Genomic DNA, 1,117,178 nt, shown 5'->3' on the forward strand with positions numbered 1-1,117,178 from the left:
GTCAAAAAACACCAATAACCCTGCTAAAACACTTAAAAACAGTGAAAAACCGTCAAAAAACACCAATAACCCTGCTAAAACGCTTAAAAACAGTGAAAAACCGTCAAAAAACACCAATAACCCTGATAAAACGCTTAAAAACAGTGAAAAACCGTCAAAAAACACCAATAACCCTGCTAAAACGCTTAAAAACAGTGAAAAACCGTCAAAAAACACCAATAACCCTGCTAAAACGCTTAAAAACAGTGAAAAACCGTCAAAAAACACCAAGAACCCTGCTAAAACGCTTAAAAACAGTGAAAAACCTTCAAAAAACACAAGAACCTTGCTTAAACGCTTAAAAACAGTGAAAACCCGTCAAAAAACACCAAGAACCCTGCTAAAACGCTTAAAAACAGTGACAAACCGTCAAAAAACACCAAGAACCCCGCTTAAACGCTTAAAAACAGTGAAAAACCGTCAAAAAACACCAAGAACCCTGCTAAAATGCTAAAAAACAGTGAAAAACCGTCAAAAACACCAAGAACTCTGCTAAAACACTTAAAAACAGTGAAAAACCGTCAAAAAACACCAAGAACCCTGCTTAAACGCTTAAAAACAGTGAAAAACCGTCAAAAAAACACCAAGAACCCTACTAAAACGCTTAAAAACAGTGAAAAACCGTCAAAAAACACCAAGAACCCGGCAGAAGCGCTTAAAAACAGTGAAAAATCGTCAAAAAACACCAAGAATCCTGCTTAAACGCTTAAAAACAGTGAAAACACTTAAAACAGTGCTTATTTTAAAGATATCGACAAAATACGAACGCTTAAAAACAATGAAAAATCGTCAAAAAACACCAAAAACCCTGCTAAAACGCTTAAAAACAGTGACAAATCGTCAAAAAACACCAAGAACCCCGCTTAAACGCTTAAAAACAGTGACAAACCGTGAAAAAACACCAAGAACCCTGCTAAAATGCTAAAAAACAGTGAAAAACCGTCAAAAAACACCAAGAACTCTGCTAAAACACTTAAAAACAGTGAAAAACCGTCAAAAATCACCAAGAACCATGCTAAAACACTCAAAAACAGTGAAAAACCGTCAAAAAACACCAAGAACCCTGCTTAAACGCTTAAAAACAGTGAAAATCCGTCAAAAAACACCAAGAACCCTGCTGAAACGCTTAAAAACAGTGAAAAACCGTCAAAAAACACCAAGAACCCTGCTAAAATGCTAAAAAACAGTGAAAAACCGTCAAAAAAACAACAAGAACCCTGCTATAACGCTTAAAAACAGTGACAAACCGTCAAAAAACACCAAGAACCCCGCTTAAACGCTTAAAAACAGTGAAAAACCGTCAAAAAAACACCAAGAACCCTGCTATAACGCTTAAAAACAGTGACAAACCGTCAAAAAACACCAAGAACCTTGCTGAAACGCTTAAAAACAGTGAAAAACCGTCAAAAAAACACCAAGAACCCTGCTATAACGCTTAAAAACAGTGAAAAACCGTCAAAAAACACCAAGAACTCTGCTAAAACACTTAAAAACAGTAAAAACCGTCAAAAAACACCAAGAACCCTGCTTAAACGCTTAAAAACAGTGAAAAACCGTCAAAAAACACCAAGAACCCTGCTAAAACGCTTAAAAACAGTGACAAACCGTCAAAAAACACCAAGAACCCCGCTTAAACGCTTAAAAACAGTGAAAAACCGTCAAAAAACACCAAGAACCCTGCTTAAACGATTAAAAACAGTGAAAAACCGTCAAAAAACACCAAGTACCCTGCTGAAACGCTTAAAAACAGTGAAAAACCGTCAAAAAACACCAAGAACCCTGCTTAAACGCTTAAAAACAGTGAAAACCGTCAAAAAACACCAAGAACCCTGCTAAAACGCTTAAAAACAGTGAAAAACCGTCAAAAAACACAAAGAACCTTGCTTAAACGCTTAAAAACAGTGAAAACCCGCCAAAAAACACCAAGAACCCTGCTAAAACGCTTAAAAACAGTGACAAACCGTCAAAAAACACCAAGAACCCCGCTTAAACGCTTAAAAACAGTGAAAAACCGTCAAAAAACACCAAGAACCCTGCTAAAATGCTAAAAAACAGTGAAAAACCGTCAAAAAACACCAAGAACTCTGCTAAAACACTTAAAAACAGTGAAAAACCGTCCAAAAACACCAAGAACCCTGCTTAAACGCTTAAAAACAGTGAAAAACCGTCAAAAAAACACCAAGAACCTTACTAAAACGCTTAAAAACAGTGAAAAACCGTCAAAAAACACCAAGAACCCGGCAGAAGCGCTTAAAAACAGTGAAAAATCGTCAAAAAACACCAAGAACCCTGCTTAAACGCTTAAAAACAGTGAAAACACTTAAAACAGTGCTTATTTTAAAGATATCGACAAAACACGAACGCTTAAAAACAGTGAAAAATAGTCAAAAAACACCAAAAACCCTGCTAAAACGCTTAAAAACAGTGAAAAACAGTCGAAAAACACCAAGAACCATGCTTAAACGCTTAAAAACAGTGAAAACCCGCCAAAAAACACCAAGAACCCTGCAAAAACGCTTAAAAACAGTGACAAACCGTCAAAAAACACCAAGAACCCCGCTTAAACGCTTAAAAACAGTGAAAAACCGTCAAAAAACACCAAGAACTCTGCTAAAATGCTAAAAAAACAGTGAAAAACCGTCAAAAAACTCCAAGAACTCTGCTAAAACACTTAAAAACAGTGAAAAACCGTCAAAAAACACCAAGAACCCTGCTTAAACGATTAAAAACAGTGAAAAACCGTCAAAAAACACCAAGAACCCTGCTGAAACGCTTAAAAACAGTGACAAACCGTCAAAAAACACCAAGAACCCCGCTTAAACGCTTAAAAACAGTGAAAAACCGTCAAAAAACACCAAGAACTCTGCTAAAATGCTAAAAAAACAGTGAAAAACCGTCAAAAAACACCAAGAACTCTGCTAAAACACTTAAAAACAGTGAAAAACCGTCAAAAAACACCAAGAACCCTGCTTAAACGCTTAAAAACAGTGAAAAACCGTCAAAAAACACCAAGAACCCTGCTAAAACGCTTAAAATCAATGAAAAACCTTCAAAAAACACAAAGAACCTTGCTTAAACGCTTAAAAACAGTGAAAACCCGCCAAAAAACACCAAGAACCCTGCTAAAATGCTAAAAAAACAGTGAAAAACCGTCAAAAAACACAAAGAACTCTGCTAAAACACTTAAAAACAGTGAAAAACCGTCAAAAAACACCAAGAACCCTGCTTAAACGCTTAAAAACAGTGAAAAACCGTCAAAAAACACCAAGAACCCTGCTAAAACGCTTAAAAACAGTGAAAAACCTTCAAAAAACACAAGAACCTTGCTTAAACGCTTAAAAACAGTGAAAACCCGTCAAAAAACACCAAGAACCCTGCTAAAACGCTTAAAAACAGTGACAAACCGTCAAAAAACACCAAGAACCCCGCTTAAACGCTTAAAAACAGTGAAAAACCGTCAAAAAACACCAAGAACCCTGCTAAAATGCTAAAAAACAGTGAAAAACCGTCAAAAAACACCAAGAACTCTGCTAAAACACTTAAAAACAGTGAAAAACCGTCAAAAAACACCAAGAACCCTGCTTAAACGCTTAAAAACAGTGAAAAACCGTCAAAAAAACACCAAGAACCCTACTAAAACGCTTAAAAACAGTGAAAAACCGTCAAAAAACACCAAGAACCCGGCAGAAGCGCTTAAAAACAGTGAAAAATCGTCAAAAAACACCAAGAATCCTGCTTAAACGCTTAAAAACAGTGAAAACACTTAAAACAGTGCTTATTTTAAAGATATCGACAAAATACGAACGCTTAAAAACAATGAAAAATCGTCAAAAAACACCAAAAACCCTGCTAAAACGCTTAAAAACAGTGACAAATCGTCAAAAAACACCAAGAACCCCGCTTAAACGCTTAAAAACAGTGACAAACCGTGAAAAAACACCAAGAACCCTGCTAAAATGCTAAAAAACAGTGAAAAACCGTCAAAAAACACCAAGAACTCTGCTAAAACACTTAAAAACAGTGAAAAACCGTCAAAAATCACCAAGAACCATGCTAAAACACTCAAAAACAGTGAAAAACCGTCAAAAAACACCAAGAACCCTGCTTAAACGCTTAAAAACAGTGAAAATCCGTCAAAAAACACCAAGAACCCTGCTGAAACGCTTAAAAACAGTGAAAAACCGTCAAAAAACACCAAGAACCCTGCTAAAATGCTAAAAAACAGTGAAAAACCGTCAAAAAACACCAAGAACTCTGCTAAAACACTTAAAAACAGTGAAAAACCGTCAAAAAACACCAAGAACCCTGCTTAAACGCTTAAAAACAGTGAAAAACCGTCAAAAAAACACCAAGAACCTTACTAAAACGCTTAAAAACAGTGAAAAACCGTCAAAAAACACAAAGAACCCGGCAGAAGCGCTTAAAAACAGTGAAAAATCGTCAAAAAACACCAAGAACCCTGCTTAAACGCTTAAAAACAGTGAAAACACTTAAAACAGTGCTTATTTTAAAGATATCGACAAAACACGAACGCTTAAAAACAGTGAAAACCCGCCAAAAAACACCAAGAACCCTGCAAAAACGCTTAAAAACACTGACAAACCGTCAAAAAACACCAAGAACCCCGCTTAAACGCTTAAAAACAGTGAAAAACCGTCAAAAAACACCAAGAACTCTGCTAAAATGCTAAAAAAACAGTGAAAAACCGTCAAAAAACACCAAGAACTCTGCTAAAACACTTAAAAACAGTGAAAAACCGTCAAAAAACACCAAGAACCCTGCTTAAACGATTAAAAACAGTGAAAAACCGTCAAAAAACACCAAGTACCCTGCTGAAACGCTTAAAAACAGTGAAAAACCGTCAAAAAACACCAAGAACCCTGCTTAAACGCTTAAAAACAGTGAAAACCGTCAAAAAACACCAAGAACCCTGCTAAACGCTTAAAAACAGTGAAAAACCGTCAAAAAACACAAAGAACCTTGCTTAAACGCTTAAAAACAGTGAAAAACCGTCAAAAAACACAAAGAACCTTGCTTAAACGCTTAAAAACAGTGAAAACCCGCCAAAAAACACCTAGAACCCTGCTAAAACGTTTAAAAACAGTGACAAACCGTCGAAAAACACCAAGAACCCCGCTTAAACGCTAAAAAACAGTGAAAAACCGTCAAAAAACACCAAGAACCCTGCTAAAATGCTAAAAAACCGTGAAAACCCGTCAAAAAACACCAAGAACTCTGCTAAAACACTTAAAAACAGTGAAAAACCGTCAAAAAACAACAAGAACCCTGCTCAAACGCTTAAAAACAGTGAAAAACCGTCAAAAAACACCAAGAACCCTGCTGAAACGCTTAAAAACAGTGAAAAACCGTCGAAAAACACCAAGAACCATGCTTAAACGCTTAAAAACAGTGAAAACCCGCCAAAAAACACCAAGAACCCTGCAAAAACGCTTAAAAACAGTGACAAACCGTAAAAAAACACCAAGAACCCCGCTTAAACGCTTAAAAACAGTGAAAAACCGTCAAAAACACCAAGAACTCTGCTAAAATGCTAAAAAAACAGTGAAAAACCGTCAAAAAACACCAAGAACTCTGCTAAAACACTTAAAAACAGTGAAAAACCGTCAAAAAACACCAAGAACCCTGCTTAAACGATTAAAAACAGTGAAAAACCGTAAAAAACACCAAGAACCCTGCTGAAACGCTTAAAAACAGTGAAAAACCGTCAAAAAACACCAAGAACCCTGCTTAAACGCTTAAAAACAGTGAAAAACCGTCAAAAAACACCAAGAACCCTGCTAAAACGCTTAAAAACAGTGAAAAACCGTCAAAAAACACAAAGAACCTTGCTTAAACGCTTAAAAACAGTGAAAAACCGTCAAAAAACACAAAGAACCTTGCTTAAACGCTTAAAAACAGTGAAAACCCGCCAAAAAACACCTAGAACCCTGCTAAAACATTTAAAAACAGTGAAAAACCGTCAAAAAACACCAAGAACCCTGCTCAAACGCTTAAAAACAGTGAAAAACCGTCAAAAAACACCAAGAACCCTGCTGAAACGCTTAAAAACAGTGAAAAACCGTCGAAAAACACCAAGAACCATGCTTAAACGCTTAAAAACAGTGAAAACCCGCCAAAAAACACCAAGAACCCTGCAAAAACGCTTAAAAACACTGACAAACCATCAAAAAACACCAAGAACCCCGCTTAAACGCTTAAAAACAGTGAAAAACCGTCAAAAAACACCAAGAACTCTGCTAAAATGCTAAAAAAACAGTGAAAAACCGTCAAAAAACACCAAGAACTCTGCTAAAACACTTAAAAACAGTGAAAAACCGTCAAAAAACACCAGGAACCCTGCTTAAACGATTAAAAACAGTGAAAAACCGTCAAAAAACACCAAGAACCCTGCTTAAACGCTTAAAAACAGTGAAAACCGTCAAAAAACACCAAGAACCCTGCTAAAACGCTTAAAAACAGTGAAAAACCGTCAAAAAACACAAAGAACCTTGCTTAAACGCTTAAAAACAGTGAAAACCCGCCAAAAAACACCAAGAACCCTGCTAAAACGCTTAAAAACAGTGACAAACCGTCAAAAAACACCAAGAACCCCGCTTAAACGCTTAAAAACAGTGAAAAACCGTCAAAAAACACCAAGAACCCTGCTAAAATGCTAAAAAACAGTGAAAAACCGTCAAAAAACACCAAGAACTCTGCTAAAACACTTAAAAACAGTGAAAAACCGTCAAAAAACACCAAGAACCCTGCTTAAACGCTTAAAAACAGTGAAAAACCGTCAAAAAAACACCAAGAACCTTACTAAAACGCTTAAAAACAGTGAAAAACCGTCAAAAAACACAAAGAACCCGGCAGAAGCGCTTAAAAACAGTGAAAAATCGTCAAAAAACACCAAGAACCCTGCTTAAACGCTTAAAAACAGTGAAAACACTTAAAACAGTGCTTATTTTAAAGATATCGACAAAACACGAACGCTTAAAAACAGTGAAAACCCGCCAAAAAACACCAAGAACCCTGCAAAAACGCTTAAAAACACTGACAAACCGTCAAAAAACACCAAGAACCCCGCTTAAACGCTTAAAAACAGTGAAAAACCGTCAAAAAACACCAAGAACTCTGCTAAAATGCTAAAAAAACAGTGAAAAACCGTCAAAAAACACCAAGAACTCTGCTAAAACACTTAAAAACAGTGAAAAACCGTCAAAAAACACCAAGAACCCTGCTTAAACGATTAAAAACAGTGAAAAACCGTCAAAAAACACCAAGTACCCTGCTGAAACGCTTAAAAACAGTGAAAAACCGTCAAAAAACACCAAGAACCCTGCTTAAACGATTAAAAACAGTGAAAAACCGTCAAAAAACACCAAGAACCCTGCTTAAACGCTTAAAAACAGTGAAAAACCGTCAAAAAAACACCAAGAACCTTACTAAAACGCTTAAAAACAGTGAAAAACCGTCAAAAAACACAAAGAACCCGGCAGAAGCGCTTAAAAACAGTGAAAAATCGTCAAAAAACACCAAGAACCCTGCTTAAACGCTTAAAAACAGTGAAAACACTTAAAACAGTGCTTTTTTTAAAGATATCGACAAAACACGAATGCTTAAAAACAGTGAAAACCCGCCAAAAAACACCAAGAACCCTGCAAAAACGCTTAAAAACACTGACAAACCGTCAAAAAACACCAAGAACCCCGCTTAAACGCTTAAAAACAGTGAAAAACCGTCAAAAAACACCAAGAACTCTGCTAAAATGCTAAAAAAACAGTGAAAAACCGTCAAAAAACACCAAGAACTCTGCTAAAACACTTAAAAACAGTGAAAAACCGTCAAAAAACACCAAGAACCCTGCTTAAACGATTAAAAACAGTGAAAAACCGTCAAAAAACAGCAAGTACCCTGCTGAAACGCTTAAAAACAGTGAAAAACCGTCAAAAAACACCAAGAACCCTGCTTAAACGCTTAAAAACAGTGAAAACCGTCAAAAAACACCAAGAACCCTGCTAAAACGCTTAAAAACAGTGAAAAACCGTCAAAAAACACAAAGAACCTTGCTTAAACGCTTAAAAACAGTGAAAACCCGCCAAAAAACACCAAGAACCCTGCTAAAACGCTTAAAAACAGTGACAAACCGTCAAAAAACAACAAGAACCCCGCTTAAACGCTTAAAAACAGTGAAAAACCGTCAAAAAACACCAAGAACCCTGCTAAAATGCTAAAAAACAGTGAAAAACCGTCAAAAAACACCAAGAACTCTGCTAAAACACTTAAAAACAGTGAAAAACCGTCAAAAAACACCAAGAACCCTGCTTAAACGCTTAAAAACAGTGAAAAACCGTCAAAAAAACACCAAGAACCTTACTAAAACGCTTAAAAACAGTGAAAAACCGTCAAAAACACCAAGAACCCGGCAGAAGCGCTTAAAAACAGTGAAAAATCGTCAAAAAACACCAAGAACCCTGCTTAAACGCTTAAAAACAGTGAAAACACTTAAAACAGTGCTTATTTAAAAGATATCGACAAAACACGAACGCTTAAAAACAGTGAAAAATAGTCAAAAAACACCAAAAACCCTGCTACAACGCTTAAAAACAGTGAAAAACAGTCGAAAAACACCAAGAACCATGCTTAAACGCTTAAAAACAGTGAAAACCCGCCAAAAAACACCAAGAACCCTGCAAAAACGCTTAAAAACAGTTACAAACCGTCAAAAAACACCAAGAACCCCGCTTAAACGCTTAAAAACAGTGAAAAACCGTCAAAAAACACGAAGAACTCTGCTAAAATGCTAAAAAAACAGTGAAAAACCGTCAAAAAACACCAAAAACTCTGCTAAAACACTTAAAAACAGTGAAAAACCGTCAAAAAACACCAAGAACCCTGCTTAAACGATTAAAAACAGTGAAAAACCGTCAAAAAACACCAAGAACCCTGCTGAAACGCTTAAAAACAGTGACAAACCGTCAAAAAACACCAAGAACCCCGCTTAAACGCTTAAAAACAGTGAAAAACCGTCAAAAAACACCAAGAACTCTGCTAAAATGCTAAAAAAACAGTGAAAAACCGTCAAAAAACACCAAGAACTCTGCTAAAACACTTAAGAACAGTGAAAAACCGTCAAAAAACACCAAGAACCCTGCTTAAACGCTTAAAAACAGTGAAAAACCGTCAAAAAACACCAAGAACCCTGCTAAAACGCTTAAAAACAGTGAAAAACCTTCAAAAAACACAAAGAACCTTGCTTAAACGCTTAAAAACAGTGAAAACCCGCCAAAAAACACCAAGAACCCTGCTAAAATGCTAAAAAAACAGTGAAAAACCGTCAAAAAACACCAAGAACTCTGCTAAAACACTTAAAAACAGTGAAAAACCGTCAAAAAACACCAAGAACCCTGCTTAAACGCTTAAAAACAGTGAAAACACTTAAAACAGTGCTTTTTTTAAAGATATCGACAAAACACGAATGCTTAAAAACAGTGAAAACCCGCCAAAAAACACCAAGAACCCTGCAAAAACGCTTAAAAACACTGACAAACCGTCAAAAAACACCAAGAACCCCGCTTAAACGCTTAAAAACAGTGAAAAACCGTCAAAAAACACCAAGAACTCTGCTAAAATGCTAAAAAAACAGTGAAAAACCGTCAAAAAACACCAAGAACTCTGCTAAAACACTTAAAAACAGTGAAAAACCGTCAAAAAACACCAAGAACCCTGCTTAAACGATTAAAAACAGTGAAAAACCGTCAAAAAACAGCAAGTACCCTGCTGAAACGCTTAAAAACAGTGAAAAACCGTCAAAAAACACCAAGAACCCTGCTTAAACGCTTAAAAACAGTGAAAACCGTCAAAAAACACCAAGAACCCTGCTAAAACGCTTAAAAACAGTGAAAAACCGTCAAAAAACACAAAGAACCTTGCTTAAACGCTTAAAAACAGTGAAAACCCGCCAAAAAACACCAAGAACCCTGCTAAAACGCTTAAAAACAGTGACAAACCGTCAAAAAACAACAAGAACCCCGCTTAAACGCTTAAAAACAGTGAAAAACCGTCAAAAAACACCAAGAACCCTGCTAAAATGCTAAAAAACAGTGAAAAACCGTCAAAAAACACCAAGAACTCTGCTAAAACACTTAAAAACAGTGAAAAACCGTCAAAAAACACCAAGAACCCTGCTTAAACGCTTAAAAACAGTGAAAAACCGTCAAAAAAACACCAAGAACCTTACTAAAACGCTTAAAAACAGTGAAAAACCGTCAAAAACACCAAGAACCCGGCAGAAGCGCTTAAAAACAGTGAAAAATCGTCAAAAAACACCAAGAACCCTGCTTAAACGCTTAAAAACAGTGAAAACACTTAAAACAGTGCTTATTTAAAAGATATTGACAAAACACGAACGCTTAAAAACAGTGAAAAATAGTCAAAAAACACCAAAAACCCTGCTACAACGCTTAAAAACAGTGAAAAACAGTCGAAAAACACCAAGAACCATGCTTAAACGCTTAAAAACAGTGAAAACCCGCCAAAAAACACCAAGAACCCTGCAAAAACGCTTAAAAACAGTTACAAACCGTCAAAAAACACCAAGAACCCCGCTTAAACGCTTAAAAACAGTGAAAAACCGTCAAAAAACACGAAGAACTCTGCTAAAATGCTAAAAAAACAGTAAAAAACCGTCAAAAAACACCAAGAACTCTGCTAAAACACTTAAAAACAGTGAAAAACCGTCAAAAAACACCAAGAACCCTGCTTAAACGATTAAAAACAGTGAAAAACCGTCAAAAAACACCAAGAACCCTGCTGAAACGCTTAAAAACAGTGACAAACCGTCAAAAAACACCAAGAACCCCGCTTAAACGCTTAAAAACAGTGAAAAACCGTCAAAAAACACCAAGAACTCTGCTAAAATGCTAAAAAAACAGTGAAAAACCGTCAAAAAACACCAAGAACTCTGCTAAAACACTTAAAAACAGTGAAAAACCGTCAAAAAACACCAAGAACCCTGCTTAAACGCTTAAAAACAGTGAAAAACCGTCAAAAAACACCAAGAACCCTGCTAAAAAGCTTAAAAACAGTGAAAAACCTTCAAAAAACACAAAGAACCTTGCTTAAACGCTTAAAAACAGTGAAAACCCGCCAAAAAACACCAAGAACTCTGCTAAAATGCTAAAAAAACAGTGAAAAACCGTCAAAAAACACCAAGAACTCTGCTAAAACACTTAAAAACAGTGAAAAACCGTCAAAAAACACCAAGAACCCTGCTTAAACGCTTAAAAACAGTGAAAAACCGTCAAAAAACACCAAGAACCCTGCTAAAACGCTTAAAAACAGTGAAAAACCTTCAAAAAACACAAAGAACCTTGCTTAAACGCTTAAAAACAGTGAAAACCCGCCAAAAAACACCAAGAACCCTGCTAAAACGCTTAAAAACAGTGACAAACCGTCAAAAAACACCAAGAACCCCGCTTAAACGCTTAAAAACACTGAAAAACCGTCAAAAAACACCAAGAACCCTGCTAAAATGCTAAAAAACAGTGAAAAACCGTCAAAAAACACCAAGAACTCTGCTAAAACACTTAAAAACAGTGAAAAACCGTCAAAAACACCAAGAACCCTGCTTAAACGCTTAAAAACAGTGAAAAACCGTCAAAAAAACACCAAGAACCCTACTAAAACGCTTAAAAACAGTGAAAAACCGTCAAAAAACACCAAGAACCCGGCAGAAGCGCTTAAAAACAGTGAAAAATCGTCAAAAAACACCAAGAATCCTGCTTAAACGCTTAAAAACAGTGAAAACACTTAAAACAGTGCTTATTTTAAAGATATCGACAAAATACGAACGCTTAAAAACAGTGAAAAATCGTCAAAAAACACCAAAAACCCTGCTAAAACGCTTAAAAACAGTGACAAATCGTCAAAAAACACCAAGAACCCCGCTTAAACGCTTAAAAACAGTGACAAACCGTGAAAAAACACCAAGAACCCTGCTAAAATGCTAAAAAACAGTGAAAAACCGTCAAAAAACACCAAGAACTCTGCTAAAACACTTAAAAACAGTGAAAAACCGTCAAAAAACACCAAGAACCCTGCTGAAACGCTTAAAAACAGTGAAAAACCGTCGAAAAACACCAAGAACCATGCTTAAACGCTTAAAAACAGTGAAAACCCGCCAAAAAAACACCAAGAACCCTGCTATAACGCTTAAAAACAGTGACAAACCGTCAAAAAACACCAAGAACCCCGCTTAAACGCTTAAAAACAGTGAAAAACCGTCAAAAAACACCAAGAACTCTGCTAAAACACTTAAAAACAGTGACAAACCGTCAAAAAACACCAAGAACCCCGCTTAAACGCTTAAAAACAGTGAAAAACCGTCAAAAAACACCAAGAACTCTGCTAAAATGCTAAAAAAACAGTGAAAAACCGTCAAAAAACACCAAGAACTCTGCTAAAACACTTAAAAACAGTGAAAAACCGTCAAAAAACACCAAGAACCCTGCTTAAACGCTTAAAAACAGTGAAAAACCGTCAAAAAACACCAAGAACCCTGCTAAAACGCTTAAAAACAGTGAAAAACCTTCAAAAAACACAAAGAACCTTGCTTAAACGCTTAAAAACAGTGAAAACCCGCCAAAAAACACCAAGAACCCTGCTAAAATGCTAAAAAAACAGTGAAAAACCGTCAAAAAACACCAAGAACTCTGCTAAAACACTTAAAAACAGTGAAAAACCGTCAAAAAACACCAAGAACCCTGCTTAAACGCTTAAAAACAGTGAAAAACCGTCAAAAAACACCAAGAACCCTGCTAAAACGCTTAAAAACAGTGAAAAACCTTCAAAAAACACAAAGAACCTTGCTTAAACGCTTAAAAACAGTGAAAACCCGCCAAAAAACACCAAGAACCCTGCTAAAACGCTTAAAAACAGTGACAAACCGTCAAAAAACACCAAGAACCCCGCTTAAACGCTTAAAAACAGTGAAAAACCGTCAAAAAACACCAAGAACCCTGCTAAAATGCTAAAAAACAGTGAAAAACCGTCAAAAAACACCAAGAACTCTGCTAAAACACTTAAAAACAGTGAAAAACCGTCAAAAAACACCAAGAACCCTGCTTAAACGCTTAAAAACAGTGAAAAACCGTCAAAAAAACACCAAGAACCCTACTAAAACGCTTAAAAACAGTGAAAAACCGTCAAAAAACACCAAGAACCCGGCAGAAGCGCTTAAAAACAGTGAAAAATCGTCAAAAAACACCAAGAATCCTGCTTAAACGCTTAAAAACAGTGAAAACACTTAAAACAGTGCTTATTTTAAAGATATCGACAAAATACGAACGCTTAAAAACAGTGAAAAATCGTCAAAAAACACCAAAAACCCTGCTAAAACGCTTAAAAACAGTGACAAATCGTCAAAAAACACCAAGAACCCCGCTTAAACGCTTAAAAACAGTGACAAACCGTGAAAAAACACCAAGAACCCTGCTAAAATGCAAAAAACAGTGAAAAACCGTCAAAAAACACCAAGAACTCTGCTAAAACACTTAAAAACAGTGAAAAACCGTCAAAAATCACCAAGAACCCTGCTAAAACACTCAAAAACAGTGACAAACCGTCAAAAAACACCAAGAACCCCGCTTAAACGCTTAAAAACAGTGAAAAACCGTCAAAAAACACCAAGAACCCTGCTGAAACGCTTAAAAACAGTGAAAAACCGTCGAAAAACACCAAGAACCATGCTTAAACGCTTAAAAACAGTGAAAACCCGCCAAAAAAACACCAAGAACCCTGCTATAACGCTTAAAAACAGTGACAAACCGTCAAAAAACACCAAGAACCCCGCTTAAACGCTTAAAAACAGTGAAAAACCGTCAAAAAACACCAAGAACTCTGCTAAAACACTTAAAAACAGTAAAAACCGTCAAAAAACACCAAGAACCCTGCTTAAACGCTTAAAAACAGTGAAAAACCGTCAAAAAACACCAAGAACCCTGCTAAAACGCTTAAAAACAGTGACAAACCGTCAAAAAACACCAAGAACCCCGCTTAAACGCTTAAAAACAGTGAAAAACCGTCAAAAAACACCAAAAACCCTGCTAAAACGCTTAAAAACAGTGACAAATCGTCAAAAAACACCAAGAACCCCGCTTAAACGCTTAAAAACAGTGACAAACCGTGAAAAAACACCAAGAACCCTGCTAAAATGCTAAAAAACAGTGAAAAACCGTCAAAAAACACCAAGAACCCTGCTAAAATGCTAAAAAACAGTGAAAAACCGTCAAAAAACACCAAGAACTCTGCTTAAACGCTTAAAAACAGTGAAAAACCGTCAAAAAACACCAAGAACCCTGCTAAAACGCTTAAAAACAGTGAAAAACCTTCAAAAAACACAAAGAACCTTGCTTAAACGCTTAAAAACAGTGAAAACCCGCCAAAAAACACCAAGAACCCTGCTAAAACGCTTAAAAACAGTGACAAACCGTCAAAAAACACCAAGAACCCCGCTTAAACGCTTAAAAACAGTGAAAAACCGTCAAAAAACACCAAGAACTCTGCTAAAACACTTAAAAACAGTGACAAACCGTCAAAAAACACCAAGAACCCCGCTTAAACGCTTAAAAACAGTGAAAAACCGTCAAAAAACACCAAGAACTCTGCTAAAATGCTAAAAAAACAGTGAAAAACCGTCAAAAAACACCAAGAACTCTGCTAAAACACTTAAAAACAGTGAAAAACCGTCAAAAAACACCAAGAACCCTGCTTAAACGCTTAAAAACAGTGAAAAACCGTCAAAAAACACCAAGAACCCTGCTAAAACGCTTAAAAACAGTGAAAAACCTTCAAAAAACACAAAGAACCTTGCTTAAACGCTTAAAAACAGTGAAAACCCGCCAAAAAACACCAAGAACCCTGCTAAAATGCTAAAAAAACAGTGAAAAACCGTCAAAAAACACCAAGAACTCTGCTAAAACACTTAAAAACAGTGAAAAACCGTCAAAAAACACCAAGAACCCTGCTTAAACGCTTAAAAACAGTGAAAAACCGTCAAAAAACACCAAGAACCCTGCTAAAACGCTTAAAAACAGTGAAAAACCTTCAAAAAACACAAAGAACCTTGCTTAAACGCTTAAAAACAGTGAAAACCCGCCAAAAAACACCAAGAACCCTGCTAAAACGCTTAAAAACAGTGACAAACCGTCAAAAAACACCAAGAACCCCGCTTAAACGCTTAAAAACAGTGAAAAACCGTCAAAAAACACCAAGAACCCTGCTAAAATGCTAAAAAACAGTGAAAAACCGTCAAAAAACACCAAGAACTCTGCTAAAACACTTAAAAACAGTGAAAAACCGTCAAAAAACACCAAGAACCCTGCTTAAACGCTTAAAAACAGTGAAAAACCGTCAAAAAAACACCAAGAACCCTACTAAAACGCTTAAAAACAGTGAAAAACCGTCAAAAAACACCAAGAACCCGGCAGAAGCGCTTAAAAACAGTGAAAAATCGTCAAAAAACACCAAGAATCCTGCTTAAACGCTTAAAAACAGTGAAAACACTTAAAACAGTGCTTATTTTAAAGATATCGACAAAATACGAACGCTTAAAAACAGTGAAAAATCGTCAAAAAACACCAAAAACCCTGCTAAAACGCTTAAAAACAGTGACAAATCGTCAAAAAACACCAAGAACCCCGCTTAAACGCTTAAAAACAGTGACAAACCGTGAAAAAACACCAAGAACCCTGCTAAAATGCAAAAAACAGTGAAAAACCGTCAAAAAACACCAAGAACTCTGCTAAAACACTTAAAAACAGTGAAAAACCGTCAAAAATCACCAAGAACCCTGCTAAAACACTCAAAAACAGTGACAAACCGTCAAAAAACACCAAGAACCCCGCTTAAACGCTTAAAAACAGTGAAAAACCGTCAAAAAACACCAAGAACCCTGCTGAAACGCTTAAAAACAGTGAAAAACCGTCGAAAAACACCAAGAACCATGCTTAAACGCTTAAAAACAGTGAAAACCCGCCAAAAAAACACCAAGAACCCTGCTATAACGCTTAAAAACAGTGACAAACCGTCAAAAAACACCAAGAACCCCGCTTAAACGCTTAAAAACAGTGAAAAACCGTCAAAAAACACCAAGAACTCTGCTAAAACACTTAAAAACAGTAAAAACCGTCAAAAAACACCAAGAACCCTGCTTAAACGCTTAAAAACAGTGAAAAACCGTCAAAAAACACCAAGAACCCTGCTAAAACGCTTAAAAACAGTGACAAACCGTCAAAAAACACCAAGAACCCCGCTTAAACGCTTAAAAACAGTGAAAAACCGTCAAAAAACACCAAAAACCCTGCTAAAACGCTTAAAAACAGTGACAAATCGTCAAAAAACACCAAGAACCCCGCTTAAACGCTTAAAAACAGTGACAAACCGTGAAAAAACACCAAGAACCCTGCTAAAATGCTAAAAAACAGTGAAAAACCGTCAAAAAACACCAAGAACCCTGCTAAAATGCTAAAAAACAGTGAAAAACCGTCAAAAAACACCAAGAACTCTGCTTAAACGCTTAAAAACAGTGAAAAACCGTCAAAAAACACCAAGAACCCTGCTAAAACGCTTAAAAACAGTGAAAAACCTTCAAAAAACACAAAGAACCTTGCTTAAACGCTTAAAAACAGTGAAAACCCGCCAAAAAACACCAAGAACCCTGCTAAAACGCTTAAAAACAGTGACAAACCGTCAAAAAACACCAAGAACCCCGCTTAAACGCTTAAAAACAGTGAAAAACCGTCAAAAAACACCAAGAACCCTGCTAAAATGCTAAAAAACAGTGAAAAACCGTCAAAAAACACCAAGAACTCTGCTAAAACACTTAAAAACAGTGAAAAACCGTCAAAAAACACCAAGAACCCTGCTTAAACGCTTAAAAACAGTGAAAAACCGTCAAAAAAACACCAAGAACCCTACTAAAACGCTTAAAAACAGTGAAAAACCGTCAAAAAACACCAAGAACCCGGCAGAAGCGCTTAAAAACAGTGAAAAATCGTCAAAAAACACCAAGAATCCTGCTTAAACGCTTAAAAACAGTGAAAACACTTAAAACAGTGCTTATTTTAAAGATATCGACAAAATACGAACGCTTAAAAACAGTGAAAAATCGTCAAAAAACACCAAAAACCCTGCTAAAACGCTTAAAAACAGTGACAAATCGTCAAAAAACACCAAGAACCCCGCTTAAACGCTTAAAAACAGTGACAAACCGTGAAAAAACACCAAGAACCCTGCTAAAATGCTAAAAAACAGTGAAAAACCGTCAAAAAACACCAAGAACTCTGCTAAAACACTTAAAAACAGTGAAAAACCGTCAAAAATCACCAAGAACCCTGCTAAAACACTCAAAAACAGTGACAAACCGTCAAAAAACACCAAGAACCCCGCTTAAACGCTTAAAAACAGTGAAAAACCGTCAAAAAACACCAAGAACCCTGCTGAAACGCTTAAAAACAGTGAAAAACCGTCGAAAAACACCAAGAACCATGCTTAAACGCTTAAAAACAGTGAAAACCCGCCAAAAAAACACCAAGAACCCTGCTATAACGCTTAAAAACAGTGACAAACCGTCAAAAAACACCAAGAACCCCGCTTAAACGCTTAAAAACAGTGAAAAACCGTCAAAAAACACCAAGAACTCTGCTAAAACACTTAAAAACAGTAAAAACCGTCAAAAAACACCAAGAACCCTGCTTAAGCTTAAAAACAGTGAAAAACCGTCAAAAAACACCAAGAACCCTGCTAAAACGCTTAAAAACAGTGACAAACCGTCAAAAAACACCAAGAACCCCGCTTAAACGCTTAAAAACAGTGAAAAACCGTCAAAAAACACCAAGAACCCTGCTTAAACGATTAAAAACAGTGAAAAACCGTCAAAAAACACCAAGTACCCTGCTGAAACGCTTAAAAACAGTGAAAAACCGTCAAAAAACACCAAGAACCCTGCTTAAACGCTTAAAAACAGTGAAAACCGTCAAAAAACACCAAGAACCCTGCTAAAACGCTTAAAAACAGTGAAAAACCGTCAAAAAACACAAAGAACCTTGCTTAAACGCTTAAAAACAGTGAAAACCCGCCAAAAAACACCAAGAACCCTGCTAAAACGCTTAAAAACAGTGACAAACCGTCAAAAAACACCAAGAACCCCGCTTAAACGCTTAAAAACAGTGAAAAACCGTCAAAAAACACCAAGAACCCTGCTAAAATGCTAAAAAACAGTGAAAAACCGTCAAAAAACACCAATAACTCTGCTAAAACACTTAAAAACAGTGAAAAACCGTCCAAAAACACCAAGAACCCTGCTTAAACGCTTAAAAACAGTGAAAAACCGTCAAAAAAACACCAAGAACCTTACTAAAACGCTTAAAAACAGTGAAAAACCGTCAAAAAACACCAAGAACCCGGCAGAAGCGCTTAAAAACAGTGAAAAATCGTCAAAAAACACCAAGAACCCTGCTTAAACGCTTAAAAACAGTGAAAACACTTAAAACAGTGCTTATTTTAAAGATATCGACAAAACACGAACGCTTAAAAACAGTGAAAAATAGTCAAAAAACACCAAAAACCCTGCTAAAACGCTTAAAAACAGTGAAAAACAGTCGAAAAACACCAAGAACCATGCTTAAACGCTTAAAAACAGTGAAAACCCGCCAAAAAACACCAAGAACCCTGCAAAAACGCTTAAAAACAGTGACAAACCGTCAAAAAACACCAAGAACCCCGCTTAAACGCTTAAAAACAGTGAAAAACCGTCAAAAAACACCAAGAACTCTGCTAAAATGCTAAAAAAACAGTGAAAAACCGTCAAAAAACTCCAAGAACTCTGCTAAAACACTTAAAAACAGTGAAAAACCGTCAAAAAACACCAAGAACCCTGCTTAAACGATTAAAAACAGTGAAAAACCGTCAAAAAACACCAAGAACCCTGCTGAAACGCTTAAAAACAGTGACAAACCGTCAAAAAACACCAAGAACCCCGCTTAAACGCTTAAAAACAGTGAAAAACCGTCAAAAAACACCAAGAACTCTGCTAAAATGCTAAAAAAACAGTGAAAAACCGTCAAAAAACACCAAGAACTCTGCTAAAACACTTAAAAACAGTGAAAAACCGTCAAAAAACACCAAGAACCCTGCTTAAACGCTTAAAAACAGTGAAAAACCGTCAAAAAACACCAAGAACCCTGCTAAAATGCTTAAAATCAATGAAAAACCTTCAAAAAACACAAAGAACCTTGCTTAAACGCTTAAAAACAGTGAAAACCCGCCAAAAAACACCAAGAACCCTGCTAAAATGCTAAAAAAACAGTGAAAAACCGTCAAAAAACACAAAGAACTCTGCTAAAACACTTAAAAACAGTGAAAAACCGTCAAAAAACACCAAGAACCCTGCTTAAACGCTTAAAAACAGTGAAAAACCGTCAAAAAACACCAAGAACCCTGCTAAAACGCTTAAAAACAGTGAAAAACCTTCAAAAAACACAAGAACCTTGCTTAAACGCTTAAAAACAGTGAAAACCCGCCAAAAAACACCAAGAACCCTGCTAAAACGCTTAAAAACAGTGACAAACCGTCAAAAAACACCAAGAACCCCGCTTAAACGCTTAAAAACAGTGAAAAACCGTCAAAAAACACCAAGAACCCTGCTAAAATGCTAAAAAACAGTGAAAAACCGTCAAAAAACACCAAGAACTCTGCTAAAACACTTAAAAACAGTGAAAAACCGTCAAAAAACACCAAGAACCCTGCTTAAACGCTTAAAAACAGTGAAAAACCGTCAAAAAAACACCAAGAACCCTACTAAAACGCTTAAAAACAGTGAAAAACCGTCAAAAAACACCAAGAACCCGGCAGAAGCGCTTAAAAACAGTGAAAAATCGTCAAAAAACACCAAGAATCCTGCTTAAACGCTTAAAAACAGTGAAAACACTTAAAACAGTGCTTATTTTAAAGATATCGACAAAATACGAACGCTTAAAAACAATGAAAAATCGTCAAAAAACACCAAAAACCCTGCTAAAACGCTTAAAAACAGTGACAAATCGTCAAAAAACACCAAGAACCCCGCTTAAACGCTTTAAAACAGTGACAAACCGTGAAAAAACACCAAGAACCCTGCTAAAATGCTAAAAAACAGTGAAAAACCGTCAAAAAACACCAAGAACTCTGCTAAAACACTTAAAAACAGTGAAAAACCGTCAAAAATCACCAAGAACCATGCTAAAACACTCAAAAACAGTGAAAAACCGTCAAAAAACACCAAGAACCCTGCTTAAACGCTTAAAAACAGTGAAAATCCGTCAAAAAACACCAAGAACCCTGCTGAAACGCTTAAAAACAGTGAAAGACCGTCGAAAAACAACAAGAACCATGCTTAAACGCTTAAAAACAGTGAAAAACCGTCAAAAAACACCAAGAACCCTGCTTAAACGATTAAAAACAGTGGAAAACCGTCAAAAAACACCAAGTACCCTGCTGAAACGCTTAAAAACAGTGACAAACCGTGAAAAAACACCAAGAACCCTGCTAAAATGCTAAAAAACAGTGAAAAACCGTCAAAAAACACCAAGAACTCTGCTAAAACACTTAAAAACAGTGAAAAACCGTCAAAAATCACCAAGAACCATGCTAAAACACTCAAAAACAGTGAAAAACCGTCAAAAAACACCAAGAACCCTGCTTAAACGCTTAAAAACAGTGAAAATCCGTCAAAAAACACCAAGAACCCTGCTGAAACGCTTAAAAACAGTGAAAAACCGTCGAAAAACAACAAGAACCATGCTTAAACGCTTAAAAACAGTGAAAAACCGTCAAAAAACACCAAGAACCCTGCTTAAACGATTAAAAACAGTGAAAAACCGTCAATAAACACCAAGTACCCTGCTGAAACGCTTAAAAACAGTGAAAAACCGTCAAAAAACACCAAGAACCCTGCTTAAACGCTTAAAAACAGTGAAAACCGTCAAAAAACACCAAGAACCCTGCTAAAACGCTTAAAAACAGTGAAAAACCGTCAAAAAACACAAAGAACCTTGCTTAAACGCTTAAAAACAGTGAAAACCCGCCAAAAAACACCAAGAACCCTGCTAAAACGCTTAAAAACAGTGACAAACCGTCAAAAAACACCAAGAACCCCGCTAAAACGCTTAAAAACAGTGAAAAACCGTCAAAAAACACCAAGAACCCTGCTAAAATGCTAAAAAACAGTGAAAAACCGTCAAAAAACACCAAGAACTCTGCTAAAACACTTAAAAACAGTGAAAAACCGTCAAAAAACACCAAGAACCCTGCTTAAACGCTTAAAAACAGTGAAAAACCGTCAAAAAAACACCAAGAACCTTACTAAAACGCTTAAAAATAGTGAAAAACCGTCAAAAAACACCAAGAACCCGGCAGAAGCGCTTAAAAACAGTGAAAAATCGTCAAAAAACACCAAGAACCCTGCTTAAACGCTTAAAAACAGTGAAAACACTTAAAACAGTGCTTATTTTAAAGATATCGACAAAACACGAACGCTTAAAAACAGTGAAAAATAGTCAAAAAACACCAAAAACCCTGCTAAAACGCTTAAAAACAGTGAAAAACAGTCGAAAAACACCAAGAACCATGCTTAAACGCTTAAAAACAGTGAAAACCCGCCAAAAAACACCAAGAACCCTGCAAAAACGCTTAAAAACAGTGACAAACCGTCAAAAAACACCAAGAACCCCGCTTAAACGCTTAAAAACAGTGAAAAACCGTCAAAAAACACCAAGAACTCTGCTAAAATGCTAAAAAAACAGTGAAAAACCGTCAAAAAACTCCAAGAACTCTGCTAAAATACTTAAAAACAGTGAAAAACCGTCAAAAAACACCAAGAACCCTGCTTAAACGATTAAAAACAGTGAAAAACCGTCAAAAAACACCAAGAACCCTGCTGAAACGCTTAAAAACAGTGACAAACCGTCAAAAAACACCAAGAACCCCGCTTAAACGCTTAAAAACAGTGAAAAACCGTCAAAAAACACCAAGAACTCTGCTAAAATGCTAAAAAAACAGTGAAAAACCGTCAAAAAACACCAAGAACCCTGCTTAAACGCTTAAAAACAGTGAAAAACCGTCAAAAACCACCAAGAACCCTGCTAAAACGCTTAAAATCAGTGAAAAACCTTCAAAAAACACAAAGAACCTTGCTTAAACGCTTAAAAACAGTGAAAACCCGCCCAAAAACACCAAGAACCCTGCTAAAATGCTAAAAAAACAGTGAAAAACCGTCAAAAAACACCAAGAACTCTGCTAAAACACTTAAAAACAGTGAAAAACCGTCAAAAAACACCAAGAACCCTGCTTAAACGCTTAAAAACAGTGAAAAACCTTCAAAAAACACCAAGAACCCTGCTAAAACGCTTAAAAACAGTGAAAAACCTTCAAAAAACACAAAGAACCTTGCTTAAACGCTTAAAAACAGTGAAAACCCGCCAAAAAACACCAAGAACCCTGCTAAAACGCTTAAAAACAGTGACAAACCGTCAAAAAACACCAAGAACCCCGCTTAAACGCTTAAAAACCGTCAAAAAACACCAAGAACCCTGCTAAAATGCTAAAAAACAGTGAAAAACCGTCAAAAAACACCAAGAACTCTGCTAAAACACTTAAAAACAGTGAAAAACCGTCAAAAAACACCAAGAACCCTGCTTAAACGCTTAAAAACAGTGAAAAACCGTCAAAAAAACACCAAGAACTCTGCTAAAACACTTAAAAACAGTGAAAAACCGTCAAAAAACACCAAGAACCCTGCTTAAACGCTTAAAAACAGTGAAAACCGTCAAAAAACACCAAGAACCCTGCTAAAACGCTTAAAAACAGTGAAAAACCGTCAAAAAACACAAAGAACCTTGCTTAAACGCTTAAAAACAGTGAAAACCCGCCAAAAAACACCAAGAACCCTGCTAAAACGCTTAAAAACAGTGACAAACCGTCAAAAAACACCAAGAACCCCGCTTAAACGCTTAAAAACAGTGAAAAACCGTCAAAAAACACCAAGAACCCTGCTAAAATGCTAAAAAACAGTGAAAAACCGTCAAAAAACACCAAGAACTCTGCTAAAACACTTAAAAACAGTGAAAAACCGTCAAAAAACACCAAGAACCCTGCTTAAACGCTTAAAAACAGTGAAAAACCGTCAAAAAAACACCAAGAACCTTACTAAAACGCTTAAAAACAGTGAAAAACCGTCAAAAAACACCAAGAACCCGGCAGAAGCGCTTAAAAACAGTGAAAAATCGTCAAAAAACACCAAGAACCCTGCTTAAACGCTTAAAAACAGTGAAAACACTTAAAACAGTGCTTATTTTAAAGATATCGACAAAACACGAACGCTTAAAAACAGTGAAAAATAGTCAAAAAACACCAAAAACCCTGCTAAAACGCTTAAAAACAGTGAAAAACAGTCGAAAAACACCAAGAACCATGCTTAAACGCTTAAAAACAGTGAAAACCCGCCAAAAAACACCAAGAACCCTGCAAAAACGCTTAAAAACAGTGACAAACCGTCAAAAAACACCAAGAACCCCGCTTAAACGCTTAAAAACAGTGAAAAACCGTCAAAAAACACCAAGAACTCTGCTAAAATGCTAAAAAAACAGTGAAAAACCGTCAAAAAACTCCAAGAACTCTGCTAAAATACTTAAAAACAGTGAAAAACCGTCAAAAAACACCAAGAACCCTGCTTAAACGCTTAAAAACAGTGAAAACACTTAAAACAGTGCTTATTTTAAAGATATCGACAAAACACGAACGCTTAAAAACAGTGAAAAATAGTCAAAAAACACCAAAAACCCTGCTAAAACGCTTAAAAACAGTGAAAAACAGTCGAAAAACACCAAGAACCATGCTTAAACGCTTAAAAACAGTGAAAACCCGCCAAAAAACACCAAGAACCCTGCAAAAACGCTTAAAAACAGTGACAAACCGTCAAAAAACACCAAGAACCCCGCTTAAACGCTTAAAAACAGTGAAAAACCGTCAAAAAACACCAAGAACTCTGCTAAAATGCTAAAAAAAACAGTGAAAAACCGTCAAAAAACTCCAAGAACTCTGCTAAAATACTTAAAAACAGTGAAAAACCGTCAAAAAACACCAAGAACCCTGCTTAAACGATTAAAAACAGTGAAAAACCGTCAAAAAACACCAAGAACCCTGCTGAAACGCTTAAAAACAGTGACAAACCGTCAAAAAACACCAAGAACCCCGCTTAAACGCTTAAAAACAGTGAAAAACCGTCAAAAAACACCAAGAACTCTGCTAAAATGCTAAAAAAACAGTGAAAAACCGTCAAAAAACACCAAGAACCCTGCTTAAACGCTTAAAAACAGTGAAAAACCGTCAAAAACCACCAAGAACCCTGCTAAAACGCTTAAAATCAGTGAAAAACCTTCAAAAAACACAAAGAACCTTGCTTAAACGCTTAAAAACAGTGAAAACCCGCCCAAAAACACCAAGAACCCTGCTAAAATGCTAAAAAAACAGTGAAAAACCGTCAAAAAACACCAAGAACTCTGCTAAAACACTTAAAAACAGTGAAAAACCGTCAAAAAACACCAAGAACCCTGCTTAAACGCTTAAAAACAGTGAAAAACCTTCAAAAAACACCAAGAACCCTGCTAAAACGCTTAAAAACAGTGAAAAACCTTCAAAAAACACAAAGAACCTTGCTTAAACGCTTAAAAACAGTGAAAACCCGCCAAAAAACACCAAGAACCCTGCTAAAACGCTTAAAAACAGTGACAAACCGTCAAAAAACACCAAGAACCCCGCTTAAACGCTTAAAAACCGTCAAAAAACACCAAGAACCCTGCTAAAATGCTAAAAAACAGTGAAAAACCGTCAAAAAACACCAAGAACTCTGCTAAAACACTTAAAAACAGTGAAAAACCGTCAAAAAACACCAAGAACCCTGCTTAAACGCTTAAAAACAGTGAAAAACCGTCAAAAAAACACCAAGAACTCTGCTAAAACACTTAAAAACAGTGAAAAACCGTCAAAAAACACCAAGAACCCTGCTTAAACGCTTAAAAACAGTGAAAACCGTCAAAAAACACCAAGAACCCTGCTAAAACGCTTAAAAACAGTGAAAAACCGTCAAAAAACACAAAGAACCTTGCTTAAACGCTTAAAAACAGTGAAAACCCGCCAAAAAACACCAAGAACCCTGCTAAAACGCTTAAAAACAGTGACAAACCGTCAAAAAACACCAAGAACCCCGCTTAAACGCTTAAAAACAGTGAAAAACCGTCAAAAAACACCAAGAACCCTGCTAAAATGCTAAAAAACAGTGAAAAACCGTCAAAAAACACCAAGAACTCTGCTAAAACACTTAAAAACAGTGAAAAACCGTCAAAAAACACCAAGAACCCTGCTTAAACGCTTAAAAACAGTGAAAAACCGTCAAAAAAACACCAAGAACCTTACTAAAACGCTTAAAAACAGTGAAAAACCGTCAAAAAACACCAAGAACCCGGCAGAAGCGCTTAAAAACAGTGAAAAATCGTCAAAAAACACCAAGAACCCTGCTTAAACGCTTAAAAACAGTGAAAACACTTAAAACAGTGCTTATTTTAAAGATATCGACAAAACACGAACGCTTAAAAACAGTGAAAAATAGTCAAAAAACACCACAAACCCTGCTAAAACGCTTAAAAACAGTGAAAAACAGTCGAAAAACACCAAGAACCATGCTTAAACGCTTAAAAACAGTGAAAACCCGCCAAAAAACACCAAGAACCCTGCAAAAACGCTTAAAAACAGTGACAAACCGTCAAAAAACACCAAGAACCCCGCTTAAACGCTTAAAAACAGTGAAAAACCGTCAAAAAACACCAAGAACTCTGCTAAAATGCTAAAAAAACAGTGAAAAACCGTCAAAAAACTCCAAGAACTCTGCTAAAATACTTAAAAACAGTGAAAAACCGTCAAAAAACACCAAGAACCCTGAAAAACCGTCAAAAAACACCAAGAACCCTGCTGAAACGCTTAAAAACAGTGACAAACCGTCAAAAAACACCAAGAACCCCGCTTAAACGCTTAAAAACAGTGAAAAACCGTCAAAAAACACCAAGAACTCTGCTAAAATGCTAAAAAAACAGTGAAAAACCGTCAAAAAACACCAAGAACTCTGCTAAAACACTTAAAAACAGTGAAAAACCGTCAAAAAACACCAAGAACCCTACTTAAACGATTAAAAACAGTGGAAAACCGTCAAAAAACACCAAGTACCCTGCTGAAACGCTTAAAAACAGTGACAAACCGTGAAAAAACACCAAGAACCCTGCTAAAATGCTAAAAAACAGTGAAAAACCGTCAAAAAACACCAAGAACTCTGCTAAAACACTTAAAAACAGTGAAAAACCGTCAAAAATCACCAAGAACCATGCTAAAACACTCAAAAACAGTGAAAAACCGTCAAAAAACAGCAAGAACCCTGCTTAAACGCTTAAAAACAGTGAAAATCCGTCAAAAAACACCAAGAACCCTGCTGAAACGCTTAAAAACAGTGAAAAACCGTCGAAAAACAACAAGAACCATGCTTAAACGCTTAAAAACAGTGAAAAACCGTCAAAAAACACCAAGAACCCTGCTTAAACGATTAAAAACAGTGAAAAACCGTCAAAAAACACCAAGTACCCTGCTGAAACGCTTAAAAACAGTGAAAAACCGTCAAAAAACACCAAGAACCCTGCTTAAACGCTTAAAAACAGTGAAAACCGTCAAAAAACACCAAGAACCCTGCTAAAACGCTTAAAAACAGTGAAAAACCGTCAAAAAACACAAAGAACCTTGCTTAAACGCTTAAAAACAGTGAAAACCCGCCAAAAAACACCAAGAACCCTGCTAAAACGCTTAAAAACAGTGACAAACCGTCAAAAAACACCAAGAACCCCGCTAAAACGCTTAAAAACAGTGAAAAACCGTCAAAAAACACCAAGAACCCTGCTAAAATGCTAAAAAACAGTGAAAAACCGTCAAAAAACACCAAGAACTCTGCTAAAACACTTAAAAACAGTGAAAAACCGTCAAAAAACACCAAGAACCCTGCTTAAACGCTTAAAAACAGTGAAAAACCGTCAAAAAAACACCAAGAACCTTACTAAAACGCTTAAAAACAGTGAAAAACCGTCAAAAAACACCAAGAACCCGGCAGAAGCGCTTAAAAACAGTGAAAAATCGTCAAAAAACACCAAGAACCCTGCTTAAACGCTTAAAAACAGTGAAAACACTTAAAACAGTGCTTATTTTAAAGATATCGACAAAACACGAACGCTTAAAAACAGTGAAAAATAGTCAAAAAACACCAAAAACCCTGCTAAAACGCTTAAAAACAGTGAAAAACAGTCGAAAAACACCAAGAACCATGCTTAAACGCTTAAAAACAGTGAAAACCCGCCAAAAAACACCAAGAACCCTGCAAAAACGCTTAAAAACAGTGACAAACCGTCAAAAAACACCAAGAACCCCGCTTAAACGCTTAAAAACAGTGAAAAACCGTCAAAAAACACCAAGAACTCTGCTAAAATACTTAAAAACAGTGAAAAACCGTCAAAAAACACCAAGAACCCTGCTTAAACGATTAAAAACAGTGAAAAACCGTCAAAAAACTCCAAGAACTCTGCTAAAATACTTAAAAACAGTGAAAAACCGTCAAAAAACACCAAGAACCCTGCTTAAACGATTAAAAACAGTGAAAAACCGTCAAAAAACACCAAGAACCCTGCTGAAACGCTTAAAAACAGTGACAAACCGTCAAAAAACACCAAGAACCCCGCTTAAACGCTTAAAAACAGTGAAAAACCGTCAAAAAACACCAAGAACTCTGCTAAAATGCTAAAAAAACAGTGAAAAACCGTCAAAAAACACCAAGAACTCTGCTAAAACACTTAAAAACAGTGAAAAACCGTCAAAAAACACCAAGAACCCTGCTTAAACGCTTAAAAACAGTGAAAAACCGTCAAAAACCACCAAGAACCCTGCTAAAACGCTTAAAATCAGTGAAAAACCTTCAAAAAACACAAAGAACCTTGCTTAAACGCTTAAAAACAGTGAAAACCCGCCCAAAAACACCAAGAACCCTGCTAAAATGCTAAAAAAACAGTGAAAAACCGTCAAAAAACACCAAGAACTCTGCTAAAACACTTAAAAACAGTGAAAAACCGTCAAAAAACACCAAGAACCCTGCTTAAACGCTTAAAAACAGTGAAAAACCTTCAAAAAACACCAAGAACCCTGCTAAAACGCTTAAAAACAGTGAAAAACCTTCAAAAAACACAAAGAACCTTGCTTAAACGCTTAAAAACAGTGAAAACCCGCCAAAAAACACCAAGAACCCTGCTAAAACGCTTAAAAACAGTGACAAACCGTCAAAAAACACCAAGAACCCCGCTTAAACGCTTAAAAACAGTGAAAAACCGTCAAAAAACACCAAGAACCCTGCTAAAATGCTAAAAAACAGTGAAAAACCGTCAAAAAACACCAAGAACTCTGCTAAAACACTTAAAAACAGTGAAAAACCGTCAAAAAACACCAAGAACCCTGCTTAAACGCTTAAAAACAGTGAAAAACCGTCAAAAAAACACCAAGAACCCTACTAAAACGCTTAAAAACAGTGAAAAACCGTCAAAAAACACCAAGAACCCGGCAGAAGCGCTTAAAAACAGTGAAAAATCGTCAAAAAACACCAAGAATCCTGCTTAAACGCTTAAAAACAGTGAAAACACTTAAAACAGTGCTTATTTTAAAGATATCGACAAAATACGAACGCTTAAAAACAATGAAAAATCGTCAAAAAACACCAAAAACCCTGCTAAAACGCTTAAAAACAGTGACAAATCGTCAAAAAACACCAAGAACCCCGCTTAAACGCTTAAAAACAGTGACAAACCGTGAAAATACACCAAGAACCCTGCTAAAATGCTAAAAAACAGTGAAAAACCGTCAAAAAACACCAAGAACTCTGCTAAAACACTTAAAAACAGTGAAAAACCGTCAAAAATCACCAAGAACCATGCTAAAACACTCAAAAACAGTGAAAAACCGTCAAAAAACACCAAGAACCCTGCTTAAACGCTTAAAAACAGTGAAAATCCGTCAAAAAACACCAAGAACCCTGCTGAAACGCTTAAAAACAGTGAAAAACCGTCGAAAAACAACAAGAACCATGCTTAAACGCTTAAAAACAGTGAAAACCCGCCAAAAAACACCAAGAACCCTGCTATAACGCTTAAAAACAGTGACAAACCGTCAAAAAACACCAAGAACCCCGCTTAAACGCTTAAAAACAGTGAAAAACCGTCAAAAAACACCAAGAACTCTGCTAAAACACTTAAAAACAGTAAAAACCGTCAAAAAACACCAAGAACCCTGCTTAAACGCTTAAAAACAGTGAAAAACCGTCAAAAAACACCAAGAACCCTGCTAAAACGCTTAAAAACAGTGACAAACCGTCAAAAAACACCAAGAACCCCGCTTAAACGCTTAAAAACAGTGAAAAACCGTCAAAAAACACCAAGAACTCTGCTAAAACACTTAAAAACAGTGAAAAACCGTCAAAAAACACCAAGAACCCTGCTTAAACGCTTAAAAACAGTGAAAAACCGTCAAAAAAACACCAAGAACCCTACTAAAACGCTTAAAAACAGTGAAAAACCGTCAAAAAACACCAAGAACCCGGCAGAAGCGCTTAAAAACAGTGAAAAATCGTCAAAAAACACCAAGAACCCTGCTTAAACGCTTAAAAACAGTGAAAACATCTAAAACAGTGCTTATTTTAAAGATATCGACAAAAAACGAACGCTTAAAAACATTGAAAAATCGTCAAAAAACACCAAAAACCCTGCTGAAACGCTTAAAAACAGTGAAAAACCGTCGAAAAACACCAAGAACCATGCTTAAACGCTTGAAAACAGTGAAAACCCGCCAAAAAACACCAAGAACCCTGCTAAAACGCTTAAAAACAGTGACAAACCGTCAAAAAACACCAAGAACCCCGCTTAAACGCTTAAAAACAGTGAAAAACCGTCAAAAAACACCAAGAACTCTGCTAAAACACTTAAAAACAGTGAAAAACCGTCAAAAAACACCAAGAACCCTACTTAAACGCTTAAAAACAGTGAAAAACCGTCAAAAAAACACCAAGAACCCTACTAAAACGCTTAAAAACAGTGAAAAACCGTCATAAAACACCAAGAACCTGGAAGAAGCGCTTAAAAACAGTGAAAAATCGTCAAAAAACACCAAGAACCCTGCTTAAACGCTTAAAAACAGTGAAAACATTTAAAACAGTGCTTATTTTAAAGATATCGACAAAATACGAACGCTTAAAAACAGTGAAAAATCGTCAAAAAACACCAAAAACCCTGCTTAAACGCTTAAAAACAGTGAAAAACCGTCAAAAAAACACCAAGAACCCTACTAAAACGCTTAAAAACAGTGAAAAACCGTCAAAAAACACCAAGAACCCGGCAGAAGCGCTTAAAAACAGTGAAAAATCGTCAAAAAACACCAAGAACCCTGCTTAAACGCTTAAAAACAGTGAAAACACTTAAAACAGTGCTTATTTTAAAGATATCGACAAAATACGAACGCTTAAAAACAGTGAAAAACCGTCAAAAAACACCAAAAACCTTGCTAAAACGCTTAAAAACAGTGACAAATCGTCAAAAAACACCAAGAACCTTGCTGAAACGCTTAAAAACTGTGAAAAACCGTCAAAAAACACAAAGAACCCTGCATAAACGCCCAAAAACAGTGAAAAACCGTCAAAAAACACCAAGAACCCTGCTGAAACGCCTAAAAACAGTGAAAAACCGTCAAAAAAGACCAAGAACCCTGCTGAAACGCTTAAAAACAGTGAAAACCCGTCAAAAAACACCAAGAACCCTGCTGAAACGCTCAAAAACAGTGAAAAACCATCAAAAAACACCAAGGACCCTGCTTGAACGCTAAAAAACAGTGAAAAACCGTCAAAAAACAGCAAGAACCCTGCTAAAACGCTTAAAAACAGTGAAAAACCGTCAAAAAACACCAAGAACCCTGCTAAAATGCTAAAAAACAGTGAAAAACCGTCAAAAAACACCAAGAACTCTGCTAAAACACTTAAAAACAGTGAAAAACCGTCAAAAAACACCAAGAACCCTGCTTAAACGCCTAAAAACAGTGAAAAACCGCCAAAAAACACCAAGAACTCTGCTTAAACGCTTAAAAACAGTGAAAAGCCGTCAAAAAACACCAAGAACCCTGCTTAAACGCTTAAAAACAGTGAAAAACCGTCAAAAAACACCAAGAACCTTATAAAACGCTTAAAAACAGTGAAAAACCTTCAAAAAACACAAAGAACCTTGCTAAAACACTTAAAAACAGTGAAAAACCGTCAAAAAACACCAAGAACCCTGCTTAAACGCTTAAAAACAGTGAAAAACCGTCAAAAAACACCAAGAACCTTATAAAACGCTTAAAAACAGTGAAAAACCTTCAAAACACACAAAGAACCTTGCTTAAACGCTTAAAAACAGTGAAAACCCGCCAAAAAACACCAAGAACCCTGCTAAAATGCTAAAAAAACAGTGAAAAACCGTCAAAAAACACCAAGAACTCTGCTAAAACACCTAAAAACAGTGAAAAACCGTCAAAAAACACCAAGAACCCTGCTTAAACGCTTAAAAACAGTGAAAACCCGCCAAAAAACACCAAGAACCCTGCTAAAACGCTTAAAAACAGTGACAAACCGTCAAAAAACACCAAGAACCCCGCTTAAACGCTCAAAAACAGTGAAAAACCGTCAAAAAACACCAAGAACCCTGCTAAAATGCTAAAAAACAGTGAAAAACCGTCAAAAAACACCAAGAACTATGCTAAAACACTTAAAAACAGTGAAAAACCGTCAAAAAACACCAAGAACCCTGCTTAAACGCTTAAAAACAGTGAAAAACCGTCAAAAAAACACCAAGAACCCTACTAAAACGCTTAAAAACAGTGAAAAACCGTCAAAAAACAACAAGAACCCGGCAGAAGCGCTTAAAAACAGTGAAAAATCGTCAAAAAACACCAAGAATCCTGCTTAAACGCTTAAAAACAGTGAAAACACTTAAAACAGTGCTTATTTTAAAGATATCGACAAAATACGAACGCTTAAAAACAGTGAAAAATCGTCAAAAAACACCAAAAACCCTGCTAAAACGCTTAAAAACAGTGACAAATCGTCAAAAAACACCAAGAACCCCGCTTAAACGCTTAAAAACAGTGACAAACCGTGAAAAAACACCAAGAACCCTGCTAAAATGCTAAAAAACAGTGAAAAACCGTCAAAAAACACCAAGAACTCTGCTAAAACACTTAAAAACAGTGAAAAACCGTCAAAAATCACCAAGAACCCTGCTAAAACACTCAAAAACAGTCAAAAACCGTCAAAAAACACCAAGAACCCTGCTTAAACGCTTAAAAACAGTGAAAAACCGTCAAAAAACACCAAGAACCCTGCTGAAACGCTTAAAAACAGTGAAAAACCGTCGAAAAACACCAAGAACCATGCTTAAACGCTTAAAAACAGTGAAAACCCGCCAAAAAACACCAAGAACCCTGCTAAAATGCTAAAAAACAGTGAAAAACCGTCAAAAAACACCAAGAACTCTGCTAAAACACTTAAAAACAGTGAAAAACCGTCAAAAAACACCAAGAACCCTGCTTAAAAGCCTAAAAACAGTGAAAAACCGCCAAAAAACACCAAGAACTCTGCTTAAACGCTTAAAAACAGTGAAAAGCCGTCAAAAAACACCAAGAACCCTGCTTAAACGCTTAAAAACAGTGAAAAACCGTCAAAAAACACCAAGAACCTTATAAAACGCTTAGAAACAGTGAAAAACCTTCAAAAAACACAAAGAACCTTGCTAAAACACTTAAAAACAGTGAAAAACCGTCAAAAAACACCAAGAAAGAACCCTGCTTAAACGCTTAAAAACAGTGAAAAACCGTCAAAAAACACCAAGAACCTTATAAAACGCTTAAAAACAGTGAAAAACCTTCAAAAAACACAAAGAACCTTGCTCAAACGCTTAAAAACAGTGAAAACCCGCCAAAAAACACCAAGAACCCTGCTAAAATGCTAAAAAAACAGTGAAAAACCGTCAAAAAACACCAAGAACTCTGCTAAAACACTTAAAAACAGTGAAAAACCGTCAAAAAACACCAAGAACCCTGCTTAAACGCTTAAAAACAGTGAAAAACCGTCAAAAAACACCAAGAACCCTGCTAAAACGCTTAAAAACAGTGAAAAACCTTCAAAAAACACAAAGAACCTTGCTTAAACGCTTAAAAACAGTGAAAACCCGCAAAAAAACACCAAGAACCCTGCTAAAACGCTTAAAAACAGTGACAAACCGTCAAAAAACACCAAGAACCCCGCTTAAACGCTTAAAAACAGTGAAAAACCGTCAAAAAACACCAAGAACTCTGCTAAAATGCTAAAAAACAGTGAAAAACCGTCAAAAAACACCAAGAACTCTGCTAAAACACTTAAAAACAGTGAAAAACCGTCAAAAAACACCAAGAACCCTGCTTAAACGCTTAAAAACAGTGAAAAACCGTCAAAAAAACACCAAGAACCCTACTAAAACGCTTAAAAACAGTGAAAAACCGTCAAAAAACACCAAGAACCCGGCAGAAGCGCTTAAAAACAGTGAAAAATCGTCAAAAAACACCAAGAATCCTGCTTAAACGCTTAAAAACAGTGAAAACACTTAAAACAGTGCTTATTTTAAAGATATCGACAAAATACGAACGCTTAAAAACAGTGAAAAATCGTCAAAAAACACCAAAAACCCTGCTAAAACGCTTAAAAACAGTGACAAATCGTCAAAAAACACCAAGAACCCCGCTTAAACGCTTAAAAACAGTGACAAACCGTGAAAAAACACCAAGAACCCTGCTAAAATGCTAAAAAACAGTGAAAAACCGTCAAAAAACACCAAGAACTCTGCTAAAACACTTAAAAACAGTGAAAAACCGTCAAAAATCACCAAGAACCCTGCTAAAACACTCAAAAACAGTCAAAAACAGTCAAAAAACACCAAGAACCCTGCTTAAACGCTTAAAAACAGTGAAAAACCGTCAAAAAACACCAAGAACCCTGCTGAAACGCTTAAAAACAGTGAAAAACCTTCAAAAAACACAAAGAACCTTGCTTAAACGCTTAAAAACAGTGAAAACCCGCCAAAAAACACCAAGAACCCTGCTAAAATGCTAAAAAAACAGTGAAAAACCGTCAAAAAACACCAAGAACTCTGCTAAAACACTTAAAAACAGTGAAAAACCGTCAAAAAACACCAAGAACCCTGCTTAAACGCTTAAAAACAGTGAAAAACCGTCAAAAAACACCAAGAACCCTGCTAAAACGCCTAAAAACAGAGAAAAACCTTCAAAAAACACAAAGAACCTTGCTTAAACGCTTAAAAACAGTGAAAACCCGCCAAAAAACACCAAGAACCCTGCTAAAACGCTTAAAAACAGTGACAAACCGTCAAAAAACACCAAGAACCCCGCTTAAACGCTTAAAAACAGTGAAAAACCGTCAAAAAACACCAAGAACCCTGCTAAAATGCTAAAAAACAGTGAAAAACCGTCAAAAAACACCAAGAACTCTGCTAAAACACTTAAAAACAGTGAAAAACCGTCAAAAAACACCAAGAACCCTGCTTAAACGCTTAAAAACAGTGAAAAACCGTCAAAAAAACACCAAGAACCCTACTAAAACGCTTAAAAACAGTGAAAAACCGTCAAAAAACACCAAGAACCCGGCAGAAGCGCTTAAAAACAGTGAAAAATCGTCAAAAAACACCAAGAATCCTGCTTAAACGCTTAAAAACAGTGAAAACACTTAAAACAGTGCTTATTTTAAAGATATCGACAAAATACGAACGGTTAAAAACAGTGAAAAATCGTCAAAAAACACCAAAAACCCTGCTAAAACGCTTAAAAACAGTGACAAATCGTCAAAAAACACCAAGAACCCCGCTTAAACGCTTAAAAACAGTGACAAACCGTGAAAAAACACCAAGAACCCTGCTAAAATGCTAAAAAACAGTGAAAAACCGTCAAAAAACACCAAGAACTCTGCTAAAACACTTAAAAACAGTGAAAAACCGTCAAAAATCACCAAGAACCCTGCTAAAACACTCAAAAACAGTCAAAAACCGTCAAAAAACACCAAGAACCCTGCTTAACCTTCGGACAGCTCAAATCCCTGACCATTTTATGGGTATTTTTAAACTTATTTTTTTTGTCAACCATTAAGCCCTAAATCTTAACTCATGGCTTTTTGAAAGCGTCTGCTAGAGTTCTATTCAGCAATATATCTTTAAAACACACTCATCGAAAAAAAATTTTTGCAAAAAAATTTCAAAAATTTCTAAAAAAAAATTGAACTTTGAAATATTCTGTGTACAGTAGAGGGTTAATAATTAATTCCTAATTAATTAATTTTTTCTCCAACGTTTTCGTCAAGTTTTTCCTAACATAACAATACCAAAACGACTATTATAGCATAAATGGTTATTACTCTGAAATTCACAATTGTATTTACAGTATTGTCAAGTTCAAGGTCAAATTACCGATATTGATGACGTCACAGCTCTTATTATTACTGCACAGACCACCCCCAATGCAAAAAAATTAAATTTTTTCGACGGAAATGCGCGTAGAACGACGTAAACAATCCCATACGCACATTTACGCGGTAAAATTACCATTAATTTTACGTTTTTTTTACATACAAAAAATCTCCATACCTCTGCCAACTATGGAGCAGTCGAAATCATATTTATCAAAACAACACAGCGCCAGGGATGGTCAGGGATAGTTAGTATGACTGAAAATACATGCTAAAACAATAATAAGTCGTTATAAAGGAGTATTTCCTGTCTGAGCTGAGTCGACATTTTCAGACGTCTGACAGGCAATTTTGAAATCCACGCTATTTATACGATTCGCACTTTGCGTCACGGCTGGAAGGTTCTATCGCTTCTCTCATACCAGGGCATTACGTCAATAAACAGCTAAGAGCGATAGTAACAGTAGGTTACCATGAGCTAGCCTTAATAGCGCTGAAAAGCCCATATGGGCTTACCGGCTGTGGGAGGATTAAACGCTTAAAAACAGTGAAAAACCGTCAAAAAACACCAAGAACCCTGCTGAAACGCTTAAAAACAGTGAAAAACCTTCAAAAAACACAAAGAACCTTGCTTAAACGCTTACAAACAGTGAAAACCCGCCAAAAAACACCAAGAACCCTGCTAAAATGCTAAAAAAACAGTGAAAAACCGTCAAAAAACACCAAGAACTCTGCTAAAACACTTAAAAACAGTGAAAAACCGTCAAAAAACACCAAGAACCCTGCTTAAACGCTTAAAAACAGTGAAAAACCGTCAAAAAACACCAAGAACCCTGCTAAAACGCTTAAAAACAGTGAAAAACCTCCAAAAAACACAAAGAACCTTGCTTAAACGCTTAAAAACAGTGAAAACCCGCCAAAAAACACCAAGAACCCTGCTAAAACGCTTAAAAACAGTGACAAACCGTCAAAAAACACCAAGAACCCCGCTTAAACGCTTAAAAACAGTGAAAAACCGTCAAAAAACACCAAGAACCCTGCTAAAATGCTAAAAAACAGTGAAAAACCGTCAAAAAACACCAAGAACTCTGCTAAAACACTTAAAAACAGTGAAAAACCGTCAAAAAACACCAAGAACCCTGCTTAAACGCTTAAAAACAGTGAAAAACCGTCAAAAAAACACCAAGAACCCTACTAAAACGCTTAAAAACAGTGAAAAACCGTCAAAAAACACCAAGAATCCTGCTTAAACGCTTAAAAACAGTGAAAACACTTAAAACGGTGCTTATTTTAAAGATATCGACAAAATACGAACGCTTAAAAACAGTGAAAAATCGTCAAAAAACACCAAAAACCCTGCTAAAACGCTTAAAAACAGTGACAAATCGTCAAAAAACACCAAGAACCCCGCTTAAACGCTTAAAAACAGTGACAAACCGTCAAAAAACACCAAGAACCCTGCTAAAACGCTTAAAAACAGTGACAAACCGTCAAAAAACACCAAGAACCCCGCTTAAACGCTTAAAAACAGTCAAAAACCGTCAAAAAACACCAAGAACTCTGCTAAAACACTTAAAAACAGTGAAAAACCGTCAAAAAACACCAAGAACCCTGCTTAAACGCTTAAAAACAGTGAAAACCCGCCAAAAAACACCAAGAACCCTGCTAAAACGCTTAAAAACAGTGACAAACCGTCAAAAAACACCAAGAACCCCGCTTAAACGCTTAAAAACAGTGAAAAACCGTCAAAAAACACCAAGAACCCTGCTAAAATGCTAAAAAACAGTGAAAAACCGTCAAAAAACACCAAGAACTCTGCTAAAACACTTAAAAACAGTGAAAAACCGTCAAAAAACACCAAGAACCCTGCTTAAACGCTTAAAAACAGTGAAAAACCGTCAAAAAAACACCAAGAACCCTACTAAAACGCTTAAAAACAGTGAAAAACCGTCAAAAAACACCAAGAATCCTGCTTAAACGCTTAAAAACAGTGAAAACACTTAAAACGGTGCTTATTTTAAAGATATCGACAAAATACGAACGCTTAAAAACAGTGAAAAATCGTCAAAAAACACCAAAAACCCTGCTAAAACGCTTAAAAACAGTGACAAATCGTCAAAAAACACCAAGAACCCCGCTTAAACGCTTAAAAACAGTGACAAACCGTCAAAAAACACCAAGAACCCTGCTAAAACGCTTAAAAACAGTGACAAACCGTCAAAAAACACCAAGAACCCCGCTTAAACGCTTAAAAACAGTCAAAAACCGTCAAAAAACACCAAGAACTCTGCTAAAACACTTAAAAACAGTGAAAAACCGTCAAAAAACACCAAGAACCCTGCTTAAACGCTTAAAAACAGTGAAAAACCGTCAAAAAAACACCAAGAACCCTACTAAAACGCTTAAAAACAGTGAAAAACCGTCAAAAAACACCAAGAACCCGGCAGAAGCGCTTAAAAACAGTGAAAAATCGTCAAAAAACACCAAGAACCCTGCTTAAACGCTTAAAAACAGTGAAAACACTTAAAACAGTGCTTATTTTAAAGATATCGACAAAAAACGAACGCTTAAAAACATTGAAAAATCGTCAAAAAACACCAAAAACCCTGCTGAAACGCTTAAAAACAGTGAAAAACCGTCGAAAAACACCAAGAACCATGCTTAAACGCTTGAAAACAGTGAAAACCCGCCAAAAAACACCAAGAACCCTGCTAAAACGCTTAAAAACAGTGACAAACCGTCAAAAAACACCAAGAACCCCGCTTAAACGCTTAAAAACAGTGAAAAACCGTCAAAAAACACCAAGAACTCTGCTAAAACACTTAAAAACAGTGAAAAACCGTCAAAAAACACCAAGAACCCTACTTAAACGCTTAAAAACAGTGAAAAACCGTCAAAAAAACACCAAGAACCCTACTAAAACGCTTAAAAACAGTGAAAAACCGTCAAAAAACACCAAGAACCCGGCAGAAGCGCTTAAAAACAGTGAAAAATCGTCAAAAAACACCAAGAACCCTGCTTAAACGCTTAAAAACAGTGATAACAATTAAAACAGTGCTTATTTTAAAGATATCGACGAAAAACGAACGCTTAAAAACATTGAAAAATCGTCAAAAAACACCAAAAACTCTGCTGAAACGCTTAAAAACAGTGAAAAACCGTCGAAAAACACCAAGAACCATGCTTAAACGCTTGAAAACAGTGAAAACCCGCCAAAAAAGACCAAGAAACCTGCTAAAACGCTTAAAAACAGTGACAAACCGTCAAAAAACACCAAGAACCCCGCTTAAACGCTTAAAAACAGTAAAAACCGTCAAAAAACACCAAGAACTCTGCTAAAACACTTAAAAACAGTGAAAAACCGTCAAAAAACACCAAGAACGCTACTTAAACGCTTAAAAACAGTGAAAAACCGTCAAAAAAACACCAAGAACCCTACTAAAACGCTTAAAAACAGTGAAAAACCGTCAAAAAACACCAAGAACCTGGAAGAAGCGCTTAAAAACAGTGAAAAATCGTCAAAAAACACCAAGAACCCTGCTTAAACGCTTAAAAACAGTGAAAACACTTAAAACAGTGCTTATTTTAAAGATATCGACAAAATACGAACGCTTAAAAACAGTGAAAAATCGTCAAAAAACACCAAAAACCCTGCTTAAACGCTTAAAAACAGTGAAAAACCGTCAAAAAAACACCAAGAACCCTACTAAAACGCTTAAAAACAGTGAAAAACCGTCAAAAAACACCAAGAACCCGGCAGAAGCGCTTAAAAACAGTGAAAAATCGTCAAAAAACACCAAGAACTCTGCTTAAACGCTTAAAAACAGTGAAAACACTTAAAACAGTGCTTATTTTAAAGATATCGACAAAATACGAACGCTTAAAAACAGTGAAAAACCGTCAAAAAACACCAAAAACCCTGCTAAAACGCTTAAAAACAGTGACAAATCGTCAAAAAACACCAAGAACCTTGCTGAAACGCTTAAAAACTGTGAAAAACCGTCAAAAAACACAAAGAACCCTGCATAAACGCCCAAAAACAGTGAAAAACCGTCAAAAAACACCAAGAACCCTGCTGAAACGCCTAAAAACAGTGAAAAACCGTCAAAAAAGACCAAGAACCCTGCTGAAACGCTTAAAAACAGTGAAAACCCGTCAAAAAACACCAAGAACCCTGCTGAAACGCTCAAAAACAGTGAAAAACCATCAAAAAACACCAAGGACCCTGCTTGAACGCTAAAAAACAGTGAAAAACAGTCAAAAAACAGCAAGAACCCTGCTAAAACGCTTAAAAACAGTGAAAAACCGTCAAAAAACACCAAGAACCCTGCTAAAATGCTAAAAAACAGTGAAAAACCGTCAAAAAACACCAAGAACTCTGCTAAAACACTTAAAAACAGTGAAAAACCGTCAAAAAACACCAAGAACCCTGCTTAAACGCCTAAAAACAGTGAAAAACCGCCAAAAAACACCAAGAACTCTGCTAAAATGCTAAAAAAACAGTGAAAAACCGTCAAAAAACTCCAAGAACTCTGCTAAAACACTTAAAAACAGTGAAAAACCGTCAAAAAACACCAAGAACCCTGCTTAAACGCTTAAAAACAGTGAAAAACCGTCAAAAAAACACCAAGAACCCTACTAAAACGCTTAAAAACAGTGAAAAACCGTCAAAAAACACCAAGAACCCGGCAGAAGCGCTTAAAAACAGTGAAAAATCGTCAAAAAACACCAAGAATCCTGCTTAAACGCTTAAAAACAGTGAAAACACTTAAAACAGTGCTTATTTTAAAGATATCGACAAAATACGAACGCTTAAAAACAGTGAAAAATCGTCAAAAAACACCAAAAACCCTGCTAAAACGCTTAAAAACAGTGACAAATCGTCAAAAAACACCAAGAACCCCGCTTAAACGCTTAAAAACAGTGACAACCCGTGAAAAAACACCAAAAACCCTGCTAAAATGCTAAAAAACAGTGAAAAACCGTCAAAAAACACCAAGAACTCTGCTAAAACACTTAAAAACAGTGAAAAACCCTCAAAAATCACCAAGAACCCTGCTAAAACACTCAAAAACAGTCAAAAACTGTCAAAAAACAACAAGAACCCTGCTTAAACGCTTAAAAACAGTGAAAAACCGTCAAAAAACACCAAGAACCCTGCTGAAAAGCTTAAAAACAGTGAAAAACCGTCGAAAAACACCAAGAACCATGCTTAAACGCTTAAAAACAGTGAAAACCCGCCAAAAAACACCAAGAACCCTGCTATAACGCTTAAAAACAGTGACAAACCGTCAAAAAACACCAAGAACCCCGCTTAAACGCTTAAAAACAGTGAAAAACCGTCAAAAAACACCAAGAACTCTGCTAAAACACTTAAAAACAGTAAAAACCGTCAAAAAACACCAAGAACCCTGCTTAAACGCTTAAAAAAAGTGAAAAACCGTCAAAAAACACCAAGAACCCTGCTAAAACGCTTAAAAACAGTGACAAACCGTCAAAAAACACCAAGAACACCGCTTAAACGCTTAAAAACAGTGAAAAACCGTCAAAAAACACCAAGAACTCTACTAAAACACTTAAAAACAGTGAAAAACCGTCAAAAAACACCAAGAACCCTGCTTAAACGCTTAAAAACAGTGAAAAACCGTCAAAAAACACCAAGAACCCTGCTAAAATGCTAAAAAACAGTGAAAAACCGTCAAAAAACACCAAGAACTCTGCTAAAACACTTAAAAACAGTGAAAAACCGTCAAAAAACACCAAGAACCCTGCTTAAACGCTTAAAAACAGTGAAAAACCGTCAAAAAAACACCAAGAACCCTACTAAAACGCTTAAAAACAGTGAAAAACCGTCAAAAAACACCAAGAACCCGGCAGAAGCGCTTAAAAACAGTGAAAAATCGTCAAAAAACACCAAGAATCCTGCTTAAACGCTTAAAAACAGTGAAAACACTTAAAACAGTGCTTATTTTAAAGATATCGACAAAATACGAACGCTTAAAAACAGTGAAAAATCGTCAAAAAACACCAAAAACCCTGCTAAAACGCTTAAAAACAGTGACAAATCGTCAAAAAACACCAAGAACCCCGCTTAAACGCTTAAAAACAGTGACAAACCGTGAAAAAACACCAAGAACCCTGCTAAAATGCTAAAAAACAGTGAAAAACCGTCAAAAAACACCAAGAACTCTGCTAAAACACTTAAAAACAGTGAAAAACCGTCAAAAATCACCAAGAACCCTGCTAAAACACTCAAAAACAGTCAAAAACCGTCAAAAAACACCAAGAACCCTGCTTAAACGCTTAAAAACAGTGAAAAACCGTCAAAAAACACCAAGAACCCTGCTGAAACGCTTAAAAACAGTGAAAAACCGTCGAAAAACACCAAGAACCATGCTTAAACGCTTAAAAACAGTGAAAACCCGCCAAAAAACACCAAGAACCCTGCTATAACGCTTAAAAACAGTGAAAAACCGTCAAAAAACACCAAGAACTCTGCTAAAACACTTAAAAACAGTAAAAACCGTCAAAAAACACCAAGAACCCTGCTTAAACGCTTAAAAAAAGTGAAAAACCGTCAAAAAACACCAAGAACCCTGCTAAAACGCTTAAAAACAGTGACAAACCGTCAAAAAACACCAAGAACCCCGCTTAAACGCTTAAAAACAGTGAAAAACCGTCAAAAAACACCAAGAACTCTGCTAAAACACTTAAAAACAGTGAAAAACCGTCAAAAAACACCAAGAACCCTGCTTAAACGCTTAAAAACTGTGAAAAACCGTCAAAAAAACACCAAGAACCCTACTAAAACGCTTAAAAACAGTGAAAAACCGTCAAAAAACACCAAGAACCCGGCAGAAGCGCTTAAAAACAGTGAAAAATCGTCAAAAAACACCAAGAACCCTGCTTAAACGCTTAAAAACAGTGAAAACACTTAAAACAGTGCTTATTTTAAAGATATCGACAAAAAACGAACGCTTAAAAACATTGAAAAATCGTCAAAAAACACCAAAAACCCTGCTGAAACGCTTAAAAACAGTGAAAAACCGTCGAAAAACACCAAGAACCATGCTTAAACGCTTGAAAACAGTGAAAACCCGCCAAAAAACACCAAGAACCCTGCTAAAACGCTTAAAAACAGTGACAAACCGTCAAAAAACACCAAGAACCCCGCTTAAACGCTTAAAAACAGTGAAAAACCGTCAAAAAACACCAAGAACTCTGCTCAAACACTTAAAAACAGTGAAAAACCGTCAAAAAACACCAAGAACCCTACTTAAACGCTTAAAAACAGTGAAAAACCGTCAAAAAAACACCAAGAACCCTACTAAAACGCTTAAAAACAGTGAAAAACCGACAAAAAACACCAAGAACCTGGAAGAAGCGCTTAAAAACAGTGAAAAATCGTCAAAAAACACCAAGAACCCTGCTTAAACGCTTAAAAACAGTGAAAACACTTAAAACAGTGCTTATTTTAAAGATATCGACAAAATACGAACGCTTAAAAACAGTGAAAAATCGTCAAAAAACACCAAAAACCCTGCTTAAACGCTTAAAAACAGTGAAAAACCGTCTAAAAAACACCAAGAACCCTACTAAAACACTCAAAAACAGTCAAAAACCGTCAAAAAACACCAAGAACCCTGCTTAAACGCTTAAAAACAGTGAAAAACCGTCAAAAAACACCAAGAACCCTGCTGAAACGCTTAAAAACAGTGAAAAACCGTCGAAAAACACCAAGAACCATGCTTAAACGCTTAAAAACAGTGAAAACCCGCCAAAAAACACCAAGAACCCTGCTATAACGCTTAAAAACAGTGAAAAACCGTCAAAAAACACCAAGAACTCTGCTAAAACACTTAAAAACAGTAAAAACCGTCAAAAAACACCAAGAACCCTGCTAAAACGCTTAAAAACAGTGACAAACCGTCAAAAAACACCAAGAACCCCGCTTAAACGCTTAAAAACAGTGAAAAACCGTCAAAAAACACCAAGAACTCTGCTAAAACACTTAAAAACAGTGAAAAACCGTCAAAAAACACCAAGAACCCTGCTTAAACGCTTAAAAACAGTGAAAAACCGTCAAAAAAACACCAAGAACCCTACTAAAACGCTTAAAAACAGTGAAAAACCGTCAAAAAACACCAAGAACCCGGCAGAAGCGCTTAAAAACAGTGAAAAATCGTCAAAAAACACCAAGAACCCTGCTTAAACGCTTAAAAACAGTGAAAACACTTAAAACAGTGCTTATTTTAAAGATATCGACAAAAAACGAACGCTTAAAAACATTGAAAAATCGTCAAAAAACACCAAAAACCCTGCTGAAACGCTTAAAAACAGTGAAAAACCGTCGAAAAACACCAAGAACCATGCTTCAACGCTTGAAAACAGTGAAAACCCGCCAAAAAACACCAAAAACCCTGCTAAAACGCTTAAAAACAGTGACAAACCGTCAAAAAACACCAAGAACCCCGCTTAAACGCTTAAAAACAGTGAAAAACCGTCAAAAAACACCAAGAACTCTGCTCAAACACTTAAAAACAGTGAAAAACCGTCAAAAAACACCAAGAACCCTACTTAAACGCTTAAAAACAGTGAAAAACCGTCAAAAAAACACCAAGAACCCTACTAAAACGCTTAAAAACAGTGAAAAACCGACAAAAAACACCAAGAACCTGGAAGAAGCGCTTAAAAACAGTGAAAAATCGTCAAAAAACACCAAGAACCCTGCTTAAACGCTTAAAAACAGTGAAAACACTTAAAACAGTGCTTATTTTAAAGATATCGACAAAATACGAACGCTTAAAAACAGTGAAAAATCGTCAAAAAACACCAAAAACCCTGCTTAAACGCTTAAAAACAGTGAAAAACCGTCTAAAAAACACCAAGAACCCTACTAAAACGCTTAAAAACAGTGAAAAACCGTCAAAAAACACCAAGAACCCGGCAGAAGCGCTTAAAAACAGTGAAAAATCGTCAAAAAACACCAAGAACCCTGCTTAAACGCTTAAAAACAGTGAAAACACTTAAAACAGTGCTTATTTTAAAGATATCGACAAAATACGAACGCTTAAAAACAGTGAAAAACCGTCAAAAAACACCAAAAACCCTGCTAAAACGCTTAAAAACAGTGACAAATCGTCAAAAAACACCAAGAACCTTGCTGAAACGCTTAAAAACTGTGAAAAACCGTCAAAAAACACAAAGAACCCTGCATAAACGCCCAAAAACAGTGAAAAACCGTCAAAAAACACCAAGAACCCTGCTGAAACGCTTAAAAACAGTGAAAAACCGTCGAAAAACACCAAGAACCCTGCTAAAATGCTACAAAACAGTGAAAAACCGTCAAAAAACACCAAGAACTCTGCTAAAACACTTAAAAACAGTGAAAAACCGTCAAAAAACACCAAGAACCCTGCTTAAACGCCTAAAAACAGTGAAAAACCTCCAAAAAACACCAAGAACTCTGCTAAAACGCTTAAAAATAGTGAAAAGCCGTCAAAAAACACCAAGAACCCTGCTTAAACGCTTAAAAACAGTGAAAAACCGTCAAAAAACACCAAGAACCTTATAAAACGCTTAAAAACAGTGGAAAACCGTCAAAAAACACCAAGAACCCTGCTTAAACGCCTAAAAACAGTGAAAAACCGCCAAAAAACACCAAGAACTCTGCTAAAACGCTTAAAAACAGTGAAAAGCCGTCAAAAAACACCAAGAACCCTGCTTAAACGCTTAAAAACAGTGAAAAACCGTCAAAAAACACCAAGAACCCCGCTCAAACGCTTAAAAACAGTGAAAAATCGTCAAAAAACAACAAGAATCCTGCTGAAACGCTTAAAAACAGTGAAAACCGTCAAAAAACACCAAGAACCCTGCTAAAACACTTAAAACAGTGAAAAATCCGTCAAAAAACACCTAGAACCCAGCTTAAACGCTTAAAAACAGTGAAAAACCGTCAAAAAACACCAAGAACCATGCTTAAACGCTTAAAAACAGTGAAAACCCGCCAAAAAACACCAAGAACCCTGCTATAACGCTTAAAAACAGTGAAAAACCGTCAAAAAACACCAAGAACTCTGCTAAAACACTTAAAAACAGTAAAAACCGTCAAAAAACACCAAGAACCCTGCTAAAACGCTTAAAAACAGTGACAAACCGTCAAAAAACACCAAGAACCCCGCTTAAACGCTTAAAAACAGTGAAAAACCGTCAAAAAACACCAAGAACTCTGCTAAAACACTTAAAAACAGTGAAAAACCGTCAAAAAACACCAAGAACCCTGCTTAAACGCTTAAAAACAGTGAAAAACCGTCAAAAAAACACCAAGAACCCTACTAAAACGCTTAAAAACAGTGAAAAACCGTCAAAAAACACCAAGAACCCGGCAGAAGCGCTTAAAAACAGTGAAAAATCGTCAAAAAACACCAAGAACCCTGCTTAAACGCTTAAAAACAGTGAAAACACTTAAAACAGTGCTTATTTTAAAGATATCGACAAAAAACGAACGCTTAAAAACATTGAAAAATCGTCAAAAAACACCAAAAACCCTGCTGAAACGCTTAAAAACAGTGAAAAACCGTCGAAAAACACCAAGAACCATGCTTCAACGCTTGAAAACAGTGAAAACCCGCCAAAAAACACCAAGAACCCTGCTAAAACGCTTAAAAACAGTGACAAACCGTCAAAAAACACCAAGAACCCCGCTTAAACGCTTAAAAACAGTGAAAAACCGTCAAAAAACACCAAGAACTCTGCTCAAACACTTAAAAACAGTGAAAAACCGTCAAAAAACACCAAGAACCCTACTTAAACGCTTAAAAACAGTGAAAAACCGTCAAAAAAACACCAAGAACCCTACTAAAACGCTTAAAAACAGTGAAAAACCGACAAAAAACACCAAGAACCTGGAAGAAGCGCTTAAAAACAGTGAAAAATCGTCAAAAAACACCAAGAACCCTGCTTAAACGCTTAAAAACAGTGAAAACACTTAAAACAGTGCTTATTTTAAAGATATCGACAAAATACGAACGCTTAAAAACAGTGAAAAATCGTCAAAAAACACCAAAAACCCTGCTTAAACGCTTAAAAACAGTGAAAAACCGTCTAAAAAACACCAAGAACCCTACTAAAACGCTTAAAAACAGTGAAAAACCGTCAAAAAACACCAAGAACCCGGCATAAGCGCTTAAAAACAGTGAAAAATCGTCAAAAAACACCAAGAACCCTGCTTAAACGCTTAAAAACAGTGAAAACACTTAAAACAGTGCTTATTTTAAAGATATCGACAAAATACGAACGCTTAAAAACAGTGAAAAACCGTCAAAAAACACCAAAAACCCTGCTAAAACGCTTAAAAACAGTGACAAATCGTCAAAAAACACCAAGAACCTTGCTGAAACGCTTAAAAACTGTGAAAAACCGTCAAAAAACACAAAGAACCCTGCATAAACGCCCAAAAACAGTGAAAAACCGTCAAAAAACACCAAGAACCCTGCTGAAACGCTTAAAAACATTGAAAAACCGTCGAAAAACACCAAGAACCCTGCTAAAATGCTACAAAACAGTGAAAAACCGTCAAAAAACACCAAGAACTCTGCTAAAACACTTAAAAACAGTGAAAAACCGTCAAAAAACACCAAGAACCCTGCTTAAACGCCTAAAAACAGTGAAAAACCTCCAAAAAACACCAAGAACTCTGCTAAAACGCTTAAAAATAGTGAAAAGCCGTCAAAAAACACCAAGAACCCTGCTTAAACGCTTAAAAACAGTGAAAAACCGTCAAAAAACACCAAGAACCTTATAAAACGCTTAAAAACAGTGGAAAACCGTCAAAAAACACCAAGAACCCTGCTTAAACGCCTAAAAACAGTGAAAAACCGCCAAAAAACACCAAGAACTCTGCTAAAACGCTTAAAAACAGTGAAAAGCCGTCAAAAAACACCAAGAACCCTGCTTAAACGCTTAAAAACAGTGAAAAACCGTCAAAAAACACCAAGAACCCCGCTCAAACGCTTAAAAACAGTGAAAAATCGTCAAAAAACAACAAGAATCCTGCTGAAACGCTTAAAAACAGTGAAAACCGTCAAAAAACACCAAGAACCCTGCTAAAACACTTAAAACAGTGAAAAATCCGTCAAAAAACACCTAGAACCCAGCTTAAACGCTTAAAAACAGTGAAAAACCGTCAAAAAACACCAAGAACTCTGCTAAAACGCTTAAAAACAGTGAAAACCCGTCAAAAAACACCAAGAACCCTGCTGAAACGCTTAAAAACAGTGAAAAACCGTCGAAAAACACCAAGAACCTTGCTGAAACGCTTAAAAACAGTGAAAAACCGTCAAAAAACACCAAGAACCCTGCATAAACGCTCAAAAACAGTGAAAAACCGTCAAAAAACATCAAGAACCCTGCTGTAACGCCTAAAAACAGTGAAAAACCGTCAAAAAACACCAAGAACCCTGCTGAAACGCTTAAAAACAGTGAAAAACCGTCAAAAAACACCAAGAACCCTGCTGAAACGCTCAAAAACAGTGAAAAACCATCAAAAAACACCAAGAACCCTGCTGAAACGCCTAAAAACAGTGAAAAATCGTCAAAAAACACCAAGAACCCTGCTTAAACGCTTAAAAACAGTGAAAAACCGTCAAAAAACACCAAGAACCTTACTAAAACGCTTAAAAATGTGGAAAACCGTCAAAATACACCGAGAAACCTACTAAAACGCTTAAAAACAGTGACAAACCGTCAAAAAACACCAAGAACCCCGCTTAAACGCTTAAAAACAGTGAAAAATCGTCAAAAAACAACAAGAACCCTGCTAAAACGCTTAAAAACAGTGAAAACCGTCAAAAAACACCAAGAACCCTGCTAAAACAGTTAAAACAGTGAAAAACCGTCAAAAAACACCAAGAACCCAGCTCAAACGCTTAAAAACAGTGAAAAACCGTCAAAAAACACCAAGAACCTTGCTAAAACGCTTAAAAACAGTAAAAAACCGTCAAAAAACACAAAGAACCTTGCTTAAACGCTTAAAAACCGTGAAAACCCGCCAAAAAACACCAAGAACCCTGCATAAACGCTTAAAAAAAGTGAAAAACCGTCAAAAAACACCAAGAACCTTATTAAACGCTTAAAAACAGTGGAAAACCGTCAAAAAACACCGAGAACCCTACTAAAACGCTTAAAAACAGTGACAAACCGTCAAAAAACACCAAGAACCCCGCTCAAACGCTTAAAAACAGTGGAAAGCCGTCAAAAAACACCGAGAACCCTACTAAAACGCTTAAAAACAGTGACAAACCGTCAAAAAACACCAAGAACCCCGCTTAAACGCTTAAAAACAGTGAAAAACCGTCAAAAAAACACCAAGAACCCTACTAAAACGCTTAAAAACAGTGAAAAACCGTCAAAAAACACCAAGAACCCTGCAGAAGCGCTTAAAAACAGTGAAAAATCGTCAAAAAACACCAAGAACCCTGCTTAAACGCTTAAAAACAGTGAAAACACTTAAAACAGTGCTTATTTTAAAGATATCGACAAAATACGAACGCTTAAAAACAGTGAAAAATCGTCAAAAAACACCAAAAACCCTGCTGAAACGCTTAAAAACAGTGAAAAACCGTCGAAAAACACCAAGAACCATGCTTAAACGCTTAAAAACAGTGAAAACCCGCCAAAAAACACCAAGAACCCTGCTAAAACGCTTAAAAACAGTGACAAACCGTAAAAAAACACCAAGAACCCCGCTTAAACGCTTAAAAACAGTGAAAAACAGTCAAAAAACACCAAGAACCCTGCTTAAACGCTTAAAAACAGTGAAAAACCGTCAAAAAAACACCAAGAACCCTACTAAAACGCTTAAAAACAGTGAAAAACCGTCAAAAAACACCAAGAACCCGGCAGAAGCGCTTAAAAACAGTGAAAAATCGTCAAAAAACACCAAGAACCCTCCTTAAACGCTTAAAAACAGTGAAAAACCGTCAAAAAACACCAAGAACCCTGCTTAAACGCTTAAAAACAGTGAAAAACCGTCAAAAAAACACCAAGAATTCTGCTTAAACGCTTAAAAACAGTGAAAAACCGTCAAAAAACACCAAGAACCCTGCTTAAACGCTTAAAAACAGTGAAAAACCGTCAAAAAACACCAAGAACTCTGCTAAAACACTTGAAAACAGTGAAAAACCGTCAAAAAACACCAAGAACCCTGCTTAAACGCTTAAAAACAGTGAAAAACCGTCAAAAAAACACCAAGAACCCTACTAAAACGCTTAAAAACAGTGAAAAACCGTCAAAAAACACCAAGAACCCGGCAGAAGCGCTTAAAAACAGTGAAAAATCGTCAAAAAACACCAAGAACCCTGCTTAAACGCTTAAAAACAGTGAAAACACTTAAAACAGTGCTTATTTTAAAGATATCGACAAAATACGAACGCTTAAAAACAGTGAAAAATCGTCAAAAAACACCAAAAACCCTGCTAAAACGCTTAAAAATAGTGACAAATCGTCAAAAAACACCAAGAACCCCGCTTAAACGCTTAAAAACAGTGAAAAACCGTGAAAAAACACCAAGAACCCTGCTAAAATGCTAAAAAACAGTGAAAAACCGTCAAAAAACACCAAGAACTCTGCTAAAACACTTAAAAACAGTGAAAAACCGTCAAAAATCACCAAGAACCCTGCTAAAACACTCAAAAACAGTGAAAAACCGTCAAATAACACCAAGAACCCTGCTGAAACGCTTAAAAACAGTGAAAAACCGTCGAAAAACACCAAGAACCATGCTTTAACGCTTAAAAACAGTGAAAACCCGCCAAAAAACACCAAGAACCCTGCTAAAACGCTTAAAAACAGTGACAAACCGTCAAAAAACACCAAGAACCATGCTTAAACGCTTAAAAACAGTGAAAAACCGTCAAAAAACACCAAGAACCCTGCTAAAACGCTTAAAAACATTGAAAAACCGTCAAAAAACACAAAGAACTTTGCTTAAACGCTTAAAAACAGTGAAAACCCGCCAAAAAACACCAAGAACCCTGCTAAAACGCTTAAAAACAGTGAAAAACCGTCAAAAAACACCAAGAACTCTGCTAAAACACTTAAAAACAGTGAAAAACCGTCAAAAAACACCAAGAACCCTGCTTAAACGCTTGAAAACAGTGAAAAACCGTCAAAAAAACACCAAGAACCCTACTAAAACGCTTAAAAACAGTGAAAAACCGTCAAAAAACACCAAGAACCCGGCAGAAGCGCTTAAAAACAGTGAAAAATCGTCAAAAAACACCAAGAACCCTGCTTAAACGCTTAAAAACAGTGAAAAACCGTCAAAAAACACCAAGAACTCTGCTAAAACGCTTAAAAACAGTGAAAACCCGCCAAAAAACACCAAGAACCCTGCTAAAACGCTTAAAAACAGTGAAAAACCGTCAAAAAACACCAAGAACTCAGCTAAAACACTTAAAAACAGTGAAAAACCGTCAAAAAACACCAAGAACCCTGCTTAAACGCTTAAAAACAGTGAAAATCCGTCAAAAAAACACCAAGAACCCTACTAAAACGCTTAAAAACAGTGAAAAACCGTCAAAAAACACCAAGAACCCGGCAGAAGCGCTTAAAAACAGTGAAAAATCGTCAAAAAACACCAAGAACCCTGCTTAAACGCTTAAAAACAGTGAAAACACTTAAAACAGTGCTTATTTTAAAGATATCGACAAAATACGAACGCTTAAAAACAGTGAAAAATCGTCAAAAAACACCAAAAACCCTGCTAAAACGCTTAAAAATAGTGACAAATCGTCAAAAAACACCAAGAACCCCGCTTAAACGCTTAAAAACAGTGAAAAACCGTGAAAAAACACCAAGAACCCTGCTAAAATGCTAAAAAAAAGTGAAAAACCGTCAAAAAACACCAAGAACTCTGCTAAAACACTTAAAAACAGTGAAAAACCGTCAAAAATCACCAAGAACCCTGCTAAAACACTCAAAAACAGTGAAAAAACCGTCAAAAAACACCAAGAACCCTGCTGAAACGCTTAAAAACAGTGAAAAACCGTCGAAAAACACCAAGAACCATGCTTAAACGCTTAAAAACAGTGAAAACCCGCCAAAAAACACCAAGAACCCTGCTAAAACGCTTAAAAACAGTGACAAACCGTCAAAAAACACCAAGAACCCCGCTTAAACGCTTAAAAACAGTGAAAAACCGTCAAAAAACACCAAGAACCCTGCTAAAATGCTAAAAAAACAGTGAAAAACCGTCAAAAAACACCAAGAACTCTGCTAAAACACTTAAAAACAGTGAATAACCGTCAAAAAACACCAAGAACCATGCTTAAACGCTTAAAAACAGTGAAAAACCGTCAAAAAACACCAAGAACCCTGCTAAAACGCTTAAAAACAGTGAAAAACCGTCAAAAAACACAAAGAACTTTGCTTAAACGCTTAAAAACAGTGAAAAACCGTCAAAAAACACCAAGAACCCTGCTAAAATGCTAAAAAAACAGTGAAAAACCGTCAAAAAACACCAAGAACTCTGCTAAAACACTTAAAAACAGTGAAAAACCGTCAAAAAACACCAAGAACCCTGCTTAAACGCTTAAAAACAGTGAAAAACCGTCAAAAAACACCAATAACCTTATAAAACGCTTAAAAACAGTGGAAAACCGTCAAAAAACACCGAGAACCCTACTAAAACGCTTAAAAACAGTGACAAACCGTCAAAAAACACCAAGAACCCCGCTTAAACGCTTAAAAACAGTGAAAAATCGTCAAAAAACAACAAGAACCCTGCTGAAACGCTTAAAAACAGTGAAAACCGTCAAAAAACACCAAGAACCCTGCTAAAACACTTAAAACAGTGAAAATCCGTCAAAAAACACCAAGAACCCAGCTTAAACGCTTAAAAACAGTGAAAAACCGTCAAAAAACACCAAGAACTCTGCTAAAACGCTTAAAAACAGTGAAAACCCGTCAAAAAACACCAAGAACCCTGCTGAAACGCTTAAAAACAGTGAAAAACCGTCGAAAAACACCAAGAACCTTGCTGAAACGCTTAAAAACAGTGAAAAACCGTCAAAAAACACCAAGAACCCTGCATAAACGCCCAAAAACAGTGAAAAACCGTCAAAAAACACCAAGAACCCTGCTGAAACGCTTAAAAACAGTGAAAAACCGTCAAAAAACAGCAAGAACCATGCTGAAACGCTTAAAAACAGTGAAAAACCGTCAAAAAACACCAAGAACCCTGCTGAAACGCTCAAAAACAGTGAAAAACCATCAAAAAACACCAAGAACTCTGCTAAAACACTTAAAAGCAGTGAATAACCGTCAAAAAACACAAAGAACTTTGCTTAAACGCTTAAAAACAGTGAAAAACCGTCAAAAAACACCAAGAACCCTGCTAAAATGCTAAAAAAACAGTGAAAAACCGTCAAAAAACACCAAGAACTCTGCTGAAACACTTAAAAACAGTGAAAAACCGTCAAAAAACACCAAGAACCCTGCTAAAATGCTAAAAAAACAGTGAAAAACCGTCAAAAAACACCAAGAACTCTGCTAAAACACTTAAAAACAGTGAAAAACCGTCAAAAAACACCAAGAACCCTGCTTAAACGCTTAAAAACAGTGAAAAACCGTCAAAAAACACCAAGAACCTTATAAAACGCTTAAAAACAGTGGAAAACCGTCAAAAAACACCGAGAACCCTACTAAAACGCTTAAAAACAGTGACAAACCGTCAAAAAACACCAAGAACCCCGCTTAAACGCTTAATAACAGTGAAAAATCGTCAAAAAACAACAAGAACCCTGCTGAAACGCTTAAAAACAGTGAAAACCGTCAAAAAACACCAAGAACCCTGCTAAAACACTTAAAACAGTGAAAAACCGTCAAAAAACACCAAGAACCCAGCTTAAACGCTTAAAAACAGTGAAAAACCGTCAAAAAACACCAAGAACTCTGCTAAAACGCTTAAAAACAGTGAAAACCCGTCAAAAAACACCAAGAACCCTGCTGAAACGCTTAAAAACAGTGAAAAACCGTCGAAAAACACCAAGAACCTTGCTGAAACGCTTAAAAACAGTGAAAAACCGTCAAAAAACACCAAGAACCCTGCATAAACGCCCAAAAACAGTGAAAAACCGTCAAAAAACACCAAGAACCCTGCTGAAACGCTTAAAAACAGTGAAAAACCGTCAAAAAACAGCAAGAACCCTTCTGAAACGCTTAAAAACAGTGAAAAACCGTCAAAAAACACCAAGAACCCTGCTGAAACGCTCAAAAACAGTGAAAAACCATCAAAAAACACCAAGAACCCTGCTGAAACGCCTAAAAACAGTGAAAAATCGTCAAAAAACACCAAGAACCCTGCTTAAACGCTTAAAATCAGTGAAAACCGTCAAAAAACACCAAGAACCCTGCTAAAACACTTAAAACAGTGAAAAACCGTCAACAAACACCAAGAACCCAGCTTAAACGCTTAAAAACAGTGAAAAACCGTCAAAAAAACACCAAGAACCCTGCTAAAACGCTTAAAAAAAGTGAAAAACCGTCAAAAAACACAAAGAACCTTGCTTAAACGCTTAAACACAGTGAAAACCCGCCAAAAAACACCAAGAACCCTGCTTAAATGCTTAAAAACAGTGAAAAACCGTCAAAAAACACCAAGAACCTTATAAAACGCTTAAAAACAGTGGAAAACCGTCAAAAAACACCGAGAACCCTACTAAAACGCTTAAAAACAGTGACAAACCGTCAAAAAACACCAAGAACCCCGCTTAAACGCTTAAAAACAGTGAAAAATCGTCAAAAAACAACAAGAACCCTGCTGAAACGCTTAAAAACAGTGAAAACCGTCAAAAAACACCAAGAACCCTGCTAAAACACTTGAAACAGTGAAAAACCGTCAAAAAACACCAAGAACCCAGCTTAAACGCCCAAGAACAGTGAAAAACCGTCAAAAAACACCAAGAACTCTGCTAAAACGCTTAAAAACAGTGAAAACCCGTCAAAAAACACCAAGAACCCTGCTGAAACGCTTAAAAACAGTGAAAAACCGTCAAAAAACACAAAGAACCTTGCTTAAACGCTTAAACACAGTGAAAACCCGCCAAAAAACACCAAGAACCCTGCTTAAATGCTTAAAAACAGTGAAAAACCGTCAAAAAACACCAAGAACCTTATAAAACGCTTAAAAACAGTGGAAAACCGTCAAAAAACACCGAGAACCCTACTAAAACGCTTAAAAACAGTGACAAACCGTCAAAAAACACCAAGAACCCCGCTTAAACGCTTAAAAACAGTGAAAAATCGTCAAAAATCAACAAGAACCCTGCTGAAACGCTTAAAAACAGTGAAAACCGTCAAAAAACACCAAGAACCCTGCTAAAACACTTGAAACAGTGAAAAACCGTCCAAAAACACCAAGAACCCAGCTTAAACGCCCAAGAACAGTGAAAAACCGTCAAAAAACACCAAGAACTCTGCTAAAACGCTTAAAAACAGTGAAAACCCGTCAAAAAACACCAAGAACCCTGCTGAAACGCTTAAAAACAGTGAAAAACCGTCGAAGAACACCAAGAACCTTGCTGAAACGCTTAAAAACAGTGAAAAACCGTCAAAAAACACCAAGAACCCTGCATAAACGCCCAAAAACAGTGAAAAACCGTCAAAAAACACCAAGAACCCTGCTGAAACGCCTAAAAACAGTGAAAAACCGTCAAAAAACACCAAGAACCCTGCTGAAAAGCTCAAAAACAGTGAAAAACCATCAAAAAACACCAAGAACCCTGCATAAACGCCTAAAAACAGTGAAAAACCGTCAAAAAACACCAAGAACCCTGCTGAAACGCCTAAAAACAGTGAAAAACCGTCAAAAAACACCAAGAACCCTGCTGAAACGCTTAAAAACAGTGAAAAACCGTCAAAAAACACCAAGAACCCTGCTGAAACGCTCAAAAACAGTGAAAAACCATCAAAAAACACCAAGAACCCTGCTGAAACGCCTAAAAACAGTGAAAAGTCGTCAAAAAACACCAAGAACCCTGCTTAAACGCTTAAAAACAGTGAAAAACCGTCAAAAAACACCAAGAACCTTACTAAAACGCTTAAAAACAGTGGAAAACCGTCAAAATACACCGAGAAACCTACTAAAACGCTTAAAAACAGTGACAAACCGTCAAAAAACACCAAGAACCCCGCTTAAACGCTTAAAAACAGTGAAAAATCGTCAAAAAACAACAAGAACCCTGCTGAAACGCTTAAAAACAGTGAAAAACCGTCAAAAAACACAAAGAACTTTGCTTAAACGCTTAAAAACAGTGAAAACCCGCCAAAAAACACCAAGAACTCTGCTAAAACACTTAAAAACAGTGAATAACCGTCAAAAAACACCAAGAACCATGCTTAAACGCTTAAAAACAGTGAAAAACCGTCAAAAAACACCAAGAACCCTGCTGAAACGCTTAAAAACAGTGAAAAACCGTCAAAAAACACCAAGAACCCTGCTGAAACGCTCAAAAACAGTGAAAAACCATCAAAAAACACCAAGAACCCTGCTGAAACGCCTAAAAACAGTGAAAAGTCGTCAAAAAACACCAAGAACCCTGCTTAAACGCTTAAAAACAGTGAAAAACCGTCAAAAAACACCAAGAACCTTACTAAAACGCTAAAAACAGTGGAAAACCGTCAAAATACACCGAGAAACCTACTAAAACGCTTAAAAACAGTGACAAACCGTCAAAAAACACAAAGAACTTTGCTTAAACGCTTAAAAACAGTGAAAACCCGCCAAAAAACACCAAGAACTCTGCTAAAACACTTAAAAACAGTGAATAACCGTCAAAAAACACCAAGAACCATGCTTAAACGCTTAAAAACAGTGAAAAACCGTCAAAAAACACCAAGAACCTTGCTGAAACGCTTAAAAACAGTGAAAAACCGTCAAAAAACACCAAGAACCCTGCATAAACGCCCAAAAACAGTGAAAAACCGTCAAAAAACACCAAAAACCCTGCTGAAACGCCTAAAAACAGTGAAAAACCGTCAAAAAACACCAAGAACCCTGCTGAAAAGCTCAAAAACAGTGAAAAACCATCAAAAAACACCAAGAACCCTGCATAAACGCCTAAAAACAGTGAAAAACCGTCAAAAAACACCAAGAACCCTGCTGAAACGCCTAAAAACAGTGAAAAACCGTCAAAAAACACCAAGAACCCTGCTGAAACGCTTAAAAACAGTGAAAAACCGTCAAAAAACACCAAGAACCCTGCTGAAACGCTCAAAAACAGTGAAAAACCATCAAAAAACACCAAGAACCCTGCTGAAACGCCTAAAAACAGTGAAAAGTCGTCAAAAAACACCAAGAACCCTGCTTAAACGCTTAAAAACAGTGAAAAACCGTCAAAAAACACCAAGATCCTTACTAAAACGCTTAAAAACAGTGGAAAACCGTCAAAATACACCGAGAAACCTACTAAAACGCTTAAAAACAGTGACAAACCGTCAAAAAACACCAAGAACCCCGCTTAAACGCTTAAAAACAGTGAAAAATCGTCAAAAAACAACAAGAACCCTGCTGAAACGCTTAAAAACAGTGAAAAACCGTCAAAAAACACAAAGAACTTTGCTTAAACGCTTAAAAACAGTGAAAACACTTAAAACAGTGCTTATTTTAAAGATATCGACAAAATACGAACGCTTAAAAACAGTGAAAAACCGTCAAAAAACACCAAAAACCCTGCTAAAACGCTTAAAAACAGTGACAAATCGTCAAAAAACACCAAGAACCCCGCTTAAACGCTTCAAAACAGTGAAAAACCGTCAAAAAACACCAAGAACCCTGCTAAAATGCTAAAAAACAGTGAAAAACCGTCAAAAAACACCAAGAACTCTGCTAAAACACTTAAAAACAGTGAAAAACCGTCAAAAAACACCAAGAACCCTGCTTAAACGCTTAAAAACAGTGAAAAACCGTCAAAAAACACCAAGAACCTTATAAAACGCTTAAAAACAGTGGAAAACCGTCAAAAAACACCGAGAACCCTACTAAAACGCTTAAAAACAGTGAAAAACCGTCAAAAAACACCAAAAACCCTGCTGAAACGCCTAAAAACAGTGAAAAACCGTCAAAAAACACCAAGAACCCTGCTGAAAAGCTCAAAAACAGTGAAAAACCATCAAAAAACACCAAGAACCCTGCATAAACGCCTAAAAACAGTGAAAAACCGTCAAAAAACACCAAGAACCCTGCTGAAACGCCTAAAAACAGTGAAAAACCGTCAAAAAACACCAAGAACCCTGCTGAAACGCTTAAAAACAGTGAAAAACCGTCAAAAAACACCAAGAACCCTGCTGAAACGCTCAAAAACAGTGAAAAACCATCAAAAAACACCAAGAACCCTGCTGAAACGCCTAAAAACAGTGAAAAGTCGTCAAAAAACACCAAGAACCCTGCTTAAACGCTTAAAAACAGTGAAAAACCGTCAAAAAACACCAAGATCCTTACTAAAACGCTTAAAAACAGTGGAAAACCGTCAAAATACACCGAGAAACCTACTAAAACGCTTAAAAACAGTGACAAACCGTCAAAAAACACCAAGAACCCCGCTTAAACGCTTAAAAACAGTGAAAAATCGTCAAAAAACAACAAGAACCCTGCTGAAACGCTTAAAAACAGTGAAAAACCGTCAAAAAACACAAAGAACTTTGCTTAAACGCTTAAAAACAGTGAAAACACTTAAAACAGTGCTTATTTTAAAGATATCGACAAAATACGAACGCTTAAAAACAGTGAAAAACCGTCAAAAAACACCAAAAACCCTGCTAAAACGCTTAAAAACAGTGACAAATCGTCAAAAAACACCAAGAACCCCGCTTAAACGCTTCAAAACAGTGAAAAACCGTCAAAAAACACCAAGAACCCTGCTAAAATGCTAAAAAACAGTGAAAAACCGTCAAAAAACACCAAGAACTCTGCTAAAACACTTAAAAACAGTGAAAAACTGTCAAAAAACACCAAGAACCCTGCTTAAACGCTTAAAAACAGTGAAAAACCGTCAAAAAACACCAAGAACCTTATAAAACGCTTAAAAACAGTGGAAAACCGTCAAAAAACACCGAGAACCCTACTAAAACGCTTAAAAACAGTGACAAACCGTCAAAAAACACCAAGAACCCCGCTTAAACGCTTAAAAACAGTGAAAAACCGTCAAAAAACACCAAGAACCCCGCTTAAACGCTTAAAAACAGTGAAAAATCGTCAAAAAACAACAAGAACCCTGCTGAAACGCTTAAAAACAGTGAAAACCGTCAAAAAACACCAAGAACCCTGCTAAAACACTTAAAACAGTGAAAAACCGTCAAAAAACACCAAGAACCCTGCTTAAACGCTTAAAAACAGTGAAAAATCGTCAAAAAACACCAAGAACTCTGCTAAAACACTTAAAAACAGTGAAAACCCGTCAAAAAACACCAAGAACCCTGCTGAAACGCTTAAAAACAGTGAAAAACCGTCGAAAAACACCAAGAACCTTGCTGAAACGCTTAAAAACAGTGAAAAACCGTCAAAAAACACCAAGAACCCTGCATAAACGCCCAAAAACAGTGAAAAACCGTCAAAAAACACCAAGAACCCTGCTGAAACGCCTAAAAACAGTGAAAAACCGTCAAAAAACACCAAGAACCCTGCTGAAACGCTTAAAAACAGTGAAAAACCGTCAAAAAACACCAAGAACCCTGCTGAAACGCTCAAAAACAGTGAAAAATCATCAAAAAACACCAAGAACCCTGCTGAAACGCCTAAAAACAGTGAAAAATCGTCAAAAAACACCAAGAACCCTGCTTAAACGCTTAAAATCAGTGAAAACCGTCAAAAAACACCAAGAACCCTGCTAAAACACTTAAAACAGTGAAAAACCGTCAAAAAACACCAAGAACCCAGCTTAAACGCTTAAAAACAGTGAAAAACCGTCAAAAAAACACCAAGAACCCTGCTAAAACGCTTAAAAACAGTGAAAAACCGTCAAAAAACACAAAGAACCTTGCTTAAACGCTTAAACACAGTGAAAACCCGCCAAAAAACACCAAGAACCCTGCTTAAACGCTTAAAAACAGTGAAAAACCGTCAAAAAACACCAAGAACCTTATAAAACGCTTAAAAACAGTGAAAAACCGTCAAAAAACACCAAGAACCCTGCATAAACGCCCAAAAACAGTGAAAACCCGCCAAAAAACACCAAGAACCCTGCTTAAACGCTTAAAAACAGTGGAAAACCGTCAAAAAACACCGAGAACCCTACTAAAACGCTTAAAAACAGTGACAAACCGTCAAAAAACACCAAGAACCCCGCTTAAACGCTTAAAAACAGTGAAAAATCGTCAAAAAACAACAAGAACCCTGCTGAAACGCTTAAAAACAGTGAAAACCGTCAAAAAACACCAAGAACCCTGCTAAAACACTTAAAACAGTGAAAATCCGTCAAAAAACACCAAGAACCCAGCTTAAACGCTTAAAAACAGTGAAAAACCGTCAAAAAACACCAAGAACTCTGCTAAAACGCTTAAAAACAGTGAAAACCCGTCAAAAAACACCAAGAACCCTGCTGAAACGCTTAAAAACAGTGAAAAACCGTCGAAAAACACCAAGAACCTTGCTGAAACGCTTAAAAACAGTGAAAAACCGTCAAAAAACACCAAGAACCCTGCATAAACGCCCAAAAACAGTGAAAAACCGTCAAAAAACACCAAGAACCCTGCTGAAACGCTTAAAAACAGTGAAAAACCGTCAAAAAACAGCAAGAACCATGCTGAAACGCTTAAAAACAGTGAAAAACCGTCAAAAAACACCAAGAACCCTGCTGAAACGCTCAAAAACAGTGAAAAACCATCAAAAAACACCAAGAACTCTGCTAAAACACTTAAAAACAGTGAATAACCGTCAAAAAACACAAAGAACTTTGCTTAAACGCTTAAAAACAGTGAAAAACCGTCAAAAAACACCAAGAACCCTGCTAAAATGCTAAAAAAACAGTGAAAAACCGTCAAAAAACACCAAGAACTCTGCTAAAACACTTAAAAACAGTGAAAAACCGTCAAAAAACACCCCAAGAACCCTGCTAAAATGCTAAAAAAACAGTGAAAAACCGTCAAAAAACACCAAGAACTCTGCTAAAACACTTAAAAACAGTGAAAAACCGTCAAAAAACACCAAGAACCCTGCTTAAACGCTTAAAAACAGTGAAAAACCGTCAAAAAACACCAAGAACCTTATAAAACGCTTAAAAACAGTGGAAAACCGTCAAAAAACACCGAGAACCCTACTAAAACGCTTAAAAACAGTGACAAACCGTCAAAAAACACCAAGAACCCCGCTTAAACGCTTAATAACAGTGAAAAATCGTCAAAAAACAACAAGAACCCTGCTGAAACGCTTAAAAACAGTGAAAACCGTCAAAAAACACCAAGAACCCTGCTAAAACACTTAAAACAGTGAAAAACCGTCAAAAAACACCAAGAACCCAGCTTAAACGCTTAAAAACAGTGAAAAACCGTCAAAAAACACAAAGAACTCTGCTAAAACGCTTAAAAACAGTGAAAACCCGTCAAAAAACACCAAGAACCCTGCTGAAACGCTTAAAAACAGTGAAAAACCGTCGAAAAACACCAAGAACCTTGCTGAAACGCTTAAAAACAGTGAAAAACCGTCAAAAAACACCAAGAACCCTGCATAAACGCCCAAAAACAGTGAAAAACCGTCAAAAAACACCAAGAACCCTGCTGAAACGCTTAAAAACAGTGAAAAACCGTCAAAAAACAGCAAGAACCCTTCTGAAACGCTTAAAAACAGTGAAAAACCGTCAAAAAACACCAAGAACCCTGCTGAAACGCTCAAAAACAGTGAAAAACCATCAAAAAACACCAAGAACCCTGCTGAAACGCCTAAAAACAGTGAAAAATCGTCAAAAAACACCAAGAACCCTGCTTAAACGCTTAAAATCAGTGAAAACCGTCAAAAAACACCAAGAACCCTGCTAAAACACTTAAAACAGTGAAAAACCGTCAAAAAACACCAAGAACCCAGCTTAAACGCTTAAAAACAGTGAAAAACCGTCAAAAAAACACCAAGAACCCTGCTAAAACGCTTAAAAACAGTGAAAAACCGTCAAAAAACACAAAGAACCTTGCTTAAACGCTTAAACACAGTGAAAACCCGCCAAAAAACACCAAGAACCCTGCTTAAATGCTTAAAAACAGTGAAAAACCGTCAAAAAACACCAAGAACCTTATAAAACGCTTAAAAACAGTGGAAAACCGTCAAAAAACACCGAGAACCCTACTAAAACGCTTAAAAACAGTGACAAACCGTCAAAAAACACCAAGAACCCCGCTTAAACGCTTAAAAACAGTGAAAAATCGTCAAAAAACAACAAGAACCCTGCTGAAACGCTTAAAAACAGTGAAAACCGTCAAAAAACACCAAGAACCCTGCTAAAACACTTGAAACAGTGAAAAACCGTCAAAAAACACCAAGAACCCAGCTTAAACGCCCAAGAACAGTGAAAAACCGTCAAAAAACACCAAGAACTCTGCTAAAACGCTTAAAAACAGTGAAAACCCGTCAAAAAACACCAAGAACCCTGCTGAAACGCTTAAAAACAGTGAAAAACCGTCAAAAAACACAAAGAACCTTGCTTAAACGCTTAAACACAGTGAAAACCCGCCAAAAAACACCAAGAACCCTGCTTAAATGCTTAAAAACAGTGAAAAACCGTCAAAAAACACCAAGAACCTTATAAAACGCTTAAAAACAGTGGAAAACCGTCAAAAAACACCGAGAACCCTACTAAAACGCCTAAAAACAGTGACAAACCGTCAAAAAACACCAAGAACCCCGCTTAAACGCTTAAAAACAGTGAAAAATCGTCAAAAAACAACAAGAACCCTGCTGAAACGCTTAAAAACAGTGAAAACCGTCAAAAAACACCAAGAACCCTGCTAAAACACTTGAAACAGTGAAAAACCGTCCAAAAACACCAAGAACCCAGCTTAAACGCCCAAGAACAGTGAAAAACCGTCAAAAAACACCAAGAACTCTGCAAAAACGCTTAAAAACAGTGAAAACCCGTCAAAAAACACCAAGAACCCTGCTGAAACGCTTAAAAACAGTGAAAAACCGTCGAAGAACACCAAGAACCTTGCTGAAACGCTTAAAAACAGTGAAAAACCGTCAAAAAACACCAAGAACCCTGCATAAACGCCCAAAAACAGTGAAAAACCGTCAAAAAACACCAAGAACCCTGCTGAAACGCCTAAAAACAGTGAAAAACCGTCAAAAAACACCAAGAACCCTGCAGAAAAGCTCAAAAACAGTGAAAAACCATCAAAAAACACCAAGAACCCTGCATAAACGCCTAAAAACAGTGAAAAACCGTCAAAAAACACCAAGAACCCTGCTGAAACGCCTAAAAACAGTGAAAAACCGTCAAAAAACACCAAGAACCCTGCTGAAACGCTTAAAAACAGTGAAAAACCGTCAAAAAACACCAAGAACCCTGCTGAAACGCTCAAAAACAGTGAAAAACCATCAAAAAACACCAAGAAACCTGCTGAAACGCCTAAAAACAGTGAAAAGTCGTCAAAAAACACCAAGAACCCTGCTTAAACGCTTAAAAACAGTGAAAAACAGTCAAAAAACACCAAGAACCTTACTAAAACGCTTAAAAACAGTGGAAAACCGTCAAAATACACCGAGAAACCTACTAAAACGCTTAAAAACAGTGACAAACCGTCAAAAAACACCAAGAACCCCGCTTAAACGCTTAAAAACAGTGAAAAATCGTCAAAAAACAACAAGAACCCTGCTGAAACGCTTAAAAACAGTGAAAAACCGTCAAAAAACACAAAGAACTTTGCTTAAACGCTTAAAAACAGTGAAAACCCGCCAAAAAACACCAAGAACTCTGCTAAAACACTTAAAAACAGTGAATAACCGTCAAAAAACACCAAGAACCATGCTTAAACGCTTAAAAACAGTGAAAAACCGTCAAAAAACACCAAGAACCCTGCTAAAACGCTTAAAAACAGTGAAAAACCGTCAAAAAACACCAAGAACCTTGCTGAAACGCTTAAAAACAGTGAAAAACCGTCAAAAAACACCAAGAACCCTGCATAAACGCCCAAAAACAGTGAAAAACCGTCAAAAAACACCAAAAACCCTGCTGAAACGCCTAAAAACAGTGAAAAACCGTCAAAAAACACCAAGAACCCTGCTGAAAAGCTCAAAAACAGTGAAAAACCATCAAAAAACACCAAGAACCCTGCATAAACGCCTAAAAACAGTGAAAAACCGTCAAAAAACACCAAGAACCCTGCTGAAACGCCTAAAAACAGTGAAAAACCGTCAAAAAACACCAAGAACCCTGCTGAAACGCTTAAAAACAGTGAAAAACCGTCAAAAAACACCAAGAACCCTGCTGAAACGCTCAAAAACAGTGAAAAACCATCAAAAAACACCAAGAACCCTGCTGAAACGCCTAAAAACAGTGAAAAGTCGTCAAAAAACACCAAGAACCCTGCTTAAACGCTTAAAAACAGTGAAAAACCGTCAAAAAACACCAAGATCCTTACTAAAACGCTTAAAAACAGTGGAAAACCGTCAAAATACACCGAGAAACCTACCAAAACGCTTAAAAACAGTGACAAACCGTCAAAAAACACCAAGAACCCCGCCTAAACGCTTAAAAACAGTGAAAAATCGTCAAAAAACAACAAGAACCCTGCTGAAACGCTTAAAAACAGTGAAAAACCGTCAAAAAACACAAAGAACTTTGCTTAAACGCTTAAAAACAGTGAAAACACTTAAAACAGTGCTTATTTTAAAGATATCGACAAAATACGAACGCTTAAAAACAGTGAAAAACCGTCAAAAAACACCAAAAACCCTGCTAAAACGCCTAAAAACAGTGACAAATCGTCAAAAAACACCAAGAACCCCGCTTAAACGCTTCAAAACAGTGAAAAACCGTCAAAAAACACCAAGAACCCTGCTAAAATGCTAAAAAACAGTGAAAAACCGTCAAAAAACACCAAGAACTCTGCTAAAACACTTAAAAACAGTGAAAAACCGTCAAAAAACACCAAGAACCCTGCTTAAACGCTTAAAAACAGTGAAAAACCGTCAAAAAACACCAAGAACCTTATAAAACGCTTAAAAACAGTGGAAAACCGTCAAAAAACACCGAGAACCCTACTAAAACGCTTAAAAACAGTGACAAACCGTCAAAAAACACCAAGAACCCCGCTTAAACGCTTAAAAACAGTGAAAAACCGTCAAAAAACACCAAGAACCCCGCTTAAACGCTTAAAAACAGTGAAAAACCGTCAAAAAACACCAAGAACCTTATAAAACGCTTAAAAACAGTGGAAAACCGTCAAAAAACACCGAGAACCCTACTAAAACGCTTAAAAACAGTGACAAACCGTCAAAAAACACCAAGAACCCCGCTTAAACGCTTAAAAACAGTGAAAAATCGTCAAAAAACAACAAGAACCCTGCTGAAACGCTTAAAAACAGTGAAAACCGTCAAAAAACACCAAGAACCCTGCTAAAACACTTGAAACAGTGAAAAACCGTCCAAAAACACCAAGAACCCAGCTTAAACGCCCAAGAACAGTGAAAAACCGTCAAAAAACACCAAGAACTCTGCAAAAACGCTTAAAAACAGTGAAAACCCGTCAAAAAACACCAAGAACCCTGCTGAAACGCTTAAAAACAGTGAAAAACCGTCGAAGAACACCAAGAACCTTGCTGAAACGCTTAAAAACAGTGAAAAACCGTCAAAAAACACCAAGAACCCTGCATAAACGCCCAAAAACAGTGAAAAACCGTCAAAAAACACCAAGAACCCTGCTGAAACGCCTAAAAACAGTGAAAAACCGTCAAAAAACACCAAGAACCCTGCAGAAAAGCTCAAAAACAGTGAAAAACCATCAAAAAACACCAAGAACCCTGCATAAACGCCTAAAAACAGTGAAAAACCGTCAAAAAACACCAAGAACCCTGCTGAAACGCCTAAAAACAGTGAAAAACCGTCAAAAAACACCAAGAACCCTGCTGAAACGCTTAAAAACAGTGAAAAACCGTCAAAAAACACCAAGAACCCTGCTGAAACGCTCAAAAACAGTGAAAAACCATCAAAAAACACCAAGAAACCTGCTGAAACGCCTAAAAACAGTGAAAAGTCGTCAAAAAACACCAAGAACCCTGCTTAAACGCTTAAAAACAGTGAAAAACAGTCAAAAAACACCAAGAACCTTACTAAAACGCTTAAAAACAGTGGAAAACCGTCAAAATACACCGAGAAACCTACTAAAACGCTTAAAAACAGTGACAAACCGTCAAAAAACACCAAGAACCCCGCTTAAACGCTTAAAAACAGTGAAAAATCGTCAAAAAACAACAAGAACCCTGCTGAAACGCTTAAAAACAGTGAAAAACCGTCAAAAAACACAAAGAACTTTGCTTAAACGCTTAAAAACAGTGAAAACCCGCCAAAAAACACCAAGAACTCTGCTAAAACACTTAAAAACAGTGAATAACCGTCAAAAAACACCAAGAACCATGCTTAAACGCTTAAAAACAGTGAAAAACCGTCAAAAAACACCAAGAACCCTGCTAAAACGCTTAAAAACAGTGAAAAACCGTCAAAAAACACCAAGAACCTTGCTGAAACGCTTAAAAACAGTGAAAAACCGTCAAAAAACACCAAGAACCCTGCATAAACGCCCAAAAACAGTGAAAAACCGTCAAAAAACACCAAAAACCCTGCTGAAACGCCTAAAAACAGTGAAAAACCGTCAAAAAACACCAAGAACCCTGCTGAAAAGCTCAAAAACAGTGAAAAACCATCAAAAAACACCAAGAACCCTGCATAAACGCCTAAAAACAGTGAAAAACCGTCAAAAAACACCAAGAACCCTGCTGAAACGCCTAAAAACAGTGAAAAACCGTCAAAAAACACCAAGAACCCTGCTGAAACGCTTAAAAACAGTGAAAAACCGTCAAAAAACACCAAGAACCCTGCTGAAACGCTCAAAAACAGTGAAAAACCATCAAAAAACACCAAGAACCCTGCTGAAACGCCTAAAAACAGTGAAAAGTCGTCAAAAAACACCAAGAACCCTGCTTAAACGCTTAAAAACAGTGAAAAACCGTCAAAAAACACCAAGATCCTTACTAAAACGCTTAAAAACAGTGGAAAACCGTCAAAATACACCGAGAAACCTACCAAAACGCTTAAAAACAGTGACAAACCGTCAAAAAACACCAAGAACCCCGCCTAAACGCTTAAAAACAGTGAAAAATCGTCAAAAAACAACAAGAACCCTGCTGAAACGCTTAAAAACAGTGAAAAACCGTCAAAAAACACAAAGAACTTTGCTTAAACGCTTAAAAACAGTGAAAACACTTAAAACAGTGCTTATTTTAAAGATATCGACAAAATACGAACGCTTAAAAACAGTGAAAAACCGTCAAAAAACACCAAAAACCCTGCTAAAACGCCTAAAAACAGTGACAAATCGTCAAAAAACACCAAGAACCCCGCTTAAACGCTTCAAAACAGTGAAAAACCGTCAAAAAACACCAAGAACCCTGCTAAAATGCTAAAAAACAGTGAAAAACCGTCAAAAAACACCAAGAACTCTGCTAAAACACTTAAAAACAGTGAAAAACCGTCAAAAAACACCAAGAACCCTGCTTAAACGCTTAAAAACAGTGAAAAACCGTCAAAAAACACCAAGAACCTTATAAAACGCTTAAAAACAGTGGAAAACCGTCAAAAAACACCGAGAACCCTACTAAAACGCTTAAAAACAGTGACAAACCGTCAAAAAACACCAAGAACCCCGCTTAAACGCTTAAAAACAGTGAAAAACCGTCAAAAAACACCAAGAACCCCGCTTAAACGCTTAAAAACAGTGAAAAATCGTCAAAAAACAACAAGAACCCTGCTGAAACGCTTAAAAACAGTGAAAACCGTCAAAAAACACCAAGAACCCTGCTAAAACACTTAAAACAGTGAAAAACCGTCAAAAAACACCAAGAACCCTGCTTAAACGCTTAAAAACAGTGAAAAACCGTCAAAAAACACCAAGAACTCTGCTAAAACGCTTAAAAACAGTGAAAACCCGTCAAAAAACACCAAGAACCCTGCTGAAACGCTTAAAAACAGTGAAAAACCGTCGAAAAACACCAAGAACCTTGCTGAAACGCTTAAAAACAGTGAAAAACCGTCAAAAAACACCAAGAACCCTGCATAAACGCCCAAAAACAGTGAAAAACCGTCAAAAAACACCAAGAACCCTGCTGAAACGCCTAAAAACAGTGAAAAACCGTCAAAAAACACCAAGAACCCTGCTGAAACGCTTAAAAACAGTGAAAAACCGTCAAAAAACACCAAGAACCCTGCTGAAAAGCTCAAAAACAGTGAAAAATCATCAAAAAACACCAAGAACCCTGCTGAAACGCCTAAAAACAGTGAAAAATCGTCAAAAAACACCAAGAACCCTGCTTAAACGCTTAAAATCAGTGAAAACCGTCAAAAAACACCAAGAACCCTGCTAAAACACTTAAAACAGTGAAAAACCGTCAAAAAACACCAAGAACCCAGCTTAAACGCTTAAAAACAGTGAAAAACCGTCAAAAAAACACCAAGAACCCTGCTAAAACGCTTAAAAACAGTGAAAAACCGTCAAAAAACACAAAGAACCTTGCTTAAACGCTTAAACACAGTGAAAACCCGCCAAAAAACACCAAGAACCCTGCTTAAACGCTTAAAAACAGTGAAAAACCGTCAAAAAACACCAAGAACCTTATAAAACGCTTAAAAACAGTGGAAAACCGTCAAAAAACACCGAGAACCCTACTAAAACGCTTAAAAACAGTGACAAACCGTCAAAAAACACCAAGAACCCCGCTTAAACGCTTAAAAACAGTGAAAAATCGTCAAAACACAACAAGAACCCTGCTGAAACGCTTAAAAACAGTGAAAACCGTCAAAAAACACCAAGAACCCTGCTAAAACACTTGAAACAGTGAAAAACCGTCAAAAAACACCAAGAACCCAGCTTAAACGCCCAAAAACAGTGAAAAACCGTCAAAAAACACCAAGAACTCTGCTAAAACGCTTAGAAACAGTGAAAACCCGTCAAAAAACACCAAGAACCCTGCTGAAACGCTTAAAAACAGTGAAAAAACGTCGAAGAACACCAAGAACCTTGCTGAAACGCTTAAAAACAGTGAAAAACCGTCAAAAAACACCAAGAACCCTGCATAAACGCCCAAAAACAGTGAAAAACCGTCAAAAAACACCAAGAACCCTGCTGAAACGCCTAAAAACAGTGAAAAACCGTCAAAAAACACCAAGAACCCTGCTGAAACGCTTAAAAACAGTGAAAAACCGTCAAAAAACACCAAGAACCCTGCTAAAAAGCTCAAAAACAGTGAAAAACCATCAAAAAACACCAAGAACCCTGCATAAACGCCTAAAAACAGTGAAAAACCGTCAAAAAACACCAAGAACCCTGCTGAAACGCCTAAAAACAGTGAAAAACCGTCAAAAAACACCAAGAACCCTGCTGAAACGCTTAAAAACAGTGAAAAACCGTCAAAAAACACCAAGAACCCTGCTGAAACGCTCAAAAACAGTGAAAAACCATCAAAAAACACCAAGAACCCTGCTGAAACGCCTAAAAACAGTGAAAAATCGTCAAAAAACACCAAGAACCCTGCTTAAACGCTTAAAAACAGTGAAAAACCGTCAAAAAACACCAAGAACCTTACTAAAACGCTTAAAAACAGTGGGAAACCGTCAAAATACACCGAGAAACCTACTAAAACGCTTAAAAACAGTGACAAACCGTCAAAAAACACCAAGAACCCCGCTTAAACGCTTAAAAACAGTGAAAAATCGTCAAAAAACAACAAGAACCCTGCTGAAACGCTTAAAAACAGTGAAAAACCGTCAAAAAACACAAAGAACTTTGCTTAAACGCTTAAAAACAGTGAAAACCCGCCAAAAAACACCAAGAACTCTGCTAAAACACTTAAAAACAGTGAATAACCGTCAAAAAACACCAAGAACCATGCTTAAACGCCTAAAAACAGTGAAAAACCGTCAAAAAACACCAAGAACCCTGCTAAAACGCTTAAAAACAGTGAAAAACCGTCAAAAAACACAAAGAACTTTGCTTAAACGCTTAAAAACAGTGAAAACCCGCCAAAAAACACCAAGAACCCTGCTAAAACGCTTAAAAACAGTGACAAACCGTCAAAAAACACCAAGAACCCCGCTTAAACGCTTAAAAACAGTGAAAATCCGTCAAAAAACACCAAGAACCCTGCTAAAATGCTAAAAAACAGTGAAAAACCGTCAAAAAACACCAAGAACCCTACTAAAACGCTTAAAAACAGTGAAAAACCGTCAAAAAACACCAAAAACCCGGCAGAAGCGCTTAAAAACAGTGAAAAATCGTCAAAAAACACCAAGAACCCTGCTTAAACGCTTAAAAACAGTGAAAACACTTAAAACAGTGCTTATTTTAAAGATATCGACAAAATACGAACGCTTAAAAACAGAAAAACCGTCAAAAAACACCAATAACCCTGCTAAAACGCTTAAAAACAGTGAAAAACCGTAAAAAAACACCAATAACCCTGCTAAAACGCTTAAAAACAGTGAAAAATCGTCAAAAAACACCAATAACCCTGCTAAAACGCTTAAAAACAGTGAAAAACCGTCAAAAAACACCAATAACCCTGCTAAAACGCTTAAAAACAGTGAAAAACCGTCAAAAAACACCAATAACCCTGCTAAAACGCTTAAAAACAGTGAAAAACCGTCAAAAAACACCAATAACCCTGCTAAAACGCTTAAAAACAGTGAAAAACCGTCAAAAAACACCAATAACCCTGCTAAAACGCTTAAAAACAGTGAAAAACCGTCAAAAAACACCAATAACCCTGCTAAAACGCTTAAAAACAGTGAAAAACCCGTCAAAAAACACCAATAACCCTGCTAAAACGCTTAAAAACAGTGACAAACCGTCAAAAAACACCAAGAACCCCGCTTAAACGCTTAAAAAACAGTGAAAAACCGTCAAAAACACCAAGAACCCTGCTAAAATGCTAAAAAACAGTGAAAAACCGTCAAAAAACACCAAGAACTCTGCTAAAACACTTAAAAACAGTGACAAACCGTCAAAAAACACCAAGAACCCTGCTTAAACGCTTAAAAACAGTGAAAAGCCGTCAAAAAAACACCAAGAACCCTACTAAAACGCTTAAAAACAGTGAAAAACCGTCAAAAAACACCAAAAACCCGGCAGAAGCGCTTAAAAACAGTGAAAAATCGTCAAAAAACACCAAGAACCCTGCTTAAACGCTTAAAAACAGTGAAAACACTTAAAACAGTGCTTATTTTAAAAATATCGACAAAATACGAACGCTTAAAAACAGTGAAAAACCGTCAAAAAACACCAAAAACCCTGCTAAAACGCTTAAAAACAGTGACAAATCGTCAAAAAACACCAAGAACCCCGCTTAAACGCTTCAAAACAGTGAAAAACCGTCAAAAAACACCAAGAACCCTGCTAAAATGCTAAAAAACAGTGAAAAACCGTCAAAAAACACCAAGAACTCTGCTAAAACAGTTAAAAACAGTGAAAAACCGTCAAAAAACACCAAGAACCCTGCTTAAACGCTTAAAAACAGTGAAAAACCGTCAAAAAACACCAAGAACCTTATAAAACGCTTAAAAACAGTGGAAAACCGTCAAAAAACACCGAGAACCCTACTAAAACGCTTAAAAACAGTGACAAACCGTCAAAAAACACCAAGAACCCCGCTTAAACGCTTAAAAACAGTGAAAAATCGTCAAAAAACAACAAGAACCCTGCTGAAACGCTTGAAAACAGTGAAAACCGTCAAAAAACACCAAGAACCCTGCTAAAACACTTAAAACAGTGAAAAACCGTCAAAAAACACCAAGAACCCAGCTTAAACGCTTAAAAACAGTGAAAACCCGCCAAAAAACACCAAGAACCCTGCTAAAACGCTTAAAAACAGTGACAAACCGTCAAAAAACACCAAGAACCCCGCTTAAACGCCTAAAAACAGTGAAAAACCGTCAAAAAACACCAAGAACCCTGCTAAAATGCTAAAAAACAGTGAAAAACCGTCAAAAACACCAAGAACTCTGCTAAAACACTTAAAAACAGTGACAAACCGTCAAAAAACACCAAGAACCCTGCTTAAACGCTTAAAAACAGTGAAAAGCCGTCAAAAAAACAACAAGAACCCTACTAAAACGCTTAAAAACAGTGAAAAACCGTCAAAAAACACCAAAAACCCGGCAGAAGCGCTTAAAAACAGTGAAAAATCGTCAAAAAACACCAAGAACCCTGCTTAAACGCTTAAAAACAGTGAAAACACTTAAAACAGTGCTTATTTTAAAGATATCGACAAAATACGAACGCTTAAAAACAGTGAAAAACCGTCAAAAAACACCAAAAACCCTGCTAAAACGCTTAAAAACAGTGACAAATCGTCAAAAAACACCAAGAACCCCGCTTAAACGCTCCAAAACAGTGAAAAACCGTCAAAAAACACCAAGAACCCTGCTAAAATGCTAAAAAACAGTGAAAAACCGTCAAAAAACACCAAGAACTCTGCTAAAACAGTTAAAAACAGTGAAAAACCGTCAAAAAACACCAAGAACCCTGCTTAAACGCTTAAAAACAGTGAAAAACCGTCAAAAAACACCAAGAACCTTATAAAACGCTTAAAAACAGTGGAAAACCGTCAAAAAACACCGAGAACCCTACTAAAACGCTTAAAAACAGTGACAAACCGTCAAAAAACACCAAGAACCCCGCTTAAACGCTTAAAAACAGTGAAAAATCGTCAAAAAACAACAAGAACCCTGCTGAAACGCTTAAAAACAGTGAAAACCGTCAAAAAACACCAAGAACCCTGCTAAAACACTTAAAACAGTGAAAAACCGTCAAAAAACACCAAGAACCCAGCTTAAACGCTCAAAAACAGTGAAAAACCGTCAAAAAACACCAAGAACTCTGCTAAAACGCTTAAAAACAGTGAAAACCCGTCAAAAAACACCAAGAACCCTGCTGAAACGCTTAAAAACAGTGAAAAACCGTCGAAAAACACCAAGAACCTTGCTGAAACGCTTAAAAACAGTGAAAAACCGTCAAAAAACACCAAGAACCCTGCATAAACGCCCAAAAACAGTGAAAAACCGTCAAAAAACACCAAGAACCCTGCTGAAACGCCTAAAAACAGTGAAAAACCGTCAAAAAACACCAAGAACCCTGCTGAAACGCTTAAAAACAGTGAAAAACCGTCAAAAAACACCAAGAACCCTGCTGAAACGCTCAAAAACAGTGAAAATCCATCAAAAAACACCAAGAACCGTGCTGAAACGCCTAAAAACAGTGAAAAATCGTCAAAAAACCCCAAGAACCCTGCTTAAACGCTTAAAATCAGGGAAAACCGTCAAAAAACACCAAGAACCCTGCTAAAACACTTAAAACAGTGAAAAACCGTCAAAAAACACCAAGAACCCAGCTTAAACGCTTAAAAACAGTGAAAAACCGTCAAAAAAACACCAAGAACCCTGCTAAAACGCTTAAAAACAGTGAAAAACCGTCAAAAAACACAAAGAACCTTGCTTAAACGCTTAAACAAAGTGAAAACCCGCCAAAAAACACCAAGAACCCTGCTTAAACGCTTAAAAACAGTGAAAACCCATCAAAAAACACCAAGAACCTAATAAAACGCTTAAAAACAGTGGAAAACCGTCAAAAAACACCGAGAACCCTACTAAAACGCCCAAAAACAGTGACAAACCGTCAAAAAACACCAAGAACCCCGCTTAAACGCTTAAAAACAGTGAAAAATCGTCAAAAAACAACAAGAACCCTGCTGAAACGCTTAAAAACAGTGAAAACCGTCAAAAAACACCAAGAACCCTGCTAAAACACTTGAAACAGTGAAAAACCGTCAAAAAACACCAAGAACCCAGCTTAAACGCCCAAAAACAGTGAAAAACCGTCAAAAAACACCAAGAACTCTGCTAAAACGCTTAAAAACAGTGAAAACCCGTCAAAAAACACCAAGAACCCTGCTGAAACGCTTAAAAACAGTGAAAAACCGTCGAAGAAGACCAAGAACCTTGCTGAAACGCTTAAAAACAGTGAAAAACCGTCAAAAAACACCAAGAACCCTGCATAAACGCCCAAAAACAGTGAAAAACCGTCAAAAAACACCAAGAACCCTGCTGAAACGCCTAAAAACAGTGAAAAACCGTCAAAAAACACCAAGAACTCTGCTGAAACGCTTAAAAACAGTGAAAAACCGTCAAAAAACACCAAGAACCCTGCTGAAAAGCTCAAAAACAGTGAAAAACCATCAAAAAACACCAAGAACCCTGCATAAACGCCTAAAAACAGTGAAAAACCGTCAAAAAACACCAAGAACCCTGCTGAAACGCCTAAAAACAGTGAAAAACCGTCAAAAAACACCAAGAACCCTGCTGAAACGCTTAAAAACAGTGAAAAACCGTCAAAAAACACCAAGAACCCTGCTGAAACGCTCAAAAACAGTGAAAAACCATCAAAAAACACCAAGAACCCTGCTGAAACGCCTAAAAACAGTGAAAAATCGTCAAAAAACACCAAGAACCCTGCTTAAACGCTTAAAAACAGTGAAAAACCGTCAAAAAACACCAAGAACCTTACTAAAACGCTTAAAAACAGTGGGAAACCGTCAAAATACACCGAGAAACCTACTAAAACGCTTAAAAACAGTGACAAACCGTCAAAAAACACCAAGAACCCCGCTTAAACGCTTGAAAACAGTGAAAAATCGTCAAAAAACAACAAGAACCCTGCTGAAACGCTTAAAAACAGTGAAAAACCGTCAAAAAACACAAAGAACTTTGCTTAAACGCTTAAAAACAGTGAAAACCCGCCAAAAAACACCAAGAACTCTGCTAAAACACTTAAAAACAGTGAAAACCCGCCAAAAAACACCAAGAACCCTGCTAAAACGCTTAAAAACAGTGACAAACCGTCAAAAAACACCAAGAACCCCGCTTAAACGCTTAAAAACAGTGAAAAACCGTCAAAAAACACCAAGAACCCTGCTAAAATGCTAAAAAACAGTGAAAAACCGTCAAAAAACACCAAGAACTCTGCTAAAACACTTAAAAACAGTGACAAACCGTCAAAAAACACCAAGAACCCTGCTTAAACCCCCCAAAAACAGTGAAAAACCGTCAAAAAAACACCAAGAACCCTACTAAAACGCTTAAAATCCGTGAAAAACCGTCAAAAAACACCAAAAACCCGGCAGAAGCGCTTAAAAACAGTGAAAAATCGTCAAAAAACATCAAGAACCCTGCTTAAACGCTTAAAAACAGTGAAAACACTTAAAACAGTGCTTATTTTAAAGATATCGACAAAATACGAACGCTTAAAAACAGTGAAAAACCGTCAAAAAACACCAAAAACCCTGCTAAAACGCTTAAAAACAGTGACAAATCGTCAAAAAACACCAAGAACCCCGCTTAAACGCTTCAAAACAGTGAAAAACCGTCAAAAAACACCAAGAACCCTGCTAAAATGCTAAAAAACAGTGAAAAACCGTCAAAAAACACCAAGAACCCTGCTTAAACGCTTAAAAACAGTGAAAAACCGTCAAAAAACACCAAGAACCTTATAAAACGCTTAAAAACAGTGGAAAACCGTCAAAAAACACCGAGAACCCTACTAAAACGCTTAAAAACAGTGACAAACCGTCAAAAAACACCAAGAACCCCGCTTAAACGCTTAAAAACAGTGAAAAATCGTCAAAAAACAACAAGAACCCTGCTGAAACGCTTAAAAACAGTGAAAACCGTCAAAAAACACCAAGAACCCTGCTAAAACACTTAAAACAGTGAAAAACCGTCAAAAAACACCAAGAACCCAGCTTAAACGCTTAAAAACAGTGAAAAATCGTCAAAAAACACCAAGAACTCTGCTAAAACGCTTAAAAACAGTGAAAACCCGTCAAAAAACACCAAGAACCCTGCTGAAACGCTTAAAAACAGTGAAAAACCGTCGAAAAACACCAAGAACCCTGCTGAAACGCCTAAAAACAGTGAAAAACCGTCAAAAAACACCAAGAACCCTGCTGAAACGCTTAAAAACAGTGAAAAACCGTCAAAAAACACCAAGAACCCTGCTGAAACGCTCAAAAACAGTGAAAAACCATCAAAAAACACCAAGAACCCTGCTGAAACGCCTAAAAACAGTGAAAAATCGTCAAAAAACACCAAGAACCCTGCTTAAACGCTTAAAAACAGTGAAAAACCGTCAAAAAACACCAAGAACCTTACTAAAACGCTTAAAAACAGTGGGAAACCGTCAAAATACACCGAGAAACCTACTAAAACGCTTAAAAACAGTGACAAACCGTCAAAAAACACCAAGAACCCCGCTTAAACGCTTAAAAACAGTGAAAAATCGTCAAAAAACAACAAGAACCCTGCTGAAATGCTTAAAAACAGTGAAAAACCGTCAAAAAACACAAAGAACTTTGCTTAAACGCTTAAAAACAGTGAAAACCCGCCAAAAAACACCAAGAACTCTGCTAAAACACTTAAAAACAGTGAAAACCCGCCAAAAAACACCAAGAACCCTGCTAAAACGCTTAAAAACAGTGACAAACCGTCAAAAAACACCAAGAACCCCGCTTAAACGCTTAAAAACAGTGAAAAACCGTCAAAAAACACCAAGAACCCTGCTAAAATGCTAAAAAACAGTGAAAAACCGTCAAAAAACACCAAGAACTCTGCTAAAACACTTAAAAACAGTGACAAACCGTCAAAAAACACCAAGAACCCTGCTTAAACCCCCCAAAAACAGTGAAAAACCGTCAAAAAAACACCAAGAACCCTACTAAAACGCTTAAAAACCGTGAAAAACCGTCAAAAAACACCAAAAACCCGGCAGAAGCGCTTAAAAACAGTGAAAAATCGTCAAAAAACAACAAGAACCCTGCTTAAACGCTTAAAAACAGTGAAAACACTTAAAACAGTGCTTATTTTAAAGATATCGACAAAATACGAACGCTTAAAAACAGTGAAAAACCGTCAAAAAACACCAAAAACCCTGCTAAAACGCTTAAAAACAGTGACAAATCGTCAAAAAACACCAAGAACCCCGCTTAAACGCTTCAAAACAGTGAAAAACCGTCAAAAAACACCAAGAACCCTGCTAAAATGCTAAAAAACAGTCAAAAACCGTCAAAAAACACCAAGAACTCTGCTAAAACACTTAAAAACAGTGAAAAACCGTCAAAAAACACCAAGAACCCTGCTTAAACGCTTAAAAACAGTGAAAAACCGTCAAAAAACACCAAGAACCTTATAAAACGCTTAAAAACAGTGGAAAACCGTCAAAAAACACCGAGAACCCTACTAAAACGCTTAAAAACAGTGACAAACCGTCAAAAAACACCAAGAACCCCCGCTTAAACGCTTAAAAACAGTGAAAAATCGTCAAAAAACAACAAGAACCCTGCTGAAACGCTTAAAAACAGTGAAAACCGTCAAAAAACACCAAGAACCCTGCTAAAACACTTAAAACAGTGAAAAACCGTCAAAAAACACCAAGAACCCAGCTTAAACGCTTAAAAACAGTGAAAAACCGTCAAAAAACACCAAGAACTCTGCTAAAACGCTTAAAAACAGTGAAAACCCGTCAAAAAACACCAAGAACCCTGCTGAAACGCTTAAAAACAGTGAAAAACCGTCGAAAAACACCAAGAACCTTGCTGAAACGCTTAAAAACAGTGAAAAACCGTCAAAAAACACCAAGAACCCTGCATAAACGCCCAAAAACAGTGAAAAACCGTCAAAAAACACCAAGAACCCTGCTGAAACGCCTAAAAACAGTGAAAAACCGTCAAAAAACACCAAGAACCCTGCTGAAACGCTTAAAAACAGTGAAAAACCGTCAAAAAACACCAAGAACCCTGCTGAAACGCTCAAAAACAGTGAAAAACCATCAAAAAACACCAAGAACCCTGCTGAAACGCCTAAAAACAGTGAAAAATCGTCAAAAAACACCAAGAACCCTGCTTAAACGCTTAAAATCAGTGAAAACCGTCAAAAAACACCAAGAACCCTGCTAAAACACTTAAAACAGTGAAAAACCGTCAAAAAACACCAAGAACCCAGCTTAAACGCTCAAAAACAGTGAAAAACCGTCAAAAAAACACAAAGAACCCTGCTAAAACGCTTAAAAACAGTGAAAAACCGTCAAAAAACACAAAGAACCTTGCTTAAACGCTTAAACACAGTGAAAACCCGCCAAAAAACACCAAGAACCCTGCTTAAACGCTTAAAAACAGTGAAAAACCGTCAAAAAACACTAAGAACCTTATAAAACGCTTAAAAACAGTGGAAAACCGTCAAAAAACACCGAGAACCCTACTAAAACGCTTAAAAACAGTGACAAACCGTCAAAAAACACCAAGAACCCCCGCTTAAACGCTTAAAAACAGTGAAAAATCGTCAAAAAACAACAAGAACCCTGCTGAAACGCTAAAAAACAGTGAAAACCGTCAAAAAACTCCAAGAACCCTGCTAAAACAATTGAAACAGTGAAAAACCGTCAAAAAACACCAAGAACCCAGCTTAAACGCCCAAAAACAGTGAAAAACCGTCAAAAAACACCAAGAACTCTGCTGAAACGCTTAAAAACAGTGAAAACCCGTCGAAGAACATCAAGAACCTTGCTGAAACGCTTAAAAACAGTGAAAAACCGTCAAAAAACACCAAGAACCCTGCATAAACGCCCAAAAACAGTGAAAAACCGTCAAAAAACACCAAGAACCCTGCTGAAACGCCTAAAAACAGTGAAAAACCGTCAAAAAACACCAAGAACCCTGCTGAAAAGCTCAAAAACAGTGAAAAACCATCAAAAAACACCAAGAACCCTGCATAAACGCCTAAAAACAGTGAAAAACCGTCAAAAAACACCAAGAACCCTGCTGAAACGCCTAAAAACAGTGAAAAACCGTCAAAAAACACCAAGAACCCTGCTGAAACGCTTAAAAACAGTGAAAAACCGTCAAAAAACACCAAGAACCCTGCTGAAACGCTCAAAAACAGTGAAAAACCATCAAAAAACACCAAGAACCCTGCTGAAACGCCTAAAAACAGTGAAAAATCGTCAAAAAACACCAAGAACCCTCCTTAAACGCTTAAAAAGAGTGAAAAACCGTCAAAAAACACCAAGAACCTTACTAAAACGCTTAAAAACAGTGGAAAACCGTCAAAATACACCGAGAAACCTACTAAAACGCTTAAAAACAGTGACAAACCGTCAAAAAACACCAAGAACCCCCGCTTAAACGCTTAAAAACAGTGAAAAATCGTCAAAAAACAACAAGAACCCTGCTGAAACGCTTAAAAACAGTGAAAACCGTCAAAAAACACCAAGAACCCTGCTAAAACACTTAAAACAGTGAAAAACCGTCAAAAAACACCAAGAACCCAGCTTAAACGCTTAAAAACAGTCAAAAACCGTCAAAAAACACCAAGAACCCTGCTAAAATGCTAAAAAACAGTGTAAACACATAAAACAGTGCTTATTTTAAAGATATCGACAAAATACGAACGCTTAAAAACAGTGAAAAACCGTCAAAAAACACCAAAAACCCTGCTAAAACGCTTAAAAACAGTGACAAATCGTCAAAAAACACCAAGAACCCCGCTTAAACGCTTCAAAACAGTGAAAAACCGTCAAAAAACACCAAGAACCCTGCTAAAATGCTAAAAAACAGTGAAAAACCGTCAAAAAACACCAAGAACTCTGCTAAAACACTTAAAAACAGTGAAAAACCGTCAAAAAACACCAAGAACCCTGCTAAAACACTTGAAACAGTGAAAAACCGTCAAAAAACACCAAGAACCCAGCTTAAACGCCCAAAAACAGTGAAAAACCGTCAAAAAACACCAAGAACTCTGCTGAAACGCTTAAAAACAGTGAAAACCGTCAAAAAACACCAAGAACCCTGCTAAAACACTTGAAACAGTGAAAAACCGTCAAAAAACACCAAGAACCCAGCTTAAACGCCCAAAAACAGTGAAAAATCGTCAAAAAACACCAAGAACTCTGCTGAAACGCTTAAAAACAGTGAAAACCCGTCGAAGAACACCAAGAACCTTGCTTAAACGCTTAAAAACAGTGAAAAACCGTCAAAAAACACCAAGAACCCTGCATAAACGCCCAAAAACAGTGAAAAACCGTCAAAAAACACCAAGAACCCTGCTGAAACGCCTAAAAACAGTGAAAAACCGTCAAAAAACACCAAGAACCCTGCTGAAACGCTTAAAAACAGTGAAAAACCGTCAAAAAACACCAAGAACCCTGCTGAAAAGCTCAAAAACAGTGAAAAACCATCAAAAAACACCAAGAACCCTGCATAAACGCCTAAAAACAGTGAAAAACCGTCAAAAAACACCAAGAACCCTGCTGAAACGCCTAAAAACAGTGAAAAACCGTCAAAAAACACCAAGAACCCTGCTGAAACGCTTAAAAACAGTGAAAAACCGTCAAAAAACACCAAGAACCCTGCTGAAACGCTCAAAAACAGTGAAAAACCATCAAAAAACACCAAGAACCCTGCTGAAACGCCTAAAAACAGTGAAAAATCGTCAAAAAACACCAAGAACCCTGCTTAAACGCTTAAAAACAGTGAAAAACCGTCAAAAAACACCAAGAACCTTACTAAAACGCTTAAAAACAGTGGAAAACCGTCAAAATACACCGAGAAACCTACTAAAACGCTTAAAAACAGTGACAAACCGTCAAAAAACACCAAGAACCCCGCTTAAACGCTTAAAAACAGTGAAAAATCGTCAAAAAACAACAAGAACCCTGCTGAAACGCTTAAAAACAGTGAAAACCGTCAAAAAACACCAAGAACCCTGCTAAAACACTTAAAACAGTGAAAAACCGTCAAAAAACACCAAGAACCCAGCTTAAACGCTTAAAAACAGTGAAAAACCGTCAAAAAACACCAAGAACCCTGCTAAAATGCTAAAAAACAGTGTAAACACTTAAAACAGTGCTTATTTTAAAGATATCGACAAAATACGAATGCTTAAAAACAGTGAAAAACCGTCAAAAAACACCAAAAACCCTGCTAAAACGCTTAAAAACAGTGACAAATCGTCAAAAAACACCAAGAACCCCGCTTAAACGCTTCAAAACAGTGAAAAACCGTCAAAAAACAACAAGAACCCTGCTAAAATGCTAAAAAACAGTGAAAAACCGTCAAAAAACACCAAGAACTCTGCTAAAACACTTAAAAACAGTGAAAAACCGTCAAAAAACACCAAGAACCCTGCTTAAACGCTTAAAAACAGTGAAAAACCGTCAAAAAACACCAAGAACCTTATAAAACGCTTAAAAACAGTGGAAAACCGTCAAAAAACACCGAGAACCCTACTAAAACGCTTAAAAACAGTGACAAACCGTCAAAAAACACCAAGAACCCCGCTTAAACGCTTAAAAACAGTGAAAAATCGTCAAAAAACAACAAGAACCCTGCTGAAACGCTTAAAAACAGTGAAAACCGTCAAAAAACACCAAGAACCCTGCTAAAACACTTAAAACAGTGAAAAACCGTCAAAAAACACCAAGAACCCAGCTTAAACGCTTAAAAACAGTGAAAAACCGTCAAAAAACACCAAGAACTCTGCTAAAACGCTTAAAAACAGTGAAAACCCGTCGAAGAACACCAAGAACCTTGCTTAAACGCTTAAAAACAGTGAAAAACCGTCAAAAAACACCAAGAACCCTGCATAAACGCCCAAAAACAGTGAAAAACCGTCAAAAAACACCAAGAACCCTGCTGAAACGCCTAAAAACAGTGAAAAACCGTCAAAAAACACCAAGAACCCTGCTGAAACGCTTAAAAACAGTGAAAAACCGTCAAAAAACACCAAGAACCCTGCTGAAAAGCTCAAAAACAGTGAAAAACCATCAAAAAACACCAAGAACCCTGCATAAACGCCTAAAAACAGTGAAAAACCGTCAAAAAACACCAAGAACCCTGCTGAAACGCCTAAAAACAGTGAAAAACCGTCAAAAAACACCAAGAACCCTGCTGAAACGCTTAAAAACAGTGAAAAACCGTCAAAAAACACCAAGAACCCTGCTGAAACGCTCAAAAACAGTGAAAAACCATCAAAAAACACCAAGAACCCTGCTGAAACGCCTAAAAACAGTGAAAAATCGTCAAAAAACACCAAGAACCCTGCTTAAACGCTTAAAAACAGTGAAAAACCGTCAAAAAACACCAAGAACCTTACTAAAACGCTTAAAAACAGTGGAAAACCGTCAAAATACACCGAGAAACCTACTAAAACGCTTAAAAACAGTGACAAACCGTCAAAAAACACCAAGAACCCCGCTTAAACGCTTAAAAACAGTGAAAAATCGTCAAAAAACAACAAGAACCCTGCTGAAACGCTTAAAAACAGTGAAAACCGTCAAAAAACACCAAGAACCCTGCTAAAACACTTAAAACAGTGAAAAACCGTCAAAAAACACCAAGAACCCAGCTTAAACGCTTAAAAACAGTGAAAAACCGTCAAAAAACACCAAGAACCCTGCTAAAATGCTAAAAAACAGTGTAAACACTTAAAACAGTGCTTATTTTAAAGATATCGACAAAATACGAATGCTTAAAAACAGTGAAAAACCGTCAAAAAACACCAAAAACCCTGCTAAAACGCTTAAAAACAGTGACAAATCGTCAAAAAACACCAAGAACCCCGCTTAAACGCTTCAAAACAGTGAAAAACCGTCAAAAAACAACAAGAACCCTGCTAAAATGCTAAAAAACAGTGAAAAACCGTCAAAAAACACCAAGAACTCTGCTAAAACACTTAAAAACAGTGAAAAACCGTCAAAAAACACCAAGAACCCTGCTTAAACGCTTAAAAACAGTGAAAAACCGTCAAAAAACACCAAGAACCTTATAAAACGCTTAAAAACAGTGGAAAACCGTCAAAAAACACCGAGAACCCTACTAAAACGCTTAAAAACAGTGACAAACCGTCAAAAAACACCAAGAACCCCGCTTAAACGCTTAAAAACAGTGAAAAATCGTCAAAAAACAACAAGAACCCTGCTGAAACGCTTAAAAACAGTGAAAACCGTCAAAAAACACCAAGAACCCTGCTAAAACACTTAAAACAGTGAAAAACCGTCAAAAAACACCAAGAACCCAGCTTAAACGCTTAAAAACAGTGAAAAACCGTCAAAAAACACCAAGAACTCTGCTAAAACGCTTAAAAACAGTGAAAACCCGTCAAAAAACACCAAGAACCCTGCTGAAACGCTTAAAAACAGTGAAAAACCGTCGAAAAACACCAAGAACCTTGCTGAAACGCTTAAAAACAGTGAAAAACCGTCAAAAAACACCAAGAAACCTGCATAAACGCCCAAAAACAGTGAAAAACCGTCAAAAAACACCAAGAACCCTGCTGAAACGCCTAAGAACAGTGAAAAACCGTCAAAAAACACCAAGAACCCTGCTGAAACGCTTAAAAACAGTGAAAAACCGTCAAAAAACACCAAGAACCCTGCTGAAACGCTCAAAAACAGTGAAAAACCATCAAAAAACACCAAGAACCCTGCTGAAACGCCTAAAAACAGTGAAAAATCGTCAAAAAACACCAAGAACCCTGCTTAAACGCTTAAAATCAGTGAAAACCGTCAAAAAACACCAAGAACCCTGCTAAAACACTTAAAACAGTGAAAAACCGTCAAAAAACACCAAGAACCCAGCTTAAACGCTTAAAAACAGTGAAAAACCTTCAAAAAACAACAAGAACCCTGCTAAAACACTTAAAACAGTGAAAAACCGTCAAAAAAACACCAAGAACCCTGCTAAAACGCTTAAAAACAGTGACAAACCGTCAAAAAACACCAAGAACCCCGCTTAAACGCTTAAAGACAGTGAAAAATCGTCAAAAAACAACAAGAACCCTGCTGAAACGCTTAAAAACAGTGAAAACCGTCAAAAAACACCAAGAACCCAGCTTAAACGCTTAAAAACAGTGAAAAACCGTCAAAAAACACCAAGAACCCTGCTAAAATGCTAAAAAACAGTGTAAACACTTAAAACAGTGCTTATTTTAAAGATATCGACAAAATACGAATGCTTAAAAACAGTGAAAAACCGTCAAAAAACACCAAAAACCCTGCTAAAACGCTTAAAAACAGTGACAAATCGTCAAAAAACACCAAGAACCCCGCTTAAACGCTTCAAAACAGTGAAAAACCGTCAAAAAACAACAAGAACCCTGCTAAAATGCTAAAAAACAGTGAAAAACCGTCAAAAAACACCAAGAACTCTGCTAAAACACTTAAAAACAGTGAAAAACCGTCAAAAAACACCAAGAACCCTGCTTAAACGCTTAAAAACAGTGAAAAACCGTCAAAAAACACCAAGAACCTTATAAAACGCTTAAAAACAGTGGAAAACCGTCAAAAAACACCGAGAACCCTACTAAAACGCTTAAAAACAGTGACAAACCGTCAAAAAACACCAAGAACCCCGCTTAAACGCTTAAAAACAGTGAAAAATCGTCAAAAAACAACAAGAACCCTGCTGAAACGCTTAAAAACAGTGAAAACCGTCAAAAAACACCAAGAACCCTGCTAAAACACTTAAAACAGTGAAAAACCGTCAAAAAACACCAAGAACCCAGCTTAAACGCTTAAAAACAGTGAAAAACCTACAAAAAACACCAAGAACTCTGCTAAAACGCTTAAAAACAGTGAAAACCCGTCAAAAAACACCAAGAACCCTGCTGAAACGCTTAAAAACAGTGAAAAACCGTCGAAAAACACCAAGAACCTTGCTGAAACGCTTAAAAACAGTGAAAAACCGTCAAAAAACACCAAGAAACCTGCATAAACGCCCAAAAACAGTGAAAAACCGTCAAAAAACACCAAGAACCCTGCTGAAACGCCTAAGAACAGTGAAAAACCGTCAAAAAACACCAAGAACCCTGCTGAAACGCTTAAAAACAGTGAAAAACCGTCAAAAAACACCAAGAACCCTGCTGAAACGCTCAAAAACAGTGAAAAACCATCAAAAAACACCAAGAACCCTGCTGAAACGCCTAAAAACAGTGAAAAATCGTCAAAAAACACCAAGAACCCTGCTTAAACGCTTAAAATCAGTGAAAACCGTCAAAAAACACCAAGAACCCTGCTAAAACACTTAAAACAGTGAAAAACCGTCAAAAAACACCAAGAACCCAGCTTAAACGCTTAAAAACAGTGAAAAACCTTCAAAAAACAACAAGAACCCTGCTAAAACACTTAAAACAGTGAAAAACCGTCAAAAAAACACCAAGAACCCTGCTAAAACGCTTAAAAACAGTGAAAAACCGTCAAAAAACACAAAGAACCTTGCTTAAACGCTTAAACACAGTGAAAACCCGCCAAAAAACACCAAGAACCCTGCTTAAACGCTTAAAAACAGTGAAAAACCGTCAAAAAACACCAAGAACCTTATAAAACGCTTAAAAACAGTGGAAAACCTTCAAAAAACACCGAGAACCCTACTAAAACGCTTAAAAACAGTGACAAACCGTCAAAAAACACCAAGAACCCCGCTTAAACGCTTAAAGACAGTGAAAAATCGTCAAAAAACAACAAGAACCCTGCTGAAACGCTTAAAAACAGTGAAAACCGTCAAAAAACACCAAGAACCCTGCTAAAACACTTGAAACAGTGAAAAACCGTCAAAAAACACCAAGAACCCAGCTTAAACGCCAAAAAACAGTGAAAAACCGTCAAAAAACACCAAGAACTCTGCTAAAACGCTTAAAAACAGTGAAAACCCGTCAAAAAACACCAAGAACCCTGCTGAAACGCTTAAAAACAGTGAAAAACCGTCGAAGAACACCAAGATCCTTGCTGAAACGCTTAAAAACAGTGAAAAACCGTCAAAAAACACCAAGAACCCTGCATAAACGCCCAAAAACAGTGAAAAACCGTCAAAAAACACCAAGAACCCTGCTGAAACGCCTAAAAACAGTGAAAAACCGTCAAAAAACACCAAGAACCCTGCTGAAACGCTTAAAAACAGTGAAAAGCCGTCAAAAAACACCAAGAACCCTGCTGAAAAGCTCAAAAACAGTGAAAAACCATCAAAAAACACCAAGAACCCTGCATAAACGCCTAAAAACAGTGAAAAACCTTCAAAAAACACCAAGAACCCTGCTGAAACGCCTAAAAACAGTGAAAAACCGTCAAAAAACACCAAGAACCCTGCTGAAACGCTTAAAAACAGTGAAAAACCGTCAAAAAACACCAAGAACCCTGCTGAAACGCTCAAGAACAGTGAAAAACCATCAAAAAACACCAAGAACCCTGCTGAAACGCCTAAAAACAGTGAAAAATCGTCAAAAAACACCAAGAACCCTGCTTAAACGCTTAAAAACAGTGAAAAACCGTCAAAAAACACCAAGAACCTTACTAAAACGCCTAAAAACAGTGGAAAACCGTCAAAATACACCGAGAAACCTACTAAAACGCTTAAAAACAGTGACAAACCGTCAAAAAACACCAAGAACCCCGCTTAAACGCTTAAAAACAGTGAAAAATAGTCAAAAAACAACAAGAACCCTGCTGAAACGCTTAAAAACAGTGAAAAACCGTCAAAAAACACAAAGAACTTTGCTTAAACGCTTAAAAACAGTGAAAACCCGCCAAAAAACACCAAGAACTCTGCTAAAACACTTAAAAACAGTGAATAACCGTCAAAAAACACCAAGAACCATGCTTAAACGCTTAAAAACAGTGAAAAACCGTCAAAAAACACCAAGAACCCTGCTAAAACGCTTAAAAACAGTGAAAAACCGTCAAAAAACACAAAGAACTTTGCTTAAACGCTTAAAAACAGTGAAAACCCGCCAAAAAACACCAAGAACCCTGCTAAAACGCTTAAAAACAGTGACAAACCGTCAAAAAACACCAAGAACCCCGCTTAAACGCTTAAAAACAGTGAAAAACCGTCAAAAAACACCAAGAACCCTGCTAAAATGCTAAAAAACAGTGAAAAACCGTCAAAAAACACCAAGAACTCTGCTAAAACACTTAAAAACAGTGACAAACCGTCAAAAAACACCAAGAACCCTGCTTAAACGCTTAAAAACAGTGAAAAACCGTCAAAAAAACACCAAGAACCCTACTAAAACGCTTAAAAACAGTGAAAAACCGTCAAAAAACACCAAAAACCCGGCAGAAGCGCTTAAAAACAGTGAAAAATCGTCAAAAAACACCAAGAACCCTGCTTAAACGCTTAAAAACAGTGAAAACACTTAAAACAGTGCTTATTTTAAAGATATCGACAAAATACGAACGCTTAAAAACAGTGAAAAACCGTCAAAAAACACCAAAAACCCTGCTAAAACGCTTAAAAACAGTGACAAATCGTCAAAAAACACCAAGAACCCCGCTTAAACGCTTCAAAACAGTGAAAAACCGTCAAAAAACACCAAGAACCCTGCTAAAATGCTAAAAAACAGTGAAAAACCGTCAAAAAACACCAAGAACTCTGCTAAAACACTTAAAAACAGTGAAAAACCGTCAAAAAACACCAAGAACCCTGCTTAAACGCTTAAAAACAGTGAAAAACCGTCAAAAAACACCAAGAACCTTATAAAACGCTTAAAAACAGTGGAAAACCGTCAAAAAACACTGAGAACCCTACTAAAACGCTTAAGAACAGTGACAAACCGTCAAAAAACACCAAGAACCCCGCTTAAACGCTTAAAAACAGTGAAAAATCGTCAAAAAACAACAAGAACCCTGCTGAAACGCTTAAAAACAGTGAAAACCGTCAAAAAACACCAAGAACCCTGCTAAAACACTTAAAACAGTGAAAAACCGTCAAAAAACACCAAGAACCCAGCTTAAACGCTTAAAAACAGTGAAAAACCGTCAAAAAACACCAAGAACTCTGCTAAAACGCTTAAAAACAGTGAAAACCCGTCAAAAAACACCAAGAACCCTGCTGAAACGCTTAAAAACAGTGAAAAACCGTCGAAAAACACCAAGAACCTTGCTGAAACGCTTAAAAACAGTGAAAAACCGTCAAAAAACACCAAGAACCCTGCATAAACGCCCAAAAACAGTGAAAAACCGTCAAAAAACACCAAGAACCCTGCTGAAACGCCTAAAAACAGTGAAAAACCGACAAAAAACACCAAGAACCCTGCTGAAACGCTTAAAAACAGTTAAAAACCGTCAAAAAACACCAAGAACCCTGCTGAAACGCTCAAAAACAGTGAAAAACCATCAAAAAACACCAAGAACCCTGCTGAAACGCCTAAAAACAGTGAAAAATCGTCAAAAAACACCAAGAACCCTGCTTAAACGCTTAAAATCAGTGAAAACCGTCAAAAAACACCAAGAACCCTGCTAAAACACTTAAAACAGTGAAAAACCGTCAAAAAACACCAAGAACCCAGCTTAAACGCTTAAAAACAGTGAAAAACCGTCAAAAAAACATCAAGAACCCTGCTAAAACGCTTAAAAACAGTGAAAAATTGTCAAAAAACACAAAGAACCTTGCTTAAACGCTTAAACACAGTGAAAACCCGCCAAAAAACACCAAGAACCCTGCTTAAACGCTTAAAAACAGTGAAAAACCGTCAAAAAACACCAAGAACCTTATAAAACGCTTAAAAACAGTGGAAAACCGTCAAAAAACACCGAGAACCCTACTAAAACGCTTAAAAACAGTGACAAACCGTCAAAAAACACCAAGAACCCCGCTTAAACGCTTAAAAACAGTGAAAAATTGTCAAAAAACAACAAGAACCCTGCTGAAACGCTTAAAAACAGTGAAAACCGTCAAAAAACACCAAGAACCCTGCTAAAACACTTGAAACAGTGAAAAACCGTCAAAAAACACCAAGAACCCAGCTTAAACGCCCAAAAACAGTGAAAAACCGTCAAAAAACACCAAGAACTCTGCTGAAACGCTTAAAAACAGTGAAAAACCGTCGAAGAACACCAAGAACCTTGCTGAAACGCTTAAAAACAGTGAAAAACCGTCAAAAAACACCAAGAACCCTGCATAAACGCCCAAAAACAGTGAAAAACCGTCAAAAAACACCAAGAACCCTGCTGAAACGCCTAAAAACAGTGAAAAACCGTCAAAAAACACCAAAAACCCGGCAGAAGCGCTTAAAAACAGTGAAAAATCGTCAAAAAAACACCAAGAACCCTGCTTAAACGCTTAAAAACAGTGAAAACACTTAAAACAGTGCTTATTTTAAAGATATCGACAAAATACGAACGCTTAAAAACAGTGAAAAACCGTCAAAAAACACCAAAAACCTTGCTAAAACGCTTAAAAACAGTGACAAATCGTCAAAAAACACCAAGAACCCCGCTTAAACGCTTCAAAACAGTGAAAAACCGTCAAAAAACACCAAGAACCCTGCTAAAATGCTAAAAAACAGTGAAAAACCGTCAAAAAACACCAAGAACTCTGCTAAAACACTTAAAAACAGTGAAAAACCGTCAAAAAACACCAAGAACCCTGCTTAAACGCTTAAAAACAGTGAAAAACCGTCAAAAAACACCAAGAACCTTATAAAACGCTTAAAAACAGTGGAAAACCGTCAAAAAACACTGAGAACCCTACTAAAACGCTTAAGAACAGTGACAAACCGTCAAAAAACACCAAGAACCCCGCTTAAACGCTTAAAAACAGTGAAAAATCGTCAAAAAACAACAAGAACCCTGCTGAAACGCTTAAAAACAGTGAAAACCGTCAAAAAACACCAAGAACCCTGCTAAAACACTTAAAACAGTGAAAAACCGTCAAAAAACACCAAGAACCCAGCTTAAACGCTTAAAAACAGTGAAAAACCGTCAAAAAACACCAAGAACTCTGCTAAAACGCTTAAAAACAGTGAAAACCCGTCAAAAAACACCAAGAACCCTGCTGAAACGCTTAAAAACAGTGAAAAACCGTCGAAAAACACCAAGAACCTTGCTGAAACGCTTAAAAACAGTGAAAAACCGTCAAAAAACACCAAGAACCCTGCATAAACGCCCAAAAACAGTGAAAAACCGTCAAAAAACACCAAGAACCCTGCTGAAACGCCTAAAAACAGTGAAAAACCGTCAAAAAACACCAAGAACCCTGCTGAAACGCTTAAAAACAGTGAAAAACCGTCAAAAAACACCAAGAACCCTGCTGAAACGCTCAAAAACAGTGAAAAACCATCAAAAAACACCAAGAACCCTGCTGAAACGCCTAAAAACAGTGAAAAATCGTCAAAAAACACCAAGAACCCTGCTTAAACGCTTAAAATCAGTGAAAACCGTCAAAAAACACCAAGAACCCTGCTAAAACACTTAAAACAGTGAAAAACCGTCAAAAAACACCAAGAACCCAGCTTAAACGCTTAAAAACAGTGAAAAACCGTCAAAAAAACATCAAGAACCCTGCTAAAACGCTTAAAAACAGTGAAAAATCGTCAAAAAACACAAAGAACCTTGCTTAAACGCTTAAACACAGTGAAAACCCGCCAAAAAACACCAAGAACCCTGCTTAAACGCTTAAAAACAGTGAAAAACCGTCAAAAAACACCAAGAACCTTATAAAACGCTTAAAAACAGTGGAAAACCGTCAAAAAACACCGAGAACCCTACTAAAACGCTTAAAAACAGTGACAAACCGTCAAAAAACACCAAGAACCCCGCTTAAACGCTTAAAAACAGTGAAAAATTGTCAAAAAACAACAAGAACCCTGCTGAAACGCTTAAAAACAGTGAAAACCGTCAAAAAACACCAAGAACCCTGCTAAAACACTTAAAACAGTGAAAAACCGTCAAAAAACACCAAGAACCCAGCTTAAACGCCCAAAAACAGTGAAAAACCGTCAAAAAACACCAAGAACTCTGCTGAAACGCTTAAAAACAGTGAAAAACCGTCGAAGAACACCAAGAACCTTGCTGAAACGCTTAAAAACAGTGAAAAACCGTCAAAAAACACCAAGAACCCTGCATAAACGCCCAAAAACAGTGAAAAACCGTCAAAAAACACCAAGAACCCTGCTGAAACGCCTAAAAACAGTGAAAAACCGTCAAAAAACACCAAGAACCCTGCTGAAACGCTTAAAAACAGTGAAAAACCGTCAAAAAACACCAAGAACCCTGCTGAAAAGCTCAAAAACAGTGAAAAACCATCAAAAAACACCAAGAACCCTGCATAAACGCCTAAAAACAGTGAAAAACCGTCAAAAAACACCAAGAACCCTGCTGAAACGCCTAAAAACAGTGAAAAACCGTCAAAAAACACCAAGAACCCTGCTGAAACGCTTAAAAACAGTGAAAAACCGTCAAAAAACACCAAGAACCCTGCTGAAACGCTCAAAAACAGTGAAAAACCATCAAAAAACACCAAGAACCCTGCTGAAACGCATAAAAACAGTGAAAAATCGTCAAAAAACACCAAGAACCCTGCTTAAACGCTTAAAAACAGTGAAAAACCGTCAAAAAACACCAAGAACCTTACTAAAACGCTTAAAAACAGTGGAAAACCGTCAAAATACACCGAGAAACCTACTAAAACGCTTAAAAACAGTGACAAACCGTCAAAAAACACCAAGAACCCCGCTTAAACGCTTAAAATCAGTGAAAACCGTCAAAAAACACCAAGAACCCTGCTAAAACACTTAAAACAGTGAAAAACCGTCAAAAAACACCAAGAACCCAGCTTAAACGCTTAAAAACAGTGAAAAACCGTCAAAAAAACATCAAGAACCCTGCTAAAACGCTTAAAAACAGTGAAAAATCGTCAAAAAACACAAAGAACCTTGCTTAAACGCTTAAACACAGTGAAAACCCGCCAAAAAACACCAAGAACCCTGCTTAAACGCTTAAAAACAGTGAAAAACCGTCAAAAAACACCAAGAACCTTATAAAACGCTTAAAAACAGTGGAAAACCGTCAAAAAACACCGAGAACCCTACTAAAACGCTTAAAAACAGTGACAAACCGTCAAAAAACACCAAGAACCCCGCTTAAACGCTTAAAAACAGTGAAAAATTGTCAAAAAACAACAAGAACCCTGCTGAAACGCTTAAAAACAGTGAAAACCGTCAAAAAACACCAAGAACCCTGCTAAAACACTTGAAACAGTGAAAAACCGTCAAAAAACACCAAGAACCCAGCTTAAACGCCCAAAAACAGTGAAAAACCGTCAAAAAACACCAAGAACTCTGCTGAAACGCTTAAAAACAGTGAAAAACCGTCGAAGAACACCAAGAACCTTGCTGAAACGCTTAAAAACAGTGAAAAACCGTCAAAAAACACCAAGAACCCTGCATAAACGCCCAAAAACAGTGAAAAACCGTCAAAAAACACCAAGAACCCTGCTGAAACGCCTAAAAACAGTGAAAAACCGTCAAAAAACACCAAGAACCCTGCTGAAACGATTAAAAACAGTGAAAAACCGTCAAAAAACACCAAGAACCCTGCTGAAAAGCTCAAAAACAGTGAAAAACCATCAAAAAAACACCAAGAACCCTGCATAAACGCCTAAAAACAGTGAAAAACCGTCAAAAAACACCAAGAACCCTGCTGAAACGCCTAAAAACAGTGAAAAACCGTCAAAAAACACCAAGAACCCTGCTGAAACGCTTAAAAACAGTGAAAAACCGTCAAAAAACACCAAGAACCCTGCTGAAACGCTCAAAAACAGTGAAAAACCATCAAAAAACACCAAGAACCCTGCTGAAACGCATAAAAACAGTGAAAAATCGTCAAAAAACACCAAGAACCCTGCTTAAACGCTTAAAAACAGTGAAAAACCGTCAAAAAACACCAAGAACCTTACTAAAACGCTTAAAAACAGTGGAAAACCGTCAAAATACACCGAGAAACCTACTAAAACGCTTAAAAACAGTGACAAACCGTCAAAAAACACCAAGAACCCCGCTTAAACGCTTAAAAACAGTGAAAAATCGTCAAAAAACAACAAGAACCCTGCTGAAACGCTTAAAAACAGTGAAAACCGTCAAAAAACACCAAGAACCCTGCTAAAACACTTAAAACAGTGAAAACCCGTCAAAAAACACTAAGAACCCAGCTTAAACGCTTAAAAACAGTGAAAAACCGTCAAAAAAACACCAAGAACCCTGCTAAAACGCTTAAAAACAGTGAAAAACCGTCAAAAAACACAAAGAACCTTGCTTAAACGCTTAAACACAGTGAAAACCCGCCAAAAAACACCAAGAACCCTGCTTAAACGCTTAAAAACAGTGAAAAACCGTCAAAAAACACCAAGAACCTTATAAAACGCTTAAAAACAGTGGAAAACCGTCAAAAAACACCGAGAACCCTACTAAAACGCTTAAAAACAGTGACAAACCGTCAAAAAACACCAAGAACCCCGCTTAAACGCTTAAAAACAGTGAAAAATCGTCAAAAAACAACGGGAACCCTGCTGAAACGCCCAAAAACAGTGAAAAACCGTCGAAGAACACCAAGAACCCTGCTAAAACACTTAAAACAGTGAAAAACCGTCAAAAAACACCAAGAACTCTGCTAAAACACTTAAAAACAGTGAAAAACCGTCAAAAAACACCAAGAACCCTGCTTAAACGCTTAAAAACAGTGAAAAACCGTCAAAAAACACCAAGAACCTTATAAAACGCTTAAAAACAGTGGAAAACCGTCAAAAAACACCGAGAACCCTACTAAAACGCTTAAAAACAGTGACAAACCGTCAAAAAACACCAAGAACCCCGCTTAAACGCTTAAAAACAGTGAAAAATTGTCAAAAAACAACAAGAACCCTGCTGAAACGCTTAAAAACAGTGAAAACCGTCAAAAAACACCAAGAACCCTGCTAAAACACTTGAAACAGTGAAAAACCGTCAAAAAACACCAAGAACCCAGCTTAAACGCCCAAAAACAGTGAAAAACCGTCAAAAAACACCAAGAACTCTGCTGAAACGCTTAAAAACAGTGAAAAACCGTCGAAGAACACCAAGAACCTTGCTGAAACGCTTAAAAACAGTGAAAAACCGTCAAAAAACACCAAGAACCCTGCATAAACGCCCAAAAACAGTGAAAAACCGTCAAAAAACACCAAGAACCCTGCTGAAACGCCTAAAAACAGTGAAAAACCGTCAAAAAACACCAAGAACCCTGCTGAAACGCTTAAAAACAGTGAAAAACCGTCAAAAAACACCAAGAACCCTGCTGAAAAGCTCAAAAACAGTGAAAAACCATCAAAAAACACCAAGAACCCTGCATAAACGCCTAAAAACAGTGAAAAACCGTCAAAAAACACCAAGAACCCTGCTGAAACGCCTAAAAACAGTGAAAAACCGTCAAAAAACACCAAGAACCCTGCTGAAACGCTTAAAAACAGTGAAAAACCGTCAAAAAACACCAAGAACCCTGCTGAAACGCTCAAAAACAGTGAAAAACCATCAAAAAACACCAAGAACCCTGCTGAAACGCATAAAAACAGTGAAAAATCGTCAAAAAACACCAAGAACCCTGCTTAAACGCTTAAAAACAGTGAAAAACCGTCAAAAAACACCAAGAACCTTACTAAAACGCTTAAAAACAGTGGAAAACCGTCAAAATACACCGAGAAACCTACTAAAACGCTTAAAAACAGTGACAAACCGTCAAAAAACACCAAGAACCCCGCTTAAACGCTTAAAAACAGTGAAAAATCGTCAAAAAACAACAAGAACCCTGCTGAAACGCTTAAAAACAGTGAAAACCGTCAAAAAACACCAAGAACCCTGCTAAAACACTTAAAACAGTGAAAACCCGTCAAAAAACACTAAGAACCCAGCTTAAACGCTTAAAAACAGTGAAAAACCGTCAAAAAAACACCAAGAACCCTGCTAAAACGCTTAAAAACAGTGAAAAACCGTCAAAAAACACAAAGAACCTTGCTTAAACGCTTAAACACAGTGAAAACCCGCCAAAAAACACCAAGAACCCTGCTTAAACGCTTAAAAACAGTGAAAAACCGTCAAAAAACACCAAGAACCTTATAAAACGCTTAAAAACAGTGGAAAACCGTCAAAAAACACCGAGAACCCTACTAAAACGCTTAAAAACAGTGACAAACCGTCAAAAAACACCAAGAACCCCGCTTAAACGCTTAAAAACAGTGAAAAATCGTCAAAAAACAACGGGAACCCTGCTGAAACGCCCAAAAACAGTGAAAAACCGTCGAAGAACACCAAGAACCCTGCTAAAACACTTAAAACAGTGAAAAACCGTCAAAAAACACCAAGAACCCAGCTTAAACGCTTAAAAACAGTGAAAAACCGTCAAAAAACACCAAGAACTCTGCTAAAACGCTTAAAAACAGTGAAAACCCGTCAAAAAACACCAAGAACCCTGCTGAAACGCTTAAAAACAGTGAAAAACCGTCGAAGAACACCAAGAACCTTGCTGAAACGCTTAAAAACAGTAAAAAACAGTCAAAAAACACCAAGAACCCTGCATAAACGCCCAAAAACAGTGAAAAACCGTCAAAAAACACCAAGAACCATGCTGAAACGACTAAAAACAGTGAAAAACCGTCAAAAAACACCAAGAACCCTGCTGAAACGCTTAAAAACAGTGAAAAATCGTCAAAAAACACCAAGAACCCTGCTTAAACGCTTAAAAACAGTGAAAACACTTAAAACAGTGCTTATTTTAAAGATATCGACAAAATACGAACGCTCAAAAACAGTGAAAAACCGTCAAAAAACACCAAAAACCCTGCTAAAACGCTTAAAAACAGTGACAAATCGTCAAAAAACACCAAGAACCCCGCTTAAACGCTTCAAAACAGTGAAAAACCGTCAAAAAACACCAAGAACCCTGCTAAAATGCTAAAAAACAGTGAAAAACCGTCAAAAAACACCAAGAACTCTGCTAAAACACTTAAAAACAGTGAAAAACCGTCAAAAAACACCAAGAACCCTGCTTAAACGCTTAAAAACAGTGAAAAACCGTCAAAAAACACCAAGAACCTTATAAAACGCTTAAAAACAGTGGAAAACCGTCAAAAAACACTGAGAACCCTACTAAAACGCTTAAGAACAGTGACAAACCATCAAAAAACACCAAGAACCCCGCTTAAACGCTTAAAAACAGTGAAAAATCGTCAAAAAACAACAAGAACCCTGCTGAAACGCTTAAAAACAGTGAAAACCGTCAAAAAACACCAAGAACCCTGCTAAAACACTTAAAACAGTGAAAAACCGTCAAAAAACACCAAGAACCCAGCTTAAACGCTTAAAAACAGTGAAAAACCGTCAAAAAACACCAAGAACTCTGCTAAAACGCTTAAAAACAGTGAAAACCCGTCAAAAAACACCAAGAACCCTGCTGAAACGCTTAAAAACAGTGAAAAACCGTCGAAAAACACCAAGAACCTTGCTGAAACGCTTAAAAACAGTGAAAAACCGTCAAAAAACACCAAGAACCCTGCATAAACGCCCAAAAACAGTGAAAAACCGTCAAAAAACACCAAGAACCCTGCTGAAACGCCTAAAAACAGTGAAAAACCGTCAAAAAACACCAAGAACCCTGCTGAAACGCTTAAAAACAGTGAAAAACCGTCAAAAAACACCAAGAACCCTGCTGAAACGCTCAAAAACAGTGAAAAACCATCAAAAAACACCAAGAACCGTGCTGAAACGCCTAAAAACAGTGAAAAATCGTCAAAAAACACCAAGAACCCTGCTTAAACGCTTAAAATCAGTGAAAACCGTCAAAAAACACCAAGAACCCTGCTAAAACACTTAAAACAGTGAAAAACCGTCAAAAAACACCAAGAACCCAGCTTAAACGCTTAAAAACAGTGAAAAACCGTCAAAAAAACATCAAGAACCCTGCTAAAACGCTTAAAAACAGTGAAAAATTGTCAAAAAACACAAAGAACCTTGCTTAAACGCTTAAACACAGTGAAAACCCGCCAAAAAACACCAAGAACCCTGCTTAAACGCTTAAAAACAGTGAAAAACCGTCAAAAAACACCAAGAACCTTATAAAACGCTTAAAAACAGTGGAAAACCGTCAAAAAACACCGAGAACCCTACTAAAACGCTTAAAAACAGTGACAAACCGTCAAAAAACACCAAGAACCCCGCTTAAACGCTTAAAAACAGTGAAAAATTGTCAAAAAACAACAAGAACCCTGCTGAAACGCTTAAAAACAGTGAAAACCGTCAAAAAACACCAAGAACCCTGCTAAAACACTTGAAACAGTGAAAAACCGTCAAAAAACACCAAGAACCCAGCTTAAACGCCCAAAAACAGTGAAAAACCGTCAAAAAACACCAAGAACTCTGCTGAAACGCTTAAAAACAGTGAAAAACCGTCGAAGAACACCAAGAACCTTGCTGAAACGCTTAAAAACAGTGAAAAACCGTCAAAAAACACCAAGAACCCTGCATAAACGCCCAAAAACAGTGAAAAACCGTCAAAAAACACCAAGAACCCTGCTGAAACGCCTAAAAACAGTGAAAAACCGTCAAAAAACACCAAAAACCCGGCAGAAGCGCTTAAAAACAGTGAAAAATCGTCAAAAAACACCAAGAACCCTGCTTAAACGCTTAAAAACAGTGAAAACACTTAAAACAGTGCTTATTTTAAAGATATCGACAAAATACGAACGCTTAAAAACAGTGAAAAACCGTCAAAAAACACCAAAAACCCTGCTAAAACGCTTAAAAACAGTGACAAATCGTCAAAAAACACCAAGAACCCCGCTTAAACGCTTCAAAACAGTGAAAAACCGTCAAAAAACACCAAGAACCCTGCTAAAATGCTAAAAAACAGTGAAAAACCGTCAAAAAACACCAAGAACTCTGCTAAAACACTTAAAAACAGTGAAAAACCGTCAAAAAACACCAAGAACCCTGCTTAAACGCTTAAAAACAGTGAAAAACCGTCAAAAAACACCAAGAACCTTATAAAACGCTTAAAAACAGTGGAAAACCGTCAAAAAACACTGAGAACCCTACTAAAACGCTTAAGAACAGTGACAAACCGTCAAAAAACACCAAGAACCCCGCTTAAACGCTTAAAAACAGTGAAAAATCGTCAAAAAACAACAAGAACCCTGCTGAAACGCTTAAAAACAGTGAAAACCGTCAAAAAACACCAAGAACCCTGCTAAAACACTTAAAACAGTGAAAAACCGTCAAAAAACACCAATAACCCAGCTTAAACGCTTAAAAACAGTGAAAAACCGTCAAAAAACACCAAGAACTCTGCTAAAACGCTTAAAAACAGTGAAAACCCGTCAAAAAACACCAAGAACCCTGCTGAAACGCTTAAAAACAGTGAAAAACCGTCGAAAAACACCAAGAACCCTGCTAAAATGCTAAAAAACAGTGAAAAACCGTCAAAAAACACCAAGAACTCTGCTAAAACACTTAAAAACAGTGAAAAACCGTCAAAAAACACCAAGAACCCTGCTTAAACGCTTAAAAACAGTGAAAAACCGTCAAAAAACACCAAGAACCTTATAAAACGCTTAAAAACAGTGGAAAACCGTCAAAAAACACTGAGAACCCTACTAAAACGCTTAAGAACAGTGACAAACCGTCAAAAAACACCAAGAACCCCGCTTAAACGCTTAAAAACAGTGAAAAATCGTCAAAAAACAACAAGAACCCTGCTGAAACGCTTAAAAACAGTGAAAACCGTCAAAAAACACCAAGAACCCTGCTAAAACACTTAAAACAGTGAAAAACCGTCAAAAAACACCAAGAACCCAGCTTAAACGCTTAAAAACAGTGAAAAACCGTCAAAAAACACCAAGAACTCTGCTAAAACGCTTAAAAACAGTGAAAACCCGTCAAAAAACACCAAGAACCCTGCTGAAACGCTTAAAAACAGTGAAAAACCGTCGAAAAACACCAAGAACCCTGCTAAAATGCTAAAAAACAGTGAAAAACCGTCAAAAAACACCAAGAACTCTGCTAAAACACTTAAAAACAGTGAAAAACCGTCAAAAAACACCAAGAACCCTGCTTAAACGCTTAAAAACAGTGAAAAACCGTCAAAAAACACCAAGAACCTTATAAAACGCTTAAAAACAGTGGAAAACCGTCAAAAAACACTGAGAACCCTACTAAAACGCTTAAGAACAGTGACAAACCGTCAAAAAACACCAAGAACCCCGCTTAAACGCTTAAAAACAGTGAAAAATCGTCAAAAAACAACAAGAACCTTGCTGAAACGCTTAAAAACAGTGAAAACCGTCAAAAAACACCAAGAACCCTGCTAAAACACTTAAAACAGTGAAAAACCGTCAAAAAACACCAAGAACCCAGCTTAAACGCTTAAAAACAGTGAAAAACCGTCAAAAAACACCAAGAACTCTGCTAAAACGCTTAAAAACAGTGAAAACCCGTCAAAAAACACCAAGAACCCTGCTGAAACGATTAAAAACAGTGAAAAACCGTCGAAAAACACCAAGAACCTTGCTGAAACGCTTAAAAACAGTGAAAAACCGTCAAAAAACACCAAGAACCCTGCATAAACGCCCAAAAACAGTGAAAAACCGTCAAAAAACACCAAGAACCCTGCTGAAACGCCTAAAAACAGTGAAAAACCGTCAAAAAACACCAAGAACCCTGCTGAAACGCTTAAAAACAGTGAAAAACCGTCAAAAAACACCAAGAACCCTGCTGAAACGCTCAAAAACAGTGAAAAACCATCAAAAAACACCAAGAACCGTGCTGAAACGCCTAAAAACAGTGAAAAATCGTCAAAAAACACCAAGAACCCTGCTTAAACGCTTAAAATCAGTGAAAACCGTCAAAAAACACCAAGAACCCTGCTAAAACACTTAAAACAGTGAAAAACCGTCAAAAAACACCAAGAACCCAGCTTAAACGCTTAAAAACAGTGAAAAACCGTCAAAAAACATCAAGAACCCTGCTAAAACGCTTAAAAACAGTGAAAAATTGTCAAAAAACACAAAGAACCTTGCTTAAACGCTTAAACACAGTGAAAACCCGCCAAAAAACACCAAGAACCCTGCTTAAACGCTTAAAAACAGTGAAAACCCGTCAAAAAACCCCAAGAACCTTATAAAACGCTTAAAAACAGTGGAAAACCGTCAAAAAACACCGAGAACCCTACTAAAACGCTTAAAAACAGTGACAAACCGTCAAAAAACACCAAGAACCCCGCTTAAACGCTTAAAAACAGTGAAAAATTGTCAAAAAACAACAAGAACCCTGCTGAAACGCTTAAAAACAGTGAAAACCGTCAAAAAACACCAAGAACCCTGCTAAAACACTTGAAACAGTGAAAACCGTCAAAAAACACCAAGAACCCAGCTTAAACGCCCAAAAACAGTGAAAAACCGTCAAAAAACACCAAGAACTCTGCTGAAACGCTTAAAAACAGTGAAAAACCGTCGAAGAACACCAAGAACCTTGCTGAAACGCTTAAAAACAGTGAAAAACCGTCAAAAAACACCAAGAACCCTGCATAAACGCCCAAAAACAGTGAAAAACCGTCAAAAAACACCAAGAACCCTGCTGAAACGCCTAAAAACAGTGAAAAACCGTCAAAAAACACCAAAAACCCGGCAGAAGCGCTTAAAAACAGTGAAAAATCGTCAAAAAACACCAAGAACCCTGCTTAAACGCTTAAAAACAGTGAAAACAATTAAAACAGTGCTTATTTTAAAGATATCGACAAAATACGAACGCTTAAAAACAGTGAAAAACCGTCAAAAAACACCAAAAACCCTGCTAAAACGCTTAAAAACAGTGACAAATCGTCAAAAAACACCAAGAACCCCGCTTAAACGCTTCAAAACAGTGAAAAACCGTCAAAAAACACCAAGAACCCTGCTAAAATGCTAAAAAACAGTGAAAAACCGTCAAAAAACACCAAGAACTCTGCTAAAACACTTAAAAACAGTGAAAAACCGTCAAAAAACACCAAGAACCCTGCTTAAACGCTTAAAAACAGTGAAAAACCGTCAAAAAACACCAAGAACCTTATAAAACGCTTAAAAACAGTGGAAAACCGTCAAAAAACACTGAGAACCCTACTAAAACGCTTAAGTACAGTGACAAACCGTCAAAAAACACCAAGAACCCCGCTTAAACGCTTAAAAACAGTGAAAAATCGTCAAAAAACAACAAGAACCCTGCTGAAACGCTTAAAAACAGTGAAAACCGTCAAAAAACACCAAGAACCCTGCTAAAACACTTAAAACAGTGAAAAACCGTCAAAAAACACCAAGAACCCAGCTTAAACGCTTAAAAACAGTGAAAACCCGTCAAAAAACACCAAGAACCTTGCTGAAACGCTTAAAAACAGTGAAAAACCGTCAAAAAACACCAAGAACCCTGCATAAACGCCCAAAAACAGTGAAAAACCGTCAAAAAACACCAAGAACCCTGCTGAAACGCCTAAAAACAGTGAAAAACCGTCAAAAAACACCAAGAACCCTGCTGAAACGCTTAAAAACAGTGAAAAACCGTCAAAAAACACCAAGAACCCTGCTGAAACGCTCAAAAACAGTGAAAAACCATCAAAAAACACCAAGAACCCTGCTGAAACGCCTAAAAACAGTGAAAAATCGTCAAAAAACACCAAGAACCCTGCTTAAACGCTTAAAATCAGTGAAAACCGTCAAAAAACACCAAGAACCCTGCTAAAACACTTAAAACAGTGAAAAACCGTCAAAAAACACCAAGAACCCAGCTTAAACGCTTAAAAACAGTGAAAAACCGTCAAAAAAACATCAAGAACCCTGCTAAAACGCTTAAAAACAGTGAAAAATCGTCAAAAAACACAAAGAACCTTGCTTAAACGCTTAAACACAGTGAAAACCCGCCAAAAAACACCAAGAACCCTGCTTAAACGCTTAAAAACAGTGAAAAACCGTCAAAAAACACCAAGAACCTTATAAAACGCTTAAAAACAGTGGAAAACCGTCAAAAAACACCGAGAACCCTACTAAAACGCTTAAAAACAGTGACAAACCGTCAAAAAACACCAAGAACCCCGCTTAAACGCTTAAAAACAGTGAAAAATTGTCAAAAAACAACAAGAACCCTGCTGAAACGCTTAAAAACAGTGAAAACCGTCAAAAAACACCAAGAACCCTGCTAAAACACTTGAAACAGTGAAAAACCGTCAAAAAACACCAAGAACCCAGCTTAAACGCCCAAAAACAGTGAAAAACCGTCAAAAAACACCAAGAACTCTGCTGAAACGCTTAAAAACAGTGAAAAACCGTCGAAGAACACCAAGAACCTTGCTGAAACGCTTAAAAACAGTGAAAAACCGTCAAAAAACACCAAGAACCCTGCCTAAACGCCCAAAAACAGTGAAAAACCGTCAAAAAACACCAAGAACCCTGCTGAAACGCCTAAAAACAGTGAAAAACCGTCAAAAAACACCAAGAACCCTGCTGAAACGCTTAAAAACAGTGAAAAACCGTCAAAAAACACCAAGAACCCTGCTGAAAAGCTCAAAAACAATGAAAAACCATCAAAAAACACCAAGAACCCTGCATAAACGCCTAAAAACAGTGAAAAACCGTCAAAAAACACCAAGAACCCTGCTGAAACGCCTAAAAACAGTGAAAAACCGTCAAAAAACACCAAGAACCCTGCTGAAACGCTTAAAAACAGTGAAAAACCGTCAAAAAACACCAAGAACCCTGCTGAAACGCTCAAAAACAGTGAAAAACCATCAAAAAACACCAAGAACCCTGCTGAAACGCATAAAAACAGTGAAAAATCGTCAAAAAACACCAAGAACCCTGCTTAAACGCTTAAAAACAGTGAAAAACCGTCAAAAAACACCAAGAACCTTACTAAAACGCTTAAAAACAGTGGAAAACCGTCAAAATACACCGAGAAACCTACTAAAACGCTTAAAAACAGTGACAAACCGTCAAAAAACACCAAGAACCCCGCTTAAACGCTTAAAAACAGTGAAAAATCGTCAAAAAACAACAAGAACCCTGCTGAAACGCTTAAAAACAGTGAAAACCGTCAAAAAACACCAAGAACCCTGCTAAAACACTTAAAACAGTGAAAACCCGTCAAAAAACACTAAGAACCCAGCTTAAACGCTTAAAAACAGTGAAAAACCGTCAAAAAAACACCAAGAACCCTGCTAAAACGCTTAAAAACAGTGAAAAACCGTCAAAAAACACAAAGAACCTTGCTTAAACGCTTAAACACAGTGAAAACCCGCCAAAAAACACCAAGAACCCTGCTTAAACGCTTAAAAACAGTGAAAAACCGTCAAAAAACACTAAGAACCTTATAAAACGCTTAAAAACAGTGGAAAACCGTCAAAAAACACCGAGAACCCTACTAAAACGCTTAAAAACAGTGACAAACCGTCAAAAAACACCAAGAACCCCGCTTAAACGCTTAAAAACAGTGAAAAATCGTCAAAAAACAACGGGAACCCTGCTGAAACGCTTAAAAACAGTGAAAAACCGTCGAAGAACACCAAGAACCCTGCTAAAACACTTAAAACAGTGAAAAACCGTCAAAAAACACCAAGAACCCAGCTTAAACGCTTAAAAACAGTGAAAAACCGTCAAAAAACACCAAGAACTCTGCTAAAACGCTTAAAAACAGTGAAAACCCGTCAAAAAACACCAAGAACCCTGCTGAAACGCTTAAAAACAGTGAAAAACCGTCGAAGAACACCAAGAACCTTGCTGAAACGCTTAAAAACAGTAAAAAACCGTCAAAAAACACCAAGAACCCTGCATAAACGCCCAAAAACAGTGAAAAACCGTCAAAAAACACCAAGAACCATGCTGAAACGACTAAAAACAGTGAAAAACCGTCAAAAAACACCAAGAACCCTGCTGAAACGCTTAAAAACAGTGAAAAACCGTCAAAAAACACCAAGAACCCTGCTGAAACGCTTAAAAACAGTGAAAAACCGTCAAAAAACACCAAGAACCCTGCTGAAAAGCTCAAAAACAGTGAAAAACCGTCAAAAAACACCAAGAACCTTATAAAACGCTTAAAAACAGTGGAAAACCGTCAAAAAACACTGAGAACCCTACTAAAACGCTTAAAAACAGTGACAAACCGTCAAAAAACACCAAAAACCCCGCTTAAACGCTTAAAAACAGTGAAAAATCGTCAAAAAACAACAAGAACCCTGCTGAAACGCTTAAAAACAGTGAAAACCGTCAAAAAACACCAAGAACCCTGCTAAAACACTTAAAACAGTGAAAAACCGTCAAAAAACACCAAGAACCCAGCTTAAACGCTTAAAAACAGTGAAAAACCGTCAAAAAACACCAAGAACTCTGCTAAAACGCTTAAAAACAGTGAAAACCCGTCAAAAAACACCAAGAACCCTGCTGAAACGCTTAAAAACAGTGAAAAACCGTCGAAAAACACCAAGAACCTTGCTGAAACGCTTAAAAACAGTGAAAAACCGTCAAAAAACACCAAGAACCCTGCATAAACGCCCAAAAACAGTGAAAAACCGTCAAAAAACACCAAGAACCCTGCTGAAACGCCTAAAAACAGTGAAAAACCGTCAAAAAACACCAAGAACCCTGCTGAAACGCTTAAAAACAGTGAAAACCGTCAAAAAACACCAAGAACCCTGCTAAAACACTTAAAACAGTGAAAACCCGTCAAAAAACACTAAGAACCCAGCTTAAACGCTTAAAAACAGTGAAAAATCGTCAAAAAACAACAAGAACCCTGCTGAAACGCTTAAAAACAGTGAAAACCGTCAAAAAACACCAAGAACCCTGCTAAAACACTTAAAACAGTGAAAACCCGTCAAAAAACACTAAGAACCCAGCTTAAACGCTTAAAAACAGTGAAAAACCGTCAAAAAAACACCAAGAACCCTGCTAAAACGCTTAAAAACAGTGAAAAACCGTCAAAAAACAAAAAGAACCTTGCTTAAACGCTTAAACACAGTGAAAACCCGCCAAAAAACACCAAGAACCCTGCTTAAACGCTTAAAAACAGTGAAAAACCGTCAAAAAACACCAAGAACCTTATAAAACGCTTAAAAACAGTGGAAAACCGTCAAAAAACACCGAGAACCCTACTAAAACGCTTAAAAACAGTGACAAACCGTCAAAAAACACCAAGAACCCCGCTTAAACGCTTAAAAACAGTGAAAAATCGTCAAAAAACAACGGGAACCCTGCTGAAACGCTTAAAAACAGTGAAAACCGTCAAAAAACACCAAGAACCCTGCTAAAACACTTAAAACAGTGAAAAACAGTCAAAAAACACCAAGAACCCAGCTTAAACGCTTAAAAACAGTGAAAAACCGTCAAAAAACACCAAGAACTCTGCTAAAACGCTTAAAAACAGTGAAAACCCGTCAAAAAACACCAAGAACCCTGCTGAAACGCTTAAAAACAGTGAAAAACCGTCGAAGAACACCAAGAACCTTGCTGAAACGCTTAAAAACAGTGAAAAACCGTCAAAAAACACCAAGAACCCTGCATAAACGCCCAAAAACAGTGAAAAACCGTCAAAAAACACCAAGAACCATGCTGAAACGACTAAAAACAGTGAAAAACCGTCAAAAAACACCAAGAACCCTGCTGAAACGCTTAAAAACAGTGAAAAACCGTCAAAAAACACCAAGAACCCTGCTGAAACGCTTAAAAACAGTGAAAAACCGTCAAAAAACACCAAGAACCCTGCTGAAAAGCTCAAAAACAGTGAAAAACCGTCAAAAAACACCAAGAACCTTATAAAACGCTTAAAAACAGTGGAAAACCGTCAAAAAACACTGAGAACCCTACTAAAACGCTTAAAAACAGTGACAAACCGTCAAAAAACACCAAGAACCCCGCTTAAACGCTTAAAAACAGTGAAAAATCGTCAAAAAACAACAAGAACCCTGCTGAAACGCTTAAAAACAGTGAAAACCGTCAAAAAACACCAAGAACCCTGCTAAAACACTTAAAACAGTGAAAAACCGTCAAAAAACACCAAGAACCCAGCTTAAACGCTTAAAAACAGTGAAAAACCGTCAAAAAACACCAAGAACTCTGCTAAAACGCTTAAAAACAGTGAAAACCCGTCAAAAAACACCAAGAACCCTGCTGAAACGCTTAAAAACAGTGAAAAACCGTCGAAAAACACCAAGAACCTTGCTGAAACGCTTAAAAACAGTGAAAAACCGTCAAAAACACCAAGAACCCTGCATAAACGCCCAAAAACAGTGAAAAACCCTCAAAAAACACCAAGAACCCTGCTGAAACGCCTAAAAACAGTGAAAAACCGTCAAAAAACACCAAGAACCCTGCTGAAACGCTCAAAAACAGTGCAAAACCGTCAAAAAACACCAAGAACCCTGCTGAAACGCTCAAAAACAGTGAAAAACCATCAAAAAACACCAAGAACCCTGCTGAAACGCCTAAAAACAGTGAAAAATCGTCAAAAAACACCAAGAACCCTGCTTAAACGCTTAAAATCAGTGAAAACCGTCAAAAAACACCAAGAACCCTGCTAAAACACTTAAAACAGTGAAAAACCGTCAAAAAACACCAAGAACCCAGCTTAAACGCTTAAAAACAGTGAAAAACCGTCAAAAAAACACCAAGAACCCTGCTAAAACGCTTAAAAACAGTGAAAAACCGTCAAAAACACAAAGAACCTTGCTTAAACGCTTAAACACAGTGAAAACCCGCCAAAAAACACCAAGAACCCTGCTTAAACGCTTAAAAACAGTGAAAAACCGTCAAAAAAAAAACACCAAGAACCTTATAAAACGCTTAAAAACAGTGGAAAACCGTCAAAAAACACCGAGAACCCTACTAAAACGCTTAAAAACAGTGACAAACCGTCAAAAAACACCAAGAACCCCGCTTAAACGCTTAAAAACAGTGAAAAATCGTCAAAAAACAACAAGAACCCTGCTGAAACGCTTAAATACAGTGAAAACCGTCAAAAAACACCAAGAACCCTGCTAAAACACTTGAAACAGTGAAAAACCGTCAAAAAACACCAAGAACCCAGCTTAAACGCCCAAAAACAGTGAAAAACCGTCAAAAAACACCAAGAACTCTGCTGAAACGCTTAAAAACAGTGAAAAACCGTCGAAGAACACCAAGAACCTTGCTGAAACGCTTAAAAACAGTGAAAAACCGTCAAAAAACACCAAGAACCCTGCATAAACGCCCAAAAACAGTGAAAAACCGTCAAAAAACACCAAGAACCCTGCTGAAACGCCTAAAAACAGTGAAAAACCGTCAAAAAACACCAAGAACCCTGCTGAAACGCTTAAAAACAGTGAAAAACCGTCAAAAAACACCAAGAACCCTGCTGAAAAGCTCAAAAACAGTGAAAAACCATCAAAAAACACCAAGAACCCTGCATAAACGCCTAAAAACAGTGAAAAACCGTCAAAAAACACCAAGAACCCTGCTGAAACGCCTAAAAACAGTGAAAAACCGTCAAAAAACACCAAGAACCCTGCTGAAACGCTTAAAAACAGTGAAAAACCGTCAAAAAACACCAAGAACCCTGCTGAAACGCTCAAAAACAGTGAAAAACCATCAAAAAACACCAAGAACCCTGCTGAAACGCATAAAAACAGTGAAAAATCGTCAAAAAACACCAAGAACCCTGCTTAAACGCTTAAAAACAGTGAAAAACCGTCAAAAAACACCAAGAACCTTACTAAAACGCTTAAAAACAGTGGAAAACCGTCAAAATACACCGAGAACCATGCTGAAACGCTTAAAAACAGTGAAAAACCGTCAAAAAACACCAAGAACCTTACTAAAACGCTTAAAAACAGTGAAAAACCGTCAAAAAACACCAAGAACCATGCTGAAACGACTAAAAACAGTGAAAAACCGTCAAAAAACACCAAGAACCCTGCTGAAACGCTTAAAAACAGTGAAAAACCGTCAAAAAACACCAAGAACCCTGCTGAAAAGCTCAAAAACAGTGAAAAACCATCAAAAAACACCAAGAACCCTGCTGAAACGCCTAAAAACAGTGAAAAATCGTCAAAAAACACCAAGAACCCTGCTTAAACGCTTAAAAACAGTGAAAAACCGTCAAAAAACACCAAGAACCTTACTAAAACGCTTAAAAACAGTGAAAAACCGTCAAAAAACACCAAGAACCATGCTGAAACGACAAAAAACAGTGAAAAACCGTCAAAAAACACCAAGAACCCTGCTGAAACGCTTAAAAACAGTGAAAAACCGTCAAAAAACACCAAGAACCCTGCTGAAAAGCTCAAAAACAGTGAAAAACCATCAAAAAACACCAAGAACCCTGCTGAAACGCCTAAAAACAGTGAAAAATCGTCAAAAAACACCAAGAACCCTGCTTAAACGCTTAAAAACAGTGAAAAAACCGTCAAAAAACACCAAGAACCTTACTAAAACGCTTAAAACAGTGGAAAACCGTCAAATACACCGAGAAACCTACTTAAACGCTTAAAACAGTGACAAACCGTCAAAAACACCAAGAACCCCGCTTAAACGTTTAAAAACAGTGAAAAATCGTCAAAAAACAACAAGAACCCTGCTGAAACGCTTAAAAACAGTGAAACCGTCAAAAAACAGCAAGAACTCTGCTAAAACACTTAAAAAAGTGAAAAACCGTCAAAAAACACCAAGAACCCAGCTTAAACGCTTAAAAACAGTGAAAAACCGTCAAAAACACCAAGAACCCTGCTAAAACGCTTAAAAACAGTGAAAAAACCGTCAAAAAACACAAAGAACCTTGCTTAAACGCTTAAAAACAGTGAAAACCCGCCAAAAAACACCAAGACCCTGCTAAAACGCTTAAAAACAGTGACAAACCGTCAAATAACACCAAGAACCCGCTTAAACGCTTAAAAACAGTGAAAAACCGTCAAAAACACCAATAACCCTGCTAAAATGCTAAAAAAACAGTGAAAAAACCGTCAAAAAACACAAGAACTCTGCTAAAACACTTAAAAACAGTGAAAAACCGTCAAAAAACACCAAGAACCCTGCTTTAAACGCTTAAAAACAGTGAAAAACCGTCAAAAAAACACCAAGAACCCTACTAAAACGCTTAAAAAACAGTGAAAACCCGTCAAAAAACACCAAGAACCCGGCAGAAGCGCTTAAAAACAGTGAAAATCGTCAAAAAACACCAAGAACCCTGCTTAAACGCTTAAAAACAGTGAAAACACTTAAAACAGTGCTTATTTTAAAGATATCGACAAAATACGAACGCTTAAAAACAGTGAAAAACCGTCAAAAACACCAAAAACCCTGCTAAAACGCCTAAAAACAGTGACAAATCGTCAAAAAACACCAAGAACCCCGCTTAAACGCTTAAAAACAGTGAAAACAGTCAAAAAACACCAAGAACCCTGCTAAAATGCTAAAAAACAGTGAAAAACCGTCAAAAAACACCAAGAACCCTGCTTAAACGCCTAAAAACAGTGAAAAACCGTCAAAAAACACCAAGAACTCTGCTAAAACGCTTAAAAACAGTGAAAAGCCGTCAAAAAACACCAAGAACCCTGCTTAAACGCTTAAAAACAGTGAAAAACCGTCAAAAAACACCAAGAACCTTATAAAACGCTTAAGAACAGTGGAAAACCGTCAAAAAACACCGAGAACCCTACTAAAACGCTTAAAAACAGTGACAAACCGTCAGAAAACTCCAAGAACCCCGCTTAAACGCTTAAAAACAGTGAAAAATCGTCAAAAAACAACAAGAACCCTGCTGAAACGCTTAAAAACAGTGAAAACCGTCAAAAAACACCAAGAACCCTGCTAAAACACTTAAAACAGTGAAAAACTGTCAAAAAACACCAAGACCCAGCTTAAACGCCTAAAAACAGTGAAAAACCGCGTTTAAGCATGGTTGTTGGTGTTTTTCGACGGTTTTTCACTGTTTTTAAGCGTTTCAGCAGGGTTCTTGGTATTTTTTGACGGTTTTTCACTGTTTTTAAGCGTTTAAGCAGGGTTCTTGGTGTTTTTTGACGGTTTTTCACTGTTTTTAAGTGTTTTAGCAGAGTTCTTGGTGTTTTTTGACGGTTTTTCACTGTTTTTTAGCATTTTAGCAGGGTTCTTGGTGTTTTTTGACGGTTTTTCACTGTTTTTAAGCGTTTAAGCGGGGTTCTTGGTGTTTTTTGACGGTTTGTCACTGTTTTTAAGCGTTTTAGCAGGGTTCTTGGTGTTTTTTGGCGGGTTTTCACTATTTTTAAGCGTTTAAGCATGGTTCTTGGTGTTTTTCGACGGTTTTTCACTGTTTTTAAGCGTTTCAGCAGGGTTCTTGGTGTTTTTTGACGGTTTTTCACTGTTTTAAGCGTAGCAGGGTTCTTGGTGTTTTTTGACGGTTTTTCACTGTTTTTAAGTGTTTTAGCAGAGTTCTTGGTGTTTTTTGACGATTTTTCACTGTTTTTTAGCATTTTAGCAGGGTTCTTGGTGTTTTTTGACGGTTTTTCACTGTTTTTAAGCGTTTAAGCGGGGTTCTTGGTGTTTTTTGACGGTTTGTCACTGTTTTTAAGCGTTTTAGCAGGGTTCTTGGTGTTTTTTGGCGGGTTTTCACTGTTTTTAAGCGTTTAAGCAAGGTTCTTTGTGTTTTTTGACGGTTTTTCACTGTTTTTAAGCGTTTTAGCAGGGTTCTTGGTGTTTTTTGACGGTTTTTCACTGTTTTTAAGCGTTTAAGCATGGTTCTTGGTGTTTTTCGACGGTTTTTCACTGTTTTTAAGCGTTTCAGCAGGGTTCTTGGTGTTTTTTGACGGTTTTTCACCGTTTCTAAGCGTTTAAGCAAGGTTCTTGGTGTTTTTTGACGATTTTTCACTGTTTTTAAGCGTTTTAGCAGGGTTTTTGCTGTTTTTTGACCGTTTTTCACTGTTTTTTAGCATTCAAGCAGGGTCCTTGGTGTTTTTTGATGGTTTTTCACTTTTTTGAGCGTTTCAGCAGGGTTCTTGGTGTTTTTTGACGGTTTTTCACTGTTTTTAAGCGTTTCAGCAGGGTTCTTGGTGTTTTTTGACGGTTTTTCGCTGATTTTAGGCGTTTCAGCAGGGTTCTTGGTGTTTTTTGACGCTTTTTCACTGTTTTTGGACGTTTATGCAGGGTTCTTGGTGTTTTTTGACGGTTTTTCCCTGTTTTTAAGCGTTTCAGCAAGGTTCTTGGTATTTTTCGACGGTTTTTCACTGTTTTTAAGCGTTTCAGCAGGGTTCAGGTGTTTTTTGACGGGTTTTCACTGTTTTTAAGCGTTTTAGCAGAGTTCTTGGTGTTTTTTGACGGTTTTTCGCTGTTTTTAAGCGTTTAAGCTGGGTTCTTGGTGTTTTTTAACGGTTTTTCACTGTTTTAAGTGTTTTAGCAGAGTTCTTGGTGTTTTATGACGGTTTTCACTGTTTTTAAGCGTTTCAGCAGGGTTCTTGGTATTTTTTGACGGTTTTTCACTGTTTTTAAGCGTTTAAGCAGGGTTCTTGGTGTTTTTTGACGGTTTTTCACTGTTTTTAAGTGTTTTAGCAGAGTTCTTGGTGTTTTTTTGACGGTTTTTCACTGTTTTTTAGCATTTTAGCAGGGTTCTTGGTGTTTTTTGACGGTTTTTCACTGTTTTTAAGCGTTTAAGCGGGGTTCTTGGTGTTTTTTGACGGTTTGTCACTGTTTTTAAGCGTTTTAGCAGGGTTCTTGGTGTTTTTTGGCGGGTTTTCACTGTTTTTAAGCGTTTAAGCATGGTTCTTGGTGTTTTTCGACGGTTTTTCACTGTTTTTAAGCGTTTCAGCAGGGTTCTTGGTGTTTTTTGACGGTTTTTCACTGTTTTAAGCGTAGCAGGGTTCTTGGTGTTTTTTGACGGTTTTTCACTGTTTTTAAGTGTTTTAGCAGAGTTCTTGGTGTTTTTTGACGATTTTTCACTGTTTTTTAGCATTTTAGCAGGGTTCTTGGTGTTTTTTGACGGTTTTTCACTGTTTTTAAGCGTTTAAGCGGGGTTCTTGGTGTTTTTTGACGGTTTGTCACTGTTTTTAAGCGTTTTAGCAGGGTTCTTGGTGTTTTTTGGCGGGTTTTCACTGTTTTTAAGCGTTTAAGCAAGGTTCTTTGTGTTTTTTGACGGTTTTTCACTGTTTTTAAGCGTTTTAGCAGGGTTCTTGGTGTTTTTTGACGGTTTTTCACTGTTTTTAAGCGTTTAAGCATGGTTCTTGGTGTTTTTCGACGGTTTTTCACTGTTTTTAAGCGTTTCAGCAGGGTTCTTGGTGTTTTTTGACGGTTTTTCACCGTTTCTAAGCGTTTAAGCAAGGTTCTTGGTGTTTTTTGACGATTTTTCACTGTTTTTAAGCGTTTTAGCAGGGTTTTTGCTGTTTTTTGACCGTTTTTCACTGTTTTTTAGCATTCAAGCAGGGTCCTTGGTGTTTTTTGATGGTTTTTCACTTTTTTGAGCGTTTCAGCAGGGTTCTTGGTGTTTTTTGACGGTTTTTCACTGTTTTTAAGCGTTTCAGCAGGGTTCTTGGTGTTTTTTGACGGTTTTTCGCTGATTTTAGGCGTTTCAGCAGGGTTCTTGGTGTTTTTTGACGCTTTTTCACTGTTTTTGGACGTTTATGCAGGGTTCTTGGTGTTTTTTGACGGTTTTTCCCTGTTTTTAAGCGTTTCAGCAAGGTTCTTGGTGTTTTTCGACGGTTTTTCACTGTTTTTAAGCGTTTCAGCAGGGTTCAGGTGTTTTTTGACGGGTTTTCACTGTTTTTAAGCGTTTTAGCAGAGTTCTTGGTGTTTTTTGACGGTTTTTCGCTGTTTTTAAGCGTTTAAGCTGGGTTCTTGGTGTTTTTTAACGGTTTTTCACTGTTTTAAGTGTTTTAGCAGAGTTCTTGGTGTTTTATGACGGTTTTCACTGTTTTTAAGCGTTTCAGCAGGGTTCTTGTTGTTTTTTGACGATTTTTCACTGTTTTTAAGCGTTTAAGCGGGGTTCTTGGTGTTTTTTGACGGTTTGTCACTGTTTTTAAGCGTTTTAGTAGGGTTCTCGGTGTTTTTTGACGGTTTCCACTGTTTTTAAGCGTTTTATAAGGTTCTTTGTGTTTTTTGACGGTTTTTCACTGTTTTTAAGCGTTTAAGCAGGGTTCTTGGTGTTTTTTGACGGCTTTTCACTGTTTTTAAGCGTTTTAGCAGAGTTCTTGGTGTTTTTTGACGGCTTTTCACTGTTTTTAAGCGTTTTAGCGGGGTTCTTGGTGTTTTTTGACGGTTTTCCACTGTTTTTAAGCGTTTAAGCAGGGATGTTGGTGTTTTTTGACGATTTTTCACTGTTTTTAAGCGTTTCAGCCGGGTTCTTGGTGTTTTTTGGCGGGTTTTCACTGTTTTTAAGCGTTTAAGCAAAGTTCTTCGTGTTTTTTGACGGTTTTTCACTGTTTTTAAGCGTTTAAGCAGGGTTCTTGGTGTTTTTTGACGGTTTTTCACTGTTTTTAAGTGTTTTAGCAGAGTTCTTGGTGTTTTTTGACGGTTTTTCACTGTTTTTTAGCATTTTAGCAGGGTTCTTGGTGTTTTTTGACGGTTTTTCACTGTTTTTAAGCGTTTAAGCGGGGTTCTTGGTGTTTTTTGACGGTTTGTCACTGTTTTTAAGCGTTTTAGCAAGTTTCTTGGTGTTTTTTGGCGGGTTTTCACTGTTTTTAAGCGTTTTAGCAAGGTTCTTTCAACAGTGAAAAACCGTCAAAAAACACCAAGAACCCGGCTGAAGCGCTTAAAAACAGTGAAAAATCGTCAAAAAACAACAAGAACCCTGCTGAAACGCTTAAAAACAGTGAAAACCGTCATAAAACACCAAGAACCCTGCTAAAACACTTAAAACAGTGAAAAACCGTCAAAAAACACCAAGAACCCTGCTTAAACGCTTAAAAACAGTGAAAAACCGTCAAAAAACACCAAGAACCCTGCTAAAATGCTAAAAAACAGTGAAAAACCGTCAAAAAACACCAAGAACCCTGCTTAAACGCCTAAAAACAGTGAAAAACCGTCAAAAAACACCAAGAACTCTGCTAAAACGCTTAAAAACAGTGAAAAGCCGTCAAAAAACACCAAGAACCCTGCTTAAACGCTTAAAAACAGTGAAAAACCGTCAAAAAACACCAAGAACCTTATAAAACGCTTAAGAACAGTGGAAAACCGTCAAAAAACACCGAGAACCCTACTAAAACGCTTAAAAACAGTGACAAACCGTCAGAAAACTCCAAGAACCCCGCTTAAACGCTTAAAAACAGTGAAAATCGTCAAAAAACAACAAGAACCCTGCTGAAACGCTTAAAAACAGTGAAAACCGTCAAAAAACACCAAGAACCCTGCTAAAACACTTAAAAGAGTGAAAAACCGTCAAAAAACACCAAGAACCCAGCTTAAACGCCTAAAAATAGTGAAAAACCGCGTTTAAGCATGGTTGTTGGTGTTTTTCGACGGTTTTTCACTGTTTTTAAGCGTTTCAGCAGGGTTCTTGGTATTTTTTGACGGTTTTTCACTGTTTTTAAGCGTTTAAGCAGGGTTCTTGTTGTTTTTTGACGGTTTTTCACTGTTTTTATGTGTTTTAGCAGAGTTCATGGTGTTTTTTGACGGTTTTTCACTGTTTTTTAGCATTTTAGCAGAGTTCTTGGTGTTTTTTGACGGTTTTTCACTGTTTTTAAGCGTTTAAGCGGGGTTCTTGGTGTTTTTTGACGGTTTGTCACTGTTTTTAAGCGTTTTAGCAGGGTTCTTGGTGTTTTTTGGCGGGTTTTCACTGTTTTTAAGCGTTTAAGCATGGTTCTTGGTGTTTTTCGACGGTTTTTCACTGTTTTTAAGCGTTTCAGCAGGGTTCTTGGTGTTTTTTGACGGTTTTTCACTGTTTTAAGCGTTTAAGCAGGGTTCTTGGTGTTTTTTGACGGTTTTTCACTGTTTTTAAGTGTTTTAGCAGAGTTCTTGGTGTTTTTTGACGATTTTTCACTGTTTTTTAGCATTTTAGCAGGGTTCTTGGTGTTTTTTGACGGTTTTTCACTGTTTTTAAGCGTTTAAGCGGGGTTCTTGGTGTTTTTTGACGGTTTGTCACTGTTTTTAAGCGTTTTAGCAGGGTTCTTGGTGTTTTTTGGCGGGTTTTCACTGTTTTTAAGCGTTTAAGCAAGGTTCTTTGTGTTTTTTGACGGTTTTTCACTGTTTTTAAGCGTTTTAGCAGGGTTCTTGGTGTTTTTTGACGGTTTTTCACTGTTTTTAAGCGTTTAAGCATGGTTCTTGGTGTTTTTCGACGGTTTTTCACTGTTTTTAAGCGTTTCAGCAGGGTTCTTGGTGTTTTTTGACGGTTTTTCACCGTTTCTAAGCGTTTAAGCAAGGTTCTTGGTGTTTTTTGACGATTTTTCACTGTTTTTAAGCGTTTTAGCAGGGTTCTTGCTGTTTTTTGGCCGTTTTTCACTGTTTTTTAGCATTCAAGCAGGGTCCTTGGTGTTTTTTGATGGTTTTTCACTTTTTTGAGCGTTTCAGCAGGGTTCTTGGTGTTTTTGACGGTTTTTCACTGTTTTTAAGCGTTTCAGCAGGGTTCTTGGTGTTTTTTGACGGTTTTTGGCTGATTTTAGGCGTTTCAGCAGGGTTCTTGGTGTTTTTTGACGCTTTTTCACTGTTTTTATGTGTTTTAGCAGAGTTCTTGGTGTTTTTTGACGGTTTTTCACTGTTTTTTAGCATTTTAGCAGAGTTCTTGGTGTTTTTTGACGGTTTTTCACTGTTTTTAAGCGTTTAAGCGGGGTTCTTGGTGTTTTTTGACGGTTTGTCACTGTTTTTAAGCGTTTTAGCAGGGTTCTTGGTGTTTTTTGGCGGGTTTTCACTGTTTTTAAGCGTTTAAGCATGGTTCTTGGTGTTTTTCGACGGTTTTTCACTGTTTTTAAGCGTTTCAGCAGGGTTCTTGGTGTTTTTTGACGGTTTTTCACTGTTTTAAGCGTTTAAGCGGGGTTCTTGGTGATTTTTGACGGTTTTTCACTGTTTTTAAGTGTTTTAGCAGAGTTCTTGGTGTTTTTTGACAATTTTTCACTGTTTTTTTAGCATTTTAGCAGGGTTCTTGGTGTTTTTTGACGGTTTTTCACTGTTTTTAAGCGTTTAAGCGGGGTTCTTGGTGTTTTTTGACGGTTTGTCACTGTTTTTAAGCGTTTTAGCAGGGTTCTTGGTGTTTTTTGGCGGGTTTTCACTGTTTTTAAGCGTTTAAGCAAGGTTCTTTGTGTTTTTTGACGGTTTTTCACTGTTTTTAAGCGTTTTAGCAGGGTTCTTGGTGTTTTTTGACGGTTTTTCACTGTTTTTAAGCGTTTAAGCATGGTTCTTGGTGTTTTTCGACGGTTTTTCACTGTTTTTAAGCGTTTCAGCAGGGTTCTTGGTGATTTTAGACGGTTTTTCACCGTTTCTAAGCGTTTAAGCAAGGTTCTTGGTGTTTTTTGACGATTTTTCACTGTTTTTAAGCGTTTTAGCAGGGTTCTTGCTGTTTTTTGGCCGTTTTTCACTGTTTTTTAGCATTCAAGCAGGGTCCTTGGTGTTTTTTGATGGTTTTTCACTTTTTTGAGCGTTTCAGCAGGGTTCTTGGTGTTTTTTGACGGTTTTTCACTGTTTTTAAGCGTTTCAGCAGGGTTCTTGGTGTTTTTTGACGGTTTTTGGCTGATTTTAGGCGTTTCAGCAGGGTTCTTGGTGTTTTTTGACGCTTTTTCACTGTTTTTGGGCGTTTATGCAGGGTTCTTGGTGTTTTTTGAAGGTTTTTCCCTGTTTTTAAGCGTTTCAGCAAGGTTCTTGGTGTTTTTCGACGGTTTTTCACTGTTTTTAAGCGTTTCAGCAGGGTTCAGGTGTTTTTTGACGGGTTTTCACTGTTTTTAAGCGTTTTAGCAGAGTTCTTGGTGTTTTTTGACGGTTTTTCGCTGTTTTTAAGCGTTTAAGCTGGGTTCTTGGTGTTTTTTAACGGTTTTCCACTGTTTTAAGTGTTTTAGCAGAGTTCTTGGTGTTTTTTGACGGTTTTCACTGTTTTTAAGCGTTTCAGCAGGGTTCTTGTTGTTTTTTGACGATTTTTCACTGTTTTTAAGCGTTTAAGCGAGGTTCTTGGTGTTTTTTGACGGTTTGTCACTGTTTTTAAGCGTTTTAGTAGGGTTCTCGGTGTTTTTTGACGGTTTTCCACTGTTTTTAAGCGTTTTATAAGGTTCTTTGTGTTTTTTGACGGTTTTTCACTGTTTTTAAGCGTTTAAGCAGGGTTCTTGGTGTTTTTTGACGGCTTTTCACTGTTTTTAAGCGTTTTAGCAGAGTTCTTGGTGTTTTTTGACGGCTTTTCACTGTTTTTAAGCGTTTTAGCGGGGTTCTTGGTGTTTTTTGACGGTTTTCCACTGTTTTTAAGAGTTTAAGCAGGGATCTTGGTGTTTTTTTACGATTTTTCACTGTTTTTAGGCGTTTCAGCCGGGTTCTTGGTGTTTTTTGGTGGGTTTTCACTGTTTTTAAGCGTTTAAGCAAAGTTCTTCGTATTTTTTGACGGTTTTTCACTGTTTTTAAGCGTTTAAGCAGGGTTCTTGGTGTTTTTTGACGGTTTTTCACTGTTTTTAAGTGTTTTAGCAGAGTTCTTGGTGTTTTTTGACGGTTTTTCACTGTTTTTTAGCATTTTAGCAGGGTTCTTGGTGTTTTTTGACGGTTTTTCACTGTTTTTAAGCGTTTAACCGGGGTTCTTGGTGTTTTTTGACGGTTTGTCACTGTTTTTAAGCGTTTTAGCAGGTTTCTTGGTGTTTTTTGGCGGGTTTTCACTGTTTTTAAGCGTTTTAGCAAGGTTCTTTTAACAGTGAAAAACCGTCAAAAAACACCAAGAACCCGGCTGAAGCGCTTAAAAACAGTGAAAAATCGTCAAAAAACAACAAGAACCCTGCTGAAACGCTTAAAAACAGTGAAAACCGTCATAAAACACCAAGAACCCTGCTAAAACACTTAAAACAGTGAAAAACCGTCAAAAAACACCAAGAACCCTGCTTAAACGCTTAAAAACAGTGAAAAACCGTCAAAAAACACCAAGAACTCTGCTAAAACGCTTAAAAACAGTGAAAACCCGTCAAAAAACACCAAGAACCCTGCTGAAACGCTTAAAAACAGTGAAAAACCGTTGAAAAACATCAAGAACCATGCTGAAACGCTTAAAAACAGTGAAAACCCGTCAAAAAACACCAAGAACCCTGCTGAAACGCTTAAAAACAGTGAAAAACCGTCAAAAAACACCAAGAACCCTGCATAAACGCCCAAAAACAGTGAAAAACCGTCAAAAAACACCAAGAACCCTGCTGAAACGCCCAAAAACAGTGAAAAACCGTCAAAAAACACCAAGAACCCTGCTGAAACGCTTAAAAACAGTGAAAAACCGTCAAAAAACACCAAGAACCCTGCTGAAACGCTCAAAAACAGTGAAAAACCATCAAAAAACACTAAGAACCATGCTTGAACGCTAAAAAACAGTGAAAAACCGTCAAAAAACTCCAAGAACCCTGCTGAAACGCTTAAAAACAGTGAAAAACCTTCAAAAAACACCAAGAACCATGCTTAAACGCTTAAAAACAGTGAAAAACCGTCAAAAAACAACAAGAACCCTGCTAAAACGCTTAAAAACAGTGAAAAACCGTCAAAAAACACAAAGAACCTTGCTTAAACGCTTAAAAACAGTGAAAACCCGCCAAAAAACACCAAGAACCCGGCTGAAACGCTTAAAAACAGTGAAAAATCGTCAAAAAACACCAAGATCCCTGCTTAAACGCCTAAAAAAAGTGGAAAACCGTCAAAAAACACCAAGAACCCAGCTAAAACGCTTAAAAACAGTGAAAAACCGTCAAAAAACACCAAAAACCCTGCTAAAACGCTTAAAAACAGTGACAAACCGTCAAAAAACACCAAGAACCACGCCCAAACGCGTAAAAACAGTGAAAAACCGTCAAAAAACACCAAGAACCCTGCTAAAATGCTAAAAAACAGTGAAAAACCGTCAAAAAACAACAAGAACTCTGCTGAAACACATAAAAACAGTGAAAAACCGTCAAAAAACACCAAGAACCCTGCTTAAACGCCTAAAAACAGTGAAAAACCGTCAAAAAACACCAAGAACTCTGCTAAAACGCTTAAAAACAGTGAAAAGCCGTCAAAAAACACCAAGAACCCTGCTGAAACGCTTAAAAACAGTGAAAAACCGTAAAAAAACACCGAGAACCTTATAAAACGCTTAAAAACAGTGGAAAACCGTCAAAAAACACCGAGAACCCTACTAAAACGCTTAAAAACAGTGACAAACCGTCAAAAAACACCAAGAACCCCGCTTAAACGCTTAAAAACAGTGAAAAATCGTCAAAAAACAACAAGAATCCTGCTGAAACGCTTAAAAACAGTGAAAACCGTCAAAAAACACCAAGAACCCTGCTAAAACACTTAAAACAGTGAAAAACCGTCAAAAAACACCAAGAACCCAGCTTAAACGCTTAAAAACAGCGAAAACCCGTCAAAAAACACCAAGAACTCTGCTAAAACACTTAAAAACAGTGAAAACCCGTCAAAAAACACCAAGAACCCTGCTGAAACGCTTAAAAACAGTGAAAAACCGTCGAAAAAACACCAAGAACCTTGCTGAAACGCTTAAAAACTGTGAAAAACCGTCAAAAAACACAAAGAACCCTGCATAAACGCCCAAAAACAGTGAAAAACCGTCAAAAAACACCAAGAACCCTGCTGAAACGCCTAAAAACAGTGAAAAACCGTTAAAAAACACCAAGAACCCTGCTTAAACGCTTAAAAACAGTGAAAACCCGTCAAAAAACACCAAGAACCCTGCTGAAACGCTCAAAAACAGTGAAAAACCATCAAAAAACACCAAGAACCCTGCTAAAACGCTTAAAAACAGTGAAAAATCGTCAAAAAACACCAAGAACCTTGCTTAAACGCTTAGAAACGGTGAAAAACCGTCAAAAACCACCAAGAACCCTGCTGAAACGCTTGAAAACAGTTAACAACCGTCGAAAAACAACAAGAACCATGCTTAAACGCTTAAAAACAGTGAAAAACCGTCAAAAAACTCCAAGAACCCTGCTAAAACGCTTAAAAACAGTGAAAAACCGTCAAAAAACACCAAGAACCCTGCATAAACGCCCAAAAACAGTGAAAAACCGTCAAAAAACACCAAGAACCCTGCTGAAACGCCTAAAAACAGTGAAAAACCGTCAAAAAACACCAAGAACCCTGCTGAAACGCTTAAAAACAGTGAAAAACCGTCAAAAAACACCAAGAACCCTGCTGAAACGCTCAAAAACAGTGAAAAACCATCAAAAAACACTAAGAACCATGCTTGAACGCTAAAAAACAGTGAAAAACCGTCAAAAAACTCCAAGAACCCTGCTGAAACGCTTAAAAACAGTGAAAAACCTTCAAAAAACACCAAGAACCATGCTTAAACGCTTAAAAACAGTGAAAAACCGTCAAAAAACAACAAGAACCCTGCTAAAACGCTTAAAAACAGTGAAAAACCGTCAAAAAACACAAAGAACCTTGCTTAAACGCTTAAAAACAGTGAAAACCCGCCAAAAAACACCAAGAACCCGGCTGAAACGCTTAAAAACAGTGAAAAATCGTCAAAAAACACCAAGATCCCTGCTTAAACGCCTAAAAAAAGTGGAAAACCGTCAAAAAACACCAAGAACCCAGCTAAAACGCTTAAAAACAGTGAAAAACCGTCAAAAAACACCAAAAACCCTGCTAAAACGCTTAAAAACAGTGACAAACCGTCAAAAAACACCAAGAACCACGCCCAAACGCGTAAAAACAGTGAAAAACCGTCAAAAAACACCAAGAACCCTGCTAAAATGCTAAAAAACAGTGAAAAACCGTCAAAAAACAACAAGAACTCTGCTGAAACACATAAAAACAGTGAAAAACCGTCAAAAAACACCAAGAACCCTGCTTAAACGCCTAAAAACAGTGAAAAACCGTCAAAAAACACCAAGAACTCTGCTAAAACGCTTAAAAACAGTGAAAAGCCGTCAAAAAACACCAAGAACCCTGCTGAAACGCTTAAAAACAGTGAAAAACCGTAAAAAAACACCGAGAACCTTATAAAACGCTTAAAAACAGTGGAAAACCGTCAAAAAACACCGAGAACCCTACTAAAACGCTTAAAAACAGTGACAAACCGTCAAAAAACACCAAGAACCCCGCTTAAACGCTTAAAAACAGTGAAAAATCGTCAAAAAACAACAAGAATCCTGCTGAAACGCTTAAAAACAGTGAAAACCGTCAAAAAACACCAAGAACCCTGCTAAAACACTTAAAACAGTGAAAAACCGTCAAAAAACACCAAGAACCCAGCTTAAACGCTTAAAAACAGCGAAAACCCGTCAAAAAACACCAAGAACTCTGCTAAAACACTTAAAAACAGTGAAAACCCGTCAAAAAACACCAAGAACCCTGCTGAAACGCTTAAAAACAGTGAAAAACCGTCGAAAAAACACCAAGAACCTTGCTGAAACGCTTAAAAACTGTGAAAAACCGTCAAAAAACACAAAGAACCCTGCATAAACGCCCAAAAACAGTGAAAAACCGTCAAAAAACACCAAGAACCCTGCTGAAACGCCTAAAAACAGTGAAAAACCGTTAAAAAACACCAAGAACCCTGCTTAAACGCTTAAAAACAGTGAAAACCCGTCAAAAAACACCAAGAACCCTGCTGAAACGCTCAAAAACAGTGAAAAACCATCAAAAAACACCAAGAACCCTGCTAAAACGCTTAAAAACAGTGAAAAATCGTCAAAAAACACCAAGAACCTTGCTTAAACGCTTAGAAACGGTGAAAAACCGTCAAAAACCACCAAGAACCCTGCTGAAACGCTTGAAAACAGTTAACAACCGTCGAAAAACAACAAGAACCATGCTTAAACGCTTAAAAACAGTGAAAAACCGTCAAAAAACTCCAAGAACCCTGCTAAAACGCTTAAAAACAGTGAAAAACCGTCAAAAAACACAAAGAACCTTGCTTAAACACTTAAAAACAGTGAAAACCCGCCAAAAAACACCAAGAACCCTGCTAAAACGCTTAAAAACAGTGACAAACCGTCAAAAAACACCAAGAACCCCGCTTAAACGCTTAAAAACAGTGAAAAACCGTCAAAAAACACCAAGAACCCTGCTAAAATGCTAAAAAACAGTGAAAAACCGTCAAAAAACACCAAGAACTCTGCTAAAACACTTAAAAACAGTGAAAAACCGTCAAAAAACACCAAGAACCCTGCTTAAACGCTGAAAAACAGTGAAAAACCGTCAAAAAACACAAAGAACCTTGCTTAAACGCTTAAAAACAGTGAAAACCCGCCAAAAAACACCAAGAACCCGGCTGAAACGCTTAAAAACAGTGAAAAATCGTCAAAAAACACCAAGATCCCTGCTTAAACGCTTAAAAACAGTGAAAAACCGTCAAAAAACACCAAAAACCCTGCTAAAACGCTTAAAAACAGTGACAAACCGTCAAAAAACACCAAGAACCCCGCTTAAACGCTTAAAAACAGTGAAAAACCGTCAAAAAACACAAACAACCCTGCTAAAATGCTAAAAAACAGTGAAAAACCGTCTAAAAACACCAAGAACTCTGCTAAAACACTTAAAAACAGTGAAAAACCGTCAAAAAACACCAAGAACCCTGCTTAAACGCTTAAAAACAGTGAAAAACCATCAAAAAACACCAAGAACTCTGCTAAAACCCTTAAAAACAGTGAAAAGCCGTCAAAAAACTCCAAGAACCCTGCTGAAACGCTTAAAAACAGTGAGAAACCTTCAAAAAACACCAAGAACCATGCTTAAACGCTTAAAAACAGTGAAAAACCGTCAAAAAACAACAAGAACCCTGCTAAAACGCTTAAAAACAGTGAAAAACCGTCAAAAAACACAAAGAACCTTGCTTAAACGCTTAAAAACAGTGAAAACCCGCCAAAAAACACCAAGAACCCGGCTGAAACGCTTAAAAACAGTGAAAAATCGTCAAAAAACACCAAGATCCCTGCTTAAACGCTTAAAAAAAGTGGAAAACCGTCAAAAAACACCAAGAACCCAGCTAAAACGCTTAAAAACAGTGAAAAACCGTCAAAAAACACCAAAAACCCTGCTAAAACGCTTAAAAACAGTGACAAACCGTCAAAAAACACCAAGAACCACGCCCAAACGCGTAAAAACAGTGAAAAACCGTCAAAAAACACCAAGAACCCTGCTAAAATGCTAAAAAACAGTGAAAAACCGTCAAAAAACACCAAGAACTCTGCTGAAACACATAAAAACAGTGAAAAACCGTCAAAAAACACCAAGAACCCTGCTTAAACGCCTAAAAACAGTGAAAAACCGTCAAAAAACACCAAGAACTCTGCTAAAACGCTTAAAAACAGTGAAAAGCCGTCAAAAAACACCAAGAACCCTGCTTAAACGCTTAAAAACAGTGAAAAACCGTAAAAAAACACCGAGAACCTTATAAAACGCTTAAAAACAGTGGAAAACCGTCAAAAAACACCGAGAACCCTACTAAAACGCTTAAAAACAGTGACAAACCGTCAAAAAACACCAAGAACCCCGCTTAAACGCTTAAAAACAGTGAAAAATCGTCAAAAAACAACAAGAATCCTGCTGAAACGCTTAAAAACAGTGAAAACCGTCAAAAAACACCAAGAACCCTGCTAAAACACTTAAAACAGTGAAAAACCGTCAAAAAACACCAACAACCCAGCTTAAACGCTTAAAAACAGCGAAAACCCGTCAAAAAACACCAAGAACTCTGCTAAAACACTTAAAAACAGTGAAAACCCGTCAAAAAACACCAAGAACCCTGCTGAAACGCTTAAAAACAGTGAAAAACCGTCGAAAAAACACCAAGAACCTTGCTGAAACGCTTAAAAACTGTGAAAAACCGTCAAAAAATACAAAGAACCCTGCATAAACGCCCAAAAACAGTGAAAAACCGTCAAAAAACACCAAGAACCCTGCTGAAACGCCTAAAAACAGTGAAAAACCGTTAAAAAACACCAAGAACCCTGCTTAAACGCTTAAAAACAGTGAAAACCCGTCAAAAAACACCAAGAACCCTGCTGAAACGCTCAAAAACAGTGAAAAACCATCAAAAAACACCAAGAACCCTGCTAAAACGCTTAAAAACAGTGAAAAATCGTCAAAAAACACCAAGAACCTTGCTTAAACGCTTAGAAACGGTGAAAAACCGTCAAAAACCACCAAGAACCCTGCTGAAACGCTTGAAAACAGTTAACAACCGTCGAAAAACACCAAGAACCATGCTTAAACGCTTAAAAACAGTGAAAAACCGTCAAAAAACTCCAAGAACCCTGCTAAAACGCTTAAAAACAGTGAAAAACCGTCAAAAAACACAAAGAACCTTGCTTAAACGCTTAAAAACAGTGAAAACCCGCCAAAAAACACCAAGAACCCTGCTAAAACGCTTAAAAACAGTGACAAACCGTCAAAAAACACCAAGAACCCCGCTTAAACGCTTAAAAACAGTGAAAAACCGTCAAAAAACACCAAGAACCCTGCTAAAATGCTAAAAAACAGTGAAAAACCGTCAAAAAACACCAAGAACTCTGCTAAAACACTTAAAAACAGTGAAAAACCGTCAAAAAACACCAAGAACCCTGCTTAAACGCTGAAAAACAGTGAAAAACCGTCAAAAAACACAAAGAACCTTGCTTAAACGCTTAAAAACAGTGAAAACCCGCCAAAAAACACCAAGAACCCGGCTGAAACGCTTAAAAACAGTGAAAAATCGTCAAAAAACACCAATTTCCCTGCTTAAACGCTTAAAAACAGTGAAAAACCGTCAAAAAACACCAAAAACCCTGCTAAAACGCTTAAAAACAGTGACAAACCGTCAAAAAACACCAATAACCCCGCTTAAACACTTAAAAACAGTGAAAAACCGTCAAAAAACACAAAGAACCCTGCTAAAATGCTAAAAAACAGTGAAAAACCGTCTAAAAACACCAAGAACTCTGCTAAAACACTTAAAAACAGTGAAAAACCGTCAAAAAACACCAAGAACCCTGCTTAAACGCTTAAAAACAGTGAAAAACCGTCAAAAAACACCAAGAACTCTGCTAAAACCCTTAAAAACAGTGAAAAGCCGTCAAAAAACACCAAGAACCCAGCTTAAACGCTTAAAAACAGCGAAAAACCGTCAAAAAACACCAAGAACTCTGCTAAAACGCTTAGAAACGGTGAAAAACCGTCAAAAACCACCAAGAACCCTGCTGAAACGCTTAAAAACAGTTAAAAACCGTCGAAAAACACCAAGAACCATGCTTAAACGCTTAAAAACAGTGAAAAACCGTCAAAAAACTCCAAGAACCCTGCTAAAACGCTTAAAAACAGTGAAAACCCGCCAAAAAACACCAAGAACCCTGCTAAAACGCTTATAAACAGTGACAAACCGTCAAAAAACACCAAGAACCCCGCTTAAACGCTTAAAAACAGTGAAAAACCGTCAAAAAACACCAAGAACCCTGCTAAAATGCTAAAAAACAGTGAAAAACCGTCAAAAAACACCAAGAACTCTGCTAAAACACTTAAAAACAGTGAAAAACCGTCAAAAAACTCCAAGAACCCTGCTTAAACGCTGAAAAACAGTGAAAAACCGTCAAAAAACACCAAGAACTCTGCTAAAACCCTTAAAAACAGTGAAAAGCCGTCAAAAAACACCAAGAACCCAGCTTAAACGCTTAAAAACAGCGAAAAACCGTCAAAAAACACCAAGAACTCTGCTAAAACGCTTAGAAACGGTGAAAAACCGTCAAAAACCACCAAGAACCCTGCTGAAACGCTTAAAAACAGTTAAAAACCGTCGAAAAACACCAAGAACCATGCTTAAACGCTTAAAAACAGTGAAAAACCGTCAAAAAACTCCAAGAACCCTGCTAAAACGCTTAAAAACAGTGAAAAACCGTCAAAAAACACAAAGAACCTTGCTTAAACGCTTAAAAACAGTGAAAACCCGCCAAAAAACACCAAGAACCCTGCTAAAACGCTTAAAAACAGTGACAAACCGTCAAAAAACACCAAGAACCCCGCTTAAACGCTTAAAAACAGTGAAAAACCGTCAAAAAACACCAAGAACCCTGCTAAAATGCTAAAAAACAGTGAAAAACCGTCAAAAAACACCAAGAACTCTGCTAAAACACTTAAAAACAGTGAAAAACCGTCAAAAAACTCCAAGAACCCTGCTTAAACGCTGAAAAACAGTGAAAAACCGTCAAAAAACACAAAGAACCTTGCTTAAACGCTTAAAAACAGTGAAAACCCGCCAAAAAACACCAAGAACCCGGCTGAAACGCATAAAAACAGTGAAAAATCGTCAAAAAACACCAAGATCCCTGCTTAAACGCTTAAAAACAGTGAAAAACCGTCAAAAAACACCAAAAACCCTGCTAAAACGCTTAAAAACAGTGACAAACCGTCAAAAAACACCAAGAACCCTGCTAAAATGCTAAAAAACAGTGAAAAACCGTCTAAAAACACCAAGAACTCTGCTAAAACACTTAAAAACAGTGAAAAACCGTCAAAAAACACCAAGAACCCTGCTTAAACGCTTAAAAACAGTGAAAAACCGTCAAAAAACACCAAGAACTCTGCTAAAACGCTTAAAAACAGTGAAAAGCCGTCAAAAAACACCAAGAACCCAGCTTAAACGCTTAAAAACAGCGAAAAACCGTCAAAAAACACCAAGAACTCTGCTAAAACGCTTAAAAACAGTGAAAACCCGTCAAAAAACACCAAGAACCCAGCTGAAACGCTTAAAAACAGTGAAAAACCGTCGAAAAACACCAAGAACCTTGCTGAAACGCTTAAAAACTGTGAAAAACCGTCAAAAAACACAAAGAACCCTGCATAAACGCCCAAAAACAGTGAAAACCCGTCAAAAAACACCAAGAACCCTGCTGAAACGCTCAAAAACAGTGAAAAACCATCAAAAAACACCAAGGACCCTGCTTGAACGCTAAAAAACAGTGAAAAACCGTCAAAAAACAGCAAGAACCCTGCTAAAACGCTTAAAAACAGTGAAAAATCGTCAAAAAACCCCGAGAACCTTGCTTAAACGCTTAGAAACGGTGAAAAACCGTCAAAAAACACCAAGAACCCTGCTGAAACGCTTAAAAACAGTTAAAAACCGTCGAAAAACACCAAGAACCATGCTTAAACGCTTAAAAACCGTGAAAAACCGTCAAAAAACTCCAAGAACCCTGCTAAAACGCTTAAAAACAGTGAAAAACCGTCAAAAAACACAAAGAACCTCGCTTAAACGCTTAAAAACAGTGAAAACCCGCCAAAAAACACCAAGAACCCTGCTAAAACGCTTAAAAACAGTGACAAACCGTCAAAAAACACCAAGAACCCCGCTTAAACGCTTAAAAACAGTGAAAAACCGTCAAAAAACACCAAGAACCCTGCTAAAATGCTAAAAAACAGTGAAAAACCGTCAAAAAACACCAAGAACTCTGCTAAAACATTTAAAAACAGTGAAAAACCGTCAAAAACACCAAGAACCCTGCTTAAGCGCTCAAAAACAGTGAAAAACCGTCAAAAAACACAAAGAACCTTGCTTAAACGCTTAAAAACAGTGAAAACCCGCCAAAAAACACCAAGAACCCGGCTGAAACGCTTAAAAACAGTGAAAAATCGTCAAAAAACACCAAGATTCCTGCTTAAACGCTTAAAAACAGTGGAAAACCGTCAAAAAACACCAAGAACCCCGCTAAAACGCTTAAAAACAGTGAAAAACCGTCAAAAAACACCAAAAACCCTGCTAAAACGCTCAAAAACAGTGACAAACCGTCAAAAAACACCAAGAACCCCGCTTAAACGCTTAAAAACAGTGAAAAACCGTCAAAAAACACCAAGAACCCTGCTAAAATGCTAAAAAACAGTGAAAAACCGTCAAAAAACACCAAGAACTCTGCTAAAACACTTAAAAACAGTGAAAAACCGTCAAAAAACACCAAGAACCCTGCTTAAACGCTTAAAAACAGTGAAAAACCGTCAAAAAACACCAAGAACCTTATAAAACGCTTAAAAACAGTGGAAAACTGTCAAAAAAAACCGAGAACCCTACTAAAACGCTTAAAAACAGTGACAAACCGACAAAAAACACCAAGAACCCCGCTTAAACGCTTAAAAACAGTGAAAAATCGTCAAAAAACAACAAGAACCCTGCTGAAACGCTTAAAAACAGTGAAAACCGTCAAAAAACACCAAGAACCCTGCTAAAACACTTAAAACAGTGAAAAACCGTCAAAAAACACCAAGAACCCAGCTTAAACGCTTAAAAACAGCGAAAAACCGTCAAAAAACACCAAGAACTCTGCTAAAACGCTTAAAAACCGTGAAAAACCGTCAAAAAACTCCAAGAACCCTGCTAAAACGCTTAAAAACAGTGAAAAACCGTCAAAATCACAAAGAACCTCGCTTAAACGCTTAAAAACAGTGAAAACCCGCCAAAAAACACCAAGAACCCTGCTAAAACGCTTAAAAACAGTGACAAACCGTCAAAAAACACCAAGAACCCCGCTTAAACGCTTAAAAACAGTGAAAAACCGTCAAAAAACACCAAGAACCCTGCTAAAATGCTAAAAAACAGTGAAAAACCGTCAAAAAACACCAAGAACTCTGCTAAAACATTTAAAAACAGTGAAAAACCGTCAAAAACACCAAGAACCCTGCTTAAGCGCTCAAAAACAGTGAAAAACCGTCAAAAAACACAAAGAACCTTGCTTAAACGCTTAAAAACAGTGAAAACCCGCCAAAAAACACCAAGAACCCGGCTGAAACGCTTAAAAACAGTGAAAAATCGTCAAAAAATACCAAGATTCCTGCTTAAACGCTTAAAAACAGTGGAAAACCGTCAAAAAACACCAAGAACCCCGCTAAAACGCTTAAAAACAGTGAAAAACCGTCAAAAAACACCAAAAACCCTGCTAAAACGATCAAAAACAGTGACAAACCGTCAAAAAACACCAAGAACCCCGCTTAAACGCTTAAAAACAGTGAAAAACCGTCAAAAAACACCAAGAACCCTGCTAAAATGCTAAAAAACAGTGAAAAACCGTCAAAAAACACCAAGAACTCTGCTAAAACACTTAAAAACAGTGAAAAACCGTCAAAAAACACCAAGAACCCTGCTTAAACGCTTAAAAACAGTGAAAAACCGTCAAAAAACACCAAGAACCTTATAAAACGCTCAAAAACAGTGGAAAACTGTCAAAAAAAACCGAGAACCCTACTAAAACGCTTAAAAACAGTGACAAACCGTCAAAAAACACCAAGAACCCCGCTTAAACGCTTAAAAACAGTGAAAAATCGTCAAAAAACAACAAGAACCCTGCTGAAACGCTTAAAAACAGTGAAAACCGTCAAAAAACACCAAGAACCCTGCTAAAACACTTAAAACAGTGAAAAACCGTCAAAAAACACCAAGAACCCAGCTTAAACGCTTAAAAACAGCGAAAAACCGTCAAAAAACACCAAGAACTCTGCTAAAACGCTTAAAAACAGTGAAAACCCGCCAAAAAACACCAAGAACCCTGCTGAAACGCTTAAAAATGGTGAAAACCGTCAAAAAACACCAAAAACCCTGCTAAAACACTTAAAACAGTGAAAAACCGTCAAAAAACACCAAGAACCCTGCTTAAACGCTGAAAAACAGTGAAAAACCGTCAAAAAACACAAAGAACCTTGCTTAAACGCTTAAAAACAGTGAAAACCCGCCAAAAAACACCAAGAACCCGGCTGAAACGCTTAAAAACAGTGAAAAATCGTCAAAAAACACCAAGATCCCTGCTTAAACGCTTAAAAACAGTGAAAAACCGTCAAAAAACACCAAAAACCCTGCTAAAACGCTTAAAAACAGTGACAAACCGTCAAAAAACACCAAGAACCCCGCTTACACGCTTAAAAACAGTGAAAAACCGTCAAAAAACACCAAGAACCCTGCTAAAATGCTAAAAAACAGTGAAAAACCGTCTAAAAACACCAAGAACTCTGCTAAAACACTTAAAAACAGTGAAAAACCGTCAAAAAACACCAAGAACTCTGCTAAAACGCTTAAAAACAGTGAAAACCCGTCAAAAAACAGCAAGAACCCTGCTGAAACGCTTAAAAACAGTGAAAAACCGTCGAAAAACACCAAGAACCCCGCTTACACGCTTAAAAACTGTGAAAAACCGTCAAAAAACACCAAGAACCCTGTTGAAACGCCTAAAAACAGTGAAAAACCGTCAAAAAACACCAAGAACCCTGCTGAAACGCTAAAAAACAGTGAAAAACCGTCAAAAAACAACAAGAACCCTGCTGAAACGCTTAAAAACAGTGAAAACCGTCAAAAAACACCAAGAACCCTGCTAAAACACTTAAAACAGTGAAAAACCGTCAAAAAACACCAAGAACCCAGCTTAAACGCTTAAAAACAGTGAAAAACCGTCAAAAAACACCAAGAACCCAGCTTAAACGCTTAAAAACAGCGAAAAACCGTCAAAAAACACCAAGAACTCTGCTAAAACGCTTAAAAACCGTGAAAAACCGTCAAAAAACTCCAAGAACCCTGCTAAAACGCTTAAAAACAGTGAAAAACCGTCAAAATCACAAAGAACCTCGCTTAAACGCTTAAAAACAGTGAAAACCCGCCAAAAAACACCAAGAACCCTGCTAAAACGCTTAAAAACAGTGACAAACCGTCAAAAAACACCAAGAACCCCGCTTAAACGCTTAAAAACAGTGAAAAACCGTCAAAAAACACCAAGAACCCTGCTAAAATGCTAAAAAACAGTGAAAAACCGTCAAAAAACACCAAGAACTCTGCTAAAACATTTAAAAACAGTGAAAAACCGTCAAAAACACCAAGAACCCTGCTTAAGCGCTCAAAAACAGTGAAAAACCGTCAAAAAACACAAAGAACCTTGCTTAAACGCTTAAAAACAGTGAAAACCCGCCAAAAAACACCAAGAACCCGGCTGAAACGCTTAAAAACAGTGAAAAATCGTCAAAAAATACCAAGATTCCTGCTTAAACGCTTAAAAACAGTGGAAAACCGTCAAAAAACACCAAGAACCCCGCTAAAACGCTTAAAAACAGTGAAAAACCGTCAAAAAACACCAAAAACCCTGCTAAAACGATCAAAAACAGTGACAAACCGTCAAAAAACACCAAGAACCCCGCTTAAACGCTTAAAAACAGTGAAAAACCGTCAAAAAACACCAAGAACCCTGCTAAAATGCTAAAAAACAGTGAAAAACCGTCAAAAAACACCAAGAACTCTGCTAAAACACTTAAAAACAGTGAAAAACCGTCAAAAAACACCAAGAACCCTGCTTAAACGCTTAAAAACAGTGAAAAACCGTCAAAAAACACCAAGAACCTTATAAAACGCTTAAAAACAGTGGAAAACTGTCTAAAAAAACCGAGAACCCTACTAAAACGCTTAAAAACAGTGACAAACCGTCAAAAAACACCAAGAACCCCGCTTAAACGCTTAAAAACAGTGAAAAATCGTCAAAAAACAACAAGAACCCTGCTGAAACGCTTAAAAACAGTGAAAACCGTCAAAAAACACCAAGAACCCTGCTAAAACACTTAAAACAGTGAAAAACCGTCAAAAAACACCAAGAACCCAGCTTAAACGCTTAAAAACAGCGAAAAACCGTCAAAAAACACCAAGAACTCTGCTAAAACGCTTAAAAACAGTGAAAACCCGCCAAAAAACACCAAGAACCCTGCTGAAACGCTTAAAAATGGTGAAAACCGTCAAAAAACACCAAAAACCCTGCTAAAACACTTAAAACAGTGAAAAACCGTCAAAAAACACCAAGAACCCTGCTTAAACGCTGAAAAACAGTGAAAAACCGTCAAAAAACACAAAGAACCTTGCTTAAACGCTTAAAAACAGTGAAAACCCGCCAAAAAACACCAAGAACCCGGCTGAAACGCTTAAAAACAGTGAAAAATCGTCAAAAAACACCAAGATCCCTGCTTAAACGCTTAAAAACAGTGAAAAACCGTCAAAAAACACCAAAAACCCTGCTAAAACGCTTAAAAACAGTGACAAACCGTCAAAAAACACCAAGAACCCCGCTTACACGCTTAAAAACAGTGAAAAACCGTCAAAAAACACCAAGAACCCTGCTAAAATGCTAAAAAACAGTGAAAAACCGTCTAAAAACACCAAGAACTCTGCTAAAACACTTAAAAACAGTGAAAAACCGTCAAAAAACACCAAGAACTCTGCTAAAACGCTTAAAAACAGTGAAAACCCGTCAAAAAACAGCAAGAACCCTGCTGAAACGCTTAAAAACAGTGAAAAACCGTCGAAAAACACCAAGAACCATGCTTAAACGCTTAAAAACCGTGAAAAACCGTCAAAAAACTCCAAGAACCCTGCTAAAACGCTTAAAAACAGTGAAAAACCGTCAAAAAACACAAAGAACCTTGCTTAAACGCTTAAAAACAGTGAAAAACCGTCAAAAAACACCAAGAACTCTGCTAAAACGCTTGAAAACAGTGAAAAGCCGTCAAAAAACACCAAGAACCCAGCTTAAACGCTTAAAAACAGCGAAAAACCGTCAAAAAACACCAAGAACTCTGCTAAAACGCTTAAAAACAGTGAAAACCCGTCAAAAAACACCAAGAACCCTGCTGAAACGCTTAAAAACAGTGAAAAACCGTCGAAAAACACCAAGAACCTTGCTGAAACGCTTAAAAACTGTGAAAAACCGTCAAAAAACACAAAGAACCCTGCATAAACGCCCAAAAACAGTGAAAAACCGTCAAAAAACACCAAGAACCCTGTTGAAACGCCTAAAAACAGTGAAAAACCGTCAAAAAACACCAAGAACCCTGCTGAAACGCTTAAAAACAGTGAAAACCCGTCAAAAAACACCAAGAACCCTGCTGAAACGCTCAAAAACAGTGAAAAACCATCAAAAAACACCAAGGACCCTGCTTGAACGCTAAAAAACAGTGAAAAACCGTCAAAAAACAGCAAGAACCCTGCTAAAACGCTTAAAAACAGTGAAAAATCGTCAAAAAACACCAAGAACCTTGCTTAAACGCTTAGAAACGGTGAAAAACCGTCAAAAAACACCAAGAACCCTGCTGAAACGCTTAAAAACAGTTAAAAACCGTCGAAAAACACCAAGAACCATGCTTAAACGCTTAAAAACCGTGAAAAACCGTCAAAAAACTCCAAGAACCCTGCTAAAACGCTTAAAAACAGTGAAAAACCGTCAAAAAACACAAAGAACCTTGCTTAAACGCTTAAAAACAGTGAAAACCCGCCAAAAAACACCAAGAACCCTGCTAAAACGCTTAAAAACAGTGACAAACCGTCAAAAAACACCAAGAACCCCGCTTAAACGCTTAAAAACAGTGAAAAACCGTCAAAAAACACCAAGAACCCTGCTAAAATGCTAAAAAACAGTGAAAAACCGTCAAAAAACACCAAGAACTCTGCTAAAACATTTAAAAACAGTGAAAAACCGTCAAAAACACCAAGAACCCTGCTTAAGCGCTTAAAAACAGTGAAAACCCGCCAAAAAACACCAAGAACCCGGCTGAAACGCTTAAAAACAGTGAAAAATCGTCAAAAAACACCAAGATCCCTGCTTAAACGCTTAAAAACAGTGGAAAACCGTTAAAAAACACCAAGAACCCCGCTAAAACGCTTAAAAACAGTGAAAAACCGTTAAAAAACACCAAAAACCCTGCTAAAACGCTCAAAAACAGTGACAAACCGTCAAAAAACACTAAGAACCCCGCTTAACCCTTTGATTTCTGCCAATCTCCTCTTCTCTGAAGATATTTGAGTTGATTTTTATCCTCCATAATTTTTAAGTAATGTGGGTAAATGTGCGGACGTTGCCTGTATCGCTTTTTATCTGAAATAAAAGAACAAAATTTAAATGCTTTGTAACATTTATTATGACGTCATAAAATAGAATGAGGATGCATTTTAAAACTAATAAAAGCCTAGCCCTGAATAATAAAAAAGTTGATTGTTGTAAACTGCTTGTCTGACTTTGGTCAGATAAAAGGTTACAGAAATACATTTGTGTAAGCGTGCAGCAGGACTCTCGAATTGCTCATTAAAAAAGAACTGGCGTTTAGTTGCTGTGCTATTGGCACTTTTCCCAATCTTGAAATTGCAACATGCAGAAATAAATAATTTACATCCTGGAAATATTGTAATAGAACCGATTCGCACAAAACTGATGATAGCTGTAAACTCGAAATAGGCAGTGGTATATTTATAACTGTTGCCCACAACTTCAAGAACATACAACTTACATTTGACTAAAGCAACATAACGCTGGTTTACTCATTAATTTCCCTGTAACCAACGGTTGTGACTTTTCCGGTTTCAAATCGACACCACTGAGAAGTAACTAGGTAGAAGCAGATAGAAAGATGTAGAGTATGCACAAATATTGCATTTGCTAGAGTCCTGAAGAATCGGCTAATACGAAAGGAAGATTTGAAGATCACATAGCCAGTATTTGAGAAGTCACAGAAAGCTGAACTCACATTATTTATTATCCCCACATTTTGTTGCTATTATCATTCTCGTTGGAGGAATTTCTTGGAATCCACACGCGTCAAAAAATAAAGTCCACTCACACCACCGTGCGACGATCCGAAAGACTTGAATGCCCTTTTCTCCAAACTCAATTTTGATAAATAGATTAGAACCGTCTTTGCCACCTAATTTGTTCTTCGAGCACATGAATACAGAAGAGGAATACAGACATGTTCAGTGATTACATGATTTATTTTGTCATCGCTTGACAAACGAATATCTTCCCCAATTACAGTGCCGACTCAAGATTCAACGCAACTTTGAAGTTGGAGATCTTGTCACCCTGATGATCAAGGAGTGAAAAGTGAAAGTGTGCATATCCAATTCTACTTATATGCGCGACATAATGAAGCTCTGTCGCATTACACAATGGTATGTTGTGAGTTTGTTGATTAATTATGATAATTGGTAAATTAGAAGCGTAATGGTTGGATGTCTTGTCTCAGTCTAGCGCAGTATTCAGTGTGAATCAGTGTTTACAGGTTCTGTATTGTTGAATGCGGAGAAATAAGATTAGAAAAGCCGATACTCGCATTCACTGAATGCCTGTACAATTAGAATTTTTTACAATATAAAAAATAAGGAACGGGTAGATATGATTGACAATCTTCTAAATACATGGTATGTGGCACAAAGTAATAACATTTGATCCCAAACCAACGCTGTGATTCATATATATGAAGAAGTTATACTTGTCTTAGTGAATGGGATGGAGCGAGATTCGAATCTAAATTTACATGCGTGTCGAATCCACAGATTTTCTGGAATCGTATTGAAAATCGATTTCTCTACATCTTTCACCGAGGCGATCATTTCCATCCTGGCATAGTCTTGACGTTTATAGATACAACATTGAAATTCCGCGATTTTACCAAACATCAAACTCGACATCGGGATTAGGAAAAAGGCCAATCCCAGTTGGAATAGTTTAAAACAAACAACGATTTAATAAATAATCGCGTCAAGGTGCTTTTTCAATTGCGGAAAAGACCGACAGCTATAAACGTCAATATAAAAGCCATGCTTCATATATTCGATTTTTGGAAGATTATATTAATTCTGCAATTTTTAACTGTTCAAATAATGATTCTTCATGGAAACAGCCATGTGCGTATAAATCACTGCTCCGTTCTTTCATCGCACAGTAGTTTTCGAATTTGTCAAACAGAATGTGCAGTTCTGCAATAAATTGAAAAAAAAAACTGACATCGATATTCAACAGAGCGTAAGACTTACTATACCCGTGATTGAAAGAAACGACATTTTGATGTCACGCCATAATACGAAACATAGTTTAGCCATATATAAAATACGGTACTGAAATTTAAATCTTAAAAAATGTTTGCTCATGGACTCATTGCTTATGAACGCGGCCCGCGGGTTGGGCAGCCCTAAACTTATCTGTTTTTTATTCTACTTCGTTTTCTTTTAGACATATATTCTTTATGCGGTCATAATTTTGCCATTTTTAGCGTCTTTAACCACCTTCAACTGCTAAGATATAAATTTTGCATGATGATTACAACAAAACCTATGAATTGTGTTCTTTTATTCAGATAACAAGCGATTCAGGCCAAGAACGCTCATTTGGAAATATTTCTTAAATATGTGGAGCATGAAAAATCGACTCAAAACTAAAATACCTTTAGCGAGAAGAAAACCAGAAATCAAAAGTTTAATGAAAGATGTGAGTTTAGCTTTCAGTGTATATGGTTTTGTAACTTTCGGAAGGATGATGAAGGAAGCTTTTGATCTTTCTCCAGAAACATTAGTAATGTTTCATTTAATTTTGAATACTTGAACACATGCTCATTCTTCTGGTTTTCACGTTAGGATATTCTTCAAATGCAATATTTTAGAAATGTTTCCGACTATTCAAAATAAAAATAAAATTTACATTCGTAGCTTATTATTAGTGGTTAGAGATCTTCGACAACGCGCCCCCAATAAACAAGTCCTGTCACGAACTAAACGATTTGTTTCTGGACCAGTTACTAGTGTTTGATATTAGAGAGCAAGGGGTTCCAGCATATTATCTGTGCCTTAAAGTGCTATGTCCCAATGAAATTCAACTAAGAATCTGTGAAGTTTGTTCAAAACAAAAACAGTCAACACGGTGGAACTTGGAATAGAAGCAGGAACATGGCATCGGCTGAAAACAATAAACGAAAACTCAATATTTCATATGGATAGACAACTCAATATATTCTCTATATACACAACTCTCTATATTTCAAATCCATCAGCACGATAAAGATTAAACACATACAAAACCTAATTTAGTATATATATACATACGTTATGTCCTGGCTCTACAAGTAACACAACCAAACGAAATATGCTCTGATGTAAATATAATTCAAGTTTTATGACAAAAATATTAAAGCAGTAGTTACTATGTTAGTTTAACTGTAATACTGCCCTGAATTATATTTGTCTTACACTTGAAAACCTCAGTTCTTACAAGAATTTGTAAATTTACAAATTGGTATTTCCAACAGATACATAACGAGTACTACCAACAATACAGAACCTGTAAACACTGATTCACACCGAATACTGAGATAGACTGAGACAAGATATTCAACTATTGCGCTTCCAATTTACCAATTATCCTAATTAATCAACAAACTCAAATCATACCATTGTGTAGTGCGTCAGACGCGCCTTCGCAGTTTACGTAAAAATATCAATATTTACCCTGGCCAACATTCGGATGGAACATGAAACAACCTATGATGATTTAAGAATGCATGTTAGTAGGGATTTCAGGATAGGGTTACATGAATATGATTAAGTACTGCTTGTACCGAGCTTTATAGGGTAGATCAGGGTGGTCCGAACCGCGGCCCTAGCACACATTCCTTGCGCCCGTAGAACAATTTTAGCGTGTACTAAACCATTGTTAGATAAGTGTATTTATTGGCAGAATATTTCTGAGTTATTTCTGAACTATTCCAACTGTCGCTGATTATTTGGTTTCTGCGAGACTAACTACTTATCCTTCTTCTATGCTTTTGTGCCGGTGGATCCGTATGCATATACTGCAAGGATGCTGTAGCAAGAGTAGAGATAACAATCCTAAGCGATTCAAGAGTCTTGCTGCACACTAACACAAATATATTTCTATAACGTTTCGTCTGACCAAGGTCAGACTTCTTCAGACATACAACTACTAACTACCAACTACCATTCAACTACTAGTTGAATTATGTATGTCTGAAGAAGTCTGACCTTGGTCAGACGAAACGTTACAGAAATATATTTGTGTTAGTGTGCAGCAAGACTCTTGAATCACTTAGGATTATTCCAACTGTGATTGGCCTTTTTCCTAATCCCGAGGTCGGGATTGATATTTGATAAAATCACGGATATTCAATGTTGTATCTATAAACGTCAAGACTCTACCAGGATGGAAATGACTTCCCGTGGTCGGTATGAGGAGAATAAATTGTCTTGTGCAGACATGACCAAGCTGATGAGATGAATCGCGCTTCCATCCAAACATCGTACATGAAGCTCGCCATGACACCGGAGGTGATTAAAATAACATCATATTTTCCATATTTTGATCATATATATATAATATTTTGTTGCACAAATCATCGCGTGAGTCAATGTGCAGAATTTTGTGTACCAGGTTAGGGCTAGGCCATATAATTTTATTCCGATTTTGGGTTCTATTACGAGTTTGGGAATTGTCTGTGTTAGCTGTTAGCCAAGTGAATATCTCCCTGTCCATAGGTTTCAGTCCCTTTACATAAATTGATGTAAAATAGGCGAACAAAATAAGTTACTTCCATATTGGTACACATACTTCTGGAGTGCGGAATTTTGAAATTAAAATAACAAATACATTTAGAAGTTCAACAATTCTCAATTTTGACTTGATTTCCGTCCAGTGGGTGATGGTAAGAATGACGACGAGCCTTGTTGAAAATACTATAAATATATATATATAACATTATTCAGAATTGTATAAAGAAAATAGAAAATCATATTTTATAAAGTTGGTACTCTGTGCACAAAATCAAAATGTGCATACATAATAACCTGATTTCAAGCAAAGTTCGGATGTTCAATACTCAACTTTTTTTTCGTAGGAGTTAATTTAACCATATCTGGTATAATACATTACGATAACTCACGCGATTTTATTCCATAACCTACAAACTTGTAAGCATCTACCCAGAGACGAAATATTCAGCATTCTAAATATGTAGAGAACGATTTCTTACGGAAGGGAGAGGACTGCAAAAACAATATGATTGGTTGGAAATAAGTATGATATTATACGAGAAATTGATCAAACTGGACTCACTTGTAATATCTTTACTAGACGATGATTTTGAATATGGGGATTTCCAAAGACCACAAGTGAATGGTTTTTCGTTAGAAAAATAAGCAGTGGGGTTTCTGTCGAATCTCCAATTTCGTCGTGGTTTTTCCGGAGTTCTACATTTCAATAGGACATCGTGTGTAGGGCGCTTAGTTTTCGGCGTTCGTAACAGAAATGTTTCACTTCGTTCATTTGTGTCATCCAGTTCTTCATCATATGATATTTCACCAATGATTCCCAAATCATCATATAACAATTCTTTTTCCTTATCGGCCTCTAGGTTTCACAAATTATTCGTGGAGTCGCTTATTTCATCTACTTCCATTAGCCAGATATTAGATATATATAAAATAATACGGATAAAATTTAGGGATTCCAACGTTATATATATTTCACTGTGGACTATAATTGAAAGATATCAGACGGTGGTTTGTCACGTTAAAAAGGCTAAGTTAGAAAAAAGAAAAAAACTGGAACGGTGAAATTTTAGTTTCAACTCCCCAAAACCAATTTCACCTCATAGCTTGCGCCGCTCTACCCGTCCGCTTCCGTTTGCGGGGACCTTGTTACTCACCGAAGGGCGGATTGAAACATCAAACCGCGGACAGGAGTGGGGATATAGTATCAGTGTGAGAGCTGATTTTCCACTGTTCTTCAAAAAACAGCGTAAATCTTTTCAATGCGAGCTTCCAAATTTTCATAACAGACAATCATAAAAATGAGTAAAGCGCTGTTTTTAGGAGAAATGGCAAAACTTTATTTGTCAACTTATTCCGGTCCAGATAGCATGATGCTTGCCACAGTGTTAAAAAAATGTTCCGCTGGCGCGTCAAAGCCCAATCAGTTGTCTTACATATTTCAAAAGCGTTCGATAGAGTTTGGCGTGGACTGGTTGACGCAAAGATGCTTGGAACAGCTGGTCATAATCTTGTTACTAAACGCGTTATCAATATGACATATCAAAGATAATAGAGGTAGACCCAGAGCGGTGGTCCTAAAACTTCAATGACCCGTGTCCTCCTCTCAAAAACCCTTTCTCTCGTATAAAAATTCAGGTTTTGCCTCAACGCATTTTCGTCAGTTATTTCAGGGCCGTTATCTATAATAAAACAACCAACTAATGAAAGCGAAAAATTGCAAATCATTGCAATGGTAAAACTCACCTCAAATTAATATATCCCTGGACATTATTAAAGTATTTGTTCGTGCCCTTCGCAGAAACGCCACCGTGACTCTTCTAAAGGGCCGAGGGTCCGAAATGGAGAAAAGCAAACCTAACGACCCAAAGCTTCTTTTTGCATTATCCGCAAATCAATATAAACTGTTCAATACAATTATTTCTGCACAACCAAGTTTATTATAAAGTGAGAATAACAAAATCTATATGAATAGATGAAAATATAAAAAATTAGGCTTAAAAAATGTTGTAGTCTTAGAACAAGAAAGCCTTAAGCTGTTTCAAGGCAGTTCGATAAATATTCATTTTAAACAACTTCAGTGTTTGAGGGTGTCTAAATATTATGGGGTGGTCACGCTCTATAAAGGGACGTAGAAAAATAGTAGAAGCGAAATGGAACAAAATTACTTTTATGACTTAAAAGTATTTATTAAATTTGTATCGAAACCAATATTTGACTTCGTTAATCACTTGGCTCTAAAACTTGTCACGTTGTTGAAGAATTTGTGCGAGATTATATTTTTGAAAATTAAACTTCGATGTTTATTCGCCATGGTGATATCTCTAACACGAATCACCACAAATATATTTGCTAATTTCAGCTGCAAATCCCGGAGTTAGATTTTCAAAACCATCGTTTGCGAGGAGAAGTCTAGATTTGCTCCAGCTATTTCTTGGAGCTGCTCCATGTTAAGTTTTCCAGTTGTCGGCGTGATTCCGAGAGCAAATGTCTGAAACGACACAACAGATTAGAGATTTACTTTTTTTCCTGAGGGAAAGTAAATTTGATAAGATGGGCTAATCATATGGGGAACCACGGCCTCTCGTCCAGTTACTAGTCCATGTTGGGCATGGGATTCGTTAGCCAGTTATTTGTTTCAGATTCGTGGGTTGATAGTGGGGAAAGTTGTAACCGACCAGCGGTTATAAATGAATGATCATACGGCACCCCAGTACGAAGAAAAAGAGTGCAAAACTTTATGCTTTGTTTTTGTTCAACTGTTTAAACTTTATAGCTTTGTATAAAATTCGTAATTTTGGCAAAGCATTTGAATTCTGAGATATTTTACTTTCATGAGATTCTTGAAATTGTCGAAGTGCGAACAAGGTTTTAAACCACCAATGCAGTGGTTTTCATATTTTATATTTTGCCAATTAGTTGCTATCACTTGCAATCTGATAACTCTAACCAGTGGTGAGATTCAAAATTTTAAGCACAGGTTGTCTCTTGTATCAAACTCAATAACAATGGATTCTATATTTCCAAAAACAATACCGAACTTATAGCGCTTTCACTATTTGTCATATTCACTAATGTATGTCATAAACTTAACTACAGTACTTTTGGTGTTATGGAGCCCGTGGAGTGGTTGGCTATTATTTACGCAGCACCAAAATAAATTTATGAAAATAAAAGCAAAAAGTCAATGTTATTCACTAATTAACGTAAAATTAGATAAAGTAATATGTGAACCGCCTTGTTGTCACAGTTCGAAGCTATCGATGTAAAATTTTATTAATGCCGTTTCTGTTTTCATGGACGGTTGCAAAATTAGCCAAATCAGTATTTTAATAAGTAAATGAATAGATTGCGGAGCGCCTAGGTTTCTCTCCCGTATGAAGCACTTTTAGAACCTATGGGCTACATTAACATGACACACTTTACATATATCTAATACATAACTTTTGAAACGCCAAATATAACAATGCTCGGCGGTGTGGCGCATCGTGCAAAGCGTTAGGAATACGCTCGCCACCGCATCTCTGATTACCCTTCGTGGAATCGCAGGTTCGAATCCCATGCGGGGATGATCATGTGCGAATAGATTGCTCGACTCCTCGCCGCCGTAGGGTGGTTCACGTAACCGCTCTCCCCCAGGATAAATATGTAAATCCTATCCTATCACTAGTCATCTTCGCTGATTATCACGGTATTACCATAACGGATTCAGTCGAAAACTAACTAAAGAATGTATTATAAAATAACAACACCAACAAGACTCGCGGTAAAACCAACTTGACATTCGTTTTGACTTTTAATTTTAAAGTCTGAAAAAGTGAGGTGTAATCGTGATGTATGCATTCCTCAGCTATATATACTTTATAACAATATTGGTGTCTATTTCGATTTAAAAATACTTTCCATTCCAATCACACTGAAACGCTCAAACCAGTATGTTCCCAAGCGTTTCCATATAGGGGGTGATGTATATCTTGTGATTATTGATAAAACTATTTGTAACTTATAAAATCTGTTATGTATTTGACTGATCATCTTCACCAGCATATGAGACACTTTCTGAGTATTCAAATACTTACGTTAAAAATTAAAATATAGTGTCACACCTGAAAATGAGGGGGCGGGCCTATTGTTTGAAATTTTAGGAGGGGGGTTAAGGGGAATTTGAACCCACTGTATCCCACCGCTGGCTCTAACTATATTGATTATGGTATCTTACCAGTACATCAGCTTTTCTTAGTGCTCTTGCTGGTCTTTTTACATCATCTTGAGCTCTTTCATCGGTGACAACAAGAACAACGTCGGGTATTTTCTTTCTGTTTCCATTCCGCCGATGCAGCATGCTCCTTAATGCATATGTCATTGCTTGTCCTGTCCATGTTCCTAAAAAAATTGAACATTTTTTCACATTTAAAGACCGTCTGCTCCGAACACAAGGCCCTGTGCAGCCGTCTCCTCGTATATTTAAAGATACATATGTAAAGGGCTGTTATTTAACGTAAAAAACAAAATCTGTTTAATTCGGCATTGCCCATATCTAATTTATTACATACTGTGTGAGGTGGTGGGCAAAAGAATTAAACTCAAATTCACATTATGCAGAAAAACAGATATAAACATATTTATTGTTGAGGTTATCTAGCGCGAGTGCTCATTCAGAGCAAAAGTGCGTAGTCTTGATCAAAATTAGGTACATATATTTCTCACTGATTATCCTGGTCGATAATACACACAAATAGCTCTCTCTACAATCAATTATAACAGTAATTACATAGGACTGTGCAACAACAGCAAAGATAAGTCTGAAATAACATTTTAAAGTCAAGTCTAAATCTTTAAACAAATCCCAACATAGAAAACAGCCAGACATGCAAATGATTTATCCTCTCAACTACTCACTGCTTCATATATCTTGGGAGCATCAAGTTCAGCATCTTCAGCCTCCTCTCCTGTAGGTTCTGGGGGATCGGGAAGAAAATCCACAAATTATGGTTCTGTTCCTGTCATTTGTTCGGCTTGGTCGTGATCGACTGATTCTTTAACAACTCGTTGCAATGAGGCCCCAAACCAATCTTTGTCTTCCTGGTTGGTAAACCTACAAAATTAAAGTTAAGATTCTTTACCAATGTCAACAGTTGTAAAATTCAGTTAAGTACAGCTGAACAATGAAAAGGGCCGGGAGTCAACACAGATAAGGCGAAAATTTTGAGATATTGTTGTGTAATGACTCACCTTGAAGTCACTTTGGTAGCAGTAAGCGATCTTTTCATTATTAGCATATATTCATGCCAAGATTTCTCATGATTCAAAATACAATAATAGCATATTAGGACTCATGTTATTGTGTGCCTTGATACATCCTTACATGAGTAGGCAATACCAATGGCTTTCTTATAGCCAATGGCACATTGAATACTTTGAAAGGTCTGAAACCTTTTACATTTTGTACAACACATACTTGTAACCAATGAGAGGCTGTGATCTGTGTCATATGAAAAATCCCATCCTACTTATAGTATAGGTGAGCAAGATCTGCATAAAGCATTTCATGACCCATATTAACAAATGCAGCACACCTATCAGCAATGACTCTCATACACTCATGCATGAACAGATAGATGGCATCCATCTCAGTAACACACTCCTCACACTTCACAGTCAGCATTCCTTCCAGATCCTCGATAAATCTCTAAGGTTGAAAATGTAATGGAACGTTGCCGGTGTTGGAAGCATTTTAATCTGTTGATATATATTTGATTTAGCTCTGGGATTTAAATAATGCGATGGTTCGACTATGTACAAAATCAACTAATTTTTCCTATTGGGCCTACTTGGGCTTGTGGCTCTTGGACGGGAGGGGGAACATTGCGCAAAACTTATTTAACTTTTTACATCAAAGCAAAACTCCCCGTTCTTCCTAGTTTATTGCTTGATAGGGTGTTTCACTTTGTTGAGAATGAATTGTTTAAACATAATGGGATTTGAAATCAACCAATCAAAGTAAATACCACTATAAGCTATGCTATAAATACCACTGGAAAGAGTGCTAACACCCACCACGAGCCATAAAAAGCTGGGAACCACTGCTTTAATTGAATATTCACTGATATCAAGTTAACTGGTATTAAATCACTATCAAACTAACCTTTGTCCACTGCCATAGTATCCTGGTAGCAGCCACAAGCAATGGTATGGGCGTTTATATTTATCGCAGAGGAGAGGATAAGTTGGCTGGTGGACCACGGCCTCTCATTTCATTACCAGTCCAGATTAGAAAAAGGAATAGATGTTGACCATTCAATTGCTCCAGATGCACAGACTTGAGTAATTGCTTCCTCTGCCATGAGGTCCATGCATCCAAAACAAATAATTGGCAATTCACTTACCAGCTTAGAAAGGTTCATGTCTCTTTTTAAGACTCTCATCACAATAGAGAATACGAAGCACAGAGAGAATGTTACGTAATCCAAAATCATAGTGAACCTGACAAAACAATGAGACAACTGCAATAATAGCCTACAGTACTGAACAAAAGGGAAAACATTCAACAAGAATTCCATAGTTCTGGTTCACAAAACTATGCCACTTATAAGAATCATAAAGGATAAATGAAAGACAGTTTCAAACTGTAAATTTAATAAATTACATTATTCCGATCCTGTTTTAAAATATCCCTTTTGTCATAGAATATGTCCTCACCGCTAAGAGGAACTTAGTCTCCTGCCTCACGAAACTTCGCCAGTCATGAATATCATACTATGAACAAGTCGATTTAATCAGTATGGGGTATAGGCTTGCACGTAATTTACAGATTCACGGAATTATTTCGAGCTACGGAAGGGAAGTTACGAATTACGTAAAGGCGTAATTATTGGTCGAGCACTTTCACGATTGAAACGAGCTCTCTTCAAAGCAGTCAATTCCGTCGATTTTAAAAAGTGAAAGTTTAAAAAGTAGAAGAAGTTATAGCTTCGGTATTTGCAGCCGTTTTTCTCACTTTTCTCTCTCTTGCCAATACGTCACCGTGATAATTAATGTCATGCTTATCAAACAGCAATATGACGACGGAAAAGAAATTCCGTAATGAACCAACGCAACTTTGTTTTTTCGGCATCGGTAAAGCGATTGAGACGGCAGAGAAACAACAATATGATGGGATTTCCCACGATCCGGTAAAAATCCTTTGCGGACCGTTAACGGTCCGCGGACCGGCTGTTGGAAACCACTGTTTCAGAATACTTGAATCGAATCCAGAATCCTATTCTATTTTTATAGTTACCCCTATTTAAATAGTGGGATTTCTCCACCACAATGCATGATTAAAATTAAAAAAAAAAGCTAAATTGTAGCCTAAATGTTTAATGTATAACTATCTTTGTGCAGTATTTAATTGAAAATGTCCTGATCATTGGATTATATTCAACCAAGGCAACGAGATTTAAGAATTTCGACGATCGTTTTTTTGTTTTCAACAGTTCAATATTCTCAATTTAACTACTACCAAATATCAAGTATGAGCCAGTATAGGGCAACAAAGATTCGACCCTATCTGCGTGTCCACACTCCCGTGTTATTGAACACACGTTAACAGAGTGTAACTCCGATCTTGACTCCTTCAGAGGTCAAAAAGCACACAATGTATTGAATGCCAATTGTTATATTGTAAGGTTGCACAATCGAATTTATCCAAATAACGAATTACACTTGAAACCTTAAAGCATGTATATGTGATGAAACCAAATTTCTAACTAACAAAGAACGGCAAAGACAAGCTACACTGAGTGAGAGAAATATATCATAAAGAAAATGAATTGGGACAACGACCTTGTTTCAGGCAAATAACATGCACTACTAACAATAAGTGGTGAAAATATTAAAATACACAGTAACTATCCTTATGTACTTGCTACACAATTCCCCCCGACAATGGAAAAAATTAGTTTGCTAATTTTTAAATTTTGTAAGACTAGCTAATAACGATTTCTGATCGAATAATATGTCGTAAAATTTGCCATGTATTGGTGTATTTAATTCTGCATCAAAGTTTCGGAGAGTCGACGGCCGTGCAACTTTCGTATCATCAACGTTCCAGACAAATGTAAACGCACCTTTCCAGCAAAACCCGGAATTGGGTGAGCATTGGCTTAAATCAGCTAGGGGAGAGTGAAGTTTTCGTGTTATGTGATTGAAGTAGAGAGGACCCTTCCACGCGGGTCACGAGTATTTGGGTTCGACTTGGTTTCCAATGATGCTGAAATAGATGATGATCGACTTGAGAGAATAAAGTAGATGTTCGTTCGTACGTTCGTCAAACAGTAGGTCGCTAAATGCTGCTTCTTGGTGTAAAAAAATCGGCTTGCGTAGATAATATCAATGTTTTTTTTTTCTACGTAGCTTGCTTTGTCGATAAACACATTTCAAAATCCAGTAATAATACGAAGTTGTCCTGCTAACTTTAAATTGTAATGAGGCGGATTGATCTGCTGAAGTCCATATCTCTTGATCCGGTTGACACACAAAACATATAGTTGTAATATATAGGTTGATAATGAGACACAAATTCAAAGAATTTGGGCGTTGATGCTTGGAAAATAAAAATACACGAGCGTGAACTCGGGCGTTAAACTTGAGGAGTTGAAGTTGAGTTAGTGCTGTCTGATCGTAGGAGGTCCTGGTCCAGATTCCTCGTTTTGAGTCAAAAATCTACCTTGTTCTGGCCTTCTTGACTGCTTAATAAATTGACATACCGCCAAAGACTGCAATTTGGTTGGTTGCTTGATTTCTGAAATGCTGACGTATTGTCCATTGACTCGGTTAGTGATGAATTTCTTTTCCATTTTGATTGACGAAATTCCAGTTGCTGAATTGAAGTTGATTGCTTATTGATCACGTACGGGTATCACCAAAATATAGGGCAACAAAGATTCGACCCTATCTGCGTGTCCACACTCCCGTGTTATTGAACACACGTTAACAGAGTGTAACTCCGATCTTGACTCCTTCAGAGGTCAAAAAGCACACAATGTATTGAATGCCAATTGTTATATTGTAAGGTTGCACAATCGAATTGATCCAAATAACGAATTACACTTGAAACCTTAAGCAAGTATATGTGATGAAACCAAATTTCTAACTAACAAAGAACGGCAAAGACAAGCTACACTGAGTGAGAGAAATATATCATAAAGAAAATGAATTGGGACAACGACCTTGTTTCAGGCAAATAACATGCACTACTAACAATAAGTGGTGAAAATATTAAAATACACAGTAACTATCCTTATGTACTTGCTACACCAGTGTGTTTATTCTGTGCGAGAACCATTTTCAATTACAAAACCTTGATGTTCTGTTACCGGTTATATCGTTTTATATCAGTCCGGACTTGTCCTTGCTCAATACATTTTCCACAATGCCTCGCAATTTTTCGGCCGAATATGATTAACTGTCTTTACCAAATGCGGCAACTTATTTTGATTCTTGAATACCACCAACACACGACCAAATTTGTGTCAATCTTGGCCGATAGGATCGTCGACTTGAGTTTTTTCGTGAGTGCAAAATAAATGTCACAATATGCATTTTTTGCGATATAACTTTGTATTTACGGAAAAGCCATGTCATATAAGTACGGTATTTAAATTATGCGCAAATAATTAATATTTGATCTAAATTTGTGGTAATCGGAATAACGTCAATAAGTCAGCATCAATAATTATTATAAAATGCTGACTAGGTAGTAAAGTCCAATAATGTTAAAAACGGTGCAATAACAAGTCTTCGTCGCGAGGCAAGCGCAAGTATAATCAAACGAGAGAATACGCTCGTCAGGGCATTGATAAATTGGAAACCCGACATTTTTTTTAGTACGATTTTAAAAAAGTCGACTATCGTTTCATAAATATCCGTATACCAGTGTCGGTAATGACAAAATTGATCGCATAAAATTGGGACGGTTAATTTGCGAAGGTGATAAAGGAAATCAAAGCTAGCACAAAAGATAAAAATCAGAATAAAATTAATTTGAATTCACTCTTGTCTTAACATCTGTCGCCGGCATGTAGTACTGCCAGGAATATGAAAACCCAAACTCGATGTCCCAATCCAAAATGAAGTGGATTCAATTGGTTATTATGATAGGTTTAAATGTGTGAAAAAATATCGCAATTCCGGGGTCATTACGTAATCGATTTGGCCTTAATTACGGAATTGATTTTTGTCAATTACGTGCAAGCCTAATAGTGCAGGCCTATAATAAATTTTTGCTCCAAACATAGCAAAACTACATATGATCACTGAGACACAATGCTACAACAATTTTAAAAAGGGCGATGTCTGTACGATCTTATGAAACATTACACATGCAGTATGTACCCGACATTTTTAATCTGATAAGCTAAAATGTCCAATATGCCGATCACAACAAGTTCATTTAAAAAATACAAGCAACAAAGAAAACTCAAGATCTACTCACCTGTTTGGTCAACTGTTCCTCACATAGTTTGTACAAAGTATAAAATTTCTGAGGAAGAATTATGTTTTCTTGGAAACCACAGCTGGCAAGCTTCACTCTCATGATAATCTGCAAAAAAAGATAACAATGAACATGGGTTGACACTAGTCTAAATATATTCATTATCTCCAGACACTTTCAATTTAATGACTTGTTAAAACTTGATCTATTTAAAAATTAAATTCAATCAATATTAATACCGGTTATAAATTCTAAAATTTAACTGCTGTATTTTACAGACTATAAGGCGCACCAGGTATTATAGAACACTGTCAATAAATTGGCAATCAGTGACAAGCATGTTCCTAATGCTCACAACTAAAGGAAAGCTCGTTAATTACCTGAAAAACTGGATTTGGTCAAGGAACATGGTGCGACATAATTGTTGTTGGCTCACTCAACTTGGATAAAAAAAATTTTGATAAAAAAGCCCTATTTAGAAAGGCAGCCATAAAAATATGTTTAGTTACATATCATACAAAAATTCTCACCGGCATAATTTTCTTGTCATGTCTTGCATTAGAAAGAGCTTCTTCAGCATCTTTCGTCCAAATCATTTGTAATCCGAGCAACCCAACCTGCAATTAACAGAATTCAAAAAATTTTCACATAGGGACAATGAATTCAGAAAGAAGCAATGAATTCAAGCCAGAACCATATGAAGGGATTACAACATCTCTTGTAGCACTATTGCACTACAATACTTTTTCAAAACTATTCCCCTGTATCAGCAGTTCCCAAAAGGTGCGCCGTGACGAGTTGCTAGATGCGTCGCGAAAATTAACAGAATTGTGATAAACATAAATGAAATATGATTGAATATTCTACAATTTTTTTTTTTATTCAAAGTTGCATCTCTGCATCAGGGGCCGGGAAACTTAATGGCTATGAATTGTAAAACAAATTTTTTTTACTAGTTCTCGGCATATCTGTGGCTGCTCGTAACTATGCTCAAAGATCAGTCTCCTTTACAACTGAGTAGCTCTTGGCCCTTCAAGGGTCGATTTTTCAGAGCTCAGTCTCCTCTACTTCCGAGTGTTGTCCCTTCATTGAATGGCCACTCAGAAATCTGTCTCCTTTACTTTCACAGGAGTATGCTGGCCTGACCTCGCTTTGAACATATTCTCTAATAATAATCCTATGCTATTTCATCATCAGTCATGCTATTTCCAGACAACCTCAACAGTGCAATACACATACCTGAGCAGGAGCAGAATCCAAGAAAGGATGAAGTTGGAAGGAAGGCTCCACTATCTGTAAGGGCTCCTTTATTAGGGATTAAAATGGACTTCCAACTCATTTTCAGGCAAGCTCAAATTGGATCTCGATGTCTGATACCTGAATCGCAAGCGAGCAATGTTAAGCTAAAAATCAGTGATTCAGAGAAGATAAAATACACTGGTGGTGTGCAACAGGCAGCCCGCGGGCCCCAACATGACCCGTCATTTAGTGCATCCCTTGTCAACACTCAGATAGATAAAATCCTAATCCAACAGTTTATGTTTAAAAGGATGCTCAAATGGGTAAAAATAGATAATATTTTGGATGGATACTTTATAAACTACAAAACCAAACAAGCTAAGCAAGCAACATATAAAATCAGAACTCACAGAATTCAATATATAATGGCCATTCAGGTACCATTGCTATGCAAAGGATAAGAATCACAAATCTACCAAGCCTTTGTTTCCACAGTCAAAGCTGTTTTAATATTATCGGTCTGCAATTGTACAGGTCCAATGTTGAGAGTGTTGGGCAAGGCTTCCACACTCTGATTCACGTCCTCATATTTCATGATCTCGGCTCGGAACTCTGTCAGAAGAGGTTCCGTTGCCATAAACCTGAGATGCAAAGATTGAAAAACTTCAGTATGGCACAAATGTTCAAATCAAAGAAATTTAGAATTTGAGCTGGACAATAGAAGTCTAACAGAAAGAAAAGAATCTCCTTTATTCAAATTTCAAATGCTAAAAAATTAAAAACAGATCCAATGTTTGTTAACTTTGACATTCTGGCTTTTTTAAAGCCAAACACATTGAATCGCAATTACATGCCCACCATATCACAATGCTGATTCAGAAGGGCTGCAACCCTCCCAAAAATAGTAGCAAGTTGCATAGTTGCTTCGACAGTGCAGTGTTTGGACTACAGATTAGAAAACTAATGAAAAACACACTACTGAGATAGTCAGTTTGAAAAAACCTTGTTCAATCATAATATTAAAAATCTGAGAAATTTAGAGGACAATAAAAGTCTAACAGAATGACAAAATTCTCCTTCATTCAAATTTCTCATGCTGAATAATTAAAAACTGATCAAATCCTGTTACACGGTTCATCATTCCGACATGAAAATAAAATAACGAAATTGATAATATAACTTGTCCACTTTAGCTGGAAAAGACGTGACACGTTTCGATTCAGAGCTACAAGAGCTAAAGTATGGTACAAATAAATGTTCTTGCGAGTTTGCTTATGCAAAGTATGGTACAAATAAATGTTCTTGCGAGTTTGCTTATGCATACTATGATAAGATAGAAACAGGAATGGTATTTTAGTGTGATATTTGGGGATGTATCGATGAGTTTTATAAATATTTGATTCTGACTGGAATTAAGGGACACAAACAGCCAGCTTTTTCTTAACGGCTCTTTATTATCCAAGTTTTTCAACTTTTATAGTGGCCAATAAAGTGGTGGGCAAAATCAAATATTTTTTTGACAAAAATAATTCGAATATTTCCAACGAATACCGAATAGTCCAATAACAATAAATATTTTTTACACACATTATGATTCCAGAACGTCAGCTTTAACGCTTTAGTTGACGTTATCACACTCACTGTCATCTCCGAAAACATGTAGTAATAATAGAAAAAAAAAACTGGTGTCCCAGAAAAAGAATTCAGGCGAAAACTATATAACGTCAGTTGAAAGTATATACCATTATACTGATAGGATAGACTTAAAACGGATATGATTGGTAGAAAAAATAAAAACAGCAGAGAAAAAGATCATAATAATAGTTCAGAAAAGCAGTAACAGAGTCAGAATTAGATTCGGCTTCATTGACGACGAGACAGAATATGAAACAGAATTCTCACATAGTACAGCTGATTATAACAGAGGACTAAATATAAGTAGCATATTCTGACATTAATGAAATCAAGACCTTGACTAGCTGCAGAGCTGGTTGAAATACGGGGAAAGGGAATTCCTTGGCCAGGTTGTCCTCACCAATGTATATAAAATGAACTTTGTATAATACCAGTGTATGAAAGAGCTCAAAGATTCTGTGTTAGATTTAACCCAAAATAGGAACATAAAAAGTATCTCTATCAAGGAAGTTGTTGGCCAAGTCAAACCACCCATTTCTAGTCCATAGTGAACTTATATTTAAACTAAAAGCCTATTTGTGGTAAAAAGTTTATGGAAACCATAATTGTGATCTATCATGCCAAGTTTAAAGTGATGTCAGATAATTATGTTCCAAGGTTTTTGTAATTACTATTTTTTAAAATAAACTATATGTACCCAAGTTTCTCATGAAGGTCTTTGATTTGGTTCTAGGGCTTTCTTAGATTTGATTTGACAGGTAGATGTCATTATACTCAGTTATCCTCGAAAAATGAGGTAAATTGAGTATACTGACTTCCAAAAAAAAATTGCATTTTTAAGGTGACTTGAATACATTGAATAAGACTCAAACTGTTATGCAAGGAATGACATCTAGTCAGAATGTTACAATGAAACCATAATTTCACGGAGAATCGATTTCACTCAGATTTTACATCGGTTCAAATGTCAAAAACTACTCAAATAACCTACAGGGGTGGTGGCTCTTCTACGGCCCCATGGGCCGGGGCCACGGCTCATCTAATTGGGCCACATGGGCCATGGCCCATCAAGCTATGGGCCGCGGTCCATCAGGAAAAATTCAATTATCTTACCAAAATTTTCAATTATATTCGAACCAAAAAAAATCGCAGGATGACAGTATGCCACCAAACCTTTTTCTTACAATAAGCCTTTACATAAAAATAAAGCAAAATACCAAGCTACCGAAAAGGATACACCTGAAGTATGTGTACCAGGTTAGGGTTAGGACAAAATTTTGTTCAGATTTTTCACATTATAGGCCTAGTTCTATTATGAGTTCGGGGAGTGGGTAGGATTTACATATTTATTAGTCTTTATTATTTTATCCCTTTAAAAAAATTGATGGGCCGTGGCCCCGACCCATGGGCCGAAGAGGAGTCACCACTTCCACTCCAAATACCCCCCCCCCCCCATCAACCGTTCGGTTTTCGACTTTCTAAAAATATGTGCAACCCGCCAATGACTTGCAACCCTTAATTTTGACCGCTAGATCAAATAAATTGGAAACCTCAATGACGTATAAGCTAGTAAAAATTGAAAATATTAAAGTGCCTGAATCACAAGTGCCTGGTTTTAGCAAGTGCAGTTTAAAGTATTCTGTGGCATCTGCAGCTGCCGCAAAACCATGGCAGTATTTCCATACCATGCCCGCTACGGCCAAACTCATGGCAACTGACTTTTTAGCTGCCACAAACCAATGTCGAGCTGCCGTTACCGCGGCAGCAAATTGAAAACCAATGGCAGGTAAAATTGTGCTGCCGTAACCGCGGCAGGTGGGTCGTAAAGACAGGGCTGTCTATTATGGTGACAAATATTGGGTAAGTTGGAACGTTTTTCTTATGGATACAGTTTTGATTGATTTGGGGTTAGGGTTAGGGTTTAAGTAGATATAATTCCACATGATCAATTAAAATCTGGTACATTAATTTGTGAATATATCGTTAATACTGATTACTGAATAGCGCTATAAAACCATGGCAAGAGCTGCCGTGGTTCGTTCGTGGCAGGAGCTGCCATGAAGTGGTAAGAACTGCGCCTCGGTTTTAGGGTGACCCCCTGAACTGAATGATGATTGATGACAATGATTCCATCATTCTTTGCAGTATGTCTACAGTCAGACAGTCAAAGCAGCTGAGTGGATTTTGTAAAAAATATTTAAAAGTATGAAATTCAACTCACCTGGATTCGTCGTAAATTCACCAACAGCCTATCCTGAAAAATCCCCCGAGCTGGTCTGGTGTACAGGTGTAACCAGCAGGGTTGCCAGACCCCAGCGATCAAAGAAAGCCAAATCAAGACATGAAAAAATCCAGAAAAAGCCAACAATTTTGCTAAGTACAGAAGTACAAAAGCTCCATGATTTGTCAGATTTTAAGCCCTTGGCAACGTACTGATGATGATGTGGAGCCATCAGTTCATTCAGTGAGGCACACAAATAGAAAGTAAAGTTCCTATAGAACTGTAGAAAGTAAAATAAACATCAAGCGGGCAACATTATTTGGGTCTAGTATAGTTTAGTACCACAAGTACTTCCAGTGGGCGTAGCATAACGATTTTTGCACAGTACAGCAGTATGTTATTCCTAACCCTCACCTGGCTATGCCATCCAAAAATAAGTCACCATCACGCCATAGGGATTGCCAATTTATAATTACGATCGCCCGAAATGGCATCTGCGCCGCCGATCAGAACTTGCGAAAGCCGGCGATCTCTCTCCTATCGTGATCGTTGCGACGAGAAAACGAGAGGAATAGCTTGCTCGATTTCGGGTTATCGTCTGCGCGTTTTGGGCTACCGCCTACCGGTACCATCCTCATACTTCGGTGCGCCTTATTACGCCACTGTGACGTCGGAATGACGTAGTCAGGTGGGGGTGAGGATTGACATATGCAAAAATTGTTGAGCCAGGCCAACTAGAAGTGGATGTGGTACTATACCAGACCCCATTATTTTACCATTCAATGTAATGTAATATACCTACAATATGTTTTTACTTAAATTTGTGCTACACCTTAAAAAACTCTCCCTACTGCCCTATATCGTAGACTACTTTACTATTGAATATTTTTTCACTTTTAAAATTTATAGATCTAAATCATCAAGAAGTGTCTTTGTTTTGAATGCGAGTGCATAATGGTAGATCATCTTTTCAAGTTGTTACATAAAGAAATGTCTCAAATGTATAATGTTAATAATTACTCACAATAAACTATCTGGAGCTACAGAATAACATCGACACATATTGACTCCTTTTAACGTGTCTGATAACCCGTGAATTAGCATATCCACCGCTGTAGAAGTCAGGTGATTGGAATCGCTGATATCAAGATCTTGAAGGCTGCATGCATCTTGCAACTATTTCAGCTACGTGGCCGTCCTGCATTGTATCTCGGAAACCTCCAAGATTCAGGTGATTAATTGTTGAAGGAAGTCCTGACACAAGCTGAACATAGAATATATATATATAGTTAATAGTGATGTACAGATAATATGGGTTGCAGGGGCCCCATATTCTACTCAAATTTATGGAAATCAACTGCCGCTTCCAGTACATACGACAGACCACCAATAAATTTGATATCGAGATAAGAAAATTCGGGAAATATTGATGCATGATATCGAATCATAGGGATGATAATTACGGACATAACTTCTCAAAATAAATTAATCGTATCATATGCTTGAATAAATAAAGTAGTTTATGTCTTTTCGCAAATAATAGGTTAAATAATTTGTCTTCATTTAATTTACCTCTTCTGGTTTGGGAACTGTCTCTGTTAGCCAAGTGAATATATCCCTGTCCATAGGTTTCAGTCCCTTTACATAAATTGATGTAAAATGGGCGAACAAAATAAGTTACTTCCATATTGGTACACATACTTCTGGAGTGCGGAATTTTGAAATTAAAATAACAAATACATTTAGAAGTTCAACAATTCTCAATTTTGACTTGATTTCCGTCCAGTGGGTGATGGTAAGAATGACGACGAGCCTCGTTGAAAATACTATATATATATATATAACATTATTCAGAATTGTATAAAGAAAATAGAAAATCATATTTTATAAAGTTGGTACTTTGTGCACAAAATCAAAATGTGCATACATAATAACCTGATTTCAAGCACAGTTCGGATGTTCAATACTCAACTTTTTTTTCGTAGGAGTTAACCATATCTGGTATAATACATTACGATAACTCACGCGATTTTATTCCATAATCTACATACTTGTAAGCATCTACCCAGAGACGAAATATTCAGCATTCTAAATATGTAGAGAACGATTTCTTACGGAAGGAAGAGGACTGCAAAAACAATATGATTGGTTGGAAATAAGTATGATATTATACGAGAAATTGATCAAATTTGACTCACTTGAAATATGTTTACTAGACGATGATTTTGAATATGGGGATTTTCAAAGACCACAAGTGAATGGTTTTTCGTTAGAAAAATAGGCAGTGGGGTTTCTGTCGAATCTCCAATTTCGTCGTGGTTTTTCCGGAGTTCTACATTTCAATATGACATCGTGTGTAGGGCGCTTAGTTTTCGGCGTTCGTAACAGAAATGTTTCACTTCGTTCATTTGTGTCATCCAGTTCTTCATCATATGATATTTCACCAATGATTCCCAAATCATCATATAACAATTCTTTTTCCTTATCGGCCTCTAAGATGCACAAATTATTCGTGAAGTCGCTTATTTCATCTACTTCCATTAGCCAGATATTAGATATATATAAAATAATACGGTAAAAATTTAGGGATTCCAACGTTATAAATATTTCACAGTGGACTATAATTGGAAGATATCAGACGGTGGTTTGTCACGTTTAAAAGGCTAAGTTAGAAAAAAGAAAAAACTGGAACGGTGAAATTTTAGTTTCAACTCCCCAAAACCAATTTCACCTCATAGCTTGCGCCGCTCTACCCGTCCGCTTCCGTTTGCGGGGACGTTGTTACTCACCGAAGGGCGGATTGAAACATCAAACCGCGGACAGGAGTGAGGATATAGTATCAGTGTGAGAGCTGATTTTCCACTGTGCCTTTCCCACTGTTCTTCAAAAAACAATGCCAAATAATTTTTCAGTAATTACAGCGTAAATCATTTCAATGCGATCTTCCAAATTTTCATAACAGACTATCATAAAAATGAGTAAAGCGCTGTTTTTAGGAGAAATGGCAAAACTTTATTTGTCAACTTATTCCGGTCCAGATAGCATGATGCTTGGCACAGTGTTAAAAAAATGTTCCGCTGGCGCGTCAAAGCCCAATCTGTTATCTTACATATTTCAAAAGCGTTCGATAGCGTTTGGCGTGGACTGGTTAAAGCAAAAACGCTTGGAACAGCTGGTCATAATCTTGTTACTAAACGCATTATCAATATGACATATCAAAGATAATAGAGGTAGACCCGGATCGGTGGTCCTAAAACTTCAATGACCTGTGTCCTCCTCTCAAAAACCCATTCTCTCGTATAAAAATTCAGGTTTTGCCTCAACGCATTTCCGTCAGTTATTTCATGGCCGTTATCTATAATGAAACAACCAACAAATGAAAGCGAAAAATTGCAAATCATTGCAATGGTAAAACTCACCTCAAATTAATATAGCCCTGGACATAATTAAAGTATTTGTTCGTGCCCTTCGCAGAAACGCCCCTGTGACTCTTCTAAAGGGCCGAGGGTCCAAAATGGAGAAAAGCAAACCTAACGACCCAAAGCTTCTTTTTTCATTTTCCGCAAATCAATGTAAACTGTTCAATACAATTATTTCTGCACAACAAAGTTTATTATAAAGTGAGAATATTAAAATCTATATGAATAGATGAAAATATAAAAAATTGGGCTTAAAAAATATTGTAGTCTTAGAACAAGAAAGTCTTAAGCTATTTCAACGCAGTTCGATAAATATTCATTTTAAACAACTTCAGTGTTTGAGGTTGTCTAAATATTGCGGGGTCGTCACGCTCTATAAAGGGACGTAGAAAAACAGTAGAAGCGAAATGGAACAAAATTACTTTTATGACTTGTATGAAAGTATTTATTGAATTTGTATCGAAACCAATATTTGACTTCGTTAATCACTTGGCTCTAAAACTTGTCACGTTGTTGAAGAATTTGTGCGGGATTATATTTTTGAAAATTAAACTTCGATGTTTATTCGCCATGGTGATATCTCTCACACGAATTACCACAAATATATTTGCTAATTTCAGCTGCATATCCCGGAGATAGATTTTCAAAACCATCGTTTGCGAGGAGAAGTCTAGATTCGTCTCCAGCTATTTCTTGGAGCTGCTCCATGTTAAGTTTTCCAGTTGTCGGCGTGATTCCGAGAGCAAATGTCTGAAACGGGACAACAGATTAGAGGTTTACTTTTTTTCCTGAGGGAAAATAAATTTGATAAGATGGGCTAATTATATGGGGAACCACGGCCTCTCGTCCAGTTACTAGTCCATGTTGGGCATGGAATTCGTTAGCCAGTTATTTGTTTCAGATTCGTGGGTTAATAGTGGGGAAAGTTGTAACCGACCAGCGGTTATAAATGAACGATCATACGGCACCCCAGTACGAAGGAAAAGAGTGCAAAATTTTATGCTTTGTTTTTGTTCAACTGTTTAAACTTTATAGCTTTGTATAAAATTCGTAATTTTGGCAAAGCATTTGAATTCTGAGATATTTTACTTTCATGAGATTCTTGAAATTGTCGAAGTGCGAACAAGGTTTTAAACCACCAATGCAGTGGTTTTCATATTTTATTATTTGCCAATTAGTTGCTATCACTTGCAATCTGATAACTCTAACCAGTGGCGAGATTCAAATTTCAAGAACAGGTTGTCTCTTGTATCAAACTCAATAACAATGGATTCTATACCGAACTTATAGCGCTTTCACTATTCGTCATATTTACTAATGTATGTCATAAACTTAACTACAGCACTTTTGGTGTTACGGAGCCCGTGGAGAGGTTGGCTATTATTTACGCAGCACCAAAATAAATTTATGAAAATAAAAGCAAAAAGTCAATGTTATTCACCAATTAACGTAAAATTAGATAACGTCATATTTGAACCGCCTTGTTGTCACAGTTCGAAGCTATCGATGTAAAATTTTATTAATGCCGTTTCTGTTTTCATGGACAGAAATTTACGTATGTAAAACAATTTATGTAAGAATTCTATTATACAGATCTTTCAAAAAAGATTGTAATATTGGAGAAATTCTACCTCGCGCAGTTTCGACTACCACAGACTTAAGCCCACTACACGACAAGATATTCAACTGCATTTAAACACCTTTATACAATTCTATATTCTACACTTGTCAGCAAACGAAGATAGACAAACAGCCAATTTAGATTCATTAAAACATAGCGTTTATATTCATTATGACGTCATACTAAATTGCCTGGGAAACAAAGAAGGATGAAATAAAGATGTAAGTATTCGTAAGTAAGGCAAGTATTCGTCTGTATCGGTTTTATAACTCCATAAATAATGTTTCTATTAATTTTGACGTCATACTGAACCGATGGCCAGCCTGGTGAATAAAAAAGGATAAAATGATTACAAAAGTTTAAATATTAAAAAAGTACAGGCGTTTAGGACCTTTGGAATGTCAATGACAGCAAGCACGATTTAGTAAGTGATATAACTGATTCCAACAATATAACACGACCATACAACTGACTAGATTTTATGAAGCGCACTCGCATTTTCTGACTGTATGTAAGATTAAAGATTCTCACGCTCGAGAAACACCTGCAACAAGACCGAACAACTCATAATATTAAATCAAAATAAATATCTTGACTAAGACTTTCTTGATGTGTTGAAAAGAATTTTTACAAAAATTTAAGTATATTAAACAATTTATGTAGGAATTCTATTATAAAGATCTTTCAAAAAAGTATGTAATTTGTAATATTAGAGAAATTCTACCTCGCGCAGTTTCGACTGCCACAGACTTAAGCCCACTACACGGCAAGAGTTTCAACTGCATTTAAACACCTTTATACAATTCTACATTCTATACTTGTCAGCAAACGTAGATAGACGAACAGCCAAATTAGATTCATTAAAATAGTGTTTATATTCATTATGACGTCATACTAAATCACAAACCGGCCTGAGAAACAAAGACGGATGAAATAATGATGCAAGATTAAATACCAAAAGGTACCAACGTTTAGGACCCACGCTATTGGCATTTTTCACAGCTTAGGATAACTTACAACATGCGTAAATAAATTTAGTCACTGAAACGTTGGGTTAAAAAAAGATGGCACAAACAATGTTAATGAGAGCAATCGCGATTTAGTAAGTGATAGCCTATCCTACAACTAATGCTGGCAATATACCACGTCCATAACACTGACACGTTTTCATTGTAAATTTGCTCAAAGCAAAGTCACGCGAAATTACTCAAAAGATCTTTGATCTCAATTTTGTATACTTCATTAGCGTTTCAATAGTTACAAAATAGCCTAAATACAACAGCAAACTCACAATTCACTGAAATATTCTTGTTATCTTTTTCTCTTCTCTGAAACTGGTTTGACTTCTCCTCTTTTCTAAAAGAATTTGTGTTTCTTTTTCAAATGCATCTCAGCTTAATAAAAGCCTGTCTTTTGCGCGTATCGCTGACTCCCTGGAATAAAAATAAAGCATTTACTGCATTGTTTTAACTAATTACTGCGTCATGAGGAACCTATTTCTAACATTTCAATGTGGATAAAGAAAACATGAAAGGCTTTTAAGCTTAAAGCGCACTCGTGTTTCCTGAACGTATGTAAGATTAAAGATTCTCACGCTCGATAAATACCTGCAACAAGACCGAATACCTCATAATAATTAATTGAAATAAATATCTTAACTGAAACTTTTTCGATGTTAAACAATTTATGTAGCAATCCTATTATACAGATCTTTCAAAAATATTTGTAATATTAGAGAAATTCTACCTCGCGCAGTTTCGACTACCACAGTCTTAAGCTCACTACACGGCAAGAGTTTCAACTGCATTCAAACACCTCAACACAATTCTACATTCTACACTTCAGCAAACGTAGATAGACGAACAGAAATCACGATTTAGTAAGTGGTTGCCTATAACTAATGCTGGCAATATAACACGACAACAACACTGACACGTTTTCATTGTAAATTTGCTCAAAGCAAAGTCACGAGAACTTACTCGAAAGATGATCTCAAAGTTAAGCTAACGACGACCACTAATTTCATTTTACTTATTGTCACCATCAAGAATATTAAAGGGATAAATGGAATAGGTTTTCAGGTAGATCGACTTATGACAAGAGTTGATAGGAAAATATATCAAAGCACTTTAGTATGCCGTATATACGTTAATATCGAATAATTGCTGGCAAGCAGGTCGAAACATTAGAAATATTGTATGAAGAAAATGCAGCGAAAATGCTAAATGACTATCGTGGATAACTTTTTCATTTCAGCCTATTTGTGACCAATGAGATTATGTACCGGCCTTTCATTTACTAAATTATATCTGAGATATTACTGAACATTTACCAAGTAACTGAAGAACGGACCAACGCGCCAACAAATACTGAAAAAAATCTGAAAATCACATAGCCAGTATTCATTAAGTTACCGTTAGGTCATTGACAGAAACAGACCCAATCTAACTTCCTTGCATTTGAGATGATTCTTTTTTTTCAATACTTAAGATCATTTGGCATTTGTTAATTATATATTAATATACAAAATCCTTGTAGTAGAACATATAAAGTCGCATCAAATTAGATGCAAACATTCCCTTTTGTATAGTCTAACTAGGAGACTTGGTTATTTTCTTTACAGAATAGTGTTTGTGTTCGAGGTACTACTATATAACATTGCCGATTAGGAAACAATTCACGACCAATTTAAATCCCAGATATAATCAGTTAAAAATTCATTGGAAATAAAATTTGCAATGGACTACATTTTTCAAGATATTAAGAAACGAGTAAAATTAAAGCGTTTACGTCTTCAACTTTTTTTCTAAATATAAACTTTTATATGCGTCGGAAGTGCAACTGAACAGCTAATAGTACTGAAAGCTAAAAGTGATTTTTTTAACAATTTACAAATTCAACCAAAACTTGTTTTTGATGATGAAAAAACAAAAATTTACAATTAACTATAAACCAAACAAGCCTTTTTTGATTGCGACATAATTGCTTTCTGTACAGTAACGCGTTATATTTGATACTACTATACAATATTATTAAGTTTGGAACCAAGCCATGCCAGTCATGGGCATGTATTCCGTGATTCTAAAAATTGAATATTTCTGTTGTTGCTAGGAACGAATTAAAAGCTTACTTCATTAGCGTTTCAATAGTTACAAACCCGCATGAAATAAATACCAAACTCACATTTCACCGGAATTATCCTATTGATCATAGTCCATAGTATATTATACTTTGTGTTCCACCGCAGGTAATCCAGAGTGGATAAATAAGTGAGTGAGCTCAAGTTGGGGTGAAATAATTTTATTAAATGATGATAAGATTACCGACTATACGAAAATTAAAATCAAATCAATTTCATGTGTTGTGACGAGATTTCGGGAGCACTTCAAACTTGCGCAATACAACATTTTGAAAAATATGAGTGATTTTATTAATTCAATAATTTGGATTTTAGCAAAACATTACGTTGATATGTGAATCAGAAGGTTCCTCAAAAGCGTTATATCAATAAAAAAATATTACACCTCAAAATCTTACGCCTCTCATTAAGCTTCTCTAAATCTTTGTAGTCAGAATCTCCTCTTCTATCAATGAATTGAAACAACTTTATACGATTCTACACTCCACATTGGTCAGCAAACGACAAGTATTTGTCTGTATCGGTTTTTATCAACAATCACATTATAACTCCATAAAGAATGTTTCTATTCATTTTGACGTCATTCTGAACCGATGGCCAGTCTGCTGGTGAATAAAAACGGATATAATGATTACAAAAGTTTAAATATCATAAAAGTACAGACGTTTAAAATAAATATCTTGACTGAAACTTTCTCGACGTGTTGTAAAGAATTTGTACAGAAATTTACGTATTTAAAACAATTTATGTAAGAATACTATTATACAGATATTTAAAAAAAGATTGTCATATTGGAGAAATTCTACCTCGCGCAGTTTCGACTACCACAGACTCAAGCCCACTACAGGGCAAGAGTTTAAACTGCATTTAAACACCTTTATACAATTCTACATTCTACACTTGTCAGCAAACGTAGATAGACGAACAGCCAAATTAGATTCATTAAAATAGTGTTTATATTCATTATGTCGTCATACTGATTTGTAAACCGGCCTGGAAATCAAAGCAGCATGAAATAATGATGCAAGATTAAAAGATCTTGTTGAAATTATATAAATTTATAATACACACACATATATACACACGTATATGTAGTTTTTACAATTTACAACTTCACATGAATAGAAATTAAGCAAGGTAGTATAATAAATAAAACTGATCAATTTTATTTAAGTACCGCCTTTATGAGACTTTTGCTGCTGTTTTACTTTCGCCAGTTTTTTTATTCTTGGAGTTCTATTTTTGAAAGAGTTTTTTCACAAACAATGCACACCGGTTTTCTTGACGGACCTGCAATAAATAACAACTCATTTTCCCATTGTTCATTAAATTCACGCTTACTATCAGTTTGCGCCTTTCTTTTGTTCATTTTCTTTCGCAATGTGTTGGGTAACAAAATATATAAAAGCAAAGCTTAAGTCTTGAAAAGTACACAACTGCAAATGTTTACAAACAAAAATCAACCTTTAATACACGCCTTTACACACACAAGAAGAAACTTTACCAATTAAGTTTACAGAAAACCACTCATTTAGGGAATTACCGAATCACTGAATTAAACACTGAATGAATAAATTTCAATGACAGCCTCATATATATAGTTAACTCAACGAAAATTCTCGTATCCACGCAAAAATTTGAGCAATTTACGATAAACAGATTACGATTGATTACGGAACAGGGAATCATTGTGACGCCATGCTTCAAATAAAAACTACAGCCTTCCTGAAAGTAGGAAAAAAACGCATTCTGTCTTATGAGCATTACGCAATAAAGCTGTTTTTAACAACGAAAAGAAAAAGGTACGATTAAGAAGTAAAGATAGGCGTAATATTGTGACAACAGGCCTTAGTATCAATATTTGAACTTCATTTATTTTCCTGTTAAAGATGCAATGCGCCACCTCCAATCATGCAATGCGCCACGTTTGGCGCATGCGCCATAGGTTGGCCACCCCTGAACTATACAGTGCTTAAAATAAAGGGCTTAAGGTTCCATAAAATGGGCAATAAAACATTTCGTACATACCGGCCCCGGAAATTATCTGAAATGTTTTGATGAAATGGATAACGGAGAATAATATTTGAAAAAAAAATGTTTGCTCAACTTCCAAAAACAATTGGAGGTAAAAATAAGGAAACAAAACCCATGGAGATAACGAAATTGTCAATGTGTATGTGTGGTGTGGATGCTATATATGCAGTGTGTATATTGTACGTAAATGTACTCAACAAGGTTCAAGTAGGCAGAACTTCATTATGTCACGCACATAAATACAATTGGATATGTGCACTTTCACTTTTCTGACAACTTCTTGATAATCAGGGCCACAAAATCTCTAACTTGAAAGTTGTGTTGAACATTGAGTCACTTCTGTCGGCACTAAAATTGGGGACAATATTCTTTTGTCAAGCGCTGCCAAAATAAATCAAGTAATCGCTGAACAAGCATCATTCAGTGATCCATGGCCTGGGGATCTTTACAAGAAGATCAAATGCTAACAATCATCGCAATGTCTCTACTTGTACAAACAGCGTTGCCAATGCAAATGCCTCAGACGTGGTGTCCAGTTTCACCTTTTGCTAGTTGTAGTGAAAGGTCCATCGGGCTTTTCTGAATACGTTATCGCTGTGGTAGACTCTGCTAGTCAATGTAATGCTAGTAAAATGCTTAAAAGAGATATGCATTACTTACACGATATTCCGTTGGCCGATATTAGAGCAAATCGAGCTATGATTTTAATCGCGTCCGATAATCCCATAGCGCACTTCCAGCATATTTTCACGAACAGTGAAATTAAATTATTTGACCGTCCTGATGATTTTGGTTTTATAGAGCTGAGTAGAAATTGCAAAAAGTCATTCAACGAACACGCAGCTTGTATAAGATTCAAATCTTACAAAACATCTTAAAATAACGATCCAATAATCGCGTCAGAGTCCTTTTTTATTTTCTGGAAAGACCGACAGCTATAGACGTAAAAAAGGGTGCTTTAAATATTTGATTTTTGGAAAATGATATTAATTCTGCAATTTTTAACTGTTCAGATAATTGTTTTTCTTTGAAACAGCTATGTGCGTTTAAATTATTGCTTCTGTCGGAGCTCTTGATTCATCTTATGTGGCGAATTTTTGTTGTATAACGGGAGTTACGTACGATAGCGGAAATAAATTTCCTAGTAGCGCAATATCAATTATCGATATAGACTTTTAAGTTGATTTATTAACTTCTAAATGGAGTGTCGCTTCATTGGTATCAGCATCTAAGAACGTGATTGAAATGTTACACGATAACAGGTTCAGGCCGACTGAATGGGTTTCGAATTTTAAATCAGCTTCCACGTGAGATACACGTTCATCGTGTCGCCACAAGTATTGATCTAGATATCGGGAGACTTACTGCAAAAAGTGCTTGGGCTAGAACTGTGGAAGCGAGAGGGATTGCTTCATACTTTAACACCAGGAGTTCACAGGTTTTGCACAAATTGAAAAGCCCTTACTGTTGTAAGTTCAATATCTGATGCTTGAAATGAAGAATTCAACAATAAGAGACTGAAGTGTTGGTCAAAGTGGAGTAATTCTATAGGTTACAAAATATTTCGATTTCTCGTCAATTCAAAGATGTGGAATGTAAATATTCCCTGTACAAATTTGGCATATTCTCTCAAATGATATCGAAGCATTCCAGGAAGAATTGCCAGAGTCGTTCCACTTAACGCTGATTCCGCCCAAAATCCCATTGATTACTGCACTAGAAGAATGGATATTCCTCAGTTTTTAGAGAATTCTGACAGATGGCTAGTTGGACCAGATTTTTTGCGATTGATTGAGCGAAGCAAACCGAAACTATTTGCAATTAGATTTGGAAAAGACGACAAAATAGTACAGTGACAAACTTTGACTCGATGTTGAGTTGCGGAAAAAGAACCGAAACTGGGAAGAAAAAATTCTGGCGCTAGTTTTTGACCCTACTCGACCCGTGTCAGGATTCTGCCTCATTGATGGATGACTTCCTGTGAATAGTCATTGGGGTGGCTTTGTCGGCAGTCCGCGTGGTTATAAATTTAAGTTTAGTTTGGGTTGGGAAAAATATTCGAATATCGTATCGAATATTAGAGTAACAGTTTGCTGTTCTAATATCTGGTAACACAACACGTGACCTGAACACGGCACGCCTTTTGTGCGTCGCTGAATCAGACGCTTGGACAGCACAGCGCACGAGACACGAGGATCAACATACACTCCTGGCTAACGGACAAGGCGTCAGAATTCAGTGTTTTATTTGCGTTATATTATTTTTTTTTATTTATTTCCAGTTGTTATTATTATATTGTTTCAATTCCTCGACGAGCATAATGTTTCTCAATGTCGCATGATTTCCAATTTTCAGTAAGGACATTTGTAAATTTCGAAACATTGATACAAGTTCTTAATGAAGTATAACATTAAGTCAATCATATCAGAAATTCTCACCGATCCGCAATGACGACATTCCATAGTTTATATTTAATGCAAAAACATGGATGTGACAGAAAATACAACGAATCCTGAGGCCAGTAGCAAAGATATTGTTCACTTTTTCATTTTACAGTGACGATAAGGAAGATCAAAGCCGACACGAAATATAACAATCAAAATAAAGTTAATTTGGAGATGGGGATTGCAAATTTATTCTTATATTTTTCCTAGCGTCTCGTCGACAATGATCGCACAGTAGTTCCGCAATAAATTAAAAAAATTAAATATCGATATCCACCAGATCGCAAGACTTGATACGCACGTGATTAAAAGAACCGACATATGTATGTGGATGGCCGAAACAATCACGTCATAATCACGAAACATACCTCAGCCTATACTTCTATATGCGGTTATAATTTTGCTGTTTCGGCGTCTTTATCCACCTATAACTGCTAAGACATAGGTTTTGTATGACGTCATAATGATTCCAACAAAATATATGAATTGAGTTCTTTCATCCAGATAACAAGCGATTCAGGCCAAGAACGCTCATTTGCAAATATTCCCTAAAAATGTGGAGCATGAGAAATCGACTCGAAAATCAAATATCTTTAGCGAGAAGAAAACCAGAAATCAGAAGGTTAATGAAAGATGTGAGTTTAGCTGTATGTGTAGGCTTACCATAAATCTGAAACAAAAAACCGGGACGGAGCGATTTGGCAAACATTCGGTCGATTGCCAGTCTTGATGATATTGGAACGTCTACCATGCTATTGCGGGTATATACGGCTGTAAATCTCTACTGATCATTGAATTAGAAAAAACACAAAAAATTAGTTTGTATTATTCATTTAGACCAAAAGTATTTGTCCGCAGTTGGAACCTTTCTCAAAAATTCTTGTTTTGATTTTGTCATAAAACTGATGACATCAACAAGAGACATCACCATTAAATTTGCAGGTTACGGAGTGGTTTTTTATTTTCTTCTGGCATTCTGCACCTGCTTTCGGACCAAAATTTTTTAACAATGGAAAAAATCCTTTCAACAGATGCCGATGTTCCGAAAAACAAAATCAACCAATTTGCTGCAAATTCGAAATACTAATATTTCTGTTAGAAAAAACGTTAAACATCTCTGTCCACTTAATTTCAACCGGCAAAGTAAGTCAAATTGCATTTGAACCATGCTCAGATAAATATCTCTTTATCAGTATTCGTCGAAAAGTGCATCGCTATTCAAAACCTGATCAGCTGGCCAAACATATCATTTATCAATTTTGCAGACCAAACACTTCAATCCAGTTTATTTCACTCTTCAAATTTGTCCATATGTGTGGCCTGGCACCATTGTAGGCTTCATCGTGCAGCTCTATATACGATAGACATTTCTCGAAAAAATCGCAAACATTCTTTTTAAATACAAATTTTTTCCTGCAAATTTAGCTTCACCTCTGACAGAATATTTGCAACATCTACGGCAGGGATCGGCAACCTTTTGCCGCCCGCGGGCCCAAATTAAGGATTGCGAGTCATTGGCGGGCCGCACATATTTTTAGAAAGTTGAAACTGAACGGATGATACTTTTTATATTAAAAATCAAGCAGTGATACATCTCTCGAATAGAATATAGATTTATTTCCTCATTGCATCTCAAAAAATTTCATTTGAATATTTTCAGCGCCATTGAACCCTTTGCACTTAGCATCAACTTTTCTGCGTTTTGTTGCCATTCGAGCTTGAAGTAAATCATCATTAAATTCAGAGGAGAACAGCGGAGCAATGCACCAACTCTCATTTATTTCTGGCTAAACGTGCAAAATCAGCAAATCCGCTTATCAGACAGCGGACATCAGAAATTCTAACTGTGTATATTTACAAGTTAATGCAAATTTAGCCTCAAAAAAATTTGAAATTAATTTAGAGGTGCAGTCAAAACTTTGGTCATGAATAGCAGTGTGATAGGTAAATGTTGGCTGCCAACGACACAGAATCATCCGAATTTGTTATGGCAAAATTGGTCAGTCGAGTCGATGCCTCAATGTTTTGTGCTTCCTGCTTTGGATATGATCGTTGACATCTGAACGTCCGCCCTGACTAATAGAAAAACAGATCTGTAATGCGTACAGTGTACCTTTCCTCCTTTAGTTTGCTTCAAATAAGGAAAATCTTTCTTCAACTCATCAGAAAACTTGTACTTTCTTTTTGGCATTTCGACAACTTAACGACATTGCAGTTAACGCCAGAAAACACATTAAAACATATACCAATTATGACATAACAATAGAGCGATTTCTCTCTCTCTGAACTAGCAAAGTGTGTCGCAAAACAGTGGTAAATGGGCTGTCACCGTTAAAAAAAAATTTGTAATTATAATGAATTTGAATTTTTTACCCATGAAAACCGTGCTGACAAACCGGGACATTTGAGTCAACCGGCCGGGACGCCGGGACAGCTTGTCAAATCCGGAACTGTCCCGGCTAAACCGGGACGTATGGTAAGCCTATGTATGTGTAGATGGTTTTGTAACTTTCGGAAGGGTGATGAAGGAAGCTTTTGATCTTTCTCTAGAAACATTAGTAATGTTTCATTTCATTTTGAATACATGTTCATTCTTCTGGTTTTCACGTTAGGATATTCTTCAAATGCAATATTTTAGAAATGTTTCAGACTATTCAAAATAAAAATAAAATTTACATTCGTAGCTTATTATTAGTGGTTAGAGATTTCGACAACGCGCCCCCAATAAACAAGTACCGTCACGAACTAAACGATTTGTTTCTGAACCAGTTACCAGTGTTTGATATGAGAGGGCAAAGTGTTTCAGCATGTTGTCTGTGCTTTAAAGTGCTGTCCCAATGTAATTCAACTAAGAATCTGTGTAGTTTATTCAAAACAAAAACAGTCAACACGGTGGAACTTGGAATAGAATCAGGAACATGGCATCTGCTGAAAACAAGGAACATAAACTCAATATTTCATACGGATAGACAACTCAATTTTGCAGTATTATAATATCACAACTCTCTATATTTCAAATCAATTAGCACGATAAAGATTAAACACATAAAAAACCTAATTTAGTATATATATACCTACGTTATGTCCTGGTTCTACAAGTAACACAACCAAACGAAATATGCTCTGATGTAAATATAATTCAAGTTTTATGACAAAAATATTAAAGCAGTAGTTACTATGTTAGTTTAACTGTAATACTACGCTGAATTATATTTGTATTACACTTGAAAACCTCAGTTCTTACAAGAATTTGTAAATTTACAAATTGGTATTTCCAACAGATACATAACGAGTACTACCAACAATACAGCACCTGTAAACACTGATTCACACCGAATACTGAGATAGACTGAGACAAGATATTCAACTATTGCGCTTCCAATTTACCAATTATCCTAATTAATCAACAAACTCACATCATACTATTGTTTAGTGCGTCAGACGCGCATTCGCAGTTTACGTAAAAACGTCAATATTTACCCTGGCCAACATTCGGATGGAACAGTAACAACTAGGGCTGGGAATTTTAGGGAAAACACTTTGACCGTTAACCGGGTGAAATTAATCGGTTAACCGGTTCACCGCCGCGTGACGTTTGACATAATGATTATAATTTCAGCTTGTTACGTCATAATGGTCATAAAGCATGTTATGACAGTTTATTTATTATAACCAAAATTATGGCTTTAAGAAACTAAAAACGCATCTTAACCTAAACACAAGAACATGCTACATAATTACATTGAGTCACTAAGTATAGCCAAACTTAATCGGACTACCGTCTAATACTCGTAACGGCACGTAACTAATGCAGTAAGGCAAATGCAGTCCGTTGTCGCTTGACGATAATCAGTGATCACAACACAAAGAACGATAATGTAATAATGACGGAATATAAACAAAGTGTAGCACACTGCAACAGGAATAACTGAACTTAATTCTCATAACATTCTCCCAGTCTATATTTCAAAACCATAGCGTTCTGGTCGAACACCAATGTTAGTTCGAGTTGAACGACGTGTGGCAATCCTTTCATTATTAGCATTGTCTGAGCTAATTGGAATTTCAATTTTGAACTCTTCATTTCGGTCAACGTTGCATCCATCATTTAGTGGTGACGCATTAGTACTTGTTTCACTATCTTCGTCCATATTGAATTCAGGAGAAAAGTCTTGAGACTCTCTATCGTGACTTGAAGATCGTTGGGAGATTGGACAAGGGGACAAGTCTCTTAACGATACCGTACTCTCCCGCCCATCAGAAAAACGAACTCGAGCATATGCGGGATTCACATTTTTTAGTTCCACTTGTTCAACTAAATCGTCATTTTTGTGCGAACGAACGAATTTCCGCAAAAAAGCATGTTTTGATTCGCACAACCAGGTAGGCAATGAATGACCACTGGGAGAGCGGTGTTGGAAGTTGAAAAATAGTTCATGTGGAGTTGCATTGACTGCTGTGCAAAGCAAAGATCGGAGCGATTAAAGAGCTTTCGGTAACACATATTCCCAATGTGTGATAGGCAGATTATATGTACGCAAGCATATACGCACGGCTTTCCATATGATTCCATTGAATCGTTCAACTTGGGAGTTTCCAATTGGGTGATAAGGCGAGGATTGACTGGTGGCTACACCACGTTTCAGCAGAAAATCCCTTAGTTCCGCAGACATAAAAGATTTTCCTCTATCAGAGTGTATATAACCAGGTAGTCCGCACAGAGCAAATAATTTTTCAAGGCAGCTTATTACTGAAGCGGAAGAAAGATTGGTGCATGGAAATACAAATGGAAATCTAGAATATTCATCGACAATGGTTAGCATGTATACGTACTTTGTCCGCGATGGCAAAGGTCCCTTGAAGTCCATACTCAGTCTTTCAAATGGCCGTGTGGCCTTGATTAAAGTGCCATACGGTGGGGAATAAAATTTCGGTTTAAGTTCCGCACATACGCGGCATAATTTACAAGTTCTTTTAACGTCATCAGTCGAGAAAGGCAAATTTTTCGATTTGACGAAATGTAGAAGTCTTGTGACGCCCGGGTGACATAAACCTTCGTGTATTTCTTGCAATGACGTGGGAAAAACTGATGCGCATGTAGAACGTTTTAAAGCATCAGGTGCGGCATTTTGTTTTCCAGGTCGATATCTAACGTCGTAACTGAAAGAGGCTAGTTCCAGCCTCCAGGACTGAATTTTATTATTCTTTATTTTGGATCGACGACGGTTATCTAGCATGAAAGAAAGCGATCGCTGGTCGGTCACGATAGTGAATGGACGTCTTGCCAGAAAATGGGCCCACTTTCGCACAGCTTCAATGATTGCCGTTGACTCCTTTTCTACAGCGGGATAAAACATCTCGCTCTTCTGTAGAACACGCGACCAAAATGCCACTGGTCGCCCTCCTTGATTCAGTGTGGCTGAAATTGCAATCTCCGATGCGTCGCATTCTACAACAAATGGAACATGCTCATCAATTGAGTTCAAAGTGGCATTTCCGATTTCTCTTTTTAGTGATTCGAAGTCTTGTACTGTAGCGCAATCTAAAGGAAATGTTTTCGCTTGGCGGAGTCGTCGCATTTTGTCTGAAAAGTTTACAATCCATTTCGAATAATACGCAAAAAGTCCAATTATTCTTTGCAGAGCGCGACTATTTGTTGGAGGTAGGAGTTCTCTTAATGGAGCTAGGCGTTCGGGATCTGGAGCTACTGAATTATTACCCACTGTATATCCCAAAATGTTAATTTTCCGTACACTTGATACTGTTTTTGCATCATTTAGTGTTAAATTGTTTTTCTTAACAGTATCGAGAAATTTCTTCACATTATAGTCATGCTCCTCTTTTGTATGTCCAGCTATAGTTACATTGTCGAGGTATGGAAATGTATCTTTCAGATTGCCTTTTTCCACAATTTCATCCATTAGCCGCTGAAAAGCTGGTACTCCATTGGTCACTCCAAATGGAATACGTTTGAATTCCCAGAGTTTACCATCGCCTTCAAACGCATTGAAAATTTTATCTTGCTGGCATATTGGACACTGATGATACGCGGATTTCAGATCGTAGGTGGAAAACCAGGAATATCCAGCAAGTTCGTTAACCATATCATCAATTCGCGGCAATGGATAGGCGTCTAGCTCTGTATAAATGTTTATCGTTTGTGAATAGTCTATGCACAATCGTCGTTTTGAGGTCAATGGGTCCTTCACAACTAAAGGCTGTTCTCTCCACGGCGAAGAACTTGGCCTGATAATTCCTTCGTTGTACATTCTCGAAACTTCTTTAGCGATGAATTCTTTGTCTAACGCGCCAAAACGGCGAGATTTGACAGCTATCGGATGACAATTTTTCATGAGATTAGAAAATAACGAAGCCGGGGTGTAGTTTGCAGCAGCTAAACCCCATACTTTTGATTCATATTGAACTAGAAGTTCAGGACGAGAGCCGTTAAAAGGGAAAATGACTCTTTCATGTTGTCTTTGAAAGTCCTGACCGAGCAATAAATCACAACAAAGACCTCGAAATACTTTAAGAGGCACTTTGGTATATGAACGAGTATCAATTATCATATCAGTTAAACAGGATCCAATAGTCGTTCCTTGCAGATGCTGGACAGCCATCACTACATTTTCCCGTGAGGGCAAAATTTTCAAACGTAGCATTCTCGCAGTCTTTTCGTTTATAAAAGAGAGAGAGCTTCCGGTATCTATCAACGCAGTTGTATTGCGACCAGCTATGACAACTGGAAGTGTTGCCGGCAGTAAACACCTTGGTGCTGATTGCACATCGTGGACTGATGGATTTACTGACGCCGTTATAGATGAAGAGTCTTCAGATTTATTCATCTTTGATCGGCAAACTTTGGCAAAGTGGCCTTTTTTATCGCATTTGTAGCAATTGGCATTGCGTGCGGGACAATTTTGACGATTGTGGTAATTATATCCACAGAATATACATTTTCGCCCTGTTATACGGCCAGTTACTATACCTTCATTGTCGAAAGAGGTTTCGGAAGTGGCCAATGCCGAAGGTTGCAATTCGTCGATTCGAGATGCTTCATATGCTGACGAATTACGTTGCGCCAGATCAAGTGATGAAGCTTGTGAAAACGCTAATTCAAGAGTCAAGTCCTTGTTTTCCAAAAGACGTTGTCGGATGTTATTTGACAAAATACCATTGATAAAAGAATCACGTATAAGTTCGTCGCGGTACTGCGCGGCAGAAACATCTTTAAAATTACAATCTTTACTTAGATTACGCAGAGTTTGTAAAAATTCGTCGATGGATTGACCAGTTTGTTGCTTTGCCGTAACTAGCAGATGTCGTGCAAATATTTCATTCGGCGTCTTGACATATAAGTTATGTAGCACTTCCATAGCTTTACTATAAGCGTCCACATCTTCAATATATTCATAAACATTGTGAGATTCTGAGTTGATTAGCCTCTTGAGTTTATTCACAGACTGGCCCTCTTGTACACTCATCTCTAATTCTTCAATGTAGTTCTCAAATGTTTTTCGCCAGTGCTTCCATTCCTTTGCCGCGCTTGGAGAATTCAGATTTAGGTCAAGTCTCACTGGTTTCATCGATGCATCCATATTTAAGATTTTAGTTTCTTAAATTGTTATGACAGTGTATTTATTATAACCAAAATTATGGCTTTGAGAAACTAAAAACGCATCTTAACCTAAACACAAGAACATGCAACATAATTACATTGAGTCACTAAGTATAGCCAAACTTAATCGGACTACCGTCTAATACTCGTAACGGCACGTAACTAATGCAGTAAGGCAAATGCAGTCCGTTGTCGCTTGACGATAATCAGTGATCACAACACAAAGAACGATAATGTAATAATGACGGAATATAAACAAAGTGTAGCACACTGCAACAGGAATAACTGAACTTAATTCTCATAACAAAGCAATTTCGCGTGTTCTTATTCCGGTATCGCTCAAAATTATTCACGAATCGAGATAGTTTCATGTTTCCTCTGCTGCAAAAGATAGGCAGCGTGGTTCGGGCGTGTGGAAATATTTTAGAAAACTCGATTCCGTTCTTAAACGTCATTTATGTGACAAATTTTGAGTGTTCTATGTGAAAATTCTAATTCGAGATATATATCATAAAGAAAAACGGCATCAACTGCACACTTGTTGTATGACATTGAATATCCGATTTTGCAATGAAATCGTGAACAATATATTTCAAAATCGACCGAAAACTGATTCTGAATTCATCATTGTAAATTTTTATTATCAGCAAATTTGGTGCTTCCATTATTTTCACATTTATTGATTCCTTACCCACACAGTTAGTAAGATTTTTTTTAATTAAACGCCTCAAAAGATAAATTTGCGATGACGTAATCATATTTGACGAAATTGTACGGTATAACGAGGATTTGTACCTGAGATGTCAGTTAACGGTTAAAATAAATCATAACCGTTAACCATATGAAATCGGTTAACCGGTTAACCATTCCCAGCCCTAGTAACAACCTATAATGGTTTAAGAATGCATGTTAGTAGGGATTTCAGGATAGAAGTTACATGAATATGATTAAGTACTGCTTGTACCGAGCTTTATAGGGTAGATCAGGGTGGTCCGAACCGCGGCCCTAGCACATTCCTTGCGCCCGTAGAACAATTTTAGCGTGCACTAAACCATTGGTAGATAAGTGTATTTATTGGCAGAATATTTTTGAGTTATTTCCAAACTATTCCAACTGTGATTGGCCTTTTTCCTAATCCCGATGTCGGGATTGATATTTGATAAAATCACGGAATTTCAATGTTGTATCTATAAACGTCAAGACTCTACCAGGATGGAAATGACTTCCCGTGGTCGGTACGAGGAGAATAAATTGTCTTGTGCAGACATGATCAAGCTGATGAGATGAATCGCGCTTTCATCCAAACTTCGTACATGAAGCTCGCCTTAAGTAACTTCTCAATTTTAGAGACGTGGCCATGTGACAGCAATGACGAAACGCAGACCTGACTTAGCGCCGCGCAATCCAGTTTTTTTTTTTAGCTGGATCCGGAGTCTCATCTTAGACATATATTTTGGTTGTCATTTGACGATACCACTAGACCTGATCACGCTAAAAGTAATGAAATTAGTCAAATATATGAATTCATCATACAATAAGTGTAGAATGGGTGAACAAGAAATAGGAAACGTATTTACCTTTCCCCAACAACGTTCAATGACGGGGTCTGGCGTGTTTCCAAGTAATTTCTACCACGAAAAAATATAATTTTAGCGGACATTACAAAATCAAACATGAAGAAAAATGCCAAAAATATCACGATATTTCTCAAGGAGCAAATGGGTAAACTCCCGATGTTTTATCACTTTTGGGTTTTCTCGTTCTGCGGCCCGCGAGACATCGCCAAAAGTTTTTGCGTCACGCCAACCTCGCAACCTTGGACCACCCTAGGGTAGATCTTATATAACGGATGCTGCAATTAGTAGAAACATAAATTAATATTGTATCGATAAAAGATGTAGAGAAATCGATCTTCAATACGATTCCAGAAAATCTATGGATTCGACACGCATGTAAATTTAGATTCGAATCTTGCTCCATCCAATTCACTAAGACAAGTAATAATTCAACAACGTCTTCATATATATATCACAAAGTTTGTTTGAGATTAAATGTAATTACTTTAAGCCACATATCATGTATTTGGAAGATTGTCAATTATATCTACCCGTTCCTTATTTTTTATAATGTGAAAAATTCTAATTTTACGGGCATTCAGCGAATGCGAGTATCGCCTTTTTTAATCTTATTTCTCATCATTCTATTGCTAGACATCGGTGCCGTATGCGATGCAATCACGAGAACCACAAAATACTTCTAAGAGAATGATAACAGAAACAAATTATGTGGATAATAAAATATGTGAGTTTAACTTTCTTTGACTTGTCAAATACTGGCACTATGATCTTCATACCTCCCTTTCATACTAGCTCATTCATCAGAAATTGAGCAAATGTAAAGGTTGTGCATGTGGGATAAGTAGTTTGAAGTAAGGTTTCCCACTACGGCTACGAGTTACGAGCTAACTAAAGTCGTATCCTGTCCTTTGGAATCCAAATTATTGTCTTCAATTTATGCACCAACAAGAAACTTTGAAAGAAACTTTGTTATCAGCCTGAAACACATCTGATGTTGACATCAGTGTTAACAGTCTTAGTACTTCAGTATTGGTGTTAATAATAAATTGACTATTTTTGACAAGGACTCAAAGAACAGCCGCGAGTATGCTAAGATACAAAATAAGACAATGATAAATATAACATTGCATATATTAGAGCAATCGTCAAAACCTATTCGGGTAATATATGAATAAACCTAACAATATTCTAAGTATCAAATTCCCACCTGATAATCATTTTGCAACGTATGGCATGAGTCAAACGCGAAATAGGAAATTCCATCATTAATAAAATATACAATTGCACAGCAGACTCCCTCATCCGCATTGTGCGACGTGCATCTACCTCGTGGCAACAAAATTTCAAATTTCTAGCGAGGGGACTGGGAGGGGTGAGTCCTTTATTCGCCACAGTAAAAGGAGGGACGTTGACTAACTATAGTACTATACAGTGCTTAAAATAAAGAGCTTAAGGTTCCATAAAATGGGCAATAAAACATTTCGTACATACCGGCCCCGGAAATTATATGAAATGTTTTGATGAAATGGATAACGGAGAAAATATTTGAAAAAAAAATGTTTGCTCAACTTCCAAAAACAATTGGAGTTAAAAATAAGGAAACAAAACCCATGAAGATAACGAAATTGTCAATGTGTATGTGTGGTGTGGATGCTATATATGCAGTGTGTATATTGTACGTAAATGTACTCAACAAGGTTCAAGTAGGCAGAACTTCATAATGTCACGCACATAAATACAATTGGATATGTGCACTTTCACTTTTCTGACAACTTCTTGATAATCAGGGCCACAAAATCTCTAACTTGAAAGTTGTGTTGAACATTGAGTCACTTCTGTCGGCACTAAAATTGGAGACAATATTCTTTTGTCAAGCGCTGCCAAAATAAATCAAGTAATCGCTGAACAAGCAACATTCAGTGATCCATGGCCTGGGGATCTTTACAAGAAGATCAAATGCTAACAATCATCGCAATGTATCTACTTGTACAAACTGCGTTGCCAATGCAAATGCCTCAGACGTGGTGTCCAGTTTCACCTTTTGCTAGTTGTAGTAAAAGGTCCATCGGGCTTTTCTGAATACGTTATCGCTGTGGTAGACTCTGCTAGTCAAATCTCAATTAGATATACATCATGAATCGAAACGAAGACTTGGTCTAATAAAAACAATTGTACCCGTGTTACAATTGACACTTTATGTAACAAAGGCGTTTCACAAGATACAGAAGTAGTAAAATTGTCGGTGAAATCTGGTTACGACGATTATTGGCGTGGAATAACGTGTTTGTGATCGAGTCACGCATACCACATTCAGCTAAAATGCTTAAAAGAGATATGCATTACTTACACGATATTCCGTTGGCCGATATTAGAGCAAATCGAGCTATGATTTTAATCGCGTCCGATAATCCCATAGCGCACTTCCAGCATATTTTCACGAACAGTGAAATTAAATTATTTGACCGTCCTGATGAATTTGGTTTTATAGAGCTGAGTGGAAATTGCAAAAAGTCATTTAACGAACACGCAGCTTGTATAAGATTCAAATCTTACAAAACAGCTTAAAATAACGATCCAATAATCGCGTCAAGCTAAACTCACATCTCCCACTAACAGGTGATGTAAGTTTAGCTTTCTGCTTAGATTGTTTTGTTAATTTTGTAACAGTATTTCATTTCATTTAGAATAACTGAATATTTGAACACATGCTCAAAACATCTGTTCGTGGAACAGCTATCGCTGTGCTTGGTTTATTCTATGCTATATTGCTTCCATGACTACCTTGCCTGATGCGAGTAGCTCAGATTATCTATTAACCATTCTCGGTTTTTTAGCAGTGTTTCTTAACATGGGTTCGATCCAACCTCATGGGTTCTGTAGGGCTGTTTAATTGGGTCGACGAAGGTGCTGGTTTGAAACATTTGTATTTCATGGACTTCTTTCTATTCTACCTATATCAAAGTTATACCTTTATCTCAGGTATCGCTGCTCGATAACCAGCATGAAATTCCTTTTTTGTGTTTTTTTCTAGTTTTGTTTGTATTAGATATATGTTCATTTTGGTGAAAAATGAACTTCTGACTGGCTGACTGATGGAGTATTTGAGTTACAATGTTTTGTAAACATACCTACAGTTTTCTGCAGATATTGCAACTTATAAAATAGCTTAACTATTTGCTGTTATTCAACAGTAATGCAACGACGTCATACTGTATCAATTGAAGACTTTTGCATCCTTTCGAGCTTTCTACAAAATTAACTTTAACCGTTCAATCCAAGAAGCAGTTGACGCGTGGATTGTTCACCTGGAACCAAACTAGTCTGGTAAATTTTTTGATAATGTACACAGTTGTATTGACGACGACGGTTCACATATGCTTCGGCTATTCGCGTCCTTGACGGGGTAGCAAACGACATGTCGACGGCCCAGGTACGATGGTGAGTAATTACGTAGTTGCAATGAGTAAATGTGGCAAAGATTCAAGAATTCAGTAGCCGCAAAATATCCGATTTTAAGTCATACTTTCAAGCATCCACAAAAACGTAGTTGCTTCTGCAATTGTTTACATTCTTTAAATGTACATGTCCAATGACGTAAAAAGAATTAATTTTCACTAGAATTAAGTTCATGTTTCAATTGTCTCGAACTTGGACAGTTTGCCTTTTGGTGTAAATTTTATAACATGTGTCGCGCTTGTTCGGGTAAGCATTATTCAGTGATCCATGGCCTGAGGATCTTTACAAGAAGATCAAATGCTAACAACCATCGCAATGTCTCTACTCGTAAAACAGCGTTGTCAATGCAAATGTTTCAGACGTGGTGTCCAATTTCAGCCTTTGCCAGTTGTACTAAAAGGTCTGTGGGCTTTTCTGAATACTTTATCGCTGTGCTAGACTTTGCTATTCAAATCTCAATTATATATACATCATCAATCGAAACGAAGACTTGGTCTAATAAAAATAAATCGTACCTGTGTTAGCATTGACACTTTATGTAACAAAGGCTTTTCACAAATAGCAGAGTTAGTAAAATTGTAGGTGGAATCTGGTTATTAAGAATATTGGCATTAAACAACGTGTTTGCGATGGAGTCACGCATACAACATTCAGCTAGAATGTTTAAAAGAGATCAATATATGCCTCGCCTCGCTTGCAGGATATTCCGTTGGCCGATATTGAAGCGAATCAAGCTATGATTTTAATCGCGGCATAAAATCCCATAGCGCACCCTTCGCAACATGAACCAATACGAATTGAAATTCCTCATGGTTGAACTTGATCGGAAATTTGCGTACAAGTATTGACAATAAGACAATTTCAAATTTCATGCATTGTGGTTTATGTGACCATTATAGTCACGTCGTTCAATTTACCGTGTAGCGAGTCGTTTAATAATAGACGAGAATATTTTCCACGAACAGTAAAATTAAATTATTTTACCGTCCTGATGAATTTGGTTTTATGGAGATGAATGGAAATTGCGAAAAGTCACAAAACGAACACGCAGCTCGAATAAGATTCCAAAGTCTTACAAAACAACCCAAAAAAAACAAACAACGATTAAATAAATAATCGCGTCAAGGTGCTTTTTCAATTGCAGAAAAGACCGACAGCTATAAACGTCAATATGAAAGCCATGCTTCATATATTCGATTTTTGGAAGATTATATTAATTCTGCAATTTTTAACTGTTCAAATAATGATTCTTCTTGGAAACAGCCATGTGCGTATAAATCACTGCTCCGTTCTTTCATCGCACAGTAGTTTTCGAATTTGTCAAACAGAATAAATAAATTGAAAAAAAAAAACTGACATCGATATTCAACAGAGCGCAAGACTTACTATACGCGTGATTGAAAGAAACGACATTTGGATGTCACGCCATAATACGAAACATAGTTTAGCCATATATATATAAAATACGGTACTAAAATTTAAACCTTAAAAAATGTTTGCTCATGGACTCATTGCTTATGAACGCGGCCCGCGGGTTGGGCAGCCCTAAACTTATCTGTTTTTTATTCTACTTCGTTTTCTTTTAGACATATATTCTTTATGCGGTCATAATTTTGCCATTTTTAGCGTCTTTAACCACCTTCAACTGCTAAGATATAAATTTTGCATGATGATTACAACAAAACCTATGAATTGTGTTCTTTTATTCAGATAACAAGCGATTCACGCCAAGAACGCTCATTTGGAAATATTTCTTAAATATGTGTTGTCGGTGTCGGTGGATAATAAAATATGTGAGTTTAACTGTCTTTGACTTGTCAAATACTGGCACTATGATCTTCAAACCTCCCTTTCATACTAGCCCATTCATCAGAAATTGAACAAATGTAAAGGTTGTGCATGTGGGATAAGTAGTTTGAAGTAAGGTTTCCCACTACGGTCACGAGCTAACTAAAGTCGTATCCTGTCCTTTGGTATCCAAATTATTGTCTTCAATTTATGCACCAACAAGAAACTTTGAAAGAAACTTTGTTATCAGCCTGAAACACATCTGATGTTGACATCAGTGTTAACAGTCTTAGTACTTCAGTATTGGTGTTAATAATAAATTGACTCTTTTTGACAAGGACTCAAAGAACAGCCGCGAGTATGCTAGGTTACAAAATAAGACAATGATAAATATAACATTGCATATATTAGAGCAATCCTCAAAACCTATTCGGGTAATATATGAATAAACCTAACAATATTCTAAGTATCAAATTCCCACCTGATAATCATTTTGCAACGTATGGCATGAGTCAAACGCGAAATAGGAAAACCCATCATTAATAAAACATACATTTGCACAGCAGACTCCCTGATCCGCGTTGTGCGACGTGCATCTACCTCGTGGCAACAAAATTTCAAATTTTCTAGCGAGGGCGGGGGGGGTGAGTCATTTATTCGCCACAGTAAAAGGAGGGACGTTGACTAACTTTACAGTGCTTAGATTAAAGGGCGGTTCCAAAAAATGGGCAATAAAACATTTCGTACAAACCGGCCCCGGAAATTATATGAAATGTGTTGATGAAATGGATAACAGAGGAAAATATTAAAAAAAAAATGTTTACTCAACTTCCAAAAACAATTGGAGTTTAAAATACGGAAACAAAACCTATGAAGATAACGAAATTGTCAATTTGTATGTGTGGTGTGGATGCTATATATGCAGTGTGTATTTTGTACGTAAATGTACTCAACAAGGTTCAAGTAGGCCAGGGGTGGGCAACCTTTTTCGGCTCGCGTGCCAAAATCGGCTAAATTTAACAACAAAATTCTTCCGCGTGCCGACCAAAATTAAAAACAATGCTTTGCTACTTCCAAAGCAAAAATACATAATAATAAACCTTTCAAACATGTAGGACTACAGACGGATTCACTATTCGGATATATTATCAGTCCGACAAATAGATTTGATTACTTTTCTTATTCTATCTCAGTGAGATTTCTGCTGCTGCATTACCGCTGATAGAGATTTTACATTGGGTTTATATGTTGTAACTTTCAAAGAAATATACGAACTATACTGGTTTCAACGTCCAGGCTACTCCTGTTACGAGACGACTTATTAAAATTCCAACCATAACTGAGAACAAAGATTCACAAGCATATGCAGATGATGTAGAGCAGTGGTCGGAAAACTTTATGAACTTGCGGGCCGCAATATTTCCGCTTTCGAACAAGCGCTAGATTGAATTTCAAATTGTGGCGCATTCACACCTTCTATTATTGCGTTAAAAGCCTGCTACTATGAGATGTGTATGTGCCGTTTCTTAATATATATAAATTATTCAACAACATATTGTTTTTATTTACTTGTTATTAATGTGAAGGATGATGTTTTTTTGCCACTTGCCCTCACGGTACGTCTTCCAAAGAAGACCTGACAAGCGAGTACGAAGTTTATTCCAAGTGTAATGCATTTCAGATAAAGCTGTTCGCAGCAATATGTGCTTCCGAACGTGCCCATTATATGTTTTGCACTGTCGCATAGATCAACTGTGGCGCAGTCCTGGGTCTCGGCTCGAATTTTTCGTCGAAGCACATTGGAATGTTCAGTCCTCGTCGCAAGCTATCCTGCGTTTTCCAAACATTTTTGAATTTTAATGATCACAATTAACTCGAACGACATGCAACTGACGCTACATATTTCAAAACAAGCGTCATACAGCAGAACTTGTTACCTCATAAATCCGCGTACATACAATAATAAATTTGGGATCAATTTTTGTTTCATTTAATAAATGTCGGGTTGTTCGAGGGCCGCAACAAATTAGCTCGCGGGCCGCATTTGGCCCTCAGTTTACCGACCCCTGTTGTAGAATAGTGCATTGCAAAGTTTTTAAGTTTCAAAAAAATTCTCGGGAATGGCATCCCAATCATGTAATAGTTCGTTTTCTGCACTACTCTCTTGTATTTCCTTCCCTAATAGCTTATATTTCTTTCGAAATCAAGTTATAACAGTAAGTTAGCAAGTAACTCTAACCAACATGAGCTGCACCACTTCATAAATCAATCAGAAATATATATTACGTAACAATGTAGCCAAACGTTGTGTTAATTCCGACAAAATTCGTCGAGAGCTCAGTTGCTACGCCATGATATATATATTTCTTTGAAGCCATGAAAAGACAAAAAGAACTTAAATAAATAACATATTGTTAACAAACGATAATGAATAAACGAACACCGAGTTTTATCAGATAATTCAGTCTCGAAACTTTTTATCTGAAATAAGACGATCTCGTGCCAAGTTTGGCACGCGTGCCAAAGGTTGCCCACCCCTGAAGTAGGCAGAACTCCAATCTCCAATTTAAGTCATACGTTCAAGCTTCCACAAAAACGTAGTTGCTTCTGCAATGGTTTACATTTTTCAAGTTTTTTTGTCCAATGACGTAAAAAAAGAAGATTTTCACTAGAATCAAGTTTATGTTTCAATTGTTTCGAACTTGGTCAGTTTGCTCTTTGGTGTAGATTTCCTAACATGTGTCGCGCTTGTTCGGGTAAGCAGCATTCAGTGATCCATGGCCTGAGGATCTTTACAAGAAGATCAAATGCTAACAATCATCGCAATGCCTCTACTCATACAACACAGCGTTGCCAATGCAAATGTTTCAGACGTGGTGTCCAGTTTCAGCTTTTGCCAGTTGTAGTGAAGGATCCATTGGGCTTTTCTGAATAAGTTATCGCTGTTGTAGACTCTGCTAGTCAAATCTCAATTATATATACATCATGAATCGAAACGAAAACTTGGTCTAATAAATATAAACCATACCCGTGTTAGCACTGACACTTTATGAAACAAAGGCGTTTCGCAAGATACAGAAGTAGTAATATTATCGGTGAAATCTGGTTACGACGAATATTGGCGTTGAACAACGTGTTTGTGATCGAGTCACGCATACCACATTCAGATAGAATGCTGAAAAAAGATCAATATATGCATTACTTACACGATATTCCGTTGGCCAATATTGAAGCGAATCAAGCTGTGATTTTAATCGCGTCGGATAATTCCATAGCGCACTTCCAGCATTTTGCGTAGAGTGGGTCGACAACATAAACCAATAGGAATTGAAACTCGTCTTGGTTGGACTTGGTCGAAAATTTGCGTACAAGTTTTGACAATAAGACAATTTTGATGCATTGTGGTTTACGCGACCATTTAACCATGCTACAAGAACAAATCGGGAAAAGCTGGTCCAGTGAATCTGTAGGCACGGCGTACGATTTGTCGCTCAGTGAGTCGTCTAAAGATGGACGAGAATATATTTTCACGAACAGTAAAATTAAATTATTTTACCGTCCTGATGAATTTTATTTTATGGGGAGGAATGAGAATCACGAAAACTAAAACGAACACGCAGCTCGTATAAAAAGTCTTACGAAACAGCCTAAAAAAACAACGATTTTATAAAAAATCGCATCGTAGTGATTTTTTGGAAAGACCGACAGCTATAAACGTCAATATGATAGTCATGCTTCATATACTCGATTTTTCGAAAATGATATTAATTCTGCAATTTTTAAATGTTAAAATAATTGTTTTTGTTGAAAACAGCCATGTGCGTATAAATTATTGTTCCGTTCTTTCGGAGATGTTGATTCATCATAGGTGGCGAATTTTTGTTGCCTAACGGGAGTTACGTACGACAGCGGAAATAAATTTCCTAGTAGTGCAATATCGATATGGACTTTTAAGTTGATTTACCTACTTTGAATGGGTTTCGAATTCTAAATCAGATTCCACGTGAGGTATACGTTCATCGTGTCGCCACAAGTATTGATTTAGATATCGAGAGACTTACTGCGAAAAGTGCTTGAGCTTGAACTGTGGGAGGGGAAAGGGATTGCTTCATACTTGAACACCAGGGGGTCACAGGTTTTGTTACAAATAGAAAAGCCCTACTGTTGTAAGTTCAATATCTGATGCTTGATATGACGAATTCAACAATAAGAGACTGAAGTCTTGATCAAAGTGGAGTAATTCTATAATTTTTCGAAATATTTCAATTCGTCGTCAATTCAAAGATGTTGAATGTAAATATTCCCTGTACAAATTTGGAATATTCTGTCAAATATAATTGAAGCATTCCAAGAAAATTGCCAGAATCGTTCTACTTAAAGCTTATTCCGCGCAAAATCCAACTGATTACTGCACTAGATGAATGGATATTCTTAAGTTTTTATAGAATTCTGACAGATGGCTAGTTGGACCAGATTTTTTGCGATTGACTGAGCGAAGCAAACCGAAGCTATTTGCAATTAGTTTTGGAAAAAAGGACAAAAGAATATAGACAAAAACTTTGATGACTCGATGTTGAGTTGCGGAAAAAGAACCGAACCTTGGAAGGAAAAATTCTGACACTAGTTTTGGACCCTACTCGACTCGCGTCAGGATTCTGCCTCATTGATGGATGACTTCCTGTGAATATTCATGGTGGTGGCTTTGTCGTCAGTCCGCGTGGTTATAAGTTTCAGTTTCGTTTGAGTTGGGGAAAATATTCGAATATCCTATCGAATATTAGAATGACAGTTTACTGTTCTAATATCTGTTAACACAACACGTGGCCTGGACACGGCACGTCGTTTGTACGTCGCCGAATTAAACGCTTGGACAGCACATCGTACGAGACACGAGAATCAGCATACACTTCTGGCTAACGGACAATGGCGTCAGAATTGAGTGTTATATTTGCGGTATGATATTTTTATTTATTTCCAGTGGATATGATATTATTTCAATTCCTCGATGAGCATAATGTCGCCCTAATGTTGCATGATTTTTAATTATTCAGTTGGTCGTTTTGTAAAATTGGAAACATTAATACAAGTTCTTAATGAAGTAACATTGAGTCAATCTTATCAGAAATTTTCACCGATCCGCAGTGACGACATTTCATGAGGTATATTTAATGCAAAAACATGGATGTGACAGGAAAATACAACGAATCCCGAGGCCAGTAGCAAAGATATTGTTTACTTTTTCATTTTAAAGTGACGATAAGGAAGATCAAAGCCGACGCGAAATATAATAATCAAAATAAAGTTAATTTGGAGACAGGGATTTCAAATTAATTTCTATAATTTCCCTGGCGTTTCGTCGACAATAATCGCACAGTAGTTTTCGAATTTGTCAAACAGAACGCGCAGTTCCGCAATAAATTAAAACAAATTAAACATCGATATCTACCAGATCGCAAGACTTGATACACGCGTGATTAAAAGAACCGACATTTTTATGTGGATGGCCGAAACAATCACGCCATAGATCACGAAACATACTTCAGCCTATCTAAAATATGGTACTAAAATTTAAACATTATCTGTTTTGTTATGCTACTTCGTTTTCTTCTAGATATATATTCTATATGCGGGTATAATTTTGCCGTTTTGGCGTCTTTATCCACCTTTAACTGCTAAGACAGAGGTTTTGTATGATGTCATAATGAATATAACAAAACATATGAATTGTGGACCTTTATTCAGAAAACAAGCGATTCAGGCCAAGAACGCTCATTTACAAACATTCCTGAAAATGTGGAGCATAAGAAATTGACTTAAAACTCAAATACCTTTGGAGAGAAGAAAACCAGAAATCAAAAGGTTAGGGGGAGATGTGAGTTTAGCTTTCTGTGTAGATGGTTTTGTAAATTTCGGAAGGGTGATAATTGAAGCAATAGGTATTTTTCATTTCATTTTGAATACTTGAACACATGCTCATTCTCCTGGCTTTGACGTTAGGATATTCTTAAAATGCAATATATTTTTCAAATGTTCTCGGCTTTTCAGAAGAAAAGAAAAAGTTTACATTCGTAGCTAAATATTAATGGTTGAAGATCTTCGACAACGCACCCCCAATAAACAAGTCTTGTCACGAACAAAACGATTTGTTTCTGAACCAGTTACTAGTGTTTGATATTAGAGAGCAAGGGGTTCCAGCATATTATCTGTGCCGTAAAGTGCTATGTCCCAATGAAATTCAACTAAAAATCTGTGTAGTTTGTTCAAAACAGTCAACACGATGGAACTGGGAATGAAGTCAGGATCATGGCATCTGCCGAAAACAATGAACATAAACTAAATATTTTATACGGCAAGACAACCCAATTTTTTTCTGTATTATAATATCACAACTTTCAGCATTTGAAATCAATCAGAACGATATAGATTAAAAACATACAAAATCCAACAGTATATACATACCTAATGTTTTGACTCTACAAGTAACACAATCAAACGAAATATGCCTTGGAGTAAATAAAATCCAAGTTTTATGAATAAAATATTGAAGCAGTAGTTACTGCGCTAAGTTGACTGTAATACTGCCCTACATTATATTTGTATTAGACTTGAGAACATCAATTCTTACAAGAATTTGTAAACTCACAAATTGTCATTTCCAACAGATACATAGCGAGTACTACCAACAATACAGAACCTGTAAACACTGATTCACAGACAGCAATTACACATGTGATTTACTTTTTGTTTTTCGTAAGCAAATATCTTTGAGTGATATTCAAATTTGCGGGCATCCAAAATATTTGTTCATAATCACATATATATATATATAATATAAAATACCTGTGTGGGGCGATCCATTCCACCTTGATAGTTTTTGCATCACTTCTTCTGCGCTGTCTGGTTTACCGCGAGACAACAGCCAACGCGGCGACACTGGGACAATGCTGAAAGGTGTTAAGCTAAATTTCTGCATCAATTTCATGTAATATGCACTTAAACTTTACTAATGTATAGACTAGCAGTATTGAAAATATTGGCATTTCGACAGAACTAGCACGGGATATATAAATATTTCACAATGCTATATCCAATTCACCATCGTTGAATAATACAAAAAATTGAACATCCTCGATATAAAAGCTTGAGATCCATTCGCTTTCCCTCGGACTTTGCCATATTTTATCAATATTGAGAAAATGCGATTTATATCTTCAAATATATTTACTAACGTATTTTTTCACTTACTATAAAAAAACAAATCCAAGAATTCCAGGTATCGTTGTAATAAAATACATTTGTCTCCAACTAGGATAAAGATAGGCAACCCATAGAAACGCTAACATATTTGCGGTGAATCCTATTGCACCGAGAGCACCTGAAAATAGATTCATTCAGTCCTATAGCTGTTGTCGAGCTTATTGGTTTTCGCAATTATTATTTATTCATTTTGGATTAAAATCATATGAAAGTCATATAAGCAATTCCTGTTGTACCAGTAAATGGAATTGGAGTCATTTGTACTCACCGTTCAGGACCCAAAGCTTCGATCCCGTAGTTTCTTGTATAAGTATAGTTGTCACAACACTTAAACCGCCAACAAGGAAGCCTGATATAGCTCTACATACTGCAAATTGTTGCCAATTTTGACAAAATCCAGTGATAACTTGAAATATCAGAACTAATATGTATCCTGAAAATATATTTCAAATGCTCTTTTTAATTACTTTAAAATCGCAGAAAAGGCAAATAAATTTTCTCACCTATAACCGAAATTTTCTTTCTTCCATAGCGATCGGATAATTGTCCAAAAACGATAGTCCCAGGCATAAAACCTACGTAAAAAATTGATTGTAGGAAGCCTGGTATCCAACTGCGATCTTTAGTTAAATCCCACTAAAGTATTTTTGCAATAAAGAAAGCATAACGACTAACTATAGTGATTTCGAATATTAGTTGAAAATCAAATTTTACATAACATGATCCCAAAATACGTGAATTACTAAATCAATGTATATAAAAAAAAACGGGAAATCCCTAGATTGTTCACTTAATAAAATGAAACTACGTTACCTGGGACACAATGGTTTCTGCGCCCTGAGCGTGTGGATTGTCATCAAAGGCTGTCGACGGCGCAGCAGAAAACACCAATAAAATCACATCAGGGGTTTCGACAACTAAATAATAAAAAATATTTATACTATGTCAGATTTTTGTTTAAAATATTCATTACTATGCGATTTTGTATTGTTTAGTATATATACGATTCTATATTTTTGCCAATACTTGCTACTGATTATGCAATGCTTTGTTAGATTTAAGTTATTGAAGTCTCAATTGAAAATCCTACAGCTATTCGCAAATTACTATATTTTTCTTACCGAAAAACGGAAAGCCAACGAAGAGAGAAAAATATACGCTCGACTGGAGACCGACCCCACTTCATTATTAAGAGTCTCATCAATATTATTCATCAAATATATATATTAGTATTTATAGTATCAATTTTATCACTCTTAACTGCCTTTATGTCTGCATATACATGGCAAGGTTTCAGCACCAGAGTTTGAAATTGGACCTGAAGGTAAATGAAAATAACATTTATAGTATAGTGCAATTTTGTACTTCTGCATACTATTTCAACATATCTATAATGATATTTTTGCTATCTTAGCTGGTATGAAAATACTTTTCAACTTCAGTTGCTAATACCTCCACGAATACTCTATCAATTTATCTGATCATTACAATGACAGTGAAACGTTAAGATTTTTGTTGGTCGCCTTTTAGAACATTCAATATTTTGGAGATTTAAAATATTTACATAATTTCTCAGTTGCTATCTCGTCTAGATTCGGTTCTTATAACGCCAACAAATTCTTTTGATTAATTTTCTGTAATAAGCCGCTGGCGATATGACGACCCAATAACTTTGTACGTGGTATTACTATACGGGGAATTTAAATATATTTTGAAGCGAACGCACGTAATCTGTCGATAATTCGGTTAATGTATGGCTGTTTGCATATTATGCCGAACATAGAATTATTATTATCACAGAAGTGGAGCGTTGCTTGTTAACCAATGCAACTTTTTGTTGACATTGTGCATGTAGTTTCCGGTCTTGTCGATTGATTAAATCTGCTGACTTAAAGTCACATCTAGATATAACTTTCTGACACGGTCGCTTTAGCTATTTCTAACAAAATTAGAACAGACAGATTGAACGAGTTGAGAAGGCGGATAATTACACGATTAAATAAATACACGAAGCAAAGCTGTTGACCGGTTGTGAAACTCGATCCTGAAATATCGTTGCCTTCGACTCCAACACGTATTCTAGAAAATCACGCATAATTGCACTAAATAGTAGGCTACGGTTGAAATGACGTAAAGTCGGGAGGTAGACGACGGCGATTCAGAACAACCAAAGTAGCAATTCTTGCAAGGTATATGGATCGGTTGTCGTAAATAAAATGAGAAGTATAGAAAAAATTCTGAATGTAGTTGGATCTGTTTACAAAAGAGCTTATTGTATTTTATCGTTGTTGGGTTTTCTATTTTTGGTAAGTTAATTTCATATATGTGTATTGGTCGGAAAAACATTAAGACAGGGTTTCAAGTTTGATGAAAAAGAAAAATGACTCTGTATGTATGCATAGCAATGTCATTTTATATATCAAATAGGTGATATTTCACTGGCACAGCACAAGCAACAGGGGCAAATTGTAACTACTAACGATTAAGTTTAACAAACTAAAATCCAACGATAGTTTTAAAATATTTTTTAAGCTAGCGAAGCTTCCAGATCTTAACCTATATCAAATGCCAGACTGTTGGGTTGGACTTAAGGATAAAGACGCATCAAGTGAACACACTCCTGTGTAATCATAGTGTAATTAATTATATCGTTTATATTCATTTGTAAATAACCGATAAACCGCTTGGTCTTGCCGAAAAGGGTGTGGGTGGAATTGGAAGGTACCCGGTTGATGAAATACATCCCGAACCTTGAGTACACGGAAAAAAATATTGCAATATTGACATTTGTTCAGCAGGCAAAATATATAGTTACGAACACTAGAGCAGCAGCGTACAAATCCCGCCCACATCGCTTCATCGAACTGTCGAGCCCGCCGCAAACTGATTTTAAGTGGGGTTTTGTTCAAGTATTACCTGCTTTAGAGCGTGTTGTTATGATGGTCTTCGCATTGGCAAATAGCTTACAGCCTTATTACCGATTTAAAGCAAGCTATTTACAATGCAAGATCTTTTCATGGTTACATTCCTGGATATACTTCAAACCCAAAATGGCTTAGTTTCCAAGTTGATCCGGGATATCATGGAACTTCGAAACCGCAGTTTTTCCACGTTGCTGATTTGTTTGAAGCGGTTGTTACTCCAAGTTATGTTACCCACGGAGAAGAGCTGAATTTTACATGGAATATAAATTTTGCCTTTAGATGTAGGAAGAAGTAATTTACTTGTGAGTAACACAGGCTGCGCATTTTAACGGGGTGAGCATGGCCAAACACAACAGCAATAAAATAAATCTCCACCTAACCACTAAAATTTGTATATATAAAAAGTTTTCAATGATCAATAACTTGTTCAGGACTAATATGAAGAGGTATGCGTAATACCATAAAGTGGATTTCGTTATTTACTATAATTGCATATTTAATTCTCACGCTATCTGACCTACGTTCTTATAAGAAGATTGTTGTTTGTTTATAATCGGCTTCGAAATAGCATTGTGTCTTTATTGTCTATACAGCGATTCTCATAGTGTTACAAAAATTAAATTTAGTTATTTCTGTTGCAGTGCTCTACACTTTGAACTAGAGATCTACCGATGTCAATGAAAAGGCACTGACACCGATATTTGAAATTGTCGACATCAGCGATATTCTAATAACACGTAATTTACATCAATGTAAATACAATTTTGTTGAGTGGTCGAAACGGGACAAAATATTTGTCTGCGAATAGTATTTACAGTGAACATTATTTCTTCCAAAGCAGCGCTTATCCCAAAATATGTAATATGCATTTTATCTTTGTAGGCATGCAAAGATGATTAGCACTCCCATTAGGCAAATTATAGCAGACATTTCGTTGTGCACAAGCGCACCACGCAATGAACATCTATAGGCAATCACCCAACCACTATACTAACTGTAATGAATTGAATGAGGCAGTAAATGACGCATGCATGTTCCACGTCCACCCACTATAATAACTCATAGTTCAAAGCATACTGGATGAGATCAGAGAGCTGCATATATCGGTTCATTTTTAAGCCGATACCGATACATTTTTACGTCGGACTCTACTGTATATCATTATTCGTTATTTTCCTTTGTGTGTGTGATCGCCGATTATCGTCAAGCAACAGTGGATTGCGTCTGTCTTACTGCATTTGTTATTAGCTGTTTCGAGTATAAGTTCAATAATTATCTTGCTCTTGAAATTATATTGAACGATTGCGGCAGATCCAATCCACAGTCGCTTCCATGACCTTTTTCACAAAATTTGGGCGGCAAATCAGAATTCCATTTCCTGAATCCCATTAGAAAATTTCGCCATGTAAGCAGTGCCATACAAATGCAAGTTTCGGAATCCTGGCACGAAAAAGTAGCGTTGCAAGTGAGGCTCATTTAGTTGTCAGTGAGACTTAGTTTTGGCGTTTATATGAGGATTCGAAAGGTGCGTGTTCTCTATGATTGGTCACTTTGTAATGTTAGAATTTGTTAGCTCCTTTAATTCAATCATTATAGTGACTGTATTATTCAATATTTTTTATTGTGATTTTTCTCTGCATTCGCTCGCATACATTGTCCTACCTTCAGCGCTACCAAATCGCACACTTGTCATTAAAACCAGACTGACTAGAATCCGATTCGACAAAGGTATTTTCATGGTAAATATGTGAAATGCGTGTAAACATGTAATTGCACTATTGGGTCATCCGAAGAAAGATTCGATGACCCAATAAATATTGACTATTCTAACAGATAGGCTATCTATTGTGTGCGCATCCAAATCATAAATATAAGTCACACAATTGATAAGATAAAAATCGTAAAAGCTCCACTTACCCAGTCAGCTTACATGTGTAATGATCTAATCTAACAGAGTGGAGCTAGATCAATGCCGCAAGACACCCAAACACACTCTTTGGCTACTGAAATAAAAGTAATTTTCATATTTATTCCGGGAGAGAGGAACGGGAATAAGATGGCTTAATCATATGGCAAAAAAACACAGCCTCTTGTCCGGTTACAAGTTCAGGTCAGGTATGGAAATAGTCAGTTATTTGTTTTTGGATGCATGGACATTCCGCTGTCCAGACTGACATAACGACATAGTCTACTAAACCTGGTGAACCTAGTAAATATTTTTAAGTTTCCACAAAATCAAATGCTAAATCACTCACCAAATAAAGTGTAAAAGCATATTTTTATGAAACCACACAATACATTATTTCGAGAAGTGAGTATTCGTGATAGTAGATTATTCAGTTCTGGCCATCCCTACCAATAACACTTTTTAATACCAACGACTTGCTTAGACAGAGATGTGACATGCCATGCAGCATATTGTTGGATAAACATAACTAAGGTTACAAAATAACTATAACAGAGCAGAAAAGCCTGAAAAGATGATTTAAAAGCCCTGCTTTTGCATCTACATTTGCTAAAAAAGCCTTCATGACATTGAAAAATACAGACCCTGAACTACTCATTTTTAGTATAAATATTCAAAAACAAAATTTTTATTTTGCTTTGCAGGCTTGCAGCACAAACTCGACAAAATATTCATACACAGGGTTGGTTTTATGCTTTCCCTTTCTTTAAATCTTAATACTTCTAACAGAAAACTGCTGTTACAGCCTGTAACCAATTTGAATCACGAGATCCAGAGTTTCGAGGATAAAGAGCCACAGATCTACGGTGTTTAAATGACTGTCGATAAATTTGTTTGTAACTTTGCAATTCATTGTATTTCTGAGGGGTAATGATAATGTATGAGGTACTGTAAGGGGTCGACAGTATAAAAAAGTTCGAGAAGCGCTGTTATAGAAGACTATTATTTCAAGGAATCCTTGACAACCTGGAGAAACCTTATTTTTATACAGTTTCACGAACTTATACGATAGTTTTAAAAATGCTTCTCACTACTGTCACTCCAAGAGATTATTCATTTTTGGGCATTGCCTTTGAATACTTGAAGCTTACCCTTTATTAAGAACTTTTATATATAGTTTTTTTTTTAATTATTTGCACCGAACTATATATGAACACGAATGTCATATTATTAACTGTCATTAATTATTACTGCTGTCTTAATTAGCAATAGGTAACTTACTTACAAAGAAGCTCAGTATGCTAGGATCAGCAATCACCAAAAAATTATTTTATGATTTTCAAAATCAAGGATTTAGACAAGGATAGCTTTTTTGTGACGATAGATCTATCACATGGTTACCATTATTAAGTTGTATTTTTTTCCCAACCAAATAAACATCTTGAATACTAAACTGCCTTAGCATATATATGTACAATTTCTGGATGACCTGAGTTATATTTCTAATTTTCTACAGCTAGAGATATTTTAGACTTTAGGGAAAGTAGAATATAAAAGTTCTACTTACATCAAAGTGTAGATGCAAACTAAGAATGATATACGCTCCAAATAAATTGCCCACAATACTTTCATCATGAAATGAATGTCTGTATAAAAAATAAAACGACAAGTGTTAAATTTGAGAACCAGTGAAGTGAATATTGATAAAAAAAGCTACCGCATTGAAAAAATAGAATCCGCAAATAAATTGATTTTAAGATTATGGAGATGAGTAATCGTCAACTACTTTCAAACGCAGAGGTTTTCAATCGGGGTTTGCAGTGATCTAGGGTTCCGCAAGTGCCCATTAAAAACCGAGAGTTTATTTTATTGTATGTATCATAACTAATGGGTCTGTCACTAATATTGAACTTGCTGCATTAAAGATCATATTGTTTTGTCAGTATTAGGTTTCAAGTCATAAGACACCCATTAATATATATATATCATAATATACAATATATTATTGATTGCATTTTGCAAACTTGTTCTAGCTCAACTTGGCGATTGCACTATAAAAATTCTACTTTGCGAATCAGAGTTTTGGTTCATCATATTTTCATTTCAAATTCCAGATTTTTCAGGTTGTTGAAAATTGAAGTGGGAAATTTCTACAGAAAAAAGTTGACTAAACAATCTTTAGTAGGCTCGTATTAACTCAAATTTTTATTGCCCAGATTCTATATGCAGTGCACAACCTAATATCATATATCCTAAATATGAGTGCAATAACAAAATAATATAAATAAATAATAATAACATAATCTCATTCTACGTAATACCAAGTTCACTTGTTATCTCATAGTCTAATTATGGATCCCAGTCTTTCTATTCTTGCAAATTTGACAAATTTGAGATGTATTATCGCTGTTGGGTCACCCAAACCTATTTTTGTTTGATGTTAGCCCAAGGGTCTAAGCCAGTGGTTCTCAAACTTTTTGAGCGCGCCACCGTTTGAAAATTTTTACAAACTTCGCGCTCTCCTCCCTTTTGCATTGAAAAAATGCTTTTGTGATGAGCATGTTGCTTTATATTAAGATGGCGCTGTAAGAGTGTTGGTCTCATAGCGTTATTGCTCTGATTGTTTGGGCATAAAACTTATAGAGTACGACTTCGCCATTCACAGTCGTATGTATATTTTATCGACACAATCGCAGATCTGGTTGATCACAAATAATAACGAAACCATTTTAAATATGTATATCGATCATGAATTGACAGAAAAACCATTAAATAATATTATCTGTTGAAAAAGTCGGCTCTTTTAACAAGTTGCGTAATCTCGACAACTGACTCAAGAGCGTGTGAAGAATATGTATTTTTGATTTACCAATATACTTTATATTATTTTCTTTGTACTAAATTAAATATTCTTTCCGTGACTTTATACCAGATCTTTTTAACGACGATAACGAATTCGCATGAGCGCAATACATATCAAAACTTAATATAATTGGGCGGTTGATCTCGCATTATTATGTCCGCGGATTGGAGTGGTATTTTAGATCGGGCGAGTTACCTTGAACACAAATGTAGTAAAATAGAGATTAATAGATTGAAAATTTGGGGGCAGAAAAATTTATTATTAGAAAAAGCCGGCATTTTCAACAAACGCGATGCATCTATTTCTGTTGGGTCTAGACCAAACTTATTTTTTTTGATCCTAGCCCAAGGGTCTAAGCAAAAACTTATTGCTGTTAGGTCTAGCCCAGACTTATTTTTGTTTGATCCTAGCCCAAGGGTCTAAGCCAAAACTTATTTCTGTTGGGTCTAGCCCAAACTTACTTTTGTTTGATCCTAGCCCAAGGGTCTAAGCCAAAACTTATTGCTGTTGGGTCTAGCCCAAACATATTTTTGACTGATCCTAGCCCAAGGGTCTAAGCCAAAATTTATTTATTTCGGGTCTAGCCCAAACTTATTTTTGTTTGATCCTAGCCCAGGGGTCTAAGCCAAAACTTATTGCTGTTGGGTCTAGCCCAAACCTATTTTTGTTTGATCCTAGCCCAAGGGTCTAAGCCAAAACTTATTTCTGTTGGGTCTAGCCCAAACTTATTGCTGTTGGGTCTAGCCCAAACTTATTTTTGTTTGATCCTAGCCCAAGGGTCTAAGCCAAAACTTATTGCTGTTGGGTCTAGCCCAAACTTATTTTTGTTTGATCCTAGCCCAAGGGTCTAAGCCAAAACTTATTGCTGTTGGGTCTAGCCCAAACTTATTTTTGTTTGATCCCAGCCCAAGGGTCTAAGCCAAAACTTATTGCTGTTGGGTCTAGCCCAAACTTATTTTTGTTTGATCCTAGCCCAAGGGTCTAAGCCAAAACTCATTTCTGTTGGGTCTAGCCAAGACCTATTTTTGTTTGATCCTAGCCCAAGGGTCTAAGCCAAAACTTATTTCTGTTGGGTCTAGCCCAAACTTATTTTGTTTGATCCTAGCCCAAGGGTCTAAGCCAAAACTTATTTCTGTTGGGTCTAGCCCAAACTTATTTTGTTTGATCCTAGCCCAAGGGTCTAAGCCAAAACTTATTGCTGTTGGGTCTAGCCCAAACTTATTTTTGTTTGATCCAAGCCCAAGGGTCTAAGCCAAAACTTATTTCTGTTGGGTCTAGCCCAAACTTATTTTTGTTTGATCCTAGCCCAAGGGTCTAAGCCAAAACCTATTGCTGTTGGGTCTAGCCCAAACTTATTTTTGTTTGATCCTAGCCCAAGGGTCTAAGCCAAAACTTATTGCTGTTGGGTCTAGCCCAAACTTATTTTTGTTTGATCCTAGCCCAAGGGTCTAAGCCAAAACTTATTGCTGTTGGGTCTAGCCCAAACTTATTTTTGTTTGATCCTAGCCCAAGGGTCTAAGCCAAAACTTATTTCTGTTGGGTCTAGCCAAGACCTATTTTTGTTTGATCCTAGCCCAAGGGTCTAAGCCAAAACTTATTTCTGTTGGGTCTAGCCCAAACTTATTTTGTTTGATCCTAGCCCAAGGGTCTAAGCCAAAACTTATTTCTGTTGGGTCTAGCCCAAACTTATTTTGTTTGATCCTAGCCCAAGGGTCTAAGCCAAAACTTATTGCTGTTGGATCTAGCCCAAACTTATTTTGTTTGATCCTAGCCCAAGGGTCTAAGCCAAAACTTATTGCTGTTGGGTCTAGCCCAAACTTATTTTTGTTTGATCCTAGCCCAAGGGTCTAAGCCAAAACTTATTTCTGTTGGGTCTAGCCCAAACTTTTTTGTTTGATCCTAGCCCAAGGGTCTAAGCCAAAACTTATTGCTGTTGGGTCTAGCCCAAACTTATTTTTGTTCGATCCTAGCCCAACTTATTTATGTTGATCCTAGCCCAAGGGTCTAAGCCAAAACTTATTGCTGTTGGGTCTAGCCCAAACTTATTTTTGTTTGATCCTAGCCCAAGGGTCTAAGCCAAAACTTATTGCTGTTGGGTCTAGCCCAAACTTATTTTTGTTTGATCCTAGCCCAAGGGTCTAAGCCAAAACTTTTTGCAGTTGGGTCTAGCCCAAACATATTTTTGTCTGATCCTAGCCCAAGGGTCTAAGCCAAAATTTATTTATTTCGGGTCTAGCCCAAACTTATTTTTGTTTGATCCTAGCCCAAGGGTCTAAGCCAAAACTTATTGCTGTTGGATCTAGCCCAAACTTATTTTTGTTTGATCCTAGCCCAAGGGTCTAAGCCAAAACTTATTGCTGTTGGATCTAGCCCAAACTTATTTTTGTTTGATCCTAGCCCAAGGGTCTAAGCCAAAACTTATTGCTGTTGGATCTAGCCCAAACTTATTTTTGTTTGATCCTAGCCCAAGGGTCTAAGCCAAAACTTATTGCTGTTGGATCTAGCCCAAACTTATTTTGTTTGATCCTAGCCCAAGGGTCTAAGCCAAAACTTATTGCTGTTGGGTCCAGCCCAAACTTATTTTGTTTGATCCTAGCCCAAGGGTCTAAGCCAAAACTTATTTCTGTTGGGTCTAGCCCAAACTTATTTTGTTTGATCCTAGCCCAAGGGTCTAAGCCAAAACTTATTGCTGTTGGATCTAGCCCAAACTTATTTTGTTTGATCCTAGCCCAAGGGTCTAAGCCAAAACTTATTGCTGTTGGGTCTAGCCCAAACTTATTTTTGTTTGATCCTAGCACAAGGGTCTAAGCCAAAACTTATTTCTGTTGGGTCTAGCCCAAACTTTTTTGTTTGATCCTAGCCCAAGGGTCTAAGCCAAAACTTATTGCTGTTGGGTCTAGCCCAAACTTACTTTTGTTCGATCCTAGCCCAACTTATTTATGTTGATCCTAGCCCAAGGGTCTAAGCCAAAACTTTTTGCAGTTGGGTCTAGCCCAAACATATTTTTGTCTGATCCTAGCCCAAGGGTCTAAGCCAAAATTTATTTATTTCGGGTCTAGCCCAAACTTATTTTTGTTTGATCCTAGCCCAAGGGTCTAAGCCAAAACTTATTGCTGTTGGATCTAGCCCAAACTTATTTTTGTTTGATCCTAGCCCAAGGGTCTAAGCCAAAACTTATTGCTGTTGGATCTAGCCCAAACTTATTTTTGTTTGATCCTAGCCCAAGGGTCTAAGCCAAAACTTATTGCTGTTGGATCTAGCCCAAACTTATTTTTGTTTGATCCTAGCCCAAGGGTCTAAGCCAAAACTTATTGCTGTTGAATCTAGCCCAAACTTATTTTGTTTGATCCTAGCCCAAGGGTCTAAGCCAAAACTTATTGCTGTTGGGTCCAGCCCAAACTTATTTTTGTTTGATCCTAGCCCAAGGGTCTAAGCCAAAACTTATTGCTGTTGGATCTAGCCCAAACTTATTTTTGTTTGATCCTAGCCCAAGGGTCTAAGCCAAACTTATTGCTGTTGGGTCTAGCCCAAACTTACTTTTGTTCGATCCTAGCCCAACTTATTTATGTTGATCCTAGCCCAAGGGTCTAAGCCAAAACTTATTGCTGTTGGGTCTAGCCCAAACTTATTTTTGTTTGATCCTAGCCCAAGGGTCTAAGCCAAAACTTATTGCTGTTGGGACTAGCCCAAACTTATTTTTGTTTGATCCTAGCCCAAGGGTCTAAGCCAAAACTTATTGCTGTTGGGTCTAGCCCAAACATATTTTTGTCTGATCCTAGCCCAAGGGTCTAAGCCAAAATTTATTTATTTCGGGTCTAGCCCAAACTTATTTTTGTTTGATCCTAGCCCAAGGGTCTAAGCCAAAACTTATTGCTGTTGGATCTAGCCCAAACTTATTTTTGTTTGATCCTAGCCCAAGGGTCTAAGCCAAAACTTATTGCTGTTGGATCTAGCCCAGACTTATTTTTGTTTGATCCTAGCCCAAGGGTCTAAGCCAAAACTTATTGCTGTTGGATCTAGCCCAAACTTATTTTTGTTTGATCCTAGCCCAAGGGTCTAAGCCAAAACTTATTGCTGTTGGATCTAGCCCAAACTTATTTTTGTTTGATCCTAGCCCAAGGGTCTAAGCCAAAACTTATTGCTGTTGGATCTAGCCCAAACTTATTTTTGTTTGATCCTAGCCCAAGGGTCTAAGCCAAAACTTATTGCTGTTGGATCTAGCCCAAACTTATTTTTGTTTGATCCTAGCCCAAGGGTCTAAGCCAAAACTTATTGCTGTTGGATCTAGCCCAAACTTATTTTGTTTGATCCTAGCCCAAGGGTCTAAGCCAAAACTTATTGCTGTTGGGTCCAGCCCAAACTTATTTTTGTTTGATCCTAGCCCAAGGGTCTAAGCCAAAACTTATTGCTGTTGGATCTAGCCCAAACTTATTTTTGTTTGATCCTAGCCCAAGGGTCTAAGCCAAACTTATTGCTGTTGGGTCTAGCCCAAACTTACTTTTGTTCGATCCTAGCCCAACTTATTTATGTTGATCCTAGCCCAAGGGTCTAAGCCAAAACTTATTGCTGTTGGGTCTAGCCCAAACTTATTTTTGTTTGATCCTAGCCCAAGGGTCTAAGCCAAAACTTATTGCTGTTGGGACTAGCCCAAACTTATTTTTGTTTGATCCTAGCCCAAGGGTCTAAGCCAAAACTTATTGCTGTTGGGTCTAGCCCAAACATATTTTTGTCTGATCCTAGCCCAAGGGTCTAAGCCAAAATTTATTTATTTCGGGTCTAGCCCAAACTTATTTTTGTTTGATCCTAGCCCAAGGGTCTAAGCCAAAACTTATTGCTGTTGGATCTAGCCCAAACTTATTTTTGTTTGATCCTAGCCCAAGGGTCTAAGCCAAAACTTATTGCTGTTGGATCTAGCCCAGACTTATTTTTGTTTGATCCTAGCCCAAGGGTCTAAGCCAAAACTTATTGCTGTTGGATCTAGCCCAAACTTATTTTTGTTTGATCCTAGCCCAAGGGTCTAAGCCAAAACTTATTGCTGTTGGATCTAGCCCAAACTTATTTTGTTTGATCCTAGCCCAAGGGTCTAAGCCAAAACTTATTGCTGTTGGATCTAGCCCAAACTTATTTTTGTTTGATCCTAGCCCAAGGGTCTAAGCCAAAACTTATTGCTGTTGGGTCTAGCCCAAACTTATTTTTGTTTGATCCTAGCCCAAGGGTCTAAGCCAAAACTTATTTCTGTTGGGTCTAGCCCACACTTTTTTGTTTGATCCTAGCCCAAGGGTCTAAGCCAAAACTTATTGCTGTTGGGTCTAGCCCAAACTTACTTTTGTTCGATCCTAGCCCAACTTATTTATGTTGATCCTAGCCCAAGGGTCTAATCCAAAACCTATTTTTGTTGGGTCTAGCCCAAACTTATTTTTGTTTGATCCTAACCCAAAGATCTAAGCCAAAACTTATTGCTGTTGGGTCTAGCACAGACTTGTTTTTGTTTGATCCTAGCCCAAGGGTCTAAGCCAAAACTTATTTCTGTTGGGTCTAGCCCAAGGGTCTAAGCCAAAACTTATTGCTGTTGGGTCTAGCACAGACTTATTTTTGTTTGATCCTAGCCCAAGGGTCTAACCCAAAACTTATTGCTGTTGGGTCTAGCCCAAACTTATTTTTGTTTGATCCTAGCCCAAGGGTCTAAGCCAAAACTTATTGCTGTTGGGTCTAGCCCAGACTTATTTTTGTTTGATCCTAGCCCAAGGGTCTAAGCCAAAACTTATGGCTGTTGGGTCAAGCTTAAACTTATTTTTGTTTGATTCTAGCCCAAGGGTCAAAGCCAAAACTTATTTCTGTATATAGTTAATATTTCATACAGGTCAACTATAATCTAAGAAATGTGGAATGAGATTATGATACTTTCTCGTTCAAGTATCCTTGTGGCTACTGCAATATAGATTATTAGATGAGGAGAAAGGAAAGGCAGCTTAATATACAATAAACTAGTACTTGAAAATAATATGTAGGATATTCGTCACGACACAAAAGCAACTATAAAATGGGACATATTTCTCTACAAAACTAGAAATAGGTATAATTTGAGATAAATGGATGTGTTTTTAAAGCAGTTTTTTAATAATCAAGAACTTTTCTAAAAAAAAAATATATACTTCATCTCATTTGAACAGAGATATAAGCAGGTAAGGAAGTGCATTTCCCATTGGAAATGCACAAATTTGAACGGATATAAAAAAGAGAAACAAAAACACCTCAACCTCATAAGCAGTGAAATAAAAAAATTATAAAAAATGTCACATAGACAGAGGTGACGGAGTCGAGCAAATATACCCAAATTAAATCATTGGTCAAACCGCAGCTTCCGCAAACCCCTGCACATAATACAATACAATTGCAATAAATGAAACAATAAAAAAGAACCAAATTTAGTCCCCGCACAATACCCGATTTTTCACAGGAAGTATACCCAAAAATTTACTCTAAAATAAAAAAAATGCCTACCGGTAACTACAAATCTATATCAGTATAAATCCCAGCTAAGACATATAACACGTGAATAACAAAAATCCCATCGGAGTTATAATCAATTGTACAAATATAAAAAATCAAAAAACAGTTACACGATAAGCTTATAAATAAAACAATATGAAATCACAATGGAAATAAATCAAGTGGCAGGACTACGCTACACCTGCCATAGCAACGAATGATTACGTTGTCATATTTAACAGGTTATTCTGGTCCTCTTAGTACGAACCCCAGGGTTAAAATATGAATATCATTACATCCATAATGTCATTACTATCAACAATATTGCCATTCTCAAAGCCAAAATCAAGCAAATTAATACCATCTAAGATGATCAACATAAGTAATCCTATATTTTCCACCCCAGAGATGGCCAATACCGAATGGCGAATAGTTCACATTTTCAATACATTTGGAATTATTATTTTCGAATATGAAATATCGGATACATTCGAAAATAAATTCAAATAAAGGAAAGCATATTTTAGTGTATAAAGAAGTTTGCATACAATAAACAATGGAATAACTGTTACGTACAACCTGGCTATTCACCAGACATTTTATGTCCGCACATCGTCGTGATATTTTAGAGTAGTTTTGTTTTTCACATTGTAGTAGGTACGAAAATACAAATTAAAAATTAATTATAATCAGGCAGTTTAAAGCTTTTCATGTTGATTGCCGTGGCATTCATTTTTTGTTATTTTACGCAACCATGAGATAAGTTGAACAAAATCAAAATAATACAGCGAGGCATTTTAGGTGCTGGTATCTAAACATTTTGCGCAACAGAAAATCATCCTAGTGAAAAGTCTATACTATTATCTATCATTATCAAAATTATTTGCAGAAAAGAGAGAAAAAGTATGAATTATATTTCCCAATAATTCCGACTTGCGACAATTTATTTGGTATCGTAACACTTGTGGCATTACATACCGTAAGTTTAAATTTTCCGACGTCATCGAAATGAATGCGTAAATTAGAAGCCTTGCAGGGGAATAGCGGCTATGTCAATCACTCAATCGTGCAACAATATGAGGTGCACGTTCACACCGAAGATAACAAACAATCAAAGTGCCAGGTCTATTTCATCGTCAGTACAATACAAAGCGCAGAAAACTGTTCAAAGATTTCACTTAGGAGGCAAAACACCTCACTGACAGCTGAATGCGGCTATTATTCAGAAAGGTACTTGAATCGTTTTGGACAACCCTGTTTACCAGTATTATTAACATTCTTGATATAATAAACAAAATGTGAAAAAAAATATAACACTTTAAAGGGTCTCACCCAACCAGTTGACCAACCTATTCTTACATGGATAAAAAATACCATACAAAATCCCCCACATTAAAAAACAAAGATTTGACAGTTACATTGAAATTTCATTTCTGCCAAACAGCAGATTTCCTGATTGATCCCTGGCAAATTCGAAGGGTTCAGATGGGGCATTATTGAACAGTTCAACAATTTCATCATGTAACGTTCATTCATACACAACTCGTGGAGTTGTCTGTATATTTCAAGCACAATTAGAATGATTTTCCTACAGGTGCAGACGATAAAACACCCAATATAGAACTCCATCAATGACTTTCATTATCTTTCAGCAGCTGCACAAAATTCAAACTTTCCTGGAATAGAACAGTAGATCTACAGATAAAGTAGGTTGATCCAAGGTTTTCTTCATAGTTAGAACTTTTGAAATATGACATCCTTCCTCCGCCTTTCGCATTCATACAACCTGATGCCATAATAAAACAATCACCAGGTTAGACCAGTTTGCCCCATCTAAAAAAATATAAATCAAGTCATTACAAATTTGAACTGAATTATACGATTTACTGATCAAACTCTCTTCAAAAATACGATTCGGATCACAGAGACAAACAACAGACAAAAACAAATTGTTATTAGGTTGAAAGCAAGAGCGCAAAAATGATAAACCTCATGAAAAAAAGTAAAATTTCAATTAAGTAGTTGAGTGAGTAGAGTAGTTGAAAAAACATCTATAAAATTTAAGTTTAGAGCAGTGGTTTTTCACCTTTTTGGTGGAGGGGGTCTATAGAAACATTGCTGATTGAAGCTTTTTTCCACTAGAGCTCTGATATGAGGCGAACTACAGCTCACTTGTCAGATATAGCAATGGTTCCTGGACCTTTTTTCACACGACCCAAATTTTTATACCATCTAAGACTACAAGTACTCCTGTATATTGACTGCAAGTGGATGTGGACGGTACACATCAGTCCAAAAATATATGACCGAGTACGGCAATGCATACGCGTATCCACAAAATATTTTATGGTGTTTTGCGTTGAAATACGATTTTACAGACTTTGGGCTTTTATGTTATGCAAATTACTTAATTATTATATTACTTAATTTTATTTCAGAATATATTGGATATTTTATATTCGAAAATAATAATTTAGAATGTATTGGAAATAGTAGATTATTCAGGTATACAGGTATATGAATTGATTTCAAAGAGTCTGAAGATACTATACTAACCTTTACTATGAATATGATGACTAGAAAATATGGCATCAACATTGAATCTTGTACATTTCCGACAACATATTTAGTAAAAAAAGTCGAAACGTGAGCACAGTATACATGAGTAATGTGATGTTATGTGAACTCAGAAGTTTAAGGCTGATGACTATCAGTAACTGGCACCAGAGTCTGCAATATGTATCGAATATAAATTGTTTTGGTAAGGAAGGCATTAATGAAATAAGGCAATAAGGCGTCAATTTACAGACAGTTCGCCATGCTTTTATGGTCAAAACCATATTATTGTGTTTGTTATCACCTCAATATCACCACCAACATAATTTACCACAGTCATACTTTCAATCATGTTTAGGATACTTGATTGAAGTTGGTCAGTGCTGATAATAATGCTCGTTTCTGTATAGATTCGGTATAATTGAGATATGTAAATAGAACTAGACAAAAATGAAATATTTAAAATACATGATTTGTTGCTGGTAATAAAGACTTGCCAATTGTGGTAGCGTTGAAAAAATGCGGCATAGTGATATATCAGACTGATATTCATTCTTCGACTGAAGAAAACTATCATTAGCGAATGCTGCATTTATGCAAGAAAACTGTAGATTGTAATCCAATGAGATTGGAACGTATTTTCTTTTATCACTCAAGCCCCTTATGAGATAAAACTTCATTTACATTCTTATTGAAAGTCAAACACTCCATTTTAGGAGAAAATCAACTTCGGCGTATGCAAGTCTCCTTTAATTTGTAGTGCTTAAAATAATCAACTAAGTGCATTATACACGTGTCAGAAATTTTAAATTTCAACTTCCAACTCTAGAGAATTCAAAACCGGGCTCTGTTTAAAAATTTTGAGAATACGAGTCAACTACACAGCCCTATTGAATACTAGAGTCCAGAAATTTTGGGTCCAAGACAAATATTATCTGCAGTGTAAAAAATTTGGAGACTAAACTATATCATCAATATTAAATTCACACCAATTCAAACATAATTCTATGTTTAAGTGGCTTTTCATACAGAATCTTTTTGAAGCAAGAGATGCAATGTATCCTAAACAACTTTCCAGCTTTATAAATGTTTGGATAGAAGAATAGTTTGGTCACAGAAGTATCAGATAGACAGATATCAAACAGAGAGTAATACATAGATAATCAAACAAAGAAAAGTTATTTTAGTTACCTGTAATTCAATAAATGCTGTACTGTAATGTATTGCAAACAGAAATATTGCAATTACTGGATAGACAATCATGTCTGACTGAAGACGTTCTCACTAAAAATACGAAAAAATGAAGTTTTAAATAGGTTTTAAAAATCCAAAACGGAATCTTATATTGTACGAAAGTGATTCCCGTTTATAATAACATTTGTCACGATAAATCAATGTTTCCTAAAGCATTATTATTCATCCGTACACATTAAGAACTACAGGCAGTAATAAAATAATAACAATATCAACATTAAGATTAAGGTTACTAAGAGTATCTGACGATATTGGACATTTAACTGGTGTATAATTGTCAGTGGTTCCCAACCTGGGTGTCGCATTTTTTGAGGGGGTCGCGGGATAACATAATTTAATGTGCAACTTTTTTCTATAAAATCTCGATGAAAAAAATAAATTTGTATATAACCGGAAAAATTATAAACGAGAAACAATGGAAACCAATATTTGAGGCTTTGGGGTGACTAATTCCAAACTAAGGTCTCCCACTTCAGAACACTCTTACCAATGTGATATATTATCTGTTGACACTACAGCATGCATTTTAATTTTGACTATGAGTTTGTGGTTCAGTACCCTTTCATTGACTTCCCCATTTACCTATTTTGGAACCCGTCCTCTCTCTCTACGAATTCTATATTATTTATTGAATCTATAATGAGCCGCTTTCCAGTCCCATTTTTGTACAGTTTACGTGATTTATCATAATAAACTGAATATTTGTGCTACACAATTCGAAGTGCTTACTATATATATAAAAAAGCAAATTTCCTCCCTTGGGCAGAATTCTTCCCCGATTGGGAAGCATTGCGATAGGTGTCTCATTTTACCACTTGTGCGTTGGAGTATTATTCGACAAGAAACTTAGCAGTCGCGGCAAAAAAATTTTGTAGACATGGCAGCGTCAAAAATTGAGTATGTTCCTCATTTTTTTTTTTCAATTTCAAGTGTTGCGTGAAAATTGCGCAACTGTAAAGGCCCTCTCGTTCATCTTCTACTATCAAGTCAGGCAAACTTTCTATGAAATGAGTAACAAGAAAGTACAGAGTTATGCATTTTCATGAGCGTATTTTTAGCTACCACTCTGGTCAATTTTGACTCCCGTTATTTTCAGTTTTCAGTAAATCAGTTTGATAAATTAGGTACCGGTAGGTCTTGTAAATTGCCCTAATATCCGGAAATACTGTACTCATCAAATAGTACTGATAGTGCAATTTCTATTTTGGGGATAACAGGGTAATTCAATAAATGATAGTATTTGAATTGATTTGAGGATAACTATTTTGCAGAAAACAATAAAGCTTAACATCCTCTCTCTTTTGTATGGCATACTAATTTAAAATCAGCATATATTGTGAAAGGGTGCGGTAAGCTAAAAAACATGAGTTTTTTCCTGAAAAATTTGGTGCCGCACGAACAAAAAGTTTGGAAACCGCTGATATAAACAGTAAATAGGCAATTATAAAACTGGCAAAACAAAATGGTCTTCGAGGTGTAGTAGCAAACCTAATGTATATTTGATAATTTATAAGCAAGATACATATATTAATTTAGACTCTCGGATTTGAAATTAAACTTGCGGACCCTTGCGGACTGTATTGGCAGAATCTTTGAGTGCCACGGAGCTAATGTGGAGAACCATTGCTCTATTAATTATGCCGGCACCATAGGTTGTAGACCTCTGGTTCGAACCCATCCGCGTTTGAATTAAATTAGAACTTACTTTGGCTCTCAATTACAAATTTGTTGAATTGTCTATCAAATAATGACTGTGGAATCAATGCTTTTTTTCAGTTTCTTTCAGCAATTACAAATTCATGTCTTCACCAAAAGTTTGAAATTTTGACTCTTTACTCCAATATCAGTAAAATCATGTCACTCTCTAGAATCCGTCATCAAATACTAAATATAAATTACCTTCCCATCGCCATATCATCACACAAGGTATTTTGTAATGAACAAGTCAGATGTTCATAAAATGTTGAGTTGAGGTTATTATCATCCGATCATGGTCTTCTGTCTATCTGGGCTGCTACTCTTCTGTTAGAATGGCCCACTCTCTTTGTACTAAAAAATAAATCAACTGTGAGCATAAAATGTAGAAGGGTAATGAGATCTTGAGTAATAGTGAAGACTTTTTCAGCTAGTGCTCTGAAATGAAGCGATAAATACTGCCCACTTGTCATATATGACCGATACCAGCACCTAGGTATTGCATTATCGTGTCTTGCATTAATAAGACTCTAAAACATTGGTTCTGTAACAAATTAACCAATAATTTGGATAATGGAAGTCAAATTCTATATAATAATTGACGTAATCGAAATATTGAAGAGATCTTTCTAGTCTTTCTCGTGTATGAGAAAATGGATATTTTCCCATGTCGGGTGACCCATAAACAACCGAAATATTGAAGGGATCTTTCTAGATCATTCGAAATATTGAGTCTAGATCTTTCTCGTGTATGAGAAAATGGACATTTCCCATGTCAGGTAACCTATAAACAAGTGTAATTATTGTAAGAAGGGTACCGAACATTCTAGATATGAGCAAAAATTGCTCCGTGGGAAACGAGATTTTTGGATAATAAAGAAAGGTACCGTTTTTGGCGAGCGAGATGAAAAAGATGTTACCGTTTAAATAGACATTTTGATCGTGGTTTGCCCGGCTTTTTTATTTCAATTCGTTCGATACAGCAACCGGCTTTTCTATTTCAATTCGTTCGATACAGCAACCGGCTTTTCTATTTCAATTCGTTCGATACAGCAACCGGCTTTTCTATTTCAATTCGTTCGATGCAACAATGCTAATTCATCACCGACTTGGTTTTCACGATTGTGAGTGTGTTTTATTGTAAGTCAATTTATTGTGATATATTATCTGTGGAAATAAAAATCTTTACAGGCAAATGGGTCAGATCCTTACTGTTATATAAAATTAACAGATATCTCAAATTGAACACGTAACCTACTATATATTCTGTTTTTGGAGTCAGATACTTATCTAATTCGCTTAATTAGAAAGCAAAGACATCAGAAGTTCTCAAACCTTTAAAATCGCACCTCATTTATAAAATTCGTCAAGTCTTCTGTCAAACTCAAAAATAACAAGATAACACATTGAAAATATGTGGATAGAACGTAAATATCGAAATCTAACAAATATATTCATTTTTAATTACCGTATATAATTGCATATAAGCCGAGTTACTTTTCATAAACTAATACCGCAAACCTAAACTGAACGATATTATCATCAATGGCGCCAGGCTAACAAATAACATCGGCCATAGATACTAAATAATATTTAAGAGCTATTTCATAGGCTGAAAATGCAAAGATTTCCCGGTATGCTCGGTCACTATTGATGAAAACAATGAATTACGACACAATTTGCTTCTAAATTTATTGTCGTGGTCACCCATGATATCTTGACTATGTTAAAAATACAAAAATAATTGTAAAATATTTTCAATCAAAAACATCCTCGATGTGTTGTAAGTACTTCAAGTCGGTGCTCATTTAAATCCTCTCATGTCGACAGTAATTTAGTCGTGCCGTAAGGGGCTGTCTTCGAATACGAATACGATTAAACATAAAAATCGAAAAATGTTCTCAATCAAAATGTGTGTGCAATATGCCCTATTAATATAAACACTGAAAACGATACTAGAAGATAGCGAATAGCAATATTTGAATATTAAATTTGAATTGAACATCATCGACTGTAATAGTTGCTTACAGCATGTTACGATTTGGAGAGTCGGCTTATACGCAAATTTTTATAAATTTACTATTTTAATAAAGTCGTTTTTAGAAGGTCGGCTTATACGTGAGATTGGCTCATAAGTGAGGCTATACAGTAGCTGCACTCCAACTAACCTCTAGCGGGGCACTCCCAACTGTTTGAGAACCACTGCTTTTAAATACCATAGCAATCTACGGACATAATATGTGTGGTAAACTGCCCGATTATAATTAATTTTTCATGCATATTTTTGCCATTCTGCGAAGTTATTATTTATTAATAAGCTACAAAGATCCGTGAAGAATCCCAAGAAATGTTTTTCATTCAATTAAGTATGATAATAATTGATTGAATATACTTAATAACATTGGTTAGCTTAATAATAGGTCCATCATAGTTAGGGATGGGCAATTCAGAATACCGAATCCGGAGGATTAGAATTTAGCAGGATCTGACAATAGGTTGCGGTTTCTGCCTCTTCATCACCACGCGTCAATTTTTTTATTTCAGGTTTCTAATTTAATATTCAAATATGAGCGTTTTCTCCCACGTGGAAATCACTGGTTTGATATTACTTGCATACCTTTGCGAAAAAAAAAAAATGTGAAATCAGCAAACATGGTAATCTCAAGTGGCATATTCAGAACAGCAGCGACTTAGTGGCGATATTCTGATAACGTGATTGCAGCAATCTTTATTAATATTTTATAGAAATGCCTTGCTTTATTTTACATTATATTATGACCTGTGAGTTTTCCCAAAAAATGATGTAAACCAAAAGCCAGGCGGTAAATGTTACAATATTATTTGCGATTAGTTTAGATCAAATATTAAATATTATTATTACTTTTAGGACACCAATTTCCAAGATACAAATTCCAAAGTTGTATAGCAAAACATGGCAATTTGTCAAATTTACTCTTCACTAAATAAATATAATTTATACCTTTTCTTGCTTCGTGGCAAATAATTTTGATAATGATAGTTAAAAGTATCGATTTTTACTAGGATGATTTTCTGTTGCGCAAAATATTCAAATATTCAAAAAGTCTCGCAAGGATGTTTTAGAAGATTCAGCTTGTGTAAAAGTTCCGCTCAAATTCAATTCTCACAAGAAATTGGGCAATTTATGTCTTCATGTCCTTGAGTAAGATTAGACTAGGGCCTATAGTTAGACCAACCATACATCCCGGTTTAAACGTCTGTCCCGGTGTCCCGTCCCGGTTAGCAAAATGTCCCGTAATTTTACTTTAGTGAAATTTTCAAAATTAACTCCGACCTTATGCAAAATTATGAATAATTCCGTCCCAAAAGGCATAACTTTAACTCGAGGCTTATATCTTAATTTTTTAGCTTATTAGGTTGAGTAAAATATCGCGCATAGCTTTAGAAATCCTTTGGCTAGGGAATAATGAGTGACGTTCATTTCGTCATTATTCTATTGACTCCAATGAAACTACAGCAATTGCTGCATCAGAAGCCTTATTATGCTTGGAGTTGGAGAAGGCATAATAACTTTCATTTGGTTTTGTTTGAGTCATATTATGCTGAAAGTAATCTAGAACTTGAGATTCTGTAGAGTAATGCAATATTAAAGCTTATAGATATAAATATGGAATAAAAATTTGCAAAGCTCAGGCCGCCGGCCTTTCGTCCAGTTATTTCATTCATAGTTTTGAGTTTGTCCCGGATTATGCCCAAGAAATTAATATTATGGTAAGTCTACCTATAGTGCTAGTATTGGTACATCGGGTCACCAAAGTTACCCCAGCCCACACTCGCTCAGCCCACACTTAGCCTGACGTCAAGGGGTTAACCAACTATTTTACCACTTTATAAACGTTAATACATAAAAACTTGGTGGCTATGACAATATAGAGACCATATTGGATATACACAGCGCAAATGCAATACCAAGCACGGACCAGTTACCCCTAGTATGGCCTGTCAAAAACGAGTGTGGGCTAGCGTCTCACGAGTGTGGGCTAGCGTCACACGAGTGTGGGCTGGCATCCTACGAGTGTGGGCTAGCGTCACACGAGTGTGGGCTGGCGTTCTGACAGTGTTATACGGTAAGTTAAGGCATCCTAAACGCTCACAGATTACTAAATTACATATATCCACGTTTACCTCAGCACCAGAACCTCTCAGAGTCCGGCAATTGATAGCACAAAATGGCCACAAATGCCGGGAAAATGATTCAAAATCAACTGAACAATAATATCTCTAACCAGTGTTACCAGATATGACGGTAAACAAGCCTGAAATTGACCGTCGAAACTCAAAAATAAGAAAATTGAAATTTAAGCTAAGTGTCTGTTCTTTTTATGAAAAAAAATGTAGTTATGAATAAACCATAATTGATTTGCACAAATACATCTTGTATAATAAAAAATAAACATGATGAAAACATTTCACCAGCAGATACACATTGTCTCGAAGGCTTTTGATGTCGAAATTCAACAGTTCATCGAAAAGAAATCAACGAAATGTTTACCACGGAATTAAATTATCATAATATACAGTATATGATCTTACAAATTTCAAAAAATTTTACCGTAGAGAAAGACTTCAAATTTGAAATCAAAATTAGCACACTCGACCGTTATTAATATTTCGCGGTAATGGTGTTCAACGTCAAATTTCAATTGTAAATTGAAAATGATCCTATGGTTTGTTCCTTAAAAAATTGAATAGTCTCATTACATAGTATTTCATCTAAGATATATTGTAAAATAAAAAAATTTTACCGTCGGGAAAGACTTTAAAATTAAAGTCAAAATTAGCACACTCGACCGTTATCAATATTTCACGGTAATGGTGTTCTACGTCAAATTTCAATTGTAAATTGGAAATGATCCTATGGTTTGTTCCTCAAAAAATTGAATAGTCATATTACATTGTAATTCATCTCAAAAATATCAGAAAATAAAAAAATTCTACCGTCGGGAAAGAATTTAAAATTAAAGTCAAAATTAGCACACTCAACCGTTATCAACATTCGCGGTAAAGGTGTTCCACGTCAAATTTTAATTGTAAATTGAAAATGATCCTATGGTTTGTTCCTCAAAAAATTTGATAGTCATATTACATAGTATTTCATTTAAAATATATTGAAAAATAAAAAAATTTTACCGTCGGGAAAGACTTTAAAATTAAAGTCAAAATTAGCACACTCGACCGTTATCAATATTTCACGGTAATGGTGTTCCACGTCAAATTTTAATTGTGAATTGAAAATGATCCTATGGTTTGTTCCTCAAAAAATTTAACAGTTATATTACATAGTATTTCATCTAAAAAATATTGAAAAATAAAAAAATTCTACCGTCGGGAAAGACTTTAAAATTAAAGTCAAAATTAGCACACTCAACCATTATCAATATTTCGCGGTAATAGTGTTCCACGTTAAATTTTATTTGTAAATTGAAAATGATGCTATGGTTTGTTCCTCGAAAAATTTAAGAGTCATATTACATAGTATTTCATCTAAAATATATTAAAAAATAAAAAATTTTACCGTCGGGAAAGACTTTCAAATTAAAGTCAAAATTAGCACACTCAACCGTTATCAATATTTCGCGGTAATAGTGTTCCACGTTAAATTTTAATTTTAAATTGATCCTATGGTTTGTTCCTCAAAAAATTTGAGAGTCATATTACATAGTATTCCATCTAAAATATATTGAAAAATAAAAAAGTTTTACCGTCGGGAAAGACTTTAAAATTAAAGTCAAAATTAGCACACTCGACCGTTATCAACATTTCACGGTAATGGTGTTCTACGTCAAATTTCAATTGTAAATTGGAAATGATCCTATGGTTTGTTCCTCAAAAAATTGAATAGTCATATTACATTGTAATTCATCTCAAAAATATCAGAAAATAAAAAAATTCTACCGTCGGGAAAGAATTTAAAATTAAAGTCAAAATTAGCACACTCAACCGTTATCAACATTCGCGGTAAAGGTGTTCCACGTCAAATTTTAATTGTAAATTGAAAATGATCCTATGGTTTGTTCCTCAAACAATTTGATAGTCATATTACATAGTATTTCATTTAAAATATATTGAAAAATAAAAAAATTTTACCGTCGGGAAAGACTTTAAAATTAAAGTCAAAATTAGCACACTCGACCGTTATCAACATTTCACGGTAATGGTGTTCTACGTCAAATTTATATTGTGAATTGAAAATGATCCTATGGTTTGTTCCTCAAAAAATTTAATAGTCATATTACATATTATTTCATCTAAAAAATGTTGAAAAATAAAAAAATTTTACCGTCGGGAAACCTTTGAAATTAAAGTCAAAATTAGCACACTCAACCATTATCAATATTTCGCGGTAATAGTGTCCCACGTCAAATTTTGATTGTAAATTGATCCTATGGTTTGTTCCTCAAAAAATTTAAGAGTTATATTACATAGTATTTCATTTAAAATATATTGAAAAATAAAAAAATTTTACCGTCGGGAAAGACTTTAAAATTAAAGTCAAAATTAGCACACTCAACCGTTATCAATATTTCGCGGTAATAGTGTTCCACGTTAAATTTTAATTTTAAATTGATCCTATGGTTTGTTCCTCAAAAAATTTGAGAGTCATATTACATAGTATTCCATCTAAAATATATTGAAAAATAAAAAAGTTTTACCGTCGGGAAAGACTTTAAAATTAAAGTCAAAATTAGCACACTCGACCGTTATCAACATTTCACGGTAATGGTGTTCTACGTCAAATTTCAATTGTAAATTGGAAATGATCCTATGGTTTGTTCCTCAAAAAATTGAATAGTCATATTACATTGTAATTCATCTCAAAAATATCAGAAAATAAAAAAATTCTACCGTCGGGAAAGAATTTAAAATTAAAGTCAAAATTAGCACACTCAACCGTTATCAACATTCGCGGTAAAGGTGTTCCACGTCAAATTTTAATTGTAAATTGAAAATGATCCTATGGTTTGTTCCTCAAAAAATTTGATAGTCATATTACATAGTATTTCATTTAAAATATATTGAAAAATAAAAAAATTTTACCGTCGGGAAAGACTTTAAAATTAAAGTCAAAATTAGCACACTCGACCGTTATCAACATTTCACGGTAATGGTGTTCTACGTCAAATTTTAATTGTGAATTGAAAATGATCCTATGGTTTGTTCCTCAAAAAATTTAATAGTCATATTACATATTATTTCATCTAAAAAATGTTGAAAAATAAAAAAAATTTACCGTCGGGAAAACCTTTAAAATTAAAGTCAAAATTAGCACACTCAACCATTATCAATATTTCGCGGTAATAGTGTCCCACGTCAAATTTTGATTGTAAATTGATCCTATGGTTTGTTCCTCAAAAAATTTAAGAGTTATATTACATAGTATTTCATCTAAAATATATTAAAAAATAAAAAAATTTTACCGTCGGGAAAGACTTTAAAATTAAAGTCAAAATTAGCACACTCGACCGTTATCAATATTTCACGGTAATGGTGTTCTACGTCAAATTTCAATTGTAAATTGGAAATGATCCTATGGTTTGTTCCTCAAAAAATTGAATATTCATAATACATTGTAATTCATCTCAAAAATATCAGAAAATAAAAAAATTCTACCGTCGGGAAAGATTTTAAAATTAAAGTCAAAATTAGCACACTCAACCGTTATCAACATTCGCGGTAAAGGTGTTCCACGTCAAATTTTAATTGTAAATTGAAAATGATCCTATGGTTTGTTCCTCAAAAAATTTGATAGTCATATTACATAGTATTTCATTTAAAATATATTAAAAAATAAAAAAATTTTACCGTCGGGAAAGACTTTAAAATTAAAGTTAAAATTAGCATACTCGACCGTTATTAATATTTCACGGTAATGGTGTTCTACGTCAAATTTTAATTGTGAATTAAAAATGATCCTATGGTTTGTTCCTCAAAAAATTGAATAGTCATATTACATTGTAATTCATCTCAAAAATATCAGAAAATAAAAAAATTCTACCGTCGGGAAAGAATTTAAAATTAAAGTCAAAATTAGCACACTCAACCGTTATCAACATTCGCGGTAAAGGTGTTCCACGTCAAATTTTAATTGTAAATTGAAAATGATCCTATGGTTTGTTCCTCAAAAAATTTGATAGTCATATTACATAGTATTTCATTTAAAATATATTGAAAAATAAAAAAATTTTACCGTCGGGAAAGACTTTAAAATTAAAGTCAAAATTAGCACACTCGACCGTTATCAACATTTCACGGTAATGGTGTTCTACGTCAAATTTATATTGTGAATTGAAAATGATCCTATGGTTTGTTCCTCAAAAAATTTAATAGTCATATTACATATTATTTCATCTAAAAAATGTTGAAAAATAAAAAAATTTTACCGTCGGGAAAACCTTTAAAATTAAAGTCAAAATTAGCACACTCAACCATTATCAATATTTCGCGGTAATAGTGTCCCACGTCAAATTTTGATTGTAAATTGATCCTATGGTTTGTTCCTCAAAAAATTTAAGAGTTATATTACATAGTATTTCATTTAAAATATATTGAAAAATAAAAAAATTTTACCGTTGGGAAAGACTTTAAAATTAAAGTCAAAATTAGCACACTCAACCGTTATCAATATTTCGCGGTAGTAGTGTTCCACGTTAAATTTTAATTTTAAATTGATCCTATGGTTTGTTCCTCAAAAAATTTGAGAGTCATATTACATAGTATTCCATCTAAAATATATTGAAAAATAAAAAAGTTTTACCGTCGGGAAAGACTTTAAAATTAAAGTCAAAATTAGCACACTCGACCGTTATCAACATTTCACGGTAATGGTGTTCTACGTCAAATTTCAATTGTAAATTGAAAATGATCCTATGGTTTGTTCCTCAAAAAATTTGATAGTCATATTACATATTATTTCATCTAAAAAATGTTGAAAAATAAAAAAAATTTACCGTCGGGAAAACCTTTAAAATTAAAGTCAAAATTAGCACACTCAACCATTATCAATATTTCGCGGTAATAGTGTCCCACGTCAAATTTTGATTGTAAATTGATCCTATGGTTTGTTCCTCAAAAAATTTAAGAGTTATATTACATAGTATTTCATCTAAAATATATTAAAAAATAAAAAAATTTTACCGTCGGGAAAGACTTTAAAATTAAAGTCAAAATTAGCACACTCGACCGTTATCAATATTTCACGGTAATGGTGTTCTACGTCAAATTTCAATTGTAAATTGGAAATGATCCTATGGTTTGTTCCTAAAAAAATTGAATATTCATAATACATTGTAATTCATCTCAAAAATATCAGAAAATAAAAAAATTCTACCGTCGGGAAAGATTTTAAAATTAAAGTCAAAATTAGCATACTCGACCGTTATCAATATTTCACGGTAAAGGTGTTCCACGTCAAATTTTAATTGTGAATTAAAAATGATCCTATGGTTTGTTCCTCAAAAAATTTAATAGTCATATTACATATTATTTCTTTTAAAAAATGTTGAAAAATAAAAAAATTTTACCGTTGGGAAAGACTTTAAAATTAAAGTTAAAATTAGCATACTCGACCGTTATCAACATTTCACGGTAATGGTGTTCTACGTCAAATTTCAATTGTAAATTGGAAATGATCCTATGGTTTGTTCCTCAAAAAATTGAATAGTTATATTACATTGTAATTCATCTCAAAAATATCAGAAAATAAAAAAATTCTACCGTCGGGAAAGAATATAAAATTAAAGTCAAAATTAGCACACTCAACCATTATCAACATTCGCGGTAAAGGTGTTCCACGTCAAATTTTAATTGTAAATTGAAAATGATCCTATGGTTTGTTCCTCAAAAAATTTAATAGTCATATTACATAGTATTTCATTTAAAATATATTGAAAAATAAAAAAATTTTACCGTCGGGAAAGACTTTAAAATTAAAGTCAAAATTAGCACACTCGACCGTTATCAACATTTCACGGTAATGGTGTTCTACGTCAAATTTTAATTGTGAATTGAAAATGATCCTATGGTTTGTTCCACAAAAAATTTAATAGTCATATTACATATTATTTCATCTAAAAAATGTTGAAAAATAAAAAAATTTTACCGTCGGGAAAACCTTTAAAATTAAAGTCAAAATTAGCACACTCAACCATTATCAATATTTCGCGGTAATAGTGTCCCACGTCAAATTTTGATTGTAAATTGATCCTATGGTTTGTTCCTCAAAAAATTTAAGAGTTATATTACATAGTATTTCATCTAAAATATATTAAAAAATAAAAAAAATTTACCGTCGGGAAAGACTTTAAAATTGAAGTCAAAATTAGCACACTCGACCGTTATCAATATTTCACGGTAATGGTGTTCTACGTCAAATTTCAATTGTAAATTGGAAATGATCCTATGGTTTGTTCCTCAAAAAATTGAATATTCATAATACATTGTAATTCATCTCAAAAATATCAGAAAATAAAAAAAATTCTACCGTCGGGAAAGATTTTAAAATTAAAGTTAAAATTAGCACACTCAACCGTTATCAACATTCGCGGTAAAGGTGTTCCATGTCAAATTTTAATTGTAAATTGAAAATGATCCTATGGTTTGTTCCTCAAAAAATTTGATAGTCATATTACATAGTATTTCATTTAAAATATATTGAAAAATAAAAAAATTTTACCGTCGGGAAAGACTTTAAAATTAAAGTTAAAATTAGCATACTCGACCGTTATCAATATTTCACGGTAATGGTGTTCTACGTCAAATTTTAATTGTGAATTAAAAATGATCCTATGGTTTGTTCCTCAAAAAATTTAATAGTCATATTACATATTATTTCATTTAAAAAATGTTGAAAAATAAAAAAATTTTACCGTCGGGAAAACCTTTAAAATTAAAGTCAAAATTAGCACACTCAACCATTATCAATATTTCGCGGTAATAGTGTTCCACGTTAAATTTTGATTGTAAATTGATCTTATGGTTTGTTCCTCAAAAAATTTAAGAGTCATATTACATAGTATTTCATTTAAAATATATTAAAAAATAAAAAAATTTTACCGTCGGGAAAGACTTTAAAATTGAAGTCAAAATTAGCACACTCGACCGTTATCAATATTTCACGGTAATGGTGTTCTACGTCAAATTTCAATTGTAAATTGGAAATGATCCTATGGTTTGTTCCTCAAAAAATTGAATATTCATAATACATTGTAATTCATCTCAAAAATATCAGAAAATAAAAAAATTCTACCGTCGGGAAAGATTTTAAAATTAAAGTCAAAATTAGCACACTCAACCGTTATCAACATTCGCGGTAAAGGTGTTCCACGTCAAATTTTAATTGTAAATTGAAAATGATCCTATGGTTTGTTCCTCAAAAAATTTGATAGTCATATTACATAGTATTTCATTTAAAATATATTAAAAAATAAAAAAATTTTACCGTCTGGAAAGACTTTAAAATTAAAGTTAAAATTAGCATACTCGACCGTTATCAATATTTCATGGTAATGGTGTTCTACGTCAAATTTTAATTGTGAATTAAAAATGATCCTATGGTTTGTTCCTCAAAAAATTTAATAGTCATATTACATATTATTTCATTTAAAAAATGTTGAAAAATAAAAAAATTTTACCGTCGGGAAAACCTTTAAAATTAAAGTCAAAATTAGCACACTCAACCATTATCAATATTTCGCGGTAATAGTGTTCCACGTTAAATTTTGATTGTAAATTGATCCTATGGTTTGTTCCTCAAAAAATTTAAGAGTCATATTACATAGTATTTCATTTAAAATATATTAAAAAATAAAAAAATTTTACCGTCGGGAAAGACTTTAAAATTGAAGTCAAAATTAGCACACTCGACCGTTATCAATATTTCACGGTAATGGTGTTCTACGTCAAATTTCAATTGTAAATTGGAAATGATCCTATGGTTTGTTCCTCAAAAAATTGAATATTCATAATACATTGTAATTCATCTCAAAAATATCAGAAAATAAAAAAATTCTACTGTCGGGAAAGATTTTAAAATTAAAGTCAAAATTAGCACACTCAACCGTTATCAACATTCGCGGTAAAGGTGTTCCACGTCAAATTTTAATTGTAAATTGAAAATGATCCTATGGTTTGTTCCTCAAAAAATTTGATAGTCATATTACATAGTATTTCATTTAAAATATATTAAAAAATAAAAAAATTTTACCGTCGGGAAAGACTTTAAAATTAAAGTTAAAATTAGCATACTCGACCGTTATTAATATTTCACGGTAATGGTGTTCTACGTCAAATTTTAATTGTGAATTAAAAATGATCCTATGGTTTGTTCCTCAAAAAATTTAATAGTCATATTACATATTATTTCATCTAAAAAATGTTGAAAAATAAAAAAATTTTACCGTCGGGAAAACTTTTAAAATTAAAGTCAAAATTAGCACACTCAACCATTATCAACATTCGCGGTAAAGGTGTTCCACGTCAAATTTTAATTATAAATTGAAAATGATCCTATGGTTTGTTCCTCAAAAAATTTGATAGTCATATTACATAGTATTTCATTTGAAATATATTGGAAAATAAAAAAATTTTATCGTTGGGAAAGACTTTAAAATTAAAGTCAAAATTAGCATACTCGACCGTTATCAATATTTCACGGTAATGGTGTTCTACGTCAAATTTCAATTGTAAATTGGAAATGATCCTATGGTTTGTTCCTCAAAAAATTGAATAGTCATATTACGTACTAATTAATTTAGAAAATATTAAAAAATAAAAAAATTCTACCGTCAGAAAAGACTTTAAAATTAAAGTCAAAATGAGCACACTCGGCCGTTATCAATATTCCGCGGTAATTGTGTTCCACGTCAAATTTCAATTGTAAATTGAAATTGATCCTATGGTTTGTTCCTCAAAAAATTACATACTCATATTACATAGTACCTCATCTAAAAATATCAAAAAATAAAAAAAAATTCCACCATCGGGAAAGACTCTAAAATAAAACCCGAAATTAGATCTCTCGAATGATATCAATATTTCACGAAAATGGTGTTTTACGTCGAATTGCAGTAGTCAATAAAATTATCTAATAAATTGTTTCCTATTAAATTAAATCCCAATAATATAGAATACTTTATTATCTAATTTTTATCAAATTTTTGTTGTAGTTTGATTCATGGCAACCAGCTCGTCGTCAAACAATGCTGAAATGGCCTTATAATCTCGTTTTTTATAACGAATGCGGTACTGATATTGTTGTGGTGGGCTAGGTATTGAATATTTTGGCTGCTAGGTTTTATTGTCAAAGCTGATAATAATTATCGGTTAATCGTTATTATATGGATTATACGGACCCGTTTGACCTTTAGTGTGACTATTAGTAACTACTGATCTTATCCCGGCATGGCTACAAATTATTATTCACTGATCGAGATAGTTTCGTGGTCATTCATACTGCATGATATAGCGTGCTTCGGACTTACGGAGATATTTCAGTAAAACCGAGTTTCTTTAACCGTCTAAAATTTGTTAAAACCGGTTAACCATTTCTATGCCTAAATATTACTAAATGACTTACGTGAATAAATTACTCTGACTACTAGCAATGTGAATTAGTTACATATTTTTTATACTCATTGCCAAATATTCGATTAATTTTGCATGGCAGTGATGTGATAAAACGACCATTTGATGGTTTTTAAGAAATGCAAATTCTGTGACAAGAATATTAGCAAACAAATATTTTCGACAATCAGTTTCGAACTCCTCGAATTTTTTCTCATAAGTTATATTCTATGTCCGGCTCGGTATCATTATACCTCCAAATATTCCATACGCTGTGGATCTATTGTTAGAATAGCGACTAGTTAACAGATCGTCAATTTCCAGTAACGCCAGGGCTATACCAAAAGTAATCAATTTGACTCTGAAAAAGTTCCTTCAAATAATGATAAGCTGACAGCTGCGGCCCGTCGCCGCATTATTGTGTCACTAAAACTCAATATCAGTCCGTTATATTTCTCACACATTCCCCAGAATGAGAATGTCGAAATATTCGAAGCAATACGAGGACATATCATTGATATTAGAGCTAGCCTAGAGATATGAGTTTGGATGCTACATAACTACGATATGGGTAAGTGGGGGTAGTGAGGTATGGTCTACCAAACTAATTTATTTCAGCCTCCTCAGAACTCGAACAATCCTGGCAAAATTACTTACATTGGTCATGCAATTAAAAAATTAACATTTTCTCTCGTTCGTCGTTGGGATGGATGCTCATTTTATTTTTCATTATCCCAGCGTCAATTTGCCAGGCAATTGACAACCTCCCTTCGTGGTAAAATGCATTTTGATTGGTTGGCTGTTTCAATTTGAAACGAGAGTCTTGTACGAAATAAGAAAGAGTTCTAAGATCAAAGACATTTTCCGACATCAACTCATCTCTCAGCGCTTGGGTCGTTCCATTTGCACCTTGCCTGTTTCAGCGTATAGTTGCGGATACATTCGAACAGCTTTACGGAATACCTGACTTGACCAGTTAATCAATCTCGGATATATTTGAAGAAAACTTAACAATACCACGTATTCACTTACTACTTGACTTGTTGGAGAAATCGAGCTCAAATACTTTCGAAGACTCAGCAAATCACTGGTAACATAGGCGTAAAATTTTTAAATTGCTTTTAAGTTTTTAGGTCATCACTATGAGAGGATTTCGCACTCGGCCGATCACCTACAGGAGAGGAGTTTCTGGAAAGCAGACTGCGTACCTGAGAGCGGAACTTGATGGACGACCAAGACTCTTGCTGCTGTCTGACAGCAATTCACGAAATCTCGTGCTCCCCCGGGTAGGTCGTCTATAAATAAGTAGTAAATAAAATGGTATAACCTACCTACAAAAAATTGTAAACAATTAATGATAAAAGCCTAGTTCGATTGTCAGTCATTTACTTGTGTCTGTAACTTCACAGTATGGACAGCTGAAAAGATATATAAAGACGTTTAGCTTTCTAGCATCGCGTAATATTTCTCTATAAATGAAGCTAACGAAGCCATGTTGATCCGACTACTGGCCGTTTGGGGACATTGTTAGATCATAAACGACGTCAGTTGCATAGCACACTGCAAACGTATCCGTGTTCAGGTTTAAGATATGAAGCGCATTTGAAAATCCTCATTTGTTGCTTATTAATTTACAGGTAGTCGTTCCCTCTGTTTCCTGCCCGTTCTCATTTTCTGTCATCTGCTTGCCGGGTGGGACAATGAGACACGGTGTTGCGGAATTGAGGAATACTACGCCTTTCCCATCTGTTGATTACCTGGTAATCGCTCTTGGGACGAACGACGTCGCCAGCTACCAAGAAAGTGAGAAGAACTTTTCTTCTTACTTTCACGGGCGTGCCATAGAGATTATCGATGAGTGTAAACGTGTTTACCCGGGTTCCAAGGTAAGACGATTTTCATTATCAGCTATCAGCATTAGCCAAAATTGTTTTTAGCCTCGTTATAATTATTAAATTTGAAAGATTTTTGATTTCCTTCTCATAAGACCATGACATTGACATTGCTTAGTTGAATGATACATTGCTTTATGCGCGAAACGTATTTCTATCAAAAAAAAATGTAGTCTTAAGTGAAGTATTTCTAAGTGAATATTGATTATCAACCCAATTTGTAGACAAATTTGAGATGTCTGTTAGATGCTAGCATAGTTGCATAACTTATATATATAAATATTTGTAGGTTAGGCCGTCTAAAAGACGGCATTCGAAAATTCTCTTATCGTGACTCAAAACTTTTTTTGCATTGCGTCTCCCCTCCCCCTTAAACGTTTAAAAACGAAATTTAAGGGAATTATCATATATTTTATATATATATAATATATATATATTACAATTTTATAGTTTTCGTAGATTATACCCGAATTCTTACATGTTTTTACAATTTATCATCCAATCTATCGCAACTTAATCGGGTATTTTCGCTAGCAGAATTCAATTGTTTTGAATAATACATTATTACAGTGAAATAAACAAAATATGTTATCATAATATCACAAACTCCTATGTATTCTAATCGAATAACGATACGTCTGCAGAAAAACCTATAATCCATGTAATAAAAGTGTTCGCCGCCCATCTTAGTATGTGACAAAGTTATAAAGCAATTGAAGGTGCAATTAATTACAATTTTTCAATAAACCTTCAGTAAAAATCAGGGCGCTCCCGAAGTATTCGTACCAAGATGACGCACAACCTGAACCCTAACCTGGTACACACATCGTATGTTTAAGTTGTGCGCATACTTCGGGAGCTCCGGAATAAGTGGGTCGACACGCCATCGACCCCCAATTATTTCAAATTATTTCCGACCGCGGATTAACATAGGCTTTCTAGTAGTTGCACACCAAAAAGTTTTCAAACCAGCTGTTAGGTCATTGTAACGTCATAGGCAGGTATCGGCTTTGCAATACTAAACGTATTGGAATTACTCGCGCGTACCAGACTAAAAAAATCGTTTCTCGGGCCGCACACCATTCAAAATTGGCACCTCTCCGCGGGCCACACAATTTTTTCTTGTGGGCGCATTTGACTGGTATAAAGGTTAAAATACTGAAAATAAAACGAATAACACTCGTTTTAGGAAGGCCCGCAAAAGATTGAAAACGCTTTTTTTAGACACTGCAAATCGCAAAATTTTGTGTGCCTGAAATCTAAACACAGCCAGTGCGCGCCTAATGTATTTTTTCATCCATTCAAAGACTACAAACGAAAACTAATGCGACTTCTCTCTGAATATGAATATACTAATATAAATTTCAGATTTTATCGCAGACTTAGAGATTTTGTAACGGTGATATTTTAAAAATGATATGAGAGACAGCATTGTGATAAAACAGAGTCAGTGTTGTAAGCATAGCTCAGACTTGTCGGTTTGTAAAATTGCAAAAATAGGGAAAAAAATATATATTCAACCACCCACCCGATCGCGGATGGCCATGGTATTTTGAGTTAGTAATTTTTGTTTTTGTCGACGCAACTTCAGATTTAAATAAAAGCAATTAAATAAATAAAGCAAGACATTTTAACTATGTCCGTATCGGTTATGGATTGGTCATTGCCGAAATTCACTACCGAAGTTATCCAAGCTATACAAGCACACGACTTCATCTATCTTGGTGGTACGAAGTGCCGGGTTATCAAAGACTCGCGTAGAGCAAGATAGTGTAGAAATAGACGTACGAGAGTTGCTTTAAATGTTAAATATAATTTTCGGGTAGGGAGATTCGTGGTATAGTTCCCGTTTCTGACTAAATTTTGCGCTTTATGTTATCTAATACAGCGTTACAGTACTATTTTTATTTGACACAGTGCCCCGAAACCTAACTTTTGTGCATTTTCTGATTTTATTAATCGGGTGTAGGATATCGTTTCAATTTGCAAATGAGTATCGCCGAAAGCGATCAATATGTACACGCCGTGTGCGATAATATTGTTCACTTTATTGCGGATTTAAGGAACATCCACAGTCGCCTATACATTGTCGTAATAACGCATTTTTCTCACTGTATGCACTATTTTGCAAACAAATAAAAAAATACTGAGCCACTGTTTATGATGTTGTCGATTTAACTTCAAGTTTGCAATGTAAATGTACGTGGTGGATAGAAATTCACATGATTAGTTAGGTTTTGGCTTGAAGTGAAAACGCAATTGCTTTTTATTTAGATATATATATAAGATATATTTTTCTACTGTTTGTTTTTTAAATTATTGCATCAAAATATTGATGATAAATACATTTTATATTCAGATTCTGTTGGCGAAAATCTTGCCCCAGGCCGGACGTCACACTCGCGTCCCGGTGGCCAACGTTGTTCTCTCGGGAATAGCGTCTGATGCGATGTTACCACTGTTGGATCTTGACGTTGGCAAGGATCCGAATTGTTGGAACGGTCGACTTCATCTTTCAGACGTTGGACTTCAGCAGTATATGGAGACGCTCGAATCATCTGTATCAAATTTGGTGGGTGTATCTAATAACAAAGAAAAATTAATATCCTTTGGATCGTTTGTTACAGATCGTGGGGAGAGCGACGGAAATGGATGCACGACGTCACAAAAGGCCAGCGGAAGAAAGAGGAGACAGGAGAAAAGTAAGTTAACGGAGCAGGTAACAGTTTTTAGTAATAACGATGATTTGAGTTTTTCCAGGTTTTCGATGGAGTACGTGATTTCGTCGTCGGAGTCGTACAACGCATCGCGCGTTGTGCTATCAAGAAGAGAAAGAAGATCCTACGCGCCAAAGAGAAGAAAGGGTAAGGGTAACCACAGTTCACTTTTTAGCAGGACCAAAGAAGAACAGAAGAATGTGGCTGTGTCTGAATGCAAGCCGACCGAGGAACAGGTAAATAGGACTAGTGCTAAACCTGTTTTTGTGCCAACAGAAAAAAGTCCGCCATGTAAGAAGATGAGAAGAAAGAAGGAGAAGAAAGCAGAAAAGAAGTCGGCAGTTGAACTGGTAATTAGGCCTAGTGGGAAAGTAACAAACTGTGGTGTATCTAGAGTTTCCAGCATTGCAGCGTCAGATAGAAGCGGATCATTGGATGTACACGAGAACATTGAAAAGAAGACTGAGGACAAAGAGGAGAAGTCAAGAAGAAAAGAGCAGGAATCTTACGAAGAAATGTCAAGTGTAAACGTAAAAGTCATATGTAATAGACAGAATTCACATGTTAGAATTTTAAATTCAGGGATTCGTCAACCAGTGGCGACGGAAGAACAGCGAGCGGCAATAGATGTTTTTACGAAGCTGGATATTCCGACACTACCGATTTCACTAAAGAAAAGAGGAAGGGTTAATCACTTAACGTGCAGGTAATATAAAGCAAATACTGTGAAGTTCACGGAAATATTGTGTACTTAGCTATGGACAAAAGACAAATGTTGTAGTAGATGTAAATATTTAGTTAACATGAAATATATCTAAAGTTTATCATGTTTTATGTAACAGGAGAACAAACAGAATAGAAGGGGAAGTAAAGTCAAGCACTCCAGTCCGCTTGCTCGGAGGCGGTGGGACATACAAGAAAAATGTGTACACGGCAGAAAATTTTGCAGTATTGATGAATTCGATGGAAAAGTTTGATCCACATGATTACGATTGTTGGTATCGATTAGTTTCTACATTTTTCACCCCAAACATGTCCAAATATGAAACCAAGCGAAAAATATTGGAAGCAAAAAGATTTTGGCGAGAAAACAAAAAGGAAATACTAAAAATTTGCGACATGCGATCTTTTAATCGTGATACCAGCGCTAAATGCAATAATAATGCGGCCGAACAAAATATCAGAAAATCCAAGACCGGTCAATTCGCTTCTCCTGGCGAAAATTTAACTGGGCAATTTAAATGTAAATACGATTGTAAATATTCCAGATTGATTTGCCAAAAATATAAATACAGAAGTAAATATAAATACAAATATAGACCGCATAAACGCCCGGCGTCAAACCGTTCGCCGTCGGAAAAGGACTCCGCCCGTCCCATTGGTGAATCCGAAAGTCCGCTGCTCGAAAAGCGCGTTCAAAAAGATAGCAAAACTTCTGATAACAACATTGAAAATGTCATCTCCATAGATCACAAGTTACACACCGTTCACGATGAATTTGAAAACCCAAATATTTCTCCCCAGCAAAATCATGAACCAGTTTTGGATGCAAGTTCCTGTCCAAATTATAAGCAATCGTCTCCTCAACGCGATGACGTTACATTCGATCTTGAAATGACCAAATCAAATGCCAATGACGAACAAAAGCAAGAAAACGCACCCGAACATCCCGATTCTTCACAAGTCAAAGAACGGCATGTGGAATCTACAACTCAGGCATGGATACCCATTGAGGATTTGCCTAACAAGGCTGAGTTTATAGTTAAAGAAGATGACTGGAATGCCATTTTGTGCTCTGTCAAAAACAGAATAATTCTTTACAAAGACTGGGGGGATAAAATAAGAGATGGCATGAAATTAAGCAATCCTTATTGCTCATTTGCGTTTCGTCGCCATACTTTTAACAAACAACGACAGCGGTCGCGTGTGTTTCACACTACTGGATATTGTCGTTTTCCTAATTGTGATAGGAAGTTTACGATAACTTCTTATCGTGTCAATTCTCGTTTGATGCATGTGTCTTATACCGGCAATGTAAAACACTCAACAATTCTATCTGCTATTTTAAAAGGCGCTCGTCGTGAAATGGTTAAAAAAGAGCTCAAAAACAAGATGCCTCGTGAATGTTACCTGGACTTTATTAAAGAGGTTCCTAGCAATATCTTTTGTTCTGGTAATCGAGACGATGCCCCATCTGTCAGTGTTTTAAAGAAGGCTAGATACGAGGCCCGAGGTATAGCGAAGTTAGAATCGGATCAGTGGGAATCGCTTGAGCGTTTGCGTAATCAGCAAAGAAAAAATAACAATGACCCATCAAGGAAGGTGTTGGGAACATTGCAGCAAATATCGCGTGTGCCTGCTAGTATTATGCTGTGGTCTCGTGATACCATAGATATTTTACAGGACGTCGCGAGAGAGGACATAATATATATAGACGCCACTGGTAGTATATTGCGAAGCTTTAAAGATAAAAAGCCATTTTATATATATGAAATTGTCGTCCGACATCCCATGGAAGGCAAACCCCCATTGGCTGTTGCGTCATACGTCACGAACGAACATAATTCGACCTCCATTTCCAATTTTATTGCACGATTCCGGAGAGATCATGCGTTGTGCTACACCAGGCCGTCAGGACGTTTGATAATATGCGACGGCAGTGTCGCTCTTATAAATTCCGTGTTGATTTCATTCATGGGAGAAGGTTCCGTTGAATATATATCTCGTTGTTATAAAGTTGTAACGGGCATTGCCACAGATTGCATGTTCCAAAAACCGTTCTTGAGACTTTGCGCCAGCCACATTATGAAAAATTTCAGTAAACTGTTCTCGGCATTGAACTGGAAAAAGGAAGCCATGCATATCATGGGATTATTAATCGCTTCCGAAAATTACACCGAAATTAAGGATTTCATTTATAATATCTACGTTATTTTGATGTCAACGAATTTTCACTTGGCTGACAGAAGTTGGCAGTTTTTCAAAAGGAAAATTACCGACAATTCTGAAGATTCTCCCGTATCAGAAAATACTGATGATTTTGAAATAAACGACTGGTCCCCGAACTGTAACCCATTTGAAAATGACATTTCTGAAATAATTAGAAAAGCGGGCTCGGAAATAAAAAACGCCAAACTTGATAATGCCAATCCATTTTACAACCCGAATATAATGTTGACGCTTCGCAAGTATTATTTTCCCAAGATCGTGTTGTGGACTAGCCTTATGACGGGAGATTTGGGTCGCCATGGAAATTCTCCGCCGTATGAAAAACAAACTGAGCTCTACCAGAAATTACAAAAATTGGCCACTCAAAATTTAACTATACGAAATCGCACGCAAGGAATAATGGAGAAAAGTCAACAGGAACTCAAACGAACACGACTACGAAATAGAAAATTTTCCCGTCTGGACGAAATTGCGACGGTTTATGACGACTTGCATAATGCCTTGATTCGTGAATTTAATGACAATAGGATCGTTAAAAAATCGGTTAAACGCAAAAGAAAGACACAACAGAAGGCCGAGGACGTGGAAATCTGGGCAAAGAGAACAAAACAAGAGCATGGTAAAAACCCATCAATTGGAAAATATATGCAAAGTCCAAATAAGCCTCTAAAAGATATATCTGACATCAAGCCTACCACAAGCCCGATAACATGCTCTGAGAATAAGCAGCAGGATTTTGCACCTCTGCAGGAATCTACGCCGATCAACACGTATACTCATAAGAGCCTTCCTAAATATGAAGACTGTATTCGAATGCCAGATTCGAATTCTTTCGTGCCCGCTTTGACCACCCGGTTTACGAAAAATAAGCATGATTTCGAGCGCTTCAATTGTTATGGAAGAAATGAAAAAAGCGGATTAATAAATCCAAGAAAAAAAATCAACAACGATCAAATAGATAAATGTTCTCTGATACTTGCTGCTCAGTTTCCAGACATAGACGGACTCCAGAGCACCACAATATATGCTTTATCTGCAGGACCAGCCTATACACCAAATCTGCCTTTCATTCAAGTTTTACATGTTCACACAAGCACTAAAAACACCTGCCATTGGGTCACAGCATCAAACTTTTTTTGCTTAGACGAGCCCGACACCGTATATGTCTACGACAGTTTATTGCAGCCAGACGCATACGATGCAATTGATCGATACAATATTTCAAAATTGCTGCGGCCGAAAGGAGATGAAATTCGTATAAAATTCCCTAAAGTTCAATCCCAGTTACGAGGTCCTAATTGTGGAGCATTCGCGATTGCGTTTATGGTCGCTTTATGTCTTAAAACGAAACCCGAAACAATTGAGATAAATGAGTTAACATTGCGTAAGGATATCGCGTCGATGATTGATTGCAAGCGTTTTGCGTCGTTTTACGATATCACCGGATCGAACTACTTTCACCCGGCCATTTTGAATATTCCAGTTTTTTGCCACTGCAGACTCGCACATTTGAATAATAATTTGATGATTCAGTGTACGTCGTGCTTTGCGTGGTATCACGAAAATTGTGTTTCAGTTCAGATTCCCACTGAAGCAATAACAAATTTGGACAAATCTTGGAGGTGTGATAAATGTCCTTCGCTTCGCAAATTATTGATATAATTTCCTTTTCGTCTTTTGTATTTCTAAAACAAATGAAACGTTTTACATAATTTTGAACGCATCAAATATTTAAAGTCATAACCTAGGCATAACACAATCACTTAGTCATACCATAATTAGCTAGTAATATAGATTCTTTAATCATAATCAGGCTGTGGAGTCGGAGTATTGAGTTGGAATTGTAGCTTGGTGTGATTTATTGCTATTGGAGTCAGAGCCCGAATCGCATTTATAGACTCGTAAAATGCCGTGATCGAAATCCTTAAGCTGGATTAGGGACCAGAATCGGAGTCGACAGTTTATAATATGAAAATTTTGGTTTCTTGTTGTTCGGGGCTGACGGCAAAATCGAAATTTTCATAAACTTGGAGACGAGATTCGAAGTCATGAAATGACAATTATGGAAGGCTTGTATACGCTAAAGTTTATGTTAATAAAATTTTGATTTTCTTGTTGTTCGGGGCTAAGGGCGAAATCAAAATTTCAATCTGTAGACGGGAGCCGGAATTGGAGTCATAAAATGACAATTAATGAAAGTTAACATACGCCAAAATTTAAGTTATTAAATTGCGGGTTTCTTGTGGTTCCCAGCTAACGACGAAATTGAATTTTTTCTAATCCGGAGTCGAGAGCCAGAATCGGAGTCAAAATTTCTTTATCCTGGTGTCGGAGTGATATTTTAAATATATCGATGAGGGGTGTTATTATTCCCCGACTCCACAGACCTGATTATAAATATTATTTTAAATTAATTATTTTTAATAACTCTTAGTCTATTGCTGTGATTTCCGTAGTCAAACTTACTTTTCACGTTCCGATTATATTCCGTTAACGATTCTGTCTAGCTACTGATATGGCGTTCAAGGCCATTGCTCTAACAATTCGAATCAGTCGAAAATACAAATTTGCCGTCTTTAACATGAACATCATAAGTTAATATCACTTCTTATTTCAATTATTTTATTAGAGACGTTTCTGTTTGTAGCACCGAGATGGGGTTTGGTGTTCACACAATTAATTACCCATTGACCAACTTTGAATGACCTACATAATGACCTTCCTATAAAATTGACCATCGTAACTGTCGAATACAACAACATTTTTGTCATTGTTCCCTTGTTACCTGGTATTACCTTGGCTCCACAGCTGCATACTTAAATGCATTTTGTCATTCCATATAATGTGCTTCCATTAAATATCCATGAAAATATTTTTCCCGTGGTGTTCAGATCAACAAATCAATTTCATTGCCGATACAGCTAATATCCAATAAAATTGAATAAAGAACAAAACAAGTAAATGTAGTCATTTGCAATAGGAATCCTTCACGTCGATTTAAAGTCCCGTGGTTCTGCAGAACTTATCTTTTAAAATTTTCATGTGCAAGCAAGGCAAGCAGCTCGAATTGTCAATTTTTGTTGTTCAATTGTCAAATTATTTAAAATTCATCATCACTGTGGTGTCGGAGTTTGAAATATTGATATTGGTGTCGGATCCTGAATTTTTTTTTTTTCAATTCCTCGGAATCGGGAAGATGTTTTTTAATTATTTATTAATTTAAAAAAGTTCGCAGTCGACCAATTGTTTGTTGTCATTGTTAGACAAGAAGTCGAAGTAAAAACTTTTTCAACCTGGTGTCCAGCTCCCGAGTCGGGGGTGAAAATCGGAATCGTTTGTTAATGGCGCGAATTTTGTAGTTAGAGTCGAAACCCCATTTTGTTAATTCCGGAGCCGGAGTTGCTTCTATACCGTTCTGATTCAGAATCTACATTCCGTTAATTCCGGAGTCGGGGTCAAATCCGGTGTTATTTCTATAATATTTGGAGTCAGATTCAGAGTCCACATTTTGTTAATTCCGGAGTCGGGGTCAAATCCGGTGTTGTTTCTATAATATTTGGAGTCAGATTCAGAGTCCACATTTCGTTAATTCAGGGGTCGGAGTCAAAGCCGGAGTTATTTTTATAAAATTTGGAGTCAGATTCAGAGTCAAAAATTTCGTTAATTCCGCAGTCGGGATCAAATCCGGTGTTGTTTTTATATTATTTGGAGTCAGATTCAGAGTCCACATTTCGTTAATATCGGAGTCAAAGCCGGCGTTATTTTTATAAAATTTGGAGTCAGATTCAGATTCAAAATTTTGTCAATTCCGGAGTCGGGGTCAAATCCGATGTTGTTTTTATAATATTTTGGAGTCAGATTCGGAATCCACATTTCGTTAATGTCGGAGTTAAAGCCGGAGTTATTTCTATAATATTTGGAATCAGATTCAGAGTCTACATTTCGTTAATTCTGGAGTCGGGATCAAATCCGGTGTTGTTTCTATATTATTTGGAGTCAGATTCGGAGTCCACATTTCGTTAATGTCGGAGTCAAAGCCGGAGTTATTTTTATAAAATTTGGAGTCAGATTCAGAGTCAAAATTTCGTTAATTCCGGAGTCGGGGTCAAATCCGATGTTGTTTCTATAATATTTTGGAGTCAGATTCGGAGTCCACATTTCGTTAATTCCGGTGTCGGAGTCAACGCCGGAGGGATTTCTATAATATTTGGAGTCCGAACCAGAGTCCACATTTCGTTAATTCCGGAGTCAGGGTCAGATTCAGAGTTCACATTTCGTTAATGTCGGAGTTAAAGCCGGAGTTATTTCTATAATTTTTGGAGTCAAATTCAGAGTCCAAATTTCGTTAATTCCGGAGTCGGGGTCAAATCCGGTGTTGTTTCTATAATACTTGGAGTCAGATTCGGAGTCAACATTTCGTTAATTCCGGAGTCGGAGTCAAAGCCGGAGTTGTTTCTATAAAATTTAGAGTCAGATTCAGAGTCCACATTTCGTTAATTCCGGAGTCGCGGTCAAATCCGGTGTTGTTTCTATAATATTTGGAGTCGGGGTCAAATCCGGTGTTGTTTCTTTAATATTTCGAGTCAGATTCCAAGTTCACATTTTGTTAATTCCGAAATCATGGTTGAAGCCGTAATTGTTTCTATAATATTTGGATTCAGACTCCAAGCTTACATTTTGGGAATTTCAGAATCGTGGCCAAATCCGAAGTCTTTTCTATAAAGACTCGGTGTATTAGTTGGAGTATTGAATCAGATTCCATTCATTTTCATAATGTCTCGGAGTTCGGATCCAGAGTCGATCGTAAAATTGTCCACAACCCTGACTATAATTCAAAACAATTTATTATATTTCGACGATTTTAAAAACGTAATTTGACATTTTCTAATTATGAAGAAGGCGCTAATTCAAATTTTAGTTTATTCGTTTCAAGTCTTGTTGAATTACTGAATTGGCATCCTAACATAATAACATTGGGTTCCTACCCAAACTGTAAAAATAGAAACGATATTTTCGGAATTGGGATCTGGAATTTTTAGTGACTTGTCGTTTTTAGTTGGTTATGTTTAGATGCTTTATTTATTTACTTTTAACGCATTTGGTTTATTTTATTTATATGAGAAAATTATATTTATACAAATTTTTAATATGTATGATTTAGCAATCAATACACATAATATAATTTTGAATATTGATAAATTCACCTTTCTTTTCAAATTTCATTTTGAGACTATTTTTAAAATGAGAGTATGGCTATGTATATCTGAAACTGTAACTCCAAATAATATACCAAATTTCTGGAGATTGATACATAAAAATTGCAATAACGTTATAAATTTCTTTGCCCGGTGTGTTGGAGAGATTTGGTAAGAGTGGAGTTGGGTGATATCTTTGCTGTAATAACGCTATGATTGTTTAGTGATTTCTAATTTTTATAGATTTTCATATCAAGACAGTAAAACATATGTTACTGTGCGAAGCACAATTACATATGAAATTGTATAACTGAATTCACACCACCAATCTGGCGTTAATATGACTGTGGTTATGGAGTATAGCTTGATGTACATTTGGCATGATCAATTATTTTTGTTTCCAACATTGCGGTGTAAATAACTTTTATAGAAAAGATTTTTACTTATTATTCAAACTTGAACTCGGTCTGATGATGTGTCTTGATGAAAATGAAATTTGGATCAAAAATATTTCTTACGCTTGGATAATCGACTTTGGGTATTTGACTTATTGCATAATCTTTATATATATTGTAGCGTTATTGCATTGATATCTGCGCCAAATGAGGGCAATTAAATTTTGAGGTTTTTTTTTATAAGTATGATATTGTCTTTCTCTTATCGTGTTGCAATAAATACACTTAGTAAATATTGTTGTATTTGATTTGAATTTCTTTAACGCGGATGTCACAATTGTTTTGAGAGACTTAAAAAGATCATATGACCAATAGGACTCCTCCTTAAAACTGAATTAGCAAGCGTAATGGGTGCTGGAATAGAACCCTTGATTTCGATTATATCAACATTATGTATAGCAGTTTCGTGTTGAACTATGAGAGGTCATTAAAATATTTCAGTGTGAACAGCATTTGCGGTAGGTTTTAATTGTATGCGCAAACTTATCTGTCTGAATCAGATCAAGTTCGAGCAAATCACTAGAAGATGATCATGATAAGGCCTCGCGAATCCTACAATGTCGCATTCGTATCAAGCGCTACATTTTCATTGTTCGGTGACAACAACAAAATTTTGCATTTGGAAGACTGTAAAGTACGAAATCGCTTGAATGATTTCGAAATATTCGATTTGTTATGAATTGTTAAAAATTACCATCCACGTTGGCTCCCCGATATTGCCTCCTAAAATGACTATTTAAAAGATAATGATAGCAGGGGTGGTCAACCTTATTTCGACTGAAATCTTCAAGACAGATCGCGATCGATAATAAGGGAATACACATAAACGAATGAGAACTGAATAGGCAGAGAAAACTGCACACAGGTATTTGAAAAATTCACCGCTGTCAATAAGCTCATCTCCGTAGGCGCATTCTCAATGCAATCATCCAAAAAATTTGTATTTTTTATTTTTTATTAAATTTCTTAATTATGTGATTGTACCCTAAGTACATGTTTCATCATTTATTTAAATCATATAAGTCAGATCCAATGCTTGTCAATTTTAGTTGTAAGCGTTGAAAATTCTTTTAAAAAGATTATCAAGTATCTATCTAGCTATTACAGCGTTTTCCAACCTTTTTTGGTCGCGGACTATATTAATAACGGCCGGGTGTCCTAATTTTAACTTTAAAGTCTTTCCCGACGGTAGAATTGTATTATCCATATATTTTTTAGATGAAATGACATGTAATATGACTATTCAATTTTTTGAGGAACAAACCATAGGATCATTTTCAATTCACAATTAAAATTTGACGTAGAACACCATTACCGTGAAATATTGATAACGGTCGAGTGTGCTAATTTTGACTTTAATTTTAAAGTCTTTCCCGACGGTAAAATTTTTTCATTTTTCAATATTTTTTAGATGAAATACTATGTAATATGACTATTAAATTTTTTGAGGAACAAACCATAGGATCAATTTACAATTAAAATTTAACGTGGAACACTATTACCGCGAAATATTGATAATGGTTGAGTGTGCTAATTTTGACTCTAATTTTAAAGGCTTTCCCGACGGTAGAATTTTTTTATTTTTCAATATTTTTTAAATGAAATACTATGTAATATGACTATCAAATTTTTTGAGGAACAAACCATAGGATCATTTTCAATTTACAATTAAAATTTGACGTGGAACACCTTTACCGCGAATGTTGATTCTAATTTTGACTTTAATTTTAAAATCTTTCCCGAAGGTAGAATTTTTTTATTTTCTGATATTTTTGAGATGAATTACAATGTATTATGAATATTAAATTTTTTGAGGAACAAACCATAGGATCATTTCCAATTTACAATTGAAATTTGACGTAGAACACCATTACCGTGAAATATTGATAACGGTCGAGTGTGCTAATTTTGACTTCAATTTTAAAGTCTTTCCCGACGGTAAAATTTTTTTATTTTTTATTATATTTTAGATGAAATACTATGTAATATGACTCTTAAATTTTTTGAGGAACAAACCATAGGATCAATTTACAATCAAAATTTGACGTGGAACACTATTACCGTGAAATATTGATAATGGTTGAGTGTGCTAATTTTGACTTTAATTTTAAAGGTTTTGCCGACGGTAAAATTTTTTTATTTTTCAACATTTTTTAGATGAAATAATATGTAATATGACTATTAAATTTTTTGAGGAACAAACCATAAGATCATTTTTAATTCACAATTAAAATTTGACGTAGAACACCATTACCGTGAAATATTGATAACGGTCGAGTATGCTAATTTTAACTTTAATTTTAAAGTCTTTCCCGACGGTAAAATTTTTTTATTTTTCAATATATTTTAAATGAAATACTATGTAATATAACTATCAAATTTTTTGAGGAACAAACCATAGGATCATTTTCAATTTACAATTAAAATTTGACGTGGAACACCTTTACCGCGAATGTTGATAACGGTTGAGTGTGCTAATTTTGACTTTAATTTTAAAATCTTTCCCGACGGTAGAATTTTTTTATTTTCTGATATTTTTGAGATGAATTACAATGTAATATGACTATTCAATTTTTTGAGGAACAAACCATATGATCATTTCCAATTTACAATTGAAATTTGACGTAGAACACCATTACCGTGAAATGTTGATAACGGTCGAGTGTGCTAATTTTGACTTTAATTTTAAAGTCTTTCCCGACGGTAAAACTTTTTCATTTTTCAATATATTTTAAATGAAATACTATGTAATATGACTATCAAATTTTTTGAGGAACAAACCATAGGATCATTCTCAATTTACAATTAAAATTTGACGTGGAACACCTTTACCGCGAATGTTGATAACGGTTGAGTGTGCTAATTTTGACTTTAATTTTAAATTCTTTCCCGACGGTAGAATTTTTTTATTTTCTGATATTTTTGAGATGAATTACAATGTAATATGACTATTCAATTTTTTGAGGAACAAACCATATGATCATTTCCAATTTACAATTGAAATTTGACGTAGAACACCATTACCGTGAAATATTGATAACGGTCGAGTGTGCTAATTTTGACTTTAATTTTAAAGTCTTTCCCGACGGTAAAACTTTTTTATTTTTCAATATATTTTAGATGGAATACTATGTAATATGACTCTCAAATTTTTTGAGGAACAAACCATAGGATCAATTTAAAATTAAAATTTAACGTGGAACACTATTACCGCGAAATATTGATAACGGTCGAGTGTGCTAATTTTGACTTTAATTTGAAAGTCTTTCCCGACGGTAAAATTTTTTTTATTTTTCAATATATTTTAGGTGAAATACTATGTAATATGACTCTTAAATTTTTTGAGGAACAAACCATAGCATCATTTTCAATTTACAAATAAAATTTAACGTGGAACACTATTACCGCGAAATATTGATAATGGTTGAGTGTGCTAATTTTGACTTTAATTTTAAATTCTTTCCCGACGGTAGAATTTTTTTATTTTTCAATATTTTTTAGATGAAATACTATGTAATATAACTATTAAATTTTTCGAGGAACAAACCATAGGATCATTTCCAATTTACAATTGAAATTTGACGTAAAACACCATTACCGTGAAATATTGATAACGGTTGAGTGTGCTAATTTTGACTTTAATTTTAAAGTCTTTCCCGACGGTAAAATTTTTTTATTTTTTAATATATTTTAGATGAAATACTATGTAATATGACTCTTAAATTTTTTGAGGAACAAACCATAGCATCATTTTCAATTTACAAATAAAATTTAACGTGGAACACTATTACCGCGAAATATTGATAATGGTTGAGTGTGCTAATTTTGACTTTAATTTTAAAGTCTTTCCCGACGGTAGAATTTTTTTATTTTTCAATATTTTTTAGATGAAATACTATGTAATATAACTATTAAATTTTTTGAGGAACAAACCATAGGGTCATTTTCAATTCACAATTAAAATTTGACGTAGAACACCATTACCGTGAAATATTGATAACGGTCGAGTGTGCTAATTTTGACTTTAATTTTAAAGTCTTTCCCGACGGTAAAATTTTTTTATTTTTCAATATATTTTAAATGAAATACTATGTAATATGACTATCAAATTTTTTGAGGAACAAACCATAGCATCATTTTCAATTTACAAATAAAATTTAACGTGGAACACTATTACCGCGAAATATTGATAATGGTTGAGTGTGCTAATTTTGACTTTAATTTTAAATTCTTTCCCGACGGTAGAATTTTTTTATTTTTCAATATTTTTTAGATGAAATACTATGTAATATAACTATTAAATTTTTCGAGGAACAAACCATAGGATCATTTCCAATTTACAATTGAAATTTGACGTAAAACACCATTACCGTGAAATATTGATAACGGTTGAGTGTGCTAATTTTGACTTTAATTTTAAAGTCTTTCCCGACGGTAAAATTTTTTTATTTTTTAATATATTTTAGATGAAATACTATGTAATATGACTCTTAAATTTTTTGAGGAACAAACCATAGCATCATTTTCAGTTTACAAATAAAATTTAACGTGGAACACTATTACCGCGAAATATTGATAATGGTTGAGTGTGCTAATTTTGACTTTAATTTTAAAGTCTTTCCCGACGGTAGAATTTTTTTATTTTTCAATATTTTTTAGATGAAATACTATGTAATATAACTATTAAATTTTTTGAGGAACAAACCATAGGATCATTTTCAATTCACAATTAAAATTTGACGTAGAACACCATTACCGTGAAATATTGATAACGGTCGAGTGTGCTAATTTTGACTTTAATTTTAAAGTCTTTCCCGACGGTAAAATTTTTTTATTTTTCAATATATTTTAAATGAAATACTATGTAATATGACTATCAAATTTTTTGAGGAACAAACCATAGGATCATTTTCAATTTACAATTAAAATTTGACGTGGAACACCTTTACCGCGAATGTTGATAACGGTTGAGTGTGCTAATTTTGACTTTAATTTTAAATTCTTTCCCGAAGGTAGAATTTTTTTATTTTCTGATATTTTTGAGATGAATTACAATGTAATATGACTATTCAATTTTTTGAGGAACAAACCATATGATCATTTCCAATTTACAATTGAAATTTGACGTAGAACACCATTACCGTGAAATATTGATAACGGTCGAGTGTGCTAATTTTGACTTTAATTTTAAAGTCTTTCCCGACGGTAAAATTTTTTTATTTTACAATATATCTTAGATGAAATACTATGTAATGAGACTATTCAATTTTTTAAGGAACAAACCATAGGATCATTTTCAATTTACAATTGAAATTTGACGTTGAACACCATTACCGCGAAATATTAATAACGGTCGAGTGTGCTAATTTTGATTTCAAATTTGAAGTCTTTCTCTACGGTAAAATTTTTTGAAATTTGTAAGATCATATACTGTATATTATGATAATTTAATTCCGTGGTAAACATTTCGTTGATTTCTTTTCGATGAACTGTTGAATTTCGACATCAAAAGCCTTCGAGACAATGTGTATCTGCTGGTGAAATGTTTTCATCATGTTTATTTTTTATTATACAAGATGTATTTGTGCAAATCAATTATGGTTTATTCATAACTACATTTTTTTTTCATAAAAAGAACAGACACTTAGCTTAAATTTCAATTTTCTTATTTTTGAGTTTCAACGGTCAATTTCAGGCTTGTTTACCGTCATATCTGGTAACACTGGTTAGAGATATTATTGTTCAGTTGATTTTGAATCATTTTCCCGGCATTTGTGGCCATTTTGTGCTATCAATTGCCGGACTCTGAGAGGTTCTGGTGCTGAGGTAAACGTGGATATATGTAATTTAGTAATCTGTGAGCGTTTAGGATGCCTTAACTTACCGTATAACACTGTCAGAACGCCAGCCCACACTCGTGTGACGCTAGCCCACACTCGTAGGATGCCAGCCCACACTCGTGTGACGCTAGCCCACACTCGTGAGACGCTAGCCCACACTCGTTTTTGACAGGCCATACTAGGGGTAACTGGTCCGTGCTTGGTATTGCATTTGCGCTGTGTATATCCAATATGGTCTCTATATTGTCATAGCCACCAAGTTTTTATGTATAAACGTTTATAAAGTGGTAAAATAGTTGGTTAACCCCTTGACGTCAGGCTGAGTGTGGGCTGAGCGAGTGTGGGCTGGGGTAACTTTGGTCACACGAGTGTGGGCTAGCGTCACACGAGTGTGGGCTGACGTTCTGACAATGTTTCACCGTAAGTTAAGGCATCCTCAACGTTCACAGATTACTAAATTACATATATCCATGTTTAACTCAGCGCCAGAACCTCTCAAAGTCCGGCAATTGATGGCACAAAATAGCCACAATTGCCGGGAAAATGAATCGAAATCAGCTGAACAATGATATCTCTAATCACTGTTGCCAGATATATAGGTGGACAAGCATGAATTCACAGGAAGGTTTCACAACAAAAAAAAATTATATCTAAGCGAAATATCAAACCTATTCATTTCCATCAATAAGAATGAGGTATGAACAAATCGAATCTGATTTGCACAAATACATCTTTTAAAATAAAGATTGAACAAGCAAATTCAAAAGCAAATTAAGTAACATTTACCCAAAGATATATATTGTCTTGATGGCTTTGAAGTCTGATTTCGGCACTTCTAATACTTTGTACGCCATGAAATCGACTTATTACATTATATATCCAATTATCCAACAAATAACGAAAAATTTAAAAATTCTACCGGGGGGAAAGACTTTGAAATAAAAAAAGAATCTACCTATGTATAAAGATAATCCTATTTCCCGACAATGGTATTTTATGACAAAATGCAACAAGGAATTCAAACTTTTCTATCAATTTGTACATCACGAAATTTGCCTATTATATAAAATAGTGACTCATCTTATAAATACTGAAAAATAAAAAAATTCTACCGGGGGGAAAGACTTTAAAATAAAACCGGAATCTACCTATGTCTAACGATAATCATAATTTCCGATAATGGTATTTTATGACAAAATGCAACAAGGAATTGAAACTTTTCTATCAATTTGTACATCACGAAATTTGCCTATTATATAAATTAGTGACTCATCTTATAAATACTGAAAAACAAAAAAATTCTACCGGGGGGAAAGACTTTAAAATAAAACCGGAATCTACCTATGTCTAAGGATAATCCTAATTCCCGATAATGGTATTTTATGACAAAATGCAACAAGGAATTGAAACTTTTCTATCAATTTGTACATCACGAAATTTGCCTATTATATAAAATAGTGACTCATCTTATAATTACTGAAAAATAAGAAAATTCTACCGGGGGGAAAGACTTTAAAATAAAACCGGAATCTACCTATGTCTAACGATAATCCTAATTCCCGATAATGGTATTTTATGACAAAATGCAACAAGGAATTGAAACTTTTCTATCAATTTGTACATCACGAAATTTGCCTATTATATAAAATAGTGACTCATCTTATAAATACTGAAAAATAAGAAAATTCTACCGGGGGGAAAGACTTTAAAATAAACCGGAATCTACCTATGTCTAACGATAATCATAATTCCCGATAATGATATTTTATGACAAAATGCAACAAGGAATTGAAACTTTTCTATCAATTTGTACATCACGAAAATTGCTTATTATATTATATAGTGAATTATCTTACAAATATAAAATATTGAGAAAATTCTACAGGGGGGAAAGACTTTAAAATAAAACCGGAATCTACCTATGTCTAACGATAATCATAATTCCCGATAATGGTATTTTATGACAAAATGCAACAAGGAATTGAAACTTTTCTATCAATTTGTACATCACGAAATTCGCCTATTATATAAAATAGTGACTCATCTTATAAATACTGAAAAATACGAAAATTCTACCGGGGGGAAAGACTATAAAATAAAACCGGAATCTACCTATGTCTAACGATAATCATAATTCCCGATAATGGTATTTTATGACAAAATGCAACAAGGAATTGAAACTTTTCTATCAATTTGTACATCACGAAAATTGCTTATTATATTATATAGTGAATTATCTTACAAATATCAAATATTGAAAAAATTTCACCGGGGGGAAAGACTTTAAAATAAAACCGGAATCTACCTATGTATAACGATAATCATAATTTAATTCCCGATAATGGTATTTTATGACAAAATGCAACAAGGAATTGAAACTTTTCTATCAATTTGTACATCACGATAATTGCTTATTATATTATATAGTGAATTATCTTACAAATCTCAAATATTGAGAAAATTCTACCGGGGGGGAAGGCTTTAAAATAAAACCGGAATCTACCTATGTCTAACGATAATCATAATTCCCGATAATGGTATTTTATGACAAAATGCAACAAGGAATTGAAACTTTTCTATCAATTTGTACATCACGAAATTTGCCTATTATATAAAATAGTGACTCATCTTATAAATACTGGAAAATAAGAAAATTCTATCGGGGGGAAAGACTTTAAAATAAAACCGGAATCTACCTATGTCTAACGATAATCATAATTCCCGATAATGATATTTTATGACAAAATGCAACAAGGAATTGAAACTTTTCTATCAATTTGTACATCACGAAAATTGCTTATTATATTACATAGTGAATTATCTTACAAATATCAAATATTGAGAAAATTCTACCGGGGGGGAAGTCTTTAAAATAAAACCGGAATCTACCTATGTCTAACGATAATCATAATTCCCGATAATGGTATTTTATGACAAAATGCAACAAGGAATTGAAACTTTTCTATCAATTTGTACATCACGAAATTTGCCTATTATATAAAATGGTGACTCATCTTATAAATACTGAAAAATAAAAAAATTCTACCGGGGTTAAAGACTTTAAAATAAACCGGAATCTACCTATGTCTAACGATAATCATAATTCCCGATAATGATATTTTATGACAAAATGCAACAAGGAATTGAAACTTTTCTATCAATTTGTACATCACGAAAATTGCTTATTATATTATATAGTGAATTATCTTACAAATATCAAATATTGAGAAAATTCTACCGGGGGGAAAGACTTTAAAATAAAACCGGAATCTACCTATGTCTAACGATAATCATAATTCCCGATAATGGTATTTTATGACAAAATGCAACAAGGAATTGAAACTTTTCTATCAATTTGTACATCACGAAAATTGCTTATTATATTATATAGTGAATTATCTTACAAATATCAAATATTAAAAAAATTCTACCGGGGGGAAAGACTTTAAAATAAAACCGGAATCTACCTATGTCTAACGATAATCATAATTTAATTCCCGATAATGGTATTTTATGACAAAATGCAACAAGGAATTGAAACTTTTCTATCAATTTGTACATCACAAAAATTGCTTATTATATTATATAGTGAATTATCTTACAAATATCAAATATTGAGAAAATTCTAGCAGGGGGAAAGACTTTAAAATAAAACCGGAATCTACCTATGTCTAACGATAATCATAATTCCCGATAATGGTATTTTATTCATTTTTTCAATACTTGAGATCATTTGGCATTAATTAAAATTATATAAATGTACAAAATCGCGTTCGCAGCACCCCGTTCGTGTTAAAAAGTTGATGAAACAAAATTTGAAATGAAATAAGAGTCGAACATTTTTCTTCAATATCAAGAAACAAGTATAATTATCGCAATATTAAAGCGTATTAGTGTTTTACTATGTTTCTTGATATAAATTTTTATGTGCGTCGGTAGGTCAACTGAACAGATGAAAGTACTGAAAGCTGAAAGTGATTGTTTGCAACCGCGTTTTGCAGGTTCAGGAATTGCCGCATTGCTGCTCACAGTCGTCGGTTGTGGTCACGTTTAGTCGTAGATGCGCCTGTCGTAAAATATTTCTCCGAACCCGGACATGCAAATGAGAAATAGCAGATGACACGCAATAAGAGCAGAGTTTAAAATCGTACTCCTCAAGACATTGTTCTAAATGTTCTCGGATTCTCTAGTAAAGTCTGTCTGGTTTTTAATTAACCTCCACAGAGAAAAGTATTCGTCAGGGCAAACTCAGTCCCTGATTCAAAAACAAAGAAAACCCAACATTGATTAACTTTTATGTGAAAAGTTTGGATCTTTTTTACAAATCCTGCGTCAAAAAACAACCCCGCCACCGCTAAAAAAAGTAAATATCCAATTAGGGTTTGGCTTGGGGTTAGGAATGCTGATTATTCTGGGAATTAAAATTTTTAAATCTTTTATAACCCTAACTTGATGAATGATTGCCAATTTGTTATTTTAAAACTTGGCGTGGTGTTTGTCTCAAATCTCGCATTTTCCCATTATTGTCAGGGTCTCGGTATAAAAGATTCAAATAATTATGTGATGATTTTCATTGCACTGGTTCGTTAAGTGTAATAATTTGAACTTGATATTTAGACACAGTTATGTTGAACGACAGCTCTCCTATAAGGACTCAGTTCAGTTCTGAATCTGATGACGCATGACGTTACGCAGTCGACTAAAATCATCTGACGCAGTGTACCATAACAGTATTTCGACAGTGTTTCGATTAATCACGGTAATTAGCAAATTGATAGCAAGTAGCTCGGATGCATTGTCACTGTCTAGCTTAATGTTCATTGTTAGTTAGAGTCTTCGGAGACGTTTATGATGTTTAGTATTGGTTTTAGTATTCTCAATTTTGCGGTTAGGAATACCTATTTGGATTGAAGTTAGAATCGGGGTTGAATGTGAGATGCCCGATTGTAATTAAAATATAATTTTTGACTGCAGGTTAGGGCTGTACTATAGTTATACTAGGTAAATAACAGCTGCTTTTATATTTTAGACATGCAAGTTACATTGAGTTCACTTTGGATTAAACTTTATTGGATAGTGTCACCTGGGGATCTAAAACATGTGGTATGTATCTAATCAGTCTCAAATAAAGTAATGTATATAATTTTATGGATTTAGTTATCTGCTGATATTTGTAAATTTTAATTGCCACTGTACACCATTGTAAGATTTGTATAGATATCCGCATGTTATATTCAATTTGTTCATTGTTTTCTGTAGGTTACGTTCGAGATGTCGATGTTCCTGATTTTGTTTCAGGTACCATCGTAATAATTGTTATGAAAGAATTAAACCGATTTCAAATTGGATTCAATTGCGGCAAAACTTTGAGGCACAGAAAGCGAGATGGGCACTTTATCGCTTTGAGTCGAGTTGCTTAAAAACAGAATATAGTTGACAATAAATCGATTTGGCTGGGACAGGGCATGGGGCACGTTGACAATGGTCTCCATTCACGTAAGCCAGGAAAGTAGAAGGTTAACTCATTCTTAAATGTTATCAAAACAAGAAGAACCGTGTTCGCTCGCGATGTAATCAAGTGTGGATGAATGAGTGAGTAATCTCATTTCGGAGTATAATATAATTTCATAAAATGACGAGAGATTACTGACTATACGGAAAATAAAATCAAAAATAATTCTTATGTTGTGACTAGATTTCGGGACTACTTCAAATTGGAAAGTAATGCATTTGGAAAAATACCAATATCTGAAAGATACAGACATGAGTATTTTTAGTCAATAATTTGATTTTGAACAAAACATAACGTTCATATATGATTGCTTTTTAATGTGAATAAGAAGATTCTTTAAACAGGGTTATTGTCGAAAATATCGTACGTCTCAAAAACTTACGTATGTCATTATTCTTCTCCAAATCTTTGTTGTTGGAATCTTTTCTTCCATCAGTGAATTGAAACACCGTTATACAAATCTACATTCTACGTTGGTCAGCAAGCAGGGAATCGCCTGTATCGGTTTTTATCTGCAATCAAATTATAAGTCATTAAAACAGTGTTTATATTCATTATGACGTCATATTGGATCGGCTTGGTAAACAAGGAATGGTACAGTAATGATGAAAATTCAAATACCAAAAAAGTACCAACGTACTGTTCATTTCTGTTCATTTCTTTTACCAATTTTATTGTTTTGTCAATAGAAGTCTCTTCGTAATTTCGTTGCATGAGATAGCGTTTCATATTTCCTGCATGCTTGTCGAAAAATTCGACATTTGAGCACGATCTTCTTATTCTTATGAAGAGTCCCTTTGGAATGTTTGCAGTAATATGTTTGGGGTGGCATGAGGAGGGTAAAATATATTGGTGAGAGTCCGTGTCTTTAGTGTAAATTTCCGTTTCCAATTTGTTGTCCATGATATGGACTTTTACGTCTGAAAATATAATGTTTTCCGTTGAATATTCGAATGTGAACTTGATAGAAGGGTGTATTGAATTCGCATGGTTTATAAAAGATATAAGCTCGGTTTCGCCGTGTGTCCAGATCAGAAAACAGTCATCGATGTATCTATAGTAGTATTGTGGCCTAATCTTGGCTGTTTCTAGAATCTCAGACTCTAAGTCTGCCATAAATATGTTTGCATATTTGGGAGCCATCTTAGTTCCCATCGCTGTCCCATTGATTTGGAGATAATGCTTTCCATCAAATACAAAATTATTATTATCAAGAACCATATTAACTGCTTCTTTAATATACGGAATTTCCCGTTTTTCTGTGGTATATTTACTGAGATACTTCTCCACCGTTAAGATGCCATCTTTATGTGGAATATTTGTATACAAGGAAGTCACGTCCATGGTTACTAAATAAGATCCTGGCGGAATATTGTCATTTTTTTTCAGAATATTCAGAAAATCCATACTGTCTCTGACATATGATGGTATTACCTCTTTGCACATGAGGTTAGTTAATTTGTAATCTATGAAAGCTGATAATTTTTCCGTTGCAGTTCCGTTTGTTGATATGATTGGCCGACTGGGGTGATTTTTCTTATGCACTTTTGGTTGTAAACGTAAACGACCTGGTTTAGGTCTTTTTTGGTGTTATCCCTTTGAATAGTATGTCATCAATAATGTCGGCTTCCCTTATATTATGACATAATTTGGTTACTTTGTTGCCAATTTGTATAGATATGGCTTTTGGAATGGACTTGTATACCAAGTTATCTGATAGATGCGCATACCTTATGTGATGTAGTCAGTTCGGGATGTATGCAAGTTCCCCCGCCTTTGTCCGTAGGTACTATGATGATATCCCTTGCTGCTCTTTGTTCTAGTTCCCTCAAGGCCTCGACTTCGTCTTTTTTGAGATTGGAAAATGTACGTTTCTTTGATGTCGTTTTCTGGATTTCCCGTTTTAGAGTGTTAGCGAAGTGATCTAAGTCAGAATTTCTCCCAGTAGGCGGTGTCCATCTACTTGGAACACGTAAGGATTTCGGATATGTTTCAGCTACTTCGCTGATGGTTTGACTGGAGAATGGATCGAAAAAGTATTCACTCAAGCGGTAGTTGCGAATTGTTTTATTAATGTCTGTTTGCAGTTGAAAGTTATCGAATCTGTCGGGAGTAGGACTAAAGCCAAGGCCTTTTTTTAAGACTTTTCGTTGTGACTCAGTTAGATGGACATTGGACAGATTGTACAAAGTTGAGATAAGGGTCTCGATCTCTCATTTGTTTTGTCTATTCCTCTTTCGTTTGGTTTTAGTCAAGTTTGGCTGGGTTGATTCCACTGTCTTTATATTTATTTCGTTTGATTTAGTTGGGTTTCCGTTTGTTATGACTGTACAGAGATTACCTTTTAACACCGAAAAGTACAAAACAAGGTCAGCAACTATTGTCATTTATTACCAACTACCACCCAAACCAACCGCACTTTAGAAAAATATTCTCGGACTACCAATATATTCTTGACAACAATGCACGACTAAAAGAGATTTTCCCTCAACCTCCGAAAATTGCATATAGAAAGTGCCCTACATTACGCGATAGACTGGTTAGAGCTAAACTACAACCAGTAATATCACAGAAAGTACAATCTGGTTTTTATAAATTTAATAGAAAAGCATGCACCACCTGTAAATATTCCGAAGAAACAAAAATAAGTACCGGGAACGTGACGGGAGTCCATATAAACATTAACGAAAGAATAAGTTGTAAATCAAAAAATGTTATTTATCTAAAAAACTGTAAGAAATGTGGGATGCAGTATATCGGCGAGACCGGAAGGTCGTTAAAATATCGTATAACAGAACATCTGAGAAGTATTACGAAAAGGAAATATGATTTAGTAGTGGGTGAACACTTCAACAAACTGGGACATTCAATAAGTGACTTTTCAGTAACTGGAATAAAAAAAACTATTCAGAGACCAGGGCTATCGCCAAACAGTAGAAGCATACTACATCAACAAATTCGGAACATTGGAACCACAAGGACTCAATTCACGGGAGAAATAGACTGTAGACTCATCTAAGAATTTTTATTCAATAATAATTTTCATTTCAACGTCATATAATATTTAAATTTAACAATCACCCTTTTTTTTAAGTTTATATTATTACTCGCCCCTTGATTGGCGTTTTATTTTACTATTATTTTCAAGTGTCCCAAGTTTAATTTTAATTATAATTCAAAACCTTGGATTTATGTGCTTGCGAAATTCATTTATTATTATGAAATATTATTATATTTTAACGCTATTTCAGATCAAAATTCAGCAATAACTTTTAAACTTATTTTATTTTGAAATTGGTCCTCATCAAACTAAGCATTGATTTATGTTTAAATGTTGGTTTACTTCCTTGTGGTTCTCTAAGTGCCCATAATCTTAATTTAAATTACATTTAGTTACCCATCATTTTCGTAAATGCAATATTAAATTTTTTTTTAATTACATCTGAAATGAGCTCCACTGATATTTGTGGTTCTAATTTTCCCATCATTACTTCTACGGCTAAATGCAAATTAAATGTTTATGCATTGGATCAGGAAAGTTAGAATTTTCGACAATGCGACCTATTTGGTTTGAAAAATCGACATTGCGACCAAATTGTCGCAATGTCGATAATTCCGAAGTCGCAATGTCGAAATTTTCGACAAATTCGGGATCTGGTAACCCTAAAATTGTCGCAATGTCGAAAAAAAAAACATAGTCTCTAACCCCTTGTCGGAAAACATCGACACTGCGACTGGGTTCTGTGTAGGGATAGAATAGTCATGTTTATTCCAGCTACAGTATCCTTGCAGCATACGCATACGGATCCACTAGCATAAAGGCATAGAGAAAAAATAGGGAGTTAGTCTCGCGCAACCCAACTCAAATTTAAGCCAAATTAGATTCATTAAAATAGTGTTTATATTCCTTATGACGTCATACTAAATCGCAAACCGGCCTGAGAAACAAAGACGGATGAAATAATGATGCAAGATTAAATACCAAAAGGTACCAACGTTTAGGACCCACGCTATTGGCATTTTTCACAGCTTAGGATAACTTACAACATGCGTAAATAAATTTAGTCACTGAAACGTTGGGTTAAAAGAACTTGGCACAAACAATGTTAATGAGAGCAATCGCGATTAAGTAAGTGATAGCTTATCCTACAACTAATGCTGGCAATATAACACGTCCATAACACTGACACGTTTTCATTGTAAATTTGCTCAAAGCAAAGTCACGAGAACTTACTCAAAAGATGATCTCAAAGTTAGGATAACGACGACCACTAATTTCATTTTATTTATTGTCACCATCCAGAATTATTAAAAATTTGATGAAACAGAGTTGGCGATGAAAGAGGAATCGAACATTTTTCTTCAACATCAAGAAACGAGTATAGGTATCGTATTATTAAAGCGTATTATTGTTTTACTATGTTTCTTGATATAAACTTTTATGTGTGTCGGTAGGTCAACTGAACAGACAAAAGTACTAAAAGCTGAAAGTGATAATATGGGTTGCAGGGGCCCCATATTCTACTCCAATTTATGGAAATCAACTGCCGCTTCCAGTACATACGACAGACCACCAATAAATTTGATATCGAGATAAGAAAATTCAGGAAATATTGATGCATGATATCGAATCATAGGGATGATAATTACGGACATAACTTCTCAAAATAAATTAATCGTATCATATGCTTGAATAAATAAAGTAGTTTATGTCTTTTCGCAAATAATAGGTTGAATAATTTGTCTTCATTTAATTTACCTCTTCTGGTGAGTATCGACAAATCGATGACCAAGAGAGGTTCAGTTCAGTAAGCCGATTGTATGCCAACAGTATTTCGATCACGCCTGAAATAGTGACTTCTTTACATAATGTCAGATTTAAATGAGTCAGGAATAAACAGTTCGATATGCATCTGTGATATAAACGTAGAAAGAATTAAATTGTTTATTTTTTGACACCGGAGGTGATTAAAATAACATCATATTTTCCATATTTTGATCATATATATATAAAATTTTGTTGCACAAATCATCGCGTGAGTCAATGTGCAGAATTTTGGGTACTCCCGAAGTATGTGTACCAGGTTAGGGTTAGGCCATATAATTTTATTACGAGTTTGGGAACTGTCTGTGTTAGCCAAGTGAATATCTCCCTGTCCATAGGTTTCAGTCCCTTTACACAAATTGATGTAAAATAGGCGAACAAAATAAGTCACTTCCATATTGGTACACATACTTCTGGAGTGCGGAATTTTGAAATTAAAATAACAAATACATTTAGAAGTTCAACAATTCTCAATTTTGACTTGATTTCCGTCCAGTGGGTGATGGTAAGAATGACGACGAGCCTTGTTGAAAATACTATATATATATATAAAATTATTCAGAATTGTATAAAGAAAATAGAAAATCATATTTTATAAAGTTGGTACTTTGTGCACAAAATCAAAATGTGCATACATAATAACCTGATTTCAAGCACAGTTCGGATGTTCAATACTCAACTTTTTTTTTGTAGGAGTTAATTTAACCATATCTGGTATAATACATTACGATAACTCACGCGATTTTATTCCATAATCTACATACTTGTAAGCATCTACCCAGAGACGAAATATTCAGCATTCTAAATATGTAGAGAACGATTTCTTACGGAAGGGAGAGGACTGCAAAAACAATATGATTGGTTGGAAATAAGTATGATATTAGACGAGAAATTGATCAAATTTGACTCACTCGAAATATCTTTACTAGACGATGATTTTGAATATGGGGATTTCCAAAGACCACAAGTGAATGGTTTTTCGTTAGAAAAATAAGCAGTGGGGTTTCTGTCGAATCTCCAATTTCGTCGTGGTTTTTCCGGAGTTCTACATTTCAATATGACATCGTGTGTAGGGCGCTTAGTTTTCGGCGTTCGTAACAGAAATGTTTCACTTCGTTCATTTGTGTCATCCAGTTCTTCATCATATGATATTTCACCAATGATTCCCAAATCATCATATAACAATTCTTTTTCCTTATCGGCCTCTAGGTTGCACAAATTATTCGTGGAGTCGCTTATTTCATCTACTTCCATTAGCCAGATATTAGATATATATAAAATAATACGGATAAAATTTAGGGATTCCAACGTTATATATATTTCACAGTGGACTATAATTGAAAGATATCAGACGGTGGTTTGTCACGTTAAAAAGGCTAAGTTATAAAAACGAAAAAAACTGGAACGGTGAAATTTTAGTTTCAACTCCCCAAAACCAATTCCACCTCATAGCTTGCGCCGCTCTACCCGTCCGCTTCCGTTTGCGGGGACGTTGTTACTCACCAAACGGCGGATTGAAACATCAAACCGCGGACAGGAGTGAGGATAAAGTATCAGTGTGAGAACTGATTTTCCACTGTGCCTTTTCCACTGTTCTTCAAAAAACAATGCCAAATAATTTTTCAGTAATTACAGCGTAAATCTTTCCAAATTTTCATAACAGACAATCATAAAAATGAGCAGGGCGCTGTTTTTAGGAGAAATGGCAAAACTTTATTTGTCAACTTATTCCGGTCCAGATAGCATGATGCTTGCCACAGTGTCAAAAAAATGTTCTGCTGGCGCGTCAAAGCCCAATCAGTTGTCTTACTTATTTCAAAAGCGTTCGATAGAGTTTGGCGTGGACTGGTTGACGCAAAAACGCTTGGAACAGCTGGTCATAATCTTGTTACTAAACGCGTTATCAATATGACATATCAAAGATAATAGAGATAGACCCAGAGCGGTGGTCCTAAAACTTCAATGACCCGTGTCCTCCTCTCAAAAACCCTTTCTCTCGTATAAAAATTCAGGTTTTGCCTCAACGCAATTTCGTCAGTTATTTTATGGCCGTTATCTATAATAAAACAACCAACAAATGAAAGCGAAAAATTGCAAATAATTGCAATGGTAAAACTCACCTCAAATTAATATAGCTCTGGACATAATTAAAGTATTTGTTCGTGCCCTTCACAAAAACGCCCCCGTGACTCTTCTAAAGGGCCGAGGGTCCGAAATGGAGAAAAGCAAACCTAACGACCCAAAGCTTCTTTTTGCATTATCTGCAAATCAATATAAACTGTTCAATACAATTATTTCTGCACAACAAAGTTTATTATAAAGTGAGAATAACAAAATCCATATGAATAGATGAAAATATAAAAAATTAGGCTTAAAAAATGTTGTAGTCTTAGAACAAGAAAGTCTTAAGCTGTTTCAACGCAGTTCGATAAATATTCATTTTAAACAACTTCAGTGTTTGAGGGTGTCTATATATTGCGGGGTGGTCACGCTCTATAAAGGGACGTAGAACAATAGTAGAAGCGAAATGAAACAAAATTACTTTTATGACTTAAAAGTATTTATTAAATTTGTATCGAAACCAATATTTGACTTCGGTAATCACTAGGCTCTAAAACTTGTCACGTTGTTGAAGAATTTGTGCGGGATTATATTTTTGAAAATTAAACTTCGATGTTTACTCGCCATGGTGATATCTCTCCCACGGATCACCACAAATATATTTGCTAATTTCAGCTGCAAATCCCGGATTATATCATCATGACTTGCTGAATAAATCCAATTTTGAAAATATAAATTAAATATTGCGCGAGTCAAATAGAAACTGACTTTTGCTTTGTAACGACATGGTCGGTGAGCGTAAATACAACAAAGAGATTGCTCATTAACATGACGCGATAGAGAGTAGTTATCAACCACAAAACAGGAAAATCGTTTTATATGTTTTATGTGTTTTTATTAGTTACAGAAAATCAATAAAATTTAAAGTTGACAAGAGGAACATCAATTCAATAGTTGGAATAAGCCACACTACAGAAATTGAGATGAATAACCCATGCACAATAATGAAAATATTAAGAATATGCTTTTATTCAGTAAACTATGTTTTCACCGTCTTCTTCGACTGTCAGTGCCAGGATTAGTCTGCGACAGACAAAGCAGCGAAATTTTTGACCCAAAAACTTAACAGAACGGTGAAGTCAGAGTGAGGTGCCATAATTAACTAAGCATGGTCTTAACAGGAAGTAGCAATCAAATATTAATTACCAAACTATCCCGGAAAAGGGAAACATACGTCTAACTCAGGGTCGTTCAACCATTTGGCCGAAGGGCCACATGTGGTTTACTAATAAATGCGCGGGCCACTTTACATGGTAGTTATGTTCTAGTTTTGCTACACTGACTACAGTTTAATGAAGAAACAAACAATACCCTCTCACCAAATTTTCACAATTATCAGAACAATAAAACTCAATAAAACTAGGAAGAAGCTCCGTCAAACATTCGTTGTTGACGTCAAATCCACAGTCCCACTTCATTCTGAAGGTTATTCATCAAATACAAACGCTCAATCTATTCCTCTCGGGCTGGTTCGTTCGGAGGAAGAATAGACTACGCCTATGCTTTGGTATTAGTAAATATCGATTAAGGTAACACTTGAATGCGTTCACGCCAGTTAAATCAGAAAACGGGTAATTTTATGAGATGATAGCGCTTTCACATTTGCAGGGTGCCCATAAAAGGTACTCCCGTAGTGTGTGTACCAGGTTAGGGTTCGGCCATAGTTTTATTCCTATTTTCCTCATTTTAGTTCCATTACGAGTTCGGGGACTGTCTGTGTCAGCCAAGTAAAAATACCCCCTGTCCAAAAGTTTAGTCCCATTATGCAACTTGATGTAAAATAGGCGAACAAAATTAGTTACCTCAATATTGGTATATATACATACTTCTGGAGCGCTCCATATAAAGTCTTAAATATGTCGATACCATATATTGTTTTGGTCCTTACATATGTATTGAATGAGGTAAAAATACTATATATATATATACCTAAACAATTACTGATTGGAAATCAGCAAATAAGGTTAAGATATTATGAGAACTGAAATTGAAATTGTAAAGGGTCTTTATAGACATCCTGTCTGACTGAATTTCTTCCAGAAATATTGAGTATAATTTTTTTGTCTGGTAGATACTAGGTGCACTGACAAACGGACGACCTCACAGCCAACCGAGTTCGAGACTGAAAACATTGTGAAGGCGCCAGATCCGAAAGTTTATCGGAAAGTATTCATTTATCATATATATTTGACATACTGAATTCACCGTAGAAGATATCACAGGCCCTCTGCCCCAAATATGATAACAATACGTAGGGGAAAGTGGGGAAGGTTGGGACACTTTTTTGGGGCTCCCGAAGTATGCGAACCAAGATGGCGGACATCGGAATGTAATATGTGTACTAGGTTAGGGTTAGGCCATAATTTTAGCTATAAATACTACGGGAGGCTCTTGGCTAGTCTTCGAACGGATAATAGGACTAAAAGAAGGAAAATTGGAAAAAAATTTTCGCCTAACCCTAACCTGTTACCCATGTTACGTTCCGATGTCCGCCATCTTGGTTCGCATACTTCGGGAGCGCCCTTTTTTCTTTTGCATATTTTGAGCCCTTCATTCTGCACATCCATATAACTTTGCGGGATTAATGCAGAGAGGGGTAAATGTAGTTTTTATTCAGCGACTAAGAAATTCCCTTGCGACACACATCTCAACACCATAATGCTTTGAAAAACGTTTGTCAAGTGTCCCACTGTACCCCACTTGTGGGACACATTCGGACAGACACTGGGGCACTAAGGGTCATTCTGATAAAATTCAACGAAGTATGCCCTTAAAAATAAGAAATTAAACAGCATAATCGTCTAAAGAACAAGGAGACCTCAAATTTAAAGATTTAGGATTTTTGAAATCAATGTTCAACCGAAATATTTCAGATATTTCACCAAAAAAATCGCATTCAAATTAAATTATTTCCTAATTCGAATCGAAATCTGGAAATATTTTTGATTTTCGAATATATTTCATATTGGACCACGAGTCGAAAGATACCATAATGTTACATAAAAATATAACGCATCTATAGGTCTCTAAGCACTTGTTGTATCAAACACTGTCGTATTGTGCCATGTAGGACATGTCCCACTGAACCCCGGTCCATTGTCCCCCATAATAAACAAATATCTTCAGATCATCCCACGGCAAAATTCGGAAAGCACATCCACTCGCCAACGTTATAAATATTTCACAGTGGACTATAGCTGAAAGATATCAGACGGTGGTTTGTCACGTTAAAAAGGATAAGTCAGAAAAAAGAAAAAACCTGGAACAGTGAAATTTTAGTTTCAACTCCCCAAAACCAATATAACCTCATAGCTTGCGCCGCTCTACCCGTCCGCTGTCCGTTTGCGGGGACGTTGTAACTCACCGAAGGGCGGATTGAAACATCAAACCGCGGACAGGAGTGAGGATATAGTATCAGTGTGAGAGCTGCTTTTCCACTGTTCTTCAAAAAACAATGCCAAATAATTTTCCAGTAATTACAGCGTAAATCTTTTCAATGCGATCTTCCAAATTTTCATAACAGACAATCATAAAAATGAGAAAAGCGCTGTTACTAGGAGAAATGGCAAAACTTTATTTGTCAACTTATTCCGGTCCACACTGTAAAAAATATCATGGTGTTTACAGGGTGATTTTTGTAAAAATTACAAATTTTACTCTGTTATTAACAATGACATAGAATATTATGTAAATTTTACAAGTTCGGCTATGTAAAAATACATGAATCTATGTAAAGTTGATAATACAGAGTATTTTTTGTAAAAAGGTCATCAAAACATTAAAACTTTTGTTAAAAAAACATATTTTATGTAAATGTAACAGAAGTTCACGGAAAATTGATTTACATAGTAGTAATTTTATACGTTTTCACGCAAAACATATTTTTCTGTAAAATCATCATATAAACTTAAAATATATTTCATATGTTTCATAGATTCTAAGTAGAATATATTATCCGCTAGCAGTAGTGGGATCGTGGGAAAGTAATTCAACTTTAGGGGGTGTTATTTATATATATATCTTGTCGTTCTCAGGGGTTTCTGCTATTGCGATGACCTTTTTTAAATAATAAAAAATTGGTTGTAAATTTTAGTAAATCATGTCGTTTACTGGCGTATAATCCCAGTTCTATACTAGCAAATGCAATCACACGTGATTCAGTATAAAAATGGAAATCACAGTATAAACAGAGAGGGTGGTGTAAATTCAGGGGAATGTAGGGAAATTATTACTGGTATTTTATATATTTGTCTTCGATAGACATTTGTCATAAAAGTTACACGTGACCATTTCGTCTACAGGTGTCTCACAATAAATTCTGTTACGTAAAGAATACAATCTTCAAAACAGCCGTTTTGCTAATATGGATAAGTGAGGCGTCGTGGGTCGGATTGATTTACTCCGCGGGCCGTAGGTTGTCGACCCCTATTTTACCGTATGGATGTTTCCCAGAAAATCGACTTTTTTGTTCATATCCGTAACAATGATCAATCAGTAAAATGTCAAAGTTGTCGGAACAATTAGAAATTTTGCAGCTTCTCGTACACATCGTTCGCTTAGACAGATATTCAAGCATAGTTGTAAACATTGCCTCGGTTTTACGTGTTATTTAACGCTTTTTAATTGTCTTTTCATAACTTAGTTGTAAATGAAGTATTTTAATGGTCATTATGTATTCAGGTGAGTTGCAGTTTTGTCTCAATAATCAAAAATTAGTCCCGGGAAATCTGCGATAGACTATGCTAAAATGAGCTATAATTGCTGTACGTGTAAGCGGCATGTGGTTGTATATTTTAATAAAAATAAGGGTTTTGAGCATGTAAATCAGTTTATGTCAACTCTCTAAAACACTCTCAAAATAAGCATCCAAACTTTTGCGATAGTAAAGTACAGTATAGGGAGAATTTTTCGGGGGTCAAGGGTCGAGGAAACGTCCATTGTTACGCCATAATCTCTACGCAGGTTTGCGCATGCGTACAAAATTTGAATTTCGCCGCCTTTTACTGCACTTGAGACTACGGAGTTTGCAACTTATAAGTATAAGTATAAGTTTATTTCGACTCCATAATCAGCATAACAATACATTTGACAGATAAAAACAAATAAATAAAATCTGATTATGAAATCAGGGGAGCAAACAAAACCTTAGATAAGGTTTATAACGTACAAAATATAAGATGAAAGGTTTTGCCAAGAGGAAGTGGTACGTGTTTACTCACCTAAAATTATCAAGTTATTTCACACACGCTCACATGCACCCACCAGCCACACACACACACAACCACTGAGAAGTTATTTAAGTAAGAATGGAACGCGATAAATTTAGGGTATACTATACAGTAAACAAAAAAATAAATAAATACTAGAAAAGAAAATTATCTGCCACACCATATTGATATTTTTGTAATGGTTGCCATTGCCAAAATGATCGATCTTCTAATCGTTAATTAGGTATATAAAAGGAAGATTCTATTGAAAACATATTGCCAAGCTGATTATAGTTGGAGTCAAATGCCAAGTTGCCCAACCAAAGTTGCCAGAATTGGGTGCATGAAGAGGTGGGCGAGACCATTTCATTCCCCAAATTAGAGCCTATTATTGCCAAATTATAGTCCAGATTGTAATAAGTAATTAAGTTACCGGTAACAGTAAAATTACTATAATTAAGTAAAGTAGGATGTGGAAATAAATTGGTTACAAAGGGTCTAAGTGAGGTTTTTCATTCTTGGGTATTGATTTCAGACAAGGATATGGGAATTGTGTTTCGGGCGATGTTAGAGCATTGATGACTACATATGTTAAGGTATCAATGATGTTAGTCAACTCACAGACAACAGTTATTAGAATGTTGTTAGAATTGTTTGCTGACTGGGCATGGGAGGGATAAAAGTCGACAAATACTGGTACTGCAATACCGTGAGATGATGATCAAAAGATAGTCTACTACAGTACGATACTAGGCCTAGCCTATTACCGGTAAGTTCTTTAAAGTGACCTTACAGTTACAGCACCAATTAGTACTGTAGTACCGGTAACGTAGACTACCGTGCGGTACCAATAACTTGCTTGAATTATTGTGCTGTTTTTATTCCGAATATGTAAAATCAGTCTTCTATTGATATGAACAAGTTAACTTTACAACTTTAATGTAGACTAAGTTAGGCCACGTCCTGACGTCCAGCACGTTGTTTGGTCAAATTATTAAACTGAATGAAAATTGTGTTTTCATAGTTGTCTTACGGTAGGCTGCTGGTACCGATACTCTGCACATTTCTGTTAACGTTAATTTAAATTTTATGTTTTCAGATGAATCTGCTTCCACATCAACAATTGAGATGCCCTTTTTTTGTCCTGATGTTGGGCTTTTGGATACAGGCCTATTTTTGCTGCAGTTATAGGATAACGTTACACGAAAACTTCAAATGAGGGATGAACAGACCAGTGCCTCTGGAATACATTAACAGGTAACTAACTTAATGCTTTATCGGTAATAAAAACAATTTCCTTCGAGTTCGTGTGTGAGATTCAACCTATCAATTTAGTCTAGTCATGCAGGTGTCTGACAGGTCAGAAGTCAAGCAGTTGCATTTTTTGTTTAACTTACGTAATTATGGTTTTATGTGTCTTCGGGAGGATGGGGTTTGCAGGAAAGCGAATAAAACGACTGAACCACGACCACTCGCCCTTTCTTCAGACTATGTCTGTTTGTGTTCAGATGCATGGACTTAATGGTGGAAGAAGTCGTAACCAGCCAGCAATTACATGAACCATGGTGGCGAGGAGTCCACCAATCAATCCCCTTGCACATAGTTACTCCACAGGCAGATAGAATCTACCCAAGGTAATCTGAGGTACAATGCAATTCTAATGCCAAGAAGCTCATATGCAATGCATAAAGCGGTAATGTAAAGTTGGTGGCTGTGTTTAAGTTAACTGTATTTAATTTTTCTCTCATGATAAGTGGGGATTTCAAAAATTGATTCTTTAACTTTTTTTCCTAACCTATTTTATTGTATTTCAGATTATTTGCAGAATCTGGTGTACATCCCACAGAGAAATTAAAAGGACAAGATTACAACTTGGGTTTGGGGTATTCATAGCCAGATATTATCTTCCACAAATCAGTTAAATGTATTTGAACTGTTGTCCTACAGTTTATCCATAATCCAGATGCCTTGTAATTTGGGTTAGGCTCCATGTTACACATTACTTTTGGTCAATTTTTCACTTTATATATACTGTTGGTGTTACTATGTGGTCCCTGTTTTTCATTGTAATATGTCTATCAAACTAATTTTTACAATTTACTTCAATTGGTTATTTTATTCTCGTTTGGGGCATTCATAGCCAGATATCATCTTCCACAAATCAGTTAAATGTATTTGAACTCTTGTCCTACAGTTTATCCATAATCCAGATGCCTTGTAATTTGGGTTAGGCTCCATGTTACACATTACTTTTGGTCAATTTTTCACTTTATATATACTGTTGGTGTTACTATGTGGTCCCTGTTTTTCATTGTAATATGTCTATCAAACTAATTTTTACAATTTACTTCAATTGGTTATTTTATTCTCTTATATTTGATTAGCAAATGTCACAAGGAAGAATAATATTTATTAATGTTTATGTGAACTGAATCTGATTCTGAAATTATCTTGAAAATGTAGAAATCCAGCTTAAGCACCAATTTTTGGAATGAAACTATCTAAAAGTCTGTGTATGTAAAGAAAATGCCTTGAAAAGTCAATATTGCTTTACAAATTAATACCCCTTCATGAAAAGTTTCAATATATTATTGTTTTATAAATTTGGGATGGTTACTCAATGGCCAGAAATATTTAAAAAACGGCCTTTTTTGAATATTTTCGCTTTGTATTTATATGCATAATATGTTTGTTATATTATTAATCAAAATCCTATTTATTTTAAATGAAAACATTTAGTTTTCAAAATACAGTCATTTCGGATATATGATATTTTGAACTAACTTCAGTAATTCTAAATTTTTCATATTCTTTGGTAACTAGTTTCGTTCAAGAAATTGAATTTTATTCTGACATGCTTATAATGAACTGAATTTTTTATATTAGTATGAACTTGGTACCACCGTTTCTATGCCTTTGCCAGTGATTGAAGACTGTTTTGATTTGATTTTTTGGATGTTTTGGCTTTTAGTGAAGTTGAAGTGTTTTGGAAGTATTCAAATTTTCTTTATGTTTCACATTAAGAATTTGGTAATTTTTATCCTAAGCGAATCGAAATTACAGTCTCATTACTGAATTTTGCCAATTACAATAACACCCACGTTTTACACCTTCACTCCCAACAAGGGCTTTATACAAGCAGCCACCAATATGAAATATAAGACAAATTATTAGAATCCCAATTATTTTACTATGGCCAATCCACATTCACACTGCAAGTATGTAGATCAACCTAGAAAAGCATATCTTTTACAAGTCCATTACAACAGCTTCGATTCACGAGATATATATTGCATTTATTGTTGGAATAAATTTTTTGGTTGAATTCACAATTAGTAGTGTTTTTCTTTTGTCATGTGTATGCTATGCAGGTTCAGGTAATGTAAAGGGTTAATGGGGCCGCAGGCTCTGTTTTTGAGAATAAAGTAGCTTATGTATTAGCAAGTTACAGGGCGTATGTATTTTCGCGAAATAGGCTTCTTGTATTTTGAAGTAAGTAACACTATGTACTATGTGAAAACAGAGTGTATATTTTCCACTAGTACACAACGTTTGTTTTTACAAAATTAGGTGACTCTGTTATAGTGGCTATACAGATACTCTGTATGTGGTGCGAACATGGGCCATGGATACACTGCTGCCAAAGATTTAGCTTGAAATTTTTTTACAGTGCAGATAGCATGATGCTTGGCACTGTGTTAAAAAAATGTTCCGCTGGCGCGTCAAAGCCCAATCAGTTATCTTACATATTTCAAAAGCGTTCGATAGAGTTTGGCGTGGACTGGTTAAAGCAAAAACGCTTGGAACAGCTGGTCATAATCTTGTTACTAAACGCGTTATCAATATGACATATCAAAGATAATAGAGGTAGACCCAGAGCGGTGGTCCTAAAACTTCAATGACCCGTGTCCTCCTCTCAAAAACCCTTTCTCTCGTATAAAAATTCGGGTTTTGCCTCAACGCATTTTCGTCAGTTATTTCATGGCCGTTATCTATAATAAAACAACCAACAAATGAAAGCGAAAAATTGCAAATCATTGCAATGGTAAAACTCTCCTCAAATTAATATAGCCCTGGACATAATTAAAGTATTTGTTCTGTGCCCTTCGCAGAAACGCCCCCGTGACTCTTCTAAAGGGCCGAGGGTCCGAAATGGAGAAAGCAAACCTAACGACCCAAAGCTTCTTTTTGCATTATCCGCAAATCAATATAAACTGTTCAATACAATTATTTCTGCACAACAAAGTTTATTATAAAGTGAGAATAACAAAATCTATATGAATAGATGAAAATATAAAAAATTAGGCTTAAAAAATGTTGTAGTCTTAGAACAAGAAAGTTTAAGCTGTTTCAAGGCAGTTCGATAAATATTCATTTTAAACAAATCAGTGTTTGAGGGTGTCTAAATATTGTGGGGTGGTCACGCTCTATAAAGGGACGTAGAAAAATAATAGAAGCAAAATGGAACAAAATTACTTTTATGACTTAAAAGTATTTATTAAATTTGTATCGAAACCAATATTTGACTTCGTTAATCACTTGGCTCTAAAACTTGTCACGTTGTTGAAGAATTTGTGCGAGATTATATTTTTGAAAATTAAACTTCGATGTTTATTCGCCATGGTGATATCTCTAACACGAATCACCACAAATATATTTGCTAATTTCAGCTGCAAATCCCGGAGTTAGATTTTCAAAACCATCGTTTACGAGGAGAAGTCTAGATTCGTCTCCAGCTTTTTCTTGGAGCTGCTCCATGTTAAGTTTTCCAGTTGTCGGCGTGATTCCGAGAGCAAATGTCTGAAACGGGACAACAGATTAGAGATTTACTTTTTTTCCTGAGGGAAAGTAAATTTGATAAGATGGGCTAATTATATGGGGAACCACGGCCTCTCGTCCAGTTACTAGTCCATGTTGGGCATGGGATTCGTTAGCCAGTTATTTGTTTCAGATTCGTGGGTTAATAGTGGGGAAAGTTGTAACCGACCAGCGGTTATAAATGAACGATCATACGCACCCCAGTACGAGGGGAAAGAGTGCAAAACTTTATGCTTTGTTTTTGTTCAACTGTTTAAACTTTATAGCTTTGTATAAAATTCGTAATTTTGGCAAAGCATTTGAATTCTGAGATATTTTACTTTCGCTGATTATCACGGTATTACCATAACGGATTCAGTCGAAAACTAACTAAAGAATGTATTATAAAATAACAACACCAACAAGACTCGCGGTAAAACCAACTTGACATTCGTTTTGACTTTTAATTTTGAAGTCTGAAAAAGCGAGGTGTAATCGTGATGTATGCATTCCTCAGCTATATATACTTTATAACAATATTGGTGTCTATTTCGATTTAAAAATACTTTTCATTCCAATCACATTGAAACGCTCAAACCAGTATGTTCCCAAGCGTTTCCATATAGGGGGTGATGTATATCTTGTGATTATTGATAAACTATTTGTAACTTATAAAATCTGTTGTGTATTTGACTGATCATCTTCACCAGCATATGAGACACTTTCTGAGTATTCAAATACTTACGTTAAAAATTAAAATATAGTGTCACACCTGAAAATGAGGGGGCGGGCCTATTGTTTGAAATTTTAGGAGGGGGGTTAAGGGGAATTTTAACCCACTGTATCCCACCGCTGGCTCTAACTATATTGATTATGGTATCTTACCAGTACATCAGCTTTTCTTAGTGCTCTTGCTGGTCTTTTTACATCATCTTGAGCTCTTCCATCGGTGACAACAAGAACAACGTCGGGTATTTTTTTTCTGTTTCCATTCCGCCGATGCAGCATGCTCCTTAATGCATATGTCATTGCTTGTCCTGTCCATGTTCCTAAAAAAAATTGAACATTTTTCCACATTTAAAGACCGTCTGCTCCGAACACAAAGCCCTGTGCAGCCGTCTCCTCGTATATCTAAAGATACATATGTAAAGGGCTGTTATTTAACGTAAAAAACAAAATCTGTTTAATTCGGCATTGCCCATATCTAATTTATTACATACTGTGTGAGGTGGTGGGCAAAAGAATTAAACTCAAATTCACATTATGCAGAAAAACAGATATAAACATATTTATTGTTGAGGTTATCTAGCGCGAGTGCTCATTCAGAGCAAAAGTGCGTAGTCTTGATCAAAATTAGGTACATATATTTCTCACTGATTATCCTGGTCGATAATACACACAAATAGCTCTCTCTACAATCAATTATAACAGTAATTACATAGGACTGTGCAACAACAGCAAAGATAAGTCTGAAACAACATTTTAAAGTCAAGTCTAAATCTTTAAACAAATCCCAACATAGAAAACAGCCAGACATGCAAATGATTTATCCTCTCAACTACTCACTGCTTCATATATCTTGGGAGCATCAAGTTCAGCATCTTCAGCCTCCTCTCCTGTAGGTTCTGGGGGATCGCGAAGAAAACCCACAAATTATGGTTCTGTTCCTGTCATTTGTTCGGCTTGGTCGTGATCGACTGATTCTTTAACAACTCATTGCAATGACGCCTCAAACCAATCTTTGTCTTCCTGGTTGGTCAACCTACAAAATTAAAGTTAAGATTCTTTACCAATGTCAACAGTTGTAAAATTCAGTTAAGTACAGCTGAACAATGAAAAGGGCCGGGAGTCAACACAGATAAGGCGAAAATTTTGAGATATTGTTGTGTAATGACTCACCTTGAAGTCACTTTGGTAGCAGTAAGCGATCTTTTCATTATTAGCATATATTCATGCCAAGATTTCTCATGATTCAAAATACAATAATAGCATAATAGGACTCATGTTATTGTGTGCCTTGATACATCCTTACATGAGTAGGCAATACCAGTGGCTTTCTTATAGCCAATGGCACATTGATAAGTTTACTTTGAAAGGTCTGAAACCTTTTACATTTGTACAACACATACTTGTAACCAATGAGAGGCTGTGATCTGTGTCATATGAAAAATCCCATCCTACTTATAGTATAGGTGAGCAAGATCTGCAGAAAGCATTTCATGACCCATATTAACAAATGCAGCACACCTACCAGCAATGACTCTCATACACTCATGCATGAACAGATAGATGGCATCCATCTCAGTAACACACTCCTCACACTTCACAGTCAGCATTCCTTCCAGATCCTCGATAAATCTCGAAGGTTGAAAATGTAATGGAATGTTGCCGGTGTTGGAAGCATTTTAATCTGTTGATATATATTTGATTTAGTTCTGGGATTTAAATAATGCGATGGTTCGACTATGTACAAAATCAACTAATTTTTCCTATTGGGCCTACTTGGGCTTGTGGCTCTTGGAGGGGAGGGGGAACATTGCGCAAAACTTATTTAACTTTTTACATCAAAGCAAAACTCCCCGTTCTTCCTAGTTTATTGCTTGATAGGGTGTTTCACTTTGTTGAGAATGAATTGTTTAAACATAATGGGATTTGAAATCAACCAATCAAAGTAAATACCACTATAAGCTATGCTATAAATACCACTGGAAAGAGTGCTAACACCCACCACGAGCCATAAAAAGCTGGGAACCACTGCTTTAATTGAATATTCACTGATATCAAGTTAACTGGTATTAAATCACTATCAAACTAACCTTTGTCCACTGCCATAGCATCCTGGTAGCAGGCACAAGCAATGGTATGATCTTCAATACTTCTTCAGTGAAACCACGCTCAGGACAGAAGTAGCCATTTCCGATGATGCCTAAAACAAGGCATCAACGATTAAATATACGGATTTGAGTGTTGGATGACTAATCGCATTTAAGAGATCTACACAGAGATCCAAATCGAGTTCTATAATATAGTGACCTTTGACCCATGCCTCAAGGTGACTTAAAGACATAGTGTTATCATTGACTGTGTTTTTACCTGGAATTTGTTCTGTTTTGGATGTGAATAAAGACTGTAATAGCAATATATTTCTGCATGCTTTCACACCAGATTATAAGTTCCATCGCCGAAGTGCGCTACAATTTGAGTAAAAATTATAATAGCAATTTTACACAAAACAAAATGTTACAAACAGAACTAATTGCACCGCCGATCAACACAGTATTGATAAAATCTGTTTCTCTTTGCCATATAAGCTGATACTGCATATGGCAACCAATGAAGAAAACAACTACTTCAGCGTCCAGAATTATAAAGTACTCGCTATAACGACAAAGTTGCACTAACAGAAATTTCTTTTGAACTCCCCAAAATTGCGGCAAGTTTTTGACTCATGTAGAACAATATAAAGTGGACCTGACCACGTTGGCTTCACAGATTGCTGAAGTTACTAACTGGCCTATTTTGTAATAAATTGGGTAAGTATGGTGGCCCATCGTTGTCACACGAAAAATTGAAAAAATAAAATAAAATCAAAAGACTTAAAATAAAAGTGAAATAAAAAAAATAGTTGTGAAAAAACATAATAAAAAAATGAAAAAACAATTAAATTAAATGTAAAAAAAAAAAAAAACGAGATTAAAATAAAAACAGGTTAAAAAAAGCAAAAAAAAAAAAAGAAAAAAAAAACGTGGATAAAAAGGTAATGAAAAGGCATTTGCATATTAAATTAATTGAATATTGCTCAAGAAAATCAGTAATGGCTTAGAAACCCAGGAAACATCGTTTGTGCGCGTAGGATTATGCATGACAACGTTTGTCCCAAGCCGAAGTAAATTTTCTCAAAATGGAAACGCGTGACAACGATGGGCCGCCTCGTGGCCAAACCTTTTTATTTTCTTTTTAATCACGTTTTTTTTTTTTAATTTTTTCTTTTCAACCCGTTTTTATTTTCGTTTTTATTTTTATTATTTTTTTGCATTTTATTTTTATTTTTCAATTATACGCGTGACAACAATGGGCCACCATAGGTAAGCAAGGTTCCAATCCTTTTAAAAACTATATCAGTGGCCGCTATACGGGGTCTCGTACAGGAGTGAGAAAGGGGGCCACAACAAAAAAATCCACTCACCTCAAACAGAATCTTGCAGTTGAGAGCCATAGGAATCCTGTCACCATTAGCCAATGTCAATGTCTTGTTATCGTCCAGTACTGAGTTGAAGTTCTCAATCCAGATTGCATCAACAGGCCCATCAAGTATCAGCCACACACGATCACCTGTAGAAACGAGACGATTCAAGATAATCATGATGTATTGAAATTTTCTGCAACCTATGTTAAGTCGACATTGTTATGCAAAGGCTTCTCGCTTCTCCGATGCTATGTATTCTCGCGGAATTGTGAGATTTAGGTTTTGCACTAGTTTTATTAATTGATAATTGGTGTTTGAATCAAGAACCTAAAAAAGTACAATAGATAATAATAGTAGGACTTTGTGTGAAATCCTTGTACTCTTTGCGGCCCCTAAAACTTGTCGCACGCCCCTCTGCAAGGTTGAGACCCCCAGCTTGGGAAGCCCTGCTTTACAGCAAGGCTGCTTAACTTTTTATGATACATTCCTCTCTATACCTATGTTGGTCAATTTTATTGACTAGATACGAGCATTGCATGTCCAGATTTTTCGCGGTCTAGTCAAAAGTACGAGAATCAAAAGAAATTGTTAAAACAGTGAACGTCTAAGATTACCCTTTAAAAATGACACTGCCATATGCGAATCCATAGACTCAGGTTGATTTGGTGTAGGCATATCTCTTTATCAAATGTATGTATTCCTATGCACAAACGTACCTTTCTTAGTCTTGTGAGTTCTCCTCCACAAAGTACTGAATATTCCATCTGTCCAATCATTAGTTGCCACATCCGGTCGGCCAAACATCTGAGGGGCTGTGATGGCGTTAGGATTCATATGAACTTCCCTGGTTAGAGAAGCAGCAACATTTATCACCAACGTACAGGCGTTTATATTTATCGCAGGGGAGACGATAAATTGGCTGGTGGACCACGGCCTCTCATTTCATTACCAGTCCAGATTAGATAAAGGAATAGATGTTGACCATTCAATTGCTCCAGATGCACAGACTTGAGTAATTGCTTCCTCCGCCATGAGGTCCATGCATCCAAAACAAATAATTGGCAATTCACTTACCAGCTTAGAAAGGTTCATGTCTCTATTTAAGACTCTCATCACAATAGTGGGCTTTCCTTCTTCTGGTTGAGCTCGCTTTGTTGCTCCGAGAATACGAAGCACAGAGAGAATGTTACGTAATCCAAAATCATAGTGAACCTGACAAAACAATGAGACAACTGGTATTTGCAGCCGTTTTTCTCACTTTTCTCTCTCTTGCCAATACGTCACCGTGATAATTAATGTCACACTTATCAAACAGCAATATGACAACGGAAAAGAAATTGCGTAATTAACCAACGCAACTTCGTCTTTTCGGCATCGGTAAAGCAATTGAGACGGCAGAGAAACAACAATATGACAGGATTTTCCACGATCCGGTAAAAATCCCTTGCGGACCGGCTGTTGGGAACCACTGTTTCAGAATACTTGAATCGAATCCAGAATCCTATTCTATTTTTATAGTTACCCCTATTTAAATAGTGGGATTTCTCCACCACAATGCATGATTAAAATTTTAAAAAAAAGCTAAATTGTAGCCTAAATGTTTAATGTATAACTATCTTTGTGCAGTATTTAATTGAAAATGTCCTGATCATTGGATTATATTTAACCAAGGCAACGAGATTTAAGAATTTCGACGATCGTTTTTTTGTTTTCAACAGTTCAATATTCTCAATTTAACTATTATCAAATATCAAGTATGAGCCAGTGTGTTTATTCTGTGCGAGAACCATTTTCAATTACAAAACCTTGATGTTCTGTTACCGGTTATATCGTTTTATATCAGTCCGGACTTGTCCTTGCTCAATATATTTTCCACAATGCCTCGCAATTTTTCGGCCGAATATGATTAACTGTCTTTACCAAATGCGGCAACTTGTTTTGATTCTTGAATACCACCGACACACGACCAAATTTGTGTCAATCTTGGCCGATAGGATCGTCGACTTGAGTTTTTTCGTGAGTGCAAAATAAATGTCACAATATGCATTTTTAGCGATACAACTTTGTATTTTCGGAAAAGCAATGTCATATAAGTACGGTATTTAAATTATGCGAAAATAATTAATATTTAATCTAAATTTGTGGTAATCGGAATAACGTCAATAAGTCGGCATCAATAATTATTATAAAATGCTGACTAGGTAGTAAAGTCGAATAATGTTGAAAACGGTGCAATAACAAGTCTTCGTCGCGAGGCAAGCGCAAGTATAATCAAACGAGAGAATACGCTCGTCGTGGCATTGATAAATTGGATGCGCCGCGAAAATTAACAGAATTGTGATAAACATAAATGAAATATGATTGAATATTCTACAATTTTTTTATTATTCAAAGTTGCATCTCTGCATCAGGGGCCGGGGAACTTAATGGCTATGAATTGTAAAACAAATTTTTTTTACTAGTTCTCGGCATATCTGTGGCTGCTCGTAACTATGCTCAAAGATCAGTCTCCTTTACAACTGAGTAGCTCTTGGCCCTTCAATGGTCGATTTTCAGAGCTCAGTCTCCTCTACTTCCGAGTGTTGTCCCTTCATTGAATGGCCACTCAGAAATCTGTCTCCTTTACTTTCACAGGAGTATGCTGGCCTGACCTCGCTTTGAACATATTCTCTAATAATAATCCTATGGTATTTCGTCATCAGTCATGCTATTTCTAGACAACCTCAACAATGCAATACACATACCTGAGCAGGAGCAGAATCCAAGAAAGGATGAAGTTGGAAGGAAGGATCCACTATCTGTAAGGGCTCCTTTATTAGGGATTAAAATGGACTTCCAACTCATTTTCAGGCAAGCTCAAATTGGATCTCGATGTCTGATACCTGAATCGCAAGCGAGCAATGTTAAGCTAAAAATCAGTGATTCAGAGAAGATAAAATACACTGGTGGTGTGCAACAGGCAGCCCGCGGGCCCCAACATGACCCGTCATTTAGTGCATCCCTTGTCAACACTCAGATAGATAAAATCCTAATCCAACAGTTTATGTTTAAAAGGGTGCTCAAATGGGTAAAAATAGATAATAGTTTGGATGGATACTTTATAAATTACAAAACCAAACAAGCTAAGCAATCAACATATAAAATCCGAACTCACAGAATTCAATATATAATGGCCATTCAGGTACCATTGCTATGCAAAGGATAAGAATCACAAATCTTCCAAGCCTTTGTTTCCATAGTCAAAGCTGTTTTAATATTATCGGTCTGCAATTGTACAGGTCCAATGTTGAGAGTGTTGGGCAAGGCTTCCACACTCTGATTCACGTCCTCATATTTCATGATCTCGGCTCGGAACTCTGTCAGAAGAGGTTCCGTTGCCATAAACCTGAGATGAAAAGATTGAAAAACTTCAGTATGGCACAAATGTTCAAATCAAAGAAATTTAGAATTTGAGCTGGACAATAGAAGTCTAACAGAAAGAAAGAATCTCCTTTATTCAAATGCTAAAAAATTAAAAACAGATCCAATGTTTGTTCTGCAATTGTACAGGTCCAATGTTGAGAGTGTTGGGCAAGGCTTCCACACTCTGATTCACGTCCTCATATTTCATGATCTCGGCTCGGAACTCTGTCAGAAGAGGTTCCGTTGCCATAAACCTGAGATGAAAAGATTGAAAAACTTCAGTATGGCACAAATGTTCAAATCAAAGAAATTTAGAATTTGAGCTGCAATTGTACAGGTCCAATGTTGAGAGTGTTGGGCAAGGCTTCCACACTCTGATTCACGTCCTCATATTTCATGATCTCGGCTCGGAACTCTGTCAGAAGAGGTTCCGTTGCCATAAACCTGAGATGAAAAGATTGAAAAACTTCAGTATGGCACAAATGTTCAAATCAAAGAAATTTAGAATTTGAGCTGGACAATAGAAGTCTAACAGAAAGAAAGAATCTCCTTTATTCAAATGCTAAAAAATTAAAAACAGATCCAATGTTTGTTAACTTTGACATTCTGGCTTTTTAAAGCCAAACACATTGAATCGCAATTACATGCCCACCATATCACAATGCTGATTCGGACGGGCTGCAACCCTCCTAAAAATAGTAGCAAGTTGCATAGATGCTTGGACAGTGCAGTGTTTGGACTACAGATTAGAAAACTAATGAAAAACACACTACTGAGATAGTCAGTTTGAAAAAACCTTGTTCAATCAGAATGTTAAAAATCTGAGAAATTTAGAGGACAATAAAAGTCTAACAGAATGACAAAATTCTCCTTCATTCAAATTTCTCATGCTGAATAATTAAAAACTGATCAAATCCTGTTACACGGTTCATCATTGGTTAATTTCGTCATAATCGATAATTTTTAGTCTGCTGTGTGGTTTTTATATTTCTGCTTTTTGTTCCTGTGCGCAATTATTAATTCTCCTAGGTCGGCGGAGATCAGAGTTTCATATTATTGGTATAAATATGCTATCACATCGACAACAGATGGTAATGAAATTAAAGAGTGATTTCAAAGCCCAAATTAATTTTATTCTGATTTTTATCATTTGCATCAGCTTTTATCTAACTTATCGTCGTTTGCAAATTGAGCAATTTGCAATTTGTATATTGAGCATATGGGGGTAATTGAGTACAATGTATAAAAACCTCGCTAACTTTTTTGTATGTTGAGTGAATGGTTTGTACTTTGTAGCAACAATAGTTCATATTCTATGCTTCCATTTCATTGCGTATAACTCACTTGCCTACCAATGATAAAATTGTTTTAGATGTTTGTATGTGAAAATTTTTTTGTCCGTGAAAAAAAGTGTTTTGGAAACTTTCATGTGACACTTTTCTGATAGTATATATTAAACTTTTTGTGATGCCTTTTAGTACCTTAGTAAAGACTCTCTTTGCCCCAGCAGAGAATTTTTGTGTGACTCATTGACTTTTTGTTTTATTGATGTTTGAAAAAATCGAGGTAAATTGAGTCTGTCGGAAATTAATCGTGGGGTAAATCGAGTATATGCATAAATGGCCTCTCCCACTGCTATAATACAGGATTATGAGGTTCTGGAGGCGCAGTTCTTACCACTTCATGGCAGCTCCTGCCACAAACGAACCGCGGCAGCTCTTGCCATGGTTTTATAGCGCTATTCAGTATTCAGTAATGAGTGGTATATTCACAAATTAATGTACCAGATTTTAATCGATCATGCGGATTTATATCCACTTATTAAACCCTAACCCCAAATCCACCCAAACTGTATCCATGGGAAAAACATTCCAACTTACCCAATATTTGTCAACATAAGGGACAGCCCTGTCTTTACGGCCCACCTGCCGTGGTTATGGCAGCAAAATTTTACCGGCCATTGGTTTTCAGTTTGCTGCCGCGGTAACGGCAGCTCGTCATTGGTTTGGCTGTAGCGGCCATGGTATGGAAATATCGCCATGGTTTTGCGGCAGCTGCAGAAGCCACAGAATACTTAAAACTGCACTTTAGGTTCTGTTTGACTATTTTGAGCCCTAACACTTTTTTGTAGCCTTTATCATGTCCATCTTTCAATATAGGCTTCTATTTTTAATGAATATGAGTGTAAATCCACAATGGGCAATTGTGGAGCTCAAAGATTTTGTGTTAGATTTAACCCAAAATAGGAACATAAAAAGTATCTCTATCAAGGAAGTTGTTGGCCAAGTCAAACCACCCATTTCTAGTCCATAGTGAACTTGTATTTAAACTAAAAGCCTATTTGTGGTAAAAAGTTTATGGAAACCATAATTGTGATCTATCATGCCAAGTTTAAAGTGATGTCAGATAATTATGTTCCAAGGTTTTTGTAATTACCGTACTATTTTTAAAAATAAACTATATGTACCCAAGTTTCTCATGAAGGTCTTTGATTTGGTTCTAGGGCTTTCTTAGATTTGATTTGACAGGTAGATGTCATTATACTCAGTTATCCTCGAAAAATGAGGTAAATTGAGTATACTGACTTCCAAAAAAAAATTGCATTTTTAAGGTGACTTGAATACATTGAATAAGACTCAAACTGTTATGCAAGGAATGACATCTAGTCAGAATGTTACAATGAAACCATAATTTCACGGAGAATCGATTTCACTCAGATTTTACATCGGTTCAAATGTCAAAAACTACTCAAATAACCTACAGGGGTGGTGACTCTTCTACGGCCCCATGGGCCGGGGCCACGGCTCATCTAATTGGGCCACATGGGCCATGGCCCATCAAGCTATGGGCCGCGGTCCATCAGGAAAAATTCAATTATCTTACCAAAATTTTCAATTATATTCGAACCAAAAAAAAATCGCAGGATGCCAGTATGCCACCAAACCTTTTTCTTACAATAAGCCTTTACATAAAAATAAAGCAAAATACCAAGCTACAGAAAAGGATACACCTGAAGTATGTGTACCAGGTTAGGGTTAGGAGTCAGGAGTAGAGGAGTCACCACTTCCACTCCAAATACCCTCCCCCCCCCCTATCAACCGTTCGGTTTTCGACTTTCTAAAAATATGTGCAACCCGCCAATGACTTGCAACCCTTAATTTTGACCGCTAGATCAAATAAATTGGAAACCTCAATGACGTATAAGCTAGTAAAAATTGAAAATATTAAAGTGCCTGAATCACAAGTGCCTGGTTTTAGGGTGACCCCCTGAACTGAATGATGATTGATGACAATGATTCCATCATTCTTTGCAGTAGGTCTACAGTCAGACAGTCAAAGCAGCTGAGTGGATTTTGTAAAAAATATTTAAAAGTATGAAATTCAACTCACCTGGATTTGTCGTAAATTCACCAACAGCCCATCCTGAAAAATCCCCCGACCTGGTCTGGTGTAACCAGCAGGGTTGCCAGACCCCAGAGATCAAAGAAAGCCAAATCAAGACATGAATAAAGCCAGAAAAAGCCAACAATTTTACTAAGTACAAGAGCTCCATGATTTGTCAGATTTTAAGCCCTTGGCAACGTACTGATGATGATGTGGAGCCATCAGTTCATTCAGTGAGGCACACAAATAGAAAGTAAAGTTCCTATAGAACTGTAGAAAGTAAAATAAACATCAAGCGGGCAACATTATTTGGGTCTAGTATAGTTTAGTACCACAAGTACTTCCAGTGGGCGTAGCATAACAATTTTTGCATATGTTATTCCTAACCCTCACCTGACTATGCCCTCCAAAAATTACGTCACCATCACGCCATAGGGATTGCCAAATTATAATTACGATCGCCCGAAATGGCATCTGCACCGCCGATCAGAACTTGCGAAAGCCGGCGATCTCTCTCCTATCGTGATCGTTGCGACGAGAAAACGAGAGGAATAGCTTGCTCGATTTCGGGTTATCGTCTGCGCGTTTTGGACGACCATCCTCATACTTCGGTGAGCCTTATTACGCCACTGTGACATCGGAATGACGTAATTTTTCGGTGACGTAGTCAGGTGGGGGTGAGGATTGAAATATGCAAAAATCGTTGAGCCAGGCCAACTAGAAGTGGATGTGGTACTAGGATAGGATAGGATTTACATATTTATCCCGGGGGAGAGGAAAGCCGATAAGACGGCTTATCCATATGGCGAAACACGGCCTCTCGTCCGGTTACCATTCCAGGCGCGGCGGCGATACCGTACTATACTATACCGTACCGGTACCAGACCCCATTATTTTACCATTCAATATATACAATACACGAATACAGGGTGCCGCTTCTGTCTGTCAGTATGTAATATAGGCTACCTACAATATGTTTTTACTTAAATTTGTGCTACACCTTAAAAAATTCTCCCTACTGCCCTATATCGTAGACTACTTTACTATTGAAAATTTTTTCACTTTTAAAATTTATAGATCTAAATCATCAATTTTATTAAAAAATTATCTAAGTAGCTAATGTTCAGTTGTTACACACTAAATATTGTATTTCATATGATTTGAATAATAGACACTAGAATAGACTTGAAAAAGCCTAAAAAAAACGCCAAAAGCCAAACGGAAATTCTGACGGCAAACGCGTTTGAAAAAAGCCTATCCTATTCAATCCTAACAAATCTTCAAACGTGATTCATCAATAAACAAAAAAAAGTGCGGCATCTAGCGAGCCACAAAATATTCAAAACATGCCGCAAAAGGCGGTACAGAGTTGTTAATCTCGAGCACAACCTCACGAAAATCCTGATTCATGGTAAACCACCGCAAGGTGTCAGTATCAAATTTAAAAAATTGGTCGATTGAGAAATGGCAGCTATACTTATTCCACCTAGGATGCAGAGTACGGAAAAATTACACACGACTCTTAGCCAATAGAGAATCCAGTCCAGTTAGCGTAAATTTTACTCCCACTCCGGGTTAGAAGAAGTATTGATACCGACTGCAGTTTCGAGAAAACCAAATAACAAAAACGTTGCAAGTCTTTGATGGACTATCCAAGGTTGGGTTTTAAGCTACGCGCAAGTGACCTGTCGCGTCACCTGTTACCAAATTTTCGAATAGTAAATTGCTATTCTAATAGTTGAATATTCAAATATATGCCCAGCCCTACACAGTACCCAGAAATTATTGACTCGATTAATGGTATATGAATAAACTGGCTTTTTATATTTTATGTAAGTTGTTACCTAAATCGTAACTTTGCTAAAACGTTTACGGCCAGCAGTGAATTTCTGGCTCGTTGCGGACTCATTCCAACGCTCCGCGGACTCATTTGAGACCGCGGACTCGGGTTGGGAAACACTGGTCTAGCTTAATGTTCATTGTTAGTGTCTTCGGAGACGTTTCTGATGTTTAGTATTGGTTTTAGTATTACTAATTTTGCAGTTAGAAATACCAATTTGGATTGAAGTTGGATTCGGGGTTAAATGCGAGGTGCCCGATTGTAATTAATATATAGTTTTTGACTGCAGGTTGGGGCTGTATTATAGATATATCAGGTAAATAACAGCTGCTTTTAGATTTTAGTAATGCAAGATACATGGAGTTCACTTTGGATAAATTTTTATTGGATAGTGTCACCTGGGGATCTAAAACATGGGGTATGTATCTAATGGACCTTTCCCCGAGCATCGACTTCCTTGTTTACTTCGTAACATTGGCCAATCAGCAAGATGCAAAAAGTGACGTAACAATGCCCCCTTTTCGCATCCGCTCAGACACTTTTCTCACTCAGACAGATTTTCAAGCGTGATTGTAAACATTACCCCGTTTTCGCGTTTTTGAACTCTATTCGTTAGTTTTCAGCTGAGTTTTGGGAACTTAAATAAAAATCAGATAATTCAATGATCACTCTGTCTTTCTAGGAGTTTTAATTTAATTTCAGTAATAAAAATTAGTGTAGAAATAGCTGGGATAGACTAGCGTGAAATTCTTTACCGGTACTTTTAAAAAACAGATTGCTGTATGCGATGAATCATAATGATGGTTTGGAACAAATACTCCATTTTACAGGCGCCAACTCGCAAAAGCACTCTTAAAATAGCCTTGACAATTTTGCAATGGTAAAGTATAGGGAGAATTTTCCGAGGGTCAAAGGTCGGGGAAAGGTCCATCAGTCTCAAAAAAGTAATCTATGAATAATTTTATGCATTTAGTTATGTGCTGATATTTGTAAATTTTAATTGCCACTGTATACTACTGTAAGATTTGTTTAGATATCCGCATGTTATATTCGGTTTGTTCATTGTTTTCTGTAGGTTTCGTTCGAGATGTCGATGTTCCTGATTTTGTTTCAAGTACCATCGTATGAAGTGTTATGAAAGAATAAAACCGATTTTAAGTTGGATTCAATTGCGGCAAAACTTTGAGGCAAAGAAAGCGAGATGGGCACTTTATCGCTGTGAACTGAGCATAGTTGGCAATAAATCGATTTGGCTGGGGACAGGGAAATTTGGAATTGGACATTTGGAAAAATACCAGTATCTGAAAGCTACAGACATGAGTATTTTTAGTCAATAATTTGATTTTGAACAAAACATAACGTTAATATATGATTACTTTTTAATGTGAATAAGATGATTCTTTAAACAGGGATATTGTCGAAAATATCTTACGTCTCAAAAACTTACGAATGTCATTATTCTTCTCCAAATCTTTGTTGTTGGAATCTTTTATTCCATCAGTGAATTGAAACACCGTTATACAAATCTACATTCTACGTTGGTCAGCAAGCAGGGAATCGCCTGTATCGGTTTTTATCTGCAATCAAATTATAAGTCATTAAAACAGTGTTTATATTCATTATGACGTCATATTTGACCGGCCTGGTAAACAAGGAATGATACAGTAATGATGAAAATTTAAATACCAAAAAAGTGCCAACGTATAGCACCTACGCTTCTAACATTTTTACAGCTGAGCATGACTTGAAACATGCCTAAATAAATTCAGTCACTGAACCATTGGGTTGAAAGGAAATTGGCACAATGAATGTCAATAACAGCAATCGCGATTTAGTAAGTGATAGCCTATAATTAATGCTGATAATATAAAACGACCATAACACTGAGACGTTTCTATCGGAAATTTGCTCAAAGTCACGAAAACTCAAAGTGAAGATACCGACGACTACTAATATACCAAGAGATACTGACACTATGCATAGAGAGTAATAATGGTAATGCGAGTTAGTAAATGTCAACTGACGCGAGGCTTGAATCAGTTCGTGTTAATTTGATTAAAAAATAACTATGAGGTATTGAATTCCAAATAGCTGAATCTCGTGGAAGAAAATCTCGAAGCATAGAATATTTTGTCCGGTATTTCACTGACTGTAAACGGGAGAGAACTCACAGTAAACCGAATATGACGGCTAAAATTGTTAGACTTCCCAATGCATAACGCGAACTTATGGTTGTGACCATTTCTGTTTACTCATTGTCACCATCCAGAATTAACACTAAAGGTAAGAGGAATTAACTTAGGTAGATCGACTTGAGACAAGAGTTAAAAGAAAAGAAAACTTTAGAGTTAAGGTGTATGTCGTTTTTGCGATAATATCTAAAAAATTCTGGCAAGCAGGTTGAAATATTAGAAATACCGTATGAAGAAAATACAGCGTAAATGCTGAATGACTATTGTGGATAACTTTTTCATTTCAACCTATTTGTGACCAATGAGATTATGTACCGGCCCTTCATTTACTAAATTATATCTGAGATATTACTAAACATTTACTAAGTAACTGAAGAACGGACCAACGCGCCAACAATACTGAAAAAATTCTAAAAATCACATATCCAGTATTCATTAAGTTACCGTTTGGTCATTGACAGAAATAGACCGAATCTAACTTCCTTGCATTTGAAATGATTCTTTTTTTTTCATTACTTAAGATTATTTGGCATTTTTAAATATATATATACATATACAAAATCCTTGTAGTACAACATATAAAGTAGCAATAAACTAGAAGCAAACATTCCCTTTGGAATGGTCTAGCTAGGAGACTTGGTTGTTTTTTTACAGAACCGTGTACGTGTTCGAGATACTACTATATAACACTGCAGAGTCGGAAACAATTCATGACCAACTGAAAATCCCAGATATAATCAGTTAAAAATTCATTGGAAATAAAATTTGCAATGGACTACATTTTTCAAGATATTAAGAAACGAGCAAAACTAAAGCGTATACGTCTTTAACTTTTATTCTAAATATAAACTTTTATATGCGTCGGAAATGCAACTGAACAGCTAAAAGTACTGAAAGCTAAACGTGATTTTTTTTAACAATTTACAAATTGAACCAAAATTTGTTTTTGATGATGAAAAACAAAAATTACAATTAACTATAAACCAAACAAGCCCATTCCTTTTTGATCGCAACATAATTGCTTTCTGTACAGTAACGCATTATATTTGATACTATTATACAATATTATCAAGTTTGGAACCATTAACGACTAAAAATAGTATTTATGTTTGCAATAGTTTAGACAGCTTCATACCTCCAGATTTGATGAGATACACTATCAACAGAGGAAAGTTTATCAATGAACTACGAATCAAACGTTTTTCAATTTTTTACGTCCAAAATAAACATATATACTAAAATTGGCATTCGATATGCACACATTCAAGCCATGCCCGGCAGTCATGGGCATGTATTCCGTGATTCTAAAAATTAAATATTTCTGTTGTTGTTAGGAACGAATTAAAAGCTTACTTCATTAGCGTTTCAATAGTTACAAACCCGCATGAAATAAATACCAAACTCATATTTCACCGGAATTATCCTATTGACTATAGTCCCTAGTATATTATACCTTGGGTTCCTCCGCAGGTAATCCAGAGTGAATAAATGAGTGCGTGAGCTCAAGTTGGGGTGAAATAATTTTATTAAATGATGATAAGATTACCGACTATACGAAAATTAAAATCAAATCAATTTCATGTGTTGTGACGAGATTTCGGGAGCACTTCAAACTTACGCAATACAACATTTTGAAAAATATGAGTGATTTTATTAATTCAATAATTTGGATTTTAGCAAAACATTACGTTGATATGTGAATCAGAAGGTTCCTCAAAAGCGTTATATCCAAAAAAAAAATATTACACCTGAAATCTTACGCCTCTCATTAAGCTTATCTAAATCTTTGTAGTCAGAATCTCCTCTTCTATCAATGAATTGAAACACCTTCATACGATTCTACACTCCACATTGGTCAGCAAACGGCAAGTATTTGTCTGCATCGGTTTTTCGCGCAGTTTCGACTACCACAGACTTAAGCCTACTACAGGGCAAGAGTTTCAAGTGCATTTAAACACCTTTATACAATTCTACATTCTATACTTGTCAGCAAACGTAGATTGACGAACAGCCAAATTAGATTCATTACAATAGTGTTTAGATTCATTATGACGTCATACTGATTTGTAAACCGGCCTGGAAAACAAAGCAGCATGAAATAATGATGCAAGATTAAATACCAAAAGTTACCAACGTTTAGGACCCACGCTATTGGCATTTTTCACAGCTGAGGATAACTTACAACATGCATAAATATATTTAGTCATTGAAACATTGGGTTGAAAAGAAATTGGCACAAACAATGTTAATGACAGCAATCGCGATTTAGTAAGTGATAGCCTATAACTAATGCTGGCAATATGACACGACCATACAACTGACACGTTTTCATTGTAAATTTGCTCAAAGCAAAGTCACGCGAACTTACTCAAAAGATCTTTGATCTCAATCTTGTTTACTTCATTAGCGTTTCAATACTTACAAAATAGCCTAAATACAACAGCAAACTCACATTTCACTGAAATAGTCTTATTATCTTTTTCTCTTCTCTGAATCTGGTTTGTCTTCTCCTCTTTTCTAAAAGAATTTGTGTATATTTCTCTAATGCTTCACAGTTTAATAAAAGTCGGTCTTTTGCTCGTATCGCTGACTCTCTGGAATAAAAATAAAGCATGTACTGCATTGTTTTAACTAATTATTGTTCATGAAGAACTTATTTCTAACATATCAATGTGGACAAATGAAACATAAAAGGCTTAAGCTTAAGCGCACTCGTGTTTTCTGAATGTATGTGAGATTAAAGATTCTCACGCTCGAGAAATACCTGCAACAAGACCGAACAACTCATAATATTTAATTAAAATAAATATGTTGACTAAAACTTTCTCGACGTATTTTTTACCAATGAGAATATGTACCGACCTTTCGTTTACTAAACTTTATCTGAGATATGACTTAAAATTAGTAGCTGAAAAACGAGCCAACGCGCCAACAAATACTGAAAAAAATATGAAAATCACATAGCCAGTATTGATTAGGTTACTGTTAGGTTATTGACAGAAATAGACCGTTTCTAAACTCCTTGCATTCGGAATGATTCATTTTTTCAATACTTGAGATCATTTGGCGTTTTTTAAAAACATATAAATGTATAAAATCGCGTTCGAAGCACCCCGTTCGTGTTAATAAATTGATGAAACAAAATTTGCAATAGAATAAGAATCGAACATTTTTCTTCAATATCAAGAAACGAGTATAATTATAGTATTATTAAAGCGTATTAGTGTTTCACTATGTTTCTTGATATAAACTTTTATGTGCGTCGGTAGGTCAACTGAACAGATAAAAGTACTAAAAGCTGAAAGTGATTTTTTGCAATCGCTGAAATCGTCGGTTGCGGTCACGTTTAGTCGTAGATGCGCCTGTCGTAAAATATTTCTCCGAACCCGGACATGCAAATGAGAAATAGCAGATGACACGCAATATGAGCAGAGTTTGAAATCGTACTCCACAAAAGATTGTTCCAAATGTTCTCGGAGTCTCTAGTAAAGTCTGTCCATTTTTTAATTAACCTCCACAGAGCAAAGTATTACTGAGGACAAACTTAGTCCCTAATTCAAAAATAAAGAAACCCAACATTGAGTAACTTTTTCGTGAAACGTTGGGATTTTTTTTCAAATCCTGCGCCAAAAAACGACCCCGCCACCGCTCTAACTTAAAGAAAGTATTTATTCAGTTAAGGTTTGGCTTGGGGTTATGAATGCTGATTACTCCGGAAATTAAAATTTTTAAATCATTTATAACCCTAACTTGATGAATGATTGCTAATTTGTTATTTTAAAACTTGGCGTGGTGTTTGTCTCAAATCTCGCATTTTCCCATTAGTTTCAGGGTCTCGGTATAGAAGATTCAAATAATTATGTGCTAACTGATGTCTTTCATTACACTAGTTCGTTAAGTGTAATAGTTTGAACTTGTTATTTAGACACAGTTATGTTGAACGAGAGCTCCCCTATAAGGACTCAGTTCAGTTCTGAATCTGATGACGTTACGCAGTCGACGAAAATCATCTGACGCAGTGTCCCACAGCAGTATTTCGACAGTGTTTCGATTAATCACTGTAATTAGCAAATTGATAACAAGCAGCTCGGATGCATTGTCAGTGTCTAGCTCATTGTTCATTGTTAGTTAGGGTCTTCCGAGACGTTTCTGATGTTTAGTATTGGTTTTAGTATTCTCAATTTTGCAGTTAAAAATACCAATTTGGATTGAAGTTAGAATCGGGGTTGAATGCGAGATGCCCGATTGTAATTAAAATATAATTTTTGACTGCAGGTTGGGGCTGTGTTATAGTTATACTAAGTAAATAACAGCTGCTTTTATATTTTAGACATGCAAGTTACATTGAGTTCACTTTGGATAAAACTTTATTGGATAGTGTCACCTGGAGATTTAAAACATGGGGTATGTATCTAATCAGTCTCAAAAAAAGTAATCTATAAATAATTTTATGCATTTAGTTATGTTCTGATATTTGTAAATTTTAATTGCCACTGTACACTACTGTAAGATTTGTTTAGATATCCGCATGTTATATTCGGTTTGTTCATTGTTTTCTGTAGGTTTCGTTCGAGATGTCGACGTTCCTGATTTTGTTTCAAGTACCATCGTATGAAGTGTTATGAAAGAATAAAACCGATTTTAAGTTGGATTCAATTGCGGCAAAACTTTGAGGCAAAGAAAGCGAGATGGGCACTTTATCGCTGTGAGTCGAGTTGCTTGAAAACTGAACATAGTTGGCAATAAATCGATTTGGCTGGGACAGGGAAATTTGGAATTGGACATTTGGAAAAATACCAGTATCTGAAAGCTACAGACATGAGTATTTTTAGTCAATAATTTGATTTTGAACAAAACATAACGTTAATATATGATTACTTTTTAATGTGAATAAGATGATTCTTTAAACAGGGATATTGTCGAAAATATCGTACGTCTCAAAAACTTACGCATGTCATTATTCTTCTCCAAATCTTTGTTGTTGGAATCTTTTATTCCATCAGTGAATTGAAACACCGTTATACAAATCTACATTCTACGTTGGTCAGCAAGCAGGGAATCGCCTGTATCGGTTTTTATCTGCAATCAAATTATAAGTCATTAAAACAGTGTGTTATATTCATTATGACGTCATATTTGACCGGCCTGGTAAACAAGGAATGATACAGTAATGATGAAAATTTAAATACCAAAGAAAGTGCCAACGTATAGCACCTACGCTTCTAACATTTTTACAGCTGAGCATGACTTGAAACATGCCTAAATAAATTCAGTCACTGAACCATTGAGTTGAAAGGAAATTGGCACGAGGAACGTCAATAACAGCAATCGCGATTTAGTGAGTGATAGCCTATAATTAATGCTGATATTATAAAACGACCATAACACTGAGACTTTTCTATTGGAAATTTGCTCAAAGTCACGAAAACTCAAAGTGAAGACTTCCCAATGCATAACGCGAACTTATGGTTGTGACCATTTCTGTTTACTCATTGTCACCATCCAGAATTAACACTAAAGGTAAGAAGAATAAGCTTTAGGTAGATCGACTTGAGACAAGAGTTAAAAGAAAATAAAACTTTAGAGTTAAGGTGTATGTCGTATATGCGATAATATCTAAAAAATTCTGGCAAGCAGGTTGAAATATTAGAAATACCGTATGAAGAAAATACAGCGTAAATGCTAAATGACTATCGTGGATAACTTTTTCATTTCAACCTATTTGTGACCAATGAGATTATGTACCGGCCCTTCATTTACTAAATTATATCTGAGATATTACTAAACATTTACTAAGTATCTGAAGAACGGACCAACGCGCCAACAATACTGAAAAAAATCTGAAAAATCACATATCCAGTATTCATTAAGTTACCGTTTGGTCATTGACAGAAATAGACCGAATCTAACTTCCTTGCATTTGAAATGATTCTTTTTTTTTCATTACTTAAGATTATTTGGCATTTGTTAAATATATATATACATATACAAAATCTTTGTAGTATAACATATAAAGTAGCAATTAACTACAAGCAAACATTCCACTTGGAATGGTCTAGCTAGGAGACTTGGTTGTTTTCTTTACAGAACCGTGTACGTGTTCGAGATACTACTATATAACACTGCAGAGTCGGAAACAATTCACGACCAACTGAAAATCCCAGTTATAATCAGTTAAAAATTCATTGGAAATAAAATTTGCAATGGACTACATTTTTCAAGATATCAAGAAACGAGCAAAACTAAAGCGTATACGTCTTTAACTTTTATTCTAAATATAAACTTTTATATGCGTCGGAAGTGCAACTGAACAGCTAAAAGTACTGAAAGCTAAAAGTGATTTTTTTTAACAATTTACAAATTCAACCAAAACTTGTTTTTGATGACGAAAAACAAAAATTACAATTAACTATAAACCAAACAAGCCTATTCCTTTTTGATCGCGACATAATTGCTTTCTGTACACTCGCAGGGGTGGCCAACCTTTCACATACCATGCGCCACGTTTTAAACATAATGTTTCAGATGCGCCGTAAATATCTTGTATTCCCACGCCTAATGTCCACTTCTTGTTGAAATTATATAAATTTATAATACACACACATATATACACACGTATATGTAGTTTTTACAATTTACAACTTCACATGAATAGAAATTAAGCAAGGAAGTATAATAAATAAAACTGATCAATTTCATTTAAGTACCGCCTTTATGAGACTTTTGCTGCTGTTTTACTTTCGCCAGTTTTTTTATTCTTGGAGTTCTATTTTTGAAAGCGTTTTTTCACAAACAATGCACAACGGTTTTCTTGACGGACCTGCAATAAATAACAACTGATTTTCCCATTGTTCATTAAATTCACGCTTACTATCAGTTTCCGCCTTTCTTTTGTTCATTTTCTTTCGCACTGTGTTGGGTAACAAAATATATAAAAGCAAAGCTTAAGTCTTGAAAAGTACACAACTGCAAATGTTTACAAACAAAAATCAACCTTTAGTACACGCCTTTACACACACAAGAAGAAACTTTACCAATTAAGTTTACAGAAAACCACTCATTTAGAGAATTACCGAATCACTGAATTAAACACTGAATGAATAAATTTCAATGACAGCCTCATATATATAGTTAACTCAACGAAAATTCTCGTATCCACGCAAAAATTCGAGCAATTTACGATAAACAGATTACAATTGAATACGAAACAGGGAATCATTGTGACGCCATGCTTCAAATAAAAACTACAGCCTTCCTGAAAGTAGGAAAAAAACGCATTCTGTCTTATGAGCATTACGCAATAAAGCTGTTTTTAACAACGAAGAGAAAAAGGTACGATTAAGAAGTAAAGTTAGGCGTAATATTGTGACAACAGGCCTTTAGTATCAATATTTGAACTTCATTTATTTTCCTGTTAAAGATGCAATGCGCCACCTCCAATCATGCAATGCGCCACGTTTGGCGCATGCGCCATAGGTTGTCACCCCTGAACTATACAGTGCTTAAAATAAAGGGCTTAAGGTTCCATAAAATGGGCAATAAAACATTTCGTACATACCGGCCCCGGAAATTATATGAAATGTTTTGATGAAATGGATAACGGAGAATAATATTTGAAAAAAAAAATGTTTGCTCAACTTCCAAAAACAATTGGAGGTAAAAATAAGGAAACAAAACCCATGGAGATAACGAAATTGTCAATGTGTGGTGTGGATGCTATATATGCAGTGTGTATATTGTACGTAAATGTACTCAACAAGGTTCAAGTAGGCAGAACTTCATTATGTCACGCACATAAATACAATTGGATATGTGCACTTTCACTTTTCTGACAACTTCTTGATAATCAGGGCCACAATATCTCTAACTTGGAAGTTGTGTTGAACATTGAGTCACTTCTGTCGGCACTAAAATTGGGGACAATATTCTTTTGTCAAGCGCTGCCAAAATAAATCAAGTAATCGCTGAACAAGCATCATTCAGTGATCCATGGCCTGGGGATCTTTACAAGAAGATCAAATGCTAACAATCATCGCAATGTCTCTACTTGTACAAACAGCGTTGCCAATGCAAATGCCTCAGACGTGGTGTCCAGTTTCACCTTTTGCTAGTTGTAGTAAAAGGTCCATCGGGCTTTTCTGAATACGTTATCGCTGTGGTAGACTCTGCTAGTCAAATCTCAATTATATATACATCATGAATCGAAACGAAGACTTGGTCTAATAAAAACAATTGTACCCGTGTTACAATTGACACTTTATGTAACAAAGGCGTTTCACAAGATACAGAAGTAGTAAAATTGTCGGTGAAATCTGGTTACGACGATTATTGGCGTGGAATAACGTGTTTGTGATCGAGTCACGCATACCACATTCAGCTAAAATGCTTAAAAGAGATATGCATTACTTACACGATATTCCGTTGGCCGATATTAGAGCAAATCAAGCTATGATTTTAATCGCGTCCGATAATCCCATAGCGCACTTCCAGCATATTTTCACGAACAGTGAAATTAAATTATTTGACCGTCCTGATGAATTTGGTTTTATAGAGCTGAGTAGAAATTGCAAAAAGTCATTCAACGAACACGCAGCTTGTATAAGATTCAAATCTTACAAAACATCTTAAAATAACGATCCAATAATCGCGTCAGAGTCCTTTTTTATTTTCTGGAAAGACCGACAGCTATAGACGTAAAAAAGGGTGCTTTAAATATTTGATTTTTGGAAAATGATATTAATTCTGCAATTTTTAACTGTTCAGATAATTGTTTTTCTTTGAAACAGCTATGTGCGTTTAAATTATTGCTTCTTTCGGAGCTCTTGATTCATCTTATGTGGCGAATTTTTGTTGTATAACGGGAGTTACGTACGATAGCGGAAATAAATTTCCTAGTAGCGCAATATCAATTATCGATATAGACATTTAAGTTGATTTATTAACTTCTAAATGGAGTGTCGCTTCATTGGTATCAGCATCTAAGAACGTGATTGAAATGTTACACGATAACAGGTTCAGGCCGACTGAATGGGTTTCGAATTTTAAATCAGCTTCCACGTGAGATACACGTTCATCGTGTCGCCACAAGTATTGATCTAGATATCGGGAGACTTACTGCAAAAAGTGCTTGGGCTAGAACTGTGGAAGCGAGAGGGATTGCTTCATACTTTAACACCAGGAGTTCACAGGTTTTGCACAAATTGAAAAGCCCTTACTGTTGTAAGTTCAATATCTGATGCTTGAAATGAAGAATTCAACAATAAGAGACTGAAGTGTTGGTCAAAGTGGAGTAATTCTATAGGTTACAAAACATTTCGATTTCTCGTCAATTCAAAGATGTGGAATGTAAATATTCCCTGTACAAATTTGGCATATTCTGTCAAATGATATCGAAGCATTCCAGGAAGAATTGCCAGAGTCGTCCCACTTAACGCTGATTCCGCCCAAAATCCCATTGATTACTGCACTAGAAGAATGGATATTCCTCAGTTTTTAGAGAATTCTGACAGATGGCTAGTTGGACCAGATTTTTTGCGATTGATTGAGCGAAGCAAACCGAAACTATTTGCAATTAGATTTGGAAAAGACGACAAAATAGTACAGTGACAAACTTTGACTCGATGTTGAGTTGCGGAAAAAGAACCGAAACTGGGAAGAAAAAATTCTGGCGCTAGTTTTTGACCCTACTCGACCCGTGTCAGGATTCTGCCTCATTGATGGATGACTTCCTGTGAATAGTCATTGGGGTGGCTTTGTCGGCAGTCCGCGTGGTTATAAATTTAAGTTTAGTTTGGGTTGGGAAAAATATTCGAATATCGTATCGAATATTAGAGTAACAGTTTGCTGTTCTAATATCTGGTAACACAACACGTGACCTGAACACGGCACGCCTTTTGTGCGTCGCTGAATCAGACGCTTGGACAGCACAGCGCACGAGACACGAGAATCAACATACACTCCTGGCTAACGGACAAGGCGTCAGAATTCAGTGTTTTATTTGCGTTATAATATTTTTTTTTATTTATTTCCAGTTGTTATTATTATATTGTTTCAATTCCTCGACGAGCATAATGTTTCTCAATGTCGCATGATTTCCAATTTTCAGTAAGGACATTTGTAAATTTCGAAACATTGATACAAGTTCTTAATGAAGTATAACATTAAGTCAATCATATCAGAAATTCTCACCGATCCGCAATGACGACATTCCATAGTTTATATTTAATGCAAAAACATGGATGTGACAGAAAATACAACGAATCCTGAGGCCAGTAGCAAAGATATTGTTCACTTTTTCATTTTACAGTGACGATAAGGAAGATCAAAGCCGACACGAAATATAACAATCAAAATAAAGTTAATTTGGAGATGGGGATTGCAAATTTATTCTTATATTTTTCCTAGCGTCTCGTCGACAATGATCGCACAGTAGTTCCGCAATAAATTAAAAAAATTAAATATCGATATCCACCAGATCGCAAGACTTGATACGCACGTGATTAAAAGAACCGACATATGTATGTGGATGGCCGAAACAATCACGTCATAATCACGAAACATACCTCAGCCTATACTTCTATATGCGGTTATAATTTTGCTGTTTCGGCGTCTTTATCCACCTATAACTGCTAAGACATAGGTTTTGTATGACGTCATAATGATTCCAACAAAATATATGAATTGAGTTCTTTTATCCAGATAACAAGCGATTCAGGCCAAGAACGCTCATTTGCAAATATTCCCTAAAAATGTGGAGCATGAGAAATCGACTCGAAAATCAAATATCTTTAGCGAGAAGAAAACCAGAAATCAGAAGGTTAATGGAAGATGTGAGTTTAGCTGTATGTGTAGATGGTTTTGTAACTTTCGGAAGGGTGATGAAGGAAGCTTTTGATCTTTCTCTAGAAACATTAGTAATGTTTCATTTCATTTTGAATACATGTTCATTCTTCTGGTTTTCACGTTAGGATATTCTTCAAATGCAATATTTTAGAAATGTTTCCGACTATTCAAAATAAAAATAAAATTTACATTCGTAGCTTATTATTAGTGGTTAGAGATTTCGACAACGCGCCCCCAATAAACAAGTACCGTCACGAACTAAACGATTTGTTTCTGAACCAGTTACCAGTGTTTGATATGAGAGGGCAAAGTGTTTCAGCATGTTGTCTGTGCTTTAAAGTGCTGTCCCAATGTAATTCAACTAAGAATCTGTGTAGTTTATTCAAAACAAAAACAGTCAACACGGTGGAACTTGGAATAGAATCAGGAACATGGCATCTGCTGAAAACAAAGAACATAAACTCAATATTTCATACGGATAGACAACTCAATTTTGCAGTATTATAATATCACAACTCTCTATATTTCAAATCAATTAGCACGATAAAGATTAAACACATAAAAAACCTAATTTAGTATATATATACCTACGTTATGTCCTGGTTCTACAAGTAACACAACCAAACGAAATATGCTCTGATGTAAATATAATTCAAGTTTTATGACAAAAATATTAAAGCAGTAGTTACTATGTTAGTTTAACTGTAATACTACGCTGAATTATATTTGTATTACACTTGAAAACCTCAGTTCTTACAAGAATTTGTAAATTTACAAATTGGTATTTCCAACAGATACATAACGAGTACTACCAACAATACAGCACCTGTAAACACTGATTCACACCGAATACTGAGATAGACTGAGACAAGATATTCAACTATTGCGCTTCCAATTTACCAATTATCCTAATTAATCAACAAACTCACATCATACTATTGTTTAGTGCGTCAGACGCGCATTCGCAGTTTACTTAAAAACGTCAATATTTACCCTGGCCAACATTCGGATGGAACAGTAACAACTAGGGCTGGGAATTTTAGGGAAAACACTTTGACCGTTAACCGGGTGAAATTAATCGGTTAACCGGTTCACCGCCGCGTGACGTTTGACATAATGATTATAATTTCAGCTTGTTACGTCATAATGGTCATAAAGCATGTTATGACAGTTTATTTATTATAACCAAAATTATGGCTTTAAGAAACTAAAAACGCATCTTAACCTAAACACAAGAACATGCTACATAATTACATTGAGTCACTAAGTATAGCCAAACTTAATCGGACTACCGTCTAATACTCGTAACGGCACGTAACTAATGCAGTAAGGCAAATGCAGTCCGTTGTCGCTTGACGATAATCAGTGATCACAACACAAAGAACGATAATGTAATAATGACGGAATATAAACAAAGTGTAGCACACTGCAACAGGAATAACTGAACTTAATTCTCATAACATTCTCCCAGTCTATATTTCAAAACCATAGCGTTCTGGTCGAACACCAATGTTAGTTCGAGTTGAACGACGTGTGGCAATCCTTTCATTATTAGCATTGTCTGAGCTAATTGGAATTTCAATTTTGAACTCTTCATTTCGGTCAACATTGCATCCATCATTTAGTGGTGACGCATTAGTACTTGTTTCACTATCTTCGTCCATATTGAATTCAGGAGAAAAGTCTTGAGACTCTCTATCGTGACTTGAAGATCGTTGGGAGATTGGACAAGGGGACAAGTCTCTTAACGATACCGTACTCTCCCGCCCATCAGAAAAACGAACTCGAGCATATGCGGGATTCACATTTTTTAGTTCCACTTGTTCAACTAAATCGTCATTTTTGTGCGAACGAACGAATTTCCGCAAAAAAGCATGTTTTGATTCGCACAACCAGGTAGGCAATGAATGACCACTGGGAGAGCGGTGTTGGAAGTTGAAAAATAGTTCATGTGGAGTTGCATTGACTGCTGTGCAAAGCAAAGATCGGAGCGATTGAAGAGCTTTCGGTAACACATATTCCCAATGTGTGATAGGCAGATTATATGTACGCAAGCATAAACGCACGGCTTTCCATATGATTCCATTGAATCGTTCAACTTGGGAGTTTCCAATTGGGTGATAAGGCGAGGATTGACTGGTGGCTACACCACGTTTCAACAGAAAATCCCTTAGTTCCGCAGACATAAAAGATTTTCCTCTATCAGAGTGTATATAACCAGGTAGTCCGCACAGAGCAAATAATTTTTCAAGGCAGCTTATTACTGAAGCGGAAGAAAGATTGGTGCATGGAAATACAAATGGAAATCTAGAATATTCATCGACAATGGTTAGCATGTATACGTTCTTTGTCCGCGATGGCAAAGGTCCCTTGAAGTCCATACTCAGTCTTTCAAATGGCCGTGTGGCCTTGATTAATGTGCCATACGGTGGGGAATAAAATTTCGGTTTAAGTTCCGCACATACGCGGCATAATTTACAAGTTCTTTTAACGTCATCAGTCGAGAAAGGCAAATTTTTCGATTTGACGAAATGTAGAAGTCTTGTGACGCCCGGGTGACATAAACCTTCGTGTATTTCTTGCAATGACGTGGGAAAAACTGATGCGCATGTAAAACGTGTTAAAGCATCAGGTGCGGCATTTTGTTTTCCAGGTCGATATCTAACGTCGTAACTGAAAGAGGCTAGTTCCAGCCTCCAGGACTGAATTTTATTATTCTTTATTTTGGATCGACGACGGTTATCTAGCATGAAAGAAACCGATCGCTGGTCGGTCACGATAGTGAATGGACGTCTTGCCAGAAAATGGGCCCACTTTCGCACAGCTTCAATGATTGCCGTTGACTCCTTTTCTACAGCGGGATAAAACATCTCGCTCTTCTGTAGAACACGCGACCAAAATGCCACTGGTCGCCCTCCTTGATTCAGTGTGGCTGAAATTGCAATCTCCGATGCGTCGCATTCTACAACAAATGGAACATGCTCATCAATTGAGTTCAAAGTGGCATTTCCGATTTCTCTTTTTAGTGATTCGAAGTCTTGTACTGTAGCGCAATCTAAAGGAAATGTTTTCGCTTGGCGGAGTCGTCGCATTTTGTCTGAAAAGTTTACAATCCATTTCGAATAATACACAAAAAGTTCAATTATTCTTTGCAGAGCGCGACTATTTGTTGGAGGTAGGAGTTCTGTTAATGGAGCTAGGCGTTCGGGATCTGGAGCTACTGAATTATTACCCACTGTATATCCCAAAATGTTAATTTTCCGTACACTTGATACTGTTTTTGCATCATTTAGTGTTAAATTGTTTTTCTTAACAGTATCGAGAAATTTCTTCACATTATAGTCATGCTCCTCTTTTGTATGTCCAGCTATAGTTACATTGTCGAGGTATGGAAATGTATCTTTCAGATTGCCTTTTTCCACAATTTCATCCATTAGCCGCTGAAAAGCTGGTACTCCATTGGTCACTCCAAATGGAATACGATTGAATTCCCAGAGTTTACCATCGCCTTCAAACGCATTGAAAATTTTATCTTGCTGGCATATTGGACACTGATGATACGCGGATTTCAGATCGTAGGTGGAAAACCAGGAATATCCAGCAAGTTCGTTAACCATATCATCAATTCGCGGCAATGGATAGGCGTCTAGCTCTGTATAAATGTTTATCGTTTGTGAATAGTCTATGCAAAATCGTCGTTTTGAGGTCAATGGGTCCTTCACAACTAAAGGCTGTGCTCTCCACGGCGAAGAACTTGGCCTGATAATTCCTTCGTTGTACATTCTCGAAACTTCTTTAGCGATGAATTCTTTGTCTAACGCGCCAAAACGGCGAGATTTGACAGCTATCGGATGACAATTTTTCATGAGATTAGAAAATAACGAAGCCGGGGTGTAGTTTGCAGCAGCTAAACCCCATACTTTTGATTCATATTGAACTAGAAGTTCAGGACGAGAGCCGTTAAAAGGGAAAATGACTCTTTCATGTTGTCTTTGAAAGTCCTGACCGAGCAATAAATCACAACAAAGACCTCGAAATACTTTAAGAGGCACTTTGGTATATGAACGAGTACCAATTATCATATCAGTTAAACAGGATCCAATAGTCGTTCCTTGCAGATGCTGGACAGCCATCACTACATTTTCCCGTGAAGGCAAAATTTTCAAACGTAGCATTCTCGCAGTCTTTTCGTTTATAAAAGAGAGAGAGCTTCCGGTATCTATCAACGCAGTTGTATTGCGACCAGCTATGACAACTGGAAGTGTTGCCGGCAGTAAACACCTTGGTGCTGATTGCACATCGTGGACTGATGGATTTACTGACGCCGTTATAGATGAAGAGTCTTCAGATTTATTCATCTTTGATCGGCAAACTTTGGCAAAGTGGCCTTTTTTATCGCATTTGTAGCAATTGGCATTGCGTGCGGGACAATTTTGACGATTGTGGTAATTATATCCACAGAATATACATTTTCGCCCTGTTATACGGCCAGTTACTATACCTTCATTGTCGAAAGAGGTTTCGGAAGTGGCCAATGCCGAAGGTTGCAATTCGTCGATTCGAGATGCTTCATATGCTGACGAATTACGTTGCGCCAGATCAAGTGATGAAGCTTGTGAAAACGCTAATTCAAGAGTCAAGTCCTTGTTTTCCAAAAGACGTTGTCGGATGTTATTTGACAAAATACCATTGATAAAAGAATCACGTATAAGTTCGTCGCGGTACTGCGCGGCAGAAACATCTTTAAAATTACAATCTTTACTTAAATTACGCAGAGTTTGTAAAAATTCGTCGATGGATTGACCAGTTTGTTGCTTTGCCGTAACTAGCAGATGTCGTGCAAATATTTCATTCGGCGTCTTGACATATAAGTTATGTAGCACTTCCATAACTTTACTATAAGCGTCCACATCTTCAATATATTCATAAACATTGTGAGATTCTGAGTTGATTAGCCTCTTGAGTTTATTCACAGACTGGCCCTCTTGTACACTCATCTCTAATTCTTCAATGTAGTTCTCAAATGTTTTTCGCCAGTGCTTCCATTCCTTTGCCGCGCTTGGAGAATTCAGATTTAGGTCAAGTCTCACTGGTTTCATCGATGCATCCATATTTAAGATTTTAGTTTCTTAAATTGTTATGACAGTTTATTTATTATAACCAAAATTATGGCTTTGAGAAACTAAGAACGCATCTTAACCTAAACACAAGAACATGCAACATAATTACATTGAGTCACTAAGTATAGCCAAACTTAATCGGACTACCGTCTAATACTCGTAACGGCACGTAGCTAATGCAGTCCGTTGTCGCTTGACGATAATCAGTGATCACAACACAAAGAACGATAATGTAATAATGACGGAACAAAAACAAAGTGTAGCACACTGCAACAGGAATAACTGAACTTAATTCTCATAACAAAGCAATTTCGCGTGTTCTTATTCCGGTATCGCTCAAAATTATTCACGAATCGAGATAGTTTCATGTTTCCTCTGCTGCAAAAGATAGGCAGCGTGGTTCGGGCGTGTGGAAATATTTTAGAAAACTCGATTCCGTTCTTAAACGTCATTTATGTGACAAATTTTGAGTGTTCTATGTGAAAATTCTACTTCGAGATATATATCATAAAGAAAAACGGCATCAACTGCACACTTGTTGTATGACATTGAATATCCGATTTTGCAATGAAATCGTGAACAATATATTTCAAAATCGACCGAAAACTGATTCTGAATTCATCATTGTAAATTTTTATTATCAGCAAATTTGGTGCTTCCATTATTTTTCACATTTATTGATTCCTTACCCACACAGTTAGTAAGATTTTTTTGAATTAAACGCCTCAAAAGATAAATTTGCGATGACGTAATCATATTTGACGAAATTGTACGGTATAAAGAGGATTTGTACCTGAGATGTCAGTTAACGGTTAAAATAAATCATAACCGTTAACCATATGAAATCGGTTAACCGGTTAACCATTCCCAGCCCTAGTAACAACCTATAATGGTTTAAGAATGCATGTTAGTAGGGATTTCAGGATAGAAGTTACATGAATATGATTAAGTACTGCTTGTACCGAGCTTTATAGGGTAGATCAGGGTGGTCCGAACCGCGGCCCTAGCACATTCCTTGCGCCCGTAGAACAATTTTAGCGTGCACTAAACCATTGGTAGATAAGTGTATTTATTGGCAGAATATTTTTGAGTTATTTCCAAACTATTCCAACTGTGATTGGCCTTTTTCCTAATCCCGATGTCGGGATTGATATTTGATAAAATCACGGAATTTCAATGTTGTATCTATAAACGTCAAGACTCTACCAGGATGGAAATGACTTCCCGTGGTCGGTACGAGGAGAATAAATTGTCTTGTGCAGACATGATCAAGCTGATGAGATGAATCGCGCTTTCATCCAAACTTCGTACATGAAGCTCGCCTTAAGTAACTTCTCAATTTTAGAGACGTGGCCATGTGACAGCAATGACGAAACGCAGACCTGACTTAGCGCCGCGCAATCCAGTTTTTTTTTTTAGCTGGGTCCGGAGTCTCATCTTAGACATATATTTTGGTTGTCATTTGACGATACCACTAGACCTGATCACGCTAAAAGTAATGAAATTAGTCAAATATATGAATTCATCATACAATAAGTGTAGAATGGGTGAACAAGAAATAGGAAACGTATTTACCTTTCCCCAACAACGTTCAATGACGGGGTCTGGCGTGTTTCCAAGTAATTTCTACCACGAAAAAATATAATTTTAGCGGACATTACAAAATCAAACATGAAGAAAAATGCCAAAAATATCACGATATTTCTCAAGGAGCAAATGGGTAAACTCCCGATGTTTTATCACTTTTGGGTTTTCTCGTTCTGCGGCCCGCGAGACATCGCCAAAAGTTTTTGCGTCACGCCAACCTCGCAACCTTGGACCACCCTAGGGTAGATCTTATATAACGGATGCTGCAATTAGTAGAAACATAAATTAATATTGTATCGATAAAAGATGTAGAGAAATCGATCTTCAATACGATTCCAGAAAATCTATGGATTCGACACGCATGTAAATTTAGATTCGAATCTTGCTCCATCCAATTCACTAAGACAAGTAATAATTCAACAACGTCTTCATATATATATCACAAAGTTTGTTTGAGATTAAATGTAATTACTTTAAGCCACATATCATGTATTTGGAAGATTGTCAATTATATCTACCCGTTCCTTATTTTTTATAATGTGAAAAATTCTAATTTTACGGGCATTCAGCGAATGCGAGTATCGCCTTTTTTAATCTTATTTCTCATCATTCTATTGCTAGACATCGGTGCCGTATGCGATGCAATCACGAGAACCACAAAATACTTCTAAGAGAATGATAACAGAAACAAATTATGTGGATAATAAAATATGTGAGTTTAACTTTCTTTGACTTGTCAAATACTGGCACTATGATCTTCATACCTCCCTTTCATACTAGCTCATTCATCAGAAATTGAGCAAATGTAAAGGTTGTGCATGTGGGATAAGTAGTTTGAAGTAAGGTTTCTCACTACGGCTACGAGTTACGAGCTAACTAAAGTCGTATCCTGTCCTTTGGAATCCAAATTATTGTCTTCAATTTATGCACCAACAAGAAACTTTGAAAGAAACTTTGTTATCAGCCTGAAACACATCTGATGTTGACATCAGTGTTAACAGTCTTAGTACTTCAGTATTGGTGTTAATAATAAATTGACTATTTTTGACAAGGACTCAAAGAACAGCCGCGAGTATGCTAGGATACAAAATAAGACAATGATAAATATAACATTGCATATATTAGAGCAATCGTCAAAACCTATTCGGGTAATATATGAATAAACCTAACAATATTCTAAGTATCAAATTCCCACCTGATAATCATTTTGCAACGTATGGCATGAGTCAAACGCGAAATAGGAAATCCCATCATTAATAAAATATACAATTGCACAGCAGACTCCCTGATCCGCATTGTGCGACGTGCATCTACCTCGTGGCAACAAAATTTCAAATTTCTAGCGAGGGGACTGGGAGGGGTGAGTCCTTTATTCGCCACAGTAAAAGGAGGGACGTTGACTAACTATAGTACTATACAGTGCTTAAAATAAAGGGCTTAAGGTTCCATAAAATGGGCAATAAAACATTTCGTACATACCGGCCCCGGAAATTATATGAAATGTTTTGATGAAATGGATAACGGAGAAAATATTTGAAAAAAAAATGTTTGCTCAACTTCCAAAAACAATTGGAGTTAAAAATAAGGAAACAAAACCCATGAAGATAACGAAATTGTCAATGTGTATGTGTGGTGTGGATGCTATTCATGCAGTGTGTATATTGTACGTAAATGTACTCAACAAGGTTCAAGTAGGCAGAATTTCATTATGTCACGCACATAAATACAATTGGATATGTGCACTTTCACTTTTCTGACAACTTCTTGATAATCAGGGCCACAAAATCTCTAACTTGAAAGTTGTGTTGAACATTGAGTCACTTCTGTCGGCACTAAAATTGGAGACAATATTCTTTTGTCAAGCGCTGCCAAAATAAATCAAGTAATCGCTGAACAAGCAACATTCAGTGATCCATGGCCTGGGGATCTTTACAAGAAGATCAAATGCTAACAATCATCGCAATGTATCTACTTGTACAAACTGCGTTGCCAATGCAAATGCCTCAGACGTGGTGTCCAGTTTCACCTTTTGCTAGTTGTAGTAAAAGGTCCATCGGGCTTTTCTGAATACGTTATCGCTGTGGTAGACTCTGCTAGTCAAATCTCAATTAGATGTACATCATGAATCGAAACGAAGACTTGGTCTAATAAAAACAATTGTACCCGTGTTACAATTGACAATTTATGTAACAAATGCGTTTCACAAGATACAGAAGTAGTAAAATTGTCGGTGAAATCTGGTTACGACGATTATTGGCGTGGAATAACGTGTTTGTGATCGAGTCACGCATACCACATTCAGCTAAAATGCTTAAAAGAGATATGCATTACTTACACGATATTCCGTTGGCCGATATTAGAGCAAATCGAGCTATGATTTTAATCGCGTCCGATAATCCCATAGCGCACTTCCAGCATATTTTCACGAACAGTGAAATTAAATTATTTGACCGTCCGGATGAATTTGGTTTTATAGAGCTGAGTGGAAATTGCAAAAAGTCATTTAACGAACACGCAGCTTGTATAAGATTCAAATCTTACAAAACAGCTTAAAATAACGATCCAATAATCGCGTCAAGCTAAACTCACATCTCCCACTAACCTTTTGATTTCTGGTTTTCTTCTCTCTAAAGGTATTTGAGTTTTAAGTCAATTTCTTATGCTCCACATTTTCAGGAATGTTTGTAAATGAGCGTTCTTGGCCTGAATCGCTTGTTTTTTGAATAAAGGTCCACAATTCATATGTTTTGTTATATTCATTATGACATCATACAAAACCTCTGTCTTAGCAGTTAAAGGTGGATAAAGACGCCAAAACGGCAAAATTATACCCGCATATAGAATATATATCTAAAAGAAAACGAAGTAGCATAACAAAACAGATAATGTTTAAATTTTAGTACCATATTTTAGATAGGCTGAAGTATGTTTCGTGATTATGGCATGATTGTTTCGGCCATCCACATAAAAATGTCGGTTCTTTTAAGCACGCGTGTATCAAGTCTTGCGATCTGGTAGATATCGATGTTTAATTTGTTTTAATTTATTGCGGATATGCGCGTTCTGTTTGACAAATTTGAAAACTACTGTGCGATTATTGTCGACGAGACGCCAAGGAAATTATAGAAATTAATTTGAAATCCCTGTCTCCAAATTAACTTTATTTTGATTATTATATTTCGCGTCGGCTTTGATCTTCCTTATCGTCACTTTAAAATGAAAAAGTAAACAATATCTTTGCTACTGGCCTCGGGATTCGTTGTATTTTCCTGTCACATCCATGTTTTTGCATTAAATATACCTCATGAAATGTCGTCACTGCGGATCGGTGAAAATTTCTGATAAGATTGACTCAATGTTACTTCATTAAGAACTTGTATTAATGTTTCCAATTTTACAAAACGACCAACTGAATAATTAAAAATCATGCAACATTAGGGCGACATTATGCTCATCGAGGAATTGAAATAATATCATATCCACTGGAAATAAATAAAAATATTATACCGCAAATATAACACTCAATTCTGACGCCATTGTCCGTTAGCCAGAAGTGTATGCTGATTCTCGTGTCTCGTACGATGTGCTGTCCAAGCGTTTAATTCGGCGACGTACAAACGACGTGCCGCGCCCAGGCCACGTGTTGTGTTAACAGATATTAGAACAGTAAACTGTTATTCTAATATTCGATAGGATATTTGAATATTTTCCCCAACTCGAACTAAACTGAAACTTATAACCACGCGGACTTCCGACAAAGCCACCCCCATGAATATTCACAGGAAGTCATCCATCAATGAGGCAGAATCCTGACGCGGGTCGAGTAGGGTCCAAAACTAGTGTCAGAATTTTTCCTTCCAAGGTTCGGTTCTTTTTCCGCAACTCAACATCGAGTCATCAAAGTTTTTGTCTGTATTCTTTTGTCCTCTTTTCCAAAACTAATTGCAAATAGCTTCGGTTTGCTTCGCTCAGTCAATCGCAAAAAATCTGGTCCAACTAGCCATCTGTCAGAATTCTATAAAAACTTAGGAATATCCATTCATCTAGTGCATTAATCAGTTGGATTTGGCGCGGAATCAGCTTCAAGTAGAACGATTCTGGCAATTTTCTTGGAATGCTTCAATTATATTTGACAGAATATTCCAAATTTGTACAGGGAATATTTACATTCAACACATTTCGAAAAATTATAGAATTACTCCACTTTGATCAAGACTTCAGTCTCTTATTGTTGAATTCGTCATATCAAGCATCAGATATTGAACTTACAAAAGTAGGGCTTTTCTATTTGTAACAAAACCTGTGAACCCCTGGTGTTCAAGTATGAAGCAATCCCTTTCCCCTCCCACAGTTCAAGCTCAAGCACTTTTCGCAGTAAGTCTCTCGATATCTAAATCAATACTTGTGGCGACACGATGAACGTATATCTCACGTGGAATCTGATTTATAATTCGAAACCCATTCAAAGTAAGTAAATCATCTTAAAAGTCCATATCGATATTGCGCTACTAGGAAATTTATTTCCGCTGTCGTACGTAACTCCCGTTATGCAACAAAAATTCGCCACATATGATGAATCAACATCTCCGAAAGAACGGAACAATAATTTATACGCACATGGCTGTTTTCAACAAAAACAATTATTTTAACAGTTAAAAATGGCAGAATTAATATCATTTTCGAAAAATCGAGTATATGAAGCATGACTATCATATTGACGTTTATAGCTGTCGGTCTTTCCAAAAATTTACTTCGATGCGATTTTTTATAAAATCGTTGTTTTTTTAGGCTGTTTCGTAAGACTTTTTATACGAGCTGCGTGTTCGTTTTAGTTTTCGTGATTCTCATTCCTCCCCATAAAATCAAATTCATCAGTACGGTAAAATAATTTAATTTTACTGTTCGTAAAAATATATTCTCGTTCATCTTTAAACGACTCACTGTGCGCACTGTGCGCCAAATCGTACGCCGTGCCTACAGATTCACTGGACCAGCTTTTCCCGATTTGTTCTTGTAGCATGGTTAAATGGTCACGTAAACCACAATGCATCAAAATTGAAAATTGTCAATTTATTGTCAAAACTTGTACGCAAATTGCAATAATTTCATTTCATTTTGAATACTTGAACACATTCTCATTCTCCTGGCTTTGACGTTAGGATATTCTTAAAATGCAATATATTTTTATATTGTATAAATGTTCTCGGCTTTTCAAAAGAAAAGAAAAAGTTTACATTCGTAGCTAAATATTAGTGGTTGAAGATCTTCGACAACGCACCCCCAATAAACAAGTCTTGTCACGAACAAAACGATTTGTTTCTGAACCAGTTACTAGTGTTTGATATTAGAGAGCAAGGGGTTCCAGCATATTATCTGTGCCGTAAAGTGCTATGTCCCAATGAAATTCAACTAAAAATCTGTGTAGTTTGTTCAAAACAGTCAACACGATGGAACTGGGAATGAAATCAGGATTATGGCATCTGCCGAAAACAATGAACATAAACTAAATATTTTATACGGCAAGACAACCCAATTTTTTTCTGTATTATAATATCACAACTTTCAGCATTTGAAATCAACCAGAACGATATAGATTAAAAACATACAAAATTCAACAGTATATACATACCTAATGTTTTGACTCTACAAGTAACACAATCAAACGAAATATGCCTTGGAGTAAATAAAATCCAAGTTTTATGAATAAAATATTAAAGCAGTAGTTACTGCGCTAAGTTGACTGTAATACTGCCCTACATTATATTTGTATTAGACTTGAGAACATCAATTCTTACAAGAATTTGTAAACTCACAAATTGTCATTTCCAACAGATACATAGCGAGTACTACCAACAATACAGAACCTGTAAACACTGATTCACACTGAATACTGCCCTAGACTGAGACAAGACATCCAACCATTGCGCTTCTAATTTACCAATTATCATAATTAATCAACAAACTCACAACATACCATTGTGTAATGCGTCGGACGCGTCTTCGTAGTGTACGTAAAAACGTCAAATTTGCCCTGGCCAACTTTCGGGTGGAACAGTAATAATCTTTGATGATTTAGGAATGTATGTTAGTATGAATTTCAAGATAGCGGTTAACTGATTATGATTAGGCATTGCTTTTACCGAGCTTTATAGGGTAGATCAGGGTGGTTCACACCGCGGCCCGAGAACACATTCCTTGCGCCCCGCAGAACAATTTTAGCGTGTACTAAACCATTGGTAGATATGTGTATTTATTGGCAAAATATTTTTGAGTTATTTTTAAACTATTCCAACTGGGATTGGCCTTTTTCCTAATCCCGATGTCGAGATTGATGTTTGGTAAAATCGCAGAATTTCAATATTGTATCTATAAACGTCAAGACTATGCCAGGATGGAAATGATCGATAAAAGGACAATGAATTGTCTTGTGCAGACATGACCAAGCCGATGAGATGAATCGCGCTTTCATCTAAACTTCGTACATTAATCTCGCCTTGAGTAACTTCTCAATTTGAGAGACGTTTTGAGCATTTATTGTAGTAAAAACACTTCTCTATTTTCAAGCGTTGGCCATGTGACAGCAATGACGAAACGCAGACCAGACTTAGTAATTGTTCTGTTTTTCGTTGACGTTACAACCAGACCTTGTCACGCTAAAAGTAATAAAATTACTCAAATAAATGAATTCATCATACAATAAGTGTAGAAAAAGTTACCAAGAAAGTAGAAACGTATTTCCTTCTCCACAACAACGTTCAATGACAGTGTTTGGTGTGTTTCCAAGTAATATCTACCACGGACGAATATAATTTTAAGCGACATTAAAAAATCAAACATGGGGAAAGATGCCAAAAATTCGACGATACTTCTCAAGAAGCAAATGGGTAAACTCGCGATGTTTTATCACTTTTGGGTTTTCTTCTACTGTGGCCCGCGAGACATCGTCAAAAGTTTTTGCGTCCCACCAACCTCGCAACCTTGGACCACCCTAGGGTAGATCTTATATTGCGGATGCTGCAATTCGTAGGAACGTAAATGAATATTGCCTCGGTGAAAGATGTAGAGAAATCGATTTTCAATACGATTCCAGAAAATCTGTGGATTCGACACGCATGTAAATTTAGATTCGAATCTCGCTCCATCCCATTCACTTAGACAAGTGATAACTTCATCATATATATAAATCACAGCGTTGGTTTGGGATCAAATGTTATTACTTTGGGCCACATACCATGTATTTAGAAGATTGTCAATCATATCTACCCGTTCCTTATTTTTTATAATGTAAAAAATTCTAATTGTACAGGCATTCAGTGAATGCGAGTATCGGCTTTTCTAATCTTATTTCTCCGCATTCAACAATACAGAACCTGTAAACAATGATTCACACTGAATACTGCGCTAGACTGAGACAAGACATCCAACCATTGCGCTTCTACTTTACCAATTATCATAATTAATCAACAAACTCACAACATACCATAGTGTAATGCGACAGAGCAATTCGAGAGTCCTGCTGCATGCTTACACAAATGTATTTCTGTAACTTTTGTCTGACCAAAGTCAGACAAGCAGTTTACAACAATCAACTTTTTTATTATTCAGGGCTAGGCTTTTATTAGTTTTAAAATGCATCCTCATTATATTTTATGACGTCACAATGGATGTTACAAAGCATTTAAATTTTGTTCTTTTAATTCAGATAAAAAGCGATACAGGCAACGTCCGCACATTTACCCACATTACTTGAAAATTATGGAGGATAAAAATCAACTCAAATAGCTTCAGAGAAGAGGAGATTGGCAGAAATCAAAGGGTTAACAGGTGATGTAAGTTTAGCTTTCTGCTTAGATTGTTTTGTTAATTTTGTAACAGTATTTCATTTCATTTAGAATAACTGAATATTTGAACACATGCTCAAAACATCTGTTCGTGGAACAGCTATCGCTGTGCTTGGTTTATTCTATGCTATATTGCTTCCATGACTACCTTGCCTGATGCGAGTAGCTCAGATTATCTATTAACCATTCTCGGTTTTTTAGCAGTGTTTCTTAACATGGGTTCGATCCAACCTCATGGGTTCTGTAGGGCTGTTTAATTGGGTCGACGAAGATGCTGGTTTGAAACATTTGTATTTCATGGACTTCTTTCTATTCTACCTATATCAAAGTTATACCTTTATCTCAGGTATCGCTGCTCGATAACCAGCATGAAATTCCTTTTTTGTGTTTTTTTCTAGTTTTGTTTGTATTAATTATATGTTCATTTTGGTGAAAAATGAACTTCTGACTGGCTGACTGATGGAGTATTTGTGTTACAATGTTTTGTAAACATACCTACAGTTTTCTGCAGATATTGCAACTTATAAAATAGCTTAACTATTTGCTGTTATTCAACAGTAATGCAACGACGTCATACTGTATCAATTGAAGACTTTTGCATCCTTTCGAGCTTTCTACAAAATTAACTTTAACCGTTCAATCCAAGAAGCAGTTGACGCGTGGATTGTTCACCTGGAACCAAACTAGTCTGGTAAATTTTTTGATAATGTACACAGTTGTATTGACGGCGACGGTTCACATATGCTTCGGCTATTCGCGTCCTTGACGGGGTAGCAAATGACATGTCGACGGCCCAGGTACGATGGTGAGTAATTACGTAGTTGCAATGAGTAAATGTGGCAAAGATTCAAGAATTCAGTAGCCGCAAAATATCCGATTTTAAGTCATACTTTCAAGCATCCACAAAAACGTAGTTGCTTCTGCAATTGTTTACATTCTTTAAATGTACATGTCCAATGACGTAAAAAGAATTAATTTTCACTAGAATTAAGTTCATGTTTCAATTGTCTCGAACTTGGACAGTTTGCCTTTTGGTGTAAATTTTATAACATGTGTCGCGCTTGTTCGGGTAAGCATTATTCAGTGATCCATGGCCTGAGGATCTTTACAAGAAGATCAAATGCTAACAACCATCGCAATGTCTCTACTCGTAAAACAGCGTTGTCAATGCAAATGTTTCAGACGTGGTGTCCAATTTCAGCCTTTGCCAGTTGTACTAAAAGGTCTGTGGGCTTTTCTGAATACTTTATCGCTGTGCTAGACTTTGCTATTCAAATCTCAATTATATATACATCATCAATCGAAACGAAGACTTGGTCTAATAAAAATAAATCGTACCTGTGTTAGCATTGACACTTTATGTAACAAAGGCTTTTCACAAATAGCAGAGTTAGTAAAATTGTAGGTGGAATCTGGTTATGAAGAATATTGGCATTAAACAACGTGTTTGCGATGGAGTCACGCATACAACATTCAGCTAGAATGTTTAAAAGAGATCAATATATGCCTCGCCTCGCTTGCAGGATATTCCGTTGGCCGATATTGAAGCGAATCAAGCTATGATTTTAATCGCGGCATAAAATCCCATAGCGCACCCTTCGCAACATGAACCAATACGAATTGAAATTCCTCATGGTTGAACTTGATCGGAAATTTGCGTACAAGTATTGACAATAAGACAATTTCAAATTTCATGCATTGTGGTTTATGTGACCATTATAGTCACGTCGTTCAATTTACCGTGTAGCGAGTCGTTTAATAATAGACGAGAATATTTTCCACGAACAGTAAAATTAAATTATTTTACCGTCCTGATGAATTTGGTTTTATGGAGATGAATGGAAATTGCGAAAAGTCACAAAACGAACACGCAGTTCGAATAAGATTCCAAAGTCTTACAAAACAACTTAAAACAAACAACGATTAAATAAATAATCGCGTCAAGGTGCTTTTTCAATTGCAGAAAAGACCGACAGCTATAAACGTCAATATCAAAGCCATGCTTCATATATTCGATTTTTGGAAGATTATATTAATTCTGCAATTTTTAACTGTTCAAATAATGATTCTTCTTGGAAACAGCCATGTGCGTATAAATCACTGCTCCGTTCTTTCATCGCACAGTAGTTTTCGAATTTGTCAAACAGAATAAATAAATTGAAAAAAAAAACTGACATCGATATTCAACAGAGCGCAAGACTTACTATACGCGTGATTGAAAGAAACGACATTTGGATGTCACGCCATAATACGAAACATAGTTTAGCCATATATATATAAAATACGGTACTAAAATTTAAACCTTAAAAAATGTTTGCTCATGGACTCATTGCTTATGAACGCGGCCCGCGGGTTGGGCAGCCCTAAACTTATCTGTTTTTTATTCTACTTCGTTTTCTTTTAGACATATATTCTTTATGCGGTCATAATTTTGCCATTTTTAGCGTCTTTAACCACCTTCAACTGCTAAGATATAAATTTTGCATGATGATTACAACAAAACCTATGAATTGTGTTCTTTTATTCAGATAACAAGCGATTCAGGCCAAGAACGCTCATTTGGAAATATTTCTTAAATATGTGTTGTCGGTGTCGGTGGATAATAAAATATGTGAGTTTAACTGTCTTTGACTTGTCAAATACTGGCACTATGATCTTCAAACCTCCCTTTCATACTAGCCCATTCATCAAAAATTGAACAAATGTAAAGGTTGTGCATGTGGGATAAGTAGTTTGAAGTAAGGTTTCCCACTACGGTTACGAGCTAACTAAAGTCGTATCCTGTCCTTTGGTATCCAAATTATTGTCTTCAATTTATGCACCAACAAGAAACTTTGAAAGAAACTTTGTTATCAGCCTGAAACACATCTGATGTTGACATCAGTGTTAACAGTCTTAGTACTTCAGTATTGGTGTTAATAATAAATTGACTCTTTTTGACAAGGACTCAAAGAACAGCCGCGAGTATGCTAGGTTACAAAATAAGACAATGATAAATATAACATTGCATATATTAGAGCAATCCTCAAAACCTATTCGGGTAATATATGAATAAACCTAACAATATTCTAAGTATCAAATTCCCACCTGATAATTATTTTGCAACGTATGGCATGAGTCAAACACGAAATAGGAAAACCCATCATTAATAAAACATACATTTGCACAGCAGACTCCCTGATCCGCATTGTGCGATGTGCATCTACCTCGTGGCAACTTCAAATTTTCTAGCGAGGGGGGGGGGGGGGTGAGTCATTTATTCGCCACAGTAAAAGGAGGGACGTTGACTAACTTTACAGTGCTTAGATTAAAGGCCGGTTCCATAAAATGGGCAATAAAACATTTCGTACATACCGGCCCCGGAAATTATATGAAATGTGTTGATGAAATGGATAACAGAGGAAAATATTAAAAAAAAAATGTTTACTCAACTTCCAAAAACAATTGGAGTTAAAAATACGGAAACAAAACCTATGAAGATAACGAAATTGTCAATTTGTATGTGTGGTGTGGATGCTATATATGCAGTGTGTATTTTGTACGTAAATGTACTCAACAAGGTTCAAGTAGGCCAGGGGTGGGCAACCTTTTTCGGCTCGCGTGCCAAAATCGGCTAAATTTAACAACAAAATTCTTCCGCGTGCCGACCAAAATTAAAAACAATGCTTTGCTACTTCCAAAGCAAAAATACATAATAATAAACCTTTCAAACATGTAGGGCTACAGACGGATTCACTATTCGGATATATTATCAGTCCGACAAATAGATTTGATTACTTTTCTTATTCTATCTCAGTGAGACTTCTGCTGCTGCATTACCGCTGATAGAGATTTTACATTGGGTTTATATTTTGTAACTTTCAAAGAAATATACGAACTATACTGGTTTCAACGTCCAGGCTACTCCTGTTACGAGACGACTTATTAAAATTCCAACCATAACTGAGAACAAAGATTCACAAGCATATGCAGATGATGTAGAGCAGTGGTCGGAAAACTTTATGAACTTGCGGGCCGCAATATTTCCGCTTTCGAACAAGCGCTAGATTGAATTTCAAATTGTGGCGCATTCACACCTTCTATTATTGCGTTAAAAGCCTGCTACTATGAGATGTGTATGTGCCGTTTCTTAATATATATAAATTATTCAACAACATATTGTTTTTATTTACTTGTTATTAATGTGAAGGATGATGTTTTTTTGCCACTTGCCCCCACGGTACGTCTTCCAAAGAAGACCTGACAAGCGAGTACGAAGTTTATTCCAAGTGTAATGCATTTCAGATAAAGCTGTTCGCAGCAATATGTGCTTCCGGACGTGCCCATTACTTGTTTTGCACTGTCGCATAGATCAACTGTGGCGCAGTCCTGGGTCTCGGCTCGAATTTTTTGTCGAAGCACATTGGAATGTTCAGTCCTCGTCGCGAGCTATCCTGCGTTTTCCAAACATTTTTGAATTTTAATGATCACAATTAACTCGAACGACATGCAACTGACGCTACATATTTCAAAACAAGCGTCATACAGCAGAACTTGTTACCTCATAAATCCGCGTACATACAATAATAAATTTGGGATCAATTTTTGTTTCATTTAATAAATGTCGGGTTGTTCGAGGGCCGCAACAAATTAGCTCGCGGGCCGCATTTGGCCCTCAGTTTACCGACCCCTGTTGTAGAATAGTGCATTGCAAAGTTTTTAAGTTTCAAAAAAATTCTCGGGAATGGCATCCCAATCATGTAATAGTTCGTTTTCTGCACTACTCTCTTGTATTTCCTTCCCTAATAGCTTATATTTCTTTCGAAATCAAGTTATAACAGTAAGTTAGCAAGTAACTCTAACCAACATGAGCTGCACCACTTCATAAATCAATCAGAAATATATATTACGTAACAATGTAGCCAAACGTTGTGTTAATTCCGACAAAATTCGTCGAGAGCTCAGTTGCTACGCCATGATATATATATTTCTTTGAAGCCATGAAAAGACAAAAAGAACTTAAATAAATAACATATTGTTAACAAACGATAATGAATAAACGAACACCGAGTTTTATCAGATAATTCAGTCTCGAAACTTTTTATCTGAAATATGACGATCTCGTGCCAAGTTTGGCACGCGTGCCAAAGGTTGCCCACCCCTGAAGTAGGCAGAACTCCAATCTCCAATTTAAGTCATACGTTCAAGCTTCCACAAAAACGTAGTTGCTTCTGCAATGGTTTACATTTTTCAAGTTTTTTTGTCCAATGACGTAAAAAAAGAAGATTTTCACTAGAATCAAGTTTATGTTTCAATTGTTTCGAACTTGGTCAGTTTGCTTTTTGGTGTAGATTTCCTAACATGTGTCGCGCTTGTTCGGGTAAGCAGCATTCAGTGATCCATGGCCTGAGGATCTTTACAAGAAGATCAAATGCTAACAATCATCGCAATGCCTCTACTCATACAACACAGCGTTGCCAATGCAAATGTTTCAGACGTGGTGTCCAGTTTCAGCTTTTGCCAGTTGTAGTGAAGGATCCATTGGGCTTTTCTGAATAAGTTATCGCTGTTGTAGACTCTGCTAGTCAAATCTCAATTATATATGCATCATGAATCGAAACGAAAACTTGGTCTAATAAATATAAACCATACCCGTGTTAGCACTGACACTTTATGAAACAAAGGCGTTTCGCAAGATACAGAAGTAGTAATATTATCGGTGAAATCTGGTTACGACGAATATTGGCGTTGAACAACGTGTTTGTGATCGAGTCACGCATACCACATTCAGCTAGAATGCTGAAAAAAGATCAATACATGCATTACTTACACGATATTCCGTTGGCCAATATTGAAGCGAATCAAGCTGTGATTTTAATCGCGTCGGATAATTCCATAGCGCACTTCCAGCATTTTGCGTGGAGTGGGTCGACAACATAAACCAATAGGAATTGAAACTCGTCTTGGTTGGACTTGGTCGAAAATTTGCGTACAAGTTTTGACAATAAGACAATTTTGATGCATTGTGGTTTACGCGACCATTTAACCATGCTACAAGAACAAATCGGGAAAAGCTGGTCCAGTGAATCTGTAGGCACGGCGTACGATTTGTCGCTCAGTGAGTCGTCTAAAGATGGACGAGAATATATTTTCACGAACAGTAAAATTAAATTATTTTACCGTCCTGATGAATTTGATTTTATGGGGAGGAATGAGAATCACGAAAACTAAAACGAACACGCAGCTCGTATAAAAAGTCTTACGAAACAGCCTAAAAAAACAACGATTTTATAAAAAATCGCATCGTAGTGATTTTTTGGAAAGACCGACAGCTATAAACGTCAATATGATAGTCATGCTTCATATACTCGATTTTTCGAAAATGATATTAATTCTGCAATTTTTAAATGTTAAAATAATTGTTTTTGTTGAAAACAGCCATGTGCGTATAAATTATTGTTCCGTTCTTTCGGAGATGTTGATTCATCATAGGTGGCGAATTTTTGTTGCCTAACGGGAGATACGTACGACAGCGGAAATAAATTTCCTAGTAGTGCAATATCGATATGGACTTTTAAGTTGATTTACCTACTTTGAATGGGTTTCGAATTCTAAATCAGATTCCACGTGAGGTATACGTTCATCGTGTCGCCACAAGTATTGATTTAGATATTGAGAGACTTGAGCTTGAACTGTGGGAGGGGAAAGGGATTGCTTCATACTTGAACACCAGGGGGTCACAGGTTTTGTTACAAATAGAAAAGCCCTACTGTTGTAAGTTCAATATCTGATGCTTGATATGACGAATTCAACAATAAGAGACTGAAGTCTTGATCAAAGTGGAGAAATTCTATAATTTTTCGAAATATTTCAATTCGTCGTCAATTCAAAGATGTTGAATGTAAATATTCCCTGTACAAATTTGGAATATTCTGTCAAATATAATTGAAGCATTCCAAGAAAGTTGCCAGAATCGTTCTACTTAAAGCTGATTCCGCGCAAAATCCAACTGATTACTGCACTAGATGAATGGATATTCTTAAGTTTTTGTAGAATTCTGACAGATGGCTAGTTGGACCAGATTTTTTGCGATTGACTGAGCGAAGCAAACCGAAGCTATTTGCAATTAGTTTTGGAAAAAAGGACAAAAGAATATAGACAAAAACTTTGATGACTCGATGTTGAGTTGCGGAAAAAGAACCGAACCTTGGAAGGAAAAATTCTGACACTAGTTTTGGACCCTACTCGACCCGCGTCAGGATTCTACCTCATTGATGGATGACTTCCTGTGAATATTCATGGTCGTGGCTTTGTCGTCAGTCCGCGTGGTTATAAGTTTCAGTTTCGTTTGAGTTGGGGAAAATATTCGAATATCCTATCGAATATTAGAATGACAGTTTACTGTTCTAATATCTGTTAACACAACACGTGGCCTGGACACGGCACGTCGTTTGTACGTCGCCGAATTAAACGCTTGGACAGCACATCGTACGAGACACGAGAATCAGCATACACTTCTGGCTAACGGACAATGGCGTCAGAATTGAGTGTTATATTTGCGGTATGATATTTTTATTTATTTCCAGTGGATATGATATTATTTCAATTCCTCGATGAGCATAATGTCGCCCTAATGTTGCATGATTTTTAATTATTCAGTTGGTCGTTTTGTAAAATTGGAAACATTAATACAAGTTCTTAATGAAGTAACATTGAGTCAATCTTATCAGAAATTTTCACCGATCCGCAGTGACGACATTTCATGAGGTATATTTAATGCAAAAACATGGATGTGACAGGAAAATACAACGAATCCCGAGGCCAGTAGCAAAGATATTGTTTACTTTTTCATTTTAAAGTGACGATAAGGAAGATCAAAGCCGACGCGAAATATAATAATCAAAATAAAGTTAATTTGGAGACAGGGATTTCAAATTAATTTCTATAATTTCCCTGGCCTTTCGTCGACAATAATCGCACAGTAGTTTTCGAATTTGTCAAACAGAACGCGCAGTTCCGCAATAAATTAAAACAAATTAAACATCGATATCTACCAGATCGCAAGACTTGATACACGCGTGATTAAAAGAACCGACATTTTTATGTGGATGGCCGGAACAATCACGCCATAGATCACGAAACATACTTCAGCCTATCTAAAATATGGTACTAAAATTTAAACATTATCTGTTTTGTTATGCTACTTCGTTTTCTTCTAGATATATATTCTATATGCGGGTATAATTTTGCCGATTTGGCGTCTTTATCCACCTTTAACTGCTAAGACAGAGGTTTTGTATGATGTCATAATGAATATAACAAAACATATGAATTGTGGACCTTTATTCAGAAAACAAGCGATTCAGGCCAAGAACGCTCATTTACAAACATTCCTGAAAATGTGGAGCATAAGAAATTGACTTAAAACTCAAATACCTTTGGAGAGAAGAAAACCAGAAATCAAAAGGTTAGTGGGAGATGTGAGTTTAGCTTTCTGTGTAGATGGTTTTGTAAATTTCGGAAGGGTGATAATTGAAGCAATAGGTATTTTTCATTTCATTTTGAATACTTGAACACATGCTCATTCTCCTGGCTTTGACGTTAGGATATTCTTAAAATGCAATATATTTTTCAAATGTTCTCGGCTTTTCAAAAGAAAAGAAAAAGTTTACATTCGTAGCTAAATATTAATGGTTGAAGATCTTCGACAACGCACCCCCAATAAACAAGTCTTGTCACGAACAAAACGATTTGTTTCTGAACCAGTTACTAGTGTTTGATATTAGAGAGCAAGGGGTTCCAGCATATTATCTGTGCCGTAAAGTGCTATGTCCCAATGAAATTCAACTAAAAATCTGTGTAGTTTGTTCAAAACAGTCAACACGATGGAACTGGGAATGAAGTCAGGATCATGGCATCTGCCGAAAACAATGAACATAAACTAAATATTTTATACGGCAAGACAACCCAATTTTTTTCTGTATTATAATATCACAACTTTCAGCATTTGAAATCAATCAGAACGATATAGATTAAAAACATACAAAATTCAACAGTATATACATACCTAATGTTTTGACTCTACAAGTAACACAATCAAACGAAATATGCCTTGGAGTAAATAAAATCCAAGTTTTATGAATAAAATATTGAAGCAGTAGTTACTGCGCTAAGTTGACTGTAATACTGCCCTACATTATATTTGTATTAGACTTGAGAACATCAATTCTTACAAGAATTTGTAAACTCACAAATTGTCATTTCCAACAGATACATAGCGAGTACTACCAACAATACAGAACCTGTAAACACTGATTCACAGACAGCAATTACACATGTGATTTACTTTTTGTTTTTCGTAAGCAAATATCTTTGAGTGATATTCAAATTTGCGGGCATCCAAAATATTTGTTCATAATCACATATATATATATATAATATAAAATACCTGTGTGGGGCGATCCATTCCACCTTGATAGTTTTTGCATCACTTCTTCTGCGCTGTCTGGTTTACCGCGAGACAACAGCCAACGCGGCGACACTGGGACAATGCTGAAAGGTGTTAAGCTAAATTTCTGCATCAATTTCATGTAATATGCACTTAAACTTTACTAATGTATGGACTAGCAGTATTGAAAATATTGGCATTTCGACAGAACTAGCACGGGATATATAAATATTTCACAATGCTATATCCAATTCACCATCGTTAAATAATACAAAAAATTAAACATCCTCGATATGAAAGCTTGAGATCCATTCGCTTTCCCTCGGACTTTGCCATATTTTATCAATATTGAGAAAATGCGATTTATATCTTCAAATATATTTACTAACGTATTTTTTCACTTACTATAAAAAAACAAATCCAAGAATTCCAGGTATCGTTGTAATAAAATACATTTGTCTCCAACTAGGATAAAGATAGGCAACCCATAGAAACGCTAACATATTTGCGGTGAATCCTATTGTACCGAGAGCACCTGAAAATAGATTCATTCAGTCCTATAGCTGTTGTCGAGCTTATTGGTTTTCGCAATTATTATTTATTCATTTTGGATTAAAATCATATGAAAGTCATATAAGCAATTCCTGTTGTACCAGTAAATGGAATTGGAGTCATTTGTACTCACCGTTCAGGACCCAAAGCTTCGATCCCGTAGTTTCTTGTATAAGTATAGTTGTCACAACACTTAAACCGCCAACAAGGAAGCCTGATATAGCTCTACATACTGCAAATTGTTGCCAATTTTGACAAAATCCAGTGATAACTTGAAATATCAGAACTAATATGTATCCTGAAAATATATTTCAAATGCTCTTTTTAATTACTTTAAAATCGCAGAAAAGGCAAATAAATTTTCTCACCTATAACCGAAATTTTCTTTCTTCCATAGCGATCGGATAATTGTCCAAAAACGATAGTCCCAGGCATAAAACCTACGTAAAAAATTGATTGTAGGAAGCCTGGTATCCAACTGCGATCTTTAGTTAAATCCCACTAAAGTATTTTTGCAATAAAGAAAGCATAACGACTAACTATAGTGATTTCGAATATTAGTTGAAAATCAAATTTTACATAACATGATCCCAAAATACGTGAATTACTAAATCAATGTATATAAAAAAAAACGGGAAATCCCTAGATTGTTCACTTAATAAAATGAAACTACGTTACCTGGGACACAATGGTTTCTGCGCCCTGAGCGTGTGGATTGTCATCAAAGGCTGTCGACGGCGCAGCAGAAAACACCAATAAAATCACATCAGGGGTTTCGACAACTAAATAATAAAAAATATTTATACTATGTCAGATTTTTGTTTAAAATATTCATTACTATGCGATTTTGTATTGTTTAGTATATATACGATTCTATATTTTTGCCAATACTTGCTACTGATTATGCAATGCTTTGTTAGATTTAAGTTATTGAAGTCTCAATTGAAAATCCTACAGCTATTCGCAAATTACTATATTTTTCTTACCGAAAAACGGAAAGCCAACGAAGAGAGAAAAATATACGCTCGACTGGAGACCGACCCCACTTCATTATTAAGAGTCTCATCAATATTATTCATCAAATATATATATTAGTATTTATAGTATCAATTTTATCCCTCTTAACTGCCTTTATGTCTGCATATACATGGCAAGGTTTCAGCACCAGAGTTTGAAATTGGACCTGAAGGTAAATGAAAATAACATTTATAGTATAGTGCAATTTTGTACTTCTGCATACTATTTCAACATATCTATAATGATATTTTTGCTATCTTAGCTGGTATGAAAATACTTTTCAACTTCAGTTGCTAATACCTCCACGAATACTCTATCAATTTATCTGATCATTACAATGACAGTGAAACGTTAAGATTTTTGTTGGTCGCCTTTTAGAACATTCAATATTTTGGAGATTTAAAATATTTACATAATTTCTCAGTTGCTATCTCGTCTAGATTCGGTTCTTATAACGCCAACAAATTCTTTTGATTAATTTTCTGTAATAAGCCGCTGGCGATATGACGACCCAATAACTTTGTACGTGGTATTACTATACGGGGAATTTAAATATATTTTGAAGCGAACGCACGTAATCTGTCGATAATTCGGTTAATGTATGGCTGTTTGCATATTATGCCGAACATAGAATTATTATTATCACAGAAGTGGAGCGTTGCTTGTTAACCAATGCAACTTTTTGTTGACATTGTGCATGTAGTTTCCGGTCTTGTCGATTGATTAAATCTGCTGACTTAAAGTCACATCTAGATATAACTTTCTGACACGGTCGCTTTAGCTATTTCTAACAAAATTAGAACAGACAGATTGAACGAGTTGAGAAGGCGGATAATTACACGATTAAATAAATACACGAAGCAAAGCTGTTGACCGGTTGTGAAACTCGATCCTGAAATATCGTTGCCTTCGACTCCAACACGTATTCTAGAAAATCACGCATAATTGCACTAAATAGTAGGCTACGGTTGAAATGACGTAAAGTCGGGAGGTAGACGACGGCGATTCAGAACAACCAAAGTAGCAATTCTTGCAAGGTATATGGATCGGTTGTCGTAAATAAAATGAGAAGTATAGAAAAAATTCTGAATGTAGTTGGATCTGTTTACAAAAGAGCTTATTGTATTTTATCGTTGTTGGGTTTTCTATTTTTGGTAAGTTAATTTCATATATGTGTATTGGTCGGAAAAACATTAAGACAGGGTTTCAAGTTTGATGAAAAAGAAAAATGACTCTGTATGTATGCATAGCAATGTCATTTTATATATCAAATAGGTGATATTTCACTGGCACAGCACAAGCAACAGGGGCAAATTGTAACTACTAACGATTAAGTTTAACAAACTAAAATTCAACGATAGTTTTAAAATATTTTTTAAGCTAGCGAAGCTTCCAGATCTTAACCTATATCAAATGCCAGACTGTTGGGTTGGACTTAAGGATAAAGACGCATCAAGTGAACACACTCCTGTGTAATCATAGTGTAATTAATTATATCGTTTATATTCATTTGTAAATAACCGATAAACCGCTTGGTCTTGCCGAAAAGGGTGTGGGTGGAATTGGAAGGTACCCGGTTGATGAAATACATCCCGAACCTTGAGTACACGGAAAAAAATATTGCAATATTGACATTTGTTCAGCAGGCAAAATATATAGTTACGAACACTAGAGCAGCAGCGTACAAATCCCGCCCACATCGCTTCATCGAACTGTCGAGCCCGCCGCAAACTGATTTTAAGTGGGGTTTTGTTCAAGTATTACCTGCTTTAGAGCGTGTTGTTATGATGGTCTTCGCATTGGCAAATAGCTTACAGCCTTATTACCGATTTAAAGCAAGCTATTTACAATGCAAGATCTTTTCATGGTTACATTCCTGGATATACTTCAAACCCAAAATGGCTTAGTTTCCAAGTTGATCCGGGATATCATGGAACTTCGAAACCGCAGTTTTTCCACGTTGCTGATTTGTTTGAAGCGGTTGTTACTCCAAGTTATGTTACCCACGGAGAAGAGCTGAATTTTACATGGAATATAAATTTTGCCTTTAGATGTAGGAAGAAGTAATTTACTTGTGAGTAACACAGGCTGCGCATTTTAACGGGGTGAGCATGGCCAAACACAACAGCAATAAAATAAATCTCCACCTAACCACTAAAATTTGTATATATAAAAAGTTTTCAATGAACAATAACTTGTTCAGGACTAATATGAAGAGGTATGCGTAATACCATAAAGTGGATTTCGTTATTTACTATAATTGCATATTTAATTCTCACGCTATCTGACCAACGTTCTTATAAGAAGATTGTTGTTTGTTTATAATCGGCTTCGAAATAGCATTGTGTCTTTATTGTCTATACAGCGATTCTCATAGTGTTACAAAAATTAAATTTAGTTATTTCTGTTGCAGTGCTCTACACTTTGAATTAGAGATCTACCGATGTCAATGAAAAGGCACTGACACCGATATTTGAAATTGTCGACATCAGCGATATTCTAATAACACGTAATTTACATCAATGTAAATACAATTTTGTTGAGTGGTCGAAACGGGACAAAATATTTGTCTGCGAATAGTATTTACAGTGAACATTATTTCTTCCAAAGCAGCGCTTATCCCAAAATATGTAATATGCATTTTATCTTTGTAGGCATGCAAAGATGATTAGCACTCACATTAGGCAAATTATAGCAGACATTTCGTTGTGCACAAGCGCACCACGCAATGAACATCTATGGGCAATCACCCAACCACTATACTAACTGCAATGAATTGAATGAGGCAGTAAATGACGCATGCATGTTCCACGTCCACCCACTATAATAACTCATAGTTCAAAGCATACTGGATGAGATCAGAGAGCTGCATATATCGGTTCATTTTTAAGCCGATACCGATACATTTTTACGTCGGACTCTACTGTATATCATTATTCGTTATTTTCCTTTGTGTGTGTGATCGCCGATTATCGTCAAGCAACAGTGGATTGCGTCTGTCTTACTGCATTTGTTATTAGCTGTTTCGAGTATAAGTTCAATAATTATCTTGCTCTTGAAATTATATTGAACGATTGCGGCAGATCCAATCCACAGTCGCTTCCATGACCTTTTTCACAAAATTTGGGCGGCAAATCAGAATTCCATTTCCTGAATCCCATTAGAAAATTTCGCCATGTAAGCAGTGCCATACAAATGCAAGTTTCGGAATCCTGGCACGAAAAAGTAGCGTTGCAAGTGAGGCTCATTTAGTTGTCAGTGAGACTTAGTTTTGGCGTTTATATGAGGATTCGAAAGGTGCGTGTTCTCTATGATTGGTCACTTTGTAATGTTAGAATTTGTTAGCTCCTTTAATTCAATTAATATAGTGACTGTATTATTCAATATTTTTTATTGTGATTTTTCTCTGCATTCGCTCGCATGCATTGTCCTACCTTCAGCGCTACCAAATCGCACACTTGTCATTAAAACCAGACTGACTAGAATCCGATTCGGCAAAGGTATTTTCATGGTAAATATGTGAAATGCGTGTAAACATGTAATTGCACTATTGGGTCATCCGAAGAAAGATTCGATGACCCAATAAATATTGACTATTCTAACAGATAGGCTATCTATTGTGTGCGCATCCAAATCATAAATATAAGTCACACAATTGATAAGATAAAAATCATAAAAGCTCCACTTACCCAGTCAGCTTACATGTGTAATGATCTAATCTAACAGAGTGGAGCTAGATCAATGCCGCAAGACACCCAAACACACTCTTTGGCTACTGAAATAAAAGTAATTTTCATATTTATTCCGGGAGAGAGGAACGGGAATAAGATGGCTTAATCATATGGCAAAAAAACACAGCCTCTTGTCCGGTTACAAGTCCAGGTCAGGTATGGAAATAGTCAGTTATTTGTTTTTGGATGCATGGACATTCCGCTGTCCAGACTGACATAACGACATAGTCTACTAAACCTGGTGAACCTAGTAAATATTTTTAAGTTTCCACAAAATCAAATGCTAAATCACTCACCAAATAAAGTGTAAAAGCATATTTTTATGAAACCACACAATACATTATTTCGAGAAGTGAGTATTCGTGATAGTAGATTATTCAGTTCTGGCCATCCCTACCAATAACACTTTTTAATACCAACGACTTGCTTAGACAGAGATGTGACATGCCATGCAGCATATTGTTGGATAAACATAACTAAGGTTACAAAATAACTATAACAGAGCAGAAAAGCCTGAAAAGATGATTTAAGAGCCCTGCTTTTGCATCTACATTTGCTAAAAAGCCTTCATGACATTGAAAAATACAGACCCTGAACTACTCATTTTTAGTATAAATATTCAAAAACAAAATTTTTATTTTGCTTTGCAGGCTTGCAGCACAAACTCGACAAAATATTCATACACAGGGTTGGTTTTATGCTTTCCCTTTCTTTAAATCTTAATACTTCTAACAGAAAACTGCTGTTACAGCCTGTAACCAATTTGAATCACGAGATCCAGAGTTTCGAGGATAAAGAGCCACAGATCTACGGTGTTTAAATGACTGTCGATAAATTTGTTTGTAACTTTGCAATTCATTGTATTTCTGAGGGGTAATGATAATGTATGAGGTACTGTAAGGGGTCGACAGCAGTGGCGCAACCAGCGGGGGGGTTACGGGGGTCGTGTCCCCCCCGTTTGAATTTAGTTTTTTTTTATTATTGTTCTATGTTAAAACAACGTCGTTCCACGGTCATAACAATCCGGTGAAAACTACTTTTTTCCAGTGCTTTATCACCTCGACGTAATTTAACACCGCCCGACTTCAATCATACCTTTTTGCTGATAGTTACGTAATAATCGCTAACCCCGCGTATATGTTTGTATTCGAAAATGAGATATGTTATCTCAAAAAAGTAGAAATCGCGCGCTGTCGATGCGAATTGAAAGCGACAATAGCATAATGCTATCTCTCTCTCTCTCTTGTGACGAATACTCTCGTGCTTCATCATCTTGACGCAATGTAACGCCGCCCGTCTTCATGTTATAATAATGCAGTAGAAACTCTGAAAATCTGGATACGAAAATTATTTTCGGAAAAATATTGCTTCGATTAACATAAGATTTTCTACATATGAAAGGCCGAAAACCGAAAACGCCGTACACATCCTACCGCCCCCGTCCACACTCTGATTTTAAAACATTCCACAATTATTTCATTTTTTATCGCAATCGAAAGCAGCCATGTGTGGCACGGCAATAACTAACAGTCGTCGTGAAAGGTTTTCAATAAACTCTGACTTGAAATGCTTATAAGACGTCGAGGACGTTTTTGGTTGAAAATTTTTTACATTTGTTATCGTATATTTCAATTTAGTCAAATTTTTTAATTTCTTGCAATCTATAAAATAGCTTCTAAATATTATTTGGTTTCTATCGGAGATTTTATCGTTATCCCGAGTCCTGACGTCGTTGATAACAATATCGTTAATTTAAGTTGGAGGTATTGGTTTATAATCAAAAAATTATAACACATAACATGAAAAATTTAAATCAACGCTGACTCAAAAAGTAAAACACGTTTTTCCATCTTCATTCTCCATTATTGGCGGACGGAAATTTGGGAATCGGGTTTAACTAATTTGATTATGATGACGATGGTAAACAAAAGTACACAAACATACCATACCGTTCTTAGTTTTTAGTCGTTATTTCTCTGTCCTTTCTTCTTTCTATGTGCATATTAAGACCAAAAAACGTGTTTTATTATTGAATTCTGCGCTGATTTGAATATTTCATGTCGGCTGTTATGTATTTTTGTTTGTAAATGAATACCGCTAACTTTAACTGAACTGATGTTGTTATCAATGCCGGATGCCGACGAAATCCGCGATAGATATTAAATACTATTTAAGAGCTATTTTATACGCGCTAAATTAGAAGAAATGAAAAAATTTGCTGTTATGTTCGGTCACTATCGAAACTGAGGATGAAAACAACTAATTAAGACACAATTTGCCGAGGACGCCTAAACCATCTCGACTAAGTTAAAATACCCGATAAGAAAATATTTTAAATCAAAAACGTCCTCGAAGTCTTATAAGTTCTTCAAGTCGGCGTTTATCGAAATTCTTTCATTTCAGCTGTAATATATTGCCGAACCACACATGGACGACGACGCCTAGGATATGTGCGCCATATTTGGGATTATTATAAACACGAAAAAACAGTATTTGAAGTTTGCGATATTTGAATTTAAATTCGATTTGGACATCCCTGCATTAAATTAGTCAGTTTTTAGTTGTGTTTCCAAAAATTAGTTGTAAATCAATTATTTTAATTGTCATTATGTCTTCCGGTGAGCTTCAGTTTAGTTTAGAATTTTTCCGGGGTTAGGGTCGGGAAAAGGTCCATTCGCAAGAAGTGCATTTTGTTTTTAGTCTTGACGAATTCACCCAACGAGCAAGGTGCGGCACGAGGGGAACACTGGAATTTATTCAAGCCGTGTTTCACTATCCACGAGGCGCAAAGCGAGGAAAACGTTGAAAATAATTAACAGCTTTTCGTTAGCAATTCGCTGGAATGTAATGAACGGCGTTTTGCTACCCACGAGGTGCAAGACATAGCGAAGCGCCGTTAATGAACGAGTGCAAGGTAAGCGAAAGGCTGGGATTTAATCGATGGCGTTTTCCTTTTAACCATTAGCAATTTATCGTGGTCAGCGGGGCGACACCTAGTGGCGTTGCGACTTACGTCGTGGTTGCACTATGTAAATTCCGGTCGGACCCCCCCGTTGAAAACGGCCTGGTTGCGCCACTGGTCGACAGTATAAAAAAGTTCGAGAAGCGCTGTTATAGAAGACTATTATTTCAAGGAATCCTTGACAACCTGGAGAAACCTTATTTTTATACAGTTTCACGAACTTATACGATAGTTTTAAAAATGCTTCTCACTACTGTCACTCCAAGAGATTATTCATTTTTGGGCATTGCCTTTGAATACTTGAAGCTTACCCTTTATTAAGAACTTTTATATATAGTTTTTTTTTTAATTATTTGCACCGAACTATATATGAACACGAATGTCATATTATTAACTGTCATTAATTATTACTGCTGTCTTAATTAGCAATAGGTAACTTACTTACAAAGAAGCTCAGTATGCTAGGATCAGCAATCACCAAAAAATTATTTTATGATTTTCAAAATCAAGGATTTAGACAAGGATAGCTTTTTTGTGACGATAGATCTATCACATGGTTACCATTATTAAGTTGTATTTTTTTCCCAACCAAATAAACATCTTGAATACTAAACTGCCTTAGCATATATATGTACAATTTCTGGATGACCTGAATTATATTTCTAATTTTCTACAGCTAGAGATATTTTAGACTTTAGGGAAAGTAGAATATAAAAGTTCTACTTACATCAAAGTGTAGATGCAAACTAAGAATGATATACGCTCCAAATAAATTGCCCACAATATTTTCATCATGAAATGAATGTCTGTATAAAAAATAAAACGACAAGTGTTAAATTTGAGAACCAGTGAAGTGAATATTGATAAAAAAAGCTACCGCATTGAAAAAATAGAATCCGCAAATAAATTGATTTTAAGATTATGGAGATGAGTAATCGTCAACTACTTTTAAACGCAGAGGTTTTCAATCGGGGTTTGCAGTGATCTAGGGTTCCGCAAGTGCCCATTAAAAACCGAGAGTTTATTTTATTGTATGTATTATAACTAATGGGTCTGTCACTAATATTGAACTTGCTGCATTAAAGATCATATTGTTTTGTCAGTATTAGGTTTCAAGTCATAAGACACCCATTAATATATATATATCATAATATACAATATATTATTGATTGCATTTTGCAAACTTGTTCTAGCTCAACTTGGCGATTGCACTATAAAAATTCTACTTTGCGAATCAGAGTTTTGGTTCATCATATTTTCATTTCAAATTCCAGATTTTTCAGGTTGTTGAAAATTGAAGTGGGAAATTTCTACAGAAAAAAGTTGACTAAACAATCTTTAGTAGGCTCGTATTAACTCAAATTTTTATTGCCCGGATTCTATATGCAGTGCACAACCTAATATCATATATCCTAAATATGAGTGCAATAACAAAATAATATAAATAAATAATAATAACATAATCTCATTCTACGTAATACCAAGTTCACTTGTTATCTCATAGTCTAATTATGGATCCCAGTCTTTCTATTCTTGCAAATTTGACAAATTTGAGATGTATTATCGCTGTTGGGTCACCCAAACCTATTTTTGTTTGATGTTAGCCCAAGGGTCTAAGCCAGTGGTTCTCAAACTTTTTGAGCGCGCCACCGTTTGAAAATTTTTACAAACTTCGCGCTCTCCTCCCTTTTGCATTGAAAAAATGCTTTTGTGATGAGCATGTTGCTTTATATTAAGATGGCGCTGTAAGAGTGTTGGTCTCATAGCGTTATTGCTCTGATTGTTTGGGCATAAAACTTATAGAGTACGACTTCGCCATTCACAGTCGTATGTATATTTTATCGACACAATCGCAGATCTGGTTGATCACAAATAATAACGAAACCATTTTAAATATGTATATCGATCATGAATTGACAGAAAAACCATTAAATAATATTATCTGTTGAAAAAGTCGGCTCTTTTAACAAGTTGCGTAATCTCGACAACTGACTCAAGAGCGTGTGAAGAATATGTATTTTTGATTTACCAATATACTTTATATTATTTTCTTTGTACTAAATTAAATATTCTTTCCGTGACTTTATACCAGATCTTTTTAACGACGATAACGAATTCGCATGAGCGCAATACATATCAAAACTTAATATAATTGGGCGGTTGATCTCGCATTATTATGTCCGCGGATTGGAGTGGTATTTTAGATCGGTAATGAGTTTATTTTGTCATGAGTCGCCGCAAAGGCGAGTTACCTTGAACACAAATGTAGTAAAATAGAGATTAATAGATTGAAAATTTGGGGGCAGAAAAATTTATTATTAGAAAAAGCCGGCATTTTGAACAAACGCGATCGTTTCAGAAGAAGTTGCATGAAAATTTTCGATGCCATCTTGTGTCCTCTCGCGCCCCCCCTGATAGCATCTATTTCTGTTGGGTCTAGACCAAACTTATTTTTTTTGATCCTAGCCCAAGGGTCTAAGCAAAAACTTACTGCTGTTAGGTCTAGCCCAGACTTATTTTTGTTTGATCCTAGCCCAAGGGTCTAAGCCAAAACTTATTTCTGTTGGGTCTAGCCCAAACTTACTTTTGTTTGATCCTAGCCCAAGGGTCTAAGCCAAAACTTATTGCTGTTGGGTCTAGCCCAAACATATTTTTGACTGATCCTAGCCCAAGGGTCCAAGCCAAAATTTATTTATTTCGGGTCTAGCCCAAACTTATTTTTGTTTGATCCTAGCCCAAGGGTCTAAGCCAAAACTTATTGCTGTTGGGTCTAGCCCAAACCTATTTTTGTTTGATCCTAGCCCAAGGGTCTAAGCCAAAACTTATTTCTGTTGGGTCTAGCCCAAACTTATTGCTGTTGGGTCTAGCCCAAACTTATTTTTGTTTGATCCTAGCCCAAGGGTCTAAGCCAAAACTTATTGCTGTTGGGTCTAGCCCAAACTTATTTTTGTTTGATCCTAGCCCAAGGGTCTAAGCCAAAACTTATTGCTGTTGGGTCTAGCCCAAACTTATTTTTGTTTGATCCTAGCCCAAGGGTCTAAGCCAAAACTTATTGCTGTTGGGTCTAGCCCAAACTTATTTTTGTTTGATCCTAGCCCAAGGGTCTAAGCCAAAACTCATTTCTGTTGGGTCTAGCCAAGACCTATTTTTGTTTGATCCTAGCCCAAGGGTCTAAGCCAAAACTTATTTCTGTTGGGTCTAGCCCAAACTTATTTTGTTTGATCCTAGCCCAAGGGTCTAAGCCAAAACTTATTTCTGTTGGGTCTAGCCCAAACTTATTTTGTTTGATCCTAGCCCAAGGGTCTAAGCCAAAACTTATTGCTGTTGGGTCTAGCCCAAACTTATTTTTGTTTGATCCAAGCCCAAGGGTCTAAGCCAAAACTTATTTCTGTTGGGTCTAGCCCAAACTTATTTTTGTTTGATCCTAGCCCAAGGGTCTAAGCCAAAACCTATTGCTGTTGGGTCTAGCCCAAACTTATTTTTGTTTGATCCTAGCCCAAGGGTCTAAGCCAAAACTTATTGCTGTTGGGTCTAGCCCAAACTTATTTTTGTTTGATCCTAGCCCAAGGGTCTAAGCCAAAACTTATTGCTGTTGGGTCTAGCCCAAACTTATTTTTGTTTGATCCTAGCCCAAGGGTCTAAGCCAAAACTTATTTCTGTTGGGTCTAGCCAAGACCTATTTTTGTTTGATCCCAGCCCAAGGGTCTAAGCCAAAACTTATTTCTGTTGGGTCTAGCCCAAACTTATTTTGTTTGATCCTAGCCCAAGGGTCTAAGCCAAAACTTATTTCTGTTGGGTCTAGCCCAAACTTATTTTGTTTGATCCTAGCCCAAGGGTCTAAGCCAAAACTTATTGCTGTTGGATCTAGCCCAAACTTATTTTGTTTGATCCTAGCCCAAGGGTCTAAGCCAAAACTTATTGCTGTTGGGTCTAGCCCAAACTTATTTTTGTTTGATCCTAGCCCAAGGGTCTAAGCCAAAACTTATTTCTGTTGGGTCTAGCCCAAACTTTTTTGTTTGATCCTAGCCCAAGGGTCTAAGCCAAAACTTATTGCTGTTGGGTCTAGCCCAAACTTACTTTTGTTCGATCCTAGCCCAACTTATTTATGTTGATCCTAGCCCAAGGGTCTAAGCCAAAACTTATTGCTGTTGGGTCTAGCCCAAACTTAATTTTGTTTGATCCTAGCCCAAGGGTCTAAGCCAAAACTTATTGCTGTTGGGTCTAGCCCAAACTTATTTTTGTTTGATCCTAGCCCAAGGGACTAAGCCAAAACTTTTTGCAGTTGGGTCTAGCCCAAACATATTTTTGTCTGATCCTAGCCCAAGGGTCTAAGCCAAAATTTATTTATTTCGGGTCTAGCCCAAACTTATTTTTGTTTGATCCTAGCCCAAGGGTCTAAGCCAAAACTTATTGCTGTAGGATCTAGCCCAAACTTATTTTTGTTTGATCCTAGCCCAAGGGTCTAAGCCAAAACTTATTGCTGTTGGATCTAGCCCAAACTTATTTTTGTTTGATCCTAGCCCAAGGGTCTAAGCCAAAACTTATTGCTGTTGGATCTAGCCCAAACTTATTTTTGTTTGATCCTAGCCCAAGGGTCTAAGCCAAAACTTATTGCTGTTGGATCTAGCCCAAACTTATTTTGTTTGATCCTAGCCCAAGGGTCTAAGCCAAAACTTATTGCTGTTGGGTCCAGCCCAAACTTATTTTTGTTTGATCCTAGCCCAAGGGTCTAAGCCAAAACTTATTGCTGTTGGATCTATCCCAAACTTATTTTTGTTTGATCCTAGCCCAAGGGTCTAAGCCAAACTTATTGCTGTTGGGTCTAGCCCAAACTTACTTTTGTTCGATCCTAGCCCAACTTATTTATGTTGATCCTAGCCCAAGGGTCTAAGCCAAAACTTATTGCTGTTGGGTCTAGCCCAAACTTATTTTTGTTTGATCCTAGCCCAAGGGTCTAAGCCAAAACTTATTGCTGTTGGGTCTAGCCCAAACTTATTTTTGTTTGATCCTAGCCCAAGGGTCTAAGCCAAAACTTATTGCTGTTGGGTCTAGCCCAAACATATTTTTGTCTGATCCTAGCCCAAGGGTCTAAGCCAAAATTTATTTATTTCGGGTCTAGCCCAAACTTATTTTTGTTTGATCCTAGCCCAAGGGTCTAAGCCAAAACTTATTGCTGTTGGATCTAGCCCAAACTTATTTTTGTTTGATCCTAGCCCAAGGGTCTAAGCCAAAACTTATTGCTGTTGGATCTAGCCCAGACTTATTTTTGTTTGATCCTAGCCCAAGGGTCTAAGCCAAAACTTATTGCTGTTGGATCTAGCCCAAACTTATTTTTGTTTGATCCTAGCCCAAGGGTCTAAGCCAAAACTTATTGCTGTTGGATCTAGCCCAAACTTATTTTGTTTGATCCTAGCCCAAGGGTCTAAGCCAAAACTTATTGCTGTTGGATCTAGCCCAAACTTATTTTTGTTTGATCCTAGCCCAAGGGTCTAAGCCAAAACTTATTGCTGTTGGGTCTAGCCCAAACTTATTTTTGTTTGATCCTAGCCCAAGGGTCTAAGCCAAAACTTATTTCTGTTGGGTCTAGCCCACACTTTTTTGTTTGATCCTAGCCCAAGGGTCTAAGCCAAAACTTATTGCTGTTGGATCTAGCCCAAACTTACTTTTGTTCGATCCTAGCCCAACTTATTTATGTTGATCCTAGCCCAAGGGTCTAATCCAAAACCTATTTTTGTTGGGTCTAGCCCAAACTTATTTTTGTTTGATCCTAACCCAAAGATCTAAGCCAAAACTTATTGCTGTTGGGTCTAGCACAGACTTGTTTTTGTTTGATCCTAGCCCAAGGCTCTAAGCCAAAACTTATTTCTGTTGGGTCTAGCCCAAGGGTCTAAGCCAAAACTTATTGCTGTTGGGTCTAGCACAGACTTATTTTTGTTTGATCCTAGCCCAAGGGTCTAACCCAAAACTTATTGCTGTTGGGTCTAGCCCAAACTTATTTTTGTTTGATCCTAGCCCAAGGGTCTAAGCCAAAACTTATGGCTGTTGGGTCAAGCTTAAACTTATTTTTGTTTGATTCTAGCCCAAGGGTCGAAGCCAAAACTTATTTCTGTATATAGTTAATATTTCATACAGGTCAACTATAATCTAAGATATGTGGAATGAGATTATGATACTTTCTCGTTCAAGTATCCTTGTGGCTACTGCAATATAGATTATTAGACGAGGAGAAAGGAAAGGCAGCTTAATATACAATAAACTAGTACTTGAAAATAATATGTAGGATATTCGTCACGACACAAAAGCAACTATAAAATGGGACATATTTCTCTACAAAACTAGAAATAGGTATAATTTGAGATAAATGGATGTGTTTTTAAAGCAGTTTTTTAATAATCAAGAACTTTTCTAAAAAAAAAATATATACTTCATCTCATTTGAACAGAGATATAAGCAGGTAAGGAAGTGCATTTCCCATTGGAAATGCACAAATTTGAACGGATATAAAAAAGAGAAACAAAAACACCTCAACCTCATAAGCAGTGAAATAAAAAAATTATAAAAAATGTCACATAGACAGAGGTGACGGAGTCAAGCAAATATACCCAAATTAAATCATTGGTCAAACCGCAGCTTCCGCAAACCCCTGCACATAATACAATACAATTGCAATAAATGAAACAATAAAAAAGAACCAAATTTAGTCCCCGCACAATACCCGATTTTTCACAGGAAGTATACCCAAAAATTTACTCTAAAATAAAAAAAATGCCTACCGGTAACTACAAATCTATATCAGTATAAATCCCAGCTAAGACATATAACACGTAAATAACAAAAATCCCATCGGAGTTATAATCAATTGTACAAATATAAAAAATCAAAAAACAGTTACACGATAAGCTTATAAATAAAACAATATGAAATCACAATGGAAATAAATCAAGTGGCAGGACTACGCTACACCTGCCATAGCAACGAATGATTACGTTGTCATATTTAACAGGTTATTCTGGTCCTCTTAGTACGAACCCCAGGGTTAAAATATGAATATCATTACATCCATAATGTCATTACTATCAACAATATTGTCATTCTCAAAGCCAAAATCAAGCAAATTAATACCATCTAAGATGATCAACATAAGTAATCCTATATTTTCCACCCCAGAGATGGCCAATACCGAATGGCGAATAGTTCACATTTTCAATACATTTGGAATTATTATTTTCGAATATGAAATATCGGATACATTCGAAAATAAATTCAAATAAAGGAAAGCATATTTTAGTGTATAAAGAAGTTTGCATACAATAAACAATGGAATAACTGTTATCTACAACCTGGCTATTCACCAGACATTTTATGTCCGCACATCGCCGTGATATTTTAGAGTAGTTTTGTTTTTCACATTGTAGTAGGTACGAAAATACAAATTAAAAATTAATTATAATCAGGCAGTTTAAAGCTTTTCATGTTGATTGCCGTGGCATTCATTTTTTGTTATTTTACGCAACCTGAGATAAGTTGAACAAAATCAAAATAATACAGCGAGGCATTTTAGGTGCTGGTATCTAAACATTTTGCGCAACAGAAAATCATCCTAGTGAAAAGTCTATACTATTATCTATCATTATCAAAATTATTTGCAGAAAAGAGAGAAAAAGTATGAATTATATTTCCCAATAATTCCGACTTGCGACAATTTATTTGGTATCGTAACACTTGTGGCATTACATACCGTAAGTTTAAATTTTCCGACGTCATCGAAATGAATGCGTAAATTAGAAGCCTTGCAGGGGAATAGCGGCTATGTCAATCACTCAATCGTGCAACAATATGAGGTGCACGTTCACACCGAAGATAACAAACAATCAAAGTGCCAGGTCTATTTCATCGTCAGTACAATACAAAGCGCAGAAAACTGTTCGAAGATTTCACTTAGGAGGCAAAACACCTCACTGACAGCTGAATGCGGCTATTATTCAGAAAGGTACTTGAATCGTTTTGGACAACCCTGTTTACCAGTATTATTAACATTCTTGATATAATAAACAAAATGTGAAAAAAAATATAACACTTTAAAGGGTCTCACCCAACCAGTTGACCAACCTATTCTTACATGGATAAAAAATACAATACAAAATCCCCCACATTAAAAAACAAAGATTTGACAGTTACATTGAAATTTCGTTTCTGCCAAACAGCAGATTTCCTGATTGATCCCTGGCAAATTCGAAGGGTTCAGATGGGGCATTATTGAACAGTTCAACAATTTCATCATGTAACGTTCATTCATACACAACTCATGGAGTTGTCTGTATATTTCAAGCACAATTAGAATGATTTTCCTACAGGTGCAGACGATAAAACACCCAATATAGAACTCCATCAATGACTTTCATTATCTTTCAGCAGCTGCACAAAATTCAAACTTTCCTGGAATAGAACAGTAGATCTACAGATAAAGTAGGTTGATCCAAGGTTTTCTTCATAGTTAGAACTTTTGAAATATGACATCCTTCATCCGCCTTTCGCATTCATACAACCTGATGCCATAATAAAACAATCACCAGGTTAGACCAGTTTGCCCCATCTAAAAAAATATAAATCAAGTCATTACAAATTTGAACTGAATTATACGATTTACTGATCAAACTCTTTTCAAAAATACGATTCGGATCACAGAGACAAACAACAGACAAAAACAAATTGTTATTAGGTTGAAAGCAAGAGCGCAAAAATGATAAACCTCATGAAAAAAAGTAAAATTTCAATTAAGTAGTTGAGTGAGTAGAGTAGTTGAAAAAACATCTATAAAATTTAAGTTTAGAGCAGTGGTTTTTCACCTTTTTGGTGGAGGGGGTCTATAGAAACGTTGCTGATTGAAGCTTTTTTCCACTAGAGCTCTGATATGAGGCGAACTACAGCTCACTTGTCAGATATAGCAATGGTTCCTGGACCTTTTTTCACACGACCCAAATTTTTATACCATCTAAGACTACAAGTACTCCTGTATATTGACTGCAAGTGGATGTGGACGGTACACATCAGTCCAAAAATATATGACCGAGTACGGCAATGCATACGTGTATCCACAAAATATTTTATGGTGTTTTGCGTTGAAATACGATTTTACAGACTTTGGGCTTTTATTTTATGCAAATTACTTAATTATTATATTACTTAATTTTATTTCAGAATATATTGGATATTTTATATTCGAAAATAATAATTTAGAATGTATCGGAAATAGTAGATTATTCAGGTATACAGGTATATGAATTGATTTCAAAGAGTCTGAAGATACTATACTAACCTTTACTATGAATATGATGACTAGAAAATATGGCATCAACATTGAATCTTGTACATTTCCGACAACATATTTAGTAAAAATAGTCGAAACGTGAGCACAGTATACATGAGTAATGTGATGTTATGTGAACTCAGAAGTTTAAGGCTGATGACTATCAGTAACTGGCACCAGAGTCTGCAATATGTATCGAATATAAATTGTTTTGGTAAGGAAGGCATTAATGAAATAAGGCAATAAGGCGTCAATTTACAGACAGTTCGCCATGCTTTTATGGTCAAAACCATATTATTGTGTTTGTTATCACCTCAATATCACCACCAACATAATTTACCACAGTCATACTTTCAATCATGTTTAGGATACTTGATTGAAGTTGGTCAGTGCTGATAATAATGCTCATTTCTGTATAGATTCGGTATAATTGAGATATGTAAATAGAACTAGACAAAATGAAATATTTAAAATACATGATTTGTTGCTGGTAATAAAGACTTGCCAATTGTGGTAGCGTTGAAAAAATGCGGCATAGTGATATATCAGACTGATATTCATTCTTCGACTGAAGAAAACTATCATTAGCGAATGCTGCATTTATGCAAGAAAACTGTAGATTGTAATCCAATGAGATTGGAACGTATTTTCTTTTATCACTCAAGCCCCTTATGAGATAAAACTTCATTTACATTCTTATTGAAAGTCAAACACTCCATTTTAGGAGAAAATCAACTTCGGCGTATGCAAGTCTCCTTTAATTTGTAGTGCTTAAAATAATCAACTAAGTGCATTATACACGTGTCAGAAATTTTAAATTTCAACTCCCAGCTCTAGAGAATTCAAAACCGGGCTCTGTTTAAAAATTTTGAGAATACGAGTCAACTACACAGCCCTATTGAATACTAGAGTCCAGAAATTTTGGGTCCAAGACAAATATTATCTGCAGTGTAAAAAATTTGGAGACTAAACTATATCATCAATATTAAATTCACACCAATTCAAACATAATTCTATGTTTAAGTGGCTTTTCATACAGAATCTTTTTGAAGCAAGAGATGCAATGTATCCTAAACAACTTTCCAGCTTTATAAATGTTTGGATAGAAGAATAGTTTGGTCACAGAAGTATCAGATAGACAGATATCAAACAGAGAGTAATACATAGATAATCAAACAAAGAAAAGTTATTTTAGTTACCTGTAATTCAATAAATGCTGTACTGTAATGTATTGCAAACAGAAATATTGCAATTACTGGATAGACAATCATGTCTGACTGAAGACGTTCTCACTAAAAATAGGAAAAAATGAAGTTTTAAATAGGTTTTAAAAATCCAAAACGGAATCTTATATTGTACGAAAGTGATTCCCGTTTATAATAACATTTGTCACGATAAATCAATGTTTCCTAAAGCATTATTATTCATCCGTACACATTAAGAACTACAGGCAGTAATAAAATAATAACAATATCAACATTAAGATTAAGGTTACTAAGAGTTGCATATCTGACGATATTGGACATTTAACTGGTGTATAATTGTCAGTGGTTCCCAATCTGGGTGTCGCATTTTTTGAGGGGGTCGCGGGATAACATAATTTAATGTGCAACTTTTTTCTATAAAATCTCGATGAAAAAAATAAATTTGTATATAACCGGAAAAATTATAAACGAGAAACAATGGAAACCAATATTTGAGGCTTTGGGTTGACTAATTCCAAACTAAGGTCTCCCACTTCAGAACACTCTTACCAATGTGATATATTATCTGTTGACACTACAGCATGCATTTTAATTTTGACTATGAGTTTGTGGTTCAGTACCCTTTCATTGACTTCCCCATTTACCTATTTTGGAACCCGTCCTCTCTCTCTACGAATTCTATATTATTTATTGAATCTATAATGAGCCGCTTTCCAGTCCCATTTTTGTACAGTTTACGTGATTTATCATAATAAACTGAATATTTGTGCTACACAATTCGAAGTGCTTACTATATATATAAAAAAGCAAATTTCCTCCCTTGGGCAGAATTCTTCCCCGATTGGGAAGCATTGCGATAGGTGTCTCATTTTACCACTTGTGCGTTGGAGTATTATTCGACAAGAAACTTAGCAGTCGCGGCAAAAAAATTTTGTAGACATGGCAGCGTCAAAAATTGAGTATGTTCCTCATTTTTTTTTTTCAATTTCAAGTGTTGCGTGAAAATTGCGCAACTGTAAAGGCCCTCTCGTTCATCTTCTACTATCAAGTCAGGCAAACTTTCTATGAAATGAGTAACAAGAAAGTACAGAGTTATGCATTTTCATGAGCGTATTTTTAGCTACCACTCTGGTCAATTTTGACTCCCGTTATTTTCAGTTTTCAGTAAATCAGTTTGATAAATTAGGTACCGGTAGGTCTTGTAAATTGCCCTAATATCCGGAAATACTGTACTCATCAAATAGTACTGATAGTGCAATTTCTATTTTGGGGATAACAGGGTAATTCAATAAATGATAGTATTTGAATTGATTTGAGGATAACTATTTTGCAGAAAACAATAAAGCTTAACATCCTCTCTTTTGTATGGCATACTAATTTAAAATCAGCATATATTGTGAAAGGGTGCGGTAAGCTAAAAAACATGAGTTTTTTCCTGAAAAATTTGGTGCCGCACGAACAAAAAGTTTGGAAACCGCTGATATAAACAGTAAATAGGCAATTATAAAACTGGCAAAACAAAATGGTCTTCGAGGTGTAGTAGCAAACCTAATGTATATTTGATAATTTATAAGCAAGATACATATATTAATTTAGACTCTCGGATTTGAAATTAAACTTGCGGACCCTTGCGGACTGTATTGGCAGAATCTTTGAGTGCCACGGAGCTAATGTGGAGAACCATTGCTCTATTAATTATGCCGGCACCATAGGTTGTAGACCTCTGGTTCGAACCCATCCGCGTTTGAATTAAATTAGAACTTACTTTGGCTCTCAATTACAAATTTGTTGAATTGTCTATCAAATAATGACTGTGGAATCAATGCTTTTTCAGTTTCTTTCAGCAATTACAAATTCATGTCTTCACCAAAAGTTTGAAATTTTGACTCTTTACTCCAATATCAGTAAAATCATGTCACTCTCTAGAATCCGTCATCAAATACTAAATATAAATTACCTTCCCATCGCCATATCATCACACAAGGTATTTTGTAATGAACAAGTCAGATGTTCATAAAATGTTGAGTTGAGGTTATTATCATCCGATCATGGTCTTCTGTCTATCTGGGCTGCTACTCTTCTGTTAGAATGGCCCACTCTCTTTGTACTAAAAAATAAATCAACTGTGAGCATAAAATGTAGAAGGGTAATGAGATCTTGAGTAATAGTGAAGACTTTTTCAGCTAGTGCTCTGAAATGAAGCGATAACTACTGCCCACTTGTCATATATGACCGATACCAGCACCTAGGTATTGCATTATCGTGTCTTGCATTAATAAGACTCTAAAACATTGGTTCTCAAACCTTTAAAATCGCACCTCATTTATAAAATTCGTCAAGTCTTCTGTCAAACTCAAAAATAACAAGATAACACATTGAAAATATGTGGATAGAACGTAAATATCGAAATCTAACAAATATATTCATTTTTAATTACCGTATATAATTGCATATAAGCCGAGTTACTTTTCATAAACTAATACCGCAAACCTAAACTGAATGATATTATCATCAATGGCGCCAGGCTAACAAATAACATCGGCCATAGATACTAAATAATATTTAAGAGCTATTTCATAGGCTGAAAATGCAAAGATTTCCCGGTATGCTCGGTCACTATTGATGAAAACAATGAATTACGACACAATTTGCTTCTAAATTTATTGTCGTGGTCACCCATGATATCTTGACTATGTTAAAAATACAAAAATAATTGTAAAATATTTTCAATCAAAAACATCCTCGATGTGTTGTAAGTACTTCAAGTCGGTGCTCATTTAAATCCTCTCATGTCGACAGTAATTTAGTCGTGCCGTAAGGGGCTGTCTTCGAATACGAATACGATTAAACATAAAAATCGAAAAATGTTCTCAATCAAAATGTGTGTGCAATATGCCCTATTAATATAAACACTGAAAACGATACTAGAAGATAGCGAATAGCAATATTTGAATATTAAATTTGAATTGAACATCATCGACTGTAATAGTTGCTTACAGCATGTTACGATTTGGAGAGTCGGCTTATACGCAAATTTTTATAAATTTACTATTTTAATAAAGTCGTTTTTAGAAGGTCGGCTTATACGTGAGATTGGCTCATAAGTGAGGCTATACAGTAGCTGCACTCCAACTAACCTCTAGCGGGGCACTCCCAACTGTTTGAGAACCACTGCTTTTAAATACCATAGCAATCTACGGACATAATATGTGTGGTAAACTGCCCGATTATAATTAATTTTTCATGCATATTTTTGCCATTCTGCGAAGTTATTATTTATTAATAAGCTACAAAGATCCGTGAAGAATCCCAAGAAATGTTTTTCATTCAATTAAGTATGATAATAATTGATTGAATATACTTAATAACATTGGTTAGCTTAATAATAGGTCCATCATAGTTAGGGATGGGCAATTCAGAATACCGAATCCGGAGGATTAGAATTTAGCAGGATCTGACAATAGGTTGCGGTTTCTGCCTCTTCATCACCACGCGTCAATTTTTTTATTTCAGGTTTCTAATTTAATATTCAAATATGAGCGTTTTCTCCCACGTGGAAATCACTGGTTTGATATTACTTGCATACCTTTGCGAAAAAAAAAAAAATGTGAAATCAGCAAACATGGTAATCTCAAGTGGCATATTCAGAACAGCAGCGACTTAGTGGCGATATTCTGATAACGTGATTGCAGCAATCTTTATTAATATTTTATAGAAATGCCTTGCTTTATTTTACATTATATTATGACCTGTGAGTTTTCCCAAAATATGATGTAAACCAAAAGCCAGGCGGTAAATGTTACAATATTATTTGCGATTAGTTTAGATCAAATATTAAATATTATTATTACTTTTAGGACACCAATTTCCAAGATACAAATTCCAAAGTTGTATAGCAAAACATGGCAATTTGTCAAATTTACTCTTCACTAAATAAATATAACTTATACCTTTTCTTGCTTCGTGGCAAATAATTTTGATAATGATAGTTAAAAGTATCGATTTTTACTAGGATGATTTTCTGTTGCGCAAAATATTCAAATATTCAAAAAGTCTCGCAAGGATGTTTTAGAAGATTCAGCTTGTGTAAAAGTTCCGCTCAAATTCAATTCTCACAAGAAATTGGGCAATTTATGTCTTCATGTCCTTGAGTAAGATTAGACTAGGGCCTATAGTTAGACCAACCATACATCCCGGTTTAAACGTCTGTCTCGGTGTCCCGTCCCGGCTAGCAAAATGTCCCGGAATTTTACTTTAGTGAAATTTTCAAAATTAACTCCGACCTTATGCAAAATTATGAATAATTCCGTCCCAAAAGGCATAACTTTAACTCGAGGCTTATATCTTAATTTTTTAGCTTATTAGGTTGAGTAAAATATCGCGCATAGCTTTAGAAATCCTTTGGCTAGGGAATAATGAGTGACGTTCATTTCGTCATTATTCTATTGACTCCAATGAAACTACAGCAATTGCTGCATCAGAAGCCTTATTATGCTTGGAGTTGGAGAAGGCATAATAACTTTCATTTGGTTTTGTTTGAGTCATATTATGCTGAAAGTAATCTAGAACTTGAGATTCTGTAGAGTAATGCAATATTAAAGCTTATAGATATAAATATGGAATAAAAATTTGCAAAGCTCAGGCCGCCGGCCTTTCGTCCAGTTATTTCATTCATAGTTTTGAGTTTGTCCCGGATTATGCCCAAGAAATTAATATTATGGTAAGTCTACCTATAGTGCTAGTATTGGTACATCGGGTGGGTCTCGTGTAGTTTCTTACCTAACATACTTTTAGTGGGCGTAGCATCACAATTTTTTGACATGTCAATCCTAACCCCCACCAGACTATGCCATCCAAAAATTACATCACTACGACGTCACAATCACGTCATAGAGCTTGTTAAATATACGTAATATCGCCCGAAATGGTATCGGCGCCGACGATAAAGAACTTCTAACGTCAGCGACTCTCTTATATTGGAATCGTCGCGACGTAAAAACGAGAGAAATAGCCGGTCGATTTCGGGTGCGCAGACGTGCGCGTCTTGGATGACAGTTCGTATAGTTTGAAGGTCTCTATTACGTCACTGTGACGTCGTAGAGACGTAATATTTGGATGGCGTAGTCCGGCGGGGGTTAGGATTGACACATGAAAAAATTGTTGCGCTATGCCCGCTAGAAGTATGTTAGGCAGGAAACTACATGAGACCCCATCGGGTCTGGTAGGTATAGTTTAGTACCACATGTACTTCTAGTTGACCTGGCTCAACAATTTTTGCATATGTCAATCCTAACCCCGACCTGACTACGTCACCGAAAAATTACGTCATTTCGACGTCACAGTGGCGTAATAAGGCCCACCGAAGTATGCTGATGGTCGTCCAAAACGCGCAGACGATCACCCGAAATCGAGCAAGTAATCTCTCCCGTTTTCTTGTCACAACGATCACGATAGGAGAGAGATCGCCGGCTTTAACAAGTTCGTTATCGGCGGCGCAGATGACATTTCGGGCGATCGTAATTATACTTTGGCAATCCCTATGACGTGATGGTGACGTCGGAGTGACGTAATTTTTGGATGGCATAGTCAAGTGGGGGTTAGGAATAGCATATGCAAAATTCGTTATGCTACGGTACGCCCACCGGAAGTACTTGTGGTACTAAACTATACTAGACCCGGTACATCTTGGAGGTATTTGTAGACCATTAGCTTGTCTTCGCTGGTATCAGCTTGATATTAGGCCATTCGTTTGACTAACCTGGCTCAAGGAATCCATATTTCCAGTCTCGACGTCGCCTACAATTATTTTCCCATTTGTTTCTTCTGCCGGCATACCGTATGTTGATAGTTTCAATAGTTGCAATGTTTTGGCATTCCCGAGCCGAGCGACCATTCATTTATTAGCAGAAGGCAACAGCCTAGCCGAGGGCGAGGGTCACGCAGAACCGCTGTAAGATCGCAGGCGACGTTGATCGAGGATGGCGCCAATTTACATCGTTGCGCAATCTAGGTATAGAGGACTTGCACGGGTCACGTGACTTTGTTTACTAGACGGCAAAAAAACAAAAACGTCCATTTGGCTCCTGTCAGTTGCAAGTCGGATTATACGTTTCCGTTTTGTTTGGCTGTTGAAAATGGTTATTTCGTATTGTTCCGTTGACTGTACGTATAGTATAGACAACGAAATGGATCTTCAGTTATATTCCACTGTTTTGAAAAGATCCGGAACGTCGCGCAATGTAGATATCAACTATTGGCAGGACTGCTTGGTGTCAAGTCCAGAAGTCATCTCGATTGTGTTTCACTGTTTGCGGACAGCACTTCGGTGATGGTGAGTGATGCCGATAATAGGATAAAAAAAATTTGGCTCGCCAAAAGGGAGAACCGGAAAAATCGTGAAAAAACAAAACAGCAATGCTCAATAATGTGAGGACAAACATTAAAACGAAGTGTTATCAAATCTTTCACAGTAACGGTAATCTCATTTAATAAAAAAAACTCCCGATTTCGCTGACCGCCAGATCGCCTAAATGTGATCGCCGAACCACCATGCTACGATGCGCAATTTTTTAATTTTGATGACGTCATCATATATAACTTTGAAGTGAAAAACAAATCTCGTAGGGCCTACATAAATGTTTGAAATAAATAAAAGTAATAACCTTCTAGCAGCAGCAACACTCTTTAATCATTGAAAATTTCAGAGCAAATGATTATGTATTTAAAGAGAAAAGCTATTGAAAAAAATTTGGAGATGGAGATTGCAAAATCATTTCTATAATTTTCCTCAGCGCCTCGTCGCCAATGATCGCACAGTAGTTTTCAAATTTGTCAAACAGAACGCGCAGTTCTGCAATAAATTAAAAAAAAATTAAACATCGATATCCACCAGAGCGCAAGACTTGATACACGCGTGATTAAAAGAACCGACATTTGTATGTGGAATGCCGAAATAATCACGCCATAATCGTGAAACATACTTTAGCGGAAGTGGTTCCCAGACTTTTTAGAGTTGGGACCCACTATTTATTACCAAAGCTTATGGCGACCCACTTAACTTTAATTTAATTTTAATTTAACAGAACACAGCAATGGCTAATCATCGCAAAACTACCGTGTTTCCTCGAAATGAAGACATGGCCTGAAAATAAGATAATAATTTGAATTTTTAAAATGATTTCAGAATGACCCTACCCTTAATATAAATTTAACCAGTATAATTAACCAAAGCTCTCTACATCTTTTCACGACCAACTAAGATTCCTTTTGCGACCCACCAGTGGTTCGCGACCCATAGTTTGGGAACCGCTAAAGTTTAGCCTATATAAAATACGGTACTAAAATTTAAACATTTAAAAATGTTGGCTTATGAACTCATTTAAGTGCGGGCTGAACGCGGCCCGTGCATGGGGCGTTGGTTGGACAGCCCAAACTATGTTTTTTTATTCCTCTTCGTTTTCTTTTAGATATATTCTATATGCGGTTATAATTTCGCAATTTTTAGCGTTTGCTAAGACATAGGTTTGGTATGACGTCATAATGATTCTAACAAAACATATGAATTGTGTTCTTTTATTCAGATAACAAGCGATTCACGCTCATTTACAAACATTCCTTGAAATGTGGAGCATGAGAAATTGACACGAAGCTCAAATACCTTTAGTTTAGAGAGAAGAAAACCAGAAATTAAAAGGTTAATGGAAGATGTGAGTTTAGCTTTCTGTGTAGACTTTCGTAAGGGTGATGAAGGAAGCTTTTGATCCTTCCCTAGAAACATTAGCAATGTTTCATTTCATTTGGAATACTTGAACACTTGCTCATTCTTCTGTTTTGCACGTTAGTATATTCTTCAGATTCAATATTCTAGAAATGTTTCCGACTATTCAAAAGAAAAAGGAAAATTTACATTCGTAGCTGATTATTATTAGTTGGAGATCTTTGACAACGCGGCACAATAAACAACAAGTCCTGTCACGAAGTTAACGATTCGTTTCTGAATCAGTTACCAGTGTTTGATATTAGAGAGCAAAGTGCATATTGCCTGTGCCTTAATGAAATTCATCTTAGAATCGGTGTAGTTTGTTCAGAACAGTCAACACGATGGAACTTGGAATAGAATCAGGAACATGGCATCTGCTGAAAACAATGAACATAAACTAAATATTCCATACGGCAAGACAATTTTGCAATATCATAATATCACAACTCTCTAATTTTTAAATCAATCAGCACGATATAGATTAAAAACATACAAAATTTACCAGTATATATATACCCAATGTTTCGACTTTCTAAGTAACACAATCAAATGAAATATTCTCTAAAGCAGGGTCGGCCAACCTTTTTCGTCAAAGGGCCACATGTAGTTCCATGGTAGTTATGTTCTGGTTTTGCTACACAAACTACAGGTTAATGAACAAACAAACAATACCCTCACACCAAACTTTCACAAATATTAGAATAATGAAACTGTTGTTTCCCAACCATTGATGGGGCGCCATCAGTGGTTATTCCCGAAAGTTTCGCCAAAGGCAAGCGAAGATGCTTGATCATTTTTATCATAGCTCCCAACAAATCAATGCCTCCAGTCGTGGCTTAATAGGGACAATGACTGCGAGCTCTTTGGTAATTTAAAATCATCATTAACTCCCCGCAAGAAGATCGCCAAGTTGTCAACTGAGCAGGAAACTTGATGTCAGTGCTTTTGCCAAGCGCCAAGGAATACGATGAAAATTTTCCCGCTTTTGCAATTAAAGTTTCCGCTATAGATTTCCCAGGCTCTTCAACACGACGAGTTATGGTCTGTCTTGACAGGCTATTTTTGCAAAAACCTCTTTTATTTCTGGACGTAAAACATTGACAACCCAAACAATACATAATATACATTCCTTAGATTGTTTTGCCATATCATCATATAGAGTTGTAAAAGACCAAGAGTTTAAGCGACTATGGCACCTTTATGTATCGATATCTCCTCCCAGTTGGTTTCGATTCAAAATGACACTCATGGCACGTTTGAAAGGGCTGGCAGAGCGCATTTTAGAAAAATAAAAAAATCGTTTGTATCACATCTTCACTCAATATTTTTTATTCAATTCTGGAAAATACAGCACGGGCCATTCTAAATGCTACCGCGGGCCACGGGTTGGACGACCCTGCTCTAAAGTAAGTAAAATCCAATTTTCATGACTATAATATTAAAGCAGTAGTCATTGTGCTAATTTGACAGTAATACTGCCACAAACTATATTTATATTACACTTGAGAACCTCAATTCTTATTGTTATTTCCAACAGATCCATAACGAGCACTACCAACAATACAGAACCTGTAAACACTGATTCACACCGAATACTGAGCTAGACTGAGACAAGACATCCAACCATTGCGCTTCCAATTTACTGATTATCTTAATAAATCGAGAGACTCACAACATACCATTGTGTAGTACGTCTGACGCGCCTTCGTTGTTTACCTAAAAACGTCAAAATTTGCCCTGGCCAACATTCCGATGGAACAGTTACAGCCTATAATTTATAGGGTAAATCAGGGTGGACCAAACCGCGGCCCGAGCACACATTCCCTGCGCCCCGCAGAAAAATTTTAGCGTGTACTGAACCATTGGTAGGTATGAGGAAAGATACCAAAAATACCACGATATTTCTTAAGAAGCAAATGAATAAACTCGCATTGTTTTATCACTTTTGTGTTTTTTCCTACTGCGGCCCGTAAGACATCGTCAAACATTTTCGCGTCCCGGCAACTTTGGACCACCCTAGGGTAGATCTTATATAACGAATTCTGCAATTAGTAGAAACAAAAATGAATGAAGCCTCGATAAAACATGTAGGGAAATCGATTTTCAATACGATTCCAGAAAATCTGTGGATTCCACACATATAAAAATTTAGATTCAAAGCTCGCTCTATCCCAATCGCTAAGACAAGTAGTAATTTCACAACGTATTTATATATCACAGAGTTGGTTTAGGATTAAATGTAATTACTTTAAGCCACATAACATGTATTTGGAAGATTGCCAATCATATCTCCCTGTCCCTTATTTTTCTTTTATAGTGCGAGAAAATTCCATTTGTACAGGCATTCAGTGAACGAGAGTAAACTTTTTTCCTATCCTAGGTAACATTCGGGACACGCGAAAGACCACTCATTTAACCTTATTTCTTGACACGTGTGGATACCAAGAGATAACCACAAAAGACTTCTAAGAGAATGATAAACGCAACAAAATATGTGGATAATAAAATATGTAAATTTAGCGTTCTTTGACTTGTCAAATAATGGCACCATGATCTTCAAACCTCCCTTTCACACTAAAATCATAAAATCAAACATTTCGTACAGTACATACCGGCCCCGGTAATTTTATGAACTGTTTTTTGGATAACATAGGGAAATGATTTTCAAAAAAAAAAGAAATGTTTGCTCAACTTCCAAAAACAATTGATAAAATAAATACAGTAACAAAACCAATGAAGATAAGCAAATTGCCAATGCAAGAAATTCAAAAAAGGATAGAACCAAAAACTAGCCCCCACTCAAATATAATTCGAATTATACACCTAATATTCCCATAGTGAGAATGTATGTGTGACTGTGTATGTGTAGTGTGGATGCTATTTATGTAGTGTGTATTTTGTGCGTAAATGTACTCAAAAAGCGTAGACAGAGCTTCATTATGTCGCGCATATAAGTAGAATTGGATATGCACACTTTCACTTTTCACTCCTTGATCATCAGGGTGACAAGATCTCCAACTTCAAAGTTGCGTTGAATCTTGAGTCGGCACTGTAATTGGGGAAGATATTCGTTTGTCAAGCGATGACAAAATAAATCATGTAATCACTGAACATGTCTGTATTCCTCTTCTGTATTCATGTGCTCGAAGAACAAATCAGGTGGCAAAGACGGTTCTAATCTATTCATCAAAATTGAGTTTGGAGAAAAGGGCATTCAAGTCTTTCGGATCGTCGCACGGTGGTGTGAGTGGACTTTATTTTTTGACGCGTGTGGATTCCAAGAAATTCCTTCAACGAGAATGATAATAGCAACAAAATGTGGGGATAATAAATAATGTGAGTTCAGCTTTCTGTGACTTCTCAAATACTGGCTATGTGATCTTCAAATCTTCCTTTCGTATTAGCCGATTCTTCAGGACTCTAGCAAATGCAATATTTGTGCATACTCTACATCTTTCTATCTGCTTCTACCTAGTTACTTCTCAGTGGTGTCGATTTGAAACCGGAAAAGTCACAACCGTTGGTTACAGGGAAATTAATGAGTAAACCAGCGTTATGTTGCTTTAGTCAAATGTAAGTTGTATGTTCTTGAAGTTGTGGGCAACAGTTATAAATATACCACTGCCTATTTCGAGTTTACAGCTATCATCAGTTTTGTGCGAATCGGTTCTATTACAATATTTCCAGGATGTAAATTATTTATTTCTGCATGTTGCAATTTCAAGATTGGGAAAAGTGACAATAGCACAGCAACTAAACGCCAGTTCTTTTTTAATGAGCAATTCGAGAGTCCTGCTGCACGCTTACACAAATGTATTTCTGTAACCTTTTGTCTGACCAAAGTCAGACAAGCAGTTTACAACAATCAACTTTTTTATTATTCAGGGCTAGGCTTTTATTAGTTTTAAAATGCATTCTCATTCTATTTTATGACGTCATAATGGATGTTACAAAGCATTTAAATTTTGTTCTTTTAATTCAGATAAAAAGCGATACAGGCAACGTCCGCACATTTACCCACATTACTTGAAAATTATGGAGGATAAAAATCAACTCAAATATCTTCAGAGAAGAGGAGATTGGCAGAAATCAAAGGGTTAAACAGGTGATGTAAGTTTAGCTTTCTGCTTAGATTGTTTTGTAAATTTTGTAACAGTATTTCATTTCATTTAGAATAACTGAATATTTGAACACATGCTCAAAACATCTGTTCGTGGAACAGCTATCGCTGTGCTTGGTTGATTCTATGCTATATTGCTTCCATGACTACCTTGCCTAATGCGAGTAGCTCAGATTATCTATTAACCATTCTCGTTTTTTTAGCAGTGTTTCTTAACATGGGTTCGATCCAACCTCATGGGTTCTGTAGGGCTGTTTAATTGGGTCGACGAAGGTGCTGGTTTGAAACATTTGTATTTCATGGACTTCTTTCTATTCTACCTATATCAAAGTTATACCTTTATCTCAGGTATCGCTGCTCGATAACCAGCATTGTTTTTTTCGCGTCACCCTCCACCATGAAATTCCTTTTTTGTGTTTTTTTCTAGTTTTGTTTGTATTAATTATATGTTCATTTTGGTGAAAAATGAACTTCTGACTGGCTGAATGATGGAGTATTTGTGTTACAATGTTTTGTAAACATACCTACAGTTTTCTGCAGATATTGCAACTTATAAAATAGCTTAACTATTTGCTGTTATTCAACAGTAATGCAACGACGTCATACTGTATCAATTGAAGACTTTTGCATCCTTTCGAGCTTTCTACAAAATTAACTTTAACCGTTCAATCCAAGAAGCAGTTGACGCGTGGATTGTTCACCTGGAACCAAACTAGTCTGGTAAATTTTTTGATAATGTACACAGCAGTGTTCACTATTAGCGCACTTTTTTGCGAAAATTGCGAAACACTTTCGCAACTTTTTTTAGGGACTGCGAAATAGCACTTTTTTCCGATTTTGAAGAGAAAAAGCACTTTTTTCCGATTTTGAATGGAATAAAAATTCAAAGTTAACAAATATTTTCGAGTATTAGGTTGACAAATAAGTAACATACTAGTACTTTTGTAACTCAATTCTGCATATCATAAAGATATTTATCGGAATTCTAACCTATGAGATGCAGACAAAGGAGATAAAGCTTTTGCATTAACGGCAAAATTCTTGTTTATAATATGATTATTATACAAGCACACCGATTCCGCTTCTCCCGCAAAAAACGCTCCCGGGTGTTTGAAACCAGATGTTGGAATACTAGGCAGTGCGTTTCTTTGAAGGTCATGTGACTATCAATGATATCGATGAATTCAAAATGACTATAAAAGTGTTAGTAACGTGTTATAGTCACTTTGGATGAATTGTGACCAAACTGCACGATTTTCAAATCAGACGAAACTTTTAGCAGCATGTCACAGATTTGCAAAATCACCAAATTCACAAAATACCATTAAGTGCCATTTTATTGTAATCACAATGTTGAAAGGACGTGGCAATGGTGGCATTTTTCGATATTTACACAACTATTTCTCATTGATATGCGAGGACAGGTGGGCGAAATTCAATATTTTTTTGAATCGAATATTTTTAAGGAGTACCGAATAAACATGGTGGAAACATTAAAAAATCGGCAATAAAGCCTTTTTACTGGTTAATTCCTTTGTAATGGCTAATTGTTCTTGTCACCGATCGTTTTGGCGGCGATATCCAGGTTTGGGGTAATCTATATTCCCGCCCTCTCTTTTTTACAAATATGAATTCTTATGGGTTGGCGGTCATCAAAGTTTTATATTTCGGGTTTACCCGTTCGTTCACATCGGCAACAGCTGTTGAAGACATTGAGGACTCAAATTAACAATTGCGTTGGCTTTAATATTACCTATCAAGATTTGTAAATTTACCGTCCCAATTTTATGGGAATGGTAATATTATTGTCCATACCGTGATGCAGATATTTATTAAGACGATAATTAACTTTGTCATGTATTTCTATGGTGATAAACTTCGCAAACCTGAAATTGTGCCAATCCTGAATGTTGATTTAAAATAGTGATTGAATAATTCGGCAATAAAGGCATTTCTGCGTGGTCATAAGACGAGATGGCGTTAATAATGAACAGCACTTCTTTCACAGGATATTTTACGTATGCGACTTGATGCTAAAAAGATTGGGCTCGAGTGCTCGAGTGCCTAATAGAGGTCAGGCGCTAATTGTAACTAATTCCCTCAAGTTTCAGCGTGTTTTCAACAAAACAATACCCCAGGCGATAATTATAGCTGAAAAGTTACCGAGCAATTCACAATTTTATTTATGGAATTTGCAAATGCACCAGTTTCTTGACGATTTTGATATTGTCACGCCCTAATTATTAGTGCAAAAAATACTCCCATTCTTCCGCGGCGGTTTGACGGGTTCTTTGTTCTATTCTTCAGAAAGTTCTGACACGGGGATATAGAATACTGAATCCGGAGGGTTGAATCCCTGTCCACTTACTGGTGATTTTCCGTTTTGAAATGCGTGAAACATTCTTTATTTTAAATTAAATGGCGTTTCGCGGGCTAGAGTTCTCCCCGAAAATGATGTGTTCCAGACCTTAGTTAGACGATAGATAAAACATTAGATTATTAATTTTCGTGACGCCCCGTTTTCGAAAATACAAAGTTATATCGCAAAAAAGCGTTATGATACATTTGGAATGAAACATTATTTATCGTTAATTCAGATCATATTTTACTCTTCATGACACCCGGTATCCGAAAATACAGTTGTATCTCGAAAAATGTGTTTTGTTACATTTAAAATAAAACATTTTTGCGATTAATTTAGATCATATTTTACTTTTCAGGACACCCGTTTTCGAAAATACAAGGTTATATCGCAAAATGTGTTTTGTTACATTTAAAATAAAACATTTTTGCGATTAATTTAGATCAAATTTTACCTTTTACGGCAACCCGTTTCCGAAAATACAAAGTTATATCACAAAAAATGCGTTTTGTTACATTTATTTTGCATTCCCAATAAAATACATATTTTCTCTAATTAAGGTCGTCGATGAATCTGTTCCTGTCGTTCAAGCTCGACACACGTTTGGACGAGTGTGGGGGCGGTTTTTTGGTCGACGATAAATTAAAAAGTTGCCACACGTTATTTGTATAACGATAGTAACTGAAAATTAAGATTTTATGATAGAAGTGAATTTGTCTCAAGATGGTATTTTACGATTCCTGCCCACAGAAAATAAACACGCTGACAGGCTTGGTTATAATTGATATTCGTTAAAAAAAATTTTACACTATTAATAAACGCACCACACCAATTGCGACCATATAAATTGCAGTCGCATCGGTATGGACTGTATGTTTTTGGCGCTCACACATTAATAATAATTTTCAACAAAACAATACCCCGACGGTCATTAAAGCTGAATTCGTTACCGAATAATTCACAATTTTATTTACGGAATTTGCAATTTCAAGATCTCACTTGACGATTTTGATGATGTCATGCCCTAATTATTTCTGCTTAAATGCCTCAAAATACAACAAATGTAATTCTTTTCGACGATAACAGGCGCAACAATTCGTAAACGAGCCGTTATAACCAAATTCGCGATTGATTTTACCTCTCTCTTGTTTACAATTTTAACATCCCGCCGGCCATGTATGGTCGAATAAAATGTTCACATATTCGAAACATGACTTGGCCAAGGATGGAAGGGATCACTAAAGAGCTAATAGAAAGTACATACGCGAGGGTATGATATTAATACCGAGAACATTTGTGAGCATATCACAGGACTGAAATATTTTGCACCCGGCTGTTTGTTGGCAGAACAACGATACGCTAAAGTTAATTGATCGAATACAGGGAAGTATTTATTTATCATCTCACTTGCGAACATCGAGGTTTTGGCGGAATTGTACGATCATGTTGTCTTTCTTAAATAATAACTTTTTCAATAAATGTTCATTTTACTTTTGCGTCTTTATTATATGTCGGGTTTTCATTTATTTTAAATTCGAAATTGTCCGAAATACTCCCAACAGGTGTATAAGTACAATAATATTAGTACTTACCAAAGTACTTACCAGGGAAGTTTAATACCCACGATGTGTAAAGGGCGTCGTAACTCCCGTTTATTAATTATAAATTATTTTTCATTCTGCTTAAAAAACAACGGCAGCATCTCACTTAACTCTCGCGACCAAATCTCTTTTGTTTTGTATGGCATCGTCTTGGCGATGATTTTATTGCCGACTTAATTTTAATTGTGTTTTAGGATAAGTTATTTTCTGTTTGTTGGTTTCTAAATTTTACAAACTTGGGTAGCAATTACTATTAATGTGAGATTTGTGCATATGAACGATTGAATATCGCGACTGGATGTCCGATATCTGAGAATGCGTGATTCTCTTTCAACATTAATTTTCAGAATATCAGCGTTCATGTGGTCGAATAAAAATTATTTATCAAATGGATTGGTATTTCGAGACACTGTCAAAATTATTTGGGATCCACTATCATATCATTCGTTTATTTTTTTTATTCATGTTTTTCTCAAGAATCACCGTCCTTATATTTAGTGTACCTTCGCAAAAGAAAACTCTTTGGTGTCATCGTTCCTATTAGTGTAATTGAAATATATGGAAACCTCGCAAGTGGCGTTGTGATGCGAATATTTGATACTAGGTCAGCAGCATTACAAAGAGTGCTATTTATGAAAGCTGAAAGTACGTGACATTACTGAACATTTTGTCAATATATGATGTTTTCTGCCCGATTTAAACTAACTCGCACGCAAACCAAGGCATGTCGACATTTAAAAATTACTTGTCTTTGGGTAAGCTCTGAAATAGTATAATATAATTGTAAATGAGGAATTAGGTCACGCTAGCTCACGAAAGGGAGGATTTTCAAAGTGATCTTGTGTAATATTTCGGAGAAAAAAGTTTAAAAGGAAAGTAGGTCAACCTATCTCCTAAAACAGGGGAGTATCCTGCGTAATATTTCGGAGAGAACGTAGGTTAACCTATCTTTTAAAACAGCGGGTGGCGACTTTCAAAGTGGTTCAAAATCACAAATTAATAACTATCAGATTAGGTTTAGGGATAAATCGAAAAGTTGAATTTCCAGCGCACCTAACCCTAATTAGGCTATTTATATTTGGGGGATTATTTTGCACGGGATTTGTACAAACGATCCACCCTGTAACTAATATGGTTTCCAGCCTGCCTCGTGTCTGTTAGATGGAAGGAGTAACAAATGTGAAAGTCTTTGCTGTTTAGGCTAGTAAGCAACTGACACCGTGATACATTGCATGAAAGTTTTGTCCGCGGCAGGTGTTAGCAGATGTTATTTCGTTGCCGATGAATTCCCTTGTTTTAATTAAACATGAATTCGCTTAAAGGGAACTTGGTTAACGAAAAGGCTTCTCTTTAATTCATAATATTAACCGGAGGAGCGCTTTTTCGAGTATCTGTGCCGTTTTAAATGGGTTATATGAAAGGCTAGGGCACATAACTTGTGAAAATCGGCAAAAGCACTTTCGCACTTTTTTTTTCGACTGCGAAGCACTTTCGCACTCATAATTTGCTTGGAGTTAACACTGGTACACAGTTGTATTGACGACGACGGTTCACATATGCTTCGGCTATTCGCGTCCTTGACGGGGTAGCAAACGACATGTCGACGGCCCAGGTACGATGGTGAGTAATTACGTAGTTGCAATGAGTAAATGTGGCAAAGATTCAGGAATTCAGTAGCCGCAAAATATCCGATTTTAAGTCATACTTTCAAGCATCCACAAAAACGTAGTTGCTTCTGCAATTGTTTACATTCTTTAAATGTACATGTCCAATGACGTAAAAAGAATTAATTTTCACTAGAATTAAGTTCATGTTTCAATTGTCTCGAACTTGGACAGTTTGCCTTTTGGTGTAAATTTTATAACATGTGTCGCGCTTGTTCGGGTAAGCATTATTCAGTGATCCATGGCCTGAGGATCTTTACAAGAAGATCAAATGCTAACAACCATCGCAATGTCTCTACTCGTAAAACAGCGTTGTCAATGCAAATGTTTCAGACGTGGTGTCCAATTTCAGCCTTTGCCAGTTGTAGTAAAAGGTCTGTGGGCTTTTCTGAATACTTTATCGCTATGCTAGACTTTGCTATTCAAATCTCAATTATATATACATCATCAATCGAAACGAAGACTTGGTCTAATAAAAATAAATCGTACCTGTGATACCATTGACACTTTATGTAACAAAGGCTTTTCACAAATAGCAGAGTTAGTAAAATTGTAGGTGGAATCTGGTTATGAAGAATATTGGCATTAAACAACGTGTTTGCGATGGAGTCACGCATACAACATTCAGCTAGAATGTTTAAAAGAGATCAATATATGCCTCGCCTCGCTTGCAGGATATTCCGTTGGCCGATATTGAAGCGAATCAAGCTATGATTCTAATCGCGGCATAAAATCCCATAGCGCACCCTTCGCAACATGAACCAATACGAATTGAAATTCCTCATGGTTGAACTTGATCGGAAATTTGCGTACAAGTATTGACAATAAGACAATTTCAAATTTCATGCATTGTGGTTTATGTGACCATTATAGTCACGTCGTTCAATTTACCGTGTAGCGAGTCGTTTAATAATAGACGAGAATATTTTCCACGAACAGTAAAATTAAATTATTTTACCGTCCTGATGAATTTGGTTTGATGGAGATGAATGGAAATTGCGAAAAGTCACAAAACGAACACGCAGCTCGAATAAGATTCCAAAGTCTTACAAAACAATTTAAAACAAACAACGATTAAATAAATAATCGCGTCAAGGTGCTTTTTCAATTGCAGAAAAGACCGACAGCTATAAACGTCAATATGAAAGCCATGCTTCATATATTCGATTTTTGGAAGATTATATTAATTCTGCAATTTTTAACTGTTCAAATAATGATTCTTCTTGGAAACAGCCATGTGCGTATAAATCACTGCTCCGTTCTTTCATCGCACAGTAGTTTTCGAATTTGTCAAACAGAATAAATAAATTGAAAAAAAAACTGACATCGATATTCAACAGAGCGCAAGACTTACTATACGCGTGATTGAAAGAAACGACATTTGGATGTCACGCCATAATACGAAACATAGTTTATCCATATATAAAATACGGTACTAAAATTTAAACCTTAAAAAATGTTTGTGTTCTTTTATTCAGATAACAAGCGATTCAGGCCAAGAACGCTCATTTGGAAATATTTCTTAAATATGTGGAGCATGAAAAATCGACTCAAAACTAAAATACCGTTAGCGAGAAGAAAACCAGAAATCAAAAGTTTAATGAAAGATGTGAGTTTAGCTTTCAGTGTATATGATTTTGTAACTTTCGGAAAGATGATGAAGGAAGCTTTTGATCTTTCTCTAGAAACATTAGTAATGTTTCATTTAATTTTGAATACTTGAATACATGCTCATTCTTCTGGTTTTCACGTTAGGATATTCTTCAAATGCAATATTTTAAAAATGTTTCCGAGAAGAAGAAAAATTTACATTCGTGGCTAATTATTAGTGGTTAGAGATCTTCGACAACGCGCCCCCAATAAACAAGTCCTGTCACGAACTAAACGATTTGTTTCTGGACCAGTTACTAGTGTTTGATATTAGAGAGCTAGGGGTTCCAGCATATTATCTGTGCCTTAAAGTGCTATGTCCCAATGAAATTCAACTAAGAATCTGTGAAGTTTGTTCAAAACAAAAACAGTCAACACGGTGGAACTTGGAATAGAATCAGGAACATGGCATCGGCTGAAAACAATAAACAAACTCAATATTTCATATGGATAGACAACTCAATATATTCTCTATATACACAACTCTCTATATTTCAAATCCATCAGCACGATAAAGATTAAACACATACAAAACCTAATTTAGTATATATATACATACGTTATGTCCTGGCTCTACAAGTAACACAACCAAACGAAATATGCTCTGATGTAAATATAATTCAAGTTTTATGACAAAAATATTAAAGCAGTAGTTACTATGTTAGTTTAACTGTAATACTGCCCTGAATTATATTTGTCTTACACTTGAAAACCTCAGTTCTTACAAGAATTTGTAAATTTACAAATTGGTATTTCCAACAGATACATAACGAGTACTACCAACAATACAGAACCTGTAAACACTGATTCACACCGAATACTGAGATAGACTGAGACAAGATATTCAACTATTGCGCTTCCAATTTACCAATTATCCTAATTAATCAACAAACTCAAATCATACCATTGTGTAGTGCGTCAGACGCGCCTTCGCAGTTTACGTAAAAATATCAATATTTACCCTGGCCAACATTCGGATGGAACAGTAACAACCTATGATGATTTAAGAATGCATGTTAGTAGGGATTTCAGGATAGAAGTTACATGAATATGATTAAGTACTGCTTGTACCGAGCTTCATAGGGTAGATCAGGGTGGTCCGAACCGCGGCCCTAGCACACATTCCTTGCGCCCGTAGAACAATTTTAGCGTGTACTAAACCATTGTTAGATAAGTGTATTTATTGGCAGAATATTTCTGAGTTATTTCTGAACTATTCCAACTGTCGCTGATTATTTGGTTTCTGCGAGACTAACTACTTATCCTTCTTCTATGCTTTTGTGCCGGTGGATCCGTATGCATATATTGCAAGGATGCTGTAGCAAGAGTAGAGATAACAATCCTAAGTGATTCAAGAGTCTTGCTGCACACTAACACAAATATATTTCTGTAACGTTTCGTCTGACCAAGGTCAGACTTCTTCAGACATACAACTACCAACTACCATTCAACTACTAGTTGAATTATGTATGTCTGAAGAAGTCTGACCTTGGTCAGACGAAACGTTACAGAAATATATTTGTGTTAGTGTGCAGCAAGACTCTTGAATCACTTAGGATTATTCCAACTGTGATTGGCCTTTTTCCTAATCCCGAGGTCGGGATTGATATTTGATAAAATCACGGATTTTCAATGTTGTATCTATAAACGTCAAGACTCTACCAGGATGGAAATGACTTCGCGTGGTCGGTACGAGGGGAATAAATTGTCTTGTGCAGACATGACCAAGCTGATGAGATGAATCGCGCTTCCATCCAAACATCGTACATGAAGCTCGCCATGACACCGGGGGTGATTAAAATAACATCATATTTTCCATATTTTGATCATATATATATAATATTTTGTTGCACAAATCATCGCGTGAGTCAATGTGCAGAATTTTGTGTACCAGGTTAGGGTTAGGCCATATAATTTTATTCCGATTTTGGGTTCTATTACGAGTTTGGGAATTGTCTGTGTTAGCTGTTAGCCAAGTGAATATCTCCCTGTCCATAGGTTTCAGTCCTTTTACATAAATTGATGTAAAATAGGCGAACAAAATAAGTTACTTCCATATTGGTACACATACTTCTGGAGTGCGGAATTTTGAAATTAAAATAACAAATACATTTAGAAGTTCAACAATTCTCAATTTTGACTTGATTTCCGTCCAGTGGGTGATGGTAAGAATGACGACGAGCCTTGTTGAAAATACTATAAATATATATATATAACATTATTCAGAGTTGTATAAAGAAAATAGAAAATCATATTTTATAAAGTTGGTACTCTGTGCACAACATCAAAATGTGCATACATAATAACCTGATTTCAAGCAAAGTTCGGATGTTCAATACTCAACTTTTTTTTCGTAGGAGTTAATTTAACCATATCTGGTATAATACATTACGATAACTCACGCGATTTTATTCCATAATCTACAAACTTGTAAGCATCTACCCAGAGACGAAATATTCAGCATTCTAAATATGTAGAGAACGATTTCTTACGGAAGGGAGAGGACTGCAAAAACAATATGATTGGTTGGAAATAAGTATGATATTATACGAGAAATTGATCAAATTTGACTCACTTGTAATATCTTTACTAGACGATGATTTTGAATATGGGGATTTCCAAAGACCACAAGTGAATGGTTTTTCGTTAGAAATATAAGCAGTGGGGTTTCTGTCGAATCTCCAATTTCGTCGTGGTTTTTCCGGAGTTCTACATTTCAATAGGACATCGTGTGTAGGGCGCTTAGTTTTCGGCGTTCGTAACAGAAATGTTTCACTTCGTTCATTTGTGTCATCCAGTTCTTCATCATATGATATTTCACCAATGATTCCCAAATCATCATATAACAATTCTTTTTCCTTATCGGCCTCTAGGTTGCACAAATTATTCGTGGAGTCGCTTATTTCATCTACTTCCATTAGCCAGATATTAGATATATATAAAATAATACGGATAAAATTTAGGGATTCCAACGTTATATATATTTCACTGTGGACTATAATTGAAAGATATCAGACGATGGTTTGTCACGTTAAAAAGGCTAAGTTGGAAAAAAGAAAAAAACTGGAACGGTGAAATTTTAGTTTCAACTCCCCAAAACCAATTTCACCTCATAGCTTGCGCCGCTCTACCCGTCCGCTTCCGTTTGCGGGGACCTTGTTACTCACCGAAGGGCGGATTGAAACATCAAACCGCGGACAGGAGTGAGGATATAGTATCAGTGTGAGAGCTGATTTTCCACTGTGCCTTTTCCACTGTTCTTCAAAAAACAATGCCAAATAATTTTTCAGTAATTACAGCGTAAATCTTTTCAATGCGAGCTTCCAAATTTTCATAACAGACAATCATAAAAATGAGTAAAGCGCTGTTTTTAGGAGAAATGGCAAAACTTTATTTGTCAACTTATTCCGGTCCAGATAGCATGATGCTTGCCACAGTGTTAAAAAAATGTTCCGCTGGCGCGTCAAATCCCAATCAGTTGTCTTACATATTTCAAAAGCGTTCGATAGAGTTTGGCGTGGACTGGTTGACGCAAAGATGCTTGGAACAGCTGGTCATAATCTTGTTACTAAACGCGTTATCAATATGACATATCAAAGATAATAGAGGTAGACCCAGAGCGGTGGTCCTAAAACTTCAATGACCCGTGTCCTCCTCTCAAAAACCCTTTCTCTCGTATAAAAATTCAGGTTTTGCCTCAACGCATTTTCGTCAGTTATTTCAGGGCCGTTATCTATAATAAAACATCCAACAAATGAAAGCGAAAAATTGCAAATCATTGCAATGGTAAAACTCACCTCAAATTAATATATCCATGGACATTATTAAAGTATTTGTTCGTGCCCTTCGCAGAAACGCCCCCGTGACTCTTCTAAAGGGCCGAGGGTCCGAAATGGAGAAAAGCAAACCTAACGACCCAAAGCTTCTTTTTGCATTATCCGCAAATCAATATAAACTGTTCAATACAATTATTTCTGCACAACAAAGTTTATTATAAAGTGAGAATAACAAAATCTATATGAATAGATGAAAATATAAAAAATTAGGCTTAAAAAATGTTGTAGTCTTAGAACAAGAAAGTCTTAAGCTGTTTCAAGGCAGTTCGATAAATATTGATTTTAAACAACTTCAGTGTTTGAGGGTGTCTAAATATTATGGGGTGGTCACGCTCTATAAAGGGACGTAGAAAAATAGTAGAAGCGAAATGGAACAAAATTACTTTTATGACTTAAAAGTATTTATTAAATTTGTATCGAAACCAATATTTGACTTCGTTAATCACTTGGCTCTAAAACTTGTCACGTTGTTGAAGAATTTGTGCGAGATTATATTTTTGAAAATTAAACTTAGATGTTTATTCGCCATGGTGATATCTCTAACACGAATCACCACAAATATATTTGCTAATTTCAGCTGCAAATCCCGGAGTTAGATTTTTTCAAAACCATCGTTTGCAAGGAGAAGTCTAGATTCGTCTCCAGCTATTTCTTGGAGCTGCTCCATGTTAAGTTTTCCAGTTGTCGGCGTGATTCCGAGAGCAAATGTCTGAAACGGGACAACAGATTAGAGATTTACTTTTTTTCCTGAGGGAAAGTAAATTTGATAAGATGGGCTAATCATATGGGGAACCACGGCCTCTCGTCCAGTTACTAGTCCATGTTGGGCATGGGATTCGTTAGCCAGTTATTTGTTTCAGATTCGTGGGTTAATAGTGGGGAAAGTTGTAACCGACCAGCGGTTATAAATGAACGATCATACGGCACCCCAGTACGAAGGAAAAGAGTGCAAAACTTTATGCTTTGTTTTTGTTAAACTGTTTAAACATTATAGCTTTGTATAAAATTCGTAATTTTGGCAAAGAATTAGAATTCTGAGATATTTTACTTCCATGAGATTCTTGAAATTGTCGAAGTGCGAACAAGGTTTTAAACCACCAATGCAGTGGTTTTCATATTTTATTATTTGCCAATTAGTTGCTATCACTTGCAATCTGATAACTCTAACCAGTGGTGAGATTCAAAATTTTAAGAACAGGTTGTCTCTTGTATCAAACTCAATAACAATCGATTCTATATTTCCAAAAACAATACCGAACTTATAGCGCTTTCACTATTCGTCATATTTACTAATGTATGTCACAAACTTAACTACAGTACTTTTGGTGTTATGGAACCCGTGGAGTGGTTGGCTATTATTTACGCAGCACCAAAATAAATTTATGAAAATAAAAGCAAAAAGTCAATGTTATTCACCAATTAACTCAAAATTAGATAACGTCATATGTGAACCGCCTTGTTGTCACAGTTCGAAGCTATCAATGTAAAATTTTATTAATGCCGTTTCTGTTTTCATGGACAGTTGCAAAATTAGCCAAATCAGTATTTTAATTGGTAAATGGATAGATTGCGGAGCGCCTAGGTTTCTCTCACGTATGAAGCACTTTGAGAACCTATGGGCTACATTAACATGACACACTTTATATATATCTAATACATAACTTTTGAAACGCCAAATATAACAATGCTCGGCAGTGTGGCGCATCGTGCAAAGCGTTAGGAATACGCTCGCCACCGCATCTCTGATTACCCTTCGTGGAATCGCAGGTTCGAATCCCATGCGGGGATGATCATGTGCGAATAGATTGCTCGACTCCTCGCTGCCGTAGGGTGGTTCACGTAACCGCTCTCCCCCAGGATAAATATGTAAATCCTATCCTATCACTAGTCATCTTCGCTGATTATCACGGTATTACCATAACGGATTCAGTCGAAAACTAACTAAAGAATGTATTATAAAATAACCAACACCAACAAGACTCGCGGTAAAACCAACTTGACGTTTTGACTTTTAATTTTGAAGTCTGAAAAAGCGAGGTGTAATTGTGATGTATGCATTCCTCAGCTATATATACTTTATAACAATATTGGTGTCTATTTCGATTTAAAAATACTTTTCATTCCAATCACATTGAAACGCTCAAACCAGTATGTTCCCAAGCGTTTCCATATAGGGGGTGATGTATATCTTGTGATTATTGATAAAACTATTTGTAACTTATAAAATCTGGTATGTATTTGACTGATAATCTTCACCAGCATATGAGACACTTTCTGAGTATTCAAATACTTACGTTAAAAATTAAAATATAGTGTCACACCTGAAAATGAGGGGGCGGGCCTATTGTTTGAAATTTTAGGAGGGGGGTTAAGGGGAATTTGAACCCACTGTATCCCACCGCTGGCTCTAACTATATTGATTATGGTATCTTACCAGTACATCAGCTTTTCTTAGTGCTCTTGCTGGTCTTTTTACATCATCTTGAGCTCTTCCATCGGTGACAACAAGAACAACGTCGGGTATTTTCTTTCTGTTTCCATTCCGCCGATGCAGCATGCTCCTTAATGCATATGTCATTGCTTGTCCTGTCCATGTTCCTAAAAAAAATTGAACATTTTTTCACATTTAAAGACCGTCTGCTCCGAACACAAGGCCCTGTGCAGCCGTCTCCTCGTATATCTAAAGATACATATGTAAAGGGCTGTTATTTAACGTAAAAAACAAAATCTGTTTAATTCGGCATTGCCCATATCTAATTTATTACATACTGTGTGAGGTGGTGGGCAAAAGAATTAAACTCAAATTCACATTATGCAGAAAAACAGATATAAACATATTTATTGTTGAGGTTATCTAGCGCGAGTGCTCATTCAGAGCAAAAGTGCGCAGTCTTGATCAGAATTACGTACATATATTTCTCACTGATTATCCTGGTCGATAATACACACAAATAGCTCTCTCTACAATCAATTATAACAGTAATTACATAGGACTGTGCAACAACAGCAAAGATAAGTCTGAAACAACATATTAAAGTCAAGTCTAAATCTTTAAACAAATCCCAACATAGAAAACAGCCAGACATGCAAATGATTTATCCTCTCAACTACTCACTGCTTCATATATCTTGGGAGCATCAAGTTCAGCATCTTCAGCCTCCTCTCCTGTAGGTTCTGGGGGATCGCGAAGAAAATCCACAAAGTATGGTTCTGTTCCTGTCATTTGTTCGGCTAGGTCGTGATCGACTGATTCTTTAACAACTCATTGCAATGAGGCCTCAAACCAATCTTTGTCTTCCTGGTTGGTAAATCTACAAAATTAAAGTTAAGATTCTTTACCGCCGATCAACACAGTATTGATAAAATCTGTTTCTCTTTGCCATATAAGTTGATACTGCATATGGCAACCAATGAAGAAAATAACTACTTCAGCGTCCAGAATTATAAAGTACTCGTTATAACGAAGAAGCTGCACTAACAGAAATTTCTTTTGAACTCCCCAAAATTGCGGCAAGTTTTTGACTCATGTAGAACAATATAAAGTGGACCTGACCAGGTTGGCTTCACAGATTGCTGAAGTTACTAACTGGCCTATTTTGTAATAAATTGGGTAAGTATGGTGGCCCATCGTTGTCACACGAAAAATTGAAAAAATAAAATAAAATCAAAAGACTTAAAATAAAAGTAAAATAAAAAAAATAGTTGTGAAAAAACATAATAAAAAAATGAGGCTGGTGGACCACAGCCTCTCATTTCATTACCAGTCCAGATTAGATAAAGGAATAGATGTTGACCATTCAATTGCTCCAGATGCACAGACTTGAGTAATTGCTTTCTCCGCCATGAGGTCCATACATCCAAAACAAATAATTGGCAATTCACTTACCAGCTTAGAAAGGTTCATGTCTCTTTTTAAGACTCTCATCACAATAGTGGGCTTTCCTTCTTCTGGTTGAGCTCGCTTTGTTGCTCCGAGAATACGAAGCACAGAGAGAATGTTACGTAATCCAAAATCATAGTGAACCTGACAAAACAATGAGACAACTGCAATAATAGCCTACAGTACTGAACAAAAGGGAAAACATTCAACAAGAATTCCATAGTTCTGGTTCACAAAACTATGCCACTTATAAGAATCATAAAGGATAAATGAAAGACAGTTTCAAACTGTAAATTTAATAAATTACATTATTCCGATCCTGTTTTAAAATATCCCTTTTGTCATAGAATATGTCCTCACCGCTAAGAGGAACTTAGCCTCCTGCCTCACGAAACTTCGCCAGTCATGAATATCATACTATGAACAAGTCGATTTAATCAGTATGGGGTATAGGCTTGCACGTAATTTACAGATTCACGGAATTATTTCGAGCTACGGAAGGGAAGTTACGAATTACGTAAAGGCGTAATTATTGGTCGAGCACTTTCACGATTGAAACGAGCTCTCTTCAAAGCAGTCAATTCCGTCGATTGTAAAAAGTGAAAGTTCAAAAAGTAGAAGAAGTTATAGCTTCGGTATTTGCAGCCGTTTTTATCACTTTTCTCTCTCTTGCCAATTCGTCACCGTGATAATTAATGTCATGCTTATCAAACAGCAATATGACGACGGAAAGAAATTCCGTAATGAACCAACGCAACTTTGTTTTTTCGGCATCGGTAAAGCGATTGAGACGGCAGAGAAACAATAATATGACGGGATTTCCCACGATCCGGTAAAAATCCTTTGCGGACCGTTAACGGTCCGCGGACCGGCTGTTGGGAACCACTGTTTCAGAATACTTGAATCGAATCCAGAATCCTATTCTATTTTTATAGTTACCCCTATTTAAATAGTGGGATTTCTCCACCACAATGCATGATTAAAATTAAAAAAAAAAAGCTAAATTGTAGCCTAAATGTTTAATGTATAACTATCTTTGTGCAGTATTTAATTGAAAATGTCCTGATCATTGGATTATATTCAACCAAGGCAACGAGATTTAAGAATTTCGACGATCGTTTTTTTGTTTTCAACAGTTCAATATTCTCAATTTAACTACTACCAAATATCAAGTATGAGCCAGTGTGTTTATTCTGTGCGAGAACCATTTTCAATTACAAAACCTTGATGTTCTGTTACCGGTTATATCGTTTTATATCAGTCCGGACTTGTCCTTGCTCGATACATTTTCCACAATGCCTCGCAATTTTTCGGCCGAATATGATTAACTGTCCTTACCAAATGCGGCAACTTATTTTGATTCTTGAATACCACCAACACACGACCAAATTTGTGTCAATCTTGGCCGATAGGATCGTCGACTTGAGTATTTTCGTGAGTGCAAAATAAATGTCACAATATGCATTTTTTGCGATATAACTTTGTATTTTCGGAAAAGCCATGTCATATAAGTACGGTATTTAAATTATGCGCAAATAATTAATATTTGATCTAAATTTGTGGTAATCGGAATAACGTCAATAAGTCGGCATCAATAATTATTATAAAATGCTGACTAGGTAGTAAAGTCGAATAATGTTAAAAACGGTGCAATAACAAGTCTTTGTCGCGAGGCAAGCGCAAGTATAATCAAACGAGAGAATACGCTCGTCAGGGCATTGATAAATTGGAAACCCCACATTTTTTTTAGTACGATTTTAAAAAAGTCGACTATCGTTTCATAAATATCCGTATACCAGTGCCGGTAATGATAAAATTGATCGCATAAAATTGGGACGGTTAATTTGCGAAGGTGATAAAGGAAATCAAAGCTAGCACAAAAGATAAAAATCAGAATAAAATTAATTTGAATTCACTCTTGTCTTAACATCTGTCGCCGGCGTGTAGTACTGCCAGGAATATGAAAACCCAAACTCGATGTCCCAATCGAAAATGAAGTGGATTCAATTGGCTATTATGATAGGTTTAAATGTGTGAAAAAATATCGCAATTCCGGGGTCATTACGTAATAGATTTGGCCTTAACTACGGAATTGATTTTTGTCAATTACGTGCAAGCCTAATAGGGTAGGCCTATAATAAATTTTTGCTCCAAACATAGCAAAACTACATATGATCACTGAGACACAATGCTACAACAATTTTAAAGAGGGCGATGTCTGTACGATCTTATGAAACATTACACATGCAGTATGTACCCGACATTTTTAATCTGATAAGCTAAAATGTCCAATATGCCGATCACAACAAGTTCATTTAAAAAATACAAGCAACAAAGAAAACTCAAGATCTACTCACCTGTTTGGTCAACTGTTCCTCACATAGTTTGTACAGAGTATAAAATTTCTGAGGAAGAATTATGTTTTCTTGGAAACCACAGCTGGCAAGCTTCACTCTCGTGATAATCTGCAAAAAAAGATAACAATGAACATGGGTTGACCCTAGTCTAAATATATTCATTATCTCCAGACACTTTCAATTTAATGAGTTGTTAAAACTTGATCTATTTAAAAATTAAATTCAATCAATATTAATACCGGTTATAAATTCTAAAATTTAACTGCTGTATTTTACAGACTATAAGGCGCACCAGGTAATATAGAACACTGTCAATAAATTGGCAATCAGTGACAAGCATGTTCCTAATGCTCACAACTAAAGGAAAGCTCGTTAATTACCTGAAAAACTGGATTTGTTCAAGGAACATGGTGCGACATAATTGTTGTTGGCTCACTCAACTTGGATAAAAAAATTTTGATAAAAAAGCCCTATTTAGAAAGGCAGCCATAAAAATATGTTTAGTTACATATCATACAAAAATTCTCACCGGCATAATTTTCTTGTCATGTCTTGCATTAGAAAGAGCTTCTTCAGCATCTTTCGTCCAAATCATTTGTAATCCGAGCAACCCAACCTGCAATTAACAGAATTCAAAAAATTTTCACATAGGGACAATGAATTCAGAAAGAAGCAATGAATTCAAGCCAGAACCATATGAAGGGATTACAACATCTCTTGTAGCACTATTGCACTACAATACTTTTTCAAAACTATTCCCCTGTATCAGCAGTTCCCAAAAGGTGCGCCGTGACGAGTTGCTAGATGCGTCGCGAAAATTAACAGAATTGTGATAAACATAAATGAAATATGATTGAATATTCTACAATTTTTTTTTATTCAAAGTTGCATCTCTGCATCAGGGGCCGGGAAACTTAATGGCTATGAATTGTAAAACAAATTTTGTTTTACTAGTTCTCGGCATATCTGTGGCTGCTCGTAACTATGCTCAAAGATCAGTCTCCTTTACAACTGAGTAGCTCTTGGCCCTTCAATGGTCGATTTTTTAGATCTCAGTCTCCTCTACTTCCGAGTGTTGTCCCTTCATTGAATGGCCACTCAGAAATCTGTCTCCTTTACTTTCACAGGAGTATGCTGGCCTGACCTCGCTTTGAACATATTCTCTAATAATAATCCTATGCTATTCCATCATCAGTCATGCTATTTCTAGACAACCTCAACAGTGCAATACACATACCTGAGCAGGAGCAGAATCCAAGAAAGGATGAAGTTGGAAAGAAGGATCCACTATCTGTAAGGGCTCCTTTATTAGGGATTAAAATGGACTTCCAACTCATTTTCAGGCAAGCTCAAATTGGATCTCGATGTCTGATACCTGAATCGCAAGCGAGCAATGTTAAGCTAAAAATCAGTGATTCAGAGAAGATAAAATACACTGGTGGTGTGCAACAGGCAGCCCGCGGGCCCCAACATGACCCGTCATTTAGTGCATCCCTTGTCAACACTCAGATAGATAAAATCCTAATCCAACAGTTTATGTTTAAAAGGATGCTCAAATGGGTAAAAATAGATAATATTTTGGATGGATACTTTATAAATTACAAAACCAAACAAGCTAAGCAAGCAACATATAAAATCAGAACTCACAGAATTCAATATATAATGGCCATTCAGGTACCATTGCTATGCAAAGGATAAGAATCACAAATCTTCCAAGCCTTTGTTTCCACAGTCAAAGCTGTTTTAATATTATCGGTCAGCAATTGTACAGGTCCAATGTTGAGAGTGTTGGGCAAGGCTTCCACACTCTAATTCACGTCCTCATATTTCATGATCTCGGCTCGGAACTCTGTCAGAAGAGGTTCCGTTGCCATAAACCTGAGATGGAAAGATTGAAAAACTTCAGTACCGGTATGGCACAAATGTTCAAATCAAAGAAATTTAGAATTTGAGCTGGACAATAGAAGTCTAACAGAAAGAAAAGAATCTCCTTTATTCAAATGCTAAAAAATTAAAAACAGATCCAATGTTTGTTAACTTTGACATTCTGGCTTTTTTAAAGCCAAACACATTGAATCGCAATTACATGCCCACCATATCACAATGCTGATTCGGAAGGGCTGCAACCCTCCCAAAAATAGTAGCAAGTTGAATAGTTGCTTGGACAGTGCAGTGTTTGGACTACAGATTAGAAAACTAATGAAAAACACACTACTGAGATAGTCAGTTTGAAAAAACCTTGTTCAATCATAATATTAAAAATCTGAAAAATTTAGAGGACAATAAAAGTCTAACAGAATGACAAAATTCTCCTTCATTCAAATTTCTCATGCTGAATAATTAAAAACTGATCAAATCCTGTTACACGGTTCATCATTCCGACATGAAAATAAAATAACGAAATTGATAATATAACTTGACCACTTTAGCTGGAAAAGACGTGACACGTTTCGATTCAGAGCTACAAGAGCTAAAGTATGGTACAAATAAATGTTCTTGCGAGTTTACTTATGCAAAGTATGGTACAAATAAATGTTCTTGCGAGTTTGCTTATGCATACTATGATAAGATAGAAACAGGAATGGTATTTTAGTGTGATATTTGGGGCTGTATCGATGAGTTTTATAAATATTTGATTCTGACTGGAATTGAAGGGACACAAACACGCAGCTTTTTCTTAACGGCTCTTTATTATCCAAGTTTTTCAACTTTTATAGTGGCCAATAAAGTGGTGGGCAAAATCAAATATTTTTTCGACTCAAATAATTCGAATATTTCTAACGAATACCGAATAGTCCAATAACAATGAATATTTTTTACACACATTATGATTCCAGAACGTCAGCTTTCACGCTTTAGTTGACGTTATCACACTCACTGTCATCTCCGAAAACATGTAGTAATAATAGAAAAAAAAAACTGGTGTCCCAGAAAAAGAATTCAGGCGAAAACTATATAACGTCAGTTGAAAGTATATACCATTATACTGATAGGATAGACCTAAAACGGATATGATTGGTAGAAAAAATAAAACAGCAGAGAAAAAGATCATAATAATAGTTCAGAAAAGCAGTAACAGAGTCAGAATTAGATTCGGCTTCATTGACGACGAGACAGAATATGAAACAGAATTCTCACATAGTACAGCTGATTATAACAGAGGACTAACTATAAGTAGCATATTCTGACATTAATGAAATCAAGACCTTGACTAGCTGGTTGAAATACGGGGAAAGGGAATTCCTTGGCCAGGTTGTCCTCACCAATGTATATAAAATGAACTTTGTATAATACCAGTGTATGAAAGAGCTCAAAGATTTTGTGTTAGATTTAACCCAAAATAGGAACATAAAAAGTATCTCTATCAAGGAAGTTGTTGGCCAAGTCAAACCACCCATTTCTAGTCCATAGTGAACTTGTATTTAAACTAAAAGCCTATTTGTGGTAAAAAGTTTATGGAAACCATAATTGTGATCTATCATGCCAAGTTTAAAGTGATGTCAGATAATTATGTTCCAAGGTTTTTGTAATTACTATTTTTTAAAATAAACTATATGTTCCCAAGTTTCTCATGAAGGTCTTTGATTTGGTTCTAGGGCTTTCTTAGATTTGATTTGACAGGTAGATGTCATTATACTCAGTTATCCTCGAAAAATGAGGTAAATTGAGTATACTGACTTCCAAAAAAAATTTGCATTTTTAAGGTGACTTGAATACATTGAATAAGACTCAAACTGTTATGCAAGGAATGACATCTAGTCAGAATGTTACAATGAAACCATAATTTCACGGAGAATCGATTTCACTCAGATTTTACATCGGTTCAAATGTCAAAAACTACTCAAATAACCTACAGGGGTGGTGACTCTTCTACGGCCCCATGGGCCGGGGCCACGGCTCATCTAATTGGGCCACATGGGCCGCGGTCCATCAGGAAAAATTCAATTATCTTACCAAAATTTTCAATTATATTCGAACCAAAAAAAATCGCAGGATGACAGTATGCCACCAAACCTTTTTCTTACAATAAGCCTTTACATAAAAATAAAGCAAAATACCAAGCTACAGAAAAGGATACACCTGAAGTATGTGTACCAGGTTAGGGTTAGGACAAAATTTTGTTCAGATTTTTCACATTATAGGCCTAGTTCTATTATGAGTTCGGGGAGTGGGTAGGATTTACATATTTATTAGTCTTTATTATTTTATCCCTTTAAAAAAATTGATGGGCCGTGGCCCCGACCCATGGGCCGAAGAGGAGTCACCACTTCCACTCCAAATACCCCCCCCCCCCCCCCATCAACCGTTCGGTTTTCGACTTTCTAAAAATATGTGCAACCCGCCAATGACTTGCAACCCTTAATTTTGACCGCTAGATCAAATAAATTGGAAACCTCAATGACGTATAAGCTAGTAAAAATTGAAAATATTAAAGTGCCTGAATCACAAGTGCCTGGTTTTAGCAAGTGCAGTTTTAAGTATTCTGTGGCATCTGCAGCTGCCGCAAAACCATGGCAGTATTTCCATACCATGCCCGCTACGGCCAAACTCATGGCAACTGACTTTTTAGCTGCCACAAACCAATGTCGAGCTGCTGTTACCGCGGCAGCAAATTGAAAACCAATGGCAGGTAAAATTTTGCTGCCGTAACCGCGGTCCGCGGCAGGTGGGCCGTAAAGACAGGGCTGTCTATTATGGTGACAAATATTGGGTAAGTTGGAACGTTTTTCTTATGGATACAGTTTTGATTGATTTGGGGTTAGGGTTAGGGTTTAAGTAGATATAATTCCACATGATCAATTGAAATCTGGTACATTAATTTGTGAATATACCGTTAATACTGATTACTGAATAGCGCTATAAAACCATGGCAAGAGCTGCCGCGGTTCGTTCGTGGCAGGAGCTGCCATGAAGTGGTAAGAACTGCGCCTCGGTTTTAGGGTGACCCCCTGAACTGAATGATGATTGATGACAATGATTCCATCATTCTTTGCAGTAGGTCTACAGTCATCGCGTAAAAGAAGAGAGTGGGTCACAGATATTTAATCAATGTTTGTATCTATAAAAAAACTTCTGAAACAAATCTTATGAGTTTCTGTTGGTGTTGGTGTAGTTTTGGGCTTTACTTATGCAGTACTTCTATCAGGGACTGCATTCGATTTTATGAAATAACAGTACGAAAACACGGATATGAATTACCAAAAACGTTTATGACGATGCGGCAAACTATTTCACTGTTCCAAAGCGTTTGGAGGGAATTCCACTCAGATAGTGTTATATTTTTTGATCAGTTTTCAACCACATTAAGGCACTTCTACACTGCCCTACACTGCCCCGTTGTTATTTCAGATTTCTAGGTTTTTATATCAAATCTGAAATTTTTTTTTCTCAACGGCATTGTAGGCGATAAACTAATAAAAATCAAAGTGGCATCTAGTTCTCGTATTATCTCGACGTTGCGAGAAATAAACAGATCAATTGCATTGTTATGTCATAAACGATATCAGAGCCAATAGCTGAATAACGGTACACGGCGGTGCAGACTTGCGTCTAAGATTAGGGGTTTTGAAAATATCCATACCGGTCCAAAAATTAACAATTTGAGAATAAGCGATCGCGGCCCCGACGGTACATTATAATAGTTTAGTTATTGTTAGATTAATTTATGACCGGTTTTATCAATTTTTATTACTAATATGTTAGCATTTTATTTTTATTTTATTCGTGCCTTGGCGGGTCACGAATAAAACGCGGTGGGTCACTTTGTGACACGTGGGTCAGTGGTTCGCCATCCCTGATATATATTGTGTTATTTTTATCCTAGGTAACATTCGAGACACGCGAAAGACCACACATTCCCATTTTTTGACACATGTGGATACCAAGAGATAACCACAATATTCTTTATGCGGTCATAATTTTGCCATTTTTAGCGTCTTTAACCACCTTCAACTGCTAAGATATAAATTTTGCATGATGATTACAACAAAACCTATGAATTGTGTTCTTTTATTCAGATATCAAGCGATTCAGGCCAAGAACGCTCATTTGGAAATATTTCTTAAATATGTGTTGTCGGTGTCGGTGGATAATAAAATATGTGAGTTTAACTGTCTTTGACTTGTCAAATACTGGCACTATGATCTTCAAACCTCCCTTTCATACTAGCCCAATCATCAGAAATTGAACAAATGTAAAGGTTGTGCATGTGGGATAAGTAGTTTGAAGTAAGGTTTCCCACTACGGTTACGAGCTAACTAAAGTCGTATCCTGTCCTTTGGTATCCAAATTATTGTCTTCAATTTATGCACCAACAAGAAACTTTGAAAGAAACTTTGTTATCAGCCTGAAACACATCTGATGTTGACATCAGTGTTAACAGTCTTAGTACTTCAGTATTGGTGTTAATAATAAATTGACTCTTTTTGACAAGGACTCAAAGAACAGCCGCGAGTATGCTAGGATACAAAATAAGACAATGATAAATATAACATTGCATATATTAGAGCAATCCTCAAAACCTATTCGGGTAATATATGAATAAACCTAACAATATTCTAAGTATCAAATTCCCACCTGATAATCATTTTGCAACGTATGGCATGAGTCAAACGCGAAATAGGAAAACCCATCATTAATAAAACATACATTTGCACAGCAGACTCCCTGATCCGCATTGTGCGACGTGCATCTACCTCGTGGCAACAAAATTTCAAATTTTCTAGCGAGGGGGGGGGGGTGAGTCATTTATTCGCCACAGTAAAAGGAGGGACGTTGACTAACTTTACAGTGCTTAGATTAAAGGGCGGTTCCATAAAATGGGCAATAAAACATTTCGTACATACCGGCCCCGGAAATTATATGAAATGTGTTGATGAAATGGATAACGGAGGAAAATATTAAAAAAAAATGTAACCTATTGTCAATTTGTATGTGTGGTGTGGATGCTATATATGCAGTGTGTATTTGGTACGTAAATGTACTCAACAAGGTTCAAGTAGGCCAGGGGTGGGCAACCTTTTTCGGCTCGCGTGCCAAAATCGGCTAAATTTAACAACAAAATTCTTCCGCGTGCCGACCAAAATAAAAAACAATGCTTTGTTACTTCCAAAGCAAAAATACATAATAATAAACCTTTCAAACATGTAGGCCTACAGACGGATTCACTATCGGATATATTATCAGTCCGACAAATAGATTTGATTACTTTTCTTATTCTATCTCAGTGAGACTTCTGCTGCTGCATTACCGCTGATAGAGATTTTACATTGGGTTTATATTTTGTAACTTTTAAAGAAATATACGAACTACTGGTTTCAACGTCCAGGCCACTCCTGTTACGAGACGACTTATTAAAATTCCAATCATAACTGAGAACAAAGATTCACAAGCATATGCAGATGATGTAGAGCAGTGGTCGGAAAACTTTATGAACTTGCGGGCCAAATATACACATTCCCTGTAGCGCGCAGGCCGCAATATTTCCGCTTTCGAACAAGCGCTAGATTGAATTTCAAATTGTGGCGCATTCACACCTTCTATTATTGCGTTAAAAGCCTGCTACTATGAAATGTGTCTGTGCCGTTTTTTAATATATATATATTATTCAACAACATATTGTTTTTACTTACTTGTTATTAATGTGAAGGATGATGTTTTTTTGCCACTTGCCCCCACGGTACGTCTTCCAAAGAAGACCTGACAAGCGAGTACGAAGTTTATTCCAAGTGTAATGCATTTCAGATAAAGCTGTTCGCAGCAATATGTGCTTCCGAACGTGCCCATTACTTGCACTGTCGCATAGATCAACTGTGGCGCAGTCCTGGGTCTCGGCTCGAATTTTTCGTCGAAGCACATTGGAATGTTCAGTCCTCGTCGCGAGCTATCCTGCGTTTTCCAAACATTTTTGAATTTTAAAGATCACAATTAACTCGAACGACATGCAACTGACGCTACATATTTCAAAACAAGCGTCATACAGCAGAACTTGTTACCTCATAAATCCGCGTACATACAATAATAAATTTGGGATCAATTTTTGTTTCATTTAATAAATGTCGGGTTGTTCGAGGGCCGCAACAAATTAGCTCGCGGGCCGCATTTGGCCCTCAGTTTACCGACCCCTGTTGTAGAATAGTGCATTGCAAAGTTTTCAAGTTTCAAAAAAATTCTCTGGAATGGCATCCCAATCATGTAATAGTTCGTTTTCTGCACTTCTCTCTTGTATTTCCTTTCCTAATAGCTTATATTTCTTTCGAAATCAAGTTATAACAGTAAGTTAGCAAGTAACTCTAACCAACATGAGCTGCACCACTTCATAAATCAATCAGAAATATATATTACGTAACAATGTAGCCAAACGTTGTGTTAATTCCGACAAAATTCGTCGAGAGCTCAGTTGCTACGCCATGATATATATATTTCTTTGAAGCCATGAAAAGACAAAAAGAACTTAAATAAATAACATATTGTTAACAAACGATAATGAATAAACGAACACCGAGTTTTATCAGATAATTCAGTCTCGAAACTTTTTATCTGAAATAAGACGATCTCGTGCCAAGTTTGGCACGCGTGCCAAAGGTTGCCCACCCCTGAAGTAGGCAGAACTCCAATCTCCATTTTAAGTCATACGTTCAAGCTTCCACAAAAACGTAGTTGCTTCTGCAATGGTTTACATTTTTCAAGTTTTTTTGTCCAATGACGTAAAAAAAGAAGATTTTCACTAGAATCAAGTTTATGTTTCAATTGTTTCGAACTTGGTCAGTTTGCTTTTTGGTGTAGATTTCCTAACATGTGTCGCGCTTGTTCGGGTAAGCAGCATTCAGTGATCCATGGCCTGAGGATCTTTACAAGAAGATCAAATGCTAACAATCATCGCAATGCCTCTACTCATACAAACAGCGTTGCCAATGCAAATGTTTCAGACGTGGTGTCCAGCTTCAGCTTTTGCCAGTTGTAGTGAAGGATCCATTGGGCTTTTCTGAATAAGTTATCGCTGTTGTAGACTCTGCATGTCATATAAGTGCGGTATTTTAAATAATGCGCAAATAATTAATATTTGGTCTAAATTTATCGCAAATAATGTTATAACTTTTAGGCCGCGAAAAGATTTAATGTAAAATGAAGCATGGAATTCGGAATATCGTCAATAAGTCGGCATCAATAATTAAAGTCGGATATTCTAAAAAATGGTGAAATAACAAGTCTTCGTCGCGAGGCAAGCGAAAGTATAATCAAACGAAAGAATACGCTTGTAGTTGATTAAAAATTAGCAACCCGGAATTTTCATTTAATACGAAAGTCGTATTAATACGTTAATACGATTTTAAAAAAGTGAACTATCGTTTTTTAAATATATTACCAGTGTTGGTAATGATAAAATTGATCGCATAAAATTTGTTTATAAAGCGGATAAAAAAATCAAACCTAATACAAAAGATAAAAATCAGAATAAAATTATTTTGAATTCACTCCTTGATATTTGTCTTTAACATCTGTCGCCGGCGTGTAGTATTGCCGGGAATATGAAAACCAAACTTCGATGTCCCATTCGGAATAGAAGTGGATTAAATTGGTTGTTATGATAGGTTTAAATGTGTGAAAAAATATCGCAATTACGGGGTCATTACGTAATCGATTTGGCCGTAATTACGGAATTGATTTTTGTCAATTACGTGCAAGCCTACCCGTGTTAGCACTGACACTTTATGAAACAAAGGCGTTTCGCAAGATACAGAAGTAGTAATATTATCGGTGAAATCTGGTTACGACGAATATTGGCGTTGAACAACGTGTTTGTGATCGAGTCACGCATACCACATTCAGCTAGAATGCTTAAAAGAGATCAATATATGCATTACTTACACGATATTCCGTTGGCCAATATTGAAGCGAATCAAGCTGTGATTTTAATCGCGTCGGATAATTCCATAGCGCACTTCTAGCATTTTGCGTGGAGTGGGTCGACAACATAAACCAATAGGAATTGAAACTCGTCTTGGTTGGACTTGGTCGAAAATTTGCGTACAAGTTTTGACAATAAGACAATTTTCAATTTTGATGCATTGTGGTTTACGCGACCATTTAACCATGCTACAAGAACAAATCGGGAAAAGCTGGTCCAGTGAATCTGTAGGCACGGCGTACGATTTGTCGCTCAGTGAGTCGTCTAAAGATGGACGAGAATATATTTTCACGAACAGTAAAATTAAATTATTTTACCGTCCTGATGAATTTGATTTTATGGGGAGGAATGAGAATCACGAAAACTAAAACGAACACGCAGCTCGTATAAAAAGTCTTACGAAACAGCCTAAAAAAACAACGATTTTATAAAAAATCGCATCGTAGTGATTTTTTGGAAAGACCGACAGCTATAAACGTCAATATGATAGTCATGCTTCATATACTCGATTTTTCGAAAATGATATTAATTCTGCAATTTTTAACTGTTAAAATAATTGTTTTTGTTGAAAACAGCCATGTGGGTATAAATTATTGTTCCGTTCTTTCGGAGATGTTGATTCATCATATGTGGCGAATTTTTGTTGCCTAACGGGAGTTACGTACGACAGCGGAAATAAATTTCCTAGTAGTGCAATATCGATATGGACTTTTAAGTTGATTTACCTACTTTGAATGGGTTTCGAATTCTAAATCAGATTCCACGTGAGATATACGTTCATCGTGTCGCCACAAGTATTGATTTAGATATCGAGAGACTTACTGCGAAAAGTGCTTGAGCTTGAACTGTGGGAGGGGAAAGGGATTGCTTCATACTTGAACACCAGGGGGTCACAGGTTTTGTTACAAATAGAAAAGCCCTACTGTTGTAAGTTCAATATCTGATGCTTGATATGACGAATTCAACAATAAGAGACTGAAGTCTTGATCAAAGTGGAGTAATTCTATAATTTTTCGAAATATTCAATTCGTCGTCAATTCAAAGATGTTGAATGTAAATATTCCCTGTACAAATTTGGAATATTCTGTCAAATATAATTGAAGCATTCCAAATAAATTGCCAGAATCGTTCTACTTAAAGCTGATTCCGCGCAAAATCCAACTGATTACTGCACTAGATGAATGGATATTCTTAAGTTTTTATAGAATTCTGACAGATGGCTAGTTGGACCAGATTTTTGCGATTGACTGAGCGAAGCAAACCGAAGCTATTTGCAATTAGTTTTGGAAAAAAGGACAAAAGAATATAGACAAGACAAAAGAATATAGACAAAAACTTTGATGACTCGATGTTGAGTTGCGGAAAAAGAACCGAACCTTGGAAGGAAAAATTCTGACACTAGTTTTGGACCCTACTCGACCCGCGTCAGGATTCTGCCTCATTGATGGATGACTTCCTGTGAATATTCATGGTGGTGGCTTTGTCGTCAGTCCGCGTGGTTATAAGTTTCAGTTTCGTTTGAGTTGGGGAAAATATTCGAATATCCTATCGAATATTAGAATGACAGTTTACTGTTCTAATATCTGTTAACACAACACGTGGCCTGGACACGGCACGTCGTTTGTACGTCGCCGAATTAAACGCTTGGACAGCACATCGTACGAGACACGAGAATCAGCATACACTTCTGGCTAACGGACAATGGCGTCAGAATTGAGTGTTATATTTGCGGTATGATATTTTTATATATTTCCAGTGGATATGATATTATTTCAATTCCTCGATGAGCATAATGTCGCCCTAATGTTGCATGATTTTTAATTATTCAGTTGGTCGTTTTGTAAAATTGGAAACATTAATACAAGTTCTTAATGAAGTAACATTGAGTCAATCTTATCAGAAATTTTCACCGATCCGCAGTGACGACATTTCATGAGGTATATTTAATGCAAAAACATGGATGTGACAGGAAAATACAACGAATCCCGAGGCCAGTAGCAAAGATATTGTTTACTTTTTCATTTTAAAGTGACGATAAGGAAGATCAAAGCCGACGCGAAATATAATAATCAAAATAAAGTTAATTTGGAGACAGGGATTTCAAATTAATTTCTATAATTTCCCTGGCGTTTCGTCGACAATAATCGCACAGTAGTTTTCGAATTTGTCAAACAGAACGCGCAGTTCCGTATTAAATTAAAACAAATTAAACATCGATATCTACCAGATCGCAAGACTTGATACACGCGTAATTAAAAGAACCGACATTTTTATGTGGATGGCCGAAACAATCACGCCATAGATCACGAAACATACTTCAGCCTATCTAAAATATGGTACTAAAATTTAAACATTATCTGTTTTGTTATGCTACTTCGTTTTCTTCTAGATATATATTCTATATGCGGGTATAATTTTGCCGTTTTGGCGTCTTTATCCACCTTTAACTGCTAAGACAGAGGTTTTGTATGATGTCATAATGAATATAACAAAACATATGAATTGTGGACCTTTATTCAGAAAACAAGCGATTCAGGCCAAGAACGCTCATTTACAAACATTCCTGAAAATGTGGAGCATAAGAAATTGACTTAAAACTCAAATACCTTTAGAGAGAAGAAAACCAGAAATCAAAAGGTTAGTGGGAGATGTGAGTTTAGCTTTCTGTGTAGATGGTTTTGTAAATTTCGGAAGGGTGATAATTGAAGCAATAGGTATTTTTCGTTTCATTTTGAATACTTGAACACATGCTCATTCTCCTGGCTTTGACGTTAGGATATTCTTAAAATGCAATATATTTTTCAAATGTTCTCGGCTTTTCAAAAGAAAAGAAAAAGTTTACATTCGTAGCTAAATATTAATGGTTGAAGATCTTCGACAACGCACCCCCAATAAACAAGTCTTGTCACGAACAAAACGATTTGTTTCTGAACCAGTTACTAGTGTTTGATATTAGAGAGCAAGGGGTTCCAGCATATTATCTGTGCCGTAAAGTGCTATGTCCCAATGAAATTCAACTAAAAATCTGTGTAGTTTGTTCAAAACAGTCAACACGATGGAACTGGGAATGAAGTCAGGATCATGGCATCTGCCGAAAACAATGAACATAAACTAAATATTTTATACGGCAAGACAACCCAATTTTTTTCTGTATTATAATATCACAACTTTCAGCATTTGAAATCAATCAGAACGATATAGATTAAAAACATACAAAATTCAACAGTATATACATACCTAATGTTTTGACTCTACAAGTAACACAATCAAACGAAATATGCCTTGGAGTAAATAAAATCCAAGTTTTATGAATAAAATATTAAAGCAGTAGTTACTGCGCTAAGTTGACTGTAATACTGCCCTACATTATATTTGTATTAGACTTGAGAACATCAATTCTTACAAGAATTTGTAAACTCACAAATTGTCATTTCCAACAGATACATAGCGAGTACTACCAACAATACAGAACCTGTAAACACTGATTCACAGACAGTAATTACACATGTGATTTACTTTTTGTTTTTCGTAAGCAAATATCTTTGAGTGATATTCAAATTTGCGGGCATCCAAAATATTTGTTCATAATCACATATATATATATATAATATAAAATACCTGTGTGGGGCGATCCATTCCACCTTGATAGTTTTTGCAGCACTTCTTCTGCGCTGTCTGGTTTACCGCGAGACAACAGCCAACGCGGCGACACTGGGACAATGCTGAAAGGTGTTAAGCTAAATTTCTGCATCAATTTCATGTAATATGCACTTAAACTTTACTAATGTATGGACTAGCAGTATTGAAAATATTGGCATTTCGACAGAACTAGTACGGGATATATAAATATTTCACATATATATATCCAATTCACCATCGTTAAATAATACAAAAAATTAATCATCCTCGATATGAAAGCTTGAGATCCATTCGCTTTCCCTCGGACTTTGCCATATTTTATCAATATTGAGAAAATGCGATTTATATCTTCAAATATATTCACTAACGTATTTTTCACTTACTATAAAAAAACAAATCCAAGAATTCCAGGTATCGTTGTAATAAAATACATTTGTCTCCAACTAGGATAAAGATAGGCAACCCATAGAAACGCTAACATATTTGCGGTGAATCCTATTGCACCGAGAGCACCTGAAAATAGATTCATTCAGTCCTATAGCTGTTGTCGATCTTATTGGTTTTCGCAATTATTATTTATTCATTTTGGATTAAAATCATATGAAAGTCATATAAGCAATTCCTGTTGTACCAGTAAATGGAATTGGAGTCATTTGTACTCACCGTTCAGGACCCAAAGCTTCGATCCCGTAGTTTCTTGTATAAGTATAGTTGTCACAACACTTAAACCGCCAACAAGGAAGCCTGATATAGCTCTACATACTGCAAATTGTTGCCAATTTTGACAAAATCCAGTGATAACTTCAAATATCAGAACTAATATGTATCCTGAAAATATATTTCAAATGCTCTTTTTAATTACTTTAAAATCGCAGAAGAGGCAAATAAATTTTCTCGCCTATAACCGAAATTTTCTTTCTTCCATAGCGATCGGATAATTGTCCAAAAACGATAGTCCCAGGCATAAAACCTACGTAAAAAATTGATTGTAGGAAGCCTGGTATCCAACTGCGATCTTTAGTTAAATCCCACTAAAGTATTTTTGCAATAAAGAAAGCATAACGACTAACTATAGTGATTTCGAATATTAGTTGAAAATCAAATTTTACATAACATGATCCCAAAATACGTGAATTACTAAATCAATGTATATAAAAAAAACGGGAAATCCCTAGATTGTTCACTTAATAAAATGAAACTACGTTACCTGGGACACAATGGTTTCTGCGCCCTGAGCGTGTGGATTGTCATCAAAGGCTGTCGACGGCGCAGCAGAAAACACCAATAAAATCACATCAGGGGTTTCGACAACTAAATAATAAAAAATATTTATACTTTGTCAGATTTTTGTTTAAAATATTCATTACTATGCGATTTTGTATTGTTTAGTATATATACGATTCTATATTTTTGCCAATACTTGCTACTAATTATGCAATGCTTTGTTAGATTTAAGTTATTGAAGTCTCAATTGAAAATCCTACAGCTATTCGCAAATGACTATATTTTTCTTACCGAAAAACGGAAAGCCAACGAAGAGAGAAAAATATACGCTCGACTGGAGACCGACCCCACTTCATTATTAAGAGTCTCATCAATATTATTCATCAAATATATATATTAGTATTTATAGTATCAATTTTTATCACTCTTAACTGCCTTTATGTCTGCATATACATGGCAAGGTTTCAGCACCAGAGTTTGAAATTGGACCTGGAGGTAAATGAAAATAACATTTATAGTATAGTGCAATTTTGTACTTCTGCATACTATTTCAACAATGATATTTTTGCTATCTTAGCTGGTATGAAAAATCTTTTCAACTTCAGTTGCTAATACCTCCACGAATACTCTATCAATTTATCTGATCATTACAATGACAGTGAAACGTTAAGATTTTTGTTGGTCGCCTTTTAGAACATTCAATATTTTGGAGATTTAAAATATTTACATAATTTCTCAGTTGCTATCTCGTCTAGATTCGGTTCTTATAACGCCAACAAATTCTTTTGATTAATTTTCTGTAATAAGCCGCTGGCGATATGACGACCCAATAACTTTGTACGTGGTATTACTATACGGGGAATTTAAATATATTTTGAAGCGATACGCACGTAATCTGTCGATAATTCGGTTAATGTATGGCTCTTTGCATATTATGCCGAACATAGAATTATTATTATCACAGAAGTTGTTAACCAATGCAACTTTTTGTTGACATTGTGCATGTAGTTTCCGGTCTTGTCGATTGATTAAATCTGCTGCCTTAAAGTCACATCTAGATATAACTTTCTGACACGGTCGCTTTAGCTATTTCTAACAAAATTAGAACAGACAGATTGAACGAGTTGAGAAGGCGGATAATTACACGATTAAATAAATACACGAAGCAAAGCTGTTGACCGGTTGTGAAACTCGATCCTGAAATATCGTTGCCTTCGACTCCAACACGTATTCTAGAAAATCACGCATAATTGCACTAAATAGTAGGCTACGGTTGAAATGACGTAAAGTCGGGAGGTAGACGACGGCGATTCAGAACAACCAAAGTAGCAATTCTTGCAAGGTATATGGATCGGTTGTCGTAAATAAAATGAGAAGTATAGAAAAAATTCTGAATGTAGTTGGATCTGTTTACAAAAGAGCTTATTGTATTTTATCGTTGTTGGGTTTTCTATTTTTGGTAAGTTAATTTCATATATGTGTATTGGTCGGAAAAACATTAAGACAGGGTTTCAAGTTTGATGAAAAAGAAAAATGACTCTGTATGTATGCATAGCAATGTCATTTTATATATCAAATAGGTGATATTTCACTGGCACAGCACAAGCAACAGGGGCAAATTGTAACTACTAACGATTAAGTTTAACAAACTAAAATTCAACGATAGTTTTATAATATTTTTTAAGCTAGCGAAGCTTCCAGATCTTAACCTATATCAAATGCCAGACTGTTGGGTTGGACTTAAGGATAAAGACGCATCAAGTGAACACACTCCTGTGTAATCATAGTGTAATTAATTATATCGTTTATATTCATTTGTAAATAACCGATAAACCGCTTGGTCTTGCCGAAAAGGGTGTGGGTTGAATTGGAAGGTACCCGGTTGATGAAATACATCCCGAACCTTGAGTACACGGAAAAAAATATTGCAATATTGACATTTGTTCAGCAGGCAAAATATATAGTTACGAACACTAGAGCAGCAGCGTACAAATCCCGCCCACATCGCTTCATCGAACTGTCGAGCCCGCCGCAAACTGATTTTAAGTGGGGTTTTGTTCAAGTATTACCTGCTTTAGAGCGTGTTGTTATGATGGTCTTCGCATTGGCAAATAGCTTACAGCCTTATTACCGATTTAAAGCAAGCTATTTACAATGAAAGATCTTTTCATGGTTACATTCCTGGATATACTTCAAACCCAAAATGGCTTAGTTTCCAAGTTGATCCGGGATATCATGGAACTTCGAAACCGCAGTTTTTCCACGTTGCTGATTTGTTTGAAGCGGTTGTTACTCCAAGTTATGTTACCCACGGAGAAGAGCTGAATTTTACATGGAATATAAATTTTGCCTTTAGATGTAGGAAGAAGTAATTTACTTGTGAGTAACACAGGCTGCGCAATTTAACGGGGTGAGCATGGCAAAACACAACAGCAATAAAATAAATCTCCACCTAACCACTAAAATTTGTATATATAAAAAGTTTTCAATGATCAATAACTTGTTCAGGACTAATATGAAGAGGTATGCGTAATACCATAAAGTGGATTTCGTTATTTACTACAATTGCATATTTAATTCTCACGCTATCTGACCAACGTTCTTATAAGAAGATTGTTGTTTGTTTATAATCGGCTTCGAAATAGCATTGTGTCTTTATTGTCTATACAGCGATTCTCATAGTGTTACAAAAATTAAATTTAGGTATTTCTGTTGCAGTGCTCTACACTTTGAACTAGAGATCTACCGATGTCAATGAAAAGGCACTGACACCGATATTTGAAATTGTCGACATCAGCGATATTCTAATAACACGTAATTTACATCAATGTAAATACAATTTTGTAGAGTGGTCGAAACGGGACAAAACATTTGTCTGCGAATAGTATTTACAGTGAACATTATTTCTTCTAAAGCAGCGCTTATCCCAAAATATGTAATATGCATTTTATCTTTGTAGGTATGCAAAGATGATTAGCACTTCCATTAGGCAAATTATAGCAGACATTTCCTTGTGCACAAGCGCACCACGCAATGAACATCTATGGGCAATCACCCAACCACTATACTAACTGTAATGAATTGAATGAGGCAGTAAATGACGCATGCATGTTCCACGTCCACCCACTATAATAACTCATAGTTCAAAGCATACTGGATGAGATCAGAGAGCTGCATATATCGGTTCATTTTTAAGCCGATACCGATACATTTTTACGTCGGACTCTACTGTATATCATTATTCGTTATTTTCCTTTGTGTGTGTGATCGCCGATTATCGTCAAGCAACAGTGGATTGCGTCTGTCTTACTGCATTTGTTATTAGCTGTTTCGAGTATAAGTTCAATAATTATCTTGCTCTTGAAATTATATTGAACGATTGCGGCAGATCCAATCCACAGTCGCTTCCATGACCTTTTTCACAAAATTTGGGCGGCAAATCAGAATTCCATTTCCTGAATCCCATTAGAAAATTTCGCCATGTAAGCAGTGCCATACAAATGCAAGTTTCGAAATCCTGGCACGAAAAAGTAGCGTTGCAAGTGAGGCTCATTTAGTTGTCAGTGAGACTTAGTTTTGGCGTTTATATGAGGATTCGAAAGGTGCGTGTTCCCTATGATTGGTCACTTTGTAATGTTAGAATTTGTTAGCTCCTTTAATTCAATTATTATAGTGACTGTATTATTCAATATTTTTTATTGTGATTTTTCTCTGCATTCGCTCGCATGCATTGTCCTACCTTCAGCGCTACCAAATCGCACACTTGTCATTAAAACCAGACTGACTAGAATCCGATTCGGCAAAGGTATTTTCATGGTAAATATGTGAAATGCGTGTAAACATGTAATTGCACTATTGGGTCATCCGAAGAAAGATTCGATGACCCAATAAATATTGACTATTCTAACAGATAGGCTATCTATTGTGTGCGCATCCAAATCATAAATATAAGTCACACAATTGATAAGATAAAAATCATAAAAGCTCCACTTACCCAGTCAGCTTACATGTGTAATGATCTAATCTAACAGAGTGGAGCTAGATCAATGCCGCAAGACACCCAAACACACTCTTTGGCTACTGAAATAAAAGTAATTTTCATATTTATTCCGGGAGAGAGGAACGGGAATAAGATGGCTTAATCATATGGCAAAAAAACACAGCCTCTTGTCCGGTTACAAGTCCAGGTCAGGTATGGAAATAGTCAGTTATTTGTATTTGGATGCATGGACATTCCGCTGTCCAGACTGACATAACGACATAGTCTACTAAACCTGGTGAACCTAGTAAATATTTTTAAGTTTCCACAAAATCAAATGCTAAATCACTCACCAAATAAAGTGTAAAAGCATATTTTTATGAAACCACACAATACATTATTTCGAGAAGTGAGTATTCGTGATAGTAGATTATTCAGTTCTGGCCATCCCTACCAATAACACTTTTTAATACCAACGACTTTCTTAGACAGAGATGTGACATGCCATGCAGCATATTGTTGGATAAACATAACTAAGGTTACAAAATAACTATAACAGAGCAGAAAAGCCTGAAAAGATGATTTAAAAGCCCTGCTTTTGCATCTACATTTGCTAAAAAAGCCTTCATGACATTGAAAAATACAGACCCTGAACTACTCATTTTTAGTATAAATATTCAAAAACAAAATTTTTATTTTGCTTTGCAGGCTTGCAGCACAAACTCGACAAAATATTCATACACAGGGTTGGTTTTATGCTTTCCCTTTCTTTAAATCTTAATACTTCTAACAGAAAACTGCTGTTACAGCCTGTAACCAATTTGAATCACGAGATCCAGAGTTTCGAGGATAAAGAGCCACAGATCTACGGTGTTTAAATGACTGTCGATAAATTTGTTTGTAGCTTTGCAATTCATTGTATTTCTGAGGGGTAATGATAATGTATGAGGTACTGTAAGGGGTCGACAGTATAAAAAAGTTCGAGAAGCGCTGTTATAGAAGACTATTATTTCAAGGAATCCTTGACAACCTGGAGAAACCTTATTTTTATACAGTTTCACGAACTTATACGATAGTTTTAAAAATGCTTCTCACTACTATCACTCCAAGAGATTATTCATTTTTGGGCATTGCCTTTGAATACTTGAAGCTTACCCTTTATTAAGAACTTTTATATATAGTTTTTTTTTTAATTATTTGCACCGAACTATATATGAACACGAATGTCATATTATTAACTGTCATTAATTATTACTGCTGTCTTAATTAGCAATAGGTAACTTACTTACAAAGAAGCTCAGTATGCTAGGATCAGCAATCACCAAAAAATTATTTTATGATTTTCAAAATCAAGGATTTAGACAAGGATAGCTTTTTTGTGACGATAGATCTATCACATGGTTACCATTATTAAGTGAAATAAAAGTAATTTTCATATTTATTCCGGGAGAGAGGAACGGGAATAAGATGGCTTAATCATATGGCAAAAAAACACAGCCTCTTGTCCGGTTACAAGTCCAGGTCAGGTATGGAAATAGTCAGTTATTTGTATTTGGATGCATGGACATTCCGCTGTCCAGACTGACATAACGACATAGTCTACTAAACCTGGTGAACCTAGTAAATATTTTTAAGTTTCCACAAAATCAAATGCTAAATCACTCACCAAATAAAGTGTAAAAGCATATTTTTATGAAACCACACAATACATTATTTCGAGAAGTGAGTATTCGTGATAGTAGATTATTCAGTTCTGGCCATCCCTACCAATAACACTTTTTAATACCAACGACTTTCTTAGACAGAGATGTGACATGCCATGCAGCATATTGTTGGATAAACATAACTAAGGTTACAAAATAACTATAACAGAGCAGAAAAGCCTGAAAAGATGATTTAAAAGCCCTGCTTTTGCATCTACATTTGCTAAAAAAGCCTTCATGACATTGAAAAATACAGACCCTGAACTACTCATTTTTAGTATAAATATTCAAAAACAAAATTTTTATTTTGCTTTGCAGGCTTGCAGCACAAACTCGACAAAATATTCATACACAGGGTTGGTTTTATGCTTTCCCTTTCTTTAAATCTTAATACTTCTAACAGAAAACTGCTGTTACAGCCTGTAACCAATTTGAATCACGAGATCCAGAGTTTCGAGGATAAAGAGCCACAGATCTACGGTGTTTAAATGACTGTCGATAAATTTGTTTGTAGCTTTGCAATTCATTGTATTTCTGAGGGGTAATGATAATGTATGAGGTACTGTAAGGGGTCGACAGTATAAAAAAGTTCGAGAAGCGCTGTTATAGAAGACTATTATTTCAAGGAATCCTTGACAACCTGGAGAAACCTTATTTTTATACAGTTTCACGAACTTATACGATAGTTTTAAAAATGCTTCTCACTACTATCACTCCAAGAGATTATTCATTTTTGGGCATTGCCTTTGAATACTTGAAGCTTACCCTTTATTAAGAACTTTTATATATAGTTTTTTTTTTAATTATTTGCACCGAACTATATATGAACACGAATGTCATATTATTAACTGTCATTAATTATTACTGCTGTCTTAATTAGCAATAGGTAACTTACTTACAAAGAAGCTCAGTATGCTAGGATCAGCAATCACCAAAAAATTATTTTATGATTTTCAAAATCAAGGATTTAGACAAGGATAGCTTTTTTGTGACGATAGATCTATCACATGGTTACCATTATTAAGTTGTATTTTTTTCCCAACCAAATAAACATCTTGAATACTAAACTGCCTTAGCATATATATGTACAATTTCTGGATGACCTGAATTATATTTCTAATTTTCTACAGCTAGAGATATTTTAGACTTTAGGGAAAGTAGAATATAAAAGTTCTACTTACATCAAAGTGTAGATGCAAACTAAGAATGATATACGCTCCAAATAAATTGCCCACAATATTTTCATCATGAAATGAATGTCTGTATAAAAAATAAAACGACAAGTGTTAAATTTGAGAACCAGTGAAGTGAATATTGATAAAAAAAGCTACCGCATTGAAAAAATAGAATCCGCAAATAAATTGATTTTAAGATTATGGAGATGAGTAATCGTCAACTACTTTTAAACGCAGAGGTTTTCAATCGGGGTTTGCAGTGATCTAGGGTTCCGCAAGTGCCCATTAAAAACCGAGAGTTTATTTTATTGTATGTATTATAACTAATGGGTCTGTCACTAATATTGAACTTGCTGCATTAAAGATCATATTGTTTTGTCAGTATTAGGTTTCAAGTCATAAGACACCCATTAATATATATATATCATAATATACAATATATTATTGATTGCATTTTGCAAACTTGTTCTAGCTCAACTTGGCGATTGCACTATAAAAATTCTACTTTGCGAATCAGAGTTTTGGTTCATCATATTTTCATTTCAAATTCCAGATTTTTCAGGTTGTTGAAAATTGAAGTGGGAAATTTCTACAGAAAAAAGTTGACTAAACAATCTTTAGTAGGCTCGTATTAACTCAAATTTTTATTGCCCGGATTCTATATGCAGTGCACAACCTAATATCATATATCCTAAATATGAGTGCAATAACAAAATAATATAAATAAATAATAATAACATAATCTCATTCTACGTAATACCAAGTTCACTTGTTATCTCATAGTCTAATTATGGATCCCAGTCTTTCTATTCTTGCAAATTTGACAAATTTGAGATGTATTATCGCTGTTGGGTCACCCAAACCTATTTTTGTTTGATGTTAGCCCAAGGGTCTAAGCCAGTGGTTCTCAAACTTTTTGAGCGCGCCACCGTTTGAAAATTTTTTTACAAACTTCGCGCTCTCCTCCCTTTTGCATTGAAAAAATGCTTTTGTGATGAGCATGTTGCTTTATATTAAGATGGCGCTGTAAGAGTGTTGGTCTCATAGCGTTATTGCTCTGATTGTTTGGGCATAAAACTTATAGAGTACGACTTCGCCATTCACAGTCGTATGTATATTTTATCGACACAATCGCAGATCTGGTTGATCACAAATAATAACGAAACCATTTTAAATATGTATATCGATCATGAATTGACAGAAGAACCATTAAATAATATTATCTGTTGAAAAAGTCGGCTCTTTTAACAAGTTGCGTAATCTGGACAACTGACTCAAGAGCGTGTGAAGAATATGTATTTTTGATTTACCAATATACTTTATATTATTTTCTTTGTACTAAATTAAATATTCTTTCCGTGACTTTATACCAGATCTTTTTAACGACGATAACGAATTCGAATGAGCGCAATACATATCAAAACTTAATATAATTGGGCGGTTGATCTCGCATTATTATGTCCGCGGATTGGAGTGGTATTTTAGATCGGTAATGAGTTTATTTTGTCATGAGTCGCCGCAAAGGCGAGTTACCTTGAACACAAATGTAGTAAAATAGAGATTAATAGATTGAAAATTTGGGGGCAGAAAAATTTATTATTAGAAAAAGCCGGCATTTTGAACAAACGCGATCGTTTCAGAAGAAGTTGCATGAAAATTTTCGATGCCATCTTGTGTCCTCTCGCGCCCCCCCTGATAGCATCTATTTCTGTTGGGTCTAGACCAAACTTATTTTTTTTGATCCTAGCCCAAGGGTCTAAGCAAAAACTTATTGCTGTTAGGTCTAGCCCAGACTTATTTTTGTTTGATCCTAGCCCAAGGGTCTAAGCCAAAACTTATTTCTGTTGGGTCTAGCCCAAACTTACTTTTGTTTGATCCTAGCCCAAGGGTCTAAGCCAAAACTTATTGCTGTTGGGTCTAGCCCAAACATATTTTTGACTGATCCTAGCCCAAGGGTCTAAGCCAAAATTTATTTATTTCGGGTCTAGCCCAAACTTATTTTTGTTTGATCCTAGCCCAAGGGTCTAAGCCAAAACTTATTGCTGTTGGGTCTAGCCCAAACCTATTTTTGTTTGATCCTAGCCCAAGGGTCTAAGCCAAAACTTATTTCTGTTGGGTCTAGCCCAAACTTATTGCTGTTGGGTCTAGCCCAAACTTATTTTTGTTTGATCCTAGCCCAAGGGTCTAAGCCAAAACTTATTGCTGTTGGGTCTAGCCCAAACTTATTTTTGTTTGATCCTAGCCCAAGGGTCTAAGCCAAAACTTATTGCTGTTGGGTCTAGCCCAAACTTATTTTTGTTTGATCCTAGCCCAAGGGTCTAAGCCAAAACTTATTGCTGTTGGGTCTAGCCCAAACTTATTTTTGTTTGATCCTAGCCCAAGGGTCTAAGCCAAAACTCATTTCTGTTGGGTCTAGCCAAGACCTATTTTTGTTTGATCCTAGCCCAAGGGTCTAAGCCAAAACTTATTTCTGTTGGGTCTAGCCCAAACTTATTTTGTTTGATCCTAGCCCAAGGGTCTAAGCCAAAACTTATTTCTGTTGGGTCTAGCCCAAACTTATTTTGTTTGATCCTAGCCCAAGGGTCTAAGCCAAAACTTATTGCTGTTGGGTCTAGCCCAAACTTATTTTTGTTTGATCCAAGCCCAAGGGTCTAAGCCAAAACTTATTTCTGTTGGGTCTAGCCCAAACTTATTTTTGTTTGATCCTAGCCCAAGGGTCTAAGCCAAAACCTATTGCTGTTGGGTCTAGCCCAAACTTATTTTTGTTTGATCCTAGCCCAAGGGTCTAAGCCAAAACTTATTGCTGTTGGGTCTAGCCCAAACTTATTTTTGTTTGATCCTAGCCCAAGGGTCTAAGCCAAAACTTATTGCTGTTGGGTCTAGCCCAAACTTATTTTTGTTTGATCCTAGCCCAAGGGTCTAAGCCAAAACTTATTTCTGTTGGGTCTAGCCCAAACTTATTTTGTTTGATCCTAGCCCAAGGGTCTAAGCCAAAACTTATTTCTGTTGGGTCTAGCCCAAACTTATTTTGTTTGATCCTAGCCCAAGGGTCTAAGCCAAAACTTATTGCTGTTGGATCTAGCCCAAACTTATTTTGTTTGATCCTAGCCCAAGGGTCTAAGCCAAAACTTATTGCTGTTGGGTCTAGCCCAAACTTATTTTTGTTTGATCCTAGCCCAAGGGTCTAAGCCAAAACTTATTTCTGTTGGGTCTAGCCCAAACTTTTTTGTTTGATCCTAGCCCAAGGGTCTAAGCCAAAACTTATTGCTGTTGGGTCTAGCCCAAACTTACTTTTGTTCGATCCTAGCCCAACTTATTTATGTTGATCCTAGCCCAAGGGTCTAAGCCAAAACTTATTGCTGTTGGGTCTAGCCCAAACTTATTTTGTTTGATCCTAGCCCAAGGGTCTAAGCCAAAACTTATTGCTGTTGGATCTAGCCCAAACTTATTTTTGTTTGATCCTAGCCCAAGGGTCTAAGCCAAAACTTATTGCTGTTGGGTCTAGCCCAAACTTATTTTTGTTTGATCCTAGCCCAAGGGTCTAAGCCAAAACTTTTTGCAGTTGGGTCTAGCCCAAACATATTTTTGTCTGATTCTAGCCCAAGGGTCTAAGCCAAAATTTATTTATTTCGGGTCTAGCCCAAACTTATTTTTGTTTGATCCTAGCCCAAGGGTCTAAGCCAAAACTTATTGCTGTTGGATCTAGCCCAAACTTATTTTTGTTTGATCCTAGCCCAAGGGTCTAAGCCAAAACTTATTGCTGTTGGATCTAGCCCAAACTTATTTTTGTTTGATCCTAGCCCAAGGGTCTAAGCCAAAACTTATTGCTGTTGGATCTAGCCCAAACTTATTTTTGTTTGATCCTAGCCCAAGGGTCTAAGCCAAAACTTATTGCTGTTGGATCTAGCCCAAACTTATTTTGTTTGATCCTAGCCCAAGGGTCTAAGCCAAAACTTATTGCTGTTGGGTCCAGCCCAAACTTATTTTTGTTTGATCCTAGCCCAAGGGTCTAAGCCAAAACTTATTGCTGTTGGATCTAGCCCAAACTTATTTTTGTTTGATCCTAGCCCAAGGGTCTAAGCCAAACTTATTGCTGTTGGGTCTAGCCCAAACTTACTTTTGTTCGATCCTAGCCCAACTTATTTATGTTGATCCTAGCCCAAGGGTCTAAGCCAAAACTTATTGCTGTTGGGTCTAGCCCAAACTTATTTTTGTTTGATCCTAGCCCAAGGGTCTAAGCCAAAACTTATTGCTGTTGGGTCTAGCCCAAACTTATTTTTGTTTGATCCTAGCCCAAGGGTCTAAGCCAAAACTTATTGCTGTTGGGTCTAGCCCAAACATATTTTTGTCTGATCCTAGCCCAAGGGTCTAAGCCAAAATTTATTTATTTCGGGTCTAGCCCAAACTTATTTTTGTTTGATCCTAGCCCAAGGGTCTAAGCCAAAACTTATTGCTGTTGGATCTAGCCCAAACTTATTTTTGTTTGATCCTAGCCCAAGGGTCTAAGCCAAAACTTATTGCTGTTGGATCTAGCCCAGACTTATTTTTGTTTGATCCTAGCCCAAGGGTCTAAGCCAAAACTTATTGCTGTTGGATCTAGCCCAAACTTATTTTTGTTTGATCCTAGCCCAAGGGTCTAAGCCAAAACTTATTGCTGTTGGATCTAGCCCAAACTTATTTTGTTTGATCCTAGCCCAAGGGTCTAAGCCAAAACTTATTGCTGTTGGATCTAGCCCAAACTTATTTTTGTTTGATCCTAGCCCAAGGGTCTAAGCCAAAACTTATTGCTGTTGGGTCTAGCCCAAACTTATTTTTGTTTGATCCTAGCCCAAGGGTCTAAGCCAAAACTTATTTCTGTTGGGTCTAGCCCACACTTTTTTGTTTGATCCTAGCCCAAGGGTCTAAGCCAAAACTTATTGCTGTTGGGTCTAGCCCAAACTTACTTTTGTTCGATCCTAGCCCAACTTATTTATGTTGATCCTAGCCCAAGGGTCTAATCCAAAACCTATTTTTGTTGGGTCTAGCCCAAACTTATTTTTGTTTGATCCTAACCCAAAGATCTAAGCCAAAACTTATTGCTGTTGGGTCTAGCACAGACTTGTTTTTGTTTGATCCTAGCCCAAGGGTCTAAGCCAAAACTTATTTCTGTTGGGTCTAGCCCAAGGGTCTAAGCCAAAACTTATTGCTGTTGGGTCTAGCACAGACTTATTTTTGTTTGATCCTAGCCCAAGGGTCTAACCCAAAACTTATTGCTGTTGGGTCTAGCCCAAACTTATTTTTGTTTGATCCTAGCCCAAGGGTCTAAGCCAAAACTTATTGCTGTTGGGTCTAGCCCAGACTTATTTTTGTTTGATCCTAGCCCAAGGGTCTAAGCCAAAACTTATGGCTGTTGGGTCAAGCTTAAACTTATTTTTGTTTGATTCTAGCCCAAGGGTCGAAGCCAAAACTTATTTCTGTATATAGTTAATATTTCATACAGGTCAACTATAATCTAAGAAATGTGGAATGAGATTATGATACTTTCTCGTTCAAGTATCCTTGTGGCTACTGCAATATAGATTATTAGACGAGGAGAAAGGAAAGGCAGCTTAATATACAATAAACTAGTACTTGAAAATAATATGTAGGATATTCGTCACGACACAAAAGCAACTATAAAATGGGACATATTTCTCTACAAAACTAGAAATAGGTATAATTTGAGATAAATGGATGTGTTTTTAAAGCAGTTTTTTAATAATCAAGAACTTTTCTAAAAAAAAAATATATACTTCATCTCATTTGAACAGAGATATAAGCAGGTAAGGAAGTGCATTTCCCATTGGAAATGCACAAAATTGAACGGATATAAAAAAGAGAAACAAAAACACCTCAACCTCATAAGCAGTGAAATAAAAAAATTATAAAAAATGTCACATAGACAGAGGTGACGGAGTCGAGCAAATATACCCAAATTAAATCATTGGTCAAACCGCAGCTTCCGCAAACCCCTGCACATAATACAATACAATTGCAATAAATGAAACAATAAAAAAGAACCAAATTTAGTCCCCGCACAATACCCGATTTTTCACAGGAAGTATACCCAAAAATTTACTCTAAAATAAAAAAAATGCCTACCGGTAACTACAAATCTATATCAGTATAAATCCCAGCTAAGACATATAACACGTAAATAACAAAAATCCCATCGGAGTTATAATCAATTGTACAAATATAAAAAATCAAAAAACAGTTACACGATAAGCTTATAAATAAAACAATATGAAATCACAATGGAAATAAATCAAGTGGCAGGACGACGCTACACCTGCCATAGCAACGAATGATTACGTTGTCATATTTAACAGGTTATTCTGGTCCTCTTAGTACGAACCCCAGGGTTAAAATATGAATATCATTACATCCATAATGTCATTACTATCAACAATATTGTCATTCTCAAAGCCGAAATCAAGCAAATTAATACCATCTAAGATGATCAACATAAGTAATCCTATATTTTCCACCCCAGAGATGGCCAATACCGAATGGCGAATAGTTCACATTTTCAATACATTTGGAATTATTATTTTCGAATATGAAATATCGGATACATTCGAAAATAAATTCAAATAAAGGAAAGCATATTTTAGTGTATAAAGAAGTTTGCATACAATAAACAATGGAATAACTGTTATCTACAACCTGGCTATTCACCAGACATTTTATGTCCGCACATCGCCGTGATATTTTAGAGTAGTTTTGTTTTTCACATTGTAGTAGGTACGAAAATACAAATTAAAAATTAATTATAATCAGGCAGTTTAAAGCTTTTCATGTTGATTGCCGTAGCATTCATTTTTTGTTATTTTACGCAACCATGAGATAAGTTGAACAAAATCAAAATAATACAGCGAGGCATTTTAGGTGCTGGTATCTAAACATTTTGCGCAACAGAAAATCATCCTAGTGAAAAGTCTATACTATTATCTATCATTATCAAAATTATTTGCAGAAAAGAGAGAAAAAGTATGAATTATATTTCCCAATAATTCCGACTTGCGACAATTTATTTGGTATCGTAACACTTGTGGCATTACATACCGTAAGTTTAAATTTTCCGACGTCATCGAAATGAATGCGTAAATTAGAAGCCTTGCAGGGGAATAGCGGCTATGTCAATCACTCAATCGTGCAACAATATGAGGTGCACGTTCACACCGAAGATAACAAACAATCAAAGTGCCAGGTCTATTTCATCGTCAGTACAATACAAAGCGCAGAAAACTGTTCGAAGATTTCACTTAGGAGGCAAAACACCTCACTGACAGCTGAATGCGGCTATTATTCAGAAAGGTACTTGAATCGTTTTGGACAACCCTGTTTACCAGTATTATTAACATTCTTGATATAATAAACAAAATGTGAAAAAAAATATAACACTTTAAAGGGTCTCACCCAACCAGTTGACCAACCTATTCTTACATGGATAAAAAATACCATACAAAATCCCCCACATTAAAAAACAAAGATTTGACAGTTACATTGAAATTTCGTTTCTGCCAAACAGCAGATTTCCTGATTGATCCCTGGCAAATTCGAAGGGTTCAGATGGGGCATTATTGAACAGTTCAACAATTTCATCATGTAACGTTCATTCATACACAACTCATGGAGTTGTCTGTATATTTCAAGCACAATTAGAATGATTTTCCTACAGGTGCAGACGATAAAACACCCAATATAGAACTCCATCAATGACTTTCATTATCTTTCAGCAGCTGCACAAAATTCAAACTTTCCTGGAATAGAACAGTAGATCTACAGATAAAGTAGGTTGATCCAAGGTTTTCTTCATAGTTAGAACTTTTGAAATATGACATCCTTCATCCGCCTTTCGCATTCATACAACCTGATGCCATAATAAAACAATCACCAGGTTAGACCAGTTTGCCCCATCTAAAAAAATATAAATCAAGTCATTACAAATTTGAACTGAATTATACGATTTACTGATCAAACTCTTTTCAAAAATACGATTCGGATCACAGAGACAAACAACAGACAAAAACAAATTGTTATTAGGTTGAAAGCAAGAGCGCAAAAATGATAAACCTCATGAAAAAAAGTAAAATTTCAATTAAGTAGTTGAGTGAGTAGAGTAGTTGAAAAAACATCTATAAAATTTAAGTTTAGAGCAGTGGTTTTTCACCTTTTTGGTGGAGGGGGTCTATAGAAACGTTGCTGATTGAAGCTTTTTTTCCACTAGAGCTCTGATATGAGGCGAACTACAGCTCACTTGTCAGATATAGCAATGGTTCCTGGACCTTTTTTCACACGACCCAAATTTTTATACCATCTAAGACTACAAGTACTCCTGTATATTGACTGCAAGTGGATGTGGACTGTACACATCAGTCCAAAAATATATGACCGAGTACGGCAATGCATACGTGTATCCACAAAATATTTTATGGTGTTTTGCGTTGAAATACGATTTTACAGACTTTGGGCTTTTATTTTATGCAAATTACTTAATTATTATATTACTTAATTTTATTTCAGAATATATTGGATATTTTATATTCGAAAATAATAATTTAGAATGTATCGGAAATAGTAGATTATTCAGGTATACAGGTATATGAATTGATTTCAAAGAGTCTGAAGATACTATACTAACCTTTACTATGAATATGATGACTAGAAAATATGGCATCAACATTGAATCTTGTACATTTCCGACAACATATTTAGTAAAAATAGTCGAAACGTGAGCACAGTATACATGAGTAATGTGATGTTATGTGAACTCAGAAGTTTAAGGCTTATGACTATCAGTAACTGGCACCAGAGTCTGCAATATGTATCGAATATAAATTGTTTTGGTAAGGAAGGCATTAATGAAATAAGGCAATAAGGCGTCAATTTACAGACAGTTCGCCATGCTTTTATGGTCAAAACCATATTATTGTGTTTGTTATCACCTCAATATCACCACCAACATAATTTACCACAGTCATACTTTCAATCATGTTTAGGATACTTGATTGAAGTTGGTCAGTGCTGATAATAATGCTCATTTCTGTATAGATTCGGTATAATTGAGATATGTAAATAGAACTAGACAAAATGAAATATTTAAAATACATGATTTGTTGCTGGTAATAAAGACTTGCCAATTGTGGTAGCGTTGAAAAAATGCGGCATAGTGATATATCAGACTGATATTCATTCTTCGACTGAAGAAAACTATCATTAGCGAATGCTGCATTTATGCAAGAAAACTGTAGATTGTAATCCAATGAGATTGGAACGTATTTTCTTTTATCACTCAAGCCCCTTATGAGATAAAACTTCATTTACATTCTTATTGAAAGTCAAACACTCCATTTTAGGAGAAAATCAACTTCGGCGTATGCAAGTCTCCTTTAATTTGTAGTGCTTAAAATAATCAACTAAGTGCATTATACACGTGTCAGAAATTTTAAATTTCAACTCCCAACTCTAGAGAATTCAAAACCGGGCTCTGTTTAAAAATTTTGAGAATACGAGTCAACTACACAGCCCTATTGAATACTAGAGTCCAGAAATTTTGGGTCCAAGACAAATATTATCTGCAGTGTAAAAAATTTGGAGACTAAACTATATCATCAATATTAAATTCACACCAATTCAAACATAATTCTATGTTTAAGTGGCTTTTCATACAGAATCTTTTTGAAGCAAGAGATGCAATGTATCCTAAACAACTTTCCAGCTTTATAAATGTTTGGATAGAAGAATAGTTTGGTCACAGAAGTATCAGATAGACAGATATCAAACAGAGAGTAATACATAGATAATCAAACAAAGAAAAGTTATTTTAGTTACCTGTAATTCAATAAATGCTGTACTGTAATGTATTGCAAACAGAAATATTGCAATTACTGAATAGACAATCATGTCTGACTGAAGACGTTCTCACTAAAAATACGAAAAAATGAAGTTTTAAATAGGTTTTAAAAATCCAAAACGGAATCTTATATTGTACGAAAGTGATTCCCGTTTATAATAACATTTGTCACGATAAATCAATGTTTCCTAAAGCATTATTATTCATCCGTACACATTAAGAACTACAGGCAGTAATAAAATAATAACAATATCAACATTAAGATTAAGGTTACTAAGAGTTGCATATCTGACGATATTGGACATTTAACTGGTGTATAATTGTCAGTGGTTCCCAACCTGGGTGTCGCATTTTTTGAGGGGGTCGCGGGATAACATAATTTAATGTGCAACTTTTTTCTAGAAAATCTCGATGAAAAAAATAAATTTGTATATAACCGGAAAAATTATAAACGAGGAACAATGGAAACCAATATTTGAGGCTTTGGGTTGACTAATTCCAAACTAAGGTCTCCCACTTCAGAACACTCTTACCAATGTGATATATTATCTGTTGACACTACAGCATGCATTTTAATTTTGACTATGAGTTTGTGGTTCAGTACCCTTTCATTGACTTCCCCATTTACCTATTTTGGAACCCGTCCTCTCTCTCTACGAATTCTATATTATTTATTGAATCTATAATGAGCCGCTTTCCAGTCCCATTTTTGTACAGTTTACGTGATTTATCATAATAAACTGAATATTTGTGCTACACAATTCGAAGTGCTTACTTTATATATAAAAAAGCAAATTTCCTCCCTTGGGCAGAATTCTTCCCCGATTGGGAAGCATTGCGATAGGTGTCTCATTTTACCACTTGTGCGTTGGAGTATTATTTGACAAGAAACTTAGCAGTCGCGGCAAAAAAATTTTGTAGACATGGCAGCGTCAAAAATTGAGTATGTTCCTCATTTTTTTTTTTCAATTTCAAGTGTTGCGTGAAAATTGCGCAACTGTAAAGGCCCTCTCGTTCATCTTCTACTATCAAGTCAGGCAAACTTTCTATGAAATGAGTAACAAGAAAGTACAGAGTTATGCATTTTCATGAGCGTATTTTTAGCTACCACTCTGGTCAATTTTGACTCCCGTTATTTTCAGTTTTCAGTAAATCAGTTTGATAAATTAGGTACCGGTAGGTCTTGTAAATTGCCCTAATATCCGGAAATACTGTACTCATCAAATAGTACTGATAGTGCAATTTCTATTTTGGGGATAACAGGGTAATTCAATAAATGATAGTATTTGAATTGATTTGAGGATAACTATTTTGCAGAAAACAATAAAGCTTAACATCCTCTCTTTTGTATGGCATACTAATTTAAAATCAGCATATATTGTGAAAGGGTGCGGTAAGCTAAAAAACATGAGTTTTTTCCTGAAAAATTTGGTGCCGCACGAACAAAAAGTTTGGAAACCGCTGATATAAACAGTAAATAGGCAATTATAAAACTGGCAAAACAAAATGGTCTTCGAGGTGTAGTAGCAAACCTAATGTATATTTGATAATTTATAAGCAAGATACATATATTAATTTAGACTCTCGGATTTGAAATTAAACTTGCGGACCCTTGCGGACTGTATTGGCAGAATCTTTGAGTGCCACGGAGCTAATGTGGAGAACCATTGCTCTATTAATTATGCCGGCACCATAGGTTGTAGACCTCTGGTTCGAACCCATCCGCGTTTGAATTAAATTAGAACTTACTTTGGCTCTCAATTACAAATTTGTTGAATTGTCTATCAAATAATGACTGTGGAATCAATGCTTTTTCAGTTTCTTTCAGCAATTACAAATTCATGTCTTCACCAAAAGTTTGAAATTTTGACTCTTTACTCCAATATCAGTAAAATCATGTCACTCTCTAGAATCCGTCATCAAATACTAAATATAAATTACCTTCCCATCGCCATATCATCACACAAGGTATTTTGTAATGAACAAGTCAGATGTTCATAAAATGTTGAGTTGAGGTTATTATCATCCGATCATGGTCTTCTGTCTATCTGGGCTGCTACTCTTCTGTTAGAATGGCCCACTCTCTTTGTACTAAAAAATAAATCAACTGTGAGCATAAAATGTAGAAGGGTAATGAGATCTTGAGTAATAGTGAAGACTTTTTCAGCTAGTGCTCTGAAATGAAGCGATAACTACTGCCCACTTGTCATATATGACCGATACCAGCACCTAGGTATTGCATTATCGTGTCTTGCATTAATAAGACTCTAAAACATTGGTTCTCAAACCTTTAAAATCGCACCTCATTTATAAAATTCGTCAAGTCTTCTGTCAAACTCAAAAATAACAAAATAACACATTGAAAATATGTGGATAGAACGTAAATATCGAAATCTAACAAATATATTCATTTTTAATTACCGTATATAATTGCATATAAGCGGAGTTACTTTTCATAAACTAATACCGCAAACCTAAACTGAACGATATTATCATCAATGGCGCCAGGCTAACAAATAACATCGGCCATAGATACTAAATAATATTTAAGAGCTATTTCATAGGCTGAAAATGCAAAGATTTCCCGGTATGCTCGGTCACTATTGATGAAAACAATGAATTACGACACAATTTGCTTCTAAATTTATTGTCGTGGTCACCCATGATATCTTGACTATGTTAAAAATACAAAAATAATTGTAAAATATTTTCAATCAAAAACATCCTCGATGTGTTGTAAGTACTTCAAGTCGGTGCTCATTTAAATCCTCTCATGTCGACAGTAATTTAGTCGTGCCGTAAGGGGCTGTCTTCGAATACGAATACGATTAAACATAAAAATCGAAAAATGTTCTCAATCAAAATGTGTGTGCAATATGCCCTATTAATATAAACACTGAAAACGATACTAGAAGATAGCGAATAGCAATATTTGAATATTAAATTTGAATTGAACATCATCGACTGTAATAGTTGCTTACAGCATGTTACGATTTGGAGAGTCGGCTTATACGCAAATTTTTATAAATTTACTATTTTAATAAAGTCGTTTTTAGAAGGTCGGCTTATACGTGAGATTGGCTCATAAGTGAGGCTATACAGTAGCTGCACTCCAACTAACCTCTAGCGGGGCACTCCCAACTGTTTGAGAACCACTGCTTTTAAATACCATAGCAATCTACGGACATAATATGTGTGGTAAACTGCCCGATTATAATTAATTTTTCATGCATATTTTTGCCATTCTGCGAAGTTATTATTTATTAATAAGCTACAAAGATCCGTGAAGAATCCCAAGAAATGTTTTTCATTCAATTAAGTATGATAATAATTGATTGAATATACTTAATAACATTGGTTAGCTTAATAATAGGTCCATCATAGTTAGGGATGGGCAATTCAGAATACCGAATCCGGAGGATTAGAATTTAGCAGGATCTGACAATAGGTTGCGGTTTCTGCCTCTTCATCACCACGCGTCAATTTTTTTATTTCAGGTTTCTAATTTAATATTCAAATATGAGCGTTTTCTCCCACGTGGAAATCACTGGTTTGATATTACTTGCATACCTTTGCGAAAAAAAAAAAAATGTGAAATCAGCAAACATGGTAATTTCAAGTGGCATATTCAGAACAGCAGCGACTTAGTGGCGATATTCTGATAACGTGATTGCAGCAATCTTTATTAATATTTTATAGAAATGCCTTGCTTTATTTTACATTATATTATGACCTGTGAGTTTTCCCAAAAAATGATGTAAACCAAAAGCCAGGCAGTAAATGTTACAATATTATTTGCGATTAGTTTAGATCAAATATTAAATATTATTATTACTTTTAGGACACCAATTTCCAAGATACAAATTCCAAAGTTGTATAGCAAAACATGGCAATTTGTCAAATTTACTCTTCACTAAATAAATATAATTTATACCTTTTCTTGCTTCGTGGCAAATAATTTTGATAATGATAGTTAAAAGTATCGATTTTTACTAGGATGATTTTCTGTTGCGCAAAATATTCAAATATTCAAAAAGTCTCGCAAGGATGTTTTAGAAGATTCAGCTTGTGTAAAAGTTCCGCTCAAATTCAATTCTCACAAGAAATTGGGCAATTTATGTCTTCATGTCCTTGAGTAAGATTAGACTAGGGCCTATAGTTAGACCAACCATACATCCCGGTTTAAACGTCTGTCCCGGTGTCCCGTCCCGGTTAGCAAAATGTCCCGGAATTTTACTTTAGTGAAATTTTCAAAATTAACTCCGACCTTATGCAAAATTATGAATAATTTCGTCCCAAAAGGCATAACTTTAACTCGAGGCTTATATCTTAATTTTTTAGCTTATTAGGTTGAGTAAAATATCGCGCATAGCTTTAGAAATCCTTTGGCTAGGGAATAATGAGTGACGTTCATTTCGTCATTATTCTATTGACTCCAATGAAACTACAGCAATTGCTGCATCAGAAGCCTTATTATGCTTGGAGTTGGAGAAGGCATAATAACTTTCATTTGGTTTTGTTTGAGTCATATTATGCTGAAAGTAATCTAGAACTTGAGATTCTGTAGAGTAATGCAATATTAAAGCTTATATATATAAATATGGAATAAAAATTTGCAAAGCTCAGGCCGCCGGCCTTTCGTCCAGTTATTTCATTCATAGTTTTGAGTTTGTCCCGAATTATGCCCAAGAAATTAATATTATGGTAAGTCTACCTATAGTGCTAGTATTGGTACATCGGGTCTGGTATAGTTTAGTACCACATGTACTTCTAGTTGACCTGGCTCAACAATTTTTGCATATGTCAATCCTAACCCCGACCTGACTACGTCACCGAAAAATTACGTCATTTCGACGTCACAGTGGCGTAATAAGGCCCACCGAAGTATGCTGATGGTCGTCCAAAACGCGCAGACGATCACCCGAAATCGAGCAAGTAATCTCTCCCGTTTTCTTGTCACAACGATCACGATAGGAGAGAGATCGCCGGCTTTAACAAGTTCGTTATCGGCGGCGCAGATGACATTTCGGGCGATCGTAATTATACTTTGGCAATCCCTATGACGTGATGGTGACGTCGTAGTGACGTAATTTTTGGATGGCATAATCAAGTGGGGGTTAGGAATAGCATATGCAAAATTCGTTATGCTACGGTACGCCCACCGGAAGTACTTGTGGTACTAAACTATACTAGACCCGGTACATCTTGGAGGTATTTGTAGACCATTAGCTTGTCTTCGCTGGTATCAGCTTGATATTAGGCCATTCGTTTGACTAACCTGGCTCAAGGAATCCATATTTCCAGTCTCGACGTCGCCTACAATTATTTTCCCATTTGTTTCTTCTGCCGGCATACCGTATGTTGATAGTTTCAATAGTTGCAATGTTTTGGCATTCCCGAGCCGAGCGACCATTCATTTATTAGCAGAAGGCAACAGCCTAGCCGAGGGCGAGGGTCACGCAGAACCGCTGTCAACTATTGGCGCGGCGGTGTGGCTCAACGGGCTAAGCGTTAGGAATACGCTCGCCACCGCACCTCTAATTACTCTGCGTGGGTTCGCAGGTTCGAATCCCATGCAGGGATGGTTATGTGCGAGAGGATTGCTGGACTCCTCGCCGTCGTTGGGTGGTTCACGTAACCGCTGGTCGGTTACGGCTTCCTCCACCACCAAGTCCATGCTTTCGAAAACAAACAATACAGTAAAAACTAATCCCATACCCGACTTGGAATGGTAACCGGACGAGAGGCCGTGGTTCGCCATATGGATAAGCCGTCTTATCGGCTTTCCTCTCCCCCGGGATAAATATGTAAATCCTATCCTATCCTAAGATCGCAGGCGACGTTGATCGAGGATGGCGCCAATTTACATCGTTGCGCAATCTAGGTATAGAGGACTTGCACGGGTCACGTGACTTTGTTTACTAGACGGCAAAAAAACAAAAACGTCCATTTGGCTCCTGTCAGTTGCAAGTCGGATTATACGTTTCCGTTTTGTTTGGCTGTTGAAAATGGTTATTTCGTATTGTTCCGTTGACTGTACGTATAGTATAGACAACGAAATGGATCTTCAGTTATATTCCACTGTTTTGAAAAGATCCGGAACGTCGCGCAATGTAGATATCAACTATTGGCAGGACTGCTTGGTGTCAAGTCCAGAAGTCATCTCGATTGTGTTTCACTGTTTGCGGACAGCACTTCGGTGATGGTGAGTGATGCCGATAATAGGATAAAAAAAATTTGGCTCGCCAAAAGGGAGAACCGGAAAAATCGTGAAAAAACAAAACAGCAATGCTCAATAATGTGAGGACAAACATTAAAACGAAGTGTCATCAAATCTTTCACAGTAACGGTAATCTCATTTAATAAAAAAAACTCCCGATTTTGCTGACCGCCAGATCGCCTAAATGTGATCGCCGAACCACCATGCTACGATGCGCAATTTTTTAATTTTGATGACGTCATCATATATAACTTTGAAGTGAAAAACAAATCTCGTAGGGCCTACATAAATGTTTGAAATAAATAAAAGTAATAACCTTCTAGCAGCAGCAACACTCTTTAATCATTGAAAATTTCAGAGCAAATGATTATGTATTTAAAGAGAAAAGCTATTGAAAAAAATTTGGAGATGGAGATTGCAAAATCATTTCTATAATTTTCCTCAGCGCCTCGTCGCCAATGATCGCACAGTAGTTTTCAAATTTGTCAAACAGAACGCGCAGTTCTGCAATAAATTAAAAAAAAATTAAACATCGATATCCACCAGAGCGCAAGACTTGATACACGCGTGATTAAAAGAACCGACATTTGTATGTGGAATGCCGAAATAATCACGCCATAATCGTGAAACATACTTTAGCGGAAGTGGTTCCCAGACTTTTTAGAGTTGGGACCCACTATTTAAAACCAAAGCTTATGGCGACCCACTTAACTTTAATTTAATTTTAATTTAACAGAACACAGCAATGGCTAATCATCGCAAAACTACCGTGTTTCCTCGAAATGAAGACATGGCCTGAAAATAAGATAATAATTTGAATTTTTAAAATGATTTCAGAATGACCCTACCCTTAATATAAATTTAAAATGTGTGGAAGAAGAAAGGTTCATTAACCTGAAGTAAGGTGAAGATCACACCACTATTAAAGATGGTGTGATATCACAATTAAGATATTTGTCACTTGATTTTTGTATAGAAAATACAAATAGAAACTATGGATGTCGGTTTTTATATAATATTTAGTAAAAAATCTTGTGATTTACTACAATGTAATTTTATTTTTGATAAATGAACACAAAAGACCTATTCCAAAAAAAACCATAGTGTTATTCTTCAAAAGAAATAAATCTATATCCTGTCTAAATTTCGGGGAAACACGGTAAGAAGTGCTGTACAGTGTACAAAACGGTGTAAAAAAGCCACATGGTCATTCTTTGTGTAGCAAATTTTTGTTCCTTTGAGAAGATCGTAAAACAGAACCAATCACAGATTCGAATTTAAATTCAATTTAATTTATTTTGTTTTTTTTTGAAGATTTACGTATTCGAGTCGCCACCGATCCTAATAACCAGTATAATTCACCAAAGCTCTCTACATCTTTTCACGACCAACTAAGATTCCTTTTGCGACCCACCAGTGGTTCGCGACCCATAGTTTGGGAACCGCTAAAGTTTAGCCTATATAAAATACGGTACTAAAATTTTTAAACATTTAAAAATGTTGGCTTATGAACTCATTTAAGTGCGGGCTGAACGCGGCCCGTGCATGGGGCGTTGGTTGGACAGCCCAAACTATGTTTTTTTATTCCTCTTCGTTTTCTTTTAGATATATTCTATATGCGGTTATAATTTCGCAATTTTTAGCGTTTGCTAAGACATAGGTTTGGTATGACGTCATAATGATTCTAACAAAACATATGAATTGTGTTTATTTATTCAGATAACAAGCGATTCACGCTCATTTACAAACATTCCTTGAAATGTGGAGCATGAGAAATTGACACGAAGCTCAAATACCTTTAGTTTAGAGAGAAGAAAACCAGAAATTAAAAGGTTAATGGAAGATGTGAGTTTAGCTTTCTGTGTAGACTTTCGTAAGGGTGATGAAGGAAGCTTTTGATCCTTCCCTAGAAACATTAGCAATGTTTCATTTCATTTGGAATACTTGAACACTTGCTCATTCTTCTGTTTTGCACGTTAGTATATTCTTCAGATTCAATATTCTAGAAATGTTTCCGACTATTCAAAAGAAAAAGGAAAATTTACATTCGTAGCTGATTATTATTAGTTGGAGATCTTTGACAACGCGCCACAATAAACAACAAGTCCTGTCACGAAGTTAACGATTCGTTTCTGAATCAGTTACCAGTGTTTGATATTAGAGAGCAAAGTGCATATTGCCTGTGCCTTAATGAAATTCATCTTAGAATCGGTGTAGTTTGTTCAGAACAGTCAACACGATGGAACTTGGAATAGAATCAGGAACATGGCATCTGCTGAAAACAATGAACATAAACTAAATATTCCATACGGCAAGACAATTTTGCAATATCATAATATCACAACTCTCTAATTTTTAAATCAATCAGCACGATATAGATTAAAAACATACAAAATTTACCAGTATATATATACCCAATGTTTCGACTTTCTAAGTAACACAATCAAATGAAATATTCTCTAAAGCAGGGTCGGCCAACCTTTCTCGTCAAAGGGCCACATGTAGTTCCATGGTAGTTATGTTCTGGTTTTGCTACACAAACTACAGGTTAATGAACAAACAAACAATACCCTCACACCAAACTTTCACAAATATTAGAATAATGAAACTGTTGTTTCCCAACCATTGATGGGGCGCCATCAGTGGTTATTCCCGAAAGTTTCGCCAAAGGCAAGCGAAGATGCTTGATCATTTTTATCATAGCTCCCAACAAATCAATGCCTCCAGTCGTGGCTTAATAGGGACAATGACTGCGAGCTCTTTAGTAATTTAAAATCATCATTAACTCCCCGCAAGAAGATCGCCAAGTTGTCAACTGAGCAGGAAACTTGATGTCAGTGCTTTTGCCAAGCGCCAAGGAATACGATGAAAATTTTCCCGCTTTTGCAATTAAAGTTTCCGCTATAGATTTCCCAGGCTCTTCAACACGACGAGTTATGGTCTGTCTTGACACGCTATTTTTGCAAAAACCTCTTTTATTTCTGGACGTAAAACATTGACAACCCAAACAATACATAATATACATTCCTTAGATCGTTTTGCCATATCATCATATAGAGTTGTAAAAGACCAAGAGTTTAAGCGACTATGGCACCTTTATGTATCGATATCTCCTCCCAGTTGGTTTCGATTCAAAATGACACTCATGGCACGTTTGAAAGGGCTGGCAGAGCGCATTTTAGAAAAATAAAAAAATCGTTTGTATCACATCTTCACTCAATATTTTTTATTCAATTCTGGAAAATACAGCACGGGCCATTCTAAATGCTACCGCGGGCCACGGGTTGGACGACCCTGCTCTAAAGTAAGTAAAATCCAATTTTCATGACTATAATATTAAAGCAGTAGTCATTGTGCTAATTTGACAGTAATACTGCCACAAACTATATTTATATTACACTTGAGAACCTCAATTCTTATTGTTATTTCCAACAGATCCATAACGAGTACTACCAACAATACAGAACCTGTAAACACTGATTCACACCGAATACTGAGCTAGACTGAGACAAGACATCCAACCATTGCGCTTCCAATTTACTGATTATCTTAATAAATCGAGAGACTCACAACATACCATTGTGTAGTACGTCTGACGCGCCTTCGTTGTTTACCTAAAAACGTCAAAATTTGCCCTGGCCAACATTCCGATGGAACAGTTACAGCCTATAATTTATAGGGTAAATCAGGGTGGACCAAACCGCGGCCCGAGCACACATTCCCTGCGCCCCGCAGAAAAATTTTAGCGTGTACTGAACCATTGGTAGGTATGAGGAAAGATACCAAAAATACCACGATATTTCTTAAGAAGCAAATGAATAAACTCGCATTGTTTTATCACTTTTGTGTTTTTTCCTACTGCGGCCCGTAAGACATCGTCAAACATTTTCGCGTCCCGGGAACTTTGGACCACCCTAGGGTAGATCTTATATAACGAATTCTGCAATTAGTAGAAACAAAAATGAATGAAGCCTCGATAAAACATGTAGGGAAATCGATTTTCAATACGATTCCAGAAAATCTGTGGATTCCACACATATAAAAATTTAGATTCAAAGCTCGCTCTATCCCAATCGCTAAGACAAGTAGTAATTTCACAACGTATTTATATATCACAGAGTTGGTTTAGGATTAAATGTAATTACTTTAAGCCACATAACATGTATTTGGAAGATTGCCAATCATATCTCCCTGTCCCTTATTTTTCTTTTATAGTGCGAGAAAATTCCATTTGTACAGGCATTCAGTGAACGAGAGTAAACTTTTTTCCTATCCTAGGTAACATTCGGGACACGCGAAAGACCACTCATTTAACCTTATTTCTTGACACGTGTGGATACCAAGAGATAACCACAAAAGACTTCTAAGAGAATGATAACAGCAACAAAATATGTGGATAATAAAATATGTAAATTTAGCGTTCTTTGACTTGTCAAATAATGGCACCATGATCTTCAAACCTCCCTTTCACACTAAAATCATAAAATCAAACATTTCGTACAGTACATACCGGCCCCGGTAATTTTATGAACTGTTTTTTGGATAACATAGGGAAATGATTTTCAAAAAAAAAAGAAATGTTTGCTCAACTTCCAAAAACAATTGATAAAATAAATACAGTAACAAAACCAATGAAGATAAGCAAATTGCCAATGCAAGAAATTCAAAAAAGGATAGAACCAAAAACTAGCCCCCACTCAAATATAATTCGAATTATACACCTAATATTCCCATAGTGAGAATGTATGTGTGACTGTGTATGTGTAGTGTGGATGCTATTTATGTAGTGTGTATTTTGTGCGTAAATGTACTCAAAAAGCGTAGACAGAGCTTCATTATGTCGCGCATATAAGTAGAATTGGATATGCACACTTTCACTTTTCACTCCTTGATCATCAGGGTGACAAGATCTCCAACTTCAAAGTTGCGTTGAATCTTGAGTCGGCACTGTAATTGGGGAAGAAATTCGTTTGTCAAGCGATGACAAAATAAATCATGTAATCACTGAACATGTCTGTATTCCTCTTCTGTATTCATGTGCTCGAAGAACAAATCAGGTGGCACAGACGGTTCTAATCTATTCATCAAAATTGAGTTTGGAGAAAAGGGCATTCAAGTCTTTCGGATCGTCGCACGGTGGTGTGAGTGGACTTTATTTTTTGACGCGTGTGGATTCCAAGAAATTCCTTCAACGAGAATGATAAGAGCAACAAAATGTGGGGATAATAAATAATGTGAGTTCAGCTTTCTGTGACTTCTCAAATACTGGCTATGTGATCTTCAAATCTTCCTTTCGTATTAGCCGATTCTTCAGGACTCTAGCAAATGCAATATTTGTGCATACTCTACATCTTTCTATCTGCTTCTACCTAGTTACTTCTCAGTGGTGTCGATTTGAAACCGGAAAAGTCACAACCGTTGGTTACAGGGAAATTAATGAGTAAACCAGCGTTATGTTGCTTTAGTCAAATGTAAGTTGTATGTTCTTGAAGTTGTGGGCAACAGTTATAAATATACCACTGCCTATTTCGAGTTTACAGCTATCATCAGTTTTGTGCGAATCGGTTCTATTACAATATTTCCAGGATGTAAATTATTTATTTCTGCATGTTGCAATTTCAAGATTGGGAAAAGTGACAATAGCACAGCAACTAAACGCCAGTTCTTTTTTAATGAGCAATTCGAGAGTCCTGCTGCACGCTTACACAAATGTATTTCTGTAACCTTTTGTCTGACCAAAGTCAGACAAGCAGTTTACAACAATCAACTTTTTTATTATTCAGGGCTAGGCTTTTATTAGTTTTAAAATGCATTCTCATTCTATTTTATGACGTCATAATGGATGTTACAAAGCATTTAAATTTTGTTCTTTTAATTCAGATAAAAAGCGATACAGGCAACGTCCGCACATTTACCCACATTACTTGAAAATTATGGAGAATAAAAATCAACTCAAATATCTTCAGAGAAGAGGAGATTGGCAGAAATCAAAGGGTTAAACAGGTGATGTAAGTTTAGCTTTCTGCTTAGATTGTTTTGTAAATTTTGTAACAGTATTTCATTTCATTTAGAATAACTGAATATTTGAACACATGCTCAAAACATCTGTTCGTGGAACAGCTATCGCTGTGCTTGGTTGATTCTATGCTATATTGCTTCCATGACTACCTTGCCTGATGCGAGTAGCTCAGATTATCTATTAACCATTCTCGGTTTTTTAGCAGTGTTTCTTAACATGGGTTCGATCGAACTTCATGGGTTCTGTAGGGCTGTTTAATTGGGTCGACGAAGGTGCTGGTTTGAAACATTTGTATTTCATGGACTTCTTTCTATTCTACCTATATCAAAGTTAGACCTTTATCTCAGCTATCGTTGCTCGATAACCAGCATTGTTTTTTTCGCGTCACCCTCCACCATGAAATTCCTTTTTTGTGTTTTTTTCCTAGTTTTGTTTGCATTAATTGTATGTTCATTTTGGTGAAAAATGAACTTCTGACTGGCTGACTGATGGAGTATTTGTGTTACAATGTTTTGTAAACATACCTACAGTTTTCTGCAGATATTGCAACTTATAAAATAGCCTAACTATTTGCTGTTATTCAACAGTAATGCAACGACGTCATACTGTATCAATTGAAGACTTTTGCATCCTTTCGAGCTTTCTACAAAATTAACTTTAACCGTTCAATCCAAGAACAGTTGACGCGTGGATTGTTCACCTGGAACCAAACTAGTCTGGTAAATTTTTTGATAATGTACACAGTTGTCTTGACGACGACGGTTCACATATGCTTCGGCTATTCGCGTCCTTGACGGGGTAGCAAACGACATGTCGACGGCCTAGGTACGATGGTAAGTAATTATGTAGTTGCAATGAGCAAATGTGGCAAAGATTCAGGAATTCAGTAGCCGCAAAATATCCGATTTTAAGTCATACTTTCAATCATCCACAAAAACGTAGTTGCTTCTGCAATTGTTTACATGTCCAATGACGTAAAAAGAAGATTTTCACTAGAATTGAGTTTATGTTTCAATTGTCTCGAACTTGGACAGTTTGCCTTTTGGTGTAAATTTTATAACATGTGTCGCGCTTGTTCGGGTAAGCAATATTCAGTGATCCATGGCCTAAGGATCTTTACAAGAAGATCAAATGCTAACAACCATCGCAATGTCTCTACTCGTAAAACAGCGTTGTCAATGCAAATGTTTCAGACGTGGTGTCCAATTTCAGCCTTTGCCAGTTGTAGTAAAAGGTCTGTGGGCTTTTCTGAATACTTTATCGCTGTGCTAGACTTTGCTATTCAAATCTCAATTATATATACATCATCAATCGAAACGAAGACTTGGTCTAATAAAAATAAATCGTACCTGTGTTACCATTGACACTTTATGTAACAAAGGCGTTTCACAAATAGCAGAGTTAGTAAAATTGTAGGTGGAATCTGGTTATGAAGAATATTGGCATTAAACAACGTGTTTGCGATGGAGTCACGCATACAACATTCAGCTAGAATGTTTAAAAGAGATCAATATATGCCTCGCCTCGCTTGCAGGATATTCCGTTGGCCGATATTGAAGCGAATCAAGCTATGATTTAATCGCGGCATAAAATCCCATAGCGCACCCTTCGCAACATGAACCAATACGAATTGAAATTCCTCATGGTTGAACTTGATCAGAAATTTGCGTACAAGTATTGACAATAAGACAATTTCAAATTTCATGCATTGTGGTTTATGTGACCATTATAGTCACGTCGTTCAATTTACCGTGTAGCGAGTCGTTTAATAATAGACGAGAATATTTTCCACGAACAGTAAAATTAAATTATTTTACCGTCCTGATGAATTTGGTTTTATGGAGATGAATGGAAATTGCGAAAAGTCACTAAACGAACACGCAGCTCGAATAAGATTCCAAAGTCTTACAAAACAACTTAAAACAAACAAAACAACGATTTTTACGGAAACAAAACATATGAAGATAACGAAATTTTCAATTTGTATGTGTGGTGTGGATGCTATATATGCAGTGTGTATTTTGTACGTAAATGTACTCAACAAAGTTCCCGTAGGCCAGGGGTGGGCAACCTTTTTCGGCTCGCGTGCCAAAATCGGCTAAATTTAACAACAAAATTCTTCCGCGTGCCCACCAAAATTAGAAACAATGCTTTGCTACTTCCAAAGCAAAAATACATAATAATAAACCTTTCAAACATGTAGGCCTACAGACGGATTCACTATTCGGATATATTATCAGTCCGACAAATAGATTTGATTACTTTTCTTATTCTATCTCAGTGAGACTTCTGCTGCTGCTTTACCGCTGATAGAGATTTTACATTGGGTTTATATTTTGTAACTTTCAAAGAAATATACGAAGTTTATTCCAAGTGTAATGCATTTCAGATAAAGCTGTTCGCAGCAATATGTGCTTCCGAACGTGCCCATTACTTGTTTTGCACTGTCGCATAGATCAACTGTGGCGCAGTCCTGGGTCTCGGCTCGAATTTTTCGTCGAAGCACATTAGAATGTTCAGTCCTCGTCGCGAGCTATCCTGCGTTTTTCAAACATTTTTGAATTTTAAAGATCACAATTAACTCGAACGACATGCAACTGACGCTACATATTTCAAAACAAGCGTCATACAGCAGAACTTGTTACCACATAAATCCGCGTACATACGATAATAAATTTGGGATCAATTTTTGTTTTATTTAATAAATGTCGGGTTGTTCGAGGGCCGCAACAAATTAGCTCGCGGGCCGCATTTGACCCTCAGTTTACCGACCCCTGTTGTAGAATAGTGCATTGCAAAGTTTTCAAGTTTTAAAAAAATTCTCGGGAATGGCATCCCAATCATGTAATAGTTCGTTTTCTGCACTTCTCTCTTGTATTCCCTTTCCTAATAGCTTATATTTCTTTCGAAATCAAGTTATAACAGTAAGTTAGCAAGTAACTCTAACCAACATGAGCTGCACCACTTCATAAATCAATCAGGAATATATATTACGTAACAATGTAGCCCTAACGTTGTGTTAATTCCGACAAAATTCGTCGAGAGCTCAGTTGCTACGCCATGATATATATATTTCTTTGAAGCCATGAAAAGACAAAAAGAACTTAAATAAATAACAGATTGTTAACAAACGAAATGAATAAACGAACACCGAGTTTTATCAGATAATTCAGTCTCGAAACTTTTTATCTGAAATAAGACGATCTCGTTTCTGAGGCCTCGCTCGCATGCCGAATAAATGGGCTCGCGTGCCAAGTTTGGCACGCGTGCCAAAGGTTGCCCACCCCTGAAGTAGGCAGAACTCCAATCTCCAATTTAAGTCATACGTTCAAGCTTCCACAAAAACGTAGTTGCTTCTGCAATGGTTTACATTTTTCAAGTTTTTTTTTGTCCAATGACGTAAAAAAAGAAGATTTTCACTAGAATCAAGTTTATGTTTCAATTGTTTCGAACTTGGTCAGTTTGCTTTTTGGTGTATATTTCCTAACATGTGTCGCGCTTGTTCGGGTAAGCAGCATTCAGTGATCCATGGCCTGAGGATCTTTACAAGAAGATCAAATGCTAACAATCATCGCAATGCCTCTACTCGTACAAACAGCGTTGCCAATGCAAATGTTTCAAACGTGGTGTCCAGTTTGAGCTTTTGCCAGTTGTAGTGAAGGATCCATTGGGCTTTTCTGAAGTTATCGCTGTGGTAGACTCTGCTACTCAAATCTCAATTATATATACATCATGAATCGAAACGAAAACTTGGTCTAATAAATATAAACCATACCCGTGTTAGCACTGACACTTTATGAAACAAAGGCGTTTCGCAAGATACAGAAGTAGTAATATTATCGGTGAAATCTGGTTACGACGAATATTGGCGTTGAACAACGTGTTTGTGATCGAGTCACGCATACCACATTCAGCTAGAATGCTTAAAAAAGATCAATATATGCATTACTTACACGATATTCCGTTGGCCAATATTGAAGCGAATCAAGCTGTGATTTTAATCGCGTCGGATAATTCCATAGCGCACTTCCAGCATTTTGCTTGGAGTGGGTCGACAACATGAACCAATAGGAATTGTAACTCGTCTTGGTTGGACTTGGTCGAAAATTTGCGTACAAGTTTTGACAATAAGACAATTTTCAATTTTGATGCATTGTGGTTTACGTGACCATTTAACCATGCTACAAGAACAAATCGGGAAAAGCTGGTTCAGTGAATCTGTAGGCACGGCGTACGATTTGTCGCTCAGTGAGTCGTCTAAAGATGGACGAGAATATATATTTTCACGAACAGTAAAATTAAATTATTTTACCGTCCTGATGAATTTGATTTTATGGGGAGGAATGAGAATCACGAAAACTAAAACGAACACGCAGCTCGTATAAAAAGTCTTACGAAACAACCTGAAAAAACAACGATTTTATAAAAAATCGCATCGAAGTGATTTTTTGGAAAGACCGACAGCTATAAACGTCAATATGATAGTCATGCTTCATATACTCGATTTTTCGAAAATGATATTAATTCTGCAATTTTTAACTGTTAAAATAATTGTTTTTGTTGAAAACAGCCATGTGCGTACAAATTATTGTTCCGTTCTTTCGGAGATGTTGATTCATCATATGTGGCGAATTTTTGTTGCATAACGGGAGTTACGTACGACAGCGGAAATAAATTTCCTAGTAGCGCAATATCGATATGGACTTTTAAGTTGATTTACTTACTTTGAATGGGTTTCGAATTCTAAATCAGATTCCACGTGAGATATACGTTCATCGTGTCGCCACAAGTATTGATTTAGATATCGAGAGACTTACTGCGAAAAGTGCTTGAGCTTGAACTGTGGGAGGGGAAAGGGATTGCTTCATACTTGAACACCAGGGGTTCACAGGTTTTGTTGCAAATAGAAAAGCCCTACTGTTGTAAGTTCAATATCTGATGCTTGATATGAAGAATTCAACAATAAGAGACTGAAGTCTTGATCAAAGTGGAGTAATTCTATAATTTTTCGAAATATTTCAATTCCTCGTCAATTCAAAGATGTTGAATGTAAATATTCCCTGTACAAATTTGGAATATTCTGTCAAATATAATTGAAGCATTCCAAGAAAATTGCCAGAATCGTTCTACTTGAAGCTGATTCCGCGCAAAATCCAACTGATTAATGCACTAGATGAATGGATATTCCTAAGTTTTTATAGAATTCTGACAGATGGCTAGTTGAGTTCGCGAATTTGACAAATTTTTCTAGGTTCTCTAATCCAGAGGTCCAAATTAATTTGCAGTCGTCTATAAATCTCAAATAAGTTAAGGGTTTGAATGGTGATTTTTCTATTATTTCCTTTTCTAGTATTGCCATGAAACAGCAAGCGTATTTGGGTGCCATCTTCGTTCCCATGGCCGTTCCTTGAATCTGTATGTAGTTGCGGCCATTGAATTCGAAGTTATTATTGGTTAGCACGCACTCGGCTGCCTTAATGGTCCAGTGAATCACATCCGGGTCTGTCTTATTAATTTGTAACATCTTTTGTAGGGCCGAAATTCCTTCTGCGTGGGGTATGTTGGTATACAGTGATACGACGTCCATTGTCACTAGGAGGGATCCTGTTGGGATGTGTCCAATAGTTTGAATTTTGTTTAGAAAATCCGTGGTGTCTTTTATATAGGATGGTATAAATTTGGTAGCCATGAGGGGAGTTAGTTTGTAGTCCACAAATGCGGAGAGCTTTTCTGTGGCGGAGCCATTACCGGATATTATAGGCCTTGATGGAGGGTTTTGTTTGTGGACTTTGGGTTGTAGTCTTAATCTTCCTGGTTTCGGGTCTTTTGGTAGTATTGCTCGGTATAATTTTTCATCTATAATTTTGGCATCCCACATGTCCTTGCATATTTTGACGAAGATGGCACCCAAATACGCTTGCTGTTTCATGGCAATACTAGAAAAGGAAATAATAGAAAAATCACCATTCAAACCCTTAACTTATTTGAGATTTATAGACGACTGCAAATTAATTTGGACCTCTGGATTAGAAAACCTAGAAAAATTTGTCAAATTCGCGAACTCATACCACCCATCAATCAAGTTTACATTTGAACATTCCCAAACCAAATTACCGTTCTTAGACACAATGGTCCACTTAATTGATAATAGACTAGAAACGGAACTCTACTCCAAACCAACAGACACTCACCAATATCTATTACCGTCATCCTGCCACCCAAGACATGTACACCGGAATATACCCCATGGATTAGCAATAAGAATTAGAAGAATATGTTCAACTACCGAATTTTTCAACAAACACAGTGACATCCTCAAGCAGCATCTAAAAAAGAGGAATTACCCCGAGCACTTGTTAAAAAAGGCATAGAGCGAGCAAGAAATACGATACTGAAACCAAAAAAGCCGACAAAACGAAAAGAAGAGACACCTCTGGTCACGACGTACCACCCACTTCTCCCACCAATCAGAAAAATATTTCAAAAGTACCAATACATCCTACACCGCGACGCCCGACTTCAGAAAATATTCCCCAACCCCCCCATTATAGGCTACAGAAAATGTCCAACACTAAGGGATTTATTAGTACGATCAAAATTGAAAGTAGAGTACAAAGAAACCGACAAAAAAGGATTTGAAAAATGCAACAGAAAAGGATGCACGACCTGTCAACATTCATCCGAAATCTCAATATTCAGAAGTACATCGACCGGAAAACAGTTTCAAATTTTCAAACGAATCAACTGCAACACAAAAAATGTCATATACCTAATCACCTGCAAAAAATGCCAACAACAGTACATAGGAGAAACCGGAAGAAAATTAAAGTCTCGTACGTCAGACCACCTTAGGGATATTCGAAAAGGGACTCCAACACCAGTTGCCAACCACTTCAACAGGGAAGGGCACAATATAGACGATTTTAATATCCTGGGCATTGACTCACTAACCCACGACGAACTTTACAGGAAAAACAAAGAGCATTTTTGGATTAACAAAATGAAGACTCGACAACCACATGGAATCAATAGAAATGATTAAAACTCAAACGGAGAGGGACTTCAACGCTACTTTCAAAAAAACAGCAACAATACAAACAAACATGGTTCAAAAGCAAACAAAGGAAACCACACAAATAGACGAACTTCAACCCAACCACATCAGTTAGACCGACAGTTCGGAGTTGATATGGATTAAATTACCATAGCATCTAAATCAGTTATAGAAAACCTAATTTTAAAATAAATTAAATTCTTGTGATCTTTATATTTACAGTTATATCTTGTATTGTTTGAAGAAGTTAGACCATGATCTAACGAAAGCTCACAAATAAACTTACTATTTCGTTGAAAGAGATCATGTTATTTTTACTTATCACTTTAATACTATCTCGTTCAAGCATCCTTGTGGTGAGTACCACATACGGATCCGAAGTAGAAAGTAAACAAGGAGAAAGGACCTGCAGTTCAATACACAATATCCAAGTTCCCTTAGTATATACATACCTAATGTTACTGCAGCGGTTTGCAGCAGTGTCTTTAATGATTGACAGGCGAGATTGTATGACGTCATAGTTAGAATGTTTCGTTTAGTTAGAATGTTCTGGAAATCATGTCATTTTCTGTCTCTGGCCTGTAACACGAGTTAGTGCTGTCCCTGTATAGTTCAGACGTGTATGGCTGTATTAATATTATTCTAGTGTCAGATTTTGTTGTTTGAATCTGCATGTATAAATATGAGCTTAGGATATGTACCGGTACTGGTATTGAGTTCAGTTGCATATTGTTTTGACGAAAAGGTAATTGATTGTTATGTTCTTGTTTACACAGTTTGTTATAATAATCTGCCAGAGAAGCACCGAATTCAATGTCAGTTACCGCAGTTTCAACATTATAATTATCAATTAGCATTTAACCGGAACACAATATTTCATGTTTGATGACATTACTGCATTATTTCTGGACTTTGTCCTGTGGAAGCTGGATTTTCATGCTAGTAAAATATTGAAACACGAGTCAAGCTGCATTGAATTGTTATTAGATTCGTCTGCTAGCATTCCATCAACAGACTAAGGAAGGGATCGAATGCCTGCAGCCACAGTAACTGACAATAGGTCTGCTGAACTGTCAGATTCGAGTCATCAGGAATATTTACAGAATTAACAACAATAACAGTCAACAGAATAATGGCAAGTCAAGACAACCGAGAAGAAGGAATATCAAAGTTCACACCAACAGCTGACAATCCAAATTATGTCAATTCTGATGTCAATTCCGAGTTGCTTGCATCTTCGAGTGGTATGTCAAAAGAAATAGAAGAAACAATGAGCGATATACCCAATGTGGATTTAAGGTGCCTTTCCAAACAAGTTCAGCATTTAACTGATGAGATGAAAGGTGAAGATGATGCACTTTCAATTGCTGGTTCTGCTTGCTCTAATTGCAGTCACAAAACAGAAAAAAGTTCAATTTCTCAACAAAGCAACTCCAGCCTTGTTTCACTTAGACTGAAATATAAAACAAATCTTGCTGACCTGAAAGTAAAGCAAAAGTATCAGCAAGAGGAGGATAGACTAATGAAGGAGTTCCAGTCATCAATGAGCAATCTTAAGCTTCGAAGAGAAATTGAAATAAATGAAGCCTGCCTATCTGTTCTTGATGAAGAAGAAGTGAAACTTCAACTGGAAAGTAATGAGCTCTCGGCTATAGCCAGTCAGGACTCTGGTAAGGTTCCAGAGTCGTCAAGTTGCCATGGAGAGCCATTGCTATTACAACTGGAAGGTACCAAGCAGTTGAAATTAACCAATCAAAATTTAGGTGAGACATCTAAGTTGCCAATATGCCATGGAGAGCCATCTCTATCACAATTAGAGAGTACCAAGTCTTTGAAATTAACCGAACGGAAATTAGATGGGGCTTCCAAGTTGCCAATATGTCACCAAGAGCCATCTTTACCAACATCAGCTAGTTATGTTTATTCTGTTTCTGGTTCAACAAGACATTTGCAAACACCATCAACCATAATTTGCTCATCACATCCACAATTTGTAAATTCTGTCGTGCAGCACCTTCCAATCGACGGTCAATGTTACACACAAAATGCCATGCAAAGTGTTCCATTTTCATATGGGTATGCACCAATGAGCAATTTAACATCTCCACAAAGCCTGTATTCTACTGTGAGACAAGGTGATAACTTGCTAAGCCAGCTCAATGGTCATGACATTGTCAACAATCACCCCTTTTCCAGTGGAATTAAGACAACATGTGATAGATCAGCAGATAGAGGAGGAGCTCAATATAGACTTCCAGAAATTAAAATTGAAGTATTCACTGGGGAAATTATTAAATATCCATCATGGGAGACTGCATTCAATGGTTTAGTTGATAACAAAGCGGCATGTGTAGAACAAAAGTTGAATTTGCTCAACCAATATTTGAGCGGTGAGCCGAAGGAACTTGTGCAAGGTTATTTGTTACTTCAGACCGAAGATGCATATGTAATGGCAAAGGAGGAGCTGAAGCGAAGGTATGGGAATTCAAATTTGATAAGTAAAGCGTTTGCTACTAAATTGAAAGAATGGCCCAATATAGCACCACATGACCCAATTAGCATAAGAAGGTTTTCTGACTTCCTAAATCAACTTCTGGCTGCAAAAAGGCGGTTTCAGTGTTTGGGTATTCTGGATTACTCCCAAGAAAATACGAATATTGTGGCAAAGTTGCCATATGACGTTATAAACTTGTGGAGAATTGAAGTTAGAAAGTATAAACAAGAAAAGAAAAATGAAAATGCTTATCCATCTTTTGATGTTCTTGTAAGATTTGTGTACGATCAAGCAGAGAATGCCAACATTCCAGAATTGAGTGATCTCAAAAAAGAATCTAGAGCATCATATCACAAAGTCGATATGTCAAACAGAAGATCCAAGGTTGTGGTGCTATCCACTTCAACAAAAGAAGAGTGTAAATCACAATGTAAATTTTGTAATAAGGATCATTTTCTCCAAGATTGTGAGAAGTTCATTAGTTTATCAAGGATGGACAAGAAACGATTCATTCTAAGCAACAAACTTTGTTTTGCGTGTGGCTCAGGAAGCGGTCATTTTGCACGAAATTGTAAAGATAAGGCGAAGTGCAAAATATGCCAGAAAACTCATATGACTTGTTTTCATCAAGCAGAAAAACAAAAGACGTCAGAGCAGACCACATCTTTATGCACTACGACCAGTAACAAGATTGACCAATTGCATGACATCGAATGTGACTTATCTATGATACTTCCAGTGTGGATCAGAGATAAAGGTGATCATAGTAAGGAAGTTTTGTCTTATTGCATTCTAGATGAGCAATCTAATACAGGCTTCATCAGTCATCAGGTCCAGGAAGAACTTGGTGTCAAGGGACACGAAACCAGCATAACTCTATCAACAATGTTCAAAAGCAATGTGGCCATTGCAACTAGAAAAGTATCATGTTTGGAAGTGCTCAGCTATGATCGTAAAGTGTGTATAGGATTGCCACCGGTGTACACTCGAGAAGAAATTCCAATTAGACGATCACAAATACCCACACCAGATAAGGCAAGGGCATGGCCTCATTTAGAAAAAATTGCTGATTTAATTCCACCATATCATCCAATCGTTCCAGTTGGATTATTGCTTGGGAACAACATTCCTAGTGTACTGAGACCTAGAGAAATAATTGCTGGCCATGATGACCAGCCATATGCTCAAAGGTCAATTCTGGGCTGGGGAATTGTTGGAGCAGTGCGGAGGTCGTCACTCAAACCAGCTGTTTCTCATCTGATTGATACCGATGTAAGCAACCATGATGTAGATATTTATTCTGAAGTAACATGCAGATTTGCTTTATTGACAAAGACAAAAGAAATTATTGAGCCTCACCATCTACAGCGAATGCCGGAGCTAGAATTCACAGAGCGTGAAAATAAATACAGCGAGCTTCCCATTGATGACTCTCGATTTTTGAAAATTTCATCAGAAAATATAGTCAGAACCAATGATGGTCATTTCGAAATGCCTCTGCCTTTAAAGTCTAGGGAAGTTTCATTACCAAATAATAGATCACTAGCATTGCGTAGACTGCTCCAACTTAAAAGGAGACTACTGAAAGACGAAAGATTTAAAAATGACTACCTTTTGCAGGGTCCGAATTTAATGTCAAATTTGGTTGGAATTTTGTGGAGATTCAGGCAAGATTCTATTGCAGTAGTAAGCGATATTAAGTCCATGTTCCACCAGTTTTATGTAAAAGAAGAAGACAGAAATCTCCTACTGTTCTTATGGTGGGAAGATAGCAACTTTAACAGAAGTATCGTAGAATTTCGAATGAAAAGTCATCCATTTGGAGCAGCCAGCAGTCCAGGTTGTGCAAACTTTGGTTTAAAACGATGTGCTGATGAAGGAGAAGCCGAATACGGAGAAGCGGCAGCTAACTATATTCGACAGGATTTCTATATGGATGATGGGTTGAAGTCTGTGGCTACAGTTGAAGAAGCAGTTGATTTAATTCAACAGAGTCGAGCACTCTGTGCCAGTGCTGGCCTCAAATTGCGTAAATTCATATCTAATAACCGTGAAGTGCTTGAATCCATACCAGAAGATGAAAGAGCTAAGGATATTAAAACTCTGGACGTCACAGTTGATCCTCTACCAATTGAAAGAACTTTGGGTATTGTCTGGTGTATTGAATCTGACGATTTTCAGTTCAAAATAGAAATACAGGATCTTCCGTTTACTAGAAGAAACATCCTCTCTTCGGTGAGCTCTATTTTTGATCTTGCGGGATTTTTAGCACCAGTTGTTTTAAGAGGAAAAATGATTTTACAAGAACTCTGCAAAGAAAAATATGACTGGGATGACCCAGTGCCTAATTATTTGCGAAGTAAGTGGGAAAATTGGCGCAATGAAATTCTAGAATTGGAGCGACTGAAGATTCCTCGCTGTTATAAACCTGAAGACTTTGGCCGTATCAGCTCTGTTGAACTTCATAGTTTCTCGGATGCCAGTGAAATTGGTTATGGCCAGTGTACTTATTTGAGACTGACTAATGAGCGGGGTGAGATTCATTGCAGTTTTGTTATGGGAAAGGCTCGTGTAGCCCCGTTGAAGCAAATCACAATACCAAGAATGGAGCTGACTGCAGCTGTGATCTCAGCAAAAATGAGTGACCTAATTGTTCGGGAGCTCGAGTATAAGGACATCAGTGTTTTTCATTGGGTGGATAGCAAGGTAGTTCTCGGCTACATAAATAATGACGCAAAAAGATTTCATGTGTTCGTAGCTAACCGTGTGCAACAGATACACGATTTGAGTAAATCTGATACATGGTTTTACATCGATTCATCTGCGAATCCTAGTGATGACGCCTCAAGAGGCATAAGTGCAAGAGAACTTCTTTATGATTCTCGCTGGCTAAGAGGACCAGAATTTCTTTGGCAACAAGATCAGAGTTGGAAAAGCTCATTATATAAAGCTGATGAGGAAACTGAAAATTGTTTGATAGAGGAAACGATAAATCGGCAAACTAGTTATTGAGAGTTGGTTCCGCAAGTGTAATTTTCTTTAGATTTTGTAAGGAATCTATGTGTAAATAGTGCTGTTTCTTTCTTAATGTTACTCTGTTCAATTTTATGTGTTCATTGAGTTAGGTTTAGAGTCGATTTGTATAATTGCAAAACATAGTAGGTAGTTATTGTTTTGCAGGAGAGCCATGTTACTGCAGCGGTTTGCAGCAGTGTCTTTAATGATTGACAGGCGAGATTGTATGACGTCATAGTTAGAATGTTTCGTTTAGTTAGAATGTTCTGGAAATCATGTCATTTTCTGTCTCTGGCCTGTAACACGAGTTAGTGCTGTCCCTGTATAGTTCAGACGTGTATGGCTGTATTAATATTATTCTAGTGTCAGATTTTGTTGTTTGAATCTGCATGTATAAATATGAGCTTAGGATATGTACCGGTACTGGTATTGAGTTCAGTTGCATATTGTTTTGACGAAAAGGTAATTGATTGTTATGTTCTTGTTTACACAGTTTGTTATAATAATCTGCCAGAGAAGCACCGAATTCAATGTCAGTTACCGCAGTTTCAACATTATAATTATCAATTAGCATTTAACCGGAACACAATATTTCATGTTTGATGACATTACTGCATTATTTCTGGACTTTGTCCTGTGGAAGCTGGATTTTCATGCTAGTAAAATATTGAAACACGAGTCAAGCTGCATTGAATTGTTATTAGATTCGTCTGCTAGCATTCCATCAACAGACTAAGGAAGGGATCGAATGCCTGCAGCCACACCTAATGTTTTGACTCTACAAGTAACACAATCAAACGAAATATGCCTTGGAGTAAATAAAATCCAAGTTTTATGAATAAAATATTGAAGCAGTAGTTACTGCGCTAAGTTGACTGTAATACTGCCCTACATTATATTTGTATTAGACTTGAGAACATCAATTCTTACAAGAATTTGTAAACTCACAAATTGTGATTTCCAACAGATACATAGCGAGTACTACCAACAATACAGAACCTGTAAACACTGATTCACACTGAATACTGCGCTAGACTGAGACAAGACATCCAACCATTGCGCTTCTAATTTACCAATTATCATAATTAATCAACAAACTCACAACATACCATTGTGTAATGCGTCAGACGCGTCCTCGTAGTGTACGTAAAAACGTCAAATTTGCCCTGGCCAACTTTCGGGTGGAACAGTAATAACCTTTGATGATTTAGGAATGTATGTTAGTATGAATTTCAAGATAGCGGTTAACTGATTATGATTAGGCATTGCTTTTACCGAGCTTTATAGGGTAGATCAGGGTGAGCAACTGATTATGATTAGGCATTGCTTTTACCGGGCTTTATAGGGTAGATCAGGGTGGTTCACACCGCGGCCCGAGAACACATTCCTTGCGCCCCGCAGAACAATTTTAGCGTGTACTAAACCATTGGTAGATATGTGTATTTATTGGCAGAATATTTTTGAGTTATTTTTAAGTTGTTTTGTAAGACTTTTGAATTTTATTCGAGCTGCGTGTTCGTTTAGTAACTTTTCGCAATTCCCATTCATCTCCATAAAACCAAATTCATCAGGACAGTAAAATAATTTAATTTTACTGTTCGTGGAAAATAATATATTAAATATATTATTAAACGACTCGCTACACGGTAAATTGAACGACGTGACTATAATGGTCACATAAACCACAATGCATGAAATCTGAAATTGTCTTATTGTCAATACTTGTACGCAAATTTCCGATCAAGTCCAACCATGAGGAATTTCAATTCATATTGGTTCATGTTGCGATGCGATGGGTGCGCTAAGGGATTTTATGCCGCGATTAAAATCATAGCTTGATTCGCTTCAATATCGGCCAACGGAATATCCTGCAAGTGAGGCGAGGCATATATTGATCTCTTTTAAACATTCTAGCTGAATGTTGTATGCGTGACTCCATCGCAAACACGTTGTTTAATGCCAATATTCTTCATAACCAGATTCCACCTACATAAAGTATTCAGAAAAGCCCACAGACCTTTTACTACAACTGGCAAAGGCTGAAATTGGACACCACGTCTGAAACATTTGCATTGACAACGCTGTTTTACGAGTAGAGACAATGCGATGGTTGTTAGCATTTGATCTTCTTGTAAAGATCCTCAGGCCATGGATCACTGAATAATGCTTACCCGAACAAGCGCGACACATGTTATAAAATTTACACCAAAAGGCAAACTGTCCAAGTTCGAGACAATTGAAACATAAACTTAATTCTAGTGAAAATCTTCTTTTTACGTCATTGGACATGTACATTTAAAGAATGTAAACAATTGCAGAAGCAACTACGTTTTTGTGGATGCTTGAAAGTATGTCCTAAAATCGGATATTTGGCGGCTACTGAATTCCTGAATCTTTGCCACATTTACTCATTGCAACTACATAATTACTTATCATCGTACCTAGGCCGTCGACATGTCGTTTGCTACCCCGTCAAGGACGCGAATAGCCGAAGCATATGTGAACCGTCGTCGTCAAGACAGCTGTGTACATTAGCAAAAAATTTACCAGACTAGTTTGGTTCCAGGTGAACAATCCACGCGTCAACTGCTTCTTGGATTGAACGGTTAAAGTTAATTTTGTAGAAAGCTCGAAAGGATGCAAAAGTCTTCAATTGATACAGTATGACGTCGTTGCATTACTGTTGAATAACAGCAAATAGTTAAGCTATTTTATAAGTTGCAATATCTGCAGAAAACTGTAGGTATGTTTACAAAACATTGTAACACAAATACTCCCATCAGTCAGCCAGTCAGAAGTTCATTTTTCACCAAAATGAACATATAATTAATGCAAACAAAACTAGGAAAAAAACACAAAAAAGGAATTTCATGGTGGAGGGTGACGTGAATCGAGCAGCGATAGCGGAGATTAAGGTCTAACTTTGATATAGGTAGAATAGAAAGAAGTCCATGAAATACAAATGTTTCAAACCAGCACCTTCGTCGACCCAATTAAACAGCCCTACAGAACCCATGAAGTTCGATCGAACCCATGTTAAGAAACACTGCTAAAAAACCGAGAATGGTTAATAGATAATCTGAGCTACTCGCATTAGGCAAGGTAGTCATGGAAGCAATATAGCATAGAATCAACCGAGCACAGCGATAGCTGTTCCACGAACAGATGTTTTGAGCATGTGTTCAAATATTCAGTTATTCTAAATGAAATGAAATACTGTTACAAAATTTACAAAACAATCTAAGCAGAAAGCTAAACTTACATCACCTGTTTAATCCTTTGATTTCTGCCAATCTCCTCTTCTCTGAAGATATTTGAGTTGATTTTTATCCTCCATAATTTTCAAGTAATGTGGGTAAATGTGCGGACGTTGCCTGTATCGCTTTTTATCTGAATTAAAAGAACAAAATTTAAATGCTTTGTAATATCTATTATGACGTCATAAAATAGAATGAGGATGCATTTTAAAACTAATAAAAGCCTAGCCCTGAATAATAAAAAAGTTGATTGTTGTAAACTGCTTGTCTGACTTTGGTCAGACAAAAGGTTACAGAAATACATTTGTGTAAGCGTGCAGCAGGACTCTCGAATTGCTCATTAAAAAAGAACTGGCGTTTAGTTGCTGTGCTATTGTCACTTTTCCCAATCTTGAAATTGCAACATGCAGAAATAAATAATTTATCTCCTGGAAATATTGTAATAGAACCGATTCGCACAAAACTGATGATAGCTGTAAACTCGAAATAGGCAGTGGTATATTTATAACTGTTGCCCACAACTTCAAGAACATACAACTTACATTTGACTAAAGCAACATAACGCTGGTTTACTCATTAATTTCCCTGTAACCAACGGTTGTGACTTTTCCGGTTTCAAATCGACACCACTGAGAAGTAACTTGGTAAAAGCAGATAGAAAGATGTAGAGTATGCACAAATATTGCATTTGCTAGAGTCCTGAAGAATCGGCTAATACGAAAGGAAGATTTGAAGTTCACATAGCCAGTATTTGAGAAGTCACAGAAAGCTGAACTCACATTATTTATTATCCCCACATTTTGTTGCTATTATCATTCTCGTTGAAGGAATTTCTTGGAATCCACACGCGTCAAAAAATAAAGTCCACTCACATCACCGTGCGACGATCCGAAAGACTTGAATGCCCTTTTCTCCAAACTCAATTTTGATAAATAGATTAGAACCGTCTTTGCCACCTAATTTGTTCTTCGAGCACATGAATACAGAAGAGGAATACAGACATGTTCAGTGATTACATGATTTATTTTGTCATCGCTTGACAAACGAATATCTTCCCCAATTACAGTGCCGACTCAAGATTCAACGCAACTTTGAAGTTGGAGATCTTGTCACCCTGATGATCAAGGAGTGAAAAGTGAAGTGTACATATCCAATTCTACTTATATGCGCGACATAATGAAGCTCTGTCGCATTACACAATGGTATGTTGTGAGTTTGTTGATTAATTATGATAATTGGTAAATTAGAAGCGTAATGGTTGGATGTCTTGTCTCAGTCTAGCGCAGTATTCAGTGTGAATCAGTGTTTACAGGTTCTGTATTGTTGAATGCGGAGAAATAAGATTAGAAAAGCCGATACTCGCATTCACTGAATGCCTGTACAATTAGAATTTTTTACATTATAAAAAATAAGGAACGGGTAGATATGATTGACAATCTTCTAAATACATGGCATGTGGCACAAAGTAATAACATTTGATCCCAAACCAACGCTGTGATTTATATATATGAAGAAGTTATCACTTGTCTTAGTGGATGGGATGGAGCGAGATTCGAATCTAAATTTACATGCGTGTCGAATCCACAGATTTTCTGGAATCGTATTGAAAATCGATTTCTCTACATCTTTCACCGAGGCGATCATTTCCATCCTGGCATAGTCTTGACGTTTATAGATACAACATTGAAATTCCGCGATTTTACCAAACATCAAACTCGACATCGGGATTAGGAAAAAGGCCAATCCCAGTTGGAATAGTTTAAAACAAACAACGATTTAATAAATAATCGCGTCAAGGTGCTTTTTCAATTGCGGAAAAGACCGACAGCTATAAACGTCAATATAAAAGCCATGCTTCATATATTCGATTTTTAAAAGATTATATTAATTCTGCAATTTTTAACTGTTCAAATAATGATTCTTCATGGAAACAGCCATGTGCGTATAAATCACTGCTCGGTTCTTTCATCGCACAGTAGTTTTCGAATTTGTCAAACAGAATGTGCAGTTCTGCAATAAATTGAAAAAAAAAACTGACATCGATATTCAACAGAGCGTAAGACTTACTATACCCGTGATTGAAAGAAACGACATTTGGATGTCACGCCATAATACGAAACATAGTTTAGCCATATATAAAATACGGTACTAAAATTTAAATCTTAAAAAATGTTTGCTCATGGACTCATTGCTTATGAACGCGGCCCGCGGGTTGGGCAGTCCTAAACTTATCTGTTTTTTATTCTACTTCGTTTTCTTTTAGACATATATTCTTTATGCGGTCATAATTTTGCCATTTTTAGCGTCTTTAACCACCTTCAACTGCTAAGATATAAATTTTGCATGATGATTACAACAAAACCTATGAATTGTGTTCTTTTATTCAGATAACAAGCGATTCAGGCCAAGAACGCTCATTTGGAAATATTTCTTAAATATGTGGAGCATGAAAAATCGACTCAAAACTAAAATACCGTTAGCGAGAAGAAAACCAGAAATTAAAAGTTTAATGAAAGATGTGAGTTTAGCTTTCAGTGTAGCCTATATGGTTTTGTAACTTTCGGAAGGATGATGAAGGAAGCTTTTGATCTTTCTCTAGAAACATTAGTAATGTTTCATTTAATTTTGAATACTTGAACACATGCTCATTCTTCTGGTTTTCACGTTAGGATATTCTTCAAATGCAATATTTTAAAAATGTTTCCGAGAAGAAGAAAAATTTACATTCGTAGCTAATTTTTAGTGGTTAGAGATCTTCGACAACGCGCCCCCAATAAACAAGTCCTGTCACGAACTAAACGATTTGTTTCTGGACCAGTTACCAGTGTTTGATATTAGAGAGCAAGGGGTTCCAGCATATTATCTGTGCCTTAAAGTGCTATGTCCCAATTAAATTCAACTAAGAATCTGTGAAGTTTGTTCAAAACAAAAACAGTCAACACGGTGGAACTTGGAATAGAATCAGGAACATGGCATCGGCTGAAAACAATAAACGAAAACTCAATATTTCATATGGATACACAACTCAATATATTCTCTATATACACAACTCTCTATATTTCAAATCCATCAGCACGATAAAGATTAAACACATACAAAACCTAATTTAGTATATATATACATACGTTATGTCCTGGCTCTACAAGTAACACAACCAAACGAAATATGCTCTGATGTAAATATAATTCAAGTTTTATGACAAAAATATTAAAGCAGTAGTTACTATGTTAGTTTAACTGTAATACTGCCCTGAATTATATTTGTCTTAAACTTGAAAACCTCAGTTCTTACAAGAATTTGTAAATTTACAAATTGGTATTTCCAACAGATACATAACGAGTACTACCAACAATACAGAATCTGTAAACACTGATTCACACCGAATACTGAGATAGACTGAGACAAGATATTCAACTATTGCGCTTCCAATTTACCAATTATCCTAATTAATCAACAAACTCAAATCATGCCATTGTGTAGTGCGTCAGACGCGCCTTCGCAGTTTACGTAAAAATATCAATATTTACCCTGGCCAACATTCGGATGGAACATGAAACAACCTATGATGATTTAAGAATGCATGTTAGTAGGGATTTCAGGATAGGGTTACATGAATATGATTAAGTACTGCTTGTACCGAGCTTTATAGGGTATATCAGGGTGGTCCGAACCGCGGCCCTAGCACACATTCCTTGCGCCCGTAGAACAATTTTAGCGTGTACTAAACCATTGTTAGATAAGTGTATTTATTGGCAGAATATTTCTGAGTTATTTCTGAACTATTCCAACTGTCGCTGATTATTTGGTTTCTGCGAGTCTAACTACTTATTCTTCTTCTATGCTTTTGTGCCGGTGGATCCGTATGCATATATTGCAAGGATGCTGTAGCAAGAGTAGAGATAACAATCCTAAGTGATTCAAGAGTCTTGCTGCACACTAACACAAATATATTTCTGTAAGGTTTCGTCTGACCAAGGTCAGACTTCTTCAGACATACAACTACCAACTACCAACTACCATTCAACTACTAGTTGAATTATGTATGTCTGAAGAAGTCTGACCTTGGTCAGACGAAACGTTACAGAAATATACTTGTGTTAGTGTGCAGCAAGACTCTTGAATCACTTAGGATTATTCCAACTGTGATTGGCCTTTTTCCTAATCCCGAGGTCGGGATTGATATTTGATAAAATCACGGATTTTCAATGTTGTATCTATAAACGTCAAGACTCTACCAGGATGGAAATGACTTCCCGTGGTCGGTACGAGGAGAATAAATTGTCTTGTGCAGACATGACCAAGCTGATGAGATGAATCGCGCTTCCATCCAAACATCGTACATGAAGCTCGCCATGACACCGGAGGTGATTAAAATAACATCATATTTTCCATATTTTGATCATATATATATAATATTTTGTTGCACAAATCATCGCGTGAGTCAATGTGCAGAATTTTGTGTACCAGGTTAGGGTTGGGCCATATAATTTTATTCCGAATTTGGGTTCTATTACGAGTTTGGGAATTGTCTGTGTTAGCTGTTAGCCAAGTGAATATCTCCCTGTCCATAGGTTTCAGTCCCTTTACATAAATTGATGTAAAATAGGCGAACAAAATAAGTTACTTCCATATTGGTACACATACTTCTGGAGTGCGGAATTTTGAAATTAAAATAACAAATACATTTAGAAGTTCAACAATTCTCAATTTTGACTTGATTTCCGTCCAGTGGGTGATGGTAAGAATGACGAAGAGCCTTGTTGAAAATACTATAAATATATATATATAACATTATTCAGAATTGTATAAAGAAAATAGAAAATCATATTTTATAAAGTTGGTACTCTGTGCACAAAATCAAAATGTGCATACATAATAACCTGATTTCAAGCAAAGTTCGGATGTTCAATACTCAACTTTTTTTTCGTAGGAGTTAATTTAACCATATCTGGTATAATACATTACGATAACTCACGCGATTTTATTCCATAATCTACAAACTTGTAAGCATCTACCCAGAGACGAAATATTCAGCATTCTAAATATGTAAATAACGATTTCTTACGGAAGGGAGAGGACTGCAAAAACAATATGATTGGTTGGAAATAAGTATGATATTATACGAGAAATTGATCAAATTTGACTCACTTGTAATATCTTTACTAGACGATGATTTTGAATATGGGGATTTCCAAAGACCACAAGTGAATGGTTTTTCGTTAGAAAAATAAGCAGTGGGGTTTCTGTCGAATCTCCAATTTCGTCGTGGTTTTTCCGGAGTTCTACATTTCAATAGGACATCGTGTGTAGGGCGCTTAGTTTTCGGCGTTCGTAACAGAAATGTTTCACTTCGTTCATTTGTGTCATCCAGTTCTTCATCATATGATATTTCACCAATGATTCCCAAATCATCATATAACAATTTTTTTTCCTTATCGGCCTCTAGGTTGCACAAATTATTCGTGGAGTCGCTTATTTCATCTACTTCCATTAGCCAGATATTAGATATATATAAAATAATACGGATAAAATTTAGGGATTCCAACGTTATATATATTTCACTGTGGACTATAATTGAAAGATATCAGACGGTGGTTTGTCACGTTAAAAAGGCTAAGTTAAAAAAAGAAAAAAACTGGAACGGTGAAATTTTAGTTTCAACTCCCCAAAACCAATTTCACCTCATAGCTTGCGCCGCTCTACCCGTCCGCTTCCGTTTGCGGGGACGTTGTTACTCACCGAAGGGCGGATTGAAACATCAAACCGCGGACAGGAGTGAGGATATAGTATCAGTGTGAGAGCTGATTTTCCACTGTGCCTTTTCCACTGTTCTTCAAAAAACAATGCCAAATAATTTTTCAGTAATTACAGCGTAAATCTTTTCAATGCGAGCTTCCAAATTTTCATAACAGACAATCATAAAAATGAGTAAAGCGCTGTTTTTAGGAGAAATGGCAAAACTTTATTTGTCAACTTATTCCGGTCCAGATAGCATGATGCTTGCCACAGTGTTAAAAAAATGTTCCGCTGGCGCGTCAAAGCCCAATCAGTTGTCTTACATATTTCAAAAGCGTTCGATAGAGTTTGGCGTGGACTGGTTGACGCAAAGATGCTTGGAACAGCTGATCATAATCTTGTTACTAAACGCGTTATCAATATGACATATCAAAGATAATAGATGTAGACCCAGAGCGGTGGTCCTAAAACTTCAATGACCCGTGTCCTCCTCTCAAAAACCCTTTCTCTCGTATAAAAATTCAGGTTTTGCCTCAACGCATTTTCGTCAGTTATTTCAGGGCCGTTATCTATAATAAAACAACCAACTAATGAAAGCGAAAAATTGCAAATCATTGCAATGGTAAAACTCACCTCAAATTAATATATCCCTGGACATTATTAAAGTATTTGTTCGTGCCCTTCGCAGAAACGCCCCCGTGACTCTTCTAAAGGGCCGAGGGTCCGAAATGGAGAAAAGCAAACCTAACGACCCAAAGCTTCTTTTTGCATTATCCGCAAATCAATATAAACTGTTCAATACAATTATTTCTGCACAACAAAGTTTATTATAAAGTGAGAATAACAAAATCCATATGAATAGATGAAAATATAAAAAATTAGGCTTAAAAAATGTTGTAGTCTTAGAACAAGAAAGTCTTAAGCTGTTTCAAGGCAGTTCGATAAATATTCATTTTAAACAACTTCAGTGTTTGAGGGTGTCTAAATATTATGGGGTGGTCACGCTCTATAAAGGGACGTAGAAAAATAGTAGAAGCGAAATGGAACAAAATTACTTTTATGACTTAAAAGTATTTATTAAATATGTATCGAAACCAATATTTGACTTCGTTAATCACTTGGCTCTAAACTTGTCACGTTGTTGAAGAATTTGTGCGAGATTATATTTTTGAAAATTAAACTTCGATGTTTATTCGCCATGGTGATATCTCTAACACGAATCCCCACAAATATATTTGCTAATTTCAGCTGCAAATCCCGGAGTTAGATTTTCAAAACCATCGTTTGCGAGGAGAAGTCTAGATTCGTCTCCAGCTATTCCTTGGAGCTGCTCCATGTTAAGTTTTCCAGTTGTCGGCGTGATTCCGAGAGCAAATGTCTGAAACGACACAACAGATTAGAGATTTACTTTTTTTCCTGAGGGAAAGTAAATTTGATAAGATGGGCTAATTATATGGGGAACCACGGCCTTTCGTCCAGTTACTAGTCCATGTTGGGCATGGGATTCGTTAGCCAGTTATTTGTTTCAGATTCGTGGGTTAATAGTGGGGAAAGTTGTAACCGACCAGTGGTTATAAATGAACGATCATACGGCACCCCAGTACGAAGGAAAAAAGTGCAAAACTGTATGCTTTGTTTTTGTTCAACTGTTTAAACTTTATAGCTTTGTATAAAATTCGTAATTTTGGCAAAGCATTTGAATTCTGAGATATTTTACTTTCATGAGATTCTTGAAATTGTCGAAGTGCGAACAAGGTTTAAACCACCAATGCAGTGGTTTTCATATTTTATATTTTGCCAATTAGTTGCTATCACTTGCAATCTGATAACTCTAACCAGTGGTGAGATTCAAAATTTTAAGAACAGGTTGTCTCTTGTATCAAACTCAATAACAATGGATTTTATATTTCCAAAAACAATACCGAACTTATAGCGCTTTAACTATTCGTCATATTTACTAATGTATGTCAAAACTTAACTACAGTACCTTTGGTGTTATGGAGCCCGTGGAGTGGTTGGCTATTATTTACGCAGCACCAAAATAAATTTATGAAAATAAAAGCAAAAAGTCAATGTTATTCACTAATAATCGTAAAATTAGATAAAGTCATATGTGAACCGCCTTGTTGTCACAGTTCGAAGCTATCGATGTAAAATTTTATTAATGCCGTTTCTGTTTTCATGGACGGTTGAAAAATTAGCCAAATCAGTATTTTAATAAGTAAATGAATAGATTGCGGAGCGCCTAGGTTTCTCTCCCGTATGAAGCACTTTTAGAACCTATGGGCTACATTAACATGACACACTTTACATATATCTAATACATAACTTTTGAAACGCCAAATATAACAATGCTCGGCGGTGTGGCGCATCGTGCAAAGCGTTAGGAATACGCTCGCCACCGCATCTCTGATTACCCTTCGTGGAATCGCAGGTTCGAATCCCATGCGGGGATGATCATGTGCGAATAGATTGCTCGACTCCTCGCCGCCGTAGGGTGGTTCACGTAACCGCTCTCCCCCAGGATAAATATGTAAATCCTATCCTATCACTAGTCATCTTCGCTGATTATCACGGTATTACCATAACGGATTCAGTCGAAAACTAACTAAAGAATGTATTATAAAATAACAACACCAACAAGACTCGCGGTAAAACCAACTTGACATTCGTTTTGACTTTTAATTTTGAAGTCTGAAAAAGTGAGGTGTAATCGTGATGTATGCATTCCTCAGCTATATATACTTTATAACAATATTGGTGTCTATTTCGATTTAAAAATACTTTTCATTCCAATCACATTGAAACGCTCAAACCAGTATGTTCCCAAGCGTTTCCATATAGGGGGTGATGTATATCTTGTGATTATTGATAAAACTATTTGTAACTTATAAAATCTGTTATGTATTTGACTAATCATCTTCACCAGCATATGAGACACTTTCTGAGTATTCAAATATTTACGTTAAAAATTAAAATATAGTGTCACACCTGAAAATGAGGGGGCGGGCCTATTGTTTGAAATTTTAGGAGGGGGGTTAAGGGGAATTTGAACCCACTGAATCCGACCGCTGGCTCTAACTATATTGATTATGGTATCTTACCAGTACATCAGCTTTTCTTAGTGCTCTTGCTGGTCTTTTTACATCATCTTGAGCTCTTCCATCGGTGACAACAAGAACAACGTCGGATATTTTCTTTCTGTTTCCATTCCGCCGATGCAGCATGCTCCTTAATGCATATGTCATTGCTTGTCCTGTCCATGTTCCTAAAAAAAATTGAACATTTTTTCACATCTAAAGACCGTCTGCTCCGAACACAAGGCCCTGTGCAGCCGTCTCCTCGTATATCTAAAGATACATATGTAAAGGGCTGTTATTTAATGTAAAAAACAAAATCTGTTTAATTCGGCATTGCCCATATCTAATTTATTACATACTGTGTGAGGGGGTGGGCAAAAGAATTAAACTCAAATTCACATTATGCAGAAAAACAGATATAAACATATTTATTGTTGAGGTTATCTAGCGCGAGTGCTCATTCAGAGCAAAAGTGCGTAGTCTTGATCAAAATTAGGTACATATATTTCTCACTGATTATCCTGGTCGATAATACACACAAATAGCTCTCTCTACAATCAATTATAACAGTAATTACATAGGACTGTGCAACAACAGCAAAGATAAGTCTGAAACAAAATTTTAAAGTCAAGTCTAAATCTTTAAACAAATCCCAACATAGAAAACAGCCAGACATGCAAATGATTTATCCTCTCAACTACTCACTGCTTCATATATCTTGGGAGCATCAAGTTCAGCATCTTCAGCCTCCTCTCCTGTAGGTTCTGGGGGATCGCGAAGAAAACCCACAAAGTATGGTTCTGTTCCTGTCATTTGTTCCGCTAGGTCGTGATCGACTGATTCTTTAACAACTCGTTGCAATGAGGCCCCAAACCAATCTTTGTCTTCCTGGTTGGTAAACCTACAAAATTAAAGTTAAGATTCTTTACCAATGTCAGTGGCTTTCTTATAGCCAATGGCACATTGATAAGTTTACTTTGAAAGGTCTGAAACCTTTTACATTTTGTACAACACATACTTGTAACCAATGAGAGGCTGTGATCTGTGTCATATGAAAAATCCCATCCTACTTATAGTATAGGTGAGCAAGATCTGCAGAAAGCATTTCATGACCCATATTTACAAATGCAGCACACCTATCAGCAATGACTCTCATACACTCATGCATGAACAGATAGATGGCATCCATCTCAGTAACACACTCCTCACACTTCACAGTCAGCATTCCTTCCAGATCCTCGATAAATCTCGAAGGTTGAAAATGTAATGGAACGTTGCCGGTGTTGGAAGCATTTTAATCTGTTGATATATATTTGATTTAGTTCTGGGATTTAAATAATGCGATGGTTCGACTATGTACAAAATCAACTAATTTTTCCTATTGGGTCTACTTGGGCTTGTGGCTCTTGGAGGGGAGGGGGAACATTGCGCAAAACTTATTTAACTTTTTACATCAAAGCAAAACTCCCCGTTCTTCCTAGTTTATTGCTTGATAGGGTGTTTCACTTTGTTGAGAATGAATTGTTTAACTCTCTTTTTCCTAATGATATATATATTCGTACTACCATCCTTGGTCATAATATGACAATAATAGGTATTTTCGGACTATTTTACGTTTATGTTCATGTTTTGTGAAGTATTCCCGCACTAACTAAAATCATTTTTGGCTTCCAACTATGATCCGTGCTTGATCCGTCAAAATTTTTTTTTTTGTAAATTTTTTATTCTACTACTAAGTGAATTTTATTTGTGTAGGTATTTCAAAGCTTAGAGATACACGAAAGTATTTGTCATTAATTCAAAGATAAGTCATTTGATCGAGCGGGAAACAATTTCGCGCACATAATAAACAAACAAAGATTCCAGACAACTATCGTGAACATGCTCTTACATATCATTGAATATTTCGCGTTTCGTTTCGCTTGCGAAGCTGAGTCTGGTTTTTCTGCAAAGGTGACGTAATGCTCTTTGAGCAGAGCGCTTAAATCTGTTTCTTTGTAACTCGTGTTCATCGGAGCGATGAGAGTGTGAAACGTTCTCTCAAAATTTTTTGAAATTTCTCTCATCTTACCGGCCTAAGGTCGAACAGTTTGCGGATACGTCATCTGGGCGCGTTTTAGTAGGAAGACGCGAAAATAGGCTTTTCAAAGAGATATTGGGGGTGTTCCTGGCACGTTTGGTTAACTAGTCATTACATATTATAAAATGGTACAAAAAGTCGATTGTAACCAGCGGAAAAAGAGGGTTAAACATAATGGGATTTGAAATCAACCAATCAAAGTAAATACCACTATAAGCTATGCTATAAATACCACTGGAAAGAGTGCTAACACCCACCACGAGCCATAAAAAGCTGGGAACCACTGCTTTAATTGAATATTCACTGATATCAAGTTAACTGGTATTAAATCACTATCAAACTAACCTTTGTCCACTGCCATAGTATCCTGGTAGCAGGCACAAGCAATGGTATGATCTTCAATACTTCTTCAGTGAAACCACGCTCAGGACAGAAGTAGCCATTTCCGATGATGCCTAAAACAAGGCATCAACGATTAAATATATGGATTTGAGTGTTGGATGACTAATCGCATTTAAGAGATCTACACAGAAATCCAAATCGAGTTCTATAATATAGTGACCTTTGACCCATGCCTCAAGGTGACTTAAAGACATAGTGTTATGATATAGTGTTATCATTGACTGTGTTTTTACCTGGAATTTGTTCTGTTTTGGATGTGAATAAAGACTGTAATAGCAATATATTTCTGCATGCTTTCACACCAGATTATAAGTTCCATCGCCGAAGTGCGCTACAATTTGAGTAAAAATTATAATAGCAATTTTACACAAAACAAAATGTTACAAACAGAACTAATTGCACCGCCGATCAACACAGTATTGATAAAATCTGTTTCTCTTTGCCATATATATGGCAACCAATGAAGAAAATAACTACTTCAGCGTCCAGAATTATAAAGTACTCGTTATAACGACGAAGCTGCACTAACAGAAATTTCTTTTGAACTCCCCAAAATTGCGGCAAGTTTTTGACTCATGTAGAACAATATAAAGTGGACCTGACGTAGGTAAGCAAGGTTCCAATCCTTTTAAAAACAATATCAGTGGCCGCTATACAGGGTCTCGTACAGGAGTGAGAAAGGGGGCCACAACAAAAAAATCCACTCACCTCAAACAGAATCTTGCAGTTGAGAGCCATAGGAATCCTGTCACCATTAGCCGATGTCAATGTCTTGTTATCGTCCAGTACTGAGTTGAGGTTCTCAATCCAGATTGCATCAACAGGCCCATCAAGTATCAGCCACACACGATCACCTGTAGAAACGAGAGGATTCAAGATAATCATGATGTATTGAAATTTTCTGCAACCTATGTTAAGTCGACATTGTTATGCAAAGGCTTCTCGCTTCTCCGATGCTATGTATTCTCGCGGAATTGTGAGATTTAGGTTTTGCACTAGTTTTATTAATTGATAATTGGTGTTTTGAATCAAGAACCTAAAAAAGTACAATAGATAATAATAGTAGGACTTTGTGTGAAATCCTTGTACTCTTTGCGGCCCCTAAAACTTGTCGCACGCCCCTCTGCAAGGTTGAGACCCCCAGCTTGGGAAGCCCTGCTTTACAGCAAGGCTGCTTAACTTTTTATGATACATTCCTCTCTATACCTATGTTGGTCAATTTTATTAACTAGATACGAGCATTGCATGTCCAGATTTTTCGCAGTCTAGTCAAAAGTACGAGAATCAAAAGAAATTGTTAAAACAGTGAACGTCTAAGATTACCCTTTAAAAATGCCACTGCGAATCCATAGACTCAGGTTGATTTGGTGTAGGCATATCTCTTTATCGATGACCGTACATTTGAACCCACGTACATTTGAACCCATGCGTATATCCACGGGTTCAATCTATATGCGGGTGCTAAAACCCATGGGTTAGGGTTAGTATGGGTTTAACTATCCGTGAAACAAAAAAAATTCCATAGGTGCAATAGCATACAGGTGCAATTGTCATGGGTTCAAATGTACGTGGGTTCAAATGTAATGGAACCCTCTTTATCAAATGTATGTATTCCTATGCACAAACGTACCTTTCTTAGTCTTGTGAGTTCTCCTCCACAAAGTACTGAATATTCCATCTGTCCAATCATTAGTTGCCACATCCGGTCGGCCAAACATCTGAGGGGCTGTGATGGCTTTAGGATTCATATGAACTTCCCTGGTTAGAGAAGCAGCAACATTTATCACCAACGTACAGGCGTTTATATTTATCGCAGAGGAGAGGATAAGTTGGCTGGTGGACCACGGCCTCTCATTTCATTACCAGTCCAGATTAGATAAAGGAATGGATGTTGACCATTCAATTGCTCCAGATGCACAGACTTGAGTAATTGCTTCCTCCGCCATGAGGTCCATGCATCCAAAACAAATAATTGGCAATTCACTTACCAGCTTAGAAAGGTTCATGTCTCTTTTTAAGACTCTCATCACAATAGTGGGCTTTCCTTCTTCTGGTTGAGCTCGCTTTGTTGCTCCGAGAATACGAAGCACATAGAGAATGTTACGTAATACAAAATCATAGTGAACCTGACAAAACAATGAGACAACTGCAATAATAGCCTACAGTACTGAACAAAAGGGAAAACATTCAACAAGAATTCTATAGTTCTGGTTCACAAAACTATGCCACTTATAAGAATCATAAAGGATAAATGAAAGACAGTTTCAGACTGTAAATTTAATAAATTACATTATTCCGATCCTGTTTTAAAATATCCCTTTCGTCACAGAATATGTCCTCACCGCTAAGAGGAACTTGGCCTCCTGCCTCACGAAACTTCGCCAGTCATGAATATCATACTATGAACAAGTCGATTTAATCAGTATGGGGTATAGGCTTGCACGTAATTTACAGATTTTCAGAATTATTTCGAGCTACGGAAGGGAAGTTACAAATTACGTAAAGTCGTAATTATTGGTCGAGCACTTTCACGATTGAAACGAGCTCTCTTCAAAGCAGTCAATTCCGTCAATTAAAAAAAGTGAAAGTTTAAAAAGTAGAAGAAGTTATAGCTTCGGTATTTGCAGCCGTTTTTCTCACTTTTCTCTCTCTTGCCAATACGTCACCGTGAAAATTATTGTCACGCTTATCAAACAGCAATATGACGACGGAAAAGAAATTGCGTAATGAACCAACACAACTTCGTCTTTTCGGCATCGGTAAAGCGATTGAGACGGCAGAGAAACAACAATATGACGGGATTTCCCACGATCTGGTAATAATCCTTTGCGAACCGTTAACGGTCCGCGGACCGGCTGTTGGGAACCACTGTTTCAGAATACTTGAATCGAACCCGAAATTCTTATTTTTTTTTTATAGTTACCCATATTTAAATAGTGGGATTTCTCCACCACAATGCATGATTAAAATTAAAAAAAAAAGCTAAATTGTAGCCTAAATGTTTAATGTATAACTATCTTTGTGCAGTATTTAATTGAAAATGTCCTGATCATTGAATTATATTTAACCAAGGCAACGAGATTTAAGAATTTCGACGATCGTTTTTTTTGTTCTCAACAGTTCAATATTCTCAATTTAACTACTATCAAATATCAAGTATGAGCCAGTGTGTTTATTCTGTGCGAGAACCATTTTCAATTACAAAACCTTGATGTTCTGTTACCGGTTATATCGTTTTATATCAGTCCGGACTTGTCCTTGCTCAATATATTTTCCACAATGCCTCGCAATTTTTCGGCCGAATATGATTAACTGTCTTTACCAAATGCGGCAACTTATTTTGATTCTTGAATACCACCGACACACGACCAAATTTGTGTCAATCTTGGCCGATAGGATCGTCGACTTGATAAATGTCACAATATGCATTTTTTGCGATATAACTTTGTATTTTCGGAAAAGCCATGTCATATAAGTACGATATTTAAATTGTGCGCAAATAATTAATATTTGATCTAAATTTGTGGTAATCGGAATAACGTCAATAAGTCGGCATCAATAATTATTATAAAATGCTGACTAGGTAGTAAAGTCGAATAATGTTAAAAACGATGCAATAACAAGTCTTCGTCGCGAGGCAAGCGCAAGTATAATCAAACGAGAGAATACGCTCGTCGTGGCATTGATAAATTGGAAACCCGACATTTTTTTTAATACGATTTTAAAAAAGTCGACTATCGTTTCATAAATATCCGTATACCAGTGTCGGTAATGATAAAATTGATCGCATAAAATTGGGACGGTTAATTTGCGAAGGTGATAAAGGAAATCAAAGCTAGCACAAAAGATAAAAATCAGAATAAAATTGATTTGAATTCACTCTTGTCTTAACATCTGTCGCCGGCGTGTAGTACTGCCAGGAATATGAAAACCCAAACTCGATGTCCCAATTGAAAATGAAGTGGATTCAATTGGTTGTTATGATAGGTTTAAATGTGTGAAAAAATATCGCAATTCCGGGGTCATTACGTAATCGATTTGGCCTTATTTACGGAATTGATTTTTGTCAATTACGTGCAAGCCTAATGGGGTAGGCCTATAATAAATTTTTGCTCCAAACATAGCAAAACTACATATGATCACTGAGACACAATGCTACAACAATTTTAAAGAGGGCGATGTCTGTACGATCTTATGAAACATTACACATGCAGTATGTACCCGACATTTTTAATCTGATGAGCTAAAATGTCCAATATGCCGATCACAACAAGTTCATTTAAAAAATACAAGCAACAAAGAAAACTCAAGATCTACTCACCTGTTTGGTCAACTGTTCCTCACATAGTTGGTACAGAGTATAAAATTTCTGAGGAAGAATTATGTTTTCTTGGAAACCACAGCTGGCAAGCTTCACTCTCATGATAATCTGCAAAAAAAGATAACAATGAACATGGGTTGACACTAGTCTAAATATATTCATTATCTCCAGACACTTTCAATTTAATGAGTTGTTAAAACTTGATCTATTTAAAAATTAAATTCAATCAATATTAATACCGGTTATAAATTCTAAAATTTAACTGCTGTATTTTACAGACTATAAGGCGCACCAGGTATTATAGCACACTGTCAATAAATTGGCAATCAGTGACAAGCATGTTCCTAATGCTCACAACTAAAGTAAAGCTCGTTAATTACCTGAAAAACTGGATTTGGTCAAGGAACATGGTGCGACATAATTGTTGTTGGCTCACTCAACTTGGATAAAAAAATTTTGATAAAAAAGCCCTATTTAGAAAGGCAGCCATAAAAATATGTTTAGTTACATATCATACAAAAATTCTCACCGGCATAATTTTCTTGTCATGTCTTGCATTAGAAAGAGCTTCTTCAGCATCTTTCGTCCAAATCATTTGTAATCCGAGCAGCCCAACCTGCAATTAACAGAATTCAAAACATTTTCACATAGGGACAATGAATTCAGAAAGAAGCAATGAATTCAAGCCAGAACCATATGAGGGGATTACAACATCTCTTGTAGCACTATTGCACTACAATACTTTTTCAAAACTATTCCCCTGTATCAGCAGTTCCCAAAAGGTGCGCCGTGACGAGTTGCTAGATGCGCCGCGAAAATTAACAGAATTGTGATAAACATAAATGAAATATGATTGAATATTCTACAATTTTTTTTTTATTCAAAGTTGCATCTCTGCATCAGGGGTCGGGAAACTTAATGGTTATGAATTGTAAAACAAATTTTTTTTACTAGTTCTCGGCATATCTGTGGCTGCTCGTAACTATGCTCAAAGATCAGTCTCCTTTACAACTGAGTAGCTCTTGGCCCTTCAATGGTCGATTTTTCAGAGCTCAGTCTCCTCTACTTCTGAGTGTTGTCCCTTCATTGAATGGCCACTCAGAAATCTGTCTCCTTTACTTTCACAGGATTATGCTGGCCTGACCTCGCTTTGAACATATTCTCTAATAATAATCCTATGCTATTTCATCATCAGTCATGCTAATTCTAGACAACCTCAACAGTGCAATACACATACCTGAGCAGGAGCAGAATCCAAGAAAGGATGAAGTTGGAAGGAAGGATCCACTATCTGTAAGGGCTCCTTTATTAGGGATTAAAATGGACTTCCAACTCATTTTCAGGCAAGCTCAAATTGGATCTCGATGTCTGATACCTGAATCGCAAGCGAGCAATGTTAAGCTAAAAATCAGTGATTCAGAGAAGATAAAATACACTGGTGGTGTGCAACAGGCAGCCCGCGGGCCCCAACATGACCCGTCATTTAGTGCATCCCTTGTCAACACTCAGATAGATAAAATCCTAATCCAACAGTTTATGTTTAAAAGGGTGCTCAAATGGGTAAATATAGATAATATTTTGAATGGTTACTTTATAAATTACAAAACCAAGCAAGCTAAGCAAGCAACATATAAAATCAGAACTCACAGAATTCAATATATAATGGCCATTCAGGTACCATTGCTATGTAAAGGATAAGAATCACAAATCTTCCAAGCCTTTGTTTCCACAGTCAAAGCTGTTTTAATATTATCGGTCTGCAATTGTACAGGTCCAATGTTGAGAGTGTTGGGCAAGGCTTCCACACTCTGATTCACGTCCTCATATTTCATGATCTCGGCTCGGAACTCTGTCAGAAGAGGTTCCGTTGCCATAAACCTGAGATGGAAAGATTGAAAAACTTCAGTATGGCACAAATGTTCAAATCAAAGAAATTTAGAATTTGAGCTGGACAATAGAAGTCTAACAGAAAGAAAAGAATCTCCTTTATTCAAATGCTAAAAAATTAAAAACAGATCCAATGTTTGTTAACTTTGACATTCTGGCTTTTTTAAAGCCAAACACATTAAATCGCAATTACATCCCACCATATCACAATGCTGATTCGGAAGGGCTGCAACCCTCCCAAAAATAGTGGCAAGTTGCATAGTTGCTTGGACAGTGCAGTGTTTGGAGTACAGATTAGAAAACTAATGAAAAACACATTACTGAGATAGACAGTTTGAAAAAACCTTGTTCAATCAGAATGTTAAAAATCTGAGAAATTTAGAGGACAATAAAAGTCTAACAGAATGACAAAATGCTCCTTCATTCAAATTTCTCATGCTGAATAATTAAAAACTGATCAAATCCTGTTACACGGTTCATCATTCCGACATGAAAATAAAATAACGAAATTGATAATATAACTTGTCCACTTTAGCTGGAAAAGACGTGACACGTTTCGATTCAGAGCTACAAGAGCTAAAGTATGGTACAAATAAATGTTCTTGCGAGTTTGCTTATGCAAAGTATGGTACAAACAAATGTTCTTGCGAATTTGCTTATGCATACTATGATAAGCTAGAAACAGGAATGGTATTTTAGTGTGATATTTGGGGCTGTATCGATGAGTTTTATAAATATTTGATTCTGACTGGAATTGAAGGGACACAAACACGCAGCTTTTTCTTAACGGCTCTTTATTATCCAAGTTTTTCAACTTTTATAGTGGCCAATAAAGTGGTGGGCAAAATCAAATATTTTTTCGACTCAAATAATTCGAATATTTCTAACGAATACCGAATAGTCCAATAACAATGAATATTTTTTACACACATTATGATTCCAGAACGTCAGAGGTCGGTTTGGAAATCAATAGTAAAATTGAAAATCAGCAACAGAGCGATTTTTATTGGTTAATTTCGTCATAATCTATAATTTTTAGTCCCCTGTATGTTTTTATATTTCTGCTTTTTGTTCCTGTGCGCAATTATTAATTCTCCTAGGTCGGCGGAGATCAGAGTTTCATATTATTGGACTGGTATAAATATGCTATCACATCGACAACAGATGTTAATGAAATTAAAGAGTGATTTCAAAGCCCAAATTAATTTTATTCTGATTTTTATCATTTGCATCGGCTTTTATCTAACTTATCGTCGTTTGCAAATTGAGCAATTTGCAATTTGTATATTGAGCATATGGGGGTAATTGAGTACAATGTATAAAAACCTCGCTAACTTTTTTGTATGTTGAGTGAATGGTTTGTACTTTGTAGCAACAATAGTTCATATTCTATGCTTCCATTTCATTGCGTATAACTCACTTGCCTACCAATGATAAAATTGTTTTAGATGTTTGTATGTGAAATTTTTTTTGTCCGTGAAAAAAATTGTTTTGGAAACTTTCACGTGACACTTTTCTGATAGTATATATTAAACTTTTTGTGATGCCTTTTAGTACCTTAGTAAAGACTCTCTTTGCCCCAGCAGAAAATTTTTGTTGACTTTTTGTTTTATTGATGTTTGAAAAAATCGAGGTAAATTGAGTCTATCGGAAATTAATCGTGGGGTAAATCGAGTATATGTATAAATGGCCTCTCCCACTGCTATAATACAGGATTATGAGGTTCTGGAGGCGCAGTCCTTACCACTTCATGGCAGCTCCTGCCACGAACGAACCGCGGCAGCTCTTGCCATGGTTTTATAGCGCTATTCAGTATTCAGTAATGAGTGGTATATTCACAAATTAATGTACCAGATTTTAATCGATCATGCGGATTTATATCTACTTAAACCCTAACCCCAAATCCACCCAAACTGTATCCATGGGAAAAACGTTCCAACTTACCCAATATTTGTCACCATAAGGGACAGCCCTGTCTTTACGGCCCACCTGCCGTGGTTATGGCAGCAAAATTTTACCTGCCATTGGTTTTCAGTTTGCTGCCGCGGTAACGGCAGCTCGTCATTGGTTTGGCTGTAGCGGCCATGGTATGGAAATATCGCCATGGTTTTGCGGCAGCTGCAGACGCCACAGAATACTTAAAACTGCACTTGAGGTTCTGTGTGACTATTTTGAGCCCTAACACTTTTTTGTAGCCTTTATCATGTCCATCTTTCAATATAGGCTTCTATTTTTAATGAATATGAGTGTAAATCCACAATGGGCAATTGTAAGATTTTAGGAAAGATTTTTTTTGCTTGTAACTAAAAAAATAGTAAAAAAGAAAGCTGTGGACCAGCCAAGCACAGAGCCCTACTCCACCAGTAAGCTTAGTGCATTTACGAAGGCTTTAGTTGACGTAATCACACTCACTGTCATCTCCGAAAACATGTAGTAATAATAGAAAAAAAAACTGGTGTCCCAGAAAAAGAATTCAGGCGAAAACTATATAACGTCAGTTGAAAGTATATACCATTATACTGATAGGATAGACTTAAAACGGATATGATTGGTTAAAAAAATAAAAACAGCAGAGAGAAAGATCATAATAATAGTTCAGAAAAGCAGTAACAGAGTCAGAATTAGATTCGGCTTCATTGACGACGAGACAGAATATGAAACAGAATTCTCACATAGTACAGCTGATTATAACAGAGGACTAACTATAAGTAGCATATTCTGACATTAATGAAATCAAGACCTTGACTAGCTGCAGAGCTGGTTGAAATATGGGGAAAGGGAATTCCTTGGCCAGGTTGTCCTCACCAATGTATATAAAATGAACTTTGTATAATACCAGTGTATGAAAGAGCTCAAAGATTTTGTGTTAGATTTAACCCAAAATAGGAACATAAAAAGTATCTCTATCAAGGAAGTTGTTGGCCAAGTCAAACCACCCATTTCTAGTCCATAGTGAACTTGTATTTAAACTAAAAGCCTATTTGTGGTAAAAAGTTTATGGAAACCATAATTGTGATCTATCATGCCAAGTTTAAAGTGATGTCAGATAATTATGTTCCAAGGTTTTTGTAATTACCGTACTATTTTTAAAAATAAACTATATGTACCCAAGTTTCTCATGAAGGTCTTTGATTTGGTTCTAGGGCTTTCTTAGATTTGATTTGACAGGTAGATGTCATTATACTCAGTTATCCTCGAAAAATAAGGTAAATTGAGTATACTGACTTCCAAAAAAAAATTGCATTTTTAAGGTTACTTGAATACATTGAATAAGACTCAAACTGTTATGCAAGGAATGACATCTAGTCAGAATGTTACAATGAAACCATAATTTCACTCAGATTTTACATCGGTTCAAATGTCAAAAACTACTCAAATAACCTACAGGCAGACAGGGGTGGTGACTCTTCTACGGCCCCATGGGCCGGGGCCCGGGGCCACGGCTCATCTAATTGGGCCACATGGGCCATGGCCCATCAAGCTACGGGCCGCGGTCCATCAGGAAAAATTCAATTATCTTACCAAAATTTTCAATTATATTCGAACCAAAAAAAAATCGCAGGATGCCAGTATGCCACCAAACCTTTTTCTTACAATAAGCCTTTACATAAAAATAAAGCAAAATACCAAGCTACAGAAAAGGATACACCTGAAGTATGTGTACCAGGTTAGGGTTAGGACAAAATTTTGTTCAGATTTTTCACATTATAGGCCTAGTTCTATTACGAGTTCGGGGAGTGGGTAGGATTTACATATTTATTAGTCTTTATTATTTTATCCCTTTACAAAAATTGATGGGCCGAGGCCCATTTCAATGGGCCGTGGCCCCGACCCATGGGCCGTAGAGGAGTCACCACTTCCACTCCAAATACCCCCCCCCCCTCTATCAACCGTTCGGTTTTCGACTTTCTAAAAATATGTGCAACCCGCCAATGACTTGCAACCCTTAATTTTGACCGCTAGATCAAATAAATTGGAAAACTCAATGACGTATAACAGCATAAGCTAGTAAAAATTGAAAATATTAAAGTGCCTGAATCACAAGTGCCTGGTTTTAGGGCAGTAGGGTGACCCCCTGAACTGAATGATGATTGATGACAATGATTCCATCATTCTTTGCAGTAGGTCTACAGTCAGACAGTCAAAGCAGCTGAGTGGATTTTGTAAAAAATATTTAAAAGTATGAAATTCAACTCACCTGGATTCGTTGTAAATTCACCAACAGCCCATCCTGAAAAATTCCCCGACCTGGTCTGGTGTAACCAGCAGGGTTGCCAGACCCCAGCGATCAAAGAAAGCCAAATCAAGACATGAAAAAAGCCAGAAAAAGCCAACAATTTTACTAAGTACAAAAGCTCCATGATTTGTCAGATTTTAAGCCCTTGGCAACGTACTGATGATGATGTGGAGCCATCAGTTCATTCAGTGAGGCACACAAATAGATAGATAGATAGATAGATAGATAGATTTTATTTTGAAAACTCCATAATACATACAAAATATAAATGGAGAATTCTGGAGAACGAGCAAAACCTTCAAAAAAGTTTAAAACATGAAAAATATCAAGTGCCCGCCCACCAGCACACACACACAAAAAAAAAAAATGACAAAAAACACAAACCTAGTTAAACAAGGGTTGGGCCAGAAATAAAGAAACAAAAGATACGCGAATGTATTGAACCTTCGGGCTGTTTTACTTTTGAAGCACTCAAGCTACAGTAATAATAATTTATACAATCCTATACGGAATATCTGCATATATATGCCAAATTTAAATGTCTTGAAAAGATTGTTAAATCGGTTGCAACATTAATATCGAATTTCCACGCACAACCATCATTCCAACAGGTGCAGTATTTTCTGAGCTCTGTTCTATCATCCACAACTAGATTCATCAAAGAACCCAATCCTCGCAAAACACCCATAACAGATCGTCCACAATTCAACTTTAAATCCAATCTTTTATCCAAATACTTTTAATTCTGGTGGATGGGCTTTGTTTATCTTGATATTAGGCGATACAAACCAACAGTAAATACAGAATGACATGCCGGCACGAAAAGATGTTTGTCGTACGCCTTCAAGAGTTATGTTATCAGCTCGACTTTTCCCCAAGTTAGTAAATTCCAATTGTAATTCCGGTCAAGTAGCCCCTTCAAATCGAATCCCGTTGCAGAACATTAGTTGTTGGTCATTACGTTAACTTGACAGCTAAACCTCAACCAAAAACAAAATTTCTTAATACAACCAAATACTCCAAATAGAAAGTAAAGTTCCTATAGAACTGTAGAAAGTAAAATAAACATCAAGCGGGCAACATTATTTGGGTCTAGTATAGTTTAGTACCAAAAGTACTTCCAGTGGGCGTAGCATACCGGTAACGATTTTTGCATATGTTATTCCTAAGACTCACCTGACTATGCCATCAAAAAATTACGTCACCATCAAGCCATAGGGATTGCCAAATTATAATTACGATCGCCCGAAATGGCATCTGCGCCGTCGATCAGAACTTGCGAAAGCCGGCGATCTCTCTCCTATCGTGATCGTTGCGACGAGAAAACGAGAGGAATAGCTTGCTCGATTTCGGGTTATCGTCTGCGCGTTTTGGACGACCATCCTCATACTCCGGTGAGCCTTATTACGCCACTGTGACGTCGGAATGGCGTAATTTTTCGGTGACGTAGTCAGGTGGGGGTGAGAATTGACATATGCAAAAATTGTTGAGCCAGGCCAACTAGAAGTGGATGTGGTACTATACTATACCGGTACCGTAAACGCAGGTAACTTCGGATGGTTTATAACTTCGGATGAAATTTTCAATCGTTTATATCTCGACTAAATTACGTCATATTCTGCTTCTGGCAGTTTCTATAGAGAGTCCTTATATATCTTAATCTCTTATCCTATTCAGTCGCCTAATAGGATTTATTTTTTGACACAAAAAATCACCTTTTTGCCAAAAATTGACACCTCGCTTTTGAGCGGCTAAAATAGCGACTTCTATCGACGCTAACTTCACTAAAAGACCGTCAATCGCTAGAGGGCATACACAATGTACAAGGAAAATTACAGTGATCACGAGATGTCATACGAGATTCAAGTAAAATATATTATTTTGATTTAAAAATTTCGTCAAAATATCGACGTTACGGTGCTTACGCTGAACGTGACGTCAACAACGTGATTCAATTTCGCTCCATTTAAGGCCGACGTCACATTGCGTAACTCGTGCGTAACTCGCTGCGACATTTGAACGCCAGACTATGTGGCGCCACGTGTAGTTAAATATAAAGTGAAAACTCCTACCTGATCCTCGTCACCAAATCCTACAAAAACTTAATTATAGCCCCGGTCATATGCTGTTTATTTATTGTGAATCCGATTAATGCACATTAAATTTGTGTGTTAACATTTCGGCATTCTTCGACCGTATAGATGTTGTTGATACGTAAGGCTGATGAACAGCCAGATACGCGTATCTATACTATCACAATGACAAGGTTTTACGATCGGCGATGATAATATATTAAGAGTAGAATGTTGCACAGGTGAGCATGAAACTCTGCACAGGTGCACACAGCAGGAGATTGGAGGTTTTTGGCGTTTTTATCCGTTTCATGTCTATCTGCCTGTGAATACATTATATCTGAATTATCAACACGGGCACAAGCTACACTGTTCCATATTGTTGTCCACTTCCATTTTTTTTACTTTTACTACCTACCGTAATTCATCATCCATTTTTCTTTTTTATTATTTTCATTCGTTTCATTTTTGTTTTGTATTAAAAATTGTTTTCCATTTTTACTTTTACGACTTATTTTATTCGTCCGTTTTTTATTTTCATTTGTCCCATGTTGTCTCATTTTTGTTTCGTATTGAAACGATCATAATAGCAAGATATAGCACTTTCATGAAATTAAGAATAGTCAAGAGATAAATGGTTTAGTTTTGCGAAACGTCAGGAATAGGGCTGGGCAAAATTATTACATGCGTTGTATTTTGAAGCATTTAGCGGTAATAATTATGGCGCGACACTGTCAAAATCGTCGAGTAAAGTGCTGAGTTCGCAAATTCCGCAGATAAAATTGTGAATTAGTCGGTAACGGTTTTAGCTATAATAACCGTTGGGGTATTGTTTTGTTCAAAAAAAAAGTTAAAACTTGAGGGAAATAGTTATAATTAGTGTCCGACCCGCTATCAGGACCAAAAGCCTTATGACAAGTATAAATGCATAACGGCCGATTTATTCAATCATTATTATAAATAAAAATTCAGTATTCGCACAATCGCGGGTGCAAAGCATAACAACATCAATCATCGTCTTAATAAATATCTCCATCTCGGCGACGATAATAATATCACCGTTCGCTTTAAACTCGAACGATTAATAGTATACAAACGGTGATAAGTAAGATCAAAGCCAACACGTAAGATTAAATCAGAACAAAATTAATTTGGGTTTTGAAATCAGTCTTCAAGAGCTGTTGCCGATGTAAACACACGGGTACACCAGATATATAAAACTTTGATGTCCGCCGACCCGGAAGAATTAATAATCACAAAAACGGCCATCATAGATGAACGTCAGTGTGCGACACGCAAAACGAATCACGGCGTCGTAAGTTCTACGCAGCGACGTTATCACGCGTCACTGATCACGCAGACATTTCTCTCTCACGACGAAGTGACGCAAAGCGAAAAGTGGCCATCCGAAGTTATAAACATTTGGAATACAGATCGGCAGGCAAATAAAGTCAATAATTTGAATGAAAAAAAGTATTGATTGATATGAAACCGAGTTTATCGCGAGGAGAAAGGCTTCAATGTAATATATTCCAAGTTTGGCTTCAATTGAACAATAAACGGCGGAGAAATTGTTCATAATATAGTGAAATCATCCGAAGTTACCTGCTTTTACGGTACCAGACCCCATTATTTTACCATTCAATATATACAATACAGGGTGCCGCTTCAGTCTGTCAGTATGTAATATACCTACAATATGTTTTTACTTAAAGTTGTGCTACACCTTAAAAATTCTCCCTACTGCTCTATATCGTAGACTACTTTACTATTGAAAATTTTTTCACTTTTAAAATTTATAAGATCTAAATCATCAATTTTATTAAAAAATTATCTAAGTAGCTAATGTTCAGTTGTTACACACTAAATATTGTATTTCATATGATTTGAATAATAGACACTAGAATAGACTTGAAAAAAGCCAAAAAAAAAACGCCAAAAGCCAAACGGAAATTCTGACGGCAAACGCGTTTGAAAAAAGCCTATCCTATTCAATCCTAACAAAACTTCAAATGTGATTCATCAATAAATAAAGAAAAGTGCGGCATCTAGCGAGCCACAAAATATTCTAAACATGCCGCAAAAGGCGGTACAGAGTTGTTAATCTCGAGCACAACCTCACGAAAATCCTGATTCATGGTAAACCACCGCAAGGTGTCAGTATCAAATTTAATAAATTGGTCGATTGAGAAATGGCAGCTATACCTATTCCACCAAGGATGCAGAGTACGGAAAAATTACACACGACTCTTAGCCAATAGAGAATCCGGTCCAGTTAGCGTAAATTTTAAGCCCACTCCAGGTTGGAAGAAGTATTGATACCGACTGCAGTTTCGAGAAAACCAAATAACAAAAACGTTGCAAGTCTTTGATGGACTATCCAAGGTTGGGTTTTAAGCGACGCGCAAGTGACCTGTCGCGTCACCTGTTACCAAATTTTCGAATAGTAAATTGCTATTCTAATAGTAGAATATTCAAATATATGCCCAGCCCTACACAGTACCCAGTAATTATTGACTCGATTAATGGTATATGAATAAACTTGCTTCTTATATTTTATGTAAGTTGTTACCTAAATCGTAACTTTGTAATACTCTATCTAGCGATGGGCGATTTGGAAAAATGGTCATGGTTCGAATATTCGCAAAAAACTATCCTGCTAATATTGCAAATTATTAGTAAAAACCAATTTGTGTGGGAAGGGAACTTTTTGCAACTTATAAAAGGGTTTCTGCTATGATAATTCGTTGGATGTTTCTCAGCTCGCAACTCCCAAAGAACTGGATTAGTAAACATAACTGCTTTCTTGCATTCCTATTCCAACCTCATTATCTATGTGATAGCTAAGAACGCTCCGTATTCCCGTAGTATGTGAACCAAGATGGCTGACCAGGTTAGGGTTACGCCATAATTTAAGGTACAAAAACTACGCCATCTTGGTTCACATACTACGGAAGCGCCGAACGCTCACTATTTACAATTAGAAATGCTCTCATTATACAGTTTATTCTCTTATGGAGCAACAATGTACGTCGAATGTAGTGTTTTCTGCTATGAATGGAATCCAACTAACTGTTTCAAATTAATCAATTCATTTTGAAAATGTGATTTCATATATATATAAAAAATATATATTCAAAGTTGGTAAATTTCCATGTTCGGCAATTGCTGTTTGCAAATCGCTTCTATAGAATCTTCTTTATTTACTACATTGAAGTGTTCCCACTATATCATGAACGACCCGACCCACAGCGCTATCCAACCAATTTCCACAACGTGGGTTGAGTTATCTGGTCTACCACGAAAACGACGAGACACAGAACACGATTGGGAATGTTCACAGTAAGATTAATCGTCGCAATTTTGATAGTCGTATCGTATTTTTAATCGCTTCCGAATAAGCTAGCTCGAGTAACCATTATCCACGTTTACCTTGCCTATATATATATATATATATATTCAATTCTATTCGAAACCTTCTCTAAAATGTTCTTTGAAGTATTAGGAATACTCTCAATACTTTGCGTGATGCTTACTTATAGTTCACCTCTTCAAAGACTACAAGGAGGTAATTAATATTATTTCACTTTTAACACAAGAAGTAAGCGTTTTAGCTTCAAAGGGGGAAATGATATGAAATTTTTAATCATTTCAGAACCATCAATAGTTGGAATATACGAACAGAATCCAGACTTTGCTGAGCCATACTATTGTGCTTTTGCTGACCATTTTCACGTGAGTTGTTGGTGTGTCACACTACGTGCGATGTTCCAACCTAAAAATTCAATTTTTCACAATTATAATCCGCTTAGAAGAGTAAAAATCATGAGCAAAAGAAGTAATATCAAATTACACTGCAAAATACATATCTGGGGAAATCTTTCAATCTATTTTTGAAAGAAACACGAGTACAAAATATCACAAACTAGTTTCAACAGATTTGAACATAATCACAAACAAGTCAAGCATGTTATCTTTAGAAAATTCCGAAATCAGAAGCATTCCATTAGTGCCACCTCACGAATGAATGTCCATAGTTCAAACGCCTATTTATTGGTTTTTTGGGATTTTCTACAACCCATGTGGACAATTTGGCATTTCTTTTGCTGTGTAATAAAGAGAAATGAGTTAAGAATATGAATCATTTTTCTATTCGTGTTTTTCCCACCAATTGCGTTCTGTATCTTAAGTTCTAAAATAATTTTTGATATTTGCATTGCAACTGATTTATGTGACTGGGACGAGTGGAAGTCTATAATTGATAAAAGATCAAGACGACTTATCACAAAGCTCTAATGTCTATTTTTGTGATTGGAAAACAAAAAATATTGAGTCTGTTTTATTGTTAATATTGTCGTTCATAAATTCCATTGTTATAACTAAAACATATTTTTAACTCGCACATTAAAATTGTGAACCCGATTCAAAGACATCGAAAGTAGTCATCCAAAATATACAATAACTCATCTATTGATACTACCAAGTGTTTAATGTTATATTGTCTTCGTTTATGTAAAACTGTAACCGTGATAATGAAAGTTTTTCCGCAGAACTCCAATCAACTGAATCTTATCAGTTTTCACGCCTTGGAAAATATCCATTTTGTTTATTGTAATATTTTGTTTAAGTAAATTATAGCTCCACGCTTTGCATTTGTTTATTATTGAAAGAAGATGGACATTAATTTTGTCAAAAATTGAATGTAGATCACGTTTAGTTAATTTGTTGAAGTTTTTCTTCTCGTGACACGTTTAGGTTCTACATGGAAATGTTTGGCAGTTCCCTCAAAGCACGTCAATTGCCTCTTGTGATACGCCTGGCATTATATACCAAGATCATCTTCTAGCTAATTACTTAGGGTGACCATATTTCCAAACCCGAAAAAGAGGACACCTCGTTTGGTAGAACAAAATTTCACATGTGCCTGAGATATACATTATATATCTATGTTATTATATATCTAGATAATTTAGGATTAAAAATAGAAATAACAATAGACGAAGTAACGACAATGCAATAGTGCATTCTCGTTTTGTCAACGAGCAACTGTAGCCGCAAGTACTACAGGGGTGTGACTCCTCTACGGCCCATGGGCCGTGGCCACGGCGGCACAACGTACTGGGTCTACTGACATAATTTACAGCTAAAATCAAATTTCACCAAATCGCTAAAAACAAGATGAAATGACCTGAAGATAATCGCAGAACAACACGATGTTTACGTGATAAACAAGTATGCATTTAACCTAGAGATGTGGTTCTAAACTTTTGCGTGTCTGCCAAACCCTAAACGCCATTGTGCTAGCTCCAGTTAAGCCTCATTCAACGGTTGAAATTACTGGATTAGGAGCGAAATTAGAACTTCACAATAGAGAAGCTAGTTTTGTGAATGGTTATAGAAAATGATAATTGTGGTGTAACCTTAGATATCAATATGCAGCGTGGAAATAGTCATTGTTGTGTCACAATGAAGCTGGTAGCAATAATCTTTTGTTGTATAAAAATTGCACTTTTAAGATCGGGAAGATGATACGACATCTCAAAAATATTGTTAGCTCAGTCATTTCTCAAACTGCATTGGAATGTGGTTTGAAAAGGCTTTTTTATAGACTTTTGCAGGAATTGACATAGTCTACCTTATGACCTAGCGTTATTTTGAGGCCGTCCAGTACGGATGATAATTAAGCAAAGCTCTAATGAAATATTTGTTGCCACAAATGTATTACTTAGTGAAACTAATAACGTCTTGAACCTATATCAATTTATATACACTTATTTCCTACATTCAACCTTTCGTAAAACTGAGCTATAATTTTTTAGTAGATAAGAAATGAGGTTTGAGCACGAAATAACTGGTTTGTCATAACAACCTAACCAGTGGCGTTTGTGCTTATTTTCTAGCGTGTGTCCTATAAAGTAACGATGTGCTTATTTATAAGAAAAGTGCTTATTTTTAAGTTACGTGCTTATTTTGTCTTAGAAACATGGATGACTTGTTTATGTTTGGCGTACAAAGCTTCCGTAGAAACGAGGGACGATGCATATTTATTATACGCAACGCGTTTAATTTAAAATTATGTGTTTATGTTATTTAATAATCAATTTGTTACCCACATTTTGGGTTGGTTGGCTGCGCATCTCATTGAATATGCGCGGACGCCCTTTGGGTAGTTGTTTCCTGTGCAAGATGTTGAATGCTGAATGTTTATTGTGTGTACCTGCCTACTTTTCTGTAGCTTCTTACATTTTAGAGGTTGCGTGTGGCCGTAATTTAATGGTTTTCCATGGCCTTGCGCGATTTCACGGCTGTATGCAACCTTGTTCGAAGCGACTTCTAATAATAAAAAGTTGGAGTGCGGAAGAGACTTGTGCATGATTCCTTTCTCATTTTCAAACTGCCTTTCTGTCGTTGTTAAGTACTCCCCAAAATAAACTTTAGACATCCCTGCTTATTTTTGGCTCTAGGTCGATGGCAACCCTGATTATACCGAAGACATCTAGGTATTGCAGATTTGGCATGTTCACAAATCTCCTGCAAATAAGTAAATTAAAGCGTACAATATGTTTATCAAATGTATCGTATACAAACGATTGTACAGTCGGTGACAACAACTTCAGAATACTAGAAATAGCATTCAGTTTAATGAAGAGCTACCAGTTTCTATTTATCGTTAAATATTTGGATCAAAACTGATGGAAGTGTCCTTGTTTTGAATGCGAGTGCGTAATGGGAGATCATCTTTTCAAGTTGTTACATAAAGGAATGTCTCAAATCTATAATGTTAATAATTACTCACAATAAACTATCTGGAGCTACAGAATAACATCGACTCATATTGACTCCTTTTAACGTGTCTGGGGGCCCATATTCTACTCCAATTTATGGAAATCAACTGCCGCTTCCAGTACATACGACAGACCACCAATAAATTTGATATCGAGATAAGAAAATTCAGGAAATGTTGATGCATGATATCGAATCATAGGGATGATAATTACGGACATAACTTCTCAAAATAAATTAAACGTATCATATGCTTGAATAAATAAAGTAGTTTATGTCTTTTCGCAAATAATAGGTTAAATAATTTGTCTTCATTTAATTTACCTCTTCTGGTGAGTATCGACAAATCGATGACCAAGAGAGGTTGAGTTCAGTAAGCCGATTGCATGCCAACAGTATTTCGATAACGCCTGAAATAGTGACTTCTTTACATAGTGTCAGATTTAAGTGAGTCAGGAATAAACAGTTCGATATGCATCTGTGATATAAACGTAGAAAGAATTAAATTGTTTATTTTTTGACACCGGAGGTGATTAAAATAACATCATATTTTCCATATTTTGATCATATATATATAATATTTTGTTGCACAAATCATCGCGTGAGTCAATGTGCAGAATTTTGGGTACTCCCGAAGTATGTGTACCAGGTTAGGGTTAGGCCATATAATTTTATTCCGATTTTGGGTTCTATTACGAGTTTGGGAATTGTCTGTGTTAGCTGTTAGCCAAGTGAATATCTCCCTGTCCATAGGTTTCAGTCCCTTTACATAAATTGATGTAAAATAGGCGAACAAAATAAGTTACTTCCATATCGGTACACATACTTCTGGAGTGCGGAATTTTGAAATTAAAATAACAAATACATTTAGAAGTTCAACAATTCTCAATTTTGACTTGATTTCCGTCCAATGGGTGATGGTAAGAATGACGACGAGCCTTGTTGAAAATACTATAAATATATATATATATAACATTATTCAGAATTGTATATAGAAAATCATATTTTATAAAGTTGGTACTCTGTGCACAAAATCAAAATGTGCATACATAATAACCTGATTTCAAGCAAAGTTCGGATGTTCAATACTTTTTTTTCGTAGGAGTTAATTTAAACATATCTGGTATAATACATTACGATAACTCACGCGATTTTATTCCATAATCTACAAACTTGTAAGCATCTACCCAGAGACGAAATATTCAGCATTCTAAATATGTAGAGAACGATTTCTTACGGAAGGGAGAGGACTGCAAAAACAATATGATTGGTGGGAAATAAGTATGATATTATACGGGAAATTGATCAAATTTGACTCACTTGTAATATCTTTACTAGACGATGATTTTGAATATGGGGATTTCCAAACACCAGAAGTGAATGGTTTTTCGTTAGAAAAATAAGCAGTGGGGTTTCTGTCGAATCTCCAATTTCGTCGTGGTTTTTCCGGAGTTCTACATTTCAATATGACATCGTGTGTAGGGCGCTTAGTTTTCGGCGTTCGTAACAGAAATGTTTCACTTCGTTCATTTGTGTCAGCCAGTTCTTCATTATATGATATTTCACCAATGATTCCCAAATCATCATATAACAATTCTTTTTCCTTATCGGCCTCTAGGTTGCACAAATTATTCGTGGAGTCGCTTATTTCATCTACTTCCATTAGCCAGATATTAGATATATATAAAATAATACGGATAAAATTTAGGGATTCCAACGTTATATATATTTCACTGTGGACTATAATTGAAAGATATCAGACGGTGGTTTGTCACGTTAAAAAGGCTAAGTTAGAAAAAATAAAAAAACTGGAACGGTGAAATTTTAGTTTCAACTCCCCAAAACCAGTTTCACCTCATAGCTTGCGCCGCTCTACCCGTCCGCTTCCGTTTGCGGGGACGTTGTTACTCACCGAAGGGCGGATTGAAACATCAAACCGCGGACAGGAGTGAGGATATAGTATCAGTGTGAGAGCTGATTTTCCACTGTTCTTCAAAAAACAATGCCAAATAATTTTTCAGTAATTACAGCGTAAATCTTTTCAATGCGATCTTCCAAATTTTCATAACAGACAATCATAAAAATGAGTAAAGCGCTGTTTTTAGGAGAAATGGCAAAACTTTATTTGTCAACTTATTCCGGTCCAGATAGCATGATGCTTGCCACAGTGTTAAAAAAATGTTCCGCTGGCGCGTCAAAGCCCAATCAGTTGTCTTACATATTTCAAACGCGTTCGATAGAGTTTGGCGTGGACTGGTTGACGCAAAGATGCTTGGAACAGCTGGTCATAATCTTGTTACTAAACGCGTTATCAATATGACATATCAAAGATATATGACATATCAAAGAGGTAGACCCAGAGCGGTGGTCCTAAAACTTCAATGACCCGTGTCCTCCTCTCAAAAACCCTTTCTCTCGTATAAAAATTCAGGTTTTGCCTCAACGCATTTTCGTCAGTTATTTCAGGGCCGTTATCTATAATAAAACAACCAACAAATGAAAGCGAAAAATTGCAAATCATTGCAATGGTAAAACTCTCCTCAAATTATTTCTGCACAACAAAGTTTATTATAAAGTGAGAATAACAAAATCTATATGAATAGATGAAAATATATAAAAATTAGGCTTAAAAAATTTTGTAGTCTTAGAACAAGAAAGTCTTAAGCTGTTTCAAGGCAGTTCGATAAATATTGATTTTAAACAACTTCAGTGTTTGAGGGTGTCTAAATATTATGGGGTGGTCACGCTCTATAAAGGGACGTAGAAAAATAGTAGAAGCGAAATGGAACAAAATTACTTTTATGACTTAAAAGTATTTATTAAATTTGTATCGAAACCAATATTTGACTTCGTTAATCACTTGGCTCTAAAACTTGTCACGTTGTTGAAGAATTTGTGCGAGATTATATTTTTGAAAATTAAACTTAGATGTTTATTCGCCATGGTGATATCTCTAACACGAATCACCACAAATATATTTGCTAATTTCAGCTGCAAATCCCGGAGTTAGATTTTTTGAAAACCATCGTTTGCGAGGAGAAGTCTAGATTCGTCTCCAGCTATTTCTTGGAGCTGCTCCATGTTAAGTTTTTCAGTTGTCGGCGTGATTCCGAGAGCAAATGTCTGAAACGGGACAACAGATTAGAGATTTACTTTTTTTCCTGAGGGAAAGTAAATTTGATAAGATGGGCTAATCATATGGGGAACCACGGCCTCTCGTCCAGTTACTAGTCCATGTTGGGCATGAGATTCGTTAGCCAGTTATTTGTTTCAGATTCGTGGGTTAATAGTGGGGAAAGTTGTAACCGACCAGCGGTTATAAATGAACGATCATACGGCACCCCAGTACGAAGGAAAAGAGTGCAAAACTTTATGCTTTGTTTTTGTTCAACTGTTTAAACTTTATAGCTTTGTATAAAATTCGTAATTTTGGCAAAGCATTAGAATTCTGAGATATTTTACTTTCATGAGATTCTTGAAATTGTCGAAGTGCGAACAAGGTTTTAAACCACCAATGCAGTGGTTTTCATATTTTATATTTTGCCAATTAGTTGCTATCACTTGCAATCTGATAACTCTAACCAGTGGTGAGATTCAAAATTTTAAGAACAGGTTGTCTCTTGTATCAAACTCAATAACAATGGATTCTATATTTCCAAAAACAATACCGAACTTATAGCGCTTTCACTATTCGTCATATTTACTAATGTATGTCATAAACTTAACTACAGTACTTTTTGTGTTATGGAACCCGTGGAGTGGTTGGCTATTATTTACGCAGCACCAAAATAAATTTATGAAAATAAAAGCAAAAAGTCAATGTTATTCACCAATTAACTCAAAATTAGATAACGTCATATGTGAACCGCCTTGTTGTCACAGTTCGAAGCTATCAATGTAAAATTTTATTAATGCCGTTTCTGTTTTCATGGACAGTTGCAAAATTAGCCAAATCAGTATTTTAAAGTGTAAATGAATAGATTGCGGAGCGCCTAGGTTTCTCTCACGTATGAAGCACTTTGAGAACCTATGGGCTACATTGACATGACACACTTTATATATATCTAATACATAACTTTTGAAACGCCAAATATAACAATGCTCGGCGGTGTGGCGCATCGTGCAAAGCGTTAGGAATACGCTCGCCACCGCATCTCTGATTACCCTTCGTGGAATCGCAGGTTCGAATCCCATGCGGGGATGATCATGTGCGAATAGATTGCTCGACTCCTCGCCGCCGTAGGGTGGTTCACGTAACCGCTCTCCCCCAGGATATATATGTACATCCTATCCTATCACTAGTCATCTTCGCTGATTATCACGGTATTACCATAACGGATTCAGTCGAAAACTAACTAAAGAATGTATTATAAAATAACAACACCAACAAGACTCGCGGTAAAACCAACTTGACGTTTTGACTTTTAATTTTGAAGTCTGAAAAAGCGAGGTGTAATCGTGATGTATGCATTCCTCAGCTATATATACTTTATAACAATATTGGTGTCTATTTCGATTTAAAAATACTTTTCATTCCAATCACATTGAAACGCTCAAACCAGTATGTTCCCAAGCGTTTCCATATAGGGGGTGATGTATATCTTGTGAATATTGATAAAACTATTTGTAACTTATAAAATCTGTTATGTATTTGACTGATCATCTTCACCAGCATATGAGACACTTTCTGAGTATTCAAATACTTACGTTAAAAATTAAAATATAGTGTCACACCTGAAAATGAGGGGGCGGGCCTATTGTTTGAAATTTTAGGAGGGGGGTTAAGGGGAATTTGAACCCACTGTATCCCACCGCTGGCTCTAACTATATTGATTATGGTATCTTACCAGTACATCAGCTTTTCTTAGTGCTCTTGCTGGTCTTTTTACATCATCTTGAGCTCTTCCATCGGTGACAACAAGAACAACGTCGGGTATTTTCTTTCTGTTTCCATTCCGCCGATGCAGCATGCTCCTTAATGCATATGTCATTGCTTGTCCTGTCCATGTTCCTAAAAAAATTGAACATTTTTTCACATCTAAAGACCGTCTGCTCCGAACACAAGGCCCTGTGCAGCCGTCTCCTCGTATATCTAAAGATACATATGTAAAGGGCTGTTATTTAACGTAAAAAACAAAATCTGTTTAATTCGGCATTGCCCATATCTAATTTATTACATACTGTGTGAGGGGGTGGGCAAAAGAATTAAACTCAAATTCACATTATGCAGAAAAACAGATATAAACATATTTATTGTTGAGGTTATCTAGCGCGAGTGCTCATTCAGAGCAAAAGTGCGTAGTCTTGATCAAAATTAGGTACATATATTTCTCACTGATTATCCTGGTCGATAATACACACAAATAGCTCTCTCTACAATCAATTATAACAGTAATTACATAGGACTGTGCAACAACAGCAAAGATAAGTCTGAAACAAAATTTTAAAGTCAAGTCTAAATCTTTAAACAAATCCCAACATAGAAAACAGCCAGACATTCAAATGATTTATCCTCTCAACTACTCACTGCTTCATATATCTTGGGAGCATCAAGTTCAGCATCTTCAGCCTCCTCTCCTGTAGGTTCTGGGGGATCGCGAAGAAAACCCACAAAGTATGGTTCTGTTCCTGTCATTTGTTCCGCTAGGTCGTGATCGACTGATTCTTTAACAACTCGTTGCAATGAGGCCCCAAACCAATCTTTGTCTTCCTGGTTGGTAAACCTACAAAATTATAGTTAAGATTCTTTACCAATGTCAGTGGCTTTCTTATAGCCAATGGCACATTGATAAGTTTACTTTGAAAGGTCTGAAACCTTTTACATTTTGTACAACACATACTTGTAACCAATGAGAGGCTGTGATCTGTGTCATATGAAAAATCCCATCCTACTTATAGTATAGGTGAGCAAGATCTGCAGAAAGCATTTCATGACCCATATTAACAAATGCAGCACACCTATCAGCAATGACTCTCATACACTCATGCATGAACAGATAGATGGCATCCATCTCAGTAACACACTCCTCACACTTCACAGTCAGCATTCCTTCCAGATCCTCGATAAATCTCGAAGGTTGAAAATGTAATGGAACGTTGCCGGTGTTGGAAGCATTTTAATCTGTTGATATATATTTGATTTAGTTCTGGGATTTAAATAATGCGATGGTTCGACTATGTACAAAATCAACTAATTTTTCCTATTGGGCCTACTTGGGCTTGTGGCTCTTGGAGGGGAGGGGGAACATTGCGCAAAACTTATTTAACTTTTCACATCAAAGCAAAACTCCCCGTTCTTCCTAGTTTATTGCTTGATAGGGTGTTTCACTTTGTTGAGAATGAATTGTTTAAACATAATGGGATTTGAAATCAACCAATCAAAGTAAATACCACTATAAGCTATGCTATAAATACCACTGGAAAGAGTGCTAACACCCACCACGAGCCATAAAAAGCTGGGAACCACTGCTTTATTAATTGAATATTCACTGATATCAAGTTAACTGGTATTAAATCACTATCAAACTAACCTTTGTCCACTGCCATAGTATCCTGGTAGCAGGCACAAGTAATGGTATGATCTTCAATACTTCTTCAGTGAAACCACGCTCAGGACAGAAGTAACCATTTCCGATGATGCCTAAAACAAGGCATCAACGATTAAATATATGGATTTGAGTGTTGGATGACTAATCGCATTTAAGAGATCTACACAGAGATCCAAATCGAGTTCTATAATATAGTGACCTTTGACCCATGCCTCAAGGTGACTTAAAGACATAGTGTTATGATATAGTGTTATCACTGACTGTGTTTTTACCTGGAATTTGTTCTGTTTTGGATGTGAATAAAGACTGTAATAGCAATATATTTCTGCATGCTTTCACACCAGATTATAAGTTCCATCGCCGAAGTGCGCTACAATTTGAGTAAAAATTATATTAGCAATTTTACACAAAACAAAATGTTACAAACAGAACTAATTGCACCGCCGATCAACACAGTATTGATAAAATCTGTTTCTCTTTGCCATATAAGCTGATACTGCATATGGCAACCAATGAAGAAAATAACTACTTCAGCGTCCAGAATTATAAAGTACTCGTTATAACGACGAAGCTGCACTAACAGAAATTTCTTTTGAACTCCCCAAAATTGCGACAAGTTTTTGACTCATGTAGAACAATATAAAGTGGACCTGACGTAGGTAAGCAAGGTTCCAATCCTTTTAAAAACAATATCAGTGGCCGCTATACAGGGTCTCGTACAGGAGTGAGAAAGGGGGCCACAACAAAAAAATCCACTCACCTCAAACAGAATCTTGCAGTTGAGAGCCATAGGAATCCTGTCACCATTAGCCGATGTCAATGTCTTGTTATCATCCAGTACTGAGTTGAGGTTCTCAATCCAGATTGCATCAACAGGCCCATCAAGTATCAGCCACACACGATCACCTGTAGAAACGAGAGGATTCAAGATAATCATGATGTATTGAAATTTTCTGCAACCTATGTTAAGTCGACATTGTTATGCAAAGGCTTCTCGCTTCTCCGATGCTATGTATTCTCGCGGAATTGTGAGATTTAGGTTTTGCACTAGTTTTATTAATTGATAATTGGTGTTTTGAATCAAGAACCTAAAAAAGTACAATAGATAATAATAGTAGGACTTTGTGTGAAATCCTTGTACTCTTTGCTTTACAGCAAGGCTGCTCAACTTTTTATGATACATTCCTCTCTATACCTATGTTGGTCAATTTTATTAACTAGATACGAGCATTGCATGTCCAGATTTTTCGCAGTCTAGTCAAAAGTACGAGAATCAAAAGAAATTGTTAAAACAGTGAACGTCTAAGATTACCCTTTAAAAATGCCACTGCCATATGCGAATCCATAGACTCAGGTTGATTTGGTGTAGGCATATCTCTTTATCGGTGACCGTACATTTGAACCCACGTACATTTGAACCCATGCGTATATCCACGGGTTCAATCTATATGCGGGTGCTAAAACCCATGGGTTAGGGTTAGTATGGGTTTAACTATCCGTGAAACAAAAAAAAATCCATAGGTGCAATAGCATACAGGTGCAATTGTCATGGGTTCAAATGTACGTGGGTTCAAATGTAATGGAACCCTCTTTATCAAATGTATGTATTCCTACGCACAAACGTACGTTTCTTAGTCTTGTGAGTTCTCCTCCACAAAGTACTGAATATTCCATCTGTCCAATCATTAGTTGCCACATCCGGTCGGCCAAACATCTGAGGGGCTGTGATGGCTTTAGGATTCATATGAACTTCCCTGGTTAGAGAAGCAGCAACATTTATCACCAACGTACAGGCGTTTATATTTATCGCAGAGGAGAGGATAAGTTGGCTGGTGGACCACGGCTTCTCATTTGATTACCAGTCCAGATTAGATAAAGGAATAGATGTTGACCATTCAATTGCTCCAGATGCACAGACTTGAGTAATTGCTTCCTCCGCCATGAGGTCCATGCATCCAAAACAAATAATTGGCAATTCACTTACCAGCTTAGAAAGGTTCATGTCCCTTTTTAAGATTCTCATCACAATAGTGGGCTTTCCTTCTTCTGGTTGAGCTCGCTTTGTTGCTCCGAGAATACGAAGCACAGAGAGAATGTTACGTAATCCAAAACCATAGTGAACCTGACAATGAGACAACTGCAATAATAGCCTACAGTACTGAACAAAAGGGAAAACATTCAACAAGAATTCTATAGTTCTGGTTCACGAAACTATGCCACTTATAAGAATCATAAAGGATAAATGAAAGACAGTTTCAGACTGTAAATTTAATAAATTACATTATTCCGATCCTGTTTTAAAATATCCCTTTTGTCACAGAATATGTCCTCACCGCTAAGAGGAACTTAGCCTCCTGCCTCACGAAACTTTGCCAGTCATGAATATCATACTATGAACAAGTCGATTTAATCAGTATGGGGTATAGGCTTGCACGTAATTTACAGATTTACGGAATTATTTCGAGCTACGGAAGGGAAGTTACGAATTACGTAAAGTCGTAATTATTGGTCGAGCACTTTCACGATTGAAACGAGCTCTCTTCAAAGCAGTCAATTCCGTCAATTAAAAAAAGTGAAAGTTTAAAAAGTAGAAGAAGTTATAGCTTCGGTATTTGCAGCCGTTTTTCTCACTTTTCTCTCTCTTGCCAATACGTCACCGTGATAATTAATGTCACGCTTATCAAACAGCAATATGACAACGGAAAAGAAATTGCGTAATGAACCAACGCAACTTCGTCTTTTCGGCATCGGTAAAGTGATTGTGACGGCAGCGAAACAACAATATGACGGGATTTCCCACGATCCGGTAAAAATTCTTTGCCGACCGTTAACGGTCCGCGGACCGGCTGTTGGGAACCACTGTTTCAGAATACTTGAATCGAATCCAGAATCCTATTCTATTTTTATAGTTACCCCTATTTAAATAGTGGGATTTCTCCACCACAATGCAAGATTAAAATTAAAAATGCAGTATTTAATTAAAAATGTCCTGATCATTGAATTATATTTAACCAAGGCAACGAGATTTAAGAATTTCGACGATCGTTTTTTTTGTTCTCAACAGTTCAATATTCTCAATTTAACTACTATCAAATATCAAGTATGAGCCAGTGTGTTTATTCTGTGCGAGAACCATTTTCAATTACAAAACCTTGATGTTCTGTTACCGGTTATATCGTTTTATATCAGTCCGGACTTGTCCTTGCTCAATATATTTTCCACAATGCCTCGCAATTTTTCGGCCAAATATGTTTAACTGTCTTTACCAAATGCGGCAACTTATTTTGATTCTTGAATACCACCGACACACGACCAAATTCGTGTCAATCTTGGCCGATAGGATCGTCGACTTGAGTTTTTTCGTGAGTGCAAAATAAATGTCACAATATGCATTTTTTGCGATATAACTTTGTATTTTCGGAAAAGCCATGTCATATAAGTACGGTATTTAAATTATGCGCAAATAATTAATATTTGATCAAATATTTGTGGTAATCGGAATAACGTCAATAAGTCGGCATCAATAATTATTATAAAATGCTGACTAGGTAGTAAAGTCGAATAATGTTAAAAACGGTGCAATAACAAGTCTTCGTCGCGAGGCAAGCGCAAGTATAATCAAACGAGAGAATACGCTCGTCGTGGCATTGATAAATTGGAAACCCGACATTTTTTTAAATACGATTTTAAAAAAGTCGACTATCGTTTCATAAATATCCGTATACCAGTGTCGGTAATGATAAAATTGATCGCATAAAATTGGGACGGTTAATTTGCGAAGGTGATAAAGGAAATCAAAGCTAGCACAAAAGATAAAAATCAGAATAAAATTAATTTGAATTCACTCTTGTCTTAACATCTGTCGCCGGCGTGTAGTACTGCCAGGAATATGAAAACCCAAACTCGATGTCCCAATCGCAAATGAAGTGGATTCAATTGGTTGTTATGATAGGTTTAAATGTGTGAAAAAATATCGCAATTCCGGGGTCATTACGTAATCGATTTGGCCTTAATTACGGAATTGATTTTTGTCAATTACGTGCAAGCCTAATGGGGTAGCGTAGGCCTATATTAAATTTTTGCTCCAAACATAGCAAAACTACATATGATCACTGAGACACAATGCTACAACAATTTTAAAGAGGGCGATGTCTGTACGATCTTATGAAACATTACACATGCAGTATGTACCCGACATTTTTAATCTGATAAGCTAAAATGTCCAATATGCCGATCACAACAAGTTCATTTAAAAAATACAAGCAACAAAGAAAACTCAAGATCTACTCACCTGTTTGGTCAACTGTTCCTCACATAGTTTGTACAGAGTATAAAATTTCTGAGGAAGAATTATGTTTTCTTGGAAACCACAGCTGGCAAGCTTCACTCTCATGATAATCTGCAAAAAAAGATAACAATGAACATGGTTGACACTAGTCTAAATATATTCATTATCTCCAGACACTTTCAATTTAATGAGTTGTTAAAACTTGATCTATTTAAAAATTAAATTCAATCAATATTAATACCGGATATAAATTCAAAAATTTAACTGCTGTATTTTACAGACTATAAGGCGCACCAGGTATTATAGCACACTGTCAATAAATTGGCAATCAGTGACAAGCATGTTCCTAATGCTCACAACTAAAGGAAAGCTCGTTAATTACCTGAAAAACTGGATTTGGTCAAGGAACATGGTGCGACATAATTGTTGTTGGCTCACTCAACTTGGATAAAAAAATTTTGATAAAAAAGCCCTATTTAGAAAGGCAGCCATAAAAATATGTTTAGTTACATATCATACAAAAATTCTCACCGGCATAATTTTCTTGTCATGTCTTGCATTAGAAAGAGCTTCTTCAGCATCTTTCGTCCAAATCATTTGTAATCCGAGCAACCCAACCTGCAATTAACAGAATTCAAAACATTTTCACATAGGGACAATGAATTCAGAAAGAAGCAATGAATTCAAGCCAGAACCATATGAAGGGATTACAACATCTCTTGTAGCACTATTGCACTACAATACTTTTTCAAAACTATTCCCCTGTATCAGCAGTTCCCAAAAGGTGCGCCGTGACGAGTTGCTAGATGCGCCGCGAAAATTAAAAGAATTGTGATAAATATGCAAAGTTGCATCTCTGCATCAGGGGCCGGGGAACTTAATGGCTATGAATTGTAAAACAAATTTTTTTTACTAGTTCTCGGCATATCTGTGGCTGCTCGTAACTATGCTCAAAGATCAGTCTCCTTTACAACTGAGTAGCTCTTGGCCCTTCAATGGTCGATTTTTCAGAGCTCAGTCTCCTCTACTTCCGAGTGTTGTCCCTTCATTGAATGGCCACTCAGAAATCTGTCTCCTTTACTTTCACAGGAGTATGCTGGCCTGACCTCGCTTTGAACATATTCTCTAATAATAATCCTATGCTATTTCATCATCAGTCATGCTATTTCTAGACAACCTCAACAGTGCAATACACATACCTGAGCAGGAGCAGAATCCAAGAAAGGATGAAGTTGGAAGGAAGGATCCACTATCTGTAAGGGCTCCTTTATTAGGGATTAAAATGGACTTCCAACTCATTTTCAGGCAAGCTCAAATTGGATCTCGATGTCTGATACCTGAATCGCAAGCGAGCAATGTTAAGCTAAAAATCAGTGATTCAGAGAAGATAAAATACACTGGTGGTGTGCAACAGGCAGCCCGCGGGCCCCAACATGACCCGTCATTTAGTGCATCCCTTGTCAACACTCAGATAGATAAAATCCTAATCCAACAGTTTATGTTTAAAAGGGTGCTCAAATGGGTAAAAATAGATAATATTTTGGATGGATACTTTATAAATTACAAAACCAAACAAGCTAAGCAAGCAACATATAAAATCAGAACTCACAGAATTCAATATATAATGGCCATTCAGGTACCATTGCTATGCAAAGGATAAGAATCACAAATCTTCCAAGCCTTTGTTTCCACAGTCAAAGCTGTTTTAATATTATCGGTCTGCAATTGTACAGGTCCAATGTTGAGAGAGTTGGGCAAGGCTTCCACACTCTGATTCACGTCCTCATATTTCATGTTCTCGGCTCGGAACTGTGTCAGAAGAGGTTCCGTTGCCATAAACCTGAGATGGAAAGATTGAAAAACTTCAGTATGGCACAAATGTTCAAATCAAAGAAATTTAGAATTTGAGCTGGACAATAGAAGTCTAACAGAAAGAAAAGAATCTCCTTTATTCAAATGCTAAAAAATTAAAAACAGATCCAATGTTTGTTATCTTTGACATTCTGGCTTTTTTAAAGCCAAACACATTGAATCGCAATTACATGCCCATGCCCACCATATCACAATGCTGATTCGGAAGGGCTGCAACCCTCCCAAAAATAGTAGCAAGTTGCATAGTTGCTTGGACAGTGCAGTGTTTGGACTACAGATTAGAAAACTAATGAAAAACACACTACTGAGATAGTCACTTTGAAAAAACCTTGTTCAATCAGAATGTTAAAAATCTGAGAAATTTAGAGGACAATAAAAGTCTAACAGAATGACAAAATTCTCCTTCATTCAAATTTCTCATGCTGAATAATTAAAAACTGATCAAATCCTGTTACACGGTTCATCATTCTGACATGAAAATAAAATAACGAAATTGATAATATAACTTGTCCACTTTAGCTGGAAAAGACGTGACACGTTTCGATTCAGAGCTACAAGAGCTAAAGTATAGTACAAATAAATGTTCTTGCGAGTTTGCTTATGCAAAGTATGATACAAATAAATGTTCTTGCGAGTTTGCTTATGCATACTATGATAAGCTAGAAACAGGAATGGTATTTTAGTGTGATATTCAGGGCTGTATCGATGAGTTTTATAAATATTTGATTCTGACTGGAATTGAAGGGACACAAACACGCAGCTTTTTCTTAACGGCTCTTTATTATCCAAGTTTTTCAACTTTTATAGTGGCCAATAAAGTGGTGGGAAAAATCAAATATTTTTTCGACTCAAATAATTCGAATATTCCTAACGAATACCGAATAGTCCAATAACAATGAATATTTTTTACACACATTATGATTCCAGAACATCAGAGGTCGGTTTGGAAATCAATAGTAAAATTGAAAATCAGCAACAGAGCGATTTTTATTGGTTAATTTCGTCATAATCGATAATTTTTAGTCCCCTGTATGTTTTTATATTTCTGCTTTTTGTTCCTGTGCGCAATTATTAATTCTCCTAGGTCGGCGGAGATCAGAGTTTCATATTATTGGTATAAATATGCTATCACATCGACGACAGATGTTAATGAAATTAAAGAGTGATTTCAAAGCCCAAATTAATTTTATTCTGATTTTTATCATTTGCATCGGCTTTTATCTAACTTATCGTCGTTTGCAAATTGAGCAATTTGCAATTTGTATATTGAGCATATGGGGGTAATTGAGTACAATGTATAAAAACCTCGCTAACTTTTTTGTATGTTGAGTGAATGGTTTGTACTTTGTAGCAACAATAGTTCATATTCTATGCTTCCATTCCATTGCGTATAACTCACTTGCCTACCAATGATAAAATTGTTTTAGATGTTTGTATGTGAAATTTTTTTTGTCTATGAAAAAAATTGTTTTGGAAACTTTCACGTGACACTTTTCTGATAGTATATATTAAACTTTTTGTGATGCCTTTTAGTACCTTAGTAAAGACTCTCTTTGCCCCAGCAGAGAATTTTTGTGTAACTCATTGACTTTTTGTTTTATTGATGTTTGAAAAAATCGAGGTAAATTGAGTCTGTCGGAAATTAATCGTGGGGTAAATCGGGTATATGCATAAATGGCCTCTCCCACTGCTATAATACAGGATTATGAGGTTCTGGAGGCGCAGTTCTTACCACTTCATGGCAGCTCCTGCCACGAACGAACCGCGGCAGCTCTTGCCATGGTTTTATAGCGCCATTCAGTATTCAGTAATGAGTGGTATATTCACAAATTAATGTACCAGATTTTAATCGATCATGCGGATTTATATCTACTTAAACCCTAACCCCAAATCCACCCAAACTGTATCCATGGGAAAAACGTTCCAACTTACCCAATATTTGACACCATAAGGGACAGCCCTGTCTTTACGGCCCACCTGCCGTGGTTATGGCAGCAAAATTTTACCTGCCATTGGTTTTCAGTTTGCTGCCACGGTAACAGCAGCTCGTCATTGGTTTGGCTGTAGCGGCCATGGTATGGAAATATCGCCATGGTTTTGCGGCAGCTGCAGACGCCACAGAATACTTAAAACTGCACTTGAGGTTCTGTGTGACTATTTTGAGTCCATCTTTCAATATAAGCTTCTATTTTTAATGAATATGAGTGTAAATCCACAATGGGCAATTGTAGGATTTTAGGAAAGCATTTTTTTCTTGAACTAAAAAAATAGTAAAAAAGAAAGCTGTGGACCAGCCAAGCACAGAGCCCTACTCCACCAGTAAGCTTAGTGCATTTACGAAGGCTTTAGTTGACGTAATCACACTCACTGTCATCTCCGAAAACATGTAGTAATAATAGGAAAAAAAACTGGTGTCCCAGAAAAAGAATTCAGGCGAAAACTATATATAACGTCAGTTGAAAGTATATACCATTATAGTGATAGGATAGACTTAAAACGGATATGATTGGTAGAAAAAATAAAAACAGCAGAGAGAAAGATCATAATAATAGTTCAGAAAAGCAGTAACAGAGTTAGAATTAGATTCGGCTTCATTGACGACGAGACAGAATATGAAACAGAATTCTCACATAGTACAGCTGATTATAACAGAGGACTAACTATAAGTAGCATATTCTGACATTAATGAAATCAAGACCTTGACTAGCTGGTTGAAATACGGGGAAAGGGAATTCCTTGGCCAGGTTGTCCTCACCAATGTATATAAAATGAACTTTGTATAATACCAGTGTATGAAAGAGCTCAAAGATTTTGTGTTAGATTTAACCCAAAATAGGAACATAAAAAGTATCTCTATCAAGGAAGTTGTTGGCCAAGTCAAACCACCCATTTCTAGTCCATAGTGAACTTGTATTAAAAACAAAAAGCCTATTTGTGGTAAAAAGTTTATGGAAACCCTAATTGTGATCTATCATGCCAAGTTTAAAGTGATGTCAGATAATTATGTTCCAAGGTTTTTGTAATTACTATTTTTTAAAATAAACTACATGTACCCAAGTTTCTCATGAAGGTCTTTGATTTGGTTCTAGGGCTTTCTTAGATTTGATTTGACAAGTAGATGTCATTATACTCAGTTATCCTCGAAAAATGAGGTAAATTGAGTATACTGACTTCCAAAAAAAAATTGCATTTTTAAGGTGACTTGAATACATTGAATAAGACTCAAACTGTTATGCAAGGAATGACATCTAGTCAGAATGTTACAATGAAACCATAATTTCACGGAGAATCGATTTCACTCAGATTTTACATCGGTTCAAATGTCAAAAACTACTCAAATAACCTACAGGCAGACAGGGATGGTGACTCTTCTAGGGCCCCATGGGCCGGGGCCACGTATCATCTAATTGGGCCACGTGGGCCGTGGCCCATCAAGCTATGGGCCGCGGTCCATCAGGAAAAATTCAATTATCTTACCAAAATTTTCAATTATATTCGAACCAAAAAAAAATCGCAGGATGCCAGTATGCCACCAAACCTTTTTTTACAATAAGCCTTTACATAAAAATAAAGCAAAATACCAAGCTATAGAAAAGGATACACCTGAAGTATGTGTACCAGGTTAGGGTTAGGACAAAATTTTGTTCAGATTTTTCACATTATAGGCCTAGTTCTATTATGAATTCGGGGAGTGGGTAGGATTTACATATTTATTAGTCTTTATTATTTTATCCCTTTACAAAAATTGATGGGCCGAGGCCCATTTCAATGGGCCGTGGCCCCGACCCATGGGCCGTAGAGGAGTCACCACTTCCACTCCAAATACCTCCTCCCCTATCAACCGTTCGGTTTTCGACTTTCTAAAAATAAGTGCAACCCGCCAATGACTTGCAACCCTTAATTTTGACCGCTAGATCAAATAAATTGGAAACCTCAATGACGTAGTAAAAAGCTAGTAAAAATTGAAAATATTAAAGTGCCTGAATCACAAGTGCCTGGTTTTAGGGTGACCCCCTGAACTGAATGATGATTGATGACAATGATTCCATCATTCTTTGCAGTACAGCAGTAGGTCTACAGTCAGACAGTCAAAGCAGCTGAGTGGATTTTGTAAAAAATATTCAAAAGTATGAAATTCAACTCACCTGGATTCGTCGTAAATTCACCAACAGCCCATCCTGAAAAATCCCCCGACCTGGTCTGGTGTAACCAGCAGGGTTGCCAGACCCCAGCGATCAAAGAAAGCCAAATCAAGACATGAAAAAAGCCAGAAAAAGCCAACAATTTTACTAAGTACAAAAGCTCCATGCTTTGTCAGATTTTAAGCCCTTGGCAACGTGCTGATGATGATGTGGAGCCATCAGTTATTTCAGTGAGGCACACAAATAGAAAGTAAAGTTCCTATACAACTGTAGAAAGTAAAATAAACATCAAGCGGGCAACATTATTTGGGTCTCAGGGTCTAGTATAGTTTAGTACCACAAGTACTTCCAGTGGGCGTAGCATAACGATTTTTGCATATGTTATTCCTAACCCTCACCTGACTATGCCATCCAAAAATTACGGTACGTCACCATCACGCCATAGCCCATAGGGATTGCCAAATTATAATTACGATCGCCCGAAATGGCATCTGCGCCGCCGATCAGAAATTGCGAAAGCCGGCGATCTCTCTCATATCGTGATCGTTGCGACGAAAAAACGAGAGGAATAGCTTGCTCGATTTCGGGTTATCGTCTGCGCGTTTTGGACGACCATCCTCATACTTCGGTGAGCCTTATTACGCCACTGTGACGTCGGAATGACGTAATTTTTCAGTGACGTAGTCAGGTGGGGGTGAGGATTGACATATGCAAAAATTGTTGAGCCAGGGCCAACTAGAAGTGGATGTGGTACTATACCGGTACTATACCAGACCCCATTATTTTACCATTCAATATATACAATACAGGGTGCCGCTTCAGTCTGTCAGTATGTAATATACCTACAATATGTTTTTACTTAAATTTGTGCTACACCTCAAAAAATTCTCCCTACTGCCCTATATCGTAGACTACTTCACTATTGAAATTTTTTTCACTTTTAAAATTTATGGATCTAAATCATCAATTTTATTAACACACTAAATATTGTATTTCATATGATTTGAATAATAGACACTAGAATAGACTTGAAAAAAGCCAAAAAAAAACGCCAAAAGCCAAACGGAAATTCTGACGGCAAACGCGTTTGAAAAAAGCCTATCCTATTCAATCCTAACAAAACTTCAAATGTGATTCATCAATAAATAAAGAAAAGTGCGGCATCTAGCGAGCCACAAAATATTCAAAACATGCCGCAAAAGGCGGTACAGAGTTGTTAATCTCGAGCACCACCTCACGAAAATCCTGATTCATGTTAAACCGCCGCAAGGTGTCAGTATCAAATTTAATAAATTGGACGATTGAGAAATGGCAGCTATACTTATTCCACCAAGGATGCAGAGTACGGAAAAATTACACACGACCATAGCCAATAGAGAATCCGGTCCAGTTAGCGTAAATTTTACTCCCACTCCGGGTTAGAAGAGGTATTGATACCGACTGCAGTTTCGAGAAAACCAAATAACAAAAACGTTGCAAGTCTTTGATGGACTATCCAAGGTTGGGTTTTAAGCGACGCGCAAGTGACCTGTCGCGTCACCTGTTACCAAATTTTCGAATAGTAAATTGCTATTCTAATAGTTGAATATTCAAATATATGTCCAGCCCTACACAGTCGATTAATGGTATATGAATAAACTTGCTTTTTTTATTTTATGTAAGTTGTTACCTAAATCGTAACTTTGCTAAAACGTTTACGGCCAGCAGTGAATTTCTGGCTCGTTGCGGACTCATTCCAACGCTCCGCGGACTCATTTGAGACCGCGGACTCGGGTTGGGAAACACTGACTTAAAGTTGGCGAAAATATGCAGATATTTTAAAAATATCGAAAGAACCTATTATTATTGATACTGTTTTATCGAAGAAAAAGAGATTTCATCAAAAAATCGCAAAACGTTTTAATTATGGAACGTTTAATAATTAAGCGGACAGGAAAATGTCTACCCGATTTTCCCGTCTACATAACTGTCGCTTTTTTAGCACGGTATGTCTACTTAACTACCGTATTAGATATATATAATACTCTATCTAGCGATGGGCGATTTGGAAAAATGGTCATGGTTCGAATATTCGCAAAAAACTATCCTGCTAATATTGCAAATTATTAGTAAAACCCAATTTGTGTGGGAAGGGAACTTTTTGCAACTTATAAAAGGGTTTCTGCTATGATAATTCGTTGGATGTTTCTCAGCTCGCAACTCCCAAAGAACTGGATTAGTAAACATAACTGCTTTCTTGCCTTCCTATTCCAACCTCATTATCTATGTGATAGCTAAGAACGCTCGGTATTCCCGTAGTATGTGAACCAAGATGGCTGACCAGGTTAGGGTTACGCCATAATTTAAGGTACAAAAACTACGGGAGTCACTTTGCTAGTCCTCCAACTCCTAATAGAACTAAAAGGAGGAAAAATGGAATAAAATTATGGCCTAACCCTGACCTGGTACACAAACTATGTTCAGGTGTCCGCCATCTTGGTCCACATATTACGGAAGCGCCGAACGCTCACTATTTACAATTAGAAATGCTCTCATTATACAGTTTATTCTCTTATGGAGCAACAATGTACGTCGAATGTAGTGTTTTCTGCTATGAATGAAATCCAACTAGCTGTTTCAAATTAATCAATTCATTTTGAAAATGTGATTTCATATATATATATATATTTAAAGTTGGTAAATTTCCATGTTCGGCAATTGCTGTTTGCAAATCGCTTCTATAAAATCTTCTTTATTTACTACACTGAAGTGTTCCCACTATATCATGAACGACCCGACCCACAGCGCTATACAACCAATTTCCACGAAGTGGGTTAAGTTATCTGGTCTACCACGAAAACGACAAGACACAGAACACGATTGGGAATGTTCACAGTAAGATTAATCGTCGCAATTTTGATAGACGTATCGTATTTTTAATCGCTTCCGACTAAGCTAGCTCGAGTAACCATTATCTACGTTTACCTTGCCTATATATATATATATATATTCAATTCTATTCGAAACCTTCTCTAAAATGTTCTTTGAAGTATTAGGAATACTCTCAATACTTTGCGTGATGCTTACTTATAGTTCACCTCTTCAAAGACCACAAGGAGGTAATTAATATTATTTCACTTTTAACACAAGAAGTAAGCGTTTTAGCTTCAAAGGGGGAAATGATATGAAATTTTTAATCATTTCAGAACCATCAATAGTTGGAATATACGAACAGAATCCAGACTTTGCTGAGCCATACTATTGTGCTTTTGCTGACCATTTTCACGTGAGTTGTTGGTGTGTCACACTACGTGCGATGTTCCAACCTAAAAATTCAATTTTTTAAAATTATAATCCACTTAGAAGAGTAAAAATCATGAGCAAAAGAAGTAATATCAAATTACACTGCAAAATACATATCTGGGGAAATCTTTCAATCTATTTTTGAAAAAAACACGAGTACAAAATATCACAAACTAGTTTCAACAGATTTGAACATAATCACAAACAAGTCAAGCATGTTATCTTTAGAAAATTCCGAAATCAGAAGCATTCCATTAGTGCCACCTCACGAATGTCCATAGTTCAACGCCTATTTATTGGTTTTTTGGGATTTTCTACAACCCATGTGGACAATTTGGCATTTCTTTTGCTGTGTAATAAAGAGAAATGAGTTAAGAATATGAATCATTTTTCTATTCGTGTTTTTCCCACCAATTGCGTTCTGTATCCTAAGTTCTAAAATAATTTTTGATATTTGCAGCAACTGATTTATGTGACTGGGACGAGTGGAAGTCTATAATTGATAAAAGATCAAGACGAATTATCACAAAGCTCTAATGTCTATTTTTGTGCTTGGAAAACAAAAAATGTTGAGTCTGTTTTATTGTTAATATTGTCGTTCATAAATACTATTGCATTGTTATAACTAAAACATATTTTTAACTCGCACATTAAAATTGTAAACCCGATTCAAAGACATCGAAAGTAGTCATCCAAAATATACAATAACTCATCTATTGATACTACCAAGTGTTTAATGTTATATTGTCTTCGTTTATGTAAAACTGTAACCGTGATAATGAAAGTTTTTCCGCAGAACTCCAATCAACTGAATCTTATCAGTTTTCACGCCTTGGAAAATATCCATTTTGTTTATTGTAATATTTTGTTTAAGTAAATTATAGCTCCACGCTTTGCATTTGTTTATTATTGAAAGAAAATGGACATTAATTTTGTCAAGAATTGAATGTAGATCACGTTTAGTTAATTTGTTGAAGTTTTTCTTCTCGTGACACGTTTAGGTTCTACATGGAAATGTTTGATAGTTCCCTCAAAGCACGTCAATTGCCTCTTGTGATAGGCCTGGCATTATATACCAAGATCACCTTCTAGCTAATTACTGAATTACAGTACACGTAGAAAGCTATTCTCAATATGCGTTTCTGATGAAAGCAATAGGTAGCCTACTTTTTTATATATTCGATCTATTTAAACAATTTTTTGATCTTTATACAAAAAGAAACTTTGAAACTAGAAAAAATACAATTTGGTTGTAGGAACAAAGTTTCCTAAAGCAACATTGAAATTTTACAAAAAAAACATAGTTCGTTGCAAAGCAATTCCATATCAGAATAGATCGCAATCTATAAATTTCAATGGTACGAAACAACCCAAATTTTGACGATGATACTTTGAAAATATGAAATCAAATGGGACCTTAATTCGAAAGAATAAATGAGATTTATTTTATATCCAATATGTCAGGAAAGAATGCTCCTTATTTTTTCACGTATTCTCCCCAAATAGACGACTTTGAAACCTACCCCTGAAAAAACATGCTGGGTGTTGGTCTTGCGATAGCGCTGAAAGGTCTCATACTAACGTTGACATGAGGTAGTGCGTCAGTCAATGCACTCACTGATGCGTCATCCATTATACCGAGGACATCTAGGTATTGTAGATTCGGCATGTTCACAAATCTCCTGCAAATAAGTAAATTAAAGCGTACAATATGTTTATCAAATGTATCGTATACGAACGATTGTACAGTCGGTGACAACAACTTCAGAATACTAGAAATAGCATTCAGTTCAATGAAGAGCTACCAGTTTCTATTTATCGTTAAATATTTGGATCAAAACTGATAGAAGTGTCTTTGTTTTGAATGCGAGTGCATAATGGTAGATCATCTTTTCAAGTTGTTACATAAAGGAATGTCTCAAATGTATAATGTTAATAATTACTCACAATAAACTATCTGGAGCTACAGAATAACATCGACTCATATTGACTCCTTTTAACGTGTCTGATAACCCGTGAATTAGCATATCCACCGCTGTAGAAGTCAGGTGATTGGAATCGCTGATATCAAGATCTTGAAGTCTTCTGCATCTTGCAACTATTTCAGCTACGTGGCCGTCCTGCATTGTATCTCGGAAACCTCCAAGGTTCAGGTGATTAATTGTTGAAGGAAGTCCTGACACAAGCTGAACATAGAATATATATATATAGTTAATAGTGATGTACAGATAATATGGGTTGCAGGGGCCCCATATTCTACTCAAATTTATGGAAATCAACTGCCGCTTCCAGTACATACGACAGACCACCAATAAATTTGATATCGAGATAAGAAAATTCAGGAAATATTGATGCATGATATCGAATCATAGGGATGATAATTACGGACATAACTTCTCAAAATAAATTAATCGTATCATATGCTTGAATAAATAAAGTAGTTTATGTCTTTTCGCAAATAATAGGTTAAATAATTTGTCTTCATTTAATTTACCTCTTCTGGTGAGTATCGACAAATCGATGACCAAGAGAGGTTGAGTTCAGTAAGCCGATTGCATGCCAACAGTATTTCGATCACGCCTGAAATAGTGACTTCTTTACATAATGTCAGATTTAAATGAGTCAGGAATAAACAGTTCGATATGCATCTGTGATATAAACGTAGAAAGAATTAAATTGTTTATTTTTTGACACCGGAGTTGATTAAAATAACATCATATTTTCCATATTTTGATCATATATATATAATATTTTGTTGCACAAATCATCGCGTGAGTCAATGTGCAGAATTTTGGGTACTCCCGAAGTATGTGTACCAGGTTAGGGTTAGCCCATATAATTTTGTTCCGATTTTGGGTTCTATTACGAGTTTGGGAACTGTCTATGTTAGCCAAGTGAATATATCCCTGTCCATAGGTTTCAGTCCCTTTACATAAATTGATGTAAAATGGGCGAACAAAATAAGTTACTTCCATATTGGTACACATACTTCTGGAGTGCGGAATTTTGAAATTAAAATAACAAATACATTTAGAAGTTCAACAATTCTCAATTTTGACTTGATTTCCGTCCAGTGGGTTATGGTAAGAATGACGACGAGCCTTGTTGAAAATACTATATATATATATATATATATAACATTATTCAGAATTGTATAAAGAAAATAGAAAATCATATTTTATAAAGTTGGTACTTTGTGCACAAAATCAAAATGTGCATACATAATAACCTGATTTCAAGCAAAGTTCGGATGTTCAATACTCAACTTTTTTTTCGTAGAAGTTAATTTAACCATATCTGGAATAATACATTACGATAACTCACGCGATTTTCTTCCATAATCTACATACTTGTAAGCATCTACCCAGAGACGAAATATTCAGCATTCTAAATATGTAGAGAACGATTTCTTACGGAAGGAAGAGGACTGCAAAAACAATATGATTGGTTGGAAATAAGTATGATATTATACGAGAAATTGATAAAAAAAAATTGGACTCACTTGAAATATCTTTACTAGACGATGATTTTGAATATGGGGATTTTCAAAGACCACAAGTGAATGGTTTTTCGTTAGAAAAATAGGCAGTGGGGTTTCTGTCGAATCTCCAATTTCGTCGTGGTTTTTCCGGAGTTCTACATTTCAATATGACATCGTGTGTAGGGCGCTTAGTTTTCGGCGTTCGTAACAGAAATGTTTCACTTCGTTCATTTGTGCATCCAGTTCTTCATCATATGATATTTCACCAATGATTCCCAAATCATCATATAAAAATTCTTTTTCCTTGTCGGCCTCTAAGATGCACAAATTATTCGTGGAGTCGCTTATTTCATCTACTTCCATTAGCCAGATATTAGATATATATAAAATAATACGGAAATAATTTAGGGATTCCAACGTTATAAATATTTCACAGTGGACTATAATTGGAAGATATCAGACGGTGGTTTGTCACGTTAAAATGGCTAAGTTAGAAAAAAGAAAAAAACTTGAACGGTGAAATTTTAGTTTCAACTCCCCAAAACCAATTTCACCTCATAGCTTGCGCCGCTCTACCCGTCCGCTTCCGTTTGCGGGGACGTTGTTACTCACCGAAGAGCGGATTGAAACATGAAACCGCGGACAGGAGTGAGGATATAGTATCAGTGTGAGAGCTGATTTTCCCTTGTGCCTTTTCCACTGTTCTTCAAAAAACAATGCCAAATAATTTTTCAGTAATTACAGCGTAAATCTTTTCAATGCGATCTTCCAAATTTTCATAACAGACAATCATAAAAATGAGTAAAGCGCTGTTTTTAGGAGAAATGGCAAAACTTTATTTGTCAACTTATTCCGGTCCAGATAGCATGATGCTTGGCACAGTGTTAAAAAAATGTTCCGCTGGCGCGTCAAAGCCCAATCTGTTATCTTACATATTTCAAAAGCGTTCAGATAGAGTTTGGCGTGGACTGGTTAAAGCAAAAACGCTTGGAACAGCTGGTCATAATCTTGTTACTAAACGCATTATCAATATGACATATCAAAGATAATAGAGGTAGACCCGGATCGGTGGTCCTAAAACTTCAATGACCTGTGTCCTCCTCTCAAAAACCCATTCTCTCGTATAAAAATTCAGGTTTTGCCTCAACGCATTTCCGTCAGTTATTTCATGGCCTTTATCTATAATAAAACAACCAACAAATGAAAGCGAAAAATTGCAAATCATTGCAATGGCAAAACTCACCTCAAATTAATATAGCCCTGGACATAATTAAAGTATTTGTTCGTGCCCTTCGCAGAAACGCCCCTGTGACTCTTCTAAAGGGCCGAGGGTCCAAAATGGAGAAAAGCAAACCTAACGACCCAAAGCTTCTTTTTTCATTATCCGCAAATCAATATAAACTGTTCAATACAATTATTTCTGCACAACAAAGTTTATTATAAAGTGAGAATAATAAAATCTATATGAATAGATGGAAATATAAAAAATTGGGCTTAAAAAATATTGTAGTCTTAGAACAAGAAAGTCTTAAGCTATTTCAACGCAGTTCGATAAATATTCATTTTAAACAACTTCAGTGTTTGAGGGTGTCTAAATATTGCGGGGTCGTCACGCTCTATAAAGGGACGTAGAAAAATAGTAGAGGCGAAATGGAACAAAATTACTTTTATGACTTGTATGAAAGTATTTATTGAATTTGTATCGAAACCAATATTTGACTTCGTTAATCACTTGGCTCTAAAACTTGTCACGTTGTTGAAGAATTTGTGCGGGATTATATTTTTGAAAATTAAACTTCGATGTTTATTCGCCATGGTGATATCTCTCACACAAATTACCACAAATATATTTGCTAATTTCAGCTGCATATCCCGGAGTTAGATTTTCAAAACCATCGTTTGCGAGGAGAAGTCTAGATTCGTCTCCAGCTATTTCTTGGAGCTGCTCCATGTTAAGTTTTCCAGTTGTCGGCGTGATTCCGAGAGCAAATGTCTGAAACGGGACAACAGATTAGAGGTTTACTTTTTTTCCTGAGGGAAAATAAATTTGATAAGATGGGCTAATTATATGGGGAACCACGGCCTCTCGTCCAGTTACTAGTCCATGTTGGGCATGGGATTCGTTAGCCAGTTATTTGTTTCAGATTCGTGGGTTAATAGTGGGGAAAGTTGTAACCGACCAGCGGTTATAAATGAACGATCATACGGCACCCCAGTACGAAGGAAAAGAGTGCAAAACTTTATGCTTTGTTTTTGTTCAACTGTTTAAACTTTATAGCTTTGTATAAAATTCGTAATTTTGGCAAAGCATTTGAATTCTGAGATATTTTACTTTCATGAGATTCTTGAAATTGTCGAAGTGCGAACAAGGTTTTAAACCACCAATGTAGTGGTTTTCATATTTTATTATTTGCCAATTAGTTGCTATCACTTGCAATCTGATAACTCTAACCAGTGGCGAGATTCAAATTTCAAGAACAGGTTGTCTCTTGTATCAAACTCAATAACAATGGATTCTATATTTCCAAAAGCAATACCGAACTTATAGCGCTTTCACTAATCGTCATATTTACTAATGTATGTCATAAACTTAACTACAGCACTTTTGGTGTTACGGAGCCCGTGGAGAGGTTGGCTATTATTTACGCAGCACCAAAATAAATTTATGAAAATAAAAGCAAAAAGTCAATGTTATTCACCAATTAACGTAAAATTAGATAACGTCATATGTGAACCGCCTTGTTGTCACAGTTCGAAGCTATCGATGTAAAATTTTATTAATGCCTGTTCTGTTTTCATGGACAGAAATTTACGTATGTAAAACAATTTATGTAAGAATTCTATTATACAGATCTTTCAAATAAATTTGTAATATTGGAGAAATTCTACCTCGCGCAGTTTCGACTACCACAGACTTAAGTCCACTACACGACAAGATATTCAACTGCATTTAAACACCTTTATACAATTCTATATTCTACACTTGTCAGCAAACGAAGATAGACAAACAGCCAATTTAGATTCATTAAACATAGTGTTTATATTCATTATGACGTCATACTAAATTGCCTGGGAAACAAAGAAGGATGAAATAAAGATGTAAGTATTCGTAAGTAAGGCAAGTATTAGTCTGTATCGGTTTTATAACTCCATAAATAATGTTTCTATTAATTTTGACGTCATACTGAACCGATGGCCAGCCTGGTGAATAAAAAAGGATAAAATGATTACAAAAGTTTAAATATTAAAAAAGTACAGGCGTTTAGGACCTTTGGAATGTCAATGACAGCAAACACGATTTAGTAAGTGATATAACTGATTCCAACAATATAACACGACCATACAACTGACTCGATTTAATGAAGCGCACTCGCGTTTTCTGAATGTATGTAAGATTAAAGATTCTCACGCTCGAGAAACACCTGCAACAAGACCGAACAACTAATAATATTAAATCAAAATAAATATCTTGACTAAGACTTTCTTGACGTGTTGAAAAGAATTTTTACAAAAATTTAAGTATGTTAAACAATTTATGTAGGAATTCTATTATAAAGATCTTTCAAAAAAGTATGTAATTTGTAATATTAGAGAAATTCTACCTCGCGCAGTTTCGACTGCCACAGACTTAAGCCCACTACACGGCAAGAGTTTCAACTGCTTTTAAACACCTTTATACAATTCTACATTCTATACTTGTCAGCAAACGTAGATAGACGAACAGCCAAATTAGATTCAATAAAATAGTGTTTATATTCATTATGATGTCATACTAAATCGCAAACCGGCCTGAGAAACAAAGACGGATGAAATAATGATGCAAGATTAAATACCAAAAGGTACCAACGTTTAGGACCCACGCTATTGGCATTTTTCACAGCTTAGGATAACTTACAACATGCGTAAATAAATTTAGTCACTGAAACGTTGGGTTAAAAAAACATGGCACAAACAATGTTAATGAGAGCAATCGCGATTTAGTAAGTGATAGCCTATCCTACAACTAATTCTGGCAATATACCACGTCCATAACACTGACACGTTTTCATTGTAAATTTGCTCAAAGCAAAGTCACGCGAAATTACTCAAAAGGTCTTTGATCTCAATTTTGTATACTTCATTAGCGTTTCAATAGTTACAAAATAGCCTAAATACAACAGCAAACTCACAATTCACTGAAATATTCTTGTTATCTTTTTCTCTTCTCTGAAACTGGTTTGACTTCTCCTCCTTTCTAAAAGAATTTGTGTTTATTTTTCAAATGCATCTCAGCTTGATAAAAGCCTGTCTTTTGCGCGTATCGTTGACTCCCTGGAATAAAAATAAAGCATTTACTGCATTGTTTTAACTAATTACTGCGTCATGAGGAACCTATTTCTAACATTTCAATGTGGATAAAGAAAACATAAAAGGCTTTTAAGCTTAAAGCACACTCGTGTTTCCTGAACGTATGTAAGATTAAAGATTCTCACCCTCGATAAATACCTGCAACAAGACCGAATACCTCATAACAATTTATTAAAATAAATATCTTGACTGAAACTTTTTCGATGTTAAACGATTTATGTAGCAATCCTATTATACAGATCTTTCAAAAATAATTGTAATATTAGAGAAATTCTACCTCGCGCAGTTTCGACTACCACAGACTTAAGCTCACTACACGGCAAGAGTTTCAACTGCATTCAAACACCTCAACACAATTCTACATTCTACACTTCAGCAAACGTAGATAGACGAACAGCAATCACGATTTAGTAAGTGATAGCCTATAACTAATGCTGGCAATATAACACGACAACAACACTGACACGTTTTCATTGTAAATTTGCTCAAAGCAAAGTCACGAGAACTTACTCGAAAGATGATCTCAAAGTTAAGCTAACGACGACCACTAATTTCATTTTACTTATTGTCACCATCAAGAATATTAAAGGGATAAATGGAATAGGTTTTCAGGTAGATCGACTTATGACAAGAGTTGATAGGAAAATATATCAAAGCACTTTAGAGTTGAGGCGTATGCCGTATATACGATAATATCGAATAATTGCTGGCAAGCAGGTCGAAACATTAGAAATATTGTATGAAGAAAATGCAGCGAAAATACTAAATGACGATTGAGGATAACTTTTTTTTTATTTCAACTTATTTTTTCTCTACCAATGAGAATATTTACCGACCTTTCATTACCCAAACTTTATCTGAGATATGACTTAAAATGGATAGCTGAAAAACGGGCCAACGCGCCAACAAATACTGCATGAAAAAAATCACATAGCCAGTATTTAATAAGTTACTGTTAGCATAGCTTATTGACAAAAATAGACCGTTTCTAAACTTCTTGCATTTGAAATGATTCATTTTTTCAATACTTGAGATCATTTGGCATTAATTAAAATTATATAAAGGTACAAAATCGCGTTCGCAGCACCCCGTTCGTGTTAAAAAGTTGATGGAACAAAATTTGAAATGAAATAGGAGTCGAACATTTTTCTTCAATATCAAGAAACAAGTATAATTATCGCAATATTAAAGCGTATTAGTGTTTTACTATGTTTCTTGATATAAACTTTTATGTGCGTCGGAAGGTCAACTGAACAGATGAAAGTACTGAAAGCTGAAAGTGATTGTTTGCAATCGCTGAAGACTTGAGCACACCGCACGGCACGAGTTTCAACCGCGTTTTGCAGGTTCAGGAATTGCCTCATTGCTGCTCACAGTCGTCGGTTGCGGTCACGTTTAGTCGTAGATGCGCCTGTCGTAAAATATTTCTCCGAACTCGGACATGCAAATGAGAAATAGCAGATGACACGCAATAAGAGCAGAGTTTAAAATCGTACTCCTCCAGACATTGTTCCAAATGTTCTCGGAGTCTCCAGTAAAGTCTGTCTGGTTTTTAATTAACCTCCACAGAGAAAAGTATTCGTCAGGGCAAACTCAGTCCCTGATTCAAAAACAAAGAAAACCCAACATTGATTAACTTTTATGTGAAAAGTTTGGATCTTTTTTTACAAATCCTGCGTCAAAAAACAACCCCGCCACCGCTTTAACTAAGAAAAGTAAATATCCAGTTAGGGTTTGGCTTGGGGTTAGGAATGCTGATTATTCTGGGAATTAAAATTTTTAAATCATTTATAACCCTAACTTGATGACTGATTGCTAATTTGTTATTTCAAAACTTGGCGTGGTGTTTGTCTCAAATCTCGCATTTTCCCATTATTGTCAGGGTCTCGGTATAAAAGATTCAAATAATTATGTGATGATTTTCATTGCACTAGTTCGTTAAGTGTAATAATTTGAACTTGATATTTAGACACAGTTATGTTGAACGACAGCTCTCCTATAAGGACTCAGTTCAGTTCTGAATCTGATGACGCATGACGTTACGCAGTCGACTAAAATCATCTGACGCAGTGTACCATAACAGTATTTCGACAGTGTTTCGATTAATCATTGTAATTAGCAAATTGATAGCAAGCAGCTCAGATGCATTGTCACTGTCTAGCTTAATGTTCATTGTTAGTTAGAGTCTTCGGAGACGTTTCTGATGTTGAGTATTGGTTTTAGTATTCTCAATTTTGCGGTTAGGAATACCTATTTGGATTGAAGTTAGAATCGGGGTTGAATGTGAGATGCCCGATTGTAATTAAAATATAATTTTTGACTGCAGGTTAGGGCTGTATTATAGTTATACTAGGTAAATAACAGCTGCTTTTATATTTTAGACATGCAAGTTACATTGAGTTCACTTTGGATTAAACTTTATTGGATAGTGTCACCTGGGGATCTAAATCATGTGGTATGTATCTAATCAGTCTCAAATAAAGTAATGTATATATAATTTTATGGATTTAGTTATCTGCTGATATTTGTAAATTTTAATTGCCACTGTACACCATTGTAAGATTTGTATAGATATCCGCATGTTATATTCAGTTTGTTCATTGTTTTCTGTAGGTTACGTTCGAGATGTCGATGTTCCTGATTTTGTTTCAGGTACCATCGTAATAATTGTTATGAAAGAATTAAACCGATTTCAAATTAGATTCAATTGCGGCAAAACTTTGAGGCACAGAAGGCGAGATGGGCACTTTATCGCTTTGAGTCGAGTTGCTTAAAAACTGAATATAGTTGACAATAAATCGATTTGGCTGGGACAGGGCATGGGGCACGTTGACAATGGTCTCCATTCACGTAAGCCAGGAGAGTAGAAGGTTAACTCATTCTTAAATGTTATCAAAACAAGAAGAACCGTGTTCGCTCGCGATGTAATCAAGTGTGGATGAATGAGTGATTAATCTCATTTCGGAGTATAATATAATTTCATAAAATGACGAGAGATTACTGACTATACGGAAAATAAAATCAAAAATAATTCTTATGTTGTGACTAGATTTCGGGACTACTTCAAATTGGAAAGTAATGCATTTGGAAAAATACCTATATCTGAAAGATACAGACATGAGTATTTTTAGTCAATAATTTGATTTTGAACAAAACATAACGTTCATATATGATTGCTTTTTAATGTGAATAAGAAGATTCTTTAAACAGGGTTATTGTCGAAAATATCGTAGGTCTCAAAAACTTACGTATGTCATTATTCTTCTCCAAATCTTTGTAGTCAGAATCTCCTCTTCCATCAATGAATTGAAACACCGTTTTACAAATCTACATTCTACGTTGGTCAGCATACATATTTAGAGGAGCAGGAAATCGCCTGTATCGGTTTTTATCTGCAATCAAATTATAAATCTGTAAAACAATGTTTATGTTCATTATGACGTCATATTGGATCGGCTTGGTAAACAAGGAATGGTACAGATATGATGAAAATTTAAATACCAAAAAAGTACCAACGTATAGCACGTATACGCTTTTGACATTTTTCACAACTGAGGGTGACTTGAGACATGCGTAAATAAATTAAGTCACTGAACCATTGGGTTGAAAGGAAATTGACACAATGAATGTCAATAACAGCAATCGCGATTTAGTAAGTGATAGCCTATAATTAATGCTGATAATATAACTGAAGATAAGAAGAATAAGCTTTCAGGTAAGTCGACTTGAGACAAGAGTTGTAGGAAAATAAAAATAAAACTTTAGTTTAGAGTAAAGGTGTATGTCGTATATGCGATAATATCTAAAAATTTCTGGCAAGCAGGTTGAAACATTATAAATATAGTATGAGGAAAATACAGCGAAAATGCTAAATGACTATCGTGGATAACTTTTTCATTTCAGCCTATTTGTGACCAATGAGATTATGTACCGGCCTTTCATTTACTAAATTATATCTGAGATATTACTGAACATTTACCAAGTAACTGAAGAACGGACCAACGCGCCAACAAATACTGAAAAAAATCTGAAAATCACATAGCCAGTATTCATTAAGTTACCGTTAGGTCATTGACAGAAACAGACCCAATCTAACTTCCTTGCATTTGAGATGATTCATTTTTTTTTCAATACTTAAGATCATTTGGCATTTGTTAAATATATATAAATATACAAAATCCTTGTAGTAGAACATATAAAGTCGCATCAAATTAGATGCAAACATTCCCTTTTGAATAGTCTAACTAGGAGACTTGGTTATTTTCTTTACAGAATAGTGTTCGTGTTCGAGGTACTACTATATATCATTGCCGATTAGGAAACAATTCACGACCAATTTAAATCCCAGATATAATCAGTTAAAAATTCATTGGAAATAAAATTTGCAATGGACTACATTTTTCAAGATATTAAGAAACGAGCAAAATTAAAGCGTTTACGTCTTTAACTTTTTTTCTAAATATAAACTTTTATATGCGTCGGAAGTGCAACTGAACAGCTAAAAGTACTGAAAGCTAAAAGTGATTTTTTTAACAATTTACAAATTCAACCAAAACTTGTTTTTGATGATAAAAAACAAAAAATTACAATTAACTATAAACCAAACAAGCCTTTTTTGATTGCGACATAATTGCTTTCTGTACAGTAACGCGTTATATTTGATACTACTATACAATATTATTAAGTTTGGAACCATTGACAACTAAAAATAGTATTGTTTTGCAAAAAATAGATAAATAAAAAAAATAAAATAAATAAATAAATAAATAAATAATAGTATTGTTAATAATAATAATAGTAAATAAAAATAGTATTGTTTGCAATCGTTAGACAGCTTCATACCTTCAGATATGATGAGATTCACTATCAACGGAGGAAAAGTTATCAATGAACTACGAATAAAACGTTTTTCAATTTTTTACGTCCAAAATAAACATATATAACTAAAAATGGCATTCGATATGCATACATGCAAGCCATGCCAGTCATGGGCATGTATTCCGTGGTTCTAAAAATTGAATATTTCTGTTGTTGCTAGGAACGAATTAAAAGCTTACTTCATTAGCGTTTCAATAGTTACAAACCCGCATGAAATAAATACCAAACTCACATTTCACCGGAATTATCCTATTGACCATAGTCCATAGTATATTATACTTTGTGTTCCTCCGCAGGTAATCCAGAGTGGATAAATAAGTGAGTGAGCTCAAGTTGGGGTGAAATAATTTTATTAAATGATGATAAGATTACCGACTATACGAAAATTAAAATCAAATCAATTTCATGTGTTGTGACGAGATTTCGGGAGCACTTCAAACTTGCGCAATACAACATTTTGAAAAATATGAGTGATTTTATTAATTCAATAATTTGGATTTTAGCAAAACATTACGTTGATATGTGAATCAGAAGGTTCCTCAAAAGCGTTATATCAAAAAAAAATATTACACCTCAAAATCTTACGCCTCTCATTAAGCTTCTCTAAATCTTTGTAGTCAGAATCTCCTCTTCTATCAATGAATTGAAACAACTTTATACGATTCTACACTCCACATTGGTCAGCAAACGACAAGTATTTGTCTGTATCGGTTTTTATCAACAATCACATTATAACTCCATAAATAATGTTTCTATTCATTTTGACGTCATTCTGAACCGATGGCCAGTCTGCTGGTGAATAAAAACGGATATAATGATTACAAAAGTTTAAATATCAAAAAAGTACAGACGTTTAAAATAAATATCTTGACTGAAACTTTCTCGACGTGTTGTAAAGAATTTGTACAGAAATTTACGTATTTAAAACAATTTATGTAAGAATACTATTATACATTTCTTTAAAAAAAGATTGTAATATTGGAGAAATTCGACCTCGCGCAGTTTCGACTACCACAGACTTAAGCCCACTACATGGCAAGAGTTTCAACTGCATTTAAACACCTTTATACAATTCTACATTCTACACTTGTCAGCAAACGTAGATAGACGAACAGCCAAATTAGATTCATTAATATAGTGTTTATATTCATTATGACGTCATACTGATTTGTAAACCGGCCTGGAAATCAAAGCAGCATGAAATAATGATGCAAGATTAAATACCAAAAGGTACCAACGTTTAGGACCCACGCTATTGGCATTTTTCACAGCTGAGGATAACTTACAACATGCATAAATATATTTAGTCATTGAAACATTGGGTTGAAAAGAAATTGGCACAAACAATGTTAATGAGAGCAATCGCGATTTAGTAAGTGATAGCCTATAACTAATGCTGGCAATATAACACGACCATACAACTGACACGTTTTCATTGTAAATTTGCTTAAAGCAAAGTCACGCGAACTTACTCAAAAGATCTTTGATCTCAATCTTGTTTACTTCATTAGCGTTTCAATAGTTACAAAATAGCCTAAATACAACAGCAAACTCACATTTCACTGAAATAGTCTTATTATCTTTTTCTCTTCTCTGAATCTGGTTTGTCTTCTCCTCTTTTCTAAAAGAATTTGTGTATATTTCTCTAATGCTTCACAGTTTAATAAAAGTCGGTCTTTTGCTCGTATCGCTGACTCTTTGGAATAAAAATAAAGCATGTACTGCATTGTTTTAACTAATTATTGTTCATGAAGAACCTATTTCTAACATTTCAATGTGGAAAAATGAAACATAAAAGGCTTAAGCTTAAGCGCACTCGTGTTTTCTGAATGTATGTGAGATTAAAGATTCTCACGCTCGAGAAATACCTGCAACAAGACCGAACAACTCATAATATTTAATTAAAATAAATATCTTGACTAAAACTTTCTCGACGTATTTTTTACCAATGAGAATATGTACCGACCTTTCATTTACTAAACTTTATCTGAGATATGACTTAAAATTAGTAGCTGAAAAACGGGCCAACGCGCCAACAAATACTGAAAAAAATCTGAAAATCACATAGCCAGTATTGATTGAGTTACTGTTAGGTTATTGACAGAAATAGACCGTTTCTAAACTCCTTGCATTTGAAATGATTCATTTTTTCAATACTTGAGATCATTTGGCGTTTTTTAAAAACATATAAATGTATAAAATCGCGTTCGAAGCACGCCGTTCGTTTTAAAAAATTGATAAAACAAAATTTGCAATAGAATAAGAATCGAACATTTTTTTTTAATATCAAGAAACGAGTATAGTTATAGTATTATTAAAGCGTTTTAGTGTTTTACTTTGCTTCTTGATATAAACTTTCATGTGCGTCGGTAGGTCAACTGAACAGATAAAAGTACTGGAAGCTGAAAGTGATTTTTTGCAATCGCTGAAGACTTGAGCACACCGCACGACACCATTTTCAACTGCGTTTTGCAGGTTCAGGAATTGCTCACAGTCGTCGGTTGCGGTCACGTTTAGTCGTAGATGCGTCTGTAGTAAAATATTTCTCCGAACCCGGACATGCAAATGAGAAATAGAAGATGACACGCAATATGAGCAGAGTTCGAAATCGTACTCCACAAAAGATTGTTCCAAATGTTTTCGGAGTCTCTAGTAAAGTCTGTCTGGTTTTTATTTAACCTCCACTGAGGAAAGTATTACTCAGGGCACCTTAGCCCCTGATTCAAAAACAAAGAAGCCCAACGTTGAGTAACTTTTATGTGAAACGTTTGGATCTTTTTTACAAATCCTGCGCGAAAAAACGAACCCGCCACCGCTCTAACTAAAAAAAGTAATTATCCAGTAAGGATTTGACTTGGGGTTAGGAATGCTGATTTCCCCGAATATTAAAATTGTTAAATCATTTATAACCCTAACTTGATGAATGATTTGCTAATTTGTTCTTTTAAAACTTGGCGGGGTGTTTGCCTCAAATGTCGCATTTTCCTATTATTGTCGGGGTCTCGGTATAAAAGATTCAAATAATTATGTGCTAACTGATGACTTTCATTGCACTAGTTCGTTAAGTGCAGTTGTTTGAACTTGTTATTTAGACACAGTTATGTTGAACGACAGCTCTCCTATTAGGACTCAGTTCAGTTCTGAATATGATGACGCATGACGTCACGCAGTCGACGAATATCATCTGACGCAGTGTCCAATAACAGTATTTCGACAGTGTTTCGATTAATCACTGTAATTAGCAAATTGATAGCAAGCAGCTCATATGCATTGTCACTGTCTAGCTTAATGTTTATTGTTAGTTAGTGTCTTCGGAGACGTTTCTGATGTTTAGTATTGGTTTTAGTATTCTCCATTTTGCAGTTAGAAATACCAATTTGGATTGAAGTTAGAAGGTGCCCGATTGTAATTAAAATATAATTTTTGACTGCAGGTTAGGGCTGTATTATAGTTATACAAGATAAATAACAGCTGCTTTTATATTTTATTCATGCAAGATACATTGAGTTCACATTGGATTAAACTTCATTGAATAGTGTCACCTGGGGATCTAAACATGGGGTAAGTATCTAATCAGTCTCAAATAAAGAAATCTATAAATAATTTTATGCATTTAAATATCTGCTGATATTTGTAAATTTTAATTGCCACTGTACACTACTGTAAGATTTGTTTAGATATCCGCATGTTATATTCAGTTTGTTCATTGTTTAATGTAGGTTAAGTTCGAGATGTCGATGTTCCTGATTTTGTTTCAAGTACCATCGTATTAATTGCTATGGAAGAATTAAACAGATTTAAATTTGGATTCAATTGCGGCAAATCTTTGAGGCACAGAAAGTGAGATTGGCACTTTATCGCTGTGAGTCGAGTTGCTTGAAAGCTGAATATGGTTGAAATAAATCGAATTGGCTGGGACAGGGCATGGGGCACGTTGACAATGGTCTCCATTCACGTAAGCCAGGAAAGTAGAATGTTAACTCATTCTTAAATGTTATCCGAAGCGATGGCCAGCCTGGTGAATAAAGAAGGATAAAATGATTACATAAGTTTAAATATCAAAAAAGTACAAACGTTTAGGACCTTTGGAATGTCAAAGAAAGCAAATGCGACTTAGTAAGTGATATATCTGATTCTAACAACATTACACGACCATACAACTGACTCGATTTTATAGGAAAATTTGCTCAAAGCAAAGTCACGCAAACTTACTCAAATAATCTTTGATCACAATTTTGTTTAATTCATTAGCGTTTCAATAGTTATAAAATAGCCTAAATACAACAGCAAACTCACATTTCACTGAAATAAAAATATTATCTTTTGCTCTTCTGTGAATCTGGTTTGTCTTCTCCTCTTTTCGAAAAGAATTTGTGTATAATTCTCAAATTCTCCACAGTTTATCCTGTTTGATTTGGTTTTGTGATCTAAATAGTTTAATGAAAGTCGGTCTTTTGCGCATATCGCTGATTCCCTGGAATAAAAATAAAGCATTTACTACATTGTGTTAACTAATTATTGCGTCATGAGCAACCTATTTCTAAAATTTCTATGTGGACAAAGAAAACATAAAAGGCTTAAGCTGAAGCTCACTCGTATTTTCTGAATGTATGTAAGATTAAAGATTCTCACGCTCGAGAAATACCTGCAACAAGACCGAATAACTCATATTATTTAATTAAGATAAATATCTTGACTGAAACTTTCTCGAGGTGTTGTAAAGAATTTCTACAGAATTTGCATATGTAAAACAATTTATGTAGGAATTCTATTATACAGATCTTTCAAAAAAGATTGTAATATAAGAGAAATTCTACCTCGCGCAGTTTCGACTACCACAGACTTAAGCCCACTACACGGCAAGAGTTTCAACTGCATTTAAACACCTTTATACAATTCTATATTCTACACTTGTCAGCAAACGTAGATAGACAAACAGCCAATTTAGATTCATTAAAAAGTAGTGTTTATATTCATTATGACGTCATACTAAATTGCCTGGGAAACAAAGCAGCATGAAATAAAGATGCAATATTAAATACCAAAAGGTACCAACGTTTAGGATCCACGCTATTGGCATTTTCCACAGCTGAGGATAACTTACAACATGCATAAATAATTTTAGTCACTGAAACATTGGGTTGAAAAGAAATTGGCACAAACAATGTTAATGACAGCAATCGCGATTTAGTGAGTGATAGCCTATAATTAATGCTGGCAATATAACACGACCATAACACTGACACGTTTTCATTGTAAATTTGCTCAAAGCAAAGTCACGCGAACTTACTCAAAAGATCTTTGATCTCAATCTTGTTTACTTCATTAGCGTTTCAATAGTTACAAAATAGCCTAAATACAACAGCAAACTCACATTTTACTGAAATAATCTTGTTATCTTTTTCTCTTCTCTGAATCTGGTTTGTCTTCTCCTCTTTTCTAAAAGAATTTGTGTATATTTCTCTAATGCTTCACAGTTTAATGAAAGTCGGTCTTTTGCTCGTATGGCTGACTCTCTGGAATAAAAATAAATCATGTACTGCATTGTTTTAACTAATTTTTGTTCATGAAGAACATATTTCTAACACTTCAATGTGGACAAATGAAACATAAAGGGCTTAAGCTTAATTACAATCGGGCATTTCGCATTTAACCCCGAATCTGACTTCAATCCAAATTGGTATTTCTAACTGCAAAATGGAGAATACTAAAACCAATACTAAAAATCAGAAACGTCTCCGAAGACACTAACAATGAACATTAAGCTAGACAGTGACAATGCATCCGAGCTGATTGCTATCAATTTGCTAATTACAGTGATTAATCAAAAACTGTCGAAATACTGTTATGGGACACTGCGTCAGACGATTTTCGTCCATTGCGTAACGTAATGCGTCATTATATCCAGAACTGAACTGAGTCCTTATAGGAGAGCTGTCGTTCAACATAACTGTGTCTAAATATCAAGTTCAAACAATTACACTTAACGAACTAGTGCAGGGATGGCGAACCACTGACCCACGTGTCACAAAGTGACCCACCGCGTTTTATTCGTGACCCGCCAAGGCACGAATAAAATAAAAATAAAATGCTAACATTAGTAATAAAAATTGATAAAACCGGTCATAAATTAATCTAACAATAACTAAACTATTATAATGTACCGTCGGGGCCGTGATCGCTTATTCTCAAATTGTTAATTTTTGAACCGGTATGGATATTTTCAAAACCCCTAATCTTAGACGCAAGTCTGCACCGCCGTGTACCGTTATTCAGCTATTGGCTCTGATATCGTTAATGACATAACAATGCAATTGATCTGTTTATTTCACGCAACGTCGAGATAATACGAGAACTAGATGCCACTTTGATTTTTATTAGTTTATCGCCTAAAATGCCGTTGAGAAGAAAAAATTTCAGACTTGAAATAAAAACCTAGAAATCTGAAATAACAACGGGGCAGTGTAGAAGTGCTCTAATGAGGTTGAAAACTGATCAAAAAATATAACACTATCAGAGTGGAATTCCCTCCAGACGCTTTGGAACAGTGAAATAGTTTGCCGCATCGTCATAAACGTTTTTGGTAATTCATATCCGTGTTTTCGTACTCTTATTTCATAAAATCGAATGCCATAAAAAGTCCCTGATAGGAGTACTGCATAAGTAAAGCCCAAAACTACACCAACACCAACAGAAACTCATAAGATTTGTTTCAGAAGTTTTTTTTATAGATACAAACATTGATTAAATATCTGTGACCCACTCTCTTCTTTTACGCGATGAAAATATTATTTTCGACCCATTCATCGAAAAAGGTTCGCCATCCCTGAACTAGTGCAATGAAAATCATTATTTAGCACATAATTATTCGATTCTTTTATACCAAGACCCTGACAATAATGGGAAAATGCGAGATTTGAGACAAACACCCCGCTAAGTTTTAAAAGAACAAATTAGCAAATCATTCGTAAAGTTAGGGTTATAAATGATTTGAAAGTTTTAATTTCCGGAGTAATCAGCATTCCTAACCCCAAGCCAAACCCTAACTGGATAATTGCTTTTTTTAGTCAGAGCGGTGGCGGGTTCGTTTTTTGGCGCAGGATTTGTAAAAATGATCCAAAGTTTCACATAAAAGTTACTCCACGTTGGGTTTCTTTGTTTTTGAATCAGGAACTAAGTTTGCCCTGAGTAATACTTTGCTCTGTGGAGGTTAAATAAAAACCAGACAGACTTTACTAGAGACTTCGAGAACATTTGAAACAATCTCTTGTAAAGTACGATTTTGAACTCTGCTCATATTGCGTGTCATCTGCTATGTCTCATTTGCATGTCCGGGTTCGGAGAAATGTTTTACGACAAGCGCTTCTACGACTAAATGTGACCGCAACCGACGACTGTGAGCAGCAATGAGGCAATTCCTGAACCTGCAAAACGCAGTTGAAACTCGTGCCGTGCGGTGTGCTCAAGTCTTCAGCGATTGCAAAAATTCACTTTCAGCTTTCAGTACTTTTATCTGTTCAGTTGACCTACCGACGCACATAAAAGTTTATATCAAGAAACATAGTAAAACACTAATACGCTTTAATAATACTATATTTATACTCGCTTCTTGATATTGATCAAAGTAAGAGTAAGATCAAAGATCAAAGTAAGTAAGACTGTAAGATATTATTTGATTAGTGATGGGACACAAAGTGTCACTATGGAGTAAGAGTGCTGTTTTGGGGGATCCCCTAACTTTCGATCGTTAAGTCAACGGTCTCTGACCGATATTCTCGTTTATTTCTTAATCAAATTAACACGAACTGCTTCAAGCCTCGCGGCAGTTGATATTTACTAACTCGCATTACCATTATTCTCTATACATATAGTGTCAGTATCCCTTGGTGTATTAGTAGTCGTCGGTAGCTTCACATTGAGTTTTGGTGACTTTGAGCAAATTTCCAAAGAAACGTCTCAGTGTTATGTTCGTTTTATATTATCAGCATTGATTATAGGCCATCAATTACTAAATAGCGATTACTGTTATTGACATTCTTTGTGCATTTCTTTCAACCCGTTGGTACTTTTTCGTTTTTAAATTTTCATCATTACTGTATCATTCCTTGTTTACCAGACCGGTCAAATATAACGTCATAATGAATATAAACACTGTTTTAATGACTTATAATTTGATATCAGATAAAAAACGATACAGGCGATTCCCCTGCTCGTCTATCTATGCATGCTGATCAACGTAGTAAAACGGTGTTTCAAATCATTGATGGAAGAGGAGATTCTGATTACAAAGATTTGGAGAAGAATAATGAGATACGTAAGTTCTTGAGACGTACGATATTTTCGACAATAACCCTGTTTAAAGAATCTTCTTATTCACATTAAAAAGCAATCATATATTTACGTTGTTTTGTTCAAAATCAAATTATTGACTAAAATTACTCATGTCTGTAGCTTTCAGATACTGGTATTTTTTCAAATTCATTACTTTCCAAGTTGAAGTAGTCACGAAATCTAGTCACAATATAAGACTTATTTTTGATATAATTTTCGGTATAGTCAGTAATCTTCTCGTCATTTTATGAAATTATATTATACGCCGATTTGATCTCACTCACTCATTCATCCACACTTGATTACATCGCGAGCGAACACGGTTCTTCTTGTTTTGATAACATTTAAGAATGAGTTAATCTTCTACTTTCCTGGCTTACGTGAATGGAGACCATTGTCAACGTGCCCCATGCCCTGTCCCAGCCAAATCGATTTATTTCAACCATATTCAGCTTTCAAGCAACTCGACTCACAGCGATAAAGTGCCAATCTCACTTTCTGTGCCTCAAAGATTTGCCGCAATTGAATCCAACTTTAAATCTGTTTAATTCTTTCATAGCAATTAATACGATGGTACTTGAAACAAAATCAGGAACATCGACATCTCGAACGTAACCTACATAAAACAATGAACAAACTGAATATAACATGCGTATATCTAAACAAATCTTACAGTAGTGTACAGTGGCAATTAAAATTTACAAATATCAGCAGATAACTAAATGCATAAAATTATTTATAGATTTCTTTATTTGAGACTGATTAGATACTTACCCCATGTTTAGATCCCCAGGTGACACTATTCCATGAAGTTTAATCCAATGTGAACTCAATGTATCTTGCATGACTAAAATATGAAAGCAGCTGTTATTTATCTTGTATAACTATAATACAGCCCTAACCTGCAGTCAAAAATTATATTTTAATTACAATCGGGCACCTTCTAACTTCAATCCAAATTGGTATTTCTAACTGCAAAACGGAGAATACTAAAACCAATACTAAACATCAGAAACGTCTCCGAAGACACTAACTAACAATAAACATTAAGCTAGACAGTGACAATGCATATTAGCTGCTTGCTATCAATTTGCTAATTACAGTGAATAATCGAAACACTGTCGAAATACTGTTATTGGACACTGCGTCAGATGATATTCGTCGACTGCGTGACGTCATGCGTCATCATATTCAGAACTGAACTGAGTCCTAATAGGAGAGCTGTCGTTCAACATAACTGTGTCTAAATAACAAGTTCAAACAACTGCACTTAACAAACTAGTGCAATGAAAGTCATCAGTTAGCACATAATTATTTTAATCTTTTATACCGAGACCCCGACAATATTGGGAAAATGCGACATTTGAGGCAAACACCCCGCCAAGTTTTAAAAGAACAAATTAGCAAATCATTCATCAAGTTAGTGTTATAAATGATTTAACAATTTTAATTTTCGGGGAAATCAGCATTCCTAACCCCAAGTCAAATCCTTACTGGATAATTACTTTTTTTTAGTTAGAGCGGTGGCGGGGTTGTTTTTTGGCGCAGGATTTGTAAAAAAGATCCAAACGTTTCACATAAAAGTTACTCAACGTTGGGCTTCTTTGTTTTTGAATCAGGGGCTAAGGTGCACTGCACTGAGTAATACTTTCCTCAGTGGAGGTTAAAAAAAAACCAGACAGACTTTACTAGAGACTCCGAAAACATTTGGAACAATCTTTTGTGGAGTACGATTTTGAACTCTGCTCATATTGCGTGTCATCTTCCATTTCTCATTTGCATGTCCGGGTTCGGAGAAATATTTTACTACAAGCGCATCTACGACTAAACGTGACCGCAACCGACGACTGTGAGTAATTCCTGAACCTGCATAACGCAGTTGAAAATGGTGTCGTGCGGTGTGCTCAAGTCTTCAGCGATTGCAAAAAATCACTTTCAGCTTCCAGTACTTTTATCTGTTCAGTTGACCTACCGACGCACATAAAAGTTAATATCAAGAAGCAAAGTAAAACACTAAGACGCTTTAATAATACTATAACTATACTCGTTTCTTGATATTGAAAAAAAATGTTCGATTCTTATTCTATTGCAAATTTTGTTTTATCAATTTTTTAACACGAACGGGGTGCTTCGAACGCGATTTTATACATTTATATGTTTTTAAAAAACGCCAAATGATCTCAAGTATTGAAAAAATGAATCATTTCAAATACAAGGAGTTTAGAAACAGTCTATTTTTGTCAATAACCTAACAGTAACTTAATCAATACTGGCTATGTGATTTTCAGATTTTTTTCAGTATTTGTTGGCGCGTTGGCCCGTTTTTCAGCTACTAATTTTAAGTCATATCTCAGATAAAGTTTAGTAAATGAAAGGTCGGTACATATTCTCATTGGTAAAAAATACGTCGAGAAAGTTTTAGTCAAGATATTGATTTTAATTAAATGAGTTGTTCGGTCTTGTTGCAGGTATTTCTCGAGCGTGAGAATCTTTAATCTCACATACATTCAGAAAACACGAGTGCGCTTAAGCTTAAGCCTTTTATGTTTCATTTGTCCACATTGAAATGTTAGAAATAGGTTCTTCATGAACAATAATTAGTTAAAACAATGCAGTACGTGCTTTATTTTTATTCCAGAGAGTCAGCGATACGAGCAAAAGACCGACTTTTATTAAACTGTGAAGCATTAGAGAAATATACACAAATTCTTTTAGAAAAGAGGAGAAGACAAACCAGATTCAGATAAGAGAAAAAGATAATAAGACTATTTTAGTGAAATGTGAGTTTGCTGTTGTATTTAGGCTATTTTGTAACTATTGAAACGCTAATGAAGTAAACCAGATTGAGATCAAAGATCTTTTGAGTAAGTTCGCGTGACTTTGCTTTGAGCAAATTTACAATGAAAACGTGTCAGTTGTATGGTCGTGTTATATTGCCAGCATTAGTTATAGGCTATCACTTACTGAATCGCGATTGCTGTCATTAACATTGTTTGTGCCAATTTCTTTTCAACCCAATGTTTCAATGACTAAATATATTTATGCATGTTGTAAGTTATCCTCAGCTGTGAAAAATGCCAATAGCGTGGGTCCTAAACGTTGGTAACTTTTGGTATTTAATCTTGCATCATTATTTCATGCTGCTTTGTTTTCCAGGCCGGTTTACAAATCAGTATGACGTCATAATGAATATAAACACTATTTTAATGAATCTAATTTGGCTGTTCGTCTATCTACGTTTGCTGACAAGTGTAGAATGTAGAATTGTATAAAGGTGTTTAAATGCAGTTGAAACTCTTGCCATGTAGTGGGCTTAAGTCTGTGGTAGTCGAAACTGCGCGAGGTCGAATTTCTCCAATATTACAATCTTTTTTGAAAGAAATGTATAATAGAATTCTTACATAAATTGTTTTAAATACGTAAATTTCTGTACAAATTCTTTACAACACGTCGAGAAAGTTTAAGTCAAGATATTTATTTTAAACGTCTGTACTTTTTTGATATTTAAACTTTCGTAATCATTATATCCGTTTTTATTCACCAGCAGACTGGCCATCGGTTCAGAATGACGTCAAAATGAATAGAAACATTATTTATGGAGTTATAATGTGATTGTTGATAAAAACCGATACAGACAAATACTTGCCGTTTGCTGCTGACCAATGTGGAGTGTAGAATCATATAAAGGTGTTTCAATTCATTGATAGAAGAGGAGATTCTGACTACAAAGATTTAGAGAAGCTTAATGAGAGGCGTAAGATTTTGAGGTGTAATATTTTTTTTTGGATATAATGCTTTTGAGGAACCTTCTGATTCACATATCAACGTAATGTTTTGCTAAAATCCAAATTATTGAATTAATATAATCACTCATATTTTTCAAAATGTTGTATTGCGCAAGTTTGAAGTGGTCCCGAAATCTCGTCACAACACGAGAAATTGATTTGATTTTAATTTTCGTATAGTCGGTAATCTTATCGTCATTTAATAAAATTATTTCACCCCAACTTGAGTTCACGCACTCATTTATTCACTCTGGATTACCTGCGGAAGAACCCAAAGTATGATATACTATGGACTATGGTCAATAGGGTAATTCCGGTGAAATGTGAGTTTGGTATTTATTTCAGGCGGGTTTGTAACTATTGAAACGCTAATGAAGTAAGCTTTTAATTCTTTCCTAGCAACAACAGAAATATTTAATTTTCAGAATCACGGAATACATGCCCATGACTGCATGGCATGGCTTGAATATGTGCATATCGAATGCCAATTTTAGTATATATGTTTATTTTGGACGTAAAAAATTAAAAACGTTTGATTCGTAGTTCATTGATAAACTTTCCTCTGTTGATAGTGTATCTCATCATATCTGAAGGTATGAAGCTGTCTAAACTATTGCAAACATAAATACTATTTTTAGTCGTTAATGGTTCCAAACTTGATAATATTGTATAATAGTATCAAATATAACGCGTTACTGTACAGAAAGCAATTATGTCGCGATCAAAAAGGAATAGGCTTGTTTGGTTTATAGTTAATTGTAATTTTTGTTTTTCGTCATCAAAAACAAGTTTTGGTTGAATTTGTAAATTGTTAAAAAAAATCACTTTTAGCTTTCAGTACTTTTAGCTGTTCAGTTGCACTTCCGACGCATATAAAAGTTTATATTTAGAATAAAAGTTAAAGACGTATACGCTTTAGTTTTGCTCGTTTCTTAATATCTTGAAAAATGTAGTCCATTGCAAATTTTATTTCCAATGAATTTTTAACTGATTATATCTGGGATTTTCAGTTGGTCGTGAATTGTTTCCGACTCTGCAATGTTATATATAGTGGTATCTCGAACACGAACACGGTTCTGTAAAGAAAACAACCAAGTCTCCTAGCTAGACCATTCAAAAGGGAATGTTTGCTTCTAGTTTATTGCTACTTTATATGTTCTACTACAAGGATTTTGTATATGTATATATATATTTAACAAATGCCAAATAATCTTAAGTAATGAAAAAAAAAAGAATCATTTCAAATGCAAGGAAGTTAGATTCGGTCTATTTCTGTCAATGACCAAACGGTAACTTAATGAATACTGGATATGTGATTTTCAGATTTTTTTCAGTATTGTTGGCGCGTTGGTCCGTTCTTCAGTTACTTAGTAAATGTTTAGTAATATCTCAGATATAATTTAGTAAATGAAGGGCCGGTACATAATCTCATTGGTCACAAATAGGTTGAAATGAAGAAGTTATCCACGATAGTCATTTATCATTTACGCTGTATTTTCTTCATACGGTATTTCTAATATTTCAACCTGCTTGCCAGAATTTTTTAGATATTATCGCATATACGACATACACCTTAACTCTAAAGTTTTATTTTCTTTTAACTCTTGTCTCAAGTCGATCTACCTAAAGCTTATTCTTCTTACCTTTAGTGTTAATTCTGGATGGTGACAATGAGTAAACAGAAATGGTCACAACCATAAGTTCGCGTTATGCATTGGGAAGTCTAACAATTTCAGCCGTCATATTCGGTTTACTGTGAGTTCTCACCCGTTTACAGTCAGTGAAATACCAGACAAAATATTCTATGCTTCGAGATTTTCTTCCGCGAGATTCAGCTATTTGGAATTCAATACCTCATAGTTATTTTTTAATCAAATTAACACGAACTGATTCAAGCCTCGCGTCAGTTGACATTTACTAACTCGCATTATCATTATTACTCTCTATGCATAGTGTCAGTATCTCTTGGTATATTAGTAGTCGTCGGTATCTTCACTTTGAGTTTTCGTGACTTTGAGCAAATTTCCAATAGAAACGTCTCAGTGTTATGGTCGTTTTAAATTAACAGCATTAATTATAGGCTATCACTCACTAAATCGCGATTGCTGTTATTGACGTTCCTCGTGCCAATTTCCTTTCAACTCAATGGTTCAGTGACTGAATTTATTTAGGCATGTTTCAAGTCATGCTCAGCTGTAAAAATGTTAGAAGCGTAAGTGCTATACGTTGGCACTTTTTTGGTATTTAAATTTTCATCATTACTGTATCATTCCTTGTTTACCAGGCCGGTCAAATATGACGTCATAATGAATATAAACACTGTTTTAATGACTTATAATTTGATTGCAGATAAAAACCGATACAGGCGATTCCCTGCTTGTCTATCTATGTATGCTGACCAACGTAGAATGAAGATTTGTATAACGGTGTTTCAATTCACTGATGGAAGAAAAGATTCCAACAAAAAAGATTTGGAGAAGAATAATGACATGACAAGTTTTTGAGACGTACGATATTTTCGACAATATCCCTGTTTAAAGAATCATCTTATTCACATTAAAAAGTAATCATATATTAACGTTATGTTTTGTTCAAAATCAAATTATTGACTAAAAATACTCATGTCTGTAGCTTTCAGATACTGGTATTTTTCCAAATGTCCAATTCCAAATTTCCCTGTCCCAGCCAAATCGATTTATTGCCAACTATGTTCAGTTTTCAAGCAACTCGACTCACAGCGATAAAGTGCCCTTCTCGCTTTCTTTGCCTCAAAGTTTTGCCGCAATTGAATCCAAATTAAAATCGGTTTTATTCTTTCATAACACTTCATACGATGGTACTTGAAACAAAATCAGGAACGTCGACATCTCGAACGAAACCTACAGAAAACAATGAACAAACCGAATATAACATGCGGATATCTAAACAAATCTTACAGTAGTGTACAGTGGCAATTAAAATTTACAAATATCAGCACATAACTAAATGCATAAAATTATTTATAGATTACTTTTTTTGAGACTGATTAGATACATACCCCATGTTTTAGATCCCCAGGTGACACTATCCAATAAAGTTTTATCCAAAGTGAACTCAATGTATCTTGCATTACTAAAATCTAAAAGCCGCTGTTATTTACCTGATATACCTATAATACAGCCCCAACCTGCAGTCAAAAACTATATATTAATTACAATCGGGCACTTCGGATTTAACCCCGAATCTGACTTCAATCCAAATTGGTATTTCTAACTGCAAAATTAGTAATACTAAAACCAATACTAAACATCAGAAACGTCTCCGAAGACACTAACAATGAACATTAAGCTAGACAGTGACAATGCATCCGAGCTGATTGCTATCAATTTGCTAATTACAGTGATTAATCGAAAACTGTCGAAATACTGTTATGGGACACTGCGTCAGACGATTTCCGTCCATTGCGTAACGTAATGCGTCATTATATCCAGAACTGAACTGAGTCCTTATAGGAGAGCTGTCGTTCAACATAACTGTGTCTAAATAACAAGTTCAAACAATTACACTTAACGAACTAGTGCAGGGATGGCGAACCACTGACCCACGTGTCACAAAGTGACCCACCGCGTTTTATTCGTGACCCGCCAAGGCACGAATAAAATAAAAATAAAATGCTAACATATTAGTAATAAAAATTGATAAAACCGGTCATAAATTAATCTAACAATAACTAAACTATTATAATGTACCGTCGGGGCCGCGATCGCTTATTCTCAAATTGTTAATTTTTGAACCGGTATGGATATTTTCAAAACCCCTAATCTTAGACGCAAGTCTGCTCCGCTGTCAGATTTAGGCACACAGATGTTCCATGTCATACGCGTTTATTGTAAAACGGTTGACTGTAAATAAAATGAAATAATCAATAAACAATCACAAGATGAGGGCGGAAAGAAAATGCATAACCAGAAGTTAATAGAAAATAAACTTACATATGATAACGCTCCAAAGGCCTAAATCGACAAGAAACTGACAGGAAACGTGAACGATAACGTTATTGGCATAAAAATAGCAACTAAATTTAGAAAGCAGTTAATAAGAATGAAATATAAAATACATGAACAATTAAAGCAATAAATGACGACGATGGTCATATGGGGCCCCGGTTACGATACCTTCACCACAGGTCTACCTAACGAGACCAAAAGCCACCCACACGCTAAGTCAATAAAGCGGATAATGCGAAACCACACCACTAACATCATAACAAGATTAAACAAGAACGTCCTACGACGCGTAAAGTCGAGATGCAAGAGCCACGCGTGACACGTCAGATGCAGTAAAGCCCGCGAAACTCGCGTCAAAACAGAAAAGCAATTATCGATAAAAATTAGCAGGTCGGAACACAAAGAAGAACAGCGTTCAAAATATTATCAACTGAAAAGAAACTTCTATCGCCGACACAGCCGCCCCCAATAACCCTCCAAGGGGTTATTCATTTTCCAGGAGGCTTAGTTTCGTCACCAGTCTGGTTATTTCCACACCTGCTGTTTTGACGGTAATTACACACACACGGTTAAAAGTAACTCTTCTTAGTAACCAACGTCTTCTTGGCACGTCGTCATCTACAGCAATTACGATATCATCATCAATAAATTCCTCTTTTTTCCACTTTGTTCGAGTCATCAGCATTGGTACATACGTTCCGTCGCCAGCGCTTCCAAAAGCGATTCGAAATTGCTTCGGTTTGTCTCCATCTTCTCTGATGCGCTGTTGATCCAAAGGTGTATTTAGGCGTGAGGGGAGCTGGATCACGTACGTTGTCGCTAATAGAAAAGGACGACTGTTTATAATATCGGGCGGGGCTAATAAAGCACTTTGCAGCTCTAATTTGGAAACGGACATAAATTTCATCGGAGAAACAATTGATTTGGCCATCGACAAACTATAATTCACACACTGACATTTTTTGGCACGCAAGTGAGCCACTGCGACGTAAGCTTGTTCAGACGCATCGCAAATCTCATAAATAGCGGATTTCGAGGCGCCTAAATATTGTCTAGGCACATGGAAATTAGTCAATTGTTTTAATGATTCGGTCCACTCTTCCCGAGCATTCTTCCTGAGATTATCTAAGTTTTTGTCCCATTTCAAATCATCTTTGTAAACAATGTAGAAATTGTCGTCATTAGTGTTCCAATGAAGTCCCAGCGCCTTATAACTGGGCACATAATCAAAATTTGATTCAACGTCAGGATTACGACAATCCCCTGTGTTAAATTTCGACAATAATGTTTTGAAATTTGAAAGCCATTTTTTCAATCGAAAACTCCTGCTTGCTAATATATTAGAATTTTCTTGAGCGTCGGAAAAAGCGGAGTCACCATTACATTCTGATGAAAGCAAATCGTCTACGTAGCAATCCCTAAAAACCGTTTCTACTGCTTCCATTGAAAATTGCCCGGTGTTATCAAGCGCGGTTTAGCGAGTCGACCACACCAAATATTCTCACTAGAAATTGATACACATCAGGCGGGGTTGTGGATCTCAGATTTCCTTGCAAGAAAAATCTGACTGAATCCGTGTCCGACTGTGGTAGACGCACCATGTGATACATGGCTTCAATATCAGCATTCAATGCAATCAATCTTGTTCTGAAGCGCAATAAAACTCCAATCAGATTCTTAATGAGATCAGGTCCCGAATATATCTGATTATTCAAACCGATTCCACGATATGTATCCGCGGCGTCAAAAACTACTCGTATCTTGCCAGGTTTATTTGGATTCTCAACTCCCTGATGAGGAAGATACCAAGTTCGAGGACCCAAAGTATCACGTTCTTTAACAGTCAGCTCTCGCACCCAATCACGTTTGATGTTTTTGCTCATAGAGGTGCAGTACACATCTCTCAGACCGTCATTTTCCAACAGTCGTTTTTTCGGATTCCTACATCTCGTACGGGCAATAAGACTGTTCTCCGACATAATGGAAGTATCGCGACGCCACAGAAAGCCGACTTTATAATGCCCCTCAACAATAGACGTTTTAGCTCTATTCACATTCGCAGCCACGCGATCTTCCACAGATTCGGCGCGCTTCGTGTTGTAGCTCATTACCATCTCTTCCGTACTCGAAAATTGCTTAACTTGGTGTTGCAAGATATTGTAATCATCGTGTAATAAATGACAATTAGCATGAATTAAATCGTCTTCACAGGCGCGTTTGTTTGCGCCTAGCAAAGTCCATCCGAGTGGTGTTCTTATTGCAATCGGTTCATTGTCTCCCCCTACACGTCTTTCAAGTTGAAAGTGGGCAAATGGATGGTCCGCACCTATGAGCAACATAACTTCGTTTTCTCTAATGTCAGGAAGTGATAATCCACGTAAATGATGGAAGGTTTCAAAATCTTTATGACTTCTTTCAGGGTGGGGAATTCTGGTGCCACATACAAAAACTGACTTTAGATGTAGTTCTTCGCCGTCGGGATTTAATTTGTCACGCACAAAAAGTTCGACCGCTTCCGAGTCATGCAAGACCCCAGTTCCTCCGAGGGTGGTTAACATGAGCCTTTTACGACGTCCACGCAAATCCAATTTAGTTTTAAGTTTGGGATGAATTAGAGAGACCTGACTTGCCGAGCCGAATCAAGCAAAGCAACTGTATACTCGGAGCGTCCATTAGCTCCTCTAACCAGAACAGGCAGCAACTGAAATTGAACTCTAGTTGTTACCGACACCGCATTGTTTATACCCTGTCGGTTTATTGGTCTTGGGACGCTTTCAAACATGCGAATTCCATGAATACATTTGTGATGTTTCCCATTGCATATACTACACTCGACATCACATCTACACATAAATGCACGATGGCCCGGTTCAAGACATTTAAAGCAAAGTCTGTAATCTACAACAAAGTTACGTTTTACATAATCGGTCGCACCGAAAAACGTCTCACAACTTCTCAAAGAATGGCGAGCATTGCAGAATTGACAACGTGATGCGTCACTATGTGACGTATAATCGGATTCCAAGTTTGATAACGTTGAAAATGGAGTCGGAAATCGGCGACGAGCGCTTATGGGCATCTCGTGGTCAGTTAAATCAGTTCTATTGATCACATTGCAAGTAACATCTGGAGAAAAAGGATTGGCGATTTCTTCAGTTCTTTCCCACAACCATTGCTCAAAGTCAATTAATGTCGGATTAGAGTTTGTGAATAAAACCTACAACAAATTTATTCCAACTCGAGTTCAGTTCTTGAGGAATCCTGCTTGAAACCCTTCTTACATTCTCGACGCTACTGATGTCAGCCAAATAACACATCTTTTTAAGATTCACCACGCAGTCACGCACGTCTGAGTGAAAATTTAGCAATCTATCGGCCGAAAGAGGCGACATACGTTTTCCATTTACAACTCGGTCAAGCACCGCCCGTGCGATCAGTACCGGCTGTCCGTAGCGGCGTTTTAATTCCTTTAAAACCAGTATGTAATGACTACCGGCGGTACCTAATCCCTCAACACGACGCTTCGCCGAACCCGACAAATACGCGGACAATCTCACCATGCGTTGACCATCATCGTCTAACCGTGAATGAACATTTTCATAAAACAATTCAATGAAATTAGGCCAGTTTATAGCACTCCCATCAAACGGACTTATTTGTACCGGCGGCAAATGATGCTCAGCCCACATTTTAGAATTTAAACTCAAAGATAAACACGTTTGCTCAGCTAGAGAAATGTTATCATTTACCGTTCTGGATCCTGCTTGATTTGGTTGGAGATTATCGATCCAGGAGTCTACCGATTGGTCTGGCAACGGCATTTGGTTTGCTGGTGAAGAATTTTGGTAATGTCTTGGAGTGTAAGAAATCGTATATTCACGACGTTTATCTGACGCGGTAAAAGTCTCTGGTTCGAAGCGGGCACTTTTTCTTCGAGTTGATAGTAACACGTCGTGTTCGTCAAAGTTATTGAACCTGTGGCTCATAAAGGGACTCTTTAAAAGAGTTGGTGTTTCTCGGCGATCGTCGTGTTCTCGTGCTCTAGATTCTCGAAGTTGGCCAGTCGCCGCCCCCATTTCACCACCGGACTGCTTGGCGCACGCTGGCTGGAGATTTATTGTATTATCGCTGTCCTCTTCCATCCTTTCACTTGAAATCTGAGATTTCCCTTCGTCAGGAGCCACGCACGATATTTCAGGTTCACGGTCGATGTAACTATCAATTTCATCGTTCATACCTTCAACTTCAGATATCACTTTCTGAACGCATTCTTCGAAAGCAGCTTTCGACTGTGCGTTGCGAATTTGAGGTAATGTGTTCGATATAATTTGATTATAGGCGGCCAGTTTAAAATGTAACTCTATTTTTAGGCATGCCAGCTGCGATCTTCGAGCCTTCTCGTTTATCAAATTTCGACTTTTGGTCAACAATGATTCAAACTCAGTCTCTGTGTTGATACGCTTTTGTCTAAGCGTGGTTAAGGATGACAAGCCCTCGAACGTTTCGTCAGCTGCAGAGTCGCCTTCTTCCGTAAATGTCGACGATGAAGCCACTGTTGCTTCAGATTCTTTAGTATTTGACTTCTTCAACAAATGCGTCATATTCAACTTTGTCAGATTTAGGCACACAGATGTTCCATGTCATATGCGTTTATTGTAAAACGGTTGACTGTAAATAAAATGAAATAATCAATAAACAATCACAAGATGAGGGCGGAAAGAAAATGCATAACCAGAAGTTAATAGAAAATAAACTTACATATGATAACGCTCCAAAGGCCTAAATCGACAAGAAACTGACAGGAAACGTGAACGATAACGTTATTGGCATAAAAATAGCAACTAAATTTAGAAAGCAGTTAATAAGAATGAAATATAGAATACATGAACAATTAAAGCAATAAATGACGACGATGGTCATATGGGGCCCCGGTTACGATACCTTCACCACAGGTCTACCTAACGAGACCAAAAGCCACCCACACGCTAAGTCAATAAAGCGGATAATGCGAAACCACACCACTAACATCATAACAAGATTAAACAAGAACGTCCTACGACGCGTAAAGTCGAGATGCAAGAGCCACGCGTGACACGTCAGATGCAGTAAAGCCCGCGAAACTCGCGTCAAAACAGAAAAGCAATTATCGATAAAAATTAGCAGGTCGGAACACAAAGAGAACAGCGTTCAAAATATTATCAACTGAAAAGAAACTTCTATCGCCGACACCGCCGTGTACCGTTATTCAGCTATTGGCTCTGATATAGTTAATGACATAACAATGCAATTGATCTGTTTATTTCTCGCAACGTCGAGATAATACGAGAACTAGATGCCACTTTGATTTTTATTAGTTTATCGCCTACAATGCCGTTGAGAAAAAAAATTTTCAGACTTGAAATAAAAACCTAGAAATCTGAAATAACAACGGGGCAGTGTAGAAGTGCCTTAATGTGGTTGAAAACTGATCAAAAAATATAACACTATCAGAGTGGAATTCCCTCCAAACGCTTTGGAACAGTGAAATAGTTTGCCGCATCGTCATAAACGTTTTTGGTAATTCATATCCGTGTTTTCGTACTCTTATTTCATAAAATCGAATGCCATAAATAGTCCCTGATAGAAGTACTGCATAAGTAAAGCCCAAAACTACACCAACACCAACAGAAACTCATAAGATTTGTTTCAGAAGTTTTTTTTATAGATACAAACATTGATTAAATATATGTGACCCACTCTCTTCTTTTACGCGATAAAAATATTATTTTCGACCCATTCATCGAAAAAAGTTCGCCATCCCTGAACTAGTGCAATGAAAATCATTATTTAGCACATAATTATTCGATTCTTTTATACCAAGACCCTGACAATAATGGGAAAATGCGAGATTTGAGACAAACACCCCGCTAAGTTTTAAAAGAACAAATTAGCAAATCATTCGTAAAGTTAGGGTTATAAATGATTTAAAAGTTTTAATTTCCGGAGTAATCAGCATTCCTAACCCCAAGCCAAACCCTAACTGGATAATTGCTTTTTTTAGTCAGAGCGGTGGCGGGTTCGTTTTTTGACGCAGGATTTGTAAAAATGATCCAAAGTTTCACATAAAAGTTACTCCACGTTGGGTTTCTTTGTTTTTGAATCAGGAACTAAGTTTGCCCTGAGTAATACTTTGCTCTGTGGAGGTTAAATAAAAACCAGACAGACATTACTAGAGACTTCGAGAACATTTGAAACAATCTCTTGTGAAGTACGATTTTGAACTCTGCTCATATTGCGTGTCATCTGCTATGTCTCATTTGCATGTCCGGGTTCGGAGAAATGTTTTACGACAAGCGCTTCTACGACTAAATGTGACCGCAACCGACGACTGTGAGCAGCAATGAGGCAATTCCTGAACCTGCAAAACGCAGTTGAAACTCGTGCCGTGCGGTGTGCTCAAGTCTTCAGCGATTGCAAAAATTCACTTTCAGCTTTCAGTACTTTTATCTGTTCAGTTGACCTACCGACGCACATAAAAGTTTATACCAAGAAACATAGTAAAACACTAATACGCTTTAATAATACTATATTTATACTCGTTTCTTGATATTGATCAAAGTAAGAGTAAGATCAAAGATCAAAGTAAGTAAGACTGTAAGATATTATTTGATTAGTGATGGGACACAAAGTGTCACTATGGAGTAAGAGCGCTGTTTCGGGGGATTCCCTAACTTTCGATCGTTAAGTCAACAGTCTCTGACCGATATTCTCGTTTATTTCTTAATCAAATTAACACGAACTGCTTCAAGCCTCGCGGCAGTTGATATTTACTAACTCGCATTACCATTATTCTCTATACATATAGTGTCCTTATCTCTTGGTATATTAGTAGTCGTCGGTAGCTTCACATTGAGTTTTCGTGACTTTGAGCAAATTTCCAAAGAAACGTCTCAGTGTTATGTTCGTTTTATATTATCAGCATTAATTATGGACTATCACTTACTAAATCGCGAATGCTGTTATTGACATTCTTTGTGCCAATTTCCTTTCAATCCAATGGTTCAGTGACTGAATTCATTTACGCATGTTTCAAGTCATCCTCAGCTGTGAAAAATGTTAAAAGCGTAGGTGCTACACGTTGGTACTTTTTTGGTATGTAAATTTACATCATTATTACTTATCGATTTCAATCAGTAAGTATGTTGATAGGTATTTGTCTGTATGTCTGTATGTTTGTCTGTTAGATGCACGCGATATCTCACGAAAGCGAGATTGAATCTGCTCCAGATTTGGCATGTGAATTCATCTTATCTCGGACCAGAAGCCTATTGAATTTGGGCGAATTATGTCGTATAATTAGCGAGTTATCAATCAATTATTGATATAGTGATCTAGATTTTTGTAAAGCGAGAGAATTTTGAGAATTTTGAGATAACATTCAAGAATGAGTTAACCTTCTGCTTTCCTGGCTTACGTGAATGGAGACCATTGTCAACGTGCCCCATGCCCTGTCCCAGCCAAATCGATTTATTGTCAACTATATTCAGCTTTCAAGCAACTCGACTCACAGCGATAAAGTGTCCTTCTCGCTTTCCTTGCCTCAAAGTTTTGCCGCAATTGAATCCAACTTAAAATCGGTTTTATTCTTTCATAACACTTCATACGATGGTACTTGAAACAAAATCAGGAACGTCGACATCTCGAACGAAACCTACAGAAAACAATGAACAAACCGAATATAACATGCGGATATCTAAACAAATCTTACAGTAGTGTACAGTGGCAATTAAAATTTACAAATATCAGCACATAACTAAATGCATAAAATTATTTATAGATTACTTTTTTTGAGACTGATTAGATACATACCCCATGTTTTAGATCCCCAGGCGACACTATCCAATAAAGTTTTAGCCAAAGTGAACTCAATGTATCTTGCATTACTAAAATCTGAAAGCCGCTGTTATTTACCTGATATACCTATAATACAGCCCCAACCTGCAGTCAAAAACTATATATTAATTACAATCGGGCACTTCGCATTTAACCCTGAATCTGACTTCAATCCAAATTGGTATTTCTAACTGCAAAATTAGTAATACTAAAACCAATACTAAACATCGGAAACGTCTCCGAAGACACTAACAATGAACATTAAGCTAGACAGTGACAATGCATCCGAGCTGATTGCTATCAATTTGCTAATTACAGTGATTAATCGAAAACTGTCGAAATACTGTTATGGGACACTGCGTCAGACGATTTTCGTCCATTGCGTAACGTAATGCGTCATTATATCCAGAACTGAACTGAGTCCTTATAGGAGAGCTGTCGTTCAACATAACTGCGTCTAAATAACAAGTTCAAACAATTACACTTAACGAACTAGTGCAGGGATGGCGAACCACTGACCCACGTGTCACAAAGTGACCCACCGCGTTTTATTCGTGACCCGCCAAGGCACGAATAAAATAAAAATAAAATGCTAACATATTAGTAATAAAAATTGATAAAACCGGTCATAAATTAATCTAACAATAACTAAACTATTATAATGTACCGTCGGGGCCGTGATCGCTTATTCTCAAATTGTTAATTTTTGAACCGGTATGGATATTTTCAAAACCCCTAATCTTAGACGCAAGTCTGCACCGCCGTGTACCGTTATTCAGCTATTGGCTCTGATATCGTTAATGACATAACAATGCAATTGATCGGTTTATTTCTCGCAACGTCGAGATAATACGAGAACTAGATGCCACTTGATTTTTATTAGTTTATCGCCTAAAATGCCGTTGAGAAAAAAAAATTTCAGACTTGAAATAAAAACCTAGAAATCTGAAATAACAACGGGGCAGTGTAGAAGTGCTCTAATGTGGTTGAAAACTGATCAAAAAATATAACACTATCAGAGTGGAATTCCCTCCCGACGCTTTGGAACAGTGAAATAGTTTGCCGCATCGTCATAAACGTTTTTGGTAATTCATATCCGTGTTTTCGTACTCTTATTTCATAAAATCGAATGCCATAAAAAGTCCCTGATAGAAGTACTGCATAAGTAAAGCCCAAAACTACACCAACACCAACAGAAACTCATAAGATTTGTTTCAGAAGTTTTTTTTATAGATACAAACATTGATTAAATATCTGTGACCTACTCTCTTCTTTTACGCGATAAAAATATTATTTTCGACCCACTCATCGAAAAAGGTTCGCCATCCCTGAACTAGTGCAATGAAAATCATTATTTAGCACATAATTATTCGATTCTTTTATACCAAGACCCTGACAATAATGGGAAAATGCGAGATTTGAGACAAACACCCCGCTAAGTTTTAAAAGAACAAATTAGCAAATCATTCGTAAAGTTAGGGTTATAAATGATTTAAAAGTTTTAATTTCCGGAGTAATCAGCATTCCTAACCCCAAGCCAAACCCTAACTGGATAATTGCTTTTTTTAGTCAGAGCGGTGGCGTGTTCGTTTTTTGGCGCAGGATTTGTAAAAATGATCCAAAGTTTCACATAAAAGTTACTCCACATTGGGTTTCTTTGTTTTTGAATCAGGAACTAAGTTTGCCCTGAGTAATACTTTGCTCTGTGGAGGTTAAATAAAAACCAGACAGACTTTACTAGAGACTTCGAGAACATTTGAAACAATCTCTTGTGAAGTACGATTTTGAACTCTGCTCATATTGCGTGTCATCTGCTATGTCTCATTTGCATGTCCGGGTTCGGAGAAATGTTTTACGACAAGCGCTTCTACGACTAAATGTGACCGCAGCCGACGACTGTGAGCAGCAATGAGGCAATTCCTGAACCTGCAAAACGCAGTTGAAACTCGTGCCGTGCGGTGTGCTCAAGTCTTCAGCGATTGCAAAAATTCACTTTCAGCTTTCAGTACTTTTATCTGTTCAGTTGACCTACCGACGCACATAAAAGTTTATATCAAGAAACATAGTAAAACACTAATACGCTTTAATAATACTATATTTATACTCGTTTCTTGATATTGATCAAAGTAAGAGTAAGATCAAAGATCAAAGTAAGTAAGACTGTAAGATATTATTTGATTAGTGATGGGACACAAAGTGTCACTATGGAGTAAGAGCGCTGTTTTGGGGGATCCCCTAACTTTCGATCGTTAAGTCAACGGTCTCTGACCGATATTCTCGTTTATTTCTTAATCAAATTAACACGAACTGCTTCAAGCCTCGCGGCAGTTGATATTTACTAACTCGCATTACCATTATTCTCTATACATATAGTGTCAGTATCTCTTGGTATATTAGTAGTCGTCGGTAGCTTCACATTGAGTTTTCGTGACTTTGAGCAAATTTCCAAAGAAACGTCTCAGTTTTATGTTCGTTTGATATTATCAGCATTAATTATGGACTATCACTAACTAAATCGCGAATGCTGTTATTGACATTCTTTGTGCCAATTTCCTTTCAATCCAATGGTTCAGTGACTGAATTCATTTACGCATGTTTCAAGTCATCCTCAGCTGTGAAAAATGTTAAAAGCGTAGGTGCTACACGTTGGTACTTTTTTGGTATGTAAATTTTCATCATTATTACTTATCGATTTCAATCAGTAAGTATGTTGATAGGTATTTGTCTGTATGTCTGTATGTTTGTCTGCTAGATGCACGCGATATCTCACGAAAGCGAGATTGGATCTGCTCCAGATTTCGCATGTGCATTCATCTTATATCGGACCAGAAGCCTATTGAATTTGGGCGAATTATGTTGTATAATTAGCGAGTTATCAATCAATTATTGATATAGTGATCTAGATTTTTGTAAAGCGAGAAAATTTGGAGACCCGCCGAGTGTGTGTGTGCGATGCGCAGTGCGCAAGTTACAAGAGCGGATGAATCGAAACTGCAGTTTCTGTTTTGGGGGATTCCCCAACTATCGATCGATAAGTCTTCGGTTTCCAACCGATATTCTCGTTGTATCCTCCCTTGTTTGCCAGACCGGTCCAATATGACGTCATAATGAATATAAACACTGTTTTAATGAATTATAATTTAATTGCAGATAAATACCGATACAGGCGATTCCCTGCTCGTCTATCTATGTATGGTGACCAACGTAGAATGTAGATTTGTATGATGATGTTTCAATTCATTGATGGAAGAGGAGATTCTGACTACAAAGATTTGGAGAAGAATAATGACATACGTAAGTTTTTGAGACGTACGATATTTTCGACAATAACCCTGTTTAAAGAATCTTCTTATTCACAATGAAAAGCAATTATATATAACGTTATGTTTTGTTCGAAATCAAAATTATTGACTGAAAATACTCATGTCTGTAGCTTCCAGATACTGGTATTTTTTCCAAATGCATTACTTTACAAATTGAAGTAGTCCCGAAATCTAGTCACAATGTAAGAAATATTTTTGATTTTATTATCCGTATATAGTCAGTAATCTTCTCGTCATTTTATGAAATTATATTATACTCCGAGTTGATCTCACTCACTCATTCATCCACACTTGATAACCTCGCGAGCGAACACGGTTCTTCTTGTTTTGATAACATTCAAGAATGAGTTAACCTTCTGCTTTCCTGGCTTACCTGAATGGAGACCATTGTCAACGTGCCCCATGCCTTGTCCCAGCCAAATCGATTTATTGTCAACTATATTCAGCTTTCGAGCAACTCGACTCACAGCGATAAAGTGCCCTTCTCGCTTTCTTTGCCTCAAAGTTTTGCCGCAATTGAATCCAACTTAAAATCGGTTTTATTCTTTCATAACACTTCATACGATGGTACTTGAAACAAAATCAGGAACGTCGACATCTCGAACGAAACCTACAGAAAACAATGAACAAACCGAATATAACATGCGGATATCTAAACAAATCTTACAGTAGTGTACAGTGGCAATTAAAATTTACAAATATCAGCACATAACTAAATGCATAAAATTATTTATAGATTACTTTTTTTGAGACTGATTAGATACATACCCCATGTTTTAGATCCCCAGGTGACACTATCCAATAAAGTTTTATCCAAAGTGAACTCAATGTATCTTGCATTACTAAAATCTAAAAGCCGCTGTTATTTACCTGATATACCTATAATACAGCCCCAACCTGCAGTCAAAAACTATATATTAATTACAATCGGGCACTTCGCATTTAACCCTGAATCTGACTTCAATCCAAATTGGTATTTCTAACTGCAAAATTAGTAATACTAAAACCAATACTAAACATCGGAAACGTCTCCGAAGACACTAACAATGAACATTAAGCTAGACAGTGACAATGCATCCGAGCTGATTGCTATCAATTTGCTAATTACAGTGATTAATCGAAAACTGTCGAAATACTGTTATGGGACACTGCGTCAGACGATTTTCGTCCATTGCGTAACGTAATGCGTCATTATATCCAGAACTGAACTGAGTCCTTATAGGAGAGCTGTCGTTCAACATAATTGCGTCTAAATAACAAGTTCAAACAATTACACTTAACGAACTAGTGCAGGGATGGCGAACCACTGACCCACGTGTCACAAAGTGACCCACCGCGTTTTATTCGTGACCCGCCAAGGCACGAATAAAATAAAAATAAAATGCTAACATATTAGTAATAAAAATTGATAAAACCGGTCATAAATTAATCTAACAATAACTAAACTATTATAATGTACCGTCGGGGCCGTGATCGCTTATTCTCAAATTGTTAATTTTTGAACCGGTATGGATATTTTCAAAACCCCTAATCTTAGACGCAAGTCTGCACCGCCGTGTACCGTTATTCAGCTATTGGCTCTGATATCGTTAATGACATAACAATGCAATTGATCGGTTTATTTCTCGCAACGTCGAGATAATACGAGAACTAGATGCCACTTGATTTTTATTAGTTTATCGCCTAAAATGCCGTTGAGAAAAAAAAATTTCAGACTTGAAATAAAAACCTAGAAATCTGAAATAACAACGGGGCAGTGTAGAAGTGCTCTAATGTGGTTGAAAACTGATCAAAAAATATAACACTATCAGAGTGGAATTCCCTCCCGACGCTTTGGAACAGTGAAATAGTTTGCCGCATCGTCATAAACGTTTTTGGTAATTCATATCCGTGTTTTCGTACTCTTATTTCATAAAATCGAATGCCATAAAAAGTCCCTGATAGAAGTACTGCATAAGTAAAGCCCAAAACTACACCAACACCAACAGAAACTCATAAGATTTGTTTCAGAAGTTTTTTTTATAGATACAAACATTGATTAAATATCTGTGACCTACTCTCTTCTTTTACGCGATAAAAATATTATTTTCGACCCACTCATCGAAAAAGGTTCGCCATCCCTGAACTAGTGCAATGAAAATCATTATTTAGCACATAATTATTCGATTCTTTTATACCAAGACCCTGACAATAATGGGAAAATGCGAGATTTGAGACAAACACCCCGCTAAGTTTTAAAAGAACAAATTAGCAAATCATTCGTAAAGTTAGGGTTATAAATGATTTAAAAGTTTTAATTTCCGGAGTAATCAGCATTCCTAACCCCAAGCCAAACCCTAACTGGATAATTGCTTTTTTTAGTCAGAGCGGTGGCGTGTTCGTTTTTTGGCGCAGGATTTGTAAAAATGATCCAAAGTTTCACATAAAAGTTACTCCACATTGGGTTTCTTTGTTTTTGAATCAGGAACTAAGTTTGCCCTGAGTAATACTTTGCTCTGTGGAGGTTAAATAAAAACCAGACAGACTTTACTAGAGACTTCGAGAACATTTGAAACAATCTCTTGTGAAGTACGATTTTGAACTCTGCTCATATTGCGTGTCATCTGCTATGTCTCATTTGCATGTCCGGGTTCGGAGAAATGTTTTACGACAAGCGCTTCTACGACTAAATGTGACCGCAGCCGACGACTGTGAGCAGCAATGAGGCAATTCCTGAACCTGCAAAACGCAGTTGAAACTCGTGCCGTGCGGTGTGCTCAAGTCTTCAGCGATTGCAAAAATTCACTTTCAGCTTTCAGTACTTTTATCTGTTCAGTTGACCTACCGACGCACATAAAAGTTTATATCAAGAAACATAGTAAAACACTAATACGCTTTAATAATACTATATTTATACTCGTTTCTTGATATTGATCAAAGTAAGAGTAAGATCAAAGATCAAAGTAAGTAAGACTGTAAGATATTATTTGATTAGTGATGGGACACAAAGTGTCACTATGGAGTAAGAGCGCTGTTTTGGGGGATCCCCTAACTTTCGATCGTTAAGTCAACGGTCTCTGACCGATATTCTCGTTTATTTCTTAATCAAATTAACACGAACTGCTTCAAGCCTCGCGGCAGTTGATATTTACTAACTCGCATTACCATTATTCTCTATACATATAGTGTCAGTATCTCTTGGTATATTAGTAGTCGTCGGTAGCTTCACATTGAGTTTTTGTGACTTTGAGCAAATTTCCAAAGAAACGTCTCAGTTTTATGTTCGTTTGATATTATCAGCATTAATTATGGACTATCACTAACTAAATCGCGAATGCTGTTATTGACATTCTTTGTGCCAATTTCCTTTCAATCCAATGGTTCAGTGACTGAATTCATTTACGCATGTTTCAAGTCATCCTCAGCTGTGAAAAATGTTAAAAGCGTAGGTGCTACACGTTGGTACTTTTTTGGTATGTAAATTTTCATCATTATTACTTATCGATTTCAATCAGTAAGTATGTTGATAGGTATTTGTCTGTATGTCTGTATGTTTGTCTGCTAGATGCACGCGATATCTCACGAAAGCGAGATTGGATCTGCTCCAGATTTCGCATGTGCATTCATCTTATATCGGACCAGAAGCCTATTGAATTTGGGCGAATTATGTTGTATAATTAGCGAGTTATCAATCAATTATTGATATAGTGATCTAGATTTTTGTAAAGCGAGAAAATTTGGAGACCCGCCGAGTGTGTGTGTGCGATGCGCAGTGCGCAAGTTACAAGAGCGGATGAATCGAAACTGCAGTTTCTGTTTTGGGGGATTCCCCAACTATCGATCGATAAGTCTTCGGTTTCCAACCGATATTCTCGTTGTATCCTCCCTTGTTTGCCAGACCGGTCCAATATGACGTCATAATGAATATAAACACTGTTTTAATGAATTATAATTTAATTGCAGATAAATACCGATACAGGCGATTCCCTGCTCGTCTATCTATGTATGGTGACCAACGTAGAATGTAGATTTGTATGATGATGTTTCAATTCATTGATGGAAGAGGAGATTCTGACTACAAAGATTTGGAGAAGAATAATGACATACGTAAGTTTTTGAGACGTACGATATTTTCGACAATAACCCTGTTTAAAGAATCTTCTTATTCACAATGAAAAGCAATTATATATAACGTTATGTTTTGTTCGAAATCAAAATTATTGACTGAAAATACTCATGTCTGTAGCTTCCAGATACTGGTATTTTTTCCAAATGCATTACTTTACAAATTGAAGTAGTCCCGAAATCTAGTCACAATGTAAGAAATATTTTTGATTTTATTATCCGTATATAGTCAGTAATCTTCTCGTCATTTTATGAAATTATATTATACTCCGAGTTGATCTCACTCACTCATTCATCCACACTTGATAACCTCGCGAGCGAACACGGTTCTTCTTGTTTTGATAACATTCAAGAATGAGTTAACCTTCTGCTTTCCTGGCTTACGTGAATGGAGACCATTGTCAACGTGCCCCATGCCTTGTCCCAGCCAAATCGATTTATTGTCAACTATATTCAGCTTTCGAGCAACTCGACTCACAGCGATAAAGTGCCCTTCTCGCTTTCTTTGCCTCAAAGTTTTGCCGCAATTGAATCCAACTTAAAATCGGTTTTATTCTTTCATAACACTTCATACGATGGTACTTGAAACAAAATCAGGAACGTCGACATCTCGAACGAAACCTACAGAAAACAATGAACAAACCGAATATAACATGCGGATATCTAAACAAATCTTACAGTAGTGTACAGTGGCAATTAAAATTTACAAATATCAGCACATAACTAAATGCATAAAATTATTTATAGATTACTTTTTTTGAGACTGATTAGATACATACCCCATGTTTTAGATCCCCAGGTGACACTATCCAATAAAGTTTTATCCAAAGTGAACTCAATGTATCTTGCATTACTAAAATCTAAAAGCCGCTGTTATTTACCTGATATACCTATAATACAGCCCCAACCTGCAGTCAAAAACTATATATTAATTACAATCGGGCACTTCGGATTTAACCCCGAATCTGACTTCAATCCAAATTGGTATTTCTAACTGCAAAATTAGTAATACTAAAACCAATACTAAACATCAGAAACGTCTCCGAAGACACTAACAATGAACATTAAGCTAGACAGTGACAATGCATCCGAGCTGATTGCTATCAATTTGCTAATTACAGTGATTAATCGAAAACTGTCGAAATACTGTTATGGGACACTGCGTCAGACGATTTTCGTCCATTGCGTAACGTAATGCGTCATTATATCCAGAACTGAACTGAGTCCTTATAGGAGAGCTGTCGTTCAACATAACTGTGTCTAAATAACAAGTTCAAACAATTACACTTAACGAACTAGTGCAGGGATGGCGAACCACTGACGCACGTGTCACAAAGTGACCCACCGCGTTTTATTCGTGACCCGCCAAGGCACGAATAAAATAAAAATAAAATGCTAACATATTAGTAATAAAAATTGATAAAACCGGTCATAAATTAATCTAACAATAACTAAACTATTATAATGTACCGTCGGGGCCGCGATCGCTTATTCTCAAATTGTTAATTTTTGAACCGGTATGGATATTTTCAGACCCCTAATCTTAGAGGCAAGTCTGCTCCGCCGTGTACCGTTATTCAGCTATTGGCTCTGATATAGTTAATGACATAACAATGCAATTGATCTGTTTATTTCTCGCAACGTCGAGATAATACGAGAACTAGATGCCACTATGATTTTTATTAGTTTATCGCCTACAATGCCGTTGAGAAAAAAAATTTTCAGACTTGAAATAAAAACCTAGAAATCTGATATAACAACGGGGCAGTGTAGAAGTGCCTTAATGTGGTTGAAAACTGATCAAAAAATATAACACTATCAGAGTGGAATTCCCTCCAAACGCTTTGGAACAGTGAAATAGTTTGCCGCATCGTCATAAACGTTTTTGGTAATTCATATCCGTGTTTTCGTACTCTTATTTCATAAAATCGAATGCCATAAAAAGTCCCTGATAGAAGTACTGCATAAGTAAAGCCCAAAACTACACCAACAGAAACTCATAAGATTTGTTTCAGAAGTTTTTTTTATAGATACAAACATTGATTAAATATATGTGACCCACTCTCTTCTTTTACGCGATAAAAATATTATTTTCGACCCATTCATCGAAAAAAGTTCGCCATCCCTGAACTAGTGCAATGAAAATCATTATTTAGCACATAATTATTCGATTCTTTTATACCAAGACCCTGACAATAATGGGAAAATGCGAGATTTGAGACAAACACCCCGCTAAGTTTTGAAAGAACAAATTAGCAAATCATTCGTAAAGTTAGGGTTATAAATGATTTAAAAGTTTTAATTTCCGGAGTAATCAGCATTCCTAACCCCAAGCCAAACCCTAACTGGATAATTGCTTTTTTTAGTCAGAGCGATGGCGGGTTCGTTTTTTGGCGCAGGATTTGTAAAAAGGATCCAAAGTTTCACATAAAAGTTACTTCACATCTCTTGTGAAGTACGATTTTGAACTCTGCTCATATTGCGTGTCATCTGCTATGTCTCATTTGCATGTCCGGGTTCGGAGAAATGTTTTACGACAAGCGCTTCTACGACTAAATGTGACCGCAACCGACGACTGTGAGCAGCAATGAGGCAATTCCTGAACCTGCAAAACGCAGTTGAAACTCGTGCCGTGCGGTGTGCTCAAGTCTTCAGCGATTGCAAAAATTCACTTTCAGCTTTCAGTACTTTTATCTGTTCAGTTGACCTACCGACGCACATAAAAGTTTATATCAAGAAACATAGTAAAACACTAATACGCTTTAATAATACTATATTTATACTCGTTTCTTGATATTGATCAAAGTAAGAGTAAGATCAAAGATCAAAGTAAGTAAGACTGTAAGATATTATTTGATTAGTGATGGGACACAAAGTGTCACTATTGAGTAAGAGCGCTGTTTTGGGGGATCCCCTAACTTTCGATCGTTAAGTCAACGGTCTCTGACCGATATTCTCGTTTATTTCTAAATCAAATTACCACGAACTGCTTCAAGCCCCGCGGCAGTTGATATTTACTAACTCGCATTACCATTATTCTCTATACATAGTGTCAGTATCTCTTGGTATATTAGTAGTCGTCGGTAGATTCACATTGAGTTTTCGTGAGTCGTGACTTTGAGCAAATTTCCAATAGAAATGTCTCAGTGTTATGTTCGTTTTATATTATCAGCATTGATTATAGGCCATCACTTACTAAATAGCGATTACTGTTATTGACATTCTTTGTGCATTTCTTTCAACCCGTTGGTACTTTTTCGTTTTTAAATTTTCATCATTACTGTATCATTCCTTGTTTACCAGACCGGTCAAATATAACGTCATAATGAATATAAACACTGTTTTAATGACTTATAATTTGATATCAGATAAAAAACGATACAGGCGATTCCCCTGGTCGTCTATCTATGCATGCTGATCAACGTAGTAAAACGGTGTTTCAAATCATTGATGGATGAGGAGATTCTGATTACAAAGATTTGGAGAATAATAATGAGATACGTAAGTTCTTGAGACGTACGATATTTTCGACAATAACCCTGTTTAAAGAATCTTCTTATTCACATTAAGAAGCAATCATATATTTACGTTGTTTTGTTCAAAATCAAATTATTGACTAAAATTACTCATGTCTGTAGCTTTCAGATACTGGTATTTTTTCAAATTCATTACTTTCCAAGTTGAAGTAGTCACGAAATCTAGTCACAATATAAGACTTATTTTTGATTTAATTTTCGGTATAGTCAGTAATCTTCTCGTCATTTTATGAAATTATATTATACGCCGATTTGATCTCACTCACTCATTCATCCACACTTGATTACATCGCGAGCGAACACGGTTCTTCTTGTTTTGATAACATTTAAGAATGAGTTAATCTTCTACTTTCCTGGCTTACGTGAATGGAGACCATTGTCAACGTGCCCCATGCCCTGTCCCAGCCAAATCGATTTATTTCAACCATATTCAGCTTTCAAGCAACTCGACTCACAGCGATAAAGTGCCAATCTCACTTTCTGTGCCTCAAAGATTTGCCGCAATTGAATCCAACTTTAAATCTGTTTAATTCTTTCATAGCAATTAATACGATGGTACTTGAAACAAAATCAGGAACATCGACATCTCGAACGTAACCTACATAAAACAATGAACAAACTGAATATAACATGCGGATATCTAAACAAATCTTACAGTAGTGTACAGTGGCAATTAAAATTTACAAATATCAGCATATAACTAAATGCATAAAAATTATTTATAGATTTCTTTATTTGAGACTGATTAGATACTTACCCCATGTTTAGATCCCCAGGTGACACTATTCAATGAAGTTTAATCCAATGTGAACTCAATGTATCTTGCATGAATAAAATATGAAAGCAGCTGTTATTTATCTTGTATAACTATAATACAGCCCTAACCTGCAGTCAAAAATTATATTTTAATTACAATCGGGCACCTTCTAACTTCAATCCAAATTGGTATTTCTAACTGCAAAACGGAGAATACTAAAACCAATACTAAACATCAGAAACGTCTCCGAAGACACTAACTAACAATAAACATTAAGCTAGACAGTGACAATGCATATTAGCTGCTTGCTATCAATTTGCTAATTACAGTGAATAATCGAAACACTGTCGAAATACTGTTATTGGACACTGCGTCAGATGATATTCGTCGACTGCGTGACGTCATGCGTCATCATATTCAGAACTGAACTGAGTCCTAATAGGAGAGCTGTCGTTCAACATAACTGTGTCTAAATAACAAGTTCAAACAACTGCACTTAACAAACTAGTGCAATGAAAGTCATCAGTTAGCACATAATTATTTTAATCTTTTATACCGAGACCCCGACAATAATGGGAAAATGCGACATTTGAGGCAAACACCCCGCCAAGTTTTAAAAGAACAAATTAGCAAATCATTCATCAAGTTAGTGTTATAAATGATTTAACAATTTTAATTTTCGGGGAAATCAGCATTCCTAACCCCAAGTCAAATCCTTACTGGATAATTACTTTTTTTTAGTTAGAGCGGTGGCGGGGTTGTTTTTTGGCGCAGGATTTGTAAAAAAGATCCAAACGTTTCACATAAAAGTTACTCAACGTTGGGCTTCTTTGTTTTTGAATCAGGGGCTAAGGTGCACTGCACTGAGTAATACTTTCCTCAGTGGAGGTTAAAAAAAAACCAGACAGACTTTACTAGAGACAATCTTTTGTGGAGTACGATTTTGAACTCTGCTCATATTGCGTGTCATCTTCTATTTCTCATTTGCATGTCCGGGTTCGGAGAAATATTTTACTACAAGCGCATCTACGACTAAACGTGACCGCAACCGACGACTGTGAGCAATTCCTGAACCTGCAAAACGCAGTTGAAAATCGTGTCGTGCGGTGTGCTCAAGTCTTCAGCGATTGCAAAAAATCACTTTCAGCTTCCAGTACTTTTATCTGTTCAGTTGACCTACCGACGCACATAAAAGTTAATATCAAGAAGCAAAGTAAAACACTAAGACGCTTCAATAATACTATAACTATACTCGTTTCTTGATATTGAAAAAAAATGTTCGATTCTTATTCTATTGCAAATTTTGTTTTATCAATTTTTTAACACGAACGGGGTGCTTCGAACGCGATTTTATACATTTATATGTTTTTAAAAAACGCCAAATGATCTCAAGTATTGAAAAAATGAATCATTTCAAATGCAAGGAGTTTAGAAACGGTCTACTTAATCAATACTGGCTATGTGATTTTCAGATTTTTTTCAGTATTTGTTGGCGCGTTGGCCCGTTTTTCAGCTACTAATTTTAAGTCATATCTCAGATAAAATTTAGTAAATGAAAGGTCGGTACATATTCTCATTGGTAAAAAATACGTCGAGAAAGTTTTAGTCAAGATATTTTTTTTAATTAAATATTATGAGTTGTTCGGTCTTGTTGCAGGTATTTCTCGAGCGTGAGAATCTTTAATCTCACATACATTCAGAAAACACGAGTGCGCTTAAGCTTAAGCCTTTTATGTTTCATTTGTCCACATTGAAATGTTAGAAATAGGTTCTTCATGAACAATAATTAGTTAAAACAATGCAGTACATGCTTTATTTTTATTCCAGAGAGTCAGCGATACGAGCAAAAGACCGACTTTTATTAAACTGTGAAGCATTAGAGAAATATACACAAATTCTTTTAGAAAAGAGGAGAAAACAAACCAGATTCAGATAAGAGAAAAAGATAATAAGACTATTTTAGTGAAATGTGAGTTTGCTGTTGTATTTAGGCTATTTTTTAACTATTGAAACGCTAATGAAGTAAACCAGATTGAGATCAAAGATCTTTTGAGTAAGTTCGCGTGACTTTGCTTTGAGCAAATTTACAATGAAAACGTGTCAGTTGTATGGTCGTGTTATATTGCCAGCATTAGTTATAGGCTATCACTTACTGAATCGCGATTGCTGTCATTAACATTGTTTGTGCCAATTTCTTTTCAACCCAATGTTTCAATGACTAAATATATTTATGCATGTTGTAAGTTATCCTCAGCTGTGAAAAATGCCAATAGCGTGGGTCCTAAACGTTGGTAACTTTTGGTATTTAATCTTGCATCATTATTTCATGCTGCTTTGTTTTCCAGGCCGGTTTACAAATCAGTATGACGTCATAATGAATATAAACACTATTTTAATGAATCTAATTTGGCTGTTCGTCTATCTACGTTTGCTGACAAGTGTAGAATGTAGAATTGTATAAAGGTGTTTTAATGCAGTTGAAACTCTTGCCATGTAGTGGGCTTAAGTCTGTGGTAGTCGAAACTGCGCGAGGTCGAATTTCTCCAATATTACAATCTTTTTTGAAAGAAATGTATAATAGAATTCTTACATAAATTGTTTTAAATACGTAAATTTCTGTACAAATTCTTTACAACACGTCGAGAAAGTTTAAGTCAAGATATTTATTTTAAACGTCTGTACTTTTTTGATATTTAAACTTTTGTAATCATTATATCCGTTTTTATTCACCAGCAGACTGGCCATCGGTTCAGAATGACGTCAAAATGAATAGAAACATTATTTATGGAGTTATAATGTGATTGTTGATAAAAACCGATACAGACAAATACTTGCCGTTTGCTGCTGACCAATGTGGAGTGTAGAATCATATAAAGGTGTTTCAATTCATTAATAGAAGAGGAGATTCTGACTACAAAGATTTAGAGAAGCTTAATGAGAGGCGTAAGATTTTGAGGTGTAATATTTTTTTTTGGATATAATGCTTTTGAGGAACCTTCTGATTCACATATCAACGTAATGTTTTGCTAAAATCCAAATTATTGAATTAATATAATCACTCATATTTTTCAAAATGTTGTATTGCGCAAGTTTGAAGTGCTCCCGAAATCTCGTCACAACACGAGAAATTGATTTGATTTTAATTTTCGTATAGTCGGTAATCTTATCGTCATTTAATAAAATTATTTCACCCCAACTTGAGTTCACGCACTCATTTATTCACTCTGGATTACCTGCGGAAGAACCCAAAGTATGATATACTATGGACTATGGTCAATAGGGTAATTCCGGTGAAATGTGAGTTTGGTATTTATTTCAGGCGGGTTTGTAACTATTGAAACGCTAATGAAGTAAGCTTTTAATTCTTTCCTAGCAACAACAGAAATATTTAATTTTCAGAATCACGGAATACATGCCCATGACTGCATGGCATGGCTTGAATATGTGCATATCGAATGCCAATTTTAGTATATATGTTTATTTTGGACGTAAAAAATTAAAAACGTTTGATTCGTAGTTCATTGATAAACTTTCCTCTGTTGATAGTGTATCTCATCATATCTGAAGGTATGAAGCTGTCTAAACTATTGCAAACATAAATACTATTTTTAGTCGTTAATGGTTCCAAACTTGATAATATTGTATAACAGTATCAAATATAACGCGTTACTGTACAGAAAGCAATTATGTCGCGATCAAAAAGGAATAGGCTTGTTTGGTTTATAGTTAATTGTAATTTTTGTTTTTCGTCATCAAAAACAAGTTTTGGTTGAATTTGTAAATTGTTAAAAAAAATCACTTTTAGCTTTCAGTACTTTTAGCTGTTCAGTTGCACTTCCGACGCATATAAAAGTTTATATTTAGAATAAAAGTTAAAGACGTATACGCTTTAGTTTTGCTCGTTTCTTAATATCTTGAAAAATGTAGTCCATTGCAAATTTTATTTCCAATGATTTTTTAACTGATTATATCTGGGATTTTCAGTTGGTCGTGAATTGTTTCCGACTCTGCAATGTTATATATAGTGGTATCTCGAACACGAACACGGTTCTGTAAAGAAAACAACCAAGTCTCCTAGCTAGACCATTCAAAAGGGAATGTTTGCTTCTAGTTTATTGCTACTTTATATGTTCTACTACAAGGATTTTGTATATGTATATATATATTTAACAAATGCCAAATAATCTTAAGTAATGAAAAAAAAAGAATCATTTCGAATGCAAGGAAGTTAGATTCGGTCTATTTCTGTCAATGACCAAACGGTAACTTAATGAATACTGGATATGTGATTTTCAGATTTTTTTCAGTATTGTTGGCGCGTTGGTCCGTTCTTCAGTTACTTAGTAAATGTTTAGTAATATCTCAGATATAATTTAGTAAATGAAGGGCCGGTACATAATCTCATTGGTCACAAATAGGTTGAAATGAAAAAGTTATCCACGATAGTCATTTATCATTTACGCTGTATTTTCTTCATACGGTATTTCTAATATTTCAACCTGCTTGCCAGAATTTTTTAGATATTATCGCATATACGACATACACCTTAACTCTAAAGTTTTATTTTCTTTTAACTCTTGTCTCAAGTCGATCTACCTAAAGCTTATTCTTCTTACCTTTATTGTTATTTCTGGATGGTGACAATGAGTAAACAGAAATGGTCACAACCATAAGTTCGCGTTATGCATTGGGAAGTCTAACAATTTTAGCCGTCATATTCGGTTTACTGTGAGTTCTCACCCGTTTACAGTCAGTGAAATACCAGACAAAATATTCTATGCTTCGAGATTTTCTTCCGCGAGATTCAGCTATTTGGAATTCAATACCTCATAGTTATTTTTTAATCAAATTAACACGAACTGATTCAAGCCTCGCGTCAGTTGACATTTACTAACTCGCATTATCATTATCACTCTCTATGCATAGTGTCAGTATCTCTTGGTATATTAGTAGTCGTCGGTATCTTCACTTTGAGTTTTCGTGACTTTGAGCAAATTTCCAATAGAAACGTCTCAGTGTTATGGTCGTTTTAAATTATCAGCATTAATTATAGGCTATCACTCACTAAATCGCGATTGCTGTTATTGACGTTCCTCGTGCCAATTTCCTTTCAACTCAATGGTTCAGTGACTGAATTTATTTAGGCATGTTTCAAGTCATGCTCAGCTGTAAAAATGTTAGAAGCGTAAGTGCTATACGTTGGCACTTTTTTGGTATTTAAATTTTCATCATTACTGTATCATTCCTTGTTTACCAGGCCGGTCAAATATGACGTCATAATGAATATAAACACTGTTTTAATGACTTATAATTTGATTGCAGATAAAAACCGATACAGGCGATTCCCTGCTTGTCTATCTATGTATGCTGACCAACGTAGATTGAAGATTTGTATAACGGTGTTTCAATTCACTGATGGAAGAAAAGATTCCAACAAAAAAGATTTGGAGAAGAATAATGACATGCGTAAGTTTTTGAGACGTACGATATTTTCGACAATATCCCTGTTTAAAGAATCATCTTATTCACATTAAAAAGTAATCATATATTAACGTTATGTTTTGTTCAAAATCAAATTATTGACTAAAAATACTCATGTCTGTAGCTTTCAGATACTGGTATTTTTCCAAATGTCCAATTCCAAATTTCCCTGTCCCAGCCAAATCGATTTATTGCCAACTATGTTCAGTTTTCAAGCAACTCGACTCACAGCGATAAAGTGCCCTTCTCGCTTTCTTTGCCTCAAAGTTTTGCCGCAATTGAATCCAAATTAAAATCGGTTTTATTCTTTCATAACACTTCATACGATGGTACTTGAAACAAAATCAGGAACGTCGACATCTCGAACGAAACCTACAGAAAACAATGAACAAACCGAATATAACATGCGGATATCTAAACAAATCTTACAGTAGTGTACAGTGGCAATTAAAATTTACAAATATCAGCACATAACTAAATGCATAAAATTATTTATAGATTACTTTTTTGAGACTGATTAGATACATACCCCATGTTTTAGATCCCCAGGTGACACTATCCAATAAAGTTTTATCCAAAGTGAACTCAATGTATCTTGCATTACTAAAATCTAAAAGCCGCTATTATTTACCTGATATACCTATAATACATTACAGCCCCAACCTGCAGTCAAAAACTATATATTAATTACAATCGGGCACTTCGCATTTAACCCCGAATCTGACTTCAATCCAAATTGGTATTTCTAACTGCAAAATTAGTAATACTAAAACCAATACTAAACATCAGATACGTCTCCGAAGACACTAACAATGAACATTAAACTAGACAGTGACAATGCATCCGAGCTGATTGCTATCAATTTGCTAATTACAGTGATTAATCGAAAACTGTCGAAATACTGTTATGGGACACTGCGTCAGACGATTTTCGTCCATTGCGTAACATAATGCGTCATTATATCCAGAACTGAACTGAGTCCTTATGGGAGAGCTGTCGTTCAACATAACTGTGTCTAAATAACAAGTTCAAACAATTACACTTAACGAACTAGTGCAGGGATGGCGAACCACTGACCCACGTTTCACAAAGTGACTCACCGCGTTTTATTCGTGACCCGCCAAGGCACGAATAAAATAAAAATAAAATGCTAACATATTAGTAATAAAAATTGATAAAACCGGTCATAAATTAATCTAACAATAACTAAACTATTATAATGTACCGTCGGGGCCGTGATCGCTTATTCTCAAATTGTTAATTTTTGAACCGGTATGGATATTTTCAAAACCCCTAATCTTAGACGCAAGTCTGCACCGCCGTGTACCGTTATTCAGCTATTGGCTCTGATATCGTTAATGACATAACAATGCAATTGATCTGTTTATTTCTCGCAACGTCGAGATAATACGAGAACTAGATGCCACTTTGATTTTTATTAGTTTATCGCCTAAAATGCCGTTGAGAAAAAAAAATTTCAGACTTGAAATAAAAACCTAGAAATCTGAAATAACAACGGGGCAGTGTAGAAGTGCTCTAATGAGGTTGAAAACTGATCAAAAAATATAACACTATCAGAGTGGAGTTCCCTCCAGACGCTTTGGAACAGTGAAATAGTTTGTCGCATCGTCATAAACGTTTTTGGTAATTCATATCCGTGTTTTCGTACTCTTATTTCATAAAATCGAATGCCATAAAAAGTCCCTGATAGGAGTACTGCATAAGTAAAGCCCAAAACTACACCAACACCAACAGAAACTCATAAGATTTGTTTCAGAAGTTTTTTTATAGATACAAACATTGATTAAATATCTGTGACCCACTCTCTTCTTTTACGCGATAAAAATATTATTTTCGACCCATTCATCGAAAAAGGCTCGCCATCCCTGAACTAGTGCAATGAAAATCATTATTTAGCACATAATTATTCGATTCTTTTATACCAAGACCCTGACAATAATGGGAAAATGCGAGATTTGAGACAAACACCCCGCTAAGTTTTAAAAGAACAAATTAGCAAATCATTCGTAAAGTTAGGGTTATAAATGATTTAAAAGTTTTAATTTCTGGAGTAATCAGCATTCCTAACCCCAAGCCAAACCCTAACTGGGTAATTGCTTTTTTTAGTCAGAGCGGTGGCGGATTCGTTTTTTGGCGCAGGATTTGTAAAAATGATCCAAAGTTTCACATAAAAGTTACTCCACGTTGGGTTTCTTTGTTTTTGAATCAGGAACTAAGTTTGCCCTGAGTAATACTTTGCTCTGTGGAGGTTAAATAAAAACCAGACAGACTTTACTAGAGACTTCGAGAACATTTGAAACAATCTCTTGTGAAGTACGATTTTGAACTCTGCTCATATTGCGTGTCATCTGCTATGTCTCATTTGCATGTCCGGGTTCGGAGAAATGTTTTACGACAAGCGCTTCTACGACTAAATGTGACCGCAACCGACGACTGTGAGCAGCAATGAGGCAATTCCTGAACCTGCAAAACGCAGTTGAAACTCGTGCCGTGCGGTGTGCTCAAGTCTTCAGCGATTGCAAAAATTCACTTTCAGCTTTCAGTACTTTTATCTGTTCAGCTGACCTACCGACGCACATAAAAGTTTATATCAAGAAACATAGTAAAACACTAATACGCTTTAATAATACTATATTTATACTCGTTTCTTGATATTGATCAAAGTAAGAGTAAGATCAAAGATCAAAGTAAGTAAGACTGTAAGATATTATTTTATTAGTGATGGGACACAAAGTGTCACTATGGAGTAAGAGCGCTGTTTTGGGGGATTCCCTAACTTTCGATCGTTAAGTCAACGGTCTCTGACCGATATTCTCGTTTATTTCTTAATCAAATTAACACGAACTGCTTCAAGCCTCGCGGCAGTTGATATTTACTAACTCGCATTACCATTATTCTCTATACATATAGTGTCGTTATCTCTTGGTATATTAGTAGTCGTCGGTAGCTTCACATTGAGTTTTCGTGACTTTGAGCAAATTTCCAAAGAAACGTCTCAGTGTTATGTTCGTTTTATATTATCAGCATTAATTATGGACTATCACTTACTAAATCGCGAATGCTGTTATTGACATTCTTTGTGCCAATTTCCTTTCAATCCAATGGTTCAGTGACTGAATTCATTTACGCATGTTTCAAGTCATCCTCAGCTGTGAAAAATGTTAAAAGCGTAGGTGCTACACGTTGGTACTTTTTTGGTATGTAAATTTTCATCATTATTACTTATCGATTTCAATCAGTAAGTATGTTGATAGGTATTTGTCTGTATGTCTGTATGTTTGTCTGTTAGATGCACGCGATATCTCACGAAAGCGAGATTGAATCTGCTCCAGATTTCGCATGTGAATTCATCTTATCTCGGACCAGAAGCCTATTAAATTTGGGCGAATTATGTCGTATAATTAGCGAGTTATCAATCAATTATTGATATAGTGATCTAGATTTTTGTAAAGCGAGAGAATTTTGAGACCCGCCGAGTGTGTGTGTGCGATGCGCAGTGCGCAAGTTACAAGAGCGGATGAATCGAAACTGCAGTTTCTGTTTTGGGGGATTCCCCAACTATCGATCGATAAGTCTTCGGTTTCCAACCGATATTCTCGTTGTATCCTTCCTTGTTTGCCAGACCGGTCCAATATGACGTCATAATGAATATAAACACTGTTTTAATGAATTATAATTTATTGCAGATAAATACCGATAAAGGCGATTCCCTGCTCGTCTATCTATGTATGGTGACCAACGTAGAATGTAGATTTGTATGATGATGTTTCAATTCATTGATGGAAGAGGAGATTCTGACTACAAAGATTTGGAGAAGAATAATGACATACGTAAGTTTTTGAGACGTACGATATTTTCGACAATAACCCTGTTTAAAGAATCTTCTTATTCACATTGAAAAGCAATTATATATAACGTTATGTTTTGTTCGAAATCAAAATTATTGACTGAAAATACTCATGTCTGTAGCTTCCAGATACTGGTATTTTTTCCAAATGCATTACTTTACAAATTGAAGTATTCCCGAAATCTAGTCACAATGTAAGAAATATTTTTGATTTTATTATCCGTATATAGTCAGTAATCTTCTCGTCATTTTATGAAATTATATTATACTCCGAGTTGATCTCACTCACTCATTCATCCACACTTGATAACCTCGCGAGCAAACACGGTTCTTCTTGTTTTGATAACATTTAAGAATGAGTTAACCTTCTGCTTTCCTGGCTTACGTGAATGGAGACCATTGTCAACGTGCCCCATGCCCTGTCCCAGCCAAATCGATTTATTGTCAACTATATTCAGCTTTCAAGCAACTCGACTCACAGCGATAAAGTGCCCTTCTCGCTTTCTTTGCCTCAAAGTTTTGCCGCAATTGAATCCAACTTAAAATCAGTTTTATTCTTTCATAACACTTCATACGATGGTACTTGAAACAAAATCAGGAACGTCGACATCTCGAACGAAACCTACAGAAAACAATGAACAAACCGAATATAACATGCGGATATCTAAACAAATCTTACAGTAGTGTACAGTGGCAATTAAAATTTACAAATATCAGCACATAACTAAATGCATAAAATTATTTATAGATTACTTTTTTTGAGACTGATTAGATACATACGCCATGTTTTAGATCCCCAGGTGACACTATCCAATAAAGTTTTATCCAAAGTGAACTCAATGTATCTTGCATTACTAAAATCTAAAAGCCGCTGTTATTTACCTGATATACCTATAATACAGCCCCAACCTGCAGTCAAAAACTATATATTACTTACAATCGGGCACTTCGGATTTAACCCCGAATCTGACTTCAATCCAAATTGGTATTTCTAACTGCAAAATTAGTAATACTAAAACCAATACTAAACATCGGAAACGTCTCCGAAGACACTAACAATGAACATTAAGCTAGACAGTGACAATGCATCCGAGCTGATTGCTATCAATTTGCTAATTACAGTGATTAATCGAAAACTGTCGAAATACTGTTATGGGACACTGCGTCAGACGATTTTCGTCCATTGCGTAACGTAATGCGTCATTATATTCAGAACTGAACTGAGTCCTTATAGGAGAGCTGTCGTTCAACATAACTGTGTCTAAATAACAAGTTCAAACAATTACACTTAACGAACTAGTGCAGGGATGGCGAACCACTGACCCACGTGTCACAAAGTGACTCACCGCGTTTTATTCGTGACCCGCCAAGGCACGAATAAAATAAAAATAAAATGCTAACATATTAGTAATAAAAATTGATAAAACCGGTCATAAATTAATCTAACAATAACTAAACTATTATAATGTACCGTCGGGGCCGTGATCGCTTATTCTCAAATTGTTAATTTTTGAACCGGTATGGATATTTTCAAAACCCCTAATCTTAGACGCAAGTCTGCTCCGCCGTGTACCGTTATTCAGCTATTGGCTCTGATATAGTTAATGACATAACAATGCAATTGATCTGTTTATTTCTCGCAACGTCGAGATAATACGAGAACTAGATGCCACTTTGATTTTTATTAGTTTATCGCCTACAATGCCGTTGAGAAAAAAAAATTTCAGACTTGAAATAAAAACCTAGAAATCTGATATAACAACGGGGCAGTGTAGAAGTGCCTTAATGTGGTTGAAAACTGATCAAAAAATATAACACTATCAGAGTGGAATTCCCTCCAAACGCTTTGGAACAGTGAAATAGTTTGCCGCATCGTCATAAACGTTTTTGGTAATTCATATCCGTGTTTTCGTACTCTTATTTCATAAAATCGAATGCCATAAAAAGTCCCTGATAGAAGTACTGCATAAGTAAAGCCCAAAACTACACCAACACCAACAGAAACTCATAAGATTTGTTTCAGAAGTTTTTTTTATAGATACAAACATTGATTAAATATATGTGACCCACTCTCTTCTTGTACGCGATAAAAATATTATTTTCGACCCATTCATCGAAAAAAGTTCGCCATCCCTGAACTAGTGCAATGAAAATCATTATTTAGCACATAATTATTCGATTCTTTTATACCAAGACCCTGACAATAATGGGAAAATGCGAGATTTGAGACAAATACCCCGCTAAGTTTTAAAAGAACAAATTTGCAAATCATTCGTAAAGTTAGGGTTATAAATGATTTAAAAGTTTTAATTTCCGGAGTAATCAGCATTCCTAACCCCAAGCCAAACCCTAACTGGATAATTGCTTTTTTTAGTCAGAGCGGTGGCGGGTTCGATTTTTGGCGCAGGATTTGTAAAAAGGATCCAAAGTTTCACATAAAAGTTACTCCACGTTGGGTTTCTTTGTTTTTGAATCAGGAACTAAGTTTGCCCTGAGTAATACTTTGCTCTGTGGAGGTTAAATAAAAACCAGACAGACTTTACTAGAGACTTCGAGAACATTTGAAAAAATCTCTTGTGAAGTACGATTTTGAACTATGCTCATATTGCGTGTCATCTGCTATGTCTCATTTGCATGTCCGGGTTCGGAGAAATGTTTTACGACAAGCGCTTCTACGACTAAATGTGACCGCAGCCGACGACTGTGAGCAGCAATGAGGCAATTCCTGAACCTGCAAAACGCAGTTGAAACTCGTGCCGTGCGGTGTGCTCAAGTCTTCAGCGATTGCAAAAATTCACTTTCAGCTTTCAGTACTTTTATCTGTTCAGTTGACCTACCGACGCACATAAAAGTTTATATCAAGAAACATAGTAAAACACTAATACGCTTTAATAATACTATATTTATACTCGTTTTTTGATATTGATCAAAGTAAGAGTAAGATCAAAGATCAAAGATCAAAGTAAGTAAGACTGTAAGATATTATTTGATTAGTGATGGGACACAAAGTGTCACTATTGAGTAAGAGCGCTGTTTTGGGGGATCCCCTAACTTTCGATCGTTAAGTCAACGGTCTCTGACCGATATTCTCGTTTATTTCTAAATCAAATTAACACGAACTGCTTCAAGCCTCGCGGCAGTTGATATTTACTAACTCGCATTACCATTATTCTCTATACATAGTGTCAGTATCTCTTGGTATATTAGTAGTCGTCGGTAGATTCACATTGAGTTTTCGTGAGTCGTGACTTTGAGCAAATTTCCAATAGAAACGTCTCAGTGTTATGTTCGTTTTATATTATCAGCATTGATTATAGGCCATCACTTACTAAATAGCGATTACTGTTATTGACATTCTTTGTGCATTTCTTTCAACCCGTTGGTACTTTTTCGTTTTTAAATTTTCATCATTACTGTATCATTCCTTGTTTACCAGACCGGTCAAATATAACGTCATAATGAATATAAACACTGTTTTAATGACTTATAATTTGATATCAGATAAAAAACGATACAGGCGATTCCCCTGCTCGTCTATCTATGCATGCTGATCAACGTAGTAAAGCGGTGTTTCAAATCATTGATGGAAGAGGAGATTCTGATTACAAAGATTTGGAGAAGAATAATGAGATACGTAAGTTCTTGAGACGTACGATATTTTCGACAATAACCCTGTTTAAAGAATCTTCTTATTCACATTAAAAAGCAATCATATATTTACGTTGTTTTGTTCAAAATCAAATTATTGACTAAAATTACTCATGTCTGTAGCTTTCAGATACTGGTATTTTTTCAAATTCATTACTTTCCAAGTTGAAGTAGTCACGAAATCTAGTCACAATATAAGACTTATTTTTGATTTAATTTTCGGTATAGTCAGTAATCTTCTCGTCATTTTATGAAATTAAATTATACGCCGATTTGATCTCACTCACTCATTCATCCACACTTGATTACATCGCGAGCGAACACGGTTCTTCTTGTTTTGATAACATTTAAGAATGAGTTAATCTTCTACTTTCCTGGCTTACGTGAATGGAGACCATTGTCAACGTGCCCCATGCCCTGTCCCAGCCAAATCGATTTATTTCAACCATATTCAGCTTTCAAGCAACTCGACTCACAGCGATAAAGTGCCAATCTCACTTTCTGTGCCTCAAAGATTTGCCGCAATTGAATCCAACTTTAAATCTGTTTAATTCTTTCATAGCAATTAATACGATGGTACTTGAAACAAAATCAGGAACATCGACATCTCGAACGTAACCTACATAAAACAATAAACAAACTGAATATAACATGCGGATATCTAAACAAATCTTACAGTAGTGTACAGTGGCAATTAAAATTTACAAATATCAGCAGATAACTAAATGCATAAAATTATTTATAGATTTCTTTATTTGAGACTGATTAGATACTTACCCCATGTTTAGATCCCCAGGTGACACTATTCAATGAAGTTTAATCCAATGTGAACTCAATGTATCTTGCATGACTAAAATATGAAAGCAGCTGTTATTTATCTTGTATAACTATAATACAGCCCTAACCTGCAGTCAAAAATTATATTTTAATTACAATCGGGCACCTTCTAACTTCAATCCAAATTGGTATTTCTAACTGCAAAACGGAGAATACTAAAACCAATACTAAACATCAGAAACGTCTCCGAAGACACTAACTAACAATAAACATTAAGCTAGACAGTGACAATGCATATTAGCTGCTTGCTATCAATTTGCTAATTACAGTGAATAATCGAAACACTGTCGAAATACTGTTATTGGACACTGCGTCAGATGATATTCGTCGACTGCGTGACGTCATGCGTCATCATATTCAGAACTGAACTGAGTCCTAATAGGAGAGCTGTCGTTCAACATAACTGTGTCTAAATAACAAGTTCAAACAACTGCACTTAACAAACTAGTGCAATGAAAGTCATCAGTTAGCACATAATTATTTTAATCTTTTATACCGAGACCCCGACAATAATGGGAAAATGCGACATTTGAGGCAAACACCCCGCCAAGTTTTAAAAGAACAAATTAGCAAATCATTCATCAAATTAGTGTTATAAATGATTTAACAATTTTAATTTTCGGGGAAATCAGCATTCCTAACCCCAAGTCAAATCCTTACTGGATAATTACTTTTTTTTAGTTAGAGCGGTGGCGGGGTTGTTTTTTGGCGCAGGATTTGTAAAAAAGATCCAAACGTTTCACATAAAAGTTACTCAACGTTGGGCTTCTTTGTTTTTGAATCAGGGGCTAAGGTGCACTGCACTGAGTAATACTTTCCTCAGTGGAGGTTAAAAAAAAACCAGACAGACTTTACTAGAGACAATCTTTTGTGGAGTACGATTTTGAACTCTGCTCATATTGCGTGTCATCTTCTATTTCTCATTTGCATGTCCGGGTTCGGAGAAATATTTTACTACAAGCGCATCTACGACTAAACGTGACCGCAACCGACGACTGTGAGCAATTCCTGAACCTGCAAAACGCAGTTGAAAATCGTGTCGTGCGGTGTGCTCAAGTCTTCAGCGATTGCAAAAAATCACTTTCAGCTTCCAGTACTTTTATCTGTTCAGTTGACCTACCGACGCACATAAAAGTTAATATCAAGAAGCAAAGTAAAACACTAAGACGCTTTAATAATACTATAACTATACTCGTTTCTTGATATTGAAAAAAAATGTTCGATTCTTATTCTATTGCAAATTTTGTTTTATCAATTTTTTAACACGAACGGGGTGCTTCGAACGCGATTTTATACATTTATATGTTTTTAAAAAACGCCAAATGATCTCAAGTATTGAAAAAATGAATCATTTCAAATGCAAGGAGTTTAGAAACGGTCTACTTAATCAATACTGGCTATGTGATTTTCAGATTTTTTTCAGTATTTGTTGGCGCGTTGGCCCGTTTTTCAGCTACTAATTTTAAGTCATATCTCAGATAAAGTTTAGTAAATGAAAGGTCGGTACATATTCTCATTGGTAAAAAATACGTCGAGAAAGTTTTAGTCAAGATATTTATTTTAATTAAATATTATGAGTTGTTCGGTCTTGTTGCAGGTATTTCTCGAGCGTGAGAATCTTTAATCTCACATACATTCAGAAAACACGAGTGCGCTTAAGCTTAAGCCTTTTATGTTTCATTTGTCCACATTGAAATGTTAGAAATAGGTTCTTCATGAACAATAATTAGTTAAAACAATGCAGTACATGCTTTATTTTTATTCCAGAGAGTCAGCGATACGAGCAAAAGACCGACTTTTATTAAACTGTGAAGCATTAGAGAAATATACACAAATTCTTTTAGAAAAGAGGAGAAGACAAACCAGATTCAGATAAGAGAAAAAGATAATAAGACTATTTTAGTGAAATGTGAGTTTGCTGTTGTATTTAGGCTATTTTGTAACTATTGAAACGCTAATGAAGTAAACCAGATTGAGATCAAAGATCTTTTGAGTAAGTTCGCGTGACTTTGCTTTGAGCAAATTTACAATGAAAACGTGTCAGTTGTATGGTCGTGTTATATTGCCAGCATTAGTTATAGCCTATCACTTACTGAATCGCGATTGCTGTCATTAACATTGTTTGTGCCAATTTCTTTTCAACCCAATGTTTCAATGACTAAATATATTTATGCATGTTGTAAGTTATCCTCAGCTGTGAAAAATGCCAATAGCGTGGGTCCTAAACGTTGGTAACTTTTGGTATTTAATCTTGCATCATTATTTCATGCTGCTTTGTTTTCCAGGCCGGTTTACAAATCAGTATGACGTCATAATGAATATAAACACTATTTTAATGAATCTAATTTGGCTGTTCGTCTATCTACGTTTGCTGACAAGTGTAGAATGTAGAATTGTATAAAGGTGTTTTAATGCAGTTGAAACTCTTGCCATGTAGTGGGCTTAAGTCTGTGGTAGTCGAAACTGCGCGAGGTCGAATTTCTCCAATATTACAATCTTTTTTGAAAGAAATGTATAATAGAATTCTTACATAAATTGTTTTAAATACGTAAATTTCTGTACAAATTCTTTACAACACGTCGAGAAAGTTTAAGTCAAGATATTTATTTTAAACGCGTGTACCTTTTTGATATTTAAACTTTTGTAATCATTATATCCGTTTTTATTCACCAGCAGACTGGCCATCGGTTCAGAATGACGTCAAAATGAATAGAAACATTATTTATGGAGTTATAATGTGATTGTTGATAAAAACCGATACAGACAAATACTTGCCGTTTGCTGCTGACCAATGTGGAGTGTAGAATCATATAAAGGTGTTTCAATTCATTGATAGAAGAGGAGATTCTGACTACAAAGATTTAGAGAAGCTTAATGAGAGGCGTAAGATTTTGAGGTGTAATATTTTTTTTTGGATATAATGCTTTTGAGGAACCTTCTGATTCACATATCAACGTAATGTTTTGCTAAAATCCAAATTATTGAATTAATATAATCACTCATATTTTTCAAAATGTTGTATTGCGCAAGTTTGAAGTGCTCCCGAAATCTCGTCACAACACGAGAAATTGATTTGATTTTAATTTTCGTATAGTCGGTAATCTTATCGTCATTTAATAAAATTATTTCACCCCAACTTGAGTTCACGCACTCATTTATTCACTCTGGATTACCTGCGGAAGAACCCAAAGTATGATATACTATGGACTATGGTCAATAGGGTAATTCCGGTGAAATGTGAGTTTGGTATTTATTTCAGGCGGGTTTGTAACTATTGAAACGCTAATGAAGTAAGCTTTTAATTCTTTCCTAGCAACAACAGAAGTATTTAATTTTCAGAATCACGGAATACATGCCCATGACTGCATGGCATGGCTTGAATATGTGCATATCGAATGCCAATTTTAGTATATATGTTTATTTTGGACGTAAAAAATTAAAAACGTTTGATTCGTAGTTCATTGATAAACTTTCCTCTGTTGATAGTGTATCTCATCATATCTGAAGGTATGAAGCTGTCTAAACTATTGCAAACATAAATACTATTTTTAGCCGTTAATGGTTCCAAACTTGATAATATTGTATAATAGTATCAAATATAACGCGTTACTGTACAGAAAGCAATTATGTCGCGATCAAAAAGGAATAGGCTTGTTTGGTTTATAGTTAATTGTAATTTTTGTTTTTCGTCATCAAAAACAAGTTTTGGTTGAATTTGTAAATTGTTAAAAAAAATCACTTTTAGCTTTCAGTACTTTTAGCTGTTCAGTTGCACTTCCGACGCATATAAAAGTTTATATTTAGAATAAAAGTTAAAGACGTATACGCTTTAGTTTTGCTCGTTTCTTAATATCTTGAAAAATGTAGTCCATTGCAAATTTTATTTCCAATGATTTTTAACTGATTATATCTGGGATTTTCAGTTGGTCGTGAATTGTTTCCGACTCTGCAATGTTATATATAGTGGTATCTCGAACACGAACACGGTTCTGTAAAGAAAACAACCAAGTCTCCTAGCTAGACCATTCAAAAGGGAATGTTTGCTTCTAGTTTATTGCTACTTTATATGTTCTACTACAAGGATTTTGTATATGTATATATATATTTAACAAATGCCAAATAATCTTAAGTAATGAAAAAAAAAAGAATCATTTCAAATGCAAGGAAGTTAGATTCGGTCTATTTCTGTCAATGACCAAACGGTAACTTAATGAATACTGGATATGTGATTTTCAGATTTTTTTCAGTATTGTTGGCGCGTTGGTCCGTTCTTCAGTTACTTAGTAAATGTTTAGTAATATCTCAGATATAATTTAGTAAATGAAAGGCCGGTACATAATCTCATTGGTCACAAATAGGTTGAAATGAAAAAGTTATCCACGATAGTCATTTATCATTTACGCTGTATTTTCTTCATACGGTATTTCTAATATTTCAACCTGCTTGCCAGAATTTTTTAGATATTATCGCATATACGACATACACCTTAACTCTAAAGTTTTATTTTCTTTTAACTCTTGTCTCAAGTCGATCTACCTAAAGCTTATTCTTCTTACATTTAGTGTTAATTCTGGATGGTGTGAATGAGTAAACAGAAATGGTCACAACCATAAGTTCGCGTTATGCATTGGGAAGTCTAACAATTTTAGCCGTCATATTCGGTTTACTGTGAGTTCTCACCCGTTTACAGTCAGTGAAATACCAGACAAAATATTCTATGCTTCGAGATTTTCTTCCGCGAGATTCAGCTATTTGGAATTCAATACCTCATAGTTATTTTTTAATCAAATTAACACGAACTGATTCAAGCCTCGCGTCAGTTGACATTTACTAACTCGCATTATCATTATTACTCTCTATGCATAGTGTCAGTATCTCTTGGTATATTAGTAGTCGTCGGTATCTTCACTTTGAGTTTTCGTGACTTTGAGCAAATTTCCAATAGAAACGTCTCAGTGTTATGGTCGTTTTAAATTATCAGCATTAATTATAGGCTATCACTCACTAAATCGCGATTGCTGTTATTGACGTTCCTCGTGCCAATTTCCTTTCAACTCAATGGTTCAGTGACTGAATTTATTTAGGCATGTTTCAAGTCATGCTCAGCTGTAAAAATGTTAGAAGCGTAAGTGCTATACGTTGGCACTTTTTTGGTATTTAAATTTTCATCATTACTGTATCATTCCTTGTTTACCAGGCCGGTCAAATATGACGTCATAATGAATATAAACACTGTTTTAATGACTTATAATTTGATTGCAGATAAAAACCGATACAGGCGATTCCCTGCTTGTCTATCTATGTATGCTGACCAACGTAGAATGAAGATTTGTATAACGGTGTTTCAATTCACTGATGGAAGAAAAGATTCCAACAAAAAAGATTTGGAGAAGAATAATGACATGCGTAAGTTTTTGAGACGTACGATATTTTCGACAATATCCCTGTTTAAAGAATCATCTTATTCACATTAAAAAGTAATCATATATTAACGTTATGTTTTGTTCAAAATCAAATTATTGACTAAAAATACTCATGTCTGTAGCTTTCAGATACTGGTATTTTTCCAAATGTCCAATTCCAAATTTCCCTGTCCCAGCCAAATAGATTTATTGCCAACTATGTTCAGTTTTCAAGCAACTCGACTCACAGCGATAAAGTGCCCTTCTCGCTTTCTTTGCCTCAAAGTTTTGCCGCAATTGAATCCAAATTAAAATCGGTTTTATTCTTTCATAACACTTCATACGATGGTACTTGAAACAAAATCAGGAACTTCGACATCTCGAACGAAACCTACAGAAAACAATGAACAAACCGAATATAACATGCGGATATCTAAACAAATCTTACAGTAGTGTACAGTGGCAATTAAAATTTACAAATATCAGCACATAACTAAATGCATAAAATTATTTATAGATTACTTTTTTTGAGACTGATTAGATACATACCCCATGTTTTAGATCCCCAGGTGACACTATCCAATAAAGTTTTATCCAAAGTGAACTCAATGTATCTTGCATTACTAAAATCTAAAAGCCGCTATTATTTACCTGATATAACTATAATACATTACAGCCCCAACCTGCAGTCAAAAACTATATATTAATTACAATCGGGCACTTCGCATTTAACCCCGAATCTGACTTCAATCCAAATTGGTATTTCTAACTGCAAAATTAGTAATACTAAAACCAATACTAAACATCAGATACGTCTCCGAAGACACTAACAATGAACATTAAACTAGACAGTGACAATGCATCCGAGCTGATTGCTATCAATTTGCTAATTACAGTGATTAATCGAAAACTGTCGAAATACTGTTATGGGACACTGCGTCAGACGATTTTCGTCCATTGCGTAACATAATGCGTCATTATATCCAGAACTGAACTGAGTCCTTATGGGAGAGCTGTCGTTCAACATAACTGTGTCTAAATAACAAGTTCAAACAATTACACTTAACGAACTAGTGCAGGGATGGCGAACCACTGACCCACGTGTCACAAAGTGACTCACCGCGTTTTATTCGTGACCCGCCAAGGCACGAATAAAATAAAAATAAAATGCTAACATATTAGTAATAAAAATTGATAAAACCGGTCATAAATTAATCTAACAATAACTAAACTATTATAATGTACCGTCGGGGCCGTGATCGCTTATTCTCAAATTGTTAATTTTTGAACCGGTATGGATATTTTCAAAACCCCTAATCTTAGACGCAAGTCTGCACCGCCGTGTACCGTTATTCAGCTATTGGCTCTGATATCGTTAATGACATAACAATGCAATTGATCTGTTTATTTCTCGCAACGTCGAGATAATACGAGAACTAGATGCCACTTTGATTTTTATTAGTTTATCGCCTAAAATGCCGTTGAGAAAAAAAAATTTCAGACTTGAAATAAAAACCTAGAAATCTGAAATAACAACGGGGCAGTGTAGAAGTGCTCTAATGAGGTTGAAAACTGATCAAAAAATATAACACTATCAGAGTGGAATTCCCTCCAGACGCTTTGGAACAGTGAAATAGTTTGCCGCATCGTCATAAACGTTTTTGGTAATTCATATCCGTGTTTTCGTACTCTTATTTCATAAAATCGAATGCCATAAAAAGTCCCTGATAGGAGTACTGCATAAGTAAAGCCCAAAACTACACCAACACCAACAGAAACTCATAAGATTTGTTTCAGAAGTTTTTTTATAGATACAAACATTGATTAAATATCTGTGACCCACTCTCTTCTTTTACGCGATAAAAATATTATTTTCGACCCATTCATCGAAAAAGGTTCGCCATCCCTGAACTAGTGCAATGAAAATCATTATTTAGCACATAATTATTCGATTCTTTTATACCAAGACCCTGACAATAATGGGAAAATGCGAGATTTGAGACAAACACCCCGCTAAGTTTTAAAAGAACAAATTAGCAAATCATTCGTAAAGTTAGGGTTATAAATGATTTAAAAGTTTTAATTTCCGGAGTAATCATCATTCCTAACCCCAAGCCAAACCCTAACTGGATAATTGCTTTTTTTAGTCAGAGCGGTGGCGGGTTCGTTTTTTGGCGCAGGATTTGTAAAAATGATCCAAAGTTTCACATAAAAGTTACTCCACGTTGGGTTTCTTTGTTTTTGAATCAGGAACTAAGTTTGCCCTGAGTAATACTTTGCTCTGTGGAGGTTAAATAAAAACCAGACAGACTTTACTAGAGACTTCGAGAACATTTGAAACAATCTCTTGTGAAGTACGATTTTGAACTCTGCTCATATTGCGTGTCATCTGCTATGTCTCATTTGCATGTCCGGGTTCGGAGAAATGTTTTACGACAAGCGCTTCTACGACTAAATGTGACCGCAACCGACGACTGTGAGCAGCAATGAGGCAATTCCTGAACCTGCAAAACGCAGTTGAAACTCGTGCCGTGCGGTGTGCTCAAGTCTTCAGCGATTGCAAAAATTCACTTTCAGCTTTCAGTACTTTTATCTGTTCAGCTGACCTACCGACGCACATAAAAGTTTATATCAAGAAACATAGTAAAACACTAATACGCTTTAATAATACTATATTTATACTCGTTTCTTGATATTGATCAAAGTAAGAGTAAGATCAAAGATCAAAGTAAGTAAGACTGTAAGATATTATTTGATTAGTGATGGGACACAAAGTGTCACTATGGAGTAAGAGCGCTGTTTTGGGGGATTCCCTAACTTTCGATCGTTAAGTCAACGGTCTCTGACCGATATTCTCGTTTATTTCTTAATCAAATTAACACGAACTGCTTCAAGCCTCGCGGCAGTTGATATTTACTAACTCGCATTACCATTATTCTCTATACATATAGTGTCGTTATCTCTTGGTATATTAGTAATCGTCGGTAGCTTCACATTGAGTTTTCGTGACTTTGAGCAAATTTCCAAAGAAACGTCTCAGTGTTATGTTCGTTTTATATTATCAGCATTAATTATGGACTATCACTTACTAAATCGCGAATGCTGTTATTGACATTCTTTGTGCCAATTTCCTTTCAATCCAATGGTTCAGTGACTGAATTCATTTACGCATGTTTCAAGTCATCCTCAGCTGTGAAAAATGTTAAAAGCGTAGGTGCTACACGTTGGTACTTTTTTGGTATGTAAATTTTCATCATTATTACTTATCGATTTCAATCAGTAAGTATGTTGATAGGTATTTGTCTGTATGTCTGTATGTTTGTCTGTTAGATGCACGCGATATCTCACGAAAGCGAGATTGAATCTGCTCCAGATTTCGCATGTGAATTCATCTTATCTCGGACCAGAAGCCTATTAAATTTGGGCGAATTATGTCGTATAATTAGCGAGTTATCAATCAATTATTGATATAGTGATCTAGATTTTTGTAAAGCGAGAGAATTTTGAGACCCGCCGAGTGTGTGTGTGCGATGCGCAGTGCGCAAGTTACAAGAGCGGATGAATCGAAACTGCAGTTTCTGTTTTGGGGGATTCCCCAACTATCGATCGATAAGTCTTCGGTTTCCAACCGATATTCTCGTTGTATCCTTCCTTGTTTGCCAGACCGGTCCAATATGACGTCATAATGAATATAAACACTGTTTTAATGAATTATAATTTATTGCAGATAAATACCGATAAAGGCGATCTATCTCGTCTATCTATGTATGGTGACCAACGTAGAATGTAGATTTGTATGATGATGTTTCAATTCATTGATGGAAGAGGAGATTCTGACTACAAAGATTTGGAGAAGAATAATGACATACGTAAGTTTTTGAGACGTACGATATTTTCGACAATAACCCTGTTTAAAGAATCTTCTTATTCACAGTGAAAAGCAATTATATATAACGTTATGTTTTGTTCGAAATCAAAATTATTGACTGAAAATACTCATGTCTGTAGCTTCCAGATACTGATATTTTTTCCAAATGCATTACTTTACAAATTGAAGTAGTCCCGAAATCTAGTCACAATGTAAGAAATATTTTTGATTTTATTATCCGTATATAGTCAGTAATCTTCTCGTCATTTTATGAAATTATATTATACTCCGAGTTGATCTCACTCACTCATTCATCCACACTTGATAACCTCGCGAGCAAACACGGTTCTTCTTGTTTTGATAACATTTAAGAATGAGTTAACCTTCTGCTTTCCTGGCTTACGTGAATGGAGACCATTGTCAACGTGCCCCATGCCCTGTCCCAGCCAAATCGATTTATTGTCAACTATATTCAGCTTTCAAGCAACTCGACTCACAGCGATAAAGTGCCCTTCTCGCTTTCTTTGCCTCAAAGTTTTGCCGCAATTGAATCCAACTTAAAATCGGTTTTATTCTTTCATAACACTTCATACGATGGTACTTGAAACAAAATCAGAAACGTCGACATCTCGAACGAAACCTACAGAAAACAATGAACAAACCGAATATAACATGCGGATATCTAAACAAATCTTACAGTAGTGTACAGTGGCAATCAAAATTTACAAATATCAGCACATAACTAAATGCATAAAATTATTTATAGATTATTTTTTTGAGACTGATTAGATACATACCCCATGTTTTAGATCCCCAGGTGACACTACCAAATAAAGTTTTATCCAAAGTGAACTCAATGTATCTTGCATTACTAAAATCTAAAATCCGCTGTTATTTACCTGATATACCTATAATACAGCCCCAACCTGCAGTCAAAAACTATATATTAATTACAATCGGGCACTTCGGATTTAACCCCGAATCTGACTTCAATCCAAATTGGTATTTCTAACTGCAAAATTAGTAATACTAAAACCAATACTAAACATCGGAAACGTCTCCGAAGACACTAACAATGAACATTAAGCTAGACAGTGACAATGCATCCGAGCTGATTGCTATCAATTTGCTAATTACAGTGATTAATCGAAAACTGTCGAAATACTGTTATGGGACACTGCGTCAGACGATTTTCGTCCATTGCGTAACGTAATGCGTCATTATATTCATAACTGAACTGAGTCCTTATAGGAGAGCTGTCGTTCAACATAACTGTGTCTAAATACCAAGTTCAAACAATTACACTTAACGAACTAGTGCAGGGATGGCGAACCACTGACCCACGTGTCACAAAGTGACTCACCGCGTTTTATTCGTGACCCGCCAAGGCACGAATAAAATAAAAATAAAATGCTAACATATTAGTAATAAAAATTGATAAAACCGGTCATAAATTAATCTAACAATAACTAAACTATTATAATGTACCGTCGGGGCCGTGATCGCTTATTCTCAAATTGGTAATTTTTGAACCGGTATGGATATTTTCAAAACCCCTAATCTTAGACGCAAGTCTGCTCCGCCGTGTACCGTTATTCAGCTATTGGCTCTGATATAGTTAATGACATAACAATGCAATTGATCTGTTTATTTCTCGCAACGTCGAGATAATACGAGAACTAGATGCCACTTTGATTTTTATTAGTTTATCGCCTACAATGCCGTTGAGAAAAAAAAATTTCAGACTTGAAATAAAAACCTAGAAATCTGATATAACAACGGGGCAGTGTAGAAGTGCCTTAATGTGGTTGAAAACTGATCAAAAAATATAACACTATCAGAGTGGAATTCCCTCCAAACGCTTTGGAACAGTGAAATAGTTTGCCGCATCGTCATAAACGTTTTTGGTAATTCATATCCGTGTTTTCGTACTCTTATTTCATAAAATCGAATGCCATAAAAAGTCCCTGATAGAAGTACTGCATAAGTAAAGCCCAAAACTACACCAACACCAACAGAAACTCATAAGATTTGTTTCAGAAGTTTTTTTTATAGATACAAACATTGATTAAATATATGTGACCCACTCTCTTCTTGTACGCGATAAAAATATTATTTTCGACCCATTCATCGAAAAAAGTTCGCCATCCCTGAACTAGTGCAATGAAAATCATTATTTAGCACATAATTATTCGATTCTTTTATACCAAGACCCTGACAATAATGGGAAAATGCGAGATTTGAGACAAACACCCCGCTAAGTTTTAAAAGAACAAATTAGCAAATCATTCGTAAAGTTAGGGTTATAAATGATTTAAAAGTTTTAATTTCCGGAGTAATCAGCATTCCTAACCCCAAGCCAAACCCTAACTGGATAATTGCTTTTTTTAGTCAGAGCGGTGGCGGGTTCGTTTTTTGGCGCAGGATTTGTAAAAAGGATCCAAAGTTTCACATAAAAGTTACTCCACGTTGGGTTTCTTTGTTTTTGAATCAGGAACTAAGTTTGCCCTGAGTAATACTTTACTCTTTGGAGGTTAAATAAAAACCAGACAGACTTTACTAGAGACTTCGAGAACATTTGAAAAAATCTCTTGTGAAGTACGATTTTGAACTCTGCTCATATTGCGTGTCATCTGCTATGTCTCATTTGCATGTCCGGGTTCGGAGAAATGTTTTACGACAAGCGCTTCTACGACTAAATGTGACCGCAGCCGACGACTGTGAGCAGCAATGAGGCAATTCCTGAACCTGCAAAACGCAGTTGAAACTCGTGCCGTGCGGTGTGCTCAAGTCTTCAGCGATTGCAAAAATTCACTTTCAGCTTTCAGTACTTTTATCTGTTCAGTTGACCTACCGACGCACATAAAAGTTTATATCAAGAAACATAGTAAAACACTAATACGCTTTAATAATACTATATTTATACTCGTTTTTTGATATTGATCAAAGTAAGAGTAAGATCAAAGATCAAAGTAAGTAAGACTGTAAGATATTATTTGATTAGTGATGGGACACAAAGTGTCACTATTGAGTAAGAGCGCTGTTTTGGGGGATCCCCTAACTTTCGATCGTTAAGTCAACGGTCTCTGACCAATATTCTCGTTTATTTCTAAATCAAATTAACACGAACTGCTTCAAGCCTCGCGGCAGTTGATATTTACTAACTCGCATTACCATTATTCTCTATACATAGTGTCAGTATCTCTTGGTATATTAGTAGTCGTCGGTAGATTCACATTGAGTTTTCGTGAGTCGTGACTTTGAGCAAATTTCCAATAGAAACGTCTCAGTGTTATGTTCGTTTTATATTATCAGCATTGATTATAGGCCATCACTTACTAAATAGCGATTACTGTTATTGACATTCTTTGTGCATTTCTTTCAACCCGTTGGTACTTTTTCGTTTTTAAATTTTCATCATTACTGTATCATTCCTTGTTTACCAGACCGGTCAAATATAACGTCATAATGAATATAAACACTGTTTTAATGACTTATAATTTGATATCAGACAAAAAAACGATACAGGCGATTCCCCTGCCTGTCTATCTATGCATGCTGATCAACGTAGTAAAACGGTGTTTCAAATCATTGATGGAAGAGGAGATTCTGATTACAAAGATTTGGAGAAGAATAATGAGATACGTAAGTTCTTGAGACGTACGATATTTTCGACAATAACCCTGTTTAAAGAATCTTCTTATTCACATTAAAAAGCAATCATATATTTACGTTGTTTTGTTCAAAATCAAATTATTGACTAAAATTACTCATGTCTGTAGCTTTCAGATACTGGTATTTTTTCAAATTCATTACTTTCCAAGTTGAAGTAGTCACGAAATCTAGTCACAATATAAGACTTATTTTGGATTTAATTTTCGGTATAGTCAGTAATCTTCTCGTCATTTTATGAAATTATATTATACGCCGATTTGATCTCACTCACTCATTCATCCACACTTGATTACATCGCGAGCGAACACGGTTCTTCTTGTTTTGATAACATTTAAGAATGAGTTAATCTTCTACTTTCCTGGCTTACGTGAATGGAGACCATTGTCAACGTGCCCCATGCCCTGTCCCAGCCAAATCGATTTATTTCAACCATATTCAGCTTTCAAGCAACTCGACTCACAGCGATAAAGTGCCAATCTCACTTTCTGTGCCTCAAAGATTTGCCGCAATTGAATCCAACTTTAAATCTGTTTAATTCTTTCATAGCAATTAATACGATGGTACTTGAAACAAAATCAGGAACATCGACATCTCGAACGTAACCTACATAAAACAATGAACAAACTGAATATAACATGCGGATATCTAAACAAATCTTACAGTAGTGTACAGTGGCAATTAAAATTTACAAATATCAGCAGATAACTAAATGCATAAAATTATTTATAGATTTCTTTATTTGAGACTGATTAGATACTTACCCCATGTTTAGATCCCCAGGTGACACTATTCAATGAAGTTTAATCCAATGTGAACTCAATGTATCTTGCATGACTAAAATATGAAAGCAGCTGTTATTTATCTTGTATAACTATAATACAGCCCTGACCTGCAGTCAAAAATTATATTTTAATTACAATCGGGCACCTTCTAACTTCAATCCAAATTGGTATTTCTAACTGCAAAACGGAGAATACTAAAACCAATACTAAACATCAGAAACGTCTCCGAAGACACTAACTAACAATAAACATTAAGCTAGACAGTGACAATGCATATTAGCTGCTTGCTATCAATTTGCTAATTACAGTGAATAATCGAAACACTGTCGAAATACTGTTATTGGACACTGCGTCAGATGATATTCGTCGACTGCGTGACGTCATGCGTCATCATATTCAGAACTGAACTGAGTCCTAATAGGAGAGCTGTCGTTCAACATAACTGTGTCTAAATAACAAGTTCAAACAACTGCACTTAACAAACTAGTGCAATGAAAGTCATCAGTTAGCACATAATTATTTTAATCTTTTATACCGAGACCCCGACAATAATGAGGAAAATGCGACATTTGAGGCAAACACCCCGCCAAGTTTTAAAAGAACAAATTAGCAAATCATTCATCAAGTTAGTGTTATAAATGATTTAACAATTTTAATTTTCGGGAAAATCAGCATTCCTAACCCCAAGTCAAATCCTTACTGGATAATTACTTTTTTTTAGTTAGAGCGGTGGCGGGGTTGTTTTTTGGCGCAGGATTTGTAAAAAAGATCCAAACGTTTCACATAAAAGTTACTCAACGTTGGGCTTCTTTGTTTTTGAATCAGGGGCTAAGGTGCACTCACTGCACTGAGTAATACTTTCCTCAGTGGAGGTTAAAAAAAAACCATACAGACTTTACTAGAGACTCCGAAAACATTTGGAACAATCTTTTGTGGAGTACGATTTTGAACTCTGCTCATATTGCGTGTCATCTTCCATTTCTCATTTGCATGTCCGGGTTCGGAGAAATATTTTACTACAAGCGCATCTACGACTAAACGTGACCGCAACCGACGACTGTGAGCAATTCCTGAACCTGCATAACGCAGTTGAAAATGGTGTCGTGCGGTGTGCTCAAGTCTTCAGCGATTGCAAAAAATCACTTTCAGCTTCCAGTACTTTTATCTGTTCAGTTGACCTACCGACGCACATAAAAGTTAATATCAAGAAGCAAAGTAAAACACTAAGACGCTTTAATAATACTATAACTATACTCGTTTCTTGATATTGAAAAAAAATGTTCGATTCTTATTCTATTGCAAATTTTGTTTTATCAATTTTTTAACACGAACGGGGTGCTTCGAACGCGATTTTATACATTTATATGTTTTTAAAAAACGCCAAATGATCTCAAGTATTGAAAAAATGAATCATTTCAAATACAAGGAGTTTAGAAACGGTCTATTTTTGTCAATAACCTAACAGTAACTTAATCAATACTGGCTATGTGATTTTCAGATTTTTTTCAGTATTTGTTGGCGCGTTGGCCCGTTTTTCAGCTACTAATTTTAAGTCATATCTCAGATAAAGTTTAGTAAATGAAAGGTCGGTACATATTCTCATTGGTAAAAAATACGTCGAGAAAGTTTTAGTCAAGATATTTATTTTAATTAAATATTATGAGTTGTTCGGTCTTGTTGCAGGTATTTCTCGAGCGTGAGAATCTTTAATCTCACATACATTCAGAAAACACGAGTGCGCTTAAGCTTAAGCCTTTTATGTTTCATTTGTCCACATTGAAATGTTAGAAATAGGTTCTTCATGAACAATAATTAGTTAAAACAATGCAGTACATGCTTTATTTTTATTCCAGAGAGTCAGCGATACGAGCAAAAGACCGACTTTTATTAAACTGTGAAGCATTAGAGAAATATACACAAATTCTTTTAGAAAAGAGGAGAAGACAAACCAGATTCAGATAAGAGAAAAAGATAATAAGACTATTTTAGTGAAATGTGAGTTCGCTGTTGTATTTAGGCTATTTTGTAACTATTGAAACGCTAATGAAGTAAACCAGATTGAGATCAAAGATCTTTTGAGTAAGTTCGCGTGACTTTGCATTGAGCAAATTTACAATGAAAACGTGTCAGTTGTATGGTCGTGTTATATTGCCAGCATTAGTTATAGGCTATCACTTACTGAATCGCGATTGCTGTCATTAACATTGTTTGTGCCAATTTCTTTTCAACCCAATGTTTCAATGACTAAATATATTTATGCATGTTGTAAGTTATCCTCAGCTGTGAAAAATGCCAATAGCGTGGGTCCTAAACGTTGGTAACTTTTGGTATTTAATCTTGCATCATTATTTCATGCTGCTTTGTTTTCCAGGCCGGTTTACAAATCAGTATGACGTCATAATGAATATAAACACTATTTTAATGAATCTAATTTGGCTGTTCGTCTATCTACGTTTGCTGACAAGTGTAGAATGTAGAATTGTATAAAGGTGTTTAAATGCAGTTGAAACTCTTGCCATGTAGTGGGCTTAAGTCTGTGGTAGTCGAAACTGCGCGAGGTCGAATTTCTCCAATATTACAATCTTTTTTGAAAGAAATGTATAATAGTATTCTTACATAATTTGTTTTAAATACGTAAATTTCTGTACAAATTCTTTACAACACGTCGAGAAAGTTTCAGTCAAGATATTTATTTTAAACGTCTGTACTTTTTTTATATTTAAACTTTTGTAATCATTATATCCATTTTTATTCACCAGCAGACTGGCCATCGGTTCAGAATGACGTCAAAATGAATAGAAACATTATTTATAGAGTTATAATGTGATTGTTGATAAAAACCGATACAGACAAATACTTGCCGTTTGCTGCTGACCAATGTGGAGTGTAGAATCATATAAAGGTGTTTCAATTCATTGATAGAAGAGGAGATTCTGACTACAAAGATTTAGAGAAGCTTAATGAGAGGCGTAAGATTTTGAGGTGTAATATTTTTTTTTGGATATAATGCTTTTGAGGAACCTTCTGATTCACATATCAACGTAATGTTTTGCTAAAATCCAAATTATTGAATTAATATAATCACTCATATTTTTCAAAATGTTGTATTGCGCAAGTTTGAAGTGGTCCCGAAATCTCGTCACAACACGAGAAATTGATTTGATTTTAATTTTCGTATAATCGGTAATCTTATCGTCATTTAATAAAATTATTTCACCCCAACTTGAGTTCACGCACTCATTTATTCACTCTGGATTACCTGCGGAAGAACCCAAAGTATGATATACTATGGACTATGGTCAATAGGGTAATTCCGGTGAAATGTGAGTTTGGTATTTATTTCAGGCGGGTTTGTAACTATTGAAACGCTAATGAAGTAAGCTTTTAATTCTTTCCTAGCAACAACAGAAATATTTAATTTTCAGAATCACGGAATACATGCCCATGACTGCATGACATGGCTTGAATATGTGCATATCGAATGCCAATTTTAGTATATATGTTTATTTTGGACGTGAAAAATTAAAAACGTTTGATTCGTAGTTCATTGATAAACTTTCCTCTGTTGATAGTGTATCTCATCATATCTGAAGGTATGAAGCTGTCTAAACTATTGCAAACATAAATACTATTTTTAGTCGTTAATGGTTCCAAACTTGATAATATTGTATAATAGTATCAAATATAACGCGTTACTGTACAGAAAGCAATTATGTCGCGATCAAAAAGGAATAGGCTTGTTTGGTTTATAGTTAATTGTAATTTTTGTTTTTCATCATCAAAAACAAGTTTTGGTTGAATTTGTAAATTGTTAAAAAAAATCACTTTTAGCTTTCAGTACTTTTAGCTGTTCAGTTGCACTTCCGACGCATATAAAAGTTTATATTTAGAATAAAAGTTGAAGACGTATACGCTTTAGTTTTGCTCGTTTCTTAATATCTTGAAAAATGTAGTCCATTGCAAATTTTATTTCCAATGAATTTTTAACTGATTATATCTGGGATTTTCAGTTGGTCGTGAATTGTTTCCGACTCTGCAATGTTATATATAGTGGTATCTCGAACACGAACACGGTTCTGTAAAGAAAACAACCAAGTCTCCTAGCTAGACCATTCAAAAGGGAATGTTTGCTTCTAGTTTATTGCTACTTTATATGTTCTACTACAAGGATTTTGTATATGTATATATATATTTAACAAATGCCAAATAATCTTAAGTAATGAAAAAAAAAGAATCATTTCAAATGCAAGGAAGTTAGATTCGGTCTATTTCTGTCAATGACCAAACGGTAACTTAATGAATACTGGATATGTGATTTTCAGATTTTTTTCAGTATTGTTGGCGCGTTGGTCCGTTCTTCAGTTACTTAGTAAATGTTTAGTAATATCTCAGATATAATTTAGTAAATGAAGGGCCGGTACATAATCTCATTGGTCACAAATAGGTTGAAATGAAAAAGTTATCCACGATAGTCATTTATCATTTACGCTGTATTTTCTTCATACGGTATTTCTAATATTTCAACCTGCTTGCCAGAATTTTTTAGATATTATCGCATATACGACATACACCTTAACTCTAAAGTTTTATTTTCTTTTAACTCTTGTCTCAAGTCGATCTACCTAAAGCTTATTCTTCTTACCTTTAGTTTTAATTCTGGATGGTGACAATGAGTAAACAGAAATGGTCACAACCATAAGTTCGCGTTATGCATTGGGAAGTCTAACAATTTTAGCCGTCATATTCGGTTTACTGTGAGTTCTCACCCGTTTACAGTCAGTGAAATACCAGACAAAATATTCTATGCTTCGAGATTCTCTTCCGCGAGATTCAGCTATTTGGAATTCAATACCTCATAGTTATTTTTTAATCAAATTAACACGAACTGATTCAAGCCTCGCGTCAGTTGACATTTACTAACTCGCATTATCATTATTACTCTCTATGCATAGTGTCAGTATCTCTTGGTATATTAGTAGTCGTCGGTATCTTCACTTTGAGTTTTCGTGACTTTGAGCAAATTTCCAATAGAAACGTCTCAGTGTTATGGTCGTTTTAAATTATCAGCATTAATTATAGGCTATCACTCACTAAATCGCGATTGCTGTTATTGACGTTCCTCGTGCCAATTTCCTTTCAACTCAATGGTTCAGTGACTGAATTTATTTAGGCATGTTTCAAGTCATGCTCAGCTGTAAAAATGTTAGAAGCGTAAGTGCTATACGTTGGCACTTTTTTGGTATTTAAATTTTCATCATTACTGTATCATTCCTTGTTTACCAGGCCGGTCAAATATGACGTCATAATGAATATAAACACTGTTTTAATGACTTATAATTTGATTGCAGATAAAAACCGATACAGGCGATTCCCTGCTTGTCTATCTATCTATGCTGACCAACGTAGAATGAAGATTTGTATAACGGTGTTTCAATTCACTGATGGAAGAAAAGATTCCAACAAAAAAGATTTGGAGAAGAATAATAACATGCGTAAGTTTTTGAGACGTACGATATTTTCGACAATATCCCTGTTTAAAGAATCATCTTATTCACATTTGTAAATTTCGAAACATTGATACAAGTTCTTAATGAAGTATAACATTAAGTCAATCATATCAGAAATCCTCACCGATCCGCAATGACGACATTCCATGGTTTATATTTAATGCAAAAACATGGATGTGACAGAAAATACAACGAATTCTGAGGCCAGTAGCAAAGATATTGTTCACTTTTTCATTTTACAGTGACGATAAGGAAGATCAAAGCCGATACGAAATATAACAATCAAAATAAAGTTAATTTGGAGATGGGGATTGCAAATTTATCTTTATAATTTTCCTAGCGTCTCGTCGACAATGATCGCACAGTAATTCCGCAATAAATTAAAAAAATTAAATATCGATATCCACCAGATCGCAAGACTTGATACGCGCGTGATTAAAAGAACCGACATATGTATGTGGATGGCCGAAACAACACGTCATAATCACGAAACATACCTCAGCCTATACTTCTATATGCGGTTATAATTTTGCCGTTTCGGCGTCTTTATCCACTTATAACTGCTAAGACATAGGTTTTGTATGACGTCATAATGATTCCAACAAAATATATGAATTGAGTTCTTTTATCCAGATAACAAGCGATTCAGGCCAAGAACGCTCATTTGCAAATATTCCCTAAACATGTGGAGCATGAGAAATCGACTCAAAAATCAAATATCTTTAGCGAGAAGAAAACCAGAAATCAGAAGGTTAATGGAAGATGTGAGTTTAGCTGTATGTGTAGATGGTTTTGCAACTTTCGGAAGGGTGATGAAGGAAGCTTTTGATCTTTCTCTAGAAACATTAGTAATGTTTCCATTTCATTTTGAATACTTGAATACATGCTCATTCTTCTGGTTTTCACGTTAGGATATTCTTCAAATGCAATATTTTAGAAATGTTTCCGACTATTCAAAATAAAAATAAAATTTACATTCGTAGCTTATTATTAGTGGTTAGAGATTTCGACAACGCGCCCCCAATAAACAAGTCCTGTCACGAACTAAACGATTTGTTTCTGAACCAGTTACCAGTGTTTGATATGAGAGGGCAAAGTGTTTCAGCATGTTGTCTGTGCTTTAAAGTGCTGTCCCAATGTAATTCAACTAAGAATCTGTGTAGTTTATTCAAAACAAAAACAGTCAACACGGTGGAACTTGGAATAGAATCAGGAACATGGCATCTGCTGAAAACAAGGAACATAAACTCAATATTTCATACGGATAGACAACTCAATTTTGCAGTATTATAATATCACAACTCTCTATATTTCAAGTCAATCAGCACGATAAAGATTAAACACATACAAAACCTAATTTAGTATAATACATACGTTATGTCCTGGTTCTACAAGTAACACAACCAAACGAAATATGCTCTGATGTAAATATAATTCAAGTTTTATGACAAAAATATTAAAGCAGTAGTTACTATGTTAGTTTAACTGTAATACTGCCCTGAAATATATTTGTATTACACTTGAAAACCTCAGTTCTTACAAGAATTTTAAATTTACAAATTGGTATTTCCAACAGATACATAACGAGTACTACCAACAATACAGCACCTGTAAACACTGATTCACACCGAATACTGAGATAGACTGAGACAAGATATTCAACTATTGCGCTTCCAATTTACCAATTATCCTAATTAATCAACAAACTCACATCATACTATTGTTTAGTGCGTCAGACGCGCCTTCGCAGTTTACGTAAAAACGTCAATATTTACCCTGGCCAACATTCGGATGGAACAGTAACAACTAGGGCTGGGAATTTTAGGGAAAACTCTTTGACCGTCAACCGGGTGAAATTAATCGGTTAACCGGTTAACCGCCGCGTGACGTTTGAGGTAATGATTATAATTTCAGATTGTTACGTCATAATGGTCATAAAGCAATTCCGCGTGTTCTTATTCCGGTATCGCTCAAAATTATTCACGAATCGAGATAGTTTCATGTTTCCTCTGCTGCAAAAGATAGGCAGCGTGGTTCGGGCGTGTGGAAATATTTTAGAAAACTCGATTCCGTTCTTAAACGTCATTTATGTGACAAATTTTGAGTGTTCTATGTGCAAATTCTACTTCGAGATATATATCATAAAGAAAAACGGCATCAACTGCACACTTGTTGTATGACATTGAATATCCGATTTTGCAATGAAATCGTGAACAATATATTTCGAAATCGACCGAAAACTGATTTTGAATTCATCATTGTAAATTTTTATTATCAGCAAACTTGGTGCTTCCATTATTTTTTACATTTATTGATTCCTTACCCACACAGTTAGTAAGATTTTTTTGAATTAAACGCCGCAAAAGATAAATTTGCGATGACGTAATCATATTTGACGAAATTGTACGGTATAAAGATGATTTGTACCTGAGATGTCAGTTAACGGTTAAAATAAAGCATAACCGTTAACCATATGAAATCGGTTAACCGGTTAACCATTCCCAGCCCTAGTAACAACCTATGATGATTTAAGAATGCATGTCAGTAGGGATTTCAGGATAGAAGTTACATGAATATGATTAAGTACTGCTTGTACCGAGCTTTATAGGGTAGATCAGGGTGGTCCGAACCGCGGCCCTAGCACACATTCCTTGCGCCCGTAGAACAATTTTAGCGTGTACCAAAGAAGATAAACGTCAAGACTCTACCAGGATGGAAATGACTTCCCGTGGTCGGTACGAGGAGAATAAATTGTCTTGTGCAGACATGATCAAGCTGATGAGATGAATCGCGCTTTCATCCAAACTTCGTACATGAAGCTCGCCTTAAGTAACTTCTCAATTTTAGAGACGTGGCCATGTGACAGCAATGACGAAACGCAGACCTGACTTAGCGCCGCGCAATCCAGTTTTTTTTTAGCTGGGTCCGGAGTCTCATCTTAGACATATATTTTGGTTGTCATTTGACGATACCACTAGACCTGATCACGCTAAAAGTAACGAAATTAGTCAAATATATAAATTCATCATACAATAAGTGTAGAATGGGTGAACAAGAAATAGGAAACGTATTTACCTTTCCCCAACAACGTTCAATGACGGGATCTGGCGTGTTTCCAAGTAATTTCTACCACGAAAAAATATAATTTTGGCGGACATTACAAAATCAAACATGAAGAAAAATGCCAAAAATATCACGATATTTCTCAAGGAGCAAATGGGTAAACTCCCGATGTTTTATCACTTTTGGGTTTTCTCGTTCTGCGGCCCGCGAGACATCGCCAAAAGTTTTTGCGTCACGCCAACCTCGCAACCTTGGACCACCCTAGGGTAGATCTTATATAACGGATGCTGCAATTAGTAGAAACATAAATTAATATTGTATCGGTAAAAGATGTAGAGAAATCGATCTTCAATACGATTCCAGAAAATCTATGCATTCGACACGCATGTAAATTTAGATCCGAATCTTGCTCCATCCAATTCACTAAGACAAGTAATAATTCAACAACGTCTTCATATATATATCACAAAGTTTGTTTGAGATTAAATGTAATTACTTTGAGCCACATATCATGTATTTGGAAGATTGTCAATTATATCTACCCGTTCCTTATTTTTTATAATGTGAAAAATTCTAATTTTACGGGCATTCAGCGAATGCGAGTATCGCCTTTTTTAATCTTATTTCTCATCATTCTATTGCTAGATATCGGTGCCGTATGCGATGCAATCACGAGAACCACAAAATACTTCTAAGAGAATGATAACAGAAACAAATTATGTGGATAATAAAATATGTGAGTTTAACTTTCTTTGACTTGTCAAATACTGGCACTATGATCTTCAAACCTCCCTTTCATACTAGCTCATTCATCAGAAATTGAGCAAATGTAAAGGTTGTGCATGTGGGATAAGTAGTTTGAAGTAAGGTTTCCCACTACGGTTACGAGTTACGAGCTAACTAAAGTCGTATCCTGTCCTTTGGAATCCAAATTATTGTCTTCAATATATGCACCAACAAGAAACTTTGAAAGAAACTTTGTTATCAGCCTGAAACACATCTGATGTTGACATCAGTGTTTACAGTCTTAGTACTTCAGTATTGGTGTTACTAATAAATTGACTATTTTTGACAAGGACTCAAAGAACAGCCTCGAGTATGCTAGGATACAAAATAAGACAATGATAAATATAACATTGCATATATTAGAGCAATCCTCAAAACCTATTTGGGTAATTTATGAATAAACCTAACAATATTCTAAGTATCAAATTCCCACCTGATAATCATTTTGCAACGTATGGCATGAGTCAAACGCGAAATAGGAAATCCCATCATTAATAAAATACAATTGCACAGCAGACTCCCTGATCCGCATTGTGCGACGTGCATCTACCTCGTGGCAACAAAATTTCAAATTTTCTAGCGAGGGGACTGGGAGGGGTGAGTCCTTTATTCGCCACAGTAAAAGGAGGGACGTTGACTAACTATAACAGGTGTGGCCAACCTTTCACATACCATGCGCCACGTTTTAAACATAATGTTTCAGATGCGCCGTAAATATCTTGTATTCCCACGCCTAATGTCCGCTTCTTGTTGAAATTATATAAATTTATAATACACACACATATATACACACGTATATGTAGGAATGAGTTAACCTTCTGCTTTCCTGGCTTACGTGAATGGAGACCATTGTCAACGTGCCCCATGCCCTGTCCCAGCCAAATCGATTTATTGTCAACTATATTCAGCTTTCAAGCAACTCGACTCACAGCGATAAAGTGCCCATCTCGCTTTCTGTGCCTCAAAGTTTTGCCGCAATTGAATCCAACTTCATAACAATTAATACGATGGTACTTGAAACAAAATCAGGAACATCGACATTTCGAATGAAACCTACGGAAAACAATGAACAAACCGAATATAACATGCGGATATCTAAACAAATCTTACAGTGGTGTACAGTGGCAATTAAAATTTACAAATATCAGCAGATAACTAAATGCATAAAATTATATATAGATTACTTTATTTGAGACTGATTAGATACATATCCCATGTTTTAGATCCCTAGGTGACACTATCCAATAAAGTTTAATCCAAAATGAACTAAATGTAACTTGCATGGCTAAAATATGAAAGCAGCTGTTATTTACTTAGTATAACTATAATACAGCCATATCCTGCAGTCAAAAATTATATTTTATCCACAATCGGGCACCTCGCATTCAACCCCGATTCTAACTTCAATCCAAACTGGTATTTCTGACTGCAAAATTAAAATACTAAAACCAATACTAAACATCAGAAACGTCTCCGAAGACAGTAACTAACAATGAATATTAAGCTAGACAGACAGACAGTGACAATGCATCCGAGCTGCAGGATTTGTAAAACAGATCCAAACGTTTCACAGAAAAGTTACTCCACGTTGGGCTTCTTTGTTTTTGAATCAGGGGCTAAGGTGCCCTGAGTAATACTTTCCTCTGTGAAGGTTAAATAAAAACCAGACAGACTTTACTAGAGACTCCGAAAACATTTGGAACAATCTTTTGTGGAGTACGATTTTGAACTCTGCTCATATTGCGTGTCATCTTCTATTTCTCATTTGCATGTCCGGGTTCGGAGAAATATTTTACTACGACTAAACGTGACCGCAACTGATGACTGTGAGCAATTCCTGAACCTGCAAAACGCAGTTGAAAATCGTGTCGTGCGGTGTGCTCAAGTCTTCAGCGATTGCAAAAAATCACTTTCAGCTTTCAGTACTTTTATCTGTTCAGTTGACCTACCGACGCACATAAAAGTTTACATCAAGAAACATAGTGAAACACTAATACGCTTTAATAATACTATAATTATACTCGTTTCTTGATATTGAAGAAAAATGTTCGATTCTTATTCTATTGCAAATTTTGTTTCATCAATTTTTTAATACAAACGGGGTGCTTCGAACGCGATTTTATGCATTTATATGTTTTTAAAAAACGCCAAATGATCTCAAGTATTGAAAAAATGAATCATTTCGAATGCAAGTAGTTTAGAAACGGTCTATTTCTGTCAATAACCTAACAGTAACTTAATCAATACTGGCTATGTGATTTTCAAATTTTTCTCAGTATTGTTGGCGCGTTGGCCCGTTTTTCAGCTACTAATTTTAAGTCATATCTCAGATAAAGTTTAGTAAATGAAAGGTCGGTACATATTCTCATGGGTAAAAAATAAGTTAAAATCAAAAAAAGTTATCCGCGATAGTCATTTAGCATTTTCGATGCATTTTCTTCATACCGTATTTCTAATGTTTCGACCTGCTTGCCAGCAATTTTTCGATATTATCGCATATACGACATACACCTAAACTCTAAAGTGTTTTTTTTTTCTCTCAAGTCGATCTACCTGAAGGTTTATTCTTCTCATCTTCAGTGTTAATTCTTGATGGTGACAATAAGTAAGCAGAAATGGTCACAACCATAGATTCGCGGTATGCATTGGGAAGTCTAACAATTTTAGCCGTCAAGGTCGGTTTACTTTGAATTCTGACCCGTTCACAGTCAGTGAAATATCAGGCAAAATATTCTATGCTTCGAGATTTTCGTCCACGAGATTCAGCTACCGGTATTTGAAATTCAATACCTCATAGTTATTGGACACGTAGTGGACATAGCGATCGTTTCAATATTATGTTGTTGTTGTTCTTATTGTTATGCTTAGTGTCCTTGTTCTTTGACACGTTTTGAAGAAATCGCTTTTCTCTTCGAATACTGGACCAATTGCTTTGAAATTTTTAGTGGTTAAAGATAAAAATTTTCTCCAGAAGGCTATCACTTTTTTTTTTCGCTATGACGTCATCGAAATTATTCCCACTGGGTGGCGCTACGTGTCCATATATTTGAGCATAGCTCTCTTGTTTCTTAATCAAATTAACACGAACTGCTCCAAGCTTCGCGTCAGTTGATATTTACTAACTCGCATTACCATTATTCAACTCTATACATAGTGTCAGTATCTCTTGATATATTAGTAGTCGTCGGTAGCTTCACTTTGAGTTTTCGTGACTTTGAGCAAATTTCCCATAGGAACGTTTCAGTGTTATGTTCGTTTTATATTATCAGCATTAATTATAGGCTATCACTTACTAAATCGCAATTGCTGTTATTGACATTCTTTGTGCCAATTTCCTTTCAACCCAATGGTTCAGTGACAGAATTTATTTACGCATGTTTCAAGTCATCATCAGCTGTGAAAAATGTTAAAAGCGTAGGTGCTATACGTTGGTACTTTTTTGGTTTTTAAATTTTCATCACTACTGTATATTCCTTGTTTACCAGGCCGGTCCAATATGACGTCATAATGAATATAAACACTGTTTTAATGACTTATAATTTGATTGCAGATAAAAACCGATACAGGCGATTCCCTGCTCGTCTATGTATGTATGCTGACCAACGTAGAATGTAGATTTGTATAACGGTGTTTAAATTCATTGATGGAAGAGGAGATTCTGACTACAAAGATTTGAAGAAGAATAAGAACATACGTAAGTTTTTGAGACATACGATATTTTCGACAATAACCCTGTTTAAAGAATCTTCTTATTCACATTAAAAAGAAATGATATATTAATGTTCGATTCTTATTCCATTGCAAATTTTTTTCATCAAATTTTTAACACGATCGGGGTTCTGCGAACGCGTATTAAGTATTAAAAAAATGAATCATTTCAATACAAAGAGTTTAGAAACGGTCTATTTCTGTCAATAACCTAACAGTAACTTAATAAATACTGGCTATGTGATTTTCAGATTTTTTTCAGTATTTGTTGGGTCTTTGTCCCGTTTTTCAGCCAATAATTTTAAGTCATATCTCAGATAAAAATTAGTAAATGAAGGTCCGTACATAATCTCATTGGTAAGAAATAGGTTGGAATAAATGAAAGTTACCCACTATGGACCTTTCCCCGACCTTTGACCTTTATTGTTTTTGGTCGCTCAGACAAACATTGCAAATATTCAGACTTGTGTAGGGCGATAGACTGGTACGGTGCGTTGCTCGTTTTGGAGGCCTTCAGATGGCATTTCACTAGTGATGGCGGTATTTTCGTGCTTCTAAAGTTATACCATATTGTCAAGTGATCTATTATTAACGTTATTCCGCCTTCACATTGCCGTTACCGTCCCTGACTTAGTTCCAAAAGCGGCGAAAAGCCTACCGGTATGTAGTTTAACCTCGAATCGGAGTTTAACTTTGGATCGGCGGTTTAAGTCCAGATCAAAAAGGTGGTTTAACTTTCTGTGACGTAAATCTCGACTTAAATGTAGACTACAGTTGTACCAGTAGTCTATTGCTATACTGCTATAAGGGTTCTTGAGGCCATGTGTTTTGAAAATATTCGGCGAAGTTCTTGAGATTGCATCTGGACGTAATAAACATAGCTGGTATATAGCACAGCGCCATGACATGCTTGATCAGGTCTCTTGTTCTAGCGTCCCTAAAACGAAATAAAAACATGTTAATACAAAAGAGGTGAAAGATGTACAAAGACATATATAAATATCTCACATCTCTTGCACATATTTGGAGTAGTCATCTTGAATTCTTGCGTAGTTTTTTTGGAGTTAATATACCGTTAGTCGTTTCAGTATAAAACGGTGATGAAAACGACCTCGGCTAATGAGTATTTACGTTTGTAAGGTGTCAGGCCAGCGATAATGAAGCTTTAAACTCGGCGATAACCGAGCAGTAATCTCGGCGCGCGGCTTCGTTATCACCGATCTGGCACTGATATCCATGCACGGAGATTAGATAAGGTTAGAATAAGAACCAACAATCATCTGGATGGTTGGCACCGCCATTTTAACAGTATTACCCGGAAAAATATGCCTTTTTACAGTTTAATTTCAACAATGTACGAGGTAAGTATAGGAATAGAGGCGGATGTTGTGGAGATTTTGGAAGAGAATGTTTTGGGGCGTGTCAACGGCAGGTATGCGGAAGCCAAGGAGAGGGTGCAACGTGTCTTGGAACAGTTTAAGGAAGGAGAGTTATCTGTGGACTCTCTTCTTCGGAGGTGTTCAAGGATCTACGGGCCGCAGTATTGCAAAGAGTAAGTATGTAACGCAGCAAATTTCCCATAACGTTTAGTATTCAAATAAAATTCGGGGCTCCCGAAGTATGCGAACCAAGATGGCGGACATCGGAATGTAATATGTGTACTAGGTTAGGGTTAGGCCATAATTTTAGGTATAAATACTACGGGAGACTCTTGGCTAGTCTTCGAACTGATAATAGGACTAAAATAAGGAAAATTGGAAAAAAAATTATCGCCTAACCCTAACCTGTTACCCATGTTACGTTCCGGTGTCCGCCATCTTGGTTCGCATACTTCGGGAGCACCTAAAATTCATTATTCGTAACGAAAAAGAAAACAAAACCTTCCACCCATTAAATTTCCTCATAACGTTTAATATTTAAATATCATATTAAATTCATTAATCGTAACAAAAAGTAAACATCTTTTATCCATTCTTCTGCCCAGTTTCTTTGCCAGGCGCAGCGACAGAGCCTATCTGTTCCTGGTTTTCTTCTGCAAAAAGAAATTCCAACTCTATGATATGACTGAAACCTTGCCATGGTGAGTTGGCTTACAACTAATACCAGTCGGCACTAAGTAAATGCTATGCAACTCTTGAGTCTGCGTTTTGCAAAGCAATGTCTTCTCCTCGAGCATCGATATCGCAGAGCGATTGCTCGACTGGTGAGTTGTCTGCCTCTCGTTGCTCGGTAGTCGAGTTGTCTTCACCTCGAGCATCGATGACGTCACGTCGCAGAGCGTTTGCTCGACTGGTGAGTTGACGGCCTGTCGGGCGACTGCCGTAGGCGAGTTTAGACTACTGTAACCATAGACTACTGAGCTCACATTCATAAATATTCAAGTGTTACTGTGAACTATAAAAGTTTTATTATATTTAAAGATGCTCATTCAAAACATTTAATACCAACAAAGTTCAAAAAATTAAACGAACACAGTCCTATAAGTCAACAGTCTAACTTCGCTAACGTTACTCCAATTTCGTCTGTAGACTGTATTTGAATTCATACAACAGGATCAAAATAAGCCACTTATACAAATAAAAGAGCTTTCTAGAGCATATTCATGTATTTTTCTCAACATTTGAGCACTAAAAATATCAAAAACGCATTTCTATAGACCTAAAACACCACCGTAGAAAATGCCAAAAGACGGACAACTCACCAGGCCTCTAGGTAGTCGAGTTGTCTCTGGTGAGTAGTCCGTGTAGTCGAGTTGTCCGTCAGCCTGAATAAGTAGTTGCGCAGTAGTACCGTCGAACAGATACTCCTAGTCCTAATACAGTAATATAAACTTCAAAATGTTTTAACAAAAATAATATATTTTCAGATATTTGAATCTACCTGTGCCCAAAAGTTTCCTTTTAGTTATATTTTGTGTATGAGCAGAACTGAGATTTACCTACGATCGGCTAATTCACAAGTCTGCAAGGTCCCGAAGTTGGATCAAAAAAATAGACAAGGAGCGAATAGATAGCAGAAGGTTGGCTGGATATTTTGATATACACCAATGTAAAATCATATTGCATGTTATAGGTATGCTGTATGCACAGATGTACGATATTTATGGTATTAATGATTCTGACTCTTGCTATATAAAATGAAACTAGAATATTGTGGTACCATGCCCATGAATTTCACCAAATGCTAGAATGCAGGAATGAGTATATTGATAACTATATATTGCCAATAACTTATCATGAATGCAATGGTTCATGCTATCATAACTATTTCTTTAATGTAACATTGTTTTCTGATTTTCATTTATTTCTACAGCTGTTTCAAGTCAAGTAAACTGTCTGAGTGCCATGATGATGATCAATTTTATCAGCTCTATTGGAGGAGCAAATTTGTGAGTTTGTCACTATTTAAATGCCATTTATTTGTATGTGAACTGTCCTAAATTTATGTTCGCAATTTTCAGTAAAAATAAGAGCCTCTTTAGTATCAGCTGTTAAATGAAAATTATTTTTAGTTTGTGTGTATAATCTGTATTATTCGTATAATATGAGGATACTTTATCAACCAAAGGCTCAAGGTAAATTTCTTATTGGTATTGTCACAGATCTGTTCAAGTAACCGAGATGTGACAAACTTTTCAAAATCATTCCCATTAGTCATTTCTTGTTACATGCAGGCAAAACTAGTGTCACATGATTTTAGAGTAGAGCAAAGTTTTTCGACATGCAATCACAATCGAAGACAAAAGAGCCTTCATTTAATATCTGAAAACTATAAATACTCTACTGTTTTACTTTTCCAAATTCATATAATTAAATATACATTGGATTTTATGTAATTCAAAAATAGCATTTCAGAATACAAAAAAATCTGTACATATTCGAATATAAATTATTCGGTTTTAGTCATTGCCTAGGTCGAGTTTGCTTCTTTAATATCTAGCGCACTTCATCAATATACTATCTTTAACCCTGTATTTTTATTTATATTGTTCAGGTCATGAAGAGAAACAACTGTTATGGATAGGATTATAGTAAAAGTGTTGTCAAGTCAAGGCAGTGTGCAGCAGTGCTTTATTCTACGCCTTCGTGTCCAACAAATATGTGGAACCCGGTTAACTTAAGCCTAACAAACAAATAATTCTTGCATGCTAAAACATTTGAAGCAAACATAGTTATGTTGATTTTTCGTCACTTGGCGAGTCTTTCGCAGAAGAAATAAATTACTAAACTTTTAAATAGCAACGAAAGCAACAACTATGATTGCACCTGTGTCTGTGTGCATTACGTTGACACATTCCTGTCTCAAAGCTGTAGAGCCAGAATAAAATTTAGCACCTCTTCCGAATTGATTTTTTCAATTTCTTGAATGTCAGTACATTTTAGCAGTCATTTGAACAAATGAATATTGGTTATTTTCGCAATACAAATTTTCAAAATAATAAAATGTGAAATATGTAGAAGCCTGTGGCCCGGAACTTGCCAGGGATAGGTTTTCAGCTGAAGTGTGTTCATTTCATCTGTTTCCACTCTAAGTAGGATGAGGGTTCTATAATTTAAGTCTTGTTTGTTGTTATGCTGAGGTTTTAGCAGAAAAATATTAGATTCAATTGGTGTTGTAGACCAGGGTCGTCCAACTCGTGGCCCTTCGATGGGTTCGCAGGTTCGAATCCCATGCAGGGATGGTTATGTGCGAGAGGATTGCTGGACTCCTCGCCGTCGTTGGGTGGTTCACCTAACCGCTGGTCGGTTACGGCCTCCTCCACCACCAAGTCCATGCTTCCGAAAACAAACAATATAACTAATCCCATACCAGACTTGGAATGGTAACTGGACGAGAGGCCGTGGTTTGCCATATGGATAAGCCGTCTTATCGGCTTTCCTCTCCCCAGGGATAAATATGTAAATCCTATCCTATCCTAGTATAGAAACAAATGAAATGCAGGGGCAGTTCGAGAAGTCTCTTAAATACATTCTTGGAAACATTGCACAAACTACAGCAATCTGTAATTATGAACAGATGAATATTTTTTCAGATACATCCATGATGGTTCAGTCGTCAATCTTGGTTCAACGCTAGATTTCAAAGCCAAGTGCTATAGATAAGTTCAGGAGTCTCTGCCACCACATCATCTTCAAATAGTGGTGTCGCTGGATAGTCACCAAGTCTCTGATGCAATTTGTACATGCTAGGCACGGTGAGAGCACTTACAGATTTATTAGCTCAGTAAGATGGGTGCAAATATACTATTGAAAGATTAGATTCAACAGGTTTGTTGAGGTATTATGATCGATTACATATCACATAAAATTACAAGACTAATGATGTTATAGTGATAAACATGGTTTAAAAATTGTTACCTATTCATCAGAACTACTAGTGCTTGTTGCTGTATCATTGGACCAACCAAGACTATCCAACATTGAGGGGAATAAAAGATTTTCGGCCGAGCCAAGCATGTACAAACCTTTCCCAGCATTGGTAACAAGCTATATGGAGAGAACAAAATAGATCCAACAGTTTTGTCGTCTGTAGTTGGTGCTAAGCCCACAAAGTTAGATCGAGCCAGAGTTCCAATCATACCGGTTCAACCAAAAACAGTCGGGTATCTGATAGGTTTTACAATATAGTTTATTCATTCAGTGTAGAAATAGAATATAACAGATTATAAAAAATATATGATGAAGGAACAAGCAAGTAAATCCAAGAAAATTACTACAAATTATACAGTTTTCCAGATATTGTGTTGCATAGGATAAAAATACACACCAGATATATGCTTTTAGGCACAACAAACAAGAACCATGAAAGCAATGAAACGTCGAAATAATAGAATTAAATTCATTAACAATTCCATTCACAGACATAATGTCTTACAATGATTTTACTGCTGAGTTATTTTGTTAAAGCTGCCTGGTTTCATCTCCTGATAATATGGAAGAATTGCTCTCACTGAGCACTACCTCATTGTTATATAGTCAGATGGGCAAACACCCACCACTTGGTTCGGTTCTAAAGTTATCAGGTGATTATGAACAAGTTGTAATTTATATGACAGTGATAAATGCAAAACATCCTAACAAAATAAGGATATTTATCACACACCACAGTTACTACCAAGTGCAGGGATAAGGTTGCAGGAGCAGCTTGGTGTGACTTTGCAGTCCGCACAAAAAATGATATTGCAATCACCATGGTCACACCGGACATGTATGTATGTATGTATGTATACACAAGACCAGACTGGCCTAAAACACATGAACGTGCGGCATACACCTCTTATGATAAGCATAAAATGCAATAAATCAAATAAGTATAATATGGTCCTTCATACAGACAGTTGTGCGAGGAGGGTGGATTAGGCAACATGGGTAATGGTGGAGTATGCCCAACTGTTTGTACAAAGGAGTCTTTAAATAAGCTTTCCAACAAGCCGTCAGTGGGCAGCAGAGGATCATTAGTTTTTCGTTAATTGATCGATTAGTTGTGGGGATACAAAGGCATAAAATCGGCATAGCAAATATGATTATTTATAAAAAAAATTGAAAATCGCACAACACATTGTGTTGGGTTACTTGGGTATTTAATTCATACAGTGTAAACATATTTTCTTTCTTGTACACGGTTATAGTTATTCAGTTACATTTAAATGTAGAAACTATAACAGTGCTCAAAAAAAAAAATATCAAGAAAAAATTCTCGCGCAATGAATGGAGATAGATAATCTGACACTGTCACGTTGGCATGACGATTTAAAAAATAGAAATGTGCATGTCACGCTACCTAAAAAGCACCATATAAAGTGATCTTACAAACAAGATAAAAATAAATGTGCACTCTGCAGAAAGGGCATAAGAAGATGTGGCAGTACATTTAAATGTAATTGAATAACTATAACCCTGCTCAAGAAAAAAAATATGTTTACACTGTATGAATTAAATACCCAACACATGCATGCATGCGAAGCTTCCTCCATAAAGTAACATCATTTTATCACCAATGGATTGTAAAATATTCTGCATGAAGTCTTCAATATTAATTTTCCTTCTTTATTCATCATTTTCACAGTTAGCAAATGTGACACCAATGCTGGAAGAAGTATGTGTTTTCTCATATTGAATTACGTTAAAAGGGTTGCCCGATTCTAAATCTTGTTAATTTTCGCGTGCCCTTTTATCATTATTATTTCTTTTTCTAGTAGGTAGCCGCGTACTTTTTGAAATCTATTTTAAGTTATGCTCGACTTCCAGTTTTCTCTGCATTTTGTTTGTAGGTTGACTTTTTGTGTTGTTTTATGCCAGAGAACCATAATAAAATGATGATGATGCTTGCTTACATTTTTCTGCTGTCTGACAAAGCACTGTCATTTTTATCAGAAGCACTTGAGGTAGTTTCAACTAAAGAGTCTGGGGGCAGATCTGGTTGGATCCCTGATAATCCTTTCTCACTTCGCACGTCTCTGTATCAAATGAAGTATCCGGTGACAGATCCTGTTAAATTCGGATTCAAAGTTAAATTATGGCATAAGTATTCCTTACCTCACAATTTGTTGGGCGACACGAATGTGATATAGGGTCAGGGTATTCATCAGTTGGTTCATCGCCTCCATGAAAATGCATGATGGAACGCATTGCTTGTATGAAAATTTATTTCATATGAGAATTATCATATTGAATATATCATACAGTCATACCGGTAGGTATCGAAAACAATATTTATGTTGGCCTACCTCGATACACACATAGGTATTTCAGGTGATTTTTCCTAGATTGAATCGACTGTGAGGCCTGTTGCATTCCTTTATCCACCTTATCAATATGTGGCTTCGAAAAAGGCACAAATCTTACTCCATTTGAACGGTTGGGGTACCGTACAGGTTGTCAGACCGGAAATACCATACCGGTAGGCTGTACCGTATGCGCAGCGTTTACACATAGACATAGTTAGTCTACCAAAAAGATTCACTAATAGATTCTGTTTGATAAAAATGCAACATCGTATCGAAGGCGAATTCTTCCGTACTGACATACGGTAGGCTACCGGTACCCTTGATTGCATCAGCATGACTGTCTACTATTTTTAGTTGGGAATAGCAGTTGGTTGATCTGTACGGTACCTGTAAGGTGCCTGCAACGGGTACAGCCTTTGAGTATAGATATATAGATTTCGTGAACGTGATTTGCTACAAGTAACATCTGAACATACAGTATTACAGCTTTCTAATTCTCGCAGCCCTGTGAAGAAAACAAAAAGCGAAAAAAAGGGACAAAGATCTATCTAAAACGCCGGCAACCTGTGCGGAACGCGTCTGAAGTTGTCTGAGCGACTTTTCAGCGAAGAATGTTTGTTTACATCTGCCCGCTTATGATTAGTTGCGAATACGGATGTTTTGATTACGGATGTCTGGGTCATTTAGCATTTTCGCTGCATTTTCTTCATACAGTATTTCTAATGTTTCGACCTGCTTGCCAGCAATTTTGCGATATTATCGCATATACTCAACTCTAAAGTGCTTTGATATATTTTCCTATCAACTTTTGTCTCAAGGCGATCTACCTGGAAACTTATTCCATTTATAATTCTGGATGATGACAATAAGTAAAATGAAATTAGTGGTCGTCGTTAGCTTAACTTTGAGATCATCTTTTGAGTAAGTTCTCGTGACTTTGCTTTGAGCAAATTTCCAATAACAACGTGTCAGTGCTATGGACGTGTTATATTGCCAGCATTAATTATAGGCTATCACTTAATAAATCGCGATTGCTGTTATTAATATTGTTTGTGCCAATTTCTTTTCAACCCAATGTTTCAGTGACTAAAATTATTTATGCATGTTGTAAGTTATCCTCCGCTGCGGAAAATGCCAATAGCGTGGATCCTAAACGTTGGTACCTTTTGGTATTTAATATTGCATCTTTATTTCATCCTTCTTTGTTTCCCAGGCCGGTTTACAATTTAGTATGAAGTCATATTGATTATAAACACTATTTTAATGAATCTAATTTGACTGTTCGTCTATCTAAATTTGCTGACAAGTGTAGAATGTAGAATTGTATAAAGGTATTTAAATGCAGTTGAAACTCTTGCCGTGTAGTGGGCTGAAGTCTGAGGTTGTCGAAACTGCGCGAGGTAGAATTTCTCTAATATTACAATCTTTTTTGAAAGATCTGTATAATAGAATTCCTACATAAATTGTCTTACATATGTAAATTCTGTAGAAATTCTTTACAACACCTCGAGAAAGTTTCAGTCAAGATATTTATCTTAATTAAATATTATGAGTTATTCGGTCTTGTTGCAGGTATTTCTCGAGCGTGAGAATCTTTAATCTTACATACATTCAGGAAATACGAGTGAGCTTCAGCTTAAGCCTTTTATGTTTCCTTTGTCCACATAGAAGTTTTAGAAATAGGTTGCTCATGACGCAATAATTAGTTAACACAATGCAGTAAATGCTTTATTTTTATTCCAGGGAATCAGCGATATGCGCAAAAGACCGACTTTCATTAAACTATTTAGATCACAAAACCAAATCAAACAGGATAAACTGTGGAGCATTTGAGAAATATACACAATTTCTTTTCGAAAAGAGGAGAAGACAAACCAAATTCACAGAAGAGCAAAAGATAATATTATTATTTCAGTGAAATGTGAGTTTGCTGTTGGATTGAGGCAATTTGTAACTATTGAAACGCTAATGAAGTAAACAAAATTGAGATCAAAGATCTTTTAAGTAATTTCGGGTGACTTTGCTTTGAGCAAATTTTCCTATAAAATCGAGTCAGTTGTATGGTCGTGTTATATTGTTAGAATCAGTTATATCAGTTACTAAATCGCGTTTGCTGTCATTGACATTCCAAAGGTCCTAAACTTCTGTACTTTTTTGATATTTAAACTTTTGTAATCATTTTCTCCTTCTTTATTCACCAGGCTAGCCATCGGGGCAGTATAACGTCAAAATGAATAGAAACATTATTTATGGAGTTATAATTTGATTGTTGAAAAAAAAAACGATACCGCCGAATACTTGCCGTTTGCTGACCAATGTGGAGTGTAGAATCGTATAAAGGTGTTTCAATTCGCTGATAGAAGAGGAGATTCTGACTACAAAGATTTAGAGAGGATTAATGAGAGGCGTGAGTTTTTGAGGTGTAATATATTTTTTTCGGATAAAACGCTGTTAAGGAACCCTCTGATTCACATATCAACGTGTCATCAATGTTTTGCTCAAAATCAAATTATTGAATAAAATCACTCTATAGCTTGTAGAATCTGATATTTTTCAAAATGCTGTATTTCGGAAGTTTGAAGTGGTCCCGAAATTTCGTCACAACACGAGAAATTGATTTGATTTTAATTTTCGTAGTGTCGGTAACCTTATCGTCATTTAATAAAATTATTTCACCCCAACTTGAGCTCACTCACTCATTTATCCACTCTGGATTACCTGCGGAGTAACCCAAAGTATAATATACTATGGACTATGGCCAATAGGATAATTCCGGTGAAATGTGAGTTTGGTATTTATTTCAGGCGGGTTTGTAACTATTGAAACACTAATGAAGTAAACTTTTAATTCGTTCCTAGCAACAACAGAAATATTTAATTTCTAGAATCACGGAATACATGTCCATGACTGGCATGGCTTGCATGTATGCATATCGAATGCCAATTTTAGTTATATATGTTTATTTTAGACGCATAAAAATTGAAAAACGTTCGATTTGTAGTTCATTGATAAATTTTCTTCCGTTGATAGTGCATCTCATCATATCTGAAGTTATGAAGCGGTCTAAACTATTGCAAACATAAAATACTATTTGAGTCGTTAATGGCTCCAAACTTAATAATATTGTATAGTAGTAACAACTCTAACGATTTACTGTACAGAAAGCAATTATGTCCCAAGCAAAAATGGAATAGGCTTGTTTGGTTCATAGTTCATTGCAATTTTTTTCTTTGTCATCAAGGACAAGTTTTGGTATTATTAATATTAATTGAATTTGTAAATTACTATAAAAAATCACTTTTAGCTTTCAGTACTTTTAACTGGTGACCGTACATTTGAACCCATGCACATTTGAACCCATGCGTATATCCACGGGTTCAATCTATATGCGGGTGCTAAAACCCATGGGTTAGGGTTAGTATGGGTTTAACTATCCGTGAAACAAAAAAAATTCCATAGGTGCAATAGCATACAGGTGCAATTGTCATGGGTTCAAATGTACGTGGGTTCAGATGTAATGGAACCCTTTTAACTGTTCAGTTGCACTTCCGACGCATATACAAGTTTATATTTAGAAAAAAAAGTTAAAGACGTATACGCCTTAATTTTGCTCGTTTCTCAATATCTTGAAAAATGTAGTTCATTGAAAGTTTTATTTCCAATAACGTTTTAACTGATCATATCTGGGATTTTTAGTTGGTCGTGAATTGTTCCCGACTCTGCAATGTTATATATAGTGGTATCTCGAACACGAACACGGTTCTGTAAAGAAAACAACCAAGTCTCCTATATAGCTAGACCATTCAAAAGGGAATGTTTGCTTCTAGTTTATTGCGACTTTATATGTTCTACTACAAGGATTTTGTATATGTATATATATTTAACAAATGCCAAATGACTCAAGTATTGAAAGATAAAAATGAATCATTTCAAATGCAAGGAAGTTAGATTCGGTCTATTTCTGTCAATGACCTAACGGTAACTTAATGAATACTGGCTATGTGATTTTCAGATGTGATTTTTGCGCGTTGGTCCGTTCTTCAGTTACTCAGTAAATGTTTAGTAATATCTCAGATATAATTCAGTAAATGAAAGGCCGGTAGATAATATCATTGGTGACAAACAGGTTGAAATGAAAAAGTTATCCACGATAGTCATTTAGCATTTTGCTGTATTTTCTTCATACGGTATTTCTAATGTTTCAACCTGCTTGCCAGAAATTTTTAGATATTATCGCATATACGACATACACCTTAATTAACTCTAGAGTGTTTTTTTCTATTTTCCTACAACTCTTGTCTCAAGTCGATCTACCTGAAAGCTTATTCTTCTTATCTTCAGTGTTAATTCTGGATGGTGACAATAAGTAAACAGAAATTCTCACAACCATGAATTCGCGTTATGCATTGGGAAGTCTAACAATATTTGCCGTCTAGTTCGGTTTACTGTGAATTCTCATCCGTATACAGTCGGCGAAATACCAGACAAAAAATACTATGCTTCGAGATTTTTTTCCACGAGATTCAGCTATCGGAATTCGATACCTCATAGTTATTTCCTAATCAAATTACCACAAACTGCTTCAAGCCTCGAGTCAGATGATATTTACTAACTTGCATTACCATTGTTCTCTATACGTAGTGTCAATATCTCTTGGTATATTAGTAGTAGTCGGTAGATTCACATTGAGTTTTCGTGAGTCGTGACTTTGAGCAAATTTCTAATAGAAACGTCTCAGTGTTATGTTCGTTTTATATTATCAGCATTGATTATAGGCCATCACTTACTAAATAGCGATTGCTGTTATTGACATTCTCTGTGCATTTTCTTTCAACCCGTTGGTACTTTTTCGTTTTTAAATTTTCATCATTACTGTATCATTCCTTGTTTACCAGACCGGTCCAATATAACGTCATAATGAATATAAACACTGTTTTAATGACTTATAATTTGATATCAGATAAAAACCGATACAGGCGATTCCCTGCTCGTCTATCTATGCATGCTGACCAACGTAGAATGTAGATTTGTATAACGGTGTTTCAAATCATTGATGGAAGAGGAGATTCTGACTACAAAGATTTGGAGAAGAATAATGACATACGTAAGTTTTTGAGACGTACGATATTTTCGACAATAACCCTGTTTAAAAAATCTTCTTATTCACATTGAAAAGCAATCATATATTAATGTTGTTTTGTTCAAAATCAAATTACTGACTAAAATTACTCATGTCTGTAGCTTTCAGATACTGGTATTTTTCCAAATGCATTACTTTCCAAGTTGAAGTAGTCACGAAATATAGTCACAATAGAAGAATTATTTTTGATTTTATTTTCGGTATAGTCAGTAATCTTATCGTCATTTTATGAAATTATATTATACTCCGAGTTGAGCTCACTCACTCATTCATCCACACTTGATTACCTCGAGAGCGAACACGGTTCTTCTTGTTTTGATAACATTTAAGAATGAGTTAATCTTTTACTTTCCTGGCTTACGTGAATGGAGACCATTGTCAACGTGCCCCATGCCCTGTCCCAGCCAAATCGATTTATTTTCAACCATATTCAGCTTTCAAGCAACTTGACTCACAGCGATAAAGTGCCAATCTCGCTTTCTGCGCCTCAAAAATTTGCCGCAATTGGATCCAACTTTAAATCTGTTTAATTCTTTCATAACAATTAATACGATGGTACTTGAAACAAAATCAGGAACATCGACATCTCGAACGTAACCTACAGAAAACAATGAACAAACTGAATATAACATGCGGATATCTAATCAAATCTTACAGTAGTGTACAGTGGCAATTAAAATTTACAAATATCAGCAGATAACTAAATGCATAAACTTATTTATAGATTTCTTTATTTGAGACTGATTAGATACTTACACCATGTTTAGATTCACAGGTGACACTATCCAATAAAGTTTTAGCCAAAGTGAACTCAATGTATCTTGCATTACAAAAATCTAAAAGCCGCTGTTATTTACCTGATATACCTATAATACAGCCCCAACCTGCGGTCAAAAACTATATATTAATTACAATCGGGCACTTCGCATTTAACCCTGAATCTGACTTCAATCCAAATTGGTATTTCTAACTGCAAAATTAGTAATACTAAAACCAATACTAAACATCAGAAACGTCTCCGAAGACACTAACAATGAACATTAAGCTAGACAGTGACAATGCATCCGAGCTGATTGCTATCAATTTGCTAATAACAGTGATTAATCGAAAACTGTCGAAATACTGTTATGGGACACTGCGTCAGACGATTTTCGTCCATTGCGTAACGTAATGCGTCATTATATCCAGAACGGAACTGAGTCCTTATAGGAGAGCTGTCGTTCAACATAACTGTGTCTAAATAACAAGTTCAAACAATTACACCTAACGAACTAGTGCAGGGATGGCGAACCACTGACCCACGTGTCACAAAGTGACCCACCGCGTTTTATTCGTGACCCGCCAAGGCACGAATAAAATAAAAATAAAATGCTAACATATTAGTAATAAAAATTGATAAAACCGGTCATAAATTAATCTAACAATAACTAAACTATTATAATGTACCGTCGGGGCCGTGATCGCTTATTCTCAAATTGTTAATTTTTGAACCGGTATGGATATTTTCAAAACCCCTAATCTTAGACGCAAGTCTGCACCGCCGTGTACCGTTATTCAGCTATTGGCTCTGATATCGTTAATGACATAACAATGCAATTGATCTGTTTATTTCTCGCAACGTCGAGATAATACGAGAACTAGATGCCACTTTGATTTTTATTAGTTTATCGCCTACAATGCCGTTGAGAAAAAAAAATTTCAGACTTGAAATAAAAACCTAGAAATCTGAAATAACAACGGGGCAGTGTAGAAGTGCCTTAATGTGGTTGAAAACTGATCAAAAAATATAACACTATCAGAGTGGAATTCCCTCCAGACGCTTTGGAACAGTGAAATAGTTTGCCGCATCGTCATAAACGTTTCTGGTAATTCATATCCGTGTTTTCGTACTCTTATTTCATAAAATCGAATGCCATAAAAAGTCCCTGATAGAAGTACTGCATAAGTAAAGCCCAAAACTACACCAACACCAACAGAAACTCATAAGATTTGTTTCAGAAGTTTTTTTTATAGATACAAACATTGATTAAATATCTGTGACCCACTCTCTTCTCTTACGCGATAAAAATATTATTTTCGACCCATTCATCAAAAAAGGTTCGCCATCCCTGAACTAGTGCAATGAAAATCATTATTTAGCACATAATTATTCGATTCTTTTATACCAAGACCCTGACAATAATGGGAAAATGCGAGATTTGAGACAAACACCCCGCTAAGTTTTAAAAGAACAAATTAGCAAATCATTCGTAAAGTTAGGGTTATAAATGATTTAAAAGTTTTAATTTCCGGAGTAATCAGCATTCTTAACCCCAAGCCAAACCCTAACTGGATAATTGCTTTTTTTAGTCAGAGCGGTGGCGGGTTCCTTTTTTGGCGCAGGATTTGTAAAAATGATCCAATGTTTTACATAAAAGTTACTCCACGTTGGGTTTCTTTGTTTTTGAATCAGGAACTAAGTTTGCCCTGAGTAATACTTTGCTCTGTGGAGGTTAAATAAAAACCAGACAGACTTTACTAGAGACTTCGAGAACATTTGAAACAATCTCTTGTGAAGTACGATTTTGAACTCTGCTCATATTGCGTGTCATCTGCTATGTCTCATTTGCATGTCCGGGTTCGGAGAAATGTTTTACGGCAAGCGCTTCTACGACTAAATGTGATCGCAACCGACGACTGTGAGCAGCAATGAGGCAATTCCTGAACCTGCAAAACGCAGTTGAAACTCGTGCCGTGCGGTGTGCTCAAGTCTTCAGCGATTGCAAAAATTCACTTTCAGCTTTCAGTACTTTTATCTGTTCAGTTGACCTACCGACGCACATAAAAGTTTATATCAAGAAACATAGTAAAACACTAATACGCTTTAATAATACTATATTTGTACTCGTTTCTTGATATTGATCAAAGTAAGAGTAAGATCAAAGATCAAAGTAAGTAAGACTGTAAGATATTATTTGATTAGTGATGGGACACAAAGTGTCACTATGGAGTAAGAGCGCTGTTTTGGGGGATCCCCTAACTTTCGATCGTTAAGTCAACGGTCTCTGACCGATATTCTCGTTTATTTCTTAATCAAATTAACACGAACTGCTTCAAGCCTCGCGGCAGTTGATATTTACTAACTCGCATTACCATTATTCTCTATACATATAGGGTCAGTATCTCTTGGTATATTAGTAGTCGTCGGTAGCTTCACATTGAGTTTTCGTGACTTTGAGCAAATTTCCAAAGAAACGTCTCAGTGTTATGTTCGTTTTATATTATCAGCATTAATTATGGACTATCACTTACTAAATCGCGAATGCTGTTATTGACATTCTTTGTGCCAATTTCCTTTCAATCCAATGGTTCAGGGACTGAATTCATTTACGCATGTTTCAAGTCATCCTCAGCTGTGAAAAATGTTAAAAGCGTAGGTGCTACACGTTGGTACTTTTTTGGTATGAAAATTTTCATCATTATTACTTATCGATTTCAATCAGTAAGTATGTTGATAGGTATTTGTCTGTATGTCTGTATGTTTGTCTGTTAGATGCACGCGATATCTCACGAAAGCGAGATTGAATCTGCTCCAGATTTCGCATGTGAATTCATCTTATCTCGGACCAGAAGCCTATTGAATTTGGGCGAATTATGTCGTATAATTAGCGAGTTATCAATCAATTATTGATATAGTGATCTAGATTTTTGTAAAGCGAGAGAATTTTGAGACCCGCCGAGTGTGTGTGTGCGATGCGCAGTGCGCAAGTTACAAGAGCGGATGAATCGTAATTGCAGTTTCTGTTTTGGGGGATTCCCCAACTATCGATCGATAAGTCTTCGGTTTCCAACCGATATTCTCGTTGTATCCTTCCTTGTTTGCCAGACCGGTCCAATATGACGTCATAATGAATATAAACACTGTTTTAATGAATTATAATTTAATTGCAGATAAATACCGATACATGCGATTCCCTGCTCGTCTATCTATGTATGGTGACCAACGTAGAATGTAGATTTGTATGATGATGTTTCAATTCATTGATGGAAGAGGAGATTCTGACTACAAAGATTTGGAGAAGAATAATGACATACGTAAGTTTTTGAGACGTACGATATTTTCGACAATAACCCTGTTTAAAGAATCTTCTTATTCACATTGAAAAGCAATTATATATTAACGTTATGTTTTGTTCGAAATCAAAATTATTGACTGAAAATACTCATGTCTGTAGCTTCCAGATACTGGTATTTTTTCCAAATGCATTACTTTACAAATTGAAGTAGTCCCGAAATCTAGTCACAATGTAAGAAATATTTTTGATTTTATTATCCGTATATAGTCAGTAATCTTCTCGTCATTTTATAAAATTATATTATACTCCGAGTTGATCTCACTCACTCATTCATCCACACTTGATAACCTCGCGAGCGAACACGGTTCTTCTTGTTTTGATAACATTTAAGAATGAGTTAACCTTCTGCTTTCCTGGCTTACGTGAATGGAGACCATTGTCAACGTGCCCCATGCCCTGTCCCAGCCAAATCGATTTATTGTCAACTATATTCAGCTTTCAAGCAACTCGACTCACAGCGATAAAGTGCCCTTCTCGCTTTCTTTGCCTCAAAGTTTTGCCGCAATTGAATCCAACTTAAAATCGGTTTTATTCTTTCATAACACTTCATACGATGGTACTTGAAACAAAATCAGAAACGTCGACATCTCGAACGAAACCTACAGAAAACAATGAACAAACCGAATATAACATGCGGATATCTAAACAAATCTTACAGTAGTGTACAGTGGCAATTAAAATTTACAAATATCAGCACATAACTAAATGCATAAAATTATTTATAGATTACTTTTTTTGAGACCGATTAGATACATACCCCATGTTTTAGATCCCCAGGTGACACTATCCAATAAAGTTTTATCCAAAGTGAACTCAATGTATCTTGCATTACTAAAATCTAAAAGCCGCTGTTATTTACCTGATATACCTATAATACAGCCCCAACCTGCAGTCAAAAACTATATATTAATTACAATCGGGCACTTCGGATTTAACCCCGAATCTGACTTCAATCCAAATTGGTATTTCTAACTGCAAAATGGAGAATACTAAAACCAATACTAAAAATCAGAAACGTCTCCGAAGACACTAACAAAGAACATTAAGCTAGACAGTGACAATGCATCCGAGCTGATTGCTATCAATTTGCTAATTACAGTGATTAATCGAAAACTGTCGAAATACTGTTATGGGACACTGCGTCAGACGATTTTCGTCCATTGCGTAACGTAATGCGTCATTATATCCAGAACTGAACTGAGTCCTTATAGGAGAGCTGTCGTTCAACATAACTGTGTCTAAATAACAAGTTCAAACAATTACACTTAACGAACTAGTGCAGGGATGGCGAACCACTGACCCACGTGTCACAAAGTGACCCACCGCGTTTTATTCGTGACCCGCCAAGGCACGAATAAAATAAAAATAAAATGCTAACATATTAGTAATAAAAATTGATAAAACCGGTCATAAATTAATCTAACAATAACTAAACTATTATAATGTACCGTCGGGGCCGCGATCGCTTATTCTCAAATTGTTAATTTTTGAACCGGTATGGATATTTTCAGACCCCTAATCTTAGAGGCAAGTCTGCTCCGCCGTGTACCGTTATTCAGCTATTGGCTCTGATATAGTTAATGACATAACAATGCAATTGATCTGTTTATTTCTCGCAACGTCGAGATAATACGAGAACTAGATGCCACTTTGATTTTTATTAGTTTATCGCCTACAATGCCGTTGAGAAAAAAAAATTTCAGACTTGAAATAAAAACCTAGAAATCTGAAATAACAACGGGGCAGTGTAGAAGTGCCTTAATGTGGTTGAAAACTGATCAAAAAATATAACACTATCAGAGTGGAATTCCCTCCAAACGCTTTGGAACAGTGAAATAGTTTGCCGCATCGTCATAAACGTTTTTGGTAATTCATATCCGTGTTTTCGTACTCTTATTTCATAAAATCGAATGCCATAAAAAGTCCCTGATAGAAGTACTGCATAAGTAAAGCCCAAAACTACACCAACACCAACAGAAACTCATAAGATTTGTTTCAGAAGTTTTTTTTATAGATACAAACATTGATTAAATATCTGTGACCCACTCTCTTCTTTTACGCGATAAAAATATTATTTTCGACCCACTCATCGAAAAAGGTTCGCCATCCCTGAACTAGTGCAATGAAAATCATTATTTAGCACATAATTATTCGATTCTCTTATACCAAGACCCTGGCAATAATGGGAAAATGCGAGATTTGAGACAAACACCCCGCTAAGTTTTAAAAGAACAAATTAGCAAATCATTCGTAAAGTTAGGGTTATAAATGATTTAAAAGTTTTAATTTCCGGAGTAATCAGCATTCCTAACCCCAAGCCAAACCCTAACTGGATAATTGCTTTTTTTAGTCAGAGCGGTGGCGGGTTCGTTTTTGACGCAGGATTTGTAAAAATGATCCAAAGTTTCACATAAAAGTTACTCCACGTTGGGTTTCTTTGTTTTTGAATCAGGAACTAAGTTTGCCCTGAGTAATACTTTGCTCTGTGGAGGTTAAATAAAAACCAGACAGACTTTACTAGAGACTTCGAGAACATTTGAAACAATCTCTTGTGAAGTACGATTTTGAACTCTGCTCATATTGCGTGTCATCTGCTATGTCTCATTTGCATGTCCGGGTTCGGAGAAATGTTTTACGACAAGCGCTTCTACGACTAAATGTGACCGCAGCCGACGACTGTGAGCAGCAATGAGGCAATTCCTGAACCTGCAAAACGCAGTTGAAACTCGTGCCGTGCGGTGTGCTCAAGTCTTCAGCGATTGCAAAAATTCACTTTCAGCTTTCAGTACTTTTATCTGTTCAGTTGACCTACCGACGCACATAAAAGTTTATATCAAGAAACATAGTAAAACACTAATACGCTTTAATAATACTATATTTATACTCGTTTTTTGATATTGATCAAAGTAAGAGTAAGATCAAAGATCAAAGTAAGTAAGACTGTAAGATATTATTTGATTAGTGATGGGACACAAAGTGTCACTATTGAGTAAGAGCGCTGTTTTGGGGGATCCCCTAACTTTCGATCGTTAAGTCAACGGTCTCTGACCGATATTCTCGTTTATTTCTTAATCAAATTAACACGAACTGCTTCAAGCCTCGCGGCAGTTGATATTTACTAACTCGCATTACCATTATTCTCTATACATATAGTGTCAGTATCTCTTGGTATATTAGTAGTCGTCGGTAGCTTCACATTGAGTTTTCGTGACTTTGAGCAAATTTCCAAAGAAACGTCTCAGTGTTATGTTCGTTTGATATTATCAGCATTAATTATGGACTATCACTTACTAAATCGCGAATGCTGTTATTGACATTCTTTGTGCCAATTTCCTTTCAATCCAATGGTTCAGTGACTGAATTCATTTACGCATGTTTCAAGTCATCCTCAGCTGTGAAAAATGTTAAAAGCGTAGGTGCTACACGTTGGTACTTTTTTGGTATGTAAATTTTCATCATTATTACTTATCGATTTCAATCAGTAAGTATGTTGATAGGTATTTGTCTGTATGTCTGTATGTTTGTCTGTAAGATGCACGCGATATCTCACGAAAACGAGATTGAATCTGCTCCAGATTTCGCATGTGCATTCATCTTATCTCGGACCAGAAGCCTATTGAATTTGGGCGAATTATGTCGTATAATTAGCGAGTTATCAATCAATTATTGATATAGTGATCTAGATTTTTGTAAAGCGAGAGAATTTTGAGACCCGCCGAGTGTGTGTGTGCGATGCGCAGTGCGCAAGTTACAAGAGCGGATGAATCGAAACTGCAGTTTCTGTTTTGGGGGATTCCCCAACTATCGATCGATAAGTCTTCGGTTTCCAACCGATATTCTCGTTGTATCCTTCCTTGTTTGCCAGACCGGTCCAATATGACGTCATAATGAATATAAACACTGTTTTAATGAATTATAATTTAATTGCAGATAAATACCGATACAGGCGATTCCCTGCTCGTCTATCTATGTATGGTGATCAACGTAGAATGTAGATTTGTATGATGATGTTTCAATTCATTGATGGAAGAGGAGATTCTGACTACAAAGATTTGGAGAAGAATAATGACATACGTAAGTTTTTGAGACGTACGATATTTTCGACAATAACCCTGTTTAAAGAATCTTCTTATTCACATTGAAAAGCAATTATATATTAACGTTATGTTTTGTTCGAAATCAAAATTATTGACAGAAAATACTCATGTCTGTAGCTTCCAGATACTGGTATTTTTCCAAATGCATTACTTTACAAATTGGAGTAGTCCCGAAATCTAGTCACAATGTAAGAAATATTTTTGATTTTATTATCCGTATATAGTCAGTAATCTTCTCGTCATTTTATGAAATTATATTATACTCCGAGTTGATCTCACTCACTCATTCATCCACACTTGATAACCTCGCGAGCAAACACGGTTCTTCTTGTTTTGATAACATTTAAGAATGAGTTAACCTTCTGCTTTCCTGGCTTACGTGAATGGAGACCATTGTCAACGTGCCCCATGCCCTGTCCCAGCCAAATCGATTTATTGTCAACTATATTCAGCTTTCAAGCAACTCGACTCACAGCGATAAAGTGCCCTTCTCGCTTTCTTTGCCTCAAAGTTTTGCCGCAATTGAATCCAACTTAAAGTCGGTTTTATTCTTTCATAACACTTCATACGATGGTACTTGAAACAAAATCAGGAACGTCGACATCTCGAACGAAACCTACAGAAAACAATGAACAAACCGAATATAACATGCGGATATCTAAACAAATCTTACAGTAGTGTACAGTGGCAATTAAAATTTACAAATATCAGCACATAACTAAATGCATAAAATTATTTATAGATTACTTTTGTTGAGACTGATTAGATACATACCCCATGTTTTAGATCCCCAGGTGACACTATCCAATAAAGTTTTATCCAAAGTGAACTCAATGTATCTTGCATTACTAAAATCTAAAAGCCGCTGTTATTTACCTGATATACCTATAATACAGCCCCAACCTGCAGTCAAAAACTATATATTAATTACAATCGGGCATTTCGCATTTAACCCCGAATCTGACTTCAATCCAAATTGGTATTTCTAACTGCAAAATTAGTAATACTAAAACCAATACTAAACATCAGAAACGTCTCCGAAGACACTAACAATGAACATTAAGCTAGACAGTGACAATGCATCCGAGCTGATTGCTATCAATTTGCTAATTACAGTGATTAATCGAAAACTGTCGAAATACTGTTATGGGACACTGCGTCAGACGATTTCCGTCCATTGCGTAACGTAATGCGTCATTATATCCAGAACTGAACTGAGTCCTTATAGGAGAGCTGTCGTTCAACATAACTGTGTCTAAATAACAAGTTCAAACAATTACACTTAACGAACTAGTGCAGGGATGGCGAACCACTGACCCACGTGTCACAAAGTGACCCACCGCGTTTTATTCGTGACCCGCCAAGGCACGAATAAAATAAAAATAAAATGCTAACATATTAGTAATAAAAATTGATAAAACCGGTCATAAATTAATCTAACAATAACTAAACTATTATAATGTATCGTCGGGGCCGCGATCGCTTATTCTCAAATTGTCAATTTTTGAACCGGTATGGATATTTTCAAAACCCCTAATCTTAGACGCAAATCTGCACCGCTGTGTACCGTTATTCAGCTATTGGCTCTGATATAGTTAATGACATAACAATGCAATTGATCTGTTTATTTCTCGCAACGTCGAGATAATACGAGAACTAGATGCCACTTTGATTTTTATTAGTTTATCGCCTACAATGCCGTTGAGAAAAAAAAATTTCAGACTTGAAATAAAAACCTAGAAATCTGAAATAACAACGGGGCAGTGTAGAAGTGCCTTAATCTGGTTGAAAACTGAGCAAAAAATATAACACTATCAGAGTGGAATTCCCTCCAAACGCTTTGGAACAGTGAAATAGTTTGCCGCATCGTCATAAACGTTTTTGGTAATTCATATCCGTGTTTTCGTACTCTTATTTCATAAAATCGAATGCCATAAAAAATCCCTGATAGAAGTACTGCATAAGTAAAGCCCAAAACTACACCAACACCAACAGAAACTCATAAGATTTGTTTCAGAAGTTTTTTTTATAGATACAAACATTGATTAAATATATGTGACCCACTCTCTTCTTTTACGCGATAAAAATATTATTTTCGACCCATTCATCAAAAAAGGTTCGCCATCCCTGAACTAGTGCAATGAAAATCATTATTTAGCACATAATTATTCGATTCTTTTATACCAAGACCCTGACAATAATGGGAAAATTCGAGATTTGAGACAAACACCCCGCTAAGTTTTAAAAGAACAAATTAGCAAATCATTCGTAAAGTTAGGGTTATAAATGATTTAAAAGTTTTAATTTCCGGAGTAATCAGCATTCTTAACCCCAAGCCAAACCCTAACTGGATAATTGCTTTTTTTAGTCAGAGCGGTGGCGTGTTCGTTTTTTGGCGCAGGATTTGTAAAAATGATCCAAAGTTTCACATAAAAGTTACTCCACATTGGGTTTCTTTGTTTTTGAATCAGGAACTAAGTTTGCCCTGAGTAATACTTTGCTCTGTGGAGGTTAAATAAAAACCAGACAGACTTTACTAGAGACTTCGAGAACATTTGAAACAATCTCTTGTGAAGTACGATTTTGAACTCTGCTCATATTGCGTGTCATCTGCTATGTCTCATTTGCATGTCCGGGTTCGGAGAAATGTTTTACGACAAGCGCTTCTACGACTAAATGTGACCGCAGCCGACGACTGTGAGCAGCAATGAGGCAATTCCTGAACCTGCAAAACGCAGTTGAAACTCGTGCCGTGCGGTGTGCTCAAATCTTCAGCGATTGCAAAAATTCACTTTCAGCTTTCAGTACTTTTATCTGTTCAGTTAACCTACCGACGCACATAAAAGTTTATATCAAGAAACATAGTAAAACACTAATACGCTTTAATAATACTATATTTATACTCGTTTCTTGATATTGATCAAAGTAAGAGTAAGATCAAAGATCAAAGTAAGTAAGACTGTAAGATATTATTTGATTAGTGATGGGACACAAAGTGTCACTGTGGAGTAAGAGCGCTGTTTTGGGGGATCCCCTAACTTTCGATCGTTAAGTCAACGGTCTCTGACCGATATTCTCGTTTATTTCTAAATCAAATTAACACGAACTGCTTCAAGCCTCGCGGCAGTTGATATTTACTAACTCGCATTACCATTATTCTCTATACATATAGTGTCAGTATCTCTTGGTATATTAGTAGTCGTCGGTAGCTTCACATTGAGTTTTCGTGACTTTGAGCAAATTTCCAAAAAAACTTCTCAGTGTTATGTTCGTTTTATATTATCAGCATTAATTATAGACTATCACTTGCTAAATCGCGAATGCTGTTATTGACATTCTTTGTGCCAATTTCCTTTCAATCCAATGGTTCAGTGACTGAATTCATTTACGCATGTTTCAAGTCATCCTCAGCTGTGAAAAATGTTAAAAGCGTAGGTGCTACACGTTGGTACTTTTTTGGTATGTAAATTTTCATCATTATTACTTATCGATTTCAATCAGTAAGTATGTTGATAGGTATTTGTCTGTATGTTTGTCTGCTAGATGCACGCGATATCTCACGAAAGCGAGATTGAATCTGCTCCAGATTTCGCATGTGCATTCATCTTATATCGGACCAGAAGCCTATTGAATTTGGGCGAATTATGTCGTATAATTAGCGAGTTATCAATCAATTATTGATATAGTGATCTAGATTTTTGTAAAGCGAGAGAATTTTGAGACCCGCCGAGTGTGTGTGTGCGATGCGCAGTGCGCAAGTTACAAGAGCGGATGAATCGAAACTGCTGTTTCTGTTTTGGGGGATTCCCCAACTATCGATCGATAAGTCTTCGGTTTCCAACCGATATTCTCGTTGTATCCTTCCTTGTTTGCCAGACCGGTCCAATATGACGTCATAATGAATATAAACACTGTTTTAATGAATTATAATTTAATTGCAGATAAATACCGATACAGGCGATTCCCTGCTCGTCTATCTATGTATGGTGACCAACGTAGAATGTAGATTTGTATGATGATGTTTCAATTCATTGATGGAAGAGGAGATTCTGACTACAAAGATTTGGAGAAGAATAATGACATACGTAAGTTTTTGAGACGTACGATATTTTCGACAATAACCCTGTTTAAAGAATCTTCTTATTCACATTGAAAAGCAATTATATATTAACGTTATGTTTTGTTCGAAATCAAAATTATTGACTGAAAATACTCATGTCTGTAGCTTCCAGATACTGGTATTTTTTCCAAATGCATTACTTTACAAATTGAAGTAGTCCCGAAATCTAGACACAATGTAAGAAATATTTTTGATTTTATTATCCGTATATAGTCAGTAATCTTCTCGTCATTTTATGAAATTATATTATACTCCGAGTTGATCTCACTCACTCATTCATCCACACTTGATAACCTCGCGAGCGAACACGGTTCTTCTTGTTTTGATAACATTCAAGAATGAGTTAACCTTCTGCTTTCCTGGCTTACGTGAATGGAGACCATTGTCAACGTGCCCCTTGCCCTGTCCCAGCCAAATCGATTTGTTGTCAACTATATTCAGCTTTCAAGCAACTCGACTCACAGCGATAAAGTGCCCTTCTCGCTTTCTTTGCCTCAAAGTTTTGCCGCAATTGAATCCAACTTAAAATCGGTTTTATTCTTTCATAACACTTCATACGATGGTACTTGAAACAAAATCAGGAACGTCGACATCTCGAACGAAACCTACAGAAAACAATGAACAAACCGAATATAACATGCGGATATCTAAACAAATCTTACAGTAGTGTACAGTGGCAATTAAAATTTACAAATATCAGCACATAACTAAATGCATAAAATTATTTATAGATTACTTTTTTTGAGACTGATTAGATACATACCCCATGTTTTAGATCCCCAGGTGACACTATCCAATAAAGTTTTATCCAAAGTGAACTCAATGTATCTTGCATTACTAAAATCTAAAAGCCGCTGTTATTTACCTGATATACCTATAATACAGCCCCAACCTGCAGTCAAAAACTATATATTAATTACAATCGGGCACTTCGGATTTAACCCCGAATCTGACTTCAATCCAAATTGGTATTTCTAACTGCAAAATGGAGAATACTAAAACCAATACTAAAAATCAGAAACGTCTCCGAAGACACTAACAAAGAACATTAAGCTAGACAGTGACAATGCATCCGAGCTGATTGCTATCAATTTGCTAATTACAGTGATTAATCGAAAACTGTCGAAATACTGTTATGGGACACTGCGTCAGACGATTTTCGTCCATTGCGTAACGTAATGCGTCATTATATCCAGAACTGAACTGAGTCCTTATAGCAGAGCTGTCGTTCAACATAACTGTGTCTAAATAACAAGTTCAAACAATTACTCTTAACGAACTAGTGCAGGGATGGCGAACCACTGACCCACGTGTCACAAAGTGACCCACCGCGTTTTATTCGTGACCCGCCAAGGCACGAATAAAATAAAAATAAAATGCTAACATATTAGTAATAAAAATTGATAAAACCGGTCATAAATTAATCTAACAATAACTAAACTATTATAATGTACCGTCGGGGCCGCGATCGCTTATTCTCAAATTGTTAATTTTTGAACCGGTATGGATATTTTCAAAACCCCTAATCTTAGACGCAAGTCTGCTCCGCCGTGTACCGTTATTCAGCTATTGGCTCTGATATAGTTAATGACATAACAATGCAATTGATCTGTTTATTTCTCGCAACGTCGAGATAATACGAGAACTAGATGCCACTTTGATTTTTATTAGTTTATCGCCTACAATGCCGTTGAGAAAAAAAAATTTCAGACTTGAAATAAAAACCTAGAAATCTGAAATAACAACGGGTCAGTGTAGAAGTGCCTTAATGTGGTTGAAAACTGATCAAAAAATATAACACTATCAGAGTGGAATTCCCTCCAGACGCTTTGGAACAGTGAAATAGTTTGCCGCATCGTCATAAACGTTTTTGGTAATTCATATCCGTGTTTTCGTACTCTTATTTCATAAAATCGAATGCCATAAAAAGTCCCTGATAGAAGTACTGCATAAGTAAAGCCCAAAACTACACCAACACCAACAGAAACTCATAAGATTTGTTTCAGAAGTTTTTTTTATAGATACAAACATTGATTAAATATATGTGACCCACTCTCTTCTTTTACGCGATAAAAATATTATTTTCGACCCATTCATCGAAAAAAGTTCGCTATCCCTGAACTAGTGCAATGAAAATCATTATTTAGCACATAATTATTCGATTCTTTTATACCAAGACCCTGACAATAATGGGAAAATGCGAGATTTGAGACAAACACCCCGCTAAGTTTTAAAAGAACAAATTAGCAAATCATTCGTAAAGTTAGGGTTATAAATGATTTAAAAGTTTTAATTTTCGGAGTAATCAGCATTCCCAACCCCAAGCCAAACCCTAACTGGATAATTGCTTTTTTTAGTCAGAGCGGTGGCGGGTTCGTTTTTTGGCGCAGGATTTGTAAAAAGGATCCAAAGTTTCACATAAAAGTTACTCCACGTTGGGTTTCTTTGTTTTTGAATCAGGAACTAAGTTTGCCCTGAGTAATACTTTGCTCTGTGGAGTTTAAATAAAAACCAGACAGACTTTACTAGAGACTTCGAGAACATTTGAAAAAATCTCTTGTGAAGTACGATTTTGAACTCTGCTCATATTGCGTGTCATCTGCTATGTCTCATTTGCATGTCCGGGTTCGGAGAAATGTTTTACGACAAGCGCTTCTACGACTAAATGTGACCGCAACCGACGACTGTGAGCAGCAATGAGGCAATTCCTGAACCTGCAAAACGCAGTTGAAACTCGTGCCGTGCGGTGTGCTCAAGTCTTCAGCGATTGCAAAAATTCACTTTTAGCTTTCAGTACTTTTATCTGTTCAGTTGACCTACCGACGCACATAAAAGTTTATATCAAGAAACATAGTAAAACACTAATACGCTTTAATAATACTATATTTATACTCGTTTCTTGATATTGATCAAAGTAAGAGTAAGATCAAAGATCAAAGTAAGTAAGACTGTAAGATATTATTTGATTAGTGATGGGACACAAAGTGTCACTATTGAGTAAGAGCGCTGTTTTGGGGGATCCCCTAACTTTGGATCGCTAAGTCAACGGTCTCTGACCGATATTCTCGTTTATTTCTAAATCAAATTACCACGAACTGCTTCAAGCCCCGCGGCAGTTGATATTTACTAACTCGCATTACCATTATTCTCTATACATAGTGTCAGTATCTCTTGGTATATTAGTAGTCGTCGGTAGATTCACATTGAGTTTTCGTGAGTCGTGACTTTGAGCAAATTTCCAATAGAAACGTCTCAGTGTTATGTTCGTTTTATATTATCAGCATTGATTATAGGCCATCACTTACTAAATAGCGATTACTGTTATTGACATTCTTTGTGCATTTCTTTCAACCCGTTGGTACTTTTTCGTTTTTAAATTTTCATCATTACTGTATCATTCCTTGTTTACCAGACCGGTCAAATATAACGTCATAATGAATATAAACACTGTTTTAATGACTTATAATTTGATATCAGATAAAAAACGATACAGGCGATTCCCCTGCTCGTCTATCTATGCATGCTGATCAACGTAGTAAAACGGTGTTTTAAATCATTGATGGAAGAGGAGATTCTGATTACAAAGATTTGGAGAAGAATAATGAGATACGTAAGTTCTTGAGACGTACGATATTTTCGACAATAACCCTGTTTAAAGAATCTTCTTATTCACATTAAAAAGCAATCATATATTTACGTTGTTTTGTTCAAAATCAAATTATTGACTAAAATTACTCATGTCTGTAGCTTTCAGATACTGGTATTTTTTCAAATTCATTACTTTCCAAGTTGAAGTAGTCACGAAATCTAGTCACAATATAAGACTTATTTTTGATTTAATTTTCGGTATAGTCAGTAATCTTCTCGTCATTTTATGAAATTATATTATACGCCGATTTGATCTCACTCACTCATTCATCCACACTTGATTACATCGCGAGCGAACACGGTTCTTCTTGTTTTGATAACATTTAAGAATGAGTTAATCTTCTACTTTCCTGGCTTACGTGAATGGAGACCATTGTCAACGTGCCCCATGCCCTGTCCCAGCCAAATCGATTTATTTCAACCATATTCAGCTTTCAAGCAACTCGACTCACAGCGATAAAGTGCCAATCTCACTTTCTGTGCCTCAAAGATTTGCCGCAATTGAATCCAACTTTAAATCTGTTTAATTCTTTCATAGCAATTAATACGATGGTACTTGAAACAAAATCAGGAACATCGACATCTCGAACGTAACCTACAGAAAACAATGAACAAACTGAATATAACATGCGGATATCTAAACAAATCTTACAGTAGTGTACAGTGGCAATTAAAATTTACAAATATCAGCAGATAACTAAATGCATAAAATTATTTATAGATTTCTTTATTTGAGACTGATTAGATACTTACCCCATGTTTAGATCCCCATGTGACACTATTCAATGAAGTTTAATCCAATGTGAACTCAATGTATCTTGCATGACTAAAATATGAAAGCAGCTGTTATTTATCTTGTATAACTATAATACAGCCCTAACCTGCAGTCAAAAATTATATTTTAATTACAATCGGGCACCTTCTAACTTCAATCCAAATTGGTATTTCTAACTGCAAAACGGAGAATACTAAAACCAATACTAAACATCAGAAACGTCTCCGAAGACACTAACTAACAATAAACATTAAGCTAGACAGTGACAATGCATATTAGCTGCTTGCTATCAATTTGCTAATTACAGTGAATAATCAGAGACGCTTTAATAATACTATAACTATACTCGTTTCTTGATATTGAAAAAAAATGTTCGATTCTTATTCTATTGCAAATTTTGTTTTATCAATTTTTTAACACGAACGGGGTGCTTCGAACGCGATTTTATACATTTATATGTTTTTAAAAAACGCCAAATGATCTCAAGTATTGAAAAAATGAATCATTTCAAATACAAGGAGTTTAGAAACGGTCTATTTTTGTCAATAACCTAACAGTAACTTAATCAATACTGGCTATGTGATTTTCAGATTTTTTTCAGTATTTGTTGGCGCGTTGGCCCGTTTTTCAGCTACTAATTTTAAGTCATATCTCAGATAAAGTTCAGTAAATGAAAGGTCGGTACATATTCTCATTGGTAAAAAATACGTCGAGAAAGTTTTAGTCAAGATATTTTTTTTAATTAAATATTATGAGTTGTTCGGTCTTGTTGCAGGTATTTCTCGAGCGTGAGAATCTTTAATCTCACATACATTCAGAAAACACGAGTGCGCTTAAGCTTAAGCCTTTTATGTTTCATTTGTCCACATTGAAATGTTAGAAATAGGTTCTTCATGAACAATAATTAGTTAAAACTATGCAGTACATGCTTTATTTTTATTCCAGAGAGTCAGCGATACGAGCAAAAGACCGACTTTTATTAAACTGTGAAGCATTAGAGAAATATACACAAATTCTTTTAGAAAAGAGGAGAAGACAAACCAGATTCAGATAAGAGAAAAAGATAATAAGACTATTTTAGTGAAATGTGAGTTCGCTGTTGTATTTAGGCTATTTTGTAACTATTGAAACGCTAATGAAGTAAACCAGATTGAGATCAAAGATCTTTTGAGTAAGTTCGCGTGACTTTGCTTTGAGCAAATTTACAATGAAAACGTGTCAGTTGTATGGTCGTGTTATATTGCCAGCATTAGTTATAGGCTATCACTTACTGAATCGCGATTGCTGTCATTAACATTGTTTGTGCCAATTTCTTTTCAACCCAATGTTTCAATGACTAAATATATTTATGCATGTTGTAAGTTATCCTCAGCTGTGAAAAATGCCAATAGCGTGGGTCCTAAACGTTGGTAACTTTTGGTATTTAATCTTGCATCATTATTTCATGCTGCTTTGTTTTCCAGGCCGGTTTACAAATCAGTATGACGTCATAATGAATATAAACACTATTTTAATGAATCTAATTTGGCTGTTCGTCTATCTACGTTTGCTGACAAGTGTAGAATGTAGAATTGTATAAAGGTGTTTAAATGCAGTTGAAACTCTTGCCATGTAGTGGGCTTAAGTCTGTGGTAGTCGAAACTGCGCGAGGTCGAATTTCTCCAATATTACAATCTTTTTTGAAAGAAATGTATGATAGAATTGTTACATAAATTGTTTTAAATACGTAAATTTCTGTACAAATTCTTTACAACACGTCGAGAAAGTTTAAGTCAAGATATTTATTTTAAACGTCTGTACTTTTTTGATATTTAAACTTTTGTAATCATTATATCCGTTTTTATTCACCAGCAGACTGGCCATCGGTTCAGAATGACGTCAAAATGAATAGAAACATTATTTATGGAGTTATAATGTGATTGTTGATAAAAACCGATACAGACAAATACTTGCCGTTTGCTGCTGACCAATGTGGAGTGTAGAATCATATAAAGGTGTTTCAATTCATTGATAGAAGAGGAGATTCTGACTACAAAGATTTAGAGAAGCTTAATGAGAGGCGTAAGATTTTGAGGTGTAATATTTTTTTTTGAATATAATGCTTTTGAGGAACCTTCTGATTCACATATCAACGTAATGTTTTGCTAAAATCCAAATTATTGAATTAATATAATCACTCATATTTTTCAAAATGTTGTATTGCGCAAGTGGTCCCGAAATCTCGTCACAACACGAGAAATTGATTTGATTTTAATTTTCGTATAGTCGGTAATCTTATCGTCATTTAATAAAATTATTTCACCCCAACTTGAGTTCACGCACTCATTTATTCACTCTGGATTACCTGCGGAAGAACCCAAAGTATGATATACTATGGACTATGGTCAATAGGGTAATTCCGGTGAAATGTGAGTTTGGTATTTATTTCAGGCGGGTTTGTAACTATTGAAACGCTAATGAAGTAAGCTTTTAATTCTTTCCTAGCAACAACAGAAATATTTAATTTTCAGAATCACGGAATACATGCCCATGACTGCATGGCATGGCTTGAATATGTGCATATCGAATGCCAATTTTAGTATATATGTTTATTTTGGACGTAAAAAATTAAAAACGTTTGATTCGTAGTTCATTGATAAACTTTCCTCTGTTGATAGTGTATCTCATCATATCTGAAGGTATGAAGCTGTCTAAACTATTGCAAACATAAATACTATTTTTAGTCGTTAATGGTTCCAAACTTGATAATATTGTATAATAGTATCAAATATAACGCGTTACTGTACAGAAAGCAATTATGTCGCGATCAAAAAGGAATAGGCTTGTTTGGTTTATAGTTAATTGTAATTTTTGTTTTTCGTCATCAAAAACAAGTTTTGGTTGAATTTGTAAATTGTTAAAAAAAATCACTTTTAGCTTTCAGTACTTTTAGCTGTTCAGTTGCACTTCCGACGCATATAAAAGTTTATATTTAGAATAAAAGTTAAAGACGTATACGCTTTAGTTTTGCTCGTTTCTTAATATCTTGAAAAATGTAGTCCATTGCAAATTTTATTTCCAATGAATTTTTAACTGATTATATCTGGGATTTTCAGTTGGTCGTGAATTGTTTCCGACTCTGCAATGTTATATATAGTGTTATCTCGAACACGAACACGGTTCTGTAAAGAAAACAACCAAGTCTCCTAGCTAGACCATTCAAAAGGGAATGTTTGCTTCTAGTTTATTGCTACTTTATATGTTCTACTACAAGGATTTTGTATATGTATATATATATTTAACAAATGCCAAATAATCTTAAGTAATGAAAAAAAAAAGAATCATTTCAAATGCAAGGAAGTTAGATTCGGTCTATTTCTGTCAATGACCAAACGGTAACTTAATGAATACTGGATATGTGATTTTCAGATTTTTTTCAGTATTGTTGGCGCGTTGGTCCGTTCTTCAGTTACTTAGTAAATGTTTAGTAATATCTCAGATATAATTTAGTAAATGAAGGGCCGGTACATAATCTCATTGGTCACAAATAGGTTGAAATGAAAAAGTTATCCACGATAGTCATTTATCATTTACGCTGTATTTTCTTCATACGGTATTTCTAATATTTCAACCTGCTTGCCAGAATTTTTTAGATATTATCGCATATACGACATACACCTTAACTCTAAAGTTTTATTTTTTTTTAACTCTTGTCTCAAGTCGATCTACCTAAAGCTTATTCTTCTTACCTTTAGTTTTAATTCTGGATGGTGACAATGAGTAAACAGAAATGGTCACAACCATAAGTTCGCGTTATGCATTGGGAAGTCTAACAATTTCAGCCGTCATATTCGGTTTACTGTGAGTTCTCACCCGTTTACAGTCAGTGAAATACCAGACAAAATATTCTATGCTTCGAGATTTTCTTCCGCGAGATTCAGCTATTTGGAATTCAATACCTCATAGTTATTTTTTAATCAAATTAACACGAACTGATTCAAGCCTCGCGTCAGTTGACATTTACTAACTCGCATTATCATTATTACTCTCTATGCATAGTGTCAGTATCTCTTGGTATATTAGTAGTCGTCGGTATCTTCACTTTGAGTTTTCGTGACTTTGAGCAAATTTCCAATAGAAACGTCTCAGTGTTATGGTCGTTTTAAATTATCAGCATTAATTATAGGCTATCACTCACTAAATCGCGATTGCTGTTATTGACGTTCCTCGTGCCAATTTCCTTTCAACTCAATGGTTCAGTGACTGAATTTATTTAGACATGTTTCAAGTCATGCTCAGCTGTAAAAATGTTAGAAGCGTAAGTGCTATACGTTGGCACTTTTTTGGTATTTAAATTTTCATCATTACTGTATCATTCCTTGTTTACCAGGCCGGTCAAATATGACGTCATAATGAATATAAACACTGTTTTAATGACTTATAATTTGATTGCAGATAAAAACCGATACAGGCGATTCCCTGCTTGTCTATCTATGTATGCTGACCAACGTAGAATGTAGATTTGTATAACAGTGTTTCAATTCACTGATGGAAGAAAAGATTCCAACAAAAAAGATTTGGAGAATAATAATGACATGCGTAAGTTTTTGAGACGTACGATATTTTCGACAATATCCCTGTTTAAAGAATCATCTTATTCACATTTGTAAATTTCGAAACATTGATACAAGTTCTTAAATGAAGTATAACATTAAGTCAATCATATCAGAAATTCTCACCGATCCGCAATGACGACATTCCATGGTTTATATTTAATGCAAAAACATGGATGTGACAGAAAATACAACGAATTCTGAGGCCAGTAGCAAAGATATTGTTCACTTTTTCATTTTACAGTGACGATAAGGAAGATCAAAGCCGATACGAAATATAACAATCAAAATAAAGTTAATTTGGAGATGGGGATTGCAAATTTATCCTTATAATTTTCCTAGCGTCTCGTCGACAATGATCGCACAGTAATTCCGCAATAAATTAAAAAAATTAAATATCGATATCCACCAGATCGCAAGACTTGATACGCGCGTGATTAAAAGAACCGACATATGTATGTGGATGGCCGAAACAACACGTCATAATCACGAAACATACCTCAGCCTATACTTCTATATGCGGTTATAATTTTGCCGTTTCGGCGTCTTTATCCACCTATAACTGCTAAGACATAGGTTTTGTATGACGTCATAATGATTCCAACAAAATATATGAATTGAGTTCTTTTATCCAGATAACAAGCGATTCAGGCCAAGAACGCTCATTTGCAAATATTCCCTAAAAATGTGGAGCATGAGAAATCGACTCAAAAATCAAATATCTTTAGCGAGAAGAAAACCAGAAATCAGAAGGTTAATGGAAGATGTGAGTTTAGCTGTATGTGTAGATGGTTTTGCAACTTTCGGAAGGGTGATGAAGGAAGCTTTTGATCTTTCTCTAGAAACATTAGTAATGTTTCATTTCCATTTTGAATACTTGAATACATGCTCATTCTTCTGGTTTTCACGTTAGGATATTCTTCAAATGCAATATTTTAGAAATGTTTCCGACTATTCAAAATAAAAATAAAATTTACATTCGTAGCTTATTATTAGTGGTTAGAGATTTCGACAACGCGCCCCCAATAAACAAGTCCTGTTACGAACTAAACGATTTGTTTCTGAACCAGTTACCAGTGTTTGATAGGAGAGGGCAAAGTGTTTCAGCATGTTGTCTGTGCTTTAAAGTGCTGTCCCAATGTAATTCAACTAAGAATCTGTGTAGTTTATTCAAAACAAAAACAGTCAACACGGTGGAACTTGGAATAGAATCAGGAACATGGCATCTGCTGAAAACAAGGAACATAAACTCAATATTTCATACGGATAGACAACTCAATTTTGCAGTATTATAATATCACAACTCTCTATATTTCAAGTCAATCAGCACGATAAAGATTAAACACATACAAAACCTAATTTAGTATAATACATACGTTATGTCCTGGTTCTACAAGTAACACAACCAAACGAAATATGCTCTGATGTAAATATAATTCAAGTTTTATGACAAAAATATTAAAGCAGTAGTTACTATGTTAGTTTAACTGTAATACTGCCCTGAAATATATTTGTATTACACTTGAAAACCTCAGTTCTTACAAGAATTTGTAAATTTACAAATTGGTATTTCCAACAGATACATAACGAGTACTACCAACAATACAGCACCTGTAAACACTGATTCACACCGAATACTGAGATAGACTGAGACAAGATATTCAACTATTGCGCTTCCAATTTACCAATTATCCTAATTAATCAACAAACTCACATCATACTATTGTTTAGTGCGTCAGACGCGCCTTCGCAGTTTACGTAAAAACGTCAATATTTACCCTGGCCAACATTCGGATGGAACAGTAACAACTAGGGCTGGGAATTTTAGGGAAAACTCTTTGACCGTCAACCGGGTGAAATTAATCGGTTAACCGGTTAACCGCCGCGTGACGTTTGAGGTAATGATTATAATTTCAGCTTGTTACGTCATAATGGTCATAAAGCAATTCCGCGTGTTCTTATTCCGGTATCGCTCAAAATTATTCACGAATCGAGATAGTTTCATGTTTCCTCTGCTGCAAAAGATAGGCAGCGTGGTTCGGGCGTGTGGAAATATTTTAGAAAACTCGATTCCGTTCTTAAACGTCATTTATGTGACAAATTTTGAGTGTTCTATGTGCAAATTCTACTTCGAGATATATATCATAAAGAAAAACGGCATCAACTGCACACTTGTTGTATGACATTGAATATCCGATTTTGCAATGAAATCGTGAACAATATATTTCGAAATCGACCGAAAACTGATTTTGAATTCATCATTGTAAATTTTTATTATCAGCAAACTTGGTGCTTCCATTATTTTTTACATTTATTGATTCCTTACCCACACAGTTAGTAAGATTTTTTTGAATTAAACGCCGCAAAAGATAAATTTGCGATGACGTAATCATATTTGACGAAATTGTACGGTATAAAGATGATTTGTACCTGAGATGTCAGTTAACGGTTAAAATAAAGCATAACCGTTAACCATATGAAATCGGTTAACCGGTTAACCATTCCCAGCCCTAGTAACAACCTATGATGATTTAAGAATGCATGTCAGTAGGGATTTCAGGATAGAAGTTACATGAATATGATTAAGTACTGCTTGTACCGAGCTTTATAGGGTAGATCAGGGTGGTCCGAACCGCGGCCCTAGCACACATTCCTTGCGCCCGTAGAACAATTTTAGCGTGTACTAAAGAAGATAAACGTCAAGACTCTACCAGGATGGAAATGACTTCCCGTGGTCGGTACGAGGAAAATAAATTGTCTTGTGCAGACATGATCAAGCTGATGAGATGAATCGCGCTTTCATCCAAACTTCGTACATGAAGCTCGCCTTAAGTAACTTCTCAATTTTAGAGACGTGGCCATGTGACAGCAATGACGAAACGCAGACCTGACATAGCGCCGCGCAATCCAGTTTTTTTTTAGCTGGGTCCGGAGTCTCATCTTAGACATATATTTTGGTTGTCATTTGACGATACCACTAGACCTGATCACGCTAAAAGTAACGAAATTAGTCAAATATATAAATTCATCATACAATAAGTGTAGAATGGGTGAACAAGAAATAGGAAACGTATTTACCTTTCCCCAACAACGTTCAATGACGGGGTCTGGCGTGTTTCCAAGTAATTTCTACCACGAAAAAATATAATTTTAGCGGACATTACAAAATCAAACATGAAGAAAAATGCCAAAAATATCACGATATTTCTCAAGGAGCAAATGGGTAAACTCCCGATGTTTTATCACTTTTGGGTTTTCTCGTTCTGCGGCCCGCGAGACATCGCCAAAAGTTTTTGCGTCACGCCAACCTCGCAACCTTGGACCACCCTAGGGTAGATCTTATATAACGGATGCTGCAATTAGTAGAAACATAAATTAATATTGTATCGGTAAAAGATGTAGAGAAATCGATCTTCAATACGATTCCAGAAAATCTATGCATTCGACACGCATGTAAATTTAGATTCGAATCTTGCTCCATCCAATTCCCTAAGACAAGTAATAATTCAACAACGTCTTCATATATATATCACAAAGTTTGTTTGAGATTAAATGTAATTACTTTGAGCCACATATCATGTATTTGGAAGATTGTCAATTATATCTACCCGTTCCTTATTTTTTATAATGTGAAAAATTCTAATTTTACGGGCATTCAGCGAATGCGAGTATCGCCTTTTTTAATCTAATTTCTCATCATTCTATTGCTAGACATCGGTGCCGTATGCGATGCAATCACGAGAACCACAAAATACTTCTAAGAGAATGATAACAGAAACAAATTATGTGGATAATAAAATATGTGAGTTTAACTTTCTTTGACTTGTCAAATACTGGCACTATGATCTTCAAACCTCCCTTTCATACTAGCTCATTCATCAGAAATTGAGCAAATGTAAAGGTTGTGCATGTGGGATAAGTAGTTTGAAGTAAGGTTTCCCACTACGGTTACGAGTTACGAGCTAACTAAAGTCGTATCCTGTCCTTTGGAATCCAAATTATTGTCTTCAATATATGCACCAACAAGAAACTTTGAAAGAAACTTTGTTATCAGCCTGAAACACATCTGATGTTGACATCAGTGTTAACAGTCTTAGTACTTCAGTATTGGTGTTAATAATAAATTGACTATTTTTGACAAGGACTCAAAGAACAGCCTCGAGTATGCTAGGATACAAAATAAGACAATGATAAATATAACATTGCATATATTAGAGCAATCCTCAAAACCTATTTGGGTAATTTATGAATAAACCTAACAATATTCTAAGTATCAAATTCCCACCTGATAATCATTTTGCAACGTATGGCATGAGTCAAACGCGAAATAGGAAATCCCATCATTAATAAAATACAATTGCACAGCAGACTCCCTGATCCGCATTGTGCGACGTGCATCTACCTCGTGGCAACAAAATTTCAAATTTTCTAGCGAGGGGACTGGGAGGGGTGAGTCCTTTATTCGCCACAGTAAAAGGAGGGACGTTGACTAACTATAACAGGTGTGGCCAACCTTTCACATACCATGCGCCACGTTTTAAACATAATGTTTCAGATGCGCCGTAAATATCTTGTATTCCCACGCCTAATGTCCGCTTCTTGTTGAAATTATATAAATTTATAATACACACACATATATACACACGTATATGTAGGAATGAGTTAACCTTCTGCTTTCCTGGCTTACGTGAATGGAGACCATTGTCAACGTGCCCCATGCCCTGTCCCAGCCAAATCGATTTATTGTCAACTATATTCAGCTTTCAAGCAACTCGACTCACAGCGATAAAGTGCCCATCTCGCTTTCTGTGCCTCAAAGTTTTGCCGCAATTGAATCCAACTTCATAACAATTAATACGATGGTACTTGAAACAAAATCAGGAACATCGACATTTCGAATGAAACCTACGGAAAACAATGAACAAACCGAATATAACATGCGGATATCTAAACAAATCTTACAGTGGTGTACAGTGGCAATTAAAATTTACAAATATCAGCAGATAACTAAATGCATAAAATTATATATAGATTACTTTATTTGAGACTGATTAGATACATACCCCATGTTTTAGATCCCTAGGTGACACTATCCAATAAAGTTTAATCCAAAATAAACTAAATGTAACTTGCATGGCTAAAATATGAAAGCAGCTGTTATTTACTTAGTATAACTATAATACAGCCATATCCTGCAGTCAAAAATTATATTTTATCCACAATCGGGCACCTCGCATTCAACCCCGATTCTAACTTCAATCCAAACTGGTATTTCTGACTGCAAAATTAAAATACTAAAACCAATACTAAACATCAGAAACGTCTCCGAAGACAGTAACTAACAATGAATATTAAGCTAGACAGACAGACAGTGACAATGCATCCGAGCTGCAGGATTTGTAAAACAGATCCAAACGTTTCACAGAAAAGTTACTCCACGTTGGGCTTCTTTGTTTTTGAATCAGGGGCTAAGGTGCCCTGAGTAATACTTTCCTCTGTGAAGGTTAAATAAAAACCAGACAGACTTTACTAGAGACTCCGAAAACATTTGGAACAATCTTTTGTGGAGTACGATTTTGAACTCTGCTCATATTGCGTGTCATCTTCTATTTCTCATTTGCATGTCCGGGTTCGGAGAAATATTTTACTACAGGCGCATCTACGACTAAACGTGACCGCAACTGATGACTGTGAGCAATTACTGAACCTGCAAAACGCAGTTGAAAATCGTGTTGTGCGGTGTGCTCAAGTCTTCAGCGATTGCAAAAAATCACTTTCAGCTTTCAGTACTTTTATCTGTTCAGTTGACCTACCGACGCACATAAAAGTTTATATCAAGAAACATAGTGAAACACTAATACGCTTTAATAATACTATAATTATACTCGTTTCTTGATATTGAAGAAAAATGTTCGATTCTTATTCTATTGCAAATTTTGTTTCATCAATTTTTTTAATACAAACGGGGTGCTTCGAACGCGATTTTATGCATTTATATGTTTTTAAAAAACGCCAAATGATCTCAAGTATTGAAAAAATGAATCATTTCGAATGCAAGTAGTTTAGAAACGGTCTATTTCTGTCAATAACCTAACAGTAACTTAATCAATACTGGCTATGTGATTTTCAAATTTTTCTCAGTATTGTTGGCGCGTTGGCCCGTTTTTCAGCTACTAATTTTAAGTCATATCTCAGATAAAGTTTAGTAAATGAAAGGTCGGTACATATTCTCATTGGTAAAAAATAAGTTAAAATAAAAAAAAGTTATCCGCGATAGTCATTTAGCATTTTCGATGCATTTTCTTCATACCGTATTTCTAATGTTTCGACCTGCTTGCCAGCAATTTTTCGATATTATCGCATATACGACATACACCTAAACTCTAAAGTGTTTTTTTTTTCTCTCAAGTCAATCTACCTGAAGGTTTATTCTTCTCATCTTCAGTGTTAATTCTTGATGGTGACAATAAGTAAGCAGAAATGGTCACAACCATAGATTCGCGGTATGCATTGGGAAGTCTAACAGTTTTAGCCGTCAAGGTCGGTTTACTTTGAATTCTGACCCGTTCACAGTCAGTGAAATATCAGGCAAAATATTCTATGCTTCGAGATTTTCGTCCACGAGATTCAGCTACCGGTATTTGAAATTCAATACCTCATAGTTATTGGACACGTAGTGGACATAGCGATCGTTTCAATATTATGTTGTTGTTGTTCTTATTGTTATGCTTAGTGTCCTTGTTCTTTGACACGTTTTGAAGAAATCGCTTTTCTCTTCGAATACTGGACCAATTGCTTTGAAATTTTCAGTGGTTGAAGATAAAATTTTTCTCCAGAAGGCTATCACTTTTTTTTTTCGCTATGACGTCATCGAAATTATTCCCACTGGGTGGCGCTACGTGTCCATATATTTGAGCATAGCTCTCTTGTTTCTTAATCAAATTAACACGAACTGCTCCAAGCTTCGCGTCAGTTGATATTTACTAACTCGCATTACCATTATTCAACTCTATACATAGTGTCAGTATCTCTTGATATATTAGTAGTCGTCGGTAGCTTCACTTTGAGTTTTCGTGACTTTGAGCAAATTTCCCATAGGAACGTTTCAGTGTTATGTTCGTTTTATATTATCAGCATTAATTATAGGCTATCACTTACTAAATCGCAATTGCTGTTATTGACATTCTTTGTGCCAATTTCCTTTCAACCCAATGGTTCAGTGACAGAATTTATTTACGCATGTTTCAAGTCATCATCAGCTGTGAAAAATGTTAAAAGCGTAGGTGCTATACGTTGGTACTTTTTTGGTTTTTAAATTTTCATCACTACTGTATATTCCTTGTTTACCAGGCCGGTCCAATATGACGTCATAATGAATATAAACACTGTTTTAATGACTTATAATTTGATTGCAGATAAAAACCGATACAGGCGATTCCCTGCTCGTCTATGTATGTATGCTGACCAACGTAGAATGTAGATTTGTATAACGGTGTTTAAATTCATTGATGGAAGAGGAGATTCTGACTACAAAGATTTGAAGAAGAATAAGGACATACGTAAGTTTTTGAGACATACGATATTTTCGACAATAACCCTGTTTAAAGAATCTTCTTATTCACATTAAAAAGAAATGATATATTAATGTTCGATTCTTATTCCATTGCAAATTTTTTTCATCAAATTTTTAACACGATCGGGGTTCTGCGAACGCGTATTAAGTATTAAAAAAATGAATCATTTCAATACAAAGAGTTTAGAAACGGTCTATTTCTGTCAATAACCTAACAGTAACTTAATAAATACTGGCTATGTGATTTTCAGATTTTTTTCAGTATTTGTTGGGTCTTTGTCCCGTTTTTCAGCCAATAATTTTAAGTCATATCTCAGATAAAAATTAGTAAATGAAGGTCCGTACATAATCTCATTGGTAAGAAATAGGTTGGAATAAATGAAAGTTATCCACTATGGACCTTTCCCCGACCTTTGACCTTTATTGTTTTTGGTCGCTCAGACAAACATTGCAAATATTCAGACTTGTGTAGGGCATAGGGCGATAGACTGGTACGGTGCGTTGCTCGTTTTGAAGGCCTTCAGATGGCATTTCACTAGTGATGGCGGTATTTTCGTGCTTCTAAAGTTATACCATATTGTCAAGTGATCTATTATTAACGTTATTCCGCCTTCACATTGCCGTTACCGTCCCTGACTTAGTTCCAAAAGCGGCGAAAAGCCTACCGGTATGTAGTTTAACCTCGAATCGGAGTTTAACTTTGGATCGGCGGTTTAAGTCCGGATCAAAAAGGTGGTTTAACTTTCTGTGACGTAAATCTCGACTTAAATGTAGACTACAGTTGTACCAGTAGTCTATTGCTATAAGGGTTCTTGTCATAAACAGACATAGGGCCCAGTATTTTAGTATAGTTTTGTTGATAATGATATGTATGTATGAATAAGCAGTTGCGCAGTAGTACCGTCGAACAGATACTCCTAGTCCTAATACAGTAATATAAACTTCAAAATGTTTTAACAAAAATAATATATTTTCAGATATTTGAATCTACCTGTGCCCAAAAGTTTCCTTTTAGTTATATTTTGTGTATGAGCAGAACTGAGATTTACCTACGATCGGCTAATTCACAAGTCTGCAAGGTCCCGAAGTTGGATCAAAAAAATAGACAAGGAGCGAATAGATAGCAGAAGGTTGGCTGGATATTTTGATATACACCAATGTAAAATCATATTGCATGTTATAGGTATGCTGTATGCACAGATGTACGATATTTATGGTATTAATGATTCTGACTCTTGCTATATAAAATGAAACTAGAATATTGTGGTACCATGCCCATGAATTTCACCAAATGCTAGAATGCAGGAATGAGTATATTGATAACTAGAATATATATTGCCAATAACTTATCATGAATGCAATGGTTCATGCTATCATAACTATTTCTTTAATGTAACATTGTTTTCTGATTTTTCATTTATTTCTACAGCTGTTTCAAGTCAAGTAAACTGTCTGAGTGCCATGATGATGATCAATTTTATCAGCTCTATTGGAGGAGCAAATTTGTGAGTTTGTCACTATTTAAATGCCATTTATTTGTATGTGAACTGTCCTAAATTTATGTTCGCAATTTTCAGTAAAAATAAGAGCCTCTTTAGTATCAGCTGTTAAATGAAAATTATTTTTAGTTTGTGTGTATAATCTGTATTATTCGTATAATATGAGGATACTTTATCAACCAAATGCTCAAGGTAAATTTCTTATTGGTATTGTCACAGATCTGTTCAAGTAACCGAGATGTGACAAACTTTTCAAAATCATTCCCATTAGTCATTTCTTGTTACATGCAGGCAAAACTAGTGTCACATGATTTTAGAGTAGAGCAAAGTTTTTCGACATGCAATCACAATCGAAGACAAAAGAGCCTTCATTTAATATCTGAAAACTATAAATACTCTACTGTTTTACTTTTCCAAATTCATATAATTAAATATACATTGGATTTTATGTAATTCAAAAATAGCATTTCAGAATACAAAAAAATCTGTACATATTCGAATATAAATTATTCGGTTTTAGTCATTGCCTAGGTCGAGTTTGCTTCTTTAATATCTAGCGCACTTCATCAATATACTATCTTTAACCCTGTATTTTTATTTATATTGTTCAGGTCATGAAGAGAAACAACTGTTATGGATAGGATTATAGTAAAAGTGTTGTCAAGTCAAGGCAGTGTGCAGCAGTGCTTTATTCTACGCCTTCGTGTCCAACAAATATGTGGAACCCGGTTAACTTAAGCCTAACAAACAAATAATTCTTGCATGCTAAAACATTTGAAGCAAACATAGTTATGTTGATTTTTCGTCACTTGGCGAGTCTTTCGCAGAAGAAATAAATTACTAAACTTTTAAATAGCAACGAAAGCAACAACTATGATTGCACCTGTGTCTGTGTGCATTACGTTGACACATTCCTGTCTCAAAGCTGTAGAGCCAGAATAAAATTTAGCACCTCTTCCGAATTGATTTTTTCAATTTCTTGAATGTCAGTACATTTTAGCAGTCATTTGAACAAATGAATATTGGTTATTTTCGCAATACAAATTTTCAAAATAATAAAATGTTGAATATGTAGAAGCCTGTGGCCCGGAACTTGCCAGGGATAGGTTTTCAGCTGAAGTGTGTTCATTTCATCTGTTTCCACTCTAAGTAGGATGAGGGTTCTATAATTTAAGTCTTGTTTGTTGTTATGCTGAGGTTTTAGCAGAAAAATATTAGATTCAATTGGTGTTGTAGACCAGGGTCGTCCAACTCGTGGCCCTTCGATGGGTTCGCAGGTTCGAATCCCATGCAGGGATGGTTATGTGCGAGAGGATTGCTGGACTCCTCGCCGTCGTTGGGTGGTTCACCTAACCGCTGGTCGGTTACGGCTTCCTCCACCACCAAGTCCATGCTTCCGAAAACAAACAATATAACTAATCCCATACCAGACTTGGAATGGTAACTGGACGAGAGGCCGTGGTTTGCCATATGGATAAGCCGTCTTATCGGCTTTCCTCTCCCCCGGGATAAATATGTAAATCCAATCCTATCCTAGTATAGGAACAAATGAAATGCAGGGGCAGTTCGAGAAGTCTCTTAAATACATTCTTGGAAACATTGCACAAACTACAGCAATCTGTAATTATGAACAGATGAATATTTTTTCAGATACATCCATGATGGTTCAGTCGTCAATCTTGGTTCAACGCTAGATTTCAAAGCCAAGTGCTATAGATAAGTTCAGGAGTCTCTGCCACCACATCATCTTCAAATAGTGGTGTCGCTGGATAGTCACCAAGTCTCTGATGCAATTTGTACATGCTAGGCACGGTGAGAGCACTTACAGATTTATTAGCTCAGTAAGATGGGTGCAAATATACTATTGAAAGATTAGATTCAACAGGTTTGTTGAGGTATTATGATCGATTACATATCACATAAAATTACAAGACTAATGATGTTATAGTGATAAACATGGTTTAAAAATTGTTACCTATTCATCAGAACTACTAGTGCTTGTTGCTGTATCATTGGACCAACCAAGACTATCCAACATTGAGGGGAATAAAAGATTTTCGGCCGAGCCAAGCATGTACAAACCTTTCCCAGCATTGGTAACAAGCTATATGGAGAGAACAAAATAGATCCAACAGTTTTGTCGTCTGTAGTTGGTGCTAAGCCCACAAAGTTAGATCGAGCCAGAGTTCCAATCATACCGGTTCAACCAAAAACAGTCGGGTATCTGATAGGTTTTACAATATAGTTTATTCATTCAGTGTAGAAATAGAATATAACAGATTATAAAAAATATATGATGAAGGAACAAGCAAGTAAATCCAAGAAAATTACTACAAATTATACAGTTTTCCAGATATTGTGTTGCATAGGATAAAAATACACACCAGATATATGCTTTTAGGCACAACAAACAAGAACCATGAAAGCAATGAAACGTCGAAATAATAGAATTAAATTCATTAATTAACAATTCCATTCACAGACATAATGTCTTACAATGATTTTACTGCTGAGTTATTTTGTTAAAGCTGCCTGGTTTCATCTCCTGATAATATGGAAGAATTGCTCTCACTGAGCACTACCTCATTGTTATATAGTCAGATGGGCAAACACCCACCACTTGGTTCGGTTCTAAAGTTATCAGGTGATTATGAACAAGTTGTAATTTATATGACAGTGATAAATGCAAAACATCCTAACAAAATAAGGATATTTATCACACACCACAGTTACTACCAAGTGCAGGGATAAGGTTGCAGGAGCAGCTTGGTGTGACTTTGCAGTCCGCACAAAAAATGATATTGCAATCACCATGGTCACACCGGACATGTATGTATGTATGTATGTATACACAAGACCAGACTGGCCTAAAACACATGAACGTGCGGCATACACCCCTTATGATAAGCATAAAATGCAATAAATCAAATAAGTATAATATGGTCCTTCATACAGACAGTTGTGCGAGGAGGGTGGATTAGGCAACATGGGTAATGGTGGAGTATGCCCAACTGTTTGTACAAAGGAGTTTTTAAATAAGCTTTCCAACAAGCCGTCAGTGGGCAGCAGAGGATCATTAGTTTTTCGTTAATTGATCGATTAGTTGTGGGGATACAAAGGCATAAAATCGGCATAGCAAATATGATTATTTATAAAAAAAATTGAAAATCGCACAACACATTGTGTTGGGTTACTTGGGTATTTAATTCATACAGTGTAAACATATTTTCTTTCTTGTACACGGTTATAGTTATTCAGTTACATTTAAATGTAGAAACTATAACAGTGCTCAAAAAAAAAAATATCAAGAAAAAATTCTCGCGCAATGAATGGAGATAGATAATCTGACACTGTCACGTTGGCATGACGATTTAAAAAATAGAAATGTGCATGTCACGCTACCTAAAAAGCACCATATAAAGTGATCTTACAAACAAGATAAAAATAAATGTGCACTCTGCAGAAAGGGCATAAGAAGATGTGGCAGTACATTTAAATGTAATTGAATAACTATAACCCTGCTCAAGAAAAAAAATATGTTTACACTGTATGAATTAAATACCCAACACATGCATGCATGCGAAGCTTCCTCCATAAAGTAACATCATTTTATCACCAATGGATTGTAAAATATTCTGCATGAAGTCTTCAATATTAATTTTCCTTCTTTATTCATCATTTTCACAGTTAGCAAATGTGACACCAATGCTGGAAGAAGTATGTGTTTTCTCATATTGAATTACGTTAAAAGGGTTGCCCGATTCTAAATCTTGTTAATTTTCGCGTGCCCTTTTATCATTATTATTTCTTTTTCTAGTAGGTAGCCGCGTACTTTTTGAAATCTATTTTAAGTTATGCTCGACTTCCAGTTTTCTCTGCATTTTGTTTGTAGGTTGACTTTTTGTGTTGTTTTATGCCAGACAACCATAATAAAATGATGATTGCTTACATTTTTCTGCTGTCTGACAAAGCACTGTCATTTTTATCAGAAGCACTTGAGGTAGTTTCAACTAAAGAGTCTGGGGGCAGATCTGGTTGGATCCCTGATAATCCTTTCTCACTTCGCACGTCTCTGTATCAAATGAAGTATCCGGTGACAGATCCTGTTAAATTCGGATTCAAAGTTTAATTATGGCATAAGTAATCCTTACCTCACAATTTGTTGGGCGACAAGAATGTGATATAGGGTCAGGGTATTCATCAGTTGGTTCATCGCCTCCATGAAAATGCATGATGGAACGCATTGCTTAATTTATTTCATATGAGAATTATCATATTGAATATGTCATACAGTCATACCGGTAGGTATCGAAAACAATATTTATGTTGGCCTACCTCGATACACACATAGTGCATAGGTATTTCAGGTGATTTTTCCTAGATTGAATCGACTGTGAGGCCTGTTGCATTCCTTTATCCACCTTATCAATATGTGGCTTCGAAAAAGGCACAAATCTTACTCCATTTGAACGGTTGGGGTACCGTACAGGTTGTCAGACCGGCAAATACCATACCTACATACCGGTAGGCTGTACCGTATGCGCAGCGTTTACACATAGACATAGTTAGTCTACCAAAAAGATTCACTAATAGATTCTGTTTGATAAAAATGCAACATCGTATCGAAGGCGAATTCTTCCGTACTGACATACGGTAGGCTACCGGTACCCTTGATTGCATCAGCATGACTGTCTACTATTTTTAGTTGGGAATAGCAGTTGGTTGATCTGTACGGTACCTGTACAGCTGTAAGGTGCCTGCAACGGGTACAGCCTTTGAGTATAGATATATAGATTTCGTGAACGTGATTTGCTACAAGTAACATCTGAACATACAGTATTACAGCTTTCTAATTCTCGCAGCCCTGTGAAGAAAACAAAAAGCGAAAAAAAGGGACAAAGATCTATCTAAAACGCCGGCAACCTGTGCGGAACGCGTCTGAAGTTGTCTGAGCGACTTTTCAGCGAAGAATGTTTGTTTACATCTGCCCGCTTATGATTAGTTGCGAATACGGATGTTTTGATTACGGATGTCTGGGAAAGGTCCTATCATTTAGCATTTTCGCTGCATTTTCTTCATACAGTATTTCTAATGTTTCGACCTGCTTGCCAGCAATTTTGCGATATTATCGCATATACTCAACTCTAAAGTGCTTTGATATATTTCCCTATCAACTTTTGTCTCAAGGCGATCTACCTGGAAACTTATTCCATTTATAATTCTGGATGATGACAATAAGTAAAATGAAATTAGTGGTCGTCGTTAGCTTAACTTTGAGATCATCTTTTGAGTAAGTTCTCGTGACTTTGCTTTGAGCAAATTTCCAATAACAACGTGTCAGTGTTATGGACGTGTTATATTGCCAGCATTAATTATAGGCTATCACTTAATAAATCGCGATTGCTGTTATTAATATTGTTTGTGCCAATTTCTTTTCAACCCAATGTTTCAGTGACTAAAATTATTTATGCATGTTGTAAGTTATCCTCCGCTGTGGAAAATGCCAATAGCGTGGATCCTAAACGTTGGTACCTTTTGGTATTTAATATTGCATCTTTATTTCATCCTTCTTTGTTTCCCAGGCCGGTTTACAATTTAGCATGAAGTCATATTGATTATAAACACTATTTTAATGGATCTAATTTGACTGTTCGTCTATCTAAATTTGCTGACAAGTGTAGAATGTAGAATTGTATAAAGGTATTTAAATGCAGTTGAAACTCTTGCCGTGTAGTGGGCTGAAGTCTGAGGTTGTCGAAACTGCGCGAGGTAGAATTTCTCTAATATTACAATCTTTTTTGAAAGATCTGTATAATAGAATTCCTACATAAATTGTTTTACATATGTAAATTCTGTGGAAATTCTTTACAACACCTCGAGAAAGTTTCAGTCAAGATATTTATCTTAATTAAATATTATGAGTTATTCGGTCTTGTTGCAGGTATATCTCGAGCGTGAGAATCTTTAATCTTACATACATTCAGGAAATACGAGTGAGCTTCAGCTTAAGCCTTTTATGTTTCCTTTGTCCACATAGAAGTTTTAGAAATAGGTTGCTCATGACGCAATAATTAGTTAACACAATGCAGTAAATGCTTTATTTTTATTCCAGGGAATCAGCGATATGCGCAAAAGACCGACTTTCATTAAACTATTTAGATCACAAAACCAAATCAAACAGGATAAACTGTGGAGCATTTGAGAAATATACACAATTTCTTTTCGAAAAGAGGAGAAGACAAACCAAATTCACAGAAGAGCAAAAGATAATATTATTATTTCAGTGAAATGTGAGTTTGCTGTTGGATTGAGGCAATTTGTAACTATTGAAACGCTAATGAAGTAAACAAAATTGAGATCAAAGATCTTTTAAGTAATTTCGGGTGACTTTGCTTTGAGCAAATTTTCCTATAAAATCGAGTCAGTTGTATGGTCGTGTTATATTGTTAGAATCAGTTATATCAGTTACTAAATCGCGTTTGCTGTCATTGACATTCCAAAGGTCCTAAACTTCTGTACTTTTTTGATATTTAAACTTTTGTAATCATTTTCTCCTTCTTTATTCACCAGGCTAGCCATCGGGGCAGTATAACGTCAAAATGAATAGAAACATTATTTATGGAGTTATAATTTGATTGTTGAAAAAAAAAACGATACCGCCGAATACTTGCCGTTTGCTGACCAATGTGGAGTGTAGAATCGTATAAAGGTGTTTCAATTCGCTGATAGAAGAGGAGATTCTGACTACAAAGATTTAGAGAGGATTAATGAGAGGCGTGAGTTTTTGAGGTGTAATATATTTTTTTCGGATAAAACGCTGTTAAGGAACCCTCTGATTCACATATCAACGTGTCATCAATGTTTTGCTCAAAATCAAATTATTGAATAAAATCACTCTATAGCTTGTAGAATCTGATATTTTTCAAAATGCTGAATTTCGGAAGTTTGAAGTGGTCCCGAAATTTCGTCACAACACGAGAAATTGATTTGATTTTAATTTTCGTAGTGTCGGTAACCTTATCGTCATTTAATAAAATTATTTCACCCCAACTTGAGCTCACTCACTCATTTATCCACTCTGGATTACCTGCGGAGTAACCCAAAGTATAATATACTATGGACTATGGCCAATAGGATAATTCCGGTGAAATGTGAGTTTGGTATTTATTTCAGGCGGGTTTGTAACTATTGAAACACTAATGAAGTAAACTTTTAATTCGTTCCTAGCAACAACAGAAATATTTAATTTCTAGAATCACGGAATACATGTCCATGACTGGCATGGCTTGCATGTATGCATATCGAATGCCAATTTTAGTTATATATGTTTATTTTAGACGCATAAAAATTGAAAAACGTTCGATTTGTAGTTCATTGATAAATTTTCTTCCGTTGATAGTGCATCTCATCATATCTGAAGTTATGAAGCGGTCTAAACTATTGCAAACATAAAATACTATTTGAGTCGTTAATGGCTCCAAACTTAATAATATTGTATAGTAGTAACAACTCTAACGATTTACTGTACAGAAAGCAATTATGTCCCAAGCAAAAATGGAATAGGCTTGTTTGGTTCATAGTTCATTGCAATTTTTTTCTTTGTCATCAAGGACAAGTTTTGGTATTATTAATATTAATTGAATTTGTAAATTACTATAAAAAATCACTTTTAGCTTTCAGTACTTTTAACTGGTGACCGTACATTTGAACCCATGTACATTTGAACCCATGCGTATATCCACGGGTTCAATCTATATGCGGGTGCTAAAACCCATGGGTTAGGGTTAGTATGGGTTTAACTATCCGTGAAACAAAAAAAATTCCATAGGTGCAATAGCATACAGGTGCAATTGTCATGGGTTCAAATGTACGTGGGTTCAAATGTAATGGAACCCTTTTAACTGTTCAGTTGCACTTCCGACGCATATATATACAAGTTTATATTTAGAAAAAAAAAGTTAAAGACGTATACGCCTTAATTTTGCTCGTTTCTCAATATCTTGAAAAATGTAGTTCATTGAAAGTTTTATTTCCAATAACGTTTTAACTGATCATATCTGGGATTTTTAGTTGGTCGTGAATTGTTCCCGACTCTGCAATGTTATATATAGTGGTATCTCGAACACGAACACGGTTCTGTAAAGAAAACAACCAAGTCTCCTATATAGCTAGACCATTCAAAAGGGAATGTTTGCTTCTAGTTTATTGCGACTTTATATGTTCTACTACAAGGATTTTGTATATGTATATATATTTAACAAATGCCAAATGACTCAAGTATTGAAAGATAAAAATGAATCATTTCAAATGCAAGGAAGTTAGATTCGGTCTATTTCTGTCAATGACCTAACGGTAACTTAATGAATACTGGCTATGTGATTTTCAGATGTGATTTTTGCGCGTTGGTCCGTTCTTCAGTTACTCAGTAAATGTTTAGTAATATCTCAGATATAATTCAGTAAATGAAAGGCCGGTAGATAATATCATTGGTGACAAACAGGTTGAAATGAAAAAGTTATCCACGATAGTCATTTAGCATTTTGCTGTATTTTCTTCATACGGTATTTCTAATGTTTCAACCTGCTTGCCAGAAATTTTTAGATATTATCGCATATACGACATACACCTTAATTAACTCTAGAGTGTTTTTTTCTATTTTCCTACAACTCTTGTCTCAAGTCGATCTACCTGAAAGCTTATTCTTCTTATCTTCAGTGTTAATTCTGGATGGTGACAATAAGTAAACAGAAATTCTCACAACCATGAATTCGCGTTATGCATTGGGAAGTCTAACAATATTTGCCGTCTAGTTCGGTTTACTGTGAATTCTCATCCGTATACAGTCGGCGAAATACCAGACAAAAAATACTATGCTTCGAGATTTTTTTCCACGAGATTCAGCTATCGGAATTCGATACCTCATAGTTATTTCCTAATCAAATTACCACAAACTGCTTCAAGCCTCGAGTTAGATGATATTTACTAACTTGCATTACCATTATTCTCTATACGTAGTGTCAATATCTCTTGGTATATTAGTAGTCGTCGGTAGATTCACATTGAGTTTTCGTGAGTCGTGACTTTGAGCAAATTTCCAATAGAAACGTCTCAGTGTTATGTTCGTTTTATATTATCAGCATTGATTATAGGCCATCACTTACTAAATAGCGATTGCTGTTATTGACATTCTCTGTGCATTTTCTTTCAACCCGTTGGTACTTTTTCGTTTTTAAATTTTCATCATTACTGTATCATTCCTTGTTTACCAGACCGGTCCAATATAACGTCATAATGAATATAAACACTGTTTTAATGACTTATAATTTGATATCAGATAAAAACCGATACAGGCGATTCCCTGCTCGTCTATCTATGCATGCTGACCAACGTAGAATGTAGATTTGTATAACGGTGTTTCAAATCATTGATGGAAGAGGAGATTCTGACTACAAAGATTTGGAGAAGAATAATGACATACGTAAGTTTTTGAGACGTACGACATTTTCGACAATAACCCTGTTTAAAAAATCTTCTTATTCACATTGAAAAGCAATCATATATTAATGTTGTTTTGTTCAAAATCAAATTACTGACTAAAATTACTCATGTCTGTAGCTTTCAGATACTGGTATTTTTCCAAATGCATTACTTTCCAAGTTGAAGTAGTCACGAAATATAGTCACAATAGAAGAATTATTTTTGATTTTATTTTCGGTATAGTCAGTAATCTTATCGTCATTTTATGAAATTATATTATACTCCGAGTTGAGCTCACTCACTCATTCATCCACACTTGATTACCTCGAGAGCGAACACGGTTCTTCTTGTTTTGATAACATTTAAGAATGAGTTAATCTTTTACTTTCCTGGCTTACGTGAATGGAGACCATTGTCAACGTGCCCCATGCCCTGTCCCAGCCAAATCGATTTATTTTCAACCATATTCAGCTTTCAAGCAACTTGACTCACAGCGATAAAGTGCCAATCTCGCTTTCTGCGCCTCAAAAATTTGCCGCAATTGGATCCAACTTTGAATCTGTTTAATTCTTTCATAACAATTAATACGAGGGTACTTGAAACAAAATCAGGAACATCGACATCTCGAACGTAACCTACAGAAAACAATGAACAAACTGAATATAACATGCGGATATCTAATCAAATCTTACAGTAGTGTACAGTGGCAATTAAAATTTACAAATATCAGCAGATAACTAAATGCATAAACTTATTTATAGATTTCTTTATTTGAGACTGATTAGATACTTACACCCTGTTTAGATTCACAGGTGACACTATCCAATAAAGTTTTAGCCAAAGTGAACTCAATGTATCTTGCATTACTAAAATCTAAAAGCCGCTGTTATTTACCTGATATACCTATAATACAGCCCCAACCTGCGGTCAAAAACTATATATTAATTACAATCGGGCACTTCGCATTTAACCCTGAATCTGACTTCAATCCAAATTGGTATTTCTAACTGCAAAATTAGTAATACTAAAACCAATACTAAACATCAGAAACGTCTCCGAAGACACTAACAATGAACATTAAGCTAGACAGTGACAATGCATCCGAGCTGATTGCTATCAATTTGCTAATAACAGTGATTAATCGAAAACTGTCGAAATACTGTTATGGGACACTGCGTCAGACGATTTTCGTCCATTGCGTAACGTAATGCGTCATTATATCCAGAACTGAACTGAGTCCTTATAGGAGAGCTGTCGTTCAACATAACTGTGTCTAAATAACAAGTTCAAACAATTACACTTAACGAACTAGTGCAGGGATGGCGAACCACTGACCCACGTGTCACAAAGTGACCCACCGCGTTTTATTCGTGACCCGCCAAGGCACGAATAAAATAAAAATAAAATGCTAACATATTAGTAATAAAAATTGATAAAACCGGTCATAAATTAATCTAACAATAACTAAACTATTATAATGTACCGTCGGGGCCGTGATCGCTTATTCTCAAATTGTTAATTTTTGAACCGGTATGGATATTTTCAAAACCCCTAATCTTAGACGCAAGTCTGCACCGCCGTGTACCGTTATTCAGCTATTGGCTCTGATATCGTTAATGACATAACAATGCAATTGATCTGTTTATTTCTCGCAACGTCGAGATAATACGAGAACTAGATGCCACTTTGATTTTTATTAGTTTATCGCCTACAATGCCGTTGAGAAAAAAAAATTTCAGACTTGAAATAAAAACCTAGAAATCTGAAATAACAACGGGGCAGTGTAGAAGTGCCTTAATGTGGTTGAAAACTGATCAAAAAATATAACACTATCAGAGTGGAATTCCCTCCAGACGCTTTGGAACAGTGAAATAGTTTGCCACATCGTCATAAACGTTTCTGGTAATTCATATCCGTGTTTTCGTACTCTTATTTCATAAAATCGAATGCCATAAAAAGTCCCTGATAGAAGTACTGCATAAGTAAAGCCCAAAACTACACCAACACCAACAGAAACTCATAAGATTTGTTTCAGAAGTTTTTTTTATAGATACAAACATTGATTAAATATCTGTGACCCACTCTCTTCTCTTACGCGATAAAAATATTATTTTCGACCCATTCATCAAAAAAGGTTCGCCATCCCTGAACTAGTGCAATGAAAATCATTATTTAGCACATAATTATTCGATTCTTTTATACCAAGACCCTGACAATAATGGGAAAATGCGAGATTTGAGACAAACACCCCGCTAAGTTTTAAAAGAACAAATTAGCAAATCATTCGTAAAGTTAGGGTTATAAATGATTTAAAAGTTTTAATTTCCGGAGTAATCAGCATTCCTAACCCCAAGCCAAACCCTAACTGGATAATTGCTTTTTTTAGTCAGAGCGGTGGCGGGTTCGTTTTTTGGCGCAGGATTTGTAAAAATGATCCAATGTTTCACATAAAAGTTACTCCACGTTGGGTTTCTTTGTTTTTGAATCAGGAACTAAGTTTGCCCTGAGTAATACTTTGCTCTGTGGAGGTTAAATAAAAACCAGACAGACTTTACTAGAGACTTCGAGAACATTTGAAACAATCTCTTGTGAAGTACGATTTTGAACTCTGCTCATATTGCGTGTCATCTGCTATGTCTCATTTGCATGTCCGGGTTCGGAGAAATGTTTTACGTTAAGCGCTTCTACGACTAAATGTGATCGCAACCGACGACTGTGAGCAGCAATGAGGCAATTCCTGAACCTGCAAAACGCAGTTGAAACTCGTGCCGTGCGGTGTGCTCAAGTCTTCAGCGATTGCAAAAATTCACTTTCAGCTTTCAGTACTTTTATCTGTTCAGTTGACCTACCGACGCACATAAAAGTTTATATCAAGAAACATAGTAAAACACTAATACGCTTTAATAATACTATATTTATACTCGTTTCTTGATATTGATCAAAGTAAGAGTAAGATCAAAGATCAAAGTAAGTAAGACTGTAAGATATTATTTGATTAGTGATGGGACACAAAGTGTCACTATGGAGTAAGAGCGCTGTTTTGGGGGATCCCCTAACTTTCGATCGTTAAGTCAACGGTCTCTGACCGATATTCTCGTTTATTTCTTAATCAAATTAACACGAACTGCTTCAAGCCTCGCGGCAGTTGATATTTACTAACTCGCATTACCATTATTCTCTATACATATAGGGTCAGTATCTCTTGGTATATTAGTAGTCGTCGGTAGCTTCACATTGAGTTTTCGTGACTTTGAGCAAATTTCCAAAGAAACGTCTCAGTGTTATGTTCGTTTTATATTATCAGCATTAATTATGGACTATCACTTACTAAATCGCGAATGCTGTTTTTGACATTCTTTGTGCCAATTTCCTTTCAATCCAATGGTTCAGTGACTGAATTCATTTACGCATGTTTCAAGTCATCCTCAGCTGTGAAAAATGTTAAAAGCGTAGGTGCTACACGTTGGTACTTTTTTGGTATGAAAATTTTCATCATTATTACTTATCGATTTCAATCAGTAAGTATGTTGATAGGTATTTGTCTGTATGTCTGTATGTTTGTCTGTTAGATGCACGCGATATCTCACGAAAGCGAGATTGAATCTGCTCCAGATTTCGCATGTGAATTCATCTTATCTCGGACCAGAAGCCTATTGAATTTGGGCGAATTATGTCGTATAATTAGCGAGTTATCAATCAATTATTGATATAGTGATCTAGATTTTTGTAAAGCGAGAGAATTTTGAGACCCGCCGAGTGTGTGTGTGCGATGCGCAGTGCGCAAGTTACAAGAGCGGATGAATCGTAATTGCAGTTTCTGTTTTGGGGGATTCCCCAACTATCGATCGATAAGTCTTCGGTTTCCAACCGATATTCTCGTTGTATCCTTCCTTGTTTGCCAGACCGGTCCAATATGACGTCATAATGAATATAAACACTGTTTTAATGAATTATAATTTAATTGCAGATAAATACCGATACAGGCGATTCCCTGCTCGTCTATCTATGTATGGTGACCAACGTAGAATGTAGATTTGTATGATGATGTTTCAATTCATCGATGGAAGAGGAGATTCTGACTACAAAGATTTGGAGAAGAATAATGACATACGTAAGTTTTTGAGACGTACGATATTTTCGACAATAACCCTGTTTAAAGAATCTTCTTATTCACATTGAAAAGCAATTATATATTAACGTTATGTTTTGTTCGAAATCAAAATTATTGACTGAAAATACTCATGTCTGTAGCTTCCAGATACTGGTATTTTTTCCAAATGCATTACTTTACAAATTGAAGTAGTCCCGAAATCTAGTCACAATGTAAGAAATATTTTTGATTTTATTATCCGTATATAGTCAGTAATCTTCTCGTCATTTTATAAAATTATATTATACTCCGAGTTGATCTCACTCACTCATTCATCCACACTTGATAACCTCGCGAGCGAACACGGTTCTTCTTGTTTTGATAACATTTAAGAATGAGTTAACCTTCTGCTTTCCTGGCTTACGTGAATGGAGACCATTGTCAACGTGCCCCATGCCCTGTCCCAGCCAAATCGATTTATTGTCAACTATATTCAGCTTTCAAGCAACTCGACTCACAGCGATAAAGTGCCCTTCTCGCTTTTTTTTGCCTCAAAGTTTTGCCGCAATTGAATCCAACTTAAAATCGGTTTTATTCTTTCATAACACTTCATACGATGGTACTTGAAACAAAATCAGAAACGTCGACATCTCCAACGAAACCTACAGAAAACAATGAACAAACCGAATATAACATGCGGATATCTAAACAAATCTTACAGTAGTGTACAGTGGCAATTAAAATTTACAAATATCAGCACATAACTAAATGCATAAAATTATTTATAGATTACTTTTTTTGAGACCGATTAGATACATACCCCATGTTTTAGATCCCCAGGTGACACTATCCAATAAAGTTTTATCCAAAGTGAACTCAATGTATCTTGCATTACTAAAATCTAAAAGCCGCTGTTATTTACCTGATATACCTATAATACAGCCCCAACCTGCAGTCAAAAACTATATATTAATTACAATCGGGCACTTCGGATTTAACCCCGAATCTGACTTCAATCCAAATTGGTATTTCTAACTGCAAAATGGAGAATACTAAAACCAATACTAAAAATCAGAAACGTCTCCGAAGACACTAACAAAGAACATTAAGCTAGACAGTGACAATGCATCCGAGCTGATTGCTATCAATTTGCTAATTACAGTGATTAATCGAAAACTGTCGAAATACTGTTATGGGACACTGCGTCAGACGATTTTCGTCCATTGCGTAACGTAATGCGTCATTATATCCAGAACTGAACTGAGTCCTTATAGGAGAGCTGTCGTTCAACATAACTGTGTCTAAATAACAAGTTCAAACAATTACACTTAACGAACTAGTGCAGGGATGGCGAACCACTGACCCACGTGTCACAAAGTGACCCACCGCGTTTTATTCGTGACCCGCCAAGGCACTAATAAAATAAAAATAAAATGCTAACATATTAGTAATAAAAATTGATAAAACCGGTCATAAATTAATCTAACAATAACTAAACTATTATAATGTACCGTCGGGGCCGCGATCGCTTATTCTCAAATTGTTAATTTTTGAACCGGTATGGATATTTTCAGACCCCTAATCTTAGAGGCAAGTCTGCTCCGCCGTGTACCGTTATTCAGCTATTGGCTCTGATATCGTTAATGACATAACAATGCAATTGATCTGTTTATTTCTCGCATCGTCGAGATAATACGAGAACTAGATGCCACTTTGATTTTTATTAGTTTATCGCCTACAATGCCGTTGAGAAAAAAAAATTTCAGACTTGAAATAAAAACCTAGAAATCTGAAATAACAACGGGGCAGTGTAGAAGTGCCTTAATGTGGTTGAAAACTGATCAAAAAATATAACACTATCAGAGTGGAATTCCCTCCAAACGCTTTGGAACAGTGAAATAGTTTGCCGCATCGTCATAAACGTTTTTGGTAATTCATATCCGTGTTTTCGTACTCTTATTTCATAAAATCGAACGCCATAAAAAGTCCCTGATAGAAGTACTGCATAAGTAAAGCCCAAAACTACCCCAACACCAACAGAAACTCATAAGATTTGTTCCAGAAGTTTTTTTATAGATACAAACATTGATTAAATATATGTGACCCACTCTCTTCTTTTACGCGATAAAAATATTATTTTCGACCCATTCATCGAAAAAGGTTCGCCATCCCTGAACTAGTGCAATGAAAATCATTATTTAGCACATAATTATTCGATTCTTTTATACCAAGACCCTGACAATAATGGGAAAATGCGAGATTTGAGACAAACACCCCGCTAAGTATTAAAAGAACAAATTAGCAAATCATTCGTAAAGTTAGGGTTATAAATGATTTAAAAGTTTTAATTTCCGGAGTAATCAGCATTCCTAACCCCAAGCCAAACCCTAACTGGATAATTGCTTTTTTTAGTCAGAGCGGTGGCGGGTTCGTTTTTTGGCGCAGGATTTGTAAAAATGATCCAATGTTTCACATAAAAGTTACTCCACGTTGGGTTTCTTTGTTTTTGAATCAGGAACTAAGTTTGCCCTGAGTAATACTTTGCTCTGTGGAGGTTAAATAAAAACCAAACAGACTTTACTAGAGACTTCGAGAACATTTGAAACAATCTCTTGTGAAGTACGATTTTGAACTCTGCTCATATTGCGTGTCATCTGCTATGTCTCATTTGCTTGTCCGGGTTCGGAGAAATGTTTTACGTTAAGCGCTTCTACGACTAAATGTGACCGCAACCGACGACTGTGAGCAGCAATGAGGCAATTCCCGAACCTGCAAAACGCAGTTGAAACTCGTGCCGTGCGGTGTGCTCAAGTCTTCAGCGATTGCAAAAATTCACTTTCAGCTTTCAGTACTTTTATCTGTTCAGTTGACCTACCGACGCACATAAAAGTTTATATCAAGAAACATAGTAAAACACTAATACGCTTTAATAATACTATATTTATACTCGTTTCTTGATATTGATCAAAGTAAGAGTAAGATCAAAGATCAAAGTAAGTCAGACTGTAAGATATTATTTGATTAGTAATGGGACACAAAGTGACACTATGGAGTAAGAGCGCTGTTTTGGGGATCCCCTAACTTTCGATCGTTAAGTCAACGGTCTCTGACCGATATTCTCGTTTATTTCTCAATCAAATTAACACGAACTGCTTCAAGCCTCGCGGCAGTTGAGATTTACTAACTCGCATTACCATTATTCTCTATACATATAGTGTCAGTATCTCTTGGTATATTAGTAGTCGTCGGTAGCTTCACATTGAGTTTTCGTGACTTTGAGCAAATTTCCAAAGAAACGTCTCAGTGTTATGTTCGTTTTATATTATCAGCATTAATTATGGACTATCACTTACTAAATCGCAAATGCTGTTATTGACATTCTTTTTGCCAATTTCATTTCAATCCAATGGTTCAGTGACTGAATTCATTTACGCATGTTTTAAGTCATCCTCAGCTGTGAAAAATGTTAAAAGCGTAGGTGCTACACGTTGGTACTTTTTTGGTATGTAAATTTTCATCATTATTACTTATCGATTTCAATCAGTAAGTATGTTGATAGGTATTTGTCTGTATGTCTGTATGTTTGTCTGTTAGATGCACGCGATATCTCACGAAAGCGAGATTGAATCTGCTCCAGATTTCGCATGTACATTCATCTTATCTCGGACCAGAAGCCTATTGAATTTGGGCGAATTATGTCGTATAATTAGCGAGTTATCAATCAATTATTGATATAGTGATCTAGATTTTTGTAAAGCGAGAGAATTTTGAGACCCGCCGAGTGTGTGTGTGCGATGCGCAGTGCGCAAGTTACAAGAGCGGATGAATCGAAACTGCAGTTTCTGTTTTGGGGGATTCCCCAACTATCGATCGATAAGTCTTCGGTTTCCAACCGATATTCTCGTTGTATCCTTCCTTGTTTGCCAGACCGGTCCAATATGACGTCATAATGAATATAAACACTGTTTTAATGAATTATAATTTAATTGCAGATAAATACCGATACAGGCGATTCCCTGCTCGTCTATCTATGTATGGTGACCAACGTAGAATGTAGATTTGTATGATGATGTTTCAATTCATTGATGGATAAGGAGATTCTGACTACAAAGATTTGGAGAAGAATAATGACATACGTAAGTTTTTGAGACGTACGATATTTTCGACAATAACCCTGTTTAAAGAATCTTCTTATTCACATTGAAAAGCAATTATATATTAACGTTATGTTTTGTTCGAAATCAAAATTATTGACTGAAAATACTCATGTCTGTAGCTTCCAGATACTGGTATTTTTTCCAAATGCATTACTTTACAAATTGGAGTAGTCCCGAAATCTAGTCACAGTGTAAGAAATATTTTTGATTTTATTATCCGTATATAGTCAGTAATCTTCTCGTCAATTTATGAAATTATATTATACTCCGAGTTGATCTCACTCACTCATTCATCCACACTTGATAACCTCGCGAGCGAACACGGTTCTTCTTGTTTTGATAACATTTGAGAATGAGTTAACCTTCTGCTTTCCTGGCTTACGTGAATGGAGACCATTGTCAACGTGCCCCATGCCCTGTCCCAGCCAAATCGATTTATTGTCAACTATATTCAGCTTTCAAGCAACTCGACTCACAGCGATAAAGTGCCCTTCTCGCTTTCTTTGCCTCAAAGTTTTGCCGCAATTGAATCCAACTTAAAATCGGTTTTATTCTTTCATAACACTTCATACGATGGTACTTGAAACAAAATCAGGAACGTCGACATCTCGAACGAAACCTACAGAAAACAATGAACAAACCGAATATAACATGCGGATATCTAAACAAATCTTACAGTAGTGTACAGTGGCAATTAAAATTTACAAATATCAGCACATAACTAAATGCATAAAATTATTTATAGATTACTTTTTTTGAGACTGATTAGATACATACCCCATGTTTTAGATCCCCAGGTGACACTATCCAATAAAGTTTTATCCAAAGTGAACTCAATGTATCTTGCATTACTAAAATCTAAAAGCCGCTGTTATTTACCTGATATACCTATAATACAGCCCAAACCTGCAGTCAAAAACTATATATTAATTACAATCGGGCACTTCGCATTTAACCCCGAATCTGACTTCAATCCAAATTGGTATTTCTAACTGCAAAATTAGTAATACTAAAACCAATACTAAACATCAGAAACGTCTCCGATGACACTAACAATGAACATTAAGCTAGACGGTGACAATGCATCCGAGCTGATTGCTATCAATTTGCTAATTACAGTGATTAATCGAAAACTGTCGAAATACTGTTATGGGACACTGCGTCAGACGATTTTCGTCCATTGCGTAACGTAATGCGTCATTATATCCAGAACTGAACTGAGTCCTTATAGGAGAGCTGTCGTTCAACATAACTGTGTCTAAATATCAAGTTCAAACAATTACACTTAACGAACTAGTGCAGGGATGGCGAACCACTGACCCACGTGTCACAAAGTGACCCACCGCGTTTTATTCGTGACCCGCCAAGGCACGAATAAAATAAAAATAAAATGCTAACATATTAGTAATAAAAATTGATAAAACCGGTCATAAATTAATCTAACAATAACTAAACTATTATAATGTACCGTCGGGGCCGCGATCGCTTATTCTCAAATTGTTAATTTTTGAACCGGTATGGATATTTTCAGACCCCTAATCTTAGAGGCAAGTCTGCTCCGCCGTGTACCGTTATTCAGCTATTGGCTCTGATATAGTTAATGACATAACAATGCAATTGATCTGTTTATTTCTCACAACGTCGAGATAATACGAGAACTAGATGCCACTTTGATTTTTATTAGTTTATCGCCTACAATGCCGTTGAGTAAAAAAAATTTCAGACTTGAAATAAAAACCTAGAAATCTGAAATAACAACGGGGCAGTGTAGAAGTGCTCTAATGAGGTTGAAAACTGATCAAAAAATATAACACTATCAGAGTGGAATTCCCTCCAGACGCTTTGGAACAGTGAAATAGTTTGCCGCATCGTCATAAACGTTTTTGGTAATTCATATCCGTGTTTTCGTACTCTTATTTCATAAAATCGAATGCCATAAAAAGTCCCTGATAGAAGTACTGCATAAGTAAAGCCCAATACTACACCAACAGAAACTCATAAGATTTGTTTCAGAAGTTTTTTTTATAGATACAAACATTGATTAAATATATGTGACCCACTCTCTTCTTTTACGCGATAAAAATATTATTTTCGACCCATTCATCGAAAAAGGTTCGCCATCCCTGAACTAGTGCAATGAAAATCATTATTTAGCACATAATTATTCGATTCTTTTATACCAAGACCCTGACAATAATGGGAAAATGCGAGATTTGAGACAAACACCCCGCTAATTTTTAAAAGAACAAATTAGCAAATCATTCGTAAAGTTAGGGTTATAAATGAATTAAAAGTTTTAATTTCCGGAGTAATCAGCATTCCTAACCCCAAGCCAAACTCTAACTGGATAATTGCTTTTTTTAGTCAGAGCGGTGGCGGGTTCGTTTTTTGGCGCAGGATTTGTAAAAATGATCCAAAGTTTCACATAAAAGTTACTCCACGTTGGGTTTCTTTGTTTTTGAATCAGGAACTAAGTTTGCCCTGAGTAATACTTTGCTCTGTGGAGGTTAAATAAAAACCAGACAGACATTACTAGAGACTTCGAGAACATTTGAAACAATCTCTTGTGAAGTACGATTTTGAACTCTGCTCATATTGCGTGTCATCTGCTATGTCTCATTTGCATGTCCGGGTTCGGAGAAATGTTTTACGACAAGCGCTTCTACGACTAAATGTGACCGCAGCCGACGACTGTGAGCAGCAATGAGGCAATTCCTGAACCTGCAAAACGCAGTTGAAACTCGTGCCGTGCGGTGTGCTCAAGTCTTCAGCGATTGCAAAAATTCACTTTCAGCTTTCAGTACTTTTATCCGTTCAGCTGACCTACCGACGCACATAAAAGTTTATATCAAGAAACATAGTAAAACACTAATACGCTTTAATAATACTATATTTATACTCGTTTCTTGATATTGATCAAAGTAAGAGTAAGATCAAAGATCAAAGTAAGTAAGACTGTAAGATATTATTTGATTAGTGATGGGACACAAAGTGTCACTATGGAGTAAGAGCGCTGTTTTAGGGGATCCCCTAACTTTCGATCGTTAAGTCAACGGTCTCTGACCGATATTCTCGTTTATTTCTTAATCAAATTACCACGAACTGCTTCAAGCCTCGCGGCAGTTGATATTTACTAACTCGCATTACCATTATTCTCTATACATATAGTGTCAGTATCCCTTGGTATATTAGTAGTCGTCGGTAGCTTCACATTGAGTTTTGGTGACTTTGAGCAAATTTCCAAAGAAACGTCTCAGTGTTATGTTCGTTTTATATTATCAGCATTAATTATGGACTATCACTTACTAAATCGCGAATGCTGTAATTGACATTCTTTGTGCCCATGTTCTTTCAATCCAATGGTTCAGTGACTGAATTCATTTACGCATGTTTCAAGTCATCCTCAGCTGTGAAAAATGTTAAAAGCGTAGGTGCTACACGTTGGTACTTTTTTGGTATGTAAATTTTCATCATTATTACTTATCGATTTCAATCAGTAAGTATGTTGATAGGTATTTGTCTGTATGTTTGTCTGTTAGATGCACGCGATATCTCACGAAAGCGAGATTGAATCTGCTCCAGATTTCGCATGTGCATTCATCTTATATCGGACCAGAAGCCTATTGAATTTGGGCGAATTATGTTGTATAATTAGCGAGTTATCAATCAATTATTGATATAGTGATCTAGATTTTTGTAAAGAGAGAGAATTTTGAGACCCGCCGAGTGTGTGTGTGCGATGCGCAGTGCGCAAGTTACAAGAGCGGATGAATCGAAACTGCAGTTTCTGTTTTGTGGGATTCCCCAACTATCGATCGATAAGTCTTCGGTTTCCAACCGATATTCTCGTTGTATCCTTCCTTGTTTGCCAGACCGGTCCAATATGACGTCATAATGAATTTAAACACTGTTTTAATGAATTATAATTTAATTGCAGATAAATACCGATACAGGCGATTCCCTGCTCGTCTATCTATGTATGGTGACCAACGTAGAATGTAGATTTGTATGATGATGTTTCAATTCATTGATGGAAGAGGAGATTCTGACTACAAAGATTTGGAGAAGAATAATGACATACGTAAGTTTTTGAGACGTACGATATTTTCGACAATAACCCTGTTTAAAGAATCTTCTTATTCACATTGAAAAGCAATTATATATAACGTTATGTTTTGTTCGAAATCAAAATTATTGACTGAAAATACTCATGTCTGTAGCTTCCAGATACTGGTATTTTTTCCAAATGCATTACTTTACAAATTGAAGTAGTCCCGAAATCTAGTCACAATGTAAGAAATATTTTTGATTTTATTATCCGTATATAGTCAGTAATCTTCTCGTCATTTTATGAAATTATATTATACTCCGAGTTGATCTCACTCACTCATTCATCCACACTTGATAACCTCGCGAGCGAACACGGTTCTTCTTGTTTTGATAACATTCAAGAATGAGTTAACCTTCTGCTTTCCTGGCTTACGTGAATGGAGACCATTGTCAACGTGCCCCATGCCCTGTCCCAGCCAAATCGATTTATTGTCAACTATATTCAGCTTTCAAGCAACTCGACTCACAGCGATAAAGTGCCTTTCTCGCTTTCTTTGCCTCAAAGTTTTGCCGCAATTGAATCCAAATTAAAATTGGTTTTATTCTTTCATAACACTTCATACGATGGTACTTGAAACAAAATCAGGAACGTCGACATCTCGAACGAAACCTACAGAAAACAATGAACAAACCGAATATAACATGCGGATATCTAAACAAATCTTACAGTAGTGTACAGTGGCAATTAAAATTTACAAATATCAGCACATAACTAAATGCATAAAATTATTTATAGATTACTTTTTTTGAGACTGATTAGATACATACCCCATGTTTTAGATCCCCAGGTGACACTATCCAATAAAGTTTTATCCAAAGTGAACTCAATGTATCTTGCATTACTAAAATCTAAAAGCCGCTGTTATTTACCTGATATACCTATAATACAGCCCAAACCTGCAGTCAAAAACTATATATTAATTATAATCGGGCACTTCGCATTTAACCCCGAATCTGACTTCAATCCAAATTGGTATTTCTAACTGCAAAATTAGTAATACTAAAACCAATACTAAACATCAGAAACGTCTCCGATGACACTAACAATGAACATTAAGCTAGACGGTGACAATGCATCCGAGCTGATTGCTATCAATTTGCTAATTACAGTGATTAATCGAAAACTGTCGAAATACTGTTATGGGACACTGCGTCAGACGATTTTCGTCCATTGCGTAACGTAATGCGTCATTATATCCAGAACTGAACTGAGTCCTTATAGGAGAGCTGTCGTTCAACATAACTGTGTCTAAATATCAAGTTCAAACAATTACACTTAACGAACTAGTGCAGGGATGGCGAACCACTGACCCACGTGTCACAAAGTGACCCACCGCGTTTTATTCGTGACCCGCCAAGGCACGAATAAAATAAAAATAAAATGCTAACATATTAGTAATAAAAATTGATAAAACCGGTCATAAATTAATCTAACAATAACTAAACTATTATAATGTACCGTCGGGGCCGCGATCGTTTATTCTCAAATTGTTAATTTTTGAACCGGTATGGATATTTTCAAAACCCCTAATCTTAGACGCAAGTCTGCTCCGCCGTGTGCCGTTATTCAGCTATTGGCTCTGATATAGTTAATGACATAACAATGCAATTGATCTGTTTATTTCTCACAACGTCGAGATAATACGAGAACTAGATGCCACTTTGATTTTTATTAGTTTATCGCCTACAATGCCGTTGAGTAAAAAAAATTTCAGACTTGAAATAAAAACCTAGAAATCTGAAATAACAACGGGGCAGTGTAGAAGTGCTCTAATGAGGTTGAAAACTGATCAAAAAATATAACACTATCAGAGTGGAATTCCCTCCAGACGCTTTGGAACAGTGAAATAGTTTGCCGCATCGTCATAAACGTTTTTGGTAATTCATATCCGTGTTTTCGTACTCTTATTTCATAAAATCGAATGCCATAAAAAGTCCCTGATAGAAGTACTGCATAAGTAAAGCCCAATACTACACCAACAGAAACTCATAAGATTTGTTTCAGAAGTTTTTTTTATAGATACAAACATTGATTAAATATATGTGACCCACTCTCTTCTTTTACGCGATAAAAATATTATTTTCGACCCATTCATCGAAAAAGGTTCACCATCCCTGAACTAGTGCAATGAAAATCATTATTTAGCACATAATTATTCGATTCTTTTATACCAAGACCCTGACAATAATGGGAAAATGCGAGATTTGAGACAAACACCCCGCTAATTTTTAAAAGAACAAATTAGCAAATCATTCGTAAAGTTAGGGTTATAAATGAATTAAAAGTTTTAATTTCCGGAGTAATCAGCATTCTTAACCCCAAGCCAAACCCTAACTGGATAATTGCTTTTTTTAGTCAGAGCGGTGGCGGGTTCGTTTTTTGGCGCAGGATTTGTAAAAATGATCCAAAGTTTCACATAAAAGTTACTCCACGTTGGGTTTCTTTGTTTTTGAATCAGGAACTAAGTTTGCCCTGAGTAATACTTTGCTCTGTGGAGGTTAAATAAAAACCAGACAGACATTACTAGAGACTTCGAGAACATTTGAAACAATCTCTTGTGAAGTACGATTTTGAACTCTGCTCATATTGCGTGTCATCTGCTATGTCTCATTTGCATGTCCGGGTTCGGAGAAATGTTTTACGACAAGCGCTTCTACGACTAAATGTGACCGCAGCCGACGACTGTGAGCAGCAATGAGGCAATTCCTGAACCTGCAAAACGCAGTTGAAACTCGTGCCGTGCGGTGTGCTCAAGTCTTCAGCGATTGCAAAAATTCACTTTCAGCTTTCAGTACTTTTATCCGTTCAGCTGACCTACCGACGCACATAAAAGTTTATATCAAGAAACATAGTAAAACACTAATACGCTTTAATAATACTATATTTATACTCGTTTCTTGATATTGATCAAAGTAAGAGTAAGATCAAAGATCAAAGTAAGTAAGACTGTAAGATATTATTTGATTAGTGATGGGACACAAAGTGTCACTATGGAGTAAGAGCGCTGTTTTAGGGGATCCCCTAACTTTCGATCGTTAAGTCAACGGTCTCTGACCGATATTCTCGTTTATTTCTTAATCAAATTACCACGAACTGCTTCAAGCCTCGCGGCAGTTGATATTTACTAACTCGCATTACCATTATTCTCTATACATATAGTGTCAGTATCCCTTGGTATATTAGTAGTCGTCGGTAGCTTCACATTGAGTTTTGGTGACTTTGAGCAAATTTCCAAAGAAACGTCTCAGTGTTATGTTCGTTTTATATTATCAGCATTAATTATGGACTATCACTTACTAAATCGCGAATGCTGTAATTGACATTCTTTGTGCCCATGTTCTTTCAATCCAATGGTTCAGTGACTGAATTCATTTACGCATGTTTCAAGTCATCCTCAGCTGTGAAAAATGTTAAAAGCGTAGGTGCTACACGTTGGTACTTTTTTGGTATGTAAATTTTCATCATTATTACTTATCGATTTCAATCAGTAAGTATGTTGATAGGTATTTGTCTGTATGTTTGTCTGTTAGATGCACGCGATATCTCACGAAAGCGAGATTGAATCTGCTCCAGATTTCGCATGTGCATTCATCTTATATCGGACCAGAAGCCTATTGAATTTGGGCGAATTATGTTGTATAATTAGCGAGTTATCAATCAATTATTGATATAGTGATCTAGATTTTTGTAAAGAGAGAGAATTTTGAGACCCGCCGAGTGTGTGTGTGCGATGCGCAGTGCGCAAGTTACAAGAGCGGATGAATCGAAACTGCAGTTTCTGTTTTGTGGGATTCCCCAACTATCGATCGATAAGTCTTCGGTTTCCAACCGATATTCTCGTTGTATCCTTCCTTGTTTGCCAGACCGGTCCAATATGACGTCATAATGAATTTAAACACTGTTTTAATGAATTATAATTTAATTGCAGATAAATACCGATACAGGCGATTCCCTGCTCGTCTATCTATGTATGGTGACCAACGTAGAATGTAGATTTGTATGATGATGTTTCAATTCATTGATGGAAGAGGAGATTCTGACTACAAAGATTTGGAGAAGAATAATGACATACGTAAGTTTTTGAGACGTACGATATTTTCGACAATAACCCTGTTTAAAGAATCTTCTTATTCACATTGAAAAGCAATTATATATAACGTTATGTTTTGTTCGAAATCAAAATTATTGACTGAAAATACTCATGTCTGTAGCTTCCAGATACTGGTATTTTTTCCAAATGCATTACTTTACAAATTGAAGTAGTCCCGAAATCTAGTCACAATGTAAGAAATATTTTTGATTTTATTATCCGTATATAGTCAGTAATCTTCTCGTCATTTTATGAAATTATATTATACTCCGAGTTGATCTCACTCACTCATTCATCCACACTTGATAACCTCGCGAGCGAACACGGTTCTTCTTGTTTTGATAACATTCAAGAATGAGTTAACCTTCTGCTTTCCTGGCTTACGTGAATGGAGACCATTGTCAACGTGCCCCATGCCCTGTCCCAGCCAAATCGATTTATTGTCAACTATATTCAGCTTTCAAGCAACTCGACTCACAGCGATAAAGTGCCTTTCTCGCTTTCTTTGCCTCAAAGTTTTGCCGCAATTGAATCCAAATTAAAATTGGTTTTATTCTTTCATAACACTTCATACGATGGTACTTGAAACAAAATCAGGAACGTCGACATCTCGAACGAAACCTACAGAAAACAATGAACAAACCGAATATAACATGCGGATATCTAAACAAATCTTACAGTAGTGTACAGTGGCAATTAAAATTTACAAATATCAGCACATAACTAAATGCATAAAATTATTTATAGATTACTTTTTTTGAGACTGATTAGATACATACCCCATGTTTTAGATCCCCAGGTGACACTATCCAATAAAGTTTTATCCAAAGTGAACTCAATGTATCTTGCATTACTAAAATCTAAAAGCCGCTGTTATTTACCTGATATACCTATAATACAGCCCCAACCTGCAGTCAAAAACTATATATTAATTACAATCGGGCACTTCGCATTTAACCCCGAATCTGACTTCAATCCAAATTGGTATTTCTAACTGCAAAATTAGTAATACTAAAACCAATACTAAACATCAGAAACGTCTCCGAAGACACTAACAATGAACATTAAGCTAGACAGTGACAATGCATCCGAGCTGATTGCTATCAATTTGCTAATTACAGTGATTAATCGAAAACTGTCGAAATACTGTTATGGGACACTGCGTCAGACGATTTTCGTCCATTGCGTAACGTAATGCGTCATTATATCCAGAACTGAACTGAGTCCTTATAGGAGAGCTGTCGTTCAACATAACTGTGTCTAAATAACAAGTTCAAACAATTACACTTAACGAACTAGTGCAGGGATGGCGAACCACTGACCCACGTGTCACAAAGTGACCCACCGCGTTTTATTCGTGACCCGCCAAGGCACGAATAAAATAAAAATAAAATGCTAACATATTAGTAATAAAAATTGATAAAACCGGTCATAAATTAATCTAACAATAACTAAACTATTATAATGTACCGTCGGGGCCGTGATCGCTTATTCTCAAATTGTTAATTTTTGAACCGGTATGGATATTTTCAAAACCCCTAATCTTAGACGCAAGTCTGCACCGCTGTGTACCGTTATTCAGCTATTGGCTCTGATATCGTTAATGACATAACAATGCAATTGATCTGTTTATTTCTCGCAACGTCGAGATAATACGAGAACTAGATGCCACTTTGATTTTTATTAGTTTATCGCCTAAAATGCCATTGAGAAAAAAAAATTTCAGACTTGAAATAAAAACCTAGAAATCTGAAATAACAACGGGGCAGTGTAGAAGTGCTCTAATGAGGTTGAAAACTGATCAAAAAATATAACACTATCAGAGTGGAATTCCCTCCAGACGCTTTGGAACAGTGAAATAGTTTGCCGCATCGTCATAAACGTTTTTGGTAATTCATATCCGTGTTTTCGTACTCTTATTTCATAAAATCGAATGCCATAAAAAGTCCCTGATAGGAGTACTGCATAAGTAAAGCCCAAAACTACACCAACACCAACAGAAACTCATAAGATTTGTTTCAGAAGTTTTTTTTATAGATACAAACATTGATTAAATATCTGTGACCCACTCTCTTCTTTTACGCGATAAAAATATTATTTTCGACCCACTCATCGAAAAAGGTTCGCCATCCCTGAACTAGTGCAATGAAAATCATTATTTAGCACATAATTATTCGATTCTTTTATACCAAGACCCTGACAATAATGGGAAAATGCGAGATTTGAGACAAACACCCCGCTAAGTTTTAAAAGAACAAATTAGCAAATCATTCGTAAAGTTAGGGTTATAAATGATTTAAAAGTTTTAATTTCCGGAGTAATCAGCATTCCTAACCCCAAGCCAAACCCTAACTGGATAATTGCTTTTTTTAGTCAGAGCGGTGGCGGGTTCGTTTTTTGACGCAGGATTTGTAAAAATGATCCAAAGTTTCACATAAAAGTTACTCCACGTTGGGTTTCTTTGTTTTTGAATCAGGAACTAAGTTTGCCCTGAGTAATACTTTGCTCTGTGGAGGTTAAATAAAAACCAGACAGACATTACTAGAGACTTCGAGAACATTTGAAACAATCTCTTGTGAAGTACGATTTTGAACTCTGCTCATATTGCGTGTCATCTGCTATGTCTCATTTGCATGTCCGGGTTCGGAGAAATGTTTTACGACAAGCGCTTCTACGACTAAATGTGACCGCAGCCGACGACTGTGAGCAGCAATGAGGCAATTCCTGAACCTGCAAAACGCAGTTGAAACTCGTGCCGTGCGGTGTGCTCAAGTCTTCAGCGATTGCAAAAATTCACTTTCAGCTTTCAGTACTTTTATCTGTTCAGTTGACCTACCGACGCACATAAAAGTTTATATCAAGAAACATAGTAAAACACTAATACGCTTTAATAATACTATATTTATACTCGTTTCTTGATATTGATCAAAGTAAGAGTAAGATCAAAGATCAAAGTAAGTAAGACTGTAAGATATTATTTGATTAGTGATGGGACACAAAGTGTCACTATGGAGTAAGAGCGCTGTTTTGGGGGATCCCCTAACTTTCGATCGTTAAGTCAACGGTCTCTGACCGATATTCTCGTTTATTTCTTAATCAAATTAACACGAACTGCTTCAAGCCTCGCGGCAGTTGATATTTACTAACTCGCATTACCATTATTCTCTATACATATAGTGTCAGTATCTCTTGGTATATTAGTAGTCGTCGGTAGCTTCACATTGAGTTTTCGTGACTTTGAGCAAATTTCCAAAGAAACGTCTCAGTGTTATGTTCGTTTGATATTATCAGCATTAATTATGGACTATCACTTACTAAATCGCGAATGCTGTTATTGACATTCTTTGTGCCAATTTCCTTTCAATCCAATGGTTCAGTGACTGAATTCATTTACGCATGTTTCAAGTCATCCTCAGCTGTGAAAAATGTTAAAAGCGTAGGTGCTACACGTTGGTACTTTTTTGGTATGTAAATTTTCATCATTATTACTTATCGATTTCAATCAGTAAGTATGTTGATAGGTATTTGTCTGTATGTCTGTATGTTTGTCTGTAAGATGCACGCGATATCTCACGAAAGCGAGATTGAATCTGCTCCAGATTTCGCATGTGCATTCATCTTATCTCGGACCAGAATCCTATTGAATTTGGGCGAATTATGTCGTATAATTAGCAAGTTATCAATCAATTATTGATATAGTGATCTAGATTTTTGTAAAGCGAGAGAATTTTGAGACCCGCCGAGTGTGTGTGTGCGATGCGCAGTGCGCAAGTTACAAGAGCGGATGAATCGAAACTGCAGTTTCTGTTTTGGGGGATTCCCCAACTATCGATCGATAAGTCTTCGGTTTCCAACCGATATTCTCGTTGTATCCTTCCTTGTTTGCCAGACCGGTCCAATATGACGTCATAATGAATATAAACACTGTTTTAATGAATTATAATTTAATTGCAGATAAATACCGATACAGGCGATTCCCTGCTCGTCTATCTATGTATGGTGATCAACGTAGAATGTAGATTTGTATGATGATGTTTCAATTCATTGATGGAAGAGGAGATTCTGACTACAAAGATTTGGAGAAGAATAATGACATACGTAAGTTTTTGAGACGTACGATATTTTCGACAATAACCCTGTTTAAAGAATCTTCTTATTCACATTGAAAAGCAATTATATATTAACGTTATGTTTTGTTCGAAATCAAAATTATTGACTGAAAATACTCATGTCTGTAGCTTCCAGATACTGGTATTTTTCCAAATGCATTACTTTACAAATTGGAGTAGTCCCGAAATCTAGTCACAATGTAAGAAATATTTTTGATTTTATTATCCGTATATAGTCAGTAATCTTCTCGTCATTTTATGAAATTATATTATACTCCGAGTTGATCTCACTCACTCATTCATCCACACTTGATAACCTCGCGAGCGAACACGGTTCTTCTTGTTTTGATAACATTTGAGAATGAGTTAACCTTCTGCTTTCCTGGCTTACGTGAATGGAGACCATTGTCAACGTGCCCCATGCCCTGTCCCAGCCAAATCGATTTATTGTCAACTATATTCAGCTTTCAAGCAACTCGACTCACAGCGATAAAGTGCCCTTCTCGCTTTCTTTGCCTCAAAGTTTTGCCGCAATTGAATCCAACTTAAAATCGGTTTTATTCTTTCATAACACTTCATACGATGGTACTTGAAACAAAATCAGGAACGTCGACATCTCGAACGAAACCTACAGAAAACAATGAACAAACCAAATATAACATGCGGATATCTAAACAAATCTTACAGTAGTGTACAGTGGCAATTAAAATTTACAAATATCAGCACATAACTAAATGCATAAAATTATTTATAGATTACTTTTTTTGAGACCGATTAGATACATACCCCATGTTTTAGATCCCCAGGTGACACTATCCAATAAAGTTTTATCCAAAGTGAACTCAATGTATCTTGCATTACTAAAATCTAAAAGCCGCTGTTATTTACCTGATATACCTATAATACAGCCCCAACCTGCAGTCAAAAACTATATATTAATTACAATCGGGCACTTCGCATTTAACCCCGAATCTGACTTCAATCCAAATTGGTATTTCTAACTGCAAAATTAGTAATACTAAAACCAATACTAAACATCAGAAACGTCTCCGATGACACTAACAATGAACATTAAGCTAGACGGTGACAATGCATCCGAGCTGATTGCTATCAATTTGCTAATTACAGTGATTAATCGAAAACTGTCGAAATACTGTTATGGGACACTGCGTCAGACGATTTTCGTCCATTGCGTAACGTAATGCGTCATTATATCCAGAACTGAACTGAGTCCTTATAGGAGAGCTGTCGTTCAACATAACTGTGTCTAAATATCAAGTTCAAACAATTACACTTAACGAACTAGTGCAGGGATGGCGAACCACTGACCCACGTGTCACAAAGTGACCCACCGCGTTTTATTCGTGACCCGCCAAGGCACGAATAAAATAAAAATAAAATGCTAACATATTAGTAATAAAAATTGATAAAACCGGTCATAAATTAATCTAACAATAACTAAACTATTATAATGTACCGTCGGGGCCGCGATCGCTTATTCTCAAATTGTCAATTTTTGAACCGGTATGGATATTTTCAAAACCCCTAATCTTAGACGCAAGTCTGCTCCGCTGTGTACCGTTATTCAGCTATTGGCTCTGATATAGTTAATGACATAACAATGCAATTGATCTGTTTATTCCTCACAACGTCGAGATATTACGAGAACTAGATGCCACTTTGATTTTTATTAGTTTATCGCCTACAATGCCGTTGAGTAAAAAAAATTTCAGACTTGAAATAAAAACCTAGAAATCTGAAATAACAACGGGGCAGTGTAGAAGTGCTCTAATGAGGTTGAAAACTGATCAAAAAATATAACACTATCAGAGTGGAATTCCCTCCAGACGCTTTGGAACAGTGAAATAGTTTGCCGCATCGTCATAAACGTTTTTGGTAATTCATATCCGTGTTTTCGTACTCTTATTTCATAAAATCGAATGCCATAAAAAGTTCCTGATAGAAGTACTGCATAAGTAAAGCCCAATACTACACCAACACCAACAGAAACTCATAAGATTTGTTTCAGAAGTTTTTTTTTATAGATACAAACATTGATTAAATATATGTGACCCACTCTCTTCTTTTACGCGATAAAAATATTATTTTCGACCCATTCATCGAAAAAGGTTCGCCATCCCTGAACTAGTGCAATGAAAATCATTATTTAGCACATAATTATTCGATTCTTTTATACCAAGACCCTGACAATAATGGGAAAATGCGAGATTTGAGACAAACACCCCGCTAATTTTTAAAAGAACAAATTAGCAAATCATTCGTAAAGTTAGGGTTATAAATGATTTAAAAGTTTTAATTTCCGGAGTAATCAGCATTCCTAACCCCAAGCCAAACCCTAACTGGATAATTGCTTTTTTTAGTCAGAGCGGTGGCGGGTTCGTTTTTTGGCGCAGGATTTGTAAAAATGATCCAAAGTTTCACATAAAAGTTACTCCACGTTGGGTTTCTTTGTTTTTGAATCAGGAACTAAGTTTGCCCTGAGTAATACTTTGCTCTGTGGAGGTTAAATAAAAACCAGACAGACATTACTAGAGACTTCGAGAACATTTGAAACAATCTCTTGTGAAGTACGATTTTGAACTCTGCTCATATTGCGTGTCATCTGCTATGTCTCATTTGCATGTCCGGGTTCGGAGAAATGTTTTACGACAAGCGCTTCTACGACTAAATGTGACCGCAGCCGACGACTGTGAGCAGCAATGAGGCAATTCCTGAACCTGCAAAACGCAGTTGAAACTCGTGCCGTGCGGTGTGCTCAAGTCTTCAGCGATTGCAAAAATTCACTTTCAGCTTTCAGTACTTTTATCCGTTCAGCTGACCTACCGACGCACATAAAAGTTTATATCAAGAAACATAGTAAAACACTAATACGCTTTAATAATACTATATTTATACTCGTTTCTTGATATTGATCAAAGTAAGAGTAAGATCAAAGATCAAAGTAAGTAAGACTGTAAGATATTATTTGATTAGTGATGGGACACAAAGTGTCACTATGGAGTAAGAGCGCTGTTTTAGGGGATCCCCTAACTTTCGATCGTTAAGTCAACGGTCTCTGACCGATATTCTCGTTTATTTCTTAATCAAATTACCACGAACTGCTTCAAGCCTCGCGGCAGTTGATATTTACTAACTCGCATTACCATTATTCTCTATACATATAGTGTCAGTATCCCTTGGTATATTAGTAGTCGTCGGTAGCTTCACATTGAGTTTTGGTGACTTTGAGCAAATTTCCAAAGAAACGTCTCAGTGTTATGTTCGTTTTATATTATCAGCATTAATTATGGACTATCACTTACTAAATCGCGAATGCTGTAATTGACATTCTTTGTGCCCATGTTCTTTCAATCCAATGGTTCAGTGACTGAATTCATTTACGCATGTTTCAAGTCATCCTCAGCTGTGAAAAATGTTAAAAGCGTAGGTGCTACACGTTGGTACTTTTTTGGTATGTAAATTTTCATCATTATTACTTATCGATTTCAATCAGTAAGTATGTTGATAGGTATTTGTCTGTATGTTTGTCTGTTAGATGCACGCGATATCTCACGAAAGCGAGATTGAATCTGCTCCAGATTTCGCATGTGCATTCATCTTATATCGGACCAGAAGCCTATTGAATTTGGGCGAATTATGTTGTATAATTAGCGAGTTATCAATCAATTATTGATATAGTGATCTAGATTTTTGTAAAGAGAGAGAATTTTGAGACCCGCCGAGTGTGTGTGTGCGATGCGCAGTGCGCAAGTTACAAGAGCGGATGAATCGAAACTGCAGTTTCTGTTTTGTGGGATTCCCCAACTATCGATCGATAAGTCTTCGGTTTCCAACCGATATTCTCGTTGTATCCTTCCTTGTTTGCCAGACCGGTCCAATATGACGTCATAATGAATTTAAACACTGTTTTAATGAATTATAATTTAATTGCAGATAAATACCGATACAGGCGATTCCCTGCTCGTCTATCTATGTATGGTGACCAACGTAGAATGTAGATTTGTATGATGATGTTTCAATTCATTGATGGAAGAGGAGATTCTGACTACAAAGATTTGGAGAAGAATAATGACATACGTAAGTTTTTGAGACGTACGATATTTTCGACAATAACCCTGTTTAAAGAATCTTCTTATTCACATTGAAAAGCAATTATATATAACGTTATGTTTTGTTCGAAATCAAAATTATTGACTGAAAATACTCATGTCTGTAGCTTCCAGATACTGGTATTTTTTCCAAATGCATTACTTTACAAATTGAAGTAGTCCCGAAATCTAGTCACAATGTAAGAAATATTTTTGATTTTATTATCCGTATATAGTCAGTAATCTTCTCGTCATTTTATGAAATTATATTATACTCCGAGTTGATCTCACTCACTCATTCATCCACACTTGATAACCTCGCGAGCGAACACGGTTCTTCTTGTTTTGATAACATTCAAGAATGAGTTAACCTTCTGCTTTCCTGGCTTACGTGAATGGAGACCATTGTCAACGTGCCCCATGCCCTGTCCCAGCCAAATCGATTTATTGTCAACTATATTCAGCTTTCAAGCAACTCGACTCACAGCGATAAAGTGCCTTTCTCGCTTTCTTTGCCTCAAAGTTTTGCCGCAATTGAATCCAAATTAAAATTGGTTTTATTCTTTCATAACACTTCATACGATGGTACTTGAAACAAAATCAGGAACGTCGACATCTCGAACGAAACCTACAGAAAACAATGAACAAACCGAATATAACATGCGGATATCTAAACAAATCTTACAGTAGTGTACAGTGGCAATTAAAATTTACAAATATCAGCACATAACTAAATGCATAAAATTATTTATAGATTACTTTTTTTGAGACTGATTAGATACATACCCCATGTTTTAGATCCCCAGGTGACACTATCCAATAAAGTTTTATCCAAAGTGAACTCAATGTATCTTGCATTACTAAAATCTAAAAGCCGCTGTTATTTACCTGATATACCTATAATACAGCCCCAACCTGCAGTCAAAAACTATATATTAATTACAATCGGGCACTTCGCATTTAACCCCGAATCTGACTTCAATCCAAATTGGTATTTCTAACTGCAAAATTAGTAATACTAAAACCAATACTAAACATCAGAAACGTCTCCGAAGACACTAACAATGAACATTAAGCTAGACAGTGACAATGCATCCGAGCTGATTGCTATCAATTTGCTAATTACAGTGATTAATCGAAAACTGTCGAAATACTGTTATGGGACACTGCGTCAGACGATTTTCGTCCATTGCGTAACGTAATGCGTCATTATATCCAGAACTGAACTGAGTCCTTATAGGAGAGCTGTCGTTCAACATAACTGTGTCTAAATAACAAGTTCAAACAATTACACTTAACGAACTAGTGCAGGGATGGCGAACCACTGACCCACGTGTCACAAAGTGACCCACCGCGTTTTATTCGTGACCCGCCAAGGCACGAATAAAATAAAAATAAAATGCTAACATATTAGTAATAAAAATTGATAAAACCGGTCATAAATTAATCTAACAATAACTAAACTATTATAATGTACCGTCGGGGCCGTGATCGCTTATTCTCAAATTGTTAATTTTTGAACCGGTATGGATATTTTCAAAACCCCTAATCTTAGACGCAATTCTGCACCGCTGTGTACCGTTATTCAGCTATTGGCTCTGATATCGTTAATGACATAACAATGCAATTGATCTGTTTATTTCTCGCAACGTCGAGATAATACGAGAACTAGATGCCACTTTGATTTTTATTAGTTTATCGCCTAAAATGCCATTGAGAAAAAAAAATTTCAGACTTGAAATAAAAACCTAGAAATCTGAAATAACAACGGGGCAGTGTAGAAGTGCTCTAATGAGGTTGAAAACTGATCAAAAAATATAACACTATCAGAGTGGAATTTCCTCCAGACGCTTTGGAACAGTGAAATAGTTTGCTGCATCGTCATAAACGTTTTTGGTAATTCATATCCGTGTTTTCGTACTCTTATTTCATAAAATCGAATGCCATAAAAAGTCCCTGATAGGAGTACTGCATAAGTAAAGCCCAAAACTACACCAACACCAACAGAAACTCATAAGATTTGTTTCAGAAGTTTTTTTTATAGATACAAACATTGATTAAATATCTGTGACCCACTCTCTTCTTTTACGCGATAAAAATATTATTTTCGACCCACTCATCGAAAAAGGTTCGCCATCCCTGAACTAGTGCAATGAAAATCATTATTTAGCACATAATTATTCGATTCTTTTATACCAAAACCCTGACAATAATGGGAAAATGCGATATTTGAGACAAACACCCCGCTAAGTTTTAAAAGAACAAATTAGCAAATCATTCGTAAAGTTAGGGTTATAAATGATTTAAAAGTTTTAATTTCCGGAGTAATCAGCATTCCTAACCCCAAGCCAAACCCTAACTGGATAATTGCTTTTTTTAGTCAGAGCGGTGGCGGGTTCGTTTTTTGACGCAGGATTTGTAAAAATGATCCAAAGTTTCACATAAAAGTTACTCCACGTTGGGTTTCTTTGTTTTTGAATCAGGAACTAAGTTTGCCCTGAGTAATACTTTGCTCTGTGGAGGTTAAATAAAAACCAGACAGACATTACTAGAGACTTCGAGAACATTTGAAACAATCTCTTGTGAAGTACGATTTTGAACTCTGCTCATATTGCGTGTCATCTGCTATGTCTCATTTGCATGTCCGGGTTCGGAGAAATGTTTTACGACAAGCGCTTCTACGACTAAATGTGACCGCAGCCGACGACTGTGAGCAGCAATGAGGCAATTCCTGAACCTGCAAAACGCAGTTGAAACTCGTGCCGTGCGGTGTGCTCAAGTCTTCAGCGATTGCAAAAATTCACTTTCAGCTTTCAGTACTTTTATCTGTTCAGTTGACCTACCGACGCACATAAAAGTTTATATCAAGAAACATAGTAAAACACTAATACGCTTTAATAATACTATATTTATACTCGTTTCTTGATATTGATCAAAGTAAGAGTAAGATCAAAGATCAAAGTAAGTAAGACTGTAAGATATTATTTGATTAGTGATGGGACACAAAGTGTCACTATGGAGTAAGAGCGCTGTTTTGGGGGATCCCCTAACTTTCGATCGTTAAGTCAACGGTCTCTGACCGATATTCTCGTTTATTTCTTAATCAAATTAACACGAACTGCTTCAAGCCTCGCGGCAGTTGATATTTACTAACTCGCATTACCATTATTCTCTATACATATAGTGTCAGTATCTCTTGGTATATTAGTAGTCGTCGGTAGCTTCACATTGAGTTTTCGTGACTTTGAGCAAATTTCCAAAGAAACGTCTCAGTGTTATGTTCGTTTGATATTATCAGCATTAATTATGGACTATCACTTACTAAATCGCGAATGCTGTTATTGGCATTCTTTGTGCCAATTTCCTTTCAATCCAATGGTTCAGTGACTGAATTCATTTACGCATGTTTCAAGTCATCCTCAGCTGTGAAAAATGTTAAAAGCGTAGGTGCTACACGTTGGTACTTTTTTGGTATGTAAATTTTCATCATTATTACTTATCGATTTCAATCAGTAAGTATGTTGATAGGTATTTGTCTGTATGTCTGTATGTTTGTCTGTAAGATGCACGCGATATCTCACGAAAGCGAGATTGAATCTGCTCCAGATTTCGCATGTGCATTCATCTTATCTCGGACCAGAAGCCTATTGAATTTGGGCGAATTATGTCGTATAATTAGCAAGTTATCAATCAATTATTGATATAGTGATCTAGATTTTTGTAAAGCGAGAGAATTTTGAGACCCGCCGAGTGTGTGTGTGCGATGCGCAGTGCGCAAGTTACAAGAGCGGATGAATCGAAACTGCAGTTTCTGTTTTGGGGGATTCCCCAACTATCGATCGATAAGTCTTCGGTTTCCAACCGATATTCTCGTTGTATCCTTCCTTGTTTGCCAGACCGGTCCAATATGACGTCATAATGAATATAAACACTGTTTTAATGAATTATAATTTAATTGCAGATAAATACCGATACAGGCGATTCCCTGCTCGTCTATCTATGTATGGTGATCAACGTAGAATGTAGATTTGTATGATGATGTTTCAATTCATTGATGGAAGAGGAGATTCTGACTACAAAGATTTGGAGAAGAATAATGACATACGTAAGTTTTTGAGACGTACGATATTTTCGACAATAACCCTGTTTAAAGAATCTTCTTATTCACATTGAAAAGCAATTATATATTAACGTTATGTTTTGTTCGAAATCAAAATTATTGACTGAAAATACTCATGTCTGTAGCTTCCAGATACTGGTATTTTTCCAAATGCATTACTTTACAAATTGGAGTAGTCCCGAAATCTAGTCACAATGTAAGAAATTTTTTGATTTTATTATCCGTATATAGTCAGTAATCTTCTCGTCATTTTATGAAATTATATTATACTCCGAGTTGATCTCACTCACTCATTCATCCACACTTGATAACCTCGCGAGCGAACACGGTTCTTCTTGTTTTGATAACATTTGAGAATGAGTTAACCTTCTGCTTTCCTGGCTTACGTGAATGGAGACCATTGTCAACGTGCCCCATGCCCTGTCCCAGCCAAATCGATTTATTGTCAACTATATTCAGCTTTCAAGCAACTCGACTCACAGCGATAAAGTGCCCTTCTCGCTTTCTTTGCCTCAAAGTTTTGCCGCAATTGAATCCAACTTAAAGTCGGTTTTATTCTTTCATAACACTTCATACGATGGTACTTGAAACAAAATCAGGAACGTCGACATCTCGAACGAAACCTACAGAAAACAATGAACAAACCGAATATAACATGCGGATATCTAAACAAATCTTACAGTAGTGTACAGTGGCAATTAAAATTTACAAATATCAGCACATAACTAAATGCATAAAATTATTTATAGATTACTTTTTTTGAGACTGATTAGATACATACCCCATGTTTTAGATCACCAGGTGACACTATCCAATAAAGTTTTATCCAAAGTGAACTCAATGTATCTTGCATTACTAAAATCTAAAAGCCGCTGTTATTTACCTGATATACCTATAATACAGCCCCAACCTGCAGTCAAAAACTATATATTAATTACAATCGGGCATTTCGCATTTAACCCCGAATCTGACTTCAATCCAAATTGGTATTTCTAACTGCAAAATTAGTAATACTAAAACCAATACTAAACATCAGAAACGTCTCCGAAGACACTAACAATGAACATTAAGCTAGACAGTGACAATGCATCCGAGCTGATTGCTATCAATTTGCTAATTACAGTGATTAATCGAAAACTGTCGAAATACTGTTATGGGACACTGCGTCAGACGATTTCCGTCCATTGCGTAACGTAATGCGTCATTATATCCAGAACTGAACTGAGTCCTTATAGGAGAGCTGTCGTTCAACATAACTGTGTCTAAATAACAGGTTCAAACAATTACACTTAACGAACTAGTGCAGGGATGGCGAACCACTGACCCACGTGTCACAAAGTGACCCACCGCGTTTTATTCGTGACCCGCCAAGGCACGAATAAAATAAAAATAAAATGCTAACATATTAGTAATAAAAATTGATAAAACCGGTCATAAATTAATCTAACAATAACTAAACTATTATAATGTACCGTCGGGGCCGCGATCGCTTATTCTCAAATTGTCAATTTTTGAACCGGTATGGATATTTTCAAAACCCCTAATCTTAGACGCAAATCTGCACCGCTGTGTACCGTTATTCAGCTATTGGCTCTGATATAGTTAATGACATAACAATGCAATTGATCTGTTTATTTCTCGCAACGTCGAGATAATACGAGAACTAGATGCCACTTTGATTTTTATTAGTTTATCGCCTACAATGCCGTTGAGAAAAAAAAATTTCAGACTTGAAATAAAAACCTAGAAATCTGAAATAACAACGGGGCAGTGTAGAAGTGCCTTAATGTGGTTGAAAACTGAGCAAAAAATATAACACTATCAGAGTGGAATTCCCTCCAAACGCTTTGGAACAGTGAAATAGTTTGCCGCATCGTCATAAACGTTTTTGGTAATTCATATCCGTGTTTTCGTACTCTTATTTCATAAAATCGAATGCCATAAAAAGTCCCTGATAGGAGTACTGCATAAGTAAAGCCCAAAACTACACCAACACCAACAGAAACTCATAAGATTTGTTTCAGAAGTTTTTTTTATAGATACAAACATTGATTAAATATATGTGACCCACTCTCTTCTTTTACGCGATAAAAATATTATTTTCGACCCATTCATCAAAAAAGGTTCGCCATCCCTGAACTAGTGCAATGAAAATCATTATTTAGCACATAATTATTCGATTCTTTTATACCAAGACCCTGACAATAATGGGAAAATTCGAGATTTGAGACAAACACCCCGCTAAGTTTTAAAAGAACAAATTAGCAAATCATTCGTAAAGTTAGGGTTATAAATGATTTAAAAGTTTTAATTTCCGGAGTAATCAGCATTCTTAACCCCAAGCCAAACCCTAACTGGATAATTGCTTTTTTTAGTCAGAGCGGTGGCGTGTTCGTTTTTTGGCGCAGGATTTGTAAAAATGATCCAAAGTTTCACATAAAAGTTACTCCACATTGGGTTTCTTTGTTTTTGAATCAGGAACTAAGTTTGCCCTGAGTAATACTTTGCTCTGTGGAGGTTAAATAAAAACCAGACAGACTTTACTAGAGACTTCGAGAACATTTGAAACAATCTCTTGTGAAGTACGATTTTGAACTCTGCTCATATTGCGTGTCATCTGCTATGTCTCATTTGCATGTCCGGGTTCGGAGAAATGTTTTACGACAAGCGTTTCTACGACTAAATGTGACCGCAGCCGACGACTGTGAGCAGCAATGAGGCAATTCCTGAACCTGCAAAACGCAGTTGAAACTCGTGCCGTGCGGTGTGCTCAAGTCTTCAGCGATTGCAAAAATTCACTTTCAGCTTTCAGTACTTTTATCTGTTCAGTTGACCTACCGACGCACATAAAAGTTTATATCAAGAAACATAGTAAAACACTAATACGCTTTAATAATACTATATTTATACTCGTTTCTTGATATTGATCAAAGTAAGAGTAAGATCAAAGATCAAAGTAAGTAAGACTGTAAGATATTATTTGATTAGTGATGGGACACAAAGTGTCACTGCGGAGTAAGAGCGCTGTTTTGGGGGATCCCCTAACTTTCGATCGTTAAGTCAACGGTCTCAGACCGATATTCTCGTTTATTTCTAAATCAAATTAACACGAACTGCTTCAAGCTTCGCGGCAGATGATATTTACTAACTCGCATTACCATTATTCTCTATACATATAGTGTCAGTATCTCTTGGTATATTAGTAGTCGTCGGTAGCTTCACATTGAGTTTTCGTGACTTTGAGCAAATTTCCAAAAAAACTTCTCAGTGTTATGTTCGTTTTATATTATCAGCATTAATTATAGACTATCACTTGCTAAATCGCGAATGCTGTTATTGACATTCTTTGTGCCAATTTCCTTTCAATCCAATGGTTCAGTGACTGAATTCATTTACGCATGTTTCAAGTCATCCTCAGCTGTGAAAAATGTTAAAAGCGTAGGTGCTACACGTTGGTACTTTTTTGGTATGTAAATTTTCATCATTATTACTTATCGATTTCAATCAGTAAGTATGTTGATAGGTATTTGTCTGTATGTCTGTATGTTTGTCTGCTAGATGCACGCGATATCTCACGAAAGCGAGATTGAATCTGCTCCAGATTTCGCATGTGCATTCATCTTATATCGGACCAGAAGCCTATTGAATTTGGGCGAATTATGTCGTATAATTAGCGAGTTATCAATCAATTATTGATATAGTGATCTAGATTTTTGTAAAGCGAGAGAATTTTGAGACCCGCCGAGTGTGTGTGTGCGATGCGCAGTGCGCAAGTTACAAGAGCGGATGAATCGAAACTGCAGTTTCTGTTTTGGGGGATTCCCCAACTATCGATCGATAAGTCTTCGGTTTCCAACCGATATTCTCGTTGTATCCTTCCTTGTTTGCCAGACCGGTCCAATATGACGTCATAATGAATATAAACACTGTTTTAATGAATTATAATTTAATTGCAGATAAATACCGATACAGGCGATTCCCTGCTCGTCTATCTATGTATGGTGACCAACGTAGAATGTAGATTTGTATGATGATGTTTCAAGTCATTGATGGAAGAGGAGATTCTGACTACAAAGATTTGGAGAAGAATAATGACATACGTAAGTTTTTGAGACGTACTATATTTTCGACAATAACCCTGTTTAAAGAATCTTCTTATTCACATTGAAAAGCAATTATATATTAACGTTATGTTTTGTTCGAAATCAAAATTATTGACTGAAAATACTCATGTCTGTAGCTTCCAGATACTGGTATTTTTTCCAAATGCATTACTTTACAAATTGGAGTAGTCCCGAAATCTAGTCACAGTGTAAGAAATATTTTTGATTTTATTATCCGTATATAGTCAGTAATCTTCTCGTCAATTTATGAAATTATATTATACTCCGAGTTGATCTCACTCACTCATTCATCCACACTTGATAACCTCGCGAGCGAACACGGTTCTTCTTGTTTTGATAACATTTGAGAATGAGTTAACCTTCTGCTTTCCTGGCTTACGTGAATGGAGACCATTGTCAACGTGCCCCATGCCCTGTCCCAGCCAAATCGATTTATTGTCAACTATATTCAGCTTTCAAGCAACTCGACTCACAGCGATAAAGTGCCCTTCTCGCTTTCTTTGCCTCAAAGTTTTGCCGCAATTGAATCCAACTTAAAATCGGTTTTATTCTTTCATAACACTTCATACGATGGTACTTGAAACAAAATCAGGAACGTCGACATCTCGAACGAAACCTACAGAAAACAATGAACAAACCGAATATAACATGCGGATATCTAAACAAATCTTACAGTAGTGTACAGTGGCAATTAAAATTTACAAATATCAGCACATAACTAAATGCATAAAATTATTTATAGATTACTTTTTTTGAGACTGATTAGATACATACCCCATGTTTTAGATCCCCAGGTGACACTATCCAATAAAGTTTTATCCAAAGTGAACTCAATGTATCTTGCATTACTAAAATCTAAAAGCCGCTGTTATTTACCTGATATACCTATAATACAGCCCCAACCTGCAGTCAAAAACTATATATTAATTACAATCGGGCACTTCGGATTTAACCCCGAATCTGACTTCAATCCAAATTGGTATTTCTAACTGCAAAATTAGTAATACTAAAACCAATACTAAACATCGGAAACGTCTCCGAAGACACTAACAATGAACATTAAGCTAGACAGTGACAATGCATCCGAGCTGATTGCTATCAATTTGCTAATTACAGTGATTAATCGAAAACTGTCGAAATACTGTTATGGGACACTGCGTCAGACGATTTTCGTCCATTGCGTAACGTAATGCGTCATTATATCCAGAACTGAACTGAGTCCTTATAGCAGAGCTGTCGTTCAACATAACTGTGTCTAAATAACAAGTTCAAACAATTACACTTAACGAACTAGTGCAGGGATGGCGAACCACTGACCCACGTGTCACAAAGTGACTCACCGCGTTTTATTCGTGACCCGCCAAGGCACGAATAAAATAAAAATAAAATGCTAACATATTAGTAATAAAAATTGATAAAACCGGTCATAAATTAATCTAACAATAACTAAACTATTATAATGTACCGTCGGGGCCGCGATCGCTTATTCTCAAATTGTTAATTTTTGAACCGGTATGGATATTTTCAAAACCCCTAATCTTAGACGCAAGTCTGCTCCGCCGTGTACCGTTATTCAGCTATTGGCTCTGATATAGTTAATGACATAACAATGCAATTGATCTGTTTATTTCTCGCAACGTCGAGATAATACGAGAACTAGATGCCACTTTGATTTTTATTAGTTTATCGCCTACAATGCCGTTGAGAAAAAAAAATTTCAGACTTGAAATAAAAACCTAGAAATCTGAAATAACAACGGGGCAGTGTAGAAGTGCCTTAATGTGGTTGAAAACCGATCAAAAAATATAACACTATCAGAGTGGAATTCCCTCCAAACGCTTTGGAACAGTGAAATAGTTTGCCGCATCGTCATAAACGTTTTTGGTAATTCATATCCGTGTTTTCGTACTCTTATTTCATAAAATCGAATGCCATAAAAAGTCCCTGATAGAAGTACTGCATAAGTAAAGCCCAAAACTACACCAACACCAACAGAAACTCATAAGATTTGTTTCAGAAGTTTTTTTTATAGATACAAACATTGATTAAATATATGTGACCCACTCTCTTCTTTTACGCGACAAAAATATTATTTTCGACCCATTCATCGAAAAAAGTTCGCTATCCCTGAACTAGTGCAATGAAAATCATTATTTAGCACATAATTATTCGATTCTTTTATACCAAGACCCTGACAATAATGGGAAAATGCGAGATTTGAGACAAACACCCCGCTAAGTTTTAAAAGAACAAATTAGCAAATCATTCGTAAAGTTAGGGTTATAAATGATTTAAAAGTTTTAATTTTCGGAGTAATCAGCATTCCTAACCCCAAGCCAAACCCTAACTGGATAATTGCTTTTTTTAGTCAGAGCGGTGGCGGGTTCGTTTTTTGGCGCAGGATTTGTAAAAAGGATCCAAAGTTTCACATAAAAGTTACTCCACGTTGGGTTTCTTTGTTTTTGAATCAGGAACTAAGTTTGCCCTGAGTAATACTTTGCTCTGTGGAGTTTAAATAAAAACCAGACAGACTTTACTAGAGACTTCGAGAACATTTGAAAAAATCTCTTGTGAAGTACGATTTTGAACTCTGCTCATATTGCGTGTCATCTGCTATGTCTCATTTGCATGTCCGGGTTCGGAGAAATGTTTTACGACAAGCGCTTCTACGACTAAATGTGACCGCAACCGACGACTGTGAGCAGCAATGAGGCAATTCCTGAACCTGCAAAACGCAGTTGAAACTCGTGCCGTGCGGTGTGCTCAAGTCTTCAGCGATTGCAAAAATTCACTTTCAGCTTTCAGTACTTTTATCTGTTCAGTTGACCTACCGACGCACATAAAAGTTTATATCAAGAAACATAGTAAAACACTAATACGCTTTAATAATACTATATTTATACTCGTTTCTTGATATTGATCAAAGTAAGAGTAAGATCAAAGATCAAAGTAAGTAAGACTGTAAGATATTATTTGATTAGTGATGGGACACAAAGTGTCACTATTGAGTAAGAGCGCTGTTTTGGGGGATCCCCTAACTTTCGATCGTTAAGTCAACGGTCTCTGACCGATATTCTCGTTTATTTCTAAATCAAATTACCACGAACTGCTTCAAGCCCCGCGGCAGTTGATATTTACTAACTCGCATTACCATTATTCTCTATACATAGTGTCAGTATCTCTTGGTATATTAGTAGTCGTCGGTAGATTCACATTGAGTTTTCGTGAGTCGTGACTTTGAGCAAATTTCCAATAGAAACGTCTCAGTGTTATGTTCGTTTTATATTATCAGCATTGATTATAGGCCATCACTTACTAAATAGCGATTACTGTTATTGACATTCTTTGTGCATTTCTTTCAACCCGTTGGTACTTTTTCGTTTTTAAATTTTCATCATTACTGTATCATTCCTTGTTTACCAGACCGGTCAAATATAACGTCATAATGAATATAAACACTGTTTTAATGACTTATAATTTGATATCAGATAAAAAACGATACAGGCGATTCCCCTGCTCGTCTATCTATGCATGCTGATCAACGTAGTAAAACGGTGTTTCAAATCATTGATGGAAGAGGAGATTCTGATTACAAAGATTTGGAGAAGAATAATGAGATACGTAAGTTCTTGAGACGTACGATATTTTCGACAATAACCCTGTTTAAAGAATCTTCTTATTCACATTAAAAAGCAATCATATATTTACGTTGTTTTGTTCAAAATCAAATTATTGACTAAAATTACTCATGTCTGTAGCTTTCAGATACTGGTATTTTTTCAAATTCATTACTTTCCAAGTTGAAGTAGTCACGAAATCTAGTCACAATATAAGACTTATTTTTGATTTAATTTTCGGTATAGTCAGTAATCTTCTCGTCATTTTATGAAATTATATTATACGCCGATTTGATCTCACTCACTCATTCATCCACACTTGATTACATCGCGAGCGAACACGGTTCTTCTTGTTTTGATAACATTTAAGAATGAGTTAATCTTCTACTTTCCTGGCTTACGTGAATGGAGACCATTGTCAACGTGCCCCATGCCCTGTCCCAGCCAAATCGATTTATTTCAACCATATTCAGCTTTCAAGCAACTCGACTCACAGCGATAAAGTGCCAATCTCACTTTCTGTGCCTCAAAGATTTGCCGCAATTGAATCCAACTTTAAATCTGTTTAATTCTTTCATAGCAATTAATACGATGGTACTTGAAACAAAATCAGGAACATCGACATCTCGAACGTAACCTACATAAAACAATGAACAAACTGAATATAACATGCGGATATCTAAACAAATCTTACAGTAGTGTACAGTGGCAATTAAAATTTACAAATATCAGCAGATAACTAAATGCATAAAATTATTTATAGATTTCTTTATTTGAGACTGATTAGATACTTACCCCATGTTTAGATCCCCAGGTGACACTATTCAATGAAGTTTAATCCAATGTGAACTCAATGTATCTTGCATGACTAAAATATGAAAGCAGCTGTTATTTATCTTGTATAACTATAATACAGCCCTAACCTGCAGTCAAAAATTATATTTTAATTACAATCGGGCACCTTCTAACTTCAATCCAAATTGGTATTTCTAACTGCAAAACGGAGAATACTAAAACCAATACTAAACATCAGAAACGTCTCCGAAGACACTAACTAACAATAAACATTAAGCTAGACAGTGACAATGCATATTAGCTGCTTGCTATCAATATGCTAATTACAGTGAATAATCGAAACACTGTCGAAATACTGTTATTGGACACTGCGTCAGATGATATTCGTCGACTGCGTGACGTCATGCGTCATCATATTCAGAACTGAACTGAGTCCTAATAGGAGAGCTGTCGTTCAACATAACTGTGTCTAAATAACAAGTTCAAACAACTGCACTTAACAAACTAGTGCAATGAAAGTCATCAGTTAGCACATAATTATTTTAATCTTTTCTACCGAGACCCCGACAATAATGGGAAAATGCGACATTTGAGGCAAACACCCCGCCAAGTTTTAAAAGAACAAATTAGCAAATCATTCATCAAGTTAGTGTTATAAATGATTTAACAATTTTAATTTTCGGGAAAATCAGCATTCCTAACCCCAAGTCAAATCCTTACTGGATAATTACTTTTTTTTAGTTAGAGCGGTGGCGGGGTTGTTTTTTGGCGCAGGATTTGTAAAAAAGATCCAAACGTTTCACATAAAAGTTACTCAACGTTGGGCTTCTTTGTTTTTGAATCAGGGGCTAAGGTGCACTCACTGCACTGAGTAATACTTTCCTCAGTGGAGGTTAAAAAAAAACCATACAGACTTTACTAGAGACTCCGAAAACATTTGGAACAATCTTTTGTGGAGTACGATTTTGAACTCTGCTCATATTGCGTGTCATCTTCCATTTCTCATTTGCATGTCCGGGTTCGGAGAAATATTTTACTACAAGCGCATCTACGACTAAACGTGACCGCAACCGACGACTGTGAGCAATTCCTGAACCTGCATAACGCAGTTGAAAATGGTGTCGTGCGGTGTGCTCAAGTCTTCAGCGATTGCAAAAAATCACTTTCAGCTTCCAGTACTTTTATCTGTTCAGTTGACCTACCGACGCACATAAAAGTTAATATCAAGAAGCAAAGTAAAACACTAAGACGCTTTAATAATACTATAACTATACTCGTTTCTTGATATTGAAAAAAAATGTTCGATTCTTATTCTATTGCAAATTTTGTTTTATCAATTTTTTAACACGAACGGGGTGCTTCGAACGCGATTTTATACATTTATATGTTTTTAAAAAACGCCAAATGATCTCAAGTATTGAAAAAATGAATCATTTCAAATACAAGGAGTTTAGAAACGGTCTATTTTTGTCAATAACCTAACAGTAACTTAATCAATACTGGCTATGTGATTTTCAGATTTTTTTCAGTATTTGTTGGCGCGTTGGCCCGTTTTTCAGCTACTAATTTTAAGTCATATCTCAGATAAAGTTTAGTAAATGAAAGGTCGGTACATATTCTCATTGGTAAAAAATACGTCGAGAAAGTTTTAGTCAAGATATTTTTTTAAATTAAATATTATGAGTTGTTCGGTCTTGTTGCAGGTATTTCTCGAGCGTGAGAATCTTTAATCTCACATACATTCAGAAAACACGAGTGCGCTTGAGCTTAAGCCTTTTATGTTTCATTTGTCCACATTGAAATGTTAGAAATAGGTTCTTCATGAACAATAATTAGTTAAAACAATGCAGTACATGCTTTATTTTTATTCCAGAGAGTCAGCGATACGAGCAAAAGACCGACTTTTATTAAACTGTGAAGCATTAGAGAAATATACACAAATTCTTTTAGAAAAGAGGAGAAGACAAACCAGATTCAGATAAGAGAAAAAGATAATAAGACTATTTTAGTGAAATGTGAGTTCGCTGTTGTATTTAGGCTATTTTGTAACTATTGAAACGCTAATGAAGTAAACCAGATTGAGATCAAAGATCTTTTGAGTAAGTTCGCGTGACTTTGCTTTGAGCAAATTTACAATGAAAACGTGTCAGTTGTATGGTCGTGTTATATTGCCAGCATTAGTTATAGGCTATCACTTACTGAATCGCGATTGCTGTCATTAACATTGTTTGTGCCAATTTCTTTTCAACCCAATGTTTCAATGACTAAATATATTTATGCATGTTGTAAGTTATCCTCAGCTGTGAAAAATGCCAATAGCGTGGGTCCTAAACGTTGGTAACTTTTGGTATTTAATCTTGCATCATTATTTCATGCTGCTTTGTTTTCCAGGCCGGTTTACAAATCAGTATGACGTCATAATGAATATAAACACTATTTTAATGAATCTAATTTGGCTGTTCGTCTATCTACGTTTGCTGACAAGTGTAGAATGTAGAATTGTATAAAGGTGTTTAAATGCAGTTTAAACTCTTGCCATGTAGTGGGCTTAAGTCTGTGGTAGTCGAAACTGCGCGAGGTCGAATTTCTCCAATATTACAATCTTTTTTGAAAGAAATGTATAATAGAATTCTTACATAAATTGTTTTAAATACGTACGTTTGTACGTACGTGTACAAATTCTTTACAACACGTCGAGAAAGTTTAAGTCAAGATATTTATTTTAAACGTCTGTACTTTTTTGATATTTAAACTTTTGTAATCATTATATCCGTTTTTATTCACCAGCAGACTGGCCATCGGTTCAGAATGACGTCAAAATGAATAGAAACATTATTTATGGAGTTATAATGTGATTGTTGATAAAAACCGATACAGACAAATACTTGCCGTTTGCTGCTGACCAATGTGGAGTGTAGAATCATATAAAGGTGTTTCAATTCATTGATAGAAGAGGAGATTCTGACTACAAAGATTTAGAGAAGCTTAATGAGAGGCGTAAGATTTTGAGGTGTAATATTTTTTTTTGGATATAATGCTTTTGAGGAACCTTCTGATTCACATATCAACGTAATGTTTTGCTAAAATCCAAATTATTGAATTAATATAATCACTCATATTTTTCAAAATGTTGTATTGCGCAAGTTTGAAGTGGTCCCGAAATCTCGTCACAACACGAGAAATTGATTTGATTTTAATTTTCGTATAGTCGGTAATCTTATCGTCATTTAATAAAATTATTTCACCCCAACTTGAGTTCACGCACTCATTTATTCACTCTGGATTACCTGCGGAAGAACCCAAAGTATGATATACTATGGACTATGGTCAATAGGGTAATTCCGGTGAAATGTGAGTTTGGTATTTATTTCAGGCGGGTTTGTAACTATTGAAACGCTAATGAAGTAAGCTTTTAATTCTTTCCTAGCAACAACAGAAATATTTAATTTTCAGAATCACGGAATACATGCCCATGACTGCATGGCATGGCTTGAATATGTGCATATCGAATGCCAATTTTAGTATATATGTTTATTTTGGACGTAAAAAATTAAAAACGTTTGATTCGTAGTTCATTGATAAACTTTCCTCTGTTGATAGTGTATCTCATCATATCTGAAGGTATGAAGCTGTCTAAACTATTGCAAACATAAATACTATTTTTAGTCGTTAATGGTTCCAAACTTGATAATATTGTATAATAGTATCAAATATAACGCGTTACTGTACAGAAAGCAATTATGTCGCGATCAAAAAGGAATAGGCTTGTTTGGTTTATAGTTAATTGTAATTTTTGTTTTTCGTCATCAAAAACAAGTTTTGGTTGAATTTGTAAATTGTTAAAAAAAATCACTTTTAGCTTTCAGTACTTTTAGCTGTTCAGTTGCACTTCCGACGCATATAAAAGTTTATATTTAGAATAAAAGTTAAAGACGTATACGCTTTAGTTTTGCTCGTTTCTTAATATCTTGAAAAATGTAGTCCATTGCAAATTTTATTTCCAATGAATTTTTAACTGATTATATCTGGGATTTTCAGTTGGTCGTGAATTGTTTCCGACTCTGCAATGTTATATATAGTGGTATCTCGAACACGAACACGGTTCTGTAAAGAAAACAACCAAGTCTCCTAGCTAGACCATTCAAAAGGGAATGTTTGCTTCTAGTTTATTGCTACTTTATATGTTCTACTACAAGGATTTTGTATATGTATATATATATTTAACAAATGCCAAATAATCTTAAGTAATGAAAAAAAAAAGAATCATTTCAAATGCAAGGAAGTTAGATTCGGTCTATTTCTGTCAATGACCAAACGGTAACTTAATGAATACTGGATATGTGATTTTCAGATTTTTTTCAGTATTGTTGGCGCGTTGGTCCGTTCTTCAGTTACTTAGTAAATGTTTAGTAATATCTCAGATATAATTTAGTAAATGAAGGGCCGGTACATAATCTCATTGGTCACAAATAGGTTGAAATGAAAAAGTTATCCACGATTTATCATTTACGCTGTATTTTCTTCATACGGTATTTCTAATATTTCAACCTGCTTGCCAGAATTTTTTAGATATTATCGCATATACGACATACACCTTAACTCTAAAGTTTTATTTTCTTTTAACTCTTGTCTCAAGTCGATCTACCTAAAGCTTATTCTTCTTACCTTTAGTTTTAATTCTGGATGGTGACAATGAGTAAACAGAAATGGTCACAACCATAAGTTCGCGTTATGCATTGGGAAGTCTAACAATTTCAGCCGTCATATTCGGTTTACTGTGAGTTCTCACCCGTTTACAGTCAGTGAAATACCAGACAAAATATTCTATGCTTCGAGATTTTCTTCCGCGAGATTCAGCTATTTGGAATTCAATACCTCATAGTTATTTTTTAATCAAATTAACACGAACTGATTCAAGCCTCGCGTCAGTTGACATTTACTAACTCGCATTATCATTATTACTCTCTATGCATAGTGTCAGTATCTCTTGGTATATTAGTAGTCGTCGGTATCTTCACTTTGAGTTTTCGTGACTTTGAGCAAATTTCCAATAGAAACGTCTCAGTGTTATGGTCGTTTTAAATTATCAGCATTAATTATGGGCTATCACTCACTAAATCGCGATTGCTGTTATTGACGTTCCTCGTGCCAATTTCCTTTCAACTCAATGGTTCAGTGACTGAATTTATTTAGACATGTTTCAAGTCATGCTCAGCTGTAAAAATGTTAGAAGCGTAAGTGCTATACGTTGGCACTTTTTTGGTATTTAAATTTTCATCATTACTGTATCATTCCTTGTTTACCAGGCCGGTCAAATATGACGTCATAATGAATATAAACACTGTTTTAATGACTTATAATTTGATTGCAGATAAAAACCGATACAGGCGATTCCCTGCTTGTCTATCTATGTATGCTGACCAACGTAGAATGTAGATTTGTATAACAGTGTTTCAATTCACTGATGGAAGAAAAGATTCCAACAAAAAAGATTTGGAGAAGAATAATGACATGCGTAAGTTTTTGAGACGTACGATATTTTCGACAATATCCCTGTTTAAAGAATCATCTTATTCACATTTGTAAATTTCGAAACATTGATACAAGTTCTTAATGAAGTATAACATTAAGTCAATCATATCAGAAATTCTCACCGATCCGCAATGACGACATTCCATGGTTTATATTTAATGCAAAAACATGGATGTGACAGAAAATACAACGAATTCTGAGGCCAGTAGCAAAGATATTGTTCACTTTTTCATTTTACAGTGACGATAAGGAAGATCAAAGCCGATACGAAATATAACAATCAAAATAAAGTTAATTTGGAGATGGGGATTGCAAATTTATCCTTATAATTTTCCTAGCGTCTCGTCGACAATGATCGCACAGTAATTCCGCAATAAATTAAAAAAATTAAATATCGATATCCACCAGATCGCAAGACTTGATACGCGCGTGATTAAAAGAACCGACATATGTATGTGGATGGCCGAAACAACACGTCATAATCACGAAACATACCTCAGCCTATACTTCTATATGCGGTTATAATTTTGCCGTTTCGGCGTCTTTATCCACCTATAACTGCTAAGACATAGGTTTTGTATGACGTCATAATGATTCCAACAAAATATATGAATTGAGTTCTTTTATCCAGATAACAAGCGATTCAGGCCAAGAACGCTCATTTGCAAATATTCCCTAAAAATGTGGAGCATGAGAAATCGACTCAAAAATCAAATATCTTTAGCGAGAAGAAAACCAGAAATCAGAAGGTTAATGGAAGATGTGAGTTTAGCTGTATGTGTAGATGGTTTTGCAACTTTCGGAAGGGTGATGAAGGAAGCTTTTGATCTTTCTCTAGAAACATTAGTAATGTTTCATTTCCATTTTGAATACTTGAATACATGCTCATTCTTCTGGTTTTCACGTTAGGATATTCTTCAAATGCAATATTTTAGAAATGTTTCCGACTATTCAAAATAAAAATAAAATTTACATTCGTAGCTTATTATTAGTGGTTAGAGATTTCGACAACGCGCCCCCAATAAACAAGTCCTGTTACGAACTAAACGATTTGTTTCTGAACCAGTTACCAGTGTTTGATAGGAGAGGGCAAAGTGTTTTAGCATGTTGTCTGTGCTTTAAAGTGCTGTCCCAATGTAATTCAACTAAGAATCTGTGTAGTTTATTCAAAACAAAAACAGTCAACACGGTGGAACTTGGAATAGAATCAGGAACATGGCATCTGCTGAAAACAAGGAACATAAACTCAATATTTCATACGGATAGACAACTCAATTTTGCAGTATTATAATATCACAACTCTCTATATTTCAAGTCAATCAGCACGATAAAGATTAAACACATACAAAACCTAATTTAGTATAATACATACGTTATGTCCTGGTTCTACAAGTAACACAACCAAACGAAATATGCTCTGATGTAAATATAATTCAAGTTTTATGACAAAAATATTAAAGCAGTAGTTACTATGTTAGTTTAACTGTAATACTGCCCTGAAATATATTTGTATTACACTTGAAAACCTCAGTTCTTACAAGAATTTGTAAATTTACAAATTGGTATTTCCAACAGATACATAACGAGTACTACCAACAATACAGCACCTGTAAACACTGATTCACACCGAATACTGAGATAGACTGAGACAAGATATTCAACTATTGCGCTTCCAATTTACCAATTATCCTAATTAATCAACAAACTCACATCATACTATTGTTTAGTGCGTCAGACGCGCCTTCGCAGTTTACGTAAAAACGTCAATATTTACCCTGGCCAACATTCGGATGGAACAGTAACAACTAGGGCTGGGAATTTTAGGGAAAACTCTTTGACCGTCAACCGGGTGAAATTAATCGGTTAACCGGTTAACCGCCGCGTGACGTTTGAGGTAATGATTATAATTTCAGCTTGTTACGTCATAATGGTCATAAAGCAATTCCGCGTGTTCTTATTCCGGTATCGCTCAAAATTATTCACGAATCGAGATAGTTTCATGTTTCCTCTGCTGCAAAAGATAGGCAGCGTGGTTCGGGCGTGTGGAAATATTTTAGAAAACTCGATTCCGTTCTTAAACGTCATTTATGTGACAAATTTTGAGTGTTCTATGTGCAAATTCTACTTCGAGATATATATCATAAAGAAAAACGGCATCAACTGCACACTTGTTGTATGACATTGAATATCCGATTTTGCAATGAAATCGTGAACAATATATTTCGAAATCGACCGAAAACTGATTTTGAATTCATCATTGTAAATTTTTATTATCAGCAAACTTGGTGCTTCCATTATTTTTTACATTTATTGATTCCTTACCCACACAGTTAGTAAGATTTTTTTGAATTAAACGCCGCAAAAGATAAATTTGCGATGACGTAATCATATTTGACGAAATTGTACGGTATAAAGATGATTTGTACCTGAGATGTCAGTTAACGGTTAAAATAAAGCATAACCGTTAACCATATGAAATCGGTTAACCGGTTAACCATTCCCAGCCCTAGTAACAACCTATGATGATTTAAGAATGCATGTCAGTAGGGATTTCAGGATAGAAGTTACATGAATATGATTAAGTACTGCTTGTACCGAGCTTTATAGGGTAGATCAGGGTGGTCCGAACCGCGGCCCTAGCACACATTCCTTGCGCCCGTAGAACAATTTTAGCGTGTACTAAAGAAGATAAACGTCAAGACTCTACCAGGATGGAAATGACTTCCCGTGGTCGGTACGAGGAAAATAAATTGTCTTGTGCAGACATGATCAAGCTGATGAGATGAATCGCGCTTTCATCCAAACTTCGTACATGAAGCTCGCCTTAAGTAACTTCTCAATTTTAGAGACGTGGCCATGTGACAGCAATGACGAAACGCAGACCTGACATAGCGCCGCGCAATCCAGTTTTTTTTTAGCTGGGTCCGGAGTCTCATCTTAGACATATATTTTGGTTGTCATTTGACGATACCACTAGACCTGATCACGCTAAAAGTAACGAAATTAGTCAAATATATAAATTCATCATACAATAAGTGTAGAATGGGTGAACAAGAAATAGGAAACGTATTTACCTTTCCCCAACAACGTTCAATGACGGGGTCTGGCGTGTTTCCAAGTAATTTCTACCACGAAAAAATATAATTTTAGCGGACATTACAAAATCAAACATGAAGAAAAATGCCAAAAATATCACGATATTTCTCAAGGAGCAAATGGGTAAACTCCCGATGTTTTATCACTTTTGGGTTTTCTCGTTCTGCGGCCCGCGAGACATCGCCAAAAGTTTTTGTGTCACGCCAACCTCGCAACCTTGGACCACCCTAGGGTAGATCTTATATAACGGATGCTGCAATTAGTAGAAACATAAATTAATATTGTATCGGTAAAAGATGTAGAGAAATCGATCTTCAATACGATTCCAGAAAATCTATGCATTCGACACGCATGTAAATTTAGATTCGAATCTTGCTCCATCCAATTCCCTAAGACAAGTAATAATTCAACAACGTCTTCATATATATATCACAAAGTTTGTTTGAGATTAAATGTAATTACTTTGAGCCACATATCATGTATTTGGAAGATTGTCAATTATATCTACCCGTTCCTTATTTTTTATAATGTGAAAAATTCTAATTTTACGGGCATTCAGCGAATGCGAGTATCGCCTTTTTTAATCTAATTTCTCATCATTCTATTGCTAGACATCGGTGCCGTATGCGATGCAATCACGAGAACCACAAAATACTTCTAAGAGAATGATAACAGAAACAAATTATGTGGATAATAAAATATGTGAGTTTAACTTTCTTTGACTTGTCAAATACTGGCACTATGATCTTCAAACCTCCCTTTCATACTAGCTCATTCATCAGAAATTGAGCAAATGTAAAGGTTGTGCATGTGGGATAAGTAGTTTGAAGTAAGGTTTCCCACTACGGTTACGAGTTACGAGCTAACTAAAGTCGTATCCTGTCCTTTGGAATCCAAATTATTGTCTTCAATATATGCACCAACAAGAAACTTTGAAAGAAACTTTGTTATCAGCCTGAAACACATCTGATGTTGACATCAGTGTTAACAGTCTTAGTACTTCAGTATTGGTGTTAATAATAAATTGACTATTTTTGACAAGGACTCAAAGAACAGCCTCGAGTATGCTAGGATACAAAATAAGACAATGATAAATATAACATTGCATATATTAGAGCAATCCTCAAAACCTATTTGGGTAATTTATGAATAAACCTAACAATATTCTAAGTATCAAATTCCCACCTGATAATCATTTTGCAACGTATGGCATGAGTCAAACGCGAAATAGGAAATCCCATCATTAATAAAATACAATTGCACAGCAGACTCCCTGATCCGCATTGTGCGACGTGCATCTACCTCGTGGCAACAAAATTTCAAATTTTCTAGCGAGGGGACTGGGAGGGGTGAGTCCTTTATTCGCCACAGTAAAAGGAGGGACGTTGACTAACTATAACAGGTGTGGCCAACCTTTCACATACCATGCGCCACGTTTTAAACATAATGTTTCAGATGCGCCGTAAATATCTTGTATTCCCACGCCTAATGTCCGCTTCTTGTTGAAATTATATAAATTTATAATACACACACATATATACACACGTATATGTAGGAATGAGTTAACCTTCTGCTTTCCTGGCTTACGTGAATGGAGACCATTGTCAACGTGCCCCATGCCCTGTCCCAGCCAAATCGATTTATTGTCAACTATATTCAGCTTTCAAGCAACTCGACTCACAGCGATAAAGTGCCCATCTCGCTTTCTGTGCCTCAAAGTTTTGCCGCAATTGAATCCAACTTCATAACAATTAATACGATGGTACTTGAAACAAAATCAGGAACATCGACATTTCGAATGAAACCTACGGAAAACAATGAACAAACCGAATATAACATGCGGATATCTAAACAAATCTTACAGTGGTGTACAGTGGCAATTAAAATTTACAAATATCAGCAGATAACTAAATGCATAAAATTATATATAGATTACTTTATTTGAGACTGATTAGATACATACCCCATGTTTTAGATCCCTAGGTGACACTATCAAATAAAGTTTAATCCAAAATGAACTAAATGTAACTTGCATGGCTAAAATATGAAAGCAGCTGTTATTTACTTAGTATAACTATAATACAGCCATATCCTGCAGTCAAAAATTATATTTTATCCACAATCGGGCACCTCGCATTCAACCCCGATTCTAACTTCAATCCAAACTGGTATTTCTGACTGCAAAATTAAAATACTAAAACCAATACTAAACATCAGAAACGTCTCCGAAGACAGTAACTAACAATGAATATTAAGCTAGACAGACAGACAGTGACAATGCATCCGAGCTGCAGGATTTGTAAAACAGATCCAAACGTTTCACAGAAAAGTTACTCCACGTTGGGCTTCTTTGTTTTTGAATCAGGGGCTAAGGTGCCCTGAGTAATACTTTCATCTGTGAAGGTTAAATAAAAACCAGACAGACTTTACTAGAGACTCCGAAAACATTTGGAACAATCTTTTGTGGAGTACGATTTTGAACTCTGCTCATATTGCGTGTCATCTTCTATTTCTCATTTGCATGTCCGGGTTCGGAGAAATATTTTACTACAGGCGCATCTACGACTAAACGTGACCGCAACTGATGACTGTGAGCAATTCCTGAACCTGCAAAACGCAGTTGAAAATCGTGTCGTGCGGTGTGCTCAAGTCTTCAGCGATTGCAAAAAATCACTTTCAGCTTTCAGTACTTTTATCTGTTCAGTTGACCTACCGACGCACATTAAAGTTTATATCAAGAAACATAGTGAAACACTAATACGCTTTAATAATACTATAATTATACTCGTTTCTTGATATTGAAGAAAAATGTTCGATTCTTATTCTATTGCAAATTTTGTTTCATCAATTTTTTAATACAAACGGGGTGCTTCGAACGCGATTTTATGCATTTATATGTTTTTAAAAAACGCCAAATGATCTCAAGTACTGAAAAAATGAATCATTTCGAATGCAAGTAGTTTAGAAACGGTCTATTTCTGTCAATAACCTAACAGTAACTTAATCAATACTGGCTATGTGATTTTCAAATTTTTCTCAGTATTGTTGGCGCGTTGGCCCGTTTTTCAGCTACTAATTTTAAGTCATATCTCAGATAAAGTTTAGTAAATGAAAGGTCGGTACATATTCTCATTGGTAAAAAATAAGTTAAAATAAAAAAAAGTTATCCGCGATAGTCATTTAGCATTTTCGATGCATTTTCTTCATACCGTATTTCTAATGTTTCGACCTGCTTGCCAGCAATTTTTCGATATTATCGCATATACGACATACACCTAAACTCTAAAGTGTTTTTTTTTTCTCTCAAGTCGATCTACCTGAAAGTTTATTCTTCTCATCTTCAGTGTTAATTCTTGATGGTGACAATAAGTAAGCAGAAATGGTCACAACCATAGATTCGCGGTATGCATTGGGAAGTCTAACAATTTTAGCCGTCAAGGTCGGTTTACTTTGAATTCTGACCCGTTCACAGTCAGTGAAATATCAGGCAAAATATTCTATGCTTCGAGATTTTCGTCCACGAGATTCAGCTACCGGTATTTGAAATTCAATACCTCATAGTTATTGGACACGTAGTGGACATAGCGATCGTTTCAATATTATGTTGTTGTTGTTCTTATTGTTATGCTTAGTGTCCTTGTTCTTTGACACGTTTTGAAGAAATCGCTTTTCTCTTCGAATACTGGACCAATTGCTTTGAAATTTTCAGTGGTTGAAGATAAAATTTTTCTCCAGAAGGCTATCACTTTTTTTTCTCGCTATGACGTCATCGAAATTATTCCCACTGGGTGGCGCTACGTGTCCATATATTTGAGCATAGCTCTCTTGTTTCTTAATCAAATTAACACGAACTGCTCCAAGCTTCGCGTCAGTTGATATTTACTAACTCGCATTACCATTATTCAACTCTATACATAGTGTCAGTATCTCTTGATATATTAGTAGTCGTCGGTAGCTTCACTTTGAGTTTTCGTGACTTTGAGCAAATTTCCCATAGGAACGTTTCAGTGTTATGTTCGTTTTATATTATCAGCATTAATTATAGGCTATCACTTACTAAATCGCAATTGCTGTTATTGACATTCTTTGTGCCAATTTCCTTTCAACCCAATGGTTCAGTGACAGAATTTATTTACGCATGTTTCAAGTCATCATCAGCTGTGAAAAATGTTTAAAAGCGTAGGTGCTATACGTTGGTACTTTTTTGGTTTTTAAATTTTCATCACTACTGTATATTCCTTGTTTACCAGGCCGGTCCAATATGACGTCATAATGAATATAAACACTGTTTTAATGACTTATAATTTGATTGCAGATAAAAACCGATACAGGCGATTCCCTGCTCGTCTATGTATGTATGCTGACCAACGTAGAATGTAGATTTGTATAACGGTGTTTAAATTCATTGATGGAAGAGGAGATTCTGACTACAAAGATTTGAAGAAGAATAAGGACATACGTAAGTTTTTGAGACATACGATATTTTCGACAATAACCCTGTTTAAAGAATCTTCTTATTCACATTAAAAAGAAATGATATATTAATGTTCGATTCTTATTCCATTGCAAATTTTTTTCATCAAATTTTTAACACGATCGGGGTTCTGCGAACGCGTATTAAGTATTAAAAAAATGAATCATTTCAATACAAAGAGTTTAGAAACGGTCTATTTCTGTCAATAACCTAACAGTAACTTAATAAATACTGGCTATGTGATTTTCAGATTTTTTTCAGTATTTGTTGGGTCTTTGTCCCGTTTTTCAGCCAATAATTTTAAGTCATATCTCAGATAAAAATTAGTAAATGAAGGTCCCTACATAATCTCATTGGTAAGAAATAGGTTGGAATAAATGAAAGTTATCCTCTATGGACCTTTCCCCGACCTTTGACCTTTATTGTTTTTGGTCGCTCAGACCAATGACATTAAACAATGTTTAATGTCATTGGTATGACCATCACATGGTAATTAGAATTGAAAAATTAAGAGGGGCTGTGGAGTATGAAAAGTTCAAGACAAAGAAAAGAACAAATGTTCATAGCTCATAAACTCTCAATTTTGCCTCCATTGCTTTGTGAAGCCCAATATATTTCGAGTGGCTGAATTGGTTTACCTTTATGATAGCAACGATTTTGTATTTAATATAGCGAGATTTTTTCAATTTTATTGAAGCGATAATATTTCGCAAAGCAATGCTTGAATCTTTTAGAACAGATCAGTCGTGTCAAACTCACGGGTTTTCGAGAGCCGCATTGCATTTTGAAAATTGTAAAAAGGGTCGCAAACAGTTTTTGATAATGTATACTTGAAAGATATTTTTAAGATAGTTTTAGTTTGTGACATATATTGTGATGCAACTAAACAGTTGAATTAAGTTTTATTATTTTCTTCAATTTCAAATGCAATTACATATTAATATTTGCATTCCACTATTATTGCAATATTTGCAATTTACTGTATTCATTATAAAAAATCATAAAATTCTATGTACAACCATCAAAATCATTTTTGAACAAGCTTTGGATAAGGAAAGAATAATACATACACTAAAAATGATTTAATCTAAATATATGAACCTAATATTACCTAAAATACTACAGTATAAACCTAATGTTTTTTAATTACATTTGTCCTGACGTTTGGCATAATTTTTTATGTCACCAGCATACTCAGGCCAGACTGAAATGATTTTATAGTACCAACTCTAACTAACGAGGTCACATGATCATGGGTTAATCTGGATCTTTGCGAATATTTAATTAATTCCAGTAATGCAAAAAAGTTACTTTTATCATTTCATATATAGATCAGTAATAAACAAATGACAGATTTTTTCAAAAAGACATTTTGCACCACATTGCGTGGCATAGGATTGCTTGAATTATTATTGATATTGATTTTTAGTAACTAAGTCGTTGTATAATTATATTAATATACAAACACATGGAAATTTTTTGTTCAAAGTTGGTCTTCGAATTTGTCATATTGACTGCTGAGCTTATTGTGTTTTTTCATTGTATTGATGGAAATATGACAAATTAAACAATGTGCTTCAGAATTTTGTGAAATGCAGAAATATTGCAACTCCCATTTTCTTCGAAAATGCCACCTTCTTCATGTACTTTGCGTTTAATTTAATCACTCAAGTGTTTTATTCAAGTATTCTTTTGCTAGCTTGATGTGTATTCTTAATTAGGTCAAAATAAGGACGAAAAAAAATTAATATTTCAAAACTACTTTCAGTAAATTGTTTTCTGTGTGAATAATCAATTTCACTTTAAAAGGTTTGAAAAATCTATTACATTTAGATAAAAAAAAAAAACTTCCAAAATACTATTACAATTATTGTTAAGCGTTCGAGGGCCGCACTGGAAGTTCTCTGGGGCCGCGAGTTTGACATCCGTGGTCTAGAATGAAGTTGTCCAAAATATATATAACAGTATTTTATCATGAATGATGATTATACCCCTTCCGGAATTTCTTCTATAGTACTACCAAAAGTTGATGAACCAAATATAATACAAGTGCAGTGAGTTACCCGTAATCCTCATTTTGCAAAGCTGTTTTAAGTATGTCTGGCGTGTTTTGTGCATTTTTACAAATAAGACCGCTTATGCAATCTCACGCTTTGGAATTTTTAGTTATTTTCCTCAAGCCCTGCAGGATGTGGGGGCCATACACAACTCTACCGAAGGGTCAAATGTCTTTGCATGCCTCCATAGGTTGTTTTTCTATTGCAAACATTTATGGAGTACTCTAATTATATTTCTTGAAATCACACTGTCACTGATATGTCGCCAGACTTCTGATATCTCCCCTTCTGCTATAATTGTCCTGTGACTAAATAATAGGAAATTGAGATTAGACGAATAGTTGAAAGTTTTGCTTTATGTCGGCTTAATTTCTTGATTGATATACTTACTATTTTTGCTATTGCCTCTTGTGCTGCAGGGGTCTCACAATGCTTAGACAGGTTTGTCCACAACTTTCACATCTGAAGAAAGAGAGGAGATTTATTAATTTTCGCGTTAATAAAGCAGTCTATATGATTTAGAATGGAAAAGCTAATAAATCCAATATCTCATGTTTTATGAAAAATGTTTTACTGAATTTGATATATAAACCAACTAATAAAAGGGTTTAGTCAAAAAATTACAAGCATTCGTGGCTCCAAATACTTGAGAGATCAGACTATACAATATAGACCGGTATGAGTGAAATGTTAGGTGAACTTGTTAACACGTTGATGCAATACGCAAATAAAAGTGAATGCGCAATAGTATGTTACAATGAGCAGCAATCAGCAATGACTATATATCCTCACTGATTAAAAAAATCCAAATGGAGGTGCATGAACTATTTGAAACCATAAGGGGTAAGTAAATATGCAATTTCGGCAAATGGGCAACTACGTACCGTACTGAATTAATAACTTCGTAGTATTTGACAAAGGCTGTCTTTCCCACATGTACTTAACAGTGCGATGCCCGGGTGTGATATACAACAATAGTATTTACTTTACCCTTTTACCTCAACTTTCCAAAATATCATTAAAATCGAAAGCAGGCACGAACACCATTCATGCTATGCCTTGAAAGCAGCACACATTCGCTCGTTTTCGTCTCGTCAAGTATGTGCATTGGAGCGTGCTATCGAATACGATCTTCGGCCAAAGATGCCGTAGTTGCGCATCATGTTGTTTAATGTCATTGCTCAGACAAACATTGCAAATATTCAGACTTGTGTAGGGCGATAGACTGGTACGGTGCGTTGCTCGTTTTGAAGGCCTTCAGATGGCATTTCACTAGTGATGGCGGTATTTTCGTGCTTCTAAAGTTATACCATATTGTCAAGTGATCTATTATTAACGTTATTCCGCCTTCACATTGCCGTTACCGTCCCTGACTTAGTTCCAAAAGCGGCGAAAAGCCTACCGGTATGTAGTTTAACCTCGAATCGGAGTTTAACTTTGGATCGGCGGTTTAAGTCCGGATCAAAAAGGTGGTTTAACTTTCTGTGACGTAAATCTCGACTTAAATGTAGACTACAGTTGTACCAGTAGTCTATTGCTATAAGGGTTCTTGTCATAAACAGACATAGGGCCCAGTATTTTAGTATAGTTTTGTTGATAATGATATGTATGTATGAATAAGCAGTTGCGCAGTAGTACCGTCGAACAGATACTCCTAGTCCTAATACAGTAATATAAACTTCAAAATGTTTTAACAAAAATAATATATTTTCAGATATTTGAATCTACCTGTGCCCAAAAGTTTCCTTTTAGTTATATTTTGTGTATGAGCAGAACTGAGATTTACCTACGATCGGCTAATTCACAAGTCTGCAAGGTCCCGAAGTTGGATCAAAAAAATAGACAAGGAGCGAATAGATAGCAGAAGGTTGGCTGGATATTTTGATATACACCAATGTAAAATCATATTGCATGTTATAGGTATGCTGTATGCACAGATGTACGATATTTATGGTATTAATGATTCTGACTCTTGCTATATAAAATGAAACTAGAATATTGTGGTACCATGCCCATGAATTTCACCAAATGCTAGAATGCAGGAATGAGTATATTGATAACTAGAATATATATTGCCAATAACTTATCATGAATGCAATGGTTCATGCTATCATAACTATTTCTTTAATGTAACATTGTTTTCTGATTTTTCATTTATTTCTACAGCTGTTTCAAGTCAAGTAAACTGTCTGAGTGCCATGATGATGATCAATTTTATCAGCTCTATTGGAGGAGCAAATTTGTGAGTTTGTCACTATTTAAATGCCATTTATTTGTATGTGAACTGTCCTAAATTTATGTTCGCAATTTTCAGTAAAAATAAGAGCCTCTTTAGTATCAGCTGTTAAATGAAAATTATTTTTAGTTTGTGTGTATAATCTGTATTATTCGTATAATATGAGGATACTTTATCAACCAAATGCTCAAGGTAAATTTCTTATTGGTATTGTCACAGATCTGTTCAAGTAACCGAGATGTGACAAACTTTTCAAAATCATTCCCATTAGTCATTTCTTGTTACATGCAGGCAAAACTAGTGTCACATGATTTTAGAGTAGAGCAAAGTTTTTCGACATGCAATAACAATCGAAGACAAAAGAGCCTTCATTTAATATCTGAAAACTATAAATACTCTACTGTTTTACTTTTCCAAATTCATATAATTAAATATACATTGGATTTTATGTAATTCAAAAATAGCATTTCAGAATACAAAAAAATCTGTACATATTCGAATATAAATTATTCGGTTTTAGTCATTGCCTAGGTCGAGTTTGCTTCTTTAATATCTAGCGCACTTCATCAATATACTATCTTTAACCCTGTATTTTTATTTATATTGTTCAGGTCATGAAGAGAAACAACTGTTATGGATAGGATTATAGTAAAAGTGTTGTCAAGTCAAGGCAGTGTGCAGCAGTGCTTTATTCTACGCTTTCGTGTCCAACAAATATGTGGAACCCGGTTAACTTAAGCCTAACAAACAAATAATTCTTGCATGCTAAAACATTTGAAGCAAACGTAGTTATGTTGATTTTTCGTCACTTGGCGAGTCTTTCGCAGAAGAAATAAATTACTAAACTTTTAAATAGCAACGAAAGCAACAACTATGATTGCACCTGTGTCTGTGTGCATTACGTTGACACATTCCTGTCTCAAAGCTGTAGAGCCAGAATAAAATTTAGCACCTCTTCCGAATTGATTTTTTCAATTTCTTGAATGTCAGTACATTTTGTGCCTGGTTTCATCTCCTGATAATATGGAAGAATTGCTCTCACTGAGCACTACCTCATTGTTATATAGTCAGATGGGCAAACACCCACCACTTGGTTCGGTTCTAAAGTTATCAGGTGATTATGAACAAGTTGTAATTTATATGACAGTGATAAATGCAAAACATCCTAACAAAATAAGGATATTTATCACACACCACAGTTACTACCAAGTGCAGGGATAAGGTTGCAGGAGCAGCTTGGTGTGACTTTGCAGTCCGCACAAAAAATGATATTGCAATCACCATGGTCACACCGGACATGTATGTATGTATGTATACACAAGACCAGACTGGCCTAAAACACATGAACGTGCGGCATACACCCCTTATGATAAGCATAAAATGCAATAAATCAAATAAGTATAATATGGTCCTTCATACAGACAGTTGTGCGAGGAGGGTGGATTAGGCAACATGGGTAATGGTGGAGTATGCCCAACTGTTTGTACAAAGGAGTTTTTAAATAAGCTTTCCAACAAGCCGTCAGTGGGCAGCAGAGGATCATTAGTTTTTCGTTAATTGATCGATTAGTTGTGGGGATACAAAGGCATAAAATCGGCATAGCAAATATGATTATTTATAAAAAAAATTGAAAATCGCACAACACATTGTGTTGGGTTACTTGGGTATTTAATTCATACAGTGTAAACATATTTTCTTTCTTGTACACGGTTATAGTTATTCAGTTACATTTAAATGTAGAAACTATAACAGTGCTCAAAAAAAAAAATATCAAGAAAAAATTCTCGCGCAATGAATGGAGATAGATAATCTGACACTGTCACGTTGGCATGACGATTTAAAAAATAGAAATGTGCATGTCACGCTACCTAAAAAGCACCATAAAGTGATCTTACAAACAAGATAAAAATAAATGTGCACTCTGCAGAAAGGGCATAAGAAGATGTGGCAGTACATTTAAATGTAACTGAATAACTATAACCCTGCTCAAGAAAAAAAATATGTTTACACTGTATGAATTAAATACCCAACACATGCATGCATGCGAAGCTTCCTCCATAAAGTAACATCATTTTATCACCAATGGATTGTAAAATATTCTGCATGAAGTCTTCAATATTAATTTTCCTTCTTTATTCATCATTTTCACAGTTAGCAAATGTGACACCAATGCTGGAAGAAGTATGTGTTTTCTCATATTGAATTACGTTAAAAGGGTTGCCCGATTCTAAATCTTGTTAATTTTCGCGTGCCCTTTTATCATTATTATTTCTTTTTCTAGTAGGTAGCCGCGTACTTTTTGAAATCTATTTTAAGTTATGCTCGACTTCCAGTTTTCTCTGCATTTTGTTTGTAGGTTGACTTTTTGTGTTGTTTTATGCCAGAGAACCATAATAAAATGATGATGATGCTTGCTTACATTTTTCTGCTGTCTGACAAAGCACTGTCATTTTTATCAGAAGCACTTGAGGTAGTTTCAACTAAAGAGTCTGGGGGCAGATCTGGTTGGATCCCTGATAATCCTTTCTCACTTCGCACGTCTCTGTATCAAATGAAGTATCCGGTGACAGATCCTGTTAAATTCGGATTCAAAGTTAAATTATGGCATAAGTAATCCTTACCTCACAATTTGTTGGGCGACAAGAATGTGATATAGGGTCAGGGTATTCATCAGTTGGTTCATCGCCTCCATGAAAATGCATGATGGAACGCATTGCTTGTATGAAAATTTATTTCATATGAGAATTATCATATTGAATATATCATACAGTCATACCGGTAGGTATCGAAAACAATATTTATGTTGGCCTACCTCGATACACACATACTGACATAGATATTTCAGGTGATTTTTCCTAGATTGAATCGACTGTGAGGCCTGTTGCATTCCTTTATCCACCTTATCAATATGTGGCTTCGAAAAAGGCACAAATCTTACCTCATTTGAACGGTTGGGGTACCGTACAGGTTGTCAGACCGGCAAATACCATACCGGTAGGCTGTACCGTATGCGCAGCGTTTACACATAGACATAGTTAGTCTACCAAAAAGATTCACTAATAGATTCTGTTTGATAAAAATGCAACATCGTATCGAAGGCGAATTCTTCCGTACTGACATACGGTAGGCTACCGGTACCCTTGATTGCATCAGCATGACTGTCTACTATTTTTAGTTGGGAATAGCAGTTGGTTGATCTGTACGGTACCTGTAAGGTGCCTGCAACGGGTACAGCCTTTGAGTATAGATATATAGATTTCGTGAACGTGATTTGCTACAAGTAACATCTGAACATACAGTATTACAGCTTTCTAATTCTCGCAGCCCTGTGAAGAAAACAAAAAGCGAAAAAAAGGGACAAAGATCTATCTAAAACGCCGGCAACCTGTGCGGAACGCGTCTGAAGTTGTCTGAGCGACTTTTCAGCGAAGAATGTTTGTTTACATCTGCCCGCTTATGATTAGTTGCGAATACGGATGTTTTGATTACGGATGTCTGGGTCATTTAGCATTTTCGCTGCATTTTCTTCATACAGTATTTCTAATGTTTCGACCTGCTTGCCAGCAATTTTGCGATATTATCGCATATACTCAACTCTAAAGTGCTTTGATATATTTTCCTATCAACTTTTGTCTCAAGGCGATCTACCTGGAAACTTATTCCATTTATAATTCTGGATGATGACAATATGTAAAATGAAATTAGTGGTCGTCGTTAGCTTAACTTTGAGATCATCTTTTGAGTAAGTTCTCGTGACTTTGCTTTGAGCAAATTTCCAATAACAACGTGTCAGTGTTATGGACAGTTGTATGGTCGTGTTATATTGTTAGAATCAGTTATATCAGTTACTAAATCGCGTTTGCTGTCATTGACATTCCAAAGGTCCTAAACTTCTGTACTTTTTTGATATTTAAACTTTTGTAATCATTTTCTCCTTCTTTATTCACCAGGCTAGCCATCGGGGCAGTATAACGTCAAAATGAATAGAAACATTATTTATGGAGTTATAATTTGATTGTTGAAAAAAAAAACGATACCGCCGAATACTTGCCGTTTGCTGACCAATGTGGAGTGTAGAATCGTATAAAGGTGTTTCAATTCGCTGATAGAAGAGGAGATTCTGACTACAAAGATTTAGAGAGGATTAATGAGAGGCGTGAGTTTTTGAGGTGTAATATATTTTTTTCGGATAAAACGCTGTTAAGGAACCCTCTGATTCACATATCAACGTGTCATCAATGTTTTGCTCAAAATCAAATTATTGAATAAAATCACTCTATAGCTTGTAGAATCTGATATTTTTCAAAATGCTGTATTTCGGAAGTTTGAAGTGGTCCCGAAATTTCGTCATAACACGAGAAATTGATTTGATTTTAATTTTCGTAGTGTCGGTAACCTTATCGTCATTTAATAAAATTATTTCACCCCAACTTGAGCTCACTCACTCATTTATCCACTCTGGATTACCTGTGGAGTAACCCAAAGTATAATATACTATGGACTATGGCCAATAGGATAATTCCGGTGAAATGTGAGTTTGGTATTTATTTCAGGCGGGTTTGTAACTATTGAAACACTAATGAAGTAAACTTTTAATTCGTTCCTAGCAACAACAGAAATATTTAATTTCTAGAATCACGGAATACATGTCCATGACTGGCATGGCTTGCATGTATGCATATCGAATGCCAATTTTAGTTATATATGTTTATTTTAGACGCATAAAAATTGAAAAACGTTCGATTTGTAGTTCATTGATAAATTTTCTTCCGTTGATAGTGCATCTCATCATATCTGAAGTTATGAAGCGGTCTAAACTATTGCAAACATAAAATACTATTTGAGTCGTTAATGGCTCCAAACTTAATAATATTGTATAGTAGTAACAACTCTAACGATTTACTGTACAGAAAGCAATTATGTCCCAAGCAAAAATGGAATAGGCTTGTTTGGTTTATAGTTCATTGCAATTTTTTTCTTTGTCATCAAGGACAAGTTTTGGTATTATTAATATTAATTGAATTTGTAAATTACTATAAAAAATCACTTTTAGCTTTCAGTACTTTTAACATACCCATGCGTATATCCACGGGTTCAATCTATATGCGGGTGCTAAAACCCATGGGTTAGGGTTAGTATGGGTTTAACTATCCGTGAAACAAAAAAAATTCCATAGGTGCAATAGCATACAGGTGCAATTGTCATGGGTTCAAATGTACGTGGGTTCAAATGTAATGGAACTCTTTTAACTGTTCAGTTGCACTTCCGACGCATATACAAGTTTATATTTAGAAAAAAAAGTTAAAGACGTATACGCCTTAATTTTGCTCGTTTCTCAATATCTTGAAAAATGTAGTTCATTGAAAGTTTTATTTCCAATAACGTTTTAACTGATCATATCTGGGATTTTTAGTTGGTCGTGAATTGTTCCCGACTCTGCAATGTTATATATAGTGGTATCTCGAACACGAACACGGTTCTGTAAAGAAAACAACCAAGTCTCCTATATAGCTAGACCATTCAAAAGGGAATGTTTGCTTCTAGTTTATTGCGACTTTATATGTTCTACTACAAGGATTTTGTATATGTATATATATTTAACAAATGCCAAATGACTCAAGTATTGAAAGATAAAAATGAATCATTTCAAATGCAAGGAAGTTAGATTCGGTCTATTTCTGTCAATGACCTAACGGTAACTTAATGAATACTGGCTATGTGATTTTCAGATGTGATTTTTGCGCGTTGGTCCGTTCTTCAGTTACTCAGTAAATGTTTAGTAATATCTCAGATATAATTCAGTAAATGAAAGGCCGGTAGATAATATCATTGGTGACAAACAGGTTGAAATGAAAAAGTTATCCACGATAGTCATTTAGCATTTTGCTGTATTTTCTTCATACGGTATTTCTAATGTTTCAACCTGCTTGCCAGAAATTTTTAGATATTATCGCATATACGACATACACCTTAATTAACTCTAGAGTGTTTTTTTCTATTTTCCTACAACTCTTGTCTCAAGTCGATCTACCTGAAAGCTTATTCTTCTTATCTTCAGTGTTAATTCTGGATGGTGACAATAAGTAAACAGAAATTCTCACAACCATGAATTCGCGTTATGCATTGGGAAGTCTAACAATATTTGCCGTCTAGTTCGGTTTACTGTGAATTCTCATCCGTATACAGTCGGCGAAATACCAGACAAAAAATACTATGCTTCGAGATTTTTTTCCACGAGATTCAGCTATCGGAAATCGATACCTCATAGTTATTTCCTAATCAAATTACCACAAACTGCTTCAAGCCTCGAGTCAGATGATATTTACTAACTTGCATTACCATTATTCTCTATACGTAGTGTCAATATCTCTTGGTATATTAGTAGTCGTCGGTAGATTCACATTGAGTTTTCGTGAGTCGTGACTTTGAGCAAATTTCCAATAGAAACGTCTCAGTGTTATGTTCGTTTTATATTATCAGCATTGATTATAGGCCATCACTTACTAAATAGCGATTGCTGTTATTGACATTCTCTGTGCATTTTCTTTCAACCCGTTGGTACTTTTTCGTTTTTAAATTTTCATCATTACTGTATCATTCCTTGTTTACCAGACCGGTCCAATATAACGTCATAATGAATATAAACACTGTTTTAATGACTTATAATTTGATATCAGATAAAAACCGATACAGGCGATTCCCTGCTCGTCTATCTATGCATGCTGACCAACGTAGAATGTAGATTTGTATAACGGTGTTTCAAATCATTGATGGAAGAGGAGATTCTGATTACAAAGATTTGGAGAAGAATAATGACATACGTAAGTTTTTGAGACGTACGATATTTTCGACAATAACCCTGTTTAAAAAATCTTCTTATTCACATTGAAAAGCAATCATATATTAATGTTGTTTTGTTCAAAATCAAATTACTGACTAAAATTACTCATGTCTGTAGCTTTCAGATACTGGTATTTTTCCAAATGCATTACTTTCCAAGTTGAAGTAGTCACGAAATATAGTCACAATAGAAGAATTATTTTTGATTTTATTTTCGGTATAGTCAGTAATCTTATCGTCATTTTATGAAATTATATTATACTCCGAGTTGAGCTCACTCACTCATTCATCCACACTTGATTACCTCGAGAGCGAACACGGTTCTTCTTGTTTTGATAACATTTAAGAATGAGTTAATCTTCTACTTTCCTGGCTTACGTGAATGGAGACCATTGTCAACGTGCCCCATGCCCTGTCCCAGCCAAATCGATTTATTTTCAACCATATTCAGCTTTCAAGCAACTTGACTCACAGCGATAAAGTGCCAATCTCGCTTTCTGCGCCTCAAAAATTTGCCGCAATTGGATCCAACTTTAAATCTGTTTAATTCTTTCATAACAATTAATACGATGGTACTTGAAACAAAATCAGGAACATCGACATCTCGAACGTAACCTACAGAAAACAATGAACAAACTGAATATAACATGCGGATATCTAATCAAATCTTACAGTAGTGTACAGTGGCAATTAAAATTTACAAATATCAGCAGATAACTAAATGCATAAACTTATTTATAGATTTCTTTATTTGAGACTGATTAGATACTTACACCATGTTTAGATTCACAGGTGACACTATCCAATAAAGTTTTAGCCAAAGTGAACTCAATGTATCTTGCATTACTAAAATCTAAAAGCCGCTGTTATTTACCTGATATACCTATAATACAGCCCCAACCTGCGGTCAAAAACTATATATTAATTACAATCGGGCACTTCGCATTTAACCCTGAATCTGACTTCAATCCAAATTGGTATTTCTAACTGCAAAATTAGTAATACTAAAACCAATACTAAACATCAGAAACGTCTCCGAAGACACTAACAATGAACATTAAGCTAGACAGTGACAATGCATCCGAGCTGATTGCTATCAATTTGCTAATAACAGTGATTAATCGAAAACTGTCGAAATACTGTTATGGGACACTGCGTCAGACGATTTTCGTCCATTGCGTAACGTAATGCGTCATTATATCCAGAACTGAACTGAGTCCTTATAGGAGAGCTGTCGTTCAACATAACTGTGTCTAAATAACAAGTTCAAACAATTACACTTAACGAACTAGTGCAGGGATGGCGAACCACTGACCCACGTGTCACAAAGTGACCCACCGCGTTTTATTCGTGACCCGCCAAGGCACGAATAAAATAAAAATAAAATGCTAACATATTAGTAATAAAAATTGATAAAACCGGTCATAAATTAATCTAACAATAACTAAACTATTATAATGTACCGTCGGGGCCGTGATCGCTTATTCTCAAATTGTTAATTTTTGAACCGGTATGGATATTTTCAAAACCCCTAATCTTAGACGCAAGTCTGCACCGCCGTGTACCGTTATTCAGCTATTGGCTCTGATATCGTTAATGACTTAACAATGCAATTGATCTGTTTATTTCTCGCAACGTCGAGATAATACGAGAACTAGATGCCACTTTGATTTTTATTAGTTTATCGCCTACAATGCCGTTGAGAAAAAAAAATTTCAGACTTGAAATAAAAACCTAGAAATCTGAAATAACAACGGGGCAGTGTAGAAGTGCCTTAATGTGGTTGAAAACTGATAAAAAAATATAACACTATCAGAGTGGAATTCCCTCCAGACGCTTTGGAACAGTGAAATAGTTTGCCGCATCGTCATAAACGTTTCTGGTAATTCATATCCGTGTTTTCGTACTCTTATTTCATAAAATCGAATGCCATAAAAAGTCCCTGATAGAAGTACTGCATAAGTAAAGCCCAAAACTACACCAACACCAACAGAAACTCATAAGATTTGTTTCAGAAGTTTTTTTTATAGATACAAACATTGATTAAATATCTGTGACCCACTCTCTTCTCTTACGCGATAAAAATATTATTTTCGACCCATTCATCAAAAAAGGTTCGCCATCCCTGAACTAGTGCAATGAAAATCATTATTTAGCACATAATTATTCGATTCTTTTATACCAAGACCCTGACAATAATGGGAAAATGCGAGATTTGAGACAAACACCCCGCTAAGTTTTAAAAGAACAAATTAGCAAATCATTCGTAAAGTTAGGGTTATAAATGATTTAAAAGTTTTAATTTCCGGAGTAATCAGCATTCTTAACCCCAAGCCAAACCCTAACTGGATAATTGCTTTTTTTAGTCAGAGCGGTGGCGGGTTCGTTTTTTGGCGCAGGATTTGTAAAAATGATCCAATGTTTCACATAAAAGTTACTCCACGTTGGGTTTCTTTGTTTTTGAATCAGGAACTAAGTTTGCCCTGAGTAATACTTTGCTCTGTGGAGGTTAAATAAAAACCAGACAGACTTTACTAGAGACTTCGAGAACATTTGAAACAATCTCTTGTGAAGTACGATTTTGAACTCTGCTCATATTGCGTGTCATCTGCTATGTCTCATTTGCATGTCCGGGTTCGGAGAAATGTTTTACGGCAAGCGCTTCTACGACTAAATGTGATCGCAACCGACGACTGTGAGCAGCAATGAGGCAATTCCTGAACCTGCAAAACGCAGTTGAAACTCGTGCCGTGCGGTGTGCTCAAGTCTTCAGCGATTGCAAAAATTCACTTTCAGCTTTCAGTACTTTTATCTGTTCAGTTGACCTACCGACGCACATAAAAGTTTATATCAAGAAACATAGTAAAACACTAATTCGCTTTAATAATACTATATTTATACTCGTTTCTTGATATTGATCAAAGTAAGAGTAAGATCAAAGATCAAAGTAAGTAAGACTGTAAGATATTATTTGATTAGTGATGGGACACAAAGTGTCACTATGGAGTAAGAGCGCTGTTTTGGGGGATCCCCTAACTTTCGATCGTTAAGTCAACGGTCTCTGAACGATATTCTCGTTTATTTCTTAATCAAATTAACACGAACTGCTTCAAGCCTCGCGGCAGTTGATATTTACTAACTCGCATTACCATTATTCTCTATACATATAGGGTCAGTATCTCTTGGTATATTAGTAGTCGTCGGTAGCTTCACATTGAGTTTTCGTGACTTTGAGCAAATTTCCAAAGAAACGTCTCAGTGTTATGTTCGTTTTATATTATCAGCATTAATTATGGACTATCACTTACTAAATCGCGAATGCTGTTATTGACATTCTTTGTGCCAATTTCCTTTCAATCCAATGGTTCAGTGACTGAATTCATTTACGCATGTTTCAAGTCATCCTCAGCTGTGAAAAATGTTAAAAGCGTAGGTGCTACACGTTGGTACTTTTTTGGTATGAAAATTTTCATCATTATTACTTATCGATTTCAATCAGTAAGTATGTTGATAGGTATTTGTCTGTATGTCTGTATGTTTGTCTGTTAGATGCACGCGATATCTCACGAAAGCGAGATTGAATCTGCTCCAGATTTCGCATGTGAATTCATCGTATCTCGGACCAGAAGCCTATTGAATTTGGGCGAATTATGTCGTATAATTAGCGAGTTATCAATCAATTATTGATATAGTGATCTAGATTTTTGTAAAGCGAGAGAATTTTGAGACCCGCCGAGTGTGTGTGTGCGATGCGCAGTGCGCAAGTTAAAAGAGCGGATGAATCGTAATTGCAGTTTCTGTTTTGGGGGATTCCCCAACTATCGATCGATAAGTCTTCGGTTTCCAACCGATATTCTCGTTGTATCCTTCCTTGTTTGCCAGACCGGTCCAATATGACGTCATAATGAATATAAACACTGTTTTAATGAATTATAATTTAATTGCAGATAAATACCGATACAGGCGATTCCCTGCTCGTCTATCTATGTATGGTGACCAACGTAGAATGTAGATTTGTATGATGATTTTTCAATTCATTGATGGAAGAGGAGATTCTGACTACAAAGATTTGGAGAAGAATAATGACATACGTAAGTTTTTGAGACGTACGATATTTTCGACAATAACCCTGTTTAAAGAATCTTCTTATTCACATTGAAAAGCAATTATATATTAACGTTATGTTTTGTTCGAAATCAAAATTATTGACTGAAAATACTCATGTCTGTAGCTTCCAGATACTGGTATTTTTTCCAAATGCATTACTTTACAAATTGAAGTAGTCCCGAAATCTAGTCACAATGTAAGAAATATTTTTGATTTTATTATCCGTATATAGTCAGTAATCTTCTCGTCATTTTATAAAATTATATTATACTCCGAGTTGATCTCACTCACTCATTCATCCACACTTGATAACCTCGCGAGCGAACACGGTTCTTCTTGTTTTGATAACATTTAAGAATGAGTTAACCTTCTGCTTTCCTGGCTTACGTGAATGGAGACCATTGTCAACGTGCCCCATGCCCTGTCCCAGCCAAATCGATTTATTGTCAACTATATTCAGCTTTCAAGCAACTCGACTCACAGCGATAAAGTGCCCTTCTCGCTTTCTTTGCCTCAAAGTTTTGCCGCAATTGAATCCAACTTAAAATCGGTTTTATTCTTTCATAACACTTCATACGATGGTACTTGAAACAAAATCAGAAACGTCGACATCTCGAACGAAACCTACAGAAAACAATGAACAAACCGAATATAACATGCGGATATCTAAACAAATCTTACAGTAGTGTACAGTGGCAATTAAAATTTACAAATATCAGCACATAACTAAATGCATAAAATTATTTATAGATTACTTTTTTTGAGACCGATTAGATACATACCCCATGTTTTAGATCCCCAGGTGACACTATCCAATAAAGTTTTATCCAAAGTGAACTCAATGTATCTTGCATTACTAAAATCTAAAAGCCGCTGTTATTTACCTGATATACCTATAATACAGCCCCAACCTGCAGTCAAAAACTATATATTAATTACAATCGGGCACTTCGGATTTAACCCCGAATCTGACTTCAATCCAAATTGGTATTTCTAACTGCAAAATGGAGAATACTAAAACCAATACTAAAAATCAGAAACGTCTCCGAAGACACTAACAAAGAACATTAAGCTAGACAGTGACAATGCATCCGAGCTGATTGCTATCAATTTGCTAATTACAGTGATTAATCGAAAACTGTCGAAATACTGTTATGGGACACTGCGTCAGACGATTTTCGTCCATTGCGTAACGTAATGCGTCATTATATCCAGAACTGAACTGAGTCCTTATAGGAGAGCTGTCGTTCAACATAACTGTGTCTAAATAACAAGTTCAAACAATTACACTTAACGAACTAGTGCAGGGATGGCGAACCACTGACCCACGTGTCACAAAGTGACCCACCGCGTTTTATTCGTGACCCGCCAAGGCACGAATAAAATAAAAATAAAATGCTAACATATTAGTAATAAAAATTGATAAAACCGGTCATAAATTAATCTAACAATAACTAAACTATTATAATGTACCGTCGGGGCCGCGATCGCTTATTCTCAAATTGTTAATTTTTGAACCGGTATGGATATTTTCAGACCCCTAATCTTAGAGGCAAGTCTGCTCCGCCGTGTACCGTTATTCAGCTATTGGCTCTGATATAGTTAATGACATAACAATGCAATTGATCTGTTTATTTCTCGCAACGTCGAGATAATACGAGAACTAGATGCCACTTTGATTTTTATTAGTTTATCGCCTACAATGCCGTTGAGAAAAAAAAATTTCAGACTTGAAATAAAAACCTAGAAATCCGAAATAACAACGGGGCAGTGTAGAAGTGCCTTAATGTGGTTGAAAACTGATCAAAAAATATAACACTATCAGAGTGGAATTCCCTCCAAACGCTTTGGAACAGTGAAATAGTTTGCCGCATCGTCATAAACGTTTTTGGTAATTCATATCCGTGTTTTCGTACTCTTATTTCATAAAATCGAATGCCATAAAAAGTCCCTGATAGAAGTACTGCATAAGTAAAGCCCAAAACTACCCCAACACCAACAGAAACTCATAAGATTTGTTCCAGAAGTTTTTTTATAGATACAAACATTGATTAAATATATGTGACCCACTCTCTTCTTTTACGCGATAAAAATATTATTTTCGACCCATTCATCGAAAAAGGTTCGCCATCCCTGAACTAGTGCAATGAAAATCATTATTTAGCACATAATTATTCGATTCTTTTATACCAAGACCCTGACAATAATGGGAAAATGCGAGATTTGAGACAAACACCCCGCTAAGTTTTAAAAGAACAAATTAGCAAATCATTCGTAAAGTTAGGGTTATAAATGATTTAAAAGTTTTAATTTCCGGAGTAATCAGCATTCCTAACCCCAAGCCAAACCCTAACTGGATAATTGCTTTTTTTAGTCAGAGCGATGGCGGGTTCGTTTTTTGGCGCAGGATTTGTAAAAATGATCCAATGTTTCACATAAAAGTTACTCCACGTTGGGTTTCTTTGTTTTTGAATCAGGAACTAAGTTTGCCCTGAGTAATACTTTGCTCTGTGGAGGTTAAATAAAAACCAAACAGACTTTACTAGAGACTTCGAGAACATTTGAAACAATCTCTTGTGAAGTACGATTTTGAACTCTGCTCATATTGCGTGTCATCTGCTATGTCTCATTTGCATGTCCGGGTTCGGAGAAATGTTTTACGTTAAGCGCTTCTACGACTAAATGTGACCGCAACCGACGACTGTGAGCAGCAATGAGGCAATTCCCGAACCTGCAAAACGCAGTTGAAACTCGTGCCGTGCGGTGTGCTCAAGTCTTCAGCGATTGCAAAAATTCACTTTCAGCTTTCAGTACTTTTATCTGTTCAGTTGACCTACCGACGCACATAAAAGTTAATATCAAGAAACATAGTAAAACACTAATACGCTTTAATAATACTATATTTATACTCGTTTCTTGATATTGATCAAAGTAAGAGTAAGATCAAAGATCAAAGTAAGTCAGACTGTAAGATATTATTTGATTAGTAATGGGACACAAAGTGACACTATGGAGTAAGAGCGCTGTTTTGGGGATCCCCTAACTTTCGATCGTTAAGTCAACGGTCTCTGACCGATATTCTCGTTTATTTCTCAATCAAATTAACACGAACTGCTTCAAGCCTCGCGGCAGTTGAGATTTACTAACTCGCATTACCATTATTCTCTATACATATAGTGTCAGTATCTCTTGGTATATTAGTAGTCGTCGGTAGCTTCACATTGAGTTTTCGTGACTTTGAGCAAATTTCCAAAGAAACGTCTCAGTGTTATGTTCGTTTTATATTATCAGCATTAATTATGGACTATCACTTACTAAATCGCAAATGCTGTTATTGACATTCTTTGTGCCAATTTCATTTCAATCCAATGGTTCAGTGACTGAATTCATTTACGCATGTTTTAAGTCATCCTCAGCTGTGAAAAATGTTAAAAGCGTAGGTGCTACACGTTGGTACTTTTTTGGTATGTAAATTTTCATCATTATTACTTATCGATTTCAATCAGTAAGTATGTTGATAGGTATTTGTCTGTATGTCTGTATGTTTGTCTGTTAGATGCACGCGATATCTCACGAAAGCGAGATTGAATCTGCTCCAGATTTCGCATGTACATTCATCTTATATCGGACCAGAAGCCTATTGAATTTGGGCGAATTATGTCGTATAATTAGCGAGTTATCAATCAATTATTGATATAGTGATCTAGATTTTTGTAAAGCGAGAGAATTTTGAGACCCGCCGAGTGTGTGTGTGCGATGCGCAGTGCGCAAGTTACAAGAGCGGATGAATCGAAACTGCAGTTTCTGTTTTGGGGGATTCCCCAACTATCGATCGATAAGTCTTCGGTTTCCAACCGATATTCTCGTTGTATCCTTCCTTGTTTGCCAGACCGGTCCAATATGACGTCATAATGAATATAAACACTGTTTTAATGAATTCTAATTTAATTGCAGATAAATACCGATACAGGCGATTCCCTGCTCGTCTATCTATGTATGGTGACCAACGTAGAATGTAGATTTGTATGATGATGTTTCAATTCATTGATGGAAGAGGAGATTCTGACTACAAAGATTTGGAGAAGAATAATGACATACGTAAGTTTTTGAGACGTACGATATTTTCGACAATAACCCTGTTTAAAGAATCTTCTTATTCACATTGAAAAGCAATTATATATTAACGTTATGTTTTGTTCGAAATCAAAATTATTGACTGAAAATACTCATGTCTGTAGCTTCCAGATACTGGTATTTTTCCAAATGCATTACTTTACAAATTGGAGTAGTCCCGAAATCTAGTCACAATGTAAGAAATTTTTTGATTTTATTATCCGTATATAGTCAGTAATCTTCTCGTCATTTTATGAAATTATATTATACTCCGAGTTGATCTCACTCACTCATTCATCCACACTTGATAACCTCGCGAGCGAACACGGTTCTTCTTGTTTTGATAACATTTGAGAATGAGTTAACCTTCTGCTTTCCTGGCTTACGTGAATGGAGACCATTGTCAACGTGCCCCATGCCCTGTCCCAGCCAAATCGATTTATTGTCAACTATATTCAGCTTTCAAGCAACTCGACTCACAGCGATAAAGTGCCCTTCTCGCTTTCTTTGCCTCAAAGTTTTGCCGCAATTGAATCCAACTTAAAGTCGGTTTTATTCTTTCATAACACTTCATACGATGGTACTTGAAACAAAATCAGGAACGTCGACATCTCGAACGAAACCTACAGAAAACAATGAACAAACCGAATATAACATGCGGATATCTAAACAAATCTTACAGTAGTGTACAGTGGCAATTAAAATTTACAAATATCAGCACATAACTAAATGCATAAAATTATTTATAGATTACTTTTTTTGAGACTGATTAGATACATACCCCATGTTTTAGATCACCAGGTGACACTATCCAATAAAGTTTTATCCAAAGTGAACTCAATGTATCTTGCATTACTAAAATCTAAAAGCCGCTGTTATTTACCTGATATACCTATAATACAGCCCCAACCTGCAGTCAAAAACTATATATTAATTACAATCGGGCATTTCGCATTTAACCCCGAATCTGACTTCAATCCAAATTGGTATTTCTAACTGCAAAATTAGTAATACTAAAACCAATACTAAACATCAGAAACGTCTCCGAAGACACTAACAATGAACATTAAGCTAGACAGTGACAATGCATCCGAGCTGATTGCTATCAATTTGCTAATTACAGTGATTAATCGAAAACTGTCGAAATACTGTTATGGGACACTGCGTCAGACGATTTCCGTCCATTGCGTAACGTAATGCGTCATTATATCCAGAACTGAACTGAGTCCTTATAGGAGAGCTGTCGTTCAACATAACTGTGTCTAAATAACAGGTTCAAACAATTACACTTAACGAACTAGTGCAGGGATGGCGAACCACTGACCCACGTGTCACAAAGTGACCCACCGCGTTTTATTCGTGACCCGCCAAGGCACGAATAAAATAAAAATAAAATGCTAACATATTAGTAATAAAAATTGATAAAACCGGTCATAAATTAATCTAACAATAACTAAACTATTATAATGTACCGTCGGGGCCGCGATCGCTTATTCTCAAATTGTCAATTTTTGAACCGGTATGGATATTTTCAAAACCCCTAATCTTAGACGCAAATCTGCACCGCTGTGTACCGTTATTCAGCTATTGGCTCTGATATAGTTAATGACATAACAATGCAATTGATCTGTTTATTTCTCGCAACGTCGAGATAATACGAGAACTAGATGCCACTTTGATTTTTATTAGTTTATCGCCTACAATGCCGTTGAGAAAAAAAAATTTCAGACTTGAAATAAAAACCTAGAAATCTGAAATAACAACGGGGCAGTGTAGAAGTGCCTTAATGTGGTTGAAAACTGAGCAAAAAATATAACACTATCAGAGTGGAATTCCCTCCAAACGCTTTGGAACAGTGAAATAGTTTGCCGCATCGTCATAAACGTTTTTGGTAATTCATATCCGTGTTTTCGTACTCTTATTTCATAAAATCGAATGCCATAAAAAGTCCCTGATAGGAGTACTGCATAAGTAAAGCCCAAAACTACACCAACACCAACAGAAACTCATAAGATTTGTTTCAGAAGTTTTTTTTATAGATACAAACATTGATTAAATATATGTGACCCACTCTCTTCTTTTACGCGATAAAAATATTATTTTCGACCCATTCATCAAAAAAGGTTCGCCATCCCTGAACTAGTGCAATGAAAATCATTATTTAGCACATAATTATTCGATTCTTTTATACCAAGACCCTGACAATAATGGGAAAATTCGAGATTTGAGACAAACACCCCGCTAAGTTTTAAAAGAACAAATTAGCAAATCATTCGTAAAGTTAGGGTTATAAATGATTTAAAAGTTTTAATTTCCGGAGTAATCAGCATTCTTAACCCCAAGCCAAACCCTAACTGGATAATTGCTTTTTTTAGTCAGAGCGGTGGCGTGTTCGTTTTTTGGCGCAGGATTTGTAAAAATGATCCAAAGTTTCACATAAAAGTTACTCCACATTGGGTTTCTTTGTTTTTGAATCAGGAACTAAGTTTGCCCTGAGTAATACTTTGCTCTGTGGAGGTTAAATAAAAACCAGACAGACTTTACTAGAGACTTCGAGAACATTTGAAACAATCTCTTGTGAAGTACGATTTTGAACTCTGCTCATATTGCGTGTCATCTGCTATGTCTCATTTGCATGTCCGGGTTCGGAGAAATGTTTTACGACAAGCGCTTCTACGACTAAATGTGACCGCAGCCGACGACTGTGAGCAGCAATGAGGCAATTCCTGAACCTGCAAAACGCAGTTGAAACTCGTGCCGTGCGGTGTGCTCAAGTCTTCAGCGATTGCAAAAATTCACTTTCAGCTTTCAGTACTTTTATCTGTTCAGTTGACCTACCGACGCACATAAAAGTTTATATCAAGAAACATAGTAAAACACTAATACGCTTTAATAATACTATATTTATACTCGTTTCTTGATATTGATCAAAGTAAGAGTAAGATCAAAGATCAAAGTAAGTAAGACTGTAAGATATTATTTGATTAGTGATGGGACACAAAGTGTCACTGCGGAGTAAGAGCGCTGTTTTGGGGGATCCCCTAACTTTCGATCGTTAAGTCAACGGTCTCAGACCGATATTCTCGTTTATTTCTAAATCAAATTAACACGAACTGCTTCAAGCTTCGCGGCAGATGATATTTACTAACTCGCATTACCATTATTCTCTATACATATAGTGTCAGTATCTCTTGGTATATTAGTAGTCGTCGGTAGCTTCACATTGAGTTTTCGTGACTTTGAGCAAATTTCCAAAAAAACTTCTCAGTGTTATGTTCGTTTTATATTATCAGCATTAATTATAGACTATCACTTGCTAAATCGCGAATGCTGTTATTGACATTCTTTGTGCCAATTTCCTTTCAATCCAATGGTTCAGTGACTGAATTCATTTACGCATGTTTCAAGTCATCCTCAGCTGTGAAAAATGTTAAAAGCGTAGGTGCTACACGTTGGTACTTTTTTGGTATGTAAATTTTCATCATTATTACTTATCGATTTCAATCAGTAAGTATGTTGATAGGTATTTGTCTGTATGTCTGTATGTTTGTCTGCTAGATGCACGCGATATCTCACGAAAGCGAGATTGAATCTGCTCCAGATTTCGCATGTGCATTCATCTTATATCGGACCAGAAGCCTATTGAATTTGGGCGAATTATGTCGTATAATTAGCGAGTTATCAATCAATTATTGATATAGTGATCTAGATTTTTGTAAAGCGAGAGAATTTTGAGACCCGCCGAGTGTGTGTGTGCGATGCGCAGTGCGCAAGTTACAAGAGCGGATGAATCGAAACTGCAGTTTCTGTTTTGGGGGATTCCCCAACTATCGATCGATAAGTCTTCGGTTTCCAACCGATATTCTCGTTGTATCCTTCCTTGTTTGCCAGACCGGTCCAATATGACGTCATAATGAATATAAACACTGTTTTAATGAATTATAATTTAATTGCAGATAAATACCGATACAGGCGATTCCCTGCTCGTCTATCTATGTATGGTGACCAACGTAGAATGTAGATTTGTATGATGATGTTTCAAGTCATTGATGGAAGAGGAGATTCTGACTACAAAGATTTGGAGAAGAATAATGACATACGTAAGTTTTTGAGACGTACTATATTTTCGACAATAACCCTGTTTAAAGAATCTTCTTATTCACATTGAAAAGCAATTATATATTAACGTTATGTTTTGTTCGAAATCAAAATTATTGACTGAAAATACTCATGTCTGTAGCTTCCAGATACTGGTATTTTTTCCAAATGCATTACTTTACAAATTGGAGTAGTCCCGAAATCTAGTCACAGTGTAAGAAATATTTTTGATTTTATTATCCGTATATAGTCAGTAATCTTCTCGTCAATTTATGAAATTATATTATACTCCGAGTTGATCTCACTCACTCATTCATCCACACTTGATAACCTCGCGAGCGAACACGGTTCTTCTTGTTTTGATAACATTTGAGAATGAGTTAACCTTCTGCTTTCCTGGCTTACGTGAATGGAGACCATTGTCAACGTGCCCCATGCCCTGTCCCAGCCAAATCGATTTATTGTCAACTATATTCAGCTTTCAAGCAACTCGACTCACAGCGATAAAGTGCCCTTCTCGCTTTCTTTGCCTCAAAGTTTTGCCGCAATTGAATCCAACTTAAAATCGGTTTTATTCTTTCATAACACTTCATACGATGGTACTTGAAACAAAATCAGGAACGTCGACATCTCGAACGAAACCTACAGAAAACAATGAACAAACCGAATATAACATGCGGATATCTAAACAAATCTTACAGTAGTGTACAGTGGCAATTAAAATTTACAAATATCAGCACATAACTAAATGCATAAAATTATTTATAGATTACTTTTTTTGAGACTGATTAGATACATACCCCATGTTTTAGATCCCCAGGTGACACTATCCAATAAAGTTTTATCCAAAGTGAACTCAATGTATCTTGCATTACTAAAATCTAAAAGCCGCTGTTATTTACCTGATATACCTATAATACAGCCCCAACCTGCAGTCAAAAACTATATATTAATTACAATCGGGCACTTCGGATTTAACCCCGAATCTGACTTCAATCCAAATTGGTATTTCTAACTGCAAAATTAGTAATACTAAAACCAATACTAAACATCGGAAACGTCTCCGAAGACACTAACAATGAACATTAAGCTAGACAGTGACAATGCATCCGAGCTGATTGCTATCAATTTGCTAATTACAGTGATTAATCGAAAACTGTCGAAATACTGTTATGGGACACTGCGTCAGACGATTTTCGTCCATTGCGTAACGTAATGCGTCATTATATCCAGAACTGAACTGAGTCCTTATAGCAGAGCTGTCGTTCAACATAACTGTGTCTAAATAACAAGTTCAAACAATTACACTTAACGAACTAGTGCAGGGATGGCGAACCACTGACCCACGTGTCACAAAGTGACTCACCGCGTTTTATTCGTGACCCGCCAAGGCACGAATAAAATAAAAATAAAATGCTAACATATTAGTAATAAAAATTGATAAAACCGGTCATAAATTAATCTAACAATAACTAAACTATTATAATGTACCGTCGGGGCCGCGATCGCTTATTCTCAAATTGTTAATTTTTGAACCGGTATGGATATTTTCAAAACCCCTAATCTTAGACGCAAGTCTGCTCCGCCGTGTACCGTTATTCAGCTATTGGCTCTGATATAGTTAATGACATAACAATGCAATTGATCTGTTTATTTCTCGCAACGTCGAGATAATACGAGAACTAGATGCCACTTTGATTTTTATTAGTTTATCGCCTACAATGCCGTTGAGAAAAAAAAATTTCAGACTTGAAATAAAAACCTAGAAATCTGAAATAACAACGGGGCAGTGTAGAAGTGCCTTAATGTGGTTGAAAACCGATCAAAAAATATAACACTATCAGAGTGGAATTCCCTCCAAACGCTTTGGAACAGTGAAATAGTTTGCCGCATCGTCATAAACGTTTTTGGTAATTCATATCCGTGTTTTCGTACTCTTATTTCATAAAATCGAATGCCATAAAAAGTCCCTGATAGAAGTACTGCATAAGTAAAGCCCAAAACTACACCAACACCAACAGAAACTCATAAGATTTGTTTCAGAAGTTTTTTTTATAGATACAAACATTGATTAAATATATGTGACCCACTCTCTTCTTTTACGCGACAAAAATATTATTTTCGACCCATTCATCGAAAAAAGTTCGCTATCCCTGAACTAGTGCAATGAAAATCATTATTTAGCACATAATTATTCGATTCTTTTATACCAAGACCCTGACAATAATGGGAAAATGCGAGATTTGAGACAAACACCCCGCTAAGTTTTAAAAGAACAAATTAGCAAATCATTCGTAAAGTTAGGGTTATAAATGATTTAAAAGTTTTAATTTTCGGAGTAATCAGCATTCCTAACCCCAAGCCAAACCCTAACTGGATAATTGCTTTTTTTAGTCAGAGCGGTGGCGGGTTCGTTTTTTGGCGCAGGATTTGTAAAAAGGATCCAAAGTTTCACATAAAAGTTACTCCACGTTGGGTTTCTTTGTTTTTGAATCAGGAACTAAGTTTGCCCTGAGTAATACTTTGCTCTGTGGAGTTTAAATAAAAACCAGACAGACTTTACTAGAGACTTCGAGAACATTTGAAAAAATCTCTTGTGAAGTACGATTTTGAACTCTGCTCATATTGCGTGTCATCTGCTATGTCTCATTTGCATGTCCGGGTTCGGAGAAATGTTTTACGACAAGCGCTTCTACGACTAAATGTGACCGCAACCGACGACTGTGAGCAGCAATGAGGCAATTCCTGAACCTGCAAAACGCAGTTGAAACTCGTGCCGTGCGGTGTGCTCAAGTCTTCAGCGATTGCAAAAATTCACTTTCAGCTTTCAGTACTTTTATCTGTTCAGTTGACCTACCGACGCACATAAAAGTTTATATCAAGAAACATAGTAAAACACTAATACGCTTTAATAATACTATATTTATACTCGTTTCTTGATATTGATCAAAGTAAGAGTAAGATCAAAGATCAAAGTAAGTAAGACTGTAAGATATTATTTGATTAGTGATGGGACACAAAGTGTCACTATTGAGTAAGAGCGCTGTTTTGGGGGATCCCCTAACTTTCGATCGTTAAGTCAACGGTCTCTGACCGATATTCTCGTTTATTTCTAAATCAAATTACCACGAACTGCTTCAAGCCCCGCGGCAGTTGATATTTACTAACTCGCATTACCATTATTCTCTATACATAGTGTCAGTATCTCTTGGTATATTAGTAGTCGTCGGTAGATTCACATTGAGTTTTCGTGAGTCGTGACTTTGAGCAAATTTCCAATAGAAACGTCTCAGTGTTATGTTCGTTTTATATTATCAGCATTGATTATAGGCCATCACTTACTAAATAGCGATTACTGTTATTGACATTCTTTGTGCATTTCTTTCAACCCGTTGGTACTTTTTCGTTTTTAAATTTTCATCATTACTGTATCATTCCTTGTTTACCAGACCGGTCAAATATAACGTCATAATGAATATAAACACTGTTTTAATGACTTATAATTTGATATCAGATAAAAAACGATACAGGCGATTCCCCTGCTCGTCTATCTATGCATGCTGATCAACGTAGTAAAACGGTGTTTCAAATCATTGATGGAAGAGGAGATTCTGATTACAAAGATTTGGAGAAGAATAATGAGATACGTAAGTTCTTGAGACGTACGATATTTTCGACAATAACCCTGTTTAAAGAATCTTCTTATTCACATTAAAAAGCAATCATATATTTACGTTGTTTTGTTCAAAATCAAATTATTGACTAAAATTACTCATGTCTGTAGCTTTCAGATACTGGTATTTTTTCAAATTCATTACTTTCCAAGTTGAAGTAGTCACGAAATCTAGTCACAATATAAGACTTATTTTTGATTTAATTTTCGGTATAGTCAGTAATCTTCTCGTCATTTTATGAAATTATATTATACGCCGATTTGATCTCACTCACTCATTCATCCACACTTGATTACATCGCGAGCGAACACGGTTCTTCTTGTTTTGATAACATTTAAGAATGAGTTAATCTTCTACTTTCCTGGCTTACGTGAATGGAGACCATTGTCAACGTGCCCCATGCCCTGTCCCAGCCAAATCGAATTATTTCAACCATATTCAGCTTTCAAGCAACTCGACTCACAGCGATAAAGTGCCAATCTCACTTTCTGTGCCTCAAAGATTTGCCGCAATTGAATCCAACTTTAAATCTGTTTAATTCTTTCATAGCAATTAATACGATGGTACTTGAAACAAAATCAGGAACATCGACATCTCGAACGTAACCTACATAAAACAATGAACAAACTGAATATAACATGCGGATATCTAAACAAATCTTACAGTAGTGTACAGTGGCAATTAAAATTTACAAATATCAGCAGATAACTAAATGCATAAAATTATTTATAGATTTCTTTATTTGAGACTGATTAGATACTTACCCCATGTTTAGATCCCCAGGTGACACTATTCAATGAAGTTTAATCCAATGTGAACTCAATGTATCTTGCATGACTAAAATATGAAAGCAGCTGTTATTTATCTTGTATAACTATAATACAGCCCTAACCTGCAGTCAAAAATTATATTTTAATTACAATCGGGCACCTTCTAACTTCAATCCAAATTGGTATTTCTAACTGCAAAACGGAGAATACTAAAACCAATACTAAACATCAGAAACGTCTCCGAAGACACTAACTAACAATAAACATTAAGCTAGACAGTGACAATGCATATTAGCTGCTTGCTATCAATATGCTAATTACAGTGAATAATCGAAACACTGTCGAAATACTGTTATTGGACACTGCGTCAGATGATATTCGTCGACTGCGTGACGTCATGCGTCATCATATTCAGAACTGAACTGAGTCCTAATAGGAGAGCTGTCGTTCAACATAACTGTGTCTAAATAACAAGTTCAAACAACTGCACTTAACAAACTAGTGCAATGAAAGTCATCAGTTAGCACATAATTATTTTAATCTTTTCTACCGAGACCCCGACAATAATGGGAAAATGCGACATTTGAGGCAAACACCCCGCCAAGTTTTAAAAGAACAAATTAGCAAATCATTCATCAAGTTAGTGTTATAAATGATTTAACAATTTTAATTTTCGGGAAAATCAGCATTCCTAACCCCAAGTCAAATCCTTACTGGATAATTACTTTTTTTTAGTTAGAGCGGTGGCGGGGTTGTTTTTTGGCGCAGGATTTGTAAAAAAGATCCAAACGTTTCACATAAAAGTTACTCAACGTTGGGCTTCTTTGTTTTTGAATCAGGGGCTAAGGTGCACTCACTGCACTGAGTAATACTTTCCTCAGTGGAGGTTAAAAAAAAACCATACAGACTTTACTAGAGACTCCGAAAACATTTGGAACAATCTTTTGTGGAGTACGATTTTGAACTCTGCTCATATTGCGTGTCATCTTCCATTTCTCATTTGCATGTCCGGGTTCGGAGAAATATTTTACTACAAGCGCATCTACGACTAAACGTGACCGCAACCGACGACTGTGAGCAATTCCTGAACCTGCATAACGCAGTTGAAAATGGTGTCGTGCGGTGTGCTCAAGTCTTCAGCGATTGCAAAAAATCACTTTCAGCTTCCAGTACTTTTATCTGTTCAGTTGACCTACCGACGCACATAAAAGTTAATATCAAGAAGCAAAGTAAAACACTAAGACGCTTTAATAATACTATAACTATACTCGTTTCTTGATATTGAAAAAAAATGTTCGATTCTTATTCTATTGCAAATTTTGTTTTATCAATTTTTTAACACGAACGGGGTGCTTCGAACGCGATTTTATACATTTATATGTTTTTAAAAAACGCCAAATGATCTCAAGTATTGAAAAAATGAATCATTTCAAATACAAGGAGTTTAGAAACGGTCTATTTTTGTCAATAACCTAACAGTAACTTAATCAATACTGGCTATGTGATTTTCAGATTTTTTTCAGTATTTGTTGGCGCGTTGGCCCGTTTTTCAGCTACTAATTTTAAGTCATATCTCAGATAAAGTTTAGTAAATGAAAGGTCGGTACATATTCTCATTGGTAAAAAATACGTCGAGAAAGTTTTAGTCAAGATATTTTTTTTAATTAAATATTATGAGTTGTTCGGTCTTGTTGCAGGTATTTCTCGAGCGTGAGAATCTTTAATCTCACATACATTCAGAAAACACGAGTGCGCTTGAGCTTAAGCCTTTTATGTTTCATTTGTCCACATTGAAATGTTAGAAATAGGTTCTTCATGAACAATAATTAGTTAAAACAATGCAGTACATGCTTTATTTTTATTCCAGAGAGTCAGCGATACGAGCAAAAGACCGACTTTTATTAAACTGTGAAGCATTAGAGAAATATACACAAATTCTTTTAGAAAAGAGGAGAAGACAAACCAGATTCAGATAAGAGAAAAAGATAATAAGACTATTTTAGTGAAATGTGAGTTCGCTGTTGTATTTAGGCTATTTTGTAACTATTGAAACGCTAATGAAGTAAACCAGATTGAGATCAAAGATCTTTTGAGTAAGTTCGCGTGACTTTGCTTTGAGCAAATTTACAATGAAAACGTGTCAGTTGTATGGTCGTGTTATATTGCCAGCATTAGTTATAGGCTATCACTTACTGAATCGCGATTGCTGTCATTAACATTGTTTGTGCCAATTTCTTTTCAACCCAATGTTTCAATGACTAAATATATTTATGCATGTTGTAAGTTATCCTCAGCTGTGAAAAATGCCAATAGCGTGGGTCCTAAACGTTGGTAACTTTTGGTATTTAATCTTGCATCATTATTTCATGCTGCTTTGTTTTCCAGGCCGGTTTACAAATCAGTATGACGTCATAATGAATATAAACACTATTTTAATGAATCTAATTTGGCTGTTCGTCTATCTACGTTTGCTGACAAGTGTAGAATGTAGAATTGTATAAAGGTGTTTAAATGCAGTTTAAACTCTTGCCATGTAGTGGGCTTAAGTCTGTGGTAGTCGAAACTGCGCGAGGTCGAATTTCTCCAATATTACAATCTTTTTTGAAAGAAATGTATAATAGAATTCTTACATAAATTGTTTTAAATACGTACGTTTGTACGTACGTGTACAAATTCTTTACAACACGTCGAGAAAGTTTAAGTCAAGATATTTATTTTAAACGTCTGTACTTTTTTGATATTTAAACTTTTGTAATCATTATATCCGTTTTTATTCACCAGCAGACTGGCCATCGGTTCAGAATGACGTCAAAATGAATAGAAACATTATTTATGGAGTTATAATGTGATTGTTGATAAAAACCGATACAGACAAATACTTGCCGTTTGCTGCTGACCAATGTGGAGTGTAGAATCATATAAAGGTGTTTCAATTCATTGATAGAAGAGGAGATTCTGACTACAAAGATTTAGAGAAGCTTAATGAGAGGCGTAAGATTTTGAGGTGTAATATTTTTTTTTGGATATAATGCTTTTGAGGAACCTTCTGATTCACATATCAACGTAATGTTTTGCTAAAATCCAAATTATTGAATTAATATAATCACTCATATTTTTCAAAATGTTGTATTGCGCAAGTTTGAAGTGGTCCCGAAATCTCGTCACAACACGAGAAATTGATTTGATTTTAATTTTCGTATAGTCGGTAATCTTATCGTCATTTAATAAAATTATTTCACCCCAACTTGAGTTCACGCACTCATTTATTCACTCTGGATTACCTGCGGAAGAACCCAAAGTATGATATACTATGGACTATGGTCAATAGGGTAATTCCGGTGAAATGTGAGTTTGGTATTTATTTCAGGCGGGTTTGTAACTATTGAAACGCTAATGAAGTAAGCTTTTAATTCTTTCCTAGCAACAACAGAAATATTTAATTTTCAGAATCACGGAATACATGCCCATGACTGCATGGCATGGCTTGAATATGTGCATATCGAATGCCAATTTTAGTATATATGTTTATTTTGGACGTAAAAAATTAAAAACGTTTGATTCGTAGTTCATTGATAAACTTTCCTCTGTTGATAGTGTATCTCATCATATCTGAAGGTATGAAGCTGTCTAAACTATTGCAAACATAAATACTATTTTTAGTCGTTAATGGTTCCAAACTTGATAATATTGTATAATAGTATCAAATATAACGCGTTACTGTACAGAAAGCAATTATGTCGCGATCAAAAAGGAATAGGCTTGTTTGGTTTATAGTTAATTGTAATTTTTGTTTTTCGCCATCAAAAACAAGTTTTGGTTGAATTTGTAAATTGTTAAAAAAAATCACTTTTAGCTTTCAGTACTTTTAGCTGTTCAGTTGCACTTCCGACGCATATAAAAGTTTATATTTAGAATAAAAGTTAAAGACGTATACGCTTTAGTTTTGCTCGTTTCTTAATATCTTGAAAAATGTAGTCCATTGCAAATTTTATTTCCAATGAATTTTTAACTGATTATATCTGGGATTTTCAGTTGGTCGTGAATTGTTTCCGACTCTGCAATGTTATATATAGTGGTATCTCGAACACGAACACGGTTCTGTAAAGAAAACAACCAAGTCTCCTAGCTAGACCATTCAAAAGGGAATGTTTGCTTCTAGTTTATTGCTACTTTATATGTTCTACTACAAGGATTTTGTATATGTATATATATATTTAACAAATGCCAAATAATCTTAAGTAATGAAAAAAAAAAGAATCATTTCAAATGCAAGGAAGTTAGATTCGGTCTATTTCTGTCAATGACCAAACGGTAACTTAATGAATACTGGATATGTGATTTTCAGATTTTTTTCAGTATTGTTGGCGCGTTGGTCCGTTCTTCAGTTACTTAGTAAATGTTTAGTAATATCTCAGATATAATTTAGTAAATGAAGGGCCGGTACATAATCTCATTGGTCACAAATAGGTTGAAATGAAAAAGTTATCCACGATTTATCATTTACGCTGTATTTTCTTCATACGGTATTTCTAATATTTCAACCTGCTTGCCAGAATTTTTTAGATATTATCGCATATACGACATACACCTTAACTCTAAAGTTTTATTTTCTTTTAACTCTTGTCTCAAGTCGATCTACCTAAAGCTTATTCTTCTTACCTTTAGTTTTAATTCTGGATGGTGACAATGAGTAAACAGAAATGGTCACAACCATAAGTTCGCGTTATGCATTGGGAAGTCTAACAATTTCAGCCGTCATATTCGGTTTACTGTGAGTTCTCACCCGTTTACAGTCAGTGAAATACCAGACAAAATATTCTATGCTTCGAGATTTTCTTCCGCGAGATTCAGCTATTTGGAATTCAATACCTCATAGTTATTTTTTAATCAAATTAACACGAACTGATTCAAGCCTCGCGTCAGTTGACATTTACTAACTCGCATTATCATTATTACTCTCTATGCATAGTGTCAGTATCTCTTGGTATATTAGTAGTCGTCGGTATCTTCACTTTGAGTTTTCGTGACTTTGAGCAAATTTCCAATAGAAACGTCTCAGTGTTATGGTCGTTTTAAATTATCAGCATTAATTATGGGCTATCACTCACTAAATCGCGATTGCTGTTATTGACGTTCCTCGTGCCAATTTCCTTTCAACTCAATGGTTCAGTGACTGAATTTATTTAGACATGTTTCAAGTCATGCTCAGCTGTAAAAATGTTAGAAGCGTAAGTGCTATACGTTGGCACTTTTTTGGTATTTAAATTTTCATCATTACTGTATCATTCCTTGTTTACCAGGCCGGTCAAATATGACGTCATAATGAATATAAACACTGTTTTAATGACTTATAATTTGATTGCAGATAAAAACCGATACAGGCGATTCCCTGCTTGTCTATCTATGTATGCTGACCAACGTAGAATGTAGATTTGTATAACAGTGTTTCAATTCACTGATGGAAGAAAAGATTCCAACAAAAAAGATTTGGAGAAGAATAATGACATGCGTAAGTTTTTGAGACGTACGATATTTTCGACAATATCCCTGTTTAAAGAATCATCTTATTCACATTTGTAAATTTCGAAACATTGATACAAGTTCTTAATGAAGTATAACATTAAGTCAATCATATCAGAAATTCTCACCGATCCGCAATGACGACATTCCATGGTTTATATTTAATGCAAAAACATGGATGTGACAGAAAATACAACGAATTCTGAGGCCAGTAGCAAAGATATTGTTCACTTTTTCATTTTACAGTGACGATAAGGAAGATCAAAGCCGATACGAAATATAACAATCAAAATAAAGTTAATTTGGAGATGGGGATTGCAAATTTATCCTTATAATTTTCCTAGCGTCTCGTCGACAATGATCGCACAGTAATTCCGCAATAAATTAAAAAAATTAAATATCGATATCCACCAGATCGCAAGACTTGATACGCGCGTGATTAAAAGAACCGACATATGTATGTGGATGGCCGAAACAACACGTCATAATCACGAAACATACCTCAGCCTATACTTCTATATGCGGTTATAATTTTGCCGTTTCGGCGTCTTTATCCACCTATAACTGCTAAGACATAGGTTTTGTATGACGTCATAATGATTCCAACAAAATATATGAATTGAGTTCTTTTATCCAGATAACAAGCGATTCAGGCCAAGAACGCTCATTTGCAAATATTCCCTAAAAATGTGGAGCATGAGAAATCGACTCAAAAATCAAATATCTTTAGCGAGAAGAAAACCAGAAATCAGAAGGTTAATGGAAGATGTGAGTTTAGCTGTATGTGTAGATGGTTTTGCAACTTTCGGAAGGGTGATGAAGGAAGCTTTTGATCTTTCTCTAGAAACATTAGTAATGTTTCATTTCCATTTTGAATACTTGAATACATGCTCATTCTTCTGGTTTTCACGTTAGGATATTCTTCAAATGCAATATTTTAGAAATGTTTCCGACTATTCAAAATAAAAATAAAATTTACATTCGTAGCTTATTATTAGTGGTTAGAGATTTCGACAACGCGCCCCCAATAAACAAGTCCTGTTACGAACTAAACGATTTGTTTCTGAACCAGTTACCAGTGTTTGATAGGAGAGGGCAAAGTGTTTTAGCATGTTGTCTGTGCTTTAAAGTGCTGTCCCAATGTAATTCAACTAAGAATCTGTGTAGTTTATTCAAAACAAAAACAGTCAACACGGTGGAACTTGGAATAGAATCAGGAACATGGCATCTGCTGAAAACAAGGAACATAAACTCAATATTTCATACGGATAGACAACTCAATTTTGCAGTATTATAATATCACAACTCTCTATATTTCAAGTCAATCAGCACGATAAAGATTAAACACATACAAAACCTAATTTAGTATAATACATACGTTATGTCCTGGTTCTACAAGTAACACAACCAAACGAAATATGCTCTGATGTAAATATAATTCAAGTTTTATGACAAAAATATTAAAGCAGTAGTTACTATGTTAGTTTAACTGTAATACTGCCCTGAAATATATTTGTATTACACTTGAAAACCTCAGTTCTTACAAGAATTTGTAAATTTACAAATTGGTATTTCCAACAGATACATAACGAGTACTACCAACAATACAGCACCTGTAAACACTGATTCACACCGAATACTGAGATAGACTGAGACAAGATATTCAACTATTGCGCTTCCAATTTACCAATTATCCTAATTAATCAACAAACTCACATCATACTATTGTTTAGTGCGTCAGACGCGCCTTCGCAGTTTACGTAAAAACGTCAATATTTACCCTGGCCAACATTCGGATGGAACAGTAACAACTAGGGCTGGGAATTTTAGGGAAAACTCTTTGACCGTCAACCGGGTGAAATTAATCGGTTAACCGGTTAACCGCCGCGTGACGTTTGAGGTAATGATTATAATTTCAGCTTGTTACGTCATAATGGTCATAAAGCAATTCCGCGTGTTCTTATTCCGGTATCGCTCAAAATTATTCACGAATCGAGATAGTTTCATGTTTCCTCTGCTGCAAAAGATAGGCAGCGTGGTTCGGGCGTGTGGAAATATTTTAGAAAACTCGATTCCGTTCTTAAACGTCATTTATGTGACAAATTTTGAGTGTTCTATGTGCAAATTCTACTTCGAGATATATATCATAAAGAAAAACGGCATCAACTGCACACTTGTTGTATGACATTGAATATCCGATTTTGCAATGAAATCGTGAACAATATATTTCGAAATCGACCGAAAACTGATTTTGAATTCATCATTGTAAATTTTTATTATCAGCAAACTTGGTGCTTCCATTATTTTTTACATTTATTGATTCCTTACCCACACAGTTAGTAAGATTTTTTTGAATTAAACGCCGCAAAAGATAAATTTGCGATGACGTAATCATATTTGACGAAATTGTACGGTATAAAGATGATTTGTACCTGAGATGTCAGTTAACGGTTAAAATAAAGCATAACCGTTAACCATATGAAATCGGTTAACCGGTTAACCATTCCCAGCCCTAGTAACAACCTATGATGATTTAAGAATGCATGTCAGTAGGGATTTCAGGATAGAAGTTACATGAATATGATTAAGTACTGCTTGTACCGAGCTTTATAGGGTAGATCAGGGTGGTCCGAACCGCGGCCCTAGCACACATTCCTTGCGCCCGTAGAACAATTTTAGCGTGTACTAAAGAAGATAAACGTCAAGACTCTACCAGGATGGAAATGACTTCCCGTGGTCGGTACGAGGAAAATAAATTGTCTTGTGCAGACATGATCAAGCTGATGAGATGAATCGCGCTTTCATCCAAACTTCGTACATGAAGCTCGCCTTAAGTAACTTCTCAATTTTAGAGACGTGGCCATGTGACAGCAATGACGAAACGCAGACCTGACATAGCGCCGCGCAATCCAGTTTTTTTTTAGCTGGGTCCGGAGTCTCATCTTAGACATATATTTTGGTTGTCATTTGACGATACCACTAGACCTGATCACGCTAAAAGTAACGAAATTAGTCAAATATATAAATTCATCATACAATAAGTGTAGAATGGGTGAACAAGAAATAGGAAACGTATTTACCTTTCCCCAACAACGTTCAATGACGGGGTCTGGCGTGTTTCCAAGTAATTTCTACCACGAAAAAATATAATTTTAGCGGACATTACAAAATCAAACATGAAGAAAAATGCCAAAAATATCACGATATTTCTCAAGGAGCAAATGGGTAAACTCCCGATGTTTTATCACTTTTGGGTTTTCTCGTTCTGCGGCCCGCGAGACATCGCCAAAAGTTTTTGTGTCACGCCAACCTCGCAACCTTGGACCACCCTAGGGTAGATCTTATATAACGGATGCTGCAATTAGTAGAAACATAAATTAATATTGTATCGGTAAAAGATGTAGAGAAATCGATCTTCAATACGATTCCAGAAAATCTATGCATTCGACACGCATGTAAATTTAGATTCGAATCTTGCTCCATCCAATTCCCTAAGACAAGTAATAATTCAACAACGTCTTCATATATATATCACAAAGTTTGTTTGAGATTAAATGTAATTACTTTGAGCCACATATCATGTATTTGGAAGATTGTCAATTATATCTACCCGTTCCTTATTTTTTATAATGTGAAAAATTCTAATTTTACGGGCATTCAGCGAATGCGAGTATCGCCTTTTTTAATCTAATTTCTCATCATTCTATTGCTAGACATCGGTGCCGTATGCGATGCAATCACGAGAACCACAAAATACTTCTAAGAGAATGATAACAGAAACAAATTATGTGGATAATAAAATATGTGAGTTTAACTTTCTTTGACTTGTCAAATACTGGCACTATGATCTTCAAACCTCCCTTTCATACTAGCTCATTCATCAGAAATTGAGCAAATGTAAAGGTTGTGCATGTGGGATAAGTAGTTTGAAGTAAGGTTTCCCACTACGGTTACGAGTTACGAGCTAACTAAAGTCGTATCCTGTCCTTTGGAATCCAAATTATTGTCTTCAATATATGCACCAACAAGAAACTTTGAAAGAAACTTTGTTATCAGCCTGAAACACATCTGATGTTGACATCAGTGTTAACAGTCTTAGTACTTCAGTATTGGTGTTAATAATAAATTGACTATTTTTGACAAGGACTCAAAGAACAGCCTCGAGTATGCTAGGATACAAAATAAGACAATGATAAATATAACATTGCATATATTAGAGCAATCCTCAAAACCTATTTGGGTAATTTATGAATAAACCTAACAATATTCTAAGTATCAAATTCCCACCTGATAATCATTTTGCAACGTATGGCATGAGTCAAACGCGAAATAGGAAATCCCATCATTAATAAAATACAATTGCACAGCAGACTCCCTGATCCGCATTGTGCGACGTGCATCTACCTCGTGGCAACAAAATTTCAAATTTTCTAGCGAGGGGACTGGGAGGGGTGAGTCCTTTATTCGCCACAGTAAAAGGAGGGACGTTGACTAACTATAACAGGTGTGGCCAACCTTTCACATACCATGCGCCACGTTTTAAACATAATGTTTCAGATGCGCCGTAAATATCTTGTATTCCCACGCCTAATGTCCGCTTCTTGTTGAAATTATATAAATTTATAATACACACACATATATACACACGTATATGTAGGAATGAGTTAACCTTCTGCTTTCCTGGCTTACGTGAATGGAGACCATTGTCAACGTGCCCCATGCCCTGTCCCAGCCAAATCGATTTATTGTCAACTATATTCAGCTTTCAAGCAACTCGACTCACAGCGATAAAGTGCCCATCTCGCTTTCTGTGCCTCAAAGTTTTGCCGCAATTGAATCCAACTTCATAACAATTAATACGATGGTACTTGAAACAAAATCAGGAACATCGACATTTCGAATGAAACCTACGGAAAACAATGAACAAACCGAATATAACATGCGGATATCTAAACAAATCTTACAGTGGTGTACAGTGGCAATTAAAATTTACAAATATCAGCAGATAACTAAATGCATAAAATTATATATAGATTACTTTATTTGAGACTGATTAGATACATACCCCATGTTTTAGATCCCTAGGTGACACTATCAAATAAAGTTTAATCCAAAATGAACTAAATGTAACTTGCATGGCTAAAATATGAAAGCAGCTGTTATTTACTTAGTATAACTATAATACAGCCATATCCTGCAGTCAAAAATTATATTTTATCCACAATCGGGCACCTCGCATTCAACCCCGATTCTAACTTCAATACAAACTGGTATTTCTGACTGCAAAATTAAAATACTAAAACCAATACTAAACATCAGAAACGTCTCCGAAGACAGTAACTAACAATGAATATTAAGCTAGACAGACAGACAGTGACAATGCATCCGAGCTGCAGGATTTGTAAAACAGATCCAAACGTTTCACAGAAAAGTTACTCCACGTTGGGCTTCTTTGTTTTTGAATCAGGGGCTAAGGTGCCCTGAGTAATACTTTCCTCTGTGAAGGTTAAATAAAAACCAGACAGACTTTACTAGAGACTCCGAAAACATTTGGAACAATCTTTTGTGGAGTACGATTTTGAACTCTGCTCATATTGCGTGTCATCTTCTATTTCTCATTTGCATGTCCGGGTTCGGAGAAATATTTTACTACAGGCGCATCTACGACTAAACGTGACCGCAACTGATGACTGTGAGCAATTCCTGAACCTGCAAAACGCAGTTGAAAATCGTGTCGTGCGGTGTGCTCAAGTCTTCAGCGATTGCAAAAAATCACTTTCAGCTTTCAGTACTTTTATCTGTTCAGTTGACCTACCGACGCACATTAAAGTTTATATCAAGAAACATAGTGAAACACTAATACGCTTTAATAATACTATAATTATACTCGTTTCTTGATATTGAAGAAAAATGTTCGATTCTTATTCTATTGCAAATTTTGTTTCATCAATTTTTTAATACAAACGGGGTGCTTCGAACGCGATTTTATGCATTTATATGTTTTTAAAAAACGCCAAATGATCTCAAGTACTGAAAAAATGAATCATTTCGAATGCAAGTAGTTTAGAAACGGTCTATTTCTGTCAATAACCTAACAGTAACTTAATCAATACTGGCTATGTGATTTTCAAATTTTTCTCAGTATTGTTGGCGCGTTGGCCCGTTTTTCAGCTACTAATTTTAAGTCATATCTCAGATAAAGTTTAGTAAATGAAAGGTCGGTACATATTCTCATTGGTAAAAAATAAGTTAAAATAAAAAAAAGTTATCCGCGATAGTCATTTAGCATTTTCGATGCATTTTCTTCATACCGTATTTCTAATGTTTCGACCTGCTTGCCAGCAATTTTTCGATATTATCGCATATACGACATACACCTAAACTCTAAAGTGTTTTTTTTTTCTCTCAAGTCGATCTACCTGAAAGTTTATTCTTCTCATCTTCAGTGTTAATTCTTGATGGTGACAATAAGTAAGCAGAAATGGTCACAACCATAGATTCGCGGTATGCATTGGGAAGTCTAACAATTTTAGCCGTCAAGGTCGGTTTACTTTGAATTCTGACCCGTTCACAGTCAGTGAAATATCAGGCAAAATATTCTATGCTTCGAGATTTTCGTCCACGAGATTCAGCTACCGGTATTTGAAATTCAATACCTCATAGTTATTGGACACGTAGTGGACATAGCGATCGTTTCAATATTATGTTGTTGTTGTTCTTATTGTTATGCTTAGTGTCCTTGTTCTTTGACACGTTTTGAAGAAATCGCTTTTCTCTTCGAATACTGGACCAATTGCTTTGAAATTTTCAGTGGTTGAAGATAAAATTTTTCTCCAGAAGGCTATCACTTTTTTTTCTCGCTATGACGTCATCGAAATTATTCCCACTGGGTGGCGCTACGTGTCCATATATTTGAGCATAGCTCTCTTGTTTCTTAATCAAATTAACACGAACTGCTCCAAGCTTCGCGTCAGTTGATATTTACTAACTCGCATTACCATTATTCAACTCTATACATAGTGTCAGTATCTCTTGATATATTAGTAGTCGTCGGTAGCTTCACTTTGAGTTTTCGTGACTTTGAGCAAATTTCCCATAGGAACGTTTCAGTGTTATGTTCGTTTTATATTATCAGCATTAATTATAGGCTATCACTTACTAAATCGCAATTGCTGTTATTGACATTCTTTGTGCCAATTTCCTTTCAACCCAATGGTTCAGTGACAGAATTTATTTACGCATGTTTCAAGTCATCATCAGCTGTGAAAAATGTTTAAAAGCGTAGGTGCTATACGTTGGTACTTTTTTGGTTTTTAAATTTTCATCACTACTGTATATTCCTTGTTTACCAGGCCGGTCCAATATGACGTCATAATGAATATAAACACTGTTTTAATGACTTATAATTTGATTGCAGATAAAAACCGATACAGGCGATTCCCTGCTCGTCTATGTATGTATGCTGACCAACGTAGAATGTAGATTTGTATAACGGTGTTTAAATTCATTGATGGAAGAGGAGATTCTGACTACAAAGATTTGAAGAAGAATAAGGACATACGTAAGTTTTTGAGACATACGATATTTTCGACAATAACCCTGTTTAAAGAATCTTCTTATTCACATTAAAAAGAAATGATATATTAATGTTCGATTCTTATTCCATTGCAAATTTTTTTCATCAAATTTTTAACACGATCGGGGTTCTGCGAACGCGTATTAAGTATTAAAAAAATGAATCATTTCAATACAAAGAGTTTAGAAACGGTCTATTTCTGTCAATAACCTAACAGTAACTTAATAAATACTGGCTATGTGATTTTCAGATTTTTTTCAGTATTTGTTGGGTCTTTGTCCCGTTTTTCAGCCAATAATTTTAAGTCATATCTCAGATAAAAATTAGTAAATGAAGGTCCCTACATAATCTCATTGGTAAGAAATAGGTTGGAATAAATGAAAGTTATCCTCTATGGACCTTTCCCCGACCTTTGACCTTTATTGTTTTTGGTCGCTCAGACCAATGACATTAAACAATGTTTAATGTCATTGGTATGACCATCACATGGTAATTAGAATTGAAAAATTAAGAGGGGCTGTGGAGTATGAAAAGTTCAAGACAAAGAAAAGAACAAATGTTCATAGCTCATAAACTCTCAATTTTGCCTCCATTGCTTTGTGAAGCCCAATATATTTCGAGTGGCTGAATTGGTTTACCTTTATGATAGCAACGATTTTGTATTTAATATAGCGAGATTTTTTCAATTTTATTGAAGCGATAATATTTCGCAAAGCAATGCTTGAATCTTTTAGAACAGATCAGTCGTGTCAAACTCACGGGTTTTCGAGAGCCGCATTGCATTTTGAAAATTGTAAAAAGGGTCGCAAACAGTTTTTGATAATGTATACTTGAAAGATATTTTTAAGATAGTTTTAGTTTGTGACATATATTGTGATGCAACTAAACAGTTGAATTATGTTTTATTATTTTCTTCAATTTCAAATGCAATTACATATTAATATTTGCATTCCACTATTATTGCAATATTTGCAATTTACTGTATTCATTATAAAAAATCATAAAATTCTATGTACAACCATCAAAATCATTTTTGAACAAGCTTTGGATAAGGAAAGAATAATACATACACTAAAAATGATTTAATCTAAATATATGAACCTAATATTACCTAAAATACTACAGTATAAACCTAATGTTTTTTAATTACATTTGTCCTGACGTTTGGCATAATTTTTTATGTCACCAGCATACTCAGGCCAGACTGAAATGATTTTATAGTACCAACTCTAACTAACGAGGTCACATGATCATGGGTTAATCTGGATCTTTGCGAATATTTAATTAATTCCAGTAATGCAAAAAAGTTACTTTTATCATTTCATATATAGATCAGTAATAAACAAATGACAGATTTTTTCAAAAAGACATTTTGCACCACATTGCGTGGCATAGGATTGCTTGAATTATTATTGATATTGATTTTTAGTAACTAAGTCGTTGTATAATTATATTAATATACAAACACATGGAAATTTTTTGTTCAAAGTTGGTCTTCGAATTTGTCATATTGACTGCTGAGCTTATTGTGTTTTTTCATTGTATTGATGGAAATATGACAAATTAAACAATGTGCTTCAGAATTTTGTGAAATGCAGAAATATTGCAACTCCCATTTTCTTCGAAAATGCCACCTTCTTCATGTACTTTGCGTTTAATTTAATCACTCAAGTGTTTTATTCAAGTATTCTTTTGCTAGCTTGATGTGTATTCTTAATTAGGTCAAAATAAGGACGAAAAAAAATTAATATTTCAAAACTACTTTCAGTAAATTGTTTTCTGTGTGAATAATCAATTTCACTTTAAAAGGTTTGAAAAATCTATTACATTTAGATAAAAAAAAAAAACTTCCAAAATACTATTACAATTATTGTTAAGCGTTCGAGGGCCGCACTGGAAGTTCTCTGGGGCCGCGAGTTTGACATCCGTGGTCTAGAATGAAGTTGTCCAAAATATATATAACAGTATTTTATCATGAATGATGATTATACCCCTTCCGGAATTTCTTCTATAGTACTACCAAAAGTTGATGAACCAAATATAATACAAGTGCAGTGAGTTACCCGTAATCCTCATTTTGCAAAGCTGTTTTAAGTATGTCTGGCGTGTTTTGTGCATTTTTACAAATAAGACCGCTTATGCAATCTCACGCTTTGGAATTTTTAGTTATTTTCCTCAAGCCCTGCAGGATGTGGGGGCCATACACAACTCTACCGAAGGGTCAAATGTCTTTGCATGCCTCCATAGGTTGTTTTTCTATTGCAAACATTTATGGAGTACTCTAATTATATTTCTTGAAATCACACTGTCACTGATATGTCGCCAGACTTCTGATATCTCCCCTTCTGCTATAATTGTCCTGTGACTAAATAATAGGAAATTGAGATTAGACGAATAGTTGAAAGTTTTGCTTTATGTCGGCTTAATTTCTTGATTGATATACTTACTATTTTTGCTATTGCCTCTTGTGCTGCAGGGGTCTCACAATGCTTAGACAGGTTTGTCCACAACTTTCACATCTGAAGAAAGAGAGGAGATTTATTAATTTTCGCGTTAATAAAGCAGTCTATATGATTTAGAATGGAAAAGCTAATAAATCCAATATCTCATGTTTTATGAAAAATGTTTTACTGAATTTGATATATAAACCAACTAATAAAAGGGTTTAGTCAAAAAATTACAAGCATTCGTGGCTCCAAATACTTGAGAGATCAGACTATACAATATAGACCGGTATGAGTGAAATGTTAGGTGAACTTGTTAACACGTTGATGCAATACGCAAATAAAAGTGAATGCGCAATAGTATGTTACAATGAGCAGCAATCAGCAATGACTATATATCCTCACTGATTAAAAAAATCCAAATGGAGGTGCATGAACTATTTGAAACCATAAGGGGTAAGTAAATATGCAATTTCGGCAAATGGGCAACTACGTACCGTACTGAATTAATAACTTCGTAGTATTTGACAAAGGCTGTCTTTCCCACATGTACTTAACAGTGCGATGCCCGGGTGTGATATACAACAATAGTATTTACTTTACCCTTTTACCTCAACTTTCCAAAATATCATTAAAATCGAAAGCAGGCACGAACACCATTCATGCTATGCCTTGAAAGCAGCACACATTCGCTCGTTTTCGTCTCGTCAAGTATGTGCATTGGAGCGTGCTATCGAATACGATCTTCGGCCAAAGATGCCGTAGTTGCGCATCATGTTGTTTAATGTCATTGCTCAGACAAACATTGCAAATATTCAGACTTGTGTAGGGCGATAGACTGGTACGGTGCGTTGCTCGTTTTGAAGGCCTTCAGATGGCATTTCACTAGTGATGGCGGTATTTTCGTGCTTCTAAAGTTATACCATATTGTCAAGTGATCTATTATTAACGTTATTCCGCCTTCACATTGCCGTTACCGTCCCTGACTTAGTTCCAAAAGCGGCGAAAAGCCTACCGGTATGTAGTTTAACCTCGAATCGGAGTTTAACTTTGGATCGGCGGTTTAAGTCCGGATCAAAAAGGTGGTTTAACTTTCTGTGACGTAAATCTCGACTTAAATGTAGACTACAGTTGTACCAGTAGTCTATTGCTATAAGGGTTCTTGTCATAAACAGACATAGGGCCCAGTATTTTAGTATAGTTTTGTTGATAATGATATGTATGTATGAATAAGCAGTTGCGCAGTAGTACCGTCGAACAGATACTCCTAGTCCTAATACAGTAATATAAACTTCAAAATGTTTTAACAAAAATAATATATTTTCAGATATTTGAATCTACCTGTGCCCAAAAGTTTCCTTTTAGTTATATTTTGTGTATGAGCAGAACTGAGATTTACCTACGATCGGCTAATTCACAAGTCTGCAAGGTCCCGAAGTTGGATCAAAAAAATAGACAAGGAGCGAATAGATAGCAGAAGGTTGGCTGGATATTTTGATATACACCAATGTAAAATCATATTGCATGTTATAGGTATGCTGTATGCACAGATGTACGATATTTATGGTATTAATGATTCTGACTCTTGCTATATAAAATGAAACTAGAATATTGTGGTACCATGCCCATGAATTTCACCAAATGCTAGAATGCAGGAATGAGTATATTGATAACTAGAATATATATTGCCAATAACTTATCATGAATGCAATGGTTCATGCTATCATAACTATTTCTTTAATGTAACATTGTTTTCTGATTTTTCATTTATTTCTACAGCTGTTTCAAGTCAAGTAAACTGTCTGAGTGCCATGATGATGATCAATTTTATCAGCTCTATTGGAGGAGCAAATTTGTGAGTTTGTCACTATTTAAATGCCATTTATTTGTATGTGAACTGTCCTAAATTTATGTTCGCAATTTTCAGTAAAAATAAGAGCCTCTTTAGTATCAGCTGTTAAATGAAAATTATTTTTAGTTTGTGTGTATAATCTGTATTATTCGTATAATATGAGGATACTTTATCAACCAAATGCTCAAGGTAAATTTCTTATTGGTATTGTCACAGATCTGTTCAAGTAACCGAGATGTGACAAACTTTTCAAAATCATTCCCATTAGTCATTTCTTGTTACATGCAGGCAAAACTAGTGTCACATGATTTTAGAGTAGAGCAAAGTTTTTCGACATGCAATAACAATCGAAGACAAAAGAGCCTTCATTTAATATCTGAAAACTATAAATACTCTACTGTTTTACTTTTCCAAATTCATATAATTAAATATACATTGGATTTTATGTAATTCAAAAATAGCATTTCAGAATACAAAAAAATCTGTACATATTCGAATATAAATTATTCGGTTTTAGTCATTGCCTAGGTCGAGTTTGCTTCTTTAATATCTAGCGCACTTCATCAATATACTATCTTTAACCCTGTATTTTTATTTATATTGTTCAGGTCATGAAGAGAAACAACTGTTATGGATAGGATTATAGTAAAAGTGTTGTCAAGTCAAGGCAGTGTGCAGCAGTGCTTTATTCTACGCTTTCGTGTCCAACAAATATGTGGAACCCGGTTAACTTAAGCCTAACAAACAAATAATTCTTGCATGCTAAAACATTTGAAGCAAACGTAGTTATGTTGATTTTTCGTCACTTGGCGAGTCTTTCGCAGAAGAAATAAATTACTAAACTTTTAAATAGCAACGAAAGCAACAACTATGATTGCACCTGTGTCTGTGTGCATTACGTTGACACATTCCTGTCTCAAAGCTGTAGAGCCAGAATAAAATTTAGCACCTCTTCCGAATTGATTTTTTCAATTTCTTGAATGTCAGTACATTTTGTGCCTGTTTTCATCTCCTGATAATATGGAAGAATTGCTCTCACTGAGCACTACCTCATTGTTATATAGTCAGATGGGCAAACACCCACCACTTGGTTCGGTTCTAAAGTTATCAGGTGATTATGAACAAGTTGTAATTTATATGACAGTGATAAATGCAAAACATCCTAACAAAATAAGGATATTTATCACACACCACAGTTACTACCAAGTGCAGGGATAAGGTTGCAGGAGCAGCTTGGTGTGACTTTGCAGTCCGCACAAAAAATGATATTGCAATCACCATGGTCACACCGGACATGTATGTATGTATGTATACACAAGACCAGACTGGCCTAAAACACATGAACGTGCGGCATACACCCCTTATGATAAGCATAAAATGCAATAAATCAAATAAGTATAATATGGTCCTTCATACAGACAGTTGTGCGAGGAGGGTGGATTAGGCAACATGGGTAATGGTGGAGTATGCCCAACTGTTTGTACAAAGGAGTTTTTAAATAAGCTTTCCAACAAGCCGTCAGTGGGCAGCAGAGGATCATTAGTTTTTCGTTAATTGATCGATTAGTTGTGGGGATACAAAGGCATAAAATCGGCATAGCAAATATGATTATTTATAAAAAAAATTGAAAATCGCACAACACATTGTGTTGGGTTACTTGGGTATTTAATTCATACAGTGTAAACATATTTTCTTTCTTGTACACGGTTATAGTTATTCAGTTACATTTAAATGTAGAAACTATAACAGTGCTCAAAAAAAAAAATATCAAGAAAAAATTCTCGCGCAATGAATGGAGATAGATAATCTGACACTGTCACGTTGGCATGACGATTTAAAAAATAGAAATGTGCATGTCACGCTACCTAAAAAGCACCATAAAGTGATCTTACAAACAAGATAAAAATAAATGTGCACTCTGCAGAAAGGGCATAAGAAGATGTGGCAGTACATTTAAATGTAACTGAATAACTATAACCCTGCTCAAGAAAAAAAATATGTTTACACTGTATGAATTAAATACCCAACACATGCATGCATGCGAAGCTTCCTCCATAAAGTAACATCATTTTATCACCAATGGATTGTAAAATATTCTGCATGAAGTCTTCAATATTAATTTTCCTTCTTTATTCATCATTTTCACAGTTAGCAAATGTGACACCAATGCTGGAAGAAGTATGTGTTTTCTCATATTGAATTACGTTAAAAGGGTTGCCCGATTCTAAATCTTGTTAATTTTCGCGTGCCCTTTTATCATTATTATTTCTTTTTCTAGTAGGTAGCCGCGTACTTTTTGAAATCTATTTTAAGTTATGCTCGACTTCCAGTTTTCTCTGCATTTTGTTTGTAGGTTGACTTTTTGTGTTGTTTTATGCCAGAGAACCATAATAAAATGATGATGATGCTTGCTTACATTTTTCTGCTGTCTGACAAAGCACTGTCATTTTTATCAGAAGCACTTGAGGTAGTTTCAACTAAAGAGTCTGGGGGCAGATCTGGTTGGATCCCTGATAATCCTTTCTCACTTCGCACGTCTCTGTATCAAATGAAGTATCCGGTGACAGATCCTGTTAAATTCGGATTCAAAGTTAAATTATGGCATAAGTAATCCTTACCTCACAATTTGTTGGGCGACAAGAATGTGATATAGGGTCAGGGTATTCATCAGTTGGTTCATCGCCTCCATGAAAATGCATGATGGAACGCATTGCTTGTATGAAAATTTATTTCATATGAGAATTATCATATTGAATATATCATACAGTCATACCGGTAGGTATCGAAAACAATATTTATGTTGGCCTACCTCGATACACACATACTGACATAGATATTTCAGGTGATTTTTCCTAGATTGAATCGACTGTGAGGCCTGTTGCATTCCTTTATCCACCTTATCAATATGTGGCTTCGAAAAAGGCACAAATCTTACCTCATTTGAACGGTTGGGGTACCGTACAGGTTGTCAGACCGGCAAATACCATACCGGTAGGCTGTACCGTATGCGCAGCGTTTACACATAGACATAGTTAGTCTACCAAAAAGATTCACTAATAGATTCTGTTTGATAAAAATGCAACATCGTATCGAAGGCGAATTCTTCCGTACTGACATACGGTAGGCTACCGGTACCCTTGATTGCATCAGCATGACTGTCTACTATTTTTAGTTGGGAATAGCAGTTGGTTGATCTGTACGGTACCTGTAAGGTGCCTGCAACGGGTACAGCCTTTGAGTATAGATATATAGATTTCGTGAACGTGATTTGCTACAAGTAACATCTGAACATACAGTATTACAGCTTTCTAATTCTCGCAGCCCTGTGAAGAAAACAAAAAGCGAAAAAAAGGGACAAAGATCTATCTAAAACGCCGGCAACCTGTGCGGAACGCGTCTGAAGTTGTCTGAGCGACTTTTCAGCGAAGAATGTTTGTTTACATCTGCCCGCTTATGATTAGTTGCGAATACGGATGTTTTGATTACGGATGTCTGGGTCATTTAGCATTTTCGCTGCATTTTCTTCATACAGTATTTCTAATGTTTCGACCTGCTTGCCAGCAATTTTGCGATATTATCGCATATACTCAACTCTAAAGTGCTTTGATATATTTTCCTATCAACTTTTGTCTCAAGGCGATCTACCTGGAAACTTATTCCATTTATAATTCTGGATGATGACAATATGTAAAATGAAATTAGTGGTCGTCGTTAGCTTAACTTTGAGATCATCTTTTGAGTAAGTTCTCGTGACTTTGCTTTGAGCAAATTTCCAATAACAACGTGTCAGTGTTATGGACAGTTGTATGGTCGTGTTATATTGTTAGAATCAGTTATATCAGTTACTAAATCGCGTTTGCTGTCATTGACATTCCAAAGGTCCTAAACTTCTGTACTTTTTTGATATTTAAACTTTTGTAATCATTTTCTCCTTCTTTATTCACCAGGCTAGCCATCGGGGCAGTATAACGTCAAAATGAATAGAAACATTATTTATGGAGTTATAATTTGATTGTTGAAAAAAAAAACGATACCGCCGAATACTTGCCGTTTGCTGACCAATGTGGAGTGTAGAATCGTATAAAGGTGTTTCAATTCGCTGATAGAAGAGGAGATTCTGACTACAAAGATTTAGAGAGGATTAATGAGAGGCGTGAGTTTTTGAGGTGTAATATATTTTTTTCGGATAAAACGCTGTTAAGGAACCCTCTGATTCACATATCAACGTGTCATCAATGTTTTGCTCAAAATCAAATTATTGAATAAAATCACTCTATAGCTTGTAGAATCTGATATTTTTCAAAATGCTGTATTTCGGAAGTTTGAAGTGGTCCCGAAATTTCGTCATAACACGAGAAATTGATTTGATTTTAATTTTCGTAGTGTCGGTAACCTTATCGTCATTTAATAAAATTATTTCACCCCAACTTGAGCTCACTCACTCATTTATCCACTCTGGATTACCTGTGGAGTAACCCAAAGTATAATATACTATGGACTATGGCCAATAGGATAATTCCGGTGAAATGTGAGTTTGGTATTTATTTCAGGCGGGTTTGTAACTATTGAAACACTAATGAAGTAAACTTTTAATTCGTTCCTAGCAACAACAGAAATATTTAATTTCTAGAATCACGGAATACATGTCCATGACTGGCATGGCTTGCATGTATGCATATCGAATGCCAATTTTAGTTATATATGTTTATTTTAGACGCATAAAAATTGAAAAACGTTCGATTTGTAGTTCATTGATAAATTTTCTTCCGTTGATAGTGCATCTCATCATATCTGAAGTTATGAAGCGGTCTAAACTATTGCAAACATAAAATACTATTTGAGTCGTTAATGGCTCCAAACTTAATAATATTGTATAGTAGTAACAACTCTAACGATTTACTGTACAGAAAGCAATTATGTCCCAAGCAAAAATGGAATAGGCTTGTTTGGTTTATAGTTCATTGCAATTTTTTTCTTTGTCATCAAGGACAAGTTTTGGTATTATTAATATTAATTGAATTTGTAAATTACTATAAAAAATCACTTTTAGCTTTCAGTACTTTTAACATACCCATGCGTATATCCACGGGTTCAATCTATATGCGGGTGCTAAAACCCATGGGTTAGGGTTAGTATGGGTTTAACTATCCGTGAAACAAAAAAAATTCCATAGGTGCAATAGCATACAGGTGCAATTGTCATGGGTTCAAATGTACGTGGGTTCAAATGTAATGGAACTCTTTTAACTGTTCAGTTGCACTTCCGACGCATATACAAGTTTATATTTAGAAAAAAAAGTTAAAGACGTATACGCCTTAATTTTGCTCGTTTCTCAATATCTTGAAAAATGTAGTTCATTGAAAGTTTTATTTCCAATAACGTTTTAACTGATCATATCTGGGATTTTTAGTTGGTCGTGAATTGTTCCCGACTCTGCAATGTTATATATAGTGGTATCTCGAACACGAACACGGTTCTGTAAAGAAAACAACCAAGTCTCCTATATAGCTAGACCATTCAAAAGGGAATGTTTGCTTCTAGTTTATTGCGACTTTATATGTTCTACTACAAGGATTTTGTATATGTATATATATTTAACAAATGCCAAATGACTCAAGTATTGAAAGATAAAAATGAATCATTTCAAATGCAAGGAAGTTAGATTCGGTCTATTTCTGTCAATGACCTAACGGTAACTTAATGAATACTGGCTATGTGATTTTCAGATGTGATTTTTGCGCGTTGGTCCGTTCTTCAGTTACTCAGTAAATGTTTAGTAATATCTCAGATATAATTCAGTAAATGAAAGGCCGGTAGATAATATCATTGGTGACAAACAGGTTGAAATGAAAAAGTTATCCACGATAGTCATTTAGCATTTTGCTGTATTTTCTTCATACGGTATTTCTAATGTTTCAACCTGCTTGCCAGAAATTTTTAGATATTATCGCATATACGACATACACCTTAATTAACTCTAGAGTGTTTTTTTCTATTTTCCTACAACTCTTGTCTCAAGTCGATCTACCTGAAAGCTTATTCTTCTTATCTTCAGTGTTAATTCTGGATGGTGACAATAAGTAAACAGAAATTCTCACAACCATGAATTCGCGTTATGCATTGGGAAGTCTAACAATATTTGCCGTCTAGTTCGGTTTACTGTGAATTCTCATCCGTATACAGTCGGCGAAATACCAGACAAAAAATACTATGCTTCGAGATTTTTTTCCACGAGATTCAGCTATCGGAAATCGATACCTCATAGTTATTTCCTAATCAAATTACCACAAACTGCTTCAAGCCTCGAGTCAGATGATATTTACTAACTTGCATTACCATTATTCTCTATACGTAGTGTCAATATCTCTTGGTATATTAGTAGTCGTCGGTAGATTCACATTGAGTTTTCGTGAGTCGTGACTTTGAGCAAATTTCCAATAGAAACGTCTCAGTGTTATGTTCGTTTTATATTATCAGCATTGATTATAGGCCATCACTTACTAAATAGCGATTGCTGTTATTGACATTCTCTGTGCATTTTCTTTCAACCCGTTGGTACTTTTTCGTTTTTAAATTTTCATCATTACTGTATCATTCCTTGTTTACCAGACCGGTCCAATATAACGTCATAATGAATATAAACACTGTTTTAATGACTTATAATTTGATATCAGATAAAAACCGATACAGGCGATTCCCTGCTCGTCTATCTATGCATGCTGACCAACGTAGAATGTAGATTTGTATAACGGTGTTTCAAATCATTGATGGAAGAGGAGATTCTGATTACAAAGATTTGGAGAAGAATAATGACATACGTAAGTTTTTGAGACGTACGATATTTTCGACAATAACCCTGTTTAAAAAATCTTCTTATTCACATTGAAAAGCAATCATATATTAATGTTGTTTTGTTCAAAATCAAATTACTGACTAAAATTACTCATGTCTGTAGCTTTCAGATACTGGTATTTTTCCAAATGCATTACTTTCCAAGTTGAAGTAGTCACGAAATATAGTCACAATAGAAGAATTATTTTTGATTTTATTTTCGGTATAGTCAGTAATCTTATCGTCATTTTATGAAATTATATTATACTCCGAGTTGAGCTCACTCACTCATTCATCCACACTTGATTACCTCGAGAGCGAACACGGTTCTTCTTGTTTTGATAACATTTAAGAATGAGTTAATCTTCTACTTTCCTGGCTTACGTGAATGGAGACCATTGTCAACGTGCCCCATGCCCTGTCCCAGCCAAATCGATTTATTTTCAACCATATTCAGCTTTCAAGCAACTTGACTCACAGCGATAAAGTGCCAATCTCGCTTTCTGCGCCTCAAAAATTTGCCGCAATTGGATCCAACTTTAAATCTGTTTAATTCTTTCATAACAATTAATACGATGGTACTTGAAACAAAATCAGGAACATCGACATCTCGAACGTAACCTACAGAAAACAATGAACAAACTGAATATAACATGCGGATATCTAATCAAATCTTACAGTAGTGTACAGTGGCAATTAAAATTTACAAATATCAGCAGATAACTAAATGCATAAACTTATTTATAGATTTCTTTATTTGAGACTGATTAGATACTTACACCATGTTTAGATTCACAGGTGACACTATCCAATAAAGTTTTAGCCAAAGTGAACTCAATGTATCTTGCATTACTAAAATCTAAAAGCCGCTGTTATTTACCTGATATACCTATAATACAGCCCCAACCTGCGGTCAAAAACTATATATTAATTACAATCGGGCACTTCGCATTTAACCCTGAATCTGACTTCAATCCAAATTGGTATTTCTAACTGCAAAATTAGTAATACTAAAACCAATACTAAACATCAGAAACGTCTCCGAAGACACTAACAATGAACATTAAGCTAGACAGTGACAATGCATCCGAGCTGATTGCTATCAATTTGCTAATAACAGTGATTAATCGAAAACTGTCGAAATACTGTTATGGGACACTGCGTCAGACGATTTTCGTCCATTGCGTAACGTAATGCGTCATTATATCCAGAACTGAACTGAGTCCTTATAGGAGAGCTGTCGTTCAACATAACTGTGTCTAAATAACAAGTTCAAACAATTACACTTAACGAACTAGTGCAGGGATGGCGAACCACTGACCCACGTGTCACAAAGTGACCCACCGCGTTTTATTCGTGACCCGCCAAGGCACGAATAAAATAAAAATAAAATGCTAACATATTAGTAATAAAAATTGATAAAACCGGTCATAAATTAATCTAACAATAACTAAACTATTATAATGTACCGTCGGGGCCGTGATCGCTTATTCTCAAATTGTTAATTTTTGAACCGGTATGGATATTTTCAAAACCCCTAATCTTAGACGCAAGTCTGCACCGCCGTGTACCGTTATTCAGCTATTGGCTCTGATATCGTTAATGACTTAACAATGCAATTGATCTGTTTATTTCTCGCAACGTCGAGATAATACGAGAACTAGATGCCACTTTGATTTTTATTAGTTTATCGCCTACAATGCCGTTGAGAAAAAAAAATTTCAGACTTGAAATAAAAACCTAGAAATCTGAAATAACAACGGGGCAGTGTAGAAGTGCCTTAATGTGGTTGAAAACTGATAAAAAAATATAACACTATCAGAGTGGAATTCCCTCCAGACGCTTTGGAACAGTGAAATAGTTTGCCGCATCGTCATAAACGTTTCTGGTAATTCATATCCGTGTTTTCGTACTCTTATTTCATAAAATCGAATGCCATAAAAAGTCCCTGATAGAAGTACTGCATAAGTAAAGCCCAAAACTACACCAACACCAACAGAAACTCATAAGATTTGTTTCAGAAGTTTTTTTTATAGATACAAACATTGATTAAATATCTGTGACCCACTCTCTTCTCTTACGCGATAAAAATATTATTTTCGACCCATTCATCAAAAAAGGTTCGCCATCCCTGAACTAGTGCAATGAAAATCATTATTTAGCACATAATTATTCGATTCTTTTATACCAAGACCCTGACAATAATGGGAAAATGCGAGATTTGAGACAAACACCCCGCTAAGTTTTAAAAGAACAAATTAGCAAATCATTCGTAAAGTTAGGGTTATAAATGATTTAAAAGTTTTAATTTCCGGAGTAATCAGCATTCTTAACCCCAAGCCAAACCCTAACTGGATAATTGCTTTTTTTAGTCAGAGCGGTGGCGGGTTCGTTTTTTGGCGCAGGATTTGTAAAAATGATCCAATGTTTCACATAAAAGTTACTCCACGTTGGGTTTCTTTGTTTTTGAATCAGGAACTAAGTTTGCCCTGAGTAATACTTTGCTCTGTGGAGGTTAAATAAAAACCAGACAGACTTTACTAGAGACTTCGAGAACATTTGAAACAATCTCTTGTGAAGTACGATTTTGAACTCTGCTCATATTGCGTGTCATCTGCTATGTCTCATTTGCATGTCCGGGTTCGGAGAAATGTTTTACGGCAAGCGCTTCTACGACTAAATGTGATCGCAACCGACGACTGTGAGCAGCAATGAGGCAATTCCTGAACCTGCAAAACGCAGTTGAAACTCGTGCCGTGCGGTGTGCTCAAGTCTTCAGCGATTGCAAAAATTCACTTTCAGCTTTCAGTACTTTTATCTGTTCAGTTGACCTACCGACGCACATAAAAGTTTATATCAAGAAACATAGTAAAACACTAATTCGCTTTAATAATACTATATTTATACTCGTTTCTTGATATTGATCAAAGTAAGAGTAAGATCAAAGATCAAAGTAAGTAAGACTGTAAGATATTATTTGATTAGTGATGGGACACAAAGTGTCACTATGGAGTAAGAGCGCTGTTTTGGGGGATCCCCTAACTTTCGATCGTTAAGTCAACGGTCTCTGAACGATATTCTCGTTTATTTCTTAATCAAATTAACACGAACTGCTTCAAGCCTCGCGGCAGTTGATATTTACTAACTCGCATTACCATTATTCTCTATACATATAGGGTCAGTATCTCTTGGCATATTAGTAGTCGTCGGTAGCTTCACATTGAGTTTTCGTGACTTTGAGCAAATTTCCAAAGAAACGTCTCAGTGTTATGTTCGTTTTATATTATCAGCATTAATTATGGACTATCACTTACTAAATCGCGAATGCTGTTATTGACATTCTTTGTGCCAATTTCCTTTCAATCCAATGGTTCAGTGACTGAATTCATTTACGCATGTTTCAAGTCATCCTCAGCTGTGAAAAATGTTAAAAGCGTAGGTGCTACACGTTGGTACTTTTTTGGTATGAAAATTTTCATCATTATTACTTATCGATTTCAATCAGTAAGTATGTTGATAGGTATTTGTCTGTATGTCTGTATGTTTGTCTGTTAGATGCACGCGATATCTCACGAAAGCGAGATTGAATCTGCTCCAGATTTCGCATGTGAATTCATCGTATCTCGGACCAGAAGCCTATTGAATTTGGGCGAATTATGTCGTATAATTAGCGAGTTATCAATCAATTATTGATATAGTGATCTAGATTTTTGTAAAGCGAGAGAATTTTGAGACCCGCCGAGTGTGTGTGTGCGATGCGCAGTGCGCAAGTTAAAAGAGCGGATGAATCGTAATTGCAGTTTCTGTTTTGGGAGATTCCCCAACTATCGATCGATAAGTCTTCGGTTTCCAACCGATATTCTCGTTGTATCCTTCCTTGTTTGCCAGACCGGTCCAATATGACGTCATAATGAATATAAACACTGTTTTAATGAATTATAATTTAATTGCAGATAAATACCGATACAGGCGATTCCCTGCTCGTCTATCTATGTATGGTGACCAACGTAGAATGTAGATTTGTATGATGATTTTTCAATTCATTGATGGAAGAGGAGATTCTGACTACAAAGATTTGGAGAAGAATAATGACATACGTAAGTTTTTGAGACGTACGATATTTTCGACAATAACCCTGTTTAAAGAATCTTCTTATTCACATTGAAAAGCAATTATATATTAACGTTATGTTTTGTTCGAAATCAAAATTATTGACTGAAAATACTCATGTCTGTAGCTTCCAGATACTGGTATTTTTTCCAAATGCATTACTTTACAAATTGAAGTAGTCCCGAAATCTAGTCACAATGTAAGAAATATTTTTGATTTTATTATCCGTATATAGTCAGTAATCTTCTCGTCATTTTATAAAATTATATTATACTCCGAGTTGATCTCACTCACTCATTCATCCACACTTGATAACCTCGCGAGCGAACACGGTTCTTCTTGTTTTGATAACATTTAAGAATGAGTTAACCTTCTGCTTTCCTGGCTTACGTGAATGGAGACCATTGTCAACGTGCCCCATGCCCTGTCCCAGCCAAATCGATTTATTGTCAACTATATTCAGCTTTCAAGCAACTCGACTCACAGCGATAAAGTGCCCTTCTCGCTTTCTTTGCCTCAAAGTTTTGCCGCAATTGAATCCAACTTAAAATCGGTTTTATTCTTTCATAACACTTCATACGATGGTACTTGAAACAAAATCAGAAACGTCGACATCTCGAACGAAACCTACAGAAAACAATGAACAAACCGAATATAACATGCGGATATCTAAACAAATCTTACAGTAGTGTACAGTGGCAATTAAAATTTACAAATATCAGCACATAACTAAATGCATAAAATTATTTATAGATTACTTTTTTTGAGACCGATTAGATACATACCCCATGTTTTAGATCCCCAGGTGACACTATCCAATAAAGTTTTATCCAAAGTGAACTCAATGTATCTTGCATTACTAAAATCTAAAAGCCGCTGTTATTTACCTGATATACCTATAATACAGCCCCAACCTGCAGTCAAAAACTATATATTAATTACAATCGGGCACTTCGGATTTAACCCCGAATCTGACTTCAATCCAAATTGGTATTTCTAACTGCAAAATGGAGAATACTAAAACCAATACTAAAAATCAGAAACGTCTCCGAAGACACTAACAAAGAACATTAAGCTAGACAGTGACAATGCATCCGAGCTGATTGCTATCAATTTGCTAATTACAGTGATTAATCGAAAACTGTCGAAATACTGTTATGGGACACTGCGTCAGACGATTTTCGTCCATTGCGTAACGTAATGCGTCATTATATCCAGAACTGAACTGAGTCCTTATAGGAGAGCTGTCGTTCAACATAACTGTGTCTAAATAACAAGTTCAAACAATTACACTTAACGAACTAGTGCAGGGATGGCGAACCACTGACCCACGTGTCACAAAGTGACCCACCGCGTTTTATTCGTGACCCGCCAAGGCACGAATAAAATAAAAATAAAATGCTAACATATTAGTAATAAAAATTGATAAAACCGGTCATAAATTAATCTAACAATAACTAAACTATTATAATGTACCGTCGGGGCCGCGATCGCTTATTCTCAAATTGTTAATTTTTGAACCGGTATGGATATTTTCAGACCCCTAATCTTAGAGGCAAGTCTGCTCCGCCGTGTACCGTTATTCAGCTATTGGCTCTGATATAGTTAATGACATAACAATGCAATTGATCTGTTTATTTCTCGCAACGTCGAGATAATACGAGAACTAGATGCCACTTTGATTTTTATTAGTTTATCGCCTACAATGCCGTTGAGAAAAAAAAATTTCAGGCTTGAAATAAAAACCTAGAAATCCGAAATAACAACGGGGCAGTGTAGAAGTGCCTTAATGTGGTTGAAAACTGATCAAAAAATATAACACTATCAGAGTGGAATTCCCTCCAAACGCTTTGGAACAGTGAAATAGTTTGCCGCATCGTCATAAACGTTTTTGGTAATTCATATCCGTGTTTTCGTACTCTTATTTCATAAAATCGAATGCCATAAAAAGTCCCTGATAGAAGTACTGCATAAGTAAAGCCCAAAACTACCCCAACACCAACAGAAACTCATAAGATTTGTTCCAGAAGTTTTTTTATAGATACAAACATTGATTAAATATATGTGACCCACTCTCTTCTTTTACGCGATAAAAATATTATTTTCGACCCATTCATCGAAAAAGGTTCGCCATCCCTGAACTAGTGCAATGAAAATCATTATTTAGCACATAATTATTCGATTCTTTTATACCAAGACCCTGACAATAATGGGAAAATGCGAGATTTGAGACAAACACCCCGCTAAGTTTTAAAAGAACAAATTAGCAAATCATTCGTAAAGTTAGGGTTATAAATGATTTAAAAGTTTTAATTTCCGGAGTAATCAGCATTCCTAACCCCAAGCCAAACCCTAACTGGATAATTGCTTTTTTTAGTCAGAGCGATGGCGGGTTCGTTTTTAGGCGCAGGATTTGTAAAAATGATCCAATGTTTCACATAAAAGTTACTCCACGTTGGGTTTCTTTGTTTTTGAATCAGGAACTAAGTTTGCCCTGAGTAATACTTTGCTCTGTGGAGGTTAAATAAAAACCAAACAGACTTTACTAGAGACTTCGAGAACATTTGAAACAATCTCTTGTGAAGTACGATTTTGAACTCTGCTCATATTGCGTGTCATCTGCTATGTCTCATTTGCATGTCCGGGTTCGGAGAAATGTTTTACGTTAAGCGCTTCTACGACTAAATGTGACCGCAACCGACGACTGTGAGCAGCAATGAGGCAATTCCCGAACCTGCAAAACGCAGTTGAAACTCGTGCCGTGCGGTGTGCTCAAGTCTTCAGCGATTGCAAAAATTCACTTTCAGCTTTCAGTACTTTTATCTGTTCAGTTGACCTACCGACGCACATAAAAGTTAATATCAAGAAACATAGTAAAACACTAATACGCTTTAATAATACTATATTTATACTCGTTTCTTGATATTGATCAAAGTAAGAGTAAGATCAAAGATCAAAGTAAGTCAGACTGTAAGATATTATTTGATTAGTAATGGGACACAAAGTGACACTATGGAGTAAGAGCGCTGTTTTGGGGATCCCCTAACTTTCGATCGTTAAGTCAACGGTCTCTGACCGATATTCTCGTTTATTTCTCAATCAAATTAACACGAACTGCTTCAAGCCTCGCGGCAGTTGAGATTTACTAACTCGCATTACCATTATTCTCTATACATATAGTGTCAGTATCTCTTGGTATATTAGTAGTCGTCGGTAGCTTCACATTGAGTTTTCGTGACTTTGAGCAAATTTCCAAAGAAACGTCTCAGTGTTATGTTCGTTTTATATTATCAGCATTAATTATGGACTATCACTTACTAAATCGCAAATGCTGTTATTGACATTCTTTGTGCCAATTTCATTTCAATCCAATGGTTCAGTGACTGAATTCATTTACGCATGTTTTAAGTCATCCTCAGCTGTGAAAAATGTTAAAAGCGTAGGTGCTACACGTTGGTACTTTTTTGGTATGTAAATTTTCATCATTATTACTTATCGATTTCAATCAGTAAGTATGTTGATAGGTATTTGTCTGTATGTCTGTATGTTTGTCTGTTAGATGCACGCGATATCTCACGAAAGCGAGATTGAATCTGCTCCAGATTTCGCATGTACATTCATCTTATCTCGGACCAGAAGCCTATTGAATTTGGGCGAATTATGTCGTATAATTAGCGAGTTATCAATCAATTATTGATATAGTGATCTAGATTTTTGTAAAGCGAGAGAATTTTGAGACCCGCCGAGTGTGTGTGTGCGATGCGCAGTGCGCAAGTTACAAGAGCGGATGAATCGAAACTGCAGTTTCTGTTTTGGGGGATTCCCCAACTATCGATCGATAAGTCTTCGGTTTCCAACCGATATTCTCGTTGTATCCTTCCTTGTTTGCCAGACCGGTCCAATATGACGTCATAATGAATATAAACACTGTTTTAATGAATTCTAATTTAATTGCAGATAAATACCGATACAGGCGATTCCCTGCTCGTCTATCTATGTATGGTGACCAACGTAGAATGTAGATTTGTATGATGATGTTTCAATTCATTGATGGATAAGGAGATTCTGACTACAAAGATTTGGAGAAGAATAATGACATACGTAAGTTTTTGAGACGTACTATATTTTCGACAATAACCCTGTTTAAAGAATCTTCTTATTCACATTGAAAAGCAATTATATATTAACGTTATGTTTTGTTCGAAATCAAAATTATTGACTGAAAATACTCATGTCTGTAGCTTCCAGATACTGGTATTTTTTCCAAATGCATTACTTTACAAATTGGAGTAGTCCCGAAATCTAGTCACAGTGTAAGAAATATTTTTGATTTTATTATCCGTATATAGTCAGTAATCTTCTCGTCAATTTATGAAATTATATTATACTCCGAGTTGATCTCACTCACTCATTCATCCACACTTGATAACCTCGCGAGCGAACACGGTTCTTCTTGTTTTGATAACATTTGAGAATGAGTTAACCTTCTGCTTTCCTGGCTTACGTGAATGGAGACCATTGTCAACGTGCCCCATGCCCTGTCCCAGCCAAATCGATTTATTGTCAACTATATTCAGCTTTCAAGCAACTCGACTCACAGCGATAAAGTGCCCTTCTCGCTTTCTTTGCCTCAAAGTTTTGCCGCAATTGAATCCAACTTAAAATCGGTTTTATTCTTTCATAACACTTCATACGATGGTACTTGAAACAAAATCAGGAACGTCGACATCTCGAACGAAACCTACAGAAAACAATGAACAAACCGAATATAACATGCGGATATCTAAACAAATCTTACAGTAGTGTACAGTGGCAATTAAAATTTACAAATATCAGCACATAACTAAATGCATAAAATTATTTATAGATTACTTTTTTTGAGACTGATTAGATACATACCCCATGTTTTAGATCCCCAGGTGACACTATCCAATAAAGTTTTATCCAAAGTGAACTCAATGTATCTTGCATTACTAAAATCTAAAAGCCGCTGTTATTTACCTGATATACCTATAATACAGCCCCAACCTGCAGTCAAAAACTATATATTAATTACAATCGGGCACTTCGCATTTAACCCCGAATCTGACTTCAATCCAAATTGGTATTTCTAACTGCAAAATTAGTAATACTAAAACCAATACTAAACATCAGAAACGTCTCCGATGACACTAACAATGAACATTAAGCTAGACGGTGACAATGCATCCGAGCTGATTGCTATCAATTTGCTAATTACAGTGATTAATCGAAAACTGTCGAAATACTGTTATGGGACACTGCGTCAGACGATTTTCGTCCATTGCGTAACGTAATGCGTCATTATATCCAGAACTGAACTGAGTCCTTATAGGAGAGCTGTCGTTCAACATAACTGTGTCTAAATATCAAGTTCAAACAATTACACTTAACGAACTAGTGCAGGGATGGCGAACCACTGACCCACGTGTCACAAAGTGACCCACCGCGTTTTATTCGTGACCCGCCAAGGCACCAATAAAATAAAAATAAAATGCTAACATATTAGTAATAAAAATTGATAAAACCGGTCATAAATTAATCTAACAATAACTAAACTATTATAATGTATCGTCGGGGCCGCGATCGCTTATTCTCAAATTGTTAATTTTTGAACCGGTATGGATATTTTCAAAACCCCTAATCTTAGACGCAAGTCTGCTCCGCCGTGTACCGTTATTCAGCTATTGGCTCTGATATAGTTAATGACATAACAATGCAATTGATCTGTTTATTTCTCGCAACGTCGAGATAATACGAGAACTAGATGCCACTTTGATTTTTATTAGTTTATCGCCTACAATGCCGTTGAGTAAAAAAAATTTCAGACTTGAAATAAAAACCTAGAAGTCTGAAATAACAACGGGGCAGTGTAGAAGTGCTCTAATGAGGTTGAAAACTGATCAAAAAATATAACACTATCAGAGTGGAATTCCCTCCAGACGCTTTGGAACAGTGAAATAGTTTGCCGCATCGTCATAAACGTTTTTGGTAATTCATATCCGTGTTTTCGTACTCTTATTTCATAAAATCGAATGCCATAAAAAGTCCCTGATAGAAGTACTGCATAAGTAAAGCCCAATACTACACCAACACCAACAGAAACTCATAAGATTTGTTCCAGAAGTTTTTTTATAGATACAAACATTGATTAAATATATGTGACCCACTCTCTTCTTTTACGCGATAAAAATATTATTTTCGACCCATTCATCGAAAAAGGTTCGCCATCCCTGAACTAGTGCAATGAAAATCATTATTTAGCACATAATTATTCGATTCTTTTATACCAAGACCCTGACAATAATGGGAAAATGCGAGATTTGAGACAAACACCCCGCTAAGTTTTAAAAGAACAAATTAGCAAATCATTCGTAAAGTTAGGGTTATAAATGATTTAAAAGTTTTAATTTCCGGAGTAATCAGCATTCCTAACCCCAAGCCAAACCCTAACTGGATAATTGCTTTTTTTAGTCAGAGCGATGGCGGGTTCGTTTTTTGGCGCAGGATTTGTAAAAATGATCCAATGTTTCACATAAAAGTTACTCCACGTTGGGTTTCTTTGTTTTTGAATCAGGAACTAAGTTTGCCCTGAGTAATACTTTGCTCTGTGGAGGTTAAATAAAAACCAAACAGACTTTACTAGAGACTTCGAGAACATTTGAAACAATCTCTTGTGAAGTACGATTTTGAACTCTGCTCATATTGCGTGTCATCTGCTATGTCTCATTTGCATGTCCGGGTTCGGAGAAATGTTTTACGTTAAGCGCTTCTACGACTAAATGTGACCGCAACCGACGACTGTGAGCAGCAATGAGGCAATTCCCGAACCTGCAAAACGCAGTTGAAACTCGTGCCGTGCGGTGTGCTCAAGTCTTCAGCGATTGCAAAAATTCACTTTCAGCTTTCAGTACTTTTATCTGTTCAGTTGACCTACCGACGCACATAAAAGTTTATATCAAGAAACATAGTAAAACACTAATACGCTTTAATAATACTATATTTATACTCGTTTCTTGATATTGATCAAAGTAAGAGTAAGATCAAAGATCAAAGTAAGTCAGACTGTAAGATATTATTTGATTAGTAATGGGACACAAAGTGACACTATGGAGTAAGAGCGCTGTTTTGGGGATCCCCTAACTTTCGATCGTTAAGTCAACGGTCTCTGACCGATATTCTCGTTTATTTCTCAATCAAATTAACACGAACTGCTTCAAGCCTCGCGGCAGTTGAGATTTACTAACTCGCATTACCATTATTCTCTATACATATAGTGTCAGTATCTCTTGGTATATTAGTAGTCGTCGGTAGCTTCACATTGAGTTTTCGTGACTTTGAGCAAATTTCCAAAGAAACGTCTCAGTGTTATGTTCGTTTTATATTATCAGCATTAATTATGGACTATCACTTACTAAATCGCAAATGCTGTTATTGACATTCTTTGTGCCAATTTCATTTCAATCCAATGGTTCAGTGACTGAATTCATTTACGCATGTTTTAAGTCATCCTCAGCTGTGAAAAATGTTAAAAGCGTAGGTGCTACACGTTGGTACTTTTTTGGTATGTAAATTTTCATCATTATTACTTATCGATTTCAATCAGTAAGTATGTTGATAGGTATTTGTCTGTATGTCTGTATGTTTGTCTGTTAGATGCACGCGATATCTCACGAAAGCGAGATTGAATCTGCTCCAGATTTCGCATGTACATTCATCTTATCTCGGACCAGAAGCCTATTGAATTTGGGCGAATTATGTCGTATAATTAGCGAGTTATCAATCAATTATTGATATAGTGATCTAGATTTTTGTAAAGCGAGAGAATTTTGAGACCCGCCGAGTGTGTGCGTGCGATGCGCAGTGCGCAAGTTACAAGAGCGGATGAATCGAAACTGCAGTTTCTGTTTTGGGGGATTCCCCAACTATTGATCGATAAGTCTTCGGTTTCCAACCGATATTCTCGTTGTATCCTTCCTTGTTTGCCAGACCGGTCCAATATGACGTCATAATGAATATAAACACTGTTTTAATGAATTCTAATTTAATTGCAGATAAATACCGATACAGGCGATTCCCTGCTCGTCTATCTATGTATGGTGACCAACGTAGAATGTAGATTTGTATGATGATGTTTCAATTCATTGATGGATAAGGAGATTCTGACTACAAAGATTTGGAGAAGAATAATGACATACGTAAGTTTTAGAGACGTACTATATTTTCGACAATAACCCTGTTTAAAGAATCTTCTTATTCACATTGATAAGCAATTATATATTAACGTTATGTTTTGTTCGAAATCAAAATTATTGACTGAAAACACTCATGTCTGTAGCTTCCAGATACTGGTATTTTTTCCAAATGCATTACTTTACAAATTGGAGTAGTCCCGAAATCTAGTCACAGTGTAAGAAATATTTTTGATTTTATTATCCGTATATAGTCAGTAATCTTCTCGTCAATTTATGAAATTATATTATACTCCGAGTTGATCTCACTCACTCATTCATCCACACTTGATAACCTCGCGAGCGAACACGGTTCTTCTTGTTTTGATAACATTTGAGAATGAGTTAACCTTCTGCTTTCCTGGCTTACGTGAATGGAGACCATTGTCAACGTGCCCCATGCCCTGTCCCAGCCAAATCGATTTATTGTCAACTATATTCAGCTTTCAAGCAACTCGACTCACAGCGATAAAGTGCCCTTCTCGCTTTCTTTGCCTCAAAGTTTTGCCGCAATTGAATCCAACTTAAAATCGGTTTTATTCTTTCATAACACTTCATACGATGGTACTTGAAACAAAATCAGGAACGTCGACATCTCGAACGAAACCTACAGAAAACAATGAACAAACCGAATATAACATGCGGATATCTAAACAAATCTTACAGTAGTGTACAGTGGCAATTAAAATTTACAAATATCAGCACATAACTAAATGCATAAAAATATTTATAGATTACTTTTTTTGAGACTGATTAGATACATACCCCATGTTTTAGATCCCCAGGTGACACTATCCAATAAAGTTTTATCCAAAGTGAACTCAATGTATCTTGCATTACTAAAATCTAAAAGCCGCTGTTATTTACCTGATATACCTATAATACAGCCCCAACCTGCAGTCAAAAACTATATATTAATTACAATCGGGCACTTCGCATTTAACCCCGAATCTGACTTCAATCCAAATTGGTATTTCTAACTGCAAAATTAGTAATACTAAAACCAATACTAAACATCAGAAACGTCTCCGATGACACTAACAATGAACATTAAGCTAGACGGTGACAATGCATCCGAGCTGATTGCTATCAATTTGCTAATTACAGTGATTAATCGAAAACTGTCGAAATACTGTTATGGGACACTGCGTCAGACGATTTTCGTCCATTGCGTAACGTAATGCGTCATTATATCCAGAACTGAACTGAGTCCTTATAGGAGAGCTGTCGTTCAACATAACTGTGTCTAAATATCAAGTTCAAACAATTACACTTAACGAACTAGTGCAGGGATGGCGAACCACTGACCCACGTGTCACAAAGTGACCCACCGCGTTTTATTCGTGACCCGCCAAGGCACGAATAAAATAAAAATAAAATGCTAACATATTAGTAATAAAAATTGATAAAACCGGTCATAAATTAATCTAACAATAACTAAACTATTATAATGTACCGTCGGGGCCGCGATCGCTTATTCTCAAATTGTTAATTTTTGAACCGGTATGGATATTTTCAAAACCCCTAATCTTAGACGCAAGTCTGCTCCGCCGTGTACCGTTATTCAGCTATTGGCTCTGATATAGTTAATGACATAACAATGCAATTGATCTGTTTATTTCTCACAACGTCGAGATAATACGAGAACTAGATGCCACTTTGATTTTTATTAGTTTATCGCCTACAATGCCGTTGAGTAAAAAAAATTTCAGACTTGAAATAAAAACCTAGAAATCTGAAATAACAACGGGGCAGTGTAGAAGTGCTCTAATGAGGTTGAAAACTGATCAAAAAATATAACACTATCAGAGTGGAATTCCCTCCAGACGCTTTGGAACAGTGAAATAGTTTGCCGCATCGTCATAAACGTTTTTGGTAATTCATATCCGTGTTTTCGTACTCTTATTTCATAAAATCGAATGCCATAAAAAGTCCCTGATAGAAGTACTGCATAAGTAAAGCCCAATACTACACCAACACCAACAGAAACTCATAAGATTTGTTTCAGAAGTTTTTTTTATAGATACAAACATTGATTAAATATATGTGACCCACTCTCTTCTTTTACGCGATAAAAATATTATTTTCGACCCATTCATCGAAAAAGGTTCGCCATCCCTGAACTAGTGCAATGAAAATCATTATTTAGCACATAATTATTCGATTCTTTTATACCAAGACCCTGACAATAATGGGAAAATGCGAGATTTGAGACAAACACCCCGCTAATTTTTAAAAGAACAAATTAGCAAATCATTCGTAAAGTTAGGGTTATAAATGATTTAAAAGTTTTAATTTCCGGAGTAATCAGCATTCCTAACCCCAAGCCAAACCCTAACTGGATAATTGCTTTTTTTAGTCAGAGCGGTGGCGAGTTCGTTTTTTGGCGCAGGATTTGTAAAAATGATCCAAAGTTTCACATAAAAGTTACTCCACGTTGGGTTTCTTTGTTTTTGAATCAGGAACTAAGTTTGCCCTGAGTAATACTTTGCTCTGTGGAGGTTAAATAAAAACCAGACAGACTTTACTAGAGACTTCGAGAACATTTGAAACAATCTCTTGTGAAGTACGATTTTGAACTCTGCTCATATTGCGTGTCATCTGCTATGTCTCATTTGCATGTCCGGGTTCGGAGAAATGTTTTACGACAAGCGCTTCTACGACTAAATGTGACCGCAGCCGACGACTGTGAGCAGCAATGAGGCAATTCCTGAACCTGCAAAACGCAGTTGAAACTCGTGCCGTGCGGTGTGCTCAAGTCTTCAGCGATTGCAAAAATTCACTTTCAGCTTTCAGTACTTTTATCTGTTCAGTTGACCTACCGACGCACATAAAAGTTTATATCAAGAAACATAGTAAAACACTAATACGCTTTAATAATACTATATTTATACTCGTTTCTTGATATTGATCAAAGTAAGAGTAAGATCAAAGATCAAAGTAAGTAAGACTGTAAGATATTATTTGATTAGTGATGGGACACAAAGTGTCACTATGGAGTAAGAGCGCTGTTTTAGGGGATCCCCTAACTTTCGATCGTTAAGTCAACGGTCTCTGACCGATATTCTCGTTTATTTCTTAATCAAATTACCACGAACTGCTTCAAGCCTCGCGGCAGTTGATATTTACTAACTCGCATTACCATTATTCTGTATACATATAGTGTCAGTATCCCTTGGTATATTAGTAGTCGTCGGTAGCTTCACATTGGGTTTTGGTGACTTTGAGCAAATTTCCAAAGAAACGTCTCAGTGTTATGTTCGTTTTATATTATCATCATTAATTATGGACTATCACTTACTAAATCGCGAATGCTGTAATTGACATTCTTTGTGCCCATGTTCTTTCAATCCAATGGTTCAGTGACTGAATTCATTTACGCATGTTTCAAGTCATCCTCAGCTGTGAAAAATGTTAAAAGCGTAGGTGCTACACGTTGGTACTTTTTTGGTATGTAAATTTTCATCATTATTACTTATCGATTTCAATCAGTAAGTATGTTGATAGGTATTTGTCTGTATGTCTGTATGTTTGTCTGTTAGATGCACGCGATATCTCACGAAAGCGAGATTGAATCTGCTCCAGATTTCGCATGTGCATTCATCTTATATCGGACCAGAAGCCTATTGAATTTGGGCGAATTATGTCGTATAATTAGCGAGTTATCAATCAATTATTGATATAGTGATCTAGATTTTTGTAAAGAGGGAGAATTTTGAGACCCGCCGAGTGTGTGTGTGCGATGCGCAGTGCGCAAGTTACAAGAGCGGATGAATCGAAACTGCAGTTTCTGTTTTGTGGGATTCCCCAACTATCGATCGATAAGTCTTCGGTTTCCAACCGATATTCTCGTTGTATCCTTCCTTGTTTGCCAGACCGGTCCAATATAACGTCATAATGAATTTAAACACTGTTTTAATGAATTATAATTTAATTGCAGATAAATACCGATACAGGCGATTCCCTGCTCGTCTATCTATGTATGGTGACCAACGTAGAATGTAGATTTGTATGATGATGTTTCAATTCATTGATGGAAGAGGAGATTCTGACTACAAAGATTTGGAGAAGAATAATGACATACGTAAGTTTTTGAGACGTACGATATTTTCGACAATAACCCTGTTTGAAGAATCTTCTTATTCACATTGAAAAGCAATTATATATAACGTTATGTTTTGTTCGAAATCAAAATTATTGACTGAAAATACTCATGTCTGTAGCTTCCAGATACTGGTATTTTTTCCAAATGCATTACTTTACAAATTGAAGTAGTCCCGAAATCTAGTCACAATGTAAGAAATATTTTTGATTTTATTATCCGTATATAGTCAGTAATCTTCTCGTCATTTTATGAAATTATATTATACTCCGAGTTGATCTCACTCACTCATTCATCCACACTTGATAACCTCGCGAGCGAACACGGTTCTTCTTGTTTTGATAACATTCAAGAATGAGTTAACCTTCTGCTTTCCTGGCTTACGTGAATGGAGACCATTGTCAACGTGCCCCATGCCCTGTCCCAGCCAAATCGATTTATTGTCAACTATATTCAGCTTTCAAGCAACTCGACTCACAGCGATAAAGTGCCTTTCTCGCTTTCTTTGCCTCAAAGTTTTGCCGCAATTGAATCCAACTTAAAATCGGTTTTATTCTTTCATAACACTTCATACGATGGTACTTGAAACAAAATCAGGAACGTCGACATCTCGAACGAAACCTACAGAAAACAATGAACAAACCGAATATAACATGCGGATATCTAAACAAATCTTACAGTAGTGTACAGTGGCAATTAAAATTTACAAATATCAGCACATAACTAAATGCATAAAATTATTTATAGATTACTTTTTTTGAGACTGATTAGATACATACCCCATGTTTTAGATCCCCAGGTGACACTATCCAATAAAGTTTTATCCAAAGTGAACTCAATGTATCTTGCATTACTAAAATCTAAAAGCCGCTGTTATTTACCTGATATACCTATAATACAGCCCCAACCTGCAGTCAAAAACTATATATTAATTACAATCGGGCACTTCGGATTTAACCCCGAATCTGACTTCAATCCAAATTGGTATTTCTAACTGCAAAATTAGTAATACTAAAACCAATACTAAACATCAGAAACGTCTCCGAAGACACTAACAATGAACATTAAGCTAGACAGTGACAATGCATCCGAGCTGATTGCTATCAATTTGCTAATTACAGTGATTAATCGAAAACTGTCGAAATACTGTTATGGGACACTGCGTCAGACGATTTTCGTCCATTGCGTAACGTAATGCGTCATTATATCCAGAACTGAACTGAGTCCTTATAGGAGAGCTGTCGTTCAACATAACTGTGTCTAAATAACAAGTTCAAACAATTACACTTAACGAACTAGTGCAGGGATGGCGAACCACTGACCCACGTGTCACAAAGTGACCCACCGCGTTTTATTCGTGACCCGCCAAGGCACGAATAAAATAAAAATAAAATGCTAACATATTAGTAATAAAAATTGATAAAACCGGTCATAAATTAATCTAACAATAACTAAACTATTATAATGTACCGTCGGGGCCGCGATCGCTTATTCTCAAATTGTTAATTTTTGAACCGGTATGGATATTTTCAAAACCCCTAATCTTAGAGGCAAGTCTGATCCGCCGTGTACCGTTATTCAGCTATTGGCTCTGATATAGTTAATGACATAACAATGCAATTGATCTGTTTATTTCTCGCAACGTCGAGATAATACGAGAACTAGATGCCACTTTGATTTTTATTAGTTTATCGCCTACAATGCCGTTGAGAAAAAAAATTTTCAGACTTGAAATAAAAACCTAGAAATCTGAAATAACAACGGGGCAGTGTAGAAGTGCCTTAATGTGGTTGAAAACTGATCAAAAAATATAACACTATCAGAGTGGAATTCCCTCCAAACGCTTTGGAACAGTGAAATAGTTTGAGCATCGTCATAAACGTTTTTGGTAATTCATATCCGTGTTTTCGTACTCTTATTTCATAAAATCGAATGCCATAAAAAGTCCCTGATAGAAGTACTGCATAAGTAAAGCCCAAAACTACACCAACACCAACAGAAACTCATAAGATTTGTTTCAGAAGTTTTTTTTATAGATACAAACATTGATTAAATATATGTGACCCACTCTCTTCTTTTACGCGATAAAAATATTATTTTCGACCCATTCATCGAAAAAGGTTCGCCATCCCTGAACTAGTGCAATGAAAATCATTATTTAGCACATAATTATTCGATTCTTTTATACCAAGACCCTGACAATAATGGGAAAATGCGAGATTTGAGACAAACACCCCGCTAAGTTTTAAAAGAACAAATTAGCAAATCATTCGTAAAGTTAGGGTTATAAATGATTTGAAAGTTTTAATTTCCGGAGTAATCAGCATTCCTAACCCCAAGCCAAACCCTAACTGGATAATTGCTTTTTTTAGTCAGAGCGGTGGCGTGTTCGTTTTTTGGCGCAGGATTTGTAAAAAGGATCCAAAGTTTCACATAAAAGTTACTCCACGTTGGGTTTCTTTGTTTTTGAATCAGGAACTAAGTTTGCCCTGAGTAATACTTTGCTCTGTGGAGTTTAAATAAAAACCAGACAGACTTTACTAGAGACTTCGAGAACATTTGAAAAAATCTCTTGTGAAGTACGATTTTGAACTCTGCTCATATTGCGTGTCATCTGCTATGTCTCATTTGCATGTCCGGGTTCGGAGAAATGTTTTACGACAAGCGCTTCTACGACTAAATGTGACCGCAACCGACGACTGTGAGCAGCAATGAGGCAATTCCTGAACCTGCAAAACGCAGTTGAAACTCGTGCCGTGCGGTGTGCTCAAGTCTTCAGCGATTGCAAAAATTCACTTTCAGCTTTCAGTACTTTTATCTGTTCAGTTGACCTACCGACGCACATAAAAGTTTATATCAAGAAACATAGTAAAACACTAATACGCTTTAATAATACTATATTTATACTCGTTTCTTGATATTGATCAAAGTAAGAGTAAGATCAAAGATCAAAGTAAGTAAGACTGTAAGATATTATTTGATTAGTGATGGGACACAAAGTGTCACTATTGAGTAAGAGCGCTGTTTTGGGGGATCCCCTAACTTTCGATCGTTAAGTCAACGGTCTCTGACCGATATTCTCGTTTATTTCTAAATCAAATTACCACGAACTGCTTCAAGCCCCGCGGCAGTTGATATTTACTAACTCGCATTACCATTATTCTCTATACATAGTGTCAGTATCTCTTGGTATATTAGTAGTCGTCGGTAGATTCACATTGAGTTTTCGTGAGTCGTGACTTTGAGCAAATTTCCAATAGAAACGTCTCAGTGTTATGTTCGTTTTATATTATCAGCATTGATTATAGGCCATCACTTACTAAATAGCGATTACTGTTATTGACATTCTTTGTGCATTTCTTTCAACCCGTTGGTACTTTTTCGTTTTTAAATTTTCATCATTACTGTATCATTCCTTGTTTACCAGACCGGTCAAATATAACGTCATAATGAATATAAACACTGTTTTAATGACTTATAATTTGATATCAGATAAAAAACGATACAGGCGATTCCCCTGCTCGTCTATCTATGCATGCTGATCAACGTAGTAAAACGGTGTTTCAAATCATTGATGGAAGAGGAGATTCTGATTACGAAGATTTGGAGAATAATAATGAGATACGTAAGTTCTTGAGACGTACGATATTTTCGACAATAACCCTGTTTAAAGAATCTTCTTATTCACATTAAAAAGCAATCATATATTTACGTTGTTTTGTTCAAAATCAAATTATTGACTAAAATTACTCATGTCTGTAGCTTTCAGATACTGGTATTTTTTCAAATTCATTACTTTCCAAGTTGAAGTAGTCACGAAATCTAGTCACAATATAAGACTTATTTTTGATTTAATTTTCGGTATAGTCAGTAATCTTCTCGTCATTTTATGAAATTATATTATACGCCGATTTGATCTCACTCACTCATTCATCCACACTTGATTACATCGCGAGCGAACACGGTTCTTCTTGTTTTGATAACATTTAAGAATGAGTTAATCTTCTACTTTCCTGGCTTACGTGAATGGAGACCATTGTCAACGTGCCCCATGCCCTGTCCCAGCCAAATCGATTTATTTCAACCATATTCAGCTTTCAAGCAACTCGACTCACAGCGATAAAGTGCCAATCTCACTTTCTGTGCCTCAAAGATTTGCCGCAATTGAATCCAACTTTAAATCTGTTTAATCCTTTCATAGCAATTAATACGATGGTACTTGAAACAAAATCAGGAACATCGACATCTCGAACGTAACCTACATAAAACAATGAACAAACTGAATATAACATGCGGATATCTAAACAAATCTTACAGTAGTGTACAGTGGCAATTAAAATTTACAAATATCAGCAGATAACTAAATGCATAAAATTATTTATCGATTTCTTTATTTGAGACTGATTAGATACTTACCCCATGTTTAGATCCCCAGGTGACACTATTCAATGAAGTGTAATCCAATGTGAACTCAATGTATCTTGCATGACTAAAATATGAAAGCAGCTGTTATTTATCTTGTATAACTATAATACAGCCCTAACCTGCAGTCAAAAATTATATTTTAATTACAATCGGGCACCTTCTAACTTCAATCCAAATTGGTATTTCTAACTGCAAAACGGAGAATACTAAAACCAATACTAAACATCAGAAACGTCTCCGAAGACACTAACTAACAATAAACATTAAGCTAGACAGTGACAATGCATATTAGCTGCTTGCTATCAATTTGCTAATTACAGTGAATAATCGAAACACTGTCGAAATACTGTTATTGGACACTGCGTCAGATGATATTCGTCGACTGCGTGACGTCATGCGCCATCATATTCAGAACTGAACCGAGTCCTAATAGGAGAGCTGTCGTTCAACATAACTGTGTCTAAATAACAAGTTCAAACAACTGCACTTAACAAACTAGTGCAATGAAAGTCATCAGTTAGCACATAATTATTTTAATCTTTTATACCGAGACCCCGACAATAATGGGAAAATGCGACATTTGAGGCAAACACCCCGCCAAGTTTTAAAAGAACAAATTAGCAAATCATTCATCAAGTTAGTGTTATAAATGATTTAACAATTTTAATTTTCGGGGAAATCAGCATTCCTAACCCCAAGTCAAATCCTTACTGGATAATTACTTTTTTTTAGTTAGAGCGGTGGCGAGGTTGTTTTTTGGCGCAGCATTTGTAAAAAAGATCCAAACGTTTCACATAAAAGTTACTCAACGTTGGGCTTCTTTGTTTTTGAATCAGGGGCTAAGGTGCACTGTAGGCTTGCACGTAATTTACAAATTTACGGAATTACGGAATTATTTCGAATTACGCAAGCGAAGTCACGAATTACGTAAAGTCGTAATTATTGGTCGAGCGCTTTCGCGATTGAAACGAGCTCTCTTCAGAGCAGTCAATTCCGTCGATTGTAAAAAATTAAAGTTTAAGTAAAAGAAGTTAGAGTTCCGGTATTCGCAGCCGTTTTTCTCTCTCTTGTTAGGCAGATGGGGAGGGCATAATGCGTCATTTACTAACCTATTATCAACTTATTTAAGATGGCCAATGTACATATTAACCGTAAATAAGGAATAGAATTGTGTCGAGACCGATGGACGCCAACACACCTGGTTTCAACTTCTTCGGGTGAAATGAGTGAAGAATGTAAGAGATCAAATTATAAAACATGGTCTATTTGTAAATGTCGTGATAATTAATGTCGCGCTTATCAAACAGCAAGAGACGGAAGAGAAATTGCGTAATGAACCAACGCAACTTAGTCCTTTCGGCATCGGTAAAGCGATTGAGACGGCAGAGAAACAACATTACGACGGGATTTCCCGTGTTCATTCTGCGCGAAATCCATTTTCTATTACAAAATCTTGATGTTCTGTTACCGGTTTTATCGTTATATATCTGTCCGGACTTGGCATTGCTCAATATGTTTTTCACAATGCCTCGCAAATCGCAATATGTCGGCCAAATATGATTACCTGTCTTCACCAAATGCGGCAACTTATTTTGATTTATCGTCGACCTGAATACCACCGGCACTCGACCAAACTTGTGTCAATCTTGGCAAATAGGATTGTCGACTTGAGTTAGAAAAATAAATTAATATTTTCATGAGTGCAAAATAAATGTCACAAAATGCATTGTTTTGCGATATAACTTTGTATTTTCGGAGAAGGCATGTCATATAAGTACGGTATTTTAAATAATGCGCAAATAATTAATATTTGATCTAAATTTATCGTAAATAATGTTATAACATTTAGGCCGCGAAATGATTTAATGTAAAATGAAGCATGGAATTCGGAATATCGTCAATAAGTCGGCATCAATAATTATTATAAAATGCTAACTAAGTAGTAAAGTCGGATATTGTAAAAAACGGTGAAATAACAAGTCTTCGTCGCGAGGCAAGCGAAAGTATAATCAAACGAGAGAATACGCTTGTAGTTGATTAATAAATTAGCAACCCGGAATTTTTATTCAATACGAAAGTCGTATTAATACGTCAATACGATTTTAAAAAAGTGAACTATCGTTTCTTAAATATATTACCAGTGTTGGTAATGATAAAATTGATCGCATAAAATTTGGTGATAAAGTTGATAAAGGAAAATCAAAGCTAATACAAAAGATAAAAATCAGAATAAAATTATTTTGAATTCACTCCTTGATATTTGTCTTTAACATCTGTCTCCGGCGTGTGGTACTGCCGGGAATATGAAAACCAAACTTCGATGTCCCATTCGGAATAGAAGTGGATTAAATTGGTTGGTATGCTAGGTTTAAATGTGTGAAAAAAATATCGCAATTACGGGGTCATTACGTAATCGATTTGGCCGTAATTACGGAATTGATTTTTGTCAATTACGTGTCAATTAGTGCACTGAGTAATACTTTCCTCAGTGGAGGTTAAAAAAAAAACAGACAGACTTTACTAGAGACTCCGAAAACATTTGGAACAATCTTTTGTGGAGTACGATTTTGAACTCTGCTCATATTGCGTGTCATCTTCTATTTCTCATTTGCATGTCCGGGTTCGGAGAAATATTTTACTACAAGCGCATCTACGACTAAACGTGACCGCAACCGACGACTGTGAGCAATTCCTGAACCTGCAAAACGCAGTTGAAAATCGTGTCGTGCGGTGTGCTCAAGTCTTCAGCGATTGCAAAAAATCACTTTCAGCTTCCAGTACTTTTATCTGTTCAGTTGACCTACCGACGCACATAAAAGTTAATATCAAGAAGCAAAGTAAAACACTAAGACGCTTTAATAATACTATAACTATACTCGTTTCTTGATATTGAAAAAAAATGTTCGATTCTTATTCTATTGCAAATTTTGTTTTATCAATTTTTTAACACGAACGGGGTGCTTCAAACGCGATTTTATACATTTATATGTTTTTAAAAAACGCCAAATGATCTCAAGTATTGAAAAAATGAATCATTTCAAATGCAAGGAGTTTAGAAACGGTCTATTTTTGTCAATAACCTAACAGTAACTTAATCAATACTGGCTATGTGATTTTCAGATTTTTTTCAGTATTTGTTGGCGCGTTGGCCCGTTTTTCAGCTACTAATTTTAAGTCATATCTCAGATAAAGTTTAGTAAATGAAAGGTCGGTACATATTCTCATTGGTAAAAAATACGTCGAGAAAGTTTTAGTCAAGATATTTATTTTAATTAAATATTATGAGTTGTTCGGTCTTGTTGCAGGTATTTCTCGAGCGTGAGAATCTTTAATCTCACATACATTCAGAAAACACGAGTGCGCTTAAGCTTAAGCCTTTTATGTTTCATTTGTCCACATTGAAATGTTAGAAATAGGTTCTTCATGAACAATAATTAGTTAAAACAATGCAGTACATGCTTTATTTTTATTCCAGAGAGTCAGCGATACGAGCAAAAGACCGACTTTTATTAAACTGTGAAGCATTAGAGAAATATACACAAATTCTTTTAGAAAAGAGGAGAAGACAAACCAGATTCAGATAAGAGAAAAAGATAATAAGACTATTTTAGTGAAATGTGAGTTTGCTGTTGTATTTAGGCTATCTTGTAACTATTGAAACGCTAATGAAGTAAACCAGATTGAGATCAAAGATCTTTTGAGTAAGTTCGCGTGACTTTGCTTTGAGCAAATTTACAATGAAAACGTGTCAGTTGTATGGTCGTGTTATATTGCCAGCATTAGTTATAGGCTATCACTTACTGAATCGCGATTGCTGTCATTAACATTGTTTGTGCCAATTTCTTTTCAACCCAATGTTTCAATGACTAAATATATTTATGCATGTTGTAAGTTATCCTCAGCTGTGAAAAATGCCAATAGCGTGGGTCCTAAACGTTGGTAACTTTTGGTATTTAATCTTGCATCATTATTTCATGCTGCTTTGTTTTCCAGGCCGGTTTACAAATCAGTATGACGTCATAATGAATATAAACACTATTTTAATGAATCTAATTTGGCTGTTCGTCTATCTACGTTTGCTGACAAGTGTAGAATGTAGAATTGTATAAAGGTGTTTAAATGCAGTTGAAACTCTTGCCATGTAGTGGGCTTAAGTCTGTGGTAGTCGAAACTGCGCGAGGTCGAATTTCTCCAATATTACAATCTTTTTTGAAAGAAATGTATAATAGAATTCTTACATAAATTGTTTTAAATACGTAAATTTCTGTACAAATTCTTTACAACACGTCGAGAAAGTTTAAGTCAAGATATTTATTTTAAACGTCTGTACTTTTTTGATATTTAAACTTTTGTAATCATTATATCCGTTTTTATTCACCAGCAGACTGGCCATCGGTTCAGAATGACGTCAAAATGAATAGAAACATTATTTATGGAGTTATAATGTGATTGTTGATAAAAACCGATACAGACAAATACTTGCCGTTTGCTGCTGACCAATGTGGAGTGTAGAATCATATAAAGGTGTTTCAATTCATTGATAGAAGAGGAGATTCTGACTACAAAGATTTAGAGAAGCTTAATGAGAGGCGTAAGATTTTGAGGTGTAATATTTTTTTTTTGGATATAATGCTTTTGAGGAACCTTCTGATTCACATATCAACGTAATGTTTTGCTAAAATCCAAATTATTGAATTAATATAATCACTCATATTTTTCAAAATGTTGTATTGCGCAAGTTTGAAGTGCTCCCGAAATCTCGTCACAACACGAGAAATTGATTTGATTTTAATTTTCGTATAGTCGGTAATCTTATCGTCATTTAATAAAATTATTTCACCCCAACTTGAGTTCACGCACTCATTTATTCACTCTGGATTACCTGCGGAGGAACCCAAAGTATGATATACTATGGACTATGGTCAATAGGGTAATTCCGGTGAAATGTGAGTTTGGTATTTATTTCAGGCGGGTTTGTAACTATTGAAACGCTAATGAAGTAAGCTTTTAATTCTTTCCTAGCAACAACAGAAATATTTAACTTTCAGAATCACGGAATACATGCCCATGACTGCATGGCATGGCTTGAATATGTGCATATCGAATGCCAATTTTAGTATATATGTTTATTTTGGACGTAAAAAATTAAAAACGTTTGATTCGTAGTTCATTGATAAACTTTCCTCTGTTGATAGTGTATCTCATCATATCTGAAGGTATGAAGCTGTCTAAACTATTGCAAACATAAATACTATTTTTAGTCGTTAATGGTTCCAAACTTGATAATATTGTATAATAGTATCAAATATAACGCGTTACTGTACAGAAAGCAATTATGTCGCGATCAAAAAGGAATAGGCTTGTTTGGTTTATAGTTAATTGTAATTTTTGTTTTTCGTCATCAAAAACAAGTTTTGGTTGAATTTGTAAATTGTTAAAAAAAATCACTTTTAGCTTTCAGTACTTTTAGCTGTTCAGTTGCACTTCCGACGCATATAAAAGTTTATATTTAGAATAAAAGTTAAAGACGTATACGCTTTAGTTTTGCTCGTTTCTTAATATCTTGAAAAATGTAGTCCATTGCAAATTTTATTTCCAATGAATTTTTAACTGATTATATCTGGGATTTTCAGTTGGTCGTTAATTGTTTCCGACTCTGCAATGTTATATATATTGGTATCTCGAACACGAACACGGTTCTGTAAAGAAAACAACCAAGTCTCCTAGCTAGACCATTCAAAAGGGAATGTTTGCTTCTAGTTTATTGCTACTTTATATGTTCTACTACAAGGATTTTGTATATGTATATATATATATATTTAACAAATGCCAAATAATCTTAAGTAATGAAAAAAAAAGAATCATTTCAAATGCAAGGAAGTTAGATTCGGTCTATTTCTGTCAATGACCAAACGGTAACTTACTGAATACTGGATATGTGATTTTCAGATTTTTTTCAGTATTGTTGGCGCGTTGGTCCGTTCTTCAGTTACTTAGTAAATGTTTAGTAATATCTCAGATATAATTTAGTAAATGAAGGGCCGGTACATAATCTCATTGGTCACAAATAGGTTGAAATGAAAAAGTTATCCACGATTTATCATTTACGCTGTATTTTCTTCATACGGTATTTCTAATATTTCAACCTGCTTGCCAGAATTTTTTAGATATTATCGCATATACGACATACACCTTAACTCTAAAGTTTTATTTTCTTTTAACTCTTGTCTCAAGTCGATCTACCTAAAGCTTATTCTTCTTACCTTTAGTGTTAATTCTGGATGGTGACAATGAGTAAACAGAAATGGTCACAACCATAAGTTCGCGTTATGCATTGGGAAGTCTAACAATTTTAGCCGTCATATTCGGTTTACTGTGAGTTCTCACCCGTTTACAGTCAGTGAAATACCAGACAAAATATTCTATGCTTCGAGATTTTCTTCCGCGAGATTCAGCTATTTGGAATTCAATACCTCATAGTTATTTTTTAATCAAATTAACACGAACTGATTCAAGCCTCGCGTCAGTTGACATTTACTAACTCGCATTATCATTATTACTCTCTATGCATAGTGTCAGTATCTCTTGGTATATTAGTAGTCGTCGGTATCTTCACTTTGAGTTTTCGTGACTTTGAGCAAATTTCCAATAGAAACGTCTCAGTGTTATGGTCGTTTTAAATTATCAGCATTAATTATAGGCTATCACTCACTAAATCGCGATTGCTGTTATTGACGTTCCTCGTGCCAATTTCCTTTCAACTCAATGGTTCAGTGACTGAATTTATTTAGGCATGTTTCAAGTCATGCTCAGCTGTAAAAATGTTAGAAGCGTAAGTGCTATACGTTGGCACTTTTTTGGTATTTAAATTTTCATCATTACTGTATCATTCCTTGTTTACCAGGCCGGTCCAATATGACGTCATAATGAATATAAACACTGTTTTAATGACTTATAATTTGATTGCAGATAAAAACCGATACAGGCGATTCCCTGCTTGTCTATCTATGTATGCTGACCAACGTAGAATGAAGATTTGTATAACGGTGTTTCAATTCACTGATGGAAGAAAAGATTCCAACAAAAAAGATTTGGAGAAGATTAATGACATGCGTAAGTTTTTGAGACGTACGATATTTTCGACAATATCCCTGTTTAAAGAATCATCTTATTCACATTAAAAAGTAATCATATATTAACGTTATGTTTTGTTCAAAATCAAATTATTGACTAAAAATACTCATGTCTGTAGCTTTCAGATACTGGTATTTTTCCAAATGTCCAATTCCAAATTTCCCTGTCCCAGCCAAATCGATTTATTGCCAACTATGTTCAGTTTTCAAGCAACTCGACTCACAGCGATAAAGTGCCCTTCTCGCTTTCTTTGCCTCAAAGTTTTGCCGCAATTGAATCCAAATTAAAATCGGTTTTATTCTTTCATAACACTTCATACGATGGTACTTGAAACAAAATCAGGAACGTCGACATCTCGAACGAAACCTACAGAAAACAATGAAGAAAACCGAATATAACATGCGGATATCTAAACAAATCTTACAGTAGTGTACAGTGGCAATTAAAATTTACAAATAACAAATTTACACATAACTAAATGCATAAAATTATTTATAGATTACTTTTTTTGAGACTGATTAGATACATACCCCATGTTTTAGATCCCCAGGTGACACTATCCAATAAAGTTTTATCCAAAGTGAACTCAATGTATCTTGCATTACTAAAATCTAAAAGCCGCTATTATTTACCTGATATACCTATAATACATTACAGCCCCAACCTGCAGTCAAAAACTATATATTAATTACAATCGGGCACTTCGCATTTAACCCCGAATCTGACTTCAATCCAAATTGGTATTTCTAACTGCAAAATTAGTAATACTAAAACCAATACTAAACATCAGATACGTCTCCGAAGACACTAACAATGAACATTAAACTAGACAGTGACAATGCATCCGAGCTGATTGCTATCAATTTGCTAATTACAGTGATTAATCGAAAACTGTCGAAATACTGTTATGGGACACTGCGTCAGACGATTTTCGTCCATTGCGTAACGTAATGCGTCATTATATCCAGAACTGAACTGAGTCCTTATGGGAGAGCTGTCGTTCAACATAACTGTGTCTAAATAACAAGTTCAAACAATTACACTTAACGAACTAGTGCAGGGATGGCGAACCACTGACCCACGTGTCACAAAGTGACTCACCGCGTTTTATTCGTGACCCGCCAAGGCACGAATAAAATAAAAATAAAATGCTAACATATTAGTAATAAAAATTGATAAAACCGGTCATAAATTAATCTAACAATAACTAAACTATTATAATGTACCGTCGGGGCCGCGATCGCTTATTCTCAAATTGTTAATTTTTGAACCGGTATGGATATTTTCAAAACCCCTAATCTTAGACGCAAGTCTGCACCGCCGTGTACCGTTATTCAGCTATTGGCTCTGATATCGTTAATGACATAACAATGCAATTGATCTGTTTATTTCTCGCAACGTCGAGATAATACGAGAACTAGATGCCACTTTGATTTTTATTAGTTTATCGCCTAAAATGCCGTTGAGAAAAAAAAATTTCAGACTTGAAATAAAAACCTAGAAATCTGAAATAACAACGGGGCAGTGTAGAAGTGCTCTAATGAGGTTGAAAACTGATCAAAAAATATAACACTATCAGAGTGGAATTCCCTCCAGACGCTTTGGAACAGTGAAATAGTTTGCCGCATCGTCATAAACGTTTTTGGTAATTCATATCCGTGTTTTCGTACTCTTATTTCATAAAATCGAATGCCATAAAAAGTCCCTGATAGAAGTACTGCATAAGTAAAGCCCAAAACTACACCAACACCAACAGAAACTCATAAGATTTGTTTCAGAAGTTTTTTTATAGATACAAACATTGATTAAATATCTGTGACCCACTCTCTTCTTTTACGCGATAAAAATATTATTTTCGACCCATTCATCGAAAAAGGTTCGCCATCCCTGAACTAGTGCAATGAAAATCATTATTTAGCACATAATTATTCGATTCTTTTATACCAAGACCCTGACAATAATGGGAAAATGCGAGATTTGAGACAAACACCCCGCTAAGTTTTAAAAGAACAAATTAGCAAATCATTCGTAAAGTTAGGGTTATAAATGATTTAAAAGTTTTAATTTCCGGAGTAATCAGCATTCCTAACCCCAAGCCAAACCCTAACTGGATAATTGCTTTTTTTAGTCAGAGCGGTGGCGGGTTCGTTTTTTGGCGCAGGATTTGTAAAAATGATCCAAAGTTTCACATAAAAGTTACTCCACGTTGGGTTTCTTTGTTTTTGAATCAGGAACTAAGTTTGCCCTGAGTAATACTTTGCTCTGTGGAGGTTAAATAAAAACCAGACAGACTTTACTAGAGACTTCGAGAACATTTGAAACAATCTCTTGTGAAGTACGATTTTGAACTCTGCTCATATTGCGTGTCATCTGCTATGTCTCATTTGCATGTCCGGGTTCGGAGAAATGTTTTACGACAAGCGCTTCTACGACTAAATGTGACCGCAACCGACGACTGTGAGCAGCAATGAGGCAATTCCTGAACCTGCAAAACGCAGTTGAAACTCGTGCCGTGCGGTGTGCTCAAGTCTTCAGCGATTGCAAAAATTCACTTTCAGCTTTCAGTACTTTTATCTGTTCAGTTGACCTACCGACGCACATAAAAGTTTATATCAAGAAACATAGTAAAACACTAATACGCTTTAATAATACTATATTTATACTCGTTTCTTGATATTGATCAAAGTAAGAGTAAGATCAAAGATCAAAGTAAGTAAGACTGTAAGATATTATTTGATTAGTGATGGGACACAAAGTGTCACTATGGAGTAAGAGCGCTGTTTTAGGGGATCCCCTAACTTTCGATCGTTAAGTCAACGGTCTCTGACCGATATTCTCGTTTATTTCTTAATCAAATTAACACGAACTGCTTCAAGCCTCGCGGCAGTTGAGATTTACTAACTCGCATTACCATTATTCTCTATACATATAGTGTCAGTATCTCTTGGTATATTAGTAGTCGTCGGTAGCTTCACATTGAGTTTTCGTGACTTTGAGCAAATTTCCAAAGAAACGTCTCAGTGTTATGTTCGTTTTATATTATCAGCATTAATTATGGACTATCACTTACTAAATCGCGAATGCTGTTATTGACATTCTTTGTGCCAATTTCATTTCAATCCAATGGTTCAGTGACTGAATTCATTTACGCATGTTTCAAGTCATCCTCAGCTGTGAAAAATGTTAAAAGCGTAGGTGCTACACGTTGGTACTTTTTTGGTATGTACATTTTCATCATTATTACTTATCGATTTCAATCAGTAAGTATGTTGATAGGTATTTGTCTGTATGTCTGTATGTTTGTCTGTTAGATGCACGCGATATCTCACGAAAGCGAGATTGAATCTGCTCCAGATTTCGCATGTGCATTCATCTTATCTCGGACCAGAAGCCTATTGAATTTGGGCGAATTATGTCGTATAATTAGCGAGTTATCAATCAATTATTGATATAGTGATCTAGATTTTTGTAAAGCGAGAGAATTTTGAGACCCGCCGAGTGTGTGTGTGCGATGCGCAGTGCGCAAGTTACAAGAGCGGATGAATCGAAACTGCAGTTTCTGTTTTGGGGGATTCCCCAACTATCGATCGATAAGTCTTCGGTTTCCAACCGATATTCTCGTTGTATCCTTCCTTGTTTGCCAGACCGGTCCAATATGACGTCATAATGAATATAAACACTGTTTTAATGAATTATAATTTAATTGCAGATAAATACCGATACAGGCGATTCCCTGCTCGTCTATCTATGTATGGTGACCAACGTAGAATGTAGATTTGTATGATGATGTTTCAATTCATTGATGGAAGAGGAGATTCTGACTACAAAGATTTGGAGAAGAATAATGACATACGTAAGTTTTTGAGACGTACGATATTTTCGACAATAACCCTGTTTAAAGAATCTTCTTATTCACATTGAAAAGCAATTATATATTAACGTTATGTTTTGTTCGAAATCAAAATTATTGACTGAAAATACTCATGTCTGTAGCTTCCAGATACTGGTATTTTTTCCAAATGCATTACTTTATAAATTGAAGTAGTCCCGAAATCTAGTCACAATGTAAGAAATATTTTTGATTTTATTATCCGTATATAGTCAGTAATCTTCTCGTCATTTTATAAAATTATATTATACTCCGAGTTGATCTCACTCACTCATTCATCCACACTTGATAACCTCGCGAGCGAACACGGTTCTTCTTGTTTTGATAACATTTAAGAATGAGTTAACCTTCTGCTTTCCTGGCTTACGTGAATGGAGACCATTGTCAACGTGCCCCATGCCCTGTCCCAGCCAAATCGATTTATTGTCAACTATATTCAGCTTTCAAGCAACTCGACTCACAGCGATAAAGTGCCCTTCTCGCTTTCTTTGCCTCAAAGTTTTGCCGCAATTGAATCCAACTTAAAATCGGTTTTATTCTTTCATAACACTTCATACGATGGTACTTGAAACAAAATCAGGAACGTCGACATCTCGAACGAAACCTACAGAAAACAATGAACAAACCGAATATAACATGCGGATATCTAAACAAATCTTACAGTAGTGTACACTGTAGGCTTGCACGTAATTGACAAAAATCAATTCCGTAATTACGGCCAAATCGATTACGTAATGACCCCGTAATTGCGATATTTTTTTCACACATTTAAACCTAGCATACCAACCAATTTAATCCACTTCTATTCCGAATGGGACATCGAAGTTTGGTTTTCATATTCCCGGCAGTACCACACGCCGGAGACAGATGTTAAAGACAAATATCAAGGAGTGAATTCAAAATAATTTTATTCTGTTTTTTATCTTTTGTATTAGCTTTGATTTTCCTTTATCAACTTTATCACCAAATTTTATGCGATCAATTTTATCATTACCAACACTGGTAATATATTTAAGAAACGATAGTTCACTTTTTTAAAATCGTATTGACGTATTAATACGACTTTCGTATTGAATAAAAATTCCGGGTTGCTAATTTATTAATCAACTACAAGCGTATTCTCTCGTTTGATTATACTTTCGCTTGCCTCGCGACGAAGACTTGTTATTTCACCGTTTTTTACAATATCCGACTTTACTACTTAGTTAGCATTTTATAATAATTATTGATGCCGACTTATTGACGATATTCCGAATTCCATGCTTCATTTTACATTAAATCATTTCGCGGCCTAAATGTTATAACATTATTTACGATAAATTTAGATCAAATATTAATTATTTGCGCATTATTTAAAATACCGTACTTATATGACATGCCTTCTCCGAAAATACAAAGTTATATCGCAAAACAATGCATTTTGTGACATTTATTTTGCACTCATGAAAATATTAATTTATTTTTCTAACTCAAGTCGACAATCCTATTTGCCAAGATTGACACAAGTTTGGTCGAGTGCCGGTGGTATTCAGGTCGACGATAAATCAAAATAAGTTGCCGCATTTGGTAAAGACAGGTAATCATATTTGGCCGACATATTGCGATTTGCGAGGCATTGTGAAAAACATATTGAGCAATGCCAAGTCCGGACAGATATATAACGATAAAACCGGTAACAGAACATCAAGATTTTGTAATAGAAAATGGATTTCGCGCAGAATAAACACGGGAAATCCCGTCGTAATGTTGTTTCTCTGCCGTCTCAATCGCTTTACCGATGCCGAAAGGACTAAGTTGCGTTGGTTCATTACGCAATTTCTCTTCCGTCTCTTGCTGTTTGATAAGCGCGACATCAATTATCACGACATTTACAAATAGACCATGTTTTATAAGTTGATCTCTTACATTCTTCACTCATTTCACCCGAAGAAGTTGAAACCAGGTGTGTTGGCGTCCATCGGTCTCGACACAATTCTATTCCTTATTTGTTAAGTGCAGTTGTTTGAACTTGTTATTTAGACACAGTTATGTTGAACGACAGCTCTCCTATTAGGACTCAGTTCAGTTCTGAATATGATGACGCATGACGTCACGCAGTCGACGAATATCATCTGCGCAGTGTCCAATAACAGTATTTCGACAGTGTTTCGATTATTCACTGTAATTAGCAAATTGATAGCAAGCAGCTAATATGCATTGTCACTGTCTAGCTTAATGTTTATTGTTAGTTAGTGTCTTCGGAGACGTTTCTGATGTTTAGTATTGGTTTTAGTATTCTCCGTTTTGCAGTTAGAAATACCAATTTGGATTGAAGTTAGAAGGTGCCCGATTGTAATTAAAATATAATTTTTGACTGCAGGTTAGGGCTGTATTATAGTTATACAAGATAAATAACAGCTGCTTTCATATTTTAGTCATGCAAGATACATTGAGTTCACATTGGATTAAACTTCATTGAATAGTGTCACCTGGGGATCTAAACATGGGGTAAGTATCTAATCAGTCTCAAATAAAGAAATCTATAAATAATTTTATGCATTTAGTTATGTGCTGATATTTGTAAATTTTATTTGCCACTGTACACTACTGTAAGATTTGTTTAGATATCCGCATGTTATATTCAGTTTGTTCATTGTTTTATGTAGGTTACGTTCGAGATGTCGATGTTCCTGATTTTGTTTCAAGTACCATCGTATTAATTGCTATGAAAGAATTTAACAGATTTAAAGTTGGATTCAATTGCGGCAAATCTTTGAGGCACAGAAAGTGAGATTGGCACTTTATCGCTGTGAGTCGAGTTGCTTGAAAGCTGAATATGGTTGAAATAAATCGATTTGGCTGGGACAGGGCATGGGGCACGTTGACAATGGTCTCCATTCACGTAAGCCAGGAAAGTAGAAGATTAACTCATTCTTAAATGTTATCAAAACAAGACGAACCGTGTTCGCTCGCGATGTAATCAAGTGTGGATGAATGAGTGAGTGAGATCAAATCGGCGTATAATATAATTTCATAAAATGACGAGAAGATTACTGACTATACCGAAAATTAAATCAAAAATAAGTCTTATATTGTGACTAGATTTCGTGACTACTTCAACTTGGAAAGTAATGAATTTGAAAAAATACCAGTATCTGAAAGCTACAGACATGAGTAATTTTAGTCAATAATTTGATTTTGAACAAAACAACGTAAATATATGATTGCTTTTTAATGTGAATAAGAAGATTCTTTAAACAGGGTTATTGTCGAAAATATCGTACGTCTCAAGAACTTACGTATCTCATTATTCTTCTCCAAATCTTTGTAATCAGAATCTCCTCTTCCATCAATGATTTGAAACACCGTTTTACTACGTTGATCAGCATGCATAGATAGACGAGCAGGGGAATCGCCTGTATCGTTTTTTATCTGATATCAAATTATAAGTCATTAAAACAGTGTTTATATTCATTATGACGTTATATTTGACCGGTCTGGTAAACAAGGAATGATACAGTAATGATGAAAATTTAAAAACGAAAAAGTACCAACGGGTTGAAAGAAATGCACAAAGAATGTCAATAACAGTAATCGCTATTTAGTAAGTGATGGCCTATAATCAATGCTGATAATATAAAACGAATATAACACTGAGACGTTTCTATTGGAAATTTGCTCAAAGTCACGACCCACGAAAACTCAATGTGAATCTACCGACGACTACTAATATACCAAGAGATACTGACACTATGTATAGAGAATAATGGTAATGCGAGTTAGTAAATATCAACTGCCGCGGGGCTTGAAGCAGTTCGTGGTAATTTGATTTAGAAATAAACGAGAATATCGGTCAGAGACCGTTGACTTAACGATCGAAAGTTAGGGGATCCCCCAAAACAGCGCTCTTACTCAATAGTGACACTTTGTGTCCCATCACTAATCAAATAATATCTTACAGTCTTACTTACTTTGATCTTACTCTTACTTTGATCAATATCAAGAAACGAGTATAAATATAGTATTATTAAAGCATATTAGTGTTTTACTATGTTTCTTGATATAAACTTTTATGTGCGTCGGTAGGTCAACTGAACAGATAAAAGTACTGAAAGCTGAAAGTGAATTTTTGCAATCGCTGAAGACTTGAGCACACCGCACGGCACGAGTTTCAACTGCGTTTTGCAGGTTCAGGAATTGCCTCATTGCTGCTCACAGTCGTCGGCTGCGGTCACATTTAGTCGTAGAAGCGCTTGTCGTAAAACATTTCTCCGAACCCGGACATGCAAATGAGACATAGCAGATGACACGCAATATGAGCAGAGTTCAAAATCGTACTTCACAAGAGATTTTTTCAAATGTTCTCGAAGTCTCTAGTAAAGTCTGTCTGGTTTTTATTTAACCTCCACAGAGCAAAGTATTACTCAGGGCAAACTTAGTTCCTGATTCAAAAACAAAGAAACCCAACGTGGAGTAACTTTTATGTGAAACTTTGGATCCTTTTTACAAATCCTGCGCCAAAAAACGAACCCGCCACCGCTCTGACTAAAAAAAGCAATTATCCAGTTAGGGTTTGGCTTGGGGTTAGGAATGCTGATTACTCCGGAAATTAAAACTTTTAAATCATTTATAACCCTAACTTTACGAATGATTTGCTTGCTAATTTGTTCTTTTAAAACTTAGCGGGGTGTTTGTCTCAAATCTCGCATTTTCCCATTATTGTCAGGGTCTTGGTATAAAAGAATCGAATAATTATGTGCTAAATAATGATTTTCATTGCACTAGTTCAGGGATGGCGAACTTTTTTGATGAATGGGTCGAAAATAATATTTTTATCGCGTACAAGAAGAGAGTGGGTCACATATATTTAATCAATGTTTGTATCAATAAAAAAAACTTCTGAAACAAATCTTATGAGTTTCTGTTGGTGTTGGTGTAGTTTTGGGCTTTACTTATGCAGTACTTCTATCAGGGACTTTTTATGGCATTCGATTTTATGAAATAAGAGTACGAAAACACGGATATGAATTACCAAAAACGTTTATGACGATGCGGCAAACTATTTCACTGTTCCAAAGCGTTTGGAGGGAATTCCACTCTGATAGTGTTATATTTTTTGATCAGTTTTCAACCACATTAAGGCACTTCTACACTGCCCCGTTGTTATATCAGATTTCTAGGTTTTTATTTCAAGTCTGAAATTTTTTTTTCTCAACGGCATTGTAGGCGATAAACTAATAAAAATCAAAGTGGCATCTAGTTCTCGTATTATCTCGACGTTGCGAGAAATAAACAGATCAATTGCATTGTTATGTCATTAACTATATCAGAGCCAATAGCTGAATATCGGTACACGGCGTAGCAGACTTGCGTCTAAGATTAGGGGTTTTGAAAATATCCATACCGGTTCAAAAATTAACAATTTGAGAATAAGCGATCGCGGCCCCGACGGTACATTATAATAGTTTAGTTATTGTTAGATTAATTTATGACCGGTTTTATCAATTTTTATTACTAATATGTTAGCATTTTATTTTTATTTTATTCGTGCCTTGGCGGGTCACGAATAAAACGCGGTGGGTCACTTTGTGACACGTGGGTCAGTGGTTCGCCATCCCTGCACTAGTTCGTTAAGTGTAATTGTTTGAACTTGTTATTTAGACACAGTTATGTTGAACGACAGCTCTCCTATAAGGACTCACTTCAGTTCTGGATATAATGACGCATTACGTTACGCAATGGACGAAAATCGTCTGACGCAGTGTCCCATAACAGTATTTCGACAGTTTTCGATTAATCACTGTAATTAGCAAATTGATAGCAATCAGCTCGGATGCATTGTCACTGTCTAGCTTAATGTTCATTGTTAGTGTCTTCGGAGACGTTTCTGATGTTTAGTATTGGTTTTAGTATTACTAATTTTGCAGTTAGAAATACCAATTTGGATTGAAGTCAGATTCGGGGTTAAATGCGAAATGCCCGATTGTAATTAATATATAGTTTTTGACTGCAGGTTGGGGCTGTATTATAGGTATATCACTTAAATAACAGCGGCTTTTAGATTTTAGTAATGCAAGATTGAGTTCACTTTGGATAAAACTTTATTGAATAGTGTCACCTGGGGATCTAAAACATGGGGTATGTATCTAATCAGTCTCAAAAAAAGTAATCTATAAATAATTTTATGCATTTAGTTATGTGCTGATATTTGTAAATTCTAATTGCCACTGTACACTACCGTAAGATTTGTTTAGATATCCGCATGTTATATTCGGTTTGTTCATTGTTTTCTGTAGGTTTCGTTCGAGATGTCGACGTTCCTGATTTTGTTTCAAGTACCATCGTATGACGTGTTATGAAAGAATAAAACCGATTTTAAGTTGGATTCATTTGCGGCAAAACTTTGAGGCAAAGAAAGCGAGAAGGGCACTTTATCGCTGTGAGTCGAGTTGCTTGAAAGCTGAATATAGTTGACAATAAATCAATTTGGCTGAGACAGGGCATGGGGCACGTTGACAATGATCTCCATTCACGTAAGCCAGGAAAGCAGAAGGTTAACTCATTCTTAAATGTTATCAAAACAAGAAGAACCGTGTTCGCTCGCGAGGTTATCAAGTGTGGATGAATGAGTGAGTGAGATCAACTCGGAGTATAATATAATTTCATAAAATGACGAGAAGATTACTGACTATATACGGATAATAAAATCAAAAATATTTCTTACATTGTGACTAGATTTCGGGACTACTTCAATTTGGAAAGTAATGCATTTGGAAAAAATACCAGTATCTGGAAGCTACAGACATGAGTATTTTCAGTCAATAATTTTGATTTCGAACAAAACATAACGTTAATATATAATTGCTTTTCAATGTGAATAAGAAGATTCTTTAAACAGGGTTATTGTCGAAAATATCGTACGTCTCAAAAACTTACGTATGTCATTATTCTTCTCCAAATCTTTGTAGTCAGAATCTCCTCTTCCATCAATGAATTGAAACATCATCATACAAATCTACATTCTACGTTGGTCACCATACATAGATAGACGAGCAGGGAATCGCCTGTATCGGTATTTATCTGCAATTAAATTATAATTCATTAAAACAGTGTTTAAATTCATTATGACGTCATATTGGACCGGTCTGGCAAACAAGGAAGGATACAACGAGAATATCGGTTGGAAACCGAAGACTTATCGATCGATAGTTGGGGAATCCCCCAAAACAGAAACTGCAGTTTCGATTCATCCGCTCTTGTAACTTGCGCACTGCGCATCGCACACACACACTCGGCGGGTCTCAAAATTCTCTCTCTTTACAAAAATCTAGATCACTATATCAATAATTGATTGATAACTCGCTAATTATACAACATAATTCGCCCAAATTCAATAGACTTCTGGTCCGATATAAGATGAATGCACATGCGAAATCTGGAGCAGATTCAATCTCGCTTTCGTGAGATATCGCGTGCATCTAGCAGACAAACATACAGACATACAGACAAATACCTATCAACATACTTACTGATTGAAATCGATAAGTAATAATGATGAAAATTTACATACCAAAAAAGTACCAACGTGTAGCACCTACGCTTTTAACATTTTTCACAGCTGAGGATGACTTGAAACATGCATAAATGAATTCAGTCACTGAACCATTGGATTGAAAGAACATGGGCACAAAGAATGTGAATAACAGCATTCGCGATTTAGTAAGTGATAGTCCATAATTAATGCTGATAATATAAAACGAACATAACACTGAGACGTTTCTTTGGAAATTTGCTCAAAGTCACCAAAACTCAATGTGAAGCTACCGACGACTACTAATATACCAAGGGATACTGACACTATATGTATAGAGAATAATGGTAATGCGAGTTAGTAAATATCAACTGCCGCGAGGCTTGAAGCAGTTCGTGTTAATTTGATTAAGAAATAAACGAGAATATCGGTCAGAGACCGTTGACTTAACGATCGAAAGTTAGGGGATCCCCCAAAACAGCGCTCTTACTCCATAGTGACACTTTGTGTCCCATCACTAATCAAATAATATCTTACAGTCTTACTTACTTTGATCTTTGATCTTACTCTTACTTTGATCAATATCAAGAAACGAGTATAAATATAGTATTATTAAAGCGTATTAGTGTTTTACTATGTTTCTTGATATAAACTTTTATGTGCGTCGGTAGGTCAACTGAACAGATAAAAGTACTGAAAGCTGAAAGTGAATTTTTGCAATCGCTGAAGACTTGAGCACACCGCACGGCACGAGTTTCAACTGCGTTTTGCAGGTTCAGGAATTGCCTCATTGCTGCTCACAGTCGTCGGTTGCGGTCACATTTAGTCGTAGAAGCGCTTGTCGTAAAACATTTCTCCGAACCCGGACATGCAAATGAGACATAGCAGATGACACGCAATATGAGCAGAGTTCAAAATCGTACTTCACAAGAGATTGTTTCAAATGTTCTCGAAGTCTCTAGTAAAGTCTGTCTGGTTTTTATTTAACCTCCACAGAGCAAAGTATTACTCAGGGCAAACTTAGTTCCTGATTCAAAAACAAAGAAACCCAACGTGGAGTAACTTTTATGTGAAACTTTGGATCATTTTTACAAATCCTGCGCCAAAAAACGAACCCGCCACCGCTCTGACTAAAAAAAGCAATTATCCAGTTAGGGTTTGGCTTGGGGTTAGGAATGCTGATTACTCCGGAAATTAAAACTTTTAAATCATTTATAACCCTAACTTTACGAATGATTTGCTAATTTGTTCTTTTAAAAATTAGCGGGGTGTTTGTCTCAAATCTCGCATTTTCCCATTATTGTCAGGGTCTTGGTATAAAAGAATCGAATAATTATGTGCTAAATAATGATTTTCATTGCACTAGTTCAGGGATGGCGAACCTTTTTCGATGAATGGGTCGAAAATAATATTTTTATCGCGTAAAAGAAGAGAGTGGGTCACATATATTTAATCAATGTTTGTATCTATAAAAAAAACTTCTGAAACAAATCTTATGAGTTTCTGTTGGTGTTGGTGTAGTATTGGGCTTTACTTATGCAGTACTTCTATCAGGGACTTTTTATGGCATTCGATTTTATGAAATAAGAGTACGAAAACACGGATATGAATTACCAAAAACGTTTATGACGATGCGGCAAACTATTTCACTGTTCCAAAGCGTCTGGAGGGAATTCCACTCTGATAGTGTTATATTTTTTGATCAGTTTTCTACCTCATTAGAGCACTTCTACACTGCCCCGTTGTTATTTCAGATTTCTAGGTTTTTATTTCAAGTCTGAAATTTTTTTTTCTCAACGGCATTGTAGGCGATAAACTAATAAAAATCAAAGTGGCATCTAGTTCTCGTATTATCTCGACGTTGTGAGAAATAAACAGATCAATTGCATTGTTATGTCATTAACTATATCAGAGCCAATAGCTGAATAACGGTACACGGCGGAGCAGACTTGCGTCTAAGATTAGGGGTTTTGAAAATATCCATACCGGTTCAAAAATTAACAATTTGAGAATAAGCGATCGCGGCCCCGACGGTACATTATAATAGTTTAGTTATTGTTAGATTAATTTATGACCGGTTTTATCAATTTTTATTACTAATATGTTAGCATTTTATTTTTATTTTATTCGTGCCTTGGCGGGTCACGAATAAAACGCGGTGGGTCACTTTGTGACACGTGGGTCAGTGGTTCGCCATCCCTGCACTAGTTCGTTAAGTGTAATTGTTTGAACTTGATATTTAGACACAGTTATGTTGAACGACAGCTCTCCTATAAGGACTCAGTTCAGTTCTGGATATAATGACGCATTACGTTACGCAATGGACGAAAATCGTCTGACGCAGTGTCCCATAACAGTATTTCGACAGTTTTCGATTAATCACTGTAATTAGCAAATTGATAGCAATCAGCTCGGATGCATTGTCACCGTCTAGCTTAATGTTCATTGTTAGTGTCATCGGAGACGTTTCTGATGTTTAGTATTAGTTTTAGTATTACTAATTTTGCAGTTAGAAATACCAATTTGGATTGAAGTCAGATTCGGGGTTAAATGCGAAGTGCCCGATTGTAATTAATATATAGTTTTTGACTGCAGGTTGGGGCTGTATTATAGGTATATCAGGTAAATAACAGCGGCTTTTAGATTTTAGTAATGCAAGATACATTGAGTTCACTTTGGATAAAACTTTATTGGATAGTGTCACCTGGGGATCTAAAACATGGGGTATGTATCTAATCAGTCTCAAAAAAAGTAATCTATAAATAATTTTATGCATTCAGTTATGTGCTGATATTTGTAAATTTTAATTGCCACTGTACACTACTGTAAGATTTGTTTAGATATCCGCATGTTATATTCGGTTTGTTCATTGTTTTCTGTAGGTTTCGTTCGAGATGTCGACGTTCCTGATTTTGTTTCAAGTACCATCGTATGAAGTGTTATGAAAGAATAAAACCGATTTTAAGTTGGATTCAATTGCGGCAAAACTTTGAGGCAAAGAAAGCGAGAAGGGCACTTTATCGCTGTGAGTCGAGTTGCTTGAAAGCTGAATATAGTTGACAATAAATCGATTTGGCTGGGACAGGGCATGGGGCACGTTGACAATGGTCTCCATTCACGTAAGCCAGGAAAGCAGAAGGTTAACTCATTCTCAAATGTTATCAAAACAAGAAGAACCGTGTTCGCTCGCGAGGTTATCAAGTGTGGATGAATGAGTGAGTGAGATCAACTCGGAGTATAATATAATTTCATAAATTGACGAGAAGATTACTGACTATATACGGATAATAAAATCAAAAATATTTCTTACACTGTGACTAGATTTCGGGACTACTCCAATTTGTAAAGTAATGCATTTGGAAAAAATACCAGTATCTGGAAGCTACAGACATGAGTATTTTCAGTCAATAATTTTGATTTCGAACAAAACATAACGTTAATATATAATTGCTTTTCAATGTGAATAAGAAGATTCTTTAAACAGGGTTATTGTCGAAAATATAGTACGTCTCAAAAACTTACGTATGTCATTATTCTTCTCCAAATCTTTGTAGTCAGAATCTCCTTATCCATCAATGAATTGAAACATCATCATACAAATCTACATTCTACGTTGGTCACCATACATAGATAGACGAGCAGGGAATCGCCTGTATCGGTATTTATCTGCAATTAAATTATAATTCATTAAAACAGTGTTTATATTCATTATGACGTCATATTGGACCGGTCTGGCAAACAAGGAAGGATACAACGAGAATATCGGTTGGAAACCGAAGACTTATCGATCGATAGTTGGGGAATCCCCCAAAACAGAAACTGCAGTTTCGATTCATCCGCTCTTGTAACTTGCGCACTGCGCATCGCACACACACACTCGGCGGGTCTCAAAATTCTCTCGCTTTACAAAAATCTAGATCACTATATCAATAATTGATTGATAACTCGCTAATTATACGACATAATTCGCCCAAATTCAATAGGCTTCTGGTCCGAGATAAGATGAATGTACATGCGAAATCTGGAGCAGATTCAATCTCGCTTTCGTGAGATATCGCGTGCATCTAACAGACAAACATACAGACATACAGACAAATACCTATCAACATACTTACTGATTGAAATCGATAAGTAATAATGATGAAAATTTACATACCAAAAAAGTACCAACGTGTAGCACCTACGCTTTTAACATTTTTCACAGCTGAGGATGACTTAAAACATGCGTAAATGAATTCAGTCACTGAACCATTGGATTGAAATGAAATTGGCACAAAGAATGTCAATAACAGCATTTGCGATTTAGTAAGTGATAGTCCATAATTAATGCTGATAATATAAAACGAACATAACACTGAGACGTTTCTTTGGAAATTTGCTCAAAGTCACGAAAACTCAATGTGAAGCTACCGACGACTACTAATATACCAAGAGATACTGACACTATATGTATAGAGAATAATGGTAATGCGAGTTAGTAAATCTCAACTGCCGCGAGGCTTGAAGCAGTTCGTGTTAATTTGATTGAGAAATAAACGAGAATATCGGTCAGAGACCGTTGACTTAACGATCGAAAGTTAGGGGATCCCCAAAACAGCGCTCTTACTCCATAGTGTCACTTTGTGTCCCATTACTAATCAAATAATATCTTACAGTTTGACTTACTTTGATCTTTGATCTTACTCTTACTTTGATCAATATCAAGAAACGAGTATAAATATAGTATTATTAAAGCGTATTAGTGTTTTACTATGTTTCTTGATATAAACTTTTATGTGCGTCGGTAGGTCAACTGAACAGATAAAAGTACTGAAAGCTGAAAGTGAATTTTTGCAATCGCTGAAGACTTGAGCACACCGCACGGCACGAGTTTCAACTGCGTTTTGCAGGTTCGGGAATTGCCTCATTGCTGCTCACAGTCGTCGGTTGCGGTCACATTTAGTCGTAGAAGCGCTTAACGTAAAACATTTCTCCGAACCCGGACATGCAAATGAGACATAGCAGATGACACGCAATATGAGCAGAGTTCAAAATCGTACTTCACAAGAGATTGTTTCAAATGTTCTCGAAGTCTCTAGTAAAGTCTGTTTGGTTTTTATTTAACCTCCACAGAGCAAAGTATTACTCAGGGCAAACTTAGTTCCTGATTCAAAAACAAAGAAACCCAACGTGGAGTAACTTTTATGTGAAACATTGGATCATTTTTACAAATCCTGCGCCAAAAAACGAACCCGCCACCGCTCTGACTAAAAAAAGCAATTATCCAGTTAGGGTTTGGCTTGGGGTTAGGAATGCTGATTACTCCGGAAATTAAAACTTTTAAATCATTTATAACCCTAACTTTACGAATGATTTGCTAATTTGTTCTTTTAAAACTTAGCGGGGTGTTTGTCTCAAATCTCGCATTTTCCTATTATTGTCAGGGTCTTGGTATAAAAGAATCGAATAATTATGTGCTAAATAATGATTTTCATTGCACTAGTTCAGGGATGGCGAACCTTTTTCGATGAATGGGTCGAAAATAATATTTTTATCGCGTAAAAGAAGAGAGTGGGTCACATATATTTAATCAATGTTTGTATCTATAAAAAAACTTCTGGAACAAATCTTATGAGTTTCTGTTGGTGTTGGTGTAGTATTGGGCTTTACTTATGCAGTACTTCTATCAGGGACTTTTTATGGCATTCGATTTTATGAAATAAGAGTACGAAAACACGGATATGAATTACCAAAAACGTTTATGACGATGCGGCAAACTATTTCACTGTTCCAAAGCGTCTGGAGGGAATTCCACTCTGATAGTGTTATATTTTTTGATCAGTTTTCAACCTCATTAGAGCACTTCTACACTGCCCCGTTGTTATTTCAGATTTCTAGGTTTTTATTTCAAGTCTGAAATTTTTTTTACTCAACGGCATTGTAGGCGATAAACTAATAAAAATCAAAGTGGCATCTAGTTCTCGTATTATCTCGACGTTGTGAGAAATAAACAGATCAATTGCATTGTTATGTCATTAACTATATCAGAGCCAATAGCTGAATAACGGTACACGGCGGAGCAGACTTGCGTCTAAGATTAGGGGTTTTGAAAATATCCATACCGGTTCAAAAATTAACAATTTGAGAATAAGCGATCGCGGCCCCGACGATACATTATAATAGTTTAGTTATTGTTAGATTAATTTATGACCGGTTTTATCAATTTTTATTACTAATATGTTAGCATTTTATTTTTATTTTATTCGTGCCTTGGCGGGTCACGAATAAAACGCGGTGGGTCACTTTGTGACACGTGGGTCAGTGGTTCGCCATCCCTGCACTAGTTCGTTAAGTGTAATTGTTTGAACTTGATATTTAGACACAGTTATGTTGAACGACAGCTCTCCTATAAGGACTCAGTTCAGTTCTGGATATAATGACGCATTACGTTACGCAATGGACGAAAATCGTCTGACGCAGTGTCCCATAACAGTATTTCGACAGTTTTCGATTAATCACTGTAATTAGCAAATTGATAGCAATCAGCTCGGATGCATTGTCACCGTCTAGCTTAATGTTCATTGTTAGTGTCATCGGAGACGTTTCTGATGTTTAGTATTGGTTTTAGTATTACTAATTTTGCAGTTAGAAATACCAATTTGGATTGAAGTCAGATTCGGGGTTAAATGCGAAGTGCCCGATTGTAATTAATATATAGTTTTTGACTGCAGGTTGGGGCTGTATTATAGGTATATCAGGTAAATAACAGCGGCTTTTAGATTTTAGTAATGCAAGATACATTGAGTTCACTTTGGATAAAACTTTATTGGATAGTGTCACCTGGGGATCTAAAACATGGGGTAGGCTTGCACGTAATTTACGGAATTACGGAATTATTTCGAGTTACGGAAGGGAAGTTACGAATTACGTAAAGTCGTAAATATTTGTCGAGCTCTTTCACGATTGAAACGAGCTCTTTTCAAAGCAGTCAATTCCGTCGATTGTAAAAAAATGAAAGTTTAATGAGTAGAGTTGCGTCAATCTCAGCCGTTTTTCTCTCTTTTGTTACGGGGGTAAGGCATGACGCGTTGCCACCCCCGTTTGAAAGAAAATTTTAATGTGCAATTTCATCTACAAAAAAGCAGCAGCCTCGTTTTACGATTGCGCATCTTGGTTTCCCGGGCAAAACGATATTATTCTCTGCATTATCACGCAATTAACACCGCCAGACTTTTTTGTCTTCACGATATGGTATCTTTTCGGCGCTGATAATGAATGATAAATAAGAATGTGTGATTGTTGATTGCAATTCCGGAAGTCGTATTTTTCTTTCTCTTCATGAAACAGACATGAAACGAATATTACCGCCGTTATGGGCGCACAAAAGGAGAGAAGGGACTTTCTTTTCCCGACTCAATCACTTCTATTTATACAAATCACAGACAATAGAATTTATGAGCATTAATTTACAACGAGTTACGGGTAAGAATTTACCGACGGCTATCGCTAACAAATCACAGCGCATTGAAAAGCAAAATAGAATTTATTAGCATTAATTTACAACGAGTTACGAGTAAGAATTTACAGACGGCTATCGCTAACTGGTAGCAACGAAGACTGTGAAAAAAGTTATTTCCTCCCCTTATTGCGTCATATTTTCAAAAAGCGATAGATTACTTGGCGCCGTGATAATTAATTTCGCGCTTATCAAACAGCAATATGACGGTGGAAGAGAAATTACGTAATGAACCAACGCAACTTCGTCTTTTCGGCATCGGTAAAGCGATTGAGACGGCAGAGAAACAACAAAACGACGGGATTTCCCGCCGACCGGTAAAATTCCTTTGTGGACCGGTGACGATCAAATATAATCAAGTATGAGCCAGTGTGTTTATTCTGTGCGAGATTCATTTTCTATTACGAAATCTTGATGTTCTGTTACAGGTTTTATCGTTATATTTCTGTCCGGACTTGGCCTTGCTCAATATGTTTTTCACAATGCCTCGCATTTTCGGCCAAATGTGATTAACTGTCTTTACCAAATGCGGCAACTTATTTTTATTTATCGCGGACTCGAATACCACCGCCACTCAACCAAACTTGTGTCAATTTTGGGCGATAGCATCGTCGATTTGAGTTAGAAAAACGAGTTAATTTTTTCGTTAGTGCAAAATAAATGTCACAAAATGCATTGTTTTGCGATATAACTTTGTATTTTCGGTAAAGGCATGTCATATAAGTACGGCATTTAAATTATGCGCAAATAATTAATATTTGATACAAATTTATCGCAAATAATGTTATAACATTTAGGACGCGGAATGATTTAATGTAAAATGAGGCATGGTAATCGGAATATCGTCAATAAGTCGGCATCAATAATTATTATAAAATGCTAACTAGGTGGTGAAGTGGGATAATGTAAAAAACGGTGCAATGAGAAGTCTTCGTCGCGAGGCAAGCGCAATTATAATCAAACGAGAGAATACGCTCGTCGTAGATTTAATAAATTGGAATTCCGAAATTTTCATTTAATACGAAACTCGATTTAAAAAAAAAGTCAACTATCGTTTCATAAATATCCGTATACCAGTGTCGGTAATGACAAAATTGATCGCATAAAATTGGGACGGTTAATTTGCGAAGGCGATAAAGGAAAATCAAAGCTAACACAAAAGTTAAAAATCAAAATAAAATTAATTTGAATATACTCTTTGATATTTGTCTTTAACATATTTCGCCGGCGAGTAGTACTGCCAGGAATATGAAAATCGAACTTCGATGTCCCATTCGGAAAAGAAGTGGATTCAAATGGTTGTTATGATAGGTTTTTAAATGTGTGAAAAAATATCGCAATTACGGGGTCATTACGTAATCAATTTTGACGTAATTACGGAATTGATTTTTGTCAATTACGTGCAAGCCTAATACACACGTATATGTAGGAATGAGTTAACCTTCTGCTTTCCTGGCTTACGTGAATGGAGACCATTGTCAACGTGCCCCATGCCCTGTCCCAGCCAAATCGATTTATTGTCAACTATATTCAGCTTTCAAGCAACTCGACTCACAGCGATAAAGTGCCCATCTCGCTTTCCGTGCCTCAAAGTTTTGCCGCAATTGAATCCAACTTCATAACAATTAATACGATGGTACTTGAAACAAAATCAGGAACATCGACATTTCGAATGAAACCTACGGAAAACAATGAACAAACCGAATATAACATGCGGATATCTAAACAAATCTTACAGTGGTGTACAGTGGCAATTAAAATTTACAAATATCAGCAGATAACTAAATGCATGAAATTATATATAGATTACTTTATTTGAGACTGATTAGATACATACCCCATGTTTTAGATCCCTAGGTGACACTATCCAATAAAGTTTAATCCAAAATGAACTAAATGTAACTTGCATGGCTAAAATATGAAAGCAGCTGTTATTTACTTAGTATAACTATAATACAGCCATATCCTGCAGTCAAAAATTATATTTTATCCACAATCGGGCACCTCGCATTCAACCCCGATTCTAACTTCAATCCAAACTGGTATTTCTGACTGCAAAATTAAAATACTAAAACCAATACTAAACATCAGAAACGTCTCCGAAGACAGTAACTAACAATGAATATTAAGCTAGACAGACAGACAGTGACAATGCATCCGAGCTGCAGGATTTGTAAAACAGATCCAAACGTTTCACAGAAAAGTTACTCCACGTTGGGCTTCTTTGTTTTTGAATCAGGGGCTAAGGTGCCCTGAGTAATACTTTCCTCTGTGAAGGTTAAATAAAAACCAGACAGACTTTACTAGAGACTCCGAAAACATTTGGAACAATCTTTTGTGGAGTACGATTTTGAACTCTGCTCATATTGCGTGTCATCTTCTATTTCTCATTTGCATGTCCGGGTTCGGAGAAATATTTTACTACAGGCGCATCTACGACTAAACGTGACCGCAACTGATGACTGTGAGCAATTCCTGAACCTGCAAAACGCAGTTGAAAATCGTGTCGTGCGGTGTGCTCAAGTCTTCAGCTTTCAGTACTTTTATCTGTTCAGTTGACCTACCGACGCACATAAATGTTTATATCAAGAAGCATAGTAAAACACTAATACGCTTTAATAATACTATAATTATACTCGTTTCTTGATATTGAAGAAAAATGTTCGATTCTTATTCTATTGCAAATTTTGTTTCATCAATTTTCTAACACAAACGGGGTGCTTCGAACGCGATTTTATGCATTTATATGTTTTTAAAAAACGCCAAATGATCTCAAGTATTGAAAAAATGAATCATTTCGAATGCAAGTAGTTTAGAAACGGTCTATTTCTGTCAATAACCTAACAGTAACTTAATCAATACTGGCTATGTGATTTTCAAATTTTTCTCAGTATTGTTGGCGCGTTGGCCCGTTTTTCAGCTACTAATTTTAAGTCATATCTCAGATAAAGTTTAGTAAATGAAAGGTCGGTACATATTTTCATTGGTAAAAAATAAGTTAAAATAAAAAAAAGTTATCCGCGATAGTCATTTAGCATTTTCGATGCATTTTCTTCATACCGTATTTCTAATGTTTCGACCTGCTTGCCAGCAATTTTTCGATATTATCGCATATACGACATACACCTTAACTCCAAAGTGTTTTTTTTACTTTCCTACAACTCTTCTTTCAAGTCGATCTACCTGAAGGTTTATTCTTCTCATCTTCAGTGTTAATTCTTGATGGTGACAATAAGTAAGCAGAAATGGTCACAACCATAGATTCGCGGTATGCATTGGGAAGTCTAACAATTTTAGCCGTCAAGGTCGGTTTACTTTGAATTCTGACCCGTTCACAGTCAGTGAAATATCAGGCAAAATATTCTATGCTTCGAGATTTTCGTCCACGAGATTCAGCTACCGGTATTTGAAATTCAATACCTCATAGTTATTGGACACGTAGTGGACATAGCGATCGTTTCAATATTATGTTGTTGTTGTTCTTATTGTTATGCTTAGTGTCCTTGTTCTTTGACACGTTTTGAAGAAATCGCTTTTCTCTTCGAATACTGGACCAATTGCTTTGAAATTTTCAGTGGTTGAAGATAAAATTTTTCTCCAGAAGGCTATCACTTTTTTTTTCGCTATGACGTTATCGAAATTATTCCCACTGGGTGGCGCTACGTGTCCATATATTTGAGCACAGCTCTCTTGTTTCTTAATCAAATTAACACGAACTGCTCCAAGCTTCGCGTCAGTTGATATTTACTAACTCGCATTACCATTATTCAACTCTATACATAGTGTCAGTATCTCTTGATATATTAGTAGTCGTCGGTAGCTTCACTTTGAGTTTTCGTGACTTTGAGCAAATTTCCCATAGAAACGTTTCAGTGTTATGTTCGTTTTATATTATCAGCATTAATTATAGGCTATCACTTACTAAATCGCAATTGCTGTTATTGACATTCTTTGTGCCAATTTCCTTTCAACCCAATGGTTCAGTGACAGAATTTATTTACGCATGTTTCAAGTCATCATCAGCTGTGAAAAATGTTAAAAGCGTAGGTGCTATACGTTGGTACTTTTTTGGTTTTTAAATTTTCATCATTACTGTATATTCCTTGTTTACCAGGCCGGTCCAATATGACGTCATAATGAATATAAACACTGTTTTAATGACTTATAATTTGATTGCAGATAAAAACCGATACAGGCGATTCCCTGCTCGTCTATGTATGTATGCTGACCAACGTAGAATGTAGATTTGTATAACGGTGTTTAAATTCATTGATGGAAGAGGAGATTCTGACTACAAAGATTTGAAAAAGAATAAGGACATACGTAAGTTTTTGAGACATACGATATTTTCGACAATAACCCTGTTTAAAGAATCTTCTTATTCACATTAAAAAGAAATGATATATTAATGTTCGATTCTTATTCCATTGCAAATTTTTTTCATCAAATTTTTAACACGATCGGGGTTCTGCGAACGCGTATTAAGTATTTAAAAAATGAATCATTTCAATACAAAGAGTTTAGAAACGGTCTATTTCTGTCAATAACCTAACAGTAACTTAATAAATACTTGCTATGTGATTTTCAGATTTTTTTCAGTATTTGTTGGGTCTTTGTCCCGTTTTTCAGCCAATAATTTTAAGTCATATCTCAGATAAAAATTAGTAAATGAAGGTCCCTACATAATCTCATTGGTAAGAAATAGGTTGGAATAAATGAAAGTTATCCTCTATGGACCTTTCCCCGACCTTTGACCTTTATTGTTTTTGGTCGCTCAGACAAACATTGCAAATATTCAGACTTGTGTAGGGCGATAGACTGGTACGGTGCGTTGCTCGTTTTGAAGGCCTTCAGATGGCATTTCACTAGTGATGGCGGTATTTTCGTGCTTCTAAAGTTATACCATATTGTCAAGTGATCTATTATTAACGTTATTCCGCCTTCACATTGCCGTTACCGTACCTGACTTAGTTCCAAAAGCCTATGTAGTTTAACCTCGAATCGGAGTTTAACTTTGGATCGGCGGTTTAAGTCCGGATCAAAAAGATGGTTTAACTTTCTGTGACGTAAATCTCGACTTAAATGTAGACTACAGTTGTACCAGTAGTCTATTGCTATAAGGGTTCTTGTCATAAAAGACATAGGGCCCAGTATTTTAGTATAGTTTTGTTGATAATGATATGTATGTATGAATAAGCAGTTGCGCAGTAGTACCGTCGAACAGATACTCCTAGTCCTAATACAGTAATATAAACTTCAAAATGTTTTAACAAAAATAATATATTTTCAGATATTTGAATCTACCAGTGCCCAAAAGTTTCCTTTTAGTTATATTTTGTGTATGAGCAAAACTGCGAGATTTACCTACGATCGGCTAATTCACAAGTCTGCAAGGTCCCGAAGTTGGATCAAAAAAATAGACAAGGAGCGAATAGATAGCAGAAGGTTGGCTGGATATTTTGATATACACCAATGTAAAATCATATTGCATGTTATAGGTATGCTGTATGCACAGATGTACGATATTTAGGGTATTAATGATTCTGACTCTTGCTATATAAAATGAAACTAGAATATTGTGGTACCATGCCCATGAATTTCACCAAATGCTAGAATGCAGTAATGAGTATATTGATAACTATATATTGCCAATAACTTATCATGAATGCAATGGTTCATGCTATCATAACTATTTCTTTAATGTAACTTTGTTTTCTGATTTTTCATTTATTTCTACAGCTGTTTCAAGTCAAGTAAACTGTCTGAGTGCCATGATGATGATCAATTTTATCAGCTCTATTGGAGGAGCAAATTTGTGAGTTTGTCACTTTTTAAATGCCATATTATTTGTATGTGAACTGTCCTAAATTTATGTTCGCAATTTTCAGTAAAAATAAGAGCCTCTTTAGTATCAGCTGTTAAATGAAAATTATTTTTAGTTTGTGTGTATAATCTGTATTATTCGTATAATATGAGGATACTTTATCAACCAAATGCTCAAGGTAAATTTCTTATTGGTATTGTCACAGATCTGTTCAAGTAACCGAGATGTGACAAACTTTTCAAAATCATTCCCATTAGTCATTTCTTGTTACATGCAGGCAAAACTAGTGTCACATGATTTTAGAGTAGAGCAAAGTTTTTCGACATGCAATCACAATCGAAGACAAAAGAGCCTTCATTTAATATCTGAAAACTATAAATACTCTACTGTTTTACTTTTCCAAATTCATATAATTAAATATACATTGGATTTTATGTAATTCAAAAATAGCATTTCAGAATACAAAAAAATCTGTACATATTCGAATATAAATTATTCGGTTTTAGTCATTGCCTAGGTCGAGTTTGCTTCTTTAATATCTTGCGCACTTCATCAATATACTATCTTTAACCCTGTATTTTTATTTATATTGTTCAGGTCATGAAGAGAAACAACTGTTATGGATAGGATTATAGTAAAAGTGTTGTCAAGTCAAGGCAGTGTGCAGCAGTGCTTTATTCTACGCCTTCGTGTCCAACAAATATGTGGAACCCGGTTAACTTAAGCCTAACAAACAAATAATTCTTGCATGCTAAAACATTTGAAGCAAACATAGTTATGTTGATTTTTCGTTACTTGGCGAGTCTTTCGCAGAAGAAATAAATTACTAAACTTTTAAATAGCAACGAAAGCAACAACTATGATTGCACCTGTGTCTGTGTGCATTACGTTGACACATTCCTGTCTCAAAGCTGTAGAGCCAGAATAAAATTTAGCACCTCTTCTGAATTGATTTTTTCAATTTCTTGAATGTCAGTACATTTTAGCAGTCATTTGAACAAATGAATATTGGTTATTTTCGCAATACAAATTTTCAAAATAATAAAATGTTGAATATGTAGAAGCCTGTGGCCCGGAACTTGCCAGGGATAGGTTTTCAGCTGAAGTGTGTTCATTTCATCTGTTTCCACTCTAAGTAGGATGAGGGTTCTATAATTTAAGTCTTGTTTGTTGTTATGCTGAGGTTTTAGCAGAAAAATATTAGATTCAATTGGTGTTGTAGACCAGGGTCGTCCAACTCGTGGCCCTTCGATGGGTTCGCAGGTTCGAATCCCATGCAGGGATGGTTATGTGCGAGAGGATTGCTGGACTCCTCGCCGTCGTTGGGTGGTTCACCTAACCGCTGGTCGGTTACGGCTTCCTCCACCACCAAGTCCATGCTTCCGAAAACAAACAATATAACTAATCCCATACCAGACTTGGAATGGTAACTGGACGAGAGGCCGTGGTTTGCCATATGGATAAGCCGTCTTATCGGCTTTCCTCTCCCCCGGGATAAATATGTAAATCCAATCCTATCCTAGTATAGAAACAAATGAAATGCAGGGGCAGTTCGAGAAGTCTCTTAAATACATTCTTGGAAACATTGCACAAACTACAGCAATCTGTAATTATGAACAGATGAATATTTTTTCAGATACATCCATGATGGTTCAGTCGTCAATCTTGGTTCAACGCTAGATTTCAAAGCCAAGTGCTATAGATAAGTTCAGGAGTCTCTGCCACCACATCATCTTCAAATAGTGGTGTCGCTGGATAGTCACCAAGTCTCTGATGCAATTTGTACATGCTAGGCACGGTGAGAGCACTTACAGATTTATTAGCTCAGTAAGATGGGTGCAAATATACTATTGAAAGATTAGATTCAACAGGTTTGTTGAGGTATTATGATCGATTACATATCACATAAAATTACAAGACCAATGATGTTATAGTGATAAACATGGTTTAAAAATTGTTACCTATTCATCAGAACTACTAGTGCTTGTTGCTGTATCATTGGACCAACCAAGACTATCCAACATTGAGGGGAATAAAAGATTTTCGGCCGAGCCAAGCATGTACAAACCTTTCCCAGCATTGGTAACAAGCTATATGGAGAGAACAAAATAGATCCAACAGTTTTGTCGTCTGTAGTTGGTGCTAAGCCCACAAAGTTAGATCGAGCCAGAGTTCCAATCATACCGGTTCAACCAAAAACAGTCGGGTATCTGATAGGTTTTACAATATAGTTTATTCATTCAGTGTAGAAATAGAATATAACAGATTATAAAAAATATATGATGAAGGAACAAGCAAGTAAATTCAAGAAAATTACTACAAATTATACAGTTTTCCAGATATTGTGTTGCATAGGATAAAAATACACACCAGATATATGCTTTTAGGCACAACAAACAAGAACCATGAAAGCAATGAAACGTCGAAATAATAGAATTAAATTCATTAACAATTCCATTCACAGACATAATGTCTTACAATGATTTTACTGCTGAGTTATTTTGTTAAAGCTGCCTGGTTTCATCTCCTGATAATATGGAAGAATTGCTCTCACTGAGCACTACCTCATTGTTATATAGTCAGATGGGCAAACACTTGGTTCGGTTCTAAAGTTATCAGGTGATTATGAACAAGTTGTAATTTATATGACAGTGATAAATGCAAAACATCCTAACAAAATAAGGATATTTATCACACACCACAGTTACTACCAAGTGCAGGGATAAGGTTGCAGGAGCAGCTTGGTGTGACTTTGCAGTCCGCACAAAAAATGATATTGCAATCACCATGGTCACACCGGACATGTATGTATGTATGTATACACAAGACCAGACTGGCCTAAAACACATGAACGTGCGGCATACACCCCTTATGATAAGCATAAAATGCAATAAATCAAATAAGTATAATATGGTCCTTCATACAGACAGTTGTGCGAGGAGGGTGGATTAGGCAACATGGGTAATGGTGGAGTATGCCCAACTGTTTGTACAAAGGAGTTTTTAAATAAGCTTTCCAACAAGCCGTCAGTGGGCAGCAGAGGATCATTAGTTTTTCGTTAATTGATCGATTAGTTGTGGGGATACAAAGGCATAAAATCGGCATAGCAAATATGATTATTTATAAAAAAAATTGAAAATCGCACAACACATTGTGTTGGGTTACTTGGGTATTTAATTCATACAGTGTAAACATATTTTCTTTCTTGTACACGGTTATAGTTATTCAGTTACATTTAAATGTAGAAACTATAACAGTGCTCAAAAAAAAAAATATCAAGAAAAAATTCTCGCGCAATGAATGGAGATAGATAATCTGACACTGTCACGTTGGCATGGCGATTTAAAAAATAGAAATGTGCATGTCACGCTACCTAAAAAGCACCATATAAAGTGATCTTACAAACAAGATAAAAATAAATGTGCACTCTGCAGAAAGGGCATAAGAAGATGTGGCAGTACATTTAAATGTAACTGAATAACTATAACCCTGCTCAAGAAAAAAAATATGTTTACACTGTATGAATTAAATACCCAACACATGCATGCATGCGAAGCTTCCTCCATAAAGTAACATCATTTTATCACCATTGGATTGTAAAAATTCTGCATGAAGTCTTCAATATTAATTTTCCTTCTTTATTCATCATTTTCACAGTTAGCAAATGTGACACCAATGCTGGAAGAAGTATGTGTTTTCTCATATTGAATTACGTTAAAAGGGTTGCCCGATTCTAAATCTTGTTAATTTTCTCGTGCCCTTTTATTATTATTATTTCTTTTTCTAGTAGGTAGCCGCATACTTTTTGAAATCTATTTAAGTTATGCTCGACTTCCAGTTTTCTCTGCATTTTGTTTGTAGGTTGACTTTTTGTGTTGCTTTAGGCCAGAGAACCATAATAAAATGATGATGATGCTTGCTTACATTTTTCTGCTGTCTGACAAAGCGCTGTCATTTTTATCAGAAGCACTTGAGGTAGTTTCAACTAAAGAGTCTGGGGGCAGATCTGGTTGGATCCCTGATAATCCTTTCGCACGTCTCTGTATCAAATGAAGTATCCGGTGACAGATCCTGTTAAATTCGGATTCAAAGTTTAATTATGGCATAAGTAATCCTTACCTCACAATTTGATGGTGCTTTTTTGTTGGGAGACAAGAATGTGATATAGGGTCAGGGTATTCATCAGTTGGTTCATCGCCTCCATGAAAATGCATGATGGAACGCATTGCTTGTATGAAAATTTATTTCATATGAGAATTATCATATTGAATATATCATACAGTCATACCGGTAGGTATCGAAAACAATATTTATGTTGGCCTACCTCGATACACACATAGGTATTTCAGGTGATTTTTCCTAGATTGAATCGACTGTGAGGCCTGTTGCATTCTTTTATCCACCTATCAATATGTGGCTTCGAAAAAGGCACAAATCTTACTCCATTTGAACGGTTGGGGTACCGTACAGGTTGTCAGACCGGCAAATACCATACCGGTAGGCGGTATGCGCAGCGTTTACACATAGTTAGTCTACCAAAAAGATTCACTAATAGATTCTGTTTGATAAAAATGCAACATCGTATGGAAGGCGAATTCTTCCGTACTGACATACGGTAGGCTATGCGGTACCCTTGATTGCATCAGCATGACTGTCTACTATTTTTAGTTGGGAATAGCAGTTGGTTGATGTGTACGGTACCTGTAAGGTGACTGCAACGGGTACAGCCTTTGAGTATAGATATATAGAGTAGATTTCGTGAACGTGATTTGCTACAAGTAACATACCGGTACAGTATTACAGCTTTCTAATTCTCGCAGCCCTGTGAAGAAAACAAAAAGCGAAAAAAAGGGACAAAGATCTATCTAAAACGCCGGCAACCTGTGCGGAACGCGTCTGAAGTTGTCTGAGCGACTTTTCAGCGAAGAATGTTTGTTTACATCTGCCCGCTTATGATTAGTTGCGAATACGGATGTTTTGATTACGGATTACGGATGTCTGGGAAAGGTCCTATCATTTAGCATTTTCGCTGCATTTTCTTCATACAGTATTTCTAATGTTTCGACCTGCTTGCCAGCAATTTTGCGATATTATCGCATATACTCAACTCTAAAGTGCTTTGATATATTTTCCTATCAACTTTTGTCTCAAGGCGATCTACCTGGAAACTTATTCCATTTGGGGGCGCGGCGGTGTGGCTCAACGGGCTAAGCGTTAGGAATACGCTCGCCACCGCACCTCTAACTACTCTGCGTGGGTTCGCAGGTTCGAATCCCATGCAGGGATGGTTATGTGCGAGAGGATTGCTGGACTCCTCGCCGTCGTTGGGTGGTTCACGTAACCGCTGGTCGGTTACGGCTTCCTCCACCACCAAGTCCATGCTTCCGAAAACAAACAATACAGTAAAATCTAATCCCATACCCGACTTGGAATGGTAACCGGACGAGAGGCCGTGGTTCGCCATATGGATAAGCCGTCTTATCGGCTTTCCTCTTCCCCGGGATAAATATGTAAATCCTATCCTATTTATAATTCTGGATGATGACAATATAGGGCAACAAAGATTCGACCCTATCTGCGTGTCCACACTCCCGTGTTATTGAACACACGTTAACAGAGTGTAACTCCGATCTTGACTCCTTCAGAGGTCAAAAAGCACACAATGTATTGAATGCCAATATATATTGTAAAGTTGCACAATCGAATTGATCCAAATAACGAATTACACTTGAAACCTTAAAGCAAGTATATGTGATGAAACCAAATTTCTAACTAACAAAGAACGGCAAAGACAAGCTACACTGAGCGAGAAAAATATATCATAAAGGAAATGAATTGGGACAACGACCTTGTTTCAGGAAATAACATGCACTACTAACAATAAGTGGTGAAAATATTAAAATACACAGTAACTATCCTTATGTACTTGCTACACAATTCCCCCCGACAATGAAAAAAATTAGTTTGCTAATTTTTAAATTTTGTAAGACTAGCTAATAACGATATCTGATTGAATAATATGTCGTAAAATTTGTCATGTATTGGTGTATTTAATTCTGCATCAAAGTCGCTGATGACCAACTAATGCAACGACACAGGAAAACCAATTTGATTGAGATACCTCCGGTTGAAGGATCTTTTGCGGTGAAATCTACAGATTTTAACGAAATCTTCGATAACACCCAGAACTAAGCCATTGCGTTTGGACAATCGACTTCTTTCTGTTTTGTAAAATAATGAGCGTAATAGTTGATTTGAAGAATATTGTTGACGTTAAGATTTCGTTCGTTGAAAACATTCCTCTAAGCTTTGAAAACCTGTCCAACTCTCGGATTTTTCAATCTGGGAAGATTGTCCGATGAATTGAAATGTAACAAGAGTGTGGTAGCGTTGAATTTCGGAGAGTCGACGGCCGTGCAACTTTCGTATCATCAACGTTCCAGACAAATGTAAACGCACCTTTCCGGCAAAACCCGGAATTGGGTGAGCATTGGCTTAAATCAGCTAGGGGAGAGTGAAGTTTTCGTGTTATGTGATTGAAGTAGAGAGGACCCTTCCACGCGGGCCACGAGTATTTGGGTTCGACTTGGTTTCCAGTGATGTTGAAATAGAGAAATAGATGGTGATCGACCTGAGAGAAATAAAGTAGATGTTTTGCAAACTTCCGCCAAACAATAGGTCGTATAAATACTGCTGCTTGGAGTAAGAAATCGGCTTGGGTATATATATCATCATATTATTTTCTGCGTAGCTTGCTTTGTCGATAACACATTTGAAAATCCAGTAATAATACGAAGTTGTCCTGGTAACTTTAAATTGTAATGAGGCGGATTGATCTGCTGAAGTCCATATCTCTTGATCCGGTTGACACACAAAACATATAGTTGTAATATATAGGTTGATATGAGACACAAATTCAAAGAATTTGGGCGTTGATGCTTGGAAAATGAAAATACACGAGCGTGAACTCGGGCGTTAAACTTGGAAGAGTTGAAGTTGAGTTAGTGCTGTCTAATCGTAGGAGGTCCTGGTCCAGATTCCTCGTTTTGAGTCAAAAATCTACCTTGTTCTGGCCTTCTTGACTGCTTAATAAATTGACATACCGCCAAAGACTGCAGTTTGGTTGGTTGCTTGATTCCTGAAATGCTGACGTATTGTCCATTGACTCGGTTAGTGATGAATTTCTTTTCCATTTTGATTGACGAAATTCCAGTTGCTGAATTGAAGTTGATTGCTTATTGATCACGAACGGGTATCACCAAAATATAGGGCAACAAAGATTCGACCCTATCTGCGTGTCCACACTCCCGTGTTATTGAACACACGTTAACAGAGTGTAACTCCGATCTTGACTCCTTCAGAGGTCAAAAAGCACACAATGTATTGAATGCCAATATATATTGTAAAGTTGCACAATCGAATTGATCCAAATAACGAATTACACTTGAAACCTTAAAGCAAGTATATGTGATGAAACCAAATTTCTAACTAACAAAGAACGGCAAAGACAAGCTACACTGAGCGAGAAAAATATATCATAAAGGAAATGAATTGGGACAACGACCTTGTTTCAGGCAAATAACATGCACTACTAACAATAAGTGGTGAAAATATTAAAATACACAGTAACTATCCTTATGTACTTGCTACAACAATAAGTAAAATGAAATTAGTGGTCGTCGTTAGCTTAACTTTGAGATCATCTTTTGAGTAAGTTCTCGTGACTTTGCTTTGAGCAAATTTCCAATGAAAACGTGTCAGTGTTATGGACGTGTTATATTGCCAGCATTAATTATAGGCTATCACTTACTAAATCGCGATTGCTGTCATTAACATTGTTTGTGCCAATTTCTTTTCAACCCAATGTTTCAGTGACTAAAATTATTTATGCATGTTGTAAGTTATCCTCCGCTGTGGAAAATGCCAATAGCGTGGATCCTAAACGTTGGTACCTTTTGGTATTTAATATTGCATCTTTATTTCATCCTTCATTGTTTCCCAGGCCGGTTTACAATTTAGTATGAAGTCATATTGATTATAAACACTATTTTAATGAATCTAATTTGACTGTTCGTCTATCTAAATTTGCTGACAAGTGTAGAATGTAGAATTGTATAAAGGTATTTAAATGCAGTTGAAACTCTTGCCGTGTAGTGGGCTGAAGTCTGAGGTTGTCGAAACTGCGCGAGGTAGAATTTCTCTAATATTACAATCTTTTTTGAAAGATCTGTATAATAGAATTCCTACATAAATTGTTTTACATATGTAAATTCTGTAGAAATTCTTTACAACACCTCGAGAAAGTTTCAGTCAAGATATTTATCTTAATTAAATATTATGAGTTATTCGGTCTTGTTGCAGGTATATCTCGAGCGTGAGAATCTTTAATCTTACATACATTCAGGAAATACGAGTGAGCTTCAGCTTAAGCCTTTTATGTTTCCTTTGTCCACATAGAAGTTTTAGAAATAGGTTGCTCATGACGCAATAATTAGTTAACACAATGCAGTAAATGCTTTATTTTTATTCCAGGGAATCAGCGATATGCGCAAAAGACCGACTTTCATTAAACTATTTAGATCACAAAACCAAATCAAACAGGATAAACTGTGGAGCATTTGAGAAATATACACAATTTCTTTTCGAAAAGAGGAGAAGACAAACCAAATTCACAGAAGAGCAAAAGATAATATTATTATTTCAGTGAAATGTGAGTTTGCTGTTGGATTGAGGCAATTTGTAACTATTGAAACGCTAATGAAGTAAACAAAATTGAGATCAAAGATCTTTTAAGTAATTTCGGGTGACTTTGCTTTGAGCAAATTTTCCTATAAAATCGAGTCAGTTGTATGGTCGTGTTATATTGTTAGAATCAGTTATATCAGTTACTAAATCGCGTTTGCTGTCATTGACATTCCAAAGGTCCTAAACGTTTGTACTTTTTTGATATTTAAACTTTTGTAATCATTTTCTCCTTCTTTATTCACCAGGCTAGCCATCGGTTCAGTATAACGTCAAAATGAATAGAAACATTATTTATGGAGTTATAATTTGATTGTTGAAAAAAAAACGATACCGCCGAATACTTGCCGTTTGCTGACCAAAGTGGAGTGTAGAATCGTATAAAGGTGTTTCAATACGCTGATAGAAGAGGAGATTCTAACTACAAAGATTTAGAGAGGATTAATGAGAGGCGTGAGTTTTTGAGGTGTAATATATTTTTTTTTCGGATAAAACGCTGTTAAGGAACCCTCTGATTCACATATCAACGTGTCATCAATGTTTTGCTCAAAATCAAATTATTGAATAAAATCACTCTATAGCTTGTAGAATATGATATTTTTCAAAATGCTGTATTTCGCAAGTTTGAAGTGGTCCCGAAATTTCGTCACAACACGAGAAATTGATTTGATTTTAATTTTCGTAGTGTCGGTAACCTTATCGTCATTTAATAAAATTATTTCACCCCAACTTGAGCTCACTCACTCATTTATCCACTCTGGATTACCTGCGGAGTAACCCAAAGTATAATATACTATGGACTATGGCCAATAGGATAATTCCGGTGAAATGTGAGTTTGGTATTTATTTCAGGCGGGTTTGTAACTATTGAAACACTAATGAAGTAAACTTTTAATTCGTTCCTAGCAACAACAGAAATATTTAATTTCTAGAATCACGGAATACATGTCCATGACTGGCATGGCTTGCATGTATGCATATCGAATGCCAATTTTAGTTATATATGTTTATTTTAGACGCATAAAAATTGAAAAACGTTCGATTTGTAGTTCATTGATAAACTTTCTTCCATAGGTGCAATAGCATACAGGTGCAATTGTCATGGGTTCAAATGTACGTGGGTTCAAATGTAATGGAACCCTTTTAACTGTTCAGTTGCACTTCCGACGCATATAAAAGTTTATATTTAGAAAAAAAAGTTAAAGACGTATACGCCTTAATTTTGCTCGTTTCTCAATATCTTGAAAAATGTAGTTCATTGAAAATTTTATTTCCAATAACGTTTTAACTGATCATATCTGGGATTTTTAGTTGGTCGTGAATTGTTCCCGACTCTGCAATGTTATGTATAGTGAATATGTATGTATAGTGTATATATCTCGAACACGAACACGGTTCTGTAAAGAAAACAACCAAGTCTCCTAGCTAGACCATTCAAAAGGGAATGTTTGCTTCTAGTTTATTGCGACTTTATATGTTCTACTACAAGGATTTTGTATATGTATATATATTTAACAAATGCCAAATGACTCAAGTATTGAAAGATAAAAATGAATCATTTCAAATGCAAGGATGTTAGATTTGGTCTATTTCTGTCAATGACCTAACGGTAACTTAATGAATACTGGCTATGTGATTTTTGCGCGTTGGTCCGTTCTTCAGTTACTCAGTAAATGTTTAGTAATATCTCAGATATAATTCAGTAAATGAAAGGCCGGTAGATAATATCATTGGTGACAAACAGGTTGAAATGAAAAAGTTATCCACGATAGTCATTTAGCATTTTGCTGTATTTTCTTCATACGGTATTTCTAATGTTTCAATTATCGCATATACGACATACACCTTAATTAACTCTAGAGTGTTTTTTTTTTCTATTTTCCTACAACTCTTGTCTCAAGTCGATCTACCTGAAAGCTTATTCTTCTTATCTTCAGTGTTAATTCTGGATGGTGACAATAAGTAAACAGAAATTCTCACAACCATGAATTCGCGTTATGCATTGGGAAGTCTAACAATTTTTGCCGTCTAGTTCGGTTTACTGTGAATTCTCATCCGTATACAGTCGGCGAAATACCAGACAAAAAATACTATGCTTCGAGATTTTTTTCCACGAGATTCAGCTATCGGAATTCAATACCTCATAGTTATTTCCTAATCAAATTACCACAAACTGCGTCAAGCCTCGAGTCAGTTGATATTTACTAACTTGCATTACCATTATTCTCTATACGTAGTGTCAATATCTCTTGGTATATTAGTAGTCGTCGGTAGATTCACATTGAGTTTTCGTGAGTCGTGACTTTGAGCAAATTTCCAATAGAAACGTCTCAGTGTTATGTTCGTTTTATATTATCAGCATTGATTATAGGCCATCACTTACTAAATAGCGATTGCTGTTATTGACATTCTTTGTGCATTTTCTTTCAACCCGTTGGTACTTTTTCGTTTTTAAATTTTCATCATTACTGTATCATTCCTTGTTTACCAGACCGGTCCAATATAACGTCATAATGAATATAAACACTGTTTTAATGACTTATAATTTGATATCAGATAAAAACCGATACAGGCGATTCCCTGCTCGTCTATCTATGCATGCTGACCAACGTAGAATGTAGATTTGTAAAACGGTGTTTCAAATCATTGATGGAAGAGGAGATTCTGATTACAAAGATTTGGAGAAGAATATTGAGATACGTGAGTTTTTGAGACGTACGATATTTTCGACAATAACCCTGTTTAAAGAATCTTCTTATTCACATTAAAAAGCAATCATATATTTACGTTGTTTTGTTCAAAATCAAATTATTGACTAAAATTATTCATGTCTGTAGCTTTCAGATACTGGTATTTTTTCAAATTCATTACTTTCCAAGTTGAAGTAGTCACGAAATCTAGTCACAATAGAAGACTTATTTTCGATTTAATTTTCGGTATAGTCAGTAATCTTCTCGTCATTTTATGAAAATATATTATACGCCGATTTGAGCTCACTCACTCATTCATCCACACTTGATTACATCGCAAGCGAACACGGTTCTTCTTGTTTTGATAAAATTTAAGAATGAGTTAATCTTCTACTTTCCTGGCTTACGTGAATGGAGACCATTGTCAACGTGCCCCATGCCCTGTCCCAGCCAAATCGATTTATTTCAACCATATTCAGCTTTCAAGCAACTCGACTCACAGCGATAAAGTGCCAATCTCACTTTCTGTGCCTCAAAGATTTGCCGCAATTGAATCCAACTTTAAATCTGTTTAATTCTTTCATAGCAATTAATACGATGGTACTTGAAACAAAATCAGGACCATCGACATCTCGAACGTAACCTACATAAAACAATGAACAAACTAAATATAACATGCGGATATCTAAACAAATCTTACAGTAGTGTACAGTGGCAATTAAAATTTACAAATATCAGCAGATAACTAAATGCATAAAATTATTTATCGATTTCTTTATTTGAGACTGATTAGATACTTACCCCATGTTTAGATCCCCAGGTGACACTATTCAATGAAGTTTAATCCAATGTGAACTCAATGTATCTTGCATGACTAAAATATAAAAGCAGCTGTTATTTATCTTGTATAACTATAATACAGCCCTAACCTGCAGTCAAAAATTATATTTTAATTACAATCGGGAACCTCGCATTTAACGCCGATTCTAACTTCAATCCAAATTGGTATTTCTAACTGCAAAATTAGTAATACTAAAACCAATACTAAACATCAGAAACGTCTCCGAAGACACTAACTAACAATAAACATTAAGCTAGACAGTGACAATGCATATGAGCTGCTTGCTATCAATTTGCTAATTACAGTGATTAATCGAAACACTGTCGAAATACTGTTATGGGACACTGCGTCAGACGATTTTCGTCCATTGCGTAACGTAATGCGTCAATATATCCAGAACTGAACTGAGTCCTTATAGGAGAGCTGTCGTTCAACATAACTGTGTCTAAATAACAAGTTCAAACAATTACACTTAACGAACTAGTGCAGGGATGGCGAACCACTGACCCACGTATCACAAAGTGACCCACCGCGTTTTATTCGTGACCCGCCAAGGCACGAATAAAATAAAAATAAAATGCTAACATATTAGTAATAAAAATTGATAAAACCGGTCATAAATTAATCTAACAATAACTAAACTATTATAATGTACCGTCGGGGCCGTGATCGCTTATTCTCAAATTGTTAATTTTTGAACCGGTATGGATATTTTCAAAACCCCTAATCTTAGACGCAAGTCTGCACCGCCGTGTACCGTTATTCAGCTATTGGCTCTGATATCGTTAATGACATAACAATGCAATTGATCTGTTTATTTCTCGCAACGTCGAGATAATACGAGAACTAGATGCCACTTTGATTTTTATTAGTTTATCGCCTACAATGCCGTTGAGAAAAAAAAATTTCAGACTTGAAATAAAAACCTAGAAATCTGAAATAACAACGGGGCAGTGTAGAAGTGCCTTAATGTGGATGAAAACTGATCAAAAAATATAACACTATCAGAGTGGAATTCCCTCCAGACGCAGACGCTATCGTCATAAACGTTTTTGGTAATTCATATCCGTGTTTTCGTACTCTTATTTCATAAAATCGAATGCCATAAAAAGTCCCTGATAGAAGTACTGCATAAGTAAAGCCCAAAACTACACCAACACCAACAGAAACTCATAAGATTTGTTTCAGAAGTTTTTTTTATAGATACAAACATTGATTAAATATCTGTGACCCACTCTCTTCTTTTACGCGATAAAAATATTATTTTCGACCCATTCATCAAAAAAGGTTCGCCATCCCTGAACTAGTGCAATGAAAATCATTATTTAGCACATAATTATTCGATTCTTTTATACCAAGACCCCGACAATAATGGGAAAATGCGAGATTTGAGACAAACACCCCGCTAAGTTTTAAAAGAACAAATTAGCAAATCATTCGTAAAGTTAGGGTTATAAATGATTTAAAAGTTTTAATTTCCGGAGTAATCAGCATTTCTAACTAGGCTTGCACGTAATTGACAAAAATCAATTCCGTAATTACGGCCAAATCGATTACGTAATGACCCCGTAATTGCGATATTTTTTTCACACATTTAAACCTATCATAACAACCAATTCAATCAACTTCTATTCCGAATGGGACATCGAAGTTTGGTTTTCATATTCCCGGCAGTACTACACGCCGGCGACAGAAGTTAAAGACAAATATCAAGGAGTGAATTCAAAATAATTTTATTCTGATTTTTATCTTTTGTATTAGCTTTGATTTATCCACTTATCACCAAATTTTATGCGATCAATTTTATCATTACCAACACTGGTAATATATTTAAGAAACGATAGTTCACTTTTTTTAAAATCGTATTAACGAATTAATACGACTTTCGTATTAAATAAAAATTCCGGGTTGCTAATTTATTAATCAACTACAAGCGTATTCTCTCGTTTGATTATACTTTCGCTTGCCTCGCGACGAAGACTTGTTATTTCACCGTTTTTTAGAATATCCGACTTTACTACTTAGTTAGCATTTTATAATAATTATTGATGCCGACTTATTGACGATATTCCGAATTCCTTGCTTCATTTTACATTAAATCATTTCGCGGCCTAAAAGTTATAACATTATTTGCGATAAATTTAGATCAAATATTAATTATTTGCGCATTATTTAAAATACCGTACTTATATGACATGCCTTCTCCGAAAATACAAAGTTATATCGCAAAACAATGCATTTTGTGACATTTATTTTGCACTCATGAAAATATTAATTTATTTTTCTAACTCAAGTCGACAATCCTATTTGCCAAGATTGACACAAGTTTGGTCGAGTGCCTGTGGTATTCGAGTCGACAATAAATCAAAATAAGTTGCCGCATTTGGTAAAGACAGGTAATCATATTTGGCCGACATATTGCGAGGCATTGTGAAAAACATATTGAGCAATGCCAAGTCCGGACAGATATATAACGATAAAATCGGTAACAGAACATCAAGATTTTGTAATAGAAAATGGATCTTGCGCAGAATAAACACGGGAAATCCCGTCGTATTGTTGTTTCTCTGCCGTCTCAATCGCTTTACCGATGCCGAAAAGACTAATTTGCGTTGGTTCATTACGCAATTTCTCTTCCGTCTTTATATTGCTGCTTGATAAGCGCGACATTAATTATCACGGCATTTACAAATAGACCATGTTTTATAAGTTGATCTCTTACATTCTTTAGTCATTTCACCCGAAGAAGTTGAAACCAGGTGTGTTGACGTCCATCGGTCTCAACACAATTCTATTCCTTATCTACGGTTGATATGTACATTGGCCATCCTAGATAAGTTGATAATAGGTTAGTAAATGACGCGTTATCCCTTCCCCATCTGCCTAACAAGAGAGAGAAAAACGGCTGCGAATACCGGAACTCTTACGGTAACTTCTTTTACTTAAACTTTAATTTTTTACAATCGACGGAATTGACTGCTCTGAAGTGAGCTCGTTTCAATCGCGAAAGCGCTCGACCAATAATTACGACTTTACGTAATTCGTAACTTCGCTTTCGTAACTCGAAATAATTCCGTAATTCCGTAAATCCGTAAATTACGTGCAAGCCTATTTCTAACCCAAGCCAAACCCTAACTGGATAATTGCTTTTTTTAGTCAGAGCGGTGGCGGGTTCGTTTTTTGGCGCAGGATTTGTAAAAATGATCCAATGTTTCACATAAAAGTTACTCCACGTTGGGTTTCTTTGTTTTTGAATCAGGAACTAAGTTTGCCCTGAGTAATACTTTGCTCTGTGGAGGTTAAATAAAAACCAGACAGACTTTACTAGAGACTTCGAGAACATTTGAAACAATCTCTTGTGAAGTACGATTTTGAACTCTGCTCATATTGCGTGTCATCTGCTATGTCTCATTTGCATGTCCGGGTTCGGAGAAATGTTTTACGACAAGCGCTTCTACGACTAAATGTGACCGCAGCTGACGACTGTGAGCAGCAATGAGGCAATTCCTGAACCTGCAAAACGCAGTTGAAACTCGTGCCGTGCGGTGTGCTCAAGTCTTCAGCGATTGCAAAAATTCACTTTCAGCTTTCAGTACTTTTATCTGTTCAGTTGACCTACCGACGCACATAAAAGTTTATATCAAGAAACATAGTAAAACACTAATACGCTTTAATAATACTATATTTATACTCGTTTCTTGATATTGATCAAAGTAAGAGTAAGATCAAAGTAAGTAAGACTGTAAGATATTATTTGATTAGTGATGGGACACAAAGTGTCACTATGGAGTAAGAGCGCTGTTTTGGGGGATCCCCTAACTTTCGATCGTTAAGTCAACGGTCTCTGACCGATATTCTCGTTTATTTCTTAATCAAATTAACACGAACTGCTTCAAGCCTCGCGGTAGTTGATATTTACTAACTCGCATTACCATTATTCTCTATACATATAGTGTCAGTATCTCTTGGTATATTAGTAGTCGTCGGTAGCTTCACATTGAGTTTTCGTGACTTTGAGCAAATTTCCAAAGAAACGTCTCAGTGTTATGTTCGTTTTATATTATCAGCATTAATTATGGACTATCACTTACTAAATCGCGAATGCTGTTATTGACATTCTTTGTGCCAATTTCCTTTCAATCCAATGGTTCAGTGACTGAATTCATTTACGCATGTTTCAAGTCATCCTCAGCTGTGAAAAATGTTAAAAGCGTAGGTGCTACACGTTGGTACTTTTTTGGTATGAAAATTTTCATCATTATTACTTATCGATTTCAATCAGTAAGTATGTTGATAGGTATTTGTCTGTATGTCTGTATGTTTGTCTGTTAGATGCACGCGATATCTCACGAAAGCGAGATTGAATCTGCTCCAGATTTCGCATGTGAATTCATCTTATCTCGGACCAGAAGCCTATTGAATTTGGGCGAATTATGTCGTATAATTAGCGAGTTATCAATCAATTATTGATATAGTGATCTAGATTTTTGTAAAGCGAGAGAATTTTGAGACCCGCCGAGTGTGTGTGTGCGATGCGCAGTGCGCAAGTTACAAGAGCGGATGAATCGTAATTGCAGTTTCTGTTTTGGGGGATTCCCCAACTATCGATCGATAAGTCTTCGGTTTCCAACCGATATTCTCGTTGTATCCTTCCTTGTTTGCCAGACCGGTCCAATATGACGTCATAATGAATATAAACACTGTTTTAATGAATTATAATTTAATTGCAGATAAATACCGATACAGGCGATTCCCTGCTCGTCTATCTATGTATGGTGACCAACGTAGAATGTAGATTTGTATGATGATGTTTCAATTCATTGATGGAAGAGGAGATTCTGACTACAAAGATTTGGAGAAGAATAATGACATACGTAAGTTTTTGAGACGTACGATATTTTCGACAATAACCCTGTTTAAAGAATCTTCTTATTCACATTCAAAAGCAATTATATATTAACGTTATGTTTTGTTCGAAATCAAAATTATTGACTGAAAATACTCATGTCTGTAGCTTCCAGATACTGGTATTTTTTCCAAATGCATTACTTTACAAATTGAAGTAGTCCCGAAATCTAGTCACAATGTAAGAAATATTTTTGATTTTAATATCCGTATATTGTCAGTAATCTTCTCGTCATTTTATGAAATTATATTATACTCCGAGTTGATCTCACTCACTCATTCATCCACACTTGATAACCTCGCGAGCGAACACGGTTCTTCTTGTTTTGATAACATTTAAGAATGAGTTAACCTTCTGCTTTCCTGGCTTACGTGAATGGAGACCACTGTCAACGTGCCCCATGCCCTGTCCCAGCCAAATCGATTTATTGTCAACTATATTCAGCTTTCAAGCAACTCGACTCACAGCGATAAAGTGCCCTTCTCGCTTTCTTTGCCTCAAAGTTTTGCCGCAATTGAATCCAACTTAAAATCGGTTTTATTCTTTCATCACACTTCATACGATGGTACTTGAAACAAAATCAGGAACGTCGACATCTCGAACGAAACCTACAGAAAACAATGAACAAACCGAATATAACATGCGGATATCTAAACAAATCTTACAGTAGTGTACAGTGGCAATTAAAATTTACAAATATCAGCACATAACTAAATGCATAAAATTATTTATAGGTTACTTTTTTTGAGACTGATTAGATACATACCCCATGTTTTAGATCCCCAAGTGACACTATCCAATAAAGTTTTATCCAAAGTGAACTCAATGTATCTTGCATTACTAAAATCTAAAAGCCGCTGTTATTTACCTGATATACCTATAATACAGCCCCAACCTGCAGTCAAAAACTATATATTAATTACAATCGGGCACTTCGCATTTAACCCCGAATCTGACTTCAATCCAAATTGGTATTTCTAACTGCAAAATGGAGAATACTAAAACCAATACTAAACACCAGAAACGTCTCCGAAGACACTAACTAACAATAAACATTAAGCTAGACAGTGACAATGCATATGAGCTGCTTGCTATCAATTTGCTAATTACAGTGATTAATCGAAACACTGTCGAAATACTGTTATGGGACACTGCGTCAGACGATTTTCGTCCATTGCGTAACGTAATGCGTCATTATATCCAGAACTGAACTGAGTCCTTATAGGAGAGCTGTCGTTCAACATAACTGTGTCTAAATAACAAGTTCAAACAATTACACTTAACGAACTAGTGCAGGGATGGCGAACCACTGACCCACGTGTCACAAAGTGACCCACCGCGTTTTATTCGTGACCCGCCAAGGCACGAATAAAATAAAAATAAAATGCTAACATATTAGTAATAAAAATTGATAAAACCGGTCATAAATTAATCTAACAATAACTAAACTATTATAATGTACCGTCGGGGCCGTGATCGCTTATTCTCAAATTGTTAATTTTTGAACCGGTATGGATATTTTCAAAACCCCTAATCTTAGACGCAAGTCTGCACCGCCGTGTACCGTTATTCAGCTATTGGCTCTGATATCGTTAATGACATAACAATGCAATTGATCTGTTTATTTCTCGCAACGTCGAGATAATACGAGAACTAGATGCCACTTGATTTTTATTAGTTTATCGCCTAAAATGCCGTTGAGAAAAAAAAATTTCAGACTTGAAATAAAAACCTATAAATCTGAAATAACAACGGGGCAGTGTAGAAGTGCTCTAATGTGGTTGAAAACTGATCAAAAAATATAACACTATCAGAGTGGAATTCCCTCCAGACGCTTTGGAACAGTGAAATAGTTTGCCGCATCGTCATAAACGTTTTTGGTAATTCATATCCGTGTTTTCGTACTCTTATTTCATAAAATCGAATGCCATAAAAAGTTCCTGATAGAAGTACTGCATAAGTAAAGCCCAAAACTACACCAACACCAACAGAAACTCATAAGATTTGTTTCAGAAGTTTTTTTTATAGATACAAACATTGATTAAATATCTGTGACCCACTCTCTTCTTTTACGCGATAAAAATATTATTTTCGACCCATTCATCAAAAAAGGTTCGCCATCCCTGAACTAGTGCAATGAAAATCATTATTTAGCACATAATTATTCGATTCTTTTATACCAAGACCCTGACAATAATGGGAAAATGCGAGATTTGAGACAAACACCCCGCTAAGTTTTAAAAGAACAAATTAGCAAATCATTCGTAAAGTTAGGGTTATAAATGATTTAAAAGTTTCAATTTCCGGAGTAATCAGCATTCCTAACCCAAGCCAAACCCTAACTGGATAATTGCTTTTTTTAGTCAGAGCGGTGGCGGGTTCGTTTTTTGGCGCAGGATTTGTAAAAATGATCCAATGTTTCACATAAAAGTTACTCCACGTTGGGTTTCTTTGTTTTTGAATCAGGAACTAAGTTTGCCCTGAGTAATACTTTGCTCTGTGGAGGTTAAATAAAAACCAGACAGACTTTACTAGAGACTTCGAGAACATTTGAAACAATCTCTTGTGAAGTACGATTTTGAACTCTGCTCATATTGCGTGTCATCTGCTATGTCTCATTTGCATGTCCGGGTTCGGAGAAATGTTTTACGGCAAGCGCTTCTAGGACTAAATGTGACCGCAACCGACGACTGTGAACAGCAATGAGGCAATTCCTGAACCTGCAAAACGCAGTTGAAACTCGTGCCGTGCGGTGTGCTCAAGTCTGCAGCGATTGCAAAAATTCACTTTCAGCTTTCAGTACTTTTATCTGTTCAGTTGACCTACCGACGCACATAAAAGTTTATATCAAGAAACATAGTAAAACACTAATACGTTTTAATAATACTATATTTATACTCGTTTCTTGATATTGATCAAAGTAAGAGTAAGATCAAAGATCAAAGTAAGTAAGACTGTAAGATATTATTTGATTAGTGATGGGACACAAAGTGTCACTATGGAGTAAGAGCGCTGTTTTGGGGGATCCCCTAACTTTCGATCGTTAAGTCAACGGTCTCTGACCGATATTCTCGTTTATTTCTTAATCAAATTAACACGAACTGCTTCAAGCCTCGCGGCAGTTGATATTTACTAACTCGCATTACCATTATTCTCTATACATATAGTGTCAGTATCTCTTGGTATATTAGTAGTCGTCGGTAGCTTCACATTGAGTTTTCGTGACTTTGAGCAAATTTCCAAAGAAACGTCTCAGTGTTATGTTCGTTTTATATTATCAGCATTAATTATGGACTATCACTTACTAAATCGCGAATGCTGTTATTGACATTCTTTGTGCCAATTTCCTTTCAATCCAATGGTTCAGTGACTGAATTCATTTACGCATGTTTCAAGTCATCCTCAGCAGTGAAAAATGTTAAAAGCGTAGGTGCTACACGTTGGTACTTTTTTGGTATGAAAATTTTTATCCATATTACTTATCGATTTCAATCAGTAAGTATGTTGATAGGTATTTGTCTGTATGTCTGTATGTTTGTCTGTTAGATGCACGCGATATCTCAGGAAAGCGAGATTGAATCTGCTCCAGATTTTGCATGTGAATTCATCTTATCTCGGACCAGAAGCCTATTGAATTTGGGCGAATTATGTCGTATAATTAGCGAGTTATCAATCAATTATTGATATAGTGATCTAGATTTTTGTAAAGCGAGAGAATTTTGAGACCCGCCGAGTGTGTGTGTGCGATGCGCAGTGCGCAAGTTACAAGAGCGGATGAATCGTAATTGCAGTTTCTGTTTTGGGGGATTCCCCAACTATCGATCGATAAGTCTTCGGTTTCCAACCGATATTCTCGTTGTATCCTTCCTTGTTTGCCAGACCGGTCCAATATGACGTCATAATGAATATAAACACTGTTTTAATGAATTATAATTTAATTGCAGATAAATACCGATACAGGCGATTCCCTGCTCGTCTATCTATGTATGGTGACCAACGTAGAATGTAGATTTGTATGATGATGTTTCAATTCATTGATGGAAGATGAGATTCTGACTACAAAGATTTGGAGAAGAATAATGACATACGTAAGTTTTTGAGACGTACGATATTTTCGACAATAACCCTGTTTAAAGAATCTTCTTATTCACATTGAAAAGCAATTATATATTAACGTTATGTTTTGTTCGAAATCAAAATTATTGACTGAAAATACTCATGTCTGTAGCTTCCAGATACTGGTATTTTTTCCAAATGCATTACTTTACAAATTGAAGTAGTCCCGAAATCTAGTCACAATGTAAGAAATATTTTTGATTTTATTATCCGTATATAGTTATTAATCTTCTCGTCATTTTATGAAATTATATTATACTCCGAGTTGATCTCACTCGCTCATTCATCCACACTTGATAACCTCGCGAGCGAACACGGTTCTTCTTGTTTTGATAACATTTAAGAATGAGTTAACCTTCTGCTTTCCTGGCTTACGTGAATGGAGACCACTGTCAACGTGTCCCATGCCCTGTCCCAGCCAAATCGATTTATTGTCAACTATATTCAGCTTTCAAGCAACTCGACTCACAGCGATAAAGTGCCCTTCTCGCTTTCTTTGCCTCAAAGTTTTGCCGCAATTGAATCCAACTTAAAATCGGTTTTATTCTTTCATCACACTTCATACGATGGTACTTGAAACAAAATCAGGAACGTCGACATCTCGAACGAAACCTACAGAAAACAATGAACAAACCGAATATAACATGCGGATATCTAAACAAATCTTACAGTAGTGTACAGTGGCAATTAAAATTTACAAATATCAGCACATAACTAAATGCATAAAAATATTTATAGATTACTTTTTTTGAGACTGATTAGATACATACCCCATGTTTTAGATCCCCAGGTGACACTATCCAATAAAGTTTTATCCAAAGTGAACTCAATGTATCTTGCATTACTAAAATCTAAAAGCCGCTGTTATTTACCTGATATACCTATAATACAGCCCCAACCTGCAGTCAAAAACTATATATTAATTACAATCGGGCACTTCGCATTTAACCCCGAATCTGACTTCAATCCAAATTGGTATTTCTAACTGCAAAATGGAGAATACTAAAACCAATACTAAACATCAGAAACGTCTCCGAAGACACTAACTAACAATAAACATTAAGCTAGACAGTGACAATGCATATGAGCTGCTTGCTATCAATTTGCTAATTACAGTGATTAATCGAAACACTGTCGAAATACTGTTATGGGACACTGCGTCAGACGATTTTCGTCCATTGCGTAACGTAATGCGTCATTATATCCAGAACTGAACTGAGTCCTTATAGGAGAGCTGTCGTTCAACATAACTGTGTCTAAATAACAAGTTCAAACAATTACACTTAACGAACTAGTGCAGGGATGGCGAACCACTGACCCACGTGTCACAAAGTGACCCACCGCGTTTTATTCGTGACCCGCCAAGGCACGAATAAAATAAAAATAAAATGCTAACATATTAGTAATAAAAATTGATAAAACCGGTCATAAATTAATCTAACAATAACTAAACTATTATAATGTACCGTCGGGGCCGTGATCGCTTATTCTCAAATTGTTAATTTTTGAACCGGTATGGATATTTTCAAAACCCCTAATCTTAGACGCAAGTCTGCACCGCCGTGTACCGTTATTCAGCTATTGGCTCTGATATCGTTAATGACATAACAATGCAATTGATCTGTTTATTTCTCGCAACGTCGAGATAATACGAGAACTAGATGCCACTTGATTTTTATTAGTTTATCGCCTAAAATGCCGTTGAGAAAAAAAAATTTCAGACTTGAAATAAAAACCTAGAAATCTGAAATAACAACTGGGCAGTGTAGAAAAGCTCTAATGTGGTTGAAAACAGATCAAAAAATATAACACTATCAGAGTGGAATTCCCTCCAGACGCTTTGGAACAGTGAAATAGTTTGCCGCATCGTCATAAACGTTTTTGGTAATTCATATCCGTGTTTTCGTACTCTTATTTCATAAAATCGAATGCCATAAAAAGTTCCTGATAGAAGTACTGCATAACTAAAGCCCAAAACTACACCAACACCAACAGAAACTCATAAGATTTGTTTCAGAAGTTTTTTTTATAGATACAAACATTGATTAAATATCTGTGACCCACTCTCTTCTTTTACGCGATAAAAATATTATTTTCGACCCATTCATCAAAAAAGGTTCGCCATCCCTGAACTAGTGCAATGAAAATCATTATTTAGCACATAATTATTCGATTCTTTTATACCAAGACCCTGACAATAATGGGAAAATGCGAGATTTGAGACAAACACCCCGCTAAGTTTTAAAAGAACAAATTAGCAAATCATTCGTAAAGTTAGGGTTATAAATGATTTAAAAGTTTCAATTTCCGGAGTAATCAGCATTCCTAACCCAAGCCAAACCCTAACTGGATAATTGCTTTTTTTAGTCAGAGCGGTGGCGGGTTCGTTTTTTGGCGCAGGTTTTGTAAAAATGATCCAATGTTTCACATAAAAGTTACTCCACGTTGGGTTTCTTTGTTTTTGAATCAGGAACTAAGTTTGCCCTGAGTAATACTTTGCTCTGTGGAGGTTAAATAAAAACCAGACAGACTTTACTAGAGACTTCGAGAACATTTGAAACAATCTCTTGTGAAGTACGATTTTGAACTCTGCTCATATTGCGTGTCATCTGCTATGTCTCATTTGCATGTCCGGGTTCGGAGAAATGTTTTACGGCAAGCGCTTCTAGGACTAAATGTGACCGCAACCGACGACTGTGAACAGCAATGAGGCAATTCCTGAACCTGCAAAACGCAGTTGAAACTCGTGCCGTGCGGTGTGCTCAAGTCTTCAGCGATTGCAAAAATTCACTTTCAGCTTTCAGTACTTTTATCTGTTCAGTTTACCTACCGACGCACATAAAAGTTTATATCAAGAAACATAGTAAAACACTAACACGCTTTAATAATACTATATTTATACTCGTTTCTTGATATTGATCAAAGTAAGAGTAAGATCAAAGATCAAAGTAAGTAAGACTGTAAGATATTATTTGATTAGTGATGGGACACAAAGTGTCACTATGGAGTAAGAGCGCTGTTTTGGGGGATCCCCTAACTTTCGATCGTTAAGTCAACGGTCTCTGACCGATATTCTCGTTTATTTCTTAATCAAATTAACACGAACTGCTTCAAGCCTCGCGGCAGTTGATATTTACTAACTCGCATTACCATTATTCTCTATACATATAGTGTCAGTATCTCTTGGTATATTAGTAGTCGTCGGTAGCTTCACATTGAGTTTTCGTGACTTTGAGCAAATTTCCAAAGAAACGTCTCAGTGTTATGTTCGTTTTATATTATCAGCATTAATTATGGACTATCACTTACTAAATCGCGAATGCTGTTATTGACATTCTTTGTGCCAATTTCCTTTCAATCCAATGGTTCAGTGACTGAATTCATTTACGCATGTTTCAAGTCATCCTCAGCAGTGAAAAATGTTAAAAGCGTAGGTGCTACACGTTGGTACTTTTTTGGTATGAAAATTTTTATCCATATTACTTATCGATTTCAATCAGTAAGTATGTTGATAGGTATTTGTCTGTATGTCTGTATGTTTGTCTGTTAGATGCACGCGATATCTCACGAAAGCGAGATTGAATATGCTCCAGATTTCGCATGTGAATTCATCTTATCTCGGACCAGAAGCCTATTGAATTTGGGCGAATTATGTCGTATAATTAGCGAGTTATCAATCAATTATTGATATAGTGATTTAGATTTTTGTAAAGCGAGAGAATTTTTAGACCCGCCGAGTGTGTGTGTGCGATGCGCAGTGCGCAAGTTACAAGAGCGGATGAATCGTAATTGCAGTTTCTGTTTTGGGGGATTCCCCAACTATCGATCGATAAGTCTTCGGTTTCCAACCGATATTCTCGTTGTATCCTTCCTTGTTTGCCAGACCGGTCCAATATGACGTCATAATGAATATAAACACTGTTTTAATGAATTATAATTTAATTGCAGATAAATACCGATACAGGCGATTCCCTGCTCGTCTATCTATGTATGGTGACCAACGTAGAATGTAGATTTGTATGATGATGTTTCAATTCATTGATGGAAGAGGAGATTCTGACTACAAAGATTTGGAGAAGAATAATGACATACGTAAGTTTTTGAGACGTACGATATTTTCGACAATAACCCTGTTTAAAGAATCTTCTTATTCACATTGAAAAGCAATTATATATTAACGTTATGTTTTGTTCGAAATCAAAATTATTGACTGAAAATACTCATGTCTGTAGCTTCCAGATACTGGTATTTTTTCCAAATGCATTACTTTACAAATTGAAGTAGTCCCGAAATCTAGTCACAATGTAAGAAATATTTTTGATTTTATTATCCGTATATAGTCATTAATCTTCTCGTCATTTTATGAAATTATATTATACTCCGAGTTGATCTCACTCGCTCATTCATCCACACTTGATAACCTCGCGAGCGAACACGGTTCTTCTTGTTTTGATAACATTTAAGAATGAGTTAACCTTCTGCTTTCCTGGCTTACGTGAATGGAGACCACTGTCAACGTGCCCCATGCCTGTCCCAGCCAAATCGATTTATTGTCAACTATATTCCGCTTTCAAGCAACTCGACTCACAGCGATAAAGTGCCCTTCTCGCTTTCTTTGCCTCAAAGTTTTGCCGCAATTGAATCCAACTTAAAATCGGTTTTATTCTTTCATCACACTTCATACGATGGTACTTGAAACAAAATCAGGAACGTCGACATCTCGAACGAAACCTACAGAAAACAATGAACAAACCGAATATAACATGCGGATATCTAAACAAATCTTACAGTAGTGTACAGTGGCAATTAAAATTTACAAATATCAGCACATAACTAAATGCATAAAAATATTTATAGATTACTTTTTTTGAGACTGATTAGATACATACCCCATGTTTTAGATCCCCAGGTGACACTATCCAATAAAGTTTTATCCAAAGTGAACTCAATGTATCTTGCATTACTAAAATCTAAAAGCCGCTGTTATTTACCTGATATACCTATAATACAGCCCCAACCTGCAGTCAAAAACTATATATTAATTACAATCGGGCACTTCGCATTTAACCCCGAATCTGACTTCAATCCAAATTGGTATTTCTAACTGCAAAATTAGTAATACTAAAACCAATACTAAACATCAGAAACGTCTCCGAAGACACTAACAATGAACATTAAGCTAGACAGTGACAATGCATCCGAGCTGATTGCTATCAATTTGCTAATTACAGTGATTAATCGAAAACTGTCGAAATACTGTTATGGGACACTGCGTCAGACGATTTTCGTCCATTGCGTAACGTAATGCGTCATTATATCCAGAACTGAACTGAGTCCTTATAGGAGAGCTGTCGTTCAACATAACTGTGTCTAAATAACAAGTTCAAACAATTACACTTAACGAACTAGTGCAGGGATGGCGAACCACTGACCCACGTGTCACAAAGTGACCCACCGCGTTTTATTCGTGACCCGCCAAGGCACGAATAAAATAAAAATAAAATGCTAACATATTAGTAATAAAAATTGATAAAACCGGTCATAAATTAATCTAACAATAACTAAACTATTATAATGTACCGTCGGGGCCGCGATCGCTTATTCTCAAATTGTTAATTTTTGAACCGGTATGGATATTTTCAAAACCCCTAATCTTAGAGGCAAGTCTGCTCCGCCGTGTACCGTTATTCAGCTATTGGCTCTGATATAGTTAATGACATAACAATGCAATTGATCTGTTTATTTCTCGCAACGTCGAGATAATACGAGAACTAGATGCCACTTTGATTTTTATTAGTTTATCGCCTACAATGCCGTTGAGAAAAAAAAATTTCAGACTTGAAATAAAAACCTAGAAATCTGAAATAACAACGGGGCAGTGTAGAAGTGCCTTAATGTGGTTGAAAACTGATCAAAAAATATACCACTATTAGAGTGGAATTCCCTCCAACCGCTTTGGAGCAGTGAAATATTTTGCCGCATCGTCATAAACGTTTTTGGTAATTCATAGCCGTGTTTTCGTACTCTTATTTCATAAAATCGAATGCCATAAAAAGTCCCTGATAGAAGTACTGCATAAGTAAAGCCCAAAACTACACCAACACCAACAGAAACTCATAAGATTTGTTCCAGAAGTTTTTTTTATAGATACAAACATTGATTAAATATATGTGACCCACTCTCTTCTTTTACGCGATAAAAATATTATTTTCGACCCATTCATCGAAAAAGGTTCGCCATCCCTGAACTAGTGCAATGAAAATCATTATTTAGCACATAATTATTCGATTCTTTTATACCAATAACCTGACAATAATGGGAAAATGCGAGATTTGAGACAAACACCCCGCTAAGTTTTAAAAGAACAAATTAGCAAATCATTCGTAAAGTTAGGGTTATAAATGATTTAAAAGTTTTAATTTCCGGAGTAATCAGCATTCCTAACCCCAAGCCAAACCCTAACTGGATAATTGCTTTTTTTAGTCAGAGCGGTGGCGGGTTCGTTTTTTGGCGCAGGATTTGTAAAAATGATCCAAAGTTTCACATAAAAGTTACTCCACGTTGGGTTTCTTTGTTTTTGAATCAGGAACTAAGTTTGCCCTGAGTAATACTTTGCTCTGTGGAGGTTAAATAAAAACCAGACAGACTTTACTAGAGACTTCGAGAACATTTGAAACAACCTCTTGTGAAGTACGATTTTGAACTCTGCTCATATTGCGTGTCATCTGCTATGTCTCATTTGCATGTCCGGGTTCGGAGAAATGTTTTACGACAAGCGCTTCTACGACTGAATGTGACCGCAACCGACGACTGTGAGCAGCAATGAGGCAATTCCTGAACCTGCAAAACGCAGTTGAAACTCGTGCCGTGCGGTGTGCTCAAGTCTTCAGCGATTGCAAAAATTCACTTTCAGCTTTCAGTACTTTTATCTGTTCAGTTGACCTACCGACGCACATAAAAGTTTATATCAAGAAACATAGTAAAACACTAATACGCTTTAATAATACTATATTTATACTCGTTTCTTGATATTGATCAAAGTAAGAGTAAGATCAAAGATCAAAGTAAGTAAGACTGTAAGATATTATTTGATTAGTGATGGGACACAAAGTGTCACTATGGAGTAAGAGCGCTGTTTTGGGGGATCCCTAACTTTCGATCGTTATGTCAACGGTCTCTGACCGATATTCTCGTTTATTTCTTAATCAAATTAACACGAACTGCTTCAAGCCTCGCGGCAGTTGATATTTACTAACTCGCATTACCATTATTCTCTATACATATAGTGTCAGTATCTCTTGGTATATTAGTAGTCGTCGGTAGCTTCACATTGAGTTTTCGTGACTTTTAGCAAATTTCCAAAGAAACGTCTCGGTGTTATGTTCGTTTTATATTATCAGCATTAATTATGGACTATCACTTACTAAATCGCGAATGCTGTTATTGACATTCTTTGTGCCAATTTCCTTTCAATCCAATGGTTCAGTGACTGAATTCATTTACGCATGTTTCAAGTCATCCTCAGCTGTGAAAAATGTTAAAAGCGTAGGTGCTACACGTTGGTACTTTTTTGGTATGTAAATTTTCATCATTATTACTTATCGATTTCAATCAGTGAGTATGTTGATAGGTATTTGTCTGTATGTCTGTATGTTTGTCTGTTAGATGCACGCGATATCTCACGAAAGCGAGATTGAATCTGCTCCAGATTTCGCATGTGCATTCATCTTATCTCGGACCAGAAGCCTATTGAATTTGGGCGAATTATGTCGTATAATTAGCGAGTTATCAATCAATTATTGATATAGTGATCTAGATTTTTGTAAAGCGAGAGAATTTTGAGACCCGCCGAGTGTGTGTGTGCGATGCGCAGTGCGCAAGAGACAAGAGCGGATGAATCGAAACTGCAGTTTCTGTTTTGGGGGATTCCCCAACTATCGATCGATAAGTCTTCGGTTTCCAACCGATATTTTCGTTGTATCCTTCCTTGTTTGCCAGACCGGTCCAATATGACGTCATAATTAATATAAACACTGTTTTAATGAATTATAATTTAATTGCAGATAAATACCGATACAGGCGATTCCCTGCTCGTCTATGTATGGTGACCAACGTAGAATGTAGATTTGTATGATGATGTTTCAATTCATTGATGGAAAAGGAGATTCTGACTACAAAGATTTGGAGTAGAATAATGACATACGTTAGTTTTTGAGACGTACGATATTTTCGACAATAACCCTGTTTAAAAAATCTTCTTATTCACATTGAAAAGCAATTATATATTAACGTTATGTTTTGTTCGAAATCAAAATTATTGACTGAAAATACTCATGTCTGTAGCTTCCAGATACTGGTATTTTTTCCAAATGCATTACTTTACAAATTGCAGTAGTCCCGAAATCTAGTCACAATGTGAGAAATATTTTTGATTTTATTATCCGTTTATAGTCAGTAATCTTCTCGTCATTTTATGAAATTATATTATACTCCGAGTTGATCTCACTCACTCATTCATCCACACTTGATAACATCGCGAGCGAACACGGTTCTTCTTGTTTTGATACCATTTAAGAATGAGTTAACCTTCTGCTTTCCTGGCTTACGTGAATGGAGACCATTGTCAACGTGTCCCATGCCCTGTCCCAGCCAAATCGATTTATTGTCAACTATATTCAGCTTTCAAGCAACTCGACTCACAGCGATAAAGTGCCCATCTCGCTTTCTTTGCCTCAAAGTTTTACCGCAATTGAATCCAACTCAAAATCGGTTTTATTCTTTCATAACACTTCATACTATGGTACTTGAAACAAAATCAGGAACGTCGACATCTCGAACGAAACCTACAGAAAACAATGAACAAACCGAATATAACATGCGGATATCTAAACAAATCTTACAGTAGTGTACAGTGGCAATTAAAATTTACAAATATCAGCACATAACTAAATGCATAAAATTATTTATAGATTACTTTTTTTGAGACTGATTAGATACATACCCCATGTTTTAGATCCCCAGGTGACACTATCCAATAAAGCTTTATCCAAAGTGAACTCAATGTATCTTGTATGTCTAAAATCTAAAAGCCGCTGGTATTTACCTGATATACCTATAATACAGCCCCAACCTGCAGTCAAAACTATATATTAATTACAATCGGGCACTTCGCATTTAACCCCGAATCTAACTTCAATCCAAATTGGTATTTCTAACTGCAAAATTAGTAATACTAAAACCAATACTAAACATCAGAAACGTCTCCGAAGACACTAACAATGAACATTAAACTAGACAGTGACAATGCATCCGAGCTGATTGCTATCAATTTGCAAATTACAGTGATTAATCGAAAACTGTCGAAATACTGTTATGGGACACTGCGTCAGACGATTTTCGTCCACTGCGTAACGTCATGCGTCATTATATCCAGAACTGAACTGAGTCCTTATAGGAGAGCTGTCGTTCAACATAACTGTGTCTAAATAACAAGTTCAAACTATTACACTTAACGAACTAGTGCAATGAAAATCATTATTTAGCACATAATTATTCGATTCTTTTATACCAAGACCCTGACAATAATGGGAAAATGCGAGACTTGAGACAAACACCCCGCTAAATTTCAAAAGAACAAATTAGCAAATCATTCGTAAAGTTAGGGTTATAAATGATTTAAAAGTTTTAATTTCCGGAGTAATCAGCATTCCTAACCCCAAGCCAAACCCTAACTGAATAATTACATTTTTTAGTCAGAGCGGTGGCGGGTTCGTTTTTTGGCGCAGGATTTGTAAAAATGATCCAAACGTTTCACATAAAAGTTACTCCACGTTGGGTTTCTTTGTTTTTGAATCAGGAACTAAGTTTGCCCTGAGTAATACTTTGCTCTGTGGAGGTTAAATAAAAACCAGACAGACTTTACTAGAGACTTCGAAAACATTTGGAACAATCTCTTGTGAAGTACGATTTTGAACTCGGCTCATATTGCGTGTCATCTGCTATGTCTCATTAGCATGTCCGGGTTCGGAGAAATGTTTTACGATAAGCGCATCTACGACTAAACGTGACCGCAACCGACGACTGTGAGCAGCAATGAGGCAATTCCTGAACCTGCAAAACGCAGTTGAAACTCGTGCAGTGCGGTGTGCTCAAGTCTTCAGCGATTGCAAAAATTCACTTTCGGCTTTCAGTACTTTTATCTGTTCAGTTGACCTACCGACGCACATAAAAGTTTATATCAAGAAACATAGTAAAACACTAATACGCTTTAATAATACTATAATTATACTCGTTTCTTGATATTGAAGAAAAATGTTCGATTCTTATTCTATTGCAAATTTTGTTTCATCAATTTTTTAACACGAACGGGGTGCTTCGAACGCGATTTTATGCATTTATATGTTTTTAAAAAACGCCAAATGATCTCAAGTATTGAAAAAATGAATCATTTCGAATGCAAGTAGTTTAGAAACGGTCTATTTCTGTCAATATCCTAACAGTAACTTAATCAATACTGGCTATGTGATTTTCAAATTTTTTTCAGTATTTGTTAGCGCGTTGGCCCGTTTGTCATATCTCAGATATAGTTTAGTAAATGAAAGGTCGGTACATATTCTCATTGGTAAAAAATAAGTTAAAATAAAAAAAAGTTATCCGCGATAGTCATTTAGCATTTTCGATGCATTTTCTTCATACCGTATTTCTAATGTTTCGACCTGCTTGCCAGCAATTTTTTGATATTATCGCATATACGGCATACGCCCAGGGTTGTCCAAAACGAATCGAATATTCGAATATATTCGAATATCATAGTATTCGAATAACTTTTCGGCTGATTTTCGAATAATTCCGAATAGTAGCCACTTTTCGCCGTAAACGTGGTGTTTCGTTTTACGGGAATCTTCAAACGACTTTTTACGCTGTCTCACGTATTGTAATGACGATGAAATAGAATCGGCACTTTGATGTTGTTTATATTCTGTGCGATCGTACGTCGCATAGTGTTGCGACACATTTGCACGTTTGCGTGGGTGGACATTGCCGACATTCGTCTACGAGGCTTTTAATTTACAAATTCATTTCGATCACGTCGAAAAATTGACAATAACAGCTTTTCTAGGCCCAATTTTTCGGCCTGATTTTTTTTTTGGGGCGTCTAATTGAGAAAGTATGTTTATTTTATTTCTATGTGGCCTGCTTATTAGTCTTCTCAAGCATGATTTGTGTCTTAGGGTCTGCCTATCATGATATTTAATCGCAGGCCGGTTATCGTTACATTAAAGAGAAACATGGCCACCGAGTGAAAGTGATTTGTGACCCTTTCGTTTTTCCGATTCAGCAGAACACGACAGGGACAGGAAAACACAGCTGTGAAATAACCCGTGGACGTACAGTGTAGTACTTTTCACATTCCAAAATTATTTCAACATTCGGGTTAATAGGTTGTCCAAAATGATTGCCGCTTTACAACTTAAATTTACCGCTCAATTGTTAAAAATAGTTAATTCTGTGAGTATGATTCTACCAAACTAACATGATCTGGTTCTAAACATATAAAATTATTAGCGCATATCACAGGGACACAATTTTTGTACCAGTCTTATTGGAGGCCTATATGGAAAAAACCCTTTTTTGAGTGCTAAAAATAGACATCGTCCTATTTGCCATGTGGACTTATTAGCCGGGTAATACGATATTTATAGCCGTCATTGTTACGATATCCAATTAATTGGCACAAGTTTGAAAAACAAGTTGATTTATTAGAAAATAATTTCTGGCAAATAATTTTGATAACATAATTAAAAGTATCGATCCTTTACCAGGATGATTTTTTGTTGCGCAAAATAATCCAATCCATGACTGGTACCAGCATTTAAAATGTCATGTCGTATTAATTTAATTCCGTTCAACGTAATTCGTGGTTGTATGGACAATCTGTGGACATAAAATGTGTGGTAAACTGACCGATATTATTAAATATTGATTCCTATTTTCATATTGATAAAATAATGAAAGTATTAATACCAAATACCACGGGTATTTGTGGACATGAAATACGTGGTAAAATTCCCCAATTATATTTATTTTGGATTCGTATTTACAAAATAATAAAACTATTATAATTCTAAAATGCAACGGCGATCTGTGGCCTTAAAATGTGTGGTAAACTGCCCGATTTACCAACATTTGAGTTATGATAATAGAATTAAATTAACACGGTAAGGCATTTTAAATAGTGGTATCAGTCATGGATTCGAATATTTTACGCAGCACAAAATCATCCTAGTAAAAAGTCCATACCTTTAAATACAAACCAATGGCAACCATTATCCAAATTGGTTCCCAAAAAGCGGAATAAAGTATAAATTCTTTCTCCAACTTGTGACAATTTTTTCGCTAGTACGAAAATAAGAATCAAAAACTAATTATATTCGGCACAATATCACGGCAATTTGTGGACATAAATTGTGTGGCAAACTCGCGATTAATATTAATTTTTGATTCCTATTTTTGTATTTACAAAATACAACGGCGATCTGTGGACTTAGAATGTGTGGTAAACTACCCGATTATGAATAGTTTTTGCTTCTTATTTTCTATTTTATAAAATAATAAAAGTATTATTACTCAAACATACAACGGCGATCTGCGGACTTAAAATGTGTGGTAAAGTTTCCGTATATAAAAAATTTTTGATTCGTATAAAAAATTGTCACAAGTAGGAAAAATAACTCATACTTTATCCCGCTTTTTGGCAAATAATTTGGATAATGGTTGATATTTAAAAGTATGGGCGTTTTACTAGGATGATTTTGTGTTGGTCAAATATTCAAATCCATCACCGATACCACTATTGCGGTATTAATTTAATTCTGTTAACATGACTCAAGATATATAAAATATATACTGCAATAATCTTCAAATATGAGATGCCTGGTAATATAACTAGGTTGTAACTTGTAGATAGCAGTTATTCCATTGCTTATTGTATGGAAATTCCTACATACATTTAGATAAGCTTCAATTAGTGAATTTTCTTTTCGAAGTATTCGAAATTTCATATTCGAAAAAAATAATTTCGAATGTATTCGAAATAGTGAACTATTCGGTATTGGCCATCCCTGCGGATACGCCTCAACTCTAAAGTGCTTTGATATATTTTCCTATCAACTCTTGTCTCAAGTCGATCTACCTGAAAACTTATTCCTTCATCCCTTTATAATTCAGGATGGTGACAATAAGTTTACAATGAGAACGTGTCAGTGTTATGGTCGTGTTATATTGCAAGCATTATTTATAGGCTATCACTTACTAAATCGCGATTGCTGCCATTAAAATTGCTTGCGCTAATATCTTTTCAACCCAATGTTTCAGTGAATAAATTTATTTAAGCATTTTTTAAGGTATCCACAGCTCTGAAAAATGCCAATAGCGTGGGTCCTAAACGTTGGTACCTTTTGGTATTTAATCTTGCGTCACTATTTCATCCATATTGGTTTCCCAGGCCGGTTTACGATTAAGTATGACGTCATAATGAATATAAACACTATTTTAATGAATCTAATTTGACTGTTCGTCTATCTACATTTGCTGACAAGTGTAGAATGTTGAATTTTATAAAGGTGTTTAAATGCAGTTGAAACTCTTGCCGTGTAGTGGGCTTAAGTCTGTGGTGGTCTAAACTGCGCGAGGTAGAATTTCTCTAATATTACAAATTACATACTTTTTTGAAAGATCTGCATAATAGAATTCCTACATAAATTGTTTTACATACGTAAATTTCTGTAGAAATTCTTTACAACACGTCGAGAAAGTTTCTGTCAAGATATTTATTTTAATTAAATATTATGAGTTGTTCGGTCTTGTTGCAGGTATTTCTCGAGTGTGAGAATCCTCAATCTCACATACATCCAGAAAACACGAGTGCGCTTAAGCTTAAGCCCTTTATGTTTCATTTCTCCACATTGAAATGTTAGAAATAGGTTTTTCATGAACAATAATTAGTTAAAACAATGCAGTACATGCTTAATTTTTATTCCAGAGAGTCAGCGATACGAGCAAAAGACCGACTTTCATTAAACTGTGGAGCATTAGAGAAATATACAAAAATTCTTTTAGAAAAGAGGAGAAGACAAACCAGATTCAGAGAATAGAAAAAGATAATAAGACTATTTCAGTAAAATGTGAGTTTGCTGTTGTATTTAGGCTATTTTGTAACTATTGAAACGCTAATGAAGTAAACAAGATTGAGATCAAAGATCTTTTGAGTAAGTTCGCGTGACTTGGCTTTGAGCAAATTTACAATGAAAACGTGTCAGTGTTATGGTCGTGTTATATTGCCAGCAATAATTATAGGCTATCACTTACTAAATCGCAATTGCTGTCATTAACATTGTTTGTGCCAATTTTTTTTCAACCCAATGTTTCAGTGACTAAAATTATTTATGCATGTTGTAAGTTATCCTCAGCTGTGGAAAATGCCAATAGCGTGGATCCTAAACGTTGGTACCTTTTGGTATTTAATATTGCATCTTTATTTCATCCTTCTTTGTTTCCCAGGCAATTTAGTATGACGTCATAATGAATATAAACACTATTTTTTAATGAATTTAAATTGACTGTTTGTCTATCTACGTTTGCTGACAAGTGTAGAATGTAGAATTGTGTAAAGGTGTTTAAATGCAGTTAAAACTCTTGCCGTGTAGTGGGCTTAAGTCTGTGGTAGTCGAAACTGCGCGAGGTAGAATTTCTCTTATATTACAATCTTTTTTGAAAGATCTGTATAATAGAATTCTTACATAAATTGTTTTACATATGCAAATTCTGTAGAAATTCTTTACAACACCTCAAGAAAGTTTCAGTCAAGATATTTATCTTAATTAAATATTATGAGTTATTCGGTCTTGTTGCAGGTATTTCTCGAGCGTGAGAATCTTTAATCTTACATACATTCAGAAAATACGAGTGAGCTTCAGCTTAAGCCTTTTATGTTTCCTTTGTCCACATAGAAATTTTAGAAATAGGTTGCTCATGACGCAATAACCAGTTAACACAATGCAGTAAATGCTTTATTTTTATTTCAGGGAATCAGCGATTTGCGCAAAATACCGACTTTCATTAAACTATTTAGATCACAAAACCAAATCAAACAGGATAAACTATGGAGCATTTGAGAATTATACACAAATTCTTTTCGAAAAGAGGAGAAGACAAACAAGATTCACAGAAGAGCAAAAGATATTATTATTGTTTCAGTGAAATGTGAGTTTGCTGTTGTATTTAGGCTATTTTATAACTATTGAAACGCTAATGAAGTAAACGAAATTGTGATCAAAGATTATTTGAGTAAGTTTGCGTGACTTTGCTTTGAGCAAATTTTCCTATAAAATCGAGTCAGTTGTATGGTCGTGTAATATTGTTAGAATCAGATATATCACTTACTAAGTCGCATTTGCTTTCTTTGACATTCCAAAGGTCCTAAACGTTTGTACTTTTTTGATATTTAAACTTATGTAATCATTTTATCCTTCTTTATTCACCAGGCTGGCCATCGGTTCAGTATGACGTCAAGATGAATAGAAACATATGTATGGAGTTATAATTTGATTGTTGAAAAAAAAACGATACCGACGAATACTTGCCGTTTGCTGACCAATGTGGAGTGTAGAATCGTATAAAGGTGTTTCAATTCATTGATAGAAGAGGAGATTCTGACTACAAAGATTTAGAGAGGACTAATGAGAGGCGTAAGTTTTTGAGGTGTAATATTTTTTTTCGGATAAAACGCAGTTGAGGAACCTTCTGATTCACATATCAACGTAATGTTTTGCTCAAAATCAAATTATTGAATAAAATCACTCTATAGCTTGTAGAATCTGATATTTTTCAAAATGTTGTATTTCGCAAGTTTGAAGTGGTCCCGAAATCTCGTCACAACACGAGAAATTGATTTGATTTTAATTTTCGTCTAGTCGGTAATCTTATCGTCATTTAAAAAAAATATTTCACCCCAACTTGAGTTCACGCACTCATTTATTCACTCTGGATTACCTGCGGAGGAACCCAAAGAATGATATACTATGGACTATGGTCAATAGGGTAATTCCGGTGAAATGTGAGTTTGGTATTTATTTCAGGCGGGTTTGTAACTATTGAAACGCTAATGAAGTAAACTTTTATTTTGTTCCTAGCAACAACAGAAATATTTAGTTTTCAGAATCACGGAATACATGTCCATGACTGGCATGACTTGCATGTATGCATATCGAATGCCAATTTTAGTATATATGTTTATTTTAGACGTATAAAAATTGAAAAACATTTGATTCGTAGTTCATTGATAAACTTTCTTCCGTTGATAGTGCATCTCATCATATCTGAAGTTATGAAGCGGTCTAAACTATTGCAAACATAAAATACTATTTGAGTCGTTAATGGTATCCTCTCTAACGCGTTAGTGTAAAGAAAGCAATTATGTCGCAATCAAAAAAGGAATAGGCTTGTTTGGTTTATAGTTCATTGCAATTTTCGTTCTTCGTTATCATGGACAAGTTTTGGTATTATTAATATAAATATCTTGAAAAATTTAGTCCATTGCAAATTTTATTTCCAATGAATTTTTAACTGATCATATCTGGGATTTTCAGTTGGTCGTGAATTGCTTCCGACTCTGCAATGTTATATATAGTGGTATCTCGAACATGAACACGGTTCTGTAAAGAAAACAACCAAGTCTCCTAGCTAGACCATTCAAAAGGGAATGTTTGCTTCTAGTTTATTGCTACTTTATATGTTCTACTACAAGGATTTTGTATATATATATTTAACAAATGCCAAATAATCTTAAAATGAAAAAAAAAAGAATCATTTCAAATGCAAGGAAGTTAGATTCGGTCCATTTCTGTCAATGACCAAACGGTAACTTAATGAATACTGGATATGTGATTTTCAGATTTTTTTCAGTATTGTTGGCGCGTTGGTCCGTTCTTCAGTTACTTAGTAAATGTTTAGTAATATCTCAGATATGATTTAGTAAATGAAGGGCCGGTACATAATCTCATTGGTCACAAATAGGTTGAAATGAAAAAGTTATTCACGATAGTCATTTAGCATTTACGCTGTATTTTCTTCATACGGTATTTCTAATATTTCAACCTGCTTGCCAGAATTTTTTAGATATTATCGCATATACGACATACACCTTAACTCTAAAGTTTTATTTTCTTTTAACTCTTGTCTCAAGTCGATCTACCTAAAGCTTATTCTTCTTACCTTTAGTGTTAATTCTGGATGGTGACAATGAGTAAACAGAAATGGTTACAACCATAAGTTCGCGTTATGCATTGGGAAGTCTAACAATTTTAGCCGTCATATTCGGTTTACTGTGAGTTCTCACCCGTTTACAGTCAGTGAAATACCAGACAAAATATTCTATGCTTCGAGATTTTCTTCCGCGAGATTCAGCTATTTGGAATTCAATACATCATAGTTATTTTTTAATCAAATTAACACGAACTGATTCAAGCCTCGCGTCAGTTGACATTTACTAACTCGCATTATCATTATTACTCTCTATGCATAGTGTCAGTATCTCTTGGTATATTAGTAGTCGTCGGTATCTTCACTTTGAGTTTTCGTGACTTTGAGCAAATTTCCAATAGAAACGTCTCAGTGTTATGGTCGTTTTATATTATCAGCATTAATTATAGGCTATCACTCACTAAATCGCGATTGCTGTTATTGACGTTCCTCGTGCCAATTTCCTTTCAACTCAATGGTTCCGTGACTGAATTTATTTAGGCATGTTTCAAGTCATGCTCAGCTGTAAAAATGTTAGAAGCGTAGGTGCTATACGTTAGCACTTTTTTGGTATTTAAATTTTCATCAATACTGTATCATTCCTTGTTTACCAGGCCGGTCAAATATGACGTCATAATGAATATAAACACTGTTTTAATGACTTATAATTTGATTGCAGATAAAAACCGATACAGGCGATTCCCTGCTTGTCTATCTATGTATGCTGACCAACGTAGAATGTAGATTTGTATAACGGTGTTTCAATTCACTGATGGAAGAAAAGATTCCAACAAAAAAGATTTGGAGAAGAATAATGACATGCGTAAGTTTTTGAGACGTACGATATTTTCGACAATATCCCTGTTTAAAGAATCATCTTATTCACATTAAAAAGTAATCATATATTAACGTTATGTTTTGTTCAAAATCAAATTATTGACTAAAAATACTCATGTCTGTAGCTTTCAGATACTGGTATTTTTCCAAATGTCCAATTCCAAATTTCCCTGTCCCAGCCAAATCGATTTATTGCCAACTATGTTCAGTTTTCAAGCAACTCGACTCACAGCGATAAAGTGCCCTTCTCGCTTTCTCTGCCTCAAAGTTTTGCCGCAATTGAATCCAACTTAAAATCGGTTTTATTCTTTCATAACACTTCATACGATGGTACTTGAAAGAAAATCAGGAACGTCGACATCTCGAACGAAACCTACAGAAAACAATGAACAAACCGAATATAACATGCGGATATCTAAACAAATCTTACAGTAGTGTACAGTGGCAATTAAAATTTACAAATATCAGCACATAACTAAATGCATAAAATTATTTATAGATTACTTTTTTTGAGACTGATTAGATACATACCCCATGTTTTAGATCCCCAGGTGACACTATCCAATAAAGTTTTATCCAAAGTGAACTCAATGTATCTTGCATTACTAAAATCTAAAAGCCGCTGTTATTTACCTGATATACCTATAATACATTACAGCCCCAACCTGCAGTCAAAAACTATATATTAATTACAATCGGGCACTTCGCATTTAACCCCGAATCTGACTTCAATCCAAATTGGTATTTCTAACTGCAAAATTAGTAATACTAAAACCAATACTAAACATCAGAAACGTCTCCGAAGACACTAACAATGAACATTAAGCTAGACAGTGACAATGCATCCGAGCTGATTGCTATCAATTTGCTAATTACAGTGATTAATCGAAAACTGTCGAAATACTGTTATGGGACACTGCGTCAGACGATTTTCGTCCATTGTGTAACGTAATGCGTCATTATATCCAGAACTGAACTGAGTCCTTATAGGAGAGCTGTCGTTCAACATAACTGTGTCTAAATAACAATTTCAAACTATTACACTTAACGAACTAGTGCAGGGATGGCGAACCACTGACCCACGTTTCACAAAGTGACCCACCGCGTTTTATTCGTGACCCGCCATGGCACGAATAAAATAAATATAAAATGCTAACATATTAGTAATAAAAATTGATAAAACCGGTCATAAATTAATCTAACAATAACTAAACTATTATAATGTACCGTCGGGGCCGCGATCGCTTATTCTCAAATTGTTAATTTTTGAACTGGTATGGATATTATCAAAACCCCTAATCTTAGACGCAAGTCTGCACCGCCGTGTACCGTTATTCAGCTATTGGCTCTGATATCGTTAATGACATAACAATGCAATTGATCTGTTTATTTCTCGCAACGTCGAGATAATACGAGAACTAGATGCCACTTTGATTTTTATTAGTTTATCGCCTACAATGCCGTTGAGAATAAAAAAATTTCAGACTTGAAATAAAAACCTAGAAATCTGAAATAACAACGGGGCAGTGTAGAAGTGCCTTAATGTGGTTGAAAACTGATCAAAAAATATAACACTATCAGAGTGGAATTCCCTCCAAACGCTTTGGAACAGTGAAATAGTTTGCCGCATCGTCATAAACGTTTTTGGTAATTCATATCCGTGTTTTCGTACTCTTATTTCATAAAATCGAATGCCATAAAAAGTCCCTGATAGAAGTACTGCATAAGTAAAGCCCCCATTCGTAAAGTTAGGGTTATAAATGATTTAAAAGTTTTAATTTCCGGAGTAATCAGCATTCCTAACCCCAAGCCAAACCCTAACTGGATAATTGCTTTTTTTAGTCAGAGCGGTGGCGGGTTCGTTTTTTGGCGCAGGATTTGTAAAAATGATTCAAACGTTTCACCTAAAAGTTACTCCACGTTGGGTTTCTTTGTTTTTGAATCAGGAACTAAGTTTGCCCTGAGTAATACTTTGCTCTGTGGAGGTTAAATAAAAACCAGACAGACTTTACTAGAGACTTCGAGAAAATTTGGAACAATCTCTTGTGAAGTACGATTTTGAACTCTGCTCATATTGCGTGTCATCTGCTATGTCTCATTTGCATGTCCGGGTTCGGAGAAATGTTTTACGGCAAGCGCTTCTACGACTAAATGTGACCGCAACCGACGACTGTGAGCAGCAATGAGGCAATTCCTGAACCTGCAAAACGCAGTTGAAACTCGTGCCGTGCGGTGTGCTCAAGTCTTCAGCGATTGCAAAAATTCACTTTCAGCTTTCAGTACTTTTATCTGTTCAGTTGACCTACCGACGCACATAAAAGTTTATATCAAGAAACATAGTAAAACACTAATACGCTTTAATAATACTATATTTATACTCGTTTCTTGATATTGATCAAAGTAAGAGTAAGATCAAAGATCAAAGTAAGTAAGACTGTAAGATATTATTTGATTAGTAATGGGACACAAAGTGTCACTATGGAGTAAGAGCGCTGTTTTGGGGGATTCCCTAACTTTCGATCGTTAAGTCAACGGCTCTGACCGATATTCTCGTTTATTTCTTAACCCTTTGATTTCTGCCAATCTCCTCTTCTCTGAAGATATTTGAGTTGATTTTTATCCTCCATAATTTTCAAGTAATGTGGGTAAATGTGCGGACGTTGCCTGTATCGCTTTTTATCTGAATTAAAAGAACAAAATTTAAATGCTTTGTAACATCCATTATGACGTCATAAAATAGAATGAGGATGCATTTTAAAACTAATAAAAGCCTAGCCCTGAATAATAAAAAAGTTGATTGTTGTAAACTGCTTGTCTGACTTTGGTCATAAAAAAGGTTACAGAAATACATTTGTGTAAGCGTGCAGCAGGACTCTCGAATTGCTCATTAAAAAAGAACTGGCGTTTAGTTGCTGTGCTATTGTCACTTTTCCCAACCTTGAAATGGCAACATGCAGAAATAAATAATTTACATCCTGGAAATATTGTAATAGAACCGATTCGCACAAAACTGATGATAGCTGTAAACTCGAAATAGGCAGTGGTATATTTATAACTGTTGCCCACAACTTCAAGAACATACAACTTACATTTGACTAAAGCAACATAACGCTGGTTTACTCATTAATTTCCCTGTAACCAACGGTTGTGACTTTTTCGGTTTCAAATCGACACCACTGAGAAGTAACTAGGTAGAAGCAGATAGAAAGATGTAGAGCAGGGGTGCACAACTAAAATGAGGATACGTGCCAAATTTTTCAAAATAATCTTGTCGCGTGCCACGCACAATTGTGGTATTGTAAATTAACTCCCGCAAAACAAACAAATTTCAATAATAATACATAACAACGGATATCTATTTATTGAAACAATTTAATGTCCTGAAATACTGCTGATTTTGATATAAACGTGTTATTTTAATGTATATCATAAATAATTTTTTTTTCACAAAACCGTTCGCGTGCCACGTTTGAGCGTATGGCGTGCCAAATTTGGCACGCGTGCCCCGTGTTGTGCACCCCTGATGTAGAGTATGCACAAATATTGCATTTGCTAGAGTCCTGAAGAATCGGCTAATACGAAAGGAAGATTTGAAGATCACATAGCCAGTATTTGAGAAGTCACAGAAAGCTGAACTCACATTATTTATTATCCCCACATTTTGTTGCTATTATCATTCTCGTTGAAGGAATTTCTTCGAATCCACACGCGTCAAAAAATAAAGTCCACTCACACCACCGTGCGACGATCCGAAAGACTTGAATGCCCTTTTCTCCAAACTCAATTTTGATAAATAGATTAGAACCGTCTTTGCCACCTGATTTGTTCTTCGAGCACATGAATACAGAAGAGGAATACAGACATGTTCAGTGATTACATGATTTATTTTGTCATCGCTTGACAAACGAATATCTTCCCCAATTACAGTGCCGACTCAAGATTCAACGCAACTTTGAAGTTGGAGATCTTGTCACCCTGATGATCAAGGAGTGAAAAGTGAAAGTGTGCATATCCAATTCTACTTATATGCGCGACATAATGAAGCTCTGTCTACGCTTTTTGAGTACATTTACGCACAAAATACACACTACATAAATAGCATCCACACTACACATACACAGCCACACATACATTCTCAATATGGGAATATTAGGTGTATAATTCGAATTATATTTGAGTGGGGGCTAGTTTTTGGTTCTATCCTTTTTTGATTTTCTTGCATTGGCAATTTGCTTATCTTCATTGGTTTTGTTACTGTATTTATTTCATCAATTGTTTTTGGAAGTTGAGCAAACATTTCTTTTTTTTTTGAAAATCATTTCCCTATGTTATCCAAAAAACAGTTCATAAAATTACCGGGGCCGGTATGTACTGTACGAAATGTTTGATTTTATGATTTTAGTGTGGAAGGGAGGTTTGAAGATCATAGTGCCATTATTTGACAAGTCAAAGAACGCTAAATTTACATATTTTATTATCCACATATTTTGTTGCTGTTATCATTCTCTTAGAAGTCTTTTGTGGTTATCTCTTGGTATCCACACGTGTCAAGAAATAAGGTTAAATGAGTGGTCTTTCGCGTGTCCCGAATGTTACCTAGGATAGGAAAAAAGTTTACTCTCGTTCACTAAATGCCTGTACAAATGGAATTTTCTCGCACTATAAAAGAAAAATAAGGGACAGGGGGATATGATTGGCAATCTTCCAAATTCATGTTATGTGGCTTAACGTAATTACATTTAATCATAAACCAACTCTGTGATATATGAATACGTTGTGAAATTACTACTTGTCTTAGCGATTGGGATAGAGCGAGCTTTGAATCTAAATTTTTATATGTGTGGAATCTACAGATTTTCTGGAATCGTATTGAAAATCAATTTCCCTACATGTTCTATCGAGGCTTCATTCATTTTTGTTTCTACTAATTGCAGAATTCGTTATATAAGATCTACCCTAGGGTGGTCCAAGGTTGCCGGGACGCGAAAATTTTTGACTATGTCTTACGGGCCGCAGTAGGAGAAAACACAAAAGTGATAAAACAATGCGAGTTTACCCATTTGCTTCTTAAGAAATATCGTGGTATTTTTGGTATCTTTCCTCATATCTACCAATGGTTTAGTACACGCTGAAATTTTTCTGCGGGGCGCAGGGAATGTGTGCTCGGGCCGCGGTTTGGTCCACCCTGATTTACCCTATAAATTATAGGCTGTTACTGTTCCATCGGAATGTTGGCCAGTAGGCTTGCACGTAATTGACAAAAATCAATTCCGTAATTACGGCAAAATCAATTACGTAATGACCCCGTAATTGCGATATTTTTCCACGCATTTAAACCTATCATAACAACCAATTGAATCCACTTCTTTTCCGAATGGGACATTGAAGTTGGGTTTTCATATTCTTGGCAGTACTACACGCCGTCGGCAGATGTTAAAGACAAATATCAAGGAGTGAATTCAAATTAATTTTATTCTGATTTTTATCTTTTGTGTTAGCTTTGGTTTTCATTTATCACCTTCGCAAATTAACCGTCCCATTTTTATGCGATCAATTTTATTTTATCAATGGTATACGGATATTTATGGAAACGATAGTTTTTTAAAACCACCTTAGTGCTGAATAAAAATTACGGGTTTCTAATTTATTAACTAACGACGAGCGTATTCTCTCGTTTGATTATACTTGCGATTTCCTCGCGACGAAGACTTGTTTTTGCAGCGTCTTCTGCATTATCCGACATTACTGCCTTGTTAGCATTTTATAATAATAATTATTGATGTCGACTTATTGACGATATTCCGATTACCATGCTTCATTTTACGTTTAATCATTTCGCGGACTGAATGTTTATAACATTATTTGCGATAAATTTAGATCAAATATTATTTATTTAATATGGAACTTATATGATATGCCTTCTCCGAAAATACAAAGTTATATCGCAAAACAATGCATTTTGTGACATTTATTTTACACTCACGACATTTATTTGCTAACTCAAGTCGGCGATCCTATCGGCCAAGATTGACACAAGTTTGGTCGAGTGCCGGTGGTATTCAAGTCGACGATAAATCAAAATAAGTTTCCGCATTTGGTAAGACATGTATTTGGTATATCATATATGGCCGAAATATTGAGAGGAATTGTGAAAAACATCATGAGCAGGGCCAAGTCCGGACTGATATATAACGATAAAACCGTTAACAGAAAACATCAAGATTTTGTAATATAAAATGGATCTCGAACAGAATAAACACACTGGCTCATATTTGATTATATATGATAGCAGTTAAATTTTTAGCGGTCCGTGAGGAATCCGTCGTTTTGCTGTTTCTCTGCCGTCTCAATCGCTTTACCGATGCCGAGAAGACGAAGTTGCATTGGTTCAATACGCAATCTCTCTTTTGTCATCATATTGCTATTTGATGTGCGCGACATTAATTATCACGGCGAGGTATTGGTGCGAGTGATCAATCGCTCTTTTCGCTTATTTGGTTCCAATTCGTCGCGAAAGCTCTTCGTTAAATTTCATAAGATCGTTGTGTTGAAAGGTTATGGATATTTTCCTGTTTATACCCCAAGTCTGAAATAAAACAGCAAAAAACAGTATGATATTCCATGTTCATATATCAAGTGTTGATATTAACAATAAAGAATGGTTAAGCATTGCTAATCCACACTTGGTGGGGAATTCCCACTATTTAAACGCGTGACTATACAATAGAAACGGAACATATATATTATATACCATAAGTAACGGAAATCTGGAACAAGTAAATAATAAATAAAAGTAAAATGAATACAAATGTTTGATAGACCATGTTTGAAAGATTGATCTCCTGCGTTCATTAGTCATTTCACCCGAAGAAGTTGAAACCGGGCGTGTGTGCGTCCATCGGTCTTAACACAATTCTTCCCCCTATCTACGGTTAAGTTACGGGAGTTTAAACCAGGTTAAGTTACGAGAGTTAAAACCAGGTGTGTTGTCGTCAAACGGCCCTACTCAGTTCTTCCCCCTTAACTACGTTAATAATTTACATTGGCCATGCCAGAGAAGTTGATAATAGGTTAGTAAATGGCAACGCGTCATGCCTTCCTTCACCTACGTAACAAGAGAGAGAAAAACGGCTGCGAATACCGGAACTCTCTTCTACTTGTTGAGCTTTCATTTTTCGCAATCGACGAAATTGACTGCTTTGAAGAAAGCTCGTTTCAATGCAGTAATTACGACTTTACGTAATTCGTAACTTCCCTTCCGTAACTCCAAATAATTACGTAATTCCGTAAATTACGTGCAAGCCTACTCACATTAATAAGATGTTGGGATAAGTAACAATGCCTGTGAACCTTCTGTCTCTAGTCTGGGTATTGATTGATGTTTGATTGAACATTTGATTTTATTATTGTTTGTTTTGCCATAACTAATTTTTTACCCGATGTGCATGTGTTAACTTATGATTATCCTGATTCCTGAAGTATAGAATCAGCACTGACTAGTCATGACCGGTTAGCTATGAGCAAGTAGTGGAGTAGTCACTAGTCACGTTCCTAGCGAGAATCATTTTGTTCGAGAGATCTTATTCCAACTGATGTGAGACTTTCTTATACGGGCGTTGAGGAAACAATTGACCCAGCGTCAATGCGACATAATGACATGGGAATTGTTTGTGAAGTCAGACATGCTGCTGAAATGCGTTATGTTTGTCTGGTTTAGTGCTTTTTTGATCGTGGAGTATGTGGTTAGACTGTATAGGCTTCATTAGGGCCTTGTCCGTTTCTGTGTCACTTCTCTGCGGACCGGTAGTAACCTTTCCGCGGACCGGCGATGGGCCGCGGCCCGGTGGTTGCCGACCACTACTTTACATAGTCGTCATGGGTCAGAATCGCATTTTAAAAATTTGATATTAATAAAAAATAACGAGGGATTCACCTTGACAAATTTTCAACGCGTATACGTTTTTCCTAATGAACAATTTAAAAAAAGATCGCGTGCCTAATTTTGTATTTACGCCGCAAGGTGTACAACTGTTCTCCCCCGAGAACTTGCAAAAAAGCTGGACACAGCTGGCTTTTTGCTATTTGGGTGTGCGACTATGGCGGTCTCCGGTAATTAAGAACTAGATTGTCCATAAAGTATTTTTTTCAAATCGAAAAGGGAATTTATCGATACCATATATTGCTTTGGCCCTCACAGATGTGTTAAATGAACTGAAAATACATAAAAAACTAATTGAAAACAACAAACCTGCTGAGGTAATTTCGAAAAGGACTTTATAGAGCAAACTAAATATTACAAAACGACAGTGGCGGCGCGTGGTCATTTTGACAACCGGGGCAAGCTACTGCGGGACCAAGTCACCCCCATCTACGGGGACAGGATGAGCGCTGTAAGTTCTCCCATCATTTTATGAGTATAAAAACCATTCCATCGGTAACAACCAATCGGCAAAAGCGACAATTTTTAACGATAAGAAAGTGTCTTTAAAACCGGTCCAAGTCAAGGGATTAATAAATAGAGACATAGTTTATTTTGAAACCTCTTTCAAAAGGAAAGGCAATATTTACCCAGATAAATACAATGACATATTAACAGAAACTTCGGGAAAGCAGACAAAACCTAAAATAAGGTTTAAAACGTTACTATGAAGAAAGGAAAGTTAATGCAAAGATAAGGACATGCGTCGCTCACTCATAGATATATATGCTGCTAGACTTCTACTGCTTGAACATATATGCAACACGGCGCGGTTTCTTGGAAGCAAAATGGTCAATAACGCGCTGATTAAAGTCATGCATCCCAGAAATAACGTCTCTGTGAATGGATAAAACAGCCAAGGAATTTAATCTATCTTGCTTCATTGTGTTTCTGAGATACGTTTTAATACGCTTCAGCGTGCTGAATGTTCGCTCTGCGTCGGCGGAAGAAATAGGCGTCGTCAAAATGATGTCCAGAAATTTTGCAGACGCCGCAAAGGTAGTTACTAGAGTGTTATCTATGAGGAACCCATAGAGCGCGCAAGTTGATGTGATGTTCAAAAAAGTTTGATTGGTGTATATACATCGCAATTCATTTTCCAATTTACCCACGTTTATCATGGGGTAAAATTTGGAGACAGTAGCCAACAAATGGATGGGAAATTGACGTGGAAATTTTGAAAAGTTTTTGGGGTTCATCAAAGAGAACGCGGCAAGGTGTTCAGTGCGCAGACGATCGCCTATTTGATTCACCAGAATGTCACAGCATTCCTTTGCAGACAAAATCAAACGCTGCGTTGTTTGCCCGCGGCGTAAAGAAGCACTCCATGTGTCGTCGTATTTTATTGTTTCCCGAATACGAGATACAGCATCGCAGAAGTCTGAAATACACGACTGCACAGACGCTCCATCTATTAGCCTTAACTACAATGCGCAGTATAATACATCCACGTGATAGAATATTATGGAGAAAAAATGAAAACTCACCATCTTCTAGCAGACGCTTTAGACCTGCCGCCTCCCTCACAGAGCGTTCGTCCCAAACCGGAGAGCTCTGAATGCCATTGAAACACTCAATGAGCTCAGACCTAATTTCGGACACGCCCTGCACCACGCTTGATTGGAAGTTCCAACGTGTTGGTGCACAAGCTGGGAGACGGCGGCTACATATCTGGCGTCAGAGCGCTTCGGCGAAACGGAAAAAAATGAAGAAAACCCCGGAACATTTGCAAAAAATATACGGACGAGAGGGGTATCAAGACACATATTTTTAATAACGAGGTTAAATTGGTGTGCATAACAATGTAAAAAATGCGCATGAGGAAAATCTTCTTTTATATAAACTTGAACACCATGTTTCGACCCACTCATGACTGCCGCGCCGTCATAAGTTTGAGCTATCAATTTTGTCTTCGCGTTGTAAGGCTGTAACACTTCTTTCAGTACAGCCGATATCCCGCAAGCCGTGCGATCAACGATTGGTACAAAGCTGTGAAATCTCTCGGTAGGTTTACCATCTTTCACAAACCGAAAAATCACAGCCAGTTGGGAAACGCACGTGATGTCAGTTGTCTCGTCAGACTGAATCGAAAGGAACTGGCAATTCTCAATTTCCAGAGCCAAATGTTGTAAATAAATTTTATACATCGAGTCGAGCAAATCATTTTGGATATCCTTAGATGTCCCTTTCGAAACAGTTGCGGCATCAAGATGATCTTTCAATACTGTATCTAGGGATGCGGTGTATTCCACCATATCCAAAAATACCCCTCTATTAGAAGAGCCAGCCCGTTCATCGTGCCCACGGAGGGACAGCTCGTGACAACCGATGAACTTCAAAACATCTATCAATCGACCGAGAACATGGCGGTTTTTCTCGACGTTTTGGTTGTGCCGACGAATAGAAACCGCGCGTCCTTCATCCAAATGTGCTGCAATATTAACATTTCCGAATGTCATTGGTTCGGTATTTTACTGCATTGTCCAGATGCTCCATAGAGGATTGATGATCCCTGGCACGCTCGGAAAGATGTTTAAGACCTCTAAAACCAAATTTACACCAACGTGAGTCACGGGCGGTAGCAAAAAGTAGGCAATAAAAACAAAAAAGTGCATTTTTGTCCTCGCTGTAACACAACCATTCGTGTTTTTTATACCAAGTTTCTGCGCAGAATGTACGCCGACGCTTTCCTCCGTCATGGGATTGTTCCAGTGAACAATTTTTTGGTTGATAAGGCCCAAGACGTTGTACCTCTAATTTTTGTTCCAGCGGCAGCTGCGAAAACGGAGTGCGAAGTAGTGCATCAACCCTATTCATTATGAGGTCTAAGGCTAAGAAATGCGAAGCCGGAAAGAAGTGAGGAGCTCAAAAGGAATGTGGAAAATCGAAAGCAAATGGACTAAAGGTCTCTAACTGATTCAAATAGCGAAACAAGCGACAAAAACTATCAACTCTTCAAGCAACCAACGAACGAGAAGGAATGCGTGAATATGTCAACACGTTGTTGTAAGAAACGTCGGCATTGTGTCGTCATAATTTCGGGGCTAGCCCCGGAGATTTAGTAAAAGAAACAGAAAACAAACGAGGCGAGTGGAAGATAAAAGAGAGAATACGATATACAACGAGCAACCGGGGCAAAATCGGCGTCGCCCCGTCGACGTTCGGCGAAGGCTTTGCGAGCGAGAAATGAACCATGTCGGGAGAATATGGCTAGTGTAGACAGTCTGTGCAACCGATATGGAGGTATTTTTCAAATATTTTTTATTATACCAAAAAAACTGGCCCTATTGACGCGCCGCCACTGCAAAACGATCTTAAGTTGTAGCGAATTCAATTAGTGGAACACCCAATAGTTATTCAAATATATTTAGACAATACGTGTATAATGATATAAAACCTATGGTTTAAATGTTAACTTGTGTGAACCCCTGAGCTGTATCGTCGGAACCCTGGTTTAAAATACAATACCCATTGCAATACAGCATACTGTCTAATTTTGTTAAGAGGACGTCTTGTTATTTGGAAATATTAGTAGGAGTTAGTTTCCATGAAAAAAAAACTTAAATACTTTAGTAGCACTATTCTGTCAATATTGATGGGATGTACGTATCATTCTTTCCTTGTTTCTGCCACGGCTTAGATGGCGGCACTGTTCCCACCAGGATGTGGGGCGTGATGCAGTGGGGGTGTGTTGCTAACGCTTAGCACTAGGAGTCACACCGCCGCACCAGTTAATTTATTGAAAAACGAAAACACCATGATGAAATGAAATACACTGTATATAGAAATCAATAAAAATAAAAAATAGGATAAAGTAACTGGCTAACTTATTCCATACCTGGCATGGACTGGTAACCAGACAAGAGGCTCTGAAACGCCACTTGATTAAGCAGATTTATACCTTCCTATCCCCCAGGATAAATTAATTGCATACCAGACATGGACTGGTAACCATGTCATAGAAAAACAATATAAATAGAATGAGAAAAGAACGACATGAAAGAAATGTATATAAGAGCAATATAAATAAAATGAATAAAAACATGTCAAGGGTAACTGGCTTACTAATCCTATACCCGACATGGACTGGTAAGCAGGCAAGAGGCTGCGATAGTCGTATGATCAAGCAGTCTAAAATATCTTATCCCATACCCGACATGGACTGGTAACAATGGTGCACCATAATAAGCCATCTTATGGGTTTTCCAATCCCCTGGGATAAATTCAGGTTTATTGCAAAATGAACGTAAAAATCACTATATATAATAATAATAAACACCAGCTATAATAATAAACAATAATAATAAATAAACACCCACCATAATAATAAACAATAATAATACATACACCAGCCATAATAATACTAAACACCAGCCATAATAATATTAAACACCAGCCATAATAATATTAAACACCAGCCATAATAATAAACAATAATAATAAATAAACACCCACCATAATAATATTAAACACCAGCCATAATAATACTAAACACCAGCCATAATAATATTAAACACCAGCCATAATAATATTAAACACCAGCCATAATAATATTAAACACCAGCCATAATAATACTAAACACCAGCCATAATAATACTAAACACCAGCCATAATAATACTAAACACCAGCCATAATAATATTAAACACCAGCCATAATAATAAACAATAATAAACACCAGCCATAATAATAAACAATAATAAACACCAGCCATAATAATATTAAACACCAGCCATAATAATAAACAAAGCACAAGCATAGTGCGTGATTGCAAATTACATCGTTTTGCTAACATCGGTTGTGCTTCATTTATTATCAACAAAAGCACAAGCATGATATGTATTTTCCATGTGACATAGCGGGCTTTGTATTGCGTCTTGCACATGACACACATTTATTAACGCTATATATTCTTTCCAAATCCCATCAATGTTGCAATGCTGCCTGGCATGTTTAGTAATGTTTTAAATTATTTTTATTTAATGTCAAGTTCCAAGGTACTAAAGCTTTATAGGACGAAGCTTAAATACAATAAAATTTTGCTATAGTTTCGGACAATTAAGGTAACCCAGACTTTAATATTACCGAATTATTAATAGGTTCGAATGTTGATAAATTTTGATATATTGATAAAATTTGTAGTGACATGGGTGTCGCTGCGGACGCTTGAACACGAATTGAACATTTGATTCCTTGGGAAATTTGCAGTTACCAATCTATTAGCATCAGAAAATGCCATATATATAAATAGCACACAATCAATAGTTGCCCATTCATAATTGTTTATCTTTCAAAGAATGTGATTGAAGTTTAACGTCAAAATATTCATAGTATTTATATTCATTACCGGTACTCAGTGGCAACTAGCGATTCAACTATTTCATCATCTCATATACAGAGACCTCAAAATTAGACAAAGAGAGGTCATTACAGTTAACAGGGTCCAAGCCAGCTAACAACATGGGAATAATTTTGCTCAGAGGACACTTTGGCCTACGCTTCGTCACTAGTCGGCAAATTACATTTTAAAATCATAATAATTCTGTCGGCAGCTATATAAATAACTTCTATAGTTTGTGAAAAATTCTTGATTTTTTCCAGTTTTACAATATTTGCAAAAAGTCTGTTAGAAACAATACATAGGAGATAGGATACATGTTTTTTTATGAACTAGATAGTATTTGTTATGAGAATCATCCACCTACTGGCACTCTATTAGTATTGGCAGACAAACAATCAGGTATTTGGCGTTATCTGCACTGAGGTGAGTTGTTGGAACCAAAATAATATTGGTCTGAAATTGGCCTATCATCACTTTGTATTAAAATACATGCGATTATGTAAAAAGACAAAGAATCGATACGGGATCTTGTCACACGGTTTCTACAGGCTATTACAGACTGTTAATACAGCAGGACCAAATGCAAATATGACTTGTCAAAACATGTCACAACGGATCACTTTATCAGGGCACCATCAGATGACATCCTACGGGCAGATATGCTAGCCAAATCCGCTGCCCTAGAAACATTTGACAACACAGTCAAGAATTTTAAGACTAGGCAGCAGTAATGAATAAATCAGCAACCCTTCACACTGAGATGCCAGAGCCCACCACACAACAAGAAAACCGTCCTAGATGCTCATCATGCTTTATAAACTGGGTAGAATCCATTCAGAGCATGAATCCCTCTCCATTGCTTGGGGCCTTAAGCATTCATATTTTTACCCTTGGATGCCCGCATTTAATAGTAACCACTGACCATAGACCACATATTGCTATATTCTCAGACAAAAGCCTAGATGGAACAAAAAAAAATTCAAGACTCCTTGGCTGAAAGAGCACACATTCACATTTTTGATCCACAATTTAACACAACTCTGGTAAATGACATAGGGACCATAAGCAATTTATTCTCACATGCACAGCATACAAAATATACCAGTCACACATTCATCAAATACAATCTAAGTTTTCCAGACTCAAAACCTTTTATTCTCGGATCTAAGAAAATGATGGGAAGTACAAGATCCGTCTCTCTGTCAAAAATACTATCATCATGCTTATCACCACAGATATACAGAATGCGAAAACGAAGCAGTGTACAGAAAGACCAGACATGGCAAAAAAAGGTCTTTCACAATAGTTTGGACAAACTAGACAAACACCATACAAATTTTAGACAAGAGATATTAATATTAGTTAATATAAAAAATACCATCACCATCTAGCCAAATAAATTATTGGTAGAACATTGGGCAACTAACTTGGGGTACAACATCTTTTACAATACTTTGAACAAACTAGACAAACACCATACGAATTTTAGACAAGAGATCTCAATACTAGTTATTGTAGAAAATACCATCATCCGAACTCAGAACACCATCTACTTCGGACAAACTAGAAAACACCATACAAATTTTAGACAAGAGATCTTAATATTAGTTAATATAGAAAATACCATCACCAGAACACCATCTACTTTGGACATAAACTAGAAAAACACCATACAAATTTTAGACAAGAGATCTTAATATTAGTTAATATGGAAAATACCATCACCATCACCAGAACACCACCTACTTTGGACAAACTAGAAAAACACCATACAAATTTTAGACAAGAAATCTTAATATTAGTTAATGTAGAAAATATCATCACCAATGTGGAAAATACCATCACCAGAACACCAACTACTTTGGACACAAACTGGAAAACACGATACAAATTTTAGACAAGAGATCTTAATATTAGTTAATGTAGAAAATACTATCACCAGAACACCATCTACTTTGGACAAACTAGAAAAAAAACACCATACAAATTTTAGACAAGAGATCTTAATATTAGTTAATGTAGAAAATACCATCACCAGAACACCATAAACCAAAAAAAAATTATTGGTAGAGCATTGGGCAACTAACTTGGGGTACAACATCAGATTGATAGTCAAATAAAAAAATTTTCTAACAGATATGGCCCTGCAAATAACGAGCCCATAAAAACAGTTTTATACAGGTTTGGTCGATATATTGAGCAGCTATTGCAACTCTCACAAATTCCTAATAATGGGAGACTAATATTATTTTGGAACCAATAAACGCTATAAGAGACTTCAAACTTCGGTCACCAGAAAAACTTTTTTCGAACCAATAATATTTTCGACACTTCCTGAAAGAAGTATTTAAAAAACAAATCTTCACTTATCATTCCGAATCAATATCTATAATTCATATAAATTGGGTTGAGAGACAAATGATTACCACCAATGATATCGCTAATGAGCTCATCCAAAATATCCAAACAAGAAATTTTTATGTTGGAGCAACCCCTCACCAGCGACGAAATTACAACTCTATAAAATCACTGCGAAACAACAAATCATCTGGGATAGACGAAATTAGTAAGGAATTCTACACATAACTTTGTGGCACACAAAAAAAATCAAATTCACACAAATGATCCATGTTTTTTCATCCGATCCTTCTGACACACATTTGCAAAAAATCAAGACATCACAGAATTCTTAATCACCATTCAGAAAAAGATACTCTGAATGAACCGTCATTTATAGATGATGGAATGTGGGACCAGTTTTGAAGCTATGAAGCTTTTCATTCCCTAGGCTCTAAAATAAAATCTTTAAACAAAGACCTGTACAGCAACTCGATGCCCAACATAGTACCAGCATATCAAGCATATATTTTAAATCTTCATCAGACTTAAAACTTATTGCGGAAGAGTGGAAAATGTCAGGAACAAAGCTTCTACTGGGTTAAAATGTTACTTCTAAAGGAGTTCTTTACCCAGGTCTTCGAATTCATAACATTGGGTGATAATAAATCTTTTAAGGCACATTAAAAGTTACCGATAAGATATCTTTTCTATTTTTCAGAGAGTAAACGCAATTGTCCGAAGGTGAACCCAGCGAGAATGAAAATCGTGTGATATTACTTTGTTCATGGCATGAGTAAATAAAAGTAAAGGGAGAATTTCAGGTGGAAGCAGGTATTCCAGAAGATCAATCTGTCATATATATTGAATGAGCTCTTTGTTAGGAATGGACTAGATGACAGCTACTATCTGAACTGTCCAAAGATGTCCATAGCACCTCTTGGTTATACCTTCAAGATTATCATTTAAACAAGAAATACATGCAACAATATCTTGATTGATGCACATGATCATACCGCACGAAACGCCCACAAAGAACGGAACATTCAAACCACTTAAGATTACAGCCACGATGACCCCAATTTAGTAGCTTTTAATTTGACTGGAAAATGAGAAGAAAAAAAAAAACATTATGTCTCCAGGTGAAATGCACAGGATGCAAAGGGAAGCGAGCTACATGCTCAATCTGGAATTTAGTCAATAGAGCTTTGCTGTGAACTGCACACAACTTTTAGTTTGTAAACACCTTGCGACATTGTGGGTATAAAAAATCCTGGCTGCGCCCCAGCTATCACATGACATCTTACAAGCTGACTAAGCCAAGTTCGATACTCTCAAGACATGGTAGCTGTTCGAATGAGATTCTTAAAATACAGATGCAACCAAATGCAGCCCACCTGACCCATACCTCAAAATGCAGTGGCTGTAAAGGCAATGAACACAATTCATTAAGCCAGAGGAAACTACATTGCAAAGCATTCTGCAAAACATGAGAGAAATGTAGCATGACGAATGACTTTGCAACAGTGTGTCGACAGAAAGACTCTGCAATGGAGTTAACAGCATATGCTAATCATTTTGAACAGAGAAACAACACAACAGAGATTATAATCAATGCCAAAACAGCCCATGATGGTTATCTACGCCACAAACGTATTTCTACATATCCAGACAGTGGAGCCAGCATATGCCTTGTTGGATTAGCCCTTTTAAACACAATCTTTTCACAACAATGTAATCTAACACAAATGTAAGAAAGTTGTGCAAGCAGTTGAAAACTTCCGACTGGCCTATCACGGCTCTGCGGTGGGGTGCATGAATATGCTCGCCAACGCACCTTTGATTACCCTGCGTGAGTTCGCAAGTTTGAATCCCATGAGGGATGGTACGTGTGAGATGATTGCTGGACTCGCAACTCCGCAGGGTGGCTCATGTTAGATGGTTGGTTATGGTTTCCTTCACCATCAAGTCCATGCTTCTGAAAACAAAATAACTGGCTAACTAATCTCATATCCGACATGAACTGGTAACAAGTCTGAGAGATCGTGGTTCGCCAGATGATTAAAATGTCTTATCAGCTTTCCCCTCCCCTGGATAAATATGTAAATTTTATCATATACTTCCATGCCACTATCTAATTCTCTACTAGGCAGCAAGTTCACAGACAAAACTGTATATTTCTCCCGAAATTATACTCTAGCAGAGATACATGCATTGAACCCGGCATCCTTCCCAATTCCAATAAATGTCATCCAATCACTATCATAAGGGAAATGATCATTAAAGTTAGGACAGAACCACTCTGTTCACAGCTACTTTGATTAGCAAACACAACAGACTCCAACCCCCAGTATGCTACCCTTTATAGCTATCAGAAAAGAATCTATGCGAAAAACTAAAAACCTATTGAGGATCCTCAGCCAAAAGCCCTTTTAACAAGACTGGTGCATTCCCTCATAGGATGAGGGAACAACTACCTACCCTATAAGGAAAATTCACTAGTGCTATTGAAAGGGCTTCTAGGTTTAGCTTTTCGCACATACTGTTTTCAGATAGCTAAAACGATAAGAATACTGGTTGTTCGGGGCGAGGGGTCCATGTTTGCTGTCTAATGCAGCTGTGAACGGTGTTGTCCCTTGGAATTGGAAATGATGTTGAGTTCAATGCATGTATCTCTGCTAGAGTATAATTTCGGGAGAAATATACGGTTTGGTCTGTGAACTTGCTGCCTAGTAGAGAATTAGATAGTGGCATGGAAGTATAGAATAGGATTTACATATTTATCCCGGATGAGGGGGAAGCCGATAAGATTGTTTAATCATCTGACGAACCACGACCTCTCGTCTCGTTACCAGTTCATGTCGGGTATGGGATTAGTTGGCCAGGTATTTTGTTCTCAGGAGCATGGACTTGATGGTGAAGAAAATCCATAACCAACCATCTGTAACACGAGCCACCCGTGGCAGCGAGGGGTTCAGCAATCCTCTCACACATAACCATCACTCAAGAGATTCGAACTTGCGAACTAATACAGGGTAATCAAAGGTGCGGTGGAGAGCATATTTATGCACCGTACTGTAGAGCCGTCACATGCCAGTCATAAGTTTTCGACTGTCTGCACAACTTTCTCACATGGTGTTAGATTACATTGTTGTGAAAAGAATGTGTTCAAAAGGGCTAATCCTGCAAGACATATCCTGGTTACACAATCTAAATATGTAGAAATACATTTGTCACACAAGATTACCTTCATAAGCTGTTATGGTGACATTGATTAAGATCTGTTATGCTGTTTTCTGTTCAGAATGATTGGCAGATGCTGTTACCTCCATTGCAGAATCTTTCAGTCGACACCATGTTGCAAAGTGATTCGTTATGCTACATTCCTCTCGGGCTGTGCAAAATGTCTTGCAATGTAGTTTTTTTCTGATCGAATGAACTGTGTTCATTGCTTCTACAGCCATTGCATTTTCGAGGCATAGGTCTGGTGAGCTGCCTTTGATTGCGTCATTATCGTCAGAAAACTGGTTAAAAAGTTATAAAACAAAACTAAGAAAATAAACGAACAGTTTGGGCATTACACAAAAGAAAATATGAAAAGATTGATGATCAATGCTGGAAAGAAAATAAGTGTTCTAGACATAGTCAGCTTACAGATGAAATGGAAAATATGTGCCAATCATAAAGTCTTGCCCACGTCCATTTGTGGTCGACTTATTTTTGTCTATGGATTATTTTATTTAGACTGTAGCATTGGTCAGTAAGAATAAGATGGTCTAAGAATTCCCCTTTTCTGAGGATTCTTGTAGCATGGAAAAAATGGAAGTTGAATACCACTGACATGTATATTTATGAATAAAGCATTCCTGCTGGTTACATCACATATCAACCTCAACACTACCATTTGTACAAAAAGTGGCTCTGAATGAACTAGAGAGAGAAACTAATTACAAAATGAAATGACCTCTCACTGGAGTGATACAACCAGTGTGCAAGAGAACTACCAGAACTTCCCCCAGTATATTCGCTACACCCAGGAACGCAGCCAAGATTTTCAATATGGGGTTTCAAAACCAGAAATTCTCATTCTATTCTGCAACCGCAATTGTGCACTCCTTTAAAAGAGCCAACTTTTTCAGCATATAACACGTGTCACATAAAATATTCAATCATGTCAGCTACAAAAATCTAAAATTTCTTTTCATATTAATATAATCGAGTCCAAGATAACTCACGGTTACGTCTTCTTGGGTCAAAAGAAAAACATTACTTCTATAAAAATACCAGCTGTTGACATAAAAATATGCGATAAACATGCCTAATTTTATTTAGTTTTGATCATTTTTTTTGCGATTTTGCGAATTTGTTATTGCGTTAGGATTTAGGAATGCAACGGAATCCCAGAGAAAATTAATTCAAATAGTTTACTTCTACCATTTATCCATTTGTAAATTAAGTTTCAAACACATAAAAGTATCATTTCTAGATACAATGGTTCACCTAACAAATAACACCTACCTGAAAACTTCATTCCAAACCAACACACACACACCAGACACCAATATCTTTTACATCCTGCAACACAAAGCGTATTTACCAGGACATTCCCCATGGACTAGCAGTGAGAATTAGACAAAGATGCCCCACTACAGACTACAGCTTTTTTAAGTGTAAATGGAATTTGCATACAATAAACGATAGAATAACTGTAACCTCCAATCTGGCGGTTAAATTTAGACTTTTTTTAATTTTCTCATTTCCGGTTGGATACTTTCAATTGCAAGCAAGACCCAAGACAGTAAAGTCAGCACTACACAAAAAATCACTTTTGTTTTAGGATCACGGTGACAAATACAATATTTTATATGCCAAATCTATTGTAAATCGCAAAGACTTTGAATCTCTACGGCACACATTACACAATCACTCTTGTATTACGACCACGGGGACAAATATAATATTTTAAACACCAAACCTAATGTAAATCACAAGGACTTTGAATCACTACGGCACACATTATACTATGTTGAAAAATTTGAATATATATATTGTTAAAACAATTATTCTAAGTTATTTTTCCTAACTTCCAAATAAATCAACTTGCTTTTCTGACACTTTCGACAATTTATTTAGTATCTTAATAATAATGTGCATAAACTTAATAAATATATGAGCTTGGTTGGATGAATGGAAGACTGAGTTTAAGCACTAATCATAACTAATTAATTTTAATAATGTTTGCTAAACTTGGTTGGTTCAGCATATAAATAAACTGCTGCAAGTAGTGACTATCTTTATAGTTGAGTAACAATAGAGGCACACACTACATAATAGAAAGTAAACGACCTAGAAAGATAAAATGAATGTTCAACAAAATTATGTTCACTTTCGCGGCACACCCTTTGAGAATCGCTGCTATAGACATTAATTGTAAATATCCAAATATAGGGCTCGGAGTTGGATCATCACGTTCGAGCTGTAAGTCATCCTATCTATTAGAATAACTGGCGCATTGCGATATGTTTTAAATATTTTTTTTATTCTTACACTATGATAGAATAGATCAATAAATAGCTGGAAGCGCTATCAACACTTTGAGTACCTGAATTTGACAGCCAGGGTACAAAAACTAAAATTGGGTTAGGTATTTTTGTGAAATTCAAACCTTTACCAAGCATACCTTGTCGACAGATCACAGCATTGATTGATAAAAACAGCAGGATTTAAGAAAACTTACCACTCTACAGAAAAATATTATTCTTTGAATTTTACCACATAGATACTTTTGAGGATTAATTGTCATCCTGTAATTGAAAGACGGTGTCGTCTTTTTCATATCATGCAAGTGCTTTATTTATCTTCAATACAAAAAAAAAATAACACTATGTTTGTTTCAGTCAATGAATTCAGCAGGTTTGAGATGGAGTCTGATTTCTGCAAGAAAATATTATATTTATTAATGAAAAGATGGAAAATGGTTGAATAGTTGGCTTTTACGTTCGAAATATTATATATTTGATTGCAGAATATTTAAAATGTCCAAAAGGAAAATTGCATAATTAGTACCACGATGAATGTCAAATAGTCAAAAACATTCCATTTTGTCCCCAAATTAATGAATCTGCATTATTGAATATAAATAATTTTAGATGTATTCATACATGAGCAAACTTGAAAACCTTCATAATATTTCAGACTAGTATATTCGCATATTTCAGAACTTTTTCCCCCTTTCCCACTGTATAAAAACTACTTTATTTATTACAGCTTTAATGGATCCTTAACTAGTCGCTCTCCCCAATATTTTTTAACATTTTAATCCTTCTAGAAATAATCCTAATTGAATATTTTAGACATTTAACAGTCTTTCAAAAAATTTCTGTAGTGAGGTATTTGATTAGGACACTATTAATATTAAAAAGCTAAATATTTGATCAAAAAAGATGGCAGCGTTGACGAAGACACTTTACTGATGTTAGCTCATATTCAAGCTCTCGCTTCACACAATGAAAACAAAAAGGAATGAAGGTGTGCTCTTAGATTTTTCACCAACAAAATCAGAAATCGTCCTAATGACCCCACGTCCCCACTCTCGAGTTTTTGCGTCAGTTTTGTAGGAAATGAAAATGATTGCTTACGATATTTGTGTACGTCGTTTCAATTTTATTATTGCAGGAAATTCCAGGATTATATGGTGAAGATCTTGGAAAATCAGGATTTCAAATCTGGTCCCGAAATAGCAACTCTATTCTTTATGATTTTATTTTTATTATGTACATTTTTGAATGAATATGAGTTGTAAAGATAATGAATGAATTGAAATATTCACAATTGTTTCTTATGAAAAAATATGTTTCGGCTCCCAAACAAATAAGAGTTCAACACCAATTCTGAACGAGTTATGTTTGACTAACAAGGAATCACTGTGTATTAAAAATACCTCAATTGACAAAACTCATTACTGAAATCAGAAAAAAAAATCATTATAAATGGATACCTTATAAACGCTGAAACACATCACAATCTTCCAAGGCATAAAATCTCCAATTCATCCGTGATGTGTTTCCCGTTGTGTACCGCTGTGAAAAAATTATAATTGAATAAGTTTGTCATAACTTTGCAAAATCAAAATTTCATAAACTATTCCTGATAAACAAATATCAAAGTAAATGAACATACAAAGAAATATCATATTGATTGTATCCAATTTCAACCATATTTGAGGAATTGATTTATTTTTGACATCACATGAGGGACAGCTGGGTCAAAAGGATTTTAATGGTACAATGGCAGGTAAAGTGTTAGTGTTAATTGTGTAGGGAATACAGAACCAGAAAGTTTGCGGTCTTTCAGAAAACAGCAGTCCCTTACAAATTCTTAAATATCAGTGGATGCCTGCTCTGTGACCTTATTTAAAGCGAAAGGTGTGAATAGGTGTTGAGTGAAAAATGATGCACAAACTTTATTTGTAATTACCAAGGGCTGAACTTTAGATTAGAGTTACACACATTTCCATAATATATACGAGTTCAACTAGCGAAGTATTTTTTCTTCACTTCTTAGAAGTGGTAAATTTTATGTCCTTATTGAAAATACTTACGTTTAAAATTTGTTTGCTGAATGAATTGTTTCAGAGTCGGTAGTTTCTTATTTTGCTGTTGGGTTCCAAATTTATGTTTCTTATTATGTTGTTGCTTCCCACTGTTTTTTGGTTGTTTCTGAACTTTGGTGTTTTTTTTCGATGGAATGTTTTGATTTAGGAGGTCCGCCCATATAGCTTTGTCCGACAAGTTTTGGTGTTTTAGACGTCTTATCCGAGTCATTATTCTCGTAGGTTGTTTTCTGGGTTTTGGAGGATGGCTGCAAAGAAAATTATAACAATTACAAAAATGCAAATGCATATAAAATGGTGAACAAGAGCCGTTACTACAAAGAAGCATTAGGTTATAATGAATATAAAATTTTACCCACAAATGTGAGGTATAAATTTCGCTTTTTTGAATTCTGGAACGTTGATCTTAAATTTCAGTGAAATGATGAAATAAAATAAAGTCATGCTAATCAACTGATGTATGCATTCGAATCTAGTAGTGTTATTTGAGAATTAACTGGTTAGCCTGGTGGTTATTTTCTGGGATAAGTAACTTGCAACCAGTTTTGTTAGCACTTACAAAAAAATAGTTGGGAGTGAAGTTTCATTTTACTTGAAGCCGTAATGACCTTGCAAGCTCACTAACAAAAATTTGTCCTGAGCTACTTGCCAACTTTATGAGGATTCCAGAAAGCAATTTTCAATAGAGTTTCCCCAGCTTAAAAAATTTTCTTACTTTCTTTTACTATTACTTGATAATTTTGTCATATCAACCAAAATAAACTATCTATTTGGATCTCTTTCCAATATTTCTCCAAGTGCCTATGACCCTGTTTATCACTTTTGATATGATATTATACAAATACAATATGGAATATTCTGAATTTTATTCAATGAAAAACTTCACCTTGAGTCATGATTGGAAGTTGAAACTTTTTCAGTTTGAATCTGAAAATCAAGTACAAAGACTATTTAACTACATGCCAACAGCCAGGGATGAAGCACAGCTACAGAATTTACTACTATGTGAATCTTCTTGAATAAAATTCCAATACTAACCTAATTTTTTTTTTATTTAAACACTCTTTATATTATTAATAAACTAAGACTGAAAACACACAAACCTTACGTTGGCGTAGGCTCGAAATTTTATATAAAAATAACTATTTAGTTCATTCAACTTTTAGAAACTGAAAAAAAATTCTCTGTATCTACTTTCATATCAGTTGCTGCTTGTAATATAGAGGCATATTCTGGTCAATGGGCATAAATAGCCGAGGTTTAAAAATTTAGAATATCGAATAAACTAGATAAGTGAAAAATAAAGAAAGTATTTTACCTTTGCTATGTTATCTGATTTTTTTTGACGATAATTCTGTTTTTTATTGAAAAATGAGAGTCTAAAAAGAAAAAAGTGGTTAAAGCATATATCAAGGTTGCAATTCAAAAAAACTCAAATTTCAAATTCTAATTCTAAGCTTGGCAGTTGGCACATCACCATATGGTAATGAATTAAGTAGACCAGGGCTTCCCAAACTAGGGGCTGCGGACCTGGAAGCAGGGCTGGGGAGCCGGAGCTGGAGCCTGGAGCCATGGAGCCGTTACATTTTGATGGAGCCAGAGTCGGAGTTGGAGCCAAGCTTTTCATAACAGATGGAGCTGGAGCCAGGGTTGTCCAAAACGAATCGAATATTCGAATACCTTTTCGGCTGATTTTCGAATAATTCCGAATAGTAGCCACTTTTCGCCGTAAACGTGGTGTTTCGTTTTACGGGAATCTTCAAACGACTTTTTACGCTGTCTCACGTATCGTAATGACGATGGTATAGAATCGGCACTTTGATTGTTTATATTCTGTGCGACCGTACGTCGCATAGTGTTGCGACACATTTGCACGTTTGCGTGGGTGGACATTGCCGACATTCGTCTACGAGGCTTTTAATTTACAAATTCATTTTCATTACGTCGAAAAATTGACAATTACCGTATTTCCCGGCTAATAAGTCCTTTTCTAGGCCCATTTTTTCAGCCTGATTTTTTTTGGGGGAGGGGGGGGAGTCTAATTGTGGAAGTATGTTTATTTTATTTCTATGTGTCCTGCTTATTATTCGCATGAGGTTTCTCAAGCATGATTTGTGTAACCTTATATTTGGGTCTTAGGGTCTTGCCAATCATGATATTTATTCTCAGGCCGGTTATCGATACTTTAAAGAGAAACACGGCCACCGAGATAAAGTGATTTGTGACCCTTTCGTTTTTCCGATTCAGCAGAACACGACAGGGACAGGAAAACACAGCTGTGAAATAACCCGTGGATGTACAGTGTAGTACTTTCGGGTTCCAACATTCGGGTAATAGGTTGTCCAAAATGATTGCCACTTTACAACTTAAATTTACGCTCAATTGTAAAAAATAGTTAATTCTGTGAGTATGATTCTACCAAACTAACATGATCTGGTCCTAAACATATAAAATTTTTAGCGCATATCAGCATAACTGAACAACAGGGACACAATTTTTCTACCTGTCTTATTGGAGGCCTATATGGAAAACCCCTTTTTTGAGTGCTAAAAATAGACATCGTCCTATTTGCCATGCGGACTTATTAGCCGGGGAAATACGGTATTTATAGCCGTCATTGTTACGATAGCCAATAAATTGTCACAAGTTGGAAAAACAAGTCGATTTATTAGAAAATAATTTCTGGCAAACAATTCTGATAACGATAGTTATCAGAGTATCGAAGTATCGAAGCATTACCAGGATGATTTTTTGTTGCGCAAAATAATCCAATCCATGACCGATACCAGCATTTAAAATGCGATGCCGTAATAATTTAATTCTGATCAACGTAACGCATGGTTGTATCGACAATCTGTGGACATGAAATGTGTGGTAAACTGACCGATATTATTAAATATTGATTCCTATTTTTATATTGATAAAATAATATAAGTATTGATACCAAATAACAACGGGTATTTGTGGACATGAAATACGTGGTAAACTGCCCAACTATAACTAATTTCGGATTCGGATTAAGTTCACAATATCACAGCAATTTGTGGACATAAATTGTGTGGCAAACTTACAATAAATATTAATTTTTGATTCCTGTTTTGGTATTCATAAAATACAACGGCGATCTGTGGACTTAGAATGTGTGGTAAACTACCCGATTCTAAATAGTTTTTGATTCCTATTTTCATATTTAATAAATAATAAAAGTATTATTACTCAAACGTACAACGACGATCTGTGGACTTGAAATGTGTGGTGAAGTTCCCGAATATAATTAATTTTTGATTCGTATTTTTGTACTCACGAAAAAATTGTCACAAGTCGGAAAAATATCACATACTTTATCCCGCTTTTTGGCAAATAATTTGGATAATGGTTGGTATTTAAAAGTATGGGCGTTTTACTAGGATGATTTTGTGTTGCGCAAATATTCAAATCCATCATCGATGCCACTATTGCCGTATTAATTTAATTCTGTAACCATGACTCATGGTATATAAAATATATACTGCAATAATCTGCAAATATGAAATGCCTGGTATTATAGCTAGGTTGTAGGTTGTATGGAAATTCCAACATACATTTAGATAAGCTCCAATTAGTGGATTTTATTTCCGAAGTATTCGAAATTTCAAATTCGAAAAAAATAATTTCGAATGTATTCGAAATAGAGAACTATTCGGTATTGGCCATCCCTGGGCCTGGAGCTACCAAAAATTTAGTGGCTCCAGGCTCCAGCTCCTAAATATCTCATTTTCTGTTTTTCAAATTTATAATTTTTTTCTGATAGCGTTACAAATGATAAAATCTTTTCTTTTCAGCTTATAATTCATTCTAAAAATTTTAGTTCCTAATATTTTTTGAAAAGTTTTCAGTTATTCTGTATGTTTGAAAGTTTAGTATCAAAATTTGAAGCGGTTCACTTTCAATTTTTCATGATTGCGGTCAAGCTCAAAAACCCTAATGGCCAGGGATTTTCGAAGAAGTGATTTTGGAATTTCCATGTAACATATGATTTTTTCGTGGCGTTGAATATCCAATCCATTTCAAATGTCTTCAATTCTGTTCAACGTATCTCGAGATTGAGTCGTTTTACGACAAAAGAAAGATTTAACTACTCCAAAATGCTCTGCAGCAGTCACCTGGCATAAAAATGTATGGCAAAGTGCCCCATTATATCTTGTTTTGATCCATAACATAGCATGTTCTGGAGAAAAGTCTCATCAATTTCCGTTGTTATTTTTTGAATATATAAAAAGTATATCGCGAGTAAGATTGATTGCGTTTAGATTTATTTTAGTGACTGTATAATTTTTAAAGTCAGCCGGTAAATAATATATCGTAGGCAAAAAAAATAATGAGATTAACCAGGCATTTTTTTTAGCTGTTGGGAGTCTCCTAGAACAAAGTTTATGTTTTCCTTTTCATTTTAGTATCTTATAATAACTCTCCAATGTGGAAATTCGGCTTGCGAATTGACTTCTCTATTTATCTTTAACATCTCATCGCTGATAATTATGAAAACGCTTCTATTCTAGAACCAACTTTTGGCCTGATTTGGGAGAGGGGGACGGCATCTAATTGGGTGACGATGGTAATTTCCATTATTTTGGGTCTGCTTATTCAATTTGTACCATAAAATACTGCCTCCCCGTCAGGCCAGTTTAAATTATCATGAGTTGAAGGGCTATTGCCGTTACTATCACATGTGCGTTGCATTTCGTGAAAAGCGTCAATTGTTTTAGTCGCCATAAACATTAGGCCATAACATCTTTTATTTCAGTGTTTATTTTTCCCTTAATCACAATTTCTCAAGACATGTTTTGTGTCGCGCACCATATTTGTGAGAAAACGAGTTATTACATAATCATCGGTGATGAAATTCTAAGATAAATAAAGAAGTCAATACGCAAACCAAATTTTCCTGATTAAAAAGCGACATTATAAAATACTGAAAATAAAACAGAAAACACCATAAGTTTTGCTTTAGAATGGCCCACGACAGATTTTATTTGACCGGCATGATTGCCAGTTATGTTGAACACAATTAAATTAAAATAAAAAGACAGTTATTATGGGTTAAATATTATGTGGTAGAAAAAGTCATTATGAGCTATTTTACCGAATGCGCAAACGCTGCGACCATTCCAGAAGCCGATTTTTTTTCCCGTCTTATTGTGGGGTTATATGTAAAACCCTTATATGCTGGGTAGACCGATTCGCCCGGAAATACAGCATATAATAACTCTCAGTGGATTCAAAAGTTACATGCAGGAACAAAAAGGAATTATCATGACATCGACTTGAAGGGTGTTTACAGCTTAAATAACATGCCACACTTAGAAAACAATTAGCAAAATGCGTTATTGAGCTGCACTACTGATAATGGCTATGGAGCAGGAGCTGGAGCCATCTCCGGCATAAAAAAATGAAGCTCCGGAGCCGGAGTTGGGGCTAAAGATTGAATATACTGCGACTCCAGAGCTGGAGCCGGAGCCATCATGATTTCGAACCAGCTCCCCAGCCCTGCCTGGAAGGGGCCGCAAAACGAATTTCAAGGGCTGCAAAGAGAATACGAATTTTACACAAGGTACCATATTTATTGTACTTTTTCAGACTCTTGATTCGATATACAATTATTAAAAATAGTGTAAAACAAAACATTCACGATTTCGAGTGAATACACCATCATACCGGTTTCCCCGAAAATATAAGTCTTTTCAATATTCTTTCAAAAATAACACTAGGGCTCATTCTGGGGGGATGTAAAGAATAATGGGTACTCCTGAAGTATGCGCACCAAGATGTCGCACAACCTGAAATCCTAACCTGATACACAACCTGAGACCAGGTTGTGCGCCTTGATCTTGGTGCGCATACTTCGGGAGGTCCTAATAATGATATTTTGTAATACACATGAATACCGATTTCCATTTACTTATAAATAGCACGTTTTGATTTAAAATTACTGATACATATAGGCTAGTAACCATTTAAAAATGGAAAAATTTTTTTGCTATCGACTAGGACTGAGTGGTTATCGAACTTCATTGTATTGTGATGCCCTACAAAAATATGATCAAGTTCCGACTCCCCGTGAAAAATACGTATTGATACCTTTCAACAAAGGACCTTTATTACAATGAGTTTCATTTAATTTTAAACGAACAAACAAAACCTAACGACAGTCAGTGAAATCACATTTCAATGGGCCATGGTAGAAATTTTACGACACCCTAGCAAAATTGAAATGACGAACTGCCAAGGGACTATGTCAAAAAATGCGCTTTCGACTAAGACTTATTAAAAGGGAGCACTTATATTAAAATCGGTTCCATCACATTTGAACCCATGACAATTTCACCTGCATGCTACTGCACCTATGGAAATATTTTTTGTTTTACGGATATTTGAATCCATATTAACCCTAACCCATGGGTTTTAGCACCCACACATAGATTGAACCTGCGGATATATACATGGGTTCAAATGTACGGTCACCATTAAAATCATTCTCAAAATCCAGGCTTGGTCTCATTTGCGGGGAAACAAGGTAGAATCATTGCGCTTGCAGAACAATGCATATTCTGATCTAAAGACCCGATTTACGCCTGCTTCCATAACAATGCCGGCTTTAATCGTTAAGCTAGCGGTTCCCGAAGGCCATTTGCTAAGTGCGCCTCGAAACATATCACATATTTTATTTATTGTAAATGTTTTATCGTTTCTCATTGTTGCAAATGATGAGAATGATCAAATTCATTTGACCGTTCTATGTTGTTTACTTTCTGTTACGTAACAGAAGAGGTAAACCCTACATGCTGCAATTTTGTAGGCTGCATTTATTCATTTGCTGAACCGAGTTTATCGAACATAAGTGATTTTTTAGCATTTTAAAGAAAAACCAGGCAGAGGTAAAAAAGAAAAGTTAACCTTTTGCCTTTTTTCCTTAGGCCTATATGTTTATAAACCTCAAAAGGCATAAAGTACATATTAACGATGACAAAATTGTGTTTTATTTAGGAGCAGCATATTTTTCGTGTAGGTGTGTTTTTCCTGATAATTTGGAGCCGCACTGCCTTATGCTAGTTTAATCAATAAGAGTGAACAATTCCAGAAAAGGACCATGCCCTCGGTGGCCAGACATCGTAATTCACCATTTAGGCCTGCTTTATTTAAACGAACACGAGCCACGGCTGGACTGGCTATGCAGCAAAAAGCATTTGCATCCATTACACTGAATAATTGAGTAACGTTAATCTGAATAAATATATGCTTGTTTTTGTTATTTGAGTAGACCTGCTAAAAGTTGAGAACTAGCTGTGTCGATAAAATATAGAAATGCATATTTCGAACTGTTTAGCATTAGTAATGTGAACAAGGGCCGCGAAAAATTTCAATATATTAAAAGGGGCCGCGATCTCAAAAGTTTGGGAAGCCTCGAGGTAGACAATCTCACACAGAAAATATATTATTGTGCAACCCTAATTTTGTCTCTATCGTACAATGAATACTCCTTCGATATTGTGATAACCTATGTGCAGTTATAACTAAATTACTGCTGATATGGTGCATATTGATGTTTTCAGAGTTATAAAAGGAGATGACGTCTCCATTAATTTGTCAAAAAAGGTCCTTAAAATTGGGGTTTCGAGTGTTGAGAGTTTAAAATTGCACATACTCCCAATAATTTATTTACTCAATTCTGATGACATCAGTTTTAATAAGGAATGCAAAGCCTGTGGCTGTAGGTGCTATTTTAATCTCATTTTCATTAGTAATCTTAACTCTGGAGGTTTTTGTGTAATTTTCAGCAAAATGATTAACAACAACCATTAATATTGATGAAACTGTTGCCCAATAAATTTTAAAGTGCATTTGGGGATGTCTCGAAATCGGAGCTAGGGATGAGGGATTTGATGATGGTATTGTTACTGTACAACAGCCATAAAAATGCAAGAGTGCAATTATTTGTAATAGTAATAGACGTATAATACACAGTATTGCCATCATAGGTAATTACAAATTCCATTAAAACAGGTATTGACATCATAAGGATCCCCCAACATGTATCCCAGCTTCAAGTTACACGTACTATGTTCCTATGATTACCGACTCAATAGCTCCAAATCTATACTATTTAAAATACTAGCATTTTCTGCTGAAACTAAATTGCCCTTTTCCCCTTTTGTACTCTCTCAAAAACGTCATTATCGATAATCCTTCAGTTATGACCATACATGAAATGGATAATTACATGTCACGGGGCATTAGGAGAGTCACCTTCTCACTCGAGAAATATGCCGTGCAAAGGTGTTCGTGGGGCTTTTTTCGGTTTGATGTACCACATTTATTTAGATTCGCATATTGGCCAAAAATCAATTCGATTGCGAATATTCGGTTCGTTTGAACAGCCCTAACCGAATGGATGAATTCAATCTTCTGATGCATAGTTCAAATAAATCAATTATCCAATTTTTAATTTAACAATAACATTTTTTGACTAAAAGCATTTCTATGTTATGTTCACTTCTACGGGATGAAAATGTAAATCCTATCATATGACTTAACAGTCAAAAATATCCTTACTAATGTATAATCAACACTTTGGTAGAATCTAAGAACATACCCAAGTATATTGTCTTTGTCAGGTTTTTCATTTGGAGGTGGAATAACTGAAATAAATAAAAGAATGTTATTATGTGCAAATTTAGGTTGTTGGTAAATGAAAGTTAATTTGTGAAGTTATCAGATTTTAATTCAAACATTCAATCTTTAGCCAAATACAATATAAAATCTAAAATTGTTCTATTTCTAGCATACTAAGAAGTAGAGAAAGTAGCAAGACACTAATCTATCATTAAATCCAATGCAGCAGCAATTGCAAAACCAAATCTTTTCTTCAATTGAAAATCTGAGTTCACTTTGATTAGTCAGTGGTTCTCAACCCATGACCCCAGTTGGAGTTTATTTTCCCCTTGTTGAACGTGGATTGTTTGAACATAATGGATTTGGAATTTACCAACCAAAATACCACTATAACAATGGTGAGCGAACCGCTGCTCACATGCGGCTCGCCAGAGTCTGTGTGGATTTTCTCGCCGGCAATAAATACTGGTACATATTATCCATATTTAACTAAGAGAAACTGTAGCGTAACAGTTTTTTTAATTCATTAAGCGGTCAAAGAATATATACTTTGCAATATTGTTATTATACGTTTGCGTAAAGTTCTTCAGTTCACGGTATTCTAGTATAACTAATTTCAAAAATGATGAGGCTCCCACATATTTTTGACTTGCTGCAATGAGTGCTAAAGACTTTTGAAATGAAGCCACGAGTCCTAAAGCTTGGGAACCACTGCACTAAATAATCGTTTTGATTATCTTAGTAATAGTAAACAAAGTAGAAAAAATGTACTTACTTTTGTCTGAAGGTTTCGGTGAGTGAGATTTCCTATATAAAAAAAGAGGATATTTATTTTACTTGTCATTTGGGATAAAAATAGTATGTAGAGTATGAGAACAAACAAAATAAATATTAAAGTAAATTTGCCTTATCAAACAAGAAACCAATGCTCAAATGCCCAAATATATGGACATCGTTAGCAGTAAAGCAGTGTTCACTATTAGCGCACCTTTTTTGCGAAAATTCAAAGCACTTTCACACTTCTTTTCAGGGACTGCGAAATCACTTTTTTCGATTTCGAAGGGCAAAAACTCAAAGTTAACAAACATTTTCGTGTGAGTATGAAGTTGACAAAAAAGTTGCGTACTAGTACTTTTGTAACCCAATTTTTCATTACAAAACGAAATTTGCTGTAATTCTAACCTATGTGGTGCAGACATGGGAGATGAAGCTTTTGCATTAACAGCAAAATTCTTGTTTATGATATGATTAATATACAAGCGCACGGATTCCACTTCTCCCGCAAAAACGCTCTGCGGCGTCTTTAAAACCAAACGTTGGAATACTAGGCACTGAGTTTCTTTGAACAAGAGTGAACAGATTTGCAAAATCACCAAATTCACAGTAATCAGTATTTTATTCTATCCACCATGCATGAAATATTGTACACTAATGAATACAGAATGTGTAAAAGGAGGATAAACTGATAAGTCGAGGTGAAAAGGAATCTGGGCGAGTATAATAATTTTCAGTTTTTTCGGGGTCGGCTTATTATTCAATTCCGACCATAAAATACCTTGGGCGATAGCATCCCCATAACGTCCCGATCAAGTCAGTTTAAATAAATCGGTGTTTTCGCGCTGTGAATCTGGAATTTCAACGCTGTGTTTATCATATTTGAAGTTGCCGCATTTGTGTGTGCATCATGAGTGAAGGTCATACTCATAGATGATTGATACATTAGACATTGCAAACATTTTGTGTTCTACAACTACCGACAGGGTTTGACACGGCTATGATATATGTATAATAATTAATGTAAAGTATATTTAATTCAATTTTTGAAATAAATTTTACTCTGTGGGATATTATCGCTGACTTAAAAGTTTTTCCTTATGGTAATATCTTTAAAATGATGAGTGGCAGGCTGGCAGCATTGCGATGAAGCGGAATAAGTGTTGCAATCACAGTTCAGATATGTTTTAAATTTGCAAAAATATGAATCAAAACAACATATAATCGTACATGTTTATGTCCACGGATTGTCTTGGTGTTTTGGAGCAGTGATACTTTATATATAGTCGCAATCGCAGATTAAATAAATTAATGAAGCAATACATTTCGCTTTGTGGAGATTTCGAGGCGATAAAGACGTATGTTTGATACTTTATCTGTATATTTATTGTCCTTAATTAAATTGTACTTTTCCGGACTTTATGACAGATCTTGGGATTTTCATAACGGCGATAACGAATTCGCAAGGGCTCAAAAATATGTATCAAAACTAAGTATAATCTGGCGGTTTATCTCACATTGTTATGTCCGCAGATTGCCATGTTATTTTAGATCAGCAATGCCTTTATTTGGTGGATGCAATTGGGAGTTATCTCGAGCACAATCAGATTAAAATTAAAAGACAGTTGGAATTCCCGCAGCTGTCATAAATTGAAGATTACCCTACCAAAAAACGATATTACGGGCTATTTTAATGAATGCGCAAACGCAGCAACTGCTCAGAAGCTGTTGCATGGTATTTTGAAATTCGGATTTTGATGCAATCTTATTGCCCGTCTTATTGTGAGGTTATATGCAAAAACCCATTTTTCAGGCCTAAAAACGGACCTCGGCTTATTTGCCAGGTAGACTTATTCGACAGAAATATGGTATTTTATTTTTGTACTCGCACAGAATTGTCAAAACTGAAGAAGTCGCCAATAACGCGTGCAATTGCCTTCTTCTAAAATTACGGATTGTTTTCATCAGCGTGTTATTTAGGCCGTAAAAGCCTATTCATTGGTAATCATAAATTTAGACCAAGATAAAAACGAGAATATCGGTCAGAGACCGAAACTTATTGATCGAAAGTTAGGGGATCCCCCAAAACAGAAACTGCAGTTTCGATTCGAAAAATTAAGAACTCCAAAGCTGGATACAAAATGGTGTATATGAAGAATCTCCATATAATAATCAGAAATGTATTTCTGTACGTTGGGTTTGCACAATGAAACAAAATGGTGATAAAATGTTCCCAAAGGCTAGACTTGTTGCTCATGGTTTTGAAGAGAGTAATTTGGAAAATATTAAAAAAGAATCACCAACCCAACATGTTGTAAAGATTCAATGCGAACCGTCATAGCTATTGTGCAACAAAAATGATGGCAATTAAAATGTATTTACGTCAAAACCTCATTTCTACAAGAGGTGGAGCTTAAGCGAAATGTTTATCTTATGCCACCCAAAGAAGCAAATTGTAAAGAGGAAATTGTGTGAAAATTGAAAAAAGTGTATATGGACAGTGGACTGACTGATGCTTCACTGAAATGGTATGACAGAGTTTGAAATTTTATGTTAGAAATTGGATGCAAGACTACTCTTGCAGATCCTGCAGTTGTTTATGCTGCAGATCCTGCAGTTTTTTATTGGCATAATGACATTAATTTGGAAGGAATTTTCACTGTACATGTTGATGACTTCATGTGGTCTGGCAGTCAAACATTTGAAAGGAAGATTATCACGAAATTACGAGAAACATTCAAAGTGGGAAATGAAGAAACATCGTGTTTCAACTTTTCAAGTATGTGGGTCTTCTAATCAGCGAACATAAAGATAGTCTCATTAAATCAAAATGAATACATTTCATCCTTGAATCCTATTCATTTGTCTCGCTTTGCAAGACTAACTCATCTTGAAAGCAAAGTCCATCAGTCTAAAATAGGTCAACTGTTGTGGATTAGTACTCAAGCACGACCTGATATCTTACTTGATACTTGTGTATTGGCCACAAATTTAAAGTCTACAACTGTGGAAGATCTCCTCAGAGTTAACAAAGTGATTAGGAAACTAAAATCAAATTCAGTAGATTTAAACTTATGTAAAGGATTGATGTAAAGGATCTTCTTCTCCAGATTAAAAGAGTTGTTAAAATTTCTTTGGCTGCAGAAACACTTGCTATGTCAGCTGGCGTAGATAAGGCAAGCTTTGTTAGCTCATTGTATAAAACTGTATAAAGAAATCATGCATGGAGTTATAGATCTTGAAAAACTGGCCATCAAAATTGCAACTGATAATCGCTCACTTCACAAGTTATAAAGTTTACCAAGCAAGTGCAAGATAGACGACTGAGAATAAAATAGCAATGTTGAAAGAGATGCTGTCCAACAAGAGATTACCAGAATCCGATGCTGTAACAGCTTGCAGATAACTTGACTAAAAAAGGGTCATCATCGTCAAGTTTGCTGAACATTATACAATGCAATAAAATTAATTACTTTTAATATTAAATAATGGGGAGTTTGTGAATGTTTTGATCTGATTACTTTACCAGACACTTGTAATCAGAGTGCCATTACTTGTTGTTACTTGATAATTATTACTTGTTTACATGTTTGTGTGAGGGTACAGCTTTGGTGATGATGCAATATAGTTTGTATCAGGCCTGATGAAGGACCTGTATATGTGTATATATATGCCATTGGGGCAAATAAACTTTTCAAAGAGATTACTAATTCGCTTCACAAATATCGCATCCCTGGGTCAGTAATGATAATATTGTTCGCTTAAAATTAGGATCGTAATTTACAAACTGTGATACAAGTCCTACACAAAAGATGAGAATCAGTTGAATATCGCGATTGACTGTTTGAGACGTGGCGATCGACCAGTCGATCGCAATCAACGTGTTGTCCACCCCTGATATAAACCATTATGACGCTGCTGACATCTGTGAGTTATAGTTCTCTCTAAAATTAATTTTCGCGATTTTAATGTTTTATTTCTAAATGCAGGTAACTGCTGACTACGATTTAATTGAAATATTTGCCACAAACACCGTCAGGCAAAAAGTGGCGGGCTCTGTACGACCATTCACTTTAGTTTATTAAACGGATTCATCGCCGTGAATTGCAATTTTGGTGCAATGTTTTAATTTTACCGACGTGTCACAAACTGGGTCATTTTCAGATCAGAGTTCAATCACTTATTTCATTCAAATCCACTATTCTGAATGATGGTTTACTCTTTATTTCTTTCATTATGACAATAGAATTACGGCTTCCTCCACCCTCAAGTCTATGCTTCTGAAAAAACTAATAACTACCTTATCCCATACCCGACATGGAATAGAAACCGGACGTGAGGCAGTGGGTTGCCATGAGGTTATTAAGCTACCTTAACAACTTTCCTCTCCTCCGAGATAAAATGCCAATCCTATCATACGACCTAACGGTCAAAAATAACCTTACTAATGTATAATCAATACTTTGTAGAACCTAAGAACATACCCAAGTATATTGTCTTCGCCAGGTTTGTTTTTATTTGAAGGTGGAATAACTGGAATAAAAAAAAGAATGCTAATATATGCAAATTCAGGTTGTTAATAAAAGAGTTTAATTCGTGAAGTTAGCGGATTTTATTTTAAACATAAGGCAATTTAATTTTTAGCCAAGTAGAATATAAAATCTAAAACTGGTTACAATATTTCTAGCATACTAAGAAGTGGAGAAAGTAGTAAGACACTAATATATCATCAAATCCAATGCAGCGGCAATTTCAAAACCCAGGGTATAGGAAATTGTGTAGGCAAGCAGTGAAGAGAAATAATTTTTTTTTTTAAATAGTACCACCTTATCAGTGGATGCTTGTCTGGGGCCCTGTTCAGAGCAAAAAGAGTAAACATAGAATGAAAAAAATTTTTGTAAGCATGGAGGGCTGATTTTACACGTGCTTGCACAATACTTGTGAGTTGTTCCACTAGCAAAGTATTTTGCCTTGCTATTGAAAATACTTACTTTTTGAATTGACCTGAGTTTTTTCGAAAAAGCTGGAGGATGGTGTAAGAGGAGTGAATCGATCTTTTTTCTTCACACAATACGAGTCGGAAGATCTTCTGGAATCTTCCGACTCGCTGTGGATGATGTCAACATCTGAATGAAATGCATAAATATTAGCATCAATTAAATGATATACATTCAAATTTTTGGTACAGAATTGGGTGCAGATGTCAAAGTCAAAAGTTTGAATCTTCCAAGAGTCTACTCATATTTTTGGTGAAAGAATCTCAAATAGCTTTATGTTGAACATTCTCAATAGTCAAATAAAAAGGCTTGTATATGCCAGAGTTTGTGTTTTTATAGACTGGAGTCAAAATTGCCTTCAACTTGCAGTCATTTCCAAATTTTGATTAAGAGGTGAAAGTAGAGTCAATTTTCTCGTCTGACTAACTAACCTCTTAATCGTTTTAATTCCTCCAGCTTTCGTATTAATATTGTTCTTGGTGACAGATACCTGTGGAGCAAAAGATAACAAGCAGAATGAAATACAAATCAATGTAAAATGGTAAACAAGGGTGATTACTGCAAAGTAGTTTTAATTACCATTAGATAATAATAAGGACCATAGAATTTTAACCACCCAAGCGTTAAATATTTCTGCTTTCTCGAAACCTGCAATGTGTGTTCCTAAATTTTTAATCTGAATACTTTTTCAATCTTAAATTTTCTTTTAAACTCAAACCCGACATGGAATGGTATCCGGACGGGAGACCGTGGGTTCCGATAAGGTTATTAAGCTTCCTTATCGGCTTTCCTCTCCTCCGAGATAAAATGTCAATCCTATCATATGACCTAACGGTCAAAAATATCCTTACTAATGTATAATCAGTACTTTGTAGAACCTAAGAACATACCCAAGTATATTGTCTTCGCCAGGTTTGTTTTTATTTGAAGGTGGAATAACTGGAATAAAAAAAAGAATGCTAATATATGCAAATTCAGGTTGTTAATAAAAGAGTTAATTCGTAAAGTTAGCAGATTTTATTTTAAACATAAGGCAATTTAATTTTTAGCCAAGTAGAATATAAAATCTAAAACTGGTTACAATATTTCTAGCATACTAAGAAGTGGAGAAAGTAGTAAGACACTAATATATCATCAAATCCAATGCAGCGGCAATTTCAAAACCCAGGGTATAGGAAATTGTGTAGGCAAGCAGTGAAGAGAAATTTTTTTTTTTTAAATAGTACCACCTTATCAGTGGATGCTTGTCTGGGGCCCTGTTCAGAGCAAAAAGAGTAAACACAGAATGAAAAAAATAATACACGATTTTGTAAGCATAGAGGGCTGATTTTAAACGTGCTTGCACAATACTTGTGAGTTGTTCCACTAGCAAAGTATTTTGCCTTGCTATCGAAAATACTTACTTTTTGAATTAACCTGAGTTTTTTTGAAAAAGCTGGAGGATGGTGTAAGAGGAGTGAATCGATCTCTTTTCTTCACACAATACGAGTCGGAAGATCTTCTGGAATCTTCCGACTCGCTGTGGAGGATGTCAACATCTGAATGAAATGCATAAATATTAGCATCAAATAATTGATATACATTCAAATTGTTGGTACTGAATTGGGTGCAGGTGTCAAAGTCAAAAGTTTGAATCTTCCAAGAGTCTGGAGTTGCAATTCAAAACTCATATTTTTGATGAAAGAATCTCAAATAGCTTTACGTTGAACGAGCATTCTCAATAGTCAAATAAAAAGGCTTGTATATGCCAGAGTTTGTGTTTTTATAGACTGGAGTCAAAATATAGACTGCAGTCATTCAAATTCAAATTTTGATTAATAGGAGGTGAAAGTAGAGTCAATTTTCTCGTCCGACTAACTAACCTCTTAATCGTTTTAATTCCTCCAGCTTTTGTATTAATATTGATCTTGGTGACGGATACCTGTGGAGCAAAAGATAACAAGCAGAATGAAATACAAATCATTGTAAAATGGTAAACAAGGGTGATTACTGCAAAGTAGTTTTAATTACCATTAGATAATAACAAGGACCATATAATTTTCACCACCTAAGCGTTAAATATTTCTGCTTTCTTGAAACCTGCAATGTGTGTTCCTAAATTTTTAATCTGAATACTTTTTCAATCATAAATTTTCCTTTAAACTCGAATAATCGAATTGAATAAATTTCTGTGCCAACATAAGCAAAATATTAAATGTTCCTTCCTCTCGGTACCCATGAGTCACGTATTGTAAACATTTTTACAAACCATATTAGTTACGAATTTTTATGTAATAATGAAACATCTATCTTTTTTGGTGAATCAATAAAATATGCGAAATTGAACCATATTTGGGTTTTCGCTTGACATCGGTTTTGGTAAATTATTTAAAAATGATTTGACCCTGAAAGTTAAATATTCACATGTGGATCAGTGTTCACTATTAGCACACTTTTTTGCGAAAAGTGGGAAGCACTTTCGCAACTTTTTTTATTGCGAAATAGCGCTTTTTTTGCGATTGCGAAATAGCACTTTTTTCCGATTTTAAAAGGCAAAAATTCAAAGTTGACAATTATTTTCGTGTGAGTGCAAATAAGTTGCGTACTAGTACTTTTGTAACCCAATTTTGCATTACATAATGATATTTGCTGGAATTCTAATCTATGTGGTACATACATTTGAGATAAAGCTTTTGCATTAACGGAAAAATTCTTGTTTATAATATGATTATTATACAAGCACACCAATTCCGCTTCTCCCACAAAAACAGTTGGCGGCCTCTTTGAAACCAGATGTCCGAATACAACGCAGTGCGTTTCTTCAAACGAGAGTGGTCATGTGACTGTCAATGACATCGATGAATTGCGACCAAAGTACTCGATTTTCTAGTGCAAATTTGACGGGATTTGGTCCTTCCGTAGTGAATTTATTTATTGGAGCCATTCAGAAAGTTCTGATACCCGATACGGCATTGTTTTTTGTAACGAATGTAAACTTAGGCCAATATTTTTTGAATTAAGAAGAAACTTTTAGCAGCATCTCACAGATTTGCGAAATCACCAAATAGCACGTGCACGTGCCATTTTGCGATATTTAATATTATCTATTCATTCTCGATAAATCGAACTTAGACCAGAGTCAAAAATTAAATGCAACTATTTCTCACTGATATGCCAGGTTATGATATTATTGCCAAGAATATTTGTGAGTATATCACTGGACAGAAATATTTTGCACCCCTGCTGTTTGAAGAACAACAATTCGCTAAAGTTGATGATTCGAATACACGGGAAGCATTTATTTATCATCTCACTGGCCAACATGTGGCAGAATTGTACGATCATGTTGTCCTCTCTAAATAATAACTTTTTTATTGAATGTTTATATTTTACATCTGTGTATTAATTATATGTTCTTGTTGGGTTTTCATTACATTCATTCAACGTCGGTTTACAGACATCTAATGTATAACTCTCGCAACCAAATATTTTTTGTTTTGTATGCAACCACCTGGATGGTGCACCAAAAAACGAATTTGATTTTATTGAAATTGGAACACACAAATACAGAATTTTACATTTCATACACAACTAACAGATGCCACATGCAGGCGCTCAGCCAAGATTTTTCCAACGGGGGTCTTATGGTAAAATTAAATACCGGTAAGTGCTTTAATCGTACAATTTACAACGACTTAAGACGTCTGTTAAATAAATTCCAGCAGAGTTTCGTGTAGCTCGCCTCCCTCTGTAGTCGTTTGGTGAATATTTGGTATGTGTATTTCAAGAATATACCCGCTTAATCTTTCTATTGCCATTCTATGAGTATTTACCTACACATGATTAGAGACGGGCAAAATCGGATTTTTTCTAATGGAGAAATCATTTTAAGAGAAAAGTAAAACTCGCGAGCATCAATGGTGTTACAATTGTTTATATGCACAAAAACATTGATTGAATGTGCATGAAATGTGTGAAACTATTACTCGTGGTAATTCAATGTTAATCTCTTTATTGCCATTCTATGAGTATTTACCTACATGTGATTAGAGACGGACAAAATCAGATTTTTTCTAATGGAATAATTTGAATATTTTTTTTTTAATAGAAACTTACTAAAGACTGAAAACTCTGTAACAAGGCGGAGTTTTAACTGTCTAATTTTGTCACAATCGCGGATTCTTTTTTGTCATCGTGACCGTTTCAGTGGCCGACATCTTAATTATTGTTGCACTATATTTTAAAGCACTTTTATCCCAATAATTCTCACGCAGCGGCAGACATTGAATTTTTTTTAAATTTCAAGCCGAACTATGAGTTCACATCGGCGAGAATATTAAAGACACTATTAAGTAGTGAATTCATAAACATTTTATTTTTATTTCAATCTCATCATCTGGTTCGATAACAGTTTGTAAATTACGGTCCGAGTTTTTAGCGAACAATAATATCATTACTGACCCTGTGATGAAAATATTTATAAAGCTAACAATAGCTGACTTTTTATGATTTTAATTTCTAGCGTTTGTGTGGTATTTTCCTATTAAATCATGAATAATGAATAAAACACTTTGCAAAATCGCCATTTCATGAATACTCAGTGTTGCTTTGAATCAAATATACTGATTAAATAAATCGGCAATGATAGCAATTCTACATGGTCAAAATAATATTCCCGCCTGAACTCTCTGGAAATTTCCATAGAATACATTATTCACCTGTCTTACTTTATCTGGTTTGACGTTTCTAAACGTAAAAACGGCTTTGAAGCGCTTGAATTGAACTGATATGCTAGGCGCAGAAAAAAAATCACCACAACTGAAAGATTTCTCATATTTATCGTTTCCGTCTGTTAGCGACAGTCGTAGGTGAATTCTTCCTCGTAACTCTTACTTCGAAATTAATGTTAATAAATTTGATCTTGCTTTTTAATGCTTCATAATTTGAATTAATGAAAATGATTGTGTAGGGAGTTTGAAGAAAAGGTCTTAAATTAGCTTATAACAGACCTTTTATATGACTATTATTGAATTATAAAGTAGGTCAACCTATGGCTCAAAATAGCGGGATGCCGACTTTCATAGCGAATTCGTGTGATCTTTCAAAAAATGAAATAGGATGAATAAACATGACATCAATCCATATCGGTGATCGGGGGATGTTATTTAGCACATGCTTTGTACAAATGACCACCTCTCTGACTATGGCCGGTTAAACTAATATCGATTGCTGTGTGTATTAATCGCTGTCTGTTGGATGGAAGGAGTAACGAAAATTTGCGAGGCATTGCTGTTCAGGGAAAGGAGTACCGTTCGCAACTGACACGGTTGGTTGATTGCACAAAGTTTTGTTCACGACATGTGAGCTTAGCAGGTGTCCTTTGTTACCGATGAATTCGCTTGTTTTAAACAAAGGTTTAAACCAGTGGTTCTTAAACTTTTTGAGCCGTGCCCCCCTTTGAAAATATTTACAAACTTCGGCCCCCCCTATTTTTGCTTTGAAAAAATGCTTTTGTGATGGGCAGGTTGCTATTTAATGAGATGGCACTACAGAGTGTTGGTCTCATATCGTCATTGCTCAGATTGTTTAGGCATAAAACGCTTCGGAGTACAACTTTGCCATTCACTGTCGTATGTATAAAGCCAAATAATGGTTGGTCATCATACATTCTCGTATTTCCCCTCAGTTTGTAATACCTGGTAAAGACAAACTAATTTTTAAGTAAAACTAAACACGCAATGAACCTATGCTTTAATGTATTTTCTGCTTAAACGTTTACATAAGAACTTAAAATTTCAATCAATTGTTTACTTCATCACTATTGAGAGATGCCAAAATTATTTACTGTTATTTACTGTTTCATTTTTTTTTTTTTTTTTTTTTCGAATAGAATTATGACATCTCTGAGGAAAACGAGTTAGTTTTTATTATATAATCATCAGCGACGAGATGCTAAAGATAGAATAAAGTAGTGAATCTGCAACCAAATATTTCTTTATTGTAAAAGCGAGATTATAAAATACTAAAAATAAAACGGAAAACACCATGAGTTTTGTTTTTGGGTGGACCGCGACAGATTAAAAACACTTTCTTAGACATTGCAAATCTCATGAATTCCTTGTGCCTGCGGCACACCAGTAGTGTTCTAAAACTACCGACTTGAAATAAATTTTACTCCGTGGGATTTTATCGTAGACTAAGGAATTAATCGAGCATTGCGATAAAGCGGAGTAAGAGTTGCAGGGACAGCTCATAATGGTGACATTGGCAAGAATACAAATCAAAACAAAATGTAATCGGGCACTTTGCCACACATTTTTATGGTTGCGGATTACCGTGGTATTTTGGAGTAGTGGTGCTTTTATTTTATCGACGCAATCGCAGATTTAATTTATCACAATCAAATGAATAAAGCAACCATTTTAAATGAATATTTTATTCAACACGAAAACCATTACATATCCGTTGACAAAGTTGGCTCTTATGAGGACTGGCGTAATGTCGAGGACAGACTCAGGATTCGTACCGCGGGGATTTCGAGTCGATGAATATGTATTTTAATTGTACTAAATTAAGTATACTTTCTGGGATATTATACCAGATTTTTCTAATGAAGTCAAGGAATTCGCATCAGTGCAATATATATCAAAACGAAATATAATCGGGCAGTTGATCACACTTTGATATGTCCGCGGATTGGCGTGGTATTTTAGATCGGTAATGAGTTTATTTTGACATGAGTCGCCGCAACCGCGAGTTACCTTGAACACAAATGAATTAAAATAGAGAGACATTTTGAATTTTTTTAGTTATTACGAGACAGAAAAAATTATTATACCACGAAAAAGCCGGTATTTTCAATGAACGCGGAGACCGTTTCAGGAGCCGTTACATGTAAATTTCCGATTCCATCTTGTGACCTCTTGCGCCCCCCCTGTGAGCATCTCGCGCCCCCCTAGGGGGGCGCGCCCCCCAGTTTAAGTACCACTGGTTTAAACAAAACTCGGTTAACAGGAAGGCACCTTTTTAATTCGTAATATTAACCGAAGAAGCGCTTTTTTGAGTATCTACTCTGTTTGAAAAGAATTTGAGCAGAAACTAGGGCACCTAACTTGCTGAAATCGGCAAAAGCACTTTCGCACTTTTTTAGAGTTAGAGTTAACACTGATGTGGATATTTTACGAACTTTAAATAAAAATTTCACCTGTAGTTTTGATACCTGTAGTTGTGGCATGAAGGGATAGTTATGTGTGAGAGGATTGCTAGACCTTTGCCGCCATAGGGTGGCACGACTTCCTCCACCATCAAGTCCATGCTTCTGAAAAGACAAATAACTAACTTATCCCATACCCGAAATGGTAACCGGACGGGAGACCGTGGGTTCCCATAAGGTTATTAAGCTACCTTATCGGCTTTCCTCTCCTCCGAGATAAAATGTCAATCCTATCATATGAGCTAACGGTCAAAAATATCCTTACTAATGTATAATCAATACTTTGTAGAACCTAAGAACATACCCAAGTATATCGTCTTTGCCAGGTTTGTTTTTATTTGAAGGTGGAATAACTGGAATAAAAAAAGAATGTTAATATATGCAAATTCAGGTTGTTAATGAAAGTTAATTTGTAAAGTTATCATTTGAAAGGCAATTTAATTTTTAGCCAAATAGAATATAAAATCTAAAATTGGTTACAATATTTCTAGCATACTAAGACGTAGAGAAAGTAAGGAGACACTAATATATCATCAAATCCAATGCAGCGGCCATTCCAAAACCCAGGGTATAGGAAATTGTGTTGGCAAGCAGTAAAAAGAAATATTTTTTTTTTTTTCAAAAATAGTACCACCTTACAAATCGTTGGATATCAGTGGATGCTTGTCTGGGGCCCCTGTTCAGAGCAAAAAGAGTAAACACTAAATGAAAAAAATAATACACGATTTTGTAAGCATGGAGGGCTGATTTTACACATGCTTGCACAATACTTGTGAGTTGTTCTATTAGCAAAGTATTTTGCCTTGTTATTGAAAATACTTACTTTTTGAATAAACCTGTTTATCTTTGAAAAAGCTGGAGGATGGTGTAAGAGAGAATCGAACTCTCTTCTTCACACAATATGAGTCGGAAGATCTTCTAGAATCTTCCGACTCACTGTGGATGATGTCTACATCTGAATGAAATGCATAAATATTAGCATATTTAAAACAATCAATTGGTACAGAATTGGGTGCAGGTGTCAAAGTCAAAAGTTTGAATCTTCCAGAGTCTGGAGTTGCAATTCAAAACTCATATTTTTTGTGAAAGAATTTCAAATAGCTTTATGTTGAAAATTCTCAATAGTTAAATAAAAGGCTTGTATATTCCTTATATATGATTTTTCGTGTTTTTACAGACTGGAGTCAAAATTTCCCTCAACCTGGAGTCATTTCCGAATTTCAGGGGGTGAAAGTAAAGTCAATTAACTGACTAACTAACCTCTTAACTCTTCCCTTTCCTCCAGCTTTCGTTTTAATATTGACCTTGGTGACATAGAGCTGTGAAGCAAAAGATAACAAATAGAATGAAATACAAAATAATGTAAAATGGTGAACAAGGGTGATTACTGCAAAGAAGTTTTAATTACCATTAGATAATAATAAGGACCATATTATATTTTTAACCACCCAAGCTATATATATTTCTGCTTTCTCAAAACCTGCAATGCGTGTTCCTAAATTTTTAATCTAAATACATTTTCAATCTTAAATTTTCTTTTAAACTCGAATAATCGAATTGAATAAATTCCTGTGCTAACATGAGTAGAATATTGAATGTTCCTTCCTCTCAGTACCCTTAGCGGCGTATTGTAAACATTTTTAAATACCATATCAGTTATTAGGAATGTTTATGTAATAATGAAACATCTATCTTTTTTGGTAAATCAATGAAAAAATATGCGATCTTGCACCATATATCGGTTTTGCTAAATTACTTGAAAATGATTATAAAGACCCTGAAAGTTAAATATTCACATGTGGATATTTTACGAACTTTAAGTAAAAATTTCACCTGTACTTTTGAATCCAGTAGTTTTGATTCCTAATCTTTTTCACGTTCTGGTTCTAAAAATCAAACACAAGGGAAATTTAATACAAGCCCACAACTACTAGGTTTACTATTAGGGAAACTTTCTTGAACAAAGTTTCAACAGTAAATACTAAATGTGCTTTTAATACTTTTTTTCATAAATAAATAAATGTTTATACAAACAAAGAAAACAAAAGAATACCTCATCAAAAAACATGAGAAATTATTTTGGTCAAGCTGAGGGATTTCCAAATTGAATCCAAAAATTTAAACTATCGATTATAAATGATTACCGTAGTTATATTACAATTCTTAATTTTAAGAATACTTTATTTATTCAAAATATTTATATAAAAAATTTAATTTTAGAGCCATTTAATTTTTCAAAACCATAACAAAAAACTTGTTGAATCATGTATATTACTTGTTTCTGTCAACTGTCTATCGCTAAACATGACAATTTTGAGTAAATGTGAATACACTCGGCCCTCGGGTAGAGCTCGACCGATAACACTTTTTGACGTTGATACCGATATCGATATATCGGCCAGCTAGTGGCCGATAGCCGATACTGCTATGCCAATATTGATATAAATCATATTTTGAGCCACAAAATGGGCTTTTATGATGTACCTCATGAGTGTAGTAGTTTCATTTTTATATCTATTATCATTGCAGTAAGACTTTTATTTAACTAACTCAACAAATGTTATTCTGTAACTTTTTCTGCTACTTCAATATCAGTCTAGCTATTTCCAGTAAAAAGATTGTTAATTTGACGATTTTAAATATATCTATGGGCATAGGGCATTAGAAAAATTATAAATTGATATATTTTAAAGTGAATCGTGATAATGATAAATTCCTTTGATATTGTGATAGCATATGTGCAGTTACATGTTAAGTTTTTAATAACTTTGTTTCCAGAGACTCTTAATACCTTATTTAGTCAATAATAATGAATTGAGTTTTTTTTTGTAATTCTCAGCAAAATGATAAACAACCATCAATGTAGATGAAACTGTTACCCCAGAAATTCAAAATTGAATTTGGGGAGGTCACAAATTCGGAACTGACATTGCTTTGAGCTACATGTACCATGTTTCTGTGATTACTAACACACCAGCTTCAAATCGATTTTATTTATAGGGCCACCGTTTAATGCTGATATTAAATTTGCCTTTTTCTCACTGTGCACTCTCTCAAAAACATCACTTTATAAAACGCATTGTTACTCCAAATAATAACTTTTCAGTTATGATCATGCATGAAAAGGCTAATCATGAGACACCGGAAATTAGGAGAGACACCTTTTTAACGCAAAATGAAAGCGAGAGAAATAATGGGAAACCAATTACGCAGGGGCGGGAGCCGTTGTAGCACGCAGCCCGGCACTTGCCGAGTATGGTCGATATGATATATTGGCAAACACGCAATATCGGCCCGATATATTGGTTGGCCGTGTATCGGTCGAGCTCTACACTGGGGACATTCAGGTTTTTTGAAAGAGGAAGGTGTCAGGAATAGGGCTTGGCGCAATATTCTTATAACAGATAGCGAATATATGACATTTTACTATTCGAATGTCCGGTACCAGGCGACCTGCACCTTTTTGAATTTCAATGTAATTCGCGCATCTCTAATTCCCTCGTGAATTGCACAAGAATTTACCCACGGTGCTCAATAACAGACAAATTAAAAAAAACTTTGTATTTTTGCTATGATGTTTCTGCTTTCTCTCTGCACCTGATGCATCATTTCAATTCCCCATTTTGAAAAAGGCACACAAACACCGTTCTGCAAATTTTTTCAATTCTGGCTGGTGGCATGTTATTAGCCATTTCATGCATGACCGGAATATAAAATTCTTAACAAAAATTAATTAGTAAAATGATGTAAGCATATTAAGTCGTCAGAATCTGAGGTATATAAATGGCATAGATTTGAAACTGACAAGTAAAGTATTTTTTAAAGCTTGTATTACCGTAATTTCCGGCGAATGAGTCCGTTTGTGGGCCATCTTTTTATCCATTGTAATTGTATATCTAAAACAAAAATTTTAATTATAGATCACCTCAAACAATAATAACTTCAAGTAGATTGAATGAGACTTTATGCATAGACTCTCTACTTCAGCTATATCAGTGGCCAGGTAGGCAGGCAGTGGTTAAAGCGTCAGACTTATCAACATCATATGTTAAAATATTAGTAAAAATACAAAAAGCTCTGGTACTTCAAAAACTCTAATAGCTTCGTACCAATCAGTGAGTGCTTGTGCAAAACCTTGTTTGAAGCAAAAGCCACAGAAAATGCTGTATAAAAAATTGTGAGGAAAATAAACCTAGAAAACAATGCTTCGATCAGAAAAATGTTCACACAGACCCAAATACATCAATTCTAGCTTCGGATTTAGGTTAAAAGCAAATCAACTCACTAATTTTTGATTGAACGATAATATAATTTTAACCAGAAAAGCATGTTTTATCTTTGTTCCAGCTGGAAATGTACAAATTCAAATTTGCAACGTTGAACAAATTTCAAAATTTTTAGATTGCAATTTGAAAGAACTCGAAACTTAGACTATGGGCCTCGCTCTATTAAACATTAACAATCACTGATCTCCAACTATTAAAATCTAGCTTCTGTTTCTTTTTTTAATTCAGCGCTTGTGTTGCAATTTACATATATAGAGTTCAAATCACCCTGGATCGAATGAATTAGGAAAGCAATGCTGAACCAGAAAGGTGGAAGTCTGTTCAAGAATAGTAGTTCCTCACATATTGGTAGATATCAAAGGATACTTGTACAAAGCCTTTTTCGGGAAGAAAGGAAAACAGAAATCTAAAAAAATGGTATGGTACAGTATTCTACTGTATTATATGAAACTCTGATCTGAACTCAACACAGTGATCTTTGCATAAACATGTGTAACTCTCAACTAAGAAAACATATCATACTTGATTTCAGCAAAGATGTTTCCTGTTGGAGCCGCTCTTTTTGCTGACTTCGTTGCACCTATCAAGTCAAAAAAATGTGATGAGCTTTTATGGGATTCTGATCTAAAATTCCCAAGTCTTAAGTCTACACACAGATTGTATTTTTGTATGATAGGGTAACTTAGAAAATTTAAATTTACAGTATTATAAAAAAATGATTCATATTATGTCTTTACTTTGGTGGACTATCAGTGTATGAGTAGAATTAATAAGTACTGGGTTTTGAAAATGGTCCATAATGTCTTTAACAGCTGATGCCGATGTGAACACACGGGTATACCAGAAATATAAGACTTTAATGTTCGCCGACCCGCAAGAATTAATACCTCCAAAATGGAGAAAGTGTGGGATTAGAGATTACCAATTTTGGGATGTCGCAATAAAATTGATCGCAGTGATAAAAACACATAGCCTCCATGGTGAATTTAACAAGTAAAAACCGCTCTGTTGCCGAAAAAACGCTCTTCATGTTTCTTTAAATTTCCAGAGTGATTATCGACCTCCGACATTCTAGACCTCGGTTGTGTATGAAAAAAAATGTTCGTGAATATTCGGTATTCATAAAAAATATTCGAACTATTTTATTCAAAAAAATATTCGATCGGCCCACCCCTAACTACTACCCATATATTTTTATCAAGCCCCCACATACCATAGGATTCATAATGACGTTCAGGTATTCCTGCAGGCCAAAATTTGAAAGTATACCAAGTGGGTGTTATCAACAACAAAGACAAAGGTCCTAACATGTCAGCCGTGCTTAAGATGTTCTCTATTTTAAAATCGGAATTTTATTAGGACCAAAGTCAAACTGGATAGGGGAGAGATACGTTAATGATTTAGACATAAAAGCAATACAACACGAGGTAATAAAGAGCCTTACTCACCACTAGGGCAATATTATTGCCCTTTACTAAATCTGTCTCTATTGTACCAAAAATACTTCCATTTCGATATTTGAATAACGTATATGCAGTTACATATAAAATACTGCTGAGTGCTGATATTTTGCATAACTATGTTTCCAGAGTTATAAATGGAGTAGGCCTATGGAAATCACATGTCTCCCCAAAAACTGAGTGTTGAAAGCTGAAAATTGCAGACTCTCAATACCTTATTTACTCAATTCTAATAGATTCAGTTTTAATAGGGCAGTTGTAGCCTGTATGTACTATTTTAATCATATTATCATTAGTCTTAATTCTTGAGATTTTTGTGTAATTTTGGTCAAAATATTAAATAACCATTAATATAAAAAAAAAATGTTAACCAAAGATTTTCAAAATTGTAGCTAGTTTGATGATGACATTATTATTTGATGAATTTATTGTTACTGTACACAGCCATCAAAATGCAAGAGTGCAGTTATTTGTCTTGTTACTGGATGATAAATACTAAGTATGGCCATCATAAAATCCCCACAATGCGTGCTTCAGCTGTGAGTGAGCAGCACCATGTTGCTATGGATACTGACTTGACATGTTCTAATTAATTCTATTTATAAAACTATCGTTTTCTGTGGATACTAAATTGCCTTTTTCCCTTGTACTCTCTCAAAACAGATATTGCAAATAATAACTTCAGGTGCCGGAAAAACTTCAGGTGCCGCTGCTTGCCTAATAAAAAACACTGTACAAAACAAAGGGTGGTCGTGAGGATATTTTCTCTTTATTTAAAGTTTTTCTTTTTATAATAGTAAAACATACCTGGTGATTGCACAATTTTTGCTTTTTCCATTATCTTTTGCCTAAAAAGAATACAAATTTGCAATGGAACTTGAAAATGGAAATGTATTCAAACATTCAAAGATTGTTCATCGATATTTCAGAATGGGTAACTGTTTCTTCTTGGGAAAATGCAAGAGTGATTTGTCCTGACACACTCTTCTTATATTACCTGGAAAAATTTATCTCATCATTCCAAGGAAAGTAATCTATTTATCTAATCAATTTACCTTCTCACTCTACTTCTCTTCTCCTCCTCCCTCCTCGTTCTCCTCTCTTTAAACTGAAAAAGTTTAATATTTTAATAACATTCAAAAATACAGACATTTTTGCGATTCTGGGTGCAGATAATTTATTTTTTCTATTGCCTTGAAAATGAAAACGGTTAAACAACATCCCGGTGTCTAAAATGCATGAAAATATTATAATCAATCATTTTCAATATAGTCACTTCTTTATTTCGCACAGAACCCAAAAACCACTGAACTATGATTTTGAAATAGATTTTGAAAATAAGGTTGTGAGTCAATGTTTTGAACAGAACTGAAAAGTCACAATATTACCATTTTTAAAATTTGTAATGTTATCTAATATAAATTTAATATTTATCAGTTTATCCAGTCAAAATTTGGTTATCTTGAAGTTCAGAAGTTAGCTCGGGTCAGAATCTTGGAATTTTAATTCTTTTTTTTGCTTAATCTGGGCAAGCCATCTGACAGCCATAGTCTGATAGTTGTTTTACTGAAAGCAGGAATTCAGATGAACTGGATGAAAACTTCTAATTTTGAATTTGAATATTAAAGATTTAGAAGATTAAAATATTCGGAACACATAACTGCATAAGGACTCCTGGGGCAAAACTATTTTCTTATAGCCTACAATCAAAAAATATATAATGAAAACAAATAGCTGAATAGTGTATTGTTTTTAAATTTAGCTTTAAAATAATTTATTTACATATACATGCTGTACATACCTCTTCAACAATTCTTACTCCTCCCATATTAAAATCACCTTAGTATAATAGCTGAATAATGTAATTATAGTACCGTAGTAGATAGACTATGACTGTATGATAAAAAAGTACATACAAAATTAACAATACAATAACTTTCATAGAACTTGTCAACTACACAAATTCAAACCGGCAGTGGTGAAAAACTTTCGAAAATATAACAGAACCCAAGGATATTGGCACCATAGATTTAACGTTATACGTAATTACTGAATTATACGCTATACCTAAATTTCAGAAATACAAATAAAATTGACAGTCCCGGTAACGAGCTAACGTTAAATCTCCATCGCCGTGGCGTTAATGCACACAGTACTGGTAACAGCTAACGTACCGGTATGTATGTACTGATGTACCACGGTACGGTACACGTGGTACGGTACGTAGGCTATATAAACTTAAAAGTCACCTTCAGGGTAGACGTGAACGGACACGGGTCAAAAGTCACTATATTACATTCATTGATTACATTATCAAAATTAATTTTATGACTTTGACCGTAAATGCGTTGACACTGATCGCAGGACTAAGCAAGCGGAGGTGGTACTTTTTCACAATAGTGAAACCGAGCTGCTAGTATTTATTACCATAATGGCTAATCAAGCTTCTTTTCCGTTTTTTTTTTCTTTTTTAAGAGTAGTCTATATCAACATTGCATGCATTTCAAGCAGTGTTGAGTGTTGAGTATGAGTTTCTCCACCAATGTCCTGTTAACAGTTAACACCATGAACTTGATTTTCACAGCTGGGTTTCATTCAGAAGAACTGGACAATACTTCGGTGTTTGCTTGACGCTATTTTTATGTCAAATTTCGCTATATTATACTGACAAATTACAGAACGCGCGGGCTTCCTATCCGTTTAAAATTTAGTAAGAAAAGTAATATTTGCTCAGAAACTCCATAGTTATAACTAGGATTGGATTATCCGGATAACCTTATGCAGATGCAGGATGGCGGTTTTAATGATAACTATATTTTGTTGTTGCTATTTTTGTGTTTGGGATTCCGGTAAATTGTCGGGAAAATGAGACAAATTGATGCGTGTTTTGATTTTATGTACTTTTATTAAATTATCCATAGTACATTCGCCAATAACCCTGACCTTCCCAGCGCAGGGGGAAATATGTTTTGAAAATAAATACAAATATATAGGATATAAACCTTAATTTAGAATGGAATTGAACGTGTAAAAGTATTACATATCGATACAAAAAAAGGGATTGAATTTGACGCCCATTATTTACATATAGTCGACTTAGTTTTCTACTTCTATTTTTAAAAACCGCTTCACCGAAAATTCACCGCATTTTGGAAACGGCCTCTGATGACGTAGTACTGAGAACTTCCAGGACTCGCCTTCATCGCGCATTTGCGAGTACTGTAGTGTTTTTATCTGTGTTTTGGCATTTAATCCTAGTCCCTTGTCGCCTAAGTTTCAAAAAGATTGAAATAATAATGTAATGTAAGACAGAAATGCTAATGTATAGGAAGATCTAACTGTAAGGGGATCAAGCATTGGTGTTTCATGCCATGAACTTACCGGCACATGCAATAGCTTTTGAAGATTCAGATATTTTATTTCGTCGTGCATGAAATTTTGTAACGACAGAAGTGTTTGCCAAGTTGAAAAGCAGATGACGTTAGAGACAAACATCGAAAAAAAAAGAATAATTGGAATATATCATCCTGACGTGCTGAATGAATCCAGTTTAGAACCATAATTTAAATATAGTGAGCTTCAACCAGGAAAAAGTGACTGATTCTGGAGTAAGTCTTTACCATTTTATTCCGTTTTTCGGCTGTTTGATGTAATATTCAGTCAAATTATGATGCTATCAAGTCACACTGTTATATAAACTAAAGTACACATGATTGCAATTGCAACTTACCAAGAGAGGGATACTGATAGTCAACCAGGTAAAATGAGAATGCCAGTAATACAGTATAGTTTATTTTATTACTAATCTGTGTGGAGATATTAGCCTGGACCCGTGTATGTCAGTTTCATCAATTCAATTTGTATACTTTATGTTTTCCAGTTCAAACTGCTATTAACAATACAGCCCAGCTGTCATCAAGGGTACACTTTGAGTTGATCATTTCTTGAGCGACGTCGGAGTATAACTAGAGAGAAGATGAGATTCCCAGTTCAATCCTGTGTAATTTCCACAATAAGTGAAACTTTTGGGTCCATCCAGAACAAAGTTGGTCTTTGATTATCAATGGATATATTTATACAGAGGCTTGTTTGGAACAAAATTCCTGGAATGACAAAGCACACCTATTTAAAGTCAATGCAACATTTATAACATGAGGCATCAATTAATAATGAAGATTTGTGAGAAAAGATTTATTGACATGAATGAGGCTACATAAACATGATGAAAACTTGTGATCGCTTGCTGAAATTATATAGAAAATGTAAAAAAAACAAGAACTCGATTTGATAAACTGCGTCAGGTATTGTTGTTTCGGGCTGTGGGCGGGTGTTTGCATTGACTTCAACATAATTTTAAGGCTAAAACGATCCTCAAATTAAAGGCTTTCGTCTAGTTCCATGGAGACATCATAGCAGATTAGTTGCGAAAATTTGATCCAGACCCGTCACTGTGAATTTTGAAGTGACCACCAACTACACATCATAAATTATAAAATCTAGATGATTTGAGACAAAAAATAGCCTTGTATGCGTTATTTCACTGGGAAATATGTTTAGACGAAAGGTCCGGCAGAAGGATTGCGTATATCTTGACCTCGAATCATCAAGTTTACTGTAATTTCTAATAATGCAACGATATTATTTGAAGATATTGGTATATATTTGAACCACTGCATCGTTTACTAAATGTACCGCCCAACAGAACTAGCATACGGTTCAAAATAAGTGGGGAACGTTGGGACACTTTTTTTCTTTTGCATATTTTGAGCCGTTAATTCTGCATATTCACTTAAGTTGGCGGGACTAATGCATAGAGGGGTAAATGTAGTTTCTGTTCAGCGACTGAGAAATTTCCTTGCGACACACATCTTACTACCAAAATGCTTTGAAAAACGTCCGTCAAGTGTTCCACTGTACCCTACTTGTGGGGCACATTCGGACAGACCCTGGGGCACAATGGGTCAGTCTGCCAAAATTCAACGAAGTATGCCCTTAAAAATTAGCATAATCGTCTAAAGAACAGGGAGACTTCAAATTTGAAGATTTAATATTTTTAAAATCAATGTTCAACTGAAATAGTTCAGATATTTTGACAACAATTTTGCAAATAAATTTGATTATTTCCTTCCTCGAGACTAAATGTGGAAATATTATTGATTCTCGAATATATATATTCCATATTGGGCCATGGGTAGAAGGAAACCATAATATTACACAGAATAAACGCATCTCTATGCCTCTAAGCACTCATTGTATCAAACACTCTCGAATTGTGCCCTGTAGGGCATGTCCCACTGAACCCCGGTCCATTGTTCCCCATAGGAAACAAATATTTTCATACCATCTCACGGCGAAATTCGGAAGGCACATCCACTCGCCAACGTTATGAATATTTTAGAGTGGACTGAAGCTAAAAAATATCAGACGGTGGTTTGTCATGTTGGAAAGGCTAAAGTCGAAAAATGAAAAAACTGGAACGGTAAAATTTTAGTTTCAACCCCCCAAAACCAGGCGCCGCTCTACCCGTCCGTTGTCCGTTCGCGGGGACGTTGTAACTCAACGAAGGGCGGATTGAAACATCGAACCGCGGACAGGATTGCGGATATAGTATCAGTGTGGAAGCTGATTTTCCACTGTGCCCCATGTCCAAACGTGCCCCACCTTCCCCAACACAGAACGCCACAATTGCCTTTGACCTAATGCAAAATTACGTCGCCGAGTTCTCAATACTACGTCATCAACGGGACATATATATATACTAAGACCTAAGTTGCTTTCGATTTCGGCAGGGTTGACTTCTAAAAACTCGAATCTCGTCCACTTCATGCAAGCGGTAAGCGCCAAAAATCTTAAAAAATTATATATATGGAATCGAATTTTCTACACATTTAAGATAGATAAAGGACGTGTCAATGTCAGACACGGGCAACTCACAGAGAAAATCATATGCAAAAAATAACAAAATAAAAAATTGTTGCGAGGGGCTGGCAAACTCGGCGATGGATTCTAAACATAAAAAAAAATGCAACCGAATTATTTTTACCGCTCGCATTTTTCTAGCAACCTGAGCGAGACAATTAAAATGTAAAAAAAATTTGATAAGTATAAGATTAAAATGGAAATACCCAAACTACCGTGTTACCCCGAAAATAAGACCTAGCCTGAATTTTAAAAATGATTTTAATATAAGCCCTCTCCCCTAAAATAAGACCTAGTCAATAACACGAATTTTTTTTTACCTAGCCGATAGCAAGAAACCTCTCCCACACGTTTTAAATGATCAATAATCTATGTTTTGGAGTTGTTTGGAATAAAAACTGTTATTTATAAGTAAATGGATATCGGTTTCCAATGGCCAGGGCAAATTTTGACGTTTTTAGGTAAACAACGAAGGCGCGTCAGACGTACTACACAATGGTATGTTGTGAGTCTCTCGATTTATTAAGATAATCAGTAAATTGGAAGCGCAATGGTTGGATGTCTTGTCTCAGTCTAGCTCAGTATTCGGTGTGAATCAGTGTTTACAGGTTCTGTATTGTTGGTAGTACTCGTTATGTATCTGTTGGAAATAACAATAAGAATTGAGGTTCTCAAGTGTAATATAAATATAGTTTGTGGCAGTATTACTGTCAAATTAGCACAATGACTACTGCTTTAATATTATAGTCATAAAAATTGGATTTTAGTTACTTTAGAGCAGGGTCGTCCAACCCGTGGCCCGCGGTAGCATTTAGAATGGCCCGCGCTGTATTTTCCAGAATTGAATAAAAAATATTGAGTGAAGATATGATACAAACGATTTTTTTATTTTTCTAAAATGCGCTCTGCCAGCCCTTCCAAACGTGCCATGAGTGTCATTTTTAATCGAAACCAACTGGGGGGAGATATCGATACATAAAGGTGCCATAGTCGCATACACTCTTGGTCTTTTACTACTCTATCTGCTGATATGGCAAAACAATCTAAGGAATGTATATTATGTATTGTTTGGGTTGTCAATGTTTTACGTCCAGAAATAAAAGAGGTTTTTGCAAAAATAGCCTGTCAAGACAGACCATAACTCGTCGTGTTGAAGAGCCTGGGAAATCTATAGCGGAAACTTTAATTGCAAAAGCGGGAAAATTTTCATCGTATTCCTTGGCGCTTGGCAAAAGCACTGACATCAAGTTGCCTGCTCAGTTGACAACTTGGCGATCTTCTTGCGGGGAGTTAATGATGATTTTAAATTACCAAAGAGCTCGCAGTCATTGTCCCCATTAAGCCACGACTGGAGGCATTGATTTGTTGTGAGCTATGATAAAAATGATCAAGCATCTTCGCTTGCCTTTGGCGAAACTTTCGGGAATAACCACTTATGGCACCCCATCAATGGTTGGGAAACAACAGTTTCATTATTCTAATAATTGTGAAAGTTTGGTGTGAGGGTATTGTTTGTTTGTTCATTAACCTGTAGTTTGTGTAGCAAAACCAGAACATAACTACCATGGAACTACATGTGGCCCTTTTACGAAAAAGGTTGGCCGACCCTGCTTTAGAGAATATTTCATTTGATTGTGTTACTTAGAAAGTCGAAACATTGGGTATATATATGCTGGTAAATTTTGTATGTTTTTGATCTATATCGTGCTGATTGATTTAAAAATTAGAGAGTTGTGATATTATGATATTGCAAAATTGTCTTGCCGTATGGAATATTTAGTTTATGTTCACTGTTTTCAGCAGATGCCATGTTCCTGATTCTATTCCAAGTTCCATCGTGTTGACTGTTCTGAACAAACTACACCGATTCTAAGATGAATTTCATTAAGGAACAGGCAATGTGCACTTTGCTCTCTAATATCAAACACTGGTAACTGATTCAGAAACGAATCGTTAACTTCGTGACAGGACTTGTTGTTTATTGTGGCGCGTTGTCAAAGATCTCCAACTAATAATAATCAGCTACGAATGAAAATTTTCCTTTTTCTTTTGAATAGTCGGAAACATTTCTAGAATATTGAATCTGAAGAATATACTAACGTGCAAAACAGAAGAATGAGCAAGTGTTCAAGTATTCCAAATGAAATGAAACATTACTAATGTTTCTAGAGAAGGATCAAAAGCTTCCTTCATCACCCTTACGAAAGTCTACACAGAAAGCTAAACTCACATCTTCCATTAACCTTTTAATTTCTGGTTTTCTTCTCTCTAAACTAAAGGTATTTGAGTTGCGTGTCAATTTCTCATGCTCCACATTTTAAGGAATGTTTGTAAATGAGCGTGAATCGCTTGTTATCTGAATAAAAGAACACAATTCATGTTTTGTTAGAATCATTATGACGTCATACCAAACCTATGTCTCAGCAAACGCTAAAAATTGCGAAATTATAACCGCATATAGAATATATCTAAAAGAAAACGAAGAGGAATAAAAAAACATAGTTTGGGCTGTCCAACTAACGCCCCATGCACGGGCCGCGTTCAGCCTGCACTTAAATGAGTTCATAAGCCAACATTTTCAAATGTTTAAATTTTAGTACCGTATTTTATATAGGCTAAACTTTAGCGGTTCCCAAACTATGGGTCGCGAACCACTGGTGGGTCGCAAAAGGAATCTTAGTTGGTCGTGAAAAGATGTAGAGAGCTTTGGTTAATTATACTGGTTATTAGGATCGGTGGCGACTCGAATACGTAAATCTTCAAAAAAACAAAATAAATTAAATTGAATTTAAATTCGAATCTGTGATTGGTTCTTTTTTACGATCTTCTCAAAGAAACAAAAATTTGCTACACAAAGAATGACCATGTGGCTTTTTTACGCGTAGCAGTTTTGTACACTGTACAGCACTTCTTACCGTGTTTCCCCGAAATTTAGACAGGATATAGATTTATTTCTTTTGAAGAATAACACTATGGTTTTTTTTGGAATAGGTCTTTTGTGTTCATTTATCAAAAATAAAATTACATTGTAGTAAATCACAAGATTTTTTACTAAATATTATATAAAAACCGACATCCATAGTTTCTATTTGTATTTTCTATACAAAAATCAAGTGACAAATATCATATTTGTGATATCACACCATCTTTAATAGTGGTGAGATCTTCACCTTACTTCAGGTTAATGAACCTTTCTTCTTCCACACATTTTAAATTTATATTAAGGGTAGGGTCATTCTGAAATCATTTTAAAAATTCAAATTATTATCTTATTTTCCGGCCAGGTCTTCATTTCGAGGAAACACGGTAGTTTTGCGATGATTAGGCATTGCTGTGTTCTGTTAAATTAAAATTAAATTAAAGTTAAGTGGGTCGCCATAAGCTTTGGTAATAAATAGTGGGTCCCAACTCTAAAAAGTTTGGGAACCACTTCCGCTAAAGTATGTTTCACGATTATGGCGTGATTATTTCGGCATTCCACATACAAATGTCGGTTCTTTTAATCACGCGTGTATCAAGTCTTGCGCTCTGGTGGATATCGATGTTTAATTTTTTTTAAATTTATTGCAACTGCGCGTTCTGTTTGACAAATTTGAAAACTACTGTGCGATCATTGGCGACGAGGCGCTGAGGAAAATTATAGAAATGATTTTGCAATCTCCATCTCCAAATTTTTTCAATAGCTTTTCTCTTTAAATACATAATCATTTGCTCTGAAATTTTCAATGATTAAAGAGTGTTGCTGCTGCTAGAAGGTTATTACTTTTATTTATTTCAAACATTTATGTAGGCCCTACGAGATTTGTTTTTCACTTCAAAGTTATATATGATGACGTCATCAAAATTAAAAAATTGCGCATCGTAGCATGGTGGTTCGGCGATCACATTTAGGCGATCTGGCGGTCAGCGAAATCGGGAGTTTTTTTTTATTAAATGAGATTACCGTTACTGTGAAAGATTTGATAACACTTCGTTTTAATGTTTGTCCTCACATTATTGAGCATTGCTGTTTTTCTGAACCGATTTTTCCGGTTCTCCCTTTTGGCGAGCCAAATTTTTTTTATCCTATTATCGCTAGGGTTAGTTCGGATACCTATAATTTTCACTATCCGGATAACGGATATATCCGGGTATTCCGCAGTTCTGTTGTAAATACTCACATATGTATTATTTTTCTTGAATATGAATTATTGTGCATTTTAATATTGCATGTGTCAATAAATAATAATTTAAGCTCAGTAGTCGTACCGATGTACAGCGGAATAATAAAATGAAACATTTTTTGAAAATATTGTGTCCTAATTTTTTTTCCCCCAACTGCTAAGTTATTTTCCCTATTCAAATAATATGTAAAGATTTATATTATTTCTACTTTATTGTAAAGTTTTTTAAAAGTTTCTTTTTGTGTCTAGAGCCTCTTTTCTTTAAATTTTGACTCGTACTAAATTTTAGTGTCGCAGACTCACAATGATAATTTCTGATCATCCGCACCTTTCTATCAATTGCAATGAAATTTAATATTGTCATGTATAGTATTTTGTTTTCTATAATATTTGGTGATTTCTTGCACGACGAAATAAACTTTGTTAATATATACCACAAGAGCATACATATAAAAGAAATCATGAACACAAAAAATCGTGCATTTCGAACATTTTATTTCGGTGAGAAAAGTATCCAAAAAATAGAATATAGGGGGAACAAATTCCGTGAAGTGTATAGGAAAATATAAGTCATTTGAACAAAAATTTTAATTGATGATTATGAAAAAACCGAAGTGGTCAGAAATTTCTTCTAATTTGAAAACTTCACTTATTTAACATGTCACTGTAAATATTCTCACGTTTGTACTAATTAGGCCACAACTTTAAATCTATTTCCATTCGAATACCTTTTAAACTAAATTAACAGAGCCAAAACAATGCTGCGCCAGTTTTTGAACAACTTTACTTACCACCCTAAATGAGTAAACGAAAAACATGACACGATACAGAGTCTGTCACATTAAACTTTTCTGAAATATTATAGACCATTTTGCAAACAAATTTGTTTGTGAAAGTTCCATGAAAACCATAAATGTAATAACAGCCTTTCCTCCTCATTTTGAAATTTTCGAAAACGTCACTAATAAAGGCGGTCGAATTTTACAGGCTAATTATGTTATCATCGCCGATCGTTTTCTTCCGCATCGCGTTATTATTTGGGGAATTAACATCGGCATTATGCCAGTTTTAATTTGAAAAGAAGTTACATCCCGTGAAAAGTTACCCTTGTTGTAAATTCAGTAAATACGATTATTACGAAATTTTGGCGATTCAACAGCGCCTAAAATAGAGTCTTGTTTTATCTATCACTGGCTCATAAATCAAGAGTCGTGGTATTTTCGTTAGCATTCAATTCCTTATTGTCAGTTAAAAATGTGTGTTTCAGATCTACTCTCTTAACGATAGATAGATACAACGATAGATAACATACTACGGCCATTTCAGTTCCGGGCGAAATAAAACAATTATCGGCGTTATATACCGACGAAACTGAACCCGACTTTTCTCCCGAAAATGTTGATATATAACTATAAGCTAATTAATATCTGCATTTATTGTACTAAATAAATTATACTCATTGGAATTGCAATAATAGCTCAAATTTGATGAATTTTCAAGATAGCAAAAATAGGAAATTGGATTTGTTCGTGCAGCTTACCATTTATTTTCATATCTAGAGTAGAAATGCTTTTATTTTAAGGTAAGTCGGGCTCTTCTATACCGCAAATACGCAATAATCACATTTTTCTGCGTGTTTTGTGATGTAATACTATAGTCAAGTTCACTCCAGCATTACACGGATGACTAAAATATGCAGAGTGGTGTGGATATAAGTGAATATTATATGCTCTGAGAGATGTCATTGGCCACTCAACAAAAAATATAAAAATCACTAATGCGCATATGCATTATTTATACTGCTCTATTATCCGGTTAACCGTTACAATAATATCCGGTTATCAGATAGCAAAATACCTCTTGGTTAGTCGGTTATCCGGTTAACCGCTATCCGGATAATCCAACCCTAATTTTCGCCACCCTGCGGATACAATAATTAACAACAGCACGATATTTACAAACACTTCCCATTTCAAACTTGATTCAACGTCGATCTAACACTGACAAAAACTAAAATAAATAAACACTGTCGCTCTATTTTGGGCTGCTAATTAGTAATTACCGCCCTCCCAAAAAGTTGGCCGAGCGTGATATCAGCTGATTTTTACATTTTACAAAAATGTATGTTTTTATTGAAATGTCTTTACGCCACCGGGTGACAGAATATGTTTAATATTTATCACTTACGACGTCGCAATCCGAAAACAACTCATATTCAGCGCTATCTGAAAGTGCGACTGCAGCAGGGCGATTCTGAAGGCGTGTGGTGAAAATTGGCGAGTGGCGATAATAGGATAACGTACGTTACGTGTTCACTCACCTAAAATAATTGAAATATTTCACACACGCACCCACACACACAACCATATAGAAGTTATTAAGTAAAGGGAACATGAAAAATTACTTGCCACACCATATTAATAAATTTATGGTGATTGCCAATGCCAAATTGATCAATTTTATAAATGGGAGTGAACAGTAAAGATAAACTTTTATAAAAAAATATATTGTCAAGCTGATTATAGATGGAGTCAAATGCCAAATGCCCAACCAAAGTTGCCAGAATTGGGTGCATGAGGAGGTGGGCTAGACCACTTCATTGCCCAAACTAGAGCCTATTATTGCCAAATTATAGTCCAGATTGTAATAAGTATTTAAATCTATCAGTAACTTTATAAGTATGAGTAGACTAATTATAATAAATTAAGGTAGAAAGACAGGGTATAGGAATATGTTGGTTGCTAAGGTTATAAGGTTTTTTTTTTCATAAGATATTCACTTCTGCAAGGATAGAGGAATTAGGAATAAAGGAATTAGTATTGTTATTTCACAGGATCATTTCTTCATTTGATTATTGTGGCGTAATAGATGTCAACTCAAGTTTATCGTGGATAAGACATCAGCCTGCGAATTTTGTTGTTGTAGACACCATTTATATTCAATAAACTAGTCATTGTATTGATCATCATTGACACCATTTATATTCAATAAACTAGCTATTGTATTGATCATCACGGAACGACTGGAAAAACAGAAAATAAATCTGCAAGTAGGATATTCAAAGGTTACATATTTGGAAACAGCACTATCCTACACTTTTGTTTAGAATTAATTATTATTTCGAGTAGATATTGATTATTAGTTATCTATCTTTAAAACGCTAGTTCAAAGACCAGAGTTGAAATATGGTTGGGACACAGGGTGAATTCCTCGCAAACCATGCAGAAACTCTTAAACCACCCTGACCATTCGTATGTTGGCCTTCACATTAACTTCACAGCAGAACGTGTTTCTAAGCCCCGGTATTTGTTAATTTATAAGTCTTATTTTTCATGTTTGTTTTATTTATTTAGCTAATATTTGGAGTGATGATCATAAATTAGATTAAATTGTGTGTAATTACTGGAATAAACTGACTCATCGATGTTCATTAATACTGCGATAATGCAATAAAGTCAAAGCAACAAATGTTGGATGAACAATTTGGGATCGGGCTTTTTAAGTATTTCTGGTGTTACTAGCACATTGGATCACACGATATCACTCCACATCATAGTTAGGTGATAGCACCGCTTATTACCTACATATTGGATTTAATCTAAATTTGACGTGTGCAACACTAACTGAACTAAACTATTAGACTATGGCATCTACAAATGATGAACCTACACAAGCATTCAAGCAGCAATGTGAAGTACATTCTCAAAATGTGGCAGATCTATGTCACGAACTGTCAACACTTCTATCCGATATTAAGAACAATGTACTTGTCGTAAAAGTCAAAGAAAATTTGGACATTGCATTAAATTCATGGCAAACATTGCAAAAATATATTTCTCCTGGAACTGATGGTGCATCTGTCCCGGTTGCATAAGAAGAAATTGAAACGGCTAAATTACAACTGGCAAGGGCTGAAGAGACTCAAAGGCTGTGGGACATAAAATACCAGAGATATTTAGAGTCTTGTGTGACATCAAGTCGAAGTAAATCACACAAAAGTAAAAAATCTCGTCACTCTCATCAATCTCTTTCATCAATGTCATCTGTTTCAAGTCTAGCAAAGGCACGTTTAATTGAACTAGCAGCTGCTGAAAAAGTTGAGCAAGCACAAGCACAGTTGGCTCAATCTAGACTACAAGCAGAATTCAATCAACGTCAAGCTGAATTGCAACTCGAAATATCCTTGAGAAATGCCCAGCTACAAATGGAAAAAGCTCAAGTAATAGCTACAGCAAGTAGTGTCCGATCTTCAAGGCATAGCTTCCGCCATTCGCAAACTACTAGCATCTCACCACCACCTGTGTTACAAATCAGAGACTACACTGTGGATTCTATCCCTGTTACATCACAAAGTGTTTTGATGCACCCTGTGTCTAACTGTGTTACCACTGCTGACATACCAACCCATATTACCACTCGCCCGAGTGAACCAATGTTGTCTATGGGCCCGGCAATTGCAACAAGTTCTGGTCATTTGCATTCCCATCAACCCATGTTCTCTAGCTCTCCAGCTTCCCCTGCGAAACTGGCAGACAATGGCTTTCTTCAAAGCACTAGCGGAATGCAAATATACACAAGCTCAGCAGCTATCACAGTCAGTCACAGCTAAATCCACTCACAAGAAATTTTTATCCACAAGTTGGTATGTCTGTGAACACAAGAGCACCTGAACTATTGCAAAGCCATTCCACCAGGCCTGTGATGTCAACACTACCACGGCAAGGTTTGATGCCATCATATGAATTTCCTTCGTACAACATAAACCGTCCAGCTACTAATGTTCAACCAAGGAACGCAGCTAGCAAGGATGATTTATTTGCACTTATGCAAACAGTGCGTCAAGGGTTCACTTTGGCTAAGCTAGATCCAATTACATTTGATGGTAACCCTGAGTATTATCATTCATTCATCCAAGGCTTCGAAAACATGATTGATAGACATCCATATCCGCCTGATGTGAAGTTAGCACAGCTCATTCAAATGTGTAAAGGAAAGGCGAAAGACGCAATCAAGCATCTGGTTGTGATAACACCTGCAGCAGAAGGAAATGGCATGGCAAGAAAAACTTTGGAATTCAGATTCGGAAATCAAACTTTGGTGATTGAAGCAATTATAAAGCAGCTCACTGCTGGTCCTCCCTCAGCTAAAGGCTAACGATGCTGAAGCGCTTTATGACCTTGCTGTGAAGATGGGAAATTGCTATGTTATACTTTCTCATTGGAAGAAGGAACACATGCTTGATGCACAATCGTATCTGCGAGACATCTTTGATCGATTGCCATATCATGTACAAATGGACTATCTCAGAGATGAATCATGGAAAAATGGTCCTATTCCATCCTACATGCATTTACTAGAATATGTTGAAAGAAGAGCTCACCTGAGCAACACATTTTATGGTCGACTCATGGCCGAACGCTATGTCAAAAGTAGGCAGCAGGTTAACCCTAGACCTCGCTCAGCTAAGACATACACAACCACAAGTTCTACAATTGCAACTACAAGGGAAAAGAAAAGTGACAACAAATTCACCAAGAACACTCAAATTCAATGTCTATGTTGTGGTGATTCACACTTTCTGTATCACTGCACGAAGTTCAAAGATAAAGATACCAAAGAGAGACTTTTAGAGACTTCGTTCGAGAATACAAGGCATGCTTCAACTGTTTGCGTGCAGGACACAACGTAAAGGATTGCAAGTTAACAACTGTGGAAAGAAACACCACACACTTCTTCATGATGACACCCTGTCTTCTCAGAAACCTGTTAATTCTAATGCAAAATCCAGTGGCTCAAATGGGCCCGGTGTGAGTAATGTGCATGCAAATTTTATTTCACCTAATATAGAAAATTATCCTGTGCGACTTATGGTTGTACCAGTCAAGGTTTCTGCTAATGATTCTGATTGTTATTCATTTACATATGCTTTCCTTGATTATGGCTCGTCACGTTCATTTTGCACCACTGATCTTGCTAAGAGCTTAGGCCTTCAAGGTGAAACTGAGGGGTGTACTATTCACACTGCCAGTGGTTCAAAGCCCCACTCAGGAAAGAGAGTATCTTTCACTATTACTGGTATTAACGAGCCTAACGAAATATGTATAAATAATATTTTGACTTTTGATGGTATTCCTGATTTGCATGACTCTATCCCACATCAGGAAATAGTGGAACAGTATCCACACTTGCATGGTTTATCTTTCCCCGAAGTAAATGGCACCATTAAAGTGCTGATAGGTTCTGATGTATTGGGACAATTTCCCATCTCAGACACATGTGTTGGTGAACAAGGCTCACCAACTGCTTACCATACAATGTTAGGTTGGGCTCTAGCAGGTCCTGACAAAAATGCTCAAATTTCAAATTGTGTCGATGTCAATTTTTTGAAAGCAGGTTATAGTTATGCAAATTCTATTGAGGAAAGTACTAATTTATCTATGTGTCATATTTGTGGTCATGATTTTGTTGATTTATATGCTGATCCATGTACTACAGAGTTTTCTGTCGATGACAAGAAAGCATTGAGCATTATGGCAGATACAGTGAAAATGGTAAATGGTAGGTATCAAATTGCCTTACCCCGGGTATCTGATAATGTAACCCTTCCTAATAATCGTTTTATAGCTGAAAAGAGGCTAGTATATCTCAAGCGAAAATTCCTGAAAGACCCAAATCTTTTCCAAAAATACAAAGATAAAATACACGAATACACCAGAATGGTTATGCAGAATACTTACCCATACATGAATTGCCACACAGTAACAGAACATCATATTTCCAACATCACTATACTGGCCAAAAATTTCGGGTAGTATTTGATTGTTCAGCCGAGTTTCAAGGCACTTGTTTGAATAACAACTTGTTATCAGGTCCTTTCAATACTAATACATTGGTTGGTGTTCTCTTGCGTTTCCGACAGGAACCCGTTGCGGTAAATTGTGACATCCCTCAAATGTTTCATAGAATTCGGGTAAATCCACCTGATTGCGATTCCATGCGATTTCTATGGTGGCCCAATGATGATTTATCCCGAGACCCTGTTGAGCTAAAAATGTTGAGTCATATATTTGGTTGTAAGAGTTCTCCATCTGTTGCTACATTTGCGCTACGAAAGGTAGCTGATGATAATTTATCCAATGCTGACTCTGTCACTATTGAAACTGTTAATCGTAATTTTTTCGTGGATGATTGTTTGAAAAGTTTGCCTACTGCTGACCAAACCGTCAGTTTGATATCTCAACTACGTAAGCTATTAGATACATGTGGTTTTCATCTTGCTAAGTTCATAAGCAATGACCAAGCTGTTTTAGATTCTATACCCGATGAAGATAAAGCCCCATCTATGGAAGATTTTGACATTCAAGGTGATTCCTCAAATAAGACACTCGGTGTGCATTGGCGCATTGATGCTGACAAATTCGTAATACGTATAAATGTAGAGCCTCGTCCTCTAACACGGTGGGGTATTTTGTCAATGGTTAGTCAAGTATTTGACCCATTAGGATTTGTCCGGCCATTTATCTTGCCCGCAAAACCTATTCTTCGCGAGTTGTGCGATAAAGGTTATTGCTGGGATGATAACATTTCTGGCCCACCTAGAGAAAGTTGAGAAAATTGGATCGCTTCATTATCAAACCTAAATTATTTGTCTATTCCTCGTTGTTTCAAGCCAGCTGACTTCACACCCACTGAGGTACAGTTGCATTTGTTCTGTGACGCTAGCAGAGTTGGTTATGGTTGTTCGAGTTATTTGCGTATGATTGATGCAGCAAATAACATTCATGTTGTTTTTGTGAGAGGCGTTTCCCGTGTCACCCCCAAGCAACCTATTACTATACCACGTCTCGAAGTGGTATCTGCAGTTGCTGCTGCAGAGTTGGCCAGATCTATTGTTAAAGAGTTAGATTATAAAATTGATAAAGTTCTGTACTGGACAGACTCGACTTCAGTGCTTCAGTTTTTGAACAACCGTGCTGAAAGTTTCCAAGTCTAGTCTTTGGTTTGATGGCCCAGAGTTTTTGTGCAAGGATGAGTCCTTTTGGCCCGCTCGCCCTTGTAATGTTCCAATTTCAGGTGTTAATTGTCCAATTGCATCTGAGTTTAGAGGCAACTATTTATCTACTGATTGTGAATATGAATCTCCATTCCCCCCATTTTTCATTAGATATTCCAAGTTTGAAAAACTACAGCGTGCTATGGTTTGGTTGATGCGTTTTCAAGGATACATGAGATGGAAGTATCTTAAATGTGACCGAGTTCCTGCATCTCGATTCATTTCTGTAGAGGAACTGAGAAATGCTAGTTGAACAAAAACAGAAATTGAAGTCTACACTGGCCAAGCCTCTACTAAAGTGTGACCCTTTCATACAAGATGGTATTATGCGTATGAGAGGACGGCTTGAAAAATCTGATTTGCCAGAGCAACAGAAGAATCCAATCATCTTGCCACCTCACCATCATGTAACAAAGCTGATCATCGACATGCATCATAAAAATACAGGTCACTCTGGAACTCTCCATGTTCTTGCGTCAGTTAGAGAAAGATATTGGATATTACGGGGACAATCAGCTGTAGTAAAAGTCATCAGAGAATGTATACCATGCAGAGAAAGATCTGCTCGTACAGGCGAGCAGTGGATGGCAGACCTCCCCAGCTGTAGAGTTGTTCCTGGAAAGAAACCGTTCGAATCTACATTTGTAGACTACCTTGGCCCAATCAAGGTCAAGCTTGGTCGAAATGAATACAAGCGCTATGGATGTCTTTTTACTTGCATGGCCACACGTGCCGTACATATTGAAGTTGCAGAGTCACTTGATACATCAGCATTTCTACAAGCGTTTTTCCGATTCACTGACAGACGCTCAAGACCTATCCACGTATATTCGGATAATGGTACAAATTTTATAGGCGGAGAGAAAGAGTTGAGAGAGGGAATTAGAAACTGGAACAAACATGTGATTGACAAGTCATTATCTCAAAAAGAAATTCAATGGCACTTCTCACCTCCATTGGCCAGTCATCAATCAGGTGTCGTGGAGCGATTAGTTCGAGAAGTCAAGAAAACATTACGTGCTATCACTGAAGGTCGATCATTTTCAGATTATTCATTGTGGTCCTTCCTAACTGGCGTTGAAAGGATATTAAATGATAGACCACTCACACCACTAAGTGATGATCCTAAAGACTTAAATGTTTTGACACCAAATTCAATTCTAATTGCCAAACTTGATCCATCTCTACCTTTAGACAAATTTATGAAGACTGATGATTATAGAAGAACATGGCGATATTCACAAAGGCTCCTGGATTTATTCTGGGATAGATGGAAGAAAGAATATTTGCCTCTGCTACAAGAAAGACAAAAATGGCACACTACACAAAGAAATCTGGAAGTTGGCGATTTGGTGTTGATGTTTGATGATAGTTCCCCTCGCAGTCATTGGCCGAAGGCGATTGTTGATGAGACATACCCTGACAAGCATGGTATTGTTCGAAGGGTTAAAGTCCGTACTGCAAATTCTACTTATGTACGGGATGTTCGCAAGCTGTGCTTGTTAGAGGCCATATAGTGACACGCACATACACACACATTGTACATAACATGCACCTATTCACAACATACATACCGCAACAGGAATTATGCTTGTACCACATTCCTACCCTTTCCTTAGAGATTCTCGTTTACCATTTTTATGTATCTCTAATGGTGCTCATTCTTTCAGATTAATTATTTCTGATTAATTTTTGTGTGTTTCACACATTGTGTTGTTTGAACATTTCTTTTATTGCTTTAACAGATTACATAAAATGCTTTTCATTTTCTCTAATTTGGGCCCGGTATGTAAGAAATGTTTCCTCATTTTAATTATGGTCACTAGTTTGTGTTCCAGAAAAGTGTTTCGTAATATCTATTTTTTGCAATCATGCCAGTCTTGCGATAATCGTTCAATTTTACAAGCGTAGTACATTCGTATTCAGCTAAATGGAGTGATTATTATCCTAAATTTGATATTAATAGTTATTTCCACATATTATTCCCATGGTTAATACATGACAAGTCCCAAATATATATTTTATGGAGCCAACTTGGCTGTATATTCTGACCAATAATCTGGCATCTGTAAATTCTCCCGCACGCCGCTCTCTTCTTTCTGAGTTTTTAGTGAGCGCACCTCTGTTTCTAAGCCCCGGAATTTGTCAATTTGTAAGTCGTATTTTTCATGTTTGTTTTATTTATTTAGCTAATATTTGGAGTGATGATCATAGATTAGATTAAATTGTGTGTAATTACTGGAATAAACTGACTCATCGATGTTCATTACTACTGCGATAATGCAATAAAGTCAAAGCAACAAATGTTGGATGAACTATTTGGGATCGGGCTTTTTAAGTATTTCTGGTGTTACTCGCACATTGGATCACACGATATTACTCCACATCATAGTTAGGTGATAGCACCGCTTATTACCTACACTCACGTTTGCTGAATGCCTATAGCTAGAATTTTTAAGCTATAAAAAAATAATGAACGAGGATATATGATTAACAATTTTCCTAATACATGCCATGAAGCTTAAAGCAATTACATTCAATACCAAACTAATTTTGTTATATATATATATATGTAATTATTACCAAGTGGAATTCCCAACAGATCGACACATCTCTATCCCAAAAGGACATGCAATAGCACTTTTCACCTCTTTCTAGTCACCAAAATGAAGTGGTGAAAAGAATGGTGCGCAAGGTGAGAAGAATTCTATTGAATGGCCAGTCTCTCAATGATTAATTATTATGGTCTCTTCTAACAGCAGTAAAAAATATTATCAGCGATAAACCACCACTGAGTGACGATCCGAATGATTTGAATTGCTCTCTCTCCAAACTCAATGTTGATAAATAGATTAGAACAGTCTTTGCCACCTGATTTGTTATTTCGAACAGATGAATACAGAAGTTGATACAGACATGTTCAGCGATTACTTGATTTATTTTGGCAGCGCTTGACAAAAGAATATTGTCCCCAATTACAGTGCCGACAGAAGTGACTCAATGTTCAACACATCTTCCAAGTTGGAGATTTTGTGGCCCTGATTATCAAGAAGTTGTCAGGAAAGTGAAAGTGCACATATCCAATTGTATTTATGTGCGTGACATAATGAAGTTCTGCCTACTTCAGGGGTGGGCAACCTTTGGCACGCGTGCCAAACTTGGCACGCGAGCCCATTTATTCGGCATGCGAGCGAGGCCTCAGAAACGAGATCGTCTTATTTCAGATAAAAAGTTTCGAGACTGAATTATCTGATAAAACTCGGTGTTCGTTTATTCATTATCGTTTGTTAACAATCTGTTATTTATTTAAACTTTTTTTGTCTTTTCATGGCTTCAAAGAAATATATATATCATGGCGTATCAACTGAGCTCTCGACGAATTTTGTCGGAATTAACACAACGTTTGGCTACATTGTTACGTAATATATATTTCTGATTGATTTATGAAGTGGTGCAGCTCATGTTGGTTAGAGTTACTTGCTAACTTACTGTTATAACTTGATTTCGAAAGAAATATAAGCTATTAGGAAAGGGAATACAAGAGACAAGTGCAGAAAACGAACTATTACATGATTGGGATGCCATTCCCGAGAATTTTTTTAAAACTTGAAAACTTTGCAATGCACTATTCTACAACAGAGGTCGGTAAACTGAGGGCCAAATGCGGCCCGCGAGCTAATTTGTTGCGGCCCTCGAACAACCCGACATTTATTAAATGAAACAAAAATTGATCCCAAATTTATTATTGTATGTACGCGGATTTATGTGGTAACAAGTTCTGCTGTATGACGCTTGTTTTGAAATATGTAGCGTCAGTTGCATGTCGTTCGAGTTAATTGTGATCTTTAAAATTCAAAAATGTTTGGAAAACGCAGGATAGCTCGCGACGAGGACTGAACATTCCAATGTGCTTCGACGAAAAATTCGAGCCGAGACCCAGGACTGCGCCACAGTTGATCTATGCGACAGTGCAAAACAAGTAATGGGCACGTTCGAAAGCACATATTGCTGCGAACAGCTTTATCTAAAATGCATTACACTTGGAATAAACTTCGTACTCGCTTGTCAGGTCTTCTTTGGAAGACGTACCGTGGGAGCAAGTGGCAAAAAAACATCATCCTTCACATTAATAACAAGTAAATAAAAACAATATGTTGTTGAATAATATATATATATTAAGAAACGGCACATACACATCTCATAGTAGCAGGCTTTTAACGCAATAATAGAAGGTGTGAATGCGCCACAATTTGAAATTCAATCTAGCGCTTCAATCAATCAATCAATCATCATTTATTCGTCAACACAATCAATATATATATATCACGGAAATATGGCAAGATATATAATAAGTAAAAAAAAGAACTTCATATGTGTGACAGGAGTCGCGAGGGACCACGAAAGGTCTTCGAGCAGCGACACCTACGATGCTGATTCAGCTTAATAAATAAATTTAGTTAACGCCTATGCTTCTAATCATTATTATTTACAAAACATAAAAAACATGACATCAAACAATTGAATAATATGTGTATATAACAAATTTGAAAAACATGAAAACCACCAAATAGCTATTACAAACTTCTTTATATATATATATGAAGGAGAAAAAATCCAAATTCAAAGAGAAACCAATCGTAATAAAAGTAGATGAAACTCTAATAAACGTACAATTAGGTTTTTAGACCGTGTACATAACATTGAAGTGTATATAACACCTCAATGGTACATAACGGCATAATCGTTGCCAACCAAGCAGCAATTTTGAAAAATAAGGACTTGTTCGCTTGTTCGAAGGCGAAAATATTGCGGCCTGCGCGCTACAGGGAATGTGTTTATTTGGCCCGCAAGTACATAAAGTTTTCCGACCACTGCTCTACATCATCTGCATATGCTTGTGAATCTTTGTTCTCAGTTATGATTGGAATTTAAATAAGTCGTCTCGTAACAGGAGTAGCCTGAACGTTGAAACCAGTAGTTCGTATATTTCTTTGAAAGTTACAAAATATAAACCCAATGTAAAATCTCTATCAGCGGCAATGCAGCAGCAGAAGTCTCACTGAGATAGAATAAGAAAAGTAATCAAATCTATTTGTCGGACTGATAATATATCCGAATAGTGAATCCGTCTGTAGGCCTACATGTTTGAAAGGTTTATTATTATGTATTTTTGCTTTGGAAGCAGCAAAGCATTGTTTTTAATTTTGATCGGCACGCGGAAGAATTTTGTTGTTAAATTTAGCCGATTTTGGCACGCGAGCCGAAAAAGGTTGCCCAACCCTGGCCTACTTGAACCTTGTTGAGTACATTTACGTACAAAATCCACACTGCATATATAGCATCCACACCACACATACAAACTGGCAATTTCGTTATCTTCATAGGTTTTGTTTCCGTATTTTTAACTCCCATTGTTTTTGGAAGTTGAGTAAACATTTTTTTTTCAATATTTCCCTCCGTTATCCATTTCATCAACACATTTTATATAATTTCCGGGGCCGGTATGTACGAAATGTTTTATTGCCCATTTTATGGAACCGCCCTTCAATTTAAGCACTGTAAAATTAGTCAACGTCCCTCCTTTTACTGTGGCGAATAAATGACTCACCCAAGCTAGAAAATTTGAAATTTTGTTGCCACAAGGTAGATGCACGTCTCACAATGCGGATCAGGGAGTCTGCTGTGCAAATGTATGTTTTATTAATGATGGGTTTTCCTATTTCGCGTTTGACTCATGCCATACGTTGCAAAATGATTATCAGGTGGGAATTTGATACTTAGAATATTGTCAGGTTTATTCATATATTACCCGAATAGGTTTTGAGGATTGCTCTAATATATGCAATGTTATATTTATCATTGTCTTATTTTGTATCCTAGCATACTCGCGGCTGTTCTTTGAGTCCTTGTCAAAAAGAGTCAATTTATTATTAACACCAATACTGAAGTACTAAGACTGTTAACACTGATGTCAACATCAGATGTGTTTCAGGCTGATAACAAAGTTTCTTTCAAAGTTTCTTGTTGGTGCATAAATTGAAGACAATAATTTGGATACCAAAGGACAGGATACGACTTTAGTTAGCTCGTAACTCGTAACCGTAGTGGGAAACCTTACTTCAAACTACTTATCCCACATGCACAACCTTTACATTTGTTCAATTTCTGATGAATGGGCTAGTATGAAAGGGAGGTTTGAAGATCATAGTGCCAGTATTTGACAAGTCAAAGACAGTTAAACTCATATATTTTATTATCCACCTATTTTGTTTCTGATATCATTCTCTTAGAAGTATTTTGTGGTTATCTTAGCAATAGCAATAGAATGATGAGAACTAAGATTAGAAAAGCCGATACTCGCATTCGCTGAATGCCCGTAAAATTAGAATTTTTCACATTATAAAAAATAAGGAACGGGTAGATATAATTGACAATCTTTCAAATACATGATATGTGGCTTAAAGTAATTACATTTAATCTCAAACAAACTTTGTGATATATATATATGAACGTTGTGGAATTATTACTTGTCTTAGTAAATTGGATGGAGCAAGATTCGAATCTAAATTTACATGCGTGTCCATAGATTTTCTGGAATCGTATTGAAGATCGATTTCCCTACATCTTTCACCGATACAATATTAATTTATGTTTCTACTAATTGCAGCATCCGTTATATAAGATCTACCCTAGCGTGGTCCAAGGTTGCGAGGTTGGCGTGACGCAATAACTTTTGGCGATGTCTCGCGGGCCGCAGTAGGAGAAAACCCAAAAGTGATAAAACATCGGGAGTTTACCCATTTGCTTCTTGAGAAATATCGTGATATTTTTGGCGTTTTTCTTCATGTTTGATTTTGTAATGTCCGATAAAATTATATTTTTTCGTGGTAGAAATTACTTGGAAACACACCAGACCCCGTCATTGAACGTTGTTGGAGAAAGGTAAATACGTTTCCTATTTCTTGTTCATTTATTCTACACTTATTGTATGATGAATTCATATATTTGACTAATTTCATTACTTTTAGGGTGATTAGGTCTAGTGGTATCGTCAAATAACAACCAAAATATCTGTCTAAGATGAGACTCCGGACCCAGCTAAAAAAAACTGGATTGCGCGGCGCTAAGTCAGGTCTGCGTTTCGTCATTGCTGTAACATGGTCACGTCTCTGAAATGGAGAAGTTACTTAAGGCGAGCTTCATGTACGAAGTTTGGATGGAAGCGCGATTCATCTCATCAGCTTGGTCATGTCTGCACAAGACAATTTATTCTCCTCGTACCGACCACGGGAAGTCATTTCCATCCTGGTAGAGTCTTGACGTTTATAGATACAACATTGAAATTCCGTGATTTTATCAAATATCAATCCCGACATCGGGATTAGGAAAAAGGCCAATCACAGTTGGAATAGTTCAGAAATAACTCAGGAATATTCTGCCAATAAATACACTTATCTAACAATGGTTTAGTACACGCTAAAATTGTTCTACGGGCGCAAGGAATGTGTTCTAGGGCCGCGGTTCGGACCACCCTGATCTACCCTATAAAGCTCGGTACAAGCAGTACTTAATCATATTCATGTAACCACTATCCTGAAATCCCTACTAACATGCATTCTTAAATCATCATAGGTTGTTACTGTTCCATCCGAATGTTGGCCAGGGTAAATATTGATATTTTTACGTAAACTGCGAAGGCTCGTCTGACGCACTACACAATGGTATGATTTGAGTTTGTTGATTAATTAGGATAATTGGTAAATTGGAAGCGCAATAGTTGAATATCTTGTCTCAGTCTATCTCAGTATTCGGTGTGAATCAGTGTTTACAGGTTCTGTATTGTTGGTAGTACTCGTTATGTATCTGTTGGAAATACCAATTTGTAAATTTACAAATTCTTGTAAGAACTGAGGTTTTCAAGTGTAAGACAAATATAATTCAGGGCAGTATTACAGTTAAACTAACATAGTAACTACTGCTTTATTATTTTTGTCATAAAACTTGAATTATATTTACATCAGAGCATATTTCGTTTGGTTGTGTTACTTGTAGAGCCAGGACATAACGTATGTATATACTAAATTAGGTTTTGTATGTGTTTAATCTTTATCGTGCTGATGGATTTGAAATATAGATGGTTGTGTATATAGAGAATATATTGAGTTGTCTATCCGTATGAAATATTGAGTTTTCGTTTATTATTTTCAGCCGATGCCATGTTCCTGATTCTATTCCAAGTTCCACCGTGTTGACTGTTTTTGTTTTGAACAAACTACACAGATTCTTAGTTGAATTTCATTGGGACATAGCACTTTAAGGCACAAATAATATGCTGGAACCCCTTGCTCTCTAATATCAAACACTAGTAACTGGTTCAGAAACAAATCGTTTAGTTCGTGACAGGACTTGTTTATTGGGGGCGCGTTGTCGAAGATCTCTAACCACTAATAATTAGCTACGAATGTAAATTTTTCTTCTTCTCGGAAACATTTTTAAAATATTGCATTTGAAGAATATCCTAACGTGAAAACCAGAAGAATGAGCATGTGTTCAAGTATTCAAATTTAAATGAAACATTACTAATGTTTCTAGAGGAAGATCAAAAGCTTCCTTCATCATCCTTCCGAAAGTTACAAAACCATATACACTGAAAGCTAAACTCACATCTTTCATTAAACTTTTGATTTCTGGTTTTCTTCTCGCTAAAGGTATTTTAGTTTTGAGTCGATTTTCACGCTCCACATATTTAAGAAATATTTCCAAAAGAGCGTTCTTGGCCTGAATCGCTTGTTATCTGAATAAAAGAACACAATTCATAGGTTTTGTTGTAATCATCATGCAAAATTTATATCTTAGCAGTTGAAGGTGGTTAAAGACGCTAAAAATGGCAAAATTATGACCGCATAAAGAATATATGTCTAAAAGAAAACGAAGTTGAATAAAAAACAGATAAGTTTAGGGCTGCCCAACCCGCGGGCCGCGTTCATAAGCAATGAGTCCATGAGCAAACATTTTTTAAGGTTTAAATTTTAGTACCGTATTTTATATAGGGCTAAACTATGTTTCGTATTATGGCGTGACATCCAAATGTCGTTTCTTTCAATCACGCATATAGTAAGTCTTGCGCTCTGTTGAATATCGATGTCAGTTTTTTTTTCAATTTATTGCAGAACTGCACATTCTGTTTGACAAATTCGAAAACTACTGTGCGATGAAAGAACGGAGCAGAGAATTATACGCACATGGCTGTTTCCAAGAAGAATCATTATTTGAACAGTTAAAAATTGCAGAATTAATATAATCTTCCAAAAATCGAATATATGAAGCATGGCTTTTATATTGACGTTTATAGCTGTCGGTCTTTTCTGCAATTGAAAAAGCACCTTGACGCGATTATTTAATAAATCGTTGTTTGTTTTAAGTTGTTTTGTAAGACTTTGGAATCTTATTCGAGCTGCGTGTTCGTTTAGTGACTTTTCGCAATTTCCATTCATCTCCATAAAACCAAATTCATCAGGACGGTAAAATAATTTAATTTTACTGTTCGTGGAAAATATTCTCGTCTATTATTAAACGACTCGCTACACGGTAAATTGAACGACGTGACTATAATGGTCACATAAACCACAATGCATGAAATTTGAAATTGTCTTATTGTCAATACTTGTACGCAAATTTCCGATCAAGTCCAACCATGAGGAATTTCAATTCGTATTGGTTCATGTTGCGATGGGTGCGCTATGGGATTTTATGCCGCGATTAAAATCATAGCTTGATTCGCTTCAATATCGGCCAACGGAATATCCTGCAAGTGAGGCGAGGCATAAATTGATCTCTTTTAAACATTCTAGCTGAATGTTGTATGCGTGACTCCATCGCAAACACGTTGTTTAATGCCAATATTCTTCATAACCAGATTCCACCTACAATTTTACTAACTCTGCTATTTGTGAAACGCCTTTGTTACATAAAGTGTCAATGGTATCACAGGTACGATTTATTTTTATTAGACCAAGTCTTCGTTTCGATTGATGATGTATATATAATTGAGATTTGAATAGCAAAGTCTAGCACAGCGATAAAGTATTCAGAAAAGCCCACAGACCTTTTACTACAACTGGCAAAGGCTGAAATTGGACACCACGTCTGAAACATTTGCATTGACAACGCTGTTTTACGAGTAGAGACATTGCGATGGTTGTTAGCATTTGATCTTCTTGTAAAGATCCTCAGGCCATGGATCACTGAATAATGCTTACCCGAACAAGCGCGACACATGTTATAAAATTTACACCAAAAGGCAAACTGTCCAAGTTCGAGACAATTGAAACATAAATTTAATTCTAGTGAAAATCTTCTTTTTACGTCATTGGACATGTACATTTAAAGAATGTAAACAATTGCAGAAGCAACTACGTTTTTGTGGATGCTTGAAAGTATGACTTAAAATCGGATATTTTGCGGCTACTGAATTCCTGAATCTTTGCCACATTTACTCATTGCAACTACATAATTACTTACCATCGTACCTAGGCCGTCGACATGTCGTTTGCTACTCCGTCAAGGACGCGAATAGCCGAAGCATATGTGAACCGTCGTCGTCAAGACAACTGTGTACATTATCAAAAAATTTACCAGACTAGTTTGGTTCCAGGTGAACAATCCACGCGTCAACTGCTTCTTGGATTGAACGGTTAAAGTTAATTTTGTAGAAAGCTCGAAAGGATGCAAAAGTCTTCAATTGATACAGTATGACGTCGTTGCATTACTGTTGAATAACAGCAAATAGTTAAGCTATTTTATAAGTTGCAATATCTGCAGAAAACTGTAGGTATGTTTACAAAACATTGTAACACAAATACTCCATCAGTCAGTCAGTTAGAAGTTCATTTTTCATCAAAATGAACATATAATTAATGCAAACAAAACTAGGAAAAAAACACAAAAAAGGAATTTCATGGTGGAGGGTGACGCGAAAAAAACAATGCTGGTTATCGAGCAGCGATACCTGAGATAAAGGTCTAACTTTGATATAGGTAGAATAGAAAGAAGTCCATGAAATACAAATGTTTCAATCCAGCACCTTCGTCGACCCAATTAAACAGCCCTACAGAACCCATGAGGTTCGATCGAACCTATGTTAAGAAACACTGCTAAAAAACTGAGAATGGTTAATAGATAATCTGAGCTACTCGCATCAGGCAAGGTAGTCATGGAAGCAATATAGCATAGAATCAACCAAGCACAGCGATAGCTGTTCAGATGTTTTGAGCATGTGTTCAAATATTCAGTTATTCTAAATGAAATGAAATACTGTTACAAAATTTACAAAACAATCTAAGCAGAAAGCTAAACTTACATCACCTGTTAACCCTTTGATTTCTGCCAATCTCCTCTTCTCTGAAGATATTTGAGTTGATTTTTATTCTCCATTAATTTTCAAGTAATGTGGGTAAATGTGCGGACGTTGCCTGTATCGCTTTTTATCTGAATTAAAAGAACAAAATTTAAATGCTTTGTAACATCCATTATGGCGTCATAAAATAGAATGAGGATGCATTTTAAAACTAATAAAAGCCTAGCCCTGAATAATAAAAAAGTTGATTGTTGTAAACTGCTTGTCTGACTTTGGTCAGACAAAAGGTTACAGAAATACATTTGTGTAAGCGTGCAGCAGGACTCTCGAATTGCTCATTAAAAAAGAACTGGCGTTTAGTTGCTGTGCTATTGTCACTTTTCCCAACCTTGAAATTGCAACATGCAGAAATAAATAATTTACATCCTGGAAATATTGTAATAGAACCGATTCGCACAAAACTGATAATAGCTGTAAACTCGAAATAGGCAGTGGTATATTTATAACTGTTGCCCACAACTTCAAGAACATACAACTTACATTTGACTAAAGCAACATAACGCTGGTTTACTCATTAATTTCCCTGTAACCAACGGTTGTGACTTTTCCGGTTTCAAATCGACACCACTGAGAAGTAACTAGGTAGAAGCAGATAGAAAGATGTAGAGTATGCACAAATATTGCATTTGCTAGAGTCCTGAAGAATCGGCTAATACGAAAGGAAGATTTGAAGATCACATAGCCAGTATTTGAGAAGTCAAAGACAGTTAAACTCATATATTTTCTTATCCATCTATTTTGTTTCTGTTATCATTCTCTTAGAAGTATTTTGTGGTTATCTTTCGGTATTCACACGTGTCAAGAAATAAGTTTAAATGAGTAGTCTTTCGCTTGTCTCGAATGTTATATGAGATAAAAATAACACAATGTATACGCTTTTTTTTTCTCGTGATTGCATTGCATACGGCACCGATGCCCTAGCAATAGAATGATGACAAATAAGATTAGAAAAGCCGATACTCGCATTCGCTGAATGCCCGTAAAATTAGAATTTTTCACATTATAAAAAATAAGGAACGGGTAGATATAATTGACAATCTTTCAAATACATGATATGTGGCTTAAAGTAATTACATTTAATCTCAAACAAACTTTGTGATATATATATATGAAGACGTTGTGGAATTATTACTTGTCTTAGTAAATTGGATGGAGCAAGATTCGAATCTAAATTTACATGCGTGTCCATAGATTTTCTGGAATCGTATTGAAGATCGATTTCCCTACATCTTTTACCGATACAATATTAATTTATGTTTCTACTAATTGCAGCATCCGTTATATAAGATCTACCTTAGGGTGGTCCAAGGTTGCGAGGTTGGCGTGACGCAATAACTTTTGGCGATGTTTCGCGGGCCGCAGTAGGAGAAAACCCAAAAGTGATAAAACATCGGGAGTTTACCCATTTGCTTCTTGAGAAATATCGTGATATTTTTGGCGTTTTTCTTCATGTTTGATTTTGTAATGTCCGATAAAATTATATTTTTTCGTGGTAGAAATTACTTGGAAACACACCAGACCCCGTCATTGAACGTTGTTGGAGAAAGGTAAATACGTTTCCTATTTCTTGTTCATTTATTCTACACTTATTGTATGATGAATTCATATATTTGACTAATTTCATTACTTTTAGGGTGATTAGGTCTAGTGGTATCGTCAAATAACAACCAAAATATCTGTCTAAGATGAGACTCCGGACCCAGCTAAAAAAAACTGGATTGCGCGGCGCTAAGTCAGGTCTGCGTTTCGTCATTGCTGTAACATGATCACGTCTCTAAAATTGAGAAGTTACTTAAGGCGAGCTTCATGTACGAAGTTTGGATGGAAGCGCGATTCATCTCAACAACTTGGTCATGTCTGCACAAGACAATTTATTCTCCTCGTACCGACCACGGGAAGTCATCTCCATCCTGGTAGAGTCTTGACGTTTATAGATACAACATTGAAATTCCGTGATTTTATCAAATATCAATCCCGACATCGGGATTAGGAAAAAGGCCAATCACAGTTGGAATAGTTCAGAAATAACTCAGGAATATTCTGCCAATAAATACACTTATCTAACAATGGTTTAGTACACGCTAAAATTGTTCTACGGGCGCAAGGAATGTGTTCTAGGGCCGCGGTTCGGACCACCCTGATCTACCCTATAAAGCTCGGTACAAGCAGTACTTAATCATATTCATGTAACCACTATCCTGAAATCCCTACTAACATGCATTCTTAAATCATCTTAGGTTGTTACTGTTCCATCCGAATGTTGGCCAGGGTAAATATTGATATTTTTACGTAAACTGCGAAGGCGCGTCTGACGCACTACACAATGGTATGATTTGAGTTTGTTGATTAATTAGTATAATTGGTAAATTGGAAGCGCAATAGTTGAATATCTTGTCTCAGTCTATCTCAGTATTCGGTGTGAATCAGTGTTTACAGGTTCTGTATTGTTGGTAGTACTCGTTATGTATCTGTTCGAAATACCAATTTGTAAATTTACAAATTCTTGTAAGAACTGAGGTTTTCAAGTGTAAGACAAATATAATTCAGGGCAGTATTACAGTTAAACTAACATAGTAACTACTGCTTTATTATTTTTGTCATAAAACTTGAATTATATTTACATCAGAGCATATTTCGTTTGGTTGTGTTACTTGTAGAGCCAGGACATAACGTATGTATATACTAAATTAGGTTTTGTATGTGTTTAATCTTTATCGTGCTGATGGATTTGAAATATAGAGAGTTGTGTTTATAGAGAATATATTGAGTTGTCTATCCGTATGAAATATTGAGTTTTCGTTTATTATTTTCAGCCGATGCCATGTTCCTGATTCTATTCCAAGTTCCACCGTGTTGACTGTTTTTGTTTTGAACAAACTACACAGATTCTTAGTTGAATTTCATTGGGACATAGCACTTTAAGGCACAAATAATATGCTGGAACCCCTTGCTCTCTAATATCAAACACTAGTAACTGGTTCAGAAACAAATCGTTTAGTTCGTGACAGGACTTGTTTATTGGGGGCGCGTTGTCGAAGATCTCTAACCACTAATAATTAGCTACGAATGTAAATTTTTCTTCTTCTCGGAAACATTTTTAAAATATTGCATTTGAAGAATATCCTAAAGTGAAAACCAGAAGAATGAGCATGTGTTCAAGTATTCAAAATTAAATGAAACATTACTAATGTTTCTAGAGGAAGATCAAAAGCTTCCTTCATCATCCTTCCGAAAGTTACAAAACCATATACACTGAAAGCTAAACTCACATCTTTCATTAAACTTTTGATTTCTGGTTTTCTTCTCGCTAAAGGTATTTTAGTTTTGAGTCGATTTTCACGCTCCACATATTTAAGAAATATTTCCAAAAGAGCGTTCTTGGCCTGAATCGCTTGTTATCTGAATAAAAGAACACAATTCATAGGTTTTGTTGTAATCATCATGCAAAATTTATATCTTAGCAGTTGAAGGTGGTTAAAGACGCTAAAAATGGCAAAATTATGACCGCATAAAGAATATATGTCTAAAAGAAAACGAAGTTGAATAAAAAACAGATAAGTTCAGGGCTGCCCAACCCGCGGGCCGCGTTCATAAGCAATGAGTCCATGAGCAAACATTTTTTAAGGTTTAAATTTTAGTACCGTATTTTATATAGGGCTAAACTATGTTTCGTATTATGGCGTGACATCCAAATGTCGTTTCTTTCAATCACGCGTATAGTAAGTCTTGCGCTCTGTTGAATATCGATGTCAGTTTTTTTTTCAATTTATTGCAGAACTGCACATTCTGTTTGACAAATTCGAAAACTACTGTGCGATGAAAGAACGGAGCAGAGAATTATACGCACATGGCTGTTTCCAAGAAGAATCATTATTTGAACAGTTAAAAATTGCAGAATTAATATAATCTTCCAAAAATCGAATATATGAAGCATGGCTTTTATATTGACGTTTATAGCTGTCGGTCTTTTCTGCAATTGAAAAAGCACCTTGACGCGATTATTTAATAAATCGTTGTTTGTTTTAAGTTGTTTTGTAAGACTTTGGAATCTTATTCGAGCTGCGTGTTCGTTTAGTGACTTTTCGCAATTTCCATTCATCTCCATAAAACCAAATTCATCAGGACGGTAAAATAATTTAATTTTACTGTTCGTGGAAAATATTCTCGTCTATTATTAAACGACTCGCTACACGGTAAATTAAACGACGTGACTATAATGGTCACATAAACCACAATGCATGAAATTTGAAATTGTCTTATTGTCAATACTTGTACGCAAATTTCCGATCAAGTCCAACCATGAGGAATTTCAATTCGTATTGGTTCATGTTGCGATGGGTGCGCTATGGGATTTTATGCCGCGATTAAAATCATAGCTTGATTCGCTTCAATATCGGCCAACGGAATACCCTGCAAGTGAGGCGAGGCATAAATTGATCTCTTTTAAACATTCTAGCTGAATGTTGTATGCGTGACTCCATCGCAAACACGTTGTTTAATGCCAATATTCTTCATAACCAGATTCCACCTACAATTTTACTAACTCTGCTATTTGTGAAACGCCTTTGTTACATAAAGTGTCAATGGTATCACAGGTACGATTTATTTTTATTAGACCAAGTCTTCGTTTCGATTGATGATGTATATATAATTGAGATTTGAATAGCAAAGTCTAGCACAGCGATAAAGTATTCAGAAAAGCCCACAGACCTTTTACTACAACTGGCAAAGGCTGAAATTGGACACCACGTCTGAAACATTTGCATTGACAACGCTGTTTTACGAGTAGAGACATTGCGATGGTTGTTAGCATTTGATCTTCTTGTAAAGATCCTCAGGCCATGGATCACTGAATAATGCTTACCCGAACAAGCGCGACACATGTTATAAAATTTACACCAAAAGGCAAACTGTCCAAGTTCGAGACAATTGAAACATAAATTTAATTCTAGTGAAAATCTTCTTTTTACGTCATTGGACATGTACATTTAAAGAATGTAAACAATTGCAGAAGCAACTACGTTTTTGTGGATGCTTGAAAGTATGACTTAAAATCGGATATTTTGCGGCTACTGAATTCCTGAATCTTTGCCACATTTACTCATTGCAACTACATAATTACTTACCATCGTACCTAGGCCGTCGACATGTCGTTTGCTACTCCGTCAAGGACGCGAATAGCCGAAGCATATGTGAACCGTCGTCGTCAAGACAACTGTGTACATTATCAAAAAATTTACCAGACTAGTTTGGTTCCAGGTGAACAATCCACGCGTCAACTGCTTCTTGGATTGAACGGTTAAAGTTAATTTTGTAGAAAGCTCGAAAGGATGCAAAAGTCTTCAATTGATACAGTATGACGTCGTTGCATTACTGTTGAATAACAGCAAATAGTTAAGCTATTTTATAAGTTGCAATATCTGCAGAAAACTGTAGGTATGTTTACAAAACATTGTAACACAAATACTCCATCAGTCAGTCAGTTAGAAGTTCATTTTTCATCAAAATGAACATATAATTAATGCAAACAAAACTAGGAAAAAAACACAAAAAAGGAATTTCATGGTGGAGGGTGACGCGAAAAAAACAATGCTGGTTATCGAGCAGCGATACCTGAGATAAAGGTCTAACTTTGATATAGGTAGAATAGAAAGAAGTCCATGAAATACAAATGTTTCAATCCAGCACCTTCGTCGACCCAATTAAACAGCCCTACAGAACCCATGAGGTTCGATCGAACCTATGTTAAGAAACACTGCTAAAAAACTGAGAATGGTTAATAGATAATCTGAGCTACTCGCATCAGGCAAGGTAGTCATGGAAGCAATATAGCATAGAATCAACCAAGCACAGCGATAGCTGTTCAGATGTTTTGAGCATGTGTTCAAATATTCAGTTATTCTAAATGAAATGAAATACTGTTACAAAATTTACAAAACAATCTAAGCAGAAAGCTAAACTTACATCACCTGTTAACCCTTTGATTTCTGCCAATCTCCTCTTCTCTGAAGATATTTGAGTTGATTTTTATTCTCCATTAATTTTCAAGTAATGTGGGTAAATGTGCGGACGTTGCCTGTATCGCTTTTTATCTGAATTAAAAGAACAAAATTTAAATGCTTTGTAACATCCATTATGGCGTCATAAAATAGAATGAGGATGCATTTTAAAACTAATAAAAGCCTAGCCCTGAATAATAAAAAAGTTGATTGTTGTAAACTGCTTGTCTGACTTTGGTCAGACAAAAGGTTACAGAAATACATTTGTGTAAGCGTGCAGCAGGACTCTCGAATTGCTCATTAAAAAAGAACTGGCGTTTAGTTGCTGTGCTATTGTCACTTTTCCCAACCTTGAAATTGCAACATGCAGAAATAAATAATTTACATCCTGGAAATATTGTAATAGAACCGATTCGCACAAAACTGATAATAGCTGTAAACTCGAAATAGGCAGTGGTATATTTATAACTGTTGCCCACAACTTCAAGAACATACAACTTACATTTGACTAAAGCAACATAACGCTGGTTTACTCATTAATTTCCCTGTAACCAACGGTTGTGACTTTTCCGGTTTCAAATCGACACCACTGAGAAGTAACTAGGTAGAAGCAGATAGAAAGATGTAGAGTATGCACAAATATTGCATTTGCTAGAGTCCTGAAGAATCGGCTAATACGAAAGGAAGATTTGAAGATCACATAGCCAGTATTTGAGAAGTCACAGAAAGCTGAACTCACATTATTTATTATCCCCACATTTTGTTGCTATTATCATTCTCGTTGAAGGAATTTCTTGGAATCCACACGCGTCAAAAAATAAAGTCCACTCACACCACCGTGCGACGATCCGAAAGACTTGAATGCCCTTTTCTCCAAACTCAATTTTGATAAATAGATTAGAACCGTCTTTGCCACCTGATTTGTTCTTCAAGCACATGAATACAGAAGAGGAATACAGACATGTTCAATGATTACATGATTTATTTTGTCATCGCTTGACAAACGAATATCTTCCCCAATTACAGTGCCGACTCAAGATTCAACGCAACTTTGAAGTTGGAGATCTTGTCACCCTGATGATCAAGGAGTGAAAAGTGAAAGTGTGCATATCCAATTCTACTTATATGCGCGACATAATGAAGCTCTGTCTACGCTTTTTGAATACATTTACGCACAAAATACACACTACATAAATAGCATCCACACTACACATACACAGTCACACATACATTCTCACTATGGGAATATTAGGTGTATAATTCGAATTATATTTGAGTGGGGGCTAGTTTTTGGTTCTATACTTTTTGAATTTCTTGCATTGGCAATTTGCTTATCTTCATTGGTTTTGTTACTGTATTTATTTCATCAATTGTTTTTGGAAGTTGAGCAAACATTTTTTTTTTTTTGAAAATCATTTCCCTATGTTATCCAAAAAACAGTTCATAAAATTACCGGGGCCGGTATGTACTGTACGAAATGTTTGATTTTATGATTTTAGTGTGAAAGGGAGGTTTGAAGATCATAGTGCCATTATTTGACAAGTCAAAGAACGCTAAATTTACATATTTTATTATCCACATATTTTGTTGCTGTTATCATTCTCTTAGAAGTCTTTTGTGGTTATCTCTTGGTATCCACACGTGTCAAGAAATAAGGTTAAATGAGTGGTCTTTCGCGTGTCCCGAATGTTACCTAGGATAGAAAAAAAGTTTACTCTCGTTCACTGAATGCCTGTACAAATGGAATTTTTTCGCACTATAAAAGAAAAATAAGGGACAGGGAGATATGATTGGCAATCTTCCAAATACATGTTATGTGGCTTAAAGTAATTACATTTAATCCTAAACCAACTCTGTGATATATGAATACGTTGTGAAATTACTACTTGTCTTAGCGATTGGGATAGAGCGAGCTTTGAATCTAAATTTTTATATGTGTGGAATCCACAGATTTTCTGGAATCGTATTGAAAATCGATTTCCCTACATGTTTTATCGAGGTTTCATTCATTTTTGTTTCTACTAATTGCAGAATTCGTTATATAAGATCTACCCTAGGGTGGTCCAAGGTTGCCGGGACGCGCAAATTTTTGACGATGTCTTACGGGCCGCAGTAGGAGAAAACACAAAAGTGATAAAACAATGCGAGTTTACCCATTTGCTTCTTAAGAAATATCGTGGTATTTTTGGTATCTTTCCTCATATCTACCAATGGTTTAGTACACGCTGAAATTTTTCTGCGGGGCGCAGGGAATGTGTGCTCGGGCCGCGGTTTGGTCCACCCTGATTTACCCTATAAATTATAGGCTGTTACTGTTCCATCGGAATGTTGGCCAGGGCAAATTTTGACGTCTTTAGGTAAACAACGAAGGCGCGTCAGACGTACTACACAATGGTATGTTGTGAGTCTCTCGATTTATTAAGATAATCAGTAAATTGGAACCGCAATGGTTGGATGTCTTGTCTCAGTCTAGCTCAGTATTCGGTGTGAATCAGTGTTTACAGGTTCTGTATTGTTGGTAGTACTCGTTATGTATCTGTTGGAAATAACAATAAGAATTGAGGTTCTCAAGTGTAATATAAATATAGTTTGTGGCAGTATTACTGTCAAATTAGCACAATGACTACTGCTTTAATATTATAGTCATTAAAATTGGATTTTAGTTACTTTAGAGCAGGGTCGTCCAACCCGTGGCCCGCGGTAGCATTTAGGAAGTCCCGTGCTGTATTTTCCAGAATTGAATAAAAAATATTGAGTGAAGATGTGATACAAACGATTCTTTTATTTTCCTAAAATGCGCTCTGCCAGCTCTTTCAAACGTGCCATGAGTGTCATTTTGAATCGAAACCAACTGGGAGGAGATATCGATACATAAAGGTGCCATAGTCGCTTACACTCTTGGTCTTTTACTACTCTATATGATGATATGGCAAAACAATCTAAGGAATGTATATTATGTATTGTTTGGGTTGTCAATGTTTTACGTCCAGAAATAAAAGAGGTTTTTGCAAAAATAGCCTGTCAAGACAGACCATAACTCGTCATGTTGAAGAGCCTGGGAAATCTATAGCGGAAACTTTAATTGCAAAAGCGGGAAAATTTTCATCGTATTCCTTGGCGCTTGGCAAAAGCACTGACATCAAGTTTCCTGCTCAGTTGACAACTTGGCGATCTTCTTGCGGGGAGTTAATGATGATTTTAAATTACCAAAGAGCTCGCAGTCATTGTCCCTATTAAGCCACGACTGGAGGCATTGATTTGTTGGGAGCTATGATAAAAATGATCAAGCATCTTCGCTTGCCTTTGGCGAAACTTTCGGGAATAACCACTGATGGCGCCCCATCAATGGTTGGGAAACAACAGTTTCATTATTCTAATAATTGTGAAAGTTTGGTGTGAGTGTATTGTTTGTTTGTTCATTAACCTGTAGTTTGCGTAAACCAGAACATAACTACCATGGAACTACATGTGGCCCTTTGACGAAAAAGGTTGGCCAACCCTGCTTTAGAGAATATTTCATTTGATTGTGTTACTTAGAAAGTCGAAACATTGGGTATATATATACTGTTAAATTTTGTATGTTTTTAATCTATATCGCGCTGATTGATTTAAAAATTAGAGAGTTGTGATATTATGATATTGCAAAATTGTCTTGCCGTATGGAATATTTAGTTTATGTTCATTGTTTTCAGCAGATGCCATGTTCCTGATTCTATTCCAAGTTCCATCGTGTTGACTGTTCTGAACAAAACTACACCGATTCTAAGATGAATTTCATTAAGGCACAGGCAATATGCACTTTGCTCTCTAATATCAAACACTGGTAACTGATTCAGAAACGAATCGTTAACTTCGTGACAGGACTTGTTGTTTATTGTGGCGCGTTGTCAAAGATCCCCAACTAATAATGATCAGCTACGAATGAAAATTTTCCTTTTTCTTTTGAATAGTCGGAAACATTTCTAGAATATTGAATCTGAAGAATATACTAACGTGCAAAACAGAAGAATGAGCAAGTGTTCAAGTATTCCAAATGAAATGAAACATTACTAATGTTTCTAGAGAAGGATCAAAAGCTTCCTTCATCACCCTTACGAAAGTCTACACAGAAAGCTAAACTCACATCTTCCATTAACCTTTTAATTTCTGGTTTTCTTTTCTCTAAACTAAAGGTATTTGAGTTTCGTGTCAATTTCTCATGCTCCACATTTTAAGGAATGTTTGTAAATGAGCGTGAATCGCTTGTTATCTGAATAAAAGAACACAATTCATGTTTTGTTAGAATCATTATGACGTCATACCAAACCTATGTCTCAGCAAACGCTAAAAATTGCGAAATTATAACCGCATATAGAATATATCTAAAAGAAAACGAAGAGGAATAAAAAAACATAGTTTGGGCTGTCCAACTAACGCCCCATGCACGGGCCGCGTTCAGCCCGCACTTAAATGAGTTCATAAGCCAACATTTTTAAATGTTTAAATTTTAGTACCGTATTTTATATAGGCTAAACTTTAGCGGTTCCCAAACTATGGGTCGCGAACCACTGGTGGGTCGCAAAAGGAATCTTAGTTGGTCGTGAAAAGATGTAGAGAGCTTTGGTTAATTATACTGGTTATTAGGATCGGTGGCGACTCGAATACGTAAATCTTCAAAAAAACAAAATAAATTAAATTGAATTTAAATTCGAATCTGTGATTGGTTCTTTTTTACGATCTTCTCAAAGAAACAAAAATTTGCTACACAAAGAATGACCATGTGGCTTTTTTACGTGTAGCAGTTTTGTACACTGTACAGCACTTCTTACCGTGTTTCCCCGAAATTTAGACAGGATATAGATTTATTTCTTTTGAAGAATAACACTATGGTTTTTTTTGGAATAGGTCTTTTGTGTTCATTTATCAAAAATAAAATTACATTGTAGTAAATCACAAGATTTTTTACTAAATATTATATAAAAACCGACATCCATAGTTTCTATTTGTATTTTCTATACAAAAATCAAGTGACAAATATCATATTTGTGATATCACACCATCTTTAATAGTGGTGTGATCTTCACCTTACTTCAGGTTAATGAACCTTTCTTCTTCCACACATTTTAAATTTATATTAAGGGTAGGGTCATTCTGAAATCATTTTAAAAATTCAAATTATTATCTTATTTTCCGGCCAGGTCTTCATTTCGAGGAAACACGGTAGTTTTGCGATGATTAGCCATTGCTGTGTTCTGTTAAATTAAAATTAAATTAAAGTTAAGTGGGTCGCCATAAGCTTTGGTAATAAATAGTGGGTCCCAACTCTAAAAAGTTTGGGAACCACTTCCGCTAAAGTATGTTTCACGATTATGGCGTGATTATTTCGGCATTCCACATACAAATGTCGGTTCTTTTAATCACGCGTGTATCAAGTCTTGCGCTCTGGTGGATATCGATGTTTAATTTTTTTTTAATTTATTGCAGAACTGTGCGTTCTGTTTGACAAATTTGAAAACTACTGTGCGATCATTGGCGACGAGGCGCTGAGGAAAATTATAGAAATGATTTTGCAATCTCCATCTCCAAATCAACTTTGTTTTAAATTTTTTCTTTCGTTCTGGATTTGATCTTCCTTATCGCCACTGTAAAATTGAAAAGTTACCAATATCTTTGCTACTGGCCCCTGGATTCGTTGTATTTTTCTGTCGTGTCTATGTTTTTGCAATAAATAGAACTTATGAAATGTCGTCACTGCGGATCGGTAAAAGTTTCTAATATGATTGACCTAATGTTACTTCCTGGACTAGTATCAATGTTTCTAATTTTACAAAACGGCCTCCTGAAAAGTTAAAAATAATGCGAAATCGGGGCACATTATGCTCATCAAGAAATTGAAACAATATCATATCCACTGGAAATAAATAAAAATATTATAACTCAAATATAACAGCCAATTTTGACGCCATTGTCCGTTAGCCGGGATTGTAGACTGATGCTCGTGTATCGTGCGCTGTGCTGTCCAAGCGTTTGATTCAACGATGCGCAAGTGACGCGCCGTGTTCAGGCCACGTGAGAACGGCCATTAGAGCAAGAAACTGTTACTCAAATATTCGAATATTTTTCCCAACCCGAACTAAACTAGCACTTATAGCCACGCGGACTGCCGACAAAGGCACCTTCATGACTATTCACAGAAAGTCATCCATCAATGAGGCGGAATCCTGACGCGGGGGGAGTAGCGTCAAAAACTAGTCCAATGTCCGAATTCTCTAAAAACTGAGGAATATACATCCTTCTATCGCAGTAATCTGTGGGATTTTGCGCGGAATCAGCGTTAAGTGGAACGACCCTGGCAATTCTTCTTGGAAAGCTTCGATATCATTTAACAGAATATGCCAAATTTGTACAGGGAATATTTACATTCCACATCTTCGAGTTGACGAGGAATTGAAATATTTTGAAAACTTATAGAATTACTTCACTTTGACCAACACTTCAGTCTCTTATTGTTGAATTTTTCATCCCAAGCATCAAGTATTGAACTTACAACAGCAAGGGCTTTTCTATTTGTGACAAAACCTGTGAACTCCTGGTGTTCAAGTATGAAGCAATCTCTCTCGCTTTCACAGTTCAGTCCCAAGCACTTTTAACAGTAAGTCTCTCGATATCTAAATCAATACTTGTGGAGAGACGATGAATGTATATCTCACGTGAAACTGATTTGGAATTCGAAATCCAATCTGTCGTCTTGAACCCGTTATTGTGTAACATTTCAATCACGTTCTTAGATGCTGATACCAATGAATCGACACTCTATTTCGAAGTAAGTAAGCAACGTAAAAGTCTATATCGATAATTGATAATGCGCTACTAGGAAATTCATGTCCGCTATCGTACGTATCTCCCGTTAAACAACAAAAATTCGCCACATAAGATGAATCAACAGCTACGAGAGCAATACGAGGCAATAATTTATACGCACATGGTTGTTTCCAGGAAAAACAGTTATTTGTACAGTTAAAAATTGCAGAATTAATATCATTTTTCAAAAATAGAATAAATGAAGCATGGCTTTTATATTGACGTTTATAGCTGTCGGTCTTTTCAGAAAAGGAAAAAACACCCCGACGCGATTATTTATTGAATCGTTGTTTCTTTGTAAGACTTTTGAATCTCATACGAGCTGCGTGTTTGTTTAGTGACTTTCCGCAATTTCCATTCAACTCCATAAAACCAAATTCATCATGACGGCCAAATAAATTAATTTTACTGTTCGTGAAAATATATTCTCGTCTATCTTCGAAGGACTCCCTATGCGAAAAATTGTTTGCCGTGCCTACAGATTCGCTGGACCAATTTTATCCGATTTGCTCTTGTAGCATGGTATAATGGTCACGTAATCCGCAATGCATCAAATTTGAAATTGTCTTATTGTCAATACTTGTACGCAAATTTCCGATCAAGTCCAACCAAGAGAAGATTCAATTTCTATTGGTTCACGTTGTCGACCGACTCCATGCAAAACCTGGAAGAACACTATGAGATTATCTGCCGCGATTAAAGTCATAGCTTGATTCGCTTCAATATCGGCCAACGGAAAATCCTGCAAGTGAGGCATATATTGAACTTTTTTAAGCATGCTATCTGAATGTGGTCTTTGTGACTCGATCACAAACACGTTGTTCAACGCCAATATTCGTCGTAACCAGATTTCACCGACAATATTACTACTTCTGTATCTTGCGAAACGCCTTTGTTTCATAAAGTGTCAGTGCTAACACGGGTATGGTTTATTTTTACTAGACCAAGTTTTCGTTTCGATTCATGATGTATATATAATTAAGATTTGACTAGCAGAGTCTACCACAGCGATAACTTATTCAGAAAAGCCCAATGGATCCTTCACTACAACTAGCAAAAGCTGAAACTGGACACCACGTCTGAAACATTTGCATTGGCAACGCTGTTTGTATGAGTAGAGACATTGCGATGATTGTTAGCATTTGATCTTCTTGTAAAGATCCGCAGGCCATGGATCACTGAATGATGCTCACCCGAACAAGCGCGACACATGTTAGGAAATCTACACCTATCCTACAAAACAATCTAAACAGAAAGCTAAACTTACATGATCTGTTAACCTTTTGATTTCTGCCCATCTCCTCTTCTCTGAATGTATTTAAGTCGATTTTTAATAGTCCACAATTTTCAAGTAATGTGGGTAAATGTGCGGACGTTGCTTGTATCGCTTTTAATCTGAATTAAAAGAACAAAAGTTAAATGATTTGGGACATTCATTATGACGTCACAAAACAGAATAAAGATGAATTTTAAAACTAATAAAAGCCTAGCCCTGAATAATAAAAAGGTTGGTTGTTGTAAACTGCTTGTCTGCGGATATCTGACTTTGGTCAGACAAAAGGTTACAAAAATACATTTTTGTTATCGTGCAGCAGGACTCTCGAATAAATAACGTCCTTGAAATATTGTAACAGAACCGATTCGCACAAAACAGATGATAGCTGTGAACTCGAAATAGTCAGTGGTGTATTTATGACTGTTGCCCACAACTTCAAGAACATACACCTTACATTTCAATAAAGCAACATAACGCTGGTCTACTCATTAATTTTCCTTTAACCAACGGTTGTGACTTTCCCGGTTTCAAATCGACACCGCTGAGAAGCAACAAGGTGGAAGCAGATAGAAAATGCACAACTATTACATTTGCTAACTTTCTGAAGAATGGGTTGTTAATTAATACTAAAGGGAGATTTGAAGATCATCGAATGCGGACAACTAAGATTGATAATGCCAAGCCAGTGAGGGAGAAAAAGTGTACTCGCTGTAAGAAATGTTTCCTCATTTTAATTATGGTCACTAGGTTGTGTTCCAGAAAAGTGTATCGTAATATATATTTTTTGCAATCATGCCAGTCTTGCGATAATCGTTCAATTTTACAAGCGTAGTACATTCGTATTCAGCTAAATGGAGTGATTATTATCCTAAATTTGATATTAATAATTATTTCCACATAATATTCCTATGGTTAATACATGAGAAGTCCCAAATAAATATTTTATTGAGCCAACTTGGCTGTATATTCTGACCAATAATCTGGCATCTGTATATTCTCCCGCACGCCGCTCTCTTCTTGAGGCGCAGTTCTTACCACTTCATGGCAGCTCCTGCCACGAACGAACCGCGGCAGCTCTTGCCATGGTTTTATAGCGCTATTCTGTATTCAGTAATCAGTATTAACGGTATATTCACAAACTAATGTACCAAATTCTAATTGATCACGCGGAATTATATCTACTTAAATCCTAACCCTAACCCCAAATCCATCAAGACTGTATCCATAAGAAAAACGTTCCAACTTACCCAATATTTGTCACCCTAAGGGACAGCCCTGTCCTTACGGCCCACCTGCCGCGGTTACGGCAGCAAAATTTTACCTGCCATTGGTTTTCAATTTGCTGCCGCGGTAACGGCAGCTCGACATTGGTTTGTGGCAGCTAAAAAGTCAGTCGCCATAGGTTTGGCCGTAGCGGCCATGGTATGGAAATACCGCCATGGTTTTGCGGCAGCTGCAGACGCCATAGAATACTTAAAACTGCACTTGCTCTTCTTTCTGTGATTTTAGTGAGCGCACCTCTGTATAAGTATAAGTTTATTTCGACTCCATAATCAGCAAAACAATAAAATGAATGGTAAAAATAAATAAATAAAAACTGATTATGAAATCAGGAGAGCGAACAAAACCTTAGATAAGGTTTAAAACGTACAGAATGTATATACAGATATAAGATGGAAGGTTTTGCCAAGAAGATGTGGTAACGTACGTTACCGGTACCATATTATCGCCACTTTTTACAATCCATTTACTATTACAATCCATCCGAAGTCTATCTACTTCTGGTTATAATTTCTCTATATTGTCTCTGAACATTAGCTACCGATGGGAGGAAAAAATGCCGACGGCAGCGAGTCGCGAAATGAATTTGCTATGGCGACACCTCACGAATATAGTGGAAATGTGGGTATGGCGATAATAGGAACTACGATCATCCTATTATCGCCACTTATGTCAAACTTTTTTTTCAATAGCTTTTCTCTTTAAATACATACCTAATCATTTGCTCTGAAATTTTCAATGATTAAAGAGTGTTGCTGCTGCTAGAAGGTTATTACTTTTATTTATTTCAAACATTTATCGATTTATGTAGGCCCTACGAGATTTGTTTTTCACTTCAAAGTTATATATGATGATGTCATCAAAATTAAAAAATTGCGTATCGTAGCATGGTGGTTCGGCGATCTGGCGGTCAGCGAAATCGGGAGTTTTTTTTAAATGAGATTACCGTTACTGTGAAAGATTTGATAACAATTCGTTTTAATGTTTGTCCTCACATTACCGGTATTGAGCATTGCTGTTTTGTTTTTTCACGATTTTTCCGGTTCTCCCTTCTGGCGGGCCAAAATTTTTTTATCCTATTATCGCCACCCTGCGGATACAATAATTAACAACAGCACGATATTTACAAACACTTCCCATTTCAAACTTGATTCAACGTCGATCTAACACTGACTGACAAAAACTAAAATAAATAAACACTGTCGCGCTATTTTGAGCTGCTAATTAGTAATTACCGCCCTCCCAAAAAGTTGGCCGAGCGTGATATCAGCTGATTTTTACATTTTACAAAAATGTATGTTTTTATTGAAATGTTTTTACGCCACCGGGTGACAGAATATGTTAAATATTTATCACTTACGACGTCGCAATCCGAGAACAACTCATATTCAGCGCTATCTGAAAGTGCGACTGCAGCAGGGCGATTCTGAAGGCGTGTGGTGAAAATTGGCGAGTGGCGATAATAGGGTAACGTACGTTACGTGTTCACTCACCTAAAATAATTGAAATATTTCACACACGCACCCACACAACCATATAGAAGTTATTAAGTAAAGGGAACATGAAAAATTACATACTGGTAGTTAATGAAAAATAAATAAATAAAAATTACTTGCCACACCATATTAATAAATTTATGGTGATTGCCACTGCCAAATTGATCAATTTTGTAAATGGGAGTGAACAGTAAAGATAAACTTTTATAAAAAAATATATTGTCAAGCTGATTATAGATGGAGTCAAATGCCAAAATGCCCAACCAAAGTTGCCAGAATTGGGTGCATGAAGAGGTGGGCTAGACCAGGGGTTCTCAAACTTTTGGTGTTGCGGAGCCCTTGAAAGGTTGAATATTATTCGCGGAGCCCCAAAATAAATGTTAAAATTTTACTTTCAGATTAATATTCCTGAGCAAGTTAAAAGTACTTTACTTATTTTGAATGCTGAACCCTTTTTAATAGGGTTAACACAAGTCATAGATAAATCTAAATTTCAAACATAATATACTAAAGCTGTAAATTTGACACTTGACCAACATATTGATAAATTAGGGGGCGAATCTTTTCCCTTTTGACATTGAAAGACTTAAAAGGCCGCTAATAACGTGCGCGATATCATTTTGTTACAATCGCCGATTTTTTTTCGTCAGCATGGCGTGTTTTTGAACCTTTAAACATCTTTACGCCGGTGTTTATTCTCCCTAAATCAAAAATTTTCCTTTGGCATATACATGTATTGTTACACAATGACGACGTTAATTGCTTTTTGTTCTCGTGGGGAAGTATGAGTTTAATGTGAAAAACATGTTACCATATTATAGTCATCGGCGATGAAAGGCTAAAAATAATAATTAATAAAGAGGTAAATCCGCAACTCAAATTTCTTAATCGAAAAACGCCTTCTAAAATATTAAAACTGAAACTTAAAATGGAAGATCACACGTTTCGTTTTCAGCAGACTCACCTCAGATTGAAAACGCTTTTATAGACATTGTAAATCATAAAATTTGGTGTTATATTAGGTTTTCATCGTAGTAACTGCGAAATCGAAACACAGTCAATTGTGAGCGCGATCCGCGATGTACCTTTTTTCATTCTGAAACTACCGGCAGAGCCGAATGCAATAAAATAAATTTCAATTGTTCGTATTTTGCCCAAATATTGTGATTTTTTAAACGGCGATATCTTGCTTAAAAATAATCTCAAGTGCAAAAGAACAAATCAAGTTTGACAAATCCCAAGATCGCAAAAATACGACTCCAATTTATTTATAGTTGGCAGTTTATCACATATTTCATGTTATTTTAGAATAGTATTTTCATTTTAGTAATCCTAATAGTAATCTCGAACCAAACGTGAGTAACGATGAGACACGTTAAATGCTCGCATCGGTCATGGATTGAATATTTTACGCAACAGAAATCTCGTTATCCGTTTTTTTAATCGCGAAGAATGTTGCGCGGAAATTTCCGATTCTAATTTTGAACCACCTGCCTCTTAAGAATCCTGGCTGGGCTCCTGCTTATAAATAATGTCATTTTTTAATTCCGCCTCTTTACCATATTTCGAGGCTATATTGTTGTCAGATTTTATCAATGCTGTTATTGCTTCTTTGAACAGTTACAAAATTTTGAGTCAGTATTTTGAAGAGTTCGCGGAGCCCTGGGGCTCCGTACGGAGCACTTTGAGAACCTATGGGCTAAACCACTTCATTGCCCAAACTAGAGCCTATTATTGCCAAATTATAGTCCAGATTGTAATAAGTATTTAAATCTATCAGTAACTTTATAAGAATGAGTAATTATAATTAATTAAGGTAGAAAGACAGGGTATAGGAATATGTTGGTTGCTAAGGTTATAAGGTTTTTTTTTTCCATTCTTAGATATTGACTTCTGCAAGGATAGAGGAATTAGGAATAAAGGAATTAGTATTGTTATTTCACAGGATCATTTCTTCATTTAATTATTGTGGCGTAATAGATGTCAATTCAAGTTTATCCTGGATAAGACATCAGCCTGCGAATTTTGTTGTTGTAGACACCATTTATATTCAATAAACTAGCCATTGTATTGATCATCACGGAACGACCTGAAAAACAGATAATAAATCTGCGAGTAGGATATTCAAAGGTTACATATTTGGAAACAGCACTACCCTACACTTTTGTTTAGAATTAATTATTATTTCGAGTAGATATTGATTATTAGTTATCTATCTTTAATAAAACGCTAGTTCAAAGACCAGAGTTGAAATATGGTTGGGACACAGGGTGAATTCCTCGCAAACCATGCAGAAACTCTCAAACCACCCTGACCATTCGTATGTTGGCCTTCACATTAACTTCACAGCAGAACGTGTTTCTAAGCCCCGGAATTTGTCAATTTGTAAGTCGTATTTTTCATGTTTGTTTTATTTATTTAGCTAATATTTGGAGTGATGATCATAAATTAGATTAAATTGTGTGTAATTACTGGAATAAACTGACTCATCGATGTTCATTAATACTGCGATAATGCAATAAGTCAAAGCAACAAATGTTGGATGAACAATTTGGGATCGGGCTTTTTAAGTATTTCTGGTGTTACTAGCACATTGGATCACACGATATCACTCCACATCATAGTTAGGTGATAGCACCGCTTATTACCTACATATTGGATTTAATCTAAATTTGACGTGTGCAACACTAACTGAACTAAACTATTAGACTATGGCATCTACAAATGATGAACCTACACAAGCATTCAAGCAGCAATGTGAAGTACATTCTCAAAATGTGGCAGATCTATGTCACGAACTGTCAACACTTCTATCCGATATTAAGAACAATGTACTTGTCGTAAAAGTCGAAGAAAATTTGGACATTGCATTAAATTCATGGCAAACATTGCAAAAATATATTTCTCCTGGAACTGATGGTGCATCTGTCCCGGTTGCATAAGAAGAAATTGAAACGGCTAAATTACAACTGGCAAGGGCTGAAGAGACTCAAAGGCTGTGGGACATAAAATACCAGAGATATTTAGAGTCTTGTGTGACATCAAGTCGAAGTAAATCACACAAAAGTAAAAAATCTCGTCACTCTCATCAATCTCTTTCATCAATGTCATCTGTTTCAAGTCTAGCAAAGGCACGTTTAATTGAACTAGCAGCTGCTGAAAAAGTTGAGCAAGCACAAGCACAGTTGGCTCAATCTAGACTACAAGCAGAATTCAATCAACGTCAAGCTGAATTGCAACTCGAAATATCCTTGAGAAATGCCCAGCTACAAATGGAAAAAGCTCAAGTAATAGCTACAGCAAGTAGTGTCCGATCTTCAAGGCATAGCTTCCGCCATTCGCAAACTACTAGCATCTCACCACCACCTGTGTTACAAATCAGAGACTACGCTGTGGATTCTATCCCTGTTACATCACAAAGTGTTTTGATGCACCCTGTGTCTAACTGTGTTACCACTGCTGACATACCAACCCATATTACCACTCGCCCGAGTGAACCAATGTTGTCTATGGGCCCGGCAATTGCAACAAGTTCTGGTCATTTGCATTCCCATCAACCCATGTTCTCTAGCTCTCCAGCTTCCCCTGCGAAACTGGCAGACAATGGCTTTCTTCAAAGCACTAGCGGAATGCAAATATACACAAGCTCAGCAGCTATCACAGTCAGTCACAGCTAAATCCACTCACAAGAAATTTTTATCCACAAGTTGGTATGTCTGTGAACACAAGAGCACCTGAACTATTGCAAAGCCATTCCACCAGGCCTGTGATGTCAACACTACCACGGCAAGGTTTGATGCCATCATATGAATTTCCTTCGTACAACATAAACCGTCCAGCTACTAATGTTCAACCAAGGAACGCAGCTAGCAAGGATGATTTATTTGCACTTATGCAAACAGTGCGTCAAGGGTTCACTTTGCCTAAGCTAGATCCAATTACATTTGATGGTAACCCTGAGTATTATCATTCATTCATCCAAGGCTTCGAAAACATGATTGATAGACATCCATATCCGCCTGATGTGAAGTTAGCACAGCTCATTCAAATGTGTAAAGGAAGGGCGAAAGACGCAATCAAGCATCTGGTTGTGATAGCACCTGCAGCAGAAGGTATGGCAAGAAAGACTTTGGAATTCAGATTCGGAAATCAAACTTTGGTGATTGAAGCAATTATAAAGCAGCTCACTGCTGGTCCTCAGCTAAAGGCTAACGATGCTGAAGCGCTTTATGACCTTGCTGTGAAGATGAGAAATTGTTATACTTTCTCATTGGAAGAAGGAACACATTCTTGATGCACAATCGTATCTGCGAGACATCTTTGATCGATTGCCATATCATGTACAAATGGACTATCTCAGAGATGAATCATGGAAAAATGGTCCTATTCCATCCTACATGCATTTACTAGAATATGTTGAAAGAAGAGCTCACCTGAGCAACACATTTTATGGTCGATTCATGGCCGAACGCTATGTCAAAAGTAGGCAGCAGGTTAACCCTAGACCTCGCTCAGCTAAGACATACACAACCACAAGTTCTACAATTGCAACTACAAGGGAAAAGAAAAGTGACAACAAATTCACCAAGAACACTCAAATTCAATGTCTATGTTGTGGTGATTCACACTTTCTGTATCACTGCACGAAGTTCAAAGATAAAGATACCAAAGAGAGACTTTTAGAGACTTCGTTCGAGAATACAAGGCATGCTTCAACTGTTTGCGTGCAGGACACAACGTAAAGGATTGCAAGTTAACAACTGTGGAAAGAAACACCACACACTTCTTCATGATGACACCCTGTCTTCTCAGAAACCTGTTAATTCTAATGCAAAATCCAGTGGCTCAAATGGGCCCAGTGTGAGTAATGTGCATGCAAATTTTATTTCACCTAATATAGAAAATTATCCTGTGCGACTTATGGTTGTACCAGTCAAGGTTTCTGCTAATGATTCTGATTGTTATTCATTTACATATGCTTTCCTTGATTATGGCTCGTCACGTTCATTTTGCACCACTGATCTTGCTAAGAGCTTAGGCCTTCAAGGTGAAACTGAGGGGTGTACTATTCACACTGCCAGTGGTTCAAAGCCCCACTCAGGAAAGAGAGTATCTTTCACTATTACTGGTATTAACGAGCCTAACGAAATATGTATAAATAATATTTTGACTTTGGATGGTATTCCTGATTTGCATGACTCTATCCCACATCAGGAAATAGTGGAACAGTATCCACACTTGCATGGTTTATCTTTCCCCGAAGTAAATGGCACCATTAAAGTGCTGATAGGTTCTGATGTATTGGGACAATTTCCCATCTCAGACACATGTGTTGGTGAACAAGGCTCACCAACTGCTTACCATACAATGTTAGGTTGGGCTCTAGCAGGTCCTGACAAAAATGCTCAAATTTCAAATTGTGTCGATGTCAATTTTTTGAAAGCAGGTTATAGTTATGCAAATTCTATTGAGGAAAGTACTAATTTATCTATGTGTCATATTTGTGGTCATGATTTTGTTGATTTATATGCTGATCCATGTACTACAGAGTTTTCTGTCGATGACAAGAAAGCATTGAGCATTATGGCAGATACAGTGAAAATGGTAAATGGTAGGTATCAAATTGCCTTACCCCGGGTATCTGATAATGTAACCCTTCCTAATAATCGTTTTATAGCTGAAAAGAGGCTAGTATATCTCAAGCGAAAATTCCTGAAAGACCCAAATCTTTTCCAAAAATACAAAGATAAAATACACGAATACACCAGAATGGTTATGCAGAATACTTACCCATACATGAATTGCCACACAGTAACAGAACATCATATTTCCAACATCACTATACTGGCCAAAAATTTCGGGTAGTATTTGATTGTTCAGCCGAGTTTCAAGGCACTTGTTTGAATAACAACTTGTTATCAGGTCCTTTCAATACTAATACATTGGTTGGTGTTCTCTTGCGTTTCCGACAGGAACCCGTTGCGGTAAATTGTGACATCCCTCAAATGTTTCATAGAATTCGGGTAAATCCACCTGATTGCGATTCCATGCGATTTCTATGGTGGCCCAATGATGATTTATCCCGAGACCCTGTTGAGCTAAAAATGTTGAGTCATATATTTGGTTGTAAGAGTTCTCCATCTGTTGCTACATTTGCGCTACGAAAGGTAGCTGATGATAATTTATCCAATGCTGACTCTGTCACTATTGAAACTGTTAATCGTAATTTTTTCGTGGATGATTGTTTGAAAAGTTTGCCTACTGCTGACCAAACCGTCAGTTTGATATCTCAACTACGTAAGCTATTAGATACATGTGGTTTTCATCTTGCTAAGTTCATAAGCAATGACCAAGCTGTTTTAGATTCTATACCCGATGAAGATAAAGCCCCATCTATGGAAGATTTTGACATTCAAGGTGATTCCTCAAATAAGACACTCGGTGTGCATTGGCGCATTGATGCTGACAAATTCGTAATACGTATAAATGTAGAGCCTCGTCCTCTAACACGGTGAGGTATTTTGTCAATGGTTAGTCAAGTATTTGACCCATTGGGATTTGTCCAGCCATTTATCTTGCCCGCAAAACCTATTCTTCGCGAGTTGTGCGATAAAGGTTATTGCTGGGATGATAACATTTCTGGCCCACCTAGAGAAAGTTGAGAAAATTGGATCGCTTCATTATCAAACCTAAATTATTTGTCTATTCCTCGTTGTTTCAAGCCAGCTGACTTCACACCCACTGAGGTACAGTTGCATTTGTTTCCGACAGGAACCCGTTGCGGTAAATTGTGACATCCCTCAAATGTTTCATAGAATTCGGGTAAATCCACCTGATTGCGATTCCATGCGATTTCTATGGTGGCCCAATGATGATTTATCCCGAGACCCTGTTGAGCTAAAAATGTTGAGTCATATATTTGGTTGTAAGAGTTCTCCATCTGTTGCTACATTTGCGCTACGAAAGGTAGCTGATGATAATTTATCCAATGCTGACTCTGTCACTATTGAAACTGTTAATCGTAATTTTTTCGTGGATGATTGTTTGAAAAGTTTGCCTACTGCTGACCAAACCGTCAGTTTGATATCTCAACTACGTAAGCTATTAGATACATGTGGTTTTCATCTTGCTAAGTTCATAAGCAATGACCAAGCTGTTTTAGATTCTATACCCGATGAAGATAAAGCCCCATCTATGGAAGATTTTGACATTCAAGGTGATTCCTCAAATAAGACACTCGGTGTGCATTGGCGCATTGATGCTGACAAATTCGTAATACGTATAAATGTAGAGCCTCGTCCTCTAACACGGTGAGGTATTTTGTCAATGGTTTGTCAAGTATTTGACCCATTGGGATTTGTCCAGCCATTTATCTTGCCCGCAAAACCTATTCTTCGCGAGTTGTGCGATAAAGGTTATTGCTGGGATGATAACATTTCTGGCCCACCTAGAGAAAGTTGAGAAAATTGGATCGCTTCATTATCAAACCTAAATTATTTGTCTATTCCTCGTTGTTTCAAGCCAGCTGACTTCACACCCACTGAGGTACAGTTGCATTTGTTTCCGACAGGAACCCGTTGCGGTAAATTGTGACATCCCTCAAATGTTTCATAGAATTCGGGTAAATCCACCTGATTGCGATTCCATGCGATTTCTATGGTGGCCCAATGATGATTTATCCCGAGACCCTGTTGAGCTAAAAATGTTGAGTCATATATTTGGTTGTAAGAGTTCTCCATCTGTTGCTACATTTGCGCTACGAAAGGTAGCTGATGATAATTTATCCAATGCTGACTCTGTCACTATTGAAACTGTTAATCGTAATTTTTTCGTGGATGATTGTTTGAAAAGTTTGCCTACTGCTGACCAAACCGTCAGTTTGATATCTCAACTACGTAAGCTATTAGATACATGTGGTTTTCATCTTGCTAAGTTCATAAGCAATGACCAAGCTGTTTTAGATTCTATACCCGATGAAGATAAAGCCCCATCTATGGAAGATTTTGACATTCAAGGTGATTCCTCAAATAAGACACTCGGTGTGCATTGGCGCATTGATGCTGACAAATTCGTAATACGTATAAATGTAGAGCCTCGTCCTCTAACACGGTGAGGTATTTTGTCAATGGTTAGTCAAGTATTTGACTCATTGGGATTTGTCCAGCCATTTATCTTGCCCGCAAAACCTATTCTTCGCGAGTTGTGCGATAAAGGTTATTGCTGGGATGATAACATTTCTGGCCCACCTAGAGAAAGTTGAGAAAATTGGATCGCTTCATTATCAAACCTAAATTATTTGTCTATTCCTCGTTGTTTCAAGCCAGCTGACTTCACACCCACTGAGGTACAGTTGCATTTGTACTGTGACGCTAGCAGAGTTGGTTATGGTTGTTCGAGTTATTTGCGTATGATTGATGCAGCAAATAACATTCATGTTGTTTTTGTGAGAGGCGTTTCCCGTGTCACCCCCAAGCAACCTATTACTATACCACGTCTCGAAGTGGTATCTGCAGTTGCTGCTGCAGAGTTGGCCAGATCTATTGTTAAAGAGTTAGATTATAAAATTGATAAAGTTCTGTACTGGACAGACTCGACTTCAGTGCTTCAGTTTTTGAACAACCGTGCTGAAAGTTTCCAAGTCTAGTCTTTGGTTTGATGGCCCAGAGTTTTTGTGCAAGGATGAGTCCTTTTGGCCCGCTCGCCCTTGTAATGTTCCAATTTCAGGTGTTAATTGTCCAATTGCATCTGAGTTTAGAGGCAACTATTTATCTACTGATTGTGAATATGAATCTCCATTCCCCCCATTTTTCATTAGATATTCCAAGTTTGAAAAACTACAGCGTGCTATGGTTTGGTTGATGCGTTTTCAAGGATACATGAGATGGAAGTATCTTAAATGTGACCGAGTTCCTGCATCTCGATTCATTTCTGTAGAGGAACTGAGAAATGCTAGTTGAACAAAAACAGAAATTGAAGTCTACACTGGCCAAGCCTCTACTAAAGTGTGACCCTTTCATACAAGATGGTAATATGCGTATGAGAGGACGGCTTGAAAAATCTGATTTGCCAGAGCAACAGAAGAATCCAATCATCTTGCCACCTCACCATTATGTAACAAAGCTGATCATCGACATGCATCATAGAAATACAGGTCACTCTGGAACTCTCCATGTTCTTGCGTCAGTTAGAGAAAGATATTGGATATTACGGGGACAATCAGCTGTTGGAAAAGTCATCAGATAATGTATACCATGCAGAGAAAGATCTGCTCGTACAGGCGAGCAGTGGATGGCAGACCTCCCCAGCTGTAGAGTTGTTCCTGGAAAGAAACCGTTCGAATCTACATTTGTAGACTACCTTGGCCCAATCAAGGTCAAGCTTGGTCGAAATGAATACAAGCGTTATGGATGTCTTTTTACTTGCATGGCCACACGTGCCGTACATATTGAAGTTGCAGAGTCACTTGATACATCAGCATTTCTACAAGCGTTTTTCCGATTCACTGACAGACGCTCAAGACCTATCCACGTATATTCGGATAATGGTACAAATTTTATAGGCGGAGAGAAAGAGTTGAGAGAGGGAATTAGAAACTGGAACAAACATGTGATTGACAAGTCATTATCTCAAAAAGAAATTCAATGGCACTTCTCACCTCCATTGGCCAGTCATCAATCAGGTGTCGTGGAGCGATTAGTTCGAGAAGTCAAGAAAACATTACGTGCTATCACTGATGGTCGATCATTTTCAGATTATTCATTGTGGTCCTTCCTAACTAGCGTTGAAAGGATATTAAATGATAGACCACTCACACCACTAAGTGATGATCCTAAAGACTTAAATGTTTTGACACCAAATTCAATTCTAATTGCCAAACTTGATCCATCTCTACCTTTAGACAAATTTATGAAGACTGATGATTATAGAAGAACATGGCGATATTCACAAAGGCTCCTGGATTTATTCTGGGATAGATGGAAGAAAGAATATTTGCCTCTGCTACAAGAAAGACAAAAATGGCACACTACACAAAGAAATCTGGAAGTTGGCGATTTGGTGTTGATGTTTGATGATAGTTCCCCTCGCAGTCATTGGCCGAAGGCGATTGTTGATGAGACATACCCTGACAAGCATGGTATTGTTCGAAGGGTTAAAGTCCGTACTGCAAATTCTACTTATGTACGGGATGTTCGCAAGCTGTGCTTGTTAGAGGCCATATAGTGACACGCACATACACACACATTGTACATAACATGCACCTATTCACAACATACATACCGCAACAGGAATTATGCTTGTACCACATTCCTACCCTTTCCTTAGAGATTCTCGTTTACCATTTTTATGTATCTCTAATGGTGCTCATTCTTTCAGATTAATTATTTCTGATTAATTTTTGTGTGTTTCACACATTGTGTTGTTTGAACATTTCTTTTATTGCTTTAACAGATTACATAAAATGCTTTTCATTTTCTCTAATTTGGGCCCGGTATGTAAGAAATGTTTCCTCATTTTAATTATGGTCACTAGTTTGTGTTCCAGAAAAGTGTTTCCTAATATCTATTTTTTGCAATCATGCCAGTCTTGCGATAATCGTTCAATTTTACAAGCGTAGTACATTCGTATTCAGCTAAATGGAGTGATTATTATCCTAAATTTGATATTAATAATTATTTCCACATATTATTCCCATGGTTAATACATGACAAGTCCCAAATATATATTTTATGGAGCCAACTTGGCTGTATATTCTGACCAATAATCTGGCATCTGTAAATTCTCCCGCACGCCGCTCTCTTCTTTCTGAGTTTTTAGTGAGCGCACCTCTGTTTCTAAGCGCCGGAATTTGTCAATTTGTAAGTCGTATTTTTCATGTTTGTTTTATTTATTTAGCTAATATTTGGAGTGATGATCATAGATTGGATTAAATTGTGTGTAATTACTGGAATAAACTGACTCATCGATGTTCATTACTACTGCGATAATGCAATAAAGTCAAAGCAACAAATGTTGGATGAACTATTTGGGATCGGGCTTTTTAAGTATTTCTGGTGTTACTCGCACATTGGATCATACGATATCACTCCACATCATAGTTAGGTGATAGCACCGCTTATTACCTACACTCACGTTTGCTGAATGCCTATAGCTAGAATTTTTAAGCTATAAAAAAATAATGAACGAGGATATATGATTAACAATTTTCCTAATACATGCCATGAAGCTTAAAGCAATTACATTCAATACCAAACTAATTTTGTTATATATATATATATGTAATTATTACCAAGTGGAATTCCCAACAGATCGACACATCTCTATCCCAAAAGGACATGCAATAGCACTTTTCACCTCTTTCTAGTCACCAAAATGAAGTGGTGAAAAGAATGGTGCGCAAGGTGAGAAGAATTCTATTGAATGGCCAGTCTCTCAATGATTAATTATTATGGTCTCTTCTCACAGCAGTAAAAAATATTATCAGCGATAAACCACCACTGAGTGACGATCCGAATGATTTGAATTGCTCTCTCTCCAAACTCAATGTTGATAAATAGATTAGAACAGTCTTTGCCACCTGATTTGTTATTTCGAACAGATGAATACAGAAGTTGATACAGACATGTTCAGCGATTACTTGATTTATTTTGGCAGCGCTTGACAAAAGAATATTGTCCCCAATTACAGTGCCGACAGAAGTGACTCAATGTTCAACACAACTTTCAAGTTGGAGATTTTTTGGCCCTGATTATCAAGAAGTTGTCAGGAAAGTGAAAGTGCACATATCCAATTGTATTTATGTGCGTGACATAATGAAGTTCTGCCTACTTCAGGGGTGGGCAACCTTTGGCACGCGTGCCAAACTTGGCACGCGAGCCCATTTATTCGGCATGCGAGCGAGGCCTCAGAAACGAGATCGTCTTATTTCAGATAAAAAGTTTCGAGACTGAATTATCTGATAAAACTCGGTGTTCGTTTATTCATTATCGTTTGTTAACAATCTGTTAATTATTTAAACTTTTTTTGTCTTTTTATGGCTTCAAATAAATATATATATCATGGCGTATCAACTGAGCTCTCGACGAATTTTGTCGGAATTAACACAACGTTTGGCTACATTGTTACGTAATATATATTTCTGATTGATTTATGAAGTTGTGCAGCTCATGTTGGTTAGGGTTACGTGCTAACTTACTGTTATAACTTGATTTCGAAAGAAATATAAGCTATTAGGAAAGGGAATACAAGAGAGAAGTGCAGAAAACGAACTATTACATGATTGGGATGCCATTCCCGAGAATTTTTTTAAAACTTGAAAACTTTGCAATGCACTATTCTACAACAGGGGTCGGTAAACTGAGGGCCAAATGCGGCCCGCGAGCTAATTTGTTGCGGCCCTCGAACAACCCGACATTTATTAAATGAAGCAAAAAATGTTCCCAAATTTATTATTGTATGTACGCGGATTTAGTCAGTTGCATGTCGTTCGAGTTAATTGTGATCTTTAAAATTCAAAAATGTTTGGAAAACGCAGGATAGCTCGCGACGAGGACTAAACATTCCAATGTGCTTCGACGAAAAATTCGACCCGAGATCCAGGACTGCGCCACAGTTGATCTATGCGACAGTGCAAAACAAGTAATGGGCACGTTCGGAAGCACATATTGCTGCGAACAACTTTATCTGAAATGCATTACACTTGGAATAAACTTCGTACTCGCTTGTCAGGTCTTCTTTGGAAGACGTACCGTGGGGGCAAGTGGCAAAAAAACATCATCCTTCACATTAATAACAAGTAAATAAAAACAATATGTTGTTGAATAATATATATATATTAAGAAACGGCACATACACATCTCATAGTAGCAGGCTTTTAACGCAATAATAGAAGGTGTGAATGCGCCACAATTTGAAATTCAATCTAGCGCTTGTTCGAAGGAGGAAATATTGCGGCCTGCGCGCTACAGGGAATGTGTATGCAAGTACATAAAGTTTTCCGACTAGTGCTCTACATCATCTGCATATGCTTGTGAATCTTTGTTCTCAGTTATGATTGGAATTTTAATAAGTCGTCTCGTAACAGGAGTAGCCTGGACGTTGAAACCAGTAGTTCGTATATTTCTTTGAAAATTACAAAATATAAACCCAATGTAAAATCTCTATCAGCGGTAATGCAGCAGCAGAAGTCTCACTGAGATAGAATAAGAAAAGTAATCAAATCTATTTGTCAGACTGATAATATATCCGAATAGTGAATCCGTCTGTAGGCCTACATGTTTGAAAGGTTTATTATTATGTATTTTTGCTTTGGAAGTAGCAAAGCATTGTTTTTAATTTTGGTCGGCACGCGGAAGAATTTTGTTGTTAAATTTAGCCGATTTTGGCACGCGAGCCGAAAAAGGTTGCCCACCCCTGGCCTACTTGAACCTTGTTGAGTACATTTACGTACAAAATACACACTGCATATATAGCATCCACACCACACACACAAATTGACAATTTCGTTATCTTCATAGGTTTTGTTTCCGTATTTTTAACTCCAATTGTTTTCGGAAGTTTTTATTTTTATATTTCTCTCCGTTATCCATTTCATCAACACATTTCATATAATTTCCGGTGCCGGTATGTACGAAATGTTTTATTGCCCATTTTATTGAACCGCCCTTTAATTTAAGCACTGTAAAGTTAGTCAACGTCCCTCCTTTTACTGTGGCGAATAAATGACTCACCCCCCCCCCCCCTCGCTAGAATATTTGAAATTTTGTTGCCACGAGGTAGATGCACGTCGCACAATGCGGATCAGGGAGTCTGCTGTGCAAATGTATGTTTTATTAATGATGGGTTTTCCTATTTCGCGTTTGACTCATGCCATACGTTGCAAAATGATTATCAGGTGGGAATTTGATACTTAGAATATTGTTAGGTTTATTCATATATTACCCGAATAGGTTTTGAGGATTGCTCTAATATATGCAATGTTATATTTATCATTGTCTTGTTTTGTATCCTAGCATACTCGCGGCTGTTCTTTGAGTCCTTGTCAAAAATAGTCAATTTATTATTAACACCAATACTGAAGTACTAAGACTGTTAACACTGATGTCAACATCAGATGTGTTTCAGGCTGATAACAAAGTTTCTTTCAAAGTTTCTTGTTGGTGCATAAATTGAAGACAATAATTTGGATACCAAAGGACAGGATACGACTTTAGTTAGCTCGTAACTCGTAACCGTAGTGGGAAACCTTACTTCAAACTACTTATCCCACATGCACAACCTTTACATTTGTTCAATTTCTGATGAATGGGCTAGTATGAAAGGGAGGTTTGAAGATCACAGTGCCAGTATTTGACAAGTCAAAGACAGTTAAACTCATATATTTTATTATCCACATATTTTGTTTCTGTTATCATTCTCTTAGAAGTATTTTGTGGTTATCTCTTGGTATCCACACGTGTCAAGAAATAAGGTTAAATGAGTGGTCTTTCGCGTGTCTCGAATGTTATATGAGATGAAAATAACACAATGTATACGCTTTTTTTTCTCGTGATTGCATCGCATACGGCACCGATGTCCTAGCAATAGAATGATGAGAAATAAGATTAGAAAAGCCGATACTCGCATTCGCTGGATGCCCGTAAAATTAGAATTTTTCACATTATAAAAAATAAGGAACGGGTAGATATAATTGACAATCTTTCAAATACATGATATGTGGCTTAAAGTAATTACATTTAATCTCAAACAAACTTTGTGATATATATATATGAAGACGTTGTGGAATTATTACTTGTCTTAGTGAATTGGATGGAGCAAGATTCGAATCTAAATTTACATGCGTGTCCATAGATTTTCTGCAATCGTATTGAAGATCGATTTCTCTACATCTTTTACCGATACAATATTAATTTATGTTTCTACTAATTGCAGCATCCGTTATATAAGATCTACCCTAGGGTGGTCCAAGGTTGCGAGGTTGGCATGACGCAATAACTTTTGGCGATGTCTCGCGGGCCGCAGTAGGAGAAAACCCAAAAGTGATAAAACATCGGGAGTTTACCCATTTGCTTCTTGAGAAATATCGTGATATTTTTGGCGTTTTTCTTCATGTTTGATTTTGTAATGTCCGCTAAAATTATATTTTTGCGTGGTAGAAATTACTTGGAAACACACCAGACCCCGTCATTGAACGTTGTTGGAGAAAGGTAAATACGTTTCCTATTTCTTGTTCATTTGTTATACACTTATTGTATGATGAATTCATATATTTGACTAATTTCATTACTTTTAGCGTGATTAGGTCTAGTGGTATCGTCAAATAACAACCAAAATATCTGTCTAAGATGAGACTCCGGACCCAGCTAAAAAAACTGGATTGCGCGGCGCTAAGTCAGGTCTGCGTTTCGTCATTGCTGTAACATGGTCACGTCTCTAAAATTGAGAAGTTACTTAAGGCGAGCTTCATGTACGAAGTTTGCATGGAAGCGCGATTCATCTCATCAGCTTGGTCATGTCTGCACAAGACAATTTATTCTCCTCGTACCGACCACGGGAAGTCGTTTCCATCCTGGTAGAGTCTTGACGTTTATAGATACAACATTGAAATTCCGTGATTTTATCAAATATCAATCCCGACATCGGGATTAGGAAAAAGGCCAATCACAGTTGGAATAGTTCAGAAATAACTCAGGAATATTCTGCCAATAAATACACTTATCTAACAATGGTTTAGTACACGCTAAAATTGTTCTACGGGCGCAAGGAATGTGTGCTAAGGCCGCGGTTCAGACCACCCTGATCTACCCTATAAAGCTCGGTACAAGCAGTACTTAAGCATATTCATGTAACCTCTATCCTGATATCCCAACTAACATGCATTCTTAAATCATCATAGGTTGTTACTGTTCCATCCGAATGTTGGCCAGGGTAAATATTGATATCTTTACGTAAACTGCGAAGGCGCGTCTGACGCACTACACAATGGTATGATTTGAGTTTGTTGATTAATTAGGATAATTGGTAAATTGGAAGCGCAATAGTTGAATATCTTGTCTCAGTCTATCTCAGTATTCGGTGTGAATCAGTGTTTACAGGTTCTGTATTGTTGGTAGTACTCGTTATGTATCTGTTGGAAATACCAATTTGTAAATTCTTGTAAGAACTGAGGTTTTCAAGTGTAAGACAAATATAATTCAGGGCAGTATTACAGTTAAGCTAACATAGTAACTACTGCTTCAATATTTTTGTCATAAAACTTGAATTATATTTACATCAGAGCATATTTCGTTTGGTTGTGTTACTTGTAGAGCCAGGACATAACGTATGTATATACTAAATTAGGTTTTGTATGTGTTTAATCTTTATCGTGCTGATGGATTTGAAATATAGAGAGTTGTGTATATAGAGAATATATTGAGTTGTCTATCCGTATGAAATATTGAGTTTTCGTTTATTGTTTTCAGCCGATGCCATGTTCCTGATTCTATTCCAAGTTCCACCGTGTTGACTGTTTTTGTTTTGAACAAACTACACAGATTCTTAGTTGAATTTCATTGGGACATAGCACTTTAAGGCACAGATAATATGCTGGAACCCCTTGCTCTCTAATATCAAACACTAGTAACTGGTTCAGAAACAAATCGTTTAGTTCGTGACAGAACTTGTTTATTGGGGGCGCGTTGTCGAAGATCTCTAACCACTAATAATTAGCTACGGATGTAAATTTTTCTTCTTCTCGGAAACATTTTTAAAATATTGCATTTGAAGAATATCCTAACGTGAAAACCAGAAGAATGAGCATGTGTTCAAGTAGGCTTGCACGTAATTTACAGATTTACGGAATTACGTAAAGTCGTAATTATTGGTCGAGCGCTTTCGCGATTGAAACGAGCTCTCTTCAAAGCAGTCAATTCCGTCGATTGTAAAAAGTGAAAGTTTAAAAAGAAGTTAAAGCTTCGGTATTTGCAGCCGTTTTTCTCACTTTTCTCTCTCTTGCCAATACGTCACCGTGATAATTAATGTCGCGCTTATCAAACAGCAATATGACGACGGAAGAGAAATTGCGTAATGAACCGACGCAACTTCGTCTTTTCGGCATCGGTAAAGCGATTGAGACGGCAGAGAAACAACAATATGACGGGATTTCCCGCGATCCGGTAAAAATCCTTTGCGGACCGTTGACGGTCCGCGGACCGGCGGTTGGGAAGCACTGTTTTAGAATATTAAATCGAATCCAGAATCCTATTCTATTTTTATAGTTACCGTATTTAAATAGTGGATTTCTCCACCACAATGATTGAAATTAAAAAAAAAAGCTAAATTGTAGCCTAAATGTTTAATGTATAACTATCTTTATGCAGTATTTAATTGAAAATGTCCTGATCATTGGATTATATTTAACCAAGGCAACGAGATTTAAGAATTTCGACGATCGTTTTTTTTTGTTTTTAACAGTTCAATATTCTCAATTTAACTACTATCAAATATCAAGTATGAGCCAGTGTGTTTATTCTGTGCGAGAACCATTTTCAATTACAAAACCTTGATGTTCTGTTACCGGTTTTATCGTTTTATATATATCAGTCCGGACTTGTCCTTGCTCAATATATTTTCCACAATGCCTCGCAATATTTCGGCCAAATATGATTAACTGTCTTTACCAAATGCGGCAACTTATTTTGATTCTTGAATACCACCGACACTCAACCAAATTTGTGTAAATCTTGGCCGATAGCATCGTCGACTTGAGTTAGAAAAATAAGTATTTTTTTTTCGTGTGTGCAAAATAAATGTCACAATATGCATTTTTTTGCGATATAACTTTGTATTTTCGGAAAAGCCATATCATATAAGTACGGTATTTAAATTATGCGCAAATAATTAATATTTGATCTAAATTTGTTGCAAATAATGTTACAACATTTAGGCCGCGACATGATTTAATGTAAAATGAAGCATGGTAATCGGAATAACGTCAATAAGTCGGCATCAATAATTATTATAAAATGCTGACTAGGTAGTAAAGTCGAATAATGTTAAAAACGGTGCAATAACAAGTCTTCGTCGCGAGGCAAGAGCAAGTATGATCAAACGAGAGAATACGCTCGTCATGGCATTGATAAATTGGAAACCCGACATTTTTTTGAATACGATTTTAAAAAAGTCAACTATCGTTTCATAAATATCCGTATACCAGTGTCGGTAATGATAAAATTGATCGCATAAAATTGGGACGGTTAATTTGCGAAGGTGATAAAGGAAATCAAAGCTAGCACAAAAGATAACAATCAGAATAAAATTAATTTGAATTCACTCTTGTCTTAACATCTGTCACCGGCGTGTAGTACTGCCAGGAATATGAAAACCCAAACTCGATGTCCCAATCGAAAATGAAGTGGATTCAATTGGTTGTTATGATAGGTTTAAATGTGTGAAAAAATATCGCAATTACGGGGTCATTACGTAATCGATTTGGCCGTAATTACGGAATTGATTTTTGTCAATTACGTGCAAGCCTATGTTCAAGTATTCAAAATTAAATGAAACATTACTAATGTTTCTAGAAAAAGATCAAAAGCTTCCTTCATCATCCTTCCGAAAGTTACAAAATCATATACACTGAAAGCTAAACTCACATCTTTCATTAAACTTTTGATTTCTGGTTTTCTTCTCGCTAAAGGTATTTTAGTTTTGAGTCGATTTTTCACGCTCCACATATTTAAGAAATATTTCCTAATGAGCGTTCTTGGCCTGAATCGCTTGTTATCTGAATAAAAGAACACAATCCATAGGTTTTGTTGTAATCATCATGCAAAATTTATATCTTAGCAGTTGAAGGTGGTTAAAGACGCTAAAAATGGCAAAATTATGACCGCATAAAGAATATATGTGTAAAAGAAAACGAAGTTGAATAAAAAACAGATAAGTTTAGGGCTGCCCAACCCGCGGGCCGCGTTCATAAGCAATGAGTCCATGAACAAACATTTTTTAAGGTTTAAATTTTAGTACCGTATTTTGTATATGGCTAAACTATGTTTCGTGTTATGGCGTGACATCCAAATGTCGTTTCTTTCAATCACGCGTATAGCAACTGAGCTCTCGACGAATTTTGTCGGAATTAACACAACGTTTGGCTACATTGTTACGTAATATATATTTCTGATTGATTTATGAAGTGGTGCAGCTCATGTTGGTTAGAGTTACTTGCTAACTTACTGTTATAACTTGATTTCGAAAGAAATATAAGCTAATAGGAAAGGGAATACAAGAGAGAAGTGCAGAAAACGAACTATTACATGATTGGGATGCCATTCCCGAGAATTTTTTTAAAACTTGAAAACTTTGCAATGCACTATTCTACAACGGGTCGGTAAACTGAGGGCCAAATGCGGCCCGCGAGCTAATTTGTTGCGGCCCTCGAACAACCCGACATTTATTTAATGAAACAAAAATTGATCCCAAATTTATTATTGTATGTACGCGGATTTATGTGGTAACAAGTTCTGCTGTATGACGCTTGTTTTGAAATATGTAGCGTCAGTTGCATGTCGTTCGAGTTAATTGTGATCTTTAAAATTCAAAAATGTTTGGAAAACGCAGGATAGCTCGCGACGAGGACTGAACATTCCAATGTGCTTCGACGAAAAATTCGAGCCGAGACCCAGGACTGCGCCACAGTTGATCTATGCGACAGTGCAAAACAAGTAATGGGCACGTTCGGAAGCACATATTGCTGCGAACAGCTTTATCTAAAATGCATTACACTTGGAATAAACATCGTACTCGCTTGTCAGGTCTTCTTTGGAAGACGTACCGTGGGAGCAAGTGGCAAAAAAACATCATCCTTCACATTAATAACAAGTAAATAAAAACAATATGTTGTTGAATAATATATATATATTAAGAAACGGCACATACACATCTCATAGTAGCAGGCTTTTAACGCAATAATAGAAGGTGTGAATGCGCCACAATTTGAAATTCAATCTAGCGCTTGTTCGAAGGCGAAAATATTGCGGCCTGCGCGCTACAGAGAATGTGTTTATTTGGCCCGCAAGTACATAAAGTTTTCCGACCACTGCTCTACATCATCTGCATATGCTTGTGAATCTTTGTTCTCAGTTATGATTGGAATTTAAATAAGTCGTCTCGTAACAGGAGTAGCCTGAACGTTGAAAACAGTAGTTCGTATATTTCTTTGAAAGTTACAAAATATAAACCCAATGTAAAATCTCTATCAGCGGCAATGCAGCAGCAGAAGTCTCACTGAGATAGAATAAGAAAAGTAATCAAATCTATTTGTCGGACTGATAATATATCCGAATAGTGAATCCGTCTGTAGGCCTACATGTTTGAAAGGTTTATTATTATGTATTTTTGCTTTGGAAGCAGCAAAGCATTGTTTTTAATTTTGATCGGCACGCGGAAGAATTTTGTTGTTAAATTTAGCCGATTTTGGCACGCGAGCCGAAAAAGGTTGCCCAACCCTGGCCTACTTGAACCTTGTTGAGTACATTTACCTACAAAATCTACACTGCATATATAGCATCCACACCACACATACAAATTGGCAATTTCGTTATCTTCATAGGTTTTGTTTCCGTATTTTTAAATTCAATTGTTTTTGGAAGTTGAGTAAACATTTTTTTTTCAATATTTCCCTCCGTTATCCATTTCATCAACACATTTTATATAATTTCCGGGGCCGGTATGTACGAAATGTTTTATTGCCCATTTTATGGAACCGCCCTTTAATTTAAGCACTGTAAAATTAGTCAACGTCCCTCCTTTTACTGTGGCGAATAAATGACTCACCCCCCCCCCCCGCTAGAAAATTTGAAAATTTGTTGCCACGAGGTAGATGCACGTCTCACAATGCGGATCAGGGAGTCTGCTGTGCAAATGTATGTTTTATTAATGATGGGTTTTCCTATTTCGCGTTTGACTCATGCCATACGTTGCAAAATGATTATCAGGTGGGAATTTGATACTTAGAATATTGTTAGGTTTATTCATATATTACCCGAATAGGTTTTGAGGATTGCTCTAATATATGCAATGTTATATTTATCATTGTCTTATTTTGTATCCTAGCATACTCGCGGCTGTTCTTTGAGTCCTTGTCAAAAAGAGTCAATTTATTATTAACACCAATACTGAAGTACTAAGACTGTTAACACTGATGTCAACATCAGATGTGTTTCAGGCTCTATAACAAAGTTTCTTTCAAAGTTTCTTGTTGGTGCATAAATTGAAGACAATAATTTGGATACCAAAGGACAGGATACGACTTTAGTTAGCTCGTAACTCGTAACCGTAGTGGGAAACCTTACTTCAAACTACTTATCCCACATGCACAACCTTTACATTTGTTCAATTTCTGATGAATGGGCTAGTATGAAAGGGAGGTTTGAAGATCATAGTGCCAGTATTTGACAAGTCAAAGACAGTTAAACTCATATATTTTATTATCCACCTATTTTGTTTCTGTTATCATTCTCTTAGAAGTATTTTGTGGTTATCTTTCGGTATTCACACGTGTCAAGAAATAAGTTTAAATGAGTAGTCTTTCGCGTGTCTCGAATGTTATATGAGATAAAAATAACACAATGTATACGCTTTTTTTTTCTCGTGATTGCATCGCATACGGCACCGATGCCCTAGCAATAGAATGATGACAAATAAGATTAGAAAAGCCGATACTCGCATTCGCTGAATGCCCGTAAAATTAGAATTTTTCACATTATAAAAAATAAGGAACGGGTAGATATAATTGACAATCTTTCAAATACATGATATGTGGCTTAAAGTAATTACATTTAATCTCAAACAAACTTTGTGATATATATATATGAAGACGTTGTGGAATTATTACTTGTCTTAGTAAATTGGATGGAGCAAGATTCGAATCTAAATTTACATGCGTGTCCATAGATTTTCTGGAATCGTATTGAAGATCGATTTCCCTACATCTTTTACCGATACAATATTAATTTATGTTTCTACTAATTGCAGCATCCGTTATATAAGATCTACCTTAGGGTGGTCCAAGGTTGCGAGGTTGGCATGACGCAATAACTTTTGGCGATGTTTCGCGGGCCGCAGTAGGAGAAAACCCAAAAGTGATAAAACATCGGGAGTTTACCCATTTGCTTCTTGAGAAATATCGTGATATTTTTGGCGTTTTTCTTCATGTTTGATTTTGTAATGTCCGATAAAATTATATTTTTTCGTGGTAGAAATTACTTGGAAACACACCAGACCCCGTCATTGAACGTTGTTGGAGAAAGGTAAATACGTTTCCTATTTCTTGTTCATTTATTCTACACTTATTGTATGATAAATTCATATATTTGACTAATTTCATTACTTTTAGGGTGATTAGGTCTAGTGGTATCGTCAAATAACAACCAAAATATCTGTTTAAGATGAGACTCCGGACCCAGCTAAAAAAAACTGGATTGCGCGGCGCTAAGTCAGGTCTGCGTTTCGTCATTGCTGTAACATGATCACGTCTCTAAAATTGAGAAGTTACTTAAGGCGAGCTTCATGTACGAAGTTTGGATGGAAGCGCGATTCATCTCAACAACTTGGTCATGTCTGCACAAGACAATTTATTCTCCTCGTACCGACCACGGGAAGTCATCTCCATCCTGGTAGAGTCTTGACGTTTATAGATACAACATTGAAATTCCGTGATTTTATCAAATATCAATCCCGACATCGGGATTAGGAAAAAGGCCAATCACAGTTGGAATAGTTCAGAAATAACTCAGAAATATTCTGCCAATAAATACACTTATCTAACAATGGTTTAGTACACGCTAAAATTGTTCTACGGGCGCAAGGAATGTGTTCTAGGGCCGCGGTTCGGACCACCCTGATCTACCCTATAAAGCTCGGTACAAGCAGTACTTAATCATATTCATGTAACCACTATCCTGAAATCCCTACTAACATGCATTCTTAAATCATCATAGGTTGTTACTGTTCCATCCGAATGTTGGCCAGGGTAAATATTGATATTTTTACGTAAACTGCGAAGGCGCGTCTGACGCACTACACAATGGTATGATTTGAGTTTGTTGATTAATTAGTATAATTGGTAAATTGGAAGCGCAATAGTTGAATATCTTGTCTCAGTCTATCTCAGTATTCGGTGTGAATCAGTGTTTACAGGTTATGTATTGTTGGTAGTACTCGTTATGTATCTGTTCGAAATACCAATTTGTAAATTTACAAATTCTTGTAAGAACTGAGGTTTTCAAGTGTAAGACAAATATAATTCAGGGCAGTATTACAGTTAAACTAACATAGTAACCACTGCTTTATTATTTTTGTCATAAAACTTGAATTATATTTACATCAGAGCATATTTCGTTTGGTTGTGTTACTTGTAGAGCCAGGACATAACGTATGTATATACTAAATTAGGTTTTGTATGTGTTTAATCTTTATCGTGCTGATGGATTTGAAATATAGAGAGTTGTGTATATAGAGAATATATTGAGTTGTCTATCCGTATGAAATATTGAGTTTTCGTTTATTATTTTCAGCCGATGCCATGTTCCTGATTCTATTCCAAGTTCCACCGTGTTGACTGTTTTTGTTTTGAACAAACTACACAGATTCTTAGTTGAATTTCATTGGGACATAGCACTTTAAGGCACAAATAATATGCTGGAACCCCTTGCTCTCTAATATCAAACACTAGTAACTGGTTCAGAAACAAATCGTTTAGTTCGTGACAGGACTTGTTTATTGGGGGCGCGTTGTCGAAGATCTCTAACCACTAATAATTAGCTACGAATGTAAATTTTTCTTCTTCTCGGAAACATTTTTAAAATATTGCATTTGAAGAATATCCTAACGTGAAAACCAGAAGAATGAGCATGTGTTCAAGTATTCAAAATTAAATGAAACATTACTAATGTTTCTAGAGGAAGATCAAAAGCTTCCTTCATCATCCTTCCGAAAGTTACAAAACCATATACACTGAAAGCTAAACTCACATCTTTCATTAAACTTTTGATTTCTGGTTTTCTTCTCGCTAAAGGTATTTTAGTTTTGAGTCGATTTTCACGCTCCACATATTTAAGAAATATTTCCAAAAGAGCGTTCTTGGCCTGAATCGCTTGTTATCTGAATAAAAGAACACAATTCATAGGTTTTGTTGTAATCATCATGCAAAATTTATATCTTAGCAGTTGAAGGTGGTTAAAGACGCTAAAAATGGCAAAATTATGACCGCATAAAGAATATATGTCTAAAAGAAAACGAAGTTGAATAAAAAACAGATAAGTTTAGGGCTGCCCAACCCGCGGGCCGCGTTCATAAGCAATGAGTCCATGAGCAAACATTTTTTAAGGTTTAAATTTTAGTACCGTATTTTATATAGGGCTAAACTATGTTTCGTATTATGGCGTGACATCCAAATGTCGTTTCTTTCAATCACGCGTATAGTAAGTCTTGCGCTCTGTTGAATATCGATGTCAGTTTTTTTTTCAATTTATTGCAGAACTGCACATTCTGTTTGACAAATTCGAAAACTACTGTGCGATGAAAGAACGGAGCAGAGAATTATACGCACATGGCTGTTTCCAAGAAGAATCATTATTTGAACAGTTAAAAATTGCAGAATTAATATAATCTTCCAAAAATCGAATATATGAAGCATGGCTTTTATATTGACGTTTATAGCTGTCGGTCTTTTCTGCAATTGAAAGAGCACCTTGACGCGATTATTTAATAAATCGTTGTTTGTTTTAAGTTGTTTTGTAAGACTTTGGAATCTTATTCGAGCTGCGTGTTCGTTTAGTGACTTTTCGCAATTTCCATTCATCTCCATAAAACCAAATTCATCAGGACGGTAAAATAATTTAATTTTACTGTTCGTGGAAAATATTCTCGTCTATTATTAAACGACTCGCTACACGGTAAATTAAACGACGTGACTATAATGGTCACATAAACCACAATGCATGAAATTTGAAATTGTCTTATTGTCAATACTTGTACGCAAATTTCCGATCAAGTCCAACCATGAGGAATTTCAATTCGTATTGGTTCATGTTGCGATGGGTGCGCTATGGGATTTTATGCCGCGATTAAAATCATAGCTTGATTCGCTTCAATATCGGCCAACGGAATATCCTGCAAGTGAGGCGAGGCATAAATTGATCTCTTTTAAACATTCTAGCTGAATGTTGTATGCGTGACTCCATCGCAAACACGTTGTTTAATGCCAATATTCTTCATAACCAGATTCCACCTACAATTTTACTAACTCTGCTATTTGTGAAACGCCTTTGTTACATAAAGTGTCAATGGTATCACAGGTACGATTTATTTTTATTAGACCAAGTCTTCGTTTCGATTGATGATGTATATATAATTGAGATTTGAATAGCAAAGTCTAGCACAGCGATAAAGTATTCAGAAAAGCCCACAGACCTTTTACTACAACTGGCAAAGGCTGAAATTGGACACCACGTCTGAAACATTTGCATTGACAACGCTGTTTTACGAGTAGAGACATTGCGATGGTTGTTAGCATTTGATCTTCTTGTAAAGATCCTCAGGCCATGGATCACTGAATAATGCTTACCCGAACAAGCGCGACACATGTTATAAAATTTACACCAAAAGGCAAACTGTCCAAGTTCGAGACAATTGAAACATAAATTTAATTCTAGTGAAAATCTTCTTTTTACGTCATTGGACATGTACATTTAAAGAATGTAAACAATTGCAGAAGCAACTACGTTTTTGTGGATGCTTGAAAGTATGACTTAAAATCGGATATTTTGCGGCTACTGAATTCCTGAATCTTTGCCACATTTACTCATTGCAACTACATAATTACTTACCATCGTACCTAGGCCGTCGACATGTCGTTTGCTACTCCGTCAAGGACGCGAATAGCCGAAGCATATGTGAACCGTCGTCGTCAAGACAACTGTGTACATTATCAAAAAATTTACCAGACTAGTTTGGTTCCAGGTGAACAATCCACGCGTCAACTGCTTCTTGGATTGAACGGTTAAAGTTAATTTTGTAGAAAGCTCGAAAGGATGCAAAAGTCTTCAATTGATACAGTATGACGTCGTTGCATTACTGTTGAATAACAGCAAATAGTTAAGCTATTTTATAAGTTGCAATATCTGCAGAAAACTGTAGGTATGTTTACAAAACATTGTAACACAAATACTCCATCAGTCAGTCAGTTAGAAGTTCATTTTTCATCAAAATGAACATATAATTAATGCAAACAAAACTAGGAAAAAAACACAAAAAAGGAATTTCATGGTGGAGGGTGACGCGAAAAAAACAATGCTGGTTATCGAGCAGCGATACCTGAGATAAAGGTCTAACTTTGATATAGGTAGAATAGAAAGAAGTCCATGAAATACAAATGTTTCAATCCAGCACCTTCGTCGACCCAATTAAACAGCCCTACAGAACCCATGAGGTTCGATCGAACCTATGTTAAGAAACACTGCTAAAAAACTGAGAATGGTTAATAGATAATCTGAGCTACTCGCATCAGGCAAGGTAGTCATGGAAGCAATATAGCATAGAATCAACCAAGCACAGCGATAGCTGTTCAGATGTTTTGAGCATGTGTTCAAATATTCAGTTATTCTAAATGAAATGAAATACTGTTACAAAATTTACAAAACAATCTAAGCAGAAAGCTAAACTTACATCACCTGTTAACCCTTTGATTTCTGCCAATCTCCTCTTCTCTGAAGATATTTGAGTTGATTTTTATTCTCCATTAATTTTCAAGTAATGTGGGTAAATGTGCGGACGTTGCCTGTATCGCTTTTTATCTGAATTAAAAGAACAAAATTTAAATGCTTTGTAACATCCATTATGGCGTCATAAAATAGAATGAGGATGCATTTTAAAACTAATAAAAGCCTAGCCCTGAATAATAAAAAAGTTGATTGTTGTAAACTGCTTGTCTGACTTTGGTCAGACAAAAGGTTACAGAAATACATTTGTGTAAGCGTGCAGCAGGACTCTCGAATTGCTCATTAAAAAAGAACTGGCGTTTAGTTGCTGTGCTATTGTCACTTTTCCCAACCTTGAAATTGCAACATGCAGAAATAAATAATTTACATCCTGGAAATATTGTAATAGAACCGATTCGCACAAAACTGATAATAGCTGTAAACTCGAAATAGGCAGTGGTATATTTATAACTGTTGCCCACAACTTCAAGAACATACAACTTACATTTGACTAAAGCAACATAACGCTGGTTTACTCATTAATTTCCCTGTAACCAACGGTTGTGACTTTTCCGGTTTCAAATCGACACCACTGAGAAGTAACTAGGTAGAAGCAGATAGAAAGATGTAGAGTATGCACAAATATTGCATTTGCTAGAGTCCTGAAGAATCGGCTAATACGAAAGGAAGATTTGAAGATCACATAGCCAGTATTTGAGAAGTCAAAGACAGTTAAACTCATATATTTTCTTATCCATCTATTTTGTTTCTGTTATCATTCTCTTAGAAGTATTTTGTGGTTATCTTTCGGTATTCACACGTGTCAAGAAATAAGTTTAAATGAGTAGTCTTTCGCTTGTCTCGAATGTTATATGAGATAAAAATAACACAATGTATACGCTTTTTTTTTCTCGTGATTGCATTGCATACGGCACCGATGCCCTAGCAATAGAATGATGACAAATAAGATTAGAAAAGCCGATACTCGCATTCGCTGAATGCCCGTAAAATTAGAATTTTTCACATTATAAAAAATAAGGAACGGGTAGATATAATTGACAATCTTTCAAATACATGATATGTGGCTTAAAGTAATTACATTTAATCTCAAACAAACTTTGTGATATATATATATGAAGACGTTGTGGAATTATTACTTGTCTTAGTAAATTGGATGGAGCAAGATTCGAATCTAAATTTACATGCGTGTCCATAGATTTTCTGGAATCGTATTGAAGATCGATTTCCCTACATCTTTTACCGATACAATATTAATTTATGTTTCTACTAATTGCAGCATCCGTTATATAAGATCTACCTTAGGGTGGTCCAAGGTTGCGAGGTTGGCGTGACGCAATAACTTTTGGCGATGTTTCGCGGGCCGCAGTAGGAGAAAACCCAAAAGTGATAAAACATCGGGAGTTTACCCATTTGCTTCTTGAGAAATATCGTGATATTTTTGGCGTTTTTCTTCATGTTTGATTTTGTAATGTCCGATAAAATTATATTTTTTCGTGGTAGAAATTACTTGGAAACACACCAGACCCCGTCATTGAACGTTGTTGGAGAAAGGTAAATACGTTTCCTATTTCTTGTTCATTTATTCTACACTTATTGTATGATGAATTCATATATTTGACTAATTTCATTACTTTTAGGGTGATTAGGTCTAGTGGTATCGTCAAATAACAACCAAAATATCTGTCTAAGATGAGACTCCGGACCCAGCTAAAAAAAACTGGATTGCGCGGCGCTAAGTCAGGTCTGCGTTTCGTCATTGCTGTAACATGATCACGTCTCTAAAATTGAGAAGTTACTTAAGGCGAGCTTCATGTACGAAGTTTGGATGGAAGCGCGATTCATCTCAACAACTTGGTCATGTCTGCACAAGACAATTTATTCTCCTCGTACCGACCACGGGAAGTCATCTCCATCCTGGTAGAGTCTTGACGTTTATAGATACAACATTGAAATTCCGTGATTTTATCAAATATCAATCCCGACATCGGGATTAGGAAAAAGGCCAATCACAGTTGGAATAGTTCAGAAATAACTCAGGAATATTCTGCCAATAAATACACTTATCTAACAATGGTTTAGTACACGCTAAAATTGTTCTACGGGCGCAAGGAATGTGTTCTAGGGCCGCGGTTCGGACCACCCTGATCTACCCTATAAAGCTCGGTACAAGCAGTACTTAATCATATTCATGTAACCACTATCCTGAAATCCCTACTAACATGCATTCTTAAATCATCTTAGGTTGTTACTGTTCCATCCGAATGTTGGCCAGGGTAAATATTGATATTTTTACGTAAACTGCGAAGGCGCGTCTGACGCACTACACAATGGTATGATTTGAGTTTGTTGATTAATTAGTATAATTGGTAAATTGGAAGCGCAATAGTTGAATATCTTGTCTCAGTCTATCTCAGTATTCGGTGTGAATCAGTGTTTACAGGTTCTGTATTGTTGGTAGTACTCGTTATGTATCTGTTCGAAATACCAATTTGTAAATTTACAAATTCTTGTAAGAACTGAGGTTTTCAAGTGTAAGACAAATATAATTCAGGGCAGTATTACAGTTAAACTAACATAGTAACTACTGCTTTATTATTTTTGTCATAAAACTTGAATTATATTTACATCAGAGCATATTTCGTTTGGTTGTGTTACTTGTAGAGCCAGGACATAACGTATGTATATACTAAATTAGGTTTTGTATGTGTTTAATCTTTATCGTGCTGATGGATTTGAAATATAGAGAGTTGTGTTTATAGAGAATATATTGAGTTGTCTATCCGTATGAAATATTGAGTTTTCGTTTATTATTTTCAGCCGATGCCATGTTCCTGATTCTATTCCAAGTTCCACCGTGTTGACTGTTTTTGTTTTGAACAAACTACACAGATTCTTAGTTGAATTTCATTGGGACATAGCACTTTAAGGCACAAATAATATGCTGGAACCCCTTGCTCTCTAATATCAAACACTAGTAACTGGTTCAGAAACAAATCGTTTAGTTCGTGACAGGACTTGTTTATTGGGGGCGCGTTGTCGAAGATCTCTAACCACTAATAATTAGCTACGAATGTAAATTTTTCTTCTTCTCGGAAACATTTTTAAAATATTGCATTTGAAGAATATCCTAAAGTGAAAACCAGAAGAATGAGCATGTGTTCAAGTATTCAAAATTAAATGAAACATTACTAATGTTTCTAGAGGAAGATCAAAAGCTTCCTTCATCATCCTTCCGAAAGTTACAAAACCATATACACTGAAAGCTAAACTCACATCTTTCATTAAACTTTTGATTTCTGGTTTTCTTCTCGCTAAAGGTATTTTAGTTTTGAGTCGATTTTCACGCTCCACATATTTAAGAAATATTTCCAAAAGAGCGTTCTTGGCCTGAATCGCTTGTTATCTGAATAAAAGAACACAATTCATAGGTTTTGTTGTAATCATCATGCAAAATTTATATCTTAGCAGTTGAAGGTGGTTAAAGACGCTAAAAATGGCAAAATTATGACCGCATAAAGAATATATGTCTAAAAGAAAACGAAGTTGAATAAAAAACAGATAAGTTCAGGGCTGCCCAACCCGCGGGCCGCGTTCATAAGCAATGAGTCCATGAGCAAACATTTTTTAAGGTTTAAATTTTAGTACCGTATTTTATATAGGGCTAAACTATGTTTCGTATTATGGCGTGACATCCAAATGTCGTTTCTTTCAATCACGCGTATAGTAAGTCTTGCGCTCTGTTGAATATCGATGTCAGTTTTTTTTTCAATTTATTGCAGAACTGCACATTCTGTTTGACAAATTCGAAAACTACTGTGCGATGAAAGAACGGAGCAGAGAATTATACGCACATGGCTGTTTCCAAGAAGAATCATTATTTGAACAGTTAAAAATTGCAGAATTAATATAATCTTCCAAAAATCGAATATATGAAGCATGGCTTTTATATTGACGTTTATAGCTGTCGGTCTTTTCTGCAATTGAAAAAGCACCTTGACGCGATTATTTAATAAATCGTTGTTTGTTTTAAGTTGTTTTGTAAGACTTTGGAATCTTATTCGAGCTGCGTGTTCGTTTAGTGACTTTTCGCAATTTCCATTCATCTCCATAAAACCAAATTCATCAGGACGGTAAAATAATTTAATTTTACTGTTCGTGGAAAATATTCTCGTCTATTATTAAACGACTCGCTACACGGTAAATTAAACGACGTGACTATAATGGTCACATAAACCACAATGCATGAAATTTGAAATTGTCTTATTGTCAATACTTGTACGCAAATTTCCGATCAAGTCCAACCATGAGGAATTTCAATTCGTATTGGTTCATGTTGCGATGGGTGCGCTATGGGATTTTATGCCGCGATTAAAATCATAGCTTGATTCGCTTCAATATCGGCCAACGGAATACCCTGCAAGTGAGGCGAGGCATAAATTGATCTCTTTTAAACATTCTAGCTGAATGTTGTATGCGTGACTCCATCGCAAACACGTTGTTTAATGCCAATATTCTTCATAACCAGATTCCACCTACAATTTTACTAACTCTGCTATTTGTGAAACGCCTTTGTTACATAAAGTGTCAATGGTATCACAGGTACGATTTATTTTTATTAGACCAAGTCTTCGTTTCGATTGATGATGTATATATAATTGAGATTTGAATAGCAAAGTCTAGCACAGCGATAAAGTATTCAGAAAAGCCCACAGACCTTTTACTACAACTGGCAAAGGCTGAAATTGGACACCACGTCTGAAACATTTGCATTGACAACGCTGTTTTACGAGTAGAGACATTGCGATGGTTGTTAGCATTTGATCTTCTTGTAAAGATCCTCAGGCCATGGATCACTGAATAATGCTTACCCGAACAAGCGCGACACATGTTATAAAATTTACACCAAAAGGCAAACTGTCCAAGTTCGAGACAATTGAAACATAAATTTAATTCTAGTGAAAATCTTCTTTTTACGTCATTGGACATGTACATTTAAAGAATGTAAACAATTGCAGAAGCAACTACGTTTTTGTGGATGCTTGAAAGTATGACTTAAAATCGGATATTTTGCGGCTACTGAATTCCTGAATCTTTGCCACATTTACTCATTGCAACTACATAATTACTTACCATCGTACCTAGGCCGTCGACATGTCGTTTGCTACTCCGTCAAGGACGCGAATAGCCGAAGCATATGTGAACCGTCGTCGTCAAGACAACTGTGTACATTATCAAAAAATTTACCAGACTAGTTTGGTTCCAGGTGAACAATCCACGCGTCAACTGCTTCTTGGATTGAACGGTTAAAGTTAATTTTGTAGAAAGCTCGAAAGGATGCAAAAGTCTTCAATTGATACAGTATGACGTCGTTGCATTACTGTTGAATAACAGCAAATAGTTAAGCTATTTTATAAGTTGCAATATCTGCAGAAAACTGTAGGTATGTTTACAAAACATTGTAACACAAATACTCCATCAGTCAGTCAGTTAGAAGTTCATTTTTCATCAAAATGAACATATAATTAATGCAAACAAAACTAGGAAAAAAACACAAAAAAGGAATTTCATGGTGGAGGGTGACGCGAAAAAAACAATGCTGGTTATCGAGCAGCGATACCTGAGATAAAGGTCTAACTTTGATATAGGTAGAATAGAAAGAAGTCCATGAAATACAAATGTTTCAATCCAGCACCTTCGTCGACCCAATTAAACAGCCCTACAGAACCCATGAGGTTCGATCGAACCTATGTTAAGAAACACTGCTAAAAAACTGAGAATGGTTAATAGATAATCTGAGCTACTCGCATCAGGCAAGGTAGTCATGGAAGCAATATAGCATAGAATCAACCAAGCACAGCGATAGCTGTTCAGATGTTTTGAGCATGTGTTCAAATATTCAGTTATTCTAAATGAAATGAAATACTGTTACAAAATTTACAAAACAATCTAAGCAGAAAGCTAAACTTACATCACCTGTTAACCCTTTGATTTCTGCCAATCTCCTCTTCTCTGAAGATATTTGAGTTGATTTTTATTCTCCATTAATTTTCAAGTAATGTGGGTAAATGTGCGGACGTTGCCTGTATCGCTTTTTATCTGAATTAAAAGAACAAAATTTAAATGCTTTGTAACATCCATTATGGCGTCATAAAATAGAATGAGGATGCATTTTAAAACTAATAAAAGCCTAGCCCTGAATAATAAAAAAGTTGATTGTTGTAAACTGCTTGTCTGACTTTGGTCAGACAAAAGGTTACAGAAATACATTTGTGTAAGCGTGCAGCAGGACTCTCGAATTGCTCATTAAAAAAGAACTGGCGTTTAGTTGCTGTGCTATTGTCACTTTTCCCAACCTTGAAATTGCAACATGCAGAAATAAATAATTTACATCCTGGAAATATTGTAATAGAACCGATTCGCACAAAACTGATAATAGCTGTAAACTCGAAATAGGCAGTGGTATATTTATAACTGTTGCCCACAACTTCAAGAACATACAACTTACATTTGACTAAAGCAACATAACGCTGGTTTACTCATTAATTTCCCTGTAACCAACGGTTGTGACTTTTCCGGTTTCAAATCGACACCACTGAGAAGTAACTAGGTAGAAGCAGATAGAAAGATGTAGAGTATGCACAAATATTGCATTTGCTAGAGTCCTGAAGAATCGGCTAATACGAAAGGAAGATTTGAAGATCACATAGCCAGTATTTGAGAAGTCACAGAAAGCTGAACTCACATTATTTATTATCCCCACATTTTGTTGCTATTATCATTCTCGTTGAAGGAATTTCTTGGAATCCACACGCGTCAAAAAATAAAGTCCACTCACACCACCGTGCGACGATCCGAAAGACTTGAATGCCCTTTTCTCCAAACTCAATTTTGATAAATAGATTAGAACCGTCTTTGCCACCTGATTTGTTCTTCAAGCACATGAATACAGAAGAGGAATACAGACATGTTCAATGATTACATGATTTATTTTGTCATCGCTTGACAAACGAATATCTTCCCCAATTACAGTGCCGACTCAAGATTCAACGCAACTTTGAAGTTGGAGATCTTGTCACCCTGATGATCAAGGAGTGAAAAGTGAAAGTGTGCATATCCAATTCTACTTATATGCGCGACATAATGAAGCTCTGTCTACGCTTTTTGAATACATTTACGCACAAAATACACACTACATAAATAGCATCCACACTACACATACACAGTCACACATACATTCTCACTATGGGAATATTAGGTGTATAATTCGAATTATATTTGAGTGGGGGCTAGTTTTTGGTTCTATACTTTTTGAATTTCTTGCATTGGCAATTTGCTTATCTTCATTGGTTTTGTTACTGTATTTATTTCATCAATTGTTTTTGGAAGTTGAGCAAACATTTTTTTTTTTTTGAAAATCATTTCCCTATGTTATCCAAAAAACAGTTCATAAAATTACCGGGGCCGGTATGTACTGTACGAAATGTTTGATTTTATGATTTTAGTGTGAAAGGGAGGTTTGAAGATCATAGTGCCATTATTTGACAAGTCAAAGAACGCTAAATTTACATATTTTATTATCCACATATTTTGTTGCTGTTATCATTCTCTTAGAAGTCTTTTGTGGTTATCTCTTGGTATCCACACGTGTCAAGAAATAAGGTTAAATGAGTGGTCTTTCGCGTGTCCCGAATGTTACCTAGGATAGAAAAAAAGTTTACTCTCGTTCACTGAATGCCTGTACAAATGGAATTTTTTCGCACTATAAAAGAAAAATAAGGGACAGGGAGATATGATTGGCAATCTTCCAAATACATGTTATGTGGCTTAAAGTAATTACATTTAATCCTAAACCAACTCTGTGATATATGAATACGTTGTGAAATTACTACTTGTCTTAGCGATTGGGATAGAGCGAGCTTTGAATCTAAATTTTTATATGTGTGGAATCCACAGATTTTCTGGAATCGTATTGAAAATCGATTTCCCTACATGTTTTATCGAGGTTTCATTCATTTTTGTTTCTACTAATTGCAGAATTCGTTATATAAGATCTACCCTAGGGTGGTCCAAGGTTGCCGGGACGCGCAAATTTTTGACGATGTCTTACGGGCCGCAGTAGGAGAAAACACAAAAGTGATAAAACAATGCGAGTTTACCCATTTGCTTCTTAAGAAATATCGTGGTATTTTTGGTATCTTTCCTCATATCTACCAATGGTTTAGTACACGCTGAAATTTTTCTGCGGGGCGCAGGGAATGTGTGCTCGGGCCGCGGTTTGGTCCACCCTGATTTACCCTATAAATTATAGGCTGTTACTGTTCCATCGGAATGTTGGCCAGGGCAAATTTTGACGTCTTTAGGTAAACAACGAAGGCGCGTCAGACGTACTACACAATGGTATGTTGTGAGTCTCTCGATTTATTAAGATAATCAGTAAATTGGAACCGCAATGGTTGGATGTCTTGTCTCAGTCTAGCTCAGTATTCGGTGTGAATCAGTGTTTACAGGTTCTGTATTGTTGGTAGTACTCGTTATGTATCTGTTGGAAATAACAATAAGAATTGAGGTTCTCAAGTGTAATATAAATATAGTTTGTGGCAGTATTACTGTCAAATTAGCACAATGACTACTGCTTTAATATTATAGTCATTAAAATTGGATTTTAGTTACTTTAGAGCAGGGTCGTCCAACCCGTGGCCCGCGGTAGCATTTAGGAAGTCCCGTGCTGTATTTTCCAGAATTGAATAAAAAATATTGAGTGAAGATGTGATACAAACGATTCTTTTATTTTCCTAAAATGCGCTCTGCCAGCTCTTTCAAACGTGCCATGAGTGTCATTTTGAATCGAAACCAACTGGGAGGAGATATCGATACATAAAGGTGCCATAGTCGCTTACACTCTTGGTCTTTTACTACTCTATATGATGATATGGCAAAACAATCTAAGGAATGTATATTATGTATTGTTTGGGTTGTCAATGTTTTACGTCCAGAAATAAAAGAGGTTTTTGCAAAAATAGCCTGTCAAGACAGACCATAACTCGTCATGTTGAAGAGCCTGGGAAATCTATAGCGGAAACTTTAATTGCAAAAGCGGGAAAATTTTCATCGTATTCCTTGGCGCTTGGCAAAAGCACTGACATCAAGTTTCCTGCTCAGTTGACAACTTGGCGATCTTCTTGCGGGGAGTTAATGATGATTTTAAATTACCAAAGAGCTCGCAGTCATTGTCCCTATTAAGCCACGACTGGAGGCATTGATTTGTTGGGAGCTATGATAAAAATGATCAAGCATCTTCGCTTGCCTTTGGCGAAACTTTCGGGAATAACCACTGATGGCGCCCCATCAATGGTTGGGAAACAACAGTTTCATTATTCTAATAATTGTGAAAGTTTGGTGTGAGTGTATTGTTTGTTTGTTCATTAACCTGTAGTTTGCGTAAACCAGAACATAACTACCATGGAACTACATGTGGCCCTTTGACGAAAAAGGTTGGCCAACCCTGCTTTAGAGAATATTTCATTTGATTGTGTTACTTAGAAAGTCGAAACATTGGGTATATATATACTGTTAAATTTTGTATGTTTTTAATCTATATCGCGCTGATTGATTTAAAAATTAGAGAGTTGTGATATTATGATATTGCAAAATTGTCTTGCCGTATGGAATATTTAGTTTATGTTCATTGTTTTCAGCAGATGCCATGTTCCTGATTCTATTCCAAGTTCCATCGTGTTGACTGTTCTGAACAAAACTACACCGATTCTAAGATGAATTTCATTAAGGCACAGGCAATATGCACTTTGCTCTCTAATATCAAACACTGGTAACTGATTCAGAAACGAATCGTTAACTTCGTGACAGGACTTGTTGTTTATTGTGGCGCGTTGTCAAAGATCCCCAACTAATAATGATCAGCTACGAATGAAAATTTTCCTTTTTCTTTTGAATAGTCGGAAACATTTCTAGAATATTGAATCTGAAGAATATACTAACGTGCAAAACAGAAGAATGAGCAAGTGTTCAAGTATTCCAAATGAAATGAAACATTACTAATGTTTCTAGAGAAGGATCAAAAGCTTCCTTCATCACCCTTACGAAAGTCTACACAGAAAGCTAAACTCACATCTTCCATTAACCTTTTAATTTCTGGTTTTCTTTTCTCTAAACTAAAGGTATTTGAGTTTCGTGTCAATTTCTCATGCTCCACATTTTAAGGAATGTTTGTAAATGAGCGTGAATCGCTTGTTATCTGAATAAAAGAACACAATTCATGTTTTGTTAGAATCATTATGACGTCATACCAAACCTATGTCTCAGCAAACGCTAAAAATTGCGAAATTATAACCGCATATAGAATATATCTAAAAGAAAACGAAGAGGAATAAAAAAACATAGTTTGGGCTGTCCAACTAACGCCCCATGCACGGGCCGCGTTCAGCCCGCACTTAAATGAGTTCATAAGCCAACATTTTTAAATGTTTAAATTTTAGTACCGTATTTTATATAGGCTAAACTTTAGCGGTTCCCAAACTATGGGTCGCGAACCACTGGTGGGTCGCAAAAGGAATCTTAGTTGGTCGTGAAAAGATGTAGAGAGCTTTGGTTAATTATACTGGTTATTAGGATCGGTGGCGACTCGAATACGTAAATCTTCAAAAAAACAAAATAAATTAAATTGAATTTAAATTCGAATCTGTGATTGGTTCTTTTTTACGATCTTCTCAAAGAAACAAAAATTTGCTACACAAAGAATGACCATGTGGCTTTTTTACGTGTAGCAGTTTTGTACACTGTACAGCACTTCTTACCGTGTTTCCCCGAAATTTAGACAGGATATAGATTTATTTCTTTTGAAGAATAACACTATGGTTTTTTTTGGAATAGGTCTTTTGTGTTCATTTATCAAAAATAAAATTACATTGTAGTAAATCACAAGATTTTTTACTAAATATTATATAAAAACCGACATCCATAGTTTCTATTTGTATTTTCTATACAAAAATCAAGTGACAAATATCATATTTGTGATATCACACCATCTTTAATAGTGGTGTGATCTTCACCTTACTTCAGGTTAATGAACCTTTCTTCTTCCACACATTTTAAATTTATATTAAGGGTAGGGTCATTCTGAAATCATTTTAAAAATTCAAATTATTATCTTATTTTCCGGCCAGGTCTTCATTTCGAGGAAACACGGTAGTTTTGCGATGATTAGCCATTGCTGTGTTCTGTTAAATTAAAATTAAATTAAAGTTAAGTGGGTCGCCATAAGCTTTGGTAATAAATAGTGGGTCCCAACTCTAAAAAGTTTGGGAACCACTTCCGCTAAAGTATGTTTCACGATTATGGCGTGATTATTTCGGCATTCCACATACAAATGTCGGTTCTTTTAATCACGCGTGTATCAAGTCTTGCGCTCTGGTGGATATCGATGTTTAATTTTTTTTTAATTTATTGCAGAACTGTGCGTTCTGTTTGACAAATTTGAAAACTACTGTGCGATCATTGGCGACGAGGCGCTGAGGAAAATTATAGAAATGATTTTGCAATCTCCATCTCCAAATCAACTTTGTTTTAAATTTTTTCTTTCGTTCTGGATTTGATCTTCCTTATCGCCACTGTAAAATTGAAAAGTTACCAATATCTTTGCTACTGGCCCCTGGATTCGTTGTATTTTTCTGTCGTGTCTATGTTTTTGCAATAAATAGAACTTATGAAATGTCGTCACTGCGGATCGGTAAAAGTTTCTAATATGATTGACCTAATGTTACTTCCTGGACTAGTATCAATGTTTCTAATTTTACAAAACGGCCTCCTGAAAAGTTAAAAATAATGCGAAATCGGGGCACATTATGCTCATCAAGAAATTGAAACAATATCATATCCACTGGAAATAAATAAAAATATTATAACTCAAATATAACAGCCAATTTTGACGCCATTGTCCGTTAGCCGGGATTGTAGACTGATGCTCGTGTATCGTGCGCTGTGCTGTCCAAGCGTTTGATTCAACGATGCGCAAGTGACGCGCCGTGTTCAGGCCACGTGAGAACGGCCATTAGAGCAAGAAACTGTTACTCAAATATTCGAATATTTTTCCCAACCCGAACTAAACTAGCACTTATAGCCACGCGGACTGCCGACAAAGGCACCTTCATGACTATTCACAGAAAGTCATCCATCAATGAGGCGGAATCCTGACGCGGGGGGAGTAGCGTCAAAAACTAGTCCAATGTCCGAATTCTCTAAAAACTGAGGAATATACATCCTTCTATCGCAGTAATCTGTGGGATTTTGCGCGGAATCAGCGTTAAGTGGAACGACCCTGGCAATTCTTCTTGGAAAGCTTCGATATCATTTAACAGAATATGCCAAATTTGTACAGGGAATATTTACATTCCACATCTTCGAGTTGACGAGGAATTGAAATATTTTGAAAACTTATAGAATTACTTCACTTTGACCAACACTTCAGTCTCTTATTGTTGAATTTTTCATCCCAAGCATCAAGTATTGAACTTACAACAGCAAGGGCTTTTCTATTTGTGACAAAACCTGTGAACTCCTGGTGTTCAAGTATGAAGCAATCTCTCTCGCTTTCACAGTTCAGTCCCAAGCACTTTTAACAGTAAGTCTCTCGATATCTAAATCAATACTTGTGGAGAGACGATGAATGTATATCTCACGTGAAACTGATTTGGAATTCGAAATCCAATCTGTCGTCTTGAACCCGTTATTGTGTAACATTTCAATCACGTTCTTAGATGCTGATACCAATGAATCGACACTCTATTTCGAAGTAAGTAAGCAACGTAAAAGTCTATATCGATAATTGATAATGCGCTACTAGGAAATTCATGTCCGCTATCGTACGTATCTCCCGTTAAACAACAAAAATTCGCCACATAAGATGAATCAACAGCTACGAGAGCAATACGAGGCAATAATTTATACGCACATGGTTGTTTCCAGGAAAAACAGTTATTTGTACAGTTAAAAATTGCAGAATTAATATCATTTTTCAAAAATAGAATAAATGAAGCATGGCTTTTATATTGACGTTTATAGCTGTCGGTCTTTTCAGAAAAGGAAAAAACACCCCGACGCGATTATTTATTGAATCGTTGTTTCTTTGTAAGACTTTTGAATCTCATACGAGCTGCGTGTTTGTTTAGTGACTTTCCGCAATTTCCATTCAACTCCATAAAACCAAATTCATCATGACGGCCAAATAAATTAATTTTACTGTTCGTGAAAATATATTCTCGTCTATCTTCGAAGGACTCCCTATGCGAAAAATTGTTTGCCGTGCCTACAGATTCGCTGGACCAATTTTATCCGATTTGCTCTTGTAGCATGGTATAATGGTCACGTAATCCGCAATGCATCAAATTTGAAATTGTCTTATTGTCAATACTTGTACGCAAATTTCCGATCAAGTCCAACCAAGAGAAGATTCAATTTCTATTGGTTCACGTTGTCGACCGACTCCATGCAAAACCTGGAAGAACACTATGAGATTATCTGCCGCGATTAAAGTCATAGCTTGATTCGCTTCAATATCGGCCAACGGAAAATCCTGCAAGTGAGGCATATATTGAACTTTTTTAAGCATGCTATCTGAATGTGGTCTTTGTGACTCGATCACAAACACGTTGTTCAACGCCAATATTCGTCGTAACCAGATTTCACCGACAATATTACTACTTCTGTATCTTGCGAAACGCCTTTGTTTCATAAAGTGTCAGTGCTAACACGGGTATGGTTTATTTTTACTAGACCAAGTTTTCGTTTCGATTCATGATGTATATATAATTAAGATTTGACTAGCAGAGTCTACCACAGCGATAACTTATTCAGAAAAGCCCAATGGATCCTTCACTACAACTAGCAAAAGCTGAAACTGGACACCACGTCTGAAACATTTGCATTGGCAACGCTGTTTGTATGAGTAGAGACATTGCGATGATTGTTAGCATTTGATCTTCTTGTAAAGATCCGCAGGCCATGGATCACTGAATGATGCTCACCCGAACAAGCGCGACACATGTTAGGAAATCTACACCTATCCTACAAAACAATCTAAACAGAAAGCTAAACTTACATGATCTGTTAACCTTTTGATTTCTGCCCATCTCCTCTTCTCTGAATGTATTTAAGTCGATTTTTAATAGTCCACAATTTTCAAGTAATGTGGGTAAATGTGCGGACGTTGCTTGTATCGCTTTTAATCTGAATTAAAAGAACAAAAGTTAAATGATTTGGGACATTCATTATGACGTCACAAAACAGAATAAAGATGAATTTTAAAACTAATAAAAGCCTAGCCCTGAATAATAAAAAGGTTGGTTGTTGTAAACTGCTTGTCTGCGGATATCTGACTTTGGTCAGACAAAAGGTTACAAAAATACATTTTTGTTATCGTGCAGCAGGACTCTCGAATAAATAACGTCCTTGAAATATTGTAACAGAACCGATTCGCACAAAACAGATGATAGCTGTGAACTCGAAATAGTCAGTGGTGTATTTATGACTGTTGCCCACAACTTCAAGAACATACACCTTACATTTCAATAAAGCAACATAACGCTGGTCTACTCATTAATTTTCCTTTAACCAACGGTTGTGACTTTCCCGGTTTCAAATCGACACCGCTGAGAAGCAACAAGGTGGAAGCAGATAGAAAATGCACAACTATTACATTTGCTAACTTTCTGAAGAATGGGTTGTTAATTAATACTAAAGGGAGATTTGAAGATCATCGAATGCGGACAACTAAGATTGATAATGCCAAGCCAGTGAGGGAGAAAAAGTGTACTCGCTGTAAGAAATGTTTCCTCATTTTAATTATGGTCACTAGGTTGTGTTCCAGAAAAGTGTATCGTAATATATATTTTTTGCAATCATGCCAGTCTTGCGATAATCGTTCAATTTTACAAGCGTAGTACATTCGTATTCAGCTAAATGGAGTGATTATTATCCTAAATTTGATATTAATAATTATTTCCACATAATATTCCTATGGTTAATACATGAGAAGTCCCAAATAAATATTTTATTGAGCCAACTTGGCTGTATATTCTGACCAATAATCTGGCATCTGTATATTCTCCCGCACGCCGCTCTCTTCTTGAGGCGCAGTTCTTACCACTTCATGGCAGCTCCTGCCACGAACGAACCGCGGCAGCTCTTGCCATGGTTTTATAGCGCTATTCTGTATTCAGTAATCAGTATTAACGGTATATTCACAAACTAATGTACCAAATTCTAATTGATCACGCGGAATTATATCTACTTAAATCCTAACCCTAACCCCAAATCCATCAAGACTGTATCCATAAGAAAAACGTTCCAACTTACCCAATATTTGTCACCCTAAGGGACAGCCCTGTCCTTACGGCCCACCTGCCGCGGTTACGGCAGCAAAATTTTACCTGCCATTGGTTTTCAATTTGCTGCCGCGGTAACGGCAGCTCGACATTGGTTTGTGGCAGCTAAAAAGTCAGTCGCCATAGGTTTGGCCGTAGCGGCCATGGTATGGAAATACCGCCATGGTTTTGCGGCAGCTGCAGACGCCATAGAATACTTAAAACTGCACTTGCTCTTCTTTCTGTGATTTTAGTGAGCGCACCTCTGTATAAGTATAAGTTTATTTCGACTCCATAATCAGCAAAACAATAAAATGAATGGTAAAAATAAATAAATAAAAACTGATTATGAAATCAGGAGAGCGAACAAAACCTTAGATAAGGTTTAAAACGTACAGAATGTATATACAGATATAAGATGGAAGGTTTTGCCAAGAAGATGTGGTAACGTACGTTACCGGTACCATATTATCGCCACTTTTTACAATCCATTTACTATTACAATCCATCCGAAGTCTATCTACTTCTGGTTATAATTTCTCTATATTGTCTCTGAACATTAGCTACCGATGGGAGGAAAAAATGCCGACGGCAGCGAGTCGCGAAATGAATTTGCTATGGCGACACCTCACGAATATAGTGGAAATGTGGGTATGGCGATAATAGGAACTACGATCATCCTATTATCGCCACTTATGTCAAACTTTTTTTTCAATAGCTTTTCTCTTTAAATACATACCTAATCATTTGCTCTGAAATTTTCAATGATTAAAGAGTGTTGCTGCTGCTAGAAGGTTATTACTTTTATTTATTTCAAACATTTATCGATTTATGTAGGCCCTACGAGATTTGTTTTTCACTTCAAAGTTATATATGATGATGTCATCAAAATTAAAAAATTGCGTATCGTAGCATGGTGGTTCGGCGATCTGGCGGTCAGCGAAATCGGGAGTTTTTTTTAAATGAGATTACCGTTACTGTGAAAGATTTGATAACAATTCGTTTTAATGTTTGTCCTCACATTACCGGTATTGAGCATTGCTGTTTTGTTTTTTCACGATTTTTCCGGTTCTCCCTTCTGGCGGGCCAAAATTTTTTTATCCTATTATCGCCACCCTGCGGATACAATAATTAACAACAGCACGATATTTACAAACACTTCCCATTTCAAACTTGATTCAACGTCGATCTAACACTGACTGACAAAAACTAAAATAAATAAACACTGTCGCGCTATTTTGAGCTGCTAATTAGTAATTACCGCCCTCCCAAAAAGTTGGCCGAGCGTGATATCAGCTGATTTTTACATTTTACAAAAATGTATGTTTTTATTGAAATGTTTTTACGCCACCGGGTGACAGAATATGTTAAATATTTATCACTTACGACGTCGCAATCCGAGAACAACTCATATTCAGCGCTATCTGAAAGTGCGACTGCAGCAGGGCGATTCTGAAGGCGTGTGGTGAAAATTGGCGAGTGGCGATAATAGGGTAACGTACGTTACGTGTTCACTCACCTAAAATAATTGAAATATTTCACACACGCACCCACACAACCATATAGAAGTTATTAAGTAAAGGGAACATGAAAAATTACATACTGGTAGTTAATGAAAAATAAATAAATAAAAATTACTTGCCACACCATATTAATAAATTTATGGTGATTGCCACTGCCAAATTGATCAATTTTGTAAATGGGAGTGAACAGTAAAGATAAACTTTTATAAAAAAATATATTGTCAAGCTGATTATAGATGGAGTCAAATGCCAAAATGCCCAACCAAAGTTGCCAGAATTGGGTGCATGAAGAGGTGGGCTAGACCAGGGGTTCTCAAACTTTTGGTGTTGCGGAGCCCTTGAAAGGTTGAATATTATTCGCGGAGCCCCAAAATAAATGTTAAAATTTTACTTTCAGATTAATATTCCTGAGCAAGTTAAAAGTACTTTACTTATTTTGAATGCTGAACCCTTTTTAATAGGGTTAACACAAGTCATAGATAAATCTAAATTTCAAACATAATATACTAAAGCTGTAAATTTGACACTTGACCAACATATTGATAAATTAGGGGGCGAATCTTTTCCCTTTTGACATTGAAAGACTTAAAAGGCCGCTAATAACGTGCGCGATATCATTTTGTTACAATCGCCGATTTTTTTTCGTCAGCATGGCGTGTTTTTGAACCTTTAAACATCTTTACGCCGGTGTTTATTCTCCCTAAATCAAAAATTTTCCTTTGGCATATACATGTATTGTTACACAATGACGACGTTAATTGCTTTTTGTTCTCGTGGGGAAGTATGAGTTTAATGTGAAAAACATGTTACCATATTATAGTCATCGGCGATGAAAGGCTAAAAATAATAATTAATAAAGAGGTAAATCCGCAACTCAAATTTCTTAATCGAAAAACGCCTTCTAAAATATTAAAACTGAAACTTAAAATGGAAGATCACACGTTTCGTTTTCAGCAGACTCACCTCAGATTGAAAACGCTTTTATAGACATTGTAAATCATAAAATTTGGTGTTATATTAGGTTTTCATCGTAGTAACTGCGAAATCGAAACACAGTCAATTGTGAGCGCGATCCGCGATGTACCTTTTTTCATTCTGAAACTACCGGCAGAGCCGAATGCAATAAAATAAATTTCAATTGTTCGTATTTTGCCCAAATATTGTGATTTTTTAAACGGCGATATCTTGCTTAAAAATAATCTCAAGTGCAAAAGAACAAATCAAGTTTGACAAATCCCAAGATCGCAAAAATACGACTCCAATTTATTTATAGTTGGCAGTTTATCACATATTTCATGTTATTTTAGAATAGTATTTTCATTTTAGTAATCCTAATAGTAATCTCGAACCAAACGTGAGTAACGATGAGACACGTTAAATGCTCGCATCGGTCATGGATTGAATATTTTACGCAACAGAAATCTCGTTATCCGTTTTTTTAATCGCGAAGAATGTTGCGCGGAAATTTCCGATTCTAATTTTGAACCACCTGCCTCTTAAGAATCCTGGCTGGGCTCCTGCTTATAAATAATGTCATTTTTTAATTCCGCCTCTTTACCATATTTCGAGGCTATATTGTTGTCAGATTTTATCAATGCTGTTATTGCTTCTTTGAACAGTTACAAAATTTTGAGTCAGTATTTTGAAGAGTTCGCGGAGCCCTGGGGCTCCGTACGGAGCACTTTGAGAACCTATGGGCTAAACCACTTCATTGCCCAAACTAGAGCCTATTATTGCCAAATTATAGTCCAGATTGTAATAAGTATTTAAATCTATCAGTAACTTTATAAGAATGAGTAATTATAATTAATTAAGGTAGAAAGACAGGGTATAGGAATATGTTGGTTGCTAAGGTTATAAGGTTTTTTTTTTCCATTCTTAGATATTGACTTCTGCAAGGATAGAGGAATTAGGAATAAAGGAATTAGTATTGTTATTTCACAGGATCATTTCTTCATTTAATTATTGTGGCGTAATAGATGTCAATTCAAGTTTATCCTGGATAAGACATCAGCCTGCGAATTTTGTTGTTGTAGACACCATTTATATTCAATAAACTAGCCATTGTATTGATCATCACGGAACGACCTGAAAAACAGATAATAAATCTGCGAGTAGGATATTCAAAGGTTACATATTTGGAAACAGCACTACCCTACACTTTTGTTTAGAATTAATTATTATTTCGAGTAGATATTGATTATTAGTTATCTATCTTTAATAAAACGCTAGTTCAAAGACCAGAGTTGAAATATGGTTGGGACACAGGGTGAATTCCTCGCAAACCATGCAGAAACTCTCAAACCACCCTGACCATTCGTATGTTGGCCTTCACATTAACTTCACAGCAGAACGTGTTTCTAAGCCCCGGAATTTGTCAATTTGTAAGTCGTATTTTTCATGTTTGTTTTATTTATTTAGCTAATATTTGGAGTGATGATCATAAATTAGATTAAATTGTGTGTAATTACTGGAATAAACTGACTCATCGATGTTCATTAATACTGCGATAATGCAATAAGTCAAAGCAACAAATGTTGGATGAACAATTTGGGATCGGGCTTTTTAAGTATTTCTGGTGTTACTAGCACATTGGATCACACGATATCACTCCACATCATAGTTAGGTGATAGCACCGCTTATTACCTACATATTGGATTTAATCTAAATTTGACGTGTGCAACACTAACTGAACTAAACTATTAGACTATGGCATCTACAAATGATGAACCTACACAAGCATTCAAGCAGCAATGTGAAGTACATTCTCAAAATGTGGCAGATCTATGTCACGAACTGTCAACACTTCTATCCGATATTAAGAACAATGTACTTGTCGTAAAAGTCGAAGAAAATTTGGACATTGCATTAAATTCATGGCAAACATTGCAAAAATATATTTCTCCTGGAACTGATGGTGCATCTGTCCCGGTTGCATAAGAAGAAATTGAAACGGCTAAATTACAACTGGCAAGGGCTGAAGAGACTCAAAGGCTGTGGGACATAAAATACCAGAGATATTTAGAGTCTTGTGTGACATCAAGTCGAAGTAAATCACACAAAAGTAAAAAATCTCGTCACTCTCATCAATCTCTTTCATCAATGTCATCTGTTTCAAGTCTAGCAAAGGCACGTTTAATTGAACTAGCAGCTGCTGAAAAAGTTGAGCAAGCACAAGCACAGTTGGCTCAATCTAGACTACAAGCAGAATTCAATCAACGTCAAGCTGAATTGCAACTCGAAATATCCTTGAGAAATGCCCAGCTACAAATGGAAAAAGCTCAAGTAATAGCTACAGCAAGTAGTGTCCGATCTTCAAGGCATAGCTTCCGCCATTCGCAAACTACTAGCATCTCACCACCACCTGTGTTACAAATCAGAGACTACGCTGTGGATTCTATCCCTGTTACATCACAAAGTGTTTTGATGCACCCTGTGTCTAACTGTGTTACCACTGCTGACATACCAACCCATATTACCACTCGCCCGAGTGAACCAATGTTGTCTATGGGCCCGGCAATTGCAACAAGTTCTGGTCATTTGCATTCCCATCAACCCATGTTCTCTAGCTCTCCAGCTTCCCCTGCGAAACTGGCAGACAATGGCTTTCTTCAAAGCACTAGCGGAATGCAAATATACACAAGCTCAGCAGCTATCACAGTCAGTCACAGCTAAATCCACTCACAAGAAATTTTTATCCACAAGTTGGTATGTCTGTGAACACAAGAGCACCTGAACTATTGCAAAGCCATTCCACCAGGCCTGTGATGTCAACACTACCACGGCAAGGTTTGATGCCATCATATGAATTTCCTTCGTACAACATAAACCGTCCAGCTACTAATGTTCAACCAAGGAACGCAGCTAGCAAGGATGATTTATTTGCACTTATGCAAACAGTGCGTCAAGGGTTCACTTTGCCTAAGCTAGATCCAATTACATTTGATGGTAACCCTGAGTATTATCATTCATTCATCCAAGGCTTCGAAAACATGATTGATAGACATCCATATCCGCCTGATGTGAAGTTAGCACAGCTCATTCAAATGTGTAAAGGAAGGGCGAAAGACGCAATCAAGCATCTGGTTGTGATAGCACCTGCAGCAGAAGGTATGGCAAGAAAGACTTTGGAATTCAGATTCGGAAATCAAACTTTGGTGATTGAAGCAATTATAAAGCAGCTCACTGCTGGTCCTCAGCTAAAGGCTAACGATGCTGAAGCGCTTTATGACCTTGCTGTGAAGATGAGAAATTGTTATACTTTCTCATTGGAAGAAGGAACACATTCTTGATGCACAATCGTATCTGCGAGACATCTTTGATCGATTGCCATATCATGTACAAATGGACTATCTCAGAGATGAATCATGGAAAAATGGTCCTATTCCATCCTACATGCATTTACTAGAATATGTTGAAAGAAGAGCTCACCTGAGCAACACATTTTATGGTCGATTCATGGCCGAACGCTATGTCAAAAGTAGGCAGCAGGTTAACCCTAGACCTCGCTCAGCTAAGACATACACAACCACAAGTTCTACAATTGCAACTACAAGGGAAAAGAAAAGTGACAACAAATTCACCAAGAACACTCAAATTCAATGTCTATGTTGTGGTGATTCACACTTTCTGTATCACTGCACGAAGTTCAAAGATAAAGATACCAAAGAGAGACTTTTAGAGACTTCGTTCGAGAATACAAGGCATGCTTCAACTGTTTGCGTGCAGGACACAACGTAAAGGATTGCAAGTTAACAACTGTGGAAAGAAACACCACACACTTCTTCATGATGACACCCTGTCTTCTCAGAAACCTGTTAATTCTAATGCAAAATCCAGTGGCTCAAATGGGCCCAGTGTGAGTAATGTGCATGCAAATTTTATTTCACCTAATATAGAAAATTATCCTGTGCGACTTATGGTTGTACCAGTCAAGGTTTCTGCTAATGATTCTGATTGTTATTCATTTACATATGCTTTCCTTGATTATGGCTCGTCACGTTCATTTTGCACCACTGATCTTGCTAAGAGCTTAGGCCTTCAAGGTGAAACTGAGGGGTGTACTATTCACACTGCCAGTGGTTCAAAGCCCCACTCAGGAAAGAGAGTATCTTTCACTATTACTGGTATTAACGAGCCTAACGAAATATGTATAAATAATATTTTGACTTTGGATGGTATTCCTGATTTGCATGACTCTATCCCACATCAGGAAATAGTGGAACAGTATCCACACTTGCATGGTTTATCTTTCCCCGAAGTAAATGGCACCATTAAAGTGCTGATAGGTTCTGATGTATTGGGACAATTTCCCATCTCAGACACATGTGTTGGTGAACAAGGCTCACCAACTGCTTACCATACAATGTTAGGTTGGGCTCTAGCAGGTCCTGACAAAAATGCTCAAATTTCAAATTGTGTCGATGTCAATTTTTTGAAAGCAGGTTATAGTTATGCAAATTCTATTGAGGAAAGTACTAATTTATCTATGTGTCATATTTGTGGTCATGATTTTGTTGATTTATATGCTGATCCATGTACTACAGAGTTTTCTGTCGATGACAAGAAAGCATTGAGCATTATGGCAGATACAGTGAAAATGGTAAATGGTAGGTATCAAATTGCCTTACCCCGGGTATCTGATAATGTAACCCTTCCTAATAATCGTTTTATAGCTGAAAAGAGGCTAGTATATCTCAAGCGAAAATTCCTGAAAGACCCAAATCTTTTCCAAAAATACAAAGATAAAATACACGAATACACCAGAATGGTTATGCAGAATACTTACCCATACATGAATTGCCACACAGTAACAGAACATCATATTTCCAACATCACTATACTGGCCAAAAATTTCGGGTAGTATTTGATTGTTCAGCCGAGTTTCAAGGCACTTGTTTGAATAACAACTTGTTATCAGGTCCTTTCAATACTAATACATTGGTTGGTGTTCTCTTGCGTTTCCGACAGGAACCCGTTGCGGTAAATTGTGACATCCCTCAAATGTTTCATAGAATTCGGGTAAATCCACCTGATTGCGATTCCATGCGATTTCTATGGTGGCCCAATGATGATTTATCCCGAGACCCTGTTGAGCTAAAAATGTTGAGTCATATATTTGGTTGTAAGAGTTCTCCATCTGTTGCTACATTTGCGCTACGAAAGGTAGCTGATGATAATTTATCCAATGCTGACTCTGTCACTATTGAAACTGTTAATCGTAATTTTTTCGTGGATGATTGTTTGAAAAGTTTGCCTACTGCTGACCAAACCGTCAGTTTGATATCTCAACTACGTAAGCTATTAGATACATGTGGTTTTCATCTTGCTAAGTTCATAAGCAATGACCAAGCTGTTTTAGATTCTATACCCGATGAAGATAAAGCCCCATCTATGGAAGATTTTGACATTCAAGGTGATTCCTCAAATAAGACACTCGGTGTGCATTGGCGCATTGATGCTGACAAATTCGTAATACGTATAAATGTAGAGCCTCGTCCTCTAACACGGTGAGGTATTTTGTCAATGGTTAGTCAAGTATTTGACCCATTGGGATTTGTCCAGCCATTTATCTTGCCCGCAAAACCTATTCTTCGCGAGTTGTGCGATAAAGGTTATTGCTGGGATGATAACATTTCTGGCCCACCTAGAGAAAGTTGAGAAAATTGGATCGCTTCATTATCAAACCTAAATTATTTGTCTATTCCTCGTTGTTTCAAGCCAGCTGACTTCACACCCACTGAGGTACAGTTGCATTTGTTTCCGACAGGAACCCGTTGCGGTAAATTGTGACATCCCTCAAATGTTTCATAGAATTCGGGTAAATCCACCTGATTGCGATTCCATGCGATTTCTATGGTGGCCCAATGATGATTTATCCCGAGACCCTGTTGAGCTAAAAATGTTGAGTCATATATTTGGTTGTAAGAGTTCTCCATCTGTTGCTACATTTGCGCTACGAAAGGTAGCTGATGATAATTTATCCAATGCTGACTCTGTCACTATTGAAACTGTTAATCGTAATTTTTTCGTGGATGATTGTTTGAAAAGTTTGCCTACTGCTGACCAAACCGTCAGTTTGATATCTCAACTACGTAAGCTATTAGATACATGTGGTTTTCATCTTGCTAAGTTCATAAGCAATGACCAAGCTGTTTTAGATTCTATACCCGATGAAGATAAAGCCCCATCTATGGAAGATTTTGACATTCAAGGTGATTCCTCAAATAAGACACTCGGTGTGCATTGGCGCATTGATGCTGACAAATTCGTAATACGTATAAATGTAGAGCCTCGTCCTCTAACACGGTGAGGTATTTTGTCAATGGTTTGTCAAGTATTTGACCCATTGGGATTTGTCCAGCCATTTATCTTGCCCGCAAAACCTATTCTTCGCGAGTTGTGCGATAAAGGTTATTGCTGGGATGATAACATTTCTGGCCCACCTAGAGAAAGTTGAGAAAATTGGATCGCTTCATTATCAAACCTAAATTATTTGTCTATTCCTCGTTGTTTCAAGCCAGCTGACTTCACACCCACTGAGGTACAGTTGCATTTGTTTCCGACAGGAACCCGTTGCGGTAAATTGTGACATCCCTCAAATGTTTCATAGAATTCGGGTAAATCCACCTGATTGCGATTCCATGCGATTTCTATGGTGGCCCAATGATGATTTATCCCGAGACCCTGTTGAGCTAAAAATGTTGAGTCATATATTTGGTTGTAAGAGTTCTCCATCTGTTGCTACATTTGCGCTACGAAAGGTAGCTGATGATAATTTATCCAATGCTGACTCTGTCACTATTGAAACTGTTAATCGTAATTTTTTCGTGGATGATTGTTTGAAAAGTTTGCCTACTGCTGACCAAACCGTCAGTTTGATATCTCAACTACGTAAGCTATTAGATACATGTGGTTTTCATCTTGCTAAGTTCATAAGCAATGACCAAGCTGTTTTAGATTCTATACCCGATGAAGATAAAGCCCCATCTATGGAAGATTTTGACATTCAAGGTGATTCCTCAAATAAGACACTCGGTGTGCATTGGCGCATTGATGCTGACAAATTCGTAATACGTATAAATGTAGAGCCTCGTCCTCTAACACGGTGAGGTATTTTGTCAATGGTTAGTCAAGTATTTGACTCATTGGGATTTGTCCAGCCATTTATCTTGCCCGCAAAACCTATTCTTCGCGAGTTGTGCGATAAAGGTTATTGCTGGGATGATAACATTTCTGGCCCACCTAGAGAAAGTTGAGAAAATTGGATCGCTTCATTATCAAACCTAAATTATTTGTCTATTCCTCGTTGTTTCAAGCCAGCTGACTTCACACCCACTGAGGTACAGTTGCATTTGTACTGTGACGCTAGCAGAGTTGGTTATGGTTGTTCGAGTTATTTGCGTATGATTGATGCAGCAAATAACATTCATGTTGTTTTTGTGAGAGGCGTTTCCCGTGTCACCCCCAAGCAACCTATTACTATACCACGTCTCGAAGTGGTATCTGCAGTTGCTGCTGCAGAGTTGGCCAGATCTATTGTTAAAGAGTTAGATTATAAAATTGATAAAGTTCTGTACTGGACAGACTCGACTTCAGTGCTTCAGTTTTTGAACAACCGTGCTGAAAGTTTCCAAGTCTAGTCTTTGGTTTGATGGCCCAGAGTTTTTGTGCAAGGATGAGTCCTTTTGGCCCGCTCGCCCTTGTAATGTTCCAATTTCAGGTGTTAATTGTCCAATTGCATCTGAGTTTAGAGGCAACTATTTATCTACTGATTGTGAATATGAATCTCCATTCCCCCCATTTTTCATTAGATATTCCAAGTTTGAAAAACTACAGCGTGCTATGGTTTGGTTGATGCGTTTTCAAGGATACATGAGATGGAAGTATCTTAAATGTGACCGAGTTCCTGCATCTCGATTCATTTCTGTAGAGGAACTGAGAAATGCTAGTTGAACAAAAACAGAAATTGAAGTCTACACTGGCCAAGCCTCTACTAAAGTGTGACCCTTTCATACAAGATGGTAATATGCGTATGAGAGGACGGCTTGAAAAATCTGATTTGCCAGAGCAACAGAAGAATCCAATCATCTTGCCACCTCACCATTATGTAACAAAGCTGATCATCGACATGCATCATAGAAATACAGGTCACTCTGGAACTCTCCATGTTCTTGCGTCAGTTAGAGAAAGATATTGGATATTACGGGGACAATCAGCTGTTGGAAAAGTCATCAGATAATGTATACCATGCAGAGAAAGATCTGCTCGTACAGGCGAGCAGTGGATGGCAGACCTCCCCAGCTGTAGAGTTGTTCCTGGAAAGAAACCGTTCGAATCTACATTTGTAGACTACCTTGGCCCAATCAAGGTCAAGCTTGGTCGAAATGAATACAAGCGTTATGGATGTCTTTTTACTTGCATGGCCACACGTGCCGTACATATTGAAGTTGCAGAGTCACTTGATACATCAGCATTTCTACAAGCGTTTTTCCGATTCACTGACAGACGCTCAAGACCTATCCACGTATATTCGGATAATGGTACAAATTTTATAGGCGGAGAGAAAGAGTTGAGAGAGGGAATTAGAAACTGGAACAAACATGTGATTGACAAGTCATTATCTCAAAAAGAAATTCAATGGCACTTCTCACCTCCATTGGCCAGTCATCAATCAGGTGTCGTGGAGCGATTAGTTCGAGAAGTCAAGAAAACATTACGTGCTATCACTGATGGTCGATCATTTTCAGATTATTCATTGTGGTCCTTCCTAACTAGCGTTGAAAGGATATTAAATGATAGACCACTCACACCACTAAGTGATGATCCTAAAGACTTAAATGTTTTGACACCAAATTCAATTCTAATTGCCAAACTTGATCCATCTCTACCTTTAGACAAATTTATGAAGACTGATGATTATAGAAGAACATGGCGATATTCACAAAGGCTCCTGGATTTATTCTGGGATAGATGGAAGAAAGAATATTTGCCTCTGCTACAAGAAAGACAAAAATGGCACACTACACAAAGAAATCTGGAAGTTGGCGATTTGGTGTTGATGTTTGATGATAGTTCCCCTCGCAGTCATTGGCCGAAGGCGATTGTTGATGAGACATACCCTGACAAGCATGGTATTGTTCGAAGGGTTAAAGTCCGTACTGCAAATTCTACTTATGTACGGGATGTTCGCAAGCTGTGCTTGTTAGAGGCCATATAGTGACACGCACATACACACACATTGTACATAACATGCACCTATTCACAACATACATACCGCAACAGGAATTATGCTTGTACCACATTCCTACCCTTTCCTTAGAGATTCTCGTTTACCATTTTTATGTATCTCTAATGGTGCTCATTCTTTCAGATTAATTATTTCTGATTAATTTTTGTGTGTTTCACACATTGTGTTGTTTGAACATTTCTTTTATTGCTTTAACAGATTACATAAAATGCTTTTCATTTTCTCTAATTTGGGCCCGGTATGTAAGAAATGTTTCCTCATTTTAATTATGGTCACTAGTTTGTGTTCCAGAAAAGTGTTTCCTAATATCTATTTTTTGCAATCATGCCAGTCTTGCGATAATCGTTCAATTTTACAAGCGTAGTACATTCGTATTCAGCTAAATGGAGTGATTATTATCCTAAATTTGATATTAATAATTATTTCCACATATTATTCCCATGGTTAATACATGACAAGTCCCAAATATATATTTTATGGAGCCAACTTGGCTGTATATTCTGACCAATAATCTGGCATCTGTAAATTCTCCCGCACGCCGCTCTCTTCTTTCTGAGTTTTTAGTGAGCGCACCTCTGTTTCTAAGCGCCGGAATTTGTCAATTTGTAAGTCGTATTTTTCATGTTTGTTTTATTTATTTAGCTAATATTTGGAGTGATGATCATAGATTGGATTAAATTGTGTGTAATTACTGGAATAAACTGACTCATCGATGTTCATTACTACTGCGATAATGCAATAAAGTCAAAGCAACAAATGTTGGATGAACTATTTGGGATCGGGCTTTTTAAGTATTTCTGGTGTTACTCGCACATTGGATCATACGATATCACTCCACATCATAGTTAGGTGATAGCACCGCTTATTACCTACACTCACGTTTGCTGAATGCCTATAGCTAGAATTTTTAAGCTATAAAAAAATAATGAACGAGGATATATGATTAACAATTTTCCTAATACATGCCATGAAGCTTAAAGCAATTACATTCAATACCAAACTAATTTTGTTATATATATATATATGTAATTATTACCAAGTGGAATTCCCAACAGATCGACACATCTCTATCCCAAAAGGACATGCAATAGCACTTTTCACCTCTTTCTAGTCACCAAAATGAAGTGGTGAAAAGAATGGTGCGCAAGGTGAGAAGAATTCTATTGAATGGCCAGTCTCTCAATGATTAATTATTATGGTCTCTTCTCACAGCAGTAAAAAATATTATCAGCGATAAACCACCACTGAGTGACGATCCGAATGATTTGAATTGCTCTCTCTCCAAACTCAATGTTGATAAATAGATTAGAACAGTCTTTGCCACCTGATTTGTTATTTCGAACAGATGAATACAGAAGTTGATACAGACATGTTCAGCGATTACTTGATTTATTTTGGCAGCGCTTGACAAAAGAATATTGTCCCCAATTACAGTGCCGACAGAAGTGACTCAATGTTCAACACAACTTTCAAGTTGGAGATTTTTTGGCCCTGATTATCAAGAAGTTGTCAGGAAAGTGAAAGTGCACATATCCAATTGTATTTATGTGCGTGACATAATGAAGTTCTGCCTACTTCAGGGGTGGGCAACCTTTGGCACGCGTGCCAAACTTGGCACGCGAGCCCATTTATTCGGCATGCGAGCGAGGCCTCAGAAACGAGATCGTCTTATTTCAGATAAAAAGTTTCGAGACTGAATTATCTGATAAAACTCGGTGTTCGTTTATTCATTATCGTTTGTTAACAATCTGTTAATTATTTAAACTTTTTTTGTCTTTTTATGGCTTCAAATAAATATATATATCATGGCGTATCAACTGAGCTCTCGACGAATTTTGTCGGAATTAACACAACGTTTGGCTACATTGTTACGTAATATATATTTCTGATTGATTTATGAAGTTGTGCAGCTCATGTTGGTTAGGGTTACGTGCTAACTTACTGTTATAACTTGATTTCGAAAGAAATATAAGCTATTAGGAAAGGGAATACAAGAGAGAAGTGCAGAAAACGAACTATTACATGATTGGGATGCCATTCCCGAGAATTTTTTTAAAACTTGAAAACTTTGCAATGCACTATTCTACAACAGGGGTCGGTAAACTGAGGGCCAAATGCGGCCCGCGAGCTAATTTGTTGCGGCCCTCGAACAACCCGACATTTATTAAATGAAGCAAAAAATGTTCCCAAATTTATTATTGTATGTACGCGGATTTAGTCAGTTGCATGTCGTTCGAGTTAATTGTGATCTTTAAAATTCAAAAATGTTTGGAAAACGCAGGATAGCTCGCGACGAGGACTAAACATTCCAATGTGCTTCGACGAAAAATTCGACCCGAGATCCAGGACTGCGCCACAGTTGATCTATGCGACAGTGCAAAACAAGTAATGGGCACGTTCGGAAGCACATATTGCTGCGAACAACTTTATCTGAAATGCATTACACTTGGAATAAACTTCGTACTCGCTTGTCAGGTCTTCTTTGGAAGACGTACCGTGGGGGCAAGTGGCAAAAAAACATCATCCTTCACATTAATAACAAGTAAATAAAAACAATATGTTGTTGAATAATATATATATATTAAGAAACGGCACATACACATCTCATAGTAGCAGGCTTTTAACGCAATAATAGAAGGTGTGAATGCGCCACAATTTGAAATTCAATCTAGCGCTTGTTCGAAGGAGGAAATATTGCGGCCTGCGCGCTACAGGGAATGTGTATGCAAGTACATAAAGTTTTCCGACTAGTGCTCTACATCATCTGCATATGCTTGTGAATCTTTGTTCTCAGTTATGATTGGAATTTTAATAAGTCGTCTCGTAACAGGAGTAGCCTGGACGTTGAAACCAGTAGTTCGTATATTTCTTTGAAAATTACAAAATATAAACCCAATGTAAAATCTCTATCAGCGGTAATGCAGCAGCAGAAGTCTCACTGAGATAGAATAAGAAAAGTAATCAAATCTATTTGTCAGACTGATAATATATCCGAATAGTGAATCCGTCTGTAGGCCTACATGTTTGAAAGGTTTATTATTATGTATTTTTGCTTTGGAAGTAGCAAAGCATTGTTTTTAATTTTGGTCGGCACGCGGAAGAATTTTGTTGTTAAATTTAGCCGATTTTGGCACGCGAGCCGAAAAAGGTTGCCCACCCCTGGCCTACTTGAACCTTGTTGAGTACATTTACGTACAAAATACACACTGCATATATAGCATCCACACCACACACACAAATTGACAATTTCGTTATCTTCATAGGTTTTGTTTCCGTATTTTTAACTCCAATTGTTTTCGGAAGTTTTTATTTTTATATTTCTCTCCGTTATCCATTTCATCAACACATTTCATATAATTTCCGGTGCCGGTATGTACGAAATGTTTTATTGCCCATTTTATTGAACCGCCCTTTAATTTAAGCACTGTAAAGTTAGTCAACGTCCCTCCTTTTACTGTGGCGAATAAATGACTCACCCCCCCCCCCCCTCGCTAGAATATTTGAAATTTTGTTGCCACGAGGTAGATGCACGTCGCACAATGCGGATCAGGGAGTCTGCTGTGCAAATGTATGTTTTATTAATGATGGGTTTTCCTATTTCGCGTTTGACTCATGCCATACGTTGCAAAATGATTATCAGGTGGGAATTTGATACTTAGAATATTGTTAGGTTTATTCATATATTACCCGAATAGGTTTTGAGGATTGCTCTAATATATGCAATGTTATATTTATCATTGTCTTGTTTTGTATCCTAGCATACTCGCGGCTGTTCTTTGAGTCCTTGTCAAAAATAGTCAATTTATTATTAACACCAATACTGAAGTACTAAGACTGTTAACACTGATGTCAACATCAGATGTGTTTCAGGCTGATAACAAAGTTTCTTTCAAAGTTTCTTGTTGGTGCATAAATTGAAGACAATAATTTGGATACCAAAGGACAGGATACGACTTTAGTTAGCTCGTAACTCGTAACCGTAGTGGGAAACCTTACTTCAAACTACTTATCCCACATGCACAACCTTTACATTTGTTCAATTTCTGATGAATGGGCTAGTATGAAAGGGAGGTTTGAAGATCACAGTGCCAGTATTTGACAAGTCAAAGACAGTTAAACTCATATATTTTATTATCCACATATTTTGTTTCTGTTATCATTCTCTTAGAAGTATTTTGTGGTTATCTCTTGGTATCCACACGTGTCAAGAAATAAGGTTAAATGAGTGGTCTTTCGCGTGTCTCGAATGTTATATGAGATGAAAATAACACAATGTATACGCTTTTTTTTCTCGTGATTGCATCGCATACGGCACCGATGTCCTAGCAATAGAATGATGAGAAATAAGATTAGAAAAGCCGATACTCGCATTCGCTGGATGCCCGTAAAATTAGAATTTTTCACATTATAAAAAATAAGGAACGGGTAGATATAATTGACAATCTTTCAAATACATGATATGTGGCTTAAAGTAATTACATTTAATCTCAAACAAACTTTGTGATATATATATATGAAGACGTTGTGGAATTATTACTTGTCTTAGTGAATTGGATGGAGCAAGATTCGAATCTAAATTTACATGCGTGTCCATAGATTTTCTGCAATCGTATTGAAGATCGATTTCTCTACATCTTTTACCGATACAATATTAATTTATGTTTCTACTAATTGCAGCATCCGTTATATAAGATCTACCCTAGGGTGGTCCAAGGTTGCGAGGTTGGCATGACGCAATAACTTTTGGCGATGTCTCGCGGGCCGCAGTAGGAGAAAACCCAAAAGTGATAAAACATCGGGAGTTTACCCATTTGCTTCTTGAGAAATATCGTGATATTTTTGGCGTTTTTCTTCATGTTTGATTTTGTAATGTCCGCTAAAATTATATTTTTGCGTGGTAGAAATTACTTGGAAACACACCAGACCCCGTCATTGAACGTTGTTGGAGAAAGGTAAATACGTTTCCTATTTCTTGTTCATTTGTTATACACTTATTGTATGATGAATTCATATATTTGACTAATTTCATTACTTTTAGCGTGATTAGGTCTAGTGGTATCGTCAAATAACAACCAAAATATCTGTCTAAGATGAGACTCCGGACCCAGCTAAAAAAACTGGATTGCGCGGCGCTAAGTCAGGTCTGCGTTTCGTCATTGCTGTAACATGGTCACGTCTCTAAAATTGAGAAGTTACTTAAGGCGAGCTTCATGTACGAAGTTTGCATGGAAGCGCGATTCATCTCATCAGCTTGGTCATGTCTGCACAAGACAATTTATTCTCCTCGTACCGACCACGGGAAGTCGTTTCCATCCTGGTAGAGTCTTGACGTTTATAGATACAACATTGAAATTCCGTGATTTTATCAAATATCAATCCCGACATCGGGATTAGGAAAAAGGCCAATCACAGTTGGAATAGTTCAGAAATAACTCAGGAATATTCTGCCAATAAATACACTTATCTAACAATGGTTTAGTACACGCTAAAATTGTTCTACGGGCGCAAGGAATGTGTGCTAAGGCCGCGGTTCAGACCACCCTGATCTACCCTATAAAGCTCGGTACAAGCAGTACTTAAGCATATTCATGTAACCTCTATCCTGATATCCCAACTAACATGCATTCTTAAATCATCATAGGTTGTTACTGTTCCATCCGAATGTTGGCCAGGGTAAATATTGATATCTTTACGTAAACTGCGAAGGCGCGTCTGACGCACTACACAATGGTATGATTTGAGTTTGTTGATTAATTAGGATAATTGGTAAATTGGAAGCGCAATAGTTGAATATCTTGTCTCAGTCTATCTCAGTATTCGGTGTGAATCAGTGTTTACAGGTTCTGTATTGTTGGTAGTACTCGTTATGTATCTGTTGGAAATACCAATTTGTAAATTCTTGTAAGAACTGAGGTTTTCAAGTGTAAGACAAATATAATTCAGGGCAGTATTACAGTTAAGCTAACATAGTAACTACTGCTTCAATATTTTTGTCATAAAACTTGAATTATATTTACATCAGAGCATATTTCGTTTGGTTGTGTTACTTGTAGAGCCAGGACATAACGTATGTATATACTAAATTAGGTTTTGTATGTGTTTAATCTTTATCGTGCTGATGGATTTGAAATATAGAGAGTTGTGTATATAGAGAATATATTGAGTTGTCTATCCGTATGAAATATTGAGTTTTCGTTTATTGTTTTCAGCCGATGCCATGTTCCTGATTCTATTCCAAGTTCCACCGTGTTGACTGTTTTTGTTTTGAACAAACTACACAGATTCTTAGTTGAATTTCATTGGGACATAGCACTTTAAGGCACAGATAATATGCTGGAACCCCTTGCTCTCTAATATCAAACACTAGTAACTGGTTCAGAAACAAATCGTTTAGTTCGTGACAGAACTTGTTTATTGGGGGCGCGTTGTCGAAGATCTCTAACCACTAATAATTAGCTACGGATGTAAATTTTTCTTCTTCTCGGAAACATTTTTAAAATATTGCATTTGAAGAATATCCTAACGTGAAAACCAGAAGAATGAGCATGTGTTCAAGTAGGCTTGCACGTAATTTACAGATTTACGGAATTACGTAAAGTCGTAATTATTGGTCGAGCGCTTTCGCGATTGAAACGAGCTCTCTTCAAAGCAGTCAATTCCGTCGATTGTAAAAAGTGAAAGTTTAAAAAGAAGTTAAAGCTTCGGTATTTGCAGCCGTTTTTCTCACTTTTCTCTCTCTTGCCAATACGTCACCGTGATAATTAATGTCGCGCTTATCAAACAGCAATATGACGACGGAAGAGAAATTGCGTAATGAACCGACGCAACTTCGTCTTTTCGGCATCGGTAAAGCGATTGAGACGGCAGAGAAACAACAATATGACGGGATTTCCCGCGATCCGGTAAAAATCCTTTGCGGACCGTTGACGGTCCGCGGACCGGCGGTTGGGAAGCACTGTTTTAGAATATTAAATCGAATCCAGAATCCTATTCTATTTTTATAGTTACCGTATTTAAATAGTGGATTTCTCCACCACAATGATTGAAATTAAAAAAAAAAGCTAAATTGTAGCCTAAATGTTTAATGTATAACTATCTTTATGCAGTATTTAATTGAAAATGTCCTGATCATTGGATTATATTTAACCAAGGCAACGAGATTTAAGAATTTCGACGATCGTTTTTTTTTGTTTTTAACAGTTCAATATTCTCAATTTAACTACTATCAAATATCAAGTATGAGCCAGTGTGTTTATTCTGTGCGAGAACCATTTTCAATTACAAAACCTTGATGTTCTGTTACCGGTTTTATCGTTTTATATATATCAGTCCGGACTTGTCCTTGCTCAATATATTTTCCACAATGCCTCGCAATATTTCGGCCAAATATGATTAACTGTCTTTACCAAATGCGGCAACTTATTTTGATTCTTGAATACCACCGACACTCAACCAAATTTGTGTAAATCTTGGCCGATAGCATCGTCGACTTGAGTTAGAAAAATAAGTATTTTTTTTTCGTGTGTGCAAAATAAATGTCACAATATGCATTTTTTTGCGATATAACTTTGTATTTTCGGAAAAGCCATATCATATAAGTACGGTATTTAAATTATGCGCAAATAATTAATATTTGATCTAAATTTGTTGCAAATAATGTTACAACATTTAGGCCGCGACATGATTTAATGTAAAATGAAGCATGGTAATCGGAATAACGTCAATAAGTCGGCATCAATAATTATTATAAAATGCTGACTAGGTAGTAAAGTCGAATAATGTTAAAAACGGTGCAATAACAAGTCTTCGTCGCGAGGCAAGAGCAAGTATGATCAAACGAGAGAATACGCTCGTCATGGCATTGATAAATTGGAAACCCGACATTTTTTTGAATACGATTTTAAAAAAGTCAACTATCGTTTCATAAATATCCGTATACCAGTGTCGGTAATGATAAAATTGATCGCATAAAATTGGGACGGTTAATTTGCGAAGGTGATAAAGGAAATCAAAGCTAGCACAAAAGATAACAATCAGAATAAAATTAATTTGAATTCACTCTTGTCTTAACATCTGTCACCGGCGTGTAGTACTGCCAGGAATATGAAAACCCAAACTCGATGTCCCAATCGAAAATGAAGTGGATTCAATTGGTTGTTATGATAGGTTTAAATGTGTGAAAAAATATCGCAATTACGGGGTCATTACGTAATCGATTTGGCCGTAATTACGGAATTGATTTTTGTCAATTACGTGCAAGCCTATGTTCAAGTATTCAAAATTAAATGAAACATTACTAATGTTTCTAGAAAAAGATCAAAAGCTTCCTTCATCATCCTTCCGAAAGTTACAAAATCATATACACTGAAAGCTAAACTCACATCTTTCATTAAACTTTTGATTTCTGGTTTTCTTCTCGCTAAAGGTATTTTAGTTTTGAGTCGATTTTTCACGCTCCACATATTTAAGAAATATTTCCTAATGAGCGTTCTTGGCCTGAATCGCTTGTTATCTGAATAAAAGAACACAATCCATAGGTTTTGTTGTAATCATCATGCAAAATTTATATCTTAGCAGTTGAAGGTGGTTAAAGACGCTAAAAATGGCAAAATTATGACCGCATAAAGAATATATGTGTAAAAGAAAACGAAGTTGAATAAAAAACAGATAAGTTTAGGGCTGCCCAACCCGCGGGCCGCGTTCATAAGCAATGAGTCCATGAACAAACATTTTTTAAGGTTTAAATTTTAGTACCGTATTTTGTATATGGCTAAACTATGTTTCGTGTTATGGCGTGACATCCAAATGTCGTTTCTTTCAATCACGCGTATAGCAACTGAGCTCTCGACGAATTTTGTCGGAATTAACACAACGTTTGGCTACATTGTTACGTAATATATATTTCTGATTGATTTATGAAGTGGTGCAGCTCATGTTGGTTAGAGTTACTTGCTAACTTACTGTTATAACTTGATTTCGAAAGAAATATAAGCTAATAGGAAAGGGAATACAAGAGAGAAGTGCAGAAAACGAACTATTACATGATTGGGATGCCATTCCCGAGAATTTTTTTAAAACTTGAAAACTTTGCAATGCACTATTCTACAACGGGTCGGTAAACTGAGGGCCAAATGCGGCCCGCGAGCTAATTTGTTGCGGCCCTCGAACAACCCGACATTTATTTAATGAAACAAAAATTGATCCCAAATTTATTATTGTATGTACGCGGATTTATGTGGTAACAAGTTCTGCTGTATGACGCTTGTTTTGAAATATGTAGCGTCAGTTGCATGTCGTTCGAGTTAATTGTGATCTTTAAAATTCAAAAATGTTTGGAAAACGCAGGATAGCTCGCGACGAGGACTGAACATTCCAATGTGCTTCGACGAAAAATTCGAGCCGAGACCCAGGACTGCGCCACAGTTGATCTATGCGACAGTGCAAAACAAGTAATGGGCACGTTCGGAAGCACATATTGCTGCGAACAGCTTTATCTAAAATGCATTACACTTGGAATAAACATCGTACTCGCTTGTCAGGTCTTCTTTGGAAGACGTACCGTGGGAGCAAGTGGCAAAAAAACATCATCCTTCACATTAATAACAAGTAAATAAAAACAATATGTTGTTGAATAATATATATATATTAAGAAACGGCACATACACATCTCATAGTAGCAGGCTTTTAACGCAATAATAGAAGGTGTGAATGCGCCACAATTTGAAATTCAATCTAGCGCTTGTTCGAAGGCGAAAATATTGCGGCCTGCGCGCTACAGAGAATGTGTTTATTTGGCCCGCAAGTACATAAAGTTTTCCGACCACTGCTCTACATCATCTGCATATGCTTGTGAATCTTTGTTCTCAGTTATGATTGGAATTTAAATAAGTCGTCTCGTAACAGGAGTAGCCTGAACGTTGAAAACAGTAGTTCGTATATTTCTTTGAAAGTTACAAAATATAAACCCAATGTAAAATCTCTATCAGCGGCAATGCAGCAGCAGAAGTCTCACTGAGATAGAATAAGAAAAGTAATCAAATCTATTTGTCGGACTGATAATATATCCGAATAGTGAATCCGTCTGTAGGCCTACATGTTTGAAAGGTTTATTATTATGTATTTTTGCTTTGGAAGCAGCAAAGCATTGTTTTTAATTTTGATCGGCACGCGGAAGAATTTTGTTGTTAAATTTAGCCGATTTTGGCACGCGAGCCGAAAAAGGTTGCCCAACCCTGGCCTACTTGAACCTTGTTGAGTACATTTACCTACAAAATCTACACTGCATATATAGCATCCACACCACACATACAAATTGGCAATTTCGTTATCTTCATAGGTTTTGTTTCCGTATTTTTAAATTCAATTGTTTTTGGAAGTTGAGTAAACATTTTTTTTTCAATATTTCCCTCCGTTATCCATTTCATCAACACATTTTATATAATTTCCGGGGCCGGTATGTACGAAATGTTTTATTGCCCATTTTATGGAACCGCCCTTTAATTTAAGCACTGTAAAATTAGTCAACGTCCCTCCTTTTACTGTGGCGAATAAATGACTCACCCCCCCCCCCCGCTAGAAAATTTGAAAATTTGTTGCCACGAGGTAGATGCACGTCTCACAATGCGGATCAGGGAGTCTGCTGTGCAAATGTATGTTTTATTAATGATGGGTTTTCCTATTTCGCGTTTGACTCATGCCATACGTTGCAAAATGATTATCAGGTGGGAATTTGATACTTAGAATATTGTTAGGTTTATTCATATATTACCCGAATAGGTTTTGAGGATTGCTCTAATATATGCAATGTTATATTTATCATTGTCTTATTTTGTATCCTAGCATACTCGCGGCTGTTCTTTGAGTCCTTGTCAAAAAGAGTCAATTTATTATTAACACCAATACTGAAGTACTAAGACTGTTAACACTGATGTCAACATCAGATGTGTTTCAGGCTCTATAACAAAGTTTCTTTCAAAGTTTCTTGTTGGTGCATAAATTGAAGACAATAATTTGGATACCAAAGGACAGGATACGACTTTAGTTAGCTCGTAACTCGTAACCGTAGTGGGAAACCTTACTTCAAACTACTTATCCCACATGCACAACCTTTACATTTGTTCAATTTCTGATGAATGGGCTAGTATGAAAGGGAGGTTTGAAGATCATAGTGCCAGTATTTGACAAGTCAAAGACAGTTAAACTCATATATTTTATTATCCACCTATTTTGTTTCTGTTATCATTCTCTTAGAAGTATTTTGTGGTTATCTTTCGGTATTCACACGTGTCAAGAAATAAGTTTAAATGAGTAGTCTTTCGCGTGTCTCGAATGTTATATGAGATAAAAATAACACAATGTATACGCTTTTTTTTTCTCGTGATTGCATCGCATACGGCACCGATGCCCTAGCAATAGAATGATGACAAATAAGATTAGAAAAGCCGATACTCGCATTCGCTGAATGCCCGTAAAATTAGAATTTTTCACATTATAAAAAATAAGGAACGGGTAGATATAATTGACAATCTTTCAAATACATGATATGTGGCTTAAAGTAATTACATTTAATCTCAAACAAACTTTGTGATATATATATATGAAGACGTTGTGGAATTATTACTTGTCTTAGTAAATTGGATGGAGCAAGATTCGAATCTAAATTTACATGCGTGTCCATAGATTTTCTGGAATCGTATTGAAGATCGATTTCCCTACATCTTTTACCGATACAATATTAATTTATGTTTCTACTAATTGCAGCATCCGTTATATAAGATCTACCTTAGGGTGGTCCAAGGTTGCGAGGTTGGCATGACGCAATAACTTTTGGCGATGTTTCGCGGGCCGCAGTAGGAGAAAACCCAAAAGTGATAAAACATCGGGAGTTTACCCATTTGCTTCTTGAGAAATATCGTGATATTTTTGGCGTTTTTCTTCATGTTTGATTTTGTAATGTCCGATAAAATTATATTTTTTCGTGGTAGAAATTACTTGGAAACACACCAGACCCCGTCATTGAACGTTGTTGGAGAAAGGTAAATACGTTTCCTATTTCTTGTTCATTTATTCTACACTTATTGTATGATAAATTCATATATTTGACTAATTTCATTACTTTTAGGGTGATTAGGTCTAGTGGTATCGTCAAATAACAACCAAAATATCTGTTTAAGATGAGACTCCGGACCCAGCTAAAAAAAACTGGATTGCGCGGCGCTAAGTCAGGTCTGCGTTTCGTCATTGCTGTAACATGATCACGTCTCTAAAATTGAGAAGTTACTTAAGGCGAGCTTCATGTACGAAGTTTGGATGGAAGCGCGATTCATCTCAACAACTTGGTCATGTCTGCACAAGACAATTTATTCTCCTCGTACCGACCACGGGAAGTCATCTCCATCCTGGTAGAGTCTTGACGTTTATAGATACAACATTGAAATTCCGTGATTTTATCAAATATCAATCCCGACATCGGGATTAGGAAAAAGGCCAATCACAGTTGGAATAGTTCAGAAATAACTCAGAAATATTCTGCCAATAAATACACTTATCTAACAATGGTTTAGTACACGCTAAAATTGTTCTACGGGCGCAAGGAATGTGTTCTAGGGCCGCGGTTCGGACCACCCTGATCTACCCTATAAAGCTCGGTACAAGCAGTACTTAATCATATTCATGTAACCACTATCCTGAAATCCCTACTAACATGCATTCTTAAATCATCATAGGTTGTTACTGTTCCATCCGAATGTTGGCCAGGGTAAATATTGATATTTTTACGTAAACTGCGAAGGCGCGTCTGACGCACTACACAATGGTATGATTTGAGTTTGTTGATTAATTAGTATAATTGGTAAATTGGAAGCGCAATAGTTGAATATCTTGTCTCAGTCTATCTCAGTATTCGGTGTGAATCAGTGTTTACAGGTTATGTATTGTTGGTAGTACTCGTTATGTATCTGTTCGAAATACCAATTTGTAAATTTACAAATTCTTGTAAGAACTGAGGTTTTCAAGTGTAAGACAAATATAATTCAGGGCAGTATTACAGTTAAACTAACATAGTAACCACTGCTTTATTATTTTTGTCATAAAACTTGAATTATATTTACATCAGAGCATATTTCGTTTGGTTGTGTTACTTGTAGAGCCAGGACATAACGTATGTATATACTAAATTAGGTTTTGTATGTGTTTAATCTTTATCGTGCTGATGGATTTGAAATATAGAGAGTTGTGTATATAGAGAATATATTGAGTTGTCTATCCGTATGAAATATTGAGTTTTCGTTTATTATTTTCAGCCGATGCCATGTTCCTGATTCTATTCCAAGTTCCACCGTGTTGACTGTTTTTGTTTTGAACAAACTACACAGATTCTTAGTTGAATTTCATTGGGACATAGCACTTTAAGGCACAAATAATATGCTGGAACCCCTTGCTCTCTAATATCAAACACTAGTAACTGGTTCAGAAACAAATCGTTTAGTTCGTGACAGGACTTGTTTATTGGGGGCGCGTTGTCGAAGATCTCTAACCACTAATAATTAGCTACGAATGTAAATTTTTCTTCTTCTCGGAAACATTTTTAAAATATTGCATTTGAAGAATATCCTAACGTGAAAACCAGAAGAATGAGCATGTGTTCAAGTATTCAAAATTAAATGAAACATTACTAATGTTTCTAGAGGAAGATCAAAAGCTTCCTTCATCATCCTTCCGAAAGTTACAAAACCATATACACTGAAAGCTAAACTCACATCTTTCATTAAACTTTTGATTTCTGGTTTTCTTCTCGCTAAAGGTATTTTAGTTTTGAGTCGATTTTCACGCTCCACATATTTAAGAAATATTTCCAAAAGAGCGTTCTTGGCCTGAATCGCTTGTTATCTGAATAAAAGAACACAATTCATAGGTTTTGTTGTAATCATCATGCAAAATTTATATCTTAGCAGTTGAAGGTGGTTAAAGACGCTAAAAATGGCAAAATTATGACCGCATAAAGAATATATGTCTAAAAGAAAACGAAGTTGAATAAAAAACAGATAAGTTTAGGGCTGCCCAACCCGCGGGCCGCGTTCATAAGCAATGAGTCCATGAGCAAACATTTTTTAAGGTTTAAATTTTAGTACCGTATTTTATATAGGGCTAAACTATGTTTCGTATTATGGCGTGACATCCAAATGTCGTTTCTTTCAATCACGCGTATAGTAAGTCTTGCGCTCTGTTGAATATCGATGTCAGTTTTTTTTTCAATTTATTGCAGAACTGCACATTCTGTTTGACAAATTCGAAAACTACTGTGCGATGAAAGAACGGAGCAGAGAATTATACGCACATGGCTGTTTCCAAGAAGAATCATTATTTGAACAGTTAAAAATTGCAGAATTAATATAATCTTCCAAAAATCGAATATATGAAGCATGGCTTTTATATTGACGTTTATAGCTGTCGGTCTTTTCTGCAATTGAAAGAGCACCTTGACGCGATTATTTAATAAATCGTTGTTTGTTTTAAGTTGTTTTGTAAGACTTTGGAATCTTATTCGAGCTGCGTGTTCGTTTAGTGACTTTTCGCAATTTCCATTCATCTCCATAAAACCAAATTCATCAGGACGGTAAAATAATTTAATTTTACTGTTCGTGGAAAATATTCTCGTCTATTATTAAACGACTCGCTACACGGTAAATTAAACGACGTGACTATAATGGTCACATAAACCACAATGCATGAAATTTGAAATTGTCTTATTGTCAATACTTGTACGCAAATTTCCGATCAAGTCCAACCATGAGGAATTTCAATTCGTATTGGTTCATGTTGCGATGGGTGCGCTATGGGATTTTATGCCGCGATTAAAATCATAGCTTGATTCGCTTCAATATCGGCCAACGGAATATCCTGCAAGTGAGGCGAGGCATAAATTGATCTCTTTTAAACATTCTAGCTGAATGTTGTATGCGTGACTCCATCGCAAACACGTTGTTTAATGCCAATATTCTTCATAACCAGATTCCACCTACAATTTTACTAACTCTGCTATTTGTGAAACGCCTTTGTTACATAAAGTGTCAATGGTATCACAGGTACGATTTATTTTTATTAGACCAAGTCTTCGTTTCGATTGATGATGTATATATAATTGAGATTTGAATAGCAAAGTCTAGCACAGCGATAAAGTATTCAGAAAAGCCCACAGACCTTTTACTACAACTGGCAAAGGCTGAAATTGGACACCACGTCTGAAACATTTGCATTGACAACGCTGTTTTACGAGTAGAGACATTGCGATGGTTGTTAGCATTTGATCTTCTTGTAAAGATCCTCAGGCCATGGATCACTGAATAATGCTTACCCGAACAAGCGCGACACATGTTATAAAATTTACACCAAAAGGCAAACTGTCCAAGTTCGAGACAATTGAAACATAAATTTAATTCTAGTGAAAATCTTCTTTTTACGTCATTGGACATGTACATTTAAAGAATGTAAACAATTGCAGAAGCAACTACGTTTTTGTGGATGCTTGAAAGTATGACTTAAAATCGGATATTTTGCGGCTACTGAATTCCTGAATCTTTGCCACATTTACTCATTGCAACTACATAATTACTTACCATCGTACCTAGGCCGTCGACATGTCGTTTGCTACTCCGTCAAGGACGCGAATAGCCGAAGCATATGTGAACCGTCGTCGTCAAGACAACTGTGTACATTATCAAAAAATTTACCAGACTAGTTTGGTTCCAGGTGAACAATCCACGCGTCAACTGCTTCTTGGATTGAACGGTTAAAGTTAATTTTGTAGAAAGCTCGAAAGGATGCAAAAGTCTTCAATTGATACAGTATGACGTCGTTGCATTACTGTTGAATAACAGCAAATAGTTAAGCTATTTTATAAGTTGCAATATCTGCAGAAAACTGTAGGTTTGTTTACAAAACATTGTAACACAAATACTCCATCAGTCAGTCAGTTAGAAGTTCATTTTTCATCAAAATTAATGCAAATTAATGCAAACAAAACTAGGAAAAAAACACAAAAAAGGAATTTCATGGTGGAGGGTGACGCGAAAAAAACAATGCTGGTTATCGAGCAGCGATACCTGAGATAAAGGTCTAACTTTGATATAGGTAGAATAGAAAGAAGTCCATGAAATACAAATGTTTCAAACCAGCACCTTCGTCGACCCAATTAAACAGCCCTACAGAACCCATGAGGTTCGATCGAACCTATGTTAAGAAACACTGCTAAAAAACTGAGAATGGTTAATAGATAATCTGAGCTACTCGCATCAGGCAAGGTAGTCATGGAAGCAATATAGCATAGAATCAACCAAGCACAGCGATAGCTGTTCAGATGTTTTGAGCATGTGTTCAAATATTCAGTTATTCTAAATGAAATGAAATACTGTTACAAAATTTACAAAACAATCTAAGCAGAAAGCTAAACTTACATCACCTGTTAACCCTTTGATTTCTGCCAATCTCCTCTTCTCTGAAGATATTTGAGTTGATTTTTATTCTCCATTAATTTTCAAGTAATGTGGGTAAATGTGCGGACGTTGCCTGTATCGCTTTTTATCTGAATTAAAAGAACAAAATTTAAATGCTTTGTAACATCCATTATGGCGTCATAAAATAGAATGAGGATGCATTTTAAAACTAATAAAAGCCTAGCCCTGAATAATAAAAAAGTTGATTGTTGTAAACTGCTTGTCTGACTTTGGTCAGACAAAAGGTTACAGAAATACATTTGCGTAAGCGTGCAGCAGGACTCTCGAATTGCTCATTAAAAAAGAACTGGCGTTTAGTTGCTGTGCTATTGTCACTTTTCCCAACCTTGAAATTGCAACATGCAGAAATAAATAATTTACATCCTGGAAATATTGTAATAGAACCGATTCGCACAAAACTGATAATAGCTGTAAACTCGAAATAGGCAGTGGTATATTTATAACTGTTGCCCACAACTTCAAGAACATACAACTTACATTTGACTAAAGCAACATAACGCTGGTTTACTCATTAATTTCCCTGTAACCAACGGTTGTGACTTTTCCGGTTTCAAATCGACACCACTGAGAAGTAACTAGGTAGAAGCAGATAGAAAGATGTAGAGTATGCACAAATATTGCATTTGCTAGAGTCCTGAAGAATCGGCTAATACGAAAGGAAGATTTGAAGATCACATAGCCAGTATTTGAGAAGTCACAGAAAGCTGAACTCACATTATTTATTATCCCCACATTTTGTTGCTATTATCATTCTCGTTGAAGGAATTTCTTGGAATCCACACGCGTCAAAAAATAAAGTCCACTCACACCACCGTGCGACGATCCGAAAGACTTGAATGCCCTTTTCTCCAAACTCAATTTTGATAAATAGATTAGAACCGTCTTTGCCACCTGATTTGTTCTTCAAGCACATGAATACAGAAGAGGAATACAGACATGTTCAGTGATTACATGATTTATTTTGTCATCGCTTGACAAACGAATATCTTCCCCAATTACAGTGCCGACTCAAGATTCAACGCAACTTTGAAGTTGGAGATCTTGTCACCCTGATGATCAAGGAGTGAAAAGTGAAAGTGTGCATATCCAATTCTACTTATATGCGCGACATAATGAAGCTCTGTCTACGCTTTTTGAATACATTTACGCACAAAATACACACTACATAAATAGCATCCACACTACACATATACAGTCACACATACATTCTCACTATGGGAATATTAGGTGTATAATTCGAATTATATTTGAGTGGGGGCTAGTTTTTGGTTCTATCCTTTTTGAATTTCTTGCATTGGCAATTTGCTTATCTTCATTGGTTTTGTTACTGTATTTATTTCATCAATTGTTTTTGGAAGTTGAGCAAACATTTCTTTTTTTTTTTGAAAATCATTTCCCTATGTTATCCAAAAAACAGTTCATAAAATTACCGGGGCCGGTATGTACTGTACGAAATGTTTGATTTTATGATTTTAGTGTGAAAGGGAGGTTTGAAGATCATAGTGCCATTATTTGACAAGTCAAAGAACGCTAAATTTACATATTTTATTATCCACATATTTTGTTGCTGTTATCATTCTCTTAGAAGTCTTTTGTGGTTATCTCTTGGTATCCACACGTGTCAAGAAATAAGGTTAAATGAGTGGTCTTTCGCGTGTCCCGAATGTTACCTAGGATAGGAAAAAAGTTTACTCTCGTTCACTGAATGCCTGTACAAATGGAATTTTTTCGCACTATAAAAGAAAAATAAGGGACAGGGAGATATGATTGGCAATCTTCCAAATACATGTTATGTGGCTTAAAGTAATTACATTTAATCCTAAACCAACTCTGTGATATATGAATACGTTGTGAAATTACTACTTGTCTTAGCGATTGGGATAGAGCGAGCTTTGAATCTAAATTTTTATATGTGTGGAATCCACAGATTTTCTGGAATCGTATTGAAAATCGATTTCCCTACATGTTTTATCGAGGTTTCATTCATTTTTGTTTCTACTAATTGCAGAATTCGTTATATAAGATCTACCCTAGGGTGGTCCAAGGTTGCCGGGACGCGCAAATTTTTGACGATGTCTTACGGGCCGCAGTAGGAGAAAACACAAAAGTGATAAAACAATGCGAGTTTACCCATTTGCTTCTTAAGAAATATCGTGGTATTTTTGGTATCTTTCCTCATATCTACCAATGGTTTAGTACACGCTGAAATTTTTCTGCGGGGCGCAGGGAATGTGTGCTCGGGCCGCGGTTTGGTCCACCCTGATTTACCCTATAAATTATAGGCTGTTACTGTTCCATCGGAATGTTGGCCAGGGCAAATTTTGACGTCTTTAGGTAAACAACGAAGGCGCGTCAGACGTACTACACAATGGTATGTTGTGAGTCTCTCGATTTATTAAGATAATCAGTAAATTGGAACCGCAATGGTTGGATGTCTTGTCTCAGTCTAGCTCAGTATTCGGTGTGAATCAGTGTTTACAGGTTCTGTATTGTTGGTAGTACTCGTTATGTATCTGTTGGAAATAACAATAAGAATTGAGGTTCTCAAGTGTAATATAAATATAGTTTGTGGCAGTATTACTGTCAAATTAGCACAATGACTACTGCTTTAATATTATAGTCATTAAAATTGGATTTTAGTTACTTTAGAGCAGGGTCGTCCAACCCGTGGCCCGCGGTAGCATTTAGGAAGTCCCGTGCTGTATTTTCCAGAATTGAATAAAAAATATTGAGTGAAGATGTGATACAAACGATTCTTTTATTTTCCTAAAATGCGCTCTGCCAGCTCTTTCAAACGTGCCATGAGTGTCATTTTGAATCGAAACCAACTGGGAGGAGATATCGATACATAAAGGTGCCATAGTCGCTTACACTCTTGGTCTTTTACTACTCTATATGATGATATGGCAAAACAATCTAAGGAATGTATATTATGTATTGTTTGGGTTGTCAATGTTTTACGTCCAGAAATAAAAGAGGTTTTTGCAAAAATAGCCTGTCAAGACAGACCATAACTCGTCATGTTGAAGAGCCTGGGAAATCTATAGCGGAAACTTTAATTGCAAAAGCGGGAAAATTTTCATCGTATTCCTTGGCGCTTGGCAAAAGCACTGACATCAAGTTTCCTGCTCAGTTGACAACTTGGCGATCTTCTTGCGGGGAGTTAATGATGATTTTAAATTACCAAAGAGCTCGCAGTCATTGTCCCTATTAAGCCACGACTGGAGGCATTGATTTGTTGGGAGCTATGATAAAAATGATCAAGCATCTTCGCTTGCCTTTGGCGAAACTTTCGGGAATAACCACTGATGGCGCCCCATCAATGGTTGGGAAACAACAGTTTCATTATTCTAATAATTGTGAAAGTTTGGTGTGAGTGTATTGTTTGTTTGTTCATTAACCTGTAGTTTGCGTAAACCAGAACATAACTACCATGGAACTACATGTGGCCCTTTGACGAAAAAGGTTGGCCAACCCTGCTTTAGAGAATATTTCATTTGATTGTGTTACTTAGAAAGTCGAAACATTGGGTATATATATACTGTTAAATTTTGTATGTTTTTAATCTATATCGCGCTGATTGATTTAAAAATTAGAGAGTTGTGATATTATGATATTGCAAAATTGTCTTGCCGTATGGAATATTTAGTTTATGTTCATTGTTTTCAGCAGATGCCATGTTCCTGATTCTATTCCAAGTTCCATCGTGTTGACTGTTCTGAACAAAACTACACCGATTCTAAGATGAATTTCATTAAGGCACAGGCAATATGCACTTTGCTCTCTAATATCAAACACTGGTAACTGATTCAGAAACGAATCGTTAACTTCGTGACAGGACTTGTTGTTTATTGTGGCGCGTTGTCAAAGATCTCCAACTAATAATGATCAGCTACGAATGAAAATTTTCCTTTTTCTTTTGAATAGTCGGAAACATTTCTAGAATATTGAATCTGAAGAATATACTAACGTGCAAAACAGAAGAATGAGCAAGTGTTCAAGTATTCCAAATGAAATGAAACATTACTAATGTTTCTAGAGAAGGATCAAAAGCTTCCTTCATCACCCTTACGAAAGTCTACACAGAAAGCTAAACTCACATCTTCCATTAACCTTTTAATTTCTGGTTTTCTTTTCTCTAAACTGAAGGTATTTGAGTTTCGTGTCAATTTCTCATGCTCCACATTTTAAGGAATGTTTGTAAATGAGCGTGAATCGCTTGTTATCTGAATAAAAGAACACAATTCATGTTTTGTTAGAATCATTATGACGTCATACCAAACCTATGTCTCAGCAAACGCTAAAAATTGCGAAATTATAACCGCATATAGAATATATCTAAAAGAAAACGAAGAGGAATAAAAAAACATAGTTTGGGCTGTCCAACTAACGCCCCATGCACGGGCCGCGTTCAGCCCGCACTTAAATGAGTTCATAAGCCAACATTTTTAAAAGTTTAAATTTTAGTACCGTATTTTATATAGGCTAAACTTTAGCGGTTCCCAAACTATGGGTCGCGAACCACTGGTGGGTCGCAAAAGGAATCTTAGTTGGTCGTGAAAAGATGTAGAGAGCTTTGGTTATAGGCTTGCACGTAATTGACAAAAATCAATTCCGTAATTACGGCAAAATCAATTACGTAATGACCCCGTAATTGCGATATTTTTCCACGCATTCAAACCTATCATAACAACCAATTGAATCCACTTCTTTTCCGAAGGGGACATTAAAGTTGGGTTTTCATATTCTTGGCAGTACTACACGCCGGCGGCAGATGTTAAATACAAATATCAAGGAGTGAATTCAAATTAATTTTATTCTGATTTTTATCTTTTGTGTTGGCTTTGGTTTTCCTTTATCACCTTCGCAAATTAACCGTCCCATTTTTATGCGATCAATTTTATTTTATCATTACCGACACTGGTATACGGATATTTATGAAAACGATAGTTTTTTAAAACCACCTTAGTACTGAATAAAAATTACGGGTTTCTAATTTATTAACCAACGAGGAGCGTATTCTCTCGTTTGATTATACTTGCGATTTCCTCGCTACGAAGACTTGTTTTTGCAGCGTCTTCTGCATTATCCGACATTACTGCCTTGTTAGCATTTTATAATAATAATTATTGATGTCGACTTATTGACGATATTCCGATTACCATGCTTCATTTTACATTTAATCATTTCGCGGACTGAATGTTTATAACATTATTTGCGATAAATTTAGATCAAATATTATTTATTTGAGTACAATTTAAATATAGAACTTATATGATATGCCTTCTCCGAAAATACAAAGTTATATCGCAAAACAATTCATTTTGTGACATTTATTTTACACTCACGACATTTATTTGCTAACTCAAGTCGGCGATCCTATCGGCCAAGATTGACACAAGTTTGGTCGAGTGCCGGTGGTATTCAAGTCGACGATAAACCAAAATAAGTTGCCGCATTTGGTAAGACAGTTAATCATATATGGCCGAAATATTGAGAGGAATTGTGAAAAACATCATGAGCAAGGCCAAGTCAGGACTGATATATAACGATAAAACCGTTAACAGAACATCAAGATTTTGTAATAGAAAATGGATCTCGCACAGAATAAACACACTGGCTCATATTTGATTATATATGATAGCAGTTAAATTTTTAGCGGTCTTCGAGGAATCCGTCGTTTTGCTGTTTCTCTGCCGTCTCAATCGCTTTACCGATGCCGAGAAGACGAAGTTGCGTTGGTTCATTACGCAATCTCTCTTTTGTCGTCATATTGCTATTTGATAAGCGCGACATTAATTATCACGGCGAGGTATTGGCGCGAGTGATCAATCGCTCTTTTCGCTTATTTGGTTCCAATTCGTCGCGAAAGCTCTTCGTTAAATTTCACAAGATCGTCGTGTTGAAAGGTTATGGATATTTTCCTGTTTATACCCCAAGTCTGAAATAAAACAGCCAAAAACAGTATGATATTCCATGTTCATATATCAAGTGTTGATATTAACAATAAAGAATGGTTAGGCATTGCTAATCCACACTTGGTGGGGAATTCCCACTATTTAAACGCGTGACTATAAAATAGAAACGGAACATATATACCATAAGTAACGGAAAACTGGAACAAGTAAATAATAAATAAAATGGATACAAATGTTTGATAGACCATGTTTGAAAGATTGATCTCCTGCGTTCATTAGTCATTTCACCCGAAGAAGTTGAAACCGGGCTGTTAGCGTCCATCGGTCTTAACACAATTCTTCCCCCTATCTACGGTTATTATGTACATTGGCCATGGCCATGCTAGATAAGATGCGAGAGAAGTTGAAACCAGGTGTGTTGACGTCAATCGGTCTCAACGCAATTTTATCCCTTATCTACGGTTAAGTTACGGGAGAAATTAAAACCAGGTGTGTTGGCGTCAAACGGCCCTACTCAATTCTTCCCCCTTAACTACGTTAATAATTTACATTGGCCATGCCAGAGAAGTTGATAATAGGTTAGTAAATGGCAACGCGCCATGACTTCCTTCACCTACCTAACAAGAGAGAGAGAAGTGAGAAAAACGGCTGCGAATACCGGAACTCTAACTTCTTCTACTTGTTGAGCTTTCATTTTTCGCAATCGACGAAATTGACTGCTTTGAAGAAAGCTCGTTTCAATGCAATAATTACGACTTTACGTAATTCGTAACTTTCCTTCCGTAACTCCAAATAATTACGTAATTCCGTAAATCCGTAAATTACGTGCAAGCCTATTTGGTTAATTATACTGGTTATTAGGATCGGTGGCGACTCGAATACGTAAATCTTCAAAAAAACAAAATAAATTAAATTGAATTTGAATTCGAATCTGTGATTGGTTCTTTTTTACGATCTTCTCAAAGAAACAAAAATTTGCTACACAAAGAATGACCATGTGGCTTTTTTACGCGTAGCAGTTTTGTACACTGTACAGCACTTCTTACCGTGTTTCCCCGAAATTTAGACAGGATATAGATTTATTTCTTTTGAAGAATAACACTATGGTTTTTTTTGGAATAGGTCTTTTGTGTTCATTTATCAAAAATAAAATTACATTGTAGTAAATCACAAGATTTTTTACTAAATATTATATAAAAACCGACATCCATAGTTTCTATTTGTATTTTCTATACAAAAATCAAGTGACAAATATCATATTTGTGATATCACACCATCTTTGATAGTGGTGTGATCTTCACCTTACTTCAGGTTAATGAACCTTTCTTCTTCCACACATTTTAAATTTATATTAAGGGTAGGGTCATTCTGAAATCATTTTAAAAATTCAAATTATTATCTTATTTTCCGGCCAGGTCTTCATTTCGAGGAAACACGGTAGTTTTGCGATGATTAGCCATTGCTGTGTTCTGTTAAATTAAAATTAAATTAAAGTTAAGTGGGTCGCCATAAGCTTTGGTAATAAATGGTGGGTCCCAACTCTAAAAAGTTTGGGAACCACTTCCGCTAAAGTATGTTTCACGATTATGGCGTGATTATTTCGGCATTCCACATACAAATGTCGGTTCTTTTAATCACGCGTGTATCAAGTCTTGCGCTCTGGTGGATATCGATGTTTAATTTTTTTTTAATTTATTGCAGAACTGTGCGTTCTGTTTGACAAATTTGAAAACTACTGTGCGATCATTGGCGACGAGGCGCTGAGGAAAATTATAGAAATGATTTTGCAATCTCCATCTCCAAATCAACTTTATTTTAAATTTTTTCTTTCGTTCTGGATTTGATCTTCCTTATCGCCACTGTAAAATTGAAAAGTTACCAATATCTTTGCTACTGGCCCCTGGATTCGTTGTATTTTTCTGTCGTGTCTATGTTTTCGCAATAAATAGAACTTATGAAATGTCGTCACTGCGGATCGGTAAAAGTTTCTAATATGATTGACCTAATGTTACTTCCTGGACTAGTATCAATGTTTCTAATTTTACAAAACGGCCTCCTGAAAAGTTAAAAATAATGCGAAATCGGGGCACATTATGCTCATCAAGAAATTGAAACAATATCATATCCACTGGAAATAAATAAAAATATTATAACTCAAATATAACAGCCAATTTTGACGCCATTGTCCGTTAGCCAGGATTGTAGGCTGATGCTCGTGTATCGTGCGCTGTGCTGTCCAAGCGTTTGATTCAACGATGCGCAAGTGACGCGCCGTGTTCAGGCCACGTGAGAACGGCCATTAGAGCAAGAAACTGTTACTCAAATATTCGAATATTTTTCCCAACCCGAACTAAACTAGCACTTATAGCCACGCGGACTGCCGACAAAGGCACCTTCATGACTATTCACAGAAAGTCATCCATCAATGAGGCGGAATCCTGACGCGGGGGGAGTAGCGTCAAAAACTAGTCCAATGTCCGAATTCTCTAAAAACTGAGGAATATACATCCTTCTATCGCAGTAATCTGTGGGATTTTGCGCGGAATCAGCGTTAAGTGGAACGACCCTGGCAATTCTTCTTGGAAAGCTTCGATATCATTTAACAGAATATGCCAAATTTGTACAGGGAATATTTACATTCCACGTCTTCGAGTTGACGAGGAATTGAAATATTTTGAAAACTTATAGAATTACTCCACTTTGACCAACACTTCAGTCTCTTATTGTTGAATTTTTCATCCCAAGCATCAAGTATTGAACTTACAACAGCAAGGGCTTTTCTATTTGTGACAAAACCTGTGAACTCCTGGTGTTCAAGTATGAAGCAATCTCTCTCGCTTTCACAGTTCAGTCCCAAGCACTTTTAACAGTAAGTCTCTCGATATCTAAATCAATACTTGTGGAGAGACGATGAATGTATATCTCACGTGAAACTGATTTGGAATTCGAAATCCAATCTGTCGTCTTGAACCCGTTATTGTGTAACATTTCAATCACGTTCTTAGATGCTGATACCAATGAATCGACACTCTATTTCGAAGTAAGTAAGCAACGTAAAAGTCTATATCGATAATTGATAATGCGCTACTAGGAAATTCATGTCCGTTATCGTACGTATCTCCCGTTAAACAACAAAAATTCGCCACATAAGATGAATCAACAGCTACGAAAGCAATACGAGGCAATAATTTATACGCACATGGTTGTTTCCAGGAAAAACAGTTATTTGTACAGTTAAAAATTGCAGAATTAATATCATTTTTCAAAAATAGAATAAATGAAGCATGGCTTTTATATTGACGTTTATAGCTGTCGGTCTTTTCAGAAAAGGAAAAAACACCCCGACGCGATTATTTATTGAATCGTTGTTTCTTTGTAAGACTTTTGAATCTCATACGAGCTGCGTGTTTGTTTAGTGACTTTCCGCAATTTCCATTCAACTCCATAAAACCAAATTCATCATGACGGCCAAATAAATTAATTTTACTGTTCGTGAAAATATATTCTCGTCTATTTTCGAAGGACTCCCTATGCGAAAAATTGTTTGCCGTGCCTACAGATTCGCTGGACCAATTTTATCCGATTTGCTCTTGTAGCATGGTATAATGGTCACGTAATCCGCAATGCATCAAATTTGAAATTGTCTTATTGTCAATACTTGTACGCAAATTTCCGATCAAGTCCAACCAAGAGAAGATTCAATTTCTATTGGTTCACGTTGTCGACCGACTCCATGCAAAACCTGGAAGAACACTATGAGATTATCTGCCGCGATTAAAGTCATAGCTTGATTCGCTTCAATATCGGCCAACGGAAAATCCTGCAAGTGAGGCATATATTGAACTTTTTTAAGCATTCTATCTGAATGTGGTCTTTGTGACTCGATCACAAACACGTTGTTCAACGCCAATATTCGTCGTAACCAGATTTCACCGACAATATTACTACTTCTGTATCTTGCGAAACGCCTTTGTTTCATAAAGTGTCAGTGCTAACACGGGTATGGTTTATTTTTACTAGACCAAGTTTTCGTTTCGATTCATGATGTATATATAATTAAGATTTGACTAGCAGAGTCTACCACAGCGATAACTTATTCAGAAAAGCCCAATGGATCCTTCACTACAACTAGCGAAAGCTGAAACTGGACACCACGTCTGAAACATTTGCATTGGCAACGCTGTTTGTATGAGTAGAGACATTGCGATGATTGTTAGCATTTGATCTTCTTGTAAAGATCCGCAGGCCATGGATCACTGAATGATGCTCACCCGAACAAGCGCGACACATGTTAGGAAATCTACACCTATCCTACAAAACAATCTAAACAGAAAGCTAAACTTACATGATCTGTTAACCTTTTGATTTCTGCCCATCTCCTCTTCTCTGAATGTATTTAAGTCGATTTTTAATAGTCCACAATTTTCAAGTAATGTGGGTAAATGTGCGGACGTTGCTTGTATCGCTTTTAATCTGAATTAAAAGAACAAAATTTAAATGATTTGGGACATTCATTATGACGTCACAAAACAGAATAAAGATGAATTTTAAAACTAATAAAAGCCTAGCCCTGAATAATAAAAAGGTTGGTTGTTGTAAACTGCTTGTCTGCGGATATCTGACTTTGGTCAGACAAAAGGTTACAAAAATACATTTTTGTTATCGTGCAGCAGGACTCTCGAATAAATAACGTCCTTGAAATATTGTAACAGAACCGATTCGCACAAAACAGATGATAGCTGTGAACTCGAAATAGTCAGTGGTGTATTTATGACTGTTGCCCACAACTTCAAGAACATACACCTTACATTTCAATAAAGCAACATAACGCTGGTCTACTCATTAATTTTCCTTTAACCAACGGTTGTGACTTTCCCGGTTTCAAATCGACACCGCTGAGAAGCAACAAGGTGGAAGCAGATAGAAAATGCACAACTATTACATTTGCTAACTTTCTGAAGAATGGGTTGTTAATTAATACTAAAGGGAGATTTGAAGATCATCGAATGCGGACAACTAAGATTGATAATGCCAAGCCAGTGAGGGAGAAAAAGTGTACTCGCTGTAAGAAATGTTTCCTCATTTTAATTATGGTCACTAGGTTGTGTTCCAGAAAAGTGTATCGTAATATATATTTTTTGCAATCATGCCAGTCTTGCGATAATCGTTCAATTTTACAAGCGTAGTACATTCGTATTCAGCTAAATGGAGTGATTATTATCCTAAATTTGATATTAATAATTATTTCCACATAATATTCCTATGGTTAATACATGAGAAGTCCCAAATATATATTTTATTGAGCCAACTTGGCTGTATATTCTGACCAATAATCTGGCATCTGTATATTCTCCCGCACGCCGCTCTCTTCTTGAGGCGCAGTTCTTACCACTTCATGGCAGCTCCTGCCACGAACGAACCGCGGCAGCTCTTGCCATGGTTTTATAGCGCTATTCTGTATTCAGTAATCAGTATTAACGGTATATTCACAAACTAATGTACCAAATTCTAATTGATCATGCGGAATTATATCTACTTAAATCCTAACCCTAACCCCAAATCCATCAAGACTGTATCCATAAGAAAAACGTTCCAACTTACCCAATATTTGTCACCCTAAGGGACAGCCCTGTCCTTACGGCCCACCTGCCGCGGTTACGGCAGCAAAATTTTACCTGCCATTGGTTTTCAATTTGCTGCCGCGGTAACGGCAGCTCGACATTGGTTTGTGGCAGCTAAAAAGTCAGTCGCCATAGGTTTGGCCGTAGCGGCCATGGTATGGAAATACCGCCATGGTTTTGCGGCAGCTGCAGACGCCATAGAATACTTGAAACTGCACTTGCTCTTCTTTCTGTGATTTTAGTGAGCGCACCTCTGTATAAGTATAAGTTTATTTCGACTCCATAATCAGCAAAACAATAAAATGAATGGTAAAAATAAATAAATAAAAACTGATTATGAAATCAGGAGAGCGAACAAAACCTTAGATAAGGTTTAAAACGTACAGAATGTATATAAGATGGAAGGTTTTGCCAAGAAGATGTGGTAACGTACGTTACCGGTACCATATTATCGCCACTTTTTACAATCCATTTACTATTACAATCCATCCGAAGTCTATCTACTTCTGGTTATAATTTCTCTATATTGTCTCTGAACATTAGATACCGATGGGAGGAAAAAATGCCGACGGCAGCGAGTCGCGAAATGAATTTGCTATGGCGACACCTCACGAATATAGTGGAAATGTGGGTATGGCGATAATAGGAACTACGATCATCCTATTATCGCCACTTATGTCAAACTTTTTTTTCAATAGCTTTTCTCTTTAAATACATACCTAATCATTTGCTCTGAAATTTTCAATGATTAAAGAGTGTTGCTGCTGCTAGAAGGTTATTACTTTTATTTATTTCAAACATTTATCGATTTATGTAGGCCCTACGAGATTTGTTTTTCACTTCAAAGTTATATATGATGATGTCATCAAAATTAAAAAAATGCGTATCGTAGCATGGTGGTTCGGCGATCTGGCGGTCAGCGAAATCGGGAGTTTTTTTTATTAAATGAGATTACCGTTACTGTGAAAGATTTGATAACAATTCGTTTTAATGTTTGTCCTCACATTACCGGTATTGAGCATTGCTGTTTTGTTTTTTCACGATTTTTCCGGTTCTCCCTTCTGGCGGGCCAAAATTTTTTTATCCTATTATCGCCACCCTGCGGATACAATAATTAACAACAGCACGATATTTACAAACACTTCCCATTTCAAACTTGATTCAACGTCGATCTAACACTGACTGACAAAAACTAAAATAAATAAACACTGTCGCGCTATTTTGGGCTGCTAATTAGTAATTACCGCCCTCCCAAAAAGTTGGCCGAGCGTGATATCAGCTGATTTTTACATTTTACAAAAATGTATGTTTTTATTGAAATGTCTTTACGCCACCGGGTGACAGAATATGTTTAATATTTATCACTTACGACGTCGCAATCCGAGAACAACTCATATTCAGCGCTATCTGAAAGTGCGACTGCAGCAGGGCGATTCTGAAGGCGTGTGGTGAAAATTGGCGAGTGGCGATAATAGGGTAACGTACGTTACGTGTTCACCTTTTTTTTTCAATTTACTTCAATGTGTTGTTTGCCACATCCTCAGCCAAGTATTTACGCCGGAATCATCTTCCGTGTTCCAAGTATTTACGCCCGAATCATCTTCCGTGTTCCTTTTTTTTCAATTTATTTCAATGTGTTGTTTGCTGTTTGGGGTAAGTGGGCACGTGCACCAGCACGTCTTAAATCTTTTTTAGATTTTGCCCACTTTCCTGATTTTCCGTACATATGTTTGTTTTGCCATGTATTGTTTTGTTGTATTGGAAAATCGAAATAAACACTTACACTTACTTACACTCACCTAAAATAATTGAAATATTTCACACACGCACCCACACAACCATATAGAAGTTATTAAGTAAAGGGAACATGAAAAATTACATACTGGTAGTTAATGAAAAATAAATAAATAAAAATTACTTGCCACACCATATTAATAAATTTATGGTGATTGCCACTGCCAAATTGATCAATTTTATAAATGGGAGTGAACAGTAAAGATAAACTTTTATAAAAAAATATATTGTCAAGCTGATTATAGATGGAGTCAAATGCCAAAATGCCCAACCAAAGTTGCCAGAATTGGGTGCATGAAGAGGTGGGCTAGACCACTTCATTGCCCAAACTAGAGCCTATTATTGCCAAATTATAGTCCAGATTGGGTAAGTATTTAAATCTATCAGTAACTTTATAAGTATGAGTAATTATAATTAATTAAGGTAGAAAGACAGGGTATAGGAATATGTTGGTTGCTAAGGTTATAAGATTTTTTTTTTTCCATTCTTAGATATTGACTTCTGCAAGGATAGAGGAATTAGGAATAAAGGAATTAGTATTGTTATTTCACAGGATCATTTCTTCATTTAATTATTGTGGCGTAATAGATGTCAATTCAAGTTTATCCTGGATAAGACATCAGCCTGCGAATTTTGTTGTTGTAGACACCATTTATATTCAATAAACTAGCCATTGTATTGATCATCACGGAACGACCTGAAAAACAGAAAATAAATCTGCGAGTAGGATATTCAAAGGTTACATATTTGGAAACAGCACTACCCTACACTTTTGTTTAGAATTAATTATTATTTCGAGTAGATATTGATTATTAGTTATCTATCTTTAAAACGCTAGTTCAAAGACCAGAGTTGAAATATGGTTGGGACACAGGGTGAATTCCTCGCAAACCATGCAGAAACTCTCAAACCACCCTGACCATTCGTATGTTGGCCTTCACATTAACTTCACAGCAGAACGTGTTTCTAAGCCCCGGTATTTGTCAATTTATAAGTCGTATTTTTCATGTTTGTTTTATTTATTTAGCTAATATTTGGAGTGATGATCATAAATTAGATTAAATTGTGTGTAATTACTGGAATAAACTGACTCATCGATGTTCATTAATACTGCGATAATGCAATAAAGTCAAAGCAACAAATGTTGGATGAACAATTTGGGATCGGGCTTTTTAAGTATTTCTGGTGTTACTAGCACATTGGATCACACGATATCACTCCACATCATAGTTAGGTGATAGCACCGCTTATTACCTACATATTGGATTTAATCTAAATTTGACGTGTGCAACACTAACTGAACTAAACTATTAGACTATGGCATCTACAAATGATGAACCTACACAAGCATTCAAGCAGCAATGTGAAGTACATTCTCAAAATGTGGCAGATCTATGTCACGAACTGTCAACACTTCTATCCGATATTAAGAACAATGTACTTGTCGTAAAAGTCAAAGAAAATTTGGACATTGCATTAAATTCATGGCAAACATTGCAAAAATATATTTCTCCTGGAACTGATGGTGCATCTGTCCCGGTTGCATAAGAAGAAATTGAAACGGCTAAATTACAACTGGCAAGGGCTGAAGAGACTCAAAGGCTGTGGGACATAAAATACCAGAGATATTTAGAGTCTTGTGTGACATCAAGTCGAAGTAAATCACACAAAAGTAAAAAATCTCGTCACTCTCATCAATCTCTTTCATCAATGTCATCTGTTTCAAGTCTAGCAAAGGCACGTTTAATTGAACTAGCAGCTGCTGAAAAAGTTGAGCAAGCACAAGCACAGTTGGCTCAATCTAGACTACAAGCAGAATTCAATCAACGTCAAGCTGAATTGCAACTCGAAATATCCTTGAGAAATGCCCAGCTACAAATGGAAAAAGCTCAAGTAATAGCTACAGCAAGTAGTGTCCGATCTTCAAGGCATAGCTTCTGCCATTCGCAAACTACTAGCATCTCACCACCACCTGTGTTACAAATCAGAGACTACGCTGTGGATTCTATCCCTGTTACATCACAAAGTGTTTTGATGCACCCTGTGTCTAACTGTGTTACCACTGCTGACATACCAACCCATATTACCACTCGCCCGAGTGAACCAATGTTGTCTATGGGCCCGGCAATTGCAACAAGTTCTGGTCATTTGCATTCCCATCAACCCATGTTCTCTAGCTCTCCAGCTTCCCCTGCGAAACTGGCAGACAATGGCTTTCTTCAAAGCACTAGCGGAATGCAAATATACACAAGCTCAGCAGCTATCACAGTCAGTCACAGCTAAATCCACTCACAAGAAATTTTTATCCACAAGTTGGTATGTCTGTGAACACAAGAGCACCTGAACTATTGCAAAGCCATTCCACCAGGCCTGTGATGTCAACACTACCACGGCAAGGTTTGATGCCATCATATGAATTTCCTTCGTACAACATAAACCGTCCAGCTACTAATGTTCAACCAAGGAACGCAGCTAGCAAGGATGATTTATTTGCACTTATGCAAACAGTGCGTCAAGGGTTCACTTTGCCTAAGCTAGATCCAATTACATTTGATGGTAACCCTGAGTATTATCATTCATTCATCCAAGGCTTCGAAAACATGATTGATAGACATCCATATCCGCCTGATGTGAAGTTAGCACAGCTCATTCAAATGTGTAAAGGAAGGGCGAAAGACGCAATCAAGCATCTGGTTGTGATAGCACCTGCAGCAGAAGGTATGGCAAGAAAGACTTTGGAATTCAGATTCGGAAATCAAACTTTGGTGATTGAAGCAATTATAAAGCAGCTCACTGCTGGTCCTCAGCTAAAGGCTAACGATGCTGAAGCGCTTTATGAACTTGCTGTAAAGATGAGAAATTGCTATGTTATACTTTCTCATTGGAAGAAGGAACACATGCTTGATGCACAATCGTATCTGCGAGACATCTTTGATCGATTGCCATATCATGTACAAATGGACTATCTCAGAGATGAATCATGGAAAAATGGTCCTATTCCATCCTACATGCATTTACTAGAATATGTTGAAAGAAGAGCTCACCTGAGCAACACATTTTATGGTCGACTCATGGCCGAACGCTATGTCAAAAGTAGGCAGCAGGTTAACCCTAGACCTCGCTCAGCTAAGACATACACAACCACAAGTTCTACAATTGCAACTACAAGGGAAAAGAAAAGTGACAACAAATTCACCAAGAACACTCAAATTCAATGTCTATGTTGTGGTGATTCACACTTTCTGTATCACTGCACGAAGTTCAAAGATAAAGATACCAAAGAGAGACTTTTAGAGACTTCGTTCGAGAATACAAGGCATGTTTCAACTGTTTGCGTGCAGGACACAACGTAAAGGATTGCAAGTTAACAACTGTGGAAAGAAACACCACACACTTCTTCATGATGACACCCTGTCTTCTCAGAAACCTGTTAATTCTAATGCAAAATCCAGTGGCTCAAATGGGCCCGGTGTGAGTAATGTGCATGCAAATTTTATTTCACCTAATATAGAAAATTATCCTGTGCGACTTATGGTTGTACCAGTCAAGGTTTCTGCTAATGATTCTGATTGTTATTCATTTACATATGCTTTCCTTGATTATGGCTCGTCACGTTCATTTTGCACCACTGATCTTGCTAAGAGCTTAGGCCTTCAAGGTGAAACTGAGGGGTGTACTATTCACACTGCCAGTGGTTCAAAGCCCCACTCAGGAAAGAGAGTATCTTTCACTATTACTGGTATTAACGAGCCTAACGAAATATGTATAAATAATATTTTGACTTTTGATGGTATTCCTGATTTGCATGACTCTATCCCACATCAGGAAATAGTGGAACAGTATCCACACTTGCATGGTTTATCTTTCCCCGAAGTAAATGGCACCATTAAAGTGCTGATAGGTTCTGATGTATTGGGACAATTTCCCATCTCAGACACATGTGTTGGTGAACAAGGCTCACCAACTGCTTACCATACAATGTTAGGTTGGGCTCTAGCAGGTCCTGACAAAAATGCTCAAATTTCAAATTGTGTCGATGTCAATTTTTTGAAAGCAGGTTATAGTTATGCAAATTCTATTGAGGAAAGTACTAATTTATCTATGTGTCATATTTGTGGTCATGATTTTGTTGATTTATATGCTGATCCATGTACTACAGAGTTTTCTGTCGATGACAAGAAAGCATTGAGCATTATGGCAGATACAGTGAAAATGGTAAATGGTAGGTATCAAATTGCCTTACCCCGGGTATCTGATAATGTAACCCTTCCTAATAATCGTTTTATAGCTGAAAAGAGGCTAGTATATCTCAAGCGAAAATTCCTGAAAGACCCAAATCTTTTCCAAAAATACAAAGATAAAATACACGAATACACCAGAATGGTTATGCAGAATACTTACCCATACATGAATTGCCACACAGTAACAGAACATCATATTTCCAACATCACTATACTGGCCAAAAATTTCGGGTAGTATTTGATTGTTCAGCCGAGTTTCAAGGCACTTGTTTGAATAACAACTTGTTATCAGGTCCTTTCAATACTAATACATTGGTTGGTGTTCTCTTGCGTTTCCGACAGGAACCCGTTGCGGTAAATTGTGACATCCCTCAAATGTTTCATAGAATTCGGGTAAATCCACCTGATTGCGATTCCATGCGATTTCTATGGTGGCCCAATGATGATTTATCCCGAGACCCTGTTGAGCTAAAAATGTTGAGTCATATATTTGGTTGTAAGAGTTCTCCATCTGTTGCTACATTTGCGCTACGAAAGGTAGCTGATGATAATTTATCCAATGCTGACTCTGTCACTATTGAAACTGTTAATCGTAATTTTTTCGTGGATGATTGTTTGAAAAGTTTGCCTACTGCTGACCAAACCGTCAGTTTGATATCTCAACTACGTAAGCTATTAGATACATGTGGTTTTCATCTTGCTAAGTTCATAAGCAATGACCAAGCTGTTTTAGATTCTATACCCGATGAAGATAAAGCCCCATCTATGGAAGATTTTGACATTCAAGGTGATTCCTCAAATAAGACACTCGGTGTGCATTGGCGCATTGATGCTGACAAATTCGTAATACGTATAAATGTAGAGCCTCGTCCTCTAACACGGTGAGGTATTTTGTCAATGGTTAGTCAAGTATTTGACCCATTGGGATTTGTCCAGCCATTTATCTTGCCCGCAAAACCTATTCTTCGCGAGTTGTGCGATAAAGGTTATTGCTGGGATGATAACATTTCTGGCCCACCTAGAGAAAGTTGAGAAAATTGGATCGCTTCATTATCAAACCTAAATTATTTGTCTATTCCTCGTTGTTTCAAGCCAGCTGACTTCACACCCACTGAGGTACAGTTGCATTTGTTTCCGACAGGAACCCGTTGCGGTAAATTGTGACATCCCTCAAATGTTTCATAGAATTCGGGTAAATCCACCTGATTGCGATTCCATGCGATTTCTATGGTGGCCCAATGATGATTTATCCCGAGACCCTGTTGAGCTAAAAATGTTGAGTCATATATTTGGTTGTAAGAGTTCTCCATCTGTTGCTACATTTGCGCTACGAAAGGTAGCTGATGATAATTTATCCAATGCTGACTCTGTCACTATTGAAACTGTTAATCGTAATTTTTTCGTGGATGATTGTTTGAAAAGTTTGCCTACTGCTGACCAAACCGTCAGTTTGATATCTCAACTACGTAAGCTATTAGATACATGTGGTTTTCATCTTGCTAAGTTCATAAGCAATGACCAAGCTGTTTTAGATTCTATACCCGATGAAGATAAAGCCCCATCTATGGAAGATTTTGACATTCAAGGTGATTCCTCAAATAAGACACTCGGTGTGCATTGGCGCATTGATGCTGACAAATTCGTAATACGTATAAATGTAGAGCCTCGTCCTCTAACACGGTGAGGTATTTTGTCAATGGTTAGTCAAGTATTTGACTCATTGGGATTTGTCCAACCATTTATCTTGCCCGCAAAACCTATTCTTCGCGAGTTGTGCGATAAAGGTTATTGCTGGGATGATAACATTTCTGGCCCACCTAGAGAAAGTTGAGAAAATTGGATCGCTTCATTATCAAACCTAAATTATTTGTCTATTCCTCGTTGTTTCAAGCCAGCTGACTTCACACCCACTGAGGTACAGTTGCATTTGTTCTGTGACGCTAGCAGAGTTGGTTATGGTTGTTCGAGTTATTTGCGTATGATTGATGCAGCAAATAACATTCATGTTGTTTTTGTGAGAGGCGTTTCCCGTGTCACCCCCAAGCAACCTATTACTATACCACGTCTCGAAGTGGTATCTGCAGTTGCTGCTGCAGAGTTGGCCAGATCTATTGTTAAAGAGTTAGATTATAAAATTGATAAAGTTCTGTACTGGACAGACTCGACTTCAGTACTTCAGTTTTTGAACAACCGTGCTGAAAGTTTCCAAGTCTAGTCTTTGGTTTGATGGCCCAGAGTTTTTGTGCAAGGATGAGTCCTTTTGGCCCGCTCGCCCTTGTAATGTTCCAATTTCAGGTGTTAATTGTCCAATTGCATCTGAGTTTAGAGGCAACTATTTATCTACTGATTGTGAATATGAATCTCCATTCCCCCCATTTTTCATTAGATATTCCAAGTTTGAAAAACTACAGCGTGCTATGGTTTGGTTGATGCGTTTTCAAGGATACATGAGATGGAAGTATCTTAAATGTGACCGAGTTCCTGCATCTCGATTCATTTCTGTAGAGGAACTGAGAAATGCTAGTTGAACAAAAACAGAAATTGAAGTCTACACTGGCCAAGCCTCTACTAAAGTGTGACCCTTTCATACAAGATGGTATTATGCGTATGAGAGGACGGCTTGAAAAATCTGATTTGCCAGAGCAACAGAAGAATCCAATCATCTTGCCACCTCACCATCATGTAACAAAGCTGATCATCGACATGCATCATAGAAATACAGGTCACTCTGGAACTCTCCATGTTCTTGCGTCAGTTAGAGAAAGATATTGGATATTACGGGGACAATCAGCTGTTGGAAAAGTCATCAGAGAATGTATACCATGCAGAGAAAGATCTGCTCGTACAGGCGAGCAGTGGATGGCAGACCTCCCCAGCTGTAGAGTTGTTCCTGGAAAGAAACCGTTCGAATCTACATTTGTAGACTACCTTGGCCCAATCAAGGTCAAGCTTGGTCGAAATGAATACAAGCGTTATGGATGTCTTTTTACTTGCATGGCCACACGTGCCGTACATATTGAAGTTGCAGAGTCACTTGATACATCAGCATTTCTACAAGCGTTTTTCCGATTCACTGACAGACGCTCAAGACCTATCCACGTATATTCGGATAATGGTACAAATTTTATAGGCGGAGAGAAAGAGTTGAGAGAGGGGATTAGAAACTGGAACAAACATGTGATTGACAAGTCATTATCTCAAAAAGAAATTCAATGGCACTTCTCACCTCCATTGGCCAGTCATCAATCAGGTGTCGTGGAGCGATTAGTTCGAGAAGTCAAGAAAACATTACGTGCTATCACTGATGGTCGATCATTTTCAGATTATTCATTGTGGTCCTTCCTAACTGGCGTTGAAAGGATATTAAATGATAGACCACTCACACCACTAAGTGATGATCCTAAAGACTTAAATGTTTTGACACCAAATTCAATTCTAATTGCCAAACTTGATCCATCTCTACCTTTAGACAAATTTATGAAGACTGATGATTATAGAAGAACATGGCGATATTCACAAAGGATCCTGGATTTATTCTGGGATAGATGGAAGAAAGAATATTTGCCTCTGCTACAAGAAAGACAAAAATGGCACACTACACAAAGAAATCTGGAAGTTGGCGATTTGGTGTTGATGTTTGATGATAGTTCCCCTCGCAGTCATTGGCCGAAGGCGATTGTTGATGAGACATACCCTGACAAGCATGGTATTGTTCGAAGGGTTAAAGTCCGTACTGCAAATTCTACTTATGTACGGGATGTTCGCGAGCTGTGCTTGTTAGAGGCCGTATAGTGACACGCACATACACACACATTGTACATAACATGCACCTATTCACAACATACATACCGCAACAGGAATTATGCTTGTACCACATTCCTACCCTTCCCTTAGAGATTCTCGTTTACCATTTTTATGTATCTCTAATGGTGCTCATTCTTTCAGATTAATTATTTCTGATTAATTTTTGTGTGTTTCACACATTGTGTTGTTTGAACATTTCTTTTATTGCTTTAACAGATTACATAAAATGCTTTTCATTTTCTCTAATTTGGGCCCGGTATGTAAGAAATGTTTCCTCATTTTAATTATGGTCACTAGTTTGTGTTCCAGAAAAGTGTTTCGTAATATCTATTTTTTGCAATCATGCCAGTCTTGCGATAATCGTTCAATTTTACAAGCGTAGTACATTCGTATTCAGCTAAATGGAGTGATTATTATCCTAAATTTGATATTAATAGTTATTTCCACATATTATTCCCATGGTTAATACATGACAAGTCCCAAATATATATTTTATGGAGCCAACTTGGCTGTATATTCTGACCAATAATCTGGCATCTGTAAATTCTCCCGCACGCCGCTCTCTTCTTTCTGAGTTTTTAGTGAGCGCACCTCTGTTTCTAAGCCCCGGAATTTGTCAATTTGTAAGTCGTATTTTTCATGTTTGTTTTATTTATTTAGCTAATATTTGGAGTGATGATCATAGATTAGATTAAATTGTGTGTAATTACTGGAATAAACTGACTCATCGATGTTCATTACTACTGCGATAATGCAATAAAGTCAAAGCAACAAATGTTGGATGAACTATTTGGGATCGGGCTTTTTAAGTATTTCTGGTGTTACTCGCACATTGGATCACACGATATCACTCCACATCATAGTTAGGTGATAGCACCGCTTATTACCTACACTCGCGTTTGCTGAATGCCTATATCTAGAATTTTTAAGCTATAAAAAAATAATGAACGAGGATATATGATTAACAATTTTCCTAATACATGCCATGAAGCTTAAAGCAATTACATTCAATACCAAACTAATTTTGTTATATATATATATATGTAATTATTACCAAGTGGAATTCCCAACAGATCGACACATCTCTATCCCAAAAGGACATGCAATAGCACTTTTCACCTCTTTCTAGTCACCAAAATGAAGTGGTGAAAAGAATGGTGCGCAAGGTGAGAAGAATTCTATTGAATGGCCAGTCTCTCAATGATTAATTATTATGGTCTCTTCTCACAGCAGTAAAAAATATTATCAGCGATAAACCACCACTGAGTGACGATCCGAATGATTTGAATTGCTCTCTCTCCAAACTCAATGTTGATAAATAGATTAGAACAGTCTTTGCCACCTGATTTGTTATTTCGAACAGATGAATACAGAAGTTGATACAGACATGTTCAGCGATTACTTGATTTATTTTGGCAGCGCTTGACAAAAGAATGTTGTCCCCAATTACAGTGCCGACAGAAGTGACTCAATGTTCAACACAACTTTCAAGTTGGAGATTTTGTGACCCTGATTATCAAGAAGTTGTCAGGAAAGTGAAAGTGCACATATCCAATTGTATTTATGTGCGTGACATAATGAAGTTCTGCCTACTTCAGGGGTGGGCAACCTTTGGCACGCGTGCCAAACTTGGCACGCGAGCCCATTTATTCGGCATGCGAGCGAGGCCTCAGAAACGAGATCGTCTTATTTCAGATAAAAAGTTTCGAGACTGAATTATCTGATAAAACTCGGTGTTCGTTTATTCATTATCGTTTGTTAACAATCTGTTATTTATTTAAACTTTTTTTGTCTTTTCATGGCTTCAAAGAAATATATATATCATGGCGTATCAACTGAGCTCTCGACGAATTTTGTCGGAATTAACACAACGTTTGGCTACATTGTTACGTAATATATATTTCTGATTGATTTATGAAGTTGTGCAGCTCATGTTGGTTAGGGTTACGTGCTAACTTACTGTTATAACTTGATTTCGAAAGAAATATAAGCTATTAGGAAAGGGAATACAAGAGAGAAGTGCAGAAAACGAACTATTACATGATTGGGATGCCATTCCCGAGAATTTTTTTAAAACTTGAAAACTTTGCAATGCACTATTCTACAACAGGGGTCGGTAAACTGAGGGCCAAATGCGGCCCGCGAGCTAATTTGTTGCGGCCCTCGAACAACCCGACATTTATTAAATGAAGCAAAAAATGTTCCCAAATTTATTATTGTATGTACGCGGATTTAGTCAGTTGCATGTCGTTCGAGTTAATTGTGATCTTTAAAATTCAAAAATGTTTGGAAAACGCAGGATAGCTCGCGACGAGGACTAAACATTCCAATGTGCTTCGACGAAAAATTCGACCCGAGATCCAGGACTGCGCCACAGTTGATCTATGCGACAGTGCAAAACAAGTAATGGGCACGTTCGGAAGCACATATTGCTGCGAACAGCTTTATCTGAAATGCATTACACTTGGAATAAACTTCGTACTCGCTTGTCAGGTCTTCTTTGGAAGACGTACCGTGGGGGCAAGTGGCAAAAAAACATCATCCTTCACATTAATAACAAGTAAATAAAAACAATATGTTGTTGAATAATATATATATATTAAGAAACGGCACATACACATCTCATAGTAGCAGGCTTTTAACGCAATAATAGAAGGTGTGAATGCGCCACAATTTGAAATTCAATCTAGCGCTTGTTCGAAGGAGGAAATATTGCGGCCTGCGCGCTACAGGGAATGTGTATGCAAGTACATAAAGTTTTCCGACTAGTGCTCTACATCATCTGCATATGCTTGTGAATCTTTGTTCTCAGTTATGATTGGAATTTTAATAAGTCGTCTCGTAACAGAAGTAGCCTGGACGTTGAAACCAGTAGTTCGTATATTTCTTTGAAAATTACAAAATATAAACCCAATGTAAAATCTCTATCAGCGGTAATGCAGCAGCAGAAGTCTCACTGAGATAGAATAAGAAAAGTAATCAAATCTATTTGTCGGACTGATAATATATCCGAATAGTGAATCCGTCTGTAGGCCTACATGTTTGAAAGGTTTATTATTATGTATTTTTGCTTTGGAAGTACCAAAGCATTGTTTTTAATTTTGGTCGGCACGCGGAAGAATTTTGTTGTTAAACTTAGCCGATTTTGGCACGCGAGCCGAAAAAGGTTGCCCACCCCTGGCCTACATGAACCTTGTTGAGTACATTTACGTACAAAATACACACTGCATATATAGCATCCACACCACACATACACATTGACAATTTCGTTATCTTCATAGGTTTGTTTCCGTATTTTTAACTTCAATTGTTTTTGGAAGTTGAGCAAACCTTTCTTTTTAATATTTCCCTCCGTTATCCATTTCATCAAAACATTTCATATAATTTCCGGGGCCGGTATGTACGAAATGTTTTATTGCCCATTTTATGGAACCGCCCTTTAATTTAAGCACTGTAAAGTTAGTCAACGTCCCTCCTTTTACTGGGGCGAATAAATGACTCACCCCCCCCTCCCCTCGCTAGAAAATTCGAAATTTTGTTGCCCCGAGTCAAATGCACGTCGCACAATGCGGATCAGGGAGTCTGCTGTGCAATTGTATATTTTATTAATGATGGGATTTCCTAATTCGCGTTTGACTCATGCCATACGTTGCAAAATGATTATCAGGTGGGAATTTGATACTTCGAATATTGTTAGGTTTATTCATATATTACCCGAATAGGTTTTGAGGATTGCTCTAATACAGGGATGACGAACCACCGACCCACGTGTCACAAAGTGACCCACCGCGTTTTATTCGTGACCCGCCAAGGCACGAATAAAATAAAAATAAAATGCTAACATATTAGTAATAAAAATTGATTAAACCGGTCATAAATTAATCTAACAATAACTAAATATTATAATGTACCGTCGGGGCCGCGTTCGCTTATTCTCAAATTGTTAATTTTTTGGACCGATATGGATATTTTCAAAACCCCTAATCTTAGACGCAAGTCTGCACCGCCGTGTATCGTTATTCAGCTATTGGCTCTGATATCGTTTATGACATAACAATGAAATTGATCTGTTTATTTCTCGCAACGTCGAGATAATACGAGAACTAGATCCCTCCCTGATAGAAGTACTGCATAAGTAAAGCCCAAAACTACACCAACACCAACAGAAACTCATAAGATTTGTTTCAGAAGTTTTTTTTATAGATACAAACATTGATTAAATATCTGTGACCCACTCTCTTCTTTTACGCGATAAAAATATTATTTTCGACCCATTCATCGAAAAAGGTTCGCCATCCCTGTTTATATATGCTTTGTTTTTCTCGTGATTGCATCGCATACGGCACCGATGTCCTAGCAATTGAATGCGGAGAAATAAGATTAGAAAAGCCGATACTCGCATTCACTGAATGCCTGTACAATTAGAATTTTTTACATTATAAAAAATAAGGAACGGGTAGATATGATTGACAATCTTCTAAATACATGGTATGTGGCCCAAAGTAATAACATTTGATCCCGAACCAACGCTGTGATTTATAAATATGAAGAAGTTATCACTTGTCTTAGTGAATGGGATGGAGCGAGATTCGAATCTAAATTTACATGCGTGTCGAAACCACAGATTTTCTGGAATCGTATTGAGAATCGATTTCTCTACATCTTTCACCGAGGCATTATTTATTTACGTTCCTACTAATTGCAGCATCCGTAATATAAGATATACCCTAGGGTGGTCCAAGGTTGCGAGGTTGGTGGGACGCAAAAACTTTTGACGATGTCTCGCGGGCCACAGTAGAAGAAAACCCAAAAGTGATAAAACATCGCGAGTTTACCCATTTGTTTCTTGAGAAGTATCGTCGAATTTTTGGCATCTTTCCCCATGTTTGATTTTTTAATGTCGCTTAAAATTATATTCGTCCGTGGTAGATATTACTTTTTCAAGTATTCAAAATTAAATGAAACATTACTAATGTTTCTAGAGAAAGATCAAAAGCTTCCTTCATCATCCTTCCGAAAGTTACAAAATCATATACACTGAAAGCTAAACTCACATCTTTCATTAAACTTTTGATTTCTGGTTTTCTTCTCGCTAAAGGTATTTTAGTTTTGAGTCGATTTTTCACGCTCCACATATTTAAGAAATATTTCCAAATGAGCGTTCTTGGCCTGAATCGCTTGTTATCTGAATAAAAGAACACAATTCATAGGTTTTGTTGTAATCATCATGCAAAATTTATATCTTAGCAGTTGAAGGTGGTTAAAGACGCTGAAAATGGCAAAATTATGACCGCATAAAGAATATATGTCTAAAAGAAAACGAAGTTGAATAAAAAACAGATAAGTTTAGGGCTGCCCAACCCGCGGGCCGCGTTCATAAGCAATGAGTCCATGAGCAAACATTTTTTAAGGTTTAAATTTTAGTACCGTATTTTATATAGGGCTAAACTATGTTTCGTATTATGGCGTGACATCCAAATGTCGTTTCTTTCAATCACGCGTATAGTAAGTCTTGCGCTCTGTTGAATATCGATGTCAGTTTTTTTTTCAATTTATTGCAGAACTGCACATTCTGTTTGACAAATTCGAAAACTACTGTGCGATGAAAGAACGGAGCAGAGAATTATACGCACATGGCTGTTTCCAAGAAGAATCATTATTTGAACAGTTAAAAATTGCAGAATTAATATAATCTTCCAAAAATCGAATATATGAAGCATGGCTTTTATATTGACGTTTATAGCTGTCGGTCTTTTCTGCAATTGAAAAAGCACCTTGACGCGATTATTTAATAAATCGTTGTTTGTTTTAAGTTGTTTTGTAAGACTTTGGAATCTTATTCGAGCTGCGTGTTCGTTTAGTGACTTTTCGCAATTTCCATTCATCTCCATAAAACCAAATTCATCAGGACGGTAAAATAATTTAATTTTACTGTTCGTGGAAAATATTCTCGTCTATTATTAAACGACTCGCTACACGGTAAATTGATCGACGTGACTATAATGGTCACATAAACCACAATGCATGAAATTTGAAATTGTCTTATTGTCAATACTTGTACGCAAATTTCCGATCAAGTCCAACCATGAGGAATTTCAATTCGTATTGGTTCATGTTGCGATGGGTGCGCTATGGGAGTTTATGCCTCGATTAAAATCATAGCTTGATTCGCTTCAATATCGGCCAACGGAATATCCTGCAAGTGAGGCGAGGCATAAATTGATCTCTTTTAAACATTCTAGCTGAATGTTGTATGCGTGACTCCATCGCAAACACGTTGTTTAATGCCAATATTCTTCATAACCAGATTCCACCTACAATTTTACTAACTCTGCTATTTGTGAAAAGCATTTGTTACATAAAGTGTCAATGGTATCACAGGTACGATTTATTTTTATTAGACCAAGTCTTCGTTTCGATTGATGATGTATATATAATTGAGATTTGAATAGCAAAGTCTAGCACAGCGATAAAGTATTCAGAAAAGCCCACAGACCTTTTACTACAACTGGCAAAGGCTGAAATTGGACACCACGTCTGAAACATTTGCATTGACAACGCTGTTTTACGAGTAGAGACATTGCGATGGTTGTTAGCATTTGATCTTCTTGTAAAGATCCTCAGGCCATGGATCACTGAATAATGCTTACCCGAACAAGCGCGACACATGTTATAAAATTTACACCAAAAGGCAAACTGTCCAAGTTCGAGACAATTGAAACATAAATTTAATTCTAGTGAAAATCTTCTTTTTACGTCATTGGACATGTACATTTAAAGAATGTAAACAATTGCAGAAGCAACTACGTTTTTGTGGATGCTTGAAAGTGTGACTTAAAATCGGATATTTTGCGGCTACTGAATTCCTGAATCTTTGCCACATTTACTCATTGCAACTACATAATTACTTACCATCGTACCTAGGCCGTCGACATGTCGTTTGCTACTCCGTCAAGGACGCGAATAGCCGAAGCATATGTGAACCGTCGTCGTCAAGACAACTGTGTACATTATCAAAAAATTTACCAGACTAGTTTGGTTCCAGGTGAACAATCCACGCGTCAACTGCTTCTTGGATTGAACGGTTAAAGTTAATTTTGTAGAAAGCTCGAAAGGATGCAAAAGTCTTCAATTGATACAGTATGACGTCGTTGCATTACTGTTGAATAACAGCAAATAGTTAAGCTATTTTATAAGTTGCAATATCTGCAGAAAACTGTAGGTATGTTTACAAAACATTGTAACACAAATACTCCATCAGTCAGCCAGTTAGAAGTTCATTTTTCATCAAAATGAACATATAATTAATGCAAACAAAACTAGGAAAAAAACACAAAAAAGGAATTTCATGGTGGAGGGTGACGCGAAAAAAACAATGCTGGTTATCGAGCAGCGATACCTGAGATAAAGGTCTAACTTTGATATAGGTAGAATAGAAAGAAGTCCATGAAATACAAATGTTTCAAACCAGCACCTTCGTCGACCCAATTAAACAGCCCTACAGAACCCATGAGGTTCGATCGAACCTATGTTAAGAAACACTGCTAAAAAACTGAGAATGGTTAATAGATAATCTGAGCTACTCGCATCAGGCAAGGTAGTCATGGAAGCAATATAGCATAGAATCAACCAAGCACAGCGATAGCTGTTCAGATGTTTTGAGCATGTGTTCAAATATTCAGTTATTCTAAATGAAATGAAATACTGTTACAAAATTTACAAAACAATCTAAGCAGAAAGCTAAACTTACATCACCTGTTAACCCTTTGATTTCTGCCAATCTCCTCTTCTCTGAAGATATTTGAGTTGATTTTTATCCTCCATAATTTTCAAGTAATGTGGGTAAATGTGCGGACGTTGCCTGTATCGCTTTTTATCTGAATTAAAAGAACAAAATTTAAATGCTTTGTAACATCCATTATGGCGTCATAAAATAGAATGAGGATGCATTTTAAAACTAATAAAAGCCTAGCCCTGAATAATAAAAAAGTTGATTGTTGTAACCTGCTTGTCTGACTTTGGTCCGACAAAAGGTTACAGAAATACATTTGTGTAAGCGTGCAGCAGGACTCTCGAATTGCTCATTAAAAAAGAACTGGCGTTTAGTTGCTGTGCTATTGTCACTTTTCCCAACCTTGAAATTGCAACATGCAGAAATAAATAATTTACATCCTGGAAATATTGTAATAGAACCGATTCGCACAAAACTGATAATAGCTGTAAACTCGAAATAGGCAGTGGTATATTTATAACTGTTGCCCACAACTTCAAGAACATACAACTTACATTTGACTAAAGCAACATAACGCTGGTTTACTCATTAATTTCCCAGTAACCAACGGTTGTGACTTTTCCGGTTTCAAATCGACACCACTGAGAAGTAACTAGGTAGAAGCAGATAGAAAGATGTAGAGTATGCACAAATATTGCATTTGCTAGAGTCCTGAAGAATCGGCTAATACGAAAGGAAGATTTGAAGATCACATAGCCAGTATTTGAGAAGTCACAGAAAGCTGAACTCACATTATTTATTATCCCCACATTTTGTTGCTATTATCATTCTCGTTGAAGGAATTTCTTGGAATCCACACGCGTCAAAAAATAAAGTCCACTCACACCACCGTGCAACGATCCGAAAGACTTGAATGCCCTTTTCTCCAAACTCAATTTTGATAAATAGATTAGAACCGTCTTTGCCACCTGATTTGTTCTTCAAGCACATGAATACAGAAGAGGAATACAGACATGTTCAGTGATTACATGATTTATTTTGTCATCGCTTGACAAACGAATATCTTCCCCAATTACAGTGCCGACTCAAGATTCAACGCAACTTTGAAGTTGGAGATCTTGTCACCCTGATGATCAAGGAGTGAAAAGTGAAAGTGTGCATATCCAATTCTACTTATATGCGCGACATAATGAAGCTCTGTCTACGCTTTTTGAATACATTTACGCACAAAATACACACTACATAAATAGCATCCACACTACACATACACAGTCACACATACATTCTCACTATGGGAATATTAGGTGTATAATTCGAATTATATTTGAGTGGGGGCTAGTTTTTGGTTCTATCCTTTTTTGAATTTCTTGCATTGGCAATTTGCTTATCTTCATTGGTTTTGTTACTGTATTTATTTCATCAATTGTTTTTGGAAGTTGAGCAAACATTTCTTTTTTTTTTTGAAAATCATTTCCCTATGTTATCCAAAAAACAGTTCATAACATTACCGGGGCCGGTATGTACTGTACGAAATGTTTGATTTTATGATTTTAGTGTGAAAGGGAGGTTTGAAGATCATAGTGCCATTATTTGACAAGTCAAAGAACGCTAAATTTACATATTTTATTATCCACATATTTTGTTGCTTTTATCATTCTCTTAGAAGTCTTTTGTGGTTATCTCTTGGTATCCACACGTGTCAAGAAATAAGGTTAAATGAGTGGTCTTTCGCGTGTCCCGAATGTTACCTAGGATAGGAAAAAAGTTTACTCTCGTTCACTGAATGCCTGTACAAATGGAATTTTTTCGCACTATAAAAGAAAAATAAGGGGCAGGGAGATATGATTGGCAATCTTCCAAATACATGTTATGTGGCTTAAAGTAATTACATTTAATCCTAAACCAACTCTGTGATATATGAATACGTTGTGAAATTACTACTTGTCTTAGCGATTGGGATAGAGCGAGCTTTGAATCTAAATTTTTATATGTGTGGAATCCACAGATTTTCTGGAATCGTATTGAAAATCGATTTCCCTACATGTTTTATCGAGGTTTAATTCATTTTTGTTTCTACTAATTGCAGAATTCGTTATATAAGATCTACCCTAGGGTGGTCCAAGGTTGCCGGGACGCGCAAATTTTTGACGATGTCTTACGGGCCGCAGTAGGAGAAAACACAAAAGTGATAAAACAATGAGATTAAACCCATTTGCTTCTTAAGAAATATCGTGGTATTTTTGGTATCTTTCCTCATATCTACCAATGGTTTAGTACACGCTGAAATTTTTCTGTGGGGCGCAGGGAATGTGTGCTCGGGCCGCAGTTTGGTCCACCCTGATTTACCCTATAAATTATAGGCTGTTACTGTTCCATCGGAATGTTGGCCAGGGCAAATTTTGACGTTTTTAGGTAAACAACGAAGGCGCGTCAGACGTACTACACAATGGTATGTTGTGAGTCTCTCGATTTATTAAGATAATCAGTAAATTGGAACCGCAATGGTTGGATGTCTTGTCTCAGTCTAGCTCAGTATTCGGTGTGAATCAGTGTTTACAGGTTCTGTATTGTTGGTAGTACTTGTTATGTATCTGTTGGAAATAACAATAAGAATTGAGGTTCTCAAGTGTAATATAAATATAGTTTGTGGCAGTATTACTGTCAAATTAGCACAATGACTACTGCTTTAATATTATAGTCATTAAAATTGGATTTTAGTTACTTTAGAGCAGGGTCGTCCAACCCGTGGCCCGCGGTAGCATTTAGGAAGTCCCGTGCTGTATTTTCCAGAATTGAATAAAAAATATTGAGTGAAGATGTGATACAAACGATTTTTTTATTTTTCTAAAATGCGCTCTGCCAGCTCTCTCAAACGTGCCATGAGTGTCATTTTGAATCGAAACCAACTGGGAGGAGATATCGATACATAAAGGTGCCATAGTCGCTTACACTCTTGGTCTTTTACTACTCTATATGATGATATGGCAAACCAATCTAAGGAATGTATATTATGTATTGTTTGGGTTGTCAATGTTTTACGTCCAGAAATAAAAGAGGTTTTTGCAAAAATAGCCTGTCAAGACAGACCATAACTCGTCGTGTTGAAGAGCCTGGGAAATCTATAGCGGAAACTTTAATTGCAAAAGCGGGAAAATTTTCATCGTATTCCTTGGCGCTTGGCAAAAGCACTGACATCAAGTTTCCTGCTCAGTTGACAACTTGGCGATCTTCTTGCGGGGAGTTAATGATGATTTTAAATTACCAAAGAGCTCGCAGTCATTGTCCCTATTAAGCCACGACTGGAGGCATTGATTTGTTGGGAGCTATGATAAAAATGATCAAGCATCTTCGCTTGCCTTTGGCGAAACTTTCGGGAATAACCACTGATGGCGCCCCATCAATGGTTGGGAAACAACAGTTTCATTATTCTAATAATTGTGAAAGTTTGGTGTGAGTGTATTGTTTGTTTGTTCATTATCCTGTAGTTTTCGTAAACCAGAACATAACTACCATGGAACTACATGTGGCCCTTTGACGAAAAAGGTTGGCCAACCCTGCTTTAGAGAATATTTCATTTGATTGTGTTACTTAGAAAGTCGAAACATTGGGTATATATATACTGTTAAATTTTGTATGTTTTTAATCTATATCGCGCTGATTGATTTAAAAATTAGGGAGTTGTGATATTATGATATTGCAAAATTGTCTTGCCGTATGGAACATTTAGTTTATGTTCATTGTTTTCAGCAGATGCCATGTTCCTGATTCTATTCCAAGTTCCATCGTGTTGACTGTTCTGAACAAAACTACACCGATTCTAAGATGAATTTCATTAAGGCACAGGCAATATGCACTTTGCTCTCTAATATCAAACACTGGTAACTGATTCAGAAACGAATCGTTAACTTCGTGACAGGACTTGTTGTTTATTGTGGCGCGTTGTCAAAGATCTCCAACTAATAATAATCAGCTACGAATGAAAATTTTCTTTTTTCTTTTGAATAGTCGGAAACATTTCTAGAATATTGAATCTGAAGAATATACTAACGTGCAAAACAGAAGAATGAGCAAGTGTTCAAGTATTCCAAATGAAATGAAACATTACTAATGTTTCTAGAGAAGGATCAAAAGCTTCCTTCATCACCCTTACGAAAGTCTACACAGAAAGCTAAACTCACATCTTCCATTAACCTTTTAATTTCTGGTTTTCTTCTCTCTAAACTAAAGGTATTTGAGTTTCGTGTCAATTTCTCATGCTCCACATTTTAAGGAATGTTTGTAAATGAGCGTGAATCGCTTGTTATCTGAATAAAAGAACACAATTCATGTTTTGTTAGAATCATTATGACGTCATACCAAACCTATGTCTCAGCAAACGCTAAAAATTGCGAAATTATAACCGCATATAGAATATATCTAAAAGAAAACGAAGAGGAATAAAAAAACATAGTTTGGGCTGTCCAACTAACGCCCCATGCACGGGCCGCGTTTAGCCCGCACTTAAATGAGTTCATAAGCCAACATTTTTAAATGTTTAAATTTTAGTACCGTATTTTATATAGGCTAAACTTTAGCGGTTCCCAAACTATGGGTCGCGAACCACTGGTGGGTCGCAAAAGGAATCTTAGTTGGTCGTGAAAAGATGTAGAGAGCTTTGGTTAATTATACTGGTTATTAGGATCGGTGGCGACTCGAATACTTAAATCTTCAAAAAAACAAAATAAATTAAATTGAATTTAAATTCGAATCTGTGATTGGTTCTTTTTTACGATCTTCTCAAAGAAACAAAAATTTGCTACACAAAGAATGACCATGTGGCTTTTTTACGCGTAGCAGTTTTGTACACTGTACAGCACTTCTTACCGTGTTTCCCCGAAATTTAGACAGGATATAGATTTATTTCTTTTGAAGAATAACACTATGGTTTTTTTTGGAATAGGTCTTTTGTGTTCATTTATCAAAAATAAAATTACATTGTAGTAAATCACAAGATTTTTTACTAAATATTATATAAAAACCGACATCCATAGTTTCTATCTGTATTTTCTATACAAAAATTAAGTGACAAATATCATATTTGTGATATCACACCATCTTTAATAGTGGTGTGATCTTCACCTTACTTCAGGTTAATGAACCTTTCTTCTTCCACACATTTTAAATTTATATTAAGGGTAGGGTCATTCTGAAATCATTTTAAAAATTCAAATTATTATCTTATTTTCCGGCCAGGTCTTCATTTCGAGGAAACACGGTAGTTTTGCGATGATTAGCCATTGCTGTGTTCTGTTAAATTAAAATTAAATTAAAGTTAAGTGGGTCGCCATAAGCTTTGGTAATAAATAGTGGGTCCCAACTCTAAAAAGTTTGGGAACCACTTCCGCTAAAGTATGTTTCACGATTATGGCGTGATTATTTCGGCATTCCACATACAAATGTCGGTTCTTTTAATCACGCGTGTATCAAGTCTTGCGCTCTGGTGGATATCGATGTTTAATTTTTTTTTAATTTATTGCAGAACTGTGCGTTCTGTTTGACAAATTTGAAAACTACTGTGCGATCATTGGCGACGAGGCGCTGAGGAAAATTATAGAAATGATTTTGCAATCTCCATCTCCAAATCAACTTTATTTTAAATTTTTTCTTTCGTTCTGGATTTGATCTTCCTTATCGCCACTGTAAAATTGAAAAGTTACCAATATCTTTGCTACTGGCCCCTGGATTCGTTGTATTTTTCTGTCGTGTCTATGTTTTTGCAATAAATAGAACTTATGAAATGTCACTGCGGATCGGTAAAAGTTTCTAATATGATTGACCTAATGTTACTTCCTGGACTAGTATCAATGTTTCTAATTTTACAAAACGGCCTCCTGAAAAGTTAAAAATAATGCGAAATCGGGGCACATTATGCTCATCAAGAAATTGAAACAATATCATATCCACTGGAAATAAATAAAAATATTATAACTCAAATATAACAGCCAATTTTGACGCCATTGTCCGTTAGCCAGGATTGTAGGCTGATGCTCGTGTATCGTGCGCTGTGCTGTCCAAGCGTTTGATTCAACGATGCGCAAGTGACGTGCCGTGTTCAGGCCATGTGAGAACGGCCATTAGAGCAGGAAACTGTTACTCAAATATTCGAATATTTTTCCCAACCCGAACTAAACTAGCACTTATAGCCACGCGGACTGCCGACAAAGGCACCTTCATGACTATTCACAGAAAGTCATCCATCAATGAGGCGGAATCCTGACGCGGGGGGAGTAGCGTCAAAAACTAGTCCAATGTCCGAATTCTCTAAAAACTGAGGAATATACATCCTTCTATCGCAGTAATCTGTGGGATTTTGCGCGGAATCAGCGTTAAGTGGAACGACCCTGGCAATTCTTCTTGGAAAGCTTCGATATCATTTAACAGAATATGCCAAATTTGTACAGGGAATATTTACATTCCACGTCTTCGAGTTGACGAGGAATTGAAATATTTTGAAAACTTATAGAATTACTCCACTTTGACCAACACTTCAGTCTCTTATTGTTGAATTTTTCATCCCAAGCATCAAGTATTGAACTTACAACAGCAAGGGCTTTTCTATTTGTGACAAAACCTGTGAACTCCTGGTGTTCAAGTATGAAGCAATCTCTCTCGCTTTCACAGTTCAGTCCCAAGCACTTTTAACAGTAAGTCTCTCGATATCTAAATCAATACTTGTGGCGAGACGATGAATGTATATCTCACGTGAAACTGATTTGGAATTCGAAATCCAATCTGTCGTCTTGAACCCGTTATTGTGTAACATTTCAATCACGTTCTTAGATGCTGATACCAATGAATCGACACTCTATTTCGAAGTAAGTAAATCAACGTAAAAGTCTATATCGATAATTGATAATGCGCTACTAGGAAATTCATGTCCGCTATCGTACGTATCTCCCGTTAAACAACAAAAATTCGCCACATAAGATGAATCAACAGCTACGAAAGCAATACGAGGCAATAATTTATACACACATGGTTGTTTCCAGGAAAAACAGTTATTTGTACAGTTAAAAATTGCAGAATTAATATCATTTTTCAAAAATAGAATAAATGAAGCATGGCTTTTATATTGACGTTTATAGCTGTCGGTCTTTTCAGAAAAGGAAAAAACACCCCGACGCGATTATTTATTGAATCGTTGTTTCTTTGTAAGACTTTTGAATCTCATACGAGCTGCGTGTTTGTTTGGTGACTTTCCGCAATTTCCATTCAACTCCATAAAACCAAATTCATCATGACGGCCAAATAAATTAATTTTACTGTTCGTGAAGATATATTCTCGTCTATCTTCGAAGGACTCCCTATGCGAAAAATTGTTTGCCGTGCCTACAGATTCGCTGGACCAATTTTATCCGATTTGCTCTTGTAGCATGGTATAATGGTCACGTAATCCGCAATGCATCAAATTTGAAATTGTCTTATTGTCAATACTTGTACGCAAATTTCCGATCAAGTCCAACCAAGAGAAGATTCAATTTCTATTGGTTCACGTTGTCGACCGACTCCATGCAAAACCTGGAAGAACACTATGAGATTATCTGCCGCGATTAAAGTCATAGCTTGATTCGCTTCAATATCGGCCAACGGAAAATCCTGCAAGTGAGGCATATATTGAACTTTTTTAAGCATTCTATCTGAATGTGGTCTTTGTGACTCGATCACAAACACGTTGTTCAACGCCAATATTCGTCGTAACCAGATTTCACCGACAATATTACTACTTCTGTATCTTGCGAAACGCCTTTGTTTCATAAAGTGTCAGTGCTAACACGGGTATGGTTTATTTTTACTAGACCAAGTTTTCGTTTCGATTCATGATGTATATATAATTGAGATTTGACTAGCAGAGTCTACCACAGCGATAACTTATTCAGAAAAGCCCAATGGATCCTTCACTACAACTAGCAAAAGCTGAAACTGGACACCACGTCTGAAACATTTGCATTGGGCAACGCTGTTTGTATGAGTAGAGACATTGCGATGATTGTTAGCATTTGATCTTCTTGTAAAGATCCTCGGGCCATGGATCACTGAATGATTCTCACCCGAACAAGCGCGACACATGTTAGGAAATCTACACCTATCCTACAAAACAATCTAAACAGAAAGCTAAACTTACATGATCTGTTAACCTTTTGATTTCTGCCCATCTCCTCTTCTCTGAATGTATTTAAGTCGATTTTTAATAGTCCACAATTTTCAAGTAATGTGGGTAAATGTGCGGACGTTGCTTGTATCGCTTTTAATCTGAATTAAAAGAACAAAATTTAAATGATTTGGGACATTCATTATGACGTCACAAAACAGAATAAAGATGAATTTTAAAACTAATAAAAGCCTAGCCCTGAATAATAAAAAGGTTGGTTGTTGTAAACTGCTTGTCTGCGGATATCTGACTTTGGTCAGACAAAAGGTTACAAAAATACATTTTTGTTATCGTGCAGCAGGACTCTCGAATAAATAACGTCCTTGAAATATTGTAACAGAACCGATTCGCACAAAACAGATGATAGCTGTGAACTCGAAATAGTCAGTGGTGTATTTATGACTGTTGCCCACAACTTCAAGAACATACACCTTACATTTCAATAAAGCAACATAACGCTGGTCTACTCATTAATTTTCCTTTAACCAACGGTTATGACTTTCCCGGTTTCAAATCGACACCGCTGAGAAGCAACAAGGTGGAAGCAGATAGAAAATGCACAACTATTACATTTGCTAACTTTCTGAAGAATGGGTTGTTAATTAATACTAAAGGGAGATTTGAAGATCATCGAATGCGGACAACTAAGATTGAGAATGCCAAGCCAGTGAGGGAGAAAAGGTGTACTCGCTGTAAGAAATGTTTCCTAATTTTAATTATGGTCACTAGGTTGTGTTCCAGAAAAGTGTATCGTAATATATAGTTTTTGCAATCATGCCAGTCTTGCGATAATCGTTCAATTTTACAAGCGTAGTACATTCGTATTCAGCTAAATGGAGTGATTATTATCCTAAATTTGATATTAATAATTATTTCCACATAATATTCCTATGGTTAATACATGAGAAGTCCCAAATATATATTTTATTGAGCCAACTTGGCTGTATATTCTGACCAATAATCTGGCATCTGTATATTCTCCCGCACGCCGCTCTCTTCTTTCTGAGTTTTTAGTGAGCGCACCTCTGTATAAGTATAAGTATAAGTTTATTTCGACTCCATAATCAGCAAAACAATAAAATGAATGGTAAAAATAAATAAATAAAAACTGATTATGAAATCAGGAGAGCGAACAAAACCTTAGATAAGGTTTAAAACGTACAGAATGTATATAAGATGGAAGGTTTTGCCAAGAAGATGTGGTAACGTACGTTACCGGCCAGACTGGATTCCATGGCAGGTGCACGCCCGAGGGCGCTAGCGCTCCGCAAAAATGCACGCGAGCGAAATCAATTTTGCACGCCGAAAATTTGCAATTGCTCACCAATGTAAATCGGTTTAAATGGTTTTAAAATCAATAATCCAGTAATATAAAAATGCCAAAATATTATACCTCCACAATTGTCGAAAAATACCAGCTTGCAAGATTTGGTCTGATCGAAATATTGCGAAGCAAAAAGGCCATGGACCTTTCCCCAACCTTTGACCCGCGAAAAATTCCTCTCATTGTTACGTCCTTTTTTGCATCTTGCTGATTGGCCAATGTCACGAAGTAAACAAGGAAGTCGATGCTCGGGGAAAGGTCCATATCGTGTTGAATGATAGGAAATAGGAATCCCGTGAGAATAGTTATGGACGAAAAGATCGCCTCCGCACCAATGGCCAAGTACGGCTCTGATTCAGCGTATTTTTCATACAATTATTTTACACGAATGTACTGAACAGTACCGGTATCTAAAGTTGCTCAAACACTCCCAAAATTAGTGACAAAGCATGAAAATAATGTTTGGGGTCAAAGGTCAAACGTCCATTTTGCTCTAATTTGACGTATTTTTTATCTATTAATTCTACGTAAAAACACTACCAAAATTAATGACAAAGTATGTCCATTTTGCTCTGGTTCAACGTATTTTTTATCCAATAATTTTACGCGGATGTACTGAACAGTACCGGTATCCAAAGTCGCACAAACACTCTCAAAATTAGCGACAAACTGTAGAAATAATGTTTGGGGTCAAAGATCAAACGTCCATTTTTTCTCTGATTCAACGTATTTTTTATCCGATACCGGTAATTTTACGCGGATGTATTGAGAGGTATCTGATGTCAAAGTCAGTTGCACGCGAGTGCAGTTGTTTTACCAAAGTTACCCTAGCAGACATCTCTCAGCAGACATCTCTCTCGTTTTTGAACGCCCCGATCACTGTTGCCAGAACTCAGATTTCAATCGAGCGATGCGAGAGTTTACGAAAAAGGCATCGATGCAAAATCAGCTGATGCTTTATGCGTTGCCAGATTAATCATAAAAACTGTGAATAATTGCCAAAAAATCACAGTTCTCCCCAAAATATGAGTGTCTCACAAATATATCCGCTTAGTATAAGAAAGACAAGTATAAGTGTTTATAATGGGAAGTAAACACAACGAGTTTGACAAATATTGGATAGGTGGAAGAGATACTTACTATCGTTTAAACCTGTCCCAGTCGTCAATTTTTAATAAAATTGGTAAAAAGACCTACTTTGCCTCCAAAAAGATGTGTCTTACAATCATAACTCTCCATTTATACATAAACAACAGTAGTACATTTAATAAAGTGTTTATACAACGAGTTTCAAAAAGTTTGTATGGGGGGAAGATATTTCTATTCTCGTTTAAACATGACCCGCTTGTCAATTTATGATAGAAATGGCAAAAAGACCTCTTTGCTCCAAAAAAAGAGTGTCTTGTAATTACGGTCCCCACATTTACAAAAGACCAGTAGTAGTACATATAATAAAGTGTTAATACTGCGAGTTTGAAAAAGTTTGTATGGGGGGAAGATATTTTTATTATCGCTTAAACATGGCCCGATAGTCAATTTTTAAAAAAAAATGGCAAAAGGAACTAGTTTTCCCCAAAAAATGAGTGTCTTGCAATTACGGGCCCCTCATTTACACAAGACCAGTAGTAGTACATATTATAAAGTGTTAATACAGCGAGTTTGAAAAAGTTTGTATGGGGGGAAGATATTTTTATTATCGCATAAAAATGGCCCGATAGTCAATTTATGAGAAAAATGGCAAAAAGACCTCTTTTGCACCAAAAAATGAGTGTCTTGCAGTTATGGGCCCCACATTTACAAAACACCAGTAGTAGTACATATAATAAAGTGTTAATACAGCGAGTTTGAAAAAGTTTGTATGGGGGGAAGATATTTTTATTATCGCATAAACATGGCCCGATAGTCAATTTATGAGAAAAATGGCCAAAATACCTCTTTTGCCCCAAAAAATGAGTGTCTTGCAGTTATGGGCCCCACATTTACAAAACACCAGTAGTAGTACATATAATAAAGTGTTAATACAGCGAGTTTGAAAAAGTTTGTATGGGGGGAAGATATTTTTATTATCGCATAAACATGGCCCGATAGTCAATTTAAGAGAAAAATGGCAAAAAGACCTCTTTTGCCCCAAAAAATGAGTGTCTTGCAGTTATGGGCCCCACATTTACAAAACACCAGTAGTAGTACATATAATAAAGTGTTAATACAGCAAGTTTGAAATAGTTTGTATGGGGGGAAGATATTTTTATAATCGCCCAAACATGGCCCGGTAGTCAATTTTTGATAAAAAATGGCAAAAAGACCTAGTTTTCCCTAAAGAATGAGTGTCTTGCAGTTATGGGCCCCACATTTACACAGGACCAGCAGTAGTACATATAACAAAGTGTTTATACAGCGAGTTTGAAAAAGTTTGTATGGGGGGAAGATATTTTTATTATCGCATAAACATGGCCCGACAGTCAATTTATGAAAAAAATGGCAAAAAGACCACTTTTGCCCCAAAAAATGAGTGTCTTGCAGTTATGGGCCCCACATTTACAAAACACCAGTAGTAGTACATATAATAAAGTGTTAATACAGCGAGTTTGAAAAAGTTTGTATGGGGGGAAGATATTTTTATTATCGCATAAACATGGCCCGATAGTCAATTTATGAGAAAAATGGCAAAAATACCTCTTTTGCCCCAAAAAATGAGTGTCTTGCAGTTATGGGCCCCACATTTACAAAACACCAGTAGTAGTACATATAATAAAGTGTTAATACAGCGAGTTTGAAAAAGTTTGTATGGGGGGAAGATATTTTTATTATCGCATAAACATGGCCCGATAGTCAATTTATGAGAAAAATGGCAAAAAGACCTCTTTTGCCCCAAAAAATGAGTGTCTTGCAGTTATGGGCCCCACATTTACAAAACACCAGTAGTAGTACATATAATAAAGTGTTAATACAGCAAGTTTGAAAAAGTTTGTATGGGGGGAAGATATTTTTATTATCGCATAAACATGGCCCGATAGTCAATTTATGAGAAAAATGGCAAAAAGACCTCTTTTGCCCCAAAAAATGAGTGTCTTGCAGTTATGGGCCCCTCATTTACACAAGACCAGTAGTAGTACATATAATAAAGTGTTAATACAGCGAGTTTGAAAAAGTTTGTATGGGGGGAAGATATTTTTATTATCGCATAAACATGGCCCGATAGTCAATTTATGATAGAAATGGCAAAAAGACCTCTTTTGCCCCAAAAAATGAGTGTCTTGCAGTTATGGGCCCCACATTTACAAAACACCAGTAGTAGTACATATAATAAAGTGTTAATACAGCAAGTTTGAAAAAGTTTGTATGGGGGGAAGATATTTTTATAATCGCCCAAACATGGCCCGGTAGTCAATTTTTGATAAAAAATGGCAAAAAGACCTAGTTTTCCCTAAAGAATGAGTGTCTTGCAGTTATGGGCCCCACATTTACACAGGACCAGCAGTAGTACATATAACAAAGTGTTTATACAGCGAGTTTGAAAAAGTTTGTATGGGGGGAAGATATTTTTATTATCGCATAAACATGGCCCGACAGTCAATTTATGAGAAAAATGACAAAAAGACCACTTTTGCCCCAAAAAATGAGTGTCTTGCAGTTATGGGCCCCACATTTACAAAACACCAGTAGTAGTACATATAATAAAGTGTTAATACAGCGAGTTTGAAAAAGTTTGTATGGGGGGAAGATATTTTTAGTATCGCATAAGCATGGCCCGATAGTCAATTTATGAGAAAAATGGCAAAAATACCTCTTTTGCCCCAAAAAATGAGTGTCTTGCAGTTATGGGCCCCACATTTACAAAACACCAGTAGTAGTACATATAATAAAGTGTTAATACAGCGAGTTTGAAAAAGTTTGTATGGGAGGAAGATATTTTTATTATCGCATAAACATGGCCCGATAGTCAATTTATGAGAAAAATGGCAAAAATACCTCTTTTGCCCCAAAAAATGAGTGTCTTGCAGTTATGGGCCCCACATTTACAAAACACCAGTAGTAGTACATATAATAAAGTGTTAATACAGCAAGTTTGAAAAAGTTTGTATGGGGGGAAGATATTTTTATAATCGCCCAAACATGGCCCGGTAGTCAATTTATGAGAAAAATGGCAAAAAGACCTCTTTTGCCCACAAAAATGAGTGTCTTGCAGTTATGGGCCCCACATTTACAAAACACCAGTAGTAGTACATATAATAAAGTGTTAATACAGCGAGTTTGAAAAAGTTTGTATGGGGGGAAGATATTTTTATTATCGCATAAACATGGCCCGCTAGTCAATTAATGATAGAAATGGTAAAAAAAACTAATTTGTCTCAAAAAATGAGTATCTTACAATTACGAGCCCCTCATTTACACAAGACCAGCAGTAGTACATATAATAAAGTGTTAATACAGCTAGTTTGAAAAATTTGTATGGGGGGGAAAATATTTTTATAATCGCTTAAACATGGCCCGCTAGTCATTTTACGATAGAAATGGCAAAATGACATAGTTCGCCCTTAAAAAAAATGTCTTATAATCAGGGTCCCCCATTTACACTTTGGGTAGTAGACACACTTATTGCATTGGATAATTAGTTGGTCTTAGTAGTAAGCCACCACACCACGTCAAGGTGCCAACTATCGTGATGGTTTTCATCTCAAAACTGGCGACGATCGAGAGAGAAAACCCTTAACTTTGGCATATATTGCAAAAGGTAAAATAGACTGATCATTTGTGTGTCCATGAAGCCGATGGATCTGAAAAATAATTGGAGTTAGGCATATGGTGAATATATAACGAAAAAATTTAGCATCGATTGCACTTCTCGCAATGCCATTCAATTTTGCAATCTTCCAGTGCCTCATTTGGCACAGGAGTATTGCAACATTCCGGGTGGTACCATTCCAAACATGAAGTGCATTCTATCATAGTCTGATTTTGTATGTAGGGCAGTCGGCAGTTACAAAATATCTGAATATCCATAAATTTCGTATTGGTTTTATTGTGGTTTCGGCCGATATCAAAATTTGGTGAGAATCGTTTAGAACTTATGCCATCATAAATATTTTTTCGCAGATTTATCTCATCGAAAACTATATCCTCTGGTCTAATTCTTTCGCATAAAGCTATGCAAAAACTTATTGCAAATGGTCCGCAAGATGCACCTAACGTTTGTTGCTGGACGGGAGGAAATTCAATCTGTAGTTTGTTTGTTCCTAATGTTGGCCGCATGAGAAGCGAAATAGCATATTTGTCATTTTCTGTGTATTTCAAGTACGAACTATCATAGATTTGAATGGTATTCTGATTGAAAGAAAATATGTTTGACGCAGCTACCCAGTGATTATCATGCACGAACAAAATTTGAATAAACTTTTTGAAAGGAGCGTAGACCTTTGGGCCAGATATTGTGGTATAAAGTGTCGTGCTTTGAAGGCCGTCAGCATTCGGGTACTGCGATGACAAAATCAGCGATGCGGTATTTATAATGTCCGATGTGAACCAATCCCTTCGGAAATTGGTATTGGAGCTCAATATTTCAAAGTCAACGTTGGACATATGTACCAAGTTTCGAAAATCAATTTTGGGTGACCTAAATCGCAATGCCATTGACTGAGAAGACCCCTCACATAGTATTTCCGTTTCCAATACATCATTATCAAGCAATTCTATTGGGCAAGAAGCTTTCAGAGGTCTAGACGGTGGCTGTAAATATATACCTTTCGATTTATCATTACCCATATTTCTACATCTTTTACCCCATTTCTCAATTTCTTGGTCAATTTGGTCTCTGTTATCGACTTTCCTTTTTTTGGGACGAACAATCAAATTATCCTGATATTCCCTAATTAGGGAATCATGAAGTTGATCATACACTACAGCGATCTCGTCAAGACGTTTAAACCGCCTGTTGTTGAAACGAGTACGCTTTAGCTCCTGTTGACTTTTCTCCATGATTCCCTGTGTTCGATTATCTTTTGCTAAGTTCTGTTTGTTAGAGACCGATGATTTTGCGTAAAAATGCTTATACTTTTCATAGCCTATTGTTGTACCAAACCTGCCCAAATCACCTACTAGCAAAGCGCCCCATAGACAAATTTTGGGTACATAAAACGTTTTAAATTTAGTCATTACTTCTGGACAATAAAAAGAGTTGGAACCACAAAAACCCGCATCAGTAGCAATTTTTGTAGCTCTAGCAATATACAGATATAGTAATTCGGTAAAAGGATTACTCTCACTCCAGTCTGCATCTGGTAAAAGTTCACCCGATGCTTCATGATCGAAAACACATTCGGGTGGGGGTGGAATATTTTGTTTTTCGATACGCTTTTTCAAGTACGACCAGCTATTATGAACAAGATTCGAATTCAGGGATATCAATAATATTGTCAAATGATAAATAATTTTACGAAGTTTTTTAATTTCCTTGCAGCAAACAAGCAACCCAAATATATGCATGAATTCCCGCTTTACTTTTGGAACCCTACACGCCAATTGCTTGAAATTTTTCATGGTATGGCTGGTGCATAGGTGAAGAAAGGGTCGGGAAAGCATATCCAAATTTGCACTGCCTTGAATGACCGAATAACAGCGTGATATGTAGGCCTCTAAACTTTCGCGCATGTTTACCTGAATTATCGACTTAATGAGGGCCATACTACCATCACATATAAAAACTTTTGCGGGAAATCGTTTGGTCAATTTGGAAACATCAGAACGGAATTGTGACAAAAAGTTCGAAATATTTGCAATGTTGTGCCGATTCGTAACAAACGTTGCAACAGCAAATGGGGATTTGCCCTTTTGGGGATGGCGAGTAACTATTTCGTAAATGTAGTATGGGCTTTGGGCACCTGAAGGCAGTACCCCACCAGTAGCGTCAATATAAATTATGTCATTTTGAGCATTTTGGATGAATATTCTTACAGACTGTTCCGACCACAACATAATACCTGGAGGAACTTGTGAAATTTGCTGCAAGGTTCCACGAATTAATTTATTGTTGCATTTTCTGGCCTGAAATTTTCTCAAACAGTCAAGCGAATTCCATTGATTATCGAAATCTGGGACATTTACCAATCTAGCCTCATATCGCGCCTTTTTTAACACCGCCTGTGACGGAGCATCGTCCCTATTACCAGAATGAAAAACATCGGAGGAGAGGGCACCAATTTTTTTTAAATACATATTGCGAGGAAGAGAATGAACCAATTTTTCTTTCAATTCCTCCCGCCGTTTACCCTTAAGTTGGATTGATTTAATACCAACGTAATACCTATTTCCCGTATACCTAACATGGAACATGCGAGGGTCCTCTCTATAGGATATTACAGATATTTTACGACTGCAGCCCGAGAAGCCACAATGTCCACTGCAAGCGAAAACGCGTTCAGAAAAGTCTCCCGAATTTACAGTATGCCATCTAAATGCATACGAACAGTATGGGTCACTTTTTTTAATAGCACTTCTAATGACATCGACCCAGTTCGGATTTTTTATTCGCCTCCCAATAATGCATTTAAAAAGATTACTCCAAATTTTTTTATCCATTCGAAATTTAGCTTTATTTTGCGGATTTCCGCATTCCATCACGACAGACGCTTGCACTGGACTTGGAGGTTGATCAGTTTTGTTCGAATTGGAAAATATATTTAAATTTCGACTAACCTCTTTTAAATCCTCTTCAGTGGTTATTGCCTTAGATAATTTAGATGACCTGCTGCAGTCAGTCGGTGTGTTACTTTTTAAAATCAAATTTTTACGCTTAGATTGTTTTGGTGAATCGCCAAATTGTTTACGTTCTTTTTCGTAAATTTCACTGTCTTTTTCGTTTTTAAAATGAGAGTATAAATCGGGCAAATTGTCATCCGACATGGTGTCGCTGAATGCCGGTACTTCAGGATGGTCGAAAATATCAATTGTTCCGTCGGTTGACGGAAGCGTTTTTACTACCTCTGAGGGTTGAACCGAAAATACTAAACTTTGACTTTTAATTTTTTCTGCATTTTTGTTCCAAAATTTTTTTAATTTTCGGATGACATTTTTCAAAGCACTTTTTGCAAACTTCTTGTTCCAAATTACATTGGCTAATCTGACCCAGTCGTTGCCACAATCTGGATTGAATGAACCCAGTCCGTCAATTCCCGAAATAAATGACTCAATCGAAATTTCAAAGCAACAGAACACACCTCCCGACTGCTTGCATTCTAAGAGTGAGTATTCAAGACGGCTAAAATCTGTAATGGCCTGACTTGGCCGATTAAAATTAAGACATTCAATATTGGTTGGTTTATCACTATGCAATGATACTTTGTCAGAAATAGATTTGGGAAGAATAGTGCAAATCGGGTAACTAGAGAGGGCAGAAGTCGGAAACTCAGTATTTTGTCGAAAAGATCGACGGCGAAAGGATGACATTGCAATGTTCTGTGAAGAGTTAGCGTCGGTACGAGTTGCATGTGACACACTATTGTGAGACTGCACAGGTACCAAGACTTTATGTGGCACACTGTCTTCAAGCCCACGCGAAGGCACATCACCATTGCATGGACTCAAAGTATGTGCGGGTAAAGAAACAGGAGACAATGATCTCGCAATCGTGTCTGTAGCACGCCCTTTTAGTCCACGCAGAAGCACATCAGCATAAGATGGACTTAAAGTATGTGCGGGTGGAGGCGAAGGATTAGCAGTAAGGCAAGGGCTCTGGAGAATGGGAATAGAAACAGACGACAATGATCTCGCAATCGTGTCTGTAGCACGCCCTTTCAGTCCACGCAGAAGCACATCAGCATAAGATGGACTAAAAGTCTGTGCGGATGGGGGTGAAGTCTTTAGAGATGTAAGGCAAGAATTCTGAAGGATGGAGGTGGGGGAAGGGACATTCGATAGAGACCTGACAACTGTATCTGGTCCTGGTGCACGCGCTTTACGTCCATGCGAAAGCACATCAGCATAAGATGGACGATGAGCGATGGGAGCTATAAAAGTATGAAAATCGTCCTTACGGTTATATGATGTAGTTGCTGGTCTTGAGGACTTGGGCGGCGCATCTGAAACATTCCGAGATTGAGAATATTAAAACGGTAGTGAGAGTCGTTTGTGATAAAAATAATAAATGTATGGTTCTCGAGAAAAACTGTTTAAAAACACTAATATTTCTAACATCATGGAAACAACTATGCTACAGCACTTTGCTTTGCTTGTACTTACTTGTACAGTATAGTACATTTACGCTATGCAGGGCATATACAACGTAGCATAAAAAGTGACACTTGAACTTATGCAATATAGTTTGGAATTTTTAGCGTGAAAATAATGCAATTACCTTCTACTACAATCTTTGACATAACTGATTCAAGGATCTCCATGTAGCGATGCAATCCTCTGTCGGATAAGTGAAGCCCATCACTCCATAAACGAGGTATCCTGCCGACATCCAAGTCCACGAGACGAACGCCAAAAGACTTGGTGATCCTTTCCATATCTTTGTTAGCTTCAGCAACGCAGCAGTTTTGTTGAGGAAGGATCTGGGATAATATTATCTAAACGAGAACAATAGTTCATGAGAATAGCAGCATTCATGGCCCATTCTTAGGAACGACAAGGGCTAAAAAAGACTTGCTTTTAAACTTTAACTGTAATCACACCAACGATAAAAATAAACTTACTTCTATCTCTATAAAAAACAAAAATGTGGGTTCGATAATTTTGAAGATCATTAACTATGTAGCGAAAAGAGCGTAACACATATTTTATTAATGTGAGAGTTCAAATTATGCTAAAGCAATTCCCATTGTTCGAATGGAAAATTTGACAACACAGAAAAACAATTTACTTCACTTGGAAATATTTTAAGTTAGTTCAAAGAAACAAACCTTCGCTCCCGGATATGCCTGCTGAGTCACTCGAATGAGTTGCTCGGCATATACACGGGAATCCTTGCTCCAGCCATTGAATCTTGCGATGTCATTGGTGCCAAGTGCTAACAAAACGTAGTCCACATTGGCGAATGGATCAGTCTCCGAAATCTCCTTCACGCCATGACGAAACTGGCCGCCAGGTAGGCATATAGAAGAAAGAGAAAACGGAGATGATCGCGATGGGGAGACAATCTGTAATGTTAACAAATAACACAAACTATTTAATTGCAGTACTTGTAACAAATATGCAATGTGAGACAAAATATTCATATCATGTGTTTAGGTCGCCTCCCAAAGCTCGTAATCCAGTCCTATAAAGAATTAGATTACGGTATATTTTCTTCATTGAGTAGACATAGGCTATTTATTTGTGAATGACGCGAAAAATTTCAAATTATATTTCTTGGAATTTTTAAAGTGAATGATATAGGTTGGTAAATTGCTATAATCAATAAACTTACCTTAGGGTATGTATAATTGCGGGCATTACTGTCGGACACCACGAGAAGATGAGGGCGGCCGAGTTGTTTGCTACCATGGAGGTATGCGGTTTGTTTGCCGCTTGCAGTCGCAGCACCTTTTGGATAGGCCACTGGTCTTGTCCTATAACCTCGCATGTTGACTGAAATGATAGATCAAGGAGTTACGGTAAATGTAAAACGAATAAACGATACTCACCCGTCTGGATAGTCACTTTGTCTGGAAGTGGTCGAGCTCACGTTCACACATGCAACACCCTGGTAATATGGATTATTACGCAACAATACCTTCAAGAAAGATGACGTGGCGTGTACGTGGCACATTACAACACCATGTGGTAAAATGTCATGGGTTTCTTATGGCAATGCATTATTTATTACGTAACCGAATCAGAAAGATGACGTGGCCTGATAAGTGGAACATATGATAACTCCAAAAAATATGACGTGGCCACCATGTGACTCAAATAACCATTAGGAAAGATGGCATGGCCTCACACACCTCAGCGCTGGATTACCCATTAAATCAGGGGTCTCAAACTCGCGGGCCAATTGCGGCCCGCGGGAGGATAGTTTGTAGCCCCCGACTTGGTAATAAAGTTTATTGTTAGTGCGGCCCGCAAGTCACTTAACTCAGCATGATTAATGCTCCTAATATAACAGCGTTTCCCAAACTGTGTTCCGCGTTCATTAAGTTGTTGCCCAAAATCGCGTCACCGTCGGCCTAAAGTGGACTAACTGAGTTAGGGTAAACAATATAAACAATATAAGCACGTGCTTAGGGCACTAAGCAAAGAGGGGCAACAGTATTTAATATAGTTTATCGGTGTTTATTAAAATATTACGAGTTCACCAGACGATTCAAACTTCAAAATGTTTGCTTATTTTTCGTCTTCTCTTCAAGTATCATATTAACCTTCTAAATTAAAAAGAAACACTGAAACTTATTTACTGGACACGAAATGGGCCAATGAGTCGTTTTCTTAAATTGTTGTTGTTTTTTCTTTCTAGTATTCTCCTTGTTGCTGCATATTTGTTTTAAAAAAAAATTTTGCCCTTCAACAATTGGACCAATGAACTATTTACACTATGTGACGCGGCGATCAAGTGGTCAGTGAAGTCGGGAGTTTTTTAATAAGATACACCAGAGTGGTCCAAACTCTGTCATGCTGATACATTTTGTGCGGCTCACACAACAATTTTAGCGTATATTTGTATCTAATGGAGGAACTTTCTTGAGTTTTTTTTAGCTATTACAAATGGGGTTGGGATCCCGAGATTCAAACCCTTTTTCTATCGCTTTTTGCCCCTTTTCAAGTATTGGACTAATGAACAATTCCGCGATCGCATTTCAACGATCCAGTGGTCAGCGAAGTCGGGAGTTTTTCAATGAGGTAGACCAGGGTGGTCCAAAGCCGTCATGCTGATACATTCCGTGCGGCCATCCGAACAATTTTTGCGTATATTTGTATCTGATAGCAGTATATTTCTATCATTAATTGACTAGCGGGCCATGTTTAAACGATGATTAAAGTATCTTCCCCCCATACAAACTTTTTCAAACTCGCTGTATTAACACTTTATTATATGTACTACTACCGGTCTTGTGTAAATTAGGGGCCCGTAATTGCAAGACACTCATTTTTTGGGGCAAAGTAGGTCTTTTTGCCATTTTTTATCAAAAATTGACTATCGGGCCATGTTTATACGATTATAAAATATCTTCCCCCCATACAAACTTTTTCAAACTCGCTGTATTAACACTTTATTATATGTACTACTACTGGTGTTTTGTAAATGTGGGGCCCGTAATACAAGACACTCATTTTTTGGGGCAAAAGAGGTCTTTTTGCCATTTCTACCAAAAATTGACTATCGGGCCATGTTTAAGCGATTATAAAAATATCTTCCCCCCATACAAACTTTTTCAAACTCGCTGTATTAGCACTTTATTATATGTACTACTACTGGTCTTGTGTAAATGAGGGGCCCGTAATTGCAAGACACTCATTTTATGGGGAAACTAGGTCTTTTTGCCCTTTTTTATCAAAAATTGACTATCGGGCCATGTTTAAGCGATTATAAAAATATCTTCCCCCCATACAAACTTTTTCAAACTCGCTGTATTAGCACTTTATTATATGTACTACTACTGGTCTTGTGTAAATGAGGGGCCCATAATTGCAAGACACTCATTTTTTGGGGCAAAATAGGTCTTTTTGTCATTTCTATCAAAAATTGACTATCGGGCCATGTTTAAGCGATTATAAAAATATCTTCCCCCCATACAAACTTTTTCAAACTCGCCGTATTAACACTTTATTATATGTACTACTACTGGTCTTGTGTAAATGAGGGGCCCGTAATTGCAAGACACTCATTTTTTGGGGCAAAGTAGGTCTTTTTGCCATTTCTATCAAAAATTGATTATCGGGCCATGTTTGGGCCATTATAAAAATATTATCCCCCCATACAAACTTTTTCAAACTCGCTGTATTAGCACTTTATTATATGTACTACTACTGGTCTTGTGTAAATGAGGGGCCTGTAATTGCAAGACACTCATTTTATGGGGAAACTAGGTCTTTTTGCCATTTTTTATCAAAAATTGACTATCGGGCCATGTTTAAGCGATTATAAAAATATCTTCCCCCCATACAAACTTTTTCAAACTCGCTGTATTAACACTTTAATATATGTACTACTACTGGTGTTTTGTAAATGTGGGGCCCATAACTGCAAGACACTCATTTTTTGGGGCAAAAGAGGTCTTTTTGCCATTTCTATCAAAAATAACTATCGGGCCATGTTTGGGCCATTATAAAAATATTATCCCTCCATACAAACTTTTTCAAACTCGCTGTATTAGCACTTTATTATATGTACTACTACTGGTCTTGTGTAAATGAGGGGCCTGTAATTGCAAGACACTCATTTTATGGGGAAACTAGGTCTTTTTGCCATTTCTTATCAAAAATTGACTATCGGGCCATGTTTAAGCGATTATAAAAATATCTTCCCCCCATACAAACTTTTTCAAACTCGCTGTATTAACACTTTAATATATGTACTACTACTGGTGTTTTGTAAATGTGGGGCCTATAACTGCAAGGCACTCATTTTTTGGGGCAAAAGAGGTCTTTTTGCCATTTTTCTTATAAATTGACTATCGGACCATATTTATGCGATAATAAAAATATCTTCCCCCCATACAAACTTTTTCAAACTCGCTGTATTAACACTTTATTATATGTACTACTACTGGTGTTTTGTAAATGTGGGGCCCATAACTGCAAGACACTCATTTTTTGGGGCAAAGTAGGTCTTTTTGCCATTTTTTTTATCAAAAATTTACTATCGGGCCATGTTTATACGATTATAAAAATATTATCCCCCCATACAAACTTTTTCAAACTCGCTGTATTAGCACTTTATTATATGTACTACTACTGGTCTTGTGTAAATGAGGGGCCCGTAATTGCAAGACACTCATTTTATGGGGAAACTAGGTCTTTTTGCCATTTTTTATCAAAAATTGACTATCGGGCCATGTTTAAGCGATTATAAAAATATCTTCCCCCCATACAAACTTTTTCAAACTCGCTGTATTAACACTTTAATATATGTACTACTACTGGTGTTTTGTAAATGTGGGGCCCATAACTGCAAGACACTCATTTTTTGGGGCAAAGTAGGTCTTTTTGCCATTTTTTTTATCAAAAATTTACTATCGGGCCATGTTTATACGATTATAAAAATATTATCCCTCCATACAAACTTTTTCAAACTCGCTGTATTAGCACTTTATTATATGTACTACTACTGGTCTTGTGTAAATGAGGGGCCTGTAATTGCAAGACACTCATTTTATGGGGAAACTAGGTCTTTTTGCCATTTTTTATCAAAAATTGACTATCGGGCCATGTTTAAGCGATTATAAAAATATCTTCCCCCCATACAAACTTTTTCAAACTCGCTGTATTAGCACTTTATTATATGTACTACTACTGGTCTTGTGTAAATGAGGGGCCCATAACTGCAAGACACTCATTTTTTGGGGCAAAAGAGGTCTTTTTGCCATTTCTAACAAAAATTAACTATCGGGCCATGTTTGGGTCATTATAAAAATATTATCCCCCCATACAAACTTTTTCAAACTCGCTGTATTAGCACTTTATTATATGTACTACTACTGGTCTTGTGTAAATGAGGGGCCCGTAATTGCAAGACACTCATTTTATGGGGAAACTAGGTCTTTTTGCCATTTTTTATCAAAAATTGACTATCGGGCCATGTTTAAGCGATTATAAAAATATCTTCCCCCCATACAAACTTTTTCAAACTCGCTGTATTAACACTTTATTATATGTACTACTACTGGTGTTTTGTAAATGTGGGGCCTATAACTGCAAGGCACTCATTTTTTGGGGCAAAAGAGGTCTTTTTGCCATTTTTCTTATAAATTGACTATCGGACCATATTTATGCGATAATAAAAATATCTTCCCCCCATACAAACTTTTTCAAACTCGCTGTATTAACACTTTAATATATGTACTACTACTGGTGTTTTGTAAATGTGGGGCCCATAACTGCAAGACACTCATTTTTTGGGGCAAAGTAGGTCTTTTTGCCATTTTTTTTATCAAAAATTTACTATCGGGCCATGTTTATACGATTATAAAAATATTATCCCCCCATACAAACTTTTTCAAACTCGCTGTATTAACACTTTATTATATGTACTACTACTGGTCTTGTGTAAATGAGGGGCCCATAACTGCAAGACACTCATTTTTTTGGGCAAAATAGGTCATTTTGCCATTTCTATCAAAAAGTGATTATCGGGCCATGTTTAAGCCATTATAAAAATATTTTCCCCCCATACAAACTTTTTCAAACTCGCTGTATTAACACTTTATTATATGTACTACTACTGGTCTTGTGTAAATGAGGGGCCCGTAATTGCAAGACACTCATTTTTTGGAGCAAAAGAGGTCTTTTTGCCATTTCTATCATAAATTGTCAAGCGGGTCATGTTTAAACGAGAATAAAAATATCTTCCCCCCATACAAACTTTTTGAAACTCGTTGTATAAACACTTTATTAAATGTACTACTACTGTTTATGTATAAATGGAAAGGGTCATGATTGTAAGACACATCTTTTTGGGGCAAAGTAGGTCTTTTTACCAATTTTATCAAAAATCAAAAATCTTTGTCAAACTCGTTGTGTTTACTTCCCATTATAAGCACTTATACTTATATTTCTTATACTAAGCGGATATATTTGTGAGACACTTATATTTGGGGGAGAACTGTGATTTTTCGGCAATTATTCACAGTTTTTATGGTTAATCTGGCAACACATAAAGCATCAGCTGATTTTGCATCGATGCCTTTTTCGTAAACTCTCGCATCGCTCAATTGAAATCTGAGTTCTGGCAACAGTGATCGGCGCGTTCAAAAACGAGAGAGATGTCTGCTGAGAGATGTCTGCTAGGGTAACTTTGGTAGTTGTTTTGCACGTCGTGAGCTATAATTGCACGCCAGGAATTCTTATTTGCACGCGGGAATTTCTGATTGCACGCCCGATTTCTCGTTCAAAAAGGCCATGAAATCCAGACTGGGTTACCGGTACCCTATTATCGCCACTTTTTACAATCCATTTACTATTACAATCCATCCGGAGTCTATCTACTTCTGGTTATAATTTCTCTATATTGTCTCTGAACATTAGCTACCGATGGGAGGAAAAATGCCGACGGCAGCGAGTCGCGAAATGAATTTGCTATGGCGACACCTCACGAATATAGTGGAAATGTGGGTATGGCGATAATAGGAACTACGATCATCCTATTATCGCCACTTATGTCAAACTTTTTTTTCAATATCTTTTCTCTTTAAATACATAGCCTACCTAATCATTTGCTCTGAAATTTTCAATGATTAAAGAGTGTTTCTGCTGCTAGAAGGTTATTACTTTTATTTATTTCAAACATTTATGTAGGCCCTACGAGATTTGTTTTTCACTTCAAAGTTATATATGATGACGTCATCAAAATTAAAAAATTGCGTATCGTAGCATGGTGGTTCGGCGATTTGGCGGTCAGCGAAATCGGGAGTTTTTTTTATTAAATGAGATTACCGTTACTGTGAAAGATTTGATAACAATTCGTTTTAATGTTTGTCCTCACATTACCGTAAAAGCAGGTAACTTCGGATGGTTTATAACTTCGAATGAAATTTTTAATCGTTCTTATCTCGACTAATTTGCGTCATATTGTGCTTATGACAGTTTCTATAGCGAGGAATTATATATCTAAATCTGTTATCATATTCAATTGCGCAGTTTAATTTATTTTATGATTAAAAAAATCATGTTTTAGCATAAAATTGACACTCCGTTTTCGAGCGGCTCAAATCGTGATTTCTACTGATGCTAACTTCGTCAAAATAGCATCATTCGATAGAGGGTATCAATGTATATAGAAAATTGGACTGATCGCGAGATGTCGTATGAGACCCGATAAAAAATTAAAATTTGAATAATTTTTTTTATCACAATAATAGCATCTGACGCAAACGTTGAACTTGAGGTCACCCTAACGTCGCTCACTTCGAGGACGACGTCACGTTGCGTCGCCGTTACAGGTTTGACGCCAGACATTCGGGCGCCGACGAGTTGGCGTAGATTTGAAAATAACAACGATATTTTGTTCGATTGATCAATATCGGCAAAATATACGCATCAACCATTTTCTGTGGATCGTAAATTCATGGCGTCAAATGCTGGAGATGTAATTCAATTAAATTTATTAAAAATGGCAATTAATGAAAAGCATATCCATTCGATTTGACGATTTCAAATTTCTCCATTTGGTACGGCAACATGGTTCAAAATAGAAAAATTGTGAGCAGTCGAGAAATATTGCGTAAATATAAAAATATATAACCAGCGATAAATAACAACAATCATTGCTGCAAGTGAGTTCCGTTTTGTGAATTTAACGAAAGTAATTTTAATAAAGTTGCCAATTGCCAAATCGGTGTTTTGTCGTGATTTATGCACGGCCGACATTTAAATAGGTCAATTTAATAAAGAGTGCTGTCATGTGCATGCTCAATAATATATATTGTGCGACTATACATGGTGTGACTGTGGAGTGTAAAAAACGCTATCAAAACATCATCGGCTATAACTAAATCGACTATGACCGGTGAATATTCGGATCTAATGTTACGATAAGAGAAAATAAAAACAAGACATTTTAGTATAAAATCAACTTAAAAGTGCCGCGCCGGAAATCCCACGGTCGACATTATCATCGTCGCTCGCGACGTGGATTGAACATCTGGCATTTACGCAACGACGTAAAGCGTGTTTTGTCCTCACGCATGCACTTTTCGCTCTAGTTGCGGTGACGCAGGGAGGGAATACACCCATCCGAAGTTAGATATTTATTTGCGTCGTTACAGATCACAGAAAATGAGACAATTGAGACAGAAAATTATATGTAGATGCAGAGAATTACATCAATGTAATATATTTCAAGTTTGACGCGAATCGGACAACAAACGGCAGAGTTATTGATTAAAATATAGTGAAATCATCCGAAGTTAGCTGCTTTTACGGTATTGAGCATTGCTGTTTTGTTTTTTCACGATTTTTCCGGTTCTCCCTTCTGGCGAGCCAAAATTTTTTTATCCTATTATCGCCACCCTGCGGACCCTGCGGATACAATAATTAACAACAGCACGATATTTTAAACACTTCCCATTTCAAACTTGATATAACGTCGATCTAACACTGACTGACAAAAACTAAAATAAATAAACACTGTCGCGCTATTTTGGGCTGCTAATTAGTAATTACCGCCCTCCCAAAAAGTTGGCCGAGCGTGATATCAGCTGATTTTTACATTTTACAAAAATGTATGTTTTTATTGAAATGTCTTTACGCCACCGGGTGACAGAATATGTTTAATATTTATCACTTACGACGTCGCAATCCGAGAACAACTCATATTCAGCGCTATCTGAAAGTGCGACTGCAGCAGGGCGATTCTGAAGGCGTGTGGTGAAAATTGGCGAGTGGCGATAATAGGGTAACGAACGTTACGTGTTCACTCACCTAAAATAATTGAAATATTTCACACACGCACCCACACACACAACCATATAGAAGTTATTAAGTAAAGGGAACATGAAAAATTACATACTGGTAGTTAATGAAAAATAAATAAATAAAAATTACTTGCCACACCATATTAATAAATTTATGGTGATTGCCACTGCCAAATTGATCAATTTTATAAATGGGAGTGAACAGTAAAGATAAACTTTTATAAAAAAATATATTGTCAAGCTGATTATAGATGGAGTCAAATGCCAAAATGCCCAACCAAAGTTGCCAGAATTGGGTGCATGAAGAGGTGGGCTAGACCACTTCATTGCCCAAACTAGAGCCTATTATTGCCAAATTATAGTCCAGATTGTAATAAGTATTTAAATCTATCAGTAACTTTATAAGTATGAGTAATTATAATTAATTAAGGTAGAAAGACAGGGTATAGGAATATGTTGGTTGCTAAGGTTATAAGGTTTTTTTTTTCCATTCTTAGATATTGACTTCTGCAAGGATAGAGGAATTAGGAATAAAGGAATTAGTATTGTTATTTCACAGGATCATTCCTTCATTTAATTATTGTGGCGTAATAGATGTCAATTCAAGTTTATCCTGGATAAGACATCAGCCTGCGAATTTTGTTGTTGTAGACACCATTTATATTCAATAAACTAGCCATTGTATTGATCATCATTGACACCATTTATATTCAATAAACTAGCCATTGTATTGATCATCACGGAACGACCTGAAAAACAGAAAATAAATCTGCGAGTAGGATATTCAACTGTTACATATTTGGAAACAGCACTACCCTACACTTTTGTTTAGAATTAATTATTATTTCGAGTAGATATTGATTATTAGTTATCTATCTTTAAAACGCTAGTTCAAAGACCAGAGTTGAAATATGGTTGGGACACAGGGTAAATTCCTCGCAAACCATGCAGAAACTCTCAAACCACCCTGACCATTCGTATGTTGGCCTTCACATTAACTTCACAGCAGAACGTGTTTCTAAGCCCCGGAATTTGTCAATTTGTAAGTCGTATTTTTCATGTTTGTTTTATTTATTTAGCTAATATTTGGAGTGATGATCATAAATTAGATTAAATTGTGTGTAATTACTGGAATAAACTGACTCATCGATGTTCATTAATACTGCGATAATGCAATAAAGTCAAAGCAACAAATGTTGGATGAACAATTTGGGATCGGGCTTTTTAAGTATTTCTGGTGTTACTAGCACATTGGATCACACGATATCACTCCACATCATAGTTAGGTGATAGCACCGCTTATTACCTACATATTGGATTTAATCTAAATTTGACGTGTGCAACACTAACTGAACTAAACTATTAGACTATGGCATCTACAAATGATGAACCTACACAAGCATTCAAGCAGCAATGTGAAGTACATTCTCAAAATGTGGCAGATCTATGTCACGAACTGTCAACACTTCTATCCGATATTAAGAACAATGTACTTGTCGTAAATGTCAAAGAAAATTTGGACATTGCATTAAATTCATGGCAAACATTGCAAAAATATATTTCTCCTGGAACTGATGGTGCATCTGTCCCGGTTGCATAAGAAGAAATTGAAACGGCTAAATTACAACTGGCAAGGGCTGAAGAGACTCAAAGGCTGTGGGACATAAAATACCAGAGATATTTAGAGTCTTGTGTGACATCAAGTCGAAGTAAATCACACAAAAGTAAAAAATCTCGTCACTCTCATCAATCTCTTTCATCAATGTCATCTGTTTCAAGTCTAGCAAAGGCACGTTTAATTGAACTAGCAGCTGCTGAAAAAGTTGAGCAAGCACAAGCACAGTTGGCTCAATCTAGACTACAAGCAGAATTCAATCAACGTCAAGCTGAATTGCAACTCGAAATATCCTTGAGAAATGCCCAGCTACAAATGGAAAAAGCTCAAGTAATAGCTACAGCAAGTAGTGTCCGATCTTCAAGGCATAGCTTCCGCCATTCGCAAACTACTAGCATCTCACCACCACCTGTGTTACAAATCAGAGACTACGCTGTGGATTCTATCCCTGTTACATCACAAAGTGTTTTGATGCACCCTGTGTCTAACTGTGTTACCACTGCTGACATACCAACCCATATTACCACTCGCCCGAGTGAACCAATGTTGTCTATGGGCCCGGCAATTGCAACAAGTTCTGGTCATTTGCATTCCCATCAACCCATGTTCTCTAGCTCTCCAGCTTCCCCTGCGAAACTGGCAGACAATGGCTTTCTTCAAAGCACTAGCGGAATGCAAATATACACAAGCTCAGCAGCTATCACAGTCAGTCACAGCTAAATCCACTCACAAGAAATTTTTATCCACAAGTTGGTATGTCTGTGAACACAAGAGCACCTGAACTATTGCAAAGCCATTCCACCAGGCCTGTGATGTCAACACTACCACGGCAAGGTTTGATGCCATCATATGAATTTCCTTCGTACAACATAAACCGTCCAGCTACTAATGTTCAACCAAGCAACGCAGCTAGCAAGGATGATTTATTTGCACTTATGCAAACAGTGCGTCAAGGGTTCACTTTGCCTAAGCTAGATCCAATTACATTTGATGGTAACCCTGAGTATTATCATTCATTCATCCAAGGCTTCGAAAACATGATTGATAGACATCCATATCCGCCTGATGTGAAGTTAGCACAGCTCATTCAAATGTGTAAAGGAAAGGCGAAAGACGCAATCAAGCATCTGGTTGTGATAGCACCTGCAGCAGAAGGTATGGCAAGAAAGACTTTGGAATTCAGATTCGGAAATCAAACTTTGGTGATTGAAGCAACTATAAAGCAGCTCACTGCTGGTCCTCAGCTAAAGGCTAACGATGCTGAAGCGCTTTATGACCTTGCTGTGAAGATGAGAAATTGCTATGTTATACTTTCTCATTGGAAGAAGGAACACATGCTTGATGCACAATCGTATCTGCGAGACATCTTTGATCGATTGCCATATCATGTACAAATGGACTATCTCAGAGATGAATCATGGAAAAATGGTCCTATTCCATCCTACATGCATTTACTAGAATATGTTGAAAGAAGAGCTCACCTGAGCAACACATTTTATGGTCGACTCATGGCCGAACGCTATGTTAAAAGTAGGCAGCAGGTTAACCATAGACCTCGCTCAGCTAAGACATACACAACCACAAGTTCTACAATTGCAACTACAAGGGAAAAGAAAAGTGACAACAAATTCACCAAGAACACTCAAAGTCAATGTCTAGGTTGTGGTGATTCACACTTTCTGTATCACTGCACGAAGTTCAAAGATAAAGATACCAAAGAGAGACTTTTAGAGACTTCGTTCGAGAATACAAGGCATGCTTCAACTGTTTGCGTGCAGGACACAACGTAAAGGATGGCAAGTTAACAACTGTGGAAAGAAACACCACACACTTCTTCATGATGACACCCTGTCTTCTCAGAAACCTGTTAATTCTAATGTAAAATCCAGTGGCTCAAATGGACCCGGTGTGAGTAATGTGCATGCAAATTTTATTTCACCTAATATAGAAAATTATCCTGTGCGACTTATGGTTGTACAAGTCAAGGTTTCTGCTAATGATTCTGATTGTTATTCATTTACATATGCTTTCCTTGATTATGGCTCGTCACGTTCATTTTGCACCATAAGAGCTTAGGCCTTCAAGGTGAAACTGAGGGGTGTACTATTCACACTGCCAGTGGTTCAAAGCCCCACTCAGGAAAGAGAGTATCTTTCACTATTACTGGTATTAACGAGCCTAACGAAATATGTATAAATAATATTTTGACTTTTGATGGTATTCCTGATTTGCATGACTCTATCCCACATCAGGAAATAGTGGAACAGTATCCACACTTGCATGGTTTATCTTTCCCCGAAGTAAATGGCACCATTAAAGTGCTGATAGGTTCTGATGTATTGGGACAATTTCCCATCTCAGACACATGTGTTGGTGAACAAGGCTCACCAACTGCTTACCATACAATGTTAGGTTGGGCTCTAGCAGGTCCTGACAAAAATGCTCAAATTTCAAATTGTGTCGATGTCAATTTTTTGAAAGCAGGTTATAGTTATGCAAATTCTATTGAGGAAAGTACTAATTTATCTATGTGTCATATTTGTGGTCATGATTTTGTTGATTTATATGCTGATCCATGTACTACAGAGTTTTCTGTCGATGACAAGAAAGCATTGAGCATTATGGCAGATACAGTGAAAATGGTAAATGGTAGGTATCAAATTGCCTTACCCCGGGTATCTGATAATGTAACCCTTCCTAATAATCGTTTTATAGCTGAAAAGAGGCTAGTATATCTCAAGCGAAAATTCCTGAAAGACCCAAATCTTTTCCAAAAATACAAAGATAAAATACACGAATACACCAGAATGGTTATGCAGAATACTTACCCATACATGAATTGCCACACAGTAACAGAACATCATATTTCCAACATCACTATACTGGCCAAAAATTTCGGTTAGTATTTGATTGTTCAGCCGAGTTTCAAGGCACTTGTTTGAATAACAACTTGTTATCAGGTCCTTTCAATACTAATACATTGGTTGGTGTTCTCTTGCGTTTCCGACAGGAACCCGTTGCGGTAAATTGTGACATCCCTCAAATGTTTCATAGAATTCGGGTAAATCCACCTGATTGCGATTCCATGCGATTTCTATGGTGGCCCAATGATGATTTATCCCGAGACCCTGTTGAGCTAAAAATGTTGAGTCATATATTTGGTTGTAAGAGTTCTCCATCTGTTGCTACATTTGCGCTACGAAAGGTAGCTGATGATAATTTATCCAATGCTGACTCTGTCACTATTGAAACTGTTAATCGTAATTTTTTCGTGGATGATTGTTTGAAAAGTTTGCCTACTGCTGACCAAACCGTCAGTTTGATATCTCAACTACGTAAGCTATTAGATACATGTGGTTTTCATCTTGCTAAGTTCATAAGCAATGACCAAGCTGTTTTAGATTCTATACCCGATGAAGATTAAGCCCCATCTATGGAAGATTTTGACATTCAAGGTGATTCCTCAAATAAGACACTCGGTGTGCATTGGCGCATTGATGCTGACAAATTCGTAATACGTATAAATGTAGAGCCTCGTCCTCTAACACGGTGAGGTATTTTGTCAATGGTTAGTCAAGTATTTGACCCATTGGGATTTGTCCAGCCATTTATCTTGCCCGCAAAACCTATTCTTCGCGAGTTGTGCGATAAAGGTTATTGCTGGGATGATAACATTTCTGGCCCACCTAGAGAAAGTTGAGAAAATTGGATCGCTTCATTATCAAACCTAAATTATTTGTCTATTCCTCGTTGTTTCAAGCCAGCTGACTTCACACCCACTGAGGTACAGTTGCATTTGTTCTGTGACGCTAGCAGAGTTGGTTATGGTTGTTCGAGTTATTTGCGTATGATTGATGCAGCAAATAACATTCATGTTGTTTTTGTGAGAGGCGTTTCCCGTGTCACCCCCAAGCAACCTATTACTATACGACGTCTCGAAGTGGTATCTGCAGTTGCTGCTGCAGAGTTGGCCAGATCTATTGTTAAAGAGTTAGATTATAAAATTGATAAAGTTCTGTACTGGACAGACTCGACTTCAGTGCTTCAGTTTTTGAACAACCGTGCTGAAAGTTTCCAAGTCTAGTCTTTGGTTTGATGGCCCAGAGTTTTTGTGCAAGGATGAGTCCTTTTGGCCCGCTCGCCCTTGTAATGTTCCAATTTCAGGTGTTAATTGTCCAATTGCATCTGAGTTTAGAGGCAACTATTTATCTACTGATTGTGAATATGAATCTCCATTCCCCCCATTTTTCATTAGATATTCCAAGTTTGAAAAACTACAGCGTGCTATGGTTTGGTTGATGCGTTTTCAAGGATACATGAGATGGAAGTATCTTAAATGTGACCGAGTTCCTGCATCTCGATTCATTTCTGTAGAGGAACTGAGAAATGCTAGTTGAACAAAAACAGAAATTGAAGTCTACACTGGCCAAGCCTCTACTAAAGTGTGACCCTTTCATACAAGATGGTATTATGCGTATGAGAGGACGGCTTGAAAAATCTGATTTGCCAGAGCAACAGAAGAATCCAATCATCTTGCCACCTCACCATCATGTAACAAAGCTGATCATCGACATGCATCATAGAAATACAGGTCACTCTGGAACTCTCCATGTTCTTGCGTCAGTTAGAGAAAGATATTGGATATTACGGGGACAATCAGCTGTTGGAAAAGTCATCAGAGAATGTATACCATGCAGAGAAAGATCTGCTCGTACAGGCGAGCAGTGGATGGCAGACCTCCCCAGCTGTAGAGTTGTTCCTGGAAAGAAACCGTTCGAATCTACATTTGTAGACTACCTTGGCCCAATCAAGGTCAAGCTTGGTCGAAATGAATACAAGCGTTATGGATGTCTTTTTACTTGCATGGCCACACGTGCCGTACATATTGAAGTTGCAGAGTCACTTGATACATCAGCATTTCTACAAGCGTTTTTCCGATTCACTGACAGACGCTCAAGACCTATCCACGTATATTCGGATAATGGTACAAATTTTATAGGCGGAGAGAAAGAGTTGAGAGAGGGAATTAGAAACTGGAACAAACATGTGATTGACAAGTCATTATCTCAAAAAGAAATTCAATGGCACTTCTCACCTCCATTGGCCAGTCATCAATCAGGTGTCGTGGAGCGATTAGTTCGAGAAGTCAGAAAAACATTACATGCTATCACTGATGGTCGATTATTTTCAGATTATTCATTGTGGTCCTTCCTAACTGGCATTGAAAGGATATTAAATGATAGACCACTCACACCACTAAGTGATGATCCTAAAGACTTAAATGTTTTGACACCAAATTCAATTCTAATTGCCAAATTTGATCCATCTCTACCTTTAGACAAATTTATGAAGACTGATGATTATAGAAGAACATGGCGATATTCACAAAGGCTCCTGGATTTATTCTGGGATAGATGGAAGAAAGAATATTTGCCTCTGCTACAAGAAAGACAAAAATGGCACACTACACAAAGAAATCTGGAAGTTGGCGATTTGGTGTTGATGTTTGATGATAGTTCCCCTCGCAGTCATTGGCCGAAGGCGATTGTTGATGAGACATACCCTGACAAGCGTGGTATTGTTCGAAGGGTTAAAGTCCGTACTGCAAATTCTACTTATGTACGGGATGTTCGCAAGCTGTGCTTGTTAGAGGCCGTATAGTGACACGCACATACACACACATTGTACATAACATGCACCTATTCACAACATACATACCGCAACAGGAATTATGCTTGTACCACATTCCTACCCTTTCCTTAGAGATTCTCGTTTACCATTTTTATGTATCTCTAATGGTGCTCATTCTTTCAGATTAATTATTTCTGATTAATTTTTGTGTGTTTCACACATTGTGTTGTTTGAACATTTCTTTTATTGCTTTAACAGATTACATAAAATGCTTTTCATTTTCTCTAATTTGGGCCCGGTATGTAAGAAATGTTTCCTCATTTTAATTATGGTCACTAGTTTGTGTTCCAGAAAAGTGTTTCGTAATATCTATTTTTTGCAATCATGCCAGTCTTGCGATAATCGTTCAATTTTACAAGCGTAGTACATTCGTATTCAGCTAAATGGAGTGATTATTATCCTAAATTTGATATTAATAGTTATTTCCACATATTATTCCCATGGTTAATACATGACAAGTCCCAAATATATATTTTATGGAGCCAACTTGGCTGTATATTCTGACCAATAATCTGGCATCTGTAAATTCTCCCGCACGCCGCTCTCTTCTTTCTGAGTTTTTAGTGAGCGCACCTCTGTTTCTAAGCCCCGGAATTTGTCAATTTGTAAGTCGTATTTTTCATGTTTGTTTTATTTATTTAGCTAATATTTGGAGTGATGATCATAGATTAGATTAAATTGTGTGTAATTACTGGAATAAACTGACTCATCGATGTTCATTACTACTGCGATAATGCAATAAAGTCAAAGCAACAAATGTTGGATGAACTATTTGGGATCGGGCTTTTTAAGTATTTCTGGTGTTACTCGCACATTGGATCACACGATATCACTCCACATCATAGTTAGGTGATAGCACCGCTTATTACCTACACTCGCGTTTGCTGAATGCCTATATCTAGAATTTTTAAGCTATAAAAAAATAATGAACGAGGATATATGATTAACAATTTTCCTAATACATGCCATGAAGCTTAAAGCAATTACATTCAATACCAAACTAATTTTGTTATATATATATATATGTAATTATTACCAAGTGGAATTCCCAACAGATCGACACATCTCTATCCCAAAAGGACATGCAATAGCACTTTTCACCTCTTTCTAGTCACCAAAATGAAGTGGTGAAAAGAATGGTGCGCAAGGTGAGAAGAATTCTATTGAATGGCCAGTCTCTCAATGATTAATTATTATGGTCTCTTCTCACAGCAGTAAAAAATATTATCAGCGATAAACCACCACTGAGTGACGATCCGAATGATTTGAATTGCTCTCTCTCCAAACTCAATGTTGATAAATAGATTAGAACAGTCTTTGCCACCTGATTTGTTATTTCGAACAGATGAATACAGAAGTTGATACAGACATGTTCAGCGATTACTTGATTTATTTTGGCAGCGCTTGACAAAAGAATGTTGTCCCCAATTACAGTGCCGACAGAAGTGACTCAATGTTCAACACAACTTTCAAGTTGGAGATTTTGTGGCCCTGATTATCAAGAAGTTGTCAGGAAAGTGAAAGTGCACATATCCAATTGTATTTATGTGCGTGACATAATGAAGTTCTGCCTACTTCAGGGGTGGGCAACCTTTGGCACGCGTGCCAAACTTGGCACGCGAGCCCATTTATTCGGCATGCGAGCGAGGCCTCAGAAACGAGATCGTCTTATTTCAGATAAAAAGTTTCGAGACTGAATTATCTGATAAAACTCGGTGTTCGTTTATTCATTATCGTTTGTTAACAATCTGTTATTTATTTAAACTTTTTTTGTCTTTTCATGGCTTCAAAGAAATATATATATCATGGCGTATCAACTGAGCTCTCGACGAATTTTGTCGGAATTAACACAACGTTTGGCTACATTGTTACGTAATATATGTTTCTGATTGATTTATGAAGTTGTGCAGCTCATGTTGGTTAGGGTTACGTGCTAACTTACTGTTATAACTTGATTTCGAAAGAAATATAAGCTATTAGGAAAGGGAATACAAGAGAGAAGTGCAGAAAACGAACTATTACATGATTGGGATGCCATTCCCGAGAATTTTTTTAAAACTTGAAAACTTTGCAATGCACTATTCTACAACAGGGGTCGGTAAACTGAGGGCCAAATGCGGCCCGCGAGCTAATTTGTTGCGGCCCTCGAACAACCCGACATTTATTAAATGAAGCAAAAAATGTTCCCAAATTTATTATTGTATGTACGCGGATTTAGTCAGTTGCATGTCGTTCGAGTTAATTGTGATCTTTAAAATTCAAAAATGTTTGGAAAACGCAGGATAGCTCGCGACGAGGACTAAACATTCCAATGTGCTTCGACGAAAAATTCGACCCGAGATCCAGGACTGCGCCACAGTTGATCTATGCGACAGTGCAAAACAAGTAATGGGCACGTTCGGAAGCACATATTGCTGCGAACAGCTTTATCTGAAATGCATTACACTTGGAATAAACTTCGTACTCGCTTGTCAGGTCTTCTTTGGAAGACGTACCGTGGGGGCAAGTGGCAAAAAAACATCATCCTTTCCGACTAGTGCTCTACATCATCTGCATATGCTTGTGAATCTTTGTTCTCAGTTATGATTGGAATTTTAATAAGTCGTCTCGTAACAGGAGTAGCCTGGACGTTGAAACCAGTAGTTCGTATATTTCTTTGAAAATTACAAAATATAAACCCAATGTAAAATCTCTATCAGCGGTAATGCAGCAGCAGAAGTCTCACTGAGATAGAATAAGAAAAGTAATCAAATCTATTTGTCAGACTGATAATATATCCGAATAGTGAATCCGTCTGTAGGCCTACATGTTTGAAAGGTTTATTATTATGTATTTTTGCTTTGGAAGTACCAAAGCATTGTTTTTAATTTTGGTCGGCACGCGGAAGAATTTTGTTGTTATACTTAGCCGATTTTGGCACGCGAGCCGAAAAAGGTTGCCCACCCCTGGCCTACATGAACCTTGTTGAGTACATTTACGTACAAAATACACACTGCATATATAGCATCCACACCACACATACACATTGACAATTTCGTTATCTTCATAGGTTTGTTTCCGTATTTTTAACTTCAATTGTTTTTGGAAGTTGAGCAAACCTTTCTTTTTAATATTTCCCTCCGTTATCCATTTCATCAAAACATTTCATATAATTTCCGGGGCCGGTATGTACGAAATGTTTTATTGCCCATTTTATGGAATCTTAAGCCCTTTAATTTAAGCACTGTAAAGTTAGTCAACGTCCCTCCTTTTACTGCGGCGAATAAATGACTCACCCCCCCCTCCCCTCGCTAGAAAATTCGAAATTTTGTTGCCCCGAGTCAATTGCACGTCGCACAATGCGGATCAGGGAGTCTGCTGTGCAATTGTATATTTTATTAATGATGGGATTTCCTAATTCGCGTTTGACTCATGCCATACGTTGCAAAATGATTATCAGGTGGGAATTTGATACTTCGAATATTGTTAGGTTTATTCATATATTACCCGAATAGGTTTTGAGGATTGCTCTAATACAGGGATGACGAACCACCGACCCACGTGTCACAAAGTGACCCACCGCGTTTTATTCGTGACCCGCCAAGGCACGAATAAAATAAAAATAAAATGCTAACATATTAGTAATAAAAATTGATTAAACCGGTCATAAATTAATCTAACAATAACTAAATATTATAATGTACCGTCGGGGCCGCGTTCGCTTATTCTCAAATTGTTAATTTTTTGGACCGATATGGATATTTTCAAAACCCCTAATCTTAGACGCAAGTCTGCACCGCCGTGTATCGTTATTCAGCTATTGGCTCTGATATCGTTTATGACATAACAATGAAATTGATCTGTTTATTTCTCGCAACGTCGAGATAATACGAGAACTAGATCCCTCCCTGATAGAAGTACTGCATAAGTAAAGCCCAAAACTACACCAACACCAACAGAAACTCATAAGATTTGTTTCAGAAGTTTTTTTTATAGATACAAACATTGATTAAATATCTGTGACCCACTCTCTTCTTTTACGCGATAAAAATATTATTTTCGACCCATTCATCGAAAAAGGTTCGCCATCCCTGATTATATATGCTTTGTTTTTCTCGTGATTGCATCGCATACGGCACCGATGTCCTAGCAATTGAATGCGGAGAAATAAGATTAGAAAAGCCGATACTCGCATTCACTGAATGCCTGTACAATTAGAATTTTTTACATTATAAAAAATAAGGAACGGGTAGATATGATTGACAATCTTCTAAATACATGGTATGTGGCCCAAAGTAATAACATTTGATCCCAAACCAACGCTGTGATTTATAAATATGAAGAAGTTATCACTTGTCTTAGTGAATGGGATGGAGCGAGATTCGAATCTAAATTTACATGCGTGTCGAAACCACAGATTTTCTGGAATCGTATTGAGAATCGATTTCTCTACATCTTTCACCGAGGCATTATTCATTTACGTTCCTACTAATTGCAGCATCCGTAATATAAGATATACCCTAGGGTGGTCCAATGTTGCGAGGTTGGTGGGACGCAAAAACTTTTGACGATGTCTCGCGGGCCACAGTAGAAGAAAACCCAAAAGTGATAAAACATCGCGAGTTTACCCATTTGTTTCTTGAGAAGTATCGTCGAATTTTTGGCATCTTTCCCCATGTTTGATTTTTTAATGTCGCTTAAAATTATATTCGTCCGTGGTAGATATTACTTAGAAACACACCAAACACTGTCATTGAACGTTGTTGTGGAGAAGGAAATACGTTTCTACTTTCTTGGTAACTTTTTCTACACTTATTGTATGATGAATTCATTTATTTGACTAATTTTATTACTTTTAGCGTGACAAGGTCTGGTGGTAACGTCAACGAAAAACAGAACAACCACTAAGTCTGGTCTGCGTTTCGTCATTGCTGTCACATGGCCAACGCTTGAAAATAGAGAAGTATTTTTACTAAAATAAATGCTCAAAACGTCTCTCAAATTGAGAAGTTTAATCTCAAGGCGAGATTAATGTACGAAGTTTAGATGAAAGCGCGATTCATCTCATCGGCTTGGTCATGTCTGCACAAGACAATTCATTGTCCTTATATCGATCATTTCCATCCTGGCATAGTCTTGACGTTTATAGATACAAACAACATTGAAATTCCGCGATTTTACCAAACATCAATCTCGACATCGGGATTAGGAAAAAGGCCAATCCCAGTTGGAATAGTTTAAAAATAACTCAAAAATATTCTGCCAATAAATACACATATCTACCAATGGTTTAGTACACGCTAAAATTGTTCTGCGGGGCGCAAGGAATGTGTTCTCGGGCCGCGGTGTGAACCACCCTGATCTACCCTATAAAGCTCGGTAAAAGCAATGCCTAATCATAATCAGTTAACCGCTATCTTGAAATTCATACTAACATACATTCCTAAATCATCAAAGATTATTACTGTTCCACCCGAAAGTTGGCCAGGGCAAATTTGACGTTTTTACGTACACTACGAAGACGCGTCTGACGCATTACACAATGGTATGTTGTGAGTTTGTTGATTAATTATGATAATTGGTAAATTAGAAGCGCAATGGTTGGATGTCTTGTCTCAGTCTAGCGCAGTATTCAGTGTGAATCAGTGTTTACAGGTTCTGTATTGTTGGTAGTACTCGCTATGTATCTGTTGGAAATGACAATTTGTGAGTTTACAAATTCTTGTAAGAATTGATGTTCTCAAGTCTAATACAAATATAATGTCGCGCAGTATTACAGTCAACTTAGCGCAGTAACTACTGCTTTAATATTTTATTCATAAAACTTGGATTTTATTTACTCCAAGGCATATTTCGTTTGATTGTGTTACTTGTAGAGTCAAAACATTAGGTATGTATATACTGTTGAATTTTGTATGTTTTTAATCTATATCGTTCTGATTGATTTCAAATGCTGAAAGTTGTGATATTATATTCCAGAAAAAAATTGGGTTGTCTTGCCGTATAAAATATTTAGTTTATGTTCATTGTTTTCGGCAGATGCCATGATCCTGATTTCATTCCCAGTTCCATCGTGTTGACTGTTTTGAACAAACTACACAGATTTTTAGTTGAATTTCATTGGGACATAGCACTTTACGGCACAGATAATATGCTGGGACCCCTTGCTCTCTAATATCAAACACTAGTAACTGGTTCAGAAACAAATCGTTTTGTTCGTGACAAGACTTGTTTATTGGGGGTGCGTTATCGAAGATCTTCAACCACTAATATTTAGCTACGAATGTAAACTTTTTCTTTTCTTTTGAAAAGCCGAGAACATTTGAAAAATATATTGCATTGTAAGAATATCCTAACGTCAAAGCCAGGAGAATGAGCATGTGTTCAAGTATTCAAAATTAAATGAAAAATACCTATTGCTTCAATTATCACCCTTCCGAAATTTACAAAACCATCTACACAGAAAGCTAAACTCACATCTCCCACTAACCTTTTGATTTCTGGTTTTCTTCTCTCTAAAGGTATTTGAGTTTTAAGTCAATTTCTTATGCTCCACATTTTCAGGAATGTTTGTAAATGAGCGTTCTTGGCCTGAATCGCTTGTTTTCTGAATAAAGGTCCACAATTCATATGTTTTGTTATATTCATTATGACATCATACAAAACCTCTGTCTTAGCAGTTAAAGGTGGATAGAGACGCCAAAACGGCAAAATTATACCCGCATATAGAATATATATCTAGAAGAAAACGAAGTAGCATAACAAAACAGATAATGTTTAAATTTTAGTACCATATTTTAGATAGGCTGAAGTATGTTTCGTGATTATGGCGTGATTGTTTCGGCCATCCACATAAAAATGTCGGTTCTTTTAATCACGCGTGTATCAAGTCTTGCGATCTGGTAGATATCGATGTTTAATTTGTTTTAATTTATTGCGGAACTGCGCGTTCTGTTTGACAAATTCGAAAACTACTGTGCGATTATTGTCGACGAGACGCCAGGGAAATTATAGAAATTAATTTGAAATCCCTGTCTCCAAATTAACTTTATTTTGATTATTATATTTCGCGTCGGCTTTGATCTTCCTTATCGTCACTTTAAAATGAAAAAGTAAACAATATCTTTGCTACTGGCCTCGGGATTCGTTGTATTTTCCTGTCACATCCATGTTTTTGCATTAAATATAACTCATGAAATGTCGTCACTGCGGATCGGTGAAAATTTCTGATAAGATTGACTCAATGTTACTTCATTAAGAACTTGTATTAATGTTTCCAATTTTACAAAACGACCAACTGAATAATTAAAAATCATGCAACATTAGGGCGACATTATGCTCATCGAGGAATTGAAATAATATCATATCCACTGGAAATAAATAAAAATATTATACCGCAAATATAACACTCAATTCTGACGCCATTGTCCGTTAGCCAGAAGTGTATGCTGATTCTCGTGTCTCATACGATGTGCTGTCCAAGCGTTTAATTCGGCGACGTACAAACGACGTGCCGTGTCCAGGCCACGTGTTGTGTTAACAGATATTAGAACAGTAAACTGTTATTCTAATATTCGATAGGATATTCGAATATTTTCCACAACTCGAACTAAACTGAAACTTATAACCACGCAGACTGCCGACAAAGCCACCCCCATGAATATTCACAGGAAGTGATCCATCAATGAGGCAGAATCCTGACGCGGGTCGAGTAGGGTCCAAAACTAGTGTCAGAATTTTTCCTTCCAAGGTTCGGTTCTTTTTCCGCAACTCAACATCGAGTCATCAAAGTTTGTGTCTGTATTCTTTTGTCCTCTTTTCCAAAACTAATTGCAAATAGCTTCGGTTTGCTTCGCTCAGTCAATCGCAAAAAATCTGGTCCAACTAGCCATCTGTCAGAATTCTATAAAAACTTAAGAATATCCATTCATCTAGTGCAGTAATCAGTTGGATTTTGCGCGGAATCAGCTTTAAGTAGAACGATTCTGGCAATTTTCTTGGAATGCTTCAATTATATTTGACAGAATATTCCAAATTTGTACAGGGAATATTTACATTCAACATCTTTGAATTGACGAGGAATTGAAATATTTCGAAAAATTATAGAATTACTCCACTTTGATCAAGACTTCAGTCTCTTATTGTTGAATTCGTCATATCAAGCATCAGATATTGAACTTACAACAGTAGGGCTTTTCTATTTGTAACAAAACCTGTGAACCCCTGGTGTTCAAGTATGAAGCAATCCCTTTCCCCTCCCACAGTTCAAGCTCAAGCACTTTTCGCAGTAAGTCTCTCGATATCTAAATCAATACTTGTGGCGACACGATGAACGTATATCTCACGTGGAATCTGATTTAGAATTCGAAACCCATTCAAAGTAAGTAAATCAACTTAAAAGTCCATATCGATATTGCGCTACTAGGAAATTTATTTCCGCTGTCGTACATAACTCCCGTTATGCAACAAAAATTCGCCACATATGATGAATCAACATCTCCGAAAGAACGGAACAATAATTTATACGCACATGGCTGTTTTCAACAAAAACAATTATTTTAACAGTTAAAAATTGCAGAATTAATATCATTTTGGAAAAATCGAGTATATGAAGCATGACTATCATATTGACGTTTATAGCTGTCGGTCTTTCCAAAAAATCACTCCGATGCGATTTTTTATAAAATCGTTGTTTTTTTAGGTTGTTTCGTGAGACTTTTTATACGAGCTGCGTGTTCGTTTTAGTTTTCGTGATTCTCATTCCTCCCCATAAAATCAAATTCATCAGGACGGTAAAATAATTTAATTTTACTGTTCGTGAAAATATATTCTCGTCCATCTTTAAACGACTCACTGAGCGACAAATCGTACGCCGTGCCTATAGATTCACTGCACCAGCTTTTCCCGATTTGTTCTTGTAGCATGGTTAAATGGTCACGTAAACCACAATGCATCAAAATTGAAAATTGTCTTATTGTCAAAACTTGTACGCAAATTTTCGACCAAGTCCAACCAAGACGAGTTTCAATTCCTATTGGTTCATGTTGTCGACCCACTCCAAGCAAAATGCTGGAAGTGCGCTATGGAATTATCCGACGCGATTAAAATCACAGCTTGATTCGCTTCAATATTGGCTAACGGAATATCGTGTAAGTAATGCATATATTGATCTCTTTTAAGCATTCTATCTGAATGTGGTATGCGTGACTCGATCACAAACACGTTGTTCAACGCCAATATTCGTCGTAACCAGATTTCACCGATAATATTACTACTTCTGTATCTTGCGAAACGCCTTTGTTTCATAAAGTGTCAGTGCTAACACGGGTATGGTTTATATTTATTAGACCAAGTTTTCGTTTCGATTCATGATTTATATATAATTGAGATTTGACTAGCAGAGTCTACCACAGCGATAACTTATTCAGAAAAGCCCAATGGATCCTTCACCACAACTGGCAAAAGCTGAAACTGGACACCGCGTCTGAAACATTTGCATTGGCAACGCTGTTTGTACGAGTAGAGGCATTGCGATGATTGTTAGCATTTGATCTACTTGTAAAGATCCTCAGGCCATGGATCACTGAATGCTGCTTACCCGAACAAGCGCGACACATGTTAGGAAATCTACACCAAAAAGCAAACTGACCAAGTTCGAAACAATTGAAACATAAACTTGATTCTAGTGAAAATCTTCTTTTTTTACGTCCTTGGACAAAAAAACTTGAAAAATGTAAACCATTGCAGAAGCAACTACGTTTTTGTGGAAGCTTGAACGTATGACTTAAATTGGAGATTGGAGTACTGCCTACTTCAGGGGTGGACAACCTTTGGCACGCGTGCCAAACCTGGCACGCGAGCCCATTTATTCGGCATGCGAGCGAGGCATCAGAAACGAGATCGTCTTATTTCAGATAAAAGTTTCGAGACTGAATTATTTGATAAAACTCGGTGTTCGTTTATTCATTATCGTTTGTTAACAATCTGTTATTTATTTAAGTTCTTTTTGTCTTTTCATGGCGTAGCAACTGAGCTCTCGACGAATTTTGTCGGAATTAACACAACGTTTGGCTACATTGTTACGTAATATATATTTCTGATTGATTTATGAAGTGGTGCAGCTCATGTTGGTTAGAGTTACTTGCTAACTTACTGTTATAACTTGATTTCGAAAGAAATATAAGCTATTAGGAAAGGGAATACAAGAGAGAAGTGCAGAAAACGAACTATTACATGATTGGGATGCCATTCCCGAGAATTTTTTTAAAACTTGAAAACTTTGCAATGCACTATTCTACAACAGGGGTCGGTAAACTGAGGGCCAAATGCGGCCCGCGAGCTAATTTGTTGCGGCCCTCGAACAACCCGACATTTATTAAATGAAACAAAAATTGATCCCAAATTTATTATTGTATGTACGCGGATTTATGTGGTAACAAGTTCTGCTGTATGACGCTTGTTTTGAAATCAGAAGTCTCACTGAGATAGAATAAGAAAAGTAATCAAATCTATTTGTCGGACTGATAATATATCCGAATAGTGAATCCGTCTGTAGGCCTACATGTTTGAAAGGTTTATTATTAAGTATTTTTGCTTTGGAAGTAGCAAAGCATTGTTTTTAATTTTGGTCGGCACGCGGAAGAATTTTGTTGTTAAATTTAGCCGATTTTGGCACGCGAGCCGAAAAAGGTTGCCCACCCCTGGCCTACTTGAACCTTGTTGAGTACATCTACGTACAAAATACACACTGCATATATAGCATCCACACCACACATACAAATTGACAATTTCGTTATCTTCATAGGTTTTGTTTCCGTATTTTTAACTCCAATTGTTTCTGGAAGTTGAGTAAACATTTTTTTTTTAATATTTCCCTCCGTTATCCATTTCATCAACACATTTCATATAATTTCCGGGGCCGGTATGTACGAAATGTTTTATTGCCCATTTTATGGAACCGCCCTTTAATTTAAGCACTGTAAAGTTAGTCAACGTCCCTCCTTTTACTGGGGCGAATAAATGACTCACGCTAGAAAATTTGAAATTTTGTTGCCACGAGGTAGATGCACGTCGCACAATGCGGATCAGGGAGTCTGCTGTGCAAATGTATGTTTTATTAATGATGGGTTTTCCTATTTCGCGTTTGACTCATGCCATACGTTGCAAAATGATTATCAGGTGGGAATTTGATACTCAGAATATTGTTAGGTTTATTCATATATTACCCGAATAGGTTTTGAGGATTGCTCTAATATATGCAATGTTATATTTATCATTGTCTTGTTTTGTATCCTAGCATATTCGCGGCTGTTCTTTGAGTCCTTGACAAAAATAGTCAATTTATTATTAACACCAATACTGAAGTACTAAGACTGTTAACACTGATGTCAACATCAGATGTGTTTCAGGCTGATAACAAAGTTTCTTTCAAAGTTTCTTGTTTGGGCATAAATTGAAGACAATAATTTGGATACCAAAGGACATGATACGACTTTAGTTAGCTCGTAACTCGTAACCGTAATGGGAAACCTTACTTCAAACTACTTATCCCACATGCACAACCTTTACATTTGTTCAATTTCTGATGAATGGGCTAGTATGAATAGGAGGTTTGAAGATCATAGTGCCAGCATTTGACAAGTCAAAGACAGTTAAACTCACATATTTTATTATCCACATATTTTGTTTCTGTTATCATTCTCTTAGAAGTATTTTGTGGTTATCTCTTGGTATCCACACGTGTCAAGAAATAAGGTTAAATGAGTGGTCTTTCGCGTGTCTCGAATGTTATATGAGATAAAAACAACACAATGTATACGCTTTTTTTTTCTCGTGATTGCATCGCATACGGCACCGATGTCCTAGCAATAGAATGATGACAAATAAGATTAGAAAAGCCGATACTCGCATTCGCTGAATGCCCGTAAAATTAGAATTTTTCACATTATAGAAAATAAGGAACGGGTAGATATAATTGACAATCTTTCAAAAACATGATATGTGGCTTAAAGTAATTACATTTAATCTCAAACAAAATTTGTGATATATATATATGAAGACGTTGTGGAATTATTACTTGTCTTAGTGAATTGGATGGAGCAAGATTCGAATCTAAATTTACATGCGTGTCCATAGATTTTCTGGAATCGTATTGAAGATCGATTTCTCTACATCTTTTACCGATACAATATTAATTTATGTTTCTACTAATTGCAGCATCCGTTATATAAGATCTACCCTAGGGTGGTCCAAGGTTGCGAGTTTGGCGTGACGCAATAACTTTTGGCGATGTCTCGCGGGCCGCAGTAGGAGAAAACCCAAAAGTGATAAAACATCGGGAGTTTACCCATTTGCTTCTTGAGAAATATCGTGATATTTTTGGCGTTTTCCTTTATGTTTGATTTTGTAATGTCCGCTAAAATTATATTTTTTCGTGGTAGAAATTACTTGGAAACACACCAGACCCCGTCATTGAACGTTGTTGAAGATAGGTAAATACGTTTCCTATTTCTTGTTCATTTATTCTACACTTATTGTATGATGAATTCATATATTTGACTAATTTCATTACTTTTAGCGTGATTAGGTCTAGTGGTATCGTCAAATAACAACCAAAATATCTGTCTAAGATGAGACTCCGGACCCAGCTAAAAGAACTGGATTGCGCGGCGCTAAGTCAGGTCTGCGTTTCGTCATTGCTGTAACATGGTCACGTCTCTTAAATTGAGAAGTTACTTAAGGCGAGCTTCGTGTACGAAGTTTGGATGGAAGCGCGATTCATCTCATCAGCTTGGTCATGTCTGCACAAGACAATTTATTCTCCTCGTACCGACCACGGGAAGTCATTTCCATCCTGGTAGAGTCTTGACGTTTATAGATACAACATTGAAATTCCGTGATTTTATCAAATATCAATCCCGACATCGGGATTAGGAAAAAGGCCAATCACAGTTGGAATAGTTCAGAAATAACTCAGGAATATTCTGCCAATAAATACATTTATCTAACAATGGTTTAGTACACGCTAAAATTGTTCTACGGGCGCAAGGAATGTGTGATAGGGCCGCGGTTCGGACTACCCTGATCTACCCTATAAAGCTCGGTACAAGCAGTACTTAATCATATTCATGTAACCTCTATCCTGAAATCCCTACTAACATGCATTCTTAAATCATCATAGGTTGTTACTGTTCCATCCGAATGTTGGCCAGGGTAAATATTGATATCTTTACGTAAACTGCGAAGGCGCGTCTGACGCACTACACATATTGATAATTGGTAAATTGGAAGCGCAATAGTTGAATATCTTGTCTCAGTCTATCTCAGTATTCGGTGTGAATCAGTGTTTACAGGTTCTGTATTGTTGGTAGTACTCGTTATGTATCTGTTGGAAATACCAATTTGCAAATTTACATATTCAAGTGTAAGACAAATATAATTCAGGGCAGTATTACAGTTAAACTAACATAGTAACTACTGCTCTAATATTTTTGTCATAAAACTTGAATTATATTTACATCAGAGCATATTTCGTTTGGTTGTGTTACTTGTAGAGCCAGGACATAACGTATGTATATACTAATTTAGGTTTTGTATGTGTTTTATCTTTATCGTGCTGATGGATTTGAAATATAGAGAGTTGTGTATATAGAGAATATATTGAGTTGTCTATCCGTATGAAATATTGAGTTTTCGTTTATTGTTTTCAGCCGATGCCATGTTCCTGATTCTATTCCAAGTTCCACCGTGTTGACTGTTTTTGTTTTGAACAAACTACACAGATTCTTAGTTGAATTTCATTGGGACATAGCACTTTAAGGCACAGATAATATGCTGGAACCCCTTGCTCTCTAATATCAAACACTAGTAACTGGTTCAGAAACAAATCGTTTAGTTCGTGACAGGACTTGTTTATTGGGGGCGCGTTGTCGAAGAATTCTAACCACTAATAATTAGCTACGGATGTAAATTTTTCTTCTTCTCGGAAACATTTTTAAAATATTGCATTTGAAGAATATCCTAACGTGAAAACCAGAAGAATGAGCATGTGTTCAAGTATTCAAAATTAAATGAAACATTACTAATGTTACTAGAGAAAGATCAAAAGCTTCCTTCATCATCCTTCCGAAAGTTACAAAACCATATACACTGAAAGCTAAACTCACATCTTTCATTAAACTTTTGATTTCTGGTTTTCTTCTCGCTAAAGGTATTTTAGTTTTGAGTCGATTTTTCACGCTCCACATATTTAAGAAATATTTCCAAATGAGCGTTCTTGGCCTGAATCGCTTGTTATCTGAATAAAAGAACACAATTCATAGGTTTTGTTGTAATCATCATGCAAAATTTATATCTTAGCAGTTGAAGGTGGTTAAAGACGCTAAAAATGGCAAAATTATGACCGCATAAAGAATATATGTCTAAAAGAAAACGAAGTTGAATAAAAAACAAATAAGTTTAGGGCTGCCCAACCCGCGGGCCGCGTTCATAAGCAATGAGTCCATGAGCAAACATTTTTTAAGGTTTAAATTTTAGTACCGTATTTTATATATGGCTAAACTATGTTTCGTATTATGGCGTGACATCCAAATGTCGTTTCTTTCAATCACGCGTACACTCTTAACAGAAAAAGAGGATATTTGCCATTTCCACCCCCTCCATTGGGGTGTAGTGATGAATTTTCCGTCTTATTTCGTTGCATAATTTTTTATACACCGTGCTAATGCATTCACAGGGTGTGTTATCAAACATTTTCTCCACTAAACTTGGTGGAAATGCATGAACGCGTCATGTCACGTGATATCGAGGTGACTGTGACGATGTGAGAAGGCTGAACGCTATTGGCTGAAATCGTTTCGAATATTTTCATGCGCGGTGACTTGACTTATCACTCTGCCGAGGCTTCGATGAAACTCTGTGCATAACAGACTGTCTGCGGTAAACAACTCCAATTTTCAATAGATTGAATAAGTGGGTGGGCACAGTTTGTGTTGAACTTGTCTCAAGCTACAATATGTGGAAAACTTACATCGTGTGAAGAGGTCTGGAGGTTTAAGCTTGCTGGTACAGGTAAGATTTCGAATTATTAGGTTGATCCTGATAAACAAACGCGAAATTATAGTACCGGTACGGTACCTTAATCTAGCCATAATTAAACAATCGATCAGTCAATCCACTACTACTATTACCCTACAGTGTTCATGTGGATTCAGATTGCGTTCAGCTAACGTTGCCAGTCAAGCAAACCAAAGCTTTGTTTGCTATGTCAAGTGACCAGTACCGGTACCGGTACTAGATAAGACTAGGCTATACCGGTAGCCTATAACGGCAAATACAGAAATTTAACATTATCAGTAACTTATATCGTGAGTCGTAAATTCTGAACTTCGTACAAGTAACGTGAGCTACGGTATTCTATCTCAACTAGCCTAGTTACTTTTGATTTGCCAAACTTCAGATCTTGTCAAGCTTTGTTCGCCAACGTTAAGTGTTACTAGGCCTAGATAAGATGGGTGTCCTGAAGTACGCGCCGCAGGTACCTACTTATATTTGGCCTGTCTTGACAATTTTTGCATATCTAATTTCTAACCCCCACATGACTACGTCATCCGGAAATTACATCACTGCATCAACGGTCTTACTACTTACTGAATACAGCGCGAAACACCGCAAAGAGCGCAAAACAGCGCGAAACACCGCAAAACAGCGCGAAACAACGCAAAACAGCGCGAAACAGTGTGGAAACAGCGCGAAAGAGCGCAAAACAGATGGAAACAGTGTGAGGCAGAAAAAACCTTGTTTTGAGTTGGAGTACCACGGCAGCAAATTAAAAACACAAACCAACGTATGTAGCCAGTAATGCTGTAATGGCAGGTCTGCCCCTGCTGGTGACAAATTTTGGGTACCATAATTTAGAACATTTTCCATATGGATATGGTTGGCTTTAGGGTTAGGGTTAGTTAAAAAGGGACCTCCAGAAGTATGTGCACCAAGATGGCGCACAACCTGAAAATAGTATGTGTGTGTGTGTGTAGCGGATTCAGGTTGTGCGACATATTGCTGCACATACTTCTGGAGCACCAAAAAGGTAGAAAAAATTTCGCATTATGACCTATAATCCGGTACATAACCTTGTAAATATGCCGGAAATAGCGCCATAAAACCATGCGCTGTTTCGCGCTATTTTGCGCTGTTTCGCGCTCTTTTGCGCTGTTTCGCGCTCTTTGCGGTGTTTCGTGCTGTATTCAGTAAGTAGTAAGACCCCTTAAAAACAGTGAAAAACCGTCAAATAACACCAATAACCCTGCTAAAACGCTTAAAAACAGTGAAAAACCGTCAAAAAACACCAATAACCCTGCTAAAACGCTTAAAAACAGTGAAAAACCGTCAAAAAACACCAATAACCCTGCTAAAACGCTTAAAAACAGTGAAAAACCGTCAAAAAACACCAATAACCCTGCTAAAACGCTTAAAAGCAGTGAAAAACCGTCAAAAAACACCAATAACCCTGCTAAAACGCTTAAAAACAGTGAAACACCGTCAAAAATCACCAATAACCCTTCTAAAACGCTTAAAAACAGTGAAAAACCGTCAAAAAACTCCAATAACCCTGCTAAAACGCCCAAAAACAGTGAAAAACCGTCAAAAAACACCAAGAACCCTGCTAAAACGCTTAAAAACAGTGAAAAACCGTCAAAAAACACCAAGAACCCTGCTAAAACGCTTAAAAACAGTGAAAAACCGTCCAAAAACACCAATAACCTTGCTAAAACGCTTAAAAACAGTGAAAACCCGTCAAAAAACACCAATAACCCTGCTAAAACGCTTAAAAACAGTGAAAAACCGTCAAAAAACACCAATAACCCTGCTAAAACGCTTAAAAACAGTGAAAAACCGTCAAAAAACACCAATAACCCTGCTAAAACGCTTAAAAACAGTGAAAAACCGTCAAAAAACACCAATAACCCTGCTAAAAGGCCCAAAAACAGTGAAAAACCGTCAAAAAACACCAAGAACCCTGCTAAAACGCTTAAAAACAGTGAAACAGCGTCAAAAAACACCAATAACCATGCTAAAACGCTTAAAAACAGTGAAAAACCGTCAAAAAACACCAATAACCGTGCTGAAACGCTTAAAAACAGTGAAAAACCGTCAAAAAACACCAATAACCCTCCTAAAACGCTTAAAAACAGTGAAAAACCGTCAAAAACACCAATAACCCTGCTAAAACGCTTAAAAACAGTGAAAAACCGTCAAAAAACACCAATAACCCTGCTAAAACGCCTAAAAACAGTGAAAAACCGTAAAAAAAACCAATAACCATGCTGTAACGCTAAAGAACAGTGAAAAACCGTCAAAAAACACCAATAACCCTGCTGAAACGCTTAAAAACAGTGAAAAACCGTCAAAAAACACCAATAACCCTGCTAAAACGCTTAAAAACAGTGAAAAACCGTCAAAAAACACCAATAACCAACCCTGCTGAAACGCTTAAAAACAGTGAAAAACCGTCAAAAAACACAAATAACCCTGCAAAAACGCTTAAAAACAGTGAAAAACCGTCAAAAAACACAAATAACCCTGCTAAAACGCTTAAAAACAGTGAAAAACCGTCAAAAAACACCAATAACCCTGCTAAAACGCTCAAAAACAGTGAAAAACCGTCAAAAAACACCAATAACCCTGCTAAAACGCTTAAAAACAGTGAAAAACCGTCAAAAAACACCAATAACCCTGCTGAAACGCTTAAAAACAGTGAAAAACCGTCAAAAAACACCAATAACCCTGCTAAAACGCTTAAAAACAGTGAAAAACCGTCAAAAAACACCAATAACCCTGCTAAAATGCTTAAAAACAGTGAAAAACCGTCAAAAAACACCAATAACCCTGCTAAAACGCTTAAAAACAGTGAAAAACCGTCAAAAAACACCAATATCTCTGCTAAAACGCTTAAAAACAGTGAAAAACCGTCAAAAAAGAACCAATAACCCTGCTAAAACGCTTAAAAACAGTGAAAAACCGTCAAAAAACACCAATAACCCTGCTAAAACGCTTAAAAACAGTGAAAAACCGGCAAAAAACACCAATAACCCTACTAAAACGCTTAAAAACAGTGAAAAACCGTCAAAAAACACCAATAACCCTGCTGAAACGCTTAAAAACAGTGAAAACCCGTCAAAAAACACCAATAACCCTGCTGAAACGCTTAAAAACAGTGGAAAACCGTCAAAAAACACCAATAACCCTGCTAAGACGCTTAAAAACAGTGAAAAACCGTCAAAAAACACCAATAACCCTGCTAAAACGCTTAAAAACAGTGAAAAACCGTCAAAAAACACCAATAACCCTGCTAAAACGCCCAAAAACAGTGAAAAACCGTCAAAAAACACCAAGAACCCTGCTAAAACGCTTAAAAACAGTGAAACAGCGTCAAAAAACACCAATAACCATGCTAAAACGCTTAAAAACAGTGAAAAACCGTCAAAAAACACCAATAACCGTGCTGAAACGCTTAAAAACAGTGAAAAACCGTCAAAAAACACCAATAACCCTCCTAAAACGCTTAAAAACAGTGAAAAACCGTCAAAAACACCAATAACCCTGCTAAAACGCTTAAAAACAGTGAAAAACCGTCAAAAAACACCAATAACCCTGCTAAAACGCCTAAAAACAGTGAAAAACCGTCAAAAAAACCAATAACCATGCTGTAACGCTAAAGAACAGTGAAAAACCGTCAAAAAACACCAATAACCCTGCTGAAACGCTTAAAAACAGTGAAAAACCGTCAAAAAACACCAATAACCCTGCTAAAACGCTTAAAAACAGTGAAAAACCGTCAAAAAACACCAAGAACCCTGCTAAAACGCTTAAAAACAGTGAAACAGCGTCAAAAAACACCAATAACCATGCTAAAACGCTTAAAAACAGTGAAAAACCGTCAAAAAACACCAATAACCGTGCTGAAACGCTTAAAAACAGTGAAAAACCGTCAAAAAACACCAATAACCCTCCTAAAACGCTTAAAAACAGTGAAAAACCGTCAAAAACACCAATAACCCTGCTAAAACGCTTAAAAACAGTGAAAAACCGTCAAAAAACACCAATAACCCTGCTAAAACGCCTAAAAACAGTGAAAAACCGTCAAAAAAACCAATAACCATGCTGTAACGCTAAAGAACAGTGAAAAACCGTCAAAAAACACCAATAACCCTGCTGAAACGCTTAAAAACAGTGAAAAACCGTCAAAAACCACCAATAACCCTGCTAAAACGCTTAAAAACAGTGAAAAACCGTCAAAAAACACCAATAACCAACCCTGCTGAAACGCTTAAAAACAGTGAAAAACCGTCAAAAAACACAAATAACCCTGCAAAAACGCTTAAAAACAGTGAAAAACCGTCAAAAAACACAAATAACCCTGCTAAAACGCTTAAAAACAGTGAAAAACCGTCAAAAAACACCAATAACCCTGCTAAAACGCTCAAAAACAGTGAAAAACCGTCAAAAAACACCAATAACCCTGCTAAAACGCTTAAAAACAGTGAAAAACCGTCAAAAAACACCAATAACCCTGCTGAAACGCTTAAAAACAGTGAAAAACCGTCAAAAAACACCAATAACCCTGCTAAAACGCTTAAAACAGTGAAAAACCGTCAAAAAACACCAATAACCCTGCTAAAATGCTTAAAAACAGTGAAAAACCGTCAAAAAACACCAATAACCCTGCTAAAACGCTTAAAAACAGTGAAAAACCGTCAAAAAACACCAATATCTCTGCTAAAACGCTTAAAAACAGTGAAAAACCGTCAAAAAAGAACCAATAACCCTGCTAAAACGCTTAAAAACAGTGAAAAACCGTCAAAAAACACCAATAACCCTGCTAAAACGCTTAAAAACAGTGAAAAACCGTCAAAAAACACCAATAACCCTGCTAAAACGCTTAAAAACAGTGAAAAACCGGCAAAAAACACCAATAACCCTACTAAAACGCTTAAAAACAGTGAAAAACCGTCAAAAAACACCAATAACCCTGCTGAAACGCTTAAAAACAGTGAAAACCCGTCAAAAAACACCAATAACCCTGCTGAAACGCTTAAAAACAGTGGAAAACCGTCAAAAAACACCAATAACCCTGCTAAAACGCTTAAAAACAGTGAAAAACCGTCAAAAAACACCAATAACCTTGCTAAAACGCTTAAAAACAGTGAAAAACGGTCAAAAAACACCAATAACCCTGCTAAAACGCTTAAAAACAGTGAAAAACCGTCAAAAAACACCAATATCCCTGCTAAAACGCTTAAAAACAGTGAAAAACCGTCAAAAAAGAACCAATAACCCTGCTAAAACGCTTAAAAACAGTGAAAAACCGTCAAAAAACACCAATAACCCTGCTAAAACGCTTAAAAACAGTGAAAAACCGTCAAAAAACACCAATAACCCTGCTGAAACGCTTAAAAACAGTGAAAAACCGTCAAAAAACACCAATAACCCTGCTAAAACGCTTAAAAACAGTGAAAAACCGTCAAAAAACACCAATAACCCTGCTAAAACGCTTAAAAACAGTGAAAAACCGTCAAAAAACACCAATAACCCTGCTAAAACGCTTAAAAACAGTGAAATACCGTCAAAAAACAACAATAAACCTGCTAAAACGCTTAAAAACAGTGAAAAACCGTCAAAAAACACCAATAACCCTGCTAAAACGCTTAAAAACAGTGAAAAACCGTCAAAAAACACCAATAACCATGCTAAAATGCTTAAAAACAGTGAAAAACCATCAAAAAACACCAATAATCCTGCTAAAACGCTTAAAAACAGTGAAAAACCGTCAAAAAAGAACCAATAACCCTGCTAAAACGCTTAAAAACAGTGAAAAACCGTCAAGAAACACCAATAACCCTGCTAAAACGCTTAAAAACAGTGAAAAACCGACAAAAAACACCAATAACCCTGCTAAAACACTTAAAAACAGTGAAAAACCGTCAAAAAACACCAATAACCCTGCTAAAACGCTTAAAAACAGTGAAAAACCGTCAAAAAACACCAATAACCCTGCTAAAACGCTTAAAAACATTGAAAAACCGTCAAAAAAACACCAATAACCCTGCTAAAACGCTTAAAAACAGTGAAAAACCGTCAAAAAACACCAATAACCCTGCTGAAACGCTTAAAAACAGTGAAAAACCGTCAAAAAACACCAATAACCCTGCTAAAACGCTTAAAAACAGTGAAAAACCGTCAAAAAACACCAATAACCCTGCTGAAACGCTTAAAAACAGTGAAAAACCGTCAAAAAACACCAATAACTCTGCCAAAACGCTTAAAAACAGTGCAAAACCGTCAAAAAACACCAATAACCCTGCTAAAACGCTTAAAAACAGTGAAAAACCGTCAAAAAACATCAATAACCCTGCTAAAACGCTTAAAAACAGTGAAAAACCGTCAAAAAACACCAATAACCCTGCTAAAACGCTCAAAAACAGTGAAAAACGGTCAAAAAACACCAATAACCCTGCTAAAACGCTTAAAAACAGTGAAAAACCGTCAAAAAACACCAATATCCCTGCTAAAACGCTTAAAAACAGTGAAAAACCGTCAAAAAAAACCAATAACCCTGCTAAAACGCTTAAAAACAGTGAAAAACCGTCAAAAACACCAATAACCCTGCTAAAACGCTTAAATACAGTGAAAAACCGTCAAAAAACACCAATAACCCTGCTGAAACGCTTAAAAACAGTGAAAAACCGTCAAAAAACACCAATAACCCTGCTAAAACGCCTAAAAACAGTGAAAAACCGTCAAAAAACACCAATAACCCTGCTAAAACGCTTAAAAACAGTGAAAAACCGTCAAAAAACACCAATAACCCTGCTAAAACGCTTAAAAACAGTGAAAAACCGTCAAAAAACAACAATAACCCTGCTAAAACGCTTAAAAACAGTGAAAAACCGTCAAAAAACACCAATAACCCTGCTGAAACGCTTAAAAACAGTGAAAAACCGTCAAAAAACACCAATAACCATGCTAAAACGCTTAAAAACAGTGAAAAACAGTCAAGAAACACCAATAACCCTGCTAAACCGCTTTAAAACAGTGAAAAACCGACAAAAAACACCAATAACCCTGCTAAAACACTTAAAAACAGTGAAAAACCGTCAAAAAACACCAATAACCCTGCTAAAACGCTTAAAAACAGTGAAAAATCGTCAAAAAACACCAATAACCCTGCTAAAACGCTTAAAAACATTGAAAAACCGTCAAAAAACACCAATAACCCTGCTAAAACGCCTAAAAACAGTGAAAAACCGTCAAAAAACACCAATAACCCTGCTGAAACGCTTAAAAACAGTGAAAAACCGTCAAAAAACACCAATAACCCTGCTAAAACGCTTAAAAACAGTGAAAAACCGTCAAAAAACACCAATAACCCTGCTGAAACGCTTAAAAACAGTGAAAAACCGTCAAAAAACACCAATAACCCTGCTAAAACGCTTAAAAACAGTGCAAAACCGTCAAAAAACACCAATAACCCTGCTAAAACGCTTAAAAACAGTGAAAAACCGTCAAAAAACATCAATAACCCTGCTAAAACGCTTAAAAACAGTGAAAAACCGACAAAAAACACCAATAACCCTGCTAAAACACTTAAAAACAGTGAAAAACCGTCAAAAAACACCAATAACCCTGCTAAAACGCTTAAAAACAGTGAAAAACCGTCAAAAAACACCAATAACCCTGCTGAAACGCTTAAAAACAGTGAAAAACCGTCAAAAAACACCAATAACCCTGCTAAAACGCTTAAAAACAGTGCAAAACCGTCAAAAAACACCAATAACCCTGCTAAAACGCTTAAAAACAGTGAAAAACCGTCAAAAAACATCAATAACCCTGCTAAAACGCTTAAAAACAGTGAAAAACCGTCAAAAAACACCAATAACCCTGCTAAAACGCTCAAAAACAGTGAAAAACGGTCAAAAAACACCAATAACCCTGCTAAAACGCTTAAAAACAGTGAAAAACCGTCAAAAAACACCAATATCCCTGCTAAAACGCTTAAAAACAGTGAAAAACCGTCAAAAAAAACCAATAACCCTGCTAAAACGCTTAAAAACAGTGAAAAACCGTCAAAAACACCAATAACCCTGCTAAAACGCTTAAATACAGTGAAAAACCGTCAAAAAACACCAATAACCCTGCTGAAACGCTTAAAAACAGTGAAAAACCGTCAAAAAACACCAATAACCCTGCTAAAACGCCTAAAAACAGTGAAAAACCGTCAAAAAACACCAATAACCCTGCTAAAACGCTTAAAAACAGTGAAAAACCGTCAAAAAACACCAATAACCCTGCTAAAACGCTTAAAAACAGTGAAAAACCGTCAAAAAACAACAATAACCCTGCTAAAACGCTTAAAAACAGTGAAAAACCGTCAAAAAACACCAATAACCCTGCTGAAACGCTTAAAAACAGTGAAAAACCGTCAAAAAACACCAATAACCATGCTAAAACGCTTAAAAACAGTGAAAAACAGTCAAGAAACACCAATAACCCTGCTAAACCGCTTTAAAACAGTGAAAAACCGACAAAAAACACCAATAACCCTGCTAAAACACTTAAAAACAGTGCAAAACCGTCAAAAAACACCAATAACCCTGCTAAAACGCTTAAAAACATTGAAAAACCGTCAAAAAACACCAATAACCCTGCTAAAACGCCTAAAAACAGTGAAAAACCGTCAAAAAACACCAATAACCCTGCTGAAACGCTTAAAAACAGTGAAAAACCGTCAAAAAACACCAATAACCCTGCTAAAACGCTTAAAAACAGTGAAAAACCGTCAAAAAACACCAATAACCCTGCTGAAACGCTTAAAAACAGTGAAAAACCGTCAAAAAACACCAATAACCCTGCTAAAACGCTTAAAAACAGTGCAAAACCGTCAAAAAACACCAATAACCCTGCTAAAACGCTTAAAAACAGTGAAAAACCGTCAAAAAACATCAATAACCATGCTAAAACGCTTAAAAACAGTGAAAAACCGTCAAAAAACACCAATAACCCTGCTAAAACGCTCAAAAACAGTGAAAAACGGTCAAAAAACACCAATAACCCTGCTAAAACGCTTAAAAACAGTGAAAAACCGTCAAAAAACACCAATATCCCTGCTAAAACGCTTAAAAACAGTGAAAAACCGTCAAAAAAAACCAATAACCCTGCTAAAACGCTTAAAAACAGTGAAAAACCGTCAAAAACACCAATAACCCTGCTAAAACGCTTAAATACAGTGAAAAACCGTCAAAAAACACCAATAACCCTGCTGAAACGCTTAAAAACAGTGAAAAACCGTCAAAAAACACCAATAACCCTGCTAAAACGCCTAAAAACAGTGAAAAACCGTCAAAAAACACCAATAACCCTGCTAAAATGCTTAAAAACAGTGAAAAACCGTCAAAAAACACCAATAACCCTGCTAAAACGCTTAAAAACAGTGAAAAACCGTCAAAAAACAACAATAACCCTTCTAAAACGCTTAAAAACAGTGAAAAACCGTCAAAAAACACCAATAACCCTGCTAAAACGCTTAAAAACAGTGAAAAACCGTCAAAAAACACCAATAACCATGCTAAAACGCTTAAAAACAGTGAAAAACAGTCAAAAAACACCAATAATCCTGCTAAAACGCTTAAAAACAGTGAAAAACCGTCAAAAAAGAACCAATAACCCTGCTAAAACGCTTAAAAACAGTGAAAAACCGTCAAGAAACACCAATAACCCTGCTAAAACGCTTAAAAACAGTGAAAAACCGTCAAAAAACACCAATAACCCTGCTAAAACACTTAAAAACAGTGAAAAACCGTCAAAAAACACCAATAACCCTGCTAAAACGCTTAAAAACAGTGAAAAACCGTCAAAAAACACCAATAACCCTGCTAAAACGCTTAAAAACAGTGAAAAACCGTCAAAAAACACCAATAACCCTGCTAAAACGCTTAAAAACAGTGAAAAACCGTCAAAAAACATCAATAACCCTGCTGAAACGCTTAAAAACAGTAAAAAAACCGTCAAAAAACACCAATAACCCTGCTAAAACGCTTAAAAACAGTGAAAAACCGTCAAAAAACACCAATAACCCTGCTGAAACGCTTAAAAAGAGTGAAAAACCGTCAAAAAACACCAATAACCCTGCTAAAACGCTTAAAAACAGTGCAAAACCGTCAAAAAACACCAATAACCCTGCTAAAACGCTTAAAAACAGTGAAAAACCGTCAAAAAACACCAATAACCCTGCTAAAACGCTTAAAAACAGTGAAAAACCGTCAAAAAACATCAATAACCCTGCTAAAACGCTTAAAAACAGTGAAAAACCGTCAAAAAACACCAATAACCCTGCTGAAACGCTTAAAAACAGTGAAAAACCGTCAAAAAACACCAATAACCCTGCTAAAACGCTTAAAAACAGTGAAAAACCGTCAAAAACTCCAAGAACCCTGGTTAAACGCCTAAAAACAGTGAAAAACCGTCAAAAAACACCAAGAACCCTGCTTAAACGCTTAAAAACAGTGCAAAACCGTCAAAAAAGAACCAATAACCCTGCTAAAACGCTTAAAAACAGTGAAAAACCGTCAAGAAACCACCAATAACCCTGCTAAAACGCTTAAAAACAGTAAAAAACCGTCAAAAAACACCAATAACCCTGCTAAAACACTTAAAAACAGTGAAAAACCGACAAAAAACACCAATAACCCTGCTAAAACGCTTAAAAACAGTGAAAAACCGTCAAAAAACACCAATAACCCTGCTAAAACGCTTAAAAACAGTGCAAAACCGTCAAAAAACACCAATAACCCTGCTAAAACGCTTAAAAACAGTGAAAAACCGCCAAAAAACACCAATAACCCTGCTAAAACGCTCAAAAACAGTGAAAAACCGTCAAAAAACACCAATAACCCTGCTGAAACGCTTCAAAACAGTGAAAAACCGTCAAAAAACACCAATAACCATGCTAAAACGCTTAAAAACAGTGAAAAACCGTCAAAAAACACCAAAAACCCTGCTAAAACGCTTAAAAACAGTGAAAAACGGTCAAAAAACACCAATAACCCTGCTAAAACGCTTAAAAACAGTGAAAAACCGTCAAAAAACATCAATAACCCTGCTGAAACGCTTAAAAACAGTGAAAAACCGTCAAAAAAGAACCAATAACCCTGCTAAAACGCTTAAAAACAGTGAAAAACCGTCAAGAAACACCAATAACCCTGCTAAAACGCTTAAAAACAGTAAAAAACCGTCAAAAAACACCAATAACCCTGCTAAAACACTTAAAAACAGTGAAAAACCGTCAAAAAACACCAATAACCCTGCTAAAACGCTTAAAAACAGTGAAAAACCGTCAAAAAACATCAATAACCCTGCTAAAACGCTTAAAAACAGTGAAAAACCGTCAAAAAACACCAATAACCCTGCTAAAACGCTTAAAAACAGTGAAAAACCGTCAAAAACATCAATAACCCTGCTGAAACGCTTAAAAACAGTGAAAAACCGTCAAAAAACGCCAATAACCCTGCTAAAACGCTTAAAAACAGTGAAAAACCGTCAAAAAACACCAATAACCCTGCTGAAACGCTTAAAAAGAGTGAAAAACCGTCAAAAAACACCAATATCTCTGCTAAAACGCTTAAAAACAGTGAAAAACCGTCAAAAAAGAACCAATAACCCTGCTAAAACGCTTAAAAACAGTGAAAAACCGTCAAAAAACACCAATAACCCTGCTAAAACGCTTAAAAACAGTGAAAAACCGTCAAAAAACACCAATAACCCTGCTAAAACGCTTAAAAACAGTGAAAAACCGGCAAAAAACACCAATAACCCTACTAAAACGCTTAAAAACAGTGAAAAACCGTCAAAAAACACCAATAACCCTGCTGAAACGCTTAAAAACAGTGGAAAACCGTCAAAAAACACCAATAACCCTGCTAAAACGCTTAAAAACAGTGAAAAACCGTCAAAAAACACCAATAACCTTGCTAAAACGCTTAAAAACAGTGAAAAACGGTCAAAAAACACCAATAACCCTGCTAAAACGCTTAAAAACAGTGAAAAACCGTCAAAAAACACCAATATCCCTGCTAAAACGCTTAAAAACAGTGAAAAACCGTCAAAAAAGAACCAATAACCCTGCTAAAACGCTTAAAAACAGTGAAAAACCGTCAAAAAACACCAATAACCCTGCTAAAACGCTTAAAAACAGTGAAAAACCGTCAAAAAACACCAATAACCCTGCTGAAACGCTTAAAAACAGTGAAAAACCGTCAAAAAACACCAATAACCCTGCTAAAACGCTTAAAAACAGTGAAAAACCGTCAAAAAACACCAATAACCCTGCTAAAACGCTTAAAAACAGTGAAAAACCGTCAAAAAACACCAATAACCCTGCTAAAACGCTTAAAAACAGTGAAATACCGTCAAAAAACAACAATAAACCTGCTAAAACGCTTAAAAACAGTGAAAAACCGTCAAAAAACACCAATAACCCTGCTAAAACGCTTAAAAACAGTGAAAAACCGTCAAAAAACACCAATAACCATGCTAAAATGCTTAAAAACAGTGAAAAACCATCAAAAAACACCAATAATCCTGCTAAAACGCTTAAAAACAGTGAAAAACCGTCAAAAAAGAACCAATAACCCTGCTAAAACGCTTAAAAACAGTGAAAAACCGTCAAGAAACACCAATAACCCTGCTAAAACGCTTAAAAACAGTGAAAAACCGACAAAAAACACCAATAACCCTGCTAAAACACTTAAAAACAGTGAAAAACCGTCAAAAAACACCAATAACCCTGCTAAAACGCTTAAAAACAGTGAAAAACCGTCAAAAAACACCAATAACCCTGCTAAAACGCCTAAAAACATTGAAAAACCGTCAAAAAACACCAATAACCCTGCTAAAACGCTTAAAAACAGTGAAAAACCGTCAAAAAACACCAATAACCCTGCTGAAACGCTTAAAAACAGTGAAAAACCGTCAAAAAACACCAATAACCCTGCTAAAACGCTTAAAAACAGTGAAAAACCGTCAAAAAACACCAATAACCCTGCTGAAACGCTTAAAAACAGTGAAAAACCGTCAAAAAACACCAATAACCCTGCTAAAACGCTTAAAAACAGTGCAAAACCGTCAAAAAACACCAATAACCCTGCTAAAACGCTTAAAAACAGTGAAAAACCGTCAAAAAACATCAATAACCCTGCTAAAACGCTTAAAAACAGTGAAAAACCGTCAAAAAACACCAATAACCCTGCTAAAACGCTCAAAAACAGTGAAAAACGGTCAAAAAACACCAATAACCCTGCTAAAACGCTTAAAAACAGTGAAAAACCGTCAAAAAACACCAATATCCCTGCTAAAACGCTTAAAAACAGTGAAAAACCGTCAAAAAAAACCAATAACCCTGCTAAAACGCTTAAAAACAGTGAAAAACCGTCAAAAACACCAATAACCCTGCTAAAACGCTTAAATACAGTGAAAAACCGTCAAAAAACACCAATAACCCTGCTGAAACGCTTAAAAACAGTGAAAAACCGTCAAAAAACACCAATAACCCTGCTAAAACGCCTAAAAACAGTGAAAAACCGTCAAAAAACACCAATAACCCTGCTAAAACGCTTAAAAACAGTGAAAAACCGTCAAAAAACACCAATAACCCTGCTAAAACGCCTAAAAACAGTGAAAAACCGTCAAAAAACAACAATAACCCTGCTAAAACGCTTAAAAACAGTGAAAAACCGTCAAAAAACACCAATAACCCTGCTGAAACGCTTAAAAACAGTGAAAAACCGTCAAAAAACACCAATAACCATGCTAAAACGCTTAAAAACAGTGAAAAACAGTCAAGAAACACCAATAACCCTGCTAAAACGCTTTAAAACAGTGAAAAACCGACAAAAAACACCAATAACCCTGCTAAAACACTTAAAAACAGTGAAAAACCGTCAAAAAACACCAATAACCCTGCTAAAACGCTTAAAAACAGTGAAAAATCGTCAAAAAACACCAATAACCCTGCTAAAACGCTTAAAAACATTGAAAAACCGTCAAAAAACACCAATAACCCTGCTAAAACGCCTAAAAACAGTGAAAAACCGTCAAAAAACACCAATAACCCTGCTGAAACGCTTAAAAACAGTGAAAAACCGTCAAAAAACACCAATAACCCTGCTAAAACGCTTAAAAACAGTGAAAAACCGTCAAAAAACACCAATAACCCTGCTAAAACGCTTAAAAACAGTGAAAAACCGTCAAAAAACACCAATAACCCTGCTAAAACGCTTAAAAACAGTGCAAAACCGTCAAAAAACACCAATAACCCTGCTAAAACGCTTAAAAACAGTGAAAAACCGTCAAAAAACATCAATAACCATGCTAAAACGCTTAAAAACAGTGAAAAACCGTCAAAAAACACCAATAACCCTGCTAAAACGCTCAAAAACAGTGAAAAACGGTCAAAAAACACCAATAACCCTGCTAAAACGCTTAAAAACAGTGAAAAACCGTCAAAAAACACCAATATCCCTGCTAAAACGCTTAAAAACAGTGAAAAACCGTCAAAAAAAACCAATAACCCTGCTAAAACGCTTAAAAACAGTGAAAAACCGTCAAAAACACCAATAACCCTGCTAAAACGCTTAAATACAGTGAAAAACCGTCAAAAAACACCAATAACCCTGCTGAAACGCTTAAAAACAGTGAAAAACCGTCAAAAAACACCAATAACCCTGCTAAAACGCCTAAAAACAGTGAAAAACCGTCAAAAACACCAATAACCCTGCTAAAACGCTTAAAAACAGTGAAAAACCGTCAAAAAACACCAATAACCCTGCTAAAACGCTTAAAAACAGTGAAAAACCGTCAAAAAACAACAATAACCCTTCTAAAACGCTTAAAAACAGTGAAAAACCGTCAAAAAACACCAATAACCCTGCTAAAACGCTTGAAAACAGTGAAAAACCGTCAAAAAACACCAATAACCATGCTAAAACGCTTAAAAACAGTGAAAAACAGTCAAAAAACACCAATAATCCTGCTAAAACGCTTAAAAACAGTGAAAAACCGTCAAAAAAGAACCAATAACCCTGCTAAAACGCTTAAAAACAGTGAAAAACCGTCAAGAAACACCAATAACCCTGCTAAAACGCTTAAAAACAGTGAAAAACCGTCAAAAAACACCAATAACCCTGCTAAAACACTTAAAAACAGTGAAAAACCGTCAAAAAACACCAATAACCCTGCTAAAACGCTTAAAAACAGTGAAAAACCGTCAAAAAACACCAATAACCCTGCTAAAACGCTTAAAAACAGTGAAAAACCGTCAAAAAACACCAATAACCCTGCTAAAACGCTTAAAAACAGTGAAAAACCGTCAAAAAACATCAATAACCCTGCTGAAACGCTTAAAAACAGTAAAAAAACCGTCAAAAAACACCAATAACCCTGCTAAAACGCTTAAAAACAGTGAAAAACCGTCAAAAAACACCAATAACCCTGCTGAAACGCTTAAAAAGAGTGAAAAACCGTCAAAAAACACCAATAACCCTGCTAAAACGCTTAAAAACAGTGCAAAACCGTCAAAAAACACCAATAACCCTGCTAAAACGCTTAAAAACAGTGAAAAACCGTCAAAAAACACCAATAACCCTGCTAAAACGCTTGAAAACAGTGAAAAACCGTCAAAAAACATCAATAACCCTGCTAAAACGCTTAAAAACAGTGAAAAACCGTCAAAAAACACCAATAACCCTGCTGAAACGCTTAAAAACAGTGAAAAACCGTCAAAAAACACCAATAACCCTGCTAAAACGCTTAAAAACAGTGAAAAACCGTCAAAAACTCCAAGAACCCTGGTTAAACGCCTAAAAACAGTGAAAAACCGTCAAAAAACACCAAGAACCCTGCTTAAACGCTTAAAAACAGTGCAAAACCGTCAAAAAAGAACCAATAACCCTGCTAAAACGCTTAAAAACAGTGAAAAACCGTCAAGAAACACCAATAACCCTGCTAAAACGCTTAAAAACAGTAAAAAACCGTCAAAAAACACCAATAACCCTGCTAAAACACTTAAAAACAGTGAAAAACCGACAAAAAACACCAATAACCCTGCTAAAACGCTTAAAAACAGTGAAAAACCGTCAAAAAACACCAATAACCCTGCTAAAACGCTTAAAAACAGTGCAAAACCGTCAAAAAACACCAATAACCCTGCTAAAACGCTTAAAAACAGTGAAAAACCGCCAAAAAACACCAATAACCCTGCTAAAACGCTCAAAAACAGTGAAAAACCGTCAAAAAACACCAATAACCCTGCTGAAACGCTTCAAAACAGTGAAAAACCGTCAAAAAACACCAATAACCCTGCTAAAACGCTTAAAAACAGTGAAAAACCGTCAAAAAACACCAAAAACCCTGCTAAAACGCTTAAAAACAGTGAAAAACGGTCAAAAAACACCAATAACCCTGCTAAAACGCTTAAAAACAGTGAAAAACCGTCAAAAAACATCAATAACCCTGCTGAAACGCTTAAAAACAGTGAAAAACCGTCAAAAAAGAACCAATAACCCTGCTAAAACGCTTAAAAACAGTGAAAAACCGTCAAGAAACACCAATAACCCTGCTAAAACGCTTAAAAACAGTAAAAAACCGTCAAAAAACACCAATAACCCTGCTAAAACACTTAAAAACAGTGAAAAACCGTCAAAAAACACCAATAACCCTGCTAAAACGCTTAAAAACAGTGAAAAACCGTCAAAAAACATCAATAACCCTGCTAAAACGCTTAAAAACAGTGAAAAACCGTCAAAAAACACCAATAACCCTGCTAAAACGCTTAAAAACAGTGAAAAACCGTCAAAAACATCAATAACCCTGCTGAAACGCTTAAAAACAGTGAAAAACCGTCAAAAAACGCCAATAACCCTGCTAAAACGCTTAAAAACAGTGAAAAACCGTCAAAAAACACCAATAACCCTGCTGAAACGCTTAAAAAGAGTGAAAAACCGTCAAAAAACACCAATAACCCTGCTAAAACGCTTAAAAACAGTGCAAAACCGTCAAAAAACACCAATAACCCTGCTAAAACGCTTAAAAACAGTGAAAAACCGTCAAAAAACACCAATAACCCTGCTAAAACACTTAAAAACAGTGAAAAACCGTCAAAAAACACCAATAACCCTGCTAAAACGCTTAAAAACAGTGAAAAACCGTCAAAAAACACCAATAACCCTGCTAAAACGCTTAAAAACAGTGAAAAACCGTCAAAAAACACCAATAACCCTGCTAAAACGCTTAAAAACAGTGAAAAACCGTCAAAAAACATCAATAACCCTGCTGAAACGCTTAAAAACAGTAAAAAAACCGTCAAAAAACACCAATAACCCTGCTAAAACGCTTAAAAACAGTGAAAAACCGTCAAAAAACACCAATAACCCTGCTGAAACGCTTAAAAAGAGTGAAAAACCGTCAAAAAACACCAATAACCCTGCTAAAACGCTTAAAAACAGTGCAAAACCGTCAAAAAACACCAATAACCCTGCTAAAACGCTTAAAAACAGTGAAAAACCGTCAAAAAACACCAATAACCCTGCTAAAACGCTTAAAAACAGTGAAAAACCGTCAAAAAACATCAATAACCCTGCTAAATCGCTTAAAAACAGTGAAAAACCGTCAAAAAACACCAATAACCCTGCTGAAACGCTTAAAAACAGTGAAAAACCGTCAAAAAACACCAATAACCCTGCTAAAACGCTTAAAAACAGTGAAAAACCGTCAAAAACTCCAAGAACCCGGGTTAAACGCCTAAAAACAGTGAAAAACCGTCAAAAAACACCAAGAACCCTGCTTAAACGCTTAAAAACAGTGCAAAACCGTCAAAAAAGAACCAATAACCCTGCTAAAACGCTTAAAAACAGTGAAAAACCGTCAAGAAACACCAATAACCCTGCTAAAACGCTTAAAAACAGTAAAAAACCGTCAAAAAACACCAATAACCCTGCTAAAACACTTAAAAACAGTGAAAAACCGACAAAAAACACCAATAACCCTGCTAAAACGCTTAAAAACAGTGAAAAACCGTCAAAAAACACCAATAACCCTGCTAAAACGCTTAAAAACAGTGCAAAACCGTCAAAAAACACCAATAACCCTGCTAAAACGCTTAAAAACAGTGAAAAACCGCCAAAAAACACCAATAACCCTGCTAAAACGCTCAAAAACAGTGAAAAACCGTCAAAAAACACCAATAACCCTGCTGAAACGCTTCAAAACAGTGAAAAACCGTCAAAAAACACCAATAACCCTGCTAAAACGCTTAAAAACAGTGAAAAACCGTCAAAAAACACCAAAAACCCTGCTAAAACGCTTAAAAACAGTGAAAAACGGTCAAAAAACACCAATAACCCTGCTAAAACGCTTAAAAACAGTGAAAAACCGTCAAAAAACATCAATAACCCTGCTGAAACGCTTAAAAACAGTGAAAAACCGTCAAAAAAGAACCAATAACCCTGCTAAAACGCTTAAAAACAGTGAAAAACCGTCAAGAAACACCAATAACCCTGCTAAAACGCTTAAAAACAGTAAAAAACCGTCAAAAAACACCAATAACCCTGCTAAAACACTTAAAAACAGTGAAAAACCGTCAAAAAACACCAATAACCCTGCTAAAACGCTTAAAAACAGTGAAAAACCGTCAAAAAACATCAATAACCCTGCTAAAACGCTTAAAAACAGTGAAAAACCGTCAAAAAACACCAATAACCCTGCTAAAACGCTTAAAAACAGTGAAAAACCGTCAAAAACATCAATAACCCTGCTGAAACGCTTAAAAACAGTGAAAAACCGTCAAAAAACGCCAATAAACCTGCTAAAACGCTTAAAAACAGTGAAAAACCGTCAAAAAACACCAATAACCCTGCTGAAACGCTTAAAAAGAGTGAAAAACCGTCAAAAAACACCAATAACCCTGCTAAAACGCTTAAAAACAGTGCAAAACCGTCAAAAAACACCAATAACCCTGCTAAAACGCTTAAAAACAGTGAAAAACCGTCAAAAAACACCAATAACCCTGCTAAAACGCTTAAAAACAGTGAAAAACCGTCAAAAAACACCAATAACCCTGCTAAAACGCTTAAAAACAGTGAAAAACCGTCAAAAAACACCAATAACCCTGCTGAAACGCTTAAAAACAGTGAAAAACCGTCAAAAAACACCAATAACCCTGCTAAAACGCTCAAAAACAGTGAAAAACCGTCAAAAAACACAAATAACCCTGCTGAAACGCTTAAAAACAGTGAAAAACCGTCAAAAACTCCAAGAACCCTGGTTAAACGCCTAAAAACAGTGAAAAACCGTCAAAAAACACCAAGAACCCTGCTTAAACGCTTAAAAACAGTGCAAAACCGTCAAAAAAGAACCAATAACCCTGCTAAAACGCTTAAAAACAGTGAAAAACCGTCAAGAAACACCAATAACCCTGCTAAAACGCTTAAAAACAGTAAAAATCGTCAAAAAACACCAATAATCCTGCTAAAACACTTAAAAACAGTGAAAAACCGACAAAAAACACCAATAACCCTGCTAAAACGCTTAAAAACAGTGAAAAACCGTCAAAAAACACCAATAACCCTGCTAAAACGCTTAAAAACAGTGCAAAACCGTCAAAAAACACCAATAACCCTGCTAAAACGCTTAAAAACAGTGAAAAACCGCCAAAAAACACCAATAACCCTGCTAAAACGCTCAAAAACAGTGAAAAACGTCAAAAAACACCAATAACCCTGCTGAAACGCTTCAAAACAGTGAAAAACCGTCAAAAAACACCAATAACCCTGCTAAAACGCTTAAAAACAGTGAAAAACCGTCAAAAAACACCAAAAACCCTGCTAAAACGCTTAAAAACAATGAAAAACGGTCAAAAAACACCAATAACCCTGCTAAAACGCTTAAAAACAGTGAAAAACCGTCAAAAAACATCAATAACCCTGCTGAAACGCTTAAAAACAGTGAAAAACCGTCAAAAAAGAACCAATAACCCTGCTAAAACGCTTAAAAACAGTGAAAAACCGTCAAGAAACACCAATAACCCTGCTAAAACGCTTAAAAACAGTAAAAAACCGTCAAAAAACACCAATAACCCTGCTAAAACACTTAAAAACAGTGAAAAATCGTCAAAAAACACCAATAACCCTGCTAAAACGCTTAAAAACAGTTAAAAACCGTCAAAAAACATCAATAACCCTGCTAAAACGCTTAAAAACAGTGAAAAACCGTCAAAAAACACCAATAACCCTGCTAAAACGCTTAAAAACAGTGAAAAAACGTCAAAAACATCAATAACCCTGCTGAAACGCTTAAAAACAGTGAAAAACCACAAAAAACACCAATAACCCTGCTAAAACGCTTAAAAACAGTGAAAAACCGTCAAAAAACACCAATAACCCTGCTGAAACGCTTAAAAAGAGTGAAAAACCGTCAAAAAACACCAATAACCCTGCTAAAACGCTTAAAAACAGTGCAAAACCGTCAAAAAACACCAATAACTCTGCTAAAACGCTTAAAAACAGTGAAAAACCGTCAAAAAACACCAATAACCCTGCTAAAACGCTTAAAAACAGTGAAAAACCGTCAAAAAACACCAATAACCCTACTAAAAAGCTTAAAAACAGTGAAAAACCGTCAAAAAACACCAATAACCATGCTGAAACGCTTAAAAACAGTGAAAAACCGTCAAAAAACACCAATAACCCTGCTAAAACGCTTAAAAACAGTGAAAAACCGTCAAAAAACACCAATAACCCTACTAAAAAGCTTAAAAACAGTGAAAAACCGTCAAAAAACACAAATAACCCTGCTGAAACGCTTAAAAACAGTGAAAAACCGTCAAAAAACACCAATAACCCTGCTAAAACGCTTAAAAACAGTGCAAAACCGTCAAAAAACACCAATAACCCTGCTAAAACGCTTAAAAACAGTGAAAAACCGCCAAAAAACACCAATAACCCTGCTAAAACGCTCAAAAACAGTGAAAAACCGTCAAAAAACACCAATAACCCTGCTGAAACGCTTAAAAACAGTGAAAAACCGTCAAAAAACACCAATAACCCTGCTAAAACGCTTAAAAACAGTGAAAAACCGTCAAAAAACACCAATAACCCTGCTAAAACGCTTAAAAACAGTGAAAAACGGTCAAAAAAACCAATAACCCTGCTAAAACGCTTAAAAACAGTGAAAAACCGTCAAAAAACACCAATATCCCTGCTAAAACGCTTAAAAACAGTGAAAAACCATCAAAAAAGAACCAATAACCCTGCTAAAACGCTTAAAAACAGTGAAAAACCGTCAAAAAACACCAATAACCCTGCTAAAACGCTTAAAAACAGTGAAAAACCGTCAAAAAACACCAATAACCCTGCTGAAACGCTTAAAAACAGTGAAAAACCGTCAAAAAACACCAATAACCCTGCTAAAACGCTTAAAAACATTGAAAAACCGTCAAAAAACACCAATAACCCTGCTAAAACGCTTAAAAACAGTGAAAAACCGTCAAAAAACACCAATAACCCAGCTAAAACGCTTAAAAACAGTGAAAAACCGTCAAAAAACAACAATAACCCTGCTAAAACGCTCAAAAACAGTGAAAAACCGTCAAAAAACACCAATAACCCTGCTAAAACGCTTAAAAACAGTGAAAAACCGTCAAAAAACACCAATAACCATGCTAAAATGCTTAAAAACAGTAAAAAACCATCAAAAAACACCAATAATCCTGCTAAAACGCTTAAAAACAGTGAAAAACCGTCAAAAAAGAACCAATAACCCTGCTAAAATGCTTAAAAACAGTGAAAAACCGTCAAGAAACACCAATAACCCTGCTAAAACGCTTAAAAACAGTGAAAAACCGTCAAAAAACACCAATAACCCTGCTAAAACACTTAAAAACAGTGAGAAACCGTCAAAAAACACCAATAACCCTGCTAAAACGCTTAAAAACAGTGAAAAACCGTCAAAAAACACCAATAACCCTGCTAAAACGCTTAAAAACAGTGAAAAACCGTCAAAAAACACCAATAACCCTGCTAAAACGCTTAAAAACAGTGAAAAACCGTCAAAAAACACCAATAACCCTGCTGAAACGCTTAAAAACAGTGAAAAACCGTCAAAAAACACCAATAACCCTGCTAAAACGCTTAAAAACAGTGGAAAACCGTCAAAAAACACCAATAACCCTGCTGAAACGTTTAAAAACAGTGAAAAACCGTCAAAAAACACCAATAACCCTGCTAAAACGCTTAAAAACAGTGCAAAACCGTCAAAAAACACCAATAACCCTGCTAAAACGCTTAAAAACAGTGAAAAACCGTCAAAAAACACCAATAACCCTGCTAAAACGCTTAAAAACAGTGAAAAACCGTCAAAAAACACCAATAACCCTGCTAAAACGCTTAAAAACAGTGAAAAACGGTCAAAAAACACCAATAACCCTGCTAAAACGCTTAAAAACAGTGAAAAACCGTCAAAAAACACCAATATTCCTGCTAAAACGCTTAAAAACACTGAAAAACCGTCAAAAAAGAACCAATAACCCTGCTAAAACGCTTAAAAACAGTGAAAAACCGTCAAAAACACCAATAACCCTGCTAAAACGCTTAAAAACAGTGAAAAATCGTCAAAAAACACCAATAACCCTGCTGAAACGCTTAAAAACAGTGAAAAACCGTCAAAAAACACCAATAACCCTGCTAAAACGCCTAAAAACAGTGAAAAACCGACAAAAAACACCAATAACCCTGCTAAAACGCTTAAAAACAGTGAAAAACCGTCAAAAAACACCAATAACCCTGCTAAAACGCTTAAAAACAGTGAAAAACCGTCAAAAAACAACAATAACCCTGCTAAAACGCTTAAAAACAGTGAAAAACCGTCAAAAAACACCAATAACCCTGCTAAAACGCTTAAAAACAGTGAAAAACCGTCAAAAACACCAATAACCCTGCTAAAACGCTTAAAAACAGTGAAAAACCGTCAAGAAACACCAATAACCCTGCTAAAACGCTTAAAAACAGTGAAAAACCGTCAAAAAACACCAATAACCCTGCTAAAACTCTTAAAAACAGTGAAAAACCGTCAAAAAACACCGATAACCCTGCTGAAACGCTTAAAAAGAGTGAAAAACCGTCAAAAAACACCAATAACCCTGCTAAAACGCTTAAAAACAGTGCAAAACCGTCAAAAAACACCAATAACCCTGCTAAAACGTTTAAAAACAGTGAAAAACCGTCAAAAAACACCAATAACCCTGCTAAAACGCTTAAAAACAGTGAAAAACCGTCAAAAAACACCACTAACCCTGCTAAAACGCTTAAAAACAGTAAAAAACCGTCAAAAAACACCAATAACCCTGCTGAAACGCTTAAAAACAGTGAAAAACCGTCAAAAAACACCAATAACCCTGCTAAAACAATCAAAAACAGTGAAAAACCGTCAAAAAACACAAATAACCCTGCTGAAACGCTTAAAAACAGTGAAAAACCGTCAAAAAACACCAATAACCCTGCTAAAACGCTTAAAAACAGTGCAAAACCGTCAAAAAACACCAATAACCCTGCTAAAACGCTTAAAAACAGTGAAAAACCGCCAAAAAACACCAATAACCCTGCTAAAACGCTCAAAAACAGTGAAAAGCCGTCAAAAAACACCAATAACCCTGCTGAAACGCTTAAAAACAGTGAAAAACCGTCAAAAAACACCAATAACCCTGCTAAAACGCTTAAAAACAGTGAAAAACCGTCAAAAAACACCAATAACCCTGAAACAGTGAAAAACCGTCAAAAAACACCAATAACCCTGCTAAAACGCTTAAAAAGAGTGAAAAACCGTCAAAAAACACCAATAACCCTGCTAAAACGCTTAAAAACAGTGCGAAACCGTCAAAAAACACCAATAACCCTGCTAAAACGCTCAAAAACAGTGAAAAACCGTCAAAAAACACAAATAACCCTGCTGAAACGCTTAAAAACAGTGAAAAACCGTCAAAAAACACCAATAACCCTGCTAAAACGCTTAAAAACAGTGCAAAACCGTCAAAAAACACCAATAATCCTGCTAAAACGCTTAAAAACAGTGAAAAACCGCCAAAAAACACCAATAACCCTGCTAAAACGCTCAAAAACAGTGAAAAACCGTCAAAAAACACCAATAACCCTGCTGAAACGCTTAAAAACAGTGAAAAACCGTCAAAAAACACCAATAACCCTGCTAAAACGCTTAAAAACAGTGAAAAACCGTCAAAAAACACCAATAACCCTGCTAAAACGCTTAAAAACAGTGAAAAACGGTCAAAAAAACCAATAACCCTGCTAAATCGCTTAAAAACAGTGAAAAACCGTCAAAAAACACCAATATCCCTGCTAAAACGCTTAAAAACAGTGAAAAACCATCAAAAAAGAACCAATAACCCTGCTAAAACGCTTAAAAACAGTGAAAAACCGTCAAAAAACACCAATAACCCTGCTAAAACGCTTAAAAACAGTGAAAAACCGTCAAAAAACACCAATAACCCTGCTGAAACGCTTGAAAACAGTGAAAAACCGTCAAAAAACACCAATAACCCTGCTAAAACGCTTAAAAACATTGAAAAACCGTCAAAAAACACCAATAACCCTGCTAAAACGCTTAAAAACAGTGAAAAACCGTCAAAAAACACCAATAACCCTGCTAAAACGCTTAAAAACAGTGAAAACCGTCAAAAAACAACAATAACCCTGCTAAAACGCTCAAAAACAGTGAAAAACCGTCAAAAAACACCAATAACCCTGCTAAAACGCTTAAAAACAGTGAAAAACCGTCAAAAAACACCAATAACCATGCTAAAATGCTTAAAAACAGTGAAAAACCATCAAAAAACACCAATAATCCTGCTAAAACGCTTAAAAACAGTGAAAAACCGTCAAAAAAGAACCAATAACCCTGCTAAAATGCTTAAAAACAGTGAAAAACCGTCAAGAAACACCAATAACCCTGCTAAAACGCTTAAAAACAGTGAAAAACCGTCAAAAAACACCAATAACCCTGCTAAAACACTTAAAAACAGTGAAAAACCGTCAAAAAACACCAATAACCCTGCTAAAACGCTTAAAAACAGTGAAAAACCGTCAAAAAACACCAATAACCCTGCTAAAACGCTTAAAAACAGTGAAAAACCGTCAAAAAACACCAATAACCCTGCTAAAACACTTAAAAACAGTGAAAAACCGTCAAAAAACACCAATAACCCTGCCAAAACACTTAAAAACAGTGAAAAACCGTCAAAAAACACCAATAACCCTGCTAAAACGCTTAAAAACAGTGAAAAACCGTCAAAAAACACCAATAACCCTGCTAAAACACTTAAAAACAGTGAAAAACCGTCAAAAAACACCAATAACCCTGCTAAAACGCTTAAAAACAGTGAAAAACCGTCAAAAAACACCAATAACCCTGCTGAAACGCTTAAAAACAGTGAAAAACCGTCAAAAAACACCAATAACCCTGCTAAAACGCTCAAAAACAGTGAAAAACCGTCAAAAAACACAAATAACCCTGCTGAAACGCTTAAAAACAGTGAAAAACCGTCAAAAAACACCAATAACCCTGCTAAAACGCTTAAAAACAGTGCAAAACCGTCAAAAAACACCAATAACCCTGCTAAAACGCTTAAAAACAGTGAAAAACCGCCAAAAAACACCAATAACCCTGCTAAAACGCTCAAAAACAGTGAAAAACCGTCAAAAAACACCAATAACCCTGCTGAAACGCTTAAAAACAGTGAAAAACCGTCAAAAAACACCAATAACCCTGCTAAAACGCTTAAAAACAGTGAAAAACCGTCAAAAAACACCAATAACCCTGCTAAAACGCTTAAAAACAGTGAAAAACGGTCAAAAAAACCAATAACCCTGCTAAATCGCTTAAAAACAGTGAAAAACCGTCAAAAAACACCAATATCCCTGCTAAAACGCTTAAAAACAGTGAAAAACCATCAAAAAAGAACCAATAACCCTGCTAAAACGCCTAAAAACAGTGAAAAACCGTCAAAAAACACTAATAACCCTGCTAAAACGCTTAAAAACAGTGAAAAACCGTCAAAAAACACCAATAACCCTGCTGAAACGCTTGAAAACAGTGAAAAACCGTCAAAAAACACCAATAACCCTGCTAAAACGCTTAAAAACATTGAAAAACCGTCAAAAAACACCAATAACCCTGCTAAAACGCTTAAAAACAGTGAAAAACCGTCAAAAAACACCAATAACCCTGCTAAAACGCTTAAAAACAGTGAAAAACCGTCAAAAAACAACAATAACCCTGCTAAAACGCTCAAAAACAGTGAAAAACCGTCAAAAAACACCTATAACCCTGCTAAAACGCTTAAAAACAGTGAAAAACCGTCAAAAAACACCAATAACCATGCTAAAATGCTTAAAAACAGTGAAAAACCATCAAAAAACACCAATAATCCTGCTAAAACGCTTAAAAACAGTGAAAAACCGTCAAAAAAGAACCAATAACCCTGCTAAAATGCTTAAAAACAGTGAAAAACCGTCAAGAAACACCAATAACCCTGCTAAAACGCTTAAAAACAGTGAAAAACCGTCAAAAAACACCAATAACCCTGCTAAAACACTTAAAAACAGTGAAAAACCGTCAAGAAACACCAATAACCCTGCTAAAACGCTTAAAAACAGTGAAAAACCATCAAAAAACACCAATAATCCTGCTAAAACGCTTAAAAACAGTGAAAAACCGTCAAAAAAGAACCAATAACCCTGCTAAAATGCTTAAAAACAGTGAAAAACCGTCAAGAAACACCAATAACCCTGCTAAAACGCTTAAAAACAGTGAAAAACCGTCAAAAAACACCAATAACCCTGCTAAAACACTTAAAAACAGTGAAAAACCGTCAAAAAACACCAATAACCCTGCTAAAACGCTTAAAAACAGTGAAAAACCGTCAAAAAACACCAATAACCCTGCTAAAACGCTTAAAAACAGTGAAAAACCGTCAAAAAACACCAATAACCCTGCTAAAACACTTAAAAACAGTGAAAAACCGTCAAAAAACACCAATAACCCTGCCAAAACACTTAAAAACAGTGAAAAACCGTCAAAAAACACCAATAACCCTGCTAAAACGCTTAAAAACAGTGAAAAACCGTCAAAAAACACCAATAACCCTGCCAAAACACTTAAAAACAGTGAAAAACCGTCAAAAAACACCAATAACCCTGCTAAAACGCTTAAAAACAGTGAAAAACCGTCAAAAAACACCAATAACCCTGCTGAAACGCTTAAAAACAGTGAAAAACCGTCAAAAAACACCAATAACCCTGCTAAAACGCTCAAAAACAGTGAAAAACCGTCAAAAAACACAAATAACCCTGCTGAAACGCTTAAAAACAGTGAAAAACCGTCAAAAAACACCAATAACCCTGCTAAAACGCTTAAAAACAGTGCAAAACCGTCAAAAAACACCAATAACCCTGCTAAAACGCTTAAAAACAGTGAAAAACCGCCAAAAATTACCAATAACCCTGCTAAAACGCTCAAAAACAGTGAAAAACCGTCAAAAAACACCAATAACCCTGCTGAAACGCTTAAAAACAGTGAAAAACCGTCAAAAAACACCAATAACCCTGCTAAAACGCTTAAAAACAGTGAAAAACCGTCAAAAAACACCAATAACCCTGCTAAAACGCTTAAAAACAGTGAAAAACGGTCAAAAAAACCAATAACCCTGCTAAATCGCTTAAAAACAGTGAAAAACCGTCAAAAAACACCAATATCCCTGCTAAAACGCTTAAAAACAGTGAAAAACCATCAAAAAAGAACCAATAACCCTGCTAAAACGCCTAAAAACAGTGAAAAACCGTCAAAAAACACCAATAACCCTGCTAAAACGCTTAAAAACAGTGAAAAACCGTCAAAAAACACCAATAACCCTGCTGAAACGCTTGAAAACAGTGAAAAACCGTCAAAAAACACCAATAACCCTGCTAAAACGCTTAAAAACATTGAAAAACCGTCAAAAAACACCAATAACCCTGCTAAAACGCTTAAAAACAGTGAAAAACCGTCAAAAAACACCAATAACCCTGCTAAAACGCTTAAAAACAGTGAAAAACCGTCAAAAAACAACAATAACCCTGCTAAAACGCTCAAAAACAGTGAAAAACCGTCAAAAAACACCTATAACCCTGCTAAAACGCTTAAAAACAGTGAAAAACCGTCAAAAAACACCAATAACCATGCTAAAATGCTTAAAAACAGTGAAAAACCATCAAAAAACACCAATAATCCTGCTAAAACGCTTAAAAACAGTGAAAAACCGTCAAAAAAGAACCAATAACCCTGCTAAAATGCTTAAAAACAGTGAAAAACCGTCAAGAAACACCAATAACCCTGCTAAAACGCTTAAAAACAGTGAAAAACCGTCAAAAAACACCAATAACCCTGCTAAAACACTTAAAAACAGTGAAAAACCGTCAAAAAACACCAATAACCCTGCTAAAACGCTTAAAAACAGTGAAAAACCGTCAAAAAACACCAATAACCCTGCTAAAACGCTTAAAAACAGTTAAATACCGTCAAAAAACACCAATAACCCTGCTAAAACGCTTAAAAACAGTGAAAAACCGTCAAAAAACACCAATAACCCTGCTGACACGCTTAAAAACAGTGAAAAACCGTCAAAAAACACCAATAACCCTGCTAAAACGCTTAAAAACAGTGGAAAACCGTCAAAAAACACCAATAACCATGCTGAAACGCTTAAAAACAGTGAAAAACCGTCAAAAAACACCAATAACCCTGCTAAAACGCTTAAAAACAGTGCAAAACCGTCAAAAAACACCAATAACCCTGCTAAAACGCTTAAAAACAGTGAAAAACCGTCAAAAAACACCAATAACCCTGCTAAAACGCTTAAAAACAGTGAAAAACCGTCAAAAAACACCAATAACCCTGCTAAAACGCCTAAAAACAGTGAAAAACGGTCAAAAAACACCAATACCCTGCTAAAACGCTTAAAAACAGTGAAAAACCGTCAAAAAACACCAATATTCCTGCTAAAACGCTTAAAAACACTGAAAAACCGTCAAAAAAGAACCAATAACCCTGCTAAAACGCTTAAAAACAGTGAAAAACCGTCAAGAAACACCAATAACCCTGCTAAAACGCTTAAAAACAGTGAAAAACCGTCAAAAAACACCAATAACCCTGCTAAAACACTTAAAAACAGTGAAAAACCGTCAAAAAACACCAATAACCCTGCTAAAACGCTTAAAAACAGTGAAAAACCGTCAAAAAACACCAATAACCCTGCTAAAACGCTTAAAAACAGTTAAATACCGTCAAAAAACACCAATAACCCTGCTAAAACGCTTAAAAACAGTGAAAAACCGTCAAAAAACACCAATAACCCTGCTGACACGCTTAAAAACAGTGAAAAACCGTCAAAAAACACCAATAACCCTGCTAAAACGCTTAAAAACAGTGGAAAACCGTCAAAAAACACCAATAACCATGCTGAAACGCTTAAAAACAGTGAAAAACCGTCAAAAAACACCAATAACCCTGCTAAAACGCTTAAAAACAGTGCAAAACCGTCAAAAAACACCAATAACCCTGCTAAAACGCTTAAAAACAGTGAAAAACCGTCAAAAAACACCAATAACCCTGCTAAAACGCTTAAAAACAGTGAAAAACCGTCAAAAAACACCAATAACCCTGCTAAAACGCCTAAAAACAGTGAAAAACGGTCAAAAAACACCAATACCCTGCTAAAACGCTTAAAAACAGTGAAAAACCGTCAAAAAACACCAATATTCCTGCTAAAACGCTTAAAAACACTGAAAAACCGTCAAAAAAGAACCAATAACCCTGCTAAAACGCTTAAAAACAGTGAAAAACCGTCAAGAAACACCAATAACCCTGCTAAAACGCTTAAAAACAGTGAAAAACCATCAAAAAACACCAATAATCCTGCTAAAACGCTTAAAAACAGTGAAAAACCGTCAAAAAAGAACCAATAACCCTGCTAAAATGCTTAAAAACAGTGAAAAACCGTCAAGAAACACCAATAACCCTGCTAAAACGCTTAAAAACAGTGAAAAACCGTCAAAAAACACCAATAACCCTGCTAAAACACTTAAAAACAGTGAAAAACCGTCAAAAAACACCAATAACCCTGCTAAAACGCTTAAAAACAGTGAAAAACCGTCAAAAAACACCAATAACCCTGCTAAAACGCTTAAAAACAGTGAAAAACCGTCAAAAAACACCAATAACCCTGCTAAAACACTTAAAAACAGTGAAAAACCGTCAAAAAACACCAATAACCCTGCCAAAACACTTAAAAACAGTGAAAAACCGTCAAAAAACACCAATAACCCTGCTAAAACGCTTAAAAACAGTGAAAAACCGTCAAAAAACACCAATAACCCTGCCAAAACACTTAAAAACAGTGAAAAACCGTCAAAAAACACCAATAACCCTGCTAAAACGCTTAAAAACAGTGAAAAACCGTCAAAAAACACCAATAACCCTGCTGAAACGCTTAAAAACAGTGAAAAACCGTCAAAAAACACCAATAACCCTGCTAAAACGCTCAAAAACAGTGAAAAACCGTCAAAAAACACAAATAACCCTGCTGAAACGCTTAAAAACAGTGAAAAACCGTCAAAAAACACCAATAACCCTGCTAAAACGCTTAAAAACAGTGCAAAACCGTCAAAAAACACCAATAACCCTGCTAAAACGCTTAAAAACAGTGAAAAACCGCCAAAAATTACCAATAACCCTGCTAAAACGCTCAAAAACAGTGAAAAACCGTCAAAAAACACCAATAACCCTGCTGAAACGCTTAAAAACAGTGAAAAACCGTCAAAAAACACCAATAACCCTGCTAAAACGCTTAAAAACAGTGAAAAACCGTCAAAAAACACCAATAACCCTGCTAAAACGCTTAAAAACAGTGAAAAACGGTCAAAAAAACCAATAACCCTGCTAAATCGCTTAAAAACAGTGAAAAACCGTCAAAAAACACCAATATCCCTGCTAAAACGCTTAAAAACAGTGAAAAACCATCAAAAAAGAACCAATAACCCTGCTAAAACGCCTAAAAACAGTGAAAAACCGTCAAAAAACACCAATAACCCTGCTAAAACGCTTAAAAACAGTGAAAAACCGTCAAAAAACACCAATAACCCTGCTGAAACGCTTGAAAACAGTGAAAAACCGTCAAAAAACACCAATAACCCTGCTAAAACGCTTAAAAACATTGAAAAACCGTCAAAAAACACCAATAACCCTGCTAAAACGCTTAAAAACAGTGAAAAACCGTCAAAAAACACCAATAACCCTGCTAAAACGCTTAAAAACAGTGAAAAACCGTCAAAAAACAACAATAACCCTGCTAAAACGCTCAAAAACAGTGAAAAACCGTCAAAAAACACCTATAACCCTGCTAAAACGCTTAAAAACAGTGAAAAACCGTCAAAAAACACCAATAACCATGCTAAAATGCTTAAAAACAGTGAAAAACCATCAAAAAACACCAATAATCCTGCTAAAACGCTTAAAAACAGTGAAAAACCGTCAAAAAAGAACCAATAACCCTGCTAAAATGCTTAAAAACAGTGAAAAACCGTCAAGAAACACCAATAACCCTGCTAAAACGCTTAAAAACAGTGAAAAACCGTCAAAAAACACCAATAACCCTGCTAAAACACTTAAAAACAGTGAAAAACCGTCAAAAAACACCAATAACCCTGCTAAAACGCTTAAAAACAGTGAAAAACCGTCAAAAAACACCAATAACCCTGCTAAAACGCTTAAAAACAGTTAAATACCGTCAAAAAACACCAATAACCCTGCTAAAACGCTTAAAAACAGTGAAAAACCGTCAAAAAACACCAATAACCCTGCTGACACGCTTAAAAACAGTGAAAAACCGTCAAAAAACACCAATAACCCTGCTAAAACGCTTAAAAACAGTGGAAAACCGTCAAAAAACACCAATAACCATGCTGAAACGCTTAAAAACAGTGAAAAACCGTCAAAAAACACCAATAACCCTGCTAAAACGCTTAAAAACAGTGCAAAACCGTCAAAAAACACCAATAACCCTGCTAAAACGCTTAAAAACAGTGAAAAACCGTCAAAAAACACCAATAACCCTGCTAAAACGCTTAAAAACAGTGAAAAACCGTCAAAAAACACCAATAACCCTGCTAAAACGCCTAAAAACAGTGAAAAACGGTCAAAAAACACCAATACCCTGCTAAAACGCTTAAAAACAGTGAAAAACCGTCAAAAAACACCAATATTCCTGCTAAAACGCTTAAAAACACTGAAAAACCGTCAAAAAAGAACCAATAACCCTGCTAAAACGCTTAAAAACAGTGAAAAACCGTCAAAAACACCAATAACCCTGCTAAAACGCTTAAAAACAGTGAAAAATCGTCAAAAAACACCAATAACCCTGCTGAAACGCTTAAAAACAGTGAAAAACCGTCAAAAAACACCAATAACCCTGCTAAAACGCCTAAAAACAGTGAAAAACCGTCAAAAAACACCAATAACCCTGCTAAAACGCTTAAAAACAGTGAAAAACCGTCAAAAAACACCAATAACCCTGCTAAAACGCTTAAAAACAGTGAAAAACCGTCAAAAAACAACAATAACCCTGCTAAAACGCTTAAAAACAGTGAAAAACCGTCAAAAAACACCAATAACCCTGCTAAAACGCTTAAAAACAGTGAAAAACCGTCAAAAAACACCAATAACCCTGCTAAAACGCTTAAAAACAGTGAAAAACCGTCAAGAAACACCAATAACCCTGCTAAAACGCTTAAAAACAGTGAAAAACCGTCAAAAAACACCAATAACCCTGCTAAAACGCTTAAAAACAGTGAAAAACCGTCAAAAAACACCAATAACCCTGCTAAAACGCTTAAAAACAGTGAAAAACCGTCAAAAAACACCAATAACCCTGCTGAAACGCTTAAAAACAGTGAAAAACCGTCAAAAAACACAAATAACCCTGCTGAAACGCTTAAAAACAGTGAAAAACCGTCAAAAAACACCAATAACCATGCTGAAACGCTTAAAAACAGTGAAAAACCGTCAAAAAACACCAATAACCCTGCTAAAACGCTTAAAAACAGTGCAAAACCGTCAAAAAACACCAATAACCCTGCTAAAACGCTTAAAAACAGTGAAAAACCGTCAAAAAACACCAATAACCCTGCTAAAACGCTTAAAAACAGTGAAAAACCGTCAAAAAACACCAATAACCCTGCTAAAACGCCTAAAAACAGTGAAAAACGGTCAAAAAACACCAATACCCTGCTAAAACGCTTAAAAACAGTGAAAAACCGTCAAAAAACACCAATATTCCTGCTAAAACGCTTAAAAACACTGAAAAACCGTCAAAAAAGAACCAATAACCCTGCTAAAACGCTTAAAAACAGTGAAAAACCGTCAAAAACACCAATAACCCTGCTAAAACGCTTAAAAACAGTGAAAAATCGTCAAAAAACACCAATAACCCTGCTGAAACGCTTAAAAACAGTGAAAAACCGTCAAAAAACACCAATAACCCTGCTAAAACGCCTAAAAACAGTGAAAAACCGTCAAAAAACACCAATAACCCTGCTAAAACGCTTAAAAACAGTGAAAAACCGTCAAAAAACACCAATAACCCTGCTAAAACGCTTAAAAACAGTGAAAAACCGTCAAAAAACAACAATAACCCTGCTAAAACGCTTAAAAACAGTGAAAAACCGTCAAAAAACACCAATAACCCTGCTAAAACGCTTAAAAACAGTGAAAAACCGTCAAAAAACACCAATAACCCTGCTAAAACGCTTAAAAACAGTGAAAAACCGTCAAGAAACACCAATAACCCTGCTAAAACGCTTAAAAACAGTGAAAAACCGTCAAAAAACACCAATAACCCTGCTAAAACGCTTAAAAACAGTGAAAAACCGTCAAAAAACACCAATAACCCTGCTGAAACGCTTAAAAACAGTGAAAAACCGTCAAAAAACACAAATAACCCTGCTGAAACGCTTAAAAACAGTGAAAAACCGTCAAAAAACACCAATAACCCTGCTAAAACGCTTAAAAACAGTGCAAAACCGTCAAAAAACACCAATAACCCTGCTAAAACGCTTAAAAACAGTGAAAAACCGCCAAAAAACACCAATAACCCTGCTAAAACGCTCAAAAACAGTGAAAAACCGTCAAAAAACACCAATAACCCTGCTGAAACGCTTAAAAACAGTGAAAAACCGTCAAAAAACACCAATAACCCTGCTAAAACGCTTAAAAACAGTGAAAAACCGTCAAAAAACACCAATAACCCTGCTAAAACGCTTAAAAACAGTGAAAAACGGTCAAAAAAACCAATAACCCTGCTAAATCGCTTAAAAACAGTGAAAAACCGTCAAAAAACACCAATATCCCTGCTAAAACGCTTAAAAACAGTGAAAAACCATCAAAAAAGAACCAATAACCCTGCTAAAACGCTTAAAAACAGTGAAAAACCGTCAAAAAACACCAATAACCCTGCTAAAACGCTTAAAAACAGTGAAAAACCGTCAAAAAACACCAATAACCCTGCTGAAACGCTTAAAAACAGTGAAAAACCGTCAAAAAACACCAATAACCCTGCTAAAACGCTTAAAAACATTGAAAAACCGTCAAAAAACACCAATAACCCTGCTAAAACGCTTAAAAACAGTGAAAAATCGTCAAAAAACACCAATAACCCTGCTAAAACGCTTAAAAACAGTGAAAAACCGTCAAAAAACAACAATAACCCTGCTAAAACGCTCAAAAACAGTGAAAAACCGTCAAAAAACACCAATAACCCTGCTAAAACGCTTAAAAACAGTGAAAAACCGTCAAAAAACACCAATAACCATGCTAAAATGCTTAAAAACAGTGAAAAACCATCAAAAAACACCAATAATCCTGCTAAAACGCTTAAAAACAGTGAAAAACCGTCAAAAAAGAACCAATAACCCTGCTAAAATGCTTAAAAACAGTGAAAAACCGTCAAGAAACACCAATAACCCTGCTAAAACGCTTAAAAACAGTGAAAAACCGTCAAAAAACACCAATAACCCTGCTAAAACACTTAAAAACAGTGAAAAACCGTCAAAAAACACCAATAACCCTGCTAAAACGCTTAAAAACAGTGAAAAACCGTCAAAAAACACCAATAACCCTGCTAAAACGCTTAAAAACAGTGAAAAACCGTCAAAAAACACCAATAACCCTGCTAAAACGCTTAAAAACAGTTAAAAACCGTCAAAAAACACCAATAACCCTGCTGAAACGTTTAAAAACAGTGAAAAACCGTCAAAAAACACCAATAACCCTGCTAAAACGCTTAAAAACAGTGGAAAACCGTCAAAAAACACCAATAACCCTGCTGAAACGCTTAAAAACAGTGAAAAACCGTCAAAAAACACCAATAACTCTGCTAAAACGCTTAAAAACAGTGCAAAACCGTCAAAAAACACCAATAACCCTGCTAAAACGCTTAAAAACAGTGAAAAACCGTCAAAAAACACCAATAACCCTGCTAAAACGCTTAAAAACAGTGAAAAACCGTCAAAAAACACCAATAACCCTGCTAAAACGCCTAAAAACAGTGAAAAACGGTCAAAAAACACCAATACCCTGCTAAAACGCTTAAAAACAGTGAAAAACCGTCAAAAAACACCAATATTCCTGCTAAAACGCTTAAAAACACTGAAAAACCGTCAAAAAAGAACCAATAACCCTGCTAAAACGCTTAAAAACAGTGAAAAACCGTCAAAAACACCAATAACCCTGCTAAAACGCTTAAAAACAGTGAAAAATTGTCAAAAAACACCAATAACCCTGCTGAAACGCTTAAAAACAGTGAAAAACCGTCAAAAAACACCAATAACCCTGCTAAAACGCCTAAAAACAGTGAAAAACCGTCAAAAAACACCAATAACCCTGCTAAAACGCTTAAAAACAGTGAAAAACCGTCAAAAAACACCAATAACCCTGCTAAAACGCTTAAAAACAGTGAAAAACCGTCCAAAAACAACAATAACCCTGCTAAAACGCTTAAAAACAGTGATAAACCGTCAAAAAACACCAATAACCCTGCTAAAACGCTTAAAAACAGTGAAAAACCGTCAAAAAACACCAATAACCCTGCTAAAACGCTTAAAAACAGTGAAAAACCGTCAAGAAACACCAATAACCCTGCTAAAACGCTTAAAAACAGTGAAAAACCGTCAAAAAACACCAATAACCCTGCTAAAACGCTTAAAAACAGTGAAAAACCGTCAAAAAACACCAATAACCCTGCTGAAACGCTTAAAAAGAGTGAAAAACCGTCAAAAAACACCAATAACCCAGCTAAAACGCTTAAAAACAGTGCAAAACCGTCAAAAAACACCAATAACCCTGCTAAAACGCTTAAAAACAGTGAAAAACCGTCAAAAAACACCAATAACCCTGCTAAAACGCTTAAAAACAGTGAAAAACCGTCAAAAAACACCACTAACCCTGCTAAAACGCTTAAAAACAGTGAAAAACCGTCAAAAAACACCAATAACCCTGCTGAAACGCTTAAAAACAGTGAAAAACCGTCAAAAAACACCAATAACCCTGCTAAAACAATCAAAAACAGTGAAAAACCGTCAAAAAACACAAATAACCCTGCTGAAACGCTTAAAAACAGTGAAAAACCGTCAAAAAACACCAATAACCCTGCTAAAACGCTTAAAAACAGTGCAAAACCGTCAAAAAACACCAATAACCCTGCTAAAACGCTTAAAAACAGTGAAAAACCGCCAAAAAACACCAAAAACCCTGCTAAAACGCTCAAAAACAGTGAAAAGCCGTCAAAAAACACCAATAACCCTGCTGAAACGCTTAAAAACAGTGAAAAACCGTCAAAAAACACCAATAACCCTGCTAAAACGCTTAAAAACAGTGAAAAACCGTCAAAAAACACCAATAACCCTGAAACAGTGAAAAACCGTCAAAAAACACCAATAACCCTGCTAAAACGCTTAAAAACAGTGAAAAACCGTCAAAAAACACCAATAACCCTGCTAAAACGCTTAAAAACAGTGAAAAACCGTCAAAAAACACCAATAACCCTGCTAAAACGCTTAAAAACAGTGAAAAACCGTCAAAAAACACCAATGACCCTGCTAAAACGCTTAAAAACTGTGAAAAACGGTCAAAAAACACCAATATCCCTGCTAAAACGCTTAAAAACATTGAAAAACCGTCAAAAAACACTAATAACCCTGCTAAAACGCTTAAAAACAGTGAAAAACCGTCAAAAAACACCAATAACCCTGCTAAAACGCTTAAAAACAGTGAAAAACCGTCAAAAAACACCAATAACCCTGCTAAAACGCTTAAAAACAGTGAAAAACCGTCAAAAAACACCAATAATCCTGCTAAAACGCTTAAAAACAGTGAAAAACCGTCAAAAAAGAACCAATAACCCTGCTAAAACGCTTAAAAACAGTGAAAAACCGTCAAGAAACATCAATAACCCTGCTAAAACGCTTAAAAACAGTGAAAAACCGTCAAAAAACACCAGTAACCCTGCTGAAACGCTTAAAAACAGTGAAAAACCGTCAAAAAACACCAATAACCCTGCTAAAACGCTTAAAAACAGTGAAAAACCGTCAAAAAACACCAATAACCCTGCTGAAACGCTTAAAAACAGTGAAAAACCGTCAAAAAACACCAATAACCCTGTTAAAACGCTTAAAAACAGTGCAAAACCGTTAAAAAACACCAATAACTCTGCTAAAACGCTCAAAAACGGTGAAAAACCGTCAAAAAACACCAATAACCCTGCTAAAACGCTTAAAAACAGTGCAAAACCGTCAAAAAACACCAATAACCCTGCTAAAACGCTTAAAAACAGTGAAAAACCGTCAAAAAACACCAATAACCCTGAAACAGTGAAAAACCATCAAAAAACACCAATAACCCTGCTAAAACGCTTTAAAACAGTGAAAAACCGTCAAAAAACACCAATAACCCTGCTAAAACGCTTAAAAACAGTGAAAAACCGCCAAAAAACACCAATAACCCTGCTAAAACGCTTAAAAACAGTGAAAAACCGTCAAAAAACACCAATAACCCTGCTAAAACGCCTAAAAACTGTGAAAAACCGTCAAAAAACACCAATATCCCTGCTAAAACGCTTAAAAACAGTGAAAAACCGTCAAAACACCAATAACCCTGCTAAAACGCTTAAAAACAGTGAAAAACCGTCAAAAAACACCAATAACCCTGCTAAAACGCTTAAAAACTGTGAAAAACACCAATAACCCTGCTAAAACGCTTAAAAACAGTGAAAAACCGTCAAAAAACACCAATAACCCTGCTAAAGCGCTTAAAAACAGTGAAAAACCGTCAAAAAACACCAATAACCCTGCTAAAACGCTTAAAAACAGTGAAAAACCGTCAAAAAACACCAATAACCCTGCTAAAACGCTTAAAAACAGTGAAAAACCGTCAAAAAACACCAATAACCCTGCTAAAACGCTTAAAAACAGTGAAAAACCGTCAAAAAACACCAATAACCCTTCTGAAACGCTTAAAAACAGTGAAAAACCGTCAAAAAACACCAATAACCCTGCTAAAACGCCTAAAAACAGTGAAAAACCGTCAAAAAACACCAATAACCCTGCTGAAACGCTTAAAAACAGTGAAAAACCGTCAAAAAACACCAATAACCCTGCTAAAACGCTTAAAAACAGTGAAATACCGTCAAAAAACACCAATAACCCTGCTAAAACGCTTAAAAACAGTGAAAAACCGTCAAAAAACACCAATAACCCTGCTAAAACGCTTAAAAACAGTGAAAAACCGTCATAAAACACCAATAACCCTGCTAAAACGCTTAAAAACAGTGAAAAACCGTCAAAAAACACCAATAACCATGCCAAAACGCTTAAAAACAGTGAAAAACCGTCAAAAAACACCAATAATCCAGCTAAAACTCTTAAAAACAGTGAAAAACCGTCAAAAAAGAACCAATAACCCTGCTAAAACGCTTAAAAACAGTAAAAATCCGTCAAGAAACACCAATAACCCTGCTAAAACGCTTAAAAACAGTGAAAAACCGTCAAAAAACACCAATAACCCTGCTAAAACACTTAAAAACAGTGAAAAAACACCAATAACCCTGCTAAAACGCTTAAAAACAGTGAAAAACCGTCAAAAAACACCAATAATCCTGCTAAAACGCTTAAAAACAGTGAAAAACCGTCAAAAAAGAACCAATAACCCTGCTAAAACGCTTAAAAACAGTGAAAAACCGTCAAGAAACACCAATAACCCTGCTAAAACGCTTAAAAACAGTGAAAACCGTCAAGAAACACCAATAACCCTGCTAAAACACTTAAAAACAGTGAAAAACCGTCAAAAAACACCAATAACCCTGCTAAAACGCTTAAAAACAGTGAAAAACCGTCAAAAAACACCAATAACCCTGCTAAAACGCTTAAAAACAGTGAAAAACCGTCAAAAAACACCAATAACCCTGCTAAAACGCTTAAAGACAGTGAAAAACCGTCAAAAAACACCAATAACCCTGCTGAAACGCTTAAAAACAGTGAAAAACCGTCAAAAAACACCAATAACCCTGCTAAAACGCTTAAAAACAGTGAAAAACCGTCAAAAAACACCAATAATCCTGCTAAAACGCTTAAAAACAGTGAAAAACCGTCAAAAAAGAACCAATAACCCTGCTAAAACGCTTAAAAACAGTGAAAAACCGTCAAGAAACACCAATAACCCTGCTAAAACGCTTAAAAACAGTGAAAAACCGTCAAGAAACACCAATAACCCTGCTAAAACACTTAAAAACAGTGAAAAACCGTCAAAAAACACCAATAACCCTGCTAAAACGCTTAAAAACAGTGAAAAACCGTCAAAAAACACCAATAACCCTGCTAAAACGCTTAAAAACAGTGAAAAACCGTCAAAAAACACCAATAACCCTGCTAAAACGCTTAAAGACAGTGAAAAACCGTCAAAAAACACCAATAACCCTGCTGAAACGCTTAAAAACAGTGAAAAACCGTCAAAAAACACCAATAACCCTGCTAAAACGCTTAAAAACAGTGAAAAACCGTCAAAAAACACCAATAACCCTGCTGAAACGCTTAAAAACAGTGAAAAACCGTCAAAAAACACCAATAACCCTGCTAAAACGCTTAAAAACAGTGCAAAACCGTCAAAAAACACCAATAACCCTACTAAAACGCTCAAAAACAGTGAAAAACCGTCAAAAAACACCAATAACCCTGCTGAAACGCTTAAAAACAGTGAAAACCGTCAAAAAACACCAATAACCCTGCTAAAACGCTTAAAAACAGTGAAAAACCGTCAAAAAACACCAATAACCCTGCTAAAACGCTTAAAAACTGTGAAAAACCGTCAAAAAACACCAATAACCCTGCTAAAACGCTTAAAAACAGTGAAAACCCTCAAAAAACACCAATAACCCTGCTAAAACGCTTAAAAACAGTGAAAAACCGTCAAAAAACACCAATAACCCTGCTAAAACGCTTAAAAACTGTGAAAAACCGTCAAAAAACACCAATATCCCTGCTAAAACGCTTAAAAACAGTGAAAAACCGTCAAAAAACACCAATAACCCTGCTAAAACGCTTAAAAACAGTGAAAAACCGTCAAAAAACACCAATAACCCTGCTAAAACGCTTAAAAACTGTGAAAAACACCAATAACCCTGCTAAAACGCTTAAAAACAGTGAAAATCCGTCAAAAAACAACAATAACCCTGCTAAAACGCTTAAAAACAGTGAAAAACCGTCAAAAAACACCAATAACCCTGCTAAAACGCTTAAAAACAGTGAAAAACCGTCAAAAAACACCAATAACCCTGCTAAAACGCTTAAAAACAGTGAAAAACCGTCAAAAAACACCAATAACCCTGCTGAAACGCTTAAAAACAGTGAAAAACCGTCAAAAAACACCAATAACCCTGCTAAAACGCCTAAAAACAGTGAAAAACCGTCAAAAAACACCAATAACCCTGCTGAAACGCTTAAAAACAGTGAAAAACCGTCAAAAAACACCAATAACCCTGCTAAAACGCTTAAAAACAGTGAAATACCGTCAAAAAACACCAATAACCCTGCTAAAACGCTTAAAAACAGTGAAAAACCCTCAAAAAACACCAATAACCATGCTAAAACGCTTAAAAACAGTGAAAAACCGTCAAAAAACACCAATAATCCAGCTAAAACGCTTAAAAACAGTGAAAAACCGTCAAAAAAGAACCAATAACCCTGCTAAAACGCTTAAAAACAGTAAAAAACCGTCAAGAAACACCAATAACCCTGCTAAAACGCTTAAAAACAGTGAAAAACCGTCAAAAAACACCAATAACCCTGCTAAAACACTTAAAACTAGTGAAAAACCGTCAAAAAACACCAATAACCCTGCTAAAACGCTTAAAAACAGTGAAAAACGGTCAAAAAACACCAATAACCCTGCTAAAACGCTTAAAAGCAGTGAAAAACCGTCAAAAAACACCAATAACCCTGCTGAAACGCTTAAAAACAGTGAAAAACCGTCAAAAAACACCAATAACCCTGCTAAAACGCCTAAAAACAGTGCAAAACCGTCAAAAAACACCAATAACCCTGCTAAAACGCTTAAAAACAGTGAAAAACCGTCAAAAAACACCAATAACCCTGCTAAAACGCTTAAAAACAGTGAAAAATCGTCAAAAAACACCAATAACCCTGCTGAAACGCTTAAAAACAGTGAAAAACCGTCAAAAAACACCAATAACCCTGCTAAAACGCTTAAAAACAGTGAAAAACCGTCAAAAAACACCAATAACCCTGCTGAAACGCTTAAAAACAGTGAAAAACCGTCAAAAACACCAATAACCCTGCTAAAACGCTTAAAAACAGTGCAAAACCGTCAAAAAACACCAATAACCCTGCTAAAACGCTTAAAAACAGTGAAAAACCGTCAAAAAACACCAATAACCCTGCTAAAACGCCTAAAAACTGTGAAAAACCGTCAAAAAACACCAATATCCCTGCTAAAACGCTTAAAAACAGTGAAAAACCGTCAAAACACCAATAACCCTGCTAAAACGCTTAAAAACAGTGAAAAACCGTCAAAAAACACCAATAACCCTGCTAAAACGCTTAAAAACTGTGAAAAACACCAATAACCCTGCTAAAACGCTTAAAAACAGTGAAAAACCGTCAAAAAACACCAATAACCCTGCTAAAGCGCTTAAAAACAGTGAAAAACCGTCAAAAAACACCAATAACCCTGCTAAAACGCTTAAAAACAGTGAAAAACCATCAAAAAACACCAATAACCCTGCTAAAACGCTTAAAAACAGTGAAAAACCGTCAAAAAACACCAATAACCCTGCTAAAACGCTTAAAAACAGTGAAAAACCGTCAAAAAACACCAATAACCCTTCTGAAACGCTTAAAACCAGTGAAAAACCGTCAAAAAACACCAATAACCCTGCTAAAACGCCTAAAAACAGTGAAAAACCGTCAAAAAACACCAATAACCCTGCTGAAACGCTTAAAAACAGTGAAAAACCGTCAAAAAACACCAATAACCCTGCTAAAACGCTTAAAAACAGTGAAATACCGTCAAAAAACACCAATAACCCTGCTAAAACGCTTAAAAACAGTGAAAAACCGTCAAAAAACACCAATAACCCTGCTAAAACGCTTAAAAACAGTGAAAAACCGTCATAAAACACCAATAACCCTGCTAAAACGCTTAAAAACAGTGAAAAACCGTCAAAAAACACCAATAACCATGCCAAAACGCTTAAAAACAGTGAAAAACCGTCAAAAAACACCAATAATCCAGCTAAAACTCTTAAAAACAGTGAAAAACCGTCAAAAAAGAACCAATAACCCTGCTAAAACGCTTAAAAACAGTAAAAATCCGTCAAGAAACACCAATAACCCTGCTAAAACGCTTAAAAACAGTGAAAAACCGTCAAAAAACACCAAAGACCCTGCTAAAACACTTAAAAACAGTGAAAAACCGTCAAAAAACACCAATAACCCTGCTAAAACGCTTAAAAACAGTGAAAAACCGTCAAAAAACACCAATAATCCTGCTAAAACGCTTAAAAACAGTGAAAAACCGTCAAAAAAGAACCAATAACCCTGCTAAAACGCTTAAAAACAGTGAAAAACCGTCAAGAAACACCAATAACCCTGCTAAAACGCTTAAAAACAGTGAAAAACCGTCAAGAAACACCAATAACCCTGCTAAAACACTTAAAAACAGTGAAAAACCGTCAAAAAACACCAATAACCCTGCTAAAACGCTTAAAAACAGTGAAAAACCGTCAAAAAACACCAATAACCCTGCTAAAACGCTTAAAAACAGTGAAAAACCGTCAAAAAACACCAATAACCCTGCTAAAACGCTTAAAGACAGTGAAAAACCGTCAAAAAACACCAATAACCCTGCTGAAACGCTTAAAAACAGTGAAAAACCGTCAAAAAACACCAATAACCCTGCTAAAACGCTTAAAAACAGTGAAAAACCGTCAAAAAACACCAATAACCCTGCTGAAACGCTTAAAAACAGTGAAAAACCGTCAAAAAACACCAATAACCCTGCTAAAACGCTTAAAAACAGTGCAAAACCGTCAAAAAACACCAATAACCCTGCTAAAACGCTCAAAAACAGTGAAAAACCGTCAAAAAACACCAATAACCCTGCTGAAACGCTTAAAAACAGTGAAAACCGTCAAAAAACACCAATAACCCTGCTAAAACGCTTAAAAACAGTGAAAAACCGTCAAAAAACACCAATAACTCTGCTAAAACGCTTAAAAACTGTGAAAAACCGTCAAAAAACACCAATAACCCTGCTAAAACGCTTAAAAACAGTGAAAACCCTCAAAAAACACCAATAACCCTGCTAAAACGCTTAAAAACAGTGAAAAACCGTCAAAAAACACCAATAACCCTGCTAAAACGCTTAAAAACTGTGAAAAACCGTCAAAAAACACCCATATTCCTGCTAAAACGCTTAAAAACAGTGAAAAACCGTCATAAAACACCAATAACCCTGCTAAAACGCTTAAAAACAGTGAAAAACCGTCAAAAAACACCAATAACCCTGCTAAAACGCTTAAAAACTGTGAAAAACACCAATAACCCTGCTAAAACGCTTAAAAACAGTGAAAATCCGTCAAAAAACAACAATAACCCTGCTAAAACGCTTAAAAACAGTGAAAAACCGTCAAAAAACACCAATAACCCTGCTAAAACGCTTAAAAACAGTGAAAAACCGTCAAAAAACACCAATAACCCTGCTAAAACGCTTAAAAACAGTGAAAAACCGTCAAAAAACACCAATAACCCTGCTGAAACGCTTAAAAACAGTGAAAAACCGTCAAAAAACACCAATAACCCTGCTAAAACGCCTAAAAACAGTGAAAAACCGTCAAAAAACACCAATAACCCTGCTGAAACGCTTAAAAACAGTGAAAAACCGTCAAAAAACACCAATAACCCTGCTAAAACGCTTAAAAACAGTGAAATACCGTCAAAAAACACCAATAACCCTGCTAAAACGCTTAAAAACAGTGAAAAACCCTCAAAAAACACCAATAACCATGCTAAAACGCTTAAAAACAGTGAAAAACCGTCAAAAAACACCAATAATCCAGCTAAAACGCTTAAAAACAGTGAAAAACCGTCAAAAAAGAACCAATAACCCTGCTAAAACGCTTAAAAACAGTAAAAAACCGTCAAGAAACACCAATAACCCTGCTAAAACGCTTAAAAACAGTGAAAAACCGTCAAAAAACACCAATAACCCTGCTAAAACACTTAAAACCAGTGAAAAACCGTCAAAAAACACCAATAACCCTGCTAAAACGCTTAAAAACAGTGAAAAACGGTCAAAAAACACCAATAACCCTGCTAAAACGCTTAAAAGCAGTGAAAAACCGTCAAAAAACACCAATAACCCTGCTGAAACGCTTAAAAACAGTGAAAAACCGTGAAAAACACCAATAACCCTGCTAAAACGCTTAAAAACAGTGCAAAACCGTCAAAAAACACCAATAACCCTGCTAAAACGCTTAAAAACAGTGAAAAACCGTCAAAAAACACCAATAACCCTGCTAAAACGCTTAAAAACAGTGAAAAACCGTCAAAAAACACCAATAACCCTGCTGAAACGCTTAAAAACAGTGAAAAACCGTCAAAAAACACCAATAACCCTGCTAAAACGCTTAAAAACAGTGAAAAACCGTCAAAAAACACCAATAACCCTGCTGAAACGCTTAAAAACAGTGAAAAACCGTCAAAAACACCAATAACCCTGCTAAAACGCTTAAAAACAGTGCAAAACCGTCAAAAAACACCAATAACCCTGCTAAAACGCTCAAAAACAGTGAAAAACCGTCAAAAAACACCAATAACCCTGAAACCGTGAAAAACCGTCAAAAAACACCAATAACCCTGCTAAAACGCTTAAAAACAGTGAAAAACCGTCAAAAAACACCAATAACCCTGCTAAAACGCTTAAAAACAGTGCAAACCCGTCAAAAAACACCAATAACCCTGCTAAAACGCTTAAAAACAGTGAAAAACCGTCAAAAAACACCAATAACCATGCTAATACGCTTAAAAACAGTGAAAAACCGTCAAAAAACACTAATAACCCTGCTAAAACGCTTAAAAACAGTGAAAAACCGTCAAAAAACACCAATAACCCTGCTAAAACGCTTAAAAACAGTGAAAAACCGTCAAAAAACACCAATAACCCTGCTAAAACGCTTAAAAACAGTGAAAAACCCTCAAAAAACACCAATAACCATGCTAAAACGTTTAAAAACAGTGAAAAACCGTCAAAAAACACCAATAATCCAGCTAAAACGCTTAAAAACAGTGAAAAACCGTCAAAAAAGAACAAATAACCCTGCTAAAACGCTTAAAAACAGTAAAAAACCGTCAAGAAACACCAATAACCCTGCTAAAACGCTTAAAAACAGTGAAAAACCGTCAAAAAACACCAATAACCCTGCTAAAACACTTAAAACCAGTGAAAAAACGTCAAAAAACACCAATAACCCTGCTAAAACGCTTAAAAACAGTGAAAAACGGTCAAAAAACACCAATAACCCTGCTAAAACGCTTAAAAGCAGTGAAAAACCGTCAAAAAACACCAATAACCCTGCTGAAACGCTTAAAAACAGTGAAAAACCGTCAAAAAACACCAATAACCCTGCTAAAACGCTTAAAAACAGTGCAAAACCGTCAAAAAACACCAATAACCCTGCTAAAACGCTTAAAAACAGTGAAAAACCGTCAAAAAACACCAATAACCCTGCTAAAACGCTTAAAAACAGTGAAAAACCGTCAAAAAACACCAATAACCCTGCTGAAACGCTTAAAAACAGTGAAAAACCGTCAAAAAACACCAATAACCCTGCTAAAACGCTTAAAAACAGTGAAAAACCGTCAAAAAACACCAATAACCCTGCTGAAACGCTTAAAAACAGTGAAAAACCGTCAAAAACACCAACAACCCTGCTAAAACGCTTAAAATCAGTGCAAAACCGTCAAAAAACACCAATAACCCTGCTAAAACGCTCAAAAACAGTGAAAAACCGTCAAAAAACACCAATAACCCTGAAACCGTGAAAAACCGTCAAAAAACACCAATAACCCTGCTAAAACGCTTAAAAACAGTGAAAAACCGTCAAAAAACACCAATAACCCTGCTAAAACGCTTAAAAACAGTGCAAACCCGTCAAAAAACACCAATAACCCTGCTAAAACGCTTAAAAACAGTGAAAAACCGTCAAAAAACACCAATAACCCGGCTAATACGCTTAAAAACAGTGAAAAACCGTCAAAAAACACCAATAACCCTGCTAAAACGCTTAAAAACAGTGAAAAACCGTCAAAAAACACCAATAACCCTGCTGAAACGCTTAAAAACAGTGAAAAACCGTCAAAAAACACCAATAACCCTGCTAAAACGCTTAAAAACAGTGAAAAACCGTCAAAAAACACCAATAACCCTGCTGAAACGCTTAAAAACAGTGAAAAACCGTCAAAAAACACCAATAACCCTGCTAAAACGCTTAAAAACAGTGCAAAACCGTCAAAAAACACCAATAACCCTGCTAAAACGCTCAAAAACAGTGAAAAACCGTCAAAAAACACCAATAACCCTGAAACAGTGAAAAACCGTCAAAAAACACCAATAACCCTGCTAAAACGCTTAAAAACAGTGAAAAACCGTCAAAAAACACCAATAACCCTGCTAAAACGTTTAAAAACAGTGAAAAACCGTCAAAAAACACCAATAACCCTGCTAAAACGCTTAAAAACAGTGAAAAACCGTCAAAAAACACCAATAACCCTGCTAAAACGCTTAAAAACAGTGAAAAACCGTCAAAAAACACCAATAACCCTGAAACAGTGAAAAACCGTCAAAAAACACCAATAACCCTGCTAAAATGCTTAAAAACAGTGAAAAACCGTCAAAAAACACCAATAACCCTGCTGAAACGCTTAAAAACAGTGAAAAACCGTCAAAAAACACCAATAACCCTGCTAAAACGCTTAAAAACAGTGAAAAACCGTCAAAAAACACCAATAACCCTGCTAAAACGCTTAAAAACAGTGCAAACCCGTCAAAAAACACCAATAACCCTGCTAACACGCTTAAAAACAGTGAAAAACCGTCAAAAAACACCAATAACCCTGCTAATACGCTTAAAAACAGTGAAAAACCGTCAAAAAACACCAATAACCCTGCTAAAACGCTTAAAAACAGTGAAAAACCGTCAAAAAACACCAATAACCCTGCTGAAACGCTTAAAAACAGTGAAAAACCGTCAAAAAACACCAATAACCCTGCTAAAACGCTTAAAAACAGTGAAAAACCGTCAAAAAACACCAATAACCCTGCTGAAACGCTTAGAAACAGTGAAAAACCGTCAAAAAACACCAATAACCCTGCTAAAACGCTTAAAAACAGTGCAAAACCGTCAAAAAACACCAATAACCCTGCTAAAACGCTCAAAAACAGTGAAAAACCGTCAAAAAACACCAATAACCCTGAAACAGTGAAAAACCGTCAAAAAACACCAATAACCATGCTAAAACGGTTAAAAACAGTGAAAAACCGTCAAAAAACACCAATAACCCTGCTAAAACGCTTAAAAACAGTGAAAAACCGTCAAAAAACACCAATAACCCTGCTAAAACGCTTAAAAACAGTGAAAAACCGTCAAAAAACACCAATAATCCTGCTAAAACGCTTAAAAACAGTGAAAAACCGTCAAAAAACACCAATAACCCTGAAACAGTGAAAAACCGTCAAAAAACACCAATAACCCTGCTAAAATGCTTAAAAACAGTGAAAAACCGTCAAAAAACACCAATAACCCTGCTGAAACGCTTAAAAACAGTGAAAAACCGTCAAAAAACACCAATAACCCTGCTAAAACGCTTAAAAACAGTGAAAAACCGTCAAAAAACACCAATAACCCTGCTGAAACGCTTAAAAACAGTGAAAAACCGTCAAAAAACACCAATAACCCTGCTAAAACGCTTAAAAACAGTGAAAAACCGTCAAAAAACACCAATAACCCTGCTAAAACGCTCAAAAACAGTGAAAAACCGTCAAAAAACACCAATAACCCTGAAACAGTGAAAAACCGTCAAAAAACACCAATAACCCTGCTAAAACGCTTAAAAACAGTGAAAAACCGTCAAAAAACACCAATAACCCTGCTAAAACGCTTAAAAACAGTGCAAAACCGTCAAAAAACACCAATAACCCTGCTAAAACGCTTAAAAACAGTGAAAAACCGTCAAAAAACACCAATAACCCTGCTAAAACGCTTAAAAACAGTGAAAAACCGTCAAAAAACACCAATAACCCTGCTGAAACGCTTAAAAACAGTGAAAAACCGTCAAAAAACACCAATAATCCCGCTGAAACGCTTAAAAACAGTGAAAAACCGTCAAAAAACACCAATAACCCTGCTGAAACGCTTAAAAACAGTGAAAAACCGTCAAAAAACACCAATAACCCTGCTGAAACGCTTAAAAACAGTGAAAAACCGTCAAAAAACACCAATAACCCAGCTAAAACGCTTAAAAACAGTGAAAAACCGTCAAAAAACACCTATAACCCTGCTAAAACGCTTAAAAACAGTGAAAAACCGTCAAAAAACAGCAATAACCCGGCTAAAACGCTTAAAAACAGTGAAAAACCGTCAAAAAACACCAATAACCCTGCTAAAACGCTTAAAAACAGTGAAAAACCGTCAAAAAACAACAATAACCCTGCTAAAACGCTTAAAAACAGTGAAAAACCGTCAAAAAACACCAATAACCCTGCTAAAACGCTTAAAAACAGTGAAAAACCGTCAAAAAACACCAATAACCCCGCTGAAACGCTTAAAAACAGTGAAAAACCGTCAAAAAACACCAATAACCCCGCTGAAACGCTTAGAAACAGTGAAAAACCGTCAAAAAACAGCTATAACCCTGCTAAAACGCTTAAAAACAGTGAAAAACCGTCAAAAAACAGCAATAACCCTGCTAAAACGCTTAAAAACAGTGAAAAACCGTCAAAAAACACCAATAACCCTGCTAAAACGCTTAAAAACAGTGAAAAACCGTCAAAAAACACCAATAACCCTGCTAAAACGCTTAAAAACAGTGAAAAACACTCAAAAAACACCAATAACCCTGCTGAAACGCTTAAAAACAGTGAAAAACAGTCAAAAAACACCTATAACCCTGCTAAAACGCTTAAAAACAGTGAAAAATCGTCAAAAAACACCAATAACCCTGCTGAAACGCTTAAAAACAGTGAAAAACCGTCAAAAAACACCAATAACTCTGCTAAAACGCTTAAAAACAGTGAAAAACCGTCAAAAAACACCAATAACCCTGCTAAAACGCTTAAAAACAGTGAAAAACCGTCAAAAAACACCAATAACCCCGCTAAAACGCTTAAAAACAGTGAAAAACCGTCAAAAAACACCAATAACCCCGCTGAAACGCTTAAAAACAGTGAAAAACCGTCAAAAAACACCTATAACCCTGCTGAAACGCTTAAAAACAGTGAAAAACCGTCAAAAAACACCAATAACCCTGCTAAAACGCTTAAAAACAGTGAAAAACACTCAAAAAACACCAATAACCCTGCTGAAACGCTTAAAAACAGTGAAAAACAGTCAATAAACACCTATAACCCTGCTAAAACGCTTAAAAACAATGAAAAATCGTCAAAAAACACCAATAACCCTGCTGAAACGCTTAAAAACAGTGAAAAACCGTCAAAAAACACCAATAACCCTGCTAAAACGCTTAAAAACAGTGAAAAACCGTCAAAAAACACCAATAACCCCGCTGAAACGCTTAAAAACAGTGAAAAACCGTCAAAAAACACCTATAACCCTGCTGAAACGCTTAAAAACAGTGAAAAACCGTCAAAAAACACCAATAACCCTGCTAAAAAGCTTAAAAACAGTGAAAAACCGTCAAAAAACACCAATAACCCTGCTAAAACGCTTAAAAACAGTGAAAAACCGTCAAAAAACACCAATAATCCTGCTAAAACGCTTAAAAACAGTGAAAAACAGTCAAAAAACACCAATAACCCTGCTGAAACGCTTAAAAACAGTGAAAAACCGTCAAAAAACACCAATAACCCTGCTGAAACGCTTAAAAACAGTGAAAAACCGTCAAAAAACACCAATAACCCTGCTGAAACGCTTAAAAACAGTGAAAAACCGTCAAAAAACACCAATAACCCTGCTAAAACGCTTAAAAACAGTGAAAAACCGTCAAAAAACACCAATAACCCTGCTAAAACGCTTAAAAACAGTGAAAAACCGTCAAAAAACACCAATAACCCTGCTAAAACGCTTAAAAACATTGAAAAACCGTCAAAAAACACCAATAACCCTGCTAAAACGCTTAAAAACAGTGAAAAACCGTCAAAAAACACCAATAACCCTGCTAAAACGCTTAAAAACAGTGAAAAACCGTCAAAAAACACCAATAACCCTGCTAAAACGCTTAAAAACAGTGAAAAACCGTCAAAAAACACCAATAACCCTGCTGAAACGCTTAAAAACAGTGAAAAACCGTCAAAAAACACCAATAACCCTGCTGAAACGCTTAAAAACAGTGAAAAACCGTCAAAAAACACCAATAATCCCGCTAAAACGCTTAAAAACAGTGAAAAACCGTCAAAAAACACCTATAACCCCGCTAAAACGCTTAAAAACAGTGAAAAACCGTCAAAAAACACCAATAATCCCGCTAAAACGCTTAAAAACAGTGAAAAACCGTCAAAAAACACCTATAACCCCGCTAAAACGCTTAAAAACAGTGAAAAACCGTCAAAAAACACCAATAACCCTGCTAAAACGCTTAAAAACAGTGAAAAACCGTCAAAAAACACCAATAACCCTGCTGAAACGCTTAAAAACAGTGAAAAACCGTCAAAAAACACCTATAACCCTGCTAAAACGCTTAAAAACAGTGAAAAACCGTCAAAAAACACCAATAACCCTGCTAAAACGCTTAAAAACAGTGAAAAACACTCAAAAAACACCAATAACCCTGCTGAAACGCTTAAAAACAGTGAAAAACCGTCAAAAAACACCAATAACTCTGCTAAAACGCTTAAAAACAGTGAAAAACCGTCAAAAAACACCAATAACCCCGCTGAAACGCTTAAAAACAGTGAAAAACCGTCAAAAAACACCTATAACCCTGCTAAAACGCTTAAAAACAGTGAAAAACCGTCAAAAAACACCAATAACCCTGCTAAAACGCTTAAAAACAGTGAAAAACCGTCAAAAAACACCAATAACCCTGCTAAAACGCTTAAAAACAGTGAAAAACCGTCAAAAAACACCAATAACCCCGCTGAAACGCTTAAAAACAGTGAAAAACCGTCAAAAAACACCTATAACCCTGCTAAAACGCTTAAAAATAGTGAAAAACCGTCAAAAAACGCCAATAACCCTGCTGAAACGCTTAAAAACAGTGAAAAACCGTCAAGAAACACCAATAACCCTTCTGAAACGCTTAAAAACAGTGAAAAACCGTCAAAAAACACCAATAACCCTGCTAAAACGCTTAAAAACAGTGAAAAACCGTCAAAAAACACCAATAACCCTGCTAAAACGCTTAAAAAGAGTGAAAAACCGTCAAAAAACACCAATAACCCTGCTAAAACGCTTAAAAACAGTGAAAAACCGTCAAAAAACACCAATAACCCTTCTGAAACGCCCAAAAACAGTGAAAAACCGTCAAAAAACACCAATAACCCTGCTAAAACGCTTAAAACAGTAAAAAACCGTCAAAAAACACCAATAACCCTGCTAAAACGCTTAAAAACAGTGAAAAACCGTCAAAAAACACCAATAACCCTGCTAAAACGCTTAAAAACAATGAAAAACCGTCAAAAAACACCAATAACCCTGCTAAAACGCTTAAAAACAGTGAAAACCGTCAAAAAACACCAATAACCCTGCTAAAACGCTTAAAAACAGTGAAAACCCGTCAAAAAACACCAATAACCCTGCTAAAACGCTTAAAAACAGTGAAAAACCGTCAAAAAACACCAATAACCCTGCTAAAACGCTTAAAAACAGTGAAAAACCGTCAAAAAACACCAATAACCATGCTGAAACGTTTAAAAACAGTGAAAAACCGTCAAAAAACACCTATAACCCTGCTAAAACGCTTAAAAACAGTGAAAAACCGTCAAAAAACACCAATAACCCTGCTAAAACGCTTAAAAACAGTGAAAAACACTCAAAAAACACCAATAACCCTGCTGAAACGCTTAAAAACAGTGAAAAACCGTCAAAAAACACCAATAACTCTGCTAAAACGCTTAAAAACAGTGAAAAACCGTCAAAAAACACCAATAACCGTGCTAAAACGCTTAAAAACAATGAAAAACCGTCAAAAAACACCAATAACCCCGCTGAAACGCTTAAAAACAGTGAAAAACCGTCAAAAAACACCTATAACCCTGCTAAAACGCTTAAAAACAGTGAAAAACCGTCAAAAAACACCAATAACCCTGCTAAAACGCTTAAAAACAGTGAAAAACCGTCAAAAAACACCAATAACCCTGCTAAAACGCCTAAAAACAGTGAAAAACCGTCAAAAAACACCAATAACCCCGCTGAAACGCCTAAAAACAGTGAAAAACCGTCAAAAAACACCTATAACCCTGCTAAAACGCTTAAAAATAGTGAAAAACCGTCAAAAAACACCAATAACCCTGCTAAAACGCTTAAAAACAGTGAAAAACACTCAAAAAACACCAATAACCCTGCTGAAACGCTTAAAAACAGCGAAAAACAGTCAAAAAACACCTAAACCCTGCTAAAACGCTTAAAAACAGTGAAAAATCGTCAAAAAACACCAATAACCCTTCTGAAACGCTTAAAAACAGTGAAAAACCGTCTCAAAAAACACCAATAACTCTGCTAAAACGCTTAAAAACAGTGAAAAACCGTCAAAAAACACCAATAACCCTGCTAAAACGCTTAAAAACAGTGAAAAACCGTCAAAAAACACCAATAACCCCGCTAAAACGCTTAAAAACAGTGAAAAACCGTCAAAAAACACCAATAACCCTGCTAAAACGCTTAAAAACAGTGAAAACAGTCAAAAAACACCAATAACCCTGCTAAAACGCTTAAAAACAGTGAAAAACCGTCAAAAAACACCAATAACCCCGCTGAAACGCTTAAAAACAGTGAAAAACCGTCAAAAAACACCTATAACCCCGCTGAAACGCTTAAAAACAGTGAAAAACCGTCAAAAAACACCTATAACCCTGCTAAAACGCTTAAAAACAGTGAAAAACCGTCAAAAAACACCAATAACCCTGCTAAAACGCTTAAAAACAGTGAAAAACCGTCAAAAAACACCAATAACCCTGCTAAAACGCTTAAAAACAGTGAAAAACCGTCAAAAAACACCAATAACCCCGCTGAAACGCTTAAAAACAGTGAAAAACCGTCAAAAAACACCTATAACCCTGCTAAAACGCTTAAAAATAGTGAAAAACCGTCAAAAAACACCAATAACCCTGCTGAAACGCTTAAAAACAGTGAAAAACCGTCAAGAAACACCAATAACCCTTCTGAAACGCTTAAAAACAGTGAAAAACCGTCAAAAAACACCAATAACCCTGCTAAAACGCTTAAAAACAGTGAAAAACCGTCAAAAAACACCAATAACCCTGCTAAAACGCTTAAAAAGAGTGAAAAACCGTCAAAAAACACCAATAACCCTGCTAAAACGCTTAAAAACAGTGAAAAACCGTCAAAAAACACCAATAACCCTTCTGAAACGCCCAAAAACAGTGAAAAACCGTCAAAAAACACCAATAACCCTGCTAAAACGCTTAAAAACAGTAAAAAACCGTCAAAAAACACCAATAACCCTGCTAAAACGCTTAAAAACAGTGAAAAAAAGTCAAAAAACACCAATAACCCTGCTAAAACGCTTAAAAACAATGAAAAACCGTCAAAAAACACCAATAACCCTGCTAAAACGCTTAAAAACAGTGAAAACCGTCAAAAAACACCAATAACCCTGCTAAAACGCTTAAAAACAGTGAAAAACCGTCAAAAAACACCAATAACCCTGCTAATACGCTTAAAAACAGTGAAAAACCGTCAAAAAACACCAATAACCCTGCTAAAACGCTTAAAAACAGTGAAAAACCGTCAAAAAACACCAATAACCCTGCATAAACGTTTAAAAACAGTGAAAAACCGTCAAAAAACACCTATAACCCTGCTAAAACGCTTAAAAACAGTGAAAAACCGTCAAAAAACACCAATAACCCTGCTAAAACGCTTAAAAACAGTGAAAAACACTCAAAAAACACCAATAACCCTGCTGAAACGCTTAAAAACAGTGAAAAACCGTCAAAAAACACCAATAACTCTGCTAAAACGCTTAAAAACAGTGAAAAACCGTCAAAAAACACCAATAACCGTGCTAAAACGCTTAAAAACAATGAAAAACCGTCAAAAAACACCAATAACCCCGCTGAAACGCTTAAAAACAGTGAAAAACCGTCAAAAATCACCTATAACCCTGCTAAAACGCTTAAAAACAGTGAAAAACCGTCAAAAAACACCAATAACCCTGCTAAAACGCTTAAAAACAGTGAAAAACCGTCAAAAAACACCAATAACCCTGCTAAAACGCCTAAAAACAGTGAAAAACCGTCAAAAAACACCAATAACCCCGCTGAAACGCCTAAAAACAGTGAAAACCGTCAAAAAACATCTATAACCCTGCTAAAACGCTTATAAATAGTGAAAAACCGTCAAAAAACACCAATAACCCTGCTAAAACGCTTAAAAACAGTGAAAAACACTCAAAAAACACCAATAACCCTGCTGAAACGCTTAAAAACAGTGAAAAACAGTCAAAAAACACCTAAACCCTGCTAAAACGCTTAAAAACAGTGAAAAATCGTCAAAAAACACCAATAACCCTTCTGAAACGCTTAAAAACAGTGAAAAACCGTCTCAAAAAACACTAATAACTCTGCTAAAACGCTTAAAAACAGTGAAAAACCGTCAAAAAACACCAATAACCCTGCTAAAACGCTTAAAAACAGTGAAAAACCGTCAAAAAACACCAATAACCCCGCAAAAACGCTTAAAAACAGTGAAAAACCGTCAAAAAACACCAATAACCCTGCTAAAACGCTTAAAAACAGTGAAAAACAGTCAAAAAACACCAATAACCCTGCTAAAACGCTTAAAAACAGTGAAAAACCGTCAAAAAACACCAATAACCCCGCTGAAACGCTCAAAAACAGTGAAAAACCGTCAAAAAACACCTATAACCCCGCTGAAACGCTTAAAAACAGTGAAAAACCGTCAAAAAACACCAATAACCCTGCTAAAACGCTTAAAAACAGTGAAAAACCGTCAAAAAACACCAATAACCCTGCTAAAACGCTTAAAAACAATGAAAAACCGTCAAAAAATACCAATAACCCTGCTGAAACGCTTAAAAACAGTGAAAAACCGTCAAAAAACACCAATAACCCTGCTAAAACGCTTAAAAACAGTGAAAAACCGTCAAAAAACACCAATAACCCTGCTAAAACGCTTAAAAAGAGTGAAAAACCGTCAAAAAACACCAATAACCCTGCTAAAACGCTTAAAAACAGTGAAAAACCGTCAAAAAACACCAATAACCCTTCTGAAACGCCCAAAAACAGTGAAAAACCGTCAAAAAACACCAATAACCCTGCTAAAACGCTTAAAAACAGTAAAAAACCGACAAAAAACACCAATAACCCTGCTAAAACGCTTAAAAACAGTGAAAAACCGTCAAAAAACACCAATAACCCTGCTAAAACGCTTAAAAACAATGAAAAACCGTCAAAAAACACCAATAACCCTGCTAAAACGCTTAAAAACAGTGAAAACCGTCAAAAAACACCAATAACCCTGCTAAAACGCTTAAAAACAGTGAAAAACCGTCAAAAAACACCAATAACCCTGCTAATACTCTTAAAAACAGTGAAAAACCGTCAAAAAACACCAATAACCCTGCTAAAACGCTTAAAAACAGTGAAAAACCGTCAAAAAACACCAATAACCCTGCTGAAACGTTTAAAAACAGTGAAAAACCGTCAAAAAACACCTATAACCCTGCTAAAACGCTTAAAAACAGTGAAAAACCGTCAAAAAACACCAATAACCCTGCTAAAACGCTTAAAAACAGTGAAAAACACTCAAAAAACACCAATAACCCTGCTGAAACGCTTAAAAACAGTGAAAAACCGTCAAAAAACACCAATAACTCTGCTAAAACGCTTAAAAACAGTGAAAAACCGTCAAAAAACACCAATAACCGTGCTAAAACGCTTAAAAACAATGAAAAACCGTCAAAAAACACCAATAACCCCGCTGAAACGCTTAAAAACAGTGAAAAACCGTCAAAAAACACCTATAACCCTGCTAAAATGCTTAAAAACAGTGAAAAACCGTCAAAAAACACCAATAACCCTGCTAAAACGCTTAAAAACAGTGAAAAACCGTCAAAAAACACCAATAACCCTGCTAAAACGCCTAAAAACAGTGAAAAACCGTCAAAAAACACCAATAACCCCGCTGAAACGCCTAAAAACAGTGAAAACCGTCAAAAAACATCTATAACCCTGCTAAAACGCTTATAAATAGTGAAAAACCGTCAAAAAACACCAATAACCCTGCTAAAACGCTTAAAAACAGTGAAAAACACTCAAAAAACACCAATAACCCTGCTGAAACGCTTAAAAACAGTGAAAAACAGTCAAAAAACACCTAAACCCTGCTAAAACGCTTAAAAACAGTGAAAAATCGTCAAAAAACACCAATAACCCTTCTGAAACGCTTAAAAACAGTGAAAAACCGTCTCAAAAAACACCAATAACCCTGCTAATACGCTTAAAAACAGTGAAAAACCGTCAAAAAACACCAATAACCCTGCTAAAACGCTTAAAAACAGTGAAAAACCGTCAAAAAACACCAATAACCGTGCTGAAACGTTTAAAAACAGTGAAAAACCGTCAAAAAACACCTATAACCCTGCTAAAACGCTTAAAAACAGTGAAAAACCGTCAAAAAACACCAATAACCCTGCTAAAACGCTTAAAAACAGTGAAAAACACTCAAAAAACACCAATAACCCTGCTGAAACGCTTAAAAACAGTGAAAAACCGTCAAAAAACACCAATAACTCTGCTAAAACGCTTAAAAACAGTGAAAAACCGTCAAAAAACACCAATAACCGTGCTAAAACGCTTAAAAACAATGAAAAACCGTCAAAAAACACCAATAACCCCGCTGAAACGCTTAAAAACAGTGAAAAACCGTCAAAAAACACCTATAACCCTGCTAAAAAGCCTAAAAACAGTGAAAAACCGTCAAAAAACACCAATAACCCTGCTAAAACGCTTAAAAACAGTGAAAAACCGTCAAAAAACACCAATAACCCTGCTAAAACGCCTAAAAACAGTGAAAAACCGTCAAAAAACACCAATAACCCCGCTGAAACGCCTAAAAACAGTGAAAACCGTCAAAAAACATCTATTACCCTGCTAAAACGCTTATAAATAGTGAAAAACCGTCAAAAAACACCAATAACCCTGCTAAAACGCTTAAAAACAGTGAAAAACACTCAAAAAACACCAATAACCCTGCTGAAACGCTTAAAAACAGTGAAAAACAGTCAAAAAACACCTAAACCCTGCTAAAACGCTTAAAAACAGTGAAAAATCGTCAAAAAACACCAATAACCCTTCTGAAACGCTTAAAAACAGTGAAAAACCGTCTCAAAAAACACCAATAACTCTGCTAAAACGCTTAAAAACAGTGAAAAACCGTCAAAAAACACCAATAACCCTGCTAAAACGCTTAAAAACAGTGGAAAACCGTCAAAAAACACCAATAACCCCGCTAAAACGCTTAAAAACAGTGAAAAACCGTCAAAAAACACCAATAACCCTGCTAAAACGCTTAAAAACAGTGAAAAACAGTCAAAAAACACCAATAACCCTGCTAAAACGCTTAAAAACAGTGAAAAACCGTCAAAAAACACCAATAACCCCGCTGAAACGCTCAAAAACAGTGAAAAACCGTCAAAAAACACCTATAACCCCGCTGAAACGCTTAAAAACAGTGAAAAACCGTCAAAAAACACCAATAACCCTGCTAAAACGCTTAAAAACAGTGAAAAACCGTCAAAAAACACCAATAACCCTGCTAAAACGCTTAAAAACAATGAAAAACCGTCAAAAAATACCAATAACCCTGCTGAAACGCTTAAAAACAGTGAAAAACCGTCAAAAAACACCAATAACCCTGCTGAAACGCTTAAAAACAGTGAAAAACCGTCGAAAAACACCAATAACCCTGCTGAAACGCTTAAAAACAGTGAAAAACCGTCAAAAAACACCTATAATCCTGCTAAAACGCTTAAAAACAGTGAAAAACCGTCAAAAAACACCAATAACCCTGCTAAAACGCTTAAAAACAGTGAAAAATCGTCAAAAAACACCAATAACCCTGCTAAAACGCTTAAAAAGAGTGAAAAACCGTCAAAAACACCAATAACCCTGCTAAAACGCCTAAAAACAGTGAAAAACAGTCAAAAAACATCAATAACCCTGCTGAAACGCTTAAAAACAGTGAAAAACCGTCAAAAAACACCAATAACCCTGCTGAAACGCTTAAAAACAGTGAAAAACCGTCAAAAAACACCAATAACTCTGCTAAAACGCTTAAAAACAGTGAAAAACCGTCAAAAAACACCAATAACCGTGCTAAAACGCTTAAAAACAATGAAAAACCGTCAAAAAACACCAATAACCCCGCTGAAACGCTTAAAAACAGTGAAAAACCGTCAAAAAACACCTATAACCCTGCTAAAAAGCTTAAAAACAGTGAAAAACCGTCAAAAAACACCAATAACCCTGCTAAAACGCTTAAAAACAGTGAAAAACCGTCAAAAAACACCAATAACCCTGCTAAAACGCCTAAAAACAGTGAAAAACCGTCAAAAAACACCAATAACCCCGCTGAAACGCCTAAAAACAGTGAAAACCGTCAAAAAACATCTATAACCCTGCTAAAACGCTTATAAATAGTGAAAAACCGTCAAAAAACACCAATAACCCTGCTAAAACGCTTAAAAACAGTGAAAAACACTCAAAAAACACCAATAACTCGCTGAAACGCTTAAAAACAGTGAAAAACAGTCAAAAAACACCTAAACCCTGCTAAAACGCTTAAAAACAGTGAAAAATCGTCAAAAAACACCAATAACCCTTCTGAAACGCTTAAAAACAGTGAAAAACCGTCTCAAAAAACACCAATAACTCTGCTAAAACGCTTAAAAACAGTGAAAAACCGTCAAAAAACACCAATAACCCTGCTAAAACGCTTAAAAACAGTGAAAAACCGTCAAAAAACACCAATAACCCCGCTAAAACGCTTAAAAACAGTGAAAAACCGTCAAAAAACACCAATAACCCTGCTAAAACGCTTAAAAACAGTGAAAAACAGTCAAAAAACACCAATAACCCTGCTAAAACGCTTAAAAACAGTGAAAAACCGTCAAAAAACACCAATAACCCCGCTGAAACGCTCAAAAACAGTGAAAAACCGTCAAAAAACACCTATAACCCCGCTGAAACGCTTAAAAACAGTGAAAAACCGTCAAAAAACACCAATAACCCTGCTAAAACGCTTAAAAACAGTGAAAAACACTCAAAAAACACCAATAACCCTGCTGAAACGCTTAAAAACAGTGAAAAACAGTCAAAAAACACCTAAACCCTGCTAAAACGCTTAAAAACAGTGAAAAATCGTCAAAAAACACCAATAACCCTTCTGAAACGCTTAAAAACAGTGAAAAACCGTCTCAAAAAACACCAATAACTCTGCTAAAACGCTTAAAAACAGTGAAAAACCGTCAAAAAACACCAATAACCCTGCTAAAACGCTTAAAAACAGTGGAAAACCGTCAAAAAACACCAATAACCCCGCTAAAACGCTTAAAAACAGTGAAAAACCGTCAAAAAACACCAATAACCCTGCTAAAACGCTTAAAAACAGTGAAAAACAGTCAAAAAACACCAATAACCCTGCTAAAACGCTTAAAAACAGTGAAAAACCGTCAAAAAACACCAATAACCCCGCTGAAACGCTCAAAAACAGTGAAAAACCGTCAAAAAACACCTATAACCCCGCTGAAACGCTTAAAAACAGTGAAAAACCGTCAAAAAACACCAATAACCCTGCTAAAACGCTTAAAAACAGTGAAAAACCGTCAAAAAACACCAATAACCCTGCTAAAACGCTTAAAAACAATGAAAAACCGTCAAAAAATACCAATAACCCTGCTGAAACGCTTAAAAACAGTGAAAAACCGTCAAAAAACACCAATAACCCTGCTGAAACGCTTAAAAACAGTGAAAAACCGTCGAAAAACACCAATAACCCTGCTGAAACGCTTAAAAACAGTGAAAAACCGTCAAAAAACACCTATAATCCTGCTAAAACGCTTAAAAACAGTGAAAAACCGTCAAAAAACACCAATAACCCTGCTAAAACGCTTAAAAACAGTGAAAAATCGTCAAAAAACACCAATAACCCTGCTAAAACGCTTAAAAAGAGTGAAAAACCGTCAAAAACACCAATAACCCTGCTAAAACGCCTAAAAACAGTGAAAAACAGTCAAAAAACATCAATAACCCTGCTGAAACGCTTAAAAACAGTGAAAAACCGTCAAAAAACACCAATAACCCTGCTGAAACGCTTAAAAACAGTGAAAAACCGTCAAAAAACACCAATAACTCTGCTAAAACGCTTAAAAACAGTGAAAAACCGTCAAAAAACACCAATAACCGTGCTAAAACGCTTAAAAACAATGAAAAACCGTCAAAAAACACCAATAACCCCGCTGAAACGCTTAAAAACAGTGAAAAACCGTCAAAAAACACCTATAACCCTGCTAAAAAGCTTAAAAACAGTGAAAAACCGTCAAAAAACACCAATAACCCTGCTAAAACGCTTAAAAACAGTGAAAAACCGTCAAAAAACACCAATAACCCTGCTAAAACGCCTAAAAACAGTGAAAAACCGTCAAAAAACACCAATAACCCCGCTGAAACGCCTAAAACAGTGAAAACCGTCAAAAAACATCTATAACCCTGCTAAAACGCTTATAAATAGTGAAAAACCGTCAAAAAACACCAATAACCCTGCTAAAACGCTTAAAAACAGTGAAAAACACTCAAAAAACACCAATAACTCGCTGAAACGCTTAAAAACAGTGAAAAACAGTCAAAAAACACCTAAACCCTGCTAAAACGCTTAAAAACAGTGAAAAATCGTCAAAAAACACCAATAACCCTTCTGAAACGCTTAAAAACAGTGAAAAACCGTCTCAAAAAACACCAATAACTCTGCTAAAACGCTTAAAAACAGTGAAAAACCGTCAAAAAACACCAATAACCCTGCTAAAACGCTTAAAAACAGTGAAAAACCGTCAAAAAACACCAATAACCCTGCTAAAACGCTTAAAAACAGTGAAAAACCGTCAAAAAACACCAATAACCCCGCTAAAACGCTTAAAAACAGTGAAAAACCGTCAAAAAACACCAATAACCCTGCTAAAACGCTTAAAAACAGTGAAAAACAGTCAAAAAACACCAATAACCCTGCTAAAACGCTTAAAAACAGTGAAAAACCGTCAAAAAACACCAATAACCCCGCTGAAACGCTTAAAAACAGTGAAAAACCGTCAAAAAACACCTATAACCCTGCTAAAACGCTTAAAAACAGTGAAAAACCGTCAAAAAACACCAATAACCCTGCTAAAACGCTTAAAAACAGTGAAAAACCGTCAAAAAATACCAATAACCCTGCTGAAACGCTTAAAAACAGTGAAAAACCGTCAAAAAACACCAATAACCCTGCTGAAACGCTTAAAAACAGTGAAAAACCGTC

General features: G+C 36.0%; 23 protein-coding genes and 33 long non-coding RNA genes across 134 annotated transcripts; 26 read left to right on the top strand and 30 right to left on the bottom strand.

The window, feature by feature from the left end:
• Positions 1–140,136: 140,136 nt before the first annotated feature.
• On the bottom strand, positions 140,137–154,384 carry LOC144428085 (cuticlin-6-like). Of its 7 annotated transcripts, XR_013478049.1 has the most exons (10): positions 153,774–154,384; positions 150,328–150,558; positions 149,918–150,055; positions 149,209–149,295; positions 148,679–148,786; positions 144,591–144,687; positions 143,781–143,943; positions 143,104–143,299; positions 142,424–142,587; positions 140,137–140,695 (listed from the first exon to the last, which is right to left on the bottom strand). XR_013478049.1 is itself a non-coding variant. In XM_078116782.1 (6 exons), exons 4-6 carry the CDS (start codon positions 149,272–149,274, stop codon positions 144,410–144,412), a joined length of 306 nt encoding a protein of 101 aa, XP_077972908.1. In that variant the 5' UTR covers positions 149,275–149,295; positions 149,918–150,055; positions 150,328–150,558; positions 153,774–154,384; the 3' UTR covers positions 143,952–144,409. The 7 variants fall into 7 exon arrangements, 5 of the variants coding, with proteins under 5 accessions (XP_077972912.1, XP_077972911.1, XP_077972910.1 ...); XR_013478050.1 differs by lacking the exon at positions 143,781–143,943; XM_078116782.1 differs by lacking the exons at positions 140,137–140,695; positions 142,424–142,587; positions 143,104–143,299; positions 143,781–143,943; positions 144,591–144,687 and adding an exon at positions 143,952–144,541.
• Positions 154,385–154,878: 494 nt separating this feature from the next.
• LOC144428084 (S-phase kinase-associated protein 2-like) lies at positions 154,879–252,100 on the bottom strand. Its single transcript, XM_078116781.1, has 3 exons — positions 251,536–252,100; positions 250,732–250,885; positions 154,879–155,037 (listed from the first exon to the last, which is right to left on the bottom strand). Exons 1-3 carry the CDS (start codon positions 251,595–251,597, stop codon positions 154,918–154,920), a joined length of 336 nt encoding a protein of 111 aa, XP_077972907.1. The 5' UTR covers positions 251,598–252,100; the 3' UTR covers positions 154,879–154,917.
• Positions 155,810–246,381, bottom strand: LOC144428090 (uncharacterized). Of its 6 annotated transcripts, none has more exons than XR_013478072.1 (4): positions 163,130–163,562; positions 162,338–162,554; positions 155,972–157,942; positions 155,810–155,901 (listed from the first exon to the last, which is right to left on the bottom strand). It is a non-coding gene; the product is annotated as an uncharacterized LOC144428090 (long non-coding RNA). The 6 variants fall into 6 exon arrangements; XR_013478070.1 differs by having other exon boundaries at positions 162,351–162,554; positions 163,130–163,504; XR_013478071.1 differs by lacking the exons at positions 162,338–162,554; positions 163,130–163,562 and adding an exon at positions 246,355–246,381.
• LOC144428079 (solute carrier family 22 member 15-like) lies at positions 186,926–194,621 on the bottom strand. 3 transcript variants are annotated; one of them, XM_078116755.1, is made up of 10 exons: positions 194,524–194,621; positions 192,968–193,053; positions 191,043–191,294; positions 189,248–189,444; positions 188,940–189,043; positions 188,630–188,701; positions 188,395–188,559; positions 188,115–188,244; positions 187,710–187,813; positions 186,926–187,179 (listed from the first exon to the last, which is right to left on the bottom strand). In XM_078116755.1, exons 6-10 carry the CDS (start codon positions 188,694–188,696, stop codon positions 187,139–187,141), a joined length of 507 nt encoding a protein of 168 aa, XP_077972881.1. In that variant the 5' UTR covers positions 188,697–188,701; positions 188,940–189,043; positions 189,248–189,444; positions 191,043–191,294; positions 192,968–193,053; positions 194,524–194,621; the 3' UTR covers positions 186,926–187,138. The 3 variants fall into 3 exon arrangements, with proteins under 3 accessions (XP_077972881.1, XP_077972880.1, XP_077972882.1); XM_078116754.1 differs by lacking the exon at positions 191,043–191,294; XM_078116756.1 differs by lacking the exons at positions 189,248–189,444; positions 191,043–191,294.
• On the bottom strand, positions 201,753–209,135 carry LOC144428092 (uncharacterized). Its single transcript, XR_013478077.1, has 5 exons — positions 208,734–209,135; positions 208,018–208,167; positions 206,056–206,148; positions 204,865–205,038; positions 201,753–204,141 (listed from the first exon to the last, which is right to left on the bottom strand). It is a non-coding gene; the product is annotated as an uncharacterized LOC144428092 (long non-coding RNA).
• A 6,581-nt stretch (positions 252,101–258,681) lies between the features above and the next one.
• On the top strand, positions 258,682–261,450 carry LOC120348502 (uncharacterized). 2 transcript variants are annotated; one of them, XR_013478287.1, is made up of 4 exons: positions 258,682–258,894; positions 259,225–259,382; positions 259,634–259,759; positions 259,940–261,450. It is a non-coding gene; the product is annotated as an uncharacterized LOC120348502 (long non-coding RNA). The 2 variants fall into 2 exon arrangements; XR_013478288.1 differs by lacking the exon at positions 259,634–259,759.
• A 932-nt stretch (positions 261,451–262,382) lies between these two features.
• LOC144428082 (dynein axonemal heavy chain 5-like) lies at positions 262,383–270,616 on the bottom strand. 4 transcript variants are annotated; one of them, XM_078116773.1, is made up of 12 exons: positions 270,263–270,616; positions 269,853–269,990; positions 268,183–268,320; positions 267,825–267,952; positions 267,109–267,254; positions 266,016–266,113; positions 265,739–265,848; positions 265,170–265,332; positions 264,713–264,747; positions 264,489–264,661; positions 263,808–264,053; positions 262,383–262,925 (listed from the first exon to the last, which is right to left on the bottom strand). In XM_078116773.1, exons 4-7 carry the CDS (start codon positions 267,940–267,942, stop codon positions 265,818–265,820), a joined length of 393 nt encoding a protein of 130 aa, XP_077972899.1. In that variant the 5' UTR covers positions 267,943–267,952; positions 268,183–268,320; positions 269,853–269,990; positions 270,263–270,616; the 3' UTR covers positions 262,383–262,925; positions 263,808–264,053; positions 264,489–264,661; positions 264,713–264,747; positions 265,170–265,332; positions 265,739–265,817. The 4 variants fall into 4 exon arrangements, with proteins under 4 accessions (XP_077972899.1, XP_077972897.1, XP_077972898.1 ...); XM_078116771.1 differs by lacking the exon at positions 264,713–264,747 and having other exon boundaries at positions 262,388–262,925; positions 264,489–264,684; positions 265,174–265,332; XM_078116772.1 differs by lacking the exon at positions 264,713–264,747 and having other exon boundaries at positions 262,389–262,925; positions 263,808–263,971; positions 264,489–264,684; positions 265,174–265,332.
• Positions 270,617–303,187: 32,571 nt separating this feature from the next.
• LOC144428095 (uncharacterized) lies at positions 303,188–311,751 on the top strand. Its single transcript, XR_013478082.1, has 4 exons — positions 303,188–303,304; positions 303,875–304,007; positions 305,845–305,927; positions 311,646–311,751. It is a non-coding gene; the product is annotated as an uncharacterized LOC144428095 (long non-coding RNA).
• LOC144428078 (solute carrier family 22 member 15-like) lies at positions 311,624–337,528 on the bottom strand. The gene is made up of 12 exons (XM_078116753.1): positions 337,276–337,528; positions 333,475–333,624; positions 331,512–331,604; positions 321,733–321,811; positions 318,002–318,087; positions 314,282–314,478; positions 313,974–314,077; positions 313,664–313,735; positions 313,429–313,593; positions 313,149–313,278; positions 312,744–312,847; positions 311,624–312,213 (listed from the first exon to the last, which is right to left on the bottom strand). The coding sequence occupies exons 8-12, from the start codon at positions 313,728–313,730 to the stop codon at positions 312,173–312,175; spliced, it is 507 nt and encodes a 168-aa protein (XP_077972879.1). The 5' UTR covers positions 313,731–313,735; positions 313,974–314,077; positions 314,282–314,478; positions 318,002–318,087; positions 321,733–321,811; positions 331,512–331,604; positions 333,475–333,624; positions 337,276–337,528; the 3' UTR covers positions 311,624–312,172.
• Positions 337,529–343,267: 5,739 nt separating this feature from the next.
• On the top strand, positions 343,268–378,352 carry LOC144428094 (uncharacterized). Of its 3 annotated transcripts, XR_013478079.1 has the most exons (5): positions 343,268–343,386; positions 343,984–344,116; positions 366,764–366,846; positions 373,174–373,290; positions 378,235–378,352. It is a non-coding gene; the product is annotated as an uncharacterized LOC144428094 (long non-coding RNA). The 3 variants fall into 3 exon arrangements; XR_013478081.1 differs by lacking the exons at positions 373,174–373,290; positions 378,235–378,352 and adding an exon at positions 367,973–368,157; XR_013478080.1 differs by lacking the exons at positions 366,764–366,846; positions 373,174–373,290; positions 378,235–378,352 and adding an exon at positions 350,502–350,626.
• Positions 352,997–353,619, bottom strand: LOC144428097 (uncharacterized). Its single transcript, XM_078116791.1, has 2 exons — positions 353,249–353,619; positions 352,997–353,178 (listed from the first exon to the last, which is right to left on the bottom strand). The coding sequence occupies exons 1-2, from the start codon at positions 353,589–353,591 to the stop codon at positions 353,162–353,164; spliced, it is 360 nt and encodes a 119-aa protein (XP_077972917.1). The 5' UTR covers positions 353,592–353,619; the 3' UTR covers positions 352,997–353,161.
• Positions 354,627–443,215, bottom strand: LOC144428081 (dynein axonemal heavy chain 5-like). 11 transcript variants are annotated; one of them, XM_078116765.1, is made up of 9 exons: positions 442,014–443,215; positions 436,458–436,544; positions 435,929–436,036; positions 433,596–433,733; positions 431,551–431,660; positions 430,262–430,424; positions 357,625–357,820; positions 356,944–357,107; positions 354,627–355,218 (listed from the first exon to the last, which is right to left on the bottom strand). In XM_078116765.1, the coding sequence occupies exons 2-5, from the start codon at positions 436,521–436,523 to the stop codon at positions 431,604–431,606; spliced, it is 369 nt and encodes a 122-aa protein (XP_077972891.1). In that variant the 5' UTR covers positions 436,524–436,544; positions 442,014–443,215; the 3' UTR covers positions 354,627–355,218; positions 356,944–357,107; positions 357,625–357,820; positions 430,262–430,424; positions 431,551–431,603. The 11 variants fall into 11 exon arrangements, with proteins under 11 accessions (XP_077972891.1, XP_077972892.1, XP_077972885.1 ...); XM_078116766.1 differs by lacking the exon at positions 442,014–443,215 and adding an exon at positions 439,760–440,913; XM_078116759.1 differs by lacking the exons at positions 435,929–436,036; positions 436,458–436,544; positions 442,014–443,215 and adding exons at positions 431,841–431,938; positions 432,316–432,461; positions 433,238–433,365 and having other exon boundaries at positions 354,628–355,218.
• LOC144428080 (dynein axonemal heavy chain 5-like) lies at positions 357,855–441,962 on the bottom strand. 2 transcript variants are annotated; one of them, XM_078116757.1, is made up of 8 exons: positions 440,923–441,962; positions 437,576–437,806; positions 437,166–437,303; positions 362,394–362,624; positions 361,984–362,121; positions 361,276–361,362; positions 360,747–360,854; positions 357,855–358,533 (listed from the first exon to the last, which is right to left on the bottom strand). In XM_078116757.1, exons 6-8 carry the CDS (start codon positions 361,339–361,341, stop codon positions 358,267–358,269), a joined length of 441 nt encoding a protein of 146 aa, XP_077972883.1. In that variant the 5' UTR covers positions 361,342–361,362; positions 361,984–362,121; positions 362,394–362,624; positions 437,166–437,303; positions 437,576–437,806; positions 440,923–441,962; the 3' UTR covers positions 357,855–358,266. The 2 variants fall into 2 exon arrangements, with proteins under 2 accessions (XP_077972883.1, XP_077972884.1); XM_078116758.1 differs by lacking the exons at positions 361,984–362,121; positions 362,394–362,624; positions 437,166–437,303; positions 437,576–437,806; positions 440,923–441,962 and having other exon boundaries at positions 361,276–361,898.
• LOC144428087 (solute carrier family 22 member 3-like) lies at positions 373,488–375,089 on the bottom strand. Its single transcript, XM_078116787.1, has 4 exons — positions 374,956–375,089; positions 374,676–374,805; positions 374,272–374,375; positions 373,488–373,741 (listed from the first exon to the last, which is right to left on the bottom strand). The coding sequence occupies exons 2-4, from the start codon at positions 374,771–374,773 to the stop codon at positions 373,701–373,703; spliced, it is 243 nt and encodes an 80-aa protein (XP_077972913.1). The 5' UTR covers positions 374,774–374,805; positions 374,956–375,089; the 3' UTR covers positions 373,488–373,700.
• LOC144428006 (uncharacterized) lies at positions 400,511–402,101 on the bottom strand. Its single transcript, XR_013478010.1, has 2 exons — positions 401,938–402,101; positions 400,511–400,742 (listed from the first exon to the last, which is right to left on the bottom strand). It is a non-coding gene; the product is annotated as an uncharacterized LOC144428006 (long non-coding RNA).
• Positions 412,095–417,049, top strand: LOC144428201 (uncharacterized). Its single transcript, XM_078117097.1, has one exon. It carries the CDS (start codon positions 412,676–412,678, stop codon positions 417,047–417,049), a length of 4,374 nt encoding a protein of 1,457 aa, XP_077973223.1. The 5' UTR covers positions 412,095–412,675.
• Positions 424,694–425,760, bottom strand: LOC144428098 (uncharacterized). The gene is made up of 2 exons (XR_013478085.1): positions 425,458–425,760; positions 424,694–425,387 (listed from the first exon to the last, which is right to left on the bottom strand). It is a non-coding gene; the product is annotated as an uncharacterized LOC144428098 (long non-coding RNA).
• A 6,371-nt stretch (positions 443,216–449,586) lies between the features above and the next one.
• On the bottom strand, positions 449,587–452,160 carry LOC144428326 (uncharacterized). Its single transcript, XM_078117416.1, has 3 exons — positions 452,055–452,160; positions 451,232–451,385; positions 449,587–450,655 (listed from the first exon to the last, which is right to left on the bottom strand). Exons 1-3 carry the CDS (start codon positions 452,114–452,116, stop codon positions 450,536–450,538), a joined length of 336 nt encoding a protein of 111 aa, XP_077973542.1. The 5' UTR covers positions 452,117–452,160; the 3' UTR covers positions 449,587–450,535.
• Positions 452,161–453,452: 1,292 nt separating this feature from the next.
• Positions 453,453–467,973, bottom strand: LOC144428083 (dynein axonemal heavy chain 5-like). 6 transcript variants are annotated; one of them, XM_078116778.1, is made up of 8 exons: positions 467,761–467,973; positions 463,353–463,583; positions 462,943–463,080; positions 462,275–462,361; positions 461,747–461,854; positions 459,440–459,577; positions 458,216–458,361; positions 457,438–457,547 (listed from the first exon to the last, which is right to left on the bottom strand). In XM_078116778.1, the coding sequence occupies exons 4-7, from the start codon at positions 462,338–462,340 to the stop codon at positions 458,344–458,346; spliced, it is 330 nt and encodes a 109-aa protein (XP_077972904.1). In that variant the 5' UTR covers positions 462,341–462,361; positions 462,943–463,080; positions 463,353–463,583; positions 467,761–467,973; the 3' UTR covers positions 457,438–457,547; positions 458,216–458,343. The 6 variants fall into 6 exon arrangements, with proteins under 6 accessions (XP_077972906.1, XP_077972902.1, XP_077972901.1 ...); XM_078116777.1 differs by lacking the exon at positions 457,438–457,547 and adding an exon at positions 459,082–459,209 and having other exon boundaries at positions 458,221–458,361; positions 467,761–467,970; XM_078116775.1 differs by lacking the exons at positions 461,747–461,854; positions 462,275–462,361; positions 462,943–463,080; positions 463,353–463,583; positions 467,761–467,973 and adding exons at positions 456,491–456,630; positions 457,728–457,825; positions 459,082–459,209.
• Positions 467,974–468,131: 158 nt separating this feature from the next.
• Positions 468,132–472,563, top strand: LOC144428089 (uncharacterized). Its single transcript, XR_013478069.1, has 3 exons — positions 468,132–470,855; positions 470,943–471,022; positions 471,500–472,563. It is a non-coding gene; the product is annotated as an uncharacterized LOC144428089 (long non-coding RNA).
• Positions 470,869–758,812, bottom strand: LOC144428077 (S-phase kinase-associated protein 2-like). 5 transcript variants are annotated; one of them, XM_078116748.1, is made up of 12 exons: positions 758,310–758,812; positions 754,193–754,336; positions 750,556–750,688; positions 484,318–484,534; positions 482,116–482,259; positions 477,410–477,721; positions 474,542–476,513; positions 474,364–474,466; positions 473,534–473,687; positions 472,987–473,225; positions 472,563–472,721; positions 470,869–471,062 (listed from the first exon to the last, which is right to left on the bottom strand). In XM_078116748.1, exons 8-12 carry the CDS (start codon positions 474,423–474,425, stop codon positions 471,044–471,046), a joined length of 633 nt encoding a protein of 210 aa, XP_077972874.1. In that variant the 5' UTR covers positions 474,426–474,466; positions 474,542–476,513; positions 477,410–477,721; positions 482,116–482,259; positions 484,318–484,534; positions 750,556–750,688; positions 754,193–754,336; positions 758,310–758,812; the 3' UTR covers positions 470,869–471,043. The 5 variants fall into 5 exon arrangements, with proteins under 5 accessions (XP_077972874.1, XP_077972876.1, XP_077972877.1 ...); XM_078116750.1 differs by lacking the exons at positions 477,410–477,721; positions 482,116–482,259; positions 484,318–484,534; positions 750,556–750,688 and adding an exon at positions 489,120–489,261 and having other exon boundaries at positions 758,310–758,806; XM_078116751.1 differs by lacking the exons at positions 477,410–477,721; positions 482,116–482,259; positions 484,318–484,534; positions 750,556–750,688 and adding an exon at positions 485,302–485,366 and having other exon boundaries at positions 758,310–758,805.
• Positions 491,774–498,664, top strand: LOC144428296 (uncharacterized). 6 transcript variants are annotated; one of them, XR_013478250.1, is made up of 4 exons: positions 491,774–492,059; positions 494,715–494,856; positions 495,621–495,843; positions 498,211–498,664. It is a non-coding gene; the product is annotated as an uncharacterized LOC144428296 (long non-coding RNA). The 6 variants fall into 6 exon arrangements; XR_013478251.1 differs by having other exon boundaries at positions 495,621–495,830; XR_013478252.1 differs by having other exon boundaries at positions 495,624–495,843.
• On the bottom strand, positions 501,311–502,405 carry LOC144428202 (uncharacterized). The gene has a single exon (XM_078117098.1). The coding sequence runs from the start codon at positions 502,403–502,405 to the stop codon at positions 501,311–501,313; it is 1,095 nt and encodes a 364-aa protein (XP_077973224.1).
• Positions 524,426–538,856, top strand: LOC144428133 (uncharacterized). 5 transcript variants are annotated; one of them, XR_013478123.1, is made up of 4 exons: positions 524,426–524,905; positions 532,290–532,422; positions 535,041–535,182; positions 535,947–536,169. It is a non-coding gene; the product is annotated as an uncharacterized LOC144428133 (long non-coding RNA). The 5 variants fall into 5 exon arrangements; XR_013478124.1 differs by having other exon boundaries at positions 535,950–536,169; XR_013478125.1 differs by lacking the exon at positions 524,426–524,905 and adding an exon at positions 538,536–538,856 and having other exon boundaries at positions 531,998–532,422.
• Positions 546,087–573,224, top strand: LOC144428136 (uncharacterized). 2 transcript variants are annotated; one of them, XR_013478128.1, is made up of 6 exons: positions 546,087–546,188; positions 548,854–548,995; positions 549,763–549,969; positions 569,534–569,711; positions 569,992–570,197; positions 572,751–573,224. It is a non-coding gene; the product is annotated as an uncharacterized LOC144428136 (long non-coding RNA). The 2 variants fall into 2 exon arrangements; XR_013478129.1 differs by lacking the exons at positions 546,087–546,188; positions 548,854–548,995; positions 549,763–549,969 and adding an exon at positions 568,917–569,190 and having other exon boundaries at positions 572,751–572,908.
• Positions 560,883–565,635, top strand: LOC144428134 (uncharacterized). The gene is made up of 5 exons (XR_013478126.1): positions 560,883–561,616; positions 562,931–563,083; positions 563,377–563,452; positions 564,058–565,258; positions 565,433–565,635. It is a non-coding gene; the product is annotated as an uncharacterized LOC144428134 (long non-coding RNA).
• On the bottom strand, positions 565,670–568,342 carry LOC144428135 (uncharacterized). Its single transcript, XR_013478127.1, has 2 exons — positions 567,791–568,342; positions 565,670–567,551 (listed from the first exon to the last, which is right to left on the bottom strand). It is a non-coding gene; the product is annotated as an uncharacterized LOC144428135 (long non-coding RNA).
• On the top strand, positions 585,119–605,961 carry LOC120336581 (uncharacterized). Of its 5 annotated transcripts, none has more exons than XR_013478154.1 (9): positions 585,119–585,227; positions 590,631–590,772; positions 591,537–591,746; positions 601,693–601,836; positions 602,828–602,980; positions 603,280–603,355; positions 603,961–605,161; positions 605,336–605,569; positions 605,832–605,961. It is a non-coding gene; the product is annotated as an uncharacterized LOC120336581 (long non-coding RNA). The 5 variants fall into 5 exon arrangements; XR_013478153.1 differs by lacking the exon at positions 585,119–585,227 and adding an exon at positions 588,445–588,872; XR_013478155.1 differs by lacking the exon at positions 585,119–585,227 and adding an exon at positions 588,445–588,872 and having other exon boundaries at positions 591,540–591,746.
• On the bottom strand, positions 605,573–608,242 carry LOC144428160 (uncharacterized). The gene is made up of 3 exons (XR_013478161.1): positions 607,685–608,242; positions 607,299–607,452; positions 605,573–607,057 (listed from the first exon to the last, which is right to left on the bottom strand). It is a non-coding gene; the product is annotated as an uncharacterized LOC144428160 (long non-coding RNA).
• On the top strand, positions 608,252–612,814 carry LOC120337005 (uncharacterized). 3 transcript variants are annotated; one of them, XR_013478160.1, is made up of 4 exons: positions 608,252–608,391; positions 609,462–609,639; positions 609,920–610,125; positions 612,684–612,814. It is a non-coding gene; the product is annotated as an uncharacterized LOC120337005 (long non-coding RNA). The 3 variants fall into 3 exon arrangements; XR_013478158.1 differs by lacking the exon at positions 608,252–608,391 and adding an exon at positions 608,778–608,873; XR_013478159.1 differs by lacking the exon at positions 608,252–608,391 and adding an exon at positions 609,003–609,118.
• LOC144428175 (uncharacterized) lies at positions 641,521–668,505 on the top strand. Of its 10 annotated transcripts, none has more exons than XR_013478176.1 (8): positions 641,521–641,597; positions 652,022–652,163; positions 652,936–653,158; positions 655,520–655,663; positions 663,092–663,235; positions 667,022–667,174; positions 667,474–667,549; positions 668,155–668,505. It is a non-coding gene; the product is annotated as an uncharacterized LOC144428175 (long non-coding RNA). The 10 variants fall into 10 exon arrangements; XR_013478174.1 differs by lacking the exon at positions 641,521–641,597 and adding an exon at positions 648,918–649,357; XR_013478175.1 differs by lacking the exon at positions 641,521–641,597 and adding an exon at positions 648,918–649,357 and having other exon boundaries at positions 652,936–653,145.
• Positions 664,395–666,493, bottom strand: LOC144428177 (uncharacterized). The gene is made up of 3 exons (XR_013478185.1): positions 666,298–666,493; positions 665,698–665,769; positions 664,395–665,615 (listed from the first exon to the last, which is right to left on the bottom strand). It is a non-coding gene; the product is annotated as an uncharacterized LOC144428177 (long non-coding RNA).
• On the bottom strand, positions 668,538–671,227 carry LOC144428176 (uncharacterized). Its single transcript, XR_013478184.1, has 2 exons — positions 670,356–671,227; positions 668,538–670,116 (listed from the first exon to the last, which is right to left on the bottom strand). It is a non-coding gene; the product is annotated as an uncharacterized LOC144428176 (long non-coding RNA).
• Positions 671,440–709,496, top strand: LOC120336989 (uncharacterized). 11 transcript variants are annotated; one of them, XR_013478051.1, is made up of 8 exons: positions 671,440–671,699; positions 674,221–674,364; positions 690,216–690,348; positions 693,927–694,136; positions 704,083–704,226; positions 708,013–708,165; positions 708,465–708,540; positions 709,146–709,496. It is a non-coding gene; the product is annotated as an uncharacterized LOC120336989 (long non-coding RNA). The 11 variants fall into 11 exon arrangements; XR_013478054.1 differs by lacking the exon at positions 693,927–694,136 and adding an exon at positions 696,511–696,654; XR_013478060.1 differs by lacking the exons at positions 671,440–671,699; positions 674,221–674,364; positions 690,216–690,348 and adding exons at positions 682,505–682,588; positions 693,013–693,154; positions 696,511–696,654 and having other exon boundaries at positions 693,927–694,149.
• On the top strand, positions 731,683–750,558 carry LOC144428093 (uncharacterized). The gene is made up of 7 exons (XR_013478078.1): positions 731,683–731,811; positions 739,730–739,871; positions 740,636–740,858; positions 743,224–743,367; positions 747,098–747,241; positions 749,692–749,764; positions 749,923–750,558. It is a non-coding gene; the product is annotated as an uncharacterized LOC144428093 (long non-coding RNA).
• A 7,647-nt stretch (positions 758,813–766,459) lies between the features above and the next one.
• LOC144428088 (uncharacterized) lies at positions 766,460–770,353 on the top strand. Of its 2 annotated transcripts, XR_013478067.1 has the most exons (5): positions 766,460–766,605; positions 767,573–767,780; positions 768,022–768,097; positions 768,704–769,904; positions 770,079–770,353. It is a non-coding gene; the product is annotated as an uncharacterized LOC144428088 (long non-coding RNA). The 2 variants fall into 2 exon arrangements; XR_013478068.1 differs by lacking the exon at positions 770,079–770,353 and having other exon boundaries at positions 766,471–766,605; positions 767,573–767,727; positions 768,704–769,745.
• A 19-nt stretch (positions 770,354–770,372) lies between these two features.
• Positions 770,373–773,280, bottom strand: LOC144428091 (uncharacterized). Its single transcript, XR_013478076.1, has 2 exons — positions 772,431–773,280; positions 770,373–772,177 (listed from the first exon to the last, which is right to left on the bottom strand). It is a non-coding gene; the product is annotated as an uncharacterized LOC144428091 (long non-coding RNA).
• Positions 773,281–776,090: 2,810 nt separating this feature from the next.
• LOC120336602 (uncharacterized) lies at positions 776,091–824,793 on the top strand. Of its 4 annotated transcripts, none has more exons than XR_013478063.1 (5): positions 793,365–793,493; positions 803,443–803,584; positions 804,944–805,147; positions 807,379–807,522; positions 823,914–824,793. It is a non-coding gene; the product is annotated as an uncharacterized LOC120336602 (long non-coding RNA). The 4 variants fall into 4 exon arrangements; XR_013478064.1 differs by lacking the exon at positions 823,914–824,793 and adding an exon at positions 804,485–804,662 and having other exon boundaries at positions 807,379–807,801; XR_013478066.1 differs by lacking the exons at positions 793,365–793,493; positions 803,443–803,584; positions 823,914–824,793 and adding exons at positions 776,091–776,295; positions 776,639–776,816 and having other exon boundaries at positions 807,379–807,801.
• Positions 824,794–826,617: 1,824 nt separating this feature from the next.
• Positions 826,618–860,296, bottom strand: LOC120332366 (uncharacterized). Its single transcript, XM_078117099.1, has 22 exons — positions 859,964–860,296; positions 859,218–859,270; positions 858,970–859,010; positions 857,225–857,282; positions 856,252–856,312; positions 854,250–854,302; positions 853,677–853,735; positions 853,240–853,371; positions 852,721–852,769; positions 847,087–847,145; positions 846,628–846,762; positions 846,115–846,163; positions 845,656–845,714; positions 845,219–845,353; positions 844,712–844,760; positions 840,229–840,260; positions 839,434–839,479; positions 832,123–832,183; positions 831,691–831,731; positions 830,793–831,052; positions 830,190–830,271; positions 826,618–829,126 (listed from the first exon to the last, which is right to left on the bottom strand). The coding sequence occupies exons 1-21, from the start codon at positions 859,988–859,990 to the stop codon at positions 830,210–830,212; spliced, it is 1,521 nt and encodes a 506-aa protein (XP_077973225.1). The 5' UTR covers positions 859,991–860,296; the 3' UTR covers positions 826,618–829,126; positions 830,190–830,209.
• Positions 860,297–872,888: 12,592 nt separating this feature from the next.
• Positions 872,889–873,398, top strand: LOC144428203 (uncharacterized). The gene has a single exon (XM_078117100.1). It carries the CDS (start codon positions 872,889–872,891, stop codon positions 873,396–873,398), a length of 510 nt encoding a protein of 169 aa, XP_077973226.1.
• Positions 873,399–874,111: 713 nt separating this feature from the next.
• LOC144428206 (uncharacterized) lies at positions 874,112–876,237 on the top strand. The gene is made up of 3 exons (XM_078117104.1): positions 874,112–874,802; positions 875,114–875,721; positions 875,914–876,237. Exons 1-3 carry the CDS (start codon positions 874,112–874,114, stop codon positions 876,235–876,237), a joined length of 1,623 nt encoding a protein of 540 aa, XP_077973230.1.
• A 302-nt stretch (positions 876,238–876,539) lies between these two features.
• LOC144428207 (uncharacterized) lies at positions 876,540–877,814 on the top strand. The gene has a single exon (XM_078117105.1). It carries the CDS (start codon positions 876,540–876,542, stop codon positions 877,812–877,814), a length of 1,275 nt encoding a protein of 424 aa, XP_077973231.1.
• Positions 877,815–884,896: 7,082 nt separating this feature from the next.
• LOC144428110 (uncharacterized) lies at positions 884,897–887,780 on the bottom strand. The gene is made up of 3 exons (XR_013478096.1): positions 887,657–887,780; positions 886,933–887,065; positions 884,897–885,091 (listed from the first exon to the last, which is right to left on the bottom strand). It is a non-coding gene; the product is annotated as an uncharacterized LOC144428110 (long non-coding RNA).
• A 3,202-nt stretch (positions 887,781–890,982) lies between these two features.
• Positions 890,983–893,801, bottom strand: LOC144428118 (uncharacterized). The gene is made up of 3 exons (XR_013478102.1): positions 893,678–893,801; positions 892,954–893,086; positions 890,983–891,112 (listed from the first exon to the last, which is right to left on the bottom strand). It is a non-coding gene; the product is annotated as an uncharacterized LOC144428118 (long non-coding RNA).
• Positions 893,802–908,317: 14,516 nt separating this feature from the next.
• LOC144428208 (uncharacterized) lies at positions 908,318–908,899 on the top strand. The gene has a single exon (XM_078117107.1). It carries the CDS (start codon positions 908,318–908,320, stop codon positions 908,897–908,899), a length of 582 nt encoding a protein of 193 aa, XP_077973233.1.
• Positions 908,900–913,893: 4,994 nt separating this feature from the next.
• LOC144428209 (uncharacterized) lies at positions 913,894–914,826 on the top strand. Its single transcript, XM_078117108.1, has one exon. It carries the CDS (start codon positions 913,894–913,896, stop codon positions 914,824–914,826), a length of 933 nt encoding a protein of 310 aa, XP_077973234.1.
• A 13,787-nt stretch (positions 914,827–928,613) lies between these two features.
• On the bottom strand, positions 928,614–931,432 carry LOC144428116 (uncharacterized). The gene is made up of 3 exons (XR_013478100.1): positions 931,309–931,432; positions 930,585–930,717; positions 928,614–928,743 (listed from the first exon to the last, which is right to left on the bottom strand). It is a non-coding gene; the product is annotated as an uncharacterized LOC144428116 (long non-coding RNA).
• Positions 931,433–934,634: 3,202 nt separating this feature from the next.
• On the bottom strand, positions 934,635–937,453 carry LOC144428119 (uncharacterized). Its single transcript, XR_013478103.1, has 3 exons — positions 937,330–937,453; positions 936,606–936,738; positions 934,635–934,764 (listed from the first exon to the last, which is right to left on the bottom strand). It is a non-coding gene; the product is annotated as an uncharacterized LOC144428119 (long non-coding RNA).
• Positions 937,454–951,969: 14,516 nt separating this feature from the next.
• LOC144428210 (uncharacterized) lies at positions 951,970–952,551 on the top strand. Its single transcript, XM_078117110.1, has one exon. The coding sequence runs from the start codon at positions 951,970–951,972 to the stop codon at positions 952,549–952,551; it is 582 nt and encodes a 193-aa protein (XP_077973236.1).
• A 4,994-nt stretch (positions 952,552–957,545) lies between these two features.
• LOC144428211 (uncharacterized) lies at positions 957,546–958,478 on the top strand. The gene has a single exon (XM_078117112.1). The coding sequence runs from the start codon at positions 957,546–957,548 to the stop codon at positions 958,476–958,478; it is 933 nt and encodes a 310-aa protein (XP_077973238.1).
• A 13,787-nt stretch (positions 958,479–972,265) lies between these two features.
• On the bottom strand, positions 972,266–975,081 carry LOC144428114 (uncharacterized). Its single transcript, XR_013478099.1, has 3 exons — positions 974,960–975,081; positions 974,237–974,369; positions 972,266–972,395 (listed from the first exon to the last, which is right to left on the bottom strand). It is a non-coding gene; the product is annotated as an uncharacterized LOC144428114 (long non-coding RNA).
• Positions 975,082–987,434: 12,353 nt separating this feature from the next.
• On the top strand, positions 987,435–990,284 carry LOC144428280 (uncharacterized). Its single transcript, XR_013478239.1, has 2 exons — positions 987,435–988,034; positions 988,844–990,284. It is a non-coding gene; the product is annotated as an uncharacterized LOC144428280 (long non-coding RNA).
• A 4,826-nt stretch (positions 990,285–995,110) lies between these two features.
• Positions 995,111–996,385, top strand: LOC144428212 (uncharacterized). Its single transcript, XM_078117113.1, has one exon. It carries the CDS (start codon positions 995,111–995,113, stop codon positions 996,383–996,385), a length of 1,275 nt encoding a protein of 424 aa, XP_077973239.1.
• Positions 996,386–1,001,464: 5,079 nt separating this feature from the next.
• LOC144428193 (uncharacterized) lies at positions 1,001,465–1,004,258 on the bottom strand. Its single transcript, XR_013478202.1, has 3 exons — positions 1,004,148–1,004,258; positions 1,003,424–1,003,556; positions 1,001,465–1,001,582 (listed from the first exon to the last, which is right to left on the bottom strand). It is a non-coding gene; the product is annotated as an uncharacterized LOC144428193 (long non-coding RNA).
• A 2,482-nt stretch (positions 1,004,259–1,006,740) lies between these two features.
• Positions 1,006,741–1,053,768, bottom strand: LOC144428192 (uncharacterized). Its single transcript, XR_013478201.1, has 3 exons — positions 1,053,637–1,053,768; positions 1,045,962–1,046,078; positions 1,006,741–1,008,433 (listed from the first exon to the last, which is right to left on the bottom strand). It is a non-coding gene; the product is annotated as an uncharacterized LOC144428192 (long non-coding RNA).
• LOC144428194 (uncharacterized) lies at positions 1,044,681–1,046,764 on the top strand. The gene is made up of 2 exons (XR_013478203.1): positions 1,044,681–1,045,016; positions 1,045,511–1,046,764. It is a non-coding gene; the product is annotated as an uncharacterized LOC144428194 (long non-coding RNA).
• Positions 1,053,769–1,117,178: the final 63,410 nt, after the last annotated feature.

Source organism: Styela clava, chromosome 10 (assembly GCF_964204865.1).
Source record: "Styela clava chromosome 10, kaStyClav1.hap1.2, whole genome shotgun sequence".
NCBI classification, from domain to species: domain Eukaryota; kingdom Metazoa; phylum Chordata; class Ascidiacea; order Stolidobranchia; family Styelidae; genus Styela; species Styela clava.

What these genes read in the sequence shown, in the direction of transcription:
- LOC144428085 (XM_078116782.1), bottom strand. Translation starts at nt 149,274, where the DNA reads ATGATTTGGACGAAAGATGCTGAAGAAGCTCTTTCTAATGCAAGACAT. An exon ending in ATGACAAGAAAATTATGCCG is followed by an intron (nt 148,787 to 149,208) that starts GTGAGAATTTTT and finishes CTTTTTTTGCAG; the next exon opens with ATTATCATGAGAGTGAAGCT. An exon ending in AGGAACAGTTGACCAAACAG is followed by an intron (nt 144,542 to 148,678) that starts GTGAGTAGATCT and finishes ACCTCATGGCAG; the next exon opens with AGGAAGCAATTACTCAAGTC.
- LOC144428079 (XM_078116756.1), bottom strand. Translation starts at nt 188,696, where the DNA reads ATGCCTGGGACTATCGTTTTTGGACAATTATCCGATCGCTATGGAAGA. An exon ending in AAAGAAAATTTCGGTTATAG is followed by an intron (nt 188,560 to 188,629) that starts GTGAGAAAATTT and finishes ATATATTTTCAG; the next exon opens with GATACATATTAGTTCTGATA. An exon ending in CTTGGATTTGTTTTTTTATA is followed by an intron (nt 187,814 to 188,114) that starts GTAAGTGAAAAA and finishes AACACCTTTCAG; the next exon opens with CATTGTCCCAGTGTCGCCGC.
- LOC144428084 (XM_078116781.1), bottom strand. Translation starts at nt 251,597, where the DNA reads ATGCTGAATATTTCGTCTCTGGGTAGATGCTTACAAGTATGTAGATTA. An exon ending in AGATTATGGAATAAAATCGC is followed by an intron (nt 250,886 to 251,535) that starts GTGAGTTATCGT and finishes TTTATATCACAG; the next exon opens with ATGCATATCGAACTGTTTAT. An exon ending in GTCGATACTCACCAGAAGAG is followed by an intron (nt 155,038 to 250,731) that starts GTAAATTAAATG and finishes TTCTATGTTCAG; the next exon opens with CTTGTGTCAGGACTTCCTTC.
- LOC144428082 (XM_078116773.1), bottom strand. Translation starts at nt 267,942, where the DNA reads ATGAATCCTAACGCCATCACAGCCCCTCAGATGTTTGGCCGACCGGAT. An exon ending in AACTCACAAGACTAAGAAAG is followed by an intron (nt 267,255 to 267,824) that starts GTACGTTTGTGC and finishes TCGTTTCTACAG; the next exon opens with GTGATCGTGTGTGGCTGATA. An exon ending in ACTGCAAGATTCTGTTTGAG is followed by an intron (nt 266,114 to 267,108) that starts GTGAGTGGATTT and finishes CTCAAATTGTAG; the next exon opens with CGCACTTCGGCGATGGAACT.
- LOC144428078 (XM_078116753.1), bottom strand. Translation starts at nt 313,730, where the DNA reads ATGCCTGGGACTATCGTTTTTGGACAATTATCCGATCGCTATGGAAGA. An exon ending in CTTGGATTTGTTTTTTTATA is followed by an intron (nt 312,848 to 313,148) that starts GTAAGTGAAAAA and finishes AACACCTTTCAG; the next exon opens with CATTGTCCCAGTGTCGCCGC. An exon ending in GAATGGATCGCCCCACACAG is followed by an intron (nt 312,214 to 312,743) that starts GTATTTTATATT and finishes TGTTTTCGGCAG; the next exon opens with ATGCCATGATCCTGACTTCA.
- LOC144428097 (XM_078116791.1), bottom strand. Translation starts at nt 353,591, where the DNA reads ATGGAAGTAGATGAAATAAGCGACTCCACGAATAATTTGTGCAACCTA.
- LOC144428080 (XM_078116757.1), bottom strand. Translation starts at nt 361,341, where the DNA reads ATGATTTGGACGAAAGATGCTGAAGAAGCTCTTTCTAATGCAAGACAT. An exon ending in ATGACAAGAAAATTATGCCG is followed by an intron (nt 360,855 to 361,275) that starts GTGAGAATTTTT and finishes CTTTTTTTGCAG; the next exon opens with ATTATCACGAGAGTGAAGCT. An exon ending in AGGAACAGTTGACCAAACAG is followed by an intron (nt 358,534 to 360,746) that starts GTGAGTAGATCT and finishes TTGTTTTGTCAG; the next exon opens with GTTCACTATGATTTTGGATT.
- LOC144428087 (XM_078116787.1), bottom strand. Translation starts at nt 374,773, where the DNA reads ATGTTAGCGTTTCTATGGGTTGCCTATCTTTATCCTAGTTGGAGACAA. An exon ending in CTTGGATTTGTTTTTTTATA is followed by an intron (nt 374,376 to 374,675) that starts GTAAGTGAAAAA and finishes AACACCTTTCAG; the next exon opens with CATTGTCCCAGTGTCGCCGC. An exon ending in GAATGGATCGCCCCACACAG is followed by an intron (nt 373,742 to 374,271) that starts GTATTTTATATT and finishes TGTTTTCGGCAG; the next exon opens with ATGCCATGATCCTGACTTCA.
- LOC144428201 (XM_078117097.1), top strand. Translation starts at nt 412,676, where the DNA reads ATGGCAAGTCAAGACAACCGAGAAGAAGGAATATCAAAGTTCACACCA.
- LOC144428081 (XM_078116759.1), bottom strand. Translation starts at nt 433,355, where the DNA reads ATGAATCCTAAAGCCATCACAGCCCCTCAGATGTTTGGCCGACCGGAT. An exon ending in ACTGCAAGATTCTGTTTGAG is followed by an intron (nt 431,939 to 432,315) that starts GTGAGTGGATTT and finishes CTCAAATTGTAG; the next exon opens with CGCACTTCGGCGATGGAACT. An exon ending in CAAAACAGAACAAATTCCAG is followed by an intron (nt 431,661 to 431,840) that starts GTAAAAACACAG and finishes GCCTTGTTTTAG; the next exon opens with GCATCATCGGAAATGGCTAC.
- LOC144428326 (XM_078117416.1), bottom strand. Translation starts at nt 452,116, where the DNA reads ATGCTGAATATTTCGTCTCTGGGTAGATGCTTACAAGTTTGTAGATTA. An exon ending in AGATTATGGAATAAAATCGC is followed by an intron (nt 451,386 to 452,054) that starts GTGAGTTATCGT and finishes TTTATATCACAG; the next exon opens with ATGCATATCGAACTGTTTAT. An exon ending in GTCGATACTCACCAGAAGAG is followed by an intron (nt 450,656 to 451,231) that starts GTAAATTAAATG and finishes ACTTATTTGCAG; the next exon opens with GAGATTTGTGAACATGCCAA.
- LOC144428083 (XM_078116775.1), bottom strand. Translation starts at nt 459,199, where the DNA reads ATGAATCCTAAAGCCATCACAGCCCCTCAGATGTTTGGCCGACCGGAT. An exon ending in AACTCACAAGACTAAGAAAC is followed by an intron (nt 458,362 to 459,081) that starts GTACGTTTGTGC and finishes TCGTTTCTACAG; the next exon opens with GTGATCGTGTGTGGCTGATA. An exon ending in ACTGCAAGATTCTGTTTGAG is followed by an intron (nt 457,826 to 458,215) that starts GTGAGTGGATTT and finishes CTCAAATTGTAG; the next exon opens with CGCACTTCGGCGATGGAACT.
- LOC144428077 (XM_078116748.1), bottom strand. Translation starts at nt 474,425, where the DNA reads ATGCTGAATATTTCGTCTCTGGGTAGATGCTTACAAGTATGTAGATTA. An exon ending in GTCGATACTCACCAGAAGAG is followed by an intron (nt 473,226 to 473,533) that starts GTAAATTAAATG and finishes TTCTATGTTCAG; the next exon opens with CTTGTGTCAGGACTTCCTTC. An exon ending in GTAGCTCCAGATAGTTTATT is followed by an intron (nt 472,722 to 472,986) that starts GTGAGTAATTAT and finishes ACTTATTTGCAG; the next exon opens with GAGATTTGTGAACATGCCGA.
- LOC144428202 (XM_078117098.1), bottom strand. Translation starts at nt 502,405, where the DNA reads ATGTTAACCACCCTCGGAGGAACTGGGGTCTTGCATGACTCGGAAGCG.
- LOC120332366 (XM_078117099.1), bottom strand. Translation starts at nt 859,990, where the DNA reads ATGGGAGGAGTAAGAATTGTTGAAGAG. An exon ending in GGAATTAAAACGATTAAGAG is followed by an intron (nt 845,354 to 845,655) that starts GTTAGTTAGTCA and finishes CATTTCATTCAG; the next exon opens with ATGTTGACATCATCCACAGC. An exon ending in ACTTCCAATCATGACTCAAG is followed by an intron (nt 831,053 to 831,690) that starts GTGAAGTTTTTC and finishes TTTTCTTTGCAG; the next exon opens with CCATCCTCCAAAACCCAGAA.
- LOC144428203 (XM_078117100.1), top strand. Translation starts at nt 872,889, where the DNA reads ATGTCTGTGAACACAAGAGCACCTGAACTATTGCAAAGCCATTCCACC.
- LOC144428206 (XM_078117104.1), top strand. Translation starts at nt 874,112, where the DNA reads ATGGTTGTACCAGTCAAGGTTTCTGCTAATGATTCTGATTGTTATTCA. An exon ending in TACAGTGAAAATGGTAAATG is followed by an intron (nt 874,803 to 875,113) that starts GTAGGTATCAAA and finishes ACTTGTTATCAG; the next exon opens with GTCCTTTCAATACTAATACA. An exon ending in GGTGGGGTATTTTGTCAATG is followed by an intron (nt 875,722 to 875,913) that starts GTTAGTCAAGTA and finishes CGTTGTTTCAAG; the next exon opens with CCAGCTGACTTCACACCCAC.
- LOC144428207 (XM_078117105.1), top strand. Translation starts at nt 876,540, where the DNA reads ATGCTAGTTGAACAAAAACAGAAATTGAAGTCTACACTGGCCAAGCCT.
- LOC144428208 (XM_078117107.1), top strand. Translation starts at nt 908,318, where the DNA reads ATGTCTGTGAACACAAGAGCACCTGAACTATTGCAAAGCCATTCCACC.
- LOC144428209 (XM_078117108.1), top strand. Translation starts at nt 913,894, where the DNA reads ATGGCAGACCTCCCCAGCTGTAGAGTTGTTCCTGGAAAGAAACCGTTC.
- LOC144428210 (XM_078117110.1), top strand. Translation starts at nt 951,970, where the DNA reads ATGTCTGTGAACACAAGAGCACCTGAACTATTGCAAAGCCATTCCACC.
- LOC144428211 (XM_078117112.1), top strand. Translation starts at nt 957,546, where the DNA reads ATGGCAGACCTCCCCAGCTGTAGAGTTGTTCCTGGAAAGAAACCGTTC.
- LOC144428212 (XM_078117113.1), top strand. Translation starts at nt 995,111, where the DNA reads ATGCTAGTTGAACAAAAACAGAAATTGAAGTCTACACTGGCCAAGCCT.